This window comes from Lissotriton helveticus, chromosome 6 (assembly GCF_964261635.1).
Source record: "Lissotriton helveticus chromosome 6, aLisHel1.1, whole genome shotgun sequence".
NCBI lineage: Eukaryota > Metazoa > Chordata > Amphibia > Caudata > Salamandridae > Lissotriton > Lissotriton helveticus.
Window position 1 is genome coordinate 908,312,338 of NC_136067.1, and position 957,048 is coordinate 909,269,385.

Genomic DNA, 957,048 nt, shown 5'->3' on the forward strand with positions numbered 1-957,048 from the left:
CGTACGGTGTCTTGTACGACTCGTACGGAGTACGGCTCCTGGTACGAATCGTACTTCATCGTACGTACGGGACGTTTACAGGTACGATTCGTACGGGGAAAAAATGCTCCGTACGACGATTTGGAGCGCTTTTTACCGGATCGGAATCGACCCCTATGTGTTAATCAATGGAAGAAAATGTCCCAAACAGAAAAGACTTTCCTAACAAAAGTATTAAGCAGACATATGTCTTGATTGTAAATGTAAATTGTAAATTGATACTTGTATAGCGCACTACTCACCCGCAAGGGTCTCAAGGCGCTTGCACGAATACCGCTGTGGAACCCATTTTGGCTTTCCCTGTGAGGTGTCCACTCCTGGGCACCCCCCAGGTGGAGGCCAGGCATCCTTAGCGTTGTGGGGGCCGTTGTGGAGATTAAGCAAGCTATTGGCCAGAGTTGCAGAGTGGGACTCCATGATTGGAATAGGCACCGAGGCGATTATTATCAGGTCCGTGGAATTTTTTAGCCCAAATATATCAAATCCTTTATTGAAATTCAATTATTCTCCTTTTTCTTGATTTTAAAAACACCACACAATTGCTTTGCCACCAACGCATTTCATCTCTCTTGGGACTTCTTCAGGGCTAGAGGCAATTACAAAACACTATTTACAATATATACATGTTAAAAGCATTGAATTTGTAACAAATATAAGGTAGAATAATATGTATTTGAACAATATTCTATGACTGCATATAGAACATTAGGCATCATGATTGTCTTGTTCTTAGGTTAATGCACCGGGAAGCCATTTACACAATGTATATACACCACAAATTTTGTAAACAGGGTGGGGAGCATAGCTACTTGAGTATCAAAAAGAATCCCTTTCTGTGTTACTCACTATCTATTTGTGACCAGAAGGCCTACACACTAATATCACTTTTTAGTGTTCAATAGTGGCACGGATAATTATATCTGCACGAAACTAGGGTTGCTTTTGTCTCTCAAATTTTTTATTCTGATTAAAAACATTTGAATTCATTTATTCCATAACATTTTCATAAAAACATATCCTCAAAAAATGATTCTCTAATACATATAGTAATCCCTATAGTGGTTCCAACTCAAATTAAAATTAATCAATACAGAATAATATTCACACATTAAAAAATGATAACATCATAACATCAAATATAAAATGATGGAAGAAAGTCCTTTGTCGACGCGTTTCGGTGCGTTGTGCTGTTTTAACACCTTCTTCAGGACAAACCTTTACTTAAAAACAATGGTTCTTCAGTTTTGAGTGTATTGTCATTGATCTTATATCTTTAAGATTCTGCACCCTTGAGGATTGATTAACAGTGGATCCTCTATGCAGTTGTTAGCAAGCCTCAGTTATTTAAAACGGGGAGAATAATGTCTCCTGTGTCTAATTCAATTCTTGCGACTTTAAATCTGCGCAAGATCACTTGTAGTTATTTGCTTGGATTTAACCTTTAAAATCATGTATGGGGTCCCTGTTTGATACTCGAAGACGGTTTTCTTCTCGTCTTTAGGGTTTCTTCACTTTGTACCCATGAAAATTGTAGGGATATTCCTTCTTGCAAGGTTACCTCATAGCTGTAAACCCGGAGCGATCGACACGTCCTCTCTCCCGTCAATTACAAAACACTATTTACAATATATATTGAAATTGAAATTTTTTTTATTGTTGAATTAATAAAAATCCTTACAATAGCAAAGGTACAGTTGGCCTAAATGCACAAAACAAATTTCATTAAATTGCTAAAACAAAAGATAATGTCAAAGGTAAAAGAAAAAGTTAAAACTTTGTCGGGTCCCGTTGCGAACGTCGTGGGGGAGTAGCCTCAGGCAGTGTGTAACAAGATCATGCACAGACCTGTAGCTGCTTTCCAATTTCAATCATAAATTTAAGACCCCTACAATTCAGGATTGGTGATGAACCTCCCAGACAAATTATAACGGCCTGGTGACATGTTCTTATGTTCATTTTATTTAAAATGTCCCGTAAAAACTGTTTTCTGGCTACCATGAGGAATGGGCACACACAAAATAAGTGAATTAAAGATTTGTTTCGGTAGCCGCAGAGTCTACATTTTGGGCAGTTGTCTTGAGATTTCCAGGAAGGTCTTAGGTCCTTGGACTCGTGAAGGCCCATGCGGAGGTTGATGAGAATCTTTTTTAAGTGTTGGCTAAAGTGTGTTGCCAAGTAAGCCTGAGGCTGTTGAAGTTGGTAGGAGGAAATAACGGTCCAGGCGTGGCGTCGAAGGGTCAATGTTTGTTTGTCTACCAGTAATGACTTCAGTTTTGTATTTAAGTTGGTAATTTTACAAAAACTAGCCTGGTCTATTTTTTTGTTCCATGCTTCAAGCAATCCGAGGTCCGAAAGGCAAATTTGAAGATGGGTGGCCCAGCGCTGGGTAGGGACAATATTGATTTCCTGCCAACAGAGAATATTTAATGTATGTGGATCAGCAGCATGGAGTTTGTGGCAAAATTTAACGAACCTTGATTTGGACCTGAAGATTTGATTCTGAAGACCAAATTCGAGACGCACCTGGGCTGGCGAGGCGCACTTCGGTAATTTAAATACCACTTTATAGATTTTGTTTTGCAGAGTGTTTAGTATACCAGCCTCCCCCCCAAGCCAGGTAACCAGACCGTAGGACAAAGCTGGTAAGATCTGAGCGGCCATTACTTTAAGAAGATGGGTATAATTTGGGCCTCCCAGTTTTTGTAGGAGACGCCCGTATCCATAAATTAAAGTTTGGGATTTCGCTTTTAGCACCACAGAATGTTCTTTTTTTTAATTGTCTTTGGCTAGGGTGACCCGCAAGTACCGATAGTAGGGCTGTACCCCTAAGGCAAGATGGTTAAATGACCAATTGAATTTGATGGGTTTTCGCTCGATAAGACGTATTACTTTTGTCTTATCTCTATTTAGTTCCAGATGTTCCTCGTCCAGATAGAGATTTAGAGCGTTTATCAGCCTTTGCAACCCTATCAGGGTTCTGCTTAGGAGCACAATATCGTCGGCAAATTGGATTATTGGCATTGGGATGTTTCCGAGCTTCGGAGCATGGCTTGCAATTTGGCCAAGCCTTTTTCCAGGATCTGCCAGGTAGAGATTGAATAAACATGGAGCCAGGACGCAGCCCTGTTTTAATCCGTCCTCAGTTGAAATTTTAGACGTAAGGCTTGAACCCTGTCCTTGTTTCACCCTGGCCCAAGTGTCTGTATAGAGGAGCATGAGAGCGTTGAGAACATTTTTTGACAGCCCCCACTCGGTAAGTTTTGCCCAAAGTCTCCCCCTGCTGACTCGGTCAAATGGCGCTCTGATATCAATAAAGCAGCCATATAGCCGATTGTTGTTGGTTTTGGCTCTTTCCATCATGAGTGCTAGAGCTGTAAGATTTGTTGTGGTCCCTGTCCCTTTTCTGAAGCCCGTCTGATAATTTGGGATTAGGTTGTTGGTGTCGGCCCAGTGCTGGATCTCCTCCAGTATACAAGAAGCGTATAGTTTGGCTTCCACGTCGATTAGAGATATGAGCCGATAGTTCTGCGGTAATCTCCTGTCTCCCTTCTTGAAAATTGGGTGAATAATGTTGCCTGTCCATGAAGGGGGCTGCTGGTTGCTAGTAAAGACTTGTTTAAACAAGGCGGAAAGATGAATTGCCCAAAAGTCAGCGTTATGTTTAAATACTGCGTTGGGGATACCATTGGGCCCTGGAGCGCCTTCAGTTTTAAGATGGTTAATAAACCTTTTGACTCTGTCACAGGAGAATAGGTCCAGCTGGGACCCCAGATGATTGGACCTTCCTATGTCAGGGTAGCTTAATGACTCGTCTGACAGACCTTTCGAGAAGCACAGTGACGTTGAAATGTTGTTGGGGCGATGGTGGTTAATTGGAGTACAGGATTCCCTTTTTAAGTAGAGGTTTTTTACGTGGGTTTCCCAGCTTTGTTTGCTGATGCCGGGATCCTGAGATATTGCATCAGCATGGTTTAATTTGTTTATGATGCCCCAGAAGTCCCTCGTGTTTCGCTTTTTACTGGCTGCTAGCAGTTTGAGCCATATCTCTTCCCTGTGGTTTGACTTGGCTTTCCACACCATTTTACGATAGTTATTTCTTAATCTCCCAACAAGAAGATGATTTGACGTGGGGCCCTGGGTAATGATCCTTGATGCCTTCCGTTGTGCCCGGGCTATTTTTCTCTTTTCCTCCCTTAGGGTGTTGGTAAACCAGGGTTCCCGTGGGACTAACGGGCCATGTTGCGGTGCAGGGTGAACCGAGTGTTTAAGAGACAAATATTCTAACAGATTTGTCCAGGATACGACCAAATCTTCATTTTGGCTGTTTTTGTGTTGAGAGAAGAAGCTACTTGCGGATTTGAAGATGGCTTTCGTACCACTGCCCCTCCATCGCAGTTTACGTAAATTAAACTTCTCTGCCTGGTGGGAGAGAACAGTTAACTGGGCAGACTCCGGCACCCCTAAGTTGAAACAAAAATTTTGTGGAAAGTGGTCACTTTCTGTTCGAGTTATGATTTCATAATCCGTTACAGAGTCAAACAGGATGTTACTGACAAAAGTAAAGTCGATGGTTGATAATGACTTGCCACTCATGTACGTTGGTGGTGCTGATGCTGTGCCTGGTAGTACGGGATTTAGAATTGTTAATCCCTGCAGTGACAGTTGCTTAAGGGTTGATGCAATAGGCTCTGCCCGGGTTTTTGTCAATGAGGTCCGTTTGTTTTGGTCTTCTTGAATTAGATTAAGGTTAAAATCGCCTGATAGTAACAGCGAGCTTTGGAAGTTTGTTTTCTGGAGTGTTTTTATGAGTTTAATAAGGACAGCCAATTTCTCCTTTTTTTTTGATTGCTCAGGGTGAATGTAGATGTTTATTATTAACAGTTGCATATCCGGTTTTATCGAGATCTTGGTTACCTGAACCCAGCGAAGTCCCACGTCCAGTGGCTCTGGCTCCCATTTTAGTCTCTGTGAGATGTATGTGGATAGCCCTCCACTCGGGTGCCCAAACTTGGACGTTCGCTCGGCTAGGATGTGATATTCGGTGAAGCCAGAGATGGCGGGGGTGCCAGGTTCCACGTCTCTTGTAGTAAAAGAATGTCGTGTTTATGAAAAAACTGTTGTGTGTCACTGTCTTGGTCCATACCACTGAACCCATGAATGTTCCAACTGCAGATGTCTATTTTAGATGTTTTAGCCGTCTTCTTAAGCGCAGAGTTGTGCCATATACGGTGGGGTGGCTGTTCATGGTTATTAGGAATACTTTTGGTTAAGGATAAACGGAATCCATGACCAATCCTGTGTGGGGGACCCACCAATGTGAGATTGGGTTGGACATTTGTCGGGCTCGCCGGATTCTTGGACTATGGTAGCTGAACGGGCGCCCTGGAGACATGAAATTTGCTTACAGTTGGAAGTATTCACCCTGTTTGTGATCTGTAGGCTTTTTACAAGAGGGGAAGGGTATCTCGGGCGCGTGTGTTGCGTAAGGGTGATACCCCAAAGTATGAATGGGCCTCTGTTTTCAGAAATCTTTGCTGCTATCTCCGTTGAGGCCCAAGTGGTAACGGAGACTTCGGAATTTGAGTGCTCGGATTTTGGACAGAACTCAACTGAAACTAGATCTTGTGAAGTTATTCCACTAAGCTCGGGAACCAGGCCAAATAATCTTAACAAGTTTCCTCTGTTTAGGATGTCGTGCAAGCCCTTTGTCTCGTATTCAGGGGTAAATGTTAGGATTGGCTCTAGTTCTGCGGTTAGAATTACTGGTGGGTCTTGTGGTCGGCGAACTAAAGAATTGAGGTTGTTTGCAGAGCAAGTTGTAGTTGTTTTTTTAATCTCGCTCCCTGTAGGGCCTTTTTCCCAGGTGCCCCTTACGGGAGAAAGAACGATTCTTGGGTTGTAGTTGTCTTTGGATTGTATTGCGGGGTTGGACCGGACTGTGCAGTTGCGATTTTGCCCGGTTTTTGTAATTATAATTGGAGAATTGGTCAAATGTGAGTAGTTAGTTCGCATTTTGTGTTCGGTTGGTCCCGCTGGGACCTTTGGTTTTTGCTTAATGCACTGTCTCTCAGTCCCAGTTTTTATTATTTTTATGGGAGTTAGTTCGTGTGCTACCTGTGCGTGTATTTGGTCGCTGCTTCGTTGCGTCCTCCACGATGGGGGACGTCCACTTGTGCTTGATGAAGGTAAATGCGGTGGACGGATTTTTCTGAGCAAATTGACCCGGTTGTGGATAAATTTCCTTGTGGGGGTATCTGCCCTACCTTTGAAGAAAAACGAGGACTTTTCGTGATTGATCTTGATTCTGATAGGGGAGACAAGGCTGGTTTTATGTTTGTGCTGGAGTCCAATACCTTTGGGGGCTTGCTCTGACCTTCAGGTGATGCCTGGACTGAATGGCCGGGTTGTATCCGCGGTTTTGGGCTTGCGGTCAGGACTTTTGCCTGAAGGGAGGGTCGTCCTTCCGACGGATTAATGGTAGTGTTTGAAGGGATAGTTGCAGGTCCAATGTCTATTGAAGGATCAATCGGAGGTTTTTCAAAGAAATTGGCAATAGTGATCTTTTGGTTGCTTTTTGGTTTAGACCTGGCATTCCTCGTTTTTTTTCTTTGCTTTTTAGTCATCTTGTCATGAAGCAGAGGATCAGGATTTTCCGTACCTTTAAGAGACCAAACATTCAAGTTTGGAGAAGCTTTGTGCTGAGCCTTTGAGTGGTGTGACATGGCGGAGTCTCTAGCCCCTTCTGGACTCTTATGTTCCGAGAGGTGAGCGATTGAAATGCTTGAATTCCTCATATTAAGGTTTCCTCCTGGTGGGGCTACTTTTAACGTCTTGTGGTTACCCTTTTTAACTGCTCCCAGAATATCTTTCAGGATTACGGGGAGTGATGCCAGCTTCTTAATGATACTCCCACAACCACAGTTGGGCAAGGGGCTTGCAGGACCTATGTTGGTTGGAGGCAGTTTTAGGAGGGATGATCCCGTAGTTTCTTTATTTGTCAGAAGAGAAATAATTGTATCTGTTTTAGAGCTGAGTTGAGCAATATGCTCTGAAATGACATTGATCAAGTCAATTTGGACCTCCATCTTGTCTGATTGAAAGTTGAGGGCCTTTATGGCCTGACCCAGAGTGCTAATCAAGGAGTTCCCCCAGGAGCCAGAGAGAACTTCACTGCAGTAGCTCTTTTTTTGCTCTTCCCGTGGTGGGGTTGTAGTTGATCAGGAAATTGATATGTGCAACTGGGTTGATTTTTTTTGTTGGTTACTGTTGTTTCCGGGACTGTCGTCAAGTAAGATTCTATGTTTTATGGTAGGAGCGACTGATTTTTGGGGCGTGGATGCCACTGGGCTCCGGTTTTGCTCCACTACTATTTAGTTCTTGCAAGGAATGTTGTGGGACCGGGAACGATGACACAAGGTCCGAGTTAGATGGATGAAGGACAGACGGGGGGAAAAAAAGATCGTCCGGCCTCGTTAATCTCTTGAATGACTGCACTTTTGGTTTACCGGAACCATGGTCAATTTTGGAATTGTGATGGTCCGGATCGTGAGAGTTTGCCCCCAATGTCCGATTTTTTGATGGAGGCATTGAAGAGTATTTCCAGTGAGTCCTGTCCAGGAGATATGGGTGAAGGTTGGCCTAGATTTTGCACAGTCTTGTTTATTGTCATTTTTTTCTGTGAGAAACTGGAGTTGTGAATCATTGCCCGAACCAATTCCGCTTTTTTTTAGTAGGTTTCAGTACTTGCTCAGTTAATGACGCCGATGGATGTTGAGTGAAAGATTCTAAAATTTGGATATGTTCCATTAGCAATTTGCCGCTGTGTGAGGTCCCGGAGTGGCTATGATTTGTCGTACTGTTTGGTTGAATAGGACTTGGTAGGCTCCTTGATTCCCTTGTTGGTGCCAACAGAGCTGAAACGGGGTCTTTTAGGAAGAAGAATTTATTGATCTTTTGTTGAAAGCCTGGTAAACGTCCCGGGCTGGTTAGGGGCTGGGAGAGACCTTCAACCTCGGTTGTCCCCACACCGTCGCCAATGCCACCGGCTTGCCGCAAGACGACTAGGGGCGAAGGTACTTGTGCTTGCGTAGGGGCGTCTGACTTTTTAGAATTTTTGCTGCGTGGTGGTTTGTTTGATGACGCCTGGCGTTTGGTTCCGGAGCGCATTTTTATCCTACACAGGAGAGTGAGGTTGAGGCGGGCGTGAGGGTTGGGCGGTGGTAACTGGATAGCTGCTGGGTTCAGGGGGTAGGGGACAGGTCTTGCAGTTGAGCAGAGCGCTCAGGAGGTGCCGCCCGCCAAATCGGACCTAGTCAGATTGGCCAAGGCTGCCCCCCGGGCTCTTACTTGGCAGCCGCCTCTAACGCCAGCTGCGCTTGTGCTAGACCCTAGGCCACGCCCTGTGATCGACTGACCTCACTCCCTTAGGTTCCTTGAATTCCGGGGGCTGTATGGCAGGGGCAAAGGCAACGAGGAGGAAAGGATTACACCTGGGTTACGCAAATGTCTACTTGTTGCACGACTCTTGCCTGCCCAAAGCTGAGCGCCAGACACCAGACACCAGTAACTGCCCTCCTCGCCACTCCTCACCACTCTTTACAGTTCCAAGCAGCTCCGAACTAAAGACAAGCAGGTTGGCAGGCCGGCAGGCCGACAAGTCCGTGGGTGGAGCTTGAGCCAATCTTTTGCTGTGTGGCAGACGTTCTACTGGAGGCTCTGGACTGGTATGGTCTGCGGCTACGGACTGGCTGTCTCAGTGTCCGTCACTTGGAGCACTTTTGGGGGTCTTGTGGGGGTCCTTATGGGTCCTTACTCCTCTGGGGCTGACCCCCCCGTCTCTCCTACGATGGCACTCTGCTCAGCAGTACATTTCCCTTCTGCCCAAGAGCACTGCAGGACAGACGGCTACTGGACTCTCCTTGCCGCCTTCAGGAGCCTTCAGTTGCAGCTACTGAGACTTTTGGGCTCACACAGTTCTCTGCCGCACAGTACCGTATCGTACCAACAACTTCTGCTCTGGGCCGCCGGCTTGCTCCCTCGTTCACTTTTGGGCTTTGGGTTTTCACTCACCCCGCAGTTTTTTTGGCATCCCAGCCTCCCCACACGGAGCTACCTTATGTTGTGCACGTGGGGAGAGGATGGAACAGCGAGGGTGGAAGCAAAAGCAAGTGTGAATGGAGAAAGCGGGCCCGCAGGCTTTCGGGCTGCGGGTGCTAGCAATGGGTTACTTGGGGGAGCGGGAAAAGCAGTGGGCACTGGGGAGCCACACCAACCTGCTCAGTCCTGTACTGCACTCCTCCGCTCGACCCCGGGTCTTTTCTGCGCCGGCTCCTGCTCTTGCCTGCACGCAGCAGCCTCGCTCCGCAGCGGCTCCACTCCACTCCGCTCTGCTCCTGCTCCTGATCCTGGCCACGTGTCCCAGCGGAAATCCAACACTCACTCCAATACCTTCGGGATGATCAAGAGTGGATGGTGGGCTATCAGGCAAGTGTTCCAAATCCACGGAGTAGCATAACAGCGGACGCGGGTTCGTAAGGTACTAACAGCCGTCTCACTATTTACAATATATACATGTTAAAAGCATTGAATTTGTAACAAATATACGGTAGAATAATATGTATTTGAACAATATTCTATGACTGCATATAGAACATTAGGCATCATGATTGTCCTGTTCTTAGGTTAATGCACCGGGAAGCCATTTACACAATGTATATACACCACAAATTTTGTAAACAGGGTGGGGAGCATAGCTACTTGACACATCATACTTTTGTATATTTATGTATATAGGTTCAGAGCGTCCTCATTTTATCAACACAAAAGGGAGAAAACACAGCTGCTTGGCATAACATGGTATTGTATATTTTGTATATCATAGTATGCGATAGAATGGAGCACCACTTCTCAGTAACAATTCATTGAAAAACATCAAATGCGATCAACGCAATCATACCTTCTTATAGTGCTGTTTCTTATGTTGTTGATAAGTATGTCTCCAAGAGAACCTTTGCAGCAACGACGATAAAACAAGGTATATCTACAAATAAACATATTTTACATATCACTATTAGAGCACATTCAAATATATATTGACATTTAATATATAGAGCATCATGTTGTTACACGTGTTGTAATTTCTCAAAAATGTATCGCTCTTATAGCATGTCATTGTCACTTGTCTACACCATCTAGAAAATCACTGAGATGTAGACTATGATATTCCAATTTCCTTGTAGCCATGTGATTAGTCATATAAGACCCCGCAGTTTATGCCCACACACATACAAATATCGGTTAAAGGTACTTCCTATATTGTAGTCAGAATATATGTCACCCATACATGTCATTTATTTATCCGCCACATGTCAGAATGATTATTATATCGGTTCAGTGCCATCTCAACGCACTTTCAAATATTAAAAAACCTCATTGTGTATATATTTCGATCTAATTTTCATGGTGGGGGTCGGAGTGCTTAAGTACTTACTTATTTCGATATCATGTTCCCGAATATGGTGGCAAATCAGTCTTGTTCTTTCTTGATTATAAAGGAATTGTATAAAGAGGTTATAAATATTAGAGAGAGCCAGCTTGGCTCCATCCATTCCAGATGTTATGGACTAATTAAGTAGTAAACAATCCGATCCATTAAACAACACTATCATTTAAAATAAAGGATCACTTACTAGTAAAAACAATCCCCGTTGCTCGTGAGGATTCCTTATTCTGGATAGATTGTCCCAATTGTTAATGTCGCCCTGTATATTATAAAGAGACAGTGTATTTCAGAGAAATCGTTCCAAACGCTATTTATTACAAAAATTAGGAAAAGGTAGGTACCTAATTAGCTCTGTTCGTTAGCCATCGCTATTGGCCTGAAAGACGAGTATAATGGTATGACTTACTGAAAAAGTAGATGCTCGATATTTGTGATCATTCTTCACAATAGATGGATTGTGCCCTTTAGTAAGTTCGCTCATTCATCATCAATGTTCAATTCTCTCTTTCCAGTAAATCTGTGAAGTATATATATAAATCTTATTAACTGTGTGCATATAGTCTAGCTTAATTTAATGTTCTCTCATGTAATCTTATTAGCAAGGCCGCAACACACGTTATTGCATAACTGCGGGGATGGACTAATCCTGCTTTCTAACAAGTAACTATCTCTAGCATGATGTTAAGAGTATAAACACAGCTCTCTTTATTGTATAACAGCGTGAGGCGGGTGGCTATATTTATAACACACGTGAATGTTCCTGAAGTGGTCCCATATTCAAACGCAAGAGCACTGTAAAACTAATCTATGACAGAATATCGAGAATGCAAATATCGACAGACAAAATATCGGCGCTGGAATATCGAAGGCAAGTATATCGACACCCTATCTACAACATGGTAAGTACAAAAATATCGAAAATAAAATATCGATGTTAAAAATATCGTAATTAAAAATATTGGGTTTTTTTCTGTAAAAAAAAAGTTAAATTAAATAAATAATACTTATATATAATTTAAACTTATTTAAAATGTTGTTATAATGTTTAAAATGAATAAATAATACATATTTAATATTAAACATTTAATTAAAATTAAACATACAATATATAATATATACTTAATTAATATATATATATTTATTAAATTAATTAAAAATATTAACAAATACTATAAATTAAAAATACATCAACACTCATAAAATAATAACATAAATAATAATAAATAGTTATATTTAATAAATAAAAACAATTAAATATACTTTCAATATTTTAAAAATTAATTAAATTCAACATTATGTAACATATTAAATACATAAATAAATATAAATAATATTGGATAGCGTAAGGGTAAAAATTACTATTCAAACTCCAGAGGGTGCAACAGTAAGGAAATCTTTGGATAGCATAGGGGTAAAATTACTATTTCAACTCCAAAGAGTGCAACAGTAGGGAAACAGTTGGATAGCGTAGGGTGAAAAATTACTATTCCCACTCCAGAGAGTGCAACAATAGGGAAAGCGTTGGATAGCGGGTGGGTAAAAATTACTATTCCCACTCCAGTGAGTGCAACAGTAGGGAAAGCGTTGGATAGCGGGTGGGTAAAAATTACTATTCCCACTCTAGAGAGTGCAACAGTAGGGAAAGCGTTGGATGGCGTACTGGTAAAAATTACTATTCAAACTCCAGAGGGCGCAACAGTAGGGAAAGAGTTGGATAGCGTAGGGGTAAAATTACTATTCCAACTCCAAAGAGTGGAACAGTAGGGAAAGAGTTGGATAGCGTAGGGGGAAAATTACTATTCCCACTCCAGAGAGTGCAACAGTAGGGAAAGCGTTGGATAGCGGATGGGTAAAAATTACTATTCCCACTCCAGAGAGTGCAACAGTAGGGAAAGCGTTGGATAGCGGATGGGTAAAAATTACTATTCCCACTCCAATGGGTGCAACAGTAGGGAAAGCGTTGGATAGCGTAGGGGTCAAATTACTATTCCAACTCCAATGAGTGGAACAGTACGGAAAGAGTTGGATAGCGTAGGGGGAAAAATTACTATTCCCACTCCAGAGAGTGCAACAGTAGGGAAAGCGTTGGATAGCGGGTGGGTAAAAATTACTATTCCCACTCCAGTGGGTGCAACAGTAGGGAAAGCGTTGGATAGCGTAGGGGTAAAATTACTATTCCAACTCCAAAGAGTGCAACAGTAGGGAAAGAGTTGGATAGCGTAGGGAGAAAAATTACTATTCCCACTCCAGAGAGTGCAACAGTAGGGAAAGCGTTGGATTGCGGGTGTGTAAAAATTACTATTCCCACTCCAGTGGGTGCAACAGTAGGGAAAGCATTGGATAGCGTAGGGATAAAAATACTATTCCAACTCCAAATATTGGAACAGTAGGGAAAGAGTTGGATAGCGTAGGGGGAAAAATTACTATTCCCACTCCAAAGAGTGCAACAGTAGGGAAAGCGTTGGATAGCAGGTGGGTAAAAATTACTATTCCCACTTCAGTGGGTGCAACAGTAGGGAAAGCGTTGGATAGCGTAGGGGTAAAATTACTATTCCAACTCCAAAGAGTGCAACAGTAGGGAAAGAGTTGGATAGCGTAGGGGGAAAAATTACTATTCCCACTCCAGAGAGTGCAACAGTAGGGAAAGCGTTGGATAGCGGGTGGGTAAAAATTACTATTCCCACTCCAGTGAGTGCAACAGTAGGGAAAGCGTTTGATAGCGTACAGGTACAAATTACTATTCAAACTCCAGAGGGTGCAACAGTAGGGAAATTGTTGGATAGCATAGGGGTAAAATTACTATTGCAACTCCAAAGAGTGCAACAGTAGGGAAAGAGTTGGATAGCGTAGGGGGAAAAATTACTATTCCCACTCCAGACAGTGCAACAGTAGGGAAAGCGTAGGATAGCAAGTGGGTAAAAATTACTATTCCCACTCCAGTGGGTGCAAAAGTAGGGAAAACGTTGGATAGCGGGTGGGTAAAAATTACTATTCCCACTCCAGTGGATGCAACAGTAGGGAAAAAGTTGGATAGCGTAGGGGTTAAATTACTATTCCAACTCCAAAGAGTGCAACAGTAGGGAAAGAGTTGGATAGCATAGGGGGAAAAATTACTATTCCCACTCCAGAGAGTGCAACAGTAGGGAAAGCGTTGGATAGCGGGTGGGTAAAAATTACTATTCCCACTCCAGTGAGTGCAACAGTAGGGAAAGCGTTGGATAGCATAGGGGTAAAATTACTATTCCAACTCCAAAGAGTGCAACAGTAGGGAAACATTTGGATAGCGTAGGGGGAAAAATTACTATTTCCACTCCAGAGAGTGCAACAGTAGGGAAAACGTTGGATAGCGGGTGGGTAAAAATTACTATTCCCACTCCAGAGGGTGCAACACCAGGGAAAGCGTTTAATAGCGTAGAATTTTATTTTAACATACTTATAAATTATTCTTATATTTGAAATAATGTATAAATAATTTTTTAAATACATCAACATCAATAAAATACAATTACTAATTAATAAAACCAATGAAATTAAAAAAAATTAATTGACAATAAATTAACAACAAACACCATTAAATAATAATAATGAAATATTACTCACCAAATAATGAAAATAATAAAAATAACTATTTATCATAAAAATAAAAAATACATTAAATTTAAATTACAAATAAAATTTAAGAAACAATATCCAAAATATAAAATAATTTAAAATAGTTTACCAATTAATTAATGATTTTTTCTAGTTATTAAAAAATAATTACGATTTAAAAATATTAATTCCCAATTAAATAAATTAATTATGTTTAAAAATAAATATTTGCCAATTAATACTTAATTGATACATTAATTATCAGTAGAAAATGTGTTTAAATAATTAAATATTTACAATTAAATTACTTCCCACCCAATACCCCTATAAAACCACAACACGCTCCAATACTAAAACATCACATTTAATAAAAATTAACAATAATTACCAATTAAATAATTAATTTATCAATTAAAATAATTGATTTCTAAATAATAAATAATTACAAAATAAATTATACATCAAAAAAATTAATTAATTACAATTAAATTACTTCCCACCCTATTCCCCAATAAACCCACAACCCACTCTGGTACTAAAACATAACATTTAATAAAAATTAACATTAATTACCAATTAAATAAATAATTTATCAATTAAAATAATTAATTGCCAATTAATAAATAATTACAAATTTAATCATACATAAAAATAATTAATTAATTACAATAAAATCACTTCCCACCCTATTCCCCTATAAACCCACAACCCGCTCTGATACTAAAACATAACATTTAATAAAAATTAACATTAATTACCAATTAAATAATTAATTTATCAATTAAAATAATATATTGCCAATTAATAATTAAATTATAAATTAATTACACATAAAAAATCATAAATTATTTACAATTAAATTACTTCCCACCCTATTCCCCTATAAACCCACAACCCACTCCGCTACTAAAACATAACATTTAATAAAAATTCACATTAAATACCAATTAAATAATTAATTTATCAATTAAAATAATTATTTGCGAATTAATAATTAAAATAAAAATTAATTGCACATAAAAAAAATCATTAATTATTTACAATTAAATTACTTCCCACCCTATTCCCCTATAAACCCACAACCCGCTCCGGTACTAAAACATATAATTTACTTAAAAATAAATGTATTAATATATAAAAAAAAATACACATATAGGGGTCGATTCCGATCCGGTAAAATCCCCGTCCGTACGAATCGTATCCGGAGCCGTTTCCGTACGACTCGTACGGACGCCGTACGACCGGACGATTCCGATCCCGATCGGCCGACCCGGACGCGATTCGTACGGTACACGTCGATTCGTACGGAAAAGCGCACGATCACCTACACACCGTACGGCACGTACCCCCCATGATCGCAGGGGTACGCGCCGTACCCCTGTGATCATGCGGGGTACGTGCCGTACACCCAGCGTACATGGGGTACGTGCCGTACACCCACCGTACATGGGGTACGGTGCGTACCCCATGTACGCTGGGTGTACGGCACGTACCCCGCATGATCACAGGGGTACGGCGCATACCCCTGCGATCATGGGGGGTACGTGCCGTACCAGGGGGGGGCGTTCCGTACCTTTTTCGGCGCGAACTCTGCGTTTACGACTGTTTTCGGCTCCCGTAGGAAAAGGGTCGTACGGCGCGTACCCGACACGAATCGTACTTGCTGGGTCGTAAAAACCAGCCGCGAACCGTAGTGATGTCGCGTACAGCCGGTTCCGAGTGAGACTCGTACGGAGATTTGAGTCGTACGGAGTCCTGTACGACTCGTACGGAGTTTGGCACCTGGTACGGATCGTACTTCGTCGTACGTACGGGACGTCTACGGGTACGATTCGTATGGGGAAAAAACTCTCCGTACGACGATTCGGAGCGCATTTTACCGGATCGGAATCAGCCCCATAATATAAATTAATTTAAATACTTAACAAATACATATAACACATACATAATAAAAAACATAAAAATAATACAAATATCGATATTAGTGACATCGAAATTAGTTACATTGATATTAGTGACATCGAAATTAGTTACATCGATATATATGCTATCGATATTACTAACTTCGATATTACTTACATCGATATAAATAAATTCGATATTACTTACCTTAGGATCGATATTCTGTCCAACGATATTCTTGACATCGATATTCATGACCTTCGAAATTTCAAACACGATATTTTGGTAGGTCGATATTTAAAACTCGATATTTTGACTGTGTACCCTGTAAAACACCTGGTCTTAAAAAAAGGTTTGCTTGAGTGGCTAACCCGTTTTAAACGGAAAGTTTAAACCAATGCGATTCCCTGACATGTTAGAACGAAAAGTTGATACCCATCCTATTCCCCGACACAACGTGGACGGAATAGATAATTTAAACATATCTGGGCCACAATGCATTGACCCAAAACACATTTCCTCGGACAAATGGAAATTCGAGCGGAACTACATAAAGCAATTTAAAGACTCGCATTGTTGTCACAGCGAACATCAAGTAGTTATATTTTCATTAAGCTTGTCAATTCTCCTAATATAATACCACGGTTAATCAAGTGCGCCCAGAGAAGCCTGTTCTAAACTGATATGTTAAAACTCCACACCACCAAACTAACTTATGGTGTAACATGTAACATTGGTCCAATATCACACGTATAGTTGAAAAAATCTTGTAGAGTCACCATAATACTCCTGACTATATTTACAACAAAGGTCTTCTCAACATTTAGCTCTTGGTAAATACTCATTGTGGCTCAAATTGAGTTGTGACTTTAGAAAACTTAAGCACATTTAGCCGGATGTCATCAGCAGCATAAAATTGCACTGTTACCAGAAACAGGTTCAGAGTCAGTTTTAGCGAGTGGCACAATAGATCTGTGTAGATATCTGTAACAGAAAATTATGAAATTCATTATTACAGTTGAGTCCTGATGTCACTGCTCTCAAACGGCAAATCCACAATGCCTCTGTTTGCCTCAATAATGTCAATCTATCTCCTCCTCTGATACTACTCTTAACCTGGTCTATTGCGTGAAACGTTATTTGTGGCCTCTCAGGATGTATTTCATGTATGGGTTGGGCTACAGGAGAATGTGCATTTTTATGTTTGATGTCTCGAACATGTTCTTGTATGCGGGTCTTCAAACACCTGATGCTACTGCTCACATAAATTTGATCACATGCACATCTCAAGACATAAGCTGTGGACGTAGTGTTGTAGTTTATAAAGGAAACTACCCTGAATACTCTAGAGCCATTGTACTTAAAATGTGCACATTTATTTACTGCCAATTTACGGATGCAGCAATTGCTACAGACATGAAAACAAATTGGTTTGTCTGGTAGCCATGTTTGAGAGGATGTTACTCTTGGTTCTTTGACATGGCAGGGGCAGAGCATGTTCCTCAGCGTTTTGCCTTTACGATAAATAACCCGTGGTCTGGAGGGGATGATGTTATCTGACATCGTATTGGACTGTAAGAGATGCCAATCCTTACGGAGTTTATTAAAAACGTGTCCACTATACATGTTGTATTCCGTGACAAATGAGACCTGGTTACGATATTTATCTTCCTCCTTTGGAACCTTATCTGCAAGGGTATCCTTCCGGTTTCGTTTTTTTGCCTTTTCTGTAGCTTTCTTTAGGCAGGCATTACTGTATCCTCTTTTTTTAAATCTACTTCAATGCCCCTAAGTGTTCTTTCAAAATAAGTTTCTTGGCTACAGTTGCGACGTTCCCGTACCATCTCGTCATATGGAATCGCTGTGATGGTAGAGCTAGGATGGCAGCTATCTGTGTGCAAAACACTGTTGCACGCAGTAGTTTTCTTGTATATATCGCTTTGGATGTTATCACCAGATATATAAAGTCTCAGATCCTGGTACATAATCTCCTTTTTGGAACTATTGATTGTTAGTTTGACATTAAAGATATTAGTGTTAAGATATAGAAAATAGTCTTTCAGATCATCTTCACTGCCCTTCCATATCAATAATATGTTGTCAATATATCGGACGTAGAACAAAATGTTCTCTATCCACCGAGTTGCCCCTGGGCCCCAGGCATGCTCCACCTCATATAGCCCCATAAATAAATTGGCATAAGATGGAGAAAATCTGGAGCCCATCGCGGTACCTTGTTGTTGTAGCAACCACTTCTCTCCATGCATGAATGCATTTTGGGTCAATATTAAGTCTGCCATCTCCAGTAACATCTGGGTGTGCTCCAGATGGCTGGCATTCCTCTTGTACAAAAAATGGGTCATAGATCTCATGCCTTGAGTCTTCTCTATGCATGTATACAGACTTTCCACATCCATCGTGACGAATGTGAAGACATCCGTTTCCCATTGCAGATCCTCTAGTATTCAGAGCAATTCCTTGCTGTCCCTCAGATAGGAAGGAAGGTTCCTAACAAGAGGTTGGAGGAAGGTTTCTACATACTCCACCAGATGTTCCGTGGGTTCGCCATTTCCAGATATTATTGGGCGGCCCATGAGGAACACACCCCCCTTGTGTATTTTGGGGAGTATGTAGATACATGGATGTCTGGAATTTTGAACAAAGAGGTATTTGTATTCCTGGTCTGTAATTAGACCGGACTCTCTCCAATCAGATAATTTGGCATTGATGTTCCTTTCAATTTGTACAGTAGGGTTGGATTGAAGTTTTTTATAATGGTGTGCATGCTCGAGTTGGCGATCTATTTCAGCAACATAGTCTATATAGTCAATTAGGACTGTATTTCCTCCCTTGTCCGCTTCGCGGATCACTATGGTACTGTCATCTCTCAATGTGTTAAGACACAATTTGTCTTCTTTGGTGAGCTTGTAAGAATGTTTACATTTACTGTGGTTGTTATGTGTTTCCTCCAGACGATATAGGTCCTGTGCAACCCTTAATGAGAATTCATCTATTCCGGGATTGCTGTTACCGGGAGGTATAAACTTGGATGTATTTCGTAACCCACTGTCCACTGTAGTATCTTCCATAACCTCTAGGCTGCGCGCAAAGTCTACCAAATTATTGACATCACCCTCATCATGTAATGTTGATATAACATGCGACACATTGATATCTGCAATGGTAAAATCAGATCTGCATGCATTATTCACTGAGGCACTAGGTACAGTTTGATTTTCAGCAAAAAAAAATGTAATCTTAATTTTCGAACAATTTTATACAAGTCCAAGTGCACATTTTCTAGAGATGGTTTCTCAGTGGGGCAATAATTCAATCCTTTGCACAAAACAGCTATTTCTCCCTCACTTAATGTTCTTGACGAAAGATTAACAACATTTAGTGCATTAGTATTAGACTCTACCTCGTCCCTGCCCACATCATGGTTCACAATCTCTTCATTTATTTGGTTTGTGCATTTGTCATTCTTGCCTGTGTGCCGGCCAGTGTATTTTTTGCCACCCATCCTTGTTCGTCTGCCTGATTTCTTTTTGTTCCCTAGACGAAACCTTTGTACTTCTCGTAAAAAACAGAGGGTGGCTCTGTATTGTTCATGCTGGTACTAGGTACCTCGCTTAAATCACTCTCTGTTGAGGATAGGGAAGCAGAACTAGAAGAAACACTCGGGTATTTGACGGCAACATTGGGGGCCTGTGCTGGTTTATTAGTGATGTTATCATACTTTCTTGCGAACGTGAATATTCATCCACGTTTGTTCTCTGGATCTTTTGTAGCTTTTTATCCTTAAGATAGATTTGGTAGTTAGCTAGCTCCTTCTTCAGAATGACATAGTATTTTGTATGACATCAGTCATATTCGTATCACTGATTTCTTTCTCTAGCTGTACAATATCATCTCTGATTTTCTTAACTTTACATTCAGAATTCCAAATCAGTAAGTCCATCATTTTATAGGAGGCATTATATAATCCATCCTCCCACTCTCCTATGTGGTCGGCATCTAGGTCTTAATAATTTGGGAAAATGAGATTTCGGAGACCCCGTGGGATACGCCTATTCTCTAGATATTTTTTTAGTGTTGCCCTGTCCCACCATTTGGCGAGTTCTTGCTTTTTTAATCTTTCCAAACATATGAATTTATTTTTTAACCCTTCTGTCTTAGGTGTTTTGGATACTTCCAGTGTAGAACCGGTGTCATTTTTACTAAATAGATCTCCCAAAAGCTCATCCCTATTATCGTTAAAATCCATATCTTAGCGTTGTCTAGGGCTATTTTTGATATTTCTCACAGACCTACCATCTTCGTTGATGACCAATATAAGTGCAAGCCCAAATGTTAGTGGGAAGCATGTATCCTGTTTGTTGTATGCAGACGACTTAGTAATATTAGACCAAACGGAGTTGGGTCTGCAAAGAAAGTTAAATGCGTTCATAACATATTGTTCATCCAAACGCCATAGAGTGAATATGGATAAAACAAAAATTCTGTGCTTCGGTAAGAGAAATCAAAAATTTAATTGGACTTTGGGGCAAACGAAATTAGAGATTGTCAACCATTATAAATATCTTGGGATATGGTCTGACAAGTCTCTAAAATGGACTAAGCACCTGGAGGCCCAGAAAGTTAAAACCCTAGCCTCAGTTTGTGGGCTGAAAATTTCTATAGTAGCTATGGTGACATGTCCCATAGACCATTGTTGAAGGCATTCAATGCAATGATCCCCCCACAAATGCAGTATGGTGCAGGAATATTATGTTTAGGAGGGAAAAGTACCTGGAACAGAGAAGAAGGTAAATGTTTAAAAACATATTGTCATTACCCAGCTCATCAATGTTACAGTCAATTAGGTTAGAGCTAGATGTGACTTTGTGGCATGTCCAGTTACAAGTAGGTCTGCTAAGATTCTGGAAACGGCTGGGAACAGGAGAAGAGATGAAAGTGTCACGATGGTGTATGGAGAAGATTCAGAAGAGTGAACTTAGGTGGGCGAAAGAAATTAGAAAGAAACTGTACTCCATCTGTGATAAATTAAAAGTGGAAATGGACCCGCAGTCCCTGCATATTGCAGAATCAAAGAGTGAGCTTAAACTCCTAGGGAAAGAATTGTCCAAATTAAATGATATGGAGTATCTGTTAAAACAAGAGTCTGTGCAACTCTTGATAAATAGCTGGAGGAAAGAAAATTGGTATTCCTATCTAGACACCCTGCCAAATCTGGAGCTTAGAATGGAACTTTTAAGGGTGAGAATTGGGATTAACCCAGCTCGGTCAAACGACAAAATGAAAAAGGGATTGTTGGGTCTAGATGGCAGTTGTACATGCAGGATTGGTACGAAAAGCAATTATCTGCATAAATTAATAGATCGCCAAAAATTAGTAGGCCAGGGAAAACAGTTTTTACGACCGATATTTGTAAAATATAGTATTGGGTCCCATCTGCAAGCAATTGAGATCCTCACAGACATGTATCACCTTGATATTGCCATTGCGGTGGCAAAGTTTATCCAGGCTGTTAAAAGGTTGTTCATGTAAAGGAAATGGAGAATCTGATCGAGGAATGAGGAATAGAGAATCAAGTTTTATCCTTTTAATATCTTAAAACAGGTTTTAGAGAAGCCTACCTTCTTATAGGATGTTTGAATGTTTTTAGTTGTTGTATGAAACTGTTTTTAATGTAACTATGATGGAGGATATGGAACTTCAGAGTCCTTAAGGGAACGAGATGCGGTTTTAGTAATAATTATAAGAATTTTAAAATAAATGTGTATTCCTTGTGGTTTAAAGATCAATGATCTAAATGAACTTTATTTTTGACTTGACTTGACCAGCCTCCCACTCTCCTAGGTGGTCAGCATCTAGGTCTTCATAATTTGGGAAAATGAGAATTCGGAGATCCCGTGGGATACGGCTATTCTCTAGATTTATTTTAGTGTTGCCCCATCCCACCATTTGGCGAGTTCTTGCTTTTCTAATATTTCCAAACGTATGAATTTATTTTGTAACCCTTCTGTCTTAGGTGTTTTGGATACTACCAGTGTAGAACCAATGTCATTTTTACCAAATAGATCTCCCAAAAGCTCCTCCCTATTATCATCAAAATCCATATCTTAGCGTTGTTTAGGGCTATTGTAGTCGAATGTGCTGGTAAGCTCAAATTGAAATATATTTATAGAGAATCAGGGCCAAAGCTTTTAAAGGTTCCAGCACCAGTCGTCACTACCAAGTCGGCCTAGGAGAATAATTTAATTTCAATAAAGGATTTGATATAACTACAATCAAGACATATGACTGCTTAATACTTTTGTTTGGGAAGTCTTTTCTGTTTGTGATATTTTCTTCCATTGATTAACACATACTGTACTATATCAGCTATACTAATAAAAATATACTCTTCTCGGGTGCAGGGTCAGTCTAGAGCGTGTGATTAGTATTTATCTGGTTAATTGATAGGAAATTGAATGCCTGTGAGATTGCATTTGCTAAGGGGAGAGGTTGAAAGAGTGATGAGGTCAATGTGTATGCAGATGAGTCCCACCGACCCACCAAGTTCAGAATTTTCCCAAGAAATGGGCACAGGATCTGAGTAAAGATGGCTGTCTGTTTATCACGCTTCTGTAATGGTAATACTGTTGTCACTTATCATGTCGTGAAAGTCGCATGTGGAGTGGCTCAGTGGGTAAAAATTAGATACCATTTTCAGTCAGGGCTGTATAACTCCAGAGCTGAGCTGCGAGGACTAAAAACATTTGCCGCTAACTCATTTTTAAGCTTGGGATTGATTAGCCAAGAACTTCTGATTTTTTTACATTATATGTATAATATACCTATTTTCCCATCACACATCAGCACAGGAAGCAACATCACTTGATCTTCCATCATCCACCTACACAGGAAGTGATACCACAACATTTTCCATCTTCTATCTGGACAGGGAGTTACCTTGCTTGTTTGCCCACCAATACCGTCTTCAAAAGAAAAAGCCAGCCAAGAGGATGTCATTTCCCATCACACATCACTGGATCTCCCATCATCCACCAACACAGGAAGTGACATCACTGAATTTCCCATCATCCATCTGGACAGAAAGTGGCCTTACAGGTTTTCCTGCCAAAGCCGTCTTAAAAATATGAAGCAGAGCAAGAGGATTTAGTTTCCCATCACCCATCAGCACAGGATGTGACATCACTGAATCTCCCCTCATCCACCTACACCGGAAGTGGCAACACTGAATTTCCCATCAGCCATCTGGACAGGAAGTGACGGTATTGGTTTTCCCGCCAAAACCGTCTTTAAAAAGAAGAAGTCAAGCAAGAGGCCTTAATTTCCCATCACCTATCAACACAGGAAATAATGTCACGGCACCCTGCACTCCTCCAGCTACAATGGAGACATGCAACAGCCGCACCTTTGGCATGCCAAAGGTGAGCCCACCTCTACCCGACCGCACCTGGACATCACCGAGCGCCATGAACCCTGGTTTCATCAATGCCGAGCGATACTGCGCAGCACTCTGTAGGAAGCTAGACCCCCCGCACTGTTTCCCCAACTGCTGTTGTGTCGTGCCTCACGCCCCGGTAGGAGCTTAAAGCTGGACCCATTGCCGGTTGTCCAGCAGCCACCCACCCACACCTCAAGCAAATGCTACCAGCACCCTCAGCAACCCCTCCCAATACACAAGCACCAACAGTACCTCCACCGCTACCCTACAGCACATGTCACAGCAAACGTGCACGTCAACACCCACTTGCATGTATGCTTCTCAACACATGATCAATCAGTGTAGGAAAGTATCCTTTTTGTATAGTCACTACCCCACACTCAATGTTTGCTCCAAATGCTGATGGTTATAACTCTGATAGTGCAGTGGAGTCTGCTACCCAAACCCCAGTGCCTGTGCTCTCTTCCAAAACTATTATATTCAACTTGGTAATAACACATTGGTAAAGACTTTTAACCCCTTATAAGTCCCTAGTATATTTTACCAGGGGTACCCATGGCATAGGTGGTAAGGGAGTCCCTAGTGCTGCAGCACAGTTTTGTGCCACCCTTAGTGACCCAAGTAAACCACTGACAGCAGGCCTGCCATTGCAGAATGCAGGAGCAGTGTAAACTTCTCTAACTCTGATGTGCCCTCACCATGTGTGTCATAGTTAATACAGCATCTTTAATGTAGTTCAGACACCCATAAGTAAGCCTCCTCAGCCCAGGAGGCAGGATGCAGTTAATAAAGGTAAGGACATATAAGTGCAAGTCTATATGTCCCTATAGTGCTGTTCCTCATCGGAAACTTCTATAAGTGTTAGTGGTCCATAGGATAACATGGGCTGCTACTCGGCCTTCTCGGGTTCGGCAGTTCTATTATGGTACCACCAAAATATGTCATGTTTACTATCAAACAACGTGCCTTCTCACATCCAAAACAACTTTTATGGCCTAGGTGATGTGGCATTTCCCCAGGTGGCTACCTTAGAGGTCGCCCACTTTGTTGCCCGGCTTCTCTATGCTCTGGCTGGCAAACCTGGGTTTTCTATGCCTGCTGCCGCCAAGATAGGATTCTGACCTCCTGACAGGCAGTGTGATCACTACCAGGAGTCAGGTACAAAGACTTGGGCAGGAAGGAGGTCACACCTACCACCTCCTCCCAAACAGGCTAGTGAAGTGGCACATCAAGGCGGTGAGCTTAAAAAACTGCACTGCCTCTGATATGCATCGGGAATGACTCCCAGTGGAGGAAACAGCCCTCCCTCTGCCCCACCCTCATTTGCACCCGGTCAAGCAGGAAATTAGCTATGCAAGGATGTGTACACCCCCAGAAGACTGGCAGCATCTCCGGGGTGAGCAACCTGTTCTGTAAACTAACATTTGATTTCTGCCATCTTTAGATGTGGCTAAATAGAGGTCTTCTGGGTAGAAAACGTGAACCACACCCATGGATGTGGTCTCCTCAGGGGCAGACGAGCTGCCCATTGGCTACTAGCTCCCACACCGCTAACTCCGCTAAATCTAGGATTTAAGGAACCCCTCTAATACCAGCACCTCAGTTCTGAACATGCTGCATCAAAGAGGTCTGAAGTAGAGCGTTGCACCAGCGACAACAAGACTAGCCCAAAGTAAAAAAAGGATACCCTGCACCTGTGGCAACATTCCTGGAACTACCTGATCAAGACTTGTCCTAGTCTATCTCTAGGTTCCCCCAGCAAGAGAGACCCCTGTGGAAGCCTGAAGCACCTTCAGTCTCCCCTGGACTAGTGACACGAGTTCCCTGCAAACTGCAGGTAAAATAATGATGCTGATCCGAAGAATAATTGGTCATTGGACCCTCTGAGAGATCACCCAAATCCAGATGGTCTACTGCATTGTGGGAACTGTTGTCCTGCCTTCCACAAAGTTACAGGCATTTACCTTGTTCCCCTGAACCATCGGAAATCAAAATTACTTTCTGCTCCATTTACCGGTGCCAAGCCTTGTTCGTCATCAATCCGGTAACCGACTCCTTTACTTGACCCTGCATTAAGAAGGAATTCCATCTCACCTTCGACTGATGTCAGCAAACACACCATTGTCTTTTTGCATCTTTTTCCCCCGCAGCACGTTTCAGTTGTAAAAGCAGTTCTCCCACGGCTCCCGTTCAGCAACAAGGAAAGCCAGGACAGTTCTGCACCCGGGCTCCACGGGTCAGGTAAAATTGAACTGACTGACCCGCTGCTTGGTCCTGGGACCTGCATCACCTTTACCCTGCAAGGGTACAATGCAACTCAACCTGCAAGTGGCAGATAGTCACTAATGGTTTTTCCCGTGGGAAACATCCTTTACAACGCAACTTTTACCACGCAGTGCTTTTACATCGCAACTTTTACAACGCAAACCATTACAACGCATTGCGCCGGGGGGCGCTCCAGGATAGGGAATAGATTTAATTTACTATCCAACACCTTCCCTAGTGTCCACGGGGACTGGAGTTGGAATAGTAAATTAAACTATTCACTATCCAGCACCCCAAAGCGCTATGCGTTGTAAAAACTGCGATGTAAAAGCATGCGTGGTAAAAGCATGCGTTGTAATGTCATACATCCTTTTTCCCGTTGACCGCAATGTTACAATTTCACTGTATTATTTTCCATTGATTTTCTATTACTCCTAAAATCTATCACTCCAGTTGTATGTATGCAATACTGTTCATTTTGGTGTCTACATTAAGATAAACATACACTTTTATGAATTGGTGTCAGATTTCTCTTGAGTAGTGTCAATTACTTATCGGCCATGTTGGTACTCTGAAATGCTGAACACATATTCCTCTAGTAAAGTCTGACTGCTCTTTGCTACTCTACCAGGATTGAGCTAAGGATTTTTTTGTGTGAATCCAAGGACTATCTTTGGGGTATCGTGATAGTATTACATGATGAGGACTAATGCCCACACCACATAATACTCCATTTTCCTACACTCAGCTAACACACAGCAAAAATATGGGACCTGCTAAGAAGCGACACACCTGAGATCTTCTTCATCACAGAGACCTGGCTCAACCTCTCATTGGCTCCTGACATGGCAATCCCAGTGGGCTACAAGATCGCTTGACAGGACCGCCTTCACAAACCAGCAGAAGGACTAGCAATCATCTACAAGGAATCCATCAAATGGACAACATCCACAGAGAATGCAACCCCATTCATGGAAGACCTGCACTTCAAGCTACAAGTCTCTGAAAACTTCACCCTGATTGGAACCCTCACATATCGGCCACCCAGTCCACAAGCCACCGTTACCAACCTCCTCATCAACTCCAGTCACCATCGACTGCAGAGCCTACAGTCTCCTGTGTGACCTCAACTTTCACCTGGGGGACCGAAACGACCCTGCTGCCCTGCACTCCTCGAAAGCTTGAGCAACATCGGGCTCACGCAGCTCATCCCAGAACTAACACACACCGCAGGACACACATTGGACCCAATCTTCACTACAAGCAACAGCATCAAATGCAAATACACCACACCACGCACATGGACCGACCACTCAATCCACTTCAAAATCAACAAAACTCAAATCAAAACCCCTCTGAGGTTCAGCATTCCAAGCTGTGGTTGTGGGAAAATCATAGAAACGGACTGATACTCAGCACGGATCAACCTTGCCCCACAGGCAACCTCGACAAGGACATTAACAACTTCAACAACTGAATCACAAACTGCGCAGACTCTCTCGCACCCATCAAATCCAACAAGCATAGTAGATCAAACAAGCAGACCAGCTGGTACGCAGAAGACCTTCGAGACACCAAATGATAATGTAAACAGCTAGAAAAGAAATATAGAGACTGTTATGTGTCCCTCCTTCTGCCTCTGTACAACTAATTCACGATGAGGTAGGGATCGAGTTTATCTCTGACTTAGCAGCCGTTCGGCCACTCTTATTGTGGCGCTCTATTTGGGCTAAGCCAGAGACTCGATTCACTGAAGAGATTATCCTTGATTGTATAGGATTGGATTACTCATTACGCATACAGTGGTTGAAATACAATCATTTCTGGTACAAAACCTTATTCGAAATTGATGTTCTCCTTGACCCCGAATTGGCAGATGCAATCCCCAAAAAAGAAATTAAACAAACATTTTTAAACTTTAAAAAGAATGAGCGAGATAAGGTGCATGGCAATTTAGCCACCGTGAAGTTCTACAAGGAACTGAACTTAACCCCGGGGCTTCAAACCTACCTTGCGAACGTGTCCCGTCCCTCCCATCAATTTGTGCTAACCCGAGTTAGATTGGGTATTGTACACCACCTTGTGGCATGCCCAACCAGAAAATAAGATCCGAAACTCCCTGCCCGTGCGACAACATTTCACGACAGAGCTGCTGTCATTTTCTACTTTTTTGTAAATTTTATCACTTTTTAAGGGTAAAGTATCTAAAACCCATCTTTTTAAAATATAATATCCGATCTTCAAAGAGCGCTCTAGTACTATTATCTTCCCTAGAGAACGTGGATATTTGTTTCTTTGCTGCTACTTTTATTTTAAAATGTACAGCTGCCAGGAAGAGCATAGTGCTGCTATAACTTTATTTATTCCTGTCTGTACATTAATGTCCTTGTTTATGCTGTATTATGCCCACAGTATGTAAACGTATGGTCCTTTTTACACATATCAAATTATTATTCCCGTGTTTGCCCGAGCCATATTTGAATTTTTGTTTTAAAATGTACAGCTGCCAGGAAAGCACTTGGTGTGATAAATATATTTATTCCTGTCTGTACATATACGACCTCTTTTATTGCTTTTTAGCTACGTTTTACATTTTTTATTACTCCTGAGTATATTTTGAGTCATTTTTAGAATTATTATATATGCAATGAATTGTTTTTAGTTGTTTTTGCTTGTATGATTTGTATTTCTCAAATCGAATAAAAGCTTTTGACTTGACTTGAGAGGCAAACATGACACCAAGACAGAACTACCTACAAGGCTGCACTCAGACACTAACAACAGCAAATAAGAGACACCAATAAAAAAGTCCAGCATAGTTAGAGATGTCTTGTCTTCAGCAATGGTTTATAGGGGTGAAAGCGACAAAAGCTATGTTTGCAGGGAGGTAGAGCTTAAAATGGATATTACTAAGCGAAGGTTTTTTCTGTCTCTGGAGAAATTGCTATTTGCTCCAATATGCCAATATGTTACCTCATATGTTATTTTATTCGGATTTGTATAGCGTGCAGCTGCCCCAGCAAAGGGGCGTCCAGGCGCTGCCAGCATCAGAAATAACAAACCAAACACGCTGAAAAAATTCCTGCCTGCCACAACAACGTAGAGACTAGGTTGTCTGCAACCCAGTCTTATTTTCTCACTATGATGATTCCAAAACGTTTTGCAGTTGTTCTTATTTAGCCCCATCATTCTTATTAGAAGACAGTATTATGCATTCAAAGTTCTTCTGGGATTATTTCGTCACTCTGCTCCTAAGCGTCCACCCCAAGAAGTCTTATTTTATATGTCATTTGGTTCACACAAGAATTCACAAAATGTTGGCCAACATTGTTATCAGTAAACACACTGTCATTCTTCAAGCACTGCTGCAAATTATTTCCAAGAATGTTTCTACTATTTAGTAATCTGCTCCCATTTGTGTTCAGGAGTATGTTGCATGTTTGGATATCAGCCCTGAGCCGCCATGGCATTTATTTCCAAAAATGGCAGCAATAGTTTAAGTAGCATCACTGATTGATAACTTAAGCCATAGTTAGCTCCACAACAGCTACTTATTTGCTATCTAGTGGATAGGCAGAGGGACTGGAATGTGGTGGTTTACAGAAAATACAAAAGACTTTTCTTTTCAAATCTATTTATTAAATGTTTTTCAATTTTATATCACAGTATATAAGCAATAAACAAGATTTGGTATATCATGCAGTTGGCTTCAAAAGTTCACACAAGTTTGGTATCAACAACATCCCTGTGTACCAAATTGCTTTTAATCATAACTTAATGCATTCAATTATGCCTTACTGCCAACAGGTAGCTGTGATAATAAACAATCAGCAGAAAACTGAAGGAATAACGAAAGAGAAGACATTTTCAGGAAGGGGTGAGGGTGTGGGGTTCATCCAATTAAGGGATCCCAAATTTCCCCTTTCAAGCCTAAGGAGTAGGTATCGGGCTCCCCGCAGTATCATGCTGGTAGGCCTCATGCGAGATGTCAGTGTACTGGGATGGTGGAGTGTCTTCAAATAGTTGAAGGGCGCGAAGCTTAGGTGAAGAGAAGCATGTGTATTCTAATTTAGAGAAATTACGTATTAGAGGTTGCCATGTATTTGTAAATTTAGGTTTATTTATTTATTTAAAAGGTTTTATATAGCGCTGGCTAGACCCGGAGGTATCAGAGCGCTTTACATGAGTATCAGACCATAGTTACTGGTTACATAGTTACAAAGGTTACACAGTTATTAGAGCATAGCTACATAGTTACATGTTAGGTCGAGACAAGCAATAAGGACAATATGCGTAAGGGAAAAAGCAGGCAAGGGGAGAGATTCATTGGAGAGGGGGTAGGAGCAGGGGAATAGACAGCGAATGAAGGAGGGAAAGAGGAGGGGGAGGGTTAGAGACACAGCATGAACGAAGAGGGGTAGGGTGACGGGGGCGCAAACCGGTAGACGAGTAATAGCTGGGTCCAAGGTCCAGTAAGCTGTGATCCCAGGGGAAGGGATATCATTCCCCCAACTCCATTGTGAGAGGCTCCCTTTACGCAATGAACTCTCTCAGAGGGGTCTCTGAGACTCCAAGGCCAACCAACTGGATCCGTCCTCAGAAAGGGTAGAGGGAGTGCTTTGGCAAGGGGCGCCATACCATACCTCATCTGTGAGTGGCTCCCTTGACGCTGTGGACTCTCTCAGAGGGGTCACTGAGACTCCAGAGTAAGAATATTGTATCTTTCCCCAACAAGGGGAGAAGGAGTGCTTAGTCATAGGGCAACAAGGGACAGGGGGATAGAAGGCGGGTCGGAACTGGCAGGTTAACAGGGGGGGACATACGGCAAATAAAATTGCATTAATTACAGAAAGATAACACATTCAATACCAGGGTAAATTAGAGATCCAGAAAAAGACAGGATCCACGAAAGGCAAGGGTCAGGGAGGACAAAGGGAGGGAGTCAGCAAGTTGAAGAGTCCCACAAGAAAGAGTTACGGATAGCAGAAAAGGAAATGTATACGTTGTAGAGTCACTCAGGAAAGAAATGCAAAAGGGAAAGCTCAGAATGACAAAATAGTGATATTAAGTACAAAGAACTACTACATATACTAGTGGTTAGAATTGGAACACTGCAAAATAGTAAATTCACTCAGGGTTCCATTGTCACAATGATTAGGCTAAAAACGATTGTATATTACTTTTCAACAGAGTGAACGGAGAAATAGGACTTCCAAGGGGGTAGAGAGAGGGAGGGGAGGGAGAGGAGATAGGTGAAAGGTGAAAGGAGAGACGGGGGCCTAGGGGAGGAGAAAGAGATAAGGCCGTCCAGCCGAGGAGCAATGTCTGAGGGTCGGCAGGATGTTGTGTTATCCGAGATGTAGGGAGTTCCATCGCCATAGTGTGTTATAGGCGTGTAAACCACATGTCGATAGGTGGTGTAGCTGGTTTCTTCCAGTAAAGGGCTATTAATTGTTTAGCGGCTCCAAGCATATGTGATATAAGTTGGCAGCCTGTGTGGGTCATGGCTAGGAGCGTTAAGGACCTAATTCCTAGGATGACCACCGTAGGGGTGGTTGGTATGGGAAAGCCTATGACATCTTTACTGTGACTTAGTACTTCTTTCCAGTAGGGAGTCAACAATGGACAGGTCCACCATATGTGCAAGAAGTCTGCGATCGCATTTTGGCAACGCTAGCAGTTGGGTGTGGAGGTCAGTTAACACTTTGTGTAAGTGTTGGGGGGTGTAATACAATCTTGTCATGAGTTTATATGCGGTTTCCCGCTGAGGCATGCTTTTGAATTTTTTCAGTGTGTCTTGCCATAGTTGCTCCCATTGCTTTGGGGCGACCTCGTCTGTGCTGTCTGCCTGTCATTGCGTCTGATACGTGTGAGGTTTGATCGGGGTGGAGTGTTGCAATACTTGATAGGTGCTGGAGATCAAACCCCGTGAACCATTATATGAGTGCACTAGCATTTAAAAGGGGGTGAACGGCCTAGTTGCCCCTTGAATTTTCAATGGTGTGTGTAGCGAGTGTCCGATCTGGTAATATTGTAGCCTAGCCTCTTTGGATAGGCGGTATTCTTTCTTACACTGTTCAAATGTCTTGAACATGTCTCCTTCAAAAAGATCACGGATTATGCAGCAGTCCCCATCATTCCACGCTGGAAAAGAATGTGGTTGCAAGGCTGGGTGGAAATTCGGGTTACATGCCAATGGTGTATTGTGGGAGGGAAATGAGGTAAGGTCCCTGGAAACTGCAACCTTGTCCCAGATTTCTAGCACTGTGTTCGTGGGGGTAGTTATATAGGCACTGCGAGGTCAAAAACCTTGTGGAAGCCAGGCTAGGTCCCAAAGTGGTCTGCAGGCTACTGCCCGATCCATATGGAGTCAGCCCTTCTTGCTCTCCCAGACTACCCATTCCGAAATATATCAGAGATGTGATGCCCAATAATATCTAAGAGATTAGGACCTGCTAGTCCCCCTCTATCTCGAGGTAGCATGAGGAGTTAATTTGGACATCTCAGTTGATTTACTTCCCATATAAAGTTCGTAAGATCACATTGCAAGCGTTTTATGGCAGCTGTCGGTATCGAGGTGGGGAGCATTTACAATAGGTATGAAATTATTCTCAAAATTGACATTTTAATTACCCGACTTACCCCACTTTGGGACACAAAACAATCAGGGCATTTGGGAAAGAGCAAGGGCTTTGACCAGTGGGACAATATCGGCATTTCCACGGTGGTAGACTTGTGGGACAAAGGGAATGTACTACCATTTGACCAACTCAGGCAGCAGTATGATCTGGCTCCAGCTGAGGCTTTTCGATATGCACAAATACGACACGCACTACTGGCGACACTGCCACTGGACACTGAGGTCCCTGAATCCTCCCCACTTGAAGATCGATTACTTACGGATTACATGCCAAGGAGCGCTACATCCTTCACCTATCGCAAACTAATCAATAATCTGCCGGACCCCACGGGTACATTGAGAGAGAAATGGGCAATTGACGTGGGAGACATGGACGACACAGAATGGCAAGAGGCCTCGGCCTCGCCCAAGGAGATAGGCATACCCTCACGGTTCAGACTCATACAACTCAAGATATTTCACCGCACGTATCACACTAGAAACACGCTATTCAAAATGGGCAGGGCGGAGCACCCCTATTGCCTGAGAGGGTGTGGGGAGGAGATATCATTCTGTCAAACACTATGGGACTGCTCACTGATAGCTAATTACTGGAGGAAGGTACTACGTACGAAATCGCAGGCAGTGGGAGTGTCCCTTATGCCGGAGCCGCGCAGATGCTTCCTGAACGTATGGGAGCCCAATGACCTTACGAGACATGGGCAAATATGGGTCACACTGGGTCTCATGGTAGCGAAATGAAACATAGCGCAGAAATGGGGGGCTGTAGACGTAGCGTCACTGGCGGCCTGGTGCAGAGACATGGACCTCATTATGTTGACTGAGAGAACAGTCTATGTCAACCGGAAGTGCCCCCAAAAATGGACTAAGGTGTGGGCGGCATGGAATACCTATCGAGGGGATATCTGTGAGCCAGTGCCAGATCCTGATGAGGACAGTTCGGATGATGAACTCGTATGTATGAGGGAATAATGCTGAGGAGACTGTCCAATGTTTTAAGTACTGTCAGCCAATTTAATGTGAGACCTATTATGGAATTGTTTAAAAAATTATGTGCCAAAATCATATTGTATAGTTATGTGTATTCTGCGATTCATGCCGATGTTTTGACTGAAAACAATAAAACAGATAAAAAAAAAAAATGTTGACATTTTAATTGCATTAAGCCATCCCAGCTATGATCGAGGTAGCAATTTTCAAGTTCGCAAATCCTCAAGCACTGCCTTCCTATATTCCGGCCAGTTCGCCTTCGTCCGCATACACAGTGTGGGGGTTCGATTCAGCCCAAGATACCGTATCGAGTGTGTTGCCCATTGGAAGGGTGTAAGAGATTACAGTTCCAGGATTACTTCGCTGGGGTTTGTCAGATTCAGCGCTCATGACTTAGCAAGGTTAATTTTAAGTCCTGAAGCCGATTCAAATGATTTTAGTTATCATAGCCGGTAATGAGGTTTTGGGTTCTGACAAGATAAGTAGGAGATCATCTGCAAGTAATGTTCTGTGCCCCCAAAAGAGATGCCTCTAATATCTCCTGATTGTCGAATGGCTATTGCTAGTGGCTCGACCTCTCAAGGGGGAGAGTTGACAGCTCTGTCTAGTGCCTCTGCATATGTGCATTGTTTACGTGAGCTGACCACTTACCCTAACCTGTGCTTGGGGAGAAGCATATGATGCCATAATTCGGGAGACCTTAGGGGCTCCCAGTCCTATTTTCTGAAGGACCGCCCGTAAAAAGTCCCAATCCACCCAGTCAAATGCCTTTTCAGCATCGAGAGATAACAGGCAGGCGTGGATACCCTGACTATGGTTTTTCTACTAAGTGGGCTAGCCAACGCACGTTGTCTGCCCCGTGACATTGATGAATGAACCCACCCTGATCAGGGTCGATCTAGCCGGGCATATATGTGTAGATTTTAGCATCCGTGTTAAGGAGTGCAATTGGGTGGTAGGATGAGCATAAAATGTGGACCTTACCAGGTTTGGGGATGAGTGCTATTTCTGCCATCACCATTGTAGGTGGTGGGCCAATACTGTCTGTGTAAGAGTTAAAAAGTGATAGTAATTGGTCCTGTATTTGCGGGAGGAACATGCAGTATAAGTGAATCGGAAGTCCACCCGGACCCGGGGTTATGCCACCTGGTAGATCTTTCAGAGCCTGTTGAAGCTCAGCTAATGTGATTGGTGCCTCGAAGAGTTGTGATTGCTGTTTATCAAGGGGGATCCACAGGCAGTTGAAGAGCAGAGAGTGTATCCCCCCCGGGGGCAAGGGGCCTCTATCGTGTAGAGCAGTGTAAAAGATGTGGAACGCTTTAAGTTTGTGCTTCTCCGTTATGGCCCAGGTGTCTTCTGTAGTTTTGACTTATGCAATATGTGCCCTTGCCTCCCTTCGCTTCCACCTGCGCTGAAGAACGGACTCCACCTTGTCCCCTCGTTGTAATACCTCAGTTTCAGCACCAGCAATGTTTGTTCTGCCTTGTTTGTCCGGTGTGCTCTCAGTTGACCCCAAAGTATAGTGAGGTGTTGTTTATGGGCTTTAGAGGGTGCAGAATGGTCCAGTTTGTCCAGAGCTTTAATATCTCTGGCCAAATTGGCCTCCACCAATTTAGCTTCTCGACTGTGTGCTTTCGCAATTGATGTAATAACAACTCTGTTAGTTGCCTAGAAAGCATCCCATAGGGCAGAGCGGGGTGTTTCAGGGAGGTCGTTGGATGTGAGGTATGCTGAGATAGTTGTCCGTAACTCTGCTACGTCTGTGGGGTCGCGCCGGATATTGAGGGGGAGTAATCGCCACCGAGGGTTGGGTCGGGCCAAGTTTGTGTGTCTTCACAGGAGTAGCTCGAGGTGGGCGTGATCTGAAATGGAGATATCGGATATAGAGGCAGATTCTATGTCCCGTACAAGTGAATGGGAAAGGAAAAGACAATCTATGGGGATATGAGTGGTGTACATGAGAATAGTAAGAGTAATCTTGCCCGTCTGGAAAATGGTGGCGCCAAGCATCTAAAAGGCCTAAATCTGTGAGGGTTTGTTTCAGTGCAGCGCACATCGTCCCAGCCCCCTGGAAAGAGCTACAGCTGTGGTCCAGATCTGGGTCCCATACCAAGTTGAAATCTCCCCCCAGTATTAATTGGTTCCCTTCATGCGTCACTTGGTCTCTCACAAAGTTTCTAACAAAGAGGTCTTGTGCTCAATTGGGTGCGTAAATATTGAGAAGGTTGAGAGATCGTGTTCCATGTTGGATGTCAACTTTAATGTACCGGCCCTCCCTGTCTCTCACTACCCGTGGTTTACCATGACATATCCCAGCCTTGCACAGTATTGGGACCCCTGCGGCATTAGTTAGGGAGGATGCCCCGTATTGTATTGGGTACTTAGGGTGGGTCATGCAATGTGTATCTGATTGCAGGAGGTGAGTCTCCTGTAGAAATTTGATATCCAGGGCCTTGAATGAGCAAATAGCGCCATATCTGGCTCCTTTTATTGGGGGCATTGAGGCCCTTTACATTAAAAGAATAAATTTTGATCTAAGAAGTGGTACTCATTATTGGAGCAGAGTGAGATTGCTAATGATGTGGATTTGGTCTATGAAGAGGCTATTCCCAAGTGATGGCCACCAGCCCCCCATCGATCGAGAATATGGTTTGATATTGCCAGGGTAATCGCAAAGAGAGAAGGGCTGGACAAACCAGTGAGAGAGGATGCCAGGGCCAGTTACATCAGATAAGAGCCTCGATAAGTCCCTTGAGACATATATCTTCAGCCATTGGGCAGCCCGATTCAGGCTTGTCTTCCACGTTCACCCCCCATCAGGATGAGAGAGAAAAGAACAGAGAAAAGAGAAGAAGAATCAATAACAATGAGAGGCCAACAGGGCCAACAAGTTCCATTCCAGTCCAAGAATGGCTCCCTTGCTGGGGCACAGGTCAATCCGGAGATGTCACTCTGCCAGGGGTAGAATTGGTCAGGGCAGGCTAAAAGGGAAGGATACGTCTCTGTTCGAGGGTGTCGTCCCATGCTACCAGCCTGTATCCAGGCCAGGGAGGGGGTCCCTTCATTATGTTCCGTTCCATATTCATTGTAGGGCTCTAGACATGGAGAAGTCTGCTAGTAGTGGGAGGTGCCAAAGTTCAAACGCTCATTCCGCCTGGGTAGTTGTTCTTGGATGTATAAGTTCTGGTTGTCGCCCTTCTATACATATAACAGGCATGCTAAGTTAGTAACATGTTCAGCATGTGCAACAATTGCATAGTTCTGGCCATGGGTGTCCGCAGAAATGTTTCTGGGGGGGCAAGATTTTAACTTCATCACCATCCTTCGACATGATTGAGCACAAGTATTAAATACATTTAATAAAAATATAATAAGGCAAAGAGCTTAAATAAACAAAGAAACCCCTAGGGGGAAGAGAAAAAACGTGTGAGGCGCCACAGCAGACGACCTGGCAACTACAATAAACAGAGGGAAAAACTAAAAATGGCTGGAAAAAAAACAAAAAAATTTAATATCAGGTTGATGGGGTTCTAGAGCATGGCTAGGGTACTCACAAACTTTCTCTCGGGAGCCAAATTTACAGTGTGGCTCGTGGCCGAGGGCCACACTGGTGGGGGTGGGGTCAGTGGGGGAGGGGGTTGGGGCTAGAGCAACATAAAAAAACTATGACTATGAGGTTGAACACATGCTCCCGCAGCGGCGCCTTCATCCACTGAGCCACCAGACCCGGCATACACACATCGTTCTCCCTCTCTCTCTGTCTCCCTCCCTCTCTCTATCTCTCCCTCTATCTGTCATCCTCCCTCTCTCTCTCTCTGTCTCCCTCCCTCTATCTATCTCTCTCTTCCTCTCTCCCTCCCTCCCTCTCTCTCTGTCCCCCCTGTCTCACCCACTCTGTCTGTCTGTCTGTCTCTCTCTCTGTTTCCCTCTGTCTGTCTCCCTCCCTCTCTCTCTCTCTCCCTCTCTCTCTCTGTCTCCCTCCCTCTCTCTCCCTCTATCTCCCTCCCTCTGTCTGTCTACCTCCCTCTGTCGCCCTTCTCCTTCTGTCTGTCTCCCTCTGTCTGTCTCTCTCCCTATGTCTGTCTCCCTGTCTGTCGCCCTCTGTCTGTCACCCTCTGTCTGTCTGTCTCCCTCCCTCTGTCTCTCTCTCTGTCTCCCTCTTTGTCTCTCTGTCTCCCTCCCTTTGTTTCCCTGTCTCTCTGTCTCCCTCCCTCTGTCTCCCTCCCTCTGTCTCCCTCTGTATGTCTCCCTCTGTCTCCTTCCCTCTGTCTCCCTCCCTTTGTCTCCCTCCCTCTGTCTCCCTCTCTCTGTCTCCCTCTGTCTCTCTCTCTCTCTCTCTCTCTCTGTCTGTCTCCCTTCCTCTGTCTCCCTCTGTCTCCCTCCCTCTCTCTCTCTCTCCCTCTGTCTCCCTCTCCGTCTCCCTCTCTGTCTCTCTGTCTGTCTTAGTCTCTGCCTCTATTTGTCTGTCCCTGTCTCTGCCTCTATCTGTCTGTCCCTGTCTCTGTCTGTCCCTGTTTCCCTCCCTCTGTCCCCCTCTCAGTCTCTCTGTCTGTCTCTATCTCTGTCTGTCTCTGTCTCCCTCTCTTTCCCTCTCTCGATGTCTCCCTCCCTCTGTCTGTCCCTGTCTGTCTCCCTCCCTCTATCTGTCTCCCTCCCTCTCTCTGTCTCCCTCCCTCTATCTCCGTCTCCCTCCCTCTCTCTCCCTCTGTCTCCCTCCCTCTCTCTCCCTCTGTCTCCCTCCCTCTGTCTGTCTACCTCCCTCTGTCGCCCTCCTCCTTCTGTCTGTCTCCCTCTGTCGCCCCTTCCCTCTGTCTGTCTCCCTCTGTCTGTCCCCCTCTGTCTCCCTCCCTCTGTCTCCCTCCCTCTCTCTCTGTCTCCCGCCCTATCTGTCTCCCTCTCTCTCTGACTCCCTCTTTTTCTGTCTCCCTCTGTCTGTCTCTATCTCCCTCCCTCTGTCTCCCTCCCTGTCTCCCTCTCTGTCTCCCTCCCTGTCTCTCTCCCTCAGTTTCCCTCCCTCTGTCTCCCTCCCTCCCTCTGTCTCCCTCCCTCTGTCTTCCTCCCTCTATCTCCCTCTGCCTGCCACTCTCTGTCTTTCACCCTCTGTCACCTCACCCCAGCTTCCCGGGCACACACACACCCAAGTACTTCACAGGTCTTTAAAAGACCATTTACTTGTTAATGAGGTTTTGTTGTGAATCGCCCGGCCCCTATAAAGCAGAGTGTCTGTCTGCTCTGCTGCAGTGGTGTTTGCTGACACTCTTTATTATTTTTTTTAAAAACACTGGTAGGATGTCAGCAAGGCACGTTAAAGGCAGATGGCCCATTGTCAGTCTTTATGTGATGATCAGCAGCAGACAGAATGACAATGGGCCTGTCCACAGTCTGCTCGAGGTCGGGGGGGGGGGCTGCTGCAGCCTCTAGAGTTCAAAGAGAAGTGTGAGAGGCCCCAAGTGAGAGAACGTTTAAACTCCTGGGGCTTCTCGCAGGGGAACAGCACAGCCTGCTGTAATTGTGAAAATTAAGGGGACCAAAGGCGTCCGTAAAAGGAATGTTGACGGCCTCCCTGCTCAGAACACATGGGTCCGCTACAGAAAAGTGCGCTGCCTGAGTGATAATACCACATTGTCACTGGGCCAGCACCGGCCGGACCCCCCTGCGAACACCCATGGTTCTGGCATGTCCGTGGCTGTGCAATGTCATTCAGAGGGGGCGTGGCCAAGCAACATGGTCGACAGGACGTAAGCCTCTGAGATCCCGGTCAGTCCGATTCCAAATCCTACATTATCCTTCTTCACACAGCCTGTCGCACCAGCAAAATGTGCTCCAGGAACTATAGATGCATCAATGGGCAGGTTTCATGAGATTCCAGTCTCCCCACGGCACCCGAAGCCCGATTGAGCCATGCAGGCCTGGCGTGGAGGTGAGGAGGTGCATCCGCACTGGGGTAAAAAAGGGCCAGCCGCTCCCGCTCAACTATTGTGAGATACCCCATTGCCCGACGGTGGCCCTCTGGCATAGACCCTGTGTGCCGGGACGGCTGACAGAGAATGGGAATTTTGGCTCGGAGCCTCGACGGCTGACCAAACTGGGCAACACCACGCAGCCTGCACTGGGTGATGACAGAGGAGGGTTGGACCAAAAATCAAGCGATCTGTTGTCTGTGACCCCTGTTGGTGATGAGGAGAACCCCTCTGAGGGCACACATCTGAGCGGACCCACCCACTGGCAGTGGTGGGACATGCCAGTGGTACAGCTGCTGAGGTGAGGAGCATGCCAGACCTACCACCAGGCCAGGGATTGTAGGCCCTGGCGGGCCTCACTGCGGGACTACTGAGCAGCCGGACTGGGCCCGAACTAGGGGGGAGGCATGGTCGGGCCTCTGTGCAATCACCTTGCTCCCGCCCCGAGAGCTGAACGTGGGGGTCCTGGACATGGAAGGAGGGGTCCCCAGAGAGTGCTACTGTGGCGCTGGGCACCAAAGGGGTTGAGTAGCCTGCCACCTTGGCAGGCCTTTGGACCCCCCACATCCTATATCGAGTCCCGACTCCATATCACACACTGAAGTAAGTGGGGCATACTGAGTGTGTGTGACACGTTCGGGGGCACAGAGGCACAGGGACAGCCCCCCATGTGTTGCTGCTCATGCTGAGTGATATAGCAGGTCCTGTCCTATGACTGATCACTATATGGGCACTTGTGAATGGGTCCTGGCCTCTCTGTGCTGCAGTGAGACAGCTCAGACAGGTAACTCTCCTGAAGGGGGCTAGTGGATTGTAAGTGGAGTTCACCGGGAGGAGTGAGGCAGTGACACTGGAGACACAGAGTGAGGCCCATGCTGGTTTGCTGATTCGTCTCCTTCCTTCAGATTGGCGTGGTATGGCACACAATCTGAGCAGTTGGAGACAGACTGTGGGGGGACCCAGTTGTGGCAGAGGACGTGTGGTTGCTCCACAGAGCCCCTGGCCCATACTGTGCCATAATCCCCGAGGTAAAGTAACAAACCTGGGCAGTTTCTCATGGGCAGGAGCACAGTGGTAATGGTCGGGCCCATGCATTGAGTGGACCGGGGTCTTGCATGCGAGGATCTAACAACACAGGGAAATCTGGTTGACGCTGGTGTCACTGCGGAGCACTAGATAATGGAGAATACAAGCAGCTGGCACATTAAAGACGAATCGTGTACTGTTGTACACGATTCGTCAGTGAGTCTGAATGTTAATCAGGCTCACGGATTCGTCAGTGAGCCTGAATGTTAATCTGGTAAGCGCACCTCCCCCGATCAAACAGTTATAAGTCATGTATCACAGGTGGCAACCTGTGAGTAGTGAATCATGGGCAAGGACAAGGCAGTCAGCGCTGCACCCACTAACACCACTACTCAATACACAAGGTCACAACGCCCCACTCAGAGAATCACGAGACACACAGGACTCAATGACAAAGGAGAGGTGAACTAACATCAAGAGCCCTCCCATATGGACCTAATGGCAGCTATACAAGGCTGAGGTGAGCTGACTTACGGACAGTAGCAGGACAAAGTAACAACTGGGGTTTGCAAAATTGCGGAACTACAGAGAGAGGTAGCCACCATCAAGCATCAAATGACCCTAATGACTATGGCCATGAAAGCCCTGGAGAGACGAGCGGAGGACGCGGAGGTCAGATCCCGATGCAGCAATATCTATGTCTTGGGGGTTCCCTGAACGGGTTGAGAAAGGATTGGCTAAAAAGTTCCTAGGGAGCTGGATCTGTACTGAACTTCACCCTCAGGGCCTATTAGAATTTGTTGTTGTGGTAAGACCGCAGAGGGCACTTGTGCCATCACCGCCGTGGGCCTCGCCGAGGTACATTATTACCAAAATCCCTTAATTATCTTAACGCCATGATCACCTAATATCCGGACTACACCAAACAAGTGCAGGACCTCCACAAATTCTTCCTTGGGGTAAAGCAGAGGCTGCAGGCCATCCAACTCCAGTATTTGCTCCCGTACGCTGCAAAACTGAAACTACTGGCACAAGGGAGGGTACACTTCTTTGAATCACTAGGGGAAGTGTGGGAATGGCTAGAAACACAAGGAGACGCACTGCACCCGCACACGTCACACAGCCAATGGAAAATATCGGGCACATGCTAGAAGGATGTTACAGCATCATGGTTTGCCTGGAGATGGTCCCAATACTGTCTTGCTGAGAGGGGGCAGAGGGTCACAGTCAGTGAAGAAGGCCCTATGCAGCTCGGCAAAGAGGGGACGCAGGAAACAGAACAAAGCGAAGACCCTCCACAGGCCCTGGATGGGGAGGAAGCTATGACGCTGACCCTCACTTCAGACTTAGCACCAAGCACATTAGTAGCTCTGGAATTGGGAGGTGATGATATAGTAGTGTTTGGAGACTCTGGCAAGTACATCTGGGATGCCCTGGAGTGCCTTATCTAGTGAGTCGTTGACTGTAGAAAGTTATAGGAATGTGGGGCCAATGGACGTGTACCTTGCATACATGTTCTCAAGGGGTGATTAAGGAGAGTTAGCTCTAAAAGGTGCATAACTGTCCAGTGTGCAATATCATTATACAGGTATAATGGACTTATTTAGTCTATGCGGAAGAGTTTAACTGGCCAGAAAGCTGGCTGTTGAAGTGAGTTTTCTGGTCCCTGTTGGACCGATTGGGAAGCTTTGCACAACCTGGCACAAGCTCGAGGTGGGCATTGATAGTCATGCAGTTGCACTATGTATGTCTGTGGGTGGGGAGGGGGAATTATGGTTAAGAGTTCTGTGTTTATGTTATGTAATTTGGAGCAGGCAGACAATGCGTGCGCAGGATAGGGGGATGGGCGACAACTGACACCTTCTCAGTGCCAGGATGGGTGTGGACCTTAAAGTCCTGGCATGGAACATCAGGGGGCTGGATACATACACTAAGAGATATAGAGTACTCCCCTTTCTAAAACGGCTTAAAGTCTCCATAGCGTGTTTGCAGGAAACCCATCTGGGTGACACTGGCGTTACATGATTGGCCAGAAAATGGCGAGGACAGGTGTACCATTCTTCCTATTCTACTAACACTAGGGACACATTGATTTGGGTGGCACCTGGAATCCCCTTCTCCCTCACATATCTAGAAGCCGCTGTGGGTGACCGCTTTGTCTTACTCGGGTTACTTTAGATGGTCGCAACTTAGCTATACTAAATACATTTGCTCCGAACACAGATGACCTCATGTTCTACCAAAACATACAAGACTTAATCGTGCATGATATAGATGTGCCCCTTCTGTGGGTGAGTGATTTTAATTGCATACTGGATGATAACCTAGATAGTTCACCTTCTGGATCAGGCACAAAACCACAGATAAAAAGTGCTACAAAGGTTGTTGCGAGACCGGACATTCATGAAGTCTGGAGACTAAGCCACCCTATGCAACGGGTGTACACTTGCCATTCACCTACACCCAACATGCATAGTAGATGGGGCAGGATACTTATGGTGAGATTTCCTAAAATGGAAGATATTGTGGTGATGCACATGATGCATTTCTTGTATGGTCATACTCTGGTCAGTTGTGTTGTGCGGTGGGGTCGACCGCTGCAAGGGACCCGACCCTGGAGAATTTCTGCTGATGTCCTGGAGGACCCAACTGGGCAGGTGGCACTGTCGAAATATGTGATGCTCAATTGGGGCACCACAACTAGCAGGACCACGGAGTGGGAGGCGTTGGAAGCAGTAATGAGGGGAACATGCATGGGGTTGATGTGTGGTGCCGCAGACAGCTCCAGAGGCAGCTCTACGAGGATGAGACAGAATTGGCCAGGCTGCCGACGGGCAGGATCTCACATCCAGAATGCCTGCTGCCAGGAGCAAACATTGTGCATGCGAATCAGTGACATCTGGGTTCGGCAAGATAAATATACACTTAAGCAGTACAGTACAGACAGCGCTTATATAGAGAATGGGATAAATCAGGCCGCCCATTGGCTTGAATAATATGGAGGGAGCACTCCCCACCTCTGAACACACATTTGGTGTCCGCAGATGGTACCTGGGTCAGTACTAGGTTAGGTATAGTGGATGTATTTCAGCAACATTTGCAGCGAGTCTATCCGGCGGACCCCACTGTTACACCAGACCAATATGTTCCATTTTTAGTGGGCTTGCCCCTTTCGAGCTGGGAGCCACTGAGCGTGGAAGCCCTAGATGCCCAATTGAGCTTGGAAGAATTATGTGAGGCATTAAAGGCGCTTCCGTGAGTGAAGGCACCAGGTGGGGATAGGTTCCCATCAGAGTTTTACCAGGCTTTCTCCGCTACAGTAGGGCAGGGACTCCTGCAGGTCCTGGCAGAGGCACGCCAGACTGGTGTTTTGCCCCTATAGATGAGGGAGGGGGATATTTGTATGATTTTTAAGGCAGGTGGTGATGAATCAAACCCCGCCGCTCATAGGCCGCTCACTATGATTAAAAGACATCAAAATACTGTGCAAATTGCTTGCCAATTGCTTAGCGCCACACATGCCACAGTTTGTACACGAGGATGAATGTGGTTTTATTCCTTGGCAGCACACTGGTATGAATCTGCAACGTTTAGCCTACATACTCCACGAAGTAAAATATGGAGACAATGAATTGGCGCTGGTGTGGATTGACCTGGAAAAGGCTTTTGATACAGTGGACTGGGGTTATCTTCTTGGAGGTGCTGATAGATGTAGGAATAGGCCCGCAATATTGGCAATAGGTTCAATTACTCTACACTGACCCTTGTGCCATGGTACGAGTTAGACAAAGTCGCTCTAGATCATGGCCAATGAGCTGTGGAACGCGGCAGAGATGCTCCCTGTTGCCACTAATATTTGCTTTGGCAATAGAAACCTAAGCGTTCTGGGTGCACCGGCGTTGGTAAAATGGGGTATCTGATATGGGGGGGGGCTAATAATGTGTTCTCCGTGTATGAGGACAACGCCCCATTTTATATAGCCTCATAGTGGAGGAGTGTGGCTCAATCGTTAGAGCGGCAGACCCTGATGCAGAGTTCTGGCCAGGAGACCAGGGTTCGATTCCCGCCTCGGCGGGGTCTCGGGCTCAATTTCCTCAGACCTGTTAATTCTCGCCTCGGTGCCTATTCTAATCACGGGCCCCACGCTGCAACTCTGGGCAATAGTTTGCTTAGCCTCCACACCGGCCCCAACAGCGCTAAGGATGCCTGGGTTCACCCTGGGGGTGCCCAGGAGTGGACACTTCACAGGGAAAGCCAGGAGGGGTTCCACAGCGATATGAGTATCAGCACCAGGAAGCCGAATAGGCGACACCGCAAGGTGACCGTCTGGTGACAGTGCGCTCTATAAATACCATGACATTTACATTTACATCCCGTGAGGCATTACCTGAGCTGTTAGGACTCCTAGATGAATTCGAAGATTTGTCGGGGCTTAGTCTTAATCAAGCCAAAACCCTAATTTTCCCTTTAGTGAACTTGCCCGCCATGCCGATAGACCAACTCAAATGTCTTGGTCTGCGTAGGGAAATGGCACACTTCCGTTATTTAACCATACAAGTTGCACACACGGATGCACAGGAACTGCACTTAAATATGGACTGAGTTATTGACACATTTTGGAAGTCGATTGCTTTCTGGAATACGCTTCCACTCTCATTGACGGGCAGACTTGCGGTGTCTTAAATGGTGGTGCTACCCCGGTGCCTATGTGTGTTACAGAACTCACTTTGGCCCATTTGCTAACTGCACTTGGCACTTATTTCGTTACTATGAGCCGGCTGCCGAAGTAGAGTGGCCCTACATACGTTGGCCCGGCAGTATGAGGAGGGAGGTCTACGTCCATCATCTCCTTGTGTTTGCTTTTTTATGCTGCACAACTGCAACATGCTAGACGAGGGTGACAATTGGGAACAGCACATAATAGCGGGACTGGCAACCACAGAACGCCTGTCCATAGCCTTGATGGAGGGAATGGGAGTCACCAGTGACCAACCATACATAGTATAAAATTCCTAAAGGGAAAGCCCTAAAATCCTGTTATACTGCGAACAATGTTACTGGCGTAGTGTGCTTTAAAATGCACTATTTGCCTCATCCAGCCTCAAAGAAAGACTCTGTGTCTTATGTGCTGCATCAAACAATGCAAAGGAAGCCCCTCGCAATTCATTTTGATTCAGCTGTTATGATGTTCCCGCCTCCACTAATCGACGTGTTAACCCCGCCCCTGAAGTTTGAGTCTAGCTGCACCCATGAAATACGTTAACATAATTGAAGAGGTTTGGAATGAAGAACTTGAGAAGATATACAGTTTGGTCTACTCTTCATTTTTTTTTTACATATCTTTATTTTGCATTTCGTAAAGTAGACAGTTTACAATTAACATTAAGACGAAAAAAAGGGGCAAGGGAACAGACATTATCAACCTATTGGCTACCTACAAGACCATCAATGTCATTTCCCCTACACTCGCCTCTCCTACTCAATTTGCCATTCAGACCATCTCTTCCATCAGAACTTACCAGCCTCCCCTCAAGGGGCACCCTCATTCAAGAATCTAATCCCTATCCCCCTCATCAGTCCAGACACTCACATCACCAAAACAGTTGAGTCAGAGCTACACTGTATGCTCCATGACTGCAGATCTGCAACCAAACACAAACTGGAAATTTCCGACACCATCACTCACCACAATCTCGACATGCTCTTTCTCACTGAGACCTGGTTTAATGACTCCTCTCACACTTCATTTGATCTTTTGTTACCTACTGACTACTCTATTCTCAGAAACGACAGACCAGGCAAGATCGGGGGAGGTTGAGCCGATATCAATCTAATCAACACAATGAAGGTTATGGAGAATGAGACAAAAAGTGTTGTATTTAGTTGAACTATCGTGGCATGTTGAATATTGCACAAGAGTCCTGATGAAGAAGTGAAACCTTGTAGACTAACTGTATGAACTATGTGTAGATAACATAAGATTATATTTGATCACGAGGTTTGGGTAATATGGAATACCAATAATATTGGGAGATGTATGTATACAGATCTTGAATACACATCTGTGAATCCACTTTTGGATAAGACCATGATGGCAATTTAACATATTGAATGGATGAGATGGATAGTTATTATGTTACATGACTATGTAATCGCAATGAGTAAGCAATGTGTATTTAATATATACAATATGTGTTGGAATACGATATGATCCGATCTTGCAATGAACGAATATTATTATTTAATATAATTAGTACTATTTTGGTGTACCTGTATGCACCTCCTCACCCTAACTCACACACCAGACTATAGTATTAATTGAAGTTATATGTAGTAGTTACTTATTAAGAAACGATCTTTGGTGTATGGTATTCTATTCTATTCTTCTCCCTCTCCTTATGCATGTTATTCCTGTATTCTATAGATATTGACGAGGAAAATTTAATTTACAATTTGATACAGATGGTGTGTGGTCAGAAATAGCGTTTATTTTATACAGATTATAGGTATTCACTCACACTATAAGATATTCTATAGGACCTCGTCTGGTTCCACTATATATATATATATATATATATATATATATATATATATATATATATATATATATATATTCTTATAATGCTGTAAGTAATTATTATAGGTCCTAATATCGGGTAGAATCAGCATTTCTAGCAATACTAGGATACTTTAAGATGGCGCCCGTTTACTTATATATAATCTTCGGTGCTATACTTGGATATCGTTATGACTACTGGAACTGGTTCCAAGTATGAGATACTATGAGTGACGTATGTAGAAACTATTTTCGATATGAGTATGTGTTTATACACAAACTCGAGTAGGTAGTCGTAACTTTAACTACACTCCAATATGGCGCGGGACGTTTGGATGAATAAAAAGACACTCCAAGATGGCGCCCATGCAGAACGCCGACCGGAGTAGCTCAGATACGGGCTGCACGGAGTAAGGTGAGATTGTTCGTTGATATGCGTGTATGGGATCGGACATCGGACTCAGACTAAAGTATAGATTAGGGTGACTGGAGGGATTTTCATTATCCCAAAATGTTATTGTTTTAGGGAGAAACTGAATATTACTGGCACTGGGGTCTTTAACAACTGATATGACAAACGAGGGTGAGTAGACCTCCGTAGATAATATGTAGCTTGAAGGGATTGGAATGTGTACATAAGGATAAGAGATTATGTTGTTTCAGAAATGTTCTTCTCTTCAGCATTTACAGAAACGTGAAATAGAGGAAGATATATGATCCCAGGCTGTATGGTCTGTATAAGTGTAGGGTGAGTTATGTAGACTGTTTAATATTGATATATATGACATGGAGGACAGGGGTGTGTTAATGATATATATTTCCTCCAGTATGAGATTGGGTTTATTAATACGAATTGGTTTATAGACTGTATAGGAATACATGACATGAGAACGGGTGAAAATTTACTATATCTCTCTCTTTCATCAATTTAAGAATACAGTAAAGTGGGATACTTTACGATCTACTGTCAGACTTAACGGCAATGAAGAGGATAACTTGGAAATAGAAGTAGGAGACGCGAGACAGATACTCTACATGTCTCTATAAATACGAGGAGGTATTAAACATAGGATTAAATATATATATTAAGTTGATAATGATATGAACAGTTTAGTAAGACAGATCGTGATTTATTTTCAGTTACTGTAATAGTGAGGATAATCACTTGCGAACTGATGGTGTGACGATTGGGAGAGGAGTTTCTACTTAAACAATAAGGTAACTTTCAGTAGATATATTCTTTCAGGTGGATAATAGAGAATAATTATAGAGATTGGGGACGCTACGGAGTGGAGAATAGCCTGGCGCGGAATCTTAGTTAATAGTAATACTAAATAAACAGATTTAGTTGTAGTGATGGAGATTAATTACTCAGAACCGGAGTTTAGGTCTTGAGAGAATAGAGTTAATTTGATGATTTTGGTTTTAGGTTCAGAAGAACGAATTGATATAGTGGAGCTTGATATGTGAGAATGAGCCATGGACCTATAGGTAAATGTTGGTATTTTATATAGAACATAGTGCATGATTATTGTACTCTTGAGTCCACTCTGGTATGAGATCATTTTGATTCACAACCTGTTCACAATTTGAGGGTGTACTGTAAAGTGGTAATGGTACTATTTTCCTGCACCCTTCTGCACTGAGACTTATGAACCTTCAGATGCTAATACACATTCCTTTACATGTGTTGTATTTTCACACTTCTAAAGTTTAGCCATACGTAGGTCGCGAATTCTTATGGGAACTGTTTACTTGGTTACAGCCCTGAGGAATTCAAAGTGATGTAATACTACACGACGAAACACGTGTTGGCTGATGTAACAAGTGCTCATGGTGTATCTTCTGAAGAATGAAGTAATAAAGATAGAAGAACCTTGATCTGGAGAAGAGTTGGATATTACTTATATTTAATAAGGACAGTGACATTTGCCAATTGATTTGAGTTGTTAGCGACAATGGTTTGATTTAGGAGTGCTCGGAAGAATTTGATTGAACTTTATTCTGCCCTTGCAGTGACCTGTGGGCATTGGACACACGCTCACCTTCCTTGGAGCACCACAGTGGATACTACTTTAACGGACATACCCTGATATTATATTGTTGGGCGCCCTATTATCTGTGAAGTGTCCTTTTGCTTGTAAGATCGGGGGAGGTGTTGCGATTATCTTCAGAAACAGCCTCCAAATCAAAGCCTCTCCCACTACCCTCTTTCGCACCTTTGAATGCCTCTCCTTTGAATTCCAAGTTCATCATGGCACACCCTTCAGGTTCCATACCATCTACCACCCGCCTGGAAATTGCTCTTCCTTCATGGAGGAATTCATTGACTTCATTAGTGACCAATATTCACAGAGCGACAAGCAGATCTTCCTTGGTGATTTCAATCTCCACTGGGGCTCTTTGGAAGACTCGGCTGCCAACAAGCTTGCAACCATTCTTTCCGCTAACGATCTTGCACAACACTGCTCGGAAATTACACATGCCAAGGGCTCAATTCTGGACCTTGTGATTTCCAAATCAGACCAGATTACCACTGCTTCACCCATCCATGTGGACTGATCTGACTATTTCCTCATTCCCTTCTGTTTTCACCTCTCTCACATTTTGACTCTCGGCCAACCCAAAAGAGCCTCTACGTGGTTCCGCAACACAAAAATAATTGATCTTGAGACTCTATGTGATTCTGCCATGCAGTCTATTCCTAGTCTATACCCCAATACGGATGTCAACGATCTCACTCCCCTTTGCCTCTCAATCCTTGTAGTCGAAATCGACAAGGTTGCTCCACTCCAAAGCAAAAGGAAAAGATCCACCCCATTAGCTCCTTGGTTCAACAAAGTTCTCTATGACGAAAGGAAAAACCTTAGAATCTTAGAGAAGCACTGGAGACAATCTCCATCCCCCCCCAAACTCTCTCTTTTACGTTCAGCAAGATCCATATACCACAAACACATCTTTCAGGAAAAAACATCACACTTCAGATCCCTCCTCGATTGAGCTAAAAACAGACCCAAAAAACGTTTCGACCTCATCAAAAACCCAAATTGTTCTCCCCAAACCATCAAGCCTGAGGATGCATCAAAGAAAGCAACTGAGTTTGCTATATTCTTCGATCAAAAGGTAAAATCTCTGGTGGAACAGGTCACCCACCCCACCCCCATCGAGGAGCAAAAATCCTTAGTCACTTGGCAGAACTTTGCCGCCATCTCAGAGGTTGATCTCCTCAAATGCATCCGCGAAACCAAACCCTCCAACCATTCCTCTGACCCCATTCCCAGTGGCATCGCCATTGATTTCCATACTAACACTCTCTCCTACTGGACCAGGCTAGTCAATCTCTTCCTCAGTCAAGGATCCCTCCCAAGAGTCCTCAAAACAGGACAGGTTACCCCCCTTCTAAAAAAACCCTCTGCAGATGCAAACGACCTCAATAACTTCCGCCCCATTAGGGAATGAGAATCTTGCCTAGGATTCCATGTAATGCACTGACAGATGAGTATTGCTCCTTCAGCTCTTGTCCGATTAGGAATAGTCCTGCATTATGCCCACACCAACAGCAGTTGGGGGGAGGGGAGGGGAGGGGTAGTTAGGGATCCTGCTGATGGTACAGGAGATGACTGACTACTGAGTGCCTAGTGTGAGGACATTTGAATGGTGTGTCTGTTTAAAGTGTTCCCCTAATTAGGGATCGGCACACTGAGTTTGGTTCTTTATGTGACACACATGTGAGGATGCTCGTTGGTTGGGGAGGGCTACTGCAGTACGATGGCAATGTTTCCCCACAAATATCATTTGCGCGGCAGGACAGGTTATTTGTTGGGGTTAGGGATTGGGTAGATACAGAAAAGCAGATCCTAGACCACCTTGCCGAGCAGATGTCATTGTTTCCTTTGCTATACCATTTTTTAATGCTTCCTAGCTGTCGCCGCCCAGCCTCCGGGATGTGGGCTAAATGGCTGTGTGATGCTTCCTCTACGATCTGAGTGTGATGTCTGTAGGGGGTGGGAGAGTCGGGCCAAACGATTGTATATTTTCTGAATCTGCAACAAAAACACAATTTACAAAAAAAATAACTTCCGCCCCATCACCAATCTCCCTATTCTTTCAAAGATCACAGAAAAATGTGTTGGAAAACAACTGTCCTAACACATTATGGACAATAATCTCCTCGACATGTTCCAGTCGGGCTTTATTTAAAACTGCAGCACTGAAACAACCCTGCTGCAAGTGATCGATGATGCGCTGCATATTCTCGATTCAGGGGAATTGTGCCTTCTGATTCTTCTTGACCTCTCTGCAGCTTTTGACACTGTTAATCACAACACCCTCCTTAACATTCTTCAACAGAGAATGGGCGTGGAAGGCACAGTACTCAAATGGTTTGCCTCTTTCCTCACAGACAGATCCCAAATGATCAAGATTGCAAATAGTCTCTCGTCTCCACTGGTGGTTGGTCAAGGTGTCCCTCAAGGTTCTATCCTTGCTCCCACTCTGTTCAATCTCTGTCTGGAACCATTAGGGAACCTTCTAAGCAAATCTGGAATCCTCTACCATCTCTATGCGGATGACACCCAAATCTATCTCAAGGTGTCTTCCCCTCATGATCTCTCACTACTCAGCTCTACTCTCAACACTATTCACAACTGTATGCTAGTTCACCAACTAATTCTCAATCCCTCCAAAACGGAATTCCTCCTCATATCTAGTTCTCTCTCTCCGCCTCCTGTTCAAGCCTGGATGCATCAATCAAATCTACTCAACAGTAAACCTATCTTTGTGGACTGCGCAAAATCCTTAGGTGTCATACTTGACAAAAGACTCAACCTAATCTCACACATCAACTCCATGGCCAAGAGCTCACGTTATGAACTGAGACTTTTATGGGGGATACGTCGGTTCTTCCCAGAGAATGACCTAAAAACCTTGGTCCAATCGCTAGTTCTCTCTAGACTTGACTATTGCAATTCTCTTCTGACTGACCTTTCCAAATCTCACCTCTCCCCCCTCAAATCCGTCCTCCACTTAGCAGCTCGCTTCATTTCAGGGTCCAAACGAAGTGACCACATCACTCCTATCCTGTCTTCTCTCCGATGGCTTCCCATCGAGGCTAGAGCTATCTACAAAACAGCGTGCATCACGCACAAAGCTTTGCACTCTTCCTCCCCTCGCTATCTGGTGAATAAACTCAAACTGTCTGGAGGCTCAAGACCTTCTTGGAATGCGGAAAAGTTCCTTCTTGAACCCCCCTCCTTCAAAAGAGAAAAACTGTTGGCACAATCGTTCTCAGGTAATGCGGTGAGAACCTGGAACTCGCTTCCTCCTTCGCTCCGTGCCATCACCTCCATCCAGATCTTCAAAGCGGACCTCAAATCTCTTTTATTCCAAAGACACTTTCAGAACTAATTCCCTCCTTCTCAGACCCTGCCAGGAAGTTCTTTAGTCATTGTAAATTTGTCAAATATGTTTATATTTTTGCTTATACATCCTGTGCTTGCTGTGTTTGAAATTGTGTTCCTTTTGCCTGTATTCTATGGCCTGCTATTGTTCGCCAGGAAGTTCTTTAGTCATTGTAAAATTTGTCATATTTATTCTTACTTTTGCTTGTACAGTCTGTTCATGCTATTTTTGTTTGTTCTATTCCTGCAACAGTTCTCTCATGTAACGTAACTGGTTCTATTGTACAGTGCTCTGACACCTTCGGGTAAAGTCCGCGCTTTATAAAAATGCATTAAATAAAATAAAAATAAATAAAATACTTTTGCGTATGTGATACATGGAATAGATACGTATTACCAACATTGGAATATGCCAACTGTGTTTTCTGATACATTCGTTATACCTATACGCCTAATGTTCATGTGGCCAAGACCTGACCACAGAGTCCGTATTCAAATAACCAATTGTCCAAGGGAACGCGTAGCAGTGTTCCCATATGGCAGAGGAAATAGTTCATCCCACCTTAACCACACATATCCTTGACCGCACTTAGCTTTGCTGTCAAGCGCTAAATTACAGCAAAATCAGATATAATTTGTTATTTTCGTAACTTTAACCGCTAAACAGAAAACTAAACACACAGAAAACATCATCACCACATCGCCACTGGTCTATTCTTCATTGCAGGGTGCATCTATTATTATGCAAGGTGTATGCAGAAAAATGTGACGTTCCTATTTTGAGGGCTTTTTAATGGACGACACTATTGCCCAACCTAGAATAGGCATTGAGGTCTCAACTGATCAAAGGCACATTAAGTAAAAATATACATCATTCCTGTCCAGAGACTCTTTCATCCACTTGCTTGATGCCACAGAGCCAGCATTCTCGATTTTAAAGATGCCATCCAGTGTAGAAAAAAAAACAGTTCTCTTTACCCAGTCTGAAGCACACATGCCTGTCTAGGAATATTTGTAGATTGGGATGTGTGTCAAAACACATGGGTGGGCACATGGGGACGCCCAAATACCACCCATGGAACTCCCCCTTGATACAAGCTAACGCAAAGCAGCAGATAGTGCAACTTTGTGTTACTTTGGGAAACTATTCAATGCAAATCCCGATTAACGTTGTAGTAAATCTCAGCATAACACTGTGTGTCGGTTTTCCGTTAAACAAAAACAATGCAATCCCGGTGTAAAGCGTTAGTACATCTGGGCCAAATAATTTCCCACAGCTGCACACGGGCATCTACCGTAGTGAGACCGTGATACCTGCAGGTGGTCCTCGGATACATACCTACAGATTGAAAAATGAATTTCAAAAGGCGTAGAACTGTGAGTCAAAAATGAGGAGCGTCAAAGTCTGCTTGATCTCCAGATAACGGAATACACTTTCTAATTAGGCAACGCTTATAAATTATAGTACAAATATATTTTGCATAGATATTTATAGAACTCAGTTTTGGGAATGGCCAGGGTCAGCTCGGTGGCCTTCTGGAGCACGTGTGGTGGCAGGAGAAAGTGCCCGTGCCGACACCTCAAGCACCCACTGCCGTGTGTTACCTTGTGCGACCCCTCACCTACCCCGCAGAAGAGAGAAGAGCACGCCGCTCTGCGACGGCCATGCACGCTAAGCGCCCGCACAAAATAGTCAACAACAAAAAAAGAGTGTGCGGCGGCAGCCAGAGCCTGTCCTGCCGGGACACCCTCACCTGACGCCGCCTGTGTTTACAGTTGCTGTAGCTACAGCAGCCAACGGCCGGCCAGCGCTGTGCACCGAGCACCGAGGCGGCTCCGGCTGCACCCCGCACCGGTGAGTACCCCGACGGCGCCGCCACACGCGGGCACGGCCCTGTACCCTGGAGCAGCCCTGCGCCCCCCACGCCCGCGCACCCGCCGCGTCATAATAATAGTCTATTCAACAAACTGCAGGTTTTCAGTAGCGCGGACCCCGGGCACCTCTCCTCCTCCTGCTCTGCAGCGCATTTATTTCCGTGTTGACAAATCAGTGCCGGGTGAGAGGACTGCTGCTTAAAGTTCTTGCACGAAGTTTTATGATAAATATGGTGGAGAAGATGTAATACATTTTTCTAAGTTTTATTTTAGATTTTAAAAAGGCCCTCCTTCTTCCACTCTGTATTCAGAATTTCGAATAGGCATATTACTCAAAGACGTAAGAGGGCTGCCAGTGCCGACACTACCGAATAGCCTGGGACATGCACAGAGCGAGAGGGAACTAGGGCACAAAAGTCACACTTAAAATAAAAAACAGTGAATATCGCTTGTTCATGTTGCTTCTGGCCACGGTTATGTTAAACTTTTCCACTTCCCAAAGTATGCTGTTATTATCAATGCTTGTTCACTTTTTTACTATGAAATATATGTATGCTGAAAGTGACGTAAATAACAACACTACTACGACAGGAAGCCAAGCTTGCTGTCTTCCTGATAAGTTGTAGGAAGGTACCAGGATTCCAGTTTGTTGAAAGCAGAAGAGTCGAGCTCACTGCGTTTTATTTATTGGTCTGTGTTAGTCGTTGCAACTGTGAAACTAAATATGCGTGAGGCATTGATCAAAAGTACAATGTCAGGTGATAACAGGTGGGCTAAGACAAGCTAGGCAACTGCAACGAGAAGCAAAATGAAGGAGGGCCTCCATGAAGTAGGGTTACAAGAGAGTGAAGCAAAAACCAGAGGAGTCAGTCTGACCTTAGTGGGGCAGGTTAAAGCCATGGGGGTGGGGGTGGGGGGAATGAAAGGATGAAAGCACTGGTGCTTAGTGACCAGTAAATGAGGCATGGTAACTTGTGAGTGGAGCAGATTTATGAGTGAGGAAGGGTGAACAGGTGACAGTGCAAAGTGAATAATGTATGGGCTTGGTGACTTGCGTGAGGCAGATTGACGTTTGAGCAAGGAGGGTGACCAGTGCGGCGGGCGACAATGGTGACAAGTGAGTCAGGCAAAGAGAAGGAATACAGGTGAACCACGTGATTCCTTTGAGTGTCAAAATGGGGCATGACGTTGCTTCCACGTCCCTGGCATGTTGTTTAATTGATGTCCTTGAAGGCATTATGACCAATCTAGGGATATGAGGCAGTGAGCAGTGAAGGGGTCAGTGACTAGTGAGTGACTCTGTGAGCGACAAACGAGGAAGGCAAATGCTCATTGGGACAGTAAATGACCAGTGAATGAGGTAGCGGGACCAATGAGTGAGGCAGGGGGACCAATGAGAGTGACAGTATGGCCAGTGAATTAGGCAAGTTGACCAAAAAATAGATCTCTGTTTCGAATTAATGTAACATAATGAACAGACAATAGGGCTAGGTGACTAATTACCATTAAGTATGACACAATGGTAACTCAGTAAGCTAGAATGGCCAGTGAATTCTTTAGTTTTTTCTTTTCTTTTTTCTTCTTCTTCCGCTTCCTTCTCTTCTTCTATTGATTATTATTATTATTATAATTGGTAGTAGTATCCTCCTTCCCAATTATTAACATGACAAGTTTTATACAAGAGTTATCAAATTTGTTAGATGATGGTACAACAGCAGCACACTGCACATCTCTGTTAACATAACATCTATATATGTACGAACGTAGTAAACTGGGGCATTTGTGGTTTCCAATAGATATTTGCATCAAACATATATGGTTGTACTTGACTTATTATGTACCACTTGCTAAAAAAAATCAGCAGTTTCAATAACTGTACAATGTAGGTGCTTTTATTACTTGGTGGTACTCATTGTATTGACAGAAATCGAAAGAAAGGCTGGATTGGTGACCCCTAAGTTTGTTAACCACAATGTTTCTATTTACCTGTTGTTGGACTTCGCCCTTTTTGCGGGGTCATTTCTAAACTTTTTGCCTTTCTCCTAGCCTTTTCTCTGACATGGTGGTGGTGGTTTTAGGCCTCTGGGCACTTTAGCACTGCTGTCCAGTGTAAAAGTGCGTGCGCTCTCTGTGTACATTTGGTAAGATTGGCCTGCCCTCCCATAGGAATGCATTGAGGATTCCCTGATAAGTGTTTCTGAGGTAATTCCTGATATGGGAGGAGCAGCGTGGTCAAGTTTAGTATATTTGGAATTGTCATAATAAATGCTGCACAATTGTGTGCACAGTTTTATTATAACTATTTTAGAAATGCCACTTTTAGAAGTTTGCATTTCTGCGTGCTATGTGTCTGCCTGCCTGATGTGAATTGCATGTCTGGCTTTTGAGTGACAGGGGCGGGAGGTGTGTGTGGCTCCAGGAGGGGCAGGGTGAGTCAGCACTAGGCTGAATGGGACATTTGCATTGGGAGTATTGGGAGGAGTAATCCCCTGATCCTGAATAGGTCTGTGCCTACCCTGTACAATGCTGGCTCCGCCCGCTGTGGTGTGTCTGATCACCGAGCCCTCATCTGACAAAGGGGAAGAGGAGCTTGGTAAACAAAGTGCTCCAATTCCCCCTGAACCAGTTGCATCTGGTTCCCCCAAGCCCTGTTCTGCAGACAAAGAGAATATGGGTATAAGTATAGGGACTGTGGCCCCATGTTTTTTTGTGCTGTTCCTGGACCTTTGATGACTTGCTGCTGCTGGGGCCCAGGAGGAACTACCATGGGGGCTTGCCTCCCTGCTGGAGGGCCCTGTGTGCTGGCCTCCCTGAGCCCAACTTTGCCTCCTTCCCCTCTCAGGACTTTTGCTGCATCTTGCGCCTCGTGAGCGCTTTTCTTTTACTACAAGGAGAAGAGGAGCCTTTATTTTGTGGCATCTGCAGAGCTGGGCTGCATCGTGAGCACTCTGCTTTATTTCCCCAAAGATGAGGAGAGCGTGGGCTCCGCAGCGCTGAGCTGCCGTCTTTTTAGAGGGAATTCCCGTAGTAGGGATTCCCCCATAATGGCGTAGAGCGGGTGCCCACCCCGCATGGCCGCTTTCTGTTTATTTATGAGTGGGTGCTCACCCCGCTTATATGATTGTTTTGGTGGTGGGTGCCCACCCTGCACTGTGGCGCTGCCAAGAAAATCTGAGCCGCGGCCCTATCGAGAAAGGCCCCCGACCCGGAAGCCAGGCAGAGTTCGCCTGACTTTGGGCGGGGCCTGCAGCATAGGGCCGGAAGAGGAGCCGGAGTTGCTGGCACGAGTGGGCTCCCATGAGCTGTTGTGAGCCCGGTGCCAGAGGGAGAAGATGAAGGTAGGCGGGAGGAGTCTAGAGGAGTGGAGAAACCCCCCGAAGATCCCGGGGAGTGGGGCTTCGCGATGGGCCCATGGGTGCCTTTCGAGGCACATTGCCGGTGCTTGGGCGTTCTGAGCGGACCCGCCAGAGGGCGGGCCGCTCCAACGTGGGCCACATTGTTTCTAGGGCCCCCATGGGGGTCTAGAGGGCCCAGGCGTGCCCGTGCCCCTTCTGTATGGCTACTTTTTACAGCTGGCCTGCCTCGCCAGAGGGCAGCTGCAACAAAGGGGGCATTTGGTGATAGAAGTCCCATCCCTGAGAAGGACAGGAGAGGCACAGTGGTGCCAGGCCCTTTGCTCATTCACAGCTGCGCTACATCAGGGCAGGCAGCTGCAACATTTTGCACATTTGTTTTAGAGAGTCCCAGTGGGGACCCACCCAGAGGGCACAGTGAGTGCCCATACCTACAGTGATTTTCACAGCTGCACAGCAAAAAGTGGCAGCTGCAACGTTTAGGCCAGCACAATTGCGCTCTTGTGAATTCTGCTGCATTGGCAGACAGCCCTGACATTATGGACATAGGAAATTTGAGCCCTCTAAGAAGGCCAGTTGGCCAGTGGGACTGTGTGGATAGGGCGCCAGGCCCTAATGTGATTTATGTGGTGCACAGGAAATGGGATTTATGCACCCTGATTTCATGCCTCTAATGTGGTTTATGATTATGAGTTTATTTAGATACTGTGTTTATGCTTGTGAGGTTATTCTCTACTGTGATTTTTGCCTCTTATGTGATTTATGCATCCTGATTTATGCCTCTAATTTGGTTTATGTTATGAAGTTATTGCATAATGTGTTTATGCTGGTGATGATATTATTGTCTAATATGTTTAGGCTTATGAGGTTGGCGAATAATGTATTTTACGCATAATGTATCGTATGCTGATTGCATACTATGATTGATGTTGCAAGATATAATGCTAAGTATGGTATTTTGCCAGTCATTACTGGTTGTGTCCTACATTTATTATTTGTGCTTGTGATGGTTCTGACAGTGGCCCAATTGTCCCTGTCATGTGTAAATAACCCCCTGTAAATATTGCCTAGTGCCAGTTTCCACAATGTATATTATGTGATTACTATTCTAATGTGTTCATGATAATACAAAGGCAATTTATATATAACATTGTGTGGAGTTACTTTTGTGGTGTGCCTAGTATGTTACTGCTGTGTGTGTGTGTTGCGCAAACGCTTTCCACATTGCCTCTGGGATAAGCCTCACTGCTCATGCCAAGCTACCAAGGGGGTGAGCAGGGGTTATCTTCAGCGTGTATCTCCATTGCCCTGACTAGAGTGGTGGTTCCTGCCTGGCCTAGGCGCAAGCCCTAGCCAACCAGAAATCCTATTTCTAGCATCTGTGCAAAGAGCTGAACCCAGTTATTCTCGCGGGCAAAGTCTAGCCTCTGGTAAGATACCTCAGGGGATCATGCACCCAACGTAGAACTACCTATACAACAGCATTGAGACTTGTAATACATGTGAGATAGCTCAGGAGGCTGAAATGTGAGCTAGAGGGATCATCATTTACCTGGAAGGTCATAGCTTCGAAATCTGACAATCTAGGATTAGGAAGATTGCTGAAGAGATTGATGTATATTCTACAGCATCTGATGTGAACCAGTGATTGGCATTGAACTCTTATCAGGGTAAGAAATAACACCTACTCATACCTGGTGGAGGACACAAATGAAGCAAGCAAGCCAACGTCTGCCATAGGAGGGAGTAGGGGCCCTACTTCATGAGAATCACTTACAACATTGGGCCAGCGGTGCAATTAACAGCACATTTTCCCCAAAAATGGTCATGTGTTTTATAGGCGGTTCTGAAGAGGCAGTCATTACATTTTGCAAACGCTTCCCATGGGTCTACCTTCTTAATAAATGGTAGTTCCATTAGAGGATGGCGTACCCAGGCGCAATCATGAAGGCTGTTTTCCAGGACACAAAAGCATGTTGAGCTGTGGTCTCACAATAAAACCCTGGAACTCAATAGAGCTGGTGTGGAAATTACGTCTGTTTAACTTCATGTGCAGTTCATATTCCCTTATCTTGTACCAATAGTAGAGTTACATGCCTCGTGTTGTCTACCTCTGAATCTGGGTATGTGAGGATGGTATCTATATATAAGACCACGAAAATAATAAGATATTACACCTCATTTACAAAGAATTGAATGCGCGCCTGGGCCAACACACAAGCGGAACGAGCTATTGAGGCGTTCGTAAAGCCTTTACCAGTACAAGGTTTTGATTGTCATGTTCAATTCATCTTCTTCATCAACCCTCAGCAGTTATTAGGCTTCTCACAGGTATAATTCGTAATAGATCTTTGCCATTTTCACCTGATCAAGAAACACTGAGATGAGTAGAAGCAGGTAATGGTGGTTGATAGTTACTTTATTCAGGGGACTTGACAATAGATACATGGTGGAGATTGCAATTGGCCTTAGGAATGAAACTAACAAGATGCAGCCCGATATCTTGTTGGCGGAAAGAAGCTCTTGGCTGTTGGATCTAGTAATGTTCTTTATCAGCTATCGTCAATGTACAGGAAATTTTAACATCATGTAGCAACAGTCATTACAGAGGGAGCATCTATGCCTTTTTCTGGTTGAAGACATATGCAAAATAGGCATTCTGAGCTGGGAGCTGTATATGGGTCTCTCCCTGGCCGCCCCAAATGGTGAATCAGCTACATTTTGCAATGTGGACTCAGTTGGGCTATTGAACAGTGAAGTAACAGAGGTGGAACAACATTCCCTACAGTAAATTTAAATAAATCTAGTGACTCTAGTTCCCCATCACTTCTCTCAGTCATAGAGGTCAACCATAGTATACCGAACAAAACTTTAACAGCGGGGCAGCTAAAACGTTGAAGGCGATGGCCCTCTTATGTTTGTAGCGAAGACAACACTTGAGCAAAGCATTAGTTTGACAGGCAGCAGTGGTGGATTATAGAGTTTTTTGCAAGACATTAAAACCTATCTTTTTCTGTCAATATAAAGACAATTGCAAACTACCTAATAAGATCAGTTATGAATAGTCTGTAAGGCACTGTGATTATTTTGCTCCTTCTTTTCTTCTCTCACTCTCCTAGCGCCAAGATGCCTCTGTGGTGAATGTTTACACTTTCGTTATTTATTAATTCATTCATTCAGGCAGTTAGTCCACATGCAAGTTCAGTCCTTCAATCTTTACTGGTTGGATCTTTCTACTCATGCAGCAGACAATAATGTGAGCAAATCATGCATTAATAAAATTGCCAGGGGCTCGTGAATCAAGGGCAAGATCCACTCAATTCTCTTTGTGAGAGAAGCATAAGTGAGGAGCAAGGGTAAAGTGAGCATTAGTGGTCTGCAGACGTTTACAGATTAGCAAGATGTTTTGGATATAGAACACAGGAATCAACCTTTCCTTTCAGTGCTTGGTATTGGAGTTTCCCTTCCTAGAAGCCATTGGCGCCATTGGGCCGTCTTCAAAGGACCGGATCTGATCAGTGGCATTATCCTGAGGTGTGAAGGGCCATTGTGTTGGAGATCAAAGAGGGAGCCCCAAAAGTATTCCTTGCAGGTCCTCTAAACGGGAAGGCAAGGAGGCAAACCTGTGGCTTACCAAAGCCAGACTGCAGCACAGTGTTCTTAGCTTGTGAAACTGCAATGTTCAAATAGGAAGGGGCCATAGCAGTCAGATTATTTTCCAATGGCTGACAAAGCAGCCTGTAATTTAATTTATTCTGCCTGGGCGTATGGGAATCAGTGGGTTAGGCAATCTCTCAGATCAGGTCCTAAATATTTAGGTGGGATCAGAATGTATCTTCTCACCTCGGTACCCTCACCCTCTAGTTTTCTCTGTGAGTCGACCTCTAATCGCACCATAAATGAATTTGGGATAGGATGAGGGAAGGTATGTTGAAGAGTCGCTCTTACTGAGAGCAGAGGAAGATGAAAACACTCCAGTCAGTCAACTGCTGGTTTTGACCATTAATAACTATACTAATTAATAATGTGAATGCACCTATGTTAGGTTGGGATGTTGCTAAAAAACAACCTAGAAGGAACATCCATTTTACGGTGGGCTGCAGAAAGGTAAGAGGTACAATAGCTGATCTGAAAGGTAATGCAAATATTAGAGTATTTTCAAAGAAACAACAACCTCTACATCTACTTAAGCTCTTTAAATAATCTTGGTCACCTGTTAAAAGTCTTTCTGTGTCTTCAGAAGTTACTCTTAAGTCTTGACATAGGGGTTTTTCTCTCAGACACTTTCATATCCAGCAACAGCCTTATGTCTGGCCTGCAGTGGTCCACTGAGTGTAGTTTCAGGCTACGAATTTTTAGAGTTTTTCATACCAATTCGAGTAACCAAATGGTTTGTCATTTCTATTCATAAATTAAAGCTTTCTAGTGTACCAATTCCTTAAGTTGTTCCACTTGTGCTACATGGTCTCCATAGCAAGGCTGCAAAGCATTGACTTCTGCTTAATATAATCTAGATTCTCAAGGGAGCCACAGCAACGGTTTAAAGAGGATAGTCCTACCCTTGAGCTTCAGAGGAACTGGCACAACCCCGACTCTCCTGCAGACTGCACTGCTTTTACTAGGAGAGAGCACATGATTCAGGGTCCTGTTATAGTGACCTGACAAGATGGCCCCTGGGTCTTGCAGGATCTCCAAATCTTGTATGATCTATGAAGAATCAAGATGGCCACTAAATCCCACAGGAAAATCTCTTTTTGCAATGTTCTTGCAAGGCTTTGAGCCTAAGGCTTACTATGCCACAGGACGCCACCTGTACCTCACTGATGAGGCCTAACTAGGCTAAAACTGGTCCTTGCTTGCTTGTGCTCCCACTGAAGATGGGCTGGTAAATGTAAGTTGAACTGTTTGTTTTTATTGGGACAGGACCTATTACTGATTTGCACATGACTGGCATCTGTCTGAAATGCAATAGTAGCTAAATAAATGATGATCTGGAACGCATCCTGAGCAATTACCGGTGGTTGAGACTTTTGCAAGTATTCATTTTTCCAGGGCAAGACAGAGAAAACGGCTACTAGAGAGAGGTGGGGGGCTTCTCCCCAAAACCAAGGGTATACTTGTACAGATCCTCAAGAGTGTGGCAGTAGGTGAAGCAGCCACAGTGATGATGGTGGCAGCTCCTGAACAGTAAGCCCAGTGACAGTGGTGGTCAGTGACCCTCACAAGTGGAGGGCCATCTAGTCATTTCATTTCATAGAGCTTTATTCGGAACATAAAAAACATGTCCATAAAAGCACAAACAGTTACATAAGCAAACATTTCATTAGTTAAAAGATACAAAGAAAAATACATATATGACAATAATTATCCAGTGCGGGATGGAATAAATATATTAAACAGAGTCTTAAAAACACATGCTTTTCCTAACACTAATAGCTTTGAGTAGGAAAGTAGCCGTAAAAAAACAAATGTCCGGATGATGCATATTAAAAAGCAATTTCATAGATTCTGTGATAGTTCTTACTCCAAATCTATTCAGGATGGGTTTTAGATAAATTTTCCGTAGTTCACTATACAAAGTGCAAGAAAAAAGAAAGTGCATAGTACTCTGTTCTGTCTTGTGATCACAGGGACAGGGTCCCTCAGGGCGTGTTTTTATATTAGGGCACGCAACCAGATAGTGTACAGTTCCCATCCTCATTCTAGTGAGTACAAACTGGTGTGAGACTCTAGTCACCTGTGTCAGATAAGGGTGAAATCCACTAAACTCATTCAAACCATTATACAATTTACAGGTAGTGAGTTTTGAATCTTCCAAGGCACGCCTCTCTGTACAGAAGTTCAGAAACATAATTTTCATATTTGATTTGGATTTGTCAGATACACAAAACCGATCATTGATCACATTATATCCAAAGACATTTTGAAAATTTTCAATATTATATTTAATCCAGGGGATCTTCATGTGCTGGTCCAAGGTGAGGCAATCCTCAATGATAGCTCTGTTTAGTGAGGTGCCTTCATTTAACCAAACAGATCGCCACAATAATAGAGGTCTTAGCATGATTAAATCATTTAAAAAGTGGGACCCCGTTTCCTTATGAACCAGGATGTTGGAAGTAGATTTGGGTAGACACAGGAGCCTTTTCAGGAAGTTGTTCTCCTCTATCTGTAGGCACCCGGCAGATGTCACACCCCAAACTCCTGCTCCATAAAGAGCCGCAGATAGGCATTTAGATTGGTAGATTTTTAACATATCTGCTATACGTCTATTTCCCAGTTTCTTTGCGAAAAGGAAAACCCCATTGGCACTTCTAATCATCTTAGTTTTTACCGCTTTGTGTTCGATGTCCCAGCTACCATTTTTTGAGAAATTAATCCCCAAATAGCAGAAATTGTCTACTTTTAAAACCTGTTCACCTTCTATAAAATAATGGGAGTTGATTTTCGTTTTTGACTTAGCTCGGCCAGAACACTCCATCACATAGGTTTTAGACCTATTGATTACCAGTTTCCTATTTTTGATGAACAGAACAAACCTGTCCATCAACCGTTGAAGACCCAGGGGTGTCCTAGACAACAGCACAGCGTCGTCCGCATAGAGAAGCACAGGGATGTTAAGGCTATTAACTCTTGGGACGTCAGCCGAAACTGTTTGCAGGACAGCATCCACCTCATTGATGAAGAGAGTAAACAGTAGGGGTGCTAAAACACACCCCTGCCTGATTCCTCTCCCTATCCTAAACTTATCTGTGCATTCCCCATTAGGCCCATATCGGACGCTAGAACTCAATTTTTCGTACAGGCGAGCTAGAAAGTACACTATACTGTCTGGTGCTCCCATGTCAATCAATTTAGCCCACAGTAGGGCGTGGTCTACCATATCAAAGGCACTGCTTAAGTCGGCGAAACATAAATACAATGACCCTTTTTTGGCCTGGGTATATTTCCTGACCAATAGTTCTAAATTTAAGCACTGCTCTATAGTTCCACGCCCTTTTCTGAAACCAAACTGGCTATTGGTTAAAATCTCATTCGACTCTGCCCATTCCTCTAGTCTGGCTAATAGAACACGACTTATGACTTTTACTGATGAGTCTAGTAGGGATATTGGTCGGTAATTTTTAGCTTCGCCCCGGTCTCCCTTCTTATAGATAGGGATTATGATTGATCCTGCCCAAGTAGATGGTATTTTGGAGCGGACTGCTGCATTAAAAATCTTAGCCAATAGGGGGCCCCAAATCTCCGGGGCGGTCTTATATACGTCTATAGGTACCCCATCGGGTCCTTGGGCCTTCCCTCCTTTACTAAATCTAATACCAGCCATAACTTCCTCTACTGAAATATCTAATGCAATTATAGGCCATCCGTTTCCTGGGGGGTCTATACTATTGCCTGAATCAAATATGGTCGAAAAATGTTGGATCCATGAGTCTATGCTCACATTAGATGTGAGCACTGGAGCCTTCTCATCTTTAAATAAAGGGCTGTTTACAGTAGACCAGAACAAATTACAGTTCCTTTGTTCTGCTGCTTGGCTTAGATTGTCCCACGCTTCCTGCTGCAACTCGTCTTTCTGCGTTTAAGAACCAGTTTAAAATCCTGCCTAAGTTGGATCACTAAACACTTGTCTCTAGGTTTAGCTGCTAAAGCTTCTTTAAGATCTCTCCGGGCAACGGAACAGACATGGTCAAACCATCCCCTATTCTGTCTATTTACGTGCCCCACCTCTTTAGTAAACTTCTTACTAATGATGGCATTAATTCTGTCGAAATGGTCGATACTGGCAACGTCTGTCTCCCCCTGTTCGAGAATTGCCGAAATTTCCGTCATGCAACTGTTAATGATGGAATCAGATGTTTCTTCGGCTTTCTCCCCCTTCCACCTCAACCTAACTCCGTTATTTCTATGTGGTTCAATATTAACAATTGTACCTGTCTTGGGAGTCGTGGTAGAATTACAAAACTTAACTTCAGCGGTTAGACAGTTATGATCGCTCAGCATTACATCAACCACCTTGACTTCAGAGCACATGTGAATTAGGTTGGTAGACATGCATATAAAATCAATTACTGTATTAGCCCCCCTCCCTTTGAAAGTTGGAACACTTTCTCCCAGATCATTCTTTACATTTTCCATGATTACCAAGTCATAATCTATCAAAAAGTTATTCAGGGTTTCCCCATACAGATGGTGAGGGAAATGAACTTCAGCATCCCCTGAATGATTATAGACACCACATAGATTCTGGGATGATAAGGGGCAGATAGAAACATTAAAATCCCCCACAAAAATATATTCATAAACACCATTAAAATTCTCTACAAAATTACACACTGCTTTGTGTAAATCATTTATAACTGTGTGCCTAGTACCATCAAATATATTATTGTAGAAATTAATCAACAGAACATTTCTACAATCATCTTGTACAAGCCAAAGGATTTGGGAATGAACCCCCACTTTTACATACTTTTTTACTAATACAGGCAACTTCACTGAGATCAGAACTAGCAGACCTCCTCGAGATCTCCCATGAGGTGAGGCCAATGCGGGAAGCTCATAGGAAACAAAGCCATCACTCCCTTTGCATTCTCTACACCATGTTTCCTGTAGACAAAAAATGTCAAATAAGCCAATAAAATCTTTCCATCCCAACATATCATCTTTGGCCATCAAACCAGCAATGTTCCAGCTAGCAATTTGACACGTTGCCGTAACCCGCTCTAGGCTGACATTAGGCATATCATCTATAAGTACGGACACGTTATTATTTGCATTAAAATGCTCTATGTTAAACTCTAAAAGCTCCTCTTCGCCCCCATTAAACATACAATCCATATTCACAATATTAGTCTTTTCAGTTAAGGACATTTTTAACTCTCCAGCATCAACTCTCCCCTGGACTTGATTACTCTTATGTCAATCGTTTTGGTCCAGGAAACTCAGTGACTGAAACCTGTTCTGAGTTGGGACTTGGTATAACATCCCATTAAGAGGTGACATTACACAATCGCTTACTGGTGGGAAATTGGGCACGTGTGTTATAAATCTATTCCCACCATGGACCGGGTTCGTCATATGCATTGGTGTAACAAAAGGGCCTTCCTGGGGGGCAAAACAAATGGTATGTGGCCCTGGTCTATTTCCAGTTGAGTGAAAGTTATTATTATTCGAAGATCCCTCCCAACTGTTTACTGGGTGCAACCTGTTTAGGTGGTTATAAAAATATCCCAATGGCCTGGCAATGACATCTGTCTCTGACTGCGTGATTGATGCCGCTCTTAGGAGGACCGTCGCAACGTGTTGCGGATGTTTAAAATTGATAATCACGCAGTCACCCCCACAAGTTTTTCTGGTATTACCTATCCAGTTGACTCTTCTGATAGAGATTATTTGATCTGAATAGCCAACTGGATAACCACAGTGTCGACCAAGCCAAGAAATAGCTTTATTTTTAAGTGAATCTGCCGATTCTAGGGTATAAGGGGTCTGTGTGATAGGTGGAACATTCGTTAAAACTACGACATATGGTACGCATTCAGGTGGGAGGTCCACAGGGCGCTTACTAGCTCTAACTGGAACCCTACTTGTTCCCCCTGTGGCAGCCGCTGGTACTTTTATAGCTGACACAGCTGGCACATGACCAGACTGCTCCCCATTTAAAGATAATGTTGGTCTAACATCCTGGTTTGGGGTAACCTGTCCTATACTTGATGACCCCGCTCTCTGCTGCTGAGATGGTCTACCCTTATCCTGTACAACAGAAGTTGTCAAAACAGGTCGATCTTTAGATAGTCGTTTCCCATTGGTAGCTATAACAGGAGGGCTATTTAAACTTCCTGATTGGGCCCTTTCCTGAGTAGATACCAAGGTCGATGATGTTATATCTTTAAACGTTAATACCGTTTTATCTAGGGTAACAGAATGATGGTCAACCACACCCCTTAGTCTTAGAACTTCACCACACAAGCCCTCTATTTTGGAAAGCAATGGGTCGATAATCGATTTAAGTTTCTTATCGATAGAGCCCATCAGCAAATCTAATTGGTCAGTATCAATGGAGACACAACTTTCTTTAATTAGTGTCCCTATAACCTCTGAGTTACCCTTATGAGTTAATTCCTTTTTATGTTTTCTGCCTGAGTGATAATTTCCCCTTTTAGGTACAGTTTTCCTACAAGCTCTCATTAATCTTGTGGCCTCATTGACTGAGGGGTACCCTCACAAGTGTCACACAGATCATCCTCCGCTATAGTCACATTATTAGGAACCTCATTAATATCTACAGCGGTACTGTTCTTATCCACCTCAATTAATGTTGCATGTTCACTGAGTGTATTAGTGTCCACATCATTGTGGTCCGGGGACTCAATCAAAGGGAGGATTTCCGAAGTGCTTTTCCCAAGAGATTTTCTCCTATCCGTATTTATTCTGTTAACTACCTTCAACAGATAGTTATCAGGTAGCGTGGATTGTATAGACATGGTAAATGGGAATTCAGGGGACAGTCAGCGATAGCTATATGAAATCAAAACACAAATGTCACGATGTACCGCTTAGGAGTACTCACAAGTAGTAATAAGGGGGGGTGGCCCGTCCCGTCCCTGGTCGTCCCCGGACGGCCACAGACGGCCCGCCCTCTGCCCGGGCTCAGCCCGGCGACGCCCGCGCGCGTCCCGTGACGCGGAGGGAGCGTCCTGGTTAAATAGCGCCTCCGGGCGCGCAGCGGCAGGAAGTGGCCGGAAGTGGTCGCACGGCCCTCTGGGAGCTGTAGTCTCCAGTCGCCACCAGCCGCGAGATGTGGAAACGCGGCAGCGGCGAGACCTACAGCATCAGGGCCCCAGGAGCAGGAAGGCGTCCAGCAGGTAAGTGCCCCACAGCGTTATGGCAATGTTTCCCCCGCTCCACCGAGGGAGCGTCCTGGTTAATTAGCGCCTCCGGGCGCGCAGCGGCAGGAAGTGGCCGGAAGTGGTCGCACGGCCCTCTGGGAGCTGTAGTCTCCAGCCGCCACCAGCCGCGAGATGTGGAAACGCGGCAGCGGCAAGACCTACAGCGTCAGGGCCCCAGGAGCAGGAAGGCATCCAGCAGGTAAGTGCCCCACAGCGTTATGGCAATGTTTCCCCCGCTCCACCGAGGGAGCGTCCTGGTTAAATAGCGCCTCCGGGCGCGCAGCGGCAGGAAGTGGCCGGAAGTGGTCGCACGGCCCTCTGGGAGCTGTAGTCTCCAGCCGCCACCAGCCGCGAGATGGGGAAACGCGGCAGCGGCGAGACCTACAGCGTCAGGGCCCCAGGAGCAGGAAGGCGTCCAGCAGGTAAGTGCCCCACAGCGTTATGGCAATGTTTCCCCCGCTCCACCGAGGGAGCGTCCTGGTTAAATAGCGCCTCCGGGCGCGCAGCGGCAGGAAGTGGCCGGAAGTGGTCGCACGGCCCTCTGGGAGCTGTAGTCTCCAGCCGCCACCAGCCGCGAGATGTGGAAACGCGGCAGCGGCGAGACCTACAGCGTCAGGGCCCCAGGAGCAGGAAGGCGTCCAGCAGGTAAGTGCCCCACAGCGTTATGGCAATGTTTCCCCCATCTAGTCATTGCCAAATCCAGTGACAGGCACTGTGATAAATCACAATGATTTAACACTCATGTTTCAAAGCTCTCAATCATGGCTCATTAACAGATTTTATAACAGGCCTTGACTGTGAGCTCTGGAATTAAGGCCGAAGGCAATGCGAGTTTCTCATAGTGCCTGTCAGTGGGCCAAAAAATAACAATTAAAAACGTACTTACCCACCCTACCCTTGCATCCTCGCTACCTCGAATACTTCTGGAGCCTCAGCCAACCCTCTCCATATCCCAACGCTGCTCTCATGCTGCTGAGGATCAGCATGAGAGCAGCGTCAGGATTGACAGGAGCGGCCTGCCTCGACACTCCAGCAGGCACATGGGGCCCGTGCCTGCTCCATCCAGCTGTCTAAGACAGCTAGATGGGGAAGTTTACACTGCCCAAGTCAGGCTGGCTGTCACAAGAGACATGCGCTGTGTAAACTGATGGAGTGAGCACCAGTCCCAAACACTGCTAGGGCTGGGAGCAGTGAAAAATAAAATAGTAATGAATTTTATTACCATTTTATTTTCCACTTTTTCTGCGATGGTAGCAGGGGGTGACACTCCTTTGCCCTAATGGTGGGACCGCCGCTGCCCAGTGAGTATAACGGAGGTTGTTGGGCTTTTCAGTCAATAGAATGGGGCAAAGGGTTACTGCAACACATTTGGAGCACCGGTTTGGACTTCATGCACCACACCAAAACACTTCCCATTAAGACCATACTGAACGGACACACTCACATACCCTTGCAACTTAACTCAAACATACGGCTTAACCTAATACTCAATGATGATAAGTATAAGCAAGTGTAACTATATCTCTCTAAAGAACATTCGTTTCACTCCATGTATCGGTGCAAGGTCAAACTCTCAGTTACACATTAAGAGCGCCCTCTGAAGCTCATGCACAACACTAAAACTCATTCTTCATAGGCCATTCTATAAATCCATGCTGTACTAAGCACAGTGAAGGGAGTAACTTCTTGCTCGCTCTCTTGGAAGTGCTTCGAGGCTTGTTTGTTGTAAGAGGAGCTATAAACATACTGCTATACAATACAACAGTACAATACTAACCTAATGCAAGGTCAATAACTGATTGCTTAGTGGACAGCTTTCTAGTTTTACAGAATTTTGTTTTGAACGGAGTCAGTCCAGGTTCAAAGAGCCAGATTTAAAGTTTCACAGATAGTACTCAATCCATCCGGGTGGCTTAGGACATTAGGGGTCCTACCCTGTTGGACTACCGTCTGCCAAGTTTAAAGATTGCTGCTGGCCAAGTGGTGATCTGTGGGCCTTGATAGGAACCGCTGTCATGGTGGTTCCTCTCGAAGTACAAAAAGTTTAGTGGACGGCCACTGTAAAGGGCTGTGATGGGCCCTAGGCCCTCATGCTGGCAAGCACTCACACAGACACAGGACACACTGGAGGTATCGTGCAACTGGCGCAGAGCACGTGGGCTCGGCCTCTTTTATTCATGCTGTGTCACCTGACCAGTGACATCAGTGGTGGGTGGGTGTTCAGTGTAGATACAGAGTGCAGCACTAGAATGCTGACTTATGCTGGGCATTACATCCCTCCCCAAATTGGTTAAAAAAAATTAAACCAAACACAAAAAGTCCAAAACCTGTGGGGGAAAGAAAACATAGAAATGTATCATTGGACTTTTCGCTTTCAAACAAGTCTCTTTGGCTGCTTGCAAGCCGCAGGCAATACAAATCTTGCATTCAGGACTAACAGTTCTCGGTGGCACAGTTCGCAGTTGTTCGGCGGGTTAATTCTTGGTCTGTGCTGTCTGTCCGCTGTTGTCAGCCCTGCATTTGCTTCGCTCCGTTGGTGATGAGAGATAGATGGATGACATAGGTGTCAACAGTCTTCTGGTTTCGTGATGTTTTCTGGGCAGGCTTTAGTGTTGACTCTTGGCAGGTGAATAGAGTAGGTGCACGCATCCCTCTCACTAGGATGCCCCTCTCGCTGGTATTCTTCTCTCACCAGATGTCCGGGAGGACCTCTTTGCCAGGCTTCCACTGGACTGGTGTTTTCGGTCGTGTTGCTCCACCATAGCCTTCGGGCCGTGAGCAGGGCGCTCCACGAGCCTCTCCGTTGTATCCTAGTTCCACCTGAAGGTTGAGTTGTCGACTCTTCTTCATTGCTCGCGAGGCTTTCATCCCCTTGGGTCCTACAGACGCACATCTGTAGACCTGTCTCCCGTGCGGGACTTGATGCCACCAGAGTTCCTTCGAGGCCTCTGATTCTGGTTTGCCACGAGCTGGTGCGAGATGGTCAGGTCCTCAACTTCCGGAGGCCTGAGTAGTCTCGCCGTCCAATCTTCCGCTCAAACCCCAGAGGTAGATGTCGCTAACCGTCTAGCTTGCTCTCTTCTGCGATCGCCATGTGGATGGATGGCTCGTAGGTGGTTGTCTTTGGTTTGCGCTGCCGGTGCTCTTGCCAGGCTTGTCTTCCATTGCACTCAGGTGTTCCAGTGCCTGTCACCTTGCTTCTTTCCGCAGGGGTGGCTTCTTCTTGCAGTGGCAGCGTGCCATTCCGATGTCTCCCTTCTTCTTTTCTTCTTAGTGGCGGTGGCCACTCTGTTCTTTCTTCCTTCTTCTCCTCTTCTCGCTACGTACCCTGGTCCCCAATTCTTCATCTTCTCTGGCCAGGCTTTCCCATGCAGCGCGGGCACTCTGCACGTGTCATCCTGGTCTTGTCCTAGTCCTAAGACACTGTCTTCTTGTCACTCACTTCCCAGGGTTAGCGTCGCGACCTTCACTTCCTCTTTCTGTCACTTTCAATAATTACGGGGTTGGATTTCGTGGGTCCATGTCCTTTTCTTTATGGGGTCGCACCCTTCTTTTCCTTGTTCCTTCTTGCGATGTGATCCGGTCACTGTACTGCCTTGGTCTTTCCAGCCAGTCTTCTCCAGGTAGCGTGCACTCCACCTGGTTCTCTCTGGTCTGGGCATGGCTCTCAGACACTGGTCTTCTCTTCTAGTGACTGGACCGGTTGTCGCCATCTTCTCAGTTGCTTCTTTTCTTTCCTTGGCGACCAGACTGGGTGGTCGGCTTTCACCTTCGGCATGAGTCGTCATGCTGTGCTATCTTCTTCGTGGTCGCTATTCACCTTCACAGTGTTTTGGCGTTGGCGCGTCGCTGTGTAGCGTCACTCTGGCGCTCCTGATTTAATTCTTGCACTCCTGTCGCGTTCCTGCGCTTCGTGGCGTGTTCCTACATTTCTGCCACGTTCCTGCGCTGTCTCCTGGCGTGTTCCTTGCGCCTTCTGGAGAGTTCCTGCGCTTCTGGCGTCGCAGTGCTGACCTTCGTTCCTCGCTCTCTTCTTTGAGCACTTTGGGCACTCCTGGTGCTTTCTTGCGCTTGACCACTATCACGGTCTTTTCACTTGCGCAGCTCCTGGCCGTGTCGCACTTTAGATCCTCCTCTTACTCCTATGGTGCCATGTGGCGTTGCTGCGCCAATTTTGCGTTGCTGCGTGGCGTTGTGGCCTGTCCTCTAGCTTCCTCTCTATCCGTCTCTGGGCGTCACTTGTGGGGGCTCTTGTGCTGGCTGGGCTGTGTGTTTATCTGGCTTGTCGTAGGCTTGTTTCACCTTGTGGCCTTTGGGTTTGCTGCCAGTGTCTTTTGTCTGCGGGTGCAATTCTGCACTTTGTCCACTAGATGGCTTTTTCCATAGCTTGTTCTCACCGGGCCTCTGCGCAGCTTCGAGTCGTTGGGGCCAAGCACGGAGGGTGACTCATGGGGGTGCTACCTTCTTTATTGGTATTCGTGAGGCATCCACCTTCCTAGAGCTTGGATTTAGTACAAGAGCTCTATGCCTGCTGGGAGCTCGCTTCAACTTGCCCTTCTGATTGTTCCCGATGCACGCCACTGGAGCCCTCACGCTGTGCAGCCGCACCACTTTTGGTGAGTCACACTCTCTTTACTTTTGTTTAATTTTGTTAGTTTGGCAGCCGGTCAGGTATTCCTTGCAGGCCTGCCTCCAACTGCTATGTTCATGTGCGGGGCTCTTGTCCCGAGTCTGCTTGCTACGGCCGCTTTCCATCTGTGCTAGGGCCTCGCAGTTTTCTCACTTGTTCCCCACCGCCGCAGAAAAACTCCCATTACTCGTGCTGCGTGGCGGTAGAGAAGTGTTGGCACGGGCACTTTACCGATTTGCTCACGGCGCTGCAGGCGGGGGCGGCTGGAGCTGCTTTTACCGGCTGCGGGCCGGGTGCTGTATTTCTCACTTCCCCACCCCGCCGCTGTAGCCTTGTACATCACACGCTGCGCGGGGTGGGGTGTTGGCGCTTTGCGGGTGGGCTCCGCTTTGATTGTCTGGGTGCTGGTTCCACGTTTCTCCACCTCCGCTGCTTTCACATCACACGCGGTGCGGGGAGAAGTTAGCGCTTGACGGGTGGGCTCCGTTTCTACGTCGGCGCCCCGCAACTTCCCTCACGCTGCGGGCGCTCTAGTACAGTTTATTCCCTCGCCGCCGCACTTCCCACACACGACGGGGGATGCTGCAGGCATGCCGCGGGTGGGCTCCGCGAGCCTTGCTTTTTCCACGGGGGCAGTTGCGGCCGACGCCGCGTCGCTGTAGGCAGGCCGTGGGTGGGCTCCGCTGGTCTTGTCTTAACTACGGGCAACAGCTAGCTCCGCTTGCAACTGCTGGGGCACAGTTAATGTTCATGGTTCATTGCGGGTGGGCTCTGCTTTTGGTGCTTTACAGTCCGGGGCTCACCTTCGGCCGACGGGCCTGTTCTTCCGCGGGTGGGCACCGCGATGGCTTCTCTGTCTTCTCAGGGCACCGCCACGGCAGGCTGGAGAGGTGCGGGTGGGCTCCGTTCACCTCTTTCCTTTTCTCCAGGCCCGGGGCTCGACACACGCCTCGTGGGCCTCTCGGCGGCCGGCTTCCTTCTCAGGGGGTGTGCCATTGCAACAGGCTGCTCTCTCTTCCCCTTTTCCACGACGTTTTCTTTTCAGCTGTGGCACGCTGGGCACAGTTCCGCTCTCGTCGCCATTGTAAAGGGCTGTGATGGGCCCTAGGCCCTCATGCTGGCAAGCACTCACACAGACACAGGACACACTGGAGGTATCGTGCAACTGGCCCCGAGCACGTGGGCTCGGCCTCTTTTATTCATGCTGTGTCACCTGACCAGTGACATCAGTGGTGGGTGGGTGTTCAGTGTAGATACAGAGTGCAGCACTAGAATGCTGACTTATGCTGGGCATTACAGGCCACTATTGGTTTTGACATCCGTATACCAACAATTACCAAAGTTTGTGTTTTTAAGAAATAAACTCCCAAAGTGGGGGTTTATTTTTGAAAAACAAGTAACTAATGCTCCCCACACCTAGGGAGTTTTTTCCTAAATAGGGTAGGTGGTGTAATGCCCTTCCTGTGGTGGCCCATACCCACATCATGCCATCATATGGGATGTAGCCGACAGGGGCTGAAACTGATGAGGAGCCAACGGTTTGCCCACCTCATCTAAAGAGTTTGGCGGACAGGGTAAACCATAACGCGCGATGGAGTACCCTGTCCTACAAGCTCTAAATATGGCTCCGAGAGAGAACAACATTGAAGAATGAGCAATTAATCTAAATAGATACAGAATCAAGATGCACAGTTTCAAGTTACATGCGGTCCACTTGTTACACTCACCTCGACCTTGGCCCATTCTGTGAAAGCCACACTCCTATTCCATGTTGCAACTATCAGCATTTACCTTATGCCTATTTCAAAACTCAAAAAGCAATTAATTGTCGAGCTTGTCTTTCTCTTTCATGTTTTCTCTCTATAACTTACCAAATGTGAAGGCCTCTTGTGTAAATACCCTAAAAAAATTAATATCTAAATAAATACATTCTCTGCCTCGTCGCCCTCTGTGCAGGTATTTTATGATGTAGATGGAGATGCCCTAGTCAGAGTGGCTTTGGACATTGAAAAGAGTTTAAATGGTAAAAAGGAGATGGTCAAACCTGATGCAGGGGCATTATTGGACCCATTTGTGGCATAGCTCTGATGCTGGCAAAACTAGTATTTTATTAAAAGGAAACACGCTCATCAACCCATGAATAGGCTCCGTAGAGTGTACACTTTTTACAAGGATGCTGCTCTGCTATCAGACGAAATATACTCACCACTGCACCGTCAGCAAATGACACCAGTTCAGTGTACTGAAATGAGCCGCCCAATGCTTTGTCCTTCACATGCTTTAGACTGACCGATTATGGAGTCTGAGCATACTTCTGAAGAGGTTCCTTCATTATTGGGTCCAATATGCGTTTTAATGTCTGCCTCATGTCTAAAGTAGAAGTGTCTTTGTTAGAGGTTTCATCGTTGTATTTCCATGTCAGTGAAGGATACTGGTTAATTTAAATCTGAAAAAAATCAGTTTTTGAAACTGTCCTCAACTACCTTATTAACTTATTTACTTAATTTATATCCACAAAATACGATGGACAGTTGTGCAATCGGCTGGATAGTCGACAAAGGATAATGTTTTAAAAAAAAAAAAATAAAGACATTTGATAATTATATGGTGATGTTCTAATAAACAAGGCGGGGATTGATTTACTTTTTTTGCACATCAAACAGTTTCTGTATTTCAGATAGAAGTAAAGGTGTTAATGAGCAGCCATGACACCACAGATGGATAGAATAATAAGCACTGGCAAAGTCAATATGTCTCGCCTCTGCAAGAAGTATTGGTTTAGTGTACTTTAGCTGTGTTATTTATTACTGCGTGAAGGATGGTATGAGCTTTGAATTAAAATTTGAAAAGGAAGGGAAGTAGCAACACGAATAACGGTTGTCTTAATACAGTATTATGATATCGTGAATACTACACTTTTTTATGGGGGATTGGCAGTGCTTAATATAGAGAAAGGGATGGGTAGTGATAGGTAATAAGTAAGGTGGAGAATGGGTAGTGTGATAGTAAATACGCATTGTGTTTAGTGGAAAGTACTGTTTAATTTTAATGTATGAACTATTTAATTAAAATTAATGGGAATGGTGCAAATGAATTAATACACTCATGTAATGATATTGAATACTTTTATATAGTGCACGAATGCCCTAGGGTGTCTTGGTGCTGGTATCTGATAGAGTAGGCACTAAAACAGGAACATATCACAGGGGACAAAAAAATAGCCAAGTCTCAAGGTGTTTCCTTAAACCTGACAAATTAGGTTGACCTCTAAGGTGTGCCGGTAGATTGTTAAAAAGTTGGCATGTAGTGTAGACAAAACCTTTTGCCACCCCATGTCATTCTTTTAAGTTTAGGAACATTAAGGGGTCCATTAGGATGACGGGCGGACTTTGCCCGCCTGTCATCCCCTCGTAAATCGGGACCTCCCGCCATAGGAGCGGGGGTCCCGGAGGTGCCATTAGGATGTGCCCACCACAGTGGCGGGCACATCCTGTATTTTCAGCATTGTGGCGGGCGGTGCTCTCTGCACCACCCGCCACAATGCTGAAAATGTACTTTCACATTGTCATTTGCAAAGCGGTAGGCACCGTGCGGTGCCTGCCGCTTTGCAAATGACAATGAAGGGGGGTACCACATGTACCCCCCATGTGCACCCCCCACCTGTACTTCACTCTGGGGGCCCGCAGGGGCCCCCCAGAGTGAAGACCGCATGCCATTCCGTGGCGGCAACGCCGCCGCGGAAAGGCTCTGAACACCACACATCATAATATGTCTGGCGGTGTCTATTAGACACCACCACCATATTATTCCTTTTCCGCCCGGCCGCAAGGCGACAGGGGCGGAAAAGTGGCGGGCGGTGTTTCCCTCCGTTGCGGTCCCCCCGCCATTGTAATGTGGCGGGGAGGAAAAGGGTGGCGGGCAGGCATTTATGTCGGGTGGATCACCACTGCCACCATGGCGGTGGCGATCCGCCCGACATCGTAATGGACCCCCAACTGTTCTGAAGGTAGCAGATCACAGAGGTCTTCTGGTAAATATACCTTGAGAAATTCCTCTTTAGGTAATCTGGATCTCTAGTGTGCAAAGCTTCATGTGCCATGCAGAGTCCCTTAAAAGCAATTCTATTCTTAACAGGGAGCTAATGAATCCCCACTAGTACCTTTGAAACTGATTTGAACTTGGGGATTTTCCTAAGGACTCTGGCCACTGCATTCTGCAGATTCTGCTTCTTTTTAATGCTCGTTGTCTAATGCCTGTCATAAGGCATTACAATAATCCAGCCTGGAGAAGACCAGCTCTTTGACCACTGTAGATCAAATGGTATGAAAGGAAGAACTTTTCTCAAGGTGTGCAACAAAAAAAACAGGATGAAGTGAGTTTGTTAATCTGGGCATAAAAAGAGAGGCAGGGGTCAAAGATCACTCCCAGATTCCTGACTGAGGATACTGGAGTAGGGGGAGGCCCAAAGACCGAGTCCACTAAGATTGATCCCTGAAGATAGTGTCCTTGCCAAAGAGAAGGACCTTGGTTTTATCCGGGTTCAGATTAAGGCTGTTATTGTTCATCTACTCAACCACTGCGCCTATACAGCTGTTGAAACGGTGTGCAGTTTCAGTTACATTGCTAGAGGGTGACCAACAATTTGTGTGTCATTCCCATACGCAACTGATGAGAACCCAAATGTGTGAATTAGCCTAGTCAGGGGTGCCACATAGATGTTAAAGAGCGCTGAGCTCAGTGATGACCCCTGAGGGATGCCACACTGCTGTGAGAACGGCTTAGACACAAAGGGGCATATTACCAAGCAATAGCGATAATTTTCGCTATTGCTTGGTTAGGGACAAAAATTTACAGCTGAGCTGCGGCGATTTTTATCGCAAATAAACCTTGGTATTAACAAGGTTTATCGCAAATGCGATAAAAATCGGCCGCAATGCATGAATATCGCTGAAAAGTCAGCGATATTCATGCATTACCGAGCTAATGCTCTTAGCCATGTTATCCACCTGCCATTGGATATAAGAACTGCTCAGGGCAGGTGTTAGCTTTTGGAGATATTCGCACTTAGCGCGAATATCTCCATAAGTTGGTAATAGGAGATAGCGATGTTAGCGACTGTTTCCAGTCGCTAACATCTTGGCACGCCCACTTTGCATGTCATTAGTGATAAATATCACTGACATGCAAAGTGGGGCCTAAGATGGTCGCTATCTCCTACTAGCTGGTGTTAGCGACAGCTAGGTAATAGGGAGATAATTTTATCTCCGCTTTCTTGGCTTTTAAAGCCAAAAAAGCGGAGATAAACCCCCTTGATAATATGCCCCAAAATCCCCCAAGGAAACTGATTGTTCCCTGTTGGAGAGGGAAGAGCGTAAAAGATTGATAGCTGAACTACCGATTCAGGCTATCCTGTAGGACATAATGGTTCACAGTGTCGAAGGTTGCCAACAGGATCACCACAGCCTTCCCCTTATTATCCAGAATACTTGTTAGCTCCTCGGTTGCCACTACCAGAGCCAAATCTGTGCTATGATTTGGCCTAAAGTCGAATTGTGCGAAATCTAAGATTCGTTTCACCTCCAAAAATTCAGAGAGTGAGATGATCATGTGTTTCCAGAGAAATTTTGCCGAGATAGAGAGGTGGGATATAAGACGATAATTCTTCACCTCATTTTGATCCAATGAAGGCTTCTTCAGCAAAGGGAGTATGGAGGCCTTTTTTCATTCAGGAGAGAAACGTCCTGATTTAATGATAGTTTTCAATAGTGTTGTTAGTTGAGGAGCAACCTTCTCTACTATATTATGTATGATTTTTGGTTAGCAGGGATTGGAAGGGGCTCCTGATTTAGTTTGTCTATTAACTTCTGCTACTCCTTCCAAGGTGAGAAGAGGGAAATTACCAAAGTTGTTCTTTTTTTTTGATAATCAACTTTATTGAGTATTTTAAAACAGCAAGAATAATTCATTGGCAGCAGCTCACAAATCAACATATACAGCGGGTCAAAATCAACAAGGCGTATAGTTAAAGTCAGTCCACTCCAATCCAACATTTCATCTTGTGTGGCAGCAATATCCCTTCTTTAAACAATTTGTACACCTGGGCCTATGGTGGGACCATGTTAAACCATTTCCCCCATATTTTGGGAAATAGATCTGGAGAACCCCGGGATTCAAATAAGACCTCCTCCTGAGTGCCGCACCAGTCCACCCCCCTCCTCCATTCCCCCACAGTGGGTGCAGTGGAGCTTGACCATTGTCGCGCTATGTCTCTCTTGGCCACGGCCACCGCTGTTCCTAGTAAGCGCTTGTCCAACCTGGAGCCATCCAGTCCGTCAAAGATCCCTAACAGCATTGGCAGTGGGTCATGAGGAACTTCCCAACCCAGGGCCCGTGTGAGTTCCCGCTCTACACCTCTCCAAAACCTCTTCAGCACCGGGCATAGCCACACCATGTGGTAAAAATCGGCAGGGGATTGCCCGCATCTCGGGCAGTCTGGGGAGGGTCGGGCTCGGAAAAGTCTCTCTGGGGTGAGGTAGGCCGCGTGCAAGTAATATATCTGCACTAGGCACAGCTTGGAGGACGTGGTCAGGGTACGTTGAGCCATTAAGGCGTCCCTCCAATCGGCCTCTTCTAGGGGTCCCACCCATCCCTCCCAGCGGGTGCGCAGCCGCTCTAAGGACACGGGGCTATTGTTGACGAGGGAGCGGTAGATGCGGGATACTCCTCCCCTGCCCAAATTCCCCATCATCACTTGCGCTTCTAGCGGGCTGAACTCTGGGAGGGTGATTGGTGAGGGGATGTGTACATGGATGGCGTGGTGCAGCTGCAGGTATCTAAAATGCTGGAAGTGGGGAAGGTCGTGGCACTGTTGCAGGTCAGAAAAGGCACGGATATGATCCCCCACCCAGACGTCTCCAAGGAATGACACGCCGATAAGGTCCCAACGACGGAATCCGCTCAGGGACGAGATCTCCCGGAGCCAGGTGCCATGCCAGAGTGGTGTCTGATGAGTAAGTTTACGGTCCCAACCCGTGTGGCGCAGGGCGGCGCGGCAGGCCAGGAGGACCGCTCTAGTAATTGGTGCCATGGTTTGTGGCACCGGGCGCCCATAGAGGAACGCTTGGATCTGGGAGCAGTCCGTGTCTTCCAGTTCCACGCGGTACGCTGGGTTGGACCAGCCGCCCACGTACCAGTCGTGGACGACTATCAGTTTAGTGGCGAGGTAGTAGAGGTAAAGGTGAGTCACCCCTAGATCTCCATCAAAGGAGGGGATGCGGCTGTGAGCTAGGGAAATCCGCGGTCTTCCGCCACCCCAAATGAATCTGGATAGGGTACTGTTGGAAAACGAGGCAGTATCTGTGAGGCCTGCACAAATAACATGACACATTTGTCCTTCACTGGGAACCAAACACCCTAGGGCAGCGCCTGACTCTCAGAGGGTAGCGTTGCAGAGCAGTCTGAGGCTTACTCAAGGGAGGTGGTGTGGGCTAGTAATCGCCATTTGCAGGTGCGCAAAAATAACACTCAAGAATTGATTGTCCAGTCTGTACTTTGCTTTATAAAAGTAAGAGTACATTTATTAAACACACACATCACTCAATACTATACACCAATTTACAAATATACATAAGCTGTTGGAATTACTTTGTGACATTGCATAACATCTCCACCCCTCCCGCAGGGGGGTGGGGTCTAGTACCACCACTCCCATGTATGCACATCATCTTGCCCCCAATGCGGTGAATTGGTCTTAACCTGGAGCGAGGGCCCTCCGCACTGGCACCATCCCAGTGGCGACCCCCCCAGTACCTCAACAAGCATTAAACAGGTTACACCTGCCTTGGTGACACATGACCCTGACTGAGCATCTCCTACTGACCATACAGTATTCACCTCTTCATCTTAAGGGCTAACAGTCTGGGGTCTTCACCTAAGCGCAGCAGCAAGAATACATGTTTATGCACACTTTAGAATGACAGTACTCAGCACATTTGGATATCATTAGAATGCATTGCAATTACAGCCCCTAAAGGCATCACAGATAAAATCACCGGTTTAAGTATCTACAGTCAGACACCCTAGCAGGAATGTCTAGCCACTTAAATCCATTTTCCTTATGACATCACCTTGCACCAGCACTTCCATTTAACCAGGTGAAATTCAGTCCCTCTTCAAGAAATAACCATTAATAATCGCAGTTCAGTGCAATTACACCACTTCACCTCCAGGGGACGCCTTTCTAGACATCCTCCCTCGCACAACTTCACTCCTTGATGAGATTGTCAAAACACCCTCAGTTGAAGAACCAAAAGTTCCAGCCCAGAAGGTGTTAACGGCCAGTTGAGCCCTGGGGGGGACTTTTCTTCTTTGGGCTGGGGGAGGCTGCGTTGCTCCTGCAGCTCCCCCTGCCCCTCCTTCAACAATAGAGAGTGACCCTCCTACTCCGGGCCCCCCAACGAGGCCTGAGGATGCGGCGAAGCCGCCGGCGGATCAGCGCGGCTCTCCCCAGCACAGCGGGAGAGCCGTTCATCCCATATGCAGGAAAAGGAGCGAAATCTCCCCAGAATGCCTTGCAAGTCATTAGAAAGTCGGCTGTTTCGGGTGCTGATGGCCCCAGAGTAGGAGGGTCACTCTCTATTGTTGAAGGAGGGACAGGGGGAGCTGCAGGAGCAACGCAGCCTCCCCCAGCCCAAAGAAGAAAAGTCCCCCCAAGTGTCTTGGGGAGTCCAAGGAATCAACCCCTCCAGGGCTCAACTGGCCGTTAACACCTTCTGGGCTGGAACATTTGGTTCTTCAGCTGAGGGTGTTTTGACAATCTCATCAAGGAGTGAAGTTGTGCGAGGGAGGATGTCTAGAAAGGCGTTCCCTGGAGGTGAAGTGGTGTAATTGCACTGAACTGCGATTATTAATGGTTATTTCTTGAAGAGGGACTGAATTTCACCTGGTTAAATGGAAGTGCTGGTGCTAGGTGATGTCATAAGGAAAATGGATTTAAGTGGCTAGACATTCCTGCTAGGGTGTCTGACTGTAGATACTTAAAACCCGTGATTTTATCTGTGATGCCTTTAGGGGCTGTAATTGCAATGCATTCTAATGATATCCAAATGTGCTGAGTACTGTCATTCTAAAGTGTGCATAAACATGTATTCTTGCTGCTGCGCTTAGGTGAAGACCCCAGACTGTTAGCCCTTAAGATGAAGAGGTGAATACTGTATGGTCAGTAGGAGATGCTCAGTCAGGGTCATGTGTCACCAAGGCAGGTGTAACCTGTTTAATGCTTGTTGAGGTACTGGGGGGGGGGCGCCACTGGGATGGTGCCAGTGCGGAGGGCCCTCGCTCCAGGTTAAGACCAATTCACCGCATTGGGGGCAAGATGATGTGCATACATGGGAGTGGTGGTACTAGACCCCACCCCCCTGCGGGAGGGGTGGAGATGTTATGCAATGTCACAAAGTAATTCCAACAGCTTATGTATATTTGTAAATTGGTGTATAGTATTGAGTGATGTGTGTGTTTAATAAATGTACTCTTACTTTTATAAAGCAAAGTACAGACTGGACAATCAATTATTGAGTGTTATTTTTGCGCACCTGCAAATGGCGATTACTAGCCCACACCACCTCCCTTGAGTAAGCCTCAGACTGCTCTGCAACGCTACCCTCTGAGAGTCAGGCGCTGCCCTAGGGTGTTTGGTTCCCAGTGAAGGACAAATGTGTCATGTTATTTGTGCAGGCCTCACAGATACTGCCTCGTTTTCCAACAGGTACCGTCGAGCCCGCGGAACCAGGTGTGAGAGAGGGGGATGGAGATATTTTGCAGGGTGTAAAGGAAGCGGGGGAGGACCGTCATTTTGAACAGTGCACTTCGTCCCAAGGGGTTGAGGTGAAGGGTTTGCCATTTTTTAAGGTCTGATCTCATCCGGGTTACCAGGGGCGTGATGTTCAATGCCCATTCTAACTCTGGCAGGAGGGCCACCCATTTTCCCAGGTATTTAACCGAGTGGCGTCTAAGAGGAATGGACGACTGCCAGTCGAAACACTCCCGAGAGGTTTGCAGAGGGATCAGGGTGGATTTGGCCGCATTGAGCCGAGGCCGGAGACTCTCTCAAATTCAGCAAGGATCTGCAGGCATTTGGGGCCCGAGGTCGCCGGGTCCGCCAAGTACAGGAGCACGTCATCAGCATAGAGGGCTATTTTGTCTACGTGACTCTCGTTCAAGGTCCACCCTTAGACAAGGGGGTCCTGTCGGATGAGTGTCGCCAGGGGCTCCATCGCGAGCGCTAAGAGGAGTGGGGAAAGGGGACACCCCTGACGCGTGCCTCTGCAGATCGGGAATGCCTCCGAGAGCGATCCGTTGACCAGGACCCGGGCCCTGGGATTGGCGTAGAGAATCCCAATGTATCAGCGGAACAGCGGGCCAAAGCCCATCGCCTCCAGCATGTCCAAAGTTGTTCTTATTGGAGTAACTACCCAGTTTGTTTCCAAGACCGGGTTTGTGGCCACTCAACTGGAGTTCAGTTTGACATGTATTTCCCCCACTTTGTTTTTTAAAACATCCGCTAATTTGTCACAAAGTGTTTGACTCAGGGACAGTATACAACTGCTGGTTAGGTTAGAGAGCATCAGGACTGTTTTAAAGAGTTATCTCGTGGAGTTCCTAGCTAAGTGATTTTTTCTGAGAAATAATTGTTTTTTTCAGTAATGATAAATATTTTGTAATCTAGGATGTCATGATTATATCTAATCTTTTCTTCAGTGTGATAGTTCCTTCTCCATACTTTCTCCTGTCTTTGGCATTTCTGTTTTAATTCCCTAAGTTCAGAAGAGAACCAGGGTGCAGAGGGCCTGCTTCTGCTACTTTTAATAGTTTCGGGGGTAACCAACTTGATAACTGCTGCCCTTGTCCATTCAGAATAGATGCCAACTGTTCTGTTTATGTTGTTCGTGCCAAATGTCTGGGACTTATCCAAAATATTAGTCAGGTCACCTTTATTGATTTTGTTCCAAGGTTGAACCTTTTTGTCTTGCATAGTTTAATTGGTGAAGGAATTGGAGGCGGATGTTTTAGGCTAAAATCAACAGCCTTATGATCTGACCAGATGATAGGTAAAATAGCTTCTAACTGTAAATCAGGGTTGTTTGTAAAAATGCCATCAAGAGTGTGCCCTGTTACATGTGTGGTGGTATTCACTAACTTAATAAGATTGAAACCACTCAGAATGTCACTTAGCTATTCAGAATCTTTATTATTGTCGTTAGATATGGGGGTCTCTAGTTGGCAGATGTAGGTACCTTTGTCCAAGTAGGGACCTTTGCTTCTAGTCAGGGTAAGGGGGATACACTTCTTAAATAACAACTGCTCACCCCCTTGGTAGCTTGGCACGAGCAGACAGGCTTATCTCACAGGCAGTGTGTAAAGCATTTAGGAACACATACAGTAATACAGTGAAAACACTACAAATGGATACCACACCAGTTTAGAAAAATAAGTAATCTTTATCTAAACCAAACAAGACCCAAAACAACAAAAATCCACAATACAGTAATACAAATATAACTTTCAGATGGTAGAAATAATTCAGTTTAAAGCTAATTGCAGATGCATTACGTTTCACACTAAGTACCTTGGATGGTCACGCATCAGTTCCTTACACTCAGGGCAGGTGATGAGTTGGCTCCTTGCTCTGGGGGAGGTGATGCGTAGGTTCCTAACTGCTGCGCAGGGGAGGTGATGTGTCGGTTTCTTACTGTGTCCCCCAATGATGCGACAGACTTGGAGCCTTGATGTGATGCAACGATCCGGGACAATAGATGGATTCTTGCAGCGCACAGCAGGGCTTGTGTGGGAATCGGTGCGGTGATCTCGTTGCACTCGAGCCGCGGCAGGCGCTGTGACGGTTTCTTCGCTGATGCTTCGGAAACAGGTACGGATGCCTCACGCTTCTCGGTGTTGCATGGATTTTCCAGCTCCCAGCAGAAAACAGTCTCTAGAGGTCCAAAACAACAGCAGGCACTTCTTTGCAGGTCAGAAATCCCAGCAAGGAAGTTCAAGGGAGCTGGTGGTGAAGTCTTTGTGTCCCTGAGACTTCAGAACAGGAGGCAAGCTCAGTTTCACAACCTTGGTGATCTTCAAGCAGAGGGCACAGCAAACAGCAAAGTCATTTCTCCTTTCCTTGGCAGCAAGTAGCCACTGCAGGCCAACCTCAGACAGTAAACAGCACAGGGCAGTATTCCTCCTCAGCTTCTCAGGCTCTTCTCCTTGTCAAAGGTTCCTCTTGATTCCCAGAAGTGACCTAAAGTTCTGGGGTCTGGGCCCCAATATTTATACTACAAAATCCTTTGTTCTCTGGTGGCAGAGAAGCCAAGGGCTTGGTCAAAACCGGTTCTGTCCTCTCTGGTGCAGCTTCCTGGCAGGAGGTGGAGACAGCATTGTGGAAGGCAGACCAGGCCCATTCATGTGAAAGGAAATCTCCTCCCCCTACTCTAAATGCAGCCCTGGTCTATTCAGCCCAGCCCTGACTCATCAGGCTCTCTGGAGACTCTGCTCCTCCCCAGCCCCTGACACTCCAAACCCAGACATGCAATACACAAACCAACATGGCAGAGGCATACTAGATGGCTAAGCAAGAAAATACCCACTTTCTAAAAGTGGTATTTTCAAACACAGAATGTAAAAAACACCCTCACTAAAATATGCATTTTAGCATTCTGAGTTCAGGCATATCAAACTTTATTTTCCACCTTGTACCTAGGGGTAGCTATGTTTATAAGATGCTATAAGCAAACTCCCCATTCCATCCTATGGGAACAGGCAGCCTTGCAATAGTGAAAAACAAAATTGGCAGCAATTCGCTATCAGAACATCCCACACACACCAGGGCATGTCCTACCTTTCACATACACTGCAACCTGCCCATAGGGGTACCTTGGGCCTACATTCGGGGTGACTAACATGTAAGAAAAGGGAAGGTTAAGGCCTGGCAAGTGGGTACACTTGCCAAGTCGACATGGCAGTACTAGACTGCACACAGGCTCTGCAATGGCAGGCCAGAGTTACATTTACATGCTGCTTGTGTAGGTGGCACAATCAGTGCTTCAGCCCACTAGCAGCATTTGATTTACAGGCCCTGGCACACACAGTGCACTGTACTAGGGATTGACTAGTAAACCAAATCAGCCAATCATGGAAACATCAATCCATAACAACAATTTACAAAGGGAGCACTTGCACTTTGGCACTGAACAGCAGAGGCAAAGTGCCCAAAGCATCTAGACCAGCAAAACGGAGTCCAACACACAGCAAAAACACAGGAGGCAAAGGCAAAAAATGCAGGGGAGACCCACGCCAATGGTGCCAGGTCTAAAAGTTGGGATTTCCAGATGTAAATTAAAGTCTCTTAAAACTGTAAAATTATGGTACTGCATACGTGTTTCCAGAATCTCACCTAATGCATCTAGAAAATTGGCTTTCGGGCCAGGCGGCCTGTGGATCAGCAGCACATTAAAAGTGAAGTTATTAGTGAGCTTGCATCTAAAGAGCATAGCTTCACTGTCGACAAACGTAGCAGGTTTACAGGTGACTTCGAGGTGGTCACGATGGATCACTGCTAAGCCACCTCCTGCTTACCAGCACAGTCTAATCTAATAACAGTGTACACTGCTGGTATTGCATCTACTAAATTTGGATTTGAGGTCTCAGAAGCTCAGGTTTCAGTTAAAAAAGCAATATCAGGAGTTTGGGTGTCAATATGATTAAAAAGTCGATTTTGTGTTTAATAAGAGAGCGAGTAGAGATTAAAGTGCATTTCAGTCTGGTAATACCAGAGTCTAGGGACTTGGGGAAGAAAGACACCCAGGCGTGTATGCTGTCAAAGTTTGTTCCACCTGGCATGTGAAATTGCAGTGGCTACAAGCTGCATTATCCTGTCCCTCACTGAAACTAAAAATGTTACAGGGCAAGTGCCTCCCTTTGTTGAGCTGAATCAGCCGTTCTCTGGTTTACTTTAGAGAGGAGAATTGGGAATGGGGTCCTGGTGCATGGCGCGTTCCAGTTGCGGTTGGGCGCAGACGGGCTTACCTTTGGCGCGTCCGCTGCACACATCCGCTGTGCGTCTGCATCCAAAGGCTCATTAAATACAGAGCTAGGACGAAAGGCTAGAACTCTTACCAAGATGGTGTCTATTTGTGGCTCGCCTAGTACCCGCCTCTAGACATAGCCGAGGGACAGTGAAGGTGCGGAAAAGATGCAATTCAAATTGAAGCACAATGTGCAAAATTCAATAGTCTTTTTAAAAAAGCATAAACAATTATAAAACAGAATAGTAGCCCCTCCGGCTGACTGCCTTCTCAGTGCAATTGAAGCAAATGTCATGTCCGTAGGCTCATTAAATACAGAGCCCGGATGATTGACTAGACCGCCTACCAAGATAGCATCTAGTTGTGGCTCACGCAGTACCCGGCTCTAGACATAGCCAAGGGAAAGTGCGAGTGCAGAAAAAGTGCAATTCACATTGAAGTGCAATGTGCAAAATGTAATCTTTAAAAAAAATAGTTTTTCCTGAAAAAAAAAAGCATAGACAATAATAAAACAGTATATTATCCTCTCCGTCTGACTCCATTACTCAGTGCAAATTAAGGAAATGGCGTCTAGTTGTTGCTTGCCCAGTACCCGGCTCTAGACATGGTCGGAGGGAAAGTGCAAGTGTGGAAAAGGTTCAATTCGAATTTAAACAGAATGTAAAAAAATCAATAGTTTTTCATAAAAAAAGGTTTTAAAAAAAGCATAAACGATCATGTAAAGATGTAAAAAAGATCAAAGAAATTTTCACCATAACATTGCAAGTGAAGAAAGGTGGGAAGCACATTTTCTTATCTCAAAGTAAATGGAATGCGACAGAGTGCGTACATTACAGGTAAGCAGTTCCACAAATTTGATAACGTGTGCCTGAGCTAGGAATGAATGCTATTTGTTTTTTTAAAGCACATCAAAAGTGGGTCCTTGAAGCTTCTTTTTAGGCACAGTAAAGTTCATTCAAAAAAACTTAGGTTGTGGGTGAGGCACAGTCACAAATATTGTCTAAAGCTATCTAACTTAACAAATGAAAGGCAGCATTGTCCAAAGTGAAATAAAGTTACATTTAAAGCTGAATGTGAATGTTGCCCTCTTGGTTGCTTTTTAGACACCCATAAGCTAAAATAAGTGAAGCGTAACATTTTTCCATGTACTTTCCACACATCCTATGTTTTTGCAGTCACAACTATAGTTTGAAGCTGTCTAAAAAAGAATTGAAAGGCAGCTTTTTGAGGGAAATAAAACTTAGTTTGTGGCTGAAGTGCAGTTGTAAATATTGTTTAAAGCTGTCTAACATAAGGTATAAGATCCTACTACCGGGCAGTGCACCTAGTAGCAATTAACGAGTGGGTGCACCTGCCGGGAGCCCACCAGGCATACGCACTGGAGCGATACCAATTTCAGGTGCACTCACACCTACACTACATATACCGGGGGAAAAGCATTAAACACCTATGACCGGCAACCCAGAGGACAGTGGAGGCCTGGAAAGGTGCAGAGAAACAAATAGGCTGGCATAAGAAGGTAACGAGAGAGACCCCATTGTGGGAAGGCACACGCCTCCCGGAGATAGGGAAACTGAAGGGGTTCAAAGACTGGGATGTGATTGGAATCTCTAAAGTAGGAGACTTGATAAAGAAAGAATCTCTAATCACGTTCCAAGCTCTGCAGCGAGAGTTCCAACTGGGGGACAGGCAGAGATTTAAATACCTGCAAAAATGGATGGACCGCAGAGGGAATAGACATTGCAAACACCCCTGAGTTCACTCCACTAGAGGGCTGACTCCTGCAAGGAGAGATAACAGAGAGGCCATTTCTGGACCTACAAGACCCTCATAAATAATGTCCCGGACAAGTTGGAGCCCCTGAGGAGACGCTGGGAGAGCACCCTGGGTGAACTAGAGAACATAGACTGTCAGGCTGCTCCAGTGTACCCAAGGGAGGTGGCAATCAAGTCAAGGCTATGCCTAATTCAGTTCAAAATCCTACACAGGACATACCTGACAAGGTCCCGACTCCATAAAATGGGAGTGGCGGAATCCCCTGGCTGCCTTCGCGGCACGATAGATAGTGGCACATTCATACATATCCTATGGGAATGCCCGCATATACAAAGGTACTGGGCCAAAATAATGAGAGAACTAAGTGAGGTACTGGAGCTACAATTACCAAGAGGCGGCAAGTATGCAGTATTGGGCATACCTTGAGACGTAGACCTGCCCAGGCGAAAACTCATCCTTTGTAATCTGTCGATGGCAGTGGCCAAGAGAGATATATCCAAATACTGGGGAGTGCCGGAGGTCCCAACTCTAAGGGAATGGGAAGCTGGGATGGACATGTACAATGAGAGCGGAACAAGTGACATTTAAAATGAGAGGTTTCCCCCAAATGTTTTTCAAGATTTGGCGTCCCTGGCTCAGGTACTATGGTCTGAAACTTAATGGTACACAGGGGGAGCCGCAGACTCTAACCACATCCCAGGTAGAGGTCAATACGAATACACCAGAGGGGAGGAGGGTGACCAATGCTTATCAAGTGCTATGAACCTGGATAGATGTAAGTTGATGTTGCCGGAAACGTAACCAGATGTGTGACATATATGACCTTGTGCTCTCATATTTAACAAAAGTGAATTTGGTATGTATTGATAATCGAAAATGCATTAATACAAATATTACCCACCATAAAAGCTGTCTAACATAACAAATGAAAGGCAGCATTGCCCAGATTAAAACTAAGGTAAATTTAAAGCTCAATGTAAATGATGCCCTCTTGACCGCTTTGGGACACCCATAAGCTAAAATAAGTGAAGTATACCATGTTCCCGTGTACCTTGCACATATCCTTTGTTTTTGCAGTCACAGCTATTGTTTGAAGCTGCCTAACCAAAGAATTGAAAGGCAGCATTGTTTGAAAGGAATAAAACTTGGGTTGTAGTTGAGATGCAGTAAAAAATATTGTTTAAAGCTGTCTAACTTAACAAGTGAATGGCAGCATTGTCCGAGGTGGAATAAAGGTAAATAAACAAGCCCTCACATGCTAGGTCCCTTTCGTTTGAAATGAGAAAATGTTCTTTCCATATTGCTTTCACTTACAATGTAAGGAAGGAGGGGGAGGGATCATTCTGTTTTTTACGTGTCCACATTAGCTAGCTTCCACCACATTCACAAGAAGCTGCTAGGACTTGAATGAAGTTCCACAGCTTCAATGGCCACAGCTCTGCACATAACAAAACACACAGCAATGCGGGGTCTCGTTATCTGCATATCAGTAGCCTTTGAAGCTGAGGAACCCGTAAAAGGCCTGTAAAAAAGGTGGATGAGAAATTTCCCCATAACACTGCAAGTGAAGAAAGTGTTGGAAGCACATTTCTTATTCAAAGGAAATGCAATGCGACAGAGTGTGTGTATAACAGGCAAGCCGTTCTCCTTAATGTGATTATGTGTGTGCTTGAGCTAAGAATAAACAAACACTCCGGTGTAAGGTCCCCTCACAGTCACGCCTTAACACGTTTGCTGCTTCGAACGTTCAGCGCTAGTGCTGAACGTTCGAAGAAACGGGTGCGGCCGCGTCGGCCGTTGGACGTGCGCAGCACCAGGGAGGTAGCTCTCGCGACGTCCAACAGCCGATGGCAGCAGCGAACGGGTTAAACACAAACTCAGGCAAGTTAAAATTGTTTTTTAAAAAACACATGAAGGATGTGGCCAAGATGCAGTTGGAAACAGTAGTAATAGCTAAATAAACAAGAGTGGGAGTGACAGACGACAGAGCCAGCTAAGATAGATGCACTCTGTAGAGTAGCTCAACAAAAAGACAAAAATAGGTCCCAAAAGTGCTAGCAGCGTAAGGACACAAGCCTTTGGGCCATGGTCAAGAGGAGGGTCCTGCTGCGGCCCGTGTAGGGAGTTCAGGTGGGGCAGAAAGGCGGGACAGGAGAGGGGCAGGGTGGGTGGTTGCTAAAAAATGGAATATGGATAATTGGAGGTAAGTAAACAATTTAATTAATAAAACGAATTTTGCAGTGCGCGCTGCATCGCATTTTGCTATGCAGGGCGCGCTAGGAAATTAGTTTTATTTATTAAATTGTTTACTTACCTCCAATTATCCATATTCCAGTTTTTAGCACCCCCGCCCTGCCCCTCCCCCGCCCCGCCTTTCTGCCCCACCGGAACTCCATCCACGGGCCGTGGCTGGGAGGGTCACATGCAAGTAGGGTTACGTGCTGACCGCAAAACTGACCATCAGGAAGCAAGAAATTGAGAGTGGCTTTGAAGCCCACCACTGGTAAGTAATGGGAGGGGTCCAAGCTCACAAATAATAAACAAAATGTCTTGAAGAGAAAGCGCATGCAATGTATACACGAGAGCTAAAAAGAATAGACTCGAAATTATGAACCTAATACATCGTATAAACTGCATTTGCCAAAGCCATGCTACAACGAAGCCAGCACCTCACAGTAAGGACAACTACAGGACTGTCGCAATAACTACAGAAAAGTCCTCACTGGCTTCTTATTAAACAGAGCGTACCATTGGGAGCCTGCTACATTGCACACAGGCAGTGCTTAATTTGAGCCGGTGGTTACTGGTGAGGAGCACTGGCACTTTTTTCTCTGTATTAGATATTTACCGAGTGCAAGAGAGGGAAAACACACAGATCAGAAAGACAGAGTAAAGAAAATGCCAAAAATGACACAAACTGAAAGCAGGAACTTGCAAGAGTGAGAAAAAGAGGCAGGGAGTGTCTGGTAGGGGACTGAAGACTACCAGCCTTGATATGCGGCGCGCCGATGTTTAATTAAACCAGCTGTCGGCTTCTGAGTAGAGCTACAGGCACCAGAACTCTGTCATTCACAAATGAAGCACTGCACACAGGACATATTAAAGAATCAAAAAATCATACCATAAAGAAAGATTTGCGAGAGACGAGGCCTCTCAACCATTATGCTCTAGTGCATAATCATTATGTAAGTACCAAGGATCAGACTTCTCCATATGGGATGTCGCTCTCTATGGCATTTGGACCCTCAGCTATAGAATAGTGTCCTCTAAACACCCATAGTCTGGAAAATCACCTGCTTTTCAGAAAAGGTAACCTTTTTTGTTGTCTTTCTTCTCCTCTTTTTTTTTTAAAACTTTTTATTATTGAAGTTCTTGTATCTAGTAAAAAGAAAGAAAGTACGTATATTGACAACCAAAGAATACAAAATCATAGTTTACAGAGTACAATTTCCAACATTACTCAAAATATGATTTCCAAATGTTATCAAATTTCCTTATCCTTATCCCCCCAATTCGCTGTGCATAACGAAATTCACTTATTCTAACATTTCTCATTTTCTGAAGCCAGGCATTAAACGTAGGAGCTTGTGTTAATTTCCAATTCCGAAGCACCAAGGACCTTGCTACTGCCATCACAATAAATAGTAGTTTAACCAACTGTTCCAGCAAACCGAGATCAGTATCATATCCATAGAGTATTAATTTAACGTTATAGACAATCTGAATCCCACAAAACTTTTGTAAATATTCGAATATCTCATTCCAGAAAGGGACAATTTTAACACAGTGAACTGTAATGTGAGACCAATTGGCGGGACTATATTGCTTACATCTAAAAACAGATGGCACTAACATTCGTATACATTTTTGAGATGACGGCAGGAGTTCGATATAGGAGCCATTTAGTAAAAAAGAACATTCTCCTCCAGTTAGAGCCACCAAGAACACTAAAATTCAATTTGTTTATACATTTCCAGGTATTCATAGTAAGAACATGATTCTCTTGTTCCTGCCATTTTTTAATGACTCTTGTGCGAAGATCTAATTCAGTATATTGAGCTAAATAACGTTTCCATGCTCCTGGCTTCTTATTCTGAGGAATAAAAAACAAATCATCCCACAACTGACAAGGAGAGTCGATCATTCTTAACTCAACTTGTCCCAATACTTTAAAAATCGAAACATATGAATTGGATAACATAAACTTTCCTGAGATTAATTGCTGCATCTCTCCTGGTAACAGCCAGGCCCCTTCTCTTATAAAATCTGATAGAGTGCAAAACCCAGCCCGCTCCCATTGACAAACAATATCTGCTCCAATTTTAATTCCCATAAAAATGAGAGCATTCCTTAGAGGAGTTCTAGAATTGAACTGCGGAAGAGAATATCTTTTTAGAAGAACATCACGACGTTTAAAGAACCAATACATTATTTTATATCGGGTGAGTTTTGGCGATTTAGGGATGTGCAAAGGAACTGGGGTTTGTACCTCTTGACTAATTTGGTCAAAAAAGAAATTGATAAATACATTTGGACTCTGCATTCCTAATTTGAATCGTTCTAAATATTGGGCAAAATATCCACTGTAATAATCTCTAAGGTTGGGAAGAGATAGGCCTCCCAGTTCAATATCTACTTACAGTGTCTTCATTGCAATCCTAGGACGCTTTTTAGCCCATATAAAGCTTGAAAATAATCATTCTACTTTTGAAAAAAAACTACTAGGTAGGAAGCACGGAATAGCTGAAAATAAAAAATTAAATAGTGGAAGTACAGACATCTTTATAAGTGCCACCCGTCCCATAATAAAGAGTGGTAATGAGTCCCATCCAGTAAATAAAGATTGTAGTTTTCGTAAAAGCGGGTCAAAATTCAGCTTAACTAAATCTGATACCAAGGTGGAAAACATAACCCCTAAATACCGCTTTGGTCTTAAATTAATACAACCAGCTAAATCCGCATGTAAATCCACTTCCCCCCCACCACACACTAATATTTCAGTTTTTTTTTATTAGTTCGATAACCTCCTAAGGCCTCGAATTCTTCAAAAAGCTGCAAAACAGCAGTTTGAGATTGGATATCCGTCTTGATTATCAACATGATATCATCGGCATAAAGTTTAATTTTTGCCATAGATGTAATCAGTGGAGGGATATTTACAGATTCGCGGATAGCAATGGCTAACGGTTCAATAAAAAAAGCAAAAAGGATGGGGGATAAGGGGCAACCTTGTCTGGTGCCCCGTTGGACCGAAACTGTGCCTACCATAACAGAATTAATAATTATATTTGCTCTGGCACCCGTGTATAAATTTTGAATTAAACTAATAATTTGTGAAGGGATACCAACGTGTTTTAAAATAAAAAATAAAGTTGTCCAAACCACTAAATCAAAAGCTTTCTCTGCATCTAATAATAAAATTAAGGCCGGGATTTTTTTAACTTGAAAATAATCTAATGCTTCCGTGAGAAAATGGGTATTGGTCACTAACTGTCGGCCTGCCACAAAACCATTCTGATCTAAGTGAATTAGATCCGTTGCAATTGAATTAAAACGTATTGCAAGTAATTTAGTAAGGATCTTATAAATCGGTATTAAGTAATGTGATAGGCCTGTACGAGTTAGGGTCTTTTAAATCTTTACCTTTGTTAAGAAAACTAACAACAGTCCCCTCCCCAAAAGAATCCGAGACTTGACTACCCATTAACATATAATTAAATAATTGTAATAATAAATCAGAGAACGCAGTAAAGAAACTCTTAAAAAATTCAGCCGGAAAGCCATCCGGGCCACATGCTTTACCAATTGGTAAATTTTTAACCACTAATTCTAATTCTGAATTGGAAAATAACCGCTGCATTGAATCACTATCTACCTGCGCTAGGGAGGGCATATTATATCTGGATAAAAAACTTAAGAGCTTGGAGTTATCTATTATTTGCTGTTGGCTGTAAATCTGTTTATAGTGGGACAACATAATGGTGCCAATAGCATCCGTCTGTGATACTTCGACTTGAGTGACAGGGCACTTTAAAGAGTGGGTTAACTTTGCGGCAACTTGCTCTTTTGCCTGCCATGCGAGGAGTTTCCCAGAAAAGTTATTTTCCTCGTAAATCCTCTGAGATTTTATCGAGAATTGCTGTTCACTCTGTAAAATAAGAAACGTATTAAGTTCACGTTTAGCCTCATTTAATTTTTTATGAACATCACTGGAAGGATTAACTTGGCGCAACAGAGTAAGTGAGTGGATTTTTTGATAAAGTGAGGTCTTAGTTTGGTTAATAGTGCGCCATTCTTCTGCATCTTTACTGATTATGATCCCGCGAATAAAAGTTTTTAATGCGTCCCATTCAATATGGAGTGGGGCTGTATCTAGATTACGTGCTATAAAGTCAGTAATTTAAATTTTTAAGAAAGAGATCCAATTATTGTCCTGCAAGTACATTTTATTAAATATCCATCTTTTAGATGGCTTAATCTAATCGCCTACTTCAAATTCAATTAACAACATGGCGTGGTCTGAAAAACCATTATGGAAAGATTTTTGGTAGGAAAATTTTAATAGCCTTGAAGCCAGAAAAAAATCTAGTCGAGATGAGGATCTATGTCTCCCAGACCAACACGTGAATTCTTTTTTCTGTGGAAATTTAGCACGCTATAGGTCACAGAGATCCAATAAAGATATATTCTGCATAATGGACCTTCTTGATTTTGGTTTAGATTGTTTCCTTGGCCTACTAGTGGAATGTAATTTTATATCCATGAGGATATTAAAATCACCACCTATCACTATGTCCCCCCTAACTAACAATAAAGATTGAAATAACTCGTCATAGATTGGGGCGCGATCTTCCACTGGGGCATAAAAACTGACAAATGTAATTGGTCTTTTCCTATCTTTTATTAAGCACGTGACCCAACACCACCGTCCTGCCCCCCCATCTTCATACTGAACAATTTCTGCGTCTAGATTCTGATTTAGAAAAATCCCGACCCCACTTTTAGATTCTTGCGCACATGAAAACTCTCTATATAATGACCAGGTTTTAAACATAGAAAACAAGTTAATTTTGGCTGTAGAAATATGAGTTTCTTGAAGCATTACAACCGCTGGTCGTTCTGACTTAACCCAGAGCTCAATTGCTCGCATTTTTGTTGTTGTTATTCAGCCCATTAACGTTGAAGGAAATCACTCTAAGCCCCCCAATAGACATATATATAACTCAATGATAATTCATTAAAACACACATCTTGCCAACTTATTTTCCCATCAAAATCCAACAAGAACTTAATTTTTTTCCTTTTGTCCCCTCCCCCACCCCGCACCCCACCTCAGGTGCTCCCCTCCAGCACCTAGTCCTGTGGCCCTGGACCTCACCTTCACCTCCTCCCCACGCTGGCCACTTGACACTCACCCCTCTCATGGAGGCGCCTTGTTATTGCGCCTCTAACCCTGTGATCCCCCTGTTCCTCCCCTATCCTCCCCCCCACAATCATGTTTAGATTAACTCTGCAGTTGATTAAGCATCTCACGTGCCTCATCCACATCAGTGAACAAATAGAATTTGCCTTTTATCAGAACTTTTAACTTTGCCTGCTGTGCCATTGACGCTTGGACACCCTTTTCTTTAAATAATTGCAAAATCTTTCCAAAGTCTTTTCTCCGTCTCGCAGCAGCCGCCGACATATCGGAGAAAATCCGACATTTAGTAGTAGGATTGGCATGAAATTGTCTTTGCTTGAAGGATTGTGATAAGATTGTTTCTTTGACCCGTACATCAGCAAAGTTAACAATAATTGTCCGAGGAAAAGGAGAGTTAGAAAATGGACGAGCTGGAACTCGGTGCGCACGTGTAATTGTTAGGTCTCCCTTGAATTCAGGGATAACCTCTCGAGAAAAGAAGGAAGTAATCCATTACATCATGTCCGACCTTTCAATATTCTCTGGCACACCTACAACTCGAAGGTTAGACCTTCTATTATAGTTTTCTGACTCATCCAATTTAATTTCAAAGGCTTTTGAAGATTTAAAGATAGTAGACACCTCCTTCTGCATAGTGGTCATATTGTCCTCCAGCCCTGAAATTCTAGTTTCGGATTCTTGAAATCAATTTGTAAAAGAAGCCACTGAGTCTTCAATTTTATCCAGACGGTTACTGATTATTGCCAATTCAGCCTTTTGAAATTGCTTCATTTCTCTTATTTCTCCTAGTATCAGATTTAGCATATCTTTTACTGAGATTTGAAAGTCTCCAGTAGTCTTAGTGTCCATCTCCAAAATCGGGCTCTGTGTCGTTGCATATGCTGTAGCATCATCATTCAAATCTAATTTAGATTGCGGCAAGATAGAGAATACAGCAGAGGGGACAGTCGTAGAAGAAAGAGTTGAAACTTCATTCTTACTCAAAGATGCAGTTTTTGTATCTACAGACGGAGAGTCTATTAAATTGACTACATTACTAGTTGACGTCATTGAATCTGTAGGATTTAAGGGGGTTGGGGCCTCTGGTGAAGTTACCCTGGTCCCAACTGCATTCGTGCTGATATTAGTAATTGCATACCCTGTGCCCTTTCGCTCAAATAACGGGAATTGTTTAGAAACCTTAGGAGTAGAAATTACCAGGGCATCTTTAGGGGCCTGTGGATCATGTGCTAGAATAGCATTCACCCCTTGTACCATTCCTGGTGATTTAAGTACTAAGCTTGATAGGGCCATATCCATTCCAACCTCAGGCAGCTCTAATACCTCCGTCGCCTCCTTCCCCTTACTAGCAATAGAGCTACCGGAATCTTGTTGCTGAGCCTGTGTTATATTTTCACTTGGAAGATTATTTTCACCCTCTCCAGAGCTCTCCGAATTTTCAGCAGAAGAGTTCTCCTTCTCTGTAGCAGATCCTGCCAGTTTAGCTTTTTGTGATTTCAGTTGCTGACGTCTTTTTATCGCCCTGGTCCTAGCCATCAATTGCTTGCCCATAATCAGAACACAAGGCGATGTACTCTCACCTCAAAGTCACTGATCTTCAATCTTTAACAGGACAGAGTTGGTGTATTAGATAACAAGGAAAGCCAGAGCGTCAGAAATATTAGGACTTATGATTCATTATATCACGATATATCCTATTGCTGGCAGGACCCCAGTTATTCGATGTCTTGACCACACAGCAATTTCAACCCAGTACTATATAGTAAAAGTAGCAGGGGAAAGTATTCAAAATCAAAAGGGCCAGTAACCTCTGAGGTCGCTAGGAATGCTGGGACTTGAAGTTTATCTTTTTCACCGCATTATCAACAACAATGTTCATTGTTCAGTGTTCAGTGTCCCGTAATATAGGTAATATGGTGGGTATAACACAATCTTAATCAGTCATCATTCCAAAAGTTTTGAGCCTTTCAACCGGTTCTTAAATACTTGCTACTCCAGTCTGGAATTATAAGATTTTCAAACCCAGCCTCTAAGGAACACTTAAGTTGGCTGCAGCACTGAAAAGCGTTCTTCCAGAATTTGCCAATAAAGGTACCGAGCTCAGCGTGCTCAATACCAAGTTCCACACTTCTTATCAATGATGTCGCTGATTATCGCATTGCTTTCAATGATATGCTATGAGCGCCTCTGAAACGTCTAAAGGCTTAATTTTTAATAAAATGTCTCTCTTGTTAGACGCACAGCATGCGCTCTCCAAGCGACTTCATAACGAGCATGTACCTTTTGAGCAGGTCATTTTCTTCGTAATTTTCACTACCTCCGCTTTTCCGGCAGCAACCTGTATCACAGCGGTCACAGCGCGTCAGAAATCCCAGCACGAGTCCTATAGTTCAGCCCGCACGGACTTCACAGGCACCGGTGAGAACGCTGTAAAACCTCCTCCGACGCCATCAACCTCGAGGAGCCGAATAGGGGGGAGGAGCAAGGAACAGGAAGCCCAGGTACTACGTGGAGGCGTGGAGCTCCACCGTAGCGTACGTTCCGTCTTTCTTCTCCTCAATGGAGTGTTTGTTTTCATTTGTTTCTGTCCCAAGACGCTCATGACTGAATGAGTGTTTCATAAATTAATTATAATAGTTGTGTAGTAATTGAATATTGGCATAGTAACTTAATGAAGGCAGCCCATTTGGAACATATGTCCTTGCACTCCATTGGACATGGCAAATGCTTTTTTTTGTCTAGATCAGGGATTTCCAACCTTTTGTGTAATAAGAGCTACTTATGTTAAGGGAAAATCATCATGAGCTACCAATAGCATTAGTGCTGTATTAGTGACATCAGACAAGATTACATTAGTGACCACCAGGCCCAAGTTTACGAGCAGTTTTCACCTCAGTGCCAGCAGGAATGTAAACAAGCATTGGCATAGCCAATAGATCTCGCATTTGGGACCTTATAAGTGTTTAACCATGCAACAGTTGGTGTTTTTGCACCAAGGATATTCTGCTGCATAACTAAATACTTATAGGGTCCAAAAAGTGAGACCTATTGGCTATGACAATGCTTTTTTGTTTTTTGTTGCTGTTTTGTTTAAGCTGCCAGATCTACAATAGCTGGACATGGTTTTTGTTAACAGTTCTTTGCATCAAATGAACTTGTTTTCATTTCTCTGAATGTTGTTTCCATTCTGGTTGTAGGAAGCAGTCATTCCCGGGGGTGTGAGGGCTTCCTAGCTGTGCGCATGCACCAAACTTTGCAAATGAGAAAAAGCCTGGTGCAGGCGTAATTTACAAGTGTGGCGTGAGTGAGCCCCAGGCAGCATGACTCACTCACACAGGAGTTCATGCACTGCACCTGCATACTCAGCATGGTTTAAGGAAACTCGACCCACTCCCTCCCAGGCATCGAACACATATTTACCAAAAAACTCTGAGAAGAGCCTGCCTGCTGCACTGACAGCTGGTGGTGTGTGTGCTTGATGAAAGCGTGCACTGACGGCTGGTGGTGTGTGTGCCTGGTGAAAGTGTGCACTGACAGCTGGTGGTGTGTGTGCCAGGTGGAAGTGTGCACTGACGGCTGGTGGTGTGTGTGCCTGGTGGAAGCATGCACTGACGGCTGGTGGTGTCTACACCTGGTGGAAGCGTGCACTGACGGCTGGTGGTGTGTGTGCCTGGTGGAAGCGTGCACTGACGGCTGTTGGTGTGTGTGCCTGGTGAAAGCGTGCACTGACGGCTGGTGGTGTGTGCCTGGTGGAAGCGTGCTCTGACAGCTGGTGGTGTGGGTGCCTGGAGGTAGCGTGCACTGACGGCTGGTGGTGTGTGTGCCAGGTGGAAGCGTGCACTGATGGCTGGTGGTGGGTGTGCCTGGTGAAAGCGTGCACTGACAACTGATGGTGTGTGTGCCCGGTGGAAGCAGGAGCATTCACAGTGATAGAAGACACAAATGAAACTGATGAAGAGGAGGGGGAAAAGGGAGTGGGAGTGCGAACAGAGGAGCATGATTCACAGCTGTTAGACACAAATTAAGCTGAGCAGGAGGGAGGGGGAAAAGGGAGGGGGTAGTGCAAGTAGAGGAGCCTGATTACAGCTATGGAAACCCAGATGGCAGCTGTGCACGTACACAAGCTTGTGAACGCAAGCTGTAGGCCAGCAACAGCCTCTGGTGGCACTTTTAAAAGCCACTTACTAAATGTCTTGAAGAGACAGCGCATGCGCTGTCTCAACGAGACCTAAAAAGACTTTGTCAATTTGGAATGCCTGAACGTAGGTAATGCATGCCAGCTACAGCTGCAGTGCGCTAGGCGCAAAAGTTATCATATTGGTAATAAATCTCTGCACATGATTCATCACTCAAAATTCACCTTTAAATATATTTCGGAAATGTAGCCTTTTTTCTCAAAACATCAGATTATGACCGCTGAGAAAACACAAATATTCATACATTTGTTAATTTAACCAAGAAAAAAGTTCCACTTTAGAAGGCGGCGTTGCACAAAGGCGAACTAATGAGAAGTAGCTCACGATTTAGTCGTTGGTAAAGTCTGGTCTAGATGCAATGATTACCTGCACCAATATTTTTGATGAACGTAGATTAACCATACAATTTATTATCAATATTTAATTTGCAGCTATATTGTTACACCTGTAATTTCATTTCTTTTAAACATTTGTAAGAAAATAGCTATTTTATTGCTTGTGTTGAAGCTGGTGTCATCATTTCTTATGTATGATAAATTAGCCTTAAGAAGTGTAGCAGCTCATAGATACCTGAATTTCTTGAAGTAGAGATTCAGAAATTTTATTTACCTAAGAACTGCGATTTCTTACCTCTAAAGTGCGTGTTCGGCTAAGGGCCAGATTCCTCAATTCTAAATTGGCCAGTCAGCTCTGCAATTTAGTAGAAACATTATTTACATTATTTAGGGTTTCCAAATTCTAGTCTTGATAGTGTTGGATAAAAGCATGCATACCTGAACTTCTGCGGTTGTTCTTAGTATAATGACTGCGGGGTGCGGCATTACCCTTCTTTGTTTATAAGCCATTTGAAAAAAATCTCTCTGATAGCAATGTGCTCGGGCATCAACTAGACCACTTTTTTCTGGACCGTGCTTTTTCAAAACCTTCAGCTAATGATTTATTCTCGACTCATCTCTCTACCTTTATTGACACGAGCACAGTAACTTATGTCTTGTTCTATTCTGACTGCTTAGCATATCCCAGACTGTATCTGGGGGAGGATATTTATTATTTTTGGGAAAATCTTCAATCACTTGTTCACAGTGGCGGCTGCTACGGGGCAGTAGAGGTGAGGTGGGAGGGTAAAAATAGAGGAAAATTGCACTTACCTGCTGGCTGCCGCCTCCATCATTCATCTGTTCTTCTGTCGACAAAGTACGGAAGCAGGAAGCACCCAGACTCCCAGACTCCTCAAGCCAATCATAATGCTGCTGTCATCAGCATGACAGCAGCGTCATGATTGGTCTGAGCACTGTGGTTCGGCGCTCAGACAGGGACTGGGAGACTGTGTATGTTCTCCGACCAGCCTTGCAATACAGCTGGGTGGAGAACATGGGAGTACACATGACTGGCCGGTCCAAGATGGTCAGCCGCACCACCGACATACGCACTTAGAAAGTGCCCACCACTCCTCCCCCTGCTAGCTGACAGCCCCGCCGCTCACACCTATTACAAAACTAGGTAGGTATGGGAAAAATAAAATGATAATAACATTGTGTTATTATCAATTTATTATTCCTGTGGGGTGACCCTCCTCCGCCGCTGCTTAATCAATCCTGTGGTGAAAGAAAATTGCAATACTCAAGATTCTGTGATCAAATGTCCACAAACACATAATGGAATGGAAATATTTCCTTAATAATACGGAAATGGTCACACAGGACTATTGGCACAGTTATTAATAATGCATAATGCAGATTGCTGCGTGCAGCGCGCTGGTTTCTTGCATAATTTTAAAATCCCTTCACTTTCATTCCGAGTTTTAATTTGCGCCGCTCACTACCCCTGCGCCGTGTACCTTGTGCCTAAGACAGCGCTAGCTTCTTACCCGCATTTAAAGGTGTTTTCACCCTGCAGTTGCAGGAATTAGGGCAGCCAGGGACTCATACCGGGGACTCTCGCGGACACCATCTTGGAGAGGGCATCTGGGGCAGCCGATTGACGGGCGCCATCTCTGAGTGGGGAATAGTTTCCTCCCCTCACACTCCTCCCACGTCTGGAAAGGGCGTGTTGAAGTGCATTTAAACGCCAGGCTGATCGCGCTCAGGTAGATTGCTGCGTGCAGCGCGCTGGTTTCTTGCATAATTTTAAAATCCCTTCACTTTCATTCCGAGTTTTAATTTGCGCCGCTCACTACCCCTGCGCCGTGTACCTTGTGCCTAAGACAGCGCTAGCTTCTTACCCGCATTTAAAGGTGTTTTCACCCTGCAGTTGCAGGAATTAGGGCAGCCAGGGACTCATACCGGGGACTCTCGCGGACACCATCTTGGAGAGGGCATCTGGGGCAGCCGATTGACGGGCGCCATCTCTGAGTGGGGAATAGTTTCCTCCCCTCACACTCCTCCCACGTCTGGAAAGGGCGTGTTGAAGTGCATTTAAACGCCAGGCTGATCGCGCTCAGGTAGATTGCTGCGTGCAGCGCGCTGGTTTCTTGCATAATTTTAAAATCCCTTCACTTTCATTCCGAGTTTTAATTTGCGCCGCTCACTACCCCTGCGCCGTGTACCTTGTGCCTAAGACAGCGCTAGCTTCTTACCCGCATTTAAAGGTGTTTTCACCCTGCAGTTGCAGGAATTAGGGCAGCCAGGGACTCATACCGGGGACTCTCGCGGACACCATCTTGGAGAGGGCATCTGGGGCAGCCGATTGACGGGCGCCATCTCTGAGTGGGGAATAGTTTCCTCCCCTCACACTCCTCCCACGTATAGGGTTATATAAGATGGGCAGGCGGTCAGAGCGCAGCGATGACGCGCAGCGGGTGCGCGCCGGAGGTGCGCCAGAGGTAAGCCCGTTTGCGCCCGTTCGCGCCTCGGGCGCGTCTGGTGCAGCCTCTATGGACATACTAGGCGATTCGGATCCATTGTTACAGCCTTGGGACCCCGCTAGAGGCCGCTTCATGGCTCGCCCTTCCGCCACCCCCCTCATCTGTGGTCTACTTAATGTCCGCTCGCTTGTAAAACATCATGCAGAAATTGCATTGTTGATAGACTCCTTACATCTGGATGTCCTCTTTGTAACAGAGACCTGGACCAATACGAGCTGTGAAGTAGAGCTGGGATGGGCCTGCCCGTCAGGGTACCTCATTAAACATCTACCTAGAACAACTGGCAGAGGTGGTGGGGTAGGATATATCTTCAGAGATTCCATCGCGCTCACACAGTTGGAGGTGAAGGAGGTATCAGGGTTTGAGCTTATGGGCTTTTCCATCACGGCCCAAGGCGGTTCCTTGCTGGCGGGTCTTCTTTGTTATAGACCTCCCTCCCCAACCTCCACGGATGTTCAGCCTCTGATTGACCTGATCTATGACCTCTCAAACTCCCACTCTAGATTAGTGGTGTTAGGTGACTTTAACCTTTGGCCTTCTGGCCCTCAAGATATGGCGTATAGAGAGCTATGCCAAGCGTGTAACAATGTTCAACTTACACAGCTGGTTGAGGCTCCTACTCATACTAGAGGACACACTCTAGATTTGGTTTTTGCCAACAGTGACCTTGTCTCGGTGGGGGAAGTCATGGCTCAATGCTGGACCGACCATTCATTGGTTCTGCTATCTGTCCTTTTGCCTGGTACTCGGAGGATGGGTGGCACTGGTGCTGCTAGGACTGGCAGGCGGTGGTCACGTCTTTTGAAATCTGTAACTAGACCTACCTTGCTGTCCAAACCCTTCGTGGCAGAGGATGATGTGGGTAAAAGTTATCAGACTTTATGTCAGCAGATTGGAACATCTCTGGATAAATTGATCCCTCTAAGAAATGTAGGGGACAGGCCTAGAAGAACCAATGCTTGGTTTACGGAGGATCTGGGCCAGCAAAAGCTCCGCTGCAAGCAGGCGGAACGACTTTGGAGAGGAGATTATAGGGAAGTAGACAAGGTGGCATATAAAGCGTCCTTGCAGGAATACAAGATCCAGCTGAGGAAAGCCAAGGCTCAGTTCTTGGCGGACACTCTGACTAGGGCCGCTAACAAAGCGCAGGCGTTGTTCAAACTGGTGAACAACTTAGCCCATCCGCCTTGTGCTGCCTCGAGCGTCCCCATCTCCCAGGACTTGTGTGATTCTGTGGCTGACGCATTTGAGGAAAAAATTAGGAAAATCCTAAGTGGACTTCAGAGCTCGGAGCAGGTAACAGCTTCCTTGCTCCCCCCGATAGAACCATCTGCTACGGGGGTTCAGCTGTCCTGTTTCCCGTGCCCCTCCTTGGAAGATTTCTGCCTTCTTGCTAATGGTGTGTCATCAGGATCACCACTTGATCCCATGCCCCAGAAGTTCTGGAAGGCGTTCCAAAACGAACTGTTCCCGCCGCTCCACACCATCTGCTGTCAATCCCTAAGCACAGCAGTGGTCCCGGAAGGCTGGAAAATGGCAATAATCACACCATTGCTGAAAAAGGCCTCCCTGGACCCCTCAAATCCGGCCAACTATAGACCTATCTCGCTCTTGCCTTTTATAGTAAAGGTCGTAGAGAAGTGGGTCACAAGAACTTTATCCAGCTTTCTGGAAAATAACTCTTGCCTGGATGTATCTCAGTTCGGCTTTAGGCCGGCTCACGGCACGGAAACTGCATTGGTCGCCGTGTTGGACGATCTAAGGGCGCGGGTCGACATGGGCAAATCAGCATTCTTAGTGCTGCTTGACATGTCGGCCGCGTTCGACACGGTGGACCATGCAGTATTGTTGAGCCGTCTACAGAGGGCAGGAGTCACTGGCCTGGCCTTGAGTTGGATTACATCTTATCTCAGTGACAGACAGCAAGCAGTGGCGTTTCCACCTTACCAATCTGCCACGCATCGCGTGGAACAAGGTGTCCCCCAGGGATCGGCGATCAGCCCTATCCTATTTAACTTGTACCTTCAACCTCTGGTCGCCTTGATAAAGTCATTCGGCATATCGGTCATCAACTATGCCGATGACACTCAGTTGATCTTTTCATTCGAGGGCACTAAGGCAGTATCAATGGACACATTTCATCGCTGTATGTCGGCTACGGCCGAGTGGCTGGGTGCGAACTCGCTACAATTTAATAGCCTAAAAACGGAAGTGGTCCACTGCTCCTTAGATCGTACACCGCGCCCGCTCCCGGACGACTTCTGGCCTGCATCTATTCCTGGCACGGTGGAGGCAGCAAAGTCGGTCCGGAATTTGGGAGTTCTATTTGAATCCAACCTGCAGCTTGATGCGTCGGTGAACAGAACAGTAGCGACTTGCATGGGCCTACTTCGGGCCTTACGCAAGATTTTACCGCTTCTCCCTGAAAATGCTAGAACAGAAGTAGTGCGCAGTTCTATCCTTAGCCGGTTAGATTACTGCAACGCACTACTTCTGGGGGCCCCAAAACTTCTAATTTTAAAACTACAGAGGATACAAAATATGGCGGCTAAGCTGGCTCTAGCGCGTCCTCGATCTGCCTCTTCCACGGGAGCACTGGCTGATCTCCATTGGCTACCTGTCCAGCAGAGAATATTGTTCAAGTCAGCTTGTCTTGTTTTCAAGGCCCTGCATGGACAGGGGCCAACGCCGATCCAAAACCTGTTTTCCTGGTACTGCGCTACTAGATCATTAAGATCTTCCTCGGCGTTCTTAGTGACGGTCCCGAGGATAAATAGAGTGAGGATGGGCGGCCGGGCGTTTGGCTTTACGGCCGCTACACTTTGGAACTCACTCCCGTTGACATTGAGGAGTACACAGGATCTCCCCTCTTTTAAAAAGGACCTGAAAACGTTCTTGTTCCCTAGGAAAATGTAATGATAGACCTGTTGCAGCACGGACGCAGTCTCAGCGCCAGGGTACCCTTTGGGTGGCAGTTGCGCTTAATCAAGTAAATAAATACATACATACATACATACATATTTGGTTTCTGAGGATGTGGTCTGGCGGCTAGACTGACGACTTTGAGTGCTGGAGACCAGGGTTCGAGCCTCGGGGTCGCGTCCACATCCTGTGATTCTGGGCAAATCACTTAATCTCCCCGTGCCTGAATGTGTAATGTAAATACAGTGCTCATGTAAAGTGCTCCAATATCTTCTGGTCGAGTTCGCGCTATATAAATATGCAATAAAAAAAAATAATGATAAAACCTCATCCCTTAATTTAAGGATTGTTATGCACTGTGTTTTCAGGCTGTAATTATGTACTTTCTTTTACAGAACATGAGAGGACCTTCTGGCCAGCGCCCAAGCCACCTTTCAAACACCGGATGTGTAGCTTCGGGATACAATGTGCATTCCTAAAATGGAGTTTAGATATGAAAACATGGCGGCAGATGCATCCAACAACGATACCCATGTGTCTGGATGGGCTAACAACATTTCTTCAGCAAGACTGAGTGTGCCAACGAACCAAACTATGGAGTACCCATCACATGCAGGCTGGGCTAACAACAGCCACGGCTCTTTGCTGGAACAAGGCACTCCTTTTTCTTACTCACCTCACAATGTTGGTATGAACAATAATGTAAATTCGGTGGAAAGTATGGAAAAGGCCATGGTTATTCAGGACACATCAGCACGGCATCGGAACTATATGTCTAGCCCGGGCCTTTTCTCTCAATTGTTGGCTCCTGGTGCAACCCAGACACATCAGATTGGAAATCCTCAAGTCAACATGACTGGGGAAATATTGGATCACCACTACCATGCCCCAAATCAAGGAAGCATTTTCTATGGAACCATGCAGCAGGTCTGTAGTGTCATACTATTACCTTTTTCCAAAATGCTCATGGTTCTAAGGTGTAACTACTGTGGCCCTGTCTTTGCATTCTAGAAAATGTACCCCACCTGATGGAAATAGTCATGCGTTAAAAGCAATTTAGTTTTTGTTTATTGATAATTGACTGTCAATGTCAAAATACGTAAATACGTGCCTTCCAGTGAAGACTTTTAAAGCTTAAATAAGTACTTTATACTTAACCAAATGAGGTACATCATTTGATCTAACACTCTGCATGAGATTCCCAAGCAAACTCACTCTAGAAGTGCCTCATGAACAAGTAACAATGGCAAATGCCAACGTTGTTCAGAGATTTCCTTAGAGTGTAATGGCAACAGGATCACCTAACGACAGTACACAAACAAGATGGTACAAACCCATCCAGTCCTATGACCATAAACATAAGACTCAACCTCACTGTATCCTAGCCTGAGCTTAGATGTTGCTTACTGGGATCTAGAGCCAAAGAAAAGATAACAAATATGAAAATAAATACTAGAAGAAATATGTTATTGGAATGGTCATTCCTGTCACTTACCCTATGATTCTCTCATATGCCACTTTGAGATAATAGTAATGAGTTTTAATTCGTTGATTCCAGGTTCATTATTTGTTATTCTCTTTATTTTGAATGCTTGTTGTAGATTAAAAACTTATCTTCTGGAAGAAGTAAAGTAGTATACATGGAAACCGAGATTAACAATTAAAGATGTGGTCTACGTCAACCAATTCAGGTTGGGATGGTGAGACCTTGATCCGGGTAGCGGGAGTGAAGCACAAGAGGAGAGAGAGGTGGATCTTGTAGAATGGTGAGTTTCTTAGAGTCTAGTGAATGTTCCTTTGCAAGAACCAACACATTCATGACTAAGAGCATTGGAGAAAGAATGCAACAATTTTCTGAATTGTATTAGAGATGGGACAACCTAATTTATCTGTAGGTGGATGGGGTTCAACAATCCCCTGAAGATCGATACATGCTCCCATGTTTAGCCAGCTGTCACACAATTGCTTCTGCGTTGCCCTGACAGCCAGAGATGGCTGTCATCTCAGTCAGGTAGATTTGTTGACGTTTCTATCACTGATTAATAGGAGCTTGAAGATTATGCTGGCTTGCAAGGAGTGAAACACAGCTAGGCCAGGGCTGGGGTGTGACACAGTCAGATCTTTAGTGCTCTCGAATAGGAGAAGGCACAACAATGTGACTGATCCTCACGTGTGACAAAGATCTGACAAAGAGCCGGTGTGGTATCATTGTATCTGTCCAGGAGCGGCAGAACCAGATTGAAGACCGCTTCAAGGTCTAGGTCCTGGACACTGTGCCAAAGCTATATTCTGAACAGAAGATTAGGGTTGGTAACTGGAGCCAGGCTCACAGTGTTTTTTGGCAGTTTTTGATTTGAATAAGAGGTGGCTTTTGCTGCACGAGATCTGTTGTGTGGTGATGGTCTGCGCAGCATTTTTTTAATATTGCTCTTTATTCACATTTTTTAAATTCTTCATCTTTACAATTTAACAGTGTCACATTTAACCAGTACATATTAAATGTCAATTAAGGACTGACTGAACCCTGTCCTGTGTCTGTTCATCTCTTTAGTAGTTATGTTACATGTATTGGCCCATTGGCATGTGTACTGTGTGTATGCATTATCATTTAGCCAGGTTGGTGTTTTTCATCTCCCCCATCTCATTCCTGTTATCCTGTGAAATCCTTTAGCATTGCAAGCTAGTTGTTTCTATGATCAGAAATAGGTTTGCGTGTGTTTTTTGCCTCTTTCTTTATGTTACAACCTTGTAAAGATTATGCCAGTCCTTTCGTCTTTGCCTGTGTTATGACTCAATAGCCTTTATGATCCTAGTGGCCCCATCATCGCATACAGTGGGTGCGTAGGCATGGGTGAAAGCCTCAAAGATGTCAATTGTTTGGGGTGATAGTCACAATGGTCCTCGTGGCCCCATACGTGGGTCGTAAACAAGGTCAGTTGTGCCGGATGACTGCCTGCAAATTCACGGGTGCCATGATGGGGTCCTTGGCTTACACAAGAGGGTGGACGGCACTCTCTCGCAACAACGATCCTGACTGGACCAGACACCTCACACTTCACTCATCGGAATACACTTGCCAGGATCTCCACATGGCCTTGCTCCTCCCGAGGCTGTCTCCTCCTCCTCACAGGGCACACAGGGCACACTTGTGTTGGCAGGCAGCAGACTGGTGCTCCAAGCACAGGGCAATTGTGCTTGGATTTCTGGGTGATGGCCCCTCACCCTTCTTGGAGACTAGCAGACATAGTTGTCTCCAGTCCTGGTTGCAGCAGCTCAAAGGTGTTATCTTGCTGACACTGATGAGCCACTTGTTGGATTCTTGCTCACACCTTTATAGTCCAAATCCAAACACAGATCAGATCTAGTGTCTGTTTTTTTATATTTATGTCGTGGATTTAGTCTTTTTTGAAGCGCCCTCGCTCTGTCCTGTCTTTTGTCAAATGGACAATCTACGACAGCAGGAGCAGCTCCAACTTTGATTAACCCACAACACGGGTCAAGGGGGTACCTGGGGATCACACCTGGCTGTCAGCCTGCACTGGAATATGCCTCACAAAGATAAAAAGGCCCACGTCTTCCCCTCTATACTGATCATGTGGTCTTTCAGTGCCATAAAAGGTAGGGAGGGACCAGGAGTTAATTAGTAGGTCCAGCACGCATGCTCCTTACATATAACCTTTAACCACAAAACGTGTGCTGTTCCTAAACTTATCAGTCCCACCATCTCACTTGATAATGAGCCCATACCCCTACTGACCAGTATGTCTTCCTGGATTCAAAGAGACGTTTTATGTGCACAGAGCATGTTCTGCTCCCTTTGCTCCAGTGTGTGTGGTTCTCCATTCCAGCCCTCAGGAATGTGAGTAACCCACATCTCATCCTATCTGACAGTTGCAGCCCTCACCACCACTCGCCTTTCCAGGCCCTGGCCTGCCAAAATGGAACCCACAAGCCTCCATTCTATGTACCAGGCTAGCTTGAATCCAGTGGCAAAGTGAGCAAGCTATGAACCAGGTTAGCTTGTATCCAGTGGCAAAGTGAGCAAGGGACCTACGTCTGGGCATACCCTGCCAACTTAGGGCGAACAAAGCAAACACAAGGAGATAATGGACGGAGCACTGACACTTTTCAGACACTCACCCCCAGTCACAGATCTGGGTTGAATCCATCATCGTTCTTTAGCTCACTTCGCCACCCCAGTTCACACCCAGCTAAATGCAAGTCAGTCTTGACCTTGTGCCTCATGGGAGCAGTCCAGCTCAAACTGCCAAGCCAGGTCTTCCCTGGACCGGAAACAAGCATCCAGGGACCGGTTTTGGAGTTAAACCCCTCATCAGCCAGGCTAGCTTGAATCCAGTGGCAAAGTCAGCAAGCTATGAACCAGTATAGCTTGAATCCAGTGGCAAAGTGAGCAAGGGACCCACGTCTGGGCATACCCTGCCAATTTAGGGCGAACAAATCAAACACAAGGAGGTGATGGACTTAACACTGAAAGCTTTCAGACACTGACCCTCGGTCACAGATCTGTGTTGAATCCATCATCGTTCTCTAGCTCACTTCGCCACTCCAGTTCAGACCCAGCTTCTTTTTGCATGTACCATGCACAGGCACATATACTTTCCACCATGCACACACAAGTATCACAAGCTACTTGCTGCTACTCACAGTCACCGTGTAGGCCAAGGGGGAGTTTGTACATATCAGCAGAACTTTACAAGGGTGAGCCAGTAGTCATTACTACAGTGGCACAAGTGGAAATGCCAGTTCACAGTACCAATCCATACTAAACACAAAACTGGTACGCTGCCATCACCACGCTCATTTCACTCAAATCCTGGTAAAAGCAGTCACTTTCTACCCCTAAGACGGTAGCGCTTGGTGCACCCCTCCAGTTTTAATAAGACTGCATTGCCCTTAGACAAGCATCTGTACAGGCGCACATGCACGATCCTTGTTTACTTATTATCAAAAGTCATTACCAGGGATCCAGATATACATGCAGCTTGGTCACTCAGGGCAGGGGTGCACGTCCGTCACCATGCAGGTCCTGACTGCACTGTTAAGGGCTGAATTAAAAGAGAGGTGATACAAATGCCTGGGGATGGGAAGCGTCTGCAGAATTTCAGCGTGGCAAGAGATATTTCTACTTGAAAGGAGGGCTCATGCCAAGTATGCTGACTCCAACATCCTCAAATTTAAAAAAGTTTGAATGACTGCTTGATGCTGATGATTCATCTGGCAATATGGTTTCCACCATAGGGATCATGACTATGGGAGTGCCAAAGCCAGGTTGCCCTTCTAAATGAGGATGAGGGCTCGAAGATCTGGCCTGACCTGAGATATTACTATCGCGGAAACTGTGCTTTTGTGCAAATCCCCAATAGTTATTGTGACTTTGGAAGTAGAAAGGCAGTATAGCCCTACTTGTTTGCACATTTCGGTTACCTAAAATGCCTTGTTTAAGGCAGAAGCCAAAGCCAGTTGTTTTAGGGACAACCACAAACCATAAAACCATTCCAAAAGAACTCCATTTGAAAGGCGCTGATTGTGTGTAGATACCAGGGGCAGCCAAAACATCCAATTACTAAGCCTTTAGTGAGACTTTTAGCGATAGCCCTGCAAGAGAAGGTGGTTTAAGGTACCACAGTGGATTAAAATGTAAAAGTCGCTACCTAATAACGAACAATATACGCTACATAATTTGGCTTTAATTGCAAAATACGCCGCATAGCTCGCATTCTCTCTCTGTATAATTTGTCTTTCCTTTGGAGAATACTTTAGTTATCCCTGCTGCATGATGATGCCCTGCATTGCCATATACCCGTGGTCTGTCTATACTAAAGAATTTACAGCTGTTTATTGCCTTACATATATTCCAAACTGTCTCCATACTCTATATATAACCATCATTTTCCTAAATAAAATTACATTTCTAACTTCATTTACCTATAACTGGATCCAGTAAATACACATAAATTAACTCTTCTAAGTCTATTAAAGCTTTATTGGACTAATTATCAGAGAGGTTAGAAAAGGCAAATGATTGGAAATCACTGTGACCCACATCTGTTGCTTTCTGCACTTTACCTGACTACGCTTTTACTACAGTCCACTGACTCTAAAGAATAAGCCATGTGAGATGAGTAGAAAGTGCATTTTATAATGTTGGGGTACCAACAGAAGTGATATATATATATTTAAAAAAATCTTTTTATTAACAGTGCTCAGAAGAAAAAAAACACTCTTTACATCAATCACATGTAGTTTTACATGATACAGCTTTAACATCACAGCTATTTTATGAGGGTTAGGCTGGGAGACATATACCCACAGCAACTTCAAAGGCACAGGTCGACCGCAGACAACCTCTATAGGCAGAAGGTGAATACCCCGTACAACAATCCTCCTCCACTCTTCTATCTAGACATAGCCGATACGTTTTATTCCTCGCCCAACCCGTCTCTATTTTGGCGCCATGATTGCTATATTTTCTCCCACTTTTTGACACAACCGCTACTTTTATACACTGATTCCTCAGCATGTTGGCAACAGTCCAGGCCCATTTCCCATTCTCTCAATGACGGTGGCGAAGGCGCTCCCCACCTCCTTGCAATGTTCCTTTTTGCAATCCCCACTGCAAGCACCAACCATATTCCCACATGTCTGGGCCCGTCAAGGTCTCCCTTAATCATCAGAAGGAGCCATTTGGGGTCCATGGGGACCGTCATTCCTGACACCCTAGACATTACTTCTGTGACCTTCTGCCAAAATCGGGCAATCTCCTGGCATTCCCATTGGATATGAAAGAATGTCCCCTCCCGTTGGCAGCCCCTAACACGATGTGCTGTGTGTGCTTTACCCCACTTTCATAAGTGTGTACTTGGATAATAGGTACGGTGCAGAATCTTAAGTTGCACTAGTCTAAATCTTGTCCGAGTTGCAATCTCTCTTGGGCTTTGTACTGCCTCTAGCCATTCTTCATCATCTGTGCTTTCAAGTTTGCCTGTCCATGCTGCACACAGGGTAAATAGGGGATCTGGTACATTATTTATTAATTTGCGATATATCGCGGCTATAGCTTTTTCAGGGATGGGGTCTAGTAGTAATCTGTCTTCTAGGGGGGAGTAGTCCGGAACGGGGATACCATGTCGGATATATCGCCGCAGGGCAAGCATCAATCTGAGGTAGTGATATCTCTGTTTCTGATTTAAGTTATATTCCTTCTGCAAATCTTCAAAGGCAATGGGAGCGTCCCCCTTACACACGTCTTCCAGGTACTCAATTCCTATCAATTCCCACCCTCTAAAGCCTGTTAGGGCGGTTACTTCTTTCAGTGTGTCCCCTGACCACAGTGGAGTCCGACTAGTAAATGTCCAGCACAGAAATCTGTTATCTTCCCTCCAGCACCCCACCACCACCCCAGTGTGTGTCGGCCATTCAGTGCGAACTTTATGGGAGTACAAAAATGGTTCACAGTTTCCACTCGGCATATTGGCTCTGTCCACTCTATAGGCCGGCTTGTGCACATCTGCGTAAACCCAAACCATTTATGACAAGCAACTGCGAGGCCCAGTAATATAGTCAGACGTCTGGGACCGCAAGGCCGCCATCATACAGTCTATTTTGTAGTTTATGGAGCACTATTCTGGGAGAGCCCCCTTACCACAGAAGCATTCTAACTTCCTGGGCTATTCTTTTAAAAATTGCCGGAGGGACAGGACAGGGAGTGTTTAGGAGGACGTATAGGAGGTGCCGCAGGGCCATGATTTTGAAAAGGGCCGCTCTGCCCATTAGAGACAATGGGAGAGTACACCAATGACACATGTCAGCACTTAGCCGATCAATCTGGGGCTCAAGGTTCTTCTTCAGAAACTTCCTGTGGTCCCTCACAATATGTATGGTTAGGTACTTAAATCCCTCTTCCACCACTGGGGCCGCGCATCGTGTCGGTATCCTCGGCGGGAGCACGATAGCGGGAAGACCACCAATTTGGTCAAGTTGATCGTATATCCGGTGTAACTCCCAACCGGAAGTGATATTTGAAGGTCCCCAGGGGTAGTAGTTGCTCTCTGACCTACCTTCATTTCAACTTTTTCAATCCTGATTTTGTTTTCTGGATGAGATTCATTCTTCTTGAAAGAATCGTCATAAAACGTCTTAAATTTATGACTGATCATTACATCTTTTTTAACATTGACGTTCATTGTATTTGCTTGCTGTAATATGGCTTGTGTTTGCTTTTTTTTGTTATCGTGTATGACAGAAGCCTATCACACCCTTCCTTGCTATATCACTATCAGTGTTTTAAACAATGGAAGCTCCTTTTTCTATATACAGTGTTTATTTATTACAATTAATACTTTCTATCTGCATTCGTAGTTTGATAAAGGGGCTGTAGTGTTATTTGGCGAAGTTTGGTTGGCAAAGTGTCTGGTTGGTTTGTGGTGGATGAGAATCAGGATAGCTGCACAGTCTGACAAATTTATTAGCAACGAGGGGAGGAATTTGACGGTCTGTGAGGATGATATGATGTAGAGGTCTCTGATTTAACCCTTGAAGCCTTTTCTCCCCCCAGAAGACTGTATTTTAGGTAGAAGGAGATTGTTTGGGAGCTGATGAGGGAGTGCAGCAGTTAAAGATCTTCATGGAGTTGAGGATGTGGGTTCCTAGACTGCACAAAACTATGAAGAGTTGTGGATGACGGTGATACATCATGTAGTATTGGGTAGGGTTGTGTTGTATGAAAAGCCTGTGGGGTCAAGGGTATGTAGAATGTTTGTGGAGCTAGGCACGTATTATATCTCTGTGATGTAAATTGCGCATATTTTTTTTATTGATGGTTTCTGTGATGTGACAAGCTGTGGAGTGAGTGTTGGTGAACTTGAGTAAAGTGGACCCGGACACGAGTGATGAAGGAAAAGCTTAATTCCATATTAAGAAACACTGGTACAGCAGTAGGGAGAGACCCTTCACCCATTGTCCAGCTCCTAACTTCCTCTGCCAGCAATCTAGGATCCCCAACTCTAGTGGACAAATAGCAGGGCTCGGAGCATAGAACATATGTTTGCAATAATGGAATCATGACAAAAGAGGGTAAAGACAACATATCTTTCCCCCAAAAATATTAAAACAAGAACAAAAAATAATTATTATTATTTACATAATCCACAACAAAATGAAATAGAATAAGTGCATACATATTCCATCACCAAAATGAACTAACTTGTTAACATGTTGAATCACAATTGGAAAAGAACATCCATTAAATATTAAATAAAATATGTTATTTACATACTTTATCACAAATAAAATCCGACATCCATTTGGGTTTGGTGTGTACCCTCTTGTCAGGCCCCACAGTGCGCTCACTTTCACCACCTACCTCACTGTCAGAACAAACCTCCATTCTGTGCCTCACTAAAGCATCACCACCACTGTTAACAATTTCATTACCTTCAGAACCAGTAGTGGAATCCTCATAATTATTAGAGAGGGCATGGCTCACACAAGCGTCCTCACTGCATCCATCCCACTCTGAATGAGCGTTTGAAACATGTAAGACGTCGGTATCGAAAACATATCACTGCAACCAACACCACAGTTCCCATAGAATTCGAACCATGGTGAAAAACAGCCACACGTCTTAAATTCCAGACTTTACCATCACTTAACTGAACGGCACTCCTTAAAACCTTGGTAACTCTAACCCTTGACCGAACAACCCACATTGATGGAAACACCCTTTGAACCTTGTTTTTGATCAAACAACTCCTTTTACTTCCTGTGCTTCTCCACAATTCTGGATCTCACAACATTCACAGGCACAGAGCCTACTGCAGCATCCAACATCCATTCAGGATTACACTTGGTTCTTGCACCATGTCCTCTCATGACCTCAAAAGGGTAGACCTCCAAGACATCATGAGGTGCGGTTCTGAACATCCATAAGGTCCTGAAAACTTGAACCTCTCAATTACAACCATTCTTGGCAGCCATTTGAATGGCATTCTTCAGTACCCTGATGAATCTCTCAATCAAGCCATTACCACTTGGATTATATATGGAAGTCGTCCTGTGCCTAATTCCCACTCTGTCAAAATACTCAAGGAACGTTAGAAAAACATTGAATGCCATTGTCAGACACAATTTGAACAGGTAGCCCTTCCTGAATGACCACCCTGTCGAGAAATATCAAAACTTCTGCAGAGGTAATCTTATTCACAACTTTGATGACAGGCTATCTGGAAAATACATCAATGAGAACAATGATATACTTTGCTTGTGCACCAATAGGTCCCATGATATCTACAGTCACAGTGTGCCACAGTTTAGTGGGTGCTATAGATTCACACATGTTTGGTCTTAGAGTAACAGGAGGCTTATCGGAATTCCAATACCATTGTTTGACCCTCTGTTTAGTTTTGACAATGCTGCAAAGCTCTTGATGACACAGTTTGACAATATCAGACCTCAAAGAGGAAGAGGAACAATTCTATCACCTCTATGGATGGACCCCTTGACAACAGAAAGTTTGTGTCAAATTTCCCAAAAGGGTTTCAAAACATCTGGTACATCAGTCTTCCTTGACCAACCACGTTCAACAAATCCCAACAGGCTATGTAACTCCTTGTCCAAACTGTAAAGTTTCACCCATTCTTTCTCATTTACATTATGCAAACTTTGGTCATGAATTAAAGCAATTTGCTCATAATTAAAGTCGCTACTATCACACTCATGCAGATCAACAGGTAAACTGGACAAAAATTCAGCAATAACATTCTTCTTCCCAGGAACATATACAATCTTGTAAATAAAGTCCTGCAAATACATCGGCAATCTTGCTATTCTAGCAGAGGCATTTGAAAGTCCTTCAGTAGCCAGTAAATTAACTAAAGGTTTGTGGTCACTGTGCACTCCACACGTTTTTTTTTGTACACAAAAGAGCGGAAATGATCCAGAGCCCAAACACATGCTAATGTTGTCTTCTCAATAACTGAGAATTTCTCCTCGGTGTGAGACAAGGCACGAGATGCATATGCAATATTGTTTTCCTTACTATCGATACCTTGAGATAAAATTGTACCCAGTCCTTTATTACTGGCGTCAACGGTAACCCATTGTCCAGCTCAGGATCAAACCCATTGAGTACAGGAGCCTGAACAACAGTATTCTTGATATTCTCAAATTCTTGTTGGCACTCCTTATCCCACAGGAATTTCCCTCTACTTTTAAGTAATTGCCTAATGCAAAAACCATTGCTTGAAAAATCTTTCACAAATTTTGAATAGAATTCCACAAGCCCTAAGAACAATCTAACCTCTTCCCTAATCTTTGGGCTGGGAACATCACGAATAGCATCAATCTAAGAAGGTTTGGGAGATACACCTTCACCACTAAGAACATGGCCCAAATATGTAATAGATTTTACAGCAAACGTGCATTTGGAATGTTCTGCAGTTAACCCCTTAGCTTCCAAAACAGCTAGGATTTCCTCTAAGATCCTGTCATGTTCCTGCCTATCCTTGCCAAAATAAGGTATATTGTCTTGAAAACACCTTACATTCTTACATTTACCAAATAATTGGTACCTAAGTCTTTGAAAAATAGCGGCAGCAGAGGCCAGGCCAAAAGGAAGTCTCTTGTACTGGAAGCATCCGAAAGGAGTAATGAATGCTGTGAACTGTTTACTCTCTTTAGCCAAAGAAATCTGGTGGTAGGCTGCAGATAGGTCAGTGGATGAGAACCATTCAGCTTCTTTAACAATGGATAACATTAAGAAGGGGAAATTTGTCCACAACAATGTTATTGCTTAGGTGCCTGAAGTCAAAGCATAATCTCAATTTCCCATTGCTACGCCTGGCTACCACAATCGGAGAAATATATTCAGCTGATTCAATAGGTTCAATAATATCAACCTTGACAAGTCTTTCCAACTCCTTCTCAACGTCTTCCCAAAGTAGAACAGGAATGTGCCTTACTTTATGCACCTTGGGACATGCATCCGGTTTTGAAAAAATTAGATGCTCAAAATCATTGAGATTCCCAATACCTCCACTAAATACCTTAGTGAACTTCCTCAAGATCTCATTACAAAGTAGTTCATTGTCATTTATGACCATGACCGGATCAGGGCTATTGGGATTAAGAATTATGTCTAAATTCCCTTGGTCCTTCCAACCCAAAACTGCAGGTACAACTTGCCAAACGCTTCCCTGTTCTTAAACCTGAAGACTAGTGACCTATAGCCCACCATATCAATCTTTTCACCAGAATATCCCTCTAGGTGAATATCTGTTTCCATTCTATCCCCTAACCGCTTGGCAAACAAGGACTGCCCGGTTTCCTCATCCACAATGGTGTATGGAGAACCTGAGTCCTCATGCATTTGTAAAATAACTCCCCCAATGGACATAGAACACAGAGGTTTTTCCCTGCTTAAGTCACTTCTGTCACTGATATTTAAAAGAAAATATTCTTTGGAATCAAGGTTTTGCCTCTCATTACCACAGTCCTTTATACCAAGTTTCTTGATTCTGGACTCCTAATCACTAGAACTACATTCAGCTTCATCTACACATTTCACTCCCCTGCCCCCTTTCCTCCTGCAAACCTTGGCAACATGGACACCCACCCAGCAACTAGAACATTTCTGCTTAATGGTGGCAGGACAGGATTTGCTAGAAGCTATGTGTGACGCACTATCACAGTGGAAACACCTCAAATTGCCCCGTCTGATGAAGTCTTGGTTATTAACAATTTCCTTCTTGGGCTTAGTAATAGTCTTTGTTTTAATTTTACTAACCACATCGACTTGAATTTCTTTAGCTTCTTGTTTGAGAAGCTTAGCACTATGGATAGACATTTCAGACTTCCTAACAATATTTAAAATATCCTTTAACCCAGCATCACCATATATTCATAATCTTTCTTGGATAGCAGGATCCTTAGCATGCGTCACAACTTGATCTCTGATAAACAGACCCAATACATGATCAAATTTACAATCTGCAGCTAACTTTCTAATCCACTGTTTCATTTACTTCTTGTTTCCTGTGGGAAAATGTATAGCTTACGATACCAATACATACTTTAGGTGCAAAATAATTGTCGAAATCATTCATAATGGCATCAAATAGATTTGCATCACCACTCCCTAATGTTTTAGTCATCTCCTCATAAGCTTTCAAAACACCTGGACCCACAGAATGTAAAAAAAATCCTCTTTTTCCTTTCAGGTGTCATTTCTCTGTCTTCATTGATGATGTAAATGAAGTTCAGAAACTAGGCCTTTCACTCAGTCCACTTCATGCAGGGGTTTCCTGTAGCTGGCCAAAATGCTTGGGGTGGTTGAAGAGGATGATTTTGACTAGCCATGACAACTCGAGAACAATACTTCACAGCATCCCGACTTCACCTGAAAAAAGGACTAGTTCACTGTGAAATGCACTGTTTAATGATGGTGTGGATAAGATATTAATAAATAGTCTCTGCTTTAAACACTGAGAATAAAATACATACTTGAGGTGACAGTCTCCAATAAGGTGTGCGTCTCACCGTGTGCTTACAGGGACACACTAAGATGCGAAGGTGTAGGTTTCACCACACTTCCAAGTGCTGATAGGTGTGCTGGTCACCGCACAAGCAAAGAGCAAAAAAAAAAAAAAACTGAGCAGAAATGGTGTGCGGATCACCCCGCTGAAGATGCACCTCCTTGATTGATGTACGAAGGTTTTCAAAATGGCGGTGCGTAAGGGCACGCAACGTGACCCCAAATGCGAGGAAAGCACTGCACAATGCACGGTGCGGATGCACGGGAAACCTCAGCATGTGTTCTACAGCCGGAGTTTTAGAGATCGCGGTGAACAGTGCTGACATGCAAGGAACCTCCAGGTAGGCACGAGCACTTACATCTTGTTAGATCTGGTGCTCTCTAATTGGCAGAGGTAGGTACCTTTGACCAAATAGGGACCCTTGCGTCTAGTCAAGGTAAGGAGGTACACTCCTAAAATAACCCCTGCTCACCCCCTTGGTAGGTGCACGAGCAGACAGGCTTATCTCAGGGGCAGTGTGTAAAGTATTTGTGAACACATACAGTAATCAAGTGACAACACTACAGATGGACACCACACCAGTTGTATATTAAAAATAAGTATCTTTTATATAGACTTAACTCAAGAGCACAAACAACAAAAATCCACAATACTGTATTATAAAAATGGTAGAAATAGCTTAGTCTCTCTTAAGATTAAAATGCAACACTTTGAGTTCAATGTACCTTAGGATGCGTAATGATTTACAATGAAAGTAGTGCAGGGAAGGTGATGCGTCGGTTCCTTACATGCAAGAATGGTGATACGTCGGGTCCCTACTGATGCGTAGGGGATGCGTTGGTTCTTCTGGACGTGGGGAGGTGATGCGTCCGTTTCTTACTGCGCTTCCGTGGCGATGAGACCAGCAGCGCTGTGATGCGATCCGGTGCAATGCGACAAAGATAGCATCTTCTTCTTGATGAGCCACGTTGCATGCACGCCCGACGGCCATGCGGCAACTCAACGATTCTTCTGAGCCGCGACAGGCTCTGCGTCACGCTTCCCGGTGATTCGACGGCAACACCTTCTCCAACGATGCGAGGCGCTTCAGCGATGATGCGACAGCTGCAGTGGCGGCGACACGCTTCTCCATTGATGCGGCAGCGTATGATGCGACGTCGATCCTCCTCTCCGGTGATGCGACAACAGCAGCTGCGGCGGCAACACGCTTCTTCTCCGTGAGTCGTGCTTCCAGCTCCTTGCGACACGCAGTCCCTCAGAAAGCCCAGCACAGCAGCAGGCACTTCCAAAAGACTCTTGGGGAGCTGGTTGGTGAAGTCTGATGTTCCTGAGACTTCAGCAGGAGGCAAGCTCTATCTCAAGCCCTTGGAGATCCTTCACAAGTTGATGAAAGTACACACAAAGTTCCTCTCTCCTTTCTTTGGCAGTCAGACAACCACTGCAGGCCAACCCCTCACGCTTAGGGATAGTCTCTCCTCAGTCTCTCTGGTTCCACTCTCAGCAAAGGTTTCTTCTTGTTTCCCAAAAGTGATCTAAAGTTCTGGGGTCCGGGTCCCCCTTTTTAGACACAGTTTCTCTTTGTTCTCTGAAGGCAGAGAGGCCTTTGCCTAGTCCAAACCAGTTCTGGTCAGTCCTGGAGCACTCTGTTTACATGACTCCTTCTTTCCTTTCACAGTGCAGGGCAGAGACATCAGACGCACCACAGAGGTGGATCCAGCATTGTGGAGGGAAGGCACAGCCCTGTTCAGGTCCCAGGTGCAACTCCTCCCACCCAGCTACATGTAGATCTCTCTATTCAGCCCTGTGCTGACTCGCCCTGTCTCCTGGAATCCCCCAGCCCCTGTCACTCAAACTACAGACAAGGAATACACAACTTAGCAGAGGCAGGCTTGGATGGTTAGACAAGAAAATACCTACTTTCTAAAAGTGGTATTTTCAAACACAGAATGTTAAAACCAACTTCACTAAAAATGTATTTTATTATTCTGAGTTCAGGCATTCTAAAATCGAAATCCTACCTAGTTCCCTGAGTCAGTTAGGATTATAAAATGTAATAATCAAACTGCCCATTCTGGCCTATGGGTAACAGGTGGCCTTCCAATATGAAATATGAAAATGTCTGTAATTTACTATTAGGACATGCCACACACACTAGAGCATGTCCTACCTTATACTTACAATGCACCCTGCGCTAGGGCCTACCATAGGGGTGACTAATATGCAGAAAAGGGAAGGTTTAGGGACTGGCAAGTGGGTGCATTTGCCCAGTCAACATGGCAGTACCAGACTGCACACAGGCTCTGCAATGGCAGACCTGGACACCCTTTTACAGGCTGCTTCTGTGGGTGGCACAACCAGTGCTGCAAGCCCACCAGCAGCATTTGGTTTACAAGCCCTGGGCACACTCAGTGCACTGTACTAGGGTATGACAAGTAAACCAAACCAGCCAATCATGGAATCACTAATCCAACATCAATTTACCATAGGGAGCACTTGCACTGTGGCACTGGACAGCAGTGGCACAGTGCCCAAAGCATCTATAACCAGCAAAAACACATGAGGCAACAGCAACAAAATGGGAAGGGAGACCCCCTCCAAGGTGCCAGGTCTAACACGTCTCTTAAATTGTAACAGCTGTATCTGTAACGGCATACCGCAATACCGTATTCAAGGCAGAAAAGGGCAGTAAAAAAAAATAACACACAACCTGCCAAATTCAAGACGGTAATGATCTAGTCCTTCCTTCCACTTGAAATTTCAGTTCCTGCAGTTTCAATTTAGTACAGAATTAGGCAGCTCTGCCAGATGATCTTCTATGCAATTATGTAAAAAAAATTGTTTGGAAAGCCTATAGACACGCATAGATTCACCAGCGTTTCACTCATCGCCACTTGTGAAGTGGAGCTAGACACGAGTGATGAAGGAAAAGCTTTATTCCATATTAAGAAACACTGGTACAGCAGGAAGGAGAGATCATTCACCCATCGTCCAGTACCTACCATCCTCTGCCTGCAATCTAGAATCCACAACTCTAGTGGACAAATAGCAGGGCGCTGAGCATAGAAAATATATATGCAATAATGGATGCATGACAAAAGAAGGTAAACATAACATTGAGTTCAATAGTTGTTCGGCAAGTTAGGTGTAAATCTTAATGAGTTAGTCATGCTTATGAGGTTACTGAGATTAGTGCTTGAAGGTGGAGTGCTTGTGTGTACCAGTGTGAATGGAGATTGCGAGGAGAGTATGGGATTATGGATGCAATGATGACATACCCGAGGCGTGAAAATGAGTGATGCTAGTCATTGGCCCTTTCCAGTCTCTAACAGAACCAAAGAACGATGTTAAAGATTGCTCTTTTCTTATTCTGTACTATGATGCCATGGAGGTCATGTGACCACACCTGCGCCAATAACAAGGGAGCAAAACAATCTGCTGCATTCCTGGTTTTCATATGTATTTTTATTACTGAACTGCGTTTCTTTTCTTGCTGTAGACATGTAGTTTCTTTGGTGAGAAAGGTTGACATTTAGATAGTGCTTCCATCATACATTGTTTATGACATTTCCTGCTTTAAACAAATAGGTGTTGAAGTGTTAATTCCGCAGTTTCTTTTATTCATTCAAGTTATGATTAATTGCTTGATGAGTTTGTGCGACAAGCTGCGGCACTAGTAAGCACTGTTCCCATCATATATCACTTCTATTTGATGTGAATATGCTAGGAAACCATATTCGGACCCAAAAAGCAAGTAATGTGTTCCTGCTCACTCAAACATCATGCAGAGGTTATGTTATGTTATGTTAGGTTAGTGTGTTTTTGTATAGCTCAGCAGCTTCCAACCACTTGGCTCTTGGTGCTTTGCACAGGCAAAGGCGTGTGTTTGTGGTTCATTCAAAGGAGGTTCTTGACAGAAGGATTCCTTTTCAGGACCACATTGTTGAAAGATAACTATTTGGAGGATGGCTATACTTATGGAAGTGTTCCTTAAAGGTGGGTAAATCTTGTGACCTTACAAGCTAACCTGAATGATTATGAAGTGTGTAGCGGGTTATCGCTGTATGTAGGTTTGCAGTGTGGATGTGGGTGTGAGGACCTCCACCCCACATCCACGATTATTTGGCTTATTTCAAGTTAGGGACTCATGGACCTCTTGCGGTGGAAGAGAGTTGTACTCTAATAATGACTATTTGTGGCTGGAGCAGTAGAATATATTGTGGTGATTTAACTAGATGTTCTAATCTGAGAGGTAGAGTTTCTGATGTCATGATTAGTCGAAGGGATATGTTGATGGCTGTTCTGTCTTAGTATGGAAGTGACAACTGAACCTACCGCTTTAATTGAGGCCTTAATGCCTGGAAGATGTAAACCTACTATGGTTGGGCCCTGTTTTTTTGTCCCCAGTTTCCATGTTTTCCTGCCCCAGTATTTTCTTTTTCTGAAGATCCCCGCACTGGGATAGGAATTGCATGATGTTGTGGGTCATATTCTGATAATATCAAGCATACTACAGTTGGATATGTTGTGATGGAAGATGTTTTTTGTATGGTGTGGTGTGTTGATTGTGTTACAGTTTGTGTTGCACAATGTAAGGAGCTGTGATATGGGCTATTTAGTGTATGATGGAATGTACTGTATTCTGTTTCTTGTGGTATAGGGCCATATGTATCATTCAAAATTGCGATCGCAAACGCAATTTAGCTAAGTGTGATGTATGATGAAAAACAGCCTAGCAAAATAAGGAATCGCAAATCTGCGATTCCCTATTTTGTGATTGCATTTAAGGAATCGCAAGTTGCGATTCCTCAAATACAATGTAAGAGGCCCAGAAAAAGTGCAATTTAGCCATAAGAAATCGCAAGTTACCACCAACTTCAAGTTGGTGGTAATTTGCGATTTCTTTGAAAAATTCACTTTTTGCATTTTTCTAAGTGCCATATGGCACAGCTACATGCCCTTAGGGCATGTATGTGTGCCACATGTGCACACATGCACATTTCAGGGATGCAACAGGGTGTCCTTTTGACACCCTGGCACCCTTGAAATTGCATTCTCAATTTGCGATTCTCTAATTGAGAATCGCAAATTGAGAATGTCTTCCCATTCATTCCTATGGGCCTTCAGGCCCATAGGAATGAAAGGGGAGGTATTCCTTAATTGCGCATCGCAATTAGTAATTCAGGAAGATGTAGGATTCACAAAATTATTTGCAAAAAATCGCTATTTGAGAATCGCAAAACCAACATTTCTTACATATGGCCCATAGTGCTTTGATGGTGGCCTGGTGCAGGTTGACCCTGTGTTACTGAGTTGCTGGTGTGCTGTGAACTGAGCCTTTATGGTATGGCAAGTTGTAGCATGTCTTGTTAGGTGCCAATGTTAAGTGTTAAGATGTAGAGGTATGGAACACTGAGCAGAGAGGAAGCGGGGCAGATGAGGTGATAGGTGAGACAGATGGGGTGGAGTGACCAGCGAGGGACTTGGGTAGGTGAGGTAATGTTGAGGTACTGGCGATGAGAAAGAGGGGGTATAGGTGGTTCACAAGCTTGTTCCTGAGGGTGCTGTTGGTTGGTGTGCTGGGCATGGTGGGCAGAAGAGATAGGTAATGGGCAGCTGTTCGACCCCTGGAAGCAGTAGAGTGGTTTGTGTGATGTGTTGAAACTTCATTGGGAGGTTCTGGTGTCTGCGAGATTTACTGTGCTTTGTTTGTATTTGGCATGCTGTCTGCCGTTTAATGACTACCAGGAGAGTATAAATGTACGTTTATACGGATGGTTGTACTGTCTTGAATAGAATGCAATGTGAAGGGGTAGTGTCCATTGTGAAATATAAACTAGAATAAGAAGTTGTTCTAGACTATTGTGTAGTTATGAATACGTTTATGATGTCATGTCAACTGGGTAGTTTAAAACTGCTACAAGGTGGTTATTTGTTGTGGTGATTGTGATGCACAGTTGATTGCCAGTTCATCTGCTGCACCTTGGTAGGGTATGGTAGCTTCGGATACATAACCTGGAGAGCAGTCAGTCGCCCTAAGTGTACTTCCCCACCTGCAAGGTGTAGTACTGCAGAGTCCATAATCCAGAGAGCTGCTGATCTAGTCAGGTTCAAATCTTGATTTATGATATTGAGCAAAACAAAGGCAGCAGTCACTATCCTTAACTATAGCTTATGGCTTACCCATACTAGTTTGAGTTGAACAGGTATGTTGCTATTGTGACGTTTCTATGTTTGGGGTGTTGCTGCATAGCATGCTGCTTGTAGCTTTTATATGGCATGGTGTGATGTGGATGAGTTTGTTGTTGTGTATTTCTTATAGAGTCATGTAGTGTTATATTGTGGGGAATAGTGTGAGTTTTTTTGTGGTAGTTATGTTTAAACCTACCAAATTTACTTTCACTGAAGTGAAATCTTGCGAAAATCCAGATTGTTGATTTTCTTGTTTATTGTGTAATTTCTGTTTTGTTGTCAACTCAGGAACGTTTAATAGTTTTGGTAGCTGGCAGTTGGCTACCCCTCAAGGAGATTCCTAATAAAATCCTACTCTTCCCAAATGTACCCTAATTAGTCAATCAAAACAAACTTGTGAAAAACGAAGAAAACAGATAGAAATTACAGTGATGAATTAAATGGGTTAATTTAGACTGGTTCTATCATGCATTAAGACTAACTCCTACACGTAATTGTGATGATGCATTTTTTAATACTTGCCAGTAATATCATTTTTTCCTGGTTCCTTCTATATTGTTAAATTAATTACGATCCAAAATTCACTGCGTGACTTTAGAAACTGTGTGGGCAATATATTGAGCTTGGGTCTTGCATGTTTTACATGCATGGGCATTCCTCATAACAGTTTTCGTGCAACGATCCTCAAGGTATAATACATCTAGGTCCAGATTGACTAAAGCTTTGGGCATGGATTGTGTTACTCTTGTTTTGAGTGGATAGTTTCCCAAAGGAACACAAAGTTGCTCCATGTGCTGCTTTGCATTACTTTGCGTCAAGAGCCATTCCATGGGTGATACATCGTGGCCTAAGGTAACTATAATTAGCACCCCACCATGCACAGTTTTCTCATTAATTATTTTACAGCAAATGTTGCACTGATATTATGAATGATGTCATAGTAGATATCATGAGTGCTGTAGTATGTCAGGTAACTAGCTGTGTATGGCGAGAGCGCGTCATAGTTACCATAGGGCATGAATTATAGTTACTAGAGATAACTATAACTATAACCGCTGTATTTCTATGGTTGTGTGTGTTAAATCTGACTCTAACTAGAACAGCCATGTAACCTTTGGTTTTTATTGAATTTCTAAGGTTTTTTACATTCTATTTTCTAACTAAAATGTCCCCGTAACCTTTGTTTTTTCCAGTGAATTTCTAGTTTTTTTAACGTGAAGAAATCTATAATTTCCTAATGTTAATCCAACCTCACTTTGGGATGTTAGCCGCAGGGCCTGTCCTTTGGCAACGCCCTGCGGCCAACCCCTCGCAAGCAGCCAACCTCACATTGCGCACGCCCTCTTGCCATGCGCAGAGAGGAGTTGGCCGTAGGGCCTGGCCTGCAGCCAACCCTCCACATGCAGCCAACCCCATGCCACACGGCCTTAGTCCGTGCCCAGCGTAGGTTGGCGACAGGGCCTGTGGCCAGGACCTGTGGCCAACCCTCCAAAGGCAGCCAACCCGGGAGGAGGGTAAGCCGCCCCCACCCTGTGCTGAGTTTGGCCCGGGGACCCAACCCCTGGGGCCGGCCACATTTTCTTGGAGGAGGGGGAATATAGCCCCCCTCCCCGGGTTGTATTTGGCCCCAGGGCCCCATTTCTTATTTTATGGGGAACAGTGCATGCAGGCCTCCTCCCTGGGCTGATTTCAGCCCCAGGGATCACATTGCCTGGGGCCCACTTTAAATGAGGATGGGGCATGCAGACCCCTTCCCTGGGCTGATTTCTGGCCAAAGAGACTCCATCTCTTGGGGCCTGGCCATATTAAGAAAGGGGAGGGGGGCACACAGTACCTCCTCCCAGGCCAGTTATGGCCCCAGGGATCCTATCACCTGTGGCCTATACAATTATTAATTGGTATGGTGGCAGAGTGGCCCCCCTCTCAGGGCCAGTTATGGAAGCACAGACCCTAACCCCTAGGTCCCAGACACATTATTAAGTGGCCCCAGGGACCCCATCCCCAAGGGCCTGGCCAAATGAAAATGGGGACCACGCGCCGCCTCCCCAGGCCGATTTTCGCCCCGTGGACGCCATCCCTCAAGGCCCGGTCAGATTTAGTGAAGGGGAGGGAAGTCATGTGGCCTACCTCCTTGGGCCAATTTTGGCCTGGGGCCTGGCCAATGAAAGGAGGGTGCCCTGGAGCCCATCCAGGGCACCCACTTTGCCATTGTAGAGGGTCGTGGGGGAGACCCAATGCCCCCACAGCACCAGCCTGCTCCCTGCCTCCAGCAGGAGCCGGCAATGCCCCCGCCCACAGGGAGCAGCAAAAAATGCTGCTCCCTGTAGACAGGAGCATTTTTTTCATATTTTTCCCAGCCCAGTTCATAGCAGGTAGGGAAAAAGATAAAACGTCCACTCCCACAGGGCGGAAACATTTGTCAGCTTTAAAATTGCTCCCGCCAAGCGAAAGCAAACACAGGTTTCCCTGCCTGCACCAGTGCCAGAGGGAAACTGCTATGTCCTGGGAAGGGCACCCTGGGACATAGCTGTAGCCGGTCCTGGAGCCCCCAGGGCCATTAATGACTCTGGGAGGGGGCTGAGCGGCCCAGGCATCCTGTATCCCCTTTGGTAACTATCTCACAATGCTTCTTGGATGGGTCCATCTTCATGTCGAGCCTACCAGACTGAAGAAGCTGTCTGGTGGAAAAAAGACCTATTGTGGCTTTGGGGATTACAGCCCATTTCCTACCAATTCGTGGCTTCTCCCAGCTTGTCAATCTAGTGTTTGCCTGTTCACTGGAGCATAGGTTCTGTACCTACCTCTTCACCATCTCTCTGATTGACTGGCTCCTATCCTTCCATTGCTCACTTTTAGGGATCTACTTTTTTGTTTTGTTTAAGCACGCCATTGGACAGCATGTTTTTTCATGCTCTCTCTCTCCTGTGCTTTTCCTCCCACCAAACACCTGGCCCTACGCTCTGTGTTGTAGTCTCTTTTGTATAGCTGCAAGCTCTCTCTTGTGTGCTTCTCTTCCACAAAACTGCCTACCTTCCTGTGCTCCGTGTTGCTTTTTCGCTTGTGTGCTTCTCCCCAACCTCCTCTGTTCTTCCTTGCGTGCTGCTTTCCCCTCCTCATCTGCTATTCTGGTGCCCCCCCAAGCCCACTGTCTTTGTATTACCTAAGTTAATTATTTAGTGAATTAATTTATGTGTTTATTTTTGGGGGGGAGGAGCAGTCAGTAAATTGTTGCTGGTCCCTCCTCCTTGAAAAAGTGCTTTCACGCAACTTCTTTGCTTATCTTTTTTAAAAATGTACCAATCCATCTCACTTATATTGGGCTACAGTAAAGTTAATGATGTACAGTGCTTAGAAATGGCAAAAGTGCAGTATTGATTTATCACCACACTCATCCCTGTGGAGAAGTGTGGCTCACTGGTTAGAGTAGGCAGACCTGGAAGCAGAGGTCAACCCGGGACCAGGGTTCAATTCCCGGCTCGGCGGGGTCTTGAGTCCTAAAAAATTTCCATGGACTCGACAATTCTCGCTCCGGTGCCTACTCGAATCACGGGTTCACACTCTGTGACTCTGGGCAATAGCTTGCTTAATCTCCAAAACGGCCCCTCGCGGCGGGATGCCTGGCTTTCACCTTGCAGATACCCTGCCAGGGTTATCTCACAGGGGAATACCAGGACGGGTTCCCTAAGCAAGCGCTTAGAAACCGCTTGGTGATTTGCGCTATATAAATTCCTGTACATTTACATTTACAAGGATGTGAAATAGAGAAATATTGCTGTCAATCAGTGTCTTAGTTTGTATGAAGGTCTCAGTTCTGTGACAAGAATATAATACATTCCTGTTTTTCCATTTAAGTTCTGATACTTGTAGTTTTGCATTTGAACCCACAAAACTACAAATATGTCACAGAATGAATGCAGAAAATGTATTACTGACATAGAACGTGAGACGTGTGGAATAAGTTACTGCTTGATAAAGTAGTACAGTTACAAATGTGAGTGCGGCAGCAATGTAACATGGCCCACCTTTGATTGCTTTTAAAAGTTACATTAAAGCACTGCAAATATGTAAAAAAAAAATAATATGCACTCTAACACTCTTTTTTTTGTAAAATAAACTAAAAAAACAATATCAATGTTTGAAAGATGAAACAACATTTTAGAAAAAACTTTCAGTGATTTTGCAAGACATTGTTTTTCTTTGGAGGCTACCAAAGATGGATCTGAGAAATGCAGATGCTAATGGGCCATAGTGTGAGGCCTGCCTTGAGGTGCAACACCCTGGACAAAGCATGTCACACCACTGTCAGTGGACTGAGGACCTCATGAACAATGATTTCAAATAAGAAATCATAAATAATGACTAATGACAATTCACAATTTGTGATTTCTTATTTGGAGTATTCTAACATGGATTTGGTGAAAGCGATTTCAATTTGAAATTTCTACGGAATGTATTGGTATTTTGCAAACTGACTTATGTACTAACTAATAGGCTGACTCACATAATACAGAATAGAACTAATTTAAAAATTCAACCCACTACAATCACAGGGATGGTGGCCTGCAGGGATCAGCAGATCAATATGTCTGTGATTGCTTTCAAACAAATAAAGCAATTTTTTTTAATGCAGCACATTTTCTTTAAAGGAAAACAAGATGCTTTATAAGGAAAATATAAAGTTACACAAACCTTTTAAAACACTTTTTTGACAGCATTCACAAAGGGGAATGTGTCCCCCTAGGACTCCTTCCCATTTGTGAATGACTTGGCACTTGTATCAGTTGATGGTAAAATATTAATATTTTGCAACCAGATTTCGGTCCCTACAGTAATATATACAATAAATAATCAGTATTTGAAAGGGGCGTCGTTAACATACCCCTTCCAAATGTCAATTCCTAATGGTTTGCTAAACCCATTTAATGATTACAAAAACATATCCATTGTTAAATTGATTTAGTACATTTAAAAGAAGATTTTAGCATTCGTAAACCCTTGGATTTATTGAATCAGACAGTTTGTGAACGCTAAATCCCATTGTACATTAGGCCCATACAGCCTTCTTTACTACCTTACCATAATATCATATCCAGCAGTCCTATTTATTCATGGTGATGAGGTGCCCACAAGGATTCAGCGCTGAAATTTCCTGATGCTAACACTGATCTTACTGAATGACAGTACATGTAGACAATTGACAACTATGTATTTCAGATGGACGGGACCATCATAAACCAGCTTTTGTGATTTAACACATCTCTTTATTACATATTTTGCAGACATATGTTTGATGAAAATATTGTATGCTTCACTTATTGCTATTGCTGGCTCTGCCAGAGACTTAGAGTAGGTTGATATCTCTAAAAACAAATAAAGATATCTGCCTAAACAAGCCTAATGTGCATCTCACGGATATTCAACAGCTTTAGGAAAACGATTTAAAAAAAATCTTTTTTTATATAAAACCTTCACCCACTCTAATAGTGGCTTGCTTCATCATCGGGTTCATCCTGGGCCAATAAAACCATGATGGGCTCAACCGTATTTGCAATGAATAGAGATTCACATGTCGTCACTGGGACAGTGACAGCTTATAGAACCCATCCAGACAAATGCCCTGGACCTTTTTCGACCACAGAGTAGGGGCAGAAACATGTTGACGTAACAAGGGTAGGAGGACCATTATATCCTTCACTATCCCTCAATGTTGATTTTATTTTGTGCCCATCTGCACCATAACTAAAGGGATAACTTGGTGTGAATGACACATTATTATTATATCTATCTTCCCCTGATCACCACAATATCAAAAGTGCTCCCTGAAATGCGGTTGAGCCCATCCTGGCTTTTAGGGGCCAAGATTAACCCAATGATGAACCATGCCACTATTAGAGTGGGTGAGGTTTTTATATAAAAAGAAAATATTGCTTTTTCCTAAAGCCGGTGGATGTCTGGGAGATGCACGTTAGGCGTGTTTAGGCTGAGGGATACCTTTATTTGTTTGTTGCTCATGTTTTGGGAGAACATATCCCCGTCTTTTTTTTCCCCAAAAAAGGTTTCCCCTCCCTCCTGGTTGGCAGGTCCCAATACAGGGCATCCCATACTGTGTGTTTAACATGGTTGATATCTCTATCCAGTGACCACTGGCTGATGCTGGTGAAAGCCTGCAATTGGAGTGGAAAAGATGATTTTAGTGGAGAGTTGTTGTAATTATTACTTTAGGTATGTATTCATTCGAAAGGGAAATTATGCCTGACATCCATAACTATTTCTTTCTCGGTATTTTGAAACTTCTTTTATTGATTGGTTAATACAACTTACAACAACAAGGTACCTAATAGCAATGGCATTGTAGCATAACAAATGGCTAACTTTAAACAAAACATTAGTCAAAAAAAGAAGCTAACTTTAAACAAAACATTAGTCAAAAAAAGAAAAAAGTGAGGAAGGAGTGGTAGTCAGGAAGGTGGTGGAGGTAATATCGCTGTCATTATCAACCCCCTACTTTAAATTATTATTATATGTATAGTTTGAAAAAATTTACACTTATGGCAAAGGTCTTCTATGGAAGCCATCCATGACATTTTCTGAATTCTTGATGGTGTTGATTTCTAATGTATCACAATCGGGTTTTTTGCCAGCATTAAAGCTCTTAAAATCCATATATTTCCTAATTTACAAACCCCTTTATTTACCAGTAACTCCTAGAATAGAATTGCTGTCGCTCTCTGCTTTCAAGTTAATTCTCATTGCCATATGAATCCTAGAAATACAACGACCTCCTCCAAAAACATCCATACCATCCATACCTTTAGGCTTGTGATGAAAGAGTGTCATAATTAAATCCCAGATCTGAAAAATACAGGCTCTCTAATATGTGAAATGGAACATATTTTTTGGGTATCAATACATCCTCTATAAAGTCTTCTGTTGAATGAGTCTGCACTTTTAATTGGGACCTAAATTTCACATCCACATCATTACCTCTGTAGAGTGATATATAGGAACGGTTCGGGTACCACACTAAAGCAGAAAATCCTTCTGGTGCTTGCTTTAAAAGAAGAAAGCTGGGATGAGAAGGAAGGATTTTCTTGCATCCTCGGTTGTGTTTTTTTTGCTTTTGTGAATGCAGCGCAGTGTCACACAATTGAAAGGGAAAGCTGGCGATGGTATTAGGTGCCAACTGCTTTCAGTTTGTTCAGTGCTAGGGGGCATAACTATGTCCTTTGAGCACCAAACAGATTGGGAGAGGTACCACTCGACAAAGTCCCCTTTCCAGCAGTACCTCTCCCAAGTGGATACCTGCTTGGGGATGGCCCCATGACCGCAACCCCAAGCAGGGATCCACCCACTAGGCACAAGGGATTTACTTTTTGTGTGGGGGAGCAGTCCTTTGGGCTAGTGCTTCTCACCTGTTAAAAATATCTTTCTGCCCCCCTCCCAAGCGGGTTGGAGGGAGCCAATTAGAAGGTTTACTCCCAATCCGTCCTTGCAGGGGGCAGAGAACCCACTACAACACCAGGGATTTTTTTTAAAGGGGTTGGTCAGCCCACCACGGCATCAAGCTATGCCCCACACCAAAATGGGCACAAGGTTCTATCTGCTTTCAAGGGGCGATTGGAGGGGTTTCCCCCATTCGTAGAAAGCCCACTATGACACTTGGGATTTACATATATATAGATATATATATATATTTCTTTTAAAGAGGATGGGTTAGCTCCACCTTGTATCGGGCCATGTCCCGAACTGAAATAGGCAAAGAAGTATTTTTGTCCCCCCTGAAGGCAGATTTGGGAGGTTCCCCCAATTCTGCCGGCCCAGGTGGGGTAGAAAACCCACTAGTTAATCAAGGCTATTTCAAAGAAAGAAAACAACTTGGGGATAGGCCTTCATGGGATTGGACCATGCCCCACCCTAAAAGGGGCTAAACAGTGTTTCTGATCCCCCTCCCCCTGGAGAAGATTGTTTTTCCCTAATTTGCCCCAATAGGGAGAAAAATAATGAAAAAAGAAGGGGTGAGGGCAGCTCAGTTTGTCATCAGGCTGGGCCCCACTCTCAACTCAAACAGCCTCAACAGTCTTTTAGCACCCCCTCTTCCCAGAGCACAGATTGGTGGTTTATCCACAACCTGCCCTCTCTGAGTGAGAAGAAAGCCCACTATGCACAAGGAATAATCTAATAAAATAGAAGGGGTAGGGCAACCCCCCAGTCATTGGACCTTGCCCTATTACATAACTGGTCAAGCTGTCTTTATGCCCCTAGGGGTAAATTGTGGGAGGTAATTCCAATGCCCTCTCCCCGGCACAGGATGGGGGTGTCACACAATCTGCCACCCCAGCAACAAAACACCTTATAAACACAAAAAAGAATAAGGAGAAAACTGAGATGAGGGACTGGACCAAGCCCCTACCTCAGGACAACCCTAACAGTCTTTTAGAGTCCCCCTGAGAGAGAGATTAGGGGGTTTACCCACATTTGCTTCCATTAAGGCAGAAAACACACTACACTCAAAGGATAATATAATACAAAAACAGGGGGTGGGGAAACCCACATTCCATAATTGGCTGAGCAGTCTTTCTGCCCCACCTTGGCTGCAAATTAGCGGGGGATATTCCTAACCTGCCCGCCTGGTGGGTCAGAAAGCTCATTAGACTCTAGGAAAAATATAATGTAAAAACAGAAGGGCTGGGAGGTTACCCCAATCAGTATCCCTGAGAGTGGCGCAAAGAGCCCATAGACACAAGGGATTATTTGTTGAAAAAATTATCTTTTGGGCCACTGCAGATTCTGTAACTTTCCCTTACAGAAATGTGAGGAGAATGAGTGATTTTAGCCAAGGTCATGTGCTCCTTTCAAGTAACATTACCCTGGGCTTTCCTGAGTGTCTAGGTTTCCCTATGTGACAGCCAAGCCCGAATATCACAGCTACGCACATTGCAAAATGGGCCAGTTTGCAAGACAAACATTTTAACATTATGTTGCATTTGGGGCCTTTCCCTTTGCAAGTGATAGGCACGGGGTATTGTTTTTATTAGGAGAAGTGTAAGAATTCAGAATATTAGAATATTTGTTTTCATCAAAATTAATTTCTCTTCATTGCTGGCTTCAAAATGTAAAACAGTGTGCAAGAACTAACACATTTTGCAAAATGAATCACATGAGAGTACGGAAAAACCCAGATTGAGAGTTGTACAATTAAACACTATTCCTAAACTCAGTATCCTATGAACACTTTTAAAAAAATGCATAGAATTTCTGCATACTCATTGTTCATTCATTAGATTTTCCCATATAAATTGCTGCATGGTCAGTACACAATGAAATATCATTATGAGCAGCAGCTCAATTATTTGCTCTGCGTATCATACATTTCTGGACAACCACCAAACATTATATATCTTTGGGAGCAAAAAGGGCTCACAGATGCAGCAATATATTACTTTTGTAAATTGGCCATCGGGACAAAAGAATTACAGATGAAAACTTTGACACCAATGGCTATTTTTTGTCTGCTTATTTTTATAATTGTTTTATTTCCATTATTAGTTAATTTTGGAAAACCCTGACCAATGTACATGAATGATGCCTTACTGATATTAGAATCTTGTCTGTTTTTCAGAAAGATACATCTTTTTAGGTTCACCCATGATTTTCAACACATTCCGCAAGTAGGTAGAAACCCCAGAAAAATAGAAAACATTGACTAACACTTAGAAAAATGCAAAAACTGTAGTAAAAATAGTTTTTAACATCTTTGCTTGCTCCTGAAAGCTGATCTTAGCACAAAAAATGTTTTGTTGATGTCAACTTTAGAATAAAATGCTTTCTTGCACAACACATTTTCCCTATTTTTCTGAAAAAAAGTTTGCTATATTTTGGCAATCTTCTCAGTACCCTTTAGGGGAATCCACATACACTGGGAACTTTTACTATCCTCAACTTGTGTGGAAAAGGATGAAAGTGTGGCCTGCACACCTTTTGTGGAAAACAATTATGAAGGTTTAATTTCAAAGAGCCCCAGATATCAAAAAAGGGCTCAGCATTGGGGCTGCACAAAACTCAGCAGCTAATGGGATAAAGCAGGATAGTGCAGCAGTATTTTTTGGTAAAATCGTGTAATTTATGGATAGTCATCATTTTAATGACTGTACCTTTACTTCAAAACACTAAGTTCAATTTACCGCATCTTTCCGAGTTTGTGCCAGTTTTCTGATTAGAGAGACTATGTTCAACAGATACACCTGTATTCTGACCCCTTTGAATATTATTTCCCTAATATGTCACAACATTCTTCATTCCACAAAAGATCACTGAAATGCATGAGCTGATTTCTGACGGTGTTCCAGGTAATGGGTGAATATTCGAGTTGCCACAATTGATTTTACAGCCTTTTTTCCTGTCTGATCTTGCAAGTTAGACAACAGCAGTAAATAAGTATTTGGTTCAGACAATGTTAGAATCATGCCATCTGTGTACAGTTGACTCTTGATTTATAAATGACAGTTTTAAATATCAGTAATCTCTGTCTCCTCTCTAATGGCAGTCACTGATTGCTCCAATGCCAATGCAAATAATGAAGGAGGCATTGTCAACTTTATTTTGTTCATTTTAAAATCTAATCCTAATCTGTTCAAAGATAAAACCATTTGTGCAAATGATATTTGATCCACTAGTATAAAGTAGCTTCAAGCTAGTTAGGGAGATTCCACAGAAATCATATATTTTAAGTGACAGGTGGCACAGTGTTTAACTTTCAAATGTTTTTTCTGCAACCATGCTCAACGATATACAGGGAGGGTCACAAATGAGTTGATTCGGGCTTATCATTATTAAAAACTGATTATTTGCTTAATTCCTGATACTTAACTTTATTTCAATATGAACCATCTTGGAGTATCTGAAGCCGCCAATGAAGATATTACAAACTGATGCATAGTTATTTTTAAATTGAGGTGTTTCATCTCTTGTGTATGACATTTGTTATAGTTGGCTAAAGGTTTCTACTATCCTGAATGTCTGGTTTGTGTGGGAGCCTCTGGACACGTTTATGTATAACCGTTAGGAATGATTGTCTTAAGTATTGTCCTTAATTAATTGAACGTTCATTTGAACCATAATTGTTTTATAAAAAACTTAGATTCAGGATTACATTCAGGAGATTTCTACTAAAGCTGGCATTGCTATGCTTTGTGGAAGGTTTATGCTGGAATTCATTGATTCTGTATTATTTTGTAACAAACTGATCATTATGCCCTCTTAGATGCTGATAAATGTTTTAGATATGATAGTGGAAATTAACTGCACAAACAATATGGTAACATATTGTTCATTTCCGGTAGCTTTTAGTTCCTATTGATTGTGAATCAGTTTCATTTGAAATTGTATATATTGTATAATATTCTGAAAATCGTGATTTAGCAAATTATTGCTATTGCTTTCACAATATCTATCACATCTAGAGATATTGCTGTGTTCGTTAATGCATTGCACCAGGCTATTATCATCATGATCAAGTTCAAAGGATGGGCCAATACATAGTTTTTTATAGAGCTAGCCAGAAATCCCAGTTACTGATCTTTAGGTGAACCAAAATAAGTCACTAAATGAGCCTGTTCTTAACCCTCTGGTAGCTTGGCATGAAGCAGTCGGGCTTAATTTAGAGGCAATGTGTAAAGTATTTATCTAAAACACAAACAATAATAAAGTGATAACACAACACAATAGAAATCCCTAACCAACTTAGAAAAATTGAGTACATTTTAGTAAATAAAATGACACAAAAAGAAACAAAATCCAATCAGTAGAGCCGGAGATATTGATTTCTAAAATATGCAGAGAAAATAGCTCAAAGAAGCACAAAGCGCCAATCGCAGTTATCTGCTCATGCTGGAACATTGGAAAATCATCACAAGTTCAGAATGAGCGAGATAGAGTGAGGGTTGTAAACAAGGACTAGGTCAGAACCGCTGAAAACTTGCCTTCTCAAGTGTTTGAGCGAGGAGCCGATGGTGGAGGTCTGCAATGACAGCGGCAGCAAAGAGTCAGTTGTCAGTGCGAAGAACATGTTGAGTGTCACAGACGTTCGCTATTGTAGTGTGAAGCACAGGTCGTCACTAGAGCTTCGCTTTGGTGGTCGGCGCATGCGGTCTTTGTCAACACGGAGTGCAGGGCTCACTTGAGCTTGTGTTGCTGAAGGCTTCAGAGGTCATTGTCGATGTGAAGAGCCGGCTATCATGGATGGTTGCTGTCGGCACGAGGAGTAGGTCTTGATGGAACTTCGCGTTAGTAGTTGTCATGGGTGGCAGAGTCTTGGCGCGAACGAGCCCAGACTTCAGTATTTTCAACTTTGTCTTCTGGAGAAGCTTTAACTGCTGCCAGCAAAGGGTCCAGGACCTGGAGGTACCTTTTGGGGATCAGGATTCACTCCAGCAGAGCCCGCAGCAGGGCTCAGTCAGCTCCAGTTGCAACTGATCAGCTGGGCAGTTTCAGGGAAGCCACAGGAATCTTGCTGTGTCCCTGTAGTCACAGGTGATCACCCAACTAATCCTTGGAGCCACTTTGAGTAGCCTGGGATCAAGACAAGCAGGTCCAATCATGGCATGGCAGTCCTTCTGACAGCAGGGCTGCCCTTCTTCTGAATCTTCCACAGGTTTAGGAGTGTCTGATTTGGGATCTGAGAGTGTCACCTTTTATCCCCAGTACCAGCCTTTGGATATGTAATGCCCCCTTAGTCTCCCCTTCCTCCTTCCTGATCTTGGCACAGTTCAGGCTGCACCTGTCCGCCTCCAACATTGCCCTGTCCATCTGTACCACGCCTATTTTCTTTACGTTTTTTTTACACAATTGTACAATAATGCTATGAATAGACCATCAGTCAGCAATCAAACAAGAGCACAATTCTGAACACATATACAGTCAGGCTCTAACCTGGATACATGCACAGGCAAGCACCCATCGGATTGACGTGACATCAAGTTTGTAACGGTTTGGAGGATTTCATATGCTGGGATCACCTCCCCTCTCCATGAGTATTTCCGTCATCTCACGCCATTCCTGCAGATAGTCCTGCAGCTTTTCATCTTTCGGCACATTCTTCATCCGGATATCTTATGCTAAAGACCACTCAGAAAATGTCTTTATACAACAATTGCAAGGAACGGCCCTTGGGCTGTATCCTTATTATCTTTTTTTTTAAAAAAGGACAATAACTCTGTCTGTTGCCTTTTCTGATGCACTAGTGTTTTTCACCTCTTTTTCCTTCCTCCCTATAATAGTTCATTATCCCCCAACTGTTCCTAAACCCTATCAACACTATACTCTTCACAGCGCCACTATTTTGCTCCATCTTCTTTACTCCTCCCGTCCATATAAGTCCCCCATTTGTCAGGTTGCTCTGTGGAGAAGGGTGGGTATATATTAACAAGCTTATCTGCATGAGAGATTTCATGTCTCAATGTGTCCTATTCACTTCCCAGGCCTCGAAAAATCATAAAAATGTTACTAGACCAGCAAGTGACTAGAATAATCTATTCCACCGGCGATGTACTTGACCCGTAGGAATGTTTCTCCGTTCATGTTTCAAAATTCTCTTTTTAATAAATGTATTACTAAAGCATGAGTTGGTAGCGCTCTGTCATTTACAAACCGGACATTTTCCCTTGAAATGGCCACAACATTTCCCACTAACATGCAGTTTTACTGACAAAGCTATATATTTTATAAACAATGAACTGTGGATATTGAGTTTCAGCAAAAATGTTTATCATTTGTATAACACCAAGAAAAGTGGTCTGATTTGTTTTCATCCTATTAAAAACTTTTTCATCACACAGGATTGCAAAAAAGTGCTTTCATAACTACTAAAATACATTTTGAAATGTTTGTATGGTTCATTTGCAAGCTATTTAAAGGCTTTGTGTTGGAAAATAAACTGACCTCCTTCAGCCTTTCATCTCACACACTTTCTACAACACGATTTTCAGACAGTCCCTTTACAAAATCCTCTAACTTTGCTGTTTATTTTCTCCTTGAGGTTGTGTTTAATTTTCTTTCTCTGACTGCTAATTGTAAGACATAAGCTGACTTTTCTCTTCTGTTTCTAAAGGCAGATCAAATGTGACAAGATGAAAATAAGATTTAAAGGCATCTGTAGTGCTCATTCACTTTTTAAGAGAACAGAACACCTGTTCTTTATCAGCTCACCAGAATGGGTTAGTAGCCCCTAACAATAGCTTGCCCTGATAAAATATGACTCGCCATAGCGAGTGGTCAAGTAGATTTGTCAAGTCCTGTTTCCTTTGTACTCCTTTATCCTTCATGTATCCTTAAGAGACTGTTCCTTCGCCCAACTCACTGCCAAGTCCTGGAACAGCCTTCCCCTTCACCGCCGAACAACATCCTCACTCCCGGAATTCAGTAAGGGACTCAAGACCTGACTTTTCGACTAATCCCAGCAAGAACCAAGTGCCTGGATACCCTTATGGGTGATTAGCGGCACTCTACAAATCCGAGTTAATTAATCGAATGATTGACTGATTGATACCATACTGTTTTACTATGTTATATGATATTTTGCTGGCAGTTTGAAACCTAAAAGTTCTAATGCAGAGAAGTCTTTCATGTTCAAGAACCATAATTCTCAATCTTTCTCCCTTAGATGAAGATGTTTACTTTCTTATTTTTCGATGGTCTATGTAGATACTTGAAAGCTCAAAGAGACACAGTGTTTATATGCTTTCATGTGGAGATGGGCTTACATATTCGCTTTGAAGTTTTGAGACATAATTTTCAAATGTGGAAAGGTTACAAATGTGCATTTTCACTTTAAATCAATTTACGAAAATATCCCTGTGAAAAACAATTTGTAGATAAAATAATGAAAAAATATGAACAGAGATAGACAGAGATGCTAAAAAAAGATACAAAAAAAACAGGGATCCCTGCAAATAAATTGTGTAACCTGCAGGTGACAGGCCCATTCCAAAGAGCCAGCTAAGGGGTTGAATGTCTGCTGAAATGGTATGAGTGTCACTTGCAGGTCACAGGTTCCTCTGCCAGGAAGATAGTTGGGTCAACTATCTTGCTGTACAAATATTTATGGGTGTGTGTGTGGTTGTCCAACCATGAGATTATTTTATATTAGATTTTTTTGTATAGCGTGCACCTAGTACCAGGGCACAAATACTTGATTTCAAGAGAGCATTTTTACGCCAACAGGACTATTTCAAACTTAAGGTGCTGCACATGTATCAATTATTATTGTGTGCGTAGGATCTGTTTGAACCCAGATGATAAAAAACACACAATATGACAAGTGGATGGGGAAAGGAAATTGTGTCCACTGCACTATTCCCCACTAGTCAGAAATGTGCCTTCTAACATTTCACAGAATATCTGACTAGAAAAATATGTTTAGAAAAATTCACCAGATCCCATTACTCGCCTTTCATACATCAAAACCAAAGGGGATGATGGACGCAGTGTTGGACATTGCAAGCACTCACCCCCAGTCAACTGCTCTGGGTTTAATCCATCATCATTCTATAGCTCACTCCGCCACCCCAGTTCAGACATGGCCATATGCAAATCAGTATGACCCTGTGCCTCATGGGAACAGTCCAGCCCGAACTGCCAAGCCATGTCTTCCCTGACCGCAAACAAGCATCCTGGGAATGGTTTCTGGCTAATCAGCCATCAATCATAATTTCCCGATTCATGCCCTTATATAGGTACAATTCACATTGCCCTAATATAGGCATAGAAATCATACCCTTATTTAGACATAGCACATGCATTCCAAATAGAGGCATGTCTACTTCCACCCGTATCAAAAAGTCACAATGATTTCTTGGAAAATCGGCTTCAGCAGTCAGGGACCTCCCCTTGCTTGAATATTGATTTGTCCAGGAATTCATGTACTTTACAAAGAAATACCGTTCCCTTGGGGTTCTTTACTGGCGTTATTATGCTCGACTTTACGTCAAACTAGGCACCTTCGAGGTATAAATATGCCTTCACTTGCCCTAGCAAGACACAGTGATTTGGAGCAGTTCGACTATCTACTTGCCTGACGCAGCTCCCTACAGCAAGTGCCGAAGGAAGTCGACCTTCCAGCTGATCCACTGATCAAGAAGCTGCTCATTCTCTCGCGGAGAATCCAGCTCCAGTGTTTCCAAGCTCCCCTTGAGGGGTGTTGGGAAATCGAGTCCCGAGATGGAGACACCAGACCTCCTTCATCCTAACTAAGTTATGGAGCTGATTAGAACCTAGGAGAAATCTTGGATAGATTCTTGGCAAAGAAAACTAAACCTAGGCTACACAATACTTACTTTTTCCCGGGTATTAGACTTAGGTTAGGTACATTGGGGTAGGCGTATTTTAGGAGCACCAGTTGAGTATTTGTAGTCATTGTTATTTATGCATGTATTTTTATATGGCTTAGAAACCATACAATGCTCTTACAGTATTATTTTATAATATTGTTCTCGCTGTCCGCATTATACTTTGCAGCCTGCATTACGATTGTAGCAGTTCATTTCTTTTGCATGAGAAAGAAGACTGTTCAATAAATCCTTTTATTGAAAACGCCGGTCTCTCTATTTCTCTGCACCTCTGTAGAAACGAATCATGCGCGATTGACTGAGTGAAATTCTTATCTATTGTTTCCACGACTCTAGAGATACATTTCTTATTCTTGGGAATCAAAGTTGTCATGTTTATGTGGTTTTTAATTTCAAAGAGAGAGACCCCTTACACCAGGGGAATAAGGTACTTGTTCAAAGTGGAATAGAGTGTTTCCCTTGGCACAGTTTAATCGTTAAGCCCACATGTTAACTTTGGATATTTAAACATTTAAACACTATAAAACAAACCAATACATATATAAAAAGGCTGGTATAAATTTATTATTCTTAAAAACAATGACAGTCACAAATTTAAAAAATATGGTGTTACCATATTACAACTGATAAAAACAGAGGGAAGAAAGCAAAAAACCTTTTCTTCTAACAATTTATAATACAACTGAACATAATATCATAAGGGAAATCAATGACGAGTTCAATGGACAGAATAGGATAAATAAATCAAATTCTACTACACCACAACAAAGAGAGACACATAAAGACAATACAGTTTTGTCATTCCAGCTATGGCACACCGAGTGTATCAATCTCAAACTGGCAATCTTGGGTACATATAATTATTGTACTTTACAAAATTGACACGGTTACTCAGTTGTGCAATTCGTTTTGCGTTGACGCGTTTCGATGGCTTATTTCATATTCTTGCCATCTTTTTCAAGACTGTTGTTTTTTCGTCTCCCTTTATCAGCGGCACTGGATGGTTGCCTTAAATTAGAGGTTCCTATGAGCAAACATATGGCCATCAGTATCTATTTTATATTGCCAATTTAATCATTGCATTACCACACCTATCCCTAGTGCAATCAAACTTTATACATCCAAGGTAGTATACATCTTGTTTAAAAAACCTCTCAATTTCATTTCTCATTTGCTATGTTAGAACCATTTTTCTAACCACCCTTAGCAACTGCATCAGGTTACACCTGTATCTCATTAGGAAAAAGCGGAAACCACGGTCTAATAACATCCGTCCGCTCATCAGAGTGACCCAGCTGATTTGGATTTAACCAATCAGTGGGCTTTAAAAAGAGGAACGAAGCGCGGGGAATTCAGAACGCTACGGGAAACCAGACGGAGGATTGCAACGGACTGGGAGTGGAGAGACAAGTGCTGCCGCTTTGCAAGGTAAGAAGGCTAGAATGTAGCGTTTGGAAGTTGTGAGAGGGAGGAAGAATAGACATTAACTTTTGCTCCTGCTATTCTTTCTTTGCCTCTCAGATTAAAAGACGGCTCAGCCAAGTATCCACTCCGCACTTAACACAGCGACTTAATGAGCAAGGTGGGTCGGTTTGAAAAGGCCTAAGAAGCCATAAAAGACTGTTGCATCCTAGGAATACTGGGTGGTAAAATTTTATAATATTCATTATCTACCATTAGATACAAGCAATTTTTAAACAAGGCGGGACGTGCCCTTCCAGTAGACGCGACCAGTGGGTTACCGCCAACTGGATAATAATAAATAAAGGTAAATCCGGGTTAGAAGTCCTAACGATGAAGATAAATTAAAATGCTTAATGACAAATGTCAGTGAAGGACCAATACATACTCTTTTACAGATAACCCCTGCTCAGGATTGTGGACATAATTTTACCACGTGGAAAGAATAAGCAGCAAGGAAATCCCTAGCAGGTATAAAATGTACAAAGCAAGCCAACTCTAGGAGATCTAAGTAATGGATCTATAATAGTGTAAAATGTGGAGCTGTAAATATCTCCTTATCTTTCAGATTAGCCCTGCCCTATAATATGCCTGTGCAGGACAAACAGAGAAATTCTTCCTAAATATGACATAAAAGGTAAAAACTGACCCTAACCTGTGTATATTTAATTCAGTCCAAGTACAAGTCTATACTGCCAATATGCGGGTGGGTGATATTGAATTGTATCAGCACACATGGTAAGATTGGATAACTGCAGGTACCAAGTTGGCTACTAATGATGAGATACAGGTGTAACCTGATGCAGTTGCTAAGGGTGGTTAGAAAAATGGTTCTAACATAGCAAATGAGAAATGAAATTGAGAGGTTTTTTAAACAAGATGTATACTACCTTGGATGTATAAAGTTTGATTGCACTAGGGATAGGTGTGGTAATGCAATGATTAAATTGGCAATATAAAATAGATACTGATGGCCATATGTTTGCTCATAGGAACCTCTAATTTAAGGCAACCATCCAGTGCCGCTGATAAAGGGAGACGAAAAAACAACAGTCTTGAAAAAGATGGCAAGAATATGAAATAAGCCATCGAAACGCGTCGACGCAAAACGAATTGCACAACTGAGTAACCGTGTCAATTTTGTAAAGTACAATAATTATATGTACCCAAGATTGCCAGTTTGAGATTGATACACTCAGTGTGCCATAGCTGGAATGACAAAACTGTATTGTCTTTATGTGTCTCTCTTTGTTGTGGTGTAGTAGAATTTGATTTATTTATCCTATTCTGTCCATTGAACTCGTCATTGATTTCCCTTATGATATTATGTTCAGTTGTATTATAAATTGTTAGAAGAAAAGGTTTTTTGCTTTCTTCCCTCTGTTTTTATCAGTTGTAATATGGTAACACCATATTTTTTAAATTTGTGACTGTCATTGTTTTTAAGAATAATAAATTTATACCAGCCTTTTTATATATGTATTGGTTTGTTTTATAGTGTTTAAATGTTTAAATATCCAAAGTTAACATGTGGGCTTAACGATTAAACTGTGCCAAGGGAAACACTCTATTCCACCATGTTTATGTGGTTGCCAGAAACTAATCCCTTCTTGTTTATTCGAGAAAGTTTCTAGTGACCTCTGAGCTAGCTGGCACTCACTATTACGTCTAATATATTCAATAGAGACCTAGTCAACCTCAGTCCTACGTCTAATCTATAGGATATATTATTCCAATGCGCAGAGCCTATTTGGATTATAGGAACTACACTACATGGCGCCCGTTTGGTAAGGCACTGATTTAACGCTAGATACTAAAGTAACTCAGTCGTGCTTTTCTCAGAGACCCCTTTTTCCATAAAATAATCCAATAGACGTCTGGAGTGGGTAAAGGAATAATATCCGCCCTAGCTGAGTAGGACGAAAGAATCCTATGTGTTAGCTTTTGGGTTTATTCAACGTTGATGGATACAGTGTTCCAAAATATTGTGCACTTTATCTTTATTTCCTTAAAACTTTCTCTGCAGACTTTCAGTCAACAAAATGTCGAATAGCGACACTGAGAACGGTGGACCTGCAGGCAATAATGCCACACCAGGTCTTGACATTACAGGCTTTAATGAAGCCGATGCGGATGCTATAATCATCCCAGAAAATGTCAGGAAAACCATCACTATAAAGCTTATAACAAACGGCCTATCATCAAGAGGTGGTAGGGTCATTTTTGTCATAGAGGCACATGAATATCGACAGACAGAGGTATTGTATTCATGGATTATCTTCCCTGAAGCAAATCCAGTAACACATGTGATTCACTTCTAGAAAGAAGAGGAAGCTCCAACGAAATACACTCCTTTCGAGTATGTTGAAATTCCATTAACATACCAAGAGCATGCGCTATGGTTTAAAGGCGCCCTACAACATCAAAATCACATTACCAGGCTCTGTCCACTAGGTAGACCAGGAGCAACATGTCCAGTATTAGCCAGCTATACACCACATCCTGATATACACAAAGGAACACAGGGGGTCTAAACACCACCTCGTGTGGCTTGCTATCCTGAACTCCAATAAAGATTGTGAGTTGGTACCCTAGTCATCCTAGATAGCCTACAGAACAACATACATTGTGGTGATGGGTCTGTGTGCATGGAATCACGTACATACAGTGCCAGTTTACTGAATCCCAATAGCTCATATATGGATTACCATCAAATGAACTTCGTGATCAGTCCTATCATATGGTTCACCAGTATCGCGTGGTTGGTCCCTTGATCATCGAAACCATTTAACCACAAACTCTATAGTAGAGCAGGATCAAGCCCACAGGCACTTATGGACGGCCATATGACAGCCGATGGTTATGAAAGTGATGAACACTCAGTGCAACAAAAATAGTGGTGAATTAAAATAGAGTGAGATGTCCTAGGAAAGAAATATTTTATTTAGCTAATGTCACCCCCCCTGATTAAAACCAGAACAGTGCAAACGACAGTGAGAACAAATATCTGGCGTGAAAAAAGGCCAACATGTTTCTGCCTAATGGGGCATAGGTCTCCCGGCTTTCGTCAGGGCCTCTGCTCTTAAAGTATTCCTACTGCTTGATAAGTGATAAACAAATTATAACCATATGTGTAACAAATATGTTAAAGGTTGGAACAAATACAAGCTGTAGTGTACTAATCCTTCGTATCAGCGGATGCATGAACAACATTCAGCTTGAACTGGGACTGGACCTCACCTCACCTGGACCGTGCTCAGGTTTCTCAAGGCCCCGCTCTGTCCGTCGGTGCCTCAAAGCTCAAGCGTGAGTCTATGGGGGAGGCCTGTTGTTCATGCATCCGCTGATGCGGAGGATTAGTATACTACAGGTTGTATTTGTTCCAACCTTTAACATATTTGTTACACATATGGTTATAATTTGTTTATCACTTTTCAAGCAGTAGCAATACTTTAAGAGCAGAGGCCCTGACGAAAGCCGGGGGTTTTAATCAGGGGGGGTGACCTTAGCTAAAAAATATATTTCTTTCCTAGGACATCTCACTCTATTTTAATTCACCACTATTTTTGTTGCACTGCGTGTTCATCACTTTCATAACCATCAATGATCGGCTGTCATATGGCCGTCCATAAGTGCATGTGGACTTGATCCTGCTCTACTATAGAGTTCGTGGTTAAATGGTTTCGATGATCAAGGGACCAACCACGCGATACTGGTGAACCATATGATAGGACTGATCACGAAGTTCATTTGATGGTATTCCATATATGAGCTATTGGGATTCAGTAAACTGGCACTGTATGTACGTGATTCCATGCACACAGACCGATCACCACAATGTATGTTGTTCTGTAGGCTATCTAGGGTGACTAGGGTACCAACTCACAATCTTTATTGGAGTTCAGGATAGCAAGCCACACAAGGTGGTGTTTAGACCCCCTGTGTTCCTTTGTGTATATCATATGTTGTAGCTGGGGACCTGAACCAGGAGAGGTCTTTAAATATTTGTTTGTCCCTGCGACCCCCCCCCCCCCGTTTTTTATGAGATACACCACATCCTGTCATTGAAGGAATGACAGGTGCGGAACTATTAGTTCAATTAAAACAACTAATCAAAATCCATAGACAATTGGTTCAATATGTCATGCTGACTCTAACAGTCCAACCACCTATAAGGATTCCCCAGCACACCCCTTACCAGGGGAACACAAATAAAATTACACCACAGACTATACAATCAGTCATTGGTAAATTACCCAAAAAAGGGAACAAATTCTGTTCTGGATAGCTCAAAAAATGACTCAAATAGAGGCAGTATTTCCTGATAGTACCCCTTATGAGAAACACAGAATTCTAACAATCTGTTTACTGATGGGGATTGCACCACACCTGGAGGACTGCGACACTTGGGGTACAGTCTTTGCTGCTATATACACCAAAACACATGGTGTTCCGTCTATGGCAGTAATACCAGACGTTCTGAAATTCAAAATGAATACAGGGCCTGCTTTAAATCTGGGTATTGAATTACTAAAGGATTTCAAACAAGTCTCAGTAATAATATTAGCTAATATTAAAGGTGAAGCAGCATTCGTGGTGATCCGCCAAAAATTAAGAGAATTCGATGTAACTGAGCAACCTCAGGAACTAGCCAGAATCATTGAAAAATCCTATGAAGAACTAGGTAGAGATAGTTTGGGTGGGAAACCAGTTAAACCCCAACTAACTGAAAGTCCTGAAAAGGTCTCTATTAAAAACACTCTTACTCTTCCAAAGAAGAAGTGGGAGAATACTAAACAAACATCTAAAGATAAGCGTTCTCAATCCCGAGGAAGGTCTCCTCAAAAGGAACCCTCGGAAAAGAGATATAACCTCAGGAACAGGGATCATTTGAGAAAACCTGATAGATATCAAGATACTGATACACGTCCCTCTCATACCTTTCAGACTTCATCACAGAAATCCGAAAGAAGAGGACGGTCAGAACACAAGGCAGAACGCGGGAAGTCCAAAGACGATCAACACGTTCCAAAAAATAGAAAAACTCAATTCACCAAAAAGAAGGTAGCAGGTCTTAAAATCAGACATGCCGAGGATCTTGAGGACACAACTCAAGCATGGGGAGTGGGCTCAGACAATGCTGAACAGCGCAGCAGAAGTAACAGTAGCTCGCAAGATCTTAAGGGATCATCTGGAGACAGTGGACTTGAATGAGTACATTCAAGTTGAAACTGCAGATACCAGAGTTAGTGTACCCCACTATGTTATATGGGATAACACTACGGATGGAGGAGGACATAACTAGAAAAATAAGATCACGCTTTTGGGAAAAGCTCTCTAAGGGCTATGACATTCTTCTAGCTGAAAAAGACTGGCAACCTGAATTTGTCAGGGAGTGCCCACATGACGAAGACATCATTATGCCAGCCTTCTCCAATCATATTCCAATTCATAAAAAATACACCTATGCCAGAAAATGGGCTGTAGCCCAGGCTCGAGCATTATACAAAAATCATGTAGGATGGGATAAGGATTCCCCTCACCATAAAATCCAATTGAAAATTCAACCAACTGCACAGCGGCAGTACCCAGTTAAGCAAGAAGCTAAAAAACAGGTCAGGGAGATATTAGATCAACTTGAATACCAAGGGGTGATTGAAACATGCACCTCGTCCATGAACAATCCTTTGTTTCCTGTCTCCAAACCAGACAATACATATCGTCTAGTTTTGGATTACAGACATTTTAACTCCTGTTGCAAAACTTTTGCAGTACAAAACGCACACAGTGGAGCACTAATGAATAACGTTGTGCGTAAAAAATGTAAAACCACATTAGATATTTCAAACAGTTTCTTCTGTCAAAACATAGAACCAGAAAGTAGGTATTTGAACACTTTCTCAATTATGGGGACTCAGCGTCACTTCTGTCATCTCCCCCAGGGATTCAAGAATAGTCCAGGATTATTTTCAGCCAGAGTAACAGAGTTACTACAAAAGTATGATGATGAGGCACTATCTTATGTCGATGACATCTATCTAACAGACGATGACTTGGACAGGCACTTGAACAGAGTGAACACCATTATACTTGGTTTCGCCTCTGAAGGGTATAAATTCAATTTTAAGAAATCAAGAATTGCCCACCTCAACGTCCTTTTTCTAGGATACGAGTTATCAAGTGAAGGCAAAAGCCTGGCAGCCAACTTTTTAGAGAAGTGTGCGCTGCTCCAACCTCCAAAAACGCTGAAAAACTTACAGTCAATTCTAGGTTTCTTGAATTTCGGAAGAACTTACATTCTAAATTACGCAGAAAGGGTTAAACCTCTCTACGAATTAATCAAACCTGATTTCAAATCAGTTAATTGGACACAAAAACATACAGAAATTTTTGTGTTCAGTGCAAACTGGCATGTTGGCAACAAAACATTTACAAACTTGCGTAAACGTATGCAACCTAGTGATCCGAATCATTCCAGGAAGATGCGGATTCACGTACCTTTTTAATGAAGGAGAAAAAGTACCAATGGCTTATAAATCACACTTGTTCACACAAGCTGAAATGAAATTCACTACTACAGAAAAAATTCTGACAGCTGTTCAAACTGCAGTGGCAAGAGAAAGAGCTCTCGCACAGGGTAAGCCCATAATGGTCGTTACTCCTGTACCTGCCTTAGAGGCAGTGACAAAAGCGAGCATTCCAAATGCTATAGCTTTACATCCGAGATTGATACAATGGGTTAATTCTCTTGCTGCAACAGACGTTGAATATGTTTTTGACCCCTATTTCAAAACACAAGAATTTCTACAATACGAACAAGAATGTCCTCTGCCTACTGAGATTCTGCCTCTAGAACAATACAAATGTATAATTTATACAGACGGTTCAGCACAGCCCACAGTTGGGGATAACAAGCTTATAGTGCTGCGTGTGCGATCGTTAAAGGTCGCTGGTGCGATGGTCACAAAAACGCAATCTCTCGGAGATTGTACAGCTCAGCGAGCTGAACTACAAGCATTCAAGATGGCACTTGAAAATACTGATCGCGAATTCCCCACGCTCATAGTGTGCGATTCATATTATTGCATTCAATCTTACAATGAATACTTGCAGAACTGGATTCAAAACGGTTTCAAAGATGCGAAAGGTGGCACAATCAAGCATAAGTTGCTTTGGGAACAAGCAGTTCTGGTACAGAAGGAACTACAAAAGACTTACGTGATCCATACACTGAGTCATCAAAGTGATGGGGCTCACGTTGCAGGGAATTAATTGCTGATGAAGCCGCAAAGGCAGCTGTGCAAACGTCTTCCGTAGCTGCAATCACTCGTTCAAAAACGAAAATAGACAGTAAAATATTGCTAGCTGTCAATGCTTCAATCAAAGACAGTGGTAAAACACTGCCAAAAGGCTTTCCACTCAAATACTCATACATAACTGATGCAAATAATGTTCCTTTTGGTCGAATCCCTGGAGTGGGGGATAGGGTAATTCCAAACATGGAACATAGATTAGGACTAATTTTAGCAGCGTATGAAGGGCTTGCCTCTGCACACGCAGGTGTTTCCGCCACAGTGTCATTATTAAAAAAAAGGATACTGGTGGCCACGCATGAGGAAACAGACCAGAAACTATGTTTTGGAATGTGAAATCTGCCAAAAGATGAAAGTCTCTACAGTGAAACGTCCTGCGCAGGCGCCCCTATTCATTTCAGACAAACCATTAGCTTGCGTTTACCTGGATCACTGCGGTCCCTTACAGAGGGATGGTAATTATAAATATATCATGATCGCAGTGAATTTGTGCTCAAGATTCATTTGGATGTGGCCTCAGCGCTTGACGTACGCTCAAACTGGTATAAAAGATTTGCGAGTTTTTATCGGCACATACGCAGTCGGCACGCTACATTGTGACCAGGGTCCTGCATTTAGCTCAAAGGCTTAAAAGGAGGCCATGGCCAATCTGGGCGTTGCATTGCGGTATTCTAGTCCATTCCATCCTGGGGGAAATTCAGTTTCGGAAAGAAAAAAAAGGGACATAAAGCAATCTATAACAGCTAGGGTATTAGGCTCGGGTGACAGGTGGGTCAAACATCTAATAAGTGTCCAACATAGTCCTAACAATCTGCCAAGAAATTCTCTAGGAGGAATCACTCATATGAAATCCTTTTTGGAACTAGAATGATCGTCCAGGACCTTGATTGTCACACTTCAGTGGTAGAACAAAAACCTTTTGATATCAAAGCCCGTTTGGCTGTTTTGCAGGAATTAAATGAAACAAGGAGAAGTCAAAGCTATACATTAACCCGTTGCCTGCGGGGCTAATTCCCCCGCTGTGCTGAGGGGAGGAGGGGCGCGCGCAGCGCCCCGATGCTCGTGACGAGCTCAGCTCATCATGAGCCACGGGGGCCGTGTGTTCATGACGAGCTGAGCTCGTCACGACCACGCCCGTTCCAATGGAACGCCCAGCACAGCAGGGGAATTATCCCCGCGTGGGCGCGGCGCTACGGTCATGAGGAGCTCAGCTCGTCATGAGCAGGGGAGGGGTTAAAGAAGCCAACGACCACTGAAGAAGAACCACCAGTCCCAGCAAGGCCTGCCTGGATTCCAAAAATATGTGATCTAGTCAGAGAAAAGATCGCACACAAGAAGGAATTTAGGCCTTCTTACAAACAACCAGTACCTGTTCTAGCACTCCACGAATCAAGAACAGTGCTACTGCCGCCCCTTGCTAGAAGAAAGGAGAACAGGTTTGTATCCATCGACCTGGTCAAACCACATCATGCGGCCAATCATAAGTAGTAGGCCAAGTGGACTCCAAAGATGTAGCAGAAGACCAAATCTGGCTGCTATCCATGAGGTTCAAACTGAGAGACTCATAACTTTTGAAGAATTTGCAGTGCGAAAAGAAGGACTATGCAACAAAGCCATAGAACTTGTATCTCTTGAGACCCAAATAACAGTTTGTCAAGAAACGGCTTTCTACAATGATATAGCATCTGACTATACTAATATGACAAGTGAACAAGTAGTTCCAGCGATTTCGACTAATCCTGATGCAATCCCTACAATTGACAGAGCTGCCTCTGGCTATTTCATTAACTTTGATACGTTTTCCGAGGATCCAAGTGAACCTGAAACGACGCCAGCTAAAAGAACTTTTAAAGAACAAGCAACAGAACCTTTTCAGCAACTGGAAAATACTTGTCTGGTTTCACCATGGATTGAACTTTGGATTGTGTTGGGTGTACTTTTTCTTCTACTTTGGTTGACTAGGGTAATTACTTTGGGAATGCTGATAAATGGAAGATATAGTAAAAAGGACACAGCAAGTAAGAACATCAACTTACTCCTCAAGCCACACAAATCATTTCATCGTGAACAGAGAGTCTTGTCAGCAGTGAACATCACAGCCATTCATTTACCTGGTGGTATAGCCTGGGACCTATGACATCTTTGGTCCTGCAGAGCTGTTGAAGATTCCACATCAATTCAAGGTTTCCTTGAGTGTCTTTGTTTCATCTAGTACCTTTTCTGATGATTGGGACTTTGAGACTGTTAATAACATGATGTCAGACTTAGAAATGTCTGCAAAATTCACAAAACATGAATACTTAGAAGGTTCATCATATTATGAACAAATGTACTGTTGTAATCACTATGGTCATAATTTTCTGCATAGATCTGCAAACGCAAGTAATGTTTTAAAATGTAACCAATAGGAACATTGTCCTAAGCCATCAAAGGGTAGCTCAAAAACATTTTATGAAAAATTTCCATATTTTTCAGGTTTTACTGTTTCAAATCCAGAGACATTTTACTTTAGAAATGTTAATAAGACAGGAGTGAAAAGTATGTTGACAAATACAAAGCAAATTTCTTCTGCGGCCTTTTATGCTCAGTTTTCTTCATTAGGCTTCGACTTTTGGAAAGACAACATTGAAACAAAAACTCTCTGAGGCACAAAAGACTGGCAGGTGCCGTGATTATAAGCCTTATTTAGAGCCTGTATCATTCCTGAACAAATAATGTTTTTAAATGACACTGTTCAACCAACATCTTGTCTTAGCTTAGCTAAGATAAAAGATTTAAACAACCCGTCAAAACCTACACCTACACCTGAAAGCAGTAACACTTCAGAAGGGGTGGTCGACGTAAAAACTATTTTACTTAACAACAGAACAGATCCTAATTGGAAAAAAATGGTTAATCTGGCCCACAGACACAAACAACTGTCAAGATAGATTCCTGAATAAGACACAAGGGTTCACATTCAATAGGCCAGATCCAAGATATATCCAGAGACAACATCCAGGGATAGTAACATCATACAGTGTAGGAAAACTGTGCCATGAGGGGCTACAAAAGTCCACACTAACAGAAGTAAAACAACACTTATCTTTACTTAAAGATGGCGTTGATTTAAGGGACTTCTTATAAGGACCTGCAAAACCGCGTCATAAACGTTTTATATACGCTGGTATCTATGCCATTTATAATGAAGCTTGGAAAGCAATGCAAGCAGAGACTGCAGAACAAATACGAGAAATTGATAGTATTAATTTAGAGAAATCTCTCTCTGTAGTTGACAATAGGTTAACAACTCTGTCATCCAGAATATATTCTGTGGACAGCATAGTATCCTCTGCCATAGACATAATAGAACAGGACTTGCTCATGCTACAGCATGTACAGTCACAATTACGTCGTTCTATAATGCTTTTAGGCTGGACGTTACAAAATCTGTGATCTGGCTATGTGCTATGGCGACTAATCAACACCACGTCGTTGTTTTCTGAATTTAACCTTACAGATAAACAAATCACTCTGGCACAAAGATGAACAAACTATATGGTGCTGAGCATTTAAAAACTGGAAAGATTACCATTAACTGTTTCTGAAAAGCCAACAACAGAATGGATAATACACATTTTCAGTATTGCTTAAAACATATCGCAGCAGGCGTATATGAAAGTTTGGGTAAAGAATACATCAAGTCAACCTGGGATTTACCATATACACACAGATGTGGGAGTGGGGGAAAAGAAGTATTTCTTAGTGGTGCAAACTGCAAAACTTCACTAAGCGGTACACTTTTATGTCAGAGTATTAACTTACACGGGGCCTGTGATGGTTCTTCGACCAACTTATCTTACCACCAGCAAGGTTCTCTTGCTGCAGTGATAGATCCAATGTTTAGGCAGCTTTCGAATGGAAGCTATATTATGTTGAATGATCACAGCTGCTGTGGCATGCTGCCAGGAATAGCCTATCTCGTAACTGTGTCAGCCAGGGTCACTTGCTGTATGCAAGTATTGTTTCCTGAAACCAAGACAGACGGGGAGTCGCCGGTATGGCCTTCACTGAACATCTCTTCTATACGAATTGATACTTTATGCAGAATGAAAGCCATTCTTTTACAAAAAACTGTGCCACTGACCTCGTCCAAAGAGACGTATGAACTGCAAATTGCAAGGACTTCTGCAGAGATACACAAATTGCCCTGTACATTTCTCATAAATGTTAGGTGGTATCTTAAACATGTCTGATACCAGTGATATAGTACATGTAGTTAAGACAGTTTTTTTGGGACTGTTAGCACCTTTCGAAGCAGTCCTAGGCATTTTTCCAAACTTTGTGCACTCTGTGTTTGGCGGGCTGCCTCTCGTTTTGGGACTCGTAGCAGGAATACTATTTTTGCTCCTTCTGCTCCGATATGGCAAGTTAAGTCACCATTGACACCCAGATCACCTTGGAGAATACCCTCCTGTCAATGAAGTGCCGTGAGCGCATGATACAGATTCTGGGCTCGTTTAAGAGATCTGAATACCACGTGGTTTCTATAATTGCGACCAATCTAGCAAGATTGCATCTTACCTGTTCTACGATGCCTGCTATGTGGAGAATAATGCGTGCTAGACATCTGTCTGACACTCCCATCAGTCATGCCAATGGATATTAATACTTTGCTTGGACCGGTAACGGCTCATGCACTGTGTTGTCCCCAGCGGCTACCAATCCTGATGACAGCATTCGTTGAGATCTCACAGACGCAACATGTGAGATACGGGGAGCAACAGGCGCACAGGTACAATCTACCTCGAACATTGCTAATACGACTGACGCTGACGGCGATGCTTCTCATCTTTGTCCAATCGATCTGCTTAACGAGGTAGTGCAAATTTCACCTACTGTAGTAAACAAATTCTTTACCAGCTTAGAAGATTTGATGTTTTCTCCTAACAATTACACTGACTTTTGAAGTTAGCACACAGTGCTCTGAGAGAATCTGAATTTGACCTTCATTTTTCCAACCAAGCTTCTAACTTTGGAACTCTATTTTATTTTACTTCTCTCTGATCAGACCTTTTTCCAAATTGTATTTTTCCCTTTTTGGCACAAAGTACTCTGCTTAAAGTAGAACTATTCCTAAAGAACAAGAATTCCTTGAATAGTTCCAAGAGACAATATTTAACGTTTTGTCCAGATTCAAACAGTTAATATATTCTGCCATGAAATCAGCTGAACTTTTTTTCTGTATTTAAGAGCCATTTCATAAATGTATCTTTGCGATTCATTCAGATAGCATTTCCAAAGTCATACCACATGCTTTGAATGAAAAAATTGCTTTTAAAACGCGTACAGCACAAAATACTCTTTTCATGTACAACCATTTCAAATGCATTTTTTGTATTTTGGGTGGGGTTTTAACACATCATGCTCTAGATATGTTTTTGTTTTGAACTTACTAATGTTGCACATAATAAAGTGGAGTGGGTTTTGTATGGCATTTTAGGATCCGAGCGAAATTTCCCGATTCAAGCCCTTATAAAGGTACAATTCACATTGCCCTAATATAGGCATAGAAATCATACCCTTATTGAGACATAGCACATGCAGTCCAAATACAGGCATGGCTACTTTCACCCGTACCAAAAACGTCACAACGATTTCTTGGAAAATCGGCTGAAGCAGTCCGGAACCTCCTCTTGCTTGAATATTGATTTGTCCAAGAATTCATGTACTTCACAAAGAAATACTATATCCTTGGGGTTCTTTACTGACGTTATTATACCCGACTTTACGTCAAACTAGGCACATTCGAGGTATAAATATGCCTTCACTTGCCCTAGCAAGACACGGTGGTTCGGAGCAGTTCGACTATCTACTTGCCCGATGCAGCTCGCTACAGTAAGTGCCGAAGGAAGCCGACCCTCCAGCTGAAGCACTGATCGAGAAGCTGCTCTTTCTCTCGCTGAGAATCCAGCTCCAGTGTTTACAAGCTCCCCTTGCGGGGTGTTGGGAAATCAAGTCCTGAGACAGAGATACCAGACCTCCTTCATTCTAACTAAGGTATGGAGCTGATTAGAACCTAAGAGAAATCTTGGATAGATTCTTGGCAAAGAAAACTAAACCTAGGCTACACAATACTAACTTCTTCCTGCGTACTAGACTTAGGTTAGGAACATTGGGGTAGGCGTATTTTAGAAGCACCAGTTGAGTATTTGTAGTCATTGTTATTTATGTATTTATTTTTATATGGCTTAGAAACCATACAATGCTCTTACAGTATTATTTTATAATATTGTTCTCGCTGTATGCATTATACTTTGCAGCCTGCATTACGATTGTAGCAGTTCATTTCTTTTGCATGAGACAGAAGACTGTTCAATAAATCCTTTTATTGAAAACGCCATCTCTCTATTTCTCTGCACCTCTGTAGAAACGAAGCATGCACGATTGACTGAGTGAAATTCTTATCTATTGGTTCCACGACTCTAGAGATACATTTCTTATTCTTGGGAAACAAAGTTGTCATGTTTATGCAGTTGTCAGAAACGAATCCCTTCTTGTTTATTCGAGAAAGTTTCTAGTGACTTCTGAGCTAGCTGGCACTCACTATTAAGTCTAATATATTCGATAGAGACCTAGTCGAACTCAGTCCTACGTCTAATCTATAGGATATATTATTCCAATGCGCAGAGCCTATTGGGAATATAGGAACTACACTACACCATAAGATAACATTGATTTACCATATTAAAAGTAATAAATGCTAACTTTAGAATGGGAGCAGGTAGAAATATCCTGTTTGGACTCAAATTCATTTAAATTTAAGATCCTCTTTAATGGAAAAGTCGGATTTTAGAATACAATTTTGAAAATCCCTGCTGCTTGAGACCTGCTTTTCTGCTTGAACCCAGGACTACCAGAGTGACTCCAAGGGCTAGTTGGCAGGCCTCCTGATCAGAGCATCAGGGACAGAAAAGGCTCCAACCATCTTGAACCCATACTTAGAATCACCCAGAGTGAGTCCTGACTCTCCAAGTGGCGCTTCTCCAGTGATAGACCCTTGAAAGTGGTTCTAAAGTTACCCAGATAGCCCAAATCCAAACTTGGGTAACCTTTCAGCCAAAATATGCCCTGAGAGCCAAGAGGGGACCAGGAACTGCCTGCTCGCTGATCCCAACAAGGTGCATCGTAGGTCTGACTTAGTCGTAGCTCCTGTTACGTTCTCCGCAGCAGCAGCAAATCCTATTCAGTGGCTCTTCGTAGAAGGGGTATCTGGCTTCCTGGAGCCCTCATCGGCTACAACCTGCTGCTTCATCTAGCTAGAGAATTTTGACCTCCAAAAAAATAGTCCAATCATAGGAATCTTCACAGTGACTTCGTCTAGCGGCTTCCAGACGATAACGCCTCCTCCTCGGGCACAGTCGGCTGCCTTGCCCCATTGAACTTTACCTTCCCAGACATTTTCCTTTAACACGTCTTCTAAGTCCGAAGGTAAGCAGAGAACGGTTCAATCCTCTTTGTGTACAGACTCTGAAGGGGGTGGCCGATGTGATGTCATGCTGACTGACATGATTGGAATGTCAGTTCTCCCGCCTTGGCGTCTTTGAACTTAAGTAAACTGAAATGATTCAGTTGTACTTAAGTTCAGAAACGCCGAGGGAGCTGCGGGCGGCTGCGGGCGGGTGGGGGGGGCTACGCCCCCACGCCCCAATGGACGCACCGCGCCTGTTTATTACTGTTTATGTGCTTCATAAATACTTTACACAATACATGAGGAAAACTCCGCCACGCAGCAGTTGACAGAGTTTTTCCAAAACGTCACATTCCAAGCGGAGTGTGGAGTGGGTAAAACTCAGCAAACTCCGCTGGATGAGCGGAGTTTACCGCCCACCTCTACTGCTGAGTTGCTGTGTGCACCTGAATTCCTGACACAAGTCTGGCGCTGCTGCGGTCTACGCTTGTGAAACGTTGCTGTGCTTCACTTCTTTTCCATGTCCCTTGGGAGAGATTGAAGCATTGCCCCCTGTCACCTCCACTATTTCCATGCACAACAAGTCGTCTTCTTCCCTCCATCACTGACAGAACTGGGTTTTTTGATTCCTCATTCCTGCTACATATATACTCAGCATGATCTGCTGATGTGCCGTTACCTATTTGGAGATTACAGGCTTTGAAGGTTCCTTCACTCGATTAGGAATAGGGAATCATTTCTTTTTTATCTTCCAAGATAGGTCTGTGCACCGTCTGCGTGGCAGGCTACCTTTTTAACACTAGAAATGGATGGAGTGCAGCCAAGCAGGGCATGCCGGGCTCCATCTTCAGACTGACTATTTAAGCATGTGTATTGTAGTTGGCAGCCTCGCTCTGATTTCCGAGCCAGGTGTCACAGCCATTAATGTTATAAGACCCCCACCTTCTGCAGCCTTGGTTTACCAAAGTTTAAAGCATTGTTAACAGGCTGAGAATAAAAGTTTTGAATTAAATCGTATTTTCCAATCAATGTGTCCCTTAATATAGCTCAGCCATGACTTTGTTTTTCTCGCTAAACAAATTCACCAGCAACTCTGCCCCTCATTTTTTCTCTAGATATTCTCTGGCCTATGCCTCTAATTTCTGTGGATTCCCCTGCCCTCTACTTCATTTCTGAATGTCACATTGTATTCTCCCCTCACTGTTCAACTGACTTGTCCAGCCTCCAATTCTGATTTCTACTATCATTTAAATGTTACCTGTTTTCTACTAACTCTGCGTTCTCCATCTTGGCAGAGGGGAACGGACAGACAACACAAATAAACAAAAAAAGCCAACTTACCTGCTGGATTGCCGGATCGCCGCTTCTAAGCTCTTCTCCACTACAGGCACAGGATCCCTGACTCCCCTGCAGCCAATCCTGACGCTGCTCTCATGCTGCTGAGGGAAGCATGAAAAAACACAAAAAATGCCAACTCCCACTTTGAATTTTTGAAAAAATGCCAATTATTTAAGGGCAATAGGACAAACACTGCTTCTTTTTGTTCGACCTGGTATATTTATTTCTACCTGTCAACTTTAGTATTTATTTGTTTTTATACTTTTTACAAAGAAGAAAGTAGCATTCAGCTACATCACAATAAATATATACATCACTGTCTACAAAACACCAAATATGTACAATCCTATTATACAATTACAAACAATCTACATATAATACAAAACATACACAACATTCAGTTGAAAAAATCTCGTGCATAAATGATCAAATCAGTATTTATACAAACGAAAAGAGACAAAGTCAAAATGAAGGAAGGAGTAATGATTTGATCTTAATGACGATTAGTGTTTACGAATAGCTCCTTCCAATATGCCGACGCGTTTCTGGTCCAAAGAGGTCAATCTTTAGACCGTCATCAGGGCTCCGTCACTTATCTGTATTAACATGCAGAAAAACAATAAAGTTTTATTATTTCCTGCACTTCAATTCTAGTGAGCGAAAATAGATCGCACCACCACTTTAACACACTGGAAAATACCTGTTGGTTTTTATTCAAAAAACCGTAATCCGGGCTTGCAACTTCTATTCTACCGCACTCCTTTTATTTGTTAGAGGGGTCTCCACCTACATGGGGGATGCGAGTTTTTAGGGTTTAATTAGCCCTATCTCAAGTGTGACATGAATTTTTGTTAAGGCTGGAGCTCACGCTCGTATCCTACCTGTCTCGTATGTAAAATGAATTCAGCGGCGGCTGTCCCTTGACTTTTCTGTCCGCCTTTGGTAAAGGATCTGTCAGTATTTAAAGACTCCTATTAGTCCTTTTTTTTAAAACAAGTAGTACACCTCATCTGACAAAAAATGCAGAAAGCAGAATGCCAGGAGGCCCACGTACCTTCCCACGGTAGGTAAGTTCTTATTGCTTTTGTTTGTTGTTTAGTGAAATGATTCACTACGCGGCATGCGCCGCGCTCCTATTTAGTACATATTGCTTGCGCATCCACGGATTTCGGTGGCGTTATCTACAAAAACAAAGCGCAATTGTTTTAAAACATATTCGCGCTGAGGTGCGGCGCCCCAATGAGACTCCGAACGTTTTAGAACATACCTGTGAAAATACAGCCTGTACTTCACCGATGCACTCAATGCTGATGTGGAGGGGCCATTTTGGATTTAGCCTTCACTTATGTCTTAGTTGTCCCTAGGAATTGTGGGACATGTAGTGCAGGGATTTTTCGCTTTCGTGAAACACATAACGGAGGCAGTTCAGTTCGCATATGGGACAGGAATTCAGTCTTTGAACACATCGATTCACGTTGTGTTCATAATCGAGATACTTCGGACAGATTAGACGTTCGGAGTCTCATTGGGGCGCCGCACCTCAGCGCGAATATGTTTTAAAACAATTGCGCTTTGTTTTTGTAGATAACACCACCGAAATCCGTGGATGTGCAAGCAAAACGTACTAAATAGGAGCGCGACGCACTAAACAATAAACAAAAGCAATAAGAACTTACCTACCGTGGGAAGGTACGTGGGCCTCTTGGCATTCTGCTTTCTGCATTTTTTTGTCAGATGAGGTGTACTACTTGTTTTAAAAAAAAGGACTAATAGGAGTCTTTAAATACTGACAGATCCTTTACCAAAGGCGGACAGAAAAGTCAAGGGACAGCCGCCGTTGAATTCATTTTACATACGAGACAGGTAGGAAACGAGCGTGAGCTCCAGCCTTAACAAAAATTTATGTCGCACTTAAGATAGGACTAATTAAACCCTACAAACTCGCTTCCCCCATGTCGGTGGAGACCCCTCTAACAAATAAAAGGAGTGTGGTAGAATAGAAGTTGCAAGCCCGGATTACGTTTTTTTTAATAAAAACCAACTGGTATTTTCCAGTGTGTTAAAGTGGTGGTGCGATCTATTTTCGCTCACTAGAATTGAAGTGCAGTTAATAATAAAACTTTATTGTTTTTCTGCATGTTAATACAGATAAGTGACAGAGCCCTGATGACCGTCTAAAGATTGACCTCTTTGGACCAGAAACGCGTCGGCATATTGGGAGGAGCTATTCGTAAACACTAATCGTTATTAAGATCAAATCATTACTCCTTCCCTCATTTTGACTTTGTCTCTTTTCGTTTGTATAAATACTGATTTGATCATTTATGCACGAGATTTTTTCAATTGAATGTTGTGTATGTTTTGTATTATATGTAGATTGTTTGTAATTGTATAATAGGATTGTACATATTTGGTGTTTTGTAGACAGTGATGTATATATTTATTGTGATGTAGCTGAATGCTCTTTTCTTCTTTGTAAAAAGTATAAAAACAAATAAATACTAAAGTTGACAGGTAGAAATAAATATACCAGGCCGAACAAAAAGAAGAAGTGTTTGTTCTATTGCCCTTAAATAATTGGCATTTTTTCAAAAATTCAAAGTGGGTGTTGGCATTTTTTGTGTTTCTTTGATTTAAATAGGGTCCAGCCTCCCCACTCCTTGCCCCGGACCTAACTCCTTAGTTTGTTAAAAGAGGGTAGCATGAAAGCAGCGTCAGGATTGACCTGAGCTCCGTGAATTTGCGCCCTCCCAGTTAGACTGGGAAGCTGTACCTGCTGTCTCTAACCGATAGCACAGCATGGGATGGAGACCGCTTCAGTGCGCATGTCGGTTTGGCCGTCCTGAGACTGCCAGCCAAACACCCATGCACACTGATACCAGTGCAAAACACTTCCCCTCGTGCCTACCCCTCACTCCTCCCCTGCAATTGCCCTGCCCCCAAAACTCAGCCACTAGAAGAAATATTAAACAATAACAAACCTGTTTTATTATATTATTATTTTTCATGTTTTAAGGCTGCTGGCATGTTTTGCAAAACTCCTCCACCCAGCGGAGGAGCCTCCTCTGTTCATAGTATCAGACTGAGTACTATGTGTGTAATACAAGCCCTGTACTGCATGAAGCTTTGCAAGCTGGCTCAAACACCTCAAGTGAATTTGGGAAGCGTGTCCCACACTAGGTGAAGTTGTTTTTAAAACAAGACTAAAAAATGAATCTTATAGCCTTTTATTCTTAATTATATCAGTTTCTAAGGCACATCTAGAATCTATTCCGAAGTGGAAATCATGAATTAGTCTATGCTTTAGGGTCTGACAAATGAGCAGTTTTCATCATCAACAGCAACTGCTCTGTTCATAAAATGGCATGCCTGGTTGAATGACTGAACAGGCAAATATCTATGTCACGTGGGAAATATTGGCTATATCATAAAATACTCCCCATCTCCAGGGGCGTAGCTTGGCCAGTAAAATTGGGATGTTTGAGCTTCAGATTTCCCAACAATAACACTGGCATATAATGTTAAAATACATTATAGGATGAGCAGGGAGCACAAGAGGGGCTGAAGGGGCAGCGGAAAGGGAGAGGAATGCAGATTGATAGGGGTACTGAGTGAGAGAAAGCACATTATTTTGTGAAATAACCAACATTTGGTAAGTCTTTCCAAACAGAGAGAGGGAGAAGTGTGTGTGCGCTTTTGACTGTGTGTGTAAAAATTCCTGGTAAAATACTATACCCGACTGAAAGCACCGATACCTAACTATTTATCACAAAATGCATTTGTGAGGAGGGTGTAACACCCCCTGAAGCTATGTGCCTTCCCATCTGAAAGAAATGTCTCAGGTATTCTACCCACTGACTTTCTCTCCCAGTGGCTATCCCATTAAGTATCCTGCAGAATAAATTCAAATAACACCAGCATTTCTTCCAGTATACGCCTTTATGCTGCAATTAAACACCTCTGTGCCGCTCAGATTTTCTGGCGCGCTGCCAAAAAACCCCCAAAAAGAACAGGAACCTACTTCGTGTGTCAGTCTGCCAGGAATACTTTGTAAATATTCCGGGGTGTTTGTAAATAGTTTTCAGGTAAGGCATCATATGTATCTTCAATGGCTTAGCACCTCTTGCCGTAGCAGTGGTGCTCTGCTCTATTTTGTTTTTATTTTAATTTTTTTTAGGTGAGGTACTGAGGCTCTGTGGCCAGCAGTCATCTACAGCATCACTCATGGAGTGGTGTTTGTACTAGATGCTCCTCTGCTCCTGTGCAGGAACGGTGAGCAGTGAGTGACTGCTGGGTGAGTGGTGAATAACTGATGGATAATAGGTGAATGAATGCTGGACGAGTGATGGATGAGGACAGGGTGAGAGGTTTGCGAGTGCAAGCTGAGCGGTATGTGAGTGCCGAGATGATAGGTGTATTAGTGCAGGGAGAAAGACGTGTGAAACCAGAATGAGCAATATGAGTTGAAGGTGAGAGCTGCAGGAGCAGAGTGTGAGTGTAGGGAGAATGGTGCAAGTGCGGTTTTTGGGGCATGCGTGTTATGTTATGTTATTATGGTTTGCAAAGCACTCGATTACCCGAGGGTGTCTTGGCGCTGCCTAGGAAAGGGAAAGAGAGAGTGGGGACGGAAACAGAGCTGCAGTACCAAGCTTATTGATTGGGGAGCCAGGTTTTAAAAGATTTCCTGAACTGAAGAAGATTAGGGGATTCTTTAAGGTTAGGAGGGAGGGAGTTCCATATCTTTATGGTGTAATCACAAAACTGGTTATTCCCCACCATGCCTTCTTAAATGTAGGTATTACCACAAGTCTGTTATCTGCAGATTGGAGTGTTTTAGAAGGTCTGTACCAGATGAACTTTTGTGCAAAGAATTGTGGACCAGATTTGTGTAGGGCCCGATAGGCAATGCAGAGAGCCTTAAAGGTGATTCTTTTCTGAATTGGTAGCCAGTGGAGTTCCCGTAAGGCCTGGGAGGCTGACTGTTGTTTAGGGATGTTAAGTATAAGGCGAGGTGCTGCGTTTTGTAAAGTTTCCTTGGCAATTTCTGTTGTAAATTGACATACAGTCCATTGCAATAATCTAGCTTAGATAAAATGAGTGCTGTACCACCAGTTTTTGAAGGGGAGATGGAATGAAAGGCATAATTTTCCTAATGATCTTTAGGAGGAAAAACTCTGCAGATGCAGTTTGATTTACATGGTGTTCAAACGTGAGTTTCTTATCAAATATAACTCCTCGTTTCCTAACTTTCTCTACTGTAGTTGAAAGTGGGCCAAGATTAGGTAGCCACAAGTCCAGGGACCAGAGGGTGGTGTTTTTCCCGAACAGTAGGACCTCGGTTTTGCCCGAGTTGAGACTAAGGCAGTTTTCGCTCATCCATGAGCTGTTGTTTGCCATGCAGTTTTTACATTTTTCAGCTGTCATGGCAAGATTGTCAGATACTGAGAGAATGATTTGGGTGTCCTCGGCGTATGACACCACAGTGAAACCGAAATTCCTGATAAGTTCGATTAATGGAATGATGTCAAGATTGAAAAGAGGGGGGCTAAGGGATACACCCTGGGGGACACCGCATGGAAGAGAAAAAGATTGCGATATGTAGATATTTATGGTGACTCGCTGTTTCCTCTCAGATAGGAAAGAGGCTAGAAGAAAAGAGTGGTATCTCTGATACCCAGATCATGCAGGCGTTTGATGAGGATCTTGCGGTTAACAGTATCGAAAGCCGCAGACAGATCTAGTAAAACAAGAGCTGCACTGTCACCTCGGTCAGTGATGGATCTTATTGTCTGAGCTGCAATAATAAGGGTTGTTTCGGTACTGTGTTCTTTGGGGAACCCAAATTGGTCAGCATCGAGTACATTATGTGCATTGATAAAATCCGATAGCTGGAGATTGAGTGCTTTGTCCATCACCTTGGCTGGAAGGGGCAGACATGAAATGGAGCGATAATGTTCGGGATCTGAGGAAGATAAGTCGTTTTTTCAATCTGAATTAGGATTGAAGCTTTTTCCCAGCAAAGGGGAAAAGTTCCTGTGTTTATGATCTCACTATATATGTGGATCATCTGTACAGTCGCTTCCTCTGCAACCTGATGGAGGGTTTTGGGAGGAAACAGATTGTCCAGTGATCTAGATTTAGTATCGAGAATGAGAAGGAGAACTTGTTCGGTGGTAAGGGAAGAAAATGTATTCAGAGTTCCTACTTGCTGGCTATGACTTAAAATTCCAGTGGTGCATGGTGTCCCATCAGTAAATGCTGAGAATACCTTTAAAACTTTAGATTGAAAGGTCTGTGCGAGCAAGTTGCAGAAAGATTGATTTATATGATCATTAACTGGGGTAGGTGGATTTGCCAACATTTTAACTGTTTTGAATAGTTATTTGATAGAGTTTTTTGCCCACTCAATCTTTTGAGTGAAGTAGATTGTCTTTTCATCTAGAATCATGGTCTTGGAATTGGAAAGGGCCTTGTTATATTCAGTGAGTGGTGCATGATTACTGGTTGAGAGGTGTCTGAGTAAAGGGAGATAGAGTCTTATTGCAGGGTGAAAAGTGTTTGAGTGTGTAGGGTGAGCAGTGTTTGTTCAAGATGAGAAGTGGATGTGCGGGTTTAGCAGTGTATAAGTGCACAGTGAGCATTGTGTGTGTGCATGGTGAAATATGTTATCTTGTGTTAGTTCAGAGGTTTGTGAGTGTGTTCATTTCAGGGGGAGCAGTATGGGTGGAGGGTAACAGGTGTGTGAATACTGGGTGAGATTAATCTAATTGGTGTCTGTATGCAGGGTCAGCCATGTGGGAGTGCTGTATGAGTGGCGTATGTGTGCTGAATGAGTAGTATCTGTGTGTAGGGTGAACAGCGGTTGAGTGCTCAGTGAGCGGTATCTGACTGCAGATTAAGAGGTGTCTGTGCAGGGTGAGTGTGCAGAGTGAATTGTGTGTAAGTGTGATTGCGCTGGGTGAGCAGTGTCTTATTGTGCATGAAGAGCTTAGACCAGTCAAACAATTATGCAAAAGGCTAGAAAGGAAATGGAGGCTAAATTACTGCAGGGAGGACAAAGACTCCTATAAAGAGAAACTGCAATAGTGGAAAAAAAAGTCCTGACCAAAACTAAATCCAATTTCTTTATAAATAAGATCAACTCCGCTCACAATACTCCTAAGGAGTTATTATGGTCAAGCTTAGCAACCTTATGCCAGCCAGTAACCTGAGCGTAGATGCCTCTTTTTGCAACAACCTTGCCACCATTTTCAAAACCAAGCTGGAAGTGATTTTTAATTCCTTAACCGCATGTGCTGACTTTGGGGGCCATGTATGTCTGACAACTCTCAGGGCACTGGGTTTAACGATCCTTAAAGGAGGAAAAGCAATTCTAAAGCCAGATGTGATGATGCCTTTCCAACCCAACAACCCCACTTTTCTGGCTTTCTCCCACTTTACGATGAACCAAGTTACCAATCTGTTCAGGCAAATTAAGTCAGGATCACCGTTCGACACATGCCCGCCTAGAGTCCTCCAATTGGGATCAAGCATAGTTCCTGGTTATCTTCTGGGGATTTTTAATCAATTGCTTCAATCTGGCTACTTCCCCAAAAGCTGGAAAGTCGTGCCAATTAGCCCTTTCTTAAAAAAAGCCAATTTGGACGCTGACATTCCTAATAACTATAGACCAATATCTCGACTCCCCTTTCCGGCCAAACTGATAGAGAAAGCCATAAACACTGAGCTCTCTCTTTACATCCAGGATCACAATCTACTGGATTCCTCACAGTTTGGATTCAGAGGCCAACATAGCACTGAGACAGCTTTGATCACAGCCGCAGAATATGTCTGAGCAACTTTAGACAAAGGAGGGAACGCTGCCCTAGTTTTACTTGATCTTTGGCAGCATTTGATACTGTCAACCATCAACTCCTGATCAACCGGTTGTTCGAGATAGGTGTCGAAAGTAGTGCTCTTAGTCTCCTCAGCTCTTTCCTCTCTGACAGAACGCAGAATGTGGAATGTAACGGCCACAGATCTACCTCTTTCACCCTTCCCTGTGATGTTCCACAGGGGTATTCTTGAGCCCACTCTTTTTAATCTGTACATTACACCTCTGGCCTTACTGATCAAAGGCCTTGGCTTCTCGGTTGTCTCTTACGCTGACGATACCCAGATTGTGGTGTCAGTCAGAGAATGCAGACAACACAGCTAACTGTTTCCACAACTGTATTCTGCAGATAGGGAAATAGATGTCTACCAACTGCTTGAAACCGAACTCCTATAAAACGGAGGTGCTATTGTTTGGCAACAACCCATCATTTTGGGACCCCAATTGGTGGCCTGAGGAAATGGGTCCACTCCCTACTCCTGTGCCAAAGGTGAAAAATCTGGGAATTCAGTTTGATGAAAAACTTTCCCTTGTGGGACATGCCAATGCTATCACTTCATCTTCTTTGTTCATTTTTAAATCTCTCAAGAAGATCTTCCCTTGCATCCCTCTGGACCTGCGGAAAGCGGTGATCACCATTTTAGTCTTTGCTAAAATAGACTATTGCAACAGGCTCTTCCTGATGGCCCACAAGAAAGCCTTAGACAAACTACAATTGGTCAAGATTGAGGCTGCCAGGCTGCTGTTGGGAATTCCAAAACATCAGTCGGTATCCAAGTCTCTCCCATCACTTCACTGGCTCCCTGTTAAGAAGAGGGTTGTGTTCAAATCCTTGTGCTTAGCCTTTAAAGCCCTCCACTCCGAGGGACTACTCTCTATTAGGCAACTCTTCTATCGCTACATCCCGGTCAGAAACCTAAGATCGACCTCTCAGGCTAATTAGGTTGTCCCCAAGTTTAGGATGGCTGCCTGGGGAGGAAAGAGTTTTGCAGTCACGACTGCTAAACTCTGGAATACTATGCCACTTACCCTCAAAACCTCAAACAATCTGCTGACCTTTCGCAAAGCGCTCAAAACCTGACTTTTTAATAATTAGTGCAAATATGTTCCTTCATTCCTCGGGAGCCTCGCTGATGTCTGGGGTTTTGCTACCCTTATTATCTTTCCCCCTGTAGCGTCAGCGCCTAGACACCCGCGTATGAGTGTGCTTTAGAAATCCTATTTTCATTTCATTTCATGGTGAGTAGTTTGTGAGTAGAGAGTGAGCTTTCTGAAGTGCAGGATGAGCTGTGTGTTAGAGCACAGAATGAGCAGTGTGTGTCTGCAGGGAGGTTGAATAATATGTGTAGGGGCTATGTCTGAGAGGTGTAAGAATGGGGTGAGAGTAGGGTGAGTGGTTTGTGAATGCAGTGTGAACAGTAGGTGAGTTCTGTGTGAGTTTTTAGGTGAATGCAGGATGAATGATGGGTGGGTGATTGGTGAACAAATACTGGGTCAGAGATGTATGAGTGGTGTGTGCGTGCAGGTTGGGCAGTGGTGCGAGAACAGGGGACAGCTCTCTGAATTTAGGGACTTTGGTGTGTGAGTGCAAGATGAGGGGTTTTAGTACAGGGTGAACAATGCATAAGTACTGGGTGAGTGTGGATAGTGAGCTGTGTCTGAGGGCAAGGTGAGAGGTGTCTGATAGGGTGACCAGGCCTCCCGGATTTGCCAGGACTGTCCTCGTTTTTCACCAGCTATCCGGGCAGATTTCGAGAAATTTCGCTCATGTCCCGGTTTTTGGAGAGAGTCGACTAAAAATGGGGGAGGTGTTTTTTTATGTTTTACAAAGCAGGGATAGTTAGCAGTTGTTCCAAGAAAGCTATTTAATTCACAGGCAAGCTACTGGGTTTAAAAATTGCATCTTATGTATGTTCTTACTGCCTGTTTTGTAATTCTCTGCTGAGATGCGCTGTCTTTCTGTGCACTCGCTTGACGTAAAATTATAGTCCTTCTTCTATTTTTGTGAAATTACCCTATTTTTTACTTTAAATTTCTGGTCACCCTAGTGTCTGAGCAAGGACGAATGTGTCAAGTTCAAGTTTCAAGACTTTATTCGATTAAAAAAGATCAATCATAAAAGCAAGCAATACATATACATCATAATAATACAGTCTAATATGATTACCCAGTCTAATATGATTACCCCATAAAAACAGGTTTGGTGCAGCTCAATACAATAAAACAGAATGATTAAAAGACCATACTTTTCCTTGCGGCCACATATTTCAAAATAAATGTAGCGGTATGAAAGCAAATGTCAGAATCATCAAGAGAGAACAACATCCTCATTGTAAATAGTGGTTTTAAATAGGCAACGCGAAAATGTTTATAAAGGTCACACAAGAATAAAAAATGTACAGTACTCTGTTTGGTGACCCCATCACATGGGCATGGAATAGAGGGATAATTTTTAATGACTGGGAACGCAACCAAATGGTGGACAATTCCGAGTCTCAATCTAATAAGGACAAAATGGTGGGATGGTCTGGTAACAACCTTTAAGTATTCAGAGAAACCAGATGAGTCCCTATTGGAGTGATAATACTGAGGGATGGTTAACTGCATAGTAGAGTCTCTACGCACTTGAGCTTTCTTATGTAAATAGGAAAACTTAAGCTCTTTCTTTGAGATATCAGAGAAGCTCTCCTGATCAGCCAGGAGATTAAGATTGAATAAATCCTTGGCTGTTGTCACAACGTAGTTGATCCATGGTATCAGTGAGCTTTTGTCTAGGCGGAGACAATCAGTAATAATGCTTCTAGTAAAGCTAGTTTCTTTCTTATGCCAAATTGCTCTCCACACCTACAATGGTCTTAAACAAATTAAATCTGATAAAAACTCCAGGCCCAGTTCCTGGTGTATTATCAGATTGGAGGCAGACGTAGGCAATCATAACAATCTTTTTAAGAAACTGTTTTCTTCTATTTGCAAATCCCCATGGCGACAATGCCCCCAAACTCCAGATCCGTAGAGCGCGATTGCAACGCATCTATAGCGGTATATATGGAGCATATCAAATATACGGCGGTCGCCAAGCTTATTTGCGAATTTGAAGACTCCGTGGGCACTTTTAGACATCTTTGCTTGTACATTAGATATCTCCTGTGACCAGATACCATTACTACTAAAAGTAATGCCCAAATAGCAAAACTTGTTTACAGTTTCTATTTTTTGTCCCTCTATATAGAAAGATTTCAATTTCCTCATTTTCTTGCCACATGGCATAATAAACGTTTTAGTATTATTAATTTTTAATTTTTTATCCTTGATAAAACCCGCAAACTTGTCCATCAGTTTCTACAGACCACGGGGAGTTCTAGATAAGAGCACTGAGTCGTTAGCATAAAGCAGGATGGGAACAGCCTGGCCATCAACTAACGGGGCATCAGAATTAACCTGCTTAAGCTCGGAATCTATAGCATTAATGAAGAGGGAGAAGAGAAGGGGCGCAAGGACACAGCCTTGTCTAATGCCTAACTTCACGCTGATACAGTCGGTACATTCCCCCCCTTGACCATATCTAATGCGGGCTGAGATTTTAGAATATAATCTGGCCAGGAAATAAATAATCTCTGCTGGGGCACCTTGTTCTAATAAGGTTGCCCATAGCAGCGCGTGATCGACAAGGTCGAACGCGCTGCTCAAGTCAGCGAAACAGAGAAAAAGCGAGCCCTGCTTGGCACGGGTATACTTCCCTATCAAGAGATCTAAGTTTATACATTGTTCTACGGTGCCAAGACCCTTTCGGAATCCAAATTGGGACCGCGCAAGGATACCAAGCCCTCGGCCCACTCTTCTAACCTGGCCAGCAACACCCGGCTCATAGTTTTGAACGATGAATCTAAAAGGGAGATAGGGCGGTAGTTTTTGGCATCCGACCTATCCCCCTTTTTGTATATCGGGATGATTACTGATTCACCCCAACTAGGCGGAGTGCTTTCCATGACCGCCGCATTGAAGACCCTGGTCAAGACGGGGCCCCACAATGATGTATCTGCCTTATACAGGTCTATTGGAACCCCATCGGGACCAGGGGCTTTAGCTCCTTTGCTAGTTCTAATGGCAAGATTTACCTCCGATGCTGTGATACTTAGAGGAACTATTGGCCATGGGTCCGCCTCCGCCGGATGTGAATCCACCACTCTCAGCGGGTCGAAATTACTAGTAAAGTGAGCAACCCAACAAGCCTCACTAACTTGGGCAGTGAGGACCGGGGTTTCATCACTCTTTAGAAAGGGACAATTAACCGTATCCCAAAACAGTTTACTGTCCGATAATTCAACGGCCTTGGTCAAGTTGTCCCATGCTTCTTCCCATAGTTCCAGCTTATGACGTTTTAAATGCCCCTTATAAGCGGCCCTAAGGGTTAAAATACTCGACCTATCTCTGGGCCTACAGGATAGAGCCTTCTTAAGCTTCTGCAATGACTTGGTACACAGAGAATCAAACCAGCCCATCATTGGTTTATGATTAGTATACTTGGTAATGGTCAGGGCATTTTCGACTATGTTATTAATCTTATTAAAACTGGTTAAAATACCACAAGAGTCTGTACCATCGTCCAGACAAATATGCAGGTCGGGCAAGCATGCTGCAACAATCTCAATCAACAATTTTTCAGAATTGTCACCCTTCCATTTTATCCTATGCCCATTTGGTTTACAGGGGGCAATATCGGCAACAACAGATTGGACTGCTGGTGCTATATTACCCCATACAAGCAGTGTTACTGTGACACGATTATGTTCGCTGATCGCAAGATCCAATACGACCGGTGTGTCACAGTACATACAAATGTCATTTGATACCAAAAGATGGTCAATGACTGTGGCTGTATTCCTCCCAGTGAAGGTAGGGACGGGATTACCGTCACCATCTCCTAGAGGTTGCAACACAACCAAGTCAAATTTTGCAAGGGCGGTGTTCAGAGACTCTCCGTAGGGGCTATGCTTGAAATGAAAATACCCTTCTCCTCTATCATCATATACCCCGCACACCTTGGTCAATGATAAGGGACACAATGGAATGTTAAAATCCCCACCCCACAAAAATACAAAATTAACATGATTGGCCCGGACAATCCCATCCAAGGTCTTAACGACCTCGCAGACCGCGGGCGTTCGCACAGAGTCAGGCAAATTATTTTAGAAGTTAATCAATAATACATTACAATCGTTCTTATGTCTCAACCACAACAATTGGGCATAACTTCCAATCATAACATATCTTACAACATGCACAGGAAGGTTAACAGAAAGCAAAATAAGTAAACCCCCTTTAGCTCTACCCATGTTCGAGCCTTGTGCTGGAAGGTTATAAGCGACATAACCATCATAGGTGATGTCGTCTACACTCCAAGTCTCCTGCAGGCATAGGATGTCATGAGATTCCAAGCTTTCTTTCCAGCCCAGGTCCCCTAGTTTGTTATTCCAACCAGCGATGTTCCAACTTGTTAGGTTATACACCCGTCTGTCGTTGTGTGTCCCTGCCTCGGGCATAATATCCCTATCCCGAAATGTTGCATCTACTACCTTTGCATTTACTAGATTGAGGGTTGGGTTACTGCATCCTTGCTGATGGGGTGAACATTTGTTAATTGTGTTTCCCTGGTCTACGTACTTATGCGGTACTAGATCTTCATCACCACTACGATCACAGTCCTCAATCATTTTAGGTGGTACACAATCTAGCAACTTTAAGGTGTCCAGGGATCTTACTTCTACTCCCCCTATATCCTTGGAGTTTCCATGTTCCTGCATGGGAAGGTTCCGACAGATAGCATTTAGGGCTTGGGGGTCCTTCATTGGAATACCACCCACTAGGGGGGTCAGATCTAGATTCTCCCCAGATTTCTCTCTTAGTTTCTCCTCTGTTTTCTCCCTCAATGGTGGTCAATTTACCATCTCTAGGCAGCTATATCTATTCGACATCGGGATACTACTCCAACCATCCCAGAAAGGAACCTCTCTGGGCCGATTCCTGGCAAAATTTCCTCCCCACTCCTCCCAGTCTGCACCCCGAAAACGGGGGCCCACTGTATGCCAAGTTCCCTCACGGGACGGTCATTTACAGTTTCTAGAGGGATAGAAGAAGGAGAGATGTTGTGTACCTATACCGTTATTTATATCAGCCTGTCCCCATGAGCAAATATAATCTACTGTTCAAGGGTCTTCAAAGTTGACGATGACACAGTCTCCCTGAATCGATTTCCTTCCATGCCCCACCCAAGGGGCCCTGCGGACCATGAGGATCTTACTCGATCAGATGGGCGGTAGTGGACGGTTCAAGTTTAACCAGTGTTGGACCTTATTTTTTAGTGACCAACTGGATTCTGTGGCTGGATCAGCCAATTCTGGTACTAAGGTCATCACAACCACGTAGGGGCTAACCTTGGGGGGGAAATTAACGGGGAATCTATTATCAGGCGGTCCCCTATCCCAATTCCTGTTGGCATTTAAGGCAGGAGGCTTAGGGGTCTTATTATTTTGTACCTGGTTTATCTGTGGAATTGGGTTTGGAGGTCTTTCTACAGTCTTATTATTTTGGACCTGATTAATTTGTGGAATTATGCTTGTAAGCCTTTCCACAGTGTGCCTTTCTTTTGCTATCAGGGGTGTTGGGTTTACTGTTGGCCCTGGGGGTGCTGATTTTTTGACTTGTTGGACAGTTGGTTTGTTACAAGTCTGCTTGTTTTGCTTTTTGAGCCCATGAATTGGGGAATTTTTTATAAGGGCTGTCAGTTCAGTTAACTGTGTTTCGATTTGTAACAATCTTGCTTCTACTGGGATGAAACAGGATTTAAATAAATCCCGCATTATTTTTAGTAGTTGGCTATCAACCTCATTTACGTCATTACCCCCTAATGAAATAACCTATATATCCTGAGTGATGGGACCGGGGGTCGTCTCTGGGACTTCATTATGGGGCATCGTGCATCTATCATCCTCCCCTCTCCTTGCAGTATGATCTTGCTACTCTGCTTGATTATTTAGTATCTCTCTAGTCTGTTGGATTTTAGATTTTTTTATTTTTTCCTTTTTTTTCCGCACTGCACCCTCCCTCCTACCCCTCTGCTGTCTTGCTTCCTCTGATGTAATTTGGGTAGCTAAGTCAGGGGTTGTTTCCAAATCCGAACTTACCTGGGAGTCGGATAGTAAATGCGAGGCTGATAAATCGACTATGTTTGGGAGGGTATGGATGTCGGCACGGACTTCCATCAGCCCATGGTCCCTAACACGCTCAGGTGTTCTAGAGGTTGCCAAGAGGCCCAGGGAAGATCTTTTAGCGTTGGCTAAGTCCTGGGACACTCTTCGTTCCATTATAGAAATACCTTGGTCTATGAAGCTATTTGCCCTAATAATAAAGCTATCCAAGGGGCCTATCAGCTGGGCCTCTCCTGCCGCTGTTTTGCTTCTACTTCCCTGTGTTGACATAGTGTAAGCCTAAGTGCTGGGTGTGATCCCTAGCGTAATGATTACTACTTATATCGAATAAACTGGTTTGACGGATGCAAAGTACATACAGTTTTGCATCAGGTCCGGAATGGGGGCGATTAGAGGGAGGGCCCGGTCCGGTCTCACACGGTCTATAACGGGCTAAAACGGGCCCGCCCTTGGCCCGGGCTTCGGCCCGGGCTTCGTCCCGCGCCCGCGTCCCACGTAGGGGAGGGTGGTGTTTCCTAAATAGGAAAGGGAAGAGAAGGAGCGGGAAGAGTTACCAGATGCGCGATGTTAACTAAGCGCAAGGTCCTCTGGTACTCGCAGTCCCGTCCTCCCCGTTGAGTCCAAAATAACTGGCAGTACTCCTCCACGGGTTTAGGGCTGGCTCCCACCTTCCATCGCACGGCGTTGCCTCAGTCAGGGTCCAGCAATTAGTTGAAATCCACAAGGGTCCAATGTCCGATACCCACGACTGCGAGCGGCATTCCCAATGCTGGTAGTTGTTCTGGCGTGTGTAGGCACCATTTGTCTAAGATTATCCCAGGGCTAATTGGCAGTGTCCAGGCCGGGCACTGTGCTCCTGGGTGGGCCCGGTGTGTTGGCTACTGACTCGTGGGCATGGAACTCCGGGGTGCAGTTACCCACCACTTCTTTAAAACTAGTGCCAGCACCGGTGGCTAGACGGGTTCTTAGCACCCCCGCACCCCGGTTGGTGTCTTTGAGGATGCAGCACATGGATGGTTACCGGTGCAGGGAGACCTGCCAATCCACCCTAGTGTCTGAGCAAGGATGAATGTGTCTTATTGCAGGGTGAATGGTGTTTGAAAGGTGAGAAGTATCAGAGTGCAGGGTGGATGGTGCCTGAGTGCAGGGCGATAGCTGTGTGAGTGGACAGGGTGAGCAGTGCAATGTGTAGAGGGGAAGTGGTGTGAGTGTGCAAGGTGTGCAGTATGTGGGAGTAGAAGGAGTGGTGCATGTATACAGGAGGAGCGGTATGCGTGTGCAGGCTGGGAGGTGTTGGAATGTGCACGATGAAATGTGGGAGAGTGAAGATTTAGCAGTCAACATTAGTAGTGTTTTAGTGGTTCGTGAGTACATAAGGAGAGTTGTGAGAGTAGTGTGTGCAGTGTCAGAGGTGGGTGAGTGCAGGATGAGAATTAGGTGAGGGCAGAGTGTGAGGTGTAAGAGTGCAAAGGACGTGCTGTGTGACTACAGGGAAAGTACAGGGTGAGTAAACAGTGCTTAATTTGTAAAATAGTTTGTGCCGTTTGTGTAAAATAGTATGGTCGGCTTTAGCGCTGGTGGCTCCCGGTGCGGCAATCTTTTTTGGCACCCACCCCCAATGATCTCCTTCTCCACGGATTCCCTCACTTCCACATGCCAGCAGTGCCCCTCAACTCTCCATAGCTGTTCTCTTACATGCATTTGTTTTATAGTGTAGTGTGTCAGAGCACTTTACAGCACACAAACGCATTATACAGAGACAATGAATCATAGGAGTATAAATCAATCTATAGGAAATGCTACATAAAACAATTAGGATTACAAGGTGTAGGAATCACATGTCATCCATACTAGTAGGCAGTGTTTGGAGAAGCACAAACTCAGGATTAAAAACGTACCACAGAGTTTAAGGTGTGGCTTTAATAATTAGGATGTATGTCTCCCCAAATGAGCCTTTTTTAGCAGCATTAGGATACTGAAAGACTAGGGAAAAAACAACATTTTGGCTGTATCATGCATTTTGCTTGCAGCTCTTTGATGACCGTTCATCGGTTACTGCTCTATATTGAAATTACAACTTATGAATTGCAAGTAATATAAAGGATCTCTGTGACAAAAGCAGAGGCCCACTGAGCTATCCACATAAAATACCATTTTGTGATCTGAAGGGTGCACATTCTTTGCAGCAGGCATTGTAACCCTATGTGTTACTTTGTGATGGGTCAAAACTGCCACTAAACAAAACTCCATCCTTCTCAAGCAGAAACTTTAACCATGTTTTCCTGACATTTTATTGCTTCCTGAAAACTGTTCGACACACAAGGAACTCCGCAGGAGGTGCTTTTAAACCCTTAAGATATTTATAAACTCACCCCATCCCCCCATCTCAGCTCCAGGTGCAGCTGCACCACTATCACCACCCTAAACCCAGCCATGCTCACCAATGCCCAAATATCTGCTCCAATTGTGCTATTAAAAATGTGCACAGCTAATACCAAGGCTGCGCAGCCTTAACTTCGCCTCAGGCCTCTTTAATCCACTACCAGACACTGCTTCCCCCTTTATCTCATTCTTGATGGTCCCTCCTTTCTCTCTCTATGCTAATTTTTCTGTCTTTCTCTTCCCCCATCTTTCGTGTTCGTGTGCTTTTCTTTCTGTAGCTCGCGGACAATATCTTATGATGTAAAATAAGTGCTGGTCCCCAAAAATGAATGCTGTGTGCCCCACCGGCAACCATTGGTTCAAGTTAAGCACTGTGGGTGAGAGGGAGATAATGACAGGGTGCTCAGTTTATGAGTGCAGGGCAAGAGGTGAGTGGTGTGCCTGTGTGAATGCAGGATAAGTGTCTTCATAAGCGCAGGGTGAGTGGCATATTCTAGAGAGTGGAGGGTGCAGCGCATTAAAGTCAGACCTATTGGCATTGCCAATACTTGTTAGCATTGTATTTTGGCTGCTTGTCGTGGGCTGATGCTTATAATGGAATGAAACTACACATCGCTGAATTAAGACTATTTTTCGGCTCCGTTCACTTGTTTGTGGCGGGGTTGGAGGCGGTCATTCTGGTGGGGCGATGCTGCTCAGCTCTCCTTTCTCACAGAGCCTGATGTCTGCTCTGTCTGAGACCGCACTGCCGCCAGCCTCGCGGCTTCTTCAACTGTCACTTGTTGTGTTTGCTTCTCTGGCACGTGCATCCTGCTGCCCTTCCCTGCAGCTGCTGCTTGCTGGAGCTGCTACAAACTGATACAGGGCAAAACTATGCAATGCAGCAATGTTATACAATATGACGTACTGTACAGTGTAGTATTATACAACTATTGAGTCCAGTGCAATGCAACACTGCAAGGCTGAAATACTATACAATAAATACATTACAACAGCGCTATACCACGCTATATAATATAACTTTCTGTACAATTTAATATTATTCACCGCCATGCAACTATGCTATATAGTGCACTTCTGTACATTACGAAGTACTACCAAATGCAAAAATATTATGAATGTCATGATAGGCAATGCAGCACAATATACAATGCAACAGTATTACAGAATGCAGCATAATTAGAGATTGTCACAATATTATGCAATGCAATACAGAACTGAACAGTGCAACAAAGTGAAGTGCAATCTAAAATCTAATGCAATTTGATACAGCTCGCCAGCCGTGGTTTAATGAGTACATTGGCATTAAATTAGTAGTTGTTCTCGTTTTTATTACATCAGTGTTCTCATCTATACCCTCAGCTTGTTTCTTAAATCTTGCAGTATCACCCCCTCTATTCATTTGTTAAACCATTTATACATTAATCGATTCATAAACCCGCTTATTCATCCATGCACTCACCCATTTATTTGTTTACGCATCTAGACACTCATTCATTCATTCATCAGCCGTTGGCACATTCTCACCTTCTCCCACTCCCTCACCAATTCACACAACCACACACGCAAATTTGCCAGCTAACAAAGGAGCATTGTCACTTTTAAAATAGTCAGACCTAGTGGCTTTGCTAATGCTTGTTTGTCATTTTGGCAATTTTCCCAGATCATTTACTAGCAACCTAGTTTTCACTGTGGGGCAGTTGACCTAATTTTTAAAGTCTCAACAGTTTGCTTCAAATTTTTTTCTAAAAAGGAACCGCAACACTGTCAATCCCATAACAGGAACACACCTACCGGCTTGAACTCCTTGTGCAGCGGTTAAGCTAGAGTTGATGCATGTCTTCTGAGAAAGCCCATCAATGCAAACTCTTCCGTTTTGTATTTCCAGGGCGCAGGGCAGCAAGAGCAGATAATGATGCAAAAGATGGAGCAGCTTCAAAGGCTGGTCAATGAACAGCAGAAGATTATCACATTGATAAACCCAGGTAGGATATTGTTTTTTCTTATTTCGGAGTCGGACTGGCCATGCAGAGATATGCCAGCCCACAGAGTCCCAAGTTAAGCTTACAAATGTAACACTCTTTGGGCCCGATTCACAAAAGTAACCCGAGACAAAATCCTAGCTTTACGACTTTCGGTATTCCCAGATGGCATTTAGGAGTACTAAAGTTAGGATTCCTTTTTTTTTTTTAATAATATTTTCATTGGTATTTACATGTTACAAAAGACAATGTGACAAATAAGATATATCAAGTTTCTCGGACATTCTCATAGGGCAATGCTGTGGTTGTTTTTACAGTCTTCGCTTGTCTGCCCCACTGTCTAGCACACATATAATCCTGAACATTTAAGTTATTGCGTAACTAATTGGTACATAAAACATAGACGTGTTGGGTGGTTGTTTAGTGACAGAGTGCCAGGCCCTCGTGGAGTTGCGTTTAGCTGGTTTGGCATATTTTGTTGTTTATGGGGATTGTATGGATTTAGGAATATGTCTAGTTTTGACCACATCCCTCTGTTGGGGTTCCTCCATGGTGTGAGTCTAAGTGCAGTGTTGTCAGCCCCTCTGAGAAAAGTCACCCAGTTCAGCCACCCCTTGAATGTGGCTTTGGAGGTGTCCTTCCATTTGGTTAGTACTGTTTTGACTGCTGTCGTCAGGAGGAAGTCCAGGAGGTTTCTATCCTGTTGTGTGGCGATGTCTGCTGTTATGTGTGCTGTGGTAGTTGTGGCAAATGTTTGTTCTAGATTACAGCCTAGGGTTTTGTTGATGAAGCTGAGCACCTTCCCCCAGAAATTGCTGACCTTAGTGCAGTGATAGATGAGGTGTGCGAGGTCTCCCTTTTCTGTGCCAAAGTTCCAGCAACTGTCGTAGTCTCTCAGGCCTATCGAAGCTAGGCCAGCTGGTGTCCAGTATGCTTGATGTAATAACCAGAATTGTGTCTGTGCTAGCACTGGGGATATCATATTTTTGGATGGGGCCAACTAAAAGGTTTGTAGTTCAATTTCAAAGCTTTTATTCGATTTGTAGGTACAAATCATACAAGCAGAACTTATAAAACAATTCATTACATTAAAATTGTTATAAAAGGCAAAGTTATACAAGAAAGCTCCGGAAAATTACATATGGGAAGAGAACAGATAATAACAAGCACTAGACATCAATTCATGTTTAGAGATATAATAATAAACTAGAAAACTAGAAAATTAGAAAACTAGAAAATGCGGGGATTGTACATGTACAAACATGAACAAAGTAATTATCCCATAAAGTGCTTATCCTGGCAGCTGTACATTTTAAACAAACCCGAAGCCAAGGACATAGACCATTATAAATTACAAAGTAAATTTAAAAGACAGATAGGTAAAGACAGGACGGTGTGAAAATATAGCAACTCTAGACACTTCCTGGCAGCTGTACTTTTCGAATAAAATTAACTACAGGTGCAATATAAACGTTATATAATGAGTAAACATTAAAGGCTAAAAGGCAGGGGAGCATACATGTACAGACAGGGTTAGAAGTAATTATCGCAGAAAGTACTCTTCCTGGCAGCTGTACAGTTTAAATCTAACCCAGAGTAAAAAGGCATTTTACATAATTATTTGCCACATACTATAAAAAAGACAAATGAGTACAGACAGGAATATATCAAATTATGGCAAGGTTTGTAGTTATTGTTCCGTGAGTTTGGATCCTAGCTGAGTTTCCTAGTAGCTGGTGTTCTTGGCGTTGAGTTTGGTGGAGAAAGGCCGGAGGAGTTTGTATAGGTGTGAGACCTGGTGACCTGCCATGTTTATGGTTTCCATGTACTGAAAGATTGAGGGTTTGTGCTTGGCTAATGTTGACTTTGTTAAGGCTGTTTTGATTGCCAGGAAATTGTATAGTTCTATGTCTGGGAGGTCGTGTCAGGTTTTCAGGTTGTTGAATGTGTGGGGCACCCCCTCAGCTTCCAACTGAGCTGGATATGAGAATCCTAGCTTTCTCCATGACTCTATGTGAAGGGGCTTCCCCCTGTATTTAATCTTGGGGTTTGCCCAGAGTGTTTCCCAGTGCGAGTTTTTTATGCTGTATTCGAGCTTCTGGTCTACTTTATGCAGCGCGTGCCTTGTGATCTTAAAGATCGGGTTGTTTTTTTGTGCCTGCTTGTTGGCGGTGAGGAGAGTTAAAGGGTCTGTGTTATTTAGAATGGCTTTCTCCATAGAGAGCCATGTCGGTGTGTATTGCTGTTTCAGAAGTACCCTGTGCATTCCCTGTCTGGCTATGAAGGCTAACTGGAAGGTTCTCAGGTCCGCCACGTTGAGACCTCCTAGCTTTTTCTCTAGTCGTAGTTTTGAGCGGCCGTTTCTGGGTTTCTAATCACACCATATATATGTATTTAACATTTGGTCTATCTTCCTGTGAAATTCGTCCATGAGGGCCAAGGGAAGCATTCCTGCTAGATAGTTAACTATGGGAGTGATCATCATCTTTACTGTGTCTATTCTGCCCCACCAGGTGATGAACCTGGGCGACCAGGTTTCCAGTAGCCCTTTGATATTTTCCATTGCTGATTTCTCATTTTGTTCTAGGGTGCTTCTTAGACTTTTCCCGAATTGAATACCCAGGTATTTGGCAAACCCAGGTTGCCAGGCCAGCCCTGAGGTTTCCATTACACCTCTGGTTGTGTGTATGTTGAGGGGCATGCACTCTGATTTATCTCTGTTGCGTTTGTATCCTGAGTGTTTAGCGTACATTTCAATGGTGTGCATGAGTGCTGGTATGGATTGATCGGGGTCCTCCGTTATTATGAGTAGGTCATCTGCGTAGGCAGCAAGTTTGGCTGAGGTGTTGTTATTGGTTAACGCCCGCAATCTTACAGTTTGTTAGTATATCCCTAATCAGGGGTTCAAGTGCTAGTAGGAACAGCAGCGGGGATAGCGGTCAACCTTGTCTCGTCCCCCTCTCAAGGTTAAATTGGGCCGATGATGTTCCGTTAATAGCTATCTGTGCTTTAGGGTTTTTGTACAGTGCCATGACATTCTTCGTGTAGCTATCTCCTAGGTTGTATGCTTACATGCTCTTCTCTAGGAAGTGCCAGGATACCCTGTCAAAGGCCTTTTCTGCATCTAGCGTGATTGCTACCGCCGGGTTATATGATTTAGAGGAGTGCTATATGACTTGGCAGAGGAGTCTTGTGTTATCGTGAGACATGCGTGTTTTCAGGTAGCCTACCTGTGTGTTCCCAATCAGCTGTGGTAGCACTTTGTTAAGTCTTGTGGCTAGGATTTTGGCGTATAACTTGCAATCTATAATCTGATAAACCCAGGTAGGATATTGTTTTTTCTTATTTCGGAGTCGGACTGGCCATGCAGAGATATGCCAGCCCACAGAGTCCCAAGTTAAGCTTACAAATGTAACACTCTTTGGGCCCGATTCACAAAAGTAACCCGAGACAAAATCCTAGCTTTACGACTTTCGGTATTCCCAGATGGCATTTAGGAGTACTAAAGTTAGGATTCCTTTTTTTTTTTAAATAATATTTTCATTGGTATTTACATGTTACAAAAGACAATGTGACAAATAAGATATCAAGTTTCTCGGACATTCTCATAGGGCAATGCTGTGGTTGTTTTTACAGTCTTCGCTTGTCTGCCCCACTGTCTAGCACACATATAATCCTGAACATTTAAGTTATTGCGTAACTAATTGGTACATAAAACATAGACGTGTTGGGTGGTTGTTTAGTGACAGAGTGCCAGGCCCTCGTGGAGTTGCGTTTAGCTGGTTTGGCATATTTTGTTGTTTATGGGGATTGTATGGATTTAGGAATATGTCTAGTTTTGACCACATCCCTCTGTTGGGGTTCCTCCATGGTGTGAGTCTAAGTGCAGTGTTGTCAGCCCCTCTGAGAAAAGTCACCCAGTTCAGCCACCCCTTGAATGTGGCTTTGGAGGTGTCCTTCCATTTGGTTAGTACTGTTTTGACTGCTGTCGTCAGGAGGAAGTCCAGGAGGTTTCTATCCTGTTGTGTGGCGATGTCTGCTGTTATGTGTGCTGTGGTAGTTGTGGCAAATGTTTGTTCTAGATTACAGCCTAGGGTTTTGTTGATGAAGCTGAGCACCTTCCCCCAGAAATTGCTGACCTTAGTGCAGTGATAGATGAGGTGTGCGAGGTCTCCCTTTTCTGTGCCAAAGTTCCAGCAACTGTCGTAGTCTCTCAGGCCTATCGAAGCTAGGCCAGCTGGTGTCCAGTATGCTTGATGTAATAACCAGAATTGTGTCTGTGCTAGCACTGGGGATATCATATTTTTGGATGGGGCCAACTAAAAGGTTTGTAGTTCAATTTCAAAGCTTTTATTCGATTTGTAGGTACAAATCATACAAGCAGAACTTATAAAACAATTCATTACATTAAAATTGTTATAAAAGGCAAAGTTATACAAGAAAGCTCCGGAAAATTACATATGGGAAGAGAACAGATAATAACAAGCACTAGACATCAATTCATGTTTAGAGATATAATAATAAACTAGAAAACTAGAAAATTAGAAAACTAGAAAATGCGGGGATTGTACACGTACAAACATGAACAAAGTAATTATCCCATAAAGTGCTTATCCTGGCAGCTGTACATTTTAAACAAACCCGAAGCCAAGGACATAGACCATTATAAATTACAAAGTAAATTTAAAAGACAGATAGGTAAAGACAGGACGGTGTGAAAATATAGCAACTCTAGACACTTCCTGGCAGCTGTACTTTTCGAATAAAATTAACTACAGGTGCAATATAAACGTTATATAATGAGTAAACATTAAAGGCTAAAAGGCAGGGGAGCATACATGTACAGACAGGGTTAGAAGTAATTATCGCAGAAAGTACTCTTCCTGGCAGCTGTACAGTTTAAATCTAACCCAGAGTAAAAAGGCATTTTACATAATTATTTGCCACATACTATAAAAAAGACAAATGAGTACAGACAGGAATATATCAAATTATGGCAAGGTTTGTAGTTATTGTTCCGTGAGTTTGGATCCTAGCTGAGTTTCCTAGTAGCTGGTGTTCTTGGCGTTGAGTTTGGTGGAGAAAGGCCGGAGGAGTTTGTATAGGTGTGAGACCTGGTGACCTGCCATGTTTATGGTTTCCATGTACTGAAAGATTGAGGGTTTGTGCTTGGCTAATGTTGACTTTGTTAAGGCTGTTTTGATTGCCAGGAAATTGTATAGTTCTATGTCTGGGAGGTCGTGTCAGGTTTTCAGGTTGTTGAATGTGTGGGGCACCCCCTCAGCTTCCAACTGAGCTGGATATGAGAATCCTAGCTTTCTCCATGACTCTATGTGAAGGGGCTTCCCCCTGTATTTAATCTTGGGGTTTGCCCAGAGTGTTTCCCAGTGCGAGTTTTTTATGCTGTATTCGAGCTTCTGGTCTACTTTATGCAGCGCGTGCCTTGTGATCTTAAAGATCGGGTTGTTTTTTTGTGCCTGCTTGTTGGCGGTGAGGAGAGTTAAAGGGTCTGTGTTATTTAGAATGGCTTTCTCCATAGAGAGCCATGTCGGTGTGTATTGCTGTTTCAGAAGTACCCTGTGCATTCCCTGTCTGGCTATGAAGGCTAACTGGAAGGTTCTCAGGTCCGCCACGTTGAGACCTCCTAGCTTTTTCTCTAGTCGTAGTTTTGAGCGGCCTATTCTGGGTTTCTAATCACACCATATATATGTATTTAACATTTGGTCTATCTTCCTGTGAAATTCGTCCATGAGGGCCAAGGGAAGCATTCCTGCTAGATAGTTAACTATGGGAGTGATCATCATCTTTACTGTGTCTATTCTGCCCCACCAGGTGATGAACCTGGGCGACCAGGTTTCCAGTAGCCCTTTGATATTTTCCATTGCTGATTTCTCATTTTGTTCTAGGGTGCTTCTTAGACTTTTCCCGAATTGAATACCCAGGTATTTGGCAAACCCAGGTTGCCAGGCCAGCCCTGAGGTTTCCATTACACCTCTGGTTGTGTGTATGTTGAGGGGCATGCACTCTGATTTATCTCTGTTGCGTTTGTATCCTGAGTGTTTAGCGTACATTTCAATGGTGTGCATGAGTGCTGGTATGGATTGATCGGGGTCCTCCGTTATTATGAGTAGGTCATCTGCGTAGGCAGCAAGTTTGGCTGAGGTGTTGTTATTGGTTAACGCCCGCAATCTTACAGTTTGTTAGTATATCCCTAATCAGGGGTTCAAGTGCTAGTAGGAACAGCAGCGGGGATAGCGGTCAACCTTGTCTCGTCCCCCTCTCAAGGTTAAATTGGGCCGATGATGTTCCGTTAATAGCTATCTGTGCTTTAGGGTTTTTGTACAGTGCCATGACATTCTTCGTGTAGCTATCTCCTAGGTTGTATGCTTACATGCTCTTCTCTAGGAAGTGCCAGGATACCCTGTCAAAGGCCTTTTCTGCATCTAGCGTGATTGCTACCGCCGGGTTATATGATTTAGAGGAGTGCTATATGACTTGGCAGAGGAGTCTTGTGTTATCGTGAGACATGCGTGTTTTCAGGTAGCCTACCTGTGTGTTCCCAATCAGCTGTGGTAGCACTTTGTTAAGTCTTGTGGCTAGGATTTTGGCGTATAACTTGCAATCTAAGTTTATAAGTGAGATGCGGGGTAGTTTTTGGGCCATTGTGAGTCTTTGCCTTCTTTGGGTATGACAATTATGTTGGCTTGTGACATAGATTTTGTTACTACCCCCTCCCTTCCGCAGTGGTTAAAGACTTTAGTCAAGTCTGGAAGTAGCTGGTCTTGGAAGGTTTTGTAGGTGGGCGCTGTATATCCATATGGTCCTGGGGCTTTGTTGTCTTTTAGTGACTTTATAGCTATAGTGATCTCAGTCATTTTTAAGTCTTGACCTAGTGTCCTAGCTTCCTCTGTCGTTATCTTGGGTAGCTTTAGTCAGTCTAGGTAGGCTGAGCCGCCCTCCTGGTTGAGATTGTCGTCTCTTTTGTAGAGCTCTTTGTAGAATTCCATGAACGTGTGTAGGATATCCTTGTGTCGGGTGTGTGTCTTGTTGTCCGCATCTGTGATTGTAGAGATGCAGTGTTGTCTTTGTTTGTGTTTTGAGATGTGACGCTAGGATTTCCCCTGCTTTATTAGCTTCGCAGAGGTTGATTTGTTTGTATTTTCTTATACATAGACCGGCCCGTTCGCTAAGAATCCTGTTTCCCTGTGAGTTCTACAAGAACGGCTGTGTTTGAGGTGTCCCCGATATGCTTAGTTTCTAGTTGTTTGATGTCCCATTCTAGCTGATCTAGCTGAGCTCTTGTTTCCCTGTCTCTTCTGGCCTTGATTTCTATTAGCGTACCTCTGATGGTCGCCTTAAGGGCGTCCCATAAAACTTTTTGGATCTATGTCCGGTGTGTCGTTTTCTTTGATATGGTCCTTAATGGCCTTCTCTATTCTGTTTTTGTCCTCCTCTTTTGCCATTGTTATGTTGTTGAACCGCCATCTATGGGTGATGTGCTCGTTGTGACGACCTGTTAGCTGTAGACTGATGCAAGAGTGGTCTGAGATTGTTCTTGCCGCAATTTCTGTGTGTCATATCAGGTGTGTGTGTGATCCTGAGATGAGGATGTAGTCAATTCTGCTGTAGGAGTTGTGTGAGTTGGAGTAGAAAGTGTAATCTCTGGTGTCTGGGTGTTGTAAGCACCATGGGTCTTGCAGGTTGAATCTGTTACGGGAAACGTCGTTTACAAAGCGGTGTTTGCACCGCACAACCTTTTCCCCGCAGCTATTACAACGCAAGTCGTGACTACGACTTGCGCTGGATGGCGCTGTGGGATAAGGAATGTTTTAATGTTATAGTCCAACACCTTCCCTACTGTTACGGGGACTGGTGTTGGAATATAAAATTTTAAAAATCCTAAATCCGCGCCCTCCAACGCAAGTCGTTGTAACGACTTGCGTTGTAAAACCTGCGATGTCAAGTACCGCGATCTAAAAGATCGCGTTGTACTGACATACATCCATCTGTTACATATGTTGTTTAGAATGTTGTGGGAGGCTGGAGGTCAGGCTTGGGTCCCTGATTGTCTATCTAGGGTGTGGTCTAGAACTAGGTTGAAGTCAAGGCTACGATAGTCATGTCATTCGACTGATTTGCCTATAGTTCCCTCGTCACCCCCTCCCAGTATGTCGTCTATGTTTGGTGCATATATGTTTTCTACTAGTATGGTTTCTTCGTCTCTTTTCAGTTGGGTGATCAGTAGTCTACCTTCGTTGTCATACTGTTCTTTCTCTATGTTTAACTTGGACTTACTGTTTACCAATGTGGGCAGTTTCAGAAATCAGGGCATTTATCCAAATTGTTCTTACACCGTAAATGGCTAACGTGTGGAGGACACATTTTAGTTACTTAACTCTAGAGCCATGTATTTGCACATAGTCCCTAGAACTGTTCATTATCAAGAAAAATATTCCAGTGGTGGATGCAGCTTTATGTGTTTTTATTAATTATACATTTTTATAAAGCTCAACGTTATCTAGCAAGTTTCAGCGTGCTACATAAAGAAAGAAATTAAGATGGCGATCTCCTACATATGAATAGATAACAGAAAACAACAAAACACAGTGAACTATTAAGGTGAGGGATAATCTTAGCGGTATTATATCATCAAACATAGTAGCGACAAGAAGGGTGAGATAGGGATAGCCATAAACATGTAGGGTTAAAGGGATGCCTGTTATCCACAGGTTGAGGGGTGTATGGGAGGTGTTCCGTCACTGCTTAATTTGAACCAGTAGTGTCTGGTGCTCAGCACCAGCACTTAATCAACAATGGTGCTTTTCATGAGCACCAGTTGAGGACACATTAATTTATGGGGCGGTTAAGTGATTTGCCCAGAATCACAGGAAGTTGAGCCAATACTGCTGCTCGAACCTGGTTCCCAAGCTCCAAAGTCGGCAGGTCTGACCATTATGCCACACCTTCTCTCCACGTTTGTGGTTAATAGTTGGTTCTGTTTTAGGTGGCACTAACAGGAGATATGGGATGGTGCAAGCTGCCTCCTGGCGAGCGCCCAGGCACATTTCTTTTTACCAATGAACCTCTATGTGACCTAATGCCACCAGTGGCGGCTCCTCCATATGGGCGTTTGGGCGCCACCCCCTGCCTATTTTGATTTCCATTGGTTCTGTAACTGGGGTACTAATTTGTTTATTAGAAATGCCCACTACTTGGATCGCTTCCCCTGAGATGGGTAGGTTTGGAACATCTGCTGTTCTCACAGTAGAACGGGTAGCACCAGTATCCAACAGAAAGTTAACATAATTTCCTTCAACCTTTCCTTCAATGTATGGACCTGACTGGTCTATCTGCAAGGATGCGCCAAGTACACACTCCTCGTCCTCCCCCCTCAGGCACCGTCAGAAACTATCTTCATCCAAGTATGAAATACTCAAAAGAAATTGGGGTGTCACTGTGTCCCTTTTACCACTTTCTTCCCAAATTGTGGTATCTACACTGTATGCTGGTTGACTCCCAGGGTTTGGCATAGGCGCCAATGGTAACTGATTTTGTATTACCTGTTTTTGCTGCTTTTTCGATACCTCATTCTGCGCCTGTGAATTCAAATTATTATTATTATTTAATACAGCCTTACACTCGTTCTTCCAATGCCCCAACTTGCTGCACCCATGACAAGGAAATTTCTTTTTAGCTTCGTCTCGATTAAATTTTCCTCTAGGTTTATTACCATTTCAATCTCCTTGGGTCTGAATATTTTTCAATTGAAGTTCTTGTTGCTCTGCTAATTTTACCTGTGCCCACATGACTTTTTCTTCCAAATTCTTTCGTTTATTGTCCAATTCATCTTCACAATATTTTGCATATTTCAGTATTTCGTCTACAGGTTTGGCCTACCAGCAGATTTTATTATCTTTAATCCATTGCGAAATTTCTGGCTTAAACCCAGACACAAACCAATAAATAAAATGCGTCATATCTTTGGTGTCAAAATTTTCTAAACCACTATACTATTTAAAAACTTGTAAAAGTCGTTCGTAATATGCATGCACAGATTCAGCTTTCTGGGTAGTTCTGTCTATTCTAGTCCAGTCTGTCTCTTTTGGAGGTACTTTCTCTTTCAAATACAGTATAACCTGATTATACTTCCTCATCACCTCATCTGATGGTGCTCCTGTTTTTGGGTGTCTAGGATATTCATCATTTGGCCAGTTTGCTGCAATTTTGCATTCTGTCCATAAATCAACAGGAACAACAATGTCGAATAACCCATCTAGATCTTTCAATGACACCTTTGAGACTTTTACAAATCTCTCAACCTGCCTGTACCATTCTACAGGTTTCTCTCTGAGTTTTGGGAATTAATTTGTAAATGACAATGTATCTTGTCGGGACCATGGAACATGCACATAACCTCCACCTGATACTTCTCGCTTTGGACACAACCTTTCCACTTTTTCTGTTTCTTTCAACATATATTCTGATACAGTGTTTTTCCCTTGAGCTTCTTCCTTTTTTGCAACAATGATAACAGTTCTTTAATCTGTTATTTACGAACTGACACATTCATATTTTAAAAATCTTTGTCAGAAAATTCAGCTCGATATGGTTTCTGTGGTACCTTTGATTTACCAATGTCAATCCCCATTTCACTTGCCAAACTTGTTAATTTTTCATGAAATGTTTTTGTATTTCGAGTGATACTTCGACATATAAACAATAAATAATCTTCATTTAATGCATTCAATCGATCTAATCCCACATTCCCAGCAATCATTTCTTCTAATTCAATACTTAATTTAAAAATATCCAATGTCTTTGACTGTGATTTTGGTTTTTCTATTTCTCAGGACCAGGACCATCTTTCAATTTCTTCTGGGGTAACTACATTAGCACTTCTCATACCTGAAGAAGTTTCTATTTGCACTTCTCTAGTATTTACAGGTGCAGTTTTCCTAGCTGAGCTACTTTCTGGTTCTCTTATAGGTAAATCCATCAAAGAAATGTCTGACCCACATTCACTTGCTTGGTCATCCACTATTTTTTTTTTTATATTTCTTTTTATTAAAATTCTAAACAACATAAACAAGAAAAAATAACAAGGCAATACAATCAATTGAATGGCGAAGCGTCCTGCGGGGGGGGGGGAAGCATAAGATCATAATACAAACATTGACATTACAGGATCGGAGGAAAGAGGAATGCAGCAAGTCTGGAGACAATCCAAACACCACCATAGGAGGCATGTCGGGTCAAGGGGAAGGAGGATCCGCCACTAAGTGTGTGAAGGGAGGTGTACAGATGTCTCCCCGGTAGGAGTTCCATCGGCCCCAAATCTTGCCCCACTTGCGGGGCCTGCCACGTGCAACATACACCGTCTTCTCTCTGAACATGCACCAATCCATGTTCTCCTTCCAGGCCAAGACTGTGGGCGGCCTCTGAGAGCCCCACAACTGGGCGATATCCCTCTTAGCGATCATATTGCCAAGGGTCACCCACTGAGTCTGGGCCAAATCATAGTCATTGGGTTCCCAAACATTCAGCAAACATCGTCTAGCCTCAGGCAACAACGCGACATCCGTGACCTCTTCCATCACTGCATGCACTCGATTCCAGAAATGAACAACCACCGGGCACTCCCAGAGTATGTGGAGAAAAGTGCCCAAGAGTCCACAACCACGCCTGCACAGCCCATCCGAAGCATAACCCATACTGACCAAGCGTGGACCGGTAACATAGATCCTATGAAGAATCTTAAGCTGTACAAACCGGAGGCGGGCCGGAATTGCAACCTCTTTCGGCGAGGATATGGCCGACTGCCAGTCCTCGTCATCTAACTCCAAGCCATCACCGGTCCAAGCTTCCCTAAGGCGCTGTAGAAGGTCGGTCCTATTGTTTATCAGCTTCTTGTAAATAAGCGAAATCGTACTGTCGGGAACGTGTCCGTCAAGCACCCGATCCTCAAGCGGCGAAGCCTCCGGAACAGTAGTGCCCGGAGAAAAAAACGCCATCAACGCGTGTTGGATCTGAGCATATCTAAAAAACTCCTTGTCACTCAAGTCATACTCCAGTCTCAATTCCTCAAAGGTTTTAACCCGGTCCTTAGTCCATACATCATTCACCCTGCCTATACCGATAGTGTCCCATCTATCAAAACCTTTCGTCTTCCACAGGGAACCTAGCCTCTCGGAAGCATATAGAGGGGTTGTGCGTGTGAGTCTATCCTTCCATCCCATTGCATCGTTGGCATGATGCCATACCTGCACAGCTATCTTGGTAGGGCCAGTAAGCGCACTCCCAGCGGATTTCGTATAAAGCGCCCTGTTGTAGTCCCCACCAGGCAGTAACCATCTGTCCATTTTGAACGCTGGATTCGACGCGGGGTCGTACATGCAGTGGTTAATCGCTCCTAGCTGAGAGGCCCAGTAGTAGCGCTTAATATCCGGGAGAGCGATTCCACAGTCATACCAAGGAAGTGTTAACTTGGCTATGCGGTACCACCCCCCCCCCCCCCCCATATCAGTTGTCTCTGCAAGCTTTCGACCTCTCGAAAGTAACTGGCCGGGATGGCATCAAAGGTATTCTGGAGGGCATAGAGAACCCTGGGCAGTGACATCATCTTGAATAAAGCCGCCCGTCCGAGCGGGGACAACGGAAGTCTACGCCATGCCTCAACATCGGACCGCAGACGCCGAAGCGGGGGCAGCAGGTTACGTTCGAAGCGAACAGCAGGATCCAAGGTGATAAACACCCCCAAGTATTTGAAACCCGCGTGTACCACCTGTATTGGGCACCCATGCGGCAAGAGAGGAGAATCTCCCGAGAGAACGTACACACAGGACTTGGACCAATTGATCACAAGGCCAGAGTTTTTACCAAAGGAAGTCAACACATCGAATAGCACTATTAGTGACTTCCGAGGTGACGTGAGGTATAGCAGGATGTCGTCAGCATAGAGCGACACTCTGTCCTCGAAGTCGGGGGTCCAACGTATACCCTTCATTGACGGTTCCCACCTCAGCCAAGCCGCCAAGCCTTCCAGAGCAAGGGCAAAAAGAAGCGGGGACAACGGGCACCCCTGGCGAGTACCCCTCCCGAGAGAAAACGAGCCAGAGACACGACCATTAACGACCACCTGAGCCAAGGGGTCATGATATAGTAATTTCACCCAACTGATGAAAACAGGGCCGAAACCAAACTTGGCGAGGGCAGCCCAAAGATATAGCCATTCCAGCATATCAAACGCCATTGTGGCGTCCAAAGAGGCCAAAATGGCCGATTCACGCAGTGAGGGCGCTCTCGCGATGGCGCCATGTGGACGCCGAAGGTTCAGTGCCATATTACGGTGCGGAATGAACCCGGACTGATCCGGATGGATCAGGTCACAAACAACAGTGATCAAACGATTCGCAAGCACAAGAGCGAGATGGGCCTGTACGACGCGCAGCGATCCCGTGGCTTCCCCTCCTTGTGGATCACAACGATAGATGCAAGTCGTTGATCATAAGGGAGGGTACCAGCTTCTAGCGAGTCTAAAAACATAGAGCGAAGATGCAGTGCAATTTTATCTGGACGTAGCTTATAAAGTTCGATGGGAAGTCCATTCGGACCCGTGGCCTTCCAGGATCTCACAGAGCGAACCGCGGCCGCGACCTCCTCGACGGAGAGTGTCGCGTCCATCAGTTCCCCATCCAGATCCGACAAGCAGGGCAAAGCAATATCCCTAAGAAGCAGATGCGAGTCCTGTTCCGGTCTATCCGAAACTGGGGAGTACACGGTTCGGAAATACTCAGAAAAACACTCCACACTCCACAATCTCAACTCGGTCAGTCACTCCCACACCATCCGCCTTCTCAATCAAAGGAACCTCACGACTAGCCCTCTCCCTCTTATCCAATCAAGCAATCAACTTTCCGGCCTTATCACCCACGTCATACAAACAACCTTGCTGCTCTCTGCTCATCACCATAGCGGCATCAGTGACCAATGCTCTATAGTCAGTTTGTTTGAGGCTGAGAAGGTGCAACCTGTCCTGGGTGACATCAGTTTCCATGTCTTTTTCTATGTCTGATATCTCAGTTTCAAGTCGGACCACTTCCTCACACCTACGCTTCTTAGCGTCATTAATTAACGATAAGGCGTGACCATGGATGACGGTCTTATAGGCTTCCCATAACGAGACAGATGATGACACAGACCCCACATTATCCACAAAATAATGGTCAAGTGATTTGATCAGTTCTGTTCGGATCTTAGGGTCACCGAGATACCAAGGGTTGATCGGGGCTACCTGGCCCTCAGTTCCCGGTACAGTTTCCATTACAAGCCATAAGGGGGAGTGATCTGAAATACCCCTAGCCAAGTGTTTTATTTCTTTAACCAACGGGGCCTGTGTTGCGGGCATCAGGATATAGTCTAGTCTCGAGAGGCTACCGTGTGCACCAGAGTGAAAGGTGTATTGCGATTGTCCAGGGTGCTGCAGCCTCCAGCAGTCTATCAATCCCAGACTGTCAAGGAAGCCACCCAACCAAGACTGGGACCTCCCAAGATCCCTAGGTGGGTAGCGATCGCTGGTACCGGAGACCACTGAGTTGAAATTGCCGCCCACCACAAGAATTTCCTCTGGGAGCCCCAGTATCACCCTCCCCAGATCAGCAAAGGTCGTAGCCCGAAGGCCAGGTGGGACGTAAACGGAGAGCAGAGAGATGACTTTCCCCTCCCACCGTCCAGTAATGGCGGCATATCGCCCCCTGCGTCAAGAATGACGGCGTCGATCTCGAGGGGGAGGGAGGCCCTGACCAGGATAACTGCCCCCCCTAGAGCCAGTGGTGAAGCCGGAGTGCGCAAGGAGACAGTAGCCCCTTCGATTCATAGCATGACATGTATTTCCTATCAAGTGTGTCTCTTGCAACAGCACGATATCAGGGGAGAGACGTCTCAAGAGTTGTAACACCACACCACGTTTTATCCTGTCCCCCACCCGTTAACATTCCAACATAGCAATTTTAGCCCCCTACCCCCATCCCGAACCTGGTCGCAGCACCCTCCCCACATTAGTCGCAACAGCCAAGTCCAAAAGTCGACCAATATAGTGCCTTGAAAGGAACAAAACAGAAACAACTTCCCCCCCTCCTCCCCCTGGTCTACCCCAGAAACAATACCCCCCAACCTGCACCCCTGCGTTAGACTCGAAGGCCCCCCAAATTGCAGTGTGCCTGTCGCCCTAGCAAACAACTAATCTACGAAAAGAAACCCCCGAGGAGGAAGAGACCCACATCCTCCGCCACCCCTGGAAACCAGCTCAATTAATGCGAATTAAAGGGTCTGCAAACCACAGCTGAAGGATCCAAACGAAGTCCAGCAAACCAACTCCCATTACTATTCCTGTTCCATCGGGCCACCTTCGGCTCCACCAGAGTGTTCAGGATGTTCCTGCCGCCTGGGCAGCGTGTCAAGCCAGTCACTTGCAGCCTCAGGGTGATCAAAGAAGAACGTCCGATCTCCATGTACCACACGTAGCCGAGCTGGAAATAGCATTGCGTATTTCATATCCCTGTCTCTCAATCGTCGCTTCACTCCCTGAAACCCCATCCTCTGTTTCTGCACCAACTGAGTGAAGTCTGGGTAGAAACTCACCGTCGTATTCTCAAATTTCGTGGGGCCACCCAATCGCGACGCCTGCAGGATAGCGTCCCGATCACGGAAATTGAATATCCTGGCGATTATGGCCGCGGGGTAGCACCCAGCTTAGGTTTACCACCCGGCACTCTGTGCGCCCGCTCCACTGCAAAGAATTTACTCAGGCCTTTGGGTGCAAGATGGTTGACGATGAGGTCCTCCACGATGAGGTCAACATTTAAATTGTCGGAATTCTCAGGGACACCCACAATACGGACGTTGTTCAGCCTAGCACGACTTTCAAAATCCTCCAGACGGCGGGAGAAGAAATCATTAGAGGACCGTAAATTACGGACCTCCGTCTGTAGGTGGAGACATCTGTCGTGAGGCTAGAAGTCTTCAAGTCCAGGGATTTAACTTTTTCATTTGTTTTAGCTAAATCCGCCCTGATCAAGTTGACATCAATCGCCACCGTGTCCAGTTTTTGAGCCAGGGTTTCATACTGCGCACCGATTGAGGTCTTCATACTCGCAATGGCGCCCATAACATCGTGCAGAGTCAGGTCGTCGTCCACAGTAGAATCATCTCCTTTGTCCACCGGATGCTTGCCCGCTCCACCGGGGGATCCCTTAGGATGGGTGTATCGATCCATGACATTAGATTGTATGGAGCTCCCACGGTGAACAGTCTTGGTCTTTCGCTTTTCAACCTCGGGCTTGCCGGCCATCTTGGAAGCTATGTCCCCGAGGGGACCCTGAGATCTGGTGAAAATGGCTACAGCAAAATCACTCACAGATGCTCATCCAAAGGACAGTGTGTCTCACGTCACACACCAAGCGATGATGGACGGTCCCGGCCCTGGAGAAGGACCATGAATTAAAGCGGTCCTTAGGCAGCGGGGTCAAATCCGCAGCGTAGGAGGATCTGGACCAAAAACGAAACCGAAAGCCACGTCCAAGGTCGAGAATCGGATCTGAGGCAACCGCTGTTGTTCAATTACCGCCCAGGCACATATCAACTCGAGCCCGGGGCAGATCCATGGAGCAGGCCAGGAAAGTTCAAATTGTCATAAAATCGGTTCCCTTAGACCAAATCAATTTTTGAAAGCAGCTAGCAAATCAGCTGGGTGCATCGTCAATGATCCGTCGTCAGAACCAGGATTATAGTCAGGATAAGTGCCGGAGGTGGCGAAGGTCCGGGAGCCCTGTGCTCACGCGACCATCCCGGTTGCGCGCAAAGCTCCTCCTCGGTCATCCACTATTAATGTTTTTTTCCTTGGCTGTACTACAGGTGTAGTTAGAACAGGAGGTCTGGGGCTGGTCTGCTTTTCTCCATATAGAGGAACAACTGGACCTATAGTCACTGGAATTGTTAAGGCTTCAGGACTGATATTTAACTGTGTAATTTTCTGAATTAACTAATTCCTTTGCTTAATTATTGCTTCTCGTTCCTTTTCCTGCAGCACTTTTTCTAATGATGCCTCATGTAACACTTGTGGAACTAAAGGTGGCTTTAAGAACGGAGCACTAGGATTTGTCTGATTTTGCTCTTCATTATAAGGTGGCGGATTTTTCATTATTAAATCCTCCAAGTAATCATCTTCTGTATCAGCACTTGTCATTACATTTTTATTTTTACTCCCTGTTTGTTCTTCTAATTCTCTGACCGGATATAATCTTTCCACTAACATGGACTGTCTCCATTGTTTCATCTGCTTATCTATTGTCCCTTTAGGAAATTTAGGATAAAATGTACTTATACTTTTATCACTTCTAGATCTGTCTCGCTCAAAAGCCTCTGTTTCCCATTCCTCCAATGCCTCATATTGGGTTTACCTAGGTCTAGGATCTAATTCATTCATGCATGCTCTTAAATTGTACAAATCTCTACCATTAAAGGTACCATTTTCTGGAAATGCCAACATTCCATCATATTTTGTGTTTTCTAACCATATACAAGTATGGTAGCCCCTTTCAACCATCATGTATGATGCGGGCGTATTCGGTAATGGATTAAAATTCCCTTCCCTGGTTTTTATTGGCTTATCCTTCTTAAAGAAATGTTTAACTTTCTTGACAAATGACATTTTTCTTTTATCTCCGTACATGATATAAGGTCTCCTTCTTATCATCTGTTCTTTGGCAAAACCTAGATATCTTTTATCTGGTTGATTTCCTATAAATCCTGGATCTAAATGCCACATATATTTATGCCGCTTTTACTTCGTGATGACACTCAGTTTGTTTACAAAAAAACTCCAATACCAAAACATTTCTTATTTTCAATGACCAATCAATGATTAGAATTCAAAATAAATTGAACCAATGGTTGCGCGGCTTTTCTCGTGAGATGAGTTCTCACGCTCCTGTACTCACCCCTCCTTTACAAAATTACCTCAGCTACACACCCGCTTCATTAACTAATACCAGCGCGGCTCTGAGTGACATCAGCGCAGCTCCGCAACTAACTCCCTCCTTTGCAAGGTAATATGAGAGATTTGTTTTAAATGCTAATTTTTCATTAATTAACAGCGTAAGAACATTCGCCACTGTGTCTGAGTAACTAATTCACTGCGAGTAACTCCCTTCCGTTTACTCTTCATACGCTACAAGTAGATCCCTTCCGTCTACCTTTCACACAAGCATGAGAGAACCTGTTACTCCCTCGGGCTTACCCTTTTTAGGTTATGTAAGACCAAAGTTTCACCGACGAACCCCTTTGCTGTCCATCAAGCTTAGAAGAACCTGCTACTCCTCCAGTGTGACCCTTTCTAGGTGATATCACACCAAAGTTTTACTAGCGAACTCTTTGCTATCAATTATTCACTCACTTTTACAGAAAAGTCCCTAAAACAGTGCTTCCAGTTTTACCTAACAATGCACTTACTTCCTCAGACAAGTGACCTCACTACAGAATGGTTTCCATTTATCACCTGTTATTCTGCCCTGGGGTTTCCAGACAAAACATAAAACAGATGCGAACAATTTTGGTTAATGCATAAAATCAATAAATCATTAACTAATAATCAATCAATAATCAATATTTACAAAACTACCTATCTACACTAATCCCTAACCATCCTCTGCTACCAAAATAACTGATAGAGCGCGGGCTCACCTGCTCAACATACTCACCTGGGCCCATATATCTATGTATACATTAAACAGGTAAACTTACACACAATCAATTGGGTTTTTTACCATTTGGATTTTTATACCATTTATCTTACCAATCCAAGTCACCGATACCTATAGTCCTAAAGGATCAAGGGAGTTAAAGAGAGAATAGGTAGCAATAATAACATTTAGCATTTCATAAATAGCCACAAACTCGGAAAAAGTTGAAATTCTTTATCTAAGTAAATCTTTGAAAAAGTTATAAAACATGATCTCAAATTAACTGCTTAATCTGTTTAGACTAATGCAGATTTAAACATAAACATTGCAAATGATTTTGAGAGAAAATGTTGTTAAGTATTTAAACAGAGGGTGGGTAAAGAAAAGGGAAAACAGTACAATGACAAACCCACACTTTAGTCACCTACAATGGTATGGTGACCAACCCTGGTCACAGGCTGAGTCAAAGAATAAGAATCCCAAAGTACAGGCGCCAGCAGGAAAGAACAGGTGCAAGCCAGAATCAGGACAGGTTACAGACCAAATTGGATCAGGACAGGACCACCACAGGCTAAGACTAGCACCACAGCTAAAGTTCAAACGCCAGCGTTGTAAACCCTCTTTGCAGCTAACAGCCGAACCCCGATTGGGTCATCGATCTCCTCCCCAGAACCCCGATTGGGTTATCGAATCTTCTGACAGAGTGCTCCGCCAGCAACTCTGCTCCCAATCACCTATTGAGTGCGTTGGGTCAGTGGCAGGTCAGCTATTCGGACAAGTTGGACAATCTAACTAGCTAAGCCTACCCTAGTTATACTATTTTTCAGGTCAGTGTACCACCCCCAAATGTTGCAAATGTGCGAATCCCACAATTCTATTGGACAAAGAATGAGGAGTAGCCATCACACCATTTTCTTCTGAAGCAACTTGTCAATCATATATTCAAATTATTCCCTCCCATAACTTTATCTACCCATGTACTTTTATTCCACCCGGTAGTGAAATGTAACAATAAACATAAACAACATTGTTCAATTCAGCTTCCTCTAGCAAGGCAAGGAGTTCATTCTTCTCTGCCATCCATGTCTGATTGGCTTGAGTTCAAGGCTACAGCTTCAGTGGCTTCAGGACTTTTGTCGCACAGGCGCAGTTTCTCCAAAGATGGAGTTCAGCAAAGCATTTAGGCCCCTTATTTCGTTACATGTAAAAATAGAAAAGAAACAGTTTTAGAGACACAGAATAAATGAATGCACTGTATACCACTTCTTTCTACTCTATTCCCAATATTTTATTTAAACTATTGCGTTAAATGTTAAGCGAAAACATACAACTCAGTAAAGCAGCGATGCAAGCTTCTTGCACGTTAGGACACATAACAGCCATCTTAGTTCTATTGCGCAGAAGCAAAAGTTTTCCCACCAAGCATGTCACGTGAGCATGACAGACGCATGCGCAGTAGAAAATCCTGCATAGAGGCAGCCATTTTAGTGCAAATGGATTATAGTTAGTAAAAGCACATTGGCAAGCGTCCCCTAGATGCCTAATATGTCATGTAATGCAATATTAATGAGACAAAACATGTTAGTTAGTACATTAATATTATTTTCGAGAGGGTTGAATACAAGCAAGTCTCTTTACGTGTGTAACCTTGCTCCATCAACTCATTTCCTCCTTTACATTATGTACCCAGGCAGTCGGCAGAGTGGCAGAGATTCCTAATGGGGTTACAGGCAATGGCACTGCGCAAACACATTCTTGTAATGTGAAGTCCCTGTATGATTTTTGTGTGCACGTCTTGCAGCATGAACCAGCAACATGTGTGTCGCAGTTCTGCTTCTGATTGTAGCTTTTTTCACCTCTTTCAAAATGCAAGCAGTTTCAATTCAAACCAATTGTCAGGACAAAGCCATGTAACTGGTGGCTGCATTTGATGGGGTGGGTGGTGGTAATGATGGCTTAACAAAAAGGCTCCCCTCAGGTGATCCAGCGGGCTATAGAAAATATATCATAAACTACGCTACCCAACTTCATAACCTATAAACAAAATTCTATACTAAATATGGACCCATTTATGAACCTGATATATTTTGGGCCTACTGAATCAGGTGGTCAGAATAAATCTATATACACATTATCTACACACTATATACATTTTTATACAATTGCAAAAAGAATATTGTCATTAGAATAAAACCCAACCATTTAAACGACCACCATAGGCGACGTGATCTAGCTAATGGTAACCTACACTTCTGAATAACCAAGACCAGCTTGTTTGTCAAAAGTAAGATTTTATTTTCTAAATTATGGTATATAAGTTGAAAGTTTTATAAATGAAATTTATTTGCAATAAAGCAAGCATGATGGTAAGAAATATGAGAAAAATACAATTTAAGCAATTGAATCAAATTTTAAAGAAATTATATAAAGTTTAGCATTTCTAAAACCTATTTCCCTAACTGAGCTAAATAGACAGAAATTAAAGTAAAGATCTTTGAGGATTCTTACGTGCTCCACGCAAAGTCCAGCAGCACATCACCCTCATCGGAAAGTCAGAAAGCAGCAGCCAGCCTAACCCTAAGGGCATGACTTTTTATACCTTTCTACGCTAACTAAACTAGCAAAGGAAAATTTTCAGAAATCTACGACGTCCCATTGGCTGAGAGTGACAAGTGACATGTCACCCGATTCTTAAAAAGTTCCACAAAATCATGTCTTACAAAGACCATTGTCTCTTCCACGTGAAGCCAGAAGCTTCCTGCGATTGCAACTTTGTATTAAGTCATCCTCGCAGCTTCCATAGTCTTTCAGTGTAACTTCCGCGGATGCCAAGTTAAGGACTGACAAAAAGTTCACTTTCGACCTTGGCCATGTCCGACAGAATGATGTCAGCTCATCAGTTTTTGCTTTGTGAATGCAGCTTCAATAAACGTTTTAATTCAGAATGGGCGTCTCGTGACTTTCTGCAGAATTATAGATCAGCTCTTTTTCTGCGGCTCAAATAATTAGGCCCAAAAGCAGGCAACTTATGTTTTCTAGTATAAAACAAACACAAGAAAAGTATTAATGTAAGAAATAAAGTATATTCTGTATCCACCCCATGGTTTACTAATTAATTAACCCACCCGATTAATCAAAATGTTACCTAGCCATTGCAAACAAATAAAGCAGCGTTTATATTTACCAGTCTCCGTTTTTCAATGAGACCCATATGCACCTAGAATAGTAGAAATGACAACACACAGACAAGGAAAAGCAAAACAAGCACATGCTTCTTTTAAGTTTGCAGCAGTTAGTAATGACAAAAACGAAAACAATAAATTATTTTATTATTTTGCACGAACAAAAAGATGCAACAAATATGCACGTTTATGAGCACACATGTTAGTCCCCCCACGTGTAAAGTTTAATCTAAGTTGTATTAGCACGACATATCACAAATCATTAATAATTTTATTCATGTTATGGAAATGTGACTTTGCGAGTTTAAACAAAATTTTGTTTTCTATCTCGCTCCATCAACTCCCTCATCTGGTGATTAACAAATCACCACACCAGCACTCAAAATTTTGGTAAATTAAAATTTTAAGAAATCGATTCAAATTCATTTGTATTAGTAAACCTAAAAGTCTGTTTCAGCATAATCTTTGCAATTAACATGACGCTCTCTATGTAACTCCTGTAACTCGATCTCCCTTTCCTCTTCTTTTCTGAGTTTATAGATTCTTTTCTTTTCTCTCAAATGTTTCTTTCTTTTATGTAACAAACAACCTACTTTAGTCAAAATAAAAATGAATACTATTATAATCAAAGGTGCCAGAATCTTGCCAAGAATTGAACTTCCGATATTATGAAACCAGTTTTTAATTGCTTGAAACCTTTTTGAAAGTTTCCCTGTAAAATCATCTTCTTCTAAAGGAATTATCTCTGAATGCATTTGTGTAATATTCTTAATATACATTTCAATATTCTTACTTTCATCCGGTATATATGTACAGCAATGTTGGACATGTAAAATGCCACAGACTCCTCCTTCTTTTGCTAGGAGAATGTCTAAAGCAAGACGATCTTGAATTACCATAGATCTAATTGCAATAACTTCTACATTCACTAATTGAAACCCATCAGCAGTGTCAGTTGATAATCTATCAACTATAGTGGATAATTTTCTGATTCTCCCTGCATTTAGGGTTATACCTACAAAAGGTATTACAGCTTGAAAAATATCTCCCAGAACTTCAGTAAAAGTTTCTCTTTTAGCTCTATTTACATAATTATGTATTTTAAACAATCCTTCTGAATCTCTGTCAACATGAAACACTTTAGGAAAAACAATTCCCACATAACAAGTTCCATACCAATGGTCTGGAAGGTTATAATAGGCTTTGTCACCACAAACAAAATAAATTCCAGGAAAGATAGGATCTTTTCCACCTTTAAATCCCCAACCTCCCATAATCTGATAAGTATCTTCACAGTTGCTTGCACCTACAAAATAATTATCAAAAAGTGTATTATCTCTTCTAATGCAAAGCTTTCCACTAACAGGTTTGTCTATGTGAATTGCAATATTTTCAAGCATTTTGCCATTTAATTTCTCATCCTCTTTTTGCCAGAAGGATGACTTAGTCTGCTTGACTAATTCATTTCTCTTATAAATTGCTCTTCTCTCCTCAACCATATTCAAAAATTTCTTTCCTTCAGCACTTAATTTACATGTTAGATTATTCTTGTAAGCATACTCATAAGTGAGTTCGTTAGTAACAAGGAAATATTCTCTCATTTGTTTTGCTTTCTTATGCTTATTTAAAGCATTATCAATCTTAACATTAGCAAAAATCTCATCATAATTTGAATAGTAATATTCTAAACGTCCAGTTTGGTAAAATAAACTAGTTAATACACTACATGTAACAGCATAAGTGAGAGGAAGCATATTATATGTTACTCCCTCGGAAACAGAAGCAGGTAACTTAACACAGACATAACAGTCCTTTGCATCCATTACCTTTACATATTCACTCAATAGCTTTGTGAATGTATTGCTTGAAAAATCACCTATTGATTTATCTTGATGAATGTTAGGCTGATGATCAATTACTTTTGCAGATGCACTATGTTTAGTTTGACTAACCAGAGCTTTGCTTGTTATGTTAACTTTGTGTAATTCTCTATTCATTTCTAAAGGTATAATCACAGCTAGTACCAACCAGAGCAGAACTAAAATGAGCAGACATACCAGAGTCATCTTACAGCATCTTTTAAAAACAGAACATTTTGAAGTGCTCTCCTTAACGTAAGGCATTTTTAGGTTAGTTTTAGCCTCAAAAATAAAAATAAATTTTAAAATTTATATACACCCCCCTTTTAAATTATATTTTTCTTTTATAACCCTAAACAAGATTTCTTCGACCTTATGTCATACATAAGTTTTCTTCTACTAAACAGTTTTTCTTCGACCTTGTGTCAACTAACAGGATTTCTTCAGCCTTTTGCCAATTTAATAATTCTGTACTTCAATCATTGTCACTAATTTCTTGGATTTCGTTTTCTTCTTCACTACTATCATATATGTCAATAACAGGTGGAATTACTAAGTAAGTCCACTCAGGAGACTTGTATTTCTGGTTTGGTCTAATTATTCTCTTCCCTTTTCTCGATATCACTTCAATTTTTCTTCCAACTCCAACTTCTTTTCCTGGACTCTTTTGACTACTTATTTCTTCAACTTGTTCTATTGGCTTTTTGATCAATCTGACTCTCAATCTTCCACCAGGCCAGTAGTCTGCTTTTCTCACGTACTTCTTCTTTGGTTCAGAATTATTTGATTCTGACTTCCAAGTCCTTTTCTTTCCATTTTCACTTCCACCTTCCACGTCACTTTCTTCAGTTTCGTAGTCTGAAATTTCAATTGACTCAGGAACTTCTCTATTCGGCAATTTCACTCTTTCAAGAACTTCACTTTGTCTTCCATCACTGGTACTCGGTAATTCGTTCTCCTCCTCTTCTTCAATTACCTCTAGCTTCCCAGATTTCGGATTTTTGTTCCTTACTTCAGAGCTTGTTCTCTGCCTTTCGATACTCTCCTGGTCTGAAACTTCTTTTGGTTCAGCTTCTTTGTCTTCAATAGAGACAACCGAATCTTCAGTTATCTTTCCTTTTAACAGATTCTCTTCACCTTCAGAATCTATTTCAATTATTTCTAAGTCTTTTCTTGTCAGATTTCCATTCACTGGCACAGTTTCCAGATGTCGACTTTCTTGTCGATCTTCAGAATCTGGAATTACTTCACCTTCTGTTCTGTCTTCTGCTTCAGAATCAGAATCATCTGTGGTATCACTTTCAACATCAGAATTCTCAGGAGTTGGTACTGGAATAGTATGACTTGGATGAATCCAACGCTTCAATCCTCTGCACTTTACAGCATTAGTAGTGATTAGGATTACCTGCCTAGGTTTCTGCCATCTAGGAGATAGACAATTCCTCCTCCGATGTACTTTCGTTCTGACCCAATCGCCAGGTCTCAGATCATGAGTCAAAACTTTTTCATTTGATTGAGCTTCAGTTCCCACCTGATTAGACACAGAAGTTACCATATCAGATAACCTTTTACAGTAATCCAAAATTGCACTGTCATTTATGCTCAACAGTTTACCTATAGGTACAAAAGCTTGCCTCATAACTCTTCCCATTAAAATTTCATGAGGACTCAGACCTGTCTTTTTATCTGGTGTACTTCTTAATGACATCAAAACAAGTGGAAGAGCATCAGTCCACTTAACTCCTGTCTCTAGACACATTTTTCCAATTCTGTTTTTGATAGTTCCATTTATTTGTTCAACTACACCTGATGCCTCTGGTCTGTATGCACAGTGTATTTTCTGCTCAATGCTCAAAGCTTCACAAATTAACTTCAACAGTTTGTTATCAAAATGGCTTCCTCCATCACTCTCAATAGTGACTGGAAAACCGTACCTTGGGATGATTTCTCTGAGCATTAGCTTTGCTACTGTAATTGAATCACAATGTCGTGTAGGGAAAGCTTCTACCCATCTTGAGAATAAGCATACAATTACAAGTACATATTTCAAACAGTTGTGTAAGGGCATTTCAATGAAATCTATTTGTAACCTGGTAAAGGGACCACCCTCTCGACCAATTATTCCTGTCCCCACCACTGATTTTCTGTTTGGATTCATTTGTTGGCATGACAAACACCTTTGACAAAAAGATTCTGCAATGGTTCTAAATTTGGTATTGAACCATGTTTCTCTAAAAAGTCTGACCATAGAATCTCTTCCTAAATGTGCAGGACCATGATATAATCTGGCCATGTCAGCAATCAAGCAATTTGGTAAGACTATTCTGCCATCTTTGTAAACCCACACTCCATCTTCTTCACGTGGTCTACAATCTGATCTTAACCATAGGTCTTTTTCTTCATCATCTGCTTCGTTTTGTAAATCTCTAATCTCATGCCATGTTTCTACAACAGTTGTTAGCATTAATGAATTTGAATCAGTTTCTTTACTCCTCTCCCGATTGTATGAATAATTTTTCCTTGCGCAGTACTTTGCTGTTTCGTCTGCGAAGGCATTTCCCTTGGAAATATAATCAGTTCCTCTAGTGTGCGCTGCACATTTGACTATGGCAATTTCTTTTGGCAATTGTATTGCTTCAATTAATCTTCTAATGAAAACTGCATTTTTAATTGGTGATCCTGTTGATGTCATGTATCCTCTCTGTGACCAGAGTTGTCCATAATCATGCACAACTCCGTACCCATACTGACTATCAGTAATGATGGTAACTCTTATATCTTTTGATATTTCACATGCACGAATTAAAGCAATTAATTCAGCCACTTGTGCTGAACGAACTCCTTCAAGACATGATGCTTCTTCAACATCTACAACTGTACAAACTGAGTATGAAGCTTTCAAGACACCTCCTTCGGATCTTAAGCATGAGCCATCTACAAAGTAGACAAAATCCGATTCAGACAAAGGTCTGTCTTTGATGTCTTTTCTGGGTTTAGTGCAGAATTCCATGACATCTAAACATTCATGTTCAGTTTCAACATCATCAACAATTTCAGAATCAGGCAGTAATGTAGAAGGATTCAGATTCAAACATCTTGAAATCGAAACATTATCTGCTCCCAGTATGATTTTCTCATACTTTGTCAATCTGCTACTTGTTAAATGTTGAGTCTTACCTCTTGTCAGTAATATTTCAACTGAATGAGGCACAAAAACTTTCACAGGAAATCCCATTATGATTCCTTCACTTTGTTCAAGGCTGATACTTGTAGCTGCAACTGCTTTCAAACAACCTGGTAATGCTTTTGCAATTGGATCAAGAACTGCAGAGAAGTATGCAATAGGTTTCTTTAGATTTCCATGTCTCTGTATTAATACAGATAATGCACATCCTTCTCTCTCACTGCAATACAGTTCAAAATCTTTCTCATAATTTGGCATACCCAAAGCAGGAGCTTGGCATAAGCTCTTTTTCAGGTTCTCAAAAGATTCTATCTCAGTATCATTGAGAATAATTGGATCTTTTACATCTGATTTGGTCAGTCTTTGTAGTGGTTTTGCAATTACTGAAAATCCACTTATCCATTGTCGACAGTAACCTACCATTCCCAGGAACATTCTGACTTGTCTTTGTGTTCTTGGCGGTAACATTGCTTGAATCATTTTTATTCTCTCTATTGTTACTTGTCTTTTTCCTTTTGCAATTCTTTGACCAAGATATTTTACTTCTTGTTTGCAAAACTGTAGTTTTGCTGGAGACACTTTATGTCCTTCTTCTGCAAGGCGATTTAACAGAATTATTGTGTCTGTTACACAATTTTCTCTTGTCTTTGCAGCTATTAACAAATCATCAATATACTGCACCAATGTAGACCTACCTGGTAAGTCTAAATCTTCTAATGATCTTTTTAACAATTCATTAAAGATTGAAGGACTTTCTGTATAGCCCTGAGGGATTCTTGTCCATCCAAGGGTCTTACCTTGGAATCTGAAAGCAAAGATTTCATAACTGTCTGGGTGTAAGGGAACAGTAAAGAATGCATTGCAAAGGTCAATGACTGTGTACCATTCAGCATCATGTGGAATCTGAAATAGAATTACTGCTGGATTTGGAACCACAGGACAACATGGAATGACAATTTGATTAACCTTTCTCAAATCTTGTACGATCCTAAATGTTCCGTTAGACTTTTTAACTCCCATAATTGGTGAATTACAAGAACTACTCTTCATTTCCTTTAATACACCTTGTTTGATTAACTTTTCAATTATAGGTGTAATACCTTCAATTGTCTCTGTTTTCATTTTATACTGTGGAGTGTTTGGAAATTCTATTCCCTGTTTCAATGCAATTTTTACAGGATCTACGTTTTTCATCAGACCCATCTCATTCCCAGTAAAATCCCATATTTCAGATTTCACTGTTTCCTTTAGCTCTTCAGGTAAATCTTTTTCTTCAAATGCAGGAAACAATTTTGTTTCTTCTGCTTCCATCATCATCATTGTCATTCTGTACAAACCATCTTCCTCCATTGTTTGTAACTCAACTCCTTCAGGAGAACAATATATTCTGCAATTCATTTTACATAGGATGTCTCTGCCTAATAGATTTACTGGACTACTGTTACAAACCACAAATCTGTGTTTGTCTCTGTAATTTCCAATTTCAACTGGTACTGGATCAGTTAAGTCTGTTTTAATTTGCTGATTACTTACTCCCACAACTTGGATGGTATCCCCAGAGAGAGGTAGGTTTTCAATTTCCACTGATCTAACAGTAGAACGGGTAGCACCAGTGTCCACTAGAAAAGTGATGTCTACATCATTAACTTTCCCATTTACATAAGGACCAGACTGGTCAACCTCAAGAGTGGCTCCAACAACACACTCTTCCTCCTCTCTCGGGCACCGTCAGCAATAATCATCAGAATCACTGTCTTGACTTTCTGTTAATAAAATTTGTTGTGAAGCATTTTGCATTTGAACCTTTTGCTGCTTTTGCTGTTTTTGTGGTTTTATTACCTGTTCACATCCCTGAAATCCCACGTTTGGATTATATTTTTGAACTCCCCCACAATTCGGAAAAGGTGGTTGTGGTAACTGGTCTTGACGATTATTCACCTGTTGTTGTTGCTGTTGTTGTAACTGTCGCTGAATATTAAATTCATTTAACCCCTGTTGCATCTGTAGCTGTTGCTGTACGTTAACACTATTCTGCATCTGTGGATTCAATAAGGGATTCTTTGAGTTTCTAGGAGGATGAGGACACTCGTCCCTCCAATGTCCAATTTCGCCACAATTAAAACAAGGTAATCTTTGTTTCAGCTCTTCTATCTTTGGGCTAAATTTCTTTGGGAAATTATTACTTTTAAACTTTCCTTGTATCTGGTTTGTATTTCCAGTTTGAACAAAATTAGTGTTCTTATTTCCCATGCTGGCAATTTGTTGCTCAGCCACTTTTACCTGAGCCCACATGGCTTTCTCCTTCAGCTTCTTCTGTTTTACTTCTAATTCATCGCTACAATATTTTGCTTTTCTTAGAATATCATCTACAGATAGTGCTTGCCATCCGACAATACTAGTTCTGATCATTTCTCCAATTTCAGGTTTTAGTCCATAAACAAATCTATAGATAAAATGACTCATGTCTTTCTCATCTAATTTTTCATAACCACTGTATTGTTTAAAGATTAACAATAGTCTTTCATAAAAAGAATGAACTGATTCTTTTGTTTCCTGTTCTGTTCTTTCTATTTTAACCCAATCAACTTCTTTGGGTGGAATTTTGTTTTTCATCCAAACAATTACTTTTTCATAGAAATCCATTACAATTGGATTTGGGGCACCTGTTTCTTTAATTCGCTCAGGTTCTGCTTTTGGCCAACTAATAGATATTTTACATTCTGTCCAAAGATCAGATGGGACCACTATGTCAAAAAATCCATCTAAATCAATCCACAGAACTTTTGACACTTTGATAAATCTATCGACTTGCCTGTACCACTCAACTGGTTTCTCCCTCAATTTTGGAAAGTCATTTGTGAATAACAGAATGTCCTGTCTTGACCATGGGACATGAACATATCCTCCACCTGCAACTTCCCTCATTGGAAATTGTTTTGACAATTTTTCCAATCTTTCATCTTCCTTCCTTTTGGTCCATTTCACTCTCCATTTGTTCAATTCTCCTAGCTTCTTGATATAGACAATCAAATCTTTAATGTGAACTATTCTTCCCATTGAGTTCAAACTCTCAATGTCGCTTTCTGAAAAATCTAATCTGTAATGCTTTGCAAAATTCTTTTGTTTACTTACATCGATTTCAAGTTCTGCAGCTAGATCCTCTAATTGATCATATTTATTTTTCGTTTTCCACTGAATACTTTTGCAAATGAATAGTAGTTCATCATCCCGATAGTAATTTAAACTATCTGGGCCAATTGTTCCAATTATTAATTCTTCTATATTCGCTTTTAATTTAGCCACATCAAGTTTTGGTGTGGTTATCCTGACTTCAGGACTTCCTACATCTGACATAGCACCCATTGGTGTTTTTGGAGATAAATCCTCATTAAAGGTTAAATCAGGCATTCTCGATCTAGAAGTGTTTAATTCAGTCAAGTCTGAATAAAATTTTTCAGTAGGCTTTTGAATTTCTGTATTTAAAGGAATAGTTAATCCGTTTTTGTTTGTATCTCTTTGATCAAATACTGGCTGAACAGGACCTATTGTTACTGGAACTGTGACAGCTTCCATGCCTTTTGTCATTCTTTTAATCAATTCTTCTTTAGACCTTAAATATTCATTATAATCAACATCCTCAACATTTCTTGTCTCTCTTGCATAATCTTTTGGAGGTTCCCTTGCTCTTGGAGTCATTGTAAAATGTCTACCTTCATTTCGAGCATTCTCGAATTCTGATCTTCTAGGAGTTTCAGTGATTTCACTATTATTTGGATAAAGTTTAGGAGCTTCACTAATTGGAGGTGCACTCGGTGAAGTTTCAGTAGAAACCACCGGAGTAGACCATGATCTAGGAGGTCTCAAAGGCTGATTAGGCTGTTTCTTTCTAGCAGTTGTATATATTTCTTCCATAACTGCATCCTCAGATTCACTTTCCATAGATTTCCCTGTAGGAGAACCCATTACCATTTCATGAATTAAATACAATCCTTCACTCATGTTTCCCTGTCTCCACATTCGCAATCTATCTTCATGAGTTTCTCTTTTCCATGATGGATTTTTAGAAGGTCTTTTAATTCCACTAGCTTCTCTTTGTAACTGATACATCTCGTCTTCCCACTCAACTAAAGCTTCAAATTGAGTTGGTCTCGGTTTTGGAACAAGAGCATTCATTTTCTCTCGTAAATTTCTTAAAACTCTTACATTAAATGAACCATCATCAGGCCAAGCTAAAACACCGTCGTTTTTAGTATAACGTTTCCAACTGTCGAACCATAAGACAGTATGATATCCGTATTCACCTTCCATGTATGCTGCAGGTGTTTTATACTTATGAAGTAGTTTACCACCTCGCGTTTCGATTTTCTTGTCAGGTGAAAATAAATTTTTGAATTTCTGAAATAATGTTGTCTTTTTCTCAACATGTTTAAAATGATAACTCATTTTAAAAGTTAAATTTAATTCACAAAAACGTTCGTAAATTATTTCCGGGATGTTCCGCAAAACAACCAATCCGTGCGCGAAACACACCAACAAGCCAATGGCAGTTGAGCTACGTCACTTTTCTGTTCAACCAATAAATTTAGAGTTTTTCCGAACGACCAATCAGCTCACAGACCGTCAGAGACTCAAGAACCAATCAGAATACTGCTTGTGACGTAGGTCACCCAATCCCAGCGCGGCTCTGTGACGTACACAGCAGCTGCGGTTTCTCGCTTCTCACTCCTGGCGCTTACCCCTCCTTCACAAAATCCTTTCACGGCGCCATTTTTAAGGACACTTTTCAGTGTAAATTAATTCTTAACAATGACTATAAAGACAACATCTGTTCGTTTCACTATTTAGGATAGTTTACATACGTTCAAGTATCCACACTTCGGAATAGACGGCGCTATTCACACTAAGGATAATATTCAATTGTCAGTAGAGTAACCTTACCCCACCCTTCTAACACGTATAATTATGAACTCGCTTTGCTCTGAACCCACCGCGAAGTGAAAGTTCTAAGAGTTCCACTTGAACATAAAATACAATTCAAACTCGCACTTTTACACGGAAAATTCCCTAAATTCAAACACACATGAAATCCGTACAGGACTCTCACCTGTTTATAGAATTCATGCACCGTTAGCAAAATAACGACGTTATCCGTACAGGGCTCTCACCTGTTTATAGATATGAAACATGTACCCGTACAGGACTCTAACCTGTTTATAGATAATCATGCACCGACGTTAATTTTACCCTTCACTCAAGCTCGGATATAACTAATACTCTCATCACAGTGAGTTTTATGGAAGGCGCTTTGTCCCTATTCTCATGCTGCTTTGATTTCTTAGAAAATCCTCACTATACAAGATTCAGACCTAGCCCTAAAACTGTGCTGCTCGGCGACAACACTATGGTACACGGCGATACCTCTTGTGATACTCGGCGATATCACTACAAACTGAACAGATGGCTTGCGTGACTAATTTCTCGCCACACAATCTATACCGGTATAGCTTACGGATAGGCACGAAAAACGAACTTAACATGTGTTAAAACATCGATCCTATTTCCATACCATGACGTAACCCTTAGCAACCAACATATTACCTTGGTTACCTCTTAGCAACCATCAATTTCTGCTACCAGAGAATTGATCCAGCGGGCTATAGAAAATATATCATAAACTACGCTACCCAACTTCATAACCTATAAACAAAATTCTATACTAAATATGGACCCATTTATGAACCTGATATATTTTGGGCCTACTGAATCAGGTGGTCAGAATAAATCTATATACACATTATCTACACACTATATACATTTTTATACAATTGCAAAAAGAATATTGTCATTAGAATAAAACCCAACCATTTAAACGACCACCATAGGCGACGTGATCTAGCTAATGGTAACCTACACTTCTGAATAACCAAGACCAGCTTGTTTGTCAAAAGTAAGATTTTATTTTCTAAATTATGGTATATAAGTTGAAAGTTTTATAAATGAAATTTATTTGCAATAAAGCAAGCATGATGGTAAGAAATATGAGAAAAATACAATTTAAGCAATTGAATCAAATTTTAAAGAAATTATATAAAGTTTAGCATTTCTAAAACCTATTTCCCTAACTGAGCTAAATAGACAGAAATTAAAGTAAAGATCTTTGAGGATTCTTACGTGCTCCACGCAAAGTCCAGCAGCACATCACCCTCATCGGAAAGTCAGAAAGCAGCAGCCAGCCTAACCCTAAGGGCATGACTTTTTATACCTTTCTACACTAACTAAACTAGCAAAGGAAAATTTTCAGAAATCTACGACGTCCCATTGGCTGAGAGTGACAAGTGACATGTCACCCGATTCTTAAAAAGTTCCACAAAATCATGTCTTACAAAGACCATTGTCTCTTCCACGTGAAGCCAGAAGCTTCCTGCGATTGCAACTTTGTATTAAGTCATCCTCGCAGCTTCCATAGTCTTTCAGTGTAACTTCCGCGGATGCCAAGTTAAGGACTGACAAAAAGTTCACTTTCGACCTTGGCCATGTCCGACAGAATGATGTCAGCTCATCAGTTTTTGCTTTGTGAATGCAGCTTCAATAAACGTTTTAATTCAGAATGGGCGTCTCGTGACTTTCTGCAGAATTATAGATCAGCTCTTTTTCTGCGGCTCAAATAATTAGGCCCAAAAGCAGGCAACTTATGTTTTCTAGTATAAAACAAACACAAGAAAAGTATTAATGTAAGAAATAAAGTATATTCTGTATCCACCCCATGGTTTACTAATTAATTAACCCACCCGATTAATCAAAATGTTACCTAGCCATTGCAAACAAATAAAGCAGCGTTTATATTTACCAGTCTCCGTTTTTCAATGAGACCCATATGCACCTAGAATAGTAGAAATGACAACACACAGACAAGGAAAAGCAAAACAAGCACATGCTTCTTTTAAGTTTGCAGCAGTTAGTAATGACAAAAACGAAAACAATAAATTATTTTATTATTTTGCACGAACAAAAAGATGCAACAAATATGCACGTTTATGAGCACACATGTTAGTCCCCCCACGTGTAAAGTTTAATCTAAGTTGTATTAGCACGACATATCACAAATCATTAATAATTTTATTCATGTTATGGAAATGTGACTTTGCGAGTTTAAACAAAATTTTGTTTTCTATCTCGCTCCATCACAGGTAGTAAACTTTGGAGATCCCAGCCTTGACTTTGTGCATATGGCTCTTGTGTCCATGGGGTTAGCAGGTGTGCAGATTCCATCCTGGCCTGTTAAACACATTTATTACAGTAAGATATGGAGCAGTTCGGAATGTATTTAAAAATCTAATGACTACATGTAGACAATAGCTTTATAAACCATCATGCTTTTTCAAACTTGTTTTAAAATACACCATTTGCCCGCTATTCTTGGGGGAGTAACCCACCTCAAACCACTCTTATGTCAGTCAGGCTTGCTCGCTGGTAAGGTAACACCTTCTCAACTTTTACGCCCTACCACTTTGAAATGTCACCAGCCATCACTGAATGCCACACCACTGGGTCTGTTTGCGTTTGCAAACTATGAACAGAATCAGGCTTGTAATGTGACCTCAGGGTGTTTTTAACAACCGTCGCAGCGGCACTCCCTACAGACAGCTCCAGCCGCATGCCCTGGAGAGCATTGTATTCAGTACTACCGAGTCAGCCCAGGCTCATGACGGCTTTCATTTGATCTCATTCTCTGACAATGTCTCAGGAGTGGGATATCTTTTCATCACTTAACTAACTGCTCACCAGTAATCCTTCAATTTCCCAATGACGTGCAATTCTGATGTGATTTTCTGCTTAGAAGCAGGTTACAGATCACCAGCAGAAAAGAAGAGCAATAACAGCAAAATGTTATCTCTTAAAAACACATACAACACATTCTACCAAAGGAATTGATACTGTTATCCCATTCTATGCAGCATTGATGAACAAATCGCACTTTGTGGGTGGAAGAGCAGTAAAAAGTTTTATCTTTTTGATAGGGAAGGAGCATCATGAAATTCACTGCCACATTTCAGTAATATTACCCCTCAGATTGCCCGCAGCGTCCACTAACATATGCAGTTCCCCACCACTCAGAGCCCAACTGGACAGCATGGGGCAGATTTAATTACAAGCCCCTTGCGACACTTTTGCGTCACTTTCAACATGGGAAAAGTGACGCAAAAGTGGCGCAATGGGCTTGTAAATAAGCCCTCATGTCTTTAAAGTTTAGAGTTGTTAGGTGTACAAATGTGGGTCACTTTTTTTTACTTCCAAGTATATAAATGTAGGCCATTTGTATGTTGGTGCCCAGGCCCAGGGCTGGCTTTAGGGTGGTACGACTACTGAGGCCGCACTGGACACTGACCTGGAGGGGGAGCACTGACCTCAGGGGGGCACTATCTTCAGCAAAAACAAAAACATACAGTTTAAAAGCACCTTCTGCAAAGTTCCTTGTGCCTTCAGCTTTCAGACAGCAATAAAAATGTCATGGTAACTCTTGTGATTAATGTTCTTGCTAGGAGGAAAGATCTGAGTTTTTTCTAATGGCCACTTTGACTCACCATAAAGTAGTGCAGACAGTTAATATGCCTGCTGCAAAGAACAGATCTGTATCATATGTAAATAGCTGAGTGGAATAGTAAAGACAAACTTTACCCGCGTTTTAAAACAAATGAAATGTTTTTCAGAGAGGGTCTATGGAGAGAAGAAGGGAAATGTTGCTTGGGTGGTAGTGAGGGATTCCAAGCAGGAGGTCATAAGGGCTAGGAACCAAAACAGATTGTCTCACCGGACGCTACCAGCACTAAAGCCCGTCCTGCCCGGGCCCAGGACACGAGTCGGGGGTCCATGCGGGTGGACGGGATCTCCCCACTCCTTTCCCAGGGTGGCTGTTGTCCACCCTGCCAAGAAGTTGGGCCCCCCAAAAAAATATACTGAATTCGTCCCGGTGTAATTTCCAAACACTAGACACATTCAGCAGCGCCTGCATATTGTTGTCTGCTTTCGATCACAACAACGTGCAGGCGGAGATGTGGCTCTCCTATTTCTGAATCCTGCTGGCCCCTAACAAAGGCCGGGTCTCAGGGGTCATCAGGCCTTTGAGTTTCCTGGCTGGCAGCAGTCAGGAGCCTCACACCTGATGCAAATGCAGCACAGGGGAAACAAAGGCTTGCACCTTGTTAGTACTTCACACATACTTAAGAAAGGCAGCTTTTCACTTTGTTCAGGTTCTGTTCAGGAGATATGCATGCACTGTTAGAACGTCAGACATGTTGATCTTTCCCAATATTTGCACAAAATAAACAGCATTTATATGCGCTTACTACCCCTGAGGAGGAGTTGTAATAATTTAAATATCACCATTTTTTTAAGCACTATGGCTATAGAAAGCTTAACGCTGACAAAAGGTAACATTGTTTTATGTGTAGCTTACAAAGGGTGAATCTTCTGCCTAAATCAGGAGGGTTTGCAAGTATACTCGAAATGTGCTCAAATGTACTCATGATACACCTTCTAAACAAATATGTGAGGGCTTAAGATCTGATATCACTTCTTGTGATGCCTGTTCCTGTGATGTCATGTGCTGTGATGTCACGTGCTGTGATGTGAGGCGCCGTGATGTCACACAATGCGATGCCACGCCTTGCATACTGATTAACTAGGTTAGTCCGCCCACTTCTTTTTGATAGGACTTGTGTTCTGCCCGGACCTATATTCTGCACCAGTGAGATTTGCGTTCAGATGCATGTTTAGGGCTGGGTGGTGTGACTTGCCTTTTATGAGGTTCATGGATCAACTGAGAGGAACGTGTACAGTCTTGCTAGAGAGTTTGGAGGCAATTTTAATGCATTTGACTGTGGGTGTGTTATGTTGGTGTCAAAGGAAATGTGGTTGGCCCGATTTAAGACTTGGGCGATTCTACCTTCTGATGTATAATTGTTTCATAGTTAAATGATTTGCACACATATCGACATTAAAATGCCACACATTTTTAGTTGAAAGCTTAAGCAACATTGAAAACGTGTAATGCTTATTCATTTTCTTGTTTCTGATGTACAAAGGAATGTTTTGTTCCTTGAGATTGTGGTGGAATTTCTTAATTGAATTGATGTCTTATAGCTGCACCTGTGAGTGCAAGCAGCCCATATGTCTTATCTACTGGTTTGAAGGTCACAGTCAAAGTATGCTTGTGATAAATGTTTGCATATTTTAATGATACTGAAACTGTATCTTTTCTGGCTTCACTTCTCTGGTTGGCTTTTTGAAGAAATTCAGTGTACTGATAATGTTCAAATTATGTTGTGTTAAGAATGTGTTTGCAGTGTTTTAGATAGAGATGCCTTTTCAACTTACTCAAGAGCAGATGCCTTTTTCCCTCACTTCTTCTTGGTTAGATGCCTTCCCTGCTTTCTAGATAAAGTTGTACTTGATTTATAGATTTACAGTTTCAGAGGCTGTTCTTTTCCCCAACCTTCCAGGCCTTTCTCTAGCTTAGCTGTGTAGGGTTTTATCTTCATGGGAAACTAAGTCTGCTTTGATTTATTTTGAGACAACTTTATAACACTTTGTATTTATGATTAAGAAATTGCTCTGACATATATTGACTAATTTGATGATTTCAGTTCCTGGATACCCTCGCTGCGCCATATAAAACCACATAGCATATATTAACATAATATTTGAATAGCCACTTTTCCGATTTCTTCCACAAGAAAATCGGCACATGGTCTAGCTATTTATATTGCCCCATCCCAACTCTTTCAAGCTACAGCACAATCACTATCTACAACAAAGGTACTATCCTCATCCAAGCCACTGACCGTAGTTTAAATCTCCTAGATAACATCTTTCACATCATTAAAAAACAAGTGGACAATCCTCAAACTGCCTCACTATCCACCCACACCAATACTATTCATGGTGCTATCGCCCTACCCCCCTCGGCTCCCCCCAACCCACCCTCCCGACCATCACAGGCTTCCAATTCATCCGCTTCCTCTACCCTGACGTCCACTCCCACTTATACACCTAGCAGCACCGCACGAAAACATCTCACAGTTCCCCTACCCATCATGACCGAGACCACTTTTGCACCGTACATAGCAACGGAAACCACTCTAGGCTTGACCATAGCTCCCCACCCCTCCTCCTTCACAATTCCGTCCCTCATCAACTCTCCCTCTACCCTAGCCACACCTCACAACACCACACACAACATCGACCCCTTACAGCTCAACCTATCTCCCCCTAACATGACCTACTCTACATTCTTACCCCCATTAGCAACGGAACCTACTACAGGAACCACCACAGCTCCCCAACCCTCTAACACCCCCCACTACCCTCTCCCCCTCACCTCTTCCCCCAGGTGCAATAACACACCTTTCAAGGACTCCACTCACACTAACCAGTCCCCCACAGCTCAATCGCCTGCACTCTACTGTTCACCCCTCGATTTCTCAGACATCAGTCCACCCTCTGAACAACCAATGCCTCCTACCGCACCTCACACACCTGCCCACCAACATGCCAAACCCTCTACTCAGCCACTTACATCAACATCCCTGACACACACACACCTCTGCACATTCTAACTCACGCACCCCTGAACCAGCCCATACACCCAATCACCCGACACCCCAGACACAAACACTCAGCTCATCACCTCCCACCCCCCTCTTAACCACACCAGACACTAGATTAGATGAAATCATATCCACACTTCATTTAATCAAAGAGGATATCCAAGCTTTTAAAGTGATGCTATTGAGTCATCCACAAATCCCCAGATCCTACAGAACCAATACACAATTAGCAAGTCCCCAACTCGCCTCCCTAGCACCCCCAAACACAATGCTCCCTGTTGGAAATCAGTACCCTCCTGTTGAATCTAAGGTCAAGGGACAATCGATATTTGCCCGGCGGTATCGCCTCTTTATCCCACAAATTATTAATCAATGAAGAGGCAGGCGCTGGAGACGGGAAGGCAGGAAACAAGGTTTATTCTCTCCGGAGGAGAACACAACAATTCAGACAGCAGGTATCGTCATGAGGTGCTCTACCCGCATCTCTGAGGCCTGGCCTCTTATACACAAGTGTATTACTTTATTACATATTACATATTCATGGCAATGCTTTGATGTACGGAAAGACATTCTCGGAACCCCCGCTCCAAGCCCGTTCCCACACACATATACAGCAGAAGTCCCACCCCGGTCACAACAGGTGATGATTATCGCGCAGCTGGACATTCCGCCGATTCATGGAACGTGGGGGTTTGATCGGATCTCATAGGGTGGGGGCTTTGATCGATTCGGGGGTCCTTTGAGGAGGGAAGCTTTCTACTGTACGGGGAGGGGCAATAAACAGTATCGGCAGGGCTAGGTGTCGGCCTGGGAACGGGGAGGACAAACGGGCACACAGGAAAAGGGGGTTTGCATCAAAAGGGCCTGGGATCATGAAAGGAATGAAGGGAGGTGTCGTGCTGGGAACAGGATGGGGTTCTGAGGCAACGCTGCGCTGAAGAGGGGTTTATGACCCAAGGCATGTGTGAGCGGGGGTTGGTCAGGGTGCGGGCTCTGTGAGGGAGGAGGGCTATGCCGGGGTTTAGTGGCATGAAAAAAAGGGTTGTTCTGATCGAGGCACCTAAAATGGCGGGTGCGCACGACAAAAAGTGTGGCATCAGGGGAAGAGGCAAGATGGCGCAGATAATGTTTACCAAACCGTACTAATTTTCCACAGTCCTCCCTTTAACATATCCAAGACATCTTGCTGGCCTATTTCCAATTCATGTCGACTGTGGTGATCCTCGGAAAAGAAGTAGGTACCCAGGTGAAGGAGTTATATACATTACATTTTGAAATCTTTCATCTTAGGAGGCGGGTCTATCGATAAAAACTCGTTTGCAGGAGAGTCGTAGTAATGTGATAATAGACAAAAATGATTCTGTAGTGAGAGCATTGAGTACATTTCATAGTTGCTTATAGTCGTTAAATATGAGAGTTCTGTTCATGTTACAATGGTGGAGCATAATTAATACAATGGTGGCTGGGAGAGAAATGAGACGTAGCAGAAACGATGATTGAGGGAGTCAATGTTCGAAGTTAATGAGTTCTCAGCATTCTTTGTCGTCTTTTGTTGGCGCTGTGGCGCACCGGCGGTGGAGCTAAGGGTCCAGCTCTATTCGAGGTCCCGCGTTGCAGGGCACAACCTTTTCCTCGCGTTTCTGGTCAAAAAGGTCCTTTTCGCCCTGTGTCCTTTGAGTTGATTGTCAAAAAGGTTCAGATGGAAGAAATGTGCGTGTGAGCAGTCCTTTAGGGTAGGTCGGAGAAAAAGGGGGATGGAGCAGGGCTAGATCGGGAACAGACTAGGGGGACGGAAAAACTTCAGGTAGGCAGGCTCATGACCGAGTTTTGAGAGCGGGGACTTTTCGGCATACATTAGACATCGAGCAGGGGCATCAGGTCAGCCCTTTCCTCTTATTTTGTCGAAAACAGTGCCTCGTCCTGCAGCTCCTTACTGTCGCGGTCTCGCCCTGGCCAATGTTGCAGATGTTCCATAGTCTGTAGTCAGGCCACGTGCTCCCACATCCGGTCCTTCTTTCCTCCGACAGTCGTACCCTTAAATGAGTTTGAAAAGACAGTCTTTAGAGAATTGGCAGAGGAAGGTAATCACATAAGTCTATTTCTCTCCCAGCTCCAGGTAAATGAGAACGCAATGGTGTTTTCTGCCTGGTCATGGTACGTGATCTGGTGCCTTTTATTGCATTACAGTTACGTCAGCTCTTCTGACGGAGACCCACCTTCCTAGTACGAGCCTTACAAAGCTATACCGTTCTCCTGGGCTATATATCAAAAAACGCAATGTGCTATCACCATGGTCTGATAGGTATCTTTCTGAGAGATGAACATAGGCTAAACATTTTTCATTCTATTAATGCATCCTGCCTTTCAGCTAAACATTTTACTTTCAACAGGGTTCATTGCAACGATTTCTTCACTTTGGTCTAATCTTAATTTTGCAAACATCGTTCTAGTTCCTACATAGCCTCCTACAACCTGACTACTTAATTAAAAAAACCGGGGTCTTGTGGAAAACAACTAGGGACATAGAAAAACTGTGGTAAGGGCGTAAATCGACCCATCTCTTACAACCGGGGGTGAGGGGCAGTTTAAATCTCCCGTCGGGGGCAGTTGATACGAAACTGGGGGTGTTCTGGGAAGATGGGGATGTTTCGATCACCTTTACTGTTTGGGTATTGCGACAATTCGGGACGGGGAAGGTCGCGTTATCTGAGGCATCTTTTTATAACACAGGAGCCGCTGACATGTAGTTTCCTTATTTCGGGTCAGATTAGGGAACCTCAGTCGTCTTACCTGTCCTTTCCCTCTTGGCCAAATCTCGGTTTCATCAATTTAGCAGAAAGGAGAGGTAGTGACACGGCGTCAGGGTGATTCTTTTACTTAGGACAAATTTTGAGCAAATACTCGTGGTATTTGGGGCCAATTGGTGGGGCACTAGGGGTGGTGGTTTGCCAATTTAGGTGCTTAGTCGTTCGGAAGAGCGAGAGAGAGAGAGAGAGAGAGAGAGAGAGAGAGAGAGAGAGAGAGAGAGAGAGAGAGAGAGAGATGTGCAACAACAGGCTAAATAGTACACGTGCGACATGGGGAGTGGCCGTGCATTAAGACAGGCTATTCAGCGCATTACGCAACATAAGGCATTACGGGTCTGTGTTAGAATTTTGAAAGCACGCAGTTTGGGATGGACGAGCATTAGGCCGGGTACAGAGGACATGCATCGAGGAAAAAAGGGCACCAGTGTGTCGCATTTCTTGCATTCTCGGTCCGTTAATCAGTTAAGTCAACGCGTCAGTCATACACAAACATCATCTCATAGTTTCAGACATACGTGACAGGTGTCCATTCACGCAACATGGATCAAGGGTGATCGCTTTTATCATGTCATAAACTCTATTGGCTCTTTTGGTAAAAAGAGAGCAGTTTGTGGGTGTGTTTAGGTGCCACCAGGCAGTGTTAGTCCGCTTCGTATATCAGACAGGGCGAGGCTTCAGATCGTCACCATACTTTGGTCGTGATTCCGGTGTGGCCTGTAGAGGGGAAAAAAGAGGGGAGGGGAGGGGGACAACATTCGAGCATATCAAAAGCACGGGTACGAAAGTCCTTTACTTACCTCATACTCGTCTTATCCCCTCGGGATAGAATCCCTGGGGTTTTTGGTTTCTGGAGCCAAGGGGGGAATGGGGGCAGTGCGATTCATAGGCTGTGAGTAGGGAAACGTTAAAGAATCAGAAGCACTTAGTGCGAGGTTTCCAGTTGGTAGGTGTATTTAGCTATTGGGGTCCTTAAACCTCTTTCAACGTTGTGATGTTCTAAGGTTTATCAGCTCTTCGGTCAACTCTGTTCCCTAGTATCTTTGAGTGTCGTATCTTTATAATATTTTATCATTTTACATCGTTTCATTTTACCCAACCTTTATATTCCATCTTTTACACCATTTCGCTTTTACCCATCCCCAGAAGTCGAGGTCTTTCTTCCAGGCGCGAGTCCCTGAGTCAGTCGCATATTTGACGGCAGAGTGTCGTGTCTCAGATTCGATCCTCCATCCGGGGCTGGGCAACCATCTTCTATTAACCTTAAAGAGAGAGCAGAGTAGGGTGCACAGAAAAGAACTCTCCCGCCGATCCCATATTTTAAATAAAGCATGCAATATCCGTTCATAGTTTGAGAAACCTTTATTTTGCAAAATCATTCAGCATGTAGATCTATGAAGGTGCAGTCGTACTTGGCTGGACACGGTAATGGCTAAAGTGCGTACAGTAGGGGGTTAATTTGCAGCATTAGAAAACATTAGAAAGGTTTATTCATTCATTCGTAGGAAACTAAAAACGTCTATAAATTGGTCGGGGGATCGGGGGCATTTATTTCATAGTTTAGAAGCACCGTCAGACTAGTCGCAATCAGATTTCCTATATGCATACCGTGTATGTGCGTCATGAGCGAGGTTATACATCAGCTATAAAAAATATAATACATCGTACATTTGTAATCAACATTTTTTTAACGTAGTCCCTTTATATGTTCGTCGAGTGAATTCTCTTTCTTTCTCGTTAAGCGTACAAAGGGTCAGGTACATGTCTCAGAAAATCAAGTTTTTCTTTATTAGCAAAAAGAAGACACCACGTGGCGTTCGTAAGTTCCTATTGTCACTGGCGCCATTTTGGGCGGGGCCGGGTTAGTCCGGAAGTAGCATCAGAAAAAAATGTTTCCTACAACCGGCAGTTGGACCAGAGTCCTTTTCGGCAGTTCGAGAATTCATGCTAACAGAAAGAGTGGCAATGTCATGCTTGTTTTGTTAGCGATCGAGGCAGTTGTCCCTTACCGGAAGCCTGCAGGGGCCGAGGGCTCCTGGGACGTTTGTAGAATCTTCAAGGCTGTGGGGGTGCTGTCGGAGGTGGGGGCTCGTGCTCCGGTGGGCAAGCGCCCGAGTTATATCGCTATTCAAAGTTACTCTAGCGGTCGAGGCCCGCCTTCCAGCGGACCCAGACGCCATTTTGAGGCCTGCAGCGGCCCCCCTCGTCGAGTCTGCAAGAGTGGAGGAGACCTTTTGGAATGAACCCATGTCCAGTGTTGCGGAAGTATGGCCACCTGCGGTGCATGTTCGGTGCTGTGCAAGTATCGGCACCGTTGCATGTTCGGTGCTGCGCAAGTATCGGCACCGTTGCATGTTCGGTGCTGCGCAAGTATCGGGGCCCCACCATGGTATGTTCGGTGCTACGCAGGTATTGGCACCACCGCCTGGCTGGAGGAGTTCGGCGCTGGGCCGGGGGCTGGGAAACCTCCTATCCGTGGAGGTGGGAGAGGCTCGTCCGCGTCGCCTCTCCCTCCCAGCCCGACCAGGACTGGAGGCATGTACAAGACATCCCGCCGCCCAGAGTTGTCGCGGCCATTGTTCATGACAGAAGTGGCGCCGGGCGTGCTGCTGCGGCCATTACGGAGGGGAAAAGAAAGAAGTGTCCTGTCCTTCTCTGGACCGGGCTTCCGGCGGATGTCGGCCGGACGCCCCTTGCTCTGGCCCCATGAACGGGTTCTTTGGCTCATCGGCTGCAGCCGGATCCAGTTGGCCCCGGTCCCTGGCCATTGGTGGCCGGACCGGGAAGACATGTGGCGGGACTACCTAAAAACTCCCATGCGCCACCGTGGCCGGACCGGGAAGACATGTGGCAGGACTACCTGCAGCTATCCAGGGCCGCAGCGGCCGGACTCCGCTGGCCCCTGCCTCTCCTCCGGCTCCACTCTATGTTATGATTTCCTGACCGGTTGTTGGCAGCAGGGCCCGCCTTATATGGGTTGCCGCCGGCTGGGCGTAACCGTAACCCTGTCCTACTTTGGAAGGTTCCAGAATGGGGGGGGGCGAATGTTCTGTTGACTTTCATTTTCTAGTTTTACCGTTCTTGTTTCAAACGTTTTCTGTTGTTAGGGCATTATTAAGTGTTATTATTACATATTGTTATTTGTTTCTTGTTCGTTATGTTAAATAAAAGTTCAAGTTCATAAGTGGCCTATGGATTTCGTTTTCTCACTCCTTTCTCTCCAGGTTGTTCCATACTAAAGCTTCTGTTAACAAAAGTTTAAGTACCAAGGTAACACAGGCAGAGGGATGACGCAGATTCATGCATTACGTACACACAAACTCAGACGGAGAGACAGTACAAATATTATATAAAAAGATCCAAGACAAACATAAAACAGTTATTGGCCATAATTATCTTATTTCTATATGCTGCGCATACTTTTTGTTAGAGCAATGGGGCAGGCTTTAGTTATATGCCTATAAGGATGCGGGAGAAAAGGAGGTAGTAGGTCTTCAGACATAGGCAATATCCCTAGTCCTATCGGCGAAGGATACTTGTGTAACCCTTACCTCAAAATACCCTAAACTTTTCCCTACTTGGCTAAACGTAAGGATGCTTGATCATGTGTGTGTACATTATTCTTTCTGTTTTCTTCGGGGTTTGTCGTCTGCCAATTTAGAGCTACACTGGGTTTTCCCGTCTTATCGTTGTTGGATCTATGAGGACTCGAACATGTCGCTGAAATTGGCTTGGCGAAATCTGTGCCATCGGGCATAATCAAACGTGGTGGTTCTATCTGGCCTGTTCAAGTCAGTCTGATTCATCTTTGTCTCGCGCCTTTTCCCTTTCTGCCGGCCTGTTATTCCTGTCGGTCCTCTGCTCCTATTCACGCTCAGTAGAGTCGGGCATTGGGCTTTCCAGTGGCCGGCATATCTACAAAAAGCACATTGGTTTTGCCCTAAGTCTGGCCGTCCTGTGCGTAGTGTCGGGGGATTACTTTCAGGACGTTGTGTTCTGAGGTCGTCCTGTCGATATGTTCCTTTACCTGCTCTGTCCTCGTCTCTATTCTTTTGTTGCATTGCTTCTTTGCGCCACATACCGAGGCAGTCAAGCATATTGTCTTATTATCACGCAGGGCTATTTCTAACGTTTCTATTTTATCAAGGTCGAAGGATCCTATCAGTGGCCACTGTTTCTCTTGGCTTTCTTTGGTATACCTGTGCCACAGTTTACTATAGGCTATGGTAACTAATCCATAGTTTACGAACATGTCTTTATTAGGGGTGCCTTCCAGCGGAGCTAGATGATCCACCTCTAATAAACGGTCCGGGCTGAACCAGCTATCGACCAGTGGGGAGAAGACAGACATGACAGCTCACGACGAGGGACAAAAAGTCAGCACTGCCTATCTTATCACTGCGCGCAAAGACTAGACAGAATATTTCTATTCTACGTTGTTTGCAGGCAGTGAATACCTCATGAACCAATAACAAAAACAACCAATAAAAAATAAAATAAAACCAGTGGGGAGAATAAGTAGGCACGTAAAAGTCTGCGTCCTCTACCCTTTCACTATCCGTAAAGAGGAATCTGTTATTTCCTGTTTGCAGACAGAGAATCTCCAGAAAACAATCCGCGAACAGTAGTTCGGGGCCAAAAACAGTTAATCAGTGTGGGAGAGGGAGTCTCCCGAGAATAAGCCGTCAAATAAATAATAAAACCAGTGGGGGAGAAAAATAGGCACGACGGCTGCGTTTCCTATCCTTCACTGTTTGCAAAAGGGAAAGAGCCTACTGTTTCTCCGTGTGCAGACAGTGAATCTCCAAATGAGTCAACAAAGAGTAATACTAGTATTTTCTGAACAATCAACAATTATTTCGTGATTCGTCGTGTCTACACGACCTTACCCGGACCGTATGGACAGTTTCTTGTCTTCCGAATCCAGCGCCCGATCGTCCTCTTGTCTTTGTATTCCTCGCAGCACTCCTGATGGTTCCCAGTCAGGACCGTAGATCACTCGAGAGAGGTCTGTTCGGAACCAGTGAAGTTCGGATGATCGGCTGCCAGACGAGGGTCTATTGGGCAAGAGCTCTCCCGATCGTTGCAGTCGTTCACTCTGTCGTCAGGACCTCTCCCACTGGATCCACGAGTCGCTGATGGGCCCCACGCTTGGGACGCCAATTGTTGAATCTAAGGTCAAGGGACAATCGATATTTGCCCGGCGGTATCGCCTCTTTAACCCACAAATTATTAATCAATGAAGAGGCAGGCGCTGGAGACGGGAAGGCAGGAAACAAGGTTTATTCTCTCCGGAGGAGAACACAACAATTCAGACAGCAGGTATCGTCATGAGGTGCTCTACCCGCATCTCTGAGGCCTGGCCTCTTATACACAAGTTTATTACTTTATTACATATTACATATTCATGGCAATGCTTTGATGTACGGAAAGACATTCTCGGAACCCCCGCTCCAAGCCCGTTCCCACACACATATACAGCAGAAGTCCCACCCCGGTCACAACAGGTGATGATTATCGCGCAGCTGGACATTCCGCCGATTCATGGAACGTGGGGGTTTGATCGGATCTCATAGGGTGGGGGCTTTGATCGATTCGGGGGTCCTTTGAGGAGGGAAGCTTTCTACTGTACGGGGAGGGGCAATAAACAGTATCGGCAGGGCTAGGTGTCGGCCTGGGAATGGGGAGGACAAACGGGCACACAGGAAAAGGGGGTTTGCATCAAAAGGGCCTGGGATCATGAAAGGAATGAAGGGAGGTGTCGTGCTGGGAACAGGATGGGGTTCTGAGGCAACGCTGCGCTGAAGAGGGGTTTATGACCCAAGGCATGTGTGAGCGGGGGTTGGTCAGGGTGCGGGCTCTGTGAGGGAGGAGGGCTATGCCGGGGTTCAGTGGCATGAAAAAAAGGGTTGTTCTGATCAAGGCACCTAAAATGGCGGGTGCGCACGACAAAAAGTGTGGCATCAGGGGAAGAGGCAAGATGGCGCAGATAATGTTTACCAAACCGTACTAATTTTCCACACTCCCATAGCCTATCCTCCCACCCATCGCGTACCAACAACCACTTTTCGGAGACCGATCTTCACTCTCTCCTTCTCTCCTACCAACCTGTCATTGCGACCCTCGCTTCACTCACACACATTCCCATCCCTTCTATCCTCGCCAACCCTCACAGGCCCTCTACCCACAACAACAGAGGAATCATCGACAATAATCTCTGTAAAGTCCCACTCATCCGGGAACACACCACTTCCCCGTCACACCCTGTCTTAAATGCACACTCCTGATTTGCAGATCGGTCTCGAAACACGCCTCTGACATAGCGAACCTCATTACCTCTTCTGATCTTGACCTCATAATTCTCACTGAAACATGGCTCACAGAATCCTCCTCCCCTCTCATCGACATCCTAGTACCCCCTAACTATGACGTCATCAGACTAGACAGGACTGGTAAGATTGGAGGAGGTATTGCATGCATACATCGGAGCAACATCACCGTGAACAGGGATATATCCTCGGTACTCCCTTCTTGTGAATACATAAGCCTTGACATCAACAGTAATGGTAAACCTGTCTGTTCGCTACACATCATCTATCACCCACCAGGTGACAACCTCCTCTTCACAGAACACCTCATGGATATGATCACAACACACACCGGTCGACGAAACACACAAATTTTCCTTGGTGATTTTAACCTCCACTGGAACGATCCCAATGATACAGTGGTCAACAGCCTCAAAAACTTCCTCAACGCCTTAGACCTCAACCAAATTTGCAATAGCCCTACACACAATAAAGGCGCAATGTTGGACTTAATAATCACTAAGAGTGATTCCACTCATTTGGAGTCGATCCTTGGTCTGACCATCACATCATCACCTTCTTCATCAAGGAAACAGTCAAACTTAATTCGGCCCAAGCCACAAAACCTAAAGTATGGAAAAGAGACTGGAAAAAACTTGACCCAAATATGTTACCTAACTCAAGCCAGAATCTACTTCTACCCCCTGCTGGATCTTCCAACGTAATTGATCTCACCAACCACTACCTCAACTCTATGACTTCGATACTTAACAAATTTGCTCCCCTGCAACTAAAGAGAGTTTCCACGAAAGACTCTAAACCCTGGTTCAACGGTCTTCTTAACGAGGACAGACGTTCCCTCAGAACTGCTGAACGCAACTGGAGATCGGTCCCATCCGCCAAGCTCCTTATGCCTCTAAAAAGAAAGAGAAATGCTTACTATCGTACGGTCAAGCGCACTAAAGCAGACTTCTTCAGCCAACGACTTGACCAGGCTAGTAATCGACCAAAAAAGCTTTTTTAATTAATCAAAAATCAATCTAAGGACCAACCTCAACGTCCACAAGAACTAACTCACCCACAACCCACATGTGAGGACTTTTCTAACTACTTTAACCTAAAGTCTGAGAACATCGAGAAAGATCTTCTCAATTACCTAATCTCTCACTCTTGCCCGCCCACCAAACCTCCCCTCTACCCCAAATTGCAACACAACAAATCCCATCAAAGTTTGCCCTAAAAAACGACCCGGCATGGTCATACTTTTACACCTACTCTGAAGACACTATAGGCAAATTTCTCAATGCCCTAAAGCCTTCCAATCACCTCGCTGACCCTCTCCCCACAAATGCGGTTAAAGATCTTACCCCTTTGCTGCTACCTCTCTGGATCAAGATCATCAACAGTTCACTTCTACAAGGTTGTATCCCTGACTCCCTAAAGGTGGGGCAGGTGTCTCCCATCCTTAAGAAACCCACAGCTGACCCCACGGACCTAAACAACTACCGCCCAATCTCCAATATTCCCACCTTGGCCAAACTTCTGGAAAAATGTGTTCAACACCAACTTACAAAACATATTGATCACTTCAACCTTCTAAACAAAGACCAATCCAGCTTCCGTGCAAACCACAGCACGGAATCAGCCATGACACACATCATTGATGATGCACTTCAAATACTTCATCAAAACGAAGCATGCTTCCTTATCCTACTAGACCTCTCCTCAGCGTTCAATACGGTCAAACACAAGCACTTGATAGATCTGCTGAAACACAGAATGGGTCTATCAGGATCAGTGCTCAAGTGGTTTACCTCTTTTCTGCAAAACCGGACTAAAAAATTCATGGTTAACAACACCCTGTCCTAACCTGTTCCAGTTACGCTAGGAGTCCCACAATTTCCTCGCTATCCCCTACACTCTTCAACTTATTCATGGAACCACTCACCGATCTGCTACAAACATCCAACATACAATTTCACATGTATGCCGACGATACCCAACTGTACCTCAAGATCAACACCCTGGACGACATTAGTTTGCTTAACACTACTCTTAAGACCACCCAAACATGGCTGGCAGAGAATCACCTCAAACTGAATGCTTTAAAAACGGAATTCTTCCTTATTGCCCCACCCGCCAAAGTCCCCATAATGCACAACTGGATCAAACACCTTACAGCACTCAACGTTCAACCAACCATTGTGGATTCAGCGAAATCATTGGGTATAACTCTGGACTGCAACCTCAAACATCCAACGTACAATTTCACATGTATGCCGATGATACCCAACTGTACCTCAAGATCAATACCCTGGACGACATTCGTTTGCTTAACACTACTCTAAAGACCACCCAAACATGGCTGGCAGAGAATCACCTCAAACTGAATGCTTTAAAAACTGAATTCTTCCTTATTGCCCCACCCGCCAAAGTCCCCATAATGCACAACTGGATCAAACACCTTACAGCACTCAACGTTCAACCAACCATTGTGGATTCAGCGAAATCATTGGGTACAACTCTGGACTGCAACCTCAATATGCAGAATCACATTAGTAAGCAACGAAGGGAGCAAACTTTCAGATTGATACACTAAGGAAGCTGAAGCCCTTCCTACCTCCCAATGACTTCAAGATGACGGTTCAGACTCTAGTTCTACCGCGGCTGGACTATGGAAGTGTCTCGCTATGCGGTCTCCCCAAAGCCACTACAGCTCCCCTAAGAGCCTCTACCAACGCGGCAGCGAGACTCATCACTGGCTCAAAAAGAAGGGCCCACATCTCCCTGGACTTAAAATCTTTAAACTGGCTGCCATTTGAAGCCAAAATCCACCTGAAAATAGCTTGCGTGACGCACAAGGCCTTACACCATAATGCACCCAGCAATCTCACACAAAAACTCACAATATCTGGTGGGACAAGATCAACGAGAAGCGCGGAAACCTCCTTCTGAAACCACAATAATTCAACAAGAAAAAAACGTATAATCGATCCTTCTCAGGATTGGCACCCAGGATATGGAATGCCCTTCCACCGGAAATAAGACTGAACCCCTCCACCTCTTCCTTCAAACTGAAAGTAAAAGGCATCCTTATGGCAAAATTCACATAAACACAGCCTCATTTGTCTGTGAGAACCTCCATTCCCTGCATCATAGTTCTCAGCCTAATCATTATTTTTGCCATTACCATGATTCGTCTGTTCGCCCTTGCTCTGCACCTTGCTGCTTTGCTTTTTGTATGCTCAGTTTGTTATATATATTTGACGTTCTTATCATTATTGTACTACCATGACTTATCATGCCACTCCTGTTCTGCATCAATTTGATTTTTCTTTTTTGTATGTTATGCTTTCTGATGCTATTTATTATGGTCCTGCTTATCTCTAATGTATGATATAACTAAACACACTGTCTGTAAAGCGCTCTGATACCCGCAAGGGTCTTGTCATTGCTCTATAAAACTTTCAAAATAAATAAATAAATAAATAATTAAATTCTTTAATAAACCTTTATGGTTTACAAATCCAATACTCTCTGTCATCTTTATGTGGCTAAATGTGCTTCCCGTAATTGATATGCATTGATTGCCATGTCAGCCTCGGTCAGAACTAAAGATCCATCTACTTGAGTGCAGCCTGTACTTAAGTTTGCACCAGAAATTTGCATGGCAGAAATTGCTGCATTAGCTCAACAATATACCAGTTACCTGGCAGTGAAAGATAATCAGATATTGGTATTGATATCTGCATAGTATTGTATTTTTCTTGATAATCAAGTGTATGGTATATCTGAGCTGTGTTTACGTAACCTTCTCCTTTCAGATTTCTTTTTTTTGTTTCTTGTGTCTGCCTCCCTACCTGTTCTCATGTCCAGTCTGTATTTTATAAGACGTGCTACTTATACCGTATACCTCAGGTTTCTTCCTCGGCAGGCAAAAAGTATATTTTATTATCTCTTGCAACATAGCACCTTTTCTGGGTAGATAACTGTATTTACTATTTTATATCAAACGTATTTCTTCCGTTAGTGATTCTGTCATTTCTAACTGTAATATCTTATACAGTATCTTTTATTAACATCCATGAAACAAATAACTCTCTATTTCAGTGCCTGAGAACTTGACGTACCTGTCTTCTAAATTCCTAAGATGTATTCCCTGGTCTCCTCCATTTTGGTTGTTAAAAGAACAAAGTGAGGTAGGATATTGCCTAAGACATGGCTGTCCCCTCTGAGGAGCTTGTCTGAAAGATTCATGAACAGGAAAGAGCGAGGGAGAGAATAAGAAAGAGAGCGAGTGAATGGCACCAAAGGACAAATGATGAGGATGAGACAGCCACTCAGAGGCACACACTGATAAAATCTAGGGACATGGAGAGGGGCAGACAACAGTATGTGAAATAGGGAAAGATGCAACCAGCAGTGAATGAGCAGCCAAAGAAGATTTCAAGATAGAATGAAGGGAGAGGAAGATAGAAATAAAGAGATATTCAGGGAGATGTAGATAATCAATGAAACAAGCAGCACAAAAACATTGAGAGGCAGTCATCCCACTAAGACTAAAGCGATTAAATGATATCCCCTTATTTAGTGAAAGTTAGGACAGATACCCAGGAACACAAGGAGAGACATCATGACCCGAGGTAGGTAGGGAGACACTACAACACACATTGTGTCTTTGGAAGAGCCTGGAAAAATGCTCCCAAAAAATATAATGTCTAAGTCCCGAGGGCCAAGAACATATTTTTTTTTAACCCTACTGCAATGAAAATTAAAAAAAAACCAGGATTGGCCCTCCCCTTTCAATAAAAATCCCCCCCCCCACCTCCGGGATGGGTCACAGACTGCGAGTATTGACACCTTATTTATAATAGGGTAAAGGGGGCATGCAGACCCCTCCCTGCACCATTGAATGGCCCTGTGTACCCCAGCTCCCTGATGCTTCAGTCATATGTATTTTTTGGAGGAGGGGCCATGTGGACCTCCTATCTGAGCCATTTAATAGCTCAGGGGAACCCATCATTAGACATCATATATTTATGGGTGGGAAGGGGGCATGCAACCCCACATCCAGAGCCATTTTATGGTCCCAAGGACCCTTCACCCTGTGTCCGATGTAATATTTATTGGGAGAGGGAGGTGTGGGGCCACCCTCCCTGAGTCATATAATGGACCCTGGGTTCCCCATGCCCTGAGACAGGACCCCATATCCTTAGAGAGTGTTTTGTTCCCTGCCTGGGATTGCATGGGCAGGAAATAGAATGCTAACTGCCTGCCTGTACTTTCCTGGGCAGGGAACATAGGACTGCTCCCACCCGGTGGGAGCAGATACAAAAGCTGCTCTCGTTGGGCAGGAGCAAACCAGTGCAGTTGGTTCCAATCAGGACCCAGGATGGGTGTTGGTAGGTAGACTAGTGGGACACAGGACCCCAACATTTAACACAGTTGTTGGGTGCCCATGGTGGGCCTGTAGCACACAAACAAAATAATACATAGTCAGCTCCCACTTGCATGCCAGCAAGGGTGCCTGAGCAGGGAACCGGCAAGGCCACAGGGGCCATGCGCCTCCTCCGCATCCTCCAATGTTTAACATAGTTGCTGGGTGCCCTGGGTGGGACTAGGTCACCCAAACAAAAAAATTCAAAGATACAAATAAAACGGCTTAGCCGCTCTTTTCATATTCACTACTCCTGCCAGTGAAGGGCCCACAATGCTTTGTAAGGGCTTTTTATATGTATTTTTTGTTCCTCATAGTGCCCGAAGATGAGGCAGGGGCACCACAATTATTATTTTTTAAATGTTCAAGTGCAGCAAGGAGTGCAGCAGCCACCTAGGATTTTAAAAAAAAAAACTCATTAACTCTCCTGGGTTATTTAATAAATCACCCAAGGAGAGAATACCATATTTTCCTAAGCATTCCAACCTGGAGCTGTATGCTTTTTGATTGGAGTGTCAGGACTGTCTGTGGGTGGTCCTATGGCTTCATTCTGTTGCCTGAAGAGTCTGAAGAAACAATCAAAGATTAAAGTGACATTATAGTTAAGTGACAATGGAACTGTGGCGGGTGGCTTGGGAGTACCAGACTTTGGTGCATATTACTATGCCTGCCAACTGCAATGGTTGTCATCCTGGACAGCGGGGCGTAACCTACAATAAATCGACTACACCACTGCAGATTTGGAAAACGGGTCGTTACACGCCTTCTTGCTGCCGGGAAGTAGGATCTCGTCGGAGCTCCCCTTGTTGCTGCAGACAGCGTTATGATTCTGGAATATATGCTGCAATATACCAAAACGGCAAGTAGATACGCTGGAAATATACCATTGCCAGGGATCACATTGGTTGAGCGGCAGGCTGACAAAACGTAGACTGACTCCCTGACTAGAGGTGGGTATAAATACGGTGGCAGATTTGTTTGGGGAGGACACACTGATGGATCATGACACATTCCTACATCACACGGGTGCTCCGGCGTCTATGTTTTTAACCCACACGGCACTAATCAGGTGTGTTAAGACACACTGGGCCCCTCAGAGAACAGCCCCACCGGAAAATGAGTTGTTTAAAATGGTGTATTACATGGGCGGCGGGTGTCATCTGATAAAATGGCTCTACACTGGGATCAGTGCACACACAAGAGCTTCCTTGCTTCCGTTGAAAACCCAGTGGGAAGCAGATATAGGGAAGGTACTGTCGGACAGAGAATGGGTGATAGTATTGGCGCACCCCACGAAAATCCCCCGCAACGCCAAATTCAAATTCATCCAAATGATGGTGCTGCATCGTGCATATTTAACCCCGCATATACTTGACAAGATGTTCTCCCAGACACAACACTGTTGCCCAAGATGCTTTTTGGAGGGAGCAGGTTTCATACATATGGTTTGGGAATGCCCAACCCATAGGTACTGGGATACGGTACGACAAATGACAGAAGCTGCCACAAAACTTACTCTTACCAACACACTGGAGGAGTGCATTCTGGGGCTCCATACTCGCATCACCACCCACAAAGTACAATACCGGTATCTGAACCTTGCTTTTATATTAGCTATTAGAAACATAACTATGAGGTGGAAATCGCGCAAAGCCCCGGAAGTTCATGCATGGCATACTGAATTGTTACGTTGGGGGAGAGCGGAAGGTGCAGCACTGCGCAGGGAAGAGGCTAGAGGGCTGCGTAAGACTCCGATATCCCTAGAATGGGAGGTGATGATGGAGGGGATACATACACAAGAATTAGATTTGATGCCTTAGTGTGAGGGTACCATAGGAAGTGCCAGATATGCAGCTGAACGATCTGTACACTGTAGTGGATGTATGGGATGTAGCCAGATGTGTGACCTGGAGGACTATAAGGTGTTACATGCCCTTTCAACTTCGCTTTGGTTTTACCGGTAGTATAGACTTGGATAGGAAAAAGACCGTAACCTCGGGGTGGGGGGTAGTTGGGGAACTGTTGGTATGTTGTATTGCACATATTACACCAAATTCTGTTGTTGGTATTGTTTGTTATCCTCTTTATATTCTGTACATTGTGCAATTATCCATACTGAGAAATACATGCACAAACGGACTCTCTTGGAGATACTATGCTATTGTACATGTGCAGAGACGGCTTGACTAATAACATTGTACTGTGAACTTTGGATGTGTAACTGGAAAACCCAATAAAATATGTTTTAAAAAAAATTGTTAGGTGACAATAATAGTGAAAAAAAGCGACTGTAATTCACAACTGTAGTAACTATAACTTGAGCCATTGACATGCACTGTGTTGCTTATAACCTCATATATTGCATCACTCATGACATGTTCTATGGTATAATTTATAACATCACTCATGATATCTGAAGTTACACATGTAATGACAACACTATGCTTGGTGGGGGCATGACCAATACATTTTTTGACTTTACCTATATTATAGTTTAGTATGTGACTTCATAAATAAGACAGCTACAGTTTACGCAACCACTTTAAATGCTCGGTCTGGTGGCTCAGTTGACCAATGATTCAGGGGCGTAACACAGGCCCACGCATCCCCCGCAGTGCGGGGGGCCCTCAAGCTCAAGGGGGCCCCCTCAGCCTGCACTTCGGCCTGAGAGCTCCTAATAGAGTCCGGAGGGGGGCCCCTCCACGTACCTGGCAGGGGGCCCCCCTCAATTATCGTTACGCCACTGCAATGCATCCACTGCAGGGGCCTGTGTTCGACCTCATGGTCACAGGTTCAAATTCTAGCAGGTCCACTCAGTCTTTCATTCATCTGAGGTCGATAAATTAAGTACCGTTGGTTAACTGTATACATCTGTTATTCAGCGGCAAGATGCCTATAGGTGAACGTGTGCTTTAGAAATACACGTTATGATAAATAGGTGTTTGCTTAAACGAGAGTGCTCATATAATGGCAAGCAATGAAGACAGTAGTCTTTTTGAGCGTTAATGGTATAAGAGAATCTTTAACAGCATATAATTAGGGAGCTTGCTTTGAAAGACTTGCAAAACTGGTAAAGCCCTGACATGAGAAAGCTTTACAAATTAGGCTATTACCCACCTTGATTATGTTGCTTTTAGTGTGTTGCGTTTTTGGTGTGTGGAGTGATTCCAGAGTAGGTAGTTATGCGTCTCATTGTTCGTACTAAACAAACTGGTTTTGCGGGTGAATAGCAGCGCTGGGGCACGTAGTTTGAGTGTACTTACTCACCAAAGCCAGTCCCATGAAAACGTCAATGTGAACTTTTCCATTAGCCACACACTGTATAAGAATTCTGCTCCAAATAGAGGCGATCTAGTCCAAAATAAAACAGCATTCATTAAATAATTGTCTTACAAATACTTCATTTCAGATAATATTACTATTGTAAGGGGGTTTGCCCTATTAATCCAACCCCATCTGGGCATAGAAACACTGGGAATACAAACAATAATGCGACGGAATGGATAGACAAAAAGCTATTTCTAGAGGAAAAATTTAATTAATCCCTGACATGGACTATAATTAATGTCCAATTATTTAGTCTGATTTAGAAACCAACAGCAATAATGTAGTCCAATTTAAAAAAAAATATTTTGAATGAGACGATATATAAATTATATATACACAAATTATATATACAAAAACATCAACACATATCTGTACGCAAACATCATTCTTTGTTACCCAAATTAGTATTACGGATGCGGAAAAATACAATCCAAGGACTATAAGTGGCAATCTGTATGAAAGGGGAGATATCCCAAAGAATAACACATTTCAGGGGAGACTTAAACCCACTTCCTACATTAGAATGTGCACCAATTTCTTTCAATTCATTGAGCATTTGAAGCGCTTCTCCAAATTGTGGAGACGATGTGTTTCAGCCCATATGTTTGGGCCTCATCAGGACTGGGGCAAAAGGAAACCTCTATTTAATCCATCTATCACGTAGACAGGAATCAAAGGATGCCTGGAGAAAAAGCTAACCACATGTAGCTAGCTTTTTCCGCTTATATGTATCATAGAAAGACTTCCGATATGGGTATTTGAATACTCAAAGGGGATACCGATAATTACCAAGCACAGTGTGTCAATTTCAATGGGCTGCCTGATTAATCACAGTACTTCAGCACGACATGTGAGAAATTCCGTCTATACCAATTCATCTACGTCTTCCGCATTCTCACGAATCGGAATGCCCATGTCACAAGTTTTTCCGTGATGCATATAAGCGGAAAAAGTTAGTTACATGTGGATGTCCAGAAACATCACTGCTGGCTGTCTTTTTGAAATTGCTACTACAAGGACTTCCCCTCTGTTGGACTGCTGCTCTAAAGGAGCTCCTGCACTGCTGTGCTGACCTACTGCCTGCTGTCCTCTTGCCTGGGGAAGAAGAACTGCAGCTGCAATCTTATCTTGAACCCAGAACCCCAGAGTGACTCAAATAGCTTATTCTGCTGGCCACCTGATCTGAGCCTCAGGGACATAAGAGGCTCCCAACCAACTCCTGACCCAGCTGAAATGGGTTTTGGACCACCAGTGGTGCCTCTCAGGTCCTAGATTCTTGATGCGGCTCAAACACGCCTGCACCAAAATTTAGTGTGTGCCACCCCAGCTAGTTTCTTTGCACAGCAAGCATCGACCACCCACAGAGGATCGCAAATGCGAGGCTCCAGCCCGCCCGTCCGCACAGCCCGTGATGCTCTCTTTACTCCTGGGAACCCTCTCCAATGTGAACGGGATTCTTGGTACGAAACTTTTGAAGGTAAACCTTCAGTAGGACTAATCTGGGATTATATCAGACTCGCTCTCCATCGCGGTCGAACTTTTGATTTTGATGCGGTTGGCACTTTATGTTTATGAGCGCTATTTCACAGTTTATTCTTTACAAATTCATAACTCCGGTTCTACTGATTGGATTTTTGTTGTTTTGGTCTTCTTTTATCTATTATATTCAGTTCTGTTTTTCTAACCTGTTGTGGGATGTTTTTATGTGGTGTTGTCACTGTTTTACTGTTTGAAGTGTTAAACACAGAACACATACTTTACACATTTCCTTTAAGTTAATCCTGACTGCTCTGTGCCAAGCTACCAGGAGGTTGAGCACAGGTTTATATGGGGGTTGGTTGTGCCTTACCCTGATAAGGAATGTGTTTGGTGCTTGCCTAGGGCTCACACCTCAGTCAATCTGTAACCTAATTTCTTACATTGCCTTTTCTAAATCATTTTATCAAGCGACTGACAGCCCCACCAACTAAGCCTGAGTCGCAAAAAGAGCAGGGTGAGCAGGCAAAATAATAGAGCGAGCTGAGCTAAGTGGTAACAATCATTGGCAAAATCAATAGGTATCGTCTCTGAGACCTGTTGGCTTTACCAATGCTTTTAGCAGATACTGTGCAGCATTGAAAAAAAACAGAGCAAAAGATAGTAAAATAGTGAGTGTGCGTGTGTATGCATCACGATACTAAAGCAACCTACATTGATGACGTATATGCAGGCAAGCGTCACCAGAAATGCACACACATATTGGGATGAAGCAGTTGCCATTTTGTTTTTTTCTTTACTGTTCCAAGAAAGCAGACACCATTCGGGCAATAGACAAAAAACATAATTTATATGCAGATGAAAGCGCCTTTCGAAAAATGAGCAGACCAGCAGCAATGGCAGCTGCTGGGCACTCCAAATATTGAACGTTTAAAAACATTGTGTAAGGGCTTTGATGAGAAGGGTGGCGAGCAAAAGATGAGCTAGTGGGGGAGAAGTCAATGGCAAGAGCAACACTGAGTGGGTGGGTGTGCAATGGAGGAGCTTGAGGCTGGGGAGGGAAGAATAACAAATAAATAATACCCCCAAAAATGGGGTGGTGAAGTATAAGATGAGGTAGATGTGGGGGCAGGAGGGAGCAACAAGGAGCATGCAGGATGGTCAAGCAAGGAAACATAGATGTTCTCTCATTCAGTGATGTAAGAAAAAGAAAAGAGTGGGTCCTACAATGTGAGTATGGGAAGGATGCAAGTCATCCATTCAAAAGGATAGTAAAGAAACTGTAATCCTGGGGAGGGATACACACAAGAATAGGAAAGAAAACCATCAAATAAGAAGCAGCCAAATAAAAGTGATAGGAAGGCCAAGTATTGGAAGCACTTAAGACCCCTGTAAGTTATTGGTATGGCCCACAAGAGGTCCACAAGCAGTCTTAACTAAAAGATGTCTGTAGACAAGACCTAAAAAGAGTATTAGTGCATTTCATGGATGCTTCATAGTCCATGCAAAGCATTAGAAAAGGAGAGCAACCCCTTAAACCAAGGGGATGAGTTCTCAAACCAGATGGTACATGCCCACCTCAGGCTAAATTCCACAGTTGTGCACATACACCCAGTCTCACAAACTAACCAAATAAAGCTCTTAACCAAAAGGGTAGACAAATTGCTAGAAAAATATATTATTTTAATCTGACAAAAAGCATCATTTATGTAATAGGTTTTTAAAAACCATTACACACAAACATGTTAAATCATATATTACACAAAATGGAAAAGAACAATTCATTAGACCAATTACTTTTTTTTAACATGTACACTTCCACTATATATTACTGAACATTCATGAAGCTTGTGGATTCTTTTATAGGAAAGGCCAGAGTCAGTGGATCATGTCACAGTATTCGTTCATGCAATTTGTTGGAGAAGTTTTATAGAATCCACCTCCTTCAGGATTATATTAGACAATTATCTTTCTTAGATTAAAAATAAAATTTCACAGCATCCAACATTGACTGGATAGCCTGTATCCGGCATACAACAGGAAAAGTGTCTTCATGCGGCACTCCATCTCGGGATTATTTGTCTCAGATGCTGAAATGCCGCAGCCCTGGAGTTTATGTATCAACCCATTATACAGGAGATAATAGTGCTCATTTATCAGATCTCTTCCACCGCTCATGTGGGGATTCTTTTCCTCATGTAAAGTAGCACAATTTATTGGGAGTGTCTGTAGACTCGCTATGTTTGTATTCTTCCCAATTCCATAATGGCATCTTTATAGATCCTTCCAAGAGCAACCTGATAACACTCCCCTTGGTCTGTCCTTCTTATTTTGTAAAAAAAGACAACATTGGTTTGTACTATTCTCAATACGGGCATGTTCTCAACAACTTCAGTTCAACCAAATATTTGAGTATATGTGCACAACGGTTGGTTTTCGGATGTAGGGAGCATCAACAGGTCAAGCCTTAGAAGATATTCTTTGGGCAAATGTCCGTATGTTATATATCCAGGTAGTTCCTGTCATATTTTCATGTTGTTGAACTACACCACTCTAATTGTCTTCTCCTAGAGTCTCTAATGTTTTATAATATGTGGAAGCTTGCAATCCTTGTAGAAAGGGCCATCTGTAATTTTATTACCACACTTGAGTTGTGACATCTCTAGTCACCTGTAAAGGTGTTGCTTCTTAACTGTAATAGCTAATACTGTTTTTTTAACATCTCTTTATTGATTTTACATACGTGCAGTTATGAGTCTAAAACAATTAGCAAGTAACAGTAGCAGTGTGAATTGCTAACCTCATCATTTAGTCAATCGCCATCTTTTCCCATACATACTTTGCAGTTATCATTTGGCCATGTGCAATAGCGAAACTGTGAAGGAAGAGGAGGCGACCGTTGGTAGGATGCTTAAACATGGGCTACAGTAATCAAGAGATAGAGTGAGTCCTATAGCAACTAAACGTATAATAAAGAACAACAGGTGAATTCATGAATACCCTAATGGGTGAACAACCTAATACAAACAGTGCTGATGTCACTATTGTTTCAACATTACGTGCACTATCATATACAGTAACAATAATTTCACTGTAGGAGTTACTTGTAGTCCAGTATTGTTTGCTACAGGTGGGCACCGCTTTGTTTCGCGTGGAGTGACGTGCCGTGCCTGCTTGTACTTCCCTCCAGGTCTTCAGCTAGATTCAGACCTTCAGGTATAGCAGTATCCACCCTCTGCCTCTATGCGCAATGGTCAGTTTGCATGGCGGTGTGTGTGTGTCCTATGTTCAGTTACTTCAAGGGTGGGCATGAATCATCATTGGCAGTACATACTCCTGCCTACCCATCAGGGTGGTCTGTCATTGGATTTAGATGACCCCTGAGTGTGCAGTCTAGTCCAGGTGTCAGCCTCTGCTGTTGCCCACTTGAGGAGGTCTTGCAGCCAGGCACACATTCACAGAGCTGTCAGCGACTTCCTAGTCATGACAATGCACCTCTTAGCTAGGATGTAAGCCAGAGCTCTAAATTTCGCAACATATTTAGCCTTTTTCGTGTGAGGTAACAGTCCCAGGAGACATTGCTCAGAGGTTCATACCAGTGGTCTGTTTGTGAGGTAGCCATGATAGTTAGTATTTCCTTCCAGTATCGGGCTATCGCTGGACAGGTCCAGACCATATTCTGGAAATCTGCCCTCTGTGCACAACATCTGGGACAGCATTTATTCGTCCCGCATACATGCAGTGGAGGCGCTCAGGGGTAAGGTATGGCTGATGTAAGTAATTATACTGGGTGTACTTAAACCTTGGGTTCCTGATCACCGTTGTAAAATGTTGCAAGGCTGCTTCACATTGGTGGTCTGTCAGGCCCAGCCCTAAAATAGTGTGCCATGTGTTGAGTAAGGGTAGGTATTTGATATGCCGTTCCCTCGTCAGTACCATATACACTAGCGTAACTGCCTTTCTGCCACCACATGTTCTAACACCAGCCGCAGGACTTTGGAGGTCTAGGGTTTATTTTGGGTCTGCGTCTATGTCTGTTTGAGTACATGTGTCAGAGCATTATACATTAAGAATTATCCTGAGCCAATCCCAAATTTGTCGGTTAGTTCTGGGAGGGAAAGCAGTACAGTGTGTTCGAACAAGTCTCCTATCAAAGTCACACCACAGTACAACCAGTGGTTCTTATCGTGATGAAGAGTTGTCCCCCTGAATGCTGGAAATGCAGACAGTGACAGTGTTAGAGACTACAGAGGGGGGTGTCTCAGTAAGCAAACATTTGTTTCAACAATGTTTTGCCACCCTTGGTAGTTTATGTTTGGAGGCAATCGTTGCTCTGCGTTCTATCAACCAGCTGATCAGCAGTTGATCCCAAAGTACTTTGAGATTTGATTGTGAGTGTCAACTCTTCCTTTTTATTATTGATAAAGTACACACGAGACAACTCCGTTTATTTTCAGGAAGCAGTTTTTTTATTGATCTTTCCTTATTTTTTCGTGTTTTGTGAGATCACAGTGTATTGTTAAAACTGCACCAGCCGACGTGTTTCACCCATATGGGTCATTTGACCTGGGCTTTCTCAATGTTTTTTTAAAAAAAACAGTATTGTGACACTTGGCCTGGTTCATACAGTCTTCATTAAAATCAATTACATGTTTTGCTTGTATAAGAATAATATCAGAATTTCTATATCCTGGGTCAATCCCTCGTTGTAGCGTCTTGTGGAGTCACCTTGCATGAAGTGGTCTGCTCAGGGCTATGGATGTCCGTGAGCCATTTCAAGAGCCACTGTAATTGAGCAACCGCATAATACAGCTCATAGTTTGGGGCATCCAGGCCTCCTCTTCCGCACTATTCCTCCCAATACCCCATATCAGATCTGTTACTAACCCATCTACTTCCCTAAAGAAGGTTTTTGGGAGCCTCACTGAGAGCGTCTAAAAATAGTACAACAGTCTCAGCAGCACAAACATTTTCACTACCACTACTTTGCTCATAGTGGGAAAGGGGAAGGTCTTCTAAAATTGCACAGACTGCCTAGTACTCAACACCACCATAGTCAGGTTCATTGGTATTAAGCCCGTGTCCTTGTGGTAAACATTGACCCCCAGGTATTCAAACGTGTCATAGCTCCATTCAAGCCCATCTAGTGGTGTCCCCTTGCACTTGGTATCAACTAGTGACCTAAGTAAATACAGACAAGTCTTGGTTTTATTGTGCCTCAACCCAGACATTGCTCCGAATTCCTCCTACGCGGCCAGAATGGGAGGAAGGGTCTGCTGCACGCTGCGCAAATATAAGAGCGCATCATCTGCATACAGAGGGATGGTGTCCCACCTTCCATTATTAGGTATGCCCACTCCTGGCCCTTAAGCGTAAATAGAACCACGATGGGATATATTGCAAGTGCAAATCTTAAGGATGAGAGTGGGCACACTTGCTTGGAGCCCTAGCCAATGGGAAATGATTCAGAGACCTCTTTGCCTGCTGACGCCCTTGCATTCGGGGCCAAGTAAAGGAGACCAATCCATCCCAAAATCTCCGGCCCAACCCTATCTTGGTCGGTACCTTCATCAGATACGACCACCCCACCATGTCAAAAGCTTTTTCTATGTCTAAGGTCATTGCTACGAGGGGCATTCCGGCCTCTGGCGTCCGTCTCATGATGGAAAACAGCCACCTTAGGTTGAGGAATATGTTCCTTCCCTGTTTAAATCCATTTTGATCTGGGTTCACCAATTGGGTAATACATTTGGTAACTATTGGGGTCAGCATGTTGGCTAACAGTTTCCTGAGAATTTTACAGTCTGTATTTAGTAACACTAGAGGCCCCCAAGAGCACACATCCAGGAGGCCGTGGTCCAGTTTAGGAAGGACAACTATCAACACCTCCAGTAGAGAATGGGGTAGGGATCCGGTCCATTTGGCTTTTATGTGGGTTTTATTATGTGGTAACTGATAATTGATGTGCGCATCTTTGCTGTAGTCAGCAGCCCATCTAGAACGGAGCTCTGCAAGTGGTTTAGTTAGGGGATAGGCAAACTTTCCACATGCAAGGCCTCGTTTCCATCACCCACCATGTCCACATGCTGCGTAGTAATTACCAAACACTGTATGGATGGATACCTTGGTGGTGACCATCTCGCCTGCCGGCAACCTTATAGCTCCTATGGGGACGATGCAATGGAGGTGTTGATCTATCTAGCCCAACATAGTGTGTGCAGATGAAATTCCAACTCCATTTGTGGGGGGCTGTTAAGTTTCATACTAATGTGGGGGAAGAGCATCAAGAAATTGTGGAAAATTACTGTTAGGGGAGTATATCACTACCTTCGACAGTGGTTCTCCATCCAGCATCCCTGTCGTTAAGCAATGTGCACCTCCTTGCGTTTTTACTAGCTGTGGATCTTATGGCATATTGCTGGTGTGGCCATCATGTGAACATTCCAGGTCATAACAGTGTATTTATCGAATGCTTCCCTTGGTGTTTTTGACATTAGTGTGGAATCTGTACCAAAACGCCCACCTTGTGAACATCGCTTTGAACGGGTAGTGCTCTGAGTGGCTATCTTACAACCCAGATATAGACAGTGACCTCACCGTACAAACAGCTACAACATTATATCGCCCAACTCCCTCCCCCGGGTCCATCCTACAACTATAGGTCAACCAATGGAGCACCCAACTTGTGCTTACGCTCAACTTGGCCATGTCGGATATGGAGGGTGAACTCAGCTTCAATAACTCAGGAAACTGCTCTGTCCCGTCTGTCCCAGATCCCCAATGGTTGCCCATGGCAAGTCCTCCTGGCAAAGAAAACCAGCACAGCCACCTCAGCATCCCCAATTGCATGTGGGTAAAGTACCTTAAATGGCGAACAAAGGATATAGCAGTGTCCATGCCATATAATTTGGTCCAATGTCATTGGGGTGATGGCTGGGCGAGCTCTCAGCTCCAGTTCCCCTTCCACTCTCAGGCCCATGCCTGGCCAGTTTAGAGAGCCCGGAAGGGTGGCAGTCGATGCCGCGTGGTAGCCACTGTTTTACTCAAGCTCCACCACCGACATGGCCCTTTCCTTGGCAGCTTGTTCTCTCAGCTGCATCCATTTCACCTTTAAGATGACTACATCCCACCACCGCCCGCAACAGATCCCGTGCAGACTCTGGAGCAAAGTCACCACAGACCAGCTAACCACATCACTGAGCCAGAACCCACCAACCGACACCTCTGACACCACCGACGCAGCCCACAATCTCACACAATGGATCACCAACTGCGCCGACTCCCTTGCTCCACTAAATAACCCCCCAGGCAAAACCGCCAACAGGAAAACCACATGGTTCACCGACGCCCTCAAAGAATCAAATAAATCCTGCCGAACTCTCGAGAAAACCTGGCGCCACAAACAGACAACAGAAAACATGACAGCTCTCAAAAACGCCACTCGCAAACACCACCAGCTGATCCGCACCACCAAAAGGACATCATTCAAAGAGCGGCTGGACAACAACACACACAACAGCAAGGAACTCTTCAACATCGTAAAAGAACTCTCCAATCCCAGCGCCAGCAGCAATGGCATCACACCGTCGCAAGACCTTTGCAACTCCCTCGTCACGTACTTCTACCGCAAGATCGCCAATATACACGACAGCTTCGGCGCCCAGACTCCGCCTTCAGTCACCAAACCAACGCCCCCCATCACCACCCTCAGCGCCTGAACCCTCATCAGCGCTGAAGACACCACCCACGTCATGAACACCATCCACTCCGGCTCTCCCTCTGAACCATGCCCTCACCACATCTTCAACAAAGCCAACACCATCATCGCACCCCATCTCCGGAACGTCATAAACAATTCCTTCATGTCCGCCACCTTCCCAGAGAGCTGGAAGCACGCAGAAACTTGAAGAAACCCCCAGCGGACCCTAAAGACCTCAAGAACTTCCGCCCCATCTCTCTTCTTCCCTTCCCTGCAAAAGTCATCGAGAAGACCGTCAATAAACAGCTGACCACATTCCTCGAGGCAAACGACTCCCTCGACCCATCCCTGTCCGGATTTCCAGCCAACCACAGCACCGAGACCACCCTCATCGCAGCCACCGACAACATCAGGATGCTGCTTGACAACGGGGAAACAACCGCCCTCATCCTCCTAGACCTCTCAGCCACCTTTGATACCGTCTGCCACCGCACTCCAATAACCCGCCTCCACAACGCTGGGATACAAGTAAAAAAAGTGGACTGGATCACCTCATTCCTCTCCAACAGAACCCAGAGAGTCCGCCTCCCTCCCTTCCGCTCCGCGGCCACCAAGATCATCTGCAGCGTAGCACAAGGCTCTTCACTGAGCCCAACCCTCTTCAATATCTACATGAGGCCCCTCGCTGCCATCGCACGCAAACACAATCTCAACATCATCTCCTACGCCGACGACACCCAGCTGATACTCTCCCTCACCAAAGACCCATCCACCGCCAAAACCAACCTCCAGGAAGGAATGAAAGTAGTCTGAAACTGAACTCAGACAAGACGGAGATCCTAATCCTCGGACAGTCCCCTTCCGCCTGGGATGACTCCTGGTGGCCCACCGACACCCAAGGACCACGCACGCAACCTGGGATTCATCCTGGACTCCTCCCTCACGATGTCCAAGCAAGTCAACGCCATCTCACCTTCATGCTTCAACACCCTGCGCATGCTCCGAAAAATCTGCCCGTGGATCCCACCAGAACCAGAAAGACGGTCATCCAGGCCCTCGTCACCAGCCGACTGGACTACGGGAACGCCCTATACGCAGGAACCACAGCCAAACTTCAGAAAAGACTTCAGCGCATACAGAACGCCTCCGCACGACTCATCGTCGACATCCCTCGCCACAGCCCCATATCTGCCCACCTCAGAAACCTGCACTGGCTCCCCTTCATCAAAAGGATCACGTTCAGGCTCCTCACCCACGCACACAAAGCGCTCCACGACATGGGCCCCGAATACCTCAACAATCGCCTCACGTTCTACACTCCGACCCACCAGCTCCGCTCTGCCAGCGTCGCCCTCGCCACCGTCCCACGGATTCACAGAACCACCACCGGAGGAAGATCGTTCTCCTACCTGGCTGCCAAGACATGGAACTCCCTCCCCACCCACCTACGACTGACCCAAGACCATCTCACCTTCAGGAAACCCCTCAAGACCTGGCTTTTTGAGCAATAGCAGCACCCCCCTCCCTTCAGCGCCTTGAGACCCTCACGGGTGAGTAATGCGCTCTATAAATGTATTGATTGATTGATTGATTGATTGAGGGCTTACCCCTAATGGTCCTGTTGGGTCTATGCTGTGCTCTCTGTTCATCCCAGCTGCCTTTCGTAGGTTGTCCACTGCTCCTTGGAACCCCTCGACGGCATTGTGAAAAAGAGTGTCTTCTCTAAGTCCAGTACCCTACGTTTGATAAGAAACATGAGGGAATACCTGCCTTAACTTCTGTTTGACGTCTAAGAAGAACTAAGGGTGTTTCTGGACTGCTTTTGTGTAATCCGGGAATATGTGCACCTTCCCATTCTCCACCTGCCATGGGCCTTTGCTCTGAATACCTGGTTGAGGTGATCCCTGTACTAAAAATGTAATAGTTTAGGCACCACCAATCTGTGGGACTCCCCGTGGGCAGTCTCCAGGCAGTAACCCTATGTGCCCACTCAACAGAGAAAAAGTGTGATTTCCTCTCCTCAAGCACTATGTTGATCAGCCAGTCTTTGAGGAATTGCTCCATTTTGGGCCCTTCTGTCCCTTCCGGCAACCAGTGAAACGCACGTTATTGCAACTTGAACAGCCCTGCACGTCATCAGCCTGGGCTTCAAGGGTGGCCACTGTTGCCTGCAATTTCTTTATTTGTGCTTCTGGCTGAGGTCATAGTAGACAGCATCAATTCTGTTGTGTCCATCTGGTCTTCAAGCTTTTCTCAGTGGTTAAGTCATACTGTTTTGGCTCCAATGTCGTCTTCCTATCCACGATGACCTGCAGTAGCACATCAAACTTCTTAATGTGTGAGTGTAGCATATGCTCCACCATGCTATTTCCCAGTATGGAAGCAGGGCTGGGGGGTGGGGGGTTTGGAGGTTCATGTGCCCAGGGCTGTAACCTCCTTAAGTCCTTTTGGCTTAACCATAGCCCTTGTGTGCTCTGCGGTAAGAAGAGACGAAGCATCTGCACTCAAGAGCTGCAGGGGCCTCCCTTTGCACCACAGCAATGTCCCCAGCAGAGGCCCCATCTGATCTCAAATACAGGATGTTCCCCCTCAAGCACCAACCAGAGTCAGTGAGGGTGAGCCCAGCAGAAATCGCACAAGACCATCCAGCAGCTCCACCGCAGCCAGCTGCTGTAATTGGTCAATACAGTGCTGCCGTTCGTGCTCGAGCGCCTCTCCCTCCAAGCGCAGGGGAATTACTCAGGGTAGGCCTGTGGCGCTGCTAAAAGTGCCTGGCCTAGGGGCATCTTCCACTCTCTGTGAGCTGTGAACATGATGCCACTTGTCGCAGACTACCCAAGCAGCAGCTAGCCTGTTTGCCCCCTCTGGGTTCAGGTGGCTCCAGCAGACGCAGGAGGTGCATGCTGCTCTGGGGGTGTGCTCAGGCCCGATGATCAGTTGGGCCATGACGGAGCTTCAAAGCCTCATTCCCCACAACAGCGCTGGCCCGCGTCCCAACCAGAGTTCGGAGCCCGCTGCACAGGCCGCATATCTCTCCTCCTTGCTGCCGAAGGCCGATGGAGCATTTGTCTCCTTATGATTCGCCTCGCACCCCGAGCTGCTGAGCAGGATCTTCTGCCAGGCAGGGGGACTGCAAATCACTCTGCAGGACACTGAATTTCAGGTGCAGCATGGGAGCTCCCTAGTGTGCAGGTGGCATGGTCGCCATCTTGGCCATGCCCCCCATAGCTATTACTGTTGATTTGTGAAATTATAATGCCTGATGCCAGAGCCAGCAGCTAAGGTGTAAGGCAAAGGAAAATGACAGCTGGAGTTTAAGCAACTAAAATGAGAACTGGCTTTTTGTGCTGATGATCAGTTTTTCTAAAATGAACAGTGACAAGCAGAAGTGATTATTTATGGCAACATATTCATTACATGCTATAGGTCGTTACAGCTAAAAATTATCTCTGTGCACGTTTCTACAAGTTCTGATCTTTGGCTGTTTTTTAATCTGACTTAAATTAAACTGATTCTAAATCTGGTTTGCAACAAATTACTAAATTCTTTTTGGTTTGTTTAATTTTTGCACTGCAGTGTCTGCTTTTATTCTTAATGTTTGTAACCATACAACCTCTTTCATGTAAAACAGCAAGACGCCAAGGATTTAAGCAGTTTGTGGGAATGATGATGGTGTGACCCCGTATTATAAAGAATAAAATGCTGTCTGTCGTATGTTAAAATAATATTGCAAGCAGTGATTAACTTGTAAAATAAGCCAGGGCCCAAGGTATTTCACAAAGGTCCACTACAGTCGACACTTCCCACATTTGAATAGTTAAATGCTCTATTGATGAACTCTGTTAAAACAATTCAGACACAGTGGCTATACATTGTGGTGGATTCTCATAAATATGTGCGGGCATTTACAAAGAAGTGCCAAGCACTGGCAAACACTGACACAAATTAAGTACTGATTGCAAGTCACCTCAGAGTTTCATAGCATAATAAAGAAATTCCACAGTCGGCCTAGTTCCTCTATGTGATCACGGAACTCTTGAATAATTTGCAATATCCTTTAAATATATGGCAGTTGTTACTTTATACCATTTACTACTCTAAATTGTAAATATTCAATGTTGTTGACATTGTCAGCACCAAAAACCACTTTCCATGGAACATTCTGTTTTAGTCCCACAATCACAGAACACATTGTGTTTCAAAGTACAGAGGCCTTGTGGGGTGCCTTTTCAAAAATATGCCTTCAATCTGTCTGCTAGATGAAAGTCACATTTTCATCGGGTACTTGAGTACTGCTGACTGGAAAGACCACCCGTTGCGTTCAGTAACCCTTTCCCCACATCCAAATGACTGTTTAAGCACCAACCTTTGTTCCCTCTCACTCTGTCATCTACCTGTGCTAGAAATATGATTAGCTTCAAACCTCCCAGAACAGTTATACTTTGTATGTGAAATTCAGTAAAAAACGGCAACATTTCTCTCGCGAATGCAGACATGTCAACTGTCCACTACACGTTGTAAATTTTCTTACGCTACCGAGTTAGCAGATTTTAATGTTATGGGGAGTGATTGGAAAATTAGTGTTAAATTCAGTGGTGGCCGATACTGATTTAGAGTGGTAGGGTGGGTGGAAGGGGTGCAGGAGGAGCGCACAGGCCTTAATAATTTTTAAAAAGTACCTGCTGATGCCGGCCACTTTGCGCTCCTCTGCGTCCACTTCCTGGTCCCAGCAGTCCCTGGGCCAGCATCACGGACTCCCCATCCAATCCCCGTACTGGGGATTGGCCTGAGCGGGCAGGATCAACACTCGCTCAGGCACAGGGAGTCTGTGCTATTTTTCCAACCCGGCTGTGAGCAACTTAAATGCCCATCTTAGTTTGGCAGGCCTGAGATGGCCACCCAAACTGACATGCGCACTTAAGTGTGCACATCTACCACGCCTCCGCCCTCGTCCCATGTCCCGGCCCGCCCCTCCATGAACACGTTGGCTCAGAGCCAGCAGATGTAAAAATAAAATGATATTCAAATATTGTTGCTGAGGAGTAGCCCGTGGTTAAATTCTGATCTGTGCATAGATTAGCAAAGGGCCCCTATGCTCGTGAGCCCCCCAGGCAACTGCCCAGCGTGCTAATGCGTTAAGACTGCACTGTCCGAGGTGACTAGAGAGTTACAATGACCTTTGGCTCAAACCCAAATATTGCACACAATGAGGATATGATAAATCTGACCCCACCGTCTGCCATCTATCTTTTTAATGCTTTTTCTTGAAAAAAAGTGTTGAGCACACAGAGTGTGCTCGCCTCTGGTGGTTGAGGAGCTTCTTACAGTTCATTCCTTCTCCTCTTATTGGTTGCTGTTGTCTGGGCAGCAAACTTTCTCGCTTTTACCAACTCTGCTAATATTATAATTAGCATTCACAAAGAACTGTTGCAGTCACATTCAAACCAAAATTGCAGCAATAGCCTTTATATTCCATGGGCATAGTTTTACTTGTTTCACAGTAGTGGGTTCTACTAAAGTTATACTCTGCAAGAACATCAATATATCTGCTTCATTGAAAGCCATGCCAAGTACATTTTGACTCACCATGTCATTTTGACTCACTAATGCTATGAACAAGTCATTGTACATTATGTGTTCTTCACCGCTGTATTGTCTTTTTCAGAAAATTCTGTATTTCCAAATAGGGATATTTTAAGAAGAGTCCACATTTTAATTAACACAGAACTACACAGTATTGACTTCTGAGACACAACCGTCTCATAAGTGTTCTATAAACGACCAAGGTCAAAGCGTTTTAGAACACTTGTGAGAGAAGTATATCACTCAATTCTGTATCAGACCTGTGTGAAACTACGTTCTCACACTCATCCACACACTCACCCATGCACTCACGCTTCCATATCTGCATTCAGTCACTCTCACTCATGCATCCTTCTACTGATACACTCTCTCATTTACCCATTCATGCCACTATTCAGTCATTACCATGTTCATCCACTCAGTCATCTTCACATGTATTTAATAAAAAAAAGCACTTTAACTTATAAGTTACACATTTTGGCTCTGTCAGTGCTCTATACGTGTACTTGTTTCATACACATTTTGATTAGCCGGTAGCACAGCCACTCCTTGATAGAGATGCCAGTCACTTTGAGTGATGACTTTCTGCTTGTTTATTTTTATTTATTTTTTATTTATTTGCAAAGTTTTATATAGCGCTGCCTGAACCCGTAGGTATCAGAGCACTTCACATGAGTATCAGCAAGTTAAGGATTACATAATTACTTTAGTTACAGATTCCAAGTATAGACATCAAAGAAAGATAGGGGGAAGGAAACATAAAGGGGAGGCGAGGAAAACAATGTCAGATGTCCGGATGGGTAGTAGGTCCATGAATAAATCCCGCAAAATGTGTTCAGCAACTTAGAGTCACCTGCCTACACATAAATGCCTTTTGAAGGTTCAGCACCTGCAAAGTATCCTTGTGCATGAAGAGTGTCCTGCAAAATGATAGTGTAAAGCTGGCCACCCTATTGCCTCCACAACACACAACTGGTGCTCTTTTGAGGATGTATGCAGTGTAACGATAGTTAGTGCAGCCGGCAGACGCTGCTCAGGTCTAGTTCAATTCTGCATGTTTCTTGAAGTCAGTTTGTCGAATGACTCTTCAGACTTGGTATCTTTTGCACTCCCGGTCTCTTTGGTTCCTTCTTTCTTGTGTGTTTTTTCTCAGTGACTGTTGTTGTTGGCCTGTCTGTTGCTCTCTGTCTGTCCATCTTCTGTATCGAGTCTGCTGCTCATGTGCCGTACCTGTCTCCCTTTTGGGATTCCCGTCTCTCCTTCACATCGATGTTGTCTCCATGTCTGCTCCCTGCTTTATTCATTGCTCCTGTTGAGCACTCTCTTTTCAGTTCTGTGTTTGTCTGTCCTTTTTTAGGTCTTGGCTAGCGCATGCACTGTCTCGCAGAGACGTGTTGCGTTTTAATCTGTGGGCTTCAGTTTGCCCACAGGCTTCCCATTTGCTTGTTTCAACATCTGTTTCATATTCTTTGTCACCAGTTGTCCATAGCATGCTTGGTCTTGCCACTTTTTGTGTTTAGCCCTCCCCCAGAGCATGGACCAAGTACTTGTAAACATCGCCTGCTCTGTTTTAAGGTCCAATAAAGGACCTACATGTCTCCTTTTTTTCAACACTCTACACACTTCTCATGCTTTTACCATCTCCATCTCCTTCCACTCGCGCTCACACCCTAAATACCGTTCCAACTGTACAGTGCACTTTACTGCTCCCTTGACTTACTTGTTTTATTTGCACTGAAGCTTACCACTGGAATGTTACTTCCGTAATATCCGGTTGTTTGCTTTACTGTTCCAACTGTATGACGCTCTTTGCTGCTCCCTTGACTTACTCGCCCTCCCTGATAACAGTTGCACATGTGAAGGGACCATGATGGCACTACGCCTCCGCGACACAAATCTGTTTTCAATGCACACTCTTTAAGTCTAATTGATGACCAAGTTACGGTTGCATCAACATTTTTTACTTCCAGTAAGGATTACATAACTAACATTTTGTTGTTGTGATTTTTTATGAGTGTGCAGTAGAAAAGCTTATCCCCTAGTTTGTTAAAAGCTTTCCTCTTTACAGTTACCCATGCTTGCTTCCTTTTATAGGCACTGGGGGAGGATGTGGTGTAACTGCTTGATCTGCCAACTTTGAAGCTGGGGAACCGAATTCGACTCTTGGCAGCAGGCTCAGCACCTTGTGATTCTGGGCAAATCTTGGCTCATTTTATACTTGCAATGTTTGCTGCTTGCCACCATCTCAATTTATTTTCACCTGACGTGTGCAGTGGAAAAGCTTGCCTTCTCATTTGTTTTAGGCTTTCCTCTTTCCTGTTCCCCTGTGCTTCCTTGTATAAACACCTGGAGAGGATGTGGCGTAACTACTTGAGCGGCCAACTTTGAAGCAAGGGAATCACTTTTGAGTCTCAGCATCGGCTCAGCATACTGTGATTCTGGGCTAGTCACTTTCTCTGTTCCTAAAAATGAAATAACGCAACTGGTGCTCCTGTACAGCGCGCTGATACCTTATGGCCGAGTTTGCGCTATATAAAACTACAAAAAGGTAGTTTCTTGTTGAGTACTCTCAAATGCATTTTAAAATAGGAATGAAAATTTTATTTGTTGTAATGATTCTGCAATTAAAACATTATTACCCACCCGGTTAATTCACACGCTCACACATACAGCCATTCTACACATCTACAGGCTTTTAAGTCGCTTTCAGCCATGCTGAACAGCAGACATACTGCAACTTAAAAAGCCTAAAAGACATTAACATTGACCACACCAATAGCTCTCGGATTGACTAGAATTATTGGCTTTGCCAGTGCTTGTTTTTACTTACATCCTCTGCCCCGCTATTTCTTCCCCTATTAATCTCTCCCCCTCCGTGTATATCTCTAGTCCTCTGTGCCTATGCATCTCCCTTGTGGCTCACGCTCCCTAATTTGTGTCTCTCTTCTGTGCCTTTCCTTTCTCACCTCCACTCCTCAAGTTGTGGCATCTTTTTGCACTGAAAACATCATGTGTCACGTCACCGCACCACTCTCTTCTTCATTGCTCTGCCAGTGCCAGGCACAAGGGAGTGGAGGAGGGGCTGGCTTAGTGTTAGGAGGGCACAAGAGTTCACTCCCTGCTTCCACACTTCATTCTCACTTCCTCACGTCCTTGACACCCGCATAATTCTTTTTCTTCCTGTCTCTGCTTTATACCCTTCTTTCCCAATTCTTGTTTCTTTTGTTTCTTTCTTTTTGTTTTGTTTTCTTGTTCTCTTTCTGTGGTCTGGCTGAGAAGGGTATAGTTGTTTGTCAGGTCTATTAAACCAGTACCTTTTAATACTCAGAGAGAGGGTGTAGTAAATAATTGCTAATCCGACTGGAAGCTATGTGTGTTGATGACACAACAAAGGAATTATGTACATCTTTACAAGCCGGCATCCCAAGTACGAATACTGCTCACTAACACCCCATAGTACGGTGTCCTAACATCCTAAACTCAGAAGTAGAGGAAGGAGAAAGACAAGGACCGGGAAACGGATGACCAAGCGGCATGGAAAATGGAACACATCCTCTCCCTGCAATGAGAAAAAAACATAAAACACTGCATGACAAGCAAGGTGGAAAACAGTAATTCTGGTAAGATCCTCCAAGAGGGTACTCTAGACATTATTCTTACATTGAGCAATGGAAAGATAGTCACAAGCAAACCATCAGGCCCTTATAGAGATGTTGGATTCTCAGCAGAAGAAGGATCTCTGTCACCCTCCTCAGGTGCTTCTTGAGCAGACAAATTGTGTGAAATATGAGTGGACAAATTGTGTCAAATGTTCTCTGGCTTACACTTAGGAAAATCTACACATCCTTCACCCCCTGCAGCATCAGGTGACACCACCCCCTCACTAGTACTATTTGTAGCACTGCTTTCGTCAACTCTCCTGAAACACCAACATTTCCCATCTTGGGTGATGTCATGACCTCTGTTGATTTTGACAACTTTCCATAGCTTGTCAAATTTAGACCTTTCATTTTCAGGATAACTTGGTGTGTGTAACCTAGCTAGGGAGCGACTTTAGTCCCTTTCAATACAACCATTTTGGGGTTTTATTTTCTTGGCCATGTTTGTCTACATGGACCTCCTTGACTCATGCCATGACTGTTTGATAGACTTAGATGTCTTGACTACTTACTGCAAGGTGGGGGTTCATCTTTGACCCATGACCTTTCCTGAAGTATTTTGCGGTTGGTGTTTAGCATCACTTAGTCCGTATTGAGCTTATCAGTGGTCACACCAAAGGTGCATGTAGGATGTAAACTCCTTAAAGCTGTAAAGAATTTATCAAAGATTTCATGTTCATTCTTTTTCCTAGTACAGAAGTGATACCTTTCCAAGGTTATACTTCTACTGAGTTTGAAATACTTCTCTAACCTAAGAATAGATTCCTCATACCTATCATTGTAATGTTGCCCTTAGGGAGGTTTTTCACCTCTGATATCCCTGGATCTGTCCTACTGTGGCTCTTTAGAACTTTCCTGTCACTGGCAGTAATGTTAAGCAGTTACATTCTTCTCAGGAAGATAGTGTGAACGTGCACAAATTCAGCACTCACAAAATATGTTAGTGTAATAAATTATTGTCCAATCCAGGGTTTGACTTTAAAGAAGAAAAGTACTTAAATGTGCAACATAATTAATACGACACATAGAGAAATTACACAATGCAATTATGTGTCCTGGTGGTAGAACAGATTGGTGCCTCTTCCCATTGTTGACGCCAATTCTCCTTTATAATCCAGTGGTTCACTCTCTGGGTCTGGTTCTAGTGTTATTGGGCTGAGGTGTACATTATCTCTGTATTCTTCTTAATGTAGCTCACCGGTTTACATCCAAAGAGTTTCTTTCAGTATGTGAATGGACTTTCCCTTCTTGGGCTGTTGCCTGGCAACCCTGAGGCTCACATGCTCACCCTCTTCCAGGATGAGCACGACCCGGCAACTCTTCTTGGCCCCCTCAGCTGCCACAGTTGCAGTTGGGGATGGTTGCACAGGGGGGTGCTGGATCATCTCATAGCTCATCCAGCAGATGCTCCGTGTAGTCCTACTTGGGCCATTGGGTTTTAGATCATTGCAGCCTTGCTCAAGCAGATAGTGAGGCCTCACACAGGCTTCAGTGCTTGAATGGTGGAACATGCCTTCAGGCACTTTAAGGTCGCACACCATTCTGGGTCATGCTATGACTGGGTGTAGATGCAGCCACTTTTGGCCATGCTGTAGTTTCACAACTCAAGTGCAGCAGCTTAGGTCAGGCTGCAACTTTTCAAATCTGGCTCAGTTGCTCAGGTCATCCCACAACTTCACAGATTGGCCACAGTGGCACAGGTCATGCTGTAAGTTCACGATTCACTCTAGGAATTGCACTGGAGAGTCTAAGACCCACACATTCTATGGCACTCACAACTCTCTCCACAGTCCTTCAGTCAGTCCTGCCAAGTACCATGCATCTGGCGTTAGACTAACGCATTTCAGTGTGGTGCTCTGCATCACCGTACTGAAATGCTTTGCCATGCATTATAGGAATTGCACCTGGCTGTCAAGTCGTTGGTGCTGCCTAATACTGTTAAAGCAGACTGGAGTGACTGGCACCCCGTGGCACGTGCGTAGTGTGCGCATGCTGCTCCCGCAGGGTTGGGGCTTGTCACATGACGTCCTGTAGTGCTCACTTCGGAAGCTAGTTGGAGACTGGCTAGTTTTACTTCAAATCATGGGCAGCTGCCTGCAGTGCTCGCACAGGCCGGCGTGTGGCTTTGCTGCAGTAAGTTTAAAATCATTCATAATTGACCTCAATGCGATGGACTGTTGAGACATAGTTGATTGACCATTGCAGCAGCCAGGACTTTGTCACAGAACTCTCAGGTGGCGGGCGGCAAACCTGAATTCATGTGGCTCATGTCCTGAGCCTGGGACAAGTTGAAGTAAGTGTTGACTGTACTTGCTGCAGTGCAGCAATGTGCGTGTGAATTCTGATAAATAGTTTCCTCTGTTGTAGTGCGCAATCAGGCAGCTCTGCCTGCAATTAGTAAATTCCGCCCGGTCATGTTACATAGCTATCTGTGTATTAGCTCAGAAGCCCTGGCATGACTACAGGAAAGGCTGCCGTTCAGGGGCTATAACCAAGGTGTGACTGCATGTGTCTCTATGTCACGTTAATTATGGCAAGCTACACTGCTCACTTATAGGCCGATATGGCCCATAAAGGCTCCAAACTTTGGTCGGGCCTTTAGGGCCGTAATGGGCCGGTCAGTTACCTTTCCAACAACCTCATTATGATGGAGGCTGTAGGAAAGGAAACCGGCTGGTCATTCCGGCTGGTTTCGGATGGGCTCGAAGAACCCGTCCACCAGTCGGAACCCAGCCTGTAATCTCAAGGGTGGCTCTTTCCACCCTTGAGATCACGATCACGGTTTCAGACATGGTTACCATGCCGCTCTGTCCGACATGGAAACCATGTTGGAAAGCGTGTTAGGGGACCCCAGCAGGGCCCCTTTTGGTGCACGGCCTCCTGTTCGAGGCCGAGCGGGCATCCAATGGTGCCCTCCTGTTGATCCCTGAACCTTGAGGTGCTTGCCACGCGGTGCAGGGATGAACCGCACCTCCCATTTCACTATGAGAGCATGCATTACGGCCGGTTTACAGCCGTAAGGCATGCATTGTGAAATATAGGAATGCGACCGAAAAGTGTTCTGTCGCATCCTAATGGGGTGGTCAGGACCGCTGACCAGGTGTTGGTCGGTCCAAATGACCGAGACGGCGGATGTGATTTCACCCGACATCATAATGAGTCCCTTAGTGTTGTTATGTGAGGATAGGTTTCCATTGACCACCACTTTACCAAACATAATTATTCAGCCTTAGTGTCACAGTGGAGTATTAATCAGATTGTGTTTAATCCTCCAGGAACTGCCATTATGGCTTCGGAATATCTGATTCACTGATAACGAGAAGTCCCTTCTTTAATCACTGCCCTCAAGAGGCAGCTTGTCAGGAAATTAGATTCAAGCGCAGCAGGTCAGCGCGGATTCTGCGGTAGTACCAAGACTGACGCCTTTTTGCCCAGTGAGACAACCTTATGCTGTGATTGCTAAGGGGAAGGGCATTTCCTGCAAGAGACGAGAGTCTGGAGCTGAAGTCATGGAAGAGGAAGTGCTCAGCTGCAGGCAACCACTACAAATTTCCATTTGATTTGAGTGAATATTGCCTTTTAGTGAATAAAAGATGCACATCTTGTTTTCTCCAGCTGAAAGGATTGCTTTGATCGGTTTTTTCTTGTCTAAACCAGTAGCCCAATGTTGTTGTTTTTTCCTATCTAAACAGAGCAGTAATAAATTATAATGCTATGCTCATTTTAACATGCCTGACAGGCGCATTGTTAACCCCTTAACTTCTAAGGCAAGATATCACGTTAAAATTGTGGAAACTTATTTTATATACTGTCCTAATTGATGCTTATCTGGAGTTGCTGTTAGATTTCTAGAATGTTGACAGATCAACATCAACTGTGCGCCAAAAAAACAAAAAATTATTTCACAGTTGACAAATGGTTGTCAGCTTTTAAACAGCGGGGTCACCACTACCGTTAGTTATTCCTTCGTTCCAGTTTTATGAGACAACATGTAAAGGTAGTTTAGAACTCACCAGGTCAGGGTTTACTCGGATAAGAGGTGTCAGTGATTTCCATAGATGGATCCTGTTAGATAGGGTGATCGGAATCTGAACAACGCATGGACAGTGTGAGTGTGTAATTAATTTTCTGATTCTCGTTGTAATGATAAGATGTGAACCCGCGTCTAACTATCCCATCGGAACCGAATCCTGTGGAGAGTCCTCAACAGGTTTTCATAATACGGAAGGTAAAACACACCACTGAGATCCATAAAAAAAACTGTGAGCATTTCTCTTTTGTGTTAAGTGTCTGGTAAGCATCATTCACAATATTGACCATTACAGTTTTAGGATTTTTTCTGTCATAGAATAGGTCGTAGAAACCTGACTAAAGGTTATTAAGTAGTAAAATATTTTTAATACATTACCCCTATATCAATCTCTCACTTGAATTCACTACAGTTTTGGTTTACCTGGCCTCCACCTGATACCAGCCAATGGCAAGATTTCCCCTCCAATAAAAGGCCCGCCCCTACCACCACCTCCTGTTTAGGTCTCGCCTGGCGTTAGCAGCGTGCATGCGCTGTCTCGCCATGCGAGGGCCTTTTGGAATCGATACGGATTCCAAGCGGGCACGCCGACGGACAGAAGATGTGCACGCGTAGACTGGAGGCTTCACTGGTGGTGTGACACTCTAGGCACTTTTTTGGGGGGAGAAAGCGCGATGTAAAGGCGCGCTGATCAAACTCTGTTGGGCATTCTGCAAGCCCCGCGCCATGTAAAGGCGCCGCTCAACAAACTCTGTTGGGCACTCTGCAAGCCCCGCCGAGACCTAAAAATAGAAACGTGAACAAGAAGACGGAAGTGCCATTGACGCAGCGCACACCAAAGAGGGTTAGGTAAGATAACTTAACTCTTCACTGCCAGAGCTGTTCCTTCATAGGTCTCCCGCTCTCGCCCTTCTCGTCCACATACACTACAGTGAACATATTTTATCTTTAGTTCTCTTTTTCTAAGAAATTGGCTTGTGAAAATAGCACAGTCAGCTTATATTGTTTCAGATTACTTCCCAAGGAATTCATGTGCAATGTATATATTCGTGTTATCAATTAAAATAAAATTAGTATCACCTTAAACGCGGTGGCAATTCCGCAGCGGTGCGGGCTTTCCATGAGTGGGCGGGGCTGCGTCCGCCAACGGATCTGCGCAGCACTAGGGAGGTAGTGCCCGCGATGGCCGTTGGCCGACGGGCGTAACGAAGGGGTTAAAACATGCATGCAAGTATAAAATACCCTCGGAAAGGTTTGCTGACTTGTTCTGGTTCAGTCTCGTTTTTGGCATCACTACTCTCCCTCAAACAGGGAAATCACATCACGGTTGTACTGAAACAAGTTGTTACAACAGCGGTGTGACGCAAGTTAGTATGAAACACGGGTCACTGAACACCACTGGTGCTTAAACATTTAAAAGGAGAAATCGCTATCCAGCTTCCTTACTTCCAAACTTTTCCCCTGAAAATTCACAGGAATTAGGCAACATGGAGACGTTTTTGGGACAGGGTTTTTTTATTGCACAGTTGAAGTTTCATACAATCAATCAGGAATGTATCTGCGTGCAGTATATTTTAACTGTCAGTTTTGAAAGTGACACATTAAACTACTGAAAATATATTTTTGCAACATATTTGAAAGTGTACATTGGTGAATGTATATTCACAGCACAAATTCCACGTGTTTGACTCCCCGGAACTTCAAGATCTCTTTCATAAGAAGGAACATGAAACCAAGGACTTCAAAGAGGGTTCTGTGAATGGTAGTGATGCAAATAAGTTTTTTAAGAATTAAAATATCATCTAGTCGAGCATTGTATGCCAGGATATGGCTGACAAAATTATCATCTCACATAATAGTGTGTCCTAAATATTGCTTTCAAAAATATTGTATACTTTGGTGTTGATTTTGTCTTTAGAATTTAATGGGTGATACGTTTTTTAATAGACATTTAGGACACAACATTTTTGTCAGATGATATGTAGTCAATGTAAATGTAAATGTAAATGTGTAAATGTAAATGATAAGTAGTCAATGATTCTCTGTTACTATACCTAGAGTGTATTATAAGGACTTTGCGAGCCACATTGCTCTCCGTAGCTCTATTAAACATCTTATTCGATGGCCTTCAGCCCGCTACAATTCTTAGTGACTTGCAATATTCATGTAGCTCATGACAGAGGGCACTATATTTCATATAACCTTCATTAGGATTAAATGTATATATGGGCTATTCTTGCACTCTTTTACTTTTGGTTGAGGTCAACCGGTGGTACTTGTAAGACGAGGATGTGGCGTTATGGCCAGAGCTGCCAGATTTGGAACTGGGGAACCAGGTTCTAGTCTCAGCATTTTGTGATTCTGGACAAATCACTTAGCCTCCCTGTGCCTAAAGAAAATAAATAAGCATGAAAAAGGCAAAAGGACTCGCATTTCATTAAATTAAAGCCATTTGCGTTGCTATACAATACCATTAGTAAAGCAAGTGGCTTTAACTCAATCAAAGGCGAGACCTATTGCATTTTTAATGCTTGTTCTTCCTTTTCCTGCGGATACCTGATTTTGTCCATGGTGGTGGAGCCTCGTCGGCTAAAGTTGCTTTCACTGCTAATGGCTGTGAGTTTCTGTGGGGAGCAGAGCTTCACTCATGGAAGCTGAGGCTGGGTTGCTCTGAATTGGTCAGCTGTGGTGCTTCCCACATCAGAGCAGCCGAGGACACTGTGATGGAACCCGGTGGTCCATTGTGGTTGGGGCTCCACTTCCATGTTTGAGGCAGCGGTCGTGCTGTGTGGGGCATGCTGTGCAGAGAGCAGGGCTCTCGTGCAGAAGGGCCCAAAAAGGGTGATTGGCCCCCTTAGGCATACATTTATTGGTTTTGCTACTGTTACTTAGCCTGCCTTTTTTTAGGTAGACTAGTTCTTTATGCCTGCTGGAGAGGTTACCCTGAGCCCTGTGTAGAGGTGCGAGAAGTTAGCACCATAGCATTGCTTGATTTTGCTCACGAGAAAGTGTCACTTATTTTTGTTGAAATGTCACTCATAATTACACTGACATTATGAAAATGTCACACATCGCAATCTGAAACCTTGTCAACAATGTTCATTTCTACAGGCCAGACACACCAGAGTCACGCAGCTCATCACTTCACCGGGACAGTCACTCCTCCTGCAGAAAGGGCAGGTTTATTCCTTCTCTGAAAAAGCAGTCTTGCTTCTATGTACTTCAAGGCAGTTAATCAGCTCTTGCATTAGGGGGTAAACACGGCTGATACCCCTTCTTCTCTAGAAAGCTCGCTGTCAGACAGACACCGGTCTGGGTGCGCAGTCCTCTGAGTACTATGCAGAGGACTACCTTCCTTGATCATAGAAAGCCTAGAACTTGAAAAATAAGTGGGTTAGTAGGTACCACTTCTATATATTAAAAAAGACAGGAAATATGAATCCACTCAGTAGCGGCTGCTGTGCGGGTGTAGTGGAGGGGCGGGTGGGGGCTGGGGGTGACAATGGACGACGGGGAGGTGGGGGGAGGGTAAACAAATAACTTACCTTCCGTCTACCGCCTGATGCTCTTTTCTGTGTCCTCGCTGCAGCCCAGGTTGCCAGCCTCTCCTGCCACCAATCCAGACCCTGCTTTCGTGTTTTGGCCTGAGCTCTTGGAGTTTGCACCCTCAGAGAGACTGGGAGCCTGTGCTTTGCTTTCTCTAAGTCAGCAATGCAGCTAGGTTGGAGAGAACTCAGTGCTCATGTCGATTTGGCCTGCCTTAGACAGACAGCCATTCCCACATGCTCAATGATAGCAGTGCTGCCTACCACTCCCTCTCTTGACTGCCCCACGATGACCCTGCCCCTAGGACGTAGCACTTAGAAGTTGAAAAATAAAACAATAATTAACTTCTTTAATATCACTTTTGAGGGTGGAGAGGAGCGACGCTCCTCTTCCATAGCAGAGGAGCCGCCACTGAATCCACTGTCTGCACTGTCGGTGTGGGGAGGTTCTCATTTCAGTCTCCTCTCCAGACTGCTCACCACGCGCAGCTTTTGTGTACAGTGTTACTCTTCACAGCATTGTAGTTTCCAGCCTGAATTGATAACAACAGAGTAATAAAGAGGTCTGAGCTTTCTGCAACTGGCTGTCAATAGTCAAACTGAAGAGTGATCAGGAGAAAGGCCAAGGGTTGGCCTCACCTTTGGGGACCATTTAATCTTGAACTGTAAAGACTGCAATCCCACGCTTCACTCTTTATATCTGCAAACTGGCAGATACTCCAGGAAGATTAATCAGCAGCTCCCCTTAGCAAGACGCCTTGTTGAATTTTTTAAGGAGCTTTATCTCCTCTTTCATCACTTCATATTCTAGGGCTCATCCCTCCAGCTTTAGGAGTTTCAGAAAAACACTTTCAGCCGCTGGGAAAAGTGAAACCACCTCCATCTTGTTCCAGGCTTTGGGTTTCCAAAATGGATCCCTGAGTCCTCCATTACTCTAATACACTCATACTCACCAGGCATGTACTACGCAGGCCACATACACAAACCCACCATATATACTTGGGATGTTAGGGCTCAGATATCCATTTGCACTCAGAAGCAGAAATGTACACGAGTCCAAAAAGCCTCCACTCCAGTGATACCAAAGGGGATGATGGACAGAGCTCTTGAGTAAATCAAACACTCACCCCCAGTCAACTGATCTGGGTTTAAGGCATCATCATTCTTTAGCTCACTCCACCACCCCAGTTCAGACATGGCCAGATCCACTCCAGTGACACAGGTAAAAATATCTGGTCACAATTATGGATTCACAAAACACAGCGGTGCCAGTGGCGTAACGAAACTTAAAGGGCCGCCCTGCACAGACTTGAGGGAGCCCCCACACTCCACATCCAATCAGGAGCTTTAAGGCCAGGGGCCTCACCGCCCATGCACAGTTCGTGGCGGGGGGCCCTGGAGTTCGGGGCCCCTCACCGTGGGGGCTGTGGGGGCTATTCTTACACCACTTAGCGGTGCAACCCTCATTCTATGTACTATACCCAAAGCAGGGACAGTAGGTCACTGTCTGCACGATGAGAGACCTGGAGGACCTCATTCATGTCGAAGAGCAGGCCTAGGCCTTCATTCACTGACTAGATTAGCATAGGTCTGAAACCTAAATCAAAAATCAGAATACCAAATTCTTGCAGTTGGGCGCTTTGGGCAGGTGAGCACGACTGTTCACCGCGCAAGGGATGTTCCAGTTCCAACATACCCCACCCCCTCCTCCTTCATATGGTCTTCGGCTATGACTCAACTTCCACACACAAACTCTATTAATAGGCATGGAACCACCAACCAGCCTTTCCTCTCACCCCCTCAGTCTCTTTGTTCCTCCGTGGTGTACTCGGTGCTGGTGAAAATTGAGTCAGTTACCTTGTTGTGGCTTCTTGCTGTCACTGCTGGGCTTCTCAGTCTGGCGTGTGGGAGGAAGTAGATGTTGATAACAACTTGGAATCCGGCCGTTTACCTTTGTAAACAGTAGATAACAAGCATGCATCAGCAAGTCGAGATTGTCTTTGAACTTTATATGCGATTTATATTTTTCATTAAAAAAATGTAAATTTAGATATTTTCCAGTATCCCTAGTTAAATAATGGAATTGTGCACTTATCACAATGAACTATTTTTAAAAAAATGTCATGAAACTTTAAAACACATTAAGCTCTCCCAGTAAAAAGGCAGATTTTCAGAAGGAATGTAAATGCTCCCCCAGAGCAAAGCATTTTTTAAAGTTCAGATAGTCCTCCTCCAGAACCTTTGGCTCAGACTGATAATTCAATTATTGAGATGCACTGATTTACTTTTCAGTTCATCTTAAAAAGGGGATGCAGCCCGTCGACGATAGAAGTTCAGACTCATTTTTGAACACATAAAATATGCTTTTCTGAGCTCAGTGCTGTGTTTTTAAACATCACGCTGTAGATGATTTGTCGCTCAACCTCCTGAGCCCCTCAGCCCCTCCTTCCCCCCCTGTCATCAGTAGCCTGGAGACGGGGCTTGGCGTTACCTGTGCACTGCCAGTGTTCATGAAAACATGAAAGTCATGTTTTCATGAACACTGCTCAATTAAATAAATAGAAATGTGTTTTATTAGGGGCCGAGGTACGGGGAAGTTTGTGGTGCCTCACAGGTGGCAGGACAGAGCCCCCAAGTCCCTGTAGAGGAGTCCACACTGTTGCAGCATGGTGTGTAACATTCCGCTGATCTATTTGTGAAGTTTAAGAACAGTTTTTGTCAGTCAGAGTTTATGTGCATGGAGCTGTCATTCACTGTAGTGGCGGCTCGTGGGCTCTGAAAATAATGTTTTTTTTTTAATACTCACCTCATTTTTTCCAAATTGGTTTTGCGTGCCCGCTATGTTATGAATTACATCCAGTGTGCCAATGCCTGAATTTTGTTTTGGGTACCCCCTTATGCCAAAACTTACATACCCTTGGCCCTGCTGCCCAGGCAGGTCGCTCCGCATGCTACTGCGCTGCCCTTGTCAGTATCCGCCCGTTCTCTGCCGCTGCATTGTGTCTAATTGATTGTAATCTGTAAATCGTACGTGCTGTGTTTTTCCCAATAACATTCTTCTTCCCCCCTTGTTAATTCTTATTCAACTGTGCCCTGTATCTCTGCTTCCTGTTTTTCGCCGCCCTCACCCGCTCCTTGCCGATGATCTTCACGCCGTTGTGTCCCTGCAGCCCCGCCCCCTGCTGCCCATTCGCTGCCCCCGTGCTCCTCCCTCCCACCTCCCCTCATATGGAGGCCGAAGGCACGACCAAGGTAAGCCCGTCTGCACCCGTGCGCACCTGGACCGCACCCAGCACCAGGACCCCTGGATCCCACGAACTCCACGGCACCCGCCTCCGCTACGACTCCAGCACCTTCCACGCACCTGCTGCCTGTCCGCCCTGAAGGGCACCCAAGGACACTTCTCCTGCCGGAACTGCAGCTTCACCAGCATCCGGCCAGCCAACCCACCTACCAAAGAACCCAACTACCTTAGATGCCTCCTTCTCAACACCCACTCCGCGCGCAAACACACCGTAGAACTCTGGGACCTTCTGGACTCCAACACCCCAGACATCGCCTTCCTGACGGAGACCTGGCTGAACCCCTCCTTGGCACCTGACATCGCCATAGCCATCCCGGAAGGCTATAAGATCACCCGCAGGGACCGCACCAATGGAGTAGGAGGAGGAATCGCCATCATTCACAGGAACACTCTCAAAGTCTCAACCAACTCTGACGACCCTCAGCACCGCCGAACACCTGCACTTCCAGATCCACACCGACCCCAATACCACCCTCAGAGGGACCCTCGTCTACAGACCCCCTGGAACCCGACCGCAGTTCAGCGACTCCATCGCTGACTTCATCATCACATATGCCCTCGCCTCCATGGACTACATCCTCCTCAGGGACTTCAACTTCCACCTCGAGAACAACAACGACCCCAACCCTTCCACCCTGAGCGACAACCTCGCCAACCTCGGACTCAGCCAACTCGTCACAACACCCACCCACTCCGCTGGCCACACGCTTGACCCCATCTTCACAGCAAGCTCCCACATCTTCTTCAACCGGACCATTGAACTCCACTGGACCAACCACCGCTGCATCCACTTCACCTTCCGGAAACCCACCAAACACCACTGCACCCAGCAGATGCCCAGCAGCCACTGAAGCAAAATCACAGAGGACCAGCTAACCACTGCCCCTGCCCAGAGCTCACCCGCAGACCCGACCGACCCGACGCCGCAGCCCGTAGCCTCAGACAGTGGATCAACGACTGCGCCAACAACCTCACCCCAATCAAGAAGCCCTCCAACACCCACACCAGCAAGAGAGCCAGCTGGTTCACCGAAGACCTACAGACCTCCAAGCAAACCTGCCAAAAACTCGAAAAAATCTGGACCCGTGAACGAACACCGGTAAGCTACACAGCCCACAAGAACGCCACCCGCAGACACCACCACCTCATCAGATCCGCCAAAAGGACCTCCTTCAAAGACCGCCTAGACAACAACGCACACAACAGCAAAGAGCTCTTCAACATCGTGAAGGAACTCTCCAACCCCAGCTCCAACTCCAACGACATCCCACCGTCACAAGACCTGTGCAGCTCGCTGGCCACCTTCTTCCATCAAAAGATCGCAGACATCCACGACAGCTTCAACGCAGTCACCACACCGGCTACCACTGAAACTCCAGCTACCACGACCACCACCCGCACCAACCGTCTGCTCGCCTGGACCAACATCACCGACGACGACACCATCAAGATCATGAACACCCCTGCCCACACCACATCTTCAACAAGGCCAGCAGCACCATCGCACCCCATCTACGGAAACCATCAACATCTCCTTCAAGAAAGCGACCTTCCCGGAGAGCTGGAAGCACGCAGAGATCAGCTCCCTACTCAAAAAACCCAAGGCCGACCCCAAGGACCTCAAGAATTTCCAACCCATCTCCCTGCTCCCATTCCTAGTGAAGGTAATTGAAAAGGCCGTCAACAAACAACTGACAAGCTTCCTCGAGGACAACAGCATCCTGAACCCGTCCCAGTCCGGGTTCGACAGCAACCACAGCACCGAAACTGCCCTCATCGCCGCCACCGATGACATCAGGACCCTGCTCGACAACGAAGAAACCGCTGCCCTCATCCTCATGGACCTGTCAGCCGCCTTTGACACGGTCTGCCACCCCACACTACGAACACACCTCTACGATGCCGGAATCCAAGAGAAGGCCCTGGACTGGACCACCTCCTTCCTCTCCAGCAGAACACAGAGCGTCCTCCTCCCCCCCTTCCATTCCGAAGCCACCGAGATCATCTGCGGCATTCCCCATGGCTCATCCCTCAGCCCAACGCTGCTCAACATCTACATGGCACCGCTTGCCCACGTCGCATGATGGCACGACCTCAACATCATCTCCTATGCCCATGACATCCAGCTGAACCTCTCCCTCACCAACGACACCCACACCGCCAAAACCAACCTCTACGAAAGAATAAAGGCCGTTGCCGACTGGATGAGAAATAGACGACTGAAGCTGAACTCGGACAAGATGGATGTCCTCATCCTCGGATCCACCCCCTCGGCCTGGGACGACTCCTGTTGGCCGACGGCACTAGGAGCACCCCCTACACCCACCGACCACGCACACAACCTTGGGGTCATCCTCGACTCCACCCTTTCCATGACGAAGCAGGTCAACGCCATCTCCTCCTCCTGCTTCAACTCCCTCCGCATGCTTCGCAGGATCTTCAAGTGGATCCCCACCGAATCTAGAAGGACGGTCACCCAGGCCCTTGTCAGCAGTAGACTGGACTACGGAAACTCACTCTTCGCAGGAGCCCCGGCCAAACTCCTGAAACGGCTCCAATGCATCCAGAACGCATCCGCACACCTGATCCTCGATATCCCTCACCGCAGCCACATCACACCCCACCTGAGAGACCTGCACTGGCTCCATGTCAACAAGAGGATAACCTTCAAACTCCTCACCCACACACACAAGGCACTCCACAACACCGGACCAGCGTACCTCAACAGCCGACTCAGCCTCTACACCCCCACCCACCAGCTCCGCACCGCAGACCGCACCCTAGCCACCGTCCCCAGCATCCTATGAGTGACCGCCTGTGGCAGATCTTTTTCCCACCTCGCTGCCAAGACATGGAACACCCTCACTTTCCACCTGCAGCAGACTGAAGACCTTCTAACCTTCAGGAGACTCCTCAAGACCTGGCTCTTCGAACAGTAGCAACTCCACCCTCCCCCCTAGCGCCTTGAGACCCTCGCGGGTATGTAGCACGCTCTAGAAATGCTATGATTGAATGATTGATTGATTGAATATGTCAGTATCAGAATTTTGCCATTGATACCACCCATGACCATATGTCAAAAATTACCTCCAGTATGTCTGAGCCAGCATTTTCTCATCATTGGCTTTACCCAACCACACCTCCCACCCACAATCTGCCATGGTTGTCAAATATTACCTCCAGTATGCTAGCACCAACATTTTGCCATAGGTGTACAGTGTATGCCAAGAATTACTTCCAATATGTCAGGACCTGCATTTTTCAACAGGTAGCCTCCGTTATCCCAAAATTTACTCCCAATATGAAAGCAAGCCCATTACTTTGGGTGCCCTATAATCCAAGAATTATCTTGAATATGCCAGGACCAGGAGCAGACTCACAAGCATAACAAACAATAGCAAATACACTCTTACTCACTTATACTCAATCACTCTTACTCACACTCACTCCCTGTCTCATTTATTTTCTCTCCCCTCACTCATTTTCTCACACTCTCACTTATTCATTCGGACTCATACTTACTTCCAATCACTGCCATTCACACACAAATGTCCCCACACACTCACACTCACTGATTCGTACTCTCAGTCACAAATACACTTACACACACACTCACTCTTTCACAACTACTGGTGTACAGTGGGCTTTGTTTTGAACTCCTGGTGTACAGATGCTCTGCTTAAATGAATAGGTTTTAGTAGGCGCCCCTGACCTCTGGGCCCCTGAGCAACTGCACGTACAGCACCATTAATAGCTGCACCCCTGAATCAATCACAGTGCTTCTCGCCATCTGCCTCTCACTCGCTCATTCTTTTTTTTTTTTTTTTTTAAAGTTTGAAGTTTATTGGAATAAAAAGAAACAAAGACAGAAAATGAAGAAACAATCAAGAGTTATGAGAAACATGAAATCAATCTTACACATTAGCGAAATTAGTTGAGGAAAACTGATGCAGAAAATATAAAATAGGTAATGAATGTGAGGAACATAGGGGAATGAGGAAATATCCTAAATTATAAATGTATATAAATAATATGGTAAAACAATAGTTGTAATGGATAACATAATAATCAAATAAAGTAATGCATTCATGGTGGCTTACAAACTTCAACATTACGTATCGGAGATGTTGGAGGAGGCCTAGCAACTTTGGAGAGATAGTCAGTGAGGGGAAGCCATAAAAGATCACGTTTGATTGCTAAGGAAATAGGAGAGACAAAATTAGTGTCAAGTCTATGATTAAAGCAGACTGCGTTCCACCAAGCAGTAAAAGAAACATCATTAGCTTGTTTCCAGTGTGATGTAATATGGTGGAAAGCAATAGCTATGCAAAGATCAAGTAATTTTTGGTTGTGATGGGAGTCTGTAAAAATAGGAGAGAGGGAACCTAAGAAAATGTGTGAAATGGAGAATGAAACTGTAAAATTGAAAATCTTTTGTAATTGGGACCAAACTAAGTGCCAGAAACGTAAAATAGGAGGACATTCGAATAGCATGTGTTTCAGATCAGCTAAAAGGGATGAGCAGGACCAACAAGTAGATGGGATGTCTGGGGAAAAGGATGATAGGAGTAATGGAGTGAATAGTATACGATTATAAATAAAGAATAAGGTTTGTGTAGTATTTGCAGCTCTAGATGTACTATGAATCTTAGACCAGATTTTGTCCCATAAAATGAGGGACCATGTGTGAGATAAATCTTTTTCCCAAGCCAACTCAACCTTAGATTTTGTACGATCTGCAGAGGACTGTAGAGATTTATAAATAAATGAAGCAGAAAGAGATTGATCGATATCATTAGAAATCGAAAGATATGTAATAGGGATAGAGTTAGAGGTCGGGAGCGAAGAAAGATAGTGTGTAAGGGACGGAAGCAGTGATAAATATTGTTTACGGGATGAGGAAGGTAGTGAGAATTGTGTTTGTAGATCATGGAAAGAAAGAGGCTGATTGTCTGAAAGAAGTTGTGAGACCCATTTTAGACCAAGGGAGTGCCAGGTTTTCCAATATAAGGAACGATTACGGATTTTGAGGAATTTATTATGCCAAATAGGTTGGGTGTGGGTGGAGGAGGCAGATGGGTAAGTGGATAATAAATATGGACGAAGAAGAGAGCAAGAGTGAGAGATGATAGGGGAACATAGGGATGATACCTTAGAGGTAAAGGATAAAACTTCTTGAAAATCGTAAGGATGAAGTAAAGAAGATTCTAATGTGAGCCATAGGGGAGGAATGCGAGGAAGATCAGAAGAGAGCCATCTCATAGCTTGTTTTAAAGAAAATGCGTTGTGATATGATTTAAAGTGGGGGAATTTGACACCACCGAGGGATTTATCTTTTTTCAGGGAAGAAAGAGCTATCCGAGATTTTTTGCCTTTCCACAAAAATTTTAATAGAAGGGAGTCTATCGACTTGAAGTAATGATCTGGAATACGGATGGGAATCATGGAGATAGAATAGAGGACTAAGGGCGCTAGCATCATTTTGATGGAGTCCAATCGACCCCACCAAGAAAGGAATAGAGGATTCCAACGAGTTATTGATGTATTGATTTTGTTAGAGAGAGATTCGAAATTAAATTTAAGAGTGTCTGGAATACGGGGAGCAAACCAGATACCTAAATATTTAATCTTCGTGGGTTGCCAGGAAAAGCCAGAGGAGTCAAAGAGATGTTTTAGACATAAGGGGTTTAAGGGTAAAATTTCACATTTATCCGTGTTGAGACGATAACCTGAAACGGTGGAAAAAGAAGAAACTTGATGGAGGAAGGAAGGGAGAGTTGTCTGAGGGTCTGAACAATAAAATAAAATATCATCAGCGTAAACAGATAATTTAGCTTGTTTTTGAGGACCATATTGAAAACCAGTAATTGTGTCATCGAGTCTAATCTTAGTTAAAAAGGGTTCTAAGGCTATAATAAACAAAAGAGGGGATAGGGGGCATCCTTGACGTACCCCTCTTCGAAGAGGAAAGTAATCGGAAATCATACCATTTGCAAAGATTGAAGCATGGGGGCTAGAATAGAGTAAAGATATCAGAGATATGAATTTAGGGGGGAAACCAAACCATTGAAGAGCTTGGAACATAAAGTCCCATCCTATTCTATCGAATGCTTTTTCAGCGTCTAGGGAGATAGCAGCAAGGGGAGCAGAAAGGGAGGGAGCTTTACTCAAAATATTAAAGAAGACACGAGAATTATCTGATGATAGGCGACCTTTAACGAAGCCAGACTGTTCAGGGCCTATAAGTTCTGGTAGTAAGGGGTCTAATCGGAGAGCTATAATTTTGGCGAAAATTTTATAATCAGTGTTTACTAGTGATATGGGACGATAATTTTTACAAAGGGTATGATCTTTATCGGGTTTAGGTATTAAACAAATCAATGCTTCTTGGAAAGTACCTTGAGAGGATCCGGAGGCCGCAAAAGATTGGAATAGCAAATGTAATTTTGGGAGAAGAAGGGAAGAGAAGTGATTGTAGAACTCAATGGTAAAACCATCGGGTCCTGGTGCTTTGCCTCGACGAAGAATAGAGATTGCATGAGAGATTTCCGAAGGGGTAATGTCCAAATCTAATGAATGAAAGTCAAGATGAGAAGATTCTGGAGGAGGAATGTTTTGAAAGTATGTAAGAAGGTCATGAGGGTCGGGAGTAGATTCGGGAGTGTAGAGATGTTGGTAAAAGGAAACAAATTGAGCTAATATGTCTTTATCTTTAAAGAAAGATACGCCATTTGGGCCCTGTACGGATTCAATTTTTGTACGTTCTTTACGTATCTTAAGATAATTAGCCAGGAGTTTTCCCATCTTGTTCTGTCCGCCGTAATAGCGGGAGTTGCATTTTAGAAGAGAGTTTGAGGCGGCATTGGTGGTATATTTATTAAAATCAAGTTTGGCAGAAATTAATTCACGAAGAGAAGATTCAGAGTTGGAATTATAGTAAGCATATTCCAATTTCTTAATTTTATCTAAGAGTTGAGTTGACTTAGAGATTGATTGTTTTTTCTTCTGGGAAACAAAATTAATAACAAAACCCCGTGCAGCTGCCTTAAACGAGTCCCAAATCATGACAAAGGGAGAGTCAGGAAGGTGGTTAAGTGTAAAAAATTCAGTAGACATTTTTTTAAATTGGGTACAAAAATTAGAATCAAGGAGTAAAGAATTATTAAATCTCCAACGGCCTGAATGAGGGGAGTAGGGGATAAGGTCAATGTCCACAAAGACGGGAGCGTGGTCTGAAATTAGAATGGAGCCTATGTCTGCATGAATGGCGAGTTGTGCTAATGGTTTGCTGAGAAAAAGGTAATCAATACGTGATTGGGAATGATGAGTAGGGGAGTAGAAAGTGTATTCTCTGAGGTCTGGGTTACAAAGCCTCCAAATATCAACTAAAGCATTATTCTGTATAGAGGAGATATACTGGGTATGCATTTTGGAAGGAACAAATTTAACTTTTGAATTTCTATCTATAAAGGGGTCAAATATTTGGTTGCAGTCACCGCCAAGAATAACATATTGGTCATTGAGGGTAACAAGTTTATCCGAAATAGCAGGCCAGAACAATTTATCAACACCAGTAGGAGCATAAACATTAAAAATAACTAGAGGTATTTTATCTATAAGGAGATTAACAATTACCCAACGACCATTAGCGTCGCACTCTTGAGATACAATTGAAACATTTAACTTTTTATGACAAAGTATAACTGTACCATTTTTCTTACCTAGAGCAGGTGAATAAAAAACGTGACCCACCCAACATCGCTTAAGTTTAGTAGCCTCCAAGTCTGTAAGGTGGGATTCTTGAAGGAGGGCTACATCTGCCTTAAGTCTGGTTAAATGCGTTAAAACTCGTTGACGTTTAATGGGGTTATTTAACCCCTTAACATTCCAGGTGACTACTCGGAATGTACATTAGCAAAAGAGTGATATAAAAGAAAAAATGTAGTAGAAAAGAAGTTAAGAAAGGCTGAGAGAGGTAGTAAGATTGCAAAAACAAATTCATGAGAGAGATAGAGAGAAAAGGTGAGGGTAAGAGAAGTAAGAGATAAAGAAAAGAGTAAGAAAGAAGAAAAGAGAACAAGAGAAAAAATAGAGCAAAGTGTATAGAAAGGAGGAACATCTCAACTAATAGGGAACAAGTCAAGAGAAGAAACAGAACAACAAATACAGATGAGAACTGAGGGGTGACGACGCCAGAAGAGGACGACATCAACAACAGAAACTCACGCCATCGAACACCGGAGGAACCAGCTTAGGATCAATTGAAGGGAGCAAAAATACACCGGGACGGAGAACATGAGGAGAGGATCTGTGAGAAAACAAAAATGGGAAAGGAGAAGTTAGGAGTACATAAGAAAGCCAAATATAGAACTGCGCAAAACTAGGACGAAATAAACTAGGAATAGGTGCATACAGTAGGATAAAGGAAATCGAAACTAGGTACAATAGGGAAACAAAAGGATGAACACATTAGTCAAGCAGGAAAAAACATGAATGATTAAACTGGTCTTGCAGTGTCCATGTTGACGGTTTCATGGTGACGGAGAAAGTCTTCAAGGACTTGTGGATCTTCAAAAGTTGTTGTCTTTTCTTTATACGTGACCTTGAAGAGGCATGGATGGAGGAGACCGAATCTGGCACCAAGGTCCCGCAGTCGTGGTCGTAGATCAAGAAATTGTTTCCTGCGGTCGGCTGTCACTTTTGCTACATCTTGAGAGAGATACAAACGGTGACCTTCCCACATAACTTGTTTCTTAGCTTTGGCTGCCGAGAGTACTTGAAGTAGGTCAGTATATTGTAGGAAGAGCATGATGACTCCGCGGGGTTTGGAGGAAACCTTCGGACCAAGTCTATGAGCACGTTGAATGTTAAGTGTGATAGAAGGTGGAAGATCCAAAATTTTTGGTAAAAAGGTTTGGAAGAAGGTGGTTGGATTGGACCCTTCTGTGAGCTCCGGAAGATTATAAAGGCGTAAGTTATTGCGACGATTTCTATTTTCTAACTCCTCAGTCTGTCGCCTTAAGAGAGAGACATCCTTCTCTAATGTTGAAATTCTAGAGCAGGAAGTTTGAAGAGCTTCCGTTGATTGTTCTACTAAAAGGACTCTGGATTCGAGAGTGGACCATTTATCGTGAAGAAATTGCAGTGTTTTAGTAGTTTCAGCCATGAAGGGTTTAAGTGCACGGAGTTCTTCAAGGATAAGATCCATGGATGTGGATGTAGACCCAGAACCTGGAGATGGAGGACCTGTTTTTTGACGTTTCGTAGAGCCAGGTTGTATAAGTTTACTGGTGGTATTAGCTTTAGGAATTGCCCCCCGCGTAACATCTGGTTTAGGAGGAATAATGTCATCCATGGTCTGCGTCGTCGAGTCAGAGTCTGAGGAATGACGCGGTTTGGTCTTAGAAGCTGTAAGCTTGAGAGTGCGCTGTTTCCCCATAAAAGGCAGGGGAGATAAATAGCAGTGCTACTGTAAACTCGGAAAAAGAGGTTCTGTGAAGAAGGCACTCCTTAATATGATGAAATATAAGAAGGAATAGTAGGGCTGTGATGTATAGAGCCCAAGATATCGGTAACACAGACAATTTACGCAGTAAAACCTCCACAAGAATAGAAGAAAGAAAAGTGCGTCACACAATGGACACCAGTAAATTAAAAGTTCAGGTACAAGGACCGGAGTTGCATTTAGGAGAGTGGTCCGTGTGTGCAGACAGTTTGTTGAACAATAAAGTTATTGAGCATGGGAAAGGAAATTGTCTGCATCACGTGGAGGAACAAACATTGTTGCAGGCAAGTAGAAGCAAGTAGTAGCCCGTTTGGTAAGTTCCAGTGAAGAGTGGTGCTGTATTGACTAACTCAAAAAGAGGACTGAGGAGGCTTGGGTCCTGTCACCATCCGGCCTGGACCGCTCTCAATTAAGTAAACAAACAAAAATGGCCGAACAGCCTGTGTGAAAATATCAATTCACGTCCTGGTACCATGAATTACCAAGGCGGACAGACTTGTGTCTGGGATTACTTTTTTATTTTATAAAAAGATTTTTTGAGAAAGATTTTTTAAGCGTCAAAAGACACAGCAAAACATTCAACACATTACATCAACAATACATTACATAAATACACACAAAATAAATGAAATTGTCAATCAATGAAATCCAAAAAACAACATTTCCTGGACGGACAACTGTAATATGCCTACAAATAAGTAGTCTATGAGGCACCAATCCTAAATATAATACAAACAAGTGGTCTAACAGTATGAAACACTGGCCTACTTGTTTAGCATCTGCAAGAAAACACCAAGTACATTTCTGCATCAAGTGCTAGAGCAATAGGGATAGCAAAGAAGCTAATTCAGGGTTTAGATTGCATAATTTCATTCCTATTGCGCCTTCCAACATTGGTGTCTTGCAGGGAAGAACGTCGACGCGTTTCGAACCCAAGTGTGATAAAGGGTTCTCCTCAGGACATGGATTGGGGGGTCGTTGTCCCTTAGTGACTGGGCGATTGGAACAGTTCCCTTGGTAATGAGCCTAAAGAGGTCACTGGGAGGAGGGAGGGGAGGTTTTTTCACCACACGTATTAGATACAGGATTCCACAGTTCAGAAAAGAGCTTCAGAAAGCGGGCATGATTCCCATCATGAGTGTTCGAAAGAGCGGCGGCTGCCGCCTGCACTCGTGCGCTTTCTCCCTCGTAATTGAAGAGCGTGGAATTGACTAACTCAGCGTGAAACGCTACTTAGCGTGAAGAAAAAGGGCATTATAGGCTGAAAAACGCCAACGAGAAGTTCCTGCTGAGGAGTTACAGCTACATTGCGCATATTGGTTTTGCTACTGAGCTTGGGTTGCATCAAGGAAGCACTGTGTCGTAGCGTAGGTCAGCCGCCGACAGAGACTGAAAACGCGGCAAAAGATGAGAGGAAATGGCGGCCGCCGGAAAAGCGAGCCGCGTCAGTCATGAAAAATGCGCATGGAGACGGAGTAGAGGGACGCAGCTGGTATCAATCTGCTCACCTCATGCTCCGATGCAGGAAAATGATGACGGCGTCCCTGAAAGTGCAGGAAATGTTGCCAAAATCGCTGGTGTCGGCGCTCGATGAACGGAGCTCCGAAGTCAAGCCGCCATCTTGTGCGGCGCTCAAGCCACGCCCCCCTCACTCGCTCATTCTAACTCACTCACAACCTTTATTTACTCACTCACCCTCCCTGTATTATACTCACTGTCATACTCACACAATGATTTTCACTCATATCCACTCTCAAAGCAGTAAATTAATACATCTACTCTTACTCAATATCATTCTCTCAATCTCTCAATCTCTCACAAACACACATTCACTCACATATGCACAGAGAAACAGCACTAGATTATTTTTTACTTATCGTTCTTACTTTGCTGGCAATTCCAAGGCCCAGTGGCAGCTGAAGGACATGGAATCGTGTGCTGTACATCGGAATTAAAAAGCCTTGGTTTCCAGCAAGGAACCAAACAGAGCAGCAAGGCGAGGATTACAAAAGGGAAAACTCACCTCAAGCCCTGTCCCAGCTTTTTCATGGGATTGAAGGCACAGTCCATCAGCTGCTGGCACAGTGCTTGGCATCCTGACCCTGTTGCTCAATGTGGGTCCTCGTTGGCCTCAGGGATGCACTGATGTGCGCCCTATAGCCACATTGGAGGAGAGGATGTAGCCTAACGAAGGTCCCCTGTGGGTTGGATACTTTTCATGCCTCAAATTTGGGGAACGGAGTTTGCGTCCCAGCAATGGCGCTCAACATCTTGTGATTCTGGGAAAATCACTTAATCTCCCCGTGCCTACCAAAAATCAATGTCTCCTTATGTAATGCAACAGCTGCTCATTTAAAGCGCTCTGATACCTGATACCTTCGGGTCAAGCTAGTGCTATATAAAACTCCAGATTTTTTTTTTATCTGTGCTTCTGAAGCATGCTAATAAAATTGATTGTGCCTGTGTGAGGGGATGAGAGTTGTACCACACCCCTCACATTACAATGCAGACTTCAGGAAAACACTTCGAACACCAGCACTTATTAATTTACAAACTAAGCCCTTGATGGATCTAAATACCCTTGTACCTATACTTCGGGGCACATGAGGGACTGCTCAGTCCATGAAGTTCTCTAAAACCTGCCTCTTCTTTATAGCCTCACCATGGGGCCTATTATCAAGCAAAGGCAATAATATTATCGCCGCTTTATCGGCAGGAAACCGCCGCTAAAGCGGCGATAAATGCCTTGATAATATGTCCTTGTGAATTCCCATAGCTGCACAGTTTAACTCCAGAACCTGGGCCCCCATATCCCTTTTTGTTTTGTCGCTGTTCAGACAGTAATGGGTTTCAAGCTCTGCCTCTCTGCTGGTCCATTCCCCTATAAGACCCTGCCTCTCCACTCACGGGTGACATATTTATCATGGTTGGTAGGCCTGTAAGTAACAAGGCCCAAGCTTTTTTAGGAGGCAGCTGCAGCAGCCACCCACTGCAAACACCCCTACAGCGTTTTCTTAAAGCACCACCCTGCTGCAAAGGGGCTGCGCTTGCGGAAAGTGGCCCTAGGGGCTTTTGCTGGGGAGATCACTGGGCCTATTGTGCTTCCAATGTTTAACTTAGAGTCTCATTAAACTATTATTCTGAAATGGCACAAAAATAAAACTAGTTTGTACCAAAATGGTGATGTATTAGATCAAGCAACACACTTTAGCGTTAGCAATAAATACAGTTATGTAGCACACTAACATTTGGCTGCCCTTTGGTCTTGAGATCATGAAGGACTGGACTTTTTAACAGTACCAGCGGTGCCAGGGAACAACACCTATAACCTTCATGGGATACCTGTTTCGGCGCACAAACTACAGAGACACGGGACACTTCCTTCGGCGTCAAAGATTCAAGGTTTATTTACTGCAGGGAACACAGAAGTCACAACAAGTACAACCCGTGCAACTTGGGGAGACTGCTTCAAATTGGTTCTGTGGAGCGCTCCTTTTATACAGAATTTACTCATAGGACAACATGGTACACAAAAGTTTACAACCTGGTTCCCATAATTATCCCCCAGAGGGGTCGCTTTGGTCACTTTGGTACACATAAGGTCCGGAACATAAGTGCGGAAACATTTGGCGGTTCCCAACTGTAAAAACCCATCTTCCCAACATTAGTGAATTCCAATCGGCAGTAAAACAGATCGAAATAGGGACAAAGACAGGTGCAGAGGAAGATGGAGACAGTGGGAGATTGAAAAGGGTGAAAAAGGGGAGGTATCGGGAAACACGAGATACAGGCATCAAAGGGACGTGCCTAATGAGATGCACGGCTGAGACAATAAACCGGCACGGCAGAAGCGGGGCCATCTGCCTTACAGTATCATCCCCCTCATCGTAAGAGATACTTACAAAGAACATGTGTCTTCCACAAATATCTTGAAAGTCCCAGGGTAACGAAGCGGACAGTGTCCGTTCGCTGGCTACTTGAGGGCAAGAGACAAAATGGATGCCGTATCTAAGATGGAACCCGTGGGTACAGATAAAAAAAAACACATATCAAACGAACGGTTTAAGTTAGCACAGCGAAACTGCGCATACTTACTAAACTCGTCATTTGCGGTTCTTAGATACCAGACTCGACCATATTCGTGCGAGTCGAAAACATCACTTACAATTGTCACGGAACCTCAGACGCTCCTTTTGCCCTCATGTAGGCAAGCACTAGTCGGAATCATATTCGATATTCATCAGACCCTCGAGATGTTGCTGTAGCATAGCTCTGTCCAACCGAGACCCTTTGGTAACAGGTGGCTGTCTCATACACGTTGTAGCACAGAGGCCACATAAGGCAGGACCGCACTGCACGCAAAGGCAACACGTGAACAGGAACGCTACAACGACTCCAATGATCATCAGAATCTTCCAACCCCAAGTCGACATCAGGCCCCAAAACCATCCAAGTAGCGTCCAATCCCCTACATCCACGTGTATGGATTCGGAGATCTTATGCAACTTCGAGATGGCTTGATAGACAGTCAGAGCGTTATCAGGAATGAAAATACAGCAGCTCGAATGGATCACCTTACATACCCCACCTCGATCTGCTAAGATCACGTCTAAAACCATACGGTTTTGTAACGTCATAAGTCTATCCGCCTGAAGTTCTGTGGTGATATTACCAAGGGCACTGGCAGTAATATTAGCTGTCGATTCTACCACTCGAGTCAACTGTCTCAGGTTCCTACTATTAACCATAGGTCCCCAAAATGGGAGGAAACCCTTGAAAAAGTCTCCTGCCTCTTGACCGGCAGTATCCTCTTCGCTAATTACGCCTCTCACAACTCTAGTTTTGTGATAATCTGCATCTACAGTAAACGTCGGAGGCAACAAGTTTGCGATAAAACATGAGCCCATGAAGTCAGAGGGCAACCATGCATACGCACGATCATGACAAATAAAGTATGTACCCTTGGCAGCCAAAAACACAGGGGACGAGACCATTGGCAAAATATAATTTTCAGTGCAAGCACTCTCTCCAAGTCGGGCTTTCGATCTACGGCCGCGACCTATTAAACAAAAATTACCAATGTGGGGTACGACCCATATCGGAGGCGAGCTTTTAAGCTGTTTTTCACCAGTGAACACACTATATTCGCCTCTACTTAGGACCCTATAGGCTTGTACCTCTTCTTCAGGGATAAGCGAGGGATCATAGATATCGCTATCTAAATCCTCTATTGCTATAGACAAAGATTTTTGGTACGAGGTAGGACCAGAGTAGGGGGAACGTGGTTCTCGAATGGGGTGGAAACCCAGTGCGCTTTGAAACATTGTTTGAAATGCTCGAGCAGACCCTTGGGAGCTATACGGTAACACCAGATATGGAATTCCCTTATCCGTAGTATGCGGCATCAACCCACACACCCAACAATTAGTAGTGTTAACCACTAACTGATGCTGATGAAGGAGCTGAATAAAGGAATTGTTGCGGAATTCTGCTCGTCTAGCCTGCTCGTGTTCAGGTAAGATGTGAAAAGAATGAGGAGAAACAGTGGAGGTGAGTTTAAGGTCAGGGGTAGGAGTAGGTATGGTAGAAGGCAAGAAGTAAGACATCGTGTAATATACTCCACCCGCCAATAACGCAGAAACAGTCACAAACAGTACAAATATTTGGAACACAAAACATTTGGTACGACTGAGTTGCTGCAGCTTGAATCTTTGTGCTTGAGCTCTTTCCAAGTCCATCAGCTTTGAAAATGCCATTCCCTATGACCGTCCGCAACGTTTCTTGACGCACTTCGTTCTGTGTAGCAATAGTCAATTCCTAGGAGTTCCCAGGAACCGACGGTCTTTAACCTAGCGTCAAGACCTACTAACCAGGAGGAAGTACGCGCGCGGCCCTACGGCCTTCATTTCACAAATATATATATATGTGAAAACAATGTCTCTCAGCTGTGGAAACAAAAAGTGTAAGGAACGAAGCTCAATGAATATGTACAAAATAATTACAATAGTATGAGTGTTCAAACTGATCATGGAAAACGGGATAATGCACTTGTCAAGGGACAGAACGGTTTTTTATTAGTCTTTAGTGCTGGATCGCAAAAAATATCGGGTTTTCCCAGGACGTGTCTGTTCGTTAAACAAAAGATCCGTCGAAGGGACAACGCCCTGTTGATCAGCTGAATGTTCTGGTCTTGAGTCTTCTGATGACAAGTGTTCAACAATGCCTTTTTGCTGCACTGAGGATTCTCCGACAGGTTGTGCGTCGCTGAAAGGTACAAACGCCGGCAATCCTTCGGTTTCAGTTGATGCACTGCCTTTCCTCACCCACGAGTCTGCTGGCAACGGGATGGGGACTTTCTTGGTATGGGTGGCATGCACCCAATTCTTCCGCCCCTCGAGACGAACTGCAGTTCTCGTGGCAAGGAGGACCTGATAGGGTCCAGTGAACCTGGGATCCAAATTGTTCTTGCGCGAAAAGTTTCGTGTTACCACCCAATCTCCGGGCTGGAGCGGGTGGCCTGGACCCTCCGTCTGCGTCGGCAATGCTTCGTGAACCTGTTGGTGAATTAACCTCAGTTTAGCAGTCAAGTCATAAAGATAATCGATCAACATTGGATACTCAAGATCACAAAAGGCACCCGGTCTAGGGACCCCCCAAACATTGGCAGGACGACCGAACACTATTTCATAGGGGCTGAGCCCTACTCGGGAGTGTACAGTTGCCCTTGTTGACAGCAATGCTAAGGGTAAAGCGTCAGGCCATGAAAGACCTGTCGTAGCCTGAATCTTTGCTAGTTTTAGTTTAAGGGTGCCATTGTACCCTTTAACCAAACCAGCTGACTGAGGATGATTGGCACTATGGAATTTCTGATTAATTCCAAGGCCCTTGCACACACTCTTCATCACACTCCCCACAAACTCACTTCCGTTGTCTGACCACACAATTCTAGGCATTCCATACCGAGGAAAGTATTCCTTCAGTAGGATTTTCGCAGTGGATAAAGCAGTATTGTCTTTGAGAGGATAGGCCTCAATCCATCGGGAGAATGCGCAAACAACAACTAAAACGTATTTCAAGTTATTGCATCGCTCCATATGGATGAAGTCCAATTGGATCACCTCAAAGGGACATGAAGGGGGAGCAAAACTACCAGGAGGAGTTGGGGTTCCCTTACCAGGATTGTACAACATACATACCATACAATTCTTAACCAAGCGTTCAGCACATTTCGTAATACCATCATTCTTCCACACAGGAAACAGCAATTTACAGATACCTTTCGCGCTAATATGTGCTAACCCATGTGCCATAGTCACAACAGCCAGCACATACGCATCAGGCAACATCCATCTTTTCTGTTCCGATAAGTCAATCCAACAACCATTCGCATCCAACTTTCCCGTACTTTCTTTCCACTTCGTCTTTTCAGTCTCGGTGGCCTCATTCTGAATTGCTTTCACACTCTCGATAGTGTTTTCACACATACTTGATTCTGCAGGCCACCTAACCGAACTTGTCACATACATTCGAGTGCTAAGGTTCCGGGCAGTCTCCTTAGCAGTCTCATCCGCAAACGCATTACCACGACCAACATCATCCGTCACCTTACGATGCGCACTACATTTAACAATCGCCACTTGCTTAGGCAACGTAAGTGCATCCAAAAGATCATTTACAAGCTGGCCATGTTGAATCTTCGTACCATGTGACGTAAGGAATCCTCTCTCTCTCCACAGTCGTCCAAAACTATGTGCCACACCAAACGCGTATTGACTATCTGTAAACACATTCACCCGTTTATCTTTAGACAACACACACGCTCTCGTCAAAGCAATTAACTCAGCAGCCTGAGCCGAATTCTGACTTAACCTTGCGTTTTCCACAATCGTTCTCAATGTAACTACAGCATACGCAGTTGTCACATCACCGTTCGGCAACTTGAAACAAGAACCATCCACATATAAAGTACCATCGGGATCTGTCAATGGAGTATCTCTTAGGTCAATGCAACCCTTGGTTTCCTCTTCAGTTCTGAGATAGCAGTCATGTACTGCTTCATCACTTGATTCTGTGTCGATCGGCAGCAATGTTGCTGGATTCAACACATTACATCGTCTTATCCGTATATGACTGACCAGCAACGTCAATTCATAACCAGACAATCTTGCACTTGTCAGATGTTGAGTTTTCGTTCGGTTCAATAGAGTGTCGACTGCATGCGGAACCATTACCGTGAGCATATTATCCATGACTAGACCTGCGGACTGTCGAATGGACGCCGCAGCTGCCGCTGTTGCCCTTAAGCAACTTGGCAAGGCTCTTGCTACTGGGTCTAAAGTCGAAGAAAAGTAGGCACATGGGCGTTGCTTACCACCAAAAGGTTGTGCCAAAACACTCAACGCGCAACCATCCCTCTCGTGAACGTATAGTGTAAACGGCTTACTGTAGTCAGGAGTGCCCAACACAGGAGCCGAACACAACGCATTACGCAATTCAGAAAAACTTTTCTGACATTCTTCAGACCAAGGTACTGGGGATGAAATATCTTTGCATGTAAGGGCTATCAATGGTTTCGCCAACAATGAAAAATTTGGAATCCATTGTCTGCAGTAGGACGTAATACCCAAAAAGGCGCGAACATCTCTTTGGGTTTTTGGCACAGTCATTCGGGAAATCGCTGCAATTCTCTCTGGGGTCAACCTTCTCCCTTCTTTTGACAATAAGTGACCTAGATAGGTAACTTCTTGACAACAATACTGTAGCTTTGAAGGCGATACCTTGTGGTGTAAGTTATGTAGATAGTGCAATAATGATACTGTAGCCGTTTTGCAAATAGTTTCTGTATCAGCTGCCACTAAAAGATCGTCAACGTATTGAATCAAAGCTGCACCTTTAGGTAATACAAAGGCATCAAGCTGTCCTTTAAGTGCTTGGCTGTAGATTGACGGACTCTCACAGTAGCCCTGTGGAGCGCGTTTTAGCCTAAAACTGCGACCTCCTAATGAAAATCCGAATAGATCTCTGCTTTCCTCTGCAATTGGGATGCTAAAGAAAGCATTCTTTAGATCGATCACTGTGAACCAGGAGGCAGTTGCCGGAATCATTGTTAGTAAAGCCGTAATGTCAGGGACCACGGGAAATTGTGGAACCACTATTTTATTTACCTCTCTCAAATCTATAACGAAACGATACACAGGAGGTTTAGTTGGGTCAGTTCGTTTCAGAATTGGCAATACAGGGCTATTACATACATTTCCACGAGTTTCTTCAACAACACCCTTTCCAATGAGATCATAAACAATTGCTAACAGCGCTCGTTCGCCCTCAAGAGAAATACGATATTGAGGTAAACGCGGTAATCGCGCATTTGGTTTCAATTGAATCACATAGGGTGGAATGTCTAACAGGCCCACGTCATTGGGACCTGTGGCCCATAAAGACGCAGGGAGGGAACTCAATTCCGGTGGGAATTTATCAACCGATAAATACATGGGAGAGATCACTCTCCGTCCCAATGTAAGTTCCACTCCTTCGGGGGAACAATACAATGTTGCATATAATCGTTTCAACAAATCCAGGCCCAAAAGATTTTCACCACAACCTGTAGAGAGAATCAGTGGAGCGGTTAGCTCACGAGGTCCAATCATAAGAGGCAAAGGGTTAGAGACTGGGTTACTAACAGGGGCGCCAGAGAATCCGACGGAAACATTTGTTAAGCCAGACAAAGGTGCGCCAGGGAGTTTTGAATGCATGATGGAACTTTTCGTCGCACCAGTGTCTAACAGAAAAGGCTCAACTACACCTGATGTAGCCACTGCAACGTAAGGCCCACTCTGATCGACCGGAACTGACACTACTCCCTCTCTTTGTCGTTGGCTGTCCTAGTAATGGTCATTTACAACAGTTTCATGGTCTGCATAATAATCATCAACATTATACTGTGCAGATCGAACTGACCCCGCATTTCGCTGGTCAAAACAATTATTTGTGTCTGATTGATTTTGATAACGATCACTCTGATTGTGGAATGAACCACGACCTCTACCACGAGGTGCCTGTTGAGGACCACCACCACGGTTTCCACGTGTCGACACACCATTCAGACGGTCCCGTAAGGCAAGACAATCATATTTTAGGTGTCCCTCTTTCCTACAATATGCGCACTGATTATACCCAAGTGAAGATCTATAATCAAAGTTGTCAGAGCGCGGCTGTGTCCTATCGGGCTGTGCTCGTGGTCGATACTGTTGTTGCGAATCATTTTGGTTTGATCGTGGAGGGTATGCTTGCTGCAACAAAACCTTCGTTTTGAGCTCCTTAGTTTTCTTTTCTACACGATCACTTTCTTCCTTTTCCCTATTCTCATAATACTGAGCCGTTGCTAGTATTTGCGCAGGGGTTGAAACTGCCCACGCACTTTCTGAATTCTTTAATTTGTTGCTTAGTTCAGGCAACAAATTCGACACGAATTTGTCAACGAATAACCGCTGGCCTCCCTCAGCGCCCATGTCCTGGCCGCTGTGGTCGACAAACGCTTCCTCAAACCTTGTAAAGAAATCTGAGACACTCTCGTCTTTCTTTTGCTTGCAAGCTGATAACTTATCCCAGTTCACCTTCATCGCTGGCATGAGAGTTTTCATGAGCGTAATGATTTTCTGAGGCAAATCCAAAATCAGCTGTTCAGGCTTGGCCCCACCAACTTGTAATGCATCAGCTGCTAGCAGTGCAGCCCAATCACCCCCTAATTCAACTGCATGATTGGCTTGACGAATTTTAGCCCAAACTGGTTGCGGTACCACATTGCCAAACAACATGTCGATGTCGGCAATATTCATAATAGTAGCTTCTACCAGTTGTGATAACTCCTTATAATAACCAGCCGGATTTTTACGCGGATCAGGTAAGGATTGCTTCACTTGCAAAACTTCTGATCGTTTCCATGGAAGATGTATCCACACCCTTCGAAAATGCGGTAGCACCACAGGGTTTGCATTAGGATCACCAGGCACCCACAGTGGCGGAACCTCTCTCATAGGATACTGACCAGGAACCGCTTTCCAGTTCTCAGTGGTATCATCTAATGATATCCGAGAATGTGCTGTGGGTCTGAATGCTAATAAGCGTTCCACGGCACGTCGTACATCGTCTCCTATAATCATACCGTTTGAAAAGTGACTCTGAAGTTCAATTATGTCGGACGGTACATTATCTACATCATCATTATACCATTCTTCCCTCAAAAAGTTACACAACTCCTCAAATACGAATCTCTGCGTAGGCTCATTAAACTGGGAAAACGTATCAAAGACTACACGTGGAGTGTAATTAGCAGGATGTCTTATCCACCTATGTGCCATTGTTACTAACGTCTCTTTCTCCCTACCACTAGGGATCTGACTCCGTCTCTGAGTTCAAAAGTTTATTATGATTTGGCTCTCGCTGAGGGCCACATAAAAAATACATACACATTAGTATATTGATAAGAATGAGAAAAACATCACACGACAACGGGACCAGGCACATATTATCTACAAGTAATCCAAACATCAGCATCTCCTGTAAATTCATTAATAAATATCTAAGAACTCTTTAAAATATTTAAAAATTCTGGAACAGAACATTTCGTTAGGGGGACAATAAAGTGCAAGGAAAAACATTTTTACATTCACAATTCCCAATTGTAAACAAATTGGTTTTATCCATTTTTGACGCATAGGGGACAATACCGGACAAATGAACAAAACATGGTTAAGATCTTGAATAGCATTATTACAATGATTGCATATAGGAGAAACTCCATACCATTTTGCTAAAAGTGGATTAAGTGGAAGCAAATTATGACGTAGAAGGTACCACATTCTACGGACTCCATGCGGAATATTCCAAGTTAGATATTGTTGGGCTAATTTTGGTATGTAGGTTGTGACCAGGGCTTCCTTTTCTTTAAGCTTCTGTTGGGCAAGTATATCCGACTTATAACAAAGTTCCCAGGACATACTTTTTAACTTTAGCTTTAACTCTAATGGAGAGAGCAAGAATAACGTGCTTTCATCCAATTCAAGCAGCAAGATCGCTTTTCTAAAGTTCTTTACCAGCTGCGAGAACTCATTAAAGTTGCCCAATAATTCCTTTTTTTAAATTGCTCGTAAGGTGCCTGGTTTACCTCTGGCCAAACAGGCTACCCATCTTACGAGGGCCGCCAACCCCTGAGCCCAACAACTTCGAAGTCCGAATTCCAGCCTGCATGATGTTGTAGAGCAGGCAGAATTAAATGAGGAGATTTTCCTTAGTACCTTTCCTTCCATTTTTTGCATGAAACCCCATTGTTTCAAATCCACTAATTCTATTCCATAAAGGAGGGTTGCCGGAATTTTCGCTCTAAATACATCCAAGCATAAAGAGAAGTGCCTCTTCCCGGTAGCTTTATACAGAGAACATAGTCCCCTTCCATGGGCCATTGCTTTTCGTGAGCTATGTTCAATGTGTGGCTTCTCACTGAGATTAGCAGAGATTAATTTGCCTAAAACATGTAGGATTTAACTACCTCAACTTTTTCTCCGCTAATTGACCAATTATAGCTACTAGATCTGCACTTCTTCTTTCCAAAGATGCACATAATTTTACTTTTAGAGCTATTAATTTTCATAAAATGTGCATCGGCGAATTGATTCAATGCATGAAGTCGATTAGAGAGACCTTTAGGGGTCAGATCTAAAACCAGTATGTCGTCCGCATACATTAGAATCGATATACCTGTCCCTCCAATTTTCGGAGCTATTCCCTCACAAACTGCAACTGTTGTTGGCAAATCAGCTATATACAAGGAAAACAAAGTCGGTGCCAAAATACAGCCTTGTTTTAATCCATTCCGGGAAGGGATCGATTGAGAAAGACCCCTTTCACCGCCTTGTAACACCTTACACCATGTGTTCGAATGTAGAGCCTTAATTAAATTCAATAAATATTCCGGCATACCCAATGCAGCCAGCTTTCTCCACAACGTAGGACGATCCACCTTGTCAAACGCTGTGGAGAAATCTATAAATGCTACGTATACGCCTCCCCCCCGTACACGAGCATATTTATCCATGATTACCTGTAACGATGTTAAATTATCTAACGTTCCATGCTCTTTTCGAAAACCTGTCTGTTCCATAGGTATAATATTGTTTAAATTTGCCCAATCTGTTATTAAGACTAATAAGAGTTTAGCAAAAATTTTCCCTATTGAGTCTAATAAAGCTATTAGACGATAGTTAGAGGGATTATCCCGGTCACCTTTTTTAAAGATTGGGATTAGGATACTCCCCCGCCACGATTCGGGGACTGTTTGTGTCTTAAAACACGCTAAAAATACTGGGAGGAGAATCCTGCTCCAAGAAATTATGTCTTGTTTAATTATAGCCATGGGTAATTCATCGGGTCCCATAGCCCCAGAAGAGCGCATGCTCTTTATTACGGAAGCTATGGAATACTCAGTAGGGAGTTCCATTTTAAGATCACTATTAAGCCTTGGATCCCATGAGTCCACCCCTGTCCCATTTGGCTCATATAAGGTGGTTACAAATTGGGTCCAGGCATCTTCCGAAATAGCTATAGGAGTGGACGTTTTTACAGACCCACATCCTTGCCTTATTACGGACCAAAACTCTCTAGAGTTTTTGCGGATTGATACCTCTCTTAACTTGATCCATAAATTGTCTTCTTTTTCTCTTTTTAACTTGGATCTCAGTCTTACCCTCCTTCTTTTTAGTATAGCTAGCTGAGACTCATTTTCCCCTGATCTATTGAGATATTGCTTTCTGACAAGTTTATTAATCTCAATATTTAACTTTAATAAGGGACTAGGAGAAAAATATTTCTTTTTATGATTTCCTGTAATTCTAGCCATTGCGGTGACTTTTTTAATGAGAAATTCGAGAAACAGGAATTCCCTTCCTTGCCAGTGGTCAAGCTCCATTAGTAATTGGGTAAGGATGCTTTGTACATTCTTGTTGTTAGTAAATCCCCAATAACATCTATCTTTATTATAATTAATAGAAAAACCTCTATTCTTTAAAGACCAGAGGCTAGTTTCAGGGGGAGTTAGAGAGACAGTTAAGTTGATAACTTTATGGTCACTCAGGGGGGTATGCGAGATCACTAAATCTTTAAGAAAAGAGAACATATCGAAGTCTGTTATTACATAGTCTAAAATAGATTCTCCCTTGGTGGAGCCATGTGTATAATTAGCCGGGGTATCTGATGGCATTCTGCCATTTATAATAATTCCCTCCACAGAACTAAGTTCCCCAAGTAGAATCTTGCCTCTTTTATTAGTTTTTATTTTAGTAGGGAGAAGAGCTTGGGGTATATTATATACTTCTTCTTTTACTTTGTTTCTAAACATATCTAAAGAAGTATTAGATACTTTACAATTTAAGTCCCCCACCAATAATAAGTATGGGGGGTGATCCACCTCTATTTGTTGTTGTACATAGGAAAACATACGTTTTAAAACTATCGTAAAATTATCCTCGGGGGGAATATAAGCGTTTAGTATTATAAGCGAGGACCGTTGAGCAATGGAGTCCAAATTAGAAATGGTTATGGCTTGGAATAGGTTGCTCTCGTCTTTGTAATGTGAAAAATGCCATTGCAATGCATTTGATAGTAAGCAGGCAATTCCACCTTTAGCATGACCTTTTTTTGAAGGAGTGGCAGGGGCCTCTAAGACGAAGTAATCATTCCCTCCATATGGAAGATTTTTACACCATGTCTCTTGAATACATACCACATCTGGATTCAAGGAAAGAAGAAAATCAAATTTCTCAGGGCAATTAGACAAACCGGCGGCATTCCAAGAGACAATTTTTATACCAGTGTTAAAGATGCGAAGCTGGTTTTTGAATTCCCGAAGAGGAATTTGAAAGAACTCCGGGTAACCAGTTCCACATCGAAATGTCTTCCTTTAGAGGATTATCTGTGCTACCAGGTACTGAAAGTACCTGGGAAACCATTCGTTTACCTCTGGAAAGCCAAATCTTTAGGTCGTTATTACCCAATGAAAAATCATCATGTCCAGAGGTCAACTTTATGTTTCGTTCAATAGAGGATGAACACAAATCGTTATTAACAATGGGTAGCACGTCAATTCCTCTACATTGAAAGGCTTCGGCTTGCTGAAGAACTAAGTTAGCAATTATTTTCGAGTAAAATTTTACCCTTGTTCTTTGCCCATTTATAGATCTTATTGGGAGAACTAAATCAATATCGTTTGTTGAAATCAACTTTAAGCTATCTATTTCTTTAAAACAATTAAGTAGCCAGGATCTATTCATTTTTAGATCAAAATCAAATAATGGGAGAAAATCCAGTGTTAGAGTATCCACATATAAAATAGGGCTTTTTGCAATCTGGGGTATTACATTCCTAACTACCTCCTTCTGAGAACAAAAGATGGGGGCAGCTGGATTAAATACTCTTGTTGCTGACAACAAGTGTATATTATCATCGGTACTTATAGAGTGATGATGAGCAGGAACATTTACCATTGGGCATGTGGCCTCCCTCTTTATAATTGCTTCAACCAGGGTGTTCCCACATTCTTCCTTTATAGTACTTTCAACTTCCACCTTATCAGGGATGTCTGGAGGTGGGGTATACTCTCTTTCTATGCGAACAGGTGTTTCCGATATTATGTGTTTTTGAAAGATAATTTGTCTGGGTCTTTTCTTTTTATATTTACGTATCTGTTTCCTATTTTTCCCTCTCGATTTTGCTTTAGCAGCTCGAGGAGTCCCAATGGGCCCCTCAGGCTCCTTTTTATCAAGTACAAAAATAGGAAAAAGATCATGAGCCCCCATGTGAGGCTCTTCAAACACATTTTCTTCCTGTGCAGCCAGTCTTGGTTCTGTTCTCTGGAGCAAGAGGGATGAGGAGGATTGATCAGGAGACTTATGAATATCTGCCACTATAGTACATCCCAAAGGAGCATTTCCCCTCACCTCACTATTTTTAACGGCATCTTTTTGTACAGGAAGATCAGGGTTAGCAGTAGTAATCAAAGGATTAATCACATTTTCAACAGTTTTCACATTTTGTGCCAATAATGCCTGCAATATCTCAGTAACCGAAGATAAAATACAATCAGAATTTACGGCAAATTTACCCATTAAAAGTAGTATGGAAGACAGAATTTGCTCAAGGGCAATGAGTGACTCAGAGATAGGTTTTTCATTTTTTGGATAGCTGGATGATGTAAAAGCACAAATCCCCGATAGATTAAGTTGCGGAGATTGCACACCACTCTGTGTAGACAGATTATCGCTAGATTTAATAGAGGGGGTACTGCTGTATAATAGCAGACCAGAGGGTGTTTCTCCACGGGGTGTTTTGTTAGCCGCTATGTGGGATAAAGATGTCTTATCTACATATCGACCACAGAGTTCTAAGTCAATGCTAGTAGCTATTGAGACATCACCCTTAGCTTCATCCAAAGTATCATTTCCCTTAAGATCATTATGGCCCAAAGCTTGAGATATTATCAAAGGATCAACGTCAGCCACATATACTGGACATGGAGGGAGATTTCCCTCATTTGTCTGACTCACGGACCCTTTTATTTCTGCCATAGGCTCCAACAAACAAACTCCCTCCACGTTTGAGCAAAGATCTAATTTAAAAGATTTATCTGTAACACTTATCCTAGAATTTTCTAAGGATTTATTCAAACTTTTCTCCCAAATTTGAACCAGTTGCATCTGGCCCTTCATGAGATCAATAGTAGCTTGTTTTTTCCTCAAATGAGTAGAACCAGGTAATGCACCAGGTTTCTCCATTACAACTTTCCCAGAGCGTAATTTCTTTGCCTCCATGAAGCTATAAGAAGGAAAAGTATCAGGTCCTACAACAGAATTCCCTAACATAAAACTAGAACGAGATTTAAAATAATAAATAGTCACAGGAGATGAGGGCGTGAGACAAACTTGCAGAAAAGAATTATGTGACAATAATCCTATCGGCGTATTTACATACCCTAAAAAATATATAGTACGGCACACAAAAAACTAAGAAAATACAAAATCTAAATACCGTAGCCCTGCCCGGCCTACCTCGGCCACAGAGGGCCCGCCCTTTGCCCGGGCTTAGCCCGGCGCCGCCCGCGCGCGTTCCGCGATGCGCGTACCTCAGGCGCTAATGAAGGCAGGTGAGGGGGGCGTGTCCGGTACAGTTCGTGTTACCAGAGGCTTCTGGTCAGTGTAGTCTCTTTACACCCAGCGGTCAGTAGGCAGTTCCAGGCGAGTGTTTCCCGCGAAGCGGGAAACGCGAGCAGTAGTGTCAAACAAGCGCTGCCAAAATGCGCTATCAGATAAGAGGCGCTGAGGCGGCTTCGGCGCTTTTTCTTCAAGTCTCGCTCTGCTGCTTCAAGAGCCCACTTCGTTTAACGCGACCAACAGCCAGCAGGAAAAAGAATCTCCACAGCTCAGCGCACCTCAGGCGCTAATGAAGGCAGGTGAGGGGGGCGTGTCCGGTACAGTTCGTGTTACCAGAGGCTTCTGGTCAGTGTAGTCTCTTTACACCCAGCGGTCAGTAGGCAGTTCCAGGCGAGTGTTTCCCGCGAAGCGGGAAACGCGAGCAGTAGTGTCAAACAAGCGCTGCCAAAATGCGCTATCAGATAAGAGGCGCTGAGGCGGCTTCGGCGCTTTTTCTTCAAGTCTCGCTCTGCTGCTTCAAGAGCCCACTTCGTTTAACGCGACCAACAGCCAGCAGGAAAAAGAATCTCCACAGCTCAGCGCACCTCAGGCGCTAATGAAGGCAGGTGAGGGGGGCGTGTCCGGTACAGTTCGTGTTACCAGAGGCTTCTGGTCAGTGTAGTCTCTTTACACCCAGCGGTCAGTAGGCAGTTCCAGGCGAGTGTTTCCCGCGAAGCGGGAAACGCGAGCAGTAGTGTCAAACAAGCGCTGCCAAAATGCGCTATCAGATAAGAGGCGCTGAGGCGGCTTCGGCGCTTTTTCTTCAAGTCTCGCTCTGCTGCTTCAAGAGCCCACTTCGTTTAACGCGACCAACAGCCAGCGGGAAAAAGAATCTCCACAGCTCAGCGCACCTCAGGCGCTAATGAAGGCAGGTGAGGGGGGCGTGTCCGGTACAGTTCGTGTTACCAGAGGCTTCTGGTCAGTGTAGTCTCTTTACACCCAGCGGTCAGTAGGCAGTTCCAGGCGAGTGTTTCCCGCGAAGCGGGAAACGCGAGCAGTAGTGTCAAACAAGCGCTGCCAAAATGCGCTATCAGATAAGAGGCGCTGAGGCGGCTTCGGCGCTTTTTCTTCAAGTCTCGCTCTGCTGCTTCAAGAGCCCACTTCGTTTAACGCGACCAACAGCCAGCAGGAAAAAGAATCTCCGTCTCTGAGGAGTTTCAGATGAATCAGACGAAAATAACGGACCAGAAAGAGGTGAATAAAGAGTAGCAACAGAGTTAGGAACACGCTTACGAACAGAAGGAGAAAGAAAAACAGGGGCAACAACACTGGAGGTGAAAGAAGGCATAGAACATCACTTACAATTGTCACGGAACCTCAATCAGCTAGGTAGACGTCAAATCTGTTCCCTTTGGGCTATATACAGATCACTATGGAAAATGCATTAGGTTGCTGAGCTATCCTAAAAAACTTGCAACAAAGTACTCCTCTTCATAGTTGGGACACATAAAATAAGCCTAGATTAATTTACATAGCATAAAATGTGTTTTGTACATAACTGGCTAGCAAGTTAGTTGAGTGCATGAAGTGAAGCTGCATGCAACATTCATCTTGTGATTGCTTTGGTTGTGTTGTAAAGGGAGTTGGTTCCTGTTTCACAACCTTGGTCTAAATTCTAACCTTCAAATGTTTGCATTCCCAAATTGTGTTGATTTGCAAATTACGTGCAATTGGACACACATATGTGACACTAAACATAGTGTAAGAGATTGAGGTATTTGTTGAGGGGAGTGAGAACCCACCTCAAATAATAATCATAATCCTTTTCAAGGTGTACAGCAAAAGTCACTAAATAAACCTGTGCTGAACCCTCTGGCAGCTTGGCACAAAACAGTCCTTAGCTCAGTGGCAATGTGTTAATTATTTAGGCAGTACTCAAGCAGTGATGAAGTGAAAATACAACATAAGAAAGACTTCCAAACCAATATTCAAAAGCAGAGTGCATTTTAATAAATAAAATGACAAAAATAGAATAATCAGAACTGGAGTTATGATTTTTTTTCATTTAGGGTTCAAAATAGCTCTAAACAGCATTAAGAGCCAACCGTTGTCAACTGGCTGAGCTTGACTGGGACTAAGTCAAAAGTTAAAGCTGACTGAGATAGAGGACAGGGACAAGGCTTGTTTCAGCTAAAGGTTTTACTTTTGAACTTAATCTCTGTAACGGAAGTTAAAAATCCTCAGCGTGGCAAGGGAGCAGGCTGTGGCCGATGAGGGGTCTGCGTTGTTGAATAGCTGCTAGACAGGGTCTCAGAGAAGCCATTGACTTTTGGTGGGAAAACTCAGAGCGGGAGAAATTTAAATTTTTGACCCAAAGAAGGTCCCCTGTGGGTTGGATACTTTTCATGCCTGTTGAAGATTTCTACCTTTCACTTTATTGGAGCTTGGATTCTTCCAGCTATGCAAGGCTGTAGGTTCTAGCCAAAAAAGGCTCCTCGAGGCTGGACCCTCTCTGCAAGGTCCTGCTGGATTCGATTTGCTGCTTCAGAGAAGAATGTAACTGGAGCAACCAGGATCTTTGGCCCAGTGGCGAACCACCTTCAGCGGTACTCTTGGCGGTTGGTCCCAGTCCAGGATAAAATATGGCAAAACGTTTCTAAGATCCAAGCTTTACAAAACTTCAGGAGTACACTTTGACTTCAGCCAAGGGTCCAGGACTTTTGGGGACAGCACTTTTGGGTCACAATTCATTCCAGCAAAACAGTCTAGGGCAGGTCCTTTTGGAACTGGTCAGCTGGGAATGCAGAAATAGGCCTATTGGAGCTTGTTGTGTCCCTGTAGCTCGAACAGGAGGTCAGTGTTATGATAGTCACAGTCCAATTATGTGTCCTGGGTGCAAGAGGTAGAGCAGGTCCAGTCTTCAAGGCTCCTCTCCGGTCGAGATAGCAGGTACAGCCCTCTTCTGTTCTTCCACAGGTCCAGAAGTGATCTGAGGAGGGTACTGGGGATGCCACATTTATGCCCAGTGCCAGCCTATGGGTGGGGGAAACTACTCTCCACTCCCTAATCAATGCAGTAAATATTTCTTGGGGTGTACCTATCCTTTTTTGCAGCACGTCCTGTGTATTGTACTATAAACTATCCAGCAGTGCCCTTTTCTACTTAATGCAACGTGGCTGGTCCTTTCTTCCTGTGGTCAGAGCTCCATGTACCCATTCAGGGGTGCAGAGGTATAGCTATGATAATGAGCAAATCCTCTGTAGTGGTAACTCTAACCCGGTGAGGGCCTGCGCCGGCTTTAGGGCGGTGTGGCCGGTGCCACCGCACCGGATGCCAAGCTCTGGTTGGGCACTTAAAGCACACAGGGTTTGAAGCTAGCAAGATGCGTGCCTGCTCGCACATATTTCTGACCTTGAGCTTAGAGGCTGTGTGGGAGCGTGGCGCGTCACTCGTCACACCAGGAGAAAGATCATGAAAGCAGTTTGTTATTTAAAAAGATGAGCGCTTGCTTTTCTTTTTCGTGGTGCGCAGCTTGGCATGCAAATTCTGTGCGGAAGAGGGCCAGAGGTGTCCTAGGCCTGTCATGAGAGCAGGAGGGCCTTGTGGCTGTACCATTACCATGGGGGATTTTTTTGCCTTGAGAAAAACGATCAGGAGAGCAACGCCTGTTAAGAAAATAACTTTCAAACAAATCTATTCTTGGCAATGTGTTAAAGTTATTCTTTTTGCCCTCTAAAACACCGATCTGTTTCTCAATTTTGTAATAACTCTTAAGGTAATCCATGGCAGCGGGGCAGTCACTGTTTGGGGTTCAGTTATTTTTCATCTTCTACAATGTTTGCATTTTATAGATGTGTTTTTTTTCATGTCTCAAATTACTCACATAAGCTGAATTCACTTCAAGGTGTCTGGGTGATTTCAGGGTACGACTTGAAGGAGGTACGAGTTACTTCACAGTGCGTGTCAGTAGATCAGAGCAATGTTTACTTGTGTGCTGATAATAATAACTAATTTATGTGAAAGTGAGTGATGGAGGTTCACAGTTGTGGGGATTAGGACTGAGCAAAAAGGAAAAGAAAATTCTGTATTTCTAGAGAGAGAGAAAGAAAGAAAAAGCACACACATGCAAGGGTATGGTGGAGTAGGTCACGCAAGGAATTAAATGCGAAAGGTATGAGTGAAAAGGGTGATGAAAGAAATTTGAGATAGGATTTCAGAAAGATGCAGGGAATAATAGGGTCTAAGCGTATAGCAGAATGAGCGAATGCAGAGGAAAATGGGACGGAAGGAAGAACTAGTCTTTAACTTTACAAATAAAAAACTCTGATCTGGTTCTCGGCAAAGACTGTAAGAATCCTCGATATAATTCAAGCCAGCCACACAGTTCTGTTTTACATTTCATTCATTTAAGAGCATGTTGCTGGCATGCTCCCCTAAGCTGTAGGAGTATTTCTTTTTCTCTGGTGAGTTTCTGTAGTTTTGGTTTTCATGTAACGATCCTTGTATAGTGCGATTTAAAGGTGTGAATAGATGTTGAGGATGGGATATGATTTAGAGCTCTGAAGTTGAGACTGAAACCAGTGTATGTCGTTTTAAGGGCCTGTCACTAGGTCAGAAAAGTATCAAATTACATGTTCATCTATTCCTTGGACTCTCTGCAAGCAGAGGGAGACGGAAATGGTTACATATGGGCCAGTGGGTACCCCCTTTCCTGCGTGTTCCATCTTTATCCCGCACTCCATCATCCATCCCAAGTCCACTGCCCTCCCTATTAGGGAGTTCAGTTGGAGCATTTGCCAACTGCACATGGCTGACAACTCTGGAGACAGAATAATGGTCACATATGGTCCGACTAAAATTATGATTCTGTGGAAAATTATGCGGGTACACAGGTGTGAAAATACAGACCGCACCAAAGAAAAAAATGCATTGTTTGATGTGTGGAGAGAGGGAGCGCCAACAGAGATTGTTGCACAGGGCGCCACCATCTTTAAAGCCAGCCCTGGTGAGGGCCTCCCACCTACCTCGGTTTTGTTTGGAGACAAGGTGAGTAGGAAGAAAAAGTGAGGCAGACTTAGTTGTGAGCTACTTCTGCCAAGGGCAGGGCATTAACTCTCTGAAGCTCAGTAAGGGGCTGGCACAACCCTCCAACAGCCGTGGGGGGACGGGCAGGGTGGGGGTAGTTATGTATAGATTACGGACTTTAAAAGGTAAGTACATTTTTTTTATATATACGACACTTCTTTGTGTATATATAGAGCTGGTCTACTCTCTCCTGTTCACGCAACACAGTGCAGCAACGTCACCTGCTGCTTTGCATGAATCATTTATAAATCTGGACCTATATGTTTTAGGTAAAGTTAGTTCCAGATCCATATATTTATGTCTGCCATTGATCAGTCCGATCAGTTCAAAATGCCTGCCTGGTGGACGAGCTTACTATTTCCTATTGCCCTGCAGTCTCCTTGTCATTTGCGTAAACAGAAACTTCTTGGGAAACTTTGAAAGCAGTGTGCCTGGGCAGAGAAGGGATTGTTGACATATTTATATACTACTCCTACTCTCTGACAGGATTGCAGATTTCAACAGTTTCTTCTTAAATAAGATGTGTTTGATTGTACCATTTTGCGGACTACACATAGGCCAGGTAAGAAAGCAGATTGACACTACTAATAAAAGCAGTGCCTCATTAATAATAAAAAATAAAAGTATGCTTTGTAAATCTATAAATATATTTAGGAGCAGCAGACAGTGTTCCTTGAGTGTGGATAGTACAACACATGTACTGCATTCCTTAGGTCGAAGTACTCTCAATGGGTCAAGTGTTCAACTTTTTTTAAGGTTAAGTGAAAACGCAAATTTAGCACTCGACACAGTTTGAAAAGTGATCTGAGATTCTCAAATTCACTTGCGAGAGAATTTCCTCACCACAGTTTTGTGCAAGAGAATTTTCCCTCTCAGCGGCTGCTTATGGGAGGCCTGGTAAATTGTGATTCTTGTGAAAATACCTGTTTATGCAGTGACAGGTTAAACCTGTTGGAATTTGAAGAGTGAAAAGGACACAGAAAATACTGGGACATGTGGATTTTGTTGCCGTAGGTGCTAAAATTTGGATAGTAGGCCTCATTTTTAGGGCAAAACTCTGGTCAGGCGATAATAATGGTACCCAATAAATGATGTATACCTTGGTGTTGGATTTTGTCAGATGCAAAAAGAATCCCATTCGATGGCACGGTACTCATAATCTGGCCGACAATGTGTTTTCTGCAGCTTTTGCCTGCTATCAGGCACTGATTACAAGTTAGGTGCAAAATTACGATTTCTGTGCAAAGAGGAATTAGGAATTGTGTTATGATTACATCAGCCTCCCTTTTCTCCCTTAAAAGGTCCTGGGAGGAACAACCTGACAAAATGTATTGGGACAAAAGGCCGGCGGAAAAAAAATAAGACAAGTGGATTTTGTTGTGATAAATACCAATTCTGCATGGTGTGCCTCTTTTCCAAGCCAATATCTCAGATTTAACCACAAGCTACCCTGGCTAATAGTATTTACTGGGTGTGATAAATACCCCAATGTAGGCTACATACGTTGTAAGCAGGACCTTGGTGTTTTCTCCCAATAATTGTGATTTTTGAAAACTTTGTAAAGATTCTTTTACACTTTTCTTGAATTTGTGGCGAGAAAACATTACAGCTTTTCACACCCTACAGCACAGCTTTCCAAACTGTGTGGCGCGACACATTACTGTGTCGCGCCCCAGCCGTAGGTGTGTCGCGGGATGAGATGAGATGACTTTTGCCGGCAGAGTCGGGCTGCAGGGGCTCTTAGAAGGGGTGAAACAACAACAAAGCCCCATTAACATGCACAAGGTCTTTAACGACCTGTGAAGTGCTCGGGTGCTGCTGTGAGCGGGCCCGGGATGCCACACACGACGGGGTGGGCGGGGGGGATTGAGTGGGGGCTAAAGCCCTGTGATGCCAATGGGGGGGAAGGGCATTGCATCATCCGCATTATTTGTCGATCCTGCATATCTTCGTATAAAAAAGCCAGTAACATTTAGGCCCTAGATGTTACTGGCTTTTGTATACGAAGATATGCTTACGTTATGTATGGTGCATTTTCTTCTGTCTTTTGGTCCCCCCTTGTTTTTGTTTTACACCATCACTGCTCAGGTCAATATTTGTGGTATTCTCTTTGCCGAGCAGAAGGTGAGCTTAGGCCAAGTGCCCTATGACAGAAATGACCGAAAATGAGGAACTAATTCTATTTTTAAGAGTACTCGTTTTATTGAAGAAAAACATTTCTAGTCACGGGCTTTCCCCACTTTCTTTAACAGATTGTAGACATTATTTCTATAAAAATGATTAGTGTTGCTGCATTTTTGGGTCCCTTTATTTCCTCAGTTTTGTTCTACCTATAAATAGTAGTTGTGTTCCTGCATATGGGACTTTGGCATCTTCTGTATGTGTGTTCTGTGCATCTATATAAATCACGCTTCATCTCCTTCCTCCGCATCACTGTCACTTCACTCTCTTCTTGTGCAAGTACTTCCTTTTGTCGCCTCCACTTTACCATCACCTCTCCCACATACACAAACACACAATACTTTTTCTATTCATTGAGCGCTGTCAATGTTTTGAGAGCTGTGTACAGGGCCAGACTGGGAGCCGAAGGCAGCCCTGGCAATTTTCTCGGACCGGTCCTGGGGGAGTGGGGGTGGCGTGGTGATGGGGTTGGCTGGCTGCCTGGCCTCTGGGGAAGCACTGCCTGCCCTGGCAGGCTGGAAACGCTTGTATGCTGCTTTTGTAACCTGGGGGGCAATATAGCAGCACAGCTGCAAACCCGGCCCCCAGTAACAAAGCGGCCCCGGTGTGTGTGTGGGGGGGGTGTGTGTGGGGTTGTGTGTGGGGGGGGTTGTGTTTGTGTGTGTGGGGTGTGTGGGTGTGTGTGGGGTGTGTGTGTGGGTGTGTGTGTGTGGGGGGTGTGGGGTGTGTGGCGTTGTGTGTGTGGGTGTGTGTGGGGTGGTGTGTCTGTGGGGTGGTGTGTGTTGGGTTGTGTGTGGGGTGTGTGTGGGGGGTTGTGTGGGGTGTGTGTGGGTGGGATGTGGGGGTGTGTGGGGTGTGTGTGGGGTGTGTGTGTGGGGTGTGTGTGGGTGGGTGTGTAGGGTTGTTTGTGTGTGTGTGTGGGGGTGGTGGTGTGTCTGTGGGGTGGTGTGTGTTGGGTTGTGTGTGGGTGTGTGTTGGGTTGTGTGTGGGTGTGTGTGTGTGGTGGTGTGTCTGTGGGGTGGTGTGTGTTGGGCTGTGTGTGGGATGTGTGTGGGGGGGTTGTGTGGGTGGGGTGTGGGTGGGGTGTTTGTGGGGTTGTGTGTGTGGGTGTGTGGGGTGGTGTGTCTGTGGGGTGGTGTGTGTTGGGTTGTGTGTGGGTTGTGTGTGGGGGGTTGTGTGGGGTGTGTGTGGGTGGGGTGTGGGGTGTGTGTGGGGGGGTTGTGTGGGTGGGGTGTGGCGGTATGTGGGGTGTGTGTGGGGTTGTGTGTGTGGGTGTGTGGGGTGGTGTGTCTGTGGGGTGGTGTGTGTTGGGTTGTGTGTGGGTGGTGTGTGGGGGGGTTGTGGGGGGTGTGTGTGGGTGGGGTGTGGGGGTGTGTGGGGTGTGTGTGGGGTGTGTGTTGGTGTGTGTGTGTGTGGGGTGTGTGTGGGGTTGTGTGTGGGGTTGTGTGTGGGGGGGTTGTGTGGGGTGTGTGTGTGGGGTGGTGTGTCTGTGGGGGGTTGTGTGTGGGGTTGTGTGTGGGGTGGGGTATGTGTGTGTGGGGCCCGAACCCACCATAGGTGGTTCGGGCTCGCTCGCTGTGCTTCCTCATTTTACCGTGTCCCTGAAATTTTTTTCATAAAAAGGTGTGTCACCAACATGAAAAGTTTGGAAAGCTGTGCCCTACAGGGTACTTAAACACAAGCTGAGCCCTTCACAACAAAGTATGTGACCGGCCTCCTTCCTGTTTCATCACTCGCTGTGTCTGTCTCTGCTCTGGTTCTCAAGCACTTGACCCGAAGTGTGAAATTGACAAACAAAGCAGGAAATGTGGTATACTTTTTGCAGACTTGAACACTCTTATTTCGGCACTTCATATAAGTGGGCCGTTTCCCCTATCCTAAAAAAAACACTCTTTGGGGGATTAAAATCACGAGTATAGCTGCAAATACTTCATCCGCCAAGATCTACCCAGTGTAAAATACCCAGTAAATATCAGGCCATACTGATATTGGTTCAGAAAAACCAAACTCCGCACATTATTTTCTATTTGAATGGGGAAATCTGCAAGCAGTTATTCCTTGGACCTGATAAATACTTATCCCTAAGTAATTGTTTTTTATTGGACTAATAAATACTGCTCCCCCTTCTGCCTTTACACCCCCCTCACCGTCCTCTGGCCCATTCAGAATGCAGGCTAAAAGAGAAACTTGCAACAGTTTATTTTTCATTTGAAAATGTATTGTGCAGCAACATTTTCTGTATACATACTATGCTTTTACTTATGAATGCGTCTTGAAACTCCCACCTGTTTTATTTATTCATAGTCATCAAATGTATGTAAGCCAGGGGTGGCTCCTCTGTTTGAACAAGGCCAGAGCTGAAAAATAAAATGGTAATAACTAACAGTGGGCTCAGTGACCTCTGCACCCAGGCTCCCCAGTGCCGCTGAGGGTTAGGTACCAACCATGATCTGACCCCTACCCAGTGTTTGTCTAGAACCCCGAAGACTGAATGTGCAAACTGAGTAATTTTCTGTAAATGTGCATAACTGTGTGCCTCCCATAGGATTGCATTGCATTTCATTATATAGCACTATCTTTTACATTACTACGTTCCTGCTGCTGTTGATTGACACCACAAAGTATTTTCAGTATCACTGTAAAGTATTCTTATTGCCTTTGCAAACACATTCTTACTGTACCTTAAAAGTATTGCTATTTTAAACTGGTACTTACCTGCAGTTGAGATTCTCTTCGTTCTAAAATAACAGTAACAAAGTAATATTTTTATACAAAACAATTGGTCTTGCAATCAGTCTTTGAGTGTGTGTAACCATTTCTTGCTTGAGTGTGTACAACAAATGCTTAACACAGTAAGACATTATCTACTTTAGCCTATGTAAGACCTCTGGGTATCCACTGGACTCTGTGCACACTATACTTTAGTGTTGTATGGTATATACAGAGCCAGCTTCCTACACAAAACCACTGAAAAGGCACTGTCAGAAGTCCGTGTACCGGCAGTGCGGCAATAGTCTTGAATTTGGTGGGAAAGTCCGATATTTGATTCAACAGACCTTTGAGGCTTTTGGTTGTTATTCCCAGAATTCATTGTACTCATCAATTCTTGGTGTACCAATACAATTATAGGCCGTTTCAGTAACATGAGGATTATGGTTCAGGACAGGTCCAGTCCAGGTTGGCACTGGAGTAACGAAAAGTGAGGGGGCCTCCCTGCATGGTACTTAGAGGTGCCCCCTCTGGGCTCAATCAGGAGCTCTCCGGCCAGAGTGCAGTGCCGAGGGGGCCCCTTGGAACTAGAGGCCCCCCGCACCGCAGAGGCTGCGGGGGCCTGTGTTACGCCCCTGCAGGTTGGGTTCTTCACTAGGTTGGGGTGAGCAGCTCTTTTATTTGTTTTGATCAGACCTGCTTGCATCCTGAGTATACCTCTAAAGTCCATGTTTGTTGTTGTAAGGAGCCAGATCTGTGATCTCCGAAGCATGGTACTGTCATTTTGTTCTAGTTTGCAAGGCCTTGCGCCTATTCTCGTCTGTGTTTATATTCTTTTCAGCCACATAATGTTCATTGGATTCAATAACAAGGTTTTGTTACTCTTTCAAAGTGTCACTGCCGAGAATTAGTTTGTTTTGCGAATTGGTTGTGGTTATGGTGGTTCGAGCTTCTGGAGCGAATAGGATGGCTTTTGTGAACAAAATGGCTGACACACATGCTGGCTGATACATATTATGTTCAGATTAGTTCTGTGCTCCTAAAAGCTGGACTGTCATAACTCTACAGAAGATTTTCTTTGGAATTATGAACTTTGAATAAATATCTCACAGGTCACCACATGAAACCTTGCTTTGTATGCAACTTATTATAAATGAGCACTCAATCTAGCATTATGTAACCTTACTTCCTTGAAAAGTGCAGGCTGCTTGGTTTGAAATTGTACTGCAAGGAGTGATAACATTTACTAACACCTAATAGCAATGTTTTAAATGTACATGTGACATCTTATGTCTCCCTGATGACCAGCAATGACCATCAATGACGGTATACCTTCATTCAGGGCTGGGTTTTGGCACGGGCGAGCTGGGCCCAGGCCTGGGGGGGCAGTCTTCAGAGGGGTATAAAGAACTGTCGGAATAAAGGTCTTTAGAAGAGCTTCGCCCCTCTACCTTGGCTCCAGTGATTCTGTTTATAGTGCTTCTAATCGTTTTTAACGTTCTGCAGTCACTTTTTTCAGCCCCTACCATGTGCTCCCATCTCCCTTTCACGCCCCACATCAACGCCCCTTCCCCTCATCAACAAACAACTTGGAACCAGCCTAACGTAGCTAAGTTGTGATTAATTCAGGTGAGCTGGAGAGGTGCGGAGATTTGTGTTCAGAGATAAGTCGCTATCTTGATATATCAGCCAGGGACTGGCCTGTGAAAAGTGGCTGCTACCTCATTTTATTTGCCAGCACTAGCGTGGGCGACACATTTCTTTCTACCCAGGGCGCTAATTGGAGCAAGTGCCGGCTCTGCCCTAAGTATATCGTATACCACAAGACAATATTATCGAATCCACTGCATCAACCTAACCAATGTATCTTAGGATAATGCTAGGCAAGTAGAAGTAGAGTTAAGAATATAAGATATAGGCTTAGCCAAGCCCTGTAGAGGCAGGGGCGCAACATCCATTGGGCTTAATTGGCTCTACCACCCCCGTCAGCCTCAGTGAACTGGACTGAACCTGGCAGTCAGGACGCCAAGCTCTATCACACCTGCTCTAAGGGCTGCTTAAAGCTCATCCACCCTTTCCTGTCTCTTTGCTCAACGTTTCCTGCAGCCCCTTATCTTTCTGCATAATCAAGATAGCTGAATTATAAATAATAAAATACCAAAGCTGGCTAAATGCTGTGTGTGAAATCAGCAGGTCACACCACAACAAAGAACACAAGTTTCCCTCAGTACACAGGGATTTTGCCTTCTCAATAAAATGTAACAAAAAGTGTATTACATGAAAATTTAATTCAATAATTCTTAGCTGAAAGTTTTATTTGTTTTCAGTGCTGCGAGGCCATACATATCATACAACTCTTTTTACATGTAAATAAAACAAAATAAATGTTGCAATCTGACTTTGGGCTATCGAAGGCTATTCTATTAGGCTTTTTATTAATGCACGGGTGTTGGTTTGCATTCTTTTAAGATTAAGGAAATGGGTTTCACTGATTTGATGGAAGTGGACTTGAATATCAAAGTGCTGTAAAATGACAAAATCCACTGTAACAAGTGGTAGTATATCTACTACCGGACTACACCCCTTTCTGTAGATCCCAAAACTGCTTCTCCCCAAACCCCATAATACCCTGCCCCTTCTAGACCCTCTGTTATCTCTTCAATCACTTGCTTGATGCCACAAAGCCCTTTAACATTATCATAGTATTCCAAGACACATAAGTAAATGCATGGAACTGTTTCCCTGAATGCAAAAGCCTAAACCTAACAACTGATATTCCACTTGACTGACCGTTAAACTTGGTTTCCAGGAGTAGTGTGCTATTCACCGTAAAGCAATGTTACACCTCATTAGTGATGGTAAGCACTGTATAAATGCAATTACAATGCAAAATGATGTACTTCTTTCATCAGCAACAAGGTGTCAGTGAAAGTTAGTGTTACAGTGGGAATAGGCTACAATATGAAAAGAAAGAAAAGTTTAAAAATACTGAATTAAATCAGTTGAAGAGCATTTTAATGCAATAAATGTCACTATACAAACCATACCTTCTTCTAAATAATGCATGAAGTCATGTCATTTGTTGTCGGTATTGGTGAATTCCGTAAGAGTTTTCTATGGAACTTTAATGACTTTATTCAAAAGTACCTTAAGTGATGTACTGCTGCCTTATTGCACCACCAGGGGAAGGCTTCAAAGAGTGCCATATCACAGGGGGGATTTGCAAATAAGGTCCTTTTGAGAAATGCACAGCCAATAAAAAAAAGTTTGCCTGAGGCACCAATTATTCTTGCATCATTCCTTTCTTTTTTGGAAGCTTTTGAAGTAGGTGGGGGATGAAGGAGCTCAATAGGTGTCCTCAGTCAAGACTTACTTGAGCATGTTATGTTAGTATGTGGATAGGTCTTAACAACTGGACTCTATCCATGGCCAAAAGAACTAGCAATGTAACAACTGTAGAGTATGTTCTTTAGTCCAGGATGCTACACCACACAAGTGTCATGCTAAGATTTCAAGAACAGATTTTTTTTTAATGGTTTTGCTGGGAATGCACACTTAGGACCCGATTCTGATGCGGGTTGGAAAGCTTTCCAACCAAATCTGTTTGGAAATGGTTTCCGACCCACTCGGATCAGGAGAGGCCGGCCGACGGAGTACGATGCATCCACATGCTTCCAGATACAATTTGGTTGGACTCTCATTGACTTCGATGGGAGCATATGTTCCTAACCGCATCATAATTGGTGCCTCGTCGGGAAGACACGTTCCCGATCTGATTTGGAAGGAGCAAATGCCATTAGGAGGCCTTCATAACCGCATCAGAATCAGGCCCTAGGTGGGAATGCTTTCCTAACCGCATCAGAATCAGGCCCTAAATGTGAAGTATTTCAGTTTACCAAGGTTTAAGCTTGGATGCCAATCAAACAAAAGTGAGAAAGGTGTTGCTCTGTCAAATTCGTACACATGCAGTGAAAAGAAGGCAGATGTTCTTTTTAAACCTCTGAGGTGATGAATATACAGCTACAACTGCATTAAGGCACTACATTTACACAGCAGGAATAATGCAGCTGTAATGTTGCTGATTGGTTCCTGAGAAGACTTAGTAGAAGTACATCAAATTGAATTATACAAGAAATCTTGAAGAACTTTCCTTACTAAACTTGGCCAGTGTGGAACTGAATCCTAACTGTCCTGGATCAATACTGGACTGCTCGGAAAACTCAAATAAGTGATAATTTAAGCAAGAGCACTAGTTCCTCTTCTAGTTGTACGCTCACTTAGGTGAGGGACCTCCTACTACAACTGTTGCACACCCTGAACATCAGTTCCCGAAACACACCTCACATTTTCAGGTGATCACTCAAAATGAATTTGTTCTTTCAGCACAAACCATGACTACTGATAAATCCTGAATAACATTGTACATTGTGACATACCATACTAGTCTCCAGGCTTCTTATTTGTTAAAATCCATTTGCAATAGCCATGAACTATGAAGAGTAATTAATTATTGTAATGACATAATGACATTCTCATGTTTTTTGAAATGCTACCTTTATGATCAAAAACTTGTACCAGTCATTTGCACTGGTCATGATTAATTATAATAGTACAGTACCCTCAAATTCACTGCTTATGCACTTAAGGCAGTGCTTGTCACCAATAGCCCTGCCTTTTTGTTATTGCTGGGCCTGGTGTTGCTGGATTTGACAATCCAGGCTTGGGTAATAATCTTGAGTAACAAGACCAGGTATCTTGAATTTGCAGCTTACTGTTCATTTGGTGACATTCATCTGATTTCTATCTGTTCAAGGTATATTGCATTGCATGCAGGTTTTCAGAGCACATCAAACCCTATGCTTAGTTGAGAAATAGTTAAAATCACAAGAAAACAGATTGACAAGGGCAAGAAGAGAAAGGAAAAAGAGAAAGGATCATAGCAAGATATGGAGTCAAAGGATTGAAAAAGAGAAAAATACAAAAAGACAAGAGCAAACCAGAGTGAAAAACCAAAAGAAGGAAAGCGAATGAGGAGACTGAAGAGAGGGAGGATAGACGAGGATAGACAGAGACCCTACATAATGTATTGTACCAGAAGAGTGAATAGAGCCCCCACAAGTGATTCTGATTTAGCTCTGAAAATGGCTCCACCCCAACTGGTCTAGGTTTTATCTCCCCCACCCGAAGTTTGGGTGTAGTTGCACCCTTATCCAAAGCAAACAGTAAATGTTAGTGTATAGAGATATTGGATTAATCATATATAAGAGTTGGTCAAACTGTCCTTTTGTGCCGCTGTGAATGCTGTTCCTTCGCCTACCTTCCCGCTAAGGCCTTTAATGAGTTCCCCCTCCACCTTAGCACTTCCCCATCTCTGAGGGACTTAAGGAAGCAGCTCAAGACCTGGCTCTTGGACCACCACCACCACACTTCCACCAAGGCTCGCGCCACCCACCAGTGCCTGGAGACCCCCTGGGGTGACAAGCTGTGCTCTACAAGCCCGCTGATTAATTGGTTGATTCCGTGGTTTACCTCAAATACATTTTGCAATATTTCTGCAACCCCTGTGCCCTAAAAAGTAGAGACTCCTTCAAAACTTTGAAACATTGGGAATGCACCGCATTTAAGTGAAAGAATAGTTATTGTTGCTAGCTAGACACACATAAAAAAAGTTCAAGAGTTTATATACAATGGTTAACAGCACCGTAAATACCTATTGCGTTGTTTTCCTGTCATAAAGCTCTGCTTGCTTAGTATTGTTTTCTGTTAGAATGGCTGCTAAAGATTGTTCACACTTGCAAAGGTGGCACCCAGGATCAGCTTGTAATAAGAGATATCTAAATGGCCTTTAACCCCTTCCCTGCTTATGACGGAACCACGCGTCATGAGCTCCGGGTGGCGTGTGCTCAGTCCTGACGGCGTAGTTCCGTCATGCTGCGGCCGCTCTGCCCACGCGTCACTGATTCCCCGCCTGTGCGGGCGGATTAGTGAGTGGGCGGGGTTGTGATGGAACCACGCCGTCATGAGCACAGCTCGCCCGTGACTCATGACGGCGTGGTTCCGTCACGAGCATGGTGGCGCCGCACTCACCCCCCACTCCCCCAGCGCCGCTGCAGAATTAGCAACGCTGCCAAGGGGTTAAAAGTTGCCATTATTCAAATGCCAACAATGAAACATTGAAAACATTGAAGAGAACAGACTGCAGCTTTAATTTTAAAATGTGAACTATAGGCATTAATGCGCTGGACCACATAATATTAATTGTTCTCAGGTGAATGAAGTCTGAGCAGACACTCTTCCATTGACAAGTTCTCTACTTGGGTGCAATTACGAGATATTTGATATGGACAGTAAAATATTGAAATCACATTCATAAATAAAAAACAATGCCACAGATCATACTTTTTTAAAAATGTATGAGTTAATGTCTCTAAAGTTGGTAATGTAAATAGTAGTTTACTGTTACAAGTCAAACAAACATTATACAGAGTAAAGGCAACAATAGAAGCATTGCACTGAAACCAAGCTGCCATCCTTGCTTTCTCTTTAAGTTAAAACAAAAGAAAGTTAGCCTACATTTAGTAGATGAACAATTTTAATGTCATTAGAGCAGTTGATGCTGAGGCATGGTGTCATGTGGCTGCTAGGGGCCCGGTGCACTTAATATGGCTGTTGCTTACGATCTAAACATGACTGGGCAGGACCAATGCCCTTTGGGTCATTTATTCCCATTGCTTCAAAATGAAACCACTGGATATTAGTAAATAATTTTGATGGAGAGAAGGATAATTCAGCCCGATCAAGAGAAAGTTGAGAAAGGGGGTACTCCTATGGACAAAACAGCACTTCATATTATGGCTGAGATTCCTAGCATCTTAGACAAGTACAGCAGTGGCCAAAGCTGCCACAAAAATAAGAAGCATTGGCAATGCCAATAGGTCTGGCATTAAAGGAATGTTATATTGTAATATGAAGCCTTACAAGTAAATAACATTGGAATGGGTAAGTATTTGTGTTGAAGCAAAGAACTATAGAATAATATTGATGTAGGTTAAGAGGTCAGGTGACAGTTGCTCTGGGAAGCCAGACCTAAACATCAGTTTAGGTTGATGGCTGCCCTCCTCCCATCTGTGCTTATGCCAGAGAAAAACACTATACATTATCTAGTTATCTAAGACGCTTTAATGGCATTGCAATGTTGTATGTGCCCCTGAAAGTTAAAGCTCAGGCAGCTGCATAAATAAACAAAATCATCACAGTTGTGTGAAACAAGCACTTTTTTGTGGGAGCATGCAGCTTCTGCCAAATTAAAACATGTATTCCTGACTCCCAACACATTGATGGAACCAAAGCCCCTCTCTAGTGATGCTCCCATAATTGGCTGGCAGTAGCTGCACTATCAAGCCAGACCATAATCATTGTAGTACCAATCTGGGGTAGTTTTGTGGAAAATGCAATTCAACATAAATGATTACTTTAAAGGGAAAAACTTACAAAGAAGTGGGATGGCGAGATAGATAGATAGATAGATAGATAGATAGATAGATAGATAGATAGATAGATAGATAGATAGATAGATAGATAGATAGATAGATAGATAGTCTGAGTCACAAAACAAAGTTCTGCGTGTAAGCGCCTTTCTCACGGAAATTCAGAAGAATGTTACTGCTAAGACATGAGTAAGGCGCAACCAAAAGATTCTGTGAACTGTAGCCAAAAGAAGAAAGAGGGGAGGAGACAAATGGAGAAAGACAGTAGATAGAGAGAGAACCTGGCTTAGTAAGAGAGAGGGTAAAAGAAAGGAGGCAGCAGAAGAGGAGAAAAGGATAGGCAAGGAGAGTTGACAAGAGGAGAGAAAAGAAGAGGACATGCACCATGAGGAGAGAATGGAAAATAAGAGGAGAAAAAAGAACAAGAGAGAAGAGTAGGGAGAGAAGAAGAGAGAGGAAGAGCAGAGAAGGGAGAAAAGGAGAGGGGGAGGAAATGAGGAGAAGAGGAGAGGAATGGAGAGGAGAGGATTTGATTTTACTTCATTTTGGTAACTTTGCTCTATTGCTGCCTGTTACATGCTTAACTGTTGCCCTTGAGATCGCACGCAACCTGGGCTTCATCCTGGACTCCTCCCTCTCGATGACCAGACAAGTCAACGCCGTCTCCTCCTCATGCTTTCGCACCCTCCGCATGCTCCGCAAGATCTTCCGATGGATCCCGATCGAAACCAGGAAGACGGTCACCCAAGCCCTCGTCACCAGCCGGATGGACTTCGGAAACACCCTCTACGCCGGAACCACAGCCAAGCTACAGAAAAAACTACAACGCATCCAGAACGCCTCCGCCCGACTCATCCTGGACATCCCTCGACGCAGCCACATCTCCGGCCACCTGAGGAACTTGCAATGGCTCCCCGTCAACAAGAGGATCACGTTCAGGCTCCTCACCCACGCACACAAGTCTCTCCACGACCTGGGCCCCAAGTACCTCAACGACCGCCTGACCTTCCACACGCCCACCCGCCAGCTACGGTCCGCCAGCCTCGCCCTCGCCGCCGTACCACGCATCCGAAGAGCCACCGCCGGAGGCAGATCCTTCTCCTACCTGGCGGCCAAGACATGGAACTCCCTCCCCATCCACCTTCGGATGACCCAGGACCACCTCGCCTTCAGGAGACAACTCAAGACCTGGCTGTTCGAGCAGTAGCGGCCCCCTTTCCCCAAGCGCCTTGAGACCCTTCCGGGTGAGTAGCGCGCTATACAAGTGTTATGATTGATTGATTGATTGATTGAGATCAACTCAAGGTTCTCAGAAGATCCAGCCTTGGGCCTGACCCTTTGGGTGGAAACCCTGGCATTTCCACAGTGCGCCAATTTTTGAGAGACCATTCTCTTCAGTAATAGGCAACAGAGAGCTCATTTGGCAATTCCTCTGCTTTTGCTTCTGTAAACGAAAAAACTAAATCAGCGTCAACATGACTTGCCATCGATTGTTATTTGGAAAGTAGCAGAAACGGTGCCTCCTACGATTTCTGCACTGTATTTTCTTAACTCTACCCACAAGTTCAATGACTGATTCTGGCACACACAGCAGCCACTTCTCACCTCCCACACGTGGTATTACTATGCTAAGAGCTTCTAAATATAGCAGAGGTGGTTGCTTCCTGTACCCCTGGCATCCTGGACTGGCAAAATGCAGTGACACGCTAGAAAGTATGATATGCTCATGTATGTGAGTTTTGGGTGTATTTTATGGTATAGCTAGCAACCTTATCGTGACATACACTCACAAAAACTGTCTTGGATCCAGTCAGGATTGTTTGCACAGCCTTGAGCTTAACCCTGGGTAACTGTCCTTTGAACAGGAAGGCTTGAACAAAGAAACAAGTGTCAAGCATTTAACAGTAACCAAACAACAAAATAGGAAACCCACCCAACATGAAAGAAATACAACACCAATTTATAAAAATAGATTATATATTTATTCATTTATAGAGTCCAAGATGAGCAAAATCCACCTGAGGGTTCCAGGGATAAAAAATGTAAAGACATTTTAGTTTTTGATCCAACTGCAAATAAGCATTGGCAGTCGTAAAGTTGTAAACTTTCTTAAAGGTTATAAAAGTTAGTTCAACTGCTCAAACCTGGCTTGGGCCATCAAATTCAACAGGGAGGTGGTCGGGGGGCAACGGGGTATATTTAAACAGTTACCTGGCCATCAGAGAGTTTTCTAGTCCAGTCCTACACTTTACAGCATGACCGCCATAGACATCAATGGAGAGTTCTTAATGCTGAGGATACAGGATATGAAGATGTTCAAGGAGCTCCGGATGCTATGTGGTCAACGGAGGTGCTTTTGTGGCTATTTATTGGTCCACAAGTCAGGTGGGGAGACTTTGGCCAAAGACAGTGGCTCCCTCGAAGTCCTCTTTGAGACCATAGAAGGCCAGCTGCGGATGGATATCGGTCTACATGCTCAGCAGTCATTGCGCAGTTCTTAGGTGGGGGCTGGTGTCTCTCCTGGGTGACCAGTCTGGACTGAAATTACACTCCTGGATCTGGCTGACTCAAGTACAACATTTGACCATCAAGGATCGGTCTCTTGGGGTGCCTAATGGCAACTAGCAACAAATCTTCTGCAGTGGCTAGCAACTTGCCTTTGTGGGCTACTTGAGCTGTGGTCACCTCGGTGCGGGTTCCAGGGGGTCAGTACATTGTTACTTTGAGTCACTCCTTTTATCTAGGGCTGGGGCATAACTTTTCCCAGAGCCACAGGCACAGTCTAGAGCAGGAGGTGCAGTCCAGCAGAAGATGCAGCCTCTCTTTATGCAGTCCAGGGCAGGGCAGCACGGGGCAGTCGTAATTCGGTCCTTGTTCCATATCTGATGTGACCTGAGGTGGAGGGGGCGAGGGGTGCCATATTTATTCCCAGAAAGTGACTTTGGGGGATTATGCAATCACTAGCTAATGGGCTATCAGGTCGCCTCCCTCTTGGTGACAACTTTCCAACTATGTGTGGCATCTACCAATCCCAGAGTGCAATATTTTGTCCCCACTTAAGATATCAGGACCCTTTCCCGGATGTCAGAAGCTTGGTAGCCCACCCTAGAGGTTTGGCTGCCTGAGGGCTACATAAACATGGGAGAACACATTTGGGCAATGGGATTCCCTCTCTGCCCCTGTATCCATCCTGTCTACCTAAACAAAGGACAGCCTCTCAGGAGTGTGAACGTCATCTTTCCACCAAAGGTGGATTCACCTTTGAAGCTTGCCATTTGGGCTAACACCCTGAGTGGCTTCCAGTGAAGGCAGCTATTGTTCCCGTTCCTGGGAGTCTTTCGCACTATTCCCTAGGTGGGCAGGTTGCTGTCTGTTGTCCAGTGCCCGTGTAAGGCTTCTGGACAACTGGGTCACAGAGTGGCTACTTTCTAAAAGTTGCATTCCAGGACATCAGGTCAGGTTTAATGAAATGATTAATTTGATATCTTACAGTATCCAGCTAGGAAGTCCCATTTATAAGTTAGCCAGGCTGAGGGGTCAGCTGGTAACCCTGTGTTTGCCAATGGAGCTACTAACCTTTCCACATAAAAATTACAATTTAGAAGTGTTGCTGTTAAGACATATATAAACTAAATGCCACACTTAATAATACGCAGCTCCCTGCCTTAGGGCTCTATAGGACTTCATTAGGGGAGACTTACATATTTGTTAAGGGGAGTGGGAGCTTTGCCATTAATTTGAATGGCAAAGTTGAACTAGCAGTGTGCAAACCATCCTTTACCCCACAGGCAGATCCACGACCAGCCTTTACTCTGCAGTCACTACCCTGACGTTACCACTCATTCCTTTACCACGTAAGTCGTTACAACAACTTGCTTTAGGCGGTGTGTTGTTGGGCGTGTGTTGGATTTTAAGTCCAACACTTTCCCTACTTATACTGATAGTAATTTTCACTAACCCAGAGTATAGCGCCCCCCAAGGCAAGTCATTGTAATGACTTGCATGGTAAAGGAACGTGTGATAATGTTGTAGTTGGGGTAGTGTTTACGGAGTAAAGGCATGCGCAGGAAATGCATACAGGGTTCTGTCTAACATCCTGCAGTGACATGCTGAAAGCTATTTTGTATCCTGTCACACAGAGTGGAACAATTGAGATGCAGTTCTGGGTGGACCCTCTGCCTTACATGCCCTGGGTACCATATAAAAGGGACTAACAAGTAAGTTAGTCCTTGCCAATCAGGGGTAGTCAATTCGACATATACTTTGTAATGGGTTAGAAAACAGGCAGTGAGGTTTGATTAGCAGGCCTCAGTGCACTCTCAGACTCGATAAACCAGGAGCATCAGTCAAAAAATGTTGGTGTGAACATGCAAAAAGAGACATTTTCTTACAATATAGTAATGCTAAATTTCCTATTTTCCAGGTTTTCCACTTTATCATTACAATTTTTTGAAACTTCTCCTCAAGAATGCTCCCTCCTCAGAGTGGTAGCAAGTGCACGCATCTTCCAAGGTATCAGTTCAATTAATATTGTCTTGACCATAACCAGTCAAACATTAACCCCTTGCATGCTTGGGACGGCCCCCGGCCGTCATGCGTCCCGGTGGGCGCGTGCGGAGGACCGCCAAGGGCCACCCGAATCCCGCCCACTATTCAAATCGCCCGCACAGCGTGAAAATTTGCGCCGCATGCAAGGGGTTCAAATCCTCTTTTAGATGAGAGTATTCCTATTGCCTCAACTCTCTGAGTCTTTGGTCACGTTCAAGGTTTGTGGTCCCAAAGTCTTCCTCCGCATTGAATGTAGAGCCCTTTTGTACGAATATCTGAATGTTGGGCTGGAGAAGCAATACACAATTGGATCCATTGCGCTGTTGAGGTAGGTCAGGCAAATTGCCACATCAAACATGTTCACGGCCACTGAAAAGTGGTGGCAGTTGTCCGACGTCTGCAAGAATAACACCAATGCCCGAGCCAAGCTACTTGGCATGAAGCAGATGACAAACACCACTACCACCGCCGCGAGTGTGGCCACTGCTTTCTGCACCCGCGGCTGTTTTTCCATTTGCCTGTCTCTTAGTTTCTTGACAATGGCAATCGTGCAGAACAAAATTAATCCAAATGAAATTAGAACCTCACCGAAAAACACAACGTCATGCCAAATGGCCCTGAAGGAGTGGCTTGACTGTAGGTGGAAACTACGGCACTCAGTAGTGTTGGCTCCCATGTTGGAAGAAGTCAGAATGGGCAAAGTGCATGCAGTGTCCAGCAGCCAGATGAAGCAGGATATCCACTTGGCGGTACGCGATGAGCTCACTTGTAGCCTGGAGTGTGGGCGGATGACTTTGAAGTAGCGGTCCACTGCCACAGCCGTGAGGAAGGCGATGCTTCCCCTGCGATTGAGATCCAGGAGGAACAGCACAACTCGGCAGAAGGCGTCTCCAAAAAACCACTGCTTTTGTCGAAGAAAGAAATCGATTCGGAGTGGCAGGCCCACCATGAGCAGGACATCTGCAATCACCAGGTTGAACAAGTAGATCGTGTGCGGCTTCCAGATTTTCACTTGGTAATAAAAAGTCCACAAGGCAATGGCGTTGCCCAAGAGACCAAGCACGATCTCAAAAATCAGCAGTGTGACCAGTGAGTGTTCCACAGCTTGGCTGCGGAGAGAGCAGTTCTTCCAGCTGCCCTGCATTCTTCTGGTGCCGGGTTCTTCAGCGGTTGGAGTGTGGCAACGATAATGACAAACAAGCAGCTCGCAGGGTGAGAGAAAGGAAGGTTTGCAGGATAAACACTCACACACACCACACAGTTCCGTGTTATTTAAAAGAGGAAATGCAATGGTTTGGTGGAAAAACATTTCAAACCACAGCCCTCAGTAGCTCAATAGGACAGTAGACAAAAACGGTTTCGAAATTACATGTACTATACTCTCCAAACAATTTCGAACTAAGTAAAAAATAGTTTCTCTTTGGCTCCTCTGAACAGGGACAGATTTACCGCTGGTGGCGCCGGTGCAACAAGCTTTTATGCCCCGCCCCCCTCAATTGACCTCATCCTCCACAAATACCCTCACTACCACTCTCCAATAGTGCCCCTTATCTCTCCACAGACCCTCTCTCACATGCACTTAATTTGTTTTATAGTGCTTCTCGTGCCACTGTAGGGTGTCAACACACTTTACATCACACACATTATACAGAGGCAATTAATCATATGGTGTGTACATCATTCTATAGGAAATGTTGCATTAAACAATAAGGATTACAAGGTGCAGGAATCACGTCATCCATACTGTAGGATGTATTTCTTAAGAGTGTCTGGTCTGGAGAAGCACAAACTCAGAACTTAAAAAACGCACCACCAATACAACTCCGATCTCTCTGTAGGAACATTAATCACCAGAGTTATCTTGACATTTTATGTTGCCTGAAAAGTGCTGGACACACACAGAACTGTGCAGCAGGTGCTTTTAAAACCAAAAGTTATTTTTTAAAGGAGCACCTCTCCCAAGGTCAGCACCAGGTGCGGCTGCACCGGCCGCACCACCCAAACGCTGGCCTTTTCTCTGAAGACCTTATACCTGCAGAAGCCGCAGTCACCCCGCGGGACTCCAGTCCTCTGAGCAATATTGTTTGGTCTTTTTAATTGCTGGATCTGATTGAATTGAAACAAAAAACGAACCAGTTTTGTTTCAAGGATATTTTTCCTGGTTTCCCCTTAAATCACTTACAGAAGAAATAGCCAATCAAAACAAAGGAGGGCGGGTTGAGGCATAGGTTTGTTATGCCTAATTAAAATATTGTTAGTAATTGTACTTTGCAAACAACACTAAGTTTTCTTCAAACTTTGGAAGCTTGGAAACTAGAGACTGTGTCTGTGTGTGCCTGGGCTGTGTGGGCATGAAGTAGATGGTTGAGTGTGGATGCTGTGGGAAGCTGATGGTGCACAGAATGAATGTCTGTGTGCTGGGTGAGGTGACACACATATAAACATGCATCCCAGCTCTCCAGCACGTTTAACAACCAGTCAAACTAGCTGATCAAGCTATTGTAAATATGTGCCTGACTCAAAAAAGTGCCTAAGTCTCTTCCAGCAGCACACTCTCTGGAAGCTGCACAAATATCAGCCGAAACACCTCCTGCGCACATTGAGTGCCTCCATTTGGCGCAGATTGAAAGCGCTAAAAACACAGCAATCAAAAACTGGTCGGACTCCACTACCTGCAATCACAAACTCAGACAAGCCAGTCTCCGTGCGGGACGTTGCACCTATCGCAATTTCCCATTCAGACGCAGTGACGACTGTTCCCGGAGCACATCAAAGCGGAACTTGGCACTTCAGGCCACAACACGTGAGATCCTGCGCTTCACGCCTCCTGGCGCAACAGAGTACTACTCTTCTCTTCTCTACTTTCCCACACTACAGGGAACTCCTCTGTGCTTCCTTTACATAATCTTCAGTTTTCTGTGGCCAACATGTTATCCAACATAGCTGCCCTCCTGAATGGTTTTATATTAAATCACATAGGGTGGTAGTGCTGTGCACATCATATTAAGATGCAGCATTTTTCTGGGTTGTGATCCAGTTATTTTCTATGATGCATGGCATGAAAATGTGTTCATGTTACTTGTTTAAATCTGACCCATTTAATCTCCTGGCCAACTTACAGGCAAATGCTGGGTCTTCTTCCTTGGGCCTGCCATGGAGAGACTGCTGAATATTGGCACTGTCCTGGCTCAATTACTATGGCATCCCCTGGTAGCTAAAAGAATGTAGCAGAGCTCTGCAGTGCATGTGACAAGCCTGATTTCCACAACCTCCAGGCAGACACTGACCATTCTGGGGCTTATTTACAAGTCCACTTCCCTGCTGATGCATAATTTTTTTTACGTGCTGGTGGCGCAGTGTGTGGAAAATTAGTGCGTTTTGGTGAACATTATCTGCGCCATCTTGCCTCTTCCCCTGACGCCACACTTTTGTCGTGCGCGCCCGCCATTTTAAGATGCCCCGATCAGAACCAACCCTTTTGCATGCCGCTGGCCCCTGACATAGCCCTTTGCCTTCGCTAAGCCTGCCCGCTGACCACCCCCCTGCTTGCACCTGCCTGGAGTCATAAACCCCTCTTCGGCTCTGCTCTGCCCCCGGCCCTCATCCTGTTCCCAGCGCGACACCTCCCTGCTTTCCTTTCATGATCTCCGGCCCTTAGATGCAAACCCCCTTTTTTCCTGTGTGCCCGTTTTGTCCTCCCCGTTCCCAAGCCGACACCCAGCTCTGCCGATACCACCCTCGCCCCTCCCCGTACAATAGAAAGCTTCCCCCCATCAAAGAAATCCCCGGGTTGATCAAAGCCCCCACCCCATGAGATCCAATCAAACCCCCCACATTCTGTGACTCGGCGGATTATCCAGCTGCGCGATGCTCATCACCTGTTGTGATTAGGGTGGGGATTTCAACTGTAAATGTGTGTGGGAACGGGCCCCAAAGGGGGATTCCGGGTATGTCTTTCCGTATATCAAAGCTTTGTCACATATATGTAAACTGCAATAAAACCATAAAACACTGTATATAAGGGGCCAGGCCTCAAACATAAGTTAGAGCACCTCTGAACGATACCTTCTGTCCGTTTCGTTGTGTTCTCCTCCGGAGAGAATAAAAGCCTTGTTTCCTGCCTTCCAGTCTCCAGCGCCTGCCTCTTCATTGATTTTAATAACTAGAGGGTCACAGAGGCAATACCGCCGGGCAAATATCGATTGTCCCCGACCCGATTGAAACTGTTTTTACAATTGGCGTCCCAAGCGTGGGGCCCATCAGCGACTCGTGGATCCAGTGGGAGAGGTCCCGACGACAGAGTGAACGACTGCAACGATCGGGAGAGCTCTTGCCCAATAGACCCTCGTCTGGCAGCCGATCATCCGAACTTCACTAGTTCCGAACAGACCTCTCTCGAGTGATCTACGGTCCTGACTGGGAACCATCAGGAGTGCCGTGAGAAATACGAGAAAAAGAGGACGATCGGGCGCTGGATTCGGAAGACAAGAAACTGTCCACATGGTCCGGGTAAGGTCGTGTTGCCACGACAAATTGCGAAAGAATTTGTTTTGATTGATTGTCAAAAAATACTAGTATTGCCTTGTTTATTTTTATTTAGAGATTCACTGTCTGCAAACGGAGAAGCAACAGGCTCTCTCTCCCTTTGCAAGCAGTGGAGAATAAGTAGGGTAGCAGCCGTGCTTGTTCTTTTTCTCCCCCACTCAATAATTGCTTGAAACTGAACTGTTGTTCACAAACTATTGTTTCCTGGAGATTCTCTGTCTGCAAGCAGGGAAGAGACCATCCTTTTTGCAGATAGTGAAAAGGGTAGGTGACGCAGATCTTTGCGGTCCTACTCATTCTCCCCATTGTTATTTTGTTGGTCTATTGGTTTTTTTTGGGATCCATGAGGTATTCACTGCCTGCAAACAACGTAGAATAGAAATATTCTGTCTAGTCTTTGCACCTAGTGATAAGATAGGCAGTGCTGACTTTTTAGTCCCTCGTTACGAGCCGTCATGTCTGTCTTCTCCCCATTGATAAATAGCCTGTTTAGCCCGGACCGGGTGTTAGAGGTGGACCATATGGCTCCACTAGAAGGCACCCCTAATAAGGACATGTTCATAAACTATGGGTTAGTTACCATAGCTTATAATAAATTATGGCACAGGTATACCGAAGATAGCCAAGACAAACAGTGGCCACTGGCAGGATCCTTCGACCTTGATAAAATAGAAACGTTAGAAATAGCCCTTCGAAATAATAAGACGACGCCAATTATGCTCGACAGTCTCGGTATGTGGCGCAGAGAGGCTACGAAACGACAGAGAAAAGACGAGGATAAACCAAGTAGGGAAATATACCGACAGGACAACCCCAGGACACCGCTACCCACAACTTACCCCCCGACACTATACCAAGGACGACCAGACTTAGGGTCAGACCAATGCGCTTTTTGTAGGTATGTCGGACACTGGAAAGCCCAATGCCCGACTCTACTGAGCGTGAGTAGGAGCAGAGGACCGACAGGAACGACAGACCGACAGTACGAGAAAAGGCGCGAGACAGAGAAGAACCCGACTTACATAGACAGGCCAGACAGAACCACCACGTTTGATTATGCCCGATGGCACAGATTTCGCCAGGAAAATCTCAGCGGCATGATCAAGTTCTCCTAGGTCGGGCAATGTCAAGACGGGAACCCAGCCTCGTTTAAAAACTTACAGACGGAAAGAGATAATTATGACCAATACTGTTTTTATATTTGTCTTGGGTCTTTGTATGTCGTACTTGTACTGTCCCCCGTCTGAGTTCGTGTGTATGTAATGTACAAATCTGCGTCATCCCTTTTACACGTGTTTCCGTGTTACTCGACCCCTGTTAGCAGAAACTTAGCATAAAAGCAACCTGGAAAGAAAGAAATGATAAAACAAAATCCGTAGAACATTAATAAACTTGAACTTTTAATTTAACACAACAAACAAGGAATAATAACGATAAACTGTAGAAAATGAAAGTCAAACAGAACATTCGCCCCCCCCCCATTCTGGAACCTTCCAAAATAGGGTAGGGTTACGGCTACGCCCAACCAACGGCAACCCATATAAGGCGAGCCCCGCCGCCAACTCTTGGTCAGGAAATCTTAACGTATGGGGGAGCCGGAGAAGAGGTGGGAGCCCGCAGCCTGGGCATTTGCAGGTAGTCCCGCCACATGTCTCTTTGGCCGGCCGCAACGGGCCTGGAAAGACTAAGGTAGTCCCGCCACATGTCAAGAGGAGAGCGAGGCACCTCTTCCTTTTCTCTTCCGTCACGGCCGCAGCAGTCCTGGACGGCAGGATGTCCTGCACGTACCTCCACAGCAATTTGTCCAAGTTGGGCTGGGAGGGAGAGGCGACGCGGACGAGCCTCTCCCACCTCCACCGGTAGGAGGTTTCCCAGCCCCCAGCCCGGCGCCGAACACCCCCAGTCAGGCGATGGTGCCCATACTTCCACCGCACCGGACACACCATGGTGGCACCCCAGTACTTGCGCAGCACCGAACACACAATGGTGGCACTCCAGTATTTGCGCAGCACCGAACGTACAATGGTGACGCTTGGGAAACACCGGATGTGGAGAGGCCTTCATGCAGGGCGATGAAAAGGAGCGGCATGGAGTGCACCGGGAGAAGGAGACGATGTGAACGAGCCTCCCTCGCCCCCCCCCCCCCGGTGGGGGCATCACAGCTGCACCCCAGCCGAACGTCCCGCTCTCACAAAACAGGGACCTCTTCCCTTCACTCCAAAGGGTCTCTTCCATTCTTGCAAACTCGACGAGAGTGGCCCCTGTAGGGCCTCAAAATGGCATCTGGATCCGCTGGAAGGCGGGCCCCGGCCACTAGAGTAACTTTGGCCAGCCATACAACTCGAACATTTGTCCCATGGAGCACGAGCCCCCATCTCCGACAGCATCTCCGCAGCCTTGAAGATCATGCAAAGGTCCCCGGCGGAGCCTTCGGCCTTAGCAGGTTTCCGGTAAGGGACGGCTGCTTCGATCGCCAACGAAACAAACATGACATTGCCACACCTTCTGTTAGCGTGAATTCTAGAACTGCCGAAAAGGACTCTGGTCCAAACTGCCAGTAATGGAAACATTTCCCCCTGATGCTGCTTCCGGACTGTGCCGGCCCCGCCCAAAATGGCGCTGGTATCAATCGGAACTTACGAACACCTCGTGGTGTTCCTTCGCACTAATATAAACTTGATGTTCTGAGATTTTTGTGATCCTTTGTACACTTGGCTAGAAAAGACAAGGAGAGCTCACTCGACGAACTGTATGAAAAGATCCCCGTTACAAACGTTGATTACGAATATACAATGTATTATATTTTTATAACTGATATAAACCTCATTTACGATACATGCGTACGGTATGTATATAGGAAATCTGATTACAACTGTTATGATTATGTTTCTAAATTATGAAAATATATGCCCCCGAACCCCCAGCCAATTAATAGACGTTTTAGTCTCTCACAAATGAATGAATAAAACTTTCCGATGTTTTTTACTGTCGCAAACGACGCCCCCCCACTGTACGCACTTTAGCCATTGCCACGACCGACCAAATACGACCACACCCTCCTAATCCATATGCTGAAATGAATTTGCAAATTAAAGTCTTTTAAACTATGGACGGGTATTGCATGTTTTATTTTAAAACAATATGGGATGGGTAGGAAAGTTCTTTTTCTGTGCACCCTACTCTGCTCTCTCTTTAAGGTTAAAGGAAGATGGTTGCCCGGCCTTGGAGGACGGATCGGATCGACAACCCGACGCTCCGCATTAAAAGTACGCGACTGACTCATGAACTCTCGCGTAGAGGAAGACCGTGACTTCCAAGGATGGGTAAAACGAATGGTGTAAATGAGGGAATGTAAAAGGAGGGTGAAATGAAATAATGTAAATATTGTAAAGTACAACGTTCCGAAGTAGCAGGGACCCAAGAACCGAAGAACTTTAGAACGCCACGGCGTCGAAAGAGGTTTAAGGATCCCGATAGTAAGATATATCCTTTGACTAGATACCTCGCATAAGGCACCTCTGGTTTCCTTTTTATATTTCCCCGCACACGCCCTACATGAACACACTACCCCCCCTCGACTCCGAAAACCATATCCCCGGGGACCCTGCCCCAAGGAGGAAAAGACGAGTAAGAGGTAAGTAAAGGACTTATGAATCCATGTATTTGAATGCGCGCGAATGCTGTCTCCCCCACCCCCCCCTCTTTTCCTCCCTCTGCAGGTTACGTCAGAAATTACAGCCGAGGTGTGGCGAAGATCTGAGACCTTGCCATGTCCAAATACACGAAACGGACTAGCGCCGCAGGGTAGTGCCCAAGCACGCCTGCAAACTACTCACGTATCGAGCAAGCCCGAAAAATTAGCACAACCTGATAAAAAGTGACCACCCTTAAACCAGACCGGAAGAATGAACCCATGTCACGTATGATGCGAAACTGTGAGGGAATGTGTGTGTGTGTGTGACTGAAGCATTGATCCAACTGGTCAAAGGACCGAGAATGCGAGAAAGTGCGACAAAATGGTACCTCCTTTTTTCTTCTTTCCTTTTCCCAAAGCACGTCCCCTCTACCCTGTCTAATGCTCAAACTGCATGATTACAAGATTCTAACGTGGACTCGTGAATACCCTTTACTGTGTAATGCACTAAATAGCCTTTCTTGAATGCACTGCCGCCCTCTCCGTTGCACGTGCACTATTTAGCCTGCCGTTGCACACTCTCTCTCTCTCTCTCTCTCTCTCTCTCTCTCTCTCTCTCTCTCTCTCTCTCTCTCTCTCTCTCTCTCTCTCTCTCTCTCTCTCTCTCTCTCTCTCTCTCTCCCTTTTTGCACTACCACTCTCCCGAGTGGTTAGCCCCGAAATTGGCAGATCGCCACCCCTAGCACACCACCTAATTGGCTTCAAATACCATCAGTATTTGCACAAACATTTGTCTTTAATGCAATCACCCTGAGGCCGCGTCATTACCTCTCCTTTTCCGCTAGAAGTCAATAAACCCAGGTTGGGCCGTAAGGGAAAGGACAGGTAAGACAACAGAGGTTCCCTAATCTGGCCCGAAATAAGGGAACTACATGTCAACGGCTCCTATAGTATAAAACAAGGACCTCAGAATACGCGACCCTCCCCTCCCCGAATCGTCGCAATACCGAAACCAGAAAAACGATCACCCCCGTTGCCTCCCCTGTCTATGTCCCTGGTTGTCTCCCATAAAACCCCTGTCCTTCCTAGTTAAGTAACCGGGCTGTAAAAGGCTACGTAGGACCCAGAATGATGTTTTACAAGGTTAACAGACTAGACCAAGGTAAAGAAATCATCAAAATGAACCCCGCGGTAGTTGAAAAACAGGATGCACCGATAAAAAGGAAATGTTTAGCCATGTTCGTCTCTCAGCAAAATACCTGTGTAGTACCATGTTGACGACTCACTGTACCCTTTTGTAAATATGAAACTCTAGAGAACGGCATATCTTTGCCAGATTTGTCCCCCGAAGGTGGGTTACCATCAGATGAACCGTCATGCCTGTAATAAATGATTATGAAGGAAGGTCATAGTAAATCCAGCGGGTCCGCCACCGGTCATTCATATGCCGGTTGTGAACGTTAAAAATGACGGACATTTTCATTCTTTGCCTGGAGCTGGGAGAGAAATAGACTTTTTTGATTATCTTCATCCGAAAATTTTCTAAAAAACTGTCTTTTCAAACTTGTTTAAGGGTACTGCTGTTGGAGGAGAGAAGGACCGGATGTGGGAGCACGAGGCCCGACTGCAGACTAAGGGACACCTGCGACATTAGCCAAGGCGAGACCACGACTGAAAAGAGCTGCAGGACGAGGCACTGTTTTCGACAGCATGAAAAGAAAGGGTCGACCTGATGCCCCTGCTCGACGTCCAGTGCCTGTCGACAAGTCCCCGCTCTCCGAATTCCGTCACACGCCCGCCTATTTGAAGTCTCTCGTTCCCCTAGTTTGTTCCTAATTTGGCCTTGCTCCATCCCCTTTTTCCTCTGACCTACCCTATGAACTGTCTTGAACGCTCTTCTTCCATCGGAACTTTCTGACAATCACCTCAAAGGACACAGGGCGAAAAGGACCTTTCCGACCAGAAACGCGAGGAAAGGGTCGTGCCCTGCAACGCAGAACTTAGAACAGAGCCGGACTTGTAGCTCCACCGCCGGTGCTCAACAGCGCCAACGAAAGACCACAAAGAACAATGAGAACTCGTAAACTTCGAACATTTGACATCCTCAAACCACCGTTTTTTCTACGCCTCATTTCTCTCCCAGCCACCATTGTATTGATCCTGCTCCAACCCGAATCCGAAATATGTATTAACCTGCCAGTTTATGTTATGATATGTACTTGCTGCTCGCCGTTTTTGTATTTCATTCCTATGACTTTCCTGCTGAACAAATTTATCAAAGTTCATCAAATAGGTGCACCTCCTAAAAACTAGAAACCTCAAAATGTATCGTTTACAACTCTTTATCTTGGGTTTCCTACCGTTTTTCTCTCTCATGCTTACCACAATAGACCCGAGTAGAAGATGAACCAACAAGATGTCTTGAATATGTTAAAGGAGGGACTGTGGAAAATTAGTGCGTTTTGGTGAACATTATCTGCGCCATCTTGCCTCTTCCCCTGACGCCACACTTTTGTCGTGCGCGCCCGCCATTTTAAGATGCCCCGATCAGAACCAACCCTTTTGCATGCCGCTGGCCCCTGACATAGCCCTTTGCCTTCGCTAAGCCTGCCCGCTGACCACCCCCCTGCTTGCACCTGCCTGGAGTCATAAACCCCTCTTCGGCGCTGCTCTGCCCCCGGCCCTCATCCTGTTCCCAGCGCGACACCTCCCTGCTTTCCTTTCATGATCTCCGGCCCTTAGATGCAAACCCCCTTTTTTCCCGTGTGCCCGTTTTGTCCTCCCCGTTCCCAAGCCGACACCCAGCTCTGCCGATACCACCCTCGCCCCTCCCCGTACAATAGAAAGCTTCCCCCCATCAAAGAAATCCCCGGGTTGATCAAAGCCCCCACCCCATGAGATCCAATCAAACCCCCCACATTCTGTGACTCGGCGGATTATCCAGCTGCGCGATGCTCATCACCTGTTGTGATTAGGGTGGGGATTTCAACTGTAAATGTGTGTGGGAACGGGCCCCAAAGGGGGATTCCGGGTATGTCTTTCCGTATATCAAAGCTTTGTCACATATATGTAAACTGCAATAAAACCATAAAACACTGTATATAAGGGGCCAGGCCTCAAACATAAGTTAGAGCACCTCTGAACGATACCTTCTGTCCGTTTCGTTGTGTTCTCCTCCGGAGAGAATAAAAGCCTTGTTTCCTGCCTTCCAGTCTCCAGCGCCTGCCTCTTCATTGATTTTAATAACTAGAGGGTCACAGAGGCAATACCGCCGGGCAAATATCGATTGTCCCCGACCCGATTGAAACTGTTTTCTTCTCTTCTCTACTTTCCCACACTACAGGGAACTCCTCTGTGCTTCCTTTACATAATCTTCAGTTTTCTGTGGCCAACATGTTATCCAACATAGCTGCCCTCCTGAATGGTTTTATATTAAATCACATAGGGTGGTAGTGCTGTGCACATCATATTAAGATGCAGCATTTTTCTGGGTTGTGATCCAGTTATTTTCTATGATGCATGGCATGAAAATGTGTTCATGTTACTTGTTTAAATCTGACCCATTTAATCTCCTGGCCAACTTACAGGCAAATGCTGGGTCTTCTTCCTTGGGCCTGCCATGGAGAGACTGCTGAATATTGGCACTGTCCTGGCTCAATTACTATGGCATCCCCTGGTAGCTAAAAGAATGTAGCAGAGCTCTGCAGTGCATGTGACAAGCCTGATTTCCACAACCTCCAGGCAGACACTGACCATTCTGGGGCTTATTTACAAGTCCACTTCCCTGCTGATGCATAATTTTTTTTACGTGCTGGTGGCGCAGTGCGCCTGCCCATATTTACAAGGCAAGGAAAGAAGAAGAAAGGCTGGGTCCTGTCTCTGACCGGCCGGACCACTCTTATAGAATAAACAAACCAAATTGCCGGGCAGTAATAGTTGATTGACACAAGTACGCACCTAGTATAATAAATTGCTAGGCTGGCAAACCATCTGTGTTTTAGACACTTGTATTTTTATAAAGAAAGATTATGAAAAGGTGTCATGGCAACAGAAAGGATTCACATCACATTTACAAAGGTTCACAAATACATTGAAAAAAACCATAAAGAATACATTAAATCAAAACATACACATATAACAATTGTGATAACATTAAATAAAGACAACTGTAAAATGCCTCAAAAAAATTCCTTTGTAGAGGCACCAATCCTGAATGAAATAAAACAAGTGGACAACTAAGATGACAAACTAGCCTACTTGTTATGACCACCACTAGATACACATAAAGCAATTCAGCATATGATGCACAACATAGGAAGACACAAAACTATGCAACAATGTAGAGTTGTGTATAAGTTATACTCCTATTGTGCCCTAACAATTCAGTATCTGGGTGGAGCAGGACGCCGACGCGTTTCGAACCCGTTGAGTAATTCCAAGGGTTCTCCTCAGGACAAGGATTGGGGAGGTCGTTGTCGCTGTAAATTGAGTTAGAAACATGGTATCAATGGAAAGCTGACTACTACCTCACTTCAACTCAAACACTGTAAATAGATAGATAAATACCTTATTCTGGGAATATCAATGTACTACCTGTGAAAAAGGTAATAGAAACCCTAGTTAGTCCCTGTTGTGTAGGATATACTCTGAGCCACTATGTAACAATAAAAATAAAGGTGATCCCGCTTAGAGGCACATACCTTGATGTTTAAGGTGCAAACGCACGAATGAGGGATGCTGGTGTAACTAAGGTCGGGAGGGGCGCCTAGAGAAAATAGAATAAATGGACGAAGTATTATAAAATTTATATCTTAACCCAAAGCTGTTCGTGATTTGAATTACTCGTGACTTGGAAGCCAACTGAGTCCTACCTTTGTGTGCAGATAGTTCATTCACGGCACGAACACAAGCGGCAGCCGCCGCGGGTTCGGCAACTGGAAATCAAAAGGGATGCGGGCATTAGCACGATTCTTAAAACGCACTCGCACTAGCTATCAAAATGTGCTCAGAAATGTTTGAAGCAAACTCACATTTTAGGACGAGTAAATCGGCGATGTGTTTCGGGCTCCAGACGGCAAAGGACTGACAACGCGAGTGCAGAAGGGGGCGTGTCCAAGTGTATTTGATGCGCAAAGCGTGAGAACGGCCTGATGGGACATGTAGTCCGGTTGCACAACTGCCCGCTGGGTACAGTGGAAGGGCGCACTCAATGGGAGTAATATATTTTACAAGAAAGGGTCGAATGCAATATTAAGGAATTAAAAAATCAGGCGCATATTAACTTGGATGTTACGGGGGGCTCAGAGACTGAGGGGACACCTCGAGGGAGACCCCTATAGAGGGTTTAGCAATTTAGCAGACATACTGAGTAGTGATTCTAGCACATGGCTTGGAATTACTACGTGGTTGAACAGACACATGAGCAGCAAGCAGCGCAGACAGGCAATCGCTGTGGACAGGCTGTCTAGAGATTACTGAGTTCATTAAGGTCATTGAGTCCTACCATGGCAGTGTTGAACCTCAGAATAAGGTAGGCCTCTTTTTGGGCAAGACGTACGTCTGGGTCTCCACCTGCTCCTGGAGTGTTCTTAATGTTTGCCAAGATCGTCCATGTCAGATCATTGGATGAATGTCCTTTTCGCAAAAAGTGGGATACCAAGGGTGCTGTCAAAACCTTGTTGTTTATCCTTGATCGATGCTGGATGATGCGTTGGCGCGCTTCTTGGGTTGTTTTGCCAATGTAGACCTTTCCGCACGGGCAAGTAATGGCGTATACTACATACTTGGTCTTACAGTTTGTAAAGTTATTATGACGCCAATATTTTTTGCCATCCGTGAACAAGGTCCCTTCTGATGTTAGGTTGCATACTGAGCAGGTCCCACATTTGCGGTGGCCCATTACCGGGCCCATGTTGAAGAGGGTTCCCTGTTTGTCTTTTTTCGGGACACCCCTTGTGGACGAGATCTGTTGTCCGATGCTTCTGTTTTTTTTCAGTGCGAAAAGGGGTTTGCCAATGTCTGGTAGGATTTCTTCGACGAGATGCCAATTGTTTCTGATTATTTTCTGGACCGGGTTAGTGTGAGGCCCAAACGTGGAGACACAGACCATTCTCTCGACATTGGGTTTCTCACGTTTTTGTAAAAGGTGTTCACGCGGTGTCCATCGTGCCCTCTTCATGGACTGTTTCAGCAATTTTGCCGGATAGCCACGTGCCTTTAACTTATTGGTCAGATTTTCTCCGTGAATGGTGAAGTCTTCCGTTCTCGAACAGTTTCTTCTCACCCGTAGATATTGGCCATACGGCAGATTGTTCTTCAGGCTTTTCGGGTGGAAGCTCGCATAGTGGAGCGCATTATTCCTATCCGTTTTCTTCTGGTATAATGTAGATTGCAGGCCTTCCGGTGTGGATTTGATCTCCACGTCAAGAAAAGGCATGGATCCGCAGTCGTAAGCCAGACTGAACTTTATGTCTGGGCTGCGATTATTCAGCCACTGATGGAACTCCTCAAGGGAATCAGATGTGCCATTCCAGATACACCACACATCATCTATGTACCTGAGCCACTGTCCAATATGGGCTCGATACGGATTGTTATTGAAAACAAATCTCTCCTCATATTGGGCCATATATAGTATGGCCATTTCCGGGGCAAAAGGACACCCCATCGCCGATCCCTTTACCTGTAGGAACATTTCATCCTCGAATACGAAGAAGTTTTTTTAAGGGCAAGCGATGCCAGTTTGACAATAAGTTCAGTGGGCACTCGGTGTGGCCGTGGTCTGGAATCAAGGTACAGTTCTATCACATCCACTCCATCCTGCTGTGGAATCTGGGTGTATAGGGAAGATACATCCATTGTTACCAAGATTTGGCTCTTGGGATCAAATTCTACTCCTTCAACCTTGGTTAGGAAGTCCATGGTATCTCGGAGGAAGGAAGGGACTTTGATGGTAAACTCCTTCAGGAAGACGTCTACAAACTTTGAGATTGGCTCTAGCACAGAGTCACAACCCGAAACTATCGGGCGGCCTGGTGGTACACTGGAGTCTTTGTGCACCTTTGGGAGGAAATACAAGTGTGGAGTGCGTGGGAAGCGTTTTACAAGGAATTCTGCTTCTTTAGGACCAATGATCCCATTGTCTCTTGCGTCTTTGACAATCTGTGAGATTTCATGGGTGATCTCAGCCGTGGGATCTTGTGTTATGAGGCGGTACCAGTTGGTGTTGTACACGTGTTTCCTTCCTTCAGCTTTGTAAAGGTCCTTGGACCAAAGGACGACCGCTCCGCCCTTGTCCGCCGGTCTAATCACAGCTTCTTGCTGGTTCTTCAGGGTGGTTATAGCTTGTCTCTGATCTTTGGAAAGATTTGATGGTATATATCTTCTTTTCTTTTCAAGATCATTCAAAGAGGATAGGACAGTCTGCTCGAAGGTGATGATATTCTTTGCCATGTTGTTATTTGGAGGGCAGAAGAGAGATTTATTTCTTAGACCTGATACCTCCACTTGTGGTTCATAAGTAGAGTCTTTAAAGAACCATCTAAGACGTATTTTTCGAAAGAATTCGATCACCTCCATTTTGACTTTGGTGAAATCAAGATGTGTGCCTGGTACGAAAGACAGACCCAGCTGTAAAAGTTCTTCCTCTGCCTTGGTCAAGATCTTGTTGGAGATATTAATAATGGAGGAGTCTTTCAAGACTTGTAGTTCCGCTTGCGTGTTGACATTTCCCATTGCGGTTGCTTGATTTTGGTCCGCTGCTGTTGCTGGCCCTGTCCTAAAAAAGGCCTCTTATGTTGACCTCTATTGGATGATCCTTCCCCCGGGTCAGATTCCGCAGACGAATCAGCAGATGAAGTTTCGGAAAATGTAAGGAATCTTTTTTTGGATCTCCCTTGGTATGAATTGAGAAATCTAGTGGACTCGGAGCGAGTGTAGAAGTCTTCTTTTAAATATGGGTACACAACTTCCAGATTAAATGCTTTTTTATCCTTCTCGAACTTTGTTGTTTTAAAATTTATTGTGTTATCTTTGAAAGTTGTGATCTCCTTCTCAATCTTTTCAAGGAGTAGTTTAGCCTCCGACTCTGTGTTATTGTCCTTAATATTCTGAAGTTGCTCCTCGATCTCCTCAATCTCTTTTTTGCAGATTCTGTGGGCTGTCTCAATGGTATGGACCATAAGGTCTCTGCTACACTTTGTACTGATGCAGCTGAACCCTTTCTTGTACACAGGATCGTCAGTAAAGAGTAAAGAGTAGAAACTGACCGTGAAGCTCTGTTCTAATATGCATATTAGAACAGAGCTTCACGGTCAGTTTCTACTCGCAAATTTAAGAGCTGGCACAATACCGTGGGGGTTACAGATAAAGAACGTACCAGTTCTCTTTACTGACGATCCTGTGTACAAGAAAGGGTTCAGCTGCATCAGTACAAAGTGTAGCAGAGACCTTATGGTCCATACCATTGAGACAGCCCACAGAATCTGCAAAAAAGAGATTGAGGAGATCGAGGAGCAACTTCAGAATATTAAGGACAATAACACAGAGTCGGAGGCTAAACTACTCCTTGAAAAGATTGAGAAGGAGATCACAACTTTCAAAGATAACACAATAAATTTTAAAACAACAAAGTTCGAGAAGGATAAAAAAGCATTTAATCTGGAAGTTGTGTACCCATATTTAAAAGAAGACTTCTACACTCGCTCCGAGTCCACTAGATTTCTCAATTCATACCAAGGGAGATCCAAAAAAAGATTCCTTACATTTTCCGAAACTTCATCTGCTGATTCGTCTGCGGAATCTGACCCGGGGGAAGGATCATCCAATAGAGGTCAACATAAGAGGCCTTTTTTAGGACAGGGCCAGCAACAGCAGCGGACCAAAATCAAGCAACCGCAATGGGAAATGTCAACACGCAAGCGGAACTACAAGTCTTGAAAGACTCCTCCATTATTAATATCTCCAACAAGATCTTGACCAAGGCAGAGGAAGAACTTTTACAGCTGGGTCTGTCTTTCGTACCAGGCACACATCTTGATTTCACCAAAGTCAAAATGGAGGTGATCGAATTCTTTCGAAAAATACGTCTTAGATGGTTCTTTAAAGACTCTACTTATGAACCACAAGTGGAGGTATCAGGTCTAAGAAATAAATCTCTCTTCTGCCCTCCAAATAACAACATGGCAAAGAATATCATCACCTTCGAGCAGACTGTCCTATCCTCTTTGAATGATCTTGAAAAGAAAAGAAGATATATACCATCAAATCTTTCCAAAGATCAGAGACAAGCTATAACCACCCTGAAGAACCAGCAAGAAGCTGTGATTAGACCGGCGGACAAGGGCGGAGCGGTCGTCCTTTGGTCCAAGGACCTTTACAAAGCTGAAGGAAGGAAACACGTGTACAACACCAACTGGTACCGCCTCATAACACAAGATCCCACGGCTGAGATCACCCATGAAATCTCACAGATTGTCAAAGACGCAAGAGACAATGGGATCATTGGTCCTAAAGAAGCAGAATTCCTTGTAAAACGCTTCCCACGCACTCCACACTTGTATTTCCTCCCAAAGGTGCACAAAGACTCCAGTGTACCACCAGGCCGCCCGATAGTTTCGGGTTGTGACTCTGTGCTAGAGCCAATCTCAAAGTTTGTAGACGTCTTCCTGAAGGAGTTTACCATCAAAGTCCCTTCCTTCCTCCGAGATACCATGGACTTCCTAACCAAGGTTGAAGGAGTAGAATTTGATCCCAAGAGCCAAATCTTGGTAACAATGGATGTATCTTCCCTATACACCCAGATTCCACAGCAGGATGGAGTGGATGTGATAGAACTGTACCTTGATTCCAGACCACGGCCACACCGAGTGCCCACTGAACTTATTGTCAAACTGGCATCGCTTGCCCTTAAAAAAAACTTCTTCGTATTCGAGGATGAAATGTTCCTACAGGTAAAGGGATCGGCGATGGGGTGTCCTTTTGCCCCGGAAATGGCCATACTATATATGGCCCAATATGAGGAGAGATTTGTTTTCAATAACAATCCGTATCGAGCCCATATTGGACAGTGGCTCAGGTACATAGATGATGTGTGGTGTATCTGGAATGGCACATCTGATTCCCTTGAGGAGTTCCATCAGTGGCTGAATAATCGCAGCCCAGACATAAAGTTCAGTCTGGCTTACGACTGCGGATCCATGCCTTTTCTTGACGTGGAGATCAAATCCACACCGGAAGGCCTGCAATCTACATTATACCAGAAGAAAACGGATAGGAATAATGCGCTCCACTATGCGAGCTTCCACCCGAAAAGCCTGAAGAACAATCTGCCGTATGGCCAATATCTACGGGTGAGAAGAAACTGTTCGAGAACGGAAGACTTCACCATTCACGGAGAAAATCTGACCAATAAGTTAAAGGCACGTGGCTATCCGGCAAAATTGCTGAAACAGTCCATGAAGAGGGCACGATGGACACCGCGTGAACACCTTTTACAAAAACGTGAGAAACCCAATGTCGAGAGAATGGTCTGTGTCTCCACGTTTGGGCCTCACACTAACCCGGTCCAGAAAATAATCAGAAACAATTGGCATCTCGTCGAAGAAATCCTACCAGACATTGGCAAACCCCTTTTCGCACTGAAAAAAAACAGAAGCATCGGACAACAGATCTCGTCCACAAGGGGTGTCCCGAAAAAAGACAAACAGGGAACCCTCTTCAACATGGGCCCGGTAATGGGCCACCGCAAATGTGGGACCTGCTCAGTATGCAACCTAACATCAGAAGGGACCTTGTTCACGGATGGCAAAAAATATTGGCGTCATAATAACTTTACAAACTGTAAGACCAAGTATGTAGTATACGCCATTACTTGCCCGTGCGGAAAGGTCTACATTGGCAAAACAACCCAAGAAGCGCGCCAACGCATCATCCAGCATCGATCAAGGATAAACAACAAGGTTTTGACAGCACCCTTGGTATCCCACTTTTTGCGAAAAGGACATTCATCCAATGATCTGACATGGACGATCTTGGCAAACATTAAGAACACTCCAGGAGCAGGTGGAGACCCAGACGTACGTCTTGCCCAAAAAGAGGCCTACCTTATTCTGAGGTTCAACACTGCCATGGTAGGACTCAATGACCTTAATGAACTCAGTAATCTCTAGACAGCCTGTCCACAGCGATTGCCTGTCTGCGCTGCTTGCTGCTCATGTGTCTGTTCAACCACGTAGTAATTCCAAGCCATGTGCTAGAATCACTACTCAGTATGTCTGCTAAATTGCTAAACCCTCTATAGGGGTCTCCCTCGAGGTGTCCCCTCAGTCTCTGAGCCCCCCGTAACATCCAAGTTAATATGCGCCTGATTTTTTAATTCCTTAATATTGCATTCGACCCTTTCTTGTAAAATATATTACTCCCATTGAGTGCGCCCTTCCACTGTACCCAGCGGGCAGTTGTGCAACCGGACTACATGTCCCATCAGGCCGTTCTCACGCTTTGCGCATCAAATACACTTGGACACGCCCCCTTCTGCACTCGCGTTGTCAGTCCTTTGCCGTCTGGAGCCCGAAACACATCGCCGATTTACTCGTCCTAAAATGTGAGTTTGCTTCAAACATTTCTGAGCACATTTTGATAGCTAGTGCGAGTGCGTTTTAAGAATCGTGCTAATGCCCGCATCCCTTTTGATTTCCAGTTGCCGAACCCGCGGCGGCTGCCGCTTGTGTTCGTGCCGTGAATGAACTATCTGCACACAAAGGTAGGACTCAGTTGGCTTCCAAGTCACGAGTAATTCAAATCACGAACAGCTTTGGGTTAAGATATAAATTTTATAATACTTCGTCCATTTATTCTATTTTCTCTAGGCGCCCCTCCCGACCTTAGTTACACCAGCATCCCTCATTCGTGCGTTTGCACCTTAAACATCAAGGTATGTGCCTCTAAGCGGGATCACCTTTATTTTTATTGTTACATAGTGGCTCAGAGTATATCCTACACAACAGGGACTAACTAGGGTTTCTATTACCTTTTTCACAGGTAGTACATTGATATTCCCAGAATAAGGTATTTATCTATCTATTTACAGTGTTTGAGTTGAAGTGAGGTAGTAGTCAGCTTTCCATTGATACCATGTTTCTAACTCAATTTACAGCGACAACGACCTCCCCAATCCTTGTCCTGAGGAGAACCCTTGGAATTACTCAACGGGTTCGAAACGCGTCGGCGTCCTGCTCCACCCAGATACTGAATTGTTAGGGCACAATAGGAGTATAACTTATACACAACTCTACATTGTTGCATAGTTTTGTGTCTTCCTATGTTGTGCATCATATGCTGAATTGCTTTATGTGTATCTAGTGGTGGTCATAACAAGTAGGCTAGTTTGTCATCTTAGTTGTCCACTTGTTTTATTTCATTCAGGATTGGTGCCTCTACAAAGGAATTTTTTTGAGGCATTTTACAGTTGTCTTTATTTAATGTTATCACAATTGTTATATGTGTATGTTTTGATTTAATGTATTCTTTATGGTTTTTTTCAATGTATTTGTGAACCTTTGTAAATGTGATGTGAATCCTTTCTGTTGCCATGACACCTTTTCATAATCTTTCTTTATAAAAATACATATTTACAAGGCAACATAAAGCCACCCTGTGTAGCTTTTCTTGGTGTTGTAAATATGACCCCCTTTCAGGCATTATTCTGCGTGAAAGGGGCGTTCCATGGGTCTTGCGGTGGGTGTTCCACCGCAACATCAGTGGAACCTGACGCATTCCCAGATTTACAAGTTTTCGTAAACCTGGGAATGTGTCAGATTCCTGGTGGTGCAACAAGGAGAAATACCTTTATTTATCCTCGTATTTCTATTTTCTATGTGTGAGCACACATTGCAAGAGGAAAACACCACTCTTGATTGTATTTTTGCAGGAAAGTGTCCCTTCCTGAACAAAAACAGTCACCCCTACAACGCAGATACCCTGCACAAAAACAATCACCCTTACATCACAGACACCCTGCATAAAAACAATAACCCTACAAAGCAGATACCCTTTGCACCATGGCACGAGGGTTCCTGCGATGACGCATGGCAGCCCATTGTGCTCCAGCACAGGGAAATAGGACAGGAATGCGCCGTATCTTGTGGACACAGCACATTCCTGTCCTTTTCTTTTGATGCACGGCAGTACAGCAGGAATGCTTGTTGCACTTCCGTGCTTCAAAATATTGTCAATGAGGCCCACTGCCTTTTGGAAACATGCAACTATTCCACCGTCTGGCAATTCGCAGCTTGCCGCTGGAGCCTTTCTGGGCCTCATTCCTTCCATCTCACACAGGCCTGACACATTCACAGTGTTGCTTGCTTGTATGAGTCTGCTGAGGTCCCTACTGTGAGTCTTAACTCAAGACAGAAGCACTCCCCGGGCACCACCATTGCGGACACCCTATACCGCAATGGCCCCTGATACGCCTCTTTCTTCAGCCAGACACTCAAAGGCTGACACACATCTTCCCAATGTTGACTAGACTATGCATGTGCATGTGCTCACAGGACACCAGCGGGCCCAACTGGGTGTTTCACCTTCCCTTGGCATGACCTGATGTGCTTGCTGCTCCTCCATGTTATGAAGTTAGCACACTAGTAGCTGGGAGTGGGAGGAGCTAGGGGGCGAGAGGAAGAGGAGGAGTGGACGCAGGAAATAGTTAGTTAGAGCAGGGACAAGGTAGGCTGGCGACGAAGGTGGGATTGAGCAAACCCCACTGTGCAGAGCCTCGAGAAAACGCCTTGTTCCCAGCAGCTGTCGCGCTAAAAACGCACTGCACACTGGAAGCGTGTGTCCCAAGTGCAAAGCGGATAAGCAGGAATCGGGAGCCCACTCCGACCCTGTGGAGTGCCCCAGAGGCGTGGACGACGCCCACGACGTGCTGCCAACAAGCGCTGCTGAGAGCGCTGAGATTTGAGTCCAAGCGAAATTGCACGTCGGAAAACCTCACGCCCGATGCGTGAGGTTTGGGAGGCCATCGGCGGAAGAACGCGGGAACTGCTGAGGCAAGTCGGGAGCCCACCCCGATCTCACCTGATGTCCGTGGTGGTGGTGGAGAAGTGAATTCTGGCGTGGACTGCCCCAGAAGCCGACCGCCGGTGAGTTCTGAGTGCCCCCGAGTGAATGAGCCTGGAGAGCCAGCCTCGTGTGTGCCTGCAAGGACGGCGGCCATCTTGAAGTCAGGCGCCTAGTAAGGACAACCCTGTGCAAGGCAACGGCGGCCATCTTGAAGTCAGGCGCTGGAGAGAAAACAAGCATTGGTAAAGCAAACAAGCATTGGCGACTACAAGAAACAAGCATTGGCGAAGTAAACAAGCATTGGCGACTGAAAGGAACAAGCAGTGGAAAATAAATAAGCACTGGCAAAGACAAGTGAGATCGCTGCAGAATGTCCGAAGAAGATGTTCAACTTCCACCCAGTGGATCACTTTTGCGAGCACCTGCTCCTATCAAGGTAACAACGGAAGGGAGCATGGGCCCCAAATGGCAAGAGTGGCTGGAAGAGTTTGAAGACTATATTGAAGGTTCAGACATCACTGATGAAAAAAAGAAACTGATTGCTCTGCGCAACCTGGCGGGGCGAGAGATAGTCAAGATACTCAAAGACCTGCCCGCTGCCGACGTTGATACTTATGTTAAAGCGTGTGAGGTCCTGAACAAGAAGTTTCTTCACAAGAGAAATGTAGACTATGAACGACACACATTGCACTCCGCTAGGCAAGGAAAGGATGAGCCCATGAGTGCCTTCATGGTGCGTCTGCGGAGACTAGCCAAGTACTGTGAATTTGATTCTTTCTCTACTGACGCTGCCATCAAATCCCAAATAATAGACGGATGTCATTCGGATCAACTAAGGAGACGGCTACTGAGGAAACCGCATGGATTGGATGAAATAGAGGAGATGACACGAGCTTATGATCAGGCGGAGAAGTACGCCGCCGTCATGGAAACGGAACACAAAGGGAGTCATGAACAGGCGCGACGCGTACACGCCAGGAGTGACAGTCGAAGAAGCTCCAGAGACAAACAATGGAGGTCGCACACATCCTCCCGTCAAGAACAATCAGGCTATCAACGTCGAGAACCATGGAGGAAGGAGAGACGACAAGAAAGAGTGAGAAAGTGTTACCGATGTGGGTATGATTACCCCCATGTGGACAGCTGCCCGGCCATGGGCCAGAGATGTCGAAAGTGTGGTCGCACTAACCACTTCGAAGCGATGTGCGGGGATTACAACAAAGAGAAGCGAAGTGGCCACTCAGGTACTACACGATCTGACACACGAAGCAGAGCTCCAAGAGTGTCGCGGTCCGACACTCGAAGACACCATGCGCGAGCTGTCCAAGATCAGGAGGAGCGGTCCCCTGAATCGTCACATTCCAGCCGAGAGTCACGTCGGTCTCGGTGGGAGAGGAGGTCACCTTCCAGAGAATCCAGACCTTCGTCCCGAGACTCTGTTTACACCATTGAATATCTGAATTTGGCAGCAGACCCGGACCAGCTTAAGAGATACCCTCGGCTGGACATCAAAGTTGGAAATCACGACTCAAAGTTTGTATTAGACTCTGGTGCCTCCTTAAATTACATTCCAGTGACTGAATATGAAAGGATGAGTCCACGACCTCCCCTGACATTTGCACCTGTGAGAGTTTTCACGTGGATGGCTAAGAAGCCACTTCCCTGCCTAGGGAAATTCTCAACGACGCTTACACACGACAACACAACTATTTCAGCAGTCATCCACGTTATCAAGGGCCCTGAAGCAGACTGTCTTTTGAGCCTACCAACTGCTGAACGACTCCACCTGGTGGAAATTCTCTTCAAAGTTAGCGACATCCGAGACGTAACTCGCCTGTTTCCCAGGTTGTTTCAAGGTCTGGGCAAATTGAAAGACTGTCAAGTGCGACTGCACATCAACGAACAAGTCAGGCCTGTCGCCCAACACCCTAGGCGAGTACCATTTCACCTACAGGCCGCTGTTGAGGAAGAACTCCAAGATTTGTTGGCTGCGGATATCATTGAACGCACTGATGGCCCGACCCCATGGGTCTCGCCGGTCGTCATCGTTCCCAAAAAGGGCACGGCCAACAAAGTCAGACTCTGTGTGGACATGCGCTTGCCCAACACTGCGATAGAACGAGAGCGGCACCCGGGGCCACACTTGAGTGACATGATCGCAGCACTTAACGGAGCCACTGTGTTTTCCAAATTGGATTTGAATAAAGGTTACCATCAACTGGAATTGGAAGCAGGGTCCAGATATATCACTACTTTTGCAACTCACCTGGGGTTGTTTAGATATAAAAGACTGAGCTTCGGTGTGTCCTCGGCGGCCGAGATATTTCAGGAAATGATCCGGCAAGTCATTCAAAATATTCCAAACACGCTCAACTATAGCGATGACATCCTTGTCTATGGTTCTGACGTCAGAGAGCACGACATTGCGCTCAATCGTGTCTGCCATGCCTTATTGGCAGCCAATTTGACTTTAAACAAAGAAAAATGCGAGTTTCACCAGACCACGCTGAAGTTTTTCGGTCACATCTTTTCTGGTGCTGGCATGAAACCTGATCCTGACAAAATCATGACTTTAAACAACACCAAGAGTCCCCGGGATGTCAGCGACCTCAGATCGTTCCTGGGAATGGCCAGTTATTGTGCTCGCTACATTAAAGATTACGCTACAATCAGCCACCCCCTCCGCATGCTAACCAAGCAGGGTCAGCCGTTTGAATGGACTCCCCAATGTGAGCAGGCATTCAAGGAAATCAAGAAGGCGGTGGAATCGGCAAATCACTTGTCATATTTCAACCCAAAGCGAAAAACTGAAATAACTGTAGATGCAAGTCCGGTAGGTCTGGGAGCGATCCTGGCACAATATGAAAATGACTCAGATCAACGCCGCATCATTGCCTACGCGAGTCGTAGTCTGACTGAGCCGGAACGAGCCTACTCCCAACCCGAAAAGGAAAGCCTGGCCGTGGTATGGGCATGTGAACATTTTCATGTCTTTATTTACGGAAAACATTTCACTCTAATCACAGATCATCAAGCTCTCATCACCATCTATGGAAATCCAAGATCCAAGATGCCCCCGAGGATCGAAAGGTGGGGCCTACGGTTACAAGAATATACCTTCACTATACTTCACAAACCGGGGAAGTCTGAAAATCCAGCGGACTACATGTCCCGGCATCCTCTCCCATCATCAGCTTCCAGATCCTCCATTGCGGAAGAGTACATTCATTTTGTAACGGATCAAGCTCTTCCTCCAGCTATCCCTATGGAGTCTATTCGGGAGATGACAGCACAGGATGTCATCTTGCAGAGAGTCCTTCACAAAATCCGCAATAATAGATGGAGGCATGATCCTCAGGACGATAAAGCTGATTCCTTGACTCAACGTGAACTACAAGCCTTCCGGCATGTGAGTGGTGAGCTTTCCGTCACAACTGATGGCATATTGTTGCGTGATCAGAGGATCGTAATTCCTACACAACTGAGACAAGGAGTGGTTGCTCTTGCACATGAAGGACATCGAGGAATAGTGTCGACCAAACGAGCATTAAGGGAACGAGTGTGGTTTCCGTTCCTTGATCAACTAGTGGAAGTCACCTTGAAAGATTGCCATCTCTGCCAACTCACCAGCAAGGGCGATCCTCCAGCTCCTTTACATATGACCAGCCTGCCCAGCGGTGTGTGGCAAGAAATCGCCATAGACTTTTATGGACCCCTGTCATCGGGCAAATATGTGCTGGCCATCATTGATGAGTATTCCAGGTACCCCATTGCCCGTTTTGTGTCATCTACGAACACTGCCAGTACTCTCAAAGTCCTTGATGAGGTCTTTGCAGCGTGGGGAGTTCCCAAGATCGTTAAATCAGACAACGGACCTCCTTTCAACGGAAATGACTTTGCTGCTTTTGCGAAGCACCTCGACTTTCATCACCGCAGGATCACACCTCTCTGGCCACAGGCAAATGGGACAATTGAGAGGTTCATGGCCACCCTCAAAAAGACCTTCCAACATGCTACCGTGGAAGGGAAAGACTTACAAACAGCACTCAATGAAGTTCTTCGAGCTTATCGTACAACCCCTCATGCTACGACTGGCAAATGCCCGGCGACTCTCATGCTGGGACGTCCCATGAGGAATCGCATTCCCACGTGGGAAGGAGCCCTGGAAGTATCATCATCTGAGAAGGACTCGTGGGACATGAGAGCCACTGATGACCGCAACAAAAGAAAAATGAAGGCCTATGCCGACAACCGGAGGAGAGCACGGTCATTATCATTAAATGAAGGGGACAGTGTCATCGTCAAGCAAGACATGCAGAAAAAGACTGACTGTACATTCAAGGATGAACCGCTGGTGGTCACCAGAAGAAAAGGGACTATGGTAACTGCGGAGTCCGAGCAGCGGCGAGTTACGAGAAACATCTCGCACTTCAAGAAACTGCCAACTGATACCTCAAGAACTATGATGAGTGACATACACAACCCCAGAGTTGAAGAACCACAGCCAAATGGTCATGAGAACATTGCTCCGATCACTGAGACATTGAGTACTGATGGTCTGAGGGCCAGGTCGCCACGACCTCATCGTGACATACGTCCACCCAAGAGACTGATTGAGGAGATGGACTAAGAAGTCAGTATGCTCTGTTTGTTTTGTTACAAAGGGGGGAGATGTTATGAAGTTAGCACACTAGTAGCTGGGAGTGGGAGGAGCTAGGGGGCGAGAGGAAGAGGAGGAGTGGACGCAGGAAATAGTTAGTTAGAGCAGGGACAAGGTAGGAGTAACAAGTGAATAATAAAGTTCCAGTTATCACCAGAATAGTTGTTGTATTCATTGTAGCTGGATGCTACACTCCACACCAATTAAGCCATTTATGGAACCTTTCCTAGCCTCTCACCGGCCAGCACACTGCCCCCTTCATTAGTACTGTGTCCTCTTACCTCAGCTTAAAACTAAGAAGCTGACGTGCCTCCTGACACACTTTCCATTTCCCCTTGTGTTCAGTCTGCCCGATTGCTCCTCAGCCAAAGGCAGAAGAGTGAACTGTAGCATGAACAGCTAAATAAACGTAGCCTAAAGTGACACCAGGCAGTTTGTGGCTGGGCAATTACTTCCAGGCGGTAGTTGGAAGCGTCAGGGTGCCAGCAATGGCAGTTTAAGTCTTTGGGCTGTCTTTCTAGCGCTTGTCGTCCATTTCCTTTTTGTTTTCTTCCTTATTATAAATCTACATCAGGCGCTTAGTTATCCTGTGCTGAGGTCAAACACCCAACTCAAGCTTCTGTGAGTCCAGCTCAGTCCTTTTTAGGTTTGGCCTGCACAGCGCTTGCACTGTGCTTGTGAAGTCTCTTGCATTTAATATATCTTAAAAGGGGGCTCTTATCAGTTACCATAGACAAATTACTATGTTCATTCATTTTTGTGTGGATCTTTTTTTTTGTTCACTTTCCCTGGCTGTACGCATTTACGATACTTCTACTAAAGCTGTTCACACTGTTTAAGCTCCATTCACTGTAAAGATAAAATCTCTTCCCACTGAAAGGGCAGACAGCTTCTAGCAGTATGCTGGAATGCTTGCTTTTTATATTACTTATTTGTGTAAAGCAGACGCCTTAGCCTTAGAGTGTTTGTGGCATTTCCTATTTATGCTTCAGGTCTTTGCTTTGCACTCTGTAGGCATTATCAGATGGATTTTTTTTACTTAAATCTATTTGGTCATTATGATCAAATTCTATATGTTGTAATAAACAATGCACATCAAAAATAAAGTATATATACAAGGGAAATGCTATATTTTACTACTAAACAGTCAGCCACAAGTGCAGTTACCTTGCAGACAACAGGGTAATGATTTGAATGGTGCAGCAGGTGCAGTAGCACCGGGCTGAAAAGTTGTCAGAACTCCTCTAAACACAAAATATTGCTATAGTGGACTACTAAACAGGCCGTCACAATTGTAGTTACCTTGCAGGTAAAAGGGACTTGATCTGAATGGTGTAGCAGGTGCAGTGCCACCAGGACCAAAAGCTCTAGGCACCCCACTAAACACCTAAAATAGCTATATTTGACTACTAAATAGGCAGTCACAAGTGCACTTATTTTGTAGGAAATAGGATCATAATTTGAATGTTGCAGCAGGTGCAGTGACACCGGGGCCAAAGTTGTCAGAACTACTCTAAACACCTAATATTGCTATATGTTACTACTATGTGGGCAGTCATAATTGCAGTTACCTTGCAGTTAAAAAGGGCTTGATTTAAATGGTGCAGCAGGTGCAGTGGCACCGCTCCCAAAAGTTCTCATAGCTCCACTAAACACCAAATATTGCTATATTTTACTACTAAACAGGCAATCACAAGTGCAGTTATTTTGCAGGCAAACAAGTCATTATTTGAATGGTGCAGCAGGTGCAGTAGCACTGGGCCTAATGGTTGACAGAACTCCTCTAAACATCTAATATTGCTATATTTTACTACTGTGCAGACAGTCACAATTGCAGTTACCTTGCAGTTAAAAGGGGCTTGATTTAAATAGTGCAGCAGGTGCAGTGACACCGTGGCCAAAAGTTGTCATAGCGCCACTAAACACCAAATATTGCTATATTTTACTACTAAACAGGCAGTCACAAGTGCAGTTATTTTGCAGGCAACAGGGGCATTATTTGAATGATGCAACAGGTGCAGTAGCACCGGGGCCCAATAGTTGACAGAACTCCTCTAAACACATATTATTGTTATATTTTACTACTAAACAGGTAGTCACAATTGCTGTTACCTTGCAGTTAAAAGGGAATTGATTTGAGTGGTGCAGCAGGTGCAGTGGCACCAGGGCCAACATATCTAGGAACCCCACTAAACCCAGACTGTTGCTAAAATGTGAAACTAAACAGGCAAACACAAGTGCAGTTACCTTGCAGACAACAGGGTCTTGATTTCACTGGTGCAGCAGGTGCAGTGACACCAATACCAAACACTCTAGGCACCCCACTAAACACCTAAAATTGCTATCTTTTACTACCAAACAGGCAATCACAAGGGCAGTTACTTTGTAGACAAGGAGGTCATGATTTGAATGGTGCAGCAGCTGCAGTGGCGTCGGGGTCAAAAGTTGTCATAACTCCACTAAACACCAAATATTGCTATATTTTACTACTAAACAGGCAGTCACAAGTGCATTTATCTTGCGGCAACAGGGTTATTATTTGAATGGTGCAGCAGGTGCAGTCGTACGGGCATCCTCGGGACGCCTGTGCGGTAAGGATAGATTTCCAGCGGGCAGACGCCTTTTGACAAAACGCTCATAGGCGGCCCCCCCCACGGCATCCATGGGATATGACCACCAATAATTTCGAATTTTTTCTTACACCCAACGCTGTAAGCAAGCAAAACCGTGAGTACACGGTCTAGCGTGTAGGCGGGTTAGGGAAGTGTGCACCTTAGCGAGTGCAGACCTCCCGGCTCACCTCTCCTGGTCCTGAAGAAAACCTTTAAAATCATATACGGTTGAAACATGTTGACCACGTTTTTATTCACATTTTGATACTAGTCGGTCAATTAAATCATCAAAAGTATCTCACTTGTTTTTAGTAGTGTTATACTGACTCCAGAATAAAAGTCTATTAGGAGTACATGTTGTACACTTTTTAACCACACTATCTCCCCACACACTCCAAAGAACCAACTCCGCTGCAGTTGCAGGCGTCGCAGCACACCCGAGAGGCATTCGGTCACTTGGGTGGACCCCGATGATGGAGCATGTCACCGACCAGGTCGGTGAGTGAGGCGTTTCCTAAAAAAGAAAAAGATCTTTTTTCTTTCTCCGTGCCTGATTGCTAGGACTCTGTGTCCTGGATTTACTCCTTTCTGTTGTTTTGTTATATTGCAGTCGTACGGGCCCCAAAAGTTATCAGTACTCCTCAAAGCACTTAATATAGCTACAATTTACAACTGAACAGCGTCAGAAGTGCAGTTATCTAGCAAGCGCTAGGGCCATGATTTCAATAATGTAGCAGGTGTAGTGGTACCGGGACCAAAAGCTCCAGGTACCCCACTGCACACTGATTATTGCTAAATTTTACAGCTAAACAGGCAGCCATAAGTTCAGTTATCTTTCAGGCACTAGGGTCATGATTTGAATGGTGCTGCAGGTACAGTGGCAACGGGCCAACAAGTTGTCAGAACTCCTCTAAGCACCTAATATTGCTATATTTTACTTCTAAACTGGCAGTACCATTTGCAGTTACCCGGCAGTGCAAAGGGCCTTGATTTAAATGGTGCAGCAGGTGCAGTGGCAACGGGCCAAAAGTTGTAGGGACCCCACTAAACTCAGATTGTTGCTAAATGTTACTACTGAACAAGACAGCCACAAGTGCATTTATCTAGCAGGCTTAAGGGTAATGATTTGGATGGTGCAGCAGGTGCGGTCGCACCAGGTTCAAAAGCTCTAGGCACCCCACTAAACACCTAATATTGCTATATTTTACTACTGAAGTGGCAGTCACAAGTGCAGTCACCTTGTAGACAACATTGTCCGGATTTGAATGGTTCAGCAGGTGCAGTGGCACCAGGGCGAAAAGCTCTAGGGACTCCTTTAAATGCAGAATATTGCTACACTTTACTACTAAACAGGCAGTCACAAGTGCAGTTATCTAGCAGGAACTAGGGCCATGATTTCAATGGTGCTGCAGGTGCAGTGGCACTGGGGCCAAAACTTCTTGGAACCCTTCTAGACACCAAATAGTGCTATATTTAACTACTAAACAGGCACTCACAAATGCAGTTATCTTGCAGGAACTAGGGGCATGATTTTAATGGTGAAGCAGGGGTAGTGTCGCTAGGCCCAAAAGTTGTCAAAATTTCTCTAAACACATAATATTGCGATTACTTCAATTAATTCTATTATTCCCCTCTATCATTTTCAAAAATATTGCCGTTACTTACCGGCACTATACCGCTAGTAACAGCACAATATATTGCCTTTTTGTACATAAACAAATCCTAACATTTTAACAGACTTTCTGTAACATATGTGGTACAACTACCGAGCAAGCTATAGCTTACAACAACAAGCATTGGCATAGCCAATAGGTCTCGCCTTTTGGACCTTATAAGTAAATCAGCCAAAATACATTAGAAAACGAAGGGAAAAAATGCATATGGTAAAACCACAATTTGAAGGTGAGATGTACACACTAAATAAGACCATGTGAAAGAGTGGTAAAAAGCAGGCTGAAAGAAAAAATCAAACAAAGAAAGGCGGACGAGGAAAAAAAGATTAAATACATGTCGGAAAGAAACAAAAATGATAAATAAGGCATCCTCTTATCCTTGCCAATACAAGACGAAATAGCGAAAGAGGAAATAAAAACGTACAATTCAAATAAAAAGTTGAAGGATGAAAGTGAAAAAAAGACTGAAAGTAAGGGAAGAATAAAAAAGCTCAACCAAAGACTAACAAAGCAACGGAGAAAGAAAAACCAGAAAACGCATAATTTTTGAGCCTTCCTGGAGTTTACTCTTCCCAATTGCACGCAGTTTATTTTGTTTTGCAAACATGGATTCCGAGTCCTTCGCAACAGCAATTTTTAATTGACCACTAACAGGCAGGGGAAGTTGTTTTCTTGTTGAATACTCAGGAAACTAAGTCCCATTTCAATGAAAGATAAGCTTAGCCGCGCTACCAAAAGCATCTTGTGCGAGTCTGAGTTGCGTCTGAGTCAGGCATTGTCCAACAGATCTCCGGCCCTCACACGCCCCCACACACTCATGCAAACACACAGGCACAAACGCCCCCAACACACACATGGCCAAACACTCTCATAACATTCACATACATACACAAACACACATCCGAATGCCTAGTCACAAAGGCTCACAAGCACACATCTACACAGACACACTCAAACACGCACACACACACACACACGCTTTCATACATACTCACAAGTGGTGACATGAACACTCATACAGACACGTGCCTCCACATATATTAACACACAAGAACTCGCCCACACACATGCGCACTTTCACACACACACACACACACAGACAAACACCTACCAGCACCAACACGCTCCCATCAGACAAGCACACATACACGCATCCAAAAGTGTTTGTGCACACACACACAATAAAACATACACACACATGAACACATAATTTGAAAAACACACACTCGCTTACACACTGTCAGCGCACTATGGCACGCATGCACACACACACACACACATAAAAAGGCACATGCTGCCAGGGACATATACCTGCTGACATGTGCGCGCACCCTAACATACACACACAAGCACACACCCATACAGTGTCTTACAGATATAAAACCAGACATGCGAATGTTCATGCGCTGTATTTCACAGACACACTCACGCTCGTATAAACACACCTTTTGACAGTTTATATTGCGCATATCTGACTTTTCATTTCGAAAAAACAGCACGCCATGCTCGAACTACACCGCAAAGCAGTAGCTGCATACCTTCAGGGGGTACGGGGAACAAAAAACAACTCTTAGTTGAGATGTGACCCCCCTCCGCGCCCACTCTTTGGCGCGCTCGACCTGCAGCCGCCACTGAAACGAAAGTGGATTTATGGAGGAATTACCATACATTATTGCACATCTGGAGTCGTGTGTGGTCCCGCTTATTGGAGGGGACCATGGAGAGCAGCTTCCCAGGCAAAGAGGTGACCACCCAAGCCCCGTGATATGCATTGTCTGGCCCGGTGACTCCCACAAAGTGACCATTCTTCCGCACACCCAGTGCAGCGACAGTCAGTTCCACGAGCGATCCACAGTGCACCACAAAGACTTCCACAAGGCTCCACGAAGCCAGGACTGACCTCCCTCACCTGTGCTCCTAGAGTAGTCCCTGTCAGTTAAGTGACCAATAACTCCCTGTAATGCCAGGATTGGATTGGGATTAAAAATGAGCTAAGGCACGCTAAAGACAAACACAAGCGCGCGGAGACAAGTGGGGGGAGTGCTGGATAAAAAAAAGTTTCGGCAAAAGTGAAAGCGTTTCACTTGCGAGAGCGAGCAGCGCCAGGAGCGATAATTGCTACCATTGGCGCTGTATGCTCCCGCAAGTGAATCACCAAAGGTGCACGCGTTGCCATTGAAGGCAATGGAACACTTGCACGTTTTTGGCTGAAAAGCCAAAGCGATTGCTAAACGTCTTTTTGCCTATGCAGCGCATGTGTGCTACATAGGCGAGACCTAAAAAACAACATATTATTAATCACATAGGTGAAACCTAATGCTTGCTGTTTGCTGCCTTCTTACAAATCTACATCAGACTCTTAGCTATCCTGTGCTGAGGTCACACACCCAACACGAGGTGCGATGTGTGTAGCCATGTCCTTTTTTAAAACTCTGCACTCTATCTATATTCAGGTGGCTTTCTGATTACTTGTGCTTGTGCTTACCTTCACATAGCAAAACTGGTGAAAATAAGCAGGAACAATATTATTCTAATATCTTCGAAGTAGAGACAGGAAGTAAGCCCTGCGTGGAGAGACATCTCAGACCTTCATAAATGAAATAGTCAAATGCCAGTGCACTGGTGAAACATCACCCCTCGTGAACAACAGTCACATTCATTCAGTGGCATCTTATGAATATTAAAAATAACCATTTTTAAGTGTGCTTTACACATGGCACGTTCCAATGGTTCCTGCTGAGTCCCTCTGCGTAGTAGAGGGTCTCACCCACTGAAATATCCAATATGTTCAGTTGGGGGGACATTATACTATATATAAAAACATGCCTCTAATTGTCATAGTACCGTCCAGCTCTGAACTTTCTAGCCGTCTGTAATACGAAAATGAAATCACTGCTCAGCAGTAATAACTTATTACAGTTGAGTTGCTGGAGCCTCGAGACAGTGTAAAAGGAAGGCCACTGAGGAGAACTGCAAATGCTTTTGAGTCAATAAAATAGGTAACTCGTTTTTCAGCTCTTCTTAACTATCTTTACCTGGAATGTTGCAGTCTTCAACCATTAATGAGACATTTATAGCGGCATTTATTGCACTTCTGGAGTTCAATAGATAAAAGAAGGAATCTATCTGCCACTCATTCTGAGCCACAGCCACTTTTGAAAGTGACATACTAAGCTAGGTAAAGAATGTTTCTGCAACAGATGTCAAACTACACAGTGACATGTTGATTTTCACAGAACAGATTCTATCTTTATTCTACATATCTGCATCAATAATAACTTTCTTAATAAAGAACAAGAGGTCAAGGATGTTAAAGGAAACTGTGGGAGGAGTGATTGCGTCAGTGTATTACAACAAATAACAGCACAACTTGCCATATGTTAGGAGGACATTGTAAGTCGCTTCAGTATTCTGTAAGCCACATTCCACTATGAGGTCACCAATCTACTCATTTACCCCCAATGTCTTTGAAATGTACAGAAGGAATACTTTATATGATATATAGTCTCACTGAGAGACAACTAACCTGCATGTGTGTTTCTTCTTTGTTGTAATATTATGTATGTATTGCTTTCTTATTTATTGCAGCAGGATATCCATTTTCTTCTGGAATTCCATCTCAGTTTGTCGCTGCAAGACCGGCGCTTATTCAGGGATACCCCGCCTCCTCGTTTCCTTTAAGCGCACCAACTGACATCACCACTCAAGCTCAACATCATGGAAGCCAACCTGCCGCTGCTTGGGCAATGCAGCCTTCCATGCAGCGCAACTCCCCAGCATCTTCACCCAGCAGTAGCCACTCAGAGACGTCAAGCAACCTTCCGCCAACCCAGAATGCAGGTCAGTGGTGCAAGGGTTAACAAAGAGCATGCACAATATTTAGTGGCACCAATATTAAAACAAGCTTGCTAGTGCAAAACTTTCATCTCATTGTGATTTTTTAAAAATATCATAGCATTAAACCACAAGTATTAATGTTAGTGTGAAATTACCCATAATCATTGGAATTAGCAATTCAACCAGGGGCTCTGAGTGAGTATTGGTCAAGAAATCATGAGTATTAAAGACAGAAAACATGCTTTGCAATAGTGAATACTGTGTCAGCAACAACCATATATCATGCTCCAAGCAAATGAACAAACTGCACACCAGATCAAACTCCAATATAATAAATAATAAACGCATATATTTGACTGAAACATTTGTAAAAGCCAATACATTCTTATGGGACCGTGATGTTTTTGCGATGTTCAGTTTGTTGGGCTAGCGCACAGCTAAGTGTATAAGAGTTCAATAAAAGTTCAATCTTAGGGTGGGTGCTCCTAAAGTGTCGTCCTCTGCCCAAGGGACGAGTACAGAAACAGGAAAAAGCGTGCTTTCAATTGAAAATTGATGGCATCCTTTAGGGCACACCTGGGTAGAGGGGTGTGATACCTCCTGATCTTTCTTTTCCAAAAAAGATGAAATTACTTCAATCAAGTTCAATATATCCATTTGGATTAAAACAAAATATTGAACTTGATTGAAGTAATTTCATCTTTTTTGGAAAATAAAGATCAGGAGGTATCACACCCCTCTACCCAGGTGTGCCCTAAAGGATGCCATCAATTTTCAATTGAAAGCACGCTTTTTACTGTGATGTTTTTAGCAGTTTAAACAAAACAGTCAAAGTTTTGGATTCCTGGTGCCATTTGTGCATCTCAAAGACATGATTCCTAGTCCGAAAAAAGACCTTACATCTGAGAGAATTAAGCAGGAATGCAAAATTCCCCAATCAGAGAGAGGCTCTAGCAGTTCCAGTTTCAATAACTATTTAAAAAATAATAATACATAATGCAGATGTCATGACAGCAATGTACTGGCATGGTAAGACAACATTGCAAATTATATCAGACATAAGAAAAATGTTGAAGCAGTGGAATCAGTCCCACAAAGTTAGTCAATTCAAGTGGTGAACTGGAAGATGTAATGAAAATTATCCATTGGCTTACCTCCATAAGAGCATAATGATATTAGGGACCCGTGGAAAGGCTGCAGCAAATCTCTTTGGAAGATAAGTATGTGTCAATTGCACAACAAAAACAAGCATTGGCATAGCCAATAAGTCTCGCCTTTGGGACCTTATAAGTGTTTAGTTATCCAGCACAATATCCTTGGTGCAACAACATCAACTGTTGCATGGCTAAACATTTATAAGGTCCCAAAGGCGAGACCTATTGTCTATGCCAATACCTGTTTAAAATAGGGTTTTAGGTTTTAGACCTGAGGGCAGAGGAAGGGTTTGGGCTAGTTTTAGGGACATCGCAAGGGGTGGAGGGGGTCAGGGTACGTAGTGTTTGTTGAGGGTTAGGGACAGCATGGGGGTTGGGAGGGGGGTCTGTATTCGGACCTCAGGGCAGGGCGGGCAGGTAGGGAGTTTGTAGCTTAGGGCGGGGGAGGGCACCGCTAGCCTAGCCATGCATACCCGTTTACCATTCAAGCCTTTACCACAATATAATGTGGTTAAGACGCGTTGGTTGTGTGGTAGAGGCACGCGTGGTTTAGCCATGTGTGCCTCTATCATACAAACAATAGATGGTCGGAGAGGAAGGAAAGAGAAGGAAACACAAGATGGTCCACGAGACAGACAAAAAATTAGAGGTTTTGGAGAGGGGTGAAAGAGACGGTAGAAGATGATGTAAAGTGCATGAGGTGGCCTAGTAGAGAGAAATATAAGGCAGGACGTAGGGAAGGGATGCAAGAGATGGGAGGAAAGGGAATACGTTGGGAGGGAAACATAAGATGACCTAGGAGAGAGTGAGAGAGGAAAGGGATGAACGAGATGGGAGGAGAGGAAAGTGGAAAAGGGATACATGAAAAGGCCTAAAAAAACAAAGGGTGTGAAGTGCATGTGGGATAAAACAGATGTAAGGAGGGAGAGCGATACAAGATATGAAGACAGAGAGGCAAGTGTGGGGGATTAGGAGACATGTGCAAGAGAGGCAGATGGGAGGGTTAGGAGAAATGTGTAAGAGAGGCAGGCGGGGAGGGTTAGGAGAATTGGTATAAGAGAAGCAGACGGGGAGGGTTAGGAGAGATGGTCTAAGAGAGGCAGACAGGGAGGGTTTTTAGAGATGTGTAAGAGAGGCAGGCACGGTTGGCAAGGAGAGATGTATAAGAGAGGCAGGCAGGGGAGGGTTATGAGAGATGGTGTAAGAGAGGCAGACGGGGAGGGTTAGGAGAGATCTGTAGGAGAGGCAGGCAGAGGTGGCTAGGAGAGATGGTGTAAGAAAGGCAGGCGGGGGTGGCTAGGATAGATGTATACGAGAGGAAGGCTGGGGAAGTTTAGGAGAGATGGACTAAGAGAGGCAGGCGGGAGTGTTAGGAGAAATGTGTAAGAGAGGCAGGTGGGGGTTAGGAGAGATAGACTAAGAGACTAAGAGAGGCAGGCGGGGACTTAGGATAGATGGTGGCGGCTTTATAAAAGCTTTACAAACTTTATATAAAGAACCGATCGCGGTTTTAAGAATCAATGGGGGCGCTACGGGTCAATTTATGATTAAAAGAGGTACATGGCAGGGGTGCCCATGTTCCCCCTTACTATTTGCCATGTATATGGACCCACTGATCCGTAAGCTGGACCTGTGTCCAGAGATAACTCCGCTACCTACACTGTTGGGACCCTGCAAGATATTGGCCTACGCTGATGACGTGGCGGTGATTACTCCAAACCCCACGGAGGCATCTGTTTTCATAGAAGAAGAGGCCCGCAGATTCGGACAGATATCGGGGTATGCCCTAAATGCTTCCAAGACTCAGATTATTAAAAACCCAGCTACTGTGTGTGACGATAATCGTGTGGTCCAGGCTGGGACCTACCTTGGAATAAATATTTCAGCTGACATTGATAATTTGGTGGGAAATAACATCGCTCCAATAATAAGCAAAACAAAGAAAGACTTGGATCGTTATGAAAATTTACACCTATCATTAGTAGGTCGGGTCAACATTATTAAAATGATGATACTGCCAAAATTTCTGTATATATTTAGGGCAATTCCACTTCTATTCGATAACAAATGGTTTAAAATATGTGAACAAATGATCAATCGGTTTATATGGGCTAGAGGAAAGACACGCAGGGCATTGAGATACATGTCTCTACCGCGGGAGCGTGGGGGCTGGTCGCTACCAGATTTAAGAGTGTATTATTGGGCTGCTGCATTCCAAAATATGTTGGGTTTGGTTGGGGGGGCTGAGGTGGATGGATGGGACAATATTGGTTCACTTGTTATTTATGGTTTACTCCTGGGTAAAAATGTGGAAAATATCTTTTTAAGATTTACTGAGGAAAGTTATTATAAAAAAACACGGTTTAAGACTATATTGGCTGCTTATAATGTTTGGAAGGGAATATCGAAAAAGATAGGAGTTGGGAAATATAATTTCTATACTAGGTTTAAAAATAATCCCTCCCTCCCTAGAATGGTTTTCTCAGGAGCTGTATTTCAAGATTGGGAGAGGCGGGGGATAAGAAAGATTGGAGATATTCAGGGCCCCCAAGGTATATTACAATTTGTAGAACTCCAGGATAGATATACTTTAGATACAAAACATTTTTTTAAATACCTCCAAATAAGGAGCTGTTTAATAAACAGGAAAGGAGGGCCTTTGGGGTTTGATAGAAATGTATTGATGGATCTTGTAGAAGTAGGCTCCGATTGTACTGTAAAGAGATTCTGTTTTGAGATGACAGCATTAAAAAAAGATGATATGGAGAAATGGATTAATAAGTGGTCTGAAGATCTGGAAATAGCCAATGAGATTTTTTCAGAGTCATTAGAGATGGGAATAAAATTGTTGTGCTCTTCATCTTTACAGGCTCAACACTATAACATCTTATATCATTTGTATTATACGCCTGGAAAAATTGCTCAATGGGGGGGTTTTTCGGGAACCACCTGTTTTAGGTGTGGTAGTTCGGAGGCAGATTTAATACATATTTTTGCACTCTGCCCACAATTAGATAGTATAAAACAGGATATTGAGAAATTCTTGCAAAATGGACTATCAATCACAATAGAATTGAATCCAGCAGTAATGCTATTAGGAGTTAATCCCGAGGGTCATGTGAATAATGAAAATTTTGTATTTGTTGTAATGGCTGTTTTCAGATTGTTAGTGGCTTCGGTATGGTTGGATCCTAATCCTCCCACATATCATCAATGGCTGGGCAAGGTATTATCTACACAAAAGTTAGAATCCGCTGTGTATGCCAGGAGGGGGAAAAAGGGTAAGAAACTTGGTTTGCAAATATGGGAGCCCCTCATTCGATGGAAACAAGGTCCTGATCATTGATTTTTGGATTATTGAGGGGGGGGGGGGGAATTGAGAATGTAGCGTATAGAATTTTATGTATCTACTGTTTATATGATTTATTTTGGAAAAACTAGGCATGAATTGGTCTCATATTTTTTCCCTGGTTACTTGTATATGTTCCTATTGTATATATGAATCTGTGCTGTTTTATATGGAATGCTACTGTGTCCTGTCCATGTCTTAAGGGAAAAAGGGGGGAAAAACTCTTCAATAAAAACATTTAAAAAAAAAAAAAGGATAGATGGTGTTGGAGTGGCAGGCGGGGAGGGTTAGGAGAGGTGTGTAAGAGAGGCAGATAAAGGGAGGGTTAGGAGGGGTGGCTTAAGAGAGGCAGGTGGGATAGACCACATGAGAGGATCTAAGAGAGAGAAAAAAGAATGAGAGGCATAAAAAGGATGGTCTGGGGAGGGGCAGGTGTGCGAGAGAGATTGGGTTGAAATAAGGATACACGGTGCTGGGAGAGAATACATTGCCTAGGAGAGTAAGGATGAGAAGAAGAGAGAAAGAGACATTGAGTGACTGAAAGGTTAAGGGGGAGATTAAAGAGATGGTCTGAGGGATGGAGAGAGGGAAGCGGCGGCAGGGGACGGGATGAACTGAGAAATAAAGAGAGAATGGTGGCAGAGGGATACACGAGATTTCCAGAGACAGAAAAGAAGGAGCAGGAAGAGACAAAGAGGTTCTGAATGACTGAAAGATTAAAGGGGAGATTAAAGAGAAGGTCTGAGAGAGGGAGAGAAGAATACAGGGCGGTGGAGAGGGGCGGAGGGGGGGACTGACAGAGAGGAGGGCTGCAGATGGATACACGAGATGCCTGGAGACAGAGACGGTGGAGCAACTGGTACAAGTGAAGCATACATTTCTTTGGGTATGGTCCTTCCTTCGGGGATGGAGTCGCTGTGCTACACCAAGTACCTATTAACATAGCCTAAAGGGGTTCCTAAATCCGCTGACGCCGTCTTTTGAGTGTCAATGATAGACCTTGGGTCCCCCACAAGCAAAGTATCTGGTGAGAAGAGAGAGAAAGGGAGAGTGTGGGTGCCTTTAAAGGGTGCAGTACCCTAGCCATGGTGACGTGAAGTTAACTGTTTACCATACAGAATCCTGAAAGTGAATTTTAGTAGAAGGCTCCTGGCACATGGAAGGTGCCACCTTGTCTCACCTGAGTGGTGAAGCAGAGGGTGCAAATCCTGAGCAGCCCGTCAAGTCCTCTCATGCAGTCTGTCCAACACTGGTAAAATGTAATACTACAGCAAGGTGTAGATACGGACGGACAGAATAAGGGGTCAGAGACTCCCTCTGACCATCAGAGGGAGAGTTAAATCCACCGAACTACATACGCTAGGAGCAGGAGATGGGTCCTTTGATTGTAATGGGATGGTTGCAAGTCTTAATTGGACTAAAAAAATCGATATTCCCAAATAGTATGTAATGCGATATTCACAGCATTTGTTCAAAAAAGCGAATTATGCATTTCCGCACCTCACGTATTGTTCAGGAGTTATCAGCGGGAGACTGCACTGTTCAGGAATTCCTGCCCGAGAGACATTTTTTGTTCGACCCAGTTTCCTGGATTTAGTGAGACTTCTTCAAAGGAGCTGCAGTCACTTAAAATAAGTCATACGAGATATCAGCAAACCACATTTCCTTCCGAAAGAATAGTTTTGCAAAACGGTCATAGAATTGTGCAAACAAATTGGGCTTGAGTTCTTATCTCTGCCTCCCAATTCGACCACGTTGTGTGATCCTAGGCAAATCACTTCATTTCTGTGTACCGCAGATCACTTAATTGTCGCAACAGGGAGAACCTAAAACATCTCGAGGCCAATAATTTCTCTTTATAAAAACGTTTAAAAAACTTTCCGTATGGGGTGTATACCTCTTCTGGCAGTACCCTTCTTCTGAGCTGAGACCTGGGGTACCCTTTGCTGTCTAAGTACACACGGGCTGCCCACAGAGCTGTAGAACCGATGCCGAAACACAAAGCAGGTATGAAGAAAATGCACCTTTGTTCCCTAGCCATCCAGAGTACAGCGTGGAATAGACACTAAGCAGTTGCAGCAGGCTGCCTGATGAGAGCAGCAGAGATCTAGCAAGGCGCACACATAAACCTCCTTAATGGATGTGCAGAGCTAAAGGCGGCCCCACGCAAGGGCTTTAACGGGTAAGGGGGGAGGGGGCGGCAGTTTACCCTGAGGGAGCGAGCAGGTGAGATAATTACAAACAGATGGTGCCGCTGCTCGCTCCCGCAAGGGAAAGGCCAAACGTGCACGCATTGCAATACAAAGCAATGCAAAACATGCACGGTTTAAGCAAAAGTGGTGATCGATTCCAAAAGGTCTCCTCCTATGCAGCGCTAGTGCGCTGCGTAGGTGAGACCTAATGACCCATTAATAAAGCACTCCGAGAGAAAGGCAAATATTTCAAGTCACCATTCACCGAATTAATTACTTAGTGGGCAGTCACGTAACCTCAAAGTTTACCGGCAGCGCCGATGTTCTGTTTCAGAAGAGGAGGTAGTCAAACCGGGACCAGGGTTCAATTCCCGGCTCGGTGGGGTCTTGAGTCCTAAAATGTCCATGGACTCGACAATTCTCGCTCCGGTGCCTACTCGATTCACGGGCTCACACTCTGCGACTCTGGGCAATAGCTTGCTTAATCTCCACAACGGCCCCTCGCGGCGGGATGCCTGGCTTTCACCTTGCGGATACCCTGCCGGGGTTATCTCACAGGGGAATACCAGGACGGGTTCCCTAAGCAAGCGCTTAGAAACCGCTTGGTGATTTGCGCTATATAAATTCCTGTACATTTACATTTACATAATAAGAGGAATGCAGGCCACCCAAAATGTAAAGGTAAGTTTAGAATGATAGAAACTATATTTAATAGGACACCAATTATTTTCTAGAAAGAGGAGGGGGGTGGTAGAAATCTCAAGGAAGTATTAGTATTGAGGTGGCAAGTAAAATCTTTTATATCCTTTAAGCAGCTCAGTGAGTGCTACCCTACATAGAGCTCATTCAGCCAGAGCAGATCGGTACTTATAGTTGCTTAAATCTGGGTGGTGGCGATCACTGTCTCCAAACACCCATGTTTAAAATAGTTTCAACCCTGTTTTAAACATGGGTGGTTGGATGCAATGCTCTCTAATATCCAAATGTTAGCAACAACTAAGCAATGGAGTTCATGTGGTCAAAGTAATGATTTGCTTTTCACTTCCAAAATTAGGATCTGATGAATTTTCAATTTGCAGATATAATTTACGACTATGGGAAGTCTCCAAGATCGGTGGACTTTGCACTGGTATGTCAGATTGGAGTGAGAAAATAACTGTTCCACTGAGACTGTCTTAGAAGGTGGCATTGTAAATATGGTGAACACCCACAAAGTCATGACTTTGTAGGCATTCATGTAAAGTAGTAATGCCTTTCCTCACACTCATTTTAATTCTAAACTTACATTTACTTCTACTAGACAAGTTTGGGAACGTTACCAAATACCTCCATTTTTAGGAGATATAAGGAAATGGATCTCTTCACATGGAATATATTTTCCATGTGAGGAAGGAAAAAATGGAAAGGTTTGCATTTACATATTTACCGTAACTATGCACAACAGATAGCCTCTCTGACCCTCATTACAAGTCGTCCTTTAAACGGGGCTCTTTTTCACCCACCCTGTTTTACCATTGCCAGGGATACTGATACTTCGGGGGGGAGGGGAGGGGGGAGGAGCATAGTCGTTTTAGTGTAGATTGGACCTTGTGGGTCCAGTAAGAAATGAGGGTTTACAGGGGGACACCAGTAATTCCGGTGCTGATTTCCCTCAGTAGGTCTTTATTTTGACTTTGTCTTTTGTCTGGAGTTTTTGTCTGCTTTCAGGAGCGGAAAACGTCAGGTGACAGTTAAATACAGTTTATTCTGAGGGGCCCGATAACTGCTGTTACAGGTCTCAGCGGAATCAAGAGACCTTTTGTAATTAGGGTGACTGGGACCTAGCGTTAATGATGACAGGGTCACTCCAGGGCATCTAAAAAGGTCACAGTTTTGCCCACCAGGGGTGGCCTTAGGCATGTGCCAGCTGTGCACCTGCACAGGGCCACCAAACCCCAGGGGCCACCACGCCAATATATATCCTTAATATAATAATCCTCTGAGGATGGATACATATTTGCGTGGCGGCCCCTGGCAGGGATTTGGTGGTCTCAGGCTCTGTTCCACTTCCAAACTCCCTGACCCCCCCCCCCCCTTCACTGGCCTCCGCGCTCCATTCCGCAGGGACCCCCTCTTCCCCCTAACTACACTCCCTGCCCAGGGCCGCCATGAGCCTAGAGCCGCCCCTGTGCCCACAGTACACCTTGTGGGGTTGTTAATCCCAAAAATTGAAAAACACTATTCAGACCAAAACTGTATGCTTATGCTTCCATAGGAATCCACATATTTTGTCAATCTGCGTCCTAGTATGTTGAGTTATATCAGTTTCATGTGTATATCTGGTATGTATATTGTTTGACTAAAGATACTTGGAATCTGATGGGATTAAAACATTTTGAAGGTTCAAGGAATCAATAAAGGCGTACTTTTCAATGAACAGCAGATATGTTTTAAATATGTTTGATATCAAAATACATTAGTTGGTATTTATCTTTCCTGTGTGTGAACATCACCCTGGTCAAGCAGATTTTCACATAATTGAAAAGTAATTAATTTACTTCAAATTCTGTTGCTTTAATGTAGTCAAAATCACGGCCCCATTGCCATCACCTGATGGGCACATGAAGCAGAAGTTATCCAGACAGGAAGCCCAGCAAGAGGAACCACCAGCAAGCAACGGTAAGTAGAAGTCATAACTACAGAGATTCAAAATTGTATGTACATGCAGACCTTTAGCAGGAAAATTATTTATTTAGTTCAGAATATGCCAGAGTGCAGATCCTTACTTGTTTTATTTTGCATATACTGGTTAGTTCTTGAATCCTGGAGATTTAGGTCGCCCCTAAGGAGTGCATGGGTGGAAATGGCACCTTCTTCTTCAGTGAGGGATATGGAGACTCAGGGCCTGATACACAAACTGTACTTTGTTGTTCATTTTGTAGTATTACAAAACGTACTACAAATTGCGATTCATAAACTATGTACAGAATTTTCCGCCTTCTCATTAAATACACTAATGTGTGCAGAGTTCTCCGCCCCTCTGCAGGCTCTTCCTACACTTAAATATACATTTCAGTATCAGCTGAGAGGATAAAAAGGGAAGGGTGGATGGGAGTTATATGGGAAATGTGATTCTCTATCTGAGGGCCATACAATTAAATATGAAGTGGTGAACTACCTTATTCCACTTTTTTTTAAACCACCACGTAAACAACATTATCTAAGGAGATTTCTCCATCCAAGTAAACAAATGTGTTGATTTCCTATAATAGCTCAATTTACCAAAACTGTTTATTTCAGAATATTGTTCATCGAGGGACAACATCATATAATGCAGTGCACATGTTTTGCATAAAAAAAGAATATAAAGACATTGTGGAAACCTGAAATGTTCCAGAATTTAAACCCCGATCCACATACAAACAATATTGCAAGATGAAAATTATTATGACAAATAAAATAGAACTATAAGATGCCTAAACTGTGTAGGTGTGTGTCTGGCACATTTCAACCTATTCAAAGACTATTTAGTCTTTATATCTTTCTATCATCCACCTCCTTTTTAGATTCATATGATTTATTAAGATGATGCCATGCCAGGGACCATCTTCACAAACTAATTAGCCGTTTTATCCAATTTTGCATACTTTGAAATTACTAGCAGCGGGTGGGCTATCTCCAGCATGTGGACATTTACATCCATTGTAAGGAATCAGTGGTATGGCAGAGGTGAAAGGCTACATATGAATGTTTATATGTGCTCTAGCTGAATATCAACAACATCCAGAACCAGCCCTGAAAGTTTAATTAACAGAGGCAAACCTCAAAATAAATGTATTCAGATTTTTTTTGTTGCAGTTTTTATATAGGGCTTCACATGAGCACCGTATTACATTACACAAGATCAGATTTTTTATAGGCACAGGGAGATTAAGTGATCTACCTAGAATTACAGGATCTTGAGATGACATCGAGACTCAAATCTGGTTCCTTAATTCCAAAGTCGGAAGCTCTGGTCGTTAGGCCAAACCTTAGGGGGAACTGAGGTTGTGTGGATTCAAAAATCCAAACATCAATACAGTTAAAATAATTGAAAAAGTAAAGCTCAATATATTTTCTCAAAAAAGAAACAGTTATCAGTTAACTAGTTGAAACATTAGGATGGGAATTAAAGAAGGGGACATTAAAAACAGCATTGACCGTTTTGATGAAAATTGACTGGAGTAGAAAGTAACAAATACAGAAGTCTTGGGAAACAAAAGCGATCTGATGAGTCACTTTTAGGGTCTTCATACTGGGACCAAGGGCAAAATTCAGAGAGACTCAGGAGGGTGTAGTATTTGGATTTCGTGACGTTGAAGAAGTTACTGTTGGATATCTTCATTGAGCTCATTCTTTTACAGTCATGATGAAAAGCGTGGCTCAAATCCACCTGAGCGACTTACCTCACTCATCTCTCATTCTCATATAATAAGCCAGCCAGGAAGTGGTGAAGGATTAGAGATATATTTATAAGGATACAAATGTTCATCTATAGATGGGCCCTGTCAGGTCTGCACTCCAGAGATTGCATCGAGAGGACTGACTCATCCTATCATGATAATACATTATAACATAACATGGCAGGGTAAAGACACGCCCAGCCTGGAAAATTACAGAACTAGCGAAATGGTGAACAATGAACTCATACATGAGGCATCTGCGCCTGCGAAGGCAACCCTGTTATCTCCCCTCAAGGACACGGAGCCGAAGCTTTGCTCTGCCAGGGCATGGAAACATTTTCTGCAAAACTAACTCAAGGCAAGAAATGCTGAAATAAGGATTTTCTGCTCATAAGGGAGGGGGGAAAAACTGTACCATGAGACATTGGAACTGCAGAGCAAATGTCAGCATCAGAAGTCTGTCTGCCATAGACAGGCGTCTCTCTCTTATAGGAAAGTATACAGAAATATCTATAATGGGAACCTAACAAAGGAAAAAGTAATGTACCACATCAGGTTTTCTAACTTAGAAGGCAATAATAAGACAAAGCTTACACATTACAGAAACAATTCTATCCAACTGAAGCTTGCACATTACAAAAAATAGCTCGGTGGGTTTCAGCACCTGAATTTTAAACTGTGACTGCATATTGGTTAGACACATCATGCTAACTCATATACATAATATATACAGTGGGTGGGGCATCGAAAACTGAAACCTATCAATGATTGTCTTCAACGAGGGCTCCACTGGATCAGGTATTCTATGTGGGATCTGGGGTGTAGATTTGCTTGCAAGTATGGAAAGGCAGGTTAAAGTATTTTAAATGGCTAGCCACAGTCTAGCAAACTAAAATTAAGAAACTCTTGTTGGTAGCTTGTGAAAAAGCCAAGTTTTCAGCAGTTTCCGAAATTTCCAAATTGGTTTGAATTTCAAATGCAGTTGTAAAAAGTTCCAGTATGTGGAAGCCACCACAGAAAAATGCTCTTCCACAAACAATGTTATGACAGAATTTGGGTACCATTAACAACTTTTAGCTAACAGATCTGAGTAGACAGTTTAGGTAATACCACTGCATTCAAGAAAATAAAGGAAATGCTGAAGGGGTGTAAACATCTTTATGAAGCAAGCACATGTATTTGAATAGAATATGTTGCCTCATTAGTAACCAATGTCTTGGCAATTGGCAGGCAGAAACAGGATATCTGGCTTTAACTCCCAATGTGATCCCGGCAGCATTGTTCTGGATCAATTGCAATCTAGGTATCAGATAAGCAGTGAGTTCAAAAACGATATTGACTGAAGAAGTCTAACCAAGAAGATGTAAAATCATTCAGCATCTATAATGTCTGAGACAGAGCGAACAGGTGTAGAATGGCTTCAGAAAATAAAGCTGAAAAAACCTACATTTTGAAATTTGATCTGACAAAGTCAGTGAAATGTCAAGTCAAATGCACAGATATCTTACACCAGGGGAGGCTTAGGAACCAAAATGTCAGGCTCGAAAGGCAAATCTCAGAAGGGTGATTGAATAGAGGGACAACGCATTTCGTTCTTCTCCCTATTCAATTTAAGCTGATTTGCACTCTTCCAGTAGCACACTTTAGGAAAGCACTCATGAAATGAAATTGAGCAGCAATATTTTGTTCATAGCCAGATATGTGGACAATAATCTCCATGTCATCGTAGACCAGAAATACACAAAATCCATTGATCTTAATAAGATGGGTCAATGGAGACATATAACAGTTAAATAAAAGCGATGGCAAAAGATGCCCCTGAGTGACATTGCAGAAGCCCTGTTTAACGGTAGTGGTGGAAGATTAAAGCTCCAAGGGACTTGCTGGCTTGCCTCCTGTTTTCTGAAGTCTCAGGGGCATAAAAGAATTCCTGCAATCCTACTGGTGCTGCTGGACTCTGCGATCTGTGAGTTCTACCCTTGCATGACATGCACCCTCCAGTCCTTCGACACTGAGGGTGCTTGATGATGAAGCTTTGCATTGACTTCAACGGAGCCAACGACGACGCTTGACTCTCTCTGGCTCAATGACAACGCAGTAGACTCTCGATGTTGACAAAAGCTCCACCCAAGGTATTTCTTCAGGAGGACCTGTCTGGGTCCTGTAGCCGGCCTGCAGTTGATTGCAGTTGGCTAGAACTTTTGACCACCAGTGACTTCTAAGCACTGTTTTCACATGTAATCTTTAAAAATTCGTATCTCAACTTCTACATATTGGATTTTTGTAGTTTTGGTCTTGTTTTAATCAGATAGATACTTCATTGAGTTACTGTAATCTAAGTGTTACACAAATACTTTACACATTGCCTCTTAAATTAAGCCTGACTGCTCAGTGCCAAGCTACGATAGGGTGAGCACAGGTTAATTTAGGGAGTGTGTCTGAATTACCCTGACTAAAGTGGTGGTCCCTACTTGCACAGGGTGCAAACCTCTGCCAACTAGAGAACCCATTTCTAGCAGAAACCAATTAGTATTTTTTTAGTTGATGGTAGCACTGGAAAGCATTTTGGTTGACATTGTGAAAGTACACACCAGAATTCAGTGGAACCTTTGATAGCTGGAAAGAAAGTAAAGTATTTTATTTCTAATTTCAATAAAAGGTCTGCAGGATAACCGATGGTGATGTTGATTTGCAATTCTGCCTTTTCCTATGTCTCTCTTGAGATTTCTTGGTCTGTCTTCCAGTATGTATTTCATGCTCCTAAAGGCACACTGATATTCATTGAACTAACCATCCTTTAGCTGAACATCCTCCACTTGTTTATAACAATTTGTTTAGCGAGGTCATCTTTCAGCCAATTAATAAAAAGGTCCACCCAGTCACTCTGATTAATGGGTAGCAGGATAGTCACAGTACACTCATCTCTCCACTTATTCCTCTACAATATTCCGCTTTTAAGAATATATTTTAGGAACAACGTGCTATGAAAATACAGTTTTGTCCCACATATTTTATGTGATATGTGAACCTGTCCTAAGCATTTTCTGGAGGTTGGGGCTACATTTTTCTGGGGGGTACATATGTCCAACCTGTTTGAACATTCCAGTCTGTTTGAACATTCTCAGCTGCCCACACCTCCGGTTTGGCTGGTGAGTAGTGACTGTGAAGATGTTTGAGGGGGAACAGGGACATGGTAATTATCCTTTACATACCATTTTGGATGATATGATGGGTGGAGTGGGGCTGTTGCAATAGAGTTTTGCACTCATGGACTTTAAGGAAAGATCTTTGTGAATGTTCTTTCAATACAGAACAGTTATGACAGTCTTACTTTACGTACTGTGTTTATCTAAAGAGTGGGCATTGCAATGCATTTTCATTAATAAAGATGGTCGCATTTAGAGAACCACCATTTCTTTGGTGCTTTACATACTGAGAAAATATGGCCATTCATGGCCATGGCTCTTTTTACATCCTGCCTCATTGTGCAAGCTGACGTTGGCAATGTGTGTTGTACAAACTTGAGGGCAATGTGGAAATTACATTAAACATATGCTTTGCATGCTGGGATAATGTGGAACGTTTGATGGCACTTACTGGAGACACTGTGAACTGACATTGACAATATATGATTTACAAACATGGTGGTAACAATAATACTGGCATGGCAATGAGAATGTACATACCCAGACAATGTGGATTGTGCCAACCAAGGCAACTAGGAAAATGGTATGGTAATGTGCACGTTGCACACTGTGCGTTGCGATCTGAGGTAAGTGTGGATAGAGATATGTCAATGTATGGCTTGCATACTTGGGCAACATTGTAGGGTACCTGTAACGTCATTGGGCTAAGCCCTGGTCTGGAATATAATCTGCAATAATTATTAACCTGTATAAGTCCTCCTACATTGAGGAATGGCCGAGTATCATGAGCAAACCCATGGCATATGGAGCAGCTCTGACCCGTTTGAAAATCACTGATAAACCACCAGCATAGCATAAAAGGTATGCAGACTTAGAGCCCGAGTAAGAGTTAGGTGGAGAGGGTACTCCATCACAACAGCAACAGAGTACCATCTCCGCCAAACTGTAGTTCAGCCCACCTCATTTAGAGTTGGGCGTACATTTAGTATGTCTGCAATGAAAACTGCTATGTGTCCGCTGCCAACATGTACCTCCGATGGCTTGAAAGAGTAATGTTCGTTGGAGGTTTTGCCATTCCACCAATCGCCCTGTTTAGAACAGACAGGCAAATGGCAGTTTTTCACAGTCCATCACAGCCAGGTAAAACCTGGCAATAAGGTGCAGTAAAATGTCCCTCATGCCATTGCAGAAAAGTCTCGTGGTGAGTATGAGAAAACTATCATTACGAGTGGGACATTGATTTTTTTATTTTCAAAAATAAAATCCCACTTGTGGATTTCGTTTTTGAAAACAAAAAAAATGAAAGATTGATGGACAGATGGCTCCGTCATGTTGACGGAGCAGTTTGTCAAACTTTCAAAGTATTTACTGGAACTGCCATGACAGTAGTTCTTGTAAATGCAAGAGATGCCCTCTGGGCCAGCAAATTTCTCTAAATTTGGCAGGCAAGTACTCCCTCAGGGTGATGGATTACTTTACACTGTGATCCTGAGTAAATTCCCATCTGCTGAAGTCTAAATCAGACCCCTAGTGTTTCAGTGGAACATAGGAAGACTCAAATAAACCCAATTAAAGCAGTGTATAACTAACTAAAAACAATGAAACCATCAAACTTTGTTGTTCATGTGCATAAAAAGCAGCGCTGCATAGCAAAGATAAAACCACAAACAATTAAATAATGGTACAAGCTCGGTGTGGTGCTTGCAAACCTCCTGTCTCTAAGTCTGGAAATGTATTTGTGTTTAGATGTTAAAAGGTAGTATTTAGTGGTCTTTTCTTAAAACAACACTTATTAAAATTGTCTGCTTGGCAACATGCAGATGGTTTACAACTGCTCCCAAGCCTACCCACCAAAAAGAACATAGGATTTCCAGACATTGCAAAATGGTATTCAGTAAAAAGTTATACTCCTTAAAGCAAAGGAAACTCATCAAAAATTCCGAAGCTGAATGTTTTGTAGTCACGATAACTTCAAAGAATGGAAAGAAAAAGTATGCTCTTTAAACAATGTTGGGCCTATGTACAAAAATTATACTTTGCAATTCCTAAATAATGAGAAATACTGAATTGCAAATTAGGAATCACAAAATATGATTTACCTATTTTCTCTTTTGACAAATAGCTATGTGTATGCATTGACAATTTTTAATTTTTAAATTGCAAGTTGCAAATCGATATGAGTCAAAAATCTCCTAAACGCTTCGTGTGTGATTGATTTTAAAGTTTCACAGAAGCAATTGCTCCTTTTAAAATATACTGTATTACTCACTGTTCTGCTCGCTTAAAATCGCTGCACTTGGTCGCCCCTGCAACCCCGGTCCACCGCAAGCGCTAGGCTTGTTTGTTGTGGAGGGTGCAGGGCGGTACCTTCTTCCGGGTTTCCCTCCTGGTGCTGACACTGATTGGGCGAGTTGTGTGGAGGCGGAGCTGAATGATAGCCCGTCCTCTACATAAACCAGATGCCTTCGAATACGCGCAGCGGATGCGCGCAGCGGATGCGCGCAGCGTCCGCGCCGTCCACGCGCCGAAGACACGCCTAAGACCAGCCTGTCTGTGCCCGTCTGTGCCTGGACGGGGCACGAGGCTGGGGGCTATGCCCCGGTGACTCAAAACAGGCTGGTAAGGTCCTCCAGTCAGTTAAAATTGTTACGCCCACCCACAAACGCTTTGTGCACCACACTTGAGTCACACCAGTTAGGAAATACTTTTTGTCCCAACTGTAATCTCTCATTTTTAAATATTCCACCGTACCCGGATCTTAGGAACAGATATAGGAAGCGGAAATGGCTCCCTAAGGCTAGGATGCAAGACTTCCTGCTTTACAGTACCAACTGCCACTCTTTACCGAAACACAAACTTTATATCTTCACCTTACTACTAGAAGATAAACCTAGCGTACTGTTCTTGACCGAAACCTGACTCCACGACAGTGCAGGCCCTGACATAGCCACTGCCCTCCCCTCCAATTATGCTATCGTTAGGAGAGATAGAGTGGACAAAACTGGTGCAGGTATTGCCATCATTTTTAATAGAGAGCTGAAATGTAGCCTCGACCTAGTGGACATTCCAGACCGTGAAGCTGCCTTTTTTTAAAATATCCATGAACCCCAACTTTACGCTATCTGGCATGTTGATATATCGGCCCCCCGGGAACTCCACACAATGGGCTTCAAATTTAGCTAACTATATCACACCTTTTTATGTAGCCTCAAAAAACTTCTCACTAATTGGAGACCTCAACTTGCACTTGGAGGATACATCTAACCCCACCTGTTCCAACGTGCTGGAAGACCTGACAGCTCTAAACTTGAGATTACTAAATTCTGGCCCCACACACAAGGCAGGTCACCTGCTTGTTCCTATTATCACTAATCTCACCGAATTACAATGGCATGATACCACTCCCATATGTTGGTCACACCACTACCTAATAAAACTCAGCCTTCTATTATCAACCCACACTTCTGTGCAGCCTGTTTTTCCTGCTGCGTCCTGGAAAAACTGGAAATCACTCGACATGGTACAATTCAACAAGGTACTTTGTAAAAACCTCCCCACTAAAGGACCAAATATGGAAATCATTGCACAAACTACTCACCTGTGGCTTAGTGACGCCGCTGATTCCTGCCTATCCACCCCTCATACAAAAGCTAATAACCACCGACCCCCAGCCCCATGGTATAACGACTCATTAAAATCCGAGAAATGCAAATGTAAGCACTGGAGCGTCAGTGGCGTAAAGACTAAGCATCCGATAAAAAAGAAAGATACCATTACGCCAGAAATAAATATCACACAGCCTGCATGAAAGCGCGAGCCTTGTACGTCTCTAACACCATTATGGTAGCAACAAACAGACCTAAAACTCTGTTTAATACGGTCAAGGAACTTGCAGGGGCACAAACTACAGCTACTGCTTCTCCGCTTAACGAACGACAATGTCAGGACCTTGCCGTATTCTTTTCGGACAAAATCGACAAACTAATCAGTGATATCAACAGCAACAACAAGGACTCCACCTCGCAGGCTGACACAGACACAGGCTATGTCCCCACAGTTAAACATAACCTGGAACACTGGCCTCCTATTACAATAGAAACATTGAAGGCCATCTTTAAGACCATTAAATCTGGCTCCCCCCGTGACCCCATCCCCATCAAAGTTTTAAAACAACTGGATGCCCCCTCCCTTGAAGTCATCATTGACACGGTGAATTCCTCCTTGGAATTGTCCACAGTTCCTGCACTCTGGAAACACGCCATGATTAGCCCTCTGCTGAAGAAACCCATAGCAAACCCTGAAGTATTGGCAAACTACAGACCTATATCCCTGCTCCCTGTCTTTTCGAAATTACTGGAAAGACACATCCATTCGGTCTTAACTCACTTTTCCGAAGAAAATTCCCTCCTCCATCCGTCTCAATCAGGATTCCGTGCTGGTTACTCTACAGAGACTACGCTGCTGGGAGTCACCGAAAACATCCGGAAACTCCTCGATGATGGTCAAACGGTTGCTCTTATTCTTTTAGACCTGAGCGCGGCCTTTGACACCATATCACATGAAAAACTCTTACTCACATTAAGAAAAAATGGAATCTGTGGCATGGCTTTTTATTGGATCAGGTCTTTTCTGACACAACGAACCTTCCAAATTACATCCTCCTCAGCATGCTCCGAAATGTTTAGTGCCCCTCATGGAGTGCCCCAGGGATCCATTCTGAGCTCTCTGTTTTTTAATCTTTATCTCAGACCTCTGGCCGACCTCGCGGAAAAATCAGGACTTACCCTCATGACCTACGCCGATGACTCACAGAGCATCTTCTCCCTGTCTGAATCCAGTCCATCATCCCCTTCTCTCCTTAAACAGTGTCTCCAAAACATCTTCAGCTGGATGACTAGAAACCAGTTGAAGCTAAATGGAGAAAAAACGGAGATTCTCCTCCTGGGAAAACAACATGAACTGTGGAACTCCTCCCACTGGCCTTCCCAGATGGGAAATCTTCCAACCCCAGCCACCCAGGTACGCTACCTGGGGGTCATCGTGGATAGCTCCCTCTCCATGAAACAACAGGCCAACAAGGTCGTCGGCCTTTGTTTTACCATCATGAAGTCGTTGAGGAAAATCCTCTGGATGTTGCCCATTTCCACCCAAAAAACCGTAGTCAATGCCCTCATTACATCCCGGCTTGACTACGGTAACATCTTGTACATAGGTTTGTAGTGTAGTTCCTATAGTCCCAATAGGCTCTGCGCATTGGAATAATATATTCAGCAGTGTAGACGTAGGACTGAGGTTAACTAGGTCTCTACTGACTATATTAGACTTAAGTTTTTGCCAGCTAGCTCAGAGGTCACTAGAAACTTTCTCGAATAAGCGAAGAGGAGTTTAACCTCCCTGGATAGACAAGAAGGGATTTAGTTTCTGACAACCATAAAACATGATAACTTTGCTCTCCCTGATTAAGAGTATATCTCTAGAGTCGTGTGAAAACAAAAGACAGCTATTTCACTCAGTCAAAGGTGCGTACTTAGTTTCACCAGATTGCAGAGAAAAGAGAGACGGGCGTTTTCAATAAAGGTATTATTTATTGAGCAGTCTCCTTCCTCATGCAAGAGAAATGAATTGCTACAATTGCAATACTTATAGTAAAGTAAAGTGCGTACAGTAAAAGCAGGATTATAAAATAATACTGTAAAAGCATTGATATGGTTTCTTAGCCATATGATACTTTAAAATAGATAAAATATATACATACATATATACATTGGCTAATCGTACTCAACTGGTGCTTCTAATCTACGCCTACCCCGGTGTACCTGACCAAAGCCTAATACGTGGGAGTGAGTAAGTAAGTAGCAGTTTAAGTTAAGTTTGTTTTGCCATGAATCTGACTCAAGAATCCTCTGTAAGGGTTTAGTCAGTTCCGTACCTGGGTAATAGAAAGCAGGAGGTCTGGTATCTTTCTCTCTCAGGACTCGATATCCCAGCAACCCGCAAGGGTAGGCTGGAAACGCCAGAGCTGGATTTCTCGGCAAGAGAAAAGACAGCGTCTTTCTCAGCGCGTCAAAAGGGAGGGGAAGCGTCCGTGGGCTCTCGCATCAGCTGGGCTCTCGGAAGTAGATAGCTGCTCTGCTCCAGAATCACCACCGTGTGTCTGCTTAAGGCAGCGTTGGTATATTTATACCTGAAAGGTGCCGGGTTTTGACATAAGGTTGGACATAAGACGTCAATAAAGATGTCACTAAGAACTGGCCGTTCTTACAGTGCTTTACAGGAGTTCTAGGACGAAATCAAAACAATAGCAAGGGGGATTTCCCAGGTTGCGGGAGGCTTGGTTTTGTTTAGAGAACTCGGTGTGCTTACTAGGGGGCCGGAGAAGTAGCCTTGCTTAATGTGACAGCATGTGCTACGACTGAATTATGGATATGATTATTATGCCGTTGTATGGATATTATTGATTATGGCCGGACAAGGGCATGAAATAGGAATATCGATTCAGGTTTCCTAGATAACACACTACACCCACTCCACGAATTAATGTCCATCATTACTAAAACTAAGCAATAGTAAACATAAAAGGTGCACGTGTATCTCAACCCACCCCAAAATACATTTTTGCATTTGAAATGGTGTATGCGAAATACATGAAAAATGATTATAGGTACTGTACGCGTTTCAAGCAGTGTAATCATTCATTAAAAAAGGCTGCATATATATATCAGCATGAATGATTTGCAAAATTTACACATGAAATGGCTCTTAATGCAGAAAAAAGGTGCGAGACCATTCCATCACATATAAATACAGTTGCTGTAAATGTGCTAGAGGCTGACGTGTAATATTGTCTTTAGAGTTCCTAAAATAGAAGCTCTGTTCTCTAAGAATAGTTCTACTTTAAGCAGAGTACAAGTGCCATAAAAAGGTAAATATTTTGGAATCGTGAAAAAAAAAACATAATTTCGCTTTCAGGGGAGAGAGAAAAAAATATAGTTCCAAATATGTTCAGTAGCTTTTGTTTATCAAAGCCGAAGGCCGAATTCAGAGTTCAGGGAACGCTGTGTGCTTGTTTTCTTTAAAGTTATTCTTTCTGTTCAGGGGAGAACATCATTTCAGACAGACTTTCAAAAAAGCAGTTTACCGCTTCAGGTGAAAGTTCGACCAAGTTGGAAAATGCCGCAACTGTGCAGTCGTGAGAATGATTGCTATCATCGATGTATTGATCAGCATTGCTCACAGGAGGTCGTACCTGGTTGATGCTGCTCTCATCTTGCACTTCACTACCCTTTAATCGCAGTGGTGAAGTTTCCACAAATGCCGTCATCAGGATAGGTAACCGCTGGGGACAACACGATGCATGAGCCGTTACAGGACTTAGCAAAGTATCTGTATCCAATGGTACTTCTGATTGTAGTGTAAGACAGACGTCCAACACGCATTCTTCTCTGCACAGCATACATCGAAGCACAGGTAAGATACAATTCTGCCAGATGGGTCTGAATGAAAGAAACCAGGTCATATTCAGATCTCTTAGCCGGGCTAATCCAAGGACTTTAGTTATGCGGTCCCGATAGCGTATAGCTAGGATCGTTTCTTCCATTGTTGCAGTAGTCTTGTCTGCGTTTTGGCTTGCCATAACGAAGCAGGAGAATCAAAAATAAAATGCCTGCTACGAGTCCCAACAGGAGTGGTAGGCCACCAAAGACAGAATGGACAAAATTAGGAAAAATGCACAGAACTGTTGTGAAGGGTGTTAACAGTCCCGAAAAAATTGTCTTAAATACATGTTGGACACCTCCAGTATTGGACATATTTAGGATTTGGCTTAACATTTCTGCGAAATGTAGAGGGCAATTTGCTGATAAAAGGCAATGTATCTCTGCCGTTGTCCTTGCAACTTGCAGATCATACGTTTCTTTTGATGACGTCAAGGCCACAGTCGTCTGTAGAAGAACAGACTTCATTCTGCTTAAAGTATCAATTCGAATAGAAGAGATATTCAAAATGGGCCAAATTTTTCCCTCCCTGTCTGGAGTGTTGTTCGGATACAATACTTGCATACAACAAGTGACAACAAGTGACCATGGAAGAGACGCTTACTAGATAAGCTTTTCCTGGCACCAAGCCACAACATCTGTGGTCCACTATTAGAATGTAGCTCCCGTTAGAAAGCCGTCTAAAAAATGGCTCTATTCGAGTTGCAGGTGTGCCATGCTGGTGACATGAAAGGTTATTTGAAGTCCCCTCACAGGCCCCATTTAGGTTTATACCCTGACACAGAAGTATACCACTTAGTGACCTTTTACAATTATCACCACTAAGAAATACACTCTGTCCTTTTTCACTATAACATGTGCGTGTGTAAGGTAATTTCCATGATGACTTAATGTATTCTTTACCCAACCTTTCATACTGGCCTGCTTGTATATACTCTTGGCAGTATTTAAATTGGAAAGTAGTTATCGGAATAGTTATGATTCCGTGTATTATCCATTCAATGACAGGTCGTTCTGACATTGTCAATGGTAATCTCTCAAATTTTTCAATGCTCAGAATTGTATATTCTGCTCCTTTTTGTGCCAAGCTGATTTGTGTATCAGTAAGGTTAAAGATAGAGAATAATGACGTTGTGTTGATCAAACGCCAAGGCACGTAGCCTGAACGCAGATTTTGTAACGTCCAGCCAAGCTGTACAATAGAACGTAGTTGAGACTGACCGTGTTGTAACATTAGTAAGTCCTGTTCTATTATATCAATTGCAGATGATACAATACTGTCCAGTGAATATATTCTGGAAGACAGAGTCATTAACCCATTGTCCACAACAGAAAGTGATTTTTCCAAAATAATACAGTCAATTTGTCGTATTTTTTCTGCTGTTTCAATTTGTGTTTCTTTCCAAGCTTCGTTGTATGCCACATATATACTGGCCGCTATGAAACGTTTTTGACGCTGTTTGCGTGGTCCCATAATGAAATCACGCAAGTCAGCACCGTCTTTAAGTAAAGTCAAGTGTTGCTTAATTTCTGCCAGTGTGGATGTCTGTAGCCATTCGAGGCAGAGTTTTCCTACACTGTATGTTGTAACTCTCCCTGGATGTTGTCTCTGGGAGTATCTAGGGTCTGGCCTGGTCAATTTGAACCCCTGTATTTTGTTCAGGAATCTATCTTGACAGTTATTTGTGTCTCTGGGCCAGATCAACCATTTCTTCCAATCAGGATGGGTTCTGTTTTGGTTAAAAATATGGGATACGTCTATCTCAACATCTATAGTGCTATTACTGTCAGGTGTTGGTTTTGGAATAGACGGCTTATTTAGTTCTTTAATTTTGGCTAGGCCAAGACAGGTTGTCTGTTGAATGGTATCATTCAAGAATATAATTTGTTCTGGGATCATGCAGGCTCTAAATAATGATTCTATACCTTGGACCTGCCAATCTTTGGTACCCCTGATGGTTTTTGTTTCAATATTGTTTTTCCAAAAATTAAAACCAAATGTAGTCATTTTTTCAAAAAATGTTTCTGAATATATTAATTTAGTGTTTGTCAGCATTGTTTTCATTCTTGTCTTATTTAACAGTTTGAAATAAAATGTTTCTGCATCACTTGTGTTAAACCCTGAGTAGTATGGGAATTTATCAAAAACATTTTTTGAACTGCCTTTTGGTGGAGTTGCACAATGTTCCCATTGATCATAATTAAAAACATTTCTAGGTTGAGCAGATTTATGCAAATAATGGTTAGCATAGTGATTGTAGCAGTACATCTGTTCATAATTTGATGAACCCTGTAAACAATCATGTTCTGTAAATTTTGCTGACATAACTAAATCTGACATCATATCATTAATACTTTCAAAGTCCCAATCATCAGAGAATGTGCTCGGTTTTACAAAGTCACTTAATGAAACCTTGAATTGATGTGGATACTTCAAGAGCTCGACCGGGCCATAAATTTCATAATCTGTTTTGTCCCAAGCTACCCCACCGGGTATTGGATTGGCTGTGAAATTTACTGATGGTAGTTCTCTTTTCCCAATGTGGGATGACTTGTGTGGCTTTAGGACCAAGTTGATGTTGTCACTTGCTGTGTCCATTGTACTATATTTTCCCTCAATGAAATGTCCCAAGCACAGTACCATGATGAGCCAAAGCAGGAGGAAAATTACACCTAGCACAAACCAAAATTCAATCCATGGAGAAATCAGATAGGTTTCTTTGAGTTGATGAAAGAGTTCTTTTGCTTTGTCTTTAAAAGTCTTTGTTTCTGTTGGCTGTTCCTCAGGTTCGCTTGGTTCCTCAGAAAAGTCATCGAAATTGATGAAGTAGCCTGATCCAGTTCTGTCAATTGTTGGAATTGCTCCTGAATTTTCAGTTGCTTTTGGAATTTTCTTTGTTTCATTAGCATAGTCTGAGGCTACATCGTTGTAGACAGGTGTTTCTTGATGAACTGTTTCAATTTGGGTTTTAAGAGGCATAAGTTCCATGGCTTTGTTGCATAGTCCTTGTTCATTCACTGTAGCTTTATCAAATGTGATTAGTCTCTCAGTTTGAACCTCTTGGATTGTAGCAAGATTTGGTCTTCTGCTACTTCTTGGGAGTCCACTTGGCCTACTACTTATTATTGGCCACATGATTGTGGTTTAACCAGGTCAATGGATACAACTCGGTTCTCCTTGTTACCAGCAAGGGGCGGTAGTACAACTGATCTTGTTCTGTTGACAGCTAAGACAGGTACTGCTTTTCTGTAAGAAGGCCCAAATTCCTTCTTCACCGCGATCTTCTCTCTGACTAGATCCCCAATCTTTGGAATCCAGACAGGCCTTGCTGGGACAGGTGGTTTCTCTTCAGTGGCTGTTGGCTGGTATTTTAGCTTTACGTTGCTCAGGTCTTTTCTTGTTTCATTTAAGTCCTGTAAAATAGCCAAACGATCTTTGATATCAAAGCATTTTCCTTCTACCACTGAAGTCTGACTATCTAAGTCCTGAATATGCATTCTAGTCCCGAACAATAGTTCATACGGACAGAAACCTTTTAGAGAATTTCTTGGCAGATTGTTAAGACTACGTTGGACACTTGTTAAATGTTTGACCCACCCATCACCCGTACCTAATACCTTTGCCGTTATAGATTGCTTTATGTCTCGGTTTTTTCTTTCCACAATCCCGTTTCCCTCAGGATGGAAGGGACAAGAATACCGCAATGCAATGCCCATGCTGGTCATGGCCTCCTTATAAGCTCGAGAGCTAAAAGCAGGACCCTGGTCAGAATGTAGCATGCCAATTGCGTATGTGCCGATATAGACTCGCAAATCTTTTATAACAGTTCTGGCGTCAGCCGAGCGCTGGTGTCTACATTTTAAGTGAATCTAGTCTTAAATAATATACATTGGGACGCATGTTTCCTGTTTAATCATGCGTATAGATCGCCTTATGCTTTCTATTAGGTGTTCTGGCACTATGTCAGCCGGTTCGCCACTGCGATCTCTGTTGCAGTTTTCACAATTTTTTGCAAATTTGTGATTATCCACGCTCATTCCCGGCCACCAGTATTCTGATTGTAATTCTGTCAGAGATTCCTTGATCCTCTGATGCCTTAGACCTAATCCCATATGTGCTTCTTGTATTGAGAAGATTCTCCTGTTCGTGTTTGGAATCACTCTATCCCCCTCGAGGAACGGAGTGGATAATTCACGGGTAGTGCTGCACAGTCGCCTTTTGAAGACGTTTTTATCGCCAGCATGGTTTCCCCGTCTATGTATTTTTCTGAACGCTTTTTTGTGGCTACGGAAGCCGGCTTAGTTGCTTCCGCTGTGGCTGTTTCAGCCAATGAATTCCCTGCAGCGTGAACGCCATCACGCTGATGACTCAGTGTATGGATCACGTGAGTCTTTTGTAGTTCTTTTTTCAAAAGAACTACTTGTTCCCAAAGCGATTTTTGCTTAATAGTGGCACCTGTGTCATCTTTGTAACTGTTTTTAACCCATTTCTGCAAGTCTTCATTGTATGATTTGACGCAGGAATGGGAATCGCACACTATTAGTGTCGGGAATTCGCGATCGGCAATGTCGAGCGCCATTTTTAAAGCTATTAATTTGGTTTGTTGACCTGAATTGTCTTTTACAGATTGTGACATTGTTACCAGTGGCATCAGTTTACGTCCGCGCCACCGGCATTTGACAACCTCGCACGTAGCGTTATAAGCTTGTTTTCCCCAAACTGAGGGTTCTGCATAACTGTTTGTGTATATTACGCAGGCGTAAAGTTGTATGGGCAGAATGTCGTCAGGCAGAGGATATTTTTTTTCATATGTTAGATATTTCATTATTTTCATTTCCTGGTCAAAATAGTATTTCACTTTTTCTGTAGCAAGAGAATTTTCCCATTGTATCCATTTTGGGTCTAATACCACGGTAGTTAAATTACATGGGCTTGTCAATGCCTCGAAGGCTGATTCTGCTGTTAAGACAGTAATCCGTCTGCCTTGGGCTTAGGCACTTTCTTTTGCAACAGCTGTTTGAACCGCATTTACAACATTTTCCACAAGACTGAATGTTTTTTCAGCTTGTGAGTACAAGTGTGATTTGTACGCTATTGGTACCTTTTCTCCCTCATTAGAGGTCAGGTACGTGAATCCGCATCTTCCTGGGATGACTCAGATTACAAGGTTGCGTGTGTTCTCACGAGTTTGCAATTTTGTTTTTGCTAACATGTCTGTTTGCAATGATCTAAAAATTTTTGTGTGTTTTTGAGTCCAATTGATTGGTTTAAAATCTGGTTTTATTAATTCATAGAGAGCTTTACCCTCTCTGCATAATTTAGAATGTAAGTTCTTCCGAAATTCAGGAATCCTAGTATTGATTGTAAGTTCCTCAGCGCTTTTGGTGCTTGGAGTACAGCACACTTTTCTAAGAAATGGTCTGCTAGGCTTTTGCCTTCACTTGATAATTCATATCCTAAAAACAGGACAGTTAGATGGGCAATTCGTGACTTTTTAAAGTTGAATTTGTAACCCTCTGCTGAGTATCCAAGTCATCATCTGTTAGATAGATGTCATCGACATAAGATAATGCCTCATCATCATACAGTTGTAGTGACTCTGTTACTCTTGCTGAGAATAATCCTGGACTGTTCTTGAACCTCTGTGGGAGTCAACAGAAATTGTTCTCTCGAGCCCATTATTGAGAAAGCGGTCAAATACCTGCTTTCAGGTGCAATGTTTTGACAAAAGAATCCATTAGAGATGTCTAATGTTGTTTTGTATTTTTTTGTGCACGATGTTATTCATTAGTGCTGCACTGTGTGAGTTTTGTACTGCAAATGTCTTGCAACATGAGTTAAGTGTCTGTAGTCCAAAACTAGACGATATGAATCATCTGGCTTGGAGACAGGAAACAAAGGATTGTTCATTTGTGAGGTGCATGTTTCAATCACCCCCTGGTATTCAAGTTGATCTAAGATCTCCCTGACCTGTTTTTTAGCTTCTTGCCTAATTGGGTACTGCCTTTGTGCAGTTGGTTGACATTTTAATTGGATTTTGTGAGGAGGAGAGTCCTCATCCCATCCTACATGATTTTTATATAAAGCAGGAGCTTGGGCTACTGCCCACCTCTTGCAAGTGTATACTTTTTATGAATTGGAATGTGATTTGAGAAGGCAGGCATAATCATTTCTTCGCCATGAGGGCACTCCCTGACAAACTCTGGTGGCCAGTCCTTTTCAGCTAAAAGGATGTCATAGCCTTTGGAAAGGTTATCCCAAAATAGACCCCTTAATTTCCTAGTCTTATCTCCCTCTATACGTAATGTTATCTCATATATTTTGTGAGGTTTGCTAACTCTGGTATCTGCAGTTTCCACCTGAATGTATTCATTCGTGTCCACTGTCTCCAGATGATTCATCAGGTTCTTGTGAGCTATGGTCACTTCTGCTGCGCTGTCTGGCACTGTCTGGGCCCACTCTCCGTTTTTCAGCTGTGTCCTCAGTATCCTCGGCATGTTTTACTATTTTAATGCTGGCTACCTTTTTTCTTGGAAATTGGATTTTTTTACTTTGATGAGCAGGTTCTTTGTCTTTGGATTTGACGTGCTCTTCCCTTTGTTCTGATCGTCCTCTTCTTTCCGATTTCTGCGAGGAAGTCTGAAAAGATCGAGAGGGACGTGTATCAATATCTTGATATCTATCAGGTTTCTTTAGATTATCCCTATTTCTAAGGTTGTATCTTTTCTCAGAGGGCTCCCTCTGGGGAGACTTGTGTCCTTGGTCCGGAGATCTTTCTCTCCGCCGAGGAGACCTTCCTCTGGACTGGAATCTTTTTTCTTTGGGAGTGGATTGTTTATTTCCATCCCAGCTCTTTTTTGGAGTGTTTAAATTATTTTTAATAAATATTTTTTCAGGATTTTCAGTTAGTTGGGGTTTTACTGGTTTCCCACCCAAACTATCTCTTCCTAGTTCTTCATAGGATTTTTCTATGATTCTGGCAAGTTCAAATGGTTGTTCTGCTATATCTGTTTCTTTCAATTTCTGAAGGAAAGTTATATCCTCCGTTGTCAATTGAACCAACTCTCTATGTGCCTGTGTTAATTCTTTTATTTTAACTAAGAGTTCTTCACTTGACATTTTTTCAATGTCTGGATGTGGTGTGTAGCTGGCTAGAACCGGCCACGTTGCTCCTGGTCTACCTAGTGGACCGAGCCTGGTGATGTGATTATTGTGTTTTAGGGCGCCTTTAAACCAGAGCAAGTGCTCTTGGTATTTTAATGGGATTTCCACCTCCTCGAAAGGAGTGTACTCATCCGGTGGTTCCTCTATTTTGTAATAGTGGAATTCATGTGTGACAGCGTTTGCTGCTGGAAAGTTTATCCATGAATAGAATACCTCTGTCTGCCGATATTCATGTGCCTCAATTACGAATACGACTATACCACCTCTCGATGTTAGTCCATTCTCTATTAGTTTAAGAGTTATAGTTTTTCTTATGTTGACCGGAATGAGTATAGCATTCGGGTCGGTCTGTAGGAGACTATTGTCATCCTCTAGGAGTTGAGCTGCTATTCTAGCTGTCTCCCTTTCTTCTTCATTTTCTGACATTTTACTGACAGAAAGGTTTTTGCTGCAGATCAGGTTTTCAAGGAAACAAAGATTAGGTGCACAATATTTTGGAACACTGTATCCTTCAACGTTGAATAAACCAAAAACTATACATAGAAATCTCTTCCTACTAAGTTCCGGCGGATTTTAACCTTTGACCCACTCCAGACGTCTTTGGAGTATTTACGGGAGAAAGGGGCTGTGTGAAAAAGCACGACTGAGTTACTCTAACGTCTTGCGTTAGATTTATCGCCTTACCAAACGTTGGGCGCCATGTAGTGTAGTTCCTATAGTCCCAATAGGCTCTGCGCATTGGAATAACATATTCAGCAGAGTAGACGTAGGACTGAGGTTAACTAGGTCTCTACTGACTATATTAGACTTAAGTTTTTGCCAGCTAGCTCAGAGGTCACTAGAAACTTTCTCAAATAAGCGAGGAGGAGTTTAACCTCCCTGGATAGACAAGAAGGGATTTAGTTTCTGACAACCATAAAACATGACAACTTTGCTCTCCCTGATTAAGAGTATATCTCTAGAGTCGTGTGAAAACAAAAGACAGCTATTTCACTCAGTCAAAGGTGCGTACTTAGTTTCACCAGATTGCAGAGAAAAGAGAGACGGGCGTTTTCAATAAAGGTATTATTTATTGAGCAGTCTCCTTCCTCATGCAAGAGAAATGAATTGCTACAATTGCAATACGTATTGTAAAGTAAAGTTCGTACAGTAAAAGCAGGATTATAAAATAATACTGTAAAAGCATTGATATGGTTTCTTAGCCATATGATACTTTAAAATAGATAAAATATATACATACATATATGCATTGGCTAATCGTACTCAACTGGTGCTTCTAATCTACGCCTACCCCGGTGTACCTGACCTAAGCCTAATACGTGGGAGTGAGTAAGTAAGTAGAAGTTTAAGTTAAGTTTGTTTTGCCAAGAATCTGACTCAAGAATTCTCTGTAAGGGTTTAGTCAGTTCCGTACCTGGGTAATAGAAAGCAGGAGGTCTGGTATCTCTCTCTCAGAACTCGATATCCCAGCAACCCGCAAGGGTAGGCTGGAAACGCCGGAGCTGGATTTCTCGGCAAGAGAAAAGACAGGGTCTTTCTCAGCGCGTCAAAAGGGAGGGGCAGCGTCCGTGGGCTCTCGCATCAGCTGGGCTCTCGGAAGTAGAGAGCTGCTCTGCTCCAGATTCACCACCGTGTGTTTGCTTAAAGCAGCGTTGGTATATTTATACCTGAAAGGTGCCGGGTTTTGACGTAAGGTTGGACATAAGACGTCAATAAAGATGTCACTAAGAACTGGCCGTTCTTACAGTGCTTTACAGGAGTTCTAGGACGAAATCAAAACAATAGCAAGGGGGATTTCCCAGGTTGCTGGAGGCTTGGTTTTGTTTAGAGAACTCGGTGTGCTTACTAGGGGGCCGGAGAAGCAGCCTTGCTTAATGTGACAGCATGCGCTACGACTGAATTATGGATATGATTATTATGCCGTTGTATGGATATTATTGATTATAGCCGGACAAGGGCATGAAATAGGAATATCGATTCAGGTTTCCTAGATAACACACTACAGGTTCAAATAAAGCCGTAGTACGGCGGCTGCAGCTTGTCCAAAACTCAGCTGTCAGGCTGCTGTGTAGAATTCCTAAAAACAACAGGGTCTCGAACTACCGATGTGAACTGCATTGGCTCACGGTAGAAAACCGAATCAGATTTAAAGCCCTGAACTATATGTTCAGAATAAAAGCGGGTACTGCACCCAGATACCTACTTGCATTAGCCAATCCCTACACTCCCAAATGCAGCCTTAGGTCACAGTCAGCGGCCAATTTCTGCGTGCCCAGGTTCAAACTTGCAAGAATGGGGGGCTGATCCTTTGCTCATCTAGGTCCAACCCTTTGGAACGCACTCCCTCCTTATATTCGTAAGGAGGAAAAGCACGCTAGATTCAGAAAGAACATCAAAATGTGGTTGTTCGAGCAATAATCTGAGCAACCCCGCAAACCCTCGGGACTTTCTGTACTGTGTCTCAGCGCCGGGAAACCCTTTTTGGGTAGCTGTTGCGCCTTACAAATTAAAAAAATAAATAAAATAAATATAAAAAATAACGAATGTCGCACCAGCTGTGAATGATGACCTTAGAAAGTACCTTTACATTAAGCTGCTTACCAGAAAGAAATCTTTTCTTTTATCATAAGAGGACTAGGGGGTTGGCAGAAAGAAGAAGCACATATTAAAGCAACCAGGAGCTGAAAATTAGTGTGAGAATTCAAAGCAGAATGACCCATAAAGAAAAGTTCTAGAACTCAGGAGTAGAGTATCAAAGTAGCGTAAGTGCTGGACAGAGTAATGGCATGAATGAAATGATCTGGAAGTGGTGGGGAAAGTGGTAAAATGCTTCCTGGTCTGCTCTAGGAACATACATTATTTTAGACTACAAATTTCATGAAACTTTGCGACATGTTACTCCTTTTGTCTCCCATCACCCAATCAGCATTCGATGTTCTCTTGGGAATAGGATCACTCCCATCTTCTCACTGAAATACAATAGTTCATGGATGATAATGTTAATTTGCAACTGCATTGTAGCAGTTATGAGCTAATGTGAGCCAATTTCTCATTCAGGTTTACTTTCCCATGTATTAAACTACACTTCTAACCACCTATAATATTAGGGTTCTAAACAATGATCTATGTAAAAAATGAAAAATCAATATAACGAAAAAGGAAACATTTCAGTATAGCCACCATTTATTGGGAAACAAATGAGTAAATTAATAGGTCAAATTAACTTTTTAAATGCTGCATCTCTTATGTATAAACTCTTCTTTACCCCATTAATTGAAAAGAAAAAATTAATTTGTTAACATTGATCTTTGTGTAAGTAGAAACATTCGGCAGAAATTTATTTTGTTACAAAAAAAGCATGATCATGGAAAGGTCCGGAAAACATTTTATGCATGTTAAAGCCAGAGTCATAATAATCTTTTTTGGGTTATATATAATCCATAAAAAAGATAAAATATTACATTCAGCATTAAGAAACTTATTAAAAAAAAAAACATGTACAAACCAATTATCAGTACGAGGTAAGGAGGTGTTTGCGCAAAGTCTTATTCAGCTCCGTTCTTCAACAGAGAACCATTTTTAACTCATATCACTTAGATTATTAGAAGTGCAAATAGTACTTGTGCAGAAAATGCATAGTGCGAAATAGGAGCTAATAAATGGTAACATTAATAGATAAAATGATGCTTTGATGATATATAAAACCAATTGAAAAATAGAAAGAGTGGTTCTAGCTATTGAAGTTCATATCTAGCTTACAGTTCAGGTCAAAGTGTTTGATTACTCATGTTCATATCTCATATTGCCCAGGTGGATCAAATAATTTCTTCTCTTGACTAAAATCATAATAAAGATTAAAACAGTATAGCAAATTCCTTTATTCTCTAGATTACATATACAAATTAAACCTATCCTGGTAAAACATAAATCTCTCTGGTAAAAAGAGGGGATGCGCAGACTTTTTCTAATGTCTCTGTACAAACCACAAAACAGCATAAGATGAATAGTTGACTGGGTGGCGATCTCATCATAGGGGCATTTAGGTAATTTTTTTGACCAAGTTTCTCCCTTTGGGAATGCATCTAGATGATGGATGATGCCCTGCCGTAATCTTGTTAAATAAAATCTCTGTTGGGTATTGGAACCATTATCAAGTACCCCTGCACTTCCTGGGCAACCGGCCCTTCCATGTATCTGGCCACAGAGTGCTTTTGGGACTCTCGTAATTCTCTATCTGCCATACTATTTTTGATAAACACACATTGCATTTCATGTTTGCAGTAATTTAGAATTTTGGCAGGATTAGTTACAGATACTTCATCATGAAGCTTTGTTAATAAGCCGTCCACATTTGCTATCCACAAGATCTTCTTATGATATTCAAGCATGAGGCTTTGATGTATTCCATCCCGAGTAAATTTAGTCCCTGGCTTATTCCAGATATTATGCCAACAGGTAAGCATGTTCAAGCAGATGGTATCTTCAAGGTAAGGCATATCTAGCTCTCTATGGGTAACGACAGACGCTACAGAGTAGGGCAGGGCCAAGAGCCTACATAAAAATTGATTTTCCTGGGTTTGTGAAAATACCAGTCTTGGTTCAACCCCACACTGTAGCTCCATATGTAGCAGAGTAAACACATTTACTCCTATAGAGGTGAATCAATTCCCCTATTGGTTCGTCACCAATCTTAATGGGACAGGGCCTTGATTGGTCTTGCAATTTTTAGTTTTGCAGTACTTAAATGTGGGCCCCATGTACCAAGGTGAGAAAATAGCACCCCTAGCTAAGAGACGTTTTTCACATCCTCCAATGTATGGCTCATCAGGCAGTGAACTTTCTTCCTTGGTTTTTTATTCCCACAAACCATAATAAAGGTTTTTGCTAGATTAAGTTTCAAGTCCTTTTCCTCCATATATGCTGCAAACTTTTCAATCAATGATTGCAACCAATTTGTGGTTCTGGAGATCAGAACAGCATCATCAGCATAAAGGAGCACTGGAGTGGGTCAGGAACCAACCCTGGGAGTGTCTGCTTCTACCTGTGGTAGCATTTTATCCACCCCATTGATGTATATTGAAACTAGGAGGGGGCAAGGACACAGCCTTGCTGAATACTTCTGGTGACCATAGGGCCTTTGGTACATTTGCCTCTTACCCCATAACTTATCCTTGCTGTTAACAAGACATAGAGCTAGGATAAGTGTGGGATTATATCGATTTGGGCACCAAAATCTGCCAATGATTTCCATAACAATTGAACTGAAAACTTTCTCCAAGCTAAATGAACTTAGAGGGGCATGTTTAAGCATTCTGAGCAAATCAGCTTTTTCAAGCAGTGTTACTTTAGCCATTTGAGGCCTAGTACGTGTATAAGTGATGTCTTAGTACAAAAGTTTGCATTTTAAATCAATTTTTTGTCTCCAAAACGGTCCACTTTAATACTACATATTCATTTTAAACTATATTATTTTGCATTTTATTAAAAACTCTCTCAGTTGCAATGTACTTAGATCAATGTATATTAATATTAAATAAGTGTTGTAACTTTTTGAAATAAAAGTCACCATTCATAGTTGTTAATTAATCCACTTCAGATTTCATTGTGGCCAATACATGCATTATGGGTAATGTAGGATGCATGTCAAACACCAAGGGATACATAACAATGTTCTTTTTGCGTTATGAGCTTGATGGCTTATCTAAAATATATTGTACGTTCTACTTATATTTCTTAAATGTAGCTTTTACTTTATCAATAATTTAAAAAATAAATTGACATACAGTAAAAAAAGAATTTACAAAATTCTGCAAACAGAACTATTAGAACAATAATTTCACTATTTCTTTAACGCCAACAGCTAACAATATCCCACCACAAACAGATGAAGTTGGGCAATCAATGAGGCAATCAATCCGAATTTGGATAGCACGGTTAATCACCTGTGAGGGTATCCAGGTGTTAGTGATTCCTCCTGTGAAACAAAAGCAGAAACTGATGATTCAGCAAATACAATTATGAAAGAGGCAGATAATGGACCCAATAGTAAAAACACCAACCCTGCATTAGGAGACACCCTAGTACTTAGAAAGAGAAAGAAGGGCTTTAAAGCCTACTGTCAGGTCCATATTTAGAGAAGTCTGGGAAACCTCCCGCTCTCCTGTACAGTTCCATGCATTAAAACAAATCTGTGTTGAAAGGGCTATCTTCGAATTGAGTAGATGGGTAGCACAATCGGATAAAAACAATTTGGGAAGGTAAGGCAGCCATTATATATGGTTTTGAAGAATTGACAAGGGCTTTAAAGAATGTATGTTATGTTATATTAGGCTAATTTGTAAAGCTCACGGCTGACCCAGCAGAGGTGCGCCCCGGCGCTGAAACCAGATTAGTACCGCTGGAGACAACAGAACAACTTATAAGGAAGGGAACAAAAACGTTTTAATAGCTTTACAAAAGGGCAAGTACAGCTGTAAACTGTGAATGGAGATGAGAAGGGAATTCCAGAGTCTAGAAACCAGCACCCGAAAGGAGTGGCCACCAGCACGAGCCCTCCTCTCCCTAGGGCCAACCGCCAAGTTCTGTCCCATGGAACGTAGTTGGTGGGAGGGGGTATAAAAGGAGTGCAGGTCTGACAAAATGCTAGGCGATGAGGAGTTGAGAATTTTAAAGGTGATACTGAGGGCCTTGAATTCAATACGCCTAGCAAAAAGCAGCCAATGAAGGAGGTGAATGGCATTCGAAATAGAACAACGCCTTGGCAATCCAAGGAGCGCTTGGCCTGCTGCGTTCTGAACCCTTTGAAGTCTGACAATCTCGGTATGATTAGCCCCTATGTAAAGGGAGCTAGCATAGTCCAGTCTGGACAAAATCAGAGCCTGGACGACAACCTGCCTGACTGAGGGATCAAAGAAGCCCAGAAGGGGTTTGAGCCCCCGCAGCAGACCAAAGCACGTCCCTGCCACCTTCTTTGTTTGAGTTCTAAAATTAAGGGCAGTGTCCAGCCAGAGCCCTAGGTTCTTTACCACCTGTTTAGGAGCGGGCGCCACCCCGGAAGCAGCGGGCCACCAATGTTCGCACCACAACTCTGGGTCTCTCCCCATCAACAGAACCTCAGTATTTACACTAATGGCTCAAGACTCTGCAAAGGCGTCAGTAGAGACACATGAACACAGTGGTGGCTGGTGGACTTGGAAAGTGGTAGGGCGAAAGAATCTGCAGGTGACCATCTCAAAAGCCCCTGCCTCTCTACTATTCGGTGCCTCCCATAATGCATTGTGCAGGAATGATGGACTACTTTTACACGCACATTATCACTGTGCACACTTAGGCCCAGCCCTGGCATGTTTATTTCTCACCCTTCTGAACATTACTTAGGGCAGACCAACTTTTCCCACATAAGTTGCTCTCTAGCCAGCAGTGTAACAACTGTGCAGCCTCTTACTAGAAGATGGTAACTGCACATGTAAGCGTAACTCGCATGTCTTTGCTTCATTGCACATTTAAGCACAGACACAAGTTCGCAACGATTGTTTGAAGTGTCTGAACCTCACGCTTGACACCCAAATTCTTTCCATAAACCACACAACAAATCCAGACTTGGCAACCATGCACAGCAAAGAGAATAGCCTCTTTCCTAACAATCAAAAGCACCTTTGGAGCCTTGTCATTGATATAAAGCTCTAGGCAAGGGTTACAATGCAATGAAATACACTGGCTGTCATAGATCAAGCAACAAACCTTTATCCCTTGCTGGCACAGGTGTTTTCCCCATCTGAAAGAACGTGAATCGGGTGTTGTTCAGTAACCTTGGAGCTGTACAGCGGCGGCCAGCATGCTCGCGGGGAAAATAAAGAACAATTAAAATAAAACGTACCTGAGTGCCGCCGAGTACCACACCGCCTCCACTCCTGGCCGGTCACGCTGTACTGGGTCCGAGTGTTCTTGCTGCAGGAACCAGATGCAGGCAGCTTCCCTGCCATACGCACGCCAATCACAATGCTGCAATGGCAGTGTTGTGATCGATAGGCGCGGCAGGAGAGCGCCCCAACCGGGACATTTTCTCTGCATAGAGAAAAAGGGAGCGTGGGCGGTCGTGCTCGAGGGCAGGGGGGATTGGCTTACCCACTGTTGTGGGTAGGGACTGTTTGGTCGGTCCTGGAGCCGACCAAACAGTCCATACCCACAACAGTGGGTAAGCCATTCCCCCCTGCCCTTGAGCACGACCGCCCACCCGCCTGCCCTCAACCAGGCACAGAGGCACTTCTGCTTTCTTGCAATGCGAGAAGGCAGAAACATAAATAGTAGTTTTTACCGTTTATGTTTCTGCCTTCTCGCATCGTGAGAAAGCAGTGAGGCAACGCCCCCAAGCCCCAGTGGGGGAGCCGCCACTGCATGAACAATCGCCTTAACATTTTTGGACGTTCTGGTGAAAGGTCGGCTACAGTCACTTCAGCTGTGTGTTGGAGAACTGCTGTTGTGCTAGTCTACCACAGTGGTAATGTTTTAAGAAGCTGAGCCCAAATAACAAACACTTTAGAGGAAACACAAACTGCTAATACCGGAATTAGGGCAGAAGGGAAGTTCAGTAGGAGAAACCGAGGAGGGTTCAAGTGTGAGCAATAATCATTTTGGTGAGCCTGCAAAATCAAGGTGTACTAAACGCCATTGTGGAGGAGGACAAGAAAGGGCCACACAGTATTCAACCGAAAGGCCAACTACTAAATGACAATGACGCAAATAGAGATACAGATAATTAACCTTATTTCTTGAATTTAAAATAATACGGTTTCTTTTTTAAACATTTATGTTTTTTTCCAAATCCATAATAATATGTTGAAAGTCACACTGTTCTTCATCTTCACCTGAATCTGTCAAAAAACAGAAACAAAAATACTAGTATATACTCTTTGTTTGCTATTCCTTTGCAATTTTATATGTGATGTGTGTACTGTCGGAAGACACGGTCTTAGTGTCTCAGTTCCAGTGTAACCATACACCTAACACCCACCCACCACCAGGCGTCACAAGTCATGTGACACTGGCCAATAAAGGGGCCGAGCGCACGTGCTCTGGGGCCCATTACCTATCCCCATACCACTGTGTCCGTGTCTGCCTTCCTGTATTGCGTGATTGGGCATGTCTGCATCATGAGGGCCTAGCGCCCCACCACAATCACCACAATGGCGACGAGGCGGAGCTGTGCCCAGCGTGCCACAGCTACCTGAAGGAAAAAAAACATCGTGGGGAAAGAGGAGAGAGCTGCAGGGCGACGTCGCGCCCCCCCTCCCCCACAGGATCGGCGCCAGCCTGCCGAGAGGCCCGCGGGGCGTGTGCCTTTCCCCGGGCCTAGATGTCCATGACGAGGTGACCGGGAGCCCACTCCGCACCTCAAGCCCAGCTGAGCCCCACCGGGAGGTGACCAACGCGGAGCCCACCCGCGTGGTCGAACAGGCCCGCCAGCCAAGTGTGAGCCACAGCGCTGAAGGTACAGCGAGCCGACCGGAGCCCACCCGCGTCGGCCGCCACTGACCAGTGTGCCCCAGAAGAAAGTGCGGACCGGTCAGAGCACACCTGCACCGGCCGCAACTCTGCCCCAAAGAAGTGAGCGCCGGGCAGAGCTCACCCACCACGGCCACAGCAGCAGGGACCCCCACTGGAGAGGAGCGCTGGCCGGGCAGAGCCTACCCGCCACGGCCGCCACCAAAGAATAGGCCCGGCGGCCGGAGGTAAGCCCGGGCACTGGCGAGGCCTGAGGGGCTGCGCGAGACTGGAGCGACCCCCACTGAGGCAACAGGAAGACTGTGTAAGAAGCGGCCGAGTATGAACATTATGTAAAGCAGGGCCAGCGGAGCCCACCCGCGGCCTGCCTGCAGCGTTCCCCTATCCCCCGCCGCGCAGTGTGTGTCATGTGAGGCTGCGGCGGCGGGGTAAATAAACTTCAAAGAGCGCGCCCGCAGCGTGTAAAGAGCTGCCAGCACTAAATGAACTGCGGAGGCCTGCAGGAAACAATGCCGAGTGGGGAATCAGCCGGGCGGTCCCTGCGACATAGGCCTCCAGCATCACCCGCAGCAACTGTGCACAGTGCCCCACAGACACTCACTAAGATGAGGGCAGCAGTCCTTGGGAGCCGCGCTGGTTTCTCACTGCCCCAGCGCAGCGGGTGCAGCATGAGGCAGCGACGGGAGCAGAGACTCACCGGTCATGATGCCTGGACAAGCGCCGTTGCCTAAGTGTGCTTTCCCCGGGACAGACAGCCTGAAGAGGGGACAGCAGGAAGGGGTGCAGGAGCAGCCGGCCAACAACGGTGTCTTTCCCCTTTCCCTGCAGAGACTGAAAACACTGCCACCCAGTGGCCAGCAGGCAACACTGCAGCCAGCAGGACACACAAGCACACTGCAAGCCAAGAGAAGTGTGCAGGAGAAAAGACAGCTTCCAGATAGGCCTGCAGCAAGGCGAGTGATCACTACAGCTTTACCCTATCAGCCCCAAGTGGGCCACAGGACAGCAGACTCCCCACAGAGGACACTCGGCGGCAAAGCGACCATTCAGCCACGCAAGTTATCAACACAATGAGGTGCAAGACTGGTGCAGGAACGCCGCACAGAACCACAGGACTTCAGAGCACAAAGAGACGACACAGCGCAGCAACTTGCCTTTCGTCACGTCCCAGGAAAAAACGGCAGAGTGATCACCCCAAGAAGCAGAAAGCACACCGCTTGACAAGGAGAAGCACCCAAGCCCTGGAGGATGGTGTGACAAGGCGCAGAAGCGCGCCAGGAGTGAAGGAACTTCACACACCAGGACAGCATAGCACTGCGCAAGACGGCGCAAGGAGTGAAGGAACTCCGCACACCAGAAAAGGACGACGGAGCAGAAGCGCAGTCCGCCAGAAGCACTGACGCCACACCAACAGAAAGCACGGTGACGCCTAGTGGCCACAGGCCGTCACCGCTGCCGGAAGGAAGTAAAGGAGCACCACCACGAGACTCTCCACCAGGCAAGTGTGACACAGTGAAGAAGTGCGACAACCGCCGACACTGCTCCAGGGTCCCCGAACGAAAGCGAGCACACCCCATGAGGTAACGGGAGCAACCTGAACACGAAGAAGCTCGGAGCAGTGACGTAACCCTCTGCACCTAATGAAGCACAAGAAGAGCGCGGACAAAAGCGCACCAACGCTACAGCACCGGAACGGAGCGAACAGCGACCAAACACAACACACCAAAAGCCGACCCCTCAGACGGTCGCATGAAGAGCCCGGATGGTCACACGACGTGATGCACCCAAGAAGCCGGCCAGCCAGATGGCCACACCAAAAGCCGACCCACCGGGGGTCGCGAAAGGAGGTGACCGAAGCAAGGGTCAACTAACCATGACACAGCAAGTATCCAGCAAGACAACCAAAGATAGCCTGCCAGCATCGACAGAGTGGACCGGCCAGAGGTCCAAGAAGTTCGAACACCAAGACACAGTCCACGATCAACGACTAACGAACTTCAACAACCACAATTCAACATGTAGCGTCTAAAGAGAGAGAGAAGATCGCAACGCCCGGTCCAGTCACAGATGTGAAGAGACAGTATCCGTGAACCAGGACAAGACCGGATGGAAGCAGGCGGAGTGCACGCTGCCTGGAGAAGTCTGGCCAGGAAGAGGAAGACAGCAAGGTGACCAAACCGTGTTGCGAAAAGGACGAAGAGGAGGTCTGCGTGGCACGACGCCACCAAAGATGGAGAAAGGAGAAGAGGTCTGCGTGGCACGATGCCACCAAAGATGGAGAAAGGAGAAGAGGTCTGAGTGGCACGATGCCACCAAAGAAGGAGAAAGGAGAAGAGGTCTGGTTGGCACGTCTGCCACCACCGAAGAGAAGGAAAGGAGAAGTGGTCTGAGAAGCACGACGACAGGAAGATAAGGGAATGGAATAGAACCAAGAGGAGTGTGAACCAAGACACTACGACACACAAGAAGGGGAAACACCGAGGAGAACGTGAGAGGTGCACGACAGTCCACACACATGACCGGGACAAGTAACATCACTGGAAGCGAGCATCCACGTGCGAACCTGACAGTCATCCAGGAATGACGGAAGCGAGCAGGCCGGTCTGTTGGCAACATCCACCTCTGGGATGGAACGGACACAAGGGCCGCGGAAATCCAGGGGCAGAGGCCTCAGGGACACCGGTGGCAGCGGATCCCACAACTAGAGACGGACTGTTGAAGCTTGCGCTGAAGATCCTGGAGGACCGAAGGTCGCACAAGACGGAACCAGCGCCAACAGCACCCTTTCAGGTGGAACTCGGACACGGAGAAGAGAGCCCGTAGCGACGTCCTTCAACACTTTGGAGCGGCAAGGCGGCATGTCCTCCGGTCCAGTGGAAGCCTGGCAGAAGGGCCTCTGGGTCGTCCAGTGAGAGGGGACACCCACGAGAGAGGGGTATCCGTGAGAGGGATAGCCTGCAGCTGAAGATCCCGTCAAGGACAGACACCAGTTTAAACCAAGTACTTTGACCAGGATGGTCCAGCGGAAAGCAACACACTCGGGACCTGCTATTTATACCTCTACGCGTTCACAGGATGTGAAATGGAGCGAGAGAGACTGTACAGCCCACTTACAAGCTGCAAGTCTGCCAAGGCAAGAAAAGACGCCATTGCCAGCAATTGAAGTGACCGGCAGTAAAGAAGACTATGTGGGAGGCGTCGTGATTGAATTATGGGTTTTGTGTGAACTGTATTCTTTCCCACAGGTTGGACTTTAGTTAGGGCAATTTTCTTAACTAAGCTTGGAAGGGATGTACTGTCGGAAGACACGGTCTAGTGTCTCAGTTCCAGTGTAACCATACACCTAACACCCACCCACCACCAGGCGTCACAAGTCATGTGACACTGGCCAATAAAGGGGCCGAGCGCACGTGCTCTGGGGCCCATTACCTATCCCCATACCACTGTGTCCGTGTCTGCCTTCCTATATTGCGTGATTGGGCATGTCTGCATCATGAGGGCCTAGCGCCCCCACCCCAATCACCACAATGTGTACCTTAAAAGTAGTTGTTAGCCACGTCATCTCTGCACGCACCTCCATCTTCATCTCTAGCAACTTCATGTCCTGTGGTAGATATTCAAGGGGGAATTTTCAACATCACATTCATCTAATTAATCGCATGCAGGGTCCATTAGAAGTCTATTTCGAATGGCTACATTATGTAACATTGCACAGGTGGCTATGATTTTACAGCACATTGCTGGATCATATTCTAGGGCACTTCTACTTTTATGCAGACATCTGCCTTTCAGTAAGGCAAATGTCCACTCTATAATGCTTTTTTTTTTATGAGTAGCACTGTACCTCCTTTTCCTTGTTTTCTTTGGGGGGTGGGGGGTGACGTCATTATTCATGGCCATAATGCATATGCATTTTCACCAGAAATTTAGCAAAATTGTTTTCGATATATGCACAATATACACAAAATCCCATATAGTCTACAGTTTCTAAAGATGTAAGAATCGTATTGAGCAACTAGGTAGGTGATCAGGCATGTGGCATTGCACATTATTTGTATATATAAAGAGTGGGGACTCTTTCGATTTCGATACATGGTGGGACCATTAGATCAGGTGCACAGTTAACACATCCAATCACTTATTGAAAATTAGCTACATCATAGAATTGGAACTACAAAGCAAGCATGTATTGTTGCCAACATTGCATCTAGAAAAGTCTTAAATCCTGCATTAAGCATTCTGAGATATCCCACCTGCAGCTGCAACTGTCTGTCAGTAGCTTCCAGATGCTAAAATATGTAAGCTACACATAACCTGAATGAGGGTAAGGAATCGCTCCACTGCATGGGGTAGACCTCCATTGTACAAGGGCCAATTCATTAATTTAAATAAAAATTACTTATTCACTAAACCAATACCAAGCATAAACCTCCTCATCTATTTGGTCAACTATTCACCCTCTGACTGAAAATCCTCTCTCATCTCCTCCTGCTGTGTTGGGCTCCAAGATTCTGCATCCCTCTCAGAACAGCGTAGAGTGCCACGATTGTGAAGGTTGCAATGCATTTTGGGCCACCTTTTGTTCTGTTGTTTGTGTTTTGGTTGCCTCCTGCTTAGATGTTGCTAATTCCCCATATTTAGGTATCAAACGTTTAGAATCTATAGTTTGATTAACTATGGTTGATCGTCATCTTTTCAGTCCTCAGCCCTTTCTGAAAACTTCACACTGGCAATGTATAAATTATCACATCTACTTAAACGCTGTGTGTCTGGATCACAAAACTGTTTACAACTCACTGTTTTTTTATTTTAGCAAACGTCCTTAGGGTACATTATATCACATCACCTCAGCAAGTCACATTTCAAATCTTTTTCAATTCGTGTGGCCATGTGTGTAACATTGTACAAATACACAACTGAATATGAACAATTCAAAACTGAGTTTGGAGTGTACATGGTTTTGTGAGTTTCACAGTCAATGTGGTTTCAAGCTGTGGCCAATGGGTCAACTGGCTTTTATTTATAAAGTTTCACACTTGCAAGTTCAAGCAATAAACTTACTTTTTTAAATGATCTCAAAGCGGGAGGACATTTTAGCAAAGAATGTCCACTTGGTGGTTGCTTTGGCATGGCTTGGAATCATTGGTGAGCAGGATGCAGTGAGATTTACCATTGTTCTCTTCGTCAGTGTAGTGGTGTTGGCAGTGGGAATTCTTCTGCTCCCAGTGGAAGACCAGCACCAGCAATGTTCTTCTTCTCGGCTGCTACAAGTTCTGTTGCTATTTTATGTTATGAAAGTTTGTATTTTCCTTTTTCGGTCACTAGAATGACCAACTACTGCTGAAGCAATCTGGAGTTTGAGGGCCTACTGCATGGTTTGTGTCTTTTTTGTGCTGAGTCAGGATAACAGTGTATTGCCATATCTTGTGTGCCATGATGCTGGCGTATTCATGGATGTGAAGGCGAATGAGGCCCATCAACATGTATTGGTCCTGCTGTGTGGTGTACTTATTCAGTTATTACGATTCCAGTTTGCTTTGTTGTAGGACCATTATGTTTCTGTGGTGTGTCTTCACCAGCTCCAAGTATTTTCATATTTGCAGTGTGTCTTTTATATCTTGGTTGCTGAGCAGTATTACTCTCAGCTTTGATTTTATATTACATGACGGTGATGGTTGTCCATTACTCAATTGTTTAATTGAGGTTGTGTCCTTTGGGAGCCTTACATTGCCATCTACATGGTTTGGGAATTGTGCTGTTTGCTTGAGGATGCTGGAGGCCCTTTCCACTCTGATACATTGCATCCTGACAGGATTTATAGTTGTAGTATGCTGGGTTTTGCTGTTGAAGGGATTTGGGTGTTGCCTCTCTGAGGCGATGTGGCTAGAGTGTTCTACAGCCAAGTCATACAATTTCACCATTTGGTATCTTATTCCATTACTGCATACTTTCTCCTGGAGGTTCTTTTGGGCTGTATTTTGGATAGCATACCATTTTATATGTACACGGTGTATTGTGCTATACTTTCTATGAGTGTTACAGATTGCCTGTGTTCTCTTAGGGAACCATGGGTGTTTAGAATGTGGAATTTGATTGTAAAAGGGACAGTTGTTGATTACCTGTCAAATTATTTTAGACTTTCGCTTTAGGAGAACTATGTTTTGGGGATGTGTTGATTGGGGATTTGATTTTTTCGTCTAGGTTTCTCTGTCTTGTGCATTCTGATTAGAAACCTGAGCATTGTGGGAAATATCTGAGACAGTTGCTGTTGACGACTGCAATACGGTTCTTAATCTTCTATTGCATTCGTTTCATGACAGTGTTGTATGTTATCCCAGTGCGGTCCTTTGAACTGTGATCAGTAGTGTTCCATTGTTTCTGAGCCACTGATATTGTGTTATTACCGCTTCTTGTTTGTTCTGTTGTGACGATGGTGTGGTGTCTTCAGTGTTGAGTTTGTGGATCTCAGTACATTGTCACATGAGGCATTCCAATAGATTCTTAATGCTGTTACAGTAAAAAACATTGCTGTCTGAATGGTTGTATTCTGGGTTATGTAAATGTTAGCCACTGAAATGCCATTGGCTGCTTCTAGAAAAGTGTTTGTAGAGAACGTTGGTTATGTTCTATTTGTTTCAATGGGTTTTGAGTTATAGGGTCTTATTGAGCTTTCGGTGCATTTGGCAATCTCATTTCTGTTGAATCACGTGATACCTTCGTCATTGTGTTAGCTGGCTGAGAGTGTGGCGTGCATATATGTTGTGTGATATATTGTTGTGATGATGTGGTCAGTTGGTTAGTTTGCCTCTGTGTTTTTGTGCTGATTATTATTGCAATATGCTTTTGTTGTGTTGTCTACAGTAGGGGTGTGGCATTCTGTTTTTAGTGTTTGTTGTGAGGTGCCCGATCAAGTGCGATATTATGTCACTTTGTGTATGTTATTGTGCTGTGTTATGTTTACTTTAAATATGCAACACATGTTGCTACATTTCCAGGCAAAAGCAGCCCATTCCTCTAAAGTACAAGTGACATGCAATCATTAATCACTGCCTAAGGTGGTAAAATAGCTTTTAACTATTTAAGACACAAGTCAGCCGTCAGTGTGGCAAATACAAAGCACTCACAGTACTCTCTTTATGCTATATGTCACTCTATAAAATGGGTAATTGGTTCATGAATATGTTATCTCCTTAGACGAAAGGAAATTGGAAAAAGATTCTGGACCTAAGGCTTTATCTCCTGTTAATGAAGAAGAAAAGGAAGAACATACAGCAAACCAAATCCCACTTTCTCCTTTTGGTGTAAGACCAAGAACTGGAAACCATGAAGAGAGGTGAGAAACACATAACCTATTTCAAGGTATTGTCATTGCTACCATTTTGGCTCTTCTAGAGAATCTGTGTCTCCTCAGTGTCACTTCGAGAGCAGCTGTTAGGGCACAGGTTAAAAACAAGCATTGGGAATGCCTCGGTTTCACCTGTGCAATGAATAAAAAGCTGTTTTCGTCAATCTTCATCTGGGAGAAGGAAAGAACTCCATAACAGATAACAGAGCTGCTGACTCGAGAGCTTGGGATCCCGGTTCGAGTCTCCTTGGCGCCAGGCAACATTCAGTGATTCTATTCTAATCACTTAATCTTTCCGGGTGATACATTTTATATAATTATGCTGCAAGAGAAAAAAGGCAAAACATTATGAAAATATAGTTCCACCAAAGCAGATGTCAACAGTATTTTAGTGACAGGAAACTGATAAGAGAGGCAGGCGAGGAACACGCATTGGTAAATGAAGAAATTTGTGCTACAGCCAATAGAAATGGAGGAAAGGTAAGTAGCATACACAGGAACCAATGAGAAGCCTGGAAAGAGAGGAGGGATGTAAGTCGCTTTAAAGTTTGTATTAAAAACAATAGATTTCTCAAGCCCACTGCAAGCGCTGCCCAGGCAAAACCTAATGAAGAGAGAATTGTTATGAGGAACAGTGAAACTCATCTCTGGGATGAAGATGTATGGGGTGAAACAAGTTTCAGCAGTGCTGAGATTTTAGTTGCTAAGGATGACTGACAGACTTTCAGGTTCACATGGTTTGCCTATTGCACTTTCTTCTTATAGCACACAGCTCTTCAGCTTTATGGTTGACTTTTCAGTCCCAATTCTATCTTGTGTGTTTTAAGTTTGATTCAATACATTGATTTACTGTCCTAAAGATTCTGTGTAGTACATCCAAGTTGCATTTAGAAAGGCCATTATTCCATCTATGTACAATTTGAAAGATGTGCCAATAGAAGATACACCTCTGCATTTCCAAGTTTCCAGCATTTACCATGGAATCCTTGTGCACATTTGCAAGAGCATTATGCAGCCAGGACAACACCCCTCTCTGTCACTTGCACATGTCATCTTTTGTACTGGGATCGTGTAAATCTTCGGTGGCATCATAAACTGAAGATTTAAAGCGCAGGGTGTGCCAAAGTCCCAAGAGGAAGACTGAGCCAATTTAAGAGAACACTCTTTCCCTCTCAGATGAATAATCCTAACACAATCTATCACTACAGAAATACAATGTTGATATTTTCTTGTAAAACAGAGAAACATAAAGGAATGACAATGTATCCATGTATATAAAATATGAAATGATAGAAATATAGGCATGATATAATATAGACACATTTGAGATGCCACCAGTTATGTCATCAAGGAAGTCATTTATCATGTGATGAGTGATGTAATATGTGAATTCATAAGCAGTGCATGGCCAGGGAAGAAATTATAGTTAGGCCAGTAAACTATAACTAGTGAATAGCAGTGGTTTGTCGGTTTTTTAAATGTTACTTTTTGTCTTATTTCAACACCTAACCATAGCTTCACTTTGACCTTTGTTTTTCTCAGTAAAGTTCGAGGTTTTTTTCACATAAGCTAAGGTCCTATTAACATAACTTATTATACTGCCAATTTAACCCTTAGCTTTTTTTCAGTGAGTTTCTGTTTTTCTATTGTACTGTAAGATCTTATTACCATTCCTAACTATACCATTGATTTAGCCTTTGTATTTATTCAGCGAACATCTTTTTTTTCTTTTATCATACTCCACCAACTTGCTTCAGGTCCTGCACCCAACTTTGCTGGCGGCTATGTCTGGCACCCAACCCTGCCAAGGCTGGCCAACCCCCACTATGTATGGCTGAAGGCCTTTTGCGGTGGGAGTGGCCATCTTTAGTTTGTTGGGATAGGCCATGCAGCCAATCCCAATTACGAGGATTGGCTGCTCGTACGGAGTTTGGAGCAAGGTCCTATAGCCAAACCTCGCTGTGCACAGTTGGCGCAGGCTTGCAACTCACCCCACTGCACAAGGGCAAAGGCTGCATGCATCAGGTCCTGCAAAACCTATGCTGTCAATGGTTGTGTGCAGAGGGGTTAAGTGCCCATGGTGGGATGGCTTCAGAGCCTGATTATAGGACGAGCAAGGCCAACAGTACATATATAGATATACATAAAAAGACATAGATAGAAATATGCAGTTACAGACATAATACACAAAATATACATATATCTTTAGGTAAACCAGTAAAGTGGGTTCTAAAAGGCACAACTTACTTTTGTGTTTTGAGTGTTTAGAAGTCTATTGTGCTTTTTATTGTTTATGAAAAAACAAAGAAAGAAATATTATTTAGTGACACTAGTGCTTATTAAAAACATGGGAGAAAGAACTAGGATAACTGCACAAACAACCTACCTTGCAAGATTTCTGATGAAGTCGAACTTGATTGAAGCAAGCTCTCCTGTTCTGCTGATTAGAACACATCACCTTTTCACAAACCGTACAAAAAAATCCTACTGTTTGAATCAGGCATCAGTGACTTACTGATGTTCCTGCAAAATGTCACCTGGCAAAATTACCAAGCAGAGATGGCATGCTGTATGGTTGAAGTTAATATACCTGCATCTTCACCCATTTTCCTTCTCAGTGATGAACTCTTTCTCATGCTGAGCAATAAGATGCTTCATGTCGGGGAATCAAATTTATGGCGAAGGCAACAAAGCTGTTACAAGAAAAGGATCAGACATAAGGTATTTTGCCGCCCTGGAGAATAAAAAAGAACAGGGACAGAACACCAGGTGACAAAGGTGACACAGACAAGACTTTGGATGTTTTTTACCAAGACACACGACCACTGAGAGAATATTTTCTGAAACAGATCACTCTGATTCCACTTCAATTTTACAAGCCTTTTGTATTTGTTGTTGCATTGTTTTTATTTCTTGTAAATATTGTAATGATTTTAATTAATCACACAATAAAACGATGATGATTCATCCTTATGTATGGATGTTGTTCCAAAATTTTATTTGGCCCTTTTTTCTTTGTTGAGATTTTTTCACACTGTAAGCAGGTTACATACTTTGAAGTAATTCTATTTTCACCAGGTGGAATAGTAAAACATTTCCAAACTATAGATTCTAGAGGAGACTTGGAAACTTAGGGGTCCATTAGGATGGCGGGCGGACTTTGCCCGCCCGCCATCCCATCGGTAAACGGGACCGCCCGCCATAAGGGCGGGGGTCCCGTGGGGGGCATTAGGATGTGCCTGTCACAGTGGCGGGCGGAGCCATCTGCACCGGCCACCACAATACAAAAATTGCTTTGCAGCATTTACGTAAACTAAGCGGCAGGCACCACGCGGTGCCTGCCGCTTTGTATATGCAAATGTGGGGAGGTATCACAGGTACCCCCCCGTGTGCATGCCCCTACCCACCTTCACTCTGGGGGCCCGCAGGGTGAAGACCGCCTGCCTTTCCGTGGCGGCATTGCCGCCATGGAAAGGCTTGCCAAAATGCCTATCATAATATGGCTGGCGGTGTCTGCTTGACACCGCCACCATATTAATCATTTTCCGCCCCAGCCGCAATGCGACCGGGGCGGAAAAGTGGCAGGGGCGGTGTTTTGCTCCGCCGTGGTCCCCCCCGCCATTCTAATATGGCGGGGGGAATACAGGGAAGGATGGTGGGCGGATTGCCCCCGCCAGGCTGGCGGTGGCTACCGCCAGCCTGGCGGGGGCAATCCACCGGCCATCCTAATGGACCCCTTAATCTCTAGATAATAAAGCGGCCAAACTATTAGAACTCAATATCACTCTGGAGGGAGTAGCCAATGCCTTAAAATTGCTGACTTCAGGGAAAGACGCAGGTCCTGACAAAAAACCTTCAGTTTTATAAAGTATTTTCTCAAACTAGGTAGGATCTTATATAAATGCTCGATGGAGTCCAACGAGATGGGACTCCACCCATCTTATGGGGGGGCACTAATATAGTTATCTTCAGAAAAAAGGGGAAGCCACCAAATAAATAATATTTAATTTATGATGTATGGCAATGAACTAATTTGAATGCCTTACTATAATGCTAAATCAGCTCTTTTATGTATTTCGGTGATTTGCTCCTTTTTGGCAATAAAAAAAGGAAACTTCCATATCAACAACCTCAAGTTCTTCTTCCACTTCTCCATCTTGTTCTAGGTTTCTCATGTACTTTTTTCTTGCTCAGAAAGGATTTCAATAGAAGAAGTTGTTTAGGTTTCCCCAAAACCAAACCTACAGCAAAACAACTGTAATATCCGTTTTATTGCAGGGCCGTGCAATGGCAAGGAGCCCAATGTATTGGCCCGGATCCCCAAGAACTGTTTGAATGGGGATGATAAATACATGCTCAGGAACCTATCTAACCTCTGCAATGCATAGTTGTTACGGATTTGCAGAATCTCCCTGAACCCTGGTAAAGCGGCATGGATGGGTCTGGCATGCCCTGGTTTTAGTGAAACTGGCTCCGGGTACCCCATAAATTGCAGGGCTAAGAAAGTGTTGAAATTAAGATGCAAGAGTACATTTGCAACATTGTGGGGTGTTTGCATTATGCCTTCTTTCCAATACTTAGAACAATGGCTTTCTTACCAACCACGAAATTTTAACAAAGTCACTACTTGTTTTTGTTATTGCAGTACTCAGAACCGAAGTCCATCTCTGAGATCTTGTGGGGTTCCCATGTCCACAACCATTACTGCAATCATTTTTTTGTACTAAAATTCCAAAATTAAAATATAGCTGTAAATGTATTTCTTGTTGAGGTTCTTGCATTAAGCCTACTTTCAAACAAGATTCGTGAATAGGTTGTGTTATCAAACTCAACATTTAAGAAATTACCAGGGCTCATTTCCTGTAACACAATACTGATATTGGAAGTGGCACCGTGAACCTTCCACTAAACCTTGGGCGCCAGAACAAAAGGAGGAATCTGACTGGTTACTCACTGAGCTCACCTAAAACAAGTTCTATCTTTTAGAAACAAGGACCCAACCCTTGTGCGGACACCATTTTGTATCCAACTTTGTACAGAGAAGAAGATTCAGAGCAGTGCAGCTCTACATCTTTAAAAATAACATGTTTCAGGGAACTGAGGCAGCAAAACCAAGACACACCAGGCTCTACATTAAGCCGAGGGATTTCTGCCCAACACCTCGACGAAGAGGAAGTGATCCAAGTGCTCACATATTCTAAACAAAGTGGGCAGCCACAGAAAACATCCTTGGCACAGACATTTTTCACCCACCCAGGAGCAGTGGTGTAACAAAACCTGAGGAACCCCCCTGCAAGATATGCGGAAGGGGCCTCCTCCTCGTATTCTGCTCTCCTTTCCCTTCATAAAATCAATATTTCTTGGTTATTTATAGTGGTATGAAGCACTACATATAAACACAGTTAACATAATGAGATTGATTTACAAAGCATAGACCGATAGATAGCATGTCCCTTGCTTTAGAATGAAATGAAGGACAAAAAATGGTTCTCTCATAAAAAATGGTGATATATAGGCAAATGTGGATTTCTTAGCCCGTGTGTTATTGGGCCACATTTATTTTCACTGGCATGTACGTTTATGAGACTGTCAAACACAAGATCTATTGTATGCACTATACGCGTTTTATTTTGTTTTCAGGAATACAGGTAAGCAAGATTAAACTATAGCATACTTCATTTAAAAATACTAAGATTATTTTCTGATTTCGAGCATGAGGCATCTTTAGTGGTAACATATCACTTGAATACAATTTGATTCCTTTCTGATCCATCTTTTATCATTCTACCTCTACACTTATTGTTCAATACAGTCTAAAGGAATAGGCCTATTATCTTAATTTCATTTGAACCAGAACCGAGGACATGGGCCCAGAAGTTGCTGTCATAGGTATATGCTCCTAACTTGCACCCACCAACAAATTGAGTGATCCTAGGCAAACCACTTCTTCTCCCCATACCTCAGGTCCATTATCTACCAAAAATACAGTTATACAAAGTTTGCTGTGGTGCCACATCAACCTAATGAATTATCCTTCATGTTTTTTAAAGTTGTAAGTGATATACAGAATTACCTCCTTCACTCCTCAAACTTGCAGTGCCCTTTATGACATCCTACTCCCTGCTGTTACCACGGCAAAGACCCAAAAAGGAGTTTCTAACAAGCTTCCTGGAAACGATTACGTTTCGGGAAGAATCCTGAATACATCCTGAACACAAAGAGAGAATGAAAGACTTGAACACAGAACTCGGCATCAGGCACATTAGCTCTCTGATGCATTTTAATTCACTGTCTCCTGCCCTTATAACTTTTCACATTAAGGTAAATAATATTTTTGAATGTGGCTATTTGTGCATTAATATAGGAGCATTCATAAAGTTGGTTGCTTTTCCATCATGCAGGACCATCAGATAACACAGGAGTAATGGGCATCCCTGAAGGATGTGGTTAGGGACTTACACAATTCATCCAGTTCAAATGCTGAATGTTAGCACCTCTCCTCAAAATTCCTGCATGTAAAAAGCCAAATTTATCCTCATTTGACAATGAAGTTTCCAACACATAAATTCAGTTTTCTATTAGGTGTGGATACAAATGATTTTAATAAGTAAAACTATTTTGAGATTTACTGATCCTAACGGTTATATTTAGATATAGGCTAAGGTGCTTTCTATAAAGGATGTTTTGGAAAAATAAGTGACATTGTGTGTATCTCAAGTTAAATTTGCCCAACAAAACTGACCAAAGCCTGATCTCTATTAAATATGACCTTCATAGGATGTTTTGAAGAGGTCTCATTCAAGGGCCTTTTAAAATCTGTGCCAAAACGAGCATTTTAGTGCACAGCGGGCAAGTTAAAAACCTACATAGTAGTGATCAGGGAAGGCAGTTTTGCACATCTCTCTGAACAGTAAATAATGACAGCTACCATATCCAAAGTAAGGGGCCTATTATGATTGCGGTTTTTCCGCATCCTCCGGGCCGGCGGAAGCCACCGCCGGCCCGGAGGATGCGGAAAAACCGCAGCGGACCCACCGCCACATTAGGATGGCTGGTGGGTCCTGGTTTCCGTCCGCAGCTTTTCCGACGCGGTTGGCTTACAACCGCGGCGGAAAAGCTCTAATATGGTGGCGGTGTCTCTCAGACACCGTCCGCCATATTAGGAAGGGCTTTAAGAGATGCTTTTCCGCGGCGGGTTTTCCGCTGTTGAAAAGCATGTGTAACTTCACTGCGGGGGCCCGTTGCGGGCCCCTAGGTGAAGGGGGGTGGGGAGTGCACATGGGGGGTACCTATGGTACCCCCCTGCATTTGTATGCAGAAATCGTCAGGCACCGCACGGTGCCTGCTGATTTCTGCATACAAATGCAATGTATGCATTTTTACCATTGCGGCTGATGCAGCTTGAAGCCGCACCCGCCGCAATGGTAAACATAGAGGATGTGACCGCCAGGGTGGTGGCCACATCCTAATTTCACAGGAGGGACCTCCGCAGGCAATGCGGAGGTTCCCTCCTGCTCTATGGTGGCGGACGGACTCAGGTCCGTCCGCCATCATAATCGGCCCCTAAATTTTTGCATGTAATGAGTAGCAGGTCTTGAACTGCCTCTTACAAGCTCTGTCTTTCAATTTCTCTTAGATGCACTTCACACTTCTTAGCACTCACACAAATGCAAACGCTTACTCATCAACACAAACATCTACACACACACCTACACTAACAAACATGCACACTAATAATCTCCAACACGGTTCTTCACTAATACTTTTCTTCACACTTTGTCACCCCTTTATCCTACATGCGTGCACATACACAATGAGTTTCACAGTCATGCACACAAGGAGCTTTCAGAGAGAGGAAGTCAAGGAAGGAAATGGAAAGCTGCAGAAGTATACTGACAAATATGTGAGCCTAGTATCTCTTAATAAGAGAAAGGAGTGAGGATAAGAGTGTGAAAGCTAGATGTGTTTATATATTAGGGTGGGCTCTGTGTATGATACTAAGGTATCTTAAGGGATCAAAAGCACAGGGTGTTTGCCACTGTTGGCAACGATGCATTTTCCGCTACCATGATTGCCCCTCATGTGATCAGAGAAAAATGGAAGTAAAGCTGATGCAAAGCTTTAACATCTGAGCTTCTGAAGACGAACATACACTTTTTATGACCCCTGTCTCCTATGTGCTGTCAGCTGACCTCATCCAAACAATTTAACACCACTGCATGTTTAATCTTCTCCATGAAATGCTCAAAAGATAGGGATAGGTTTGTGCATGCAACTCTGACAGGTGCAAGGCATGCTCATAAATAAACATTCAGTACAGTCACATCAAACATTTACATTCAATTCCTTCAGGTAGAGTCACCTCCCATTAAGCACAGTGACAGTTAACTGGCACACTCTTTTATTCAGCAACACTCCAAACACCAATCAAATTAGCCAAGGAACTGAGACAAGGGAAAAGAGTGGTGAGGGAAACACATATTAACAGTCAAGGGAACATAATGAAAGATGTATTGCTGTGCATTAGTTAGAATCATAGTTAGACCAAAGGCAATCATAAAAAGGAGGCAGCTGTAAGAGAGGTGGAGACTGCCAGGATAGGGTGACTGTCATTGAGAGAAACAGCCAGAAAATAAGAGTGGTCAAATAGCGAGAGACAGCAGGCCATAATGGATGTATTAGAGGAAAGAGAGACTGAAAAAGGATGCAAGGTGACATAGTCAAGGAACGAGAAAGAAAAGATCGAGAAGGACAGTCCATAACCAAAGTGCGTAGAGAGAGTCACTGAGTAATAGAGGAGCGCTCTTAAAGAATGTGTATGAGAGAGAGTGAGTGAAAGAGTTAGGGAGAAAGAGAGAGAAAGACTACTGAGAAAGTCAGGACAGTTGGCACAGAGATAAAGGAAAGAGTGAGAGAAACAGGTCAGAGAGGTAAGGGCAGAAAGGAGGGACATTTATGGGAAAGAGAAGAATACAAGAAAGGCAAAAAAACAGAGAAAGAAACAAAAGAGCTAGAAAGAGAATGTGGGTAGGGAGGGTCAAGAGTGACCACCTCTGAGCATATGCTGTCTAGAGAGTAAGATTGCCTGAAATGAGGGTCATTCACAGTGCATGAGGGGTACTATATGGAGGAATGAGGAAGAGGCACAGAACAGTAATCTTAGTAGCAGCGAGAGAGAGGGAAGGAAAGAAAGCAGGATGGAAACTACATGTTGGGAGATAGCAAAGAGAGAGTTACCCACAGAATAAAAAGTGGGGCAGCCAACAGGGAAAAGGAGGGATGTTGTGTTGGGAGTAGAGATTGCAAGATGATGGGAAGACACCAGGAATAAGTACATTAAGTGGAGCGTGACTATGGTATTGGAAATGCTTGCAATATTTCCAGCAGCAAAACTCTTAGAGCTTTTAGACAAGTTTTCAGTGTGCTTTCCTACAATATGAACAAGCATTTACAATGCAACGGTTTCGCCTTTGCAAAAGTTAGAGCTATTGGCATTGCTCAGGACATTATTTTTATTTATGTTTTTTTTTTAAACACAAATAAATGGCATTGTCATTTACAATGCCAATAGCAGGGCAGGAGAGCAATCACAAGTCTGCCAATGTAAAGGATGCTTGAAAGCCAGTACTGGCTTTAATTGATGGAGTCACTTGAAAACTATTTTTTGGGGAGGTATTGAAAGGTGACCTGATGAGCTGTGAAGAGTGTGCTTTTAATGGACAGTTATAAAAAAAATTCCACTAGGTACAGTCTTCACATTACTCCTATCTATATTTTGGAAACACTTTTTATCTTAAACATAAATCTTTTTGTGCACTTTGTGGCAGCCTATCTTATAGTGTGTGTAATGCTTAACTTAATGACATACATATTCAAGGTTCTTTCTAGCACAGGCTGGGACCTCGTACCACTAAAAACACACAAGTCACTATTCCCCCTGCACCAAACAGAAATAAACTCTGTAGCTATATGGTTGCATACACAGATATCTGCAGCGATTGCATTAACCACTAAAGGCTTCACAATGGTAAATAGTGCATCTCTCACAGCAGGCAACCGAGGCAGACGCAAAACCGGAGCACAAGCAGCAGGCAACAGAGGCAGACGCAAAACCGGAGCACAAGCAGCGGGCAACAGAGGCAGACGCAAAACCGGAGCACAAGCAGCGGGCAACAGAGGCAGGCGCAAAACCGGAGCACAAGCAGCGGGCAACAGAGGCAGGCGCAATACCGGAGCACAAGCAGCAGGCAACAGAGGCAGGCGCAAAACCGGAGCACAAGCAGCAGGCAACAGAGGCAGGTGCAAAACCGGAGCACAAGCAGCAGGCAACAGAGGCAGGCGCAAAACCGGAGCACAAGCAGCAGGCAACAGAGGCAGGCGCAAAACCGGAGCACAAGCAGCAGGCAACAGAGGCAGGCGCAAAACCGGAGCACAAGCAGCAGGCAACAGAGGCAGGCGCAAAACCGGAGCACAAGCAGCAGGCAACAGAGGCAGACGCAAAACAGGAGCACAGGCAACAGAGGCAGACGCAAAACAGGAGCACAGGCAACAGGGGCAGACGCAAAACAGGAGCACAGGCAACAGGGGCAGACGCAAAACAGGAGCACAGGCAACAGAGGCAGACGCAAAACAGGAGCACAGGTAACAGAGGCAGACGCAAAACTGGAGCACAAGCAGCAGGCAACAGAGGCACACGGAAAACGGGATGTAGTTTCCGTTATGACCTGGAGTGAGGTGGTCACCCTATATAGGACTGTGGGGGTGACCAGTAAGATCACGAGGCCTAACGGAAGGTTGCAGCTGCATGCGAGAGAGAAACCGAGGAGCAACAGTGAAAGACAGAAGAGAGCTATTTAAAAAAAATGCAGACTAAGCTACACAAAGAGAAGAAATAAGAAAGACGAGATTGGTAGAGAGAGGAGAGAGATAAGGAGACAGGGAGAGAGAAAAAGAGACAGTTTAGTATAGTGTGAGAGAGAGGATCTATGGAAAGAGAGAAGGATAGGGAAGATAGATCGAGAGAGAGATGGGCTCTAGCACAAATATGCCCCCACGAGCCTCCGTGGCTCTGAAGACGAATGCATCCGGTCGTGGAAGTCCCTCATGGGGGACTTGAAAGAAATGCCCCCGCTTTGGAAGAGCCTCGTGGGCTCTGAAAACAAAATGCCCCTGATGCTGCTAAGACGCCCGCACTCACCGGGAGCTTCTGGCGGACACGGTGCTCTTCTGCCTGTATGCTCCCTGGCTCTTCCTTGCTCCTCGGAGCCCTGGGGGGAAACGAAGGGTAAAGTTAAAGACCTGCAGATGACCCAGCGGACTCGGGTGGATCCAACCGACGTGGGATTGACTGCACCTGACTGTCACATCCCGTGCACGATTCCGTGCACCACTCGGGGCTGCATGATCCCGAGGTGCAGAGCAGTGATCGTTATAGGGGTCCCCAGGGAGGCATGGTGCCTGTGCCCCCATGCAAAGATCACCATCGAAGCTGCCCCCATACTCGCACACCACCCCCGGGCGTTTTTTTAAAGCAGAGCCGCCGAGCGGGGCCTGCAACAAGCGCCCACCCCAGCAGCGCCCAACTGTCGGCTGTAACACCACATCCTGACTCCAGGAAGAACCAAGAGGAAGGGGGCAATATTCAGGGTAACGGTAAGTAGAGGGTCAGGCGTAAAGGCCAGAGCGGCAGACCTTAAAGCTGAGGAACCAAGTTCGAGTCTTGGCGAAAGGGTCAAGCATCCTGTGAATTTGGGCAAATCACTTAATCTCCCGGTGCCTAAAAAAACGAATGTGTCCGTCTGTAATGCCACTGGTACTAATGTAAAGCGCTCCGGAACCTTCGGGCCGAGCTCGCGCTATAGAGAGCTATTTAAAAAAAATTCAGACTAAGCTACACAAAGAGAAGAAATAAGAAAGACGAGATTGGTAGAGAGAGGAGAGAGATAAGGAGACAGGGAGAGAGAACAAGAGACAGTTTAGTATAGTGTGAGAGAGAGGATCTATGGAAAGAGAGAAGGATAGGGAAGATAGATCGAGAGAGAGATGGGCTCTAGCACAAATATGCCCCCACGAGCCTCCGTGGCTCTGAAGACGAATGCATCCGGTCGTGGGAGTCCCTCATGGGGGACTTGAAAGAAATGCCCCCGCTTTGGAAGAGCCTCGTGGGCTCTGAAAACAAAATGCCCCTGAAGCTGCTAAGACGCCCGCACTCACCGGGAGCTTCTGGCGGACACGGTGCTCTTCTGCCTGTATGCTCCCTGGCTCTTCCTTGCTCCTCGGAGCCCTGGGGGGAAACGAAGGGTAAAGTTAAAGACCTGCAGATGACCCAGCGGATTCGGGTGGATCCAACCGACGTGGGATTGACTGCACCTGCCCGTCACATCCCGTGCACGATTCCGTGCACCACTCGGGGCTGCATGATCCCGGGGTGCAGAGCAGTGATCGTTATAGGGGTCCCCAGGGAGGCACGGTGCCTGTGCCCCCATGCAAAGATCACCATCGAAGCTGCCCCCATACTCGCACACCACCCCCGGGCGTTTTTTTAAAGCAGAGCCGCCGAGCGGGGCCTGCAACAAGCGCCCACCCCAGCAGCGCCCAACTGTCGGCTGTAACACCACATCCTGACTCCAGGAAGAACCAAGAGGAAGGGGGCAATATTCAGGGCAACGGTAAGTAGAGGGTCTGGCGTAAAGGCCAGAGCGGCAGACCTTAAAGCTGAGGAACCAAGTTCGAGTCTTGGCGAAAGGGTCAAGCATCCTGTGAATTTGGGCAAATCACTTAATCTCCCGGTGCCTAAAAAAAGAATGTGTCCGTCTGTAATGCCACTGGTACTAATGTAATGCGCTCCGGAACCTTCGGGCCGAGCTCGCGCTATATAAAACTCGCATATATTCGGTTCGAGTTTGCGCTATATAACGAAATATGAAGTGGTCAACTGTTGAGAAGAGCGAGGTGTTATTAGGGCAAGAATTTGGGCCACCCAAGGCAACGAAGAGACGAATGGGGCCGAACCTGGGACGGAAACAGGAGTCAGCGAGGGAGGAGGAGTTTTTTTGTACAGCCTGTACCACAGGTGAGAACGAGGAGCTAAATATCCCACATTATGCACAAACCTTGCATTCCATTGATTAAGTAGGCCATTTTTGGGTGCTTAGGCGAGATTCGTGAGGAGTCGTCTATCGGGCGGGTACATTGAATCTCGCAAACCACTCCAGCTAAAGGCACTTCGAACAAGTCAGGTCCCGGGCCGTGCTGTGATTGGCTGATGTCACGGGGTGTCCCGGGCCGGCAGCCAATCACAGCGCGGCCCGGGAAATGACGTCACGGGGGTGTCCCGGGCCTGCAGCCAATCGCAGCGCGGCCCGGGACAAAGGGGCGGGGCTAAAAAAAAGCCCGAGAAACGCCCCCGAATCGCGTTTTCCCCGAGAAAGCGCGATTGACAGCCTCTGTCTCCCAATGGCTAGCCTCCATTTATGGAGCTAGCCAATGAGAGACAGAGGCGGGTCATCGATCAGATATAGAACTCAAGAGGTTTTGCTAGCGCATGCGTACTCCGTACGCATTGCCGAGGCAAAACCTAAAAACATACATTTTTAAAGAAGTGCAGTGCACCCATTTTAGTGCAGTTGGAGAAACAGAAAAGCTGTCCCATCTTTCTCACCCAGCTTTCAATAATTATAGAGGAAAAACATACATGTAAAAGGAACAATGTCCACTATTCAGAAGATCATTGGGATAGAGCCGCAGGCCAGGGCTATGAGCCTTAGGGCCACAATGCTACAATACCTAGGCACTGACAGTATGAGCTGACAGCACCACTGCCAGAGTCACCGTATCTGAACCTGGCTTGGCTCTCCTCTACATTCTCAGACCAGAGCAACATGAGCAATCCACATCTGTGGTAAAAGTAATTCTGCTTGAGGTTAGAAATTCTCAACTGATCTGTGTGCTGGCAGATGCATGTACTTGGTCAGATCTCACTTTGGGCGGGGGAGGGGCAGAACCTACCTCTGAAAAGGCAAACCAAGCAATGCAAGGAGTTACTCCTACCCAGATTCCATCACCTGTCAGGCATTGTTAAAACAGTTGCCTTTGTTCGATACATGCAGGGGCCCCAGTGAACAACACTCTGTGCTGGCTTCTGGGGTTTTTGTAAAGTCTGGTGTGACCAGGTGGTGAGGCATAATGAACGCTTCTGTGGTATGGTCCCAATACCCCGAGTGCCTGCCAGTTACTCCATGCCTCCCTTTATTACACCAAGGTAGAAGGAAAACGTCTGTTGGTGGACTCACATGTCTGGGGACACCAGCTGGTCTAGCACTAGCCTCACCACTTCTTTAATCCCCAGAAATCACAGCCCTTCAGCAGCTGAAGAATGCCAACATGGCATGTGAGAAGGCTGCTCAGGACCAGAATGCATGAAACCCAAATGCAGCCCTTTTGCTCTTTGCTGCTTGCTTTCTCTGTAGTCTGACTCCGATACTGGACTCTTACCGAGGGTGCAGGCAGGATGTGGGAGGGTCCACAGTCAAAACACTGAATCCTGCCTTTTATTCATCCATCCAGGACTTCTGCAAGAGCCATTCGCCCACTCCTGCAATAAAAAAGAAGCCCTGGCCTGGCTTCCAGTAGAATCAGGGGTTTTCTAAAATGTAACAATAATGTGTTACATTTCTGCAGAGCATTGCAAACTTATTGCACTGTGTCTGCACAAAGAACGGAGCAAGTTGCAGTCCGCTGCATGAAATCAGGACAAGCAAGGTGCATGGCTGAGAGGTCCCGGGGCCCTCCTGCACCCTGGGGGTGGGGGTGTTAAGCCCTTTTGCATGCACATACATACACACACCTTCATTCAGAGTTCTATCTGTCTCTGTCTCAGCATTGCTTATTCCTCTGAACTTCCTTTTGACCTTCTCCTGGTCACCGCTCTCTTGACTTTCTTTCTGCACTCCAGTACTTAGATTGACAGATGAATCCTGGGGCGCCTTTCCGTCCAGGCCTCTCTCTACACGAGCAAGAAACAAAAGCTATAAATTGCAACAGTTTCTTTTTTGTGGTCGATATCTTCACAACACTGCTACCTGCCCAAAGAAAGACTGAAGCTAAACAGGAACTAAGTGCACTGCTCGCCCTATGCTTCAGCGCTCACTTCAGGGAGGGGCTTAGGGGTCCCCTTCAAGAGTAGGGAAGCCTGTGGGCCCCCATGCACCGCGGGGGCTGCGAGGGCCTCTATTACGCCCCTGCCCAGGAGGTGGAAAAAAAGTCAATGCCGGCAAGGGTATTTATACTGTTTGTGAGTAGTTGTTATAAAGTGGACATCCAGAATTGTACTCCAGCAGGGATGGTAAAGCATCTAAGGGCAAAGTGCTTGCCAAAGAATTCTACTGTGTGGAAAAAAATTGCTCTAAATTTTTCCTTGAGAATATATTATGGTGCAGGTGTGATTTGAAAAAATAAGATTAAAATACAAGCAGTTGCAAAAATATTTGAAGACAATTTTTTTTTTACAGAGTTTTATACAGCGTGAACTTGACCTGAAGGTATTGGGTATCAGAGCGTTTTACATAGCACAAGTTGCATTACATGAGGACACATTCATTTTTTAGTTAGGCACGGGGAGATTAAGTGATTTGCCCAGAATCACAGGATGTTTAGCATCGTTGCCGAGACTCGAACCCAGTTCCCCAGATTCAAGGTCGACCGCCCTAGCTGTTAAGCCAACTCCCCTCCCACAATGTCATATGTTAGTAACACAACCGTTCTAAAACTGATCAAATTGCAATATCAAGCAACAAGCAAACATAAAATCAGAACTTAAGGAGAAGCTGATTTGATGGCAGGTCATCAGTTAAAGGAACGATAAAAAGCTACGGTAAATTTCACTTCAGTGAAAAAAAGCATCAAAAACCATAGATTCAGGCCCATATATATATATCAAGGTTTTGCATTGCCCTTGTGCCACGCAAGGGGACGCAACTGTGAGGCAAAACCTAAATGTGATTCACTAAGCCATGCAAGGCCACCTTGTGTGGCCCTGTGTGACTTGATAAATGCAGAGTAACCCAAGGCAGCGCAAATCCTTGCCATGAGATACTCTGCGGCAGCGAGACGTGCCATGGGTGGAGCGTGCGTTTTCCCTTGCATTCACCCATGCAGTCTGACCCAGATTTACCAACACTGGTAGGCCTGGGAATGTGTCAGCATTGAACACCAGCGGCCAATGAGGACAAATATCTTTATTTCTCCTTGTTACTTCCTCTTTCTATGTGTTTGGCATTGTTCAACACACATAGAAAAAGGAAAATACCTCTGAACATTGTTTCTGTGCAGGAAGGTATCCTGCATAAATTTAATCTTGCCTACAACTCAGGCACCCTTGTGCGACAGTGCAGAAAGAGAGCATAAATTCACTGTATAATGTTAAATACAGAGCATTTCTGCCCTCTCCCTTTCACGCAGCTCTACGCTGCAAGGTCGCTTACTGCATTGCATTGCTTTAAATATTGATACATATGGGCCTTTATGTCTATTTTTTTTACAAGGATGCCGCCATGGGAAGGAATCAGATCAGTTATGAATGCCAATTGTTTATAGGTCTCCTTTACGGGATAAACTACTACTTAGCCACTGCTTAAACCTAAATCCTGCATGATCTGCCTTGACCAGCATCACCAATTTTAGCACCATGAACTGTAAGGACAAATATGTAGGCCAAAGGTATTTCCCTGTAACTTTGAAGGGCTAGGTAGTGCAGGAAGCGTTTTGTGCTTGGTAACATCATATGTTTATTGTTCTGTTGTCAAGTATTTCACTGGCGGCTTCATTCTTCAAGATCAATTCCATTGCCATGTTCAAGTTGCCATAACAAAGAGATGCATGCTTCTTGAATCCCAGGTTTCCCATCCTTATACATATAACAAGGCTTGGTATTAGTTTTGATACAATTCACTGACCTCCGATGGGCCTCACCACAGAGATACCCCTTTGTGACTTGGTACAGTGCCTAGATGTGTGTGAGCCCTGATTTAAGTGGCATCTCTAATATCTGCTACAATATTGGTTTTACTACACTACTGAAATCAAGGCATAGCTGTCAGGGTGCAGTTGGTGCAGCGGCACCAGTAGTGTAGCAAGGGTCCAGTGAGCCATAATGCTATGAAGGACTATGTGCCCCTCGTCCTCCTGGGTAGGTATTGAAATAGAGCCATTCCTAGGGTATAGCCGGTCCAACGCTCCTCTGGGCGCGGCTGCCATTGAACGAGCTCCACCAATGATAGGCACATTCTGTAAGTGTCTGAGTTCCTCGTTTTCTTTCATCTCTTTCCTCTACTTCCATTACTCTCTTCTATCTTCTTGTTCCTTTTCACTCTCTACTGCCTCTTCCCCTTCCATTCTACCTGACTCTTACTTGTCCTTATGACCGTCTCCTCTTGCTCCCCTTAACAGTCTTTTTTCTGTCCCCACTTCTCCATCATCCTCTCTCCTTCTGCTTGTATCTTTGAGCTGCACTCTTCTCTTCCCCATCCTTTTATTAGCTTGTCCTTTCTATTCTCTACTCCTTGTCGCTTTTCGAAATATATATTGTATTCCCTCCTATCTCTCTCTCTCTCTCTCTCCCTCCCTCTCTCTCTCTCTCTCTCTCTCTCTCTCTCTCTCTCTCTCTCTCTCTCTCTCTCTCTCTCTCTCTCTTTCTCTCTCTGTCCTTCTTTCTCCCTCTCTCTCCCATTTTCTTCATAGACTCATTGACACATTCCTCAATTCACCTTCAAGTCAGTCACACACAGAGACTATTAAACAAAGAAACACTTTCAGACTTTCAGATAAATAATAAGCCAACCTAAACATTTCACTGTGACTGGGCTTACCTTATGTATAAAATATGCTGTTGCAAACTTAAAGTTGTCTTTTCGCCAAATCTAAAAACAGAACTGGTTGACAACTAAATCACACCAGACATGGCACTTTGTCTGCTAAAAAATGTATGTGAAATGTTTGATAAACATACACAAGAGTGGGGGATAGTGATTCACGGTAACCAAAAGTTTGAGAAGCATGACTGCTAGTGAAAAAAAAGTAATACAAAAAATTAGCAGGTATTTAAGGAAACTGTGTGGGATTGAGAAGAAGACCCTGGCTGCTTGGACTAGAACCTTTATGTGCCAGTTGCTCTTAAGCAGGTAGCACTGATGTATTTACTGATCAAATCTGGTGATGACTGTAAACTAAACACATTACTCAGCTATGTCCTCCATCAGCAGAGTAGCCAGAACATTAAAATAGCCTCCACTTTGAACTAAAGCGCTGGTTGCACCAAGCAAGCAATGCAAGTGAGCGGAACCCTCTTTAGAGCATCTTCCTTGTGACTTCTGTCCATGCATATATCCATTCATTCTTTCACCCTTCTATCCACCTGCTGATATGAACTATTTCACCTTTTCATTCTGTCATCCATTCATTCTTGCATCAATCAATCAATCAATCATGGCATTTATATAGCGCGCTACTCACCCGCAGGGTCTCAAGGCGCTTGGGGAGGGGGTGGTCCGCTACTGCTCGAACAGCCAGGTCTTGAGCTGCTTCCTGAAGGCGAGGTGGTCTTGGGTCAGGCGGAGGTGGGTCGGGAGGGAGTTCCACGTCTTGGCGGTGAGGTAGGAGAAGGATCTTCCTCCTGTGGTGGCTCTTCGGATGCGGGGGACGGCGGCGAGGGCGTGGTTGGTTGATCGAAGCTGGCGTGTGGGAGTGTAGAAGTTGAGGCGGCTGTTGAGGTATCTTGGTCCTTGGTTGTGTAGGGCTTTGTGTGCGTGGGTGAGGAGTCGGAACGTGATTCTTTTGTTGACCGGGAGCCAGTGCAGGTCTCTCAGGTGTCCGGAGATGTGGTTGTGTCGGGGGATGTCCAGGATGAGTCTTGCAGAGGCGTTCTGGATTCGCTGGAGTCTCTTCTGGAGTCTGGCAGTGGTTCCGGCGTAGAGGGAGTTGCCGTAGTCCAGTCGGCTGGTGACGAGGGCCTGGGTAACCGTCTTCCTGGTCTCGGTGGGGATCCACCGGAAGATCTTACGTAGCATGCGCAGGATGTTGAAGCATGATGAGGAGACGGCGTTGACCTGTCTGGTCATGGAGAGGGAGGAGTCCAGGATGAAGCCCAGGTTGCGTGCGTGGTCTGTTGGTTTGGGTGCGCTGCCCAGGGCGGGGGGCCACCAGAAGTCGTCCCAGGCGGAGGGCGAAGGTCCCAGGATGAGGACTTCCGTCTTGTCTGAGTTCAGTTTCAGGCGGCTGTTCTTCATCCACTCGGCTACGTCTTTCATCCCTTCGTGTAGGCTGGCTCTGACGGTGGCGGGGTCGTTGGTGAGGGAGAGGATCAGCTGGGTGTCGTCGGCGTAAGAGATGATGTTGAGGTTGTGCTGGCGTGCGATGGCCGCGAGGGGGCTCATGTAGACATTGAAGAGGGTGGGGCTGAGCGAGGAGCCTTGAGGAACGCCGCAGATAACTTCGGTGGCTTCTGATCTGAAGGGGGGGATGCGGACTCTCTGAGTCCTTCCGGCGAGGAAGGAGATGATCCAGTCTAGTGCCTTCTCTTCGATTCCGACGTTGCTGAGGCGCTGCTCTAGGGTGCGGTGGTAGACAGTGTCGAAAGCCGCGGAGAGGTCCAGGAGGATGAGGGCCGCTGTTTCCCCGTTGTCGAGCAGGGCTCGGATGTCGTCGGTGGCTGCGATGAGGGCGGTCTCGGTGCTGTGGTTGGCCCGGAAGCCGGACTGCGAGTGGTCGAGGGATCCATTCGTCTCGAGGAAGGCGGCCAGCTGCTTGTTGACGGTCTTCTCGATGACTTTGGCCGGAAACGGGAGGAGCGAGATGGGGCGGTAGTTTTTGAGTTCGGTGGGGTCCGCTGATGGTTTTTTCAGTAGAGCGCTGAGGTCAGCATGCTTCCAGCTCTCCGGGAAGGTCGCTGTGTCGAAGGAGGTGTTGATGACGTCCCGCAGGTGGGGTGCGATGATGGAGTCGGCCTTGTTGAAGATGTGGTGAGGGCAGGGGTCGGTTGAAGATCCGGAGTGGATGGAGTTCATTGTGCGTAGGGTTTCCTCGGTGTTGATCGGGGTCCAGGCGCGGAGGGTAGTGGTGGGGGGTGCAGGTGCTGTCGTGGGGTGCGTTGGCTCTGTGCTGAAGCTGTTGTGTATGTCCGTGATCTTGTTGTGGAAGTAGGCGGCGAGGGAGTTGCAGAGGTCTTCTGATGGGGTGATGTTGTTGTTTCCGGCACTGGGGTTGGAGAGCTCTTTAACGATGTTGAAGAGTTCCTTGCTGTTGTGGGCGTTGTTGTCCAGTTGTTCCTTGAATGCGGTTTTCTTGGTGGTGTGGATCAGTTGGTGGTGTTTTCGAGTGGCGAGCTTGAGGGTGGTCATGTTGTCTGGTGTTGGGTCTCTGCGCCAGGCTCTGTCGAGGGCACGGCAGTTTCTCTTGGAGCTCTTGAGTTCGTCGGTGAACCATGGTGCTTTCTTGCTGCCGGGTCTGCTGGGCGAGGTCCTCAGTGGGGCGAGGGCGTCTGCACAGTTGCTGATCCACTTTGTGAGGTTGTTGGCGGCCTGGCTGGGGTTCGCTGAGCTTGCGGGGGGGTCCCGGCTCAGGGAGGCGGCGAGCTGGTCGGCTGTGATCTTGTTCCATCTTCTGCGTGCAACCCGTTGCTGGTGGTGGTGTATCGTGTTCTTCTTGTAGCTGAAGTGGACGCAGCTGTGGTCCGTCCAGTGGAGTCCGGTGGCGTGGCTGAAGGAGATGTCTTTGCTGGAGGAGAAGACGGGATCGAGGGTGTGTCCGGCGTAGTGGGTGGGGGTGGTAACCAGCTGCTTGAGCCCGAGGGTGGCGAGGTTGTCCAGCAGGGTGGTGGTGTTGCGGTCGTTGTTGTTCTCCAGGTGGAAGTTGAGGTCCCCGAGGAGGATGTAGTCAGCGGAGGGGAGAGCGTGCGGGCTGATGAAGTCGGCGATGTCTTCGCTGAATTGTGTGCGTGGTCCCGGGGGTCTGTAGATGAGGGTGCCTCTGAGGGTGGTCTTGGGGTCGGTGTGGATCTGGAAGTGCAGGTGTTCGGCGGCTGTGAGGGTGTCGTCAGAGTTGCACGTGATGCGGATGGTGTTCCTGTGGATGATGGCGATGCCTCCTCCGGTCTGGTTGCCGCGGTCCCTCCGGATGATCTTGTAGCCGTCTGGGATGGCGATGGCGATGTTGGGCGCTGAGGAGGCGTTCATCCATGTTTCCGTGATGAAGGCGACGTCTGGTGATGTTGTGTCGAGGATGTTCCAGAGCTCGACGGCGTGTCTGTGGACGGAGCGGGTGTTGAGCAGGATGCACTTCAGGTGGTTGTTGTTGGATCTCGGCTTGGTGGGTCCGGGTGCGGGGCAGGTCCGGAAGCAGGAGAACTTGCAGGAGTGGCAGCTGAAGGGTCCGTGGGTGCGCCTCGGGGCGGCTTGGTAGCAGCCAGGGATCCCGCCGGTGTTGAGTGCGAAGAGTTCGGTGGCGTCGTAGGTCAGTCCGGTCGTCTTCCGTCGGTGGGGACCAGGGGTCCTGGCACTGGGCGCGGTCCAGGCGCGGACGGGTGCAGACGGGCTTACCTTTGGCGTGCCTTCGGCGCACAATCGGTGCGCCCGCTGCGCGTCAACACTGCGCGTACGCACGGTCGCCATTTATGGCGAAGTGGGAGGGAGGGAGGAGCAGCTGGGAGGCGGGCGCGGGGAGGGTACCGAGGGAAAAGGGGGCGTGGCCGCACGCAGGCGGCGGGAATCGGAGAGCGGGGGGGGCACAAGGGGGAGAGGGAGACAATGGGAGCAGGCAATCTAGCAACAATATGGGGGACAGACAGTACAGATTAAAGCACCGAACGAGAAAAAACAGGCAGAGACCAAACAATCACGTAATTACGGCGGAGGGCAGGGTTGACGGGGCGGGCTCAGCGAGGCTGAGAACAGCAGCGGGGAGGAAACGCACACGCTACAGCAGGTGGCCGTGCGGCGCGGGGGTGTCTTGAGGGCAGGTCACCATCCATTCCTCATCCAACCACCCATCCATCCACCCATCCATCCAGCCACCCTTCCACTCTGCCACCCACCCATCCATCCATCCACTCTGCCATCCATCCATTCATCCACTATATTTATCCATCCATCCATCCACTCTGTGATCCTCTCCTATCCATCTCTACACTCTGCCACCCAGCCATCCATTCTTCCATCTATCCACCTAGTTTGCCATCTATCCATCCACTCTGTCATCCATCTATCTAGTATTCTATTTGTCTATCCATCCACCATGCCATCCATTCACCCATCGACTCTGCCATGTATTCATCAATCAATCTACTCTGCCATCCATGCATTCAACCATCCACTCTGCCATCCACCAATCCACTCTGCCATCCATCATCCATCCATCCATTAACCATGCCATCCATCCACGAACCACCCTGCTATCCATCTACACACCCATTCATCCAGCCATACACTCTGCCATCTATCCATCCACCTTGTCATCCATCCATTCACCCATCCATCTATTCATCAATCTGCCATCCATCCATCCACTCTGCCATCCATTCGTTCACTCTGCCATTCATCCATCCAGTGTACCACCCATCGAACCATTCACTCACCCATCCATCCACTTTGCCATCTATCCATCCCTACACTCAGCCATCCATCCACTCTTTCTGCCATCTATCCATCCATTCATCCATCCATCTGTCCATCAACTCTGCCTTTCATCCACCCATCCATTCTGCCATTCATCCATCAATCCATCAACTCTGCTGTCCATTTATCCATCCACCAATCCTCTCTGTCATCCATCCATCATCTACCCATCTATCCATCCATCTATCCACTCTGCCATCCTACCCTCTATCCACTCTGACAGCCATCCCTCCACCCACTCTGCCATCCATCCACGCACTCACTATGCCATCCATCCAACCAGCAATCCATCTATCTACTCTGTCATTTATCTATTCACGTTGCCATCCATCCATCCATTTGTCAACTCTGCCATCCATCCATCCATCCACTTTGCCCCCGACTCTGCCGTTATCCATACAAATAGCCATCCATCCATTCATCTTTTCACCCACTCATCCAGCCATTCTTTTACTCTCCCATACTTTCACCTATCCATGCACCTATCCATTCATCCATTTACGCCGCCATCCTTTCACCTGGCCATCCATCCATCCATCCATCCATCCATCCATCCATCCTTTTACCTGTCCATTCACCTATCCAACCACCCCTTTACTCTTCATCCTTTTACCTGTCCATCTACCTATTCATTCACTTATCCATCTATTCATTTACTCAGATATCCTTTCATCTGTCTATCCACCTAATCCACTCATTCATCCACATATCCTTCTTTCCACTATTTCTTCTTTCTATTTCTGTTCTATTTACCCAATTGACTTTTTTCCCTGCTTGCTCTTCTACTGATGCTGTATTCTTGCCGAGTTTTAGACAGAAGAGGCCTATAAAGAGCCCCATTCTCATTGTAGCTGCTGCATCAGGGGTTTCACAATGCCCCTGTACTCCATCAAGCATCTCTCAGCATCCTCCTCTTCTCTATACTCCCCAATCTCCTCCACAGCCACACAGTGGGAATGCAAGACTCAGTGCTCTGAGGAGTTTGTAAGCTGTCTTGTTATGTTTTATAAATGGCGAATAAATAATGTAAATTTAGCAGAAGGGAATGTACTGAAACATAACTCTAAGGACCATAATTATGTTGGGGTTGTTTTGCTTTTGCACAACCCTAAAGTGCGATTTATCAAGCCACAAAAGGCCACTTTGTGTGCCCATGAGTGGCTTCATAGTTCTGGAGTAACGCAACACAGCGCAAATCACTGTATTGTGTTACTCTGCCCCAGGGAGGCCTCCATGAACATTGTGTGGGTGTTCCCATGCAGCACTCATGGATTTTGATGCAATCTCAGATTTACTATTACTGGTAGACCTGAAAATGCACCAAAATGCTACTCCTTCCTAGTTGAGGCGTAACAAGGAGAAATAGCACATAGGACAGCTGTTAGCCCCCTCCATTATGAACCCTATTCCCTCCCAATACTCCCGACCCTGCTCAATGAAAAGTGATTACCACCCTGCGTCCACTGCCAATTCTAACATGACCCCACCGAGGCAAATCCACCCCATCCTTTCCAACTTTGACAGAGAACCTCATCGCAATCTGAGATGCAGCAACTCTGACATCCTCACCAGGTTGAACATCTCCCAGACTCTCACTCCCCTAATCCACTACGTCTCAAATGTGTATTACTAAACTGCAGATCAGCCAATAAACACGCATCAGACATATTTGACCTCATCCAACACAATGACTTAGATATTATCTTGCTCACTGAAACTTGATTAAAGTCCGCCTCCACTTCTATCTTAGACCTCCTAGCTCCTCCCATGATATTATCAGGCTTGACAGAGAGCTAAAGACGGTTGGGAGGATAGCTTGTATCCACTGGAACACTCTCTCGATCTCTCACGTGGAGTCCTCTCCCCCTTCCTCTTGTGAATACCTAAGCCTAAGCATCTGAGGTAAGAACCTACCGATCTGCAAACTACACACCATCCACCACCCCTAGGGATAACCTCCCTTTCATTGAGCAATTATTGGAAATCATCTCTAGCAATATCGACTCTGCTGTGTCACAAATCTTCCTGGGTGATTTAAACCTGCATTGGTCTAGCCCTAACGATCCAGCAGTAGCATTCCTTAAATCATTTCTAAATGCTCATGAATTAACTCAGCACTGTGACAAACCAACCCATAATAAAGGAGAAACTCTTGAACTTATCATCTTCAAGGAACAGCCTATCACCTTAGACTCCATACCCACCTCGTGACTGGTCTGACCACCACAGAATCCTTTTCTTTATAAACAGGGAGGTGGTGATGAAGAAGGCTCAATCTTTGAAATCAATGGTATGGAAAAGGGACCTCAGATCAGTACACCTCAGCAATCTCGCTGACCACTGTAAATCTGTCCTCTCCTCTTAAGCCGACCTGGATGCCTACAATTCAACCATTACCAACATCATGGATGACTTTGCACCACTCCAGCTTAAAAATGCCTAATCTAAAATATCCAAACCTTGGTATAACAACAACATAAACACAGAACGTCGCAAACTTAGAGCAGCTGAACGCTCTTGGCGATCCAATCCCTCCCCGGACCAACTAAAACTTCTGAGAGAGTACAGGAACCTCTACAACAAATTGATCAAGAGAGCTAAGGCTGACTATTTCAGACTACAATTAGACCAAGCGGCAAACCGCCCCAAGAAACTTTTTGAACTGGTCAAACAGCAATCGGTTTCTACGCTAAACCTCTCTGATCCAGTTGGCGACCATCCCTCCTGTGAAGATTTTGATGCCTTCTTCACGGAGAAATCACGCCTCATTTCTATTGACCTTGCCTCTAAGAAGGCCCTATTACCCTCTTCTATTGCCTCCTCACCCCCTGACTGCTTTGAAACATATAACTCGCCCCTCCTGATCGCTTAGAATAATGCGTCATGGGGCACATGTTCACCATTTACTGAAAAAGACATCAACAAAATTCTTCAGACTATAAACCCGTCCAACCACTTTGGAGACCAGTTGCCCACGATGAGTTCGCTCTCATCCCTACCTGGACGAAAATTGTAAATGCTTCCTTATCCCAATGCATGGTCCCTGACTGCTTAAAAGCAGGTCAGGTCTCACCTATTCTAAAAAAAAACACCGCTGACAAATCTAATCTCAATAACTTCCGTCCCATCTCCAACATCCCTACTCTAGCGAAACTCCTTGAAAAATGTGTTCAATCCCAACTTTGTGCTCACATAGAGAAGTATCAACTATTAGACCAGCATCAATCCAGTTTTCGGAGGAGGCACAGCACCGAATTTGCCCTCACACAAGTTATGGATGACATTTTGAAAATGCTTGATCATAATGAATCTTGCCTGCTAATACTCCTGGACCTTTCCTCAGCTTTCGACACAGTTAATCATGACAACCTCCTATCCATCTTACAATATATAGAATGGGTTTCTCGGATTTGGTGCTTCAATGGTTCACATCTTTCCTCCAGCACAGATCACAAAGATTCAAGTCAAACCACTCTGTCTCCCAGCATTCTCCAGTAATCATAGGGGTCCCCCAAGGGTCCGCCCTTTCTCCCATCCTCTTCAACCTCTTCCTGGAACCTCTAGCTAACGCACTAAACTCAAGGAACATTTTCTTCCACCTGTATGCTGACGACACACAACTCTACCTGAAAATGTAATCCCTGGAAAATATCATCTCACTCAATACTATCATAACGTCTACTCACAATTGGTTAACCAAGAACCATCTCCTGCTTAACACCGCCAAAACGGAGTTCCTGCTCATCTCCCCTCTGAAACACATCCCCAATCTAGATCTCTGGCTGACACACTTCACTGCTTTCAACTGCACTCCGATTATCATAGACTCAGCCAAATTGCTCGGAATCACCATGGACAAGCACCTGAATATGATCAATCACATCAGCAATGTTTGTAAAGGGACAAACCACTTGATAAGGACTCTTAAAAATATCAAACCTTTCCTGTCACAAAATGATTTCAAGCATGTGGTACAAGCACTTGTCCTGCCGAGGTTAGACTATGGCAGTGCTACTCTCTGTGGCCTTCCCAAATACGCTTTGACGCCACTATGGGCCTCACTGAACTCCGCGGCAAGATCAGTTACTGGTGCCAAACGAAAGGAGCACATTTTACCAGTTCTTAAATCTCTCAACTGGCTACCCTATGAAGCACGAATTCAGCTGAGGATTGCAATTCTAGCACACAAAGCCCTTCACTTCAATACTCCCAGGTACCTGGCACAAAAACTTGAACTATTCTGTGGGGAGAGAGCATCAAGAAGCGCCTCTACTTTCCTCTTGAAACCTTGCATCCTTAGCAAAAAGAGAACTTGTCACCAAGCTTTCCCAGGTGCTGCCCCAAAGATTTGGAACTCTCTACCACCGGAAGTATGCAAACTCACCTCGATGAGGGTGTTCAAACTGAAACCAAAAGATTTCTAATGAGCAAATTCGTACCCTTGTGGGTTAGGCTCTCGGGATCGGGTGACTTTTTTCCTATTACCATGGAACCTTCATTTGATACGGATCTGCTACTATGCATATTACTGCCCCCCCCCCCATGGTCCACTTACTTCTGTTTATTATATGATCCCTGTTGTTTACTATGCTTATTTTTGCCCCCCTCATGGCCCGCTTACTTCTGTTTACTGTATTATTTATTTATTTATTTAATATATTTATAGTGCGCTGACCTGTCACCCAAAGGGCATCCTGGCGCTTTAATCCGGAACCATGCACCTTAGCCACTATAACCGCTCAAGCATTTTTTGGGAATAAGTGAGTTTTTAAAGCCTTCCTAAACGGAAAGTAGTCCTTGTGACTCCTCAAAGAGAGTGGGAGGGAGTTTCAAAATTTGGCTGCTGCCACGCTAAAAGAGCGGCCACCCATCCTCACTCTTTGAAACCTTGGAACCACCAAAAGGTGAGCGGATGAAGACCGCAGAAGCCGTGGAGCCGCGTACCACGCAAACATGTTTTGCAGAGGGACGGGGCCCAAAAGGTGTACAGCCTTAAACAACAAACATGCCGCTTTGCCGCTTTAAACTGTACCCGCAGACCTACCGGGAGCCAGTGCAGATCTCGTAAAGCGAGAGTGGAAGAACTGGACCTAGGACGAGAGAGGGCCAGCTTAGCGGCCATGTTCTGCACCCGCTGTAACTTCCCTATCAAATTTTTTGGAGCCTCCAGAAGAAGTCCGTTGCAATAGTCAAGACGACTTAGTATGGTCCCACGGACTACTTCTGGTCTGGCTTGGGCGGGGAGAAGAGGCAGAACTTTGCGTAGCATGCGTAACAGCATCATACACGTTGCAGTAGTTTTATTGACGTGTATATCAAGTTGTAAACTAGGGCCAAACATAACCCCCAAGTTACGGGCTGAATCCGATGCCAGCACTGGTTCGAGGAAAGTGCTGGGCCAAAAGTTCTCAGGAAGTGCCCGCGGAATCCGGTCAGTGGAACAGTGGAGCACCTCCGTCTTCGAGCTATTGAATTGCAGGGAGTTAGCTCGTAGCCAGTCCGCTGTGGCTGCCATGCAGCGATGGAAAGTATCCAGCGAGACCGCCTTATGCCCTTCCAGTGAAAAGACCAGCTGGGTGTCATCGGCATAATTAAATGCCGAGACGCCAAAAGATTTTATTAGCTGGACTAAAGGGCGGAGGTATAAGTTGAACAATATAGGGCTGATGGCCGAGCCCTGTGGAACCCCCTGTCCTATACTCCTTGGCTCAGAGCTGAATGGCGGAAGTGAGACCAGCTGCTGCCTGCCACCAAGGTAGGATATCAGCCAATCTCTAGCTCCCTCAGTGACCCCGCATTCCTCCAGCCTCCTTACCAGTATGATCCTCGTCTTTTACTAATTTGTTGTTGTCATTATACTCTTGCCCTCTTTTGTAAAATGCTCTGATATCCTTCGGGATCTAGTTTGCGCTATATAAAACTTTATAAATAAATACATTTATAAATAAATATCTTTATTTCTCCTCATTAACCTATTGCATCAGAAGCAGACTAGTTTCAGACCCGGATATAGTACTGAGACAGCCCTCTTAAGGGCCATGGAATACCAGAAAAAAACCTTGGATCAAGGAGGATCAGCTGTGCTCATTCTTCACGACTTGAGCGCAGCTATCAACACTTTCTCCCATGCCATCCTCCTACACAGACTGGAGCCCCTGGGCATCACTGGAAAGGCACTAAAATGGCTAACCTCATTCCTTGATAATAGAAGCTTCCAGGTCAGGGAAGGACTCTGTTTGTCGGAGGTCCATCAGCTCAGATGTGGAGTGCCTCAGGGCCCATCCTTGAGCCCCACCCTCTTTAATGTGTATGTGTGTCCCTTAGCTGACATTATTTGCTCATCAGGTTGTACAACGGCCCCCACAAGGATGCCTGGCCTCCACCTTGGGGGTGCCCAGGAGTGGACACCTCACAGGGAAAGCCAGGATGGCTTCCACAGCGGTATTCGTACAAGCGCCTTGAGACCCTTGCGGGTGAGTAGTGCGCTATACAAGTATCAATTTACATTACATTTACATTACAATGGTGTCATACACTGACGACACCCAGATTGTCATTTCCCCGGTTCCTATCATCTGCCTTACATCTGAGAAACTGTCTATCTGTATGGAACAAGTGAATAATTGGATGGCTACTAATTGCCTTCAACTAAACGACGACAAAACAGAGGTCATGGTTGTCAGGAACAATCAATCTCTCCAGAACCATCTCCTCTGGCCATCATGCATGGGTGACCTTCCTTCTCCCAAATCGGAAGTAAAAGGTTTAGGCGCTTTACTGTATTATGATCTCACAATGGCCCCTCAGGCCAAAATAGTGGCAGTGACATGCTTGGACCTTCTTTGAGTTGTCTCTAGGTTTTACAAAAAACATCCTGCAAAGTTTGTGGTTATGAATACAGCTTTAATAGCGCAAAACACCTTTGTGTAACAAAGGGTACCTGTGGATCAGGTTTTTTGTTTGTTAAAATAAATTGAATGTATACTTTAAATGATTAGAAGCAAAATAAGTCAAATACATTTTTTTGCTATTGTTTCACAATCTTTTGTCTAGGCTTTTGCTCCGGTGCAAAAAAAAGGTGTATGCATTCAATGAGTCGAGCACAAAATGTTGCTTTATTACCTTTAAGTTCGCATCAGAAATGGTGCTTAAAGAGTATTTGATCACATTTAAGCAACAATGCAAAGGTTTATGTAGTTTTACTCAGGGAACAGCCTGAATCTAAAGAGTACCTATTCTGAGCAAATATGGAAGAGATGTGGGAGTGAGCGATCCCCATTTTATTTCCCTGTGTGCTAGTTAAACTTTTATTGGGAGCTTTTATATCCCTGGATAGTTTCCAATCATTGCATTTTATCGTATGTATTGTTTTCTTTAGACGTACTTTGTGCAAAAACCTATTTCTTCTTTTGTCCCTAAAATAAATATCAGGGTACAATGCAGACTTGCTTTTAGGGTGAGACATTGTGGATGTTCTGAGCAAAAATGCTAGAAGCAGAAGAAACATTGGTAGAATGCGTTACAATGACATCTGAAAACCAGAAGTGGTTACAATCACAATGTCATTATTTCAACCCATTCTTTTTGCAATTCATTCAATACCTTGTGTATTGAAACAGTGAGGAAAAAACTCATGGCCCTATTCACAAAGTGCTTCCGCACCTCTGGCAGAGACCCCACAGGCGTGGCAGGATCTCTGTACTACAGTTACCCAGGGCTTTAAGTGGGCCGGGTCTCACCGGGTCAGAGCACCGGCAGTTTTTTTAAGGAGGCCTCGAAACGGGTCTCTATCGGGCTCTGTTATGTGCCCTGGCAGAGGCGGTCCGTTTTTTTCGAGCGTTATAGGGAAAAGGAAATCCTTTAAAGAGAGTAATTTTCTCTCTGGATTTCTCTTCTCTTTTCGGAACTCAGGAGCAGCAACTGTTGTGGTGTCACTAGGGCTTTATGTGAAAGCTTTTTCAATATTATATACAAGCCACAGTTGCTGCTTATTTATCTTATGGAACTAACAACCATTGACAAAGCCAATAGTCCTGACTTGTTGTAGGTATGATGTGACTTGTTGTATAATATATCTGGATGCAATGACATAAACAGCAAAATACCAGTAGGGTGGCACATTATGCTGAGCACAAAAAATTGTAGCTTATGTGTTTTTAAGCCACGCCCTTAATTACATTGGCCACGCCCCCCTGAGAGACCCCTCAGTTTTTTCATCCCACTTAAAGCCCTGCAGTTACCCATTGCGGGGATCTCGCCAAGAGTGCGTACCGCCCCTCATATAGGGTCTAAGAAAATGTAATCATCTCATCCCCCTATCCTACTCAGTTGGCACCCCCTTGCTGGCCTGCACCACCTTCTAAACCATCTTTATCTCGACCAGCCCTCCTGCTTAATTTACAGAAAAGCTCAGCGTCTCTGGTGGTTCTTGGCACACCCTGAGCTAGTACATGATCAGACTGCAGACTAAGAAGAATAAAAAAGAAAAAACAAGGGCAACAGGCCGTTTGTAGCTATGAACCATTTTCAGGAGCAACATCCCTGTATCCATCAGGAACGCCCAATGCCGATCCGATTTTGGACTCACCTCTTTATAGAGCACTCCCTTTCCTATAATTGTTTGACTATATGCTTGTCTTTGACCCTGTACAACACTCCTCTGCCTTTTGGTGAGTCTTTGCGCTATAGAAATACGATATACATTTATATGCACATAAGTATTTGGTACATTGAGGCATATTGAACATCTCATATAAATATTCAGTTAATGGAAAAATGTAACCCAACATTAAAAGATGTAGTGGTTTGAAAGGCAGGAATAGATCGAAGCAGCCATTAAGTGCCTGTAAAACAAACTGGTAATCATGTTGTATAATATATCACACAGGTACCTCAGGCACCCTTGCTTTTTTTAATAAATTCTCGTGACCCCTGAAGGTCCTCCACTGACAACTGCACCCCATATTTTGCATAGAAAATTTTGAAAGTGCCACCAAATAATTGTTTTACAAAAGGGGGTGGTGATGGACGGAGCATCTGAACCAATCAAACACTCACACCCAGTCAAAAGATCTGGGTTTGATCCATCACCGTTCTTTAGCCCACTCTGCCACCCTAGTTCAGACATGGCTATATGCAAATCAGTCTGACCCTGTGCCTCATGGGAACAGTCCAGCCCGAACTGCCAAGCAATGCACTCCCTGGTCCGGAAACAAGCTTCCGAGTTCCGGTTTCTGGCATTACAGCCGTCTTCAGCCCGGCCTGCTTGAATCCAGTGGCAAAGTGAGCAAGGGACTCACGTCTGAGCATACCCTGCCACACTTATGGCGGCCAAAAGCGGTACAAAAGGGGGTGGTGATGGTCGGAGCATCTGAACCAATCAAACACTCACACCCAGTCAAAAGATCTGGGTTTGATCCATCACCGTTCTTTAGCCCACTATGCCACCCCAGTTCAGACATGGCTATATGCAAATCAGTCTGACCCTGTGCCCCATGGGAACAGTCCAGCCCGAACTACTAAGTCATGCCTTCCCTGGACCGGAAACAAGCTTCCGAGGACCGGTTTCTGGCATTACAGCCGTCTTCAGCCCGGCTTGCTTGAATCCAGTGGCAAAGTGAGCAAGGGACTCACATCTGAGCATACCCTGCCACACTTATGGCGGCGAAAATCGGTACAAAAGGGGGTGGTGATGGACGGAGCATCTGAACCAATCAAACACTCACACCCAGTCAAAAGATCTGGGTTTGATCCATCACCGTTCTTTTGCCCACTCTGCCACCCCAGTTCAGACATGGCTATATGCAAATCAGTCTGACCCTGTGCCTCATGGGAACAGTCCAGCCCGAACTGCCAAGCCATGCCTTCCCTGGACCGGAAACAAGGTTCCGAGGACAGGTTTCTGGCATTACAGCCGTCTTCAGCCCGGCTTGCTTGAATCCAGTGGCAAAGTGAGCAAGGGACTCACGTCTGAGCATACCCTGCCACACTTATGGCGCCCAAAAGTGGTACAAAAGGGGGTGGTGATGGACGGAGCATCTGAACCAATCAAACACTCACACCCAGGCAAAAGATCTGGGTTTGATCCATCACCGTTCTTTAGCCCACTCTGCCACCCCAGTTCAGACATGGCTATATGCAAATCAGTCTGACCCGGTGCCTCATGGGAACAGTCCAGCCCGAACTGCCAAACCATGCCCTCCCTAGACTGGAAACAAGCTTCCGAGGACCGGTTTCTGGCATTACAGCCGTCTTCAGCCCGGCTTGCTTGAATCTAGTGGCAAAGTGAGCAAGGGACTCACGTCTGAGCATACCCTGCCACACTTATGGCGGCCAAAAGCGGTACAAAAGGGGATGGTGATGGACGGAGCATCTGAACCAATCAAACACTCACACCCAGTCAAAAGATCTGGGTTTGATCCATCACCGTTCTTTAGCCCACTCTGCCACCCCAGTTCAGACATGGCAATATGCAAATCAGTCTGACCCTGTGCCTCATGGGAACAGTCCCGCCCGAACTGCCAAGCAATGCACTCCCTGGTCCGGAAACAAGCTTCCGAGGACCGGTTTCTGGCATTACAGCCGTCTTCAGCCCGGCTTGCTTGAATCCAGTGGCAAAGTGAGCAAGGGACTCACGTCTGAGCATACCCTGCCACACTTATGGCGGCCAAAAGCGGTACAAAAGGGGGTGGTGATGGTCGGAGCATCTGAACCAATCAAACACTCACACCCAGTCAAAAGATCTGGGTTTGATCCATCACCGTTCTTTAGCCCACTATGCCACCCCAGTTCAGACATGGCTATATGCAAATCAGTCTGACCCTGTGCCCCATGGGAACAGTCCAGCCCGAACTGCCAAGCCATGCCTTCCCTGGACCGGAAACAAGCTTCCGAGGACCGGTTTCTCACATTACAGCCGTCTTCAGCCCGGCTTGCTTGAATCCAGTGGCAAAGTGAGCAAGGGACTCACATCTGAGCATACCCTGCCCCACTTATGGCGGCCAAAAGCGGTACAAAAGGGGGTGGTGATGGACGAAGCATCTGAACCAATCAAACACTCACACCCAGTCAAAAGATCTGGGTTTGATCCATCACCGTTCTTTAGCCCACTCTGTACCCCAGTTCAGACATGGCTATATGCAAATCAGTCTGACCCTGTGCCTCATGGGAACAGTCGAGCCCGAACTGCCAAGCCATGCCTTCCCTGGACCGGAAACAAGCTTCCGAGGACCGGTTTCTGGTATTACAGCCGTCTTCAGACCGGCTTGCTGGAATACAGTGGCAAAGTGACCAAGGGACTCACGTCTGAGCATACCCTGCCACACTTATGGCAGCCAAAATCAGTACAAAAGGGGGTGGTGATGGACGGAGCATCTGAACCAATCAAACACTCACACCCAGTCAAAAGATCTGGGTTTGATCCATCACCGTTCTTTAGCCCACTCTGCCACCCTAGTTCAGACATGGCTATATGCAAATCAGTCTGACCCTGTGCCTCATGGGAACAGTCCAGCCCGAACTGCCAAGCCATGCCTTCCCTGGACTGGAAACAAGCTTCTGAGGACAGGTTTCTGGCATTACAGCCGTCTTCAGCCCGGCTTGCTTGAATCCAGTGGCAAAGTGAGCAAGGGACTCACGTCTGAGCATACCCTGCCACACTTATGGCGCCCAAAAGTGGTACAAAAGGGGGTGGTGATGGACGGAGCATCTGAACCAATCAAACACTCACACCCAGTCAAAAGATCTGGGTTTGATCCATCACCGTTCTATAGCCCACTCTGCCACCCCAGTTCAGACATGGCTATATGCAAATCAGTCTGACCTTGTGCCTCATGGGAACAGTCCAGGCCAAACTGCCAAGCCATGCCTTCCCTAGACTGGAAACAAGCTTCTGAGGACAGGTTTCTGGCATTACAGCCGTCTTCAGCCCGGCTTGCTTGAATCCAGTGGCAAAGTGAGCAAGGGACTCACGTCTGAGCATACCCTGCCACACTTATGGCAGCCAAAAGCAGTACAAAAGATGGTGATGGACGGAGCATCTGAACCAATCAAACACTCACACCCAGTCAAAAGATCTGGGTTTGATCCATCACCGTTCTTTAGCCCACTCTGCCACCCCAGTTCAGACATGGCTATATGCAAATCAGTCTGACCCTGTGCCTCATGGGAACAGTCCAGCCCGAACTGCCAAGCCATGCCTTCCCTGGACCGGAAGTTGGAATGGCATGGTGAGCAAAAAAATGATGGATTTAGGCCCAGATCTCTGTGCTGGAGTGAATGTATGACATTGTTCTGCATTCTGTCCATCACCTGTTGTTTTTGCAATTGTCAACCCGAGTGGGACAGGTATGCTCAGACGTGAGTCCCGTGCTCTCCATGCCACTGGAATCAAGCTATCCAGGCTGATGAGGGCTGAAAGCCCGAAACGGGTCCTTGGATGCTTGTTTCCAGTCCAGGGAGGACCTGGCTTGGCAGTTCGGGCTGGACTGTTCCCATGGGGCACAGGGTCAAGACTGATTTGCATATGGCTGGGTTCAAACTGGAATGGCATGGTGAGCAAAAAAACGATGGATTTAAGCCCAGATCTCTGTACTGGGGTGAATGTATGACATTGTTCTGCATTCTGTCCATCACCTGTTGTTTTTGCGATTGTCCCCCCGAGTGGGACGGGTATGCTCAGACGTGAGTCCCGTGCTCTCCATGCCACTGGAATCAAGCTATCCACGCTGATGAGGGCTGAAAGCCCGAAACCGGTCCTTGGATGCTTGTTTCCAGTCCAGGGAGGACCTGGCTTGGCAGTTCGGGCTGGACTGTTCCCATGGGGCACAGGGTCAAGACTGATTTGCATATGGCTGGGTTCAAACTGGAATGGCATGGTGAGCAAAAAAAACGATGGATTTAGGCCCAGATCTCTGTACTGGGGTGAATGTATGACATTGTTCTGCATTCTGTCCATCACCTGTTGTTTTTGCAATTGTCACCCCGAGTGGGACGGGTATGCTCAGACGTGAGTCCCTTGCTCTCCATGCCACTGGAATCAAGCTATCCAGGCTGATGAGGGCTGAAAGCCCGAAACCGGTCCTTGGATGCTTGTTTCCAGTCCAGGGAGGACCTGGCTTGGCAGTTCGGGCTGGACTGTTCCCATGGGGCACAGGGTCAAGACTGATTTGCATATGGCTGGGTTCAAACTGGAATGGCATGGTGAGCAAAAAAACTATGGATTTAGGCCCAGATCTCTGTACTGGGGTGAATGTATGACATTGTTCTACATTCTGTCCATCACCTGTTGATTTTGCAATTGTCACCCCGAGTGGGACGGGTATTCTCAGACGTGAGTCCCGTGCTCTCCATGCCACTGGAATCAAGCTATCCAGGCTGATGAGGGCTGAAAGCCCGAAACCGGTCCTTGGATGCTTGTTTCCAGTCCAGGGAGGACCTAGCTTGGCAGTTCAGGCTGGACTGTTCCCATGGGGCACAGGGTCAAGACTGATTTGCATATGGCTGGGTTAAAACTGGAATGGCATGGTGAGCAAAAAAACGATGGATTTAGGCCCAGATCTCTGTACTGGGGTGAATGTATGACATTGTTCTGCATTCTGTCCATCACCTGTTCTTTTTGCAATTGTCACCCCGAATGGGATGGGTATGCTCAGACGTGAGTCCCGTGCTCTCCATGCCACTGGAATCAAGCTATCCAGGCTGATGAGGGCTGAAAGCCCGAAACCGGTCCTTGGATGCTTGTTTCCAGTCCAGGGAGGACCTGGCTTGGCAGTTCGGGCTGGACTGTTCCCATGGGGCACAGGGTTAAGACTGATTTGCATATGGCTGGGTTCAAACTGGAATGGCATGGTGAGCAAAAAAACGATGGATTTAGGCCCAGATCTTTGTACTGGGGTGAATGTATGACATTGTTCTGCATTCTGTCCATCACCTGTTGTTTTTGCAATTGTCACCCCGAGTGGGACGGGTATGCTCAGACGTGAGTCCCGTGCTCTCCATGCCACTGGAATCAAGCTATCCAGGCTGATGAGTGCTGAAAGCCCGAAACCGGTCCTTGGATGCTTGTTTCCAGTCCAGGGAGGACCTGGCTTGGCAGTTCGGGCTGGACTGTTCCCATGGGGCACAGGGTCAAGACTGATTTGCATATGGCTGGGTTCAAACTGGAATGGCATGGTGAGCAAAAAAACGATGGATTTAGGCCCAGATCTCTCTACTGGGGTGAATGTATGACATTGTTCTGCATTCTGTCCATCACCTGTTGTTTTTGCAATTGTCACCCCGAGTGAGACGGGTATGCTCAGACGTGAGTCCCGTGCTCTCCTTGCCACTGGAATCAAGCTATCCAGGCTGATGAGGGCTGAAAGCCCGAAACCGGTCCTTGGATGCTTGTTTCCAGTCCAGGGAGGACCTGGCTTGGCAGTTCGGCTGGACTGTTCCCATGGGGCACAGGGTCAAGACTGATTTGCATATGGCTGGGTTCAAACTGGAATGGCATGGTGAGCAAAAAAACGATGGATTTAGGCCCAGATCTCTGTACTGGGGTGAATTTATGACATTGTTCTGCATTATGTCCATCACCTGTTGTTTTTGCAATTGTCACCCCGAGTGGGACGGGTATGCTCAGACGTGAGTCCCGTGCTCGCCATGCCACTGGAATAAAGCTACCCAGGCTGATGAGGGCTGAAAGCCCGAAACCGGTCCTTGGATGCTTGTTTCCAGTCCAGGGAGGACCTGGTTTGGCAGTTCGGGCTGGACTGTTCCCATGGGGCACTGGGTCAAGACTGATTTGCATATGGCTGGGTTCAAACTGGAATGGCATGGTGAGCAAAAAAACGATGGATTTAGGCCCAGATCTCTGTACTGGGTGAATGTATGACATTATTCTGCATTCTGTCCATCACTTGTTGTTTTTGCAATTGTCACCCCGAGTGGGACGGGTATGCTCAGACGTGAGTCCTGTGCTCTCCATGCCACTGGAATCAAGCTATCCAGGCTGATGAGGGCTGAAAGCCCGAAACCGGTCCTTGGATGCTTGTTTCCAGTCCAGGGAGGACCTGGCTTGGCAGTTCGGGCTGGACTGTTCCCATGGGGCACAGGGTCAAGACTGATTAGCATATGGCTGGGTTCAAACTGGAATGGCATGGTGAGCAAAAAAACGATGGATTTAGGCCCAGATCTCTGTACTGGGGTGAATGTATGACATTGTTCTGCATTATGTCCATCACCTGTTGTTTTTGCAATTGTCACCCCGAGTGGGACGGGTATGCTCAGACGTGAGTCCCGTGCTTTCCATGCCACTGGAATCAAGTTATCCAGGCTGATGAGGGCTGAAAGCCCGAAACCGGTCCTTGGATGCTTGTTTCCAGTCCAGGGAGGACCTGGCTTGGCAGTTCGGGCTGGACTGTTCCCATGGGGCACAGGGTCAAGACTGATTTGCATATGGCTGGGTTCAAACTGGAATGGCATGGTGAGCTAAAAAACGATGGATTTAGGCCCAGATCTCTGTACTCGGGTGAATGTATGACATTGTTCTGCATTCTGTCCATCACCTGTTCTTTTTGCAACCAAATAATTGTTTGGCATCTACAATGAACTGGTTGCTTCAAAGTCAGTTCAATCCACCCCTATTTGTTCTGGAGAATTTTGTAAAAACCTTATGAATCATATAGCCTGTCTGTTTACAGAAGCAGGAATCTGACATCATTCTCTATCAGCAAACTCGCCAAACCACAAGCCACCATCTCAAGATTTGGAAGCCGATTCCTTGGTGTTCAGGGCTCCTCACTTTGAAACACCCTCCCATGCACTTTAAGCTAAAAGGTGGCTATCTCAGATGTCTGAAAGGACTAAAGTTTTAAGGCCTGATTACGACTTTGGCTCAGTTGCGCCGGCTCCCCGCCAGCACAGCTGCGCCAAAGCTGCACAAGGACCATCCGCCTTATTATGAGTTGAAGTCGTGTAAAGCAGATAGCCCTTCACCTTTCCCATGACGGTGCCTGGAAAACAGGCACTGCAAAGAGAACAGCAAAAATGTTCCAGCACGGCATGGACGGTGACGTCCATGCCGTGCTGGGACTTTGGGGGAATACAGACAGAGGGGCACATGTTGTGCCCCTTAAATGTATCCCCATGGCGGGGGAGGATGGGGGCGCTGTAGGATACCCTTTCTTCTTCCGCCAGCAACCTTATCATGGAGGGGCTGTTTTGGAACTCGTAATATGCTCAGCGGGACTGCACCAGTCCCGCTGAGCATGTTACATTGTAGCCGAGCTCCGCTACAGCCAGGGATCGAATGTACCCTGGTGCAGCCGGTGGTCCTCCTCCGCAATTACTTTTAAAGTCGTAATGCGGCAGACTGACCACCACCAGAACGAGTGTGTCGGTCTTATGATTGCTGCACTCGTAATCAGGCCGTAAGTTATCATTATAGCCTGTTATTAGACGACACCCTCATCCAACAGCCAGCCATCTTTTAGCATCATCGATACACTGGAACCTCTCACCATGATACAGTGCTGTCCATCAGATGCCTAAGGGCTGCCATCTTTTTTCTCTTCACCCCCCCCCCTCCTCTTTATGTATCATGATGCCGCACCAAAACTCTAGCAGTTGATTTTCTATTCCAGAGGTCTTCAAACTGTGGGGTGGCCCCCCACCCCTCACATGGATGATGGGTGGGATGGCAGGCTCTGGGCAATAGGATCATTTAGTATGCCCCTAGAGAACACAGACAAACATCAGAGTGAAAAAAAGTGCTGTGATTTTAGTGAAGTAAACTACAGGATCTGTGAGTGGCTTTGTAATGGCCACCAGGAATATCTCTTGCTAGTCAGGTCCTGGCTGGGGGTGGGTGTCGAAGGGGGTTTCTATATAAGTCCAAACATCTCGCCCCCATTGCTGACAAAGGATCACTCTATGGACACAGAACGACAGGTCTGTTGGTCTGATGCTAGCATTTTAGAAATCCTTTATTTGACTGCACTTTTAAAACAAATAACTGACAATAGCCAAGGTATTTAAGTTGTTAAAACTGTTCAAAGCTACCAAATAACACCATTTCTTCCAAAACGCCTGCAGCCAATTCTGGTAATTTAGACAACAGCTGGTTGCATTTTGGGATTTGTTGTTTCTTATTTAACATTGTATGGATAGGCTAAAGCATTCCAGCACGCAAAGTGCTTTTGGTCAAAAAGTTACGACTGCTTGGCAAAATGAATTGGCACCTTGGGGCAATAAAGGGGCAAAATAAAAGGTAGCGTACCTTTGACACCCTCTAATCGAAGGTCCTTTACACGTTTTGTCGAATTTGCTTACAATATGTTTTCAGTTTCACATATGGGGTTGATTGTAAGAAAGAAGATGGAACATAGGTGTTGGGTAAGACTTGTAATGTCCCTCTCTAGCCGACGATCTCGATTGAATTGTTTAGCTTGCTTGCTAAATTTTACTCTGCATATATTTATTGTGATGAATTGAAACACACTACTGCAAATCAGTGTTGGATATATTTGCTATAGAATGTGCCCTGAAGTCCCGCTAAAATATTTGCAGTATTTAACATTTTAATTAAAATAATTGTTAGAAAATATATTTGTAATTTTTGGTGTAATCAAATTATTTCTTAAAAGGAGGGTGTGGTGTTTATTGTTCTGTTTGCTGTTAAACAGGCGAGTCGCTCAGTATGCAAATATAATTTTACACAGTTCTTACTTAAGACTACCCTTATACCTGATGCTTCTCTGGAGGTCTTCAAAATATACAACAGCAACTGTTTGGAGGCCCAGAAGAATAACACATTCAAATACAACTGCAGTCCCAACTGTGTAAGCCCACGCCCCATGCCCAATGCACAGTGCTCTCGGATGACTTTCAAAATCAATCAATCACGACATTTATAGAGCGCACTACTCACCCGTAGGGTCTCAAGGCGCTAGGAGGGGGGGTGCCGTTACTGCTCGAACAGCCAGGTCTTGAGCTTCTTCCTGAAGGAGAGGTGGTCTTGGGTCAGGCGCAGGTCAGTCGGGAGGGAGTTCCAGGTCTTGGCGGCCAGGTAGGAGAAGGACCTTCCTCCTGTTGTCGCTCTTCGGATGCGGGGGACGGCGGCGAGGGCGTGGCTGGTTGATCTGAGGTGGCGCTTGGGAGCGTAGAAGTTGATTCGGTTGTTGAGGTAGCTCGGGCCTTGGTCGTGTAGGGCTTTGTGTGCGTGGGTGAGGAGACGGAAGGTGATTCTTTTGTTGACGGGGAGCCAGTGCAGGTCTCTCAGATGTCCGGGATGTGGCTGTTTCGCGGGATGTCGAGGATGAGTCTGGCTGAGGCGTTCTGGATCCGCTGGAGTCTCTTCTGGAGCTTGGCGGTGGTTCCGGCGTAGAGGGCGTTGCCGTAGTCCAGTCCGCTGGTGACGAGTGCCTGGGTGACAGTCTTCCTGGTCTCGGTGGGGATCCACCAGAAGATCTTCCGTAGCATGCGCAGGATGTTGAAGCATGACGAGGAGACGGCGTTGACTTGTCTGGTCATGGAGAGGGAGGAGTCCAGGATGAAGCCCAGGTTGCGTGCGTGGTCCGTCGGTTTGGGTGCGGTGCCCAGGGCGGGGGGCCACCAGGAGTCGTCCCAGGCGGAGGGCGAGGAGCCCAGGATGAGGACCTCCGTCTTGTCTGAGTTCAGTTTCAGGCGGCTGGTCGTCATCCACTCGGCTACATCTCTCATCCCTTCGTGCAGGTTGGCTCTGGCGGCGGCGGGGTCGTTGGTCAGGGAGAGGATCAGCTGGGTGTCGTCGGCGTAGGAGATTATGTTGAGGTTGGCTCTGTGCAAACACTGTAAGTAAATATACACCAGGTACCCAAATGAGGCTTCCTTGGGCCCAGTTTTTAGGATGCTAATGAAAGTTTATTGCAAAATCAATGGGGCTAGAGGGATGAATGCATGTTTTGTGCATTGTAAACTGTAGCAGCCGCTAGACACAGTGCGTAGTAATGGTGCCATGGACCCTGGAGCAATCAAGGTGAGTCGTCTCCCCTTCCCCTGTGTCCACTGGATGTACAGTGAAAATATAGTCATGATGTGAGTGCATGGTTCCCTAACACCCCTTGGCCGTGGTGCCACTGCACTTGCTGCGTTATTGATAGCGCCACCTCTTGCTAGACAGATGGCTTTGATACAGTATAACTATCTGTAAACATTCCTCGTAATTGTCTGACAGTTTAGCTCTTCAATTAGTAGCCATAACACCAAGTTTGTATTCATTTTCTGCCTTTTCACCTTTTCTTCCAAATGCATTCTGGGATTTGCAGGTGTGTACCATTAGAAAAGCCTCTGTAATCTCCACATGATATATGCTCATAACTTTATTGTTTTCAAACATTGTGCGTAACTAAAGGGAGGGTACCTTGAATTGCCACCTGTTTTTCGTTGTTATTTATTCCATGTATAACATTAGTTTATTACACCCAGAGACTCAACTTGTGATCTCCAGTCGAAGTGTTCACTCATAAACATCACTTCATGATTCTCAATGGAGTTAAGTGGTGTGATGTTAGGAAACTAATTGCTGTTATTTAAGGGGACAGGGGAAATGCAATGCAAGCTTACAGGAAACACGAGAATACGAGTTTTTATGTTTTAAAAAAATTATTTAAAAGAAATATGTGCTGAAGCCAAAGGAAGCCTCCTTACACCGCCACACTTTGTAATACACAATACATACCATTAAATGAACAAAGCCAGTGTTGTCTCTACCCAAATTGACTTTATGTTTTGTGCAGTTTTGCTTTTCGTGGACTTTTTAATTAGCAAATGGTTGCATTGGTAGTTTTTAAAAAAAATATAAACACCTAGGGCTTTATTTATGAAGGCCTTGCGCCGCCAGTGCGTCACTTTTAACATGGGAAAAAGTGACGCACCGGTGGCGCAAGACTTTCATAAATGAGGCCCCTAGTTATACCTTCTCCTGTTATTTACATGATGTGCATAATACTCCAGCCCAATGCTCAAGCCAGGCTGAACTGCCCTAAATGAGTTAGGTATGGATTGTGTAACGTGCTCAGCACTGTCCTTCCACTCACAATACATGATTTTTCTTACTTTCTTAGGCCAATTAGGCCAGGGATTGGCGAAAGACAAAAGACGTTTGAGGAGTTTGTCGAAGAACAGCTGAAAGTGGACTCCGAAATAGTAGAAAAACAGCCGCCAGAGAGGAAACAGGTACATAACACATAGCTGCCTATATGCAAAATAATATTTCCCTATTTTATGGGCCTTTCCTACATAAAATGGAATACAAATTGTAATGACAATACTAGAGAGGAACTTTGGGGGTGCAGTTTTACTGAGTTTGTTCACTGTTTGCTTAGTATTATTGTATATGTGTACTATACTCGTCAGCAACTCTGATAAATCTCTCCAGCGGTGCAAAGGAAGGGATTCCCCAGGCGTCAAGAGGCAACTCTGTCACCTAACACACCCAAGGGTGATCCCAGTTGAAATTCTCAGGATCCGAAACAACATCCCTGTATCCATCAGGACCACTAAAACCCTGCCCCAATTTAGGAAGATGCTGAATACATACCTCTTTATGAAACTCCACACAGGGCTTTAAGACAGTGCATCCGGTGCCATGGCACTGGGCACTGACCCCTGGGGCACTGAGTTTTTAAATATATGATGGATTTAAAAACACCTGCTGCAGAGTTCCTTGCCATCAGCAATCTTCAGGTAGCAATAAATATGTAAAAATAACTCTGGTGATAATGGACCTGCTGGAGGGAGATTCTAGTTTTGTCTAGTGGAAGTTCTCACTTGTCATAAAGTAGCACAGAGGGTTAATACACGTGCAGCAAATAAAGTTTACCATACAGATCACAAAAGTGCATACAATGTAGATGTTAAGTTTGTTACTTTTTTTTCAGGCAGATGCTTTTGTAACTTGCAGTTTAAAAGTGACAATCTTAAAATAGCACAGTGAGCTATTAACTGTCTTAAAAGAGCTGCCTACAAACTTAAAGGGATATGTTAGAGCGTTAGGATTTTCTCTCCAGTCTTTCATTATCCTAATGTTGCTAAAAATATTCTCATTTGGGTAGTTTTGTTAGAGAAGTATTGGCTTTGACAATGCTTATTTAATCAGGCTTACCTGACACTGATCCTAATTTATTTTGGAAAATATTAACTGCTTCTTGGTGTATTTCAATTTGAAGTATATAGTCTGCTTTTATTCTTCAAATCTGCAATTAACATGGAAGACACTATTGGCCCGATTCTAAAAGGTAAACTGAGACAAAAGTTTAACTTTACAACGTCCAGTATTCACAGAGGGCCTTTTGTGAATACTGAAAGTCAAACTTTACGACATTCAATATTCACAAAGGGCATTTACGAGTAGTAAATGCCCTTTGTGAATACCGAAAGTCATGAAGTTAGACTTTCGTCTCAGTTAACCTTTGTTGATCAGGCCCTAAGAATATAAGTAGTTTGTGAGAAAGTGGTGGTGTGACCATACATGCAATACCCTCTGCTCTAAATTGCAAAGGATATTGCAAGTCACCTCGGAGTTCCATGACCTTATGAAGGAACTGCTTGGTGACTTGCAATATCATTATAATGTGCAGCAGGAGGTGTTTATTCCATATATCTGCACATGTCTGACTATATTTATAACCTTGTGGTAGCTATTTACTGATTAGAGTCATACGGGCATATTAACATGAGTCTATTGCAATTGAAACGAAAACACTAAGATGTTTAGAAATTCATTTTTCTTGCCTATGCTTAACTAGGTCTCAACTAGTCCTAGTTTCCATTTTGAATAATATGGCTGCTGTCCCATAATAATCACTGTGTATTTATATTTTCCCACTATACACTAGGCATGCAGCAAAATGTGTGCTGTTTGTTTGGTAATGATATGCTGCTCTTAAACAACTCCGGAGGAAGCCTTTGCTACATTCAAGGCTATTCCTGCTCACTCACTGTAGGCAGAACATCCATGAGTCTTTCCATTGTTTACTGTAAAACATTTGCATACTAGGGGATAATATTAACATGGTAGGTTTATATGAAGTTGTAATATGCTGAACTGTGATTTGTTATTGAAAAGATACTGACTGTGCAATTCTCCATTGCTTTCTATGATAACATTTATTATACAAGACCCTCAGACTGATGATGATCCAGAACTTATTTGTTCTCTACTAGGAATGCTGACCGATTTCTTGTCGATTTGATGCACAATTTGAACTTGGGCTATTTTTCTGATCTTGCTCATTATTGCATCTATTTTTATTACTGGGAGCATTTTTTCCAACTGATCTCTATGTCCTCTGATTGATTTGTTAAACTGAGCTGTATTTGTGACCTCTATATTGTACTTTAATATTTTAATAAACCTTCATGGTATGCCTAAAATTATTCATCTCAATTTCCTTTTTCCAGTTCTTTCTTTCTTGTTGACTGTATCTTTGCAGTGCTGTTTTGAAACTTGTCTTTAGGGATACATTGCCTCATTTATTCTTGAGGTCAACACTGTCCCGACTCCACATCCAGATTTCACTATCACACAGATTATCTATGCGTTAATGCACCCACACCCTTATGAACAATGGGTTAGCAAACTTCCAATTTCACTTTAAATGCTGACGTTACTTTCTGGCTCCAGTGGGATGGCATTTTCTGAATGTAGTGCCTATAGACTTTGCCATCATAAACGTAATTCTACAGTCTGAAAGAGATTGTGGTGGGAGGATTCTGCCTTTCACATTGAATAATTTTTTTAATTAATTTGAAGTTTACCTAGAGTTCCTTCTTTAGTTTTAAATGTTATACATTTTGTAATCATTTCCTTATGGCCAAAGATAGGCGAAATGGAAATGTTGAGAATCTACAAATTGTAACGGTAGTTACTTTACATGTCTCATTTCTTTATTGACAATGCTCTCAACTAATATCAATATCATTCACCAAAATCTGCTTGCAGAGGGTGCCATGTGTGTCATTGCTAGAAGTCAATGTGGAACAGTTAATTTTAAATTGTTTAGATTTTTTTTAAATGTTTTATCTTCAACATGTACAAGAGCCATAAAAAAACAACAATGCTTGGCACTTGTCACACTTTTAAAATATGTGTAAAGTTTGAAAATACTAAGTATCTGAATCTCCAAATTTCCATATGTATTTAAAAATGATTTTGTTTTTGTTACTTAAGACTTACATTCTTGTCATTCATAAAATGCTTCATGTTACTTCAAATTCAATATCATTAAAATATGAACCAAGATCATTAGGCAGTTTTACATGTACTGTTAAAGTTCTGTTCCCGGTCTTACAATGAATGGATGTTTATATCACACACTTACAGATAGACGAGTTCCTGGGCTCTTACCAAAGGACAGCGCAGCTGGGAGGAAAAACAGTAAATATACCCACTTTACCAAAATACCGCTAACAAAAATGTTTGCTCTGCACAAATTCAGTTGAACATACAGTAGAAACTGTTAAATACGTGCAGAATCGTACGCCTAGCGCGAACCAAGTCTAGTCGAAATAGGTATCAAGGAAAAACCTGATAGTTGCCAACTTTAGGGTCCTTCAGTAAAAATATCAACAGATGAAATGTATTGAAACAGATTTACAGCAAAATGAGCACAGCTGACACAAAACCATGACCAGAAAATAAAATCAGGAATATAGTCATGCTGCATCAGCAGAAAGAGGAGTGAAAAGTAATGCAGAGTGGAAGAAAGAAGAGAAATTGCATTGAAGTAAATTTAAGTGAATACGTAAACTAGATGGGTAGCTACATCAGTGGATAGAGGAGTAAAGAGTAATATAGAGTGTAAGAAAGAAGGGAAATTGCACTAAGGTAAATTTAAGCTCGTGAAAAGTAGGGGTGCGTGAAGCAGCAATGTTTTCTTTTCCAACACGCATAAATGTCTATAAAACAATTTGCTAAGACCCCTCACCTGTAGACTGAAGCAAATTTTGTAGAATTTCATCACAAGTCACTTCAACAGGCTGCAGAATAAAATAAATACCCAATCCTAATTTAGTTCTTGTGGTAAGAAAGGTACAGACAAGTAAGGGTCTCTAAAAATACAACAAAGAAGAGTTTAGGCACTTTTTATTTTACTCTTTGAATCAATTTTCTGTTTTAATATGCAGTTGCTTTACAAAATTCCCTTGAATGCAGTACTGAAAGGCATCCCAGGTCCTAATGTTACCAGCTTCTTCACTTCGAGTTTTTTCCTCTCATTGAGGGGCTTGTAGCCTTGATTATCCCATTATTAAACCAAGGCTACACGTCCCAGGACGCAAAGATGAAACCTGAACTGGAGCAGTTACCATGGAAATGAGAAACGTGCAAGCTATAAAGCTTGTCCTTAAAAACAAGAGCCCCCTTGGTCAGGCTCTAAGGGTATATTAGAACATTGGAATGTTGACAGCTCAGTTGAAGACAGTGGAATTTAGCAGGCTTGCAATGGCTGGTACATGACTTCTGCTCCCCCATTCCAATGTTTGTTCCTTTGTTTCTCCGTATTTAATTTAGAACAACCTACCTGGAGTGAGTGGAATGTTCTAATAGCCTTATAAATCTTCTGCCTCAGGCTATACTCGTTGTTAAATACCCTGTCCCCAGTTATAGGCCCACTACTGCGGCACAGGCCTATAACTTGGGTCCAGGGCCTTTGACAACCGGTATAGCTCTCGGCAGCATGCTAAAAGGTTATAATAATATCACCAGGGGTTCAAGTTAGAGGTTTAAGAATGCTGGAACAAATCCTTAGAGGAACTCTTGTAGTGCAAGAACAGAGGTGGATGTGGAAGGTAGGATTTAAACCATTCCAGCACCTTGTCTTTGAAACTCATGTGGTCTTTTAGAGTATGAACAAGAATTTCATGGTAATTAGTATCAAAAGCCATTGTTAGATCAAATAGTGTCAACAGGCAGGAATCGCCATTACTCAGGATGCAGAGCTCATTATTGTAGTGGCGGCTGGTGACATGTGAAAGTGGTGCACACTTCTCCGTCCTCTGCTCACTATCTTAGGAACAGAACACCTCACTTAGTATAACCCTAGCCTTGCAATGTCTTTCTCTCTTGATCTTCCACAGACTGCAGATCAGGTGTTACCAGCCTCTTTATTTGAGTAGGTACTGGTAGGAGAGGCCCACCCCAGGTCCTGGGCACTAAGACAGAGGTGAAACAAAACCAAAAATGACTACATTCGCTCAGTCGCGGCCGGCATTACTTGCGGGTGAGGTGGGTGGGGGGCTCATGTGGGGAGGGGGTCACACAGGGTAGCCTACCCCCTATAGGCTGTAGGCTGCATGCATGCAGTCTACATAGAAACAATGCAGAGTGTGCATGACTGGTTAAATAGTCAGTTCCCACAACAGTGGGCTAGCCACTCGTCCCCTGCCTGGAGCAGGACCGCCCACCCGCCTGCTCACAAACAAACCCTGCTTTATGCTTTCTCGCAGTGCGAGAAGCAGAAACATAAAATGTTATTTAAAATAGCATTTTATGTTTCTGCTTCTCGCACTGTGAGAAAGCAGTGGGGCGACGCTCCTCCGCCCACGTGGAGCAGCCCACCCTGCATTATTGATGATTTGCAAGATGATTGTTTCAGTGCTAAATCTTGGGGAAAAGTTAGACTGGAGATCGTTAAGAAGATTGTTTTCACTGGCAAACTATTTAAAACTGATTTTTGATTAAGCTTTCTAGGAGATTGGCGCAGAAAAATACCAGAAACCAGAGGGAAGTGTTAAGAATAATTCCGGTCTGCAATAAAAAAAATTTTTTCTTAAGAATAGAAACGTTCATGAATTTCTTTTCTCGAACAATATTCAAAGTTATTTTCATTTGCAGTCTTAAATCCACTTTCTGTGCCTTATGAATCAATTTTCCCCCAGAACTAACTGATGTGTCCACATCAATTAGTCAGTGACATTGCATCCCTCGTGACTCTTCTACTTATGCAGTTCATAACATTTGGTTCCCCCTTCTCGTTTGGTGACCACTAGGTGTTTTATGTTAATTTTTATTATCTTACTTCAAATATGACTTCTCTGTAGCGGACTTGCACATTGTAAACTGTAAGAAATGGGGTTATTATTTGGGGCAGGTCACTGCCCATTTTAAAGAATAAACACTTTTTGTCAGGGTGAACCCTCAAAATCACTAAATTAACATGAACTCGACTCGCTTTTAGCTTTGACACTGAGCCCACAGCCTTTACTTATAGCAATATGCAAAGTGGAAAATAATAAACTGAATTTGAAAAATACAGTATAATTTAATAGAGAAAATGAAAACACATTTCAAAAAGAGGAACCGTAGGTATAAATGAGCAAACTGTTAAGTAAAAATATCACCAAAAATCAGAAAGCGCCAATGATAGTCAAAGGTCGCAGTTGACCATGACCTAGCCGTCATTTAAAGTCAATATACAATGGAGTGCCAGTCGGATACACCAACGATGTTCATTCTAGTCGAAGGTTTTACTTTCTGATTTAGGCTTTTAAGTCTCTATGAGCCATTGGAGTATACTTCTAAGGACCTCAGAACCTCTGGTGAGGCACTTACAGAGTGTAGGACACAGGCCAACAACAGGGTCCAGTCCAGGTCCAGTTGCCAGTAGTCAGCTGAGTACTTCCTAGAAAAGGGTCTTGCAGCTGGTCTCCCTGTAGCCGCACAGGAGGTCAGTCAACTGACCCTTGGAGTCCACTTCTTTGTCCTGGTTACGAGGGAAGCAGGTCAAGTCTTTTAGGACTCCTCTCAGGTCACGAACAGAAGATCCATTCCTCTTTTGTTCTTCCATATGCCTAAAGTGTTCTGAAGTGCATGCCTGGAGCTGCCATATTTGTGCATGGCACTAACTTCTGGGTGGGGGTTGCTCCTAGGCACTCCTTAACCAATGGGGTTAAAGTTCCCAGGGACAACCATACCCACTTTTTCAGTCATTGCTATTTTCCTTACTGCAAACAAGCCCAAAATACGACGTGATGGGGAATTTTCAAGATGTTGAAAATCTTCAGCCACACTAAACCTGGGCCCCCAGGGCTGGTGGTGTGAATGGGGTGCATACTATTGTAGTTATAGTGTCCTCACACATCTAACACTAACATCTAGTTTGAGACAAGCACTATACCCACAACATACCAAGAGACAGACGTCTGGTAGGACAAAACCAGGGAAGTTCAACAACCAGTCAGGGGATCCACAATAATTATCTTGGCATCCGGTATTCTACTTTTTAAGTCTGCCCCAAGTATTACAAATATCTCAACAGACCTGTTAAGCAGGATTTGGCACTGCACTGTCAAAATGAGTCCCATATCCCCCACCCTGCATTTTCTGTTGAGCTAAACTTAGAGGAATCATTTCTGGCTATTCGGGTCAGAATATTGTTTGCTCCTGAGAGGCATTCCACATCTCAATGAAACCCATTCAATGCCTGTGCACAGGCTGAGAGCTACTAGAGGTTTGTACTGATTAAACTACTGCTATCTCAGGCAGGTAAAAGGTAATTTTCTAAAATGTGCTTTTCTTTCATATTTATTAAAAATCTGACTTCACATTGAATTGTATTATTAATAACTATTAAAAATAGTTGTTTAATGATTTTTATAGTTGGTCCCTTTCCCGAGTTAGCAGTATAGTAATTTTATCTACAATCTGTCCTTTTCTACATAAAACACATACGCCTGCCACAGTGAAAGTAGCTTTTTGGGCCTACATTGTAATATTAATTTTGCACATGAAAGTTGATCTGCTGATGCTATTTGTGCTACATTGCACCGTTTTGTGTTGGGGTAACGCCAGAATAGTGCTTGAGATAGAGTAGAAGACCATGTATAGGGAATACTCAAAACAGCCGTTAGCAAAAGAGAGGAGAAATTAAAATGATGTGCATTGAACTATTTTATAAGGATCAGCAGTAATAGGGAGAGGCATGAGAAAGTGGACCTAATACCATGGCTTTTCATTGTCACATCAGTGGTTCCATCTGTCCTCAAGGTCAGTCATACAAGAAACAGCAAGTTCTAAACGGGATGTTCAATGATTACGTAAAAGGATATTAAAATGGCTGTATATAATAGTATGCATCTAATTAGCATGATGTTTTGAAATATTCATTATATATTTTCCTTAATGTGTGCTTTGTTTTAGAACACGTGGGCAGAGAAAACAGCTCAACAAAGGGCTTTTTTAAAACGCAGAGAAGGAATCAGTCGGCTTGAAAGAAATAAAGATAATCTCATGGAAAACAAAGATGAACGCTCTGTACGAATACCTCGGCGAGTGAGCTTTGATGGCCTCCATCGACTTTCCCAACCTAATGTTCATGAAACAGGAAAAGCACAGCTCAGGAAGTATTCAAATTTCCATCGCCAGGCGAGTAGCCCTGTAACCGTGGTTACAAAGGAGGATGATTCCTCAAACACTGCACCCAAAACGAGCCCAATTGGAAGTGGTGAAGAAGCAGAAGAAACATCAGGAAGAGACAGCATGACAGATGCTACCACCTTACCATCTCCTGCACAGCATACTGAAAGCAAGGAGTTGCTCACTGAGGAAGCAGATCTATCTCAACCTGTAGGAGATGAGAAACAAGATACTGACCAGAGCGCTCATTCTCCAGGAGAATCTCTCAACACTAACATATTGGCGGATTTTAAAAATACAAACATACCTTCTCAAGGGCTCAGTGGGGAGCAGCAAAAAACGGATGGACCTGATAATGGTATTGGAATACATGAAACTGAATCTTCACCCGGGAAGTCAGAGTTTAACACATCAGAAGCAGGTCCTGCAAAACAAATAGATTGGGAAACCCGCCTTGAAAGGGCAAATGTTGCCCCAATGACTGAAAGTAAACATGTAACTGATATCTCTGAAGACAAATGCCCTGAAGACACCACAACTGGCTTCATGAAGATAAATGAAAGAATTGTAAAAATGCCTAACATGTATCTGAGAGGCAGCCAGAAGCAAAAGAATAGCAGATCTGTTGGTTATTTCAAAGAGAAGCAAAGTGGAGATGGTGGCCATGGCAGGTCAAATGCCAAGGTTTACGTGAGTGATTCTGACAGCACTTCATTGGACAGTGAGGATGATCCTAAGTCTCAGTGCCATCAATATCCCATCAAAAATGCACCTCAGAAGTTTGGTGCCACCGACAGACATTTGGATCTTTCTGACCCTGACTATGCTAGTGATAATCCCAGTGGAGAGGAGGAAATGGCACCAAACGTAAAGTATAGGTTGGCTTCTATGAAGCCCAATGCTAGTGGACTGTCTGGACCACAAGACCACTCATTCAGCACAAGCAGCAGTGAGTCGAGTACCGGATTTGCTAGGAGAAGAGGTAGCAAAGCTTTTTCATCTTTTCGCAGATCTTCTATGCGTCTCTCCAGAGCAGCTAACAGGGAGAAGGAACCAGATAAGACAAGTACTGTTAATAGTGTGAAAAATAAAACTACTGACACAAAAGCACTTCCCTCAACATGTGATCTTGTAGCTTGTCTTTACCCAGCATTAAACACCAAAGATGAGCTGCTTGAAGAAAAGAGAATCAAAGCAAATTTAAGTGATAACTCAGTAGGTAAGCAGAGTCCGGACGTATTCTTTGTCATTGTGATATTTACATGTGAGTGGTATGTCTTGCACTTTCAAAATTATGTCTCTGTTTGTAGCATTGTTGCATATGAATTGTAATGTAGCATTTCACTCAAGGATTGTTGAATGTGTTATTCAGTGGCGTAAGGAAACTAGAGGGGGCCCTCCTGCAAGATACGTGGAGGGGGCCCCTCCAGACTCAATCAGGAGCTCTCCAGCCAGAGTATTGTGCTGAGCGGGCTCTTAGAGCTTGCCCCCCTCCCCCCAACACCACAGGTGCTACAGGCGTCTATGTTACAGCACTGGACTGGTGCTCCTGCTGCCTTCTCCTTTACGGTCGCTGCTGCTTGGTCTTTGCCCTTGGAGCCCGACATGGCCTCATTCCAGTAGCGCCGGGTTACCTCATCTCTTCTTGTGACACCATACTTCCTGCAGGAACCCATGAATTTCTAAATGCTTCGGAAAACACAATGCAGTCCCTTCACTTGCAGTTTTCTTACACTCTAAGCTACGGCTGACTTGGACGGCGAGTCTAGCCCTGAAATGTTGCTGTGAAGTGGGAGAAGATTACATTTCCACAAAGTGGAGCACTCATCCCTGAATGCGGAAAGGAGGTCCTTTATCTATAATTGTATGTTCTTTGCTATGGGCATTATTGCCTCATTTGAACCAAGCTCATCTGCTTGCCAGTTCCTAGAGCCATGACCTTTCCATGTTCTGTTCTCTGGTCATCTCTCCTCACTTCTGATGATGCTTTGCTGCAAAGTTTGGTACACCTCACTCTTCCCTTTGGACCCGTGTGCTCCTTTGTTCTTGGAGCAAGAAGACTTCAAGGATTGTTTGGTGAACTTCTTTTTCCAGGACCTTCCAACAGGGAATGGCTCCGGCTCCCAGGTGCTCACTTCATGACCAGGTCTTTGCTTTAATGAGTGTGAGAGACGTTTTCTCCGCTGTTAATTATATTTTTATGCACATTAGTGAGTCTTAAACATTTTTACTATACAAAATAACAACACAACTACTGACTTATTGGTTGTTATTTTTCAACAGTCTGTTTGTGTAAACTGTGTAAACCCAGGACTCATAAAGACATAAAGGACAAAAAAAGAGTAGATCCAAGAACGTTAACCCTGTATAAGGTGGCTAGGAAGCTGGGTGTTTGGTGGGGCAAATTCTCCAGCCACAATTCAAAATTAGCCTATAGTCAGGCACTTTCTCTAAGATAGCTTTGTCCCTTAATAGTGCAGATTTGAGTTGAAGGCTACTTTGGAAAATGTTTGGTGTCGACTAGTAGTATCAGCAAATCAGCAGAATCAAGAAACTTCTCAGTAAATGATCCCAAAACTATTTAGTAACATCAGAAAGTATGTTATGATTAAAGTAGGAACAAAACAACAAACACTGGATCAGTCACTACAAAGATATAGAATTGCAAAGTATCATCCCTATTCTACGTGAAGAGTCCATTAATTCCTGTACAGTTCTCACAAGTGGCCCAGGAGGCTTCTACCCACTCCATTAGCACAGCATACCTCCAGCTCCAGTCAACCTCTTGCCTTCAGGCAGGGTTGAGGGGCTGAATGGGAGTCAGTCACCTTGTGCAGCCAGGCACCTTTCAGGCCCCAAAATTCACAGAGTTCCTGGGATGGTGTGTCTGGCTTGACCAATTGCAAATTAGCAGAATAAGACAGATTCATGCTCAGCTGACAACACCTAGACCGCCAAGATTTCAGGCCTGGGTTGTGCCAAAGACAACACCCTTTCAGCCACAAAACCTATAAGGCGTAGCTTGCTGTCCATGTAGGTAAGTGCTTCAGAGCCATACATAGGGGTAGTAAGCACAATATAAATCCTTCAATACAACAAAAACATTTGGTTCTACTCCTTGTAAGCTGACTTTTAACTGCAAGAACATGATGCCAGAAAGAAACAGATATGAGGCGCACCACTGATCATTGTACGTCCGAGTGTTGTCACGTCTAAAGACATACAGCGCCATCTGGCAGCAACGGAAAGCAACTGCTTTGTAAAGAGTAGGTGGATCCAGTCGGGTAACTACAGATAATCAAAACACATTCATGGGAAGAAGCTTCCATCAGAGATGTGTTGTTGCCATGGAACATGTGTTCATCATAATCAGTGCTCTAATTTACATCCAGAACCAGTACTGGGATTAGAAGGAGATGACCTTAGAACGGAGGAAATTCTTTTACTTGCAGTACAGTCTTCATATTGTGCAAGGTTTTACAAAGTTATTCTCCCCCAGAATAATTTGACAATAAACATATGTGAGATAATCAAACCATTTAATATGCTCAAGAGTTACTTTACTTATTGCAAAGTCATGTTATTTTCAAATTTGTATTTACATTATTCTCTCTATTTTTCAAATATCAACAGTATTGGCATCTGCTGTAAGGGTGAACTCTAGAGTGTTCCATGTCATAACCCTGAACACTGTGCGGTCAGCCATTAGCAAGAAGAGTATATACTGACCACCAGGCCCTGATCAATGGTAAACACAACCCACTTGGTCTTTGCCACCATAAATGCAACTTTTCTTTATACCTTGGTGCATATGTGCAGTACGACACCTAAGCAATGGGGAGTACCACTGATTAGGCACATCAATCATTTTTTCATTGCCTTCCATAAAATATGTCTTTCGTTTTTCCTCATCACGTAAAACAATAAAAACTAACCAACAGGGCCCTTTTTAGGTAAGCGCACATAGCTCCCTGACCTGAAAGATAGGTATTGGAATTCCACTCTTTGTGGCTATAAAAGAGGACATTCAAGATAAAGGCAACTGTTGGCCATAGTTTGTAGCAGAATTAGCTATTAGCAAAAACAGCAGGTTATGGACCCACAAGAATTCTCCTTAGGAAAGACTGCACCTATGTTGACTCAGACTGGGAACATGACATGGCCATCTCGCATGATGTCTACAGGTTACCAATATTAAGTGCCCAAACGTGCAAGCAGGAGCAAACTAAACAAGACACACATTCACAATAACTTGTGATTAATTGCAGATATACAGCCAGGGACAACAGAGGTCCTGAGGCACAGCTCAGAATTTTGTTAAAAGAAAACACACAAAAAACGTATTTTTACTTCAATGTAAGCAGACTTCAGAAAGACATCTATAAAGAAGGAATACGTTGGTTCTACTAATAGGTGGTAGCGCAAAAGAAAGTGGCAACAAAAGGAAATAGTAGCCATCAGGACCACTAGAACGCATTGCTGTCTATAATCACATACAGTCTATGCACAGCTGCCATGGTTTCAGATTACTCATGTGTGACATTTTCAGAATTTCAGTGTAATTATGAGTGACCTTCAACGACTATGAGTGACACTTTCTTGCAAGCAAAAATCAAGCAACGGAGATGAGGGAGATAAATAAATTTCAGAAATTATACCCATTTGAGCAATGAGAAACTTCAAGATTATTTCAAAAGCACCAGACATGGCAGGCCAGTCCTCCTCAACAGGTGCCAATGGTAAAAGCAATACCACATTCTTCTTCAGCTTTCTGCCACGCACATACTGCTTCAAAACACCAACTCTCCTGTTCAGAACACTCTCATACACTAGAATTTAAAAGGAAGAGCTTCTGCACTTTTCAGCAGTGTTGTAATACATTTAATGGGAGAACAGCGGCACTTTGGAGGAGAGAATTGGTACTGTGGCTAATAAGTACTAGCACTTTTTGTATCTTTTCATTTAAAGTACCGTCTGCACCATTTCATATGTATACGTCACTCCTCAAACTGCAGACATCACTCTATAAGCACGGATTGAGGGCCTCTTCTGGACAGGCCACTAACCTACTTTCTGGACCAAGGGGTTCTGCTTAATTGCCAATCCCCTGAACTGGTGCTGCCATTGCTCTGATAGCAGCAGTCGCTGGGCCTCTCTTGACTTTGGGGGCTCAGTGATGCATTACAGAGTTGGCAGTCTGCAGAATCCTCTTTGGCAGTTGCCAGTTCAGGTCATCGACAAGTCACAGGCTCTGGTCTGCTAGGCTTTTCCAAGATAGTACAGTCTAGACCATTCCCGGAACACACATGGAGCCAGGGCAGATGAAGAATGCTTTGCATCACACGCCCGTCCAGAACACGGGAATCTGTGCTTGGGGGGGCAGGGCTGGTGAGGCAGCAAGGGCATAGCAGGACTTAAAACACTCCTGCCAGGTGTCAGAGTGAGCGTGATCTCTTCCACAGCAGAGCAGCACTGAGGTCCCGAAATTATATTTAAATTCTCGTCAGTGTTTTCGATAAATAAATCGACAGTCAGCTGAACTGAGCCTACCTAATCCTCTGCAGCAGTCACCACCCTCAGCCTAGAGAGCAGACAGCAGAGCTACAGGCTCAGTGTCTGTCAGGCTGTAAAGTTTTAAAACTATGAATACCTCCGTGTGCCACGCAGCAGCCTCGACTCTGTGATAACACTGTGTCTGTCTATAATGCCACCTCTCCTTTCCAACCAGGTCCCGTCGCAGGGCAGCGGCATGATAACGCACTGTACTGGCTGCCGCTCAAATTAAAGTAACACATTTGGTAACTTCCAAGTGCTCCCACTACGGCCCCGCCCACCTTAGGAGTAACTTAACTTCCAGCACCATTTAATTTGTGAGGCGAGGTGCCAGACAGACCCTGCTCTCACCGAATGTACTGTGCGCCGAGGAGGGCCCCTGGGGCTCGGGGCCCCACGCAACGTGGGGGCTGCGGGGGCCTGTGTTACGCCCCTGGTGTTAATACCGATGCAGTTGTCCACCTCTAAAAATCACAAGCGATGTGTCACTACCTGATCATAAACTATTCAAAAGAGGTACATAAAATGAGGTAGTGTTGAAAGGGTAGCATTTGAAAACATTGAATGCAAAAGGCATAATGCCCCATATGTGTAGGATCAAAACAATGGACATGAATTAACTTCAAAATGAAACACAGTCAGTGCTTAATTTTTAAAATAAATGAAGGTCAGTGCCTAAATCTCTGCTGAGAAGCCTACAACCAGCATTATTAAATGTCAGTGGGCCGAATACCAAGACTGCATAGTCCTCAATTTACCTCATGCTTCCATAATCCACTACCAGACACTTCATTCCCATTTCTCTCACTCTTGCAAGTTCTCTTTCAAGTTCCTTCTTTCTCCCATTGTAAAAATGTTTCTGCCTCCGTCTGTGTCTTCCTCCTTTTTTGCCCTATGTGCATTTTTCTCTTTCTTGCTCTCAGAAAATGTCAGAAAAGAAAAAATAAGTCCTGGTCCCCAAAAAGGAGAGCCAGTGACCCCCACTGGCAACCACCAACTCAAATTAAGAAGAACTGAATCCTAAGTATAATAGGACTGGTTTCAGGAACATAAGGGGTCCATTACAAGTCAGAGCGATATTAGCCGGTATTCCCTCACCTGAAGGTACCGATACACGGTCCATCAGTAACTCAAAAGGGTAGCAGAACAATTGCCCATTTCAAGTTTTTGTGAAATAACACACATAAATCTGTGTTTGTGACCAGTATTTGTATATTTTTGCTTGGTATGTCACCTGGAGAGTGTGGCTGATTGGAACAGGTCGAAATCTACTGGTGAAACACTCCAGTTGCTGGAGTTGCTGAAGACCTCACAATCCTGATGGAACTGGTAACTTGGATTACAGCAGAACTCATAATGAGGCCCTAATTAGGAACATTAAGAAAATGTACATTGAGATACAATATTCACTGGTTTCACTTACCATTATATGGATAATTGCATGGGCCTGAAAATAGAACTGACACTGATAAAACTAATACTTCTTACAGTGCTACATATGTTCAGAAATATGTAACAACAAAACACCTTGAAAAAGCTCCACTGCACACCAGAGTGAAACACGTGTCAGTAAGCATTTTACGCCTAAACTAATTAGAGCTCAAACTCAGGGGCATATTACCAACACATAGCGATATTTATCGCTAAATAGGCTCAGCAACGATTTTTTTATCGCTGAGCATCGCCGGAATTAATCGCTGAGATAACATGCTATTAGCAACGTTTATCTCCAAAGCGATACATTTTCCAGCGTTAGCGGCGAAATGCGTGAATATCGCTGAGAATACAGCGATTTCACAGAATAGCGACGAAATGCTCTTAGCCTCTTAGCCATGTTATCCACCTCCCATTGGATAACATGTCTAAGAACTGGTCTGGGTAGGCGTTAGTTTCTAGCGATATTCGCGCTTAGCACACTTTTTTTATCGCTTCGCCTATCTCGCTAATAGGCGATAGCGAGGTTAGCGACTGCTTTCAGTCGCTAACAGGTTGGGAATGCCCACTTTGCATGTCATTAGCGATAAATATCGCTAACATGCAAAGCAGGCCCCAAACCGCTCGCTATCGCCTACAAGCTGTCGCTAACTGCTGTTAGCGACAGCTTGCTAATAGGGCGATAGAATTATCACCACTTAGCGGCCGAAAACGGCCGATAAAGCGGCGATAATCCCCTATCGCCAACCTTGATAATATGCCCCTCAATCTTATCCAGGCGCGGCGAGCACAGGTAAGAGCGGTGGGGTGGGCAGGGTGGGTGGAGTCGACAGACGACTGGACTGGTAAATTTAAATTAAAAAATAAATAAAGCAACTTACCTTGTGCCCACCTCATCGCGGACTCGGAGAAGCTGCGCGCGCAAGGTAAGTGGTTTTAATTTCTTTTAAAAAGTTTTTGCCTATCCAGTCATCTGTCAACATATCCCACCCCACCCCACCCCACCCCGTCTCACCACTCTTACCTATCCCGGCCACGCCTGGTATTATCATCAAATATATGGATTATATCAAGCTGTACTTTTTTACTACTCGAGGCTTACTTCAATTGCCTTTTAATGTCTGCCTACAGTTTTGCAAAAAAGTTTTCTGGTTTGTGTTTTGTTGTTATTGTTTTAATGCAGAGTCTTATACTCAGTCATAGCAGAGTAGTTAACACCGAAAACAATCCTGAATGCAGAGTATATGTTTCAGAAACAGTGATGTTTGCTTACACTTGTTTTTTGTAAAGACCTACATTCTTTTTGTTTGACTAGGGAGGGTGTAGATTTAAAATCTGACCCCTATGACCTTTCTACGATGCAGACATAAAGGGTACAGACTGTGCAAGGAGGAAATGACTGCACATCAGGTCAATATGTGTGTCTTTCTCTAGGATTTCTGTATAGGCTTACCTGTCAAAAATGGAGATACACTGGCCAAGATCTCCAAGGCCCAATGAATGTAGTGTATCCTGGGTACACCAAATGTACCATGATGCAACTTATGAAGATTGGCTCGAGGGGGTCTCAGTAACTTCAGCATAGCACAACACCTAATTTTCCTTGGAAGCACTTCGCTCAGTTCCAACACCAAGGATTTGTTGGTCTACTAACCTTGGTCTACTAACCTCACCCCTGAAATCACTGCCTAGCAGCTGGACATGTAGAAATCCCCCTCAATGTTGATTAAAGTTTCTTTGCCATCCTTGATTTTACCTAGAATTCAAAGCATCTCTGTTTGCGATACCATTGAATATGGAGTCCATGCGCTAATTGGCTTTACTTGCAGTACGTACTTACTGGTGCCTGCCAATTTATCTGCCTCCAAATTTGTCTGAAAGTCTAAATGGGTGCAAACAACACAAAAGTCTGCATTACCCGGTATTGTGGATGGAATGCACATTGATTAAAAGGTGAAACAGAGGAACAACTGTAAATTGAACGGTGTTATGTAGAGATAACAATAATTGAGAGTTGAGAACAAAATCATTAAATATGTGAAAAATATACTAAGGAAAAACGATTCTGTTTGTATCATGAGAGGAATAAAGGGTGAAGTGAAAAGCTAAATGAGAGAAAGAAGAAATTATTGCATTTTGAAAAGGGAGAGTTCAAAAAAAGTATAAAACGTGAAAAATTAGGAAAATCAATGAAATATTCTCAAAATTGGAGTAACAATTTAGTAGAACAAAAAAGTAGGGTCTGTTTTTTATGGGGTTTACGAATGAGGGAGAGGGGAATAAGTTATAAAGACCCAAATAAGGTCTTTCATCCCATTGTGGTTTTGCCTCAACTCGAATCAAGGAGATTAGGAAATATGCAACGACAGGTGAAAGCACATTTGTATGTGTGCCCCCTGAATATCGACACCACAATATATAGGTGGGGTACAATCCACATATATGTACCTGTGTGGTACATATATCTTCAAAGTACATAGATGTGGTGTCAGGAATAGTAAATCTATACTTTCCTATATGTACTTACCTTTCAATATTTTGCTCCTTGATATTATGCTCTTGCTATGCATGTACCACGATATTGTTAGTGTTGATATTGAGTAGTACAACAGTTATTGACCATAGTGTGGGGCTGTGCATTCAGGCCTCTTTTCTAAAGTGTCAATGCATGCGGTACATCGGTCTTAATTTTTAGAGAACAGGTAAAAGTGCCTTTGTATATGCAACAAAGTTTCACATGAACTATTGTGCTCTGTTGATTTTGCTCGATTGTATTTGTAGAATAACAGGTTGTTTTTTACTGCTTGTATGTCGGGTATGCAGCCTAAAGCTATTTCATGGCAAATGAAGGCCACTGCTACATGAATTGTGTCCTATGCAGAATTTGGCCATCTACTGAAGAATTGTGAAACTGGATGCAATACGGATGGGTGCAAGATAGGCTACAAGATTGCTAAAGCTAAAACCTCACAGGAGTTGTGACATGCAAATGACTATTAATTTACTGACGAGAAAGAAGTTCAAAATTCTCAGATGTAAACTCAATTAGCTCGTCTTACTGATTTATTTATTTATCACCACATTGGTAGGCCACCAAAGGGCACAGTGTAATGCTAGATGTTAATTGGCTGGGCCCTGAGCATAGATTTGAAACTAGGTACTAGAGACCCCTGTCAGCCCTGTGTGCTTGTGATCTTAAAGGATTCAATGGCCACATGCTTGAGTCTTACCACTTCTTTGAGTTGAAGGAGTGGTTGAGCCTTGTTGTGCCTTAGAGTGGAAGGATTGGTTGACACAGTGGGGTTCCTGGCGGTAGAGCGAATGCCTCCTCAAATGAGAAGCAGTTTGGTAATCTTTAGAGGGCTGTTTTGGTTTCCTTGACTGCTTGCCACTCACATTTTAATCTTTTGTTAACTAAAAAACAATACATTATATGGCATCACAATTACACTGGAAATATGGTCGCTACCTGGATTATGACTGCAGTGGTCTGTGGAACTCAATGAATAATATGGATCTTGGGTGGCTTGAGTCCAGCCATGTGTTGGCATAAAGAAAAGGAAGACCTGAGTTAACTCACAATGCTTTACATTCAAACAATTAATAGAACAGCACCATGACAGCACACTTCCTCCGGGCTGTGTTATCGTCTGTCGAGCCACGTGTTTCCCCGATGCTTGGGCATGTTCATCTTTATCAAATCTCCTTTGAAGAGGGGCAAACTGTAAGTCACTGCGGCCCACTTGTGTATGCTTTGAATCGAAGTAGAGAGCAAGAGGGAGGAGCGTTCTATTAGTACCAACACTATATGCATTATGTGGGTGCCGGTGTTGGCTACATGGAGTCCAGCATCGTTGTTCATTTTCCTTCATTACTTCTGGTCCTAGCATCTTTATTAGTAAAGAGGCTTGCTTCACTTAACATGTGTCATCGAGGGGTAGGCACGGAACAGGCTTGAACAGAAGGATAATGTGCTCCACGGTAAAGACAGTCACAGTCACTACTACCATCCTGCTTTGTGCTTTGGCAGTAAACAGCCTAGTTGTCAGGATATCTCATTGCCCTGCTTTCATGGGGGTCACAATGGACTTGGCCCGTCAATCCCAAAGTCATTTGATTATGGAGTAATCCCTGAGCTGGCTTAGGTGTTCTGAAACTATCATTTGTCAAAATACAGTTGATCTGAAAACTTCAACCATTGAGTGAGCAAAGCTTTAGGGATGTCCCGAATGTCTTGCTAACTTTTTTGTCAACACTTTTCGGACATCACTCAGCACTCAACACTCATCCCAATATCCGCCTCCTGGCTCTCAAATGGGAAAGGGTTGATGCAGAGGTACAATTTGTTTACTATGCAACATTATAATAGTTTGATACCTGAATATCATATAGGGCCATACATTTTGTTGACCAAAATATCGCCCCCATTCGAGCTAATAAAAAAATCTACTCCTGATGGTATCTTTTTCTAAACGTTATGTAGGACACAATATTTATGTCAGATAATATTTTCCACACTATATTCTGATATTGAACAGCAGTAATTTGCGAGAAACTATTTTATTTTTATTTAATTCATGAATTTACATAGCATTGGGCTATCCCAAATTTGTAATGATGCGTATTCAATAATTTTCTGAATTTGAGAAGGCTGTCTTTGGTGAGAAGGAAGCAAAAAAAAGGGAGGAGCCTCAACCATGTAATGCTCTACCACCAGAGAATTTGCATCCTGCCGGGAAATGTCACAGCACATCTTATAGGCCAACAGGTTGGTCAGTAAGAGAGCAGGATTTTATTGAGATAAGGATGGTTTTGATATTCACAGCTTTATGCACAACGCATAGGCTCTTCTTGAGCTCACCCTCGGTTTCACTGGGAGACAATATAGCATTTTCATAGCAGGCATAGAGCAGCAGTGAGGTGGTCAGTTGACTTCAGTCCAAGGATGCGCCGAGTGGTATGGAAACGACACATTTGATACATATGTAAATATACATGCGTTTGTTAAAAACATATTTTATAGAAATAAAAACTGTGCTGCATAACTATCTGCACAGGTTATCAACAAATCTCTGATCGTCCAAAAATGTTGTAGTTTTAAGCTATAGCTTGATTTCCTATTATATCCATCTTCTGCCCTTTTTTATTACAGGTTACAAAACTGATACCCTGCGTTCTATCATCCTGATTTAAAGCACACGTTCACCATTGCTGCCTTGTATAAACAGAATGCCACTAGGACAAGCTGTTTAGCAAGTTATCAATTGGTTCATGACAACAAATAAGACACTTTTCTGGAATATGACAGTTTGATTTAATGTCCTGTAATATTCGATGTATACAGCGTGTTGATCATTGCTGCCTCTCAAACTCAGATAACATCGTCTAAGCAGTCATTTTCAATATGTATATTTCCTAACAAACAGTGTATTTCAACCACAAGCTAGCAAAAAAACATAAGTACATTGATGACTTGGTTCTATTTTTATACCTTCTCTTAAGAAGCTGAAAAGAGATATGCAGTCAACCTAAAAGAGATTGAAAGAGATATGTCTGCTTTTAATGGCGATAACCCTCTACTGGCGAAGATGAAGGACGAACAGGAAAAGGCTATGCATTTACTGAGGTAAGTGAGGCGGATTCAGTTGAGTGGCAGCTTTCTGTCTCACTGTGATTTTTTGTGTGGTTGGCTTGTTTCTATTGAGGAAGTGAGCTGTGCCAGTTCTTCTCAGCTGGTGTGATATTGTGTTATCTTACACATGTAAAATGCAGCATGGTACATTACACCTCTTTTACTTTTTTATAACAATCTCCTCTAAAATCATTTCCCTTGAAATCCTCACTCTTCAAACTCCCAATGTAAATATTTTATAAAATCTGTTATGTCTTAATTCAATCATTCAATTACAAATTAGTTAGTAGAGAAAACTGAGTACTTATCTCTTGTTCGAGCAGCATCAAAAGAGGAAGATGGCTGCCTGACATGGTGTCTTATACATGTTCTAAGTTCTGGAATATTTTGATAATATTCTAAGTTCTATGATATTGTTGCTGCTGTGTTTGGGCAGTAATAAAAGGGATATGCATAATGTTGGCCTCCGGGCCTTTTACATAAAATCATAACAAAGAATTCTCCAGTAAAGAGAACATTGGCAGCTCCAGCATCTAGCACCGCCTATTGGTATGGCTGTATGTAGCTACCTAATAATTAATAAACAGGAAGGCTAGCTTTAAAATCTGCATATTCATTCTAATGCAGGAATTTGGGGCCTGAAAAACTGCAAGGCTTGGGCATAATGCCTGTTACCACCATGTTAGCTGGTAGCAACCGTCTGATCACAATGTAAAAAAAAAGATATTTATATAACGGGCACAATCAGGAACAGCATCGTTTGTGCGCATTACTGTAAATTTATTATGACATATGTGCAAACAAGCACCCAAACTCTGCACAAGTGTATTTGCACTGTGTTGTCTTTTTATCTATTTTGACCACCAAAGTCTAAAGGAACCTGAAAGGCTAGCTGGCAGAATTAATCAGAATAATAACATTAAAAAATACATTAAAATTAAAATGATATGATGTCAAACCTAATGCCCCTTTACTCACTGCAAAATACATATATGCATTACTACAGTTGCAATCTACGTGGTTTTGTACCGGCAGCTTTCAATAAATTGTGATATCCTGCAGTGTGTAGGTGTATTGTGGGGCTGATTGGCCCCAACCACTCCTGAGGGAAGAAGTGTGGGCTGTGCTCAGGCACAGGCTGTTTGTGTGTGTGTGTTGTAATAGTTGGATTCCACATTAAGAGAATAATGTAACACAAGTTTATTTTCCCTTTAGTGTCGATGTGGATGTACCTGTGAGTTATATAAATTTCCACGGGGCACTCTGGGACTTAGAAGCAAGGGGGCCTATTTATAAATATTTCATACAACTCAGCAAGACACCTTGCTGCGCAGCACTGCATGAAAGGGAGAGGTCAATAATGCTTCATATTTAACATTATACAGCTTATTTCTGTCCCCTCTTTGTGCTGGTGCACTTTTGGCTGCCTAGAGCCAATGCAGACACCCTTGTGTCATGATGCAAGAATGCCTGCATTGCAGGCAGGATTGTTTTTCTGCAGGAAGGGACACCTTCCTGCACAAAAACAATTCTCTGAGGCTTTTTATTCTTTTTATGTGTGCTAAAGAATGCAGCACACATAGAAAGAGAAAAAAACAAAGAGAAATAAAGATGTTTCTCCTTGTTATGCCTCCCCTGGTTAGACGTAGCATTTTGATACATTCCCAGGTCTACCACTCATGGTAAATCAGGGAATCCATGGGTGTATGCGTGAGAACACTCACACTCTACCCATGGAACACCTCCTTGGGGCAAAGTAATGCAAGGTAGCAACTTGCACTGCCTTGAGTTACTCCAGACTTACCAAGCACCGCAGGGTCACACAAGGTGGCCTTGCGTGACTTGGTAACTCTGACTTTAGTGTTGCGTTGCCTGTGAGTTACCTTGTGTACTTTGCATTAAATACTTTGATAAATCTGGCCCAAGCTTTCTATTACTCTTTCAAAGTAATGTGCTATGTTGCTTGCTGGGACAGGCCACTCTGTATAAAAGTCAACAATAATGTACACAAATATAATACTTGTATTATCAATAAATGCTGATGATATGGCTAGAAGTGAACTATAGCATTGATACCGTAAGATAATATACAATAGTTGGTTAGTGTCTTGTGGGCTTGTGGCCTAGTTGAATACTGTTGCACATTATGTGGACCAAATTCTACCAAATGAATTTGTATTTTGAGAGCCAACCTATGTTCTAAAAGGTTCGTTCTCACAATACAGAATTATAGAGGGCAGCAATTTGACCTAATGCATAAATATTTATGTGGTAGGTCACAAGCTGTGACCCACTATTATTGGCTACAACCACAGGCCCGTTGGCCTTCCGGGTTCAGCAGATCATCATGTCTGTATTTGCTTTTAAATAATGCAGCCTGTTTTCCTAAAAGGTAAACAGGATATGTTTAGAAAAAGAGACTTCAAAATCTTACAAGAACTTTTAGGAGCAGGCAGAAGTTCTTTGGACCACTACCTGCTCCAAAAATATGTTTTTGTCCAAATTCACAAAGACCAAGAAACCCCTTGTGGACCCCCTTCCCATTTATGAATGGGTTACCACCTTGTTTGAGGTGGTGGTAAAATATTAATGTTTTGCGAATGGATTTCGGTTGCAAAGCATTAATATATCCCATAAGGAACTGGTATTTGGAAGTGACACCCTTAACAAGCCCTTTCAAATACGCTTCCTCTATGGTTTCTGAAGTCCATTTAACAATTCGGAAAACCTTTTCCGTATTGTTAATTGGGTTGAGTACAGTTTAAAAATTGTTTTAGTGTTTGCAAACCCTGAGATGTACTGGATCTGAGTGTTTGCAACTGTTAAAACACTTTGGACCTTATATATGAAAAATGAATAAGGTAAAAGGTGTTGCAATTAGCGCACCCACTTTAACCAAATGAATTCTTATTTTGTGAACCGATCTATTGATTGACTGATTAATCTTTATTCGATTTTACACATCTAAACATAAAAGAGTTAAACAACATCTAAACAACATAAAAATCATGGAAACCATATTAAGAACTCATCAGATAAAACAATTATCCATGTGAGATCGACAGCGCTTCTACTAATCATACAAGCACGTTTGAACATAAAGCACCTTCAAACACTGGAAACTAGAATTAGATGGTATGCGTATCTAAATAAGAAATACATCCAAAGAAATCCCATTTCTACAGTCACTTCAGCAACCATACATAATAAGGAATGTACAAACGATCTTAAGGAGGAAGAAAGTTTACTAATACATAAATAGAAACTAATATTCAATGGGCGTATGCCTTTGAACAGCATTTTTCAGGAATCCTCCTGCACAATAGCACACAAGTGGGTCAGACGGTATACGAAGATAATAAAAACTTGGTTTATACTGATAAAATCCACAGGATTTAAGAACAGGATTTGTTTTCAGAAGGCTGTCAAATTTACAAAAAAAGAAAACAATCAACCAGTGTTTGAGGGGAGGATTCATCGCAACGACAAAGCAAAATTGAATCGGCGGCATATTGACCTAGATAAAAGCAAAGATAGCTTCTGTTGGTACCTATGTGGAATTTGGTAAGAAGTGCTCTTTTCCAGACATGGGTAGTTTAAATAATGGCCAAATCCCTCAAGTTTGGTTTTGTTAGCTCACTATTCTCTCTTTTAGTGGCTGCAAACCACATATGGAGCTATTTCACCCTAGTCCTTTCCCAATTGTCCATGATGAGGTACACAAGTCTAGTCTGCCCAAGACTTCTGCCGTTTCTTTATGTGGTTTAACCAGGAAATCCTGAGCCCAAAGTCAAAAGCAAGACAGTTGGTTATGACTTTGTGATTGAACTCTACTTTCTCGTTGCTCAATATTGTTCTATATTGAGATCCAAAGGATGGGCGGAGCAAGCTCCACTTGGTCAGCCACATATTTCAAGCCAAGTTCCTCATGTAAAAATACTGAGGCTGCCTGGTCCTAACCCCAATAGGCACCAACAGAACCAATTCTCCTCCTGGTGTAGCTTAGTGCAGTAGCAAACACCCATCTTGCAGCCCCAAATATCAATAATGGTAAGCATTTCAATTTATTGATTTCTAAAAAGGGTTATACAGGTTTACTGCCAACTTTTTGGGACACATCACACAAAGCCAATAATGAATGATTACGCTGAAGGCAGTGATTGGCAATGCAGGGCAAAGAATCTAAAGTCACTCCAAGATAGGAAAATCCAGAAACCCTAGACAACTTTTACCCTTTATAAAAATGAGTCTAAATTTAATGTTTTGTCTCCCACACACCATATAGTTGTAAAAAGGGTCAGCCCCGATCGCACCCGATGCCCAGGCTGCTGGTGCAGGGCGACTCTTTGTTTCCTTCTTGAGTAGTTACCAAATAAAGAGACGGGCACTGGAAGTAGGAAGACAAGGAAAAGGTTTATTACTCATGAGGAGAGCCTGTCCTTTGGGACACTCGCATAGTGTCTTCGGGAGGTGCTCTAACAAGTTTCTCTGAGGCTTCGTCTTTTATACACAGGTTAGTGGCACACAGGCATCCTTTATTACAATCAACGCTTTGTATAGTATGGAGGTATTTCAACACGTGGCTACAGTAGGGCCCTTATCCTCCATGCAATAGGAGGGGCTGTCACGCAGCTGAGTGTTCTGCTGATTCCATTGGAATGTGTGTGCCTGATCGAGTCTCAGGGGGGTGGGGTGGCCATGATCAATAGTAGCTTCTTCCAAGAGAGACGAGTGCATAAAGTAGTGGGCAATAAACTGTATCCTCGGGCTAAAGGATGACCAGCAGTCAGTGCTGACGTTCAGGCTCAGAGGAAGAGGTCATCAAAGGAGGGGTATTCATGGAGGGACAGGAGGTGTTGGTCAGGCGCGGGGTGCGATTTTTAGGGACAGAGTCATGCGGGAGGGGTGGGCTCATGACTCGCGCATGTGGGAGAGGGGCAGCCAGGGTGCATGGGGGAAGCTTGCAGGGTCAGGGAAGGGGCGCTGGCGATCGACCGCAAACTGAGAGACCATGGTGCCTAAAGTGGCTGTCGTGTACGTGTGTGCATGGGTCTATGCTAGTGGGACAACACAGTCAGAGTTTTAACGATATCCATTCTGTTTACACCAAGGGGTACTGTGAACATGAATGAACGCCGCTTATGTACATACACATTGCTATTTTTAACAGTCGCCGCTTTTTACATAAGCAAGTTCAATTTCTACACAGTCGATGTGATAGGTAGAATACAATACATGTTAATTTACATCTGTTGGGCTCTTTATACAAGCCTAGAAATCAGCATAATATTTAGTCGGTGTAGAATCAAGAAAAATGTTCCGACACATAAAAATCAAGTTCACATTTTCTCTCTAGTGACATCATATACAGAAAGAACGCTCTGATACCTTCCGGTTTGTCAGTACTATAGGGGATTTTTGGAAAACTAACCACATGAGTGACCGATAAAACATTTCTTAAAAGGCAATACAAAATGGTTGAGGGAGGTATTCAATTCGATACAAGTAATTTTTAGTCAAGGGGCGAATAGAAAGTTCTGGAAAGGGGGAGGGTCTTTGTCGCAATGTCTTTTAACAGAGTCCGTCTTCTTTTGTTGGCGCTGCTGAGCACCGGCGGTGGAGCTATAGGTCCAGCTCGGATTCGTCCTTACACGTTGCAGGGTGCGATCAGTCCTCTGCTGTTAGATCACAGTCCTGTTTCCTAACTCATTTTCTTAGGGGTGCCTTATGCTGGGCACCTGCGTGTCTTTCTTTTTCCGTGACAAAATCCCAGTCCATAGTCAAATTTTATATGAAAGAGTTTGTTGAATACTCGAGGGAGGAGAGGGCGGAGTGGGGTCAGATCTTCGAACACACCAAGGGACCAAGGGAGCAAAGGACAATGAGCAGACAGGCCCATCAGTCGGACTAAAAAAGGGACGGGGACTTCAGGCACGAGTGGGTCAGCAAGTCGAGGGCTTCAAGGCAGCCCCTTATTTCTTCATCAGCTGAACTTGAAAGTTGTGCCTCGTCCCGCGTCTCGTTGCTCTGCGGCTCCACCTTTGGTCGTCACACGTGCTCCATGATCTGTGGCCAGGCTGTGCGTCACGTCCAGCTCCTCTCCTTTGGTGATTGTATCTTTGAATGGGTGAAAAACAAGTTTTTAGACAAACTGGTCGGGAGAACAGATATACATTCTCAATTCCTTCCCTATTCCTGAGTAGGTGGGGGATAGGTTCATCGGTCACAGTCAGAGGTCGTTATTTATGGAGTCTGTAGAAGGGCATTGCATATTGAATTCAGAGAATTGTTTGGCGTTCATTCGCGACATATGATAAGAGAAACTGAACTTTTGTACAAAATGTATTATGTTACAAAAAATCAAGTCCTTATGGAGAGACTCGTTCTTCCCTTTAACCCAAGTATCGACAATATCACATCTCCCTTCGGGGTCGGCTAATTCTTGCAAGCAGGGGCGTTATCATAGGGTTGATCGGGGGCGCGTGGGTGCTTTTGGACAGGGAGCTGGGGTCGATCGGGGGAAGTGGGGTACTCTGGACATCCGCACTTAGGCGCAAGGGGGTGGGGCAATCGGGGCATTGGGGATCGCATTTTCTAACAAACTGAGAAACAGAAGACCATTGACGTTATAGTTCCCTTATAAGAGGCCAGATTAGGGGACATCCGTCGTCTTACCCGTCCTTTCCTTCATTACCAACTCGGGTTCTATTGTTTGCAGAAGGGAGAGGTAGTAATATGGCAAGTCTCAATCGTTTTGGTTTCGGTCAATTTTGCTGAACACCTTTGCGTTCGAGGAAACCCAATTATGTTTGTGTCGGAGGGACACAACGCCACCATACAAGAAAAAGAGGAAACGGGGGGCTCCTGGAGAGAGAGAGAGAGAGAGAGAGAGAGAGAGAGAGAGAGAGAGAGAGAGAGAGAGAGAGAGAGAGAGAGAGAGAGAGAGAGAGAGAGAGAGAGAGGAGAGAGAGAGAGAGAGAGAGAGAGAGAGAGAGAGGAGAGAGAGAGAGAGAGAGAGAGAGAGAGAGACGTACTCTAAACGAACCATTCGGTACACGTATGCCGTGGGGAGAGAGAGAGACGTGTACAATAATGGTCCATTCAGTGCGCACACAACTTAGAACGGCAGGGGTTAAGTAATGCGTAAACACAAGCGGAGTAGATCCATACATCACGTACACACAAACTCAGACGGGGGAGACAGTACAGGTATTACATAAAAAGATCCAAGACAAAACATAAAACAGTTATTGGCCACAATTATCCTTTTCTGTATGCTGAGCATCTTTATCACCCTAAGCTCTTTTTACCTTTTTCTTATCTTTTATTCGTTGTCTGCCTCTTACTGGTGGCTTTGATTGTACACACTTACGCCTTTGGCAACTGGTCATGAACTAACCTGGTCAGGCTAATGCTCACGGAGGTTTATTCGAGTCATTTCAAGTGCGTTTCCAGGCTGAGACAACAGTTGGTGTCAATTGGAGAGCAATGGGGCAGCTTTTAGTTATATGCCTATGAGGATGCGGAAAAGGAGGTAGTAGGTTTTCAAATATTGGCAATATCCCTAGTCCTCTCGGCGGAGGATACTTGTGTAACCCCTACCTCGAAATACCCTAAACTTTTCCCTACTTAGTTAAGCGTAAGAATGCTTGATCATGGGTGTACATTATTCTTTTTTTTTTTTTCTTTATTCAGGGTTTGTCGTGGTTAGGTACTATAATCAGACCCCTTTTCCCGTCTCTTCGTCTGTTGGATCACCATTTTCGTCGGCATTCCGAGGTGACCTGCAGAGAGAGAGAAAAGGAGGGAAGGGAGAGCAGGCTACATTGATACGCACTCGCGCGCATAAACCCAGAAAGGTTTTTACTTACTGCGTACTCGGCCTATTTCCACAGGATGCAGTCACTGCCAACTGGGGCGTTTAAGCCCAGGTGGACCGTTAGTGTGATTTTTCTTATACAGGTAGCATATAAAGTATGGGCTAAATACCTGGATCTTCAGCGGTTGCTTTTGGCTGTATAAAAGGAAAAATACACAACTAAAATTCGACCCTTCATATTTGCAATATTTCTACGTGCTATACCTTTTCAACCCTTTATCTAATCGAGCTTAGTCATTCCACCTACATTTCAGTTATATCGAAAAATAGAGATTATTCATTCAAGACTTTATCAATTTACACGGACAACTATAGTTGCTTTCTCAAAAAATCTTTAATAAGAATGTCGGTGCATAAATACGGGCCTACAACCCCGTGGACCGGCCACGGAGCAGGCTGGAGCGGAGTCGGTGGTCGTTTATTTCACAATAAAAGTGCGAAAAACGCAATAAAATCATGTCGAGACTTCAGTGTGAGTGAGTGTCATAAGTGTTGGGCTTCCAACTTTCAATAATCATGATGTGCAAAATTTTAAACAACAATTCATTGTCCGAATGTTCAATCAATACCCATTTGATGTCAATTCGCCGTCTGAACACATAATCAGTACCCATCCAATATCACTTCATTGTCCGAACCTATAACCAGTACCCATCCCATATCAATTCATTTCCCGAACTGACAGTACACATCCCGAATCCATTAATTGTCCGAACATGTAATCAGTACACATCCTATATCAATTCAGGTGGTAAAAAACCCTTCATACATATCTCATGACACCAGGGCCGAACAATCGGGGTACAACAAGGAGTTGAAAGTTTCATTTGCATCGGCGCCATTTTGAGTGCAGTCAGGCAGATTCAGGCATAGTCTAAATCTCTACTAACTCATGGTTGGCCCAGAGCTTCCTTTGGCAGTCCAAAGTTCCGTTAAAGGGTAAAAGAAGGGATCGGTGGTTTGAACCATCAGTAAAAAAGGGGGGAGGGAGGCAACAATGTTCCTACCGGGTCATACTGTGCTTCCACCGGAACTGATCCGAACTGTGGTCTATAGGACTCTAGTCATTCAAACTGAGGCTGGCGCCAGCATGGGAGCGCCGACGTCCTGCGGCTACATTTCCATCGTTCCGTGGGCAATCATGGCAGTCACTCCCCATCGGGGGTATTTGCGGGAGTCGGGGACTCCCGCGGCTCCTCTAGAATCTTCAAGGTTGTGGAGAACTATGACGGTGGAATCAACAAGTGACCGGGCCATTCCTTCATGCTGGGCCCGCTCTTGCCAGTTCGATCGCCATTTTGAGAGTTCGGCAGCTACCGGCGATCGCGGGGTCAAATGAGCGGACGGGCTCCCACCTGCTGGGCGAGGCGTTGCAGCATCGCCACAGTGGAAGAACCCTTTTCCGGGCGCCTGGAGCGCTGAGGGTGCAGTTGGGAAGCCTCCACCTGGGGAGGCGGGAGAGGCCTGTTCGCACCGTCTCTCCCTCCCAGTGCACCCCACGGCGTCTCGCTTGACATTTGTTATGGCCGGACCAGGCGATGAGGACGGGGGGGGGGGTCGGAGGCATGTGCAAGACATCCCCCCCCAGAGTTGTCGCAGCAATTATAGAGGAAAGAAGTGGTGTCTGGCGTGTTGTCGCCGCCATTACGAAGGAGAAAAGAAAAAAATGTCCCGTCCGTCTTTGGGCTGGGCTTCCGGTGGATGTCGGCCGGACGCCCCTTGCTCTGGCCCCATGAACGGGTTCCTTGGCTCATCGGCTGCAGCCGGATCCCGTCGGCCCCTGCCCCCGGCCGTTGGTGGCCGGGCCGGGAGAGAGAGTGGGGGGACTACCTGCAACTCTCAAGTGCCTCCGCGGCCGGACTGGGAGAGAGAGGGGAGGGTCGAGGACATAGACATTCCCCCCCCTGCAACTCTCCGGTGTTGTCAAGGCAATCCCCTGGCCGGGTCCCGCTGGCCTCGGCCTCTCCTCCGGCTACACCCTACGTGAGGATCTCCTGGCCGATTGTTGGCAGCAGGACCCGCCTTATATGGGTTGCTTCCGGCTGGGCGTAGCCGCAACCCTGCTCCACTTTGGAAGTTTCCAGAGTGGGGGCGGATGTTCTGCTGACTTGCATTTTCCCCAGTTTACCGTTCTTATTTCTAACGTTTCTTGTTTCTAGGGCATTAATAGGTTTTATCATTATGTATTGTTATCGTTTCTTTGTTCGTTATTTAATAAAAAGTTCATCAGTGGCCTACTGGTTTCGTTTTCCTATTCCTCTCTTTCCAGATCGTTTCATGCTAAAGTTTCTGTTAACAGGATACAGTGATCACTTTATTATCTCATATGTCCTTTTCACTAGGGGTGCTCTCTGGTTGGGTCAGATGATCTTCCTCTAGTAAATGGTCCGGGTGAGACTGGCGTATCAGTCAGTGGGGAGTAGATAGGCATGACAGATTACAACGGGGGACAAAAGGTCCGCATTACCTACCCTTCACTACTTGCAAAGTTTTTCCTACGTTTCTTTGCAAACAGGGAATACCTCCAAAAAGAACCAATTCCCAAAACAGTCAATGTTCGGGCAAACAGTCAATCAATGAGGAACGAAATAGGTACGACGTGTTAAAGGTTTGCGTTACCTACCCTTCACTCTCTGCAAAGGGAGAGAGAATATTCCTATTCTTCCCCGTTTGCAGGCAGAGAAGATTCCTAAGAGAACCAACTTCGAACAATTCAATGCTCGATTCAATCAATCAATCAATGGGGAGAAAAATAGGCACGACGTGTTAAAGTTTTGCGTTGCCTACCCTTCACTATCTGCAAAGACTAAACAGAGTATGGCGATTCTGTGTTTGTTTGCAAATAGAGAATCTCCCAGAAGCAATCAATAGGCAATACTAGTATTTTCAAACAATCAATCAATCAATCAATTTCGCAATTTGTCGTGTGTCACGACCTTACCCGGACCGGACCATGTGGGCAGTTCTTCGCCTTCCTTTTTCCGCGCCCGATCGTTCTCTTTCTCCATGTTTTTACCGCAGCATTCCTGTGGGATTCCAGTCAGGACAATAGGTCACTTGAGAGAGGTCCGTTCGGAATCGGTGAAGCTCATTCAATCGGCAGCCGGACGAGGGCCCTCTCAAGGCAGGTATACTCCAATCATTTAGATGTTCACCCCATCGTCTGGACCTCTCTTCACCGGACCCTATGTCGCTGATGGACCCCGGCGTTGGGACGCCAATTGTAAAAAGGGTCAGCCCCGATCGCACCCGATGCCGAGGCTGCTGGTGCAGGGCGACTCTTTGTTTCCTTCTTGAGTAGTTACCAAATAAAGAGACGGGCACTGGAAGTAGGAAGACAAGGAAAAGGTTTATTACTCATGAGGAGAGCCTGTCCTTTGGGACACTCGCATAGTGTCTTCGGGAGGTGCTCTAACAAGTTTCTCTGAGGCTTCGTCTTTTATACACAGGTTTGTGGCACACAGGCATCCTTTATTACAATAAACGCTTTGTATAGTATGGAGGTATTTCAACACGTGGCTACAGTAGGGCCCTTATCCTCCATGCAATAGGAGGGGCTGTCACGCAGCTGAGTGTTCTGCTGATTCCATTGGAATGTGTGTGCCTGATCGAGTCTCAGGGGGGTGGGGTGGCCATGATCAATAGTAGCTTCTTCCAAGAGAGACGAGTGCATAAAGTAGTGGGCAATAAACTGTATCCTCGGGCTAAAGGATGACCAGCAGTCAGTGCTGACGTTCAGGCTCAGAGGAAGAGGTCATCAAAGGAGGGGTATTCATGGAGGGACAGGAGGTGTTGGTCAGGCGCGGGGTGCGATTTTTAGGGACAGAGTCATGCGGGAGGGGTGGGCTCGTGACTCGCGCATGTGGGAGAGGGGCAGCCAGGGTGCATGGGGGAAGCTTGCAGGGTCAGGGAAGGGGCGCTGGCGATCGACCGCAAACTGAGAGACCATGGTGCCTAAAGTGGCTGTCGTGTACGTGTGTGCATGGGTCTATGCTAGTGGGACTACACAGTCAGAGTTTTAACGATATCCATTCTGTTTACACCAAGGGGTACTGTGAACATGAATGAACGCCGCTTATGTACATACACATTGCTATTTTTAACATAGTGGGTTTTGGTTGTATTGACTTAATGGTCAAAATTATACATAAACAGCGCAAAATTCTTAATAACGCCCTATAGACCATTAGGCGAGCAGGACAGCACTGTCTGCATAAGGTAGAACTGGAACTGGAGTTAAGTTTACCTTATGTATTGAATTGAATTGAAAAAGCTTTATTCGAGTTATACACTCATAAAAGCACACACATAAGAATTTACACATTTAAGACTCTAACATACATTGACGATAAATTTCAGATTAAAATACACAGTATACACACATAAAATATTCACCAATAATAATTAATATAAGCTTTCTCATAATATACAGAACTAGATGTCAGTTAAAATACAAAATCACCCTCTTTGTAGGCCATAACCAAAAATGTACAATTAAAACTCTTTGCAAACATTTTAGCAACATATTATAGCTAAAATTCATAATTCTCTCCCACGGGATACTAGCAATGCAATTCATACAAGCAAGAAAGCGGGATTCAAAGCCTATTCGGAGCTAAAGCCCTCCGCCTTATGGACCAAGCCCACCCCAGGTATTTTGCCGTTCCTACTACTATAGGCAAGTCGGTTGAGGAACAAATAATTCTCAGCCCCTCGACACCACTTAAGGCACCAAGGTTCCTACAAACAGGTGCCAACCACAATTTCCTTGGTTTTACATAGGCCTCACACAGGAATAGAAAATGTGCTATACTTTCGTTGGGGGCGCCACATGCCGGACAACCCGAACTACTGTTAGTTCCCCAGTTAGACGTCACTGACCTCAGGGGGAGGGAACCTGCCCTTAGCTGGAAAAATAATTTCCTGTCTAGCGGAACAGTTAAAGTGTCCCAATACTGTTCTAGTGCAGGTCTTGTTTTAATTTCCATAAACCTACCCCCCATGGATTCTGGGGTCACACTCCTCCAAAGCTTCTGGTCAATATAATCCCAATATATAGCTTTTATAGTTGTTTTACTAGGGAACACTTCCCCAGAGGGATTTTCCCAAAGTTTGGAAAGACCGAGCTCAGCAAGGGCGTCCCTAAGCATTTTTAGCCATGTAATTTTATGGAAGACATCTGATTTAACTAGGGCAGAGAACCCCTCAGCATAGTGTCTAATTTCTGGGGTCGTCCACAACCGCCTCCAGTAGAGGATAGGCCTTAGACGGGCACGATCACTAAGCGATCTTCTTCCTAGGTCCAGGCCAAGCGGTATTAGAGGGGTACTTTGGGGGAGACTAGTTATCCCTCTCAGGAACCTGTTCTCAGATCTCTGGAGCGTATTAAACCTCTCAAAGCCCCAGACTTCAGCCCCCGTAAAGGGCTGCGCCCAATGCTTTTGCGTCGTATACCATGAGAACCGGTTTAATAGGCCTGGTTTTGGATTTTGCTTGTTCAGCCCGAAGCGCTCCTGAAATCTGCTGGTGTTTCAAGACCGCCTTCTCGATATGTCTTGACCAACCAAATTTACTTGATATCTCCACCCCTAGGTATGTAAAAGTGTTTACTACCTCTAGTCTGATACTGTTCAGAGATACCCTAGGTTGGGATTGGCGCTTTTGCCCAAAGACCATCAGCTTAGTTTTATTTACATTAACCTCTAGACCACGTTCCTTGCAGAACATATCAAATATGTTCAAGGCTCGCTGGAGCCCTGCCGGGGTTTTGGACACGATCAAGGTATCGTCGGCGAACATCAGGATCGGAACCCTGATGCCCGCCAGCGAAGGTGCGTCAACCCTCGCATCCAACATCCTGTCCACTATACCATTGATGAACAAGGAGAACAGCAGGGGTGCCATGGCACAACCCTGACGAACCCCCCGCTCAACAGGGAAGTTGATTGTAGATTCCCCGTTCCTCCCCCACTGGACTTTAGCAAAATTGCTTTCATGGAGACGCATTATTAATGTGAGCAGTTCAAGTGGGACCCCTATCTTGCTCAAAACACCCCACAGCTTACTCCTGGGCACCAAATCGAAGGCAGCCCTCAGATCTACAAATGCTACATAAAGGCTGCCTTCGCCAAGGAGTACAGTCCCCCACCGTAGCATAGTGAAGCGAAAAATTTGATCAACCGTGCTGGTTGCCCTCCTAAATCCTGCCTGGTAAGGGGATAAGGCATTGTTTTCATCTACCCAGGCCATAAGTTTGGCGACCACCATCTTACCCACCACTTTTTGGATAGTGGCCAGCAAACTTATAGGTCTATAATTTGCCGGGAGCGATCGATCGCCTTTCTTAAAGATTGGAATTATAATTGCCCCCTTCCATACATCCGGGATGTTTGCCCCTTTTGCAAGGGCATTTCCCAGCACAGTCGCGTATTTTGCCCACCGAACCTTATCATGTTTGAAAATATCTGAGGGAATTCCATCCAACCCCGGAGCTTTCCCCCCCTGCAGTAATGAAATTACAAGTTCAGATTCTTTAATTGAGAATAAATCTCCCTTGCAAAATACCACAGGGATTGGTTCTGTGTCCATTATATCCCTATTTTCCGCATACTGTGGTTGGAAATACTCGACCCAAGAAGCCTCATTAACATTGTTATCGGGGTTGTTTGGGGTGCCACCTCTGCCCCATTTCATAATTTTCCAAAAGAGTCTTGAATCTTTTTGCCCAGAAGCCTCAAGTAACTCCTCCCAATACTCCTCGTCCCACATCTTCTTGGCCTTGCGAATATTCTCTTTATATTTTTTCCTGGCAGTGCTAATCAAAGCCCTCTCCCTGCTTTTGATTGCCCTGCCCAACTCCAGTCTAGTTGCCCTGCACTGCTTGTTAAACCACCTCGCCAATTTGATGGGTGGATTTCTATTTGCCCTAACTGATTTGATAAAATGTGGTTTTATCAAAGAGAAGAATGTATCATGTATGTCCGCTATTGTGGAGGAACCCGGTGTTACGGGGTATACTGTTTCCATGGCGACAATAGCATTATCCACCTCCAGATTAATGTGCTCCAAGATGGCTGAGTTGGCCAGAACATTTGGCCATTTCACCCTTCTTGAGTCGTTAGCTATAACAGGTACAGTCTCACTACCTGACGCTAAGTGGGCAGGCGCAGCCTTCCACCATGAGTGGGTAACGCTGAGGGGGTTATGATCGCTTTCTATTCTCCCCACAATTTCCATGTCGCCCACGCCACACCATAGCTCAAGACTACAGATGACATAGTCGATCCTGCTCTTGCTATGACCGTTATCGAATGAACAATTCCCTCCCTGGTCACTTTTTGTCCTGCCATTAAGGGCCCTCAAACCATACTCCAGGCATAAGGCATTTAACAACAATACATCCTTAGTCCACCGCTTCACTGGTGAGAGGTTTAAATTTGGGACGCCCCATAAGGCATCTTCCTCTTGTCCTATCGGATATTCTGTGTTTTCCAAGGGCTCAAAGGTCCTATTCAGGTCACCTGCCACAACCACTCTATTTCCAAGTGACTTGGAATCAAGGGAGGTCGATAGCACTTCAAGGGTGGGGGAATTCCCAGCACTTAAACCCCTAGCATAAATGGTATAGATGTCTATCACACCTCCCTGTCCTAATGTTAACCTCAATAATTGTATATCCTTGCAGCATAGGTCAATCACTTTTACTTTAACCTGAGAATTCTGCTTGACCCAGGCTGTTAGACCTCCCATAGGTCTACCCCTAGGGCCCCTAGTCGCTGGTATACAAAAATTTAGATAACCTGGCAGGTAAATTGGATCACAAGCCCACGTCTCCTGAAATAGGCACATTTCGAACCCATTGACAAAGTCTAGCCAATCTTGAGACAGCAATCTGGAGGCCAAACCTGCTATATTCCATGAAAGAAAACTTCCCGTGGTATCACCTTTACTGATCCCCTTTTCAGTGGCAACCATTACCGGTGATTTAGTCAAGATCTCACGGTCGCCTCCCTCTCCCATAACAATATCTACACAGTTTTCCACATTAACATCAATTGTATCAAGACATAATGGTGATCTGGGATCACTCCCCCAATCATCCTGGCATACCATATTGCCCCCCCGCTCCTGCCAAGTTACACATCACATCCCCCTTAGGCGACAGTATTGCCTCCACAATACTTTCCCTTTCCCTTTGTACAACAGAGTCAAAAAATTCAACAGGATTCCGTCAGCATCCCCGTCTCATGTACCCTGCCCCACCCTCAAAGTTATATACCTGTTTATAACAATCATTTGGACGTAAGATAGGGGCAGGGAAAGAGCTGGCCTCTACCCAGGGAGGCAAACTAATTCTCATTGACTCATTACTCCCCCCAGGATGAGTGGACGCTGGTCTAGGGTAGAAAAAAGTCAAGTCCACAACGCCAATCCCACCAATGCTAATATTCCATCCCGGACTCGTGATCAACCCTACTACCCTTGGGTCTTGGAAGTTGATTATGATACACTCACCCCCCTGCTTTTTAAAAGTGTTCCCAATCCAGTTGACCCTTCTAACCCCAATAATCAGACCGTCCACACCCCCTGGCAAGGGTCTATTGACCCGTAGCCAATGCATGGCTTTATTTTTTAACATGTCATAAGTTTCCCTTTGACTTTCCATTAAGGGTGGGACATTGGTGAGAATAGCCACGTATGGATAGGAATCAGGGGTGAGTTGGCCCGGGGGAATCCGATTCAAAGGTTTATTAACATATGGTTTTAATGGGTAGCGTTCTGGGACAGCAAGACTCAAAGGAACACCACTTCCCGCAGCCATGGCAACATTATTTCCATCGGCTGTGGAGCTGCCATCCCTTGCAAGGCCGCCCCTGCTTGCTGTCTGGGAGGCAAGCGGAGCATTAGATCCAACAGCATTCATACCTAGGTTTTTGTCTAAGTCTATCAATGTACCCTGGTTACGTTCCAAAGTAGCTGGTGGGAGTGGACTATTATTATTAGCGGCGGGGGCCAAGTTTTTAGAGCCATCTTTGGTACCTTTAGCCGTGCTACTATTACAGCTGGTCTTAGTTCTCCCACAACTGTTGTTGTTTGCTGGGGGTAAAGGTACTACTGTATTCTTACTATTCTGCCCCTGATTCTGCTGCATAGATGCACCACTCGCTATTGGGGGGATCAGTTCGACCGCCGTGGCACCTATATCCCGCTCGGCTAACTTATGTTTTGCCCCATTCTCTCCCATTTTATTATTGGACTTAATTAATGACTTTATTGAGAAGAAATTATCTAAGCTAGCCTGCTCAAGATGATCCAATTGTTCTGCTAGCTTTCCAAGTCTGGTCTCAAGGGGCTTTAAAAGGGAGCGTATTAGTTTTTCCAAATCCGATAGACATTCCGGATTAGACATCAGTTGCCTAGGTGCTGCTAGAATAATAGGGTCTATTTCTGTTGCTATTGGTGCTGGAATCATTGGGTTTTCTGTACATATTGGGGCAACTAGTTCCTCCCCCGTTATTACCCCAGTAGGATTCTCAGCAGGAACATGGGTTACGGGAGTTTTAATGGCCAACTTCCTGACCTTCCTTGCAGGATTTGGGACTTGAGATTTTTTTATAGTTGCCGCCCTTTTCCTCTTTGGGCATGGTTTAGACTTAATAGCCTGTACTTGTACACATGCTTTTGGAATGGTATTTTGCCCCCTCAGTGGTCTGTTAGAAGCATTTGGATGCTCTGAGGATAAGGTGGTAACCACTATATCTACAGGAGAGGTACCCAGTGGCTCATTAGAAACAGATATATCATACAATGAATCATGTGTAGCTGGCAGTACTGTAGAAGATAGCGGGGTGACCAATGCAGGGAAACTTTGACCCATACGTTTATCAAGGGGGTTTTTCATAAGCTCAATCGATAGCCTTCGCCCAGCACGTCTTTCCCCCAAAGCAATCTCCCTATCTATGTCCTGGGGCAGGCGTTTGAAGTACGTATCTAGGGGGCCCATAACCGCCGTCTCCACCTCGCCCATAGAGGACAGCAAGGCAGAGGTATTTAGAGAGCTAGCCATGAATCACACCCCCCTGCTACCTTCAAATAAGCTAAATGATCCTGGTAAACACCAGACAAATAGGTTACATCCAATAACGGGTCTGTAGATATCAAAGGGGTGGCCCAGCCCGGCCTCCTGCGGCCCGGACGGCCACAGACGGTCCCGCCCTTGTCCCGGGCTTCTCCCGGCGCGCTCCCGCTCGCTCCCGCTGAGCGGGAACAGTGATCAACCTTATGCCCTGTTACTGTTAGTGATTGGTTGGTGGACAGGGGGGTGTGGCCAGCGGGGAGAGCAGCCCAGGTGTGACTAGTTGGGCGCGCAGGGACTCCTGGACGCTGGAGTCCCTGCCTCAATGCTCGCAGCCCCGCTAGCTCGCTCACCTGCCCCGCGCTCCTCTGAACTCCCATAAACAGCTCCCAGAGTCAATATGACAAGCGCTGCGGGACCCGCGAAGCGGGTCCGGCGAGGCGCTAACGGTGTCCTTAGGTGCAGGAGTGCACGGTCTTCCCTCCGAGTGTCAGGATCCACAAAAGGGCTTCAACTTATGTAATTCTTGCCCTGTACATGAGAGAAATGAGTTCAGATATATAAAGGAAATAGAATTGGTGCCTGAACACAACCCTGTTGTATGCCTATGGACATCCTAAAAGTGTGTGTATGTTCCTCCTCTGTTTTTATACCTGACCATTGCTGAGAACCCACAGTGTAGTCCATGTAAAAAGTAGACCAGGGATTGAGGCAAACCAGCCTCAGTAAGAATGTTCCATAGTTTTAAAAGGTTCACACGGTCAAAAGTGCTGCTTAAATCCATAAATGCAAGGAGTAGAGAGACAGTTTTGGCTACTGTTTATTTCCTATTCAGTAGGTAGCGGTTTAAGCACTATTCCTGTGTCCCTAACCCCTCTTTAAAACCATATTGGACCTTGCTGATTGTACCTGACTGTTGGTCCCAAGTCTCTATCCTTTGCAGGATAATCCGACTGACCACTTTTACTGCAAAGGCCCGTAATGATATTGGTTGATAGTACCAAGTATCCTGCCTGTTACCTTTCTTAAATATGGGGACTATGACAGCTGTCTGCCAAGAGACAGGGATCCTATACGTTACTGCAGCATTCAAAATGTTGGCAATAATGTATGCCCATTTAGAAATGTTTTCCTTGTAGAGGTCCATATGGATCCCATCCGGATCATGTGCCTTTCTAGACGGGCTGGTGGATATGGCAATAATCACCTCTTCAAGGTTGAATCTAATATCAAGAGGGAATAAGGGGAGACCTCAACTACTACTTCTCACCTTGTATTCTCAAAGAAGTATATATGTTTTTGTGAGAGGTACAGCTTTTCGTGCTAGTTTAATCCCTAGCCCATTGCTATTAATGCCAATTTACTTTTTCTCATTCACGATATCCCCTAAGCCCTGAAAGTCATTATCTTTACAAGTTCTTATGACATTTTCCCATGCTTTCTCCTTCAGGGCCTCCTTTCTTTTTTGATGGAGGTTTTGTAGTCATGCCTTTCTATGGCAACAGCAGCTCCATACCTGGGTTTGCGATTAAGAGCAGATTTCAGGCATTGATTGACAATCTTGTATTCCCTGTCAAATCAGCCTAGACAGAACAGTTGAATGTTATATATATATATATGTGTACATATATATTACCTACTGGCGGTCGCTAGTAGGTAGTTATAGTTGGGACCTACTTTCAATAGGAAAAGTGTTTTTTTGATTAGCCAATAACCTTAGCGCCGTTTGATGAATCTTCGCGACATTTTCAAGACTAATGGGGCAGTCAAGCTAGCTTCTGTCCTTAAAACGTGGAGTGATCTGTCAAGTGGTGGGCCGAGACAAGGGGGGCCCCAAAACACTTTTCTCCGTGTTAATTTCCATAGGAAACTGTTGACACAGCTACAGCCCGAACTGCTGAACGGATTTACATCAAATTTGGCAGAAAGGTAGCTCTTGGTCCAGAGTGCACTCTTTTTTGTTAAATGGTGTAAATCGGTTCAGTGATCCCTGAGAAATTTGAAGATTCCTCAGATATACAACTGTGGCTGCGGCGGATCTGCGAACCCTCATGATCTCGTGCCTGAGATCTGATTGGCTGCCAACACTTTAAACCAGGAAGAATTGAGAGCCATCTTGTGACTCAGTTGAACTTAGTCACAAAACATAGTTAAAACAATAAACAGGGGGCAGGATAGAAAAACCCTGACCCACTAGGCCTGTTCAGGGGGTCCCTGTCAGGGCCAAAAAAAACATTTTTGTAACAAATATTCAGCTGGAGTTGCAGTGAATCCGCAAATCCCGCCCAAACTTTGTTTTTTACATGAAGCCCGGTCTTCGTTTAATTAGGCCCCTGGGTGGGTCAGCTGCCGGGTCAACTTGAACTAATAATGCAAGGGGACCGCCGCCTCCCTGGGGCTACATTTCAACATGTGTGGGGAGGGCTCCTGCCCCCCACGAAGCCCTGGGGACTGCCACCTTCCCAGGGTTAATGTATTGAAATGCGGGGGCATGCAGACCCCCGCAGGCCCGAGGACCACCACCTTCCCGGGACACAAAGAGGATGGGAGGGAGGCCGCATGGCCCCCCTCCAGGAGCCCTCCATGGCCCTGGGGACCACCACACCCCAGGGCTGGCTCCAGCAATATCCCCGGGTGCCCAGCTCTGGGACATTGCAGTTTTCTATGGCTTGGTGGGAGTACTGCTCCTCCCAAGCCATAGCAAACACTGCTTCGCGTCATGGAAGCGAGAGCATGGAAAATGCTTTTGCTTCCATCAAGCGGAACATACTTGGTTTTGAGCAGAGGGAGCTGCATGTTAGCAGTTCCCTCTGCTCAAAAGCAATGCCGGCTCCTGCAGGAGGCGGGGAGCCGGCAGGGACTGCGGGGGTCTTGAGGCTCCACCCACGGCCCTTTCGGGATGGGGTCCGCGGAGCAATATTGGCCTGGTTAGGGGGTTTTGCAGGCCCCCCACCCTTTTTAAAAAAAAAAAGAAAAGTTTAAGGCGCAGCCCTGGGGGATGGGGTCCCCGTAGCTAAAATAGGCCTAAGAAATGTCCGGGCTCCTGGGATGGGGTCCCCAGGCCGAAAATGGCCTGGGATGTGGCCGCACAGCCCCCTCCCATTTTAAAATATAAATAAAGGCCCAGCCCGGGGTATGGGGTCCCCAGGGCACAAAAGGGTCAAGGGAAAGGGGGACACACAGCTCGCCTTCCTAAAATAAAAAAAATAAAAATAAAAATTGTCGGAGGCCCTGCCCCTTTCCCAACTACTCTGCTGGCGCGCTCTTGGTTGGGGTCGAAGTCCCCGTCGCTCCTAAGGGTCCTTAGGGGCCAACTAGCCCACCTGTTACCTCCAGTAAGCCCCACACAGTGGGATTGCTAGGAGATGGTTGGAGGGCCTCCCGACTTAGGTGGACTTCATCCCCAATCAGCACTGTGCCACGAGGCGCATTTGCAGAGTGGTGGAGAGAGGGGCAGTGGCTCTGACCACCTCTTAGCAATCCAGTGGTGTGGGTCTTACTGGAGGTAACAGGAGGGCTAGTTGGTCCCCAGGGACCCTCAAGGGCAAGGGGACTACATCCCCCAACCAAGAACGCGCCAGGAGGCACGATTGCAGAGTGGTGGTGAAAAGGGGCGTGAACTACTAGTAGAACTCAGTAATGCAGCTTTATGGGACTTACTGGAGGTAATAGGAAGGGCAGTTGGCCCCCAAGGGCTTCCTTGGGGGCCAACTACCCTACCTGTTACTTACAGTAGGTACTATACAGCAGGATTGCTGAGAAGTTGCAGAGGCGACGCCCCCTTTAGCCACCACCCTGCAAAAGTGCCTCCCTGTGCACTACTAGTTTGGGGGTAAAGTCCCCTTGGTGCCATAGGGACCTTGGGGGCCAAGAAGCCCTCCTGGCACCACCTGTAAGTCCTACGCAGTGGAATTCCTGAGAGCTGGTAGGAGGCCTAGCCCCCTTTCTCCACCACTCTGCAAACGTGACTGCTAGTTAAAAAACCTGAGAAATTCACTAAAAAAGAAAACAAAGGTTATAGGGGCTTTATAGTTAGCAAATAGAATTTAAAAACATTTAGAAATTCACTAAAAAAACAAAGGTTACAGGGTCTTAATAGTTAGCAAATAGAATTTAAACATCAGAAATTCACTAAAAAAAAAGCTTACAGGTACATTATAGTTAGCAAAAATAATCTAAAACTCCTTAGAAAATTCACTGAAAAAACCACAGGTTTCAGAGATGTTATAGTTAGGAATTAGCATTTAAAATACTTTAGAAATTCACTGAATAAACCAATGGTTACAGGAATGTTATAGTTAGGCTGACATTTCACTTGTACACAATTTGTGCAATTCAGCCATTATAACTTGTGGCCCCACAATGCACTACTTATGCCTTCACATATTACATCACTCTTGACATGGTCAGTGACATCACTGATGACATCTCAAATGACATCATCCAGTGACTGGGAGTGTTTCTAAAAAGTGTATGAGTGTTATGAGTGGGTTTATGAGTGCTTGTATGGATGATTTAGTGGGTGTGTGACTGACTGTATAAGGGAGTGACATTACATGTCTCAGTGAATGTATGGGGGAGTGACTAATCTGTGTGAATGTCTGTATCATTCTGTCAGTTGGTGTGTAAGTGGCTGCATGGGTTGATGAGTAGGTACATGACTGTCTATATGGGTTATTGATTGGTTGTCTGAGTATCTGTATGGGTGCTTGACTTTCTTTGTGGGTGGGTTGGGGGTGTGCGACTCCCTGCATGGATGAGTGAGTGTGTGAATCACTGGCTGTAAGCGTACATGAGTGTGTCTGAGAAGGGCTGTATGGTTGAGTGAGTGTGTGTATAGCTGTGTCAATGAGTGAACAGATGTCTCTGTGGTATAAGGGTGAGTACATATGTGAAAGGGAGTATATATGAGTTTTGGAGTATATAAGTGACTGTGTGTGTGAGTGAGTTATTGTGAGAGTTGCTGTATGGGTGACTGTGTGCTTCTGTAAGTGGTTGTATAGGTGAGTAAGTATGCACTAGTATCTGTACGAATAAGTGAGTTGGTGTCCCTGGTGGAAGGACCAGTGGGTCAAGGGTTGCCAGCTCTGAGGTCAGACCACCCCAGGACTGACCCTGGTTAGGCCACTTCTGGCCTGGGGGGTCTTCATTCTCTATCAGGTGGACAGGCGGCTGGATACCTGCGCCAGGCAGACTCTCGCACAACCCATGAGCAGTGTGTTTTCCTTTGGAGGGTTGGTGTACTACCCCAGACGTTCTGGGCTGCCAGGCACAGGTCCAGCCTATGTTACAGACCCTGGGTTGGAAGACCAGGTTCAGGGTGCCCCCCCTGACCTAGAGGAAGGGGCGACTGCTCACAGTGCCCCTACCAGTTTGTCTTCTGGGGGTGCTGCTCCAGGTAGGAGGGTACAGAGCCCTAGGGAGGAGGACCGGGTGTGGGAGAGACCACCCTAGTCCTGTATCCAGCCTCAGGATACAGATCCTGGGCTTGTGGACCAGTTGCCTGATAGCGACCCTGAACTGGTGAGACAATTGTGGAGAACACCTGCCACAGGTGCCCTGACAATTCTGGAGTTGAGAGGGACTGTTCCCAGTAGGGTATATAGAGCCCCAGGGAGGGGGACAGGGTGTGGGAGAGCACACCCCAGTCTCCTGTCCAGCCACAGGGTACAGACCCTTGGCTGGTGGGACAGTGTCAGGATGCCATACCTGACTTGGAAGGAGGGAGAATGGAGAGAGGGTCCAGGCGCCTGGGGCTACGGCTACCCTCTCTCTGACGCCACAGAGGTTAGAGAGGCCTGGAAGGCATAAGGCCTGGCTCTCATCACTGCAGTTGTCAGGGGCCACTGTGGCTTGCTGTCCTGGTGGACAGAGTTGCCCCTGGGAGGGGGACAGGAGTCACACCCCGTGGGTAGACTGAGCCAGACCACTGTGTTGGCCATGTGAGTACTGTTGGCCTGTTGGGACAAATCTGTGAGCGAAGTAAGTTTAGGCACTGCAAAGAGGGGATCCACAGGTGAGGAGAAGGGTTCTCAATGGGTCAGCTTAGTGGACCCGGAGAGTATAGATAGAGGGATCCAACTGGGTTCAGGGAGGCATAGAACGTGAATAGACCCCTGCTATTGCAGGCCAGGTTCCATGTTCTATTGTCCCAAGCAGGGAAGCCCATCGAAGTATGGATTGGTCTACCCTGGCTTTAGGCTGGAAGGGGGTTGTGTTGGAAATGGCCCTTTTTGAGCGTTATCCCCAAACTTTTTGCTTCTTCCTCCTATGTGTTCCTGACCTGTGTTTGTTGGTTTTAGGACTCTGGGCACTTTACCACTGCTGATCAGTGCTAAAGTGCATATGCTCTCTGCGTAAATTGTGTTATGGATTGGTGTTTCCATGATTGGCATATTTGATTTACTGGTAAGCCCCTAGTAAAGTGCACTCAGTGTCCCAGGGCCAGTAAATCAAATGCTACTAGTGTGCCTGCAGCACTGATTGTGCCACCCACATGAGTAGCCCTGAAAAGGTATCTAAGACCTGCCACTGCAGAGTCTGTGCGTAGTTTGTAACTGCAGTATCCACCTGGCAAATGCACCCACTTCCCAGGCCCTAACCTTCTCTTTTCTTACATGTAAGACACCCCTAAGGAAGGCCACAGGTAGCCCCATGGGCAGGGTGCAGTGTTTGTGAAAGGTAGGAAATATACTGAGGTTTCTGGCATGTCCTGATAGTGAAATACTGCCAATTTAGCTTTTATCTGTCGAAAGGCTATCTGTCCCATATGATAGAATTGGAGTTAATTTATAACATCTTATAAATATAACTTCCCATTGAGATGTGATAGAAAGATGGAGTTTAGTATGCCTGAACTCAGAATATAAAAATGCATCTTTTAGTAAAGATGAGGGCACTCTCTGCATCTTGCACTGAAACCCTGATCTTACCGATGATGACGACAGCCGCTGCCACTGCATGCAGCGTGACCTGTGGGCACCGCACTCTGCAGCACCTTGCTTCACTACGCCATCCTGGTCTCACAGACACCGTCTTTGCACGCTGACCACGACTTCCGTGACCGCATTGTGGATTGGGGACACTGCTCGTATGTCTCACGGCGCACCACCCCGTCCCACACCGCAGTCTGGAACGACCTACGCCAGCTCCTCGCAAATGGCTCTGTCACCTGCACCGCCTTCACTCCGCACCGCAGCCCTGGTTTTACCGACGCCGCTGAACAACCGCCACTGTGCCGCTGCCAGCACAGCTAGTTGAGGGTACCGCATGCTGCACCGCTACATTTCGCATTGCAATGCGACAGTTGCCACGACAGGCCACACCCACGTGTTGGCCGCAACATAAAGGTACTGTTTACAAGTCCGTCGACACCCCTGACCGACGCGGTCAGACAGAACTGTTGGATTCCGTTGTTTACAGCACCGCTGTAGTACCTGACGGAGCTACCGACTTTAAGGAATTGTGTTTTTAAAGTTTTCTCGCAAAGTGCATATTTTTAAAGTTTTGTATGTCGGGTTTTTGTTGTTTTAGTCTTGTTTTGGATATATAAAAATATTGGATATTTTTCTACACTGCTGGGGTGTCCTTTTTTAGTGTTTTTACTGTATTACTGTTGGTTATGTGCAAATGCTTTACACACTACCTGTGAGATAAGCCTGAACTACAGAGGAGGTGAGCAAGTGTCAGTTTAGGAGTGTAACTCCCTTACCCGGAATAGGAAGAAAGGTACCTACATCTGCCAACTAGAGACCCCCATTTCTAACAGGGTGAGTGGGTGTGTGATTGCTTCTGTGGATTATGTTATCAGTCATGTCATCAGTGATGTCATTTGAGATGTCATGAGTGATGTCATGAGTGATGTCACTGACCATGTCATAAGTGATGTTAATACGTGAGGTCATAAGTTGTGCATTGCGGGGGCGTAAGCTATTATTAATTTAGGTAAATATAACTGCTGAATTTTTATGGTTTTGTACAATTGAAATCTGAGCATAACTATAGTGTCCCTGTAACCTTTGTTTTTTTCAGTGAATTTTTAAGGTTTTTCAAATTCTATTTCCTAACTATAATGTCCCTGTAACTTTGCTTTTTTAAGTACATTTTGATGGATTTTTTAGCTAGTAGTCGCGTTTGCAGAGAGGTGAAGAAAGGGTGCGGCCCTCTGACCAGTTCTCAGGAATCCTGCTATGTTGGACTTACTGGAGGTAACAGGAGGGCTTCTGGGTCCGCAGAAACCCTCAGCATCCAAGAGGACTTCATCCCCCAACCAGTTCTGTGCCAGGAGGCGCATTTGCAGAGTGGTGCCGATTTCGGACTTGGGTACCCCACTCCCCGGGCCCAGCCTTTTTATTTATTTTTTATTTATATTTTTAAATAAGGGGAGAGGGCTCGCAATGTATGACCATTTGTGGCACCAAAGTGTGAAGAGGGAACGGTAGGAGGAGAAATAGTCATTAAATCACATTGATCCAGAGATAACTGCCTTTCAGGTAAATCGATATTTTTGGAGATAACCCCAACTGCTGCAGCCAGGAAGGTGTCCAATGTAGAACCAGTGGTAACAACAGGTGCATTTATTTAACTGTCCCCACCGCCAAGCATCTTCAGTTTCCCTATAGGCCCAAAATATAACGAGCATCAAGTAAATATCTGGTAGCAGCCGAATTATACTACTAAATTGTGAAGCCTTAAGTGTGATGCAAGACAGATAAAAGCAATACATAGGCCAGATTAAGTTGGATTAGCCTAGGGTGATGGGTCAGTACTTTCTTGGAAGAATACCCTAGGCATCTCTCGATGTCTATGGGCCTTTGGCGTGGCTTAATTGTTGAAACAAGACAAGCGACCAAGACCAGTCTTGTCTGGGAGATGACAGGCCTGCTCCTGGCATGTCCTATGCCACGGGAGAAAATAATACTCTATATATATTCTCGGGGGCACTCCTCCTCCTGCCCCTCCTCCTCCAGTATCATGGCCTTTTTGGCTATGGAGTCCTGAATGCCCAGTCACCAAACAACAAAGGACACCGTCCCGTGCTGCAGGAGTAAATAACACGCTATGTAGCACTCAGGGGCACTACTCCTACTCCCCCTCCTCCACCAGCAGCGAGGCTTTGTGGGCTATGAAGTCCTGAATGCCCAGTCACCAAACTGATCTATGTATTAATAGGTCAGTTCACAAAAAATACATGATAAATATTGTAGTGGGTCGCAATTCAACCAACCTCATAAATATTAATAAGGTAGATTACAAATTACAACCTATTACAATTAGCTACAGTCACAGACATGGCCGCCTGCTGGGGTCAACAGACCACCATGTCTCAGACTGCTTTTAAATAAAGCATTTTTTTTATGCAACCTTTTTAGGCCTTTTTGGATTAGGCAGTGGTCTCTTAAGACGCTCCTTCAAAATACTGATTCCTTAATGACTCCTAAACCCATTTAACAATTTGGAAAACTTTTTCCGAAACGTTAAATGGGTTTAGTACATCTAAAAAGGGTGTAGCGGTCGCAACCCTCAGATTTACTGAATCTGAGGGCTTGCAAGCATCAAAAGAGATTGTACATGACGCCTATAGTTCTGTAGCTGTGTGCGGTGGTGCATTTCTCATTGAATTAGTTCAGCTGGCCCAGCTTCACCCTCATGCTCCCTTTAGGAAAATATGCATTTGGCTATCTTTGTGCTTTACTAGAGGTTATGCTTAATTGTATTGCGACCTCAGCTGCTCTTGTATGATTCCTGGAAACCAATGTGGAATCACACTGCTTCACTTCCCAGCGGGTCGCCCCTGAGCATTGTGGTCAATGCAGTTCACCAAGCGTGTGTGCTTGCAGGATTGTCTCAAGTAATTACAAAGTTGTACTGGCCATCTCTATACACGTGTTTCTGGATCATTATCCGTCATCAGTAGAGATTAGGCATCAAATATTTGGGATTGCTAAGCAGGCTGCCAAAGTATTCTCATGTCACAGTACCTCTCAAGGCGCACAGGTGCCTCTTGTATGAATCCTGTCAAGTTTTTGACAAACTTCTAGATATGAGTTCCTGTAGTCCTTGTCAAGTCAAAGCAGTTTGAGGATCAATATGAGTAATTCTGGAGAGAAGCGCGCTACACCATATTTTCTGGGAAAGTGAGCAATGTTCAATCGGGCCTCAAAGTGTCATCACAAAGGATTTTCATGGAAAGGTAACCAAACAGTGTAGTGCAGGAGATGTTCCGTCTTCGCATGTACCCATTGATAGATCCTTTTGCTGACTGGAAAACTGCCTTTCCTCTCTTTTCTAATCAAAGTTGGCCAAATGTGAGCACCTGGGAGATAGCACCCATCGCTCCTCATCTGCCCATTTGTGTCAGGTCCCCTTTGTGACAAGAACTCTGCAACATGGCAGATCCTTCACCCACCAGGGGCCGTAATATGGATAGGACGCTCTTTCCCTGTTTGTGCCACGGTGCACCTTAAAACAGGTGCGCTGGGAGCATACAGTGAAAGTGCGCTCTTTTATAGTGAATGTGCTGCCCTCAGGACAGCTCTAAAGTCATGCTGCCCTGGAAGCAGCGCATTCAATTGAAATATAGAGTGGCTTTAAAGCAGCTGCTCCGTGTTTCACAGTGCAGGCGGCAACTTGCCTGCACTTGTAAGGAGGATTAGAGTTTCCATTGAAGGCAGGTGCAGTGAGTGACTGCACCCGCAGGCAATGGGATGTCTGTGGGGTCCATAGGACCCCCTTTTCCCCACTACATATGGATGCTATCAAGGGGGACACTGACAGTGTGCCACCTTTTATGTGGCACACTGTCAGTGCGCCTCCTGACAGCTTCTTTGCCTCTGCGCCCGTGTCTATAATACGTGTTGGCACAGAGGCAAAGGGATTCCCTTTTATGCATGGGGCCACGCCTCAGAGTCCAAACTAACTTGTTGAACTTTAGAAAGTTGCATTAAACTCAGTAATTTAGTAAATAATTCACGTTGCAGTATCATTTTCTTACAATTCTTCTCCTTAGTGCCAGGAGATGATCAGGTAACCACATGCTCTAAATATTCCAAATTAAAAAAACTGAAAATAAAGAATCTGTGGGAGATTTAACTTCATCATGTCTGCTAGCCCCAGTGTAGGCTTGCTTCTTCAGTTGGATTGGCAGTAACATAGGGTTTCTATCTCAGTCCCACAACAGCAATTAGCCTCTCTTGCTGGCATCACTCAGTTTACAATCTCGACTCTTGTACAGTTATTGTTTGTATTACTTAACCTGTTTGATGATTATTTGAGTGCACTTTGAAAGGCCAGACTAGCCTAAGAAAGCCTTTGTTTGCTAAGGATCTGCCTACATTAGAAAGAAACACACTTCTGCTTTGGCTAAGTCATGCAACACCCTACCTCCTTGCAAAACATTTCTCATGTCTGGTGCCAAAACAAATCCATCATCTAGTTTTTTATAACTGTATTAGAAAATTGGCCAATGTCTTTTGTTGCCTTGCACAGAGATTAACAGTATCAGTTTGGCTTGCCTATATCTGGAGAAGTTAGAGCGTCATAGCTCATTAACACCCCGGCTGCACACACATAAGAATACAAACTCCATCTATATAAGATCACCCTGATTAATTAGAACCTTTACTTGTTGGGTCAAAGATGCCACATAACTAATTCCTTACATTGCATTTAATGGTACTGAATTATATGTAATTTCTCATCCAAAAAAGAGCACCCTTAGGATGATCCTGAGGACTTTACTGATAGTGGTTGCATGAATGCACCTTTGTGTTGATTTTCTTATTTGTTTTATTTTCTTTGATTGTTATACTTTTTATTGTTACATTTACCATTTTACTGTACATTGCAATCGTTTTTATTAATTGTGCAATAATTTGTCCTAATTCTTGTGAAATAAAACTAAATGAAAATAGGATTTGTAAAGTGCAAATGTATGCCCTAAGACAGACTAACCAAGATTAAAAAGCACATTCTTTAGATTCCTCCTAAAGGAAGTCGAAGAGGCACAATACTTCAGATGTAGTGGCATTGCATTCCAACGATGAACAGTTCCTAGAACAGAGCTTCTGCCGCCCCAGTGGGCTCTCCTGAATTTCGGGACAACCATAGTATGTGCTGAAGTAGAGAGCAAAGCTGTTGGAATAATGTTAGAAATGGGGGTCTCTAGTTGGCAATGGTTTGCACCTTATCCAAGTAGGGACCCTTCCTTCCAGTCAGGATAAGGAAGTTACACCCCTAAAATAACCCCGGCTCACCCCCTTGGTAGCTTGGTATGAGCAGTCAGGCTTATCTTAGAAGCAGTGTGTAAAGCATTTGCACATAACCAACATTAACACAGTGTAAGCACTACAAAAGGACACCACGATTCAATCAGCGGCATCAATGTTGGCATGAAGCGGCGTTTGTCGGTGATACCAAGACAACGATGTGAAGCGAGGCAGTGCGAAGTGCGGTGCCTACAGGTCGCGGTGAAAGCAGCTACTCGGTGGCGGCGTCAACAGACGACATCAGTGAGACTAGGGATGCGTTGCGGCGTTGCGGCGGTGACCTCTGTGGTGCCTTCAGGACACCCAGTCGGCAGCGGCGTCAAAGATGGCGTTGGGTTGCTTTTTCTTCTGTTGCAGTGGTTCCTGTGGAATAATAGAATCAATATATGGTCATTTGGCCAAAAGCAGACAAACTGAAGCTGTTGTGCTGCCCACGTGTTGGTTCGTCACGCGCTTTGAGGACTGCTATTACTGAAGGATTTGTCTTCATTGAAAAATACTCGCTTCTATAGTTGGGCTTCATACCATATGTAGTAGTACAAAAAGGGGGTGGTGATGGACGGAGCATCTGAATCAATCAAACACTCACACCCAGTCAAAAGATCTGTGTTGAATCCATTTCTTTTTAAACTCTTTATTCATGACTGTAGCAAATAATACATTTTACATTTGAATACATTATCATCCATCAGTCTTTTCTCGTTTTCTTCCATTAACTGTCGGCTAATTAACATGTAATCTTTCCCGATTGTGCCTGAAATCCCAGGTGTTCCATTTTATTACATCAATAATCATATTGCAATTGCATTACATTGTCGCCTTATGACTAAACCTTGTCCCACCCAACTCCCCCCCACCCTTCCCGTCTCCCGGCTTCTCCATTGTGTACACTCTGTATTCCTTGGCACAATGACCCTATCCTGTCCAGAGACTGTACTTGCGTTTGGCTGGCTTAACCTGTACAGTCGGCGGTCATATCCCCACCCTGTATTTCTATTGCTCTCCACCCTGTATGCCTGATCATGCGTTATTCCACTGTGAGAGCTCTAGGTCCACATCCTCTATCTCTATCAGCATCCGCTCCCAGTCTTGCGCAAATCTGGGTTAAATCCATCACCGTTCTTTAGCCCACTCTGCCACCCCAGTTCAGACATGGCTATATGCAAATCAGTCTGACCCTGTGCCTCATGGGAACAGTGCAGCCCGAACTGCCAAGCCATGTCTTCCCTGGACCGGAAACAAGCTTCCGAGGACCGGTATCATACCATATGTAGGTACAGACCACCATATTGAACATTCGTGATTCACAGGTCAGCGCGAGAGCACCGCTTGTGATTAACACCAACTCCGGAATTCCTCATCGCCGTCTTCATAGACATCTCTGTTTATCATCAACACAGTAACAGTGCTCAGCTACCCATAGAGTGCCAGCCTTCACTCTCACTGGGGTACCCGGCTGGGTGTCCTTGTGAGTATCTCGTTTTCCTTTTCCTCCTTCACCCACTGTTGCCACGTACACCTCACGCAGCTGCACATTCTACCCGTCAGATGTCCCTAAATACATAGGTCCTGATGAGACCCTAGATCACGTATAGGGTCGAAACGTTGTCGACAACAAAACAAAGTGAACCATTAACAACACGTATTATTGCATATAGCTGCTGTATATTATGTATAGAGTTGCTAAATGGTCGACTTTTTTGAATACCTTGGAAACCTTGTAAAATACTGTCACAATTATATCACCAATATTTTCAGTGCCTGTTTCTCACTGGGGACTTAACGTACATTTTTCTTTTTCATTGTATATAGAATTTTTTTAGTAAAATATAAAATATGATTAAACTTAAACCATAGGTGTATGTGGTTTCTTCACTCTCTGACATCGTTTTAACCCTTCCATTGCGATTGTGCACCTTATTATCTATATTGATTCTATTATTCCACAGGAACCACTGCTTCTGACAATAGTTTACCCACACAGGTTCCTTAGTTAGTTGGGTTCCCTTGTCCATTTTCTTGACTTTTGTTCGTTTGCAGCACAAAACACACAGTCCCCAGTGCTGAGGGCAGAAGGACTTGAAGTCTTTGCTGTTCCTGAGACTTCTTGAACGGGGGCAAGCTCTACCTCAAGCCCTTGAAGAAACTTACAAAAAGAGATTGCAGAAAGTTCTAGTCCAGTCCTTTCACTGCCCAAGACAGAAGCAGCCACTGCAGTCCAACACAGCAAAGCACACAGCAAAGTGGTAGTTCCTCCTCACAGCTTCTCCAGCTCTTCTTCTTGGCAGTCTTCTTGGTCCAAAAGAGTTCTAAAGTTCCGGGGTCTGGGCCCCAATATTTATACCACCAAATCCTTTGTTCTCTGAAGGCAGAGAGTGCATGTACCCAGCCCAAACCCTTTCTGTCCTCACTGGTGCAGCTTTCTGGCAGGGGGTGGGGACGGCATTGTGCAAGGCAGACCAGGCCCATTCAGCTGCAAGGAAATCTCCTCCCACTACTTTAAATGCAGCCCAGGTCAATTCAGCCCAGCCCTGACCCATCGGGCTCTCTGGAGCAACTGCCCCCTCTCCAGCCCCTGTCATCCCAAAGCTAGACAGTCAATTCACAACCCCAGCAGGGGCACACAGGATGGCTAAGCAAGAAAAGACCTAGTTTCTAAAAGTGATATTTTCAAACTCAGAATGTAAAAATCATCTTCACTAAAAGATGCATTTGAACATTCTGAGTCCAGAAATACTAAACTTTAATGTTGTACCTTGTTCCCACAGGTAGTTATGTTTATAAGATGGTATAAAAAAACTCCCCATTCTGTCCTATGGGAACAGGCAGCATTGCAATGGTAAAAACGAAATACACTGTAATTCACCACCAGGACATGTCACACACATCAGTACATGTCCTACCTCTAACATACACAGCACCCTGCCCACAGGAGTATCTTGGGCTTACCTTAAGGGTGATTGACATGTAGAAAAAGGGAAGGTTGGGGCCTGGCAAGTGGGTGCACTTGCCAGGTTGACATGGCAGTTACCAACTGCGCACAGACTCTGCGGTGGCAGGTCTGAGTTACCTTTTCAGGGCTACTTCTGTGGGTGGCACAACCAGTGCTGCAAGCCCACTAGTAGCATTTGATTTACCAGTGCTGGCCCTCTCAGTGCACTTTACTAGGGCCTCACCAGTAAATCAAATATGCCAATCATGGAAACACCAATCCGTAACATAATTTACAACAAGAGCACTTGCACTTTAACACTGAACAGCAGTGAGAGAGTGCGCAGAGACGCTAAACCAGCAAAAACAGAGTAAAAACCGGGAGGTCAGAAAGCAAAAAGACTGGGGAAACAGGTCAAAAGATGCCATGTCTAACAAATAGTGTGCATGAAAACTGTAGGGAACTCAATTTGTGATTTTGTGGAATTGAGACAACTTTGGCAGAATAGGCTCATGGCAGTGTCGGACGGACCACTTGGCTATGAGGAAAAAAACAGGTGGAGGGTCAACAGAAATGGTCTTGATTTCACTGGCTCATGCCATTGTGGTTTCTGCCAGCAAGACACAGAATTTTCATAGGATTCTGATCCATAGGCTCATCGGTTGGCTTCACTAAATTAAGAAGAGTCTTTTTTTCAATAGATCGACAGGGAAATAAACACAGGCCCTACTACCAAACTGCTCGTAATCTCAAATGGGCCTGGTAATATGAGTTACAAGTAGTCCGGTAATCCCTCGTAGTCCGGTAATCCCTCAGGACTGTGCCATTTCCTCCAGATACCAGCTGCTTAAAGCAAGTGAAAACCCAAGGTGAAAATCTAGTCTTGAATGAGGAATTAAAATGGGGATTTGATGCGTTAAATGTCATTCCCCAGGTAAACCCCAATTCTAAGTAGACCCTTGTGGTCCAACTCAAAATGAGGCAGATTTTTTGACACCTGCAGTTGCAATTACTGGAGTGCTCATAATGAGGTCATATGAGCGATAAACTTTTCCGAAAGTGTTATAAGAATAGTTATTCAGTTGGATTATAGATACAGAACCATGCCCAAAGCTCTTCTAATGTAGGAGGAGGACCTGGAATATAGAGTTCAGTGCCTTTAACAATCAGTAAAGCCTTGACAGAGGGCAAAAATGCTATATTAGGACACTCCACGAAGTTTTAACGATGCAACATCTTGTTAAAGATGTTTCGTGTGATTTGTGTTGGATAAGCAACTAGCAGAATGCAGACACTGTTTTAGTTCGTTGTGAATTGTGAGTAAATAATAAACCAAGAGACATTTTTAAAGCAAATGATTGTTGTAGGAGAATGCTGAGGAGTCACCAACTGGAAATTCTGTGGTAGTTTTGCGCTGCTTTTCCTGTGTCGTTTTTGCTGTTCAGGTCCAGTGACGGAAAATGTATCATGCTGTGCCAAGAGCTGAGAGCTTCTGGATAGAGATGACTTGCTACTGTGAGAAAGCAGGCAGGCCCAAGCCTGCCCGAGTGTTGGCATCCATGCAAAATATCTCTATCTCGGGCAAACCAAGCTGTACAGAACCAAAGCCGCGCTGCCATGGTGACTGCCCAGTAGCTGTGTAGCTCTTACCGACTAGCATACAGTTCATTTTCAAGAAAATCTAGAAATGACGATGGATTTACTTGCATCTGTTGGCAGCCAAGTAAGCAAATGCCGATATTTTTTGGTACAACATCAATCCATGTTATATTGCTTCCTAAGCAAATACACATTTTGTTAACTTGTCTAGCAGGAAAAGCTGCGAAACCTCAAACTGTACTTAGCCGCTTGTAATTCAATTAAACCACAATTTAAATATTTACTAGCAATTGTTTCCGAGAGTTTGGCAACAGGAGACTGCTGCTGGGGTCAGCATAGCTGTCAAGGTTTGGGTTGGCTGTGTGACATTCCAAAAGTCTCATTTGTGACATTTTGAGTGACACTTCATTAGGAGTAGAACAAAGCAGCTATTTCCGCGTAACGTTAAAAACATCAACAAATACCTATTTTTGGGCAATACCGTTGTTTAGTTACAGCCTTGAAACTGATGCCCTACCGTGAAGTGCTTGTGTAACACTAAACTACCTCTATTTTTGTTATTATTAACCTGTAGACAGTTGTGGTGCCATATTAAGGACACACGTGCGCTGATTATTTTCATGAATTAAATGCAGGCTTATTGACTAGTTAAAAGTAAATCTGAAGATTTTCTTTACATTTCTACATTATCTGATGCCACGCCAGTATTCATATCCATGTGTACACACAAGTAAAGGCATTTAACTTCTAAAAAAGGATAGAGATCTTAATCTGAGAAGAAAGAGCATGCATTTTCTTTTTTTAAAAGGATATAAACCTAAAAAGTTTGGAAGGAGATACAATGCTCATAAGAACAGTGTGTCCTGAAGAATAGTTTCCACAGGCCTGGGCAATTCCCCACACAGGACACATTGTCCACTTGATTTCAGCAGATAAAAGCACATGAGAAGAGTGGGGTAGTGGGCACATTTGATCTACGGATTGAATTAAACACTCCAGCAACAGGAAACCTACATCAAACGTAAGTTTTCCATATCTCCAGATTGTGTGATCCTGGGCATATCACTCACTGTACTACTAATCCTTTTTGGGTTCCGGAGTAGCTTTACTCGCCGAAAAGCGTTTTGACGCCTCGTTAGTGGTAGTAAGCACCATATAAATACAATTATTATTACATAGAATTCAGCTTGCCGTCCGTTGGAAAATGTATAAGTTAAATAGTCTATTATTGCCAAGGAGCAGGGTTAAGAACACGTGCAAAAAGAAAGTTGGTAGAAAATGAGTGAATTGTGATCAGTTGTGACATAGGACTGCAGCTACTCTTTTGTTTGCTAAGTCAGATGTTCCAGGTATTAAGTTTCATATTGTACATATCCCCACGCTTCTGTTTGTATAGGTATCACTAGTAGTGTCTAAAACATAACAGAGACAGCAATAAGATACATTTCATTCCGGATTTGTGGTTTAGCTACACATTGATCACAACTCATTGACACAACGTTTGAGTGGGAAGGCAGAGTGTGACAGTAGATGTTCCATTAAACTAAAAACTGAAGGGGTGAGCCAGTCATCAGACTCACCATCGGAGTACACTCTCTAACGCAATTGTGACTCAGAGTCTGGTAGGAATCAGTGAACGCTATAATTCACCAAAGGACATCGGGACTGGACTTTGGGGAAATAACCAGTGCCTGACAGGCCATTTAGGATGAGAGGATGTGGCATAACACCAGAGCGGCCGACTTTTGAACTGGTTCCAGTCTCGGGGTCGGCTCAACATCCTGTGATTTTGGGCAAATCACTTAGAGGCCAGATGTACGACGGCTAAAATAGCGCCTCTCAAATTGCGAGTCTTTTGCGACTCGCAATTTGTGAGGCGCTATTTCGGATGTACAACATTGTATAACACACTGTTAGCGATTCCCAATGGGGTCGCAAATAGAGAGGCTCAATAATATTAAGGAGCGTCTCGCAGTTTGCGACCCCATTGGGAATGGCATGCCCTTCCAGGCATGGTGGCCTGCTGGGCACAGCACACCACCATGTCTGGGACTGCTTTTACATAAAGCAGTTTTTTTTTTCAAATGCAGCCCGTTTTCTTTAAAGGAAAACAGGATGCATTTAAAAAAGAAAATGAAACGTTTTTGTTTCATTTTTTAAGGGCAGGCAGTAGTCCCTGGGACCACTACCTGCCCTAAAAAAAAAATGTCAGCTGCTTTTGCGACCCCATGTGCCAGAGTTTTGCGCATGCATATGCGGCCACAAAACCTTTGTACATGGGGTTGCGCTCGCTATTAGGAAGGGATCGACAGCTTCCTAATAGCGACTCGCAATACCAAAATAGCGAGTCGCAAATAAATTGGTTTTTGCATGGGCAAACGGCTTCGCAAACCCGTTTGCGCATGCAGAAACCGTCGTACATCTGGCCTTAATCTCCTCGTGCCTACCAAAAAATTCAATGTGTCATCGTGGAACGTAACTGGTGCTCATGTGAAGCACTCCAATGACCTTCGGGTCGAACTTGCGCTATATAAAACTTCCCCCAAAAAGAAAAAAAATACTCTAATGTCTGACTGCCATTTGGGACAAGCTGAGTCTGTCATCACTCCTGAGCTGGCCCTGAGTGCTCGCCTACAACTACAATTCCTGAAGTAAGCACCAAGTACAGCAACAAGTGAACTTTGGAGTAGTGTGAGACCTTACCAGAGAGCAGTACTGTGCCCCTGGTGGTGCACGAAGGGCCTCCGCTCCCAGCTAGAAGCTGAATCACTCTTAAGAGAGAGACGCTGGAACAGGCACAAAACAAACAAAAAGAAGCACGCTCGTACATGTGCTTGGTCAGAAACGCTCTGCCTGGGTATCTGAACGGAAAACAACTTCCTGCGTCTCACTGTGTGTTGTTGTATTTCCGCCTGTGGCGTAACAGGCATGCCCCGTCATGCTCACGTGACCCGTGTGAATAAAGGACGTCACGTCCGCACGTACGCCAGTTGGTGACGGCGGAGTGATCGAATAAGCAGCAACCCCTGTGTCTGAGCCATTCATTCTAGGCCTTGTAATATTATTATAGTGCCACCATCCTCCAGAGTTCCCGGAGCCTATCACCCCGGGAACACAACAGCTGGTGACGAGGGTGGGTGTGTCCTCGCTGCAGGTGGTCGCCCGATCTCACGCCGTGCTGTGCGGCGGCTGCGAGCCCGACACCTGGCTTGCGGTGCTCGTGCCCGGCACCGTTCACGCTGTGCGGCCGGAGCCGCGGGTGATCCAACGGCCCCTGAAGACACTGCGGGAAGCGCTCCCGCACCCGGGGAGCGCGTCAGGTGCGGAGCATCAGCCCCCCCCGGCGTAGCTGCAATTTGGCTCCACGTGTGTTCCCTGCAGTGCGGTGCGGGGCCCGACAGGCACGTACATCATAGACCGGCCCACTGCCCGGCGCTCGTGCCCACGATCGGGACATCGCGCACACGTCTCCCTGAGCGGCAACAGCATCTCCGCCCAGAGCAGGAACGGGGACACAGTGCACGCACGTGGCTAGGCCCTGGAGCACGCCCTGCAGGCCCGAATCAGGAGGAGTCACGCATTGCTAGCAAGGTACGAAGGGACACAGACCTACTCAGTGGGGACCTGCCCATCTTAACGTTTTGTCCTGAAAAGGGGAATAAGCAGCTTCACACTGCCATCAAGCATTGGCAACGGCAAAAGCGGCCTCGGAAAGGGGGTCCCAGAGCCAACAAGCATTGGCAACTGCAACTGCCGGCGAGTACATTGAAGCAGATTTGGGGGCATTCCGTCAGCGCTCTGTCCACGAGGGCACTGAAGAGGGGTCGGGGTGGAGTCACCACGCCTAATCCCGCGCCTGACATACACAATGGCCACTATACCCCCGATAGAGCCATTCGTAGTAGAAGGTTCACCTTCCTCACTTGCGCCCAAATGGAAGGATTGGGTGGATCGCCTGCTGATATTCTTTGAGGCCACAAAAGTACATAAAGACCAAAAGAGGGCCATGGTCCTTCATCTTGGAGGCAAAGATGTGCATAACATTGCCAAAACCCTGGTGGAGGTCACCCCAAAGAACCACCACACACTTATAAATGCCCTGAATGCCCACTTCGAGCCAATGGCCAACCAGGACTATGAGCGGTTCGCTTTCAGACAGGCTAGACAGCTGCCAGAGGAATCCCTGGACACGTATCACGCTCGCCTAAAAAAACCTGGCATCCACATGTGGTTTTGCTGATGCCACGGAGGAGATCCGCGGTCAGATCATCCAAGGCTGCGCATCAGTCAAACTGAGGGAACGGATTCTGAAAGAATCGGGCAAGTCGTTGGCAGACATACTAACACTAGGGCGCACCAAGCAACTATCGAAGGCGCGAGCCGTCCATATGGAGGCCGCTCTCCAGGCTCCCGTGAAAGCAGAACTGGTTAACAAAGTAACTGTAAAGTCACCGACAAAGTGGACTAAGAAAGGAACGGGGACAGCCACGTCGGGCCGCCAAAAGTATGTGGATACTGTGGAGGAATGCCACATTCAGCGGCAGAATGTCCGGCAAAAGGAAAACGGTGTTCGGCGTGTGGACGCTATAACCATTTTGAAAAAGTATGCCGATCAAAGCGATACCGGAAGCCCAGACAGGTGGTGAACACAGTACCCGAAGGGGATCCAAGTCCGAGCGATATGGACGATGATGAGGAAGAGGAGCGAACGGTGCACAAGGTACATATGATTGGCACCTCGACTCGGACGGCACGACGATTGCCCCAGTGCGGGATCCAGATTGGGGCCCATGAAGTCATGGCAGTGGTTGACACCGGTGCCACCATCAATCTGATGGCGTCTGCGCTACACCAAACTCTAAATCCACCGCCAGTGCTAACCCCATCAGCCATCACCGTCTTTGCATATGGACAAGATACACCTCTCCGGATCCGGGGAAAATTCAGGACCACCATATCACATGGAGACCGGTCTGTAACCACCAACATATTCGTATCCGAAGATGGACAAGGAATGTTGCTAGGATGCCGGGCAGCCGAAGATCTGGGAGTTGTGACCTTCGCTTTTGGCGTCCATCCAGAATCAATCCAACAGCTACTGGCGGAATTCGAAGAAGTTTTCCATGGGATTGAAAAATTCAAAGGGAAGGAGGTGCATTTATACATTGATCATACGGTCCAGCCAGTCGCTTTGCAGCACCGCCGGATAGCGTTTCACCTACGTCCTTTGGTGGAGGAGGAACTTAAGAAACTAGAAGTGGCAGGGATAATAGAAAAAGTGACCGGTCCCACCCCCTGGGTTTCGCCGATAGTAGTCACACGAAAACCTAAACAACCGGGAGCGGTGAGAATATGCGTGGACATGCGACTTCCCAACGTCGCAATCAAGCGCGAACACCACATCACGCCCACGATAGACGATCTAATAGGTGAAATGGCAGGTGCGAGTTGGTTTTCCAAACTGGACCTGAGATCAGGCTATCACCAACTAGTCCTAGATGAGGAATCGCGAAACATCACCACTTTCTCCACACACCTGGGGCTCCGGAGAAATACTCGCCTCAGTTTCGGGATATCCAGTGCCGCAGAAGTTTTCAAAAACGTGATACAGGAACTCATAGCGGACATCCCGGAAGTGATAAATGTCAGTGACGACATCATGATTCATGCCAGAACTGTCCAAGAACATCACAATCGGTTAACCCAGGTGCTACGAAGATTGAGGGATGCCGGACTCACCCTGCACCGCGAAAAGTGTGAATTTCTAAAAAGGAAATTACAATTCTTTGGGTACACCTTCTCGATTGATGGCGTCAACCCTGATCCAGAGAAGGTAAAGGACATCAAAGAAGCCGATCCTCCCACGACTGTCACGAAAGTCAGAAGTTTCCTGGGAATGGTAAACTATTGTGGCAGGTTCATTCGCGACTTGGCCAATTTGACATTGCCGCTGAGAGAACTCACCAAGGATGCCACCCCGTGGAGATGGGGCCCGGAACAAGACAAGGCTTTTCAAGACATCAAAGAGGTGTTGTCCGAAGCAACCACCCTGGTTTTTTTCGACCCGATGAAGCTAACCCTCGTGGCTGTGGAGGCCGGTCCCACAGGACTGGGCGCAGTGCTGATGCAGAGACAGAGGGTGGAAGAGGACTGGACGCCAGTGGCGTTTGCGAGCCGGTCGCTCACAGAAACGGAGCAGAGATACTCCCAGATTGAGAAGGAAGCAATAGCGATACATTGGGGCTGCCGCCATTTCCACCTCTACGTCTACGGGAAGCCGTTTGTAGTCGCAACGGACCATAAGCCGTTTGTAGCCTTATTTTCCGGAACATCCTCTAAGCCCCCTCCGAGAATTGAAAAGTGGATGCTACAACTCCAGAATTATAACTGCCGGGTATAATACCAGCCCGGATCCAAAACCCCGCTGATTATCTATCACGCCATCCTCGAGCGGCAACTCGGGAAGAAATGGAGGACGCAGCTGACACGGAGGAATATGTGAGGTGCATCACCGCTCGATCCTGTCCATTACCAATATCCATGGAGAAACTGGCGGAAGCAACCCAAAGAGATGACTGTCTCCAGAGAGCCAATGCTGCGGTGCGACACGGCAACTGGCATAAAGCCAAGGAAGAGTGGAGAATTCTGACCAGTGAGGCGCAACGAATACTGGGCAGCCTTTATCATGTGAGAGAGGAGCTAAATGAGGATAGCACTGGGTGCCGGCTGAGGGGTCATCGGCTGGTAATAGCATCATCCCTGACCGTACACGCCGTCCAATTGGCTCATGTCGGCCATCAAGGCATGGTCAAAACAAAGTCCCGCCTTTGCACAAAAGTGTGGTCCGATCTTGTGCGGCTTGTCAAACAGCCGGAGAAACGCCTCGACCGGCTCCTATCCTAGTGGAACCTCGGCCAAAGTCACCGTGGGAATGTGTCAGTCTCGATTTTGGCAGCCTCCCAGATGGCCGCCACACCCTGGTAGCCATTGACGACCACTCCAAATATCCTGAAGTCGAGATCATCTCCACCCCCAGTGCTGCCGAGGTAATTCCCAAGCTTGAGAAAATAATGGCTGCTCACGGACTGATGAAAGAACTAAAAACAGACAATGGCCCTCCCTTTCAAGGCCAAGCATTAGCTAACTACCTACAGGCTTTGGGCATCCAACATCACCGAATCACTCCAAGATGGCCCCAGGCCAATGGCGAGGTAGAAAGATTCATGCGAACTCTTAACAAGGTAATCCGAATTGCGCATGACAAGGGGCAATGTCTAGAACTGGCCCTGTTCACATTTCTCAGGAGTTATCGCCAAACACCTCATACCACAACGGGCGTTGCTCCCGGACACCTGCTTATGGGTCGAGTAATGATGGACTCCATTCCTCACCATCCTCAATGGCAGCATGAGTCCCCCAATGATGACCAAGTGGAAGCCGGGCGCAGGAAGACGCATGCTCAGGTCAGCCAACGGAGAAGGGCCAGGCCACCCCAAATTGTCGTGGGAGATGTTGTACTACTCAAGAATAGGGCCAACAGTGGAAAATTCCGACTGCCCTATGAGCGAGAGCCGTGGACAGTAGTCAACGTCAAGGGAACCCGAATAGTTGCCACCAGAGGGAGAGAGACTGTGACTCGAAATGTTTCATACTTCAAAAAAATATCAATCCGGGAGCGTCGGTGCCCCCTCCACACCGGTCGGAGAAGACCTCGTTTCCCCCGCCAGAGCACCAGTCAGGGGTAGTGCCAACGTCAGTGATTTTATGGACGTGTCCAGTCAGATGGAAGGATCCCCAACTCCTGACGAGGTGCCCAGCCAATGCCAAGGAGCGGGAGATATAAGTCTTAACCACCAAGGAAGCGGGCCTGAAGGCGCGAGTGAAGCAATCCCGCCAAATCCTGCTGCAGCTGAAGTCCCGAGCAGAAGTACAACCCAACATCGGCTGCGGAGGAATCCCGCGCCCTCCAGTCGCCTGAGAGACTACTTCAAGTAAGACTGTTCCGGTTATTAAGCGCTTATTTGCGAGAGGTGGTGTGTTGTTATGATCAGCGATAGACTGTGAATGGCGTATGAAGATCACGTTTCGTACACAATGACATTTTTGTTTTTTTATTGGTTGGGGAGGAATGTTGTATTTCCGCCTGTGGCGTAACAGGCGTGCCCCGTCATGCTCACGTGACCCGTGTGAATAAAGGACGTCACGTCCGCACGTACGCCAGTTGGTGACGGCGGAGTGATTGAATAAGCAGCAACCCCTGTGTCTGAGCCATTCATTCTAGGCCTTGTAATATTATTATAGTGCCACCATCCTCCAGAGTTCCCGGAGCCTATCACCCCGGGAACACAACAGTGTGTGAGAGCGCGGCCTCTTAATCAGCCCAGAGCAGCACTGAGGCGTCGCGACTGCCTGTCACTGGCTGAGGCACAAGGTCAAGACACTGTAGCGTGGTCACAGTGAGTGGCGCCTTGCCCTTAAAACAACAAGCTCGAAGATTATGGAGAAAATTAATTATACATTAAAATTATAATTTTTGGTTCATTTCAACCGTGTATGGGGTCCTTTTATAGATTCACCCTAATTTGGTTTATGTTTTATACTCACGATGTGCATGGGTTTACATGAGGGATTTTAATTCTGAATGTATATATTTCTGTATTTCTTGTAAGTGCACATTTATTATTCTTGTTATATTATTTACTTTGTCAATGTTTGAAACAGTGATAATAGTACTATTTTTTTTGTTCTTTGTAATTTTCTCTCTTTTCTCCATCTTCTCCAGTTTTTCATTGCATTGCATATTTATTTATGAACATAATGGCTTTTTTCGGTTTTTGGACTGATTTGTAACAGTTATTCTATGTTTGTGTACTTTTTAACAAATTTTTAATAACGAATTGTGTAAAAAAAAAAATACCTCAACAAGTGACAAGGCGCCGTCTATGGATCCACGTGATTGAACTCGCAGAACGTTGCAGATTTAACTGTTTTTAGCACCACAAACCATTACATGCACTGAGAGACCACGTGATATGAGACATTGAGCTGCGGCTGCGTGCGGCTGATTGAAGTGAGCGCCCGTTCCGCACTACACCTTAATTTCAAAAACGAAATCTGTAAAGTTTTACACAATGGAGATGTCAGAATTTAATGCAGCATGATCTTTGGGCAGTTCCACGCACTGCCAGCAAAAAGCGCTGCATGCTTAAAGTCACCACCCTGCAGCCTCCTTCAGCATGCCTAGCCGGGTGGTTCTGAGGTGCTATAAATGCGTGACTATTGTGGTCTACTGCAGTGATGAGCACAACAGCACTAAAATGTCAATCTAACTCCTGATGCGTGGCACTTGGCAGGGCTGGATCAGAAATGGGTCAGCTGCCGGTGATCACACACACCAGGGTATGTTATAATTAAACTTGACAAAATGCTATGTCCATGGCAGTGGGAGAGACTTACTTTAAAGTCTTCCTTCCGACGAGTGTCAAAACATGAGTGTCCTCTTCTTCTGGCACAAAATAACAAAACACAGAAGCACAACACAAACTGTAAAATGTTATAGACTATGAGAAATTAGGTTGTTGGTTCATTGGGGTGTGAGCCCTTGTCAAGCTCAACCCTCTGGTAGCTTGGCACAAAGCAGTCAGGCTTAATTCAGAGGGACTGTATATATTATTTGTGCTACATTTCAAACAGTAATAAAGTAAAAACACTACAGAAAAAGGATCCCACACCAAGTGAGAAAAATAGAACTTATGTTAATATATAAAACAAGACCAAAATGACAAAAATCCAATTAATCAGTAGAACCAGAGTAATGAATTAATAAAGATTTTTGGTGAAAATAGCGCCAAAAAGCAGAGAGTACCAACTGCGGATCTGGTCACGTTGGACAGGGGGAAAGTCACAAGTACATGGCAATTGCGATGGAGCACGGGCCGGCTTTAGGAACCCAATCTGTCCAGCTGAACTAACTACCTTAAATCCTGGTTCGCGGAGCATTGCGAGAATCCGCATCAAAGATGCTTTGCACGGCTGAAGCGATGAGTGGGTTCCGAGATGCAGTGAGGCAGTGATGCAAGGGCTTGCCTTGCCGTTGAGGATCCTGTCAACAGGGCTTACACTGCAAAGCCCAGCGACAAAGATGTGGCACGCAGTCGGGGAAATGTGTTGGTTCCGGAGAGCTGCGAGGCTGCAACGCCAAGTCCTGCTTGGTCGTCAAGTCTGACGTTGACAAAAGATGTGAGGGCTTGCACAGAGGATGCGTCGCACAGTGGCGCTTCCATTGGACATCGGAAGTGATGCAGGACTTTGCAACATGTCCAATCCATGCAGCAGCAAAGATGCCTTGGTTCTGCTTGGTTTTGTTCTCCGCAGCAGAAATGATTTGTCGGTTCCTCTGCAACCATACAGGCTGGCAGAGCACCTTAGGCCTACTTCCAAGGGTTCAGGACTGGGGTGGCATCACTTTGCAAGATAGCCTCACAGATGGCAGAGTCCATGTCCAGATGCAAGGTTGTTGGAAGCCTGTTGTGTCCCTAAGGCTTCCAGTAGCGGCTGGCAGGGACCAGGGGTGGCGAGGCAGGAGTGGGGGGGGGGAAATATAAAAAAATAGCAAAACACTTACCTCTGTCCTCACAGACTCCGGCCGCCATATTTCCGACGTTGCTTCAACCTGGAACCAGAAAGCAGCAGGAAGCATCTGGGCTAGGCTCCCAGGCTCCCATAAGCCAATCACAATGCTGCAGTGCAGCTTTGTGCTTGGTCTGAGTGAACTGATTTGGCACTCAGACGGGGACAGGGAGCTTGAGTATGTTCTTCACCAGGCTGTGTAATGCAGCCTGTTGGGGAACATGCTAAATGTGCTTAACTGTTTGGTCAGTCCCAGACAGCCGGTCAAGCAGTCTTGTGCACTTAGTGTGCATAAACCACTCCTTCCCCTGTGGCACCAGCCCCAGCCCGACTTACAAAAAATAAAATGATGATAATTAAGTTATTTTCATTTATTTTTCCTGCTCTGAGAGCAGTGGGACAACACACCTCTGCCTTAGCTGAGGAGCTGCCCCTGAAGGCTTCTTATCAGAAGCCAGCCACCTAGTTCTTGGAGTTACTCTGGGTTCTGGGTTCAAGAGATGCATGCCCAATCTTTCTCACCCAGGCAAGAGGGCAGCAGGTCCTTCAGGGCAGCAGTCCAGCAGAGTGGCAGTCCTTGTAGCAGCATATCCTACTCAAGTGTAAGTGGGGCTGAGCCCAGCTTCCCCTCTCATCCTGCCAGTGATTGCTCATCCAGTCACACTTAATCTTCCCATTGTGTGTGACTGTCTAGGGGGAATACAAAAAGTCCAGCTGTCACCCACACCCAGTCATGGGACCCAGAGACAGGCTGCAGGCATCAAATGGCTAAGGCAAGAAAATGCCAAGTTTCTATAAAGTGTAAGGTAATTCCAATGTTATCCTATAGGAGAGGTAGGCCTTGCAATAGTGAAAAATAACTATGTGTTTTACACTACTAGGACATGTAAAACCTAACAGTACCTGTCCTCGTCTTTAAATACATTGCACCCTTCCTCTGTGCTGTACAGGGCTTACCCTAGCAGTGACTTATATGCATAACAAAGGATGGTTTAGGCCTTGCAAAAGGTTTAATTTGCTAGGTCGAAATGGCAATTTAAAACTGCACAGACACAAACTGCAATGGCAGGCCTGAGGCATGTTTAAAGGGTTACTTAAGTGAATGGCACAATCAGTGCTGCAGGCCCCCTCATAGCATTTAATCTAAGGGGCCATGGGCACAGATAGTGCCACTTTACTAGGGACTTACAAGTAAATTAAATATGCAAATTGGGTATAAGCCAATCTAGCATGGTTTAAGGAGAGAGTACAAGCAGTTTAGCACTGGTTAGCTGTGGTAAAGTGCACAGCGACCTCAGGCCAACAAAAACAAAGTAAGAAAAAATAGAAGGTCGGAAGGCAACATGCTAGGTGAAAACCACGCCAAGGATGCCAGGTCTCACATAGATGATACAGAGAAGATAGTTTCAGGCAGTCATCGAGCCATGAACAAATAATAAATCTTTATTTATGGGATATCATACTTGCCAACAAACATTTGAAAAGAGTAAAGAGGGAGATTTTAAATACAGCATTTCAGGGGGGAGGCAGCTAAAATAAAGCCATTTTTTGTTTTAAAAAGTAGGAGTTGCCCGACTGGACCGGGTCTGTTGGCATGTGTGCGATTTAGAGATGCTGAATTTGAGATGAACTATAAACAGATATAAGAACATTAAATAAGTAAAGTTTGAGTATATGGACCTAAATGGCACACCTATCAGGAGAAATGCTTCCAGGCCAAAGATATTCAGTGCTCTAGTGCTCCGTACTGCTTGGAACAAAAGTGTTGATTCCCCTGGGGGCCTGTCATTTCACCTCTGCACACACATTTTAAAAAATCAAGTGTCTCCCCAAAAGTTGAAGACCCTCATGCCCTGGGTAGACCACAATATATCGGGGAGAGCCTTTAAAAGAAGTTAAAACCCTGGTAGCTGGAACTACTTGCCTGGCAGCTGGCGGGGTGGCCGCCCTAGAGCCTTTTCTTCTATTGCCTTTCAGATTGCAGTCCTTTCGCCTGATCTTATGTTATGCCAATTTCTTTTTCTCTCTGTTTTTTATTATTTGACAGGGCGAAACTGGGTCAATTGGAGAAGATTAAGGCAGATGAGCTAAGCCGCCTAGAGGAGTTCAAAAAAGAAGAAATGAGAAAGCTTCAGATTGAAAAAGAGGAATTAGAAAAGAAAGCAACAGAAGCAAAAGTCAGCAGAGATAATGAAAAGCATGAGGAACTGCAAGTAAGCATATTCAGCACGTACAGTGGGGGGGGAAAGTTCATTCAAATGTTTCGAATGAACTGTGCAGTTACAAGTAATAGAAGTATACTATTGATATACTTCTAACAGTTTATACAGAAAATAACCTCGAACCTTGTGATGAATTTTGCTTTCCTTGATTTCCTATAAAAGGTTCAAGTTACCATCACATTAGTGCTCTTCCATCTTGACTATGCCAATGGACTATGGGCCTCATTTACAATATTTTGATGCCCGGCAGCATAGCAAGCCATCCTGCTGCGCTGCCATGTGTACAAATAAAAGGGCAGGAATGTGCCGTATCTACAAGATACCCTGCGCTGGTGCACAAACAGCAGCTTTCTGCCAGCGCACAGACCCTTGCATCATTTTGCAAGGGTGCCTGCACTGAGGGGATGATTGTTTTTGTGCAGTAAGGTATGCCTTCTTGCACAAAAAACAATAATTAAAGGCATTTTCCTCTTTCTATGCGTGTGGCTGCAGCACGCATAGGAAGAAAAAAATCGAGGAGAAATAAAAGTATTTCTCTTTGTTGCACCTCCTTACGCTGAGTCGGTGATGCGGTGAGCACAAAATAAGTGTTTCTCTTTTTTTAAATGTTATTTTCCCTCGTCGTCTGTAGACTCCGCCCCCCTCGCCGCCCCCCCCCCCCCGCCCTCCCCCCTCACCTCTTGCTCTTTTTCTGGCTGTGCCATCTGTGTAAGGATCTTAAGCTACCTACTGAGAGGCAAAGCTAACTGAGAATGGTTCGAGGTACATACATAGCTATATGTCATTGTGTCAATTGTGATTTATTTGGAGCTGGTGCACAAAAGATGATGCTACTTGGCAGATACAAACAAACATCTGGAGCTTTACTAAGCATTGTGAGTACCTGAAAGGAAAAGGGTTGACAACTGTGCCATGATCATGCTGTTAATACTGCTAAGTCACAGAGATTGCAAGTAGAATGTAACAAGGTCTCCTCCGTTCACAAAAGCCAGAGATGAGGCCAATGCAAAATTTCACAAAAAAACTCAAATGATGGTTTATGCTACTGAAATTTCTCAAATGTTTATGGTGTCCAATTGTGCATGCTATTTTCCTGCAGGATAGTGGTTTGCCCAGACTCTGTCTGCTGAAAACAGCCTCCTCCTCCTGGTATCTCACAAGACTTTCTTTTTATAATCGGTGTGCAGTCCCGTAAAAAAGTAAAGGAAGATACTACCACGATACCTTTTGCTTTGAAAGCATACTTTGCCTGTTTTTCCTAGAATTTCTTGAAATTTCATAAAAGAAAATTAACAATTTTTGCACGCCACTGGTAGAGATGAGGCTGAACACTTTGTAACACTAAGAGGCTACGGGTCTTATTATGAGTCCGCACCGCCAAACCCATGTAGGAACTGCCCGCCAGATCAGGAGTTTTCTCCTGGCGGGAGGGCAGTTCTTTGGTGTTCCCAGGGTGGTGCCTATGAAATAGGAACTGCAATGGGAACGTCAAAGGCAGTACCTGCACAGCATGTACTGCTGCAGTTCATGTTGTGCCCTCCTGTTTGCATCCACACAGCGTGAGGCAGTCGCACCGACCTGAGAGGAAACTCGTAATTGCAGCCTCAAGACCGACATGCCACCGCCAGGGATCTCTGATACCTGGCAGTAGCAGTGGTCCCAGGGTCGACCAGCTGCCCTGGTCCCAATAGGGCAGTCGGAAAACCGCCACCGGTGTGCGCTCCTCAAGTCTTGCAGTTCATGAACTACCAGACTCGTAATAAACCCCTAAAGCTGTGTAGAAAAATAAGGTTCAAATTGTAAAAAGTGACCAGATATTTACCTGACTATCAAGACTATTCTGATAATAATTAGGATTACGAGAGGCTAACAAATATAGCTGAGGGAGAAAATGACAAATTAGGGATCTGTTTCCAATTGTGGTTGCACCTATGCTTGATGGAATGGAACATAATCTCCTTTGCCGAACATTTGTAAAAGTGACTGTGGCTGAGGATCCAAGGGAGGTATAGGAGAGATGGTACAATTATGGTCACATCACTGTTCAGATCAAAATGTTGATATGCATAAAAATATGAAAAGTCCAAAGGTTATCAGCAACCTTTGATGATAGGATATTAGGGATATTAGTTCTCTGATCAAAAGTCTAGAAGCCACCTAAGTTCATAAGAGATACACAGCCAGAAGTAGGAAAATGCATGTTGCCACACAGAAATTTGCTAAGCTGAAAATAAGTAAGGCTGTGTGAAATTATAACCAGGTCTCAGAGTAATTTAAATTAGCCCTGCTTGGCAGATGAAGTGGTTGGCTGGATTGGCCTTGAGAATAAAATGTCAGCACAAAGCCAACAAGCTAACTGGTGGACATCTTGAACTTGACAAACCCTTGTGGGTGAAGTGTCACCCTTTCCTGGGCAAGCTAGGAGGCTTGGCTGCTGACTGGCACCACTGGACTGTGAGAATCAGACTTCCCTGGCTGAAGCCATGGATTTGCCCACCTCTCACATGGAACAGTAGCTGTTCACTCTACTGGAGCATCACACTCCTCCATGGTCCAACACACCCTGGAGCGAGTAGGAAAGGTGGCCATGCATGGTGCCTGGATCCCTGGATTCACTTGGCTTTCAATGAGGTTTACAGGAGCTGCTCAGCCTGCAGGAACCCCAGGCTCCTCCTATATCCGACTTCACCCTTCTGTGGGATGTGCGCTGTGGCAGGGCTTTTACTGGGGGTCCTATCTCAACTCCACCCCCCGGAAGGACATGAGAGTCCTCCCAAATTTACAGCCGCCATGCCTTGGGTAGTGACTGTCATCCCAGTACATCAGCACAGGGTGACCTTGGTCAGTGCCTTACACCTTGCTGGAGCCCGGGCCTTGGGAGCCCTAGCCTGTAGGGACCGGCCTCCCAGGCAAAAGTCATGGCTCGCCTACCTCTCTTTGTAGGGATTATTGGAGTTATTCAGCCTGCAAGAGCCCCAGACTCCTCCCTGGTCTGCAGCCACCCTGTTCCAGTATCTGCCCAGTGTCAGGACCTTCAATGTGGTTCTGTCTCCTCTCCACACCCTGAGGGAACACATGAGTCCTCCCTAGTCTGTAGCCCCCATGCCCTAGGTAGTGACTGTCACCCCAGTCCATCAGCTCAGGGTGCCCTAGGTCGGTGCCCTCCACCTTCCTGGAGTCCAGATCTGGAGAGCCAGGGAGGGTTAAGCCCCACCCAACCCCATCCCTCATCCTTCAGGCCTTCCTGGGAAGATGCTTCCCTCTACAATTCAATCCCTCTTGAAATGGGGACTTCCAGAACCCCAGGGGTAAAAGGAGGCCTGATCCCTGCAGGCCAGGGCTACAGGCCCTGGACTGGGCAGGGCCCTCTTCCCTGCATAGGGCAGAGTGGCGTTGGACCGTGGAGGAGTCTAGTGCTCTTGCAGCCTGAGCAGTTCCCTTAATCCCCTGTGAGAGGAGGACAAAGCCATAGCTTTCACCTGGGAGGCCCAGTGTCCAAAGGCCAGGATTCCAGGCACTGGAAAGGGCCATCCTTCTTACCTGTGGCAGGGTGGTATTGTGCCGGAAAGGAGTCTGAGACTCCTGAAGACTGAACAGCTCCAGTAATCCCCAGTGAGAGGTGGGCGAAGCCATGGATTTTGCCTGGGAGGCCCGGTCCCTGCAGGGCAGGGCTTCCGGCACCGGGCAGGGCCATCTTCCCTTCATGGGGAAGGGTGGCATCGGACCAAGGAGAAGTCTGGAGCTCCTTTCTTCTCAACAGCTTCTTTAATGCCCTGTGAGAGGCGGACAAACCCAGCACTTTTGCCTGGGGTGACTGTTACCTGAAGGCCGGTGGTGCCAGCCACCTAGTCAGCTGGCAGAGCTTCTTAGCCTGTCCGGGGCAAGGTACTGACCCACCCACAAGGGTTTGTACGATTTCAAGATCTCCAGTAGTTAGCTTGTTGGCTTTATGTTGGCAAAACATCACCAGTGGTGTCTCATTCTAAATGCAGCCTTTAGACAAGTATTGTTGTGCCATCTCGGTCAACCACATCACCCAAATGTAACTTACGTCAGGCTTAAGAAGAAGGTTGTGTAGGATAACTTTTTAATCACACTTTAGTCATCATTTGAGGGAGATATTGATTCTCAATGGTAAGCTTACCACTTTTAAGATTCGGACCGTGCTAAGGGACACCCATTGTCCAATAGGGGATGATGGTGGGACAAACAGCACCCAACCAATGTACATTTGTTGAGAATGCAAAACCCTAACCCACATGATATGGTGTTTTTTTGAAAAACGAATCACTTCTAATCATTTTTACACTAATTGGGCTATCACCAGATCTTTTATACAGGCATTTAAGTGTAGCATAAAATAATGTAATAGACATTGTTACAGCTGAGTAGGATTAGGTAAAACTGTAAACCTACATTCTTCAAACCTGACATTCAGAAGATTGGATTAAGACAATGACCACAATGTCATTTGGTTCATCTGTGATTTGGTGTGTAGGCCATTCCTTAGTCTGAGGTTCAACACTCCTAAGAATCAATCAAATTGTTTCTACAACTTGAGTAGGCAATGCAGTTTCAGTTGTTGAGATGTGGAAACAAGGTCCAGATGGGAGTGTATTGTGGGGCCATTTTCTGTAGATATGACAGGCCTTTGCTTCAGAAGACCTCATGGCTAATGTAATCATCCTGGCTTCTACTTACTACGACTTGATGCCAGTTTTCCGGACTTGTTTGATGCGGCCTAGCTTTCACAGATTCAAGAACAATGTTGAGCTTAGTTTGTGTGCCTTTGGTGATTGTTTATCAGCATCTTTGGGAGGGCATCATAGATCACATTACAGTAGTATAGATGCCCCATGACCACTCAAGCCAATGAGTGGTCTTAAGGAGCATTTGTGATAGCATGTAGAATTCCAAGTTGACACCCCTAATAACGGCATTGATTTGGTGGATCAAAGATAGGTCTAAGTCAATGATGATTCACTAGTTTTTTACTATCAGAGTATTGGATGAAGCAGAACATAGCCTATCAGGCCAAATACATGGAAAAGAATTGATGGTCTTCAAGTAATAAGATGTATTGTTTTCACCATTTAGACACAGGAAGCTATGTCTTATCCAAAATTGGATGAGGCATAGACATTTGCTGATGCTGGGTCTACAATCTAAGTTGTTTTCTTGCAAGATATATATTTGAATATCATTTGCATATATTTGAAAGAGTGTCTTATACGCGTGTAGCAATTACCATAAAGGGCGCATGTAAAAGTTATTCAGAAGTGGGCAAAGAGCAGAGTCTTGGGGGACACCTTACTGTAGCCTGTGAGAAGAAGATTTTGAGGACTGCAGTATGCTGGTATTTGCCTACAAGTATACTGATTGCTTACCAGAAAAGCACAGGGACACTCACCTACTGTAAGGCTTGTGATGTTACAAGATTTAACAATGCAAGGATAACATTGAAAACATCTGCTTGTTCGAAAAGAATCTTGAAAACGTTCTTGAGTGTGCTTGCTTGGATGGAAAAAAAATATGGTGTAGCTAGTTAACCTATGCTTGCATAAATCACGTTCCTAACTTTAAAAAAAAGTACATATGTCACTTCCTTTTTACAACAGATGCTGAAACATCAAATGATTGCACTCCAGGAGGAATTCAGGAGAAACGAATCCCGTTGGTCCTCATCCCACAGTGAGCTCCGAAACCAGGTGGAGGCCCTGACCAAAGAGAACCGGACCCTGCGAGGGGAGCTCAAGGTTGCAGAAAAGCAGAGGGTGGAGGTGGGAAAGAAACCGGAAGTGCTGGATCTGGAGCAGAGTAGACTCGAGTCACCGGTAGGCATGATTTTGATCTCCGTTTACATGTTCTCAACATCACACTTCCTGAGATTAGAAAGACTTTGCTGATCTTAAAGGCCTACGGGCCCGATTCACAAACGTAAGGTTAGACGAAAGACTAACTTTACGACTTTCAATATTCACAAAGGGCATTTACTACTCGTAAATGCCATTCGTGAATACTGAAAGTCGTAAAGTTTGCATTTACGAGTAGTAAATGCCCTTTGTGATTACCGAAGGTTGTAAAGTTAGACTTTCGTCTAACTTTACCTTTGTGAATAGGCCCCTCATAGCTGCACATACAATGAGATCGCTCTTATTATTTGCCTCAGACAATATTGAGACGTTGGTCATCCGTTTCACATTACTTCTGACAGAGAATTGCACTGACACACAGTTACAATTGTTCATGTGGTTCCCAGTTCACCAATATTGGTGAAATCAGAAGGTGATTCAATGTAAATACTAAGGGGGTGAGAGGAGCTAGCGGGTCCACATTTTGCCAAGGGGTATTCGGACTTTGGCATAAAGGATTCCCAGCCATACAGGACATTTTTGAAAATGTAGAGAGCACAAAGGTGAATTTTTCACCGCATTTTTCCGAAGAAATTTGTTGAAAGCTATATATTTAAAAGGCAATTCTGAAGGTGCATTCATGAAGTATTTATTATTTTTATGTGCTTAAAAATGTTGCCATATGCCATATGTGCGTGTTTGTGTTGTGCAGTGGCGGCCATTGGCATGGAAAAAATGGTAGGGCAGGGCCAAAACTATTTAAAATTAAAATTTACCTTCTGCCGCCCACTGCCTTGCCACACTGTTCAGCTCCTGATGTACAGGAGCTGCACACACAGGCTTCCAGATTCCCCAGCGCCTATCCAGACACTGTTCTCATGTTGGTATCACCCATCATGAGAGAAGTGCTGGATTTGGCAGAGCGGGCTGGTTTTGCACTGCAGCAAGAACTGAGAGCCTGTGTTCCTGAGCCCTGCTAATATCTTCAAACAACAGCCTGGAGATATCCGAGTGCGCATGTCGGTTTGGCTGTCCTAAGACGGCCGGCCAAACCGACATGCGCACTTGGTTCCCTGTGCCCACCACTCCTCCTGCTGCTGATGGTCCCGTCCTCAAGACTCAGCTGTGTCTCTCTCCTACATGTAAAATAAAATGATGATAAAGCAGTTTTATTAATTGCTTTATTATCATTTTATTTGACATGTATTCATGCTGGTCCCACGTGTGGGGCGGGTGCTCCGTCGCCATAACAGAGGAGCCTCCTCTGGCTGTTGAGTCTGTGTCTGTACCAGACATGTGTATTGTAAGTGTGTGTTTCTGGGGGTGGTGTTTGTCCATGGGTGCATGTAAGTGTGCATACAATTAACATTTATATGTGTAAAAACACACACATGCTTGTGTGTGTGTGTGAGAGAGTAAGACCGCAGGCCGGTCCTTGTGTGGTTATCTCTGTGAGAAATGCAATGTGATCCATACTTCATGTTTTAGTAGAGATTGTGTAAAAGTGGTGAATATTTAAGAATAATGAATTGTCTGAGTTATTGACACTTTGGGTTGTGTTAAACTGATAAAGGTTTTTATTAACTGACCAAAAAATACATTAGTGATTCTGATTTGTCTCATAATGTCTTAGAAAATATTAATATTAAGAACACACTGACCTCTGTAATCTATAAAGTACAGTGAAGTTTATAATGAAATACGAAAGTACATTACAGTTAAAATACAATTCAGTGTGTAATGTTGTTCCAAAGCTTGTTTCATTATAAACCAGGACATAGCTTGCTAATACATTCAAACTTGTTGAATAAAGACTGCTTTATGGACTATATAGTTTAGGCAGAAAACAGGGTTAAAGAAAATCTATCGACATGCCATTTCAGTCTGAAAAAGTTCTGTGCTCGCGTCGGCCATTGGCCGACGCGAGCACTACCTTCCGAGTACTGCGCACGACCAACGGCTGGCGCAGCCCCGCCCACTGTGTCGAACGCCCGCACCGTGGCAGAATGTCTGCCGTGGTAAACAGGTTAACAAAAGATAAATCTATCTTTGAGTCACAGAAAATGGCAATAAGGGAATCAATCTCCTAGCACCCCAAATGAGCATAAGCTTCACAAGCAGTGGCAAGATATACAGAGTGTTTTGGGCTCAGGTTGTATAATTTGCTATCATATGGTTAGTCTTGATATGAGACAGAAAAAAACACAGGAGATAACCCGCAAACCCAGTTGAGACCTGGGTGACTTGTATGTAACAAACAACACATTCTCAATAGGTGAAATTTCTAGGCAAATAGATAGGATGCAAAATCAATTGCGACAGAAGCAAGGAGACAACAGTTTTTTAGAAGACAAACGATCTGTATTAAGAACTACAAATACAAATTGTATTAGTTATATCAGCACTAGTAGATTGTATGTAGGTGTAGTCCAAAAAGTAGTGTGCGCAAATGTGCTTGTGTGAAAGTGAACGTCGCAAGTGGACATGTGAGGATGTGGAAGGAAAACAGCGAAAAGGCACGATAATATTTTAAATTTCTTAACATGCCCTTCATTAATTCCGTTTTCATTGTCTATGTTCTATAACCAATTTTATATATTATCGCGCCTTTTCGCTGTTTTCCTTGGTCTTCCTCATTTGTCCACTTGCGCTCTTCACTTTCACACGACCACCTTTGTGCACACTACTTTTTAGATTATACCTACATGCAATGTAATAGTGTGCAAGTGTATAAATTGCTAAAATCAATTTCTTAAGAGCCCTCCTTCCTTTGGCCCCCTTTTCTAGACCCCCACCCTCAAACTAGTAGAGCCCTGTATCTGGACTTTAACATTTAAACCGAATTCTGATCCTTTTGCCCTCTATCCTATTCTCTGCTGCATTGATTATTAACCTTTTGGCTTCTGTGGACCCAAATTGAGTCATTGCAGAAGCTGAGAACCCCTACCTAAGCACTTTGTGAAAATTGAACCGCATAATAAAATGCAAAAATGCATCAAACAAATTAATTCAAATACCAGCATTCTAAACCTTCTGTTTGGATGAGCTAGGGAGCTATTAAATAACATGGAACCTGTTGTTCCATGGTGAGAGGCACAGGGGGGAAGAGTGCCGGAATCCAGATCTAATGCCTTTCGTAATGTAACTCCTGCTATCTGCCTCAGAGGATAAATCCCTGAGGTTTGTGGATCCCCCCTGTGCTAGATAGATTTGCCGACGGTAAACGCCGGGTAGTGAAGTGAAATAAATATCTAAAAGCAACTGTGCAGACTCAGCCACATTTTCACTAACCTGGTCATATTTTCCAGTCCAGGATTAAAGTTAGGTAGTCTACCCTATTACAGTAATTTGGATGTACGACATTACAACGCATGCTTTTACCACGCATGCTTTTACATCGCAGTTTTTACAACGCATACCATTACAACGCATAGCGCTTTGGGGTGCTGGATAGTGAATAGTTTAATTTACTATTCCAACTCCAGTCCCGTGGACACTAGGGAAGGTGTTGGATAGTAAATTAAATCTATTCCCTATCCTAGAGCGCCCCCCAGCGCAATGCGTTGTAATGGTTTGCGTTGTAAAAGTTGCGATGTAAAAGCACTGCGTGGTAAAAGTTGCGTTTTAAAGGATTTTTCCCCAGTAATTTAGTTACATTACAGATTTATTAAGGAATTACATTGTCCTGGAGTGATAAAAGTCATTACACTGACTTCCCTAAATGAATTTAACAAATTACGCATCGGGCTATTTGTGGTGCCTTCCAAGACTTTATAAAGAAATGTAACACAATACAGCAGCTTTTGCTGCAGTGCATTACATTTTGTTTTGCTAGGAATTCCATGAGTGGAGCGTGGGCGTTCCCATGCATCCAGCCATAAAACTTGACACAGTCACAGATTTACTAAAGGTACTAAACCTGGGATTGTGACCAAATGGTACACCTACCACAGAGAGGCGTAATGAGAAGTACGTTTATTTCTCCTTGTTGCTTCCTCTTTCTATACGGGAAGCCTTCTGCATCATACATACAAAGAGGAAATTGCTTGTTAGGGTTGATTTTGTGCAAAAAATGGTCCCTTCCGGCACAACCTCTGTATCTTGTAACACTGGCATCCTCGCTGCATGCTGCAAGGGTGAATGATTTGGTGCTAGGCAGCCTCAAGTGTGTCAGTACAGACAGAGAGCTGAAAAGCGCCATACCTTAGCATATATGGCTCTGTTCAGCAGTCTCTTGTTCGTGCAACGCAGCAACTTTGCATGAATTTGAACTTTTAGTAATATGCCCCTAAGTTAGTTCTTCAGCAAATGTAATCATATTGGAAACTCTTGTCAAAGCTGCATAAAGCCACAACATTTGTCACTGATGTCAGGACGATCTTCTCACCCTCCCACCCATCTTCAAGTGGTGTCCTTCAACTATATCATAGTCAAAATATCTATTGACCTGCAAGCATATCTCATCCACTATTTTTCCCTTATCACTTCATCACAAGGTGAGCCTAGGTTAGTGGATGTGGAATTAAGGATAATACATATTCAGTCACAAAGTTAATCTCATTTACAACCCTATAAGATCAAAGAAAATGTATGGCATGGGCAAAGTGTGCAATTTCTCATGTCTTATTTCTCTCTCTACCTCTCTCTTACTCATACCTCCCTCTGCCTTCTTTACCTCTTTTTCTACCTCCCACCCTCATTCAACATCACCATTCTCTATTTCATATCTCTCTCCACCTCTGCATCTTGTTTGATCTAATCTCTGCCAACCTCAACAATCACTAAATTCCCAGCCCACTCTGAACTGCACTTCTCTATTTAGCCCTGTGTCTCTTGGATACCTCTTCTGTCACCATCTACCTCGCTTTCTCTGACTCCCCAAATGTCTGTCTCATGCCGCTCTTATTTCACAGCATCTTTTTTACATCACTCCCAACCATTTACCTCCCATCTCTCTTGTACTTAACCTCAATGCTCTCTCTCTCTACTGTCACTACCTCACCTGTATCTACCTATCTCCCACAACCTCATCTCTCTCTCAATATCTCTTTTTCTACATCTCTGCCTCTCTCTCACCTCTCTCTACATCAGCTATCTCTCCCTCACTCATCTCTCGCTATATCTCAATCCATGATTTAAATCTCAGCTCCCTGTATCGCCCCTTCATAAATGTCACTTCTCTTTCAACAACATCTTTCTTTACCGCACCTTTCTATGTCTCTCTTTTTCTATATACCGCCTCTCTTGCTTGCTGCCTCACCACGCTCTACTTCACCTCTACCTGTACTTCATTTATCTCTTTACCAACTTCTCTCTCAGTACCTCCTTTCTTTCTATCTACCTCTCCTTTTAGTTGTCACCAATCTCTCAACTTACCTCACCATTCGATCACTACCTCACCTCTGTGGAGAAGTGTGGCTCAATGGTTAGAGCGGCAGACCCTGATGCAGAGGTCTAGCCCGGGACCAGGGTTCAATTCCCCGCCTCGGCGGGACTTGAGCTCAAAAATTCCACAGACCTGATAATTCTCGCCTCGGTGCCTATTCCAATCATGGAGTCCCACTCTGCAACTCTGGGCAATAGCTTGCTTAATCTCCACAACGGCCCCCACAACGCTAAGGATGCCTGGCCTCCACCTTGGGGGTGCCCAGGAGTGGACACCTCACAGGGAAAGCCAGGATGGGTTCCACAGCGGTATTCGTACAAGCGCCTTGAGACCCTTGCGGGTGAGTAGTGCGCTATACAAGTATCAATTTACATTTACATTTACTCTCCTCCTGCCGTGTCTATCTTTCTGCCTTTGCTCCCTCTACCATACCTCTCTGCTTTACACCAATCTTATTTCCTTAGTCCTTTCCCTCCACCTGTTTTTCTCTACCTCTACCTTTGTTTCTTTTTCTCTTTCATTATCTGTTCCTACTGTTATCTGCTCACTCTACCTCCTCCTCTGTTTCACCTAGCCCTCTTTACCTTACTTTTCTCAATACCACACTCTCCCTGTTTCTGTTTCTCTTTACGGCACCATCCTCTCTACCCCAACCTCTCTCTAACACTGTATCAACCACGCACTCTTTCTCTGCCTCACTTCTGCCTATTTCACCTCTGTTCTCTTAACACCTCATCTCTGTTTCAATCGTTACCCTACCTCTCTATCATTCTCACAGCCTCACTATTCTCTTTACCTGACTTGCCTTTCTATACCTCACTTCTTATTTTGCCCCTCTCTCTACCTCAGTACTCCTTTTCTGGTTGAATGTGTCCATTCTTCTCTGACTACATCATATGTCGTCCTTCCACTTTTTCTTCGCCCCCCCAATATACCCCAACCCTCTCCCTTCACATCTGTCTTTCACCATCTCCATGTCTCTCTCCCTACCTCTCTATCTCTTTCTAAATCCTTACCTATCACTGTCCCTGCTGCTCTCTGTCTTTTTGTTCTGGTGATTTACCTCACCTATCTCTCTTCCTCTGTGCTATCTCTAATTCGACCTCCCTTCTCATCCTGTTTTACTCATGTAGCTATTGCATTCTCTTCCCACTTTATCTCAACAGAGCCAGGGGTCTCTGTCGATCAAGAGAAGTCTAAATAGAGAGGCCTCAAAGGAGGGCTAAGATAGGACAACAGAATTAAGGATAAAATGATGGGATTTTACCCAATGGGATGATGAAAATTCTTCCCACAGGGCTTTGATTTTCCCTGTTGCAGCGAGAATGTCAGTTGTGAAGATGCATTTATTTATGGTTATGCATTACGGAGTTCTGGCAATTAAAGCTCCAATATCTAATAATATGTGTATATGTCGTAATTTTATATTATACACTAAATATCCGCCAAGGCACCCTTGCAAAGATTTTTTTTCCAATGAGAAGAACAGGCTAGTTAGACACCAAGGGGCAAAAGGGACCGCCCACCATAGGTGTAGTGGTCCCGCAAATCGAATTAGGATGCACCCGTCACACTGACGGGTGCATCCTGTAAGCACAATGTAATAATACATGTTTCACATTTGCATGTACAACGTGGCAGGCACCGTGCGGTGCCTGCCACCTTGTACATGCAAATGTAGGGGGTACCATAGGTACCCCCCATGTGCAGCACCCCTTCCCCCCCACCTCCTGGGGGCTCGCAACTGGCCCTTGAAGGTATTTTCCGCCTGTCTTTTTGCGGCGGGAACTCCGCCGCAAAAGACAGGCATCATAATGCCCACAGCACTGCCTCCATAGGCACATTGTACCAGGTCCCGCAAGGCAGGCTGAAAAAGCCCGCCTTGCAGGACCACGGCGGACGGGCTTTCCGTCCGCGGAGGTTCCTTTCCCCTTCCCACCGCCATCCTAATTTGGCGGTGGAAATTTTAAGGGTGATGGTGGTAAATCCACGACCGCCGGACTGGTGGACCTCACCGCCGGCCCGGCGGTCGCGGATTTACCACCATCATAATCGGCCCCTAAGGTCCGCGTGAAATATTTTTGTTGTAAGCCGAAAAAAATCTTGATCTGAGCAGAAAAAGAAATGGCTTGATCAATGCTTTTTCAAGATTTTATTGATTTGCAGACACCGGGCGGCTTGTATATGTCTTTTATATGTTTTTAAATGCCCTCGTTTATTGAAGTTTAATGTATAAATCACATTTTTGGCACCATGAGGGCTTCATTTAGCTGGAAATGTGTAAACAGGGATCCTCAAGATATGCCATGCCTATGGTACCAACAATCCTTAGGATTCCCCTGTCTAACACATCCTTTTACTTTAGGTTGCTCAGGCAATATTAAGAGGGACATCGCCATCGAGAAGGGAGGAGAGACTGGGGAGCAGCGCACCTAAGAGTCGCAGTACCACACCTGTGGGTCGGAAGACACCATCCGAAAACCGGATTTCTGCAGAAGCAAATGTTAAAGTATGGAAAACATTATTAAACCATTCACTTAATCAGAGAATCAGGACAGGTCTATAATACAATTGCGTTGCCATCAACTTGTGCTTAGAGCACTCAAAAATGTTTAACAATCACAGACAAAATTGCCCCTCATCAACTCTGGAGGGTGGAGGTTTGTCTAAAGAAATTGTGTTCAAATTCGCACTGTATCTGAATTGTCATTTTCCTCCGAGGATTAGCTGGATACTAATGAAGGCACAAGATTGAACTCCTTAGTGGAAGTTTATTAACAAATGCATTCAACTTGTGCAATGTTTGTCAGTTGAAAACATTTAAAAGCTGAATACAGGGGATTTTTCGAAGTTTAGAAGATTGGACGTGCTTCTCATTGTTTAATTGTCGTTGCATTAAAATGTGTGTGGTGAGAAGAAGAAATACATTAACAGGAATAAAAATGGAGTGTGATCCATTATGCAGATCTTAAACAACACCAATGCAATTATTTCAGTGACAAAACCTAGACTTAATTTAAAAAAATCGCTTATCGATCAAATCTCACTTTTATTTCACTGGGCAAAAGTGTCGTCTGCGGGTGCAAATGACACATTCTGATTCATAGAGTCTGTTGACCTGATTCCCAAAGGTTAGAGCATGAGTAGGTTAGACTTACTCCTGGCTTACTCATCAATTTCAGGAGTAAAACGGCCCAGATTTACTGCAACACAATGCAGTAAGGGAACTTGCTACACTAAAGTGTGCGAAAGAGAAAGAGCAGAACTGTATCATATTTACAAAAATAGCCCTTCTGCTCTCTCCTAGTGGTGGCGCTCGAGCGCAGGCATTCTTGCAGGGTACCTGCTTTGTGGTCAGAATTGTAGGATCTTTGCAACGGGATGGAACAGCCGCATGGATTTTTTTCTCTATTTACAAATGTAAATGTAGTCCCAAAACATATTGGATTAAGTGTGTAAATGGGATGGAAAGTGCCCTGATCACTACCGTTGTTCATGGTGTGTAGTAAGAGGGATTCTTCTACCCGGGAAACAGAACAACATTTAAAAAATGCAAAAGTTAAATGCGGTAATATGCTTTTCTGAAAAACGTACTATTTCAGATTGTCTGTTCTGCAGATATTCTGCAGAAGTAAAGAAGTAAATGAAGCTAAATCAATGACCTGTCAGGGAATTATTTACCAGAGTCTATATATTTCCAACATCCAAAGTCAACTCCTATGATTGATTAACCCCTTCTCAGGGCCATCTACCAGTATCTCTCTTTTGTTCTTTCCCTGCCCTTTCCCAACCCCCATATATCTGCAGTTATAGTCATTTATGGTGGAACAAACATATTCCCAGTTCCCACATACTTCCCCTACCCTCATTCCCTGCCTGTCCCTTTACAAAGGTATTTCAATGAGGGGCTCTAATGTTATGCTCAAAAATGGATTGTCATTTCAGGGTTCTTTACCACCTGGTGATCGGCACTCCTCAACACACCTCGTATAACTCAAAATAAAATACAAACATTGAGGTGGTGGGTACTTTGCTGAAAGTGATTTGTCAATGGTGTACCACAGCCAGTACACCAGCAAACCACACCAATGTACAGCCAAGCGCACCCATTCCAGCCAAACACAGCAAAAGGAGCGATTTTTAACTCATATTTGTTTAAAGTATGTATTTTACAAAGTGGCACATTTTACGGAATATGTAAATTTGGATTGATGCCATTTACACATATGGGCAAACAGCTCCTGGCTTTATTCATCCTTCTTGTGTTATCAAAGAAGGGAGACAGTGAGGGGGCGGGTTTGCCACTCACAGGGGGAGTGGTAGGTCCAGCTAGGTGTTCGCCCCAATTGTTATGAAATACAAAAGGTACCTGGCTGTTCCTATTCCAGGTGGACGTTTGGTGTTGGTGACACCCGTGCGTAGTGATAGAACGCTTAGGTATCTAATTTGTTGGATATAATGGCCTCACACACCCTTGCAGGTGTCATGCTTCATCATCGTCAATGCTCCTCGTTGGGTCGGCGGTGCAATACCCAACGGGCAACACCTCAAAGAGGGGCTCTTTGGCGGAGATCTTTTTGCAACTGCCGTATTGGTGAAGTGCGGGTGAGGGGCTAGTATTGTGTAGACGTTTATTGGAGGTTAAAATTGGGGTAAAGGGTACCAGGATCAGGTTTATTCTAGCGGTCCCTTACTCCAAGTTAAAAAAGAAGTAGAATAAACTCGAAGGGAAATAATGCTCCCTGGTGCGAGTCTAGACTAGTGAATAGATAAATAGGTCGACATGTTTCTCGCTAAGTGTCTATTGACCAGCGATTCTTCAGGACCGTGTATAAAAAAGCTAGTCTGTGCTATTTTAAACTGTCTACAAAGAGCCTTTACATAGCTAAGGTGAATCTCTCAATGTGTGTAAAGATTCAAAGGTACCTGTGTTGTGCTGTAATTGCCTGTTGTGGGAGACAAAAGAAGCAAATCACAACAGGTCGCGTTATCACTAACATAAAATTGTGACACCAAACAAATTGGAGAGTGACATGTCTCAGTAGGTGTATACTAAACATGCACTCAAATGTGGATGGTCTCATCCAAGGTGAGCGAAGTGTTTAGCATGCTCAGTGTGAAGAGACCTTCAAAAACGAATTAAAAACGGTGTGCAGCAATATGTTCTCTAATACAAGTACAAGGATCTGGCACTCACCTATCAATGTGGGTGTAAGCTACAACATCAGTACCCGGCAGGTCAAGTTCCGGGAACAACCGCTTGATTTGCAGGCTAGTGGTAGTAAACATAAGTTCTTGATTATGTAAGACACCGGACAAACCAAATGTGACATAGGTGGACAACAAGTACTGAAGGTCAATGCGTACCCCTCCTACTGTTTAGGAAAATATTACCACTGGAGGCGGCAAAGTAAGTCCATCTAGTTTACATTTAAAAATATTGGTTGGATCGCAGTAAAACCGGGCATATTTAATGCTGCAACAAACTGGTTGTGCCTAAAGTAGTTCCCGGGAGGTAATTAAACTAATAGGGCACATGCATATATCCCAACTGCCAAGAGAGTGTAAGAAATGCCCTCTAGCCAATGATCCTTCCATCACCATTAAACAGGCAGACAAAGGGGGAGCTACAGTACTGATGGACACCACAGACTATAATACTGAGTGTCTAAGACAATTGGGTGACAGGAGATACTATACACCTATTCAGACTAATCCAACAGAACGTCTGAAGTGCAAGATCTCAGGCATGGTAGAGACTGCCGAATGTCACAACTGGATAAGTAAGAAAGAGGCTGATTTTCTGACAAAGAAAGATCCCAGAGTCCCCTTCTTTTATATCCTGCCTAAAATACACAAGGGTACGACACCAGTCCCGGGCCGGCCCATTGTGTCTGGCATTGACTCTGTCCTCGAACCGTTATCACAGTTTTGTGATCATTTCTTCCAACCGCTGACTTCCTCATCACCCTGGACGTGGAAGCCCTCTACACCAACATCCCACAGAGGGCTACACTACAGGTGATTGAGGAAGCACTTAATGCAGAATTATGGACATCACCCACCCCACCAGCCTTCATTATGGAATGTGCGACTGTGATACTAACTGAAAACTTTTTGGAGTTTAAAGGACAATTCTATCACCAGACCCAGGGCACTTCCATGGGGAGCACATTTGCCCCTAGTGTGGCCTGCCTCTATATGGCCTATTTTGAGAGACAGCCCATTGACTCTCAAACCAACCCATACAAATCGCTCCTTTTGCTGTGTTTGGCTGGAATGGGTGCGCTTGGCTGTACATTGGTGTGTTTTGCTGGTGTAGTGGCTGTGGTACACCATTGACAAATCACTTTCAGCAAGGTACCCACCACCTCAATGTTTGTATTTTATTTTGAGTTATATGAGGTGTGTTGAGGAGTGCCGATCACCAGGTGGTAAAGAACCCTGAAATGACAATCCATTTTTGAGTATCACATTAAAGCCCCTCATTGAAATACCTTTGGAAAGGGACAGGCAGGGAATGAGGGTAGGGGAAATATGTGGGAACTGGGAATATGTTTGTTCCACCATAAATGACTATGACTGCAGATATATGGGGGCTGGGAAAGGGCAGGGAAAGAACAAAAGAGAGATACTGGTAGATGGCCCTGAGAAGGGGTTAATGAATCATAGGAGTTGACTCTGGATGTTGGAAATATATAGACTCTGGTAAATAATTCTTTTTTGCTGGAAGGGGCACCTTCCTACACAAAAACAATCCTAAGAGGCCTTTTCCTCTTTCCATGTGTGCTGAAGAATGCAGCACACACGGAAAGAGGAAAAAACAAGGAGAAATGAAGTTATTTCTCCTTGTTATGCCTCACCTCGGGAGATGTACGGATTTCGCTCTTCCCCAGGTTTACATTTTTTTGTAAATCTGGGGCAGCGCCAAATTCCATGGGTGTTGCATGGGAAAACCCACTCAATGCCCATGGAACATCTCCCGGGTGCAAAGTAAGCCGACACACGATGTGTGCTGCGTCGCCTTACTCATGATATATAAGGCCACTCAAAGCCACGCAGGGTGGTTTTGCGGAGCTTCATAAATCGGATTGACTGCCTTGCGTTATGTATTTACAACTTTATGTGGTGCAAAGGTGACACATGGTTCTCATAAATAAGCCCCTGAATAATTCTAAAGAAGGGATAGAAGATATAACATACAATGTTACGCTATACGAACTCCATGTATTTGTGTAAAAAACAGGTGATAAGAGAAAGGTGTTCGGGGAGTGAAAAATAATAGAAGATCATTCCATACAGAATATTCAGTGCAGGAATAGTTACAAACTCCCAGAGGTGTTCCTAGCAATATTCATGTCAAAATTAAAAAGCACATTGGATCAATGGGAATTTCCTCAAATATCTATCACACACCAAGAAATCATATACAGTTAATAGTGTTGCAGTTAACTTAAGGGAGGCAAACGTAATGATCCTGGAAGCCTCTGTTTGTTGTCAATAACTTGTTTTATATTTCAAGTTACCAGCACGTATTGTGTGATGTAACACATCCACTTTTGCTTTTAGGTATTAAATAGCCTTGGAGAGAGGACGGAGATCCTGAAATCCAGGGAGAGGGACCGCTCCTCGTCTGCCAATTTACCCAGTAGAAGCACAACTCCTATCGGGAGGAGAACACCTCATCAGGGAAGGATAACGCCGTTTGAACAAGAGAAGGTACTGGGGGCGGAATCGTAGTCTTAAGGAGAAACTCAAGCTCCCATGGTAGGCTTCAAAGCGATAGATGTAAAGTACAAATCCACCAGGAATACAAATGCAAATTACAAGAAGACCACAACATAACAGATCTGGATGGATTTGCTATGGATATCAAACCAAAAACCGTTGTCAAGGATTTGTTAATGCTTCTAGAATATTGTGAAGTTCTGAGCATTGATGGAAGAAAGATTTGAGAGAGTATTTTACATTGTTTAAGTTCTCTTCTCAAGTGATCTTTGGAAATATGTTCTAATAGTTAAGTTGTGGTCTATTAAACCAATTACCATGAAGCTTAATCCTATTTTGCCTTAAATTGACTGTGAATTTGTATGCTGATGGGATAATTAGCATGCCATGAGAATGTTTGGAAATAGGCTAGATCATTTTTTGCAGCATTAGTAAAATGGTAACCGGTCTGGTTAGCACCAGTGCAAAATAAAAGACTAAGGGCTAGATGTAGGTAATTTAGATTTACCGATTCTAAAATACCGAATTATACCAATTCGGTATTTTAGAATCGGTAAATCTGATGTAGGTAATAATTCGGATTTTTTACCGAATGGGTAAGATTCGGTATTTACCGATTCCGTAAATAACGAATCGGTATTTGCTATTGAATCCTATGGGCCTTGAAGCAAAAATACCGAATTGCCAAGGGGGACAGGGTGTCACTTTGACACCCTGTTACACCCCTGTTTCTGGCTTGTGTGCCATGTGGCACACATACATGCCCTTAGGGCATGTATGTGTGCCACATGGCACAGGTGTACATGCACAGATGTGCATGTACACAAGAATTCGTTATTTACCATGCAATTGTATTACATGGTAAATAACGAATTCTAAAGGCCCTGTAGCACTGTTAGAAGTGCTACCTACATAGGAAAATACAGTCTCGGTAATTTTACCGATCGGTAAATTTACCGAATCGGTAAAATTTACCGATTCTGTAATTTTACAGAATCGGTAATTTTACCGATTCGGTAAAATTACCGATTCGGTAAAATTACCGATTCTGTAGGATTTTCAAAGCCCTACATACCAATGTCCAAATACCGGTCAGAAACGGCCGAAAATCTGTATTTTCGGCCGTTTCCGACCAGTATTTGGACACCTACATCGGACCCTAAGAACATTCTCTGAGACAAAGACTTGCTTAAAGTGAGTTTATAAATTTCTCTGCTTAGCTCAGGTTGCCTTAATCCACATTTAGGATATGTGAATAATTTATAAAATGCCCCTAAGGAGCATAATTCCTGATGGGGCCGGTAACTCCCATGGTACTACACCCATTATTAACAGGTGTGGTAATACCACATATTTTACAAGGGAAATAGCTCCCACGTCCTCCCTGGAAGACCTTGATCCCAGTATAATGAATGGGATTACGAGCTGATATTCCACATGCTGTTCCTGATTCTGTAGGGCTCCTAGGTGATCAGTTCATCATTACCCACTAATACTGGGACTTGGTATTAATGATATCCCTAGGTGGGTACAATATTACAGCTGTGGAATACTGGACATCTTGAAATAGGTCCTATATTTTAAAATCATATTTAAATACTTAGTTTACACACTCTTGTAGGAAAGTGCCCTTTTTTCATGGTTCCTCCCCAATTTGTGCTGACACTTGATGCACTTTGACTTGAATTGCCCTGGGTTCCTGCCAATCAGGTTTCTAGGGCCGGTGTTCTTTCCCCAAAACTGTACCTTTGTACCCACAATTGGCACATCTCTGGCCACAGGTAAGCCCCTTGTAAAAGGTACCAGTGGTCCCAAGGGAACTGTGACCAGGGATGGCCTCTAAGGGATGCAGCACCTATTGTGCCAACCTTAGAGACCCTGAACCTTAACACCCACACACTGCCATTTCAGGCTGCATGGTTGAGTGTAGAGAAAAGTGAAAAGTCAACATGGCACACATCCCTGTGTGTCATGCCGGCAATCCACTGCCTGGGACCTAGGTAAGTCACCCCTCTAGCAGGGTGCACTTAACCACACGAGAGGGTACAGTTGCATGAGCACTATACCCCTAGAGTGTCTAAGTCCATTCTTAGACATTCTAAGTGCTGTAATGCCATAAAGAGTACATGGTCTGCAAGGGGGTCACTACGAACTCCACAGCTCCATAATGGCTTTACTGAAACATGGGAAGATTGGTAGCAAACTTCTCAACACATTAAACATACACCGATGCCAGTGTGGGATGTAATGTAAAATGCACTCAGAGAGCATTTTAGAGATGCCCCCTGGAAAATGACCAGCCTGGTCTTGAATGCCTACCCGTCTTTTGCCACCACCAGACAGGTTTCTGGACTCCTGGGTAGCGGGCCTCAGCTCTCTGGGTCCAGAAACAAAGCCCATCATGGGCACAAGTGTCATGCCTCATTCCCTAGGATGAACTGGGTCCACAAGTGGAAGCTTGAAAGACCTGCTGCCTTTGAGAGCTGACCCTGCCTTATTCTGTCCCCAGCAACAGGCTCCCACCAGTTCTGACCCCCACTTTGCGCAGGGGAATCAGTGGGAAAACCAAGTGAGGAAGAGAGGTGTGCCCATCTTTGGCAACCCCACCCCTCAGGTGGGGGAGGCGAGTTGAAGCACTCATCTGAGCCCACTCTACCTTGATGATGAGGGTACACAGCCAATTAAAGAGAGGCTCATGCCCCTTCCCACTGGAGGGTGGCTTAATAGGGGGTATACTCATCCCAAGGAGGGGAACTATTGGTCCCGATCTGCACTCCCCTATAACACCCCTAAATTTAGTATTTAGGGTTGACCCTGAAACTTACCTCCCCGGATTAGAGAAGAAGAAAGAAGAAGGGCCGAAGAGCTGTGCTGAAGAAAGAAGAAGAGGACACCAACTGCTTTAGCCACAGCCCTGCCGGCATGTCCCGACCTCAACATGCAAACAGCGAAATCTCAGTGTGTCACACAGCCAGCAGCCATCCAGGGCCAGGAAGACCTTCCCTGCCTTCACCAGAACCACTCTGTCACCTCGGAGCACCGGATTTTCTAAACCAAAGACTCCAACACAGAACCCGGATACAGGTCGCTCCGCGGTTTTGCACCACTCTGTGCTCGATGCCCACGGCCTGAGTTCGAGTGGCCCTACACCACAAGGCGGTCTCCCCAGCGATCCTGACCTGGTATCTGGTGATCTCTGACCTACCTCATACTTCAGACTGATGCTTGCAGCCTCAACCTGAGTGGTCCAGCGACCGGAGCTGGTAAGAAGAACCAACGCCTAAAGACACCCCTGCTCCCGATGCCCCTCAGCTTTGGGTGGCCCAAACGACAATGTCCAGGCATCCCCCAAGAAAACAACTTACCTCTGCTGCCGGTGGTCGCTTGCAGGAGACCTCCTTGCCGAGCCTGCAGTTTTTTCTTCAAATCAGAGATCTCCATTCAGAACCACAGCGCTCCTGATGTCTTCTTTGCACCCGGCCACCTCCATGCCGCTGGTGGTGCAGCTCCTATGCTGATTGTTGGACCCTGCAGTGCTGATCTTAACCCAGGAGCTTTGCTCCCACAACCAAGTGGTTTGCTCATAAGCAGCCCCTGACCGAAAGCCCCCTAGCTCTATTGGCTAACATTGGGCCCCTGCACTTTGCACCTGGCCGCCCTAGTGCCGCTGGTCATGGAATTTGACTGTCAAACTGAACATTAGTTATAACCCCCAAAAGCTGTTTTTGCAGGTCATTTACTTACCTGCAAACCGATAACCACCTTTTCTCCCATAGTAACCAATGTTCCAAAATGTTTTAAGTGTTGAACTAACTTTTGTACAGAAAACAAAGTAACTTTGCTTTGAACCCAACACTGTCGTACTTACCTGTATTTTGCAAGACACATTGTGTGATATGTAGGCACATCACCCCAAATAGTCAAAGTAACTGAAATGTAATCTAAAAGTAACCAAAAGTAATTTCTATGTATTCTAAACCGTAAGCTAATACAAACCAGTAGCAATTCCAATTTCAACTACAATTGCATCTCTGTGTACTGCCTTGCATTTGAAAGTGTATATCTGAAAGAGACACGTTAGTATTAGATTCCTTACCTTAGAATATCCCCAGGCGTCAGACTGGATCCGGAAACTTTTGCGTAGCAGTACCCTTGCGCGTCGGTAGGCGTCGTCTGCGGCTCCGCGTCCGTCGTCGGCGTCGTGGGCTCCGTGATGACGTCGTCGGAGTACTTAGACACCGCCTCCGCGTGCTGACGTCAGTTCTTCTTTTTTCCGCGCCAGCAAGCGCAGATCTGGAAAAAGCAGTAACCCTAGTCATTTTTTGACTAACTTTTTTGATCGCTTTTGATCGTTTCTCGAAGTCTTTCGACTCCGAACGGGGCCGTAGGGATGCCCGGCTTTAAGCACTGCGATGATTGCGACCGCCTGATGTCGGTCACGGATCCTCACCGCGTGTGTTTATCTTGTCTAGGCGTCGACCACGACGACAAGGCCTGCTCCGACTGCCGGGCCCTCTCTTCGAAAGCCAGGCGGGAGCGGTCCCGCAGGCGACTCAAACTCCGGCAGTCGGTCCCGTGCCGCGAGAGGTCTCGTTCCCATGGGAGGCCGAGGGACAGGTCGCGGGCTCGGAGCCACCACAGCTCCGAGAGTAGGCCGCCCTCCTCCGGGTCGAAGTCGTCGTCAGGTAAGAGGCACAAGAAGTCCAAGCGGCGTCATCGCTCTTCGGACTCCCCCCGACGCTCGCGCGATGCGGCCGGGGTTTCGGGTGACACCACCCACGCGGCTCCGTCGGAGTCGCGGGTGCCGCGTCCAGCCCCATACCCTACGGTCCCTGGGCTGAACGCGTCGCAAGAGGAGATCAAGCGCTTCCTCATGGCCATGAGGAACCTCTCTCCTCCGACGGGCTCCGCGGTGCCTTCGGGCCCAGCAGACCCGTCTGGGACCCCTAGCGGGTCGGGGGTTCGGCCCCGACGCCGTCGGGTGCTGCGGCCCCGACGCTGCCGACGCCTTCGGGCCCGGCGCTGCAAGTTCCCGTTATCCCGACGCCGCCGGCGCCTTCGGGCCCGGCGCCGAGGGGTTCAGTTGTTCCGGCGCCACCGGCGCCTTCGGGCCCGGCACCGCAGGACGCCGCTGGACCTCCTTCGGGATCTGGTTCGTCGCCGGTGGACCTTACGACCTCCCCGGCGTCGGACCCTCAGGTGTCACCTCCGGCGCCGTCCTCGGGCGGCGCCGTCCCCGGTTCCACCTTCGTTCCTGTTCAGACGTCGGAACGGCCCCGATGGGCGCCGCTACAGACGTCGTTTGGGGAGTTTCACTTCTATGAACAGGCCCCATTAGTTGAGAACCCTGAGTTTCAGGAGATGGGTGATGAAGAGAACTGGGAGGGGTCTGAGGACCCTCTGACCAGAGAGTGTCAGTCTCATGAGGACTGTGCAGGAGACCTTGGGGAGGCCAGTGGCCTGGACACCTCTCCAGACACTGGTTTTGTCTCCCCTCCTACCGTGGCTTCGGAGGAGGGGGCAACCTACAGTGTGGTGCTGATGAGGGCTGCCAAGGCCTTGGGCCTTGAGCTCCCCATCGCGGCCGTGAGGACTAATCTCCTCACTGAGGTCCTTAAACCGCAGTCAAGCTCGGCCGAGCCTCTGCTGCCCTTTAATGAGGCCTTGACCGACGTTCTTCTGGGCACTTGGTCCAAGCCCGCTACGGGTTCGCCCGTAGATAGGAACGTGGCCAGACGCCACCGCCCAGCCCCGGGCGACCTATGTTTCCTGTCCACCCACCCCACCCCCGAGAGCCTGGTCATCCAGGCCTCCAATTCCCAGACCGCGTTCCCGTCGGCGCCGCCGGACAGGGAATCCAAGAGGTATGAGCAGTATGGTAAAAAGATCTTCTCATCCCTTAGTCTGGGTCTGCGGTCTTCCAACACCGCATGCCTCTTGGGCCGTTACACCCAATCTCTGTGGGATACGGTCGCGGAAGTGCTGCCAGAGTGTCCGTTGGAGGTACGGGCCAAACTCGGCCAAGCCCTTGTGGAGGGCCGGGATGCAGCCAAATATTCCATCCGGTGTGGACTAGATACCACCGACTCGCTAGGTAGAGCGATGGCAACGACGGTGGCGGTCAGACGCCACGCCTGGCTGAGGTCCGCCAACTTTTCGGCAGATGTCCAGAACACACTCATGGACATGCCGTTCGATGGCCGTCGCCTCTTTGGCGACAAAGCAGACCATGCGCTCGAGCGCTTTAAGGACTCCAGGGCTACGGCCAAGTCCTTGGGCCTCTCGGTCCGCGCCAGCAATCGGCTGCTTTTCACTCCTTTTGTGGCCACGGAAGGGGTGCACCCACACGTGCCGTTAGCCACGCTCTGCAGGGCAATACCCAACGCGGTGGCGGCCGTGGGAACCGCCGTACGGGCGGTAGGGGTCAACGGCGAGGTCAGTCCACACCTTCCCCCGCAGCATCCGCCTCAAAACCCTCCTAGTCCGTGCTTTCAGGCCCATGTGACGCCAGTGGGGGGCAGGGTTCGCCATCACCACCTCCACTGGCGCACTGTCACTTCGGACAGGTGGGTGCTGCAAATCGTCCGAAGGGGCTACTCCCTCCCCTTCGAAGCACCACCTCCAGTCATGCCACCGCAGAACCACTGTGTATCGGGGGATCATTTGCGACTTATGCAGGAGGAAGTTACGGCCCTCTTGGCCAAGGGGGCCATCGAGCGCGTTCCTGGGCCAGAAGTAGGGTGTGGTTGCTACTCCCACTACTTTCTGGTACCCAAGAAGGGCAAAGGGGGCCTGCGCCCGATCTTGGACCTACGGAACATCAATGGCTTCCTCCGGAAGGAGAAGTTCAAAATGCTGACACTGGCTCAGGTCTTAGCTGCCCTGGACCCAGGAGACTGGATGGGAGCGTTGGACTTGCAGGACGCTTATTTCCACATCCCCATCCTGCCGGCCCACCGGCGCTACCTGCGGTTCACGGTTGGCCACGAGCACTTTCAGTTTACCGTGCTCCCCTTCGGCCTTACCAGCGCCCCACGGATGTTCACAAAGGTGATGGCAGTGGTCGCAGCTCATCTGCGCAGGTTAGGGGTGTCAGTCTTCCCCTACCTCGACGACTAGTTGTTGAAGGCGGGCTCGCCCCAGACAGTCGTCAGCCACCTCCAGACTACGGCAGATCTCCTGCACCAGCTGGGGTTCTCCCTCAATGTGCCAAAGTCACACCTGTGCCCCTCTCAGAAGCTCCTATTCATCGGAGCAGTTCTAGACTCGGCGCAGTTTCGGGTTTATCCACCCGAACAGCGGGTCCGGGATATTCAGGCTCTGATTCCCATCTTTCAGCCGTTATCCCGGGTCTCGGTCAGGTTGACGCTGCGGCTTCTGGGGCTGATGGCCTCCTGAATCCTTCTGGTGCATCACGCCAGGTGGCGGATGCAGGCTCTGCAGTGGGACCTTAAGTTTCAGTGGGCCCAGCATCAGGGCAACCTGTCCGACCACGTCCTGATCTCGGAGGGCACTGCGAGACAGCTGCAGTGGTGGCTCACGGACCGCGATTGGGTCAGCGGCAGATCCCTCTCCCTTCCAAAACCGGAGCACGTAGTTGTGACGGACGCGTCTCTCCAGGGCTGGGGAGGCCACATGGGAGAGGCGGAGATCAGAGGCATCTGGTCTCCGGCGGAGTCCCGGCTCCACATCAACCTGTTGGAGCTTTGGGCGATTCGTCTAGCACTGAAGGCATTCCTCCCCTCTGTCCGGGGGAGTGTAGTGCAGGTGTTCACGGACACCACCACCGCCATGTGGTACTGCAACAAACAGGGCGGGGTGGGGTCGTGGACCCTTTGCCAGGAGGCTCTTCGCCTTTGGCAATGGCTGGAACGCCAGGGCGTGACCCTGGTGGCTCAACACCTGGCAGGTTCTCTGAACGCCAGGGCGGACGAGCTCAGCCGTCGGTGCATGATGGATCACGAATGGCGTCTGAACTCGGACGTGGCGCAAGGCCTCTTTCGGTAATGGGGAGAGCCTTGGTTAGATCTATTCGCCACCGAAGAGAACGCGCAATGTCATCAGTTCTGCGCGTTGGAATTTCCAAGGCGGCACTCGCTCGGAGACGCTTTTCGTCGCGAGTGGAGTTGCGGTCTGTTGTACGCCTTTCCGCCTATACCACTTCTGCCCAGAGTGCTGAAGAAGATCAAGCGCGACCGGGCCCAAGTCATCCTTGTGGCTCCGGACTGGGCACAAAGGTACTGGTATCCAGAGCTACTCAGTATGTCAGTCGATCCCCCGGTTCGTCTGCCTCTTCAGGAGGACCTTCTGTCGCAGCAGCAGGGGACGGTCCTCCACCCGAACCTGTCCAGTCTTCACCTCCATGCTTGGAGATTGAGCGGCGACAGTTGAGGCCATTTGACTTGCCTCCTGAAGTCTGTAACGTCATTCTGGCAGCCAGGCGTCCCTCCACTAAGTCGGTATACGCCTGCAGGTGGAACAGATTTGTGGCATGGTGCACAGCAAAGGCTGTGGATCCTCTTGCTGCCCCTCTCTCTGAGGTTCTTCTCTTCCTTCTTTCTCTTGCCCAGCAGGGCTCTGCGGCACTATCAAGGGCTACCTTTCTGCCCTTTCAGCCTTTCTAAGGCTGCCTGATCAACCTTCTTTGTTCAAGTCCCCTATTGTAAATAGATTTCTTAAGGGCATCACACACACGTTTCCTCCTGTTCCGTTTGTGATGCCTCAGTGGGACTTGAACCTGGTTCTTACGTTTCTGATGTGCGCCCCCTTTGAGCCACTTCACAACTGTCCTCTTCGCCTTCTGACTTTGAAGACTGCTTTGCTGGTTGCCATCACCTCTGCCAGGAGAGTGAGTGAGCTCCAGGCCCTTTCTTGTACTCCGCCTTTCCTTTCTATCCATCCGGACAAAGTGGTGCTGCGTACTAAGCCTTCTTTCCTGCCCAAGGTTGTCGCGGCCTTCCACATCGGGCAGTTTATCACCTTGCCTACCTTCTTTCCGCCACCGCATCCCTCTAAAGAGGAAGAGCTGCTCCACCGTCTGGACCCAAAACGTGCTCTCGTTTTATTTGGATCGCACACGCCAGTTCCGGGTGGATGACCAACTCTTTGTTGGTTACGTGGGCGCTAAGAAGGGGAAAGTGGTGCACAAGAGGACCATCTCCCGGTGGATCATCTTGTGTGTTCAGGCATGCTACTCCTTGGCTAGGAAGGAGCCTCCTGCTGGATTGCGGGCTCATTCTACCCGAGCCACGGCAACTACCACTGCCCTGGGCAGGGGTGTGCCCTTACAGGACATCTGTCAGGCAGCTACGTGGGCATCGCTGCACACGTTTGCAAGACACTACTGCCTGGACAGCCAAGTCCGGAGAGATGGCTTCTTTGGCCGTTCCGTCCTCCAGGACTTTCTGGTGTGATTATTGGTTCGCAGACCCACCACCGGGGTTGGTATTGCTGGGGTATCTATTCTAAGGTAAGGAATCTAATACTAACGTGTCTCTTTCAGATGCACAAGTTACTACTTGTGTAACGATATATCTGTAAGAGACATTAGTTAGTATTAGATTCCTTACCGACCCACCCATCCTCCCCGTTCTGCGAACCAATATCTAGGGTTAGGGTTAACCCCTTTCAGGGCCCTAGTTTCAATGGCACCAGTGTTGGTTTTTAACATGGCTCTGCGTTTCTGGCGCGGAAAAGCTGTGTCTAAGAACCGACGTCAGCACCCGGAGGCGGCGTCTAAGTACTCCGACGACGTCATCACAGCGCCCATGATGCCTACGACGGACGCGGAGCCGTAGACGACGCCAACCGACGCGCAAGGGTACTGCTACGCAAAAGTTTCCGGATCCAGTCTGACGCCTGGGGATATTCTAAGGTAAGGAATCTAATACTAACTAATGTCTCTTACAGATATATCGTTACACAAGTAGTAACTTGTGCTTTAGCTACATGTGCCAAGTTCTGCTTGGTTCTAGAAATAAAACATAACTATACTTTTTGGGGCAGATTTACAACTTCTGGCGCATCTCTGCAAATCAGCAGGGATGCGCCAGAACAGACGCATCATGTAATGCCCCCTTGCGCCACCACAGATGCATCACATTTACAATACGGCGCACCATGGTGCAAAGAGGGGCAGATGCGTGACGCATCTTGTGTCGTACGGGCGGCGCATTGCTGGAGTAGCGTCGGAAGCATGACGCAACTCCTGCAATGCACAGGGGCCGCCCATACTTAACGTGGTGCATCACTCCTTACGCCTGCTTCAAGCAGGCGTAAGGATTTGACACAGCAGCGTCGTAAAACTGACTCAGTGAAATCTTGTAGATTTCACTGCATCAGTTTTATGTGGCTTTTCTGCGAGGGTACACCCACCCTGCGACAGATCGCCCACATGAAACCCGACACAGGTTTCATGTGGCGCAGGGCTTCACAACGTGACGCATCTGCCTAGATGCGTCACGTTGTAAATAAGTCGCAACGTAGTGCATGGTTTACGCCGCCACTGCATCAAAAAAGTGACGCAACGGCGGCGTAAAAGTATCGCAAGGGGCTAGTAAATCTGCCCCTTAATATTTACCTGATTGGTCTGGATTCTGTTTCTAAGTGTGTGCCATCAGTCTGGATTGAGTAAATACAGTAAATGCTTAACACACCCTCCTGATAAGAGTAACTGCTCGATCACACGACCACAAATAGAGCTGTTAGTCGTTATCTAATTTAGTCTCTGCTTTACCGCTGGGATCGACTTAGGACGGCAGGGCAGGTTACAGGCTGCAAGTAAGGAGGCTGAATAACTCCATCTTTACGAACGCAGGGTCTGCCGGTGAGAGCCAACCGTCAACTAGAGGGGTTGGGATTAAGGAATACGATTAAAACGTTCCTCATAGTGCTAAGACGCATTAGACCTCAGTGTAGATATGGTGGGACTATAGGGTGTCTTTCCCTGATTCCCATGTTTCTTCTTCCACTTCACAGTTCTGACGAAGCACACTAGGATCTACTAGGGACCCACACATTGAGCAAAACATGTTGACCAAATTGCACTTTTTACTCACTTTTACGACTGAGAGCAGCAGGAATTCACTTGTCCCTCCGCAACATTTGCTTTAAGGAGAGCCTCCTTTTTGGTGTCTTTTTAACCTTATCTTCCGGACCCTTGAATAAAACTTGTTTCTTGGTACCGTGAAGGTAATTTTATTCACTCACTCACTCACTCACTTAGATAGGCCCACCCACCCACATGCACAACGGCGGCACCTCCTTCAAAAGAACTTCGACAAAGATCCCTCTCGCGGGACCCGTGGGGTATAGCAGCGCCAGCCCCACGAGGAGTTAAGTCCAATGATGAAGCAAGACACTCGCAAGGGTGCGTGAGGGCACTAATTCCAAAAAGAGGAATTCTATAATCTTCATCTAGACCCAACCTGGTCTATTTCCGGAGACCACATCAATACCACTAACCAACCAGAATAAGTTGACTATCACTTTCTTATTGGAACAACTACCTCTCAGTGAGTTTCACGTATATCCTTGGGAGCATCGGTATTTGACCTATTCCTTTCTAATCTGCTCCCTGTCCCCCTCTCAATATTGTGTTGGGATAGTTTATACAGATTGATAATCAATCAGAAAAGGACACTGGTATCTACAATAACCATTGGTTATCTTTGACAACCCTCATAGACGCTGAAGATTGTAACGATGCGGTGTATTTGTTTTTCCGCCCCTCATCTAGCGTCATGGCATAGTCATTGGGTGGTCAAAGGTATAGTATGCCTTCCTCACCCGAGGCAACCTCTGGAGAATGTAGAAGTGTCCAGAGATCAGGTGACACCTCCAGAGGGATGATGTCCAGAAGCCAAACTTAGAGGGTGAATTAAAAAACAGTTATTCACCGAATTAACAACTTTATTAGAAAAGGTGAGTACTGTTGATAAGATAACTGGGTATATTCGATAATCGAGTTACTGGATTATCATATATGACATTATAAAAAAGTCGACATGTTTCAGCTCCTGTTGGCCCAGCCGGGTCTAAAGAGCTTTCGTCAGGACAAAGACAAAGGGAGGGGTACTTACACAACTTGTGCAGTATTCTTGTGCTTACAGGCAATCACAAATTCATATTCCTGATTGCTGGAAGAATTACTCCTCTTCAGGGCGCATGAAGTCGCTATTAATCATGGTCTAGGCCACGTGGAGATTCAGAAATTTCCTGTGCTGACTCTGCCCCTGGAAGCAAGAGTCAGCACAGGAAATTTCTGAATCTCCACGTGGCCTAGACCATGATTAATAGCGACTTCATGCGCCCTGAAGAGGAGTAATTCTTCCAGCAATCAGGAATATGAATTTGTGATTGCCTGTAAGCACAAGAATACTGCACAAGTTGTGTAAGTACCCCTCCCTTTGTCTTTGTCCTGACGAAAGCTCTTTAGACCTGGCTGGGCCAACAGGAGCTGAAACATGTCGACTTTTTTATAATGTCATATATGATAATCCAGTAACTCGATTATCGAATATACCCAGTTATCTTATCAACAGTACTCACCTTTTCTAATAAAGTTGTTAATTCGGTGAATAACTTTTTTTAATTCACCCTCTAAGTTTGGCTTCTGGACATCATCCCTCTGGAGGTGTCACCTGATCTCTGGACACTTCTACATTCTCCAGAGGTTGCCTCGGGTGAGGCAGGCATACTATACCTTTGACCACCCAATGACTATGCCATGACGCTAGATGAGGGGCGGAAAAACAAATACACCGCATCGTTACAATCTTCAGCGTCTATGAGGGTTGTCAAAGATACCCAATGGTTATTGTAGATACCAGTGTCCTTTTCTGATGGATTATCAATATGTTGTCCTTGGGGAACTGAACAGGACAAGAATTCCTCATCCCTCTCTTTTGATGAATAGTTTATACAGAGCCAGCTTCCTACAGTCTTAGCAACTGATTGCAAGTGTCTTGTTAAATTGCGATTCCTGTTCAAAAAACAGTTTGCTCAGGGATTGGAATTATGAGTGGCACGATCTATATCGTACCCCGTAATTACAAGTTGCACCTCACTCTCCTATTGGTGTTTGCAGGTCAAACCTCCAGGAAGATAACAGATGAAAAATGCCCCATGAATACAGGGGCAAGCAAACCTAGGTGCATTATCACACCAAAATCCATGCTATACCCTGTAGGGCATAGCTTGGAATATGCGAAAACTAACTCACCATTTATTTGGTACTATAATTATTGCATCCGAGAACAGGGCATTTGTGATCAGGCCCTTAGATGTTTTTTCACAACTTGATGAATGAGTTATTTACTATTCTCTAAATGGTTGGTGACACAATGTTGAGTTCTTTTATTAAACATGTAAATATGATATGCCAACTATTTCTAGTTTATAATTCTTTTTTTGTTTTCTAATGTAGGCTTCACACCTACCACTGAATAACCCTCACAGGAAGTCCCCCGTTCTTGTCTCACACCTCAGTGTATATAAGGACAACTTTTCAACGTCTCACGTAAAAGGTAAGTGCTTTTAGCAGAACCTTCTTAAGGGCAAAGCAAGATTAGACTCGCTCCTAAAATGACAGGGGAAGGTGACCTCGTGCATAGGGGACCTAGGAACAAAATGTCACTGCCTGGGAAGCAAGAATCCTTGTATCCACCCAAATCCTTTTTCACTCCAAACGTGTTTTATTATTTTGCTTATGATAAATGACAGACATCTAGAAAACTGCCCATGCACTAGATAAGCTTGAGGATACGCTCATAAATACAATAGGTAACCAGAGGTGTAACAGAAAGGGACACATGTAAGACCATTTTATTTTATGACTTTCAATTTGTGAGTCATAAAATGAAATGTACTACAGTGTCACAGACACTGTTTGCGATTTACAAATGGGTCCCAAGAGACCTGCCTCATTAATACTCATGAGGCAGGTCGCAATACGCGACCGATTGGGAATGGCTGGCACTCACAGGGATGGAGGCCTGCTGGGGTCATCAGACCACCATGTCAGCAGGCCACTGTGTCTGTGACTGCTTTTTCAATAAAGCAGGTGTTTTTCTTAATGCAGCCTGTTTTCCTTAAACGAAAACGGAACACATTTAAAAAAGAAAAATGAAACGTTTCTGTTTCTGTCCATGGGACCACTGCCTGCTCTTCAAAAACGTTTTTGCTGCCAATCACAAAGGGGAAGGGGTCTTCAGAGGATCCATTCCCGTTTGCGAAGGGCTAACCACCTACTTCAAATAGTTTGCATGAACAAAGCAAATGATAGAATCCAATGTTTACTTTACTATGTAATGTGAATCCTTAGCAACAAAAGGCAGTGATATTTTCCATGAGACTTCAGGCACCATTGCAACTCTGAATGTCTGCCAAGGTATACCTACAGCTTGAAATATTTTCAACTTTATCTGCCTGGCATGGGTGAGCCAAACTGACCACCCTCAAATGCATCAATAATTACATTGTTTAATGTATTTAACTTTGCTCAATTAGTATGATATTGTCTTGCATATGAATCATAAATAAATTACTATTCTGGTCATATCACTGGGCAAAAGCTAATAATGCGGTTGTTCCTGCTGCAATAGACTCAATTTTAATTTTAACCATTCCCTATTTTTGACAAAACGTAATAGATCTCATCAGATATTAATTGCTTTTTTGCTCGTTTTATTAGACATATATGTAAACGCTCATTCACTTATTAGGACAAATGTTTTCAGAGACCACTCAAATAGTCTTGCATAGCTACTTTTTGTTCCACAATTATATTGTGTTTTTAATTCCTAACAAGAAAGCACATTTTGTATATATTTTTTTAATAAGTTGCCTGCTTTATTAAAGTAAGTGCGTGCAGTCCTGAGGCACAGTGCAGTTTAGCACTTCACACACAGGCCTTTAGAACTGTGATCAAATTGACACTATCTTTTGCGAACACTTGGACACTGTTGTAAATGAGTGCCTCACTCTTCACACAAAGGACACCCAAATTGCTTGAAAGCATTTTATCGGAAAAAAAACTTACAGAGGGCATATTTATAAATATTTTGTGTCGCTCTTTTGCCCGGCAAGGGGGCGCAAGGACGACACAACTACTAAGCTTTATCAAGCCACGCAATGCCACCTTGCATGGCCCAGAGTGGCTTGATGAATCTGGAGTAACGCAACGCAGCACAAATCGCTGTCCCCCCCCAGGGAGGCATTCCATGAGTGGAGTGTGGTTGTTCCCACTCATCCCCCCATGGATCAATCAATCAGGAAATTTGTATAGCGCGCTACTCACCCGGAAGGTCTCAAGGCGCTTGGGAGGGGGGGTGGGGGGTGGGGGGTCCGCTACTGCTCGAACAGCCAGGTCTTGAGTTGCTTCCTGAAGGAGAGGTGGTCTTGGGTAAGACCGAGGTGGATGGGGAGGGAGTTCCAGGTCTTGGGTGCCAGGTAGGAGAAGGATATTCCTCCCATGGTGGCTCTTCGGATGCGTGGAACGACGGCGAGGGCGTGGCTGGTCGATCGTGGTTGGCGGGTGGGAGTGTAGAAGGTCAGGCGGTTGTTGAGGTACCTGGGGCCTCGGTCGTGGAGGGCTTTGTGTGCGTGGGTGAGGAGGCGGAACGTGATTCTTTTGCTGACGGGGAGCCAGTGCAGGTCTTTCAGGTGTCCGGAGATGTAGCTGTGGCGGGGGATGTCCAGGATGAGTCGTGCGGAGGCGTTCTGGATGCGTTGGAGTCTTTTCTGCAGTCTTGCTGTGGTTCCGGTGTAGAGGGTGTTTCCATAGTCCAGTCGGCTGGTGACAAGTGCCTGGGTGACCGTCTTCCTGGTTTCAGTGAGGATCCATCGGAAGATCTTTCGGAGCATGCGTAGGATGTTGAAACATGAAGACGAGACGGCGTTGACTTGTCTGGTCATTGACAGGGAGGAGTCCAGGATGAAGCCCAGGTTGCGTGCGTGGTCCGTTGGTTTGGGTGCACTGCCTAGGGCCGGGGGCCACCAGGAGTCGTCTCAGGCAGATGGTGATGATCCAAGGATGAGGACTTCCGTCTTGTCTGAGTTCAGTTTCAGGCGGCTGTTCTTCATCCACTCGGCTACTTCTTTCATCCCTTCGTGCAGGTTGGTTCTGGCGGTGGCGGGGTCGTTGGTGAGGGAGAGAATCAGCTGGGTGTCGTCGGCGTAGGAGATGATGTTGAGGCTGTGTTGGCGGGCGATGGCTGCGAGGGGGCTCATGTACACATTGAAGAGGGTGGGGCTGAGTGATGATCCTTGTGGTACGCCGCAGATGACTTTGGTAGCCTCAGATCTGAACGGGGGGAGGCGGACTCTCTGGGTTCGTCCGGCGAGATACGAGATGATCCACTCCAGTGCCTTCTCTTGGATTCCGATGTTGCTGAGGCGTTGTACTAGGGTGCGGTGGCAGACAGTATCGAACGCTGCAGAGAGGTCCAGGAGGATGAGGGCCGCTGTTTCCCCGTTGTCGAGCAGGGTTCGGATGTCGTCGGTGGCTGCGATGAGGGCGGTCTCGGTGCTGTGATTGGCTCGGAAGCCGGACTGTGAGTGGTCGAGGGATCCGTTCGTCTCGAGGAAGGCGGCCAGCTGTCTGTTGACGGTCTTCTCGATGACTTTGGCAGGAAACGGGAGAAGCGAGATGGGGCGGTAGTTCTTGAGGTCGGTGGGGTCTGCTGATGGTTTCTTCAGGAGGGCGCTGAGTTCGGCATGTTTCCAGCTCTCCGGGAAGGTGGCGGTGTAGAAGGAGAGTTGATGATGTCCCGGAGTTGGGGTGCGATGACGGAGTCGGCCTTGTTGAAGACGTGGTGAGGGCATGGGTCGGTTGGTGATCCGGAGTGGATGGTGTTCATCGTGTGGATGGTGTCTTCGGTGTTGACTGGGGTCCAGTCGCTGAGGGTGGTGGTGGGAGGCGTCGGTTCTGTGGTGGGGTGCGTGGTCTGTTCGTCGAAGCTGTTGTGTATGTCTGCGATCTTGCTGTGGAAGAACGTGGCGAGTGAGTCGCAGAGGTCTTGAGAGGGGGTGACGTTGTTGTTTCCGGCGCTGGGGTTGGAGAGCTCTTTGACGATGCTGAAGAGCTCCTTGCTGTTGTGTGCGTTGTTGTCTAGTCGTTCCTTGAATGCTGTCTTCTTGGTGGTGTGGATCAGCTGGTGGTGTTTGCGGGTGGCGTACTTGAGGGCGGTCATGTTGTCTGTGGACGGGTTCTTTTGCCAGGCTTTCTCGAGGGTGCGGCAGTTCTTCTTGGAGTTCTTGAGGTCGTCGTTGAACCACGGGGCTTTCTTGCTTCCGGGCCTGTTGGGATGGGTTTTCAGTGGTGCGAGGTCGTCGGCGCAGTTGGTGATCCACTGTGCGAGGTTGAGGGCTGCTTGGTTGGGGTCGGTTGATCTAGCGGGAGGGTTCTGGTTCAGTGATGTGGTGAGTTGGTCGGTGGTGATCTTGTTCCAGCTCCTACGGGGAACCTGTTGCGGGTGGTGGTGAGTCGAGGTCTTTCTGAAGCTGAAGTGGACGCAGCTGTGGTCTGTCCAGTGGAGTCCGGTGGAGTGGCTGAAGGAGATGTGCTTGCTCGAGGAGAAGATTGGGTCGAGCGTGTGTCCGGCGTAGTGGGTGGGGGTGTTCACCAGTTGCTTGAGTCCGAGGTTGTCCAGTAGTGTGGTGGTGTTGTTGTCGTTGTTGTTCTCCAGGTGGAAGTTGAGGTCCCCTAGGAGGATGTAGTCAGCGGAGGGGAGGGCATGTGGGCTGATGAAGTCTGCGATGTCTTTGCTGAATTGTGTGCGGGGGCCTGGGGGTCTGTAGATGAGGGTGCCTCTGAGTGTGGTCTTGGGGTCGGTGTGTATCTGGAAGTGGAGATGTTCGGCAGCTGTGAGGGTGTCTTCGGAGTTGGTCGAGATGCGGATGGTGTTCTTGTGGATGATGGCGATGCCTCCTCCAGTCTGGTTGACGCGGTCCCTCCGGGTGATCTTGTATCCGTCCGGGATGGCTATGGCGATGTCGGGTGCTGAGGAGGCGTTCATCCAGGTCTCCGTGAGGAAGGCGACGTCCGGGGATGTGGTGTCGAGCAGGTTCCAAAGTTCCACGGCGTGTCTGTGGACGGAGCGGGTGTCGAGCAGGATGCACTTCAGGTATTTGCGGTGGGCGCTTGGCTTGGCGGGTGCGGGTGGGTTGCAGGTCCGGATGCAGGCGAACTTGCAGGATTGGCAGGTGAAGGGTCCGTGGGTGCGTCCTAGGGAGGCTTGGTGGCAGCCGGGGAGGCGTCCGGTGTTGAGTCCTCTCAGGTTGGCGGCGTCGTATGTCCGACGGGTGGGGTGGCATCTGCGGGGACGGGCGCAGACGGGCTTGCCTTTGGCGCGCCTTCGGCGCACAATCGGCGCGCCCGCAGCGCGTGAACGCTGCGCGTACACGTGGACTCTGCCATAAATGGAGAGTGGAGGGGGCAGAGCGAGGGAGGAGCAGCTGGGAGGCGGGAGCGGGGTGGCGAGTGGGGAGGGGAGCGATGCGAGGTGAGGCTGAAGGAACGGGGGTGGGGCCGCGGGGGAGCAGCAGCAGGGAGCAGGGAGCGGGGTGGATCAGCGGGAGGACGGAGAGAACAGAAATACAATCAGGGGCACAGCAGTGAAAAAACAGGGTGCAGGCAAACAGTCAGGGGCACAACAGCGGGAGAAAAACAGCGATGGAGCGGACAAACCAGTCAGGGGCACAACAGTGACAATCAGGGCACAACAGGGGGAGAAACAGAGTACTGGCACAATACAATAACAATCCAACAAAAACAAAAACAGTTACTGGCAGTGGCGGCAGTGGCGGCGGCAAGCGGGTACTGGGCACACGCAGGTGGGCCACGCGGCGGGTGGAGCGACCGGCACTGACCAGGTCAGGGCAGGTCACAGCCCCCCGCCTCGCGTACCCCACCTTAAGTACTCAGTGGGAGGGAGGAGCAGCTGGGAGGCGGGAGCGGGGTGGCGAGTGGGGAGGGGAGCGATGCGAGGCGAGGCTGAAGGAACGGGGGTGGGGCCGCGGGGGAGCAGCGGCGGGGAGCGGGGTGGATCAGTGGGAGGACGGAGAGAACAGAAATACAATCAGGGGCACAGCAGTGACAAAACAGGGCACAGGCAAACAGTCAGGGGCACAACAGCGGGAGAAAAACGGCGATGGAGCGGACAAACCAGTCAGGGGCACAACAGTGACAATCAGGGCACAACAGGGCACAACAGCGGGAGAAACAGAGTACTGGCACAATACAATAACAATCCAACAAAAACAGTTACTGCCAGTGGCGGCAGTGGCGGCGGCAAACGGGGACTGGGCACACGCAGGTGGGCCACGCGGCGGGTGGAGCAACCGGCACTGACCAGGTCAGGTCAGGTCAGATTTTGGCACATTCCCAGATTTAACATTACGGGTAGACCTGGGAATGCATCAAAATGATATGCCTCCCCAGGTGAGGCGTAAAGAGGAGTATCTGTATTTCAAATTTTTTACTCTTTCAATGTGTGCTGTATTCTGCAGCAGACATAAAAAAAGGAAAATGCCTCAGAGGATTGTTTTTGTGCACTAGGGTGCAAGGGCGCCTGCGTTGGTGCTATTCAGCCAAGAGTGCGCCATCGCAGGGAAATGACAGAAATGCGCTGTATAATGTTAAATGTGGCACATTCCTGCTCTTTCATGCCCCGCAGCAAAATAGCTTGCTGTGCTGCGAGAAATAATGATAAATATGCCCCAAAACTTTGAACAGATATGAGCTCTAATTTGCTAAAATTAGGTGTGGGAGCTGGTGTGATGCAATGCAAAGCACAGCCTTAGGGCCTTATTTACGAGAAGAGTTGCATAGCTGCGACAAAGCAGCGATACAACACTTCTCAGTGTGCCCTCCTTGTGACACCATTGATGAATCATAATTACTATGTTACGCATCAGGGCGCGAGGGATGACAGATACGTCAGTATTACTGACGTATCTGTCTGTGCGAAACTGATGCATTGCGCCATATTTACTATACTATGCATCAGGGCGCAAGGGATAACAGATACGTCAGTATTACTGAGGTATCTGTCGGCACGCAACTGATGGATTGCTGGAGTTGTGCCAGAAGCGTGACGCAACTCCAGCATTGTTCCTTTCACATGGGGCAGGCAGCATGTGACAGGGCCTGAGTCAGTCTTACGCCTGCCTTGAGGTAGGCATGAAATATTGATGCAGTAGCGTCATAGAAGTGTCACACTGAAATCTTATGGATTTTATTGTGCCACTTCTACAAGGCTTTTTGCCGGGTAATGCCCACCCTGCTTACATTATACCTGGCGCAGGTATAATATGGCGCAGGGGTTTACAAAGTGGCACTTCTGTCTAGATGCATCACTTTGTAAATAGGGCGCAACATGGTACTTTTTACGCAGCCGGTGCGTCACAAAAGTGTCGCAAGGGCTCATAAATAAGCCCCTTAATGTATTAACCATTTTTAAGGTGCATGGGTGTGGCGCTAAATTGGTTTGCGCTGTGTGAACAGACACAACCTTTAGTAAATGAGGGCCAGAGTAAGTAGCTGTTTTAAAAATAGGGCTATGTTCTCCAACATTTTAACTGTCCACATTGTTTTTGATTGATAGGCAGGAAGCCTTCACTCTCAGGTTCCGAGGACACTCCGCTTGTTCATTTCCAAAAGGTAGACAGCAATGACGAACACCAGGTACGAAATGTGACTCTGATCATAATAAACATGGGAGGTCTTCCTACCTTGCACTGAAACCTAATATCTCCGTTTTACTCCATTATTCTTAATTGTACCCATGCTGGCTCAGGAAAAAGAGAATTTTGGTGTAAGGAGACTTCAAGGACCGATGAAAGCTTTGGAAAGAGTGGACGGCCCCGGAGAAAACATCAGAAATCGTAGTGTGACGCCAAGTGGAAGGAGAACCCCAGCAGAGACAGCACATGGCCCACCAGGAGCCGAAGCGAAGGTCTGTAATGTACATTTGATAGCCATCCTGTATTTATCATGACAGACGCAGCCCACTTAATGCCAGGCTGGCAATTGGAAAGATCATGACTCAATCAGGATTGCTAGTGTATTGACATGCTTGATTTTGTGTAAATGCAAAGGCAACCCCCCCCCTGTAACTCAGAACTAAGGCTTCTGGCATACACTCACTAGAATTATCAATGAAACCCCCTAAGTTAATAAATAAATCTCAAATATAAGTAAAAATCAAACAGCCAAACATGAATGATAGATAGGTAGTATAGAGAAGAGGTACAGAAAGTCAGTTCGAAAGCTGTGCATCCACCCTCCCCAAGGGGACCTGTCCCCTGGGGCCAAATTCCTTAAATAAAACCCTTTTAAAAGGGAAGAGGTGCCACTACCCAAGCCTTAATAGGACTGGGGACCCCAATCCCAGGTTCGCAATTAACTTAAAGAGGAGGGACACACCGACCTCTTTCCCAAACTTATTGTCCCTATTATAGCCCAGGGGATCCCATCTTCCTATGTTTCTTTTATGTGGGTGCCCATGCGGGACACCAACCAAACCACAAGTTGGGGACATGGGGGAGGAGGGAGACAGCCGGCTCCCCATGTGCTGCGGGAGCCAGAATTGCTCCCGCCCAGCAGTAGCAGCTGTTTTTTTCTTGCTCCCACCAGGCAGGAGCACTATGGGGCCCATTAGCATGGCGGGCGGCTCGCCACCGCCCAACCGGCTGTGGCGATCCGCCCGCCAAAACACCCCAGCCAACGGCCTTTTACCCCCGCCACATAGCATGGCGGGGAGGACCGCGGCGGAAGGGAAGACTGTCTGCTGCTTTTCCACCAGTAGGCAATTGTCACGATTGCCTACCGGGCGGTAAAGGCCCATAATATGGTGGCCATCCATATTAGTATGTGGCATTTTCAATGCCTTTCCATGGTGGAGACTCCCCAAGGGGGTCGGGGGTGGGGGGGCTGCACCTGGGGGGTACCTATGGTACCTCCAACATTGGCATCCACAAGGTGGCAGGCACAGCGCAGTGCCTGTCACGTTGTGCATGCCAATGCACAACATGCCTTTTCAACATTGTAGCGGGTGCTGCTGACAGCACCGCCCGCAACAATATTGAATATGCAGGATGTGACTGCCGGAGTGGCGGTCACTTCCTAATTGGCAGTGCAGGACCGCCGCACCACTGGCAGCCAGTCTCAGCACCGCTAGGGTGGCGGCATCCTAATGGACCCCTACGTGTTTCTGCTGGGAGCAGACATGACTTTCCTGTCCATACTCCTGCAGGCAGGGAAGGCATGTTTGCTCTCACCAGGTGGGAGAATAAAAATGCACCTGTCAGGCAGGAGCAAACATATGCTTCCCTGACTGCACTCTTGCAGGTATGGAAACTACTGTTTCCTGCTCCCAGGGGATCCCTGGGACACGGTAATTGAGCTGGCCTCAGGGGCTAGGCAAAAAATATAGATAGATAAATTTCATAAAAGACATTGAAAGTCAGAACGTTGTTTGTGAGTATATCAGTTGTGGGAATCAATAAACTAAAACTGTTTATTTTAAACAGTGACACAGCCCAACCCATGTGATGAAACTACAGTGTCTGAAGCCCCTTCACCCTGTATAGAAGACTGATGGAATTAAATGATACATACATCCCTTCTCTGGGTATTGGATTATTGCACCTACCATGGGTGGGTTGCCCCTCAGACAGGAAACAGGCCTCACCAAAGTGACCAACTCCCAAATTGGGGTGAAAGCAAGCTGTGAAAAGCCATGCAGGGTGGCTTTAAGTTGATTCGTAGATATGGCTCTGCGATGAGTGACAACGAGTATCATTAAAAGTGATGTTTTCGCAGTGCACGAGGCTTGTAATTAACAAGTGGCTCTCTCACACCTAATAATAATAAACAAAAAACATCAAACAAGGGATAAACAGATACTCTGGTCAACCCACAGGTTGATTCACTTGGAGCGTCGTTATTCACTTGAGGCTCTCAGGGGACAGGAATGGCCTCACTAACCTGCATCCAATCTATTCTCTCCTCAGTCACAACCTGCGATAACCTCGCACACCTAACTCATCCCCACATAGATCAGACAGACACACAGTCTGCACAGGCACACTGCAGTGCTTGTGTGCCTCCCAACCTGCCCATATATATCACTGACATGTGCATTTGCCATTCATAACAAACCTTCGCCAATGGGGGAAAGGTAAGAGGCACCAATCAAACAAGCAAGGCCCCATAAGAGAAAAAAAGAGAAAAAATACATCTCTTCTCAAAACGTCAAAAATGTTTTTAGTCTAACTAACCTTATCCTTCTGGATGAATGTCTGTAAACACCTTCAGGTGACGTAATATGTGCCTCCTCAGTTATGTGCAACAAATTACACTCCTTCTATCCCGGAAGTTGCCCTTTAGATTGCTTTTGGTAAAAAGACAATTCATTAGAGGTTAGATTATAAGACCACACGGAGGTATATGTATGATTTAATCTTCTCCAGTTGCCTCTTTTTCACGCCATGTAACTAGGCGTGTCATACTTGAAGAGACTTGTGTGCTCACAAAGGTGTTTGGATGAGTGATGTGAAGGGTCATTTAGGGTAAAGGTGACTGCTCTTGGATGTAGCAGGAGCCGACGATAATGCTTTACCAGCACGTTGGAAGCTTTCTGACTGTTGCTACGAACCTACAGCAAAGCTTTCCATGACCAGTGCATCATTTCTCTGCAGAACTCCCCTCAGAAGTCGATATTATCTAGAAGAGCCTCAGTGTTTGCGGAGAATCGAAGCATTGAAGACCATGTGCATGAAGAAACCCAGTATCCCGATGGCAAGGTGAGGCACTCAAATGGAAATATTTCATGTATACGTAACTGAGTGAGAAACTCTGGGACTCAATTATGATCAATTGACGCAGTGCAGCGCAGCAAGTCACCTAGCTGTGCTGCGTGACAGAAAAAGGGAAGGAATACACTGTATTTAAGTGAGTATGGCACATTCCTGTCCTTTCCCTTGTGCCCATATGGCAGCCTAGCACCAACGCGGGCCCCATTGCACCATGGTGCAAGGTTGCCTGTGTTTCATGCAGGATTGTTTTTGTGCAGGAAGGGGCACCTTCCTGCACAAAAACAATTCTACGAGGCATATTCCTATTTCTATATGTGCTGCAGAATGCACCACACATAGAAAGAGGAAGAAATGAAGAGAATTAGAGATGTTTCTGCTTGTTACGCCTCCCCTGGAAAGGTGTAAGATGTTGGTGCATTCCCAGGTTTACAAGGTCTTGTAAATCTGGGGATGCATCAAAATCCATCTGAGTTGCACGAGAACACCCATGCACCACCCATGGAACGCCGACCCAGGGCAGAGTAACGCAATGCACCAATTTACGCTGCATTGCATTACTCAGATTTTTTAAGCCACTCAAAACCATGCCAAGGGCTTTGCATGGCTTCAAAAATCTTACTTAGAGGTTTGCATGGTGCCAACGTGACTCAACCGTCGCATAAATAAGCACCTCAGTGTTTGTGAAAACTGCATCTCCCCCGGGAACTCTCTTGGAATTAAAAAAATTTACCTATGTATTTGATTAAACCATGACTCCTCACCGCTTTCCAGAAATGGATCCCTTCTCATTTTTTGCATGATGGTGATGATATTGAGAACAGTAGTAACCCGGTCTACTACTGAGAACAACCTTTTATCATGTGTGACACTTGTTATCAGAGTTTTGACACTTTGGGGCCGATTCCGATCTCGGTCGGAAGGGCACTGAATCGTGTTCGGCATTAGCGGATCCGATTCAGAGGCTGAATCTCGTACACAGGTCCGGATGTCGAAGTACGATGCGAACAAGCGTGAAATCGCCGTCTCATTCGTTTCCGGGTCCGAACTGCTCCGTAGGACTCAGTCACAAGCAAACCGTGGCGAGCAATGGAGACGTTTCACGACCGAGCTAGTACGATGCTCGATTCGGAGCCAGATCGAGTCGGAGCAGTTGGACTTGTTGGACTTCGGGGGTCCGTGTAGGACCCCCTATTACCCGCAGCCTTACGACTCAGACACAGGGGGAGACCCATGGGTCTCCCCAACACAGGCATGTACGGTGCGGATGGCACCAATGTGTACCCACGGTAGGGGGCGCACTTGTCCGCAACATACCCATTCAGTCAATGGGAGCCCATGTACACGTCGTACGACCGACTCCTATTGACTTCTATGGGAGTCCAAACCGAACCGAGTCCAACAGCATATGGCCGCATCGTACTCGCTCGGTCGGACTGCAGGTGCTCAGATTGGTCGGAAAACACCTAAGATCTGGCTCGGTCGGAGTGCTTTCCGACCCAAATCGGAATCGGCCCCTAGGTAGTACTTTATGGAGGTTCACTAATAGAATATCAATGTAACAAACATTAATGTTCTAAATATCAAAATAAAAATATCGACTGCTAAAATATATCAACTCCAACACTTTAAAAGGTAAGTGCAAAAAAAAGAATCAAAAATATCGAGGTAAAAAGTATAGATGTCAAAAATATCGATTTAAAAGTATATATAATTGATATATAGCAAATATATTAAATATTAATATTATTATTAACAACTTAAATTACATTTAATATACATTTTAACTAAATATAACAAATAAACTTAATTAGGAAAATATAAACACACAAACATGAAAATGTATACGTATACATATATTTACTTTAAAATAATGTATTAACTATTATCTTGATTCATTTTTAAACTTTAAAATGATATTTAAAAAATACATATATATATATATATATATATCAATAATTTAAAATAAAAAAACACTCTAAAATAAATTAAACATCAAACAATAACAAAAAAAATGAAACATACATTTCCCAATAAATAAGTGCAACAGTAGGGAAACCGTTGGATAGCGGAATAATTACATTTACTTTTCCAACTCCAGTGAGTGCAACAGTAGGGAAAGTGTTGGATAGCAGTGGGGTAAAAATTTACTATTCCCATTCCAGTGATAGCAACATTAGGGAAAGTGTTGGAAAGCGGAGGGGCAAAAATTACTATTCCCACTCCAAAGTGTACAACAGTAGGGAAAGTGGTAGATGGCGGAGGGGTAAAAATTACTATTCCCACTGCAGTGAGTGCAAAAGTAGGGTAAATGTTGGATAGCGGAGGCATTACATTTACTATTTGTTAAATTTACTATTCGAACTCCAATGAGTGCAACAGTAGGGAAAATGTTGGATAGCGGAGGGGTAAAAATTACTAATCCCACTCCAGTGAGTGCAACAGTAGGGAAAGTCTTGGATAGCGGAGGGGCGAAAATTACTATTCCCACTCCAGTGAGTGCAACAGTAGGGAAAGTGTTGGATAGCGGAGAGGTAAAAATTACTATTTCCACTCCGCTGAATGCAACAGTAGGGAAAGTGCTGAATAGCAGAGCGGTAAAAATTACTATTCCCACTCTAGTGATTACCACATTAGGGAAAGTCTTGGATAGCAGACAATTTGTTTTTACTAATAACACTTACACAATTAAAAAAAATAAACAATTTCCAACATTTTTCAAATCATAAAAATAAATAAACAACATTTAAAAAATATAATATTAAATATATTAAACATATAAAAAGAACACATATTATAATATTATTTACATATAACAATAACCTAGAAATAATATATACAATAAATTGATAAATACACTTATAAAAAATTATTATTTAATAGTAGCAAATATAACAAACAAACAAATAATTAAAATATAAATGTATTTATGTTCGTTCCCTCGCTATACCAACACACAAATAACAAAACACTTAAACATTTTCAACTACATTTATTTCCATAATTAACATAATTAATAATCAATTAAAAGAAATATTTTTAATTAAAAAAAGCTTAAATTGAGTACACATCCTTTAACACTATAATATCCACAACACACACCTAAATTAAACTATAAAATAATAAAACACAATTAGATATTCTTTTTTTTTTAAACTATTACTATTAACAACTAATATTTAAATATTTAAAAATGTATTTAATACCCACCTTTTACCCCTTTAAAAGTAAAAACAACACACACATAAAAAACAATTTCACAAAATAAATATCAAATAATTAACATTAATTAACATTATATAATAATTCATTAAACACAAAATACTCACCGCCCTTTACTCCTATAAACACCACAACACACACCTAAAATGTATTACACAAGTACCATAATTAATTACTAATTATTTAATTAAAATTAATGAATAACTAATTATTAATTCATTAATTAAAAACAAATTACTTCCCACCCTTCCCACTCTTTACACCTATAAACACTACAACACACACCTAAAATAAATTACACAATTACCATAATTACCAATTAACTAATTAACACCCAATTATTAATTAATTAATATTAAATTACTTTACCCATATAACCCTATACCATCTCAATTAAACAAATCATAATAAATAGAAAATATTCAATACATTTAATAAAATTATATTACTTCCTATCCTTTTCCCCTATGAACCCACAACCCGCTACGGAAGTAACAATGCAAAATTCTAATTAAAAAAATGGTAATAACTACTAAAAATAATCAATACATTTAATATAATTAAATTACTTCCCACCCTTTTCCCCATGAACCCACAAATCAAATAAAAAATAATTCATAACTACTAAAAATATAACACATATATTAAAAATACAAACAAATCTTATGCAAAACACATACATATAAAATATATACTAAAATACATAACATTAATAAAAAAATCGATATTTTTACCAACTATATTTTTGCAAACAATATTTTACACTTCAATATTTTTAACATCGATATTACCTCAATTCCATATTCTTGACCACAAGACTTTGCCTGTCGATATTTCTGACCCACAATATTTTTAACTCGATATTTGTGTAAATCAATATTTTTGATTCAATATTCTGTCTCTGCACCCTTTATGGAAAGGTGTTACTATTATCTTTTCTATTGGCAGCAACAACATACCTCCCTGGTCTCCCTTAGTGGCTAGTTGAGTCCAGGGAAGATCGGTGACATGGAAGCTGAGGTGACAGCAGCTCTGTTTTATGGGCTTGCTTTAATATCTTCAGCTCTATGTCGCAGACAGAGTTGTAATCAATACTTTAGAATATATTTCAAGTGAGCTTTTGGTCTGCTTGTTGCACATGATTTAATGGCCTTCTTGTCCATTTAATTTGCCTTCCCCTGATTCAATAGCTTTTCTCCCTATACTTGTATTTGTTCCACCCATGCAGCATTTAGGTTTCACCTTGATTGTTTATGGTTCAGTGTGTACATTTACTTCTGACATCTTTGTACTACGTTTTCTTTCTAGCATGTGATATCTAGCACACTATGCAAGCACAGGTCCTTCTCCCTTCCATCTCTCGTGTTCTTGACATGCTTGTCTATCTCTACCCACCCCTAGTCATCCTCTGTTCTCTCACCCACCAAACCCCTCCCCACTGTCTCCGTATTCCACCACTCTCATCCCTCCCTTAAACATAGTGCTCTGCTATAGCTCTATGTGACTCTTTCTCTTTCCCCAGCTTCTCTAAGAGTGCCTCTTTCCTGCTGCCCAACACTAATTCCAAAAACTTCTAAAGACTTTGAGCCGGAATTAGCCTTTGACAGACACTGTAGTGTTCAAATGGATGGTGGGGTACTTTACCTCCGCCATCCTGACAGTACTTTGTCAAATTTAGACATGGCTTCTGGCCATTGTTCATCTCTATATCTTGAAAGGCATTGAAGTCATAGAGGTTCCCATAAGGTTACAAAATGTTTGCTGGAAAGTTGCTGTTGTTTTTTTCACCACTGTTTGCCAAACTTTTGAAGTTATTTGTTTTTCAGAGACAAATTCCCAAAGCAGGAGTTTGTATCTGAAAATCATTAAAGTGAATGACCCCCACACCCTGTCAGTTTTCCCTCAAAGTCAGGTTTTACCTGACGTTGATGGGCAGAGCAAAAGAACACTACACCGTCCACTCTCAAATAGCACGAGTGGTGTATTGCTCTTTCTTTGATGGCTCCTACTAGTCCATGGAGAAAATGGGGGATCCATCAGCAGAAAGCTTATGGCCCTCCAGACTTTAAATGAGGCAAGCAGACTGAGAGTTTGTCAGACAGGGTACTCTGTTGCGTTTGCAACAAATGTACTCTGTATGCCAAACTGTAAATCAGGCCCTTTGTTTAAAACTGTGCAACTTGACAATCGTCATAGAAGAAAGTAATTATGTTTTATAGAGCAATAACTACTTAACTCTACTTTGAAAAACAGTCCAAGAGAATTAGGTTTTGTTTCATCAAGAGCATCTTTAATATTACATGTTAACGTGTTTTTAGCCACACAAGACTATGTGCCTATTTAGGGGCCCATTAGGATGTCGTTGGAATCGCAACCGTCATGCGGGCGGTGGCGATCCACACCGACATCCTTGTCCGCCCGCCACCCTTCCCCCCCGTCATATTACTATGGCGGACGGGACCGCGGCGGACGGAAACACCATCCTCCGCTTTTACGCCCCGGTCGCCTTGCGGCCGGACCTAAAAGGGTTTATATGGTGGCGGTGTCTATCAGACACCGCCGGCCATATTAGAATGGGCTTTGGGAGATGCAGGCAGGCGGTCCTTACTTTGAGGGCCCCCTGCGGGCCCCCATGGTGAAGGCGAGGTGGGGGGTGCACATGGGGGGTACCCCCCTGCATTTGCATACACTGCGGCAGGAACCGCGCAGTGCCTGCCGCTTTGTGTATGGAAATGCATACCATGCATTCATAACATTGCGGTGGGTGCCGGTGTGAACACCGCCCGCCGCAATGTTAGGAATCCATGATGCGCCCCCCAGTGTGGCGGGCACATCATAATGGCCATGGCAGGACTGCCGCTCAGATCGCGGGCGGTCCCGTTTTGCACAAGGATGGCGGGCGGGCAAAGTCCGCCCACCATCCTAATGGAGCCCTAGTATTTGGAGGGCTGCTTGCCAATTGGTGGAGGTGGAAGAGGGGCCACCACCACTTGCCCATTTACAGCCAAGTAGCAGAATTTAAAATTTTCTGCTGAATTGGTGTTTTGACTCCGACTTCCATGAGGAAATGTGCTTTAGTGAAACAAAACATTACCAGCATGTCCAGTATTCATTTCCGAAAAGAAACTCCTAGAAGAAGGATTTCTTCATCACTACTATAAGATCTATCCAGATCATGTTGTTTTAAAGTAAATAGAAAAGTGAACAAAACTTCCAGAGCACATGCAACATTGTCCGCCTGACACCGCAGGGTACAATAATCACAGCAATATAGCGCTGTGCCTTACATTTAAATATTACTAATACTTTTATCTCAAAAAATAAGCCACTGGAAACAAAGCACTCACCAAAATGACACAATTTAGAGCAAGTCACCCAAAAGAAAAATTTGCAATGAGGGACAAAACCATAGCCTTGACTCTTAGGATAGAATGCAATTTCCTTTTACACTGTCTTCATTTGCTTCTAGGTCGAGCAGATTTTTAGCGATGGACGAAGGCTCATCACCTTCCGTAATGGAACTAGAAAGGAGATCAGTGCGGATGGGAAATCGATCATGGTGACCTTTTTTAATGGAGACATGAAAAAGATCTTACCCGATCAGAGAGTGGTACGTGAATACTTATAATTTGACATGCATGATATTAGTCACTCCTGTTCTATAAGAAAGAATTTTTTTATTGTTTTTCATACCATAAGAAATAACAATGTAATTCAGAAAGATACAGTTTTGGAAGATACTGTTTCCCAATCAAGCAGACTCAGTCTATGGTCCCTCCCTTGTCCTTCCCACTCCCGACAAGAATGTTCCACCCTCAGTCACTCCAAGTATGTTAACCAGTTTGATGCTTACTGATTCTCCTTCCTACAGGAGTTAATCATGGACATAAAAGTAGATGGTCCGAATATTGTTATAGACAGTCTATACCGATGGGTTGGTCAAATCTCCCACAGACAGTGTGTTGTCATGCTCTCTGAGCGTTAACAGGTTTATGGAACTCAGTCATGGTGGAAAGAAAAGAGTCAGAAGGCCTTCTTTTAGGCATTTTAAAACCACCCCATGTTATCTAAAATCCTTTGATGATCAGACCCCTAGATATTTGAGAAAGTGAGTGACCCAGCAGAAGGGAGTTTGAGATTTCAACATGATCATTGGTCTCTACAGGCAATGTTAAGTACAAAATATTCAGCTTTGTCAGATTTATCTTGAAATCCACCATTATTTCAGAGTCAGCTAGTTGTGATCGTAGATGATATATGGACGAGTCTGGAACCATTAGGTTCAATACTACTTCATCTGCAAACAAGGATATTTTGTGTGTGTCCGAAAAAACTGCATTACCTTGTGTCCATACAAAGGGCTTTATGCAAAAGGCAAAGAGGAGTGAAGAGAGAAGGCAGTCCTAATGCGTGCCTGTTCACAATGCAAAGGGCCATGATAGTTTGCTAATAAAGAGAGACCCTCGAGGTGGGTGACCTCTACCCTGCCATGACAATAAATGTGAGTCCAACCCCAACTGAGTGCAGTGTATTGGCAAGAAGCTGTCGGTCCACTTGACCACATGCCTTTTATACATCTAGAAAAATCAGTACTGGTAGTATTGTTCCTTTTTCGACCGGATGGACTGTGCGGCAGATGTTATCATGTATCTGCCATCCTTTAATGAATCCCTGTTGGTTGGAGTGTATTACATCAGGAAAGAGGAACTCTAATCTGTTTACAAGTACATTAGTAGATCATTTGACATCAGAATTTAAGAGTGCTAAAGGCCTGTATGATGCATAAAGGTTGGGGTCCTTACTAGATTTTGGGATTCAGGAGATATTGGCTTTGCATATTGCAGAGCTCACCAAGCCATCCTTGGCGAATGAATTAAAGAGAGTGGGTAAGCCTGAGGCTGTGTGTTTACAAAGGGTGCTGGTGATTCCATCTGGGCCTGGCACTAATGTAATTTAATGGAATTAAAACTTTAGTAGTGTCTTGTTGCTTTGGTGACAGCAGTGCAAGTGACAACGATGATAAAAAAATGGTTTGGTTTCCATTGGAGAGTGGGTAGGGAATATATATTATTGTGTGAAAATCTCGGAAAGCTTCTAGCAATCCTCCATCTGTGTGATGGCCTGCCCATTGGGAAGTTGTGTGTCTTGAATACAACTCTTCTGTAGTTTCTATCTCAGTTGCTTTTAAGTTCCCACCTTATTGTCCTGGTTATATGAGATCTTTTTCAGGCAGGGCACTGCCAGTTCCACTCTGTTCATAGCTATAGCGTTATGTTTGCCTCTCAGAGATGTGATGCATATGAGGGAGAGAAACCTTTTGTTCTCTCTCAGCTACCAGGTTTTCACCTTCTAACAGGCCTTTCTCTTTGCACCGTAGGTTTTTGAACTCCAGTGCATTTGCCCTGTAGAACTGCGTCATATGCATCCCAGTGTCATAGAGACCTAGGGCCTCATTTATGAGGCTGGGCGTCACTTTTACGCCGCCGGTGCGTCACTTTTTGTGATGCACCAGTGGCGTAAAAAATGCGCCTTGTTGCGCCATATTTACAAAGTGACGCATCTAGGTAGATGCGTCACTTTGTAAACCCCTGCGCCACGTTATACCTGCGCCAGGTATAATGTATGCAAGGGGGGGCGTATTGACGCAAGAAAGGGTCATGGAAGTGACGCAGTGAAATCTATGAGATTTCACTGCGTCACTTCTAGGACTCAAATGCGTCAAAATCTTACGCCTGCCTCACAGCAGGCGTAAGACTGATGCAGCCCCTTTCACATGGGGCTTGCCCCATGTGAAAGGACAAATTGCTGGAGTTGCGTCACTTTTGTGACACACTCCCGCAATGCGTCACTTTTGCGCCTACAGATACGTCAGAAATACTGACGTATCTGTAACTCCTTGCGCAATGATGAGTCATACTGTAAATATGACGCATCATTGGTGTCGCAAGGAGAGCGCAATGAAAAGTGACGCATCGCTGTTTTCACGCAGCGATTCGTCACTTTTCATAAATGAGGCCCCTACTTTATTAGCATTCAATCGGAAATACTTCTGTATCTGTGACTAAATGTAATCCCCGATACTGGGTCCTGAAGTGTTGGGTGCAATAGCCACCTTCCGGGCACAGAACATTGAGGGCCAGAGTTTAAGGGGAATTTACCTGAAGCATGGTCTGAGAGCACTATTGAAGTTATTCTAGTGGTATGTACAAGGGGCTTTAGGACATAGTTGACAAGAGCATAATCAGGATTTCTTGTGGGTATGTGAAAATAATTTGAAGTTGCTCTTAACTATGTTATGCCTTCCCCTGAAATAATGCCAGCCCTCTTAATTGGAGAAATGTTTCATCGCCTTAGAGAAAGTTTTTGATATTGATGTGCAGGTGCCAGTTCTATCCTTTATTAAATCCCAGACTAGGTTAAAGTATTATGTCTCAAATCTGTAAACCTTGAAAATTTAACAACAAGTAGGTGATGGACGGAATGCTTGAATTAATCTCAGACACTGGCATTCCCTCGTGCTGCATTCTAGTCCATTGCTTTTCACTCACTATGCCACTCTAGAAAAAAGCCCGATTTATACAGATCAGTTCTGATTCTGCTCCTGAGTGGAGCAGTCAATCTCAAAGTGCCAGACAAGACCCCCTCCAGAAGAAACCACAAGTAACCCCAGACCAGTTTTACCTTACTTGGGGATCGTCAGTGGGGTGTAGCGTGAGTCCTATGGCACAGTGAACACAGGACCTATCTCTGGGAAAAACCAGTTGCAGTGCAGGTCGAATCAGGTGCAACAGCAACAAGGTAATGGATGTAATGCTTAAAATAATCTCAGCCACTGGCAATTGCTTGGGACGCATTCCAGTCTATCAATTTTTGCCTGCAATGCACTGTAGACAAAGTCCCACCTTATGTAAATCAGTACTGATCTTTCTCCTGAGGGATACATCCCATCCCGATCTGCCAGATGAGACTTCCTCCAGATAGGACCACAAGCAACTCTGATCAGTTTCGGCCCCTACTTGGTACTGGTTAGTAGGGTGTAACCTTATTATTATGGCACAGTGAGCAGGAGACCTACATTTGGGCATACCCATTGCACTTAGGGCATCAACTACACCAACAACAATGTGAATTTATCTCACCGACTGGCAGTCCTTTGGGTTGCATTCTAGTCTATCATTTCTTGATCACCATGCCACTCTAGACAAAGGCCACAACGTTACATGTCCGATCAGACTGGTTCCATAGCCACAAACCCCCGCTACTGTTTTTAAATACAAATTTTTGAATAGTTTATCTAAAATTGAAAGCTATACTTTCAAATAATTTCCATTTTACTTTCTGCCACTTTGGTTAGCAAGTGTTATTACAGTAATTCCCGACTATACATCTTTAAGTGGCTTGAAGCAATGACATGCTTGCATCATTTTAGAAATATGATTAATTCTTAACAACTAAAATAATATTCGGCCCTAGTTAAATATATACGTAATGCTAGTTTTAAGGTTAAGTTTTTTCGGTAACATCAGCTAAAAACAGGCAGTAGGCTGGCATGGATTTCCAATTCTGCACAAAATCCTAGGGGATTCATCGTTTACAATGCGGGGATTACATTGCGATGCTATTACATCGCGGCTTTCACAAAGCAAGTCGTTACAATGACTTGCGCTGGATGGCGCTCTAGGACATGGAATAGTATAATTTACTACCCAACACCTTCCCTCCTGTATGTAGACTGGAGTTAGAATAGTAAATTATATTACTCCTAAGTCCAGCCCCTCCAACGCAAGTCGTTGTAACGACTTGCGTTGTAAAAACCACTATGTAATGTACCGCGATGTAAATGTATATGTTGTAACGTCATACATCCAATCCTAGATAGGATATTATTCCTGAATTTGGAGGTGTAGAAGAAACCATAGAAATAACTGCACCAGCAACTTTGTGTTGTGTTTTTCTTCATTTATTTGACATTCATTTAACACCAGTCTTTTCCTGGCAGTAAACTCTGTTACCACTTTTATTAACTAAGTGGCAGATTTACTAATGTTTTGCCTTGTCCTTGCGTGACACAAGTAGTCTTAAGGCAACACAGGTCCTTAACTGGCATTTACTTAGCCACGCAAAGCCACTTTGTGTAGTTTAGTAAATACAAAGTAAGGCAAGGCATCGCATAGAGCTGCCTTTGCATCGCGTAGCCATTACCTAGGTGGAGCATTCCCATGCATCCACCCATGTATTATGACTCAACCCCAGATTTACAATGACTTTTAAACCTGGATTTGTAACAAAATGGTGCACCTACCTGACAGTGGTATAACTAGGAGAAATAGCTTTATTTCTCTTCATTCATTCCTCTTTCTATGTGTGATGCATTCTGCAGCACACCTAGAAAGAGGAATATGCCTCTAAGGATTGTTTTCGTGCAGAAAGGTGTCCCTTCCTGCACAAAGAGAAGCCTGCCAGTAAGGCAGGCACCCTTCCACTTCTGTGCAAGGGTACCTGCATTGGTGCTAGGCAGCACATAGTGCACCAGCTCAAGGAGTGAGCAGAAATGCTCCATATATTTGTAAATATGGAGCATTTCTGCTCTTTTCCTTTCACACAATGCAGCACAGCAACTTTTCTTGCTGCCTCGTGTTGCATGAAAGATTAGTAAATATGCCCCTAAGTATCTTTGATGGTGGTATATGGTATTAGTATTACTAGAGAGCACATATAAGAGCGATATCCACTTGTTAGCTTAACTGGTATACACATAAGAAAGTTGTTGGTTTACCCACATAGGCATGTACAATACATCACATGTGAATGTCTTACAACTAAAACAAAATGTAAAGTCAATGCATATATAGCTATTTGTGATATTTTTCAGAATATTAATTTATTTCCTATCAAAATAAAATATAATTTTAAAATAAAATATAGTACTGAAGTGTGTGTGCCCTTTAAAATGAAATATAGTACTGAAGTGTGTGTTCCCCCCCTATATTGTGTTCACTCATAAGTCCTCACAAGCTGTGGATGCATACCTATCCATTGCACACACAGATAACCTTCATACAATATCTCTCGCGGTTACTTGCCTTGTAATTGCTATACCTCTTCTCCTGTTGTTTACAGAGCTTCCCCTTTGCTGCTTTCCAACCTGTATTACTACACCACTATAAGGCTGTCATTACGACTGGTCCGTTCATTTCTGATTCATGTGCAAACTACTGGGGCATATTTACAATATTTTGGCTTAGGGCAGTGCTGCAAGCCTTCTAGCTACACTGCCCTATGTCAAAAGAAAAGGACAGGAATGTGCTGTATCTACAAAATACATTGCATTCTTGTCCGGCTCACAAACTGCAGCCGAGCACCAGGACAGGCACCCTTGCACCATGGCGCAAGGGTGTTTATGTTGTTGGCATAATTGTTTTTGTGCAGGGAGGTGTCTCTACCTGCACAAAAACAATCAGAGGATGTGTTTTCCTTGTTCTGTGCTGCAGAAAGTTAGTTTTGGCGCTGCCCCAGATTTATGCTGTGTTGTAAATCGGGGGCAGTGTAAAAAACCATGGATGTTGTGTGGGAAAACCCACAGCTACACCGAGGGAATACCAACAGCAACACCGAGCAGAGTAAGGCATTTCCTTACTTCATATTTACAAGACCATGAAAAGCCACGCTCCAGCGGTGTAAAGGTGTGGCAGGGATATTGTAAATATGCCACTACTGTTTGCAAAGAGTTTCAGAATTACAAGTTTTGTGGTAGTTACCCCATACTTTGCAGTTTTCTCCAGGTAAATTACAGCAGGACCAACCTGTCAAATGTTACGGAGGGGAAATGCTCACGAGTACATGCGGATTTTGGTGTGCAAACCACCAAAATGTGCATGTATGCCCCATTTTAAACGACACTCCTTGTAATAGGTGATAATAACCACTTATTTTAAATTCTTCTCCCCGTGGTATCAGATTTTAAAAGGTGCAATATAAATTGTCTTCCAGTTGGGCCACTCCTAATGACAGTCTAAATCTGCGTTAATAAAAGAGACGTGCCATTCTACTGATAGGACCCATTATCGTATAGCTCTAAATGCACAACTTGTGTCTTGTACAACTATTATTTCTTGTCCCCACAGGTCTACTATTATGCAGATGCACAAACAACACATACAACGTATCCAAATGGGCTGGAGGTATTACAGTTCCCCAACAATCAGATTGGTGAGTGATATTAACATACTATTGAAGGAAGCTGGTGAATGTATTCTGGTATAGACTAAGGCCCAGATTTACTAAAATTTTGCACTGGGGTTATGTCACTTATTTGGTCCAGCCCTAACATAAAATACATTTTGGGACTTAGCAAACCTCATCAATCCTGATTTGCGTGTCTTTGCATCAGTCCGGCCTTACATGGGTGATGCATGGATGTTCCAATACATCCAGCCATGCTTTCTGATGCAAATCCTTATTTACAAAGACTTGTAAACATGGGTTTGCCCTAAAATGTTGCACCTACCTCAGGCAGGTGTAACTAGAAGATATATTTTTATTTGCCATCATTATTTCCTCTTTGCATGTGAGCTGCATCCGGTCGCTGCATATGCCCTTAAGGCCTGATTACAAGTGGACCATGTCTGGTGTGAAAATATTTGTGTACAATAAATTCTGACCTTAGGTTTACACACTTGTTCAAGTGCAATAGTTTTTGCCTATCTCTTCTTTTTGGGTAATAGGTTTTGCAATTATTTGTTTTTCAATCTATTTGTTTATGTGGATTTGTGGCTTCTGTTTTTTTCTCCTCCACACCTGTTTTGACTGTCAGTGGGGTCAGAATATAGGAAAGTAGATGTGCTAAGGACAAAGTGATAGACACCCAACCACACCTAATGCAGACGTGATATTTTCAATCCTTTTTGTTAACAGCAGCCTACGGTTTTTGGAATCATACCGTGTTCAAAATTCGAATTCAAGGTGTTGCTTTCGTTTTCACCTTATTTTCTATTTCCCCCACCATGCTACTTATATATGTTATGCCAATAATCAGTTTTTTCCATGATATATTTATATAGCCGAATGCTTTGCTTTTTATTTTCATGATTTCTCCCTGGTAAGTATAATCTCAAGCTGTTCTCTCTGCAATTGGTTTGCGAATTTTTATAGTTCTCCGAGAAGATTCATGTGAATCAAGGCAATTCACTTGTCACATTGGGCACCACACATCTCTCATGGCTCAGAGGCGATGAGAAGATGTCTAAGGGGCGAAAACAAAAACCTTTGTCCCCGGGGGAGAGGTATAGGTTTTGGATCCATACCTACAAGATGCAGCACATTTATGGTATTTCTAAATAAACTCTCAAAGAAATTCTGTTTTGGAGCTCCTATCATTGAATATCACCCATCAGCTCTAGTTGTATAAGGAACACAGGAAAAATATATATTTTAAAATTGTATATGCCTAAATGGATTTATGGTTGGGACAGTCCTCGATTTAAACCTTCTTTCCATCTACAGGGTATTGGGATTTAAACAACATCTAGATGTAAAACCTTCATGTCAGTATGCCATTAGCCCACTCCAATATCACACACTTGTGCGACTTAAACATCAATGGGCAGATTTATTAAAATGCTGCATTGCCCTTGCTTCACACAAGGTAATGCAAGGGCAACGCAATACTACGCAGTGTTCCATGGGTGAAGCGTGGGCGCTGCCACACTTCCACCCATGGATTTAGATGCATTCTCCAATTTACAATGAGTGGTAGGCCTGGGAACGCATCAAAATACTGCTCCTTCCCAGGGGAAGCATAAAATGAGAAATATTATTATTTCTCCTTATTATTAATATTATTATTAGGAAGATTTATAGTGCGCCTGGTTACGCTCCCCAGCGTGTCCCCGCGCTATGGTAAGTGGAGTAGTCAGTCCAAACAGCCATCACAGTCGCTTACCTCCCGTATAAATAAGTCATCAATTTTTTCCTGAAACTGGACTCCGAGAGCTCCAAACGTAGCTCCGCGGGTAGGGTATTCCACTGCTTGGCGGCCAGATATTTAAAGGACCTGCCCCCCATGCGGGCCTTCTTTATTTTTGGAACTTTCAGTAGCCCTGTACGGGAGGAACACAGATTCCGTAAGGGCTCATAGCGAGTGACCAGTTTCCGCAGCGGGGCAGGAGCTATACCTTGCTTTTTCCTCTGAAGAATGCAGCACACATGAAAAGAGGAAAAAGCAACAGAGGATTCTTATTGTTTAGGAAAGTTTTCCTTCCTGCACAAAAACAATCCAGCTTGCAACACAGGCACCCTTGCATCATGAAGCAAGGATCCCTGCATTGGCACTAGGCAGCCGAAAGTGCACCAGTGCAAGGATAGGACAGGAATACGCTGTATAATGTTAAATATGGCATATTCCTGCACTCCCCTTCTACGCAGCACAGCACAGCAAAGTGTCTTGTTGCGTTGTTTTGCATTGTATGAAAAATTGATAACCCCTCCCCTCAATAGAATACTTTCCATTTCACTCATATAGACAGACACACAGGTACAATTAAATCTCCCAAATGTAAATGATCAAATTGCAGTGGAACCCCTGAAACTTTCATTCCATTCACATCCTGCAGAATCAAGAGACTGCTAAAAGGAATTCCATAGAGTGCTGCAAGGAAATGCAGACTGGAATCCATATGTCAGGAGGAAAGTGCAACACCAGAAGACAGTCATGAGCACAGATGAGATCCAGAGCTGCAAAACAAATCTTTGGAACCAGTCCTGCTATTTCTAGGTCCTTCTGGCTTTGAAGCGACACCCCAGGCGGCCTGAAACTCTTCCCACCCCTTCAGCAACTTCAGAGGGAACTCAACACTCGCTGCTTATGTACTCACCTTACCCACAACATTTGTAGGCACTTGCACCCCTTACAGTTCAGAACAACAAGCTCCACTGGCACTCCCTTCTCCCCTGACACGCTTTCCACCCATATTCTCCATGCCTATAGACGATCTCTGAGTCATATCCACTTGTCACTGTATTCCAATGTATACCACATGTATTGCCCCTTTCTGGTACATTGTTCCACTGCTTCTCTAAGCTAGGTCCCCATTTCAAAACCTCCTCAGGTAAAACGTGTCAATGAAATGTTAAAAGCACATTCCACTTTTGAATGAATGTAGTTCTCTCGGCAGTAGGTTTTCAGATAGGCACTGTTATATTGATGTTGATACTGACTGAAGCCACCATTGTAAGGGTAGACTTTCCTACTTGTTTTATTAAGTTGAAACAATATTATGTAGCCTTTGTATTTAGCAATACATAGGTCTATAATCTTTTGGTTGTTATTACGGAAATACAATAGGAATGATTTGATTCGATTTGAGTGCAATGCACTTAATTTAGAAAACCAAACTCAATTGATACTTCTTACTAAGTTATAAAAATCTAGCATCCCAGGCATATGTCATCCTACAATATGGCTGCCTTGTACACATGACCCTTGGCTCTTCTAGTAAAATGGACCCAGCGGGATTTGACAATTTAGGATAGAACCCTTAGAGAAGGCAGATCAAATGAAGACAACAGTGGGGATGTTGCAGCAAGACAGATGTTTATCAGGCACATAGGAGGATCCATAGGGCATCTTATGCAAATACTTTGTCTCACATTGAGAAACCTGAAAGGGTGTTACTCTCTGCTGTCTCACTAAATATCTCTTCATTAAAGTGATCAATTGTGACAGCTGCCAGAGTAGGAAGAGTTGCACTTACAATGGTAACAATAACTTTCTTTACTCTGGAAATGGTACCGTATGAAATCCATAGCTCAGTCAATAGTTCATCATTTCAGTGATCAACTCTATGAGTTTGCCAGGGTGAGAAGAGTCTGACTTAAAATGGTAACCATAACACTCTAGGAATAGTACCTTACGAGTTCCACATCTTTCCATTGATGGAGCAGTCTGCAGCAGAACATCATCCAGAGGCTTCTAATAGGTATACGACAGAGCACTGCAAGTCCTCATAGACTATCTTGTGCCTCTTCAGAGAAGTTATCTGGTTCCTCACTCTCTCGTGTTGTAAATTAAATATACCCCAAATCATAATCTGAAGGAAATGTAAAATTTCTAGCAAACACCCCTTCCTGCCCCAGGGCCGTGCTGCCCTCTCTAACAGAAAGCACATAGAGCAGCCGGCGCCGCGCCGGTAGCCACTCAGTCGGAGTCGCTGTCTGAATGAGTGATTTCTGCTGACAGCAGCTCAGACGTAGCCTCTGCAGGAGACTGAGAAATCCCCTGCCTGTTGTACACTTACTTCGTCATAGTAATAAGTTTCAGTTCTCATTTTACGTCTGCTAGTATTTTCTGTTTCAATGAAGTTCAGCTTTAATATTTTGCTTTGCATCCTTGTGATTGAGAAAAAAAGGGTTGTTGCCAATTTTGGCGTTATCCCTAATTTCTGTTCTCTTTTCCTGGTTTTACAGTTACTAAACATTGGCACTCTATTTAGAAGAACATTTCAGAAATGGTATCTTAAACTGAAAACCTCTGGTATCACCGCGAGAATTTTCCTCTGGTTACATAGTTTAAAAGAGTCTCTTTTTGGTAATTTCAAAAACCTTATGTAGGGTGTGCAACTTATTCCTTATAATGCAGATTTGAAAAAAAATGATTTCTGTGACTAGTCTGTTACTGATATTCTAAACATTTGAGTTTGCAGATCAACAGATGGCAGGACCACAAGATACATTAATTACTGTGCCTGCAAACTCAGATGGGGTTTAAATATATAAGTGAAAGGAATTTTTTTTAAAAGGATAGCTTGGGATTAAAAAGGTGATTTAAAGTCATAGGCGATTTGACAAGTATGTTATGAAAAGCCACAGAACGTTCAGAGAGGATTGCTTTGCCTTGGAGAGTGAAACAAAATAGTATAATTGAGACAACAATATACATGTAAAGTTAAAAGAAGTGAAACGTTGAATCAATACATGTTCTTCCTTTTTAACTTTCGGATAGAAAAAGTGAATTAGTTGCAATTTTGCGTTTAACAGACGTTTTCAGATTTAAGAGGACTGTAAATTAATGTTGACCTGGTTTAAGTAACTTCCGACTTTGTCCGTGTCATGTAACACATGCAAATCCCTGAAAATTGTATTATATATTTAGAAATGAGCTATGACCTCAAAATGCATTTAAATATTTTTCTTACACTAATGTGTGCTGGTACTATGCCTAAAATGTATCCTATTCAATTATAATGGTCCACCAGTGATCGGATTACTTACCCGCCCTGGGTTTTATTAATTTGCACAAGGGTTCCCCTTATCATGTATTCAATATTATAAAATATGCATAGTTGCTCCATTTCCTTTAGTAGTAGTAAGCACTATGTTGTGTCAGCAAAAATCAACCTGTGCAATGTGAACATTAGATTTTTGTTCAACCACAAAGTGGCTCTGAGCTTCAATAAATGATGTGGAGCAAAAAGCAAATTCTAACAGTATGTTATATGTTGCTGAATAACACCTCGAGACAAATTAAGTAATCCACTAGGAGGCCTTTGACATTTTGTATTACAATAAAGCTATATTATAAATATCTGAAGTAACTTTAAGTAACAATTTTCCTTTTTAAAACAAATGATCTTGGTATAATATTTATTGACTCTTAAATCACAGATACATTTTAACTTTATTCACAAATTTGTCAACCATTTTTAGTTTACTTTAGAAATGGGGTTTCTGGTTGACTAGGGTATACACTTAAGTCAGACAGAACCCGCCACTCTAGTAGGAGCACTAAGTTACACACCAAAGATTACCTGTGCTCACCTCCTTGGTAGCTTAGCACAGAGCAGTCAGGCTTATTGCGCAACACACTCCCACCAGCAACACAATCAATACACCACAAAAGAGACTGCACACAGTATTATATACAAATAGACTGTATTGTATATAAAACATAGGCCACAACAATATAAACCACCAATTACTTTGGCAAACAGACAATTCTCACATCTTCACAATAAGTGCGATAAGACACAGACTTATACATTGCAAACATCATTAAAAAACTATACTGTGCATATTATTACGGTCATAACATGGTACTTGTTACCCTAAACCATACACAGTAGAAATCACATAAATGCTGTACATTCTATTCTAGATCTACCTGGGCAAAAATAGCGTTTGTAGTCTTGGTAAATCAGGGCAAAACAATGTAAATTGCACAAGTACTTTGAATTTTATCATAGCATATCAGGATAACCCTTGTCTAGCACAAAAACAAGGTCACAACGACATAAGTCAGTCCCGTATTTCATTAGCTTTGATCCTTTCAAGAGTGAAGGAAATACTGTGCTGGTTAATTCAATTGTGTTCCTTAGGTTTTCCAAATACAGACCTGCACATCCCTCGGGGTCCTCTCTATAGATTTCCCCCGCTAGTGGAAAGCGGTTGTAATGCTCTCACCACCACAAGGACTGATGCCAAGGGGGAATGGGGCACTGACAAAAAAAAAAAAGATAAGAACAGCGAACCTCCTTGCATTGGGGGCTCCCAAAGCGGTATGTCCATGGTTCCTGAAGAGGGAGACTCCGGTCAGCCCCTCTGGATCAAGGCGGACCGCTGCTGTTGGAGAGCCGAGGTTGTGATCTCTGTCCCAAGGCCGCACTCGGGCTCACAGCTCACCTCGCCCTCCAGACAGTGGCTTCAGGGGACCCAACATCCCGAAGCGAAGCTCTGGTTGCTAAGGCGATGCAGCTCGGAGGAGGTAGCCCTTACTGCCTGAGCGTGTCTCAGAGACTGAAACCAACAGGGCAATCATTGGTGCTGCGGGGCCTATGTTAGCAAATGTGGTCCGGCCACAAGTGCCTGCCCATCAGTCCACCTCAGTACACAGGGGGACGGTCGGTGGTACAGAATCTTTTCTTTGGTGCTATGGAGTCAACCCCCTTAAATCAGGAGGTCTGCTTCAGCAAACAGCAACAACACTGGGTATTTATAAAGTGCTCCACATGCGCTTCTTGCGGATGACTGGCGAGACCGGATTTAGAGTCCCACAGCCCATTGTGGGCAGTCACCAGTCCCAGGAGAACAACTGGGGGCACGAGAGCAGAGAATAAGCTGCAGGCCAGCACAGCAGGGTCCTTGTGGCATAGTGGCAGTCCGTCTTGCTGCCCAGCAAGCCACAGGCCAGCTTAACAAGCAAGTCAGTCGAATGGAAGTTCTTCTTGGGAGCATAACATTTCCTTCTGGCAATGTGATATCTGTAGAGACAGCAGCATCTGGTTACAAGTACACTCAGTGTCTAAAAACATGGGGCCATGGTTCCTATATTTATACTGACATTTTTTTTGATCTAGCGGAACTTCAAGAATCTTAGAAGTACACAACACCCCCTTTCAACTCAGCCCTGGCTCCAAACGTACAGTAGTGGGTAAATTAACACTTTTTTGTGAGGACTGGATACAATCTATACAAATGTATGTCCGCCCGCCTCCCTCATTCCCAGCCCAGGAAGTCCATCAGTATGTATGCACAAAGTGTATGCAAAAGAAACAATTGATGGACAATTGATGGACGGAATTCTAGACAATGCAAACATTCACCCCCCAGTCACAAGGAAATTTGTTAAATCCATCATTCTTTTGCTCACCACACGACCCCAGTTTGGACCCAGCCATATGCAAATCAGTCTTGACCCTGTTCCTTGTGGGAACATTCCAGCCCGAACTGCCAAGCCAGGTCCTCCCTGGACCAGAAACAAGCATCCTGGGACCGATTTCTGTTCATCACCCTTCATCAGCCAGGCTAGCTTGAATCCAGTGGTGTAGGGAGCACGGGACCCACGTCTGGGCATACCCTTACAACTTAGGGCGACATATGCAAAAGAAACAATCGATGGCCGGAATGCTAGACAATGCAAACATTCACCTCCAGTCACAAGGATATGGGTTAAATCCATCATTCTTTTGCTCACCACACCACCCCAGTTTGGACCCAGCCATATGAAAATCAGTCTTGACCCTGTTTCTTGTGGGAACAGTCCATCCCGAATTGCCAAGCCAGGTCCGCCCTGGACCGTAAACAAGCATCCTGGGATCGGTTTCTGGGCATCACCCTTCATTTGCATATGGCTGGGTCCAAACTGGAATGGCATGTTGAGCAAAAAACAATGGATTTAGGCCCAGATCTCTGTTCTGGGGTGAATGTATGACATTGTTTTGCATTCTGTCCATCAATTGTTCTTTTTGCATTTGTCACCCGAGTTGGACAGGTATGCCCAGACGTGGGTCCCGTGCTCTGCATGCCACTGGAGTCAAGCTATCCTGGCTGATGAGGGCTGAAAGCCCGAAACAGGTCCTCTTGTGAGCGTGGCTCATTGTTTAGCGCTGGGATGCCTCCGGGAAACCATGCGCTTTATAAATCTGGTTACATTACATTACATTACATATAAGGCTTGTTTCCAGTAACCAGGGAGGACCTAGCTTGGCAGTTCAGGCTGGACTGTTTCCATTGGGCGCAGGGTCAAGACTGATTTGCATATGGCTGGGTCCAAACTGGAATGGCATGGTGAGGAAAAAAACTATGGATTTAGGTCCAGATCTCTGTACTGGAGTAAATGTATGACATTGTTCTGCATTCTGTCCATCAATTGTTCTTTTTGCATTTGTCACCCCGAGTGGGACGGGTGTGCCCAGATGTGGGTCCTGTGCTCTCCATGCCACTGGAGTCAAGCTATCTTGGCTAAAGAGGGTTGAAAGCCTGAAACCGGCCCTAGGATGCTTGTGTCCTGTCCAGGGAAGCCCTGGCTTGGCAGTTCTGGCTGGAATGTTCCCATTGGCCTCAGGGGCAAGACTGATTTGCATATGGCAGGGTCCAAACTGGAATGGCATAGTGAGCAAAAAAACAATGGGGCAGATTTACAAGCCCCGTACGCCACTTTTGCGCCACCGTTGCGTCACATCTGTGATGCAGCGGCAGCGTAAAGCCAGTGCCATGCTGCGGGGTATTTGCAACGTGACGTACCTAGAGAGATGCGTCACGTTGTAAAGCCCTGCGCCACTGAAACCTGCGTCAGGTTTCATGTGGGCGTTCTGGCACAGGGGCGGATGTTCCGGCGCAGGAACGCCTCGGAAAAGTGGCTGAGTGAAATCTACAAGATTTCACTGAGTCACTTTTGCGACCCCACTGCCTCAAAATCTTACGCCTGCTTGAAGCAGGCGTAAGGCTTGACGTACCATGTTAGACATAGACAGGGTTGGCACAGTGCTGGAGTTGCGTCGCGCCTGTGACTCAACTCCAGCACTGCGCCAACATTACGGCAGCAGTAGCGACACGCATCTGCATTTCCTTGTGGCGTGATGCGCCGCATTGTAAATGCAGCACATCCGTGGTGGCGCAAGGATTGAGATACATGTCGCAAGTTTCCCTGCGCATCCCCGCTGATTTGCAGGGATGCACCAGGAAACGTAAATCTGCCCCAATGGATTTAGGCCTAGATCTCTGTCCTGGGGTGAATGTATAAATTGTTCTGCATTCTGTACATCAATTGTTCTTTTTGCATTTGTCACCCCGAGTGGGACGAGTATGACCAGACGTGGGTCCTGTGCTCTCCATGCTACTGGAGTTAAGCTATCCTGGCTGATTAGGGCTGAAATCCCGAAACTAGTCCTAGGATGCTTGTTTCCAGTCCAGGGAGGACCTGGCTTGGCAGTTCGGGCTAGACTGTCCCCATAGGGCGCAGGGTCAAGACTGATTTGCATATGGCTGGGTCCAAACTGGAATGGCATGGTGAGCAAAAAAACTATGAGGCACGCACGCAACGGCGGCGTAAACGTGGCGCATCCCTGCGACCCATTTACAACGTGACGCATCTAGGCAGATGCGTCACGTTGTAAAGCCCTGCGCCACATGTGGGTGTTCCGGCGCAGGGTGGGCGTTCCGGGGCAGGTGCGCCTCGCAAAAGAGCCTGCGTGAAATCTACAAGATTTCACGCAGGCACTTGTGCGACGCTGCTACGTCAATTCCTTACGCCTGCTTGGAGCAGGCGTAAGGACTGACGCAGCACGTTAAGTATAGGGCACACCCGAGCATTGCTGGAGTCGTGTCGCGCTTGCGACGCGACTCCAGCGATGCGCTGCCCTTACGTCACGAGATGCGTCCCGCATCTGCCTACCCTTGCACCACGGCGCACCGCATTGTAAATGCGGCGGGTCCGCCGTGACGCAAGGGTAGTTTTGCGTGACGCATTTGTTCTGGCGCATCCCTGCTGATTTGCAGAGATGCGCCAGAACTCATAAATATGCCCCTATGGATTTAGACCCAGATCTCTGTACTGGGGTGAATGTATGACATTGTTCTGCATTCTGTCCATCAATTGTTCTTTTTGCAAAGTGCAGCTGACAACCAGGCCCAGACGTGGACTGCAGTCCGGCTGCAAAGCACAGTCATAAGTACATAGAAATGCCCACTTTCTAAAAGTGGCATTTCTAACATAGTAATGTAAAATCCACCTACACCAGTAAGCAGGATTTATCACCACTATTCCAAACATACCAAACATGGCAATGCTATTCCTTTCAGATCAGGAATTACCTCTTATGTACCTATAAAGAAACTCCTAATGCTAGCTTATGGGACAAGTAGGCCTCACAGCAGAGAGAAACCAAATAGGCTGTTTATCACTAAACGGACAAGCTACAACAATAAAGGCACATGTCCTACCTTTTACCTAGAGAGCACCCTGTCCATAGGGCTACCTAGGGTCTACCTTAGGGGACACCTATAAGTAGTAGAAGGAGAGTCTACGACTTGGCAAGTAACTTTAAATGCCAAGTCAATGTGCAGTAAACTGGGCATGCAGGCCTTGCTGTGACAGGCCTGAGACAGGTTTGAAAGGCTACTTCTGTGGGTGGCGCCAGCAGAACTGCCGACCCACAAGTAGCACTTAATTTACAGGCCCTGGTTATATGGGATACCTCTGTCCAAGGGACTTACAAGTAAATGAAACATGGCGAACAGGCTTATATCATGTACAAAAAGACAGTGCACCAGAGAAGAGAGTCCACAGCATCCAATTCGTTATAAATGATTCTTTTATTGACTATTAACCAAAGTTTGGTTTTTATAATTGGAAAATCAATAAAAGAATCATTCATAACGAATTGGATGCTGTGGACTCTCTTCTCTGGTGCACCGTCTTTTTGTATATGACTTTTGGATCTGCCTTGCAGTAGAGTGTTGGTACAGCACACTCTGGACGTCTTGTGCACAGAACTCTAACACTCATATCATACCTCATAGGCACTTGTGCATAACCTTTGTCAGCCGTTCTTCCCTCTTCTTTTTGGAGGCTTATATCATGTTTAAAGGAGAGAGCACATGCACTTTAGCACTGATTATCAGTGATAAAGTGCCAAGAGTCCTAAAGCCAACAAAAAGAGGGTCAGAAAAATACAGGAGTTAGGCAAAATGTGCGGGGCTAACCCTGCAAAAAGGGCCAGGTCTAACAGTTTACTTAACAGATTCCACATACACTTGCTACCATTCGCTTCAACCTTTCTCATCCAACAGATGGCTGGTTTGGTCATTTTAACGTGCTGTCTCACATTACACATGTTTTGCGTTTTACTGATAGTCATGATGTTTTGGCCGATCTTTGTTTTGCTTCACGCTGTTTTAGGACACATCAACTATTAGCCTACTATATGGTAAACATTTTTCATATGAAATAGTGGAATCTCTGAATTCTCTCTTGGTGAATAAAACACTTATTTTTTGTAGATACATAATTTAACTTTTTTTAAGAAACATGAATTTACTTATTTTCTATCAATGTCTATTTTGTAGAGTACAGTTATTTGCCCTACTTACTTTATTGTATTCGCTACTATTCAAGGAAGAGACTTTTTTTTATCCTTATGCTACAAATGGATTTTAGAAAAAAAATTGTAATTTACATGCTTTCATTGTATCTCTCACTAACACAAAAATGTTTAGAACACAAAGTTAAATATCCATGTAAACATTTTGTGTCCACAGAAAAACACCACACTGATGGTACCAAGGAAATTATTTTTCCTGATCGAACGGTGAAACATTTATTTGAAGATGGGCGTGAAGAAACCACCTTCCCCGATGGCACTGTGGTAAAAGTAGAAAAGTGAGTCTTCAGGCAAACTTTGTTGCTGTTGTGCTTGTCTCCCTTAATCTTTGTAGCCGTTAGATATTGGGTTACTGATTAATTGAGAAGTGAGCCCTGGGTAAGCAGCAATCAAAATCCTAGTCAAAGAAGTAGCAGCTACTACCGGACAGAAGTGGTGAGGCGGGGACAAAAGGACATTTAAAAAAAAAACACTTACATGGGACGTCTGGCCGCCACCTATCCTGCATCCTATTCTTCCTGTCTCCACTGGCAGCAGGAAGCACCTGGACTCCCAGGCTCCCCATAGCCAATCACAATGCTGCAATGCAGCATTGTGATTGGTCTGAGCACCGTGGTTGGGTATTCAGACTGGGACTGGGAGGCTTTGCATGTTCCTCACCAGGCTGCGTAAAGCAAACCTGGTGGGCAAGATGCAAAGTGCGCCAGACTGTGCGACCAGCCCGAGAAGGCCGGCCAAGCAGTCATGCACACTTAAGGAGTGTAAACCACACCTCTCCCTGCTCTGGCCAGTCCCAGCCCGCGAGCCACTGACTTCAATAGGAAAAATAAAATGATAATGATACGTTATTATCATTTTATGTTTCCTTTTGAGCAGTGGGGGGACGCTCCTTAGTGGAGAAGCCCCCACTGTGTCAAGGTAAGGCAAAAGGTAACTCTAAATTAACCTGTGCTCAACCCCCTGGAATCTTGGCACACAGCAGTCAGGCTTAACTTCGAGGCAATGTGTAAAGTATTTTTGCATTCCTTCAAAGAGCAAAATAGTGAAAACACCACACAAAAACATTCCACACCAGGTTAGAAATTTGGGGCCCGATGTAGGTAACCAAATACCGGTCGGTAATGGCCGAAAATACCAAATTTCGGCCGTTACAGACCGGTATTTGGGGCTTAAGATATAGGGGGCCTTAAATTTACCGATTCGGTAAATTTACCGATTCGGTAATTTTACCGATTTGGTAAAATACCGAATCGGTAAATTTACCGAATCGGTAAATCTAGACTAGGTGGCACTGAAAACAGTGCCACAGGCCCTTTAGAATTTTTGTTTTACCATGAAATACTATTTCATGGTAAATAACGAATTCCTGTATACATGCACATCTGTGCCTGTACACCTGTGCCATGTGGCACACATACATGCCCTAAGGGCATGTATGTGTGTCACATGGCACACAAGCCACAATCAGGGGTGCAACAGGGTGTCAAAGTGACACCCTGTCCCCCTTGACAAATCAGTAATTTTACCGAATCGGTATTTACCGATTTGGTAATTGACATTGATTCCTATGAGCCTCAAGGCCCAAAGGAATCAATGGCAAATACCGAATCGGTAAATACCGATTCGGTAAATACCGAATCCTACCGATTCGGTATTTTTTACCGAATTTTTACCTACATTGGATTTACCGATTCATAAATACCGAAACGGTAAAATTCGGTTTTTATGAATCGGTAAATCCAAATTACCTACATCTACCCCTTAGAGCTTAATTTCATAAATAAAACAAGACTAAAATGATAAAAGTCCAATCAGTGGAACCAGAGATATTGAATTATAACGTTTTTGGAGAAAATAGCGCCAAAAGGTGTAAAGTACTAACTGTGGACATCTGGTTGAACCGGACCGGGATAAAGTGACAATTTCAGGTTGACCATGATGAAGCCTGAGCCAACTTAAAACCTGGTTTGCGGAGCTTTGTGTGGATCCGTCTCAAAGATGCGTTTTGCAGCTGAGGCGATTGTCTGTTCTGAGATGCTGTGGTGCAAGGTCCTCTTGCGTCGATGTTGAGTGTCCCATTGACGGGGCTTGTAATGCAAAGTCTGGCATCGGAAATGCGGCGTGCAGTCTGGATGATGCATCGGTTCGGAAGAGCTGTGAGGCTGTGATGCGGAATCTGGCTTCATATTCTAGGCTGCCGTCAACGGGCGATGTGAGGGCCCGCGCCAAGAATACGTTGTGCAGTGGTGGTTATGAAGGCGATGCAGGCTCTGACAGTGATGCAAGTCTTTACGACTGGTCCAGTCCACAAAATAACGGAGATGCATTGGTTCTGCTCAGGGTTGTGCCACTCAGCAGAAGAGATGTGCCAGTTCTGCTGAATCCACAGAGGTTGTCAAAGCACCTTAAACCCACTTCCAAGGGTCCAGGACTGGGGTGACACCACTTGGCAGGGTGAACTCACTGAGGTCAGAGCCAAGGTGCAGAAGCAATATTTTTGGAACCCTGTTATGTCCCTGAGGCTTCAGATCAGACGGTCAGCAAACAAGCCCTTGGAGTAACTCTGGATTCTGGGTTCAAGTGATGCAGGTCCGTCCTTCTCAACCAGGCAAGCGTCTAGCAGGCAGCAGGACAGCACAGCAAGGCAGTAATTCCTTCAGAACAGCAGTCCAGCTAAGTAGCAGTCTTTGTAGTAGCACAGCAGTCCTTTCCGGCAGAATATCCACAGGTCCACAAGTGTGCTGAAGCAGTGGTGTCTGAGGTCCTTCTTTTATACAAATGTGTGCCTTTGAAGTGGGGAGAAACGTCTAGAGGCATGCCTTCAAAGTACACAGATGCCCTGCCTTCCTGGCTCTGGCTCCGGACTAACTACAGGGAGTATACAGCCCTTTGTATGGAGACAGGACACAGCCTATTCAGGGGTAAGTGAGGCTCAGCCCAGCTCCTCCCTCCCATCCTGCCAGTTATGGCCCATCCAGTCACACCTAAGCTCCCATTGTGTGTGGGTGTCTAGGAAGAATACACAAAGCCCAACTGCAAACTGCACCTCGTTATGTGACGAGAGACAGGTTGCAGGCACCAAATGGCTAAGGCAAAAAATGCCAACTTTGTAAAAGTCACACAATTATAACAGGGACCACCCAATATGCCCACTGGACTGAGATAATATACAATGACTATCTCAACAATTGTCACATGGAACTCAATCAGTCAGAGCAGTTAACCCCTTAGGTCTGCGAGCTTCTCTAATCGATTTATGGATTGTTCGAAATCAATGGAATTGGTATGCACATACATCAAATTCATATTAACACTGTGGTACAAATTTTAATGCTCTCCTGTGCAGGTGTTCCACAGGAATTGCACAGGAGAGAAGAGACATTGGAGATCCAATTACAACATGACCTTTATTATCCTTCTCCACCTTCCTTAACACGCAATATTTCAATAAAATAATCATCGGCTGTTTTATACTTAGTGCTGGGGGCACAATGGGCATGTGACCTTGCTTTGTGTGCCTCAGGGCACTGTGGCATTACATAAGGGACGCTTTTGCGGCCCCTTCTGTTATACTGATAGTGTTAGTGCACATGTAGCGCAGCCCTATTTTGAGAGGGTGTTCCCTCATTGGCATGGGTTTATGGCCCCATGCAAATAAGGGAATCCCTTTGCCTCTGTGGCTGTGCCTTATTAGGGACACAGGTACAGAGCCAAACAGGCCTTTAGGAGACGCACTGGCAGTGCACCACACATAAGTTGCTTCAGAACAATACACCTTATTCTTGCATGGATGAGGTGGTGCTCGTATCTGCTCATCCATTATTCTAGAGATCTTTTCATATCACCCTATGACCTAATACTTATGTCCCCCACAATCTTTTCTTTGCCCTCTGCATCTATGGCTCCATGTAGGGGATAACACAACATCAGTGAGAAACTTTGCTTTTGTGTCTTTCCATAAACTGGTCACTCTCTTAGAAACACAGAGGCAACCCAAATATATTACTTACATATTAGTCTCTTGATTGCTATTTGAAGGCAGATGCCCCGTTTCAGTAGGCTGCCCTCTAAACTTCAGGTCTCTCTGACTTAAGATGTACCTTTCTCCCATTCATCTTTGCTCAGTAATCCCAAGAATCATGAATGGAAGAGTATCCTTGGTCTCAAAATACTTCTTTTGGTAACATGGGTTTACTGATCATCTCTAGCTCAGCAATGGTAATGGCAATGCTGATGCATTTTATGCAGACCAATGTCCATTTCTGGAAATGAGGATAAGATGTGCAGAGTTCCTCCTCTACAGTCTCTATAGATCCTGGCTCCACATACATGCAAGACTATGCTTTTGGGGTCTAGGTTAGAGATAGATGAAGTTGTTTTGCCAGCCTCATGTTTCCGAAATAAACATAAACAAATACATACATAGTGAGTGCCAAGATGGTGGTTACTTATAGAGCATAGGCAGGAACACCTGAATCGACAGGAACAGTCAACTCAGATGTACCTGCCAGTACATTCCGCTGTTAATTGCAAGGCTCTGTCGACATGATTGAGCCTTGCATCAAGCAGTTTTATTTTTTTATTTTCAAATTGAAAATCCCATTTCACCCAGGAGACACTGTTACATATTTACTGTCCCTCACTGCCAGGGTTTACCTGGCGGTGATAGATAGTTACAAAAATGGCTATATGTCCACCCATCCTAATTGTATGGACAGACATATAGACTATTCTCTGATGGCCCTTACTTCGTCAGCCCATTGAAGAAGTTTGGCCACAGCGATGACAGAGTAATCACCGCTGTGGCCAAACTTATAGCCTAACTGCTTTGGGGTGGTGGACCACTGTGTTGGCAAGGAGGGAACACTGTCGCAATTGAATCCCCTCTCCCCAATGAACAAATTGGGTTCTTGATTTCTTTTGCATTTGCTTGCAAAATAAAAATAAAAAAATACAACAAATCCATTGCTCATTTCCTAAGCCCATACCTATTAGCTGTGCCAGTGTTTGTTTGGTACTAGAATATGATTGTGAGAACACAATTGGTCACTTTCACGGTTTTGAAGCTATGTCATTCACCCTAGAATGAAATAACACACATATTTATAAAACGTTAAACACATTCACACCCACACATCATTATGAGGACCAGACATTGACCATAATAGTGTGTATTTACGTATTTACTATCAGGACTGGCAATCATAGCTTGGGTTATGTATGCTTTCTCTGCCCCGCCACACACACACACACAGCACCCCAAATGAAGATTTCACTTTGGCAAGAACTTCTACAATAACTTACATATAAAGAATGCAAGATCATATCACAGAATGCAGTGTATAACAGATGGCCTGTGACATCACCAGGCACATTAAGTCGATAAGAACGCCTCTGAGCCCTAGCTAACTTGGTGGGGACACAGGAGGTAACATGGTCATTCGCAGGCCCTTTTCCCCTTCACCATTCTTTGAGTTTCAAAAAATAGAATGACATCCACCTTCTTAAGCTTATTAGGCTCTCCAGGAAATTTCCAAGTCCTTTATTTGAGTTTCTGCATCAAAGAGATTTCCTGACCCTGCAACACTCTTGCCTATGCAAAAGTGGTTTGTTGTGGACTTGAGTGTTGTTCCTGTCGTTTCTAGTAGCCCATTGGACCTGCTCCACTCTATAGGGGGTTCCTCTATGAATTGGACAAGATAGGCCATCTTGACAATTGCATCCTACCTGTTCTGGCCATCATTATGACTGCCCAAGAAAGCTTGAGTCCAACTGGACAAAACTCTAACAGAACACCACTTGCTATTAGGAGCTACAAAAAAGAAAAGGACTATCTTTGTTGTAACAGTAGCTTTGCTCCATGATTTCAACACAGTATGTTTATGGGTGCTTTTAGTCTGCAAAGCTATGCAATGTATCTACATTAAAAAGGCCCACACGGCACAAAATTGCAGAATCAATATTTGCCACGCAATACATGGGTCAGTAAGGAGCACATTTTAAAGATATTATGCTGCACAGCAAGTCACCTTGCTGCGCTGCTTGATAGAGAAAGAACAGGAATGCACCATACTTAACAATATACAGTTTATTTCTGCCCTTTCGCAGCGCTGGTGCACAATGTGCTCCCTAGCTCCAAAACAGCCACTCTTGCACCATGATGCAAAGGTGCCTGCCTTGTAAGCAGGACTGCTTGTGTACAGGAAGGGACATCTTCCAGTCCAAAACAATTCACTTTCCTCTTTCTACCTATGCTGCAGAATGCAGCATAGGTAGAAAGAGGAAGTAACGTGGAGAAATAAAGATATTTCTCCTTGTTACACCTCACCTAGGGAGGCATAGCCTTTTGATGCATTCCTGGGTTTACCAGGGTTAGTAAAACTGGGAATGCTCCAAAAGACATAGGTGGATGTGCGGGAGTATCCCCGCTCCACCCATTGAAGGCCTCCCTGGTGCAGAGTACCACAACGTTGCGAGTTGCGCTGCGTTACTCTAAATTTATAAAGTCACTGAGGGCCATGCAAGGTGGCCTGATAAATCCTTCTTAGGTTTTGTGTCGCTCTTGCGCCACCTTGCGAGGCGCAAGGGTGACACAAAAGCTACATAAATAGGCCCATAATTGTCTCCAGTCACAGAAATTCACTCTATAGCCACTCGCTTTTGGAGATATGCAGTTAAATGCATGAAGCCTCTTTCCTAAACTCTGTGCATTAATAGTACAGTGATAATGTTAGGCTCAGACACTCCTTTCTTCTTACAGCCTAGAGCCTTCACAGGGTTCAGAACACAGTAAACTTTGTTAGCGCTCACTCAACAGGCTTTTCAGAAACGCTTGTGGGGCCCTTAGCAAAAATTAGTTGTGGGGCCCTGACACAAAGAACTTGTTTTCAATCCCTGCGTGGGAAAACCATGCAAAATTTAGCAATTTATTTTCTTCAATGTGATTCCTTTCAAGGTCCCCACATTTGAGAGCGCGTTGAAATAATTCAGCTCAGATGCACGTTGTACATAAATCTATTTTGTATATGTCGACGTGGCTGCCTCGGCCTGCGGTGTCACCCGGTGAGGAGGGGGACCTTGGTGGCACAGAGAGTAGTGCCAGAGGGTCCTGTGTCGAGCGGCTGTGCACTGCGGTGGGATCTGGACCGCACACAGTGGTGCAGGCGGGCGTAGAGAAACCCGACCTGCATTCCTCCCCTGGGGCATGTGCTTTGACCCCAGCTGATACCTGCAAGACATAGTAGGCGTAGTACCCTAAGGGGCTGAGTTTGACGACGCTGGTGGGGCACCTTGAGCCTGTCCAATCCTTTGAAGCCCAAATCATAGGGAGACAAAGATAAAAGTAGAATATATTTAAAGAAACAGAAAGGACTTGGGTGTCTGGACTTACGGTGTGACCGGGGCTTGCACTGAGGCCAGGACCTCAGCCCTATACTTCAGCCAGTTAATCGGGATTCCCCTTCATTAGGGATAAATAAGGATAAAAACTCTGCGCTGGACATTACACAAAATTGACAGCGGGTCTTGAGTGGGCCCAGGGGCAGTGAAGCGCAGACCGCTCTGTAGTGCCAGAGCCCCTTTACTTTTGTCTCTTGTCTGTCTGAAACGTACCACAACTTCCTCCCTACAACAAGATGAGTAAAACTAAGGTGGACAGGCCCCAGGCCCAGGCTGGGAGTTCGCTGGAGTCGGGCGTTCACACTGCTGAAGCTGCCCAAACCACACATCTGGTATTATTGGACAAAACAGACTATTCACTCCATTTTGATGAACTTTTGTCTGTGGTAATGGACATAAAAACAACGCTGGGCCACAAAATAGACTCTGTGTGTGGAGATGGGATTCCTGTGCAAAGATCATAAAAAACTAAAGGATAGGGTCAAGGAAACTGAGTTGACATTGATGAATATGAGACCTACGCTAGACACAACATCAGAGCAAATAAAGTCACTGCAAAGAGAGGTGGAGTACTTAAGAAACCAGGCAGAAGATCAGGCAGGCAGGTCCTGGTGGAACAATGTACACATCGTTGGCCTGCCGGAACGCATTGAAGGCCAAAGTTTGCAGCTATATCTTGAGACCTGGTTCTCCATAGTAATACTGAAGGGCAAACGCTCCAAGTTCTTCTCAGTGGAAAGGGCCCACAGGGTGCCGAGGGGACTCCCTCGCCTGGGTAACCCTTCCTGACCGGTAGTAGCCCGCCCGTTCAAGTACTGAGACAGAGACCATATCTTGCAGGTGAAAAGGGCCCACAGGCCGTGGCAGGTCTAGGACACTTTAGTGCACATGTTTCCGGACTACACGCTAGCAGTGCTGTGACGCAGGTTCTCCTTTCTGGAAGTCAAAAAATGCCTGAGGGATCACGAAGTAAAGTATGCTCTGCAGTTCCCTGCCACATTGCGGATTCAGCACAATGAAAAATCCACACTCTGCTCTTCCCCGGAAGAGGCCTAGTGCAGGATGGAACAAAACAGAATGTTGCACAACCCACAGGCGGTGAGTAGTCCCCTTTGGAAATGGCAGCCCCAGAGGCAAAGTGGGATGCGTGGTGGCGGCCAACTGCAGCGCCCCACCAAAGCTCAGGCAGCGAAGGAGAGAGCGCAGCCAGTTAGAAGTGCTGAGAAACAAGCAAACGCCAGATCCCCTCCACTATCGGAATCCGAAACAGACATCACAACGGAGCACGCCTCCAAACTAACGGAGTCACAGCGGTGCTGGGAGGTGGTACCGATGTGACCTCGCAGATGACTTCATGTGATCAAATCGGTCGTGGCGAAGGGCACCACTGCGAATGGAACTGGCACTGCAGACCAAGATACGCAACGCTAGACAAACTCTGGACTAAGCAAGTTCTCACTATCAAAGCGGGCCTCATGAATTTGTCACGTCTCCACGCCCCACTCACGATAAGTGTCTGTTATAGAACCACCTAGACAATGTTTTCCATATCTATTCTCTCTTCATCTTTTCTTTCTATACTTTTCTCTAATACAGTTATCTCTTAATTATTTAATATTAATTTATTTCGCAATTAAGTGTGGCGGCCCTTTGCCCATTGGCAAACAGGCCTAGGTTCGGGAGTTGGGCACCAAAACTCTCAAAAACGTTCTATTCAAATTAATAAGTCACACATGCTGTACACAAAATGCACACTAAGGGCAGCATCACAAGGGACTCCTGTCTCTACTGGCAGGCTACACACACATGGCTGGTCCCCACAGACCAGTACAACGTTAACACTTACCAGGGGAAACATATTAAAAACAAGTGATGCAGGGTAACTAATTGCTTTTAATTATTTTGAATGTCTGTGAGCTGGTGGGGCATGCCAAACGACATATGGTATACCAATACTTGCACAGGCGTAGGATCTCCATAGTGCTCCTCCAAAAGATTCACTTTGACTGTGCAAACTATCACATCCTTGCGCAAGCGTTTTAAGGGGCACAGTAATAGGGACCATATACTCCAGATGCGCAAGGGGTTCCCTGATATGGGTGGCACCCGGGACCCCGCTTTAGATGCTCCACACACGCACAGATCCGAACAGCCGCTATGCGATACCGGAACAATTCCTAGATGGCTCCCCAGTGGCACTAATATCACTATACGCAACGAATATGGGGCGGTCTGCATATTTACTCACACTGTCCCCGTCACTACTCCGTGATACGTCGGCCCCCACTTACTGGGGTGGGGATTACAACTACACTCCCAACCTTGACCTGCACCAATCGCACCCACCACTTCCCAGGGCGCAATCCAGTCTCCTATCACAGCAAATGCAGGCATGGGGTACCAACATGCATTTGCTGGACGCTTGGAGAGGCAAATATCCCACAGAGCAGGTGTACTCTCAGTATTCGGGGCTACACGACCTACACACACAAATAGATGCAATATACTGCTCAGCCGTGGCCCTACCCATGGTTACCCAAGCGGAATACCTCACCCGTACATAATCGGACCATAGCTCCTTGCAGTTGCAGTTAACATGGGGGGCACTTAGGGGCATATTAGCAAGGGGAAGTATCGCCGCTTTTTCGGCGAATTATGCCGAGAAAGCGGCGATACTTCTAGAGCCCTATCCACAAGGGCATTCTAATGCCTGGCTCAAGCCCACTTTGCATGTCAGCAACAAACATCGCTAATGACATGCAAAGTGGGCGTTCCCACGTCCAACCACATGTAAATTGTGGTTGGAGGTGGGAACACCCTATTACCTAGGCAGGCTCTGACCAGGTGTTAGGCATTGATAACATGGGGGTGTGGATCATAAAGCTGAATTCACCCCCCCATATTATCAATGCACACATTAGCGCATGAAAACAACGTTTGTTTTCATGCGCTAATTTGCCATATCGCCGACTATCGCCGGATTTAATTTTGCCTAAGTGATGCGCATTGATAATTGCGCGCTATCACGGCGAAAAAATTCGGCGATTGCCGGCGATATGAAGAAGTGCGATGTGCGTTCATTAACGCACTTCTTGGTAATATGCCTCTTAGTGCCAAAAGATGCTGCCCTGCGCGCTTCCCTTTCGCAATCCATCACGCCCTATTTTCAAACCAACGAAGGCACGGCATCCCATGCTGGAATGGAATAGGATGCATTGAAGGTAGTTTTGCGTGGGCATGCAATAAAAGTAGTATACGGCTTACGCATGTCCCTTACTAATGAGCTGCAAGATTTAGAAACCAAAATTCAAAGAGAATTCTCTCCCTCACAGATCCACACATTATACTCTTATTAACCAAAGCCAAGTTATCCCACAAAACAGCATTGGACCGAAGATGCAGCCTGGACTATAAACAATTCCTTGTTAGACAACGCACTGAGGGAGATAAAGCGGGTAAAACGCTTTCATGGCTGCTGAAAAATAAAATGTTCCAAACTCCTATAACAGCCATTTACACCCTTGATGGCCAATTGATAAACACACAAGGAGGGATCAATAGTTCGTTCCATAAATATTATGCCACGCTATATAAGGCATCTGCTCACCTTGATCAGCAGGAGCTACAACAATTCCTAGGATGTATCGCCCTCCCTCAAAATCCCACAGACATATTACGATGCCCTTGAGATACCCATATCGACAGACAAAATTACAGAGGCAATCCAGCAGCTGGCAAGAGGTAAAACCATGTGAGCAGATGGATGGCCTTTAGAGCTTTACGTAATGTTTAGCGCGTAACTGACAACCCGCGTACTTAGCCTCTACCAAGAGGCGTTCGATCGCTGTGTGCTACCACCATCCCTCCGCATGGCAGTGCTGGTAGTACTGCTTAAGCCCGGCTAAGTCCCACTGGAAATTAGCTCATATCACCCACTATCTCTCCTGAATTCGGACTATAAAATATTGGGCAGAGTGCTGGCCAAGAGTCTTCTCGAAGTGGTGCAGCTTCTCTTACACTCTGACCAGAATGGCTTCATCCCAGCCTGAGCACAGGCTTAAATTTCCGTTGTCTCTTCAAACTGCTGGATTGGGTGCAAATGGAGGTGGACTGGATGTAGATAGCCTCCCTGGATATCGAGAAAGCTTTTGACACCCTGGCGTGGGACTATCTGCATGTGGTTTTGTCAGGATATGGCAGGTCCTTCAGTTTCTGAAGTAGGTGAAGCTGCTGTATACCACACCATGTACGTGGGTGAAGACAGGCTGGATCATTTCCAAACCCTCTGAGATAGAGCGGGGCACCAGACTGCTCCCTATCCCCAACTATTTTCGAATTGGTCATGGAGCCCTTGGCGTGTGCTCTTCCATATCCATGTTGTTAACTGGGCCATCAGGGCTTACAATCAATGGTACGTTGTCTCGTTATACGCAAACGATCCGCTGGTCTAGCTACGTGACCAACAGGCAATTCTACAAGACTTGGTGAGCATGCTCAATAATCACGGCGCATTTCAGGTAAAGGTGAAGGTGAATTGGAATAAATCATTACTATTTCCAATTACACCTCTATCTGCAGAAGAAAGGATTGGTTTAGCCAACGCCTCACTCGCCTGGTCCTGTGACTCTTTCAAGTACCTGGGTGTGCAAGTTTACCACGTGCAGAAGGACCTGATAGAAGGGAATTTAGGAAGCCTGATTGCTAATGCCCGCCCTACACTCCCATTCTGGACTGAACTACCCTTATAACCCATGGGCCGCATTGCAATATCTAAAATGATCCTACTCCCTAGACTTCCATATTTTTTCGCAGTCCTCCCCTTTCATCTCCCTAGCAAACTATTCAGAGACCTAAGGTCACTCCTTACATCCTTAGTCTGGGGCAAATCCAGGACCAGAGTCGCCCTCTCGAAGCTCTACCTTCCTATCTCGGAGGGAGGCCGGGGGAGCCCAACTATGAACACTATTATGTGGTGGCACAGTTCAAATGGCCCAAGCGCACTGGCTGGCCGTAACCTTGCCAGATTGGAACGATGAGCCCTAGGTCTTCGACAACCCGAAATGTAGAGTGGCTGTTCGGTTCCAAACCATCAGCACTGAAGTTGCAGTGAAATATCTTAATGGCAGCGGGCCATAGAAGTTGGAGGAGTTATGTACTAGGTAGACATAAACCCCCACCATATGCCCCGGGTCTCCCTCTCGAGATACCACTCAGCGCATACACCTACATCAAGAGGCCAGAAATGGCGTAGTGGACAGCCGCTGGCCTCAACACCTGGGCGACCTATACACAGACTCAAATCTGAGTGACTTTGAAACACAGTCGGATGATTACATGGTGTCCACGGGGACCTTCTTGCTGTATGCAACACTCATGCATCAAGTGACAGGGGCAGGGGGGAATCTGCAGACTGACCCCACAATATCCAACATGCTACAGGTACTCCTCACACATGGCGCGAGCAGGAAGGTGATTACCATGCTATACAACTTCCTAAGGCCAGATGCATTGCTCATGCTGGCACCACTGCTTGAGTACTAAGAAGACTCAGCACTAGCAGTTTCGATCACAGACAAACAATGGCTGCAATGCATAGGGGATCCCTAAAGTGATATCCACAAATGCCAGAATACAATATAGGCAATTCAGTTATCTCCATCACACATATCTAACTCAATACAGGCTGGCACTAATGTATGCTCCGTCTATTGACATTGCCAGAGTCCAGAGGCCACATTCCCCCACATGGTCTGGTAATGCCCCCAAATAGTGACATACTGGGTACACATATCCAGGATACTATCAGCGACAACGGAAATTGAGCTTACCGTCCAGGGGACACACTTTATATAAGGCATAAAAAACCGAAATGCTCTTCACAAGAATCTCAACAAATTTTTGGACCTGGCACTCAGCCTGTCCAAGCGCATCCATGACCTGGACATCGGCAGTGGTGCCTTGTATTACCACTTGGCTCGCCAACCTCCATTCGGCACTGGTAGCAGACTACAAGACCTTCCAATTCACCGTATCACTCACGCCTTCCTCCGCAACCCCCATGGATTGGGGTGTTGAGTGTGTGTGTATTGTATGTAAGGGTTGTAGTTGTGGATCAGTGAGAGGTGTGCTTGGATGTGGGGATGAGATGAATGATATTGTTTTACTATTTGCAATTTTATTTATGTTGCAACAAATTGTGTTGTATGTATCATATTTGACTAATGGCATGAAGTGATACTTTTGTAAAAATTGAGTTGTCTTGAAAAATATGGTATATGTATATTTGCTTCTGGTACAAAATATTTGATAAACAAGTTTAAAAAAAAGTAAAATTTGAAATAAAAATTTGTAATAATGATTTATTACCTTCAGTGTGGAGGATAATGCTTCTTTGATGCCCTAATTTTGAGCTTTTCTTAGCAAGCTATAAAAGAAATATAGGTCTGGAGGGTTCTTTCTTGTTGTTGCAAATAGAATTGCGCCTGACAACAGCAGGCACAGTGAACATAAATTTCTATGTAAAACAGCTTTAATAAATGTTTATTGAAAATGTTACTGTATTATGCATGCAATTGCAAGACCCAGGAGTTTCATCAGCATTGTGACACTGGTATACCTGTCGATATGATGCTACATGTAAACCTTTCTGTATCCATACACTTTTTGTAACTGTTTGGATGACATTATGAATGATAAATAATGCTATGGTTAAATGTTCAAACTTATGAAAAACAAAAAACAGCATTAAAAAAAAATATATCATATTTCCGCCATCTATAACAACAGAAAATACCCTATATAGGAGAAAAAAGATAACTGACTTGTCTTTTGAGTCATTAATAATATCTTCAGGATAGAAGGGGGGTGGTTCACTAATTCTAAAAAAGGCCACTCAGTGCAGTCCTATAATTCAATGTCCTAAAATATAATAATCCAAAATGCACTTCTTTCATTTGAACCTCAGCTATAAAGTATCAAGGAGCAATACTTTCAGCAGGGCAAATGTTCCAGGCTGGGCTCGGACTGTTTTCAGTCCCCAGGGCACTGTTCTTCCATATAAAATGCAACAAAGCCGGAGCTGCAGAAAACTTTGGGACACAACCGTCACCACTTTACTACCAGTGCCGTATTGGCACTATCAGAAAATATAGAGAACCTTCTGGATTGGGGACGTGGCCAGCAGTCTCAAGACTGATGTGCGCCTGCTGCCCACACCTTATGAGCTGCAGGGAAGCTCTCAGTGTGGTCACAGCCTGCTTCATAAAGCGGTCTATGATCAGAGTGACCCTCACTGTGAAACATGCAATGTGTGCTGTCAATCTCACCCAAAGTGCACCACGGAGCCTCTTACAGGCATGGGGCTGGGCAAAACTGCCCTGCTTCTTGATGGTGGTGCCAATCACAATCACCCCAGAAGCACACTACAAAAACGATAAAATACAGATAGTGCTATCCCTCAGGAGAGGGAAATGCCTGAGGGGGCAGCAAAAGGTCATGTCTCACTCAGTGCTATTTGTGTCATCAATAAAGTGCAATCATCACTGGAAAAGGCTTGAATTTGACTAAGAATACGCAAGTGACTAGACCAGAGTAACTATTCTCCCTCTAAGCATCAACATGTACAGAACTAGGACCGTTTAGCAGGGAAAAGTCCCAGCCTGAGGTCATTACAAAGCCAAAGGGAAGTAGAACACACTGTTATTGTAAATAAATGCTGGACAACTCAAGCCAAGGGCCCAGATTTACTAATGATGTGTGCGTGTGCGATGCAACGCAACCCAAGGTAACACAAAACAGTGCATGCTATCTACCATCTGGTGCAAAATACACAGGCAAGGTGGCCTTTTCACTGCACCAAAACCTGGTTGTGTTGCTTTGCCTCAAGGGGGCATACCTTGGGGTGAAACTGCACACACCCATTGGGCTTGATGCGAAGCCTGTTTTACTAAAATAGCCTATTGAAAGCAGGTCCAAACAAGGAGAAGTGTGTCGATTTCTAAATTAAAAAAAACACAATGCATATGTGCTGCAGTACAGAGCACACATCCAGTACGTCTAGCCCATATACTGTTGTCCATATATAGAAATTTATACTGGAATGGCGTGCTTCCAGTATAAATCCTATACTGGACAGCGCCCACTTGCCTCTGCTCCTTGGTGTGAGTCTGTGTGGAACGTAAGGCTGCCAGTTGTGCACAGGTGCCGCAGAGCAATCTTAGTAAATATATTTATCTACGCTTATTACATCTGACCCACAGAGGCTTATTTATGAAAACTATCACATCGCTACATGAAAACAGTCATGCAACAGTTTTCACTGCGCCCTCCTTTCGACAGGATGGATGTGGCGTATTTAATACCTGGTGCTCCATGTCGCAAGGAGTTACAGTTAAGTCAGAATTTCTGACGTATCTGTTGACTCAGTAATGACGCATTGCTGGAGTGTGTTTCAAAAGTGACGCAGCTCCAGCAATGGGTCAATACACATGGGCAACTCATGTTAAAAATGCCTAGGCATAAGATTTTGATGCAGTGGCGTCCTAGAAGTCGTGCAGTGAAATTTGATAGTTTTCACTGCGCCACTTCCACATGACTTTTTGCAGGGGAACGCCCATCCTGCATAAATTATACCTGACGCAGGTATAATGTAGCGCAGGGGTTTACAGAGTGAAGCATCTGCTTAGATGCGTCACTTTGTAAATAGGGTACAACATGGTGCATTATTTCCGCCACCGGTGCGTCACAAAAAATGTCACAATTGGAGCAGCAAAAATGTAGCAAGGCCTCATAAATAAGGCCCACAATTTTTTTACATGTATATAAGGTTAAGTGTAGTAAACATATACTTACCTAGATATTCTTACCGTCATCCAGCATTATTCATTATTAATTCCAAATCACAGAATCTGTTAGAGACTACTAGCCCCAGTTTCCTTCACGTAGAATTATCCCCAGACGTGAGCCTGGATCCGGAAACTTTTTGCCACTGTATATCTGCGCGCTGGGGCGACATCACGCGACTCCGCCCAGGCGCCGTCCACGTACATGACGTCAGCGAGGTCACATAAGCCCCACCCCAGCGTGCCTACGTCAGTTTTTTCCTTTTCCGTGTGCAACGCGGATCCGGTCTCTGCTCTGGCCCCTTTTTCTTCCTCATTGTGACTATTTTTTGGTGGAGCAGTGTGCGAATGCCTTTGGGCTTCAAGACTTGCACATTGTGTGGGTGTCTTATGTCGGCGACGGACCCTCACCTCATTTGTATGTGGTGTTTAGAGGAAGATCACGGCACCACTGATTGTGAGGCGTGCCAAGCCGAAGTCGCGGCGGGAACGCCGGATGAAAGTACTCTTGGCGCGTCTCTCAAGGTCGGCTTCATTCCCTCGATCTTCGTCGGCAGACGGCTTCAGAAACGGCCGTTGTCGTCGTCCTCGCCCCTCTCCGATTTTGCAAGAGCGTCGCTCCCTGGTGGGTAAGTGTCGCAGTTTGTCTCCTCCTCCTTCCCCTCCTGGGGCGTCAGCGGACCCCTTGCCTTGAGCGGGGCCCTCCGCGGCGGCGGCTCTGGCCCCCGCGCAGACTGGTTGGGAACCAGGCTTGGAGGATGTGGTGCTGTTGGGGTGCGGCCTCTCGGGGGTCCCTTCTTCGGACCACGACGTCTCTGCCTCGCCGCAAACTCCCACGGGAGTCCCTGTGGTGTTGCAGGTGGTCGCCGTGGCTCGGGTCGTATCCCCGAGTGGCCATCTGGGCAGGCGCAGGCCTTGTCCACGGCTGAGCTGACGCCGCCTCCGCGCCTGCATCTGCTGGTCCGAGTGGCGCCACAGGGATTGGTGGACCCTCTCCGTCCCGCTATGGGTCGAGGCTGGGCGTGGACCCCTCGTCCCCCTCCGGGCCCCTAACGTCCCTCCCCGCAGGCGGCTGCCTCATTGGAGGGTGAGTCGGAGGTTGAATCGGCCCTGGTGCCGCCACATGGGGCGCCGGGTCACCTCCGTCACATTCTGGGCCGCGGCTGGCGGAGGGCTTCGTGTCACTCCCCCAGTCCCTCTCGTTCCTCCACGCAGGCGGCTGCGTCGACGGAGGTCGAGTCGGCGTAGTTCAAAGGCAAAGGAGCAGACACTCGTCCCTCCACCTAAACAGGCACCAAAAGGCGCCAAAAACTAAAGGCACCGACTGGCTCCAAGTCAAAGCCAGCCTCAGTGCCAGCGTTAAATACTCAAACCTCAATGCCGGAAAAGCCTACAAAGCCCTCAGAGCTGAAAGTTACACCTCTGGCTCCAAGGCATCTTTCCATGAAATGTACACCTTGGCGCCGAAAACACCTTAGGCACCCAAACCATCGGACCCGAAAGCGCCCTCCGCTTCAAATACCCAAGACCGCCACAGAACAGAGAGATCAACCTGTTGAGCCCATACTCACCAAATTTCAAGACAAAATCAAAGCAAAACAAAAGACTGTATATTAATCCGAACACTTGAAGAGTAGTTACAAAACCACCTCCAGCACCAACAGATGCTCCCTAAGAGGAAGAAAACATTTGAAGAGGAGATCATGGGGCCACAGCCACAAAAGACCCCACAAAAGAAACATAAAGACTGGGGTACTAGCCCTATACGGTTTCCTCATCTCTCACCCCCTCCTACTCCACCACATATTCTTCCTCTGCTGCCAACACCAGCTACATCCCCACTCATCCATCATCACAGCAACACTCACCTATTGCTCATACATCGGGATCACCCATACCATCTTTAGGGGAGCATAGCACGGGGGTTAATATTGACCCTTTGCAGCACCATATTTTCCACATCCTCATATTGACCTTAAAAATGTTGACGAAGCATGGGGTAACTATGATATAGATCCACAAAACAATCCTGACCATTACCCCTCTAAACCCTACCCATCAGACAACACTACTCCGTCTTACTTGGGCTGCACACTAACATAAAGTAGATATGCATACACTAAAGGATGATTTCCACATAGAAACACTATCCAAATTGCAGCGTACAGCACTATTCTTGCCAATGCTAAAGGACATCCAGCCCAGAGCTGAAGTCTTTAAGTAGCGCGCTAGTGCTGCTTCACCGGTCATGATCCTGTAAAAAAGACGGCGTATTTGGAAGCCTCTAGTCCTGAGACCCGTAGGAAAATAAATCAGAACAGCTCAGCCATCCGATTCCTGCGTTGTTTGCATGAAATGCTGTGCCTGAAGAGAGAAATCCAGCTTGGAAGGTGAGACTCCGAGCCCCTTATATTCCAACAAGATAGCGGAGATGTGCATTGAGGAGTAGATGACACCGGAAGTACGGCACCGACATCGTAAGCTTCCTCTGCAATGGTGTTATATCTACCAGCCGACTGGCAAATCTGTATAACGCTTTGAGCCATGTCTGTGTGTGTGATGGTGTGAATGTGTGTGCATGTATTTGTGTGAACGTCCTTGGGTATTTTTGTTCTGGAGCATGTGTTTCTATGTGTACGAGTGTTCGTGAAAGTTTCTCTATGTGTGCTTGTGTGTTTGTGCGTGTCTGCGTGTATGAGAGTGAGCGCATTTGTGTGTGCTTGTGCATGTCTGTGCATGTGATGGTGTTTACATGTGCATGTATCTGGGTGTTTTGTATTTGAGCATGGGATTTTATGTGTGCTTGTGTTCCTTGATGTATCTGGCTATGTGCGTGTCTGTGTGCGCCAGTGTGCATATGAGAGTGTGTGCTCACATTGGTATGTGCTTGTGCATGTCTGTGCGTGTGATGGTGTGCGTGTGTACACTGGATTCGTTTTTTTTTCTGGCGGCTGCTGTCCTGGATATTGACTTTTACTGCCTGATGCCTGACCTTAGGATGGCCACTAGTGTACCAGTGTACAGCACAGTCCCCTGCCTGACCCCAAGATGGCTTCCATAGTGGTCCCCTACACGTTGTTTTACTTCCCTGGGACAACAATTGGACATTGACCAGACCTTGAACCTATCCCCTAACCTGCCTACACATCAGGACTTGCATCCCGCGGAACTTGCCCCAGACTGTGGAGACCTAGCGATTTGGCTGATGCCCGGTGGAGCTACCATATAGCTAAAGAGGAGATGAGTTGTGGACTCCCCCTCCCTGCCGTCACCTACCCAGCCAGACCTTGGGCAGATTTTCCCCTTTACCCTATCCCCTTACCCTTCCTTGCTCCATTCACCTTGTCCCTATGTTCTTTAAATGCTTTTCTTGATACTTATGTAACTTTTAACTGATGTAAATTGCAACATTATTGGCCCTCATGTAAAGCGCTCTGATTCTATCGGGTCTAGGCAGCGCTATATAATAACTCATTAATTAAATGTGTTCCCATTTAGTACTCTTTCTCTCTTTGTCTTCCTCCCTAGCTCCTATCCACTCTCCCCTGAATCTCACACCTTGCCTGCTAGTCTGCCTAGCCCCCTGTCCTTTGTGCCCTTTGACTAAGCACTCCTTCTCCCCTTCTTGGGGAAAGATCCAATATTTATACTCTGGAGTCTCAGCGTACCCGCAGAGAGTGTCCACTGCGCCAAGGGAGCCACTCACATCTGAGGTATGGTATGGCACCCCTTGCCAAAGCACTCCCTCACCCCTTTTGGGGGAAGGATCCAGTATGTAGGCCTTGGAGTCTCAGAGACCCCTCTGAGAGAGTCCACTGCGTAAAGGGAGCCTCCCGCAACAGAGATAGGGAAGTGATACCATTTCCCCTGTGATCACAGTTTACTGGACTTTGGACGGTGCTTTGACTCGTCTACCAGTTTGTGTCCCAGTCGCCCTTTCCCTCCTCTTTCCATGCAGTGTCCTTCAGGCTCTTCTCCTCTTTCCCGCCTTCATTACCTGTCTACTTCCCCAGCTCCTTCCCCCTCCCCTGAATCTTTCCCCTTGCCTGCTTTTCCCCTTATGTATTTGTGCTTATTGTTTATCTTGACCTTACAAGTAACTATGTTGCCCTGCTCTAATAACTGTGTAACCTTTGTAACAATAACAATGTAACCTGTAACTATGATCTGATGCTCATGTAAAGCGCTCTGATACCTCCAGGTCTAGCCAGCGCTATATAAAACAGTTAAAATAAAATAAAATAAAATAAAAATACTGTAGTCAATATTCCCACATTTTGTAGTTCTGTACCCAGCTGATATATCCAGAAAGTTTATTAGATGCCTGCAATGTACAAAATGTGATGGCTGGAATGCGTGAATTAATCTCAGCCATTGGGAACAATTTAGGGCCTTAGCCTAGGACTGGATTACACCTGATTAGGGCTCATCAGCCAGGTATAGCTTGGTTCCAGTGACACAGTCTGTATGGGACCCACGTCTGGGCAGGGAGCAATGGACTGGGATACAGCCTGAGTAATTACCAGTGGCTGAGATTAATTGAAGCATTCCATCCATCACTTTTTTGTCCACTTTAGTCACTGCCCATTTAAGCACTACACCATATTGTATCAAATATGATAAATTGTTTAACTATACTTGTGGTTTAAACTCAGCAATTCTGTTGCCAATGTCCTGTGACATGCCAACAACTGTACACACCAACTGGAAGGCATCTTGTCACAAGATTATAAGCTTATGTTCATTTTCCATTTTTGTCTCCTCAGGAATGGCAACAAGACAGTTGTGTTCAGTAACGGGCAGAAGGAGATTCACACCACACAGTTCAAGAGGCGCGAGTACCCAGATGGCACCATAAAAACTGTGTACTCAAACGGTCGTCAAGAGACCAAATACTCCTCTGGGCGAGTTCGAATAAAAGACCGGGATGGGAATATCATCCTGGATAAGAAGTGATTAAGGGCCGTATGTATGAACACATTTTCCCATAGACACAGAATGGGTAAAAATCTTTGATACATCTGGCCCTAAGAGCCAGGTCCTTGGCGCTGTCTACTTCCGGGTGACCTTTCGCAATCTATTTATGGCTGAACTCGGCAGCCATCTTGTTGCGTCGCCCGACAACAACAGCCCAGACATTGAATTTATGCTCTGGACTACAGAAGGGCAGAGCGTGCCGGTGGCCAACATCATTTCATTTCCTAGCGAAAACAGGACGGGACCATTGCCGGTTATGGAGGTAAATAAGAGTCTGCAGTTTAAATTCCTCGTAGAAAGAATGGAACTGCTGGATGAAATACCAATCGTTGTGATAAAAAACTATATATTTTGAAATATCAACTTCAGTCACAAATCACACTTGGAGGATGAACCATTTAGCTATTTCTCTTCCACATTGCTCACCATTCTTTTCTTTGCAACTGGCCGAAATTGATAATGTTTTTTCACTGTATTTTTAAGCACAACTATTTATTAGCAATAGAGGAGGATTCAGTTGCTTTGAGTGGTCAGAATTGTGTCATGCAGATTATTAACTTTTACTGCTTCATGTTTTAACCTGAGCTAGCACGCCTCTGAGATCTGAGGTTCACCTACATATCTTTTCGCTCCTTTGTTTAGATGAAAGTACATTGAGGCGCCTTGGCTTCTATCACTTGAGCTGTGCAGCTGCATGCCCCTATTTTCCCAACCATTATATGTACCCTCACTTAGCATCACTTTATAAAACTGGGATTTCTGTTTTGCTGTGATTGTTTTTTGTTAAGACATCTCTGATACAGGGCCCCAAAGGCCCCTTTTTGTATGTACGTGTGCGACAATGAAATAAAATGCAATTTACAGAAAATGTATTTTTCATGAAGTGCAACTTTACTTTTAAAATGTAACTGGTTTGCGGAAAGTTCTTTTAAATCTAATTGTTTCAATGCATTTTGTGTTAACCTTTTAACGTGATGATATATGTACACTTGTGTGTTATTTTATGAACCAGTTGAAATACATAATATATGGTTAAAGTATTACTAGTGGTAATGATGTGATGTCATTCTATTTTGTAATGACATTACTGTGGTGAGTCTGGGTGGAATATAGAGCTTTACAATGTAGGTTTCTAAAAAGGGGCAGTTTTGGATAGTCATGCGAAGAGATAGGAAGACTGTATCTGATAAAGAAGTAAATAAATACTCTGTTGTTAAGCACTGCAGAGTCTGCTTGTATTTGAGAAGACATTTGTTACATATTGGCAACGAGCGGATCAAAATCAAACTGAAATCCTATAACCATATAAAGCGGTAAGAGTGCATTAAAAAAAACGCTGTGCGCTACACTGCCCACCGCTTCGTATTACTCCATGCTGCATCGCAACGCTAACGTACAATTTCAAAATAAAATATTTACTTACTGCCTCATCACCATTATAAGTGTTTTGAGAGGGTGAAGAACCTGTTCATTGCACACATATGTGCATGCATTGCAGCATACCGCGAGAACCAGTTTGTGTTCTCCCGCCCGCCACCCTTAAATCAGGAAAATTTAATCTAATAACATTGGAGCAGCCATCTTTGAAGCAAAACTATGCAAGATTACAACAAAATCTCAGCAAGCACCTCAAGATCAGACAAATTCAATTCACTAACATTAGGGTAGACATTTTTGAGTCAGGCAAATGTTTTTAAAAATTAATTTTTCATTCAAAAATGGTTATTTTAAAAAACAAACTGTAACAAATTAACAAAGACATGTACATTTCAGAAACAAAAATGAAAAACAAATTGAAAGTGAGGAAATTGTAATTTATAAATTGTAGATTTATATAGCACAGCTTATTAATCGTGAGGGAATCCAGGAGCTGGCCATGGGCACGGGAGATTAAGTGATTTGCCCAGAATCACAGGATGTTGAGCCGACACTGAGAAGTAAATATTGAAATGACAACAAATATGGTATGTATGTAATGATGAGGAAAACATAGAAAAAGTTTCAAGTATAATTTTTCGAACACTGTTACTATTTGATATATCAGATCAACAAACCATTGCACACAGATGGGAAAAATTGAAATGAAGATTTGAGCATGTCTTAAAAGCTACATGTAAGACATACTCTGATGACCAAGCAAAAAAATACTTATTACTTAATTTAGAGGGTGATGATGTGGAGGATTTAATAGTAACGTTTACAGAACAAGAAAGAAATACATACAAAGGACTTAGGAAATATCTAAACCAAAGATTTAATCCACATAGAAATCTGAATTTTGGAGATTCAATTTTAATATTGCCTATCAAGAAGATGAATCTATTGATGAATATGTAAGACGACTAAGAAAACTGGTGACTTTTTGTAAATTTGAAAAGTGTAATAATGAGGACGTGATAACATTAAGAATAATTCAAGGATGTATTTCAGTGGAGTTCAGAAGGAAATTGCTGGTAAAATGTTCAATTTACTAACAATATTACAGATGGCTCAAACAGAAGCACAAGCAAAAAAACATGCCATTAACATGGAGAAAGGTAGAATAAAGACAATAGAACAAGTTTGACAGATGTCAAAAAAAAATAGTAAAACAGAAAAGACGGACCCACAGGGCAAAGAAAATAAATTATATTACAATTGTGGGTTGCATTTTTCCCATTTATTAACATGCCCAGCTTTAGGACAACAGTGTAGAGAATGTGGAAAATCAAATCACTTTACATGTTTGTGTAGACTCAAATGTGACAAAAAAGAAATCTATTAAAGTTGAACTATATAAAATAAAGGGATGTAAGACAGATGGAAAGTGTTGGTGTGGAATATGTCAGTGAATCTGAACCACCTGAAAGGCTTTACAAGATGTCCGAAGATAATAAGGCAAAGCAAATTAACACAATAAGAAGAGAAAATATTCGATATGTGGATAAAATGGTTTGCTCCCAGAAAGTTCCTTTTGTCCTTGATAGTGGGGCAACATATAATATTATGTGTGCCACTGAGCACACAAAATGCAAGAAAATCTATTATTAAGTACTTCAGATGTTAGGTGTTTTTCAGTGGGGGGGTCAGACATCCTGTTTCTTCTCTGGGAACACTCGAAGAAAATTTATAATATGGAAATGTGTCCAGCAAAGAAGAAGTACATGTTTTAGAAGGTGAAGTTCCTGGTCCATGTCTATTAAGCAATGACACTGCTAAAATCATGGGTTTATTAGCAATGACTTGCAATGTCACAACAGAACATCCTATTTTAAAGAGATATCTAGAAGTATTCAAAGGATTAGGAAGGTTAAAAGAAAAGAGAATCTCATTGCCTATCAAGTGAAGCAGTAAATCATGTGGCACAAACACACAGAAGAGCTTCACTACATTTGCAAATAAAAGTAGAAAAGGAAATGAACGTATTACTTCAGCAAGACATCATTGAGCACGCCAATGCTCCAACACCATGGGTATCTCCTATTGCAGTGGTACTGAAAATAAATACGGAGGAAATCAGAATTTGTGTTGACATGTGAGTACCCAATATAGTAATTGAAAGAGAGAGTCATCCAGGGTCATATTTGAATGACATGATCAGCAATATTAATGGAGCTACTGTCTTCACAAAGTTAGATTTGTACAAAGGATATCGCCAACTGGAAATTGATGGTCAGTCACGATACATACAAAATTTTCTAGGCATCTCGGATTATTTTGATACAAACAGTTACATTTTGGCATATATTCAGCAGCAGAGATTATTCAAGAAAACAATAAAAGTACTGCCCTTAAATTCTGTAATCAGTTTTAATCAGACTTAAGGATGGGTCTGAATTACACTCTCTATAGGAATGGCTAGGTATTGTTCAAGATACATTAAAGACTATGCCACTACGAGTGCACAACTCAGCAAACTAACTAGAAAAGGGCGAACGTTCAAATAAAATATTTTTTGTAAAGATGTATATATAAAAATAAAGGAAGATGTATTGTCTACAACTAACTTAAAATTCTTTGATCCAGAAGTAAGAACGGGACTAGTGGTGGATGCTAGTCTTGTGGTATCCACCTGTGCAATTTTAGTACAACACAAGTCTGGCAATGAAACACCTCAGCATGCAATATCACAGGGTAGTACACGTTTCTCTGACATAGAAAAAAGAACTTTCAAACAGAAAAATACATTTTAGCTATGGTATGGGCTTGTGAACACTCATATTTCCCATATGTCAAACTGTTTGTCAGAGTGACGAATCATCAAGCAGTAACCTCTAATTTTGGAAATCTAAATGCAAAAATAAGAGTATGTTCACTTCCCCCCAGCCTGGCACTGTGGTCTGTGAACACCGCGTGCTGCTTGGGCCAATACTACCATACCATCTGGAACTCGGTTGCGCAAGTGCTGACTATGGTCTCGGAGGAGGCCTGAGCCATACTCTCTCAAACAGTTGCTGATGGAGGGATGCAGCCAAGTTCACAATACAATGTTGGCTGTACACGACTGACTCTCTGGGCGGAGCAATTTCATCATCGGTGCCACGCCTGGCTGAGAACCACGGGCTTCTCGGAGGATGTCCAATCTTCTCTCATGTACGTCCTTTGATGCTCTCATTGTTGGCGAGAAGACGGATTCAACACTGGAGAGTTTTAAGGACAGCAGTGCTAGGGCCATGTCCAGGGGCCTGTCCATGGCCCCTCACCAACCGCAGTCCATAATCTACCCATTTCATGGCCATGGAAGGAGCTTCCAACTGCGTCTTTACATGCACAGCCACCCCGACCTGCCAGCAGCACAATCTTTTTCGTAGCTGAGGATGCAGTTCCCACAGACCACTTTGGACAGGAAGATAGAGGTTAAGCCAATCCAACTTCCTGGCAGCCACAGCCTCCAAACCCCTTTAGTATGCCCTCTGACCATTATGGGCATCCAGTGGGGGGCAGGATATGCCATCATCTGCACAACTGGAGATCAATATAGTCAGACCATTGAGTTTTGCTGCTTGCCCAAAGTGGCTACTCTCTCCCGTTTGACAACCCCCTAGTCCATGCCACCTATTTACGTCAAGCTGACTGAGGACTACCTCTCCTTTCTCCATCAGGAGGTGTTTGTTCTCTTGGCCTAGGGACCAATAGAGAAGGTATTGGCATTGGACGTAGGTTGTGGTTGCTATTCCTGCTGCTTTCTGGTGTCCAAAAAGGATGGAGGCCTTATTCCTATTCTAGGTTTGCACCTTCTCAATCTCGGCCTGAAAAAGGAGAAATTCAAAGTGCTCATGCTCACTTAAGTCCTGTCTGCTCTGGACTCAGGATTCTGGATGGTATCGCTGGACATACAGGACGATTATTTTCACGTCCTTGTCCTACCTGCCTACGGGCATTACCTTTGGTTCTTTGTAGCCCTAGAGCACTTTTAGTTTGCCATGCTCCCCTTCGGCCGTTGTTCACAAAAGTGATGGGAGTGGTAGCCGCTCATCTGCGAAGCTCAGGAATACAAGCCTTTCCCTACCTCTACAATTGTCCGTTGAAGATGAGCTTGCCCCATGCAGTCGTCTCTCACCTTCAGACTATGGCGAACCTTCTGCACTCACTGGGGTTCACTAACAATGTGCTGAAGTCACATCTGACTCCTTCGCAGATGCTCTATTTCATCTGAGTTGTTCTGGACACAGTGCAGGTTTGGGCCTATTCTCCTGAGCAGCGAGCCCCGGATATTCAGGCTTGATACTGATGTTTTGGCCTCTATCCAGAAATTTGGTGAGACTGACTGAGGCTGTTGGGCCTCATGGTCTCCTTCATCCTTCTTGTGACACATGTTCATTGGCATATGAGGGCTCTGGAGTGGAACCTGAAGTTCCAGTGGACACCACATCAGGGGAATCTCTTAGAGTTGATCCTGTTCGAGGAAGGAACTGTAAAAGACCTGCTGTGGTGGTGACTGAACTGTGATTGGGTCAGAGACAGACCCCTCTCTCTGCCCCAACCAGATTGGACTGTGGTGGCAGATGCATCACTTTTGGGATTGGGCATCCATCTAGGAGAGGTGGAGATCAGATGACTCTGGTCACCGGCGGAATCTGGACTCCAAATCAACCAGGTTAGCACTCCGAGTGATCCAGCTGGCATTGACGTTCTTCCTTTCTTCAATCAGGGGAAGGCTAGTACAGGTGTTCATGGACAACACCACTGTCATGTGATATTGCAACAAACAGGGCAGGGTGGGGTCGTGGACCCTTTGTGAAGAGGGACTGAGCCTCTGGACATGACTGAAACATCAGAGCATTTCCCTGGTGGTTCAACACCTGGGGGTCACTCTGAACGGCAGGGAAGATGAACTCAGCCGTGGAAGCTTAGCGGATCACAAACTGTGTCTCCATCCGGAGGTGATGCAAGGTCTCGTCCAAGAATGGGGAGAGCCTTGGTTGGATCTGTTCACCTCCGTTAAGAATGCACAATGTCAGCAGTTTAGCATGCTGGAGTTTCCAAGGCTGTTCTCGCTCAGAGACACTTTTCTCTCAAGTAGAGCTCAGGCCTTTCCACCCATACCACTCCTGCCCAGAGCTCTGAAGAAGATCAGGAACAATGGGTCCAAGTCATTCTTGTGGCTCCGGTTTGGGCATGGAGAGTTTGATTTCCCAAGCTGTGGAGCATGAGCTTGGGTTTCCCAATCAGGCTGCCTCTTCTGAAGGATCCTCTGTTGCAGCAACCCAAACCCAACCCAGATCTGAAAACGCTTCACCTTCATGCGTGGAGATTGAGTGGCGACAGTTGACAGCTTTCAACCTTCTGCCTGAAGTCTGCAATATTATCTTGGCAGCCAGGTATCCTTCCACCAAGACGGTATACAGCTACGGTTGGAGGTACATTGTACAGGTTAACAAGTTGACCCCCATCTGCGCACCTTTCCCAAGTTTTTATATTTGTCTGCCATATCTGATTTCTGCAGTTGCCAGACCAGTTATTCCTTTTTAAATCCTCTATTGTAAATAGGTTTCTCAAAGGTTTTCAACATATGTTTACACCAGCTTCTTTCATTATACCGCAGTGAGACATCAACTTAGTTTTAGATCCATGTTTCCTTTGAGCAACTACACAACTGCCCTCTCAGGATCATTGAGGATGCCAAAGTGCTCCTCAGTAAGATCGACAAAGATCTATTGGATTTTTAGAAAAAACACTGAAGTTTTCAAGAGTACAAATCTACAGAAGGATATTTCAAGCTTTTCAATTGTAATATTATACCCTTACTTGAACAAGAATGATTATAAACAACCAGAAAACATAAGAGCACTAACTCAGTATCATGGGCAGAGGAGAAGAAAATTCATCAGCTTCTCAGACACCACATCATATTCGGATAGGTCGAGCAAATGTGAGCCCACTGGGAGCGGTGTTTGGAGTCATCCAGGGGGTGCTTTTTTAGGGAGAGGGCTTGGAAGAGGTAAAGGGAAGAGATGGCAGACCCGGAATTAAGAGATGGGCGAAATATCAACAAGGAAACAAACTTACAGATGGGGGGGATCAGAATTGTTCCCTATATACAATCTATCAAAGAGCATGCTGGATACTGATGAAATTCGCCTTCTGAGTAAAGGACTAAAATTTGTTCCAACTTCTTGACATGATTATGTAAAAATCAGGATGGAACTGAAACAAATCTTTCGGAAGATGAGATTGAGGGTATTTTCCTCGAATAACGCTACCCCACAAGAGAGAAGGTTTTCAGGATTAAAAGGACCATCAACCTTTTATCCACTGACCCTGTACATGCCTATTGAATTGCAAACCTTTGAGAGAACTGTTTTAAGGAAAATGGATCAAATTGAAGAGAAAAATAGGTACATTAAAAACTATTTATCAAAACAGAAACAACAAGCCTTACTCAGACCTAAAGACTGTGAGGAAATTATTATCAAGCAAGCTGACAAAGGGGAGCAATAATCCTCATGGCTAGGTCCACGTATAAAGAAGACATTTTGAGACAATTGAACAATGAGGAACACTATGAAAAAATCTCAAAGGACCCATCCCCAGTGATCATGAGGAAGATCACAGAGTTAATAAGTAAGGCAGGAGCGGAGAATGGCTAACTAGAAAATAAGATTATCTGGTGTATAAACAGACCCGTACACCAACAATATATATCCTCAAAATCCATAAGAACCCTGTGAATCCACCAAAGCGCCGGTTAATTTCATAAATTCAATCAATACCTAAACCTCTTGCCAAGTACGCTGACGTGTTCTTGAAACTCTTCATTGTGAATATTCTGAGTTATTTGAGAAATTCCATAGATGCCATCAAGCAAATAGAGACTGTTGAATTAAGTGAGACAGAAGATACATTAGGTACTCTAGATATTGTGAGTTTGTCCACAAACATAGCTTGAAAGAGGGTAATGAAAGCCATGGAATATTGCCTGGATAGGAGACACAGCCCACATGAGATTCTCACAGAATACATTGCGGAAATGGCAATGATTTGTATGAAATACAATTTATTTTGTCTCAACTAGCAATTTCATTTGCAAATAAAGGGGACAGCTATGGGATGTCGCTTGGCACCGGAGATTGCCATTATGTTTATGGCCCTATATGAGGAGAAATGGACACTGAAAAACAATCCCTTTGAACACTGAATCACCTTTTGGAAGGGTTACCTGGATGACATCTTGATGATATGGAAACGTGCAACAGAAGTGTGGATTGGTTAAAATCCAATTGTAGAGATAAAGAGTTTTCTAAGTCATGCCACAAGAAGGAAACTAATTTTGTACAAGTGACAGTAAAACATGAAGAAAACAGACTATATACCTCCATATTCACTAAAGAGACGAATATCAACACATTCTTACACTACTTAAGCTTTCATCAAAGAAACTAACCTTATAGCCAGTTCCTTCACTTCAGTAGAAATTGTTATAAAAAAAAGTAGATTACTTTAGGAATGCTGAAACACTTATGTTGCAACTACAAGGGAGACAATACCTCAAGAAATTGTTCAAAAGGGCCTTGAAACATGCCTGGTTTACAATAAGAGAACACCTAAAACAGCCTAGATTTAAAAGACAAACAAAACAAGTACCGTATTTTCCTGCGTATAAGACGACTTTTCAACCCTTTAAAATGGTCTTGAAAGTCGGGGGTCGTCTTATACGCCAGGAACAACATTTTTGGGAGTGGAAACAACGACCAAACTGCCTTGCCCTTGAGCCTTTGTATTAATGGGAAGGCATGGTGTAAAATATGTATAGTTTTGTCAGTAGAGGGTGCTATTGTTTCAGTAAACGTGCCATGGTTGTGTTTGCACGTCAAAGCCTTTTCTGATAAGCATTGGTCTTCTGTAATCTTGTTTGGCCGACTAATTAAGCATTGCTGGGGTTAAGGAGTGTTCTGCATGGGTGTCATGGGCTCCCTATTCGAGCTGAAATGCGCAGAGCAAGAAATTGAAGGATGCGGTGCAACTTGTGGTAGTGCTGGAAAGGCACCCAGGGCAGACCTGTGTGCTGTTCACGAATGACACGCTATCACTAGAGTTATGCTGCTCTATAACAAAGGCCACGAGAGGTTTGCGGCAGGGGAAGACCAACGTATGTGCAAGGCTGAGCAGAGTTATGCTGCAAGAAATGCCAAGTTATGCAGAATGATGCGGTACAACATGTAGCAGTATAATAATTGTTTGGGAATTTTAACATCTACTTACGTTTACCGTACATATTTGATGACATGACATTGGAAGAGGGGTAGTCTTATACGGCGAGTATAGCATGAAACCTACATTTGATCAAGAAAAGTAGGGGGGTTGTCTTATACGCCCAGTCGTCTTATACGCCGGAAAATACGGTAGTGTGCGTTACATCCTTATCTAAAATGACGAATTTGATGAAAAATTCCATTAAAAAAAGTTGGAACATAGTTTCAGGATTACAACAATTCAAGGAGTTCCCAATTATTACTTTTAAACAAAATCCGAATATCTGTTATAACTTTGGCCCTCATTTGGATGTCGGTTGGAGTTACCTCTGACCACCATCCCTGCGGTTTCAGAACAGACCGACCTCGGATCAGTGGTTCGAAACCACAATTACGATACAACCACACATGGTGCAGTCACAGACTTCCATTTCCCTATGGGACGTTGTGCGGTGGCCGGAACCGGCCGCAGCACATGCTCCCCTAGAGAAATGGGAGTCACTCACGGAGCCTGCCACACAGTGCAGGGATTTATAGGGGGGCACCATGGGTGTCCCCTCAGCTCCCAACTGGAGGCCATGGAGCTGCTAGGGGCAAGCCCGACATGGAAAGCCCATTGGAAACTGACATCATAATCCCCACGGTGGAAACGCCGTCCATAAGGGATTATGTTGTGGTTCCAACTGGCCGACGGGCTCCTTGAGCCCGTCGGAAGCTAGTCGGAATGATTGGCTGGTTTCAAATCCGACAGCCGTTATTGTAATATGGTAGTTGGATTTGAAACCCTGGATGTCGGTCGGAAAGCGTCTGACCTGCAATCAGAGGCTTTATGACCGACATAGAAATTAGAGCATTAGTGAGGTCAAACAGAAAAAAAAAAAAAACCAGTGGCATGCGATCCGTGCTCAACTTTTCACGACTGATGGGTCATCATAAGTGCAGTAGATGCTCTACTTGTGAAAATCCGATTGGAGGTCAAGGATTCAACTATAATGATGTCAAATCAAACATAGAATTTACAAATTGTAACACAAGAAATGTGGTGTACTGTGTATTTTGTCTTTGTGAGAAAGCATACATAGGCAAGACAAACCAGGAGATTGAGAAACAAACAGTACAGCATAAATTCAGAATTCACTGTAAAACGTTACATACTGTTTTGGTTAAACACTATGTGGAAATGAATGACTCATTATCTGATATGAAATGGACAGTGCTTAGACATGTCAAGAGCAAAAATGTGGAATCTTTGTTGCTACGATTTGAGGCTCAGATAATACTTCATCTTCGCATGCTGGAGAATGGAGAAAGCTTTGGATGAGTTTTTGGAAATTGGGAACTTCTTTGCTTAAGCAAATACATGGTTGAAAGGGTCAGTAAAAATGTTACCATCACACAGTGTGCAAGATTCTTCTTCTCCACATCCGATTGTGGAGTGCCTTTAGTTTAGTGTTACTGATAAAATACACCTTTCCACTTCAGGACTACATTTCCCAGCTATGTACTGATCATGCGACTCGCAGACTCAGATTCCTTACATCGACCTTGAGTTGGCTTCCATAGAACCACAAGCCTCTCGGTTGTACAAGTCAAATGAAAGGAGCTATTATGTAGACGAGAAAAGAAGGGCAGTAATCGCCCGCTGAGGTGTACTGTATCACACCGAATAAGGAATAGAATTGTGTTCCCTGACGATTCCTTGGCCACGCTTAGAATGCACAGGGCTAGGGCGCTGGGCGCTGCTAAGGTGATGCGGAACCCTGCTGCTATGGGGCAATACATCGATACTGATGCCCAGAGGTATGTTTCCCTCTGAGCATTTTTCCTAGCGGCCTTTTTCTTCAAAATCACTGTTTAGCTTGCAGGTTTTTATTGCATCCTTTAGGTATATCGCTAAAAAATATAAAGCCCGCATGTAGCTAAGCTCTGAGCAAGTGTGAACAACAAAAATAAAGGTAACCTTTAGCGTAATTTTGGAAGGCACGATATCAATTGATTTCTTGTTAAGCTTGAACTTCCAGACTTCCTGAGGACCGGTGCCAACCACCAAGTCAATCGCTCAGGGCACCACTTTGCTGGGCAAGAAAATCAGGCTGGACATACTCCAAGGTTTTTGTAGCCTGAAAATCCAGTTCAGCGGCCATTGCAGCTAGTCCATTTGACCACAGTGTGACCCTCCTGGATATAGGCTGCTGCATTGCCCGATGGTGGAATCCGAACCCCCACCCCAAAAAAAACAACTGGCAGTAATGAACAGAGAAATTAAAGTAATACCACCCCACCCCCAGGGGAAACAAATTCCCATTGCATGTGCGTCATTAGTTATTTGTTTTTCAAAAAACTCTCCCACTTTGGGAGTTTATTTTTGAAAAACAAAAGGTTTGGTGGAAGGCAGTCAACACGGATTGCATTCACCCACCAAACATTTGCTCCTGTAGGGGGAACAGCGTTTACTACGCAACTTTTACAACGCTGTGACTTTTTGACGCAACTTTTACAACGCAAGTCGTTACAACGACTTGCGCTGGGGGGCGCTCCAGGATAGGGAATAGATTAATTTACTATCCAACTTCTTCCCTACTATCCACGGGGACTGGAGTTGGAATAGTAAATTAAACTATTCACTATCCAGCGCCCCCCAACGCAAGTCGTTGTAACGACTTGCGTTGTAAAAGTTGCGTCGTAAAGGCATGCGTTGTAAATGCATGCGTAGTAACGACATACATCCCACCTGTGGTGTGTCTGCAGGCTGTCCTTCAAACTTAGGGGCAGATTTTTTTTAAAATACATCCAACGCAGAGCAGCGTTGCATGATAGGGAGGGAGCAGGAGAGCTCTATAGCTTCAGAGGTATAGCTCTCTCCTCCCATTTCCCTAGCACTGGCACTAATTTTAGCTGCCGAGCACCACTCATACACCATAGCGCCATAGTGCTAGTGTGTGTGCGTGATTCTAGCATAGGTTTTGTACAGGAAGGGTATCCCTCCTGTACAAAGTACCATGCCTTGACACATTTTTTAACTTTTTCTACTTTGTATGTGTGCTGCACAGTGCAGCACGCATGCAAAGTCAGAAAAGAAAGGAGTATTAAAACCATTTCTCCTATTAGCGCCTCCTTTAAAGCATTAACTTTTGGCGCCAAACCATGTCTACAATTCTTTGTAAATAGGGCCTTGCATCAAAAGGCATGGGTGGATGCATGGGAATGCCCATGTACTACCAATATAACGCCCACTTGGCACTGCTTTGCGCTACTTTTAGGGTATTTTCCAGCGCAAAACTTGTAAATTCCCCCAAAAACATTTTGTGCTGGTTAGTGTCACTTTTGTGACGCTAACCTAGAGCAAAATGTTTGAAAATCTACCCCTTAGGGCCTTATTTACAATATTTTGCATTAGTGCAGTGCTACAGGCCTTCCTGCTGCACTGCCCTACGGCAAAAGAAAAGGGAAGGAATGTGCAGTATCTATCAGATACAGAGCATTCCTGTCCTTTTCCCCTGCGCTGGCTCACAAGGGGCTGCCATGCGCCAACGCAGGCATCTTTGAAACCATGGTGCAAGGGTGCCTGCGTTGCAGGGATGATTGTTTTTGGGCAGGAAGGAAAACCTTCCGGCACAAAAACAATCACAAGAGGCTTTTTTTCCTCTTTCCTTGTGTGCTGCAAAATGCAGCACACATAGAAAAAGGAAAAATGAAGAGAAATAAAGGTATTTCTACTTGTTGCGCATCCTTTACGCCTCCCCTGGGGAGGCATATGTTTTTGGAGCTGCCGCACCATTACGATTCCTCGCAAGTCTGGGGCAGTGTCAAAAAGCCATGGGTGTTGCTGCGAACACCCACAGCAACACCCATTGCACAACCCTTTAACGCAGAAAACGGCGTAAAAAGGGAAGGATATTTACAAGGAAGCATTAAGCCATGCAAAGTGGCTTAATGCTGCTTGGTAAATATGGAGCAGACACCTGGACCACTGGAGCGTCACAAAAAGTGGCGCTTCGATGGCACAGCCTCATTGTAATTGAAGCCCTCAGGGGGCTTCATTGGCAGGAAAAATATTCACTTCTGTTCTTTACCTTGGCATACAGAAAACTCAGTGACAGCTCCTCCGCTAAGGCAGAGGAGTGTCACACCACAGGAAAAATAAAATGACAATAACACCATGTTATTATCAATACATTTGTCCATATTAGCTATGTAGGTGTGGGGTGTGGCGGGCTGGGATGCCCAGAGAGCAGGGGGAGGAGTGGTGGGCATTTTCTAATTACGCATGACAGTTTGGCCGGCCATCTTGGGCCGGCCAAACAGTCATGCACACTTAGCATATTCTCTGTCCAGCTGTATTGCACAGCCTGGGTGGAGAACATGCACAGCCTCCCACTCCCTGTCTGAGCGCCGATCCATGGCACTCAGACCAGTCACAATTGGCTAGAGGAGTATAGGAGCCTGTGTGCTTCCTGTTGTTCCTGTGTCGGGCGGATGGAGGAGAGGCAGTGGCTTGCAGGTAAGTTAATTTTTCTTTTTTTAATTCTGCTTTTTAACTCTCTAACCCACCACTACAGCCCCATAGCAGCCGCTACTGAGAAAACTGCATATCAGAGGATTCCTAGTATGTAAGTAGGTTGCTTTGTTAAAGAAGAAGCTTATTTGATGAACTGTGCTTTTAACACCAAAAGTGAGTTGGGTGGGGCATATGCACAAGGAAAGTGCAAAACTGCTCCAAATTTGGAAGGACCGCGCTCCGACATTTCCAAAATGCAGGGATGCACTGTATTTACAACAATACAGCAAATCCCTGTGTGTTCCCGAGCGCTGGCACTAAAATTAGCTGTCTAGCTTTCATCATAGTGCAAGGGTGCCTGTGTTGCAGGGAATGATTGTTTATGTGCTGGAAGGTGTCCCTTCCTGCCCATAAACAACTAATAATGGTGATTTGTTAATGCTAAGTGCAGAATGCAGCACACATAGAAAGAGCAAACATAAGCAGAAATAAAAGTATTTCTCCTCATTTCACCATTAAATGCCTGTACTTGCATGGCGTAAGTTTTTGGCTCTGCCTCAGATTTACAGATCCTCGTAAATCGGAGGCATTGTCAAAAAGCAATGGGTGTTGCGGTGTAACGACTACTGAAACATCCATTGCACGCCCCTTTCACCAGGTGCCTGCGTGAAAGGGTACTATATTTACAAAGCAGTAATGCCGCTTTGTCATAAGGAGTAGTTCATTGCACCACAGAAACGCCTTTAAAAGTGACGTTCCTGTGGCACAATGCCCTTGTAAATATGCCCTTTTATTTTTGTGAAACTGTTACACTAAGCAGTAATTATTATTGAATAGATTTTTAGAAAAATATAGGGGCTTATTTACAAACCCCTTGCACTGCCAGTATGTTACTTTTTCCCATATTAAAAGTAACGCGCCAGGGGCTTGTAAATGAGGTCAATAGTGAGAACATTTTGTTTCATTCACATTTAACTTAGAAATATGCGAGTAAAGGTAAGCATATTTGACAGGTGTTCACATAAGCTGCAGTGGAGAAGTAATATCCAAGTCGATGAACCTTGAAAACCAGAAATCATTCTTTCAGTATTATGTAATAGAGTTTACAGTACTCAAATTTATCTTCGATCAATTATAGTTTTCCATCGTTGGTGGACTTAAAAGGCACAAATAAAATAAACAGCCATTCAATTTCTTTTTATTAAAGAAAAAGCATCAGAAATGTTAACGATTTATTTTCTGGCCGTTAGTGTAAACTTGTAAATCCAAAATTGAGACACTAGAGGGTGCTATAACACAATTTATGTGAAGATAAAACCTTGGCCAATGTGTAACTGCTTGAATTAACCCCTCCCATGCTCGTGACGGAACCATTCCCTCACGAGCCTCGGGTGGGCTGTGCTGGTGACGGAACGGTTCCGTCACGGCACTTATAAGGTCCCAAAGGTGAGACCTATTGGCTATGCCAATGCTTGTTTTTTAAAACTTCTTTTTATTGATTTTGTATACAACATTAAGCATCAGCTCACCCAAGACGTAAATATAGAGTCTCATTTTGTAACTGACCAATTCACATAATATTAGCTGCGTCTCATTTACATATGAATCATCGATCAGGAGATACAGTCTGGTAGTGATCCAGCCATTGTGCCCCTATCTTTTTGTTTCACTGGCCAGTCATGGCTTTTATACACTGACTTTTCTGCAAATGTGTGGTCCATACCTCTCAGCCATTCAGCGACCACTGGGGCATTAACAGCCCACCAATATTGTGTGGAATCTCTTTTGCCAACTAGAAAGCCTGTTGGGAGTAGGATTTTATCTCTTTGGAAACCTTTACAATTCAGCTGTATACCTAATATGGCACACTCGCGATATTAATTCATTGTTTCACCCATTACTTTTCGTAATCTATTATGAATCAGGGGCCAGTATGTTTGCATCATAGAGCAACCCCATATTTTGAAGAGTAGCATACTCACCACCACCAGACAGTAGAGGGTATCGCATTCCTCCTTATGGAGTTGCAATACGCCCGATGGAAATATTTAAATGTAATAAGGCATAGTTTCGCCAAAATGGCTGACAGCCTTGAGGCCATTGTGGCTTCCGGTCACTCAACAAAGTCAATTAAACGGGTTTCTTAAGCATATTACTGTCATTATCCACAGCAAACTGGGCTCAGTTGAAAATGAAGAGCCAGCTCCTGGCAAAATACATTCAAAAACCGGATTGAATCAAAGGTGTGTGCTGTTTCTGAAGCTGTTCAACTTGTTATCATTGCCATCTGACTTGACCAAACCCCTACCTGAAATATTCATGGGTTTCCAACTAAAGTATTGAGTAGGCACATTAATACACTAATGGCCAGAGGCAATCCGGTGATTTTATTCAGCAAAACTGCGACTTTCAGAGACAAGCTGATGCTCTGCCAAATTACTTGCCAAGCAAAAAACATCAGTGCATCTAAAATAAACAGATCATGCCATTCGGCACCAAGCAGGTTTCTCGGAAACGGTGGATCAATAGACACAAACTTACCATAAAAAAATTCGATTCTAATCTGGGTGGCATTGCCCTTAATACCTACATGATCTAGACAATTTAGAATTAACAAAGCATATGGAGGTTGCTTTTAGAATAAGCTAGAAGAGTAGGATTGTTATCACATGGAGCCATCTAGTACCAGGGCGGGCTTTAGGGCAGTGCGACAAGTGCGGCCGCACTGGGTGCTGACCTGTGGATGGGGCGGTGTCCTCAGGTGGGGGTGCTGTGTTTAGCAATAACTTCTGATTGGAGAGATGAGGGGCACTTTTGCCTGATGCTAGTGAAAGAATCTGAGGAGGTGGTCATGAGGTGTGGGGGTACCAAAAGTGGTTGTCGCACAGGTCACCACCAGCGCCAAAGTAGGTACAAAGGTACAAGCCCCCTGCTTGTACCTCAGTGCATCAAGGATTATTTTACAATTCCAAGCATCCTCCTGAGCTCCTTTTTGCTAACTCATGCAAAAATTAGTTCTTGTGCATTCCGCTCCTTACACAGGTTAGCATATTAAACAGTCGCCTTGGCATTGCCAATGCTTGATTTCTTTGCGTTCTGCTTAATGCAGTTTCTATTAATCCCATTACAAAGTTAGTACTAAAAGTCTCTGAATCCAAAGAAAAAGCACGGACTTAAAGAGCTACTCACGCCTGGACCTGGAGAGCTCTGTAGTCAACAGTACTTTACATGCAGGGATATCTGATGTCACGTGATTTTAGACGCACTACAACATCCAGAATGCAACTTCTTCTTGTCTAAATTGTCAGACGAGTGAATGCATGTCATGGGGCACTTGGCCGCTAGGCTCTTCTGACCACAATGGTTGTGAAGGCTATTTAGGACTGACAATGGTGGTGCCGTGGCCGCATGGAGCAGTCGACACCCTGCTCAGTCTGTGTAAGAGTAACAGGGCTGTCGAGCAGTCCCATATCAAGGGGGCAACTTTTAGTCAATTCGTGTTTTTGTGGCCGGTACCACCGAGCCTGCTGCGTTTAACCATGTTTATAATCGAGAAAAAGTAGTTACATAAGTCACAGCAAGCTTAATGCGGGGTAGTTGGTCGCAAAAGTCAAGACTGCATGAAAGTCACCTTTCAGGCTGTTCATTTGCTCCATTTTTACCTCACCTGGTCTGCTCTGTCTTCTTGCCGTTATCTTTTTGACCTTTAAGAATTTTCTTTTCACGCCAAAATGAAAGATGCTCCGACGCTGCTCTCAATGTTGTCTGGTAAATCTGTAAGTCCCTAAACCAGTCCGCTGGTCCCCTCTGCTTTCTGGGCCTCGTAGTCTTTGTTTAACGCCTTAACCACGGTGTTTTTTTTCGCTGCGGGCGTTCTGTTGAGTGGGCTGGGCTCTGTCCGCCGTTGGCCGACGGCAGCACTAGAGAGGGAGCACGGAGGGGGTTAATAATGAGCTAAACATGGCTACAGGGTCCAGAATGTCAACAAACAAATAGTCGGACTGAATGAGCAGTTTGTTTGAAATAGTTGCGAAATGTGAAAGCTCGGCGCCAGTGATTTTCACATGCGGGAGGGGCATTTAATCCCTTTAAAGGCTGATAAAATTGACAACCTGGGTGGATAAAAGCAATGGGGCCGCCAGTGTCCCAGCAAGGGCTTAAACTGAGCTCTACGAATTGAGGAGGCCAGTCCTTGAATGCCCCAAGTGGAGACCAGCCTTCACGGCCCCCAACCCTCCTCCCCCGCTGCGTAATTACAGTGGCTTCCTGTGCAGCTCTTAACGAGCCAAATATCTGCATTTAAACGCGCAAATTGCAATTGTTTCAGACAGGGAATATTGGGAGTGAAGCTTTGGGGATGTTTTCAGAATTGCAGTTAGCTGGGGTTATTTGTTGGCAAAAATGCAGTAAAATGAGTGGCCCAGTCTGGCGACCTCACAAGGCCGATTTTACATCGGTTGGTAGTACACAGTTTGAAAAAGAGATAAGAGTCCAACGAGTACACTGCCTGTTGTGTACTTTAGGGAGCTGGCTTATATAACCAGTGTCTCCTCACTTCACCGCACGGTGTTATACTCTGCAAATAAATTTGTGACCGTTTGTTACACTCGAACTGGACAATTGGTGTTGGGGTTGCAGCTGCACACGCCGCCCACACAGTATTTAAGGATTGCTGCAGCCGCCGGGCAATATTTTGCAGATTATATAACTCGTGATTTTAAGCACAAGTGACATGCCTTGTAAATGACTGCGCGCGTAATGCTTCCGCGCATCGATCTCCATGTCTGTAGAGCAAAGCTGTACAAACTTAAGGGAAGAGCTATAATTTTTTTTTTAAAAACACATTTAGAGGTTAACCAATCGTGCGTGATGGCAAAATGTCCCAGAGAAGTTCATTAAATAAAATGGCCTTCCTAGAGCCGACTTAAACAAAGGTAATAGTGCTAAAAATAAATAAAAACAAGCAAAAGTGACGCAGCCGCCCGTGAAAGTTAAACTGATCGCAATCAGGAACAAAGGGGGGCGGGAAGAAGGGGAAAAGGAAAATGAAACTGACGAGGAGGGAGTGGGAGAAGGTAGGGGAGGGGATTCAGGTGCTGGAAGGCTGTAAGGCTTAATGAGCATTGACAGAAACCCACATGGCGGCTGCGCGCCTGCACGCGCACGTGACCGCAAGCTTGAGGCCAGCAAAAGCCTCTGGTAGCACTTTCAAAAGCCACTCACTAAATTTCTCGCAGAGCAGCGCATGCTCTGGCTCAGTGAGACCTAAAAATGGCAATAATTCCAGCGAGGTTGAAATATTTATTGTGACAGGATATGAGTCACGCCCATTTAGCAGGATAGTAATAAAGGTGTATGTAGCCAGTTGCACATTTTGGAGCACCCTTTTGCAACTATTGGGGACGTTTATGAAAGATTTGCGTCAGTTATGCCCCACGCAAAGAGCCAAAAGAGTGACGTTACTCTTACGGTTGATATATCAAGTCACGCGAGGCGACCTAAATGTTCTTGCACGGCTTGATAAATCTAGAGTATCACAGCGTATGGCAAATCGCTGTGCTGCTCTGCCCCAGGGAGGCATTCTATGGGTGGAGTGTGGGTGTTCCCACGCATCCACATGGACTTTGATGCACTCTCAGATTTACAATCAGTGGTAGACCTTGGAATGCGTGAAAATACTAGATAATACTTCATCTTCGCATGATGGAGAATGGAGAATGCTTTGAATGAGTTTTTGGAAATTGGGAACTTCTTTGCTTAAGCAAATACATGGTTGAAAGGGTCAGTAAAAATGTTACCATCACACAGTATGCAAGATTCTTCTTCTCCACAACCGATTGTGGAGTGCCTTTAGTTTAGTGTTACTGATAAAATACACCTTTCCACTTCAGGACTACATTTCTAGCTATGTACTTATCATGCGACTCGCAGACTCAGATTCCATACATCGTCATTGAGTTGGCTTCCATAGAACCACAAGCCTCTCGGTTGTACAAGTCAAATGAAAGGAGCTATTATGTAGACGAGAAAAGAAGGGCAGCAATCACCCGCTGAGGTGTACCGGCTCACACCGAACCAAGGAATAGAATTGTTTTCCCTGACGATTCCTTGGCCAAGCTTAGAATGCACAGGGCTAGGGCGCTGGGCGCTGCTAAGGTGATGCGGAACCCTACTGCTATGGGGCAATACATCGATACTGATGCCCAGAGGTATGTTTCCCTCTGAGCATTTTTCCTAGCGCCCTTTTTCTTCAAAATCACTGTTTAGCTTACAGGTTGTTATTGCATCCTTTAGGTATATCGCTAAAAAATACAAAGCCCGCATGTAGCTATGCTCTGAGCAAGTGTGAACAACAAAAATGAAGGTAACCTTTAGCGTAATTTTGGAAGGCATGATATCAATTGATTTCTTGTTAAGCTTGAACTTCCAGACTTCCTGAGGACCGGTGCCAACCACCAAGTCAATCGCTCAAGGCACCACTTTGCTGGGCAAGAAAATCAGGCTGGACATACTCCAAGGTTTTTGTAGCCTGAAAATCCAGTTCAGCGGCCATTGCGGCAAGTCCATTTGACCACAGTGTGACCTTCCTGGATATAGGCTGCTGCATTGCCCGCTGGTGGAATCCGAACTCCCCCCCAAAAAACAACTGGCGGTGATGAACAGAGAAAGTAAAGTAATACCACCCCACCCCCAGGGGAAACAAATTCCCCTTGCATGTGCGTCATTAGTGATTTGTTTTTGTACTTTGGGAGTTTGTTTTTGAAAAACAAAAGGTTTTGTGGAGGGCCGTCAACACCGATTGCATTCACCCACCAAACATTTGCACCTGTAGTGTGTCTGCAGGCTGTCCTTCAAACTTAGGCGCAGATTTAAAAAAAAATACATCCAACGCAGAGCCGCGTTGCATGATATGGAGGGAGCAGGAGAGCCCCATAGCTTCAGAGGTATAGCTCTCTCCTCCCCTTTCCTTAGCACTGGCACTAATTTTAGCTGCCGAGCACCACTCATACACCATAGCGCCATCGTGCTGGTGTGTGTGCGTGAGTCTAGCATAGGTTTTGTACAGGAAGGGTATCCTTCCTGTACAAAATACCATGCCTTGACAAATTGTAAAACTTTTTCTACTTTGTATGTGTGCTGCACAGTGCAGCACGCATGCAAAGTCGTAAAAGAAAGGAGAAATGTAGAGAGGTGTGGCTCACTGGTTAGAGGCGGCAGACCTGTACGCAGAGAACGGCCCGGCACCAGAGTTCAATTCCCGACGCGGCAGGGTCTTGGACCAGGGTCAACGGACTCGATAATTCTCGCCTCAGTGCCTACTCTAACCGGAGAACACACTCGGTAACTCTGGGCATTAAGCTTGCCTCATCTCTACAATGGCCCCCCACAGACGCCGGGGATGCCTGGTTTCACCCTGGAGATACTCAGAAAGGGACCATCTCACAGGGAAAACCAGGACGGGTTCCCCAGCGGTCTACAGCGCCAGGACACTCGGGTAGAGTAACAGTGCGCTTTACAAGTATCCCACATTTACATTTACAAATAAAACCATTTCTCCTGTTAGCGCCTCCTTTGAAGCATTAACTTTTGGCGCTAAACCATGTCTACAATTCTTTGTAAATAGGGTCTTGCATCAAAAGGCATGGGTGGATGCATGGGAATGCCCATGTACTACCCATATATTGCCCATTTGGCACTGCTTTGCGCTACTTTTAGGGTACTTTCCAGCGCAAAACTTGTAAATTCCCCAAAAAACATTTTGTGCTGGTTAGTGTCACTTTTGTGGTGCTAACCTAGAGCAAAATGTTTGAAAATCTACGCCTTAGGGCCTTATTTACAATATTTTGCCTTAGGGCAGTGCTACAGGCCTTCCTGCTGCACTGCCCTACGGCAAAAGAAAAGGGAAGGAATGTGCAGTATCTATCAAATACGGAGCATTCCTGTCCTTTTCCCCTGCGCTGGTTCACAAGGGGCTGCCAACGCAGGCATCTTTGAAACCATGGTGCAAGGGTGCCTGCGTTGCAGGGATTATTGTTTTTTGGAAGGAAGGAAAACCTTCCTGCACAAAAACAATCACAAGAGGCTTTTTTCCTCTTTCCTTGTGTGCTGCAAAATGCAGCACATGTAGAAAAAGGAAAAATGAGGTGAAATAAACGTATTTCTAATTGTTGCGCGTCCTTTACGCCTCCCCTGGGGAGGCATATGTTTTTGGCGCTGCCGCACCATTACGATTCCTCGCAAGTCTGGGGCAGTGTCAAAAAGCCATGGGTGTTGCTGGGAACGCCCACAGCAACACCCATTGCACAAACCTTTAACACAGAAAACGGCCTTAAAGGGAACAATATTTACAAGGCAGCATTAAGCCATGCAAAGTGGCTTAGTGCTGCTTGGTAAATATTGAGCAGACACCTGCACCACTGGAGCGTCACAAAAAGTGGCGCTTCGATGGCACAGCCTCATTGTAATTGAAGCCCTCAGGGGGCTTCATTGACAGGAAAAATGTTCACTTCTGTTCTTTATCTTGGCATACAGAAAACTCAGTGACACCCCACAGGAAAAATAAAATGACAATAACACCATGTTATTATCAATTAATTCTTCCGTATTAGCTCTGTAGGTGTGGGGTGTGGCGGGCTGGGATGCCCAGAGAGCAGGGGGTGGAGTGGTGGGCACTTTCTAATTACGCATGACAGTTTGGCCGGCCATCTTGGGCCGGCCAAACAGTCATGCACACTTAGCATATTCTCTGTCCAGCTGTATTGCACAGCCTGGGTGGAGAACATGTACAGCCTCCCACTCCCTGTCTGAGCGCCGATCCATGGCACTCAGACCAGTCACAATTGGCTAGAGGAGTATAGGAGCCTGTGTGCTTCCTGTAGTTCCTGCGTCGGGCGGATGGAGGAGAGGTGGTGGCTTGCAGGTAAGTTAATTTTTCGTTTTTTAAATCTGTTTTTTAACTTCTAACCCACCACTACTGCCCCATAGCAGCCGCTACTGAGAAGACTGCATATCAGAGGATTCCTAGTATGTAAGTAGGTTGCTTTGTTAAAGAAGAAGCTTATTTGATGAACTGTGCTTTTAACACCAAAAGTGAGTTGAGTGGGGCATATGTACAAGGAAAGTGCAAAACTGCTCCAAATTTGGAAGGACCGCGCTCCGACATTTCCAAAATGCAGGGATGCACTGCATTTACAACAATACAGCAAATCCCTGTGTGTTCCCGAGCGCTGGCACTAAAATTAGTTGTCTAGCTTTCATCATAGTGCAAGGGTGCCTGTGTTGCAGGGAATGATTGTTTATGTGCTGGAAGGTGTCCCTTCCTGCCCATAAACAACTAATAATGGTGATTTGTTAATGCTAAGTGCAGAATGCAGCACACATAGAAAGAGCAAACATAAGCAGAAATAAAAGTATTTCTCCTCATTTCACCATTGTAATGCCTGTACTTGCATGGCGTTAGTTTTTGGTTCTGCCTCAGATTTACAGATCCTCGTAAATCGGAGGCATTGTCAAAAAGCAATGGGTGTTGCGGTGTAACGCCTAATGAAACATCCATTGCACGCCCCTTTCACCAGGTGCCTGCGTGAAAGGGTACCATATTAACTTTTTTATTTTTTTTTTATTTTTATTGAAGTTTTTTTGTCGGCACTTAGAGCATACAATACAATTTGGGTACCATATTTACAAAGCAGTAATGCCGCTTTGTCATAAGGAGTAGTTCATTGCACCACAGAAACGCCGTTAAAAGTGACGTTCCTGTGGCACAATGCCCTTGTAAATATGCCCTTTTATTTTTGTGAAACTGTTACACTAAGCAGTCATTATTATTGAATAGATTTTTAGAAAAATATAGGGGCTTATTTACAAGCCCCTTGCACCGCCAGTACGTTACTTTTTCCCATATTAAAAGTAACGCACCAGCGGCGCCAGGGGCTTGTAAATGAGGTCAATAGTGAGAACATTTTGTTTCATTCACATTTAACTTAGAAATAAGCGAGTAAAGGTAAGCATATTTGACAGGTGTTCACATAAGCTGCAGTGGAGAAGTAATATCCAAGTCGATGAACCTTGAAAACCAGAAATCATTCTTTCAGTATTATGTAATAGATTTTACAGTACTCAAATTTATCTTCGATCAATTATAGTTTTCCATTGTTGGTGGACTTAAAAGGCGCAAATAAAATAAACAGCCATTCAATTTCTTTTTATTAAAGAAAAAGCATCAGAAATGTTAACGATTTATTTTCTGGCCGTTAGTGTAAACTTGTAAATCCAAAATTGAGAATGGCACGCAACACGTTTTGTGTTAAACTCGTTAGAAGTCAATGATCACATACAGACACTAGAGGGCGCTATAACACAATATATGTGAAGATAAAACCTTGGCCAATGTGTAACTGATTGAATTAATAGGGCGGCAAGCGCGTCTACATGAAAAAAATCCTAATAGAGAGTGACAAGATGGCAATAATTTCATGAAAGTTTGAGCTCGTCGCCAGTAAAACAAGCATTGGCATAGCCAATAGGTCTCGCTTTTGAGACCTTATAAGTATTTAGATATGCAGCACAATATCCTTGGTGCAACAACAACTGTTGCATAGCTAAACACTTATAAGGTCCCAAAGGCGAGACCTATTGGCTATGCCAATGCTTGTTTTTTAAAACTTCTTTTTATTGATTTTGTATACATTAAGCATCAGCTCACCCAAGACGTAAATATAGAGTCTCATTTTGTAACTGACCAATTCACATAATATTAGCTGTGTCTCATTTACATATGAATCATCTATCAGGAGATACAGTCTGGGAGTGATCCAGCCATTGTGCCCCTATCTTTTTGTTTCACTGGGCAGTCATGGCTTTTATACACTGACTTTTCTGCAAATGTGTGGCCCATACCTCTCAGCCATTCAGCGACCACTGGGGCATTAACGGCCCACCAATATTGTGTGGAATCTCTTTTGCCAACTACAAAGCCTGTTGGGAGTAAGATTTTATCTCTTTGGAAACCTTTACAATTCAGCTGTATACCGAATATGGCACACTTGCGATATTAATTCACTGTTTCACCCATTACTTTTCGGAATCACGGGCCAGTGTGTTTGCATCAAAGAGCAACCCATATTTTGTAGAGTAGAATACTCACCACCACCAGACAGTAGAGGGTATTGCATTCCTCGTCTTATGGAGTTGATCTGGAGTTACAATACGTTAAATGTAATAAGGCACAGTTTCGCCAAAATGGCTGACAGCCTTGAGGCCATTGTGGCTTCTGGTCACTCAACATAGTCAATTAAACGGGTTTCTTAAGCATAGTACTGTCATTATCCACAGCAAACTGGGCTCAGTTGGAAGTGAAGAGCCAGCTCCTGGCAAAATACATTAAAAAACCGGATTGAATCAAAGGTGTGTGCTGTTTCTGATGCTGTTCAACTTGTTATCATTGCCATCTGACTTGACCAAACCCCTACCTGAAATATTCATGGGTTTCCAACTAAAGTATTGAGTAGGCACATTAATACACTAATGGCCAGAGGCAATCCGGTGATTTTATTCAGCAAAACTGTGACTTTCAGAGACAAGCTGATGCTCTGCCAAATTACTTGCCAAGCAAAAAACATCAGTGCATCTAAAATAAACAGATCATGCCATTCGGCACCAAGCAGGTTTCTCGGACACGGTGGATCAATAGACACAAACTTACCATAAAAAATTTCGATTCAAATCTGGGTGGCATTGTCCTTAATACCTACATGATCTGGACAATTTAGATTTAACAAAGCATATGGAGGTTGCTTTTAGAATAAGCTGGAAGAGTAGGATTGTTATCACATGGAGCCATCTTGTACCAGGGCCGGCTTTAGGGAAGTGCGACCGGTGCGGCCGCACTGGGAGCTGACCTGTGGATGGGGCGGTGTCCTCAGGTGGGGGTGCTGTGTTTCGCAATAACTTCTGATTGGAGAGATGAGGGGCACTTTTGCCCGATGGTAGTGAAAGAATCTGAGGAGGTGGTCCTGCGGTGTGGGGGCACCAAAAGTGGTTGTCGCACAGGTCACCACCAACGCCATAGCCGGCCCTGTCTTGTACCTCAGTGCATCAAGGATTATTTTACAATTCCCAGCATCCTCCTGTGCTCCTTTTTGCTAATTCATGAAAAAATGAGTACTTGTGCATTCCGCTCCTTACACGGGTTAGCATATTAAACAGTCGCCTTGGCATTGCCAATGCTTGTTTTCTTTGCGTTCTGCTTTTTTTAGTTTATTTATTTATTCATTTATGCGATTTTCTATAGCGCGAACTTTACCCGAAGGTGTCAGAGCGCTTTACATGAGCACCAGTTGAAAAACATAAGGATTTAGGATTACATGCGTTACAAAAAGGATACACACGGAAAAAAATTGCAAATATGCTTAATGTAGTTTCTATTAATCCCATTACAAAATTAGTACTAAAAGTCTCTGAATCCAAAGAAAAAGCACGAACTTAAAGAGCTACTCACGCCTGGACCTGGAGAGCTCTGTAGTCAACAGTACTTTGCATGCAGGGATATCTGATGTCACGTGATTTTAGACGCACTACAACATCCAGAATGCAACTTCTTCTTGTCTAAATTGTCAGACGAGTGAATGCATGTCATGGGGGTACTTGGCCACTAGGCTCTTATGACCACAATGGTTGTGAAGGCTATTTAGGACTGACAATGGTGGCGCCGTGGCCGCATGGAGCAGTCGACCCCCTGCTCAGTCTGTGTAAGAGTAACAAGGCTGTCGAGCAGTCCCATATCAAGGGGGCAACTTTTAGTCAGTTCCTGTTTTTGTGGCCGGTACCACCGAGCATGCTGGGTTTAACCATGTTTATAATCGAGAAAAAGTAGTTACAAGTCACAGCAAGCTTAATGCCGGGTGGTTGGTCGAAAAAGTCAAGACTGCGTGAAAGTCACCTTTCAGGCTGTTCATTTGCTCCATTTTTACCTCACCTGGTCTGCTCTGTCTTCTTCCCGTTATCTTTTTGACCTCTAAGAATTTTCTTTTCACGCCAAAATGAAAGATGCTCCGACGCCGCTCTCAATGTTGCCACGTAAATCTGTGAGTCGCTAAACCAGTCCGCTGGTCCCCTCTGCATTCTGGGCCTCGTAGTCTTTGTTTAACGCCTTAACCACGGCAGTTTTTTCGCTGCGGTGCGGGCGTTCTATTGAGTGGGCGGGGCTCCGTCGGCCGCTGGCTGACGGCAGCACTAGAGAGGGAGTGCGCCGACGGGAGCACTGAGTTGGTTAATAATGAGCTAAACATGGCTACAGGGTCCAGAATGTCAATAAAAAAATAGTCGGACTGAATGAGCAGTTCGTATGAAATAGCTGCGAAACGTGACAGCCTGGCGCCAGTGATTTTCACATTTGGGAGGGGCATTTAATCACTTTAAAGGCTGATAAAATTGACAACCTGTGTGGATAAAAGCAATGGGGCCGCCAGTGTCCCAGCAGGGGCTTAGACAGAGCTCTACGAATTCAGGAGGCCCGTCCTTGAATGCCCCCAGTGGAGACCAGCCTTCACGGCCCCAACCCTCCCCCTGCTGCATAATTACAGTGGCTTCCTGTGCAGCTCTTAACGAGCCAAATATCTGCATTTAAACGCGCAAATTGCAAACGTTTCAGACATGGAATATTAGGAGTGAAGCTTTGGGGATGTTTCAGAATTGGAGTTAGCTGGGGTTATTTGTTGTCAAAATTGCAGTAAAATGAGTGGCCCAGTCTGGCGACCTCACAAGGCCGATTTTACATCGGTTGGTAGTACACAGTTTGAAAAAGAGATAACAGTCCAACGAGTACACTGCCTGTTGTGTACTTTAGGGAGCTGGCTTTTATAACCAGTGTCTCCTCACTTGACCGCACGGTGTTATACTCTGCAAATGAATTTGTGACCGTTTGTTACACTCGACCTGGACAATTGGTGTTGGGGTTGCAGCTGCGCACGCCGCCCACACAGTATTTAAGGATTGCTGCAGCCGCCGGGCAATATTTTGCAGATTATATAACTTGTGATTTTAAGCGCAAGTGACATGCCCTGTAAATGGCTGCATGCGTACTACTTCCGCGCATCGATCTCCATGTCTGCAGAGCAAAGCTGTATAAACTTAAGGGAAGAGCTATCATATATATTTTTTTAAACACATTTAGAGGTTAACCAATCGTGCGTGATGGCAAAATGTCCCAGAGAAGTTCATTAAATAAAATGGCCTTCCTAGAGCCGACATAAACAAAGGTAATAGCGCTAAAAATAGATAAAAACAAGCAAAAGTGACGCGGCCGCCCGTGAAAGTGAAACTGATCGCGATCAGGAACAAAGGGGGGCGGGAAGAAGGGGAAAAGGAAAATGAAACTGATGAGGAGGGAGGGAATTCAGGTGCTGGAAGGCTGTAAGGCTTAATGAGCCTTGACAGAAACCCCTATGGCGGCTGCGCACCTGCATGCGCACGAGACCGCAAGCTTGAGGCCAGCAAAAGCCTCTGGTAGCACTTTCAAAAGCCACTCACTAAATTTCTCGCAGAGCAGCACATGCGCTGGCTCAGCGAGACCTAAAAATGGCAATAATTCCAGCGAAATTGAAATATTTATTGTGACAGGATACGAGTCACGGGGCTCTGCGGACTTTTGTTGGTGGTATCACCTGGCCTGCTGCTGCTTCCGTGGCCCACCGTTGGTCTCCCTGGTCTCCTTGCCGCGGCTGCACCTTTCCACCAGTGCAGCGCTGCCGAGGGGGGACTACAATCCCCGGGAGCCCTTGCGGGAGCAATAGCCCTTTCGGCGGAAGCTGCCACCGACCACACCGTGCCCGGGGGCGCATACATTTGAAGATAGCCCCGGTGGAGCGGGGCTCCGCGGACATTTGTTTGGGGTTTCACCTGGCCTGCTGCTGCTTCCGTGCCCCGCTGTTGGTCTCCCTGGTCTCCTTGCCGCGGCTGCACCTTTCCACCAGTGCAGCGTGGCTGAAGGGGGACTACAATACCCGGGAACCCTTGCGGGAGCCCTTGCACCGGAAGCTGCCACCGACCACACCGCGCCCGGAGGCGCATAAATTTGAACTGCGGACATTTGTTGGGGGTATCACCTGGCCTGCTGCTGATTCCGTGCCCCGCCGTTGGTCTCCCTGGTCTCCTTGCCGCGGCTGCACCTTTCCACCAGTGCAGCGCGGCCGAGGGGGGACTAGAATCCCCAGGAGCCCTTGCGGGAGCGGGAGCCCTTGCGGCGGAAGCTGCCACCGACCACACCGCACCCGGAGGCGCATAAATTTGAAGAGAGCCCCCGCGTCGTGGGACCGCGCGCAGGCCGCGCCGTGCCACCCCTTTGATATTCCTGTCGAAACCCAAAGGTATTTTTGATCCCTATCAAGACATTAAGGGAACAAACTGTGTGACTTTATTGGGACTATTCTGTGGACTAACAAAAAGGGACTACTTGAGTTTGTGTTGGTGTTTGGGGCCAGGGGCAGAAGTAGATTTTGCACGTATGAACAACTAGCGAGGGGGTCTCTGGCATTTACTTTGCATCAGGGTTTAGCAAAGCTTACCTGGTAGTTACTGCTATAAGCTTATTTATTAACAGACCGACAATATAATGGCCCGTTCGGTTCAAACCAGGTCGGCCAGGTTCACCTCACGCACTTCACCTGACATCCGCTCGGCCGGCAAACCAAAGGGAATCCCCTCCACACTCGACAAACCTACAGCAATAGATAGAATGCTGCATAAAGCCATAGGGGTAGTGGCAGACGAAATCGAGCGCACAGAGAGGCGCCTCTCATTAACACCACAAATAGATCTAACGGCATCACAAGTGGATCGGGAGGTAGAAGTGTCACCAATCCCTATATATACATCACCAGACTCCGAACTAACTGATATCCCCTGTGCCCAGGGGGAGATCTCGAAAGTACAAGAGACACATAAAAGGGAGGTGTTGGCACAATTGGGCAAGAATAAGAAGAAGCTAAGCTCTAAGAAAGCAAGGCAAAAGAGGGGTAAACCAGTTGTGGTTGTGAGTAAAAAGCCTAGCACCGCAGCTACGTCCCAGGGTGAGGACGAGTTACACACACAAGCTCCCCCAATGTGGGTAACTCAAATTATAACTGAATTACAGGCTCACTTTGAACACGTTATTAACACCCAAATAAAATTAATTATTAGTAGGATGGACAAAGTAGTTACCTTGGTAAAAACAAAGGGGTTGGGTGGTGGGAGTACCCTGCCCGCATAAAGTAGCATCATAGGAGGGGAGTCTATCACCACAAACCGGGCCATGGCACCATGTAGTAATCACGTAATAGGACTAATCACCACCGCCACATGCCCCTCTCAAATTGCTGGCCCTTTAGCGTCACATATAACTGAGGCTCCGAAGGGTCACAACGCCATCACGGGTGAGGTGAACTCAGTTGTGCCAAACATTTCTCACCAAGCTACAGTTCACAGACAGCCTTCTCCAGCATCCCCGATACGGCGCCAAGCAAAAGGTCCCCCCCTCAGGGCACCCACGAACACTTTACCCTGTATTAACTTACCACCGCAAGCAGCCCCATATGTAATTATTTTAACGGGGGTCCCAGAGCTAAGGCCAGACCAGATTGAGGCCCACAACGAGCTCATAAACAAAGTAATGTTTTGGCTGAACAAGCATAGACCCCATGCAGGGAACGAACAGGGGGAACTTTTGCTGGTACGCAAGGTGAACTGGGTGGGGAACAGGCCTAAGGACATCAGTGGGCATTGCGTGGTGGTAAACTTCAGTAACCCCCGCATTGTTGATCAAATAGTAAGGTGGGGACCGCTCACTCAATCTAGCAATATTAGTTCTATGCCCTTAAGCTTTTTCTATTCAAGGGGTATGCATAACCCGGGCCACGACCTAGCCATACAAAGTAGAAGTGAATGGAACCGGGTGGGGTTTCGAGGTCCCTCTTTACAAGCCCCTATCAGGAACCAAGGAGCGATACACCTGAAGAACAGATTTGATCCATTGATGTCCCTGGAAGAATTAGACTGACTAGCGAAGGACAGATCCTTCCAAAAGAGAGGCTATTGTGAAAATGGTCCTTATATACATGTTGTACAGTCCACAATTTTATCTCAGTACCCCTTACCTAATGATTCACTAGATACTCACTTTGATCTGGTGGGCAGAATTAGAGAGAGCCCACAAGATTGTCTCGTAGATGATACTCAAATAATGGGGTCTGACATTACTGCCTTGTGTTCACAGCAACTGAACTCGTACACCTCAGTAGAATTTAAGGAAGCCCTGACTGGGGACAGGACAGAAAACAATAATTTAATCACATCTCTAAGTATGACCCAAAAGCAGGAGGGGCTAAAGCTGTTATCTTGGAACATAGCCGAACTCGCAGCGAAATTTAATAACCAGGACTGGAGGGAATACATCATCAGGTTCCAGGTAATCTGTTTGCAGGAAACCTGGGTGATCGATTGTAATCCTTTTTTTCTACCGGGATATAAGTGCTTCTCAGTCCCTGCCCAGAAGTGCTCATCGGGGAGAGCTATGGGAGGACTGATCACATATGTGAACTTACAGGTAGAAGGAGTGTGGACTGACTTCAACTGGCCATCCCATAACATACAGGCCCTGGGGTTACATATAAAAGGGTTAAATATCACCATGATCAACTTATATAATGCCGTGGGAATAAATAGGAAGGGATGCACAATAAAAGAACTGGATAGCCGCCTTAATGCAGAGCCAGCCTCCGGGAAAAGGGCGGTGGCACCACTATTGGTTATTGCTGGCGACTTCAACTGCCACCTTTGCCCGACCCTTAGACCCAGCAACAAGGATTGTTCCCCTTGCACGTTGGAGGATGGCCCACACTTCCTGCACTCACCCGAGGGAATGGAATGGGATAGGCTGTTGAAAGGTCATGGCCTGGTGCACACCATTGACTTAGTGACTGTGTAAGAGGGACAGGAGATTAATCCTACTTTTAAGGGCAGAGGCTGCCGCTCCTTTATTGACTACATCATGGTCTCTAGTATACTTAAAGTCTGGGTGAAAGGGGCAGAGATTGAATGGAGTATACACAGTGACCACAACCCCCTAGTGTTGGAGCTAAAAACTCAGCCCACTAAAAGGGTCACTCGAGGGGGGGCAACATTGAGAGGGCAACTGACCAGGGGCGGCGTCGCAGGTGGGGCCAAAATAGATGGGGACACCTTTTATAAATCATTAATGGAGAAAGGGGGAGACCCCTTCAAGGTGTGTCTCGACCTTTGACTAGAGGGTGTTGCTGTTGTAAATGCATTCGAGGATATAGCGCACCTGATTGACGGATTCTTAACGACCCCTACGAAGGCGAGTTTAGATATCACCCCAAGATGGTTTGATAAAGCCTGCTCGCAGGCCCATAAGAAGCTGAAAGCCAGCTTGAAAACCCTTCCACGTGATAAGTCATACATTGTCCAATGTAGGCTTATATACAAGAAGGCTTTACAATCTAGGAAACAATCTCTTCAATCTCAAGCCTGGGTGGATCTTAGGGAGGCTGCGGAGAGAAGGGACATGACAGAGTTTTGGAAAATGATAAATAAACCTTGTTTTCAGGACGCAAATGCCCCTGATATATGTAATACAATTCTCCAAGAACAATGGCACACCCATTTTAAAGACCTATACAATCACATGGGTGAAAATTATGATGGCGACGGGCCGGGCCCCCGGTGGGTTGCCAAGCCTGAGTTTACACTGAAAGAAGTAGTAGGGGCCATTCAAGGCCTATCCAAAAATAAATCACCAGGCCCAGATGGCATACGACCAGACCTCTACCTAAGCAAGGTGGAGCTGTGGGCACCTATCTTGACGAGGGTTTTGAATGCAGCGGCCGAAACAGTTCTCACGCGCTAGTGGTCCACAGCAATAATAGTCCCCATTTTCAAAAAAGGGAATAGGGACGACTCCCAATGTTATCGCCCTATATCCCTGATTGACGTAACGGCTAAGGTGTTGTGTCGCGTGGTCCTTAACCGCCTCACGGAATGGGCTGATACATATAACATCATCACTGACACACAATATGGATTCAGGGAGGATAGGTCTACAACGGACATATGCCTGAACCTCTATCTCCTGGTTGCCAAGTACACCATAGCTAGCAACAAGGCAGTATACCTAGGGTTCATGGATCTCTCTGCTGCTTTCGACCATGTCAACAGAGAGAAGCTGTGGGCCCTGATGACGACTCTAGGGGTCGAACCCGACCTAGTGAACATATTGAAAGCGTTGCACTGGAATACTTCTGCCAAAGTGCGTTTTAACTCAGAAGGAGGTATTACATCACCTTTTCCATGCAAAAGTGGGATCAGGCAAGGCTGCATTTTAGCTCCCTTCTTGTTCTCCCTATACATTAATAACTTAGACATGGAATTAGGCAAACTAGGAGTAGATTCCCCCCAGGTAGGCTCCCTCCCGGTCCCCATGTTGTTGTACGCGGACGACGCAGTACTGCTGGCCGGTACCCCTAAGGGCCTCCAGAGGTTGATTGATGGGTTTGTCAGTTTTATGAATTCACTACATCTATCTGCAAACTTGGACAAATCCCACGTCATGCTGGCAGGGGTCAAACCCTGTAAGAATTTTTCATTTAAGATAGGCACTCATAAATTAGGGCTGGTCCAGTCCTTTTCCTATCTAGGTTTGATCTTTGATGGGTTGCTAAATTTCAAACTCCTAGTGGAAAAACAACGCTCCAAACTGGTGGCCTCGACTGGGGCAATAATGAACTATGGTCGGAGGCTGGGAAGGTGGTCACCTGAAAAAGTCATGAACCTATACAGATCAATTTGCTGCTCTAGATTTTATATGACCCGTTTTAGGCTCAACCTCTTACACCACATATTGGCCGATCCTTCAGGTTTTACGCCATCAGTTGAGCAGAAGGGTACCTGCGGCTGCGACAATAGGTCTCCGCAGGATACCCTTCATTTTGTATTGTTATGTTCATTTTATGCCTTACCCAGGCGTAAGTTCTTAGTGGGTATTTTAAAACAAGCAAAGTTCAAACATGCTAAAGTTGCACTACTGTTTTTGCAAAGTGCAATTGATCCCCACACCCTGTTCTGTATAATGAATTTTATCAGGATCTCTGTAAGGCTTAGGAACTCGAGAGGGCGGTGTTGAACACATTGTTTTTATTCTGTATAATCATGGGTCAATGAATTGTATTTTAACTATCTCTTACTGTTTTTATGCACTTTTATGGTATTTTTTAGATGCCAAATAAGGATACATTGAATTGAATTGAATTGAATTGAATTGAGTCACGCCCATTTAGCAGGAATACAGGTGTATGTAGCCAGTGGCACATTTTGGAGCACCCTTTTGCAACTATGGGGCACATTTATGAAAGAGTTGCGTAGTTTTTGCCCCACGCAAAGAGCCGAAAGAGTGACGTAACTCTTAAGGTTGATTTATCAAGTCACGCAAGGCGACCTAAATGTTCTTGCATGGCTTGATAAATCTAGAGTATCACAGCGTATGGCAAATCGCCGTGCTGCTCTGCCCCAGGGAGGCGTTCTGTGGGTGGAGTGTGGGTGTTCCCACGCATCCTCCCATAGATTTTGATGCACTTTCAGATTTACAATCAGTGGTAGACCTTGGAATGCGTGAAAATACTATGCCTCCCCAGTGGAGTGTAACAAGGAGAAATATCATCCTTCCCCTGCAGGACACATCGAAAGGGGAAAATGCCTCAGTGGATTGTTTTTGTGCAGAAATGAAGGTGTCCCTTTCTGCACAAAAACAATCATGCTTTAAAAGCAGACATCCTTACCTGTATTTGCGGTAGGCAACACATTGTGCGGCAGGGCTGGGAAATGAAAGAAATGTCAATGCAGTAGCGGCTGCTACCGGAAGGGAGTGGTGAGGCGGGAGGTGGGGTTTAGTTAACAAAAGAAAACACACTTACCTTAGAATGGCTGGCCAGCCGCCGCCTCGCCTGCATCCTCTTCCTTTCTGCAGCCCAGTCGGCAGCAGGAAGCACCCGACGAACAGGCTCCCCTGAGCCAATCACAACGCTTCTATGCAGCGTTGTGATTGGTCTGAGCACCGTGGATCAGCACTCAGAATCGAACAGAGAACCTGTGGAAGCTCCTCACCAGGCTGTGTAATGCAGCCTGGTGGCGAACATGCAAAGTGTACATGAACTGTTTGGTCAGAGGGCCGGCCTAACAGTTCAGGTGTAAACCACTCCTCCCAGGCTCGGGCCAGCCCCGCCCCATCCCTGCATCCTCTTCCTTTCTGCAGTCCAGTCGGCAGCAGGAAGCACCCGACGAACAGGCTCCCCTGAGCCAATCACAACGCTTCTATGCAGCGTTGTGATTGGTCTGAGCACTGTGGATCAGCACTCAGACTGGAGCAGAGAACCTGTGCAAGCTCCTCACCTGGCTGTGTAATGCAGCCTGGTGGCGAACATGCAAAGTGCGCATGAACTGTTTGGTCAGCTCGAGAGGGCCGGCCTAGCAGTTCAGGTGCAAACCACTCCTCCCAGGCTCGGGCCAGCCCCGCCCCATCCCGCCCCACACAGGCCACTGACTGCATGTAATTGGAAAAATAAAATGCCAATAACGATACATTATTGTCATTTTATTTTTCCTTTCTGCTCGTTAGAGCAATACTACTCAGCCTTGGTGGAGGAGTCCCCACTTTGTCAATGTGTATATTGTTAAGTGCAGCATATTCCTGCCCTGTCCCTATGACACAGCTCAGAGCAGCAAGATGACTTACTGAGCTGTGTAATTATTTGCTAAATAAGCCTCTATGTTACCATAGAATGGAGTGATAACACACTGTCATTTACTGCCAGCGCATTTTATTTTATTGAAATGGACACATAATTCACAATGAAATGCAGTTTACTGATAAAACTATAGAGCACACAAATGTTATTATGTGGAAATTGGGTTCCAGAAAAATTGGATCATTTACACATCAAAAAGTAAAGTGTCCTGATTCTATTTAAAATATTTGCTCTATCACACTTCAAGATTACAAAACAAACCTGCTTCATTTGTTCTTTCCTAATTATTGATATATTTTGAAATGTCTTCTGGGTAAAAATTACATCCTACAGCTTTTTCTTTGGCACTCCCTGTAATCTAGCAAGATTATCAGATAGTTTTACAAACTTCTCCAACTTCACATTCTGAGAAAGGAAAATAAGCTTCGACCCAAACTCCTCATTTACAGTATTTTGACGCACGGCAGAGGAGCAGGCCTTCCTGCTGTGCTGCTGTGTGTCAAAAGAAAAGGGAAGGAATGAGCCTTATCTACAAGATATAGCGCATACCTGTTCTTTTCCCCCTGAGATGGCGCACAATGGGATGCCATGCGCCAATGCAGGCACCCTTGCTCTGCGTTTCAGGGATGATTGTTTTTGTGCAGGAACGACCTTCCTGCACAAAAACAATCACAAGAGGTTTTTTCTGCTTTTTATGTCTGCTGCAAAAATAAAGGTATTTCTCCTTGTTGCACCTCCCTTGTAAATCTGGGAATGTGTCAGGTTCCATGGATATTGCGGGGCACACCCACAGCAACAAACATGTACTGCCCCTTTCCCACAAAGTAATGCGTGAAAGGGTACCATATTTACAAGGTCATGAAAAGCCATGCAGGATGGCTTTACGTGGTCTTGCAAGTATGTGCAGGCACACTGTGACGCTGATGCTTAAGAAAAGGTGACGCACTGGTGGCTCAATGAGCTTGTAAATAAACCCCTTATTTTGTCAGAAGACATAGCCTGACATTTGACATCTGACTTTGAACACAAAGCGAATTTAACAAGATACAAGCAAAATTTAAAGGCATATTTATAGATGATTCACCTTATGAACTCCAGCATGGTTATTTTGGGCTGCTGCAGCATCTCACCCCAATCCCCCCATACCCCCCTGGTTCCAGCTTCTAAGTACATTCTAAAGGAGAACTCTGAAGATTTAAACATACCTGAGACATAACACACAGACCGGCCACTAAAGTCTCTTCTAAACAGGCAACAAGAAGCTGATGACTGCCCCCATCTGGTGCCTTTGTTAATGTGCATGGTGGGGGAGAAGCGTTGTTTGAATTAAGGCACAAACCGATGCAATTCAACTCCAAAATGGTACAGGGAAGAGGATGGGGCTTTGCGGTCAGAGCTGCCTACTTTGGAGCGGAGAACCAGGGGCCATATTAGCAAAGGCAATATTGCCGCTTTAGAGGGACTTTTTAGCGCTAAAGCGGCGATATTTTTATCGGCCTATTAGCAAGCTGTCGCTAAAAGCAGTTAGCAACAGCTTTTAGGTTATAGCTACAGGTTTGGGGCCCGCTTTGCATGTCAGCGATATTTATCGCTAATGACATGCAAAGTGAGTGTACCCAAAGTCGCTAACACAGCTATCGCCTATTGGCAAGGCAGGCGAAGCGATAAAAAAAATTGCGATAAGCGCGATTATCACTATAAACTAACGCCTGCTAAAAAGTTGACTTACCTGTATAGTCATAGGGGGGTGGGTTATCAGATTAGGCCCCCATTGGCGTTAATGCGAGAATATCGCTGGATTTCCAGCGATATTCTCGCATTTCGCCGCTATCGCTGGATATTTTAGCACAATGGAGAAAAACGTTGTTAATAGCATGCTTTCTCTGCTAAATTATCCAGCGATTAAAAAAAGTCGCTAACCAAGTTTAGCGATAAATAACGCTATTTCTTGCTAATAGGCCCCCAGGTTCGTGTCTTGGCGTGGGCTCAGCATCCTGTGATTCTGGGCAAATCATTTAATCTCTCCATGCCTACCAAAATGGAATGTGTCCTTGTGTAACGTAACTGGTTCTTACGAAAAGCGTTCTAATACCTTTGGGCCGAGTTGCCGTTAAATTCCCGTAAAATAACTTTACAAATAATTTAAAATATATTAGCACTTAAGAGAGAACACATGAAGCACATTTTATGCAATTCTGAAGTGTCATTTAAAAAAGAATTTAATAGAATTAAAACACGTCAAGACGCTTCCCTTGGTGATGTACAAATGATAAATACTTGCTGAAAACAGATTTCTGCACATTATTGCATGTACGTTATATAGTTTTATTAGTTATATTATGTCAATGCGAATTTTGTGGCCATTTTAATGGAACGTGTGTTGCCTATAAATGACAGATCACTTCCACACCATGCTTTAGTGATATATTTGTGATAGCGAGCTCCAAAATGTAAAACCAGCTACATACTACAACCTTACCACTCATGCTGAATGGGCATAGCTCATTTACCATAATTAGTGTGACCATTGGATTTTTCACTATGCCTTCAGCAATGTAACACTGATGACAGCACCCTCACACTGAAAATTGTTCCAGCATCACTGGAATGAACGGGAAAGGTGATTATAGAAAACTTAGAGGGGGTGGGGGAACAAAGTCGAGAATATTCAAAGGTTAAGGGTAGGAGAGAGATAAGTGAGAGTATGTTTGAGGGAGGGGATAGAGAGGACAGGAAAGAAAGAGAGTTAAGTGAGGGCGCACAAGGCCTGAAAAGGGAGAAACAAGGCACAGAAGTTGGAAAAAAGAGCTGAGAGTGAGAAACCTAAGATATGGAGACAGGAAGGGTGATGGAGAATAGCATGAGAAGGGCAATAGGTGGTAGGAAGGGCAGGTGAGAGCGATATAAGGAAAATATTTGAAAGTGCAGTATTAAGGATGAGAGGGAAAAAGATTGAGAGATTAAGGAAAAAGGGCGAGAAGTACGAGGGAATGAAGTAGGATGCCGCAAGTATTGGAGAGCACTTACCGTGTAGGGTAAAGCTGTGCTGTTGTAACTGATGGAGCGAGGTTCAGAATAATATTTTGTTCTGACTCGCAAATTTAAACTTCCATAATATCATAACCGCATTAATCAGTGTATGTTGAAGTACTAATCAACTTAGTTTTAAAATGCATTACATGACACAAGGGACTAATCTATGTGCTCTATGTTGCACTTGCAAGTGCGTTAAAAATAATAAACTAACCTTGTCTATTGTCTTTGTCAGTATTAAATGCGGCTGTTTAATTAATGGCATGTGCTTATTTTGTGTGCTTATGTTATGTCTTTCCGTCTTCATGTGGCATAAGCTCGTGAAGAATTCTACGGCCTAAATGAAGAAGGTTGATATCAAACGCAGCTTTGTGTGCTTTGGCTAGGTAACATTAATTAACGGGTTAATATTTAGCAAAGGGGGTGGGTAACAGAATAAGTCTTAATTCTTTAATTAATTATTATCTTGTGTTTGTTTAAATAATAGTTTTCGAATGGGCCTAAGAAATGGCTGGCAGTGCTGGAGAGAATGAGAAAACTTGATCAGAGTGAAGATTTCACTCATGCGCAGAAAAGAAGAGCTTTTTGCTGAACAATCAACATTTAATGCAGAAGCCGTTTTGGTCGAGTTAAATGTGTTCTTGGAGAAAAGTCCAAGGACAGGAAGTTCGAATTGCCTGCCAAGATTAGGAAGTAAAGTTTTGTGCTTGGGCGAATGTAACATTTTCGAGGAAGCCAAAAGGATGGAGAATCTAAGAACAATAGGGGCTTATGATGAGGCCCGGACTTGGTCAGGAGTGAATGACCTAATGGTGGACTGACAGGGTTCAGCCAATGACAAGTTTGGATTTTCAGAAAAGAATGCAAAAATTAGTTACTTTAGCTAGACAGAAAGGTATAAAAATTGCCCCCATGGGCAGGAGGGCGCTTCTCGGTTTCCGATTCCTGAAGGGCGTGACGTGCTGACGGACAATTGGCGCACGTAAGGATAGTAGGCCTTAATGACTATTTCTTTTTAGATGGAGTGAGTTTTAGACAGGGAAAATAGAACTTGGGGTTTAGAAAGCTGATTATTTGCCTTAATTCATTAATGATTCTTTGAAATGTCAGTCTAATATGCCTTTTCGTCAATAAAATACTGCTTATTTGCTAATAAAATAAGGACTAAATTGAAAATGGTCTTTCTTTGATTAATAAAGTAAATAAAATTAGATTTTGAAACTAAAAGCTGGTCTTGTTTATTCATGGTCTAGTTACCATCAGTTGATTCATTTACCTAAGTGACTTAATTAAAATGTTATTTGCGTAAAAACCATGGTAAGAGATGATAAACTGCAGATGTATATAAATGTGTAAATAGTTTGTGAATAGGTTCCGATTAATTAGGCCACATGATTCAATTGCCCAAAAATTGTCTCGTTGGTTTATGGACCTTGTGAGTGATTTATGATTAATGGTGAGTATGATGGTGTTGAGGAGCGTTGTTGAGACAGTTTTTTCTATAGGGGCGCTGCATCATAACGCACACACAGATGGGGACTGCAAATCCTGACTTCCTCTTCACACAGACGTGCATAAAGGCGCAAAGGCACAATGCGGCGGTTGTAGCCGCAAGTATTGGAGAGCACTTATCGAGGAGGGTGAAGCTGTGCTGTTGTTATGCCCGCACCGCTGGGGACTGCAAATCCTGACATCCACTTCACACAGACGTGCATAAAGGCGCGAAGGCGTTCTGGGTGGTTCTTGCCGTGAGTATTGGAGAGCACTTACCGTGGAGGGTGAAGCCCTGCTGTTGTTATGCAAGCACCACTGGGGACTGCGAACCCCGACATCCTCTTCACACATATGCGCATAACGGCACAAAAGCATCCCACGCCAAGGGAGGACCCGTCCACGCCTGTCGGAGCCCGGAGGAGGCTGGGCTGGGCCCAACCTCTAACGCCTAGAATCCAATTCTAAAACAATCTTGGATTAAAGATGGGAAAAAAGAAAATAAATTCGCCAGCCTCTGAGGGGATAACTATAACATCTTTAGATTCTTTTTTTAGCGAAAGTGACAACAGCCATTGTGAAACAGATTGCCCTGACAGAAAATAGACTCTCATTGGGTGGCAGGACTTGCAGAACGGGCCCCCTTCAATATCTGATTCGGTGGTTCAGTCCGTCTTAACACCAGAGGAGGTTCCGAAAGTTGTCCATCCAGAGTCACCAACTTTCATACAGTCTACCCCGAGTCTTATAACCCCTGCAGTTAATTACCCCACTACTAAAAGAAAAAGAGGTGCTACTAAAGATCTCGCTAACACCTCAAAAAGAGCGAGGAAAGACTCTATCAATACAACCTAAGCCACAATGTTAATTTAATGGTTCATCACTCTTGAACATTGTTGTGCTTACATATGCTTGTTTAAGGTTCCACATAGAACCTTTATGTGTTGTCATGGTGCTCTGTGGTGCCTATTCTAAGAAGAGCCAGTTGGTATCTCTCTTCTGTGCTGAGAGGAGCGGTGGCTCGTTGATTCTACAAATAAACTCAACATACTAATTAATTGTGTCCTGTTGTATTACTGAGCCTTGGAGGACACAACAAGCATGAACTGGGCTGAAATATCAGAAAAAGTTTGTGATATTTAACTCAATTATTACATCCTATTATTCTGCACCAGACTGCGATAGAGCAAAAGATGCATACATTGGTATCCAATAAGTCAGCAGCTCTGAGACAAGAGGGTCCTACTATACAACCTATGCAGCCCCTCGCATAAACAAATCTGATTCCCTCCTCTAACACAGAGTTGCAACATACGTTTTCTAGAGAACAAGAAATGTCAGACCTAAATTGTTTAGTGAACTCAAACCACAGACTGTCTTTAACACAAAGAACAAATATTAATGAGGGGCTACCAAATGAAGCACTAGCGGTTGCAGGGCCTCAACGCGCTAACATTTGGATGGGGGGGTAGTAGAACTAGCCCTCCTGAGAGGAACACAAAATCTTTTGAAGAATAGACCACATGTGGGTAGTTACGAGAGGGTAATCAAATCTCATTTTGTTAATCTACCTCCAGCTGCATCCCCATTTGTTTTAATAATGTTAAATGTCACGGTCCTAAAAGAAAACCAACAACAATCTACTGGACAACTTGTGGACAAAGCACAGCACCGGCTATCAAGGTTTGCCAGAGCTGGCTACTCCACACAAGTCCATCTGATTATGGCCAGAAGAATTCAATGGGTAGGCCCGTGCCCAAAACAATTGAGGGCGACTGGATAGTACTTAATTTTGATAATTCACGAATGGTAGGCGAGCTACAAAAACCAACTCCCCTCAACTCCAACATTGCTCTCTCAGATTTTCCTTGTCCCATTGGGCTTTTTCTATAAACCAACTTGTCCTTATATATATATATATATATATATAAATATGACTCATAGGCAACCGGTTAGAGAAATTGCCAGACTAAACTGACCCCCTCAGAGAGAAACTTTAGGGATTCCCACTAGAAATGGGTATGCCGCACTGGAGAACTTAGATAGTTGTGATTGACTTGCATCTCCTACTCAGGTAGCCTACAAAGTAAATCAGGAAGTTGATAAAGGAGGTTACCCAGTAAAGCATGTAATGGAGCTAAATGTTGTAGAACTTCCTGGGCACAGGCCGGAATTAGCATTGGGTGAGCTAGGCCCCACCTACTCAAAGGAGAATATGTTTAGAGTTGGAGAAAATTATCTCACACTCTTAACGTGGAATATAGCTGGGTACAGCAAAAAAAAGATAATGTAGAATGGTATAACGAATTGGTAAATTCACAGATTATTTGTTTCCAAGAAACATAGGAGGAAGACCTTATTAATTTAGACGGCTATCATTCATTTCAAATCCCAGCCTTTCCATCCACAAGGGGCAGAGCAAAGGGTGGCATTTTAACATTAATTGCAAATACGATCATGTTTAAAATAGTGATGTTCTGGAACAGCTCTCCCTATTTCCACATAATAGTCGTAAAAGGTCACAACATTAGAAGCCTAATGATAAATTATTATAACAATAATTTCGTTAACCCAGCCTCGGTGGTAGAGGATCTTGGGAGAATTATAGAGGATTTGACACATTACCATTCTAAACTCCTACAAATTATCTGGGTGGGTGACTTCAATGTAAATAGATGCCCTAGAGATGAGCCCCGTTTATGTGGGGTAATGGATCATAATGGAGAGACAATTAGTCATTTTAGCCATACTAGTTATGGTAATGCTTTAAATAATGTATTGGTCTTTTGGCAACTTGAAATTAGAAACAAAATAAATTTAAGAACTGGTTAACTTGATCCTACCTTTTATAGGGGTGGATTAAGTTAATCCATTGATTACATAATTTCCTCCGAGATCAATAGCAGAAAGCTAAATAAACTAAAGGTTAAGATGGCAGGTTTTAGTGATCACTCTTTAATTACATATACTCACCAATGGGGAGAGTATAAGACAAGGCGTGATGTAATTGTCCCTAAACCAACCCTGCAAAGAAAGATACATCTTAAGATGGGATCAAGTTAATGTAAATACTCTAGTTGCCGAGATTATATCTAATAATAACAAGCATTAGCATAGCCAAATAGGTCTCGCTTTTGGGACCTTATAAGTATTTATTTATGCAGCACAATATCCTTGGTGCAACAACATTAACTGCTGCATGGTTAAACACTTATAAGGCCCCAAAGGGGAGACCTATTGGCTATGTGGTTCAGCCCTGTTTCTGGTATAGCGCTTAGATACTCTCAGGTTTAATGCACTTAAATGTAATTGTCAATCAAGGAATATGGTAGATGAGACCAATGACACTGACCTGCCAGATTTTCCACATTCTGACTTTGCTGGCAATGGAAAAATAATCAACTATATATGCCAGTGAAAGTCTGGATAAAAAAAGCTAAATGGTGAAGTAAAAATGTAACTGCAATTTTTGAACTTGTAAAAAAAAAAAGTATGTAGTACGTCTGAGTTTTGAAAATGTAGCTCTCAAATAGACCGAGTGCTAGCAATATAAACAAAGGAGGCTTTGGTCCCCTACTTTCATTCATCGGCTTTCTTAAACCAGCCTTTCAGCCATTGACTTTATTCTTTGATAATCATGTCTTGGTTGAGTCCAATAGAGTACTTATCTCTCACCTCATTGGCAATTTGGAAAAATAGAAGTGCAGGTACTATGTACCAGAGTACCTGCAAGTGCCGGTACTATTCAATTAAAAGTATTACATCTGTTGTGAGAAGCTCGGGTACTGTCCCGTTCAAAATAAAAAAGTGCTGGTACTCGGTACCGGGCAGTACTGACCCATTTAAAGCACTGTCTATTACTACATGCATTTGCATATTAAAGTCAGAACAATTTGCTTTGACAGTGCTTGACGTTTGTTATTATTTGCTGCTGATACATCTTTACTATTCATGTATTTGCTGCTGTCAGATTTCTATGGCGTGCACGTTACTACTAGATTTGTACACTGTTTTATAATGCCATGGATTTCACTGTTTTTGATATGCTTTAATGTTTGGTTTTAATTGCTCGTGGCTGGATGCTTAGAAACATTTAAGTGGGCACTGTAGAAACTGAATAAACACAAAAACACTGCAACAATGGAACTTTGTTTGTAGACCGTGACCATTTTGTCTCAGATAGGGCCAGTGCTAGGATTTGTGGCGTCCTAAAATAAGGTGACAGTTTTGTTGCTTCGTCTACCTCTCTCCCCCTCCCCCTTTTCCCCATCAATAGGGCCAAATTTGATTCCAGGGACAATCTGGCACCCCCTGGTGGTGGCTGCTTAGAGTGTCTGGCACAGATACCCCATCTCCCTTCATTGATAACATTGTGTGTAGCTGGAGCAGGCTTGTGAGTTAACTAAATTGTCATCTCCTGAGTACAACTATTTTTCACCAATCTCTTTGCCGTCTGAATAATATGTGTTTCACGTCTGTTTAAAAAACACTCCTGGCGTCGGCAGTCATAGCAATCTCGGCATTACCCTCTGCCCCCATTTCATTTGTACTCCATTTCCCCTGCCTCCGGGCCTTTATGGAGTTAGGCCTATAATCCGCCTGACCTATCCCCGCCGCAGAACAAAACTAAAGCAAACATGTCCGACTAATGATGCTAGGATTTTGTTTTATTGAAAAGGCGATTTATTAATACCTTATTGCTACAAGCTGTGTCTTATCATCGCCAGGGGTCATTGGGAATCTGATGAGATATTCCGACGGCGGAAGAGTAATCCAGAGATAAACCCTCCACCGCGTCCTTCAGCGTTGTCATGGAAGGCACCATAAACAGCATTTATAACAATCTCTCCGGGGCGCGCGGCGCGCGGGGCTCTGTTTAGCATGCAGGAAATATTCCAATGGGCCGCCTCGGTGTGCAGGCTGCCGCCCCTCCCGAGAGAGGCCCAGGTTTAATGTGGTGTGCGCATGCCTGAAGATCATGGCGGGGAGCCGATGGGTCCGGGCGAGCAGGGACTGCCGTCCAATTGTTGGGCTGCAGCTAGCACCTTCAAGCCGGAACTGGAGCCTGTGAAAAACAAACGTGCACGCCTCGTGCAGCAGCAGGGGGGAGGTGGGGGGCCTGTGCGATTCACTTGCGGGAGCGATAATTGCTACAATATGGCGGCACTCGCTCCCGCAAGTGAATAGCCAAACGTGCATGCGTTGCCATTGAAGGCAATGGAACGCATGCACGTTTTTAGAGCAAAAGCTGCATCGATGGCTAAAGGTCTTTCTGCTTAAGCAGTGCATGCGCACTGCGTAGACGAGACCTAAAAATGAGGTCTCTCTGTGCTTAGACCCTCAAGCTAATGAACAACAGGTAATTGAAGCATTCGGAAGGATTTCGAAATATTAAATTAACCTGTCCAATCCTGAAAAAAAGACCTGCCCCACAATCCAGTGGTTCAATAAGAACTGTTCCTTAGCTGCAGCTAAGCTAAAAAAAAGAATTAAAATAAAAACCAAGAAATAAAGATTTTATAAGTAATTGTAGGGAGGAATATAAGTCAGCTAGAGGAAAAAGAAAGAACCTACTTAAAGAAGAAGCATGGGAGAAGATAACACAAGCTTCAATCTCCAGAGATAGTAAAGCATTTTGGAAAGTGGTTAACTCTCCCTTCCTTTGAGAGGAGGGTGGGCCCTCACTGGACTCACATATCAATGAGGAAACTTGGGTAACCTATTTCCAGACCATCTTTCAAAAGAGGGGAAACTTCAATGCGGAGATTCACGATATAGATGAAAGTGATATTCCCATGCTGAAGTTTGAAATTAAAGAAATCGAGCTTGCTTTGTCCCAGTCTTGCGCCTTGAAGGCTGCTGTACCGGACGGGGTCCTGGTAGATCTTTTTCTTGCACACAAATCTTTGTGGGTACCTCTGCTGACTATTGCATTTATTGCAATAATTAAAACAAGCCCATTGACCTCTTGTAAGCAATCAGTGAGTATATGGGTCTATAAGAAAGGGGATGGTTCAAATCCTGCAAATTATCGACCCATCTCCCTAATAGACAGCTCAGCAAAACGAATGGGCAGACTCTTACTTAATAGGTTGGATGAATGAGCGGAGAAAAAAATATTCTAGCGGAAGTTCAATACAGCTTTAGGAAGGGCAGGAGGACATTTGATCAATGTCTCAACTTAGCCTTACAAGCTTCCAAGTGTGCCATGGCAAAGAAAGGCCAACTCTACATGGCCTTCATGGATCTATCGTGAAACAACAACCAAAATGCCAATACTGATGTTAGTTTTCTTTTTTCTTTTCCATTTAGGCACATTTTAACCACGTGATGCAACCTAGAAACATCTGTTTAAATATCTTTTTTTATTTATTATTTCGAAAAGGTTTTTCAATTTAAGTCCTTTTTTGTTCAAACACAGTACATTTTTCACATAAGTTATTATAAAACACCACATCCAAATTTCACACAAGACAATTCATGTAAGCCAATTTTTTCAAGATACCATTTGGACACACAACAAATGATCACTAACAACATATAACAATAAATGACTGACAAATTGAACACATTCAAAGACAAGACGAAGAAGACAACACACACCTGCTCTCTTAAGTGCTACACTCTTGTTTAAACTTTTTTCAACCAAATATTTTGGATATGACCCAAACTGTGCTTTGAATTTACGATTACCCGTAGGTTTCAAGACTTAGATGTATTCAATTCTTATTACTCATGATCTATTCAGAAACAACAGGGGATACTTTCTTTATATAACGAATGCACTTGTTGGGAATAATCAAGGTCGACGCGTTTCAAACCCAATATTTAGTCATTAGGGTTCTCCTCAGGACCAAAACAACTATTTTTCTGAGATCAGCCTATCTCCTCCATTCGAATTTAATCAGAACCCTTTTTCCACTGTGGTCTTTGAAGACATTTTTATTATCATAGAGTGGTGTATCCTGTAGTTGTTCCAAGTTCTTTTGAAGGATATTGAAGTAACTCTAACAACATTAATGTTTTTACAAATTGACGCCGCCGGTGGACTCTCGTTTTTACAAATTCTCTCTGTTATCGAGTCAAATCAGCTGCAAGATCCAGCGCTTTTATGTTCTTCGCTGTGCTCAAAAAATCATGTGGTCTCCTATTTGGCCCATCAATCCGGCATAGCGGCGTTTACCTTCCTCTGTTTAGTCCGTTCATAGATCTATCAGTGGCTTTTGACTGCGTGGCCCCCCAGTAAACTGTGGTCCATTATGGGAGTTGATGCAGGGATAATTAGATTTATAAGACAATTGTATACTGAGGCAGTTGCTATGGTGCATTTTGGGAAGCAAGGGGAGTGCACTAAACCTTTTAAAATTGATATAGGTGTATGGCAGGGTTGTGTCCTTGCCCAATTACAATTTTCATTGAATACCAACAAACTAAATAAGGTCTTGGTTGACAAAAGTCAGGATGTTCCTCACGCCGCTACTATACCCCTTCCAATCCTGCTATACGCAGATGATGCAGTTCTGATGGCTGGAACCCCGGTGGCCTTGCACAATTCTATAGTGACCTACTCTGCCTTTATAGCAGACTTGAATTTATATGTGAATAGAACAAAGATCTTTGTGTTGGCGGTGGGTGGGACAATAAAATGATCGATGACGTTCTTATGGAGGGTAAAAGTATGATTGTGTCAAAAAATGTACTTATCTAGGTATTCTTTTTGACTCTAAACGGAAATGGAAAGAGATGGTGAGAAATAGAGCAAATCTGATGGTGAAAAGCGTAGCCGCACTTTTTAAATTTGCAAAAAAACGTATGTAGTAAACCAGTCCAGGAAATTTAAAAAATGTATTTAGCAAAAACCAGGTCTATAGCTACATATGGGGCAGCAATATGGGGCACAGCTCAAGTGGAAGAACTACAAAGTATAGAATACAAGTTTGCCAAAAGACTATTGTCTATTCCGGGTACGTGCTCCAATTTTATTTTATTGCTCATAATGAATTACGATTATCATATATTAGTGACACCAACAAACTGGGCCTGTTATTGCTATGGCTAACGATATGGAAAAGAAAAGTGGTACAACTTAACCAGCATATTATAAGTGATATCATGAAGCTCGACCATGCTGCAACTATTCCCTGACTAACCTATGATAGGCAGACCCTCTTCTCGATGAGTTTAGAGGATGAATCTCCTAGTAGATTTGAATCCTTTCCCAATTCGAGACTGAAAGTAATCTTGCACGTGGGAAAGGAATAAAGCAAAATGTACAGTAATGTCTGATCAGGCCTTGACCTCTGTGTTGCCAGGGTCCTCCTCCTACCATCTTTTTGTTGTGCACCCCCATCATCGATCTCTATTAACAAGATTTCTGTTCAATTACATTACTTTACTGCTGGGCTATCCGGCAAATATACATTCATTAACCCATCTTCCCATATACATGATTGCCAAACATACTATTCTGGTCAGGCAGGCCTTACTAACTTGTAAATGTGTCAACATTGTGATTATTAGAAATGGAGGTGGCGGTTCTGAAGAATATTTGGAGTCCCTTCCCTTTTGACTACTTCTCCCAGTCAGGATATACATGACAAAAGATGTTAGTGATGGCCCATTACAGAGCGGCTAACTGTCGCAAATTTTTTTCCCACTTAAAACAAAGCACCGTTATCAAAATAATGCTTCTTTTGGCGAGAGCCTGCTGCCCCCACCCCCCTCTTTCCAGATCACTTGAGGCCCTCCTAGCGCGGTGCGCGACTCAGTGTGAAGACCCCTGTCTTAAACGGTATCCCTTTTTTATAGGTAACCAATGGCGCTGCTTCAATATCGGTGTTACATGCGTTTTTCTTGAGAGCTTATAGATGAGCCGAGCAGCTTGATTTTCAACAACTTGTAATCTGTGGATGGTATTGTTATGAAAACCTAAGTAGACTGTGTTAGCATAGTCAAATCTTGAGGTAATGGCAGCAATACTTACCATTTCTAAAGCTTCAGTAGGAAGCAAATAAACTATCTTCTTTATCATTTTTAGGAAATATAAACATTTTGGAGCAACAGCTCCAATCAGTGATTTCAAGGAGATGCAGCCATCTAAGGTTTCCTTTCATTGTAATTATTATTAGCAGGGGTGTCAGGTTCAATACCTTCTTTCTCATAGAGCAGGATGACAAGTGTAATTTTACAAAAAGTTGGAACCTCCCCGTCCGCAAATAATTTATTGCAAATCATGGTTGTTACTGGAGCAAACGTGGGTGCCAATGCTTTAAAAATATTAGGATGACAAGGGCCAAGTATTGAGCCAGACTTAATTATTGTAATTTTAGCAAGAATAACTGCCTCTGTTAACGGTATGAAACCGGACCAGGGCTTAAGTGGAAGAGCTGCATTTCTGTGAGTTTTTTCTATAGAAGTCACCAGATGATAAAAGTACTGATATTTTATCATAGAAAAAGTCAGGGATTTCTGAGCAAAGGTTTTGGGTGGGGATTGTTTTAGCTTTGTGAGATTTATCATTAATCAGGGAGTTATAGACTAGAAAGAGTTATGATGGACTCTGGGGCGAAAGTCACTAAGAGATGCTTCTTTTCAATGCCCACGTTGAGGAAGAGATCTTTGGCCTACTCATCGGTGAAGTTCTTGAATGTGGCACATTTTTAGAGGCTTATTTACAAGCCCCTATGCGCCGCCGGTGTGTTACATTTTACGGCCCTCCCATGGCGCAGAGACCAGAGCCATATCTACAAGGCCATGCAAAGCCACTTTGCTTGGCTTTTCAGGACCTTGTAGATATGGTGTAAGGCAATGCAGAGCAAGTCGCTGCATTGCCTTACACTGCATCAGGGGGCATTCCATAGGTGTTGTGGTGGTGTTTCGCATGCAACACCCATGGGTTTGGACACATTCTCAGATTTACAAGAATCTGTAAACCTGAGAATGCATCAAAAGTGTACGGCTCCCTAGTGGAAGAGTATTGAGGAGAAATATTTTTATTTCTCCTCATTTTTCCCTCTTTCTATGTGTGCTGCAGCACACATAGAAAAAGGAAAAACACCTACATGGGTTGTTTTTGTGTAGGAAGATGTCCCTTCCTCCGTTTTTGTGCAGGAAAGTGTCCCTTCCTGCACAAAAACAATCCTGCCAAAAATGCAGACACCCTTGCACCATGTAGGTGCCAATGCCGGAACCAAATTGTGCGCTGGTTGAGAAGACAGGAATGTACCTTATCTTGTAAATACGGTGCATTCCTGCCCTCTCAAATTGGTGTAGGGCAGAGCAGAAAAAAGACTTGTGGTGCTACTCTACACCAATTCATTGTAAATGAGTCTCTTAATGCTCAAATCTGTGCTGCCATGTTTCCCACATGGGGCCTGGAGTCTGGGAACTGGTGAGATTAAAAGGTGGTGGACAGGGAGGAGGAGCTACGCGTTGAGCGCGATGGCCGCCTAGGACCTCGGTTCCGAGTTACCCGCCCTACGGCTCCGATATCCTGCTACTGATCCTGGCATCAGAGCCCGTCCCCTGACAGGGGAAGCGCGGCGGAGCTCCCGACTGCGACTCTGGCCCTGCTACGACTCCTGGGGCCACAGATACATCACCCGGTAGTTGCGGCCTGCAAATCGGCTGAGACCGGGGACTCAAGTTCTGCTGGTGGCCGTGGTGAAGCGCAACAACAGCGGGGCAGGAAACCGGAAGTCGCCGGTCCGGCCCGCCGAAAATCTTCGGAAGTGCGGAGGTCCTGTCTGGAGCGGGAGAGGCACTAACTACTGGCAGGGGGCCCTGTCGGGGACCCCGTCATCTCCTTTGTGGCACTGAAGTTGAAGTTATCCTGTCAGCAGAAGTCTGGCGCTGAGCCTGTGACTTGGTCAGTGGGGGTATTGGGGCTTTGGGGGTGAGCGATCGATTGTGCGCCCCCCCCCCACTTGTGGACTGCTGAGTCGGGCAGCGGATTGTGGCGGAGTTGGGCCCCCTGGCGCGGCGACGGCCGCATCAGTGACCCTGCAACTTGGGGGCTCTGGACAAGGACCCGGCTGAATAACCGCGCAGGGGACGGTACTGCGCCACACACCTGAAGTGTGTCCAGTGTATCCTGCTGTTGGCTGGGGTGGTGATGGCCTCTCTTAGTGTTAGCAGCATGCACCGTGGGCCCTCCATTCAGTGACATTGGGCCATATGGGATTTCTCGATTTGGACGGTCCCACGAGTCTGTCGTTACCACCCGTCTGGGACCACATTTTGACCTCCGGCCTGTTGACCCTTTGGTGGATCCTTGGTGTGTGGCGAGGAGTTCGGGCCGCCCACCCCGCCGCGGAAGTGGCTTAATCGGCAGTGACCCTGACTTGGGCCTGCGGAGTGGGGGTGCCGGGGACCTCGCGGTCACGTCTCCTGGGACGCTTTGCGGCTTTGACCCTGCCCCGGTCGTGGCTGGTGGATAGCGGAGGGACGGTTGCAGTGGACGAGAGTGGTGGACTCGGTCTGGGTCCGGGAATTTCTGTACATTGCCCGGGAGTGGTCACCCCCGTCAAGGAGTTATCGGATGGCATCTAAATCGTACACTGAAATCGTACACTAACAAGCATCCGCCCAGGTCTTCCAGGGGCACGAAACCGGTGCAATCCAACAGGTTGGGCCTCTATACCATACCTAAAGGCTCGCCCATAGACCGGAGGCGGGCCCACCTGATGGGAGAGGATGCTTCGGAACGGTCGGTGGAGTTGACGTTACTAGACGTGATGGCGGCGATAGAGGGTGTCCAGTCCTCGCTGGGCCAGAAGGAGTCATTACACAATAAGCTGGACACGGTTACGATCGATTTCAACCTTATCCGGGTGGATCTCACGAAAGCAAGTGAAAAAGTGAAATCGTTAGACATTAAAACGGCCAGCTTGATTGACGACATAGCGCTGCTCCAGCAGGAAGTGCGTGACCTCAGGGCCTCCCAGGATCTGACTGACAAGATGGACGATTTCGAGGGCAGAGCCCGACGCACTAATATTAGCATTCTTGGGGTCCCGGAGAAAGTGGAGCAACCTGCACCTGATCTGTTCGTTGAGGACATAATCCTTAATTATCTCAAGCCCAAGGGACTGGGTAATTTTTTTACCATTGAGCGGGTGCATAGTGTGCCTGGGGGGCAGCCCAGACCGGGGGCCCTGCCTCGTCCGATGATCGCTAGAGTCCTGAACTTCAGGGACAGAGACGCTATACTGCAGATGGCGCGCTCGGGTGCCCCCTTCGGTACGAGAACGCCACCCTTTCCTTCTTCCCTGATTTGACTCAGCTTGTCCAGAAACAACGTGAGTTTCCTAGCAGTGAAGAAGAAACTTAGGGACAAGGGATTGAGGTATGCAATGATGTTCCCGGCGCGGCTAAGGGTGGAAGCTGATGGGAGAGACTGTTTTTTTGATAACCCGGAGGTGGTGTCGGATTGGATTGACAATCGTCCCCTGGCCGAGCTGGAGAGGAGTGACCATGATGGAAGAGGCGAACATCAGGAGTGGGACTGAGGGTGACACTAGGAACTGTGGGACTGATGCGTAATGCCGTAAGCTAAGGTTGCCTATGAGCTGGTGGGATGCGGGATATCGATTCTCATCCTCGTTACTACCTTTAGTTAGTTGTAGAGTTAGAGTGTGGGGCGGCAGGCACACTGCCAGTTGGGGATGGGCGCAAGCCGAGAGCAGAGGTGCAGGGAGGGGTTCGGGGTTCGGGGTTGGCGGGGCCACGCTGGTGGTGGGTTTGTTTTGTTTTTGTTTTATGTTTACAACATCAGGGGACAGTTCAGCAAATGTGACACTTCTATACCAGGGTAATGTCGAATAGTGGGAGGGGATCGGGGATCAAAGTGCTTAGCTGGAATGTGAACGGGCTGGGTGACAAAATCAAGAGGGGGATGGTGAGTCACTTCATCTGACTTCACTCCCCGGATGTGGTGCTATTGCAGGAGACACATCTTAATGGGAATAGATGCATGGCCCTTCATAGGGGGGGGCTACAGGTTGGTGGCAAACGCGGGATTCACGTCTGGGTCGAGGGGAGTTGGCATCCTACTTAAACCTTCTCTGCCCCTGACCATTCAAGCTACCTGGTCCGATCAACGGGGTAGATACGTTGGCATTTCGGGCCAATGGGAGGGTCGGACTGCTACTTTTCTATCCATTTATGTTCCCTCATGTCTACAGACAGATACATTCTGGGATCTGGTGAAAATGTTCTTACTCTCCCACTGGGCACTCTGGTCATGGGAGGAGATTTTAATGCTGTAGTTGACGCCGAACTGGATAGGCACCCGCCTAGACTGTTGCAGCCGGAGCAGAAGTGGCTCCCTGACTACCTGGACGCAATGGGGTTGGTATATAGTTGGCAGACGTTGAATCAGAGCGGCGTTTAATATACGCATGTGTCGGCCGTGCATCAGTTTGTCTAGGATAGACTGCATTTTAGTTCCGGCCGCCCAGGTGAGTGCGGTTCGGGAGGTCCGACATCTGGAGCGGGGCATTTCCGACCTCTCCCCGGTCTGGCTTCGGCTGTAATTTGACCGGGTCCCCACAGGCAGAATCGCTTCCGTTAACCCTTGGCACCTCAGAGACCCCACAGTCAAGATAGACATAGTCAAGGCCATGGACAGGTACTTCCAGGATAACCAGGGCACAGTGGATTCGGCGCAAACCTTGTGGGAGGCGTTCAAGACAGTGGTCCGGGGTGAGGTCCTATCCTTGATATTTAAGAAAAAGAGGGAGCGGCAAGACGTGTTGGAGAAAGCGGAAGAGGCAGTGGTAACACTGGAAAAGGAAATATCCCAGACAGTGACACCAGAGGGTCTTCACCGTCTTAAATTAAGGCAGGATGAGTTTGGGAGCCTAGCTAAGGAGGGGGTCAGGGGGCAACATGGCGAGACATAGGGAAGGGTGTATGAGCACAGGGATAAGGCGGGGAAATTGATTGCTTGGCTGGAGAGGAAAGAATGGGCATCGCGGTTAGTGTCTGAACTGCAGGGGGAGGACTCTGGGGTTATTACAGACCCGCAGGCTATTGCTAACAGATTTGCAGACTACTATAGCACAGTGTACCGATCGGAGGTGGTGTACTCGGTGGAGGATAATAAAGGGATGATTAGAAACAGCTGCCCAGGCTCTCCGACAATGACTCCCCGCTCACAAACGATGAGGTTGCGCAGGCTATCAGGGGGGTGAACTTTGGCAAGGCTTCAGGCCCAAATGGCATTCCTGTGGAACTCTATAAATTGAACTACAATAAACTCGCTCCTTTCCTCCGCTCCATGTTCACTGAGAGCAAAGATAGTGGGCAACTGCCGTATGACCAGCGGATTGCCAATATAGTGGTAGTCCATAAGGAGGGTAAGCCCAAGGTGAGCTGTTCATCGTACAGACCCATCTCGCTCTTAAACGTGGAGCCTACGTTCTTGGCGAAGTTACTAGCGACAAGGTTATCCAAGGTCATCACTACTCTGGTACACCTGGACCAGTCAGGTCTTATGCCGCTCTATAACACCGCCCTCAACCTGCACAGCCTTCACGGGGTTCTGGGTCGAACACCCAACGATTCGGCAGCCGGCGGTTCTGGTGTCGTTGAATGCCACTATGGCATTTGACAGAGTTGAATGGCCCTACCTTTTTGCGGTGCTGGAGAAGCTGGGTATTGGTCCGGAATTTATTGGGTGGGTGCGCCTCCCGTACGCGGACCCGCTGGCCCGGGTTGTTGTGGATAACCGCAGGTCCCCCGATTTCTCCCTGAGCAGAGGGACCAGACAGGGATGCCACCTGTCTCCACTCCTTTTTGCATTGGCACTGGAGCCATTGGTGGCATGGGTCCGACAGGACCAATCTATACGCGGGATGCGGTGGACTCTCGAATGGGAGGATAAAATCCCACTCTATGCGGACGACATCCTGCTTTACCTTACTAATCCAACGGGGTCCCTGATCTGTTTTTCTAACGTACTGGCGATTTTTGGGAGGTAATCATGTTTCGCTATCAATTGGTCTAAGTCGGTCCTTTTTGTCTTTCAGGGCGGCACACCGTGATCCCCAGTACGTGCCCTATACAGATTGCTTTGTCGGGTTTTAGATACCTCTGTATTTACATTACCCTGGATCCCGGGGCCCGCTTCACTAACAACCTGTCCCCCCCCTCTGGCACGGTTAAGGGGTGATGTGTTGCGCTGGAAGGCGCTTCCACTCTCCGTTCTGGGTGAGCAGTACTCTTTAAAATGTTGGCTTTGCCCCGGTTCCTGTATGCTCTTCAGAATGCCATGGACCCAGTTCCTGCGTCATACTTTAAGGAAATAGAGTCTCTTCAGAGGAAGCTGCTTTGGGACGGTAAACCAAGTATCGTCTATTCTAAGCTTACCCTTCCTTGGTATGACGGGGGCATAGGGCTGCCGGATCTAAAGAAATATTATTGGGCTTTGCAGCTTGCAGCAGTGAATCACGGGATTTACGGGCCCCTGATGACCCCGGTTATGCTATGGATCGCTGGCAGCTTCCTGGGGATGACTACACCAGAGCTCTGTATTCAAGTCCCTGCTGGTTCCACCTTACAGGACCTACGGCGCATGCCGTCCAGGTGTGGCACCCGGCCAACAGGCACCTCAAGTGGGAGGGGAGACTTACGCTGGCAACCCCGTTATGGAGTTCGGAAAAGTTGGGCAGTTTGTGGAAAGCGAAGGGCTTTGACAGATGGGATCTGATTGGTATTTTATGCACAAATATTTGTGCTACAATATCACTTGAGTGATGGTGAGTATTTCCGGTATCTCCAGGTACGACATGCTTTGCTAACAGACATCCCCAGGGACACGACACTCCTCGACGCTTCTCCACTAGAAGATAAGAGTGCTAGACGGCCATCTTCCTGGAAAACTTTTGTTACGGTATAAAAAGCTCATAAACAATATGCTGACTCCTCAGACGGCAGTGGCAGGAGGATGGGCTTGAGCTTGATGATGAAGATTGGCCAGAAGTGGTGTCATCCCCACGGGTGGTGGCAATCCAGATGAGGCTCAGATTAGTGCAGATAAAGATTTTGCACAGGTCATATGTTACCGGGCCTCGTTTGATCCACATGGGCCGCTCAAAGAGGGGGGAATGCAGGAGGGGATGCAGGGAGCTGGGGACTTTCGCACAAGTTACTACTTGTGTAACGATATCTGTAAGAGACATTAGTTAGTATTAGATTCCTTACCTTAGAATATCCCCAGGCGTCAGACTGGATCCGGAAATTTTTGCGTAGCAGTACCCTTGCGCGTCGGTAGGCGTCGTCTGCGGCTCCGCGTCCGTCGTTGGCGTCGTGGGCGCCGTGATGACGTCGTCGGAGTACTTAGACGCCGCCTCCGCGTGCCGACGTCAGTTCTTAGACACAGCTTTTCTGCGCCAGAAACGCAGAGCATGTTAAAAACCAACACTGGTGCCATTGAAACTAGGGCCCTGAAAGGGGACAACCCTAACCCTAGATATTGGTTCGCAGAACGGGGAGGATGGGTGGGTCGGTAAGGAATCTAATACTAACTAATGTCTCTTACAGATATATCGTTACACAAGTAGTAACTTGTACATCTGAAAGAGACACGTTAGTATTAGATTCCTTACCTTAGAATAGATACCCCAGCAATACCAACCCCGGTGGTGGGTCTGCGAACCAATAATCACACCAGAAAGTCCCGGAGGACGGAACGGCCAAAGAAGCCATCCCTCCGGACTTGGCTGTCCAGGCAGTAGTGTCTTGCAAATGTGTGCAGCGATGCCCACGTAGCTGCCTGACAGATGTCTTGTAAGGGCACTCCCCTGCCCAGGGCAGTGGTAGTCGCCGTGGCTCGGGTAGAATGAGCCCGCAATCCAGCAGGAGGCTCCTTCCTAGCCAAGGAGTAGCATGCCTGGATACACAGGATGATCCACTGAGAGATGGTCCTCTTGTGCACCACTTTCCCCTTCTTCGCGCCCACGTAACCAACAAAGAGTTGGTCATCCACCCGGAACTGGCGTGTGCGATCCAAGTAGAATGAGAGCGCACGTTTTGGGTCCAGACGGTGGAGCCGCTCTTCCTCTTTAGAGGGATGCGGTGGCGGGAAGAAGGTTGGCAAGGTGATAGACTGCCCGATGTGGAAGGCCGTGACAACCTTGGGCGAGAAAGAAGGTTTGGTACGCAGCACCACTTTGTCCGGATGGACAGAAAGGAAAGGTGGAGTACAAGAAAGGGCCTGGAGCTCACTCACTCTCCTGGCAGAGGTGATGGCAACCAGGAAAGCAGTCTTCAAAGTCAGAAGGCAAAGAGGACAGTTGTGAAGTGGCTCAAAGGGAGCGCACATCAGAAATGTAAGAACCAGGTTCAAGTCCCACTGAGGCATCACAAACGGAACAGGAGGAAACGTGTGTGTGATGCCCTTAAGAAATCTATTAACAATAGGGGACTTGAACAAAGAAGGTTGATCAGGCAGCCTGAGAAAGGCTGAAAGGGCAGAAAGGTAGCCCTTGATAGTGCCCAGAGCAGAGCCCTGCTGGGCAAGAGATAGAAGGAAGAGAAGGACCTCAGAAAGAGGGGCATTGAGGGGATCCACAGCCTTTGCTGTGCACCATGCCACAAATCTGTTCCACCTGCAGGCGTATACCGACTTTGTGGAGGGACGCCTGGCTGCCAGAATGATGTTACAAACTTCAGGAGGCAAGTCAAATGGCCTCAACTGTCGCCGCTCAATCTCCAAGCATGGAGGTGGAGACTGGACAGGTTCGGGTGGAGGACCGTCCCCTTCTGCTGCGACAGAAGGTCCTCCTGAAGAGGCAGACGAACCGGGGGATCGACTGACATACTGAGTAGCTCTGGATACCAGTACCTTCTCGCCCAGTCCGGAGCCACAAGGATGACTTGGTCCCGGTCGCGCTTGATCTTCTTCAGCACTCTGGGCAGAAGTGGTATAGACGGAAAGGCGTACAACAGACCGCAACTCCACTCGCGACGAAAAGCGTCTCCGAGCGAGTGCCGCCTTGGAAATTCCAACGCGCAGAACTGATGACATTGCACGTTCTCTTCTGTGGCGAATAGATCTAACCAAGGCTCTCCCCATTGCTGAAAGAGGCCATGCGCCACGTCCGAGTTCAGACGCCATTCGTGATCCATCATGCACCGACGGCTGAGCTCGTCCGCCCTGGCGTTCAGAGAACCTGCCAGCTGTTGAGCCACCAGGGTCACGCCCTGGCGTTCCAGCCATTGCCAAAGGCGAAGAGCCTCTTGACAAAGGATCCACGACCCCACCCCGCCTTGTTTGTTGCAGTACCACATGGCGGTGGTGTTGTCCGTGAACACCTGCACTACACTCCCCCGGACAGAGGGGAGGAATGCCTTCAGTGCCAGACGAATCGCCCTGAGCTCCAACAGGTTGATGTGGAGCCGGGTCTCCGCCGGAGACCAGAGGCCTCTGATCTCCGCCTCTCCCATGTGGCCTCCCCAGCCCTGGAGGGACGCGTCCGTCACAACTACGTGCTCCGGTTGGGGAAGGGATAGGGATCTGCCGCTGACCGAATCGCGGTCCGTAAGCCACCACTGCAGCTGTCTCGCAGTGCCCTCCGAGATCAGGACGTGGTCGGATAGGTTGCCCTGATGCTGGGCCCACTGAAACTTCAGGTCCCACTGCAGAGCCCGCATCCGCCACCTGGCGTGATGCACCAGTAGGATGAAGGAGGCCATCAGCCCCAGAAGCCGCAGCGTCAACCTTACCGAAACCCGGGATAACGGGTGAAAGATGGGAATCAGAGCCTGAATATCCCGGACCCGCTGTTCGGGCGGATAAACCCGAAACTGCGCCGAGTCCAGAACCGCTCCGATGAAGAGGAGCTTCTGAGAGGGGCTCAGGTGTGACTTCGGCACATTGACGGAGAACCCCAGCCGGTGAAGGAGGTCTGCCATTGTCTGGAGGTGGCTCACGACTGTCTGGGGCGAGCCCGCCTTCAACAACCAGTCGTCAAGGTAGGGGAAGACTGGAACCCCTAATCTGCGCACATGAGCTGCGACCACCGCCATCAACTTTGTGAACACCCGTGGGGCGCTGGTAAGGCCGAAGGGGAGCACGGTAAACTGAAAGTGCTCGTGGCCAACCATGAACCGCAGGTAGCGCCGGTGGGCAGGCAGGACGGGGATATGAAAGTAAGCGTCCTGCAAGTCCAACGCTACCATCCAGTCTCCTGGGTCCAGGGCAGCCGTTGACATTCCTTAGGTCCAAGATAGGGTGTAGGCCCCCTTTACCCTTCTTGGGTACCAGAAAGTAGTGGGAGTAGCAACCACACCCTACTTCTGGCCCAGGAACGCGCTCGATGGCCCCCTTGGCCAAGAGGGCCGTAACTTCCTCCTGCAGAAGTCGCAAATGATCCCCCGATACACGGTGGTTCTGCGGTGGCATGGCTGGAGGAGTCGCCTCGAAGGGGAGGGAGTAGCCCCTTCGGACGATTTGCAGCACCCACCTGTCTGATGTGACAGTGCTCCAGTGGAGGTGGTGATGGCGAACCCTGCCCCCCATTGGCGTCACATGGGCCTGAAAGCACGGACTAGGAGGGTTTTGAGGCGGATGCTGCGGGAGAAGGTGTGGACTGACCTCGCCGCTGCCCCCGACCGGCCGGTCGGCGGTTTCCACGGCCGCCACCGCGTTGGGTATTGCCCTGCGGAGCGTGGCTGGCGGCGCGTGTGGGCGCACCCCTTCCGTGGCCACGAAAGGAGTGAAAGGCAGCCGATTGCTGGCGCTGGCCCGAGAGGCCCAAGGACTTGGCCGTGGCCCTGGAGTCCTTAAAGCGCTCAAGCGCATGGTCTGCCTTGTCGCCAAAGAGGCGACGGCCATCGAACGGCATGTCCATGAGTGTGTTCTGGACATCTGCCGAGAAGTTGGCGGACCTCAGCCAGGCATGGCGTCTGACTGCCACTGTCGTTGCCATCGCTATACCAAGCGAGTGGGTGGTATCCAGCCCACACCTGATGGAATACTTGGCTGCATCCCGGCCCTCCACAAGGGCTTGGCCGAGTTTGGCCCGTACCTCCAACGGACACTCTGGCAGCACCTCCGCGACCTTATCCCACACAGAGTGGGTGTAACGTCCCAAGAGGCAGGCGGTGTTGGAAGACCGCAGGCCCAGACTAAGGGATGAGAAGATCTTTTTTCCATACTGGTCATACCTCTTGGATTCCCTGTCCGGCGGGGCCGACGGGAATGCGGTCTGGGAATTGGAGGCCTGGATGACCAGGCTCTCGGGGGTAGGGTGGGAGGACAGGAAACATGGGTCACCCGGGGCGGGGCGGTGGCGCCTGGCCACGTTCCTATCTACGGGCGAACCCGTAGCGGGCTTGGACCAAGTGCCCAGAAGAACGTCGGTCAAGGCCTCATTAAAGGGCAGCAGAGGCTCGGCCGAGCTTGACTGCGGTTTAAGGACCTCAGTGAGGAGGTTAGTCCTCACGGCCGTGATAGGGAGCTCAAGGCCCAAGGCCTTGGCAGCCCTCATCAGCACCACACTATATGTTGCCCCCTCCTCCGAAGCCACGGTAGGAGGGGAGACAAAACCAGTGTCTGGAGAGGTGTCCAGGCCACTGGCCTCCCCAAGGTCTCCTGTCCAGTCCTCATGAGACTGACACTCCCTGGTCAGAGGGTCCTCAGACCCCTCCCAGTCCTCTTCATCACCCATCTCCTGAAACTCAGGGTTTTCAACCAATGGGGTCTGTTCATAGAAGTGAAACTCTCCAAACGACGTCTGGAGCGGCGCCCATCGGGGCCGTCCCGGCGCCGGAGCAGGAACGAAGGTGGAACCGTGGACGGCGCCGCCCGAGGACGGCGCCGGAGGCGACACCTGAGGGTCCAACGCCAGGGAGGTCGTAAGGTCCACCGGCGACAAACCAGATCCCGAAGGAGGTCCAGCGGCGTCCTGCGGCGCCGGGCCCGAAGGCGCCGGCGGCGCTGGAACAACTGAACCCCTCGGCGCCGGGCCCGAAGGCGCCGGCGGCGTCGGGATAACGGGAACCTGCGGCGCCGGGGCCGAAGCACCCGACGGCGTCGGGGCAGAACCCCCCGACCCGCTAGGGGTCCCAGACGGGTCCGCTGGGCCCGAAGGCGCCGCGGAGCCCGTCGGAGGAGAGAGTTTCCTCATGGCCATGAGGAAGCGCTCGATCTCCTCCGGCGTCGCGCTGAGCCCAGGGACCGTAGGGTATGGGGCTGGACGCGGCGCCTGCGACTCAGTCGGAGCCGCGTGGGTGTTGTCACCCGAACCCCCGGCCGCATCGCGCGAGCATCGGGGGGAGTCCGAGGAGCGATGACGCCGCTTGGACTTCTTGTGCCGCTTACCTGACGACGACTTCGACCCGGAGGAGTGCGGCCTACCCTCGGAACTGTGGTGGCTCCGAGCCCGCGACCTGTCCCTCGACCTCCCATGGGATCAGGACCTCTCGCGGCGCGGGACCGACTGCCGGAGTTCGAGCGGCCTGCGGGACCGCTCCCGTCTGGCTTTCGAAGACAGGGCCCGGCAGTCGGAGCAGGCCTTGTCGTCGTGGTCGACGCCGAGACAAGATAAACACACGCGGTGAGGATCCGTGACCGACATCAGGCGGTCGCAATCATCGCAGTGCTTAAAGCCGGGCATCCCTACGGCACCGTCGGAGTCGAAGACTTCGAGAACAATCAAAAGTGATCAAAAAGTTAGTCAAAAAATGACTAGGGTTACTGCTTTTTCCAGATCTGCGCTTGCTGGCGCGGAAAAAAGAAGAACTGACGTCAGCACGCGGAGGCGGCGTCTAAGTACTCCGATGACGTCATCACGGCGCCCACGACACCGACGACGGATGCGGAGCCGCAGACGACGCCTACCGACGCGCAAGGGTACTGCTACGCAAACATTTCCAGATCCAGTCTGACGCCTGGGGATATTCTAAGGTAAGGAATCTAATACTAACGTGTCTCTTTCAGATATACATATTTTGTGGCATTGTGTAAGGGTGCAGGGGTTTTGGAGGAAAGTTCATGACACGTTGCATGTTTTCCTAGGTACGGAATTGCGACTGGAAGCCCGTAGGTGTATACTGAATATCTGGGAGCTCAACGACCTTAATGCATACAGAAAGCAGTGGGTAACGTTGGCGCTCAGGATAGCGAAACGCAATGTCGCCCAGTTGTGGGAAGCCAGTCAGCCGTCTCGGGGGGAGAAATGGAGGGAGGACATGGACTGGTGCATGTTTAGGGAAAGATCAGTATATTCGGCCAGGGGATGTCCGGGGAAGTGGGGCAAGATCTGGGAGGCCTGGAATCACTATAGGGGGGACATATGAACCCCCCCAAGTGATCTTGAAGAGACTGAGGAGCACACGTCCCCTTGATCCGCCAAGTGTGATAACTGCAGTATAAAATGTAGGTATGGATTGTCATCAACGACTCTTGATTATTTTGTAATGTGTCACCTGATGTGTTATTTTTGATCATTTTTGTTTAATAAAAAGAATTAAAAAGAAAAAGGTGGTTGACAGTGAAAGAAGCAGCTTGAGAGTCTCTCTTCAGCAGCACAGTTCTTTGTGGATGTCCTTGGAGTACCTTGACCTCTAAAGTGATGTGCTTTGTGGCGAAACAGATGTTTGCAAATATTCAGGTGTTGTTCAGGGGTTGTGTGTGTGACTTCACTCTGCTAACTGCGGGGAAAATTCAAGTTGCTTTATTTTGCATTTTGATTTTATTCACAGATTTTGGTGTACTTCAGTGAGGCTGGTAAGGCCTCATAATGGTTCCACCCCATATAAAATCTCGCCACCAGAGCTCACACTGCACCTTTGTACATCCACACCAGCTGGGTAGATGAGCGCACTACTAGGAGGCATTTTTGGCCTAAACGCTGCTACCAGCCACTCATCAACCTAATGGGAAAGGGTGCCACAAAATGCTATTCAGTTGATTGTGAGGGTCAGTTAGGGGGGTAAATGTAGGACTTTGAGCCTAATTTACTATATTTTGATGCACTGCAGCGCAGTGAGCCTTCCTGCTGCACTGTGTAAAAATAAAAGGGCAGAAATGCGCCATATCTACAAGATACGGCGCATTCCTTTCCTTCTCCCCTGCGCTGGCACACAAACAGCAGCCATGTGCCAACACAGAAACCCTTGCGCCATGTTGCAAGGGTGCCTGCGTTGTGGGATGGTTGTTTTTGTGCAGGAAGGGGCACCTTTCTGCACCAAACAATAATTGATGGCATTTTCCTATTTCTATGTCTGCTGCAGAATTAAGCATGCATAGAAAGAGGAAAGAATTAGCTGAAATAAAAGTATTTCTCCTCATTACACCTTCCCTGGAGAGGCATAGTATTTTGACTCATTCCCAGGTCTACCACTGATGGTAAATATGGGAATGCACCAAAGTCCATGGGTGGATGCGTGGGAACACCCACACTCCACCCCTAGAATGCTTCCCTGGGGCAAAGTAACACAAAACAGCGATTTACGATACGTGACATTGTGTTACTCTCGATATATCAAGCCATCCAAACCACTCGAGGCGGCCTCTGGAGAGGCGTAGGATTCTGAAGCATTCCCAGCTTTACAAAATGTCGTAAATGTGGGAATGTCAGGTTCCATGGATGCTGCGTGGAAACACCTTCAGCAACACCCATGGGACGCCCCTTTTACGCAGAGTAATGCGTGAAAGGGGCTCATAGTTACAAGGCCATGAAAAGTCCTTCAGGGGGACTTTACGTGGCCTTGTAAATATGGGCAAGCCCAATGCACTGCAGGTGCATCAAAAAAAGTGATGCACCAGCAGCACAATTGGCTTGTACATGAGGGCCTTAGTGCTCGGAGTTGCTCTGCCCTATGCACTGATGCAAACGCTACTCTTTAAGTTGAGGAGTGCTAGGGATTACAGATCGACATGTGGGCTGGACAGCGTAGTTGTGCTTAAAGCTTGGTGTGGGCACATGGAGGTTTTTTTTCATGTCTCCTATTGTCTAGTCATAGGACGACAGGGAGGCAGATGGATATGGATGACTTTCCTACAAATAGAGAATGCTACTGGTGGGGAAACTGGCATCCACACATGCATTTCTCTTCTAGCCTATCCCCTTTCTCCCCTTTTCATGTCCAGCCTTATTTGCTGAGATGGTGTCCAGTATTCAGGGGAATGGTCAGGGAGACTTGCTATACTGCCCTGCCCATGATACAAAAGCTTTTATGCACGAGGCACTATTTTCTAAATAGGAATGGCTTTCTCTCATTTGAGAGCCTATACCAGAGTCTGATATTTGATGCTCTCTATTGAATGCATAGCTTCAAGTGACTCGGGGTGGAGGACTCTGCATATAAAAAGATAGGACAGGCCTACCTTTTTATGTTCGTAGTCTCGGCCACAAGTGCTGAGTCTACGCAGTGGTAAAATTACGATTAGTATAATTAAACCTGTATTTCATGAATACCAAAATAAAATGGTAAAATTACCCAAAAGTGTAAGTTTACCTTTGTGAATTATGGCCCTAGGTAAGGTTCCCCCATGGCTTTACCAAAATGACTGGATGGCTGCATTTGAGCTGGAGTCTTTATTGCCCTGCAAGGCCTTATACCAGTTTATTTGGAGACCTATACCTGTACAATGTAGATATGTTCAGGTATCTTTGTATCGATTATGTTCTAAGAGTGGGATTTAAAACTTTGTTTACTAAAAAGGCCAAAATAAAAAATATATTACAAATTTACAGACAATGCATATGTATAAATATTAAGTGGCTAACACTTCCCTCTCCTTGGGTAAGTCGAGTTGGTGAACTTTTCAGATTGGTAAGCTGTGAACAAACTTCCTGAAATCCTTTTTCATAAATTCTGATCAGGACCAATACGTGGTCTTATAGGCAACATAATTTCTAGCAAGTTTAGAATGTTGTGTATTTTGTCTGTCATTGTGGTAATTGAAGTTTTCTCATACATCTTATTAAGACGAGGAAACTGGTTTCAAAATAAGAAAAGAGAATCTGTGGGCAATTTAAGTTTGGGCAGTCGGCCCTTCTTCTGCAAGGACAATGGAGTAAATTATTCTATCGCCCTAGCGGAGGGACCTACCGGTAAATTTAGATTCTTCTGTTGGCCCACCTACATTTCAAGCAACTGCTATCAAGTCAGTTCCTGTCATTGCATTGTAACCTTGATAGATGGCTCTGTCTTATATGACATTCATCGGATAAGTTAATTATAATTTAAGACTCCTAACTTTACTACTACTAAATCCCTTCTGTGAATACCAAAAGTAGTACATTTAGGATTTTATCTCAGATTAGTTCTGTGAATCAGCCCCACAGTGTTGAAAGGTGCCACTCCTGTCGTGGTAGGTGATGATTTAAGAATTGAACACAGCATGGATCTGATGGCATCTAACAACATACTTCTACTACTCACACCCCATCTTACACATTCACTTCTTGGAAATGCTATTGCCTTAACTGTGATATAGACAACACGTTCTGTGACCCATTCCAGCCCCACTCTTTCTAATAATAACAAATCAGGGATGTATTTTGCACTTTACTATCAGAAAGGAGTTCAGAAGGACTACCTTACCTGCTGAAAACATCAGTGAGAACAATCTATAATTATTTTAGTGTGCAGGTTCCTGACAAATCACAGTTCAGTCCACTTTAATCTGTGATCAATAAACACAATTGAAAATGTATGTGCTGTCTAAAGAAAAAGATGGACCAGATATATTCCAGTTTTCATCAAAGCCATTTCAGGAGCAAATCAATTGTTCCAATGGATTGGACATGTTTGAGGGATTTGTCACAGGTCGCACAAACTACTCACCTCCCCACTGAGGCGCCTTAATCAAATATTAGTTACAAACCCTATTTTTATTAAGGGGAATGTTCAAATGGCCCTCTTGCACAGTATCAAAAAATATGCCTCTGAAAACAATTCTGGGTTTTAAGACATGTACTTGAAAGAATAAACCACCCTCACTCAAGTACTCTAATGTAAACATCTTGAAGGGCTGCAAATACTGTGTCAGACTTTTATATCCGGCCCATGCATTTTTTTTATACTCAATCATCTTACACACTTCCACTTCCTCATCCACACCCAGCGTCCATTTTTGTTCGAAAATAGTCCCCATTAGCACCGACTGCCCTAGGTAAACATCCATACTACCATCACTGTTCTCACACTAATAGCTCTCGATCTTCCCCCAGAAGTCTATATAGACAGTCTGCTTTTGTATTATGCACAGCAGGAATTGCTCCATAACAAAGTGGTTTGGAGCACACTCCCACTGATGTCAACATTGCTTTGGATGAATGCAAAGGCATGCCATATAAAATTAGAGTTAAGAGATTCTAGTATGAAAAAATGTAGGCCCTACCAAGGTTTTGCAGTGTCCTTGCGCCATGCAAGGGGGATGCAAAACCTTAGTGAGATCTATTAAGCTGCACATGACTTGATAAATCAAGAGTTAATGCAAGGCAGCGCAAATTGCTGCTTTGTTTTACTCTTCGGCAGCGAGGCGTTGCATCGGTAGGGGGCGGGTGTTCCCATGCATCCACCCATGGATTTTGGCGCATTCCCAGATTAACCATTAGTGATAGACCTGGGAATGCGTCAAAATGCTACGCCTCCCCAGGATAGGCTTAACAAGGAGAAAAATATTTTCTTTTTTTTCTTCTTTCTACATGTGCTGCATTTTCACACAAAGAAAGAGGAAAATGTCTCTCAAGAATGTTTTAGTGCAGGAAGGTGTCCCTTCCTGCACAAAAAAGCTCCTGCTTACAACACAGGCGCCCTTGCACCATGGTGCAAGGGTGCCTGCATTGGCACTAGGCAGCCAAAAGTGCGTGGCAAAATAAACCTTTTGCCAGGCATAAACTTTCCTTTTTAATTCATATGTCACCCCTAAGGTAGGTCGGAAAAGCTCAGAGGGCAGGGTGCATTGTATTTTTTACATGTGTTGGTAGTGAACAATTTCTAAATTTGTTTTTCACTATTGCAAGACCTATCTGTCCCATTGGATAACATTGGGCAACCTTATTACATTTCATAAGTGCTAACATTTGCTTGGGAGAAGATATGCTGGTCCTAAACTCGAACTATAAAAATTAAATTCGGAGACTGCATGAGTAAAATTGCCTCCTGGATCCCTAAAAACTGCCTGCAGCTGAACAGCGAAAAAACTGAGATCTTGCTGTTCGGCAATGACCACTCCTACTGGAAAGATGATTTGTGGCTGTCTGAACTGGGTGCTGCCCCACAACTCAAAAATATTGTAAAAAAACATGGGCATCTTGATAGGCGATAACCTCACGATGAAAAAGCAGGTTGGGTCCACATGCGGGGTCTGTTTCAGAAGCATGAAAATGCTTAGAAAGGCAATTCAATGGCTAGCTCTGCATACTAGAAAAACTCTCACACAGGCCTTAGTAGTCAACCGCTTGGATTACGGAAATTCCCATTTGGTTGGAGCAAATTAAACTCTCCTATCAAAACTTCAGATAGTCCAGCATACAGTGGCACGCCTGGTTTGTAAACTTCCTTGTTGCACTCCCTCAGAGCCTACCCTCAGATCACTTCACTGGCTCCCAATCAGGAAACACAACATCTTTAAACTATTATGCCTGATACACAAATCCCTCATGGAAAAGCCCTGTTTATCTCGAAGACAAACTTCACCATTATCATCCTACATGACATTGAGATCAAACGACAATCTTGAGGCCTGCCTATTTTCTCAGAAAACTGCCCGGCTGCTACCAGAGGCTTGCCTTGTATCTCAGTGGAATGCTTTGCTGCTTGAGGACTATCTTGTTTTTCAGAGGACTGCCCTGCTGCTTGAAGCCTGCCATGCTGCTTGAAGGAGAGATGACCTCCTTCTTGATAGTAGGCTATCTGAGTGACTCCAAGGATCAGCTGCCTGACCTCGTGGTTTGAGCTACAGAGACACAACAATCTCAGAGGCTTCTCTGCAACTGCCCAGCTGATTGCTGTGCAGAACCTGCAAAAGGACCTGCCTGAGCCCTGCTGACGTCTGCTAGAGTGAGTTTTGGATCCACAAGAAGTGCCTCACTAGTTCCTGGATCCTTGGCTGGCATCAGGGAGAACTCTTCTTGGCTTAACTGAAGGTTATATCAAATCCGGTGGAAAGCGATGCGAAACCCCGCAGAGCCTTGCCGCACAGCTGAAAGCTTCATTGGAACCGATGCCATGCGATGCAAAGCCCCATAAAGCCTTGCCGTACAGCTGAAAACTTAATTGGAACTGATGCCGAGTGACATGAAGACCAGCAAGGCCTCGCTGTCAACCTTGTCAGAACCGATGCCAGACTATGCAAAATCTTGCAAAGCAACACTGGGCAGACCTCACACCAAGGACATAAGTACAATCCTCAGCAGGCCAAATTTGGTCTTGTGCCCGGCCTGAGCTCCATCGCGGTCTTCCTGAACTTGTTACTTTGTCACCCTTGTGATTAGGAGTCCCTGCTATGTTTATCTTTGTTTGTATATTCAGGCGCCTTATGCAAAAGAGAGCGTTGAGAGAAGTTACATCTCAGGCGGATTGGGATCTCCATTATAGAGTTATATCACTCGAAGTTAGGAGTGTATATATTGTGTGATAGGTCATCCATTGAGATCTATCTATGGGTACACGTTTTTGTATATATATATGTAATGTATAGATTGTATTGGTGATTTGTATATAATGCGTTGTAATGTGTGTATATAGTGAATTTGTTTTCTCTTTTATATATTTGTTTTGCGCCATCTCCTTTTTGTGCTTGTTTATACGTCCTCAGAATTTTTGTAAGTGATTTGTTATATATTTAGTTATATAGAACAGGATAATTTATCTTTTCATGTTCTAAAATTATAAATTGAATTTATCCCTCAATACTAGTTTGTTTTACTTTTTCATCTTTTGATGCTCCTTGTCCAGGTATGGGAGGGTAATGTGGACATAACCCCTGTTTTTGTTCCACTTTGTCCCGGTCCAGCACAACCAGATACCCACAATTAGCGCTTTCTGCTTTTTGGTGCTACTTTTACTTAAACCTTTGAAATTCCATATCTCCAGTCCTTCTGATTGAATTTCTGTCATTCTGGTACCATTTTATTTATAAACCTACTCCATTTTTCTAAATTGGCTTGGGATTTGTCTCATGTTGTGTTTTCTCTTTATTACTGTTTCCATGCTGCATAAATACTTTAAACATTTTCTCCAAGTTAAGCCTGATTACTTTTATGCCAAGCTACCAATGGGTTAGGCACAGGTTAATTGACTGTCCTGACTGTCCTTCTACTATCCCACCCGCCAACTTAGATCATCCAGTCAAGCCCTCGCCGCAGTCCCGCGCATCCGAAAAACCACCATGGGCGGCAGATCCTTCTCCTTCCTGGCTGCCAAGACCTGGAACTCACTCCCCACCCACCTCCGCCTTACTCAGAATCACATCTCCTTCAGAAAAGAATTGAAAACTTGGCTTTTCGATAAACAATGAACCCTCCCCTCTAGCGCCTTGAGACCCTCTGGGTGAGTAGTGCGCTATATAAATGCCCGAACTTGAACTTGAACTTGAATTTAGTAACTTTTATGGTTTACCCTGACAAGGACTCTGGCTGTTCCTTGATAATGGTCTTCAGCCTCCTCAATCAAAAAAAATATTTCTTAAAAGGGTCTTCCACTTTTTTGCTACTGGCACAGCCTCAAATCTGTGTGTAATCACAGAGCCACCAGTGGTGGGCTCTATTCCTGTTCCTCATACATTTTCTTCCTATATGCCCTTCGAGGGACAGGCTGACAATTTCTCTTTTAACGATTGTGGCGGTATGATCTTGTCTCTCTTAAATAATTTCCCATTGACTATACTTAACTTATTCCTGAATCATTGGTACTCTTTCACATGATTGACCTTAAGTTCGTATCAGCCCACAAGCAGCTTCAGTAATAATTAGATACGTAAAATATGCATCAAATGTTCTATGTGAGTCGTTGTGGTCAGAACCTGTAATGGCGGAAGGGGGTCATATGAGTGCCGTTAGTTAATGATTGTATAGGTCCACACCCTTATATTTGTATTCCGCTATGCCAGTTTTGCAATCAAACGCCAAACAACACCTATTTAAAGTAAACGAGTCTGCACAGTGAGCTTTTTTACTAAAGTGGATATTTGGAATAGATGCTGCCGGATTACTCTACGTACAGTCAACCTGTCAAGAAAGATTGTGCAGTGTTTTGTGGCATGCTTTGCTTAAACAGTTCCTAAGCATTGTACAAGGAAGCAGATCTGAAGGAAAGGGGTTTAAAAGATTAAAGATTTTTTTAACAACCGTGGCATGAATTGTTTGACATTTGCTGGGTGGTTAAGAGGTGCCTGCTACGTATTGTTATGGAAACAGAAATGAACATGCATTAACTAACAGTACAAAGAATCCACAAGACTTCCGAGAAGGGACTTATGACGTGTATCCCAGCCTAAGCACTTTCTATGATTTGTACTTCTAACAATACACAAAAATAAAGAAACGAGTATACATCACATTATGAAATATTTTGTTGAATTCACAACTGAAAAAATATTAAAAAACGTAATTATTTTTAAGGGGAAGTTTGGAGCATTTAAAATTTTAGCTTTATTTCTAAAAGACCAAGCAAGTTACTAAAATATGGCATATCAATTTGTATCTTTTGCTTTTAATACATGCTCTCTTTTTGTTTGTGCATACCAGTGCTTTAATTGAGGCCACAAATAGCACATAACATTTGTTGACTGTACTTGCACTCCTCCCACGAATCAAGCTAAGAAAGCTAACTTAATTTTTAAACTCCAATATCAAATTTTTCACCTTTACTGAGCGTTTTAAAATTTAAAATGTTGCTTTTTAATGTATATACACTTTATTAATATGCTAATAATATTTGAAACAGTTGCAGATCCATTGAGACGGTGTTGCAGACTCCCAGGCATCTGCACAATCAAGGTTAGGCACTGTGGGGGATATTCTCAAGTACAGGCGATAATTTTCGCCAACCTAGGTTAACGCAATTTTACATAACGCCGTCTATCTCGGGAAACTAACACCATGTTAACGGCATATTCTCAACACGCCGGCAACAGGCGATAGTTCCCGATGACGTGTCAAATGTCTGTGTTAAAATTACCTGGACGCCGATAAAAAAGGAAACCCGAACTTGAAAAAAGTGGCGATGGGCCCAACAGCGATAAAAATATCTGTGATAATCAGCGCCAGGCTTGCTATTCCCACGTCAGGGTGGAAAAATCATCATAAAAGCTGCAAAAAAACAACAACAACAAAAACATCAAAAACAACTGAGAAGCACCATGGTGGAAGCTGGAGCAACTACAGAGGCCAACCAGAACCTCACAAACCCCCCCGGAGAACCAGCCAGGGACCTCAGGGAAGGAGAAGGGCAAGCAGAAGAAGAAGAGGAACCTGCGATTCAATCCGCAGAAAAACAGGATCCTGATTACAGAGGTGATAGAACACCACCAATAACTGTTCATCACCTCCACTGTGTCATTGGCAACTAAAAATGAAATATGGCAGTCCATCTTGGCCAAGGTGAATGCAGTTGGAGGGAAGAGAAGGGAAGTGGATGACTGAAAGAAGTGCTGGAATGATGTGGAGCGCAAAACCAAGCTGAAACTCAGTAACAACCAGAAGGCCGCAATGCAGACTGGAGGTGGGAGTCCAGCGCCACAGCAGGAGCAGGATAAGATGGAGGAAATGGTGTCCATAGTCATCAGTGGGGAGACGGTGGCAGGAGTTGGTGGACCGGACACTGCTCAACATGACCTGACCAAACAGCAACAGGGTGAGTAATGAGCAGGGACTGGGGGAGATGGACACAATGGCACACATGCACAATTAAGTATAGCATAGTGCACACCCACAATGACTATGGATCAGGTCCCTGAACTCCTTGGCATACTGCAGCACACATAGAAACAGCAAGTAGGCCCCCGTTGACAATGTGCCCAGTGGGGACCCTCCCCACACATCACTAATCTCAGAACAAACCCATGCACGTGCTGAACCCAGCAAAGCGGTGGGTCCATGAGCCACAGTGACATGCGAGTGACACAGCATGACGATTAGCATGGCTGCAGTGCAATTATCATGACATGGTGCACGCCACAACACTGAGTGTGGACCACATCAGTAAAGGAGCAGGTCACACTCTGACACATCCACGTGCACAAACAACCCCTGAGGTCAACAAGACATCTGCGAACAAACCATTCCCAAGAGTCTCAACCCCAACTTAGAGCCCACTTTACCCAAGTCTGCAACATCTAAGCACTGTATAAGCACAGAAGTGAAAGGCACACCGCCTGAAAGGGATAAGGGCCAGCAAAATCAGAGCTGCAGAGGTGACTCCGACATTCTAGCACACACACACACATAAGAATCAGAGCACATCAACACTGATGAGAGAGCGCCATTTACAGTGAAATTTGTAGGGGTGCAGCATATGTACAAGTAGTCAGCACCCGCATATATAGAGGCCTGTTAATCATATTTAGAGGCAAGGTATGAAAAGTGCTAAAGTGAATTGGTATCAGAATATGTGCAGAGCCAACGTTACAAAGTGCAATCCATGCTTGCTGACATATATAGATGCTTTTAAAAATGAAACCTTCTCCTAATGCAACGTGTGTTTAACAATGCAATAGAACTTGAGATCTGCTTTATCTGAAACGTAACGAATTACATATATATATATATATATATGATTTGCTTAAAGTAGAAGATGCATTTACTGTTTAAGGTTTGATGCCTAGTGAACCAGAGAACAAGTTAATGTAAAACGTTGGGCCTATAACACAAGCAGAGGCCTAGTTAATGGAAACGGTGCAGGCCTGTTGAGAAATGTCTTGCTTAACATTGAGCTGTAGACAGGATTGATAGATGTGACCTTTAGAATTGTTGCAATAATCATAGACTGCGAGTTATTTGCGTGTATTCCTTTGCAGGCGCCTCATCGAGCAGATAGTGTAGTAGAAGGGCCCATTGTGTGTGTATGTTAGGATTCTAGACCTAGACATGGAGGAGTAGACCCGGAATTCAAGGAGGCAACTTGAAAGGATGAAGAGCCTGAGACCCAAGGACGGCTGAACGGACAAAGATGGATCCTCGCCATGTGGAATTTTACAGAACTCAACACCTTCTAGAGGGGCGTACCTATAGGCGTGTCAACAACATTGTGGGGTTTTCGTATTAGGGACAGTGCCCCGAGGGTGGAGGCAGAGCAGATGGCTGAGGAGCTAGGGAGAGCGGTCGCATGGGCAAGGAGCTTAGCAGCGGTGATGGAAATTTTAGTCTAAGAGAGAAGGTGGTGAACTTCTTAGGAAGTCCCCACAGCTGACACCTTTTGGTTAGGTTGGGCTATTGTAGAGTAGGGATGTCATCTAGCATAGAGTAGGGACAGACTAATCTGAATTGATGTCTTTTATCCTGATGAGCACCAGAACACAAGTTATAGCTATCCTGTTTAGTTTAATGGTTCTGGAATTGATTCTCGTTCTTTTCATTAGTCGATTGAGACTTTTCCGTAGGATTATGTTTGTACTAGTACCTGTTTATCTTCTGAACCTCTTGCTGAGGTGCCTGTATCTTCAGTTATTTTTGGTTATGTAATAAACCCTCTAAATTCAGTCTTTGGTCAGTGGTTCTTTGGGGAAAGCAATTGAGTATTCTGAAATTGATTTATTTAGTTGTGACTAGATTGCCTAAATTCACTCTATGACAGGTAAAAAGGTCCAGTCGACCTGTGACGGGATTCTGGAGAATGGTAAGCAGACTCTAGAGGTGAAATCCCGCCTTTTCAGTTGGTAGCAGTGTAGGATGGTTACCTTCTAGAGAAAGGGTAATCTAGAAGTAGGTTGAGATTTCCCCGAGGCCCATACAGAAGAACATGAAGAGTATCCAGAGAGCCACGGACGGAGGATGGCGTTCCATGGAATCTGACGGAGAGTAACAGTGCAGCGGAAAGCAGCAGGTCGGAGGAGAGCGAGTATGAAAAGGGTCATGCGTTGCTAGATTGCGGTGTTATGTTGTGTCACTGTGTTGTAATGTCTTGCGGAGTTGAATGCCTGTAGTGTGAAAGGAGATCAGGTTGTGAGCGCGCGCAACCGGTGAAAATCTTAAGCTCAAGGAGAGTTTAAGTGGTTTGGGTGTATCGAACATCCAAAGTAATTGTCGACTGTTGTGAAAGGGGGTCATGAGGTACCATTGATCGCCCAAAGGAGTGTGGGGATAACGGACGCTGGTCGGAAGTTACCGGATGTTGAACAGTTGAGGTGATTGTCTGTTTGCTCGCGGACAGGCATTTGCCGGGAAAGGTGACAATTACAGTTAGACTGTGGCTGTACAGTCAGGGAGGTGGTTGCTTGATCGGAAGTAATCATTTCTAGTGTATGATTGAGACGCATGCGTGACCGGCGAGACATCGGAGAAAGGAGGGGAACTGCTGCGAAACGGAGGCGAGTGACGTCAGAAGGAGCCGCGCTGTGATAGGGCGGTTGGTGTGAAGCCGCGCTGTGATAGGGCGGTTAGTGTGAAGCCGCGCTGAGATTGGTGGATTGTCATCAGGAAGTAAACGAGGGTTGTAAACAAGGAAACGTTGTGGGTTTCATCATGAAATGTTTTAAAGTATTGCGGAAATGTTTCAAAGGAGAAAACAAGATAGAACCTCGGGGCGGGGAGGAGGCTCCACCTGAGGATACTCCAGCTTATTACATGGCAACGAATGTTGGGTTGCATACCATATTGTGGATTGATAATTGGTGTAAGATGACAGATGGAAATGAGGAATTGACTTTTCCTAAATATGGAACGTTTAGACTAGAAGTGTTATACCAGTTGAAAGCAATTATGGCTGCATTGCGACCTTTGCCCAGACCAACACAGTTTGAAGCGCTCAATGCATGGATCAGGGCAGCCCACGACAGGAACAGAGACAGGAGACAGGAAAGAGTGAAGCGATCGGTAAGGGCGGTTCAGGAAGCGAGATGGGATGCCATGGAAAAGAGATGGAGGGTACAGACCATTACAGTAGATAAGTTGTATCCGTTACTGGAAAGTACAGGGGATGGGCAGAAAAAGAGTACAGAAGATGAAGACAGTGAGACAGACGACAGCCTGATAGAGAGGCTGTTGTCAGAAAGGCCACCCCCATACAATCCAGAGCTAGAGGGAACGCAACAATCGAGAAAGCACTGGGAGGCCCCAACAGGGGAAGGCGGGGTTGCAATGGGGAACGGATGGGACACCTCAGGGGACAAGTTTACCCCAGATAAGGGAGAAAAGGCACCTCCACCCTCACCGGTAACGAGAGTAGTGGGAAAATTTACAGTACAGAAGGTACGGGTGGAAAAGGGTGTCCATTCTCAAAAACTGCCAGACGCACTTACAGTACCGGTTACCATAGGTCCCATAGTATCAGTGTACAATCCAGAACAGACACATAATGAGAATTCACCCCAGGTGGGGAGTGAGAGAAGTGCAAGCGATGGTAGAACTCATGTGGCAGATGGGTGGAAGACATTACCTCGACCTGTAGAACGGAGCACCCCTTTGGTAACATCGGCAGACCCTTCGGAAGACAGAGGGGGTTGGAGGGGATCGATGGATCTGAGAGGACCAAGGCCGAAGTCGATGAGGGAGTTAAGGCCAGATTTGAGAACTTGGGAAACAGTTGTGGATACCCAGAGCGACAGGTCGAGGAATGTGTTTGGGTCGGAGAACGAGGAGAATAGGATGGTTTCTCACTGTGCAGCTAGCGAAAGCAGACAAGAATGGGAACGCGGAGGTGTGGGAAGCAGGGGGACGTCCCACCACACCTCTGGAAACAGCAGGCAGGAGTGAGACTGCGAGACCTGTGAGGGTAGAAGGGTTCCTCCTAACACACCTGAAGAGAACAGAAGAGTGAGTCAGAATGGCAGTGGGAGGGACTCTAAGGAAACTTCTAGCCAAGGCACATTGAGAGCGGCAATAAAGGCAAGAAGGTTAGACGTGCTGAGACTAAAGTCAGAAGTAGAGGAGATTGTGGAAGGTACACTGCCACTAGAAAGGGTTGAATTATACAAACCAGATGAGCTATTGTTCGTGGCAAAGGATGTCACTCGGAAGGCTAGGACTGCTCATGAGAAACTCTCAGAATTAGCGAACAAGTATGAGGTGGATTTGACAAAAACGAAAGCCCTACAAGGGGGCCATAGGTTACAGTACTCAGATCAAGACCTGGAAGAAAAGAGGGTGATCGGGTTAAAGACCCATATCAGGGAGCTGATCATGGGAATCCGAACATGGTCCAACTTGGAGAGATGGGAGGAAAGGTGGTCAAAGAAAAAGACTGTTAGGCGGAGTGTTATTGGGACACCCCCGGGAGGAGGGTTGATGCATGCCGAAGCGTACCCCTTGCGGGAGGTGGCCCATGGGGGATATGTACATGTACCCTGGAGCAGGGGAGACCTGGCTGCCTTTACTAACACTTTCCCAAAGTTGCGAGTAGAATGGTACAAGCAGGTAGAGAGGTTCGTTAAAATCTCAACAGTGCTGTGGATTGATTTAAACACACTGTTTGACATTGTGGTTCCAAGTGATTTGTGGATAGCGTGCAAAGTCAGTGTCGAATGGCCCACAGCGGAGCCAGAGCGAGATACAGCCACAAACGGGCCGTCACCTAGGGTAATGGCAAAGTATGAGCAGGCGATCACGTGGCTGAAGACTAAGGTACCACCGCAGGACATAGACTGGGTAAAAATAGATCGGACTAGGCAGGAACCAAAAGAGACGGTGCATGAGTACTATGAGAGGCTATTGCTGATTTTTAAACAGTACAGTGGATTAGATGTGATGGATCCGAAGGATATGGGACAGTTTGTATCCAAGTTTGTGCTGGGATTGAGGCCTGATATCTGCCTCATGATACAGCAACATTTGATCTGTTGGCAAAACAAGCCTTTAAACGAGATTTTGAGGTATGCAAGGTACTGCAGTGATGAGATAGATTCGAAAACGAAGAAGCTTAAGGACAAACTGATGCTAGTCCAGATGCAAGCAGGAGGACAGGGCCAATCAGGAAATGGCACCTTGGGAAGGAAGTCAGGGGGACAGAAAAGAGACAATGAGGAAGGTCCGAGACCTAGGATAAATATAGCGACCCTGAAAAAGACGACCAAGTGCCATCAGTGTCACGAGGTTGGGCATTGGAAACGCGAGTGCCCCCATAATCCGGACAACCAGGTGCAGGAGGAGGAGGAGGAAGTCGAGGAAGTCGAAGCCCCTCCGAGGCGGAAGGTGACAGTGACTAAGCCCCAAATGACAAAAGGGGGGACATCGGCCCCTAGGGCTCCGGTTCCTCAACCACCTAAGATTTCAGCAGGGAATAAGGTCTACAAGCAGATGCCCTTCATAGTTGAGGGGGATGAGCACTATTACTTTGATCCAGTGTCAGGACGGTGCCTGAATGGGGAGGAAGACTGTACCCTTGGAGCAGTGCTGGAGGTAGATCAGAGGGGACCCTTTGTAGAGGCTGACGTAGATGTACACCCCACCACCTTCTTGGTAGATACTGGTGCTTCCAGGTCTACTGTGCGGTCCGCAGTGGTCCCTAATTTGCCCCTTTCAGGACAGACTATTCAAGTGGTGGGGGTTGCAAACAGAAGAATGACAAATCCCCTGACTGAGCCAGTTCCGGTAAAGATCGGAAGTTTCAGAGATAGACACCAGTTTGTGGTGTGCGATTCCAGTCCTGTATGTCTGCTAGGAAGAGACCTTTTGTGTAAGCTGAATTGTACCATCTATTGTACCCCCAAGGGAGTAGAGTTGCAGACTAATGATGATGATGCTGATTTTAAGGTTGCAAATTCGCATGTGTGCATTGAACTGTACCCTGCCATAACTGTGGAAGAACTTCCCTGGGATTTGAGAGACTCAGTCGCACCGGAAGTGTGGGACTTTACGGGGGAAGAGATCGGACTGATCAAAGGAGTAGAGCCTGTTAGAATACAGATAAAGCCGAACGCTGACTTCCCTAGAACACCACAGTACAAGCTGACCCCAGAGACACTTGAAGGTATAAAACCCGTGATTGAGTCCATGATTAGACAAGGGATCCTGAAGGAGGTTATGGGCAGCCCCTGTAACTCTCCGATAATGGGCTTACAGAAGCCAAGTGGGAAGTACAGGATAGTACAGGATCTACGAAAAATTAACAACATAGTTGTCCCATGTTGTCCAGTGGTACCGAATCCAGCAGTAATACTGTTTCAGATACCGTTCCAAGCTGAGTGGTTTTCTGTGATTGATTTGTGTCAAGCTTTCTTTTCCATCCCACTGCATGAGGAAAGCCAATTTCTTTTTGCGTTCAAAATAGAGAGTTGCGTATTAACATGGAGCCGTATCCCACAAGGGTATACAGAGAGCCCATCGATCTTTAATCAGTTGCTGAAAAGGAATTTGGAGAGTCTAGTACTGCCACAGAACTCAGTTCTCGTACAGTACATAGACGACCTCCTTGTTGCGTCAGACTCCGAAGACGCTTGTAGGATTGACACCATAGCCTTGTTGAACCATTTGGGAGAGAATGGGCACAAGGTATCACCTAGCAAGTTACAGTACTGCCTGCAAGAAGTGCAGTATCTGGGTCACAGAATAGAGCAGGGAAAGCGGAAAGTGTCGCCTGACAGAATAGAAACGATCATGAGAATGGCTGTGCCCTCGACCCAGAGAGAGGTTAGAATGTTCCTGGGCATGGTTGGCTACTGCCGACAATGGATTGCAAACTTTTCGCTGAAAGCGAAACCCTTGCAGAAACTGACGCACAAGGATGTAATTGATATGGTACCATGGGACACAGACTGTATGATGGCTTTTCTCGAGCTGCGAGAGGACTTGTGTCGTGCTCCGGCTCTGGGAATGCCAGATTACCACAAATCATTTGCGTTGTTCTGCTGCGAAAGGGAAGGATGTGCTTTAGCAGTTTTAGTGCAGGATCATGGAGGAGTCCGTAGACCAGTTGCCTACTTTTCGGCTACCTTAGACCCAGTAGCCGCAGCGTTGGCCGGATGTCTCAAATCCGTTGCTGCAACAGGTGTCAGCATTGAAAGATGTGAGAGCATAGTGATGGGATATCCACTGACAGTGCATGTACCTCATTCTGTGGAATTGTTGATGACCAGGACCAGGACGCAGCACTTGACCAACAATAGGCTCACCCGCTACGAGCAAGTTATACTTGCTGCGGAGAATGTGACCCTCAGGAGGTGCTCTGTCTTGAATCCTGCTACTTTGTTGCCATTACCAAATGATATAGATGATGATTGGGAAGAGCATGATTGTCTCGATGTAACTGAACTATGCACCAAACCAAGGCCGGATATTGTTGATGTGCCGTTGACAGACCCCGATGAAATTTACTTTGTGGACGGCTCATGCATAAGAGACAATACTGGTCAGTTGAGAGCAGCGTTTGCTGTTTGTACTATTTCTGGAATAATTGAAGCAGCCTGCCTGGAAGGAGTACACTCCGCGCAGGTGGCTGATATCATTGCGTTGACGCGTGCCTGTTTGGCAGCCAACGGAATTCGGATTGCCATCTTCACCGACAGCCAATATGGGTTTGGGGTGGTTCATGACTTTGGTCAGTTGTGGTCTTGCTAACGCGGGATTACTGGTTACTAATTATCATACCAAATCCCATTTCCTGTCGACTGAATCGTTGGTACCTGTCTTGAGTAAAAGGTAATCTCACAATAAACAATCAATTTAAGAACTTACACCACTCTAAATGACCACTGACCAAAATTAAGTTTTAAAGATTTAATATAAAGTCAAAGATAACTGAAGATACAAACTTCTCAAGATGAGATTCAAAAGGTATATCGGAATCACTATGAACATGAACTTCTTGAATAGTCTGAGTCTGAAGAACAAAATAATAAGTACAAGTTCGAATACCATCAGGGTTGCTAAAATGGATACAAGTTGCAACCTCAAAGTCATTACAGAAAAGAAAATTAAAGTTAGTCTGTCCCTACACTACACTAAATGACATCCCTACTTAGCAAGATCTTAACCCTCTAGGTGTCAGCCGTGGTGATTTCCTAAGAAGATCACGCACTTCTCTTTGTCTCTTCTCTGATAATGGGTCTCTCCTGATCAGCCTATCTGCCTACCCATCCGCTTCCTTAGGCTCCCAAAATCATCTGCTCTGCTTTCCTCCCGGGTCACTTTCCCTAATACCAAATCACATTTCCAATAGAAACGCCCCTTGGGACGCCCCTCACGTGGTACATCTTTGCGCGGCAAACTCCATGATGGTACTCTTGAAGACCCTCGTTAAAGTTGACCTTGGTTCCCAGGCTTCTTCTTCCGTGCGCTGATACCCCCTGAAATTCCTGGAAACTCCTACAGGCCTGCGCAAGGCGCCACTGAACAAAGTCCCTTTCATTCGAGCTGATTAGGACCCTCGCACCTGCATACAGCTCTTCCAGCAGTGGGCCTCAAATTCCAGACTTCACCATATCTTAGGCCATAAAACACTCTCAGAGCTTCATACTGGACACCTCACGACCTCTCCTCTAACGAGCACATGACGATTTGAACTACATGACATTATCGGCTCTGGCCTACTTGATTTACATGCAGCAGGTTCCTGCACTCTTAAAACGTTAACTTGATTTAAACAGCAAACATTCTTAACTAGCATACGTTTCTAAAATAACACATCTATAAAGCATATACTTTTAACCCTAAGTTCAATAGTACATTTTGAAAGAACCATGTCAACCTTGTCTCACATTATTTTAGCAGCACGTTTAGATTTGCTTGTGAATTGCCATGAGGCCTACACAAAATACTGGGTTTTTGTTACATTCAACTCTTACATTATTCCTTTAACATGAGAACATGAGGTTTTCATATTCATCCCAAATATTTCTACATTAGTCTCACACAGTTATGATTATCGTTACTCTACTTTAAACATTCTATGCATTTCACCACTGAATATAAGACACTCTGTGTATTTCACTTCTAAATATAAACACTCTGGTGCAAAGTACATGTTAACTAACTACGTGCTTGTAAATATGGCGTACTTATACATTTTTTCCAAACTTGTGCTCTCTCAGTCCCCCCTTTGATGACCTTCAGGGGTCATCATCACCATGACACTAAAATGTAGAACCTTCAAAGTGAAGTCAGGACAGTACCACTTCTTTTCATACTCTCTAATGCTTTCAGACTCTTATATTGGGTGTCCTGCATCGCTGTCAACTCTTCTTCCTGTTTCTTCATAGCTCTCTGTAACCTATTTGCTCTATACCATTGATACAAACGCACCAAACCCCACAAAGTGATTACACAAATCACTACTATGATGATAGGTTTCAATATGTACCAAACGATACCCTTTCCTAAGTTGGCAAACCAACGTCCAACTTTACCCATTCCATGGCCTACTTTTTCCCACACATTTACCTTTGCCAGGTCCTCAATTTCGTAGTGTATGGCAGTGATGTTTTGTATATACTTCTCTAGAGGCTTTGAATTGTCTGGAATGTAAGTACAGCATTCCTGGACCTTCAAGGCCCTACAGACTCCTCCCTCTTTTGCTAACAGAACATCTAAAGCAAGTCGGTTCTGAAGAACCATTGCCCTAATCGATTGCATCTCTCCCTCTATCAGCATCAAGGATCTTGCAGTACTGGCAGACAGTCTATCTACGACTGTAGCTAACCTCCTGATCTTAATGTCATTCATTATCAATCCTAAGAAAGGGAATGCAGCACCTATTACATCTCCAACTACTTCTGCTGCACCCAGCCCTCGCTTCCATCTAGTTGATATTTCTTTCTTAGGCGTGTCTAAATTCTCAACATGATATATTTTAGGGAAGACAACAGCCAGATAGCATGATCCGTACCAATTATCTGGTAACTTCACATAGGCATATCTTCCACATACAAAATATACATTTGGTATTGCTTGCATCCCTTTCATGAAGTTCTTAGAGTAGTACTCCAATTGAAAAGCATGTTCGCAATTGACTTGTCCTACATAAACGTTTTCATAGTAGGAGTAACTCCTGTGAATGCACAGTTTCCCCCGTTTCTCCTTATCCAAAGCAATTGGACCAATACTACCTTTTCGTTGTTGTGCCCTTTCCTCCTTGGTCCAATCTGTTTCTCCTTGTCCTGATGCCTTCAATGCCTTCTGCTTTCTGTATCTAGTATCTACCTGAGCTATAAACTTTTTCTCAACTTCTGATATTTGACAAGTCAGATTGTTGTTTCGAGCATGTGAAGTATCTAACGTTCTCCATGGAATAAACCATTTGTGTAACCTGTCTTCGCTTTTGTAGTAGTCCCATTTGTTCAAATGCTTGAAATTCGGAACCTCTGGCAATGTCGAGTCGAAATTCGAGAAGTAATACTCAAATCCGTCTCGTCCATAAAACATACTTAACAATAAACTGCACGTTATTCCATATGTCAACGGGAGATGATGGTATTTGATACCCTCCTCCACCGAAATTGGTAACTGCATACATACATAGCAGTCCTTTACCTCCATGGCATCAACATATTCATAAAGCAACTTAGCATAAGCATTTGACTTGTAATTCCCCTGTGATTCATCCATGTGTAACCTTTTTACTTCTGCATCTAACAACGCTTTGTCTTTCTCATTGATGTTTCCCTTCTCCTTAATAATGGTAGTTCTCGGTGTTGACACTCCCTTATCCTCCTTAACTGTGGTTCCATCCCCTTCGTGTCCCGCTAGGAATGAAACAGTTACCACTAAAATTATAAGAGAAACCACTACTCCTAAAAATGTAACAGCTATACATTTTGCCCTGCGGTTCGGGTTGCCAGCCTCCATGTTCTCAAACAGTGTAGTTTTCGACTATCTTCCAGCATTCACTTCCTCTTCTTTTCAAACAAAGTCTTTCTCTCTTGCAATGTCTTTCTTGAAACACTTGGAAGCTTGACAATTTGTTTCCGCAAAACAGTTCAAAGTCCAGTAGAAAATAGACAACCCTAGCCCTTCTCCATCCACTAAAATGAAACCCCTATCACTTTTCTTCTTCCACTCGGCGCTAGGTTATCTTGCAACAATTCACAATTTCTTTTCAAAAGTCTTATTTTCGTCTGAAGTTATGTATGACTCAAGGAGTGACACTACTTCTTCATAAATGTCCATCCGAAGTATCATTCCCTCAGGTTCTGGACAATTCGTACCACAACATGGAAAGTCAACCTTTTCTAGGATTATTCTCCTTATTTCGCTCAAGACAAGTGGACGGACGAAATTGAGAGTTAGCGTTTTTTCAATTTCTAATCCTGGTACTATCAGTTCTATATCCACAATTACAAAGGGGTCCGTTCTAATCAAGATCACTTTCTTCACTTTTCCAGATCTGCACCCCTTTGAAGACATTCGTAGTATGGTTTTAGTCCACAACAATAAGCACTCCTAGCAATTCTACTACTCGTTCAAGCATTTCCAAACGAAGAAGAGTTCCCTCCAATATTGGATATCGTGAACAGCAAACTGGAAACTCAACTGTCTCTAAAAGCAATTTTCTTATTCCACTCAGGAGAGCAGGATGAACGATGTTGAGTGTCAGCAACCTTTCGGTCTCCGCTCCTGGCAGTAGAAACTTTATTTGCACTGTGATGATCGGGTCAGTTCTGATCAGTTCCACTTCCCTGATCCTCCCTGTTCTGTGTCTCCCAGACATCTGCAACAAGGTAGGTCCAGTCGGGAGTAGAGTATCTTCTGCTAGGCACTCGCACTCTACTTGATCTTCTAAGACCCTCCTCGGCTTGATCCTGGATATCTTCTTCTGGATCTGAGTCTTCGGATATAGGAGTAAGTGTTTCTTCTTGGGCCGACCTCAAACTTAGCCTTCTTCTTCTTGTTGGCCAAGTGGCAGCTCCAAGCCTTATTCTCCTATTCCTTGTCCTCCCACTTGGTTCTTGATCGCTCCGATACGGATCTGAGTCTGAGTCGTATTCACTTCTGCTCTCTCCTTCAGTTGCGTCTTCTGTCTCACTGCCGTCCTGCCTTCGCTCTTCTTCTGAATCCGATGCGTTCCCAACTTCTTCCGACACCTCCTCAGCTGCCTCAATCCCTTCTTGCGACTCTTCTTCCACTTCCGGGCTTTCGTCTGGGATGGGAGCTGTTCCTTCTAGAGGTGCTGGAACTCTTCTAGTATGGGATGCATGGATCCAATTTGGCAGCCCCCCGCACTTCACCGCGGTGTTCGTGATCAGGATTACCTGAAAGGGCCCACGCCAGCGAACATCTAGGCAGTTCTTCCGGACGTGTTTTTTAACCAGGACCCAGTCCCCTGGGTTCAGGTCATGACACAGGTTCCTCGCTGTTGGAACTTCAGCCGCATGCACCTGAAGGGACACAGAATGGATGGCGTCAGACAGTCCTTTACAATAATCCAAGATCAGATCATCTGTAATATTCAATAGAGCAGTAGTTGGAACTGTAGGAAGTCTCATGGCCCTCCCCATCAGGATCTCGTGGGGAGAAAGACCTGTCCTCCTATCAGGCGTGCTGCGCATGCTCATGAGCACCAATGGAAGAGCATCTGGCCAACTCAAAGATGTGGATGCCACTACTTTAGCCAATCTATTCTTCAAAGTGCCATTCACTTGTTCCACAATTCCTGAAGCTTCTGGTCGATAACTACAATGCAGCTTTTGATCGATATTCAGTGTGGAGCACAACATCTTCACTATTTCGCTGTTAAAATGTTTTCCTCTGTCCGATTCCAAAGAGGCAGGCACCCCGAAGCGCGGTATCAACTCCCTGAGCAGCAATTTAGCCACTGTGAGTGTATCGCACCTACGTGTAGGGTACGCCTCAACCCATCTGGAAAATACGCATACAATCACCAACACATACCGAAGGCGATTGACTCTTGGCATTTCGATGAAATCTAGTTGCATTCTATTGAAAGGCCCCCCTGACCTCCCAATGTGACTCAGTGTGACTGGTGTTCGTTTGCCTACGTTCAGTTGTTGGCAGGTAACACATCGCTTACATACTGATTCTGCTGCTATTCTGAATTTCGGGCAATACCAAGTCTGCCTAAAAACTCTCATCATAGCATCCCTTCCTAGATGTACTGGACCATGTATTTCTCTCGCCATGGGATTAGCTAATTCTTCAGGTAACACAGCTCTCCCATCTGCTGAAACCCAAAAATCCATTTCACTTCGCACACAGCCTGCTATTTCCCATGCCTTTTTCTCTTTTTCAGGTGCGTTCTCCTGCATTATTCTTAAATCCTCCCAAGTGTCTACAGTTTCTAACATCATACTTAATTCAGTCTTTTCTTCTGCACCTTCTATTTCCACCTTTGAGAAAGAATAACTTTGTTCCGCACAATAGCGTGCGACTTCATCAGCATATCTATTACCTTGTGACACAAAATCTGTATTCTTAGTATGAGCTACACACTTCACCACTGCAATATCAACAGGACCTTGTAATGCTTCTATCAGCAATCTCACAAATTCTCCATTTCGAATGGGCGAACCAGAGGAGGTCATGTAACCCCTCTGAGACCACAACTGCCCGAAATCATGAACCACACCGAAACCATATTGGCTGTCCGTGTAGATGGTGACTCTCTTTCCATTTCCTGCTATGCAGGCACGAGTTAGGGCAATAATCTCTGCTACCTGTGCGGAATGTACTCCTTCCAGGCAAGCGGCTTCCACAACTCCAGTAATGGTACAAACAGCATAAGCTGCTCTTAACCGACCAGTATCGTCTCTTAAACATGAGCCATCGACAAAGTAAATCTCATCAGGGTCAGACAATGGCTCATCCACTATATCTGGTCTGGGTTTCGTGCATAGTTCAGTCACATCAAGGCAATCGTGGTCTTCACATCCTTCGCCTTCTATTACAGTAGGTAATGGCATCAAAGTAGCAGGATTCAAGACAGAGCATCTCCTGAGAGTCACGTTTTCTGCGGCAAGTATAACTTGCTCATAACGCGTGAGCCTACTATTGGTCAGATGCTGCGTCTTCGTCCTGGTCATTAACAATTCAACTGAATGCGGTACATACACTACTACTGGATGTCCCATTACAATACTTTCGCTCCTTTCAATGCTGACACCCGTTGCAGCAACGGATTTGAGACATCCGGGCAACGCTGCGGCTACTGGATCTAATGTAGCCGAAAAATATGCAACTGGTCTACGGGCATTACCGTGGGTCTGTGCCAAGACTGACAAAGCACATCCCTCTCTCTCACAGCAATAGAGTGAACACGACTTTTCATAATCTGGCATTCCCAGAGCCGGAGCACGACATAAATCGTCCCTCAGCTGTAAAAACGCCACCAGACATTCTTCATCCCATGGTACCGGATCACTCACCTCCTTGTGCGTCAGTTTCTGTAAGGGCTTTGCTTTCAGTGAAAAGTTAACTATCCACTGTCGGCAGTAACCCACCATTCCTAGGAACATTCTAACCTCTCTCTGAGTTGTAGGCGCATTCATTTTCATTATCGCCTCAATCCTCTCTGGGGACACCTTACGTTTCCCTTTTTCTAACCTGTGCCCTAGATACTGTACTTCTGTCAGACAATACTGTAACTTGCTCGGAGATACCTTATGTCCATTTTCAGCTAAATGATTCAGTAAGGCAATTGAATCTACTTTACAAGCTTCCTCTGTTTCGGACGCAACAAGTAGGTCATCTATGTACTGTACCAGAACCGAGTTCTGTGGCAGTACTAGATTCTCAAGATTCTTCTTCAACAACTGATTAAAGATGGATGGACTGTCTGTGAATCCTTGTGGGATTCGACACCATGTTAGAACGCGATCTTCCATTTTAAACGCAAAAAGGTACCTGCTCTCTTCATCCAATGGGATTGAAAAGAAAGCCTGGCAAAGATCTATCACTGTGAACCATTCTGCTTGACATGGTATTTGAAACAATATCACTGATGGATTCGGTACCACGGGACAACATGAAACGACTATGTTGTTAATCTTTCGTAAATCCTGAACTATCCTAAACTTCCCACTAGGTTTCTGCAAACCCATAATCGGGGAGTTACAAGGACTGCCCACGATTTCCTTCAGTATTCCCTGCTGTATCATTGACTCGATCACAGGCTTTATTCCTGCAATCGTTTCCTGGGACAACTTGTATTGAGGCGTTCTTGGAAACTCAACATTTGGTTTTACCAGAATTTTTACCGGTTCTACCCCTTTAATCAATCCTATATCTTCTCCTGTGAAATCCCACACCTCTGACGCCACTACATCTCTTAAGTCTTGTGGAAGATCTTCTACAGTCAGAGTAGGATATAGTTCTACACAGAATTTTGAATTGGCCACCTTAAAGGTAGCATCATCGTCGGTAGTCTGTACCTCCACTCCTTGTGGGGTGCAGTATATGGTGCAATTCAATTTGCATAACAAATCCCTACCTAACAGACATACCGGACTCGAGTCACAAACCACAAACTGATGTTCGTTCATGTGGTTTCCAATTTTCACAGACACTGGTTCTGTCAAGGGACTAGTCATTCTTTTATTTGCGACTCCTACCACTTGAATTGTTTCCCCTGACATTGGCAAGTCTGGAACTACCGCTGATCTCAGAGTCGAACGAGTAGCCCCAGTGTCCACTAAGAACGTAGTGGGACACCCTGCCACTTCTGCCTCAACAAATGGCCCTCTCTGATCCACTTCTAGAACTGCCCCGAGGGTACAGTCCTCTTCACTGCTCACCCGTTGTCCTGTCAAAGGATCAATGTAATAACATTTTTCTTCCTCGATAAACAGAGGCATTTGTTTAAAGACCTTTCCTCCAGCTGCTATCTTCGGTGGCTGTGGGAATTGGGCCCGTGGAGCCGAAGTCCCCCCTTTGGCCACCTTACTACTTGGGACTGTCACTTTTTGCACTGGGTCTTCTTGGACCTGCTCTTCTACTTCTTGCTCTCCGTTTTCAGGGTTAAAGGGACACTCGCGTCGCCAATGCCCCACCTGGTGACACAGATGACACTTGGTCGTTTTCTTTAAAGTGGCAAAGTCTATCCTAGGTCTCTGCCCTTCTTCATTATCTTTGTTCTGACCATTTGGTTTTCGTCCCATCCCCTGCTTCTGCTGGCCACCCTTCCCAGCGGACTGCATTTGCACCACCATCAATTTCTCCTTTAGATTCTTGGCTTTAGAATCTATCTCGTCACTGCAGTACCTCGCATATCGTAAAATCTCATCTAGTGGTTTGTTCTGCCAACAGATTAAATGTTGCTGTATCATCAAACAAATATCAGGTCTCAACCCCAATACAAACTTTGACACGAACTGCCCTATGTCTTTGGGATCCATTACATCTAGTCCACTGTATTGCTTGAATGTTTTCAATAATCTTTCATAAAACTCGTGAACTGTCTCCTTGGGTTCCTGCCTTGTTCGGTCTATTTTTACCCAATCTATATCCTGTGGTGGTACCTTATCTTTCAGCCATGCTATTACCCTTTCATACTTTCGCATGACTATCTCAGCTGGTCCATTAGTTCGAACATCTCTCAATGGTTCAGCATTTGGCCATTCGACACTAGTCTTACAAGGGGTCCACAAATCAGATGGGACCACGATGTCAAACAACGTGTTCAAATCTATCCACAATACTTTCGAAATTTTAACAAACCTCTCTACCTGCTTATACCACTCGACTGGGTTGTCCCGCAACTTCGGGAATGAGTTGGTAAATGCGGCTAAGTCTCCTCTACTCCAGGGCACATGTACATAATTTCCATTTGATATTTCTCGCAAAGGGAATGCCTCCATCTGCATTACCCTTCCCTCAGGGGTCATCACATTTGTACTTCGCCTAACTGTGCCCTTTTTCGACCACCTTTCTTCCCATTTATCCAGTTCTCTCCACACTCTTATCCCTGTTACCAGCTCTCTTATGTGTGTTTTCAATCCAGCAGTTCTCTTCTCATCTAGATCTTGGTCTGCGTACTGTAATCTGTGGTTACTCTGTAATGCCCTTGTCCTAGACAAATCCACGGCATACTTGTCTGCCAAATCGGTCAGTTTTTCATGAACCGCTCTAGCTTTCCTAGTAATATCCTTTGCCATGAACAATAACTCATCCTGTTCATACAATTCTATCCTCTCCAAAGGCAATGTTCCATCTATTATCTCATCTACATCTGACTTTAAACTGGTAACATCAAGCCTTTTTGCCTTTATTTCAGCTTTCAAGACACTCAATTTAGCTCCTCCATCCGCATCTCTCCCATCCCAGCTCCGAGATCTACGTTTAGGTATTGGTGAATTATAGGGAGTCCTCCCCTGTTCCCATCTCTCTAAGTCCCATGCCTTTCCGTCTTCTCGGGGTGGGTGGTGAAACACTCCTTCATGCCTCCCAGCCTCTCTCTCTCCATCCTGGCTAGTTTCACGGGATTGAGGATAAGAGGTTCTCTTACTCCCTCTTTCTTCCCTACTTCCCTGTGCTTCCTGAGTATTCGAGGCGTGGCGGGACCTATCGCTGTTCTCCTTTCTCCAATGTTGAACGTCTTCCCCAAGCGTATGATGAAGGCACCTAAACCTATTCTGAAAATTCCGTACCGCCTCATCTCCTCCGTTCCCCCAAAGACGGGACATTTCCTCACATTCTACAATCCTAGTATTTTGTTCCGACTGTTCTCTCTGATTTGTAGGACCTGCATCCCCTCTATTCTCTTGACTTTGGCCTTCCCGGCCCTGACTGCTTTCGCTGGCCCCACAATGAGATACAGTCCCGTTACCCCTGCTTTCCCACTCTGGTTCCGTTCTTGTCCTGTTATTCGGAGATACTATGGACCCGTCCCATTCCCTCAAATCAGCTCTTAACCCTGAAAAAGATCTTGGCCGCGGTCCCCTTAGATCCATTGGTCCTCTCGGACCTCCCTGTTCTGAATTGGGACCGACAGTTGTGTCTAATGGGGTGTTCCACGTTACCGAACCTGGTAATTGTTTCCATGCATTCGTCACATTATTCCTCCTTTCCATCTCAATCCTTTCCCTATCCAATTGCCTTTGTTGTTCCCCTCTATCTCTCTCAGAATTATAGATCGAAACTATGGGTCCTATGGTAACAGGCACTTGAAGAGCGTCTGGCAATCCCACAGACTCAACCCTTTCTGTGGTTGGCGTTTTCTGCACCACAAACCTTCCCACTACACTCTGTACCGTGTTGTTTGGAGGTGTTTCTCCGCCTTTGCTAGGTGTCCATTCCGATATAGGGAGTGGTGTATACCCCTCTATCTCATTCCCATCTTCCCTTGCGAGCCCTCTATCTTCTATCAATCCCACTCTCGGAGGTGGTCTATCCATTAACAATCTGTTTATCAGATTGTCCTCCGACTCGCTTTCCTCGTCTTCTTCCATGAGGTTTCCTCCTCCTGACACCTCCCTCATCGGATACATTTTCTCCACCTCAATAGCCTGTACCCTCCAACGCTTTTCCTCCTCAACCCATTTGGAATCTCGCACTGCCCTTACCGATCGCGTCAGCCTTTGTTGACGCCTGTTCAAATTTCGGTCGTGTGCAGCCTTAATCCATGCATTAAGAGCCTCAAACTGTGTTGGTCTAGGTGAAGGTTTCAATGAGGACATGGTTGCTTTTAGCCGATGTAACACCTCTAACTTAAACGTTCCATACTTCGGGAACTGCATTTCCTCATTTCCTTCCGTAAGCTTATTCCAAGCCCCAATCCACAATATCGTATGCAGCCCTACATTCGTTGCCATATAATGAGCTGGCGTACCCTCTGGGGGAGCCTCTTCCCCGTAATAATGTTCACTTCGTTTACGTTTAAAAATCCCTTTCAAACACTTAAAACACTTCATGATTTCTCTTTTCTCCGCGTTTGTTTACTTCCTGATGATATTCCACCAATCTCGGCGCCGTTCTCACTAACTGGCCTATCCGTACGCGGCTTTCCTCCGACGTCACTCTAGCCGCCCAACCAGAGCGCGGCTCTAGCTAACGTCACACCAACCGCTCAATCACAGCGCGGCTCTAGCCGACGTCACCCGTCCCCCTTCGCAGCAGTTCCCCTCCTTTCTCAGCTCGTCTCCTCGGTCATGCACGCATCCCATCCATACACTGAAAAATGATTACTTCCGTCCAAGCGATCACCTTTCTTTGACTGTACGCCCACAGTCTTTCTGTAGTTGTCACCCTAACTTGGCGAGATGTCTTTCCGTTTACTTCCAGACAATCGCCTTCTCCGATAGGTTACTCACACGCAGTAACTTTCGACCAGCGTCCGTTACTCATACACTCACTCTTACACTCCCCCTATCTTGGATCCACGGCGGTCAATGGTACCTCGTGACCTCCGTACTATGGTCGACAACTACCCTGGATGTTCGATACACCCAAAACCACTTAAGCTCTGGCCTGAACTTAAGATTTCACCAGTACACCCGTTTACCAGGTTACCAGTTTACCAGGTTGCGCGCGCTCACAACCTTCTCTCATTCACACTACAGGCATTCAACTCCGCAAGACATTACAATACAAATACAACACAAAACACCGCAATCTGTTCACGCATGACCCTTTTTATACTCACTCTCCGATACTGCTGCTTTTCTCGCACCGTCTGCACCTTTCGGCACACGATTCTTCCGCTGCTCGTCTCTCGACGTCTCGGGCCTTGGGGTAAACTAACCTCTCTAGATTACCTTCCTCAAGAAGATAACCATCCTCACTCTGCTACCAACTGCTAACGCGGGATTACTGGTTACTAATTATCTTACCAAATCCCATTTCCTGTCGACTGAATCGTTGGTACCTGTCTTGAGTAAAAGGTAATCTCACAATAAACAATCAATTTAAGAACTTACACCACTCTAAATGACCACTGACCAAAATTAAGTTTTAAAGATTTAATATAAAGTCAAAGATAACTGAAGATACAAACTTCTCAAGATGAGATTCAAAAGGTATATCGGAATCACTATGAACATGAACTTCTTGAATAGTCTGAGTCTGAAGAACAAAATAATAAGTACAAGTTCGAATACCATCAGGGTTGCTAAAATGGATACAAGTTGCAACCTCAAAGTCATTACAGAAAAGAAAATTAAAGTTAGTCTGTCCCTACACTACACTAAATGACATCCCTACTTAGCAAGATCTTAACCCTCTAGGTGTCAGCCGTGGTGATTTCCTAAGAAGATCACGCACTTCTCTTTGTCTCTTCTCTGATAATGGGTCTCTCCTGATCAGCCTATCTGCCTACCCATCCGCTTCCTTAGGCTCCCAAAATCATCTGCTCTGCTTTCCTCCCGGGTCACTTTCCCTAATACCAAATCACATTTCCAATAGAAACGCCCCTTGGGACGCCCCTCACGTGGTACATCTTTGCGCGGCAAACTCCATGATGGTACTCTTGAAGACCCTCGTTAAAGTTGACCTTGGTTCCCAGGCTTCTTCTTCCGTGCGCTGATACCCCCTGAAATTCCTGGAAACTCCTACAGGCCTGCGCAAGGCGCCACTGAACAAAGTCCCTTTCATTCGAGCTGATTAGGACCCTCGCACCTGCATACAGCTCTTCCAGCAGTGGGCCTCAAATTCCAGACTTCACCATATCTTAGGCCATAAAACACTCTCAGAGCTTCATACTGGACACCTCACGACCTCTCCTCTAACGAGCACATGACGATTTGAACTACATGACATTATCGGCTCTGGCCTACTTGATTTACATGCAGCAGGTTCCTGCACTCTTAAAACGTTAACTTGATTTAAACAGCAAACATTCTTAACTAGCATACGTTTCTAAAATAACACATCTATAAAGCATATACTTTTAACCCTAAGTTCAATAGTACATTTTGAAAGAACCATGTCAACCTTGTCTCACATTATTTTAGCAGCACGTTTAGATTTGCTTGTGAATTGCCATGAGGCCTACACAAAATACTGGGTTTTTGTTACATTCAACTCTTACATTATTCCTTTAACATGAGAACATGAGGTTTTCATATTCATCCCAAATATTTCTACATTAGTCTCACACAGTTATGATTATCGTTACTCTACTTTAAACATTCTATGCATTTCACCACTGAATATAAGACACTCTGTGTATTTCACTTCTAAATATAAACACTCTGGTGCAAAGTACATGTTAACTAACTACGTGCTTGTAAATATGGCGTACTTATACATTTTTTCCAAACTTGTGCTCTCTCAGTCTCAGCGGGGTTACATGACGTCATCTGGCTCCCCAATCAGGAATGGCGAATTTGTCAGGTTATTGCTGGAGGCCTTGCAGGGTCCTGCAGCGATAGCAGTGGTTAAATGTACAGCTCACACCAAAGGCACAGACTTCGTGACTATGGGGAATCGTTATGCTGATGAAGTTGCACGTTACTGTGCAGAGCAGGGATATTCATATACTGAACAGACGATCGAGGGGCCAAAGGAGAGAACTGAGCTAAGCATGATGCTTGAGGTGTCAGATACCTGGGAAGAATTGAGAGACATGCAAGGACAGACGTCAGATTATGAGAAAAAGGTGTGGGAATCGGCTGATTGTGTCAAGGGAGATCTGGACATGTGGATTTCAGCGGATGGAAGAGCTGTGTTGCCGAATGAGTTGGTGAGTGCGATGGCACGACAGATACATGGTCCTGTGCATCTGGGAAGGGATGCGATGTTGCGTGTGTTCAGACAGACATGGTACAATCCCAAATTTAGACAGGCTGCGGAAGCAGTATGTCAGAGATGTGTGACATGTCAACAGATAAATGTTGGGAAAAGAACACCAGTTACACTGAGTCACATTGGAAGGTCTGGCGGACCTTTTTACAGGATGCAAATAGATTTCATTGAAATGCCGAGGTGTAATTGCCTTAGGTATGTCTTGGTGATTGTGTGTGTGTTCTCTAGATGGGTTGAGGCATACCCTACTCGTAGGTGCGATACACTCACTGTGGCTAAACTATTGTTGAGGGAATTGGTGCCACGATTCGGGGTTCCGACCTCTCTGGAATCGGACCGAGGAAAACATTTTAATAGCGAAGTTGTGAAGATGCTTTGCTCTGCTCTGAACATTGATCAAAGACTGCATTGTAGCTACCGTCCAGAGGCTTCTGGCATAATAGAGCAGATCAATGGGACCCTGAAGGCCCGAATGGCAAAGGTGTGCTCATCCACGTCCCTGAAATGGCCCGATACACTGCCGTTGGTATTAATGAGTATGCGTAGTACCCCGGATAGGAGGACAGGGCTCTCACCTCACGAAATCCTGATGGGGAGGGCTATGAGACTGCCATCTATTCCTACAACTGCCTTGCTGAATATCACAGATGACCTGATTCTTGATTATTGCAGGGGACTATCTGATGTCATCCGTTCTGTGTCCCTTCAGGTGCAGGCTGCTGAAGTTCTGGCTGCTAGCGACCTCTGTCACGACCTGTGCCCGGGTGACTGGGTATTCGTGAGAAAGCACGTGAGGAAGAGCTGCTTGGATGTACGCTGGAGAGGACCTTTCCAGGTGATACTCGTGACCACTACTGCTGTGAAGTGTGGCGGATTGCCGAATTGGGTCCATGCTTCTCACACCCGACGAGCTCCAGCACCTAAAGAAGGAACAGCTCCTCTCGTGGATGAGAACAATAACGACGAAGAGGATCCGAAAGAGGGGACAAGTCAAGCTGTGGGGGTGCCGGTAGAAGTTGGGAACTCCCCTGATCAAGCTGTGTACGATCACGACGACAGTGATACTGAATCCGCCCCAGAAGAAGGAAGTGGCGGAGAAGGTGATCTGAGTGCAGAAGAGGCTGACAGTGAGGAAGAACAGGGTGCGCAAACGAGAGGCCGGCGAGCAAGAGGTGCAGAAGCTCATTGGCCCGAAAGGTGGAGGCGAATGAATGTGAGATTGGCTTCCGAAAGAGAACTCGCCCCTGTGTCCGAAGAGTCCGATCTGGAAGGGGAAAACGAAGGAGCGGCGCAGAGTGGTCCGAGAAGGTCAAGGAGGGTGCGAGTGCCGTGCCAAAGATATGCCACTCCAGAGTGGACCTATCCTTTCACAAATGTTAGGATTGCCAATGCCAGGGGTACTGAGGTCCGGGAGGGTGAGGTCAGTGGAAGTGACCAGCACAATCCCCAATGTTAAGTTGCAAGTGGTGCTGTTGATACCTGGACGAAATTGAAGGTATCCTGACACTCACCATTCCTAATCCCCCTCTCCTAAGCAAGATACGTGATTTACTCCTGGAAAGACTGGTTTTTCCTACCTTCGTTCCGGACATGCCAGCCTATGATGTAGTTGTGCTTCGCATGGAACTTTTGGATTATGTGTTGCAGGCAATCGGATCAAGTATAATCATAGACTATTAAGAGCTGTGAATTGAACTTGGAACTTTTGAAAAGAACTTTGAGCTTTAAAATGTGCGTTGAAAGACTTTGAAAAGACTGTTGTGAATAAACTGTTAAAAACTAACCTAGAGCCGAGTGGAAGAAGAACAAAGTTAGGGACTTTCCACAGAGGACCGAGAAGGGTTAGGGCTGTCTGTTGATTGAAGAAAAAGAAGAACTGAAACAGAATATTCAAGTTGCCAGGTGTGGTTCAAGAGACTCCAACAGCAAAGAAAGAGACTTGGGTGCTTTCCGAGCACGAACTGCTTGAGCCGAAACCATGGCACCTGGAAACCCGAAACGTAGAGCCAAGTGCATAGTAGGCACCCTTTTAGCAGGAGTGATTCTCCTTATAGTTATAGTAGTTTCAGTTTCATATTTTGCACCACACGAACAAGTAGAGAAGGCTGAGGGGACACCGACACCTAATACCCCTAGCCAGAAGGAAGAAAGAGAAAGAAGAGAGAAGGCCTTACTGGCTGCAGAAAGTCGTAGGTTGCATACTGACCTGTCTAAAGGAAATTTTGGACAGAACGCTTATGCAAAACTGTTGTATGAATACATTGATGCGATGGATGCGAAAGACTGTTACGTGTGTATGCAATTGCCAGCCTCAGCAGATGAGGGTATTAGATACCATCACCTTCCGTTGACATATGGAATTTCCTGTAGTTTATTGATTAGCATATTGTATGGTAGAAATCATTTTGAATATTATTTTTCAAATTATGATGCTGTGTTACCAGAAGTCCCAAATTACAAGCATTTGAATAAGTGGGACTATTATAAATCGGAAGACAGACTGGGATATTTTTTCATTCCCACACAAGAACTAGACACACCGTATGCACACCGACACAATTTGACTTGCTCATTGTCAGAAGTGGAAAAGAAGTTTATTGAGCAGGTGGAAGATAGGTACACGAAGCAAAAACAGTTGCGAGACTCAGGACAAGGAAAGGTAGATTGGACCGAAGAAGAGAAGAAGCACAAGTCGAGAGGGAGTTACGGTCCAATAGCTTTAGATGAAGTACAGAAAGGGAAGCTGTGCTTTCATCGGCCACAGACTTATTATGAGAATGTGTATGTGGGTCATACCACGTGCGAACACACCTTTACATTAGAGTACTACACGAAGGACTTCTTGAAGAGCGTGGTGCAGGGGATCCCTACTGTATACTTTGTCTGTGGAAAGAATGCGTACGTGAGATTGCCAGAGAAGTGGTATGGAACGTGTCATCTAGCAATTATCTTTCCCAAGATTTACCATACTGAGGATTTTGCTCTCTTGGAGGGAGGGTCCCAGAGGGTAAAGCGGGGGGAGAGTGCTGGAGCAGTGATTGGAGATGTGTTTGGAGCAGCGATACCTATGTTAGGAGTCATTTTGAATGACATCAAGATAAGGCGGTTAGCAACTGTAGTGGATGAACTGTCAATGAATACAGACAAGTCATTAGTGTTGGTTGAGGGTGAGATGTTGTCGATAAGGACAATGGTTTTACAGAACCGTCTTGCCCTAGACGTCCTCCTAGCAAAAGAGGGCGGAGTCTGTAAACGTTTGAAGATTCATGAATGCTGCACTTATATACCAGACAACTCTAAGGATCTGGAGACATATATAAGCAACATTACTGCGATCCATTATGAGATCGAGGATTTGACCCAAGAGAATACATGGGAGACTGTTGGTAAAGGATTTGGGAAGGTTGGAAACTGGTTTGCCAACCTAGGAAAGGGTTTCCTTGGTTTTGTGCTGAAACCCCTTATCATAGCAGTGGCATGTGTGATCGCCTTATGGGGTTTAGTGAGGTTGTGCAAGTGGTATAAAGCGAATAGATTGGCGAGATCAATGAGAGTGCAAGAGATGCGAATGGAAAGACTGCAAGATAATCAATACCGCAGTTTGAGGGCATTGGAGATGCTCAAGAGGGGAAAAATGGCAACAAGCTCTGTTTAGTTCAGTTCTTATCCTGAGGATGATGTGAGGGTGGTGATGACACGGGTCATCAAAGGGGGGAACAGAGAGAGCGCCATTTACAGTGAAATTTGTAGGGGTGCAGCATATGTACAAGTAGTCAGCACCCGCATATATAGAGGCCTGTTAATCATATTTAGAGGCAAGGTATGAAAAGTGCTAAAGTGAATTGGTATCAGAATATGTGCAGAGCCAACGTTACAAAGTGCAATCCATGCTTGCTGACATATATAGATGCTTTTAAAAATGAAACCTTCTCCTAATGCAACGTGTGTTTAACAATGCAATAGAACTTGAGATCTGCTTTATCTGAAACGTAACAAATTACATATATATATATATATATATATATGATTTGCTTAAAGTAGAAGATGCATTTACTGTTTAAGGTTTGATGCCTAGTGAACCAGAGAACAAGTTAATGTAAAACGTTGGGCCTATAACACAAGCAGAGGCCTAGTTAATGGAAACGGTGCAGGCCTGTTGAGAAATGTCTTGCTTAACATTGAGCTGTAGACAGGATTGATAGATGTGACCTTTAGAATTGTTGCAATAATCATAGACTGCGAGTTATTTGCGTGTATTCCTTTGCAGGCGCCTCATCGAGCAGATAGTGTAGTAGAAGGGTCCATTGTGTGTGTATGTTAGGATTCTAGACCTAGACATGGAGGAGTAGACCCGGAATTCAAGGAGGCAACTTGAAAGGATGAAGAGCCTGAGACCCAAGGATGGCTGAACGGACAAAGATGGATCCTCGCCATGTGGAATTTTACAGAACTCAACACCTTCTAGAGGGGCGTACCTATAGGCGTGTCAACAACATTGTGGGGTTTTCGTATTAGGGACAGTGCCCCGAGGGTGGAGGCAGAGCAGATGGCTGAGGAGCTAGGGAGAGCGGTCGCATGGGCAAGGAGCTTAGCAGCGGTGATGGAAATTTTAGTCTAAGAGAGAAGGTGGTGAACTTCTTAGGAAGTCCCCACAGCTGACACCTTTTGGTTAGGTTGGGCTATTGTAGAGTAAGGATGTCATCTAGCATAGAGTAGGGACAGACTAATCTGAATTGATGTCTTTTATCCTGATGAGCACCAGAACACAAGTTATAGCTATCCTGTTTAGTTTAATGGTTCTGGAATTGATTCTCGTTCTTTTCATTAGTCGATTGAGACTTTTCCGTAGGATTATGTTTGTACTAGTACCTGTTTATCTTCTGAACCTCTTGCTGAGGTGCCTGTATCTTCAGTTATTTTTGGTTATGTAATAAACCCTCTAAATTCAGTCTTTGGTCAGTGGTTCTTTGGGGAAAGCAAATGAGTATTCTGAAATTGATTTATTTAGTTGTGACTAGATTGCCTAAATTCACTCTATGACAGGTAAAAAGGTCCAGTCGACCTGTGACGGGATTCTGGAGAATGGTAAGCAGACTCTAGAGGTGAAATCCCGCCTTTTCACTGACAACAATATGGTACAAACTGCAACACTTTCACAACAGAACATAGAACACAACTGCTGCCACTTTTGTGAAGAAACTGGCCAATCACATTTGCAATAACAGGATACTGTGAGATGATATGTACAAGTACAACCCCTCATCCTGGATGGTTTAGTAATGTCCACTGTCCCTCATCAAATAGGCATCTCCTCCCAAACAGTCACAATGTACATTGTCATGCAGTCTGTTTGTAAACGTGTCCAATGCGTGAACATACATGGAACACACTGTTAACCTGCATCTCCCCTTTACATTGCAGAGCGAGGATCAACACCTCATCAGACCGTACAACAACTCTTCAGTGATGATGAAGAGGACCTCCACACCATCGACCAAGATGCCCTCCAACAGCTCATGGACACCCTCAGCACCCCACCTCCAGGATCAGGGCAGCCCAGCTGCATCATCGAGGAGACCCCATCCCCTGCACAGACCCCACAACAGGGAGCACTCACCCCCACGGCTGTCTCCCAGGACCCCCACAGCTGTCTCCCAGGACCCCCACGACCAACACATGGCATTCCAACGCCGTGTGTTAGAGGGCCAGAAGGAGATGGCTGATCAGGTGCAGGTGGGGTTCGAAATCATAGCAGCCAAACTAGTTGCCATATGTGGGTGTCTAAGTCCCATCAGGGACCACTTACAGTCCCTAACGGACACCAACAGTCTGCTCCATGCTCTCCAACCAACAAGCCATGGCTGACATCGCTGGAGTCATGACTCTGAGACAAGAGCAACTGTCTAGTCAGAGTGGCTCCAGCGATATCAGCTGAGAGTTGGGACACATGCGGAGTGTTGGACTTGGCCCTTTTGGCAGGTTCACCCCTGAACTTTTGGCCTTTTAATGTTACATAATTATAGTGATTTCTGGTCTCTGTGCACTTTGACACTGTGTCCCAGTGTAAAGTGAGTGTGCTCTCTGAGTGCGTGGGTGAGATTGGCCTGCCCTCCCATAGGAATGCATGGAGGATATGTGTGTTCATGGTAGTTCCTGACGTGTAGGGAGTGCAGGGTCGAGTTTGGTATGTGCAGACTCGTGTGATTAAATGCTGCATGATGATGTGCGTGGATTTATTGTGTCTAGTGTGGAAGCGCCACTTCTAGAAGCTGGCATGTCTGTGTCATAAATGTGATTGGACTGTCTGGCTTTCGATTGGCTGGAGCTGGCTGGTGTGCCTGGCTCCAGGAGTCAGGATGGGTCTGCCCCGGTGGTGAATGGAGAGATCTGCATGTTGATGGCAGGGAGGAGTGCACCTGGGACCTGAATAGGGCTGGGCCTTCCCTACACAATGCTGGCTCTGCCCCTGTGGTGCGACTGATGTCCCTAGTGTGTCCTGTGAATGGGGAGAGGGGGCTGCGCACAACAGAGTGCTCCAGAACCAACTGCGTCTGGTTTTCCCCCACCCTGCACCCTAGAGACAAAGGAAATGTGTGTATAAAAAGAGGCTGTGACCTCATGTAAAATGTTCTTGCTCTCCTACTTGAATCTACCAGGGGCGTGCTGCTGCTGGGGCCCAGGGGAAGGCTTGCATCCCTGGCCCCTGCCCAGCCCCTGGATGCCTGATGGACTGTTCCTTGCCCTGGGACTACTTTCTGCTCCAGTTGCTCCTTTGGAACTTTGCCTTTCCTCCCAGCTCCCACAGAAGAGAAGGATCTTTTGCAGCATGGGAGTGCCTTATTTTACTTTGGTAATGCCCCTGGGAGCGCTGCGCTCCTTTTCCTTGTGGCCCTGTAAGAGGGAATCCCCAGCGTAGGTATTCCCCCAGTGGCCCTTTCATGGCGGGTGCCCACCCCACATTTACCGTCCACTTATTTAATTATTTCTGGAGCGGGTGCCCACCCCGCTTATTTGTGTGCCTTAGCGGGTGCTCACCCCGCATGTCCATGCGCGTGTTAATTTCGAGGGAGCCTTCCCCCTCTTGCCGCCGAGGAATCACTGCCGCAGCCCGAGCTGCTTGTTGAAACGTTGCCGGGCCTCTGCCAGCTGCGACCTGGAAGTGCAGGAGGTGGGCGGGGCCTGGTGCCCCTTGGTTTTGCTTCCCCTGCTTGGGGAAGCCATTGCAAGCCTTGCCGGTCTCCCGTGTGGAGAGGGAGACCGGAGATGCTGCCCGCTGCCGGAAGGAAGCTACGTGTGGAGGCCAGAGCCTACCCCGTGTGGCCGCAAGAACTCCTGGAGCCTTGCGGGCTCCAGTTGAAAAGTCCCGTCCCGAGATGGGGGACCGGGTGAAGACGTTTTCGAGGTAATGAGCGCAGTGGGGCTCCCATGAGTGAGGGGAGCCCCGGAGGCCGAACCCAGCCCGCCGGCCCCAGAGAGGAGACGGCACCAGCAACCAGGGCAGCCCGGTAAGGAGAGGGTTGTCCCGGGTTGTCTCCTGAGCGGCCCCACTTGGTAGCAGGCCGCTCCAATGGTAACAGGGGCCCTTTTTTGTTAGGGGGCCAAGAGGGGCCCACGCAGTTGCCGACCCCTAGAGCCCGAGTGGCTCCCCCCATTTCTCAGCCCCATTTCCTCCAAAGCCTGAGAGGCTCCTAGGGGGGCACAGCTATCAAAAAGCACCATTACTTGGGGGCATGTATTTCTTTAAGGAGCCCCGCGGCCCCAGTAATCTTGAGAGCTAGATGGCTCACAGGGGGTACAGTGTTTATTTTACAGAGCCCTGTGTGGCTCCAGTGCACCGGGGTGTTTGAAGTGCACCGTGGTGATTTCTAGAGCCTAGATGGCTCCAACCCTGTGCCGCAGTATGCATTTCCAGAGCCTAGATGGCTCCAATGTTTTTGGCGCAATGTTCTGAAGGGCTAGTGAGAGCCCCGGTCGCAATTTTGAGTTCCCAGCTGCCCAGCAAGTAGTGGGCAGCTGCACCGTTTAGGCTCTTGTCTTTCTAGGGACATGTCTTTAGACTCAGGAGTGAGTCGCACTCCTTCGCCCTACTTTGGCCTTCCACAGCTGCGCAGCACTTAGAGCCAGCTGCAGCATTTAGGCCCTGTTCTTGTACTTCCTCAGCTGCCCAGCAAGTAGTGGGCAGCTGCTACATTTAGGTTTTGGTGCAGTGGCTCAACCTGGACCTTGATGTGATTTATGTACTACTTTTTGGGTGTTAGGAAATGTACCGTGTGTAGTATGTTTTGCGCACCCTGTCTTGATACCTCTAGAGATGCATAGGAGGTTGTTTTACCCGTTTAGGTATGTTAGGGAGATTGTACTTCCCTGTGTGATTTGCTCCCCTAGTGTAAGGTTTTACTTAGGTGGTGAGGGTCTAATGTAGTTAGACTGGTGGGATACTGTGTATGATGGATTTCATGGCACAGACTGTTGCAAGTGCAGTCATTATCAGTGTTTACTGACTGTACGTTCTATGACCTATTTTTACTTGTATGTTTTAGTTCACCCATACCAAGTTCACTTTGTGATCCTGACAGTGGTCCATGTGGCCCTGTCAGGTGTACAGAATCCCTTGTAAATATTGCCCGTGCCAATTGGCACAATGTATATGGTGTGATTACTATCTGATGTGTTTTGATAATACAAAGGCTATTTTTTGATATAACCTTGTGTGGAGTTCCTTTTGTGGGGGGGCCTGGGATGTTGTTGCTGGCGGGTGCGTGCGCAAATGCTTTACACATTGCCTCCGGGATAAGCCTGTCTGCTTGTGCCAAGCTACCTAGGGGGTGAGCAGGGTTATCTTTGGCGTGTAACTCCCTTGCCCTGACTAGAGTGGTGGTTTCTGCCTGGCTTTGGCGCAAGCCTCAGCCAACCAGAAACCCCATTTCTAACATGGAGGATCATGGAGAACATGGAGCGGATGCAGGCTGAAAGAATGGCTCCTATCGCTGCACACCAGCGAGATGTAGCTGCACATCTTCCATGCACTGCAGATCCTCATCATGGCATTGCTGCCACAAGGCCTAGGCGCAGATAAATGCTGCTTCTACTGCTCCATCCACATCCCCGCCCTCTGATGTGTCAGTGCCTCACTGTGCTGCAGACAATCCACCTCTGGCCCCTGATGTGTCACTGCCACACAGTGCGGCACACATTCCACCTCTGGCCCCTGATGTGTCAGTGCCGCAGACAAAACACCATCACCCACATGTGAGGCACATCACACATCAGAGGACGATAATGTGGATGAATGTTCCATTCTGGTAAGACGGAAGAAGTAGCATTCATCTCAACCATACGGCCTGTTTCAGCTTCGTTCTTCCCTCTGCATCATGCCCCGAAATACCACCTTCCACTGTCCCCCCGATACACTCTGTGAGACTCACCTTGGCCCTCTACATGGACTGCCATATTTGGTTTGGTTACCGATGACACAGCAATCAGACTGCGGACTGAACTCTTTCTCTTCTGATGAACTTGTCAATCCCTAAAGGACTCTGGCTGGCCCTCCACAGGGCAACATTGTAAAGTGGGGTTGTATGGCCATGTACTGGTCCAGCTTCAACACTCCACCGAATGTGATTAAAACATTCTAATTCACACAGATATGTCATGACTATGATCAAGCAAGTATGATGAATGTAGGGGCAGTGACTCCAAAAAAAGGTACTCCCTGGGAACTGATATCAATGCGCACGTTTGACCATGACCCAGATAGGCAGTGAGATGATTGGGAAAGTGTGAACTAGCTGTGGCCTCATTGCTCCTAAACAACAATCTCGCAATTTCCCAAATTAGCCCCACGTCAATGTAGGAAATATGGCTGCGTGTAAAAAAAGTCAAATGCATGTGGTTGCCACAACTTGAAGCAATGATTTGTTTGAGTGTGCAGCGGTTGGACTCCTGGAATGGTCTGTGCGTAAGTATGAAGGTCATTACATGCAAGAGAATTGTGAGCAAGGTCTCCTGTGTATGGGGTGTGTATACGTTAGTCTTTGGTTAGCGCACTGCGTAGTGTGGGAGTCATCATCAGCTGCTATGGTATCTCTCAGGGGGTGCCGGGCGCATGCAATTCCAAGGTCGGAGGTGTAGATGTGCTACCGCCTTCTAGTTTAGACAAAGGAGCTTTCATCCCTAATGTTAGTCTGTCATCTGCTTGCATTCTGGAAATGTGATGTGTATTTTTTTTGGGGGGGGGGGATGTCACTGCTTCACCTTCCGGCATGGTTGAACCCTTACCAGCCATGTACGTGCACTTATGGTCAATTTTGCATGCTCGGATGTAGCAGTGGTGTTTTGCTGCAGTCTGACAGTGATGTGTACAGGAAGCTGTGAGGAGGTGCGTCACTTCCCACCTTGCACCTATTAGCTGACACTGTTCACTATTATCGATGGATGAAGTCCATGTACACATGTGATCTGTACATGGCACGTATGTCCAGGGGACACCTTGATGTATTCCACGCAAGGTATTCCTGCTGGCTTTTTGGCTGGTGTGCATATCCATGTTGCTGAGGTGTTCATTGTGCCCCCATCCCCCCTACGTCCATGTTGCTCATTTTGTGGGACTTGAGTCACAGGGTGCAACTCTGCATCAGGGTGGTTCATATTTGACCCCAAATGACATCATGTTGTCTTTTTATGAACACCAATGACAGCCTTCATGTCATGTTTTAGTACACATGTGATACAGTGATGAGTGGGATTACATACTACATTTGAAACCCTGAAATGGCATTCCGAATACGTGACACCCTAAACAGCCTCTCTGTACAGAGGTGACATACCCACCATCTATTTGCTATTTGTTAGATTATTGCCACTTAATGTTGCACTTACACTTGTGAGAGTGATGTGCTAATGCAGACCACTGACATGCACACAGGGAATGTGTGTTGCAATAAATGTATTTGCACATGCTGTTCATGTGGTCATTTTGTACTGTTCCATGATTGCTAAGGACAGTCACAATGTGAAGTGCTCATGTGACGAAATTGTTAATGATTGTGTTCATTCAGGCTATTCCAGCTGCAGTAGGGTGTGGTCCACCTGCCTCATCGTCCTCATCATCGTCTGGTGCATCTGGCACTTGGATCCATGGGGCATTGGTGGGTATACATATGCTGTGCAATACACATTATGCAATGATCATCTTGCACACTATTTCTGGGCTGTACAGGAGTCTTACACCTGTGATGTCCAGGCAAGTGAAACGTGACTTTAACACGCCAAATGTGTGCTCAACAATGCCCCTTGTGCGTTTGTGGGCTGCGTTGTACTGCTTCTGAGCCCGGGTGTTCGGGGCTCGGAGGGGTGTCATCATCCACAGACAGAGTGCATATCCTTGATCACCTGTGAGAGGTAAGTGAGATTAGTGTAAATTGGTGGTTCTGCATGCTGTGATGGCAGACATACAAGTTTTGTGGTGTGTGATTTGTCTGACTTTGGGATTCATGTTTGGCATGTATTGCTTCTGGCAAATGCGGGAGATCAATGCGTATTACGTAGCTTCACAGCAGCTCCTCCCTCCCCGAGCCTATTTACTTGTGTGCGCTGCACGGTTGCATCACTTTTATTCCTACGGCACACCATTGTCATGTCTGTCTGCGCATGTCCGCAAGCCTGACAAAAACACTGTAATGTTGGCCGTTGAAGGTGGTTGGCCACGTGTGTAGGCCTATGGTAAGGCTTAGGGCGTACACAGATGTGGAGTTCAGGCCTGGCTGAACTCACGCTGCCATGGAGGCTAGGCCTTTGGCTTATGCTGCGGCAATGAAGATACACACACAACAGTAGGCATGTATGAGCCAATACCCTGAGCGGTCTTGCGCTCCTCTATTTACCCATTCGGGTGAGCCCGCCCTCCCGGTGCATGCTACAATGCAACATTGTCCATTAAGGGCCGGGTGGCGCGACACTACAACAGAGACACACGCCATAGTTACTTTTGTGGTCAACATGGAAATGAACCACGCCCAGAGCCCGGAACTGAACCACGCCCAGAGCCCGGAACTGTACCACGCCCAGAGCCCCGGGCCATTTCTTCACACATCTATGCGTGGTACGCCATCCCGGGGCTGGGATGTTGTGCGCTTCGGAGTACGTCTCCAGATGTTTCACCCAGGCTTTCCAGCAGCCTGCCTGGACAGGGGTGGCCCCGTGACTGTGAAGGGCTCCAGTGGCGTTACTGAGGACATGCTGTTGGCGGAAGACGTGTGGGGAAGCCCCACGGGTCGATGACTTGTGGTGCACCAAGGTAGTGGAACCTGAAGTACAGTGTCCGGCGCGGGCATACCGCCACGTGGCGATGACTTGCAATGCACTGATGGGCTGAGCGGGTGTGCAGCCTGCGATGATGCAGTAAGCCCGGAGGCTGGACGGTGACTTGTAGTGCACAGAGGTAGAGACACCTGAGGCACTGCGTTTGGCATGGGCCTACTGCCACGTGGCGATGACTTGCGGTGCATTGAGGTAGGCCCACCTGAAGAGCTGAGCGGGTGTGCAGCCTGCAATGATGCAGTAGGCCTTGAGGATGGACAGTGACTTGTGGTGTACAGAGGTAGTGGCACCTGAGGCACTGCGTCCAGCATGGGCCTACCGCCATGTGGCGATGACTTGCGGTGCACTGAGGTAGGCCCACCTGAAGAGCTGAGCGGGTGTGCAGCCTGCGATGATGAAGACCTGGAGGCTGGACTGACTTGTGGTGCACAGAGGTAGTGGAACCTGAGTCACTGCGTCCGGCACGGGCCTACTGCCACGTGGCAATGACTTGCGGTGCACTGAGGTGGGCGCACCTGAAGAGCTGAGCGGGTGTGTAGCATGCAATGATGCAGTGGGAATGGAGGTTCGGACTGGATTTGATTCGTGTGAGACCTGCTGGACTGCAACGTAGGCCGAAGGGAGCAGTCAACACACACAAAATTTTGCTGTACAGTGCCGCTGGGTGCGCTGGGGTTCTGTTTGGAAGTCAGCGATCAGCTGAGGAGGCTTCCAGGCTTGTGAGCCTCAGGCTTGAAGATTGTACCGGCACATGGTAGGCCCTCTTGGCGGCAGGTGAGCAGTGAGGCCTGGGTTCGCAGGGATGGACAATCACCGCTCGGCCCCGGACGGGTGACCAGTGGGCTGGGGTGCAGCAGGCGCACAGGATCGCGCAGGCACCACCGGTCATGGTGGTGGCCTCCTGGCAGGGTGAGGGGCACCGCCCTGACAGACACGCCCCTGCAGGCGATGATGAGATGTGCGCCGGGTGGCGTGTGACATAGCCAATTCGTCACCGGTGTTAACTTGGCAGTTGAAGGCGGTCGGCCACGTGTGTGTAGGCCTATGGTCAGGATATGGCGGACACAGAGATACACATGCAGTAGTTACTTTGGTGGCCATCACAGAAGTGAACCACACCCAGAGCCCCTGGCTATTTATACACACTCCTACGCTGGAGTGACGTACGCCGTCCCAACCCACTACGCTTACATGGGGGGCACGACATAGCTACATGTCCAAGGTCTTCCCCAATGCCTGAGGTAACATGGTTGCGTCCACTGTCCACAACGCTAAAAACACCAGTAGTATATGTCCACATGGACATGTCTGTGCTCTGCATACTCAAGACTGTCTAGCACATCACCGCCACACTTGGAATTGTGTAAATTCTTCTTCATGGGTCACTTGCCTCTTTCGCACATTCTTGGTTCCCACCTCTCCCCACATTCTGCAATTGTGTGGCAGAGGTGCTATGCCTTTGTGGATGGTTTATCTACAAGTCAGGCCACTGTTACAACAGTTACTTGTGTTGTGGTGTCTGGTAGGTGGGCATGTTGGTTGGCATGTTGTATGTGATTTTGTTACGTGTGCATTCCCACAGTTGTGAGTTGTATGATTGTGGAGTTGAAGTGTGTGGTGTGTTGCGTTGCGTTGGTACTTACTAACGAGCAGTGCATTTCCATAGGTGCCATCCTAAAAGCACTGGTTGATGATGGAATGATGGAAGATGTAGGAATCATGCACACTGCCTGGGAAGTTGGCGACGACATTGGTGAACAGTCCCCGGTGGTCCACTTTTGGCTGCACATTGATGGAATGCGTGTGCTTTCTGCCGAGGTAACTGTGTGCAGTGTCTGCAGGGGGCACAAGTAGGACGTGTGTGCAGTCAATTGCCCCCAACACATGCAGGAAGCCAGTTATGGCGTAGAAGCCGTGCTTGGTCTCCAACTGTTTCTGCACAGTGTGGGGGAAGTGAAGGTGCTGAGGTATGAAGCGGATGATGGCATCCAAGACAGGGGTGATGAACTTTGATAGGGCTGGCTGTGAGACTCCTCCTACAAGTGCAGCATAGCCAGCAGCTTTGTCTGCAGAGGGATGTTGGTTGTCCGCTATGTTGGTACCATCAGCCTGTGGGCAATGTGGGTCAGGATGCGGAGGATGGTTGTCCTTTTGAGCCTGTAGTGGGCAATGACATCCTCTGGCCTTAAGTCTCTGAGGCTGGGGGTTTTTTGGAAGGCCTGCTGTCTTGTTCTGCGCTGCCTCGGTTGTAGTCCGGGGGGAGGGGGGGTCCTGGGGGTGATGGCAGTGGGTAATGTGGCCCTATTGGGTCTCCAAGCTGAATGATTAGTAGCTCCATGGCATCTGTTGGTCTTCAGATGTGGCTCTGGGCTGGGCTCCCTTTATACTGCAGGTTTTCGTCAGATTTAAGACCAGAAAAAAAGCAGGTCTCAAGTCCTTGCTGCTAATGTACCATATAGCCTGTTTTTGGACCGCATCGCTGATATGGCTGGTCGTTGAGAATATCGCAAAGTAGTGTTAACGTGAGTTTTTGCACGGGAAAACCTACTCTGCATATGATTAGCGTTAGTTGTCGCTGTCAACCTTGGCGATGTTTTTATTGGCAGCTATCGCAGGAAAAATGACGATGTTGGCTGTTAGAGTTATTGCCCTATTCACAAGCCTGCGCTATCGCCACTTTTGTGGTGGAAAAGTGCCGCTAAATCGGCGATGAGTTTTTTAGAATATGCCCTTGTGTCTGTAGACTATATGCATACTACAATTTAAACCTCATACATACTGCAATGTAAATTTCCAACAGCCCCAAGCAGTTGCCTACTGAATAAGAAGTACTAGCAAAAGATTTTAACATGGTCCCACCCACCCTAACCTCAAGATAAAAGAATCACCACTTATCTTTTGCCCAGTTGGAAAACTGCTGAAACTTCAACACTTCTTTCAAGCCTACATCCCCTAGGGAAATTATAAGATTTTCCACCTCTGACTGCATAAACCACACCAAGTACATCTACATTGCCCTACATCCCATTACACTACCTCCAATCTCCCCAATCCATTATCTCCTACCTCTTCATACAAACCTTCAAGCCCATCACACATCCACAGCAATGGGATGTTCTGCTATGCCAACTAAAAGCTCAGAGGCCTATTTACAAACTGTGAATTTGTTAAGGGTTGTGGGAAGTAAATATCAACACATAACAGAAAAATGTAAACCACAACGGTAAGTTGTTGGTATATTATTACTGTATTATCTTGTTGGTGGATAAAAGCACAATCATTACAATTAATCGCACATCAAGTGGGGAGTACCAATTTGAAGCATTCATAATCGCAATAGTTATTTATGATTAAAACAAATTTGAAAAAATCTTTGTGAACAAACAAAACACTTAAGTTACAAACTTAAACATTAGACCTAGCACCAAAAGCAGCCATAGCACTGAATTAGTCACTTCAGCTACTTTTGGCGCTATGTTTAACACTACACCAGCAACTTACATTTTTGGTTTACATTTTTCTATTATATGTTGATATTTTCAAATGTGTATTAATCATATATAACTATTGTGAATGCTTCAAATTGGTACTCACCCCATGATATGTGATGAATTGTAATGATTGTGTTTTTATGCATCAACAAGATAATATAGTAATACTATTCCAACAACTTTTCTTTTTGGTTTACATTTTTGTATTATATGTTGATATTTACACCCCACGACCATTAACAGATTGTATGTAACTTTTGTCAGCTAGATATTCTGACAACTGTGGGTGAGTGTACAGGGCCATTTTATCCACCTTCTCAATGGATACTCAATGAATACTATTTACAAACTGCATTTTGTGGTATGTTTAGTAGTACTACTAAAGTACTACAAAATGCTACTCAGAAACCCACAAGCATAAATCCCCACCTTTACCTCTCGAATATTTTTAATGGGGCGATCCTAACGCAAGTAAGTGTACAACTTAGTAGTAAATGTGGGAGGGGCCAAGGTGAGTAGCTGGACAAAAGAAGAGGCATACTTACTACTAAACGGGGGGGGGGGTTAGTAAGGACATGCACTCAGTCACAAACCAGTAAGCCCACTTTCATTCACAAACTGCCCTTCTAAAGTTACTACAGCCAAAAAAAGACCCCAGATATTAATAAATAACTCCAGTTCAGAGCTGGAGTATATCCAGCATGACAAATGGCCAAACAGGGGTACTGCAATTCCTCCTTACTGTCACCATGGGATCTTATGACACTTAAAAAGGCTTCCACGGTTTACAGTTTTTTGCAGTACATTGTCTTCGCCTAATGTTTTTAAAAATGCTATGTCTAAATCAGGTGTCACAATATAGCCATTGCATACCTTAAAATACACTGTGCTACCTTTACTTGAAAAATTGTTAAATGCTCTGCCTTCACAGTTTAATGATGTGTGACCATCATTTTGAAGGAAATTAATTATGCTTTCTTTATTTTTAATGTATGTTACACTCCTGTATATGTTGGCAACAATCCTTTGCACTAGATTTTACCACCAAGTGCAGGAAAAGAAGTGGCTATACGAAGTGGAACATAATTGGGATCAAGGCATTTAGATCAAAGTATTTGCACATTAAAATAGGAGAAAGAAAAATATTTGTGTCTGAATATTCATATCAACGCAATCTAGAGTAGTGGCAGAATTCAGGGATGGATGGCCCAATGAGCCTCCCTATTTTATTCTTCTGTGTATGCTGAGAGCTTTTTTTAAGCCACATCAGAAGGGTGGAGGTCTCACTCTGTCTTCAACTCCCATCCTAACTCTTCAAGGTCAAGTTGGTAATTGAGTACATTGTGAAACATGGAGAAGTCTACTGAAGGACTGTAGTAAGCTATTACTATTGTTCTGGAAGCATGCACAGCTAGCAGGTGTCACCAGTTTGGCACCCCACACAATGCACTAAAGTGTTTATGGGAGCAAGAAGTCTTGTGTCGCTGTTTAGACTTTACGATGGCAGTTAGATAAAATAGCATGATGCAGGGCTTGTAAAAGAGACATTGATTATCCACATTTCCTAAATAGTAGTGTATCCCAAGAGGAATGTTCTCAGTTGCAGCCTCATTCAATTTTGCTTTGCCTGTGTGGCCCCAGAAACAACAACAAACAGGAGGACCTTTTCATGCCTAGGCCTAGTGAAAAAGGAGTATCACAGAGTGGTGAGAGAGAGCTGGAAGTATTTATAGGATTGAGCACTGGACTGCCGCTAGGCTGCCTGAAGAGCACCAGGGCTATGAGAGAGCAGAAGGGTGACATACCTTACTAGATTTGGCGTATTTCTGCTCCCAGTCTTTCACGCAATGCAGCACAGCAAGTTGCCTTGCTACACTGTGTTGCGTGAAAGATTAGTAAATCTGGCCCTTAGTTTCCAACATAGACTCCGAGCTCCAAAGCTTATCAGCCTATCAGAAGACTGTGAATCCCCTACCAATCCTTAAGGATGAGGAGTTAGTCCTGGAGCATGAATACAGGACAGAGAGTATCTTTGAACAATCTTTTTATAACTATCACGAATGACAAAAGGTTAGGATAACTCCTAATATCTGAAGGTAACGAGTACTAGAGTTGGGTGCCAAACACCATGATACACCTCTCTCTAAGCTTCTTGCATTTGAACCTGGTTTGTGTGATCAAATTTCCCTACTTTGGCCTCAGGACACAACTGGAACTAAAGTCCTTTATATTTAGAACTAAGGCCATTCTGTGCTTTGATGGCAGTGCAAAGTTACTATTTTAATTTATTTCTGGGACGCTGAAAGCCAATGAAGGTCTTTGATGGCTGGTTAGTTGAAGTCTGATTTCGTTAAACTGAGGCAAAGATTGTCTACTACGTTTTGTAGTCACTGTAATTTTGCGATCTTTATTTGGAGGTTTCGTAGACAATGGCTCATAATACCAAGACTCTGGAGAGTTCAATGTGATGTTGTACCTCCAACAGCACTCACAACACACCAGGAAGTGCACCATATAACCATGGACAGACCGGATAGAGGGCAGCTCATTTTCTACATGCTGTGAACTTCAATAATCCCATTCTGTGTAATTATGTACTTTCCTTTCAATTCATTGAAGCATTTAAAAGTTTTAATAGCTTAAGCCTGCGAGTAGATTTTGTTTTGTGAGCAGCTTATTTTGACATGATCCAATAAGTAAAAGTGGAAACGGGCCGTTGATGATGTAACCACGGTGATGCATGCTTGGATTCTCTCTCAGTATCTTGTAGTTTCCATTCTCTCAGAAGAGGCCTCACCAGAGTCTGTGATAGAGGGAAGGAGAACACAGAAGCTGTGTTCATTCATCCTCAATTAGAAACAAGCAGTATGGAAAGTTATGCAGGCTTCTTGGCAAAACTGGATACCTCATGTCACAAATGCTGCAATACTCATGTCTTCCAATCCCATAGTCAGTGTTCCTGGATGGGATGTATGACGTTACAACGCATACCATTACAACACATACCATTACAACACATTTTTTACAACGCAACATCCATTACAACGCATTCCATTACAACGCATGCCATTACAACGAATTCTTTAAAACTACCTTTACAACGCATTCCATTACAACGCATACTACCTTTACAACGCATACCATTACAACGCATATATGGTAAGTATTGGATAGTGTAGGGGTAAAATTACCATTCTAACTCCAGGGGGGTGCAACAGTAGGGTAAGTTTTGGATAGTGTAGGGGTAAAATTACTATTCTAACTCCAGGGGGGTGCAGCAGTAGGGTAAGTGTTGGATAGTGTAGGGGTAAAATTACCATTCTAACTCCAGGGGGGTGCAACAGTAGGGTAAGTTTTGGATAGTGTAGGGGTAAAATTACTATTCTAACTCCAGGGGGGTGCAACAGTAGGGTACGTTTTGGATAGTGTAGGGGTAAAATTACTATTCTAACTCCAGGGGGGTGCAGCAGTAGGGTAAGTGTTGGATAGTGTAGGGGTAAAACTACTATTCTAACTCCAGAGGGGTGCAGCAGTAGGGTAAGTGTTGGATAGTGTAGGGGTAAAATTACTATTCTAACTCCAGGGGGGTGCAGCAGTAGGGTAATTGTTGGATAGTGTAGGGGTAAAATTACTATTCTAACTCCAGGGGGGTGCAACAGTAGGGTAAGTGTTGGATAGTGTAGGGGTAAAATTACTATTCTAACTCCGGGGGGTGCAACAGTAGGGTAAGTGTTGGATAGTGTAAGAGTACTATGCGTTGTAATGGTTTGCGTTGTAATGGTATGCGTTGTAATGACTGCGTTGTAATGACATGCGTTGTAGTGGTATGCGTTGTAGTGTCATGCGTGTAATGGTTGCGTCGTAATGGCATGCGTTGTAATGGATGTTGCGTTGTAAAAGTTTCGTTGTAATGGTAGTGCGTTGTAAAAGTTGCGTTGTAAAGGTTGTTTCCCTCCTGGATGAGGGTCAATTAGGGCCAAAGAATTCCCTGTCATATTCGGTTGGTCATATACTGGAATATTTTCCTATCCCTTCACACAGCTAAAACAGCATGTAAACTGGCTTAATTTAAACATCCCACCAGAACAAATTCAAGTCATCCTCGAGATTATCTTTCAACAACTTGGATTGATACTAGGTGAGTGAGTAAATAAAGATCTGCACATTGACAAAAGGTGTAGACAGTGCTCTGAGGTCTTGGGCAATGTCGGGTAGGGCAACCTAACTTGCTACATTTTACAAAGAAAAGCAAGCTGTATCCGTTGCTGGGTTTTGGGTACACTGCATTCCACTGTAAAACTCATTTAGATTTGCATAATTGAGTGCCTAATCACCACCAGTTTGCCCAGTATATTACCTCAGCCTTTGGTCATGTTTTTAAAAAAAATAGAAAAGCACCTCATGGACAGATTTATCTTCTGTGACATATTCATAAATAAAGAAACAGGAATCCTGGGAGTACTACTAAGAAAATTTTTCCTTTGCAATTTTTTATGAAACTTAAAATATATAGTGTTTTATTTTTAGACGAAAGCAAAATCTATCTAAGAGTTAATTCATTTCTTCTTCTCTTCGCCTCTTGTTGCGAAGAGTGTAATTTGTTCATCAACCTGTGGATTTCTTGTATTATCACTTTCATATCAATCTTGCTTTTGGAGGCTTCGTAAGTCACTTCATTGAAAGGAAACACCAGCATAAACTCTCCTACTTGAGGGAGAGGCTTGTTGTCTATATCGGATACAAAGTACAAAGACAGAGCCTCTCTTGCCCGCTGCAAATTGGAAAAGTGAGAGGATCCATTGGTGGACTGTCTACGTCTTGCTGAGATCAACATCTGTGATGATACTTTAGCTCGTGCTGAATATTGAGGCATATTCATTCTTTCTCGCAGTTGTGATGTTAAGGTCTTCCTAGGATGTGTTCCAGAAATAATACTGTTCACAGGCACTTCTTTGCTGAGTGAGCCATGAGCGAGCTGTATGAGGGACTGTTCTTCGTTGGATGTGGGTTGAACACACAGTTCCCCGGGAAGTACACTTTCATTCCTTGGATGCTTGGGTTGACTGTTTCTTTCCAAAAAGACATCTTTGCTTTGTCCAGAATGACCATTGCTAAAAGGAATACTGTCCTTAGCCGAACAAAACGCACCACATGTTGCCAATTCACAGCTGTCAGTATAACAAAAGTGTGAGCACTGTAAAGAGCTTGCAGATTTGTCTTCAACTCCAAAACTCAAATGTTTTTCATTTGCACACCTGTCATCGGTCCTTTGAGAATGGCCACTTATAAAATGAAGTCCAGAGTCCGTTTTTGTTCCATTGTCAATTTTCATAGAGCTGTCAATTGGCTTATAGTTCAGAAGTTCAATCAGGTCATTGATGAGACCTTTTTTCACAATTATGTCACTAGAACAGTCTAAAGATAGAGCTGGGCTGAAGTTTACCTCTAAAAGCCATGGCTTGAAGCTTTCATCTATGAGGATATCAAAGCCAAATAATTCAAAGCAGTTGGGAGCCTGTGGAACAGAAGGTGCAATGGCAAGCAGGGTCAGTGTCACAATGTTATGAATTTTCTGCCACAGCAGCACGTCATCCGTCTCTAGGCTGCGGAGGTAAGAACGAAACTGACTCAGAGTCCATTTGCATCCAGAGCCCACGCGCTCCTTGTCTTTGCTGTAAGAAGCCCCAAACTTATTGATGCTTGTGTTGGTCAGATGAGCATAAATATTGCTGAGTGAACTGAGATCAAACTTTTCTGTTGCAAATCTCACCAGACCTTCCTGGTATACATAAACGGTGAGGGGGCTAAAACTTGTGACGCAGGCGTAAATACGGAGGTCAAACTTGTATCCGGATATGAGTAAGGGGCTGGTGATATATTTCTGAACTATGACTGTGCAGTCATACGTCAAGTCTTTTATGTCATTGAAAATAAAGATCCCTCTCCCACGAGACAGGTCGGCAGGCTTACAAATCCAGTAACTTTGCTTTGAGTCATGTGACTCTCTCTCCTTGGTATATTCTGCGATGAACTTAGTGTAGTCGTTTGGCAAGATAAATGCCACTGGGCTAAAATCATATTGGGACACACCGTAAATCCCTTGCATGCGTTTTAAATGTCTTGCCAAAGTGTCCTTCCTCATCATTGTGGCGGTTTTAGGGTGATGGTTAAGGCGCTGCCATGGTTTAATGCTGTCATGCTCAGGGGCACGGAAAGCAGAGCCCCGCCATTGCAAGTTCCACTTCGTCTGGTCTTGAACATGATCGTCAAACTCTCTCCATCCACGTTCAAGTAAAACCTGTCGAACCACATCAGGGGCACTGTTATGGAGACGAAACACCAAAGGACCCTGCATGTTGTCTTCAAAATCTCTTGCCATACTCTGGAAAGTTCTGTTTTCTACAGAGGAACAGAAGGGAGAGGTTAGATTGATTAAAGGACTAACATTCACTTCAACAACGGTTTGAATAAAAAACAAGAATATCTACCCTTCTTAAAATCCATGCAGATCTCATTTACAACTATATTCCAATTTTTTGCAGTGACAATTCATCACCCTTGTATCTCCTTCCTGTGTGTGCACATGGTCTGAACATTGGAGGAGAATAGACTGGATATACATTAAGGGCACATCTTGAAGTGTCCCCATACTTGGCAGCATACTCGAACAAGAACTGGCAAAGCCAATCAATATAGTGTTGGCTGCTAGCCGTTTGGCTTGGCAATGATTGTTTTGTAACGGTTTTGGTAAAACTTTATTGTTGGATGAGCTGCCGGACCCTCGCTACTATAAAAAAAATGGATAAAAGTACAAATAATTTTTGGGGTCTCAAAAAGCTCACATTGCCATAGCAGGCTTGATACCGGAGGGAACTACTTCGACCACTGATGTGCTCCTTCTAGAAGAGCAGAGTGCCATCACTCACATTGGAGTTAGCCAATTGCTGAAGTCTGCCGACCAACTGCCCCATGCAGTATGCTGTGACAGATTCAAAGATGCAGATGGCTGGCTAGACAGCTCTACAAGTAAGTACAATCTTTATATATACTTAAAATAAAATCAGGCATAGGCGAACGCCTGACCTGAAAATACTCAGATATTTTTTACGAACGCCATAAACTGTAATGTTAACTAATAGAATTGTGCTGCGCGAAAAAAATGTGCACCCTGAAAATCCATCTCAGCAAAATAGAAAATATTTAAATGTTCCACCTTTTCAAATTGACAGCAATAAATACTACGCATACAAAGCAAAATAATACCTTCGATGCAAAGTTTGAGTGCGGTCCTCTGATTATTTTTGAAGACGTGAAGCATGGTGCCTCCGTTTTAATGGTAAGTGTCAACCAAAGCCAGAAGTGGTAGCCAAGTTTTGTAATCACAAAGAGAGAAAGGAGATTTACCACGTGACAGTGTTGCAATATTATGTTATAGTCGTCTGGGTAAAGAAACTTTACCTTGCATGTTTACCTGTAGAGTAAAATATATTACTTTTATTACATGATGTATTGAGTGGGTCATGATGACCATCCCTTCCTTCAGCAATGGTAATTAATACTAATAAGCACATTACACTCTGCACAATTGTAATAAATATTTGTTTTAAATGTTCGCGAACCAAAATCAGGGTGCAAGTGGTTCAATTTGTGCAGCTGGGTAAAATCACACTAAGAGATCCTCTCACTAGAAGAAGAATTGTTTTCATGTGTAAAGTTGTTGAAAACTGAAATCTGTGAGGCAGCACTCAGCTTTTTTCTATGTACATTTCACTGTACTTCAGTAGTAAATGAGAGAATGTGTGTTCATGAGAACAGTTGCTCAAAATAACATGTTATTGGGTCACATTTATAATCGCTACCAAGGCAGACACATATACACAATAAAAGTTCACCTAATTAATATTTGGAGGGTATGGATCATCTTTTTGGCTATTACTCTTTACAAACATTAATGAAGTACAATATATCCTCGTAAAAATATTATTTCAAATAGATCTAAAGTATGATTTTGTATCCCCTTTTGTCGAGCATTGGAGATACATGCAATTTCGTGCACTATAAGAGGTCGGCCTAAATAGATCACAAGTGGTTTAGCTTTTCCATCGCACACATGAAAAGTTAAATGTTTTTATCTTCAGTTTTAAACAACTGATGCTTGATTGTCATTATGTATAAAAATGTAGGGGCATATTTCAAGCCCCTTACGCTGCCGGTGCGACCTGCTTCCCCATATTTACAAGGACACATATTCAAAGGGGCCATATTTACAAGGACACGAAAAGGACACGAAAAGCCACGCAAGGTGGCTTTACGTGTCCTTGTAAAAATGGCCCCTTTATAATCAACACTTTGTGTGAAGGGGATGTGCCATGGGTGTTGCTGTGGGTGTTCCCACTCAACACCCATGGCTTCTGCCGCATTTTCAGATTCATGAGAAATCGTAAACCTGGAAATGCGTTGGGATGCTACGCGTAGGGAGGAGCAACACGGACATTTGTTTTAATTTCTCCTAGTTTTTTTCCTCTTTCTATGTGGGCTGCATTCTGCATCACACATAGGAAGAGGAAATCCCTTCCTGCACAAAAACAATCATCCCTGTGATGCAGGGACCAATGTACCATGGTGCAAGGGTGCCTGCGTCAGTGCCTGGCAGCTAATTGTGCACCAGTGCAGGGGAGAGTAAAGGAATCTGTCAATCATTGTACACACAACGCGTCCTTTTGCTTTGGAATTAATGCAGCATAGTGGCTTGCGGCACAGCGCTGCGTTAATTCCTTGTAAACAAGGCCCTATTGGCCCTACCGGCCGTGCTGCGTTAATTCCGAATCAAAGGCCATGCCCTCACCGCAACACGAAGACAGACAGTTTCTCTGCCCCCCTGGGGGCTGATGGGGGTAGTTACCCTCAATCTGCTCTCCTAAGAGGGCAGAACGCTCAATAAACAACCAGGGTCTGTAATCAAAATAAAATATAAGGCTGAGGCTGCGCACTAGGAGTATGGCCATGCCGCCACAAAAATATGGTGACTGTCTTTCTGGAGTCCAGTTGGGGTGTTTACCCCAATCTGCCGGGGGCGGGGGGACTAAAAGAGTATAAGGTTGGGGGCTGCACTTCAGGGGGATGGCCATGCCCTACCCCAACAAGAAGCAGCACAGTATTTTTCCTCCCCTCGTGGGAGAATTACCCCAATTGTCCTCCTTGGGAGCAGAAAGCCCACTAGACACCAGGAACTACATTTATGCAGTGTTGTTTTGGGGGCAGGAAAATCCTCCTGAAGATGGGCCCATATTCTAACCCACCTTGCGGCCATATAGAAGTTCTGCCTACTAAACACCAGTCATTTTAAAAAGGAGCCAGACAAACAAAAGGAAGGTTGGGCCTGCTCACCATGGCATTGAGCCACATTTCCTCGCCAGAAAGGGCAATAGTGTCTCGCTGCCCCCCTGAGGGCAGGTAGGAGGTGTGTCCCAATTGCAGAGATGGCCCCAAATATGCCGTCGGTGGTAAATATATCCATTTGACAGCTAGGATTTTGCATTTGTGGCAAAAGAAAGTGGTGCAGGTGTTGCACACTGGCGTTGGTCACACCCTCAGCTTCAAAAAAGGAACAAACTAGTGTCCTAGCCACCCCTTTCCAGGCTAGACAGTAGGTTAGCCCCAATTTGCTCACTGTATAGCAGAAATATATATATGTGTTAAATAATGGGGTGAGTCTAGACATTCTAACATCCACCCCACTGTGATCCATAAAGCATCAATAGTCTTTCTGCTCCCCTGCAGACTAAGAAATCCCATTCCAATAGCAAACGAGAGGACATTTGATTCCTTTGGGTGTTGTTTTTACATATGGATCAGGAGAGTGTGGCTAACTCCCAATATCGTCCCACTTACAATAGTAAATGCCTGTACTTTTTCAGCATGGGTAGGCTGTCACTTGGGAAAACCTACCAGACCCAGACAGTTCTGAAAACTAGACACCCATGGGAGTCCAGGGTTGTGTGCTTTTGGTGGATCCCACGATATTTTCTTACCCACAATGTCCTGCAAACCGCAAACTTTGACTAAAAACACTCACTTTTCTCACGTCTGTGAGGGAAACTTTTGGAATCTGTGGGGAGCCACGAATTTCTTACCACCCAGCATTCCTCCAAGTCTGCTGATAACAATGGGAGTGGGTGAGCCAGGAGACCTTGACACAAAAGGCCCTAAAGCACTACATTGTTAGATCAGCGATAGGGGTACCTGCAGTATTTAGAAACTTCCAGAATCCCCAGTAATCCAGAAAAATCCTACTATCAGGGGACTCCCATTGAGCTTGATTTGAACGGTTCCTATTGCGGGCACTAGTCCGAGCCACACAATTGGAGCAGCATTTTTATTTGCACAAGTAGGGTAGCACTGAGTTGTAGGAATTTTGTGGATTTCTGCAAATTCCAGAAATTTCCATCACAGAAATCTACAGAAAATATGTGATTTCAGGCATCGTTTTAGGTTTGCGAGGCATTGAGGTAAGGAAACCTCATGGGATACACGTAAGGCACATCACCCTAGAATACCATGTTTGTCCACATTTCAAAAATACTTGTCATTTGTAGGTTTTCATGGGTGGCACCACAGCACAGCCCCAAATACTGCAGCTACCCCGATTGCTTATCTCTCAGTGTAGCACTTCTGGGCTTTTCTGTGTCGTGGTCCTGTGGCTCACCCACTCTAATGGAGTACAGCTCCTATTGTGGGATAGTAAATATGTGGCTCGCCGCAAATACAGAACTTTGTGTCACAGAAATATGAGGTAAATATGTGATTTTTACCAAAGTTTGAAGTTAGCATGGGCTTCTGGGTAACATATTCTATCTAGCAAAAGCCACTCAAGTCACCCCACCCTGGATTCCCTCAGCTAGATTAAAAAAAAGTGCATGTTTTCTTGGTTGCCCCTAAGTGCAGGCTGAGCTAGGACCCCAAATCTACAGCTACCCACGTTGTAAAAAAAGGATACATTTTGAGTAGACAAATGTGATGTATTCAAGTAGTGTTCTGTGCAATTTCCTATTGTGGGCACAAGGCCTTCTCACACAAATGAGGTAGCATTATTATCGGGGGACTTGGGGGAATGCTGAATGGAAGTAAGTTTGTGGCTCCCTGCAGATTCCAGAACTTTCCATGACAGAAATGCAAGAACATTTCGTTTAGTCCAAGTTTGAGATTTGCAAGAGATTCTGGGTAAAATAACTGCTGAGAGCAATGCAAATCACCCTGTCCTGGATTCCCCCAGGTGTCTAGTTTTCTAAAATGTGCATTTATTTATTTATTTATGGGCTTGTATCGCGCTAGAATCCACTCCTGAAGGAGTATCTCTGCGCCCAAAAAGAAACGCCAGTGACAAAGAGGGAGGAAGAATAGCCAGTCATGAGAAAAGAAAGCTAGTGGAAAGGTTTAATGCCATGTCACATTTTAAACAGAAAAGTTTTCAACTTTTTTCTAAAGATCAAATGATCTGGACATTGCCTTAGCAGAAATGGGAGCTTGTTCCACAGTACAGGCCCAACCACTGATAGAGCTTTGCCACCCTGCCTTGCCTTTCTAATCCTAGGAACTCGCAGGAGCAGCTGATCGCTCGACCTGAGGGTGCAGGCAGGGACATATGGAACAAATTTCTCTGCCAAGTAGAGAGGTCCCAGTCCATATAAGCTTTTATGGACTACACAACAGGTCTTGAATTTCACTCTCTGACGACTGACAGCCAGTGCAGCTTTTCCAGGAGCGGTTTAGAGGGAGACCTGGGGGGGGCATTCAGAACCAATCTGGCAGCAGTGTTTTGTACCACTTGAAGTTTATCAAAACTTCTTCTTTTGCGGATGCCAGCAGTCCGTTGCAATAGTCGAGCCGACTAAGCACTAGGGCCTGCACCAGAGTTTTTCGTGTGGAATCGGGAAGTAGCAGAAATACTTTGCGTAGGAGTCCTATCACATGGAAACAGGATCCCACTATACTATTCCCGTGCTGTTTTAAGGATAGCTCATGATCTAAGCGGACCCCCAGGTTCTTCACCACCTGTTATCGTTCAGGAACTGGGCCAAGATCTAACAGCCACCAATCTGGGGCCCATTGTAGTTTAGCCTCTCCAAACAGCATGACCTCCGTCTTGCCCATGTTGCACTGAAGAAGGTTCGACGACATCCATTGGGAAACCGCCTTCATACCTTCGGAGGAAGATTGTTTAACCTCCGAAGTGAGGGATTTGAACGGGAAGAGGAGCTGGGTGTCATCAGCATAGGACACTGGGATGAAACCAAAGGCTTGTAAACAATGTGTGATCAACAAACCACGAAGGATGCGCTCCTTTCACATGAAACGGGGGAGTTTCTTCACTCACTCATTATGTAAAGGTTGCGATATTTCATCAATACCATAAATTCATAACGCTTTAGTTCGATGAGTTCATAAATCTTTTAATTTGTTCATTTCTTATCATCTTGTTCAAGATGTTGAGTTTAATTCATTCTAGTCATGAATATCAACTTGCTTATAATATGCCCAATGCATTTCGGGTTAATAGACTAACCCTTCATCAGGGGCCTGTGAAAAATGAAAAACATACAGGACCTTAGCATTCAGAAAAACATCAAGTATATACATATTGCAAAGGTTAACCAAGAAACAAATGAAGTCATTACAGAGCTACATAAAAGTACGAAAACATATTCAAAACATTGGAGTGTATGTGCACGCTCTTTGCTAGTTTTAACATGATTGTGGGGCCAGCCATAAGTGCAAATATATGTGTGATTGCTCGAGGAAGCCTGGAGGGCATAATACTGACATGTGCCGTTAAGTTTATTCAAAATGAATATTGACGTGTGTATCGGATTACACCAAACCGGTATAGTACCATGAGGCTGAAGAGCGCGGAATGCGGTTACCAAATGTTACGGGGGGAACTAAAAATCAAGGCAGCGGAGAGCAAACTTACTGCAAGCAACGCGGTGCACTCGTTCCTTTCCGGGTACGGAATCTGCTGGATAAACGAGAAGCCAATCACAAGGCTTCTTGTATAGTGGATGGGTCACGTGGTGTACGTTTATCGAACAAGAACTACGTGAGAACAAAAAGTATCGTACTGTTGAACTAAAATCCAAATAAGTGTGGAAAAACTTCGCTAGACGAGCAGAAAATAGAAATAAATATAAAAAATAAAATATAAAAAAGTCGGTCAGGTTACAGTCTTTCAAAGCGGGCCTAGTAGCCATTGCGACTAGAAAGAGGCTTAGCTATTGGATGGAAGTACCGATCACGTGATTACTAATGTCAAAGGAAAATAGAATAATAACGTTTTCGGGATGCTGCGGGTGAAACCGTGGGTAATTTTGGTATAATAAACATACAGAAGGAGTTGGGGTGAGGCACGGAAATAGTGCAAATATCGCTAGCGCTGGCATAGTGACCATAGTAACTGGAAGTTATTAATCATTCAATAACTCATGTTGAAATATGGTAAACACTAGATAATCGTAAGTTGTGATGCAATTAAACAGATTGAGTATCTACAGTCATATGTACACCAAATACAAAGGATAATAAAAAACATAAAATGCAAAATCAAGTTAAAAGTACTGGCAGGATTCATGGTTATCCATGTGGTGTGAGTCTCAAGCGGGGGAGAAGAAGGGTCTGTGACCCTTTGCTGTGTAACAGTCAATAAAGTTCATAGAAAGCTCTCATAATTTTTGCCAGGGGGGCCACATAGATATTAAAAAGAGTTGTGCTCAGACACGAGCCCTGTGGCACCCCTTTGGTGATTTTAACCTCAGCTGACCGAAACTCACCCATGTTGACACATTGAGTGCGCTCGGACAGAAAGCTCTTCAGCCAGGCCAGTGCCCTATCTTCTATTCCAATCTCTGCAAGACGTCTGGTCAAGATGTTGTGCGATATCGTATCGAACGCTGCCGATAAATCTAACAGTACCAGGACCACAGAGAAACCCTTGTCCTGGTACATGCGGAGATCCTCCATTACCGACAGCAAGGCCGATTCGGTGCTGTGATTTGGCCTAAAGCCAGATTGAGAGTGGTCCAGGCTTCCGGTTTGTTCAATAAAATTTGAAAGGTGTTTGTTCACATGCTTCTCCATGATCTTATTCGGGAAAGAGAGCAGAGATATGGGCCTAATATTGGATAGGTCCGTCCATGGGATGGAGGTGTTCTTCCGGATTGGTTTCACCAATGCCTTTTCCCCCTTGCGCGGGACACAACCCTCAGCAAGGGAGAGGTTGGCATGCCCTGGATATCAGGACCGAGCACCTTGCCAACCACCGGCATGATTCTGGCTGGAATCTGATCTGATGGACAACCGCTTTTTATTTGGCTCACCAGGTCCTCCACCTCCTTCAAAGAAATGTCTGGGAACCTAGAGAGTATATCAATTCTGGCCCCTTCTGTAGCATGGGGTGGCACCTTAGACTGACTGGTAGAGAGATTAGAATCCGTGATTTTTTCATAGATTCTATCTATTTTCTCTGTAAAAAAGCATGAGATGTCGTCACATAATTGTTGAGACGACATGTCTATGCTTTCACAGGCAGCTGGTTTGACAAAGGTCTCCAGAATCTGATATAATACTTTAGAAGCACTCCCAGCAGCCAAAAGTTGAGACGCAATGTGATTCTTACGGGCTGCTCTAATGGCTTTATGATATGAGCTTAATGTTGCCTGGTAGCATGTTCTATCTGTTTCCTGGTGTGAGGATCTCCAGGCCCTTTCCAGTTTCCTAACTGCACGTTTGAGGGCTCGTAACTGATCTGAAAACCAGACTTCCTGCTTTTGGACTGGTAGGGATTTATAAGATTTCACAGGGGCAATATGTTCCACAGCTATATGAATGGCTGACTCATATTTACAAAGTGCTACCTCGATATTCTCGGTGGGCATGATATTTGGTGCTACAAAAGCCTCCTTAAAAGTCTCGTGAGACACCTTATGCCATTGTCTCCTCTACTCTGGCAGTGGTAGTGGGTTATTGAAGGATTTACAAGGGTTAGGCATAGTAAATTCTAAAATAAAATGATCAGTCCAGTTGACCTGCTTCGGTGTATGGCATACGATCGCAGGAGAATTAGAAAGAACTAGGTCTAAAGTGTGATGAGTAGGTCCAATGTTATGCTGTATAAGACCTATCAATGAGAGATCCGTCAAAAGGGATTGGGTTTCCACACTATCCTTCAACTCACTATGAATATTAAAATCCCCTAACAATAAAAAATCTCTACCTGTATTGACATGAGGGGCCAATGCCGCTATCAGGGAGATCGAACATTTTGTACAAGGACCATGAGGGCGGAATACTAAAGCCCCTTTCCAGCTATTCTTTTCTGAGGTACCAATCTTAAAAATCATCATCTCTAGATCCGTAGTACAATACTGATCTAAGATGGAAAGAGCTATACTACTCCTGTGTACTATGGCTATGCCACCTCCTACCTTGATGGGGCAATCTAATCTCGCTATTTTATATCATGCAGGGATCCCAAGAGTAATAGCAGGGACTGAGTGGGGTTTGAGCCACGTTTCTGTAAGAAAACAGAGATCCGGTTGGTAAGTTGAAATAAGGTCCCAGACCTCGGTATGATGTTTGGGCAATGATCGTATATTACAAAGTAAGTTTCTCCACCCCAATTGTCTATGAGATACCATTCTTGTAGGCATTTTTCGGTATGGATCTGCACCTTCATGTCTATACTGTGCTTGAAACCTACAGTTGCGGCATGAGAACGGTCCCTCTGGGGGAAAACCCCCCTCTCTTACACAGCCAGCCAGGGGGGCTACCTGTATAGCTAAAAGTGCTCTAGAAGAATAACTCACCCCTTTCAAAGAGTGCCCTTCATGGTTAGACAACGATGTTAAGGCCCTGGCTCCGTCCGATCGCGGAGGTGCGTCCTTAGGTGCTCCCCTACGCCCGACCGCTGCGCGCTCGTTGCGACGAGAGGGCTAAATAGCCCTTCCTATCTGAGAGCTAGAGCGCTAACCGCTCGTGTGGTTCGAAGTCCCTGGCTCTTCCTGTCCCGCCCTCCGCTCAACGGTACTGGTTACCGAGTCGGAACGGGGCGGGCAGGCAGTGTGATCGAGCACAGGCTTCCCCAGGTGAGTGTGGGCCCCCCAGTTACAACTGTGACACCAAAAGATGCTCAATGTGCAAAACAATCTGAAAAAACAAGGGTGGCTGGGCCCAACGGGAAGGAGGGTAGGCAGGGCCACAATACTATAATGAGAAAAATGTTTGCCTATGCCTCCAGCTTTTGAATCAAACACCATTTAGTTGAGGATAAACCACACTTTATTAGTTTATCCTGACATTGATTTATGTAGTTGATTTGTACACAGTTTGAAAAAAGTTATATTCATTCCATCAAAACAGACATCAGATAACTATCAACTTCATGTCTGGCCATATACAAAAAAGGCAATTTTTGTGCATATATACAAATGTGCAATAGGAAATCAATAAAGAATTTTTAACAAAACCACATTTACCCGTGAATGCATAATCATGACATGGACAAGTGTATTATAAAAAAACATTGCATGGAAAAAGGATCACAAACATAGGGAGAGAAAATAAAGAAAGAACATTTTTTTTCTTTTCTTTTCAAATTATTTTTTGCAAAGTCAACTCCCTACTCCTGAACCAATATACACGTTAAAATTCAGGAACCAATGCCCATTTGTGCATCAAGCATATAAGTCTAAGTGTCAAAAAATGATGTCGAAGATGCCGACGCGTTTCGAGTCCTGTTACACAATTTACAGGAATCTCATCAGGGCGGTGTAATTCTAGTCCATTGGAACTTCCAGTGTTCAAGTGTAGCCCAAAGTTGCTCCTATTTTTGTGGAAGATCGTCTATGCCGAATGGTCTGAACTGCGAGGTTGCTGACCGATCGGCAATTGTGCCGGCGTCAGAGGGTCAATCAAATTTTATGATTCATTGTGTTTTTCTAAATGGCTTCAGAAAAGCGGAAAAAATGTCTTCTCCGTAAACAACTGATCCTTCGTTTTGTCGTTTTTCCGTTTTCTCACTCAAAGGCGAGCGTTGAACGCTGCTCCTCAGTCTGTCTGCTAACCGGCACGCACAGAAAGTGGGTGTCACCCACAGACAGACTGAGGAGCAGCGTTCTAGTGGATTTAGTGGTATATTGCTTCTGTAAACAAGCACTGTAACAAAGAGTTACAGATGAAAACGTAGTCACAAAATGGCCCTTTTTTCCAATTCATTTTCAACATTTTTTCATTTTAACAGTTTGTTTCTTTGGTAAAACCTTGATGAATTTATACATATGACTGACCCCTTGCTGAATTCGGAATTGTTTCTTTTTTTCAGAAATCTATAGCTGTTCTGGATCACTGACACACTGTTTCCACTGCAAACCGGAAGTAGGTCAAGATCACAAAAAATGGGGAAAATGGGCTACCTTTTTGAAAGATGCCAACATTATGGTACAAAAAGTAGGTTTATTTAGTCAGCTCACCATGTTCCTGAAATCTGGGAAGATGGTGACTTTAAAAAAACCAGACACTTTTATCCAGAGCAAGATTCCCTATTTTTCCTCAAAAACTCAACATTTTGCAATATTTTGCGTATTTTCTTGCTCCCCTCTTGGTGAATCCACAAACCCTGAAGACTTTTAGAATCCCTAGGATGTTGTTAAAAAAAGGACACAACTCTGACTTTGATACCTTATGTGAAAAAATATTATGGAGCCCTAAACGTGAACTACCCCCAAATAGGCGAAAAAGGGCTCAACACTGGGGGGGGGGCTGTCCCAGCAGTTAAGGGGTTACTCTCCTTATTTCCAATATGTATAGCTCCCCAAAAAACAATATATTACAAACAACAGGTGCAAAGATAGGATAGTGTATTGAACTTCTCAACATCCCAATTCTTGAATGTACACTTCATGCACTTAAAAGGACTAGGGGCCATATGTATCAACATTCTGTTTTACGATTCCTAAACAGCGATTTTTAAGGAATCGCTATTTAGAAATCACAAAATGGTATGTATGTAGGAAATCGCTTCTTTTTAGCGATTCCTTACAATTCCTAAATTGCGATTAGCAAATTGCTAATCGAAAATTTCCCATTCATTTCTATGGGCCAGGAGGCCCATAGGAATGAAGGGGAAATTTGCGATTAGCAATTTGCTAATCGCAAATTGTGATTATTTTCAAGGGTGCAGGAGTGTCTCAAGAACACCCTGCTGCACCCCTGAAAATGACATGTGTGCGCATATGGCACACATACATGCCCTAAGGGCATGTATGAGCGTCACATGGCACCTTTTGATGTTTAAAAAAATGCTTTTTTAAAAGAATTCGAAACTTACCACCAACTAGAAGTTGGTGGTAATTTGCGATTCCTTAATGGCATTTTGGAATGTTTTTTTCCTTGTTACATTGCATTTAAGGAATCGCAAAATTTGCAATTCCTTAAATGCAATCGCAAAATAAGGAATGGCAAATTTAGCGATTCCTTATTTTGCACCAAAAATGTATTATACATACCATTTAGCGAAAATGGGTTCGCAAACGCCGGAATTCTGCGAATTTCGGCGTTTACGAACCCATTTTGCTTTGATACATATGGCCCTAGGTTTGTCCGCACTCCACTGCAATGCAAAAAATTACTTTCAAAAGCCCAAAGCCATCTTCATTAATTCACTTCAGCCTTTGAGTATAGGTCCATATATAAGACTTAAAATAAAGACAAAAACATTTCAATGTCACAACATCCTACACTTTTTCCGTGATAGATGCCCACTGTAGGTTACATACAGGAACCCCTTTATTCACCTTATCCGCACATATAAAAGATTTACTGTGCCAACATGGATACGTAACAACGCACTACTACAGAGGATACCGGGGGGAGGGGACTAGGAGGACAGAATATCTCTATATGCCGATGACATCCTTCTGTACCTAACTAACCTGTATAGATCGGTCCATAGGGGCCTACAGGTTTTTCAGTTGTTCAGTACTTTTTCTAGGATCAACCGGACAAAATCTCTTAAGTTCCCGATGGCCGGTGAAATATCACAGAGACTAGTGGATAATGGATCATGCTCCCCTGCAAATTAAAACTATATTCACATACCTGGGCATGCAAATCTCCACAAATGAGGCAGATTTTCTTGTGGAAAATGTATCTCCACAGATACAGAGTTTAAGAGAGGATGTAGAACATTGCAGAAAACTGCTGATGTCATCGATGGGGAGGGCTGTCCTCTTTAAAATTATGTCGCTGCCCAGCCTAATATATGTATCGCAAAATACCCCACACGTGATCCCACAGAAAGTATTCAGAGACATAAACAGTGAGGTGCGCAAACTCCTCTGGAACGGTGGTAGCGCCAGGATAGCTCTAAGGAAGATACAGAGGGGAGTATACGAAGGGAGACTGGCCGTCCCAGATATCATCAAGTACTACTGGACTTCACAATTAATCGTAGTCAATGACTGGGCCTTTGGAGATCGCGGCAAACCCGCATATAGGGCAGATAAATCACCCGGGGGTATCTAGGTACTAATCGGACAAAACATCCTAAAAGAAACTGAAAAAGGTAGGATTATTTGCCAGGTTTTTAGAGGTTTCCTAAAATCCAGTAGATTTGTTTTGGTTTTAAATTCTGTCACAAGAGAGTTCCATAGCCTGGAAGTGCAAACGATGAAGCCACTCCTACCCCAGTTGGCTTTTTTAAATCTGGGAATGATGAGATTGCCGCTTGTGGATGAGCGTAGTGGACGGGAGGGAAGGTAACGTTGGAAGCGCTGAAATCAGGAAGTCTGGGCCAACACCCTGTTGAGCTCTAAAGGCAATACAAAGTGCCTTAAATTGAATTCGCTTGTTGATGGGAAGCCAGTGCAGGTGAATCAGTGCTTGGGAACCTGATTTATGCTTTGGAATGCCCATAAAAAGTTGTGCCGCTGCATTTTGCAGTGTCTGGAGCTTTTGAAGGAATCGCTTTCAAATGTTGACAAAGAGAGCATTGCCATAGTCAACTTTAGAGAAAGTAAGAGCTATAACCACCCTCTTTTGAAGATTTTCGGGAATATATGGCAAGACTTTCCTTAAGGTTTTTAAGATTAAAAAGCATGATGAGGTGATGTGGTTAATTTGCCCCTCAAAGAATAGGTTGGTGTTGAAGATTATCCCTAGGTTTTTTGCTCTGTTGCTGGGGGTAGGCAGGGGGCCCATTTCCTGGAGCCACCAGTTGTTGGACCAGAAGGATGGGTTATTACCAAATAGCATAACCTCAGTCTTAGAAGAGTTCAGTTTCAAACAATTGCTTCTCATCCAATTCTTGATGTGAATCATACAGTCGTGGAACTGAGCTGCCGTGTTCCCAGGATTGTCTGTGATGGATACAACAATTTGTGTATCATCTGCGTACGAGACCAGAGAGAAGCTGAATGATCTGCTCAGGTCTGCAAGTGGGGTCACATAAAGGTTGAACAAAGTGGGGCTTATAGATGAGCCCTGGGGGACTCCACAGGGCAATGAGAAGGGTGGTGAAATAAAAATCGAGAGACGGACTGGATGCGGTCTTCCAAAAAAGAGGAAATGAATTTGAGCTTGTTATCTTTGATCCCAATGGTTTCAAGGTGGTCAATTAGGAGAGCATGGTTGACCGTGTCAAATGGGGCCGGCAGATCCAAAAGGATCAGTGCCGCATTTCCTCTGCTGTCTATAGTTAGCCTGATATCTTCCGTGGCCATGATCAGTGCCAATTCGGTGCGGTGGTGAGTGCGGAAACCGAAATGTGATGGGTCTAAAGTGTTAGATTTGTCTAGGAAAGTGCTTAGTTCCTTGTTGACCAGTTTTTCAACAAGTTTAGCAGGGAATGGTAAATGAGTGATTGGTCGGTAGTTGGGGTAATCCATATCTAGATGGGTCTTTTTTAATAACGGCAGAATGGAGACTACCTTCAAGTCTTTTGGGTACTAGCCCGCTTTGAATAGATTATTAAAAATGGTTGGAAGGTGAGTAGCTATCACCTTCGGGACTAAGTGAATGATTTTGGCAGGACAAGGGTCTGATGGGGTGCCTGATTTAATCTGAGTCAGTGTAAGTTGTGTCTGTTCAACTGACAAAGGCCCAAAGTGAGTTAGTGTGGAGACATTGTTGTTTACCTTATAGGATCTGCAGATAGAGCCCTTCATTTGATTATTGTCTTGACAAGAGTCGTAAAACGATTTGACTTAATCTTGATAATGAAGTGCTAACCTGTTGCAGAAATGTTGAGTTGTGTTTGGGTTCTTGGTCTCTGGAAGTTTTGATCGTTTTTTAACTGTAGCAAAGAGCTACTGAGAGGAATTTATAGCTCCTTCTATTTTGGCTACAAAGTATTCCTTTTTTACTATAAGAATTTTCTTTTTGTAAGTCAACAGCTTTTTATTGTAGGCCTCTCTGTCAGCTGATATATACTCAAGTCTCCATTTACGTTCAGCTCTCCTGCATTCCTGTTTTAACAATCTAAGGTAAATATTGAACCAGGGATCAGAAGGCTTAGACTTATGGCTTTTAGATTTTTTTGGTGGGACTAGTTGATTCAAAGCGGTGTCCAGCCATTGATGGTAATTGGGGGCTGACAAGTCTATATTGGAGCCGAGCGGAGGAGTTGAATGGACGAGGGAGGCATTAAGTTGCCCGGCGTCTGTGGTATTCCACCGACGCTTCATGCTACTCCCAATTTGTGGGTGAGCTGATTCTACTTTAGATAGCCCATTTATCTCGAACATGACTGCCTAATGGTCTGACCAAATCAATGGGAGGGAGGATAGCCAGTGAACCCGAGGGTTATCTGTAAAGATACCGTCTAAGAGGTGACCGGCTATATGCCCGGGGCACTGAACTATTTGTTTTAGACCTGCCCCAGCCATATTATCCAATAGGATTGAGGAATCTGGATCCAGAGGGTTTTCCAAGTAAAAATTAAAATCGTAAAATCTGTGGTGTCTACTTTGTGTTCTATAGAAATACCCATAGATTGAATAAAGGCGCTTCTGGAGCCGGGTGGTCGGTAGACAAGGAGTCCATTAAAGGAAGAGTAACTATTTTGTTCGATTTTTAAAATAAATAGCTTCACATGGGGACATGTTGGAAAGGGTGTTCAAATGTTCTCTAAAAAGGATTGCAAGACCGCTGCCCTTTTTTAGGGGGCGGTCTTGTCTGTGTATCCTGAATCCTGCCAGTTTTGCTCCGAGTAGGTCTGGGCCAGAATTAGAGTCTGTCCAAATCTCAGTGATAAAAGCCAGGTTGATGCTCTGGCTTTCGATAAAGTCAGCAAACTCAAGAGCATGCATAGCAAGAGATCTGGCATTGATGAGCATGCAATTGTAACTACCATTTTGTGTTTTTGCACTTGCCTTTACTAAATGTGTGTGGGAGAGAGGCCTATGGTTTGGGTTAGTTAAAGAGAAGTTACAAATTGGGCATTTAATACCCACATAGTCATCGGGAGTGGCCAGAAGTAGCTCAGTACAGGGCTCACGTCAGGTATTAAGTGTGAGCATAGTATCCCTGGAATATCTAAGTCGTTCCTTGATTTCTGGGGTGAAATTGACAGGGGGACTGGCACGGAGCATGACCCGAGCGCAGTGGCCGCAGATGGACCTGCATCTGATTTTGAAGCCTATGGAGCGGAAGTGGGAAAAGGCTGGACAGTCACCCTGGCAAGATGGAGGTCAGCGAGGGTGCAAGGAAAATAGTGGGAAAGGAAACTGACTCTCTCCCATATCACTGGGCGATGGGGACTAGGGGATACATGGCTGCTTTGTACTGAGGGCACAAAGATAAGTACTTACCTACGCCTACGTGAACAGTTATTCGAGTCTGAAAAGAGGCGACAAAACACGTGGGGTGGAAGGATAAGTTAACAGGGAGAACACTACTAAGGGACAGCGACCAATTGACGAAATTGGGGGCCCCAAGGAGACTCAAGAAATGGGAAAAGCTGGGGATTGAGAAATTAGAGGATGTACGGAAGGGCTAGAAACCGCTCACATTTATGGAACTCCAGGGGGAGTACGAGTAGGCGGAAACGGAGCAATATAAAAAAGTACAACTCAGACACGCACTCTAGCAGCACATAGGGGAGGGCGACACCCTTCCAGATTATTCCCCCTGGAAGATAGATTGCTGATGGACCCGATGGAGAACAAGGCCACCGACCCTGACACAAAAAAACGCTGCTGTATAATTCCCCAAATCCAGTAGATCCTCTCCAGGCGTCATGGGAGAGGGAATTGGGGCTACTTGAGGATGATGACTGGGAAAAGGCGGTACAAAGCCCCAGGAAGTGGCAATTAGAGCCCAGTTCCGTCCGGTACAGTTGCACTTATTGCATAGATCATATGCCTCTAGATCACTGATACATAAACTGGTATATGGGTTGTCCGAATTCTGTGTTAGGGAATGTAGAGAAATTGGGAAACAGCGTTTATAACGCTGTCAATACCACGTGGGTAGGTAACAATGCGGACGGTATATCGTCCGCGTTGTTACCCCGCATGGCATTACATCGCAAGTCGTTTCTACGACTTGCGCTAGATGGCGCACAACACCAAGGAATGTGTTGGATTGGAATGTGTTGGATTTTAAATTCAACACATTCCCTACTGTTGCGCTAACTGGAGTAGGAATAGTAATTTATACTATTCCTAAGTCCAGTGCGCCATCTAGTGCAAGTCGTAGAAACGATTTGCGATGTAAAGCCATGCGTGGTAACAAGACGGACGATGTAACGTCCGCGTTATAATCTACTGCGTGGTAATGTATGTCGTAGTAACGTCATACATTAAGAGAAATTGGTACCTTTTTTCATATTTTGTGGGAGTGTAAATATATACATGACTACTGGAAGGGAGTGGCGAAAATCATGTAAAAAAGTATGGGTACAACAATTCCAGTTGACTCACGCTGGATGCTTCTGTGTGTAACAGGGGAAGAGAAATGGCCAAAATACACAACCCTTTGGCTGAAAGTGGCTCGATGGTGGCAAAACATAATATAGCCCAAAAATGGGGGGGCAAGACAGATACCAAAAGTGAGAATCTGGAAATCTGACATGGATTGGTGCGCTAGGGTGTTGAAAGTGATTTACAAAGCAGAGGTTGTCCACACAAACGGGATAAAATCTGGTGACAATGGCAGAAATACCGTGGGTATTTGGTAGAGTGAGGGTTCGGGGGGGCTATTCCAGATTAGACTAGAACACTCTGAGAGTTCACTAGGGACTCGAAGAGAGGGCTATGATTATGGGTGTGCTGTCGATAACAATGAAATTCTCTGTATAAACAATTTGGATGTGGTGACTGTATGTTATTCTGAGCTTGTTCAATAAACATACTTAAAAAATAAAATGAAAAAAGATGTACTGGGCATGCATGCGGTCCCGATCACTCTCTGGGATAATGAGATGATAAAAACAGCTCCCTGACACATGAAAAAGGACAAAACTTTAATTGGCTAACTAAATCCAGGCACTGATGATCAGCGGGAACAGGTTCTAGATCTCACTGATAGAGTTTGCTTTCTTGAAAACAGACAGGAAGAATCAGAGTACTGCTTGAGGCAGTAAAAAAATCAGGTGATTGGACTGCCTGAAAATACTGAAGGGCCTAAAATGGCCACTTTCTTGGAACACTGGCTCTCACAGGCCTATTTAATTTCTATACCGCAGAATGAGCACATGGGGTTCCTGTGCCCCAGACACTGCTGCCTGTGCATCCAATAGAGACTTGGGGGTGGTACAACTTCTAAACTTCTTGGATAGAGACCTGGTGTTGCAAAAATCAAGCCATTGTGAAATGGAGAATAGTAATCATCTTTCCATACTATAGCATTGCTGTGAAGTACCACTGATCCTCCTTTTTGACAGTGAAAAAGACGGTGAACTCAATAGGTGTTCATTTATGCCTCTATTCCTGGAAACAATTTTTAAGCTTTGGTTGAAGACAAGGACACAGAATCCAAGAAGGGCTTGGACTGTGTGGAGAAATAGTGATCTTGGCGGATAGCCAACTGTCTCTCCTCATCATTTAAAGAGAAGTTGAAAAAGAAGATCTAGGTCATCTAGAAACTAGAAACCAACTAAGAGTCATGCACAAGCAGACAGAAAAGTCACGAATGAGATCCTTCAACATAGAATGTAATGTACATCAGAAGAAAGTGTAATATTTATGAGTAGAACTTGTGATAGCAGTTGAGGGATTGCATGCATGAGACGATGTATATCGAGAATGATGAAAGTCATGCCACTGTGCAAACTATGAGCATGAGCCAGGAAACAAGGTAAATGAAGGATTCCACAGGATCATTGCACAACTCCATTGGCTCAGACTAGCTCAGGCATGTGAAGAAGGGTACAAGCTGTCGAGGATTATCCGAACATCCACAGATGCGTTATAATGAAATCTCACTCTATTAAAAATCAAATCTGCCAAAAAATACACGCAACACATCTGATGACATTAGAAGCAGCTGGAAAAGACAGGTGTGGGCAATAACCACCACTTCTACTCTTATTGCTAAACCATTAAGACTAGGAGTCTATATATACTCCATGTTTGGGTACTGGATGGAGGGCCATTGCTATCTCATTCTAAATGGTGGGGGTTTGTTTAGGTACTGCTTTAGTTTTTAGCTATGTCTGTTGTGTATCTTGTTTACTTTTGACATATGTTTGAACTATACCCCCACCCAGACGCAAAAGACAATGCCCGCAATCTCGATATTATGCTCAAAAGCAAACTCTCCATGAAAAGTTTGGTCAATGCCATGTCCTCAGCCTACTTCCACTCGCTCCGCATGCTTTTCAAAACCTTCAAGTGGCTCACCATCTGCACAAGGAAGATGGTAACGCAAGCCCTCACCACTAGCCGACTAGACTATGGCAACACACTCTATGCAGGCACGACCACCAAACTCAAGCAGAGATAGCCAGACAATCCAGAACGCAGCTGCCAGACTCATCCTTAGCCTGCCCAAAAAGACCCACATCACCCAGCACCTGAAGGACCTCCACTGGCTCCTGATTCAGAACAGATGCCAGTTCAAGCTCCTGACCCACACCTACAAAGCCCTCCATGACCAAGGACCTGCCTACATGAACCACCGCCTGCATTTCCCCCGACCTCCCAGGAACCTCTGTTCAGCACAACTTGGCCTCGGACAGATACGACGCATATGCAGCAGACGCTCCTTCTCCCATCTAGCTGCCAAATCCTGGATTGCCCTCCACCTCCTTATCGCACCCTTGTTGACACACCTGGCTCTTTGGCTAATACATGCAGCAAGCACCTGGATACCCTCTTGGGTGACAAGCTGTGCTCTATAAGTAATACCGGATTGATTGATTGATTGATTGGTCAGTGATGTCAAAGGCCAACAAAGTCTGGAGTGGGACAATAGGTGAAAGGCTTCCTGACTTGCTAGATATGCTTGTCCCCGGAAAGTAGAAAAAGGTTTGACATTGCCTAATAAACATATTCTTTGGTTGGAACATGGCATGAACAATAGCATCAGTTTATAATACATGTGTACTTAAAAAGCTAGGGAGCTCATATTGTCCTCATTCAAGAAACTCATCTAAATCATGCTGGAGGCAATAAATTGATACATCAGTGATAGGGCAGAAGTGGATAGACTGCCAATTGGCCGTCCTCAGTTACCCTCTGTTGGGTCTGTAAGTTATTAAGGACGGAGGCATGGGATGGAATGTTTTGTGGTGGAACCATGGGGGGGAAATGTGGAACGTTCTAGGGTGGCAGTTGCTGCCTGGAGCCTGGTGATGCTGATTGAGAATAAAACAATGTGTTTATCTTTGTGAGTTGCAGTTCCTTTTATGTGGTGATGAGCGCCACCGGCACTGGGTTGAGCATCTGCGGACCCCCTGTTGGTCCAGGCCAGCTTTCCAGGTTCAAGAGCCTGCCGACATCATGATCAACCGTTGTGCCATGTGGCTGAGGTGAACACAGGTGTCTCTGGCGAGCCTTTGGCATGTCAGGATAGTAGTGGGCAGCCCCCATAGCTGAATCCAGCGACAGTGCCTCCCATATTTTTGTGGTGCCTTTTGGGAGATATTGAGGCCAGGTCAGGTGACACAACCTAGTGCCCATAACTAATCCGTCGGACATCATTCTTGGCAGCCATTTTAAAGTGCTAGGAACGCCTTTTCATATACATTCTTAGCAGGCATTGAATTCAGGTGGCCATTTTACATTGGGTTTTAAAGTTGACAAGTTGGGGGGCCATCTTTAATTGGGATACTCTCATTGAATTTCGGCATCTATTTTAGATTGTACAAGTTGGCTTTGAAGAGATGGTTTTGGGCAGATAAAATCCAAGTTTAAACCCATCCTTTTAATAAGGAAGCTATATTGAACTTACAAATTGGGTATATGGACAGACTGTATCGCCGGCAATCTAAAACAACAAATTCTTCAGAAATTTGTTTTTCAGGTGACAAGCACACCTATTCCCATTCCATATTTGTGCTGCATTAAAGGTGATAGGCACACCATAATTCCGGCAATAAAATATAGGAAGAAACAACTCGCCTATTTTTTCTGATGACAGGCACACCTATTCCACATTTGTGCCTGCATTACCAGTGATAGGAACACCATAATTCCTAGGAGTCAGAAACTCACCCATGCTATTTTCCTAATTGTATGGGTTAAATGCATTAACCATGGACAAAATTGCAGCACCACCACCGCTTTTGCCAGTGCCTGGTACCCTTCCTCTGTGCTAGGAATAATGGAGACGGCGTTCCAGGTATATTTAGAGGCCATTGATGGTGAACGTTTTACTTCAAAGAAAAAGAAGGCTTTGTTGGTCTAAATCTTGGGCCTGAAAGGAGAAGTATGCTAAAAACTCTATCCTTAGAAGTTATGTTCATGCAGGTGTTGAGGAGGGTGGAGAGGGTGCTAATAAAGTTTAAGATGAGTGCCTTTCTGTAATGAAAACTATGGACAAGACGTTTAAACTTAAGAAGTGTACGGTTTTAGAACGGCACCCGTTCTTACAACGATCGCAACTTCCTGGTGAACCAATACCTGACTTTGTGGCAGCAATGTGAACACTTGCAGCAAAATATAATTACCTGGAATTTAAAGATTACATTATATGCAATTAACTTTAAAAAAAACAAAAATTAGGAAAAATCCAAGAGAAATTGTTATCTACCGGAGACCCAGTTTTCAAAAATGCACTTACAATGACCAGAAGTATTAAAAAATCTAAGTACTGTGTCAAAGAGATTAATGTAAATGCTAGAATGTGTGACAATAAGTTATTAGTGAAACAATCAGAGAAACCACGAGGGAAAGAGCATGTAGACAAAGGGCCACCCCAGAATTTTAGTGTGCGTGAAAAGTTTGTTCAAGGAAAGAGTGAACAAGTTTGTTTTCATTGTGGGAAAAAGACTCATTTAAGTAACAGTAAGAGTTGTTCAGCCATAAGTGGGTTATGCTTTAAGTGTGACAAGAAAGGGCAATATACTTGGGTAGGAAAATCGGGAATGAATCAAAAGGGTCAAATTGCAAATATATAGTGGATGATGTGGAGACTAGTCTGTCGAGAATTTCATATTAACATTATCGGCACCTGATGACGAGAAATGTACAGTCCTCGAAGTTGCTCCTGTAGGGCCATTGAGGAACAGAAAGCCACCTCATTATGAAGTACTACTGAATGGTAGAAAGATCAAAGTACTGGCCGATTATGGTTCCCCTTCGTATGGATGAATTTAAAGGATTTCCAGATATTCAAACCTCCCAACTAAAAATCTAAGCCTACGCGGGAAAAAGGGTGGACGTTTAGGGTAAATTCAGGGCCAGCAATGAATTTGAGCACAACTCCACACAATGCACAATATATGTTACAAAGAATGATTTGAACCTTCTATGGTGGGATGAGCAAGGGGAGCTCAATACTGTACTTGACCCCAATCACCCTAAGCAAATAATCTCGGGGAACATGTTGTTTAAGGAAAATGAGTCAACAAAGAGTCACAATGTATCACTGGTAGATGATTGTAAGTGGGTTATTCCATATTACAGTGTTTTTGGTAAAGTTGAAGGGGTTTTAACATTGAATTGTTCTGAAGAATCCTTGCCTGGTGGTGCACACAGTACATATCGTAACTCTGGCTTTGAGGAACAAATTGAAAGAGGAGCTGGAGAAATTATGTGCATTGGGAATAATCAAGCCAATTGAGGGGTCTGAGTGGCTTTTACCATTGTTCTAGTGAGCTAAGTTGATAAGTCTGTGAGAATATGGGCGGTCTGCGCAACTTGAATACAAATATTTAGGTGGATCGGCAAGCTCTCCAAAATATTAATGAAATGTTAACCATTCTCAAAGGAACGAAAAACTTTACATCCCTAGATATATATGCAGCCTACCACCAAATACTTATGCAAGGAATCGAGGCATCTAAAATCTTTCACAACATCCAAAAGGATCTTACCATTACATGTGCATGCCGTTCGGTTTAGCTTCTGCATCAGCATGTAGAAGTGGATGGAAAATGTATTCAAGATTATGTCTGCTCTAGTGTAGTTTCAGGACGAGATACTGGTGTATGCCAAAAGTCAGATTGAACATGACTTAATGCTTAATGATGTGTTGCAAATAATTAGAAGGAGTGGGCTTACATTAAGAACGAACAAATGTAAATCCTGGAGTAGACTATTTGGGACACCACATATCTGGTAAGGAGTAGAGCCTATAATTGAAATCTTGAGAGCGATTGAGGATGTGCCTGCACCTAAAGACAAGGAACAGTTAAGATCATCGAATATTATTTCTGATGAAGCAAAGCTTCGCATATTTTGCGGCTTGCCGAAGTCAAGAACCTCGTTTATGTGTAATAAGGTAACAAATGTATGTTTTACTAACGTTTATGTTAAGTTTGAACATAGATAGTGAAGCTTGCACATGTGTTTTACTAAAATAATTTACCCAAGTCACCTAAAATGGCCGCCGCTTGTATTTAGTTACTGCGCATGCGTCAGCCACACTCACGTGTCCTGACGCGTCTGCAGAAGTGGAGGGAAAGTTATGCGCATGCGTAATTCATAGCTGTGCTTATCATGTGGTACTGCTCGTGCCACTGCTCTTGTGACTGTGTCAATGTAGCTAACATTTTAATGCAATAGTTTTATTTCTTGATGATGAGTCAAAAGTACAAATCCTGTGATGTATTTTCATAATGACATTATTATGTATTAATTTGTTTTTCGCTTACTTTTTATGTACCGCGGGGAATGGGGTTTGTCTGTGCCGAGAACCATTTTGGAGGTCCTTCTGCGCCTGCGCGACCTACCAAGCCAGAGCAGACCTTGAATGATGGAACTCAGCCAGTTGGCAGTGATGAGCAAGATGCTCCTGAGAACGACCCGAAAACTCGGCTGAACCAATCACATGTGCTCACAGAGCAACAATGTTAAAGTTGCCATTGTATTTCTGCACCAGTTCTCATGAGAACCCCAATCTAGTTAGGCGGTACCCTATTATGCAAATGTAGGCTTGAAGCTCTATGTCGTGATTGGTGTGCTACCCAAATCCTACCTTAGGACCAATCCAAATTGAAGGATTCTGACACTTTGCAACATTGGGGGGTGGTACACTGACCCCAAACTGTATATCTACCCTGGGTTCACCTAGTGAACCGTCCGACTTGTCTGGTTTAGCTGACCTGTCACTGACCCAACGCACTCAATAGGTGACTGAAGATACAGAGCGCTGCGAAGCACTCTGTCCGAATTTGACCATAGACTGAGGTTCTACTGAACCTTAAAGTGCTGGCAAGCACTTAGCTGGGAGTTCGCTGACCCAATCGGGGTCTTGATCGATAGCTGCAGAACGGGTGGAGCGCAGGCGTTGCTTCCGAACTGTGGGTTCCGGTCCTGTCCTGAAGAGGGTCCTGTCCTGAGGGTTTGCTGTCCTGTCCTGAGGGTTTGCTGTCCTGTCCTGAGGGTCCTGTCCTGATTCCTATTCCGAGGGTATCCTGTCCTGTCCTGGGTGTCCATTCTGCACCTGCTGTCCTTGAGGGGTATCCTTCCTTGAGGGTTTCCTGTCCTTAACTAACCCGTGGCCAGGGTTTGGTTTCCACACCTTTCTAGGTAAATATTGCTCTGAAAACTCTTTAAATCTTGCACCTTCTGAATTTCTGACTTTTGCTTTAATAAAGTTCATCATTGCATATGTTATATTTTCCATGCCTTTCCGCAACTATTGAAAGCCAATTACATGTTTTCCATAAGGTTTTGTTCCTATGTCTTCTCACTGGTTAGAAATTATATTTTGCATTGCAGTCTGTAATTTTATGATATGGTCTAGAACTTCATTGCCTAGATTGTTCAAAGGCCCATTCACCTTAAGTGAAGCGTGTTACTCTTTATAGGCCCTCCCATAGTTATTCATACATAAACTGTCCATGCTTAAACATTTCTGAGATTTTATAGTATTTTCCATCTGCATTTCATATTACATTTGAATGATTACCCTGTCATTTCTTTATGCCTATATAATTTACGTTATCTTGGTTATTGATTGCCTTATTTTACTGTACCTCATGCAAGGAAATATTGAATTTAGATAAACATTTTAAAACTTCCAGTTGTCCGTGGTCATTTAAACAGTATTTGAATGATATTGTTTGGGTTTGCATTTTGCTGCCTTTCTTTTACAGCTAGCTCCCTGATTCATTGTGGTCATTAGGTACCCGCATCGGTGGATGGTAAGTCGGGTGCACTGAAAATTATTAGCAGGGAACACACACACATCAACTTGGTAGAGCTCGTGAAGTCACCCGATCGATGTATATGGTGGTTTGAAAGTATATGGGCCCTGAAGCCGGAAACGGCGAAAACTATTGGTCGGGTGGCCTCGCGCGCTCTATCAGTTTTTCTGGTAGCTAGAGGATGGTTAGGGACTAGTTGAGAGTAAGGCAGGGATTAGTTGGACTAGTTGAGTCGGAAGCTGCTATTATATTGATGCTGCTAGAAGAGCGGCTGTTCTAAGAGACCTGATCATTCTCTTGTGAATACGCCGCTGAAACTCATGAATTTTTGCATTTTATTATTCTTGTTCTTATATTGTTATATGTACTAATCCATGCATTTGTTAATCGTTTAGTTTCATGTTGTCCGAACTCCCCGGGGAATTGAAAGGGCAAGTGGTGAATAGAATCCATTGTCCTGAGGTCACAGGTTCGAGGAAAGTTAGGTGCAGGTTAAGATAACCGGGAAGCACTAACTAGGGTTTTCTGAATACATGTGTGAATAAATGACAGTAACGGGGTTCATTGGCAAAATTCCCATAGTGGCGTAACCTAGTAAGGGTCACATCGGAAGAGTAGCAGGTTCCTCGGAGCTAGCGTGAAAGCAGAGGGGTCCGCTGAGAAACCTTAAACTCGGAATATATCCCGGAAAGAAGTGGATGAGTTTAGGGGAATAACAGGTTCACCGATGCTAGAGTGAAGGGTAGGCGGAAGAGATCTGCCCGCAGCGAGTGAAAAGTAAATGGAAGTAGTTTACTTGCAGTAAAACAATTCTTTCTCTGTCTAGACACTTGAGCACTGTGGCGAATGTGTATTTGTTGTAAAATAACCAAGCACTGAGCACTTTAAAAGAAAGAAAGTTTCCGTTACCTTGTGAAGGGAGGGAGTCAGTCGCGAAGCGCCTCTGACGTCACTCTGTGCCGCGCTGGGATTGGTAGAAGCAGCGGGCGGGTAGCGGAGCTGGAATTGTAAAGGAGGGGTGAGCGCCGGAGCGTGGGAACTGTCTCACGAAGGGGCCGCGCACCCATTGGCGGAGCTTATTTAGTGTCGCGCACCCATTGGTTGCACGAATTTCTGAAGCGCGTTCTGATTGGAGGTAGTTTGTAAACAAAGTTTAGCGCAGAAGTCGTATGTGGCACTCGCAGACTACAGGAACTCGACCTGATCCAAGGCACCTAGGGTTTGAAAGGGATCAGTGGAAGACTAATAGATACGATATTATGTACGGAACAAAGAGAAAAATGTCACTTATAAGTAAGGTGAAAAATTATTTTAAAACGGACAAACCGATTAAATCTAGGGAAGGTGTTCTTGTCCCACCACCCAATACTCCTGCCTCATTCATGATGTTTGACCGAGGGTACAATACCTGTGTGTGGTTGGAGAATTGGGTGAAATACACAAAAGATGACGGAGTATTGGCTTTTCCGTTAGATGGTACTTTCAATGGTAGGATCCTATTTAATTTAAGGACTCGGATGAATGAATTGCATCCCAGACCGAGACTAACGCAGTATGAGGCATTAGAGGAATGGGAGATTGAGGCTTTTGAAAGAGAAAGACCCCGAATGGACAAGGGTTTGACCAAGTGGTACCCCAGGCAGAAACAGGAGTCCAGGGACAAAAGGATGAAACAGTGGAGGCAGAGCATGATTGTTGAGGGTCTGTTTCCCATGATGCCGGCATGTCATAACATTGGAGCGGGTGAGAAAAGTACTGAAAAATGTAAGCATTGGGGGGCCCTGGGGGAATCAGATGATGAACTAATAGATGACATCTGTACCAGAAGTCCGCCACCTTACAATGAGGGAACCCGACCTTCCAGTGTAGGAGATGTTCCCCGACGCCACTTCCTAAAGGAAGAAGACAGGTCCCTGGGACTGGGAGGGGGTGGTCAAGTATTGCCCTATCCTGAAAAACCCGAACCGACGGAAACAAGGGATATATATCCCAAAGTGCCCGCGAGCCAGGAAGAAAAATATTCACGTACGAAAATCTTTTTTCCCAGACCCTTGTATGAAAACGAAGAGAAACCATCGAATTCAGGACTGCCTTTTGTTCAACCCCCATATGGGGAAGAGCGCAGGTCCTTTAATACTGGAACTTTATTCCCGAAACCAAATTATGGGGGAGGACCAAGTGAAACGCATCCTACTGCCCCGAGTTTTACTCCTCCGTTGACCCCACAGATATTACATGACACAACTTTAAGAAGGGTACTAGTGGAAAAGGAGCAAGAGGCTCTAGCTAGACAAAGGACAGAAATAATTCAGAAAATTTCCCAGTTAAATACCAGTCCTGAGGCATTGACTATTCCAGTAACTATTGGACCGGTGGTCCCGTTATACGGAAATGGTCAGGGAAATCCGATTACTCCAGTTATGAACCCAGTCATGGCAACCCCGAGACAGGAACCGATCATCATAGATGATCAGTCCAGTGAGTGCGAGTCTGAAGTTGCGTTCTTGGAATTACCAAACAAACAGACTGGAAAGGGAATACAGCAGAGGCATAACCCTTTTAATACAAAAGAAATTAAATTAGAGACAGCAACAGGTACTAGGAATGTCTCTCTGGTAACTCCGGATGAAATTGAGAGTTGGAGTCGTGAATTAGAGAAACAGACTCCGCAAACAAAACCTTTAGACCTCTACAAGCTGAGGGTCGAAATAGAAGAATTAATGGCAGGAAATGTGGGGTTGGATCGATTGAATACCTACTCTGAAGAAGAATTGTCGTTCATATGTAAAAGCTTTACAAGGAACACCAGAGTGCTCCACGAAAAACTGACCGAAACAGCAGTTAGTATGGGGGTAGATATCTCAAAATCCAAGCCCTTACAGAAACCGTACAGAGCAGACTTCTCAGACAAAGATATAGAACACCTGAATGTGGCAGGGAAGAAGTTGCAGATTAAAGAATTAATGGGGGTACTGCAGAAATGGGGAGATGTGGAAAGATGGAGAAGCAGGTGGGCGAAAAAGAGGGAAGAGGTTCGCTCCCGACAAGCGACTCCTGAGTTTACTTTAAGGGAGGTAGAAAAACCTGAGCAGTTATGCCCCATGCGCGAAGTTCCAGGAGGGAAATATGTGCATGTCCCCTGGTCTAGGCAGGATATTGTGTCCTTTACGAACGATTTTCCAAAATTACGAGAGAAACCAGTCGACTGGTACAGGCAGGTGGAGAGGTTCGTGAAGGTACAGAAATGTCTGTGGAAAGACCTGGATGGGTTTTTCGACATTGTGGTTCCAGTAGATTTATGGACCCAGTGTAAAATAGCCATAGAATGGCCCAGTGAGGAGTACCCAAGAAATAAGGAAACAGGGGAGCCATCAAAGGATGTCATGCGAAAATATGAGCAGGTAATTCAGCATTTGAAAGAAAAGGTGCCCGCAAAAGAAACTGATTTGACAAAAATAGATAGAACAACACAGGAAAGGGACGAGACAGTGCACTCCTATGAGAGGTTATTGCAGGTATTTAAAACATACAGTGGTATTGATAACATCGATTTGAAGGACATGACGCACTTTATTTACAGGTTTGTAAATGGTTTAAGGCCTGAAATTTGTCAGTGGATAAAAGATAATAAAATCTGTTGGCATACTAAGAAAATGGATGAGGTCCTGCGGTACGCTAAGTACTGCGAGGACGAGATGGCAGAAAAGAAAAAGGCCCTTAAGGAAAAGGTGATGTGGGCTCAGGTGAAGCTCGCAGAACAGCAGGAAAAACAATTGAGTAACATGGTTAAGAATGCTGAGAACAAAAGTCCTGGGGGAGGGGGTGGAGGAAAGCCCCGGCCCAAATTTAGCAGGGAAGAGGCTATGAAGAAATTTCCCTGCCATCAGTGCGGCGAAATTGGACACTGGCGAAACGAGTGTCCCCAATTAGTAAATGCTAATGAAAAAACTCCTGATTTAACTCCACAGACGCAGAAAGAAAGACCAAGAAAGACTCAACCCCAGGTAAAAACAGTCCAGGTGCCTCGAGCACCCAAGCAGGTATACAGGGGAAGACAGGCAGAAGATGAAGAGATAGAGGTTTGGGAAAGCGGGGAGAACAGAAATACAGCAACTTCGCAGTATCTGCTAAATGATACCTTCCTTTGTAATGATCAGGACTGACGGGGCCTGAGAGGGGAGGACGAGGAGTGCGTACTTGGCGCTTCCTTGCCGGTAGACCAGTCTGGACCATATATTGAAGGAAAGGTTGACGGAAATGATGTCACCTTTCTGTTGGACACTGGCGCTACCCGTTCTACTGTAAGAACAGTGGACGTTCCAAACCTACCCCTCTCGGGAGAAAATATCCAAGTAGTGGGTGTATCTAATCAATTGATTAGTACTCCTGTTACCGAACCAATGGAGATTTCAATTGGAAATTTTAAACAGATGCATAGATTTGTCGTCTGTGACACCAGTCCAGTGAATCTACTGGGTCGTGATTTGCTGTGCAAAATGAACTGTACCATCTTTTGCACACCAAAAGGTGTTGAAATACAGACCCCAGATGAAGATGGCATTTATAAATTATTGTTACTTAGACCTGACTCAGAAATTAAAAGATTGACCCTGCAGGACTTGCCCCAAGAACTTCAGGAAGCCGTAAAGCCAGAGGTGTGGGATTTCACTGGAAAAGATGTGGGGTTGATGAAAGATGTGGACCCCATACAGATAGCCATCAAGGACAATGCAGTATATCCTAACACTAGGCCCTACCGAATGAATGCTGAAGTGAAAGCAGGTGTCACTCTGGAAATACAAAAATTATTAGAAGGAGACATCATACAGGAAGTGATGAGCAGCCCATGCAACTCACCGATTATGGGTATCAAAAAGCCTAGTGGCAAGTATAGGGTAGTGCAGGACCTGAGAAAGGTTAACAAAATTGTAGTTCCTTGCTGCCCTATTGTCCCGAACCCTGCAGTGATATTGTACCAGATTCCTTGGGATGCTGAATGGTTCACTGTGATTGATTTATGTCATGCATTCTTTTCGATACCCCTGCACCCCGACAGCAAATTTCTTTTCTCATTTGCCTTCGAAGGTCACGTGTATTGTTGGAACCGGGTCCCTCAAGGGTATACAGAGAGCCCCTCTATCTTTAATCAGATCTTAAAAAAATGTCTAGAGACTTTGATCTTACCTGGGAACTCTGTGTTAGTGCAATACATAGACGACCTTCTACTGGCGTCTAAAAGTCATAGGGACTGTGTAGTTGACACCATTGCCCTCTTAAATCATCTGTGTGAGAAAGGGCATAAAGTGGCCCCTGACAAACTACAGTTCTGTGCGAAATCAGTGAAATATCTGGGACACCAAATAGAAAAGGGTGTCAGAAAAGTCACATCAGAGAGAGTGAGAATAATTCAAAAGATGCAGTTGCCCCGTACTCAAAAAGATGTCAGAATGTTCCTGGGTGTATTAGGGTACTGCAGGCAGTGGATTCTGGGATTTGCAGCCTTAGCCAGGCCCTTGATAAAAATGACCACGAGAGGAATGCCAGATGTTGTAGAGTGGGACGATGAAAGCCTAATGGCTTTCACAAGACTGAAAAACTGTCTGTGTACAGCCCCTGCGTTGGGAATGCCAGATTATTCCAAAGAGTTTGCCCTATTCTGTGACACTCGCGATAATTGTGCATTGTCAGTCCTGACTCAAGAACATGGCACGACCAGAAGGCCTGTGGCCTATTTCTCTGCCACTTTGGACCCAGTAGCTGCTGGGTTACCAGGCTGTCTGAAAGCAGTAGCTGCTACCTGCGCAAGTTTGGAACAGAGTGAGTCCATTGTCATGGGACATCCTGTGACCGTGTATGTTTCACATGGAGTGGTAATTCTATTGACCAGAACTAAAACACAGTATCTCACCCCTAGTCGGCTGACTAAATACGAGAGGATTCTTGTGGGTGCAGCAAATGTAAGCATTGTTAGGTGCGGTATTCTGAACCCTGCCACTTTACTCCCCGACCCCTTGGAAATAGAAGGTGGGGATGATGATGAACATGATTGTATTGACCTGACAGAGTTCAGTACTAAACCACGCCCAGACATAAAAGAAGTGCCATTGCCTGAACATGATAAAGAACTATTTGTGGATGGTTCCTGTCTAAGACATGAACTCGGAGGCTTGAGTGCTGCTTATGCAGTAGTCTCTTTCACAAAAATTGAAGAAGCAGGTTACCTATATAACATCAAGTCTGCACAAGTAGCCGAATTAATAGCTATGATAAAAGCTTGCAAAATTGGGAAGGACTTACGCATAACAGTGTATACTGACAGTCAGTACTGTTATGGAGTTGTGCATGACTTTGGCCAATTGTGGCTGCAGAGGGAATTCATGACTTCCTCAGGTACTCCCATTCGGAATGCAAAGGTTGTTCATGACCTTTTAGAGGCCATCCAGTTGCCCAAAGAACTGGCAGTGGTAAAATGTGCTGCTCATAAAAAGAGCATGGACAAAGTATCACTGGGAAACGATTATGCTGATCGAGTGGCCCAATGGTGTGCCAAAGATCGGTATATTGTAAATCCAAAACGAGGGGGGCCAGGAACCAGCTGCCAGCTTCAGGTGTTTGAAGAAGTGCCTACATGGGATGAAGTGAGAGAGTGGCAGGAATCGGCTCCTTGGCAAGAAAGAGAGAAATGGAAGGAGGATGGGTGTAGACCGAGGCGTGTGGATGGTGTGATTTTGGGCCCAACTGGTATGCCTGTGTTACCCCGACACTTGCTTGGCGCAATGGCAAGATTAATACACGAAGGATCACACATTGGTAGGGATGCCATGATTCTGGTATTTCAACAGACTTGGTACAGTAAAAAGTTCAGGAAAGTAGCAGAGTCCCTCTGCCAGAGGTGCCTGTCATGTCAACAGATGAACCCAGGCAAGAGGACAATGGTTGAACTGAGCAAGATTGGGAGATCAGGGGGTCCCTTTATAAAAATACAGATTGATTTCATCACCATGCCCCGTTGTGAAGGAAAGCGATATGTCCTTGTCATTGTTTGTGTATTTTCAAAATGGGTAGAAGCTTACCCTACTCCCAAAAGTGACGCACTGACAGTAGCGAAGTGTTTACTAGTTTCAGTTTCAGTTTGTTTATTTATTTCGAAGGTTAAAAACCATCATGAAAATACATCATAATAAAAAACATGATCATAAACTTTCTCGACGACATCTCATTAAAAAAGAGAGGAAAGGGGCATCACATTTAAACAGGAGAGTTATTGATACTAAAAGGGCCAGAGTGCAAATGACATACAAAGAGTCCAAATCGCATAATAGATAGCTCCGTTGCCTACCAATTTCAACAGCCCATAGTGTTTCTCAGTTTAAAAGCGACTTTAAGAAAGCTTATAATGGCACATAAGGTTCGCATTTCAGTGGCTCTTTGCAGAAACAGTAAGGCAGATTTGGCATGGATGATTTTGGAGTCTTTTAAAATCCCTACTAAAAATCTTTGACGGGGTGTTTTAAAATAAGGACACAATAATACAAAATGAAGGGTGTCCTGCGGAGACCTATTGTCGCAGCCGCAGGCACCCTTCTGCTCAATTGTTAGAGTAAACCCTGCTGGGTGAGCTAAATTGTGGTGCAACAAATTGAGCCTAAAACGAGTCAATAAAAACCTCTCGTGCTGACTATGCAATAAAAAGAGGTAAGGTTCCATGCCAACTTGGTTTGAGACTAGTGAATGAGCCACTACCGAGGATTTAGTAGAGTCAAACTCCCTCCTCCTGTCCCTAAATTTATCCAACAATTGCCCTTGTACCGAGTGACTGGTGTATATGTCCACCAAGGATGGGTCCAGAAATAATCTTTGTTCATCTATTTCCCCCAGGGTATCTTTAATGTATTTCAGCCAGGGGATTTGGAGGGATTTTTCTTTCGACAAGCAATCCTGGATGATCTGTCTTGATAGTTCCGCGTGAGGATTTAGCCAAATTTTGATCCAAGCCAATATGGGTCTCAGTCTAATCAAGTCCGCTATGTATGTTATTCCCAGCTCATTGTGTGTTACTGCAGCGGAAGTGCTCAGCGGGAGTTTTAACAGTTTTTTTAAAAATTTCTCTTCCTCGCTTTGAATTAGTTGAGCATCTCTGAAACCCCAGACTTCAGATCCGTAAATAGTCTTTGAGATGCTGACTGATCTATACAGGGTCAGCACCTGCTCTGGGGACCACCTTCCCATTCGACGAGCAAAGTTTAATATGGCTCCATTAGCTGAGACAAGTCTCCTCGCCCTCTCCTCAACCAGCGGGGCGAACTTTAGCTTCTCGTCGAATAAGAGACCCAGATATGGAAATGTTTTAACGCTGTCCAGGACATGATCCCCCAGTTTAAATACAAATTTCTTCTGGGGTTTCTTCCCCACTATCATAATGAAGGATTTTGTCATATTTACAGATAGGTCCAATTTTCTCATAAAATCTGCAAAACCCTTAATTAGGCGCTGCAAGCCGACCGCCGTCCGGGCCAAGAGGACGGCGTCGTCGGCGTACAAAAGTACTGGCAGATGACGTGAGCCCACCTTTGGACAATCGGTTCCCAGTGCTAAAAGATCACTCTCCAGGCCGTTTATATAGAGGGAAAACAAAAAAGGTGCCAGGATACACCCCTGCCTGACCCCGCCCGAGCACAGGAAGGGATCGGTACTCACCCCCCCCGCACTGTAGCGGACCTTGGCAGTGGTGTTCCAGTGGAGTTCCCTCAAGATGTTGATGAGGTCCGGATCAATCCCCAGATTAAACATGATCGACCATAGTTTGACTCTGTTGACATTATCAAATGCAGCTGCTAAGTCCATGAACCCCATATACATGGTACCTTCAGACACTTTGGTGTACTTAGCAGTAAGCAGGTACAGGTTGAGGCACTGGTCGGTGGTTGATCTCCCAGCTCTGAACCCATACTGGGTGTCCACCAGGATATTATGTGTGTCAGTCCAATCCTGTAGACGATTGAGAAGTGCCCTCCCCAGTACCTTAGCAGAGACGTCGATGAGCGAGATTGGTCTATAACACTGCGGGCTGTCCCTACAGCCTTTCTTGTAGATCGGGACAATCACCGCAGTGGACCATGATCTCGGCAGGCCCGTTTTGATGGCAGCATTCAATACTCTCATTACCACCGGGGCCCAAAGATCCGTATTGCTAAGAAAAAGATCCGGCGGGGTTCCATCTGGGCCCGGGGCTTTATTTCGTGTTAGCCCTAAAATTGCCTTAAGAGTTTCATCCAGAGATAATTCGAGTTTTTCTGCCCTTGGCCCCCTCCAAATTCCGTCACCAATGTCTACATCCTGCTGGTTATACAGGGATTTGAAATGGGCGATCCATTGTTCCGGCAAAATGTTTGAGCTGATGACTGGGGAGGTTGAGTCGTGGAAACATGGTTTATTTATAATTTTCCAGAACTGGGTGTAGTCCTTGTTTTCACCGGCCTCCCTTAAGTCTGCCCAAATTTCCTTTTGGAGAGTGCTTTTTCTAATCTTAACCTGGGTTTTGTAGTTTTGTCTACAGCGAGTAATTTCATGTTTGTCCCTTGGTGTCTTTTTCAGGCTGTGTTTTAAGTCTCTTAACGCTTTAGAACAATTAGTATCAAACCATCTAGGCGTGGATTGCAAGTTTACGGGCTTCTTGGTTGTCAGGAGTTTCTCTATAATTTTAGTTAAGAGTTCAAATGCCTCTACTACTCCTCTGCCCTCTATTGTGACATCTAGACAGGCCTCTATGTGGTCTTTCCCTTCACTGACTAATTTAACATAGAAATCTTGGGGGTTAATCACTGACCACCTCAGGCGTCTCCCTTGATCTGTTGGTTTGATTTCCACTTGTTGGATCACCCCTGATGCATTTTTGATGAGATCTTTCCCTTTAATTTCTACTATAATAGGGTTGTGGTCACTAAAGGGACTCCACTCTGTCCTGGTATTTATGATCCTTTCCCTAGCCCAGGCAGATGTCATGACATAATCTATTATGGAGCCCCCACCTTTACCCTTAAAGGTTGGTATTGGGCATTCACCAGCCTTATAAGCGGCTAAATCCATAACCATAGTAAGGGCAAAGTTTTCTAGTAGCTTCATCAATAATGTACCCTCTTTAGTATGTGAGAAGTGGGGGCCCTTTTCTAAAGGGCAACCTGACCAGTCGGGAGTTAGGGGGGATAATTTGGGGCATAGGTGGCAATTAAAATCCCCCATCAACAAAACAGTTGGTTCACTCCCCGTCATCCTTTGATCTAGTTCCTCAATTAGACCACTTTCCAGTTGCTCTAAGATTGGGTAGTTTCCCCCCACTGGTCCGGAGTTATAAAAATTCACGAACAGTAGACACTCCCCCTGATGAGTAAGTCTAACTGCTTGTATATTATCTGAGGAACAGTCGTTGTATGACCAAGAACCCTTCAGGTCTAAGTCTACATATAGAGCCAGGCCTCCCTTTGCTCTTCCCGAGTTAGTACCCTGTGCCGGTTTAAAGAAACATTTATAGCCTTCCAGTTGGCATGGGCCCGAGTCTCTAGCCCATGTTTCCTGGAGCGCTATAACATGAAAGCATTTGGTGAATTCTAGCCATTCCTTGTTTTTTAGTTTGGCTTCCAGCCCTGCGACATTCCACGATAGGATAGTCAGGCCCTCCCACTTTCCTTTGCCTATTGCCACATGGGTTTCAGTAGCTCTCTCCACCCCATCTGATGGTAATTTTAGTTTGGCTGTTTTTTCCTTTTCCCTCTGAGGCTGGGGTGAGTCTAGTCCCCTAGTTAATATGCTCTCCTCGCTCCCCCCTATGGTCCCTACTTGTGGGCCGAGATAGCTACTAATGGTCGGGCTTCCAATAAAGTTCTTAGGGGTGGGTGGAGTGACATTGAGTCAATCTATGTCCTCTAGAGATTGAAATGGGGCATATCTATTCCTCCATTGGGGGTAATCACGGTGGGGGTAGGGCTGTTCGAGGTGGCTTACTAGTCTAGGTCTGCGTGGGCGCTGTGGTTTAACCAGCGACCATCCACCCTCGTCCTCCCCACGATTGTTATTTCGTGTCCTTGGATAGAAATATCCAAGTGGGAGAGCACGAATTGTGCTGGTTTGATTCCTGTTGGAATTCTTCAGGATGTACTCTACCAGACTGGTGTCCATGAAGTTTGCGACTATACAGTCTCCTCTAATATCTTTCTCTCTCCCCCCCACCCAATTTACCCTTCTTACACTTAGAATCTCTCCTCTTTTCCCACTATTCAGGGGTCTGTGGATGTTCAACCATTTAGAGATTTTTGAGAGCAATTGTGGGTGTGTTTCTCTCTCGTTAGGCCTATTTTCAGGTACCCCTGCGAAGATTATTACGAAGGGGGTCGCCTCAGGGGGTAAATCTAAGTGAGGTGCCTGAAGATTAATGTTGTTAAAGGGATCTAGGTCTGTATCACAGCTATTGTAATTCCCATCTTTCTGTGGGCGCTCATCTTGTCTCCATTGCATTAGTGGTTGTATGGGAGGTTTCTCCCTCTGAATGTTATTCGCACCCTGTTGTTGTCTCCCTTTAGAGTTATCATTTGTACCCCCTTTGGGGTTTTGGGCAGAGTTGGGGACCTCATGGATCTGAGCTATAGCCTGTTGATCATGGCTAACACAGTTGTTATTCTGACCCCTCTGTGCGTTTACCTTATTATTTGTGATTGCCTCCGTTGATTGTGAGTGATCCGCAGAGGTTTTTGCAAGTGCGTTTTCTAATGCCTTGGTTTGTTTGGAAAACTCACACATTATTTTGTCTACCTTGCTTATAATGGGTTTTAGTTGTGCCGCAATAAAGGATTCTAACTGTGTTTTAATATCCATTACTACTTGCTCAATCCACCCTGGGGGAGTAATGTCCACTCGTAAGTTATTTTCTAATGAATTATACTCTTGAGGGCTTATTGGGGAATTAATTCTTGTTGGTGCTTTCCTCTGCTTCTGCTGGCCCTTATTCCTCCCTCCTCGCTTCCTTCCTTTCCGGGGGGGCGTATCTATAAGTTCCGGGGATTGTGGCCCTGTAGTTTGGGCACAAGGGACCTCCACTGTGTCGTAGTTTGTTTGAGACATGCTGCCCTGGGTGTTTAAGCTATCTATCAATAATGTGTCTCTGGGGGGTGTTTGAGTGATGGCAATGAGATTGGGTGAGGAGGATAAGCTCCGTTCCATTCGTTCAATTTCCCCAGTGACTTTTTTTAGCATTAGATCGATAGCTGTGGGTTTATTCCCCTTTACGTGGGCTGCCTCCTTTATTTCCCCCTTTGTTGGCTTAGGGGTAGTTCTCTTGGGAGGCTTAATCCCGGTCGAGCGTGTGTTGGGGTGAGTTGGCATCATTCCCCTGTGATCTCCTTTCTTATCGTCACAACTTTGTATGGCGTTGGTTTCTACCAATCCTCCAGCAGGCAGTCGTAGGGATTTAAAGAGTAAGTATCACGGGCTCCGCTGACCTGTGCAAATGCCTATGTGTGGTATCAAGTATGAGCGGACCAAAGGGAGTGGCCCGTCCCGTCCCTCGTCGTCCCCGGACGGCCACAGACGGCCCGCCCTCTGCCCGGGCTCCGCCCGGCGTCGCCCGCGCGCGTCCCGCGAGGCGGGAGGGACTTCCGGTCTTTATGCGCCTCTGTGGATGGGTGTCGATGGGCGTGTCACCGCCGAGGATGCTGGGGGCTGTAGTTCCCTGCCGCGTGGTAGTCGAGCGGCGTGCTGCCCAGGAACCAGCCCAGCGTCTCCCCCAGTGAGCAGGCAAGTGTTGCTGCCCCCGAAATCTCCAGCGAGGCCCCCGCTCTCCTGCAGGGACCTCCGGTCTTTATGCGCCTCTGTGGATGGGTGTCGATGGGCGTGTCACCGCCGAGGATGCTGGGGGCTGTAGTTCCCTGCCGCGTGGTAGTCGAGCGGCGTGCTGCCCAGGAACCAGCCCAGCGTCTCCCCCAGTGAGCAGGCAAGTGTTGCTGCCCCCGAAATCTCCAGCGAGGCCCCCGCTCTCCTGCAGGGACCTCCGGTCTTTATGCGCCTCTGTGGATGGGTGTCGATGGGCGTGTCACCGCCGAGGATGCTGGGGGCTGTAGTTCCCTGCCGCGTGGTAGTCGAGCGGCGTGCTGCCCAGGAACCAGCCCAGCGTCTCCCCCAGTGAGCAGGCAAGTGTTGCTGCCCCCGAAATCTCCAGCGAGGCCCCCGCTCTCCTGCAGGGACCTCCGGTCTTTATGCGCCTCTGTGGATGGGTGTCGATGGGCGTGTCACCGCCGAGGATGCTGGGGGCTGTAGTTCCCTGCCGCGTGGTAGTCGAGCGGCGTGCTGCCCAGGAACCAGCCCAGCGTCTCCCCCAGTGAGCAGGCAAGTGTTGCTGCCCCCGAAATCTCCAGCGAGGCCCCCGCTCTCCTGCAGGGACCTCCGGTCTTTATGCGCCTCTGTGGATGGGTGTCGATGGGCGTGTCACCGCCGAGGATGCTGGGGGCTGTAGTTCCCTGCCGCGTGGTAGTCGAGCGGCGTGCTGCCCAGGAACCAGCCCAGCGTCTCCCCCAGTGAGCAGGCAAGTGTTGCTGCCCCCGAAATCTCCAGCGAGGCCCCCGCTCTCCTGCAGGGACCTCCGGTCTTTATGCGCCTCTGTGGATGGGTGTCGATGGGCGTGTCACCGCCGAGGATGCTGGGGGCTGTAGTTCCCTGCCGCGTGGTAGTCGAGCGGCGTGCTGCCCAGGAACCAGCCCAGCGTCTCCCCCAGTGAGCAGGCAAGTGTTGCTGCCCCCGAAATCTCCAGCGAAATCTCCAGCTAGTGTTTACTAAAAGAACTGATACCTAGATTCGGCATACCATACATTATTGAATCAGATAAGGGTGGACATTTCCAGAATGAGATACTGGCTGAATTATGTAAGGCCTTCGGAATAAGGCAAAAATTGCATTGTGCATACCACCCAGAGGCTTCTGGAATAGTGGAACAAGTAAATGGAACTATCAAAAACAGACTAGCAAAGCTGACAAATGCTACTGGCATGACCTGGGTGAAGGCCCTGCCCCTGGTCCTGATGGGACTGAGAAGTGTTCCTGACCGCAAGACAGGCCTAAGTCCCCATGAAATCATTATGGGAAGAGTGATGAGACAAGCATGGGTGCCAGGAAGCAAACTGTTGAATATTACTGATGATTTGGTGCTTGAATACTGCAGAAGATTGGGTGATCAAGTGCGTTCTATCTCTCGCCAGATTGGAGACGACGGCATCCTCAATCCAACGACTCCTCTCCACAGCTTGGTTCCAGGAGATTGGGTCAAAATAAAGAAGCACACTCGATCAAGCTGTCTGGCACCAAGGTGGGGAAAGAAACGCCAAGTAATCCTGGTAACAACCACTGCAGTGAAAGTCGCAGGTGTTCCCCAGTGGATCCACGCTGGACACACCCAGAAGGTATTACCAGACAGAGGATTTGAAGAAGAAGGGCAACCAGCAGAGGACCCTGAAGGAGCCAGACCAGAAGCAACTGACAACGAGCAGCCCAGCACCAGTCAGGTTGCAGGAACAGCAGACGTTGGCCCAGGAGTAGTTGACTACGAACTGCCAAGAATCCAGCCTGCTGAAGGGGTCCAGGAAACTGAGCCAGGAGTAGCTGAAGACGAGCTGCCAAGCATATGGCCAGAAGAATGGATACCGATGATTGATCTGACCGAAGATCCTATCAGAACAAGAGAGCGACTTAGTGAAGGCAGAGAGTGGACTAGTCAGGAAAAGCAAGGCACAGGCGAAGAACCTCAGCCGCTTGAGATTCACATCAAAACTGAGGAAGGAGAAGGTCAGACAGGGACAGAGCAGGTGTTCGATACACCACCGCTAACACCTGATGCAGATAAAGGAGAGACTAGAAATAGAGTGATAGTTCGAGCAGAAGAAAATCAAGAGATCGAAGTGCTTGAACAGGATCAGAGAGGGTTAGAAGAACGGGTTCAGGAAACAGAAACAGAAACAAAGACAATCGAAAGCAAAAAACAAAATATTCCTGAACAAGGCCAGATTAGCAACCAGGCAGAAGAATTTGATGCTAGCCCTGGAACTAGCCAGATAGGGGAAATAGAAGAAGAAAGTGGAGAAGAATTACCACAAGATAAAGAGAACAAGAGAATAAGAGAAGAAAGTGAAGTCCAAGTACCGACTAAGAGACTAAAGAAAAGAAACAACCTTGAGCCTAGGTTTGTAAAAAGATTGAGACTAAGGATAAAGACAGTGGAAGAAAAACGTGCAGAAGCAAGAAGAAGTGCTCGGATAGCAGAGCAAGAAGAAGACTCTTCCAAAAGAAGGAGTGAACGAATAAAAAGACAAAACAAAAAGTACAAGTCTCCTGAATGGACACTGGTTTTGGAAGAACTTGAAGATCTTGATATAACTGACGTGAGCGACGGAGAGCCCGTCCCTGAGTACTCAGCTGAAGAAGAAGACGAACCACCGTGAATTTGCACAAAGTAAGCTAGTTGTGTAAAAGCCAAAAAGAGGGGTTCGAGAAACTCCTTCTGAGCCAAAATGTCTGATTCAACAGTGAATGGTAGACCTAGTTGCAGCCGTTTTAAGACGTGTTGCAAGGTGTGTATATGTAGTGTAGTAGTACTGATAGTTATCTGGATAGGATTAACAATTTTCATTCCCTTTGCTGTAAGTAAAGATACTAACATTGTCCCTACTGAAGTTGTAAATACTGACAGTGAGGAGCTAACAACACAGAGTGTAGCACGACATGAAAGAGCCCCGAGACAAACAAAACAGAACTTAGAAGCATCAGATGAGGGAGGACTACATTATCATGGAGTTAAGAACAAGACACACTTAAATGTTTTCGCAAACTTATTAATACACTATGTAGAGACTATGGAAATTGAAGATTGCTATGTCTGCATGAAGCTACCTACTTCTGTGGCTGAAGGCGTGACATACCATCACCTGCCATTGACATATGGAATCTCCTGTAGCATTTTAGCTAGTTTATTTTACAAAAGGGGACCGTTACAGTATTATTACTCTAACAATGACGTGATCTTTTCTGAACTTCCTATACGTGGGAACTTGAATCCTGTACATACCAAAAGTGACACCATAAGATATATGGGAGACTACTTTCTGACTATAGGTAACATTGACATAGCAGACGCACACAGAGATAACTTGACTTGTTCTTTGCGTGAGCAGGAAAAGATGTTCCTGAACATGGCAGAGAAAAGAAGAATTAAAATTCAAAAGAAGGCTAATGACGAAAGTCAGAAAAAGCCAAAGTGGGCAGAGAACATGGAAGGCACCTCATCTGGTGGAGCGGGTCCTGCTCTGTTGCTGGATTTTGAAAAGAAAGGCAAGCTATGTCTTCACCGCGAGAAGACTAGCTATTATAATAATGTTTTCATTGGTTCCAGTGAATGCGAACATAATTACAAGGTAATTGGAGGTTGGGGTTTCAAAAATGGGTCAGAGCCTGTGTTTCCTGGAATTTATTATATTTGTGGGGACAAGGCTTATTTCAAATTGCCGGATCACTGGTATGGAAGCTGCTACTTTGGCATTGTCTTCCCGAAAATATACCATGTGAATGGGAAAGCTGGAAGCAATGAAGATACTAATGGCTTAGTGCGTAGTAAAAGAGAAAGTATAGGTGAAATTATGGGTAGTATTTTCAGTGCACTGATACCTGGAGTGGGAGTGGTTCTGAACACTCACAGAATTTGCAAATTGTCTACTATAGTAGATGTACTGTCTACTGAAACAGCTCATGGATTTCTGCTGGTCAATACTGAAATGGTTGCGATCAGATCAATGGTTTTGCAGAATCGACTTGCTCTTGACACCTTATTAGCGAAAGAGGGCGGAGTCTGCCGGATGTTGAAGGCGCAACATTGTTGCACTTATATTCCGGATAAAAGTGTACAGATCAAAAGATATGTGAAAAACATTACTAATTTGGCAAAGGAACTCAAACCACTCGAGGTTGATAGTGCCTGGAAGAGACTGGTAGATGGTCTCTCAAATGTAGGTCATTGGCTTGCTAGCATAGGTAAAAGCTTATTGTTCAAAATTCTGATGCCAATTGGTATTATAGGTCTTATTATACTTTCCATTTTCTTATGCTGTAAATGCCGCAAGCGCACCAAAAAGCACGAGGTAAATGCAAGAGGAGTGAAACGAAGTGTGGATGAGATTGAATTAGAGGAAGTGAATGATCAGATATACAAAAAGGTGAAGACTTCTCACCCTACTAAAACTGAGAGAGAAAAGTTAGAACGGTTGCTGGAAGAAATAGAACTTTATAAAGTGTGAAAGAAAGTTGGCATCTGGTTCCATTATAATTTGTGATGATAGTAAATATCATCAAAGAGGGGATTGATGAAGCAAAGCTTCGCATATTTTGCGGCTTGCCGAAGTCATGAACCTCGTTTATGTGTAATAAGGTAACAAATGTATGTTTTACTAACGTTTATGTTAAGTTTGAACATAGATAGTGAAGCTTGCACATGTGTTTTACTAAAATAATTTACCCAAGTCACCTAAAATGGCCGCCGCTTGTATTTAGTTACTGCGCATGCGTCAGCCACACTCACGTGTCCTGACGCGTCTGCAGAAGTGGAGGGAAAGTTATGCGCATGCGTAATTCATAGCTGTGCTTATCATGTGGTACTGCTCGTGCCACTGCTCTTGTGACTGTGTCAATGTAGCTAACATTTTAATGCAATAGTTTTATTTCTTGATGATGAGTCAAAAGTACAAATCCTGTGATGTATTTTCATAATGACATTATTATGTATTAATTTGTTTTTCGCTTACTTTTTATGTACCGCGGGGAATGGGGTTTGTCTGTGCCGAGAACCATTTTGGAGGTCCTTCTGCGCCTGCGCGACCTACCAAGCCAGAGCAGACCTTGAATGATGGAACTCAGCCAGTTGGCAGTGATGAGCAAGATGCTCCTGAGAACGACCCGAAAACTCGGCTGAACCAATCACATGTGCTCACAGAGCAACAATGTTAAAGTTGCCATTGTATTTCTGCACCAGTTCTCATGAGAACCCCAATCTAGTTAGGCGGTACCCTATTATGCAAATGTAGGCTTGAAGCTCTATGTCGTGATTGGTGTGCTACCCAAATCCTACCTTAGGACCAATCCAAATTGAAGGATTCTGACACTTTGCAACATTGGGGGGTGGTACACTGACCCCAAACTGTATATCTACCCTGGGTTCACCTAGTGAACCGTCCGACTTGTCTGGTTTAGCTGACCTGTCACTGACCCAACGCACTCAATAGGTGACTGAAGATACAGAGCGCTGCGAAGCACTCTGTCCGAATTTGACCATAGACTGAGGTTCTACTGAACCTTAAAGTGCTGGCAAGCACTTAGCTGGGAGTTCGCTGACCCAATCGGGGTCTTGATCGATAGCTGCAGAACGGGTGGAGCGCAGGCGTTGCTTCCGAACTGTGGGTTCCGGTCCTGTCCTGAAGAGGGTCCTGTCCTGAGGGTTTGCTGTCCTGTCCTGAGGGTTTGCTGTCCTGTCCTGAGGGTCCTGTCCTGATTCCTATTCCGAGGGTATCCTGTCCTGTCCTGGGTGTCCATTCTGCACCTGCTGTCCTTGAGGGGTATCCTTCCTTGAGGGTTTCCTGTCCTTAACTAACCCGTGGCCAGGGTTTGGTTTCCACACCTTTCTAGGTAAATATTGCTCTGAAAACTCTTTAAATCTTGCACCTTCTGAATTTCTGACTTTTGCTTTAATAAAGTTCATCATTGCATATGTTATATTTTCCATGCCTTTCCGCAACTATTGAAAGCCAATTACATGTTTTCCATAAGGTTTTGTTCCTATGTCTTCTCACTGGTTAGAAATTATATTTTGCATTGCAGTCTGTAATTTTATGATATGGTCTAGAACTTCATTGCCTAGATTGTTCAAAGGCCCATTCACCTTAAGTGAAGCGTGTTACTCTTTATAGGCCCTCCCATAGTTATTCATACATAAACTGTCCATGCTTAAACATTTCTGAGATTTTATAGTATTTTCCATCTGCATTTCATATTACATTTGAATGATTACCCTGTCATTATTTCTTTATGCCTATATAATTTACGTTATCTTGGTTATTGATTGCCTTATTTTACTGTACCTCATGCAAGGAAATATTGAATTTAGATAAACATTTTAAAACTTCCAGTTGTCCGTGGTCATTTAAACAGTATTTGAATGATATTGTTTGGGTTTGCATTTTGCTGCCTTTCTTTTACAGCTAGCTCCCTGATTCATTGTGGTCATTAGGTACCCGCATCGGTGGATGGTAAGTCGGGTGCACTGAAAATTATTAGCAGGGAACACACACACATCAACTTGGTAGAGCTCGTGAAGTCACCCGATCGATGTATATGGTGGTTTGAAAGTATATGGGCCCTGAAGCCGGAAACGGCGAAAACTATTGGTCGGGTGGCCTCGCGCGCTCTATCATTTCAAGTTTGTTGATCATTTTGCTGCAAAAACTATATACATATGTATGCTATTTAAAAAATGCCAGATTCTTGTGAGATGGGGAGGAAAGGATAGGATAAGGAAAGGATAAGGAGGAAATCATTGCAGCTGGCCCCCTAAAGCCTTTTAACACTGGTGAGGTATGTATCATCACCACTGATGCAAGTAATTATCGCTTGGTAGCTGACCTCATACAGAAAAGAAACAATGGAGAAGAACTAATTAATGCATTTGCTTAGAGAGTCTTACAGGGTGCCGAGAACACTTATTCCACCATAAAGAGAAAGAAGCGTTGTCAATGTGGTGGGGCATCTAGTACTTTAATAATTTCATCTGGGGAATGAGTTTCTCTTGCGAACCGATCATAAACCATTGGTAGATGTGTTCAAAACTAAGGGGCATATTCTCAAAGAATTCTCACCGCGTTAGCGGCACTTTTCTGCCGCTAATGCTGCGATAATTTTATTGCTCTATTACCAAGCTGTCGCTAACAGCCGCTAGCGACAGTTTTTAGAAGAAAGTGTCCATTTTAAAGATCGCTACTTCTGTTAGCGATAATTATATGCAGGAGGCGTTCGTGCAAAACGCACACAAACATCACTGCTCCATATTCACGAGGGGATCCTTGAACTTCTGACGACCCAAAAAACTAGAGCCAGTAACTTAAGACCAGAAAATAGCTGGTCTTAAAAATGGGGATAACACTTGGTGCCACATCTCAGCAGGTTTTGGTGCTGGACAGCTCTGCAAGCAAGCAGAAGCATTGGTGGAGTGTTGGTGCGGAGGGAGTTGACGAGACATTCTTCGGTGGCCTTGATCCAGCTGGGAGGGGGTGCGATGATGGCGGTGGCGTCAGGTGGGCAAGGTGAAGACGTAATGTTACCAATGATGGTCGGTCCAGGAGAGTCCATTGTTGTGGCTGTAGTTGAAGTTCCTGCTGGCGGAGGTGACATGCTCGACCGTGTGTTCTTGTTGTGGCTTGTTGAGGTGACTTGCTGCTTGCGTCTGATGTAGGGGACCTTCCCCAGAAGGGGGTGGTGTCCTGGTCACAGGGGTGGTCCAGGTGGAACTTGAGTTCACCGAGTAGGATGTTGTTGGTTAATGGGAGACCCCGGAGTGCAATGAGGTCTACAATGGTATTGGAGAATGGGGAGCCATGGCCCAGGGGGCCTGCACATGAGGGTGCCACAGAGGATGTGCTTTGGCATGGGCTAGGTCAGGATCTGGGAGTTGAGGTGGTCCATGGTCAACGTTGGGTCATTAGAGTGCGTGGTCAGTCGGAGTGTGCTTCTCTAGGTGATGGCAATGCCTCTTCCTTGATGGTCGGGGTGCTCCTTGGGGGCGAAACTGCAGCCGTCAGTGATGGCGATGTCGATGTCGATGTACGGTCCGGAGCAGAGGTTGGTCCTGGCAGGCGAGGAGGCGTCCAGGGTTGATGGCGAGGAGGCTGCTGGCGTCTAAGCGGTGGAGTGTCCAAGAGGAAGGCTCCTTGGTGCAGAGCGCAATCTAGGGGCAGACGGACGCAAATGGCGTAGCCTATGGGTTGCCTTTGGCACGGGGGACGGCCATTACCACGCAGGCAGTACATCGTCAACAACACAACTCCAACAACGCAGGTGCCTTTACATCGCATTTTTATTTACAATGCATTGTGAGGTCAGTAATGGGGTAAATTAAAGTTTTTTGGGTGGGTATTGGTTTCGGGTGTAAAATATGAAAATTGGGGTGTGTTTTGGGGTAAAATATGGAATTTGGGGGTTGTTTTATTGTAAAGTATGGAAATTGGGGTGTGTTTTGGGGAGAAATATGGAACTTGGGGTGTGCATTTGGGTCAAATTTGAATTTTGGGTGTGTTATGGGGGCTCAAAAAGGAATTCCAGGGTTCACAGTTGGTTTGGGGTGCAAAGGTAAGTTTTGGGTTGCACTCACTGATGTGGGAATAGTGAGATTGATGTCTCTGCTATGCAACACCTACTCTACTGTTGCAATGTGCCTAGTATTAGTCTGCATGGCAATAGAATGCAATGTTGTGGCATGTGTCGCAACCACGTATGTGCCTTTGGCACATGGGTGGTACGGCAGCTGTGTATGGGCGCACAGTAGCCGCCAATGAGAAGTGCTAGGGGGGTGGACAGCTGTGAGGTGGAAAACGCTGGAAAGAACACTGGATGGGACGTGGTGCAGGGCTGTATGTGTGAGTGGGTGTTGTAAAAATGTTATTAAGTGAAGTCTTACCTCGAAGCCGGGTCCCGTGTCTCCATTGCTCCTGCTCTCCTGCGTCTGCTTCCAGGATCAGGAAGTAGGCAGCCAGGCTCCCTCCCTTTAGCCAATCACAACCCTGTGATGCGGCGGTGGGATTGCGGCCTGCATTACGAACAGGGAAGTACGCATGACTGTTTTGGGCGGCCTGAGTTGGCCGAACAAACAGTCATTGCGCACTTGAGTGGGCATGCCAATCCACCAATGCTGTGATCCTTGCTTGGAGCAGTCCTACCCACCCTCCCACCCGCAAGGGAAACAGACAAGGGTTACATCAGTAAGTTATCCTCATGTGATGACGGTTCCTCCTCTGCACTGCTGAAAAGCAGCGGGCAACGCTCCTCCGTTATAACGGAGGAGCCATCACTGAGGGTGCGTCATCTACTGTAACACGGGTGGTCCGACCATGCAGGGGACTGAACAACCAGTGGATTGGGAGGATGTGAAACCTCTATTTACCCTCTTCTGTCTCAACATCAGGAGGAGTGGATGTGCCCAGATGTACGAGTCTACGGCGAGGAGGAGGAAGTACACTGTCCCTTTAACTGGGAAGGTTGGTCCGGAAGCCACACCCCCAGTGATAACGACGAGGAGCCCTGGCCCACAAAGAGAGAAGGAAGGAGGAAGTCGGTGTGTATCATCACCGGAGGAGTCGAGGAAGCAGACGGAGGCGAAAGAGGAGTAAACCAAATCCTGTTGAGTGAAGGCGTGGAGACAGCAAGGTCGCGACACGACAGGGAGCCAGGAGGCCAACGGTCCCGTGCCTCGCCCAGCCACGCTCCAGGAGGAGCGTGGCTCTCGCAGGTACGCAAGCGTTTTGCGGGCTGGGTGGGGAAAAGGGAGAGACCTGATAGTTGACGAGCAGAGTCCCCGTTTCCAGGTGTTCCCTCCCTGAGAACTTTTCCTCATTTACTTAGAAGTGCTGTGCACCGTGTGACCCCTCACTATCCCGTTCCAACGTTGTGTGACAGACCACCATATTTACACTACATTCCTTTTCTTTGTTTTCTTTTCTGAACTTCCTACCTCTGGACGGGCTCGCGCTGGAGCGGAGAAGAAGAGAGTGGACATTGTCGAGGGACTGGGAATCCACAGACAAGTCACCAGAACTACCTTTACCATATTATAGACTGGCCACTCGCAGGAATCGTGTGCTAACACCAATAAAAGTTTCATTACCCCGACCTAGACTCCTGTCCCTTCCTGCCATCCTGCAACATCTACATGTGCTAGGTCTGGGGGACCCGACCCCCAGGTGTCCTGCGCTATGCATCCCACCTTCTCCTTACCTGGACATTGACACCGTGGCGCAATCCACTGAACTCTGTCCAAATCAGTGACTCAGCCACCAGGAGCCTCAGCCTGGAGGGATTTCACATGCCTCGGTGCAGCAGTCGCCGCCAAGTCCGATGGTGAACCTCCCGATGCAGTCGATGCAGCAGGGCCCCCTTAGGCGTGAAGTTGCAGTGCTCCTGCCACACACGTTCGGCGCAGCTCAGGGGCCTCACCTTCCACAGTGTCCAGCCTGCCCAACATCCTCTGGCCTGTGATGCAGAGAGGTGGCACCCGCCGAAGGTAATCCCCTCCGTGCACCCCAGTTTAGTAGTGGATCGTAGTATGCGATGCAGACCTCCCTACATTGGGGCGCAGGAGTGCCTCTACTATGGACAGCTCCAAGGTGCGCAAGGCGGTCTTATCACAGAGGTCAGCAAAGTGTCTCCATGCGACCTGCCAGATTTCACCACCAGGTACAGGTGATCATCGATACATATATTTGAAAAGGAGGAACATTTGCTCAAAAACCCTCTTCACAGGCGATCATCGCGCCTCAATGTCTACCGCCATGGCTCATTGACTACACAGCTCCTCCACATCCCACTCCAGGCTCTAGACGCAGGTCCAGCAAGGCATTCAGGCTCTAGACGCAGGTCCAGCTAGGCATCTAGGCTCCAGGCGCAGGTCCAGCTAGGCATCCAGGCTCCAGGCGCAGGTCTAGCAAGGCATCCAGGCTCCTGATGCAGGTCCAGCAAGGCATCTAGGTTTTAGACTCAGGTCCAGCAAGGCATCCAGGCTTCAGACGAAGGTTCAGCAAGATATCAAGGCTCCAGGTGCAGGTCCAGCGAGGCATCAATGCTCCAGGCACTGGTCCAGCGAGGCATCCAGGCTCCAGGCGCAGGTCCAGCAAGGCATCCAGGCTCCAGGCGCAGGTCCAGCAAGGCATCCAGGCTCCAGATGCCAGTCCAGGGGTTGTTGATGTGTGCTGCACTTGGCCCTGGCTGCTCCATTCTGCATTTTATTAGTTTTTATGCCTAATTTATATTGGAGGTTGAGTGATAGGCTATTTTTTGCATAAGAGGCAAGAAAAACTCACGTTAGGCTGACTAACATGAGTTTTTTTGCCTCTAATAGGCCGATCTGTAGTTTTCGCCCGCTAAGGCTTGAATTCCTATTGCCATCACACTAATGTTAGCAGCAGTTTTCGCTGCTGATCCCTGTAGCTTTCGCCATGTAGCGAAGTGTAGTAAATACGTAGCTAACAAGGCGATAGTTTTCAGTTATAATCGGCGATAAAAAAACTGCCGCTAACTGAGGTTAGCGATAGTTATCACCATTTCTTGTGAATAGCCCCGAGAGTGCGGAGGAAAAGTTGCTCCTTGCATTGCCAAATAGCAATACTGGTCACAGAAATTCCAATAAAAGTTGCAATTTGTGTCTGGGGTGTGCAACTTTACCGCTGACTGTTTATCCAGGTTGCCTTTAGATGATCGATTTCACAAAGTTGATCAGGACTTTGTGCAGTAAACGTGGTATTGAATAGTGCACTTTCAGAGGAGGAGTGGTAGAAAGCATGTTCGGATGATGAGGTAATGCAAGTCGTCATGCAGTATTTGTCAGGTACATGGCCCCATCCTAAGAAAATGCGAGAAACCCTAATTCCCTTTTGTAAAGGTGCAGAGGAATTGTCCATAATGAACGGAGTAATGCACAGATGTGAATATTTAGTTGTACCCTGTGGCCTTCGCAGTAAGATATTAAATCTTGCTCGTGAAGGCCATTTAGGTATATGTGCGGTGAAACAGTGAGTGAGGGAAGATTTATGATGACCGGAGGTATATAGGGATATTGAACATCACGTTAGAAAGTGGTATTCATGTGATTTAAGCGACAAAACTCAAGTAACAGTACCTGCTCCTGTCACACCAGTGCAATGCAACAATATATATCATCAAGCAAGCTAGCATTGGATATAACTGGGCCATTGGCAATTCAATGTGCCACCCCTAAGTAAGTTTTGATCTTAATAGATCGATGTCAAAAATTGGCCTGGGTTAAAGTTCGTGGAAACGATGAACAACACAACAGTCATTGAATTTTTACGAAAGGTATTTGTTGGAGAAGGCTACCCATAGCAGTTAGTAACTGAAAACTTCCCTCAATTGATGTCTCTATCCTAAGAAATTGGTATAAGCCATCCACACATCCAAGGCTTTACCTAAACCCTTCTGTAGTGGGAGCAATGACTTGTGACGTCTTATATTACTTGTTTACCTGATTGTATTTTGATATGTTTCTGTACATTATTGTTATCCTACTATGTTAGTGATTACTATGCTGCTCCCATTATCTTGTTCATTCCTGTTGCCCCTACCCCTGTATCTGTGAAGCGCTCTGATATCTGTAAGGATCTTGTTCGCGCTATATAAAACTTTGAATAAATAAATAAATAAATTGTTGTCTAGGGAAAGGGGGGCATTTTTGAATTCAGTAGGAATCATGCACACCAGGTCCTCTTTATTACTAGTCCCACAGCAATATGTTAGTACAAAGATTTAAGCGCAGCATTAAAGATCAGTTACAGTTGGCACTGATGAACAGGGTGGATTGAAGGAAAGATATGCGGGATATGCTCTGGGCAACCAGGACTACGCCTCACAGTCCTGGAATGTCACCTTTTTCCATTGCTAAGAGGGACGATAGCGTGTTCTATACTGAACACAGAGTGGATGGATAGGAAGGTCGTAGATTTGCATAAAGCTGAACGGATGGTGGACATAAGAAACGTGGTGCAAAGAATGTACAGTACAGTTGAAGGTTCTTGAAGAGAATTACCAGTTAAAATGGGGTACTGGGTGAGAGTGAAAAAACTCATCATGTAGCTAGAGGCTATCCCAGGTTCTCTGCGCCTGCCAGAGTCAAGGAAGTTAAAGACTGTGTTGCAGTGTTAGAGAACGGAAAGATTTAGAATAAAAGCAAAATTGATGTTGTCCCTGATGTCATGTCTGACTATGTGCAAAAGAGCTTAAATGCTAGTTCTGACAATGAAGAGGGATTAAGTAGGCATTCCAATCCTGTACGGGCTAAATCTTTACCGTCCAAAGTTAGAGATTGCCTGATGAATGTACAATGAATCATTTTCCAACCACGCCTGGCAATTTTGTTGTGTTATTAAAGTATTGACTGTTCTCCATTACATTTAAGGCATCTAAAGTTTCATGTATTTCTCCTGTGCTAAGCTAGAGCACGTTCATTGTTTATTTGCTGTTATGTTGTTCTATTTCACAGTATTATTTCTTATTGCATAGACACTGCATATGTAACTGTTCTTTGTAATCCTTTTTCCTGCATTTTCCTCGTAATTGTTCGACATGATAATTTCCACTTATAAGTGTTTCTCCAAATTTTGATTGAAAGCATTTTTCTTTGGATTGTTTTGAAGGTAGGGGATGTGTTAGGTTTGCAACCTGTTAAGTGCTGGGGCATGGATGGAATATTTCGGGGTGGAACCTTGGGGAGAACAAGCATTTGCAATGCAATAGGTCTCGCATTAGGAAAGTTTGAGCTATTGGTATTGTAAATGACAAATTTTGTATTTATGTGTTGGTTTTGAAAATAGCTAAATTAATAGCTTTGTCATTTACAATGCCAATAGTTTTAACTTTCGCAAATGTGACACCTATAGCATTTGTAATGCAATGTGTGTTGTATTTACGTGACTTAGATGTATTGATGTTACAAATAACAATGGCTTTTAATTTTTTAAATAATTAATACTTAAATAAAAGGTATTGTAATGTATAATGGCAATAGCTTAAACGTTTGTAAATAACTTTTGTGAAGATTATGTTCAGTGTATTTTATTGTGACGAAAATCCAAGAACAGAAGTGAAAACATTTAATATCTTTTTATGACATTTGTAATAAAGCTTGAAACATTGACAGAACATATTTGAACCAGTTGTTGTTGAATGGTTACACAGATTGATGCTGTGGTGGCGATGAGTGATGTTTTGGCGACAAGTGATGTTGTGGCGTTCAGTGATGCTGTTGAGGCGCATAGTGATGCTGTGGTGGTGCTGAGTGATGCTATGGTGATGCAATAGATAGAGTGAGTGCGATAGATAGATAGAGGGAGGGAGGGCGATAGAGGGAGTGCGATAGAGGGAGGGCGATAGAGGGAGGGTGCGCGATAGAGTGAGGGAGCGCGGTAGAGTGGTGGAGGGCGGTAGAGTGGTGGAGGGCGGTAGAGTGGTGGAGGGCGGTAGAGTGGTGGAGGGCGGTAGAGTGGTGGAGGGCGGTAGAGTGGTGGAGGGCGGTAGAGTGGTGGAGGGCGGTAGAGTGGTGGAGGGCGGTAGAGTGGTGGAGGGCGGTAGAGTGGTGGAGGGCGGTAGAGTGAGGGAGGGCGGTAGAGTGAGGGAGGGCGATAGAGTGAGGGAGGGCGGTAGAGTGAGGGAGGGCGGTAGAGTGAGGGAGGGCGATAGAGTGAGGGAGGGCGATAGAGTGAGGGAGGGTGATAGAGTGATGGAGGGCGGTAGAGTGAGGGAGGGCGGTAGAGTGATGGAGGGCGGTAGAGTGAGGGAGGGCGGTAGAGTGAGGGAGGGCGATAGAGTGAGGGAGGGCGATAGAGTGAGGGAGGGCGATAGAGTGAGGGCAGTAGAGTGATGGAGGGCAGTAGAGTGAGGGAGGGCGATAGAGTGAGGGAGGGCGATAGAGTGAGGGAGGGCGATAGAGTGAGGGAGGGTGATAGAGTGAGGGCAGTAGAGTGATGGAGGGCGGTAGAGTGATGGAGGGCGGTAGAGTGATGGAGGGCGGTAGAGTGATGGAGGGCAGTAGAGTGATGGAGGGCGGTAGAGTGAGGGAGGGCGATAGAGTGAGGGAGGGTGATAGAGTGAGGGCAGTAGAGTGATGGAGGGCAGTAGAGTGATGGAGGGCGGTAGAGTGAGGGAGGGCGGTAGAGTGAGGGAGGGCGGTAGAGTGAGGGAGGGCGGTAGAGTGAGGGAGGGCGGTAGAGTGAGGGAGGGCGGTAGAGTGAGGGAGGGCGGTAGAGTGAGGGAGGGCGGTAGAGTGAGGGAGGGCGGTAGAGTGAGGGAGGGCGGTAGAGTGAGGGAGGGCGGTAGAGTGAGTGAGGGCGGTAGAGTGAGTGAGGGCGGTAGAGTGAGTGAGGGCGGTAGAGTGAGTGAGGGCGGTAGAGTGAGGGTGGTTGAGTGGTAGGGTGAGGGAGGTATAGTGAGGGCGGTAGAGTGAGGGCGGTAGAGTGGTTGGGCGAGGGTGGTAGAGTGAGGGTGGTAGAATGGTAGAGTGAGGGCAGTAGAGTGAGGGCGGCAGAGTGGTAGAGTGAGGGCGGCAGAGTGGTAGAGTGAGGGCGGTAGAGTGGTAGAGTGAGGGCGGTAGAGTGGTAGAGAGGGCGGTAGAGTGGTAGAGTGAGGGCGGTAGAGTGGTAGAGTGAGGGCGGTAGAGTGAAGGCATGAGGGCGGTAGAGTGGTATAATGAGTGCGGTAGAGTGAGGGCGGTAGAGTGAGAGCGGTAGAGTGGTAGAGTGAGGGCGGTAGAGTGAGAGCGGTAGAGTGGTAGAGTTAGGGCGGTAGAGTGGTAGAGGAAGGGTGGTAGAGGAAGGGCGGTAGAGTTGTAGAGTGAGGGCGTGAGGGCAGTAGAGTGAGGGAGGTAGAGTGAGGGTGTGAGAGCGGTAGAGTGAGGGCGGTAGAGTGAGGTCGGTAGAGTGAGGGTGGTAGAGTAGTAGAGTGAGGGTGGTAGAGTAGTAGAGTTAGGGCGGTAGAGTGAGGGCGGGAGGGTGGTAGAGTGAGGGGGGTAGAGTGGTAGGGTGAGGGCTGTAGAGTGGTAGAGTGAGGGCGGTAGAGTGAGGGCGGTAGAGTCCGGCCAAGGAAAACTAACAAAGGAAGCTAAGCATGCATGCAGAGAGGCGAGTGAGAGACTAGCGCTGCCTGCTCCGTAAGCATTAGAAAGAAAAGTGTGTGGCAGAAGTACAGGCTACCTGACTCTTCACACGCACCCATTCAGATGTTGGCCTCTCAGCGGAGTCTGCCAACTAGACAAAAACTTGGAGGTGGGGCGGTTAACCAATGAGGCAGTAAAAAAAAAAGTGCGCTCTGAATTAGTGAGATCTTGGCAGAAGTGCAGGCTACCTGACTCTGAACTATGCCCCAAAGTGGGTCATCACACTGCCCTCCAAAGTCCGACCAAGGAAAACTAACAAAGGGAGCTAAGCATGCATGCAGAGAGGCGAGTGAGAGACTAGCGCTGCCTGCTCCGTCAGCATTAGAAACAAAAGTGCGTGGTAGAAGTACAGGCTACCTGACTCTTCGCACGCACCCATTCAGTTGTTGGCCTCTCAGCGGAGTCTGCCAACTAGACAAAAACGTGGAGGTGGGGCGATTAACTAATGAGGAAGTAAAAAAAAAAAAAGCATTAAAAATGCAATAGGTCTCGCCTTTGATTAATTTAAAGCCATTTGCTTTGCTATACAATACCATTAGCAAAGCAAATGGCTTTAACTTAATCAAAGGCGAGACCTATTGCAGTTTCAATACTTTTTTAGCTGTCTCCCACAAGTGCTTACCACCCCACTCGTGTTGCTTTCTCTCATCCTATCCGCTTTTTCTTCTTGCGCGCTATTATCTCCTTTTTTTTTGTTTTGGTTTTGGTCTAAAAAATATTATTCTTCTGCCATCCTAGATCAGTACACCATGGTACCCATGTCATTCTGCTGGCGCACACTGGCCTAGAGATGTAGGCTTCCTGGGCAATCTGATCACACTCTTTTCGCACCATCATAGGATTTCACAAATATTGCATAGGTGACACTTGAATCCTGTTCACCGACACGCCACAGGCAGTCAGGTTTTTGAACATTTTAACATTTGTGCCCCATCTCGATGATGATAAAACTTCGCCACGTTTTAAGATGATGGTGATCTGGGCGCCTATGTGCACCGCACTCCTTCCTGGATGGTATACTTCAGTACTGGTTTCCTTATGCAGCCTCCCCTATCTGCAACATTCAAAATAAACCCGGAAGTGAGCAGCTGGGACCACCCAGGCGGAATGGAGATTATGAAGGAAGGTAGATGCAGAACCTGGGAAATTACAGAGCAAGCATCATTACAGACCATGGCGGGGACATCTAAAGAGCACCAGCTGTGACCCTGCCCTGCTGTGGACCTAGTGAGGGCTGCCTGTGCCTGTTCTTTGCTGTCTCAAGGGGACCATGCCTGCTGTGCCCCTCCTCCTGTAATGTCCATAGGTCAGCAGTAGTTGTCTCTAGTATCGAGCAGGGGTGTGGCTACCAATGTTGCAACAGGTGCAGTGGTCCCAGTGCTCTCTTCAGGTCTTGTGGTGTCCGTAGTTTAATAAGTGTGTTTCTTGGGTCTGACCGGGTTCCTAGGTGCGCGCGCTTCCTTGCCCTGGCACAGCCATTTTTCTATAAGCCAGCCTGCCGGTCTGTCCGGTCTAAAGATTTCTCTAGACGTTCATAATGCACGTGCGGATACTGTAGGTGTGAAACTCTCCCTTGTTAGCCGTACGTCAGTGACCCTAGAGGACATACAGAGCGCTGTGCGAAAAATATAGTGTGTTATCCCATTTGGCACGATTTCCAACCGTTCAACCCAAGGACAAATAACCCCAAGTGGGGGGGGGACATTAACATCACATGCCCACAAATCTTAATGCTTTAAAAAACACGATCATTTAAACACTGTGCGGTAGTTTAGCGCTTGTACTTTTAACATTCACAAATCAAGGTACTGTAAGGTAAATAACACACCCCGCACGCTTCAAGTTAAAGTAACTAAACAACAGGGTGTTTTAATAAAAACATGTGAAAACGCAAACAGACAATAAGCAAATTAACAGCAGACACCCACATAAAGAAATAAAATGCAACTCATTGAGATCTTTATGCTAAAACGAAGCACTGAACGTTGTTGGTAAGATGCATAACGTGGATCACGTCTATTCTACTAAAATTATTGTTTAAGAATGGCTAGCTAGAAATAGCACTATGTACATCTCTACCTACTAAATTGGAACTTTCTGATTTGTTGAATTAATAACAGGCTAAAGTTGTGAATTCAAGGTGAAAGTGTTTTCAGAATTTATACGCTTAAGACAAATGGCTGAACGTCCAAATATATTTAAAGCAGATTTTAGAGTGAAATCGTGTTGGAAGACCAATTACAAAATTTTCGTGCTGAGGTGCTGCAGGTGGGATTGGCATGGGAGAGGCATTCGAAATTAGCAAAGCCATTTTCACATTACTGCTGACATCACTGCCTGATGCACCCAAGGTGAAGTGATCACTGCTGGTAATCTTTCATACGGTGGGCACATGTGATCTTGTCGGATGTGGTCACTATTAGAACACCAATATTAGTAGTGCACAATGATTTTAATTAAACATAAGTAGCTCTTAGAACACAATGGGCTGGTGGTCCCAGTGTATACCCTCAAATAGGTACTGAAAGCGTAAGCACAGCAGCTGATTGCACGACACAAATGCGATAGCACGATGTAGTGGAGAATACACTGATTCGGAAAAAACACGTTTTAGAGAAACATTTGCATGTTATGGATTTTAAGGTATAGCACTCAAGTTACAGGCAGTAATGAGGACACACGTAAACATTCGGAATTTGGGCGCATGCGATACTTAAATAAGAACCATTTTTAAAACTATACAGATTTGAACTCGTAAACAATAGGTCAATGTGCGGCGCGGGAGCGTATGTGCAATACTATTGGACAAATGACAGTTAATCAATGGCACTTTTACACAGGAACACGACATACCCGAGAAGAATTGCACTATCTCTTCTTTATTACACCCGAACGGGAGACCGCGAAGACGAGCAAAACCATTGTTCGCCGTGTCTGGGCTGTTAGGGCCTATGTGTTTTAAAACCCAATCCACGTTATTCGACCTAAACACTGAAACAATGAGGGGAAAACGGGTTATGAGAACATGGTTGTCGAGGAATACAGGATTATGAACTTTGATGTGACACTCCAAACCAACCTTAAACGTATCGTTGGCCCATTATTTCACGGCCATTTTCACGTCTTCTTCGCCTTCCAGTTCAACAAAAGCATCTCCACTAGGCCTCCCCTCGCGGGTGTAAATAAAACAAATACCTACAGCTCCATTCAATATTTTGCACTCTTGGGGGGGAAAGTAAATGAATTGTTCAATTGAACACTCAGCCAGAAGCCAACTTCCAAAGAGTCTCAGACTAAGATGAGAAGCGACAACTTGTTAAACAAGCCGTGAGCGTGCACGCTCCCGAACTTCCGGTTTCGGGAACACTCCCGAACTTCCGGTTTCGGGATGTGCACGCTCACGGCTGTCGTGGGGCGGGACTTTTGTCTTTCGGAGAAGCCCGCGCCCACGGAGTGGATGGCAGAGGACCGGTGGCAGCAGAAGGAGTGGCGGCGAGGCCACTGATGCGGTAAGTGGGGCTTGGGGGCTTGGCATGTGTGTGTGTGTGTGTGTGTGTGTGTGTGTGTGTGCGTGTGTGTGCGTGTGTGTGTGTGTGCGTGTGTGTGTGTGTGCGCGCACGACTGATAGGCATGGCTGACTCTGACTGAGATGTACACGGCTCGGGAGGCGGGGCTGGGCATGCGCGTCCACGAGGTGCAATCGGCGCTCGTGCCCCGGTCTGTGGTCCCTTCAGAGCTAACTGGGCAGCAATAGGTCTTTCACTGACGCGAGACCTAAAAATCAATATAGATGTATGTCAATACAGCCCGGCTGTGTACACAGGGGAGAGCAGTCACAAGAAAGGGCTGTCAACAAACCAAGTTTTACACTGAACTGTTCACACTCAAAGACATGTTCACCTGGTTTTATAATGTTGAATAACATGACACAGGACACAGAGAATGACGAAAAAACAAGCAAATATAAGGGGGTGTAATACTGAAAAGGGGAATAAAGACAGGGAGAGAGAGAGAAGAAGAGGGGAAGAGAAAGCTGGGGAGGCAATATCGTGAGCAAGTGTAATCTTATGAGACAGATGGGGTGAGAGAAAGAGAGAGCGAGAGTAAGACTGCCGGGCAATGAGTGCATACTTAAGAATTTGTAAATGCAAAAAACAGTAACTGTGGATGTATGGATGGATTCAATAAATGACTAGATGAAATGATCGATGGATGGAATAATGTAGTATGAATGAGTGGATATAATAAAGAAGAATAGACGGACTTGTGTAGTATGGATGAATGGACGGATGCATGGATTAGAGTGGCAGGGATGAATGGGTGGATGGATGTATTGATTGAAAGATGAATGGGTTGTCAGATCGTCGTAGGATAATTGGATGCACTGATGCTCAATGAGTGGATGATTGGATGAATAAGCCGATGTGTGAATGGATGGATGGAGAAGTGTAGTAGGGGTGGATGCATGGATTGATGGGTGGATGAAGGGGTTCTAAGATCGTTGTAAAATGAATGGTTATATTGATAGTAAACGTGTGAATGAATGGATGGATAAATCATGTGCAACAGATAGTAGGATAAATGGCTGAATGGTTGAATGGATGAGGTGACTAGATAAATGTATAGCTGCAGTGGGAGGGAGGATGAGTGGATGGATATATGGGGCAACGAGGAACAATTGATTTTGCTAAAACTAATATTTAAATAATCAATACATTTTTTTTTTATATATTCTTGATAAACACATGTTAGAATATATTTTCAACACATTTTTAAGATAGCCTTCTGCTTCGGTTCCCCTTTGAAATAAAATGTCCATAGGGAGGCACCGCATGACAGTCATACAATAAAGTTACAAGCCAGCACCTGTAATAGCTTCTAGAGGTATTTAGCAAAGTCATACCTTGATCCATGGAGCGCTGGTAGGGCACCAACCTGCAGGCAGCTTCTCTGTGCATTTGTGGGAAAAGGCTTCAAAGGCAAGAACAAGGAAATCTTCTTTGAACCATGTTCAGCAGTCAGGCTCTTACCGCATAGAAGCGCCCCTCTTCAACCTGGGACACGCAGAGGGGCACCCGGCTTGCCCTGCGAGCTACATGGACTGATCCGGGTCCTGCAGTGCGCGAGCTGCCTTACTAGAGAGGGAAAGGCCACTTCCTTCCCCGCGTTGAGTGTTTATAGTCAGAATGCTGTAAAATAACGGGATTCCCTCACTGTTTCCTCCTGTTTATCCCTTTGCCATGGAAACCCTTGGAGCGGCTCCATCTCGCGGGCCGAGGGCTTTCCTGCAAACTCCAAGCGCAGGAATTCATGACGTCTCTCCGCTCAGGGCCAAGGCAGATCTGTGGCTTTCTCAGTCTAGCAGCACAGGCCCGGGATTGTTCAGCAGCGAGCTGACTGTGTGCTATCCAGAGAGAGAAAATATGGGGGGTGTTGAATAAAATCCCTCTACGCCTTTCTGTGTCATAAAACTTGCCTTCGCTGCTAGAGGTAAAAGCAGCAGATCTTTTGTGGCCATATTAGCGTCTTTTAGTGCCTCATTTAAAATGAATTGTTCAATTGAACACTCAGCCAGAAGCCAACTTCCAAAGCGTCTCAGACTAAGATGAGAAGCGACAACTTGTTAAACAAGCCGTGAGCGTGCACGCTCCCGAACTTCCGGTTTCGGGAACACTCCCGAACTTCCGGTTTCGGGATGTGCACACTCATGGCTGTCGTGGGCGGGACTTTTGTCTTTCGGAGAAGCCCGCGCCCACGGAGTGGTCTGCAGAGGACCGGTGGCAGCAGAAGGAGTGGCGGCTGAGGCCACTGATGCGGTAAGTGGGGCTTGGGGGCTTGGCACGTGTGTGTGTGTGTGTGTGTGCGTGCGTGCGTGCGTGTGTGTGTGTGTGTGTGTGTGTGTGTGTGTGCGTGTGTGTGTGTGTGTGTGTGTGTGCGCGCGTGTGTGTGCGTGTGTGTGTGCGTGTGTGTGTGCGTGTGTGTGTGCGTGTGTGTGCGTGACTGAGAGGCATGGCTGACTCTGACTGAGATGTGCACGGCTCGGGAGGCGGGGCTGTGCATGCACGTCCACGAGGTGCAATCGGCGCTCGTGCCCCGGTCTAGGTCTTTCGCTGACACGAGACCTAAAAACAGAATGTGTAGGTGGAAGATTTTAGGGTGGCAGTTGCAGCCTGGAGCCTGGTGTCACTGTTTTAGAATAAAGCAACTTATGTACCTTTGTGAGCTGTACTTCCTTTTATACTCATTACATGCCTTCACATTTGGCTCAGGAATAACCGTTGAATGTGGAATACAATGAGACGCCGTTTCGAGTCAACAAAGAATATAACTATTTAAGCATGTCTAAGGTACGACAGTGGCTACAGACATGTGTAAGCAACATCGAGTCTGCTAAATTTGAACTCCGGATATGACTCTAATTTGTAATCAATTTGAATAAGCCAACAAGAGGAGTGGCAGGCCTGCGACCTACACCTCTAAACAAGCACTTGCAATGCAATAGGTCCTGCATTACTGAAAGTTGCAGCTATTAGAGTTGCATTATTATTTGTAACGCCAATAGGTCAAACTTTGTTACGTGAAACCTATTGCATTGCAAATGCTTGTTTAATCTTGATCTTACCTCAGGGATACGGTGACGTTCTTCAGCAGGCCAGTGGCCTGTAGAAAAGGGCCTACATGTTCCCCCTCCAGATAACAACATGGATGGACGCTAATTTTTCCACGTGACGGGAGGTGTGAAAGCTAGTAGTCAAGAGATAGACAGAGCTGGCCAACCAAAAGAATCAATTGGTGAGGTCCACTGTGAGGGAACTAAGCACTGAAAGGCGGGACAGGTGCGCAAAATTAACCAACCAGACAAAAGGATTTTTATAGAGCAGCCCAACTAACTTACCAAATGTCCAAAGTCTCCGATTGCCCATTTACCGAATAAAGATGGCCTCACAGAGCAGTGCATGCACTACCCAGGCTCGACCTAAAAATAAGTTTAAAATCTGCTCAATTACCAAATGTCTGGGTCAAACCCATAAAAGCACAAAAACAATCAGTTTTGCGATGATTGTAGAGTAGTCAGTATGAGAGTGAAATAGATTTCTCAAATTAGTCTCTAATAATCAATTGTTCAAGTAGAAACCAGCTATACATTTCAATAATGGTAATTTATTATTTTGACATGTTAGCTCAGTATAAGTGCTTTATACAACAAAAAAGTCCTGCCAACACGTGGGTCGGGTAACCTACATCATACATGACCTGTGACGCTATTACGAGAATCTCCCCATAACCACCGTGACCGCTTAATCCAATCTTCATTTCCCATGAAAGTCTTGTACTCTGCCTGTTTTAGATGGTGCACTAGCATCGTTACCATAACACTGCCACTGTGGGTTACCTTGCTATTGATCCTACGCTCTCCGACGGAGGCCCACACCGACCCATGTGCTAATTCCAGACACAACCTTTAAGACTATTTGTAAACAATTTCTTGGCCACAGCAAACTGTTTAATACACTCATCACTATAGAACTGTTAGCCTTGAGAAGGTTCCAGGTCTATGCTCAAATGAAAAGGTTAAACACCTGTTGGCAAGCCTTTTTATGTCGAGCATCAGCACGCATGCGCTGTCTGCAAGACCTGCTGTAATCATTCCACCGCAGTGAAATTAGAGCTGCTGCTTACCATTGGCTGACAGCTCCACACCTGCTCCTTATTGGCCGGTGCTCCCGATACATCATTTCCATTTTTAAGCCAGGAGCACCAGCCAATTACCGCTTTCCTACACCGTAGGTTTTTAACAGGACTATTTTGTTTTTCTTCCTTTAATTGCAACATTGCCAACACATGCATGAGGTCACCAATGTTACACACTGTAAGCGGCATTTACACTTCACGTGTTAATGAACCCAACAGAGCTTTTTTGGTGGGTGACTACATATTGCTAAAATGCAGGGACTTTCCAGTAATATGAAATCTCATCTACGATCACTTTTTAGTTCAGACACAGCCGCAAGCATAACTTTTTTATACACGGTCGCTGTGTTTTATGTTAAAGCACGTCACCCGCTTTCACAAGTATTGCCTGCAGTGCGCAAGACTAGGCTGATAAGTCCAAACTTCAGTGGGCGCACGCAGCGGCGCAGCGCACAAGAGTGCACTAGTCATTGCGACCTTCTCTGGTCACACCCAGTGGCTGCAGTGGTGGTCACACACCGCAGCAGCAGTGCACAAGAGTTAACAACAATTAACTCAAACTTTTATATAACAGTCTGGCTCCACTGTTCGCACGCAACGGCAGCAGCATATCAGAGCGCACTTGCCAGACCTTTACTGACCGGTACAAAAGGGGGTGGTGATGGACGGAGCATTTGAACCGATCAAACACTCAGACCCAGACAGCAGATCTGGGTTTAATCCATCACCGTTCTTTAGCCCAGTCTGCCACCCCACTTCAGACATGGCCATATGCATCCATCACCACCCCCTTTTGTACCGCTTTGTTCGCCATAAGTTGGCAGGGTATGCTGAGACGTGAGTCCCTTGCTCATTTTGCCACTGGATTCAAGCAAGCCTGGCTGAAGACGGCTGAAATGCCAGAAACCGGTCCTAGGAAGCTTGATTCCGGTCCAGGGAAGGCATGGCTTGGCAGTTCGGGTTGGACTGTTCCAATGAGGCAGAGGGTCAGACTGATTTGCATATGGCCATGTCTGAACTGGGGTGGCAGAGTGGGCTAAAGAACGGTGATGGATTAAACCCAGATCTGGTTGACTGGGTGTGAGTGTTTGATTGGTTCAGATGCTCCGTCCATCACCACCCCCTTTTAGACCTTTACTGACAGAAGAGCATATGGCTCCTCTCACTAGCAGAGTTGAAGCGGCCGGAGGGTGCCTGTTTCTTGCTGCACTCTGGACCCTCAGTTACAGCATGGATGTTGCTTTTCTGATTCTTGCTTGCGCTCAGTGAATGAACTACAGCGAGTGCACATCATTATTGCTTTTTCTTCATTTAGCCTGGGGATGTTAAAATTAGGCTGCCTGCGTTATAAGCAAGGAGGTAAAGCATGTGAGGTGTGCATTTACAGCGGCACTGCAGCTCTGGTTACCTCCACAGCACCTTGAGGCAGGACTCCTGAGGCAGCCCCGAGTGATGCTGAGGCAGGGCCGGGGCCTACATGTTCGAGCCACACGGCCTTGTCAGCCTGCTGCAGTTTGATGAGGCTGGTCCGTCTGACATTGAAAGACCACAGATGGAATACTTCTTAAGATGATTTATGAGAGCTGTTAAAACCCAGATATGTGTGGGGTTTGCATGGAGTGCTGCCTTTCGTAGCTAGGTTGCATGAAAGAAACAGAGCTGTAAGCATGCCCAGCCAATTGACAGTTACAATGTCGAAATAAAAATAATTGTAGACATTCCAACCTCGAAGTGTTGGTCGCTTGCTATTTGGATTCAAATGGCCCCAACTTGATGAGATGGAATCGTGGCACGGCCACCTCATCCTTTCACTTTAAGAGGTGTCCTTCAGTGGTAATGGCGTATCTGAAGTACAGCACTGCAAGATGGGCCAATATAAGGGTCTGTTAGAAATGGGATCTCTTGGTGGCTAAGGCTTGCGCCAAAGCCAGGCAGATACCACCACTCTAGTCAGGGCAAGGGAGTTACACGCCATTGATAACTCCTGCTCACTCCCTTGGAAGCTTGGCACGAGCAGTCAGGCTTATCCGGGAGGCCATGTGTAAAGCATTTGCGCACGCACACAGCAACAACATCCCAGGCACACTACAAAAGGAACTCCACACAAGGTTATATAAAAAATAGCCTTTATATTCTCATAACACATTAGAATAGTAATCACATAATATACATGGTGCCACCTGGCACTAGGTCATATTTACAAGGGAATATTTACACCTGACAAGGCCGACTGGACCACTGTCAGACCCATCACAAAGCAAACTTAGTAAAAGTAATACATCTCATAAACGTACAACCAGTAATCACTGGTAACCACTGTACTTAGCATCAGCCTGTAACATAAACTACACTATGCACAGTATCACATTAGGCGCGAATTACATTCTGCGCCAACCTCACCAGCATAAACACATTATGCAAATCTCTCATAGGTCTAAACGCATTAGACCCTAACCTCCTAAGCATACTCACAATAGGAAATAATCTCAGCGGAACATAATCTCACTAGCATTAACCATTATATGGAAACAACCTCATAATCATAAAAAACACATTTATAGGCATCAAACAGGGTGCATAAGTCATACTACATGAATCACCTTTCCTAGCACCACATAAATCACATTAGTGCCTAGCGCCCTATCACTCCCAGTCCCCCTGGCCAACAGGCCATCTCAAAGGGGCTTGAACGCCCTGTGTCCAGAATGTCAGGGCTGCTGCCTAGCAGCTGAATCCAATTGCGCCGTTGCGCAAACCTAAACGGTGCAGCTGGCACTAAGTGCTGTGCAGCTGTGAATGTAAGGGGGCAAAGGAGTGCGTCTCACTCCTAACTTAAAAAAGACATGCCCCCAAAGCACTGTGGCCTAAACGATGCAGCTGCCCACTACTTACTGGGCAGCTGTGAACAAAAATAAAAGGCTGGGCACTCACTGGGCCCTCTAATTCAGTGTGCCAACGTTGCAGTTGCCCGCACTGGTGCGGTGCAGCTGAGGATTAACAAAATGCAGGCACGGGCACCATTGGCCCTCAGGAACCCCTCTGGGGCCCCGAAACTACTGTGCCCTCGTTGGAGCCCCACGGGCTCGGAGAACACATTTGCCCAACGGTGGATCGGCCCTCTGGCAGGTGAGGCCACTCGAGAAATAGGCACTGTGCCCGGGACCAGATGCACCTAGAGCCCCACTCGTCTCTTCTCCCCAGCACTTGGGGCAGGCACGGACAATGTGCCTCGCGCCCCCTCCGCACCAGCTCCACTCACCGGACTCCTCTTGCGGCGGTCTGCGGGGTCGCTGCTTGCTCCGGAAACCTCACCTGACTTCCAGGTTTGTCTGTGGCGCTGCTTCTCCTCAGGTAGCGGCCGCGGCAGTGACTTTCTCCTTTGGTGATAATGCGGGCACCCGAAAGTTAGATATACACATAAGCGGGGGGGGGGGGCACCCGCATAACACAAAGAATGCGGGATGGGCACCCGACATAAAAACCAAACGCATAAGCATGGTGGGCACCCGCAATACCTCGGACAGAGCGGGGGAATCCCTACGTCGGCATTCCATCGGCGATGATCGCAGCCCAGCGCTGCAAGGAGAAAATAAAGCGCTCGGTGGAAAGAGAAATAAAGTGATCACCAGGCGCTAAGTCCTGCAGCCAAGGAGAACCAGTCCCAGCCAAATGTTCCTCCAGTTCCAGGGGCCAGTTGGGCCCAGGGAGGCCAGCACACAAGGCCCTCCAGCAGTGAGGCAGCCCCCATGGCGGTTACTCCTGGGCCCCAGCAGCACCAAGCCCCCCACACATCAGGATCAGTTACAGAGCCTCTTTCATGGGGTCACAGCCCCAGTATTTATATTAGCAAATCCCTTTGTGTCACAGCATAGGGCTTGGGGATATCAGTCAGATCTGGTTTAGGGGAGCTTTGGAGCACTTTAATTTGCTCATGCTCCTCTCCCCTTTGTCAGGTGGGGGCTCAGTGATCAGACACACCACAGGAGGCGGAGCCAGCATTGTGGAGGGAAGACACAGCCCTGTTCATGTCCCAGGTGCAATTCACCCCTCCCATCTGCATGCAGATCTCTCTATTCATCACTGGGCTGACTCACCCTGTCTCCTGGAGTCACCCACACCTCTCAGCTCCTGTCAATTACAAGTCAGACATGCAATTCACATCAGGCAGGCAGACACGCAGTACACAAAAATGCCAACTTCTAAAAGTGGCATTTTTCCACCAGTCACCATAAATCTGCACACACCATCGCGCAGCATTTATCCTCACGAGTTCATACATACTAAACTCGACCCTGCACTCCCCTCATACCAGGAATTACCATGGACACACATATCCCCCATGTATTCATATGGGACAGCAGGCCCATCTCACCACACACACTCACAGCGTGCACGCACTTTACACTGGGCGACGGTGCTAAATTGTCCAGAGGCCTAGAACCACTACCTCCATGTCAGAGCTTAAGGCAAAAAGTTCAGGGGTGAACATGCCATAAAGGGCCAAGTCCATCAGGGCCTTTACCAAAAAACTGGTCTTGCAGAGATGTTAGTAAATCTATTGGAAAAAACTCCCGATGCGTTATCTCGGGCACTCCTCGAAAGCTTAAAAGCTGTTTTACTTGTCACCGTCAAGCTGTCGCCCATTGACTGAAATAATATCTGTATAATATTATCTAGTGAGCCCTAAGCAAGCTTTGAATGTCATATCAAATCTGGTGAAAATGAGCATTCTTGTTCAACTTGCACCTGCAACATATAACAACCTTCCTCTTTCTAACATGAGGACAAATAGCTTGGTTGGATAATACACCTATTCTTAAAGCGGCAAGAGACAATTGGTTGTTAACAATATATAACCATATCCTTACAAAGCACTAACAGGCACATGCATCAATATTGCTTTTTGCGATTCCTTAATTGCGAAAAATAAGGAATCACAATTAAGGAATTGCAAAATGCAATGCATCAAGAAATCGCTAAATAAATTGCGATTTCTTAGTATTCCTTAATTGCGACTCGCAAATTGCGAGTCGCAATTAAGGAATACCTCCCCATTAATTCCTATGGGCCTAGAGGCCCATAGGAATGAATGGGAAGACATTCTCAATTTGCAATTAGCAATTAGCGAATCGCAAATTGAGACTGCGATTTCAAGGGTGCAGGGGTGTCCAAAGGACACCCTGTTGCACCCCTGAAATCAATCTGTGCACATATGTTGTGCACACATATGCCCTAAGGGCATGTGTGTGCACAACATGAAACTTTGAAAAATGCACAAAAGTGCATTTGTCAAAGTTTTCGCAAATTACCATGAGGTTCAACCTCATGGTAATTTGCTCCCCCTAATTGCAAAATCGCAATTTTTAAAAGTTTCATGCATTGCATTTAAGGAATCGCAAAATGCGATTCCTTAAATGCAATTGCAATTTGAGAATTCGCAAATATTTGCGAATTCTCAAATTGCGAGGGCCTTCATGTAGAAAGGTAGGGCCGAATTCGACCAAGAACCCTTCAGTATTTGCCGGGCGTTAGCCGCCTCTCATACCATTCGAGTTTATCAAACAAAGAGGCAGGCGCTGGAGACAGAAGGCAGGAAACAGGAGTTTATTCCGACGGAGCAGAACACGTCAAATCAGACAACAGGGTATCTTCTCGAGGTGCTCTAAACGCATCCTTGAGGCCTGGCCTCTTATACACAGGTTTATTGCTTTATTACATAAAACACATTCTTGTCAATACTTTGATGTACGGAAAGGCATCCTTGGAATCTCCGCTCCAAACCCGTTCCCACACATATTTACAGTAAAAGTCCCCACCCCGATCTCAGTAGGTGATGACTATCGTGCAGCTGGATATCCCGCCGGCTCCCGGAATGTGTGCGGCTGATCGGATCTCATGGGTGGGGGCTTTTATCAGTCATAGATTCTTTGAAGAGGGACAGCTTCCTACTGTAAGGGGCAATAAACTGTATCCGCAGGGCTAGGTGATGGCCTGGGATCGGGCTGGACAATCGGGCACAGAGGAAGGGGGGTTCATCAAAGGATGCGTGATCATTAAAGGGACGGAGGGAGGTGTTAGTCGGTTACGGGATGTGGCTCCGAGGCAGGGCCGCGCTGAAGGGGTGGTTTATGGCCCAAGCATGTGAGAACGTGGGCTGTCAGCGCGCAGGGGATGCTGGCGGGGTCAGAGAGGGAGAGGGAGAGACGCGCTGGCTATCGGCAGTGGGCAGAGAGGCCATGGCGTTCAAAATGGCTGCTACTTACGCGCACATTTGAGCTAAAAGGGTACAAGATGGTGCCGATAATGTTTACGTCGCAATCTAGATTTTAACAGTCCTCCCTTTTCAACATATCTAGCCAGCTTGTCAATTTATGTCTATCCCCATCATATTACGCATTTCTACATCATACAAAGCTTTCATGCGTTCAGCTTCAAAGTTCGGAGTCTTAGGGCAAACACAGTTAGCAAATAGTGAACACAGAGGTGGCAAGCATTGAATACCCAGGCAGAGTCCGCATATTACGACGATTGGTATCAGTACAATCATGAGCAACCTCCATCCCCAGTCCTTTACAGCACTCCAGAACCAACTCCCGAGCGACCATCCTTCTTGTTCCTGATGAACTTCTGAGGAGAGTCTGTGGAGGTGTTCGATGGCCTTGTAAACGGAGGGTGAATTGTCTGGTATGTAGGTACAACAGCTGGACCCGATGATACGACATGCTCCTCCACGGTCCGCCAGAACCACATCTAGAACAAGGCGGTTTTGAAGAGCCACCAGACGGACCGCCTGAAGCTCGGCTGTATTGTTTGTGAGGATACCAGCTGTAATGTTCATCGTTGTCTCGACTGCCTGGGATAAATGTCGAATGGCACGACTGTTCGCCATCGGACCCCAAAGTGGAACAAGTCCTTTCATTGCATCCAAGAATTGTGCTCCAGTGGAGTCGGCCTGCTCGATGTCCTTTGCTCGTCTGTCGGTGATGGTTTGCCGGAGCCACATAGGTTGGAGGAAGGATGAAGGCTATGTAGCAGGTACCTCCCCAGCCCTTTGGGAGCCAGGTGTAGGCTTTTGTACCACAGACGAAGTACATGTTTGGAGAGATGACAAAAGAGGGTGGGTCGGTTGAGTACAAAGTTCTGGTGATGCGGCAAGTGCTGTGGCCCACCATTTGTGTCCCATGGCCTGTGATGCATACGAGGCCCGAGACATTGATGACAGATAGGGCCACAGTCAGGGTGGCAGCTGTTCGTTTCCGGAGGTAGGAGAAGGTGGGTCTGGCTGGATTGTTGAATATTTGCATCTCCACCATTTCTTTAGCGGGGATGTCCATGTGAACAGAGGCATTGGAGGATAGAGGGCAAAAAGGAGCAGCAGCTCTCCCGGTTTTGTTCAGCCAGACTCCATGATAAAAGTGTGACATAGTTTTGCTGGAAGTGGCATTGTCTCTGTAGCTCTCTTGCAAGAGGATCAGCCAGGCAAGGCAGGAGCCATGAACAGGGAAAGGTGAAGGGATGAAGGGGATGGAATGTCCGGTGGCATGTGGTATCAACCCACAGATCCAGCAATTTGTGGCATTTGCAGCAAGGTTGTGTTGGTGCAGCAACTGGACGAAGGAGTTGTTCCAGAACTCCTTACGCCTTTCTTGGATTTGAGGTGAAAGAGAGACCAGGTAGTGTTCTTTCATGGTGGTAGGCTGTGCCGTCGTTAGAAATGTCTTATGAGCCGGTGCGTTCTCTTCCACGATCCAGAAGGTAGTCATGAGGAGGAGGCAAAAGAGAAGAGTGATAAGAAGAGCAATAGTCTTTGAACTGTGCAAACTGTCAGTTTTTGGATTCCTGTACCGGGTCTTCGGATGTCTGGTTGCTTCCATCATCTTCGTATCGGGCGCTTCCATCATCTTCAAGGTGCTCAGTAGTGGGCAGAACCACAGACTTCGTTTGGTTTCTCTCCTGGCAGCCTTTGTAGTGTTAGGCCGCCGCTCTGAGAATGATAACTTAGTCAGTGGTCTACTTAACCGAAGCTCCCTCCTTTCGTCGCAGGTTATACCCTTCTCTGGATGGCACAGTGGGATCAGGGAATTTCGCCAATTCGAGGGTCTCTGTTTCAGGGTAGCAGCTCAGGGATGGTCGGTCTTTGTTCAGGAGCTCTTCCTGGGTGCTCACGTCTTCGGTCGACGTCAGGGCCGGAGAGATTTTCTTGCAATGATGTGCATGCAGCCAATTTCGCTTCCCCTCCACTCGAAGAGCCGTTCGGGTGGTGATCAAGACTTGCCAGGGGCCCGTCCAGCGGGGTTCCAGACTCTTCTCCCGCTAGAAGTTCCGAATCAGGACGAAATCTCCAGGCTGGATGGTATGTCCGGGGCCCCTGGAAGCATCGGGGATGGCCTGCAGCACCTGATGATAAATAACAGACAGTGTTTTAGTTAGGTTATACAGGTAGTCAGACATTAGGACGTCCGGGACGTCGTGAATAGATGTCGGTTTGGGTGCGGACCAGATACTCATGGGCCGGCCGAAAACGACCTCGTAAGGGGTCAAGTGGTGTTTGGTGGGGGTGGAACGCATTGACAGCAATGCTAGGGGGAGAGCGTCTGGCCATTTTAGTCCTGTGGTAGCCACTATTTTCGCCAGTTTTAGTTTCAATGTGGCATTGTGCCGCTCGACCAGTCCAGCAGATTGGGGGTGAAAAACGGTGTGGAATTTCTGTCGTACCCCCAGTCCTTTCAGGATGAGCTGGATAACCTCGGCTACAAAATGGGGGCCATTGTCACTCCATAAAATACGGCAAAGGCCGTAGCGAGGGAAGAACTCTTTCAGTAGTACTTTTGCAGTGGCAATAGCAGTGTTGTCACGCGTCGGGTAGGCTTTCACCCATTTGCTAAAAGCGCACACAACAACAAGTACATACTTCAGTCCTTGACATCTCTCTAACTGGATATAGTCCATCTGTAGGACTTCAAATGGATAGTTGGGGACCCCAAACCCTCCCCGGGGTACGACAGTTCCTTTCCCAGGGTTGTGTTGCAGGCAGACTAGACATTGCTGGAATAATCGTTTGGCTGAGTCTGTAATTCTATCGTTATGCCAAACTCGGGAGACAAGTTCGGCCATAGGGGCAGATCCTATGTGTGCAGGGGAATGGGCCATCGTCAGTATGGGGATCAGGTACGAGTTGGGTAGCAACCATTTGTTTGTGTCTTTTGTCCGCCAGCAGCCTTCATCATCCTTTAATCCCACCCGTGCCCATTCAGTCAATTCTTGTGGTGAGCTGGCCATTTGGATGTCCCTAATAGTTTCCCTAGCGTCCGTCCATTTTTCTGCTTGTGACCTAGTCACGTACATGCGAGTCGTCGTCCTGTTCTCGGCTGTGGTTCGGGCAGTGATGTCGGCCAGTGCATTTCCCTGTCCAATGATGTCTGTCACCTTTTTGTGTGCATTGCATTTGATTACGGCAAGTCATTTGGGGAGGAGAACCGCTTCAGTCAGAGCGGAGACTAGATCTCCGTGCAGGATGGGCGTGCCATGAGATGTCAGAAATCCCCTCTCCTTCCATAAGAGCCCAAAATGATGAACCACCCCGAAGGCATACTGGCTGTCCGTGTAAAGGTTTGCTGTCGTCCCCTTTGCTAGGATACATGCTCGTGTGAGGGCAATCAGTTCTGCCGCCTGGGCGGATCGTTGCGTGATGCGGGCGGTTTCAACTACAGTTCGGGCTGTGGTAACTGCATAGGCAGCTGAGGTGGTGCCGTCGGGGAGTTTAATGCAAGAGCAGTCTACCCATAGCTCTCCGTCAGGGTTTGGGAAGGCAGTGTCTCAGAGGTCAACTCTACTCCTAGTCTGTTCGTCCGTGAGGGTCACACAGTCATGTATTGGGGGCACATCGGGATCGTTTTCAGGCAGAGGCAGTAAGGTGGCTGGGTTCAGTGTGGTGCATTGTTTCAGCGTGATGTGAGGTGCGAGCAGTGTCAGTTCGTACCCAGTCAGTCGCGCGCTGGTCAGGTGTTGTGTCTTGGGCTGGTTTAGGAGGGTGTCAACAGCATGAGGCACTAGTACCGTGAGGGAATTCGAGAGTACGATTCCCTCACTTTGTCGGATAGAGACAGCAGCAGCGGCTACTGCTCGAAGGCAGGCAGGCAAAGCTCTTGCTACAGGGTCAAGAGTGGCAGAGAAATAGGCACATGGTCGTTGTTTGGGGCCAATGGACTGAGTCAGGACAGACAAAGCGCATCCCTCCCTTTCGTGAGTGTAGAGAGAGAAGGGCTTTGTATAATCAGGGGTTCCTAGGACGGGCGCTGAACAAAGGGCGTCTCGTAGTTCCTTGAAGGAGGATTGACATTCAGGGGTCCAAGGGAGCGGGAAGGGGACATCTTTAGCCAGTAGGGAAAGTAGTGGTTTCACAATGAGGCTGAAATTTGGCAACCATTGTCGGCAGAAGGAGGTGAGGCCTACCAAAGAGCGGACTTGCTTCGGGGTTTTAGGGATAGGGGTCTCTAGAATAGCCTGTATTCGATCGGGTGTGAGCTTTCTCCCGTCTTTGGACAAGAGGTGGCCTAGGTAAGTGACTTGAGGTTGGCAGAATTGCAACTTCTTCTTGGAGACCTTGTGGCCATTTTCCGCGAGGAAGTGCAGGAGTTGGATGGTGGCTGTGACTGCAAGTGGAGTGGTGTCGGCCGCCAAAAGGATATCATCGACGTACTGTATCAACACCACTCCATCCGGCAATTGGACTGCATCCAGCTGTCTCTTGAGGGCCTGGCTGTAGATGCTTGGACTTTCAGTGTAGCCCTGGGGTGCTCTGCAAAATCTGTATGAGCGGGATTTTAAAGTGAAGCCGAAAAGGTAGCGGCTGTCTGAGTGAATGGGGATGGAGAAGAATGCGTTCTTGAGGTCGATTACCGTGAAGGTGGTGGCAGTGGAAGGAATCAGGGTCAGAATGGTGGTGATGTCTGAGACTACAGGGTACTGGGGTACAACCACTTTGTTGACTTCTCGTAGGTCGATGATGAAGCGGTACGCTTTTTCATCTCCCTCACCCTGCTTCTTCACAATGGGTAGGATAGGGCTGTTGCAAACATTGCTAACTACTTCTTCTACCACTCCTGCATCTACCAGGGACTGGATGATTTTTACCAACGCCTTCTCGCCTTCGGGCGATATCCGATACTGTGGGAGTTTGGGGAGTACTGCGTCCTGTCGAACAGTTATGTGTACAGGGTCTATCATCATGCGTCCTACGTCCGAGTCAGTCTTTGCCCATAGGTACAGAGGTAGGGTGTCGAGTAAGGACAAGTCAGTGTCAGTGATAGAAAACATGCGTTGTGTGCGACAAGATCTGAGCAGTGTTGGGTTGTCGTACAGAATGACTCAAACTCCGTCTTGTGAACACCTAATAGTAGCTCGAAAATGTTTCAATAAGTCAAGTCCCATAATGGCGTCGGGGGTGTTGGAGGAGAGCAAAAACGTCGTGTCAGTGGTGTTATTGTCCAAGTTAAAAGAGATCGGTGTGGACAAGGGATTAGTGGAGGGCGTTCCATCAAAACCTATTGATGTCACATGTGAGCCAGACAAGGGTGCCCTGGGAATCAAGCAATTAGACAACGCACTACGTGTTGCACCAGTATCTACCAGAAATGGAGACTTCGTACCTAGGACCTTAGCGGTGACATAAGGGCCTTGCTGGTCAACATAGAGCTCGACTGGATCCCTTCCTTGCCCTTGGCAGTCCTATGCAAAGTCGTGGGCATTGTCGCAGTCAGACTGTTGGCACTGATTCTGTCGGGGACGGTCAAACGTGTTCGGTCTACCAGGTCTGTCATTGTTGGTGTCACTTGTGTGCCCTCGTCCCTGTCCTCTATTTCTCGGCCCGCCCGCTACGTCTCTCGTGTCTTTATTTCTGAGTGCTTCTTGCAGAACTGGACATTGAGACTTCCAGTGGCCAAATCTTTTGCAAAATGCACACTGGTCCTCATCGAGGTCTGTTCGTGGAGCGCCGGGTGCGGGTGTGCGGTCTCTAGGGGGTGGATTTCTAGGAGCATTCGACTGGTAGTTTCCTCTATACTGTTCCCTTCCTATAGTCACCCCTTGCAACTGAGCAATCATCACCCTCTCTTTCAAGTCCTTTTTCTTCTTCTCAGTCACTTGATCGTTCTCGTTCTTTTGTCGCTCATAGTATTGAGCCATCTGAAGGATAGCTGCGGGCTTGGAGGCCGCCCAACTACTCTCGCTAGTCTGTAGTTTCTGCGAGACTTCTGGTGTCAGGCCTTTCACATAGTTCTGGACAAACAAGTGATGTCCGGTCGCAGTGGTCATGTCCTGGCCACTGTAATCGGAGAACACCGTTTCAAACCGGGAGAAGTATTCTGATACGTCTTCCTGGGGTTTCTGGCGACAGGCCGGTACTATCGACCAGTCCACCTTCCTTTCTGGAACTAGGGTTTTTAATTTCTGCACAATCTTATCTGGTAAGTCTAGAATGGCCTTCAAAGGTTTCTGTCCCGGCTCCCGTTGTTTGTCAACATTACCGAGTTGTATCCAGGTATGTCCGAACAGTTCAAGGTGGTCGACTTTCCGGATTTGCTTCCACACATCAGCTGGCAGACATAGCCCGAAAAACAAATCGATATCCGCTAGGGTCATAATCGTTGAACCCAGAGCGGTGGCTAATTCTGTATAGAAGGCTGTGGGGTTCTTTCGCAGATCAGGCAAGGACTTTCGGAAAGTCAGGATGTCTTGCCGATCCCATGGTTGGTAAACCCAGTTGTAAACTACCCTCCCTCTCGCATCTTGGTGGTTAATATCGTCGTGTGTTCCCTGTCCTCGTGGGGGAACCCAATAGGGAGCGGCCTCCTTTATGGGCATCATCGTGTCAATTTTTTCTACTCCGGCCTCAGTTACTGCAGGAGTCGTGGTGTTAGTCTCTGGTTTCTGTTCCGTGAGGTGGCGGAAAACTTCAAGCGTACGCGTGAAGAGGTTCGTCACATCACACTCGTCCCCATCTCCGACATCAACTTTTCTATACAGTCGTTAGGTTTTCAGGGCCTTTTCCTTGGTAGCGGTCTTCGTAGGCATTAAGGGTATGGTAACAAAGGCGTACGACAAAGTGTCGCCTGTGGCTATTTGCATATGTATGGTACATATCCGTTATATAATCCTCACTTTCCTTTCGCACCACCAGTGTCTTTACAATCTTATCGATCCCAGCTCGTTCATCCTTACTTAATCTATTCGATCTCGCAGGGTCTTTCCTCCCAGCTTCGGGATCATCTGAAGTCGCTGCTCGTGCTGCGCTGGGTACGAGGGGTTCGGTCGGCGCAGAGGCCATGGGGACCGAGGCTCCGGCACTACTCTCGCCTGTCGGTGGGGGTTGCGGGTGCTGCGCTAAGGGTTGGGAAGGGGCGTATGGAGGGGGCATGTAGATGATCGGGGGATCTAATAGTAAATCATCGTTCGTTCGCTGTTTCGAAGGTAGCTCGGGGTAAAGTGTATAGGGTGTCCTGACGGGACACTGGCCTGATGATTCGGAATCTTGTTTTAGCTTGGTTTCCTCTCTTTCTTTTATTTCTTCCTTTAATTTGTTAGCGGCCAGGTGAGCTGCCTTGCGTAATTCCTTTTCTAACCTGACCTCATTTCTCTTCTTTCGCTGTTCTGTTTCTTTGGGCCACATGCCGAAGCTATCGAGCATAGTGGGTGTTGTCTTATTGTTATAAAGGGCTGTTTCCAGCGCGTTTATTTTGTCGTTATCAAAGGATCCTATCAGTGGCCACTGACTTCCCCGATCCTTTCTCGTGTATTTATGCCACAGCTTACTATAAGCCACGGTGACTAGTCCATATTTAGTAAACATGTCCTTATTAGGGGTGCCCTCCAGTGGAGCCGGATGGTTCACCTCTAATAAGCGGTCCGGGCTGAACCAACTACCAACAAACGGGGCAAAAATAGGCATGACGGGTTACAAAGGGAACAAAAGTCTGCACTACCTATCCTTCACTATTCACAAGGACTAAACAGAGTATTGCGACTCTGTGCTTATTTGTAAATAGAGAATAACCCAAAGAAAACCAATTCCGAACGATCAATGTTCGGACAAACAATCAATCAAATGAGGGATAAAAATAGGCACGACGTATTACAACGGGGGCAAAAGCCTGCGTTACCTATCCTTCACTATTCACAAGGACTAAACAGAGTATTGCGACTCTGTGCTTATTTGTAAATAGAGAATGATCCAAAGAGAACCAATTCCAAAACAGTAAATGCTTGGATAACAATCAATCAAATGGAGAGGGAAGTAGGCACGACGGATTACAAAGGGGGCAAAGGCCTGCATTACCTACCCTTCACTATCTGCAAAGACTAAACAGAGTATGGCGACTCTGTGCTTGTTTGCAAATAGAGAATCTCTCAGAAACAATCAAATGAGTAATACTAGTATTTTCAAACAATCAAACAATCAATTCGCAATTCGTCGTGTTACACGACCTTACCCGGACCGCATGGACAGTTTCTCGTCTTCCGCTTCCAGCGCCTGATCGTCCTCTGTGCTCCGTAATTGCTGTGGCACTCCTGATGGTTCCCAGTCAGGACCGTAGATCACTCGAGAGAGGTCTGCTCGGAACCGGTGAAGTTCGGATGATCGGCTGCCAGACGAGGGTCTATCGGGCAGGAGCTCTTCCCGATCGTTGCAGTCGTTCACTCTGTCGTTGGGACCTCTCCCACTGGATCCACGCGTCGCTGATGGGCCCCACGTTTGGGACGCCAATTGTAGAAAGGTAGGGCCGAATTCGACCAAGAACCCTTCAGTATTTGCCCGGCGTTAGCCGCCTCTCATACCATTCGAGTTTATCAAACAAAGAGGCAGGCGCTGGAGACAGAAGGCAGGAAACAGGAGTTTATTCCGACGGAGCAGAACACGTCAAATCAGACAACAGGGTATCTTCTCGAGGTGCTCTAAACGCATCCTTGAGGCCTGGCCTCTTATACACAGGTTTATTGCTTTATTACATAAAACACATTCTTGTCAATACTTTGATGTACGGAAAGGCATCCTCGGAATCTCCGCTCCAAACCCGTTCCCACACATATTTACAGTAAAAGTCCCCACCCCGATCTCAGTAGGTGATGACTATCGCGCAGCTGGATATCCCGCCGGCTCCCGGAATGTGTGCGGCTGATCGGATCTCATGGGGTGGGGGCTTTTATCAGTCATAGATTCTTTGAAGAGGGACAGCTTCCTACTGTAAGGGGCAATAAACTGTATCCGCAGGGCTAGGTGATGGCCTGGGATCGGGCGGGACAATCGGGCACAGAGGAAGGGGGGTTCATCAAAGGATGCGTGATCATTAACGGGACGGAGGGAGGTGTTAGTCGGGTACGGGATGTGGCTCCGAGGCAGGGCCGCGCTGAAGGGGTGGTTTATGGCCCAAGCATGTGAGAACGTGGGCTGTCAGCGCGCGGGGGATGCTGGCGGGGTCAGAGAGGGAGAGTGAGAGACGCGCTGGCTATCGGCAGTGGGCAGAGAGGCCATGGCGTTCAAAATGGCTGCTACTTACGCGCATATTTGAGCTAAAAGGGGACAAGATGGCGCTGATAATGTTTACGTCGCAATCTAGATTTTAACAGTCACCCTTCAAGCATTCCAAAAGCAGATTTTGCGTTCGCAAACGGCCGATTTTTGCGATTCGCACCTTTGATGCATGTGCCTGATAGTCAGTAAAGTGCTGGGCATCTCAAAAAATGTAAAGGACTGTCCTCACACACCACCTGGTGTCGCGCTTCATTATTGGCAGTCCTCGTGCTTTATAAATCATGTTTGACAGAGAGCAGGCCTACACCTGGAGACAAGGAGGCACTTCTAATGAACTAAGTGGGGCCTGCTGTGAATAAGTGATTTTAAAAACCAATATGATACCCAAATAAATGTATTTGCTGGGTACTACTTTGTGTTAAAAATTAAAATGTGTGGATTGGAGGAACTATTACCCCATCACCACCTTTATCGTCAACATGTTTCTGCCAGTGGCCCAAGTTGTAGTTGTAGTTTACTTTATTTGCATAGTTAATTAAAACCATTGCAATACAAAAAATATACTCATTTAAAAACTATCATGTACATAATTAAAACTCTTGTCTCTAAAAAGCCATATTGTCTGGATTCTTGAATCATATACTCAGAGTGTTCACAGACCCCTTGCGTTTATGCAAGTGCTATTTCTGGTTCGGTTCCTGTTGTCAGTAATTCTGGCATCTTGCTGCCGCACAGTCTCAGATATTTTACTGTTCTACAGTTCAATTGTGGGTTGCTCGGTTCGAAACATGCTAGCAAAGCTTGCCTCCTGGTGCGGATCCCTCGTTTATTTAAAGGATGTTTGAGAAATTTAACTTGTTCCTTTGTAAGTTCTTTACAGGAGCATAGTAGGTGCAGCATGTCTTCCTGAGCCAATCCACATAGGCGGCACGCAGAGCCAGCTTGGATCTGAAGCCAGGGAGGGAGATGCTTGGCACAAGGGAGCAGTCCGAGCCTATATCTCATAAAAGCAATTTTTAAGTTTTTATCATAACCCAAGTTGAAATAGGTTTGTATGCCGGGCTTCGTGTATGTGTTCAGGGTCATCCAGCCGAGGGATCTCTTTGATAGTGCATCCTTGTCCTCCAGCCATGAGAGGAGTTTCACGGTTTTCCATACTAATTTTTTAAAAGTATGGCTGGTTGTCGGTATCTCCCAGAGCTGGTTTAGCCTCAAATTATGAAGGCTACTATATAGATATTCCGCGGCTGGTAATGCGGGGTGCGATTGTAGCTCCTTCCACAACGGTTCGTTTAGTGTGCCACGTTCTGCTCTTCGCACTTTGTCCCAAGTGATGATGAAGGCCCCTTGTCTAGCAAGTGATTGTTTCAGAATGCCGAATTCGAGTCTAATTTGGGCCGGTGAGGTGTATATCGGCAGCCCCAAGATGACCCTATATGCCGTTGTTACTGTGGCATCCAGTATTTTTGCATCCTTCCCTTTCTGTACCTCACTGCCATAGGTGATTGTTGGCAGGAGTTTTGCCCGAGCAACCTCAACAAGTGGTGGGATCGATGGGCCTGTTAATTTAGAGTTTAATGTTTTTAGGGTAATTGCCAGAGCTAGACCTTTGTGTCTTATGCTGGTCTTCTGTGCCACAAACTGGCCTCCTGTATCCAACTTCACGCCTAGATATTTATATTCCATTGTATCCTCTATTCTGGTCTCGCCCCAGAACCAGGCAGCAGTTTGACGTCTTTTCCTCCTGACTATCATTGTTCTTGTTTTGCCAAGGTTAATGGTCAGGTCATTTGCTTGGGAAAAATCCCGCGTTGTGTTTAAAAGATGTTGTAGCCCTACTTTTGTTTTGCTGATCAGGACTATGTCATCTGCGTAGAGGAGACAAGGTAATAAAATATCTCCTAATTTCGGGGCATGGGAGTTGCAGCTGGTTAGTAGCTGCAACTCCCATGCCCCGAAATTAGTGGCCCAAGTGACATTCACCAGGACCAAAATAGGGCTCCTATCTTACCAATACGGTTCAGATGTTACCACTAGGTAAGGGTGGCCTGTGTCATCCTCAACTTGTACTGGAGTTCCTTATACCCCAAAATAGGGTATAAGGAACAGTCCTTTATATTTTTTGAGATGACAGCACTTTAATTACTAACTCCTTTGTAAGGGTATGGTTACATTTTGTTAACGACCAATTTTTCAGGGTAGCTTCTTTTGTGTGTGCATTTTGGAGTTGATTGTCAGTATGGAGTGAATATTTCTTAAATATTTTGCTCAGTGTTTTTTATTTTGCATATTGCGTTCATTTATTTGAAATGAGCAGGCTGGTGGTGGGGTGATTTCGATATTTATTGTAGGAAGACCCCAGCGGCATGCAGTTAGTTACCCGCTACATGGTCCCTAGTGCAAGACATGTGCACACACCCCATACTAGAATATAACGCTCGCCATAACTTCACTGTGTGCTGCTTGCTTAGAAAAAAATCTGTTGCAACCGTCTCGTCTTTACAACATTCTACAAGGGTGTACATAACCAGAAGTGGTGGCAGAATGATAAGAAGAACATAATGCACAGCTGGCCCATGCTGGACACATGTATCCTAGTTAGGAAATCACCTCTTCAAATTACTACACACCTGTTTATCCTTTTTGTTCTCAGGCCTGTGGAAGAAACCCTGCACATATGCCAGCCTTCTCTTGTTCTCTCTTGAGACTGTATCCACTGTGGCCTAATTCCTTCTGGCCTTGCTTATCACCAGCCGTCCCTTGAAAGCTAGCTTTACTTTACACACCCATATCAGATAGCAAACACTCTCAAAACAGATATATCCAGCTACATCTCTGCCATTTGCTGGTTGTAGCAACTTTTGTACGTGTCTACTCTGAATTTGTTTTTTAATCTTATGGCGACTGCTTTCAAAGTGCATTTGCAGCCCGGTTTGACACCTCAAAATGCTCACGGTGTAGAACAACAGATATCCAACTATCCTGTAGGCTCATGAGAGCTCAATAATTGCCCATAATGGCCTCGGTATGGAACATCATGTGTTAAATAACTATGTGAGACTAATTATGCCCAATGTTTGCTTACTCCTATGTTTAAAGGGAAGTAAAATAAACTCCAAATATTCTATTAACATTCTTTACAAATCGTCACGTGTGCCACAAGGTAGAGCCTCTTTCACCAGCATCTCTTTATCAGAGGCCGTCATTAGTCACCCATAGGAGACCCCTTCTGTAAATGCTAGAGCCCAAGTGGTCCTTTAATGTTCTGTCAGTTACCCTAAATCTTCAGGGAATATGTGATATTAACTCATCCCTATTTTGCCTTACTTAAGGGGCTAGCACATAATTCATCCTAAACCACATACCATCCCACAATACAACTTTGTGCAGCCAACCATTAACTAAATATAGTCACTGACGCCATTTGCTTTTTGATCTGCTTTTTCCACTCATCCACTCATGCTGCACCCCTGGCATTCACCCATCTGTCGCCTGCCTTGTCGTATCCCAATTCTTAGATTCCTTTGAAATGCAGCACCAAGCAATATGTCTGCCTATTAGCTGTTGCTGCCTGCTATGTATTTTACCATACAATTATGCTTTGTAAGGCATGACAACCATCTTTCTGTTGTTGTAGTGGGTAAACCAGCGCCTCTTTGGGGATTTAGAGGACCAGCTAATTGTGATGTGTTTTTTCTTGGTATCACAAACTCACAGGTCCGTTCAGAAATGTACTGAGCCTTAACTCACAGCCAGTGTCCCCCATTCGACAAAATTTTATTTACATTCAGTTTCCTTTAATACAGTAGAAGCAATAAGTTAAACCGCCACATAGAGGGGCCTGCATTTGAAATTTAAAAAAAAGTCCATACTATGTCTGCTCCCATACCCCACAACGATAAAGTGCAGATTTCACACATATAAAGGTGCAAACACACATTTGTATTTTCTTACTATTTACCAGCCACAAGCACTGTAAATATAAATAATATCATTACTTCACAGCAATCTGCTTCAGAAGACATTACATCACAGTAAGTTCAATGGAATGTACCCAGGGCCTGTAAAATAAATGTTACTAGTGGGCAGCAGCACTCATTGTACCACCCACTAAAATAGCACTGTAAAACATGTCTCATGCCTGCCACAGCAGCCTGTGTGTGCAGTTTTAAACTGACATTTAGACCTTCAGCACGACGCCGCCTTTCATGTTTACAACACGGGCCACACTTTATGTTTCAGCACGGTGCTCGCTTTTATGTTTACGACATCAACAGCTCTAAGTCTCGCAAATGTGAGGCCTCTTGCATTGCAAATTGCAAAAACAAGCATTTGCAATGCAATAGGTCTCGCAATTGCGAGATTTTGAGCTATTGGCAATGTAAATGAAATTGCCTTTTATGTGTTTAAAAAATCTGCAATAATAAAAGGCATTGTCATTTACAATACCAATAGGTCAAAGTTTCGAAAAGCGAGACCTATTGCATTGAAAATGCTTGTTTGTTGTAACTAGCCCAAAATGTCGATGTAATAAATTGCCACTAGGGAAATGCATAACTGGTTTCTACTTGAACAATTGATTATTAGAGATTAATCTGAGGAATATATTTCACTTTCTTTCTGATTAACCTCTAAGCGCCTCAAAACTGGAATTATTCAAACTGAAAATCAAATTCAAACCTGTGAATCTGGAGTGATGAAGTGCAAGTCCTGGAATCCAAAGTCACCACTGCCAGACAAAATCTGACAGACTGGAGAGCTGAGACCAACCAGTTCATTCAGGTGTTTTCAGATTACTGACGTTCCCCGAGTGTTCAGATTTCTTTTTCTAACTCTGTGTACATAAATTGTCTTAGAGTCTGCACTACAAATAAACAATAACCAGTAATGTCATAGGCAACACTTTTGTGAACATCAACAAATGTGCAACTCGCACAGCCCGTAAACCACAAATTACATAAAGCTGCCCTGGAGCGGTTTCTCTACAATGCCCTTGTGTGGTTTACTCACCTCCATCTACGTCACCAGTCCGCGCTGCATAAAGGTGGCAATGGCATCCTTTATCCGAAGGTAAAACAAGTCGTGTTCTTTAAAAGCTAAAGGCAGCATGACTAGCAGTGGCAGTTAATGTTTAATGATAACCTCAACGAGTGAGCTGCCGAAGGATGTTTTTCTTTGGTTTACTGCAGCTATGGATACTAAGTGGTAGCAGAATGCGTGACTCCTCTCTACGCTAAATACATACACGTTAATATTAAATTAGTCAGTCCCTGAGGCGATACGAGAGCGTAACTAACGCTAGACAAAATTGTTTCGAATTACAGACGCAGCCACCTTCTAAACAAACGGATTCAGGCCGTGCATTTTTATATCAGGTTTTATCAACACAAAAATAGCAATATGATAATTCTGCATTTGTTTTTATTTTACTTAATATTTTCAAAGCACCCTACACACCAAGCACAAGACCACTACACGAGACAAGAGGGGATACAAAAACAAATGAAGAAACATAAAAACATATTCACATGTATTGTAAAACGCGGCCTTGCCAAAGGAGCCACTTCGTAGCACTGTTGAAGAATGAAGTATATCTCTTGAAATTCCATATGAACATACCTACATCCTTAGCAGTGGGCACCCATGGTTATACTGGGATGCGGCTCATCGGGTGCTATTTAAAGATACGTGTTTCAGTAACATGTACTATAAGTATTATTTGCCCCAGTCCCTACTATGCTTTGAATGTAGTAGACAAGTTTACATTTTACTCTCTGTGCCACTGGGAGCCAATGAAACCCACTGCATCGATGGCCCACACCAATGGCTCACACATCAATTGCGCTACGTTGATGCAATAATAGGGAGATCACTGCTACAGAAGCAAATACATCGTCATGAAAGGTAAGCACTATAGCAACATAAGTTTTGAGGAGCGGTTAATGATTTTTTTTAGCAATGGTAATATATTTAATTGAATATAATTTTACATCTTTCAATTCAAATGATTCAACGTTTGGGTATATTAAATAAATTAACTTACATTTTTTAATAAGAAAAATATAAACAAAAATAAACTAGATTAAGTTTTGTAGCTCTTATTAGGGTATTGTTAAGCATAACTATTTAATTTAAATAAGGGGTTATGGTAACTACTGGGGTCGGATAATGTATAATTCATTTAAAATAAATATAACAGTTAGGGTTAATATTAACGTTAAATTACAGATACCTATTCGATTTACTTTTTTTCAAATTAATTAAAGGTTAAGGGCTAGCATCAGGCTGAGAAAACATATTTACTTTAATTTCATTTTATCTAAATGAATTATGGTGTAGGAATGGGCCAACATATGGGTTATATTTAAGATTAGTAATTACCTTTAATAATATTAATACATTTTAAGACTAGAGATACAACTGTGGTTATAACTGTGTAAAATATATTTAAATATAAATTATTAAATTAATGTTACTTTAATTTAAAATGGGTGTTGGATGGGGTAGTGGAATAATGGTAAAATGCATATTCTTAACTTACAAATGTGGTGGCATTGATGTAGTTCACTCTTATGGAAGTTAGCCCGGAGGTGGAAACATACAACCATATGTAATAGTTGGAGGAGATGCTCCATTTCTTTCTTTACCCCTGCCCCCGCAATAGGGAACAGGCTATCACTGATGTGAGCTGACTGAGAATTAGTAATTCTTGGGGTGCTTATTGGGAACTGACACTGATCTACTTAAGCTTGTAAATGGCAATTGTTACAGATGGGGTTCTGGTTGGCTAGGGTATGCACCTAAGCTTACCACTTTAGTCAGGGTAAGGAAGTCACACAGCTAAGATAACCTCTGCTCACCCCCTTGGTAGCTTGGTAAAGAGCGGTCAGGTTCATCCTAAAAGCAATGTATAAAGTATTTGTACGCACATACAGCCATACAATTAAAACCATAAAAATGGAGCCCACACCAGTTTTAGAGAAACAGCCATACAATTAAAACCATACAAATGGAGCCCACACCAGTTTTAGAGAAACAGCCATACAATTAAAACCATACAAATGGAGCCCACACCAGTTTTAGAGAAACAGCCAATATTATTCTGAATACAAACAAGACCAAAACTACAAAAAACCAACATACACAAGTCAAGATTTTACATTTGTAATATTTACTTCAAATGTAATTCTTAGAAATCATGTAGCTCTGACTGGGGCAATTTGGTTACGGATGACATCAACGACTCCACAAAGTCAGTCTGGCCTTGAAGGAACGAGGGCCAGTTACGGTCAGACAGACCCCAGTACAGTACCTTGGAGGCGTCAAGAACACAAAAGACGATACAAAGCACAGGGGAGGTGAGGCGTCGCAGAGGCAGATGCGGCGTTGGTTCCTTACTGTAGTGCAGGGGAGGTGAGGCGGTGGTTGCTACTACGGCTTTGGCTCCTTACTGCTATGCAGGGGAGGTGATGTAGCGTTGGTTGCTTAATGCTATGCAGGGAAGGTGTTGCAGCGTTGGTTCCTTACTACTACGCAGGGGAGGTGATGCATCAGTGGTTCCTTAATGCCATGCAGGGGAGGTGATGCGTCAATGGTTCCTTACTGCCACGCAGGGGAGGGTGATGTGGTGGTTGCCGGTGCAATACCTTTGTTCCTTACTGTGATGCGGCATCAATGTGGTGTCTATGGTCAAGCTGCGAGGCTTCGATTCTGCATTGTCGATGTCGAACCACGAGGCCACGGTGCAGCGCTGGAGCGATACGCCACGGACCTCGGTGATGCGGTGCTCGGGACTCCCACAGTCATGGTGCTTCGAAGGCACTGCAGAATCATCTGGTCCTGCGTTGTAAGTCCGATCTTTGCTTTGAGTGGGGGACCACTGTTCTGGTACAGGCAGTGGCATGGCGTCAGAGTTGCAGACAAGCGCCGGTTCCAAAGTCAATTGGGGTCAATGCTTTGGTTTCTTCTTGCTTGCAACCCAAGTTCACTTCCAAGGGCCCAGCAACTGGAATTGGCACCACTTGCCAAGTAGTGCTTTTACAGCAGAGGGGTTCAGGGGTTGCAGCTGAAGTCTTTGTTGGCCGTGAGACTTCTACCAGGAGGCAAGTTCAACTTAAGCCCTTGGAGAAACTTTGGAAGCAGGATTCAGAAAGCAAAATCCAGTCCTTTCAGTCTCAGGACAGACGTAACAACCATCCGGCCAGCACAACAAAGCAACAGTCAGAGTGGAAGCTCCTCCTACAGCATCCAGATCTTCTTCCTGGCAGAATATTGTCAGTCCAGAAGTGTTCTGAGTTTGTGGTGTAGGAGGTCCAGTACTCATATCCTTTTCTGCCTTCGAAGTAGGCAGATTTCAAAGGAAAGTCTTTGTAGTGCACAAGACCCTGCCTTTCCCTGACCTGGCTCCAGACACACTACAGGGGGATGGAGACAGCTTTGTATGAGGACAGGCACAGCACTATTCAGTTGTCATTGATAACTCCTCCCACCACTCAAGCTCAGGAAGGCCCATTAGCCTGGTGATGGGCCATCAGGATATGTAAGGAACACCTCAGCTTCCATTGTGTGACTACCTGGAGTGAATGCACAAGATCTCAACTGTCAGCCAACCCACACATGTATTCTACAGACAGGCAGAGGCACAGAATAGTTAAGCAAGAAAATGTCCACTTTCAAACGTACAATTAAAAAACCAGCTTCACAAATATGTATTTTTAAATCGTGAGTTCAGAGACTCCGAGTCTCTATCTACTCCCAATTGGCAGATACCCTTGTAAGAGGTTACAAAGCAGTTCCAATGCTAACCTTTGGGAGAGGTAGGCCATGTAATAGTGAAAAACGAAATTAGCAGTATTTAACTAAAACACGCCAGTCGATGTCCTACCCATTAAATATACTGCACCCAGCCCATTGGGCAGCATTGGGCCTACCAAGGGATGACTTACATATAGTAAAAAGGAAAGGTTTGGACCCAGCAAGTGGGTGCACTTGCCAGGTCGACATGGCAGTTTAAAACTGCACACACAGGCACTGCAGTGGCAGGCCTGATACATGTTTGCAGGGCTAATTGTGTGGATGGCACAGTCATTACTAAAGGGCCAATAGTAGGATTTGTTTTACAGGCCCTGGGCACCCCTGGTGCATTGTACTAGGGACTTACTAGTAAATCAAATATGCCAATCATGGAGAAAACAATTTACCAGTTAGACAGGGAGCACTTGCACTCATCAGCAGTGGGAATGTGTCCAGAGTCCTACAACCAGCAAACACGAAATGCAGTACACAGTCACAAACAGGAGGTCAGAAGCAAAAAGACAGGGGCAATCACACCAAAAGATGCTAGATCTAACAGCAACAATGTGTGATAACAGGAGCAGAGGGTCACTTGGCACAAGGGATGGAGAACAAAGACATGACTGGGTAGAGATGAGCCATCCCGGGGAAGGTCACCAGGTACAGAGGTTAGGAAGTTATGTAGCAGAAAGAGATTATCACCTTGGGGTAGTCAACAATCCATATGCCAGGTTCTTTTTGCAGTTCCCAATTTTGATGCTTTTGATATCATGTCTCTGGTGAACAGCATGTGTCAATGTCTATAATGCTAAGAGGAAGTGGAGTGTTGACAATGAACATTACTCTGGCACCTCTGTAAGGGAAATAGTGGAAAAGTGGAAACCATTTATTGTAACTGCTGCCTGTACGGGATTGTATGAAGGTCATTAGCTTGCTTTTTACAATCTCTTCAATGCCAAACCATGTCTCTACCTTTGCAAGAAAAGCCCAAGATATCGCATCAAAGGGTCATTCAGCATGAAGTGCTTCAACAACTGCCAATCCAGGCATTCCTATTGCTTTTTCAAATTGCATGATTTTATTGCACGTCAGGCATCTTTTTATAAAGTCAAATTTGTTTGGGTTTGATCTTTGAAAGCAGCTTGATCAGTATTTGCGAATGTGTTAATATATCGTCCCCTCTTAGTTTAGTAAGCAGTCAGTTTGTGATGATCAGTTTGCTCTAGGAACCATTCACAATTAGGAAATACAAAAGGAGTCTTGGAGGTATTGTGCGATGAATTAGCATAGAATAGTAGCTTGGGAAATAGATGTCCAAAATATTTTGCAGAATTTAGCTGAAGAACCATCAGATTTAAACTAATTCATGGCTTTCTTAACTCCTTGTAACAAAATGTGGGTATGAAGGCTCACTTTGATGGCCTTTGTAACTTTAGATCATTTATAGTTTTTAAAAAAATGCTTGCAGTTCGGTTTGGCCACTTAGTGGTGGTAAGAATAATTTTAACTTGAGTACAAATTTGCATAGAAGTTGTAGAACATTTCTGTGGATCTTACTCAAAGTCACATAGTTATTTGGTACTGTTCTATTCACATTTCTGATGTTTAACTTGCATATAACCAGCTCAACTCCTGATAGAATATTGTAAATGTATTGAAATTGGGTTCGCCTTAGTTGTAAAAAGTATTCTGGGACAGGAATAATCTAAGCAGTGTTTATTAAACCCACATGTTTGTTTTCAAATTTTAATAATGTGTTTGATGTTTCTAAAAAGGAGAAAACTTGCCAGCATGTGTTATTACATTCTGTCAACGCTTTGGGTACCTAGCATTTTCAGCAACCCTTCACCACTCTCCTCCAACTACCAAATCTTGCAGGATTTATTACAAAAAATAATTGGGGGTGGATAAACATAATACAGCTCCGAGGTGCACTCCTAAATCATCAGTACACCCAGTGGCATATCAAATTTCAATACAAAATGTAAAGTAGGAGGCTCTCTATTAGGTTATCAGGAAACATATTTTAGTGAAAAGCTTCCAGATCTTTAAAAGATTATTTTTCTCAAAAAAGTGATTTGTCAGAGACATTTCTTCAATTATGTTAGATCTTTCTCGGCTTCAAAGGGACCACGCTGGCGACACAGTGTGTGTGGCAAGTGAGTGACCCACGTCGAATTAAGTGGCCCTGGGATATTTACTACCCCGAGCTAGACGCGAGCAATAGCGCATACAGACCTGACGCACATGAGAAATAGTTGGCCCTCTGTGAGCTTCCGGTGGCCTGCCGCTTTGGAACTGCGTTCCTGGAGTTCTTTTGTCGGCCTGTCCTGAAGAGGCCAGACCTTTTGGAAGGCCGAAACGCGACCGTGTTGACACTTTCCATATGGAGAAGTCTTTGTTTTGAATTAATTTTGGGAAATTATGCCATTGGATACACTTGAAGATTTAGGTTCTTTGAGGTTTTTGCGTTGAGCCTGTTGTGTCTGACTACCTCCTAGTGTACCCCCTAGATTGAATAGGAGGTCACTCAGCGTTTTATTGTTTCTTAGGGTGAAAAAATGAAAAAAGTGTTTTTCATTATATATTTTTTGTTCATTGTATAAAGTGTATATGTCGTTTATTGTATGTAATTATTGTATATAGGTGTGTACATAGGTATGTATTTTTGTGTACAGTGCATAAAATTGCCTTGAATTTTTTTTTCTGTTTTTTGATAAAAAAAAGAAATGAGATGAGAATATTTTGGTTTGATTACAATAAATAAAATGTGTCATCTTATCCCCTTGTGTTAGTGATGACATTGATAATGTGTGATTGATTGAGCAGTGGACTTTTGCCACAAAAACAATAGGAGAATTTATTGTCACCTATTTGAAAATCAGTTGTGTATATTTGTTCCTCCTTTCTCCATTTCTCCTTCTTTTCTGTAACAGAAGACAGGCAGACACTGGGTGAACTGATTAAAGAAAACACTCTGCTGCCACCCAGGGAACCTGCTCTTCAAGGGCGAATCGCTGTCTGCCCGCTCCAACGCACCACCACCATCAGCCGCAGGACGGTTCCAGCGAGAAAGGAGCCACCGCGGGTGACACCGCCATCACTTGCATCGTTGGAGACTGCAAGTCCCAGAAATTCCTGTGGCCAATCCACGCCTCTTAAGGCATTCTGCACTCCTGATGCGCGGGATGCGCGCTGGCCGTGCGCGGGCCAAGGGAGGGCACGTCCTTGTCAGGAAGAGCCAGGGCTGGGCCACCCCTCTTTCTTTTGGCCCACAAGTTTTCATTGCTGATTATTGAACACTGCCAGGACCACAATTAAGTAAATCTTTATTTGTGAGGTCAAACAAACTTGAGAGGTGTCGGGTATTGCACGGAGTGTCCAGAAAACCAACTGACCCGTATTCCTTGATCCCTGTGTAGTTAGGTGACTACTAATTGTGTATTTCTCTTTATTGGTAGCCCGGACTTAGTGAACGCGGAGACCGAACTCTCTTTAACGGACAGATTTCATTTATGGGGAAAATCCTAGCCTGTGCATAAGTGTCCAGCATTTCTGTCTTTCCTAGCTACAATCTGTTGCATCTTATCGCTTTTATCTTGAATAGAATAGTCTGTGAAACAATTAGCCCGTCGACTGTAAGGGAAGACATGGCTAAGAGGAAGCAGCCCATGAAAGGGTCCAGTGTGGGGGCGGAGGTGACAACTCTTGATTCATTTCCGACCAGGGCTGCCAATGTTTTGTCCAATGAAATTGCTTAAACCAAGCGGAGACTCTCGTTGGAACTGAATAGTTTGCCCTCAAGCCTGGCACCATCGCATACCCCATCACAAACAGTGCAAGGTGAGCTTATGCTGTCACCATTGGTTGCCATCCATTTAATGGCTGAGGTTGATGGTAACCAAGACGAGGGCTCCTCCTTATTTGAGCCACCAGTAAAAAAGAAAAGAGGTAGAGGCAGGAAAATGACCCAGCAACCGAAAAAGCACACAAAGAAGGACCGGTCATCCCGAAAATAGTTGGGCCCAAGTAACTGCCCCAGACACAGCTCTGCATGAATTACTAAGGGCTGTGCCTAAGGAAACTAGACTGATTCATGGGAATGAGCCCATTGGCCCAAAACCTCTTAAACCAAATAGCTTGGTGAGACCGAGAACAGAGGTTTTACACCTGCCTCCTGAGTCAGCCCCACTTGTGACCGTCTTAGTAGGAGTTCCTACCTTACAGGAGAACTCCAAAGAGACAACAATGGATTTAATACACAGGTGATACATTGGCTGGACAAATCACAATCAAATGGTCGATCTTTTGCCCCCCATATTGTCATGGCCAGAAGAGTTGGATGGGTGGGGAAAGCCACAAAGAAAGATAGGAGTGGGGCCTGTATTGTGGTTAATGTAACCCATCCTGTATACGTAAGAGCCATGTTAAACGGCCAGATGAGAGCAGAGTTGTCCACAGGAATACAGGCCCTTCCACCTTCCTTTTTTCTATTTACAAGGGCCACTACACCCTAGGTTTGAGGGAAATAGATACCCTCGGCCCCAAGGAAGGTTATTACAATCACAAGAAGAGGGCACCACTAGGAATCTTTTAATCCCTCTCGCTAACAGATTTGCACCATTAAGAGATCTGGATAGTGGGGATTGAGAGCCAACCCCTTTTGAGACAGTGACTAGTATAAACCCTCCTTTATGAGCACAACCGACTAGTGCATCTCAACTACCTTATGACAAAATGTTAGATCCTTTGGTGTGTACCTTCAGGACATGGAAAATTGCAGGTCTGAAAGCAAAAAGAGACGATGAACAGTGGTTAGCGGTAATAAAGCCGGGTCACATTATCGCACTTCAAGAAACATGGGACAAGTCCGACTCCTATGTAATGGATAGTTTTGCCACTTATTTTAAATCTGCATCTCAATCAGCTGCAGGAAGAGTAAAGGGTGGCTTGCTTACCCTAATCTCGCTTAAACTGTCATGCACAATCAAGGTTTTGCCTACCTCCTCTCCTCATCTATTAGCAGTCGAATTAACCTTTCCAGGTAGTGTAACTCTGGTAATTGTACATTTTTCCAATTCCTTTTGTAGGGATCATGATAGTGAACATTTAAATGATCTCAAAAGTTTTATAGAGGGCCTTGCACAGGAGAGACATGCTCCCTTCGAAACAATTATAATGGGGATTTTAATATTCACTGTTGCAAATCAAAATGTTTGTTAGATGGGGAGATCTATGAAGACTTGCAACCTGTGGCCCATTTTGAACATACCCCCAAGGTACCCAGCTAGAAAGTTTATTAGCAAGTAATAATGTATACTGTCTAGAGCCTGGGGAGGAAGCAGAGATGATACCGTCGTTCTTTGGGAGAGGAGGGAGAGGTTCAACTATAGATTATGTTGTAATATCAGCCCCCCTATACCAACATATGCAGGAAGTCAGGATGGCTCGAACCAGTTTTAGTGACCATAATCCCATCATTGCTGAATCCAAAGGTCTAATGGTCTTTTGGGGTGCGGAGTTAAAAACCTTCGCAAATGGGGATTTTCGGCCCATGGACCAGGCTTGAAAATAAGATGGGAGAAAATTGTCCCCAAGCTCTTTTTAGTAGAGTTATACACTGAGGGCAAAGAGGATATTGAGCAATGCCTTAAAGGACATAGCAAGCCTACAGAAGTACTAGAGGCTTATGACAAATTAACAAAGCTGATTGGTAAAAAGTTAACAGGTAAAAAGATCTTGGCAGGTACAAAGGAGGTTAAGTAGTTTAATGCATATTGCTCTAAAGCTCACAAAGCCCTATGGTCGCATTAAAAAGTTTACCTAGAGATCCCGAGATGATTAACAGTCGAAGGAAAGCATATGATATTGCTTTAAAATTAAGGAAGGCTGCTTTAAGGGATCAAGCATGGGAGGAACTAACGCAGGCGAGTGCACAAGCTATTGTGCAAAAATCTGGAAGGTAGTAAATAGCTCGTTTTTTAAAGAAAATAACACGACAAGAATAGAGTGCTTAATTCCAGCCGACCGATAGGTTAGTCGCTTTGAACAGATATATGCAGAGGTTGAAACAGAACAAACAAGCCCCTTCTGGGTACCGAATGCTGCACCACTCGCTCTAAGGTTTGATATAAAATGTTTCAGAAAGCGATTGAGGATATGTCTGCACGAAAAGACCCCGGTCCCGATAGGATACCCATGGACCTCTATAAATCAGACTCGGGTACATGAGCGACAATTCTAACGGAGGTATTCAATGCGGCCACTAGGGTAGGTCAACCCTGCTAATGGTCAACGGCGGTGATTTTGCCAATTTATAGAAAAGGTGTTAGGGACGATCCTGCTTGTTATCGTCTAATTTCCTTGTTGGACTCTGCAGCAAAAATAATGGGCAACGCAATTTTAGAACCTTTAAGCTTTTGGCTGGAACAAAAGGATGTGTTGTACGATCTACTATTTGGTTTTCGCAAGGGCAGGGGTACAGTGGAGCAATGTATGAACCTACTCATGATCACAGACAAATATACCCTAGCCAAAAGAGGGCGTATGTTTTTGGCTTTTATGGATTTAACGTCCGCATTTGATAGGTGTTGGAAATGGGATTTCTGGCCAGATGAAACCTGCGCCAAAGCGATGCAGAAACCACCACTCTAGTCAGGATAAGGGAGTTACACTTCTAAAACATCCCCTGCTCACCCCCTTGGTAGCTTGGCACGAGCAGCCAGGCTTATCTTAGAGGCAGTGTGTAAAGCATTTGCACATAACCAACAGTAAAACAGTGTGCACACTACAGAAGGACACCACACCAGTTTAGAAAAATATCCAATTTGTATATACTTAAGACAAGACCACATCCGATAAAAATCCACAATACTATACTTCAAAATCTTCACTTAACAAAATATGCTTCAAAAATAGTTCCTTGATGTCGATAGCTCTGTCTGGGGCTATCACGCCATCGTGAACAATTAAAGCCAAAAACAGTTCTGGCTAACCGCGGGGTCGCAGGCCAACTACAGTGTCAGTAGGACCAGTAAACAGTACCTTTCAGAGATGCTGGGTGATGGGGCCCTTGAAGTCACTCGCGTTGCAGGTCGAGCTCCTTTCTGATGGGAACCGGAGTGCTGGCGCCAACAGGCGCCAGGTGCTGCGGTGTGAAGCACAGCGGTGCGGTGCCCCCAGGTCACGGTGCGAGCAGCAGCTCGGTGGCGGCATCAGATGGCGCCGTCGGGGAGACCACGGTGCTAGCAGGTCACGGTGCAAGCAGCGGCATGGTCGTTGTTGAATCGCTGTCGTCGGCTGACGAATTAGAGTCAATGACACCGGTGTCGGTGGGCCAAGGCTGCGGTGTGGGATGAGGGCGGTGCGCCGTGTAACTTACGAGCGGTGCCCCCGAACCATGGTGCAGGCAGCAGCATCTATTTCGGTGGGAAGTGGCGGCGTCAGGAAGGCCACGGCGTCGTTGAGCAGTGGCTTAGTGATGGTGTCAGCAGGCGGCGTCGGTAAGACCAGGGTCGGGGTGCGGTGTGGCGGCGGTGCCCACTGCTGTGCCAAAGCTTCAGAGTGAAGCAGGAGGGTGCGGAGTACGGGGCACACAGGTCGCGGTGCAAGCAGCGGCTCAGTGATGGTGTCAGCAGGCATCTTCGGTGAGACCAGGGTCGTGGTGCGGCGGTGCCCTCTGCTGTGCCTTCAGGACACGGGTTTGGCAGGGTCGTCGTGGATATCGTCGTGTGGTGGTCTTTGGGTTGCAGCACAAACCACACAGTCCCCAGTGCTGCGGGTCGAAGAACCTGAAGTCTTTGCTGTTCCTGAGACTTCGTGAACAGGGGCAAGCTCTACCTCAAGCCCTTGGAGAGTCAATTCGGTTGCAGAAAGTCCAGTCCAGGCCTTTCACTGCCCAAGACTGAAGCAGCCACTGCAGGACAGTCCAGCAAAGCACGCAGCAAAGCGGTCGTTCCTTTCAGCAGTTCCTCCAGCTCTTCTTCTGTGCAGTCTTCTTGATTCAGATGAGTTCTAATGTTCAGGGGTCTGGGACCTAGTATTTGTACACAAAAATCCTTTGATCTGCCAGGCAGAGGGTGTCGGTGTCTGGCCAGAACCATTTGGGGGGCTTTTTCTGGCGTTAATTCCTGGCGGGAGGTGGAGACAGCTTTGTCAGAGGCAGACCAGGCCCTTTGAGGTTTAAGGAAATTTCCTACCTCTGCCCCCATTGTAACCCAGGTCTATTTATCCCTTTCCTGACCTACCAAGACTATCAGGAGCCAACCTGCTTCCCAGCCACCTGTCATCCAAAAACCAGACAGGCAATCCACATTCCAGCAGAGGCACACAGGATGACCGAGCAAAATAATACCCACTTTCCAAAAGTGGCCTCTATGAACTCAGAATGAAAAGGGCACCCTCGCTAAAGGCTGCGTCTTTAGACGCCGAGTTCAGGCATACCAAACTTCATTCACTTATACCTTTTTTGGGCTACGTACATGAGTGTCACAATCCGTGCTGCAGGCCCACAAGTAGAGGTTGACTCACCAGCCCCGGCACCAGCAGTGCCCTTTACTGTGGACTGACAAGTAAGTCACACATCCAATCATAACACAATTTACCACAGGAGCACCAGCGCTTTAACACTGATCAGCAGTACGAAAAGCTCACAGAAACGTTTTACCAGCAAAAACAGAGTCAAAACCGGGAGGGAAGAAAGCAAAAACTCGGGGGAAACACGCCAAAAGATGCCAAGTCTACCACAAGGGTAAATGGGTCAAAGCTATGGCAAATGTTGCTTGAAATTGGGATGGATAGGAACTTAGCATGTTCCTTGTTCTGGTCCCACCTTAACCTGACTGCGTCAGTAAGGTATAACGAGAATGGCTCCCAAACTAAACCCTGGAATGTAAAAAGGGGAGTGAGGCAGGCGTGCATCCTTGCACCGGTTTTATTTACACTTTACATAAATAAGCTGGGGGCAATGCTATCAAACTCATGTTTAGACATCCCAAAAGTAGGTTCTAAATCAATTCCAGCACTTTCATATGCAGATGATGCAGTTTTACTCGCCAGGACTCCGATTGCTTTGAAATCTTTAGTTAATACCTTTATTGATTTCATGGTAGCTCTTGACCTTACGGTCAATTTGACTAAATCTCAAATTATGTCACTTGGTAATCTAAAAAGAGGGAAAAAGGCCCTTCCATGTAAAGGTAGAGTGCTAACCAATGTACCAACATACCCATATCTGGGTGTGTTATTTGATTAAAATGGCTCCTGTGTGGGCACAGCGTGCTCTAAAGAAAAACATTTTGACAAAAGCAGCTGGAGCCTCACTGGATTTCGCAAGATTAGGGAGCAAACCTATACCACCACTGCTGAAGATCTATAATGAGAAATGTCTCGCTATAACAGTGTATTGTAAGTGTGGTTTGAGGTCACAAGGAATGCAATGAAGTTTAAGGAGCTAAAAACAAACACCTGAGTAAACTCTTAGTTGCTCCTTCCAGCATTCCAGCGTTCATGGTACATGAGGAATTAAGGCAGGGCTACACGACCGAAAATATTGCTGTAGCACCCTTGATATGGTAGCTAGAAATTTGGTCAAGAGATAAGCCATACCTAAACCAAATTAATTTAGAGAACTGCATGATTTTAGGTAGATTTGCAGATATTCCCTGGTTAAAATATGTCTCCAGACAGCTTTCAGCTCTCGGTCAACCAGAGCTATTTAATCAACCAAGGAAGCTGCACCCTGAAGACATGAAAGCTATATAAAAAAAAAAAAAATACGAGGAGACAACTGGATAGGGAAGTAAATTAACTAAGAAACCTATATCTAGACATTTTATGATTATAAGTCCTGGAATTTTAAATCAACCTTTTTGGCCTTTTGTTAATAATCTGCATCATCGTTTTCTTTTATCCAGATTCAGATTTAATTGTATCCGATGGTCCCTAACTGTACCCAAAGGTTTCGCAAAGTTAGGCACCCTGCAACCATGCGCATGAGATGACCAAGACCTGTAGCACTTTGTTTTTTTGTGTGGTTTTTATACTGAGCTGCAAGCTAAACATATTCTACCACTTTTTAGAGATTGCTATTTTGCAGAAGTATAGACCAGCACTGATCTATTTACAAATGCTCTCTTCTCCACTCATCTGTTATGGAGTTGCAAGTTTTTTATCAGGGGCAATTCGTAAGAGGAAAAATCTGGTTTGATAACAGTAATGACTTGGGCCTATCTGAATATTTTTATTGTAATACGAACGTATTTTAACTGTGCTTTTAATTATATCTGTGGTGTTGTTTTAAAATGTATGTGTTCTTTTACGCGAAATGTACTTTTATGGCCAGAACATGGCCGAATAAAGTTTTTATTGAATTGAATTGAATTTATTGAGTTGTCAGCTGATAACTCACATGTAAGGAACTGTATACCTTCTTGTGAGAAAGGAATGTTTAAAAGATTTGGGAGATTTTCGTCTCACCATTGTGAACTTTTATTAGAACAATGTTTGATGTAACAAGCCTTACATTTAGGAACTATTGTTGATTAATTCAATTATTAGAATATATTTTCTAGTTTGGGATATTTAAAATTTTATCAAAAAGGTACATTAGAAAAACATTTTTGAATCTAAATGATATCAATAAAAAAACTATTATTTGCTCAAAAAACAATAAAGCGCTTGCTATACTACTTTTTAAACTCGCAGGATTCATATAAATAAAAAATAGCATATTAAGGGCTTTAAGTGTTCGAGTAAACCGCAAATCACATGACCACTTACTAGAAAGACCCCTAAGTCTCCCACTAATCTCAGCAATACAACATAATTGTTCTTAAAGGACTTAAGAGTCAAAAAATAAATTGAATCACTTTTTAAGTCTTGCTGAGTCGGCGCGCATGCGCTGATCGGAGAGACATTTAGTAGCTGCTTCAAAAAGCGCTACTTTGCAGTCCACCATCTTGCTAGAACGCGCACAAGCGTGTGTGACGTGCACAGCACTTTTTCCCATCGCGCGCACACTTTCGCGTAATAGCAAGCTGGTGGCAGGCAAGGTAGCACTTGCGGTGACGCGCGTGCGCACCACTTGCGTTTAAGGAATTTATTTTTTTATATGTATTTTACCTACTAGATGCTTCTTCAGCATAACTCAGTCTATAGGCATTAGTTGCTTGCCCACTAGACATGAGTTACCATGTTCAAGAGCTCTCTGTAGTGCATTGCTGGCGGCCTGAAACTGAAGCCAGTTCAACAAGGCTTGGAATACATTTGTGCTTCTTGAATGATCAGGACGAGAGGAGCAATACCGAGGAAACAGTACAGAAGATTCCTGTTGCTAGCGTTAAGCCAGCTGTAGTTTGATTGATGATCGAAATGTAATTGATGAATTGCATTGATAGCCATAAGCACTTTAGAAGTAATTGACATGGTTTTGATACACAACAGTATTTCCGTTTTCTAGACACATTGATTGTTTTGGAAAGTTGCAGAGATTTCTTGAATGAATTCTCTGTAGAAAATAATACATAGTTCTAATCCACTTTTAGTTTTTAAATATTTTATTTAAAGATAATAAATAAAAAATAAAACAATGCCAAAAGGCAAAGCTGGATTGTAGTTCCAATATGTAACCTCATAAGACTAAAGCATTGCAGCAATGTAGTTCACTTCTTTAAGGCATGCTCAGCATATGGTCAAATGCATAATCCTCATCATGCGAAGGGCGGTCCAATATCATGTGCTTGTTATCGACTTACTGCATAACTGGTTTCGCAGCCGTAGCGGGGAAGTATTTTAAACAGAATAACTATATGTGGCGGGATAGTAGTACAAAGCTCCCACTGTTTGTATCCTTTTAACAAGTCCGGTCCTTGCTTGGGATAATCTTTTATTAGAAATGTGTAATTCATTATGTCTCTGAGAACAAAGTCAACCTACATTTATAACACTTGATGGGTTTTCATACATGCATAAGCAATGCCCAAATACGGAAGACATGAGCTGTGGAAGAAATTGGCCCAGCCTTCGTGAATTATAGCCCTTTAGTACAGCGGTTGGCGTAAAGTTTGTGATTCGCATGCAGGATTCTTGTAGCCAGTCAGTCAGTCAGAATATCTTTATTCGACTTATTCCAAGTCATACAAAGAAACGAAAAACAATAAAAAGACACTAAAAAACATGACATGCGATACATTTTCATACAATTTCATGAAAAGCAATAATCTGAATACATTTAAAAGCTATATACATAATTAAAAAACAGATTTACATTTCATTTGTAAAAGGACATAATAAAACCACTAATTTTAAGGTGAAATTTGGCCAGCAGCTTTCGCCCTAGCGGCGGCCACCAAAAAGTTAGCAGTGCAGAAAGCAATGCGAGGATTTGACAGGAGTTGTAGATAGAGTAAAGCCGGGCGCACCTGTGTGAAACCCGCTTCTTTTAGGATGGGGAGCAAATATTTTTTCCTCTGCTCATGATACAAACTACAAAACATGACAAAATGCATTGTATCCTGCACGGAAAAATGGTCGCAGCTACAAGGAGGGGCTAGGTCTAGCTTCTGCCAGCACTTAAAGGAACCTAAATAAAAATGTAACAGGTTAAACCTAAACTTAGTTAATAAAAACCTATGATAAGGGAATGTGACGAAGCTTAGATAAGGTGCGAGTAAAGGTGCGCTAACCAGGAGGCTATGAGCCCTTACTGCTGGTTTCAACAGTTCTTGTTCCTCACGGCTCATTTCCTTCCTTTCCCTGAATGACTTTTTTATGTAGTCCAAGTCCTGGGCCCTAATTTTCTCTGGGCATGAGAAAAGTTCCGGACGGCCCAAATCTGTAAATGATTTAGCTAAATAGGCCAACCATGGAATACTGCTGTATTTGTCAAGTGATAAAACATCGTATAATATTTTATGGTTCAAAGGGAGATCTTCATTCAACCACATTTTCAACCACAGAGTCAGGGGAGCTAGACTCAACGTATCTGATATATAGGGTAGGCCCACCTCTTTGTGAATAGAATAGGTTGGGGTTGACTGCGGTACGGAGAGAAGAGATCTAATAAATCTATTTTCAGCTCTCTGAATAGGGTCAAGATTTACATACCCCCACAAAGGGGACCCATATAGTGCGATAGCCACAGGCTTGCACTTATAGATTTTTAAGAGGGCTTCCATGGGCCTAGCTCCTAACTTACCAGCAAAGCCCAAGAGCGCGGAGGATGATCTAATTACGGCCAGCCTCTTTGCTCTTATCTGTGGGCCCCATGATCCTTTTTGGTCGAACAGTACGCCCAAGTAGGGGAATGTAGTTACCTTAGAGACAGGGACCCCACTGCAGAAGAATGATTTATGCCTTTTTTTAGTACACTCACGCCCCATTATCATCGTGTGTGACTTAGCGACATTGACCTTAAGGTCCAGATTTTCCATAAAAGAACCGAAAGCGTCTAGGAGGAGCTGGAGGCCAACGCCGGTACGAGCAATCAAGACGGCGTCATCCGCGTACAGGAGTGCCGGGATTTGGGCCCCTCCTGCACGGGAGACGTCCGCTTCCTGGCCTCGCAGGTGTGCCCCCAGGCCGTTAATGTAGATGGTAAAAAGCGAGGGGGCTAAAATACAACCTTGCCGTACCCCCTTTAAGGATTTAAACAATGGGGTACATCTGCCATTATTTGACACTCGGACGGCTGCAAAAAGCTCCTGATGCAAAGTGGCCATGAACGCGACCAAAGCTTCATCAATACCCATCTCCAACAGGATCAACCATAGTTTTGACCTGTTGACCAGGTCAAAGGCCGAGGAGAGGTCCATAAATGCAAGAAACACGGAACCCTCCTTGGCCACAGTGTATTTGGAGATTAGTAAATGCAGATTAATACATTGCTCAATGGTCCCTTTTCTCTCTCTAAAACCATATTGCAGTTCAGACAACCCACCGCAACCCTCAACGTTCTCCCTCAATCTGGCTAAAAGTACTCTCCCCAAGATTTTTACAGTTGAGTCCAGTAGGGATATGGGCCTATAATACACAGGGTCGTCCCGCTGACCTTTGTTTTTGAAAATCGGGACAATGGTGGATCTGGCCCACGAGGCGGGGGCTGGGTTACCATTGACTGCATTAAACACATTTGACATGACCTCTGCCCACAGTTTAGGTGAATACATAAAAAAGTCAGCAGGGACTCCATCGGGGCCAGGAGCCTTGTGTTTTGTAGTTGCCAAAAGCGCTTTTTCCACTTCTTGGGGATTAAAGATGATACAACTGCAAAGGGTAGTGGGGCCTTTTTAGTTCCTTCTTCATCGCCCCCATAGACATTTTTGAAGTGGGACAGCCACTTTTCATCGGAAATCACGCAATCCATGGGTGCATTTTTGTCTTCAGAGAATAGGGGCTGTTTGATGATCTCCCAAAATCTCCTACTGTCCTTCAGCACTGCCGCTGAAAGGAGATTTTCCCATGTTTCGTGTTTGATGGTGTCCTTACGATTCTTTATGGCTGCCTTATAAGATTTCCTTAGTCTGGAAATATCATCTTTAACCCTAGGCACATTTTTTAGGGCAACCAACAGATCTCTGTGAGCTTTTGAGCATGCAGAGTCGAACCAACGCTTTTGTCCTGGGGGTCCCTTTATAGGTTTGGCTAGCAGATCCTTTGACACCTGGTCACATATAGCCTCATATGCTGCTACTATTCTTTCCCCTTGGGCGCCAGATATTTTACAAATCTCTACATTGTCTTTGATTTTTGGGAAGTTTTTTTCCATAGAAGTTTTCCGGGATCACTTTAGCCCACTTCACTCGTCTGTCTTGATCGGTGGTCCTCAGGGGGTGTGCAAGTTTTACAGTTAGTGGTGATACCCCCATCTGAGCTCCCCAGGCCACTTCAAGTAATACGGGGTTATGGTCGCTATAATGTGTTAGAACTGTGCGATAATCCATAGTCCGATTTAGAATGCCTAGTGAAACAAAAATGTAATCAATCACTGTCCCATGTTGAGTGCCAGTAAAAGTTGGCATTCTCAGGCCACATTCAGGTTCGTACAGGTCATAGTTAGCGAGTAGTTCTTCAAGCTCCTGCCACTGTGCGGAATGTTCAAAGTGAGGTCCCTGTAAGGCTGCCTCGTCAAGCTCATTTTCACTATTTCCCTTACAGGCTAAGTTACATAAGTGAATGTTAAAATCGCCTAATAAAATAAACTCAAAAACAAACTTGATATTCTGAGATACTGTGTTTAAAATACTGTCTAGGTTAGCGATATTACAACCTCTATACTCGCTATTCCCGGAATTATAAAAATTGACGAATAAGGTCCTGCTAATATTATTAATCACCCTTTCAACGATTAAGATGTTGTCAGAGTCAGTAATAATCTGCTTGTAGCTTCCTTTTAATTCCAGGGAAAACATAATTACTAGGCCACCTTTAGCTCTCCTCGCTCTGCTAGGGACTGCAGGTTTGGTGAAACTAGTGAACCCATCCCACCAAAGATTGGCTGATGTGTCCCAAGTTTCTTGCAGGGCAATAATGTGGTGGATTGAGACAAAGCTCAACCATGCATTGTCCTGAAGTTTTGCATTTAAGCCTGCTACGTTCCAACTTAAGATCTTACAGGCATCAGTGGGTGTCCTTGTCTTGTTTGCCCCTTCCGCATCCCCTTCAACTATGTGCTGCGTTAATAATCCCTCATTAGATTCCACTAGGGAAAAGGTCTGTGTATCCTCACTAATCGTACTCGGCTTAACACAAGCCTCCAACCGATGTAAAATCGGAGGATAGTCGGGATTTGAGGGCTCTTGGGGCTCTAATACTTCCATGTGACTAGGATCACTGAAGTGTTCGATAATATTTAAATGGCCACTTTGTAGAGTTGGATTATTCAACCCAAGCCTTTCATGATCGACTCCACCTTTAAGTCAATCACATGTATTTAAGTCAGATAAGGGACCAAACCTATTTCCTGTTCCAAATCCCCACTCAAAGGGAGTGGCTACCTGACCCTGTCCGTAAAGCGCTGAATTCCACATGGGTTGTGGAGTATTTGGACGTGTCAAAAACTGATCGTTTCTAAACCAGTTGGTATGCCTATTGCCCTGACCACTATGACCGTAACCCAGGGGGCCAGAGCCCCAGCCATGTGTTCTTGTCTCCTGTGCAAATGCAGGCCTGATGTTTGGCTCATTTAGGTGGTTACGTCTTCCTGACTCAAAGTTTATTATGGGTTGAGAACGATCGTTAGAATATCGGGGTCTGATGCCCTCTCCCCAGCTACTGAAGTTGGTATATCTCTTATATCTAGGGATATTGGGGAAGGTAGGAAGCTGAGTCTCATTATAAAAGAATTTAAGGGTAAGTGGAATTATGGAGCCACTACGACGTTGGGGTGGGAAAATATTGGCCAAAATATCTGGGAGAACCTCAGCATTGCCAAAATTTAAAATTACACAATCCCCTTTAAACTTTTTTGGTTTAGTCCCAATCCAAGATACCCTCCTAGTCATAACGATATCTCCTGCCAGTTTATCACACCCTTGATTTGCCATGTGCATGTTGTTAGTGAGCTAATGTAGTGCTTTATCTTTAAGACCCTGGTTGGACTCAGTTTTATCATGTGATAGAACAGGGACATTTGCCAATACCAGTACTACTGGAGAGGCTTCCAAAATGAATTGGGCTGAGACATCCTCCTGTTGTGGTTCCACTATAACAGCAGTTGTACTGATGTGGGGGTCTCCAGCTTCTATTTCCTGTCTAAGTACGGGTAGTGATGGAGATGGTGGCAATGGCAGCGGCCCTTGATGGATTGGCTGTGGATTACTTTCAGTTGGGATAACCTCCACATCCGTGACCGCTAAGTTTGTAACAAGGGAGGATAAATTCTCTACCTCTTCAGCCAGCTTGCCGTGTACCCCACCCAGCTTTTTGACCTCAGATGTTAATTTGTCCAGTTTCCCGATCAGGGGCTTAATTATAGTCCTGATTTTAATGTCTATCATGTCTTGAATCCTGTTAAATAGGTCATCATCGATAATGCGTCTTGACTCTACATCAATGTCAAGCTCCGCATAATTCCCTTCACGTCTTGGGGGTGGGGTGGCCGGCTTTTTCCTACTTTGTTGTTGTTTCCCTCCCCGCTTACTTTGGGATTTTCTGCAGGCTCTAACTGCCCGTGTTGCAGGCTGAAGGGGTAATTGGGCTTCATCCGTTGTGGCTATCTGGTGGTTGGGATCAGCAGCTGTGTTATCTGATAAATCTATTAGATCCATTAATGGGTCTGAGTCATCAGCCTCACTGCCATTATCTTGAGGAGTAGGATCTGCTAAGTTTGTAAGGGGATTATCTTGCGGTATGTCCGATGTCGCTGTGCTCAATACACTTGTAGAAGGGCTTTCTGGAGGCAAAATAGGCGATTGGCTCAAGCCAAGAGATTGCCTTCTCTTATTGTTGATGCTGCTAACCACTTGTACTAGGTAAGAGTCTAAGGTGTTCAATGGCTCAGTGGGAGCAGGTACCAGTTTCTTCCCCATATTTGCAACAAACTGTTAAAGGCTATCTAGGGCTGGACAGGTTTTCAGAGCTTAACTCGGATGAGTTCAATAGTGGCAATACTATGAGGTATGAATCTCAATCAGCTACGGCGAATTGACGGGCCAATGTCATCAGCACAATGTTATATGTAATGAAGTCAAAGCTTAAAACAGTACCTTATTGTCTCCACGCAATGGGTGTCAAGGGGGTGGCCTTGCCTGGCCTTTTCGTGCCTCTGAGGGCCACAGAGGGCCCGCCCTTTGCCCGGGCTTAGCTCCGCGCTTGGCCCCGCGCGCGTCCCGCGTTGCGCGTCACTGTTCTTGCAAAAGTACTCCCGGGTAGAGGGGGAGCGTGGCACTGGGAGGGGGTGCGGCTCGCCCGGGAAGAGGACACAGCTGAAGATGTTAGAGGCTGTTCCTCGCAGTCCCGGGGCCGCGCCTCTCGCCTCCTCTGCGGCCTCGCGCTGGAAACTCCTCACACCGGCAGGGAACACAGTGATGGAACAGGTAGCTTCTACTCCAGTAGCACGAGCAGAGTTGTGGCAAACAAACAATCTCCTCCAAGCGAGCGGCATTCTTGTAGCCGTTTCATGAGGTCTGCCTTGTAAAACCTTGGCATGCTTATGATTATAAGTTGCACTAAAAGTTTAAGTCTTAAAACTGATGTGCTTGCTAGAATAAGCACAAGCGCGCGCGACGTGCACAGCACTTTTTCCCGTCGCGAATACGCCTAATAGCACGCTGGTGGCCGACAAGGGCAAGGGCGATAAACCCAAGTGCCAGCATCAAAGTCCCAATGTACCCACAGAGCATCCGTAGTCATGACTAGAAATGTCACGCATTTCAACCAGCCAAATTGTGTCGTACCGTGACATGTTGCTTTTCGATTCTATTCCTCCATGTATTTAAAGACGGACAGCCTTATTGCCGAAATGTTCCCTCTTTACTCTCACCAGGTACAGTTTTCCAGATCCTCCAGCACGTAGGCCAAGATGGGTTGGTCAGTTGTTTCAAGTGCCGTGCCGCGGCCATTTTTGCCATTGATGACAGCTGATGTACTAATTTCCAGGAATGGACATTCATTAACCTCTTCCTATCCTGCCCGGAGGAGGCCCAAGATAATTGTAGCTGTGCTCGTTCCCGTCGAGAAACTATCAGATCTTTAATGGTGAGTGGCACCTTCTTTCCAGTATGTGCTCAGAGGTAGAGATGTCAACTCTATGTGGAGCTCCTTACACTGCCTCCACAAACCCTCCGACATTTTTCTTCTGTTTCAAAGATTATTTTATACAGCTTGTCGGGTGTTGCCACCCCCCACTTCACGATTATCAGCGCTGACTCAGTAAGATGCACTGTCTGATATGCTATTTGTATCATCTCTAAATAACGTATCCCCATTCCTTCTCGCAGTGTCTCTGTTCAGATCTCTACTTCACTTTGAGATGTATTTCCACTCATTGGACTGGAAGAGTGCAAGAAGTATGCTGTACGCACTTGAGACCCAACCCATCGGCCCCTAGTTAATTGCAAGTAATTTCTCCTACTGCACATTTTGACATGACGGTACTAAGCTTTGCCAGCAGTCTCTGGAAATGGCGGCTGGTTATGTTTGAAAATGGTGAGCCACAATACTTGTGCCACATTTTAAAGAGCGAAGCAAGTGAGTATTACTACTTTTTTGCAAAGGTTTTTGAAAATAGTTTTTATTTATTTATTTTTTTTTAAAAATTGGGTCAATAGGTGCTTTTTAGAGCACAATTTTCATATACATTTGCTAAAAAGCCATGCGCTGTGAAAGCGCAATCACAAAATATTTGAGTAATTTCGTGGTGTACCAATGCCCCCTGACATTCCCTGGAGGTTCACCTCATTTTTTCCTCTAATTTTCTGTTGGTGTCCTCCATATGTCAGAAATTACCTGCAGTATTGCCAAGACCAGCATTTTGTCATGGATGTTACCTTACTCCAAAAATTACATTCGATATACCAGTGCCTGGATTTTGCTATTGATGCTTGCATATATATCATGGGTACCCGTTATGTAAAAAATTACCTCCAGTTTTTCATAACAAGCGCTTTGTTTTGGTTTTCAGACCCCCCATATGCCAGGGTTATCCTGCCTTATTCCAAGTATTAACTCCATTTCACCAGGGCTTACATATGGCCATTTGTGCCACCGTATGCCAAGAATTATCTCCAACATGCCAGGGACATTATTTTGCCACGAGTGCCCTCTCTTTTGTCCAGAATAGCCTGCAATATTCCATCGCCAACTTGTTAACATCAGTTCCTCCATAAGCCATTCTCTCTGTTGCTCACTCATTCATTCAGTCCATCTCACTCTGTCACTCACTTTTAGTCAAACATACGTCCTCTTCCTCTACTCACACACTACTTCTCACTCATGCTTACTCTCACTCATTTGTACTAATTTATTCACACTCACTCATTCTTGCGCTAACATAGCAAGGCAGAGCACAGTTCGATAGAGGTAAGTTTTTTGTTTACTATCGTTTGACTTTTGATTTTTTTGGTACAGTATCTCTCTTTTCAATGTTAGTGTTGGGATCTTTGTGGCCCTTTTGAATTGTAATCTATTTTTAAAATTGTATAATGTCCACATGTTTAGGATCTCTAGCTAATTTTCTTTGTTTTTACGTTTTTTTGATGTTTCATTCGCGGACAGTAGCAGATATGAACACACGGTGCAGTTACAAACAGTTTTTGTTTTTTTTATTATTTATTTATTGATTTTGCAAAAAGAAATCAACAGTGGACATACAATGTCCGACAATGGGGCATAACAGCCCCATACAACTGAACTGCATTACAACACTCCTTATCCAACCTGGTATTTGCATTACAGCTATGGTATGTCACATCTTATACAGTTTACCTTCTCACTGCTCTACCTGTTCTACTTGCTCAGATAGATAATCCACTAGATAATGCCAATAGTCTGTAGGTCGAGTTCGTATCGGCAGACCTTCATCATACAGTTTGAGATTTTCTTTGCAGTAGACCATGTCACGTACCCATTGTTTTACTCGTGGTGTCTTTTTGCCACCCCAACATATTGCTATGCTACGTTTGGCCAGTAATAGTGCCAGCACACAGAATTTGCGTTTTCTTGTTTTAACAGTCGGCAGTATATTCAGTAGGCACGATCTTATATGACATTGTATCTCAACTCCCACCATCTTACCCAGCATTTCGGTAACTGCCACCCAAAACTGAGCCACCTCCCGACAATACCATGCCATATGTATAAAATCTGCATCTTCCATCCCGCACCGTTGGCATCGTGAGTCTTCTCGTAGACCATATTTGTGCAAGCGTTGAGGTGTATGGTATGTATGGGATGTATGACGTTACAACGCATACTTTTACAACGCATACCTTCACAACGAACTTTTTACAACGCAATAACTATTACAACGCATGTATTTACAACGCATACTTTTACAACGCAGGTACCTTTACAACGCATACCATTACAACGTAAGTATTGGTAAGTATATATTAATTTTTAAATGTAAATTAATTGAAATGAATATAATTTAATGTAATGTAATGAAATGTAATTTAATTTCATTTAATTAATTTAATTTAATTTAAATTTTACTTTTTTTTTACCCTGTACCCCAAAAACCCAAAACTGACCCTGAACCCTAAAAATACCCCTTTACCCAAAAACCCAAAACTGACCCTGAATCCTAAAAATACCCCTTTACCCAAAAATCCAAAACTGACCCTGAACCCTAAAAATACCCCTTTACCCAAAAACCCAAAACTGACCCTGAACCCTAAAAATATCCCTTTACCCAAAAACCCAAAACTGACCCTGAACCCTAAAAATACCCCTTTACCCAAAAACCCAAAACTGACCCTGAACCCTTAAAATACCCCAAAAACCCAAAACTGACCCTAAACCCTAAAAATACCCCTTTAACCAAAAACCCCAAACTGACCCTGAACCCTAAAAATGCCCCTTTACCCAAAGACCCCAAACTGACCCTGAACCCTAAAAATACCCCTTTACCAAAAAACCCAAAACTGACCCTGAACCCTAAAATACCCCTTTACCCAAAAATCCAAAACTGACCCTGAACCCTAAAAATACCCCTTTACCCAAAAACCCAAAACTGACCCTGAACCCTAAAAATATCCCTTTACCCAAAACTGACCCTGAACCCTAAAAATACCCCTTTACCCAAAAACCCAAAACTGACCCTGAACCCTAAAAATACCCCTTTAACCAAAAACCCAAAACTGACCCTGAACACTAAAAATACCCCTATACCCAAAAACCCAAAACTGACCCTAAACCCTAAAAATACCCCTTTAACCAAAAACCCCAAACTGACCCTGAACCCTAAAAATGCCCCTTTACCCAAAAACCCAAAACTGACCCTGAACCCTAAAAATACCCCTTTACCCAAAAACCCAAAACTGACCCTGAACCCTAAAAATACCCCTTTACCCAAAAATCCAAAACTGACCCTGAACCCTAAAAATACCCCTTTACCCAAAAACCCAAAACTGACCCTGAACCCTAAAAATATCCCTTTAACCAAAAACCTAAAACTGACCCTGAACCCTAAAAATAACCCTTTACCCAAAACTGACCCTGAACCCTAAAAATACCCCTTAAAAAAACCCAAGCATATAACATTTTAAATATAGTTATATACTTACCAATACTTACGTTGTAATGGTATGCGTTGTAAAGGTACCTACGTTGTAAAAACATGCGTTGTAAATACATGCGTTGTAATGGTTTTTGCGTTGTAAAAGTTTCGTTGTAATGGTAGTGCGTTGTAAAAGTTGCGTTGTAAAGGTAACATACCGTATGTATGGTGTAGGTATCTAATGTGTATGAGCCTTAAGTTCCCGTTAGGAGGGAGTATTTCAGTGATCGTACCTGCTGTGGTCCATTCCTCGTCAGTGAGTGGTGTTTCCAAGCACAAATTCCATTTTTGAATCGCTTTGTCTGCAGTATCACCTATTTCAGTCTGCAGTGAACTGTACAATCTAGACACTAGGTGACTGGAATCTGAGGAAGCGATGATTCGTTGCAGTGTCAGAAGAGTATCTGGTTCTGCCGGGTAGGTGGGGTAGTGTGCATGCAGTGCACCCAGCAGTCTGTGGTATGTGAATCGAAACAGCAGGGATTGGTTGTGTATAAATGCGAGATCTTCTACCTTTTTAACTGTTCCGTCGTGATATAGGTCCCCTAGTGTGTCAAATCCCACTCGTTTAAGGAGCTCCATTCCCACCTTCTCTTGCGTAACTGACATTGCCGGGTGGTGGTGTAGGGGCATTTCTGGTGTGTATATCGGCTGCTTCTTCACTTTTCGTGCTATTATCTGCCACGCTGCTGACGTAGCATCTACTGTGTTAATATCTTGTTTGTGTAATGGCGGTCTAACGTGCGTCAGGATTGCATCTAGTGGTACCGGTATTGCGTCTCCCTCTTCTACTGCTACATGTGTGAGGAATGGAATGGGATGATACCAGAAGTGTGCAAATTGTGCTTACGCACATAGGTAGTACAGTAGGAAGTCCGGGACTCTAAATCCCCCTTTCTCATAGGGTAATGTCACAGCGTGGAGGTCTATTCTGGCTGCTTTCCCTGCCCAAATCAACTTCAAGGCTGCTGACTTTATCGCTTGGAATACAGGTTTTGGTGGTTTTATCGGTACGTTGGTAAATAGATAAAGCAGTTTCGGTAGGAGCACCATTTTGACTATGGCTATTCTATCTGCCATAGATAGTGGTAAGTGAATCCACCTATTTATCCTCTGATCTAGCTCATCTAACACCCTTCCATACTTTGTGCGGATTACCACTACAGGGTCTCTATGGAACCATACTCCCAAGTATCTAACTGGGTCTGTCTGCCATTCCAGCGGGTAGTCCAGATTGAAGGGATGAGTGCTATCAGTGAGGGGTATGATTATGGATTTTGCCCAATTAATATTAAGCCCCGAATGGTATCCAAATTTGACAAATGCCCTTAGAAGCTGGTTTAAATTCTCTTTAGGGTCCCGCACGTACAGCAGTACATCATCCGCGTATAGTGAGATGTGGAGTGGTCTTTGGGGGAACTGCAGTGCTGAAGAGTGGTGTTCTTGTCTAATTTTGCATGCCAATGGCTCTATTGCTATAGCAAACAGCAGGGGGGAAGAGTGGGCATCCCTGCCGCGTTCCTCTTTCAATGTCTATGGGCTCTGAAACATATTTATTAATCCTAATACGTGCTATGGGGTTCGTATATAGAAGTGTCACCCACTGCAGGAACATTGGTGGGAAACCCATTCTGCGCAATATCGTGTCCAGGTACACCCAAGCAATAGTGTCAAACGCTTTTGCAGCATCTAACAGCACCGCTGCCGCTTTCGTCTCTGGCGACAGATAATGAGACAGCGCAAACAATGTTCTCGTGTTATGGGAAGTCGATCTAGTGGGGATAAAGCCTGATTGGTCCGGAAGGATTAGTCGCGTCATTAAAATTTGTAGACGCGTCGCCAGAATTTTAGAAAGTATCTTGGTGTCAACATTTATAAGTGAGAGTGGCCTGTAGGAGTCGCACTTGGTTGGGTCTTTGTCCGGTTTTATTAGCGCAATGATCATAGCCTCCCGTAAGGAGTCCGGCAGTTTCCCCTTCGTATGCGCATCACCCAGCATAGCCACCACATGAGGGGCCAGCAGGTCCACAAAAGCCTTGTAAAATTCCCCCGTGAACCCGTCTGGGCCAGGTGCTTTACCATTTGGTAACGCTTTTATTATCTCTGTCACCTCCTCTACCGTGACTGGCTGGGAGAGGTATTGCCTCTGCGCATCTGACAACCAAGCCAATGCCACCTTGTCACAATATTTCGCTATTTCTTCTGCCGGGGCTGTTGTGGTGGCCTTATATAACTGTCCGAATGTGTGTCGAAATGCCTCCAATATATCTTTTGTGTAATGCTGCAGCTCACCACTGACATCTCTCACTGCTTCCACTACTGGTGGAGGCTTCTGCGCACAAATGTTTGCTGCTAGGGTGGCCCCGGGTCTACCTGCCTCCCCATACCTTCTCGCCACTTGTCTTTTGTGCACATAATTCAATTCTGCGTCTGCATCTTTTTGATAGTCTGATAGTTCCAGCCTAATTTTCCCCAAAATGACTGGGTCCTGTGTTTCAGCGTAGTTTAGTTCCAACCTCCTTATATCCGCTTCTCTTTTGTCCAATTGTTGCCGTAAGTCTTTTAATATACCAGCATTTGTGCTAATGCATACTCCTCTAATTGTGGCCTTAAAAGCCTCCCACAGGATTCCCGGATCATCTGTGCTACCCACATTCAATTCAAAATATTCAGTTATGGCCTTATGTATCGTGGTAGTATAACTTGTGTCTTGTAGGGCTTTTGCATTAAAACGCCAACTGAATGGGGGGGGTACATAGTTGGGGAACAGAAGTGTAAGCAGTACTGGGTTATGATCCGATAGCGTCCTGGGAAGATGGGTAACTTCTACCATCCACTGAAGCACCTCCTGCGATCCAAGCCAGTAGTCTATTTGTGACCAGCTGCCGTAGGCCGCTGTCGTGTGTGTAGCCTCACTTTGGTGTGGATGTGTCGTTCGCCAGAGGTCCACTAGCTGCCTTTCTAACATTATGTCTTGTAGTGTTTGCAACGCTTTTCTGTGAGGTTCTACCGATGATCCAGATCTATCAACAGTGTCATTTGAAGCCATATTAAAGTCACCACCCCAAAGTACTGGGACATCTGGTAGGTCAGTGAGTTTTGTCCAGATGGCGCTATAAAATTGGGGGTCGTCAATATTTGGGGCATAAATATTCACTAGGTTTAGTCTCTGTCCCCTGAGGGTGCCAGTGACGATAACATATCTTCCTTCACTATCTGAGTGTACCCGTTCCAGTTTGAAATGTAGCCCACGACGTACTAAAACAAGTACTCCCCTCGAATGTGAGGAGTATACAGTGCCATATGTCGCTTTCGCCCACCGAGTACCAATTTGCATCTGTGCATGTGGAGCTATGTGTGTCTCCTGAAGATAGGCTATATCTACGTGTAGTCTTGTTAAATACGCCAGCACCTGCCTAATTTTCTTTGGGTTGTTTAATCCCCGTACGTTCCAAGTTAGCAGTTTTAGGTTACCAGAGTGTTTTTCCTCTACCATATCTGAACTCTAATTTCAACATTAGCAAATTGTTGACAGTGGTCCGGCATGTACTATGTGACAGATGTTACATATACCTCACAGAAGGTAATGCTCGTTTCCTTCGGAATCTGGCAGTGTTTCTCAAATACAGTTCTACAAACCAACATTTCCCAACCCGTCCCCGCCTCCCCCACCCACTTTAGCACCCCAATCATGCCAAAGACATACCCTATTTGAAACAACAAACAGAACAGTATCATTGTAGGGGGACACCCTATGTGGGGGTCCGCTCGGGTCACACGACTGCATCCAGCATAGTGGATGTGGCCAGTGTACTGCGTGTGGCGCTGGTATATGTACAGTTGCAGCCAGTGAAGTCACATACCCATGGCGTCCGTAACGGCCACACACCACATTATACAACTATATGTCACCCGCAAAAGACAGCGCTGGGTAAAAGATAAGCATGATAGTTCGTTAGTTGGATGTGTGTGCTAACTAGGCAAATGTCCCCACAAAGTACATGTAACACAGACATTTCGGGTGCAGGCTGTACCCCTCGTTACTGCGGTCATCAATGAGTCCTTCCGTACCAATAGGTCCCTGTATTCCAGGATCAGCGTGATAGGACAGTAACTAATCCCAGCAGCCTATGGCACTAGCCGCTACAAACAGGAGCACTTTAGCTGCACATCACACAGTCACAGGTGCGCACATCAAAGGGGACGACTGCACCAGTAGGCCGGCTGCATGTGAACACACAGCCGGCAGGCCAATACCCTGCACCACGCATGGCATAGGTTTGTATGTCCGTAGCTAGTGCATACCATGACGTGGGGAAAAAGACAAAAGTCATATCTTACCAACCACGTTTCACCTTACTTTCAATCTGAGTCTTGGTGCTGTTCCTGTCGCCTTTGCTCCCGTCGACGTTGCCCCAGTCGTTTAATAAAGTCGTTTGCTTCCTTAGGAGTTTGGCATATCACTGACTTGCCATCTTTGGTTATCTTCAATCTGGCAGGATAGAGCATCGCATAGGGAATCTCCATTTCTCTTAGTTTCTGTTTCGCCACCGCAAATTCTTTCCGCGCCATTTGCACATTGATTGTGAAGTCCGGGTAGAACTGTAATTTGTTGCCCTGATGTTCGATTTCTCCTTTTTCCCTCGCCAGCCGCAGTATCACGTCTCTGTCCCTATAGTTAAGTAGACGCGCCACTATCGGACGCGGCGGGGCTCCCGGCTTCGGTTTTGGTGCTAGAGTCCTATGTGCACGCTCGACAATAAACACAGCCGACAGCTGTTCAGACCCAAAGATTGTTCTCAGCAAGTCTTCCACATACGACTCCATCTTCCCAGTGTTTGTCGATTCAGGGACCCCCGCTATGCGAACATTGTTGCGACGGGATCTCGCTTCCAACTCCTCGGATTTGTTCTTTATAACTTCCAACACTCTGTCCATTTCAGTGCATTTTTGCGTCATCGCATGCGATTTATCCTCTACAGCAGACAGTCTCGTCTCCTCTTCCTCTAGTCGCTCCCCATGCCTGTCGAGTTTTGCAGCCATGTTATCTACTCTCTGGGTGATCGAGTCCAGTTTGCAGTGCACATCTTGTAAGCTTTTGTGGATGGCCCTCAGTGTGTGTTCCATTGTATTTTGCGACTCTGTGTCTGCTTCCACTGCATTATCCGCTGGCGCTGTGGCCCCTGTTGAAGCCTTCCTGTTGTCAAATGGCAGTTTGGTCTGCACTTTTTCCGGTTTACCCATATTTCCTGCCAGGTATTCTATAGCTCTTGCAATTGACAGTGTGTTTGACCGCGTGGGGGGAGCGTCTCCCAATTGCTATGTCCACCACAAGCACTATACCTGTGTCTTTAAAACAGAGGACTCCGGAATCACATATAAATCTGTGAGTTCCTTGATTGTCTGCTATCCAGTCAGACACTACAATAGCGCGCAGCCAAAGGCCACACTTCGTGCAAATGATCGTGTCCTGTTGGCAGGGTCTCCGTCCTCTGCCCTGCTGCGCCGCCGTGCACTGCCCTGTGCAGAGTGCAGGCTCCCCGTGGGGACCCGTTATAGACTGCGTGCACCCTCTGGTATCGTCGGTGTCACCACTCCGGTTTCGCGCCTTTTTCAGGGCTTCGCCGGTGCCGAAAATCCCTCGTTGCAGCAGACAGGATACCTCCCAGCCAGCGCCTGTCAGTATATCTCTGCGCAGTGTCCTATAGTGTCACTTCGCCAGCCGCCCACACCACCGTTCCCAACTCTAGGGTGCCAGTCGTGTGCCTCTCATGGCCCTTACCAGTATATGGGCGCCGCCATCTTGCGTTTCCAGGACACTACTCAGCACAGTGCCACCAGTATCCAACAGGCGCGCACTTCCCGTTACATACAGCTACCGGTGGCACTTTATTCCGCCGTTAACATTGGCGCGTCTATAGGGCACTCCCGCGGGCAGGGAAACGTCAGTGCCTCGGCAGTACAGGGCCACCGTTGATACCTCCCGGGCAGAGCCGCCGAGCAGCGTAAGTATTTACTCCGTGTCACCCGATCCTCTCTTATCAGCTGTATTCGTCTGCATCCGTGGTCGCACAATCAATACAGGACACACGCTTCACGTTGTCCGCACAGCGCCACTCAAAACTGACCTCCGACAGTCCGTCTCGTGACTCAGCTCGGTTGGGTAGCGCGGCCGATCTCCTCCCTCGTTAGATGTGCGGGGCCGCCATGTTAGACGCGGTCAGACCTCAGCCGTTCACAAATGCAGATCACGGGAACACCAGCATGTATTTCGGCATTTCCTGCTGCTCAGCATGTTCCCCACATCTTCCGATCTCGTTATAGCTTGTTTTCGCTCGCATATATACCAGCTTAACGCTATTTATAACCACACACACAACCACACACACACAACACCCACAACCCCACACAAGCACACACAATCACACACAACCACAAACACAACCACAGACAACCACATAAACAACCACACACAAGCACACCCAAGCACACATCCACACACACACACACAACAACCCCACACAACAACCACACACACAACAACCACACACACAACAACCACACACACAACAACCACACACACCTACACACACACAACCACACCAAGCATTGGCATAGCCAATAGGTTTCGCCTTTGGGACCTTATAATGTTTAGCCACGCAACAGTTGATGTGGTTGCACAAAGGATATCATGCTGCATAAATAAATACTTAGAAGGTCCCAGAAGCGAACTATTGGCTATGCCAATGCTTGGTGTGGTTGTGAGTGTGGTTCGTGCTATATAAAACAAAAACCACAAAAGAAACACAATTGTAATGCAATAGGTCTCACATTACTGAATCTTTGATTGGATTATTATTAGCAGTGCCAACAGCTCTCAAACTTTTATAATGCAAGACCTATTGCATTGCAAATGCTTGTTAAATACTGTTAATGAGAAACACTGTTAAGGGAAATCTTAATGTATGATAAAATCTCCAGACACGAAATAAAACACTCCTAGAGATTGGATACCTGCAAGAGCTATTCAAACCTAGCAGTTCTTCAGTACCCGAGTTCTCCACCATGCCAAAACATGAAATATGGTCATTGACAGGGACAGGGAAAGCAGAGTTATACCAAGCTGAAATAAATCTTGATGTGTCGAGGATACCAGATACCTTGCAGAAATTAGTACCGAAATGTTATACTAAACAGGTCTGCAAAGCCATCTTCTTGAAAAATGCGGGACTGCAAAACTTGGGTAGCATATTTTTACAGGCATGTTGTTGGCTGAAAATAATCTGCAATAAAACCATTGATAGCCAGTTATTACTTTATGAATCATAACCACTGAAGGCAGCCCATTGATAGAATTTGGCATCATGAAAAGCAAGTGCTAACATATGAGCAGTTTTTGTATGCTTCAGGGGGGACACTGAAAAGGCTGCTGGAAACCTATTTGGCACTCTATCCTGCCGTGAGGGGATCGGCCGCACCGGAGAGTGTCCCGCTAACGCCGTGAGGGGAACGGCTGGACTACAGCTCCCAGGTGCCCCGGCGGTGCACACCCGACGCCGGTAACACCGCGCCCGGAGGCGCTTGAAAAGGAAGGAGCGCCGAGGGCTCAGTGGGGGACGCTGAAAAGGCTGCTGGAAACCTACTTGGCACTCTATCCTGTCGTGAGGGGAACGGCCGCACCGGAGAGTGTCCAGCTAACGCCGTGAGGGGAACGGCTGGACTACAGCTCCCAGGTACCCCGGCGGCGCACACCTGACGCCGGTAACACCGCGCCCGGAGGCGCTTGAAAAGGAAGGAACGCCTCCCGCATCCGCGGGTCGCGCCGGACTAAGGGCGGACAGTCTGTGACAGTCCGGGACAGATAGGGGCAGGGCCATGGACCTTGGCTCCGGAACAAGCTGAGGTACCCTTAAACTATCCTGTTCTGTTACTGGTACTCGAGCCTGTATTTGTAATTCCCCAGCTGCTTTTTGCCGGTTCGTTCCTTGGACTGTGTTTGCATTGAATCATATTTTCACTGTGTATTGGAACCATCAGCCTGATTCATCATTCTCCCGTTTTGCGAGCCCCTAATAGCGATTCATAACGAATCGCTATTAAGGACTTGCAAAACGGGATTCATGTAGGAATTGCAATAAATATTGCGATTCCTACATGTTCCTTATTTGCGATTAGCTCATTGCTAATCGCTAATAAGGAATAACTCCCCATGCATTCCTATGGGCCTACAGGCCCATAGGAATGAATGGGGAGTTATTCCTTATTTGCGATTAGCAATGAGCTAATCGCAAATAAGGATGCGATTTCAAGGGTGCAGGGGTGTCCAAAGGACACCCTGTAGCACCCCTGAAATGTAATCTACATTGGTGTTGCGCACACACATGTCCAAAGGACATGTGTGTGTGTAACATGCAACTTAGAAAAATGCATTTAAATGCATTTTTCTAAGTTTTTGCTATTTACCGAGAGGTCTGACCTCTCGGTAAATAGCGGCCCAAAATTGCATTTTCGCAATTTTAAAATGCTTCATGAATTGCATTTAAGGAATCTCAAATAGAGATTCCTTAAATTAAATTCTTCGCAAATGTGCGAATTCTTAAATAGCGAATTTTGCATTTGGGATGATGAATCCCAAATGCAAAAATTGCACTCGCAAAAGGCAAGATTCTGAGAATCTTGCCCTTTGCGAGTGCAATTTAGCTTGATGAATCAGGCGGCATATTCTGTTCCTGACTAAGGCTTTCGGAATTGTAATATTCTTGGTGTAGCATTTTGAGAATGTTAATTATGTCTAAATGTAACAGTGTAAACACTCGTCCCGCCCTAGCTACTCTTGACAATTATCTTGTTAAGGTAGTAGATAAAATTAATAAAGATCGCCGACTTTCATTGGGGCGGGGGAGCCCCTCTGTTACCCCTTCTGACCCACCCCAGTCACCAATATCCTTGTCTACTTCTTTAACCGAAGTAAGCTGCAATCCGGAGTTCCCTGTGGCTACCCCTATGGAACCTGAGCCTAATGTGGCTATGCCCGAGTCTCCTCTTGATATAACAGTTTCTGACTCCCCGGCTCCAAGAGCCCAGAGGGTATTAAGATCTGGGAGGAATATCAGCAGGATAAATACACAAAAACGGGGGGGGGGGGGGGGAAGCACAGCAAGAAAAGACCAGAGCCATTATCTAACAGCGCCACAAGCGACTTAGAAGCTGTTATTAACAATCCCCAGGTTAAACCGGTCCCGGAACAGTTAGAGCTCTTGATCAGCATTATTGACGTAAAGTTGGATCAAATTATGAAACCGTTAATGGACAAACTTGATGCTATCTCGGGGGAGGTAACAAGGTTGGGAGGTCTTCTGAGTTCACACGCAGGGTCTAATGTTATCTCAGAAACCAGTACCAGGGTTAATGGTCCTGTGATAGAGATACCAGAGACTCCCAATGAGGGACCTTGTCCTGTTAACGTAGGTATACCTAACCCTGTGCCCACGGTGTGTTTAAGGACCCCTATTGCAACAGTTTCTGAGGATAAGCCAGGGCCAGTAAAAGAGAAGTCAAGGCGACATGGCTATCCGCAACCCGACTTACCACCTGACTGTGCCCCTTATGTGGCAGTCTTGACTAATGTTCCACCAGTCAGGGAGTCAGGATTATTTGGCAATTCAGAAACTCAAGAATCCCTGAAGAACAAAACTGTGGGTTGGCTCAATCGAGAGTGTGGTTTCCCTGTAGCTTTGTCTGACCAGATCTTAACTACTACTAGAACCAACTGGATAGGGAAATCACATAAAAATATTAGTGGCTATTGTGTAATAGTTAATTTTAAAAATCCCCATCTAGCCACTACCTCTCTGATTAGAGCTACCTCCCGCCCACCGAATGATCAGGGGATCTCATTAAGGCCTCTGGGGTTCTTTTACAGACATTTATTTGCTCAGCCAATTAACGATTTTGGGGGAAGAAGAGGTAGTGCCTCTAGTATGTCTAGGGGTTTTGAGTTGGCAACATCTAACAGTTACCAACCTCTGAGTGATTTAAACTCCAATGATTGACTGAACTTTGACCAGCCTCCTTCTCAACCTGTAGTAAAAAGTGTACCCCATGGTGGAGAATTAGTAGTAGTAGGAAATGATTTAGGGTCTACTACTATTGCAAGTAAGCAACATGTTAATCGTAAGATTCACAGTGCCTTGGTTGATTCTGATGGGCATATCGAGGGTTTACCTACAGTAGATAGGTTAAATTCAACTTATATAGATCCCAATGCTGTACAGGACAACCATTGTATCAATTCAACTATTATTACTGTAGATACCATGCATACACCTACCAGGCTTTCGAGCTGCTTTATTGCCAGTTGGAATGTTGCGGGTCTAAAATCTAAGGAGGATTGTCTGGGGTGGATGGAATTTGTTGACCTCTTTGATATTATTTGCCTCCAGGAAACCTGGTGTAAAAAAAATTCCGGTTATAATGGTTTTGCGTCTTACCATCTGCCCGCTAAGGCGTCAACCTCGGGTACAGCTAAGGGCGGGCTTTTAGTTATGATTTCTGTTAAAATACCTATAATCGTTAAAAAATATGTTATCGTGAGGGCTCACTCTCAAATTTTATGGTTGTCACAGGAGGAGGGAAGAAATATTCTTTTAATCAATTTTTACAATAAAATTTTCGATGGTACCAGGCATTTGGTGATTAATGCACTAGAGAGTGCCCTGGTTGACATTATAGATTGCTCAAATATTTTTGAATTTATTTTGGCAGGGGATTTTAATATTGCAGTATGTCCCCTCTCGCTCCACGGTATATGTGGGGTTACTAACCGTGTTGGGGATGCAGATCTCCATTTTCCCCATAACTTGTACGGTGAATCTTTGAACAATTTGTTGGCAGTACTTGATATGGAAATATTAGAGAATATGAGGAATGATTTAGATGAATGTATCCCCACTTTTGTAGGTAGGGGGGCAAATACTGTTATTGATTTTATATGTATGTCTTCTAACCTTGTCCCTTGGAGTCTGGCCCCACCGGTCGTGGATATAATGCTTAGCGACCATAACTGTTTAACCATTGAGGCCACACTCTGGAAAGAAAAACCTGTACCTGATCCAGGTGTTATTGTTAACATTGAACTCCATAGACCTAATGGTACTAGGTTAAGATGGAAGGGGGATAAGGCTGAAATGACGTCAGATTTTATTATAAGTAGTTGCCTGTCAGAAATCACTGTGATCCTCAAGCAAGTTAATGTCACTGTTGAACTGATCGGATATTTTATTAAAATTAATTCCATCATTGACAATAAGTTTACCAAAAAAGCTGGCCCTAAGCCCGACCAATCAAGGGGATGGTTTGACCATGCTTGCACTATTGCACTAAAAGAGCTTAAAGAGGCTCTGGCAGTCAAACCCAGAGATAGGTATCAGGTGTCCCAGCTTAGAATTAACTAGAAGATAATTTTAAAACGAAGAAAGACAGAGCTTCAGCTTGAGGCATGGGATAAATTGAATGAGGCGGCAGAGTTAAAAAATTGCACACTATTTTGGGCCACTGTTAATTGCCCGTTTCTCAAAGATGAGAAGGTTCCAGAATTAACTTCTATGATTAGTATGGAATCATGGATTGCCCACTTCTCTATTATCTTCAATTCAGACAAAGCCTTGGGTAATTGTATGGATGGGTGGCCCATTGTCCCTCTGGACATTACTATTATAGAGGTACTGGACAGCATTAGAGCTAGCCAAGGGGGAAAGGCTCATGGACCTGATGGGGTCCCCATTGATGTTTATAAAACAGCCCCGGATGTATGGGGCCCACTGCTGGTTAAAGTTTTTAATGCAGCAGTATGTTATGGGATACCCGCGACCTGGGAGGAATCAATTATTATCCCCATATTTAAGAAAGGTGACCGGGGGGATGTGAAAAATTATCGTCCAATTTCTTTGTTGGACTCCTCAGTGAAAATTATGAGCCGGGTACTTCTGGTTAGATTGGAAGAATGGGCTGAAACTAACGGGATCTTAGCTAACTGCCAGTTTGGGTTTAGGAAAGGACGTGGAACAATTGAGCAGTGCTTAAATCTCGAACTTCTGATCGGAAAATATACCCAGGCAAAGAAGGGCTCTATTTATCTCTGTTTCGCATATTTGAGTAGGGCTTTTGATATGGTGGACCACGCTATTCTCTGGACAAAACTGATCGAAATGGGGGTACCCGAGGGTATCATTTTCTTTTTGGCCGCCTTTATGCCAAACTACGTACCAGCGTTAAATATGGCAGAAACGGGGAGTGTTCCACCAAATTTAATATTGGGAGGGGTATAAGGCAGGGGTGTGTTTTAGCCCCCTTGCTTTTTACACTCTTCATAAATGAAGTAGACTCGGTTTTACAGACAGTAGCGGCAGATTTCCCGAGAGTTAATGATTTTAATGTTCCTGTATTACTCTACGCGGACGATGCCGTGCTGCTGGCAAGGACTCCGATTGGCCTTCAACGTTTGATGGATAGGTTTTCGCAATTTATTAAGGATAGAAAAATTGTGATTAATAAAAGCAAAACCTATGTCATGGAGTGTGGGCCTGGCCCGAGTAAGCCTCAGTCTTATTATATAGAAGGTCAAAGGGTCCAAAAAGTTGATAACTTTTGCTATCTCAGGATTACTTTTTCTAAGAATTGCAGTTGGGCCAGCGAGCATAAGAATGTTAAGATTAAGATGCTGAGGAGTGCCAACGGGGTGTTTACTTTTGCCACCAAAATAGGGAACAAACGGATTAAAGACATGCTTAAGATCTTTCAGTCCAGATGTCTAGCGGTTGCCCTTTATGGGGCTGGGGTTTGGGGTCAGGCCCCTGCTGGGAGCCTTCAGGTGGAGGAGAACGCCTTTTAAAAAAGATTATTGTGTCTGCCTAAATCTACTTCTAATGATTTAGTCCATAGAGAACTACGAATCCAATACTTAAGTGATTTGATTCTTCTGAGACCTCTATTGTTGTGGCGCTCCATATGGCGGAAAGAGGAGACAGCTCTAACTAGAGATATTATTAATGATTGTCTCACTGTGGATTACCATTTAAAGATTCCCTGGATTAAATATATTATTGACAACTTCCAGGAATTCTATGGTCTTAATATTCTTACTGACCGATTTGGCGCTGTTGACTTCTCTAAGTCTGATATGAAGAATATTTTTTTGAACTGTAAATCAGAGAGGAGGACCTGTAAGGAAGGCAAATTATCCACCTGTGTCTTCTACAACAGTATGAATGAAATAGGGGGCTATCAACAATATCTGACCCAAGTGACCAGAGTTTCCCATCTGTTTGTTTTAACTAGGTTAAGGATGGGGATTGTGCATAATTTAGTTGCTTTCCCTTCCGTGAACAAGCACCCCGTTGGCCCCTGTCTGTGTGACAATATTTCTGCACAAAGCACTATGCACTTTCTTCTGCTATGTCAATTGTATGGGAATTATCGTAAAACCTTTTTAAAACCGATTTTCGTCAAGTTTGGTGTAAGGACAGTCCATGATTCTATGAAATTGCTTTTTAACCTGCACTATCCTGAAATCTGTTTTTTTACTGCTACCTTTTTGCTTTACGCAATTAGCATTAGGAAAAGTATGAGTTTTTAAATATTTTTTCTGTCCCCGCCTGTATATTATGTTTTGTTTTTAACAACGACTGTTAATTGCATATGTAAATTGTACTGTAACTGTGACCTGTTTTTATTACTATGTGTGCTTTTATGGACATTCTTTTATGTTCCGAATAAAGCCTTATGAAATGAATGTATGCTTCAGAATTTTTTTCCTGCCTCACATAAAAGACATGATAATCAAATTGAGTAGACTTTGAAAGGTTCTAGGCAAATGACAATGAATCACTCAGGACAAATAAAGAAAACATGGAAAAATACACATATTGATCACATTTATAAGGCTAATAAGAGCCGATGGACATGTGCCGATCTCTTCAAGGTGCTGTCTATAAAAGTTAAGAGGGACTGATACATTAATACAAATTATTCTACAATTCTACAGTTTTAGAGCTAAACATCTTACCAAGATATATCACATAGCAAACTATACAGATGGATTTGTTTAATGTCAAGCCAGATGCTAAATGTGTCTTGGTAACCTTCAAATAATTTCTAGACAGTTCCCCAAATTGCTAATCGCACTTGTACAGCTGAGAGCAGTGTCGTCACTACACAAGGTTTGACTCCCATTAACAAAATTGCAATTGCAATGCTGGAGTATAATTCCAGTATCGGAACAAAGTTTGTACACAGAAGGCTCAAGATAAAGCATAAACAGTCTAGTGATAGTGAGCATCCCTGCTGTGTTCCTTGGCCCATGCTGAATCAACCTGACAACATGTAGTTAATATGGTAAGAGCCCATCTGTCTTTCATAGATCCTCTGTTTGATGCAAGTAGATTTTTGGGTTAGGACTATCTTTTTAAAATCATGCAATAAAAAGGATCACCAAACATGGAGGAATGCTTACTTTGTGTCTAAAATGGCATGGGCTAATGGATCTAAGTCTTCTTGTCCAGAAGGCATACATCCGTGTTTTGGAAGTTAGTGGTATCCCAGCCTGCTACAAAACCATGTTGTTCTCTAGATATCAACAAGCATTTGCAATGCAATAGATCTCGCATATGTAAGAGTTTAAGCCATAGGCCTTGTAAATGACAATGCCTTGTATTTATCTGTTTTAAAATATAACTCATAAATAAAAGGCATTGTCATTTACAAAGGCAATAACTTAAACTCTTGCAAATGCGAGACCTATTGCAAATGCTTGGTGCAATAGGTCTCGCAATTACGCGAGTTGGAGCTATTGGCATTCTAAATGTCAATGCCTTTTTATTTATGTTTTGGTTTTTAAAATATAAATAAAAGGAATCGTCGTTTACAATGCCACTAGGTCAAACTTGCATAAATGCAAGACCTATTGCATTGCAAATGGTTGTTTACACTCGTTATGTGGTTTGCACTTCCATTATTGTGAGGTTTGAGTAAAAATTACATTTGTTTTTTTTTGGGTGGAGCAAAAAGCGACACACATACCTTCAAACCACTGAAAACTTCTCAAACAATATCAGTGATGAAATGTTTTTAAGAATGCATATGTCGCAATCCAATAAACTACATACAAATGAAATGTAGACGGAACTAAAGAAAGTGCATACAATTTTACTGTTACCCCTGTACTTATAATGTTGAGCTTTTCATCAGGAAGCAGTTTCAACACTGCTTGAACCCACATTTATGCAGTCACATTTCACTGGGCAAGGATTGAAAATGGATGCTTTCATTCGTAGAAAATGGGTGAGAGAACACGAAGCTGCTGAGTTTCTTTTTACTCACCAGCACGTGACAGCAAGCTGCCTGCAGCCCCCGCGGTGCAGAGCTAGAGGCTCTTTGTATAGCTACGAGTTTAGCCACCTAAAGGGACACTCAAAGAGCGCAGCCACAGGGGTCGTGCTGGAAATATAGGCCTACAGTTCAGTGCGAAAAGAGACACTACAAGTCCCAGAATGCAAAGTGCTCATGGCTCAACAACTTGGACCGAGCGAAGGAGTCCCAGGGCTTGAGGTTTCTTGATCGTTCAGAGACCTACACTTGTGTACAGACAGGGAAATGTGCAGACCAGGGCAGGAGTAGGAGGAGGGGTGGAGCCGTCTGAACTCAGCACAGATACTGTGAACACTGTAGAACAAGTATCTGCAATGCAATTAGAGCTATTGGTGTTGCAAATTATGTTTTTTGTTTTTTTTGTAAATAATGTCCCAGCACTATGACATAGGGCATCGGTGTGGCAACAGCAAAGCACATTCTGTTCCAGAGCACACATCTCACCAACAGAGCAGGCTTGCACCCCAACATCTCACGCCTGTGCACTTGTGTGCTATGGTACAGGCACCGGAGTCCTTACCTTACACAATCCTGCATTTTGTTGCAATATAGCGCCAAGATGACATGATAACATTTGTTTCTTATGTGAAGCGAACCAGTCACAGAACAGCTGGATGGTTAGTTCCTAAACAAAGAACCAGCGCCTTGCACAAGCAGCGCTATACAGCTCCCCCCTTGCAGCAGCGGGCCGGAATAAGGGATAACAAGAAAGGTATGGTGTACTATGTACTATGCATCGCACCATCCTTTACTTGTGTGCGCGTGGGGGTGGCCGCTGTAGGATTGCGCGAGCCCCCATCCTTCACCTGCAGACACTTTTAATAGAATACCTACCTGCTATGTGAAGTCATAGTCCGGACACCGAGCCCAGGCGGGCTCTATAACAAAACTATATAATTCAGCCCTTTGTTATCATTGACTGCGCCTCATGAGGACAGGGCAGCCATTACTAGATAGAGGTGTGCGGGATGGATTGGGGGAGAGCCATGGTAGAGTCCAAGAGTTATCAAGACTCTTGCTCTGAGGCCCAAAGGGGGCTCTTTTATGCTACATAAAACCACATGAAAAATGCATTTAAAATATGTACAGTTGCATATTATACTCCGAGTATGTCAGGTTTTACTATTATTCAATTTAATGGTGCCCAGTTTACAAACATTAAAAGTAAAGCTGCGTGGCTTAAACTAAGCAATTAACTAGTGAACTGCGTTCCAACAGAGGAGCGGAACAGATTGGAGAGATTGGGAAATTATTAATATATTTAAGGAGTATAAATACAGGGGAGAAACTCGGTGGGAGCTGAGGAAGTAAAAGAAAGCTTACGAAGGAGCTGGCCGCCTTATATTCTGCTGACAATATCAATGCTCTGTTGGAGAACACCGCCGAGCACTACACACACTCCAAAGATTATGATTTATAGCAGCATATTGGATACCGGCTGCTACCCCTTCCACAGACTGGCGAAGGGAAACCTCGCTGGGATCCGGAGATATGCCAGCACGCACCTGTGAAAAAAACACCTAAAAAAATTATGAAACAAACGCACATGGCTCATAAGGCACTTTTCCACTCTTTGCCAAGACATCTTTCCCAGTCTGTGAACGCTACGGCCAGACCCCCGCATTCCAAATTCAGAGAGATGCCAGGGGGCGAACGGACAGTGGGAGGGGGAAAGCTTTGAGAGTGGTGTGGACAGGGCCGTAAGGGAGGGCCTGGGGCTGCGGCTCGGACGTGGTGGGGGCTGCAGGCACTCAGCGCACTCGGGGCAGCAGATGTCCAGCCTATGCGAGACTCAAAAAACAATGTAGTGCTTACATTGAAAGATACCGTCCTGCCGTGCAAGTTTACTGTAGTTGGTCAATGATGCTTCCGGACTACACGGAAGTTAGGTATGATCAACAGCCAACAGAAAGCAAGATAAAAAACAGCAATGCCACGGTTAAACGAATCACAAGTGGTATGACAAATGACACGGATTTTCACACAACATACAGAGTACTTTATCTCTCGCTGAGACAGCGCATGCACTGCCAAGGCGAGATCTAAAAAAGGCTGCAAGAAAGTAACATAGGTTGCCAGATATTTGAATAGATCTTGCTGTCCCCATTTAGGAGAGATATGGGTTAATGGGAGGCCCAAGGTGTCCTTGAGTTTCTTTTTAAAGAAGACTAAGATATTGACATACAAACAGGAATGGGGAATGCTCCCTCCGGCAGTCCCACCCTGGACTGTCTCAAGATGAAAAAGTGTAAGCTTAGCGTAATATGCTTTGTGAAATTCCGTCTTAACCTTCAGCTGTACTATCTACAAAAGATTCAATAATAATACAACTTGTAATCATAGACCTTCCTTCTTTAATGATTGAGCCAGACTGGTTGGTAATAACAGCAAATCTTATACCTTCAAAATCATATGGTTCGATAGTGTATTGCAATAAATTGGATGGCTGGCTAGATACATTGATGACTCTTTATGATTTTTTTCACCTTCTGGACTCCTGTTCTCATTTACAATTAAGGTTAACAATGTGTTTAGATAATGTTTCCCTGCTTTCTGCAGTAGCTTTTTTAACATATGAGCATACAGCACGAAGTGCAGATACAGATATTTTGAAGAATTCAATGTGGGTAGAGTTGGTTTTGAACTACTGTATTGTACACCCGTGGTAAGAACAATAACATCGCACAAACAAAACATACAAGGATTTTAAAAGTGTAAAGGATTTACTGAAACACATTTCTTATTGTGAGGCTATGGCTGTTTTATTTATTTATTTTCATTTATATAGTTTTATATAGCGCGAACTTGATCCCGAAGGATTTCAGAGCGCTTTACAATTTAGGCCTAGAAATGTCGATATAATAACACATTTACTCCTAAGACCCGGGTAACGTCAGCGCTGATTAAAAATAAATAATGTTATTCTAGAATAATTTGATGATCTAAGTCACGCAGATTTCGATCTTTAACAGAATCTCTGACACATAGGTTTTTGAGGATTGCATTTATGCTGCTCCTTTGCGAAAATATGGGGGCCAAAGTTGAAATGATATATTACTGAATTATCATGTTGCTTTTGTGGTTAAAAAATGGAATCACTAACCCATATTTTTAAATTTAAATTTTAAGACAGGTTTTTTTTTTTTAAGATTTTGGTTTTAAAAATAATTTACCACATAATGTATGGAAGGAGTGGGGATTTTGGTCAACTGGCTCCGTCCATTGGCCTGTTAAATTGTCTTTCACATTTTGCGTCCACCCAAGTGCAACATACTGCAGGAAGCCCTCTTTACTGATTGTTCTCATTCATTTTGAGTGATTGCACACAGCCTGTGCACATTGTTCATATCCGCCTAAACAATAGTTCCTTTCTCCTCAGTGACAAAGCTGGTTCAAAGTGGGCTTTATTGTATTTTTTTTATATTAACTTTAAATACCGGCAACTTATTTTGTCTACATTGTGGGTGCCCAGATAGATGGCGATTTATTTCCTCTATCCTTTCTAACACTGGTGTAATAAAGAGTTTAAGTGACACTGTAACTATGTAGCTGGCTACAATTTGAGGGTTTGTCTTGGTGATGGTTGATTCTTGTCTCCTTCACAAACAGAACTAACCAAATGCATGGCACAACTGAAAGCCCTGCTATTTTTTAAAAAAAATGCATCCTCAGCAAAGCTGCCACTTCAGTGAATTTTATTTTAATTTTATTGAGAACAGATGAAAGCCACATTTAGGTGGCTGCATGTTTTTTTTTCATTTTATTTTGTGGTATATGCTTGCACAAAAAATAACCATTGCACTAGTGAAGGCCAGACCTACTGGCTTTGACGATGCTTGTTTATATTTGCTCACCATTTACACCAGTAAGATAGTTTTGGTTATTACCTACATGGAAGAACCAAGGCGTCCGTTCAACAGTAGTCTTAATTTGCTCTAACAAAGAGGGTTCGATATTTGCCAATTCAACCTAGGCTTCTTCAATTCATAAAACCTACCAGTCAAAGTCACCCATTAGAAAGCTAATTGTACAGCTGTACATTAAAAGAAAAGAGAAAGATTTTCAAAAACAAAAGCTGAAAGAAAAAATCTCATATTACATTACCTCTCCAAACGTTGGCGGTTGGCGGTGGTGCTTTACAAATACCAAGCACGCACACTGCTCTTTGTATATGATAATACATTCAACCCCATGTGCAAACATCTTTAGTTACACAAAGGAACTCTATGTTGAATCCCAACCTTCCACAGAAAGCTCAGAGAGGCTGCCTGTCTATTATTATTTTTAATATTTACAGTAGTTGAAAGAAAATAAAACTAGACTGGACTGGCTGTTTTTCCATGGTCCTCCCCGACTGCATGGGAACATACACTTTCCCAAAAACTAGACCTGTGACATGATTTTATGACTAGAATTCATCTCCCCTGGCATTCAAAAGCAACACTTGCTCCCAGTAAGGAGCCTTATTAAATTTAAGGTCCTCTTCATTGCACATAAGGGACAGCATGATTATGACCCTGAATATATTAGACAGAAATATCAATGATATATCCCCTGCAGAGATCTTCACTCCGGAGGTACTAATACCCTTGCAGTGCCTAGATTTTGAAAATCCACCTGGGGTAGCATAAGCTTTTTTACCAGCACAGGTAAGCCTTGGAACAGCCTGTCACCCAAGATTAGGACTATCTTCACCTCATTGAGCTTCAGGAAAGAACTTAAGAAGTGGCTTTTCGCAACTAAGGGCAATCCAGTTTGTGTGTCAGAAAGTAGCTCGTGCCAAGACACCCCAGGGTATAAGAGTGCTTCATACATTTTTATAACATAACATAACTTAACATATGAAGGGAAGCACCATGCCAAATAATCTGCAATGGCCAATAGTGAAAAGATCCCGTTCATCAAGTACAATTATCATCAATGATATCACCTTCCAACGACTGAGGGGAAGTACTCATATCAAGCATACAACAGGTGATGGGAGGAATGCTTGTATTAAGTCTAACCCCATACAATAGCTTGGGGTAGCATTCCAACAGGTCATTCTTTTGCCCACCATACTACCTCAGTTTGGACCCAGCCATATGCAAATCAGTCTTCATCCAGCTCCAAGAGGAACAGTCCAGCCAAATAGGGCCCTATTATGGTGTAGGCCCATTTTCATTGTTTGCGCAGGGCGCACTTTAAAAATGGTGCGCCCGGCGTCAACAATGAATATGCACCCTATTACTACGACGGCGCAGTCCCCAGGGCAGCCACGAACACGCGACGCCCTGGGGTCAGCGCATTCATGTGAAATACGGAGCGTCTGCTTTAAAGCCACTCTATTTTCGCAGTGCAGGTAGCAACCTGCCTGCACTTTCAAAGGGGATTAGAGATAGCCTTGCAGGTGTTTGCGGTCAGTCGCTGTACCCGCCTGCAAGAGGATGTCTGGGGGTCCATAGGATCCCCTTTACCCCATGCAGGAGGCTGCTCTCAAGAGGAGCACCGACAGTGCACCACCTTTTAAATGGTGCATTGTCTGTGCACCTTCTGAGGGCTTCTTTGCCTCTGCGCCCTGCGTCGTTAATACAGCGCAGGCGCAGAGGCAAAGGGATTCCCTCTCTTGCCTGGGACACGCCCTAATGCAAATGAGGGAACGTCTTCTTGGAGATAGCGCTGGTGCTTTATGTGCGCCAGCGCTATCGGTATTACAGAGGGGGCAGGACAAGTGTCTGTAATACCAAAGTTCCCCTGGAATGCGCAAAGCAGGCGCAAACGCCCGTTTGCGTCCCCGGGGCAATTTATGTAATACAGCCCCAGATGGATCCAAACTGAGGTGGCATGGTGGGCAAAAGAACAATGGGCTGGAATACTACCCCGTGCCATTGCCAGTGGTTATTCTTTCTGCAAGTCTCCTCCCATCACCCTTTGTGCATTACAGGAAGTACTCATAACCAACTCACCTACAAAAGCTTCTAAGGGTACATACTGCTTACTTCTAAATTTAACCCATCTCTTGTTATGGAAGAAATCTCTCTTAAATCACTCTGAAAAGATTATCTTTTTACTTTTATGTCTGCCCATACAGGGTAAGATGCATTTCCTTGACTTTAAGAAACATTGTTTGTGCCTTCCTGAAACTAACACTTCTTGGAGAAAGATGTGCAGACTCCTCCCTATCAACAATTTCCTACCAACATAGAGTTGTATCACGCCTGAGGTGCACGCTCCATGAGTGGTGGTTACAGATCCATGGGTGGAGACAGGCATTCTGGGAAACAGAATATGCAAGACAATCACAAATAGATGTATGTCTGCCCACGAACTGTGAGACATTTCCTTGACATTATGTAACTTTCTGTCACCCTCCTCAAACGTCTGAAAAGTCACATCGCACACTTGTCAACCTCTCGGCTCAAAAATGCTGGAGAAATATGGCATTTAAGAGAGTTATCCCGTTAAGGTGAATGCAGAATTAATACTTGTACGAGAGGAAGGTCTGCTTCCTATGGTTACCCCCACTTTTTGCTGTGTTTCACTGTTTTTTTTTTACTTTAGGCTGGCTGTGGCCTTGCTAATCAGGACCACAGCCTAGCTGTTCTTTCTCTAAATTGATACCATGTACTTTAGGTACATACCAGATTGGTTGCTGGGTCACCCTTGTGAGCCCCTGTATATGGTACCTTAGGTAACCAGGGCATAGGTACACCAGAGCCCTACCAGGGGCTGCAGCATGCATTATGCCACCCCTGGTTAGCCTTCCAAAGTGACACCACAGGTCTGAAATTGCAGCCTGGGTAAGGTGGTGTAATCACCCCTTACTTTATATATATATACCCACATATTGACCTATAAGTCACTCCTATGGCAGGCCTTGACAATCCTGGAGGCAGAGTGCTTGGTTTTCTGTGAGAGGGTGCCCTAGCATAAGCTGAGCCCCTCTGCAGCTTTCGGAACCATCTCCTTATAGCTGTTCTATGATATAGCCATACCATATACTCTTAAGTGCATTATAATCCTCGCGATTAATGCTAACTTTGGTTTGGCTTTATCAAAACATGTTGTGTAAGGTGTCAAACGCTTTGGAATACTACCACTCCCCCCTCCCACCCCCCCTCCGGCCACTTCTGGCGGCAGGGGTAGCATTCCACCCTTCTAAAGGGAGAAGACATGTACATACTGGTAAACCCGGTTAAAGTTAAACAGAGCCTCAGCATCACAAAATGGATGTTGCTGCCACAGACAGGAGTCTGCCTTCCTGCTGCTGGACGAAACTCAGGCCGGGGAAGCCTGGACAATTGGTTTCCTGTCCACGGAGGTGCTAGCTCCTCCCCAGACAGGCTTTAGTGTATTGGGGCAGGGTGGGTTGCATTCAGTGAATGCTTTTCAGACACTGCCTGGGGTCCACAAGGTGCTCCATGCATTTCCCAGTTCAAACCGGTTGCTGGGGCACTCAGCTCCAGCTCTGGCGCGAAACTGGACAAAGGGGAAGGGGTGTAACCACCCCCTCCCCAGGTCCTCCCATACGTGGGACCCTAGAGTTAGTCCAACCCCTAAACTTGCTATAAGAATAGGATCCCAGTCCCTAGGACTTTAGATTACCCTGGATGAAACTCTGCAACATATAACAGATGCCATACAATACCCAGAGCAGATGAGCTCATAGATAAGTTGGCATCTGCCAAATTTCTGAGCACATTTGATCTAACAGCTGGCTACTGGCAGATCAGACTAGCTGAGGATGCCAAGCCAAAGACAGCATTTTCAACCCCTAGTGGACATTATCAATATGTGGTAATGCCCTTTGGTCTAAAAAATGCACCTGCCACATTTCAAAGGTTGGTGAATAAAGTCCTAACAGGCCTGGAAGACTACTGTGCAGCTTATCTTGATGATATTGCTGTCTTTAGCTCCACCTAGGAGGATCACCTGATCCACCTGAAAAATGTTTTGGAGGCCCTACAAAAAGCAGGCCTAACTATCAAGGCTACGAAGTGCCAGATAGGGCAAAGTCAGGTTGTGTACCTGGGCCACCTTCTAGGTGGAGGCCAGGTTCAACCATTGCACAGCAAAATCCAGACCATAATGGACTGGGTTCCTCCAACCACCCAGACTCAGAGCTTTCTTGGGCCTGACTGGGTACAATAGGAGATTTGTCAAGGGGTATTGTTCCATTGTGGTGACACCCCTGAATGATTTAACTTCTAAGAAAATGCCTCCTAAGAAAGTTCAGTGGACAGTCAGCTGTCAAAAGGCATTTGATGACCTGAAGCAGGCCGAGTGCACTGCACCAATTCTGCAAAGTCCTAACTCCTCCAAATAATTAATTGTACAAACAGATGCTTCTGAGTTGGGGTAGGGGATGTGCTATCACAATTGAATGATGAAGGTCAGGACCAGCCAGTAGCTTGTATTAGCAGAAGGCTGACCCCTAGAGAGAAATGTTGGTCAGCTATTGAGAGGGAGGACTTTGCTGTGCTTTGGCTCTGAAGAAGCTGAGGCCATACTTGTTTGGTACTCACTTCATAGTTCAGACAGACCATAAGCCCCTCTTGTGGCTAAAACAGATGAAGGATGAAAATCCCAAACTGCTCAGGTGGTCTATTTCCCTACAGGGGATGGACTATACAGTGGAACATAGACCTGGGAGTAGCCATGCCAATGCAGATGGACTCTCCAGATATTTCCACTTAGAACATGAAGACTCAACTGGTCAAGGTTAGTTTAATGTCCCTGCGTTTGGGGGGGGGGGGGGAGGGGTGAAGGAGAGTAGGGTCTGCTTGCTATGGTTACCCCGCCCCAAGCACCTTTTGCACCGAAGCTCAGAGGCTTACACTCCACGAGTGTACCATGGGCCCGCTTTGTGCATTTCCGCTCGATGCTCCTTTGCGGTTCCTAGTTCGTTGGGAAAGTGAGCCCCCATGAAGGAAAATCTTTGATTTCTTGAGCTTTCTTGGTTGTTCCAGAAGTGCTCTCACTCCTCTCCAAAGGAGGAGTCCCTCAGGACTTGCTGGTCTGAACCGAAGCCAATCTCGACATCTTGCGTGGGTTGCTGTTGCCAAGGCTTGTTGGATCCAATCCGGATTCTGACGCTGCAGCACTCGTTAGACAGCTCGAATCCAGCTCCTGGTCATCGTCGACACCTCCTAGTCCTCGTGGCTGAAGAGTCAAGCTTCACCTGTTTCACCTGAAATCACCCGACATCGGCTGGCATCTTCTCCTCGCCACCCTGGTCACTGGCTAGTGACCCAGACTCTGTCCCCTCTGCTTTCAGGTTCTTCACATCTCCGATCCACCCTTGGATCTACCCGGACACTTTTCCTCTGGTCGCCTGCAGCATTTCTTCGCAGCTCTCCATTGGAATCGACGACGAAACCCCACACCAAAAGACACCTATGCACCCTGCTTCCGTCGGTGAGGTAACTCGCGTACTCTGGTGCTCCTGTGGGTCTTGACTCTCGAAGTGTCTAAGTCTAAAAAGGTTTTATTGCAGTTCACCTCTAGGTGCCCTTAATCTTTAAAATTGTAACTTGTTCGTTCTCCATAGAAAGTCAATGTCCCCCGTGGGCCTATTGTGTCCCTACCTTGGGTGGTTCTTGGTAGCCCCAGTGGTTCTACAGGCCCTATGCCTACTTTCTAACCCTCACGTGGTTCTTATACCACTATTTTAGTATATGGTTTGTGAGGCCCCTAGGGCATAACGTATACTGTGCAATTTATCGTATGCTAATTAAGTTCCTTGTATTGTACGTTTACCTCTGACCTCATAAAGAGTCCAGAGGAGATTAAATACATATATATATATATATGATATATACCTTGTGTGGTGTGCTTTCATTTGATCATTCAAGAGATTATAACTGGTAAAACAACTTGCTTAACTCGTCTCTAAGGCTTAGCCTGAAGGCTGCTCGCCACAGCTACCATTAGGATAGCTTTCGATAAGGTTGACTTTATAACCTACCATCAATAAGGGTCGTTTGGACTGGTACAAGGTGCCCACTAGAATAGTGGACATCATATGCCAGGCCAACTTCTCACAATACTATGTTGAGGGCAATATAGGTGTGAAAAGAAGGTAACCCCATTTAAGTCCAGGCAGGGTAGTACAAGTAAAAAACGAGAATGACACCATCAAATGTGGGTGAACTGACAGGTATGTATGGATGAATGTCACAGCCATCCAATCCACTCTGGTGATTCTGAGAAAGGGAGCACATCACCAGGCAACGAAAGAGCACAGGCACGCAACGCCTATAGGTCTAAAAGGGCTTCAGCCACCCCTCCTCCCATCCTCAGCTCAGCAGTGTCTGGAGTCTTATCTCCCAAACACCTGAGCTTTTCATAGCTCTTTAAAAGACCATTTACATATTTACATACCTTTGTAAACTGGTTAACAAACAAGGCTTCGTTTTTTTTCCTTCGTTTCATACCCCCTGGGCCCCCACTCTGCCGATTCCTTACATTTGCCTTTTACTACTGTAGTGTGAAAATGCATTTAATGAAAAGGAATATACAGTAGGTTTACCCAAAGAAAAATTCCAGACGTGTTGTTTAAAGAACCTGCAATGGCCTTGGCCTCGTCTTGACACTAAATAGGGTTATAAATAAAATAGTATGTGTTCATAATGTGACTTTTCTGTCTTTATTCCCTTTAATTATCAGTCATCGATCATTCAGGCAGTCTTAGAACACAATTAAAAAAGCTTTCTATTTATATTTGCTGTTCAAAGAATGCACAGATAAGTGCTGAAAATAGGCTTTAGGTGACTGCTTATTTTTGTACCATCTATGACATCAAAATAATGAGCTGGCAACCCTAATCACAAGACTGGGAGTGTGTTGCAGGTTTAGCACATTATTTATTTCCCACACCCTCAAACCCTGGACCCTGAATAATGCCATAATAGCAATAGTTTCACGTATATCTCATACCCTACGCCAGCCCTCAATAACATGATGAGCTACTTCAAATGTCTAGGAATACACCCTGCATTCAGGCAACTTGGTCCTCATTCTCACCCTTATTTTCACACTCACCCTGCACTCACATCGATCACAATGTACTTGCACTGATCACCATGCACGCACACCATTCACCCACTCACCCTGCACTCACAGTGAATACACTGCACTTATGCCACTTGCCATGTATTCACACCGTTCTCCCTCTACTCCTCCTGCGGTCACATGAGCACACCGCTCACTCTGCACTCAGTGATTGCTCTGCATTCACAGTGCACTTGCGCTGTTCACCCCGTACCTCACCATGCAGTCACACGAACACACTACTCACCCTGCACTCATGTGACACTTTACTCACCTGTCCCCTTCACTGCTCACTTTGCAAACTCACTCACACAAGCCAATCACTAACCATACATTCATTCGTCCCACTCTGCACTTACAACCGCACCCAAATTCATATGGTCACCTCACTCACCCTGCATGCAGTCACTCCTCTCACCCTACTGTCACATCGCTCACCGTGCACTCACATGGGCACTCCTGTCACTCACACAGCGCAGAGGGTTAATGTGCCTGCTACAAAGAACGTGTACCATGCATATCTCAGAACTGAGTGTGAGTAAACTACCGGTAGCCCTATCGAAAAAGTAAATGTTTGTCAGAAAGGGGCTATAGAGAGGTGAAGTGCACTGTGCGTGACCAGTGATAGGGCCAGTCCTGGCTGGGAGTCTTAGCCACCCCCGAAGTTCGGGTCTAGGGGCGCCCCTGAAACTGCCCCATAAAGAACTACTGGCCAATTAAATGAAACAGTTAAGATCGAACACCCAGTATCATGATTGACAGGAAAAACTTCCATGGTCTATAATGTTAGCTAATCAAAGCGTGAATGATACTTTGGGCAGGTAGTGGCCTGTGAGACCAACAATTGCCCCTCTCTCTCTGGATTGTTGTATTGATTATATTTGAGCAGCAATATCCAAACATATAGCCATGCCTAACAATGATATGATTTCCTTAAATAGCTACATGCGAACATATACATACAATGCTAAAGTTTTCCGACGAGTATATTGTTACATTCATTCATTAATGCTTATAGAGATTAAACCGGACAAGTATTCAGGAGTGACTGTACATCAAATGTTAAATGGATGTGGCTTATGCTACTTGCACCTGTGTTTTTTCACAAAACACAAAATGTTTTTTTTTTTAACTATAAGTAACAAATAAACATGTATAAATACTGAAGGTAATGCTAAAAAAATAATATCACAACCCTGGCAGACAAAGATGTATGGGTAAACTATAGACACTCAGAAGGGAATAGGGACAGTGGAACAGGGCATACATGTTTTTTATGTAGTTTATTATGGACTTATTCTAAAATACTTCGCCCACGTCAGAGGGAAATAAATGGCTACGAAGGGCCGTTTTCCCACCCCTACATTTTGCATTAGCCAGGTTGTATCAGAGGACAGTAGATTTAAGAACAAATGTACATACCCCTTTTTCAGTGGGACACGGCGCTGCTCAGTGTAGTGTGTATTTATACGCACCTGCACCTCACGGGCTGTCTTGTCTTTTCCACTTCTCACATGTCACATCTCACTGGCACTGCCTCTAAGCAAATTCGCTGGTCTTCAATTCTCACCCTCTGGCCGTGTGCCTCCCATTCAAAGCCCAGCTGAGTATATACAGCGTGCATGGTGTTCATATCTGAAACAAGGGGTTGACGTATGTAAACTCAGACGGCCATATTGGAGAGGTATACCCTTTCCGGTCAGAATTTAAAGCATTAAGGCTAAGCTGCTCGCATGTTACAGTCTAAACATTTTATTGACATCGTCTTCCAAAGCGCTTAATAGAGGAAACTCAAAATATTATACTTTTAGTAAATATGAATTGAATTCTTTTTATACGATTAAATTCCATTTGCATCAGAAAAAACATTTTAAAGATACTTTAAAAACGAATCTACTCGTTTTCTCTTTTTCAGGGCATACATTTGATTGAAAACGGATGAAAAGCTCGAATTTTCCAATGGCTGCTTCCTTGTTTTGCATGTTGAGTGTGTCTACAGGGGCGGGGATACCACAGGTTGCCATGCTTGTCATTTTTCAGTTCAATGCCACGCCTCTTTGAGAGACTACTAGTGATTTATGTGTATTATGGTAACGAGCGTTAATGAGTCGGCGTTATGGGCGTTGAAACTGAAAACGTGTTGTGCTTTTGAAATGATGGCAAAGGTTGCGTATAGCTTCGGGATGTGGAAGTTCTCTGGCTGAATACCGACCGGTTCAAGACTAGGACCGAGTGTGTGAACTTGGTAGGATAAGAGCGAGGACTGCTAATTACTTTCTGCCCTGCTGTTAAGCATAAATAACTCTGAATGCCAGAAGATTAATTTGAATTAAGATAAGAGGATGGGAGTGTGGATGGCGGGTTCTGTGTAGCAACGTGCACAGGATGCACTGGACTATTTAAGTGTCCTTCTTAACTCTGACCTCAGCCACCAGTTCCTCCTGACAGACGGGCTAGACTTTCTGCGCGTTTGAGTGCTGGAGGAACCAGCATTTGCAATCGGTCTCTCTCCTTTGGGACTGTTAGAACTGGCTATTTCTGGTAGGCTAAGGCTGACGCCAAAGCCAGGCAGAAACCACCATTCTAGTCAGGGCGAGGGAGTCACACGCCAAGATAACCCCTGCTCACCCCCTTGGTAGCTTGGCACGAGCAGTGAGGCTAAACTCGGAGGCAATGTGTAAAGCATTTGCGCCAGCGCACAACAGCAACAACATCCTAGGCACACCACAAAAGGAACTCCACACAAGGTTATATTAAAATAACTTTTGTATTGTCAAAACACATCAGATAGAAATCACACATGTACCTTGTGCCAACTGGCACAGGCAATATTCATAAGGGATTATTTACAAGACAGGGCCACATGGGCCACTGTCAGAATCAACACTTTTAGAAATAGAAATACTGTCAGAAATTAGAATAAAAGGATATAAAATCACTGTAGCACAAAATAATTATAGATCACATCCAGTAACTACTCGGAACAGGTAAGTACACACCGCAATACTAATAACCATAGGCCTAGATCACGCATGGACACATAACCTCTCTAGTATAACTATACTAGGCCAAACACAACCACCTAAGAATAATAAACATTTAGGGGTAGAAGCAAGAACACATTACACATGATGCATCAAAAACACATTCAGCGGTGTAGGGAAAAAGGTAAACACATGATGCACAAAACATTCAGAGGTGTAAGGAAAGAAAGAACACATGATGCATAAAAATACATTCAGAGGTGCAGGGAAAGAAAACACATGATGCCTAAAACATTCAGCGGTGTAATAACAAGACACATGATGCATCAAAAACATTCAGAGGTGCCAGGAAGGAAAACACAACTCAATAGCGCAAAGACACATGATGCCTAAAACATTCAGAGGTGCAAGGAAAAACCACACAATTGCGCGAAACCTTCATAAGCCACCACTTGTGGCAGTCCCTAGGCCAACTGGCCTTGTTGGGGCTAGGACGCCCTGTGTCTCAATGTCAGGGGCCTAAACGTGGCAGGTGCCCACTACTTGCTGGGCACCTGGGAACACCCCAAGACCTAAACGGTGCAGCTGCCCACTAATTGCTGGGCAGCTGGGAATCATCAAAAACTGCGACAGGGCCCTCACTGACCCTTAGGCGCAAACTGCGCCCACTGCTGGAGCCACACAGGCTCTGTCACTAAACACTGCGCAGAACGTTGGAGCCACACAGGCTCTGGGACTACCCATAGTCAAATGCTGGAGCCACACAGGCTCTAAAACAAAATAGGCTCCATGGAGCCCTCAGGCTCTCAAAACAACTGTGCCCCCTAGAGCCTCCGTGACTAAACATAAAATGGCCCTCGAGCCTCGCTGGGCTCGTAAATCAGATATGCCCCCTAGAGCCTCCATGGCTCTAAACACAATAATATGGGCAGGGGGCCTCTCAACACAAAGGGCACCTTGAGCCTTCTGTGGCTCGGGAAACAGACGCGGGGCCGTAAGCTGGAGTCCCCCTCCCGGGGACTCCCACAGACAAAGGTGCTCTTCGAGCCTCTCGGGGCTCTCAGCAATAATGCGGCCACCGTCGGAGTCCCTCACGGGGGACTCGGTCGCCAGCAATGCCCCTGAGCCAAGACACCCGCACTCACCAGCTTCCCTGTGCGGCGGCGGCTCCTGGGGAGACTCTCCTCTCGCTGCAGGGCTCCCTCGGCACACGGGAGCCCTGTTCACCGGCCGCCATGCTTCTTCTTCGGTCTTCGACGTGCGGTGGGGGCGGGCACCGGCAATGTGCCCCGTGCCCCCTCCGCTACTCCTCAGCTCCTCCGGGGCTCCCTCAGCAATGGGAGCCCCGCACCGGCGGCACCGGCCGCCATCTCCCGGGCGCCTTCTTCCTCTCTTCCCGGGCTGCGGGGCGGGACTTCCGGCCGGTCGCGCCAGGATTGGCCGGCCGGCCAACCACTTCCGGGTCGCTGCGGGCAGCGCAGCGGCCCCGCTAGGCAGGCAGGCGGGGAATCATTATCCGAGGGGTGGGCTCCCTCGAGATACATAAATAAAAAGTGAATACGCGGCGTGGGCAGCCGCGGAAGGCCAAAACAGCGCTACCACGCGCTGAGGGGATAATTCCAGCGCTCCCAGCGCTATAAATGAAATAAAGCGCTCATAAGCGCTAGCAGCCAGATAAAGCGCTTCCCAAGCGCTACAGGGGAAATAGAGCGCTCTTAAGCGCTGGAAGCAGGACAAAGCGCTCCCAGGCGCTAGGGGGAATCAGGAAAAGTCCAGCAAAGTCCTGGGGGGATAGGAAGAAGGTCCAAAGGGTCCCAGGGCATAGCAAAGTCCCCCCATCAGCCCAGGCAAGGCAGAGGGGTCCCCCAGAAGTCCTCCAGGCATCCAGGGACTGGGCAGCACCCGCCCCTGGTAGATTCAAGTCAGAAACAAGAACATTTTGGAAGGGGACACAGCCCCTTCTTATACAGAGAAAAGTCTTTAAAGTTTTTGTGCAGGCAGTGTGAGAACCAGCTAGAACTGGTTATAGGGAAGTCCTTTCAGTATCAGGGACAGAGGTGACAGTCGCCCAGCGGGGAGGTGGAGCCAGCATTGTGGCAGGCAGGCACAGCCTCATTCACTCCCATGTGCCATCTCCTCCCACTTCCTTGGCAGCAGATGCTGCCTTTCATCCACGGGCTGACTCAGACAACCTCCTGGGGGCTCCGCAGCCCCTGTCACCCTCAAACCAGACAGTCAACCCACAAGCAGGCCCAGGCACTCTGGGACAGGCTCACCAGCCAATCACACGCCAGGCACAAATTACACAAATATGCCAACTTCTCAAAGTGACACTTCTAGACTAGACACAACCATGCCGCATACACCATTACGCAGCATTCAATCTCACGAGTTCGCACATATAAAACTCGACCCTGCACTCCCCACACATCAGGAACTACCATGGGCATACATATTCCCCATTCATTCCTATGGGAGGGCAGGTCACGCACCACACATACACAGAGAGCTCACGCACTTTACACTGTACCACAGTGAAAAAGTGCACAAAGGCCTAAAACCATCAACACTAGGTTCCAGAAACAGGCTAGGAAAAAGCAAAAAGTTTAGGGGTGAACCTGCCAAAAGGGCCAGGTCCAACACAACCCCCTTCCAGCCAAAACGCAGGGTAGACCAATCACTCCACTGATGGGCTTCCTTGCTTTGGGCGACAAAACACGGACACGGGCCCGCAAGGCAGGGACACCTTCCAGTTTTTCGCCACTCTGAACCTACATGGTTTCCTCCAAACAAGAACTCTCAGACCCAACTAGGATACCCCACTGGTACACACTAGTCATCCACAGCCAGGACCAGGCCCTAGGCCATCCAAATATCACAGGTCCTGACCAATCCACAGAGCGGGGGGCAGTAACCCCTGGCACACAATAGCCATTCTCCACTCTCTCTCTCAGTGCAGCTACAACTACCACTGATCCAACAACCTAGGGTCCACACCCCCAGGCTGACCAGAGGCCACGGGCAAGAATGCCCCACCCTACCTCTACTTCTGGGTTCCCGCACCCTCACAGGGAAGCACTCACCAGAACACAATTCTCCTACCAGATCAGGACCTCACTCCATCACTGGTCTATCACCTTGAAACTATTTCACTTCTGAGGTACAAAGCACACAGCACAGTTCCTCTTCAAGCAGGTGGGGGGACACAGCACACAGCAAAGCCCCCTTTTCTCTACCTTATTGGAAACAACAAACTGCAGGTGGGCCCCAGAACACACAGCAAGGGCAGCCCCCTCAATCTCTTCAGCTGATCCACTTTCGTAGAGATTCCTCTTGACCTGGAAGCTTCCTAATCTCCCAACCTAGTATCCAAACCCTCAGGTTGCACCGGGGTCAGAAGTACACCGTCCCTCTGCACCCCCTTCCAGAGTTCTGCACCCTCCACTTAGGAGCGATACCCCTCAACACCAGGACCGCCGGAGTTCTGGTTACAGACACTCCCCGTCCTCTAGACACAGGAAGATCCTCCTCAAATGACCTGTAAGTACAGCCTAGGCCCCTGACCTGGCGCTCCCGGGGGAACCCTCCAGGCCCAGAGACAGGGTTTCGGGCCAACGTGGGACACACCGTCCCACACTCACTCCGCCTCCACTGAGACAGGGCGTGAGCCCCTACAACCCTACCATCCTAATGGGACCTAGCTGGGCTACACATGAACCTCTTCACCTACACAGGATCATCAGATACACAAGCCACTGCTTTTAGAATCACTCCCTAATGCCTCTGCAAGACATCTAGCACACCGCCAGACATCCACCTTCTTGTCCAGTGCCTCTGCAGGACCTCCTGCACACCACCAGAGGTACACCTCACGTGCAAGCTCCTTAAAAAAAAACTCACACCAACTCCTCCAGTTCAACACAGCACTCATCCACACACTCCCCCTCCAGACTGGCGAGACAGTTCCTCACTGCCCCTGACTCTCAACCTGTACCCCTCTTACTGAGCACCAGGCACCATACTCTGGGAACTGGGAATGGGACTTCACGCACTGGACACATTTAACCTGCCACCACTGGATCCTACCATACTGGGGAATCCAGACACACACACTACACTCAAGGGATAACCACCCTCCCAAGCAAGCCATTTCTCCTCCACTCTCCCTCTCTTCCATCTACCCACACAGGGACAGGAACAGGAATTGGACACTGGACCCAGCAAGGGATTCCTAATCTATGGGAACCTCCCCCTCTACTGGCGTCCCGCCCTGTCACTTTCTCTCATCTGCCACTAAACATAAAGCGCAAGAACACCATCTGAAAATGACACTCTTGAGGAAAAACAAAATCACAAACAATAATCCCAAACATGTGACTATCTATAAAATGCAGAGTTTTGTAATGTAGCCAGCTGTCGCTGTGGCACTGCGCAATCACAAGTCCAAATCCGCACCGCTGACCAACAATGTTAGAACTGGCTATTTCTGGTAGGCTAAGGCTGACGCCAAAGCCAGGCACAAACCACCATTCTAGTCAGGGCGAGGGAGTCACACGCCAAGATAACCCCTGCTCACCCCCTTGGTAGCTTGGCACGAGCAGTGAGGCTAAACTCGGAGGCAATGTGTAAAGCATTTGCGCCAGCGCACAACAGCAACAACATCCTAGGCACACCACAAAAGGAACTCCACACAAGGTTATATTAAAATAACTTTTGTATTGTCAAAACACGTCAGATAGAAATCACACATGTACCTTGTGCCAACTGGCACAGGCAATATTCATAAGGGATTATTTACAAGACAGGGCCACATGGGCCACTGTCAGAATCAACACTTTTAGAAATAGAAATACTGTCAGAAATTAGAATATAAGGATATAAAATCACTGTAGCACAAAATAATTATAGATCACATCCAGTAACTACTCGGAACAGGTAAGTACACACTACGCAATACTAATAACCATAGGCCTAGATCACGCATGGACACATAACCTCTCTAGTATAACTATACTAGGCCAAACACAACCACCTAAGAATAATAAACATTTAGGGGTAGAAGCAAGAACACATTACACATGATGCATCAAAAACACATTCAGCGGTGTAGGGAAAAAAGTAAACACATGATGCACAAAACATTCAGAGGTGTAAGGAAAGAAAGAACACATGATGCATAAAAATACATTCAGAGGTGCAGGGAAAGAAAACACATGATGCCTAAAACATTCAGCGGTGTAATAACAAGACACATGATGCATCAAAAACATTCAGAGGTGCCAGGAAGGAAAACACAACTCAATAGCGCAAAGACACATGATGCCTAAAACATTCAGAGGTGCAAGGAAAAACCACACAATTGCGCAAAACCTTCATAAGCCACCACCTGTGGCAGTCCCTAGGCCAACTGGCCTTGTTGGGGCTAGGACGCCCTGTGTCTCAATGTCAGGGGCCTAAACGTGGCAGGTGCCCACTACTTGCTGGGCGCCTGGGAACACCCCAAGACCTAAACGGTGCAGCTGCCCACTAATTGCTGGGCAGCTGGGAATCATCAAAAACTGCGACAGGGCCCTCACTGACCCTTAGGCGCAAACTGCACCCACCGCTGGAGCCACACAGGCTCTGTCACTAAACACTGCGCAGAACGTTGGAGCCACACAGGCGCTGGGACTACCCATAGTCAAATGCTGGAGCCACACAGGCTCTAAAACAAAATAGGCTCCATGGAGCCCTCAGGCTCTCAAAACAACTGTGCCCCCTAGAGCCTCCGTGACTAAACACAAAATGGCCCTCGAGCCTCGCTGGGCTCGTAAATCAGATATGCCCCATAGAGCCTCCGTGGCTCTAAACACAATAATATGGGCAGGGGGCCTCTCAACACAAAGGGCGCCTTGAGCCTTCTGTGGCTCGGGAAACAGACGCGGGGCCGTAAGCTGGAGTCCCCCTCCCGGGGACTCCCACAGACAAAGGTGCTCTTCGAGCCTCTCGGGGCTCTCAGCAATAATGCGGCCACCGTCGGAGTCCCTCACAGGGGACTCGGTCACCAGCAACGCCCCTGAGCCAAGACACCTGCACTCACCAGCTTCCCTGTGCGGCGGCGGCTCCTGGGGCGGCTCTCCTCTCGCTGCAGGGCTCCCTCGGCACACGGGAGCCCTGTTCACCGGCCGCCATGCTTCTTCTTCGGTCTTCGACGTGCGGTGGGGGCGGGCACCGGCAATGTGCCCCGTGCCCCCTCCGCTACTCCTCAACTCCTCCGGGGCTCCCTCAGCAATGGGAGCCCCGCACCGGCGGCACCGGCCGCCATCTCCCGGGCGCCTTCTTCCTCTCTTCCCGGGCTGCGGGGCGGGACTTCCGGCCAGTCGCGCCAGGATTGGCCGGCCGGCCAACCACTTCCGGGTCGCTGCGGGCAGCGCAGCGGCCCCGCTAGGCAGGCAGGCGGGGAATCATTATCCGAGGGGTGGGCTCCCTCGAGATACATAAATAAAAAGTGAATACGCGGCGTGGGCAGCCGCGGAAGGCCAAAACAGCGCTACCACGCGCTGAGGGGATAATTACAGCGCTCCCAGCGCTATAAATGAAATAAAGCGCCCATAAGCGCTAGCAGCCAGATAAAGCGCTTCCCAAGCGCTACAGGCAAAATAGAGCGCTCTTAAACGCTGGAAGCAGGACAAAGCGCTCCCAGGCACTAGGGGGAATCAGGATAAGTCCAGCAAAGTCCTGGGGGGATAGGAAGAAGGTCCAAAGGGTCCCAGGGCATAGCAAAGTCCCCCCATCAGCCCAGGCAAGGCAGAGGGGTCCCCCAGAAGTCCTCCAGGCATCCAGGGACTGGGCAGCACCCGCCCCTGGTAGATTCAAGTCAGAAACAAGAACATTTTGGAAGGGGACACAGCCCCTTCTTATACAGAGAAAAGTCTTTAAAGTTTTTGTGCAGGCAGTGTGAGAAACAGCTAGAACTGGTTATAGGGAAGTCCTTTCAGTATCAGGGACAGAGGTGACAGTCGCCCAGCGGGGAGGTGGAGCCGGCATTGTGGCAGGCAGGCACAGCCTCATTCACTCCCATGTGCCTACTCGTCCCACTTCCTTGGCAGCAGATGCTGCCTTTCATCCACGGGCTGACTCAGACAACCTCCTGGGGGCTCTGCAGCCCCTGTCACCCTCAAACCAGACAGTCAACCCACAAGCAGGCCCAGGCACTCTGGGACAGGCTCACCAGCCAATCACACGCCAGGCACAAATTACACAAATATGCCAACTTCTCAAAGTGGCACTTCTAGACTAGACACAACCATGCCACATACACCATTACGCAGCATTCAATCTCACGAGTTCGCACATATAAAACTCGACCCTGCACTCCCCACACATCAGGAACTACCATGGGCATACATATTCCCCATTCATTCCTATGGGAGGGCAGGTCACGCACCACACATACACAGAGAGCTCACGCACTTTACACTGTACCACAGTGAAAAAGTGCGCAAAGGCCTAAAACCATCAACACTAGGTTCCAGAAACAGGCTAGGAAAAAGCAAAAAGTTTAGGGGTGAACCTGCCACAACACAACCTCCTTCCAGCCAAAACGCAGGGTAGACCAATCACTCCACTGATGGGCTTCCTTGCTTTGGGCGACAAAACACGGACACGGGCCCGCAAGGCAGGGACACCTTCCAGTTTTTCGCCACTCTGAACCTACATGGTTTCCTCCAAACAAGAACTCTCAGACCCAACTAGGATACCCCACTGGTACACACTAGTCATCCACAGCCAGGACCAGGCCCTAGGCTATCCAAATATCACAGGTCCTTACCAATCCACAGAGCGGGGGGCAGTAACCCCTGGCACACAATAGCCATTCTCCACTCTCTCTCTCAGTGCAGCTACAACTACCACTGATCCAACAACCTAGGGTCCACACCCCCAGGCTGACCAGAGGCCACGGGCAAGAATGCCCCACCCTACCTCTACTTCTGGGTTTCCGCACCCTCACAGGGAAGCACTCACCAGAACACAATTCTCCTACCAGATCAGGACCTCACTCCATCACTGGTCTATCACCTTGAAACTATTTCACTTCTGAGGTACAAAGCACACAGCACAGTTCCTCTTCAAGCAGGTGGGGGGGACACAGCACACAGCAAAGCCCCCTTTTCTCTACCTTATTGGAAACAACAAACTGCAGGTGGGCCCCAGAACACACAGCAAGGGCAGCCCCCTCAATCTCTTCAGCTGATCCACTTTGGTAGAGATTCCTCTTGACCTGGAAGCTTCCTAATCTCCCAACCTAGTATCCAAACCCTCAGGTTGCACCGGGGTCAGAAGTACACCGTCCCTCTGCACCCCTTTCCAGAGTTCTGCACCCTCCACTTAGGAGCGGTACCCCTCAACACCAGGACCGCCGGAGTTCTGGTTACAGACACTCCCCGTCCTCTAGACACAGGAAGATCCTCCTCAAATGACCTGTAAGTACAGCCTAGGCCCCTGACCTGGCGCTCCCGGGGGAACCCTCCAGGCCCAGAGACAGGGTTTCGGGCCAACGTGGGACACACCGTCCCACACTCACTCTGCCTCCACTGAGACAGGACGTGAGCCCCTACAACCCTACCATCCTAATGGGACCTAGCTGGGCTACACATGATCCTCTTCACCTACACAGGATCATCAGATACACAAGCCACTACTTTTAGAATCACTCCCTAATGCCTCTGCAAGACATCTAGCACACCGCCAGACATCCACCTTCTTGTCCAGTGCCTCTGCAGGACCTCCTGCACACCACCAGAGGTACACCTCACGTGCAAGCTCCTTAAAAAAAAACTCACACCAACTCCTCCAGTTCAACACAGCACTCATCCACACACTCCCCCTCCAGACTGGCGAGACAGTTCCTCACTGCCCCTGACTCTCAACCTGTACCCCTCTTACTGAGCACCAGGCACTATACTCTGGGAACTGGGAATGGGACTTCACGCACTGGACACATTTAACCTGCCACCACTGGATCCTACCATACTGGGGAATCCAGACACACACACTACACTCAGGGGATAACCACCCTCCCAAGCAAGCCATTTCTCCTCCACTCTCCCTCTCTTCCATCTACCCACACAGGGACAGGAACAGGAATTGGACACTGGACCCAGCAAGGGATTCCTAGTCTATGGGAACCTCCCCCTCTACTGGCGTCCCGCCCTGTCACTTTCTCTCATCTGCCACTAAACATAAAGCGCAAGAACACCATCTGAAAATGACACTCTTGAGGAAAAACAAAATCACAAACAATAATCCCAAACATGTGACTATCTATAAAATGCAGAGTTTTGTAATGTAGCCAGCTGTCGCTGTGGCACTGCGCAATCACAAGTCCAAATCCGCACCGCTGACCAACAATGTTAGAACTGGCTATTTCTGGTAGGCTAAGGCTGACGCCAAAGCCAGGCAGAAACCACCATTCTAGTCAGGGCGAGGGAGTCACACGCCAAGATAACCCCTGCTCACCCCCTTGGTAGCTTGGCACGAGCAGTGAGGCTAAACTCAGAGGCAATATGTAAAGCATTTCCGCCAGCGCACAACAGCAACAACATCCTAGGCACACCACAAAAGGAACTCCACACAAGGTTATATTAAAATAACTTTTGTATTGTCAAAACACATCAGATAGAAATCGCACATGTACCTTGTGCCAACTGGCACGGGCAATATTCATAAGGGATTATTTACAAGACAGGGCCACATGGGCCACTGTCAGAATCAACACTTTTAGAAATAGAAATACTGTCAGAATTTAGAATAAAAGGATATAAAATCACTGTAGCACAAAATAATTATAGATCACATCCAGTAACTACTGGGAACAGGTAAGTACACACTACGCAATACTAATAACCATAGGCCTAGATCACGCATGGACACATAACCTCTCTAGTATAACTATACTAGGCCAAACACAACCACCTAAGAATAATATACATTTAGGGGTAGAAGCAAGAACACTTTACACATGATGCATCAAAAACACATTCAGCGGTGTAGGGAAAAAGGTAAACACATGATGCACAAAACATTCAGAGGTGTAAGGAAAGAAAGAACACATGATGCATAAAAATACATTCAGAGGTGCAGGGAAAGAAAACACATTATGCCTAAAACATTCAGCGGTGTAATAACAAGACACATGATGCATCAAAAACATTCAGAGCTGCCAGGAAGGAAAACACAACTCAATAGCGCAAAGACACATGATGCCTAAAACATTCAGAGGTGCAAGGAAAAACCACACAATTGCGCAAAACCTTCATAAGCCACCACCTGTGGCAGTCCCTAGGCCAACTGGCCTTGTTGGGGCTAGGACGCCCTGTGTCTCAATGTCAGGGGCCTAAACGTGGCAGGTGCCCACTACTTGCTGGGCACCTGGGAACACCCCAAGACCTAAACGGTGCAGCTGCCCACTAATTGCTGGGCAGCTGGGAATCATCAAAAACTGCGACAGGGCCCTCACTGACCCTTAGGCGCAAACTGCGCCCACTGCTGGAGCCACACAGGCTCTGTCACTAAACACTGCGCAGAACGTTGGAGCCACACAGGCTCTGGGACTACCCAAAGTCAAATGCTGGAGCCACACAGGCTCTAAAACAAAATAGGCTCCATGGAGCCCTCAGGCTCTCAAAACAACTGTGCCCCCTAGAGCCTCCGTGACTAAACACAAAATGGCCCTCGAGCCTCGCTGGGCTCGTAAATCAGATATGCCCCCTAGAGCCTCCGTGGCTCTAAACACAATAATATGGGCAGGGGGCCTCTCAACACAAAGGGCGCCTTGAGTCTTCTGTGGCTCGGGAAACAGACGCAGGCCGTAAGCTGGAGTCCCCCTCCCGGGGACTCCCACAGACAAAGAAGCTCTTCGAGCCTCTCGGGGCTCTCAGCAATAATGCGGCCACCGTCGGAGTCCCTCACGGGGGACTCGGTCACCAGCAATGCCCCTGAGCCAAGACACCCGCACTCACCAGCTTCCCTGTGCGGCGGCGCCTCCTGGGGCGGCTCTCCTCTCGCTGCAGGGCTCCCTCGGCACACGGGAGCCCTGTTCACCGGCCGCCATGCTTCTTCTTCGGTCTTCGACATGCGGTGAGGGCGGGCACCGGCAATGTGCCCCGTGCCCCCTCCGCTACTCCTCAGCTCCTCCGGGGCTCCCTCAGCAATGGGAGCCCCGCACCGGCGGCACTGGCCGCCATCTCCCGGGCGCCTACTTCCTCTCTTCCTGGGCTGCGGGGCGGGACTTCCGGCCGGTCGCGCCAGGATTGGCCGGCCGGCCAACCAATTCCGGGTCGCTGCGGGCAGCGCAGCGGCCCCGCTAGGCAGGCAGGCGGGGAATCATTATCCGAGGGGTGGGCTCCCTCGAGATACATAAATAAAAAGTGAATACGCGGCGTGGGCAGCCGCGGAAGGCCAAAACAGCGCTACCACGCGCTGAGGGGATAATTACAGCGCTCCCAGCACTTTAAATGAAATAAAGCGCTCATAAGCGCTAGCAGCCAGATAAAGCGCTTCCCAAGCGCTACAGGCGAAATAGAGCGCTCTTAAGCGCTGGAAGCAGGACAAAGCGCTCCCAGGCGCTAGGGGGAATCAGGAAAAGTCCAGCAAAGTCCTGGGGGGATAGGAAGAAGGTCCAAAGGGTCCCAGGGCATAGCAAAGTCCCCCCATCAGCCCAGGCAAGGCAGAGGGGTCCCCCAGAAGTCCTCCAGGCATCCAGGGACTGGGCAGCACCCGCCCCTGGTAGATTCAAGTCAGAAACAAGAACATTTTGGAAGGGGACACAGCCCCTTCTTATACAGAGAAAAGTCTTTAAAGTTTTTGTGCAGGCAGTGTGAGAAACAGCTAGAACTGGTTATAGGGAAGTCCTTTCAGTATCAGGGACAGAGGTGACAGTCGCCCAGCGGGGAGGTGGAGCCGGCATTGTGGCAGGCAGGCACAGCCTCATTCACTCCCATGTGCCTACTCGTCCCACTTCCTTGGCAGCAGATGCTGCCTTTCATCCACGGGCTGACTCAGACAACCTCCTGGGGGCTCTGCAGCCCCTGTCACCCTCAAACCAGACAGTCAACCCACAAGCAGGCCCAGGCACTCTGGGACAGGCTCACCAGCCAATCACACGCCAGGCACAAATTACACAAATATGCCAACTTCTCAAAGTGGCACTTCTAGACTAGACACAACCATGCCGCATACACCATTACGCAGCATTCAATCTCACGAGTTCGCACATATAAAACTCGACCCTGCACTCCCCACACATCAGGAACTACCATGGGCATACATATTCCCCATTCATTCCTATGGGAGGGCAGGTCACGCACCACACATACACAGAGAGCTCACGCACTTTACACTGTACCACAGTGAAAAAGTGCGCAAAGGCCTAAAACCATCAACACTAGGTTCCAGAAACAGGCTAGGAAAAAGCAAAAAGTTTAGGGGTGAACCTGCCAAAAGGGCCAGGTCCAACACAACCCCCTTCCAGCCAAAACGCAGGGTAGACCAATCACTCCACTGATGGGCTTCCTTGCTTTGGGCGACAAAACACGGACACGGGCCCGCAAGGCAGGGACACCTTCCAGTTTTTCGCCACTCTGAACCTACATGGTTTCCTCCAAACAAGAACTCTCAGACCCAACTAGGATACCCCACTGGTACACACTAGTCATCCACAGCCAGGACCAGGCCCTAGGCCATCCAAATATCACAGGTCCTGACCAATCCACAGAGCGGGGGGCAGTAACCCCTGGCACACAATAGCCATTCTCCACTCTCTCTCTCAGTGCAGCTACAACTACCACTGATCCAACAACCTAGGGTCCACACCCCCAGGCTGACCAGAGGCCACGGGCAAGAATGCCCCACCCTACCTCTACTTCTGGGTTCCCGCACCCTCACAGGGAAGCACTCACCAGAACACAATTCTCCTACCAGATCAGGACCTCACTCCATCACTGGTCTATCACCTTGAAACTATTTCACTTCTGAGGTACAAAGCACACAGCACAGTTCCTCTTCAAGCAGGTGGGGGGACACAGCACACAACAAAGCCCCCTTTTCTCTACCTTATTGGAAACAACAAACTGCAGGTGGGCCCCAGAACACACAGCAAGGGCAGCCCCCTCAATCTCTTCAGCTGATCCACTTTGGTAGAGATTCCTCTTGACCTGGAAGCTTCCTAATCTCCCAACCTAGTATCCAAACCCTCAGGTTGCACCGGGGTCAGAAGTACACCGTCCCTCTGCACCCCCTTCCAGAGTTCTGCACCCTCCACTTAGGAGCGGTACCCCTCAACACCAGGACCGCCGGAGTTCTGGTTACAGACACTCCCCGTCCTCTAGACACAGGAAGATCATCCTCAAATGACCTGTAAGTACAGCCTAGGCCCCTCACCTGGCGCTCCCGGGGGAACCCTCCAGGCCCAGAAACAGGGTTTCGGGCCAACGTGGGACACACCGTCCCACACTCACTCCGCCTCCACTGAGACAGGACGTGAGCCCCTACAACCCTACCATCCTAATGGGACCTAGCTGGGCTACACATGAACCTCTTCACCTACACAGGATCATCAGATACACAAGCCACTACTTTTAGAATAACTCCCTAATGCCTCTGCAAGACATCTAGCACACCGCCAGACATCCACCTTCTTGTCCAGTGCCTCTGCAGGACCTCCTGCACACCACCAGAGGTACACCTCACGTGCAAGCTCCTTAAAAAAAAACTCACACCAACTCCTCCAGTTCAACACAGCACTCATCCACACACTCCCCCTCCAGACTGGCGAGACAGTTCCTCACTGCCCCCGACTCTCAACCTGTACCCCTCTTACTGAGCACCAGGCACCATACTCTGGGAACTGGGAATGGGACTTCACGCACTGGACACATTTAACCTGCCACCACTGGATCCTACCATACTGGGGAATCCAGACACACACACTACACTCAGGGGATAACCACCCTCCCAAGCAAGCCATTTCTCCTCCATTCTCCCTCTCTTCCATCTACCCACACAGGGACAGGAACAGGAATTGGACACTGGACCCAGCAAGGGATTCCTAATCTATGGGAACCTCCCCCTCTACTGGCGTCCCGCCCTGTCACTTTCTCTCATCTGCCACTAAACATAAAGCGCAAGAACACCATCTGAAAATGACACTCTTGAGGAAAAACAAAATCACAAACAATAATCCCAAACATGTGACTATCTATAAAATGCAGAGTTTTGTAATGTAGCCAGCTGTCGCTGTGGCACTGCGCAATCACAAGTCCAAATCCGCACCGCTGACCAACAATGTTAGAACTGGCTATTTCTGGTAGGCTAAGGCTGACGCCAAAGCCAGGCAGAAACCACCATTCTAGTCAGGGCGAGGGAGTCACACGCCAAGATAACCCCTGTTCACCCCCTTGGTAGCTTGGCACGAGCAGTGAGGCTAAACTCGGAGGCAATATGTAAAGCATTTGCGTCAGCGCACAACAGCAACAACATCCTAGGCACACCACAAAAGGAACTCCACACAAGGTTATATTAAAATAACTTTTGTATTGTCAAAACACATCAGATAGAAATCACACATGTACCTTGTGCCAACTGGCACGGGCAATATTCATAAGGGATTATTTACAAGACGGGGCCACATGGGCCACTGTCAAAATCAACACTTTTAGAAATAGAAATACTGTCAGAATTTAGAATAAAAGGATATAAAATCACTGTAGCACAAAATAATTATAGATCACATCCAGTAACTACTGGGAACAGGTAAGTACACACTACGCAATACTAATAACCATAGGCCTAGATCACGCATGGACACATAACCTCTCTAGTATAACTATACTAGGCCAAACACAACCACCTAAGAATAAGATACATTTAGGGGTAGAAGCAAGAACACATTACACATGATGCATCAAAAACACATTCAGCGGTGTAGGGAAAAAGGTAAACACATGATGCATAAAACATTCAGAGGTGTAAGGAAAGAAAGAACACATGATGCATAAACATACATTCAGAGGTGCAGGGAAAGAAAACACATGATGCCTAAAACATTCAGCGGTGTAATAACAAGACACATGATGCATCAAAAACATTCAGAGCTGCCAGGAAGGAAAACACAACTCAATAGCGCAAAGACACATGATGCCTAAAACATTCAGAGGTGCAAGGAAAAACCACACAATTGCGCAAAACCTTCATAAGCCACCACCTGTGGCAGTCCCTAGGCCAACTGGCCTTGTTGGGGCTAGGACGCCCTGTGTCTCAATGTCAGGGGCCTAAACGTGGCAGGTGCCCACTACTTGCTGGGCACCTGGGAACATCCCAAGACCTAAACGGTGCAGCTGCCCACTAATTGCTGGGCAGCTGGGAATCATAAAAAACTGCGACAGGGCCCTCACTGACCCTTAGGCGCAAACTGCGCCCACTGCTGGAGCCACACAGGCTCTGTCACTAAACACTGCGCAGAACGTTGGAGCCACACAGGCTCTGGGACTACCCATAGTCAATGTGAAGTAGTGTGGCTCACTGGTTAGAGGCGGCAGACCCGAGAGCAGAGGACGGCCCGGGACCAGGGTTCGATTCCCGGCGCGGCAGGTTTCTGGACCAGGGTCAGCGGACTCGATAATTCTCTCGCCTCGGTGCCCACTCTGATCAGCGTTCACACTCGGCAACTCTGGGCATTAGCTTGCCTCATCTTCACTAACGGCCCCACCAGACCGCCGGGGATGCCTGGTCTCACCCTGGAGATACCCATTAAGGGACCATCTCTCAGGGAAGCCAGGAAGGGTTTCGCAGCGGTCGAAGCGCCTTGGGACCCTACGGGTAAGTAGTGCGCTATATAAATGCCTATACATTTACATTTACAATGCTGGAGCCACACAGGCTCTAAAACAAAATAGGCTCCATGGAGCCCTCAGGCTCTCAAAACAACTGTGCCCCCTAGAGCCTCCGTGGCTCTAAACACAAAATGGCCCTCGAGCCTCGCTGGGCTCGTAAATCAGATATGCCCCCTAGAGCCTCCGTGGCTCTAAACACAATAATATGGGCAGGGGGCCTCTCAACACAAAGGGCGCCTTGAGCCTTCTGTGGCCTCGGTAAACAGACGCGGCGCCGTAAGCTGGAGTCCCCCTCCCGGGGACTCCCACAGACAAAGGTGCTCTTCGAGGCTCTCGGGGCTCTCAGCAATAATGCGGCCACCGTCGGAGTCCCTCACGGGGGACTCGGTCACCAGCAATGCCCCTGAGCCAATACGCCCGGACTCACCAGCTTCCCTGTGCGGCGGCGGCTCCTGGGGCGGCTCTCCTCTCGCTGCAGGGCTCCCTCGGCACACGGGAGCCCTGTTCACCGGCCGTCATGCTTCTTCTTCGGTCTTCGACGTGCGGTGGGGGCGGGCACCGGCAATGTGCCCCGTGCCCCCTCCGCTACTCCTCAGCTCCTCCGGGGCTCCCTCAGCAATGGGAGCCCCGCACCGGCGGCACCAGCCGCCATCTCCCGGGCGCCTTCTTCCTCTCTTCCCGGGCTGCGGGGCGGGACTTCCGGCCGGTCGCGCCAGGATTGGCCGGCCGGCCAACCACTTCCGGGTCGCTGCGTGCCGCGCAGCGGCCCCGCTTAGGCAGGCAGGCTGGGAATCATTATCCGAGGGGTGGGCTCCCTCGAGATAAATGAATAAAAAGTGAATACGCGGCGTGGGGAGCCGCGGAAGGCCAAAACAGCGCTACCACGCGCTGAGGAGAAAATTACAACGCTCCCAGCGCTATAAATGAAATAAAGCGCTCATAAGCGCTAGCAGCCAGATAAAGCGCTTTCCAAGCGCTACAGGTGAAATAGAGTGCTCTTAAGCGCTGGAAGCAGGACAAAGCGCTCCCAGGCGCTAGGGGGAATCAGGACAAGTCCAGCAAAGTCCTGGGGGATAGGAAGAAGGTCCAAAGGGTCCCAGCGCAAAGCAAAGTCCCCCCACCAGCCCAGGCAAGGCAGAGGGGTCCCCCAGAAGTCCTCCAGGCATCCAGGCATCCAGGGGCTGGGCAGCGCCCGCCCCTGGTAGATTCAAGTCAGAAACAAGAACATTTTGGAAGGGGACACAGCCCCTTCTTATACAGAGAAAAGTCTTTGTAAGTCTTTGTGCAGGCAGTGTGAGAACCAGCTAGAACTGGTTATAGGGAAGTCCTTTCAGTATCAGGGACAGAGGTGACAGTCGCCCAGCGGGGAGGTGGAGCCAGCATTGTGGCAGGCAGGCACAGCCTCATTCACTCCCAGGTGCCATCTCCTCCCACTTCCTTGGCAGCAGATGCTGCCTTTCATCCACGGGCTGACTCAGACAACCTCCTGGGGTCTCTGCAGCCCCTGTCACCCTCAAACCAGACAGTCAATCCACAAGCAGGCCCCGGCACTCTGGGCCAGGCTCACTAGCCAATCACACGCCAGGCACAAATTACACAAATATGCCAACTTCTCAAAGTGGCACTTCGTGACTAGACACAACCATGCCGCATACACCATTACGCAGCATTCAATCTCACGAGTTCCCACATATCAAACTCGACCCTGCACTCCCCACACATCAGGAACTACCATGGGCATACATATTCCCCATTCATTCCTATGGGAGGGCAGGTCACGCACCACACATACACAGAGAGCTCACGCACTTTACACTGTACCACAGTGAAAAAGTGCACAAAGGCCTAAAACCATCAACACTAGGTTCCAGAAACAGGCTAGGAAAAAGCAAAAAGTTTAGGGGTGAGCCTGCCAAAAGGGCCAGGTCCAACAGGGACCTTATATGTATTTAGCTATGCAGCACATTAGCCTGGGTGCTGAAACATTTACTGTTCTTTAACAGCACCAAACTGTGTGACATGGCAGGTATAGGAATACATGGAAAGAAAGTTTGCCTTTCTGCGGAAAATGGTATAGTCCAAAACTCTGTTTTCAATATAAAATGAGGGCCTACGTGGTCATATCACTGAAAATACAAGATTTGAAAAAAATATTGTCTATGGGTGCTTGTGGAAGACAATTTCTATGGGCTGGAATCTAGAGATGCTAAAGTGATTCTGGTATTTTACTGACCTCTGCTGGTCATTTTCTATCAAGAAAATTAAATAGAGGCAGCTGCCAGAAAAATAAAAAAGCATTTGTAATGCAATCGGTCTTGCTTTTGAGACCTTATATGTATTTAGCTATGCAGCACATTAGCTTGGGTGCTGAAACATTTACTGTTGTTTAAGATAGTCAGTCAGTCAGTCAAAAATAACTTTATTTGGTTTTCACAAACCATAAAGCATATAAAACATATTTCATATAAAAAACTTTTTCAGTTCATAAAATTCTACTTAGTTCCTTTGTAGCACCGAGCCTTCAGTCTTTGCCCATTTTTATAAGTAAGCTTTCTACCGCTATCATAAATTTTGTCCCCCTACATGTTAAAATGTTTGATGCGGCACCCATCCAACTTGTCGCCGCCTGTCTGCAGGTGCGGATATTTAAATCGTTAAAAACCCTTCTCAGCAGTATCCTTCTTTCTGATTTCACAGATTCGCAGACACACAGAAGGTGGGTCAGAGTTTCAATGTGATAACCGCATAAACGGCATGTCTTTGTTTGATGCTTATTTTTCCAGGTGGGCGCCGAGTCTGATGAACAATGATCTCCAAATCTGTATGCCATGAATCTCCATTTTAAAGACAATCGGAAATGAGCTGCTAGGTAGGGTTGTGGTCTTAGCCGTGTGTAAGAATTTATTATGACCCATGCGTGGCGGCGTCTTAGTAATCCCCTTTTATCCTCCACGAAGGATAATGCTTTTGCTTTGTTATTGCAAGCTTTTTTAAATGTGGACTTTTCCATCTTGCTGTTCCAAAGCCCATTGATCTCTAATTCTTCCAGTGCTATCCGCAGTTGGTCCCCCCATGTATTTGGGGTTCTTTGCTCTAGTTGTTGTTTTATTTCCAACCAGCATAAGTTGTTCAAAGTTCCCGACTCTGCTGCTCTGAGTTTCCAGCATAGGTTTACCATGGTTGCCTTCCTTTGGAATTCCTGGTTCTGTAATCCGAATTCCAAGCGAATTTGTGCTGGCGATGAACCTATAAAAAGATTGAATACTGATTTATAAACCTTGGTTTGTAATTTGTTTAAGATGTTGCTTTCTTGGCCATGCCAGGTTTCCAGACCGTAGGACAGGGTTGGTAGCAATTGGGCTGCCATGATTTTTAAAAGATGTCCGTGTGAAGGGCTTTCCAGTTTCTTGGACAGTTGTTTGTAGGCAAATATTAAGGATTGAGCTTTTGCTGTGATCTCCTTTTTCTGCTCAACCGTTGACAGATTTCTTGCCATTCTGATGCACAAGTATTTATAAACTCTTGTTTCCTCTATTTGACAGTTCTTTGCATACCATTTGTAGTTTCCTTGTCTTGGGCCCGCTAATATTACAACCTTAGTTTTGGATTTATTCAATTCTAAACCTTGGGCATCCAGGTAGTCTATCAGTTTGTTTATTGTCCTTTGCAGCCCTACCGGAGTTTGACTTACCAGGACAATATCATCTGCATACTGTAAGTATTGGACCGGCTCCTTTGCCAGGTTCGGTGGGTGTCCATTTATTTGTTTTAAGTGACTGTACAAATCTGCTAAGTATAAATTAAATAAGCATGGTGAAAGGAAGCAGCCCTGTTTTAGACCATTTGTTATGTTTATTTTTGAAGAGACTCTTTGTCCGTCCCCAAGTTTAACTGTGGCCCATGTTTCGCTGTATAGTGATTGTATTGCATTTATCAATGGCTGTGGCTATCCCCATGCTTTCAGTTTCTTCCACAAACTGTCCCGCGGCACTCTATCGAAAGCCGCTTTTAAGTCGATGTTGCAACCCACTAATACTCCCCTTTTCCTTTCAGATTTTTCCGTAAGAATTGTCAAGGCTGTTAGATTTGTGATGATGCCCATTCCCCGTCTGAAGCCTGTTTGGAGTTTAGGGATGATGTTGTTTTCCTCTGTCCACTCTTGTAGATGTTCCAAAATGCATGAAGCATAGAGTTTGGCCTCTACATCGATCAGGGCGATCAACCTGTAATTCCCAGGTTCTGTTCTGATGCCGCTCTTATAAATTGGGTGAAACAGGTTACCGCTCCAGGACTGTGGGATCTTGTTATCTCGTAAAACCTGGTTAAAAAGAGGTGTTCGATATTTTGCCCAAACGTCTAGATCTCGTTTGAACAGGGCATTAGGTAGCCCATTTGGGCCTGCTGTTCCTTCCGCTTTCAAATTTTTTATCAATGTTTTTATATGTTTAACGGTTGTCAGAGTTTGATCATCTGATTCCCAGCTAAACTGGATTTTTCCACTTTCAATAGTAGTACCAGTTGACTCGAGGTAAGATTCTTTTTCCTTTTCGTTCGGTGACCTTACTGCATCCGCCTTTTTTAATCCTTGTTTGGGGTTATACAGTTTGTCAATGTATTCTAACCAAGTGTTTTCACTTATTCCGATGTTATTTTGCTCTCCGTATCCTTTGATTAATTTATTGATTCTACCCCAAAATTCTTTACTGTTTGGTAATTTGCTTGCCCACAGCAGGTCTTCCCATAACTTTTCTCTGTATTTCCTTTATTCTGCTCTACATTCCACCTTATAGTCCTTTCTCCTTTTTTGAATCTTTCCGCTGTCTTTTTTTCCCCTTTTTAATTGCTTGCGCTTTTTGTCTCACCTCTTTGGCAATATTTCTTTTTTTGTATCTCAACTGTGTTGTGTACCATGGCTCTTTTATAGCCCCATGATTACCTTTGATTATTGGTTTTGCCGGAAATTTATCCAGGAGTGCTTCACATAGATTTTCCCAGTTACTTATTAGTTGTCCTTCTAACTCCTCAGCCTTCTCTATGTGTTCTTTCACCATGTTCATTATCTCTTCCATGATGTTTCCTCTCCATTTACGCTTCTGTAAGTTGTATATTTCAGGCCATGCGACTAATGATGCTACACACTCCTTTTGCTTGGTGTTTAGGTATAATACTGTCTCCTGAGGGAAATGATCACTCTCAGGTCGTGTTGAGATGCAGAAATTGTCTACCCGGGGCATTAGCTCTTTACTAATTATCGTATAATCGATAATTGATTGTTTTTTTCCACTGGAAAAGGTGATACCGGCCGGTTGATCTCTCTCCATGTTTTCATTTAGGATGACCAGGCCTAGTTTTTTCATCTCATTTCGTGTATTTTGATTTTTGTTCTTCTTCTTATTCGTCTTTCCTCCTATCAGATTATAATTAAAGTCCCCTGATATAATCATATCGTGATATTGGTGTGTGATTTGTAGTGTTTTTATTAAGTTTATTAAGGTTGACAGTTTCTCTTCTTTTTTGTTCTTTGCAGGGTGGATATATATGTTGAGGATTATTAGCTTATCTCCCACTCCTTCTCCTTGTGCAGGGGGATTTTCTTCCACTTTTATTATTTGGATCCAGTTTTCTCCGGAATCCATTTCCTCCGTTTTCCAGTCATTTTCTATTGCAGTATATGTGGACAGACCCCCTCTTGGGTGCCCATACTTGGAGGTTTTTTCCGCCATTATGTGGAATTCTTCGTAACCTTCCAAGTGCTTTGGTGTTTAAGATAGAGTAAAAGTAAGCACCAAACTGCGCAACACGCCAGGTATGGGAACACATGGAGAGAAATATTGCCTTTTAAAGGGAAATGGTATAGTTCAAAGCTCTGTTTGGAAAATGCTTAAAAAGATTGCTTTTGGAGAGGAAGATGCCCCTACCTGCAGTAAAACAATTCAGCCTCTATCCCAGGCACCCTTGTACTATGGTGCAAGGGTGTCGTGTTTGTGTAGGTGCTCGACTGCACACAGTGCGTTAGTGCAAGGAGAGATCAGAAAGGCTGTGCACAGTCCGACTCTAAAAATGTACCAAACAGTTACAATTTTCATGGTCATAACTGACCAATCCACAACATACTGAAAGTAGTTGGAGGGTATGGAAGTACATTGAAACATAATCACATGAACATGCATTCCAAGCATTCTACACATAAAGAAGTATTATCAGGAACCTTACTTTAGATGTGGCACCAATTTTTTTATCTATCTTATATATTTCCTTTCAAAATTCGCTCTGTCCTGTATGCATTCATTGTGAAAACTTTGAATATTGGCATACTTGCCGTACCACCTATAGATAACTTATTCAGTTCACATTTGCTGGACTTTCTGCAAAAGTTGGGAAACATATTGCAATATGCTTGTGAATGTGCCCAATGTTTTATTACATTAATGTACACCACATTTTTTTTTTTTTTTTTTAAGAACCAGAGTCAGCATAAGACAATACATTTAACTTAGAGACATTGAGTATAGTATATACATTTGGGGCCAATAGGATGATAATATACAGGTTAAAGAAATAATATACGAGAATAGAAAACAAAAGAACAAATGTGCTGGAGGATATTAACAAAAAGACTAATAACAGGAATCAATTAAGATACAGAATCTCATTTGTCTCAACCAATTCCACTAGGAAATAAACCTTCTTTCCAAGTAGAGATTGGGAGCCATAATGTTTCACCACGAAGCTTTGTTTTAATTCCCCTTGTGGCAAATATTGCAGATTCATAATTAAAGACGGCCAAAAAGCGAGTTAACCACATTTGAAAACTAGGGGATGAATCATCCTTCCAGCGAGCGGACAAAATTAATCTTAGTACCGCTGTACCTATAAATATTAATCTTCGTTCAGATTTAGTTAAGTTCAAAGAACCATCATAACCCAAAACATATTGGGTGTCAGACTCAGGCAGTTTATGGTGGAAAATTTTCTCCCAAGAAGAGGCATGCATGCCTTTTATGAGAAGAAGTTCGGGGCAGCTGCTAAACATATGAACTAGTGTCGCTGGACCATGTGAGCAGCGTGGGCATAAATCGGTCTCTCTTTTACCCCACGCGAATAGTTTGGCCGGGGTAAAATAAAGATCATATATTGTTTTATACAATTGAGCCTTTAAATTGCTGGCCATAAACAAGTTATTGCTCATTTCGAGCACGTTATCGATATCAATATCGGGGTTGTTAAGTTTCACTGCCCATTTAGTTTCTGTTTTCTCAGTATCATCATTAATATTAGTTAAAAGTATATCATAAAATGTTCCTATCCTAGTTTTTGATGTAGTGAATGCTTCAATTAGGTCAATCTTCTGGAGACTAGTTAAATCACTTTTAGCTTTTAATTTCGAATGAAGCTGGGCAAATTTTAGAAAGTCCCCTTCAGAGAGACCAAATTTTGTTTTAACATCTTGAAAAGTAGTGTGTGAACCATTTACCCAAACATCATTCACTGTTCTTATACCCATTCTTTGCCATTTCTTAGCCGTGTGATCAAAATCAAGACCAGAAGTAATAGTGGATTGGAACAGAGGGGTATACCGGGTGATTTTGCCTATCTGCATATGTTGAAGTACCTTATTCCAAATTATCCAGGCGCTTTTAATGATTTCACCCTTGATTTGTTTATAATGGTAGCTTCAGTCTTTCTTAATAAAAGGCCACTTGCTTCTTGGCCGAGTACAAGTTCATATATTGTGGGGATTGGGGTAATAGTTTTTCCGAAAATAGGCGGTGATTCTAGAACCATTGGTTTTAGATGTTTTAAAAAAGCCGCCCAATGATACAGCATAATATTCGGTGCCGTAAGCCCACCTCTGTTGAATGGAGTGGATAAGTAGGAAAGTGAACGTCTGATTTTCCCATGTTGCCAGACAAATTTAGACATAAGCTTGTTATTTGACATAAGTATCTTAGGATCTACAAATAGAGGAATTGATCAAAAGAGATATAAGCATCTCGGTAAAATGTTCATTTTAAAATAGTTCACCCTGCCAATAACGGAAAGATATATTCCATTTACTCTGTCCAGATCTGTCTTGATCTTATCTATGAGTGGATCAAAGTTGTTTTTTACTAGGGTCTTGGTATTAGTAGTCACGATCACTCCAAGATACGTAGCTGTTTTGGCTCTTCTTGTGTCTGAGCATAAAGTGTTATCGGTGCACAGTATAATGGTTTTTCCCCTATTGAGAGAATATCCAGAGTAATTGCCATATTGCAGGGAGAGCTGTTCGATTTCAAGCATCGCCTCCGTCGGGTGAGATGTTAATACCGCGATATCGTCAGCGTATGCCAATACTTTTGTTTCATATTGATTAGAGAGAATTGGCTTAATATTATTATGTTCTAACAATTTTAAAATAAGGGGATTAATATAAAGGGCGAAGAGCAGAGGCGAGCAAGGACACCCTTGTCTTGTACCTTTTGCAATGTTAATATAGCCGGATTCCAAACCTAGCAATGATATTTTGGCTTTAGGTTGATGATACATGGATTTTATAGATTTAAGAAATTTAGGGCCGAAATTAAGACGTGCCATGGCAACCCACAAAAAGTTCCATGAGACACGATCAAAGGCTTTCTCAGCGTCAAGCAGGATCATAGACATCTGGTCCCCCGTGACCGACATGGCATCAAATAGGGCAATTGCCCGACGAGTATGATCGGTGGTCCCTTTTCCCGGAACGAAGCCATGCTGCCACGGAGAAACCAGGTGCCCAATGATCCCGCTGAGTCTGAGAGCCATCACTTTGGCATATAATTTGGAGTCCGAATTTATCAAAGAAATTGGGCGATACGAGGTGAGTTGCTCCGGCGATTTTCCCTTCTTAGGAAATACTATAATATTAGCCTCGTCCCAAGAGCATGGGGGAATGCCATTGAACTGAACACCTAGAAACAAATCTAGTAGCAGGGGGCTTAGTTGATAACTAAGAGTTTTATAAATTTCAATCGACAGTTTATCTGAACCAGCTGCTTTACCAGATGATAATAGCGATAAAGCTGCCTCAACTTCCGCCAATGTGATCTCGGCTTCAAGTTCTTCTCTAGCCACATCGTCTAATAAACTGGTGGTTGCCGAATTATTAAGAAAACCAGCCAGAAATTTATCAATATCCTCTTCCGAATTGGTCACTTCGTCAGAATATAAGTTTTGATAATAACGTTGGAATTGTAGAATAATATCTGCTGGTTGCACATAAGTCTGTCCACCCTCTATAATAGTGGTAATATTATTAGAAACATTTTTTTGACGGGTTCGTAATGCCAGTTGTTTACCTATTTTTTCCCCACTTTCATAAGCTTTCTTTCTATAAGCTTTGTAGGTTTGGGCAGCTTTCTGGCTAAGATCAGAGTTAAGTTCAGCTTTTAAAACCGCTACCTTAAGCCATTGATTGTTGGCTTCTTTGCCCTGTGCAATCAGGGAGGTATGCTCTAGTTCGGCTTTAGCCAGTTCAGATACCTTTGCTTCATGATAGTTTCTTATTTTGGTACGTGCGGCATATTGAAAACTAGAGATCTCTCCTCTTAGAGCGATTTATAAGTATCCCAAACTACGTTTCTAGAGGAGCTGAACCGATTTATATTAAAAAACTCTTCGGTCCATTTTTTAATGTGTGATATACATTCAGTATTGGACAGTAGTTTCCTGTCGAATGACCACGACCGTTGTTGAGTAAATAGAGGAATGACTGTAATTTCAAGAATTAATGCATTGTGGTCTGAGATTATTCTTGTTTTTTTTTTTAATATTTGATTGTGTAGCAAGGTCTCCAGTGACAAACATGTAGTCGATTCAAACCTGTTTTTGATGAGGATGAGAAAAGTAGGTGAATCCTTGATTGTGTGTATTGTTTTGTAACCATGAATCAATTAAACCAATGTTAAATATAAGTCTGCTGACAGCTTTATATACTCTGGGTTTGCATCCTCGATATTTTGTTTTGGGGGAGATGTTAGATAATGGTGGTATTAATGAAATATTAAAATCACCACACAAGATTAACGGGCCTTGCCAGGTGGCTAATTCGATCTCTAGTTCATCAAAAGTTGTGGGATCATCTTGGTTTGAGCCATATACAGTGCAAATGGTTATACCACAATCAAGCTTAACAATTGCCCATCTACCATGAGGATCTGAAAGATGTCGAATCCCTGGTCCGATTGTTTATGGCTAGTACTGCAACCCCCCTTATATTCGCAGCTTGTGTAGAAGTAACCAGTAGATTGTACCCATTCATATTTAGCCACGATTTTTTAGTCCAAGGTACATGGGTTTCTTGAAGACAGAGTACGTCTACTGGGTTTAGTTTAAACAGCTCAGCCAGACGTCTCCGTTTATCCCCTGTTAGGAGCCCTCCAACATTCCAAGTTTGGATACTTAATCTACCCATTATTTATAGGAAATAGTTGTAGCATCACCTCAAGCATATAAAACTTTATTATATGACAATTATCTAACTTATTTAATATTTTATTAGGTACCCTTTTAAGTAAGTCCTTAGCTGAAAAACCTGGTTCTTTTTTTTCCTTTTGAATTTTCACCCCCCTATGTCAATGTTACTGTCCTACCCGACCAACGTTTGCTAGAGGGGACTCTACAAGCCATCTAGACTATATCCTAGTCTCCTTGGCTTTATGGCCAATGCTAGTGGACATAAAGGTGGATAAGCGTACCTTTGCACTCTCCTTGTCCGCTCAAAACTCACTTTTTACTCCCTCTAGCGCAAAAGATAGTATGGACTCTATACCCTCACATGAACCTATAGAATCCAACAATCGCAGGTGTCTGAAGTGGCCCGCGGTGCTGGGCAATGGGGGTACTGTCAGGAAGATCTATCAACTTTTTGTTAAACATATGACCCCATTAGTTGACGCTGATGATGCTATTGACAGTTCCCTCGTTATGGAGACCCATGGCCAGTTAATTACTGAACTCTGCATTACTTTGACAAAGGCGATAAAAAGGAAGGACCTTGATCGCCAGTCCCCTTCACAGGAAAATCCTTGGTACAATCAAGCTTGTAGACGAACCAAAACAGATCTTGTCAAAGCCGTGAAAGGAAACCAATTAGATATTGTTAGAGCTAAGAGGACACAGTATAAAAAAACTGTCCAGTTAGCCAAGATGGAATGGGAAGAGAGAGTCTGGTCGGATTTGCTCGAGGCCTGCAAACTAAATGATCAGACCTCCTTCTGGAGCCTCATTTCAAGGGGCATGAAAGGGGTTACAGTGGCAAAAGACAGATTTCTTGAAGAAAGTACCTGGGTTGAACACTTCTCCTTGCTCTATTCCTGTAAGGGAGATGATGAAGATTGTGTAATAAAACAAATTAGGCTAGCTCCATATGAGAATCCTTTAACCTTTAACTTAACGGAGACCATCTTAGCAATTAAGGTGGTGAAATCGGGCAAAGCTCCAGGTCCAGATAGAATACCCGGGGACCTCTGGAAGCATGAGGATTTTATTTGGGCCCCCTATATTAATCTACTTACAAATAAAATAACTCGAGGGGCCCCAATCCCGGAGACCTGGAGGGGCACAGAAATCGTGACCATATTTAAGAAAGGCGATAGGTCTAATCCATCCTATTATCGACCTATTAGCTTGATCGATGTGCTGCAAAAAATCTTTTCCCGCCAACTCCTTAGTAGGCTTAATGCATGGGTCGAGGACCATTCTATTCTTACAAAGTACCAGGCTGGTTTTAGACCTAGAATTAATACAGTGGACCAGGTTTTTAGATTTTTATGTTTGGTATGGAAATATATTAACATAAGGAACTCCCATATATATGTGGCCTTCGTCGACCTAAGATCAGCCTTTGATCTTGTTCCTAGGGGGAAACTTTGGAGAACGCTAAATGATATGGGTGTCCCTTGGAACATTCTCCAACAACTGATCAGGCTGCATGAAAATAATTTTGCAAGAGTCAGATGGGGGCCCAATGGGGAGCTGAGTGAGAAAATAGATATGGTGAAAGGAGTTAGGCAAGGATGTGTTATGGCGCCTACTTTATTTTCCCTTTATGTTAATGACATCCCTGACACCCTCTTGGGCTGCGAGCATGACTCTCCCAAGTTGTGTGGTCAAGCCGTTCCGGCATTATTATTTGCGGATGATACTATTTTAATTTCCCAAACACCCAAAGGACTCCAGAACCTTCTTAATAAATTCAGGTTGTATTGTCAGGACAAGAAGCTTGAAATCAACTCGTCCAAAACCAAGGTCATGACAATCAACCCACATAAAGGTTTTAATAAAACTTTCTTGAAGGCAAAGCGGTAGATAACACTACGCGCGTTTTGGCTCTTGAGCCTTCTTCAGGTGACCGTCTATTGCTCTATGAATTATAAAACAGAGACATATATAAATAAAGATACATAACAGACATAATATATACAGCGGACTTAAACAGAAAATAAACAAATATATACAGTTATATACAGTTATAAGGCCCTAAAACCTTAATTTAAGCAGCACAGTTAGAAACATTATGATCTCCATATGTCAACCAAACACAAATATACTGTTTATAACATTGAATTATGTATATTGATATATATTGTCTTTTTGAATATTGTTTATCACATTTATAATTGCATTGTATATGTATTAAAAATGAAATACAGAAATACAGAATACAAAAAATTGAACAGTAATAACAATCATAAAAAATATTGCACATGATTTATGAAAAACATAACACAGAAATTAACTTCCTACATGTGAGAGAGAGATCAATATCTAAGAATTGGGAACATCACATGGTATAATGGATGGGTGATAATATAATTGAGAAAAACATGAGTAAAAGAACATGAAAATGTTAAAACATCAGCACGAGTAGATGAATGAGGATGTAGAGGCGGTATGCTTCAAAAATGATAAAACGTAGTAGGTATCTGTCAAATAAATAGACAGATATTACTAATTCATAATATCATAACAGATGAAAACGGGCTAAAAGATAATCGTAATTAGTTACCTAGACGTTAATAATTACGGTCTTGTCGGATCCTTACGGGCACAGATAGATGAATTGAATCTTGGAACCGTTTGCTTCAGACGTGATAAGACGTGATAGGTATCTATCACGTCTTATCACCTACTACGTTTTATCATTTTTGAAGCATACCGCCTCGACATCCTCATTCATCTACTCGTGCCCGAAAGGTATATCAACATGTCATTTACTGTTTCACATAGGTTTATACAAAGTGGCTTTTCAGAGATTTTTCTCTGACATGTCACTTGCAACTTGTTCTCTTCATAGCTTTCTGTCAGCCAACATTATAACAAGAATCCTGCCTTGCTATATTCATAGTTATCAAGAAGCCCCCAATTGCCACTGACCTTTTACATCTACGCCACTCATCAAGTCTGGATCGAAAGTATTTACTGTAAGTAAGCTTCAATAACTTCATCTTTTATTTTTACCTTAACAGCTCTTGCTAGTAATGTTTAAGATTTTGATCGTACACTGTGCTGATGTTTTCACATTTTCATGTTCTTTTACTCATGTTTTTCTCAGTTAATTTCTGTGTTATGTTTTTCATAAATCATGTGCCCACTAATTGCTGGGCAGCTGGGAATCATAAAAAACTGCGACAGGGCCCTCACTGACCCTTAGGCGCAAACTGCGCCCACTGCTGGAGCCACACAGGCTCTGTCACTAAACACTGCGCAGAACGTTGGAGCCACACAGGCTCTGGGACTACCCATAGTCAAATGCTGGAGCCACACAGGCTCTAAAACAAAATAGGCTCCATGGAGCCCTCAGGCTCTCAAAACAACTGTGCCCCCTAGAGCCTCCGTGGCTCTAAACACAAAATGGCCCTCGAGCCTCGCTGGGCTCGTAAATCAGATATGCCCCCTAGAGCCTCCGTGGCTCTAAACACAATAATATGGGCAGGGGGCCTCTCAACACAAAGGGCGCCTTGAGCCTTCTGTGGCCTCGGTAAACAGACGCGGCGCCGTAAGCTGGAGTCCCCCTCCCGGGGACTCCCACAGACAAAGGTGCTCTTCGAGCCTCTCGGGGCTCTCAGCAATAATGCGGCCACCGTCGGAGTCCCTCACGTGGGACTCGGTCACCAGCAATGCCCCTGAGCCAATACGCCCGGACTCACCAGCTTCCCTGTGCGGCGGCGGCTCCTGGGGCGGCTCTCCTCTCGCTGCAGGGCTCCCTCGGCACACGGGAGCCCTGTTCACAGGCCGTCATGCTTCTTCTTCGGTCTTCGACGTGCGGTGGGGGCGGGCACCGGCAATGTGCCCCGTGCCCCCTCCGCTACTCCTCAGCTCCTCCGGGGCTCCCTCAGCAATGGGAGCCCCGCACCGGCGGCACCAGCCGCCATCTCCCGGGCGCCTTCTTCCTCTCTTCCCGGGCTGCAGGGCGGGACTTCCGGCCGGTCGCGCCAGGATTGGCCGGCCGGCCAACCACTTCCGGGTCGCTGCGGGCCGCGCAGCGGCCCCGCTTAGGCAGGCAGGCTGGGAATCATTATCCGAGGGGTGGGCTCCCTCGAGATAAATGAATAAAAAGTGAATACGCGGCGTGGGGAGCCGCGGAAGGCCAAAACAGCGCTACCACGCGCTGAGGAGAAAATTACAACGCTCCCAGCGCTATAAATGAAATAAAGCGCTCATGAGCGCTAGCAGCCAGATAAAGCGCTTTCCAAGCGCTACAGGCGAAATAGAGCGCTCTTAAGCGCTGGAAGCAGGACAAAGCGCTCCCAGGCGCTAGGGGGAATCAGGACAAGTCCAGCAAAGTCCTAGGGGATAGGAAGAAGGTCCAAAGGGTCCCAGCGCAAAGCAAAGTCCCCCCACCAGCCCAGGCAAGGCAGAGGGGTCCCCCAGAAGTCCTCCAGGCATCCAGGCATCCAGGGGCTGGGCAGCGCCCACCCCTGGTAGATTCAAGTCAGAAACAAGAACATTTTGGAAGGGGACACAGCCCCTTCTTATACAGAGAAAAGTCTTTGAAGTCTTTGTGCAGGCAGTGTGAGAACCAGCTAGAACTGGTTATAGGGAAGTCCTTTCAGTATCAGGGACAGAGGTGACAGTCGCCCAGCGGGGAGGTGGAGCCAGCATTGTGGCAGGCAGGCACAGCCTCATTCACTCCCAGGTGCCATCTCCTCCCACTTCCTTGGCAGCAGATGCTGCCTTTCATCCACGGGCTGACTCAGACAACCTCCTGGGGGCTCTGCAGCCCCTGTCACCCTCAAACCAGACAGTCAATCCACAAGCAGGCCCCGGCACTCTGGGCCAGGCTCACTAGCCAATCACACGCCAGGCACAAATTACACAAATATGCCAACTTCTCAAAGTGGCACTTCGTGACTAGACACAACCATGCCACATACACCATTACGCAGCATTCAATCTCACGAGTTCCCACATATCAAACTCGACCCTGCACTCCCCACACATCAGGAACTACCATGGGCATACATATTCCCCATTCATTCCTATGGGAGGGCAGGTCACGCACCACACATACACAGAGAGCTCACGCACTTTACACTGTACCACAGTGAAAAAGTGCACAAAGGCCTAAAACCATCAACACTAGGTTCCAGAAAAAGGCTAGGAAAAAGCAAAAAGTTTAGGGGTGAACCTGCCAAAAGGGCCAGGTCCAACAGGGACCTTATATGTATTTAGCTATGCAGCACATTAGCCTGGGTGCTGAAACATTTACTGTTCTTTAACAGCACCAAACTGTGTGACATGGCAGGTATAGGAATACATGGAAAGAAAGTTTGCCTTTCTGCGGAAAATGGTATAGTCCAAAACTCTGTTTTCAATATAAAATGAGGGCCTACGTGGTCATATCACTGAAAATACAAGATTTGAAAAAAATATTGTCTATGGGTGCTTGTGGAAGACAATTTCTATGGGCTGGAATCTAGAGATGCTAAAGTGATTCTGGTATTTTACTGACCTCTGCTGGTCATTTTCTATCAAGAAAATTAAATAGAGGCAGCTGCCAGAAAAATAAAAAAGCATTTGTAATGCAATCGGTCTTGCTTTTGAGACCTTATATGTATTTAGCTATGCAGCACATTAGCTTGGGTGCTGAAACATTTACTGTTGTTTAAGATAGTCAGTCAGTCAGTCAAAAATAACTTTATTTGGTTTTCACAAACCATAAAGCATATAAAACATATTTCATATAAAAAACTTTTTCAGTTCATAAAATTCTACTTAGTTCCTTTGTAGCACCGAGCCTTCAGTCTTTGCCCATTTTTATAAGTAAGCTTTCTACCGCTATCATAAATTTTGTCCCCCTACATGTTAAAATGTTTGATGCGGCACCCATCCAACTTGTCGCCGCCTGTCTGCAGGTGCGGATATTTAAATCGTTAAAAACCCTTCTCAGCAGTATCCTTCTTTCTGATTTCACAGATTCGCAGACACACAGAAGGTGGGTCAGAGTTTCAATGTGATAACCGCATAAACGGCATGTCTTTGTTTGATGCTTATTTTTCCAGGTGGGCGCCGAGTCTGATGAACAATGATCTCCAAATCTGTATGCCATGAATCTCCATTTTAAAGACAATCGGAAATGAGCTGCTAGATAGGGTTGTGGTCTTAGCCGTGTGTAAGAATTTATTATGACCCATGCGTGGCGGCGTCTTAGTAATCCCCTTTTATCCTCCACGAAGGATAATGCTTTTGCTTTGTTATTGCAAGCTTTTTTAAATGTGGACTTTTCCATCTTGCTGTTCCAAAGCCCATTGATCTCTAATTTTTCCAGTGCTATCCGCAGTTGGTCCCCCCATGTATTTGGGGTTCTTTGCTCTAGTTGTTGTTTTATTTCCAACCAGCATAAGTTGTTCAAAGTTCCCGACTCTGCTGCTCTGAGTTTCCAGCATAGGTTTACCATGGTTGCCTTCCTTTGGAATTCCTGGTTCTGTAATCCGAATTCCAAGCGAATTTGTGCTGGCGATGAACCTATAAAAAGATTGAATACTGATTTATAAACCTTGGTTTGTAATTTGTTTAAGATGTTGCTTTCTTGGCCATCAAACAACAAGAAAAGAGAGGTCTGGTCAGTCTTAAGGCTGCCAGAGATATGGAGCAAGGAAATAAGTGGGTTTTGTTTGTACACAGTCACTCCGATTGAGTAGGAAAGCCCTCACACACCGACCTGGTCAGTGTCATGCCTCATCATCGGGCCCCACCGAAGAGGCCGAGTGCCTCTTCGGTGTGCTGCGACGCCAGAAAGACTGCGGTTCTGGTCGTGTGGGGAGGACGTGATGTGAGAATTAGAAAATTAAAAGTGCCTAACAGGGTATCAGAATTTTTTTTTTAATGAGTGATCCCTAAGACACGTGTGGGTGGTTTTATGTGTCTGAATTTACGTGCCAAGTTTATTACGAGTTGGAATAAATTCAGCTAAATACCACGCGTTTTAAAATTAATCAGTCAACATGTTTCTGCCGTACTTGTGGTATGTATTCACCAAGGCATTCTTCAGGACTAAACCCCGGCGGTATGGACACTCTAATAGTCCACCCTGACCTGGGGGCGTGAAAGTGAAAAAGAAAAAGTGAAAAAGTGCTTAAAAATTAGAAGAGCAATTGCTCATTCTAAAAAGACCCCAAACTCAGGGGTGTGTCAGCACTTTAAAATAGGGCGCTACTAGCACCATGGGTCTCGGGAGGAGGATTGGAGCGCGCCTGGCACATCGCCCTCAGCGTTCACAATCCGCTTCTAAACCTGCAAGAATCCTCTTTACCGGACCCCGACGATTTCTTTCTTGGCCATGCCAGGTTTCCAGACCGTAGGACAGGGTTGGTAGCAATTGGGCTGCCATGATTTTTAAAAGATGTCCGTGTGAAGGGCTTTCCAGTTTCTTGGACAGTTGTTTGTAGGCAAATATTAAGGATTGAGCTTTTGCTGTGATCTCCTTTTTCTGCTCAACCGTTGACAGATTTCTTGCCATTCTGATGCACAAGTATTTATAAACTCTTGTTTCCTCTATTTGACAGTTCTTTGCATACCATTTGTAGTTTCCTTGTCTTGGGCCCGCTAATATTACAACCTTAGTTTTGGATTTATTCAATTCTAAACCTTGGGCATCCAGGTAGTCTATCAGTTTGTTTATTGTCCTTTGCAGCCCTACCGGAGTTTGACTTACCAGGACAATATCATCTGCATACTGTAAGTATTGGACTGGCTCCTTTGCCAGGTTCGGTGGGTGTCCATTTATTTGTTTTAAGTGACTGTACAAATCTGCTAAGTATAAATTAAATAAGCATGGTGAAAGGAAGCAGCCCTGTTTTAGACCATTTGTTATGTTTATTTTTGAAGAGACTCTTTGTCCGTCCCCAAGTTTAACTGTGGCCCATGTTTCGCTGTATAGTGATTGTATTGCATTTATCAATGGCTGTGGCAATCCCCATGCTTTCAGTTTCTTCCACAAACGGTCCCGCGGCACTCTATCGAAAGCCGCTTTTAAGTCGATGTTGCAACCCACTAATACTCCCCTTTTCCTTTCAGATTTTTCCGTAAGAATTGTCAAGGCTGTTAGATTTGTGATGGTGCCCATTCCCCGTCTGAAGCCTGTTTGGAGTTTAGGGATGATGTTTTTTTCCTCTGTCCACTCTTGTAGATGTTCCAAAATGCATGAAGCATAGAGTTTGGCCTCTACATCGATCAGGGCGATCAACCTGTAATTCCCAGGTTCTGTTCTGATGCCGCTCTTATAAATTGGGTGAAACAGGTTACCGCTCCAGGACTGTGGGATCTTGTTATCTCGTAAAACCTGGTTAAAAAGAGGTGTTCGATATTTTGCCCAAACGTCTAGATCTCGTTTGAACAGGGCATTAGGTAGCCCATTTGGGCCTGCTGTTCCTTCCGCTTTCAAATTTTTTATCAATGTTTTTATACGTTTAACGGTTGTCAGAGTTTGATCATCTGATTCCCAGCTAAACTGGATTTTTCCACTTTCAATAGTAGTACCAGTTGACTCGAGGTAAGATTCTTTTTCCTTTTCGTTCGGTGACCTTACTGCATCCACCTTTTTTAATCCTTGTTTGGGGTTATACAGTTTGTCAATGTATTCTAACCAAGTGTTTTCACTTATTCCGATGTTATTTTGCTCTCCGTATCCTTTGATTAATTTATTGATTCTACCCCAAAATTCTTTACTGTTTGGTAATTTGCTTGCCCACAGCAGGTCTTCCCATAACTTTTCTCTGTATTTCCTTTATTCTGCTCTACATTCCACCTTATAGTCCTTTCTCATTTTTTGAATCTTTCCGCTGTCTTTTTTTTCCCCTTTTTAATTGCTTGCGCTTTTTGTCTCACCTCTTTGGCAATATTTCTTTTTTTGTATCTCAACTGTGTTGTGTACCATGGCTCTTTTATAGCCCCATGATTACCTTTGATTATTGGTTTTGCCGGAAATTTATCCAGGAGTGCTTCACATAGATTTTCCCAGTTACTTATTAGTTGTCCTTCTAACTCCTCAGCCTTCTCTATGTGTTCTTTCACCATGTTCATTATCTCTTCCATGATGTTTCCTCTCCATTTACGCTTCTGTAAGTTGTATATTTCAGGCCATGCGACTAATGATGCTACACACTCCTTTTGCTTGGTGTTTAGGTATAATACTGTCTCCTGAGGGAAATGATCACTCTCAGGTCGTGTTGAGATGCAGAAATTGTCTACCCGGGCATTAGCTCTTTACTAATTATCGTATAATCGATAATTGATTGTTTTTTTCCACTGGAAAAGGTGATACCGGCCGGTTGATCTCTCTCCATGTTTCCATTTAGGATGACCAGGCCTAGTTTTTTCATCTCATTTCGTGTATTTTGATTTTTGTTCTTCTTCTTATTCGTCTTTCCTCCTATCAGATTATAATTAAAGTCCCCTGATATAATCATATCGTGATATTGGTGTGTGATTTGTAGTGTTTTTATTAAGTTTATTAAGGTTGACAGTTTCTCTTCTTTTTTGTTCTTTGCAGGGTGGATATATATGTTGAGGATTATTAGCTTATCTCCCACTCCTTCTCCTTGTGCAGGGGGATTTTCTTCCACTTTTATTATTTGGATCCAGTTTTCTCCGGAATCCATTTCCTCCGTTTTCCAGTCATTTTCTATTGCAGTATATGTGGACAGACCCCCTCTTGGGTGCCCATACTTGGAGGTTTTTTCCGCCATTATGTGGAATTCTTCGTAACCTTCCAAGTGCTTTGGTGTTTAAGATAGAGTAAAAGTAAGCACCAAACTGCGCGACACGCCAGGTATGGGAACACATGGAGAGAAATATTGCCTTTTAAAGGGAAATGATATAGTTCAAATCTCTGAAGGAAAATGCTTAAAAAGATTGCTTTTGGAGAGGAAGATGCCCCTACCTGCAGTAAAACAATTCAGCCTCTATCCCAGGCACCCTTGTACTATGGTGCAAGGGTGTCGTGTTTGTGTAGGTGCTCGACTGCACACAGTGCGTTAGTGCAAGGAGAGATCAGAAAGGCTGTGCACAGTCCGACTCTAAAAATGTACCAAACAGTTACAATTTTCATGGTCATAACTGACCAATCCACAACATACTGAAAGTAGTTGGAGGGTATGGAAGTACATTGAAACATAATCACATGAACATGCATTCCAAGCATTCTACACATAAAGAAGTATTATCAGGAACCTTACTTTAGATGTGGCACCAATTTTTTTATCTATCTTATATATTTCCTTTCAAAATTCGCTCTGTCCTGTATGCATTCATTGTGAAAACTTTGAATATTGGCATACTTGCCGTACCACCTATAGATAACTTATTCAGTTCACATATGCTGGACTTTCTGCAAAAGTTGGGAAACATATTGCAATATGCTTGTGAATGTGCCCAATGTTTTATTACATTAATGTACATCACATTTTTTTTTTTTTTTAAGAACCAGAGTCAGCATAAGACAATACATTTAACTTAGAGACATTGAGTATAGTATATACATTTGGGGCCAATAGGATGATAATATACAGGTTAAAGAAATAATATACGAGAATAGAAAACAAAAGAACAAATGTGCTGGAGGATATTAACAAAAAGACTAATAACACGAATGAATTCAGATACAGAATCTCATTTGTCTCAACCAATTCCACTAGGAAATAAACCTTCTTTCCAAGTAGAGATTGGGAGCCATAATGTTTCACCACGAAGCTTTGTTTTAATTCCCCTTGTGGCAAATATTGCAGATTCATAATTAAAGACGGCCAAAAAGCGAGTTAACCACATTTGAAAACTAGGGGATGAATCATCCTTCCAGCGAGCGGACAAAATTAATCTTAGTACCGCTGTACCTATAAATATTAATCTTCGTTCAGATTTAGTTAAGTTCAAAGAACCATCATAACCCAAAACATATTGGGTGTCAGACTCAGGCAGTTTATGGTGGAAAATTTTCTCCCAAGAAGAGGCATGCATGCCTTTTATGAGAAGAAGTTCGGGGCAGCTGCTAAACATATGAACTAGTGTCGCTGGACCATGTGAGCAGCGTGGGCATAAATCGGTCTCTCTTTTACCCCACGCGAATAGTTTGGCCGGGGTAAAATAAAGATCATATATTGTTTTATACAATTGAGCCTTTAAATTGCTGGCCATAAACAAGTTATTGCTCATTTCGAGCACGTTATCGATATCAATATCGGGGTTGTTAAGTTTCACTGCTCATTTAGTTTCTGTTTTCTCAGTATCATCATTAATATTAGTTAAAAGTATATCATCAAATTTTCCTATCCTAGTTTTTGATGTAGTGAATGCTTCAATTAGGTCAATCTTCTGGAGACTAGTTAAATCACTTTTAGCTTTTAATTTCGAATGAAGCTGGGCAAATTTTAGAAAGTCCCCTTCAGAGAGACCAAATTTTGTTTTAACATCTTGAAAAGTAGTGTGTGAACCATTTACCCAAACATCATTCACTGTTCTTATACCCATTCTTTGCCATTTCTTAGCCGTGTGATCAAAATCAAGACCAGAAGTAATAGTGGATTGGAACAGAGGGGTATACCGGGTGATTTTGCCTATCTGCATATGTTGAAGTACCTTATTCCAAATTATCCAGGCGCTTTTAATGATTTCACCCTTGATTTGTTTATAATGGTAGCTTCAGTCTTTCTTAATAAAAGGCCACTTGCTTCTTGGCCGAGTACAAGTTCATATATTGTGGGGATTGGGGTAATAGTTTTTCCGAAAATAGGCGGTGATTCTAGAACCATTGGTTTTAGATGTTTTAAAAAAGCCGCCCAATGATACAGCATAATATTCGGTGCCGTAAGCCCACCTCTGTTGAATGGAGTGGATAAGTAGGAAAGTGAACGTCTGATTTTCCCATGTTGCCAGACAAATTTAGACATAAGCTTGTTAATTGACATAAGTATCTTAGGATCTACAAATAGAGGAATTGATCAAAAGAGATATAAGCATCTCGGTAAAATGTTCATTTTCAAATAGTTCACCCTACCAATAACGGAAAGATATATTCCATTTACTCTGTCCAGATCTGTTTTGATCTTATCTATGAGTGGATCAAAGTTGTTTTTTACTAGGGTCTTGGTATTAGTAGTCACGATCACTCCAAGATACGTAGCTGTTTTGGCTCTTCTTGTGTCTGAGCATAAAGTGTTATCGGTGCACAGTATAATGGTTTTTCCCCTATTGAGAGAATATCCAGAGTAATTGCCATATTGCAGGGAGAGCTGTTCGATTTCAAGCATCGCCTCCGTCGGGTGAGATGTTAATACCGCGATATCGTCAGCGTATGCCAATACTTTTGTTTCATATTGATTAGAGAGAATTGGCTTAATATTATTATTTTCGAACAATTTTAAAATAAGGGGATTAATATAAAGGGCGAAGAGCAGAGGCGAGCAAGGACACCCTTGTCTTGTACCTTTTGCAATGTTAATATAGCCGGATTCCAAACCTAGCAATGATATTTTGGCTTTAGGTTGATGATACATGGATTTTATAGATTTAAGAAATTTAGGGCCGAAATTAAGACGTGCCATGGCAACCCACAAAAAGTTCCATGAGACACGATCAAAGGCTTTCTCAGCGTCAAGCAGGATCATAGACATCTGGTCCCCCGTGACCGACATGGCATCAAATAGGGCAATTGCCCGACGAGTATGATCGGTGGTCCCTTTTCCCGGAACGAAGCCATGCTGCCACGGAGAAACCAGGTGCCCAATGATCCCGCTGAGTCTGAGAGCCATCACTTTGGCATATAATTTGGAGTCCGAATTTATCAAAGAAATTGGGCGATACGAGGTGAGTTGCTCCGGCGATTTTCCCTTCTTAGGAAATACTATAATATTAGCCTCGTCCCAAGAGCATGGGGGAATGCCATTGAACTGAACACCTAGAAACAAATCTAGTAGCAGGGGGCTTAGTTGATAACTAAGAGTTTTATAAATTTCAATCGGCAGTTTATCTGAACCAGCTGCTTTACCAGATGATAATAGCGATAAAGCTGCCTCAATTTCCGCCAATGTGATCTCGGCTTCAAGTTCTTCTCTAGCCACATCGTCTAATAAACTGGTGGTTGCCGAATTATTAAGAAAACCAGCCAGAAATGTATCAATATCCTCTTCCGAATTGGTCACTTCGTCAGAATATAAGTTTTGATAATAACGTTGGAATTGTAGAATAATATCTGCTGGTTGCACATAAGTCTGTCCACCCTCTATAATAGTGGTAATATTATTAGAAACATTTTTTTGACGGGTTCGTAATGCCAGTTGTTTACCTATTTTTTCCCCACTTTCATAAGCTTTCTTTCTATAAGCTTTGTAGGTTTGGGCAGCTTTCTGGCTAAGATCAGAGTTAAGTTCAGCTTTTAAAACCGCTACAGTAAGCCATTGATTGTTGGCTTCTTTGCCCTGTGCAATCAGGGAGGTATGCTCTAGTTCGGCTTTAGCCAGTTCAGATACCTTTGCTTCATGATAGTTTCTTATTTTGGTACGTGCGGCATATTGAAAACTAGAGATCTCTCCTCTTAGAGCGATTTATAAGTATCCCAAACTACGTTTCTAGAGGAGCTGAACCGATTTATATTAAAAAACTCTTCGGTCCATTTTTTAATGTGTGATATACATTCAGTATTGGACAGTAGTTTCCTGTCGAATGACCACGACCGTTGTTGAGTAAATAGAGGAATGACTGTAATTTCAAAAATTAATGCATTGTGGTCTGAGATTATTCTTGTTTTTTTTTTTATATTTGATTGTGTAGCAAGGTCTCCAGTGACAAACATGTAGTCGATTCAAACCTGTTTTTGATGAGGATGAGAAAAGTAGGTGAATCCTTGATTGTGTGTATTGTTTTGTAACCATGTATCAATTAAACCAATGTTAAATATAAGTCTGCTGACAGCTTTATATACTCTGGGTTTGCATCCTCGATATTTTGTTTTTGGGGAGATGTTAGATAATGGTGGTATTAATGAAATATTAAAATCACCACACAAGATTAACGGGCCTTGCCAGGTGGCTAATTCGATCTCTAGTTCATCAAAAGTTGTGGGATCATCTTGGTTTGAGCCATATACAGTGCAAATGGTTATACCACAATCAAGCTTAACAATTGCCCATCTACCATGAGGATCTGAAAGATGTCGAATCCCTGGTCCGATTGTTTATGGCTAGTACTGCAACCCCCCTTATATTCGCAGCTTGTGTAGAAGTAACCAGTAGATTGTACCCATTCATATTTAGCCACGATTTTTTAGTCCAAGGTACATGGGTTTCTTGAAGACAGAGTACGTCTACTGGGTTTAGTTTAAACAGCTCAGCCAGACGTCTCCGTTTATCCCCTGTTAGGAGCCCTCCAACATTCCAAGTTTGGATACTTAATCTACCCATTATTTATAGGAAATAGTTGTAGCATCACCTCAAGCATATAAAACTTTATTATATGACAATTATCTAACTTATTTAATATTTTATTAGGTACCCTTTTAAGTAAGTCTTTAGCTGAAAAACCTGGTTCTTTTTTTTCCTTTTGAATTTTCACCCCCCTATGTCAATGTTACTGTCCTACCCGACCAACGTTTGCTAGAGGGGACTCTACAAGCCATCTAGACTATATCCTCGTCTCCTTGGCTTTATGGCCAATGCTAGTGGACATAAAGGTGGATAAGCGTACCTTTGCACTCTCCTTGTCCGCTCAAAACTCACTTTTTACTCCCTCTAGCGCAAAAGATAGTATGGACTCTATACCCTCACATGAACCTATAGAATCCAACAATCGCAGGTGTCTGAAGTGGCCCGCGGTGCTGGGCAATGGGGGTACTGTCAGGAAGATCTATCAACTTTTTGTTAAACATATGACCCCATTAGTTGACGCTGATGCTGCTATTGACAGTTCCCTCGTTATGGAGACCCATGGCCAGTTAATTACTGAACTCTGCATTACTTTGACAAAGGCGATAAAAAGGAAGGACCTTGATCGCCAGTCCCCTTCACAGGAAAATCCTTGGTACAATCAAGCTTGTAGACGAGCCAAAACAGATCTTGTCAAAGCCGTGAAAGGAAACCAATTAGATATTGTTAGAGCTAAGAGGACACAGTATAAAAAAACTGTCCAGTTAGCCAAGATGGAATGGGACGAGAGAGTCTGGTCGGATTTGCTCGAGGCCTGCAAACTAAATGATCAGACCTCCTTCTGGAGCCTCATTGCAAGGGGCACGAAAGGGGTTACAGTGGCAAAAGACAGATTTCTTGAAGAAAGTACCTGGGTTAAACACTTCTCCTTGCTCTATTCCTGTAAGGGAGATGATGAAGATTGTGTAATAAAACAAATTAGGCTAGCTCCATATGAGAATCCTTTAACCTTTAACTTACCGGAGACCATCTTAGCAATTAAGGTGGTGAAATCGGGCAAAGCTCCAGGTCCAGATAGAATACCCGGGGACCTCTGGAAGCATGAGGATTTTATTTGGGCCCCCTATATTAATCTACTTACAAATAAAATAACTCGAGGGGCCCCAATCCCGGAGACCTGGAGGGGCACAGAAATCGTGACCATATTTAAGAAAGGCGATAGGTCTAATCCATCCTATTATCGACCTATTAGCTTGATCGATGTGCTGCAAAAAATCTTTTCCCGCCAACTCCTTAGTAGGCTTAATGCATGGGTCGAGGACCATTCTATTCTTACAAAGTACCAGGCTGGTTTTAGACCTAGAATTAATACAGTGGACCAGGTTTTTAGATTTTTATGTTTGGTATGGAAATATATTAACGTAAGGAACTCCCATATATATGTGGCCTTCGTCGACCTAAGATCAGCCTTTGATCTTGTTCCTAGGGGGAAACTTTGGAGAACGCTAAATGATATGGGTGTCCCTTGGAACATTCTCCAACAACTGATCAGGCTGCATGAAAATAATTTTGCAAGAGTCAGATGGGGGCCCAATGGGGAGCTGAGTGAGAAAATAGATATGGTGAAAGGAGTTAGGCAAGGATGTGTTATGGCGCCTACTTTATTTTCCCTTTATGTTAATGACATCCCTGACACCCTCTTGGGCTGCGAGCATGACTCTCCCAAGTTGTGTGGTCAAGCCGTTCCGGCATTATTATTTGCGGATGATACTATTTTAATTTCCCAAACACCCAAAGGACTCCAGAACCTTCTTAATAAATTCAGGTTGTATTGTCAGGACAAGAAGCTTGAAATCAACTCGTCCAAAACCAAGGTCATGACAATCAACCCACATAAAGGTTTTAATAAAACTTTCTTGAAGGCAAAGCGGTAGATAACACTACGCGCGTTTTGGCTCTTGAGCCTTCTTCAGGTGACCGTCTATTGCTCTATGAATTATAAAACAGAGACATATATAAATAAAGATACATAACAGACATAATATATACAGCGGACTTAAACAGAAAATAAACAAATATATACAGTTATATACAGTTATAAGGCCCTAAAACCTTAATTTAAGCAGCACAGTTAGAAACATTATGATCTCCATATGTCAACCAAACACAAATATACTGTTTATAACATTGAATTATGTATATTGATATATATTGTCTTTTTGAATATTGTTTATCACATTTATAATTGCATTGTATATGTATTAAAAATGAAATACAGAAATACAGAATACAAAAAATTGAACAGTAATAACAATCATAAAAAATATTGCACATGATTTATGAAAAACATAACACAGAAATTAACTTCCTACATGTGAGAGAGAGATCAATATCTAAGAATTGGGTACATCACATGGTATAATGGATGGGTGATAATATAATTGAGAAAAACATGAGTAAAAGAACATGAAAATGTTAAAACATCAGCACGAGTAGATGAATGAGGATGTAGAGGCGGTATGCTTCAAAAATGATAAAACGTAGTAGGTATCTGTCAAATAAATAGACAGATATTACTAATTCATAATATCATAACAGATGAAAACGGGCTAAAAGATAATCGTAATTAGTTACCTAGACGTTAATAATTACGGTCTTGTCGGATCCTTACGGGCACAGATAGATGAATTGAATCTTGGAACCGTTTGCTTCAGACGTGATAAGACGTGATAGGTATCTATCACGTCTTATCACCTACTACGTTTTATCATTTTTGAAGCATACCGCCTCGACATCCTCATTCATCTACTCGTGCCCGAAAGGTATATCAACATGTCATTTACTGTTTCACATAGGTTTATACAAAGTGGCTTTTCAGAGATTTTTCTCTGACATGTCACTTGCAACTTGTTCTCTTCATAGCTTTCTGTCAGCCAACATTATAACAAGAATCCTGCCTTGCTATATTCATAGTTATCAAGAAGCCCCCAATTGCCACTGACCTTTTACATCTACGCCACTCATCAAGTCTGGATCGAAAGTATTTACTGTAAGTAAGCTTCAATAACTTCATCTTTTATTTTTACCTTAACAGCTCTTGCTAGTAATGTTTAAGATTTTGATCGTACACTGTGCTGATGTTTTCACATTTTCATGTTCTTTTACTCATGTTTTTCTCAGTTAATTTCTGTGTTATGTTTTTCATAAATCATGTGCAATATTTTTTATGATTGTTTTTACTGTTCAATTTTTTGTATTCGGTATTTCTGTATTTCATTTTTAATACATATACAATGCAATTATAAATGTGATAAACAATATTCAAAAAGACAATATATATCAATATACATAATTCAATGTTATAAACAGTATATTTGTGTTTGGTTGACATATGGAGATCATAATGTTTCTAACTGTGCTGCTTAAATTAAGGTTTTAGGGCCTTATAACTGTATATAACTGTATATATTTGTTTATTTTCTGTTTAAGTCCGCTGTATATATTATGTCTGTTATGTATCTTTATTTATATATGTCTCTGTTTTATAATTCATAGAGCAATAGATGGTCACCTGAAGAAGGCTCAAGATCCGAAACGCGCGTAGTGTTATCTACCGCTTTGCCTTCAACAAATTTGTATAGTTTCAAGTCTATTGATGATGTATTTTTTCTAATATGTTTTTAACTGAAAAGAAAAATCTTTATATCTAAAAAAGAATTGTAAGAAAAGAAAATCTAAAAAAAAGAAAAAATACAAATACTGATACCTTTATTATTGAATTTATATCAAATACTAATAAAATTATATCCATAAATATTTATTGTTTGATGCTTTTCAATACAGTTGGAGTTAATATCCTTTTATAAAAGTTTAGTATTGGTTGTATGCAATCACAACAATGTCTGTTATTTGTGTCACTTGGCTATAGACCTTTTCTAAACCCATTTTCTCCCTATGTATAGCAAGCGAAATAAGAGTATATAGGGGTCCCCTTTTTTCAAAATATTTAATAAAACTTTCTCCATAAACAATGAAAAAATTGAAGAAGTCCAAAGTTTTAAGTACCTGGGTATCACTTTAGATAGTAAAATATCTTGGCAATCTCAATTAGAAACCTCAAAGATCAGACTAGTCCAGAACCAAGCTCCTATTTTAAGGAAACACAAAAATAGCTATTATAAATCAGTCACTCCAGCAATCAGTTTGTTCAAATACAAAGCACAATCTGCTTCCCTTTATGGTGCAGAACTTTGGGGACATGTTTCAAAAGGCACGCTCTTAGTTCAGGAAAACAAATTCATCAGACAGCTGTTAGGTGTACCTGCCTCCACTCCCCTCACTCCGGTTGTATGGGATCTTAATTTTCGCCGATCAGATGACCACGCTGCATTGCGCCCGTTGTTATACTGGGTTCGTCTTTGGTCCACTGACGAGTTAGTGGACTATAGAGAGGCGTTAATAGAGATAATGGTAATAAAAAACTCCACATGTCTAATATGGTTGGCCTATATCGAAAAGTGGTTTACAAAGTTGGGGTTAAGTAGCTTTTGGTCAGACCCGGATTCGATTACCAATAATTCTAAGAAACTGCTAAAGAATAGGTATTGGGAATATATCAAAGATTCTATGTTGCGAAATCCCAATTTGGGGACTCTGACCCTCAGGTTCTTTGAACTAAAAATGGACATGAAACTAGAATCCTTTATGGATGAAATCTACCCACCTATAGCCAAATCGTTATACTTAAAACTTCGCTATAGTGCCCTCCAAATTAAATCTAGGACTTCGAAGTGGCACTGCAATAAAGGACCAAGAGGTAGTATTGGATCTGATTTATGTGAATTATGTGAAATGGGCTTGAGGGAAGATGAGTCCCATGTGCTATTTATATGCCCCGCTTACCTACAGGCGAGGACAAAATGGTTAAAACCCATATGCCAACTCTTGGGTCTTCGCCACATTAAAGATGGCGAAAGAGTGTTTAAAGGAGATACTGCACGCCCAATAGTATTCAGTTTGAGTCGCTTCCTCCTATCAGTAGCGATAGTTAGGAAGAGAAATGGCTATAAAATGTAAGCAGATAGCCGGCATGATTGTAGTCTAGCAGCTGAAATGCACTCTAAACTGTACCCTACTGTACCTGAACTAATTGTATATATGTAATCCCTATTGGAACGTGTGTGCAATATGTAATTATAAATGCAACTGAACTGATAACATCACTATCAAGTGGTGCATGCAATCGAATTTGATTTAGATTTATACTGCAATTTAAACTAGAATAATGACAATAGGAATTGGCCTGATCCTAGTGTTTCCTGGTGCCTTGTTTTTATTGTTTTATGGTATTATTTTAAATTTAATGAACTGTTATTTATTAAGCGTTCCTCGAATATGTGTGTTAATTTAACTGAGAAGGACCTTGCTGCTAGTTTTCTTTTAATCTTAACCCGGTACTGTGTAGACATATATATTGTATTGTAATGTTTTAAAATTGTATTGTACTGCATTCTTTTAAGGTTGTTTAACCGAAATAAAGAATAATGAATGAATGAATACATTTCCCAACCACCAATCTGACAATTTAGTGGCCTATGTTCACAACGTGTGCATAGTTGACACATACACTTTGCTGTAAGCACATAGACCTTCACTGTGCATGTGTTAAGTAACTTGGTTAATCGCTCACATAACCCAGGGCTTCAAAAAGCTCTCTAAATAGGCCCTTTCATTTCTATGCTGAAAGATGGGTACAACTGTAGTAGCATCAAAATTGGTCATCACAATTACTACTTCAAACTCTTTTTCCATGAAATAGCAAATGCAATTACCTGGAAGTCATGTGAGCAATGAGTAACAATTCATCTATTCTGCCAGTGTATATGACCTTAAGGATCAGAGTAGATCATTTGCCTGCTGATAAAGGGAAGAACTGTTTCACCAATGTTCCTCTTTCCACAGTTAAACTTTATTTAAGCAACTAGTCTCTACAAAGATTAAATTATAGAATAATTACTTTTAAAAAGTAATGTATTTGAACACATCGACAATGTCTTATTGGCAATTATTAACAGTTTATCACATTCAGCCATACACTTAGATATGCTGCAGGCAGTTGACATGTAACCATTCCGAAAAGAGCCCTTCACTTCAGCTTAAACCCGCTAGCTATGATGCACTTAGCTATGGATTGATTAGAGCAGTGGTTGTTAATTCGTCATCTGTGGGGTTTACTCATGGGGACTGCACGCGTTTTACAAAATCAAATAATATAAAATAAAATAAAATAAAAATTAAAGTTTTACAAATAAAGAGGTAAAATAAAAATATTTAAAAAATCCCTGTTTGACTGTGAATTGAACAAAATATTTATATATTTGAGCATTTGTGTATAGTTGTTTTGAGTATTATTTTGAGGTTCCAAACATAGAAATTGCTTATGTGGGAGGCCCCCGACGTCCAGTAATGACTTAGTACAACTTAGTGCACCTGCCTCCTAGCCATGCTGAATTCCTGCGCGAAGGCCAGTGAGATAAGCAGGATCGGTAGCCCGACAGCCATGCAACTGATGATCAGGTCCAGGGCCAGCTCCTGCCGCAGCCCCTTGTATTTGTTGTCAGAGGAGGACTCCTTCAGCATGAAGTCCGAGAACACATACTGGCTGGCAATGGTTGCGATGGCCATGGCTGCGCCTGCCGGTCCCGGGCTGGAAGGGATACCTTTTTATCAGGCTGGTTCAGGTTGTTGCCGCCGGGGCCCTGACAGAGCATGTGTCTGTCACACACACGCTCCGCGGCTCTTTAAGAGCTTGCCGCTCTCCGCCCCGCGCTTTCACTTTCACCTCGTCCTGGCTAGCACTGCCGCTTCCCCGTGTCCCTCCCTTCTCCCGGTCAGTAGCTGTTTTGGACTGCGTTGCCAAGCCTGTTAACAAAGCACAAAGCGTGTCAATTACAATGAAGCTCTGTCAAAACATACCCCAAACAAGCTCCACCCACCCGTCGAGGTAGATGTCAGAGACAAGAAAACATTACCTCTACTTAACTGTATTCCAAACAGTAGCTAATTCGAAAGTTTGCATAATTTCCTTCCTCTTATCCCTAGTGCATAGCACGTTTATATCAGACCTTCTTGGTTTTTTTTTACGCCTAAGGCTCCGTTCACCATCCCTCGGACAGACGGGACGCTCTGAACCAAGTAGTGCTTCCAAACACCAAACAAGCATTTGAAATGCAATACGACTCACATTTACGAGAGACCTATTGCATTGGAAACGGGATGGCATGCGAGAAGGCACGAACAGGAGTGGGAGGGGTGGGGGGGGCCCAGAAGTTATGGACTTCGGTAGGGGGAGAGACAGGGAAGAAAACAGTGTTTGGGGTAAAGGGGCCAGTAGCCGTGGAAGGATACATGGCCCTCATGAGGCGGGTCTAAAAAGCCTAAAACCAATTGAAGGCAGCATTTAGGACCTAAGACTATGGCTGGAGAGTGGGCGGAGCTTCCACAAAGCTTCCAGCTATAGTGTATACTGCAGGCAGCGCATGCGCTGCAACGCTAGGCGATACCTAAAAAAAAGAAAGTCTCTCAGCAGAGAGCAATTCTGATATTTTACTGACCGCTCCTGGTCGTTTTCTTTCAAGACAGTTAAATAGAGGCAGTTAAACAGAAAAAAAGTCCCTAAGCGGAAGCATGCAAGTCCTAGGGCTAATCTTCAGAGCCCATATAGTACCTACACATTTAAGTATATAATAAGTATATACTAAAGTATATACAAGAGAACTTGAATGCTCGATCTAAAAAAGAGTCTGGATGCTGAAATAATTATGTTGATATAATAATAAAAGGTGATTTACATGCATCCTCGCTTTGAAACCCTCTGTGTTAGTGGAGGAATCCAGAAATGAGGTGGGAAGAAAATACCTGGGCACATACAAATTTGACTCATAACTGCAGTAAGCTTATGTGATGGCCACCAGGGACTGTACCATGACTGAATGAATCTGAGGTACACATATTCTAAAGGATGGAACAGATTATTATAAGGAATCACTAGATGAAAATCCCCAAACAACGTGAGGCACTTTATGATGTAATCTACACACATGTCAGGCAACTAATTATTTCATTGCCAAGATACAGTTTCAGAACTTGTAAAATGTTCATTTCAACCCACCACCCTGAAGCCCCCCAAAACACCTTAAGTAGTACATAGCCTACCATTAGCAGGGCTAAGCTCCTGCAATGTGAAATCTTTTGTTATGTGGCATAAGTACAACTGTGCTGGGATGTGCTGAAGAAGTCGTTCTTCCACTTCCACACCGATAGGGTTGAATATATTAGAGTGTCTGAAAACCAGGTGACAAGGCCAAACCAGCTCAACCGTTACATAACTAGGCCATGAGTTGTCCAAATTGCAAGTTCATAGGTAGCCATGGTTTACACACGGGCGAACTAACATGGTCTACCACTACTTTTTGACTTTGCCCTGGCCCAGGTGCACCTTCTTGGTCAGCCATTCACAAAGGAATGATGAAGTGATAATGAAGCATAATGTTTCATCAATCACCAACAGAATGCTCACAATTTCAAAAAGCTCCTTTAATAGCGAAACTGGAAAATGTACGACTGCGAAACAGATGTACATTAAATACATGCAACAAGCTGCAAGTATCTTCATTCATAAGGGAAAAAAAAACAATCACCAGTGCATTAAGCTGTTAAAAAAGAAGTAGCATGATGAAATAATCATCGCAGGGTCTGCTGCATACACATGTCTAAAAGGCAATTAGGGAGGACCTGGCTGGCCCAACGTCCAGGGCGCGTGCGAGTTGTACCTGGACTCTCTTTTGGATGACAGTGCATGAATAAGCAAACGTGAACTTACCCACTCAGTGTCTTGTAACGCTCGCTTTAAACTGGAGCACTATAATTTCCTTCATAAGACATATATGACCCTCCGCCTACAGATCTACACCATATATCCCTCACCCGTTCAGATACCTCGTTGTGCTGTACCACCAGCAGGGCAGACTTTAGGCACCTGGCATGGATATGCTGTACAGTGAAGGACTTCTGGTAAGCGGTAGTGACGGACCTCCAATGGGCCACATATTGCCGAATTGACCATAGACTGCTTTGCTGCCTGCTGGATTATGTTAGGAGACTAAAGGGTCGTAAGGTAATCTATAAATTCGCTGGTTCTGGCCAGTGTGAGAGTGGCCATCACCCGGAAGGTCAGTAGTTTGGGGTGAGTGTTTGATTTGCTCAAACGCTCCGTCCATCATCCCCTTTTGTATCCCCTTTTGTATCACTTTGTTTGCCCTAAGTGTGGTAGGGTATGCTCAGACGTGAGTCCCTTGCTCACTTGGCCACTGGATTCAAAGTAGCCTGGCTGATGAGGATTATGAATCCGAAACCGGTTCCAGGATGCTTGTTTCCGGTCCATGGAAGACATGGCTTGGCAGTTCGGGCTGGACTGTTCCCATGAGGCACAGGGTCAGACTGATTTGCATATAGCCATGTCTGAAATGGGGTGGCTGAGTGGGCTAAAGAATGGTGATGGATTAAACCCAGATCAGTTGACTGGAGGTGAGTGTTTGATTTGCTCAAACGCTCCGTCCATCATCCCCTTTTGTATCACTTTGTTTGCCCTAAGTGTGGCAGGGTATGCTCAGACGTGAGTCCCTTGCTCACTTGGCCACTGGATTCAAGATAGCCTGGCTGATGAGAATTATGAATCCGAAACCGGTTCCAGGATGCTTGTTTCCGGTCCATGGAAGACATGGCTTGGCAGTTCGGGCTGGACTGTTCCCATGAGGCACAGGGTCAGACTGATTTGCATATAGTGTAGTGTAGTTCCTATTATCCCAATAGGCTCTGCGCATTGGAATAATATCTTCAATAGTATAGACGTAGGACAGAGGTTAACTAGGTCTTCTACTGACGATATTAGACTTAAAGTTTAGTGTTTGCCAGCTAGCTCAGAGTTCACTAGAAACTTTCTTGAATAGACAAGGAGGAGTTTAACCTCCCTGGATAGACAAGAAGGGATTTAGTTTCTGACAACCATAGAACATGACAACTTTGCTCTCCCCTAATCAAGATTATATCTCTAGAGTCGTGTGAAAACAAAAGACAACTTATTTTACTCAGTCAGTTCAGTGCATTCTTAGTTTCACCAGATTGTAGAGAAAAGGAAGAGACGGGCGTGTTCAATAAAAAGATGTTATTTATTGATCAGTCTCTTTTCTCATACAAGAGAAATGAATCGCTATTATTGCAATACTTATAGTTAAGTAAAGTGCATACAGTAATAACAGAATTATAAAATAATACTGTAAAAGCATTGATATGGTTTCTTAGCCATATGATACTTAAAATGGATAAAATAGATACATACATATATACATTGACTAATCGTACTCAACTGGTGCTTCTAACTACGCCTACCCGAATGTACCTGACCTAAGCCTAATCCGTGGGCGGGAGTAGATAAGTAGCAGTTTAAGTTAAGTTAGCTTTGCCAAGGGTCTGCTTCAAGAATTCTCTGCAAGGGGTTATTCAGTTCAGTACCTGGGATTTAGAAGGCTGGAGGGCTGGTATCTCTATCTCAGGGCTTGATATCCCAGCTGCCTGCAAGGGCGGCTGGAAGCGCCGGAGCTGGATTTCTCGGCAGGAGAAAAGGCAGCGTCTCTCTCTCAGCGCATCAGAAAGGAGGGGCAGCGTCTGTGGGCTTCGCTGTCAGCTGGGCTCCTCGGCAAGTCTCGCTGCTCCAATCTTGTCACCACCTCGTGTGTTTGCTTAAGGCAATGTCGGTATTATTTATACCTGAAAGGTGCCGAGATTGACGTAAGGATGGACATAAATACGTCAATAAGGATGTCATACGAACTGGTCGTTCGCACATTCTTTACTGAAGTTCTCGGCTAAATCAAAACAATGGCTGCGGGGATTTCCCAGGTCGCTGTAGGTTTGATTTGTTTTGAGAACACCGTATGCCTATTAGGGGGCTGGAGAAATAGTGCTCGCCTAATGAGATGGCATGCGCTATGACCTAATCAGATAACGGGTTTCTGTGCCGTTGTATGGCTAATCAGATAACGGGTTTTCGTGCAGTTGAATGGCTGCTAGTTAATTGTTAACCAGACAAGGGTCAGAAATAGGGGGATCGATACAGTACCCATAGTAAATACATCACACCCACTCCACGTAATCTATGTCCATATTTACAAATCTAGGCATAGTAAACAAAACTAGTAGTGCATGTGTATACCGAACCACCCCAAAATACAATCAAATGCATTTTGAAAATTGGAAATGCGAAATACACGAAAAGATGAGTATAGTTACTATATGCACTTCAAGCAGTATAATAATGCAAAATCTAATACGCATATTTTGAAATCAGCATGAACGAAATGCTGAAATTACACATGAAATGGCTCTTAATACAGAAGAAAAAATTCGAGACCATCTCATCACAAAATCATAAATACTTGTGAACATGCTAGAGGGTAGCTAATGTCTCTAGAGTAGCTAAAAATAGAAATTTTGTTCTCTAAGAATAGTTTTACTTTAAGCAGAAGATAAGTGTCCCAAAAACTCGTAAATATTTTTGGAAATGGAAAGAGAAGAAAAAAAAATGTCCCGCTCTCCGTAAAAACTGGTGAGAAAATTTCTTATTGCTTTATTTTCAAAGTTGAAGGCCAAATTCAGGGTGTAGGGAACGCCGTGTGCTAGTTTGCTCAAAGTCATTCTTTCTGCTCTGGTGAAAACATCATATTGTTGAGACTTTCGAAAAAACTGTCAACTGCTTCTTGCGAAAGTTCCACTAACTCGGAAAAATTAATTAACATGCATTCATGAGCATGATTGCCTTCATTGATGTTTCGATCAGCATAGCTGACAGAAGGTCGTACCTGATCGATGCTGCTTTCATCTTGTACTTCACTACTCTTCAATCGTAGTGGTGAAGTCTCCACGAATGCCGTCATCAGGATTGGTAGCCGCTGGGGACAGTACAATGCATGAGCTGTTACCGGACCCAACAAAGTCTCTGCGTCCATTGGCACATCCGATTGTAGTGTCAGACAGGTGCCCAACACGCATTCTTCGCCGCATAGCAAGCACCTTAATACAGGCATAACACAACGTTGCCACATCGGTCTAAATGAAAGAAACCAAGTCATGTTCAGGTCTCTAAGCCGGGCTATTCCAAGGACTTTAGTTATGCGGTCCCTGTAGCGTATGGCTAGGATCGTTTCTTCTATTGTCGCTGGTGTCTTGTCTGTGACGTGGTTTGCCATAGCGAAGTAACAGGATCAAAAATAGGATGCCTGCCACTAGTCCCAAAAGAAGAGGAAGTCCGCCAAAGATGGAATGGACAAAATCAGGAAAAATACCCAGGATGGCTTTGAATGGGGTTAAAGCTCCTGAAAACACTGTCTTAAATACACTCGAGATTCCGCTTGTATCAGAAATGTTTAAGATTTCGCTCAGTATTTCTGCAAAATGTATGGGGGAATTGGTTGATAACAGTGCATGAATCTCTGCAGTTGTCCTTGCAACTTGGAGATCATACGTTTCTTTTGATGACGTTAACCGGGTTGGCGTCTGTAGGAGCACAGTCTTCATTCTGCTTAAAGTATCAATTCGAATAGAAGAAATTTTCAAACTGGGCCATAACCTTGCCTCCCTGTCTCGAGCATCGTTTGAGAACAATACTCGTTCACAGCACATGACCTTCGTAGTCACGGTTATGAGATAAGGTTTTCCGGGCAGCAGACTGCAACATCTGCGATCTACAATTAGAATGTAGCTCCCGTTCGAGAGTCTCCTAAAGAATGGTTCTATTTGTGTTGCAGGTGTGCCTAGCTGGTGACATGAAAGGTTATTTGTAGTACCTTCACAGGCTCCATGCAAACTAATACCCTGACACAGAAGTGTACCGCTTAGTGACCTTGCACAATTATTGCCACTAAGAAACACATTCTGGCCTTTATTACTAACACATGTGTGTGTATAGGGCAAGTTCCATGTTGACTTAATGTATCCTTTACCCAACTTTTCATACTGGCCTGCCTGTATATATTTTTGGCAGTATTGAAACTGGAAAGTTGTTATCGGAATATTTATTATCCCGTGTATTATCCATTCAATGACAGGTCGTTCTGACATCGTCAATGGTAATCTCTCAAGTTTTTCAATGCTCAGAATTGTATAGTCAGCACCCTTCTGTGCCAAACTGATTTGTTTATCAGTAAGGTTAAAGATATTAAACAGTGACGTTGTGTTGATTAAACGCCAAGGCACATAGCCTGAACGCAGATTTTGTAACGTCCAGCCAAGTTGTACAATAGAACGCAATTGGGACTGACCGTGTTGTAACATCAGTAAGTCTTGCGATATTATATCGATTGCTGAAGACACAATACTGTCCAGTGAATATATTCTGGAGGACAGAGTCATTAACCCATTGTCCACAACAGAAAGTGATTTTTCCAAATTAATACGGTCAATTTCCCTTTTTTTTTCTGCTGTCTCAATTTGAGTTTCTTTCCAAGCTTCATTGTAAGCTGCATATATAGAGGCCGCTATGAGACGTTTTTGACGCTGTTTGCGTGGTCCCATAATGAAATCACGCAAGTCAGCACCATCTTGAAGTAAAGTAAGGTGTTGCTTAATTTCTGCCAGTGTGGATGTTTGTAGCCATTGATGGCAGAGCTTGCCCACACTGTAAGTAGTTACTATCCCTGGATGTTGTCTTTGGGAATATCTAGGGTCTGGCCTGGTCAATTTGAACCCCTGTATTTTGTTCAGGAATCTGTCTTGACAGTTATTTGTATCAGTGGGCCAGATCGACCATTGTTTCCAATCAGGATGTGTTCTGTTTTGGTTTAAAATATGGTTCACGTCTATCTCAACATCTATAGAGCTATTACTGTTCGTTGTTGGCTTTGGAATAGACGGTTTGTTTAAGTCTTTGATTTTGGCTAAGCCAAGACAGGTAGTTTGTTGAATAGTGTCATTCAAAAATATAATTTGTTCTGGGATCATGCAGGCTCTGAACAATGATTCTATACCTTGTACTTGCCAATCTTTTGTACCCCAAACAGTTTTTGCTTCAATGTTATTGTTCCAGAAATCAAAACCAAATGTATTCATTTGCTCAAAAAATGAATCTGAATATATCAATTTTGTGTTTGTAAGCATGGTCTTCATACCTGTCTTATTCGACAATTTGAAATAAAATGTTTCTGCATTACTTGTGTTAAACCCTGAAAAATATGAATATTTATCATAAAATGTTTTAGAACTACCCTTTGGAGGGGTAGCACAATGTTATAATTTAAAACATTTCTAGGTAGTGCAGATTTATGTAGAAAATGGTTACCATAGTGGTTGTAGCAGAACATTTGATCATAATTAGACGAACCCTGCAAATAATCATGTTCTGTAAATTTAGCAGACATTACTAGGTCAGACATCATATCATTAATACTTTCAAAGTCCCAATCATCAGAAAATGTGCTTGGTTTTACAAAGTCACTTAACGAGATCTTAAATTGATGTGGATACTTCAGGATTTCAACCGGGCCATAGATTTCATAATCAGTATTGTCCCATGCTACACCGCCTGGTATAGGATTGGCTGTGAAGTTCACTGAAGAAAGTTCTCTTTTCTCGACATGTGAAGATGTGTGTGGTTTAAGGACCAAGTTGATTTTCTGGCTTGCTGTGTCCATTTTAGCATATGTTCCCTCAATGAAATGTCCCAAGCATAGTACCATGATGAGCCAAAGTATGGGGACAAATGCAACTAATGTCACCCAAATTTCAATCCATGGAGAAGTTAGATAGGTTCCCTTTAGTTGATGAAAAAGTTCCTTTGCTTTGTCTTTAAAAGTTTTTGTTGATGGCTGTACTTCTGGTTCACTTGGATCTTCAGAAAAATCATCGAAGTTGATGAAGTAGCCGGATGCCGTTCTGTCAATTGTTCCAATTGCTTCTGGATTACTTTTTGCTTTTTGAGTTTGCTTTGTTTCATTAGAAAAGTCTGTAATTACATCATCGTAGGTCGGTGTTTCTTGATGAAAAGCTTTGATTTGGGTTTTTAGAGGTTCAAGTTCCATTGCTTTATTGCATAGTCCTTGTTGTTTCACTGTAGATTTTTCAAATGTGATCAGTCTTTCAGTTTGAACCTCTGTGGATGTAGCAAACTTCGGTGTTCTGCTACTTCTTGGGAGTCCACTTGGCCTACTATTTGTTATCGGCCACATGATTGTGGTTTAACCAGGTCGATGGATATGACTCGGTTCTCCTTTTTACCAGCAAGGGGCGGTAGTACTACTGATCTTGTCCCGTTGACAGACAAGACAGGAACTGCTTTTCTGTAAGAAGGCCCAAATTCCTTCTTTACCGCGATCTTCTCTCTGACTAGATCCCCGACTTTTGGAATCCAGACAGGCCTTGCTGGGACAGGTGGTTTTTCTTCAGTGGTTGTTGGCTGCTGTTTCAACTTTATGTTGCTCAGGTCTTTTCTTGTTTCATTTAAGTCCTGTAAAATAGCCAAGCGATCTTTGATATCAAAGCTATTTTCTTTAACCACTGAAGTCTGACTATCTAAGTCCTGGACTAACATTCTAGTCCCAAACAATAGTTCGTACGGACTGAGTCCTTTCAGAGAATTTCTTGGCAGGTTATTTAGACTACGTTGGACACTTATTAAATGTTTGACCCACCCAGCTCCTGAACCTAATATCTTCGTTGTTATAGATTGCTTTATGCCTTGGTTTTTTCTTTGCACCATCCCGTTTCCCTCAGGAAGGAAGTGAGAAGAGTCCCGCAATGCAATGTTCATTCTGACCAGGCACCCCCCACATAAGCTGTTTTAGAGCTAAAGGAAAGATTTTGGTCAGAACGTAACATGCTTCTAGCGTATATGCCATTATAGACTCGCAAATCTTTGTATAACAGTTCCGACGTCAGCCGAAAGTTGGGGTCTACATTATAAGTGAAAATAGTCTCTACATGTTAATATGACGCATTATTCATACTGGGTTTTTATTTTTTTGTTGATTTGATACCTTCTGGAGTGAAACGCCATGGTATTAAACCATTTCTCTCGCCACTGCGATCTCTGTTGCAGTCTGGGCAATTTTTTACAAAAATGTGATGATGCAGGCTCATGCCTGGCCACCAGTACACTGATTGTAATTCTTCCAGAGAATCTTTTAGCTTAAGGTGTCTGAGACCCTCACCCATATGTGCGTCTGCTATTAACAAGCCTCTCCTGTTCATGTTTGGAATCACTCTATCCCCCACTCCAGGGATTCGAGCAAAAGGAACGGAGTTTGCATCGATTATGTATGTATAATTGAGTGGGTAATTGATCGGTAGCGCTGAGCAGTCGCCTTTTGATGACGTTTTTACTGCCAGCACAGTTTCACCGTCAATGTATTTTACTGCACGCTTCTTTGTAGCTACGGAAGCCGATTTAGTTGCTACCGCTGTGGCTGTCTCAGCCAATGATTTCCCTGCAACGTGAACGCCATCACGCTGATGACTCAGTGAATGTATCACGTGAGTTTTTGGTAGTTCTTTCTTTAAAAGAACTACTTGTTCCCAAAGCACTTTTTGCTTTATTGTTGCACCTGTGTCATCTTTGTAACCGTTTTGAATCCATTTCTGTAAATCGTTATTGTATGATTTGACGCAGTAATACGAATCGCACACTATAAGTGTCGGGAAATCGTGATCGGCATTATCTAGCGCCATTTTTAACGCTATTATTTCAGTTTGTTGTTCTGAATTTTTTTCCACTGAGTGTGTTTTTGTAAATAGAGGTCTCAATTTACCTCTGCGCCATACGTCTTTTACAATTTCGCATGTGGCGTTGTAAGCCAGCTCTCCCCAAACTGAGGGTTGAGCATGACCGTCTGTATATATTACACAGGTGTACTGTCGTAAAGGCAGAATGTCGATTGGCAGAGGGTATTCTCTCTCATATTCTAGATATTTTAATTCTTTCATTTCCGGGTCAAAATAGTATTTTACTTTGTCTGTAGCAACAGAATTTACCCATTGTATCCATTCTGGATTCAGTGCAGTTGTCGGTAAATTACATGGTGTTGTTAATGCCTCAAAAGCTGATTCTGCTGTTCTGACTGTAACCTGTCTACCGTTGGCTTGGTATTTTTCCTTTGCTACAGCTGTTTGAACCGAATGAACAATGTTTTCCTTAATGCTGAACCTTTTTTCAGCTTCTGTGTACAAGTGTGATTTGTATGCAATTGGTACCCTTTCTCCCTCATTAGAGGTTAGGTACGTGAATCCGCATCTTCCTGTCATGACTCGAATCACAAGGTTGCGTGTGTTATCACGTGTTTGTAATTTTGTTTTAACTAACATATCTGTTTGTAAAGATCTCAAAATTTCTGTGTGTTTTTGAGTCCAATTGATTCTTTTAAAATCTGGTTTTATAAGATCATAGAGAGGTTTAACTCTCTCTGCATAATTCATAATGTAAGTTCTTCCAAAATTTAGGAAACCTAGAATTGATTGTAAGTTTTTTAGTGTTCTAGGTGCTTGGTTTACAGCACATTTCTCTAGGAAATTGTCAGCCAGGCTTTTGCCTTCACTTGATAGTTGATATCCTAAAAACAGGACAGTTAGATGGGCAATTCTTGACTTTTTAAAGTTGAATTTGTAACCCTCTGCTGCGAACCCAAGTATTATGGTGTTCACTCTCTTCAAGTGAGTATCCAAGTCATCATCTGTTAGATAGATGTCATCGACATAAGATAATGCCTCATCATCATATATTTGTGGTAACTCTGTTACTCTTGCTGAGAATAATCCTGGGCTGTTCTTGAACCCCTGGGGCAAACAACAGAATTTTTTTTGCCCGCCATTTATTGAGAACGCGGTCAAATATCTGCTCTCTGGTGCTATATTTTGACAGAATAATCCATTAGAGATGTCTAATGTTGTTTTGTATTTTTTGCGCACTATGTTATTCATTAGTGCAGCACTATGCGAATTTTGTACTGCAAAAGTTTTGCAACATGAGTTCAAGTGTCTGTAGTCCAAAACAAGACGATATGAATTGTCTGTTTTGGAGACAGGAAACAAAGGATTATTCATTTGTGAGGTGCAAGTTTCAATCACCCCCTGGTATTCAAGTTGATCTAGGATCTCTTTTACCCGTTTTTTATTTTAGCTTCTTGCTTAATTGGGTACTGCCTCTGTGCAGTAGGTTGTGATTTTAACTGGATTTTGTGAGGAGGAGAGTCCTCATCCCATCCCACATGGTTTTTATATAATGCAGGAGCTTGGGCTACTGCCCACTTTCTTGCAAGTGTATATTTTTTATGAATTGGAATATGATTTGAGAAGGCAGGCATAATTATTTCTTCGCCATGAGGGCACTCCCTGACAAACTCTGGTGGCCAGTCTCTTTCAGCTAGAAGGATGTCATAGCCCTTGGAGAGATTATCCCAAAAGAGACCCCTTATTTTCCTAGTCTTATCCCCCTCTATACGCAATGTTATTTCATATATTTTATGAGGTTTGCTAACTCTGGTATCTGCAGTTTCCACCTGAATGTATTCATTCGTGTCCACTGTCTCCAGATGATTCATAAGGATCTTGCGAGCTATGCTCACTTCTGCTGCGCTGTCTAGCATTGTCTGAGCCCATTCTCCGTTTTTCAGCTGTGTCCTCAGTATTCTCGGCATGGTTGATTACTTTAATACTTTTTTTTTTGGAAACTGTAATTTTTTATTTTGATGAGCAGGTTCCTTGTCTTTGGACTTGACGTGCTCTTCCCTTTGTTCTGACCGTCCTCTTCTTTCCGATTTCTGCGAGGAAGTCTGAAAAGATTGAGAGGGACGTGTATCAATATCTTGATATCTATCAGGTTTTTTAATATTATCCCTATTTCTAAGGTTGTATTTTTTCACAGAGGGCTCCCTTTGGGGAGACTTGCGTCCTTGGTCCGGAGATCTTTCTCTCCGCCGAGGAGACCTTCCTCTGGACTGGAATCTTTTTTCTTTGGGAGTGGATTGTTTACTTCCATCCCAGATCTTCTTTGAAGTGTTTAGGTTATTTTTAATAAATACCTTTTCAGGACTTTCAATAAGTTGGGGTTTTACAGGTATTCCACCCAAACTATCTCTTCCTAGTTCTTCATAGGATTTTTCTATGATTCTGGCAATTTCAAATGGTTGATCTGCTATATTTGTCTCTTTCAACCTCTGGCGGATCGCCACATTTGCTGCTTCTCCCTTTATATTGGCTAATAATATTGCAGAGACCTGCTTGAAGTCTTTTAGTAGTTTCATACCAAGACCTAATCCAATTCCAATTCCAAAAATTCTTTATTTCGGCCACAAGGGCCATAAAAGATGCAATAAAAAAACAGTACATACATTTAAAACACAATATTTACAAATAAAAGATCCTACTGGACCTGCATATGGTACGAGATACGAGGTAATATAAGTCAGGCGGACATTTTCTTCCTTATTATCCATGCTGCCATTAAAAATTTAGAAACCGCGAACACAATATGGCCCAGAGTGTTGGTTTTCATGACCCTGTAGGCCTGTGGGTACTTCCTAAAGCCCAAGTTCCGACACAAGGGTGCTATCCAGCGCCTCCTCGGGCTCCGGTAAGCGTGGCAGCAAAACATTATGTGCAGATCATCCTCGTCATGGGCTTTACAGCATGGACAGAGTTTGTCGCCCCCTGCAGACCATTTATAGGTGAATACTTTAGTAGGGAGTGTGCCAAACCTCCATTGCAGGAACAGTTTCCTCGCCAAGAGAGGAAAGATAAAATCCATAAAAGGTTCAAACACATAAGAATTTTTGGATTCCAAAAAACGACCCGTCAAAGTGCCACTATCATGAGCATTAACCATGTCAGCAAGGTATTTGTTCTTATACAGCTGGGCAAGGGTTTTACGCGGAATCCTTTGGCAGCCCTGAGCTGGGTCATCCCACAAGTCTGGCAAATTCAAGCTAAACAGTTCCGACTTGATAAATGCCAGCCAGGGAATTTTGCAGTTGGCATTCAACCTCATGACATGAATGAGGTCCTGTCTATAATGATACAGTTCCTCGGTGGTCCATATCCGATGCCAGAACTTCACAGGCTTTGACAGGAGATCCTCAGCAATAGAGGGAAGGCCCAAGTCGAATCTTAAAGGGAGGAGTGGCGTACCTTGCGGGAGAGCAAGTAGGCGTCTCAAAAAACAATTTTCCACCCCTGCCATAACCTTCCCTGCTTTGTGTCCCAATAGCTCACTACCATAAGTGGCTGCTGCCTTCGCTTGGGACCTATATGTTTCCAGGGCCGGGCTTACAGGCTTAAAGGTGGACCTGTTAGCCACCTTCAGGAGTGCGCCCGATAGCTGGGAGAGTTTCAGCCTAGATCTCGCTACCTGGGAGTCCCATGATAAGTTTTCTTGAAGTGATACCCCCAAATATATAAAGGTCGAGACCCTTTCAAGAGTAGTTTCCCCCAGTTTAGGATTGGGTCTAGTTTTGGTGGGGGGGTTGAAGATCATGAACTTAGTTTTTCCCGTGTTCACCTCCAACCCATGTTGACGACAAAAAAGGCCAAAACCATCCACAATCCTCTGGATCCCCATGGGGGATTTGGAAAGCAGGAGGGTATCGTCAGCAAACATAATTGCCGGGACCCTCCTGCCTGCCAGAAGCGGGGCATCATTGTCTTTAACAGCGTCAAGATGTTGAATGACGCTGTTGATGTACAGACAGAACAGGGTCGGGGCCAGGACACAGCCCTGTCTGACGCCTCGACGGACCGGGAATTTGCCTGAGAGCTTTCCGTCCCTCCCACACCTTACTTGTGCAAAGTTGTTCTCATGCAACCTGATGATAATACTAAGAAGGTGGGAGGGCACTCCTAGCTTATGCAGCACCTCCCAAAGCTTCCCTCTGGGGACTAGGTCAAAGGCTGACCTCAGGTCCACGAAGACCATGTACAATCGACCTCCCTCTAGCGTGACCGTCTTCCAATATAGGAGAAGGAGGCGAAAAACTTGGTCCATGGTCGACGTGTTCATCCTGAAGCCAGCCTGAAGGGGGCTCATGATGTCATTGTCCTCCACCCAGTCTATGAGATGGTTTAGAATGAGGCGCGCAAAGAGCTTTTGGGGCACATCTATTAGGCTAATAGGCCTGTAGTTGGCGGGGAGCAGGGTAGATCCCTTCTTGTCGATTGGTACAATCTCTGCCCCCAGCCATGACCCGGGGATCGCCATACCTCCTAGAATGGCATTAAAAAGGATGAGAAGGTATGGACCCCAGATGTCCGGGTGATGCCTGAAAAGATCCCCGGGTAACCTATCCAGACCTGGCGCCTTCCCCGATGGTAAATGCTCCAGGGCAACTTCCACTTCCCCCAGGGATAATTCCATGCCAAAAACCTGGGAGCCCAGAGGCGCTTGGAGAGCTGTATCAGGGCAGGAATCAGTGTCCTGATAAAGTACCCCAAAATAGGCCTCCCAAACTGCAGGGGCAATATTAGGTTCGATTGCTTTATTGAGTTCCCCTATCCCATTATTTACAAGGGCCCAAAATTTCCGGGAGTCCCTAACTTTTAGGGCATCATGGAGATCCTGCCAGTGATTCCAGTCCCACTCGGTCCTGGCGGTCGCCATCACTGATTTGTAGTATTTCCTAAGGTCACGTACCTTGGCCTTATTGGACCCCTCTTTTATTGCAGCAATAAGATCAGATTTTGCTGCCCTACAAGAGGGGGTGTACCAGGTGGGAACATGGGTCTTTTTCTTCCGAGTTGGCACCACCGGGTGAAATACCTCAGCCAAATCCCTCACTAGATCCTGATGTATATTACCCAGTTTTTCATTATATTCTGGGATCCTTGGTTCGTCCAGAAGTGCGTCCACCTCCATGAACCTTGGAAGTGCCAGCTCATATAACTTGCTGATGGCCTCTTCTGAACTCACCAGCTTTCCCCACTTAACCCGGCGCCTATTTGTTGTGAGGAGCAATTCCCCCATATCTTCCCCTCGCTCTGCTGAGGATACGCCCGCCGACGGCAGAGGGCACTGGATGTTTAAACAAAGGGCATTATGATCACTATCTGCCCTATTTATCACCCTAAAGTCAAGGACTTTTGGCCAGAGTGTAATGTCCACCATGATGTAATCTAGCCTCGACTCATGGCCCCTTCTGTTGAAAGTGCACACTGAGGGGGTATCGGAAGGAGTACGACCATTACAAGCCCTCAGTGCGCAATTCAAGGTAAGGGACATGAGTTGTAGTGCTAGAGAGGACCAGGCTTTGGGGTGAGGAGAAGACGAGGGTGGAACCCCCCAGTAATCATCCTCGGCCGTAAGGGCACCATCCAGTAACCCTTCCAGAGGTTCAAAGTGGCAATTGAAGTCTCCTCCAAGCACCACCTTGAGATCTCCCGGAAGTTGGCCCAGAAAGGAGGTCAGGTCGTTTAGGGTTGGTGATTCATTTGGCGTGGCTACTGGTCGCGAGTAGACATTAACAATGGCCCACGGTGGTGTGCCAGGCCATGTGAGTCGAACACACTGAATGTCCTGCGAAAACGTGTGAACCTGTTCCGCCTGACACCCAGTATGACTCGCAATCCAGATTGCCAAGCCACCCGATGGCCTCCCCCTCCCACTCCATTTGGCGGGGATTTCGAATATTTCAAACCCTCTCCTAGACTGGGTGTCCCTCGCCCATGTTTCCTGAAGAAGGAGGATATCACTGCCACCTACTAGCTGGTCCCACTCCGGTGAACCCTCCTTGTTTGCAATTCCTGCCACATTCCAGGAGAGAATTCTCAACCCAGGGTCAAGTGGTAGGCTACCCTGGCCTCCAATAGGAGGTTGCGCAGTGGCCATGAGTGGATTAATGTCTGGGAGACCAATGCTGCAAACCGCGATGGCAGGAGGCCCGACCATCTCCGCCGCCCCAGGTTGCAGAATGTGGACAGACCCGGTGTTAGGTAAGGGTCCCAATAGACCCAAACTATCAGCCGTGTCAACCATTCGCTCTTTGGCGGTATCCTGCCGGGTGAGTTCAGTCACAGGGGCTGTACCCGGTCCCACGAGACTTTGCACCTCATCCACCATCTTCCCAGGACCAGAAGAAATTCCCCTGGCTTGTGGTCAATCGACCTGATCCAAACAGGAAAATCTGTTATGATGTATAAAATTGGCCTGGGCAGGTGGTAAGTGATGCCTTGGTCTGTAACGCGAGCCGTCTACAGCAAAGCCTACTGTAGTCCACCCCTTCTCGCTCCCTACCACCGTATTACCATCACTGGGATAGAAATATGAAAGGGGTACTAGTTCAATATTGGACTTGTCAGGCCTTACAAGCCAGTTGCAGATGTAATTTGCGACGTGTGGGCTTTTGAAGCTTAGAATGATACAATCCCCTACCCTATTCTTTATAGTAGGGCCAATCCATGGAATCCTCCTTACCATCAAAACCTCACCTTTCAGGTTTGGGGGCAGCGGCCTATTGATGCTAAGCCAGCTTATAACTTTGTTACGTAGAGAATCTTGGGTCTCCCTTATACCACCAGTTAACTCGGGAACTCCCACCATAATTGCCGTGTATGGAACTGCTTCTGGGGGCAGATTAACCACCCTGCGCCTATCAGGGGGGGGAGCGATACCACCAGTCGGGCCATTGATGGAACCCACTACCCCCCCCGATTGCGGCGCAAGGGGTGGCTTGGATCTCCTGGGAGCCGGGACAGGGGGCCTAGGCGCTGAAGGTAACAAAGGGCGCGTCTGGGAAGCAGACGCACCGTTTGTGCTCAGCGATACCCTATTAGAGACCTGGGACGTTACAGGAGACAATGGTCTATTCCCAGGTGGATCCCCAATAGCTATAGAAACATTTGTAGCTGACCCAGGGCTTTTCCCAGTATGGTTGGTTCCCAAGGACTGGAGTCGACTCTCTATGGCATCCAATCTAACTAAGATGGGGGTTAGCAGATTTTTAATAATGACTGTAAGTGAATTGATTATTGCATCCGCACTGTTAGAAATTGCCCCACCAAAGATAAATGGGCCCGCCGGCAATGGTAGTGACACAGGAGCTGGAGAGCCCCCGAGGTCCGGCCTAGACCCTGATAAGATAAGCTCAGGGGAAAGCGAAATATCTGTGCTATCTTCGTGGGTTAATTCAACTATGTCAACTTTTGCCCTTTTTGCCTTCTTTATTTCCCTGGACCTTTTCCTTTTTGGAGGTTGTTCCACCCCGCTATCTGCAGGCTCTATAAGCCGGATAGCCTGTCCCGCTTCGAGCGTGTCTATTCCCATATTATCCGGCATGGCAGAATGGTCGGAAGTCCCCGATGGGCGGGAGGAGTTCCTATCCCTCTGTGTTAGGGGAGTTCTTAGCTGCTGAAGGACCGACTCAATAGTCTGATCAATGCTGTCCAATAGTGACATATGGGTGGCGTCCAGAGGAATGGGTGTACTAGCATCTGTTGAGATAGTTTCCCCATGGTCCAAAAACACGCTTTCGGGACCCATCAGGAGGTGAGAGTCTGTAGATGAGTGGCAATTGCTGATTTGAGAACTCGCCTTTGGGAAAAAAAATTCCAGAGTACTTAAGCCTTGTTGGGCAGACTTACTCCGTAAAGATCTAGCCGCCATTGTGGGGTAGCTAAAAGGGGGCAGAAGAGCGGGGAGCGTTAGAGGGGTGGCCCGGTCCGGTCTCAGCCGGCCTCTAACGGCCTAGAACGGCCCGCTCTTTGCCCGGTCTTCGCCCCGGCGCTGCGTCCCGCGCTGCGGGAGAAGTAACCCTAATTATAGGAAGGTTAGAGGGCGGTGGGCGGGCCGGCAGGGAGAGCGGACCGGAAGTTGACAACGGTCTGTCAGGGACTCCTGGGAATTGGAGTCCCTGTCACGCTCGCAGCCCTGCAGCCCTCCGCCGACGCTGTTTCTGTCTCACCAGGCTCTCCCAAAGTGCTCCTCCTCACAGATGTCCGTCGAGGCGGCACCCGCGGAGCGGGTGCGGCGAGGTGTGGGTGGGATGCGTGCAGGCCACGGGGTGTCCCAATAAGGTAAGCGCGTCCCAACTAAGCGCTATGGCAAGGTTCAAGATTCAAGTGTTGTCCCAACGGAACTGGGCTGCGTGGGGGTTTTTTAGAGTCACTCCGGTGGGCGGGGGCGGGCCGGCAGGGAGAGCGGACCGGAAGTTGACAACGGTCTGTCAGGGACTCCTGGGAATTGGAGTCCCTGTCACGCTCGCAGCCCTGCAGCCCTCCGCCGACGCTGTTTCTGTCTCACCAGGCTCTCCCAAAGTGCTCCTCCTCACAGATGTCCGTCGAGGCGGCACCCGCGGAGCGGGTGCGGCGAGGTGTGGGTGGGATGCGTGCAGGCCACGGGGTGTCCCAATAAGGTAAGCGCGTCCCAACTAAGCGCTATGGCAAGGTTCAAGATTCAAGTGTTGTCCCAACGGAACTTGGCTGCGTGGGGGTTTTTTAGAGTCACTCCGGTGGGCGGGGGCGGGCCGGCAGGGAGAGCGGACCGGAAGTTGACAACGGTCTGTCAGGGACTCCTGGGAATTGGAGTCCCTGTCACGCTCGCAGCCCTGCAGCCCTCCGCCGACGCTGTTTCTGTCTCACCAGGCTCTCCCAAAGTGCTCCTCCTCACAGATGTCCGTCGAGGCGGCACCCGCGGAGCGGGTGCGGCGAGGTGTGGGTGGGATGCGTGCAGGCCACGGGGTGTCCCAATAAGGTAAGCGCGTCCCAACTAAGCGCTATGGCAAGGTTCAAGATTCAAGTGTGACCTAATCAGATAACGGGTTTCTGTGCCGTTGTATGGCTAATCAGATAACGGGTTTTCGTGCAGTTGAATGGCTGCTAGTTAATTGTTAACCAGACAAGGGTCAGAAATAGGGGGATCGATACAGTACCCATAGTAAATACATCACAATAGCCATGTCTGAAATGGGGTGGCTGAGTGGGCTAAAGAATGGTGATGGATTAAACCCAGATCAGTTGACTGGGGGTGAGTGTTTGATTTGCTCAAACGCTCCGTCCATCATCCCCTTTTGTATCACTTTGTTTGCCCTAAGTGTGGCAGGGTATGCTCAGACGTGAGTCCCTTGCTCACTTGGCCACTGGATTCAAGATAGCCTGGCTGATGAGGATTATGAATCCGAAACCGGTTCCAGGATGCTTGTTTCCGGTCCATGGAAGACATGGCTTGGCAGTTCGGGCTGGACTGTTCCCATGAGGCACAGGGTCAGACTGATTTGCATATAGCCATGTCTGAAATGGGGTGGCTGAGTGGGCTAAAGAATGGTGATGGATTAAACCCAGATCAGTTGACTGAGGGTGAGTGTTTGATTTGCTCAAACGCTCCGTCCATCATCCCCTTTTGTATCACTTTGTTTGCTCTAAGTGTGGCAGGGTATGCTCAGACGTGAGTCCCTTGCTCACTTGGCCACTGGATTCAAGATAGCCTGCTGATGAGGATTATGAATCCGAAACCGGTTCCAGGATGCTTGTTTCCGGTTCATGGAAGACATGGCTTGGCAGTTCGGGCTGGACTGTTCCCCTGAGGCACAGGGTCAGACTGATTTGCATATAGCCATGTCTGAAATGGGGTGGCTGAGTGGGCTAAAGAATGGTGATTGATTAAACCCAGATCAGTTGACTGGGGGTGAGTGTTTGATTTGCTCAAACGCTCCGTCCATCATCCCCTTTTGTATCAAGTAGTTGAACAGTGGCATAGGGATGCACAGGAGTAGGCACTGGCCGAAGAGGTGCACATGAAGCTGAGTCGGCGGGATGCTAAACTGGAGGATGATATACTGGCATGGAGGGATGTGTGTGACACCTTTCTAGACCAGCGCGAAGGCACAGAGTCTGCTGACAGTGATGGCTCGAGTGAAAGTGTGGGCTATAATACCGGGGGTGAGGTCTAGCTGCAGTGCTAGGGTAGTTATGCTGTCTGTCTGGTGTATGGTATGGAAACATAGAGAAAGACCACCTGAGCATCAGTTATTTGAATAATAAAACCTTTCATCATGACCTGCTGTGTTTAATGTATAATGCTACCCTTACTGCAGTCTGTTGATCGTAAAACTAAAAAATAAAGGTTAATAATATATAAATAAAAATCTGCCTCTGCATCATGGAAAGGAGTTCTAATAACATTAAATAGTACCATAGAATATATTCAAATTAAGAATTATAGGTTGCACCTACTCACCTGAAGTCTACTGACGAGGGTAGCGAACTACAAATCATTCACATTATTGTATTGGTCAAACCCTTTCAGTTTTTAAACGCTAGGCAGACTTCTGCAACAACCCTGCTGATCTTTAAACCTCTGCTATTCACATACTATAATACAATGTTTCTGATGCTGGGTTTGGGGGACTGAATCGCATTAATTGCTGGCTCAGAAAATACGAACTTCTTCCTACAGATTTAGGACTGCTTCCATGTTGCTTCGTAGACGTTATAAGAAATTCTTTTTTAACATACTCCCTTTCACTTACAGCTTTGGGTCAGGATTAACCATGCCTTTCTCTCAACACTAACTGACTAGGAGGGCCATGAACCTCAGCCCCCCCTCAAATAGTTATTAGAATTTATATCAGTTTACTGACACATGCCTTTGACCGTTCTTGTGAAAGGTTGGTTGGCATAACTGGGAGACATTGAGGAAAACAAGATCTGGAAAACAAGACTCCTGAAATAATGATAATTCAATACTTGCTGTAAGAGCACTCAGCCGCACAAGTCAATAAGACAAGTTACATACTTTCGGAAAAGAGCAATGCATGGTCTCTCCATATGACAATTTTATCACCAGGAATCCACCTTCATATTCAAAGTACCAATGACATATACAACTGACCAAACACAAAGTATCATATTTCAGGGCACACTGTAGAATATGCTGCTACTGACTTAGAATAATTGCCTCAATGTTGTAACAGTACACTGACAACCTCAGAAAGAGTGGCCTGTGTGTTGTCCTAGGTAGGTATAAATAATTCAGAACGCATCTTATTGTTATGTGTGAGTAATGGCCATGCTTGGACCTTTACTTCAAGCTGTCAGACCTTTGACATCATGAGGCGGTAACCTTGTGCTTAAAACCATTAATCAATGTCTAATATTAACTCCTCCCCTGAGGAATAACACCCCTTTAGCCATGTCAGTACACAAGTCCCCAGAAACAGGTCTACCAGACCTGACACTCTGCCTTTCAATGTAGCCACCTCTCTCCAACTTAGCTGACGTCCGCACCATCTCACAGATCCACCAGAGGGAAAGCCTTCTGAACTAGGTCGCTCTAATTTCTCCTCAATAATGGGACGTTTCTTTAAATTTTTCGTGGCTTGGCCAGGCAGCGTGCCACCATTCCCCTCTTCAGCATGAATCTGACCTGTTAACACTTGGCACAATTCCCTTGAAGAGTTCTGGCAGTCTCCTGATGCACCAGTAGATTGGTCTCTACCCTAATGGGGTCATCTGCCGCTCACAGCCACAGGATGCATTCCCTACATTTACAACAAATATTTGATTGTTACTGGGCTTTCTGCCTGTTAAAGATAATTTTCACTGTTACTGCTTCCTCACCATTATTCCAGGTAGGGCCTTCAAGGTTATGTTGCTTATCGCTTTCAAATATGCAAGTCATTGTGAAGATGTTGGGTCAATCTTTGCTATTTTGTTCTCAGTCAATCAAATATCGGGTCATATTAATTTGTTGCAGAGCATGCACCGGGGAAAGCATTCTTTCTTCAGGACACTTCATGGTGATTACAACTCAGTTACTGGACAGACACTTCCTTCAAGACCTCCAGTGTGAAGTTTAAAATGTAGTGTTTAAAATTGGAAAAATAGTGTAAATTATAATCAGTAACCCCTCATACAGCCAGGCTCCATGCATTACTTGTTTGTTGACTGCGAAAGCTGGAAAGAAATAGAATAAAAGAGAAAAGGATCACTAACAATGACTGATTTGTCGAGTTTCCTGGAGTACTGTGCCTAATTTGTGGCTTTTTACACTCTGGATTATTGTTGCCGCTCAATCTATGTTTTAAATTACTTGGTCGCCTGTCTTTACATGTAGCCCATAATATGGGGGCACTTGGCACAGCGATTAGCCTGGTATTTGCTAAAACTGAAAGCTTTCCTATTACTGATCGAAGACAAATTACGCATTCCTTGTGATGGTCAGCCGATGACTAACTTTATGATGTATAGCTCACAAACATGTTCATCTATTCCCACAGTTCCATTCACTCCCCCACAGGACCCTACATAGAGTGATCATATGCAATTCCACGTACAATGCATACTAGAGGAGCCCTTCTCCCTAAATATTTGAAAAGAGTATTCTGAGGGAAAACCTATTAGAGATGGTGCTGTGCAAATCAAGCTGACCGTTCCTAAATAGTGATTGAATCCTTACATGGGAATTTTCTACTGCAGTTAGTAAAGATATTGCTTTATAAACTTTACATCTGGTGACAAAAATCTACAGAGGCGACAGATTCCTTGGGTGATGTTGCACCTGCATTTAGGACATGCTTACAATTCAAGTCCAAATTGGTTTTAGGGGATATAATCCTCTATCTGCACATGTCTGTCAAATCAATGGCTATGATATTTGAGCGCAGTTGCCCTATCGCAACATTCAGTACAGATCAGGACTACTTAAAACAGGGCAGCTCTAGTCTAACTTTTTCCCTAACGGGATTATAGAATACGAGCTTCTTGATAGCTTACCATAACCCTTCCTTCACAGGCACTAGTGTCAGCTGGCTTGAAGTTAGCTGGTCATGCATACCTTGCACTGAGATCAACTGTTTTTTGCCCAAAAAACACAGTAGTATTTTTCTACTGAGGACTCCTCAAAGAAATTAACTATCAAAGATCTGTGTATTCTCAAGAGAATTCTACTTTAGGTCAGGTACATATCTCTCTCCATGCCTCAGACATGGCATTGAGTGGGAGGAGCTTCAGGCGGGACAGCATGACACGTGCTAGCTACTTTACCAAACAGAAGGCTTCCATAGTATAATGTGTACTAAATTATATGACATCACACAAAGTATCACTAACTTACACCAGGGCAATACACCAGCTGACGGAGGCAATGGCAAAACACAACTTCCTGGAGCTATACAGGAGTATACTGAAGACCTATACAATATTAAGTGAACCAATTTCCCTGTAAACTTGGCAGACATGGTAAACTGTTTCCTTCTTAAGATGATGGAAAGCAAAATTAGTAGCTACTTTTGCCCCCTTCTGGTGAGTGCATTTACACGACAGGAACTTCTTGCCTTGATAGTCTTTAGACCAGCTTCATCTCTTATACCGATTCAGATTGGGATACATGCAATCATTTGACTTTCCTTGGGTCTTCTGAAGAAGACCTCCGACCCAGAAGCTCCATTACTAGTGCCTTTGATTCATTCTCCATATTCAACGGAGCTGGTTCCAGTATCTCTTAGAAGTGCTAGTGTGTAATGGGTTTTTCCGTCTAACTTTAACTCCATCTCTCTACTATTTAAAATGGTTTAGAGTACAGGTTTGAAGGTATGCATTATGGTGAGGTTGGTGTCAAGCTATGGGTGTTTAACTTTCTTGAGATGTTGTGTTATTTTTCTACACCACTCATGTTTGTTGGGTGCCCATGGGATTTAAAATATCTTGGTGTGTTTGAAGGTCACCTCTGCGTGGTACATTTACAAAAAGCATAGCTCTGCACTTACAACTGACTCTTCAGATTAAAAAAAATCACAGGTTGTTGGTGCACTAGGACTCAATAAGGCTCAGAATGACCAAACTGTAATTACTTGCCTTGTTTCTTAAGGGAAAGGTCCAGTGTGCGCTGAAGCAATTCCCATGTATATCACCTGAGGAATAATCTGTTGTAGTACCATATGGAGTTAGAAAGTCCTCTTTTATTTTTAAAGTATTTGGAGACCCGCTAGAGGACAGCAGTTAGAAGCATAACTTAAAGTGTCACAGTAACAACAATGTGATGCAGGCTAAAATGTACCTACAAAATAAATGCCGATGGTTTCTGCATTCACAGCGGAGCCGCGTATGGGGCAAGAAGGAGCAATCCTCTCCTGGGAATCGTAGCAGTACGGCACAACAGTCCCCAACATTAAGAGGCTCATGAGGCCCTTCAGATGGAGTAAACAAGTTTTGCAAATAGCAGAAACCACCGGCATTCATTTTGTAAGTACATTTTAGCCTGCATCACATTTCACTTTTCTGTAATAAATACAGATTTTTGAGTAGATATACGTGAGCAAGGTGGGGATTTGTGCACCCCGTCATGAAGAAGGAGTTCCTACTCCAAAACATGTTGACGCACACAGTAGGTGATGTACATTGTATTGCATAACCACCTCCAATCTCACCTTTTTAATAGTACCAGCCCGGGGGCCCATTAAATCTTTTGTGTCTACCCCACGAGCCAGGTTCTTTTTAAATCATCACTCACTTTACAACCCCACCACTCACTCACATTTTCAAAACCCTCACACACACCACACATAGTCATTTGAGTAAGTGCTCCCACTTAGACGTAGGTAGTAGCACGCCGCATCCCGTAGAGGGGTGCGAAGACCCCAATGATGAAGCATGACACCAAGGGTCCTTTTGGTGTGTGAGGGGTATTTTACAAACACTGAGTGCTCCACATCATTGTCGGGAACCCCCTTTATTCACAGGTGGATTCTCATTGTTTATTCATACCTTGTAATAAAATGTAAGCAGCTATGGGTCTGAGCAGCCACAGTGTAACACGAAATTGAAAACACAATAAAATAGTCCCCCCGGGAGCAGATCAACAGAATAAAGCATAATGATATTCCACTAAGTCCCTGCTCCTTGGAGGAAAAAGAGGGACAAAGAGGCAGGACTGTCCACTAGTAAGCAAGGATTTTTAAAGGACATTGAAACAAACAAATAAGAAGCAAGGAATGGCATCTGGCCCATAGAGATTTATGTATACTAAAGTATACAAGAGGTTATATGCTTACGCTCTACCTAAAAATGTTGGCGCCCACATTCACAAAGGGGAAGGGGTCCCTTGGGACCCATTCCCCATTCCTGTTTGTGAATGGGTTACCACCTCCTTCATGGAGTCGGTTAAATACGAAAAATTTGAGACCGCTGTTAGGAAGGGATGCCATTGAAACACTACTTCCTAATACTGACTCGCAAACCCTGTTTTGTGAGTCGGTAATAGGTTACTGACTCACAAAATAGGGTTAGTGAATGCTAAAAACTGTAGTGTAGTGTACTGTAGCGGCAAAAGACCCGATTCCCCGTTTGAGATCACTAAAAATGGTCGTACATGTGGCCCCCAATGTTTTTGTTGCATGGATCTCAGATATCTGATCAATTCTTGTGAACTTTGCTCAGTGCGTAATAGGTTTCTAAGGACATAAATATGTATTTACAGTATTTCTTTGTTTTTGTAAATGATCCCCTTGTCTGCCATTTGCTTTAGTTTAAACAAAATGAATCGAGCAAAAACACAGGAATGAAGGCAAAAGTTGTGGAGGAATACCATGCCAAGGATGTGAGGTCTAACTAGTATCTCCTAAGGCAGTAGGATTTGCTTTTCTGTAATGCATGTGTTCACTACGTAACAAGCAGATATACAAGGACACTCATCAAACACAAATAAAACATGTCACCACAGATTTACCCACAACACAGACTAGCCCACAAGCACACAGACAGCATGCATGCACACACCAAAGAGGGGAACACGTATTTGCTTGCTTGCTTGCCTGTGAATTTTTTCTATGTGCACACATATCTGCCTGTACTGTTGTATATATGTTCATTTTCTGTAAGAAAGCCAGGACAGCGAACTTTGCTTACCGTTGATTATGTAGTATTTAAAACAGCATTTCCAAGCACATAAAATAGCAGGTTTTACACTTAATTAATGTGCAGTCAGGGTGCATCTTGAATTTATATTTCCTTGTTGGTTGTTTAACATGCCTTTATGACAGCCTGTAAGATGACATAAAGTGGACTTGATGTAGAACATAAACGCTGGCCTTAAAGTGGAGACTATAAAAATATAAATTAAAGCTGAAAACAGGAGTTCATATTCCTGACTGACTGTGCACATCAGGTCAGAATGTGCATAGATGAACCGAGATAAATAACTGACATGAAATATCTTGGTGTATGGCCTTCATAAAAAACACCCACTTCAAATACTTATGAACCTTGCAAAGACTGTGGCACACGAACACCAGTTGACAGACTCAAGCGCACGGATAATCGAACACCACAACAATTAAGTGCCTGCAATCATCCACTTGCCCTCTGGCAGTAAAATAATGCACCCAGATAGAACACTTGCCAAAATCTCTGGTGCATATGATGGTATCCACACTGGAAACCAGCATGCATGTACATTTAAATTGCAGATTAACCCCTTCAATACAATACTCTAGAGAGATAAACTTATAGAAAATGGGATGGGTCCCTGCCAAACTGAGGGGGAATGAAGCTAAATTACTGAATTACAACGATGACATGAAAATAACATTTCTATAGCGCAACATTTACCTGTAGGTATCTAGGTTCTGATGGCAACATCCCCAGGTATGCTCCATCAGCTTTCACAAACATTTCCTAGTCATGTGGAAACTGACCTTGCCTGCTGATAGGACAGATCTGAGTACATACAAATGCAGAGAAAGCAAACAAGATGAAAGGAGACACATGCTGTTCCATACGTTATCTGCAGTGCACTCAGTCTGACACTGGACCCACTGAGATGTCAAATTCATAGACAAGGTTTTATGGTTTTAGACATTATCTGTTAATCTATGAGTTACTTCTCTCCCCTCACACGATGAGAGTTGCTGATTTGGCTCCCTGAACCATACGTTCACACCGAAGGGGGTGGGTAGCAGTAGAATGCAAAGGGCATTGTGGGAACTCCTCTGTCTTGACCTGACAGGATGGTTCACTGAGCTAAATGCCTGCTGCTAACAACATGTGATGTGGTAGAGGTGAGGAATTTGCATCCAGGCAAAGCAGACTCAGCCTACTATATAGGTCAGTAAATCCAGTACAATAAAATGGTTAATAATAACATCTGTTATTTACAGCACTGCACAAGTGAGGAGGTATGCTGTATAATGCACATGCAATTAGTAATGTAGTTTGTGTGACACTGCACAGAGCTGTGGAGAAAGTGACACTGCACAGCGGGAGTAATACTCTGGACGCTGCAACTTGTTGAAATGTCTTATTGCTCAAGTTGAAACTCACACCAAACATATCCCTTTTGAAAACGACTATGTTTGTGTGAATTTTTTGAGTTCTAAAGCGGACACTAGAGGTTCCTTGGAAAACGAAATGGCCAAAGGTGTACTCTCAGCCAAATGAATGATCCGCATTGATCCCGTAATATGCAGACTTCAAACTCTTTTTATTTGTGTTCCTGATTCTGAATGTGGGACACCCGAGAATATCAACAGTTGCTACATTAATCTCTCGTGTGTGGATGTCGTGAAAGGTGCGCTCAGAACAGTTGACTGGGAAGCGTCACCTCATGTGGGGAAGGCTTCCTGCCTCTTTCCTTGAGCTAAGAGGAAGGGGCAGTTAACCAGCAGGACATGGAAGGGCCTCTGACTGCCATCATTATATGCCAACCCAGTGGCTCACTTAGATGAGGGCATGCTGCAGAGAAGAACGTGTGGTCTCCTAGAGGCAGTGCTTAATTGGAGCTGGGGCTTTTCGGTGCTAAGCACTGGCACTTAATTAGTTTCCGGTGCTTGGCAACAGCACCTAATTGTCAACACCATACTTAAAACAGTCCACCACATGGTGGCACTGCTCATCTAATTTAGATATGAGCAGAACAAAGGTAGTTTAGGAATACAATATAAAATTAAAATGCTAATACCTGCCTCCCCAGCCATTCCTAAACTTTTGGGACCTGGAATAATCTGAACTGTCATATTTACATGCAAGAGAGATGGATAGGAGTTGTTATGGCAGTGATGACAAGGGCTATGCGTGGTGCTGCAGTGGCCTCCTGGTCAGAGCCCTGACACTTAAATTTTTACAAATTAAGCACTGCTAGAAGTGATACATTCCAAGTCCAGCAGGAGAGACTCTGTCTTCCATGTAGGTCCATAAATGAGTACCAAAAATTGGGTACTATTAGCGTCTGTAATCTACATCACTGCATATGTGCGGTATTGAGCAAAAGCACAAGGTGTTACTAATATAACGTGTCTGAGGTACTGCACAGTGGGTTCAGACAAGGGTCAGGGTGACCCTGCGCTGCACAGAGGGAGTAGGATATTATGCTGCAGTGTGGAAAGTTTTGAAATTGCTCAACCTATACCTTGCTCCAAACAAAGGGCCACATGTATCAAGCTATTTTACATTTGCAAACAGGCCGATTCACAGAATAGGCCCGTTTGCAAATGCAAAATAGGGTTTCTAATGTACCAACCTCAATTTTGCGATTCAGTAACCTGTTACCGAACTGCAAAATGTTTTTGTAATATGGTATTTGGAAATGGCGTATTTAGGGCACCCCTTCCAAATACCGAATCGCAGCGGTATGTATGAACGTTTTCCGACCAAGTATCTCTTGCAAAACATTCGCAGTTTATCACCTACTTCAAGTAGGTGATAACCTATTTGCAAATGCGAAGAGGTCCCCAAGGGACCCCTTCCTCTTTGAGAATGGTAGTACAATCATTTTTTCAGAGCAGGCAGTGGTCCCACGATCACAGGCAGTGGTCCCACGACCACTGCCTGCTCTGAAAAAACAAGCATTTGCAATGCATTGGTCTCGCCTTTGGGACCTTATATGTATTTAGCAATGCAGCACATTAGCGTGGGTGCTGAAACATCTACTGTTCTTTAACATTAAGGGAAAGTAAGCACCAAACTGTGTGACAAGCCAGGTATGGGAACATATGGAGAGAAATATTGCCTTTTAGCTGGAAATAGTAAAGTCCAAAGCTCTGTTTTTAATATAGTTCTTCACAGTCTCATCATTTCACAACTGAAGCATTTTTAATATTATATACAACGAATCCATAGTTGTTTTTCATGTTATGCAACTAACAATTATTGACAAAACCAATACTCCTGGCATGTTGTAGGTGTAATGTTAGTTATTGTATTATATATCTGGGTACAATGACAGAAGCAGCAAAATACTAGTCGGGCGACCTACTATGCTAAGAACAGATTTTTAGCTTAGGCGTTTTCCAGCCACACCATTAATTACACCGCCACACCCATTTGAGAGAACCCCTAGTTTTTTATCCCACTTAAAGCCCTGTGTGTAGGATTCTTTTAGGAGCCCTGTTTGTAGGATTCTTGTAGGAATGCCTACAGGAGAGTAATATGATGACACACCTACTAGGGCATAAATAGTAGGACAATACAGTGTGTCTGCACCCTTTAGGGAGGCCCTAAGCGACCTTCCATTAAGCATGGTATTCTATAGCTGATTAGTATAAACAGATCCTATACAATGTTGCCTTACCCTTAGGAAATTCCTAGGATTGTTTAAAAGGGGGGCTTTGAGGCACATGTGCCTGTGTGGATTACTCTCATAGGGCAGTCATTAGAAAAAACTATTGTTCCACGAATCCCTCAGCTTTCCAAGCCAGCATTTGTTTTGTGTGTGAACGATGACGCGCGCCGCTGAACCACAGTTGTGCCTGCAGGTCCGCTCAGACAACCTTCAACAGAGAGGCGGGATCCCTCCGTTGCAGCAAGCAAGCGGGCTGAAATGTTATTGGTCTGGCGCCATGTGAGCGTGACAGCGTTAACACTAAATCAAATTCAATTAGGCAACGCTTGCTATTGAGGTATGGTGCTCTCCAAAGGGCACAGCGGTCCACAATCTCGAGACGGCAGCAGCGCGGTGGAGGCCTCAGCGTTACACACAGCACACAGACATTGCAGTGGGGGCTATGGGGGGGTGCAGGGGCAGTGGGAAAGTAGTTCTTGTTGTCAATCACAGCAGCAGTTTCCTGTGAAGATCCAAAGCAATATACCATTAAAGGGACGAATTTCTCTCTTTTACTTTGTCACAGGGAAAAAAACTGCTATTTAACCCCTTGCATGCGTCGGGCAGCCCCCGGCCGTCCGAGGCCGCAGTGCTTGTGTGCGTCGGAAGGCTGGGAGCAATCTGATCCACGCACGCGTGGAATTTTGCCGCACCGCGTCAAAATTCCAGCCGCGCCCAAGGGGTTAAAAATCAGAAATTCACAAATAAAATATAAATAAACAAATGTGTAATGTGCGGTTAACCACTGACTAAAGAAGAGGTAACAAGATTATTGAGGAAGGGACAGGCGGAGGGTAAAATAAAAGATAACATAAGAGAGAAAAATAGCGAGAGGAGGAGAGTGGCTATCAAAATGAGAGTAGAGGGTTTTTTTTTTTTTTTTTTTTTTTATTAGAAATTTTTATTGGTGTACAAAAATATATATATACAGTACAGGTAGAGGTACACAGGCGTCGATCATATATGTCCATTGTCCATTGGTCTCCCTCCACTGGAGAAGAAGAAGAGGAAGAGAGAAGAAGAGAGAGGGGGGGGGGGGGGGGGTTTGATTGTCCTTTATTGGGTCGTCCTCAGGAGCTCATCAAGCGGGTCCCACATGTGCAGCTTGGCCTTGTGTTCTTTCGAGAACGTTCCTGTGATGTTGTCGGCCCCCCTCAGGAAGGTAATCCAGTTGATCCATGTTTTGAAATTTGCTTTGGCTGTGTTTTTCCAGTTCGTTAGGATCATTTTGAGGGCTGCCGTGAGGAGTAGGTCTAAGAGTTCTCTTTCTTCTTTACTTTTTAGGTCCGCTGTTAGGTGCTCAGTCGCCAGGCTAACGAAGCTGATCTCCAGTTTTGTTTTGAGCATATCATTCAGGAAGGCGTTGATCTGTGCCCAGAACTTCTTAACTTTCACGCAGGTGAAGACAAGGTGTTCGAGGGTTCCTTCCTCTTTCAGACAGTTCCAGCATTTGTCTGAGTCTGCTATGCCGACCTTGTGGAGTCTGGATGGTGTCCAGTATGCGTTGTGGAGCAGCCAGTATTTTGTTTGCGCAAGTTGTGGGGTGACTTTGTTCGTTGTCGCTGAACTCCACATTATTGCTCGTTCCTTTTCATTTAATTGCCTGCCCAGGCGCATCTCCCAAGCGTTGGTTGCTTTTTTGTTCTGCGTTAACTTAGATGGGCTGAGTAGTTTGTAGATTTTTGCCGTTTGATGACCTGCTGAGTCAATGAGCTGCATATACTTGATGATCCCCGGCTCTCCTCCGCACAGGTTAGCCTTTGTTATCGCAGTCTTAATTTTTAAGAAGTTGTAGAACTCTTGGTTCGGGAGGTCATGTAGCTGCTGCACGTTCTGGAACGTCAGCGGTTTCTTCTTTGTTTCCAATTGGCTGGGTGTGCTGATGCCTTTGCCAATCCACGTGTCATTGTGCAGTATCGTCCCTTGGTAGGTCACTCTAGAGTTAAACCAGATGGATTCCCAAGCCGTGCCTTTCAGCTTCTGCTCCATGAGCTTGTCCACTTTCAGCAGGGCCTCTCTGGTGTACTTTAGTATGGCGCTTGTTTTCAGTGGGTGCCGGTTCGCTGTTAGGAGTGCTATTGGCATGAGTCCTCCTAGGATGTCTTGTTCGACCTCCAGCCAGACCGGCCTGTACGTTTGTGTGGCATCTACCCAGGCGATACCCTGCCTTGCCAGACAGGCCGTCTGGTATGTCTTGAAGTTCGCCAGGTTGAGGCCTCCGAGGTCTCTTGACAGTCTTAGTTTTTTTAGGCTTATCCTTGGCTTCTTGTTTTTCCACAGGAAGATGTTTATCAGCTGGTCCAATTTTTTGTGAAATGTCTCTGTCATTGGGAGGGGTAGCATTGATAGCGTGTAGTTTATTACCGGGGTTATCATCATTTTGATCGTTTCAATGCGTCCCCACCAGCTGATGAACTTCGGTGACCATAGCTCCAGTCTCTCCTTAACCTTCTTCAGCGTGAGATCCTCGTTGTGTTGGAGAGTTGACGTGAGGTCTCTCCCAAAGTGGAGCCCTAGGTATTTCAGAGGTTTCGTTTGCCATGCTAGGCCGGAATCCCCTAGTACTTCTCTTGTGGTGTGGACATTCATAGGTTTGCACTCCGATTTCTCCTTATTTAGTTTGTAGCCTGAGGCTTCTGCGTATTCACCTATTGTGGCCATCAGAGCTTTTATCGATGTGGAGGGGTTCGCTGTTGTGATTAGGATGTCGTCGGCGTATGCCGCTAGCTTGACGGTCTTTTTCTTGAGCTTTACGCCTGTTATCTCGGTGTTGTCCCTGATTCGGGCTAGCAGGGGCTCTAGTGCGAGCAGGAATAGTCCGGGGGAGAGGGGGCATCCTTGTCTGGTTCCTCTGCCCAGCGTGAGTGTTTCGGATGCGCTCCCGTTCACCACTATCTTCGCTTTCGGTTTGTTGTAGAGGGCCATGACCATCGCCGTGTACTTCCTGCCTAGGCCAAACGCTCCCAGACAGTTGCCCAGGAAGGGCCACGAGACTCTATCAAACGCCTTCTCCGCATCCAGCGCTATCATGACAGCCTGCTCGTTGCTGCTTGCTGTGTGGTTGATCAGGTGGCACAGTAACCTCGTGTTGTCCTGCGACAGTCTGTTCTTTATGTATCCCACTTGTGAGGGGTGGATGATGTTCGGCAGGATCTTGTTTAGTCTGTTGGCTAAGACTTTTGCGTAGATCTTGCAGTCGACGTTTATTAGCGATATTGGTCTGTAGTTCTGGGGGTACTGTGGGTCTTTCCCCTCCTTAGGGATTATGGTGATGTTGGCCTCGCACATGGACTCCGTCATCCTCCCTTTCTGGATGCATGTTGAGTATGTTTGTGCCATTAGTGTTTTGATGTGTTCGCTGAAGGTTTTATAGAATGTCGCCGAGTAGCCATCTGGTCCTGGTGCCTTGTTCCGTTTCAACTGGCTAATGGCGCTTCCAATCTCTTCTTCCGAGATGTCAGCTTCGAGCGATTCCCTCTCCGCCTCGTCGAGCTTCGGCAGATTGGTCCTGCTGAGTAGGTCACGTCCTGCATCTTTGCTCAAGTTTTGATCCTCGGTGTACAGCTCTTGGTAAAATTGTCTGAAAACTTCTAGTATTCCTTTGTTCGTTGTTTGGGATTTGTTCGTGCGGTCTGTTATCGCTGCAATCGTGTGTTGCCTTTGTTTTGCCTTCAGATAGGACGCTAGCTGTTTCCCCGCTTTGTTTGCGGCACATAGGTTGACCGACTTGAACTTCGTCAGCCAGGAGCCCGCTCTTTCACTTAGGATCTTGTTCAGCTCGTATTTCTTTTTCGTTAGCAAAGTGAGCGTGTTTCTGTCCGTTATGTTGGCACAGTGACCTCTCTCCAGTGCTGTTATTTCCTCCTCGAGCTCCCGGAGTTTTTTGTTCCGCCCTCTGTTCATCCTGGCTTTGATGTTTATCAAGGTTCCCCTTATTGTCGCTTTGAGGGCGTCCCATACGGTGTCTTTCCCTACTTCGCCATTGTCGTTGTGGTCGAGGTACTCTTTGATTGTGGCTTCGATTTCTCTGACGTTCTCTTTGTTCTGGAGGATGTCATCGTTCAGTCTCCACCTCCTCGTTGGGTTCTCATTGTGTTTCCCACTTAGAGTGAGTGTTACATGAGCGTGGTCTGAGACGGTGATTGTGGCTATCTCCGTGTCTTCTATGAGGTGGGTGTGTGTGTTGGACATCAGTATGTAGTCGATCCTGCTGTAGGAGTTGTGTGGGTGTGAGTAGAAGGTATATTCTCGCGCTGTCGGGTGTTGGAGCCTCCACGGGTCTGCCAGTTGATGTTTGGTGCAAAGGTCTTTGAGGGTGTTGTTGTTGTTGTTGGAGTTATGACTTGGTCTGCTCGGGTGCCTGTCCGTTGCCTGGTCCATCGTCTTGTTCATGTCCCCCGCTGTGATCAGGAGGTCCTCTTGGGGGAGATCTGCTAGCTTTCTGTCCACTTCCAGCCAGAATTGCTTGTCTTCTGAGTTCGGCCCGTAGATATTGACCATGTGTATTGTGTCGCTTCCTCTCTGGACGCTTGCTATTAGCGTGCGGCCATCATCGTCAGTATCTACAGCTAGTGTTGTCATGGCGGCCTTTTTGCTTAGGATGGTTATTACTCCTCTTTTTTTCCCCTTTGCCGGCGAGCAGAGTACCTCCCCTATCCATCTCGCTTTGAGCGAATTCGCCTCCTCTTTGGAGAGCTTGGTCTCTTGGAGCATGTACACATCTCCCTTTAGTTTGGACAAGTAGTCCAGGATCTTCCTACGTTTTACCGGGTGGTTCAGTCCTTTAACATTCATGGACACTACCTTCAGGTCAGTGGCCAGGCCCGCTCTAGTTGGGTTTGTCATGGTGGTTTTTCTTCGTCGCTTGTGCTTTGCGTTCTGCGACCCCCCCCGGGGTAGTGGATGGGAAAAAAGAGATAGTGAAAGTGTAGAATGCCTGTGGAGAAAGGCAAGATTCTAGGTCCTTTGTCCATGAAGCGATTGGCGGCTCTGCCGTGTACCTTCATATTCGCCGACTTCACCCCCCCCCCTTGCCCGACCCCCTCCCTCCCTCCCCCCTCCCCCCCGTCAGTAGTAAAACGGGTGTGCGGCAGCAAGGGTCCTCCCACTCCCCCCCCCCCCAAGTTCTTCCTGAGTCTTCTTTGTCCTTAGCATGCTGGCCAAAACCCAAACGAGAAGCAAAGAAGGTAAAAAAGCTTTGCCTCTCCTGTGCAATTTCAAAAGAAAAGGATATGGTAGGCGCATCGCCCATTTCTTCCCCTGGTCACCATGACCGTGCAGCGGTGGGTTAGGATTGTTCTTGCAGTTCGTAGCCTACGTCTTGTGGCCTTCTGAGGTAGTGTTTTGATATCATATGAGGTATATTCTCTTTTCCCTTGAGGTAGATTGTTGTCATTGTCAGAGTCTACTAGCACGGTTGCTCGTGCTAGACGTAGCAGTCGGAAGTCTCGGTTGCTGCTGTTGCTCTTGTGTCTGGTTGACTGCGATACACGTGTTCCTTCAAAGCACTTCTTCTTATTCGCCTCCTTCCTGCGCTTCATCAGAGGATGCCCTTCTCTTTGCCCCTGGGCTCGGCAGCTCCATCTCCTCTGGTTCCGGGTCCCGTAGGTATCGGTGCAGGTCGTTGGGGTCATCGAAAATTCTGCTTCCGTGTCTGTCTGTCACTCTCATTCTGGACGGGCCTGCAAATGTGAAAGCAATGTTCTTTTTCCGCAACTGTTCCCTTTGGGCTAGGAAACCCTTCCTCACTTCAACTGTTAGTTTGGAGAAGTCCTGGGTGATGGTTACTTTGCTCCCATTTATCACCATCGGGCGGCCCTTCCTAGCTACCGCAAATATCGCCTCTGTTTGGTTCTCTCTTAGGGGTTTGCATATAATGGGCCTCGGAGCGTTGCTGTTCATCTGCTTCCTGGCCGGTATGCGGTAGGCTTTGATAATCTCCAGTGGTTTGTCGAAGCTGAGTCCCGTTATTTTGGGTATTAAGGCTTCCAGCATCAGGGCGCATGCCCCCGGTATGTCTTCCTCCTCCTCGGGAACCCCTAGGAGTCTTATGTTCCCCTTGCGGGTCCTGTCTTCCTGCTCCGCCATGGCCTTTTGTAGCGCCGTTGTTCTCTTTATCACGAGGCCCATGTCCTTATGCGTTATATTTGCGCTGTCCTCCAGCCTGCCTACTCTCTCCTCTACTTCATCTATTCTGCCATTGGCTCTGCTCTGTTCAGCCCTGATTGCTATTAGCTCCATTTGGATGCTGTCTACTGTCTTTTTCGTGGCTTTCGCCAGCTCATTCCCTTCGGTTATCTTCTGTAGGAGCGTATCCAGCGTTATTGTGCCTTCCCCGTGGTTGTTTCGCTCCTTCCCTGGGGACGGTGGGATTTCATTCTTACTCTTCTTCGGGTCGTTTGTGCCTTGTTTCCCATCTCTGCCCGCCATGGCCTCGGTCCCTCTCTTGACCTGGTTGTTCTTGGGCTTTCCTTCTGTTGGTTGGCGTTCTCTTGCGGCTTTGTCTCCCCCTCTACCCTCTCTGAGCCTCAGGGCGTTTATCCGCGTTGTGGTGTCGTCCCTGAACCTGGGTGGCCACTTGACCACTCTGGTTTTTGTTCTATACTCCGCCAGTCTCCTGCACCGTGGTTTCTGGTTCTTTTTCCCTGTTTTCGGCGGTTTGTGAGGGCACGCTGTTGTCTGCGCCCCTTGCTTGACTGGTGCTGCTGCCTGGCGCTGCTTGAGTAGCGCTTCGATTGATTGCCCCTTAGAACCCGGCCTTAGTTCTGAGTAGCGCTCATCTGTTTGCGCTGTTTATTGGATTGTGGTGCGCCGCTTTAGTTGGGAGAGTGCAGCCGGTGCGTTCTCTGTGGAGATGGTTACTTGCGCTGTTGCTGTTCTTGCCTTGTGTTTGCGCTGTCCGCGCTGTTCGTTGGGTGCGCACAGGGCGTGTTACTGGAGGGAGCTTTAGCAAGATGGCCGCCCCTGTGCTCCTTCGCACTTCCCCGAGGTGGCCGCCTTGTTGTTGTGGGCTTCAGCTGCTCGCTCGAAATGACTGTTCCGCCTCCTCCTCTTTTTTTTTTTTTTTTTTTTAATGTTTTAAAGCTCCCAGCCTTAGTTTCCTGGGTTGCAGGTTATAGTCAGCAAGGGAGGTGTCTAGCTCACTGTTGCGCTGCAGTACTGTTGCGCTGTCCCGCTCGCGCCCTCTCGCTCTGTTGGCGTTTGCTTAGGCTCCCAGCCTTAGTTTCTGGGCTGTTCGTCAGGCGCGTGGGCGTGTTGGTGCGGGGAGCTTTAGCTTTAGCAAGATGGCCGCCCCCGTGCTTCTTCGTACTTCCCCAAGATGGCCGCCTTGTTATTTCCGGCTTCCGCTGCTTGGCTTAGCTTGAGGTCACTGTCCCCCCTCTTTTTTGGTTTTTTAAACTCCCAACCTTTGTTTCTGGGTAGCGGGTTATAGTCGGCAAGCGGGCGACCAGTTCACTTGTTGCGCTGTCCTGCTCGTGTTATCTCGCGTTGTCTCGCTTGTTGGGGCTCACCTGCTTACTTGGTTGATCCTCCCACTGCCGCTCGCCTCTACTGCCCCTCTCTTCCGCCGGGGCGGTGTTTGCGCCGTTCGTTGGGTGCTCGGGGGATGTTACTGTGCGGAGCTATAGCTATAGCAAGATGGCCGCCCCTGCGCTTCTTCGCACCTCCCCAAGATGGCCGCCCTGTTGTTGTTGGCTTCCCTTGCCTTGATGGCCGCCTTGTTGTTGTCGGCCTGTGCGTTCTCTACGGAGAGACTTCCGCGTGTTCCCTGCGCTGGTCGCTTTGCGCTCTCGCTGTTCTACACCTTGTGTTTGCGCTGCTCGTTGGGTGCGCACGGAGCTTGTTACTGTAGGGAGCTTTAGCAAGATGGCCGCCTCTGTGCTTCTTCGCACTTCCCCAAGATGGCTGCCTTGTTGTTGTGGGCATCCGCTGCTCGGCTTTGCCTGAAAAAGACTGTTCCCCCTTTTTTTTAGGTTTAGAGCTCCCAGCCTTAGCTCCCTGGGTTGCGGGCTTATAGTCAGCAAGGGGGTGTCTAGCTCACTGCTGCGCTCTCCTGCTCATGCTATCTCGTTCTGTTGGCGTTTGCCTGCTTACTTGGTTAGTCCTCCGGCTGTTGCTTCCGCCGCACCGCTCGCTTCTACTGCCTCGCTCTTCTGCGAGGGCGGTAGTATGGGGGCAGTTGATTGTTGTGTCTTCGGGCTCTCTTGTTATTCTCCCCCGGATCTGCTTGGTTAAGCCGCCATCTTGGGGTCGCTCCTCTCTCCCCCCGGCAGCTCGTCTTCTCCTTCGTCCTCGCCTCACTCCTGGACTTTCCCTCTCGCTGAGCCTTGCGCGAGGTGCCTGACCGGTTCCCACACGCTTCCCTGGCTTTTGGGGCCGTTTCTCACGGGTTGGACAAAGATGCGCGCCGCTCGTTGGACTTGGGGGTCGGGAGCTCCGGACTTAGGTCTCTAGCCTCCTTGCCATCCAAGCCACGCCCCCAGAGTGGAGGGGTTTTTAATCTTAAAGTACCCTTAAAGCAATTTGTAAAAAAAAAAAAAAAAACAATAAAGGCACATACAATTTGTGGTTGACAGATAACATGACTGTGAAGAGTATCAAAGTAGCGAGGGAAAATAGCAAGCATAATGTATGAATTCTATGGGCCGCATGACAATACAGCGTGTAGGTGACACCTATTAGGCACGTCTATTTATCACACATTTGAGGAATTCTTGGAAGGGTGCCCAGTTGCCAACCCGCAGCTGAAACATACAGAAGCCTCTTTATCATCAGAGCAAACCAAGCAGTTGAGATAAGGCGCTTTCGAAGTTTCCAGTGGTTTTGATTCATTACCCGCCCTTTATTATCGCCGGTATTATTTGACGCGTAGAACAAATGTGCGTCTCATTACCACACTCGATACGCATTCTCGGAAGGAAGTGCGCACCAGAATGAGGGTTGAGGCGCTATTCTCCGCCACGCTGCATAGCTGCACATTTGAAGAACTCACCGTAGCCCGAGAAGCCGGAGACAAAGCACTGACTGACTTAAAACAAGGGCTGCATGGCGGTACTGTCCCGCTTGAGAGTACTGGGCTTTAACTTTAGGACACAGACGCAGCGGGGTAACCGGGCACGCTCAATATTGAAAGCTGTCCGTCTGCATTTATTAGCTATACCGGGACAGACAACAGCACGCCGGGAGTGGTGTGTGTGAGCGCTGGAAATCAAACACCCTCCTATCCACATCACTTCCTGTTTTTCCTCGTGCAAGACTTATGGTGTGCATGCGTACATGTAAGGCAACGCGTGCATATTAATGCGCACAACTTTAAAAAGAAGCATTTGCAATACAACAGAATTCACATTTACGCAAGTCCCCGTTAGGACTTGCGTAAATTTGAAATGGAAGTGCGGGTGGGCAAAAAGGCACAAATGGAAGTGGGGGGGGGGTGTTGGTGGCATGAGAAGTCACGGACTGCGAAAGAGGAGGGGTGAGCCACGGGAACAAAACAGTTTTAAAGTAAAGGGGCCGATAGCCATGTAAGTATACAAATGACGACATGGCAGTCAGGAGGAGGGACTAACAAGCTGAAAACCAATCAGAATGCAGCATTTAGGATGTAAGCTGATCCAAAAGATGGGCGTAGAGTGGGCGGAGGTTAAACAAAGCTTCCCTGCTAAATCGCTCACTGGATGTGCTCGTCGCCATGATGATTTGTAAAGTGCGTTGGTGCTTGAAGCAAGAACTTTCAAAATTAGCTAGCTCGATTGAACTGTTGTTACTTTCTTTTTTTTTTTTAAACACATTTTATTGTCAAAGTTGCAAATGCAGCACAGGGCCCTGACACCCAGGGGAGCCTGTCACAAGAAACATCACAAAATCATCAGTATTTGACTTTTCCACTGTATAGACAAACACTACAAAGAAAACGTGAAACCCCCCCAACCAACCCCACTGTACCCCACCCACTCCCCCTCCCAGCTGCCCCCCACACCCCAACTCCCTTTCCCACCCCTTTCCCCTCCCGCACCCCTCCCCCCCGCAGTCGCACAGCTTTCCATAGGACCAGGGAAAAATAACAAAGAAAAGAAGTCCACACCGAACATATATTACGCCATATGTAGAATCGAGCCCATATAGTCCATGCATCCTGTCTACACCATATTCCAGACTCTTTAACACAGCTCCCCTCACTCATCCAGAGGGAGAACATCCTGCTCCACCGGAGGCTCCAACCACACCCCCCTGTAATCTGCCCAGCGTTTCCAAATTTTAAAATGCTTCCGAGGGCAACCCCTAGCAATATAAATCGGGCGCTCCAGGCCCATATAAAAATCAAGGCCCCTCTTCCAGATCGTCATCTTAGGGGCACGGGGGTCCTTCCACCCTTTGGCTATGTCTCTCTTAGCAGTGGTGAGGCCTAATAACATTAGGTGTCTCTTATACAAGTTTCCCCCAACCCCATCCATAACATGCAATAAGGCAAACTTGTAAACTTGGGGATTTATAGAGCGCAGTTGTTGCACATGGGCGTCCAAGCGCTAGGGAAAACGTAGACCTACAGTGCACATGGAGAGGAGAGAAAGATAGCGGAGTTTAGCAAACAGATGCGAAGAGATGAGTCTTCAGTTGTTTGCGGAAAGTATTAAGGTTCTGGATGGCTCTAAGATGCAGTGGTAGGGCATTCCAAGCCTTCGCTGCGTTGTACATGAACGTTCTTCCGCCTGTTCTGGATCTCTTTATTCTTGGGACGACTGCCAAGAAGGTCTGGCTAGAGCGGAGATTCCGTTTCGGGATGTACTGACAGATCAGGTTACGGGTGATGATAGGACCCATGTTCCAGAAGGCTTGGTGGGCTATACATAGCGCCTTGAATAGAACCCTTTGTCGGACCGGTAACCAGCGCTGTTCTGAACAGTTTGCAGCCTACGAAGGGTATATTCAGGTGCACCCAGGTAGAGTGCGTTGTTAAAATCGAGCCGGGAGTGGATGAGTCCTTGGATGGCTGCCTGTTTGGCTTCCAGGGGGAGGATGGGGAAGATTTTGTTTAATACCCTCAGAATGGAAAAGCAAGTAGCTGAAAGCTTAGTGGCTTGAGTATTGAAGGAGAGTGTGCTGTCCAGCCAAACCCCAAGACTTTTGATTGCGTTTTTAGGGGTTGGCGGCCTAGGCTGGGGGGCCAAAGGGGAAGGGGGAGTGCCGGTTCTGAGGGTCCTAGGAGCATTAGCTCGGTTTTGTCTCCGTTCAGTTTCAGGGCTGATGCCGTCATCCAGCTCCTCACTTCCTCTAGGCATTCTCTGAGCCCGCCTGGCGCTGTTCGGGATGACTCTTGCGCCAGTGAGACCACCAGTTGTGTGTCGTCCGCATATGAGATGATTTTAACTCCAAAAGGGCGGACGACACTGGCCAGTGGCCTCATGTATAGGTTGAACAAGGCCGGGCTCAGAGAGGAGCCCTGAGGAACTCCACAATTTAGGGGTCTACTGGAGGAAGCTGAGTCGCCGTCAAAAACCCTGAAAGACCTGTACCTCAGAAAGGACTCAAACCAGGCCCAGGCTCCATCCATGATCCCCACACTAGACAGGCGGCTTAGTAAGGTGTCATGACACACAGTGTCGAAAGCCGCGCTTAGATCAAGGAGGATCACTGCCACTGATCCTCCCTGATCCAAGATTTTTCTCGCTTCCTCTACGACCATGAGAAGGGCGGTCTCTGTCCCGTGCTTGGGTCTGAAACCCGTCTGAGTGGGATCCAGTATATGGTGATCCTCTAAATAGGACACCAGCTGTTGGTTCACATATTTCTCCAAAACCTTGCTCAGCCATGGGAGAAGAGAAATAGGACGATAGTTCGCCAGATCAGACGGGTCCAAATTGGGTTTTTTGATCAGAGACCTGACCATGGCCTGTTTCCACTCGGGTGGGACAGTGCCGGAGGAGATGGAGGAGTTTAGAACCTCTCTGATGACGGGCAAGGTAGTGTGGGATGCTGCCATTAAGATGTCAGGAGGGGCAGGATCGGACGGGGAACCTGATTTAACACTGAGGGCAAGTGATTCTAAAGTGGAGAGATCTAACGGGGGGAAATGAGTTAGTTTGTGGGGGCTAAGGGGAGGCGGCGGGCTGGAGGGGTAGTTAGGTTGGGTAGGCGGGTCGGCGTTTAGAGGAGAAAAAGCTGAATAGATTTTGTTTATTTTCTGGTAGAAGAAATCGGCGATGTCATCACACTGGGTGACCGATTTCTCGACATACACTGCTGGGGCTGGGTTAGTTAGCTTTTTAATGATTTGAAAGATCTCTTTAGGTTTAGATCTAGCATTCAGGATATTTTCGGCGAAGAACGTCGATTGTGCTGTTTTTATTTGGGATTTGTACTCGTTTAAAGTTTCACGGTACCGAATTTTGTTATCCACTGATTTGTCTAAGCGCCAGCGTCTTTCCGCTCTTCTACAGAGACACTTTTTTTCTCTGAGGGATTGGGTGTACCACGGGGCGCTTTTCTGAGGCCGCTTCAGTACAGTCTTGCTCATTGGGAGCGTGCAGTCAAGAGTTTGGGAGATCCAGTTGGTATATGCCGTGTTTGCTAAGGCGGGATCATCCTGGATTTCTGGTAATGAGCTGGCCAGTTTTGTGCACCACTTATCCACCTCAAGGCGCGCCCAGGCCCGCCTAAGTTTGGTAGTGGGAGCCAGAGGAGAGGGTTTAAGTGTGGTCCATTTAAAGGGGATTAAAAAATGGTCCGTCCATGGTAGGGTGATACCTGGGTCCACTGTGATCTCAGGGCAGTTTGAGAAAATTAGGTCTAATAAATGACCTTTTTCGTGAGTGGGGGTGGGGACGCGTTGAGTCAGTTGTAGAGCTGCTAGGTCATCTAGTAGGATAGCAGCTGGATGATCAGAGGGGGAGTCGAAGTGTAGGTTCAGGTCACCTAACACGGTGTAACTCGAGGAGGTGCTGGCTCTACTAGCTGCATTCGAAGGAAGGGATAGGAGGAATTGCTTCGGAAGGCCGGGTGGACGATAAATGAGAGTGCCTGAGAAGCAGATGTTAGGTGAGAGGTTGATGTTAAATCCCATACTCTCGCAGTCCGCGATGGTCTCCGGGGAGAGGCGACAGAGGTATTGCTCCTTAGAAATGATGGCAAGTCCTCCTCCTCTCCCTTTTGGCCGGTCTTGCCGAGTTATTTGATATCCGGTGGGGAGGGACTCAACTATCGCTGGATTGGATTCACTGGTAAGCCAGGTTTCCGTAAGGAAAAGCAGGTCCGGAGTATGCTCTTCTATCAATATGGCCATTTCTGTGCTGTGTTTGGGCAGCGAACGGCAATTTAGCAGGAGCATTTTGAAATCCTGGGTAGCTGTTGTGCGCAGGTAAGATTTGAGAGGCGCAGAACAGGTAGGGCAGATAGAAGGAAGGTCTATGGCTTGGAGGGAGTGCCAAGGGCATGAGGTAACAGAGGGCCTTAGTTGATAAAGGCATTCTGAGGAGTAGCGTATAAGTGTTGGCTGTTGGGGGGCAAGGGGGGGTGGCCCGAGGCCCGATCTCGGCGCGGACGAGCGCAGACGAGCTTGCCTTATGCGCGCCTTCTTAATCTGTCATTTGTTTTGAGATTTATGTAGGAGGCTGCGGCTATTGTGGGAGCTCCCACCCCAACACCTCCGCTAAACAGGCCAACACTCCCCTCCAGAAACACGCTACAATCCCGCAACTCCATAGCGTGTGGAGGAATGTCCCTTCCTCGTTCGGGCAGCGAAGACAAGCCGGCGAGGCTATCAGGCCCGCCCTAAACAGACAAACTCTTGTATAATAGACCCTATGCAGGAATTTGAACTGGACCAAGTGGAGGCGCATAGCAATAGCCACGCCCCGAGGTGAAGCCAGCGCCTCCCTCCATTCCTCCTCCTCCAACTCCCCCACATCTCCCTCCCAGTGTTCCCTGAGTTTCTGAAGCGTGGGAGAACTATGGATGACCAGTGTTTGGTATATGCGCAAAATTTTCTTTGTTACCAGGTCCCCCATAAACACTTTCGCCTCCAGGGGATTGAAGTCCGGCAATGTCTCCAGACCCACCAAGCTGGGGGATAGGGTGTGGCGAAACTGAAGGTAGTGAAAAAATTGGGAGTTGGGCATCTCAAATTCGTCTCGAAGTTCTTGGAAAGATTTCAGTTTGGTGTCATGCATCACATCCCCTAAGGTCGAGATCCCCACCCTGTCCCACCCCACAAAGCCCTGTAGAGAGACTAGAGCTGGGAAGCGGCCATTGTGCCATAAAGGCGTCTCCGCCGTCAGGACATTCCACCACCCCACGCGGCGCAGGGTCTGTTTCCAGATGAGGAATACCACCCGAGTAGCTGTGGGCAGTGCACTACGCAGGGGCGCAGAGTAGAGGATAGTATGTAGCGTATTGGGGCCCATCAAGAAGCTCTCCATGGCATAAGCCTGATCCGCACGGTCACCATACCACCATTCATTCAACACCAACAAATGGGAGGCCTGATAGTAGGAAAGAACGTCCGACGTGGCCAGTCCACCACAATAAGTGGAGAGGAAGCACGTGCGAAATGCTACCCGGACCGCACCCCCCTCCCATAAGAATTGTCCTAGGTGAGAATTGACCTGACGAAACCAGCTCGGAGGAATCGGATAGGGGTGATTCTGGAGCTGATACAGCAGGCGCGGGAGCGCCACCATCTTAACGATGGCCGATCTGCCATAAATGGTTAGTGGCATACGCGCCCAGGTCTTCATGTCTGCACATACCCGGTCCCACACTGGCACCAAGTTCCGTTCCCAAGACACAGCCGGGGCATCCGACAGGAAGACCCCCAAATACTGGAGCCCTCCAACCGCCACCTGAAGCAAAGCGGCCCAACTACCGACCGCCGACGTCTGCTCGCCCAAGACCCACAGGGTAGACTTGCGGGGATTCATATATAAGCCTGAGTTCTCACCAAAAATCTGTAGAATTTCGAGAAGGCGCGTCCCTGAGCTATGTAAGGCAGTAAGGAAGAAGAGGACGTCATCTGCGTAGAGCGCGATTCTGTCGGACGGACCCCCCTCCCAATCAAACCCACGCAGCTGAGCGTCTATCCGCACCCACGCAGCGAGGGGCTCCATGGCCAGGGCAAACAGGTAAGGCAATAACGGACACCCCTGTCGGGTGCCGCGCCGAATGTGAAATGTGGAGGAGACCGCTCCCGCCACCCGAACCGAAGCTGTCAGGTCTGTATACAAGAGACGCACATAGGAGAGGAAGCGGGGGCCCAAGTTAAGCCGCGGGAGTAATGAAAACAAATATACCCAACTAAGGGAATCAAACGCTCTGTCGATATCGGCCAACAGAAGCCTCGCCTGCCGCCCCGTGTCCCTAATCGCCTCCATCGCCACGTGGGCCCGTCTAATGTTGTGTCTGGTTGCCCTTTGTGGCATAAAGCCAGCCTGATCGGGATGGACCAGGTTCGATATACACTGAAGGAGCCTATTGGCCAACGCCTAATGTTGTGTCTGGTCGCCCTTTGTGGCATAAAGCCAGCCTGATCGGGATGGACCAGATTCGATATACGGAAGGAGCCTATTGGCCAATGCCTTGGCCAGCAATTTGGCCTCCACGTCGAGAAGCGAGATGGGGTGATAAGAGGAATGCTGTTCTGGGGTCGTCCCAGCTTGTGGAACACCACCACCTCCGCGTGCCGCCAGCCTGGGGGAAGCCTGCTCTGATCCCTAGCCTCCTCCAAGGCCACCCGATAGTGAGGGGCCAGTTGGGTATTATATTTCTTAAAGAATTCACTGGGGAACCCATTCGGACCAGGGGCCTTCCCGGGGTTTAGCTCTCCCAGTGCAGTGCCCAGTTCCTCAGCTGTCAGGGGAAGATCTAACTTGTCGCGCACGTCATCCGTCAGGAATTTATCAATCTGGGCAGGCAGGAGGCACTCCCGCGGGGCATACAGCTCCTCATAGTACCGCGCGAAGATTTCGGCCAGACTACCGGGGTCCGTCAACGGTTCCCCTGCATCATCCAGCAGCCCTGGTAACTGCTGCGCATGAAAGGCCCCTTGACAGAGCCTATGCAACATTTTGCTGGACTTATCTCCCCACTGGCAGATTCTACTACGCGTGGCTAGCCACACCTGACGAGCCTCGTCCATAAGCAGCGCAGCATAGGACTGCTGCGCTAGCAGGAGTTGGCTCAAATCACAAGCCTCACCCGATCGTCTACTACTGCATTCCAAGGCCTCCACCTCAGCCTCTGCACGCACCAGTGCCTCCCGTTTCCGCCTCCACGCTTCCACACACCAGGCGATATCCACACCCCTAAATGTGGGTTTCAGGGCTTCCCATAGCGTCGTGGCCACCTCAACAGAGCCCACGTTAGATGTAAGGTATGCTGACAGCGCCTTGCGCATATGTCGCCTGTAGTCCTCCTGCTGAAGATGCCACCCCGACATGCGCCACCGAAACGGCTGTCTCCCCCAACCCAGCTGTAGCTCCACCGACACCGGGGAATGATCCGAAAGACCCCGGGGATGGATCGCCCTGAAAATGTAGTCAAGTCTCGAGAAGGACCCATGCACCGCTGAAACATATGTATATTCGCGCGTAGCACCGTGAGTATGCCTCCATGAATCAATCCAGTCCATACCAGCCACAAATCCCTGCAGCTTCGAGGGGCGGCCCACCGGCACCTCGCCCCGGCGGCAGAATATGTCCCTAGCAGCATCCATGACATCATTCCAGTCACCACCAATTGCCATCAGCACATCCGGGATATCAGCCCAAGCAGTGTAAAGCTTCTCTATAAGGGACCATTGCAAAGGCGGTGGGGCACATACACAACCCAAGACTACGGGAGTCCCTCCCACCACCCCCTGTATCACTATATACCGCCCCTGCGCATCCTGACAGAGTCTCGTGTGAGTGTAAGGGACCCTACGATGGACAAGGATAGCAACGCCCCTGGACCCCCGTGCAAACCCAGCATGGTAAACCTGTTGATAGCCAAATCTTTGCAAGCACAGCACCTTCGTACCCAATAGGTGTGTTTCCTGGAGCAGAAGGATGTCAGCCCCTAGACGCTTCGCTAGCCGCAACACAGCCCCTCGCTTGATCTTATCCAAAAGACCCGAACGTTCCAGCTAAGGACTTGCAGGGTGCCGGGAGCCCCAGGGGGCACATCAGCGCAAGGCATCATCAGGAAGTCGCTTCAAGGAATACTTGAACATTCGGACAAAGGGACAGAACAGAACTCGAAAATCCGGGCCCCACCAAGCTGTGCAACCCCCCCACAACCACGACCAGACCCCCCCAAACCGGAAACTCCCAACCCCCACCACCCACCCCAATACCTCAAAACCGTTGAAGTATCTGTCGCAGCTAGGTGGGTGCCTTCGCCCCAACACAGGTCCTGAGGCCCCCCCGCCAATGGATCCCCTCCCAACAAGCCATAGCACCTAGCCCTACTCCCACCAGCCACCAACCCCTAAGAAAAAGGGGGGGAGGGAAGAGAGCGGCCCACATCAAAAACCCTCTGCCCGCACAGCCAGCAACTCAAGAACAGAGCCAAACCTTGTCAGCATACAGGGCCTAAGCAGAGCATCACAGAGCATACATAGCAAACCAAACCCAAAGGTACTGCTCAATGTTCGGATGCCGAGGGTCTCGAGTCCACTGCCCCTCCAGGGCCGGAGCGCTGCCGCGATCTGGACCGCCAGTTCCCCTCCCGGCGGGAACTCCGATTGTTCCCAGATGGAGCTCCCCCATCCGAGGAGTCAGCATGCTGTTTAGGCGGAGTATGCGGCCGCACCCGCACAGTTTCGTCAGTCCACTGGAAAACCTCCTCCGAAGGACTGGCGCTGCTGCTGAACCAGACGAGTATAGTCCGGGAAGACCATAATGCGAGTGTTCTCAAATAAAAGCGGTTCCCGAAGCCTAACCTGCTTCAAGATGACATCGCGGTCATGGTAGTTCAGCAGCTTTGCAATAACCGGTCGCGGGCGGGCCCCTTCCTATGGTTTCTGGATGAGAGCTCGGTGAGCCCGCTCCACTACAAAGCAACGGGACAAAGCATCCGGGGGCAGCCAGCCCTCCAACCAGCGGGTCAAGAAAGCCTCCATGTCACCCTTCTCGCAGCCCTCCGGAAAGCCAACAAAGCGCAGATTGCTGCTCCGCGCGCGCCCTTCCGCATCCTTGACCCGCAGGGCCAGTCCCTTCTGGACCCCCTCCATCTTGGCCACTTGCCGTTTCAGAGCAGCGACGTCGTCCTCTACGCCTGAGATTCTTCCCTCCGCCTCCGTGATGCGGGAAACAGCATTGCGAAGGTCCTGCCGCAGGAGTGAAACATCAGCCCCCACCGCTCCAATCTCCGCCTGAAGCGTATCACAGGACTGTGTGATTGCCGCCATTAGGGCTGCATTGTCCAGGCCGGGCTCCTGCTGTCCCCCAGATGCTCCAGCTCCCCCACTATGCTCGGTGTATTTGTCAATGGGCCCATGGAGCAACGCGCCTCCCTTCCCTCTCGTCATGGCCGCCAATCTCAGGCCGGCCACTCCACTAGGCACTGTCCCAGCCGGCACTCATGTGGAGAGGGGGCGCCCACCTGACCGCCGCCACCACCACCAGCGTCCATGCAGCGGGGGCAACTGAAGGCCCAGCCGAGCCGGGGAGGGGCCCACCACAGCCAGGCACCAAGGCACCCCCCCGCCAGGGGACGGGGGCCTCCCAGGGACGACCCCAGGTATCTTCAGGAGAGTTAATGAGCCCCAGTCGGCCTTCCCACGCCGATCCCGACTCCACTGCTCATCCACCAAGGGGCCCCAGGGGTCTACTTCCTACTGTGTCTGTGACCACCTCCAGGCGGCGACGCTCCAGTGCGGCCACCGCTGTGACCGAAGATCCGGGCAGGCCGCTCCGCCACACCTCTTCACTCTTTGCACCAGTGCCACAGCTCCTTAAATGGCCCTAGGGATGCGTCGCACCCCGAGTCTACGATGTCTTCAGAGCGGCGGCGCCCCCAGTGAGATCGGCGCAGGGGCCGATGAGCAAGGCAGGCCGCTCTGCAACCCGGCCTCTCCAGGCACAGTAACGCCGCAGCTCTCGGCTCCCGGTCCTCCACAGGCCCTGTCACCCACGCTGCCCGCTCCCGACCAGAGCCAGTGGGCCAGAGGGTCCCAAATCGCACTGTACTTGAAGCGGGGGCCTCCGCACACCGGGCCCGCCGCGCCGCCGCCGCCAGCCCCACCTCATCAGGCCCAGCCGCCTCCGCCATCCATGGGGCCTCCAAGATCCACCAGCCGTCAGCTCCGCTTCGAGGCAGCTGCTCCGCCCACCACCACTGCCAGCTAGCAGCGGCAGAGCCCAGGCGTCTCCACACCGCCGGCCGCCGAAATTGTACAGGCCCTGGGAGACGCCCCGAGGCTAGGTCCGCCCTCTCTCCAGGCCGGGTTGCCGCCAAACTCCAGGCCCCGGCTTCTTCTGCCGCAGCTAGGCCCCTCCGCTCCTGGGACACCAGGCTCCTGGAATCAAGCGCGGGGGCACCAGAAACCGCTACCGGAGCCCCAGCCAGGGAACAGCAAAGGTCAGGCATCGCGAGCCCCAAATGGCTGTGGGGGCCAGGATAATTGGAGGTTATACGGCGGGCCGGACGGAGCTGGTCTAGAGCACATCCGCCATGCTGGCTCTCCAAGCCACGCCCCGTTGTTACTTTCTTAAGGCCGCAAACATGCTTTCTCCCGATCTCACCGGTGCATGCACTTGTATTCCAGTGTAAACACAGTCATTCGATCAATCAAAAAAAAATTCTGTTACAGTAGGATGGCCAGATTTTCAGAACAAAAACCGCAACAGTCTTTTCCTTAGAGATAGGACTACATGTTGGCAGTGGCCAGTACAGTGTCGCTATTTAGGCCTACTTCTTTGTCAATGACACACACACACGCGCACACATACCCCCCCCCCCCTCAAAAAAACAAAGGTTATAGTCAGGTTATAGTTAGGTGTGATAAAAAGATCGGCTTTCTTTTTTTTTAAACTTATAAATTCACTGAATAAACCAAAGGTTAGAGTAACGTTATAGGTAGGTTAATATGTCAGTGACATTAATGTTTCCAACTTAAAAAAAATGAAATTCCTCAGTTATTATTAGCAAATCTATCTATTTCTTGTGTCCTACCAAGCACTGCTTATGACCTCATATGTTACATCACTCACTATCTGTTCTGTGACATAATTTATGATATAACTGATGACATCTCAAATTATATCATTAATGACAGCACTGATGACATCATCCAAGGAGTGTATTAATTTGATTTATAGTTTATAGTCTGGCGGATAACTGCCATATTACTTTTTTACCCAATTTTGTACAACCTGTATCCAGCTAATTGGTGTAAGTGTTTACAAGAAGCATGTGCTCCTAATGCAATTAGGTCTGTAGAGGTATTGAACACGTTATAAATGTGTGTACAGGAAACAGTTAATGACTTGTGTTCATTATGTTCCACACAAGTTTTTTGGTACAGCAGGAAAAATTTCCAGCAGGGCAAAGATTCTACGTACTACATACTAAGCATTGTAAGCAGCCATGAGTTATTAGACAGAATCATGTCAGCATGGCAATTTCTACTTGACATGGAAGTGTGTGTGCACCAGGGACTAAACTATGTACATGTGATTGTTTTGCTTCAGAGATGGGCTATATGTAAAGTTTTCACCACAGTGTGAAGGCTGCAGGTACATTAATCTTTAGCACCTCCCAACCTTGGTTATTTTAAGTGAATAGTTGCTCTGTGGACAAGTCTTTCATAGAGTGTACACTGTTCTTAGTAGCCACTTTTTAATGATCTGTGGTGTATTTCCAATGAGAGTTTCACTGCAAACTGTGTGGTACAGAGTAAACTCTCTCCATAGAGTAAACAGTGTTAACAGTTACTTTTCTACTTATAGCCATTTCATTTCTCGATGTAGGTTCAGTGACTGTCAGAAGTTTGATACAAGCAAAGACTGTCCATAGTAGAGCATTAGTCATGTAACAGGGCTTCAGTATCTGGAGGAACTTGTTTTTTCCTGACTGTATACAGATTGAACACTGTGTGCAGGGTAGGTTACCATTTTATCTGTGGTTCATAGACAACATGAACTTGACGAGCCATGAAGTGTATGGTATAGGGTCAATGTTGCACATAACACAAGCTTGCTTTACCTGTGGGGGTTTGTATGTATTATAGCAGTAATGATGCGTCATATTATTCTGAGCTATTTTGCAATTACTTTCGTAGCTCTAATGCTATACCCTTTTATAGAGCAATGTGTACAAAAAAAGCTTGGATGATGTCATCAATGATGTAATTTGAGATGTCATCAGTGATATCATAAATAATGTTATAGAATGTCATAGAATGTTATGAGTGATATCTGAGGTCATATGCAGTGCATAGCGGGGGCACAAGGTATAGTTAGCCCTGCGAACCATAAGTGGTAACATTTCATGCTTTTGTTAATTCAAAATGTTAATGTTGTCACTGACATATTCACCTAATTAGAAGGTTACTTTAACCTTTGTTTTTCAGTGAATTTCAAAAGTTAAAAAAAAAAAAAAAAATTAGATTTTTTTATCACACCTAACCATAACGTTATTTTAACCTTTATTTTTTTTCAGTGAATTTCTAGTTTTTTTTATATAATGTAATATTGTATTACCATACACAAAGCCAAATCCCCAGCTAAAAGCAGTGCACAGCGGGGGGGCTGGCCACAGGACCTTATGTTTTTTAAATGGGAGTGAGCCCTAGGGACCCCATAATCCAGGTCCTTTTTAGGTCGAGCATTCAAGACCTCTTGTATATACTTTAGTATAGACTTCTCTTGTGGGCTTAAAGCCATCCCCCTGCTTTTCATTTGTTTGTTTCAGAGTCCTTTAAAACCTCTTGCTTGTAAGTGGTCACTCCTGCCTCTTTGTCCCTCCTTTTGCTCTTTTATTTACCCCCACGGAGCAGGGACCAAGTACTGTATTTTTACACTGTGGTTCTTTGTCTCTTTATTTGAAGACTACTTTATTATTTCTTTCATGCTCGTGTTACACTGTGGGTGCTTCAGGCCCATAGCAGCTTGCATTCTATTTCAGCATTTGTCCCTCCCACCTCCTCCCAAACCACAAAAGACCAGCTGTTGTGCTCCGATTGGACCTCCTGCGATGAGTGTAGGTGCTCTCTCATTAAAGAGAGGTGGAAAAGTGCTCAGCATGATAAACAAAATTACATTTTATTGGCCAGAGGTAACTTTTGGTTTTATTTTGCTTAGTCTCACTTTACCCGCACGCCTTCCTCTGTCACAAAACACAAGACTGGCAAATGGCAGAGGAAGGCAAGTGAGGAAAGAAGACTTGGCAAAATAAATCAAAAAAATTAGCTGTAGACAACACAACTTTGCCTTTTGCCAGTCTTGTATTTTGCTACAAAGTTCTATTGTCTATAGTCACCTTTTTGATTTATTTTGCCGTCTTCTTTTCTCATGGGGCAGGCATATGGGTCTGAGCCTCTGCTGTGTGGTCTTGGCTCGTCTTTTATAAATGTTGTGTTTCTGAAACATGCAGCGGCAATCTCTGTTGGAAGTGGTTCATTTCTGTGGTACAGACATGGAGCTTGTTTGTATTAGTTCCTAGAAGAAGTATGCACATATTGGTTTTTATGGAATTTACAGTGCGCATGCACCGGATTGATCTTTTCTTTTCATATTTTGTATTAACCCTGTTCCCGCGTCCTCCTTTTTAATTTTTTTGTCATTTCCGTTGCATCGTCTCTCTGGCATTTTGATTGAACTCTGGGACATTGTCGCTCCTTGAGCATTTAGTGATGACAGAAAAAACACACAAAAGGGAGGGACATTTTTGGAACACTAGTACTGCTCCTTTATTGTTGTAGAACGAAGAAGGTCAGAGATGATGGTGGCGTGTCATATTATCTGGTCTGTGCGTACAGAACATTATGTGGTGTGTATATTAAGTTGTGATATTTATATGTGGTCACCTGGTATTTTCCTACAATAATAAAGGAGCAGCACTAGTGTTCCAAGACTTTCATGGAGAACTGATCCATTTTACACTTAGACTTCAATGTGACATTGCTGTAAAGAAATACATTAACCACTATGAAGTCCTCTCGGAGGTCAAAAAGTGTTGGCCGGGCTGTTTCTTTGATGTACTGAAGAAACATAAAGAGAATTGTTTTGAGACTTCTTACCACGGCTCCCATGTTATTCTGATATTGGAGAAGAGTACATTAATTTTGTCACCATTGAACTATGTGTACTTCATAAAATGTTGTTGCAATTGCAATAGACTTTCGTATAGTGTCACAGACGTTCCCCAAAATCCATCACCGTGCACCTATGCATGCACTTTACCTAATTGGTTTCACTAGTCAGCTGTAACATAAGCAAGCAGGGACAAAGCCAATAGGTCCGGTGTTTAATTGTATAGCCTTTCATATAGATACATTACTGGATTAACAAGTTTCATACAAGGAGTGATACATGATGACATTATTACATGAAAATCACATATGTTGTTAAACGTTTTCATTGTTAGTTATAATGCGACATATAAGAAAGATAGGACATACACATATAAAAAGTAAACTGTGATGTCGATGAAATAAGAAAACACTGTGTAGATTGCATTGTTATACATTACAATGTGTTTGTTAGTTGTAGTCAAATATTTTATGTGCAAATCTGGTTGGAAAGTGTCTGTGTGGCTCTCAGGTGGAAAGACTCTATTGAGGTAGATATTGAACATGAGGGCTCAAGCTTGAGAAGAAGAATTAGCAAAACGGACCTCTGGATGTGAGGGTTATTTCCCCCACGTTGATTCTTGCACTGCTGCTGCACAACTTGTACCACTTCTGGGAGAATGAGGAAGCATCGCCTCTAGCTGGGCTCTGAGTTAGGGACTCAAGCATTCTATGTTACCCAAACTTGGTGATCACCTTTTCACTATGCAAAAGCCAACACAAATGGTACTATGTTGTGTGGCAAGAAATCTATGATGCAATGGAACATGCAGGGTGCTTCGTGGAAAAGTAGATTGAAAGGGAGCTCAATCTTCCATTGCACACACAGAACAAGTATGGCACAGCAGATGACACTGATTATGTCACCTTGTATTATATTGAAGAATGCACTTTATCTGATTACTACACCATGAATTAGAATCCAGAAGGGGATTATGCTAATTACTTCGTAAAGCAATTATATTACAGGAGGAGCTGGGTCTAACTTCTTCACCCTCTGAGGGGGAATCAGTTTAATGGAGAATTGCTTCAACTTCTGTTGAGGTCATCAAATGACTTTTGTTCCAAAATAAAGATATGTTTGCATAAAGCAAGTTCAGTGCCCATATTTAAAGCATGAGGGTTGATATGTGACAGACACAATCTTATCTTAGTATGTGCCTAAAGCAAAACTACGCCATCCAAGTTTTACACTATATTTTCCCATATACTGATAATCCATAATAAAAATGTTCCAGTTAAACCTAAACTATCTGGGGGACAGAGCTAATCATTTATTAAAATCAAATCATACGTGTGTATACCCTTTTAGAAATCAACTTTCAGCTCCAGAGTTCAGTGCACATGGTCTGGAATATCATTATTTTGGCCGTTTCTTTTCGCAGGTGTGGGACAGTTTTATTGCCAGATGGACCCCTTTTTAGGTCGAGCTGGTAAACTGCATCCAAAGGATGCAGGTGTCCAGCTGGAGACCTAATGTTGTCTGTCTCGGGGGGAGGAAGGACAAGAGGGTGTTACGAGCTTGAAAGCGGCCGGATTTGTGTGCGCGAACGCGCACGTTCTGTCCCGCGCCGCGCCCATGCGCGCGCATATACACAGACAGACACAGCCAGCCCCCACCCCTCTGCATGCACGCACACACATACACACGCTGCCGCCCCCCACCCCCCTGCACACACACAGACACGCACGCATACACACCCCCCCCCCCTCTAACAGGCGCGCTGTGCCTACCTCCTTATTTAGCCCCCCCCACGCGCATCTCGCTGCACTCTTCATTACAGCCGGGTGCTTCTGCCGGTGTGCATCGCGGTTACGGCACAAGGGTCTACAGCCGCATCTCCTCGCCCCCAGGGGCCCACGCAGCAGTCCCAGGCTCACAATGAGTGAGAGAGAGGGACTTTGGCGATCCTTACCGGGGCTCTTCAGATGGCTGCGGCTGCTGCTCTCGCGGGTGCTCGTTGTTTCTTCTTGCCCCGCCCCCTTTGCGCTCCAGGCCTCACTTTCGTCCAGGGCTCCCTTGTTATGAATTACGAAGCCGAGGGAGACCGCGAGATGGAGAGGAGTTAGGGTCGGGACCCGGGTTGCAGTGGCCGGCAGAGCAGAGCAGTCTGTCACTGGACGGTCGGGCCCCGCTTAGCACTCTCACTCTCCCCGGACAGCCTGGGCGAATCTCACTGGAGGCGGGTTGGGCGGCAAACCGGAAATGCTGAGGCCCACGGCCTGAGCCTGCCTGTAACCAGCCTTGCGTGTGAATGGCCGGCAATTATTGGAGCGCCATCGTCCCCCGGACTCTCAGCCACGGATCAGGTAAAGTAGCAGCTGCGGCGCCTTCCGATGTTAGTTACTCTCAGGTGACAGTTAGTTGCCAAGCCCATTCGGTTTACAGAGCGATAAAGGTGATTGGAGTTTGACATTGGAGTTGCCGATAATAATGGCTTATATCTTATCTGCTGCGTCATACCACGCATCTTTATTTTCTGGGAGCCTCAATTCTACCTCCGGAGGAAGTATGGAAGGTAGGCATGACTCGGTGATGCTTGCGGTAAGTGTCATGTGTTCCAGAATGATTGCCAGTTACGTGTGTGTCATAGAAACACAAACGCACATGAATTGTACATTTGCATGCACGGGCACTTTTAACCAGCTAGGGAAGTTCTCTCTAATATCATCGCCCCAGATAAATCAGCCTGGTGAGCAGAGTTTTGTGCCAGTGCGTCCAGACATCACACAATCACTCCCCCCTTCACAACACTGCCTTGTGCACTCTCGCTGTGTGTGACACCGTCCCCTTCATCACTCTGCTCTCTTGTGCACGTCACACGTGCGCCACGACCGACCTCTTCATGCCTTCTCCCTCCTCACCTGTAAATAAAGCATTTTATTTTCGTTTGCTATACCTCCTTCTCAAACGTTCCTTTAGAATTACATTTAAATGTATATACGCAACCATCGCTTAGCATGCTCTGCCGAGAGGCCAAGGATTGCATGAGCAAGTCGTCTGAGACTGTACACCTGTGTCCCACTGGCAGGCACGGTGAGACACTCGCTCTGCCTTCAGCCAGCCCAGAGCTCTCAGTCGTGGCCCTTTATAAACCCACTCACCCCACACCCACCCAGAACCAGAGCTCCCCCAGGGACCTAGCGGAGACTCAGTTCAGAGTGCATCCTACAAGAGTCATATGTGGCACGGACACAGCTACAGAAACACACCATGTAGGAAAAACAAAGGCTCTCATGGATTACAATATAAAATAAAACGTGATATGAATTCCGGCGCCGCTGACACGTTTTGAAGAGTTTTACAGTCATTCTTGTGAAGACGATCGGTGGTTTTCTCCGTAAACTTAGTTTAAGACAATAATAAAGTTACTATTTATTGACTGCTGGGTCTGAGTGAGCTCTGGCAGGACTCACTGTCAGGGCTTTGGAACTGTTAGTAAAAGTGGAAGCCGGGGTCGGAGGCCGCCAAATCCTGCCAGGGGCCGCCACAAATATGTATGATTCATGTATCTGATCCTTGTCGTGGCGGCCCCTGGGGTTTGGCGGCCCTGTGCAGGTGCACACCTTGCACATGCCTAAGGCTGGCCCTGCACGCACAGCAGTGGCATGCGAGAACTGCTTCCGGGATACACATGTTTATCTGTCTCCCTGTGGATAGGTGAGCTAGTTGCTCTACCTAATCAGATGTGAAACGCAGCTTCAATTGTAGACAGGTCGTCTGGGAGACGTACTCTTTTGCAGGAAAATATCGTGAGAGCGTCACGGGAAGGCATGCTACTAATATTTGACACGAGACTCTCCAGCCTCTTTGTAATGTGCGCACCGAGACCTGATGGCTCGCTTGGGATAGTGCTGCCAATACTATGAAAACTCCTTACGAGCAAGCAGCCTCGTTAAATGTGGGGGGGAATTAAAATATTATTTTCGTTTTTGGCCTTCATCCGTCATTCTTTTACTACTAGGCCAGGTGTTCTTATCTAGGGTTGCCACATGGTTGGGTAAATAATAGGGCCTGAACTGTCAAAATATATAATTTCACGCTGTGTGTGTTCACCAGAAGCAGTGTTGATTGTATACATCAACACTGCTTGTGGTGAAAACAATCAAAACAGGTTAGACTAAGGTGATATCACTCGTATAGGGGCACGGTATTGATAAAATTGCATGTCCTCAACTAACTCCTCCTGTTGAGGCTCTGGGCGTGGATGAATATAAGCTGGCTCTGCCATTGTATGTTCAGTCCTAGGGGTCAGGGGACGATGGCTGCTGCTAGCTGTGCAGAACAACCCCCTGCCAGACCCCTGCTTAGAGGCCTGCTCAGTCTTCACTGTCGCTCCTTGCATCCCTGAATAACCTTTTACTGCAGCATTTCCGATCTGAAATAATGTGGTGAAATGGGACCTGTGACCTCAGCAGCAGGTACCACGTCCGGTATTAATGGCTTCTATTTCTGACTCAGTTGGTAGATTGAAAAGGCTCGTGTGTTTGCAGGTAAATGTTTCCCTTCTGCTCGAGAGCTGAGAATGATTCTCCCCATATAACGGTGGAAGAGAAGATATCTTTTCTGATGTATCTGCGTTACCTATCTGTTTAAAGGTTAATGCCTTTCACTTTTTACATAATTCCTTTCACTCACTAGCCCCTTCTATTTTTAGGTTTGGCTTGAGGTCCCAAGCACTGTAAATACAACACATATTGCATTACAAATGCTATAGGTGTCACATTTGCGAAAGTTAAAACTATTGGCATTGTAAATGACAAAGCTATTAATTTCGCTATTTTCAAAACCAACACATAAATAAAAACTGTGTCATTTACAATACCAATGGCTCAAACTTTCTTAATGCGAGACCTATTGCATTGCAAATGCTTGTTACTGTTGCTCTCCACTTTTCCCACTTTTTTAGCTATCCGGTTCTCTAATGGGGCTGCTTTCATATGCCCTGGCCGGGCCTATTTTTTGTCCCAGTCCGATGCTGGTAGCTATTAAAGGTTTTGGACCCAATTGCTGCTCTTTTACAGTTTTTTTGGGGAAATCATTGGCCTTCAGCTTGACTCATGATTTTTTAAAATATCTGAATATATGCTGTTGGAAGTCTTTCTCCTGAATTATGGAATGTAGTCATTCCTGACTGGAGCACTCCAAAATGGTTCAGTTGGTACGAATTTTGCAGTATTCCCTACCATATTTAGATATTCGGCAGGTTATATAGAATCCGGAGCTTCTCAGTCCCTCTAGTCTGCTAGCGCCGGGACACCTCTCCTGAGTTAGCTATGCGCTCTATAAGAGATCATTGATTGATTAATTGGTTGTTATCTGTGGATTTTTTTGCATCTGCCAGTGTTGATGTGATAGCTATACTTTCTGCAAAACTCAATGTTAAGCGGACTACCTTGTGTTGAAGCCCACAAAGCATTCTCTATTTTCTCAGAAGCAACTCCCAATCCAAAAGTCCTGATGTCCATAGACCTTTTACCTGCACGTGTGGGCCACCGTTGAATGGAAAATCTGAATTTTGAGGACTGTCCTTTATAAGGACGACCTCCAAATATATTAAAGGTAGCAGCCATATGGTGGCTAGGCCATCAGCGATGACTGGCCACAGGAAAAGTCAGAAGGTTCTCCCCCTCTGTTCAATTATAGGTTCACCAACCGAAAAAGAAGCAGAGAAACTACAGGTCTGTTGGGGCAGGAGTTTTATCAATTAATGATGGAGCTTTTGCTCTACCAGACCCTAAATTAGCCCCAGGGTTTGCGACAAAGTCAATGAATTGCTCTCATGGGTATAAAGACTGTTGCAATGATGGTATTCTCCCACAAGTCTGTATTTTTAATTTTGTCCTACAAACATATCATAGCCAGTATTCACTATCACAATACCGTTTAGGTAAGAATGTTTAGAGACGTACACCCTTCTTAAAGGCACATATATGTACTTGGTGATATTTATCTTAAATGTATGCAGATGTGGAGTTAGGAGTATTAAATCTATACTTACATAGGTAGTGTATACTTACCCCAACAGTAGTGTAGAAGTCAATATTTTGGCTACAATATCTATGTAGAACAATATTTTCGTACACAATATTATCACCTAAAACCACAATAACATGTGCAGTATTGAAAGTTCTTAGACCATCATAATACCTTTATATTCTGAACGCTCTTATTTCTTTAACTTATGAAATGTGAGTCTTATATAGTACAAACTTGACCCGAAGGTATCAGAGAGCTTTAAATGAGCAACAGTTGCATTACAGAGGGACATATTCATTTTTTGTTAGGCACTGGGTGATTCAGGGCCCCATTAGGATGGTGGGCGGATCACCCTCGCCGGGACGGTGAAAGACCGTCCGCCGCTTTTCTGCCGGTCGGCTTGTCGACCGGGCGGAAAACATGCATAACATGGTGTCGGTGTCTGCAAGATACCGCCATCCATATTATGATGCAGGAGGCAATTGGCCTTTCCATGGCGGAGACTCCGCAATGGAAAGGCATGCAGTCTTTACTTGGGGGGGTGTTGCAGGCCCCCAGGGGGTTGGGGGGGTTGGGTGGCTGCACTTGGGGGGGACCTATGGTACCCCCCTACATTTGCATGCACAAGGTGGCAGGCACCGCAAGGTGCCTGTCACATTGTGCATGCAAATGCACAATGTGCATTCCCAGCTTTATGGCGCAGTGATGGGAATGGAGGAAGCCACGGTGGCGATGGCATCCTAATTGCAGGTGCGGGACTGCCGCACCCCTGGCGGACGGTGACGCATACCGTTATGGGAGCGGCGGACTTTGTCCAGCTGCCATCGTAATGGTGTCCGAATTGATTTGCCCAGAATCACAAGATGTTAGGCGTCCCTGCCAAGACTCACACCCGGCTGTGCAGCACTGAGGTCGATTACTCTAGCCTTAAGCCACATCCTCTCCCGTTGTATTAAGGCAGATGTTGCTTTTTCCATGT

At 45.0% G+C, this 957,048-nt stretch overlaps 3 protein-coding genes across 6 annotated transcripts; 1 reads left to right on the forward strand and 2 right to left on the reverse strand.

The window, feature by feature from the left end:
* The first annotated feature begins 106,741 nt into the window (after nt 1-106,741).
* On the forward strand, nt 106,742-595,846 carry LOC144761595 (uncharacterized). 2 transcript variants are annotated; one of them, XM_078646893.1, is made up of 21 exons: nt 106,742-107,257; nt 179,320-179,416; nt 348,613-348,864; nt 358,119-358,214; nt 394,477-394,615; nt 437,373-437,484; nt 440,633-440,686; nt 445,448-446,882; nt 458,153-458,276; nt 505,710-505,875; nt 511,503-511,718; nt 519,488-519,631; nt 524,692-524,841; nt 538,277-538,376; nt 545,457-545,536; nt 545,649-545,807; nt 548,554-548,658; nt 555,359-555,499; nt 562,014-562,098; nt 573,919-574,039; nt 594,766-595,846. In XM_078646893.1, exons 1-21 carry the CDS (start codon nt 106,796-106,798, stop codon nt 594,953-594,955), a joined length of 4,428 nt encoding a protein of 1,475 aa, XP_078503019.1. In that variant the 5' UTR covers nt 106,742-106,795; the 3' UTR covers nt 594,956-595,846. The 2 variants fall into 2 exon arrangements, with proteins under 2 accessions (XP_078503019.1, XP_078503020.1); XM_078646894.1 differs by having other exon boundaries at nt 458,156-458,276.
* On the reverse strand, nt 311,294-315,039 carry GPR31 (G protein-coupled receptor 31). The gene has a single exon (XM_078646892.1). It carries the CDS (start codon nt 314,981-314,983, stop codon nt 314,027-314,029), a length of 957 nt encoding a protein of 318 aa, XP_078503018.1. The 5' UTR covers nt 314,984-315,039; the 3' UTR covers nt 311,294-314,026.
* A 113,307-nt stretch (nt 595,847-709,153) lies between the features above and the next one.
* On the reverse strand, nt 709,154-848,075 carry TTLL2 (tubulin tyrosine ligase like 2). Of its 3 annotated transcripts, XM_078646896.1 has the most exons (3): nt 847,967-848,058; nt 836,784-836,965; nt 709,154-711,412 (listed from the first exon to the last, which is right to left on the reverse strand). In XM_078646896.1, the coding sequence occupies exon 3, from the start codon at nt 711,390-711,392 to the stop codon at nt 709,554-709,556; it is 1,839 nt and encodes a 612-aa protein (XP_078503022.1). In that variant the 5' UTR covers nt 711,393-711,412; nt 836,784-836,965; nt 847,967-848,058; the 3' UTR covers nt 709,154-709,553. The 3 variants fall into 3 exon arrangements, with proteins under 3 accessions (XP_078503022.1, XP_078503021.1, XP_078503023.1); XM_078646895.1 differs by lacking the exon at nt 836,784-836,965 and having other exon boundaries at nt 847,967-848,075; XM_078646897.1 differs by lacking the exons at nt 836,784-836,965; nt 847,967-848,058 and adding an exon at nt 793,709-793,811.
* Nucleotides 848,076-957,048: the final 108,973 nt, after the last annotated feature.

Coding starts and splice junctions, on each gene's coding strand:
- GPR31 (XM_078646892.1), bottom strand. CDS start 314,983: ATGCAGGGCAGCTGGAAGAACTGCTCTCTCCGCAGCCAAGCTGTGGAA.
- LOC144761595 (XM_078646893.1), top strand. CDS start 106,796: ATGTGCATTCCTAAAATGGAGTTTAGATATGAAAACATGGCGGCAGAT. Junction 446,883..458,152: donor TTTAAGTGATAACTCAGTAG/GTAAGCAGAGTC, acceptor CCTTCTCTTAAG/AAGCTGAAAAGAGATATGCA. Junction 505,876..511,502: donor AAAAGCATGAGGAACTGCAA/GTAAGCATATTC, acceptor TTTTTACAACAG/ATGCTGAAACATCAAATGAT.
- TTLL2 (XM_078646895.1), bottom strand. CDS start 711,392: ATGGCAAGAGATTTTGAAGACAACATGCAGGGTCCTTTGGTGTTTCGT.